The sequence below is a fragment of the Vulpes lagopus genome, chromosome 19, assembly GCF_018345385.1.
Source record: "Vulpes lagopus strain Blue_001 chromosome 19, ASM1834538v1, whole genome shotgun sequence".
In the NCBI taxonomy this organism is placed as follows: Eukaryota; Metazoa; Chordata; class Mammalia; order Carnivora; family Canidae; genus Vulpes; species Vulpes lagopus.
The window spans coordinates 32,605,659-33,759,091 of NC_054842.1; the positions used below are offsets into that span (position 1 = coordinate 32,605,659).

At 39.1% G+C, this 1,153,433-nt stretch overlaps 6 protein-coding genes, 1 long non-coding RNA gene, 1 other non-coding gene and 5 pseudogenes across 22 annotated transcripts in view; 6 read left to right on the plus strand and 7 right to left on the minus strand.

Annotated features, from left to right (window-relative positions):
* Positions 1 to 178,133: 178,133 nt before the first annotated feature.
* Positions 178,134 to 511,302, minus strand: LOC121479135. 7 transcript variants are annotated; one of them, XR_005984656.1, is made up of 7 exons: positions 510,944 to 511,302; positions 494,241 to 494,336; positions 492,022 to 492,114; positions 360,156 to 360,313; positions 328,231 to 328,299; positions 195,995 to 196,609; positions 178,134 to 180,668 (listed from the first exon to the last, which is right to left on the minus strand). It is a non-coding gene; the product is annotated as an uncharacterized LOC121479135 (long non-coding RNA). The 7 variants fall into 7 exon arrangements; XR_005984659.1 differs by lacking the exons at positions 178,134 to 180,668; positions 195,995 to 196,609 and adding exons at positions 298,989 to 300,397; positions 300,917 to 301,068 and having other exon boundaries at positions 328,236 to 328,299; XR_005984658.1 differs by lacking the exons at positions 178,134 to 180,668; positions 195,995 to 196,609 and adding exons at positions 298,989 to 300,397; positions 300,917 to 301,068.
* Positions 511,303 to 511,396: 94 nt separating this feature from the next.
* PPP2R3A (protein phosphatase 2 regulatory subunit B''alpha) lies at positions 511,397 to 724,675 on the plus strand. Of its 4 annotated transcripts, XM_041733964.1 has the most exons (15): positions 511,397 to 511,542; positions 512,034 to 512,129; positions 570,180 to 572,607; positions 601,075 to 601,341; positions 608,127 to 608,230; positions 615,101 to 615,203; positions 651,078 to 651,152; positions 658,032 to 658,118; positions 662,343 to 662,499; positions 665,375 to 665,423; positions 666,040 to 666,129; positions 697,247 to 697,422; positions 698,395 to 698,513; positions 700,548 to 700,654; positions 722,076 to 724,675. In XM_041733964.1, exons 3-15 carry the CDS (start codon positions 570,616 to 570,618, stop codon positions 722,206 to 722,208), a joined length of 3,459 nt encoding a protein of 1,152 aa, XP_041589898.1. In that variant the 5' UTR covers positions 511,397 to 511,542; positions 512,034 to 512,129; positions 570,180 to 570,615; the 3' UTR covers positions 722,209 to 724,675. The 4 variants fall into 4 exon arrangements, with proteins under 4 accessions (XP_041589898.1, XP_041589901.1, XP_041589899.1 ...); XM_041733967.1 differs by lacking the exon at positions 570,180 to 572,607 and having other exon boundaries at positions 511,398 to 511,542; XM_041733965.1 differs by lacking the exon at positions 512,034 to 512,129 and having other exon boundaries at positions 511,398 to 511,542.
* On the minus strand, positions 526,839 to 527,673 carry LOC121478736 (annotated as a pseudogene).
* On the plus strand, positions 649,270 to 650,230 carry LOC121478735 (annotated as a pseudogene).
* Positions 724,676 to 725,589: 914 nt separating the features above from the next.
* On the minus strand, positions 725,590 to 760,706 carry MSL2 (MSL complex subunit 2). 5 transcript variants are annotated; one of them, XM_041733968.1, is made up of 3 exons: positions 760,445 to 760,706; positions 758,762 to 759,116; positions 725,590 to 729,480 (listed from the first exon to the last, which is right to left on the minus strand). In XM_041733968.1, the coding sequence occupies exons 1-3, from the start codon at positions 760,562 to 760,564 to the stop codon at positions 727,889 to 727,891; spliced, it is 2,067 nt and encodes a 688-aa protein (XP_041589902.1). In that variant the 5' UTR covers positions 760,565 to 760,706; the 3' UTR covers positions 725,590 to 727,888. The 5 variants fall into 5 exon arrangements, with proteins under 5 accessions (XP_041589902.1, XP_041589903.1, XP_041589904.1 ...); XM_041733969.1 differs by lacking the exon at positions 760,445 to 760,706 and adding an exon at positions 759,987 to 760,431; XM_041733970.1 differs by lacking the exon at positions 760,445 to 760,706 and adding an exon at positions 729,599 to 729,772 and having other exon boundaries at positions 758,762 to 758,884.
* Positions 749,362 to 751,839, plus strand: LOC121478734 (annotated as a pseudogene).
* Positions 760,707 to 785,303: 24,597 nt separating the features above from the next.
* On the plus strand, positions 785,304 to 888,773 carry PCCB (propionyl-CoA carboxylase subunit beta). Of its 2 annotated transcripts, XM_041734643.1 has the most exons (15): positions 785,305 to 785,522; positions 790,215 to 790,334; positions 791,130 to 791,198; positions 794,147 to 794,203; positions 795,969 to 796,082; positions 808,329 to 808,439; positions 820,591 to 820,699; positions 824,413 to 824,533; positions 826,264 to 826,345; positions 870,055 to 870,178; positions 885,041 to 885,148; positions 885,406 to 885,506; positions 885,915 to 886,013; positions 887,363 to 887,462; positions 888,457 to 888,773. In XM_041734643.1, exons 1-15 carry the CDS (start codon positions 785,340 to 785,342, stop codon positions 888,576 to 888,578), a joined length of 1,620 nt encoding a protein of 539 aa, XP_041590577.1. In that variant the 5' UTR covers positions 785,305 to 785,339; the 3' UTR covers positions 888,579 to 888,773. The 2 variants fall into 2 exon arrangements, with proteins under 2 accessions (XP_041590578.1, XP_041590577.1); XM_041734644.1 differs by lacking the exon at positions 808,329 to 808,439 and having other exon boundaries at positions 785,304 to 785,522.
* Positions 797,951 to 798,560, minus strand: LOC121479125 (prefoldin subunit 4-like). Its single transcript, XM_041734645.1, has one exon. The coding sequence runs from the start codon at positions 798,558 to 798,560 to the stop codon at positions 798,129 to 798,131; it is 432 nt and encodes a 143-aa protein (XP_041590579.1). The 3' UTR covers positions 797,951 to 798,128.
* Positions 833,646 to 834,113, minus strand: LOC121479124 (annotated as a pseudogene).
* Positions 888,774 to 894,694: 5,921 nt separating the features above from the next.
* Positions 894,695 to 1,153,433, minus strand: part of STAG1 (stromal antigen 1) — a 401,833-nt gene continuing 143,094 nt past the window's right edge. The window contains exons 4-34 of the mRNA XM_041733757.1: positions 1,147,777 to 1,147,941; positions 1,111,631 to 1,111,727; positions 1,081,695 to 1,081,771; positions 1,066,590 to 1,066,794; positions 1,051,426 to 1,051,577; positions 1,049,546 to 1,049,619; positions 1,024,091 to 1,024,214; positions 1,011,430 to 1,011,528; positions 1,010,839 to 1,010,918; positions 1,000,004 to 1,000,111; positions 996,834 to 996,948; positions 989,840 to 989,957; positions 978,854 to 978,957; positions 971,073 to 971,165; positions 970,878 to 970,967; positions 970,532 to 970,735; positions 969,312 to 969,382; positions 967,899 to 967,986; positions 950,591 to 950,671; positions 936,793 to 936,885; positions 934,617 to 934,791; positions 932,259 to 932,398; positions 929,182 to 929,283; positions 925,300 to 925,448; positions 924,469 to 924,597; positions 905,528 to 905,733; positions 901,775 to 901,949; positions 898,941 to 899,051; positions 898,314 to 898,428; positions 896,814 to 896,894; positions 894,695 to 896,727 (exon numbers count right to left, since the gene is read on the minus strand). Coding sequence (XP_041589691.1) covers positions 896,704 to 896,727; positions 896,814 to 896,894; positions 898,314 to 898,428; positions 898,941 to 899,051; positions 901,775 to 901,949; positions 905,528 to 905,733; positions 924,469 to 924,597; positions 925,300 to 925,448; positions 929,182 to 929,283; positions 932,259 to 932,398; positions 934,617 to 934,791; positions 936,793 to 936,885; positions 950,591 to 950,671; positions 967,899 to 967,986; positions 969,312 to 969,382; positions 970,532 to 970,735; positions 970,878 to 970,967; positions 971,073 to 971,165; positions 978,854 to 978,957; positions 989,840 to 989,957; positions 996,834 to 996,948; positions 1,000,004 to 1,000,111; positions 1,010,839 to 1,010,918; positions 1,011,430 to 1,011,528; positions 1,024,091 to 1,024,214; positions 1,049,546 to 1,049,619; positions 1,051,426 to 1,051,577; positions 1,066,590 to 1,066,794; positions 1,081,695 to 1,081,771; positions 1,111,631 to 1,111,727; positions 1,147,777 to 1,147,941 — 3,645 coding nt within the window. The 3' untranslated portion in view covers positions 894,695 to 896,703. The remainder of the gene's footprint in view (positions 896,728 to 896,813; positions 896,895 to 898,313; positions 898,429 to 898,940; positions 899,052 to 901,774; positions 901,950 to 905,527; positions 905,734 to 924,468; positions 924,598 to 925,299; positions 925,449 to 929,181; positions 929,284 to 932,258; positions 932,399 to 934,616; positions 934,792 to 936,792; positions 936,886 to 950,590; positions 950,672 to 967,898; positions 967,987 to 969,311; positions 969,383 to 970,531; positions 970,736 to 970,877; positions 970,968 to 971,072; positions 971,166 to 978,853; positions 978,958 to 989,839; positions 989,958 to 996,833; positions 996,949 to 1,000,003; positions 1,000,112 to 1,010,838; positions 1,010,919 to 1,011,429; positions 1,011,529 to 1,024,090; positions 1,024,215 to 1,049,545; positions 1,049,620 to 1,051,425; positions 1,051,578 to 1,066,589; positions 1,066,795 to 1,081,694; positions 1,081,772 to 1,111,630; positions 1,111,728 to 1,147,776; positions 1,147,942 to 1,153,433) is intronic.
* LOC121478635 lies at positions 972,294 to 972,833 on the minus strand (annotated as a pseudogene).
* Positions 1,002,707 to 1,003,709, plus strand: LOC121478636 (NHP2-like protein 1). The gene has a single exon (XM_041733759.1). The coding sequence runs from the start codon at positions 1,002,707 to 1,002,709 to the stop codon at positions 1,003,091 to 1,003,093; it is 387 nt and encodes a 128-aa protein (XP_041589693.1). The 3' UTR covers positions 1,003,094 to 1,003,709.
* Positions 1,116,736 to 1,116,838, plus strand: LOC121479185. The gene has a single exon (XR_005984687.1). It is a non-coding gene; the product is annotated as a U6 spliceosomal RNA (small nuclear RNA).

The window sequence follows — 1,153,433 nt, forward strand, 5'->3', positions numbered from 1 at the left end:
TGCTTTTTCTCAAAGGTCAGGGGCCTGTCCTCCTGATACTAAAGCAGTATCTTCTTTGGATTAAAGCCCAATATCTGGGCCTGTCAGTCAATAGGAGGAGTTTTCTTCAACTAATAACTTTTCAGAGATTTTTTTCTGTGACCAAAAAGCCATTTTTGGAGGTCAGCCTGCTGGGTTTCCAAAAGAGTACCGAGTATTCCATCGGTAGGCAAGTGGGTTTTAGGACCTACGTGTCCAAATGCTTCAAAATCATAATAGTCATGCATTTATTTTAATGTACACTAGAGAGAAATATATCTATCACACAAAATGCATGCATTTCTTTCACAGATATTATTAAGTTTCCTCTTGGAATAAATTTATTCAAGTAAATAGTGTCTTGGTTTTTAAAAAATACAGCAATCAAATGATAGCACAGTTAATATGTAGATATGGCCAAAAAAAAAAAAATCATGAAGGAGAGGATTGAAAAACAGAGGCTAGGAAACCCTTGAATCCTTCTCACTTCTCTTTGCATTTTCCACCCCTCCTAGACACGTCCCACAATACCCACTGCCCTGTGGCTTGTCCTAGAGTTTTAGCCAGAGTAATGCATGACCCGCCTCCTCTCTCACCTGGTAGCCTCCTGGCCTCCCTTCAAACCTCAGCTCCCCTCAGGGCCATCCCGAGGTCCTCCCACGTGGGTCTGCTGCTGGTCCTCAAGGCCCTGAGCACCCTCTGCCTCTCACTGTCATGGTGTCAGCTCTCTGTATTCTGATGCTCTGCTTATGTGTCTGTAATCCACTGTCCCAGACTGGGAGCTTCTCCAAGCCGGGAGCATGCTTTCCTCATGGCTGAATCTGCAGGCCTGGTGCTCAGCCGTCACACAGTAAATCTGTTAAGTAAATGAACAGATAATTGAATCTACGTACTTTTGCCATCAGTCGCCTCCAACCAGGAAAACAAAGGACCAAAAAAACCCATATTGATTACAATGATTCTTCTTGAACTTCCCTCGCCCCAGGCTCAAGATGGGGCCACTTCTACTACAACTCTTTAAAATCATGTTTACACCACCTGCTCACTTGGTTGTATTTGTGCTTTCACTCAAGGAAAATGCAGCAGCTGAGCAAGACACCTGGTGGCGGGTGTCCCTGCAGAACAGAGCAGATGGCACCAGGACTTGCATCCACTTTGCCCATTGGGGGAAGGGCTACTTTGCTTATTGGTGGCCTCTTGTCTTACTCACAATCTGATATTTTCCAAACGCAAAGGGCCTTACTGCAACTTTGAAAGATATTCTCTCTGACATCCAATTTAACAATTAACAATTTTTTTTTTGTTTTTTTTTCCCACCATGGGGTTCATCTCCTGCTGGGATGTTTCACAGAGAGGGCAGTTTGCCAAGCATTAACTTGTCTGGCCCAGGGGGCATAACTGTACAGCTGATTTCATCGGAGTGAACATCATTCCTTTGGTCTTATTCGCAAACTGTCACATGGTGCTGGGATTCAGTTAACTGTTTGTGGTTCTGAGTCCTGTGATTAGCCAGAGAGAGAAAAATAAAAGGCCATAGCATCTTTTCTAGACTCTAATGCAAAGGATCTAATCCAGGGGATGCTAAAACTTCTCTGTAAAGGACCAGAGAATAAATATTTTAGAGTTGTGGCCCATCGGGTGTCGGTCACAACTTTTCCACTCTGCCATTGTAGTGTAAAAGCAGTCATAGATGGTATTTAGATGAATGGATGTGGCTGCGTTCCAATAAAATTTTATTTACAAAAACAGGTGGCAGGCTGCATATGGTACATTGGCCTTAGTTGCCAAGCCTGGTCCAACTAGTGATTAAAACCTCCTGCTTTTGAGTCAGGTCAACGTGGACACAACTTGCCTAAGGAAAACTAGAGAGACACTGGCTGGAGTCAGGGAGGTTGTGGCAAAGTACAGGAACCCAAAATATTTGTAGAAGCCTTACCAACTAGATGCCGATCCTGAGACTGATCAGCTCTGTGAGGCAGTCCCTACCAGTGGTGTCTTATGATCATTCTTGAAAGCTGTTTCATGAGAATCAGATTGTTACTATAACCCTGTTTATTACTACCCGTATTATGGAGAGGGAGAAACAAAGCAAGTTCCTCAGAATATAACTCTGAAGTAGAAAGGAAATGACTCACAGTCAGTGTTAAAATGGTTGTGGTCCCGAACTAAAGCACCAGGAAGGGGAACAGTCAGCCACCATGGACTCTGTCTCCTTGGCTGATTAGGGAGAGTGATGACTTTCTCCAGGGAACTGATGGAGTCACAGGGAAGGAGATACATGCAAGCAGTGACTCAGGAGAAAGTGGAGGCAACAAAAAACTCAAGGAAGAGTCTCTAAGGGGTCACAAATATCTATTTGCCCAACCTTCATTCATTCACAGATCTCTACTGAATCCTATAAATGCCAGGCACAGTCCTTGCTCTAAAGGCTCCCACCGTCTAACATGGGAGGAAAGATAAAATGAGGTGAGATGTGCTGCCATGGAGGCAGGAGTCCTGAGAGGAGGCTGAAGAGGCCCGTGTGAGGGGTCGATCGTGGGTGAGGCATCTGGCAGAAATCGAGGTGGCCATTTCCAGACGGCCCCTCACTGTGCACAACCCTCATGGAGAGAGGCTGGCTTGAGAAGGGTGGCCCGTGGCTCCCAGCACCCTCCCTCACGGGGCACCTCTGTGGCCGGCCTGGATGAAGTGACCCTGCTGACTCCCATGCTGCCTGCCCTCCTAGTCCTGGCCCTCAGAGCCATCAGCCCACCTCTGTGGCCTCTGGGCCCCAGAGTTGTCCTGAGAGCTTGGTAAGATTTACTGCACCTCACATGCTATGAGGAAGTCGTCCCTTCTCCAGCCCGAGATGAGCAGCAAGCAGAATGGGCTGCCTCGCACGTGTAATTAGAAGGAAGAGCAGTGAGGGCAAATTGGTTAAGTAAACCCAAAATGACTTTTTATCATGAAAGAATAAATCTCAGAGAAAAGGAGCTAAGTGAAGCCAGAGTGTACCATGTTTTCCTCTGCCACCCGTCAGGAGGAATCACAAGGTCACCCAGCCAACAAAGGGCTTTGCCTGCCCCAAACCAGAAAGTTGGTGACCCCACTGCCCAGGGTGAGGGTGGAAGGGAACCTGGAGGGTCTCTGTGTGCTTTGCTGCATTTCTATAGTTTCTGCTACTTGCTTCTGTGGTTCTAGCCCAGCCATTGCGTTACCTCGGCCCTGCCCTCTGGCAGGATCTGCGCTCCTAGGCCAGGACCGCATTTCCACACGGTCTCCTCCAGGCATATTTTATGTAACTGCCTGCTGATCAGCAGCCCCTCTCAGGGCGTTTATCACCCCTTACGCACCTCTCGCTGTCTGTCCCCTGTGCTCATGAAATGCTTCTCAGTTGTCAGCTCCATTTCTATATTTCTATGGCAACCACAACCCCCAGCCTCTTTGCCTTTTCTCCCTCCACCCCCACCCCTTCCTTTTGCAAGTAGGATTTGCAGGGAAGCTGCTGACAGACTGGTCTTCTAGTAATTTCCCTCATAAAACAAACAGCAGAGGAGAGGGGGTGTGTTGGTGGGGCCAGCTCAAGGACTCCCCAAGGGGATACAGGAGAGTGGTGCACTTACAAAGTCCTGGGGCGCAGCGTTGACAGCCAGCGGTGTGAAGTCAAGTTGACCTCAGCCTGGGGCACCGAGCAAGGTGTGGAAGGCTCCCTCCAGACGTGCAGGGATGGTGGGCCAAGTGCTTGCACAACCGCTGGCCATCACAGCGGCCTTGGGGGAGGTGTCCCTCCCTGGCTGCTGTGACATAGACCAGAGGGAGCGACGACACAAACTGCAGCCCACAGGGGAAATTATCCCAAATATCCTCATTACCGAGGCAAGTGCCTCTGAACCCGTCAACGCTTAACTGCCGGAAGTGCCCTCTCTCTGGAAGACAGGGCCATTTCACCGACTATAATGGCAATTTCCATCCATCCCAGGCCGCTGCAAGTCACAGGTTCCTCTGGGTGCTGGAGGCTCTGGGCAGGTGTCAGGGATAGGGCAGGTATAAGGAAATGAAGGCCACCAGGAGGGCACATTGTCGGGGGCTGAGGCAAGACAGCAGCTTACGTTGCAGCCAGGAAGCATGCCAGAGCTCAGGGAGGAGAGTAAATATTAATGGCTTTATTACATGCCTTTTTTATAAATAAAAGAAATATGTTTTTGGCTGCTAATGACCTTCAAATTAGCAGCTCTTTCAGAAAGCGCTTATGTATTTTTAATTCCAAACGTAGCAGAGTGTCAGTTGCAACAGCAATGAAAGCAGCAGGGCAGCTGGGTAGTTTTAAATAAGAGGAAACCCAGATCATTATTTTTGAAACTGTCAGCTTTTACGCTTTTTAATGGATTCACTTTCTCTCATCTCTCCCCCCACTTCTGTGGTCTTTGAAGTTTCCCAGGCATTCTCTGTGGGAGAGAGAAGCAGAGGCACAAGGCCTGCCATATGGACCTGGGCTTTAGTCCCCACCTTGGCTCTCAGGGTGTCACAGTCACTGGCAGGGACGCTATAGCCCAAGGGTTTGCGAAGAGCATTCAAGAGCCTCAGAGAGAAGAGAATCGCAGGACACTGGGTAATGGGACTTGGGGCTTCCTTGTCCACCCTGCTCGTGATTTTAAGTTACAGAAAGAGAAATCAGAAATGTTGTGGCAGCAGAGAGATGGGGGAGATTAGTGAGGACGTAGAGGAGACACAAGACAATGAGAGGACATAGACGGGCAGAGGTGGATGGAGAAACACAGGGAGAAGTGGAGATGTTGGGAGCAAACAAGCAGTACAGCAGTGCTTCCCAAGGTATGGACCCCAGACCAGCAGCAGCAGCGGCACTTGGGAACTTGTTAGAAATGCGGCTTCTGGGATCCCTGGGTGGCTCAGTGGTTGAATGTCTGCCTTCTGCCCAGGGCGTGATCCTGGAGTCCCAGGATCGAGTCCCGCATCGGGCTCCCTGCATGGAGCCTGCTTCTCCCTCTGCCTGTGTCTCTGCCCCTCTCTCTGTATGCCTCTCATGAATAAATAAATAAAATCTTAAAGAAGGAAAGAAAGAAAGAAACACGGCTTCCCAGGCCTCAGCCCAGAAGTGCTGAATCAGAAGGTCTAAGGGATGGGCCCCACAGTCATGTGCCCCCTCTGAGGGATTCTGAGGCTCACCAAGGCTCCAGGAGCACTGATCTAGAGCACAGGAAGGAAAAGGAGAGCATAGTGAAGGGAACAAGAGGAGGAAGAAGAGATGGTGGCAAAGGAGGAGGCACACAAGAGACAAGAAATGTGGAAGTGAGTCTGCGGGACCCTGGGCCTCCACGGCTCCACTCACACACTCCGTGTTGTTCTCTAGTAATCAGCCAATAGGCTGCTGCTACACCAGCCTCATAGACACCAGCACCCAGCCTTTACCAGTGACTTTCTGTGTGGAGCTGACCCCCAAGTCACCAGAATCCACATCTGTATCAGACTTCTTCCGACCTCAAGGGAGAATGCAGTATCATGTTGCTGGTCTGAAACATGAGGATGGTGCTCCTCCTCTGTTCCTATGGGCTCCTGAGCAGCCCTTTCCAACGGGCACCCCATTTTTACTTCAGCTACCAGAACAATCAGCCTCCAGGCTGAATTTTAGATAAAAGTTGAGCTTACAAATTGTCAGGCTGATGGACAAAAAGCAAGGATATTTCCCATTCAATCATGAAGTTCTTGGTGCCTAAGGCATAATTGCCTTTATATTTAAAGTTGACAAACACATGCCAATTTGTCTTCAACCCAGCCAATAGATTTTATCAAATGTCTGCTCCATGCAGAGGTAACTCAGCCTGGCTGATCCTCTCACCCCCACCACCCATTCACCCAGGGGCCTTTGATCTCCCAAGCAGTGACTGAGGATAAAGACTCCTTCTGGAAGACCCCCAACCCCATCCAGGCCTTGGTGTTTGCCTTCTCCAAAGACTGACTTTCTCAAGCGGCCATTCTGGCACCATGAAAACATCTTAGATAGGCTCCCAGGACTATTCTGATTTTAACGATAAATAGAACTATTCGTTTAACAAATGTTTATTTAGTAGGGACTCTAAGCCACCTGGAAACAGGCATTATTTCCAAATGCTTAGAATTCATCAGTAAACAATTCACAGATCTGGGTCTTCTACAGGAGCTAGCAAGAGGAGACAATAAACATAAACAAATTATCTAACATCTTTGAATGTGAAAGTGCTATGGCCGAAAGAAAATTGGAGAGCAGGAGAAGAGTAGTTTGCAATTTTAGTTAGGGCAATCCGGACAGAACATATTGACAAGGTGGGATTTGAGAAAATATTTGAAGGAGGTAAGGAAGTGAGCCAGGATAGAAGAGTCTTTGCAAGCAAACACCACTGGGGCTATGCCCAGGTAAGTTCTAAAAACAATCTGGTATATTCAAATAAAGGCAAGTAGATTTTCCATCTGCTAGCTAAGTCTTACTATGCCCTAACACATCAGATATTTTTATTAGCATTTCACTGATGTAAAAACTGAGGCTTAGAAAGGCTTCCTGATTTGGTTAAGGCTGTTCAGATAGTGGGTTGCAGAGCTGCAACCCAAGTCCTTATTCAGCTGATCCTAAAACACACATTGTTTTCTAAAACCTATCTACCTCCAATGTGTCAAGATGGATGTTGGAGTACTCATAACACATAGGACACAGAACTCAGCCATGCAAAGGGAGACACCACAGCCAGGAAGCACCAACTTCATAGCAAGGTCATCCCCAACAACTATGACCCAACTTTCAGAAAGGGTGGATGCCTCTCAGTCAGGGGGAATAGTCTCACACTAGAAAGGGTAAAACTCATGGCCAAGAGAAAATGCAAGTCTTAAATAGTAACAAAATAGTCAAAGAGAAGGCCAGACATTCTAAGTGATTTCCAATCTTCCAGCCCAGACGACTGATATTACAAGATTGTACTAGAAGGTGTCTGATGGCCAAGAGTTGAGGCAGTCTGGGTGCCCACTGCTGAGAAAACTGATAATCAAAATGTGGTAGACACACCATGGAGTGCTTGTGTTTCAGTTAAGACACGATTAGATTTTCACATAGCAACCTGCATGGATTTTAAGATCAGAGGGCTGAGTGGACAAAGCCAGAACTAGGAAGGATGTATAATATGACAATATCTGTTTCACAAGAACATGTGTCACCAAAGTATCTGCATTGAATGCAATAGAATGGTTGCCAGTGGTTGGAAATAGTGGGGAGAATCTACCCATTTCTCATTTATTTCATTTGTAACTTTGTACATGTCTATACATACCTGTTTTTGGACATCTGAGATGCTTCACTAGTCTGCCAACTCTTATTCCAGGACAGCACTATCTTAATTATTGCAGCCTCATTGCACACTTTAATGTTGTGTAACTTGAGTCATCCATCCTTATTCACTTTCATAATTCTTATAACTGTTTTCACCTGCATATTTTCTAGTTGAATTTTGAGATGATTTTGTAAATTTCCAAAGCAGTGGTATTTTTATTAGGATAGCTCTAAGTATTAAATGTATATGGGAGAGTGGCAATCTTTATTAGATACATCTTCTATTTTCAAATATGGCATTTCTATGTATTTCAGCAGTTAATCTTTTAACCTCAGCAAAGTTTTGTACTTTTTTTTTTTTACAGATGTTATACATTTCCTTCTAAAAATTCCTATAATTTTATTTTGCTGTAGTCAAGAGAAACTTCTTCTTCATTATACTTTCTAATTTTGAATGTATATCTTATAATCATCCAACATGTTAAGCATTAATCTTTTTAAATATTTATTCAATGGAATTGATTGTTTCATTTCTTTCTTTATTCAGGCACATAATAATATAGTCTACAATGAAAAAATAGTATTTCAAGTTGCCAATGTTTTTTATTTAATTTGTTTTCCTAATTTGTTTTCCTGCCTTATTGCATTGTCTGGGACTTCTAGAAAATATTAACTAGTATTATTAGCGCACATATTTATTTTTTTGCTTATTTAATGGAAAAGTCACTATTGTTTCATATTCAAGTGTGATATTGGTTGCTGCTCTGTACAGATATTCAAATAAGGGAGTTTCTACCTTTGTTGTACTAAGAATTATTATTTAAAATGAATACCTTATTTTTCAAGTGCATTTTAGCACCTATAGAGGAGATGACATATTGAACCAGACATGAATTCTCGAAATAAACTTTACTTTATCATGGAATGTTTTGTTTCTAATTTACTGGTGGATCTGACATATCACAATTTTACTTGGGGCTCTTGCTTCTGTATTAATAAATATAACTAGTGTGTAGTTTTCTTTTTTGTGTATTTGCAATAGCCTTTTCAACATTTTATAATCAATGGCCCTGATTATTTAATAATCACATTTATTAAGGTACAACATAGCAAAAAAATTATCCAAATAATTAGTCAGCAGCTTGATAAATTTTCATAAAGCAATTTCACCCATAACCACCACCCAGGTCCAGAAATCAGAAAACCACTAGCATCAAGCTCTTTCTTAGTCACTAAGCCCCAGTTTGTAAAAGTAAATAGGTAACTACTCTCCTGAGTTCTAACCTATAAATTGTTTTGCATTCTTTTGAACTTTATATAAAAGGAATAATATAGAATTTTATTATTTAGTACCTGGTTTGTTTTACTCGACTCATATTTGTGAAACTCATTCATGCTCTTGTCATTTTAATTCATTCATTTTAATAGCTATATAATATTACTTTGTATGAATATAACCACATTTTGTTTTATGTTTTTGTTATATGTTTGGGCCATTTCCAGTTTTTTATTATTATAATTTTATAATGAATATTCTCACATGTCATTAGTGTACATTTCCTTCAGTATATACATTTATGCATTTCTGTTAATATATACATAGAAGTGAAATTGCTGGGCCAAAAGATATCTGTGTGTACTGCTTTAACAGGTACTTTCAAATAGTTTTTTAAAGTGGTGGAATGGAAGATGTATTGTCTCTCTATACTTGTCACTTTTTTTATGTATATCCAAGATGCTGCTTGGCCAACCTGATTGAGTACTTGAATATGCTATTTCTATTTGACAAGTTGGCTTACTGAGGACTTCTAAACTTGTTAATCATTGTCCGAGTCACAAGGACTTTATGAATCAGTCGCTTTCTTTCCAAAGAGCAAGCTAATAGATTCTTTTCCAAAGGGGTGTATTTGAGCATTGTGAATAGATCCACCTAGTATCAAGAAGCTTTTTTTTGTTGTTGTTAAAGATTTTATTTATTTATTCATGAGAGACACAGAGACACAGGCAGAGGAAGAAGCAGGTTCCATGCAGGGAGCCCAACGCGGGACTTGATCCCAGGTCTTCAGGATCACACCCTGGACTGAAGGTGGCGCTAAACCACTGAGCCACCCAGAAGCTTGACACAAAGAGCAGGGTTTGAATTTTATCAGAGTTGTGAGTCACCTTACTGGCAGAGGTGTGATTACACCATGCAACCATTGAGACCCAGACTTCTGACTTGCTAACCAACAAGGTATCATTTATGCAGTAAAGGTTTTGGACATCAGGGAGTAGAGACAGTTATGCTGAAACCTAACTCCTTCACTGGTGGCAAGTCACAGCACAGTTTAGGCACCTGTGGGGATATACTAAAAGTTACTCGAGGACTTCCCTTCTGATCAAAAGACTCTCTTCTGGACTTTATGACCATTCAAAATACATGCATATAAAATATTAGTATCAATTATACTTTCAACAATAAAAGCCACAATAGTACATTTAATTGGCCCAAAGGGTCCCCCTCACAAAATCATGTTAACTTGCTTTCCCTACTCTGAACCTTATCCAAACCTCATAAGCTAAATCCAGGCAATGGGTATGTTGGTGAATTGGGCATCTGTGCCCAACAGAACCATACAAATTTGAATGTCTCCTCTCCTAGAAGTTTCCTAGTGTACTCAAATAGATGCATACTGCCTTCAGTACTCCTGGGGGCAAGATTAGGCTGCATGCCTAATCATCTCTTTCCTTAAAGTAGCTGAGGTAGAGGAGAATAAATGAATCAAGAGGACTGGACAGAGAGAGGCTCCACACCAGTAAGCACAGCATAACCACTTTCCATTTTGAGCAGTGCAGAAGCTACTCTCAGCTCAACCAATGGAACTCCCACTGTTTTCAGCCTACCCAGTACTTTACAGAATGGTGAAGTTCTCATATCTGATGCCCTGTGTTTCATCCTTGGAAACTCTTGACTCAACCAGCTATAGCCTCAGTGACTTCCAGCTGGGGCCATGCGGTCTATGCCCTCTGGCCAGCCTGGCCTTAGCTCACACAGTGGTGACAACTTCTTTGAGGAGTCCACATTAGTCTGAGGCATCATTTCTTGTTACTAAAATAACATCTCCTAAGTTCTCATTTGATTCCATGTAAGAGCTAGGGATATTTTCCAGGGAGGCAGGACTGAAAGCGAGCATTTATCTAAATTTCTTTGGGTCAGTTTCTCATTCTGCAGTGGGTCACTTCCATCATTATTATAAACCCAATTCAGTGCAGTGAGACTCTAAGTACTAGTTAATGACTCATTTATGTTTTCCCGGGGGAGTCTGTCCCTTTTTTGGGAAAATTCTCCTAAAGCAGCCAGAACCCACTGCAAAAAACCTGAATCTTTTACTGTCATATCCAAACAGTTCCACAGTTGACATGATGGACTGTAGGAGGGACTGAGCCATAAGATGATCCAGCTACTCCCATTCTTCCTTAACAAAGCATTATTATGCAGGGCGCCTGGGTAGCTCAGTCGGTTAAGTGTCTGACTCTTGGCTTCACCTCAGGTTGTGACCTTGGAGTCGTGATCTCAGGGCTGTGGAATAGAGCCCTGGGTGGGGCTCCACACTCGGTGTAGAGTCTGCTTGTCTCACTCCCTCCCGTTCTGCTCCTCCCCCTCTGCGCTCCCCTTCTACCCTATCTCTCCCCCCTCTCCCCATGCCTGCATGAGTTCACATGCTCCCTCCTCTCTCTCATAAATAAATAAATAGATAGATAGATAAATAAATAAATAAATAAATAAATAAATAAATAAATCCCTTTAAAAAACAAAAACAAAGCATTATATATCCTGCCCCATTCATCTCTCAAGTGAACCAGCCAAAGATGTATAGACTCTCTCTGTACATAGTGATCACAAATCTCCCTCCTTTCAGCCCTGTCCCCAGGAAAAATCTTAGCATTAGAACAAAGGACAACCGTCTCCTCATAAGACATGCAAGAACTCCATGGAGAAATGTCTCTCAACAAGTATAATTTACATAAGGTTCACCCTTTTGAGCTGTACATTCCCATGAGTTTTGAAAATCAGTCATATAATCACTACTATAGCAATATAGAATTTTTTAAATCAACCCCCAAAGTCCCATGTGATCCTTAAACCACTGATTAGACTTTAGTCTCTATAATTTTGCCTTTTCCAAAGTGTTATATAAATGAACTGATCAAAAACATTCCCATTTGTGTCTGGCTTCTTTGACTTAGCACAATGCTTTTGACATTAATCCATGGCGTTACATGTATTAACAGTTCATTTATTTTTATTGTTGAATAGTATTCCATTGTATGTATATAGGATTTCCTTATCCATTCACCAGTTGATGGGTATTTGGATTATTTATGAGTTTTTTGCTGTTACAAATAAACATACTATAAACATCCATGTACAGGTCTTTGTAGGAACATATGTTTTTATGTCTTCTGAGTAGTTTGGAGTAGATTCTTGGGCCATAGTGTAAGTTCATGTTTAACTTTACAAAAAAAAAAAAAAAAACCTGACCATTGTTTTTCCTAAGTGATTGTACCATTTTTCATTCCTAGTAGCAGGGGATGAAAATGTCACTTCCTATCCTCACACTTGATATGATATGGACTTGTTTTTGTTTTTAATTCTGGTCATTGTAATAGGTGTCCAGTGATATCCCATCAGTTTTCATTGCATTTCTCTGATGGTTAATAATGCCAAGCATCTTTTCATGTGCTTACTTATCATTTCAAATGTCTCATTTGATGAATTATCTATGCAAGTCATAGCTTTTTAAAAAAAAGATTTTATTTATTTATTCATGAGAGATACACAGAGAGTCAGAGATGCAGGCAGAGGGAGAAGCAGGCTCCATGCAGAGAGCCCAAGGGGGTACTCAATCCCGGGTCTCCAGGATCACACCCTGGGCTGATGGTGGCACTAAACCACTGAGCCACCAGGGCTGCCCAAGTCATAGCTTTTTAATGAGTTGTTTTTTTCTTATTGAGTTTTTTGAGAATTCTTTACATATTCTAGGTACACTTTTTTTTATCAGACTTTTTTTCCCAGACATTTTCTTCCACTTCATGGCTTATCTTTTTATTTTCTTAACATTCAAGGAGCCTAAGTTTTAAATTTTAATTAAATTCAATTTATCTTCTTTTAAATTTTATGGTTTGTGCTTTCATGTCCTAATAAATTCTCTCCTAACTAGAAGTAAACCTGGGGGGTTCAGTCAGTTGAGTGCCTGACTTTTGATTTCTGCTCAGATCATGATCTCAGTGTCATAATAAGATGGAGCCCCGCTTGGGCTCCGTGCTCAGCGGGAGTCTGCTTGAGTTTTTCTCCCTCTACCCTTCCCCCTGCTCTCTCTCTCTAAAAATAAATAAGTAAAAGTCTTTAAAAATTCTCTTTTATGTTTTCCAGTTTTACATTCTATATTTAGGCTTATAATCCCTTTTGAGTTATTTCTGTATACGATACGAGGTACAGGTTGAGAATTTTTTGGAGGGGATTATTTGGTTGCTATTTGATTTTTTGTTTCTTTGCATGTGCACATTCAACTGTTCCATCAATACTTGCTGAAAAGAATAGATCTTTTATCTATTAAATTACATTAGGACCTTAATTTAAAATTAATTGAACATATATGTTTGAATCTATCTCTGCTTTCTCTATTCTGTTCCATTTACCTGTATGTCTTATCTCTCATGATTATTAGACTATCTTAATGATTGTAGCTTTATAGTAAGTGTTAAAATGAGGTAGTAGGTGTCCTTTTGTCCTTTTAAAAATTGTTTTGGCTATTACATTTCTTTGCTTTGCCATATAGATTTTAGAGTCAGCTTTCTGATTTCTACAAAAAGGCCATCTGGTGTTCTAATGGAGTTGCATTGAATTTATAGATTTATAGGTATAACTCTCTATTTATTTAGTTTGTCTTTGTGAGCTTTCATTAATGTTTTATAGAATACATTATAGAATACAATGTTTTATACAATTTGTATAGAATACAAATATTGGAATATATTTTGTTAATATTTTTCATTTATGATGCTATTGTGAGTGGATCTTTTAAATTTATATTTCCTCATGGTCATCTCTAGTACACAGAAATACAATTAATTTTTTTATATTGACCTTGCTAAATTCACATATTAATCCTAGGAAATTTTTTTATAAACAAAAACAAAGTAAAACAAAACAAAAACAAAAAATCCTCTAGGACTTCTACATAGAGGCTCATGTAATCTGCAAATACAGAGTTTTATTTCTTCCTTTTTGATCTGGATATCTTTTCTTTTTTCTCCCTTCCTCCTTTTCTTTTCTCTTTTCTTTCTTTTTCTTTTCCTTATTGCCCTGGCCAGACCCAGAGACACTCCAGAAAATATGATGAGATGAAAATAGACATCTTTGCCTTATTCCTGATCTTAGGAGAGAAGCATTCACTCTTTCACAATAAGTATGGTATCAGCCATAGGGTTTTTTTTTTTTCCTCTATGCCTTTTATTAGATTGAGGGAGTTCACTTCTTTTAGCAGTTTTGATGGGAAGTTTTTTTTGTTTGTTTGAAATCACGAATGGATATTGAATTTTGTCAAATGTTTTTTCTGCATCTGTTGAGGTGATCACATTTTTCTTCTTTTTTAGGTTGTAATATAGCAAATTGTACCAATTGATACTCTAATGTAACACTACCCTCACATTCCTGATGTAAATCCAGTTTGGTTGTGAAGTATTATCCTTTATAATATATTCAGGTGACTGAAGTTTTGTTAAGAATTTTTTCATCTGTGTTCATGAGGGATATAAATCTACTATTTGCTTTTCTTGCATTCTTTTTTGTCTGGTTTTGGCATTAATGTAATGTTGGCCACATAGAATTAGAAAGTGTGACTTCCTCTTAAATTTTCAAAAAAGTCTGCGCTGAGTTGGTATTTTCTTTCTTAGATGTTTGTTAGAAAACCCCACTGATGTGAACCAGGCTAGGATTCTTTGTGGGAAGTATTTTAACTACAGACTCAATTTCTTAAATAATATAGGGCTATTCAAGTTATCTACTTCCTGTAAAACTTTGCCAGTTTGAGTATTTCAAGAAAATTTAGCATTTAATCTAAGTCTTAAAAAATGTATTGGGAAAAAAAATTTATTGGAATGAGGAATGCCTGGGTGGCTCAGCAGTTGAGCGGCTGACTTCGTTCGGCTCAGTTGTAATCCCAGAGTCCTGGGATCAAGTCCTATATTGGGCTCCTTGCATGGAGCTTGCTTCTCCTGTCTCTGCCTTTCTCTCTGCCTCTTTCTGTGTCTCTCATGAATAAGCAAACAAAATCTTTTAAAAAAATTTATTGGAATGAAATTCTCTGTTTTCTTAAAATTTTTTGATAGCTATAGAATATGGCTGCATATTTCATACCTGATATTGATAATTAGTCTCTTCTCTTTTTCATAATCTAGTTAAACATCCATTTTTCAACCTTCTCAAAAAAAAACCAGCTTTTGTTTCCATTAATTTTATCTGTTTTTCTGTTTTCTTTTTCATTGATTTCCTCCTTGACCTTTATTGTTTTCTTTCTACTACTTATTTGAATTTAATTTCATCTTCTTTGATTTCTAGAGATGAAAGCTGAGATCATTGATTTGAGATCTTTCCTTCTTTTTTTTCTAGGTGTTTAGTACTATAAATTTCCCTCCTAAGTACTGCTTTACCTACAATCTCAAATTTTGATATGAGTGTTTTATATATTTTTAGTTCTAAATATTTTCTAATTTCCCTTCTCACTTTTTTCCCTTTGACACATGAGTTTTTTTAAAAATATGGTATTTACTTCCAAATATTTGGGAATTTTTAAGATATTGTCCTTTTATTGATTTCTAATATAATTCCATTTAGGTCAAAGAACAAACCTTTTATCATTTCAATCTGTTTAAGTTTATTTATTTTTATTTATTTTTATAAATTTATTTTTTATTGGTGTTCAATTTGCCAACATATAGAATAACACTCAGTGCTCATCCCATCAAGTGCCCACCTCAGTTTAAATTTATTGATACTTATTTTGTGGCGCATGATATGATTGGCAAATATTCCATTCACACTTGAAAAAAAAATGTATTACATTGCTACTGGGAGAGTGTTCTAAAAATGTCAAATAGGCCAATTTGGCTGATAGTGTTGTGCAAGTGTTCCACTTCTTTACTAGTCTTCTGTCTACTTATTCTGTTAACTATTAAGAGAGGAGTGCTGGAATTTTAAATAATAATTGTTTGACTAATCTATTTTTCCAGAGACACTTGGGTGATTCAGTTGGTTAATCATCTGCTTCTGGCTAAGGTTATGATCCCAGGGTCCTGGGATGGAGCCCCACATTGGGCTCCTTGTTCAGTGGGGACTCTTTCTTCCTCTCCCTTTGCCCCTCACCCCTGCTCAAAGTCCTTCTCCCTCTCTCAAGTAAATAAAAAAAAGTTTATCTCCTTTATCTGTTTGTCAGTTTTTGCTTGTACCTTCAAGATCTATTATATGGCACATAAACATTTTAGGTAGTTATGTTCTCTTGATACACTGATGCCTTTATCATGAAATGACCTTTATCTCTGGTAATATTCTTTACTGTGATTAATGTTAGCATGCTGTATCATTTTTCCATTCTTTCATTTGTAAACATGACTTTATACTTAAAGTGCATTTTTTTATAGGCAGCAATAGTTGGGTTTTATTTTTTTACCCAACTGATAATTCTATTTAATAATTAAAGTGGTTAGACTATTTGTATATAATGTGCTTATTGAATAGCATTGTTATGAAGATAACTTTAAAATGCCATTGAGACACAAAATAAGTTTTTAATCATGGAAAGGCTACTGTATTATTGGAAACCAAAATATCAGTACATTAAAAAATTTTTTTTGGGGATGCCTGGGTGGCTCAGCGTTTGAGCACCTGCCCCTGGATCAGGGCATGATCTGCGGTCTGGGAATCAAGTCCCACATCGGGCTCCCTGCCTGGAGCATGCTTCTCCCTCTGCCTATGTCTCTGCTTTTCTTTATCTGTGTCTTTCATGGATAAATAAATAAAATCTTTAAAATTTTTTTTTATTTATTTGACACAGAGTGAGAGAGAGTGTGTGCATGCACAAGCAGGGAAGTGGCAGAGGGAGAGAGAGAAGCAGGCTCCCCACTGAGCAGGGAGCCCAAAGAGGACGTGAGGCTCCATCCCAGGACTCTGGGATCATGACCTGAGCTGAACTCAGATGTTCAACCAGCTGAGCCACCTAGGTACCTCCCAAAAAATAGTATTATAAGACTTTAGTTATTCCTAACTTAATATCTAAATTTAACTTGATCCCTATAAAAGCAACATTATTTTTGAACATTGAATTATATGTTGATAAGGTAAAAGAAGCATGTAAGAATCTCTAAAAAATTCTGAAAAATAAAAATAATGAGAAAAATTGGTCTTATGAGTATTAAAATATTTTATAAAAGTGTAGTAATTAGTGTGCTATTGACATGACTGGATAATCTCTGAAAGGAGCAGAAGAAGGAATGGAGAAATAGATATTCATTCAATATTCATGCAAAAATTTTGTATATGAGAAAAGTGTATCAGTGTGGAAAAGATGAATTCTTCAATACATGGTGTTCAGACAACTCAGAAGCCCTCAGAAGAAAATAAATGTGAATCTCTTCACACTTTACATTTATGTAAATTACATTTGCATCAAAAATTTAAAACACAAAATACTAACCAAAGACATAAGAGTACTAGGCAAAGATAAGAGAGAATTTTTTAAATAATCTTGGAAAGTTAAGGCTTTTATATGCACAACATAAAACCAGAAGGTTTAAAAAATGATAACTCTAAAAACATTAAAAAAAATTAGGACAAAAATATAGTCAACTGATCTTTGACAAAGCACACGTGCAATTCATTGGAGGGAGTATATTCTTTGCAATAAACAGTACTGACTGAAAGAAATAGACTTCCATATGCAAAAAAAGCAAAGAAAAAGAAAAAAAAATAGACACCAACCTTATGTCTTTCACAAAAAATAACTCAAAGTGGATCCTAGACCTAATGTAAAACACAAGATTATAAAAGTTCTAAAAGTAAATATAGGATAAAATTGGGGCATCTGGGTGGCTCAGTTGGTTAAGCATCTGCCTGCAGCTCAGTTCATAATCCTGAGGTCCTGGGATCAAGCCCTGAGTTTGGCTCCCTGCTTGGCAGGGAGCCTGCTTCTCCCTCTGCCTCTGCCTCTCCTCCTTCTCATGCTGTGTGTGTGTGTCTCTCTCTCTAATAAATAAATAAAATCTTAAAAAAAAGAAAAGGAAAATATAAGATAAAATCTATATGACCTTGGGCTTTGTGATGAGTTTTTAGATAAAACATCAAAAGCATGTTCTGTGAAAGAAAAATTGACACTTTGGACTTTATTAAAAGTAAAAATATCTGCTCTGGGCACCTGGGTGGTTCAGTTGGCTAAATGTCTGCCTTTGGCTCAGGTCATGATTCTGGGGCCATGGAATTGAGCCCAGCATTGTGCACCCTGCTCTCCGGGGACCCTGCTCTCCCTCCCGATTATGTATGCTCTCTCACTCTCTGTCTCTCTCTCAAATAAATAAAATCTTTAAAATATATATATATATATATATATATATATATATATATATATATATATATCTGCTCTGTTAAAGGCCATATTAAGAGAATAAAAAAGATAAGTCAGGGATCCCTGGGTGGCGCAGCGGTTTGGCGCCTGCCTTTGGCCCAGGGCGCGATCCTGGAGACCCGGGATCGAATCCCACATCAGGCTTCCGGTGCATGGAGCCTGCTTCTCCCTCTGCCTGTGTCTCTGCCTCTCTCTCTTTCTCTCTGTATGACTATCATAAGTAAAAAAATAAAAAAAAAAAAAAGATAAGTCATAGACTGGAAGAAAATAATTCCAAACACCTATCTCATAAAGCCTAGAGTCCAGGGCAGCCCTGGTGGCTTAGCAGTTTAGCACTGCCTTCAGCCCAGGGCATGATCCTCGAGACCTGGGATCGAGTCCCATGTGGGATCAAGTCCCTGAATGGAGCCTGCTTCTCCCTCTGCCTGTGTCTCTGCCTCTCTCTCTAGCTGTGCCTCTATGAATAAATAAATACAATATTTTTTTTAAAAAGCCTAGAGTCCAAAATATTCAAAGAACTATTAAAACCCAATAATAGGAAAATATCCAAACCAATTTAAAACGGACCAAATATCTGAAGAGACACCTCACCAAAGAAGACATTCAGATGACAAATACACAAGTGAAAAAATGCTCACCATCATTTGTCATTAGGGAAGTGTGAAATAGACACACTACATACCTATTAGGATGACTAAAATCCAAAAAAAAAAAATTGACAGTACTAATTTCTGACAAGGATGTAGAGGAACAGGAACTCTCATTGATTGCTGGGGGAAATTTAAAATGGAAGATAGTTCAGCTGTTTCTTACAAAGACAGATGTGCTTATTATATGATCCAGCCATCACACCCCTAGGTATTTGCCCACATGATCTGAAAACTTATGTCCACACACACATACGCACATACACACACACACACACACACACACACACAAACCTGCATATGAATATTTATAGCAATTTTATTCATAATTACCCAATAGTAAAAGTGACCAAGATATCCTTTGATAGGTGAATGGATAAACCAACTGTGATACATCCACAGAATGGCATACTACGCAGTGACGAAAAGGAATGACCTATCATGCCACACAAAAACATGGATGGATTTTAAATGCCTAATACTAGGTGAAAGAAGTTAGTGTTAAAAGACTACATACTGCATTTTCCATTTACTTGATGTTCTGGAAAGGATAAAACTATAGAAATGCTAAATTGATCAGTGGCTGCTAGTGGTTTGGGTCAGGGAGAAAGGACTGAAAAGGGGAAGCACAGGGATTTGTAGGGTGGTGAAACTGTTCTGAATGATACTGTAATGGTGGCTGTAAGACATTACATTTGTCAAAACCCATGGAACTTCAGAGTACAAAGAGCAAATCTTAACCCATAGAGTTTTACAGCACAAAAAGTATAGCATATGCAAATTTTAAAACTTATTTAAGACATTGAGGGTGCTAAGTTGGAAAGTAGCATGTGACAATGGAACCTATTTGTATTACAAATGCATGGAACAACTTGGCTGAGGAGGATGAGGGGAAAGGTGCTGATCTAAGCAACTTTGGAAATGAGCAGACTCTACAAGATTCAAAGCAAAAGGATTTGTATTTAAACACCGTACTCCAGCTGATAAAGTTTTTCCCATGGGGGTAAAGGTTAACAATGCTGAAAACAGTGCACACAAATATACATATAATTAGACAATGAAGTAAATGGGTGAAGTAGGAGCCAGATTTCTCACTATGAGAGTAGAATTTTACAAGTAGGCAAGGGAAAAAGCTAGAAAGAGCCATGTGGTACTGGATTGTAGTTTGAAGGCTACACATTGGTATGTGAACTCATGTTTGGCTTAATATAGATTCAGATGTTACATATAGAAATAGTCATACATAGTCGTATATATATGGGTTAGCATACACACACGTATTTCCTTTCTCTGTCAGCTGAGAGGGCCTACAAGCAAGGACACTCCAATTAAAATAAGCACAACTAGAACCTTAGTTTTGATACCATTCTTCAGCTAAAGGAAGTGCACTCCTTCAAGAAATGACTGATTGTGGCACTGGGACAAGAAATGTACAAGACGGGCCAGGGGCATCTTGCAGGAATTAAGTGCTTAAAATACACAGCACACAATGACAGGGGTATGTCAAATGGGCATAGGAGCTGGCTGAGAGAACTCTCAATGGCCAAAGCAGAAGAGTGAGCCACAAAATAAAGTAGTATTGGATTATAAACTTAAGTATATAATAAATATTCATGAGTCCATACTGACATAAATAAATCATTGAATAAATAAATAAACAAACAAATATGTACATATCTACATAAATCATAAATGAGAGAAGAATAGACAAATCTGCAGTGTAGAATTCCCAATAATTTATGAAGATGCTCTGTTTCAAGAAGGTGGAGGCTAAGTCCTCACTCCTGAGGTGTGAGCGGCACAGTGACTTCCTGCCAGAGATATGGATGAAGGGGGGAAAGAGTGACTTTACAGTGAGGAAACCTGACCACCTCAGCCAGGTGATCAAGATTAACATCAACGATAGTAAGTTGTGGTTATAGTATGTTGACTTTACAGGAAGTGATGAGAATGGTACTTTACCTCTGCGGCCTTCCTCCCAGTCTAACCATGAGAAAAACATCACACAAACCCCAACCTGGAGACGTTTGACAAAACACCTGACCGGTATTCCTCAACACCGTCAAGGTCATCAGAAACTAGGAAAGAGGAGTCTAAAGACACATGGTGGCTGAATATAATGCGATAGGATCCTGGAACAAAAAAAGGACACTAGATAAAAACTAAGGAAATCTGAATAATAAAGTATGGACTTTATTTACTAATGGTGTGTTAATATTGATTCATTAATTATTACAGTTGAGCCATATTAATCTAAGATGCTAATAATAGGGTGGATAGAAGCTCTGTCTTCACAATTTTTTTTAAAAATCCAATACTATCCCAAATTTGAAAAGTTTATCAGAAATCTAGGGTAGAGTGGATAGAAACTCTGTCTTCACAATTTTTTAAAAAATCCAAACCATCCCATCCCAAATTCGAAAAGTTTATTGGAAATTTAGGATGGCAAAAACTCCATTAGTAGTTTCTAAAGAAATGTTTTGAACTCACATGATAGCAAAAGACTAATTTCTTTAACACATAAAGAATTCTTATAAAAAATTTAAAATATAAATAACTTAACAGAAAGGTGGCCTGGGTATAACAAAATAGTTAACAGAAATGGAATCACAAAAGATTTTTGAATGTATAATAATTTAAGCATCAACTCATAATAGGAAAACGTAAATTAAATGACACTGAGATACCATTTTTCACTGATAAGGCAGGTCAAGCCTGTTAGTGTACTTTGTTGGGGAGGGGAGAGTGCACAGAACTCTTTTTTTATTATTTATGGGAATTGTTAATAGAAAGATTTGGCAATTGCTTGATTTACTGTTTAGGTGTTCATTCTTTTTTTCCTTAATTGTCAAGGTGCTATTTTTTTTCAAATGAGATATAATTGATAAAACATTATATTAGTGTCAGGTGTACATTGTAACAATTTGCTATTTGTATGTATTCCCAAATGGTCACCACAATAAGTCCAGTTAACATCCATCACCATACATTGTTATCATTTTTTTCTTGTGATAAGGACTTTTGAGACCTGCTCTCCTAACTACTTTCAAATATGTAATATAGTATTATTAACTATATTCACCATACTATACATGCTAAACATTAGCACTTTTTGCAATTAGATGTTTATTCTACTGTAGTAATAACCTATATGCACAAAGATATTCATACAATTAGGCAAAGAAGAAAATGAAATACAATGTAACCATTTAAAAGAATTTAATTAATCCTGCGGGTACTGACATCCAACAAATGCCAAGATAAGATATCAGGTGAAAAGAACAAAATTCAGAATATTGTATGCTTAAAAATAAGTCTTATTAGTATACATAACAACAGTTTAAGAGAAATTATACCTCTAGAAGAAAAACTAGATCATTTAAAAGGTGCAATCAGAAAACAAAAAGTGTTCTCAGTAATCAAATATGATTGCAAAAATAGAAAATTAAATTGCATTCTGAATAATAAGCACACAGCTAAAGACAAAGTTGGTCCTCTGGTAAATAAACTTATGGTAATGTCTCAAAACATAGAGTAAAATGAAACATTTAATTGAAAGTTAAGTCACTGTAAGACAGGTCTAACATTTATATTGAGGAGGTTTAAAAGGGAAAACTGGTGGGGGGTAAGGAGATAATAGCAAATTATCAAGGAAATATTAGAATAAAATGGTGCTAAAGAAAGATGGAATTTTCTAATTTTGAATGATCCCAACCAAATCCCAATAGAGTTAATACAAAAAGTTCACATTGAGAGAAATCTTAGTGACATTTCTGAATTCTAAACAGTAACAGAAAATCCTAAAACTTCCTCAAAAGCAAAAAAGAGATTATCTCAAAAGAAGAAAAATCAAACTGATCCAGACTTCTCATATGCAGCAGTGGATTCTAGAAGACAAAGGGGAAATGCCTTGAAAATTCTGAAATGGTTTGAATCCAGAATTCCCTGCCAATCTAAATGATCAGCCAACTGCGAGAGTTAAATAAAGACATTTCAGGCATTCAAGAATTCATAAAGTTTAAATTCCATTCACATATATTTTCCGAAACAAAAATGCTCAAGGATATATTCCAGATACCCAAAAGGAAATTCAGGAAAGAGAGACACATGGACTCCCCAGATGAAGTAACTGCTGTTTGGCCATCCCCAAACCTAACCAGCCATGCAAAAACAGGAGCATGAGGACTTCCACGAAGAATGTTGCAGAGAGAAAAAGGGGATTTCATTCAGTCAACAGCATGATTAGGAGGATGCTTTATTTTTTCTAAAGATTTTATTTATTCATGAGAGACACAGAGAGAGAGAGAGAGAGAGAGAGAGAGAGAGTCAGAGGCACAGGCAGAGGGAGAAGCAGGCTCCATGCAGGGAGCCCGACGTGGGACTCGATCCCGGGTCTCCAGGATCATACCCTGGGCAGAAGGCAGGCACTAAACCGCTGAGCCACTCAGCAATCCCCTAAGAGGATACTTTAAAGATCACCAAATGTGAAAAGAATCTATTAGGATACTAGGAAAAATGAAAGACTGCCCAAGGAAAACATGGTCCTGTCTTTAAAAGCAAATTAGGATGAGGCATGGTTTGAACTGAAAGGGATGTAAGTAAAGATAAAGCATTTGGTTTTTTTTTTTTTTTTAAGCATTTGGCTTTTACTTACTGAGCCATCTTCTTTAATAATGAGGGAGAATATATGTATCTTTGAGGGGGAAAGCACAGTACTGATTGGCAATGAACACTATTTCCATATTCATAATATATTAAATAGTATTTATTTATTTTTGGAATTAGCTTATGGATAAATGACAAAACAACTAAATAATATTTAAGAATGAAAACAACTATTACGAACTTTGACCATTTGACGTGTTTCTTCTCCATAGTTAGTTTCTTCTCTGTACATTATGAGCTGTAGATAACGTATAAAGTTAAGGATTTAAAAATAGAGGTTTTGTTATGTTATTAATCAAGGTAACAATTTTAGAAACTGATTCACAGTATTTTAAATTTGAACAATTAAAAGAAGATAAGCATGTTATTTAGTGATACAGTGATAACCATCAGAAATGCAAAAGGCAAGAGAGGTTATATGGGTCTGGCCCAGGGAGGGAGATTGTGTCTTTGGGGTGAAGGGGGGCAATTAGGGTTATCACTTTGTTTTTTTAAAGAGTTATTTATTTTAGAGAAGGAGAGAGAGAGAGAATGAGAGCACAAGTGAGGGAAGGGGCAGAGGGACCTATTGAATATTCACACAGACTGCACTTAGCAGGAAGCCTGACTCAGGGTTCCATTCCAGTCTCATATCTGGGGCCTCAGGTTCTTTATCAATAAAACAGAGGCTTGAGCTTGACCATCTCTAGGTTCTTTTCAGCTCTAACCTTCTAATACTCTAATTTGAACTTCATCTATTTCACATTTGATAAAGTCACTAGCTTGGTAGGTTAAGGGTCTCCCACAGATACTTGTATTTTTGTGCTACCAGGGCGTTTGTATTTGGCTGGTCCTTCAGGATTCCACATGGTAAGATAGAGCACTGGGCTGGAAGGCAGGCACTTCCCATGGGTAGGATCTGGGCTTATGACAACGTGGAAGAGAGACACAGCACTGAGCTCCACCTTTACTGACAGGGTTATCAATACATCCACATGGGACCTGCAGAGAGGTACTTAGGATTTATTTTCAGAAAGACAGACCTCAGAAGTATGATGAAGAGGTTTTCAGGGAATAGACCCCAAGATCCAGAATTGAGTTCCTGCAGGGCAGGAGTCAGTCGGGTGGGGGTGAGTGTGACTTTGGCACAGCATCCTGTATGGGGAAAGGACAGATTCCGCAGGAGGAAAAGGAAAGGAGAGAGAAAATCTCACCTGCTCACCCACCTTCAAGGTCAACTGGACCCAGCTGCTGGGGTCAGAGTGGTAGTGACAGAGCTGCTATTTCCAGATCCACTGAGAAAAACGGAGACTCGGCTATGCTGTGATACTGTGATTTATAGTAAAAATATATATTTGGTCTTCATCCCTATTCCTGGCTCAGAGCTCCTAAAACTCTTGGACTCTCCTGTGATGAGGACGATAAAGGTGTCTTTTGTTATGCTAATTAGGTGACTTTTGAAACCGCCTAAGGATGGGGAGAACCAGCTTCTGATTAAAGAGTTAGAACTTTTAGTCCCATCCCCCTGAGTGGTGGAAAGCAGAGAGGGCCTGAAGGTTGACTCAGTCACTAATCAAATGTTTGAACCAATCACACCTATGAAGCCTCCATAGAGACCTAAAAGGGTGGGGTTTGGAGAGCTTCTGGGTTGGTGAGTGCATGAGGATCTGGGGGAGTGTGGTTGTATGGAAGCTCCTGGCTGTTTCCTCACACCTTGCCCTTCCATCTGGCAGTTTCGGAGACAGGTCCTTTTATCATAAACTGGCAATGTAGTAAGTGAAATGTTTCTCTGAGTTCTGTAAGCTTCTCTAGCAAATTAATCAAACCCAAGGAGGGGATCTTTGGAATCTCTGTTGTTCAGAAGCACTGGTAACAACCTGGATTTACAATCAAAGTCTGAAGTAAGGGGAGGTGGGGTGGGGACAGTCTCGTAGAACTGAGCCCTTACCCATGGAATCTGACACTATCTACCTGGAGATAGTGTCAGAGTTGAGTTGAATTATAGGACACCCGGTTGGTGTCAGGGAATTGCTTGGTGTGAGGGGAAATACCCACACATTGTAATCGGGTGCAGAACCTGAGGTGGGTTTAGGTATTAGTTTGCTGGACCTCAAACTGGGTAGCTTAAACAATAGAAATGTATTGTCTCCAACTTCTGGAGGCTGGAAGTCTGAGATTAAGACTCAGGTCAGCAGGTTGCTTCTTTCTGAGGCTGGAAGGAAAAATCTGTTCCGTGTTTCTCTCCTGGATTTTTGTTTTGCTGGCTGTGGTTGGCATTCCTTAGCTTTTAGAAACATCACCTCAATCTCTGCCTTCACGTCCTTGTGGCATTCACTCTACGTGCAAGTCTGGCTGTGTCCAAATATTCCTATCTCTAAGGACACCAGTCATTGGATCGGGGCCTACTCTACTCTACTATGACCTCATCTTAACTAATTACCTCTGCCATGACCCTCTTTCTGAGTAAGGTCATATTCTGAGGCACTGAGGGTTAGGACTTCAACATATGATTTTTTGAAAAGATATAATTGAGCTCATAATAGCTCACAGCTAAGTTCTAGGCTAGAGCACTTCCTATTCTACAAGACAAAAACTTTTTAAAAAAAAAAAAGTGAATTAGAGTCAGCCAGGAAACATGGCTTCCACTTCATTACCTGTTAATGTAGGTGATGGTAGGTGGCAGGTGACTTGAAGGTAGGAATGGCTGAGCACAGCTGGAGTGGCTGGTGGGAGAAGCACAAAGCCAGGAGAGGGTAGTGCAGTAGCCAGAGGAGAATATATATCTCTCCCCCTTTTCCACAGGGGATGTGTTTCAAAACTCACAAATAGTACCGAATCCTACATATACTATGTTGTTTTTCCTCTATGTACATACCTATGATTAAGTTTAATTTATAAATTGGGCACTGTAAAAGATTAGCACCAAGAACTGATAATAAAACAGAACAATTGCAGCTCTATATTGTAATAAAAGTTATGGGAATGTAGTGTCTCCCTCTCAAAATGTCTTACTGTCCAGCGCTCACCCTTCTTGTGATGATGAGAGATGATAAAATGTCTACAGGATGTGATGGAGTGAGGGGAATGACACAGGCCCTGTGACGGAGCATCAGGCTACCACTGACCTTCCAACAATACATCAGAAGGAGAATCCTCTGCTTTCTGACAGCGATTGACGGCAGGTCATTGAAACCAAGGCAAGCATGACATGCGTAAGGGGGACTACTGCACTGTGAGAACACAGCAGTCAGCATAGGAGGGGTCGACTCTCCCTTCCAGGCAGTCATTACTGTAATTGTGCTGTCAAAACAAAATAAAACAAAACTTCTGAAATTACATTTATTTTTCTCACTCAGGATTCTGTGGGTTACTAGGGGCGGGGGGGGGGGGCGGTGGATGGGGATCACTGCCTTGGGCTATGGATCTGGTTCACATCGGCTCCAAGGGCTTTCAGTTCTCAGACCAACATGCTCTCCTCACATTGGGTGGTGGGCTGCAGAAGTACAAGTGACCAGACCAAGCCACATCAGTTAACATCATATCGTCATAGCAAGTCACATGGTCAAGTCCAGTGTCAATGGGTCAGGCCTATATACACAGCCTGCCCTCCTGGGCACCACTATGAAGTCCCCCAGCAAAGGGAATGGGTGCATTATCTCTTCCAGGAAGACAATGAAGAGGCAAAAACGATATCCAATCTATAATACTCTGGCTTTTATTTCTTTTTTTTTATTAATGACACTGTGAAACCATGCCCATGTATTTTTACAAATACAACCACCACCACTTGGAGAAAGCTGCTGCTCACATTTTGGCACATTTTTTGTTTCACTGTGTATTCACAGTGACCTTCATAAACCACCTCTACCTCACTCCCCTAGCCCTGCAGTTGTTCACTTAGGCCTGGAAATGGGTGCACTTACTAGACTCGGGAGGAGAGAGCTTCCATGCTCTGGAGTCAGGAGCGAAAAAGATTTAACTCCCTGGAATGCCAGAACCAGCTACACAAAACTCAGTAAGAAGACATAAAATATCCTACATTTAGGTGAGAAAAAAAAAAAGAAACTGTACAAGATGGAGAGATGAAAACTTAATAACACTTCCTGTGCGAAAGATCTGGGTGCTCCAATTTGTCATAAATACAACAGGAGCCAATCACAAAACTGCCTTAAAAGATGTATCTGAGCTAAGGTAGGATTATCTGTGCATTATATCTGTACCTCTGTGAGTGTGTGTGCATGTGTGTTCATGATTTTAAATGCAGAGCACACTTTTTGAAAGATATGCAAGAGACCGCTAACAGTGCTTATCTCCAAGTGGAGGAGGGCTATTGGGGAGAGAGTTCTTTACTTTTCATTTTGCATCTGTTTGTGTGGATGAAATTTTTTTTTTACCATGACTCTGTATTATTTTTGCATTGTAAACATCATTTAAATTGGAAAATCTAAGAGAGGCGATAGAAATACTACTGGGGCTGGTCAAAGCTGTTCTCAGTTTGAGACGAGCTACTTCCCATTATTTTTATTATAATAACACAATGCGGCAGCATTAGAAAATATTCACCACATATCCTCATAGCTGCAGTCATGGCTTATACACAGTTCTGTAACTGTGACTTTAGCTTTATTATTTGACTTTATTATTATTTGACTTTAGCAGGAGCCAGGCATAGAGGCTCTAGAATTAAACTACCTGGGCTCCAGCTGTGCGATCACAGGCAAAGTTACTCACCCTCTCTGGGCCTTTTTTTACCACTTTAAAAAAAAAACGGGAGTAACCGTGTTATCCACCTTGTGGGGCTATTGAGATGATTCAAGGAGGTAATCACTAATATGCTTAAATAGAGCCTGGGGTATAGTCAGTACTCTCTTAGCATTAGCACTTCCCTCTGGTTTCTAGTGGTTTCTATGCATATGCATAATATCTCATAGCCTTAATATGTCATAATTAATTAATCATCCTATCATTTGTTATAGAGGTTACATATAAACATGTGCCTGTGTTGCTATGAAGACACCAGAGACTTCTCAACTTTTATGTCTGTATAAATCGTGTCGGAAGCCTGTGAAAATGCAGTTTCTAGCGCTATGACGGGACCTGAGAATCTGCATTTCTAGCAAGCTCTCAGGGGATGCTAATGCTGTTGGTCTGTGAGCCACATTTGAGCAGCAAAGAAACCTGAGCAAGTGCTTGCTAATGCTAATAACCAACATTGAAAGAGAGTGCTGACAACACCTTAGACTCTATTCTAAGTATATCAGTGATTACCTCCTTGAATCATCACAATAACCTCAAAGGTAGATAACACTGTTATTCCCATTTTAAAAGCGGCTCAAGGGGTGCCTGGGTGGCTCAGTCAGTTAAGCTTCTGCTTTCAGCTCAGGTCATGATGTCAAGGTCCTGGGATCAAGCTCCACATCGGGCTCCCTGTCCAGCAGGGAGTCTGTTTCTGCCTCCCCCTCTGCCCCTACCCTCCCTGCTCATGCTCTCACTCTCTCTCCCTGTCTCTTTCTCATAAATAAATAAATAAAATTTTTAAGTGGTTCAAAAGGCCCAGAGTGGGTGAGTAACTTGCCCGAGATCACCCAGCAGGAGCCCAGGCAGTTTAATTCCTGAGCCTCTGTGCCTGGCTGTTAGAAACAGCTAGTGAGAACAGGAGGAGTTTAGAAACAGTCACTGCAGAAACAAAGGCGATTTGCCCAGATAATATGGATATTGTGACTCTTGAATGCCTTCGAAGACTTGGAAGACTGTCACACAAAGAGAAGCCTGATTTCTGGAGCTGCAGAATCCCAGCTAACAGTAAGAAGCGCCAGGAGGAGAGGTTTCCGTTGTTATAAGGAAGGACTTCCTCACAGGTCCCGTTTACCTCCACAGCTTAGGGGCCTGTGAACTAACATCATTGGCTCTGCCCGTTACCACAGCAACAAGGCTGACACCCTTCAGCAAAGCGAAGGGGGATGCAGGGATGGGTGTCCCCACGGCAGTGGCAGCTTGATGGGCACCTTCCAAGAAAAAACAAGCCTTCTGGATGTGGCCAAGGAGGAGCCCTGGAATCCCCACGGTGTCCTGCAGGCCCCTCTGCCGTCGAGCCGGACCTTCTGTTGCCCAAGTGAGTGTGGCGCGACCTTGTCCTGTGGCTGGATCATTCTGCCCCTGAGTTCTTCCCAGGCCAGACTCCTCAAGACCGCCTGTGGCCCTGCTGCTTTCTAATTCATTTCCTGGCTCCTGGTCCCCATGAACTTGCAGCCTGCAGACTGCCAAGGCAGCAGACTTCAATGGCAGATTTTTGCTCACCACGTGGCCAGGAAGGATCTGGGCATGTCCTTCGATGGGATGTAGACATCTCGTCCTCCTGCTGGCAGAAGTCAGTGGCACCTCACTTCCGTCCGTAAGTGGCAAGTCTGGCTCCGCACCCACCGGATGGGAGCAGCTGTGCCTCTGTAGGAAAGGAAGAGCACCAGCTTCCTGTCCCAAGTCTGTTTGGAAGCTGAGTATCATTAGGGTCCTTAGGCAGCTTTTGCAGAGCCAGGGAAAGAGGGGAAGCATTCAGGGGGTGAGTTGGGGACCTTCAAGGAAAGCATACTGTCTGAATGGAACAGTGCCCATGAAGCCAGAGGGGGAGGAGCTCTTCTAGCCTCATAGAGTCTGGCCTGGGCAGAGGTGCTTGTCACAGGAGAGACCTTCTCAGTAATAACCCACAGCAGGACCATCTTGGTCCTGAGAAACAGCTCTCTCTCCAGTTCCAGAACAGTCTGTCTCCTGAACCCAGCATAAAACCTACCAAGCAGAACCTTTCCCTCTCCTGTTGGTCACTTTTGCAACAAGACAAACTGGGTACAAGGTTAGAGAGCTATTTGCAGAATTAAAACTCAAGAGTCCTGTCCTTCTCTGTGCTGTCTAAGGCACTAAAGCAAGAAGACAGTATCAGGAAAGCAGAAGGCCACACTATTGGTGGTTCACAGAGACTGCTGTGAGTGGCAGAGAAATCGGGATAGCAGGAAGCACACACACACTATTTTGTCTTGTCCCACTTGTTTATCTTCTGCTGCTGAGATCCTTCGTTTGTCTTATATGCCCAGCGCATGGTTCTGTGCCCCGTATAGAGCTGGTTCTCAATAAAATCTTGTTGAGTGACTCAATCTCTGAATCAAAGGGAAAGGCAAAGAAAAGCCAAGAAGGAGATAGGAGAATAGCACTGTGGGAAACTCCGGCACAGGATCTGGCACATGGTAAGTACCCACCCCTAGTGACAGGAGACCAAAACATTAGGTAGGCCCTCTTTTCCATCTGAGAAATGGTTGCCATTTCTCTCAAGGCCAAAGCAAATCAACTGAAGGTACTTCCCGGTGCTCAATAGGATCAAAATATTCCTAGCCCTCCACTCAGAACCTCAGAACGACTCACCTTGACATCACCAATAGCCTTGGGATGGTGTAGGCTTCTCATGAACCTTTGTTTAATGAATGAATGTGAAGCACGAATAATAATGGAACTTAACATAAAGCCTTCTATTGGCTTCTTTCCACAAGGGGAAAGAGAAAGATGTGAGGAGAAAAGAGCAAAGAAAAGAAAGATCCCCAGCTAATAATTAATTCAGCCTGAAGGAGTTTGGAGCTGAGCTTGCATGTTGGGTTTCCACCAGGCGGAACTCTAGCTTGACACCTGGTGCGGACACAAGCAGATGGGGTGCAGGAGCTCGCCAGCACCCCCTGCATGTCCTCACTTATTGTTAGGTTCTGTCCCTCCTCCGGCCCTCCCTGGCCTTGCACGGTTCTCCCTCTTACAAATACACTTACAAAGGCTCTTACAAATACATTATTAGACAATTAAATGCTTACAAAAACACTTATTAGACAATTAAATGCTCTTCTCTGGATAAAAGAAGAGAGGGTGTGAAAGTGATAGTTCACATGCACATCTGATTAGGAAGGATGGAGTGGGATAGATCACAGAAGGCCAGCTTGGATGCATGAAAAGAAGAAACCTAGAGTTGGAGAAAAGCACTCTTCATTGACACGGGGAGGGCGCTGGGTGGCAGCTTGACCTTCCCACTGTTTGCCGAGGACTTTGCTTTATGGTTCCCCCCACACACATTCACATTATGTTTTTGTTGCCCCGCATGGGAAGTTCGCAAAGCTCTGTGTACGGTTTGGTCTGTGGCATCTTCCAGAGCTGGGGCCCAGCGGGGTCAGGGAAGGGTCCAGGGATTGGACCAGTCCTCAGAGCCTAGAAAAGGTGCAAGTCCAAGCATCAGGGAACAGAAGATTGACCAAACAGAAGATGAAAGGAGAGATAGCCTCCTTCCTAAATACAAAGAAACCCCAGTTACCCAAGTTTGGAAATAGATTAAATTGAACAGATACCACTTACTGAGAATTGACTATGTTCCGGGCACTGTGCTGTTTTGTCTACCTTATGTCAATTAAGTGCTATAATAATTCTGTGCTTTTAAGTATTAGGGTTTTTACTTTTTAAGTAAAAAAACTAAGGAGTAGAGAGATTAGGTAAACTGCCCTAGATCATAAACCTTGTAAGTGATGGAGGCGAGTCTGTGACCCAGGTCCATGTGCATTCAAAGCCCATGTGTCTAACCACTCCACCACCATCGGCCTCCAAGCCAGAGGGGTCGTAGAACCAGTCTTCCCAGGCTTCCCGGTCACCCCCAAGGCTATGCTTCCACTTCCAAGCTCAGTAATGGCCAAAACCGCCTCTGCCTGGTGGTTTCAGGTGGTCTGACTTCCTTTTTCACATTTCAGCCAAAGTGGAAACCCTGAACCCTACCTCTTCTAGCTAAAACCATACCATAAGGTTGGAATAAAACTTAACCTGCTACTCAGGTTTCCACCACACCCTCCCTGCAGTCAGTGTGGTCTTATTTGTTTTTAATGTAGTAGGTTCTCTATTAATGTTCATAACCTGGCATTTGGTAATCGATTACAAAACAATTTTGAGACTTACTGTTCTAGCCTTTCTTACTCACTAGTCTGCACCCTCTTGGTGGAGACCATCAAAGCACCCCTTACAACCCAGGAGCATATGTATAGCCCACTTAGCATAAAATATGGGTTCTCTGATACCTCCAGAGAAGCAAGTGGTGTTACCTCCCCAGCTGACTGATATAAAGCTGGCATCTATGGGACTGTTCAGATGGATGGCCTCACCCTTCAGGACCAACCCACAGACAGGGCACCACCCAAGCCCAGTAGATCATGGAGTCAGTGCAGGCAGCAGAGGGTGGGAGGAGGTCTTGCCAGTATCTCCCAGAACACAGGACAGTGGGAAGAAGTCAGGGAGTAGCACTGAACTCTCCAGCTAGAAGTTGGGATTTTAGACCATGAGGGTAGGGACATAAGGACATGACCAGTAAGCACAGCATTCCACGATGTAGTCTGGGAAGACACTTAACCTGAGGATGGGGACAGGTGTTGGAGTCATGAAAAATAAGGTACCCTGTTAGGTGTGTACAGCATCTGGGTGTAACAGCAGATAGGTTCAGTGATGAGATAGAAGCCACAGGTGGGGGACAGAAGAGAACAAAGGCTGAGAATAAGACGTAAATCTAAGAGAGGTCAGGATCCCAGACAGAGTCGGGGTTAAAACAAATCTCTGGAAGACTTGAGGTCACCCGGGACCTGCCACAGGTCAGGAGGAGCTGAAACCCAGAGATGGGATTTCACCACAGAAGCTGAGGCAGGTCTCCACTGGATCGAATGAAAATAAAGGGAGATGCTGATTTAAGAAAAGGAGTGAATGCCATGGTTCTGTAATCCAGGACACTTGAGATGGGACCACAGATTGATGGAATCCCAAGCCACCAAGTCACAGATCTGGGGTGCCTTACAGAGGACCTGCCTAGAGTGAGACATGATCTCTGACCCTGAGAGGGCTGAGCTTACTTTGAGGGTTAAATGGTCCAGCCACAGGGGAGGGCTGCAGGAGCCAGCATCTAAGCAGACAGCCCATCTTGTCACTCTTCTTGTGTCCGGTGCGATATCAACTGACGATCAGCCAGCTGTGGAAATCCAATAGACATATAACATGGGCATGTCAAGTAAATCAATCTTCAATTGACCTGGACCAGACGTTCCTGCCTCCTATCCTAAGCGGGTGCCACTCAGGAGCTGGCTGACAGCACACATCGCAATGTCATGACCTTCCCACAGATGCCTGGGCCTCCACCTCTACTGTGCCAGGCTCTTCCCCCTGAGGCCAGAGCAGTTTCAGGAGTGTGTGTGGTCTGACAGCAGTCTGAGCCTTACCAAGGAAACCTTTAGGTCAGAAGCCATGTCATGTCATGTCAGTGTCCTTAGCAGGCTCAGAGGACAATTAATTCACTACCAATGGCAAACAACCCAGCACTTGGCCATTGGGGTTAAGACACCAATCTAGAAATTTCTGCCCCTTCCTCAAGGGTCTCTAATGGCTCCCCATCCCCTGGTCAGGAAACTGAAGGCTGAACCCACAACACTGGTACTGAGGCTGCTCTCTTCCACCCTGCTTGGCTCTGGGCTAATACCAGCCTTGCCATCTAAGAAACAGAAAAGGCCCTTTCCCTACCAAGGATTGGGAGCCCTGGCCTGGACATGGGGCCTTACTTCCACCAGTCCCTTCCTCAGAGCTGGGCCCTGCCACTACAACCCAGGGAGACTGTGAGATTCTGGAAGGCAAGGCTTACTCACAGTCATCTAAGTAGAGTGTGGGCCTGGCCCTACAGGCTGAGGGATGAACTAATGAATGAGTGAAGGAATGAAGAAACACATGAATGGAAGTTATCCTTATCCCTGAAAGATTTTGTTGAGATGTGTCTGGAAGAAGAGAGTATTTTTTTCTTGATAGTTCCTAGACCTTGGTAGACTATATGAATGCCCTGATGAGAGAAAGGAAGGTATCTGTAAGCCACTATTACCAAGTCATTAATCAGTCAGGAATTTACATCCCACTCTCTAGTCACCCAATAAAAAAATCTGTGAGGACTTGACGCCTCTTTTCTCCTTCCAGAGGTAAGTGTGAGATAGTGGTTCCTGTACCTTCATCTCAGTTCCTGTTGCCCCTCCTCCTTACTCCCAACCACCTCAGTGCCCTAAACACACACACACACACACACACACACACACACACACACAGAGTTGCCCACAGCAGCCTTAATTCCACCCACCCCAGCTAGGCCTCCCTCTTCTCTCCTCTGTCATTTCTGCATCTTCAGATACCAGGAGAATGACTCTCTTCATTATCATCTGGGCTAGGCTCTGTGGTGGCTTGTGGCTGGCAGACAAGGCTAATTGTTCAGCCTAAAACCCATTCATTTTGCTACTTTTTTTTATATAAATTTATTTTTTATTGGTGTTCAATTTGCCAACATATAGAATAACACCCAGTGCTCATCCCATCAAGTGCCCCCCTCAGTGCCCGTCACCCAGTCACCTCCACTCCCCGCCCTCCTCCCCTTCCCCCACCCCTAGTTCGTTTCCCAGAGTTAGGTGTCTCTCATGTTCTGTCTTCCTTTCTAGTATTTCCCATTCATTTTTTTTCCTTTCCCCTTTATTCCCTTTCACTATTTTTTATATTCCCCAAATGAATGAGACCATATAATGTTTGTCCTTCTCCGATTGACTTATTTCACTCAGCATAATACCCTCCAGTTCCATCCTCGTTGAAGCAAATGGTGGGTCTTTGTCGTTTGTAATGGCTGAGTAATACTCCGTTATATACATAGACCACATCTTCTTTATCCATTCATCTTTCAGTGGACACCGAGGCTCCTTCCACAGTTTGGCTATTGTGGACGTTGCTGCTATAAACATTGGGGTGCAGGTGTCCCAGCGTTTCACTGCATCTGTATCATTTTGCTACTTGTTGTTCTCCAACCCTGCAAACACAATGGCATAAGAGCCTATGGGGGTGCTATAGTGATGGGGCCTCCTCTGAGCAGAGTGGGGAGACAGTCTGTGGGCCCTGAAAACATTAGTTCTGTGTATAGCTCAGAGAAGGCAGTGCCCTTGAGACACTGATGACCACAAATCCCATAGGCTAACCAAGGTGGGCCAGCACTCAGCAGTCTGGAAAGGAGGCCAAGCCTTTCCCCATTGCCCAGTCTTGACTAGGTGTGAACAGAGTGAGTCTGAGCTCAGCAGCCTGCAGACTTGCATCCTGGCCCAAGGCTCTGCTGGCCTCTCAAAGTTCAGTTATGAGTTCCAGGCTTGTCCTGCCCTTGGCCATCTCTGGAGACATGGTCAGTTCTTTTGCCTTTCCTCCATTCCCACCCTAGATACATGGAGCCCACTCTTACATTGCTTTCCATTGTCAAGGCCTTTCACACTAGCCCCTGAGAGAGGAGAACTGTGGCTGAGCCATTGTGAGAATCCTCATCCCACACCCAGCTCTTAGCTCTAGTGGAAGCGCCCTTCCTCTGGACAATAAAACATTAAGCAGAATAAAGGGGCAGCAGGAGGGAAGTTTGAGGGGATGAAACTATTCTGTAAAATGACCATGGTAGTGGATAAATGACCCAGTGCATTTGTCAAAACCCATAGAATGCTGAATTTTAGAGTAGGCAAAAAAAAATTTAAAAATATAACAGCTTTGAATCACAAGGATGAGAAGCAAAACTAGGGGGCTGTAAGCAGTGCCATCCTTTTGCTTCCTGGGCCTGTGTATCGGAAATCTAAGGGAAATAGCATATGGACCACATATTGCAAGATAGTGCCCACTTCTTGCAGGGTGTCATGTCCCAGCTGGTGCCTGGAATGGAGTCTTCAACAAACCATTCCTGCTCTCTTTCCTGCTTCTGGTTTATGGCTGGAGGATGTAATCCAGGGCCTTCTGGTGTGTGTTCCTAAGGGCATGGGTATTTTCAGGCTCTGGACCTATCTGGAGAATTTACCCCTCCCTGTGCCCACAACCTTCTGATACTGATCCTTCCAAGATTTCAACCACCCATACAATCCATTGGGATTGGTAATGCACGGATACTCACTCAGCTTGGGATTGGGGCTCTTGGGAATGCGTGGATACTCACCTCAGCCCATCTCTCCTATTAGGCAGAATTGGCCTTCTAGGACTTTCCCTGCCCAGTGGTGTTTCAGGCCACCTGAGTGGAGATGTGTAACTCCTCAGCATTTGCTTGTTGATGGTACTGACAGATACTGCCGGAACTATCTGAAAGCCAAATTTTAAGTTTCCCCGTTGTTATTTAAAAGGCCACAGAGAACTTCCCCATGGTGTCAGAGGTTACCATGTGATATTCAACAGGATAAAGTGGCAGCCAGGAATTAGTCTTCTTTCCCAAATGTGTTCAGTTATCTTTTTTAAATACACAGTAGACTGTTTCCTGGCTTCCTATTGGTTGGGTAGGACTCTGTGACTAGTTCTTCCCAGTGAGAAATCATGCATCCCTCCTTTGAGGCTGAATATTTGTTTAATTGCTGGTATGAGACCGTCCAGGTCACCCTTTCCCTCTGGGTGTGACTGATGTCATTTGACACAGTGACAACTTCATTAGCTTGGGCCTCTACATAACTGCAATGGTCATAGCCCTTCCTAGACCCCTCCCTTGACTAACCAGCCCTCAGTGGAAGATGACATGGAGTAATTGAGACTCAGATATTTTGTTGTTTGAAGCTTCTGAAATCACAGAAGTTGTTTGTTATTGCAGCATAACCTAGCCTGACCTAACAGTTACAGACACTGAGGTGGTCACAATCTCTGAGGTCACCCGACTGACTGGCCATGGCTAGTTACAATAGCTGCATGTAAGACCATTCACTGAGTCCCAGCCACCATGCTTACAAAACCACCTATGATGAAAACCAAAACTACTTTGCTTCTAGATGTATCCTGAGCCATGTCACTCTAAGATTTTTCCATCCTCAAGGGTGCCAGGGCCCATTTTGAGTGAGCCCCATCTACAGTATTCTTGGCCCAGAGAGTACTATCAGTAGAGTATGTTAAAAAAAAAAGGTTCTGACATTTCTCTTACCATCTATTCCTCAGGCAAGGGAGAGAAGTCTTTGGGCCTTGTCAAGGGATATAGCAAGAGGGTAGATCTTTGAAGTCCCTTCACATTGCTGCAGAGCTTTCTGACCTTTTGGTTTCACCCAGCATGGACCAGTATTCAGTAGAAATTTTTATTAATAAAAGCATCCAATTGTTGGAATCCAGCTGACTGTCCAAGCAGGCACACAGCAGGTACGGTGTCTGACGGGCTTACTTACGACAATAGATTCTGCTTCATTTAAGATTATGTTTCACTCTCATTAGTTAAGCACTTTCAAAATGTGTGCCCCCAAGTTATCCCAGATGATGGACCTGCAATTACTTCTAGAGACAACTTATTCTTTTGCATCCTACGTATTCATTTCCCCTTTCGAGGCCATGTTGAGTCCAACTCTTGCTTATTCAGAGAGCAACAGTGAGGCAAGAGTGTCAGCCACTTCTGCAGGCAAGAGAGGTGCAGGGGGAGTACCACAGAGGCGTTCCCAAGCCCTCCAGCTCACAGATGTACCCATCCCAGGATCACAGGTCCTGCCTACCAGCACACCTGGTTTACGAGGTTTTGAATTAACTAGTGTTGTCACTCAGAAGCTAGAAGACTCACTCCTTGAAATTTTTAAAGGAGTATCAGCCCAATAGCCACAAGGAAGGAGAGATTATTTACTTTAAGGAGAGATTTTTTTTTTTTTATTTAAGGAGAGATTTTTGATGCTTGGGCTCAGGTTAGCACTATTGTCTCGGCTATCAGATGCTCTTCTGAGAACCCACCGTCCCCATGTTTCACTCCCTTCCTTGCTCTGTGGCAGGGGCTGCTGGTCCCCAGGTCTGTGCCATCACTGGGCTTATAGTCATCTCAGATAAAGCACAACAGGTAACCGAGGAGCTGCTCCCTCTCTATATACTTACACATTGCATTTGGGCCTAGGACCAATTCCATATACCCCAAGAGCCTGCTGCATATGACTAATTTCTGAAACCAATTTCTCTATCAGCCAAGATTCTGCTGCAACAACAGAAAACAACCATGAGGAAAAAGGGAGTATGTGTGTGTGTGTGTGTGTGTGTGATTAATTGGAAGGATCCTGAAGCAGCTCACAGAACTGAGGAATGAAAAGCTGGCCTTGGATCCTGGGTCTCAGGGACAGAGCTGTTCTATGAATCTCAGCAGCAGCAAGAACTACGAGACCTTCTCAGACATACAGCAACCCAACCCTTCTTCTTCCTTTGCCCTACACTTCCCAGGATCGGATGTGAGATTGGTCCAGCCTGGACATGTCTGATCCTGGGAAGAGTCAGAATCTGTTGCTAGTAGAAGGGAAAGAAATGGGTGGCCATGTAGGAAAACCTTAACTGCTCCACCTGGCCCCAGGCTTCACAGCCTCCCTCTCCTGAGCACTTTTCTTATCACTTAGCAGGTGGCATGGTGGTGGGGAGGTAGGGTGCCTGGCAGTAAGCTGGCCCCTTGCCTAGAGGAAAGGTTGGCATCTCTGAGACCCTAGACCCGGGCACCACTGGGTTAGTCATCCTGGCCTTGCCCACAAGGAATTCCTCTGAGCCTCTCTCCACCAGCGCCCAGGTTGTGTGTGCTGTCACTTGCAGAACAGGTTTTTCAAACATTGTAGGAAGCTGGGGAATTCTTCCCCTGGATGCAGGGCTGGGATTTGGGCTCTCTCATTTCCAGCCCTACTAGGAGATCATAATAGGGAAAGATAACATTCTCGATTTCCACTGGGTGGATTTAACAGGTGAATGAACCCCCTTGGTATACTTGGCAAGAGGGCGGGTTTCACTCAAGAAACTCAACGCTTTACCAGCAACAGCCTTTCCTGGGAGGACTGACCCCATTTGAGTTCACGGACAGTGTCAAATTTCCTCTCTGGAAGTGTGAAAGCTCACTTCCCTGACAATATGTATCCCTTTAGACATGGCGCAGGGAGGACTGGGCTCCAGGGAGCACTATGCTTTGGAGGAGAAACCCATAAGGCTCCATACCCCAGCCTGAAGAGTATTGGCAATGGTCCACTGACAACAGTCCTGTGTGTTTCTGGAGATTTGTTTGTGTGACCAGCAGCTCTGTCCCATCACAACCAAATGCCCATCTTCCCACAGGCCAGGACCTGGCCCTCACACCAACCCAGCCCCATGCAAGTGCTATGCTACTATTACCTTCTAGAAGTAATGCTGATAGGAAACAGCCTCTCCAGGAAACTGCAGCAAGGCATTTCCTTCATGGCCTGAGCTAACTGAATATCTAAATTGTCCCTCCTTGCTAAAGCCCATGCTGGCTCCCCCTGCCTCCATGCCTGTTCTCTGTCTACACCTGAGCCCTTTCCATTCCTCCTAACAACATCCTCGCTCCTTTCCCCAGGAGAAGGGGCTACTTTTCTGTGCCCCAGCCTATCCCATAGTTCTATTAGAGCGCCTTAGCATTTTTGGCAATGATTCACTTAACTGCCTGCTTTCTCCAGTACACTGAGAGCTCCTCCAGGGTAGATGCGATACATCTCTCTATCCTGAGGGCCTGGCACAGTGCTTGACATAAAAGTCACTCAAAGGATTTACTTAGCAAATGGGTACATGGGTAGGACAGGCCGTACCCTGTGTTCCCTGGCAATGCTCTGAGGCAGGACACAGTGCAGGGGCCCCATTCTCAATTTAACTGAACCCACATTCCCAGTTTTACATAGCTTCCTCTTATCCCTTTCCTTTTGCCACTTCGCAGGTTTTTCAAGTCATTTAGAAACTCTAACTTTCTACCAGCAGTCTCCTCACACTGTCTCTGGTGACAGAGAACAGTGGGTTGGCAGGAGAGTTATGAAATACATCTTTTCATTTTTAGTAAACTCCGAGTTTAGTAAAGCCAGGTAACAGAGTAAGCTAGGAAGCAGTGTGGGATGACAGAGAGAGACAAGCCGACTGGCCTGTGTCTCTGTGCTGGCTCTGCTACTTCCCTTCCTGATCTCAGGTTTTTCCAACTGTGCAAGAAACACATCTTCCTCAAAGGCTTGCTATGAAGTTTAATGGTGTAAAATAGGTTAAGTACCTAGTAGTGCCTGGCACATAATAGGCAGGTGACTGTCCCAAATGTAGGCAATCAAGAGAGTGGCTAGAAGAGAACATCCATAAAACCTAGGAAACTCAGCAACATGGAATCTTTTTTTTTTTTTTTTTAAAGATTTTATTTATTTATTCATGAGAGGCACACAGAGAGAGGCAGAGACATAGAGGGAGAAGCGGGCTTCTCCAGTGGACTCGATCCTGGGTCTCGGGGACCATGCCCTGAGCTGAAGGCAGACACTCAACCACTGAGCCACTTAGGCATCCCAGCAACATAAAATCTTAAAAGGGACCTGTGAGGAGATGCCATGAGCTCATTATACTCTGCTATCAGAAGCTCTTTCTCCCCCACAAAAGCCAGAGACCCCACTGTTTTCCCAGAAAGACCTAGCCTGGACCCCCAAGGGCAAAAGTGACTGTTGATTGTGGGAAAGAAGTGTCTTGTGTCAAATAAAGCTGAATGTACATGCATACTTCACGAGACAATAATTTCATCCAACACATTCATAAATTTATCAAAAATCTTGTACAAGATTGTTCATAGCAATACTGTACATGAGAGCCTAATACTTGAAAGTACCCAAATGACCATTAACAGAAGGATAGGAAAGTAATAGTGGTGTATTCATTCAATGGAAAACTGCACATCAGTGAGGATGAATGAACTACAACCATGTGTTGAGGCAGATGAATCCCACTATCATAATATTGAGTGAAAGAAGCCAGGCACAAATGACTACATGCTCTATGATTCTATTTACATAAATTTCAAAGCAGGTGAATCACATAGATGCTGTTAAAAGTCACAAGAGTAGGGGTGCCTGGGTGGCTTAGTCACTTAGGCAACTGCCTTCAGCTCAGGTCATGATCCCAGGGTCCTGGGATCGAGCCCCATGTCTGGCTCCCTGCTCAGTGGGGAGCCTGCTTCTCCGTCTCCCTCTGCAGCTCTCCCTGCTTGTGCTCATTCTCTCTCTCCTTCTCTCTCTCTCTCTCTTTGTGTCAAACAAAAATATAAAATCTTTAAAAAATAAATAGTCATGAGAGTATAATGGATCAAGAAAAAATGATACACACACACAGAGGAATACAATTCAGTCATTTAAAAGAAGGAAGTGCTGCCGTCTGTGACAAGATGGATGGTCCTAGAGCAGATTATGCTAAGTGAAACAAGTCAGACAAAGACAAATACAACATGATCTCACAAGCAAAATCTAAAAAAACTAAAACCAAAACCAAATTCGTATAAACAGATCAGATTTTTGGTTGCCAGAAGCAGGAGATAGGGTAGTTGGAGGAATTTGGTGAGGGTAGTGAAAAGGTACAAACTCTAGTTATAAGATAATTAAGTCCTGGGATGTAATGTACAGCAGGGAGACTATAGTTAGCAATATTATATGGCATGTTTGAAAGTTGCTGAGAGTAGATCTTTAAAGAGTTCTCTTTATAAGGAAAAGAAACTTGTAACTGTGAGGTGATGGGTGGTACTTGGACTTATCGTAGTGATCATTTCACAATATATACATATATCAAGTCATGTTTATACTTTAAACTTAGATAATGTTATATATGCCACTTGTATCTCAATAAAACTGGAAAAAGGTCTAGAGAGTACTGACCCTTTGAAGGGGGAATATTGACAAGAAGAGCATATCTTCTGGGTGCTAGTAAGGTTCTGCTTCTTGATCTGGGTGCAGGTTACATGCATGTGTCCAGATAATGAAACCTCACCAAACTAGACATTATTTTTGTGATTTTTTTTTCTGTGTGTATGTTATACTCCAAATTTTAAAAATTACTAGAATGTTACCCCCCCACACAGACACACACACACTGCAAAGATGGCTTATGGCAAGTCCTCTGAAAGAGAGGTCCTATATTACGTCTAGATGAAACAGTTCCTAGATCTGTGACAATATGATGATCCCCATGCCATGCCAAATGAATACAGCATTCTCCCAGTGATGACACAACATCTAATTAACTGCCTGGAGCCAAAGAAGAAGGCTTTGGAATGAATTCTGATTCCAGGATTCTCTTCCACTTGCTCTGGATTGTGGGCCCTGATCCTCACAAAACACTTTATGCCACATAATTGGGGAGGTTTGGTTTCAAGTCTACTTAATGAATTTAAAGAGAATAATCCCTGGCTTTCCCAAGTTTTAGATACATCAGCCCATTGAGAGTTGATCCCAGCTTTGTTTTAGATAAACTATACTCCTGGGCACCTCAATCTGAAATACCCTGCGAGGTTTGTTTTCCCTAATTGGAAATGCAAGTAAAGATAACCCAAGGCCTGGAAGCATGTATTGATGTTGTCGTCAACGGTTTATAGCACCGACAGAAATCAAACCTGGCCCAAGTCGTACAGTCTCATTATTGACCCAAGCCTATTTAATTCTCTTTCAAAGACTTTAGTGCAAGACTCAGACTGCAAAACATGCCGTTATTTCTCACAAAATTACCAACGACATGAAAAATATCTGTGCCCTACATCCATTCTGATAGTTTTTAGATGATTTGAATTTATTTTTGTCTGCTGTAGCAGAAAAAGATGGTCAGCATCTGCTCTCTAAAGATGACGTAGCATTCCCAGGAGGAGCCTCATGAAGCAGTTTCTGTTACCAAAAACAGCTAATGACTAGTTATGCCTGTGGCTGACTCAGCAGCCATTCCCAACCCCCTCGTCCCCTGTCACTTTTCACTACAGGAAAATGAAGAGTTAAATACTTTCCCATCCTCTCCACAGCTAGAGGTGGTCATCCTACACAGTTATGGCCAAGGAGACTTTAGTAGAAGTTTTCTAGAAGGTTGTTTTGTTGGTTAGTGGGAAAACTAGTTGGTATTTCCTTGATTGTTTCTTCCTGCATTGACTATGAATGATGTCTGGAAGTGCACCTCTGTACGCTATAAGTCAACCTGCCAAGGATAGGGAGGAGGGAAAACAGAAAGGGTGCAGACTGCCTGCCTCTTTACATAAGGGACATTGTGGAGACAGGAGCCAGCATATTCAGTAGAGCAGTAGTATAAACTATCTAGACAGTAAAATTGTAGTGATCTACTTCCTATGAGTTCCAGCATATCATGAAGAGCTATCTGTAAACTAGGCTTTCACTTTTGGTGCGATGGGGTGGTCAATTGTTCATAGGGAATTTCCCATGATGCCATAGATGTGTCTGTAGGAAGAGGAGGCAATGCAGTTGGACTATGTGCTATAGAAGTCTGAGTCCCCTGCAAATTCGTCTTAGTTGGACCTCCTGTAGGACCTGCTTGAGCTTGATCATTTGATTTATATATTTTTACTCGATGATGAATTGTGCTTATGCATATCTAACCTTATGACTTGAAGGGTCCAATGACACTCAATTCATGATGAACAGCTCAGATCACATGGAGGCCCTTGGTCAGACATTCAGAAAGTACCAGGACCACATAGCAAGCAAGAAGTTACTTGTCAGAGGAATAATTGTCTTTAGAAGAGAGATGAGTTTTTCTTCAAAATCCCAAGGCTCTCCACAGTGATGCATGTCAGAAGACATGTAAACTTCAAAAACTTTGTGTGATGTGAGATCTGCTAGATCACAGGGACCAGCCAGCAGAGTAGCTTGCCCTGAAGCTTCTGTCCTGAAGCAAAGCCTCTCTTTCTCTGAGACCACTCACAAATTTCAGTTTGCTTGATAAATGGATCTGAAAATCATATTCCAATGTGATATATGTTGCCTCCAAAATCTAAAGAAGCTTCCCCCTCAAAAATGTTTTTCCATTATCTTTAGTGGTAGATTATACAAGGTACAGGCACTTATCTTTCACATTGAAAGGCATATCCCATATGACCTCGATCATAGGGATTCCAGATATGTCACTGAGGTTGTAGTTCCTTGAAATCTTATGGAATTTATCTCCAATCTTTTGGCACTAATGTATCCTATTAAAATTTCTAAGGTACTTGATACCTTCTGATTTTCAAGAGCAGCAGTGCCCAGTGTGATATTTTGTACATTGTCAAAATGATTAATATCTTTAGGTTAGATTATAGCAAAGATTAGGAGAGTTGGCATAGCCTGCAGGAAACAATGAAGGTGTACTGAGCCCCTTGCCAGGTGAAAGAGAACCTTCCCGTACTCCTTGTAAATTGATGGTGCTAAAAGCATTTGCTATACAAATAGCTACGTAATGGGTTCCAGGAGTTGTTTCAACCTGTTCCAGGAGAGATTCCACATCTGGAACAACAACTATACTGCTATTAGCACACAACTGAACTTAACACTATTCCAATCATTCTCCAAGATCCATGCACCTTCTGCATAAGTCAGCAGACCAAATCCACTGGGATCTGAGCAGAATTACCACCCTTGCATTTTTTTAAGTCTTTAATGTTGCCACTAACCTTTGCAGTTTACCCTGAGATATGATTTTACTTTCGGTTTACTATCCTAGTTGTGTGAGAGGACAAGTTCCAGAGGCTTCTGCTTGGCTTTTCTGACCATAAGAGTCCTGATTTCTTGTATCCGAGAGCCAGTGTGGGTGTTCTACTAGTTGTTGAGTGGGTCTATCCTAATCATACATTTAAAAACTAGAAAATGAACACAAGGAAGATCTATAGACCATCAGACTCTTTACTATGAGACAGGGTTGGAGCTGATTTGCCATAAGACTTCCATAAACTCTATTCTGCCAGTGGAACACTGTGGTATTTTGGATCCTTAAAGATTAACATAAAATCAGAGCCAGTGTCTAGTTAAGTCCTGAAAGATCTTGATGTTACTCATTAGTCTGTGTACAATCATCCAAGTAAATGGATTCATAGTCCTTTGGAGAATTTGTGAAGGCATACACGGAAGTAGTATTGTAGGGGCCTATTTCAAGAGAACTCAGTCTTCTCTGCAACCAACCCAAGAGCTGTGCTCTGTTAACTGATAGGCTTTGAAACCAGGATTCTCCATTGTGGCATCTCTCTCTAGGTTTCTGACCAACACCCTATAGTTTTCCCTGTTATATATATTAAGTAACATTTTATTTATTTTTTTAAAGATTTATTTATTTATGGGGGGGGGGCAGAGAGAGAGAAAGAGAGAAGGAGGAGGAGGGAGAAGCAGGCTCCATGCCAGGAGCCCGACGCGGGACTCAATCCTGGGACTCCAGGATCGCGCCCTGGGCCAAAGGCAGGCGCCAAACCGCTGAGCCACCCAGGGATCCCCTAGGTAACATTTTAGTAGGTTGCCCATATATTTCATTCCTAGGAACAATACGATCAACTAGGCACTGCCAAAAATCTCTACAGGTTAAAACTGTGCAGACAATGATTATGATCTCATCCTTGCTGCTCATTATGGTAATTTTGTCCACTCTATCTCTGGCATTTTGGTGTTATCACTTGGTTTCTGCTACTTCAGAATTCTGTCAACCTCAGCAAAATTAGGAAGTCATCTCAGTGGCAGCACCCTCCAGCCTATAGATTGCCATAACTGAGCTACTCAAGATTTTTTGGTGGTCCCTCACTAATGTTCTTCCCAATATTTTAATCATAGAGGTGAAATATAGACCCTTTCCATGGTCTAGTGAAACATTTTTGTGAGTGTGAAGGCTGCATGAGATAAATCTACCCCAACATTCTTAAGTTCTTAAGCATTTTGATTTTTTTCTCTGTATTATGTGAGGGAAGTTTGAGCATCTCAGCATTATCAAGCTCAGGATTCAGTAAACTAACCAAGAATCATATAGATAAATTCAGCCCAATCCACTGCTCCAGATGATCCTTCTTGCTCTATCACCTTAAAAATCATCCCCAGACTCTCCGCTTATGTAAATTAGAAACTCTTGCAGGTTTTTTTTTTTTTTTTAACATGTATCAGTTATTTCCCTCTGGGATAGACTTTGCACCTGTCTTCTGGAACATGTAAACTAACGTTAGATATGTGTGGAAACAGTAAGGGTGAAGAACTAGAGGTGATGGCTCAGGGATGATGCTGGAAGCACCAAAAGAAGCTAGGTCTGGAGCCAAGTTTCTGCTGTTATTGCAGGGAAAATGAAGGAAACTGGAAAACCGAAAGAAATTGCTCCTTTCCCCTCTTTGTTTCTCTAATCTTACTCTAGTCATTGGCACAGCTTTACAAGAAACCAACCGACAAGGGAGTCTGGGAAGTCACATTTGCAGAGTCTCAGCCCCAGTATCACAGAGCAAAGTGTGAAAGAACAGTCTGGAAGGTGAGATGCAGTGGGTGAATAGCTGATCCTGGTATGGTCCCAGCACTGTTTCATTTATTAATTTATTTTGCACATAGCATCCATTCACCTTCTCTGAGAAAAAGAAATACTAGTGAAAATTTTTGGAGATCACCCTTTTCTCATTCTCAGCCCTTGAAAATTAGGTAAAATGTCACACCCACAGCTCCAGAGGTGATTCTTAGATGGGTTTAAACCAACCAGAGCATCACATCACACTGGTCACAATGAGGAAGAGCAAAGAGGGAATATAATACACACCAACCAGAGTGAATGGGATGCATAAAGACTTTCTTAAGAATTCTGAGATAAGGGCATAAGAAGCTTAAGGTTGATCTTGAAATTCTGTAGACTGGAGCTACTAGCATGATCTTGCTGGAACTTGAGTCTAAGCGTAAAGTCAGTATGTGAAAGAAAGCAGAGCTGAGACAGACACAATCCAGGTCCCAGTGACATTGTATGAGTTCCAACCTATCTTTGCCCCAAAACAGCATTATCCTAGAACAGTTTCATGTACATACTATCCTCCCTTTTTGCTGGGCCAGTGTGCAGCATTGCTTTTGATATCTACACAACCCATTGCTCCAGAGAACTAGCACTGAACAGTCAGATCTGCCACAAGATGTATGCCCATGTCTATAAGAGACCATCCACCATTTCTCCTACCATTACATGTACAGCCAGTTCTCCACAGAAGGGTCAAATCTAGGAGCTAGACCTTATGAATATGGTGCTGATAACCAAATACATTTACAGTAAATCTATTATAGACTTAAATCTGCCAGCTTCAAAAGCATATTTGAGGTGGCTATAAAACAAACACATGCAGTGTAGAATGAGGCAAAATGAAAACAAATAGAAACCTAAAGAATGAACCCAGACTGGATGCTGGAGGAGCCTATAGTTGTACCTTGAGTTAGCTCTGAGTTTCCAGACAGTAAGGTGGAAAAGAAATAAGCTCATTTACATAACCCTAACACTCTGATGAGATGAAGCCCACAGATTTGTTTGCAGAAGGAAGAAGCCATCAATATTCATTCAGCACCTACTCTGTGGCAAGCACGTTCCATGTATTTCATTCACTCCTCTGAATAAGTCGGTGGAGTGTGTGCTAGTCTCCAAGACTTAGGAATTAAGAAAGCAGAGGCTCATAGAAATTAAGTACCTAGCACATAGCATCAGCTACAGCACATGGTGAAGTCATGCCTGGATTCATCCACCACCTCCTAGAATCAAAGCTATGTGTGATCCATGAGAAGTTAGCAGATGCTCATTTAGTACCCAAGAGAATGCAAGAATCCTCACATATGTGGTCATAGTTGACCTTTCCAACAGCCCAGAAAGGTCATCCCATGATCCCCACATAACATATGGGAAAGCCATGTTGAATGTGTTTCTTGATGCTGAGAAAAGGAAGTTCTCAAAGGGAGACCCCTCAAATCAGGGATATTGGTTATTTGATGGACAACATCTCACTTCAGTTTGACAAAAATACAGGGCAGCTTTCCAGAAGGAGAGTGGGGGAACTAAAACAGCCCAGATCAACCTTTTGGTTTCTGATGACTTTACTAAATAAGAGTATGAAGCTTGGAGGATCTGGCAAAATGGGGAATCAGCCTGCTGTTCTGACTCTCTTTCAAATTGTCCGTGTCTTGAGCAGGCCTGCGGGAAGGGCTCGGTTTCTGTATATCTCTGCTGGGTTCTCTAGATGGCAACTAGAATGATCTTTCTAAAATGCAAATCAGAGCATGACATTATCCTGCTTAAAAACCTTTATTAAAGCTGCACATGGCCTGGATAAAGTCCAAGACTCTTAATGTGTTCCTTTATGACTAAGCCCTCACACTCTGGACTCATGTGTCACCCCTTTCTTCCCCAAACTGTGCTCTAGTCACACTGAGCTACTTTTAGGCCCTGCTGCAACCTTCCCTCACCTTCTGGCATTTCTCTGTGCTGCTTCTTCCTCCAAGAATGCCCTCTCTCTCGCTGCTCCCTCCCTGGGCCCTTCTCAAGCCATCTTTGCCTGGCTTGCGGCCACTCACATTTCAGGAGCCAGATATGGCCTTGCCTTCCCAGGGACGCCTCCTCTGAATCTCACATTTGGACTGAGATGGCCACAGAACCTGCTCTCATTCCTGTCCTGGCACTCCCGCACCAAAGCACCATCACCTGATTTTACACTGGACTCACTGGTTTCTCTGCTGAAGTTCTGGGGCAGTCACTGTGTGTATGGTGCTTGCAGGCGATGAGGTGAATAAACGAAGTGTCTCGAGCATGAAGTATTTGGATGTACAGGTAAAAGAGATGATGCCTGTTGTGGACACTTGAATTCTGAGTTAAATTCTGCCCTAAGCACAGGGATGAAGCTGTGGACAAAAAATTAATGATGTTCTGGAGTAGGTTCATAAAGAGCTGGAGTCGAGGTGCTGGAAGACAATATCACCATGGGCTAGTTGGACTAGTGGCTCTGAGCCAAGGCCTATGTGACAGAGCATTGGATGTTTCTGCTCCAGGGACCAGGCCTGGGCAAGTCCAGAGGTGGGAGGGAAGTAACCCCAGCTGCTGGAACCTACAGATCAGGGGAGCAGGGGCCCAAACCTATCTATGCTGAGCTTTATTTCGGACTTTATTTTGTTTGTTGTAGCAGGGGCATTGCTGATGTGGGGCTCTCTCCCTAGCACCCAGAAAGCCTTGGCGAGCACACCTGTCACAGACACTGGACAGAGCCTACACTAAGTATCTCAGTTGCACCAGCTTCTCAGTTCTGGCCCTCCAAATGCCAACTGGGCAAAGGCAATGTACTTTGATAGAAAGAGCCCCGAAACAGCCATCAAAGGCTCCATGCTGCTCCAGTCTTCTCTGGTTTGGGGGCCCTGTCACCTTGGGACAAATATCCATCCCTTTGAGACCCAGTACAACACTAGGGTATTTTGGATCCTTAAAGATTAACATTAAATCAGAGCCAGTGTCTAGTTAAGTCCTGAAAGATCTTGATGTTACCCATTTGTCTGTGTACAATCATCCAAGTAAATGGGTTCATGGTGCTTTGGAGAATTTGTGGAGGTATACATGGAGTTAGTATTGTAGGGGTCTGGAAAATGGGGATAAAGATACCTGCCCTGCCTACCTCAGAGGTTGTCGTGAGGATCAAATAAGATAATGGCTGTAGGAGAGCTTTGAAAACTGTAAAGTGCCGTAGAAATGCCAGAGAGTGTGATTAAGAGACAGCGCTGCCCCCACACTTACTTCAAAGGGGAGAAACAGGGTGGAGAAGGCTGACACGCTCTGCTTTTGAAGTGCACAAGAGCAGCTCTCAGCAGAGAAAAAACAGCGTTGCTGCTTAAAAGGCAACTTTCAAAACAACCATTTTCTCTCTGAAGGGAGAATATAGTTGGGAGTACTTCAAAGGCTGGGGAAAATTTCCAGAAAAAAAAAAAATGACGTTCTCAATCCAACTTTTAGTCAAGTCAGAGTTATTAAAAAACCTTCAGAACTCTTCACTTATTCAAAAAGAATTTTAATGCATTTAAAAATTAAAAACCGTTAAGAGGGGGCAGACAAAGGCACTGTTTTCCCCGTTCCTTAGGATCACACCGCAGAAGGGGGGGTGTAACTAGTCTGTCCATCGTCCATCGCTTCCTCTGATTAAACATTCTCTCCAAGGCTTTCCTCCCTGTCCTGATAAATTTCATACCAAGAATAAGTCACCAGGAATAGGCCCTTATCTTCCCCTATCCATCTCTGACACCTAGCTATCAAGCACAGTGAGATTATTTATTCGGTTTTTCTTACTCCTTCCTTTAAATATGGCAGCCTACAAAAGATCAACTTCAAGAAGCCAGAGCAGAATTACAATTCTGCAAAAAGATATTTCCACTTCCAAGCAAAGAGAGAATCCCTTTTCAAACCACCACATATAAAAATGAATGAAGCCCCGGTCTTGGTCTTGGTCTTGGTCTTGGTCTTGGTCCTTGCCAGCTGTGGGTAGCAATGCAAAAGCAGTGCCTGGCCATGATGGCTGGGAGGTCAGCCAACTGGAATTTGGCCAGACCCATAGGGAAATGTGACCATGCCCTCCTCCCTCCCTTGTCCCTCTCTATTCCCAGTGGTGTACTGAGAAAGCAACCGGGGACTGAGCTCCTCAAGGTCCTGAGGAATCAAGCATTCCCCTCAATTCTGCCCTGAAGGGACTCTCCAGGTTCCTGTGGACATCACAACAATGTGGTTATTGGGAGATGTAGTTTATTTTCCCCAAAGCATGTACCCATGTCTGTAGAATATAATCAAATTAGATACTTCTGAGACAACATGCAATGCTCAATTGGGCGGTCACATTTTCTACTTTTATTAAACACACACAACTAGACAGGGCTAGAGGGAGAGCAGGAGGAAGTACAGAAAGAATTCACTCTTTCCAAAGGGGCAACCCATAGAGAGGAAGCTCTTTCTGCCCCTCACTCCCCACCAGATCTGCCTTAGAGTTTATTTTTTGCAAAGAGCTTTGAAGACAGAAGTTAAAGAAATCTCAGTGGTCTGAAGTCAGAGAAAGGCAGCTGCCAAGGGAAGATTAGTCCAGAAGAAGGGAGAAAGAACACCCGCAAGCAGGGTGATGTCATAGGAGAAGAGGCCGTCTGAGCCCCAGCTCTTCTGCCGCAGTTTTAAGCAACTCCATTTAATTAAAGTTGTGCCTCGCGTTGGCATGAGAGCAATGGAAGTGTCAGTTTGCTTGTCAGGAGCTCCTCTGCCTGGAGCACAGATCAGAGCACCCGTGGCTGAGTGCCAGGCTTCATCTCCAGCACAGATGGGAAGGCCAGGGGTAATTACCCCGCCCTGGCCAGTCGCCTTCCCGGGTGAAATTACAGAAAAGTAGGAGACAGCAGCTCCATCTGATTCTTATTCAGCATCATTTCCAGGGAAGGAATGAAGACAATCAAGCATGACGTCCTGATTTGGGCAGGAAGGCTGCCCTGAACCTTTCTACTCCATGGACTGCTTTGTAGGAAAGTAAGTCAGAGATACAGGCACGCTGTGAATCGGCCCCGCAGTGGGTCCATTCTGGCATTCAGCTCCATAAATGTAACTGGTTAATTGAACTGTCTGAACTCTGCAGGGCACACACATGAAGAGGTTTTCTTCCAATCTCTGCCTTCATTTGTGCTTTGTCAAATCTCTTCCCATCTTTCAAGTATAGCTTGGAAAATTCCAGGCTTTCTAGTCACTTCCAGGCTAGATTGCAACTTACCATCTCTCATTGTCGACCAGGCTTTGGCCAAGACCTCTTGAAACAGGGAGGAGATGGCCTTGTCTGTCTTGTTACCCCCATACTTCTCCTGCATTGAGGATGGGGTTGAGCTGCCCACAGGGTATGTCTACCAGCGGTTGGTGTGCCCAACACCCTTCCTGACACTGTCACTCTCTCTCTTGGTGCCTATCTGTGCAGCTACAGAGCTGATGCCTCTTGTTCATTTTCTCCATGCTCCTCAGAGACTATTCTGGGCCACTTCTGCATCCTCTGGGGACCACTGGCAAGCAGAGGGTGGCCCATCTTCTTTCTGAGCAGACTACTCCACATTTCCTGCTTCTAAGTGCCTTTGAAAAGCCTTCCCCCTAACCTGAAGAAAGGCTCTGTGATGCCACCCTCTTCCTACCCCTGACCACCCATTTTGTAGATTGGGAAATTCGATTCAGTAAACCTATGATACCTTAGGGTCACAAAGAGAGTCTACAGCAGAGGGGGACAGAACATTTTGCTGAGTGCACGGTTTGTGTGAGGTTGGTGCTGATAGACAGTAGAGGTCACCAGGTGTGGCTCTGAGATTATGGGGGAACCTGGTTCTATGCCAACCGACCAGGATCAGTGTGTGGCTGACTAAGAGTGAATGTGACCTTGGGTTTGCATTAATTTTTATGACGATAAGGAGAGAAATAACAAAAATTGGTTGAGTACTATGTATTGTGTACCTCTTGTGTCATCTTTCATATCATTTTAGCCCATGTTTTATTCCAGCTTTTGTTGGAACAATTACTTTTATGCAAATATAACTTGATAGTGCCTTGCTTCAGCTGTATCTTGTCATTCTTACTTTTGAGAGATTCTCAGATTCCTCAGCTATGAGACATTTGAGGAACCTGCTGGAACTTCAAGATGCAATCAGAAAGTGTGAGGTGGTTAACACAAAATAAGGCCATCTTTGGCCAATGGGCATGGATAAATGAGCTCCTCTTCCAACCTCAGGTGGACACTTCTAAGATACACTGCTTTGCAGAGGACCCCAGCAGGACTGACCCCTAGTTGACATCAGTGGTGACCAACTCAAGAACATACCATATAATGGTCTTCCTTCCTTCCTGTTTCCCTCTTCCAGGACTAGTTTGTAGACCTCCCAGTCCTCCATTTCCATTCCCTGCTCTCTCTTGCCAAAATAAATTTCTTTTCTGCAAATTATTGTCTCAGGCTCCAGAGGTGACTCATGCTAAGCTGATTAACTCAGTCATTTGTTTAATGCCTTACATAGATTATCTGTTTTAACCCTGAAGCAACCCTATGAGGCAAGTACTATTTTTCTCTTCCTTTGATGGATCAGGAAATTGTGGTAGAGAGAGGTGAAATGAGAGAAGCCAGGTGCCCTATGGATGAGTTGATAACCCCAGTGAACTCAGGTAAGAACATTTCTCCAAACTGGAGTGCTCAGTTTGGTTCTGGGCTCCGACCTCATATCAGGGAGTATGTCCATAGGAAGCCCCCAGGATGTTAAAGGAAAGAAAAACTAAGCCTAAGGAGAGAGAATGGGGAGAATAGATGGCTGAGCCCAGAAGACATTCAGACGGCACATGAGAGCAACCTTTCCCTTCAGGACTTCATGTAGAAGTGAGGATGGTTGGTTCTGAGTCATTGGAAAGACAGAACAATCACAGTACAAAGAGGCAGGTTTATGCTCATTATAGGACAGAACTTTACAACAGAGCTGCCCAGGCACAGAGTGAGTAATTCTAGCACACAGCAAACCTGATGCTGAAAGTGGGAGAGCTGAGAGGGCATGGCCAACCATTTCATGGGAATATTGCAAGGAGAGTCTTATGGAGAAATCCTATCTGATTAGGGTAGGGTTTAAATTTGGGGCTGACAAAGATTTACCTCTTCAGTCACCAGTCCAAGGTAGCCTTACCCTAGCAGCCTCCTGAGCCTCCTTTGAATCTTTACTGCTATAGAGCCACCAAAAGGTGAGATTTCACTGGTGTGGAGAAGGGGCAGGATGCATTTCTAGGCAGGAAAGATGACTGTTGGCCGAATGAATATGGGGTTTATCCCACCAGGTAACATGTAAAGGTGAGAACCTACCTTGAGATTAATTTTCATTCACTACAGTACTTAGAACAGGGATGGGCACAAAGAGAATGCCCAATAAATGTCCATGGTATGCAAACAAGTTGAAAAGGTGATTGGTCAAAAGCCATCTGCGAGCTTCAACTTGGCCTAATGCCTCAACTGTAGCTCAGCTCTGTCCCAAGTCCTTCTTGATGTGCTTGGAGCATCCTCTTGACTATCGAAGTCACTTCCCTTAAAACCCAGTGAAAGCTCTTCAAACCCAGAGAAGGAGCCTAGGGCTAGAAACAGAGCAGATGTAGGACTGGATCCAAGAAATGGGTCAGTGGGCTGGTAAGTAGATTGTTCATGGTCATTTTAGGGCAATGCTGAGTGGCTGAAAAGCTTCCTGCTTGGAGGTGGGTGCTCTATCCACAGACACAAGAGACAGGACTGTCATCACAGATAATTGCTCTTGGTATGTGAGTTACACACACACAGAGTTGAGCTGGGAGGGGGCCATTATCTCTAACTAGTTTTTCAGAGAGAAGAAGAAGAAATGGGCTGGAAAATGGGCAGTGTAGAAAGGAATTTAAGAAAATGAGTGAATCAAGGCCCAGGGTGGGAGGGTCCCAGCCCTTGTCAAACACATTCTATTTCCCTCTCCTAAATCCACTGACTTCATACACAGTCAATGTGAGCGGCCTGTGACCCAGGAGAATTGTGCGCCAATGTCTACAGGAAGAGGTCCAGACTGTCAGAAATCTCCAAGGAAGAAGGACTGAGTCAGCAAGGTTTTTAGGGTCATAAGATACACCAGCTCCAGCCCAGTGCCTCTCAGACGAGGAGGAAAGAACCTTGGTAATTGAGGAACAGGGACCCATGAGATGTTGTCTTTAGACTGAGAAGAAGCCCTGGGAGCATTGAGTTGTCTTCTGCTCTCACTAAGCCAAGGAGTAAAGGAAATACACCCAGACTCTGCCCAGTTCTCTTCACTCCCACTGCCAACTCCTGGTCTGCATGGCTGCCTTGCATCCTCACATAACCTGGGCCAATCCATTCTCCACACAGCAGCCAGAAAGAATCTTCCCAAAAATGGAGTTCCCCAGACTTTGCCACCTAAAACAAAGTCCATATGCTGCACCACAGTCTTCAGGGCCCTGCATGCTCAATCCCATGTCCTTCCCTCCAGCTCATCTCAAGTGTTTCTGCCCCTCACTCATCGTACCCCAGACATGCTGCCTTTATTTCAGTTTCTCAAACACAGCACAGTTTCCCTATTCCACCTGTGAGCATTTGCCTGTGCCGGGAGTGTGTGGTCCTTCATTCTTTCTCATCCTTTAACGCCCAATTTGAAGTCACCTCCTCAGAGGACTCCCTGACCTCTCCAGATAAAGTAGGTCCTGCACCTCTGTACCTTCAGATCCATTTCTTATCTTTGCTCTGATATTTTGTGTCTTCGAGGTGGAGGCAGAGAGAGACAGATCCCTGCAGGTAGTGTTCCCCATAGCCCCTTAACCACTGCATCCGGTCAGGCTCAGCCAGTGGGAGGCACTGATGGCACATTAGAGAGCTGGAGGCAGGGAAATGCAGGGGGGATTTTCACCTCTCTGCTCAGGTAGCATCTTGTAGTCTGGACAGCTTTCAGGGAAATTGGAAGCCTTTGAAGCATGTTACACAGAGCAGGGACACCATCAGTTTACTTTTTTAAAGGATCACAATAATTGTTTGAGAGAAAATGTGTTAGATCTGGGAAAAGGATTTAGGAGGCTGTCCCAGTGAGAAATGATAATGGCTTGGACTAGGCTGATTGTAACTCAGACAGAGAGAAGTGGGCAGATTAAAGCTGTCTTTGAAGGAAGAATTACCAGAATTTGGTGATAGTTTGGCTGTGGTGCCTGAGAGAGAGGTATGGTCAGGAATGACTTCCAGGTTTCTAGCTTGAGCAACTGGGTAGACAAGAAGTGTCATTTATTATGGTGACAAAAACTAGAGTAGAACAGGTATTGTTCCGTTTATGGGGGAATTGTTCATATACTTTTGTGTGATCTACTTTTTCCCTATCCTATCCTGCAATGCCTTTTATCTATATACATAATCTCTTATCTATCTATCTATCTATCTATCTATCTATCTAATCTATCTATCAATCTATCTACCTAATCTATCATCTGTAATATCCTGAGGTTTGGATTAAAATGTGTGTATTGGGCTGTGATTTCATTTTCCTATTATTTCCTACTATTTTACAGATATTTATTGGTATTCTGTATTGATTATATATTTCATACTTTTCCAATTTCATAAATTAGATTCTGTTGAGTTTTTCAGTATGTGGTAGATTCCTTAAGGTTTCTAAATACACAATAATGTTGTCTGTAAATAAAGGCAATTTTACTTCTTCACATCTTAGTAACTTTTTCTATATCTTGCCTTATTACAATGGCTAGAACCTCCAATGCAAAGTTGAACAGAAGTGATGAGAGTGACTATCCTTGCCTTGATACCAATCTTAGCTGAAAAGTGTTGAATACTTAATCATTAAGTAGAATAGTTAGCTAGAGGATTTTCTGATAGATGTTCCTCATCAGTCTGAGGCAATTTCCTTCTATTCCTAGTTTCTGAGAATTTTTATCATGAATAGTTGTTGAGTTTTGTCAAACTTTTTTCTGTATCTATTAAGGTAATCACGTTTTCCATTTATCATGTTAATGTAGTAATTACACTATTTTTGAAATATTAAGCCAATTTGCATTCCTGGGATAAATCTCACTTAGCCAAAGGGTATTACTGTTTTTATATAGTGCTGGGTCCAGATCCAATTTACCAGTATTTTGTTGAAGATGTTTCTGCCTATGTTAATGTCCATTTGTTTCTTTCTTATAAAGCACATGATCTTTATGGTTAAGATGTAGTGTTCCGGGGATCCCTAGAATATTTCAGAAGTTCATAAGGACTCTTCTCATGACTAAATCCAAATTCTAATGTCTCCCAACACTGTGAGCCATGGAGTACCTCTGTTAAGTTTTTATCCTGCAGAATCTGCTCCCTGAGGGCATTACAGGTCTCTCAGTGTGTTCAAGCCATCCCTCCAAGCTATCGGCAGCAGCTTCAAACCCTAGTACCCACCTCCTCAAGTCAGTGAAATGATGCTCCACTTCTCTGCACTATGATAGGAAAAGTGTCCCCAGATAGAAAGTCGGGTGAACTTGAGGTCAGCTCATTTTGAGTTTGTCTTCTCCCAAGGATTACAGTTCTGCTCTGCCTATTGTCCAGCGATGTAAATAATCATAAATATGTTCACTTTCATGGATGAAGGGGAGGGTGATGGGAGGAAGTTTTTTTTGGCTTTTTTACTGGGAACTCAGTCTTCTTAACCTGGAAAGACATGCCCTTCAATTCAGAGAGGTTTCCTTAATTTCTTCATGAAAAGGATAGATGCCTGTCTCCCATTTTCTCTGTTCTTGCTTTTGGGAATTTTTATTTTTTAGATTCTGGATCTCTGAGACTTTCTTAAAATGTTCTATAGTTTCTTCTAGACTACATCTCTTTTCTTTTTGGTTTCTTTTTATTTCTACTTTCTAGGAGGTAGCTTTGATTTTATCTTTCAGTCCTTCCATTGAGCTGTTTATCAATAATCATATTTTTGTAATCATATTTTTAATTTTCAAGATTGTATCTTTGCTCCCTAAATGTTTTTTTTTTTTTTGCTCCCTAAATGTTTTTTTTTTTTTTGCTCCCTAAATGTTAATGTTGATAGCCTCCTCTTCTTTTGTTTCATGGAGACCTCTTCTTCTGGCTATCACTAGACCTTAATGATAGGGTTTTGCTGTTGCTGTTGTTACTGTTTTATTCTTGCATCTTCCCTAAGTTGCTTTTTTCTCCCACTTGCTTTGATCTCTGTGTTTTAAATTAGAGGACTTCTTATGTTTTCTGGTTATGTTTGATTGTCCACTTATATTTAAGATTAGGAAACTGAAAGGCTGATTGGGAGCTCTGTGCAAGTGGCTAGAATGTTCCTATCATGAATGTCACATAGTGAAGCGCTGGCTGAACTTTTCTTTAGAAAACTTCAATTTCATTATCTTCAGGACTGTTATCCTAGGCTGGTCAGGTTCCTTAGAGAAAATTCTTCTGATCTCCTTCCTAGAAGGTCAAGTCTGGCTGCTAGAGTCCTGGGAGCTAATAGTGAAAAGGGGACTGGCAGCCTCAACATCCAGTACATAAGCTTGCATGTATTCCCTCTCTTTCTTTATGGTAACCTTGACTCACATGGGCCTGAGACCCCCCACTCCCCAGGCAACCTTCTCCTCTCTCCAGGATAGAAGCCTCCAGTATTTGTATTTTGGAGGGGGAGAGAAGGAGCAGTTGTCCACCTTTTTGGAGTGGGAGGGATCTAGAGAACCACATTCATCCTGATTTTAGGCCTATTTCCATTCCCACCCTCAAGGGTACTGGAAGAAGCGAGTTCTGAATCTTTAGAGGGCTTGGGGCTGGAAACCAGTTTGCTTTTCAGCTGTCCTGACTGTGGCCTTTAGATTCAGCTCACTTTATACTAAGTCACATATGACTTGTACATCTGCAATCTAGCTTTCAAAAATATTGTTGTTGCTTCTTTTCTTATAGTCTCTTTGTCCTTGAAGTTTTATGCCTTTTATCTTTTAAATATCATTTTAGTAGGGTTTTGGAAAAGATCCCTGTATTTTTTCAATGGAGAGATGAAATGATGGCTTGATATCTAAGGCTAAAACTGGTAGCTCACAGTTACCAATGGGCAGCAAACATGCATACTTGCCAGGTTTTCCAAAATATACAGTGCTGGATGAATATAAATCTTTTCCCCAATCTCCAGGGCAATAGGCTAAGAGGGTAGGTCTTAAATTTGAAAGTATAAAAAGAAAGACTTCTACCCTCTATAGATGGTGAGCTTAGGAAGATCATTATCACCAGAATTGGCATAGGATATTTACTTACATACAATTATTTTTTCCAGTGTCCAGAAAAACCTAAGAAAGCAGAGCCATAGAAGATCACATAAGAGAGCAAGCATTTGAGACCTATCTAGGAGACCATATTTCTCTTTCCCTTGGCTCCTACATTCATCTACATTCTGAGCTTTAATACCCCAAAAGCCCTTCTCTCGCTCTTGGCCATGGCCACCTCAACTCAGACCTAGCAGAAAGTTGCTTTTCCATTGTTATGGCTGGCTGATAGAAGGAGAATCCCAGTGTCTAGGTAAACAAGACTCTGTGGCCAGGTATGTTCTTAGCTATAGCCCCCAGCCTCTGTTCATTCAGGAAAGTAACTATAATAGTCATCAGTTATTTCGAAAATCTTTGAGGAGAGACTATTTCTCTAAGACCTTCTTTAACAAGAAAGTGAACACCCTTCCCATGATCTGCAATACTCAGAAGACAGAAAAGGGCTTTAGTACAAATGGACCATCACACAGAGGTGTCTGTGCCTCCTAGTTCAGAAGATAGGTCTCCCCCTGGTGCTGGACCCTAAGCACTACAACCCACCTCACCCTCCCTGGAGCTTTCTGCGCTCAGCCTCCCTGGGACCATTCTCTTAGGGACACAAGCCTGAAAACCACACTGTCTGAAGCAGCCTCCAGCTTCCAGAACTCCACAGACATGGACAGGCTATCTCCTCAGCCCTGTCCCTTCCCATTCACCCTCAGGGTGGATATAAAAATATAGAAAGGGCTGGAAAGAGGGCATTACCAGGTAAAAACTTCTTCTGCAGGTTGAGAGATTTCATTTTGATCCTGTCTTCAGTGCTGCGTTATGATACAGCAATGTCATGATCACTTCACAGCCATGGAAGGAATTATTTTCACTGGCATCTTTCATTTCTGATCCCCTCATCCTCATGTGTCTGCCTGCTGACAAACCAGAGCTGTCAGAGCTACCTGTCACTGCAGGGGGAAAAAAATACCTTTTTGACAACTGTATTTTCCTCCAGCATACTCTTTGTACCTGATGTCTGCTTCCCAACCCGTGTTTGTGACATTTTTGTTATTTCAAAGAGCCTCGTGAAATTCTCCAAAAAAGGAATCTCAAACCCAATTAATTTAAATTCATTTTTGTGTTGAATGTGCTACGTGACATATTTAGGAGGGAGTATGTGCATTGTAAAAAGAGGCAATGGGAGGGTCTTGTGGTAAAGAAACAGCCTCCCTCATTAAAAACAAACTCAGAACTCTCCAAGGAACTAAGCAGGGAAGGGCTCCAAGAGGTGCCTCATTGTGGTTGGGGTAGGGTTGGGTGAGGGATGCGTGATTCTAATTCTAATGTTAGCTTCACACTGGTGGGGAGATTTTTCTCGGTGGAAATAAACAGTCCTTCCTAATTTCCCTTTAAATAACACCACCCAGTGACAATAACAACTTGCCCTTCCCTCCACCAGCCCTACCTTCCCCTTAGACAACCTGCCAAAGCCACGTGAGGCCCCAGAAGTCCTCCATTGCATTATAAAATCTCAGCTTGCATGCTCTATCTTCTGATCCCTGAGTCAGGCTGTTTTTGTTTGTTTTGACTTTTGTTTTAATAAAGACCAACAGAAAATAAAAAGAAAATATGGTTTGCAGAGGAGACATTCGTAGGAAATTTCTTGTTCTCCAAGTTCAAAAGCAACCTTTTGGCTTTCGATTAAGATGGTAGCCTGTGCATATGCATTGTCCTCTCCCCCTGCAGAATCACACAAAAGGGTCAGTGACATTTGGCCAAAAGAATAAATCCATGGAAGCCCCTTAAATATAAGGAAGAGTGTCATCAATGGAACAGAAATGATAAAAAATTTATGGACAATAGAATACAGATGTGGCTGCATCATTGCACTTGAAACCATGAGGGAAGGCTCTAGTGGCAGTAAGAGCACTGCTTCCCAGGGGAGCCCCAGAGGGTCTCCCAGCTTGAGTTTGGCTGTGATGTTATAATAAGAATCATTAGTTAGAGGACTATCTATGGCCATGGTTTCCAAATTGTTTTGAATCACTCTTGTCATCAAAAAAAAAAAGGCACACATCTACAATTTATATAAATTTATTTATGTTATATACATATACGATCTCAATAGCAAACATCTCAACATAATTTATATTTAAGTGAGAGTAATCATTAGTGATCATGAGTGAGACTTTATCTTCCAAATAGTCTTCACAATAGGTCTGAATTTTAGGGACCAAATCCTCATTAGATCTCATGAAGTCATCATTATTTTCATCACATAATGCAGTGAATGAAAGTTAGAAGTACCAGCTTTGCGATTCTCCAGTTGTTTACTAGTGTTGGCATTTTAAAATTCTCTTTGATTCACATTTTTTATGCCAGAATTTTTAATCACTTAACCATTTTGCAAAGATTACATTTTTAATGGAATGTATTATCCATAAATCTCCTTAGCCAAGAAGATACAAACTGCAATTCAGCATAAGACAAGCAAACAAGTGGATTAAGGAATTCCTATTCTCACTTCAGGAATGACAATCCATATGCTAAAGTTAGTAAACCTTACTGCCTTTCATATTTTAGATTAATTCATGTCAGTAAAAGTGCTAAACTTTTCTTTGCTCACCTAATGGATTTCTTCTCGTATAACTCTCAGGAAGAGGGATCCCTGGGTGGCGCAGCGGTTTAGCGCCTGCCTTTGGCCCAGGGCACGATCCTGGAGACCCAGGATCGAATCCCACGTCGGGCTCCCAGTGCATGGAGCCTGCTTCTCCCTCTGCCTATGTCTCTGCCTCTCTCTCTTTCTCTCTCTGTGTGACTATCATAAATAAAATAAAAAAAAAATAAAAAAAAAAAAAACTCTCAGGAAGAGCACCACTTGCATCCACTCGGGTGTTATCCTTTGGGCTGGGTGGCCCTGTGCCTCCCTGAGTCACAGAGGGTATGCTGCAGCTTCTGTACCTGGCTGTCCCTGGGGCCCACAGTATGTCAGAGAAAATGAGCAAGAGAGACTATGCATCTCCTAACCTCCTCAGCAGACCAGCAAACAGAGATGGAGGCCATGCAACTCAAGAGTAAAATGCAGTAAAGTGCTGTGATGAGGGTCAAGGCCAGTGTATCTAGGCAGTGGTGGGAATCGTGAACCTGGTTGTCTGCCCAAGTTCAACATCATCACTCCCTGCAGATCTTGCACATTGCAAAAGTGTCCTTGTGTGCCCTCCATCCCAAACAGCCTTGTCTTCCACTCATGAATGTGAAAAGTCAGCTAAAGGTCACAAAACCTTGGAGAAAAATCAACAGTATGGAAGAAGAAACCAAAATGAACAACAACAACAACAAAAACAACAACAAATCAATCAAGGAAAAGAAAGCAATTTAAAAATGCTACTTCTCACTTGCATTCTTAGAGTTATTGAGACATTTATAAGGATTAACTACCTATTTTCTCTTCTGTACCCCAGGGCTACAGAAGGAATCCTTCTGGTATTAGAACTGCATAGTATCCCAGTTGTGGTGGTAGAAATACAAGCCTATACAAATGATAAAATTGTATTGAGCCGAATTTGCACACACATGCATGTACCCACACATGCAGACACATACGAGTACGAGTAAAACCAGGGGCATCTGAATAAAATTGGATTGTATAAAATGCCAGTGCCTTGGGTATGATATCATACTATAGTTCTGCAAAGTGTTGGGGGAAAACAGGGCAAAGTATACAAGAGATCTCTCTATATTATTTAAAATTGCACGTGAATCTATGAAAATCTCAACTGTAGGTACTGAAATACATACATTCTAGTGGCGAAATGATGTGGACAATAAATGAGCAATAATGAACAACAAACAAAGACATATATAAAATGTAAAAGCAATGAGAACTATAGTTAGTGGGAATACGACTTTATAGAAGTAGGTAATGAAGGCCAGCACTGAATCGAATTGTAAACAAAAGAAAGCTTATGATATTCATTTAACTCAAGATTTTATATAGCAAAATAATTAAGAGTTAAGCATGGTTGCACAAAATTATAAAAAGAATAGTTAGAAATAAGATACAACGATTGTGAATTGTCAACAGAGATCCCATATGGAACTTGTATGACTAAGAACATGAAATTCCTTTATTGTCAAAGGAAAGTAGATCTGTCCTCTATCAATAAGAAAGAGAAATTCTAGGCATAACACTAGCCAGTTTTAGAATTCCTTCTCTTTCAACTATAGAAGCTCTCTGCAGTATAGTGTATACCAACACAAATCATGTTTGCAGAGGGCAGCTGGGGCAGTAAGCCAGCCGGTGAAGGAGACTAGCAGACTTGCAGTGTTTTCGTGAAGATCAAATGAGGTCATATTATTTATTCAAGTGTCTAATTTACTATTTAGCAGGCAGTAGACATTTGTGTTTCTCAGAATAGTATAAGCAATGCTGCAGTAACAAATAAACTTCCAAGTCTCAGGGTCTTGACATGAAAATGTTTATTTATTACTCAGATAAATTATAATGCAGGTCCGATAGCCCTCCTCTATCTTGTAGCTAAAACACATGGAATATGAGATCTCAAGGTCAACGCAGCCAGGAAAGAAAGGTTTGGAGGATTTTGTAAAATGTTTGTAAGCGAGAGCCTGGAACCAGCTCATAACGTCACTGCACCTGCATCCCACTGGTCAGAAGTCTGTCACGTGTTGCTAACGTAATTGCAAAGGAGGCTGGGGCATGTGGTCCTCCTGCTCGACCAAACAGTATGGAGGGCACAAATCCCTGTGGTGCCACAGCACTCAGTAAGTGGAGACCCTGCCCTCCTCCTGGGGCTGCTATTACTTCTAATGTCCTAATAATAACAATAGCAATGCCTAACACTTGCTATCCGGCACTGCCACTTTTCATTATTTCGGTTTACACAAAACCCTACCAAATAAGTTTATAATTTATTGTCATAAATCAAGACTCAGGGACACTGAAATTGCCTGAAGTCACAAGCTAGTAAATATTTGTTTTATTACCAGTACTTTTCCTACTAAAAGAGAGAGTAGAGTGTATCCTCCAAGGGGCTGGGGAGCCTCAGCACAGACTCTCTGGAAGACTCCAGCCCTTCCCAGCTCTAAGCCACCTGCCTGGTACATAACCATTGGAACATCTGTAAAATGCTTCCCTCCACGGTAATTTTTTCTTTGATTTACTGGCTGTGTTAAAATTGTTGTTCTGTAATGGTCAAGTCTGGAGGATGTTGCACTTAAAGAGAAAATTGCCTTAAATAAAAACGAATGATACTAAAATCCCTTCCTTCCCAATGAAATGATTCTCCTGTATTTTGTTCTCCTTGTGAGCGCACCAAAAAAGCTTCTTTGGTCTATTATTTCCCAATTACCTCCTCTAGTGTTAGCTGAGAGCAGAGAAGGAAGATGGGATCATGAGGCTCATAACATTTGATCTTTTCCAGGCTTCAGCAAACCTGTGAATCACTTTCATAAGCTAAATCAATATCAGGTGTCACCTGGTGGCAGGTAAGGGCAGTTCGATGGCTTTTCTAATACCTTGCAAGCATTGATTTTCCCACAGATCAGGAAAGAAGAGGCTGAATAGGGAATGGAGAAGCAGGCAAAGGCAAAGTGACCGCACAGCTGTGCAGGTGAGATCAGGAGATCTCAGGCCTCACATCTGCCCTGACTTCACCCCGACTTCCCAGCTGCTGCCCGCCATGCCCATTTCCCTCAGAGCATTCCCAGGTCCAAAAGCCCAGAGAACGCCGCTTAGCACCTGTGTGTGAGAATCAACCTGGACCCCGCATTCACCAACTGAAATAGGGCAGTTCTTCTGTTTTAAAGGGCTGAACGACCCAGATGGCATGACTAAACACTGCTCTCCGAGAATGTGAGGCGGAAAACATGGTTCTCAAAGTTGGCTCTGGACCAGCAAGAGCAGCAACAGCACCTGGGGAACTGGTTAGAAATGCAAATTCTCAGGCTCCAACCCACACCTACTGGATCAGAGTCTCTGGGGGTGGGGCCCAGCCATCCGTGTGATAACAAGCCTGAGAAGATTATCATGAAACGGTTTGAGAACTGTTGTACTACAAGAACCTCGAGAGATCATTCGGCTGAGCTCCTTATTTCCTGGAAATGAAAAGCCAGGCCCAGAGAGAGTTGTGTCATATCAGGATGGGAACCCATTTTCTTGGGCTCCCTTCAGTACCACCCCTTGCTGCTTGCTCTGGGCAGCCCACTAGACATGCTGGAGTTGAGTGGGGTGACCCTCCAGGCCGCAGAGTGGCTGCTGTGACACAGGGCTGAAGCCCAGAGCCCATAGCTAGGAGGCCGTGTGGGGGACACTGCGGAGAGCTGCTTCTCGGCTGAGGGTATGCCACTGACTGCTCAGAGTGAGTGAGCCAAGGGTACACAGAGTCTCAGCAGTGCAGTTATTGCTGAACCGAATCCCAGGCAAAGCTTCAGATGCATTTGTTATGGGGAAGGACGTCCAGGCTAGACCCTGGCAAGCTTGCCTCTTCCCCAAGAAAGGGCAAAAGCAGAGGGATGTGCTCATCTTTCATCCTGGGCGTCCCAGATTCTGTTCCTGCTCCCCTGCCCCCTCCGGTCTCGCCATCTCTCATCTGCTCTACTGCAAGAGCTTCAGGATTGCCTCCTCCAATGTCACTGCTCTCTAGTCACTCCCCATCCAAGGCTGGAGAGAGAGAGCTCTGTCTGACCGTGTTTAAAATCTTTGCCCAGGGACACCTGGGTGGCTCAGAGGTTGAGCGCCTGCCTTTGGCCCAGGGCGTCATCCTGTAGTCCCGGGATCGAGTCCCACATCGGGCTCCCTGCATGGAGCCTGCTTCTCCCTCTGTCTGTGTCTCTGCCTCTCTCTGTGTGTCTCTCATGAATAAATTTAAAAAATCTTAAAAAAAAATCTTTGCCCAGCTTCCTTCCTTCCTTTGAGAGGAAATCAGCACTCCCTCGCTGGCATATTCTTGTCCTCTGCTACTGATGCCTGGCCCTCTCGAGCTTCCCCTCCTGCTGCTTCTCTGCCAGGGCTTCAGCCTCCCAGGGATGCTGCCCTTACAGTCCCGCCACTTCATTTCCACTTCTTTCAACATCCAGACTGGAGTCCGCTCCTCTGAAGAATCAGAACCCCCTCCATCAGCACCCTCACAGAAGCTGTACCTATCTCTAACACAATCCTTACCCCGATTCAAGTACATTTGTCTGTCATCCCCACCAGACAGTGAGAGACCAAGTGCAAAATGACCTCCCTGGTGATGATATCCTGAAACCACTAGCATTTGTGTGTATTCAGCCATAATGCCAGATATTTTACTCACTTGGCTATTGCCCCAACCTCTCTCCTTTGAGTACCACCTCAGGTAGGAAACACATGGAAGTTTAAATTCCTATAGTTACCTGTTTTTTAATTCTAATTATGCATGGTCCTTCCTGGCTGGAAGATCCCTTGAGAGGTGATCTCACCCAACCCCTGCCTCTAAGCAAGACTCAAGGAGGCTTCTGGGCTCCCTTCTACAATAGGTGATCGGTATACCTTAGCCTGGAGAAGGTACCCATCAGACACTGGGGACACTGCCTGCACTGCAAGACACATCCTCTCAGCCTTCTGCTGTCAGTGGACAGAATAAGAAACCCTTTAGGCTGGATGCAACTCAGCCTGGAGCATCTACCCAGAGAGGCCTTTTTAAATAGGCTTTGTGCTACTTAAAATAAAAGTTACTTTGTCTCCCTGCTTTTATCTAAATTTAACCCCATTACTTTTACTATCTTTGTAATAAAGCAGACTGAAGTGCTTCGTGGAAGAGGTTTGAAATAAAAAGCTTGCTTTCCTTCTTATTTTCTTCCCTTTTTGTTTACGTCTTGTTTTAGTTAAAAAAAAAAAATTGAGGCACTCAAGGAATATTAGAGATCCATACAAGGCTCCCCAACTTACAGATGGAGAAATGCTCAAACACTTCTGTTGGTCATTTGAAGCCTAGATCATGTATTCTATAAGTAGAGGCTTCATTAGTGGTGGTTCCCAGAGCAATATCAGTTAAAGTGAGGCAGGAGTGCGAATGTTTAACCTTGAGCCTGCTGTAGGCTTTGGGGTCATCAGAGGATGGATGACCAGGAAAGCAGATTGTTATACTGTTCACCAAGAAATCATGGACCTATACAACCATGAGGGAGGGGAAACAAGTGAGGCGACCTTCAGGATACCCCTACCAAATGGAACATCTGGGTATATCCTCTAGCTGTCCTTCGCAGTGCCTCAACATGGCCTGGCACTCAGGCCACAGTGCAAAGGACGGGTCCTGCTCCTGGTCAACAGGGAGGACTAGGCTATCAGGTCTGCCAGGAGACTTTGGGTTCTCCTGAAGTAGCCTCAACCACAGCTTCATTCAGCCTATTTCTCCACTTGGAGTGAGTCATCCTATTTGTGCCTCCCTGCTCCAGAGTCTAGCTGTTTTCTCTTCCCTAAAATAGCCCGAAAGCCTCATGGTTGACTATTCCTGTGTACCAGAATGAAAGAAAAGTGATCCTAAGATGGGTGTTTACCAACAGGTCTTCTCTTGCTTATTTTCAATATTGCCAATCCTCAGGTAGCTCCTCCAGAAACCCCTCTTTTCCTTAGCTCATAGTAACCTGAGAGAACTCCCCAGAGATTGACTAGCTTCTAGACACTATTGTGTTAGTCAGGAGAGGGCAGGCTTTGCTGCACCAACAAGCAACTTCAAAATCTCTGTAGTGTAACACAACAAAACTGTCCTAGGCCCATGGGGGGTTCTACTCTGATTAGGTACTCTGTGAGCCATGGTGAGAGAAGCTTCATCTTGACATGTGCTTCCATGACCACCACAGTAGCAGGAAGAAAGTCAAGCTCTTGATGTCTTTTACCTGGAAGGGGCACAGTTCATGTTCACTCATATCTCATTGGCCAAAGTAAATCATATGGAAGGATATATAGAAGTACATGGAGCCTCATATAGGAGCCCTCAAAGAAGGACAGAAGCATGGTCCTACTATGTGCTCACAAGGTGGAGAATGAGCTAGAAAAACTTAGTGTACATCCATCACCAGCATCTTGTGGACCCAGATAACATACTTTCCCAAGCATGACAAGCCCCCAGGTCCCTCTCACACTGTTTGCCAAGAACTACGTGGAACCATGCTGACACCTCCAGATACAAACCCAGTCTGTTCAGAGACCACACTCTCTCCCACCCCTCCTAGGGGAGCTTTAATTATAGCAAACAGCCCTGTCATCTCTGCCACAGAATCCCAGGATATTGGGGAGAGTGAAAGGAATCTCTGCGTCACACAGTCTGCTCTGCAGCCTCCTTGAAGAAATAGACCTGTTCTTTTTAAGGAAATTATAAAAAGAAGGAAAATCCTAAAGCCTTCTCTCCTCACCCATTCTCCTGCCAAATAATTATGTCCTTCCCATTCCTCCTTTCCGGACTGTTAAAAGCACTTGCAAATCAAAATAGCGAAAATCAAAACAAAACAAAAAAACAGTTAACAAACATTAAATATTGAAAGGAGATATAGTGTGTGTTGGGGAGGTGGGAGAGTGAATAAAATAGATCTCCAACCCACGTACTCTGCCTCAGAAAGACTGTCTAAGAGACATACCCAGTTGGGCTGCAGGCTATGATATAATTAGAACAATATTGCCCAATTGCAAAGACATGTGCCTGTTTGCATGAAATGGAAGCATCTGCTGAAATTATTTGAGGTGTCCCATCACTAATTAAAAGAGCTTTCATTTATAGAGGATGCACCATATGGATGCTGTTGATTCTTGGGTTGCTGGATGTGAATGAGCACTGGGGGAGTTGTTGGGGCAGGTGTATGGTGAAGAATATCCGGCAAAATATGATTTAGCCTTCCAAAAATTCTCCTTACAAAGAGGTATGGGAACGGGGGAGGTGCTGCTGGAAGTTGTTTTAGCGAAGCACAGAAATGTGACATGTCATCCCAAATTGGACCTGACTTGTCTGTGACTGCTTATGAGTTTTGCCCCTGGAGCCTTGCTGTGTCCCTTTTACTTTTCAAGCCATTACCTTGTCTTCAAGGGGTCGTCTTTCAGGTAAATAAGATCAGCTTCAGAATTTGTGGGACCCTGCACAAAATGAAAACGTAGGTCCTTGTACTAAAAGTTATTAAGAATTTCAAGACAGCAACAACAGACCATTAAACCAAGGACAGCCTATCCCAAATATGGGGCCCCTGTGCATCTGGAAAAAGCAAGATCTGTTGGACAAATAGGGACCAAGACATAGGGAGGTTAAAGCAGAGCCATGCCAGACAATAGTCACCATAGTACATTGTAGCCTGTAAGGGGCTTTCACATCCACACTCTGCTCTGAGGGCCACAGAGTGGCAGGACAGACTCAGGGGGAAGAAAGGACTTGTTATACCTCTGTACTATGCAGAGTGGTAAAACCTAGATGCTAAATTTTGGCCCCACATGTTTTCCCTTACTTTATATCCTATCTACTCAGAAAGTTTCACCATTCTTTGCTAGTACATACGGACTCTTGGAATCCATGTACATCCATTTAGTACAGCAAAGTAGCCCAGGAAGTAGCCAAATAGGCACCACGAAAAACGAAGTCAGTATTGCCTGAGCTGGAAATTATGCATTCAGGAGAACCTAGTAAAGCTGATTCTTATCATTCTTTTTAGTTAGAAGGGAAGTAACAGACTATTCAAGATGGGATTTTTTAACCAACTTAAGCTATAGAATCAATAACTGGAGCACACTTTAAACAATCACAGAATTCTTGGTCTCAAAAAAGATACAATTGTCTTTTCAAAGAAAAAGATCATTCAAGGGTCAAGGAAATAAGAGTCACTGAATGAAGTCCTCTGAATCCAGGCCTTTTTTAAAGTTCAGGGAATGTCCCATTCCAGAATTACTTTGGGATGCAGCAATATCCCTGTTTCAGATTCCAACTCTTTTAAAGATTTTATTTATTTATTCATGAGAGACAGAGAGAAATAGAGAGGCAGAGACACAGACAGAGGGAGAAGCAGGGTCCATGCAGGGATTCTGATGTGGGACTCGATCCCGGGACCCCAGAATCATGCCCTGGGGCAAAGGCAGATGCTCAACCACTGAGCCACTCAGGCATCCCATCAGATTCCAATTTTTAAGAAGCGGTAAGGAGGGAGGAGATCCACAGCATCCAATGGATACAGTGATCTTTTTGTAAAACAATGGAAATTCAACACGTCAAAATTTGTTCCTTGTAGGTAAAGCTGTTGGAAAGATAAAGTTAAAATCAATTACTCAGAGTCTCAACTTTAAAAAAAAAAAACGGAAAAAGAGCAAAGTAGACCTTAAGTAGAGAAAGTAAAGAAAATTAACACAGCAAAAAGCTGGTTCTTTGAAAAGTTCAACAGAATTGACAAACTCTAACTACATAGATCAAGCCAAAAACAGAAAGAACACATATCACCAATTTAGTAATGAAAGGGCTTATCACCACTCATCCTACATACATGAAAAGGATAACAACAGTTGGTCAGTTAACATTCCCTGGAATGCCATTCAGCAATAAGTGAGTATTATGAAGTGAAAGAACATGTGAAAACATTGCCAGTTTTATTCAGAAAATCGATGGAGAATCAGGACTCCAATGCAGGCAGGCTGACCTCAGGGCTTGAGTGCTGCACTCTGATGCTACCCTGCCTCCCTTCCTCTGTCAGGGCCGACTGTCCCCTGGAGCACTGTTAGGTCTCCTTGGCACCTGTCCAGATTACCGATATTGGCTTTCCAAGGCAATAGATGTGTGGAGCTGTACCCTCAGTCATCCATTTAGACAAAGATGGTAACAATACAATTGCAGCAGCAAAGACAACCTTATCTTCCATTGTCTGTGGTGGTTCAATGTATAGAACCAACGTCCTTGGGTTGAATTCCCTTCAAGAAGGACTCTTTCCCATCAATGTAAATGTCAATGAACAAATTGTCATGGAGGGCCTATGGACCACTTCTATGGGTCTCTAGTGGGATAGAACTCTCAAGATCTCAAGGAGTTTGTAAATGCACTGGGGTAACATGATGGGGTAACATATAAAAAGAAATGAAAGCCAGGATGGGAAGAGTAACTGAAAATGTTTTTAGGGGCTGAAACAGAATTCAGGCTATAGGGACTGGATTGGGAAGTGACTGAGCCCTCAAAGAGAAAATGATAACAGTCAGGAAACTTTAGATATGATAAATAAAAAGACAAACCTGTGACTCATTCTCATCTTAGTCCTGGGTCCTCTGTTTATCTGGGAGATGGTTTCTGGTTATCCTTTCAGTGGTTCTTCAAAAGATCACCAGAAAAGTCTACCTGAGCTTCTTCAAAATCTTTGGTCATGAAGTGCTGGAGAAAAAAGAAAAAGCACCATTTGTGTGACTTGAGTCAGGAAAAGAAGCAAATCAAGCAGCTGGGAGATCCAGATTTTGCTCAATAATCTTCTGTAGAGAAGAATCCTATAATCTGTTTAAACACAAGATAGGAAAATGATTGTTTTAGCCGATGTAATTTTTTACATTTCTGAATTGAAATAATTATGCTTCTAAATCAATCAAAAATTCCAATATAATCAACCTCCTTGATAAAATTACCCAACCTTTAAAAAAAAAAAAACAAGAAGAATTTCCTTCTTTTAATTTAAAAGTATCAGGAATCAATTTCCTCTTTGTCCTTAAGGAAACTTTCCCACTTGGCCCATGGCATCCTCTAGTGCATCAGCACTTCCTCAGAGCCGTCCTGCTCATCAACAGATGTGTCAACTTAGGCCTAACCAGCATCGGTGTTCCCTCCCTATGAGCACCCCCACCCCTTCAACACACACACTCTTTCTCTGACTTGGAAGACAAGATCAAAGTGGCAGATACTAAGAGGGAATTCAGCTACAGGTGGTGTGCTAACTGACCAAGAGGTTTGGAGCAGGCCAGTCAGAGAGATGGGTGGCCCTGAGGTTGAGGAGACACACACAAGAAATTGTTGAGAAAGAATTAGCAGGACAAACCACCTATCTGTACAGGGAAATCAAAAGACAGAGGCAGACCCGAAGTGATGACTGATATCCTTTCTAAAGCATGGGAGAGGTGACTACTCAACCATCACAGTGACAAAATTGGGATCAGGGGCAGCAGAGGAACAGGGGAATGGGTGAGCAATTCTGTTGTCCTGTGTTGGTGTGGGGACCTCAGTGTGGACCTCAGATAACCTGTGGGAAAGAGCAAATGCATGCCATTGAGTCCGAATGAGACAAACACCCTTGCAGCAGGAGGCTTGCTCCATTGTGCCCTTGCACGACAATGGGAATTTTTTTTAGGACAGCAGACTAGGAGTGGGTCTCTGTGGTCTTGAGAATAAGGAACCATCTCCCAAGTCTAGACCTTGAGATCTACTTGGCACTGATAATCAGGGTGATCTTCCATGGACCAATCAAAATTGATTACTGGCCATAGTCCTAGAGCCAGGTGGCCCTGGAGATCCCCTGTAGAACTGGACATTAATCTTTAGTTCTGGATTTGAGGGACTTTTGGCGGGGGGTGGGGGGTGGGAGGGGCAATAAGTTGGTCATCCAAGGTTACTGACAGTACATGGACAGTACTTTTCAGTACTTTAACAAGAAGTACTTAAGCAACAACTACCATGCACTGGTTGAATCTCCCCAACCAACATTACCTATAGCAGCCCCCAGATTCAATCCGTGTTCCAGCCAGCTTGGTCTCCTTACTGTACTCCACAACTTATTACACTAGGCCAAGCCTCTTTGACTTTGTTTCTGATGTCCTTTTACCCAGAATGCCCTCCCATCACCCTGGATTACTGCTTAGAGCAGAGTTTCTAACTCTTCCTTTCTCTTTGCTTACGGTATTGCAATGCCAGTGTCTACACTGGACAAGTACACACTGCATTGCAGTGTCTTCCTTTCAGATGGACATTTCCTTGGAGGCCAAAATTATGCCTCTAATTTTTGTTCTCCTTGTGGGTCCCCTACAGAGTTGTGCACCCTGCTGGGCCCACAGCTGGCCTTCAGTAAATGCTTTCTGCAAGGAACTGAACTAACAAAAAATGAGGTTATAGGAGTAGGGAGAGAAATCAGAAACGACGAAGTGAGAATTCCCATCCTCTCCTCTCCCACCCCCACCCCCATGGAGCTACTTTTAAGCTTAATGCACTTAATCCATGTATTATCAATAATATCTGATAAGTATTTGGCATTTATTAGCTTCTAAAAGCTTACATGTGCATGTATTTGATCCACAACAAACTTCTGAATCATGTAATATAATTATCCCCATTTCACAAATGAAATATCTGAGGCAGAACAAAGCAAGATGACTTGCCCACAGTGCTTCTAGAATTTATCCACTTAACCCTTTGCTTTATCAAATCTCAGATGAGTGAGGCTTTCTCTGGAAGAGCTTGCTTCTTGGGTTTCCTTTTCAGGTATTTAAGGATTGATCCTTCGGTACCTCCCCCATCTCAAAATGATGCTGATTTCTTCCTGGCAACACTGTAATGGGAGACAAGCCTGCACTCCATAAGATCAATTTCTGAAACAATAGAACTTATCTAAATTTGTTCTGGATCAATGGAAGTCCTGGTCTGCAAGCCCATGAGGAGAAGAGAATATAGATCAAACCCTTTTGCAGAAAATTCCGGACCATTGCCCACATACTTTTTGGTTGTGCTGGTTGGGCCATACTAATTGTTATGATGACCCATTGGAAGAAGTAAACCGCCTGTTGCAACTTAGTAGTGCTTTGATGATTAATCTTAACGGGCATTTTTGGGATACATTATGGATCAAGCATCGCCCTAGAAGATATACATACATCCTCTCTTTTATCTCTCCCAACAATCCGAAGAGGTAAGTGTAATTATTACTGCCATTTCAAAATTGAAGTAACTAAGGCACAACAAAGTTTACCAAGTTTTATAAGCTTCCACAGGTAGTTGGTAGTGGACCCAAAATTCAAGCCTTGATGTGCTGATTCTATGTGTTAGAACCTAATCAGGTCATGTGTCTACCTTCTGCTTACTGTTTAAGATTTTTCACTGAAACCGAAATGTGATGCTATACACTAAAATGTGGTGTGCTGCAAAGCCTGCTCAGCTGAGAATCAGACAACATCCAGAAGCCTGAACAAGTCTTCCAAGAAAATCTCTCTTAGGGGGTCCCTCAGTTCTAAGTCTATACAATCCTGTGCTTCTCTACCTCAGTAGATAATATGGTACTTGATTTTGTCATGGAAACTAGGATTTATGTTCTTTGAGCACAAGGATGAAAAGATAAGTATGCATACGGACAGAGATACAGATATTAATATAGATACAGTTACTTAGAATTATTTAGCCTTATTCTGTGCCAGGTCTTCTATCATTCACTTTAAATTCAGGATCCCTGGGTGGCACAGCGGTTTGGTGCCTGCCTTTGGCCCGGGGCGCGGTCCTGGAGACCCGGGATCGAGTCCCACATCGGGCTCCCGGTGCATGGAGCCTGCTTCTCCCTCTGCCTGTGTCTCTGCCTCTCTCTCTCTCTCTCTCTCTCTCTCTGTGACTATCATAAATAAATAAAAATTTAAAAAAATTAAAATTCAGGATTGCATATAATGCCGCACAACAAACATTAGAAATTGGTATTACATTCTCATCTTACAAATAGGGAAACTGAGATTCAGCAAGGCTGAGCAACTTTCCCACTGCTGCATGATGAGAAAGTGACAGAACTCGTACTCCAGAATCATCAGATTCCTGAGCTAGAGCTCAGGTGAGAAGCAGGCACTCTTCAGACACAAAGTCAGTGATCACTTGCCAACAGATTTGGTCCTGGGCAAATACCATAGGAATAATTGAAAACAGTGATGACACCTAGTGTTTGAGATGGCTTAAGGAAGTTTTTCTGCAATTAGTAGGACTGTGTTGTGGCCCATGTTTGCCTTCTTGCATACGCTACAATTCTGTTCTCATAAAACATCCTTCCCTACATGTCTTGTCAATCCCATGTGCCCTTGACTAGTTGGTCAAATGTCATTACCTCTGGGGAGTTCTAGCTGGCTGAGACTCCTACCTTCCCCAGGTAAAGTGAGTCTTGCTCTCTGGCAACTTCACAGCACTGGGCATTTACCTTTACAAGATTCTCCTTGGTGTTGTGGCCATTACCTTGGTGCCACACAGCAGAGGTCCATGACTCAAACTCCATGACTCAAACTGGAAACAGTGTTAGCAACTTTAACAAATGTACAATGCTTGGGTTTGATTTCCAGCTCTTTCACTAGCTACCTAGATGACCCTGGGCAGGTTATGTAACTTTTTTTACCTCATTTTAAAAAAATCTATAAAATGGAGTTTCCAGGTGAGAACCAAATAAGACAGTGCATGTCAAGTGTTTGGTACGTTGCCTTGTCATATAGTAAGTTCTCCATAAATGAGAACAAAGATGATACTGCCCTGTTGCTGTTTGCACATCTGCTTTTTCTCTAGTCCACAAACCCCTCAAGGACATGACCCTCTCTTATTCATTCATGTCTCTTCAGAGACTATCAATATGCCTCCACTTAGTAGATGCATGATAGTTGTAGAGTGACAAATTTATATGCCTTTCATCCTTTGGTATCTTTTAGACTCTCCCTCCTCCACTGCTCAGATCTGGAGCTGAGGGGCTACCCATTCCTGGTTTGGCAGGTGTTTCTTTGTCTGGCTCCAGTTTATGAGGCACCCACTCCCAAGCTCTCTCATTCCCTCTGATTCATCACTCCCAGAGCTCCATGTCCAACATGGCTTTATGTAGCGATACAAGTGGCAGTTCAGTGGTGTGTGCAAGTTTTGCTTTCATTTTGAATCAATGGAAGTTTTAAAAAAATCTTACCTTATTCCTCAAAGGCCCATAAAGCCCTTCATGGGACTCAAGAGAATTGTTCACTGTGAAGATTTTAAAATTGCTTCCAAGTTACTTATCATTCATTCAGGCTCACACCATTCTTTAAAATTCTTATTGATTTTGGAAACAGTCCTTTAATTGATATCAAAAAGCAATTACATTTTCCAGGCTGTAAATCTGCTTCGCTCCCAGTATTAAATTCATCATCTCTGTAAATAATTTTCTCTTATTATGCATACGTATTAACCAAACTATAAATAGCATCATTAGTGTGCCCGTGGTTGCCTTAACAATCAGTGACCCCTGAATTTGATTTAGAAAAATTGATTCCTGCTGAAAATTTCCCTTAAATGAAATTGCCATTCCTGCTGAATGTCTGGGCAAATGAAGGCATTAGAGAGTTGTTACCTTTCATTTCCTCCTGGACTTCAATATAACAGTTTTAAGTAGGGATTTACATAGATGCACCTGTTGATGAGCAGTCCTTAAAAATCACTGCTGGAACAGCATGCATAATAGTTCTTATTAGATGCTCAAGTTTGAGTTTTTAAGAAAAGAGACTCCTCAGCATAGCACTCCTTTCTAAACACACAGAGGAACATGGAGCCCTCTATGGTTCAGCTGGGGGAGGCTATGGGGAGGTAGAGTGGAGACAGGGGAGGCAGGGAAGCTCGGGGTTCCTACAAGAACAATCTACATCCCCTGAGTATGGTTGCTTCAAAGGCCCACAACAACATGGGAAAATGCCCATGATGTGACATCAGAAGAATGCAGAATCCAAGATGATACCTGGGGTATGATCAAAGAAACAAAAAATACAAAGGTACTTGGATAAAGACTCAAAGGAGACTTAGGAAAATAAAAATGGTTGACTTAGGGTAATTGAATGATACATAAGTTTACTTCATTTTTCTTTCTTTCTCTTTTTTTCTTTATTCTTAAGCCATTATTTGCTTAATAAATATAAACCTGGGAAAAGTGGAGGGAAAAAAGGAGGAAAAGAATATTTGAGTTATAAAGATCTTACTCTTAGCTTTGGTTAGACTTGTTTACTAACCCCATAGCTCCAAAGAGCTGAGATGTGATGAAAACTCACAGATTTTTGTGTTAGACTCAAGAAGGAACCAGCCCTCCACCACTGAGCAGGCTGAGGAAGCTTCATGTCTCACAGGCCTTGTGATAAGTCAATGAGATAAAGTTTTTAAGGGGTCCAGCTTACAAGATGCACTCGGAGCCTCACCTTCCTCAACTGTAAAATTAAGGATATTTATGCTTATGCTGTTAACATTAGCTTATATAAACCATATAGGAAGCTACTAAATTGTGGAACAAACATTTTTGTGTTTGTTCCAATTGCGTCCAAACATATTTTTTTTGTGTTTGTTCCAATTGTGTCCAAACATATTTTTTTCTTAAGGTTTATTTATCTTTTTTTGTATATTTTTATTGGAGTTTGATTTGCCAGCATATAGTGTAACAGCCAGTGCTCATCCCATCAAATGCCCCCCCAGTGCCTATCACCCAGTCACCCCATCCCCCTGCTTCCTCCCCTTCCACTACCCTTTGATTCCCATGTTCTATCTCCCTCTCTGATATTACCCACTCATTTTCTCTCCTTTCCCCTTTAACATATAATGTTTGTCCTTCTCCCATTGACTTACTTCACTCAGCATAATACCCTCCAGTTCCATCCATGTCGAAGCAAATGGTGGGTATTCGTCATTTCTAATGCCTGAGTAATATTCCACTGTATATATAAACCACATCTTCTTATCAATTCATCTTTCGATGGACACCGAGGCTCTTTCCACAGTTTGGCTATTGTGGACATTGCTGCTCTAAACATTGGGGTGCGGGTGTCTTGACTTTTCACTGCATCTGTATCTTTGGGGTAAATCCCCAGCAGTGCAATTGCTGGGTCGTAGGGTACCTCTATTTTTAACTCTTTGAGGAACCTCCACACTGTCTTCCAGAGTGGCTGCACCAGTTCACATTCCCACCAACAGTGCAAGAGGGTTCCCCTTTCTCCACATCCTCTGCAACATTTGTTGTTTCCTGCCTTGTTAATTTTCCCCATTCTCACTGGTGTGAGGTGGTATCTCATTGTGGTTTTGATTTGTATTTCCCTGATGGCAAGTGATACGGAGCATTGTCTCATGTGCTTGTTGGCCATGTCTATGTCTTCTTTGGAGAAATTTCTGTTCATGTCTTTTGCCCATTTCATGATTGGATTGTTTGTTTTTTTGCTGTTGAGTTTAATAAGTTCTTTATAGATCTTGGACACTAGCCCTTTATCTGATATGTCATTTGCAAATATCTTCTCCCATTCTGTAGTTTGTCTTTCAATTTTGTTGACTGTTTCTTGTGCTGTGCAGCTTTTTATCTTGTGAAGTCCTAATAGTTCATTTTTGCTTTTGTTTCCCTTGCCTTCATAGATGTATTTTGTAAGAAGTTACTGTAGCCAACAACAAAAAGGGTGTTGCCTGTGTTCTTCTCAGTATTTTTGATGGATTTTTGTCTCACATTTAGATCTTTCATCCATTTTGAGCTTATGTCTGGTGTAAGAGAATAGTCTATTTCATTCTGCATGTGGTTATCCAATTTTCCCAGCACCATTTATTGAAGAGATTGTCCTTTTTCCAGTGGATAGTCTTTCCTGCTTTGTCAAATATTAGTTGACCACAGAGTTGAGGGCCCATTTCTGGGTTCTCTGTTCTGTTCCATTGATCTGTGTGTCTGTTTGGGTGCCAGTATCACACTGTCTTAATGATCACAGCTTTGTAGTACAACTACAAAAACCGGCACTGTGATGCCCTCAGCTCCAGTTGTCTTTTTCAATATTCCCCTGGCTATTTGGGGTCTTTTCTGATTCCACACAAATCTTGAGATTATTTTTTCCAACTCTCTGAAGAAAGTCCATGGTATTTTGATAGGGATCACATTGAACATGTAAATTGCCCTGGGGAACATAGACATTTTCACAATATTAATTCTTTCAATCCATGAGCATGAAATCTTTTTCCATCTTTATGTCTTCCTCAATTTCTTTCAGAAGTGGTCTGTAGTTTTTAGGGTATAGATCCTTTACCTCTTTGATTAGGCTTCTTCCTAGGTATCTTATGCTTTTGGGTGCAATTGTAAATGGGATTGACTCCTTCATTTCTCTTTTTTCAGTCTCATTGTTAGTGTATAGAATGCCACTGATTTCTGGGCATTGATTTTATATCTTGCAACACGGCTGAATTGCTATATGAGTTCTAGAAATCTAGGGATGGAGTCTTTTGGGTTTTCTATGTACAGTATCATGTCATCTGTGAAGACGGAGAGTTTGACTTCTTTGCCAATTTGAATGCCTTTTATTTCTTTTTGTTCTCTGATTGCTGAGGTTAGGACTTCTAGTATTATGTTGAATAGCAGAGGTGAGAGTGGACATCCCTGTCATGTTCCTGATCTTCGGGGAAAGGATCTCAGTGTTTCCCCATTGAGAATGATATTTGTTGTGGCCTTTTCATAGATGGCTTTTAAGATGCTGAGGAATGTACCCTCTATCCCTACACTCTGAAGAGTTTTGATCAGGGATGGATGCTGTATTTTGTCAAATGCTTTCTATGCATCTAAGGAGAGGATCATATGGTTCTTGCTTTTTCTCTTGTTGATATGATCTATCACGTTGATTGTTTTACGAGTGTTGAGCCAGCCTTGCATCCTGGGGATAAATCCCACTTGGTCATGGTGAATAATCTCCTTAATGTACTGTTGGATCCTATTGGCTAGTATCGTGTTGAGAATTTCTGCATCTGTGTTCATCAGCGATGTTAGTCTATAATTCTTCTTTTTGGTGAGGTCTTTGTCTGGTTTTGGAATTAAGGTGATGCTGGCCTCAAAACAAGTTTGGAAGTATTCTGTCCCTTTCTATCTTTTGGAACAGCTTTAATAGAATTGGTATTGTTTCTTCTTTAAATGTTTGATAGAATTCCCCAGGGAAGCCTTCTGGCCCTGGACTTTTGTGTCTTGGGAGGTTTTTGATGACTGCTTCAATTTCCTCCCTGGTTATTGGCCTGTTCAGGTTTTCTATTTCTTCCTGGTCCAGTTTTGGTAATTTGTGGTTTTCCAGAAATGCATCCATTTCTTCTAGATTGCCTAATTTATTGTCATATAGCTGCTCATAATATGTTTTTAAAATCGTTTATATTTCCTTGGTATTGGTTGTGATCTCTCCTCTTTCATTCATGATTTTATTAATTTGAGTTTTTTTTTCTTTTCTTTTTAATAAGGCTGGCTAATGGTTTATCTATCTTATTAATTCTTTCAAAGAACCAATTCCTGGTTTTGGTGATCTGTTCTACACTTCTTCTGGTCTCTATTTCATTGAGTTCTGCTTGAATCTTTATTAACTCTCTTCTGCTTGGTGTAGGTTTTATTTGCTGTTCTTTCCCCAGTTCCTTTAGGTGTGAGGTTAGCTTATGTATTTGAGTTTTTCCAATTTTTTGAGGGATGCTTATATTGCAATGTATTTCCCTCTTAGGACCAGTTTTGTGTATCCCAAAGGTTTTGAATGGTTGCATCTTCATTTTCATTAGTTTCCATGAATCTTTTAAATTCTTCTCTAATTTCCTGGTTGACCCATTCATCTCTTAGAAAGATGCTCTTTAACCTCCACATGTTTGGGTTTCTTCCAAATTTCTTCCTGTGATTGAGTTCTAGTTTCAAAGCATTGTGATCTGAAAATATGCAGGGGACAATTCCAATCTTGTGGTATTGGTTGAGACCTGATTTGTGACCCAGTATGTGGTCTATTCTGGAGAAAGTTCCATGTAGACTTAAGAAGAATGTGTAGAGAAGTCTCCTACTATTAGTGTTGAAGTCTCCTACTATTAGTGTTGAAGTCTCCTACTATTAGTGTATTATTATCTAAGTATGTCTTTACCTTGGTTATTAATTGATTGATATACTTGGCAGCTCCCACATTAGGGGCATAAATATTCATGATTTTTAGGTCTTCTTATTGGATAGACCCTTTAATTATGATATAGTGTCCCTCATCATCTCTTACTACAGTCTTTGGGATAAACTTTAATTTATCTGATAAGAGCATTGCTACCTCTGCTTTCTTTTGAGGACCATTTGAATGGTAAATCATTCTCCAACCTTTCACTTTCAGGCTGGAGGTGTCCTTAGGTCTAAAATGAGTCTCTTGTAGACAGCAAATAGATAGGTCTTGCTTTTTTATCCAGTCTGAAACCCTGCATCTTTTAATGGGATCATTCAACCCATTCACGTTCAGAGTAATTATTGAAAGATATGAATTTAGTGTCATCATATTACCTATTCAGTCCTTGTTTTTGTGGATTCTTTCTTTGGGCTTCCTCTTTCTTTTACAGTGTCCCCCTTAATATTTCTTGCAGAGATGGTTTGGTGGTCACATATTCTTCCAGTTTATGCCTATCTTGGAAGCTCTTTATCTCTCCTTCTATTCTGAATGAGAGCCTTGCTGGATAAAGTATTCTTGGCTGCATGTTCTTCTCATTTAGTACTTTGAATATATCCTGCCAGCCCTTTCTGTCCTGCCAGGTCTCTGTGGAGAGGTCTGCTGTTAATCTAATATTTCTCCCCATATGAGTAAGGGATCTCTTGTCTCTTGCAGCTTTAAGGATTTTCTCTTTATCTTTGGAATTTGCAAGTTTTACTATTAAATGTCGAGGTGTTGAACGGTTTTTATTGATTTTGGGGGGAGACCTCTCTATCTCCTGGATCTCTGTCTCCTGTTTCCCTCTCCAAATTAGGGAAGTTCTCAGCTATGATTTGTTCAAATATGTTTTCTGGCCCTCTGGCCCTCTCAGCCCTCTCTGGAACCCCAATTATACATAGATTTTTCCTTCTGAGGCTATCATTTATTTCCCTTAACCTTTCCTCGTGGTCTTTTAATTGTTTTTCTCTTTTTTCCTCAGCTTCCTTCTTTACCATCAACTTGTATTCTAAGTCGCTCACTATTTCTTCCACCTCATTAACCCTGGTTGTTAGGACCTCCAGTTTGGATTGCATCTCATTTAATTGATTTTTAATTTCAGCCTGATTAGATCTAAATTCTGCAGTCATGAAGTCTCTTGAATTTTTATCTTTTTTCCAGAGCCACGAGTAGCTTTATAATTATGCTTCTGAATTGGCTCTGACATTGAATTGTAATCCAAATTCTGTAATTCTGTGGCAGAGAGTGTGCTTCTGATTCTTTCTTTTGTGGTGAGTTCTTCCTTCTAGTCATTTTGCTCAGTGCAGAGTGGCTGTATGAGTGGGCTGAATCAAGAATATCAACCACAACCCAAGTAAATTTCACCCTAGATGATTCTGATAAGGTCAGATACCAGAAATTGAAAACAAAGATCAGAATGAAATAAAACAAAAAGGCCACCAAAGTGAAAAACAAATTTTAAAACAAAGTAGTGAAAAATAAAAGGCAAAGCATCCCAAAGAAGAAGAAAACAAAAAGAAAAGAGAAAAAAAAAAAAAACAGAACTAAAGAGGAAAAAAAAAAAAGGAAAAAAGGAGAAGAAAAAAAAGGGGGGGGGACTGGGAGATGGTGTGGTGATGAAGTTGTAGTGGAGAGAGAATATAGTCTACCAGAGGGATCCTAGAAGGTGATCCTGTTGGTTCTGAGTGTATTAAGTTCTGTATGTTAGAAGATGCTCAGTCTCAAATTTATATAAATCAGAAATGTAGAGAGCCCCACCATTGACCACCAAAACATAAATGAGATAAAAGAGGGGGGCAAAATGGGAATGAGGAATCTCACAGAATGAACCAGCACAGAATACCACTTGGTTCTGGGTGCATGCTGGTCATGTTTTAGAAGATACTCACTTCTGCCATTGTAGAACAAAATGAGGCAGAGAAAACAAAAAACACAACACACAATATATATATATATATATCTTGTATATCTCCCAAAATTAAGTTGAGTATGTTAAAGGGAATCTAGAAGTGGAAAATATATCTAGGATCTGTAATTGTAGAAATATGAAAGTCAAAAAGGAAGAAACTTAAAAATGAAGAGGTGGTAAAGTAGTTAAGGTGGGAAAAGAGAAAAAATGGGAAATTTACAATCTAATATAAAAACGAGTTGTACTGGAAAAAGGAAAAAAAAGGAGGGGTGCCCTCTAGCTCTATATGCTATAAATCCCTCGACTTCCCCTGGAGCTTCCCAGTGCTGCTCGGTCAAGAACTTGCTCGTCCCCATCCTTCCAGCTGGTCTTCTGGGGGAGGGTCCACTGTGCTGACTCTCTGGTGTATGCCCTTGGGGAGCCGCCCTGCCCCCGCTGGTTGCCGGGCCCAGTGGCAGCTGTTTACCCCTGGAGGCCCCCATCCCCTGGTGGCCCCGCCCCTCCCAGGCACTGGGTGACACCAGGAGGAACGACCACACTGGCGGCGGCCAGCTCCCCAGCCCTGGAGTCCGCTCCCGCAGCAACTCCCGCAGCTCCCAGTGCGCAGGGGCCTGGATGCTCCCGGAGCGGGGGGCGCTGACCTGCACAACTCGGGGCACCTGGCGGCAGGAGCATCCTCATTGTCCTGGACTCTCCCCGCCTCTGCCTGTCCCGGTGGATCTCAGGATCCTGGGATGTGTCCCCCGGTGCTGGAATTGCACTGGAATCCCACTCCTGAGGCCCCGCAGCGCGCTCCAGTCCTTTACCGCGCTTGGCCGGGCGCCCCTCCTCTGCTAGTGACCCCGGGAACCTGGGGGCTCCACTGCTCCTCCTGTGATCCTGCGCGAGGTCCCTGCCAGCGCCTTTCCCACCGCAAAGAATCCAGTGCGTATTTTTAAAGTCCCCGCGTCTCCGGGGCCGGGCTCTCCTGTCCTGGAGGTTCTCCCCGCCTTCCTCAGCCCGGCTCCTCAAGGGGGCCCCTCCCCGACTGGATTCTTTTTTTAATTTTTTTCCCGCCTTCCTACCTTGTTAGAAGCGAAAACCCTTCTCTCTGTAGCATTCGGCTGTTTTCTCTTTAAATCTCCGGTGGAATTCATAGGTATTCAGGACGGTTGGTTGGGGACCCTTCCCCTCTGCCGTCTTGCCCGCACCCTCCAAACATATTTTTATTGACCTAGATAAGACTATATTTTGAAAGAGGAAAGCAAGGTGGTTGCCCAAGGGGATAGAACCTGTAACTCCCCCCTGTCTAATGGCTCCCTTGCTGGGTTGGGGCGTCTGAAAAGTTTGTCAGTGCATCTGACCCTCTCAGTGTCAAGATATCTTGTAGTATAAGGACTTTTTATTATAATGCAGTTTCTCCATGGGGCAGAGAGATGAATGGATGGTGACATTTTGAATCTTTACCCCGATGATGAATTATGAGAGGTAACTTCTTGTTGATCTAGAAATGAGACCCTTCATCCCTGGATTGGAGATCTGAAGATATGTGGGCTCCTGAAAGGCACAGGTGGAATTGGGTGAAAAGGCACAAAACAATTTAGCCTGAAAGAGTCCGCTTTGGCTTCCTCTATCCTAACATGTGTATAATTGTGGTTTCAGAAGAAGAAAAAAAATAGAGAACATTGCTATTACTTCTGAAAGTTTCTTCATGCCTCTTTCTAGTCAACTAACTCCTACCCCATCCACTAGTCGATTTCCATAACCATAGCTTAGCTTTGCCTATTCATAAGCTACATAAAAGTGAGATCATGTGGTAGGTACTCTTTCAAGTCTGCTTTTCAAGTTTTCCTCAATGTTTTTGAGATTCATCCATGTTTTTGTACTTAAAAGTACAGTTTTATTCTTCTTTGTTGCTGAGTAGTATTCTATATGAACATGCCACAGTTTGTTTATTCGTTTTCCTATTTATAACAAAGACTCACAACAACTCCAAAATGAAGAGAAATTCTTCAACCTGATAAAGGGTATTTATAGAAAATCAGTAACTAACATGTGCTTCCTCATTCTGGCCAATTGGTTCTGTCTTTGTTTGGCTGCTATAACAACAACAACAACAAAAAAAAACAAACCACCATAGACTGTCCCGCTTAAACAACACAGTTCTGGAGACTGAGAATTCCCACATTCTGAATGCCAGACCGCAATCCTACTGCTGTGTCCTCATATGGTAGAGAGAAAGAAAAAGAGAGCTTTCTGGTTTCTTTTCATTAGAGGACTAATATCATCATGAGAACCCTTCCTTCATGACCTCATGTAAACTTAATTATCTCCCAAAAGCCTCATCTCCTAAAACAATCACGTGGGTTAGGGCTTCAACATATGAATTTGGAGAGTACACAAACATTCAGAACATCACATTCTGCTACCGGGCCTCTCAAGTTCATGTCCGTCTTACATGCAAAATACATACATTCCATCCCAACAGCCCCAATGTCATAAGTCATTCCAGCATCAACTCTAAAATCTAAAGTATTTTTTAAAAGATTTTATTTATTTATTTGACAGAGAGAGAGAGAAAGTGCATGCACAAGCAGGGGAAGCAGCAGGCAGAAGGAGATGCAGGTACCCCACAGAGCAGGGAGCCCAACACAGGGCTCCATCTCAGGACTCTGGGATCACAACCCAGGCTGAAGGCAGACACCCAACCTACTGAGCCACCCAGGTGCCCTTAAATCTAAAGTCTTATTAAATGTCATCTAAGTCAGATATGGGTGACACTTGAGATAAGATCCATCCTGAAACAAATTCTTCTCCATCTTTGAACCTACAAAACTGAATAAGTTTGTGTTTCCAAAATGCTATGATGCGACAGGCATAGGATAGGCATTCTCTTTCCAAAAGGAAGAAAAGGGGTGACAGGTCCCAAGGAAATCCTAAAGTTAGCAAGGCAAATTCCGTGAGATGTTAAGACTTGAGGATAATTTTCTTTGGTTTGATGCTCTGCCCTGTAGGCCCTTGGGTAACAAGAAGCCCCCCCACAACCTAGCAAGGTAGCCCCATCCTTTCAGCTCCATGAGCTGCTGTTCACAGAGCTTTCTGCAGTGGCTCTGCCCTTCAGGTGCCAGCCCTCCAAACCAAAGAGGTGGCTCCACCTTTTGAAGCCCAGTAGGAACTCGCTCTGCCCCCTGGGTCTGTGGTGGGAAAGGCAGCTCTGATGATCTCTCAATCACCTTTGATGTCATTCTTCCCTTTTCTTGAGAAACAGCACAAATTTGCAGCCTGCTTTCATTTCATTTTCCCTTTCTTTTAGTTCCAGGTTGCAGTATTTCTGCAGGTAAAATCCCATCTCTACTTCTGACTTCTGTTGAGAAGACTGATTAGGTCCTTGGTTCACACTCACACTAATCTCATTGGTTAGCCACATGTTTGGTGTTCTCCAAACACACTTCCTCATTTTTACTTATTTATTTGCAATATAGATAGACTGAGAATTTTCCAAATATTTAAGTTCTGGCTCCTTTATTTTTAAATCTTGTTTCTTAAATTGTTTAATCAAGATTTGGATATCAAGCCTCCTTGTGGTTTTATTTCCCAAAACATTTCTTCAATTTATTTCTGTCTTCTTACTTTACTGTAAGCAGTCAGGAGGGACCAAGGCTCTCCTTCAACACTTTGTTTAGAAACCTCCTCAGCTAAGGGCACCTGGGTGGCTCAGTTGGTTAAGCGTCTGACTCTTGATTTCAGCTCAGATCTTGATCTTGGGGTCATTAGTTCAAGCCCTGCATTGGTCTCCATGTTGGGCATGAAGCCTACCTAAAACAAAACAAAACAAAACCTCCTCAGTTAAATATCCAATTTTATCAATTTTATCGCTCACAAGTCCTACTTACCAAAAAACAAGACACAAACAGAATCCACCTCAGTTCTTTGCCACTCTACAATGAGGATGGCCTTTGCTCTAGTGTCCAAAAACATATTACTCATCTCCATCTGAGGCCTCATCAGAGTGGCCTTCATAGCCCATATTTCTACCAACATTCTGTATGTGATCTGTATGTGTTCTTTAAGAAGATAGCAGCTTTCTCTACAGCTTTTCCTCTTTTCTCTCACCAGCATGCACCCCAAAACACTCATAGCTTCTGTCCATCACCCAATTCCCAAGCTGCATTTCTAGCTGTTTGTTACAGCAGCCCCCCAATTCTCACTACCACTTATTGTTCTAATCAGCTCAGGCTAGGCTGTTATAAGAAAAAGCTATAGACGGCAGGGGGTGGGGGTGGGGAGGCTAAAAATCAGACAACTATTTCTCACAGTCTAGAGGTTGAGAAGTCCAAGGTGTCAGCAGATCTGATTCCTGATGAGAACTTGCTTCCTGTCTTGTAAGACATCTGCCTTCTCCCTGTGTGCCCATGTATACAGGGGAAGAGAGGACCTTGAGCAGGGCACACACTTGCTTCCTTCCTCACATCATCTCCTGATAGGGAGACTCTCACTCTTACCCTGCCATCCAGCAGCTCACTCTAGAGAATACTTCTCCCTACTATACAGTCCTCAGCTGTGAGCCAGGTTTCTCTTCAGACTTCTCCATCCCAGAGTGTACCTCCCCCTCCAGAAGTCACAGGACAGGAGCTCTGAGTGGTTCTTCTAATGCCTTCTCTTAGATGAAACACCCTCCTCTTTCTCCTACAGACAGGCAAGGGGACATGCCACACTACTACAACCACTCTTGCCAAAGAAATTTCCTCTTCCGATGTCTCCAGACTTATCCTGCTATAAAGCTGCAGGTAGGTAAAAAAAAATTTTTAATAAAAAAAAAATAAAGCAGCAGGTGGGTGATGAGCTAACACTATCACCTTGCTTTGGAATATGGTGCTACTTGGCACTTACCGCATTGGGATTGGATTCCAGTCAAAACTGAGTTTAAAAGATCCTCATTTTAATAAACTCTTATATATGTAAAACCTTGATAAAGCTGGGTAGTGGTTCAGATGTTCATCTTATTTCTATTGCTTTTCCTGTGTTTAATATTCCCAATATTTTTTTAGAAGATGAAGGTCAAACATTTTTGACCCTTGATCATCATCGAGTGGTCAAACAAGGTCTCTCCAGGGAGGCAGTATTTTAGCAGAAAAGTGAATAAAACGTGAGGTAGAAAGATTGTCACAGGCTAAGGGGACAGCAAGTACAAAGGATTAAAGTCATTAATAAGTCCAGCATGTTCCAAAATAGAAAGCTGATCTCTAGGGTTACAGTGGAGTGAGTGAAAGAATAGCAGATGAGACCAGAGAGATAGGCAGGGGCCCATTCCAGCAGGTTCTTGCTGGCCATGACTGTAGTCTAGAGTTCATCCTAGGAGCATAGGAAGATATGAAGGGTTTTGTACAGGAATACAACACTAAGTAATTCACGTTTTACAAGACCTCTCTTCCTCTAGTGTGGAAGGAGCCTCTCCTGGGTGAGAGTGGGCACAGAGGACCATTTACAGTGACCTGAGGGGGAGATGGGATGTGCCACAGGCCTCCTGGAAATTTTCCTTCCTTGGTTCACAAGGAAGCTACATTTCTCAGTCTGTTTTGCTGTTGAGAGTGGCCGTTTTCTTCTTTTTCTTTTCTCCTGCCAATGAAATATACGTAGAAGTGATGTGCTTCACTTCTGGGCCCAAGTGATTAGGGAACAGTATGTTGTCTCCCCTTCCTCTGTGCCCATCTGCTCCAAGAGTGGCATCTGAAGACTTAGGGGATGGTGGGGTCATGACCTGGAGGTTGCTTGAGTTCCTGAAGCCTCCAGGGAGGAGAGCCTCTTGCCAATCATAAACACTGTGTTAAACTCTAATATATGGAGGAAATAAGCTTTAATTGTGTGAAACCACTGAAATCAAGTTTATTTGTTATGGCAGTTGGTATTCACCTAACTAGCAAAAGATGCTACAGAGAGGTTGATAAAAAGTGATCGCATTTAGAATATAGGTAATTTTGAAAGTAGATGCTATTCAATGACTGTCCAGAGATTATTCTAGGCAATATGAAGAACATTTTGACTCTAATCCTCACAAGAGCCCCCCAGAAGAAGTTATTACTGTCTCACTTTTACCATTGATGAAATAAGTCTCAGCAAAGTTAAATAACTCATGTGGGGTCACATGCCTAGTAAGTAGCAGAACCAGGATTAGAATTCTAGGACCATTTATCTCTTGTGCTGCTCCACTACCCAGTATGTTAGTTCCAGGGCTGGTTCTATGGAGAAAATAAAATAGGGAGTAAAGTGCTCCTGATATGCTGGTTGTTGTTATCCTTATGGAAAAGGAGGCAAAGCAGCTAGAGAAGTGACCTTTCTGTCTACACCACTCTGGACAAGGCTCATGCATCTCTGATGGTCCTCTGCTGGAGTATAAGGTCTGCTTCATGCATTAAAGCCATTTAGACTGGAAGATAATCACCCAACCAGACAACGAAGAGGTTAATTCAACCATTGGAGTTGAAGTTCATGGTTCTGTACATGTAAGCAGTATAATAACACCCTATGCTAAGCTGTGTTATGTGTTGACAACTACTCACTCCCTCTCCACCCAGGCCATGATTCCCTGTAGGCAGAGTATATAATTCCCTACACCATTGATTGCAAGTTTGGCCAAGAGACTTGTTTGGCTAATGAAATGAGAGTGTGGATGTGATATAGGTCCTGTCTGAGCAGAAGTTTAACTATTCTTGGGGGATTTGGCTCTGCCCATTTTGTTCTTACCCTCCACCATGAGAACAGCTTGAGAGTAGCTACCTCTTCAGTCTGAATGTGGAGCCCAGCTCAGCCCAGCCCAGCAGAGGCCAGCAGAACCACACCTGCAGCCCTCACGTTAAGTCAGTATGAAATAAGTGGTTGATGGTTTGAGGCCCGTGACAAATTGGGGCTCTTTGTTACCACAACAAACACTAACTAATACAAGTTCTCATGTGCATTATGAGGGCTTTCCCAGATACTATCTTTCTGAGCTAATACTTAGGTACTTATGTGTGTATGCACACACATGCGAACACCTGCATGTGTGTGTGTGTGTGTGTGTGTGTGTGTGTGTGTATGGTGTTGTATTTGGGGTGGGTAATGGGCTAGCCTAGGCTTCATTTTCCTCATGATCAAGTGAAGGGACTGAGACTGAGAACAACTAGAGGGAGCCTAGTATCACACAGAATTTCAAGCCAGGCCTCAGCATTACAAGCGCACAGTCCCACCACACCTCACAGCTTTCTTACCACACCAAGCCTGGCCCATCCTCTGGATCACATACATCCAAATCCAGGATGTAGCAGAATCCCCTGAGGATCCAGCTAACAAGCTAGGTTCCCATCCCCCATCCTGACACCATGAGCCCTTTCACCCCTGGAGTGAGTCTCCGACATCCATATTCTTAAAAATGATGCAAAGCCTCAGGAAAGGCCCTGGTCTGTCAATCAGAAAAAACAAGTGCAGCCACACCTCTGTTCCTCATTAGCTGTGACCATAAGGCAAGTCACTTAACCTTTTATCAAAAATTGCAATAAGAATATTTGAACTCTCTTCTTCTTAGAGCTCTTGTAAGAACCAAACGAAGTAATTAATAGGTGTGAATGTGCACTGCCTGTGGCAAAGTGATATAAAAGGGGGAGGGACTGTGTGCATCTTGGGCCATTAGAGACGCTGCTGAGAAGCAATCACTGGTGCCTCTCCCTTTAAGGTCAGCGCCCCAAAGTGACTCGCTTTGCTGGTGTTTGTAGCCAGCAAAAGAGTCCCCACTTGGAAAATTGGGGTGACAGGGTGTATGTGAGGGGGTGAGTGGAGTGATAGGCTTGCCAACTCCAAATGGCCTCTGGCGCCACCCACAGCTGGCCAGGGAGAGAAAGTACTGATGGGTGCCATGTCAAGGGGAGTTATTTGGAAGCCTGGAAAAGACCAACAAAAAACTACCGGAAATAACAGGTCTGAAGGTGCCAGACCAGCTCAGCAGGTTACAAAAATCATTAACTGCAAAGACTGAAATGGATTCATCTCTGTTCCCTCATTAATCACTTCAGCTTCTTTTTCAGTTTCCGAGAAGCCCTCAGTGCAGGAATGATGGGAAAGAGGGAGAGGCTCTTCCTAATGGCATGGGGACTGGGAGCAAACTTTAGCATTCTATGGTTCACATCCCTAATTTTCCAAGTGGGGACACTGAGGCCCTAGTGGGGGGAAGGGTCTGCCCAAAGTCATACAGCCAACCAAATCTTCTCATTCCCAGTATAGGGTCCTCTGCACTGCATTCTGCTCAAGGTCAGCACCCTGCCCCCTGGAGCACACTTCTGAGAAGGTGTGTATGTGTATTAATGAATGCATTTATGTTGTGTGTGAGAGCATGTGTGCGAATGTGAGTGTGCACCAGTGTGTGGCTGTGAGTGTGTATGAGTAGATATGAGAGTATGTTGTGGTGGTGACAGGGTGTATGTGAGGGGGTGAGTGGAGATGAGGGTGTGTCTTGAGCGTTTAAAGGGGTGTGAGTGTGTGTTATGGGGAAAGTGAAAAGAATGGGGGCGCCTAACAGAAGCCTAAGCCCAGGGTGGAGAGGCATCACTCTTTCCAGGGGTGCATGTCTTCTTCGGTGGACTGCACTATGCAGCCACTACCTGACTCTTCAATGCACGTTATCAGCTATCGAAGCTTCGAGCCTGCGATGTAATTATAAGTAACATCTGATTTTAATCCATAGAGTCATAGTCTTCTCATCTTCCATTCTCTCTGCCTCTAGCGCTTCACTAAAATAATGCAGACTGAGCTTGTGCTATACCCCACCTCCTGCGCTCCAGTGAATGGACAAAGCGTGGCAACCCATGGGAAAAAAAGAGAAGTAGCCAAGACACCGCAAAGCCCACCCCAAGATGATCTCCACCCAGGGCCTAGATGGAAAATGTAAAGTTTTGACATATTTTCAAATTATTCTTTCTAATCTTACAAGCTTAAAATGGAAATGTTGGCAGGTCCCTGAAAATTAGTAACTTGGATATATGAAAAGTACTATGAAGCTCCGCTGAACACATGCTCTGGCATATTTAAGCTATTTTTTAAACTTTGGAAAGGCCAAAAGAGTTTGGCTTCTTTAAGAAAAGGGCTGTCAGAAGAAAGAAACTGTATGATCCTGCTCACTGCAGGCTCCAGGGCTCAGAGGGTTGTTAGTGTGTCTGAGGGGGCAATTCATCAGAAAAGGCAGGGCAGGGGAGTGGAGGGAGCGGGGCAGGGGGTACTGAGCAGAGACTAGTGTCGGTGACTCAGTCATCAGGTAAGACAACCTGATTGGAAGGGAACCAGACTGTGAACCACAGGAACTTTTCATTTTCTTTGTGCTCTGACCACAAAAGAAAAGGAAACAAAAAGTCAATTGTCTTTTAAAGGGACTTCGAGAGAGATCAGGAAGCAGGGACCCCAAGCAGAAGCTAAGCCAAAAGGATCTGGAGGCCAGAAGTTCATGGACAGGCAGGTGCTGGAGAGAGTGTTAAAAGGATTTCTGGAGGATAAGAGGAAACCTTAGGTCAAGCAGCAATTAATGACAGCTGCCACTCAGAAGTACCAATCCGTACGTCGCCGTTCTATTTCTTTCTAGACCCCATTGAAACCTTGGACTTATTCACCTCCTACAGAGTAAACTTAATTAGTGCATATCATTTTTTTTAAACTTTTCTTTTTATAGAAGAATCATGAATGACTGGATCATAAGCACTTCACTGCAATATCAACTATTTATACCTGGAGAAGAGATACCACAGAATTCCCAGTCCCCCAGCTGAACCTTTCCCATGTCATCCTTGACACGTGTCAATGATAGTGGTCTTCATGGTAGGAAAGATGCGTTAGAAATAAGATAGGGGGCCGGTCATGCAGAATTACCTTCAGAGCCATAAATCTATCCCCTTCTATGCCACTGGGAAAAGATTCAAACACGAATGAGAGTTGTATCATCATAGAAATAACTCTGAAACTATTATTGAGAGGTGGGTATATGAATCATTTTTAGCTATTACAGGTGTGGCCACATACCCTTGTGCTATGACCTCAAGCTGAAAATCATGCTTTTAGACACATGAAAGAGAAAGTAGTGCAAGGGGGAGGGCTTTCAAGTCTCCATGCCCTGTTGAGATCTCAGGCTCTGTGTCCCAAAGATAGATTTCTGGGATCCCTTCCCTATCAGCCTCAAGGATGCTCTGATATCTTCCCAAGTGGGAGGAAAATCGCAGTTCTACGATTTCGCTTGGATTCTCTTCATTGTATAGGTATGTTAACTCAGACGATACTTCTGCTACTAATTTAGAATATTCTTCATCTCAAAACCGCAGCAAAATACATCCCATTCATGCCAACACCAGGACAGTTGTCCAGGTGCTAGGACCTTCTGAAACTTTATTTTTAGCAATGTTGAGCAATTTTAGCACATAAGTCTTATTCCCAACCCAAACAAGGCACTGACTTCTTTAGGACATTTCTGACCAATGCTTTAGTTTGCTTATATTCTGATTTAGAAAAAAAAAATTGTATGCAAAGTGTTACTTCTTCTGCTATGTTCCCTAGCTATTTTGTGCAATTCACTGTTACAGAATTTACCAAACAGCATTTTATTTCTTTATCTAACTTCTCTTTCTATCCCTCACCCAGGTGATGATCTCTTTGAAGAATGGAATTATGTCTTATTCATATCTCTGCATACCTCTCATCAAAAGGCCTGCAGATAGAAATTGATCAATAAATGTTTGGTTTGGGATGGATGGATGATGGATGGACATACGAGTACAATGTGATCAGTTTCTTAAAACGCATGAATATTATCTGCTTCCCATTATGAGAGGGGACCTATAATTTAATAGCAAAGTCTGTATAGAGTCTGTATAGAGATTTAATATGAATTATTTATGAAGTCAAGCATACATGTTTCAATTAGAAAATTAGAAAATTAGAAAATTCACTGCTACGCAGCAGTGGCAGTGAGGTCAGCAGCCAGCCGCCTAGAAATGGTCTTTATTAGGGCAAATTGTGGTTTGTTTTAGTTGTCCAGGATCGTGATCCCTACTTAGATCTCACACAACTCCAGTGAGCTGGAAGCCTGAACCAAGTCTCATGGTGCCCTCTGCTTGCTCACAGCGCTGTTGTAAGCCAGTGGAACTCCACCTGCCTGATTACAACTTCCCTGCTACACTGAGCCAATTGCCCTGTGTTGCTTCCTGGGATTGACTGTGATGACATTTTCTAGGCTTAGCCATTTCCTCTCACTCCATATGCCTTTTTAGTTCTCTTGGCCAAAAAGTGTTCTCTGTGAACTACTGAGAAACTCATTTATACCAAAGAGTAAATGATTCACAAGGCTTGGTGTATTATTCTTCCTCGGAATCTTTGCAACTTCAAGGGGACGACATCTTAAGTCAGAAAAGGAATCTCAGGGGCACCTGGGTGGCTCAATCTGTTCAGTATCCAGCTCTTGATTTAAGATCAGTTCATGATCTCAAGGTTGTAAGATAGAACCCTGACATGGAGCCCTGTGTCAGGCTCCATGCTTCTGGGACCTGCTTAGAATTTTCTCTCTCCCCCTACCCTCTCGCCACCCCCAGCCCCAATTGTGCACTCTCTCTCTCTTTTCAAAAAAAAAAAAATAGAAAAAGAAAAAAGAAGGAATCTCAAATTGTGGCATTTCAGGCATAAGAGTACTATAGGCTATAGGCTAGGCCACCTTCCAAGGCTATAGGCCATGCCACCTTCTTCCCCTGCTCAGTGATTCCTGCCATCCTCATTCATAGATGACTCTGGCCCTGGAGTCATGTGGCTTCCGGGTCCATGCGGATGACCAACCAATATTCTGATCACTCAGTCTCTTGACCTCCTCCTCCCCAGTGATCTTCTTCCCTATTCCACATTGGTTACTTATTCCCCAAACTACCTGAATCTTGTCATCATGATTTCTTTTATGCACAGGTCTTGATTTCCTATCCATGTAGCTTAGTCAACTTCTCCCCAGAGATTTTAGAATTCCATTGGGACCTCCAGATAGCTAAACCCCTTTACTCTGTGCCCATCCATCAGCTAGCTTCTCTCTTTTTATTCTCTTCTTTATCAAATCTTACCCATCTTGTGGCTATTACTCCATAGCACTTTTTTAGAACTTGCTACTCCTCTGCCTCTCTGGCTTTATATCACATCCATCTGGCAAAAAGCCAGCTCTGAAAGGACCCAGCTCTCCTTGTGTTCTGAGGCAGAGAGCAAGCTGCTGAGTTTTATTCAGAAAGTACCACTGGGCAGATCAGTTTCACCATGTATTCACAGTAACTATTCTCAGATGGACTCCCAACACCGCCCAGCAAGCATACCACTTTCCTCTCATCAGCTCTGAGGGACGGAGATGCCCTCCTCAAACCTCTGACACCCTCACTTCTTGCCTCACTCTTGGCTTACAACCCTGCCTCCTATTTCATGGGGAACACTGAGTCTATTCCCCAGAACTCTCTCGCCCACTCACCACCAAGCATGCAAGCCCACCCCCTCCCTCCTGTTCCCTGGCCTTTTCTCCCTCCCACCAACAAAGACTGGTTCGTCCAAATGGTTTAAGATCCATCTTCTCCTGCCTTGTCAGGAGAGGCACCTTATCCACAATCCCTCCTTTCTCTAGTTCCCTCTCGAATGGATTTCTCTCAAAGAAAAAATGCCCCTTTAAATACCCGTAGTCTTTTCCACTCAAACACTGCCTTGTGTACTCCTCCAGTAATTGCCTCAGCCCTCTTTACCCTTGATACCAAACCTCCTGGAAAGGTAGTTTCATGCTTCCTACTTAACACTTCTCACTCATCTTCAATCAACTCCCAGCTTGCTTTAGATCCCATCACTCCCCTGGAACAGCTCTTGCTTGGGTCATCAGAACTTTACATGCCCACATCCAATGGGCATGTTTGGGTCCTCATTTCACTCACCTGCCAAGTTCTCACTGCCCTATTGGACACTCCCTACTCCTTGATACCCACTCCCTTCCCTTTACTCTAGTGACATGCCACTGCCTCACTCCCTGATTTCCTGCCAACGTTTGTTCTGACTCCTTTGCAAGCCTCCCCTCCTCTGTTGACTCCTTCATCCTGGGATTCCTCCAGATATGTGCCCAGACCCCTACTTCCCCACACTCTCAACTCTGCCCCTGGGTGAGCCTATCTGCCTCATGGCTTCAGATGTCACCTACACACACATGGACTCTGGAATCTGCCTATGGTCCTGGCCTCCAGTGCTTTCACTCCTTCACATTCTTTATTCTTGGGTCTCTCTTTGAACAGCCTGGACAGGGGTTCCATATCCACCGCACTCGTATCTTCATCCAGCTGGTTTAAGGGAATTCTTAAATCAGTTCCCCTCATAGCATCCAGCAATCCTCCTGACTCCAAGCTGCTGGAGATCTCTACACCTCAATTTCCTCATCAAAAAGTGGGGATAAGGATACTAAGAATGTATAAAAATTATACTAATGAATTGAATTATCATGTAGGAGGCATAGAACAGTGCCTGCGATAGAGTATGTAATCCTAACGGTAACCATTTATGTTTGTACTTCTATTCAGCCTGAATGATTCCTTATTGTGTTCTTCTCTGTACAGATCCAAAATGTTTCTATTATTCCCAAGTCCTTGATAGGCAGACGTTGATCTCTTTATATGTTTATTATGAAGATTAAGGCCATCCACCATGTGCTTCTTTAGTAACCTCGTCCCACTTTAAAGGTCACTCTATATGGAGCCATGCAGTCCTCCTTCCTGTAGGCCTGGGGGTGTGGGTGTATCCCATCTCCTTATAGGGGCAGCCCCCTCTCCTGCAGGATATCCTAGCTGCCATAAGCTCAGGCACCTCCCTCCACCAATGTTCCACTCTAACTTCCTTAGTCAGACTCTTTTACTTCTCCCTCTATCTCTGAACTGAAAAAATGACCTCAAGTGCCTCCTAGCCCTAAGCAAAATAAAAGAAAACAAATTTAAAAAAATCTTCCTTTCTGGGCACTATCAGCTTCTTGACTGGAGTCCACTCAAGTTTTCCTTCCCATTCTCTTCTTAGCCCCTCACCGTATGCCCTCTGTGCTCTCAAAAGTTTCCCATCACTGCAAGCGGATCTCCATCTCGTCCATGGGCTTTCTACCCTGTAGCACACAGCTGGCCACTCTCTTCTTTAGAGCTGCCTCTTCCTCAGAAGGAGATCTCAGTCTTCATCATATTCTCCTCTCATTTAGTCAGTTTATATTGGGTATGAATTTCTGTCTTGAGATGCAAGTGTTCAAGAAATATTTTATTTCTTTTTCTTTTTCCTCAATGTAGCAGATAGGATCAAATATATTCATGATGATGGAAATATGAGATTATGTTATATTTTCTTTGCCTGCAATTGCATTTTTAATGTCTCAAAATGAATAACAAAATTCAAAATCCACAATAAAAAGTTTATTTTCCAAAGAGGTATTTCCCAATTTATGTCCCTACATAATCTTCCTTGAGGATCTCACCTATTTCTCATGGTCTCCCTTTTCCCCACAGCACACATGATTCTGAAATTGATCTCATGGCCTCTAAACCATCTCCTATACGTCAAAATGCCATATCCAAGTGATCTGAGGACATCTGCATTTGCATATCCGACAGGCAGCTCAAGCTCAACCCATCACCACTGCACTGACAGAGACTCCTGCCCCTCATTTTAATCCATCATCAAGCCCCATCAGTTCAACCTCAGACCTCTTAAATCAATTTCCTTCTCCCCATCTCCTCCGCCACACCCAGTCCAAACCACCCCCACCCTTCATCTGGAGAACTGCACCTGTTCCTCAGTGTTTCCTACTTACTGTCCAATCTGTACTCCACAGAGCAGCCTAAATGAGGTTTTTAGCCCCCCACATCAGACAGGACTCCCTCTTGACTAAGGCCTTCTGATGGCCTCCTTTTATAAAGGGTAGTGTCCTTACTCCATAGAATGGCTCACAAGCCCTGAGATGATCTGAATTCTATCCTCCCAGATTGTTCACCACTCATTCTCTACACATCAGCTACACTCACTTCTTTCACTCCTCCAACATGCCAAGCTAGTTATCACGTCCATGACTTCCTACATACCACCTCTCTGACTGAACACTGACCCCACTCGCAAAAATCTTCCCATCCTTCCATGCTGCCTCTCTAGAACCTTCTCTAGGCAGCCTGGTTTTAAATTGCTCACCAGAGCACAGCAGGTCATGACTAACATTTAACATTAAATATTCCCCATTCCTTTTCAGATGAGGTTCAGAAAGTTAAGCATACCCTAGGAGATGCTGCAGAATCCAGCCCATGGCAGGCCTCCTCTCGTTCCCTGTGATGCATCAAACACCCTGGCCTGCTTCCAGCACCTCACATGTGCCAACTTCTTTCCCACTTCCACACCTCTGTTTGTGCTGTTCCTCAGTGTGGAATACCTTTCTCTTAGAATGCTTTTCCCTTTTCTCATCACCTGGGTAGCTCCTACCCATCCAGGATTCAGCTGAACAGTGATGTCCCCAGAGAACACTTTCTCAATTTCCTACCTGAATCAGGGCTCTTCGTATTCCCATATCCCGTTTGCAATGATGTTAATGCCTATCTTCCTCTGATGAGGGTAGAGATGGCTGTATAGTCCACCCCCACCTGTGTTCCTAGCAGGCTAGTTCGGTGCCAGGCATATAATAAGTGCCCAATAAACGTTGACTGAATGAGTAAATATATGTCTAGGTTTCAGGCCATCCTGATCCCATCTCCTCTCTCCACCAGATCCTGGCCTTCTATTGTTTCTTCCCTGAATCGCTGCTACTTAAAACCACCCTAACCCTCAGGCTCAAATTCTACTGTCACCTCTGATTCTTTCTCCTCCTCACTCCTTCTGACTACAATATGTAGTCAAAATACATCCCCTTATTCTAAATAAGTCTAACACACGCCCTCTCCTTTCCATTCTTTGTACTTGACCCAAGTGACCTCTCATTTGGGTGATTGAAGTTGCTTTCTAGCTGCCTATCCCCCAGTGACTCTAGCCTGCTCTCCCCAGAATCACAGAATTGCTTTTTCTGAAGTTCAGATAGACCTCATCCTCAAAATAGTCTACTCTTTCACACAAGGAAATCTGAATGGAACATTATGCAGCAATTAGAAGAAACAGATTAGATTTAAACACAGCAGCATGAGTGAATCTTAAAAACATAGTATTTAGTGAGAAGAGTAAGAAATGGAAAGAGATTATAGAACACAATACCACTTATATACATTAAAATACATGCAGTAAACAGTAAACATTTTGTGAAAACATATAGAAGCAAAAAAGATAGACATCAAATTCACAAATGCAGTTGCTTCGGGGGGAGGAAGGAAATGGGAACGTGGTATAGGGGATAAAGGAGGAAAAGCAAATATTTTTATTCGCAAGAGAGAGAGAGAGAGACAGAGAGAGAGAGGGAGTGCATGAGTTGGGGTGGGGGGTGTGGGCAGAAGGAGCCAGAGAAGCAGACTCCATGCTGAGCAGGGAGCCCAATGCAGGGCTCCATCCCAGGACCCCGAGATCATGACCAGAGCCAGAGGCAGATGCTTACCCAACTGTGCCACCCAGGTGCTCCGAAAAGTAAATAAAGGAAGAGAAGCCTGGACGTGCAGCAGTAATGATAAGAGGGCCAGGAATTGAGGAGGATTAACTCCACCCACTGCAAGCAAGATCCACAAGGAGCAAAAACACAGCAACAACAAAACAACTTGTATTCTAGACAAGAAGATTCAATTTGATTTTGCATCTCTCTTCATAGTTCTTCAGACATTTCCTTGAATATAGTTGAGGGAGTCAAACAGTGCACAAAATGTGCATTTATTTTAATTAGGTAAGCTTCCTGACAGGCCTCAGCCCTGAGAAAGTAAACCATCCCTGTCCTGATCTTACCTGACCAGAGATAAATTTCCAGGTACTAGCTCACTTCTTGCTAATGATCACTTCACACAAGCACAGTAATTCTCTTAGCAACATGAGCTTAAGGCATCACTTAGAAAGAAAAAGAAAAAAAATCTGATAAACAACTCTGAGTCTTTACCATAGATTTTAAGTACATTAGAGACAGTATCCTAATTTTATCAGATATAGCCACGAATAATGTATAGTCACATATTTCAAAGGAAGTAAGAATGGTATTTTTATCTTTTTTGATGTCCAGTGCTCAAGCTCCTACCTTGCCAGAAATTATGGAATCCAAAATGAAAATGCAATCTCAGAAGGCATGAGGTCACTCGGAAATCAGCTTTGCCAGCGAAATCCAAGTTTCAAGGAGAAGTAATAAATATTGTGGACTGACTGGTCTAGTAATCTCCACTTGTCCCCTTCCAGCCAGCACAGAACTGAAAAGGATAAATAGTTGATCCTGGATTTCTAATTCTATCTGGATCTGCGAGACACTGAAAACACCTCCTTGCCTTGGGATGAGCATGTAATGTTTTCCTAAACTTTTATTTAAAATCTACAGACAAAAGGGGTCTTAGTGGGGAAGCCAAGCCTCTCATGGCCCTTGAATCTGCCTAATGAAAGTGTTAATGATTTCAATAGACATTGTAAAATAAATACTCATAAAAGTTTGCACAGCACACCGTTATATGGCCCCATAAAATCCACAAGGCAATTACAGAGTTATGAGCTCTCTGCCTACCTCCCAGGCACCAAGGTTAACACAAGTGGAGGTGAGAGAGGAAGCTGGCAAAGGGGGAAGAGGGAACTAATCCAGGGGAGACCAGAGCTCTCCATTTGCCTTTGGTCTCCTTGTCTGTGAAATGGGCATTTGATATCTAGTCCAAGCCCCCTCTGTTAGTTCTCATCTCTTTGCTTCACCCAGAGGAGAATATTGGTGTGGAAAATGCAAATCTGGGCCCCATACCCAGTTCGTTTTTCAAGGCTGAGTGACCTCAAGTGCATCATCTAATCCAACACCCTTCTGGTCATACTTATAGTCAACATTTATGTGTTCATGGTAGCCATGCATGGTGCTAAACACCTTACACACTGTATCCTATTTAATCCTCGCCTCATGCCTGTGAACCATGCGTTATCATTTTCCCCATTTTACAGATGAAGAAACTCAATCAAGAGCCTTGGCCATTAACCACTGCCACACAGCAGCTCATAATAGGGAGGATGCAACCTACCGTATAGCTACAGTGCTGGGCACAGCTAGTGCTCAGAAAGTGTCCTTGGCAATATGTCAGTCAGCCCTTGGTGCCCCCTTCAGGCATTTCCTCACTAGCATAGACTTCATCATGGAAACAACTACAAGAATGATTTTACATTGGTTTGGTGCTATGCGGGTTATAAAACACTTGGATAGAGTATTGCCTTAATTACTAAAACCATATTAGGGAAAATACTCCTTTCACTTTGTAGAATGAATCTTAGCTTGGTTTCTTCTAATGTTTCCTCAATAGTGAGTTCAGATTGTGCATTTTTGCAGGAATGTCACCAAAATGATGGTGTATTCATCTGGCATGTCTTATCAAGGGGCACACGGTATTGATTTGTCCCCTTGCTTGTGATATTAAGTTTGATCTCTGGGTTAAGGGGGGCATCTACCAGGTTTCTTTACTGTAAAGCTATTCTTTCCTCTCTATAATTAAGGGGATATATTTTGAGAGCATTCTTTCCAGCATTAATTTAGCATCCATTGATGAATCTTATCTGAAACAATTTTTACTATAGTAGGATAGATAGATAAAGACATGAAAGAGAGAGAAAACACACGTGTGGTAACATGTTATTAGCATTTTGGGAATCTGGGTGAAGTGTTTATGGGTTGTTATTTCTGCAATATTTTACAACTGTGAAATTGTTTCAAGATAATGTTTTTTAAAGGATATTGATTGGGTCACTCAGAATTGGCAGGAGGGCTAAGGAGCCAGACTTGGAGAGGCCAGCCAGGAGCAATGTTCAAAATGTGCTCAAAATCATGCTGCCAAACAGTCCACCAAGATCCCAGTGCCATCTCCAAACCCTGTGTGGTCACCCCCACCCAAGCCCTGTGGCCACCAGAGCAGCTTCCCCAAGGCCCCCGCCTTCCTACGGTCTGTGTGCACCAAAGCTGGGGGTTGTGGGTGAGCAGGGGAGCCCATATCCTGGGCGCCACTGGGCTTCAGAGGAACCTGGCAAAGTAACAACCTGTTGTTTTCAGTTTCTCCCACCTAGGCTCATAAAATGGAGGATTCTTCAACCTAAGTAGGAGGGTTTCATTAACAGAAGGGCCAAAAAGGAATATAAAACATTATATTTATATTATAAAATATAAAACAACAGAAGGGCCAAAAAACAATATAAACAAATATAAGGGCCAGAAAACTTCCATGCAATCTCAACTCACCTGGCTCTCTCAATTGCTTTGTAATCAATCCTTTTATTCTTTTATCACATTCAGCTCTGAAGTCATTTCTGATTTTTTTTCTGCTTTCTAGAAGCCAGCCTCCATCTCACCACTGACCCCTCACTCTCGGTCGTCATCTCTTGACTTTCAGAGAAAAGGGGCTCCCCACCATGAGAGTTCCTCGTGGTCCCGTGGGCAGAAGGTCAGACCTGGTTCAAACTCTGACTCCATCACTTATGGACTGGGGACACTGGGCAAGTCACTTTCTCTGGGCTTCAGCCTCCTTGCCTGTGAAATGAGGCTGGAGATGTGGACCTTGCTGGGGGCCTGGAAGTGAAGTAACGTGTGTGAAGTGCAGGTAGGTACCCTTATTTTTCCCAGTGCAGAGTAGGTACCCTTAATTTTCCTTCCCTCAGCTGGGTCTAGGGACACTGTGCTGTGTTGCCTACACTGGAACTGAAGGACTTTGATCCCACACACACACACAGACGGAAGTGCTACTGGCACTGCCCACCCTGGCTGGGAATGCTCCTTGACTAAAGCGAGTTGCCTCACCCGGAGTCACACATCTTGGTGGAGCAGCCTGTACCTGGTGACTGGCCAGTGAAAGAAAGGCCCCTCTTCCTTGTCCTAGCTCAGGACCAGTCTGAAGGGTCATCTCAGCTCTGGAGCTCCCCATGGGGTTGGCTGAGGCCTTGGAGTGGCCGCATCCCAGTCCAGCTCCTCCTCTGCCCAATCCTGACCTGCGTCCTTTTTCTTACCTGTGCTGACCCTGAGAGCACCCTCTCATAAACTCCCGGCACACCAATCTCTGTCAGAGACGGCTTCCTAAACAACTCAACCCATGATAGCCCTTTCCTTTGACTCATCTTCAATCAAACCCAGTCTCTTCGACTCTATACCTCATGGAAACCAGTCCCATCAGTCTGGTTTCATTTCCTCTCATTTCAAAGCATTTTTTCCCTCATATTGGATGTTACCTTCAATTACAGATGAGTGTCTTCTGTCTTTCCATCACTCAGCCCTAGCCTTATTGATGAGATCCTCTTTATACTTTGAGGTCCATTGTAGGTGGTGCCTCTTCTAAAAAGCCTTCCTTGATTTCCCCCTGTAGAAACATCCACTCCCTCCTCTGGGTTCCTTCACTATTTTATCTCCCTCTCCTCATCTGGCACTGGGCCTGAGTTGGTATGCCAGTTAATTGCTAACGACCCTCAGATCTGTCCTTGTGTCCCTCACTGCACTGAGCCTCAGAAGCCTGACACCACCCACTACTTTTCCCAAGTGCTCATGCTCACTGGCTTCTGGTTAGGCTCTGCCAGTGGGAGGCAAACAAAAGAGTATGGAAGACAGGAAAGGGGGAGAATCCAGGGAATTTCTCCCTCTCTCCACCTTGGGAGAGGGAGACATCATGGTGAGAGCTATGCTCACCTGGCCTCAGCAACCACCAGGCAGCCCCAGCTCCTGGGCTTTAAGTCACTCTATCTTCATCCTTTGCGTCACCAGCCTCGGTGATGGTGATTCCTCTTTTTGACCTTTTGTTAATCCCTGGGTTGCCCACCATCCCTTGTTTTTAGTTCCTCCAACCCTGCTGTAACTATTCTCCTATAGCAAAGTCCCTCGATTGAAATCTCTGGTCTAAGTTTCATTTTCCTGGATGATACAGATAGTTATTTTTGAATTGCCTTACCTTAGCTTCTCTCAGAAGAAGATCTCCAGAGAAGAGACAGAGTCAAGGCCCTGTGGTCAGCAAAACCAGAAATGACTATTCTTGTTGGTAACAAGCCAAACGGCAAACACAAGGATCAGATGTGTGATTCTTTAAGACAAAGAATCTCACACTCATCCAGCATAAATTCACCTTCTCACTCTCCAGTATCATTTAGAAGAATCCATGAATCCTTTGCCAATCTTGTACAGAATCAGCCTTCACCAGCTTAGCTAACCTTCTCAACAACTGGTAAAAATCTACTCTCTGTGGCATCCCCTGACACAAAGGCTTAGGAACTTTTCATGTTAAAACAAAATGTGTTTTACCCAGTTGATGTCTCAAAGAATTATCTCCAGATCTTGCTTGTGGTTTTGAAGATAAACACTAATAGTTAATCTGTTTGTAAATATTTTGAACAGATGCTAAGTCTTTAATTATTTTTTGCATTAAAAATTGACAACAATCGATATTCCCCACCGATGAGCTGTACACACTATGTGTGTGTATGTGGGTATATATTCTTTTTAAATAGCAATTATTGCTCTGTGATGACTGGGGAAATTGCTCTGAGGTTTAAAAGCATATTTGCAGCTATACCCAGGGGATTGTGGAGAGCAGAGCCTACCGTATCATCCACCTTATTTAAAATTTGCAATAGGAAACACAATTCAATCTAGTGCATTTCTAAAGGCCAATGGGAAATAGATTGGGCCGCAGTCAGGAAATGCAAATCCAATGCTAAACTCAGTCCTGAACCCATCGGCTTGGATTTCACTTGCCTTTTTTCTTTTCCAAGGCCAGTGGTGCTGACTCATTAGTGCATTAAACACAAATGTGTGGGTTTGGCCCTGACCGGCCATTAATCAATGTGCAGCCACACAGGCAGCATCCATGGATTAGCAATCTACTGCAAGGTGCCAGGCGCCGCACTTGCAGGGAGAAATGAAACCGGGCTGTCCGAGGTAGACAGGGGGCAGGCCACTTTTTATGCTGAGAGGTCTCAGTCGATTGAAAAGAGATGTAAATGCCAAAACAGAGTTATAAATGTGTGGTATATTTTAAAGGCTTACATTTAGCAAGTTGTCTCCTTTAACTGTGAGAAAGAAAGAGGAAGAGGAAGAGGAAGAGGAAGAGGAGAGGAAAGAAAGAAGAAAGAGAAGAAAGAAGAAAGAAGAAAGAAAGAAAGAAAGAAAGAAAGAAAGAAAGAAAGAAGAAAGGAAGGAAGGAAGGAAGGAAGGAAGGAAGGAAGGGAAGAAAGAAAGAAAGAAAGAAAGAAAGAAAGAAAGAAAAGAAAAAGAAAGAAAGAGGAAAAGAAGAACAATGGTTGTGATTTAGCCCCATTTGGAAATAACATCAAAAGTCTACATTTGAGAATTTTGGGGAATGTGAGGCCTGAAAGAAGGGCCTCTGCCCCTTTACCCCACACCCCCGACCCCGAGGCACTGGGGCCAGCCCCTCAGGTTCAGGACTCCATCCACCCGTCCCCCAGTTTTTAGAGGCCACCGTGCTGCTGTGCTGGGGGGAGCCTCCCGTGGAGGAGGGCTGGCCTTGGGCTCTTCATCCTGATTTTTCACCTTCCCTTACTGTTCAGCCCAGAAGGCAGGTGCTTTTCCCCTCAGAAGCAGCCTGTGTCCTTGGACAAGGGCAGCCTCCTGCCGTCAGAACGGAACTCCTCCTGGGGCCCTCGAAGGATGCAGGATGCGTGCTAGGTTCTCAGAGAGAAGCCGGGCGGAAGGGAAGGCTGAGAGATGATTCCTTCCCGGGGAGTCTTTCAAGGCAGCAACTGCCCTCTTTATGCCCTCCCTGCCTCTCTAATCTTGCTTGCATGAACCACGTGATCTGCACATCCAGCCCCACCTGGGGAGGTATGCAAAGTGCCCCTGCATATACCACACATACCATGCACATCCTCACTCTCTCTCTCTCTATACACACACACACACACACACACACACACACACGCACACACATATATATACACATATCCACACATATGTAAGTATAGAGAGAGACCCCAGAGTCTCGCCTTCATTAGGACAATGGTAAGTCCTACCCTGCCGGTCCCCTGCCCCTAATATCACCAGGGGGAGGCGGAGCACTTCAAGCATGGGAGTCAGAGAAACCTGGAGCAACGGTAACCTAGCAACAGTGTCTCAGGATTTGAATGTAATTATACCCCGAGCGTGATAAATACTCAGAAGGGCTCCTTATGTGCAGATCATACTAAACAAGTCTTTGAAATTACCCTCATCAAATATTGATAGAAGAAAAGTTTTTTAAAAAGGGAAAAAAAAACCCTCAAGTGCGTGGACAAGCGATCCCACCAAAGTGCCCTGGGCAGTGAGAGAACAGCAGCCAGGGCAGCTTGGAAAGCCTCAGAAGCTCCGTCATGGTGGTGATGGGCCTGGGAGAGTAGTTTAAGTGGGGACAGCAGTTGTCCTGCACATGAGGGGGGATGTCATGGCACTGAGGGTGACATTCAGGTTCTGCAGTCAGGAGATCCGAGTCTGGGGTCCTGGCACAGCGCTCCACACTGAGGTGTTCTGGTTCAGAATGAGCCTGTTGACCAAGAGGGTCCCCAGTGTGCTGGGGGGAGGGGGGAGGGAGATGTGTGCAGGGGTGCAAGTGAGATGCACAAAGAGGGAGACTCTGGAAGAGAAGTCCTGGCGGGGGACCACATGGATGCAGTGCAGAGGCATTTGCACCCTCAGCTCTGGATTTGGCTGGATCCAAGATGTGAGTACACTGTGTGCAAGCCAAAGCCAGAGTGGTGAGTAGCCCCAAGTGCAAAGGGCCTCGTGAGCCCCACTGAGGAGCCTGGGCTTCATTCAGAGTGAAAATAGAAGTTGGTGTGAGGCTGTGAGGTATGTGAGGTATGTGAGGCAGAGGCTGTGAGGTATGTGTGTGGCAGCCGGTGCCAACTCAGCCACACGTGCATGGAGGGGTCTGTAACCATGCTGTGGGCAGGACAGGAGGGCAGGGCCTACCTGGATCCTGTCAGTAATAATCACCGTCAGAGAGGGGGTGGGGGATTCAGAGCAACGGTCAGGAGCAGCCAGCCATGGCATAGAGCTGACCTCGAGGTACCTTCCTTCAGGTGACTTACCAAAGCCCCCGGGACAAAGTCCAGCACCACCAGCCTCCCTTCACTGTTGTGTCTGCACCACGCTGAGGCGTCAAGGGACCTGGGGCAGAATGAGCAATGGGGTCCTGGCATCAGAGCATGCCTGACAAAAAGTCTGGAGTGAGGATGTTTGAAAGGGAGAGAGGAGAGAGGAGTCGGGTATTTCATAAGGGGAGAGAGGATATCTGCGGCTGCCTTAGCAGTGGTCCAGAGCTGGATGACACGCTCCTCAGCCCTGGACAGATGGAGACTAGGATCTGAGAGAGGAGCAAGAAAGAAGGGTCCTGGGACAACTGAGTGGCCCAGTTGCTGAGCGTCTGCCTTTGGCTCAGGTCATGATCCTGGGGTCCTGGGATCGAGTCCTGCATCAGACTCCCCACAGGGAGCCTGCTTCTCCCTCTGCCTCTGTCTCTGCCCCTCTCTACGTGTCTTTCATGAATAAATATATAAAATTAAAATTAAAAAAGATGAAAGAAAGAAAGAATGAAAGAAAAGAAAGAAAGAAAGAAAAAGAAAGAAAGAAAGAAAGAAAGAAAGAAAGAAAGAAGAAAGAAAGAAAGAAAGAAAGAAAGAAAGAAAGAAAGAAAGAAAGAAAGAAAGTGTCCTACATAGAAACTCAGCTGGTGTCTTCATTATTTCGAAGGCCCTGCCCAGCCTGACCACTATACCATGTGAACCATGCCAATCCCTCTTCCTCTGGAGCCAAGTGCACAGTGAGCCCACCTCCCCCCACCCCTGATGGCTCTGCCTCCTGGGAGCCTGGGATTCTAGGGCCAAGCTGTCAGCCTGGCCCGGGTGACACACAGCAAGCCACGGCACTTCCGGCCTTGCTCCCCCCTTGCTTCATCCCTGAATGCCCTCATCACAGGGGAGAGCCCCCTTCTCTGATGTCTCTCTCCAGGCCTGCCGTGCATCTGTCTCCTGCCTGTTAGTGGAAATCCTCTTCCGTGAGATGCAAGATCTTTAAAGGGCCTCAGATCTCATTTGTGAGCTCTCTTCTCTGGGCCGGGCTCCCTTGACAGCACTCTGGTGTCTCCCAGCAAGCAAGAGGAGGGAGGCAGGGCTGCAGGAGGATGAAAGGCCCCCCTTTCCTGCTGTGGGATTCGAGGCTGGATCCAAGCCCAATTACTCCACCTCATTCATCCAGTTCAGTGTTCTTCCTAAACACTGATGCATCTGACGGCTCTGCTCTGGGTAATAATGGCAGGGCGGACCCTCCCTGCTTTAAGGAAACTCCATTTACAGAAATCCCCTCAAACAAATGAGCTAAAGGAAGATGGGACCTTCTCTCCTGCCCCTGCTCAGGGGATCCCTGTAAACCCCAGCAGCCACAGGTCACCCCCAGGGAGTCCATTTGGAGAGCACATGGGCTGCAGGAGCAAAGGGTGGGAAACTATAAACACCAGATTACTAAAGGTCGCTGCCTTTCAAGATCAGAGGAAATGGAAGCGTGGCTGACACCGGACAGAAGAGTGGAGAGATATACGTCAGCATCAAGGCAAAACTTTCCAGGGCTCCCCGGTCCGCAGGAAGAGGACTGGAAAAAGCATCTGGCCCGCTACTTGGATGGAGTCTCCGGGCTTTGGAAAGCACGTCTGTCTCCTATATATTTGCTTTCTGGTTCAAGAAAGGAATCACTAGCTATATCTATTTCCTAGATATTGCCAAATTGTTCTCCGCAGCCACTTGGGAGGGTTTCCATTTCTTCGCACTCTCCTAACACTGGTGGGTTGAACGGTGGTCTCCAGAGAGATGTGTCCACATCCTAATTCCTAGAATGCTTCCCTATTTGGGAAAAGGGTGCAATTACTTTGAGAACTTCAAGATGAGATCATCTTAAATAATCTGGGTGAGCCCTACATGGCCTGTAAAACGGGGGCAGAGAGAAATGAGAAGGCACCATCCAAAGAAAGTGACGTGAAGAAAAGAAGCAGACGTTGAAGAGATGTGGCCATGAGCCAAGGAACACCAAGGATTGCTGGAAGCCAGCAGAAGCTAAAGAGAGCCAACCCATGAAGCGGATTCTCACCCCGGAACCCCGGAGCGAGCCTGGCCCTGCCAACACCTTGATTTCAGGCTTCTGGCCTCCGGAACCGTGAAAGAATGCGTTTCTTTTTTCTTTAAGCCATCAAGTTTGTGATAATTGCTATGACTGCCACAGGAAACTACTACCAAATACAAGAAATTCTTTTTTTTTTTTTTTCTTACTTTAAGAATTCTCTGTAACAGATAATTGACTGTTTAAAGCAAAAGTGTTAACCATGAACTGGAGAGTTTATAACATACGCAGAAGTCACATTTGCACAAAGAGCAGGAGGGGGAGTGGGGAATTACTCCTGTGGAGGGGTATTATTATACTCTACCTGGGTAGTACAATATTAGTTGAAGACAGACTTTGGTAAGTTAAAGATTGATACTATAAACCTTAGAGCAGCCACTTAAGAAAAAAAGAACAGGAAAAAGGAAACTATTAAAAGCCAACAGAGATAAAATGGAAGGAACAAACTATTTAACATCCATAATTCATAAGTATCATAAAACATACAATGTTTCAATATTGTTCACTTAAAACATAGTTTTTTTGAGTTTATCTTAACTGCCACTTGTCATCTATAGTGATTAGTTTATTATGTTTCCCTACAGTTCCCCATTGTCTCTCCCATCCCATGCCTTCCTCCTTGGCTTCCTCCCCTACTTTCTTCAGAGTCTTTCTTAAGATTTTTGTTTGTTTGTTCATCTGCTTTGTGCTAGCAGAGAAATGTGCTTGGCAAACTGTCTTCCTTTTTATGATATCTCAAAATGCCTTTATTTTGCCCTTTCTCTTGAGTAAAAATGTGCCTAAGTGTATGATAAAAATTTTGCATTTCAGGACTTTAAATACATTATTGTCTTCTAGCATCTATTTGTTCCTGAGGAAGAATCTGCTGTCAATCGATTGTTCTTTACCTTGTACTCTGTCTTTTCTCTCTAGTAACTTCAGAGATTGTCTTCTTACTTTTCATGTTCCACAGTCTTGTGTGACGCCTCTCAGTGTGGACTCAAATGGCATTATTTTTAAGTACTCCAAAGCTAATTTAACTCCTGAAGCTGCTGTCTTTCTTTGATGCTGAGCAAGTCTTAGCTATTTTCTCTTCAGAGATTCTTTCTCTACTATAATTTTATTTACTTATAAAATCTTTAGGAAATGTTTGTGGAATAGTTATAAACTATCCTCCATGTCTTTTAATTACACATTTTTAAATTTTTATATCTTTTCCCCCCTCTGTCCTAGATCCTGAATGTGTTCCTCAGTGCCGTTTCCAGTTCAATCCATTTCTCTTCCAATATATCCAGGTTAGAATTCATCATGTCCATTGAGTTTTAATGTCAGTGACTGTATTTTTATTTCTAATATTTCTGCTTAATTTTTATTGTGAGCATCTGTTCTTGATTCATTTTACTGGCTTTGCTTCAAAAATTTTTAAAAATGAACTTTATCTCTTTAACTATTCAGATTTTTAAACCTATTTTTCAAATCTTTTTTTTTTTTCAGATTCTTAAAGGCATCTCACCAGAAATAAATTTTCTTCTCTGACAGATATGGTTAGTAATCTTCATTGGCTTACAATTTCTTCAATTGGTTTTGAATTTTGGATTTCAGGTTCATTGTAAGAAGGCAGCTTTGGATTGCTATGCATATTTTTCCCTCTTTCTTTCCTCTGTGAACCCACCCTATCCAGTAGTTTTATGGCTGCTTCTATTCAGTACTTCCACGGGACTGACCTCAATACAGAAGTTCTAGTCCAACGTTGGCAAGCAGAGTCCCTGCTCCAGAATGATGTAGGGGTAGAGAAGATCCAGTCACAAGAGTGACTTAGTCCATTTCTGGCCACAAGGCTGAGTCTGTATTTGAACCATCACCCCTCAGGCTCAAGGGTGCTGGGGCTACCACTCCATGCAGTGTAACCATGGCTCTTTTTTACTCAAGATTTTTCTAGATCTAAGATGTCTTTCCCCAGGGCCTGGCTTCAGGCAGTAGGCTTTTGCTGGCCTCTCATCTTACATAGGACCCCTCAGTTCTATTATCCAAATAGATGATGAACTAACTTACTCCCAGCTGCAAGTGACCATCTCTGTATTTTCTGACAGACCCAGAGATGAAGAGACATGTGCCTTCAGCTTTGCTCACTTCACTGCCTTTCTGTTTCAGGAGGTCCACAGAGATGTCTATCTTGTGTTTTAGTGAGTTGGCATCCTGTTTTTCTTTTTATAGCTTATCTATCACCGCTATTCATTTGCAACACTGAAGATATCTAAAGTGTGAACTGAGTACTGATCTTGATAGAAGACCCAGATGTGATTTCTTAATCCACGCATGTATGACTTACCATTTGAAATTTAGAATAATTCCTAGACCCTCAGCCTTACATCACTTGGATCCAAGGATCTGGAGCTACCAGATTTAGAATCGCTGGGATAAGTTATGCAATTTGAGAAGATTAGAATGGCCCTTCCAAAATATCTTCACCACAGCCTAGCAAAAATGCACCAATTTCAGTGTTAATTGAGCATACAGTTCAACTGCTGACCCTGTGGAATATGGAACATGAAAAGATCTCTCTTTAGACCCTGAAACTATTAACCCATTAGTGCTAGATAACAGAAAAATTCCATTTGCCACACTGACTGCCAGCATGGGGCTAAGAGCAGTGTCCCAGGGAATGAGACAAGGCAGCTGAACCAGGAAGGCTGTGACGCAGCATCCATATTCAGTCACGCAACCAGCTGTGATACACTAGAGCCCATCTGAGTCCTCCAGAATTGGGAAACAACCAAAGGTCAGGGTCCCAGTGTGTGTTTCTGGTCAGTGCGTATTTCAGGGCACTTGCTTGCTCACTCTGCACCTGATGATTTGCAGTCTTTATCCATCAGATGAAGAGGTCCATCACATCAAATAATGGTGCTCTATTTCCCCTTTCCAAAAGATTAACGGGTCCAATTTTTTTAGAAGTTTCCATTCTTCTCCCATAACATTTCCTTAAACTTTGGGAACAATGTACCTCTCAGCCCCCAGTCACTAACAGGAGCTAAGGTAGCCAGTCGTCAGCCAAAGTCAGTAACATTATGCATCCTGCCAGCCTCGGCTCCACATTAAACTTGATAATTGGACTTATATCTGTTACTGTTATTCTACCCAAATGTGATGTCTAAAAATGTCTCGTGTATTTTTGGTAAAGGCAAGACTGCTTTAATATATAGTAGAGCAGTTCCTCATTTTCTAAATAATTTTTCACAGAAAGTTAATTCCATTGATTGTTCACTGGAATTACCTGGAAAAAGAGGTTTTGGTTTTTAAAAATTATAGAGAGGGAAATACTGAATTAAACTCTCTTATTTTTCATTTTACTTTTGGAGGTATTAAATCCTTTAAAACTGTCATGTTCAGTGTGATTTCCTAAGACAAGGATCAGGCATTTCCTTTTTCTAGACACATCTAACCACAGAAACTTCTCTTCCGGAGCACCTTCAGGAGCTTCTATTCTACAGAGCCCTTTGTGGGAAATGCCAATAAGGTCTAACAAAAGGGATCCAATGTAGCCTGATGTTACTAAGGAGAACAATATTTTATGGTATTCTGTGGAGAGTAAGTACTTACTGCCAGGTGCTTTGCAACTTTGAGAACCAACCGTTACTTTTAAAAATCCGTCTGGTGGCAATGTGGAGTGTAGGCTGCAGCAGAGCGTCCTGGCAGGGGTTCCAGAAAGGTGGACACTGCAATAGGAAAACCATGCAGTCTGCATTCTGCTTAGAAGAGGATATGGGTTCAGGGCAGAACCTAAAGGACTTGCATCTCTTTGGATGTGAGCAATGATGTGGAAGGACACCAAGAATCTGATCATTTATTCATTCAACAAGTATTATTGAGCACATCCTGTGTCAAGCACTTTCGTTCTAGGTACTGTGAATGGAGCAGTGAACAGGAGATAAAATCCCTGACCTTTTGGAATTTGTATCTTTCCTATGCTTTAGGGTGATAAGTGGGGTGCCACACGTGAGAAGAGAGGGCACCCAAGGAGAAGCAGCCTCAATGTGCAGAGCAGGAGCCCACCACTGTGGAGGGTGCTGGAGCACCTGATGTTCAGGTGGAGAGGCTGGTGAGGAAGCGTGAAATGCAATCTGGAACTCAGAGAGAGATGTGGGCAGGATGTAGAATTCACATGCATAGGTGGGAATTAAAGCCATGAGAACATTTGCAATACCTAGGAGATAGTCAGCCGAGTGAGAAGTGGAAAGAGTTGAAGATCCCTTGGTGTTAATGAGAGGAGTAGAGAAGGAGTCAGCAAGTACAAGGAGGTATTCCAATAAATGTTTAGTGAATGTAAATAAATGAGACTTGGCCTGAGAGACAGACACGAGCCAGGAGAGAAGGGCAAAAGGAAGACAACAAAAAGAAAATTTCAGAAAGGAAGATGGTGTCCATCAAGTATGCCAAGAGCTGTGGAAAAAAAATAAAGGGTAGGGGAAGGACGCACCTTTTTTTCCTGCTCTAACTACTGGCTTCCCTTCTTCAGCTTTTCTTGGGAGGCCCCCTGGAATCCCCAGTTTATTATAAGCAGATTTCCCTGTAGTTTCAACCTCTTCCCCATCCCACCATCCATTTCCTGCCACAACTAAAATCTGGACATGCACCTTCACCTCCAGCTTCTTATAGGAATAGAGCTGCTGGGAAGTGTCTCAAGGGGAAGCAGCTCATTCACCCACATCGTAACTAACTCTCTTGGGGTCCAGAGCCAGGCTTGGGGATTTCTTTCTTCTTCTGACTTTACTACAACTCTCTGCCATGGAAGGTGTTGGGCAGCGGGACGCCTCTGCCACAGTTCGTCTTTTCCATCTTGCAAAACCCCTGCTCCACCTGTGCTGTCATGGCTGCCTACCAACCAAGAGGTCTTTAGAATATTAGCACTTGACTTCCATCTTCCACTTCCATTCCAGGCCAACCGTTGTCCTGGTGGTTTCAGTCTCTGTTAGTGAACTATCTAGCATCAGCCTCAAAATCCTTTCTTCTCCTCAGTTAACACCTTATGCTCCACTCCTGCAGCCTATTTTGGGGCCCCATCCTGGATTTTACAATTCCTGAGAATTATCCCATTTGTGACCTCCTTCACTCCCACCCCTTTCTCCCTCATTTGCCTTGACACCCCCCACCCCCCCAGCCAAGGAAAGCCCTCAGGGCAGAGGTTGAGAGCCCCAACTGCAAGGTCTAGCATATTCTGGCTCCTTGGAATCTAGCCCCTCGCTCATTTCCCTGGCCTTGTCTCCCTACCCTGATTCATCTTCCACCTTGCTCCCTTTTAAAGCCTGAAACTTTCAGGATGCCTGAGTGGCTCAGTCAGATAAACATCTGTCTTCAGCTCGGGTCATGATCTTGGGGTCCTGGGATCAAGCCCCTTGTTGAGCTCCCTGCTCAGTAGGAAGTCTACTTCTTCCTCTCCCTCTGCTCCTCCCTACTGCTTGTGCTCTCTCTCTTTCTCTCAAATAAATAAAATCCTTAAAGAAAGAAAAAAAGGAAACCAAAACTTTCATCTGAACTTGGCATGGCTCGATTCAAATCCACTCAATGGTTCCCCATTCCTTATAGAGCAAAACACAAATACAGCAGAACAAGATCTTCCAGCAGGACATAGGAGACCCCCTTCATGGACTGGTCTGTGTCACCACCATGCCTCCCAAGCCCCTTGCTCCCAGCTTGTCCCAGATGCTCCTGCACTATACACCAGCCATACACCTACACCACATCAACACTGCTGCCAGGAAAGCACCCCTTCCAACCTCCCACCATTACTCCTCATTCCTTCCAATTCAGCACTTGAAACCCAGTTCCAGCTTCACCACCTCTGCACCTGCACCAGTGGCTACAATTCATGGACTCGATCTCCATCGCTCCCCTATACCCACTGTACCCCAAACAGGCCTCCATCACAGATCTTGCCAGATTACCATGCATGGGGGTGTTCATTTCCCTCTCACTAGACACCAGTCTTCCTAAGAACAGGCCTGTGTTTACTTCACCTCTTCATCCCACAGAACCTGGCCAGTGTAGTGGCAGTCAGTAAATGTTTGATAAACAAATGAAGATTTAGAAAAATAAGAGATGAGGGGGGAAAATTGAGGTTAAAGAATTCTGATTAGGTATATTAGCTAATAAATTTGGAATCAAAAGACTCAGATTCAAATCCCAGTCCTGCCCCTAGTAAAAACAGTATCATTCTCCACATGCTTGTCATATGTTGGTCACCGTCTCCTACAAGCCTGATCATAGATCATTGTCATCCCCATTGAAGATAAGGAGATAGTGGCCCCACATACTTCAGTAATTTGCCCAAAATCACAGCTACAAAGGGGTAGAGCTAAGACTCAAACAGGAGCTAATGTCCAGAAACCTACGGGTTACTGCTGTGCTTGATGCCACCATGTCCTCACCTCGCAGTGCCTGCCAGGCTGCCTCACTGGGGTTGTAGTGAGAACAGAAACAAGCAAATATGTATCACAGAGAAATGCATGGCAAATGCCAGTTCTCCTTATATATTAAATCATTCCTTCACCAGCCCTCCCTCCAACCCCACAAAAGCTAATCATTTGAACATCTTTAGTAGCTTAAAAGTAGCTGTTAAATAGAATCTGAATTCAATGCAGGATTGAAGCCAATTACAGTTTCTGATAAAGTTAATCTGTTTTAATTCATTATTATTATGATTACCATCATTGTTATTATTAAACCACAGCCAAAAAACTATTTCTGGCTCAGAGATAGAGGGAGCAAACTATTCCTTGAGCTCAAGACACAAAGACCATCCCTCCCCAAGGCTCTGAGGGGGCATAATAAAGAGCTCCCGGAGTAATCTTTGCTGAGTTGCATTGTTAACGCTCTCCTAAGGGACACCAGTGGCTGTAATTTGTTCCAGTCTGACTCGGCCTGCAGAGCTACCTGAATTAAGTGGGCGAATTGGAATTTTCAGTGGAACCGTCTGGGACATCACCTTTAACCCTCCCCAGTGCTCCACCCAGCTCACGGCTCATTACAAGTGGAGACCCCTGTCACCTCCACCCACCTCCTCCTCTGAGTGTGCACTAGTCTTTTCCTCCTGCCCGACCTGGCACCTGGAAGAGCACCTGGATGAACCAGGTGGGGCAGCGGGGCAGCAGCTGGCATACTCTGCACCTGAGCACCAGGACCTCAAAACCCAGCTTCAAACATCACAACCTGCTCAAGGACAGCACTGAGCTTTCAGTTAACCATCACGGAGCTCCAGGTTAAAGGCCAGAGTTCAAGCTTCCTCCTGCCACTTATTCTTTCCGTGGAATTTAGCCAATCGTGTGCACTCTCAGACAAGCGTGCATGGGAGACACAGGTGGTGTTTTGTGAGTGTACACAGCGGGAGACTCCCTCATTCATTCAGGCAGGAGGGTTGGAGAGGCTTCCCGGAAGAGCAGTGCCAGACTTAGTTTTTTTAAAATGAAACAGAATGTGGGAGGGAAGCAGGAGAGTGTCCGTGAAACGTGGGTGGGTGGCAAGAGAAGCTGAGAGGTGGGGAAGGGTGAACAGGCATGTAGAGAAGACGAGTTGAAACACCATGTGTAGGTGAAAAGAAGTCGCTGCGTAGTTCGCAGTAGGCATGTTCTGTGGAGAGCGGTGCACTTTGAAAAAAAAAAATCACCCTTGACACTGCAGAAGGTTGGAGGCGATCACGCTTGGAGGAAAGGTGACAAGTCAGCAAGCCCCTGAATTAAGTGAGGCAAAAGATATAAAAGGAAGTGACAGTAGGGATGGAGGAGATAACTTTCCTTTAAATTACTAAAAGAAAAATAAGCAGCCAAAATAAAACTATTAAAGAGAAAAATAAGCAGAGGAGAGAAGGCACCAGCTAAATAGCCCAGATAACGAGACACTTGAGTGGCTCAGCGGTTCAGCATCTGCCTTTGGCCCAGGGTGTCATCTTGGAGTCCTTGGATCGAGTCCTGCATCGGGCTCCCTGCATGGAGCCTGCTTCTCCCTCTGCCTGTGTCTCTGCCTCTCTCTGTCTCTCATGAATAAATAAATAAATAATTATTTAAGTAAATAAATAAATAGCCCAGATAAGACTTCAGCATCATGAAGCTGGTCCCCTTAGAGGCATCTCTGCAAGGCCTCATGTGGTCTCCTGGCCCATGGTGGGTAACGTTTGGGCAACATAACATAACACACATAGGTACATGCACACACATGTCTGATATGTAGAAATATGCAGACATGTGTACAAAGACATAGACATATGTCCATTGCAACAGCACATGTGAATATGTGGAAACACGCATATGCATGAACACACACATGTGTTGCATGGCATATGCATGAATACGCATAGGCAGAAACAGACTCATGCACACATGGACACAAATCCATGTGCCCATGCACACCTCTAACCCATTAAAAAAATAGTCTTAATTGTCCCCACTTTGCAGATAAGAAATCAGAAGCACAAAAGTTGCACAACTACTAAGTTACAGAACCAGGATTTGAACGCAGTTATCTTATTCCCAATTCTGTGCTTCTAATATCCATGTAAAATAACCTCTAGAAAAAAATGATCATTTACAAAAGAAAAAATCATTCTGGTCTCAGATATCTCCTTTGCAACACAAAAGTCCAAAAGTGAGCTAGTAATATCTAGAGTTTTGATGAAAAGGAATCTCTAAACCATGATACATAGCTCAGGTGCTTTTCAGCAGTAAAAGCAAAAGAAAGATAGCCTTAGTTATGTAAGTGCCAATCTTAAAAGATTTATTCATAGTTATACTTTTACCAACTAAGGGAAGAAGCCGATTAAGAGTTCAGAAATGATAAAATCAAGGTAGGAGTGGACTGGTGGCTAGTACTAAAATGAATTATGATAGATAAGAGTAATTTGTGAATGTATACAAAACTGAATACCAATGTCAAAAATCTTCTTGAAAAGAATACTTCTAACATATCAAATAATAATGAAATTTTATTATATTTAAAAGCCTAGATTATATTGACCACAGACCAAAGAGTCGTTGGTTGGTAAGGGGATCAAAAGAAGACACTTAATTCATTATTTTAAGGTAGAAATTCAAAAGAAACCATTTATCCTTAAAAATAGATTAAGGAATGTTTTTTAAAAATTAATGGTAATTACTAAATTAAGAAAAATGGAGTATATACCTCCCAACCTCAAGACAAGATAAAAGTAAAGACACTGTTGTCCTTAAAAGAAAAGAAAACAAAACAAAACAAGAAAAGAAAACAAGTTAAGGAGCTCTGCTAACCAAGAACTTGTAGAAGGATAGCATAAATAAGAATAAATGCACCCACTGTAAGAATAAATGTAAACAGATTAAATTTCCTACTATTTGAAAAGGACCTTAGGATTCTGTTAAAAAAATAAACAAGAAAAATACTATGTTTTTTGAATGCCACCCTTACAACAAGTGACACAGGAAGTTGAAAAGCAGAAAAATGGACAAAGATATTAAAGCAAATGCAAATCTTTAAAAAAAAATCTTGACGAAACAGAAATTCAGTATTGGTCAAGATAGGCCAAATAGAGGCATTAAAGGATACAAATTTAACATAAATGACAAGAATTTAACATTGAATGATATAAAGAAAAAATATGAATTTCATTTTTATAGATAGATATTTTACAGTGAAAAGATAGTAGTCATCAATCTTGTATCAACTATGTAAAGCACAAACCATTAGAAACATACTTTGTAGAGGAATAAATTTACAAGAGCACAGTGGAGTTGGGAAATTTGAACACACCTGTATTAGTCAGGCTTCTCCAGACATACAGAACCAACAGTATGGAGCTATACAGTGAGAGAGATTTATTTTTAGGAGTTGGCTCATGCAATTATAGAGGCTGGCAAGCCCAAAATCTTTAGGGTTGGCCAGCAGGTGGTAAACACAAGAAAGAGTTGAAGTTCAAATCTAAAAGCAGTGTGCTGGCAGAAGCACACTCTGTGGGGATGTCAGTCTTTTCCTATGAAGGCTTTCAACTGATTGCATGAGGCCCACCCATATCATAGAGAAGAACCTGCTTACTCAAAGTCTACTAATTTAAATGTTAATCTAAACCTATATAGCTTCACATAGATATCCAAAATGTTTGGCCAAACATCCAGGTACTATGGCCTAGCCAAGTTGATATATAAAATTAGCCATCACCATACCTTTATGAACGAGGACATACCAAATAAGCAGCAGTACAAGGATTTAGCAATGTGAGTAATATATTACAGAAACACTTTAATTTCATATATTTGTTTCTGTGTATTTACTCACATGTGTGATACCTACATAATTGAACTCGGTACCCTAAGAGCACAGATTACAGAATTCCTTTCTGTGGCCCATGCCATATTTAACAAATACTGATCATATATCATGTATAAGCCCACAAAAAAGAACAAGACAAAAATTGTATAAATCACAGTTAATATGCTCAAATTTAATTCCACAGTTTATATTGAAAGGCTTCAATCACTTTGAAATGATCTTAAAATCCACTCTCTTAAAAAATTCTTAGGCCAAATCAGAAATGAAATTTTCATATGCACATGATCTCAAAAAGAACAATAGGAAGCTTTTTGATTAATATATATTGGGTGAGTCCAAAATTCATCTCAAAGAAAAAAACAAATCTCAAACGCTTTCATCATTAAACACAAATGAATGAAAATATTCCCTCTTTTAACTAAAGAATTAAAAAGGGAAATTCTAAATGAATTAAAACTGACTTAAGAATGAGGAAAATTTAAATAGATAAATAATCCAGAAATAAAGCTGGTAGTGTTCTCAAAAAATTGATCACCTTCAATAACAAGGTCAAGCCCCGATAATTTTACAACCTAAGGTATTTCAAACTTTTAAGAGACAGAAAACTTCCATGTCACATAACATGTAACATTTCATGATTTCTGAATCATTTTAGGAAGCTAGAATAAGCCTGATTTTGAAAAACATCCTGGCAAAGTTAACCTCCCAAACTATAAACCAATTAATTTCCCTTTTGAAAATAGATGCAAAACAATTTAAAGTACAAATAAAAGGACTATTTTAATAACACATTTATTTCAAGATTATAACCTATCGTGTTATTTCATTTAAAATAAACTCATAAAAATCAAGTAAGCATTGGAGGGAGTTAATAAGAATGAGTATATCTCTTAGACAGAGTGGTCCAACATGAAATATAACAGGTCACTTGCCAAAAATGTAGAATCCTGAGTCTCGTCTCAAACCTAGACCCTAGAAAAAAATTCCTAGATTCTGCATTTTTAATAGAAACCCAAATAATTATTTTTTTTAAAAAATCTACTTGTTTATTTGAGAGAGACAGAGCATGAGTGGAGAGAGGGATAGAGGAAGAGGGAGAACAGACTCCTCACAGAACAGGGAGCCATAAGTGGGACTGGATCCTAGGACCCTAGATCATGACCCAAGCCAAAGGCAGCTGCTTAACTCACTGAGCCACTCAGTGGCTCAAAAAAGCCCAAATAATTCTTATGTGCACCAAAGTTTGAGAACCACTAATCTAAACCAATCTAGCTAATGGTATAGTTAACACTGAAATAATAGAAGCCTTCCCCGTGAAAGTCAGGAAAAATATAATGTGTCTGTTTTCAGCCCAATTTAATTTCCTCAACTCTGAAAATGTTTGGTTATTGAAATAAAAGACACAAAATAAATAATGGATATAAGTATTTGAAAATAAGATTTCACATTATTATTATTTGAATGATTATCATTGGTAAATTCCAATTAACTAACAATCCTTCCTATGAATAAGGGCATTCAGTAAGTTAGTTGGATAAAAATTGAATGTGTAAAAATAAATAACTTCCTTATATACTAGCAATAACTGGCAAGAAAAATAATGGGGAGAAAGGATTCAATTTATAATAGAAAAAAATAGATGTATGGGAATAAACATCAAAAATTGTTTAGGGTCTTTATAAAAAAGAATTTAAAACTTTACAAAGGCACATAAAAGTATATTTGAATAAGCAGAGAGAAATAACATTTCTTAGGAAGAAAGACTTAATATCATAAAGTACCAATTAACCCATAAATGATTTAGAAATCATACACCAAATGTATAAAACTGGAACACCATTGTCTAGAAAAATAAAAATACAAGACTAGCCATAAAAATTACCATAAAGAAAAATGGACACAAAAGACTAGCTAAGAAAATCATGGAAACCAATGACAGGGGCTTACTCCACCTGATATTAAAATCTATCATAAAGCTACAGGAATTAAAATGATTTATTATTGATGCAGAAAGAGCTGGAAGAGTCAGACACCAAAGATCATTTACCTGGAAGAATGAAAAGTATCATGCTTTCTTGGCTCTTTTTGCATCCCCTTCACGTCTGCAGTCTCTGGGAGCTGGGGTGCTCCAGGGCTCCATCCTGAAAGTCTCTCCTCTCTGTTACACTTAGCCCTGGCTGGTCTCATTTCTTTTCAGGGCTTCAAAGCCCTTCTCTGAGTGTTTGAACCATACATTTTATTTCTAGCACCTATCTCTCCTAAAACTCCAGATTCTCAACCCCGTTGTCTGCTCAACATCCTCCTTGGATGCCATGTAAACGACACCAACACCTTTCTCCCTAGCTTCCCAAACTGAGAAACAGGCACCTCCATTTTTTCTGTTGTTCACATCAAAAACCCTAGAGACATATATTTTTTATTTCTCTTTTTCTCTCAAACCCTGTATCTAACCCTTTAGGAAATCCTGTGGACATACCTGCAACATGGATCTTGAACACCACCACTTCTCATCACCTCTTTGTTGCCACTCCAATCTAAGCCCTGTAATCTCTTCCATGGGTCACTGCATATTTGTCCCTCTGTGTCCCCTCTTAACCTCCTTCAGCCAATTTTCAATATGGCAGTGAGAATGATTCTTGGCAACTCAGTGACTGGCCACACCATTCCTCTGCTCAGAACCCTCTAAAGAGCTTCCAGTAATGCTTAGAATAAATATCCTTACCTTGGTCCACAAAAACCCGTATGTTCTGCTTCTGGCTCTAGTGGTGTACTGGTAAAGAATTGATAACCAGTTCTCAAAAAAAAAAATGCATACATTTTTTTGTGCATACAGTCATAAGTTTATTATAAATTTTACTGATAAAAAAAGGACGTATAGCACACAGTTTGCAGATACTAATAAACTCTACAGTTCTCACCGTTGTAAATTCCACATACCAAATTGATTCTCATAAAATTCCATTGTTTTTTGCCAAACTCCTGGTATCCTGACCAAACCTATGGCTGCAATGGACCAATCAACATACTTCTGAAATAAATGTTGATTCATATATATCTTTACACCAAAGAGTAAGGGAAAAGGAAAGAGTGAAAAATGTGAGATGGAACTTCCCTTGTTCATCAGAGATGCAAACAACTTTTTTGCTGATAATAATTTTTAAATACTAGGGAAATATTTCCTAAATGTTTTGTGTTCTTCACAATGCAGCAGCTACAGAGACATGTTTTTAAGTTTAATAGGCATCCTTAACAGTTTCCCCATCACTGTGAATCTAGACACCAATAAAACAACAAGTGAAGCCCTGTTTTGTAGAATTTGCTGATTTCTGTGGTGAAAATATTCTCAACTGACTTCAAGCTACCAACATGATGTCACTGAGCATGAAGTTGGGAAGAGATGTGTGGTAACACTACACTGTGGGATAGACACAGTTAACCTCCAGAGCAGAGAAAATGGTCAAATGTAGAAAAACAATTACAAATGACAAAATTTGAGTACTTGTTTCTTCCTTTTTAATACAATGTACTTAGTTATAAGTTTACATAATTTTATTTTTAATAATGGCTATGTTTAGCAATGGACTCCTGAAAGTCCTGAAAATATGGCAGCGGGCTCTGCTGAGCAGGTGAGAACAGCCCCTAGCACACCACCACCTGGCTTCCACTCCATTATCTTCACTCTGCTCCAGCCAGAACTGGTCTCCTTGCCCCCTTCCACACATCCAGCACTCTTCCACCTCTGGACTTCTACATTTGCTGTTCTCTCTGCCTAAACACCTTTCCGGCCTGCCCCACAGCTGACTCCCCTTACTTCCACTCTCTGCTCAGAAGATTCCATCATCCCTGGCCACTCCAGCTAAAGTCACACTTTGATCATTCTCTACTCCCTTGCTGCTTTACTTTGCTTCTCAATGTTTATTATTATCTGATATTTTATTTGTGTATTGTGTGACTCCTCCACCCTCCAGGAGAAATGAAACCCAAGAGGGAGGTGATTGTCTCGTGTGTCACTGCTATATTCTTGTTGCCTGAAACAGTGCCTGGCATGTGGTAGGACCTAAAATTTCTCTGTTAAATGAATTTAGGAATGAACTTAATGCTTTCAAAATTAGTCTTGGCATGTCAAAAAAAAAAGAAAGAAAATAATAGAAATAGGCAAAGAAGCAATATCATAAATAAATAGACTCTCTTCCAAGTCAATCATTATGTAAAATATGAATATAGGAATAATAAAACAAAGAACGTGAAAAGGCGTGGCATAAAAGATGAGAAATAATCATTTTAAAATGTTCAATGTTTTATTATCAAAGTCATACAAATTAAAATAATAGAGTTCCTGGATTTTTTATAGGAAATTTGTTTTATATATATATATATATATATATATATATATATATATATATACATACATACACACATAAACTTTTTATTTATTTTTTTCACATAAACTTTTAAATATAAGAGTTAATGACATAACTTTAGCACAGTAAGCTCTTACACACTTCAAGCAAAGATATAAAGTTAGTATAGACTTTCTGAAGGACAATTTGGTACTTTAAAAAAGCATAGAATTTCCATGCACTAAGATCCAGTATTCACTTCTATGAATTTATACCACTAAGGATATAATCAAGGATTTATACAAAATGAGGCTTATGCTATCACAATGCTGTCTGTAACACTAAAATTAAAGAAGGAAGAGAAAGAAGAAGAAGATCTAAGTATTCAGCAAACAGAAATTAGAAAATCAACTTATGGTACCTCTGTAAGTGGAATATGATGATGCAGTCATTAAAAATGGAATGAGAGGGGTGCCTAGCTGGTTCATTTGGTAGATTATGTGACTCTTGATGCCGGGTTTGTGAGTTTGAACCCCATGTTGGGTGTAAAGATTACTTAAAAATGAAATCTTGAAGAAATAGAGTTAGAGAGGACTATGTGATAAAATATCCAGGGCATATTATAAGTAAAAACCGTAGAATACAAAATGGTTTGTAGAGTACTATTATATAGATAATAAATATAAACATGGAAAAGCAATTAGAAGGAAACAATATTAAAACAATCACAATAATTTATCTTTGAATAGTGAGATTAAGGTGATTTTTCTTAGTTTTTAAAATATTTTCTAGTTCTCTTCAACAAACATTTGCTATATTTGAAAGATAGAAAAATTAAGGACCATATTTTTAATACTTAAGGAGAGAATGACATCATCTTCCCAAAATTCCCAAGATATTGGGGAGCTGTTCAAGATGGCCACATATACAGAGTGCAAGAGACTAGTGAGAAAGCAGGTGGAAAGAGTTATGGGTGTCTTTGGAGTTTGCCTGTCTTACCTCCAAAGAAGAAACACAAAGCGAGAAAGCAGAACACCCAAGTGGTTTATGTGTGGCTATCACTAGCAAAAGGCCTCAGCTTGAATGAACTAGGCCTTTCCTAAGGAGCATTCAGCAGAGAACAAATAGACTTGACAGCCTGGAGGTGCTCTACTAAATAAACTTGCCCACAGAGAAGGGAAGTATTGGAGTGGCTCCTTGGGGGTCAATGTGTACACATTACAGAAGGACTCCTCTTGATGAGTTGCACAGTCTGAAATCATGTGACCTGATATGGCTGCTGGGTGCCCATGTCATGCCTGCATCTCTAGCTGATCCACCCTTGCCTCACAGCCAGGACAGCCTTAGAGCGTCCCTTTATCTTGCCTGGTCCCTGTGGTAAGCACAACAAATGAACTCATGCAGGTTCCATTCAATTTTTAATCAAGATGCTAATAAAGCACGTTAATGATAAGAAGGGAGGGCAATTTTTTTTAAATGTCAGAAAACTTGAAAGAGCAAGTGAAAAGGATGCCAGAATGTGAGAATCAGGCACAGCCACAAGGCATGGGCTGTGACAATGGCTCAAAGACATAATTGGGCTCTTTGCTGTGATGCTCTGCAGGCAGCTGGTGGCCCCGGGGCCCAATCAGGGCTGAGAGAAGAGAGCAGTCTGATGAGATTGACTTTGCCTCCTAATGCAGGCTCAGAAAGCAAAGGCAGATCCTTCTTCAGAGGAGATTAGTTCCCCAAGGCAAAAGGAAGCCTGGGAGCAAATTACATGGGGCTCTCCTATGGATCAGAGGAGGAACCCCAACCATTTTTCCTATGGCCAGTCCTTCTTATTCAATGAAAAATTTTACTTTGTGGATATTATCTGACCTCAGAGAGTATCAGAGTTTTGAGGGCTGTCAAAGATGTCCCTGAATTGTATGAGGAAAATAAGTCTATTTAAACAAAGTATATTCAAAGACAGCAATTTGGGGCATGAGAAACCAGATCCTCTTGGAATTCTGGATGATAAGAGAGTTCCATTGTGGTAACCACCATAGGCTACCCTAAAAATCTTAAATTCACAGATTAAGTGCTAGACTGGTGAGCTCTACTTTGGAAAGGAATCCATATTTGGCTAGATACAGTACAATCTCTGCAGATTATCTGTTGAAGTTTGAAGACCAGTCTGGTGGCCAGTGCCAAATGGCAAATACAACAGAACTCCTCAAAAATGGGAGACAGAGATATGAATAGGATAAGCTCACCAATAAGAAAAAGCAATAATTAATTACCATTTAAGACCATGAATTTAATTCTTTTTTCCCCAAATTCTCACTGCATTAGTCAAAAGACAGGAAAAACAAAAACAACAAAAACTCCTATGAGAAAATAGGGAAGACCTTGGAGGATATTTGGTAATTTTAATTATCCAGATGGAGAAACCATGCACCAATTCCTGTTCTACCACAAATGAAGGAAAAACCTCCCTGGAAAGGCAAGGAAGGTGGGCTTTCCCAGCAGAACATCCCATCCCCAAACCTCTAAAACTGATGGGGAGCCAAGGAACAGTTGGTGGAGGAAACCCTACTCTTTTGAATCACAGAGAGTGGATTCAGAGCTTGCCCAGGCGCAATCTTCCTAGAATGTTTATGTGGTGCCCTCCTGGCACATATGCCTATGGAGTTGTCTTGGGACCTCAGGGCCAGGCCCTGCTTCTAAAAGAGTGGCCTGGTGAGCAGATTACTTCCATTAGCCAGTGCATTATTTCCTCCATGGCAGGGTATGAAACTGAACCACCAGAATAATGTTGACACATTGATTTTGGACAGCCTTCATTCATGCTGGATACACATACCTGTTGAATTCAGGTCTCTAGGCTACCACCAACTCTTGGGTTTAGTCTATATACAGGGGACCATATGTTGGTGTTCATCCACCTGAGTTCCAATCACATGCCACCACCATTCCAGGGCTCTGGGGTGGAGGCAGGCATCATTTGCCTTGTGTGGCCACTACCGGCATAGTCATTCTACCCCTTCAAAAGGTTCAGGACCATTTGCCAGGCCATCCTCTGGGGGTGGCCAGGCCAAGCTCTTCCAAGGGCATTTAAGATCATTATTCTAAAATGCCAAAAAGCCCCTCCAATGTCCTCTCTTGTCTAATAGAATTGGTGGCATCATGCTCTTCTAGATCAGTCTTAAGCCATATTGGATGAGAAACAGACGTTCTTTGTGGGAATGGGACCACTCTTCTTGCTTTGCTTGCAGGCCCCTCAACTATCCTGTCTGTTTGCAGCAGGGATGCTGTCAACATTGAAAGGCATCACATTCTGGGAATGTAATGAACACAGCTAAAGAGTTCAAGGGAAGATGTGGTTGGAAGAGGTGTCATTCTACATTTATGCTACAAAATTTCAAGGTGTAAATTTAACATGACCAGAAAACAAATTATTCACAATTTCCTTCACACTTTGAGGAAGACTTGTGTTTGTGGGCAACTAAAACAAAGCACAGTAACAGTCTTTGAGAGTCCTTGGAAACCGGTATTGACAGGCAGCTCTGGATAATGCAGCATCATGAATAACAATATAACCAGCACGAAACAAAAGCATTAGGGAACATCAGAGTCAAGAAGATCTACATTGTTTTACAACAAACAAGTTCGGAAGAGGCATGGCATTGTGTATAATAACATAATCACTAGCTTTTTCTCCTGGTGAGACACAAGAAATTAGTCAGGCACTCGGTATTTGACAGTAAATAGAGCACTAATAAAGAACAGGACGAGAGGAGTTCAAGACATGCTCAGGAGGGTAGGGTGTTTGGCCACTACAGAGAGTATTCGCATGAACTGACTGGATGATAGGACATAAGACTTAAGTCCCTCCTCTATCCATTGTTTAAATCTTCATTGACAATTCACCATCCCTCACATGGACAGATGGATTTGTAATATAAATTTTAATTAAATTGTTATATAGACAATATTTGCCCAGGACCCTACACAGCAGAAAGATAGCCCTGATGTTGTAGGTCTGAGATGGAGATTTGCATGCAGGTGGTTCTTCGGAAAGTGCTCTTGGGAACAAAGCCTAGTAGTGAGTAGATAAATCCAGCAAAATTTAGAGATGTCTAAACAAATGCAATGTAATTATATTTAATGCACATTTAAAAGATAATTCTTAAAAGATATAATACATAATATATAACAATGAAATTGGAAATGGTACATGGCCAAATTTTTCCATGAAGATGTAATGCATGTGGTAGTCAGAGAAAACACATAGGAAAACATAATACATCTCTTGCCTTGTATAAGAGAGTAAGTACATTCAAAGAAACATGGGTCTTTTCATTACACACCAGTAGAATAAAAATAAGTGTGAAACAAAACATGCTCCCAAAAAGACCAAGGCAGACCACAGCAATATTGCAAAAAGAGCCAAAGAAAAATAATAAAACATTAAAATAACAGAAATAGAATAAAATATATCAGAAATATATTGAATGTATCAAGGCTAACCATCTACTAAGGTATCTCAAATCAGTTTAGCAAACAAAATGCAAATAATTATTATTTAACAAGACATATTGAAACAAAATAATGTAAGAAATTTAAGATAAAAGAATGATTGGTCTTCTGTTTCTGACAATATTTAAGACTAGCTATCTAGAGAAACTCTCAATACAAAATATTTTTAAATGTAGGATACTATATTGCTTCAGAAAAAACTCTTAAATGTATGGCAAGAGTATTTATAATAAAAATGTATTTACAACAAAACATGTATTTACAATAAAAATAGATAAAGCACAAGAAGAATGTTTCCACAAGTAAAAATCTTCAGGAAAAAAAAAAAACTACATAATAATACCTGCAAAGACAGCAAATGTTAGAATTATCAAAGACTGGTGAACACACATATATTTTTTGATATTTTAAGAAAAAAATAAAATATTGAAAGCATAATTAATGAACAAAAGACCACTAAAATGTTTGGTTGGGAATATTACCAAGTAAAACTCCAGAAATAAAAAATATAAGTGAAGCTAGAACTACATAGATATTAAGTTGAATGTCAGCTGAAGAGATCATTGTAAACTAGGTAATATGCAGGAGATATTTCCCAAATATTACACAAAGATAATAAAAACATGACATAGAGGTAAAGGGATCTGGGATATAAAGTGAAGATTTCCAACATACATCTAATTGTAATTTATGATAGAGCTTATAAAGGTAATAAAGGAAAATTATTATTCAAAAAATGGCTGAGATTTTCCCTAAATTGAAGAAAGGCATCAATCTCAGATTCAGGAAGTCCAACAATTCCCAACAGGATGGACAGAAAGACATGTTGAAAAATTTAGTACAATTTGCGGAACAAAGACAAACAGAAGATGTTACAATCAGCCAGACAGAAAAGATAAATTACCTGCAAGAGAATAACTGCTGATTTCTGGGAAGGGGGGGGGCAGGGAAGCCAGGAGACTATAAAATGGTATTTTTAAAGTTCTGGGAGAAAATAAGTGCCAACTGGCATCATTACACTCAGAATTATCTTTCACACACAAGATAATAAAGGCAACAATAACAAAAATTTACTAATAACTGACATTCACTAGAGAGAAGGACACCCTTCAAGAAGGAAGAAAATAATTCTGCAAGTCTAAGGTGCCAAAAAATAGGTGAACGAAAAAAGATGGCAAATGTGGAGCTAGCTATAATAAAACATTGCTTTAAAAATAAATAATGTCTAAAGTATAGAATTAAAAGAATAAAATGCTGAACAATGATAGGTATCTATGGAGGTGATCATTAAGTTAAAGTATTCAAACCTCTTCATATTGTTCAAGATACAAGTAAGGACACAATTGATGATTTAATTTAAATTTTGTTAACATAAACATGCATGTTAAAATGTCTAAGTTACTACTAAATAGAATTAGAATGTAACATCAAATTAGTAAAAGAAGAAAACAGAATAGAGGTGAGGGACAAATAAATCTAAAAGAATGAAAGAAAAGGAAGCAAGGAGAAACAAAAGCTACAGCAAGTAGTAAAAAATGAGATGGTAAAAAACATTCACATACACACAATTACAATAATAACAAATCAACTTTTCCAATTAAATAAAAAAAAATATATCAGACTGGATTTACAAAATAGCCACGCACATTTTAAAAACAAACACACGGGATCCCTGGGTGGCTCAGCGGTTTAGCGCCTGCCTTTGGCCCAGGGCGCGATCCTGGAGACCCGGGATCAAGTCCCACATCGGGCTCCCGGTGCATGGAGCCTGCTTCTCCCTCTGCCTGTGTCTCTGCGCCTCTCTCTCTCTCTCTCTCTCTGTGACTATAATACATATATAAATAAAAAATAAATAAAAATAAATAAAAACAAACACACACATAAACTATAAGAACAACAGAGAAACCTGAAACAGAGAACATGAAAAAAGATAATCAGGAAAATTCAAGCCAAAAGAGCACTATTATATATGTATTACTATCAGACAAGATTACATTTTCTTTTCTTAAGCAGGATCCACATCTAGCACGGAGCCCTAAGTGGGGCTCAATCTTAAGACCCTGAGATCATCATCTGAGCCAAAATCAAGAGTTAGATGCTTAACCAACTGAGACATTCAGGTGCCCCCAGAATTAAGTTTTTGAAAAGCATTTTAAGAGACACCTGGCTGGCTCAGCAGTTGAACATCTGCCGTCGGCTCAAGGCATGATCCTGGGGTCCGGGATTTGAGTGCCTCATTGAGTCCTACGTCGGGCTCCCTACTAGGAGCCTGCTTCTCCCTCTGCCTATGTCTCTGCCTCTCTCTCTGTGTCTCTCCTGAATAAATAAGTAAAATCTTTTTTAAAAAAATAAAAAGCATTTCAAGATATAGTGAGGCCCATTGCATTTTTTACAGTTTATTTTTTAACAGCTTTATTGAAATACAATTCACATATCATACAATTCAGCTGTTTAAAGTATACAATTCAATGGTTTTTAGTATATTCACAGGTAAGTGCAACCATCATCATAATTTTAGACTATTTTCATTACCTCAAAAGGAAGTCCCATCCCTTTTAGCTGTCATACCCCAGCCCCCTAAGTCTGCCTCTGCTTTAAGCAACCAAAATCTACTTTCTGTCTATATTTTGCTGTTCTGGGCTTTTATATGAATGACATCATATAATACGTGGACTTTTGTGATTAGTTTCTTTTGCATACCATGTTTTCAAGATTCATTCAAGACACAGCATGTGTTGGTATTTTGTTCCTTTTTGTGGACAAATAATATTCCATTGTGTGAATATTCACTTCATTTATCCATTCACTCATTGATGGACATTTGGGCTGCTTCCATCTTTTGGCTATAAATAATACTGCTATAAACATCAGTGTACAAGTTTTTTGTGTGAACATATGCTTTCACTTTTGGGTATATAGCTGGGAGTGTCATTGCTGTGTTATGTGGTTCATTTATGTTTAATCATTTGGGAAATTGTCAAACTGTTTCTCAAAGTGCCTGTACCATTTTATATTCTCACCTGCAATGTATGAGGGTTTCAATTTCTCCACACCCTTCCTCACTATTTGTGGTTATCTCTCTTTTTTTTCTAGGCATCCTAGAGGGTATGAAGTGGTATCTCATTGTGGTTTTGATTTACATTTCCCTGATGACTAATGACATCAAGTACTTTTTCATGAGCCTATTGGCCATTTGTATATCTTCTTTGGAGAACTATTTCTTCAGGTCCTTTATCCATTTTTGGTTTTTTTTATATATAAATTTATTTTTTTATTGGTGTTCAATTTGCCAACATATAGAATAACACCCAGTGCTCATCCTGTCAAGTGCCCACCTCAGTGCCCAGAACCCAGTCACCCCCACCCCCGCCTTTATCCATTTTTGAATTGTGATTTTTTTTTTAGTTGTTGAGTTGTAGGAATTCTATGAATTCTTTATATAGTCTAGATACAAGTCTCATATCAGATATATGATTCTCAAATATTTTCTCCCATTCTGTGGGTTCTTTTTACTTTCTCAGTGGCTCTCTGTGAAGCAAAAGTTTATAATTTTGATGATATGCAATTATTTTGTCTTTTGTTTCTCATGATTTTGGTGTTATATCTATGAATTTTCTATGGAACCCTAGGTCATATTTACCTCTATATTTTCTTCTAAGAGTTTTATAATCTTAGTTCTTACATTCAGTCTTTGATCTATTTTGAGTTAATCTTTGTATGTGGTATGAGATAGGGGCCCAACTCTATTCATTTGCACGTGGATATCCAGTTATCCCAACTCCATTTGTTGAAAAGACTATTCTTTCCTTATTGAATGATTTTGACAAAGGTATAGTTTTATTTCTGTCTCTGGCTTCTATGTCATTGATTTATATATCTGTGCTTATGATAGTACTGTACTGCTTGATTACCATTGCTTTGTAGTAAGTTTTAAAATTAGGAAATGAGAGTCCTCCTACTTTGTTCCTTTCCAGAATTGTTTTGGTTATTCTGAGGCCCCTTCAATTTCAAATGAGTATTAGAATCAGCTTGTCAATTTTTACGAGAAGTCACCTAGGATTCTAATAGAGATTGTGTTGAATCTTCAGAGCAGGTTGGAGTATCATCATTTTAAAAACGTTAAGTCTTCTGATCCATGAACACAGGATATTTTCCCATTTATTTAGATCTCCCTTAATTACTTTCAACAATGTTTTTGTTTGGTTGGTTATTTGTTTGCTTTAAGTTTTCAGGGTATGTGTTTGCACGTTTTTGGTTAAATTTATTTCTAGGTAACTTACTCTTTTTGATGCTATTGTGAATGAAATTGTTTTCTCTTAGTTTCATTTTTGGATTGTTCATTATAAGTGTATACATATACAATTGATTTTTGTACATTAATATTGTATCCTCCAACCATACTGACTTTATTAATTTTAATAATTTTCAATGGGTTCATAGGATTTCCTATAGTTGTGAATAGAGATAGTTTCACTTCTTCCTTTCTAATATGAATCCTTTTTATCTATTTTTCTTGCCTAATTACTCTGGTTAGAATATCCAATACAATGTTGAATAGAAGTGGTGAGAGTGTGTATCCTTGTCTTATTTCTGGTCTTAGAAAGTATCCAGTCTTTCACCATTAAATATGATACTAACTGTTGATTTCTCGGAGAAACCCTTTATCAGGTTGAGGAAATCTTTTATTCCTAGTTTGTTGAGTGTTTTTATCATGAAAGGGTGTTGAACTTTGTCAAATGTTCTTTTTTTTTTTTGCACCTTATGAAAAGATCATGTCATTTACAAAATTTTATTTATATGATGTATTTTATTAATTGATTTTCAGATACTGAGAAGTCTTGCATCATAGGATAAATTCCACCTGGTCATGGTGTATGATTCTTTTCTATATTGCTGGATTCAGTTTGCTAGTATTTTATCGAAGTCTTTAATAGCCATATTTATTAAAGATATTGATCTGTAATCTTCTTGTGATATCTTTGTCTGCTTTGAGTATCAGGGAAATACTGGTCTCATAAAATGAGAAGGGAAAGGATATCTTCCTCTTCCATTTTTTGGAAGATTTTGTGAAGAATTGGCAGTAATTCTTTAAATGCTTGGTATAATTCAGTGAAGACATCTGGGAAGCCATTAGTTTTACCTCATAAAAGAGATAAGACTATTTAAGTACATAATAATAGATACATAGAGAAAAAAGAGACAGAATCATAAAAGAAATTAATAAAACCCTAAAATTCAGAGACATTTAAAAATAAATCTCTCAGCAACTATTAAAACAGTACCATGACTATTACACATCAAAACTTGGGGGATGCTGTCAATGGCTTTTGGAGTAAACTGTTCCTCTGTTTCTCTTTAGACATAAACTAGTTGTATACCTGTCAGCAGTGGTCATATTCAGTTTCCTGGGCAATAGCCCTGGACTCTATTCTATGTACCTGGACCTCCTGAACCATGAGGCCCACCTTCATGCCCCCACCAAGGGAGCATCTTCTGCCAATGTCATCAATGATATATTGCTCACAGTGGGAGAAGAATTTTGGCTTTTGACAGAAGCTAGATATGAATGTTGCTCTGATATGAACAAGTTAATAACTTTGGCTGTGTCCGTAATCACACTCATTTCTTATTGGTATTGAGAGAGGATAAATACTCTGCTTTTCTATCAAGGAAGGAAAAGATGAAGGTGGATCAACTCATACGAGGCCCAAGTTTTGGCCAAGTGAGGGCCTCTTAGAGGGGCAAATGAGTGAACAGAGTGTGCAATATCTATTTGTCAGCAAAGGAGTGTTGTTGGTGTCTCCCTCTGTTTGGCCAAGTGAGGGCCTCTTAGAGGGGCAAATGAGTGAACAGAGTGTGCAATATCTATTTGTCAGCAAAGGAGTGTTGTTGGTGTCTCCCTCTGGCTCTATGTAGATATTCATTAGTAGATATTCATCAATGGATCTTGCTCACAGCCATTATTAGTGTAGTGATTAGGTGATTTGCTCTTTCTCATTCTGAATTGTATTTCTTTGCTAAAGCAATCTTATTTTCAAAAAATAAAAAGAAAGTGACTTGACTTTTATTTCTGGCAATAGTTTGAACTAGATAAACTGAAAACTCTTTAAAAATATTACAAACATCCTATTATATGTGTAGCCATGATCCTAGGAAAGGAAATTCCCAGATGTCAAAAACAAAGAGAAAACTAAAAACCAAAGAGATAAGGACCTGAGCTGATCCTATAGCAGCCCTAAGGGTGTTTTTTGGTCTTGGTAACTAAAGGATTTTAGTTTTAATGACCTCAGAGAGGAATGAAATGAGATCTTGATCCTGCTTATGGTGAGCAACAGAAGTAAGACTTCTGTATAAAAGCCAAGTTCCTAGAAAAGCTTCACATTTTGTAAAAGAGTCAACTAGAGAATATCAACCCAATAGCACAAGGATAAAGGAAAGAAAGTTTTTTTGTTCTGTTCTGGCCTCTCAGTGGGAAGAAAGTGTCTCACAGGCTTGTGTTTACACAGTTTTAGAGATCGAATTTAAGCTTTATCCAGGATCCTTTCACATCACAGATATACATAAAATAATGGCTTGCTTTATGGCTTCTTATAGCTGGTAATATCCTTAGAGCATCTGACAGATGCAAAAGAAAAATCACTTTGGAGAGACATACCTTCAATCCAGGCTGCATAACTCTCCTACAAATTAAGTCTTCTAAGCATGAGCTCACAATGAAAAATTACAAAATATATGAGTAAACTATTTAGCTTCATGAGTTTAGATGTTTAAGAACATCAGATGATGCAAACATAGGACATAAATTATACACTGAGTATGATTAATATGATTAAAAGCATAATAAATAATGAAAAATAAGCAGGAACAATAAAACACTATCTAAAAGCAACCAGATAGTACCTATCAACAGTCCCCAAATATAGGAAACAAAAACTGACAGAATTGAAGGGATAAATAGACAATTCAATAACAATAATTGGAGATTCGAATGCCAGGCTGTCAATAATGGATAGAACAAGTAGAACAAGTAAGCAGAAGATCAACATGGAAACAGAAGATTTGAACAACATTATCAATCAGCAAGACCTAACTGACATCTATAGAATACTGTACTCGATAACAGACATTCTTCTCAACTGCGCATTCTCCAGATCCAACCATAGAATGCCAAAAAACAAGCTTCAGTATATTTTGAAAGGATTGGAATAAGACAAAAGATGCCCCCCAACCATAACCGAATGAAATTAGAAAATAACTACGGAAGGAAATATATGAAATTCACAAACACGTGGATATCAAACAACACGCTTCTCAATAACCAATGGGTCAAAGAAGAAGTGAGAGGAAAAATTAGAAAATACTTTGTTGTAAGTGGAAACAAAAACACAACATACCAAAATTCAGGAGGTACAGCTACAGTGGTGCACAGAAGGAAATTTGTAGCTATGTTAAAAAGAAGGAAATTTGTAGCCTATGTCAAATTTTAAATTATGTTAAATGTTAAATTATTTGTAGCTATGTTAAAAAGAAGGAAATTTGTAGCCTATGTTAAAAAGGAAGAAAGACATCAAGTCAATAACCCAGCTTTCTACCTGAAGAAACTAGAAAAAGAAGTAAACCCAAAACAAACAGAAGAAAGAATAATGAAGACTAAAGCAGAAACTAAACACAAAATACAGAAAACAGTGAAACCAAACACTGATTCCTTGAAACAGTCATCAACATCAACAAACATTAAGCAGCCCTCACTTGCTCTGAAATTTCATTATTCTACAGGTCTATACCCACCTGGGAATTAACCTCTCTGGGCTGTAGCTCACCCCACTTTCCCCATGCCTCCTAAATCACACCTTCCATTTTTCTCCCCTGCATAACAGCATTAAAGTCATAAACATTTACATAGTACATGATTTCTATCTTTATAACTTGACTATTTCCAAAGTGGTTTTGAGAATACTTACATACACACACATACGCTAGGAAAGAATAATGAAATCAGAGGAAATGAACATTTCAGATAAAGGATATTTTATATATAAAATCCAACACATGCAACAAGTCCTACACATTGTACTGAGATGGGCCAGAAATGATGAAACTGAGCTTTCCAGCTCTCCCCTCACAACCCCTTTCATACTTCACCCCCCAAAAAGGAAAAGGTCCTCTCTGAAGATTCACAGAATCCATGAGTTAGGGAACAAATTGCTGTGATGCACTTTAAGAGAACCTCAGTTTTATCTGATGGAGCAAATTGAAAGGTTTTCCTTGGAGGCACTGGATTTAGGGTCACTGAAGAAGCACTACATATCCTTGAGTGTCAGCACCCTCTGCCCTTTCCCATTTGACCTGAATGTCTTATTCCCTTGGGACTCCCTGTTCACAGAGTTCTCTTGGTGGACAAGTGCTAATTCAAGTTTCATAATTGTATGGGTCTACAGAAAGTCCACTAGCTCCTCTTCCCAAACTGACAGAAATAATCAGGAAATTGACATGCAAGTAGCATCCTAAGGATGGTTCCTATATAAACCCACCCTGGTTCTGAACAAGTGGCATTTTAAAAAGGTGAGTAAACATAAATATATCAATACTACCAAATTTATACTCTAGGCCACAGTAATTTGATTACAATAATCTGTGAGTATTTTTAGAGAAGTACTGTATTTGGCAGACTTTAGAAAAAAATTAGTAAAGGATTTATATTTACTAAAAAAGAGAGAGACAGAGAGAGAGAGAGAGACAAATGATCATCTAAATGCACCAGATATTTAAATGTTCAATATATTCTTTGAGCTATCAAACACAATTCTGTCAATTTTGAAAGAGAGAAAGCTTAGTCAAGACAATAGAAATAGTTCAATGGATTCCTAGAACATTTGTTCAAGGAATTATTTAAATACATCAGAAAGATTTCAAAATCCAAAACGCAATATATGCTTTCTGAAAGAATACAAGCAATGTATGGCAAAAAGAGCTTTTCCTGACAGTCCAGTATAAGTGCAATTTCAGATCTAAGGGTTATGTCATCAAATCATCAAAGACAATTTATTAACCACCCCCAGGAGTAGGGCATACAGCAGCATGGTGTCAACCCATGATGGTGATGTTCACGCTCATCAACACACATGTGAACAACTTAATCTCTACTTGTGGGAAACAATAGAATGGCAACAGCCTGCACAGAAGTCATTTAAGCAAAAAAAGAAATAAAAAAGATCAATTCTCAGGAAGAAAAATCAATTACAGAAATATAACTAGTTGTATTTAGAGAAATTTACCCATGTGCTCACCTCAAACTCTGAAAAAAGTATTCCTCTGAATTTTATCCATACATGGTATTTAGGGTACACATCTGTGATTCTTAGATTTTTTTCCTTAAGAGTTGAGACTGATACCCTGTCATAGTTTGTCTGACTGCAGCTGTAACAATGTTGAAATCCTCAAAGGCATAAATGGTAAATATTTATCACTTAATTAATGTTAATATTTTAGGCTATTTATGACAACTCTCAAGATGACTGACAACATGCTAGGGGTACAGCATAACCAGAATTTGGATTTCATGATGCAGAGTACTGGTGAGGATGAAGATGAGGTTGAAATTAATCCAGACCCTGAACAAATCTCACTATCATTTAATTAATTCAACAGAAAGTGCTGTCAGTCAAGACTTTTGGCTACTGTGGTATATAACATGGCAGCCAGCAGGCAAAGATGCCCAATTTTAGGATATGCAGTATACCAGACTGTTTTTTTCTAGGATGGCCACAACAGTATCTCCTGTGCCACATGCTCTTCCCACAGTGTGGAAGCTCTTCCATCAAGACGGTAGAGTCTAATTGTCCTCCTCTGAATCTGTCCTGTCCTGATGACCCACTTATTATCAACTGAATGAACTGAATGATACTGCTGAGTTCTATAACAAAGTCAGAAAAGGCCTTGAAGCTTCTGCTTAGTTCTCATATGACATTCACTCTGGGAGAAGCCATCTGCTGTATAAGAAGTCCAATTATTCTGTGACCACCATGTGGAAAGGCCATAGAGAGGTAGGTGCTCCTTTAGATAGTCCACCTGAGCTCAGCTTTCATCCATTCTGATATATACTCAATTCCAACATATGGCATGTTTTCCCCACTACTGTGTAATTCTCCAACACTAACTAGACATCCTACTATGTAACTCAATCCTGACACTGTCCACCTGGAGATAGCATCAGCCCCCCCCCCCCCAGGTTAAGGCTGGGTCCTACGAGACTGTACCCAACTTCAGATGCCAATCACAAATCCAGGTTGTCAGCAGGGCTTCTAAGCAACAGGCTATAGATGAGAAATTCCAGCAATCCCTACCATGGATTCAATTAATTTGATAGAGTGGCTCACAAACCTTAGAGAAACATTTTACTTACTAGAATACTGGTTTATTATTAAAAGGATATAACCCAGGAAAAGCCATATGGAAAAGTTGCACAGGGTGCAGAACTTCCATGCTCTCTAAGTTTGCCACTCTATGTTTCACCAAGCTGGAAGCTCTCTGAACCCCATCCTTTTGGGATTTTTTAGAGGTTTTATTACCTAGGCATGATTGATTACATCATTGGCCATTGGTGACTGATTTAACCTCTAGCCAGTCTTTACTCTCCAGGATTGGGAGAAGGATGGAAATGAAAGTTCCAACCCTCTAATAACTGAGTTGGTTCCCCTGGCAACCAGCCCCTAGCCTTAGGTTACCTAGAAGTTTTCCAAAAGTCACTTTATTAACATTAAAAGTACATCTTTATTGGTCTCATCACTTAGGAAATTACAATGGCTTTAGGAACTCTATGCCAGCAACAGGGACAGAGACCAAACATATTCCTTACTATAAATTACAGTATTATATCCATCCCACAAAAACATCAGATGTATATGCTGTCTTAACACTTTCCAGAATAACAATCCACCAGCTGAGAAGCACTGAGTGATCCAAGACTACGCCATAGGGAACAAAAGAATAACAGCCAAACCCTGCCTGAATGTCAAACCCACCAAATGAAATACAATAAAAATAGTGATTGTTTTAAGCCACTAATTTTAGAGTAGTTTTTTATGCAGAGTAGATAACCAGAATATGCAGGCAAATGTTAACCATAGCATCTGGAAAACCTCTGCAGACTCAACTACAAACCATGGCCACTTTCTTTTCCACATGAATCTCTATGGGATTCCACATGTTCTGGGCCTCAGCTGTGTAGGGGTGATTTGCTCTCTCTAAAAGTGTTTATTTAAATGCCAAGTGACCCTAGTACATTTAGGCATTTGCTTTCATATCATTAGCCATTCGACAGAGATGCTTAGAGTACAGAGGATACTAACAGATTAAAAGCTTCTATCTACAGAGTGTTAGAGCAGGTAGGTAGTTAGGATCTAACAGGATACCTGGAAGTCAGCGAGGAATAAGTCAGGGCCAGTTATTGGGAAAGTCAGAGACATCTCCTAGCATCACTCTACAAGAAGCCAGATCAAACCATACAGGCTCAAGATGGCAGATGCCATGATGGGAAACCCCTGACCAAATTAGGAAAAAAGAGAGCCTGAAACCCTACTTCCCACCCCAAGTAATAAATATTCCACCCCCTAGTTAACAACTGCCAATAAAAGATAGGAACCCAATCCCCCGGGACTTGAAATTCTATCTTTCTCTGTCTCTGCCTCTGTCTCTGTCTCTGTCTCTGTCTCTCTCTCTCTTGCTTGGTTTCATATCTGGAGAGTTTATTCTCCGTTTAATAAGCTTTCCCACTTGTGTTGCTCATCCATGTGCTGCATGTCTGCCCTTGAATTTATTCTAGTTACAAGACCAAGAACCATCACGACTCCTTGGAGTCTGGCTGGGTCAAGGCCCCAGGGCCTGGTGACATCCCAGTTTATCTGGCAACAAGAGGAGGAAGCAGAAATTAAAATAAAACATTTCTGAAATTGTCATGTGAGCTGGTGAGTAAATCCATCTTGTTCTACACGAAACTTCAAAAATATCTTCGCTGATTAAATAAAGCTAAAGACAGTTGTCAACTCTATGCTCTCTGAATGCTGATTTGTAACTTAGAATATACTTCTCCAAAAATTTCTAGGCATGAGTCCTAATAATACTAATCTAAGCTGTGGGCCAGAGTTAGGAGATAAAGAAGAGAAAGAAAGATGAATATAGTATTCTCTCCCTTCTCTAAGAGCAGGGTGAGCCCTAGAAGAAGTTTAAGCAGGCATAGCTTTGTCTTCAGCCCTCTGGTACCTTAGAATCCCTTCTCCTGGGTTCCTGAGACCTTTAAGGTCACCCCCTGATGGTGGAATCTCATCTGGGTCTGCCCTCCACTCCAGCACCTTCCACCCCCAAGTTTCTGGCTTTAACATTACTTATCTAATTTATTTTCCCAGTCCCCCAGGGAACAAATTCGGTGCCAATATACAAATGGTTGACTGGCTCTTTCTACCAGATTTACATTACTGGGATTTCGGGCTGCTTGGTTTAAGTGAAGCAAAAATGACCAAGAGGACCAGCCAGCAGGCAAAACTGTTCTCCTTCAAGTGTTTTCTGGCTTTTCTCAGTGACTTCTCCTTCCCTTCTGAGCTTGTGGATTATCTCCAGCTCCTAGAGGTGGCAGCAACAAGGGAACCATGATGGGGTTAAAGGGAAATTTGGGGGTAAACTCATCTGTGTGTTTGTGTAGTTTGTAAATTGAAAACTTCATGTGTAATATTTATCCCAAGGGTATATCCACAGAGGTTAGTTCCAAAACCAGCATCAGGTGCTAACAACTTGTTCTCTGGAGAGAAAAAAACCCTTATCACTATAGCCTTTGCCAACCTCCCTGGTGCAAATGTTCCCACTGTATCTGATTTTAAGATACCCCTGTGCCATCACTGAATGTGGAACTGGGAAGTATGCTGTCTCTCCTCTTAGCCCAATGGGAGGCACTCCAGCCTCCACTGCCAGCATCTGTGGCAGCCATGATCTATTTCAAAGCCCAAGCAACCAAGGTAAATTGGACATAGGGTTCCACCTGGAGACTATTTTTGAGAGGAAACTGGTCATTGAAGTCCAAAAGATACCCTTCTACCTTTACCCATGCAACCTTATTCAATTTCCTATCTTCAAAGTCCTTTTCTCACACCTAGAATCTCTTGGCTTCTAACACGTTGCCAGTGACCACAGTGGGCCCCTTTCTGGTTACCAGGTCCCTGGCTTGCTTTGTGCACCCAAGTTCCTGTCTCTACAACTTGCCCATCTCTAAGAGACTCTTGGCCCCCAGCCTCTGTCCCAAGACTGGAGCCCCAGCACAAACTGATGCCTACACTCAGAGCCCTGCTCCTTGATGACTGGTATCCCCAAGGCTGACCCAGGCTGGTCTGTCTGGGGGAAGGAAAAGGGTTCCAACACATCCTGAGTGTCCCTTGTTTCAGACATCCAGCCAATGGGGGAAGCAGATTCTTTCCACCCTACAGGCATGGATGATGAGGCCTAGACACCATCCCAAGGCCACACAATTGATATGGGCAGAGCCAAATTTCAAGCCAGATTTGGTGAGGCTGAAGATGGGTCTCTCTAACTGTAATGCCCCCACTTCCCCAGGATACTTAGGGTTTTCAAACTATTCCTCGGGAACTTAGAATCCAGAGAAGGTGACTCAAAGACATTGCAAATATTTTATGCAAATTTTGTGTTTTAAAGAATCTTAACCATTTCCCCAAAACTATACAAGTTAAAGCAACATGCAAAGTCAGTGTTTTATACCAAATATGGGTAACTTGTTCTGCCCAGGTTTAGTGCATGTAGTCCTCAAAATTAAGTGTTCTTATTTTGTGAAGATGTAAATTTCTTAATAAAGTTCCCTCATCATTTCATTAATGCATTTCCACTTTTTAAGTAGAAAATTGTGCACATGAATAGAAGTAGAGCAAAGTCATTACATCATGGCAAGCACCAGAGTTTTGGTATTTTTTACCAGTCAGGTATGTTGAGTGAGACATCAGCATCATGGGTTAGGGAAAATTGCATGTAAAATAAGGAACCACTCCTTCCATCTCTGTGTTTCATGCTATCATTTATGTTCCAATGGCACATTTTATTCTGCTTCCTCCAACGTCTTTTCAACATAGCCCTTTGATTTAATTTTCAACTGCACTTTGATTTAACTCACAGATTGCCCCTGACAGATGTACTTATTTGTTTGTGGGCTTACTGTCTATTTTCACAACTCCCCTCTCCCACCCACCCTCCAAATGTAAGCTCCAGGAAGGAAAGGACTTTATTCTGTTTATCACTACATCTAGCTCACTTAGACCACTGCTTGCTATATAGTAGGTGCTCAGCAAAAAGTTTTTGAATGAGTGAATAAAATGAACAAATGCATGACTGAATAAACAAAAGTTAATCTGACTGCTTTGAAATTTTGAGTGACTCTACAGCAGAGACAGGTTCTAAGATACAGGAGAGTTTTTTATCGCTATTGCTAAACATCCCATAATGTTACAACATAAATTTGAAAAGTGTTTCCTACCACACAAGTGTGATTTTAAACTAGCTGAAAAACCCATCCATCAACTCACTCCAACTTATACATTTGCTGATTAAGGAACACAGACAGTTCTTAGCCACAGAGAGTAATTCAACTTTGGAACAAAAATACCTTGCCACTTCTCTTTCAAATCTCTGGACCCGCCAGAGTGGCATTTGGGAGTATACTTAGATCATAAGACAGATTTTCAGAATTAATATGTGCATCTAATACCTGTATGAATCAGGATTTTTTAAAAATATTATGCGACCTAATAAAATGCAGACATAAATGGAACACTGAGACTGATCTAAGACTGCAAATATTATCCAAAAAAAAGCTGATTTCAAAAGCTGTGTTGATCTAAAAAGTCTCACTTTTCTTACTACCTGGTTTACAACGAATAAATATTATACATTTGAACTTATAAAATCAATTCATTCCAGTCAAACAAACCTTATCTGTTTTATAAGTCAGGTTTCTTTTCTCATTTGAGAGAAATAAAGAATTTTGCTGCTAAAAGAAATTCAGATGTGAAAACATAGGCCCTACGCCACAGAGTGCCCATTCTCCTGAACTGCAGCCACCATGTACTGTAGAGTGCTCCAAGTGGTGATTGGAAGTGATCCCTCGCCTGCTGGAACCCCCTGTGGCAACTCGCTGCAGTCCACTCCATAGACAGGACCAGTGTCCAGCCCTTTGCTGTGGCACTAACCTACAGTGGTGAGAACAGGATGCAGAGCACGAGTGTGAAGCCTGAGAGAGCTAGGTTCACTGCATCTCTGCCACTTACCAGTTGTGAGAATGCGACTTGACTTCTCAAGCAACACTTCCTTCGTCTGGCAAAATAATAATGTTAACTACTTTACAGAGACAGAGCTGTTGTAAGAATTTAGCTGGCAATGTGGGCAAAGCATTTGGAATGGAACTGGGGTGATATTATTACATTTATTATTTCTGGTTTTATTAGCATTATCTTTTAGCTCTTGGGTTCAGTTCATATACATAAGGCACCTTGCTTTACGTCTGTTTGACAAATGTGTTCAGAAGAGTCCAAGAAAATAATAATGAATTGTAAATTAACAGAAAAATATAAAGGATTGTATAATGGATTGCACTATTACCAAGTTTTGTCATTTTGTATTTGACTAGTACACTGGTCCTGAAGGATATATCCAGTCTGAGTGTTCCAAGTAGAAAGGAAAGACCCAACCATGCAAACCATTTATCACCGATACACATTTGATCTCCGCCATCATTCCTCACTGCTTATCTGTGGGCTGTTTGGAAACAGTAAAACAAAAACATCCAAATGCTCCTAACTTAAAAACATATCCATAGCATTCATATCCTGAGATGGGAAGAAGTTGAAGTCACAGTGCCCTAGGCCTGCCTTCTGGGAAGGGCACTAGAGAAGGTTTTACCAGCTTCCTAGGGAAGAGACGATACTAAGAGGACTCCTTGAATTGGAAGTAAGATGGCTAAACCAGTGGTGCCCCTTGGAACCTCTCCACAGGTGACACCTTGTGATCCAACCTCAGGAAACTGAGAGTAGGGGGCTTCCTTACAAGAACCAGGCCCACTCCTTCCCACCACCCACCACTGAGCTTGAGCTGCCTGGGATGTGCCACAATTAGGTGGACCCATAGGACTCCTACACCAGGACCCCTCTGCCCTCATGCTGTGGTGAGCTGGGTTGGGACCCTGAGGAAAACCAAGACCACTTCCTTTAGAAGAAGTTCTAGCTTCTCTGACTCAGGCTTCTTCCCTGCCCTTCTTGGATCACTACTGCCTACCAGCATTCTGGCCCTTTTGCTCACAAAATCCCTGCCTCAAAAGGAAGAGAAAGCTGAAAAAGATGCCAGGAGGTCTTTGAACACTCTCTGACCCTTCCCAGTAAATGGTGACAACCCTCAGCCAGGTACATTCATTTGTATCCCCAGCCATCACCCGTGAGTACCTCCTATGTTAGGCACTGTGCTAGGCACTGGGCATTTGAAAAATGGACAAAGCAGAGCACCTGAGTCAACCCCGCTCATAGTGTAGGGAAAGACATGGCACAGAGGGAAGGGAAGAGGGAAGCATTAGGACAATGAAGGCTACCAAACCCAGCTGGAACACTGCCCAGGCTGCCAACTCAGGAAGGACACTAAGATGGAGTCAGTGGGCAGGACTTACTAAGGAGTGCCCTGGATTGACATCTGTGGAAGGGACAGGACAGAATAAGCAAAAGGGAAACCACACCAGGACAGAATGACACAGGCCAAGCAACAGCCTCAACTGACAGCATGGGGACCTAAAGTTTAATCCAGTGGAGTTTCCCTATATATAGACCTTTATACTCCTGCATCAACCTGTCATTGAACCGAGCCACCCAGGAAAAGGCATGGCCTTGGACACATCAGTTCCCAAACTCCTGAGTATATGGATCCCTTTATTCTGGACCATCTCCAGGGACCTGCTCGGCAGAACACATTTTGGGTCCCCAGTGCCAATGCCTCAATCTCAGAGATCACTTGTTTCATGGGGTTGACAATGATGAGCTAGGTGGCAGCCTCGAGGGGGGCTCGAGTCACCAGAGAAAGCTGTGTGCTCCCGGGGAGGCATTGGCTACCCAAGAGCTGGGATCCCAGCTCTGCTCCTGCACCACCTCAGAGGTGGGGCTTCCCCAGGAGCATTTCCAATGCTAAGACACCCTCAGGTGACAAGGCTACAACCTCTACTCAGACTGGCTCAAAACAAAAAGTGGGTAAGCATTTATTGGCTTGTGTAACTGCAAAGTCCAGGGCTATTTCTAGCTTCAAGAGAAGCTTAATCCAGGGCCTTGCTCCCTTTCCATCTCTCACCTCTCCTGTACCCTGTGGCAGCTGCATTCCTATACATGCTCTTTCTCAGCAGTGCCACTTAGAAGCTCCACGCTTAAACATTCTGCCGTCTTAACAACTCCCACTAATAAATACAGAGCTTCTACTGTTCCGTATTTCCTATAAAATCCTGGATTTGCACCTCAGTGGCTTGCTGGTCTCACACACCCAAGCCTGAACCAATCCCTGTGTCCAGAGGAATGGAATATCTGATTGTCCAGGTCTTTGACGTGTGCTGGGGAAGAAAGAGGGTAGCACGGTCTCCAAATTACATGGCCTGGCAGTAGTGGGGAGAAATGACTCCCCAGAGGAAAATCAAGAACTGGCTTCAGGGGAGGAGATGCATACTGGACTGACACACCATTTGCTGACACAGCTAGCAGGGCTGAAGCTGGACTCAGCCCTCATTATAGCCTGACAGGGGTGGTAAGAAGAGGTCCTGAGCTGGGACCCTCCATTCTCCTACCATGTCCAGTGTGACATGTTATATCTCCTACTGCCAAGATAGTCCTCTGTCCTGCACTGAAGATACACTAGAGATGCAGGTAGGCAGTAGCTGTCTGTGTAATGACCACAAGGTTCCTTCCAGCCCCTGGCTGGGCAACTTACTCACAAGGGTCCCTGGAATGAGTTTAGCAGTAGGGACAGAGGAGGGGGCCAAGAAGAGTAGAAAAGTAAATACACAAAAACCTAAAAACCTGCCTTAGTCATTAATTTCAACTTCCTCTGCAATCAGTCCTCTCTGACAGGGAGGAAAGCCAGCTGTCTGAGATCTCACAGACTCATAAGTGATATGGGGCCAAAAGGGGACCTTAGAGACTCTCAGCCCAAACTTCTACCCCTGATAAGGCATCCCCTCAGCAGGATCCCTGATGGGAACTTGAATACCTCCAGCCACAGAGAGCTCATCACCACACAAAGCAACCTCTTTAATAGTGAAGCAGCCTATTTTGAGCCAAATTCTACTGCCCAGAAACTTCCACCTTCTGAACTTGTTTCTGTGCCCAGCATGATCTGAACCCCCCTAGTGTTCCCCAGTCCATCTCTGATGCAGGTGCTGCCAGAACAGAAATAAATAGTGGCAGCCAAGCAGACACTTGTGAATGTCATCAGGCTTTATGACCATGGCTGTGGGCCTTTTAGAAAGACTGATCACAGAGCAGAACCCAAAATAGATCTTTGGCTCTCCTGCACCTTCTATTCACTGCTAGTGGTTTGGATCTTGACTGGCCCTTTGGAATCTGATTCTACTCTGATTTCCAACCCGACATCAGTGCTGTTGGCTCTGTTCTGCTATCACTGGACCTGATCCTGCCTTGCTTCACAGCTACAGCAGCTTCTGACAGCCCCTGACCATTCTCTGCCCCAGAGTTCCAGGATGGACAGACTTCTCTACCGTCTGACTACAGGGCTTCTTCTGGCGCTTGATGCCTTTGTGTGAATCTACAGGCTCCTGGTCTTCTGGACAGACACAACCATGCCAGGACATGTGGCTTCGTGATTGGAAATTGAGCGGGGCCCCAGTCCTCCCATGTACTCTGTCCTTGGGCAATGAGCAACCCGCACAGCTAGCAGCAGCACTAGCTGGCACCTCCCTGATGGGCACTGGCCACCCAGGGGCCTACTGGCCACAGGCTGTCTCCATGGGATCTGCCGAACCCAGAGCTGACCTCCCCACTGCCTTCTGTAGTTCACAATTCACTGTCTGTGCTGCCCCAGACCTGGGGGTCCTTCCCTGGGCTCCTCCTGAAAAGATTAGCGACAAGAAGGAAGAAAGGAGAAAGTGGCTCTCCACACCCTGGTTGGCAGACCTTGAATGGGCAAGGATTTTTGCTTTACTGATTTCAGCCCTGCCTCTCCAGGGCTCTTCTTTTCAGTCAAGACCTGTGATTTATGGGGCCCCCGGCCAGCCTTCCCTGCCTCCACCCCAATGGTCCTTCATGTCAGGACCTCTACTGAGCAAGAGAGGCCCCTCATCCCTGACAGAGAAGACCCTTGCCCCTTTGCAGCTTTTCCCTTTCCCTGACTGATCCAGAGCCAACCTTTGGCCTTGACCCCAGAAGGCAGAGATAGGGCCATGCCTCTGCCAGAGCTCCTCAAATAAGAACGAATGGCCACTTGGCAAGGATGCATGAGCCCAGGGAAGGGCCTCGGGAGGTGACACGCATTGCAGGCCTGTGAGGTGGGTCACACACTGTAACTGCTGACAGCCCCTCCTCAGGCCCAGCCCTGCCTCCCCTGCTCCGCCTCAACACTGACCGGCCTTCCCCGTTGGAGCTGTGCGTCCAGCATGGCGGCAGGGGAAGGGCCCAGCCACGCGCTGCACGAGGCCCGCTTTCCTGACAACAGTGTTGGCTGCACGCGGAATTACAGTGCCGAGGGGCAAGCAGAATGGATGGTGGACGCTGACAGGCCCGGAGACCCCAGAGCAATTTCACTTGGTTTTGATTCATGGCTTGTCAGAGCGCTAACCAAATAGTCCATTTTCATTTTAGCCCTCCTCTCTCTCCCATTGACCGGCATCATAATTGAAAACTCTGGCATGAAGGGCTGAGGCCACCTGTCTGCAGGCCCCTCAATCCCGCCTGCTCTAGGAATGTCTTGCTCCTGAAAGACGGGGACAGAGGGCAACCACAGCAAGCAGATGGTGTGGGCATTAGATACGCAGGGGCCACCTTGGTGGCCTCTGCTGCTCCTGGGTGATCTGGGCTGGAGCAGCCTGGGCCTCTCCTGCCCTCCCCTCTCTGCCTCTGGAACTTGTCTCTGCTCCTTTACTTGACTCTAAAAAGGAGACAGGGCTGGAAAGGTGGGCTGGGTTTGAAATCACTCTTTGGCTCCCTGTTTGAAGGGCTGACCCCAGGCAAGCTGCCAAGAGGAGAGTTTGACAACAAAGTGTCAATCAAACTTGGGGAATTTAAAAAATTTCCTTTTCTCATATAAATATCTCTTAGAGGCTAGCCCCAAGAATAATAACACATAACATTTACTGAGCCCTTACAACTTGCCAGATGTTCTAAGATTTTTGCATACTTACTATGTAAAATGAACTACATATTAGTTCATTTTATCTTGGCAAGAAGACTATGTGCTGGTATCATTGTTATCCACGAAATTTACTTGAGGTCAAATGGTTAAGAACTACTGAAAAACTGGTTTCCAACTCGGCCTACCATCTTAACTGGTATGCCAGGCTTCTCTAAGCTCAAAGATCAAAACCTAAAATAAATAGATAGATAAATGATGGATGGGTGGATGGATGGATGGATGGATGGACAGATTCTAGACAGATATAGATATATACATACATAATACAGAGATAATAGAAGTAGCATTCACTACTATTGTTGTTATTGCTACTTTAATAAATTCCCACAAACGTAATGGCTTAAAACAATACAAATGTATCTTCCTACTGTTCTGGATGTCAGAACACTGAAGAGGATCTAACTGGACTAAAGTCAAGCGCTGCATACCTTCCGGAGGCTGGAGGGTCTGCATTCTTTGCCTCTTCCAGCCTTGAGCGGCCACCTACATTCCTTGGCTTGGGCCCTCATACAGCTCAGACTCCCCGTCCACCATCACTTCTTCTCTCACTCTGACCCTCCTGCCCCCCTCTTATAGCGACCCTTATGATTACACTGGACCCACTCTGATAATCCAGAATAATTTCCTCATTTTAAGATCTTTAATTTAATCACATCTGCAAAGTCATTTTAGCCATGTTAGGTGACCTATGCACAGATTCTTTTTTTTTTTTTTAATTTTTCTTTTTATTTATGATAGTCACAGAGAGAGAGAGAGAGAGAGAGAGAGGCAGAGACACAGGCAGAGGGAGAAGCAGGCTCCATGCACCGGGAGCCCGATGTGGGATTTGATCCCGGGTCTCCAGGATCGCGCCCTGGGCCAAAGGCAGGCGCCAAACCGCTGCGCCACCCAGGGATCCCTATGCACAGATTCTAAGGATTAGGACAGGGACACCTCTGGGGGGCCATTGCGCTGTCTGCCACAGGTTAATAGTGCGCGCATCCGCTTCTGCCCCTGGACTGGCCTAGACTTTGATGACTGGGCACACATTTGCCCACTTGCAAGTCTGAGGGAAGGCCATCTTGCCCGAGTGGAACTCCACCAGCTCCTGACTGGGAGTCAAGTGAGTGGGGCAACCACAGAGGATGGTGGTGTGCTGTGCTGCGTTGTGTGTGCGTGCATATGTGTGCACATGTGTAGACAGCAGAGAAGTGGTTCTCTGAGGCTCTGAAAGCAGTACGTGCTGAAAATGGCAAGCCCTAGAGAGAACAAGGGAAAGGAGCTCAGTGGCGTTCTCTCTTAAAACGGCCTAATAAAACATGCATCTCAAATTCCCAAGACTCCTCATTGCCAAATCATTTCTCCACAGAAGCCCAAGAATTCAAGAATTCTCCACCCTCATTCCACAGAGGGCTGTAAAAAACAAAATGCCCTGCTCTGTCCTGCTTGACTGCTGTTTAACTGCCTGGGGAGGCCAGGGCGGCGGTCTGTCGAGCAGCCTGACCAGGGCCTCTAAATATGGATTTGCTAATGACACCCAGAACCATGCAGAGCCTTTTGAAACTGGCTCTTGTGGAAACATCGCTCCTCAACACCCTTCTTGAGCACACCTGGAAGAAAGCCCCTGCAGAGGTGCTCTGGGCCTGGCTGCACATGGCCAGGAAATCACAGGGCACAAGGGACAGGCTCCATGGAGGCTCTTGGGAGCCTGGGAGGAGGACTGTAGTGTAGAAGGGGTGCAGAGAGCATCTGAGAGAAAAAGCCACCCTCTTGGCTCAGGAGCATCCCTGTGAAGTGAAGTCTTCCAAGAGGTAACACTGACATCGAGGAGACCCTGGAGGAGGGAAGGAGTGCTTTCTCTGCAAAGCACACACAACACAGCTCCCCCAGGGCTGCCTGGCTGGGTGTCAGGGCAGATGGGGTCCCCAGACCCTTGTTCTGAAAGGGGTGTGGCAGGGTTTTGTTTTGTTTTTGTTTTTTTTTGGTCCATGGCGTATCTGGTTGACCTGGTATTTCCAGAGAGAGGATGAAAACCCCTCCCTGGGCTGTGTGAATTCCAGTAATGCTTCAGAGGAAACATCCAAATAACCCAGCTGACACCCCAAAGCCATCTGGGAGCTTGCAGGATAGAGAGGGGACTGTCTTCATTCTGTTCTACATGAAGTTAAATTTGTCATGTTTCATTTCTGAGGATCTTTCCTTGTTTTCCTACCTGTGACTTTTTTCACATTTATTTCCTCTATTCACCTCTCATTTTCTTATCAATTTTATTCCTTAAATATCCTTCCCCACCCATATTCCCTTCCTTTTTTTCCCCTCCCTCATGTTCCATGATTTCCTCTCAACTCCTGAAAAATATCTCCTTTCCCAGAGATTTCTCTTTCCTATTTCCAAACCATCCCCTAAATACATGTTTTAATAAGCTCCCAACACTGATCTCCTTACAAATCACTCTTTGCCATTTTGCAATTGAACCAGTGTCTTGGTTAAAATGAAAATTCCCCAGGGCACACAATAAATAATAAAAAGAAAAAACATAATCAAGAGGGTTATGATTCTAAGCAGAAAGAAATAATATGAAGCAGTTGGACTGTATTTTGTGAATCTTCTGTTCCAAATGCAAAAACATGGGGAGGGTGATGGGCAGGAACCTAGATCGACAAGCCCTCAGACATTCTGGAAACTCTGAGCAGCAGCATCTGTGGAGGGGACTGAATTTAAGCAAATAAATATCTTTTCTTACAAAGACCTGCCCTTTGTGAGATTTGGGAATTATGCTTGGAGAAGGGAGAGAGCCAACACAAAATGGTTCATGCCACATTAACAAATATTTGGTACCAGGCATTTGGTGCACCATACCTTGGGACTGCAAAGGACAAACAGACAGCACCTGTTCCCTTGGGCCTTGCAGACTGAGAATGTGTGAGAATGAAGAGCAGCAGCCTGTAATGGTGACACAGCACGATCTAGAGTTACAGACCCTAGATCGCAGCCCTAACTGTGTCTACGTGGCTCTGGACAACTTGCTCAACATCTCTAGCCTTCAACTTCCTCATCTGGGAGTAAAGATAGTAAGGAATCTCCTGTTGTTTTGAGGGTGTAAAAAGAGCATCCCTATAAAGACCTGAGCCCAGGTCCTGGCACAAAGTGGGTGCTCAATAGATGGGAACTCCAAGACAAGAGTTAAGAGGTCTCACGAACTAAAACATGAAGTCTGGTGGGGCCTGAAGTGAGAGCCTGAGACTTGAACAGGGGTATAGGGTGGGGGTACAGGGTATTACCTGGGGTCCCTGACATCGTGGCTAAAACAAGACCACTGAGCCCCAGCTTGAGGTCTAACCCAGAGCCCTGTGTCTCTAGGCAGTGAAGCTTCTCTGCAGCACTGGGCACCGCAGAAAGTGAGCCTCTGTGAGCCTCCACCTAAACAGAGGGGGCTTCTCCCCTAGGGAGTCAGAAAGACGCTGTGTCTGCCATTTGGCAGTCTATTTCACAGGTGAAAAACTGAGGCCCAGGGGACAGTGACTGGCCCAAGGCCTTTCGGGGAGGCTGAGGCAGCAAGAAAAGATAGACATCTGCCTGCTGACTGGATGGATGTGCACACACTTGTCACAACAGGAGGTGGCCGGGGCCTCCAGGAGGAAGTAAGGGCACTATCACACAGCAGCAGGAAGGACACAGAGCACTGAGCACAGAGAAGTGTGCTCCCCCAATTTGTCTCCCGGTCAGGTGGGGTCCAGCACAGACTGCCCTCACCATTGGAGACCAGCTGTGGACCTTGGACAAGCTGCTTCTGGTCCTCCAAACCTAAGTTTATTCAGGGTTGGCTTGGGTGAGAATCAGGGTGTCGGTCCCATCGACTCAGCACGCCGGGTGCTGCCTCCCTCTGGCTTCCTCCCCCTCCCTCTTCCTCTCTCCTCTCTTCCTTCCATTGCTCTTGAACACCAGCTCGCCCTCTCCAATCATCACAGGCTCTGCCGTTGCAAATTATCTTGCTCCCATCCCCATCACTCACGGCCCACCTGGCCCTGAATACATTTGATTTTGCAACCCTGGACAAGATTTCCTCCAGGGCCTAGCTACTCCAAGTACAGTCCGTGGACCGCTAGCACCATCATTCCCTGGGAGCTCACTGGAAATGCAGGATCCCAGGCCCCACTCCAGACATGCTGAAACAGAACCTCCATTTTAACGGAGTAGTGTGCACGTTCAAGTGTGAGAAGCGCCAGGTAGTCCAGGGGGCCCCCTCTGAGATCCTTTACAGCCAATCCTATGTCTCCTTCTCTGCTGCTCAGAGCACACTACTAAGAGCCCCCCCCTCCCCTATACTCCACTCCCCAAAGTGACCATTCTGGGTCTAGAGCGTTGGAGAGTTTTCACTGGACTATAAGAGCACTGTCAGGAATTCTCTCATACCAGTGATCTTAGCCTGGTCTTCAGAAAGTTCCCTTGACAGATTCAGTGCCTCAAAGACGGGCAGTTCAGCACCTATGGTAATCATGGGCTTGGCACCCTCGCAACTCTGGTAATCATAGGCTTGGTACCCTCATGGAAAACTGGGGAAGCTAGAGAGAAATGCAAACGTGGCAAATTTTAATCCTGCCGAAACATAATCAGCTTTTGCTTCTGCAGCAATTAGCATAATATTACCGATAATGTTTTACATGGCAATTTTGCTGTAAACATTTGTGCTAATTTGCCATGACCTAATTATTTTATGACATATAATTACAAAGTATTTTTCGAGTCGAATATTTTTGTTTTACCTTTTTATAATCCTTTTCTGGGAAAAAAACGTAAAAATTAGCACTCCCCCAACTTGAAATACCGTTTTCTCTTAGCTGTTGTTTGTGACACCTTCCTTCGCTAAACAGGAGGAATTCCCTAGCGCTGGAACGCTGACGATCATGCATTTACTCGTGACTAATTTGAATTGGGCGTCACTGCATCTGCCTGCTTCATTATTACACTGCGAGATTGTCGACTCCACATTCTCAGCCTCCTACCAACACCCACTCACTCCCAAACACACACATACTCTGAAGCGGACAGGGGGAAGGCGGCAAATGCTTGCAATGAGAGGAAGGGGGTGGGGGCTGGGTTTCATTTTTAATGAATGTGAGAGCTTTGGCTAAGAAGAGAGCATGAACACTGCATTATCCTCCCTCAGACAGATTCCTCCTAGCAGACTCTTAACTGCTTCCCCAAACGCACAAGATGTGAAGTGAGCAGCCCCAGCCATCCCTGAGTTCTGGGTGGTGGGAAGAAGGAGGACACTGCTCTGGTCACTGTCACGACAGTCCCAGCATCAATCCAGCCCCTCCAGAGCACATCTTACCAACTGTAGGTAATGAGGGTACCTGGACCTTCTGTGGACAGCAATAACTGACCCCAGACTCCTGGAATAGATGAAGGAGATGACCAGTCTATGGAAGGTTGGCTATGCCCTCTGGGGCACCCACTGAAGCAGGTGCCCAGACAGGGTTCTCATTCTCTAACCCTTTCCTGGAAGGAGTGAGCTCTCAGAGATGGGGACCACAGAGGAGAGGGCCAGAGGCCAGAAAGCAGGGAAGGTGAGGACTTTAAGTCCCAGGAAAACAGAAGGTTGCAAGACCCTGTAAGGGGTTGACCATAGCAGGCACGACCAGGAAGAGGCACAGATGTATGTCTGCAGAGGAGCTTCTCTAGAACAAACATCACTGACATGGGTTCATGTCATGCTCCAGTGGGTTAGAGCCTAAACCTTATAACTGGATTCAGATCCAGGCTTCATCATTTGCTCAACATGCAAATTGGGGCAAGTTCTTAACATCTCTGTGCCTCAGCTGCCTCTTCTGTAAAATGGGAATGATGATAATATTCCCTACACCCTAGGGTTTTTGTGAGGGTTTAATGTTTTTAAAACCTTTAGAATAAGCACTCTCTAAGTCTTTGCAAAGCAAAATAACATTCCTTATTCTTACAGCTTTCCACGAAGAATAGCATCTACAAGGAACAGGTCCCGCCAGACTCAAAGAGGTGAGCAGCAATCTAAGTTAGGTTTAGTAATTATTGAACTGATGATCACTAAACATTTGTTGCAATAAATATTTTTTGATTAAATGGATAGAACATTTATGGAGCATATATTTTCGTGTTAGGCCCTGGCTGGGCCCTGGGGGAATTCAAAGATGAAGAAACAGAGCTCCATCCTGGAAGAGCCCACTGTCAGCAGAAGTAGGCATGCAAACCAATAATAGTTGCAGGTGAAAAGGCAAAATTAATATGCATGGACAAATTGCAGAAGAGGTAATAGGACTAACACAAAACACTACGATTTCCTTGTTACTAGCTCACCTTTGTAATCACAGATTTAATGCACCTCAAAGTTTTTATCAGCTTTATTTACGGTATATTTTATGATTCACAAAACTCACCAATGTAAGTGCACTATGTAATGAATTCTAACAAACGTACACAGTCACATAAACATATCCCAACCACAATACAGAATATTTGTATCCCCCTAGAACACTCCTCCACCCCATCATAGTCTCCTCCCCTAACCCCCCGATCCTGGCAACCTCTGACCTGTTTTCTGTCACTATAGTTTTGTTTTTTCTACAATTTTCTGTAAGTTGGATCACCCATTTTATACTTTTCGTATCTGGCTTCCTTCACACAGTACAATCTAAGATTCATCCATGCTATTGTGTGTATCAGTAGTCTGTTCCTTTTTATTACTGAGTGGAATTCCTTTATATGGATGCACTATGGTATCCATTCACCAGGTGATAGACATTCCAAGTTGAGACTATGACAGAGAAACACGCACATAAAAGTCTTTGTATGGATATATGGTTTCATTTCTTTTGGATAAATACCTAGCACTGGGATTGCTGGGTCATATGTTGAGTGTTTGTTTAACTTTATAAGAAACTGCCAAACTGTTTTTCCAAAGTGGCTGCACTATTTTGTAACCCCACCAGCAAAGAAGAGCTCTGGTTGCTCTAGATCCTCACCAACTCTTGGTAGCTCATTCTTTGGCATTTCAGCCATTCTAACAGGTTGTAGTGGTATCTCATTGTGGTTTTAACTCAAGAATGGAGAGAAGAAGGCTGGGGTGAGATCAGTTACTGATTATGTTTAGCATGCTTTTTATGTGCTGCTTCAGCAAAATATCTGTTCAAATAGTCCGTCCATTCTTAAGTTATTTGTCTTCTAATTATTGAGTGATAAGAATTCTTTACATATTCTTGATAAAAACCATTTTATCAGATATCAAATATCAGTTTCACAAATATTTTCTCTCAGTCCAGGGCTTACCTACTCATTTTCTTACCTTCAAGTTTCTAAGAAAAAAAGTTTTTAATGTTGATGAAGTTCAATTTAACTTCATGATTCACGCATTTTGTACCATAATGTAACCATGGGTTATATATAGTTTTCTTCTAAAGGTTTTGTAGTTTTGTAGTTTAGTTTTGTAGTTTAGTCCTTATAGTCTCTGGTATATCTTGAATTAATGTTTATATATTGTATTAGATTCAAGATTCATATCTAATATGAATTCATATTCATATCAAAACATCCACATGTTTTGCATCCAGGACTATTTGTTAAAAAGACTATCCTTTCTCCATTAAATTACCTTGGTATCTTTGTTGACAATCATTTGACTACTTATGTGTGGAATTCCTTCTTGGTGCTTCTGTTTCATCGATCTATATGTCTGTCCTTTTACCAATACCCCACTGTCTTGATTACCGTAGCTTTATAGCAAGTTTTGAAATCAAGTAACGTAAGTACTCCAATTGTGTTCTCTTCCAAAATGTTTTGATTATTCTAGGTCCTTTGCCTTTCCATATAAATTTTAGAAATAGCTTGCCAATTTCAACCAAAAGCCCTGTTGACATTTTGATTAGGATCATGTTGAATCTATAAGTCAACTTGGGGACAACTGACATCTGTGATTATTATACCTTGTAATGGCTTCATAAAAGATGATAGATAATATAACTTAACCATTTCCTGCTCTTGAATCTTTGTACTGTCTTCAGGTTTTCACTCTTTGAATAATGCTTAGTTGATACTGTATTAAGTGAAAGGAGTGGAGTATAAAACTGCACGAAGGTTTTAATTACAAATAAAGACATATGTACATATGTATGTCTTACTTACAGCTATTTCAGGTAGTAGAAATTAGAGACTGCATGACAAAAAGGTGGCATATGAGCAGGGTTAAGAAGGTTTTCCAGGTACATGGCAAGGGAAGAGAAAAGTGAAATGCAGGCCAAAGGAATAATGTGAATAAGGGCACCATGGTCCCCATGAAAGAGAGTATCATGTTCAGGGAACCCAGTTATTCTGTTTAGCTAGAGAAAAAGCAAAATGGAGAGAGGGCAGCTGCGGTCACACCATGAAGGGTCTAGATTATGAAGTTTCCCACATGTGAATATGAAGACTTTGAATTTTATCCTATTAAGCACTAAGGAACTACCGAAATGTTTTCACCTTGGCAGTGAGCCTGTGAGACTTACATCTTAGAATGATCACTCAGTGAACAGCAGGTGAAGAGGCAAGAAAGACAGTTCTGTGGCACAGTGACCAATTAGACATTTTTTGAAGAAACACAGGTGCAAAATAAAAGGTTCCTGGACTCAGGAAGTGACCCTGGAGATGAAGACCAGAAGATCCTGGTGGACAGGATCCAGAGATCCTACAAATGGGCAGGATGTGAGGGTAAAAGAAAGTGGACGTTTTTGCCATTCACTAAAATGAGGAGGCTGGGAGTTGGGTAGAGGCAGATTTAGCCAGAAATTCAAGATTATTCAATATTAACTTGTGATATTTATTAGACATTCAAGTACAGATGTCAAGTGGGCAGTTGGATATTTGAATCTGTGGTTCAGAAAAGAAGTTTAGGTTTAATGTGTAAATGTGGGACTCCTTAGCATAAAATGGTTATTTATAATCCAGGGATTGACTGGGCTCTATTTTTAGTACCTATTGCTATATAAGAAGCCACTCATAGCTTAGTGATATAAAACAAAAATTGTTTTATACGCTGAATCCTGTGAGACAGGAATTCAGGCAGGGAACAGCAGGAATGGTTTGCCTCTACTCCTCAATGTTTAAATGGGCAACCTGGTTACCTAAATGCAAGGAATGTTCTGAGAAAAAATAAGGATACAGGAGAGCATAATTGCACAGAGTGTTCAAGAAGGCACAGAGGGAGGAATTGAGGGAGAGGCAGAAATGTGGAGTCTGATTAGGAGATACACAAGACAGTTCAGCAATGAGAGTCGAGGAGATTATGGATGCTCTGGAAGATTTGATCTTGCCAGTGACTGCTGTAACCAAGGATGTGTGGAATGGTGGAACTTATGGGAATGGTACTGAGAGTTCTTGGAGGAAAGCAGATAACAGAAGTTTTTGCTGTGATCCCAAGTGAATCCCACAGTGGTACATAGAATGTCAGGTCCCCAATACCTGGTCCAGTTCATTGTGTATCTGGGACACAGAAATCTGTGTAGTTCCCTGAAGCTACTAATGCTCACAGGGAGAGACTAAATGAAGTGAGATTCCTTGAATAATCATAGAGTATAGGACAGAAATAGGCATAGAACAGAGATGGGATAGAATGAAAACATCCTATTCCTGGAAGCTGGGGATAGAATAGTTCCACTGAGGTGGGGATGAAGATGGGATGGAATGGACTACAGTAGTGAAGATGAGATGTAATTCCTGTGTGTGGACATAGGTTCATTAGCAGCAAGTTTCCTATGGATGGAAGTTGGTTATCCATACTCAGAGGAGCCAGTACGGAGGCTGAGGGATGGTGACCAAATGCTATTTTGTCTACTGGTGCTAGTTAATGTCAAAGTTTTATGCCCACCAAAGAGAAGTCCTGATAAACAATACACATTTTCAGTTGAAACCTCCAAAGTACTCTGCCCCAGGATTAAGGCAAATGAGAACAGGTGAGCCCTCCAAAGCATAAAACCAAGTTTTGAAACATTTTTATGCATTATAAGATTGAGGTTATCTGCCCTTAACTACTAGACAGGAGAAAATTGAATCTTCTATGGAAGAAAATAACATCAAACAGAATCTCTACAATTTTTCATGTGTAGGGAAAAATTTTTTCATACATTGTCCAGTATTGCATAAAATATAAACAAGCATGACAAGAGTCAGAATGAAATTACCAAAACCAAGAGTTGGGGGGCGGGGGAGACAAACCAACAGATAAACATTTTTAAATTATCAGGGTCAGGTTTTAAAGCAATTAGTGTTAATATTTTGAGAAAATAGAGAATGGAGAATTTTATCAGAATCTATAGAAAGGAATCAAATGGAAATTTTTTAAATAAATTTATTTTTTATTGGTGATCAATTTACCAACATACAGAATAACACCCAGTGCTCATCCCATCAAGTGCCCCCCTCAGTGCCCGTCACCCATTCACCCCCACCCCCCGCCCTCCTCCCCTTCCACCACCCCTAGTTCGTTTCCCAGAGTTAGGAGTCTTTATGTTCTGTCTCCCTTTCTGATATTTCCCACACATTTCTTCTCCTTTCCCTTATATTCCCTTTCACTATTGTTTATATTCCCCAAATGAATGAGAACATACACTGTTTGTCCTTCTCCAATTGACTTACTTCACTCAGCATAATACCCTCCAGTTCTCAAATGGAAATTTTAAAACTGACAAATACAATGTCTAAGATGACTAGTTAAATGTATGGCTCTAACAGCAATCCAGACACAACAAGAGAAAAAAATTAATGAACTGGAAATAGTGGGATAATAAAAAATATATAAACTGAAACAGAGAGAAAGAAGAATGGTAAATACAGAAGAGTATTTACAGAGTAAATGTACAGTATATGGGACAAGTTTAAAAGGTCTAATATGTAACCAACTTTGAAGAGGAGAATGAGGCCAAAGCAATATTGGAAGAGAACATGGCCAAGATTGATTAAAAGACATCAGTTCATTGATATAAGAATCTCTATAAACCCCAAACAGGTTAAATATACATAAAAGCATGTCTACACACAAAAAAGGAAAGCTCTTGTAAATCCAAGTCTAAAACCATCTAGAAAAACAGAGAAAAACATCACAATAAAACTGGCAGATTACTCTTTTTTAAAAAAAGATTTTATTTATTCATTTATATATAGAGAGAGTATAAGTGGGGGGAGGGGTAGAGGGACAGAGAGAGAGAATCTCAAGCAGACTGCCCACTAAATACAGAGCCCCTCATAGGGTTCAATATCACAATCCTGAAATCATGACTTGAGCCAAAATCAAGAGTTGGACACTCAACCGACTGAACCACCCAGGTGCTCCAAACTGGCAGATTACTTTTAATGGATTATGGAAGACTATAAAATGTCATCTTTAATGTGATGAAAGAAAAGCTTAAACCCAGAATTATATACCTAACAAACATGACCTTCAAAAATAAAACAAAATAAAGCCATCTAAGACTGTCAAAAATGGACAAATTTACCATTACATGTCTCGTATTAAAAGAAATCTATATTAAAAGAATCTCGGGATCCCTGGGTGGCGCAGCAGTTTAGCGCCTGCCTTTGGCCCAGGGCGCAATTCTGGAGACCCGGGATCGAATCCCACGTTGGGCTCCCAGGGCATGGAGCCTGCTTCTCCCTCTGTCTGTGTCTCTGCTTCTCTCTCTCTCTATGTGTGACTTTCATAAATAATAATAATAATAAAAAAAAAGAATCTCAACAGCAGAAGAAAAATAACCTCATATAGGAACAGGTAAAGTAGAGATGAATAAAGAAGATCCAAAAGAATAAATGTGTAGGTAAAATAAAATGAATACTGATTTCAAAAATAGTAAGTCTTGGATAGGTTTAGTGTGAAAGTAGAATTAAAATGTATTTTTGTGGAAACTGACAAGCTGAATCTAACATTTATATGGAAATGCAAAGAGCTAGAAATAACCAAAACAAAAAGAGTACTTACACTACTACATAGCAAGATTTTTATAAAGCAAATAGATTTAAGACTGCATGGCATGCTATCTAAAATGGATCAATAGTACGGAATAATCTATAAACAGATTTGTTTATATTTGGTCACCTGATTTATGACAAAGGTGAGACTGTGGTTTTTGTGGGGAAATTGTGGTTTTTAATTTAATATTGCCAGGTCAATTGAATATCCAATTAGGGGTAAAAAAGAATCATGACCCCAATTCACACCATTTACTACAACAAAAAAATCAGTTCCATATGAAGAATGGATCTAAATCTAAAAGTAAAATAAGGGGTGCCTGAGTGGCTTACTTGGTTGAACATCCAAGTCTTGGTTTTTTGGGATCGAGGCCTGCATTAAGCTCTGTGCTCAGGTAATGTCTGCTTGGTGATTCTCTCCCCAACTCATTCTCTCTCTCTCTCTCTCTCTGTCTCTCTCTCTCAAATAAATAAGTCTTTAAAAAAAAACGCTTCTAGAAAAGATAACATAGAAGAATATATTCATGACCTTGAGGCAGGCAAATACTTCCTAAACAAGATATAAAAAGCACTAAACATAAAGGGAAAGGCTGATAAATTTGACTTCATTAAAATTAATTACTTCTGCTAATCTAAATGCACTCTTTACAGTGTGACAGGCAAGCCAGAATGGGAGAAGATATTTCCAATATGTTTATTTGACATGTGTAAGTACATCATGTATATGCTATATATGTGTAGTTATATCACATATCTTACTCTTATAAACATATATATTTACAACTTAATGTTTTTAAAGACAGACTACCCAGCAAAAAGTAAGCAACAAACTTGAACAGGATGGTCAGTATCCACGTGGCTAACAAACATGGAAACTTACAGTCTTTTCAATTAAAAAATTTGTAATGATGGATAGTAAAATACAAGTTGAATCACAATAAGCTGCTACTACATCATACTCACCAGAGTGGCTAAAATGACAAGGATTGACAAAGTGTTGGCAAGGAGGTAGAGCAACTGGAATTTTTACAAACTACTGTTGGAAGTATACATTGGTACAACCACTTTGCAGAAATGTTTGTCAATATCTACCGAAGCTGCATATATGCATGCCCTATAACCCAGCAATTTCCCTCCAATGAATCCAACAGAAATGGATACATACATTCAGTAAATGACTGGAAGAAAGCACAAGAGAAGCTTCTAAAATGCTAGTGATCTATATATTTATTATGGTGGCGGATACGTGAATGTATTCACTTTGTAAAAATTGATCAGCTGTATACTTGTGCTTTTTCCCTGCTCTACTTTTGTAAGTTACATTTCAAAACAGTTTTAGTTTGAAAGAAAGAACTAGCACCCTAAACATTATACTTGTTAAAAAAAAAAAAAAAAGAAACCAAAAATTACTAGCCTATGAAATTCAGATAGCTAGAAATTAGAGAGAGAGCATAAAATAGAGAACCTAGAAACAGATTCGTTGCTATTTAGTCATTTGATTTATGATGAAGGAATGACTGTGCTTTCTATGTGGAAAATCATGGTCTTTTCAATTAAAACTCCAAGGTTGGGGCTCAAACATAGGATGAAATTTGGGGCCAGAGCTTTTCTCAGGTCTTGACTAACTTCTAGATGCCTCGATTATCTGAAATCTTAATCTCTAAGCCTCTGGTGGAAGGCGGGAGTTGTTAAGGTAAATAAAGGACATTCTAACTTGATAATAGATGGTGGCCATTGTCTGTCACACTGTGCTGAAATATTTGTGATTCCTTGCTTTCCCTGGGTTCATTGACTGCAATTTCTTCACCAGCCAGGCCATTGGTTAAAACTTTCAGAAAGGTCATTATCTCTCCTTGTCAGGGGATAACTGGCAGGCCTGAGTTCTGTCTAGGATATACCCATGAGCCAGCACCATGGAGCAAAGCAGAGAGTGGTACTATTCATGTGGATAATGAAAGTATCATGAGACTTCCAAAAACAGAAGATAGAGGCCAAAATGGGCTTTACTATTACCAAAGCAGTTGGAAAGCAGAAGATATATTCCTACTATGTGGCATCTTCATGAGAAGTTCTCCTTTTAAAATTGATTCCCAAATAGGGCAGCTGGAAAATCCTGGACATGGACCTGAGAGTTGAACAGATGCTGGAGCCTGGGACTTAATCATGAGACTGGTGAATCATCATTATGGGGCCACCTCCAGGGAAGGCAGGCCCTGAAAAGCAGGATGCCATGGTGACGGAGCAGCATATAAAGCACATGCTGTAGGACAGTAAGTTCTCACTTCTCTCAGTGAAGGTCTCTTTCACTGGATTTATCTAGGAAGAGCCCTTCAACATGCAACCTAAAATCTATGCTATGGCTCAATGAACACATCTGGATGGCTTCCAGGCTAGTTGTGCAGGGGCTTTACCAAATCTCTCATAAGAAATTGACTCTTCTCTTAATATTTGCTCTTTCACTTTTTTGCATCTGGGTCTCTACTTCCAGCATTCTTTCCTGCTGGAAGGCCCTTCCCCTAGCTATAAAAACTCTATTCCCTACTTATCAGTCCAAGTGAAATGCCACCTTATCCCAAAGCTTTCCTCGCTCTTTATCTGACCTAATTATGTCACTATGCTGTTTAAAATCATCCAGTGTCTCTTTGTTGCCTTCACAGTACTGTCCCAGCTCTCCATTAAAAAAAAAAAAAAAAAGATTTATTTATTTATTTATTTATGACAGGCACATTGAGAGAGGCAGAGACATAGGCAGAGGCAGAAGCAGGCTCCCCACGGGGAACCCGATGCAGGGCTCAAACCCCAGGACCCCGGGATCACAACCTGAGCCAAAGGCAGATGCTCAACCACCTAGCTATCCAGATGCCCCTGTCCAAGCTCTCCTGAACCGTATAATGCTGTTTATTGTCTAACACATTGTTAACTTTGATGACTTTTCATCATAGCTACTATTTGTGCACAGTTTTCCCCTCTTTGGCTCTGTGAGGACAGAAGCATCTCTGATCCCCCTCTCATCTCCACATGGCCTTGAATGGGTCTTGGCATACGGAGAAAACATTGATCAACTAAATGAACAATAGGCAATAAAAGTTGGATGCATTCACATAGAAAGCTACAAGGGACATGTAGGAGTCAATCTTAGATTCTTTCTGAGTGGGAATACCCAAAAACCAATATCAGTTTTCCTAAGCCTAATTCTGTAGAAACTCCAAATTAGAAAGAGACCCCAAAGATTAATACTTCTAGGCTTACCCTCCAGCCTTCCTTGAAACTATAATCCACATCTTCTTTGGCATAGCCAGAGGCAAGGCAGAAAGAACCATCACCAAAGAAGATATATCCTCAGGGTAGGAAATATGGAGCAAGTCTCTTTCTCCCCTGAGTGGGTAGGTAGGGTTTTTATTTCTTAGCTCTCAGATTTGGATAAAAAAATAACATTTTTTCAACATGAGCACCTAAAGTAGGCCAGGCACTGTGCAAAGCAATGGCAGTATGTGGGTGAATACATAGGTCATCATTCTGAAGACTGGTGTGCCCTGCCCCCACCCCAGCAAAAAAGACTAGTGTGGCTGAGTGAGAAAATAAACATATACCTCAATAATCTTTGTTAGTTATTAAAATACATGAGTAAAATTTCTTGCTGACAAAGAAGGACCCTATCAACTCTGTCTGATTAGCCTAGAAGGGAAGACTAATATACACACACACAAGTACAAGACATTATGCTAGATGCTACACGGTAATGTGTGCAAAAAGCTGTGGAAGTCTGGGGTGCAAGCATGCTGAATTTACCTAGAAGAGCTGAAGGGTTGTAAAACCTGAGCTGAGTTCTGTGGGATCAGGAGCTAGAATCAGAGGGAGGAAGCAGTATTTACTCAAGTATGTAAGAGCAAAATGTTACAATTGGGGATCCCTGGGTGGCGCTAGTGGTTTAGCGCCTGCCTTTGGCCCAGGGCGCGATCCTGGAGACCCAGGATGGAATCCCACGTCGGGCTCCCGGTGCATGGAGCCTGCTTCTCCCTCTCCCTCTGCCTATGTCTCTGCCTCTCTCTCTCTCTCTCTCTCTCTCTCTCTCTCTCTCTCTCTGTCACTATCATAAATAATAAAATAAAAAATTAAAAAAAAAATGTTACAATTGAAGAAAAGTAAGCATACAGGAGATTGGAGTATAGAAGACAGGATGAAATTTGGCAAAACTGAGGCAAGATATGGAGGTTGTTGCCAAGTTGGCTTTGAAAATCATGAAGTTTGGACTTGATCCTGAAGACTGCTAAGGGGTAGTCTTTGAAGCATTTAAACTGGGACAAAGAAGAAATTTGGTAGATCACCCAACATCAAAGTGGGTGGTGAACTGAAGTCAGAAAGTCAAGGAGGCATGGAACGTGCTCTGAGGTGGCATGGGGAGCCTGCACTTGGTCTGTGACACTAGATTGTATTTAAGAAACATTGGCAGGCAGCCTCGGTGGCTCAGTGGTTAAGCATCTGCCTTTGGCCCAGGGTGTGATCCTGGAGACCCGTGATGGAGTCCCACATCGGGTTCCCTGCATGGAGCCTGCTTCTCCCTCTGCCTGTGTCTCTGCCTCTCTCTCTCTCTCTCTCTCTCGCCCCCATAAATAAATAGAATCTTAGAAAGAAAGAAGAAAGAAAAGAAGAAAGAAAGAAAGAAAGAAAGAAAGAAAGAAAGAAAGAAAGAAAGAAGGAAGGAAGAAAGAAAGAAAGAAAGAAAGAAAGAAAGAAAGAAAGAAAGAAAGAAAGATTGGCAAAGAAGACATGACAGACATCTATGACATGTTGGTGTGTAGACAGGGGAAGAAGAAGTCAGTATAACTGAAATTTTATGCCTTGAATAAAGTTAAATAGTGGCCTCATTCACAGGCACAGGGAAAACAATAGGAAGACCCCCCATAAGGGAGATGGTGAGTGGAGCATTGAACTTGATGGCTGTAAGGTGCTGCTTTGCCATATGACTGGGGATAGACTGAGGAGCCATCAGTGCATGTGTGGCTGGCCTGAGCTCTCTACCTCCCTGTATTCCTCCTACCCCTTCCTCTCACTCCCAGCCTGCTTTTCCAATTTAGGCACCAATACGCCTTGTTAACTCATCTCGGATCCATCGTCGGCATGCAGAGAACATGGCATCCTTCTATTCCTCTGCCTCTGACCTCTACTCTCTTCAATCTCACTGTGGTGAGAAAGATAATAGACTCCCAAAGATGTCCTAGTCCCTGGCATCTGTGGCTGTGTTACCTTACCTAGCAAAAAAGACTTTGCAATGTGATTATGGTCAAGAACACTAAGGATGGGAGATTATTCTGGATCATCCAGGTGAGTCCAACCCAATCACATGAGCCCTTAAAAGCAGAGAACCTTTCCAGACTGCGGAGAATCAGAATGATGACAGTAAGAAAAAGACTTAAACTGCCACTGCTGGCTTGGAAGATAGAGGAGGGGCCAAAAGATGCAGATAGCTTCTAGAAATTGGAAAAGGCAAGGGGACAAATTCTCTCCTAGAGCTTCCAGAATAGAACATAGCCTTCCTGATGCCTTGATTTTAGCCCAGTGAGACCCATATCAGATTTCTGACCTTCAGAACTACATGATAATACATTTGTTTTAAACCACCAAGGTTGTGATAATTTGTTACAGCAGCAATACGCATGAAAATCTACTATCCTCATTTCAGGGGCATTCACCAAATTTAATTCCCTCCTGGAAGCAATTGACAGCTTTTCAGAAAAGAATCTAATGGAAGGAGAGACCCAGGGCCTCCTTTTAATATCAACAGTTCTGGGGTCCCTAGAGGGCCAAGGACTCTAAAATAAAAGTGATTCATATTATGGAAGTAGATGAGATAACCTGGTGAGAGGGTTAGCACTGATGTGAGAGGGAGCCCTGGGAAAGGAGACAAGTCAGTTAATGAGACAGGGAGGGAGGGAGAGAAAGGGAAAACAAAGATGGCATAATGTCAGCAAAACCAGGAAAGGACAGTATTTCAGTGGTAGGTGTTGGTCAGAAGCATTAAATGCTACACAAAAGAGAAAACTGAATTTGACAACAAGCAGGTCATTAGTGGTCTTCAAAGGAAGCATTTCAGTGAAGAGATAGGGCAAAAGCCAGAATGCAGAGGGCTGGAGAGAGACTAGAGAAAGAATTAAGAAGTAAATAAGCTGTGAGCGGTCCTTCAGAAAAGACTATGCATTATTCATCTTTATATCCGTTATACTCAGCACAATGCCTGGAACACAGTGGGTGCCCATTAAACATTGAACTCTGTGAGGTAGATACAGACCAGCACTTCTCAAACTGTACTGTGCACACAAATCACCTGGGGATTCCAATATAGTAGGTCTGGGGTAACACCTGAGATCCTGCATTTCTAATAAGCTCTCAGATTATACTGATGATTGGGCTGGTCTGTGGACCTCACTTTGAGTAGCCAATTACCCAGCAATCATGGCCTCTCTTGGCTCCTGGATAATGTTTGATCCCAGAGACTGGTATGATTTCTGGAACTGTAAGATTTACTGACCCCAAGGTACACATCTATACTGTGGAGCCAAATCAAGCACCATCCAAAGGCCAGCACTTGGGAGTAAACATTCATAACAGGCTTTGTACCCCAAACTCTTCACATTGCAGAGCTTTTCACAAGTCCCTGCAACTTCAACACCATCACCAACCCCTCCCTCATCAACATAACTCTTTATATATCACCACTGATAATACAAATGGTGAGCCTTTGATCTCAAGGGTTCCAGATGCATAGGTATCAAAAGAGCCACATGGATCAGGACACTCCCAGCAGAGCTACTGCTCAGAATGAGACATGGTTCCCAGTGCCTAACCCTCTTCCCACGTGGGCAGCAGGGGCACCAGGTTACATGCAGATATCCTCCAAAACAAACTTGTGGAGGGTGAATCTTAACTATCTACTATCTTAACTATCTACCTATATCCCAATAAAAAAAGAAACCATTAAACATCTTAATATAAACTTCCAGGCAGGGTGTCACTAAATGGCACCACCATAGATATGGCAATGTAGGAAGTCAGAAGGCAATGTTAACCTTTATTAAGAGATATTATCAAGGGGAGCACAGTTTGGGCAAAACTGGCAAGATAGGCCTTTCCACTTAAGTGAGTGCCTATCACAGTTCATCCCCACACATTAGTAGCTCAGGTTTTATGTTGTCCCAACCCACCCAGTAGAGGAATTTGATGCATGTGAAAGAGAAGTAGACTAGCAACTAAAGGTCAGTGAATCAGCTGTCTTTCAGCTGAAGGTCATATGAAACTTCCTTCTAATTGGCTTAGGCAAAAGAGAATTTGCTTATATTGATGAAACATTTTTAGATGGGGCACAATTCAGGGCTTAAACCATGTCCCACGGGTGCCTGTGTGGCTCGGTTGGTTAAGCATCTGCCTTTAGCTCAGGTCATGATCCCAGGGTTGTGAGATTGAGACCGGTGTCAGGCTCCCTGCTCAGTGGGCAGTCTGCTTCTCACTCTTCCTCTCCCTCTGCCCCTCTCCCCCTGCTCATGTTCTCTCTTTCCCTCTCTTTCTGTCTCAAATAAATAAATAAAACAGGAAAAAAAAAACAAAACAATGTCCCAAGTATATCTCACAATTTTGCTGGCTCTTGGTTGACTCCAAGTCCAGGCTGTATATGGAGTCCCCAGTACTTTCAATCTTTATGTCACAACAATCTAACAAAGTCCTGTGTTGGGGCCCATTGATCCCATCTTGGTTGAGTGTTCATCACTATAAACTATGGTTGTTGGGGTGGGGAACAAAATGCCCCTACCTGATTGGTTTATCCTGCTCATGAGTTCTACTCTGAGATCACCTTCTTGGTCAGAAGCTGAAAGGAGAAAGGAATCCCCTCTACCCAATCAAGGTCCCATTGCCCCAAGAAGGGAGAGTAATACAAAAAGTGTTATAAATGCCCACCACACTTGGGTTTGGCCCAAGTCTATTACAATGAAATAAATCCAGACTAATGATGATACACCAAGCTCCCAAATTTTCAGAACAGAGAACTATCAATGCTGCATGACTAAAGAGTGACTCAAAGGTATGGTGTTTCCCAGCAGGGCCAGCAATGACATTTCTAGTACCCAGTGCTGTTGGGAAATTTAAAAGCCTTTCACGTTGTGATGCAGTTGGTATATATGTGTGCTTCCCACTTCTCAATGATGTTGTGTTAACAGTCCCTCAACAACCCAAAGAAATAAGTCAAGGCTATTTTTCTTCTCAATCTAGCTCACCAAAAATCAAGCCAACCTAAGAACTAACACTCATTCATTCATTCTAGTTATTTATTGAAAGAGATCACAGGATGGTGGTAAAAAACATGAATTTAGAAGCCAAAAAGCACTAATTTGAAGGTCCTGTTCTATTCCTTTGGCTAGGTAAACTTAGCTTATTTAATCTCTTTCAAGCCCCATTTCCCATATGTTTGTGAAGATTCCCTGAAATGATGTTTATAAAGTACTCAGCACAGTGGATAAATATGCAAAAAGTACTCAATACATATATTTTTTATTTTTTTAAAAAGATTTTTTTTATTTATTCATGAGAGACAGAGAAAGAGGCAGAGGCATAGACAGAGGGAGAAGTGGGCTCCTTGCAGTGAGCCCAATGTGGAACTCGATACCCAGACCCAGGATTGCACACTGAGCTGAAGGCAGACAACCGCTAAGCCACCCGGGAATCCCACACATTTTTTTTTTTATTTTTATTTATTTATTTGAGAAAGAGAGAGCATGCATAAGTTGGAAGAGGGGTGTAGAGAGAGGGAGAAGCAGACTCCTCCCTGAGCAGGGAGACTGACATGGGGCTCGATCCCAGGACCCTGAGATCATGACCTATGCCAAAGGCAGATGTGACTTAGCCACCCAGGCACTCCTTAATACACATTCTTGTTAAGGGCCTACTATGTGCCAGGTACTTTGCTAGGCTCTCGACCATAGGGCTGAATAAGATATAACAAAAGAATATTAAAATGAGATGAGATATTAAAAACTAGGTGGTCTATCACTGCCTAGGAAATTTAGGTCTAAGAGAAGGAAAGGACTTGTCCAAAGTCATAGCCTAGAAGAGTAGAGCTACGATAAGACTCTTCCCCCGGACTCCATCTTTGTGCAAAGCTTAAAATCTCTGTGAATATGGTTGTAAACTGGTTAGGATAAACAGGCATCCAAAAGATTATCGTTTCAAGCTGTAGAAATACGGATTCTTTTTTCTGTTTAGATTCCTAAACCTGCCCCGCAGCCCAGCTACGTTAGTCCCCAATTACTACCTGATGATGCATGCACTGCAGCTTGCCTTTGCCAGCTCAAGATCAGTGACAAGGAAAGAAAGGCAGTGGCTCTCAGCCCAGCTCTGAAGCTGTGTCCTGCAGCAGGTGGCTGATGTCCAGCGCCCCTTGAAGCAGACAAGACAGATCATAATCACTAATTAGGTAAGAAGAAGGGTCAAGGTCAGGGGCATGTCCCTGGCACCAATTCCCAAAGTGTAACAGAACAGACCTCTGCAGACGGTGGTCTACTTTATGTCTCACAAACACCAACCAATCATCTAATCATAAGTATATCATGCTTGCCCCCATCTTAGTTCCTTGGCAAGGCCCTAAGGGTCCCAACTTAGATCTAGGACCCCAGCCAACCCTTGAAGCTGTCTTTCATTTGTTTTGGCTTCTGGTGAAGAGTGTTTCTAATGGATATGAGCCACCCTGAAAGTCACATACAGGAGTTTTTAATTCCAGTCCAGATGGGTGCCAGTTCTCCAGCAGATACCCAGCCAGACATTGACACAGATGCCCTGGAGGTCAGAATGAATTCACGACCAGGATCAGACATTTCATACACAATATGCAGCCCATTGTACCCTGAGCATCCTGGATCACATTTCTTAAACCTCCCCCAAACCAAAACCAGGTTGCCGGGCAACTATGAAAGCAGAAAGAACCTGAATTTAGTTTTCAAAACTGATGGAGGTGAAAGAGGTCCAAAACACCTACAAAGAAATTGAGTCAAATTAATCTTCTTTCCAGAGATAGCGTCTCTTTACCTTTGAGCTTTCCTTCCCATCAGATCTTGAAATGGATTGAACCATTCATTCAATAACTTATCTATAATATCTGTGTTTATTGTGTTCCAGGTCCTTTGCTAGGTACAGCATTGTATTAGTGCTCAAAACAATGTACTGCCTACCCTCACAGGGTGCACAGACTTGCAGAAAACATGAACAGAAACAGTGGCGCATACTACTGACCTAAACTCAAGGCGCAGAGAAGGCACCCTTGAAGAAGTGAGGTTGAAGCTAAGACCAGAACCATGAGTAGGACTAAGTGAGGGAAAGAATGAGTATCTAAGGCAAAGGAAAGAGCATGAATGAAGGCCTTGAGGTGGGGCAATATAAAATACTATAAATACTAATAAGAACAATGATGATGATGATGATGATGATGATGATAGCAACTACCATTTACTTAGTGTTCATTATATGCTGGTTACTTTATATGGACTGAATCATTTGATTCTTACAATTACCACTTGAAGTGAGTGCTGTTATCCCAGTTTACAGAGGATGAATTAAGACTTTCGTGTTGAGTCAAGTTATATAACTTTGCCCCAGTTACATGGCCAATACCTGGACTTTGATGTGGGCAAGCCTGGCTCTGGCGCCTGCTCTCTGATGACCACCATCCAGTCTTTCATTTAGTCATTCCTTCATTAGCTGATATCGAGCACCTGGTTAGAAGTTGGGGGCTATAAAGAAGACAAAAATAGATATCCACCTCCACGAAGCTCACAGTCTCTCAGCAAAAGCATAAGGACCTGCAGCAGGGGGCAGCCTTGAAATCTTGAAAGTGCTGCCTCCCATGATTGGTCTACACTGCAGCCAGGCCCACTCCTAATATTAGCAGGGCCCAGGACAAGGGTACAGATGGAGGCCCCTGTATTACTTTCCTCAGGCTGACCTAACAAACCATCACAAACTTGGCTTAAAACAGCAAGAATCTACTCCCTCACAGTTATGGGCCTAGAAGTTAGAAGTCAAGGTGTCAGCAGGGCCATGCTCCCACTGAAGACCTTAGGGGACAACCCTTCCTTGCACCTTCCAGCTTCTGGGGGCTCCAGGTGTTCTTAGACTTGGGGCTGCCTTCCCCTTCAACATGACCTTCTCCCCTGTGTTTCTATGTCTTCTTTTTTGTAAGGACAATTGTCACTGGGCTTGTGGCCCACATCTTTAGCCACAATGACCTTATCACAAGATCCTTCACTTAATCACATCTGAAAAGACCTTTTTTTTTGCAAATAAATTCACTCTCCCAAGCACCAGGGATTAAGATTTGGATATATCTTTTTGGGGCCATAATTCAACCCACTAAATGTATGTCTAAATATTTAAGTTATAACTTAAGCTAACAAACTGGTAAGTTAAGACTTTATCTTCTTACCTTGACATTTATACCTTCATGAAAATAAAATTCAAAAATATGTCCAAACCTATGGTTTCATATGACCAAAATTAAAATATTAAGGTTGATTGAATTTAATCATCATTTATATATAGGGGGCCCAATGATAGGCTGATGATATTTAAGTACTTAATACATACATAATTCATAAATTATTATGTCCCATAAAATTTATTTTTCTTGTCTTCAGTTCATATGTTCCTATGATCAAGAGTTTCACATAATTTGTGTTAAATTGGCACAAAAAGGATAACAACACTCCTTTCACAAGTTTGTTGTGACAATGAAATAAGTCCAGCCTGCAAAAAGTAAAACATAATTTGTATTCAAATTGTGTAAAATTTGAATAAGTTTTCATTTAAAATGTTAATTGAGTATAAAATTTATAAAACTAGGGTCACATGGGTGGCATAATCAGTTAAGCATCTAACTCTTGGTTTTGGCTCAAGTCATAACCTCCAGGTTGTGAGATCAAGCCCCGTGTCAGGCTCCATGCTCAGCACAGAGCCTGCTTGGGATACTCTCTGCCTCTCACTCTCTAAAATAAATAAATAAATCTTAAAAAAACTAAAAGTTAAATTTATTTCTCAAATACTTGTATATCTTTCTAAAATATTCAGTTATCTATTAAATTTAAAAGGTAAGATATTAACTATAATTAATGAATATCAAATCTTTAAACGATTATTTAAAGCAACCTTAATTTTTAAATCAACTTTTTGAATAGTTAGTTAAAGCTTAATAAATGTTCTATAAAAATAAGATTATTTGTAATCTGAGCATTGAATGCCCATGCAGTTGATCACGTCATACTCCATAGATGTTACACCTAGACCTACATATATACAAATTTAAGAGTAGTAAAATTTTTTGTATTGCAAAATATTATCTATCCACCATATGTAACTGTTGTAAATATCATAATTCCAAGTACCTCCAGAACCACAAACTGGAACATGGAAAGAAAAAGACATGTGAAACTACTAAAAACTATATACTTTATTACTTTATTATGTAGAACCTATTGCCTTCATGCTACCTAAAAAGAAGGATTTGACGTGCTAATTTGTCTTTTTCTTATCTAAGTGCTTCCACTGCTGTAGTTCTCTCCAGTCTTTTTCTAATGACAACAGCCACACGCCCACATACCTGAATGAGTTGACTTGTGTTTCAATGACATAGAGCAAGAGGCATGGAGAAACATTTTCCTGAGGCCTGTATGGTGTATCTGTGAAAGTGAATGTTCAGGGTTGCAAGAATGATGTGCCAGCAATAATAGCTGTATCTCAAGGCCCTTGTGTGTTCTTATATAAAGTTTACTGTGTGAGTATATGCTTATGATGTACATATCCCTCTAAAATGCATGAGCAGATTCCTCTCTGGCCCAGGGTTAGTTCTAGAATATATTTCCCAGAATCTAAATCCCACTTGGCCTCCCAAGATGGAGGCTGCATCTTCTCTCCCCACCTCCAAAGAAAGAAGGTTAGCCTTGAACACTCTGCCTTGGAGCTATGGTTTGGATCCCTACCCCTGGCCTCTCTGCTGCTGACCACCTCCCCACCTACCTTCCCAATACCTGCTGACCTTTCTGAGGCCATCTTTACTTTCCTCTGGAATCAGTTGACCTATGCATTCTTAGGCTCTTCTGACACTCCATTTGCCGGGGTCCCCAAATCTCTTGCCACAAATCATCCTGCCAGTTATTGGACGTACTCTCTTTGCTGAAGCCTGTTAGCTGGCGCTCCAAGTGTGGTTGTCTTAGGATTACCACCTAAGCTGGATCTCTGGACAACCTCTGTTTTCACAACCTCTGTAAGGCATGGTTTTCCCTCATGGGATAGGTCAAGTTCCAGACTAGTTTTGCTAGCTAATAGCAGCCCGTCATAGAAAATGCCAGGGGCACCTGGGTGGCTCAGTCAGTGAGCATCTGGTTTTGACTCAGATCATGATCTTGGGGTCCTGGGATGGAGCCCAAAGATAGGCTCCTTACTCAGCAGGGAGCCTGCTTCTCCCTCTGTCCCTCCCCAGCACTGGTGTGCACTTGCTTTCTCTCTCTCTCTCTCAAATAAATAAATAAAATATTTAAAAAAAAAAGAAGAAGAAGAGGGACACCTGGGTGGCTCAGCGGTTTGGTGTCTGCCTTCGGCCCAGGGCGTGATCCTGGAGACTGGGGATCGAGCCCCATATTGGGCTCCCTGCAAGAGCCTGCTTCTCTCTCTCTGCCTCTCTCTCTGTCTGTGTCTCTGCCTCGCTCTCTGTATCTCTCATGAATAAATAAATAAATAAATAAATAAATAAATAAATAAATAAATAAAATCTTGAAGAAGAAGAAGAAGAAGAAGAAGAAGAAGAAGAAGAAGAAGAAAGAAAGAAAGAAGAAGAGAAAGAAAGAAAGAAAGAAGAAAGAAAGAAAAGAAAGAAAGACGCCAAAGAGTAAAAATGTGCCGTTTCCCATCCTTGACTGGGTGCAGTTTCTTACCTTATTAAAAAAAAGTTGTAAATGATGAAGTCCAGCCTGCAAACATGTGGGTGAGTTTGTTTTTTTTTTCGCAAGTAGTTTTTAAAAGTTTACTTCTGAATGTCTTGAAACAGGGCTTGCATCTTTCTCACAATTTTCTTATACATGGCCTAATTCACACACTTACATTACCAGCCTAGTCCTGTGTGTAAACAATAAAGCATTGTTTTTAGAGTCAGATAGAAGTGGATTTGAATCTCTTTTCTGTTTCTTACCAGCTTTGTACTCTCAGATGAGTGATATATCCTTTTAGAGCTCAGTTTTCTCGCCTTCCCAAGGGCTAACAAAATATACCCAGCAGGTTGTGATGGAGACCAGAAAAAAGGTGTTCAGTATAGTGTCTGCACACACCAGATGCTCAATAGTGTTAGTTCAGCTCCCCTCATATGGGCTCCTTGGTTCTCAAGCTGCATTCTCAAATCTGCCAGGGTTTGGGGTTTCTCAGTCTGGACACTTTATAGCCTGGTTCTGAATGGGGCCCTTTCCTTCCTCCTTTTGAATGAAGCAATTAAGGACTCAGGGGATAGCCTGCAGCCAGGAACCTAAGTCAACTAAATCCAATAAACGACTTCTTCTATTATGTAGAAATCATGGGTGCTCGTAGGTACTAATTGGCTGTCTTCTCTACTTTCCTTTACAGCATTTAAGTAGTTCCTTAACACAATTTTATTTTGGAGCTTCCTAATTATATTACTCCAGGCACCTATTGTCAATGAGCTTGCCAGTGGTAATAAAAAAAAAATGGAGTTATTTATGCATTCTTATATTCCACAAGCACTTATGGGGTAACTCTGATGATCTCAGCATGACACAGCATGCCAAAGTGCAAGGTACAGCCCTGCCCTTGAGGAACCTAAGGATCACTAGTGAGGAATGACAAATATGTGGGAAACGATTACATCAAAACTGTATGAATCAGGTGACAGGCACTTAAGGAGAACGATATTGTGGGGGAGCTCAATAATAGTAATATATCTGTGGTTATGTCTTAACTAATTATATATATATAAAGCAGATAGAAGATATGCCCTGAACCAAGGAAATAGCTATTGGCAACCGGACTGAGCCAGCAAGGAGCCTGACGCAACTGAAGTGAAAGCCAGCCACATGCAGATGAGTGCTTTCATTTCCATAGACATCACCAGGCTCTAAAGGATGGCGAGGATACCCCCAAATGTTTTTCCTCTCTCTGGTCTTTCTTCTAATTGGAGAAATCTGTCATACTCTAGTCTGACAAAATATCCTAAGTACTGTGTGGGGAAAAAAAATTTACTCTCTCACTCAAAGACTTTCGATGGCTCTCTCCCACAATCCTACTGCTGCTCACTGAATCCAACTCCCCTCCTGGCCTCCGTATCCTTGTACATCAGAGTCTCAGGGTTGGACTGAAACATAGTTGGATCAAGTAAGGTAGTAAACTGAGTTTGAAATGCAGCTCAGCCATTGGCTAGCTAAAGTAGACCCCTACAGAACAGAATTCAGTTTCCTTGTGCCTCAAATGTATACCTTGTAGGGTTGTTGAAGAGATCCAAATACAATCAAAAGGCTTAGAATATTGTTTAGCACATAGTAAATACTCAGTGAATGCTGCCTATTAGTAGAGCAATAAAAGTGTTGATTAATGAGGCAAATGAACCTGGAGGGAGGTCTCTACTCCCCACCCTTACACTAGCCCAGTGAAGACATCGAAGTTATACTGATCTCGTCTGTGGTAGTATTAAGTGAGGAGGGATAGCAAATATTTTGGATGATGGACTCATATCCCAAAACTATGCCAACAAGCAACTGAAATGCAGAGATATAACAAGGTATACAGAATAGATAGAAACTCAGTCCAGTTTTCAGTGGTATACCAGCTCTGTGGAAGAAGAAGGAAAAAAGCCCGGGTTTGTAGCTTTTGCTGATTTCCATGGTATGAATATTCCTACCACAGCCAATGCCAAGCCACTGATGTGGTGTCACTTAACACAGAACTGTGAAGAGATACTCACACTGGCTCCTGTGATCAGTATGAGCTGGTTCCAGTACACCACTGAAAATATAATTTCTAGGGACGCCTGGGTGGCTCAGCGGTTGAGCGTCGGCCTTTGGTTCTGGACATGATCCCAGAATCTGGGGATCGAGTTCCACACTGGGCTCCTTGTGGGGAGCCTGCTTCTCCCTCTGCCTATGTCTCTGCCTCTCTCTCTCTCTCCCTCTCTCTCTTTCTGTCTCTCATGAATAAATAAAATATTTAAAAAAAAAGAAAGAAAATATAATTTCTAAACCAGAGTTTAGAAAAAAAACAGAAACTTTTTGAAAAGAGATGTGGCATAGTTCCTTACCCTAAAGCATTTCCACTGACTGAATTCAATGTATGAGAGAAGCCAGGCAGTGAAATAAATGCCTTAAGAGCTTGGGCTCTGTAGTTAGACAGCCATGGATTTGAATCCCATCTTCCCTGCTTGCTAGTTGCATGATCCTTGACAAGTCAATAAGCCTCTTTAATTCTAGTTTCCTCATCTATGAACTGGCATAATGATGTCTACTTCATAAATTTACTCACAGAGTTACATGAGAAATGTCATGTGAAGAAAGAGCTTAGCAATAAGAAAAATGTCAAGCAATCAAAAAGGGAAAATGGACAGAATGGGTGTGTAAATGAGCTTTATCTGCATAACAAATCACCCAATATTTACTGATTTCAAACAGCAGCCCTCTACTTGCCTACAGTTGGCAATCCAAGCTGGGCTTGGAGGGAATGGCTCTCCTTCATCTAGGGTTTAGCTGGGCTTACTGTGTGTTTGCAGTCAACTGGTGACCTACGGTCTCACTGGTGTTTGGCAGTTGGCAAGACTAATTGGGGTTCCTGGGCTACAAGTCTGTCATCAACTAGCTGACTAGTCTGGACTCCTTCGCATGGTGGTACTTGCAGGGTTCCCAAGAGCAGCAAGAAAAAGCAAATGCCACTCTTGCGTTTTTCCAAGCCTCACATTTTCTCATGTCATTAGCCAAAGCAAGTCACATGTCTCAGCCTAGAGTCAGTATGATGGGAACTACCCAAGGATGTGGATTTGGAGAGGGAAATTATAATTTCCCTTTTTACAGTCTACCACAATGTAAGAATAGGCACTTGATAAAAGAGAAAATCTGAATGACAAATAAATGTATGAGTTGTCCAAACGCACTAGTAATAAGGAAAATGCAAATTAAAATGAGATATTTCGTATATACCAGGTTGATAATTTTTAAAAGTCTGATAAAACTCAGGGATGGCATGAAAACAGAGAAATCAGCAATACCCTACATAGCTGCTAGGGAGTGGACATACGGTGACACTCAGAAATACAGTGATCAAAATGAATAGATTTGGTTGCTAAGAATCAATATTGAACACCTAATCTAAGTATGGAATCGTCAACAATAAGATTCGATACATTATATATGGACACTTCGTTTTTATAGATATATACATATATAATAAAACATAACACATGAATGGGAAAGATACACACCAATTTCAGAGTATTATCTCTTGGGATGAAGAGGTGAAGAGTAAAGAATGAAAAATAAGGGAAGCTTCGAATTCATCTATACATTTTAATTCTCAAAAAAAGTGAAATAACTGTGACAAAATAGATATTTGTTGCGTTCAAGAGATAGGTCCATGAGCATTTATGTTTGAGGTATTCAAAATACTATGTATTGGGATCCCTGGGTGGTGCAGCGGTTTGGCGCCTGCCTTTGGCCCAGGGCGCGATCCTGATCTAATGTCACATCGGGCTCCCGGTGCATGGAGCCTGCTTCTCCCTCTGCCTGTGTCTCTGCCCTCTGCCTCTCTCTCTCTCTCTCTCTCTCTCTCTCTCTCTCTCTCTCTATGACTATCATAAATAAATAAAAAATTTTTTAAAAAATTTTTAAAAAAATACTGTGTCTTTGAAATATTCCATAATTAAAGCGACATTTAAAGAAAGGTATCTGACGGTTCCTTTAAATGAAGAAGAAAAAGTTGGGGAACAAGAGGATTAAGTTATGTAACTGATTAACTGCCTAAAAAATATAATTTTTGTGGGAAGGGACCACCAAATGTGGGGCAACCTGATTGGGTGGAGGCTACTGGTCAGGCAGTGAAAGAATTCACCCAAGGCAGAACAAAAGGTCTAGAAATTTACTGAATACACTGCAAGGGAACAGTGGGCAGGATGGCAAAGGAGAGACTGTGTGCCAGGGGGCAGTGTTAGGAGGCTGTAGTTAAGGGGGAAGGTGAAGAAGTGTGGGAGCATATGGAATATTCCTTTTTTGGTAGCTGTATCCATGTGTAAGTAACCCATTGGTCACCTGGGGCTTATAGATATTTTGAGGTGGGTAGCCTGAGGCCTGTTTGCATTCAGCCTGGGGGGTGGTCACTCTGGGCCCTCCTTCTTTACTCAAGTGTCCACTGTTTAAGTTGGTTGCCTAAGAGCAGCCTCTGCAATTTTAGGTCACATTTGTCAAAGTGTGGAACACAGAAATAACGTGTCTACCATTCTGCGGCATTCTGCAGGGATCAGACTATGCCTGAGCACACTTTGGAAGGGGCACACGCTAATGTGAGTGTGACCGCTTGTTCAGTCAGCCACACCACTTGAGTGACACACCAAGTCACCTACCTGGCTGTCATGGAGGACTTCACAGAGGACAGAAAATCAGAGGTCCACCTCTCAGAGGTTTAGCTTCCATCCCAGTCAATGCACACAGCATCCGTTAGAGCACAGCATAACGTTAGAGCCCCCGTTATGGGGCGGGGAGCGGGAGGCGGGGGTGGGAGTAGGAGGCCAGAGAGTTGACTGCATGGCGGATGTGAAAAATATATGCCCAAACCAAGTGGTGTGGGGAACGCTGACAAAGTTGCCATCTGCCTCTCTCTCCGACACTGGCTCTGAATCCATAGGGAACCCTGTGGCTTTAGATGGAACAGCCCTGGGCACCTTCCTGCACAAACACACTCAGCACAGACAAGGACAAACCAGCCTGTGTGCCCAGAGGCCTCACCAGAGCCTTCACCAAAGCCCAACGTTAGCACCCCCATGAGAACTTCTTCCCCAAGTAGAGCACAGGATGAGAGCCCTCTGCTCCACCCATCAGCTCCTCAGAGGATTTACCCCCTCAAGGCTGAACTGCAAAAAGAGTTATTTTTGCTATACTGTCTTTTTATTTCTTTTCAACCTCTTATTTCCTATTCTGTAATTATTGCCAAGAAATGTTCGCAGAAAACATGCTAGATTTCTGACAGTCTGTCATGTGGGAGAGAGATGAGCTCTTCCTGTGTGCTGCCCAGAGACTGCAGTCTGCCTGGGGAAGGTACAGGGAGAGGGGTTTCTGGCCACCGTGAGGGAGAGCTCTCACTGCGAGGGTTGCTGGATCCAGAGCAGTGGCCCACAGCCTCCCCTGAGGCTCACCCAGAGAGTGCGTGAGAACATTGAAAAGCAAATGGTTGGCCTTACAAGTTCTCCAAAATGTCTTCATTTTTTTTCTGGTCCCAGAATAATCACTGTAAATTATTTTTTAAATTATAGAAATGTTAAGAAGGCAGTGTAGCCCCGTTATCTCATCTTTTAGAGAAAAACACTAACACTTCCATATGTATCCTTTTGAATTAGTTTGATGGGTATACAAACTTTTAGATACAAAAAGGGACTCATGCTCTATGTAAATTGAATCACAGTTTGCTGCCGACCCACTAGGTTATATCTTGGAAGATTCTCTCATGTCTGGATGTACAAGACTGGCTCATTCTCTTCATGAGCTACATTATTCCTGCATTCACAAATACGCATTGAATACAAACACCCACCTAGCCAGGCATTGCTCTAGGCATTCATGAACACAACGGTAGACAGAACAAAGGTTTTGCCCTCATGAGACTTCTTCATATCCATGCTGAGAGAAAAAAATATACAAACAAACCAATAAAATATAAGATGTCCAAAAGACACATGCCATGAGGAAAAACAATAGGTTAAGGGAACATTGTACAACAAAGGACACTGCTTGTTTAGACTGCATAGTCATGGAAGACTTTTCTGAGGGGTTCTGTATCAGTTGTCTATAGCTATGTTAGGATACACATTATCCTAAACTTCACGGTTTAGACCACAATATTTATTAACTCATGTTTTCAACAGGACAGGTGTCTAGAAGCAGCTTAGCAGCATCCTCTGCCTCAGGGTCTCTCACAGGCTGTATTCAAGGTGTCAGCCAGGTCTTTAGTCACCTGAGGGCTCAAACAGGGAAGGATCTGCTTCCAGACTCACATGGTAGTTGGCAAGAATTAGTGTCCCACAGGCTGTCCTCTGAGGGCCTCAGTTCCTCACTGGCTGTTTGTTGGAACTTTCTCTGAGTTCCTTGTCACATGGTCTTCTCCACAGGGCAGCTCACAACATGGCAGCTAGCTTCATCACAGTGAGCAAGAAAGAAGAGCCAGAGAGGGAGAGACAGAGTGTCAGCAAGATGGAAATCACAGTGTTTTATAATCAATCTCACATGTGACATCCCTCATTTTTTTTACGTTCCATTCCTTAGTAGCAAGTCACCAGGTCCAGTGCACACTCCAAGGGAAGGGATCACATGGGGTGTAAACCCCAGGATGAGGGATCATTGGAGCCATATGAGAAATTGCCTACTATGGGGTGATATTTGAACAAAGACACGAATGAAGTGAGGGAGTGAGTCACGTGAATATCTGAGCAAAGAACTTTCCAAGAAGAACAAGAGCAAAAGCAAAATCCCTGAGGATGGAACAGGCTTGATCTGAATGAATGAACTGCATATGTCCTGTGGCTGGAGCAGGGGAGGGAAAGAGTGGTTGTAAGTGAGGTTGATGAGGAAAGTGGAGACAATATCATGGCAGCCCTTGCAGGCCACAGGAAGGACTTGGGTTTTAGTTCCTGGTGATAAGCAGCAGTTTGCCTGGTTTGCATAATTTATTTACCTGACTCTTCATTGACAAAGATTAATTACAATAATTTTCTGTTTCTGAAAATGCCACACCCTTATATACATGTGTACACACATTTGTGCTGGTATTTATATAGTATATATGCTCATAGGTATGTATGTGTCTACATGTCTTAAGGGGATTTTTCTGGATCAAAAAGGATGCGCATTTAAACATGTAGTTACACACATATAGCTAAACTGCACTTTAAAAGGCTTTCCTAGTCTCTCCCATCAATATTGTGCAAAAGGAGAACCCTTGGCCAACGCTAAGTAGTTTTAAGCTTTTGAATCTTTGTTAATCTAAATGTGGAAAATGTGGCATTTCATTGTGATTTGCCTTTGCCTTTCCCCTCTAAAGAGGATGAGCAGTTTTGCATCTCTAAGGAGGATGAAGTTTTTTGCATCTTTCTGTTTCTTCCTTTGTAAGGCCTGTTGAGGTCCAAGGGTCCTCTTCTCTGACGGGCCCTGATGGAAGCTGGCCCGGGGACCCCAGGCACTATCCGACTGTCCAGTACTGCTTATCTTTGCTTTCTGGGGTCCCAGGACACACTCTGGTCTCCCCACTGCCAAGCCATTGCTTTCTGCCTTTGCCTGAACTCCTTTCCCAGGTCCATATCCTCAGCTCCCTGTGTGCCAAAGGTCTCAGGTCCTCAGAGCCCCTCCACAGGGTACCAGGTAGGGTAATGGTTAAGAAAGTATACACTAGACCCCCATCCAGCTCCAACTCCAGCTCCTATAACTCTCTGACCTTGGGTCAAATGCTGAAACAAAATGCCTCCATTTCTTTCTCTTAACTAAAGTCAGAAATAATAGTTGCCTCTTCAGTAGGTTGGCATGGGGATGAAATAGATAGTTCAAGAAAGCCACTAAATATAGTACCTGGCACTTAGTAGGCGGTCCGTAAGTGTGAACTCTTGCCATCATCCCATGTTGCCATGCTGGCCACGGAGTTTTTACAAGGCATGACAATATCTTATTCATTTCTCTATTACTGGAAGCACCTCATACGGTAGCTTGCACAATACAGCATTTGATAAATTATTGTAGAATTATTTGTGTATGTGTCAAATAAAGGAATTCACACCTGAATGAATGAATGAATTGCATATGTAGTCTTAATATAAAGGGACTTAACTGCCAACTGTTATCTCGTGTACAATTGGGAATCCGTGAAGGATTTCTTGAAGATTAAATAACATAAAACAATGTTTTAAGAAGGAATTTAAGGAATAAGTAAATTTGCAAATAAGATTTTTTTTTAAACCTGAAGATTTCCCCAGTCCCCATGAAGGCAAGAGGCCAATACACGTTGGAAGTGTTTTCAGCTGTCTGCTCATGCATAAGCTCAGCAGCCCACCCCCCATTTCTCTAGCTCACCCTGACCTCCCGTCGGCCACTATTGGGCAGAGCCCCCTCTAGAAATGAACACACAAATGTGCTTACTGTTTCGTTGTTTTTTGTTTTTTGTTTTGCCTCTGGCACTCTTTCCAGCATGTACAATGGTTTAAAACAGAGGCAGACAACCATAGCCCGCAGGCCACATCCAGCCTGTAGATATATTTTGCTGCACAAAAACAGTATTTTCTAAAAATCGAATTAAAACTCAAGAAGTTTAAATTATTTCAAAATGCATATATCTGGCTTCTCTTGCAAAATCTGAAGTCTGGCCACAGGGGCCAGCTCTCCCATGTGGAAATGTCTGTCTGGAATCATGTAGCAGCAGCCCCCTTTAGACAGGTATGTGCCTGATTCCAGGTCCCCACAGTCCCTACCTGCTTGTCTCATTGTTTATGTTGCATGGATGCTGAGCCACATGAGCCTTCAACACTTGCATCAAAACCATTATCCCAAGTGCACATTGGTCTTGCCCTTCACAAATGAGCATTTCAGTCCCATACAACCCTTTAAAGGCACAGAGCAACAATCCCTTAATCCCTGATATGGTTTTCGAGAAAGAGGCCCTTCCTTATATTCAAATACATCTGAACATTGTCTACAGTTCTAACCTCTGGATACTGAGTTCCCATTTGACCACCACTTTTTATAAGAAGCACCTCCTTAAACATCCTATGGAAGACATTTTGGAGAACACAGCCTGGGAAGGTTCAGAGACCTTCCAAACCAAGAGAAAACCCTGTATTCACAGAAGGAATCCTGCAGAATAGGAGCAGCACTGCCCACTTCCAGCCCCTATCCAAAGAGATGGCACGTGGCTGAAACAAGCCATCCACCAGATGGGTCAACAGCAGATGGAGCTGGGGAAGAGGAGGACCCATTGCCTGCAGGCTCAATCCTGGATAAAGACTCTGAGATGGAGATGTGTGTGCAAGAGGTTCAGCTGAGTGTGCGCTAGGTAACAAAGAGGCCTAGGTGATCCTGTAAGAGGCTCAGGAGCTGCTGGAACCTTCTGAGTTGTCTTCCACATTGAGACAAGGGGACCAGGCATTTTTTTTACTATCTGTGCCAAATAGTCACTGAAGGAGAGAATATAACCTTGGTGGTGGGGGTGGGGGCATCTCTCTCTAGCCAAAGACAATTCCCAGAGAGGATGTAGCTGTGAGCCACCAACAGCCCACACTTCCTGTATGAGTGGGTGTGTGACAGTCCTTAAAAGGGGATCTGACTGGAACTCACAGACCCACGTCACTCACTTTTCTTCTTGAGGGTTAAATGGCACCACCTTCCTTCCCACCAGTGTTAGCAGTGACTACCACATGGAAGTCAGAGGGCAGGACATGGAGGCAGAGCTCTATCATCTTGCTTCCAACTTTTAGCACTGGAAAACAGGGTGATCGTTCTGAAGCACAGTTCTGATCACATTTACATATACTTAAAATCCTCAATGGATTTCCTTCTGAATGAAGTAAAGAGTCCTTAGCCTGGAATTCTAGGCTGTCCAATTGTCTAGGGCTACCTTTCCAGTTTGTCTCCCATTATTCTCCTGGAAAGCCCCACACAGTCTCCACAGTTCATCTCCTTCATGTTTTTGCCCTTGGTGATTCCCTCCACCTGGAAAAACCTTATTTCCTATGTCCATATATCTAAATCTTATCTAACTGTTTTAGTTTAGTTCAAATGACTCCCCAGTCCCATCTAACTGGAAGCAATCTCTGTCTGATCTTATAATAACATTTTTATCATCAATTATATACAATTTATCTCATATACTAAACTGTTTACTCCTCAAAGGAAAGATTTTAGTCTCATTCAGTGTTTTGTACATAGTAAATACTTAATGAATGTTGGATGAATGGATGGATGGACAGACAGATAGGTGAATAGGAGTGTAGATGGGAGAATGACAGGCATTGGATAGATGTCTTGTGATTGAGGTAATATCGAGTCTTGTCTTCACTCTCTTCCTGGGCTCTGTGCATTCTACTAAGTTTGTGCATAAGAGTCATACTGGTCCAAAAAGAACCAAAGATGTATCCAAAGATGTGTTTTCTGCATCAAAATATGAAAATTACCTATTCAGTACTGAAGGCATTGAGGAATCACTGATTCACCTTTTTAAGCTTATTACCACATTTGCTCCTAAGAAGGAAATACAGGTTTCCCATGCTATCCTAAAGAAGAGCATTCCTACAAAGTCTTTTGTAAGCCAAAGTGGCACACATAAGAGTGAAGAAGTAATTACCATCAATTTATATGGGAAAATTGTTGAGCATTCCCAGACCCAAAAAATAACCTCTTAGGTTTTTCTGATACTTTAGGACACATCCTGCTAACGGATGCACAAAATAAATCCAGATAAATAAAGCACAGATGCTCACAGACACAGTTCAAAGCTGTGGCAGCTAGATGCTGAGATACTGAGTGTAGGTCCCCAGGAGGGAGCTTGGCGGGGCCACTCTCTCACTGCTGGGGTGTGTGCTGCCTCTGTAATGGCAAGCTACAAAACAAATGTTGAACGCTATTTTCACTTCTCGCCTTTTTTTGTAAAAAGTGAAAATCTTCTTTGGATTTCTCTCAGTTAGTGAAAACAAGTACTTAGATAGGTTTTTCATAAAATCAAAATGGCATAACTTGGACTTTTGAAAAGTGAGGGATCCCTGTAACACATAAATCCTACTTGAGTGTACCACAAAACAGCCCCCTAGCCAGCTGTTACGTTTCAGGTAGTACCAATCAGAAGATTTCTCGAATCTCAGATAGTTGTTAACAAAACAATATGCTGATCAGTTCCAAAAAAATAAATCAGAGGCAATCAGTTTTGGCAGCTGCTTGGCTCGTGAAAGGTGACACCCAATTAGAGAATATGATCCACCCCAAACAGTGTGTGCTTCCAACAGCCCACAGTATTTACAGCCACAGTCATGGGTCTGACAGCTGTGGATCCCGCCTGGAGTCACAAACTCCTCCAGAAGCCATAATAATAACCTTTTACTCCTATGCGATGCTGCCTTTCATCTGAGTTCTCACAACAACTCAGTGAGATAGGGATGGAAAGTATTCCCATCCCCCTCTGAAGCCCAGACAAGAGAGCATCAGAGAGGAAAGGGTACCTTGGTGTAACGTGATGGTAAAGCTAGCGTGGAGCAACAGGGCCACAAGGAAGACTTGTTGTGACACATTCACAGCAACAACTCCTTTGCTATTGTGTGACCTCCTCACCCACATCTTTGCCCCTGGGTATACAGGGGGTAATCACCAAATACATAGCCAGTTTATTAATGACTTGTACATGTGACATGGTCATTGTTTAGAATTTTAGCACAATTTCGGCAAGGGAATTATTCTTAATGCCTCATCAAAATTATTTCTACAAAGTGTAACCTCAGTCTCCTTTGTCCCATTCTCATGTCTTTAATATCCTTTAGAAGAAGGGCAAGTCCTGATTTTCAAAGGAATAAGATGGTCTCTATCAACCCCTTGGGCAGATTGTGTAATAGGGAGAATGTGAACTCAAAGATGGGGAGCATGTTCATTCCCTGGGAACAACTCAGACTCACTAAGAACAAGGCATGTAGGCTTGTTGGTGGGATGACCACAAGAAAGACTCAAAGGGATGCAGTAGATATAGTGCTTATTAATTTTAACAATGTCTTTGATGGAGTTTCCTATTTTGTGAACAAATTACAGAGATGTGGACCTCATGATATACCATTTGGTGGATTTGTAACTGGTTGAATAAATTCGGAGATGATGATTAATGTGTGATGAGATCCTACAGTATACTCTGAATGATATAATGAAGAATTTTGACTTCTGTCTTATCTAGTCCAAAACTTTTATCAAGTATTATTAATTTTTTGGCCTCTAGAGCCCATCTATCAATCTACACGGCTTAAGGTTGAGAGCTGAGGAGGGGCATCAGAAACTTCAAGCCAAAAGAAGTCTGGAGCGATAGATGCATCAGTTCAAATCTGACAAGGGGTGCCTGGGTGGCTCAGTTGGTTCAACTTCTGACTCTTGATTTCAGTTCAGGTCATGATCTTAGGGTTGTGAAGTCCAAATGCACATCAGGCGTGGATCCTGCTTACGATTCTCTCTCTGCCTCTCCTCCCTCCTCCTCCCCCAGCCTTTGCATGGGCACAGCCAGCTCTCTCTCTCAAAAACAAAACTGCACAAGATACTATTTCAATGGATATTTTTTAAACATTGGGGTTCTATTAAAAGACTCAAGTGCACAAGTAGAGGATGAGGAGACATACCTTGGAACAACTCATAACAAGAAGACCACAGGTGTGAGAGTACATGCAGTCTCAGATTCACACAGTAGTAGGGGGGCTCTCGCCAAGGAAGCTGCTAGGAATATAGAGTGCAGTGTTTCAGTGGGAACTGGTTCCTGTTTTCTTCTCCCCATGGTCCTGAAGATCTGTGCTTAAGATGGTCACTAACCAATTGGAAAAGGGTCACCGGTGGGTGAAGAACAAGGAAAAGATGCTGGACACGATGTTAATTAAATTGCAAACAAAGGTGCTAGAAGTGCTTAGCCTGATGATCTTTGTCTTCAAATATCTGAAAGATTCTCCCTTGAAATAGTGAGTATTCTCATTATTTGAACCCTGGAGGCGGCACTGGAGCTAGTGGGCAAGAGCTAAAAGGAAGCAGATTTTTGTTTAACTTTAGGAGAAGGACCCTAAGAATTGCAATTTTCCAGATAAGGCTACTTGTCAGGAAGAGGTACAGAAGTATATATTAGACAGGCCCACAATGAAGAGAATTTGTAATGTGGGTGGGTTTATGGGATGTGAGTGCTCTGAGCTGACACAATGAGAACATAGGCTGTTACCCTGGGAGTGGGCCATCAGCGAGGTGGCAGTGGAGCTGACCAGCCCTCTCTTGCATCAAGGGCTCTTTATGGTTGGTCCACCCCTCCTCATGCCTTCTGGCCCCTGACTGGTGCCCTAATGTTAATAAGTCCTTCAAGCCAGCCTGAAAGCTCAGGCTGAGTGGTTTCAGTATCTCCAGTTTTTCTCAGGGTCTTCTTCCTTCTCCTTCTTTTTACCATTTTTTTCTTAACCACCTTTTTGGCTTCCCCTGGCCCCCTCCTGTCCTCCCCAGCCCTGCATGTCCTGGTCAGCCGTGAGGCTGTGAGGCTCCCCACTTAGCACAGTACTGAACTGATGGCTAGAAAATTAGGGATGCTAATGATGGTGGGATGGGTGACCCAGAGTGCTCAGCAAATCTCCTCCCTGAAGCTATCTCCACACAAGAGTCTACTTTGTAAAGATGGATCAGAGAGCATCAACTAAGTGAACCAGAAGACATCTGAGAGGGGATGGGAAAGGAGTTCTTATAGTCTAAATCTGCACTCTGTGAATGTCATTGTCTTGGGGCTTTTGATACACAGTATCACATGCAATCCTCACAATACCCCCCTGGTTAAGTCAATTCATCCCTTGTAAATGGAAGGAAACTGAGGCTCACAGGGTTAAGTAACCAGCTCAAGGTGACATGGCTGGCAAGTTGCAGAGTCAGGATTTAAATTCAGGTCTGCACAGCTACAGCCCATTCCCTCCCCGTTACAGGTCTTTTCTGATTTAAGAAATCAGAATCCAGCAGGCTTCATCCTACGCCCATTTTGAAATTAGTTGTAGAATTTCATTCTTCCAAGAGGTTTGCTTTGGAGCAACACTCAGGGGAAAAAATATCACTCCACTGGGCATCGATTAGTGATATTAAAATGCCTTTAGAAAAGACAGAATGGAGCAATGCAGGGCATTAGCCCTGAAATTAAATTCAGGGTGCTAACGTTACAATTACAGATCCAGGGCTGGAAGAGGATGGAGGCTGGCTGGTACAGGTTCCTGCAGAACCATCCCCACTCCGTGTTTTCCAGTGTATCTGAGCAGCTCCCTCCCAACTGAGGCATTTATCTCTGCAGTGATACACCAAAGAGTCATTTTCTTCACTTTTGCCCAAATTTTGACATTTATAAAAGAGTCATGGACATACTACAATACAGGTTTCCATTTGGTACTATCAATTTGCCCTAAAGAAATACTGCATTAAATTACAATAGTAAGCACTACAGCATAATGTTGGCTGGGAGTATGGGCTCTGTTGCCCTGGCTACTCCATCACCCACCAACCCAGACTCCATTACCACTCCCTAACCACTAACTTCCCTGGGTCTCAGCTTCCTTCTTTGGATTGTCTTGAGAATTTAATTAGTTAATCCATGTCATACAGAGTAAGCGATATATTGTGGTTTGGTTTGGTTTTTTAAGGAGAAGGGAAAACATGGTCATTGTGCAGCATACTCCCAACCCAAATTTTGGGAATAACAGCCAACACTCTCAAAGGATGCCTCTGAACTTAGACTCTACATCCCCTCCATTATTCACAACATCTCTACACCTTGCCACACCCAAGTCACCCACAACTACTGAAATTCTCAACCAATGAGAGCTGAATGCTGGTGATAAAGTGTGAGAATAAGAATCCAACAATTCATTTTCTGGATATTGTCATTTCTTAATTTAACAAAGTGACTCTTGACATTAGTTGACTGTGTTCATTTCTCTTTAGCAATTCCATTGAGGGGCAACCCTTGATTGGGGTAGCCCGAGAAAGGAACAGAGAACTTTTCCAACAAACTAAGGGTATCCTACATTCATTCATTAACAGATTGACTCATGCATTTGATGAATAATTTCCTGAGAAACCCTTTATGCCCAGTGCTCAGCTGGGTTCTAGAGATTCAGTGATAAGACAAGAAGACATGCTCCCTGCCTGTATGGTGCCTCTGGCACAATACAGGATAAACAAGTAAACAATTATATCATAAAGAATCTCCACAGGGAAACAGGAAGAGTGGGGGAGGGGTGATACTTAGACAAGGTGTTCAGGGAAAGCCTCTCTGAGGAGAAAATGGGTAAGACCTAAAAAATTAAAAGACAGATGTGATAGGCACCACTAGTTGCCTACCTACTATTTTTCCTCTTCTTTATGCTGTTTAGGGCCACAGTGTATCCAGCTGAAAGTATCCAGCCATGATTTTGTTCGGGGTCACAGCACAGTAGCTAAAATACACTATCCCGGCCTTCTTTGTAGCAAGATATAGCCAATGGGACCTTGCTCTGGCCAATGATATATATATATAATATATATATATATATATAATATATATCATTGGCCAGAGCATATATATATATATATATATATATAATATATATATATATATACTGGGCGTTTTAGCCTAATGGTGCTACCTTTTCTTGCTTCCCTTCAACTCCTTTTTCTTTCCTGAATTATGGATATGATGCCTGGTGTTGTGGAAGCCATCTTGTAACCATGAGGAAAAAAACCAAGACAGAGTCTCAGGGATCTTGTCTATGATATTTTTGAGCAAATGTCCAATGCTACATTTTTCCAGAAATCTAACTGAATCATCAAAAAAAAAAAAAACAAACAAAAACCCTTGTATGTATTGAAGTCCTATTGTCAGAGTTTTCTGTTATTCAGAGTCAAAGGAAATCTCTCACTGATATACCAGCCACGCAAAGCACAGAAGGAAGGGCAGTTACAGGCAGAAGAAATGACATGTCCAAGGACCTTAAGGCAGGAATGAGCTTGGCAGGTTTAGAAACAGAGAGAAGACCAGTGTGACTGGACTACAGCGAGGGAAGCGAGGGCAGCTAAGTTTGGAGACATAAGCAAGGGATAGGCCGTTCAAGTCTTATAGGCCCGGGTGAGGAGTTTGAATTTTAGTTTAAGGGTGAATGGAAACCATTCGGTAGCTAACATATATTCTATAGATCGTCTGCCTGCTGTGTGAGAAAGGCCCTCGAGCAGGGCAGGAGTAGAAGCAGAGACACCAGTGAGGGCCACTGCCACTGTCTTGGGAGCAAAGATGGTGGCTCAGACTGGGGCAAAGGCACTGGCAGTTAGAGAATAATTGGGGGAGGGGAGGGAGTCAGTACAGTATATGAAGAACTTAACATTTTTTTGTTCATTAAGACAAACTGTTTATTGCCACAGACCAGGGCAGTGAAATAATATTAAACATACCAGCTAACATTTATGTGTTATATGCTTTACAGATACTGTCTCATGAATCCTTATAACAGCCCTTTAAGGTAGACATCATTATTATCCCCATATTATAAATGAGCAAAATGAGTCATAATCAGATCAAACAACTTGCTCAAGGATAATATTGTTAGTAAGTTAGTGGAGCTGGGTTTCAACCCCAAACCCATCTGATTCCGTGACTCAAGCCACAAGGCACTGACCGACAGACTACTGTAGAGAGATTTTCTATTCTGTACACATTTGACACCCCACATTAAATGTCTCCATCCTCCCCGTGCATGGTCTAGCTCCTTATCCCCTGGGCAGTAAAACATGGGCACATTTATTGAGCCTTTATTACATGCCAGACTTGTACATTTATTGTGCCCGCTTTGCAGATTGGGAAACTAAAAGCGCAAGCAGGTTATGTAATTTACCCAAAGTCGAAAATCTGGTCATCTTTAAACCCAGGCCACCTGACATGTTTGGCCACTGCCTCCTCTAAAGGAATTTGCTCCTGTAGAGAGGATCTGAACCTACACAGAAGGTCACCTGAATGGTGCAAGGGTCCCAAGAGCTGCTGCTTCACCAAGCCAGCCCCGCCCCAGGGTTGAAGGATGGCAAAAACATGGAGGTTGGCAGGTTATTTCAGCTACGTGTAACATCACTAGGCCATAAGTCCAGGGACGACCAAGCCAAGCACAGAGATGGCCCTCACACCCTGAATAAATCCTGTCTCCCTCTGGTTCTCCTTTGTCACCTCTTTGGAGAGGTTGTTCCCGATGACCCCTAGCTAAAGCTGTGCCCCTTCTCTCATGTCACTTGCTACCCCATCAATCCTTAGCATTTATAACTTTTGGTTACTATCATTTATCCTTTATATGTTGCCAGTCTCTACCCACTAGAATGTAAACTTTATATCCCCTTTGCTTAGAATATCTGACACATAGTAGGCATTCAATAACTATTTGATGAATGAATGATTGAATAAATTAGTTAATTACATTTTAGTTTGCATTAGCACCTGAGGAAAACTATAAGGGACAATAGAAGGGAAGACTAAGAAACAAACTGCTAAAATGACATAAGAAAACAGTAATAAGATTATTGCAAGTGGGCCAGACCTACCCACTTTTTAAAAACCTCACATAGGCACGGTGGCTTTCTTCTAGTCCCATGGAAGGTGCCACAATGCACTACAGAGCAATTAATTAAGCAACCAGAAGCTTGAGTTAGTCAGAAGTCACAAGGGAAAGGGGCAGCGGTGGGAGGGCTCCCTGGGGGAGGGCAGTGAGAGGAAGTACAGTCCAGGGAGCACCCAGGAGGGGGACCCCATCGTCCTCATCTCCTGATTCATTATTCCCATCAGCAGTAGTGGAGGCTCCCAAAGAGCCATGCTCTCCTCCACCTTCCACTGTGGGCAGCAGCAGAAGGAATCATGTGTGCCTAGTTCTTTTTGGAAATCTGTGTCCCACTGGGAATCAGTTCCATTTCAATTTGAAATTCAAAAAAATAATAATAAAAGTTAAACAAAACAGAGGTTCTCTGATGCAGATGAGAGTCATCCATTGCTCATTTTTGCCTTCCTAGAAATCCATGCATGATCTTTCCCTGTTTGGGGGAACATTTTTGCAGGCTGGCTTTTCTCACTCTCTTTTGAATACCTCAAGCAGAACACCCCTCGTGTTGTTAATGACTTCAAAGATACCGGGTCCACTGTGCGGCAAGTGATAAAAATGTACACAGCATGTGTTGGATAAATTAATAAACTCTCCAGAGCCTCCGAGTCCTCGGGCCCAGCAGCACCGTAATGAAATGTTATTCTGAAGTGGAGGAGGTGGGAAGGAGAAAAAGGGGAGCAGTATTTAATATATGCAAATTAACTAGTATGCAAATTGCCACTAAGTTAAAAATAACGGACTGCGAAAGGAACCCATTTTTTAAGCAGCTTGTTTATTCATTAGCCTAATTCCCATTATCAATCCTTCTGTTTTCTTCTTTATTAAGTACTCACATTTGGGGAAGTTTGCTTCCTACAAATTGTTTTGCTCCAAAACCCATAACACTGCTTAGAACAATCACCATACATTAGCTTTTCTCCGTCTCATTCTTGATTTTGCCCCTCTGCCTGCATTCTCTTTCTTTCTTCCTGTACCTTTCCTCCCTTTCTTTCTGTCATCCTCACTGGCCTTTTTCTCTGACACCTTTTGTTTCTCCAGTGCATGAGGCTCCCAGGCAAGCAGGCAGTGTGTGGCAGGGGCAGGGTAACCTCCTATCTCAAAAGGCACAGTGGCTCTCCCGACCACTGGCCCCATGGGCTGGACTCTCAGATACAAAAGGCACCAGAAGCTGGCTCCCTATTACCTTGGGGTGTGGACGACCATCAGTCCCTTGACAATAACATCAGGGCAGCCAGAACAATGCACCCCCTGATTCCGGTCTGTATATGGCCTCCTCTGCCTCAAGACAGACCTTACACAATGTTAAGACAAATTGGCAGCCAAAATCCTCCTCTTTTGTCTCAAGAAGCATCCACCTCGCTATGTGCAAGCTCTGGTGCCCCCTAGAGGCTGAGAGTGGTGCAAAGTGCTGGGATGGTGGCAGGGAAGGCAGGGCCGGAGGAAAACACAGGGAGGGTTCCCCGGCACAAAGCCCCTGGCTGCAGTGTGTCTAGAGGGCATATCCAGAGACTGTGGGCACCTGTGAGCAGCTGGGGAGGGGGCCGAAGACAGAGGCTTTGCTGATGCTGCGCATGAGCTTGCAAGGCTGTGTTTTGGTGTTAACTCTGGTCATTTTTCACGTGGTTTTTAATCACATAGTTATTACAAAGCATCAAGATCATTTTTTACCAAGCGCTTCTCTGTACGAGGTGCTTGGCTGCGGCCCTGCAAAGCTGTTTCTGCAGACCTACCCCGTGGAGTGTGCGGTCTTAGACACACAAGCACGCACCCTGAGGCTCAGTGTCTCTCTGTGCCCTGGAGAAGCTGTGGTGGAGGCCCAGGGTACAGAATCTCAAGGCTGGCCCTGCCGGGAGCCCTTACTCCACATCAAGCTGTGCTGCAGATCAGATGCAAGGGAGTCAATGTGAACACATATCCCCAGAGCAAATAACTCTAATTCTCACTCTTTCCTGAGCTCCCACTTGTTAGTGCTTAGAATTCTCCTGGGAGACATGCTATGTCAGACCAGGAACCACATTTTTCAGGTCGCAGCTCAGGGCCAGAGCTTTGCCAAAGCATCTCTTACTCTAGGGCAATGATGTCAAATGTGAAAGGTCACACTCGGTGGCTGCTTGGCATCGTCCAGAGACCAGGGACAGCTGGAGAATGAATTTGCATCAGCTCCTGAACCTCCAGCCTGCACTACAATCTCCCATTGCTCTTAAGGACCAAAAATGGTGTCAAAAGGCTAAAGACCTCAAAGAGGCAGGCAACGTCAGAAACAGTCACTGACACTAAGCTTGAGATTGAGCCAGAAAAATAAATCATTATCATTTAAGCCCTGCACGTTTTTATACATACTGTCTTTGCAATATTTCCATAGAATGAGCAAATAAATCACCCTGCTCTTGACATTTTTAATAACTTTAAGAATGTGGTTAGGGTAATACTTAACTTTATTGACATATTGTATGGTTCATCCATCTCATCAAACCTCAATGAAACTTCAATGAATATTAACCGAGGACCCATAATGTACTAGGCACTGCCTGGAGAATCCCCCAAGCGGTCCCTGTCCCCCTCCAGGAGCTCTAACTCATCGGCTTGACTCCTGTCTGTGGAAATCAATAGCCCACAAGCAAGACTAAATGGAGCAGGGTACAGCCAGACTGTTCAGATTCTGGCTGGAGGATCTGGCTCCCTGGGTTTGGGGAAACCCTCTTTTTTGGACTCTGACTGCTTGAAAGTGTTCTCAGGATCAGGAGCCTCCCTTGTGCATTAGACATAGACCTGATGAATGGAAAGAAGAGAGGAAAGAATTCCACTCAGTAGCCAAACCTAAACACAGGAGATGCAGTCGCAGTATGTCATTCTGGGACATGACCTTGCCTGGTCCCTGATGTCCTTGGACATAAGCCAGAAGCCCAGAGTAGGTCCTTAAACTCATCAAAGTCAAACAGCTCTTTCATAGCAGAGCTAGAAGTAAAAACCAAGTGTCTTGATTTTTTAGCCAACTTCCATTTCAATGGTAAATGATAATGGTGGCATATTTTACAAAGTGTGGGGGAGTTTTAAAAAAGAGATCAAATAATTCAAGGAATAATGATAATATTTGACCCATTTCTCAACACTACCTCTAGGAGGCATTACTCTTTAGCATGTTAGATTCTCAAAGGCACAAGTTTTCTCTCTTACCCCAGGAATTTTTTGAGCTGTTGCCTTCACAAAAAAACCATGACTTCCAGCCCTCTTCTCTTAGCCAGTCTTACTCATTTTTCAGATCTCAATTTGGAAATTACTGCCTCCAAGAAGCTTTTTCTGACCCCTCAAATCTGCTATATTCTTGGAAAGCTCCCAGCCCCCATCCCACAGTCTCCATCACAGCCCCTGCCCCAGCTCCCAGTAATTGTCTTTTACTGAATGCCTTCTCCAATCTTCTGTGAACCTCTGGAGGGCAGGAACTATATCTTCCTTGCTCCCTCAAAATCATCTCCATAGACCCTAAGGTTAATAACTCTAAGAATGCGACTAAGGTAATACTCAACTTTATTGATATAGTGTATGATTCATCCATCTCATCAAAACTCAATTAAATCTCAGTGACCATTAAACCAGGCCCAAAATGTCCCAGGCAGTGGTGCCTGGCATAGAGTAGATGCTCAATAAATATTTTAGAATGCATAAATGAAGAGTGGACCATAGAGCCTCATCAGGGAGAAAATGTCATTAGCCATTCCTGCCACTGAGGGATCCAATTTCTCCCTCCTCCTGAACACATTCTTGGCTGCTAATCTGAGCATTCCAGAGTGAGACTTAAACTGCCTGAGAAAACATATTATAGGCTATGTAAAGATAAGAGAAAGGTACACACATTTAAATATGGCCCTTCTTATTTATGGGTACAGACTTTACACTCAGAAGACATATCTTCTTTATAGCAAAAGCCAAGGAAACAAATATTGGACAGAGAAAGAATTTTGCAGCAAACATTGCAGAAATGCTTTAATATCTCTGCTACATAAAGAATTCATATAAATTGATTTTTTTTAAATTCAAGACCTCAGTAGATAAGTAGACAAAGAACATGAGCAGAAAATGCATATAAGGGGAGGCTTAACAAGTAAATAAAAATATAGAAATATATCTATCCTTACCAATGAAGACAGCTGGGAGGTCCAGATATGAAAAAAGGTCAGTAGCCCTCACAGTCCAGTCTCCCTCACTTACTGCAGGACTTCCTTGCTGCTGCCCCTGTCTCTCAATGTGCCAGGTGAGGCAGGTTTGAGGAAGAGCCCTCAGGTCCCTGATAGGCTAGGAGAGATTCAGGGAGCAACACAGTGGCCAAGGCCAGGATATGAATTCTGAGCCCAAAGCTAATGGGGCAGATGAAGGCTATACAAGAGCAAGGAGAGGGGTAGAATGGCTTACAGGCAGCTTTGCTTATTATAGGATGTGGTGCCAAAGGTGGCTAGCACAGTGCCTAACACATGGTAAACACCAGAAAACTGTGAAACTGGAAATAGAGGATTACAAATGGAGGAGAAAGAATCAAAAGGGAAATAAATGAATGTTTGGAAACAAGGTGATCTATTTAAATAGGACACGATCCCAGGGGCTTTATGATTTGCTGTCAGCTTCTGTTTTTGGCTTCTTCTACAACCAGCTGCCATGCAGGGTTCCCTCAGGTGCACCCACCAGAAGGGAAATGAGACCCATTAATGCTTTATGCCAGCATGGCTCACAGGTGCCTGGGAAGTTCAGAAATGTTTCTGAAAAACAAAACAATAATGAAAATATGATTTAGCCTATTAAACTTTCAGAAGCTAAAAATAAAAATACATTATGCAGTACATTTTAAACTTATACAGTGATGTATGTCAATTATATCTCAATAAAACTGGAAAAAATAAAAATAATACTCAGTTTGGCAAGCTTGGGACAGTATAAATATAAGTACATTTTTGGAAAGGAGTCCAGCAATATTTATCAAACACCATATATCAATTAATCACTGTGACAATAACGTTGTATAACAAATGACCTCAAAAATCGCAGAAATGAAGGTCCCCAGGGGTCCAAGGTAGAAAGCATGTTATAGCCTAAGGCATCCCATGACTGTCAAGGGGGAGCACTGAGCTCCCAAAACAATTCCTCATCTTGTTGATTGTTGAACCCTGCCTTCTTACAAAAATCACCCAGTTCCTGAGGTCCAATAATTCATTTTGTGGAGAGTCACATATGGGTCTGTCTACCTAGGCAAAGGAGATAACACAGTAGAGTGAAATCCGGAGCAAGCAAGAAGGGGAGTCAATCCACTTGATGGGCTCCTTTCCCTCACTCAAGAGTCAACACATAGAGTTCAACTGACTTCTCATAATTGTACATTAAAACTTTGTTGAAAGGAACTTTATGGGATGATAGAAATGTTCTATTTCTTGAATAGGGTCAAACAGCTTTGCACATCTGTCAAAACTCACTAAAATGATCACTTAAAATGTGTGCATTTTATACCATGTGACTTATTCCCCAATAAAGTTGATTTAAAAATAGAACCTGTTGAGAGTTATCTTATTATAATATTTAAATTTATATTAAAAACTGACTTTATCTGGAAACAGACTGGCAACATTAACTGAATAAAAAACTATTTATAGTTTTCACTTCTGACCAAGATGAAATAACAGCGGCTGGGTTTAACCCCCTCCCTGAAAAAAAACAATATTTTTGAAGATAAAAAGAAAGAAGAAAAAAGAAAAAGAAAGAAAGAAAAGAAAGAAAGAAAGAAAGAAAGAAAGAAAAAAGAAAGAAAGAAAGAAAGAAAGAAGGAAAGAAAGAAAGAAAGAAGAAAGAAAGAAACAAGAAGAAAGAAAGAAAGGTTTTCAAGCCATTGGATGTCAGACATGATTCCTGAAGAATGGGAAGCAAATGAGGTGGGTGTTATTATTGCCTCAAGAAGGTTTCCAGACCTTAGAGAAAAACAGGGGAAGCCAAGCAGAGCTCAGGGAACTTCCTGAGTTTAGAGCATTCAGAGTGGAGAGCCTGTGGACCTCAATGGCATTTATAGAATACTCTCCATTCAACAACAGCAGAATACACATTCTTTTCAAGTGTACATGAAACATATACATAAAATAAGTCTCAAATTATGGCTGGAGCATAAAACAGTCTCAAATTTAAATGAATTGAATTCATACAGTGTGTATTTTCCAGCCAAAATGGAATTAAATTATAAAACCAACAGCAGAACTCTAAAAATTTATCAAATATTTAAAAAATAAAAAGCATACTTCCAAATAACCTGTGGGTCAAAGAAAAAATCAAAAGTGTGATTAAAAAGTATTTGAAAAAATAAAAAGTATTCGAAACTGAAAAAATGTGAAAACACAACATAACAAAATGTGCAAGATGCTGCTAAAGTTGTACTTAGGGGGAAATTTATAGTACCAAATGCCTTATTAGAAAAAAAGGAATGTCTCAACTCAGTGACCTCAGCCTCCACCCTAAGAAGCTACAAAAATATAGACATAAAACCCAATGTAAACAGAACAGAAATAATAATGATCAGAGTAAATATCAGTGGATAAAGAAACCAAACACAACATAGAAAAAAATCAATGAAACTGAAAGCTGTTTTTTTTTTTTAGAAGACCTATAAACCTCTAGCCACTAGCCAAATTAATCAATAAAGAGACAGAGCTAAGATACAAATTAGCAGTAACAGGAATGAGAGAGGTAAAATCATTATACATTCTACAGATATTAAAAAGATTATAGGGGATATTATGAATACCTTTATAACAATAAATTTGAAAACTTAAATAAAGTGGACAAATTCCTTGCATGACAAAATTGCCAAAATTCACTCAGAAAGAAATAACCTGAATAGTCTCATACATTATTAATGAATTTAATTTGTAGTTAAAAATTTCCCCAGAAAAAAACCTCCAAATCCAGATGGCTTCCCTCGTGAATTCTACCAAACATTTGAGGAAAAAATAGTATCAATTCTACATAAATCCTTGAAGAAAATGAAAAAGGACAAAAACTTTCCCACTCATTCCATGAGGTCAGAATTATCCTGTTATTAAAAGCAAACAAAGATATTACAAGAAAACTCTAGACTAACAGACCTCATGAATGTTGACTCAAACAACTTAACAAAATTTTCACAGACCAAATTTAACAACACACAAAAAGAATAATACATCATTATTAAGTAGAGTCTATCCCAGGAGGACAAGGCTAGATTAACATTTAGAAAAAATCAGTGTAATTTGCCACATTAACAAACCAAAAAGAAAATTGTATGATCAATTTCAATTGATGCAGTGAAAGCATTTGACAAAATCAACACAATCATTCCTGATAAAAACATTCAGCAAAATAGGAATTAAAAAAAAATTTCTCAATGTGATTAAGGGCAGATCCGGAAAATTTATAGCTAATATCATATTTAAATGTGAAGGACTATTTTGCCTTAATATTGAGAATAAGACAAAGATACCCAGTCTCACCATCTCTATTTAACATTTTGCTATGGGTTCTAGCCAGTTCATTAAGGCAAGAAGAAATTAGTCATTCAGATAGGAAAAGAAAAGTTAAGACTGTACTTATTCAAAGATAATATGATTATCTATGTAGAAAAATTCAATGAAATCTACAAAAATGCTATTTGAACTAATGAGTGAGTTTAGAAAGGTTTCAAGATATAAGATCGATATACAAAAATCAATTGTGTTTCTATAAACTAGCAACAAACAATTGGAAGCTGAAATTTAAAAATCAATGCTATTTAGAAGAGCATAAAAAATTAACTACTTATGGATAAATCTCACAAAAGATATGAAAGACCTATACTAGTAAAACTAAAAAACACTGCTGATAGAAATTAAAGATGATCTAAATAAAGAGAGTGAGTCTATGTTCCTGAATCATAAGATTGTTATGGTGTTAAATAGCCTTAATATGTTAAATATTGTTAAGATGTTAAATTTCCCAAATTAATCTATACATTCAATGTAATCCCAATCAAATTGTAGCAGGATTTTTTTGTAAAAATTGACAAACCAATTATAAAAATTCATATGGATATTAATCCCTGGTCAGATACATGATTTGCAAATATTTTCTCCCATTCCATAGGTTGCCTTTCATTTTGCTGATTATTTCCTTTGATGTATAGAAGCTTTTTAGTTTGATGTAGTCCTACTTCTTTATTTTTGCTTTTGTGGTCTGTGCTCTTCATATCCTATCCAAGAAAATCATTGCTGAGACCAATGTTAAGGAGCTTTTTCCCTACATTTTTTTCCTTCCCAGGGGTTTAATGGTTTCAGGTTTTACACTTAAGTCTTGCATTCATTTCAAGTCAATTTTTGTGCATGGTGTAAGATCAGCATCCAATTTTATTCTTCTGCATGTGGATATCCAGTTTTTCCAGCACCACTTATTAAAGAGATTGTTCTTTGCCACTGCCTTGTGTGTTCTTGGCTCTTGTCAAAGAATAGTTGACATATATGCATGGATTTATTTCTGAGCTCTTGATTCTGTTCTATTAGTCTGTGTCTGTTTTTATGCCACTACTATTCTGTTTTGATTACTGTAGCTTTGAAACATAGCTTGTCATCAGGAAATATGATGCCTCTAGCTTGTTCTGTAGAATGTATAATGATTTTACCTCTCTCATTTCTGTTTGTGCTATCTTTCATAGAAATAGAAAAAAAAAACAGCCCTAAAATTCATGTGGAATCACAAAAACTTGGAAGAGCCTTCATAATCCAGCTTGCCCTAAAATCCTAGAACTTCAGGAAAACTCCAAGAGAAGGAAAGGTTTCAAATTTTCTGGATGACTTAGGTCACCAAATGATTTTCATTGCAATCCCCTCTAGGAAAAAAAAAATCTGAGCTGGGTCTTCTGAATATGGCCACTTACTATTAGATTACATGCATGTACTCCTATACCGGCATACTATATGGATTTTCAAACAGGCATTAGGAAGTAGAAAATAAAATAAAAACAAAAATCAGAGCTATAATATTATATAATATATTATATTATATGTTATAAATTATAATATATTATAATATTTTCTTTCCACATTCCCAATCCCCTTGCATAATGAGTGACCACACCTCACTTTGGAGATCGCTGAGTTAAATAAAGCACTCTAGTTATGTCTAGTGGACAGGAAATAATCAGACCTGGTAGATTATGACAATATTAAGAAAAATAGGGATCCCTGGGTGGCGCAGCGGGTTGGCGCCTGCCTTTGGCCCAGGGTGCGATCCTGGAAACCTGGGATCGAACCCACATCGGGCTCCCGGTGCATGGAGCCTGCTTCTCCTTCTGCCTGTGTCTCTGCCTCTCTCTCTCTCTCTCTCTCTCTCTCTCTGTGACTATCATAAATAAATAAAATAGCAAAAATTTTTAAAAAAAATAGAAATAGATGTGATAACAAAACACTGTAAACGACTGACCTATCCAAGAAAGAATAACTGTTAAACTATCAAATAATCATTTAAAATGATATCTTCAAAAGTATAAAGGTTCTCCAAAAAATGAAAAGTGGAAATGTCATATGATCTAGTAATTTCACTACTGGGTATTTATGCAAAGAAAACAAAAATACTACTTAGAAGAGAGATATGCACCCCTATGTTCACTGCAGCATTATGTACAATAGCCAAGATATGGGAGCACCCCACCTGTTCACTGATACCAGAATGGATAAAGAAGATATGGTATATAATGGTATAGTATATACCATATCTGAATAATGTTCTATTATATATATTCTATTATATATATAATATTCTATTATATATATTCTATAATATCCTATTATATATAATAGAATATTATTCAGTCATGAAAAAGAATGAGATCTCAAGATTTGTGACAACATAGATGGACCTAGAGGGTGTTTGCTAAATGAAATAAGTCAGAGGGTGAAAGACAAATACTGTACGATTTCACTTACATGTGGAATCTAAAAAAAACAGCCCAAGAAACAACCAAAAATCAGGAATAGACAGAGAACAAATTGGTGGTCATCAAAATGGAAAGCAGGTGGGGAGATGGGCAAAATAGGTGAAGAGGAGTGGGAGATACAGACTTCAAGTTATGGAATGAGTAAGTCATGAGGATAAGATAAAGCATTGGGACTATAGTCAGTGGTATTATAATAGCATTGTATGGTGACAGATGATAGCTTCACTTGTGGTGAGCAGAGCATAATGTATATAGTTGTCAAATGAGTATGTTGTACACCTGAAATTAATACACATTTGCATGTCAAGTATATGTCAATTAAAAAACAAATAACAAGAACAAAAATAAATAAAAGAATAAAACATGTCTTCAAAGAATATTCCCTGACATGTAAAAATATTCATGATGTGGTATTACATGAGAAAAATCAATGCACAATGCTCAGGAAGATTCCAATTTTGTAAAAGAAAAAATTACATATGCATTATGGAAAAGACTGAGAAGAAATGTGTTAAGGTGTAGTTAAACTGTGGATGATTTTACATTTCTACTTTATTCTTTCAGCCTTTCCAAATGCTCTAAAATCAACATTTCCACTTTATAACCATAAAAACACAATAATTTTGTAAAGAAAGCAATATAAAAAGATCACCCCACCAGGCAGTAAAGAGTAGTGACACTGAGGAAACACTTAAAATTCTAGTGAGAGGTTAAAAAGGTTAGAAATTTTAAAAAATCAGAACTCTAAGTATAATGTATGGGGCTCTGGAATCTCAGTAATGATGGAACACAGGGACCCACCAACACTCAGGATATTCGTTTACTTGGGTTACCCTACAGGCATCCATCCTTCAAGTGCCAATCATGCCACAGATTATGTGTGAGATCATGGCAGTACAAAGATGCTTCAGAAGTGGGGTCCCTGCCCCAGAGTGACTCTCAGTCAGTTATCTTCTGTTCCCATGCAGTACTCTCCAAAACAGAAAGCAAAAAGTCTTCTTTTATACAAAGCAGTTTTTGTGTTTTCTTGTGAAACAGGATGGTTGAAGATGGGCTGGCCACCATGACAACCAGAGATTCAGAGAAGGACAAATAAAATGGGGATATCAGGCTGAAAGGTTAGGCTCTTCAGGCTGAAGGTCACGAGGGTCCACAGAACCAAGAATCTTGAGGATGCGTGGGGCACAGACTTACCAAATTCCGAAACTCTGTGACTAGGAGATATCCTGTGAAACGTGACCCAGGTTTAGTTCCAGACATAAAAGGAAGCAATTTCTCTCACAGTGAGTAATAAACGGATTGGAACTTATTGGAATTCATCACCCCCAAGAGGTAGTGCTGGCAGGAACTATAAATGCCTTCCAAAAAGCTATGGACAAATTTATGAATGGCAGAATTGTAAATGACCTTTTTTGCTTACTTCCCCTTGCTCTTTCTCTCTCAAGCAGACACCGTCTATAGAGACTGAGTCAGCGGTTGGCCTAAGAGATGCTGCCCAGATTTTCCCTAATGGCCAGGTAAGGTCAGGGCCCCCACTGTGCTCCCACAGCACCCTGTGTTTAACTGGTCTGACCACACTGCATTATAATTTCTTGCCAAGGAGCCTGTGCCTCTGCTAGGTTGTCCCATCAACAGGGCAGTACTGAGTAGGTGCTCAGTAAGCGTGGGTTGAAACAACAGTGGACTTATACTTGTCTTTGTTAGAGGAAGCAGCCTGGAAGGTGCACCAAAGTGCCACATTTAATCAGGAACAAATCTTGAGACCTTTGACACTGGCAGACGTGTTGATCACTCTGGTCCTTGCTCTCCACTACCCCCCACCTCCACTCCCATGTATTCCCAGAGCAGAAAATCTGGTCAAGGGCAGGAAGTGTGGGTAGTTGAGGATATACTCCCAGAGGAACATCACCAAGTGCAGTTGTGTTAAGAACATCTCATCTGAGAAGCGGCTCTTGGAAGCCCCTGGGAGACTAATGTCTGAAGAGCTCTCTCATCTTTCCTCTTCTTATTCCCCAGCTCTGCTCACCAGACAGCTCTATTGTCCACCCCTGTGGGCTTCTGAGCTCTGATTTGCAAGTCAATTCCCTGGGAACCTCATGATAAGATACATTACCAGATAACAGATACCCAGTTTCGTCAAGGACACAGTCTCCTGCATCTCCTCTAAGCCTTGTTTAATAACACAAGTCTTATCCATAAGTGTGCCAAGATTCCTTAGGTAGAGGAGGAATTTTAATTTATTTTTCCATTAATGGTCAGGATCCATGCTAAACCTGTAAACACTGTTTCTATAAACGCAGTGCAATACTAATTTTTAATGCAAATAAATAACTAGGGTGAGTGATTCAGAAACACAGTTTGTCCCAGTGGAGCTTTTGCAAATCTCTTACATTTGGCTTTGGAGAAAAAGAGGAGAATACTTTATATTCTGGTAAGTTGCAGTGGTCACCTAGGGTCCAGTTTCCTCATTCTTGGGATTTCTCAAGGATATATGGGAGAAAGGAAAGATAAATCAAAAGTAGAGATCATAACACCATACAGCTGTTAAAGTTAGAAAAAAAAAAACTCTTAGAGATTTTCTACTAAAACTCTTTTGTTTTATAGGTGAGAAATGTGGTCACAGAAAGAATAAGGCCTGCCTGGGGATATATGGCCTATGAATAACTGTGCAGAGTCCAGAAATGGCAAGTTGCTGAGAAATGTACAGGAGCGGCCATGGTGGCAGAGCACCTCATTGCTGAGTCTATGATTATCATTTAGGTGCCAGTAACCCACCAAGGTGGTCATATGGCACAGATTCTTTGGTCAGCACTGACTGGACACATTCTATTACAGAGATCCCATAAGTCCATTAAGTCCATTTAAACATGTCAGATATTTACTCCAATTTGGGTTTCCAAATACAGTCACTAGAATTGCACAAAACCTGGAGAGGTTAAACAGTAGGTCTTGCCAGGAATCCCAAGAGGCCAGAGCCCGGACTCCTGTCTGGACTCAGAGATCTAGACCATGCTGAGCCCAGGCGTGGAAGTCCTCAAGACAGTGACTCCTCTGGCAGAAGAAGAAAGAGATACAGAAAAACTCACGATAAAGTTGGCACCCATTATTATCAGTCTAGAGGCCCCAGGAACTGATGTTTCTGGGTGGCCCCCGGTCAGCTGGGAGAAACAACGGTCACCAACACTCTCAGAGCACAGTCAGTCACCAAAAGTAGCATTTCTCAACAGTTTTCAAGATATTGTTATGAAGGCTGAGATGGGGAAAGAGCATTACGAACAACAGGTGTGAAATATGAGACCGACTATCACCAGCTGGACTGTGAGGTAGCTAAGGAAGGTGGACTGCAGGAGACGGCTTCTCCGTGTGCTCACACTCCCGTCATGCAACAGGGCCATCACTGCCCTATAAAACCAACTTCTCCTTCTGGAACTGAAAAGGTGATTAGAGAAAACGTGTTGATTGACATGATGGGGATCTGTATCTCAAAGATTTCTGCTCTCTAGGAGTTAAGTCGTAAAGACAAAAGTAAGGTGGAATAAAGTACTCCCCCTGCAGTCAGACAATGATTCCATCAGGGAAGACTCAAATGGGCAGGAAGTGAACAGGCCAGAGAACATCCATGTCCTGGACCAGAGAAGACTTTCCTCCATGAGGGTTGGCCACATGGTACTTAAGAAGCTATGGATACTTCATAAGGGAGAACAAATATGAATTTTTTAATTGTCTATTTAAAGTAGTTTCTCCACACTATAATTACATATTTTCATTGTATTTCCTTTGGGAGTGTTTTTATTGATGGTGGTGGTATCCCTCTGATTATAAACTGAGAGAAAACCCACCAATCTTTAAAGGGTCTGAAATCTCTTTGTTCTTGCTGGTTTACAGAAAGCAGCAAGACCTTGAGAGCAGGAGAAAACACTGCAGCAGGACTGAGGGAGCTATTATATGACCCACTATTTCAGGCACACATAGAAAGCTCGTCTTTTTTCAGAAAAGGAACTGAGAGCGGAAATGAAAGAAAAAAATTATTGAGTCCAACTTCTGTCATATGGGATATAGTCACACTTTCTGGGCTGCACAGCAGTTTCTACTTTTTCTGATGCTTCTATAAACTTAAAGAAATGAGAAGGAAAATATCCCACAAGCACTAGACTCTGGCTCTGGAAGGAAGGGCGGGAAGAGACGGACTAGACTATGATCAGGTAACCAGGAAATATATGATCTCTAAGCTTCTGTCGGTGTTTTCAGCTGTGAAAGTATGGAGACCCCGGGGAGATGGCTCTGTGCTTACAGGACACAACAGTGAGTGCTTGGATAGAGGAAGCTGGCTCAAGAGCTTGGTTTGGGTTGGAGATAGGAGCTGAACTGCTCTGTTTAAGAAAATGGCAAGAGAATAAGGATGGACCTGAGTCCAGGCACAGACTTAGCATGGAAGACTCAGGCACTGGAATCCCTGTGCAGGAGAACTGGAGCCATCCCCTGTCGGGGTCCTCCATACTCTCCCAACTCTGCATTCCCTGAAGACCACAATCCTTTCAATCACGTCTCCCCACTATCCACATACACCCCACCCATTGCAATCCTGTTTTCCTCTAAGCATTCCCCTTGCTCTGGGCTATAGCCAGAGTACCCAGGCTACGAATTTCCTGCCCTGGACACTCACTACTCCCTATTCTCCTCCATAGTCACCAGCTGCCCTGGCAAGAATTCTGTGAATTCCTAGGTCCCTGGAATGCAGGGCCAGGACTGGAAGAAAAAATGAAGACAATGGAGAAAGTTCACAGATACCCAAGATAGTTCATGGATACCCAACTCAGCAAGTATTTCTCTTCTTTCTGTACCAGTTATGGGGCCGTGCTTTCCTGCCCACAAGTGTCACCAGCCTTGTAGCTCCCCATCATGCCTCTAATGCTTTATTGGACTATTATGCTGGGAGAGTTAACCTTACTGGCCCAGCCTGAGACTCCGAATTTCCTGGCCCAAGTGATAAGGAAAAATGAAGAAACACCAGTTGGCCAGTAAGATTACCCTTTTATTTCTCAGTTGACCTTGTAGCTGCCACGTTCAGAAGAGCAGCAACCTTTCTAAATGGTGGAGCTATACATAGAAGATAAATTTAAAATTAATAAAATGTGACATTTCCTTTTATTTGTAATGGTGGTAGTTAGTACAACAATGCATTTTCAGACTATTGCTTCATTTTTTTTAAATGATGGCTTAGTAGAGTGTTTTATGAGTGGGTAAACTACTTTCCCTGCAGGCTTGTATTGCCTGTACTTACTGCAGGGTCTGCTAACAATGGTATGTCTGCCCTATCTGCATTCTTCAACCTGTTATGATATATGAGCTACTACTACTTTTCTTTCTCTATATGCTAATCCCCAAAAGCTATTTCTCCAGGGCCAGGGGCACAGGGGGGGAAGGGGAACAAGTGAAGAACTGTAAATTTGTGGTTTGAGGCAGAAAATGAAAGAGAGAACTCAGAAGGATAACAGATGGCAGCAGGCCAGGGCTTATGAGGGATTGTGACTAATTTTAGAATATGATGCCTATACTCAATTTTAAGTGACTGCCTATAAGCCCTACCCATTACCCACAAATAATCCTTAATTAAAAGTCTCCTGTGTACATAAATGATCCCGTGTTAATGATCATTTGAGGTCAATTTAAGGAACTAGGAAGGTCTTAAGATTAAGATTAAGGCAAAGACGTACAGAAAATTAATGGTGGTTAAAGGAAGCAAGACACAGAGCACAACTCCATAATTCAGGAAAGGAAAATATTAAATCAAAACCAAGTAGGAGAAAAAAAAAAAACTAAGTAGGAGGAACACCAGTTTCCAGATAAACTTTAATAGAAAGAGGAGATACTAGTATAAACCAAAATTAAATTTTTAAAAAGAATTCTCTAAAATTTTAAAGCAAAGTGAAGCAAATAAACCTAAGTTGGTGGCATAACCAGACAGAGAAAAACTATTCCAAGATATTTTAAAACACATCAATTGACTTTACATCTTAAATAGGACAAATTCTAAAATAAAGTAACTGCAAAAATATTGTAAGTTATGTGTATCTAGTTATCATATTATTTGCATTGTTGACTATTATTCTCAGATTGTTTTATGTGTATTGTGGGATAAAATTAATGAATGCTTATGTTGACATTTTTGATAACTGGGATTTTCAGTACAGGAGAAAAGGTTACAGGCATAAGAACAAGGAAGTAAAAACCCCATAATCCTGAATTTGAATTGGAAATACCAGAATAATGTCATGATGAATTTTTTCTTTTGAAAATGTATTTCCCAGCTCTATCTGCTGAAAAGTCTAGAAACAATAACCAACCCAAGAGCAATCAGCACTCTTACTCCAGACTATGGTTTCTAACTATTTCCCCCTAAAGGATTCTCCTTGAAGAAATGGCTGGTTCTAGTTCTGGGTTAAGAAACAAGGTGAGGCTGAAATATCTTATTTTACTAAAAAGGAAGGAGGTAATTAAGGGGGACTAGGATTTTGTCAAAAGGATTCAGAATCCAAACTGAAAAGTCTCCCACTCTCTGAAATTGGGACAATATGGCCACTGATAAGAATAAATATCAGTGTTTTACTATAATATCAGGTATGTTTGAGTCCATAAGCCCCAATGTTGTTAAAAAAAAAAAAATAGCAGCCAAAAGGAAACTCAGTAGTAACTGATGGAAAATTAGGAAACCATTATTCTGAAAACTGATACAAAGAAAGAATCAAGGAATTATCTTTCCTGTCTTATAAAGATCTGTACCTCAGAGTAACCTAATTAATGATGAGGGGAAGTTTTTCTTTTAAGAGGTGTTCCACATACCAAGTGAAGAAAAAAATGATGGAATTAGGAAATAAATATCTGGTAGTTACAAAGGAATTGATGGACCTAGATAATGATCATCAATGCTGCTCATGTCACGAGAGATACTTGAACATTGTAGATCTCCTGATGAAAGTACAGAACACTACCAAGTGGTCTTGCAAAAAAATAAATTAATAAATAAAATAAAACCTGACTCTAATCAAGCCCCTAGATCTAACTAGCAATTTAGAGGAACAGAGCAACTCATTACATGACACCATGGGATCCAATTAGTGAATTCCAGACAGTGGAAAACCCTTTAGGACAGACAATTCAGTTTCTTCAACAACTAAATTACAAAGAAAAAGAGAGTGAAAATGAGATGGAAGAGGAACATTTAAGTTAAAAGAGACTTGTAATAGATATCAACAACTGCAAAGCATGGACCCTATTTGAATTTGGATTGAACCAAACTATAAAATATAAAAATGAGACAATCAAGGAAATGTGAACACTGATTGAATATTTCATTATATTAAGGAGTTTTTTCTGTAGTAATGTATGGTTATGTAATGTTATGTGTTGTGGTTATGGTTAGGGATTCCAAGAAAGAATACCTAAGTTTTTGAGATACATGCTGAATTATTTGTAGATAAATTGACCCAATGGTTGAAATTTGCTTCAAAAAATGGGGAAGGGAGGATTGGAGAGGGAAAGTCAGTAAGTGGGAAATAGAGGAAGCAAAATTGACTGTGAACTTACAATTATTGAAGCTGAGTGAGGATATGTAGGGGTTCATTGAACTATTCTCTCTCTCTTTTTGTACTTTTGAAATTTTCCCCTAATAAAATTCTTGAAGAAAGAGAAGAGGATGCTGGTTCCATTGGGCATAAGAGAAATATTTGAACCATTTAAAAAGTCATCAGTGAGGTTGCCCCCAAAAGTTGTAGGACTTGAAAGTTCTAGGCAACTAAAGTAAGGGTATCTCTTCATTTTTATCATCTTCCTCCATGGGTTATAGTGTGACCAGATTTCTTCTCCTTTCCCAAGTACAGGTATTGCCTCCTGTAGTATGTTTCCACACACAGAGCAGTTACCTCAGCCCTCCAGAGCTGACCAAAAAATCTGAAACCAGGACCACCAAGAGGAGTTGGATTCTGTACCACGTAAAGTAGCAAAAATAATGGGTCATTAATGGCCTAGGCATCATTAATTAGAACCCCAGGAACCAACTCTGACCTGGAGCATTGTATGTTTGGCTAGTGGACTGTTTAGTTTTTTTTTTTTTTTTTTTTCAATGCTTTTGGTCAAAGTGTGCACCATTAACCCCTATAATCCTATACACTGACATTTCATGCCTGGCCCTGGGAGCCTTATAACCCACAACCCAAATCCTCAATACTGAAGGAATTCCGGCTCAAACATTTAGAGGTTTTCCTTATTCTGTAACATTTGAAAATATCATCCACCACAAAGCCTTTGGATGCTGCTAGTTTGCAGTTTGATCAAACTCAGTACCCACCCTTTCACCCAATCTGTCTCTACTTTTAAATCTTAAATCTAAAAGATTGGTAGTAATATGAATTGACTGATGAAAATCTCTTCCTGTAACTCAATAAAATCTTTTGCTTTACTTTCTCTTGTTTTCTAAGTGAAAAATACATTTGGATTCTTAAAAATCATTTATTTGATCTGGTGAGAAAAGTCAACTCAAAGTAGCCTCCCTCATTTAGACAAAATGATTGCAATAGGATGAGTAACTTTGTATTTGTCCTCTTTAGTTAACTTTAAGATGAATCTGGAATTAGTTCATTGATATCACAATAGGATAATTCTGTGAGGAAACCCTGAGAAGAAAGCCATCATGCTTTCAAATTGCCTGGGAAGACCATAATTTGGAACAGTAAAGCTAGGGGGGGGCAGGGGGCTGGTAGCAGATGAGCTAGACTTAGAATGAGCTTACAAGAGTTTGAAGACTGCCTGCCAGTTTCTTGCCTTGGCCAAGTCATTACACCTCACTGAGCCTTGGTTTCTCAGCTTTCTCCAGGAAGTGGTATAGCAGCCCAAGTAGACTAAGACAGAGACGTAACACATTTCTTGTAAGTTTTTGGGCTTCTTGATTGTTCTTGCTCCTAAACTGGATGATTTACAGAAAACCGCAGGCTGTGTCCAAAATGTATATACTATACCTAGAATGTCTGCCCTAACCAATGTATTGGAACTGATAAGATTGTCTCATCTATAGATTTATACGAAGGTCCTTGGCGAATAGCCATGGAAGAGGTATCTAGACTGCAACATTTATAACATCAATTGAGACGTGAGATTTAATGAGTTCAATTTGGACCGAGAACTATGTTTATATCTTTACAAAAGTTGGTCAATGTAATACACTAAGGGCTGAGCATTTTCACTATGGCCTGTGTTCCTAAAATTGCTCTCTTCGTTGATAGTATAAAAGTACACCTGGCTCATCTCAAATTGTAACTCAGAGCAGAGCCCAAGTTAATCTTGTGTGAAACTTAGTATCGGGCTGCTTCTCAAGACCCAAAAATGGCAAAAAGGATTGATAAAAAAGGTCTCACCTCGTTCTTTTCTGGCTACACCTGGAATATTGTGTCCAAATTTTATTCCCCACAATTACAAAGGGACTTTAATCAAACGATGGCATGTTCTAAGGAAAACAAAATTTCTGAAATCCATCAGGGATGAGGTTTTCTTAGAAGACTGAATTAAAAGCAAAGATTTAGGGACTCCTGGGTGACTCAGCCGCCACCTTCAGCCCAGGGCATGATCCTGGAGTCCCAGGATTGAGTCCCACATCGGGCTCCCTGCAGGGAGCCTGCTTCTCCCTCTGCCTGTGTATCTGCCTCTCTCTCTCTCTATGTCTCTCATGAATAAATAAATAAATAATCTAAAGAAAAAATAAAAGCAAAGATTAAAAGAGAGGTTTGCCTGTCCTTATATGTTCCATGGATTGGCAAAGCATTGGGATTATTTTGAGTGGTCCCAGAGGAAAGGGCTAGAATGAATGGGTAGAAGTTATACATGGAAAAACCCCAAATCACAACAGCAACTTTAAAAGTGTTTTTTAGGGATCCCTGGGTGGCGCAACGGTTTGGCTCCTGCCTTTGGCCCAGGGCGTGATCCTGGAGACCCGGGATCAAATCCCACATCGGGCTCCCAGTGCATGGAGCCTGCTTCTCCCTCTGCCTGTGTCTCTGCCTCTCTCTCTCTCTCTCTCTCTCACTGTGTGCCTATCATAAGTAAATAAAAATAAATAAAATAAAATAAAAATGTTTTTTAGGGCAGCCTGGGTGGCTCAGCAGTTTAGCACTGCCTTTAGCCCAGGGTGTGATCCTGGAGATCTGGGATCAAGTCCCACGTCAGGCTCCCTGCATGGAGCCTGCTTCTCCCACTGCCTGTGTCTCTGCCTCTTTCTCTCTGTGTGTCTCTCATGAATAAATAAATAAAATATTTAAAAATAAATAAATAAAAATAAATAAATAAAAATGTTTTTTAATGCGTAAATCTGACTCAAAACAGAGTATAGGCTATCTGGAGAGGTGGTGAGTTCCCCAACACTAAAAGTGTATGGGTAGCACCTAGACACACATTTTTCAGCAGTGCTATTGAAGAGATTTATCAGTAGGCTGGAGGGTTGTTTGGATAACTGTTAAGGTCACCCAACTCTGGCATTCTTCCCTGCTTCCCTGAAAACTGCTATTCATGGGTGGCAGTGTAGTACAACGGTCAAGATCATGATTAGGAAAAGATGCATGCCCGGGTCCCAACCCTAACTCTACAAATTTGGTCAAGGTTTCTAACATCTCTAAGGCTCTGTTTTCATTTATAAAATAAGGATAATAATACCAACCTTCTACTGCTTTATAAAAATTGAGTCAATTATCTTGAGCTCAGCATATTAGTAATATTTCCAGGAAAGATAAAACGGGTCTTTCTCACCAGTCTGACAACTTTGAGCCTTTTTTAGGTGTATCCAGTAATGACTCAGATGCTGTGTCTTATTTCATTTTGATTTGTTTTTATAAGAGCATGAGAACTTAAAGCAGGCTACAAACGCTGTCAGTAGAAAATAATCTCCAAGGGGAAATACTGGCAATTGTTTGGGCGTCAGGAAAAACCTGTCTGCATATTTTGAGTCAAGAGCTTACTCTGTGTATAGATCATCAGCAGAATTCCCAAGGCCCTGCCACATGGAGTATGGGGATGTCAGACTTCATGTTGGGCACTCAGACTGCTAGAGATGAAAACAGCTGGCAGAAGGGCTTTCTTGGCCAAAGAAAGGGAGCAAATTGATCTCTGGCAGTTCTCAGGCTCAGCCAAGAGGATGGCAAATCCTGACCTTTGCCTCAGCTGGCAGAAGTGTGTAGGGAGCATGTAGTAAGGGATCCACGTATTGTGAAGGGGGTAAAAGGACTTGTTCCACAATTAAGCAAGGAAAGCAAGGAAATTAAGAGGTAAATTTCCAGCTACACCACCACGCTGACCGCAGCTATATTCAGTCTCGGCTTACTCTTTTTTTTTTTTTCTTTTTTTTTTTAAGCAAACTGAAAGCCTTGAATTCCAGATTAGACTTGAATTTCTTGCAACTATGAAGATCATCAAACTACTCAGTCTATGAACGCTTATTAATCCTGTCCTATCCATTCCGCCAAATCTGTCAACCATTCCAGCCCTCTTTTCTCCCAAGCCTTTTAGTTTTTTTTTTTTTTAATTTTTATTTATTTATTAGTCACACACACACACACAGAGAGAGAGAGAGAGAGAGAGAGGCAGAGACACAGGCAGAGGGAGAAGCAGGCTCCATGCACCAGGAGCCCGATGTGGGATTCGATCCCGGGTCTCCGGGATCGCGCCCTGGGCCAAAGGCAGGCACTAAACCGCTGCGCCACCCAGGGATCCCCTCGGGTTACTCTTTTGTTCAAGAATTGGAAGCCTACAACTTAGTCTTCCTAACAAATTCTTGCTGGTGAATAAAGCAAGCTCACAGTGCCTAATTGAGAGAAAGCAGCCCCACAAGGCATGCCAATAAATGAATATGCACTCCAACCTACTGACACATCTCTGAACTTTGATTTCACTTCTCAGGAGCCAAATTTCATTATAACCAAGTGCTCAAATCTGTAGAAACACCACAGAGGGAAACAAGGAAATGACACCCCCTTTGTTTGGACTTTGGTAGCATCACAAACCATAGAAACTTTCCATCGTATAACCTCTCCGTAATGTGAATATTTACTGCCTGGGTCCCTTGAGTAATATCTTCTTTCTTTCACACTCTGTTCAATTTCAAGTTTCAATTTCAGTAATTTTATTGACATGACAACGTACACAAATGCTGCTGGAGTTAATCCAGCAACGCTCCATGTTGGGGCCCGTTTTATGTCATCTCTGTCTTTCCTATTATCTTTCACCTCTCATTTGGTGATCAGCTGTCACAGAGCAGGGAGGTTATCTGGCTGTCTTTATTTTCTCTGAAAATTATGAAGAATTTTTCCTTCCTAGAAGGTACTCCATTGACCTTTCAGTTTGATACAATGTGCACTATCCATTTTCTTTACACAGAAGGTTCCTCTTCCATCTCCCTAACTCCCCTGATTACAAAGTCCGTCTTGCCTAAAGTTTCTAATTTTCTCTGATTATTTGTTTTTTGTTGATTTGGGTTGTTTTGTTGTCATTGTTTTAATTTTAATCTTCCATTTTTGCATTGGAACTGCAGATCTTATATCTGCTAAAGGTTTGGAGCGTGTGTTAGTTTCTTGGGCTGCCATAAGAAATTACCACAAACTTAGATGCCTTAAAACAACAGAAACTTACTGTCTCTAGTTCTAGAGTCTAGACTTTGGAAATCAAGGTGCTCTCTCTGAAGTCTCTAAGGGGGGGGGGATCTTTTCTTACCTCGTCCTAGCTTCTGGTGGTTGTAATCCTTGGCGTTCCTTGGCTTATATAGGTGTACCACCACAGTTTCTGCCTCCACAGTCACATGACATTCTTCCTGTGTCTGTGTCTGTGTTCAAATTCCCCTCTTCTTATAAAGACAACAGTTGTTGGATTAGGGCTGACCCTAAATAAGTAGCACTTCATCTTAACTTGATTATATCTGCAAAGACCCTGTTTCCAAGTTAGGTGACATTCACAGTACTGAGGCTAGGACTTAAACATATCTTTTAGGGGGACACAATTCAATCCATAATATGGTATTTGGTGGAAATAAAACAATCTGTTAAGGTGACTCTTGGGTGCCCTGTCTGGGACAATAAAGCAGCACAATCACACTCTGTGGCTTATAGCCTGAATTTTAGAACATTCTTACAAGATACTTAAGTCTGGAAGCGATCCCCCTCTCCCCCCCAGAGAAATTCTTAGACATTCCTGTGTGTATTATTTGCCGGAGTCCAAATGCACAGAAGCTGAGACAATATCGACATAGACCTAGTGAAGTACTAATAGATAAGAAACTCACCTCATCCCATCTCCTACTACATACAAACACATGCACCCAGAAGATACAAAATCATCAGAAGTCAAAAGAGAAATATTGTACCATAGAATTCTCTAAAATGTGTGTGTGTGTATACACACTTTACACATTTTTTTTAAGCAAACCTGGTTTTTTGAGGGTTTTTTTTATATAGACTAATTGGGCATCTTCATGCCAATAGCTCTGATGGCTCAGAAAGAGCTCTTGCTTCTTCACCCACCATGAAGGTCCAGAAAGAAGCAGCCAATAAGCATCTCTGTGAATGCTGGGATGTGCTGGAGGATGTATATCCCCCCCCCCCCCCCATCAGCTGGCATGAACATCATAGGCCATCCTCATCAACTTCAGTCACGGCAGCAAAAGTCCCTGGGCCCAGATACTTTCCCTCATCTCTCACATACATCTCAAAGCCCACCTTTCCACCTCTCTCCTGGGTCTCTTCTCTGTAGTTCCTCCATTTTTGTAGCACATAGGTCCCTATTGTCATCTTCATTTCTCATCTGGATGGTTGGAACAGTCTCTTATCTGGTGACTGCCATGAAGCTCATCCTTTCCAATGCTCCTTCTGCACTGCTATAAGAGGGTCTTTTAAAAGTCCCAACTTTTCAGGATCTCTGGGTGGCTCAGCGGTTTGGGGCCTGCCTTTAGCCCAGGGCATGATTCTGGAGTCCCGGGATCAAGTCCCACATCGGGCTCCCTGCATGGAGCCTGCTTCTCCCTCTGCCTGTGTCTCTGCGCCTCTCTCTCTCTCTCTCATAAATAAATAAATAAAATCTTTAAAAAAAATAAAGTTCCAACTTTTCAATGCCCAGAAATCTGCTTTGTCTCCTCATCCCCAAAAGCAGACATTCTAAACTTCTGTGCATATCAGAATCATCTGGAGAGCTTCTCAAAGTTAAGATTGCCAGCCACACCCGCTGAATTCCTCATTTGGTGGCCAGGGCTTGAAAATCTACATTTCTAACCAGTTCTCCAGCGGTGCAGGTGCAGCTGGTTCAAGGCCCACACTTAGAAAAGCACTGGCCTAGAAAATGGAGTCTACACTTCTAGGAATACAAGACAATGTATCCAGCCCACCTGTTTCTCCAATTTCAATTTCTTTCACTCCTCTTGCCAACAGTTTAAACTCCAGCAGAACCATCTCCCTGTTTTTTCTAGCAGATAGAACGCTGTTTCCTGTGGCTGTCATATCTCGTTCATGTTGCTAGCAATTTGCTTTTCCACTTTATCTGTCTTCAAAGCTTGGCCTCAGCATCACTGCCTCAGTGAGGTCTTCAGTAAGGTCTTCATTTGCTTCCCATCGGGTGCCATTGTTTTTCTATTTTTGTGTATCCCTTAATCCCTCCATAACTGGAATATGGGATCTTTGAGGGCTAGATTCATACCCTTTGCCTTGCTGCCCACGATACCTAAGAGATGCTCCATCAATGCTTATACTTCTTCACTTAACCAGGAAAACTGGTCAAAGAAGTCTGGCAGTCAATTGTCTATACTTATCCTTTATGTGGCTTATAAATTCTCCATTTCACCTACAAATAAGAGCTCTCTTAGAATTCTACCTGTGTGGGTACCTGCGTGGCTCAGTCCATGAAGTGTCTGCCTTCAGCTCAGGTCATGATCCTGGGGTCCTGGGATTGAGCCCTGCAACAGGCTCACTACTCAGCAGGGAGTCTGCTTCTCCCTCTGCCTCTTCCCCTGGCTCGTGCTCTCTCACTCTCGCTCTCTCTCTCTCTCAAATGAATAAATAAAATATTAAAAAAAAAAAGAATTCTATGGTCATCCAAACTTGGAAATAAAGAAATGTACAGCAGAGTCTATGTCTAGGGCTTTTCCTTTACTGATGGAGAATAAAAGGAAATATAAAAGTCTGTCTAAAAGAAGCGTGGCTATAAGCAGAGATAAGCCAAGAAAAACAGACTTCTGCCACAAAATGAAAAGTAGAAAGAGAGTGGAAAACATCAGATTGGTTTAATATCAACTGAATGAGGGGGACTTTCTAATCACAGAAGTCCATCAATGGTCTGCACACAACTCCAAGAAAGACAGCCCAGCTCATCACTACAGAAGGCATATGCATGTCAGGAGACTAAGGGCATCAAGCACTCATCCCTGAGTGATGACAGAAAAGCTGAGCAGGGCCAGGAAGGAGATCTGGAAGGAAGGGTTTGGGTTTCTCACAATTGCACAATTGGATGTTATTGGGGTTCACCAGACCTGCCACTTTACCTGCTAATCCTGGTGAGATCAGTGTAGGTAGTAATCATGGGCATAGCCATACCCACTTTGACTTTCTGCCAACCAATCCATATCGCTGCATGCAAGCAACCATGGACTGGCAAAAGTGAGAGTCAGTCCCACAGTCCCAGAGCTGTGGGAGCAGAACCAGACCACCCAGGCAGCTTATTGCTTGGATGACTCTCCTTGCCCTAATCTCTGCAATCTGCCCAGAGAGAAAGAACAGAGAACAGACAGTTATGATTTCATACATTTGGAAAAAGAGAATCTGAGGTCAGACTTATGTTAAATATTGAGATTAAGACAACTTTGTGCTGGTGGTCAGCCCAGCCTTGTCAATGGGAAACTTTGATTTCTAACATTACTGAATTCTGTCTCTTCAAATAAGATAAACCAGGTGACTCAATCATCATTTTAGACTTTCTTTTGACCAGGTAAAAGGAAGGAACAATCTAGTAGACACTGTGCTTTCCTTTTTTTTCTGACAGTCTTGGGAATATGAGCCAGGAAATGAGGGAAGATATAACTATAAGGAAGTCAAAAGTTATTAGGGATAGAGGCTGATGTGGCAAACATTTTCTGGGTTCAAAGACCATGATGGTATATCAGCCCACAGAGCTAACTAGGTATTCCTGTTTCCCCAGAACACAGTTAACCTGACAAATGGCTCAGGACCACTATGGGGAAAGCTCTGTGGAATACTTACTATACCTATGTGCAATTACACCAGAAGTATAATATTCCCTCCTCTTCCTGAGGGAATATAGCCTTTTATTCAAAGGGTGGACCCAGAATGAACTACAGCTGGATGAGGGACTATGGTTTTCTACTATGGCAGCTGAGATGAGCCTTTTGTGTTATTTTACAAGCTGAGCAACATTCTAATCAAGCATGTATCTATTGCCACCCCGACCCCTCCATCACAGCCCTGATCTCTTTAGCTGCTCCTGTAAGTTAATGTACCCCATTGCTGTACCACCTTAGCCTTACTGCATATGACAGTAATGACACCACCACTCACTTCTGACCCTAAGTGCAACCTCCTGACCTCTATCATTCTAGAATCTCATTATCCCATTGATATTAGGGAGCCCAGTTCATAGCAACATCCCCCATAGTTAGCCCCAACCTCCAGAAGGTAGCCATCACCGAGTTTCTTAAAGATGCCAGTGTTCCCATCATCTGTGCCCTCTTTACTGCCTTAGTAAAGGGGTACCCTCAGGGCCCTCCAAATGACCATACTCACAGTGGAACTCATCTTACATAATAAATCCATTCTAACATGCCCATCTTTCTGAGCCCCTTGGCCCCTTCCCTAAATACTGTGCCAAAGAAATTCTGCCTTCCCCATCTCATTACACCCAACTGGTTCTCAAACTTTAGTGGGCATCTGAATCACTGGGCAGACTTTAGTGTCTTTAATGAGGTTTTTAAAAGCCAACCCACTCTACAACCCCTATAATCATTGTCCCTATACTATTCAATAGCCATGGTCACCACATATCACAACACCTCACATTCTACCTGTGCCTCATCCCAAGTAAACCTAGGAGAAAACATTCTGCATTATATAATGCCATGGTCTCCACAGAGTTATTTATACTCCCCTTATTGCTGACATAGAGGTTCTTATTCCCATCTGACTAGTGAACAGCACAGCTCCAAAATGCCAGTCAGGGGTTTGCTTTCTGGGACCGCTGCTAATACCAAATCTTAAGGCAGGAAACAGAGCTTGAGGCAGGGGGCTTTTGTGTTTTACTTAACTAGGGAATCTGATCTAAGGAGGTGGGAATGAGGGTTAAAGAAAGTAAAACTGGGAAAGAGGAGGAGTGCGTGAAGGAGCATCAGAGTTGCCAGCACTATTGACTCTCGATGCTTGTTCCTGCAGGATCATCCCTAAGAAGCAGTGCAAGTGCCATACACCAGGAGGGAAAGGAGGCAGAACTGACCCACTGGATCCCAGCTCCCATTAGAAAAGGTTCATCTCATGAGTAAAACTTGTACATCCAAGTGGCATACGCTACTTGAGTGGGGATCTTGCAGCAGCACCAAAAGTAAAACCCTGGAGCATGAAGCATCAGATGCAGGACACTGACAGATTACGTCTCTGTAAAATCCAGGGGAGCTCACACATATTTGGTTACCAAAGTGGCAACTAGAAGAGATAAAGTAGCCATATAAGAAATATTCAATACAAATAGTGTATAAAACAAATGACCTCCAAATGACCATAGACCAAGAGCTTACTTTATATTGGCCAGGCAGGTGTGGGAAGACTTGACATTTTACAACTAAATTAATATATTTATAATGTGTAAGGAGGCAGTAAGCACAGTATATATTACAGAGGGTCCACCAACAAATGCTCACTATTGTAGAAATTTTGTAAAAAACAACCCCTTCAAAAAGGATGCTTTTAAATTTTTAAAAATATTTTATTTGTTTGTTTATTTATTTATTTGAGAGAGAGGAGGAAGAGGAACAGAGAGAGAGGGATAAGCAGACTGTGCAAAGCCTGATACTGGGCTCGATCCCTGACCCTGAGATCATGACCTGAATTGAAATCAAGAGCAGATGCTTAATCGACTGATCCACCCAGCACCCCCCACCCCAGAAACCATGTTTAAGGAATATTAGCTTTGATGTTGCCATCTGTTGCCGCTAAAAGGCACACAGAATTAAGAAACCTGGGTCACTCTCTTATGTCTTAGGCAAGTCACCTAACTTCCCTGGATATCAGTTCTCTCATCCTTAAAATTGGTATGGTGATGCCCTCTCGTTTTTTGACAGCCTTATTGAGATATAATTATCATACAATAGGCTTCAAATATAAGCCTATAACATACACAATTTGATGAATTTTGACATATATATATATATATATACACACACACACACACACACACACACACACACCCATAAAGCTATCATCAAGGTAATAAACATACACCTACTCCCACAGGTTTCTTATCTTTCTTTTGCTCCACCTCTTTCCTGCCCTCCCCATCCCCAGGCAATTGGTGATCTGCTTTCTATAGATTATTATACATTTTTAGAATTTTATGTAAACAGAATCATGCAGTGTTTACTTGTGTGTGTGTGTGTGTGTGTGTGATTTCTTTCGTTCAGTGTAATTATTTTGAGCTCCATCACACTAGTGTGTCAATAGTGCCAGGCTTCAGTAGTCTCTGTATTTCATTTTAGATCATTTTTAGTGTTCAAGTTCACTGATCTTTTCTTCTGCAATGTCCAATCTGTCCCTAATTCCATCAGTGAGTTTTCCATCTCACACATTATAGTTTTTATCTTCAGTTCAATTTCAATCTTTTTAATATTTTCTATGTCTCCACTAAACTTTTTTGTCCTTGACTATGTTAGTTCTGAATTGATTTCAGTTGATAAGCTTTTCTTCTTATTATCTTTCATATTTTCCAGCTTCTTTGTATATCTGGTATTTTTTTTTTTCAATGCCAGACATAGTGATTACCTTGTTGGGTGTTGGATATTTTTGTATTCTTATATTCTTGAGAATTTGTTCTAGGATCAATTACTTACAAAATGTTTGATCCTTTCACATTTTATTTTAAAGATTTGTTAAGTGGGACAAGGCTATCAAGGACTAACTATTCTTACTATTGAGGAAAGATCCTTCTGAAATCTCTATTCAATACCTGTGCATCATGATATTTTTCATTCTGACCTTTGGGAACAGGCATATTCACACTCTGTATGAGCACTGGGCATTACTAACTCTAACCCTTTTGAGTGATTCTTTTCCCAGCTGTGGTTATTTTCCTTACATTCAGGCACTGATCAGTATTTGAGAAAGAGACCCTCTGCAGATCTTGGGACTTCTTTGTTCAGCTCTCTCCTTGTTGGCACTATGTCCTACAAACTCTAGTTGCCTTGGACTCTCTGGGATCTCAGCCTCCTTAAATCAGGGAGTCTGCTGGATATACCCCCTCCATACACAATAGTTGGTAAGCTGGGGCAATCATAGACTCGTCATGTTCACTTATCTTTCAGGAATCATTGTCCTCTATTGCCTGATATGCATGTTTCAAAAACCACCCTTTCATACATTTTTTTGCTGTTATTTCAGACAGCAGGGTAATTCTGGTCCTTGTTACTCCCTTGGCCCAAAGTGGAAGTCCTTTGTAATACTTCTAAAAATCAGCAGTAGTATATTTGAGGTTCATAACCCAGTTCCTGGACTCTTGTAAGCATTCAATAATGGCCGTAATTATGGTGGTGGTGATGGTGGTAGAGAGTGGTGGTGGTGTTGATGTTCTTATTATGTTCCTATTATAATAAACTTTCCCCAGAACTCAACAGCTTATGAGTATCTATGAGGTCATATTGGTAGCAAAAATCAGATTTCTGTCCTTAGGAGCTATCCAGTATCTCTGGGTGGCTCAGGCAATTTCAGGAATGCACTCACAAAGTATTCTACAATTAACACCGTTCTTCTTCTATTCATCTTGGTCCTTCATCACTACTCCTCAGGGCATTGCAGACCCTGCTTCTTCTCCATCACTGCTCTGCTGGGCCCGTGTTTTCATCTGCATCTCTGCTGAGCATCATGATCTCCGTCACTGACCCAGCAAGAACTGTGGTCTCATTCCCACTCTTCTGGGACCACAGATTTCTGCTTTGTTGGATATAATCTCTCCTTCTTGCCTCCCTGGAAAGTACCACCAAAATCTCCGAGCCCTCACGGTGCCAAAGTGCCATAGTGGTCAGGTCCAAATTATGGGGAGGCCATTCTCCATTTGACACCTGGTTGTAGAGAAAGTGAATTGCTTATGCTTCAGTGTCTGCCAGACGGTTTAGAGCACCGGCTCCTTCAAAATTTACTCTCAGCCATCCTAATGTCCTCAGGATATGAACATCCATTGTCTCTACACTGTTCACTGCTGCAATTCCACACATAACACAGTGACGAGTACATATTAATGCCTCAATAAAAGTGTTTTGAATGAATGGATGAGTCCAATGGTAACTGGGCTAGGAGAAAATATGAGTACTCTGCCAACCACTAAGGCTTTTATTCTGGATGCATGAACTGTGCCTGGCTCCTTCTCCCATCAGGGTGACTTCCCACAGGAGGCTCATCAGTCTCCATTACAAACAGCTATCTGGCAGGAAAACCCCTCCAATTTGCCAGTCATGCCAAGGAACCTCAACTACACCATCAGGCAGTAGTCCAAGGAGTCACTGCTATCCTATTTCCCATCTTAAATAATGTCCAGCTATGTCATCCAACCAAGCCTGCCAGACAGTGTTAAACAATATGCAGCAGATGATAACTACATAGTCCAAAGAACACAATGCTTGCAAAATAAAATGCCCCAAACTGGCCCATAAAATTTAACATTGTTTTCTTTCTCTTTCTTCCAAGTCCATCCCTGGTTGATGCAGAAAAATCCAAATTGTAAGGAAATCAATTTCCTATCCCCTGTTGCCATTGGTAAATGTTTAAAATATATGCAAAAACCTTTCTTCAACCACTTGTTTTCCTTTTGGCTCACCCAAGCCAGAGGGGTCACACTCAGACAGAACCATCTCTGGGTTCCTTCTTCAGCAGCTGTGATCTGCTGCACCTTCCCCCAGAAGTGAGGATACGCTTTTTTTCACCTTCCTACTCAGTCTTCCATGTGTTCCATTTCCTCAAAAATCTAAGAGATCAAGGTTTAATTTCTTATCATGTGTCTGGTGGGGTAATGGGTTGAATAGGGGGGTGAATAGATGATGGGGATTAAGGAGGGCACTTGTTGTGATAAGAAACAAGTACTGTATGGAAGTGCTGAATCACTAAATTCTACACCTAAAGCTAATACTACACTGTATGTTAACTAACTGGAATTTAAATAAAAACATGAGAAAAAAATCTAGGAGATTAACAGGGGATACATAAGAATACTACTTAACCAGTTCTGCCCCACAAATGGTAAAAATACAAGAAAATCCCCATATTAGATGCGGTTACTGCCACAGCTCATAATTTAATCCCCCAAACTCTTATGCAGTAGTATGTCTCAAGTACTAATACATCTGTTGCAACCTACAATTATATTGTCATTACCACACTGCAGGGTCACAACATAGGACAAACTCTGCTCATCCCAATCCTGGGGGTGGCCTATTGATTCTTCAAAGTCAGTGAAAAGCATCCTGGCAGGCCATTGCCAGAGTAACTGTTCCCTGAAGGTCTGGCCATGTGGAGGATGATGGTGTTTCTAGAAACATCTTGCCTGGGCCCTCTATCTGGAATGCAAGCCCTACCTGTCTCCTGAAGCCTAATAATATACATGGACACAGAAGATCTTGAACGTTATTCTCATGGCCTTTGAGTCTTTGGCTCTTTTGATATATGCCTTCTACTGCTAAACCTGCTCCCACATCTTGCATTGCCAAACAATGCAAGCTCTGGGGACTCTGCACCCAAGGATTGTTAACATATACAAATGGCCTCCAGTTTGTGCAGCTAGCAGCTCAGCTATTTATCAGAGGTCATCACTAGTAGCTTTTACCCTGTGTATCATAGACCTTACTTGCACTGCAGGCCACACTCTGAGCACCTGAGGCCACAGTGTAACATGCAGTTTAATTGAGTTGAGGTAGTGTTAGAAACCTTTGTCATGGGATCCATTATAGAAGTCTGCAGCTGGCAGTAGAAGAAATTGCCACTCTTCTCCTAAGCTAAGACAGGAAACTGCCTTGGTGTCAAATGTAGCAACACACTTAGTAGGTCGGCCTTCCTGTGTGAAGTGTAGATCTCTGGGCAATGAGAGATGAGGATGGTGAACCTCAAGCCTCCATGGCCATTTGACATTCCAACTAGTCCCACACTTAGGGGAACTAGGGCAGGGAGAGTTCTTCTAGGTCTTATGCCATGCCGTGAAAACTACTCCAATCCTTACCGTGGAAAATGATAGGAGCTAGTGGCTTAACATCTGGCCTCCAGAAACCCAAGGACCTGTGTTTGAATATCTGCACCACTATGTCCTATATGTGGGATTGAAATTTTCCTGTTAAACCCTCTAAGGTTGTTCCTTCATCTGTAAAATTGGGATAATGATGGAACCTACTTCTCAAACTGAGAATTTTAGGTGATGATGCATTTAAAGCACTTGTCACAGGACCTGGTTGGTGGTTTGTAGGCATCAAATTCTAGCCACGCTATCTGCTCAAGCCATCAAGACACACAGCCTCTCTGAATCTCAATGTCCTTGTCCACACAAAAAAGAGAAGAATACTTAAGGGTGTTGTTGGGAGAGGAGATGAGACATTTGTAAAATGCCTGGTACTAAGTAATGTATGAAGTATAAAATCTTGCTGAAGCCCACCCAGCTGCTTCCCAGGACTGTGCCTGCAGACTCAGACCCTGGGTTACAGAGATTCCTTGCTAGTGGCCTGTTCCTGAGAGCTGGATCTCTGCCTCTCTGTGCCTCTCTGTGCTTTGGGCTCTAGCCAGCTTCTCCTCTAGGGCAGAGCACCCTCCCTTAATCTCCAATCCTTCCTTTCCCTCCCTTGTCCTTCAAAAAAATGTTTCCCTTAGTCATTAACTTTTTATTTTAGAATAGTTTTAAATTTACAGAAAAGTTGCACAGATAGGACAGAGTTCTCACTCTGTTTCCATTATTCACTTCTTACATCAATAAGGTACACTTGTCACAACTACAAAACCAATAGCAATGCATGATTTTTTTTAAATTTTATTTATTTATGATAGTCACAGAGAGAGAGAGAGGCAGAGACACAGGCAGAGGGAGAAGCAGGCTCCATGCTTGGGAGCCCGATGTGGGATTCGATCCCGGGTCTCCAGGATCGCGCCCTGGGCCAAAGGCAGGCGCCAAACCGCTGCGCCACCCAGGGATCCCTGCAATGCATGATTTTTAACTAAAGACCATAGTTGATTCAGACATCCTGATTTTTTTATCTAATGACAATTTTCTGTTCCAGGTTATCATTCAGGATACAACTTTACATTTAGTTTCCATGTCTCCTTAGACTCCTCTGACAGTGACAGTTTCTCAGACTTCTGTTGTTTCTGATGATCTTAAAACTTAGATATTTTGTAGAATGTCCTGCAGTTTAGGTTCAGCTGATAGTTTTCTCATGATTAGGCTGGGGTTCTGATATTTGGGAAAGGAAGATCTTTGCAGAGGTAAGGTGCCACTCTTGCCACATCAGATCAAGAGTACAAGTGACTTATCACTGCCTAAACTGACCTCGACCACCTTGAGGCAGCATTGTCAGATTTCTCCACTGTCAAGTGACACCTTTTTCCCTTTTTCCACATGATGTTCTTTGGAAGGAAATCACTAGGCACAGTCTACACCTGGGGGGTATGGAGTTATGTTTCACCTCCTTGAATGTGGATCTCCACATTAATTATTTGGAATTCTTCTCCGTAGCAGATTTGTCTATTCTCCACCATTTATTTATTTACTCAATCATTATTTATATGAGTACGGTATCATGAATATTTATTTTATATTTGGGGTTATAATTTAATATTACTTTATTTATTTTTTTGGCCAATTTGTTCCTGCTTTGGCCCCTGGGAACTCTTTCAGCTGGCTCCTATGTCCCTCTGACATACCCCACCATTGTGTGTTTTTGAATACTTTTTCCTTTCTGATACTACATAATTCTCCAGGCTCATCCTGTGTATTTCCTGCCCTAGCCCTAGAATAAACCATTGCTCCAAAGTCTGGTTCCTTTTATCAGAGAATGGCACTAGAAACCAAGATTACACTCTGGGTATGCTCATTGCTCCTGCAGCATTCTTGTGTCTTAGCCTTCCTCAAGTTCATGGAATAAATATACGTGTGTACATAACCCATTTACATACACATATCCAAAAATATTTCTCTCTATATTCATTTGTATCTGTAGTAAACTGAACTAGATCATAAATCAATATCTCCTATTCTAACCCAGCACCAGCCACATGGGTCAGCTCCTCCCCTTGTTTATCACCTACCACTCTACCAGTGAGTATATAGCAGCTTCAGAACTGCTCACCTATACCACCATAGGAAAGAACCTTGCCAGCTACAGTACTGTGTGTGTACAGTTCCTTTTGTCTTTAGTCTTGAATCCTTTGACTTTAGTCTCTAATAGTGACTAAAGTCATTTCCAAAGTTGCTCAGGTCAGCATCTTTTCCCCAACACCCTTCTCTGGTAAGCACTGCAGATCTATGTCCTTAAGGCTCTGTCTACTGTAGACTGTGGCTTTCTCTCCCTCAGGTGAGACAGGAAAGCTAGAGGAAAATTCCTTCCCCTCAGCTGGGATAATGTTCCAGTATTGTGCTCCAGCAAATTCCTTTTTCATGCAGAATGGCTTTTGCTGTGGAGAATATTCTGGGCAGGGTTCACCAGGAGTGCTCCTCACCCCTGCTAGAACCATGGGAGATCTTTCTACCCTCCTCACTGTGAAAATATGTTGGGGTTACTGGGATGAAAGTCTATAAAAATGTGGAGGGCCACCTAAGATAGTGACCCACAGGAGTCTGTCACTGTCACACTAGTACACACTCAGCCTCCAGCAAATGACCAAAATTATCATCTAAATATTCCTACTAGGTGTGTGAATCCAGTGGCTCCTTCTCTGATAAGCAAACTGTGGCTGTTTACACTCTCTCTGTGGATGTTCCCATCTCTCTAGATTTTAGAGTGCTGGTTTACCTTAACAACCACAGTTCTTAGTGAGTCCAAGAAAATTTATTTTCTGTTTGTCTAGCTGTTTCTTGTTCCATGAGGATAGGACTGATGACTTCTAAGCTCTTTAAATGTCAGGGCTGAAACTGGAAATACCCTCTCTTGTCATCAAGAAACTGCTTTTCCTCATCTGCTCACCTCACCAGTCTCCCAACCCATAAGCCCTCCCCATCCAACCTCTCTGTCAAACCTTATCAGGCCAGCCCAAAGGACTTCTCCCTCCTCTCAATATTTATTTTATGATGTACACATTGGACATTTACTCATGAGCTAGCATAGACCTCTTTCATATCTTAAACGATTATTAATCTATTATGATGAGGCTATCATTTTTCTCACATATTTATATATAACCTCAGTGTCCCCTGGGCCCACCACTTACAGATCCTGGCCAGGGTCACTTTAATACCGTGGTCCTGCTCTGCCAAATCAATGGGTCCTACTCATTAAATGTTAGGCTTCCCCAGTATCCCCCCCCCCCCATTTCCTGTATCTCTGGGGAAGGCTCTGGTGGATGGGGAAGAAGGTGTCTCATGCAGAGTTCAGGCTGCTGCCTCCTCCTCTGTGGTTCACCCCTTCTTAGCTCCCTGATGCTCTGGCCAAGTTGCCTCCCACAGTCTGCCCGCCATCCTCTTGGACACCCTTCCCTTGATCTCCAAGACTCAAGAAGCTCTACCTCTGAAACTCCATTACTAGTTTCATGATTTTCTGGTCTCATACCTTTCCACTAGAGAAAATGCATGCTCTTCTGGAGACCCAAGCACTGCTTCTGAAGGCAAAGGGTACCAGGGCAAGGGGGGAAACCTGCTTTGCCCCTAAGTCCAGGGTTTCTTTTTCTTTTTTCTCTCTCTAAAGAGACTTTTCTTATTAATTTAATATGTTTGCACAATAGATAAGAAGTGAAGTATGCAGTCATTTGCCCATTTTTAAATATACATAGCCTTTCAATAATTCTGTGGTGTTGGACAAATATTTTTCTCTCTCTCTCCCTCTCATGCTGAATAAAAGCTGATCACAATTCTCTGATGCCAGTTTTTCTCCTGTAAACCCAAGTTGGTCAACTGTAGTGTTGAATTTAGGAGGTACAAATATATGTACTCCATTATATGTCCATGCCAATCAAAATATTTGCTTTTTTAGTGGACTTTTTTACATTAGCTTCATATGCTAAACTGGAAACCCCCAGAAGGTTTCTTTGGAAACAATATATATCTGGCACTCAAATTAGGCACTGGATCACTTTTTTTTATACTGATCTATTTTACCTCCCTTGCCTTGCTAAAATTACCTATCACCAACCCCTTATGTGGGTGTATATGTGTGTGTGTGTGTGTGTGTGTGTGTGTGTCTTAACTTTTAGTTTATGCATGATTCATGTAACACATTATTTAATTCTGTGATGAAAGCACAACACAGTTTTCAGTTTTGATGCCTATTCCTCCCCTCCCATGTAGAAAGCAGATTGGGATGGGTTCAGATATAGCTTCAAGAGTACCTAAGCAATTTGCCCCCTGCCATACTCAGGCTCTGCTTCTGGGCCCAATACCTGTGCTGGTCAGTCCCCTTCTCAGGGGGCTTATTGTCCACACTTGGCATCTCCTGGGGCCCAAACAAATGTGTAGAGGTGTCTGAACAATAATTCAGATTCAAGTTCTTTGCTTCTGGGCCACCTGTAAATCAGAGGAGAGGGCTTGATTGTAAAAGCCTCCCCTAACTCCAATAGTGGCATACCTGAAACTCAGTGCTGATCCTGATGGGACTCCAATTTTTGGTTTTGGGCTTTGTTTTCAATAAATTCTGAGCTTCTTGACACAAGGATTGAATCTCTTTTCCCTCTAGGTCTTCACTATCTAGCATGGGCCTGGCATCCTCACAATGTGTTCTTGAGTTAATTTTATTGCATTTATGCCAACTTCATTTGATTATATGGCATGATAAAATAAAACTTTATTATGCACTCCCCATACCCTCATCGGAGAATTAGGGAGAAACAAATTTGAACCCTAAGCTGTTTCTTGTCAAATTAAAGCAGAATTCTTTGTGACATAATCCAGGTAAGGAAGGGGCAGACATTATTAGCATAAGAAGGCCATAGTATTAGTTGTCAAGAAGTAGAATCAAATTTGGGCTAATGTGCAGAATATGAATTTCTTTTGTAGACCCAAGAAGGTCAGGATAAGGTTTCAGAAAGAAATGAATCCTCACACTGGCAGTATCCATTTAGTCTTAGTTATGAAGTGGAAGGTATAACAAGGAACTAGATCTAGCCCCGATTTCCAGTCCTTACCAACCCCCCCAGCCCCACCCCAATTTCCCTGCCAGGGAAGCAGCCACACTAACACAGAGTGCACTCCACCTCCATGTTACCTCATTTGGGTGATTGTAGAAAAGATCTAGGGGAGGAGGAGGGCTAAAGGAGTGTGGTTGAACTTTGAGGCAAACAAGAAGGGAGTGAGAATCCAAAAGGAGAAAAGAGAGCAGAAGAAATCAAGGAAGAGAGGTGCAAAGAGTGAGGTCACAAAAGCTATCCACACAAAGGACCCTGACCCCACCCCCACTTCCCTAGGGGCGAGTCAAAATGTCATAGGCACCTGGGCTGCCTCAAATTTGTCATTGTGAGTCTTAAATGCTCATCCATAATGACATTAAAGACATATTTTTCTGCTGAAAAAAGTGAACGCTAGATTTCTGAGGCAAGTAGACTTAATAAACCAAGAGTAAAGAAATATATGAGTTAAGAGTCTAAATGTACACATTGAGTGACCTCAAATCAGAAATGAGATGGCTGGCTGAATCTTTAGCTCTAATTGAACGGGACCAAAAAAGCTTAGAAAAGACTTACTAAAGCTGCCTTTGAAAAAAAGCATCAAACAACAACCAATCAAAGTTCTAGGAAGCTTTTTTTCAAGGAGTTCACAGCAGAGATAAAAAGAATTTAAGGATGATCTTAAGCAAACATGAGTTATAATGAGGAACAGTCTAAGTCAGAAAATGAGGGAGGTGGGAGGCAGGCCAGCTGGAAGGAGTGATTACAACTTACAGATGAGACCCAAAACAGTGGGAGAAGGCATCTGAGGGCTCAGTCAGCTAAGGTAGAATAGGAATTCAGGTCCAAACTAGACAAAACTAAAGGTCTGTCCGTATGTGATGTACTCATATGCAAAGGGGTTGCACATGTTGGAGAAATAACATAGATTGGGCCCTAACTAAGGACGCATGTATTAAAATACAGTTGGAGCTGGGGCTTTGACCATCTATTAGCTTGGAGAGGTCTAGAACAGGGAGCCTGGTTCTTGCCCCTGTTCTGCTGTGACCTTGGGAGGTCATGTGGCACAGGAGGCTGCTCTCGTGAAAGTCAACCCACGTTGCCATATTGCCAGGCCCAAGGACATTTGAAGTCTTCATCTTACTTGGCTTTTCAGCAGTATTTATCATTCTTAATGCTCCCTCCTTTTCAAAACACACTCTTCCCTCTAACTCCACAGCACAACACACTTCTGCTTAACCTTCTACTTCTCTGGCAGCTGCTTCTCAATCTCCTTTGCCAACTCCTCTTCTACTCATGCTTCTCTCTACCCTCAGAGCCTGTCTCTACTCCTTGCTTTCCCTCTGCCCTCCCCTCCTCTCTCTGAAGATCTTGTCCATCACCTGACTTTACACAACATCTGAAATCAACCCAGATCTCTCCTTAGAGCTCCAGACTCAAATTCAACCACATGTTTGACTTCTGTACTCAGAAATCTCTCAAGAATTCCAAAATCCCCATGCCCAACACTGTACTCTAAACTTCCATCCCTACACCCATTTCTCCCATAGTAGTCTCTAAGTTGTTCAAGTTATAATCCTGTGTTCCTCCTTCAGCATCAGCACCCTGCCCCACCAATTCATCTACAAGTCCTATAGACTCCAAATCCAAAATCTACTTCCACCTGAGTATCTCCCTCTCTACAGCCACCTTTTCACACCTGGCCTGGGCTACTGACCCTGACTGGTTCCTGGCTTCCTCTCTGACCCTATCAGGCAATTCTCTATATAGTTATTAAAACTTTTAAATGGCTTCCCATTGTTTTGAGAGCATATTCTTAATTTTTTTACAGCCCAAACGTCTATATTACCTACATCCACTTGCTTTTTCACATAACTCTCCACCCTACTCACTAGGCTTCAGGTCCTTGAACCTAACAAAGTCTTTCCCTTATTAAGGCCTTTGCACATGCTGTCACTCCCTCTTTTTGGAATATCTTTCCTCCATTTCTTAGTGACAAGCTCCTTCCTATGCTTCATTTTCTGCTCCAAGGCTTCACTCTAAGTTGACCCTCCTCATCATCTCCTCTCATAGTTGTTTGTTCTTTCCCTTCTCAGCATTTACCAAAATTCTTAATTATGCAGGTGGCAATTGACCCTTCTGTATCCACACTGGACCAGGACCACTGCTGTGCTTATCACTGTATAATAGTAAATATACATAGTGTATTTGTCATTAAGTATACCATACCTGTCATAGTATGTACATCATAATAGGTGCTCAGATTGGATGAAATAATCAATAAATGGTCATTGATTGATTGGTCCTTGACTGGTCCTTGAAGAGAAATGCAGGACTCAGGGCTAAGGATGAATAGGACAGCCCTCTGGACAAAAGAGCTGGGCAACACAGCTACAGAGCAATGAGAGATGAGATTACTTAACAAGGAATTCCAAAGTGACAGGAAGCTGTGGAACAGTCAAGACCACAGCTTAATTGTCAGCCAGAAAGTGGATACAAGAGACGGTTAGAAGGGTAGGAGAGACTCATCAGAAAGGCAAGAACCCGGGCTTCTCTCTGCAGGGATGGGGTGGTGCCTAGGTAGAGAACAATAGCAGAACATTGTGACTCACACCTAGTGTGAAATCAAGCTTTGAGAGAGAACCTGGTGGAGCGAGATTTCCAGATTATGGCAAGGATCTTCCTTCCTGGGAGTGGGCCAAGAGATGAGAAGTGGAGATACAATGGCCCAGATCCCCAGATCCTGCTCAACTTGACCCCAGGGATCTGGACAGTACCTGGATGTTCTGTGTTTCTCTCTCTCTGGAAAGGTGACCATGGAGATCCTTAGAGCCATGAATGGCTCCCCCAGATCCCTCAGCATGGAGTAAAGGTACTCCAGGCCTTTACTGCCCTTGTCTTCTTCATTTCTCCTGCTTAAATCTACACCATTTACCCCACTCACTCACCACAGCAGTCCACTTGCCATTCTGTACATGTTCTGTTCCTCCCAGACTCTAGTCCTTCCCACAAACTATTCTACTTCCTAACATCATTTTTCTGTCCTGATTTTTCTAATAAATCCCATGTATCTTTAAAGTCTAGCTCAAATCCTAACTTCTCCCCAAAACCTTCCTAGACCGCCACTCAGTCTATCTATCCTTCTGTTACAATGTGTGTTTATACCTTCCATGGGTGAGTATGAATTATGATTATCAGTCTCCCCCTCCCCCCCCCCCCCGCCCCAAACTAGGAGTTGCTATAAGGGCAGGAGCCTTACCTGGCTAATCTTCTCAGTGGCTAGTCTAACCCAAAGCCTTTCCCATATAAGTCCTCTGTTGGGTGTTTCGTTGGAAGGGTATGTATTTGTGTCTTAAAGTCCTAGGACTGCTGTAACCAAGTACCACAAATGGGGTGATCTAAAACAACAGAAAGTAATTGTTCCACAGTTCTGGAGGCTGGAAGTCAAAAGTCAAGGTGTCAGCAGAGCCATGCTCCCTCCCTCTGAGACTTACAGGAGGCTCCTTCCTTGCCCCTGCCTTCTGGTGGTGGCCAGCAATTCTTAGTGTTCCTTGGCTTGCAGTTGCAACACTTCACTCTCTGCCTCTGTCATCATGTGGCTTTCTCCCCTCATATGTTGGTGCCTCTTTGTCTCTGCTTATAAGAATACCAGTCACCTTAATGGAGGATGATGCCATCTTAACATTATATCTGCAATGAGTCTATTTCCCAAAGGGTCACATTCTGAGGTACTGGAGTTTAGGACTTCAACATCCCTTTCTGGAGGATACAAGTCAACCTGCAACAGGATGCATGTGTGAAGGGCATTGTGTCCCTAAGGACTAAATGAGAGACTCAGATGTCCAAACCCAAGATACATATACATGAACCCCACCACAGCCCGGGAGGAGTAGGAGAGGAGGGAAATAAGGCAGAGTGCATTTGTGAGGACGATGGAGAAAGAACCAATGAGGAAAGAAGGGCAAGGGATAGACATGGAGAGGTTAGATGAGAACATCTACCTGCAAACTCCCCCTCAGTCTCTGGCCAAACACAGCACAGAAGTGACCATGTTAGCAGGACACAGGAAAAGCACAAAGAGCCTCGGGCTTCCTGTGGCAAAGTGAAGGTGACCATGGGTCCCATCCCCAGCTTCCTTCCTTCACAGCTGCCTCCTTCCCTTCTTTCGCGGCTCTGGCTGCTGCAGCTTGACTCTCATAATGGGGAAGTTAATGAGACCTTCAGTAAATGGATCCCAGATTCTCTCTCCACCCCAACTAATTATAAAGCTCAGCAATTTTTTTCCCCTAACTTGCTGCTGATTTTCTAATTACTCTTGCTCCAAATAGGACAGTTAGCATTAAAATGAAACCACGCTGAGGTTGTGGGTTCACTCACATCTGCTTGGCTTATTTCCTTAATTTGACAGCATGGTTTTATGGACAGAGAGCAGCAGGTGATCCCCATGTTTTATAATATGAGGCCTGTGCCCCAAAAACATGGGAAACCTTCAATAGGCACAAGGTAAAACCCTCCTGTAGGAAAAATTCATCAAGACATACCTACCAGATGGAGTTTAATGAGTCTTAGAATACAGCAGCCTCCTCTCTGGAAGGGTACCAGAGAGGGCGTTTTCCTTCACTTCTTCCCAATGAAGGAAGTAGCATGGCCCCAGCAACTTGAAATGAATTTCTGAACATGAAGGAGATTCCTTGCGCAAAAGAGCAGGAGTACAGCAAGAGGAAAGAAGGGATGGGGGTCTGGGACTGGGAAAGGAAAAGAAGGTTCCAGTATAAAGAATAAGCAGGCAGTAAGAATTAAGCAAAAATGGTCAGAAAACACTTGGGTCAGTGTAAAAGATGTTGGCATCTCTGCAGGGGCACATCTGGAGAAATCTTGCCAAAGGATCCCACCTTTAAGCCAAACAGCCCCAAAGTTACATTACGCTGATTAATAGGTATTGTCCTGTTGCAAAAGTCTATTATCTCAAATTGGGGGAAAAGCAAGAGAAACTTTCCAAGGAGATGTGATTAAAGGGACCAACGACATTTAATCGGAAAGGAATCTTCACTGTAAAGTCCTCTGTCCATATATCTAACGTAAAAACACCCTGTGGCCAGTCAATCTCATTTCCTCTTGCCTTCAACTTAGTGGCAGCTGAAGTGAAGGAATGATTGCTCCCCTGGACGCTGAGCCAATGCTTGCAGGTACTTTGTGTCCCTCTCTCTGTCTTCTCACATTCTCAGTTGTCCCCCACCAATACCTCAAGAGTCAGTTAGGAAACAAGAAGAGAGGAGTCTTGGGATTCCAGCAAAGAGAGGATGCCTTTAGGCCCTCTTTCCCGACCCTGTCGTTATGGATGCTTGATTCCTTTTCACTCCCTGTTCTTTCCACATTTTGCTCCTTGCTTGGAGGTAAAATGAGTATTTGGACTCAGAATTCTATAATTGGAAAGAAATGAATGTGGACACAAGACCCTGATAGACTTGGGTTCAAATCACGACAACATCATTGATGAGAGTGTATCCTTTGTAAAGTTTGTTCCTCTCAGCCTCACCTTCCTGTCCTGAAAGCTGGAACCAGCAACCTTCATATTAGGGTTTACTGGGATAACCCAACATGTTATTAGTCTCCAGTAAACACCATTAATTCAACACACACTTCTTCAGGATCTTGGCTGGGAAAGGATATTGGGTAATATGGTCTCTGTTCCTGCAATTGCATGGGGCTCTGTGTTCGTGCAATGGCATTTTCACTGGTACCCTGGAATTATCTGTTTCTTTCTTCTCCACATCCATCTCAGTTCTCAAAGGCAGTGCAGGACTGAGCTGGTGTGGCTTGAGGGCTCAGTTCATCTTGTTTCCATACCATCTGGCCTATGACCCACCATTAGTCCTTTTATGTCTTCTGTCTAAAGAAATGTCTTGTATTTTGCCTACGGAAGATGGTTCCCTAATGAATGTCAAATAACAATAAAACTTAAGTGTTTTCATCAGACACTTGAGCAGGCATCTGTCCTCCCAGCAGTAAAATATGCTAGGATTCTGGAAACAGCTAAGAAATTTGAAACTGAGTTTCACCCACTTAGAGGAGAACTGTGATAATTTCAGTCATTGACTCAGAAGAAAAGTCTTCATAAGGCTACAAACAAGCTGCAGTGGCTCTTGATGTGAGCCTTCCCCATGGAAAAAGAAAGAGTGTGCCAGGAAGAAGGAAGGATGGGAAGTTCCTGAAGTCCAGCACACTTAGCTGGATAGAGTAAGGCAGGCTCCTGGGTGGCCACAGCCCCTGCTGCCTCTGCTGCAATCCTACCACAGGTTCTGTAGACACCGGCCTCATGGGCATCACCTGCCCCAGAGCAGCCTGCATTCAGCAGTCCTGGCCTGCCTAAGCGCCATAGCATGTGCTTACCGGGGCAAGAGGGGCTTGAAGTCACAAAGAGAAAAGAACTGCTCAGGTAGCAGCTCTATCAGGTGAGTTCAGATGATCAGGAGCAGATGAATCATAATCAAAGGCCCTGAAAGAATATGCAAACGAGATCATGAAGTCGTCCTCCAGTTTTTATGGACTTGGAAAATGGAAGGCACTATGGTTAGACTTGGAACCTGACAGTCCTAGGTTCAAATCATGGTACAGCCACTGGTCAGTTGTGTGGTTTAAGGAAAGTCATTTAAGCACTTTGAGTCTCATTTCCTAGAATGAAAAGTTAAATGCAGGGGTAGAGGTAGGGGAAGAGGGAGACTTAGTATTTTTCCTTCAGAGCTGATAAGGGGATTAGAGATAAAGTATGGAAATTGTCTAAAATGTAGCTGGTGCTCAATAAGCAACCACCAGAAAGCAATACCCAGAGCCTATGGAACTACATGGTCGCCATTCTCTAAGGAGAAAGAAACAGAGCCTGATCATCCCTAGTACGAATGATCAAGGCAGAGGTCACTAGTAGCTCCCCGGGAACAACAAAATTGGGCAAAGTTCAACAAATAACATACTCAATGTACATTGTTTCCTTCAAGAACTCTAAAAAGACTCTTGTAAATAAGGAGAAATGAAGCTTAGATAATCATCCCCAAGATAGATCCATTTCATATGGAGGAAGGCCTCCATGGATGCCACCATAAGGATCTTCGATATGTTTGGTATCAATTCAGTACCAGAGGATTCATATGAAGCAGGAGTAGGCATATGTATCACATTTGGGGATGACACAAAGCTAAGAGGGCTTACTGATAATTGGATTATAGAATTAAGATTCAAAAATATCTCAGTGGCCTTAAATTATGAGCTCAAAGAAACAGGTGGAAATATAATCATCAAATTCTTCCCCTGGGCTCACCCTGGTAAGCTGGGGGTGAGGCCCTCCTGCTAAGTGCAGTGGCATCCCTGGTCTAAGCTGGAGATAAAAGCAGGAAGCATGAAGGGGGGCAGGGGAGAAGAAAATTATTCCAAGTCCAAAAAACCCAGCCCACCTGTCAAAGTCAGAGGCCATGTTATGGGGGGCCGGCAAGGGTGGCTTGCAGGACTGATGGCTTCAGATGCCTAGGTAGCCCCCTTGCCTTCCTCTGGTGTCATAAAAGCCTACCCAGCCCTCTGCATTTTGCCTCAAGAGCACATTCTGCGGTCTTTTCAGAAGGAGGCGACCACCTCAGCAAACTGAAGCTAACTCTGGGGCTCCAGTGGGCCAGAGGCAAGGTCAGTTGGAGGCCCCACCTCATTAGAGCTGTCTTCTTTGTGGGACGGGTTTTACATTTACTCTCTTACATGATCCATTTACTCCATTTCTGCTGGCAGGAGGAAATAAGGCACACTTAGTGCGCTTCCAGCGTTGGAATCCCCCGTGGTGGTTTCTTCCCAGGCAGCGTATTTGTGCCCATCAGAGCCACTCCTCTGGCTTTATCTTCTCCCTCTGGAAACCACGTTGGCAAATTAGTGAATGCACATCAATTCTGTTTTGCTTCTTCTCTACTTTCTGTTACTTTAAATACTAGAATTTATTAGTTGCTGCTAAATCTTAAACTGACTGGGCCTTTTTCTGGCCACTCGATAGGCAATAAAATGGAATTGGACACATTTGAAGTTAATGGCTTCTCGCTTCCTTCCTAACAATGTCGAGGCCCCAGCAGCAGAGCAACCTCCCCATTCCTTTGATGACTCTTCCTTTTGTGGGGAAGGACTGCTGCCACATGGCCTCTCCCCTCCCAGGGCTGGCTCTCCCTGAGAACACAAGGACTCAGGGAACTGTGCAGGGCACTTTTATGACATCATGATGTCGGCTCCAGAGCCGGGATACATTTAGAATGTTTCCCCCTTGTGGTTTTTGACCCCAAACCAGAACAGCCAGTGTGATTTTTATAGGTTACCTGGGGAGTATTTGAGAATAATTTTATTTCTTTTCATAGAAATAAAATGATTTTCAAGAAATCCTACCAGCGTCTGAAAGTCAAGCCCACGCTTACCTACAAAAATATTGCTCTAAACCCTGCCACACAGCGTTTGCGTATCTGACTTGCATTTACCCTCAGAGCCTTTTAAGGAATGATAAATAGAATTTGAGGAGTCAGAACTGAATGAGATGAGGCCCTGAGACAATGAGATCATTTCTTAACACCCAGTCCCAAGTTCTTTTCCCTCTTCTGTAGTAATTTATTTCAGACTATAAGAAATTCTGTATGTATTATATCAGCATAAACTCATGAAGTTTGTTTTTAAAATAAAAGTATATTTGGGGGGCACCTGGGTAGCTCAGTGGGTTAAGCGTCTGCCTTCGGCTCAGGTCATGATCCTGGAGTTCTGGGATCAAGACCCACCCACGTTGGGCTCCCTGCTCAGCTGAAAGTCTGCTTCTCCCCCTGCTCCTTCTTTCTCTCTCTCACTGTCTCTCAAATAAATAATTTCTTTTAAAAAAGGTATGTTTTCAGATAGGATTCTGAGAGGCTTGGCATAATATGGGCTTTTAGGATTGTATTTTAGACCAGAAAGTGTTAGAAAAAAATCGTAGTTTCCCATCTTTTGCCCACAATGGTAATGCATACTAATTAGCATTCAAAGCTTGTCTATTTGCTTTTGTTAGGTTCGTAGGGAGTTAGGTGTCACCAAAAGCAACTCTTAACCTGTGACGCAGGTTCCCCTTCCTAGACCATGCAGGCTGTTCCTAAACTAGCTTTCTAAAACTATTCTCTGCCTAGAGACCAGTCCTAGGAGGGCCAAAAGCAGGAGGCCAAAGGCTATCTCACAGGTCTACTCTCACCTCCTTAGGCCCTGCTGTTCCCCATCTCTTCCAAGTGTACTGGCTGCCTGGCCCTGGCCGCTCCCCTGAGCCTGGGGCCATAGCTCTCCCAGACTCACAGACCTTCTGGTATCCTGCTGTCTGCTTGTCTGCCCAATAATGGTACTGGCTTCTCATACTGAAGCCATCCATCCCTGCCAGTTACTGTCCCTCCCCAGGCCCTTAGCACCTGCTAGCCTTTTCCTAACTCCTGGCCCTTGTCATCCACTGATACCAGACACTGATACCAGACATAGTGACCAAGAAGCCCCGACTTGTTCAATGGGGTTTTCTCTTAATGCAGATATTTAAGTGCATCATCGGGGTGAGAGTTGAGTTCCAAAGGGCAGCACAGATGGCGGGAGCTTCTCTAGTGCCTGCCCAAGCAATCAGAAAGCCTAGCAATGAACTAAGTCTCACTGGAAATATGCGGGCCAAACTCCAAGTTTAGAGGAACAAAGGCTCCAGAAAATTGGGGCAGGGATCAGCCAAGGAGCCCCAAGTTCCTAACTGGAAAGAGATTTAATCTAAATTTAGAATGTGTGGGGTCCAGGGGAGGAGAGTCCTGGGGAGGTGAAAGGGGAGAAGGGGGCTGTAATACCAGCATGAGTCTATAGTTTGTTTTCAGGCCTCATTGAAAGTCAGATGAGCAAGTCGTACTCAGGGCCAGAGAAGGCAGTCATTTGCACCACACATGAAACAATCTGATGCACCAGAATCCATATTTAGCAACACTAATTCCAGCAACACTGAATAATTTCACTGATATTTTATTGGAGACTGAAACCTTTGATTTTAATTAGATTAATTTCTCTAGGTTTACTACATTTTTCACATATTTTTATTATGCCTTGGGGTCATTTCCCCAAGAGGAACTATTCTAGTTTTATAATTAAAAAGGGAATCAACATTTTGAATTTAAAATACGGATTTTTCAGATTTCACTTTTCTGGATCAAAGTTGTGTCATAAAAGCATGCCCACTTAGAGACTTCGACTACAGGTCTATAAACGTGTTGCATGGTAATTTTTCCTTCTCACCTGGATGAAATATAACTAGCTCTTACTGACCAACACTGGGAAATGTCTTGGCCTGTGGATTCTTGGTAAAGATTCCAATGTCTCTTGTGGCGAACGTGAGCAGGTTGCCTCCGATCTGGCTACAGAGCACATGCAGGTGAAGTGGCTGCCTTTCCTGGCACTCGGGAGGTGAAAGCTGTCGCTGGATCCTGCTACCTCGGCCCCATGCTGACAAACAACACACTAATAGGCAAGGAACTAGACAACTCTATCTAGGAACCCAGCATGTCTCTTGGCAAAATGGCAGGAAGGTTCTGGTTTCCAAATAACAAAGTTTTGTCAGAGCCAGAGGCCCAACATCCCCCTGCTTAGATGGACTCTCATGGTTTCCTAGCTCCTCTCAAGACAGCTTTCCCTTCACTAACAGACTATGTGCCATGCACTGTGCTGGGCATGGGCAGGGGATCCCAGAAGAAAATCCATGTTGTGATCCAGTCCTGCTGCCAAAGGCAGGTCTTTCACTGAGTTTCCACCAAGGGTCAAGTACTTGTGTGAGGCATAGTGGGAACATCATTATTCTCATCTTAGAGTCAAAACTGTGCTGATACTCTAAAAGATGAAGTGATGTGCCCCAAACCATACGGCTGGCAGAGCAAAATCTATTTTGAACTCGGGTCTGTCCAGCTCCAAACTCCACACATTTTCTACTCCACCAAGCAGCATCCTTTCCAGAAGCTAAAGGGTTTCTGTATAAGCAAAGCCCCAGTGCGCTGTCACCTACCTGTCAGGAGCAATGGTCTCCTGCAGACCCCTGCTCTTCCAACTTGGTGCCACACCTACAACATGTGGACGGAGGCTTCTTATATCCAGCACAACAGGTCCAGAGCAAATGCCTCATCCCTCGAATCAGCACCTCCTGACCCTAGACTCTGTACCCTGCCCCCCACTCAGCCTGGTCATCCCTGCCCAGCCCTGGCCTCAGGACCCAAAGAACATCATCAAAATCAATCCCCTACTACTCATACAAACTGTTTTTATATGAACTCACGGTGATACACTTTCCTCCCTCATCTTGAATATGTCTAAAGAGCCACAAACATCTCAATGCTTATGAAAATGAAATTATCCAGATGTCTTTACAGATGTTACAAATGGCCGGCCAGTACAGCATAACTGCAAAGAACACCTCCTCTCCCCACATGAGAGCAAGTATTTGCAAATGAGATCAGGAAAAATGGCCAAATGTACACTAATTCCCGATGAAGTCTTCCTTATCCCCATGGTTAGAACTTCTATTAAAAAAAAAAAAAAAAAACTTAAAATTTAAAATTTTTTCAGTGGTGATCAAAAATTGCTATTTGGTGGTTATTACATTGTTATTAATTGAGGGCAAAACCCAAGGAGGTGCAGGGAGGTATGAGGACGATTACTTTCGTGTCCTGTCAGGGTCAGTGAAGAGAAGTGCCTTGCTCACTTATGTTCCGAGGTGGCTTGAGGAGGGAGTGGGAAGGAGCTAGCTGGAGGCACTGAGCTTTGTGGAGTTGAGGAAACCCCAGCTGATCATGAACAGTGGAGACAACTGGTCTGGCGGAGATGGAGGAAGACAGCAGTTGGAGAATGCCTTGACTAAGAACACAGGGTTGGGAGTGGGCCAGGCCCCACTGAGGACTGACTCAGAGATCGTTTTGACAGAAGTTGAATAGTCATGGGAGGAAAGGAGAAAGGGAAATTCTGGAAGTCCTTCAGTGCCAGGCTGATGAAGCCTGGACTTCTATCTTTGAAATAAAAGGCAGCACTGGGAATGGTCAAACAGGGGTGTGACACAATGGAAGGAGAGGTTTAGGGAGACTACCCATGAGGTAACCAGAAGGATAAGCTGAAAGGGAACTTGTTCATGTGTACACCTGTCATTTGAACTCAGAGGAGTTGAGGGCTCCCAAGCTGGTGTGGTGCAGGGGTGCAGGGGTGAGGAAGAGAGAAGTATCCATCCCTTCTGCATCCAGATGTTTTCTGCTGCTGGTAGAAGGAACGGCAGAGCCCATGAAAGCCTGGAGCTGGCCAGGGCCTCACCGCCTTCCCACCAGGGGCTAGTTCATCTCTGCTGTCGTCTGGCCAACAGACAAGGCCTGCTGAAGCTGCTTCCCACCCAGCCCACATTCCGCCCTCCCATCTCTGCTCCTGGCCGCCTGCCGCTCCCTCAGATTCCTGGAGAAAGTCACACCACTCCATCCTGCGGCTGCGGCTGCGTCCTTGAGCCTCCCACCGACCTGGGTTTGGCTTGCCTGCTCACAATCTGCCGTGGCATAAACCAGCCTCCAGGCAGCAGCCGCTTCCACTGCGGGCCCCACAGCTCAGCAGAGGGGAGGACCTCTCCAGGGCCAGCTGATGGGGGCGGAGGGAGGGGGCACACGGGGGAGGTGATGCTGCTTGGGAAGGACCCAGGGGTGGGGTGCCATGTGCCCTAAATGGGCAAGTGAGAAGAGATGAGAAAATCCTTGGCCTTAGAAGTCCTCCTGGTTCTTCAAGTTCTGTCTCCCATCCCTCAGATGATGTTACTTGAACTGAGAGTCTCTGGCCACATGCTCAAGTAGGCAAGATACGTATGCAATTTCGTCATCTTCTTTATTTTTCTAAAACAGAATTTCACTACTATTTCAAGCCTCCAGCCCCCTGGGGAACAAAGACAATCTTAGTTATAATGGATCCCCTCCTGAGCAGGGTTGTGGGGTTTCCTTCCACAACGCCAAGGTAATGGTGGGAGAAATCTTCTGTATCCTGCGAAGCTGTCCTCCTGTCATCCCATCTTTGGTCATTTGTTCATGCAGGGTTCTCCAGGTGACCCCTCATCTCTCCCTGAGACCTCCTCAAGTCCAGCTATCTATCTCAACTACTGCCATGGCCCTTCTATCCCAGACCACACAAGGCTGAGAGTTGCTTCATGCAGCCAAGTCCCCAAGTGTCATGGTACACCAGGAAGCCATTTCTCCTCTGGGGTCTGGCTGCCTCAGGACTTCTGACAAGGCAGAGGGGACAAGTTCCCTCTGCTTTGAATTCCCCAAATCTCTCTACCGCGTTATCATTCCTTCTTTGGGCCACATCTCTCTCAGGTGCTGTGTCAGTTGGTCCCCCTGAGATGCAGACCCTGAGGTGAAATTAGGAGTCTGAGAGGTTTGTTGGGGATGGGGTCTGAACACTTATGAGAGATAAAGGGGGAGGAAGCAGGATGGGGCAGGAGAGCTTCCACTGCCATGAAGACCTACAGTCCCTACCCACACACCAGAGCTGCAGAGCAAGGACTGCCCATCAGAGGGGTCTCAAAATGGGCACAAAGGACCAAGCCTTGGTCTCCAACTCATCATGATTTGCTGGAGCCACCCAGGAAGAGTGTAGGCTCAGCTTGAATGCTGTGGTGAGTCTGAAGGGTGCTGCAGCTGGCCTCCCAGCTGACTGCACTCCTTCCAGCTGATCAGCAGGTTCTTGGCAGAAAGGAGAGCCCAGAATTGCACCTCTGTGGCTCCCTGGGGGAACCTCACACCTGCAGGCTCTCCCTCAGTCCCCACCTTGCCCAAGTTTGGAGAAGCTTGCTATAACACTTCCAGCCTCCTGGAGTTCTTTCTGGGCCCCCACTGAGGACTATACTTTTCAAACCTAAAAACCAGAAGTGGATCTTGTTTTCTTTTTTTTTTTTTTACATGATGAAAACTTTCTCCTTAGAAAATAAACTCGGCATAGCCTAGCTTGACTGGGAAGAGGTCATGGGGACCGGGGACACATGGGAGAGCCAGGGAACGCCCCCGGTTAAGTTTTGAAATGTCATCCCACCACATGTCTCCTTTTAATGCATCTTTGCATCCCTGCTACAGAAATTTACTTCTCACCTCCCTCCCCGCCACAAAGGAAGGAACTCTTTCTCCATTTCAGTCACTGCCTCAGGCAAACCATGTCCTGGCTGTGGAGCAATATGGCTCCCAGAGTCTCCCCAGATGATCAGGCAAGCTGAGATACAGATGAAGTTCTCTCCCACCTCCATGTGGGTGGTGTAGTGTTCTTCTAGGAGCTTCTATCTTCCCAACAATGGCCCCATCCTCAGGTGATCAATAAAAGAGAAATAGCTAAGGATTATATACTACTTACCACGTGTCAGGCACTGTTTTAAGCACTGTTAAGACTCATTTAAGCCCATAGTAACTCTATGAGACAAATACTACCATTATCTCCATTTTATGGATGAAGATACTAAAGCACAGAAAGGTCAAGTAAGTTGCCTGAGGTCATATAGCCCCTTAGTGGGAGGACCATGATTCAAATCCAGGTAGTTTACCTGATCCCAGGGTTAGGGTGCCAAATCTCTATAGTTAGCTGCCTCACTATCAAGGGCTAAACTTAAAAGGGGGCAGGAACATGAGGTAAAAGGAACTAACCCACACACACAGACACCAGCAAGCAGAAGACGGGACCATGGAGTGACAGCTCTCTTAGGAACCCAAGAAAGACAATTCCCTCAATGTATAGATGGAGACATGGGAGACCAGAGAGGCTAATGGTAATGCAGCTGGTGATATGGAAAGCCCCCATGCAAACTCATCTCCTCTGACTTCAGTGCTACAAGCCATCATCATTACCAGGAAAAAAAAATCACTCAAGGTCCACATCCTGCAGTGGACAGCTCGCCCCTTCCATGGTAGCACTTGGTACAGCTAGGACTTCCTTGGCAGTGACACCTGTGACTTAAAATGGCAGAGAGGCATATAATGAGTTACAGAAAACAATAAAGCAACAGCATCACTATAAACGGGGCAGTGTCCCATCTTTCCTAGGAGAAAGCTGAGCCCCCACTCAGTATTTATGATGAGAAGTCATCTATACGATCTATCTTATGTGCAGCATGTCCCTCAGCCAAGGATGTTTGTTATCTTTCGAAGAAAGTAATTTATTACTTCAACAAATATTTATTGAGTATTTGCTATGTGCAAGGCACTAGACAAACTGGCTGGGATGAGAAAGACAGGGTGTCATTCAAGGGGCTTATAGTCTAATGCAGAGAATGTGGCATGTAGGCAAATCATCACGATAAAGTAGAAAGAGGTAGCCTCCGTGCTCTTCCCAAATGATCACAGTGAGAAATACTGGAGAGTTTACAGAGCATTTATGTGTGATGTACCTGGAACACCAGTCCATTCCTCCCCTCCTTAGCCTGCAGCAAACTCCTCTTCACGCTACAAAACCCCGCTCAAATGTCAACTACTTTGACTGCCTAGCTCATTCCCAGGCAGACCCCTTTCCTTCCTTCCTCTCTTCTTTTCCTTAGGAACAGAGAATATTTTTTTAAGCATTTCCTATGCCAAGCAAGGTACAAGGACATTCCACCGTGCTGTGATACATAGGCCCAAGAAACAGAACTGTGCACAATATTCTCTGACTAGACAATACTATCACTGAGGCCCCCCTGTGAAGACGGACAACTGTGTGCTGGACTTGACATGCCCTCAAAGACTGTGAGGCCCCAAAGGGTCACCCACAGGCTGACCAGGCCTGTCATGGACACAGCCCCACAGCACCCCTTGGCAGGCTGTAGCCAGTGCCCGGACCCTTCCGTTCCTCCCCATCTGGGTGCTTGCTCGCACCTCTACCTTAACAACTCAGCAACCCACTGGCATCTCGTTAACTGCCCAGATGGCCCAGCTAGGACGAGCTCTGAATAGATATCAACCCACCACGTGCCCTGCCCAATCCAAGCTGTCTGCAGCCTTGCTCAGCCACAGACTGAGACCCTGTTCTCCCCACCCCCCTTCTATGCTGCTCAGTACCGCTGGAGAAAGGCCTGGCCAGAGTGAAAAAGGCCCAGAGTGATGGTACACCAAGTCCTCAGAGAGGTGCCCAGCCAAGCCCACTTGGACTTGGAAACAGCTACTTGGGCTCAAACGCCAGTGCCAACCCCTCTTGGTGAGTGCTCCAGGCGAGTTACAGAACCTTTCTAAGCCTGGGCCTCATCATCCAGAACATGGAGGCAACAATAATAGCTCCCACTTCACAGGGTTGTTGGTAAGAAAAGTGAGATGCTGCTCACAGGGAAAAAGTGCTTTGTAAACTAGAAAGTGCCATTGTGTGCACACTTGAGAGACTCACATCGCCATTATTATTACCTGTTATATTATGTAGAGAGATGTTAACACTCAAAGGTTGAAACATGAGTTCTAGAGCCAAGTGGGCTGGGGTTCAAAGCCTAGCTTTGCTACTTACTAGCTGTGCAACATCGGCCAAGTGAAAGAACTTCTTTACGCCTTAGTTTCTTCATCCATGGCGTATTGGGAAAAGTAAATAAGCTAATCCACTTAAACATTCAGTGCCAGGCATAGAAAGTCAGCATTCCATAAATGCCAGCTAGGACTACTATAAGATTCAAAAGATCAATATATTATTGTCTTAGTTTGGGCTGCTATAACCTAGTACCAGAGACTGTGTGGTTCATAAATAGAAATTTATCTCTCTCGGTTCTGGATGCTGGGACTCTAAGGTCAGGGTGCCAGCATGGCTAGGTTCTGGTAAGAGCTGTCTCCTGCATTGCAGATGGCCATTTTCTCATTGTATCTTCACTTGGCAGAGAGCAGAGAGCTCTCTGGGGTCTCTTTTATAAGACTACTGGTCCCACTCCTGAGGGCTCCACCCTCATGACCTGATCACCTCTTGGTGGCCCCATATCTAAATATTATCACATGGGAGAGTTTGGATTTCAATATATGGATTTGGGGGGAACACAGACATTCAGTCCATAATACTCATATTCTTCGAAATTGCTTTTGTTAGATTATGCTACATATGAGTATAGTAACTAATACTTGAGAGTTTACTGAGCATTCACATGCTTATTTTCTGAAAGTGGTAAGGGAGCCCAAAGCAAGTGATCACTTTCAACCCAGAGAACTTAATGGAGAAGGTGACACCCTGCACCTTGAAAAAGGCGTAAGATTTGGACTGATCGGTGGAAGGCAGACAGACCCGTGTAAATGAGGCATGGAGGGGTCCTGCCTACAGGACATGTGCTGGGAACCTCACTGTGGGGTTGGGAGTTCTCCATCCATAACACGGAACAGAATGCTGGGGGAGCTTATCGAAATACAACCACCCATGTCCCACTCTGACAGATTCTGAATCATTGGTCTTTGGTGAAACCTGATTTTTCACAGTCCCCAGGTGAAATTAATGTGCAGCTAGGTTTAAAGACCTCCAGGCTAGCTAACCTTAGCTGCATCAGAATCACCTGGAAAGCTTGTTAACCTACCTATCACTGAGTGCCATCCCTGGCATTCCACCCCCCCTCCCAAACACACACACTCAGGAAGTCCCACTGGGTGGGGCCTGAGAGTTTATATTTCCGGCAAATTTCCAGGTAATGAATGAGGATGTTGGCAGTTAGGGACCACACTTAGAGAACCCCAGGCAAGTGCATAGGACACAGGAAAACTGGCTTGAGACGAAGTCATTCAGTCGCCTCATGGGAATCTACAAGGCCATTCCACAGAATTTTCAACCTTATTCTGTTGGCACGGGGATGTTGGAGTGAAACATGCTCAAAGCTGTGTATTAGAAAAATAAATCTGGTGGCAAGATGAAGAAAGAATTAAGAGGGAGGAGATTGAAGACAGAGAAACCAGTCTGAGGGTCTGTAACAGGCAGTAGCCTAGATGGGGAAATGCAGCCTGTAGCGGGATGGGCAGGTGGCTGCTAACAACATGGCTGAGGTCAACTCCAGAAGATAGAGCGGCCAGGAGCTGGAAAGAGAGAGGAAAGGGAAGGGCTGCCATGACTCCCAGGTCTCGAGCTTGAGACATGAGCAATGGGGGATTAGGGGCAGATCCTGGGTGAGAGGTGACAGTCTGGCTTTGAACCTCTGCATCTGGGGACAGAGATGGTCTATAGGCTGTTGGGATCAAGAGTTTATCCTGAGGATTAAAGACGCTGCCTCAAGAAAGGGATCACAAAAGCAGTGGTGAGAATACAGAGATTGAGTCCAAGGACAGATCTTGGGGTCACCCAGCCCAGATGCCTAGGCGAAAGGGTACAGAAATAAAAGCCAAAAGCCACAAGAAAAGAATGTTAGGGGGAATAAGGTGGTCAATAGTATGAAATGCTATAGGCCATTGCAGTGATAACTGGAAAAACATTAAAAAAAAAAAAATCCAACCTAGTGAAAGGAAACTGTTGGGGAGGAAGAACCCACTCCAGTGTCAGAGCCTGCTGGTGCTAACAGAGGGGACAGCCTACAACCCTACAGGGAGTGTCAGGGTAGGGCCCCTGACTTCCTTGTCAGCTCGTGAACAAACAGCACGGCCAGTGCCAGCCTCATTCTCACTCCTGAGCAGCCTGCCCTCCATCCCAAGGGACACCAAATATGTTGACAGAGGGACCCCTGGGCCTGGCATTAATGTTTCCTGCCATCACTAAACTCAGACACTGGCAGCTGCTCATCTCACCAAATGCCTGTGCCCTAAGGACCACACTTTCTATAAAGGCCCAGCTAGGGGACAGAACAGTGGGAAGCAGATGGCATGTGGCGGGACACTTGCCTGTGATCACAGGTCTCCTGTGAGCCTCTGTGATTGGAGATAGATGAGGGCACATATCAAAAGAATGCTTGAGGGACTGCATTCTCTCCCACATCTGCAGCTCACTCAGGCCCCAGAACTGGCTAGGGCAGGCGCTGCAGGACAGCCAGGGGTGGCAGGCATGGGTGCATGTGAGGTGGGCGTTGATGGGAGCCAGGGCACCAGAGAAAGAACATCAGAGGCTTTCTGAGCAACCATAGGTTTCAAGATTTCTTTTTGTTTAGTGCCTGCAGTTATTGGTCATGCCGCTTCGAAGAATGAAGAGGTAGACCAGATGAAGAGTGGTAGGTAGGCAGCAAAGCAAAGGTTATTGGGCCGTACATAGTACAAAGCTCCCAAAGAGGGAAGGGACCCAAGAGGGTTGTCAGGGGGATTTGTAAGTTTAAGGGCTTTTATGAGATTGTTGGCAGGCTCTTTTAATCTGATTAACTCTCCATGAGCCTGTCACCCATCAGGACTTTTGTCGACGAGCTCATCTACCTATCAGGAAGTAGTTCACAGTGGATGGCTCCTTCCAGAGTGGTGTTTCATAGCCTCGGGGATCAGAAGGCAGCAGCTGCCACGGCCCTAAAACATGCCACCCAGCCACAAGCCACAGATCAAGCTCTTTGCTTAAGCATCCCACTGGCTGTTGAGCTGGCCCCAAGCCTGGGTTAGGATACCCAAGACCCTTCCCTTCCTTCCTGTCATATATAAGTTGTAAGTTCCCCTGTAGGAAGACTTATAGCTGAGGCATGGAGTGACGCCTAGAATAACAGGATGGGGTCTTTTTCCTTTAAAGGGTAGTTTCCTCTTAGGATGGGGGCCCCTTGCCCCTGCCTGCCTTTCTTCCAACTGTCCTCCATTACATAGACCACTAAGATTAACTGAAACTGCAAAGGACAGCCAAGAGAGAGCCATAGAATTCTCCACCCTGAAACACAAGTGGAGACTTTGCCTTTCACTGAATAATATCGGCCCCCTGCTTACACTCAGTGGAAGGGATACTGCTCCATCAGAAGCTCTGCTCCCATCAGGTTGGTCTCACAGTCCTCCATAACACCCCATATGTTCCAGGTTTGCATATTAGGAAAGAATGAAAGATAAAATTGCAGAGAGCAAAGGCAATCCTCTCCCCTTTGCAGATCTGACCTGTGTCAAAGCTTTCAGATAATGTGTACAGGTAAAGTTGCCTAAAGCTGCCCCAGCGTGATGCAGTTCCATGGCCAAGCCTTTCAGCTTGCATCCCTGGGGGACGAGCTGGAATTGACCCATCAGATAACATTAGTTTGAATCCCTGAACCAGTAGGGATCCCTGGCTCCTTCCCTGGGGCTGAGGAAGGTGTGGGTTCTAACAAGCTTTGCATTCAGATTCATTTGCTGGGTAATCAAAGCTCTGTAACTTGTCTCCCTAGAGTTTTCCAACTGGATTCTTGATACTTCACATTGTGGATAAAGGAAGAACTGGTTTTCATTCAAACTGGAGATTTCTGGAACATCTTATATAAAGTGTCTGGACAGTAGATTCTTTACTAAAGAAATCTTGTTGAGACATAGAATGTTCTTATGAAAGGTTTCAGGGATGACGGCAAGAGTCACTCTTAAGTACCCAGTCTTGTGCTGGTAACACAGCTACCTGGAACCCTTGGGGAGGAAGGATTCTGAGCTGTTTCATCTGAGCAGGAGCTCAGGAAAGAGAAGTAGCTCAAAAGCTCTATTTGCCACCCCAATTGCTTCATGTACACATGAGGGAAGTGAGCCCAGAAGGGTAAGTGGCTGACCCAGCCTTGGTATTTCTATGAACTATCAGAAGTTTTATGCTGCACTACAAGCCCTGGAAGGTGTCACTGTACAAATCCCTCCACCAAGAGCCCCTGTAAGGTTGAAAAGATAAATAAAGCACTGCCATGGAAAGCTAAATGCCAGGCCCAGGAGCTGCTGTAGGTACTGAGGCCGTGAGTGGACATTTGTAGAGCCCATCAGCCTGCAGGGAGTCTGGGAAGACTCCAGGTTGGCAGAGGGGAGCGGAGGGGGTGTTAGACTAGAGAAGAGAGTGTCTGCCTGCATGCACTTGAGTGTTCTTCCCCCATTCCTGTTATAGTACTTTCTCACCTCCACCTACATGGTTTGAATAGTCCGAAGCTGGCCCCAACCCAGGATTAACCAGGTTAAGGGTTTCACAGAAACCTGGCTACAGTGACTGGCACAGAAAGAAGTACATGGCCCATCCTGGAACAATGAGCATCAAAGCCTGTCTCTTGCAGAAATTAGGGGAAAGTTCTCTTTCTGCTGGGATTATGGAGCAGGGTGAGAGAGCCAGGAGTGGCTGGTGGCTTGTGCTTCCACATACCAGGAGCCCAACCAAGAGCAAAGCAAAGTCAAAAGAGAGACGCAAATTTCTGAGTTAGGGGAGAACCAGCACTGAGCCATACTTAACACCAGCTCCACCACTGAACTTTTAGCTACATGAGCCAGTAAATTCTCCCTTTGGTTAAGACAGTTTGACTGCATTTCTGACACTGCACAAAAAGCATTCTGAGTTTTACACCAAGAAAGAGCATCATCTTGGGATTAAAGCTCAAGCATCCTCAACTCAAACTAAGTCACTCTGCATCATTGTGAGAGTAGAATGCAATGACCTACCTGTATTTATGCCCAGCATGGTCTCTGACACATGGTAGGTGCTTGAGAAATCCTGAACTCAATGCTGTCCCAAGTGGAGGAGGAAAGCTGAAGAAGATATCACCTCTGCCCTGGGGGCATAGTCCCACAGGGGAGATAGATGATCAGCTACAAGGAAATGGGACATCATGTGAGGGGAACACTGACAGAGATGTGATCAGGGTGCCAGAGGAGCAGAAAGGAGGGGAGAAGCACCTCATGGCTCAGTGCAGAGAACACCTGCTTGATTAAATTGAACTGAATGTCATTGGTCTGTCTCTACCTATGAAATCATGAAGTGTTTAAAGTTCTTATCAGTTGGCAAGGGAGGAGGAGATTGAGGGGTGACTACCAATTATTGAGTATCTACTATGTACCATGTACTGCGGACTAGATTTTCTCATTCTTTTTTTTTTTTTTTAAGATTTTCTCATTCAACCCTCTCAGTTGCCTGATGAAGTAACTATGAGCATTGCTCTTTTATACATAAAGGAATCACGTATCAGAAAGGTTCACATTTACAAAACAGAAAAATCCAAAGGAAGATATAGCTTTGGGAATGGCTTGATCCAGGGACTTAACATTGTGAGGACCTAGTTTCTTTCCATTACTCACTTCTGCCTTCCATGGTGGCTTCAGAACCTCTGTCCTAGGGGTTCAGGGAATGGCTCCTACAGCTACAGGTTCACATCATCCTTTCTGCCTGGAGTAATTAACGAGAAACATACCTCTACCCCAGCAGTCTCAGATATTGTACATTATTGGCTCTGACGGAATCACATGTTCACCCCTGAATCAAGGAATATGATGCTTTGAGTGCCCAAGATGAGTCAATAGTTCACTCCTGGGACCAAGAGATGACTCCTCTCCCCCTACTGCATATGGATGGAGGGTAGAGTTGACAATGGAAGTTAAGATACCAGATGGCACAATGAAGTCCAGAGCAAGAATATTTCCCTCCTATCTTCTTCAACATGTTTGACTTTATGAACACAATTCATGCAAACAGGTGGCCCTGGTAATAGTTGGCAGCTCACAACTTAGAGTAGTTAAGTAGCAAGTTCCACTGGTTCTGGGTTCTCCTATGGTCCTGGAAAAGAATACGGATGTCATGGTACGTGAACACAGACTATAACTATATCTCTATTTAACTCCAGTCTCTAACATCCTGTTTAGCATCATTGTCCCTCAGCTCTATAATTGCACGCACACAGTGGAGCCAGTGTGGTGATCCTCCAACTATCTGTACATCAGAACTACTGGTGGGCTTATACACACACACATACACACAGAGGTAAAATTGACAAGAGGACCAAGGCACACATCTTATTTGCAAAATTTATAAGGGACTCTTGGGCTTCCATTTATTCTGGACAAAGGATGAGAAGCAAAGAAAAGTGATAACAGCTTGATAGCTATGAACAAAGGCACAGCATTTGGTTGGAACGTTCATTTGTCATTAGAGTTAGGGGCTGCCTGTCTCAATCTTCACTTCCTCCTTCCTTCATGGAACTCCCTCTGTATGTTCTTGCAGAGACATGTTCTTTGATCTCAGCATCTTTACAAAAAGCTTCAGCTCCCCACAAACAAAATCAGATTCCTGATGGAATCCAGTGGGTGGTATAGATGCTCCCAGCATTGCTCAGCCTGCCTCATTTACCTGTGGACGCCAGTCCAAAAGTAAATTGTGGCTGAAGGCACTACCACCAACAATAACAAATCAGCATACATGTAGCCATTGTGCTATGTTTGAGAAATTCTTCTTTTCCTGAGAAGTTTTATTTATTTTACTGCTGTTACACCATGAGGTTGGGATAATAGGAAAATTATCCCCTCAATATGTCCCTTCAGTATTTAGGACTGGGAAATCATTTCTCTCTCCTCCCGATCTGATATGCATCCTTTATTAGACAATGAAAATCAGATCTCCTAGGTATTTTCATTTATGCCTTAGCTTAGTTTTCAAATCTCCAGGACTAATTTAGCACTGAGTTTTATGTAGCCAAATTAGGTTAGGGTGTTGACATGATTCTCTTCCCCCCATCCCCTGATCTTTTGTTTAAGTACTCTTGTTTCAGAACTCTTTGCTATAACCTATAAAAATCTTCTTGGGAGATAAACAATGTAAACATTATAAATAAATGGAGATAAATGATGCTTTATTTCTGTGATATTCTCCAGCCAGAGAAGACCTGCACTTTAACGTGGTTCCATACCCTCCCTCCCGCCTTAGCTAATTTGTTCAGGATGGGTGAGCCTTCAGCCCCCGCATAGGGCCTAGTGAAGCTTTCACTGCCTTCCTCTCTTCCCTTCCATCAGTTCCTTTTCCTTTCTTCCTTTGTCCAACTTGTAAGGTAAACTTCGCTTGAGGAAAACCCTGACCAAACACCTCCATTCCCTCTGCATCCTTGAAGAGCCTCAGATCAAACAGAACAATTAACTCAGCAAACAATACCATTAGCAGAGCTCCCTGTGCACCCACCAGCCCTAAGCTGAACAAACGGCTCTTGGAGCATATGGAGACAGGGAATTGCAGGCAGGGATTTTATGGGCCTCTCAGCAGGCCTGCTCCAGCTCTTTGGGAACCAGACCATTTAGCGTATGTCTCTGTTCCCAACTGCCTTGGGGCCTTGGCTGGGGACCACAGGCTTCTGTACTCCAGTAACAGCATTCAGAGTCAGGTGGGGCTGAGGCTGCTTTCGTGGCACCGAAAGGAAGGAACCACAGTCAGGACTCAGGCTCCTTGAGGCCGAGGATTGATGGAACCCCAAGGAAGAGCATACAAGAACACATCCATGAGGAGAAGCCTCTCCCTGTTTTTCCAGAGCCTGGCATATCGTTCACTTTCAGCTCAGCCTGTGAAACTTCTTGGGTACTTAGGCAGAAATTGAAAGTCATCGAAAATCTCAATGTACCATAAGAACAGTAGTTTTTACAAAAATCAGAGACTAAAATGACCTATTAAGGTGTCTTGTCCACCCCCTTTCAGCATAGGATTGGTCCCTGAAGAGTTTTGATGGTTCATTTTTAAATAACTCCAGCAATGAGCTTTCTATCACAGAACTCCCCAGAAGAAACCATTCTAATGGATCTCATTCTTTGGAAGTGTACCCAAGATCCATCCTAATTTCTCCATTTCATAAGCTGCTCCTTGTACCATCTAAAATGACTCCAATAGCTCTTGCTGTGTTCTCTCTCTGAGGCACTTGGCTGTAGCAGCTTTGTCATTGTGTAGTTTGTAATCCTTTCTTATTTTGGAGAGAGGCTAATTGATACGCTTGAAATTTGCTACTTGCTTGATCAAAATATACACAAAATAGATACAGTGTCATAAAGCTTTGCTTTGTGGTAAAAGCAATCAGAAATCAGAGGGTTAAACTGCAGCAGGCATAAGGTCAACTGAAAACCTGAGACTGTATAAAGTAGAGGTGAAAAGCTCAGGCTTTAGAGTCTGACCAGCCTGGGATCCAATCCTAACTCTGCCACCCACTGAGGGGTATGACCTTGGCATGGGATAACCCCTCTGAGCTTCCTATCCTCATCTATAAAATGCAAATAATAACATTGCCCACCCCAGAGTATTGTTGGAGAGCTTAGGTGAAAAGATCAAGGATCTGATATACTAACTCATTAAGTAGTAGCATTTTTTTTTTTTACTGTAAAAGTGATTTAGATGTGAGAAATATAATAAGAGCAAGAATTTAGAGTAACTCTTCCACATTTTTCCAAGGTAGAAATCCACAAACAAAATAAATGGCTTCATTCATTCTTTTATTTGGAACCAGCCATGTACATTTGCAGCACTGTGCTGGACTCAGGAGGAATAACTGGGGGGAGGAGATGCTCTCATATTAAGAATTTAATACTGTAGCAATGGCATGGCACTGCAGAGCCAGCTAAATGCCAAGGAAGTGGGAAGAGGAAGGAGGGACTGAGAACAGAAGCCACGAGGGTTTCATGTAGACTGGTCAGGGAGGCTCTGACGTCCTCCATGCCAGAGGTCGACCTAGGGCCCTCCACATGCAGTTCTGGGGACAGCTTCTAATACAGTCTTGCAATACTCACTCTAAAGGAGATCAATGTGGTATCAGATTGTCTGTTTTTTTTTTTTTTTTTTTTTTTTTAATTTTTATTTATTTATGATAGTCACAGAGAGAGAGAGAGAGGCAGAGACACAGACAGAGGGAGAAGCAGGCTCCATGCACCGGGAGCCTGATGTGGGATTCGATCCTGGGTCTCCAGGATCGCGCCCTGGGCCAAAGGCAGGCGCCAAACCGCTGCGCCACCCAGGGATCCCAGATTGTCTGTTTAATCAAGTGGTCAGTCCCACTAGCTCTGTGTTAGGGCTCTTCAAGTAGTGACAGAAACGTAACTCTAAACCAGCTTAAGATACCCCCCACCAAAAAAAGGTGAATTTATGGATGATTCTGGGGAGCTTCTAGAATAACCAAGCCTCAGGAGCCCAGAGATGAGGATAATCTTCAGGACCACTGGACCTGGACAGAGGCACTTCTTCAGTGCCTCTGAAGTTCACTTGTTCTTTCAGAGCTGGAAAGGTGGGGGGAGAGGCAGGTGAGTGGTGATGGAGAAGGCTGGAATGTATCCAGTGGCAAAGAAAGGGGAGCAGCAGCTGATTTCACTGCAGAATCACAGAAAGCCTCAGGAATTGGAGGCATCAGCTCCCTCTGAAAATGGGGGTGTGGGTAGAACAGAAAAAAGTCAGATGTGCTAAGTACGTTTATAAGAAGCATTTTGGCACGCCCACATCCCTACCTCCACCACAGCAGAAAATGAGATGTTTATTCTCTGTGGAGGGTCACCTGAGCACTTCTGCACTGGGAGACTAGAAAAGCTGAGGGCTGGGGTGCCACAATAAAAACAGAGGAAATTAAGTGACAGCGGGTGTGCTGAATCAGAGCCCAAGTCCCCTTTCCCATGCTGGACAATGGGGTGGGAAGGGACAGGGAACTGCCCTGCTCTTTTTCATTATAAGCCTTTAGAATTCATTTTCTATTTAAACTGTGGGTATAGATACATATCTAGGTCTGCATAGATATTTATCTATGTACATAGATAAATATCTATATCTAAAATTTGTGTTAAACATGCTGGTTTGGTGTCAGAGATCCCTAGATTTGTATGAGTCCTAAAACTTCCTAGCTGTGTGACCTTAACCAAATACCATCTCCTCTCCGGATTGCTCATCCATTCCAGGGGACAACAGACTTGACTGAGATGGCCAAGAGCCCAAATTCAGAGTTCCTTTTCCCCACCCTCGGTCATTATCATCCTCATCTTCTCTACCCTCTGTCATCTCTGCTATCACTTACCAGCACCCACCAAAGAATGTGAAAGAGGTCAGAGTTGTGAGATCAAAGATTCCCAGAGAGCAAGAATGGGAGGAAGGGCTGGTGTGGGTGGGGCCCGAGGCAGGGGTGGGGAATTTGTTACAGAGGATTGCTTCCTTCCCCATAGAAACCCCTACCGGAGGTGCAGCACTGACAGAACAGGGTTTTATTTGGAACTTGGGGACAAGAATGGGCTGAAGGAGAAACTGTTAAATTTTGGAGCCGGTTATCAAACACATAATTTTTAATTATTAAAAATTAAATTAGGGATCCCTGGGTGGCGCAGCGGTTTGGCGCCTGCCTTTGGCCCAGGGCGCGATCCTGGAGATCCGGGATCGAATCCCACATCGGGCTCCCGGTGCATGGAGCCTGCTTCTCCCTCCGCCTGTGTCTCTGCCTCTCTCTCTCTCTGTGACTATCATAAATAAATAAATTAATTAATTAAAAAAAAATAAAAATAAAAATAAAAATAAAAATTAAATTATAAAACCTACAGTGAAATAAGTCATAACAAAAACAAAAGTACAAAAATACTGAAAGCTCAACACCTCCTAATTATTTGACCATATTTGACTAAAATCTATGTTCTTGAGGTTATCCATTGCGTCTGCTATTATTTATATATAGTGATGTCATGTTGGTAGCCGAAAATCAGCGTTGGTGAAAGATTTACATCACAGAAATCAATAAATGCTATAAATCAAGACCTTTTTTTCTCGGAGAGATGGTATTTCAGCTTTCACTAGCACGCCACTGGCTGGAGATCAGGAATATCAGAATCCAGAAATCTGGCTTTCCAAAGGCTCAATAAAAACATATGTTTTGGCAACCTCCTCAGCAAACTCTTTCATTTCCCTGTGTATGATGGGCCCTAGTAACCAGCAAGCATTTGAATGAACTGTAGGGGAGGAAACACTTTTCCTGAACCCTCTGCATTTCTGTAACTGGAGAACGCAAATGACGAAAGACACATTAACAGAAGGAGAGCAGACACATTCTATTTGAAGCAATATTTTTACATGCACAGGGGCTTCACAGGGAAAAAAAAAAAAAAAGAAAAGAAAAAAGAAAAACCCCAAGAAACAGCCTCTGGGGTTTATGCACCATTTGAACAAAGGATGATATCCCTGAAGGAGTGAGAGGACCAAGGAGAGGGCCTTGGGCTCTCAAGGGAGGGAGGTGAGCTGAGGGAGGAAACACACAGGGGAAACCAGATGTGGGCCAGGATTTGTTTATGCAGATTCCTCTCCGGGCTACCCGCCCCCCCCCTCCATCTCCAGGCCTGAGGGTCGATCTCCTCCTCAGGGTAAATGAAGCACAGGGGAGGGCAATCTCCCTGTAGCTATTCAGTTGCCTCCGGCTCAAAATAATCCTTATGCCAAAGGGGCATATTTTGGGGTGACATTCTGACGCCCTTTAGAACAAACAAACGAAGGGACGAATATCCAGAAAGCTGTCCTTAATACTCAGAGCTCTTTCTTTTTTTTTTTTTTTAAGATTTTTATTTATTCATGAAAGACACACATACAGAGAGAGAGAGAGTCCAAGACACAGGCAGAGGGAGAAGCAGGCTCCATGCAGGGAGCCCGACGTGGGACTCGATCCCGGGTCTCCAGGATCACGCCCTGGGCCAAAGGCGGCGCTAAACCACTGAGCCACCCGGCTGCCCTCAGAGCTCTCTTTAACAAGTGCAATGAAATCCTCTTAACCCTTACGACTCAAAGTGTGGTCCATGGGCCACAGCACTGGCAGCACCAGGGAATGGGTTAGAAAAGCAAAATCTCAGGCCCCTCACGGGCCTGCTGACGAGGCCCGTGCATCTGAACTCAGTCGAGTTTGAGAAGCACTGCTGTAAATGTCAGCCCGGCCAAAACCTGCCAGAAAGCCAGAAAGCCTTCCCTTCCCTGCCTGAAGTTCCACCAATCAGAAATCCATTGTGGTTAACAAGGCTTTGAAAAGGCAAATACCTCTGAGTGGGTTAATGGCCCAGCCCCGAGGAGAATTTGTTCAAGGAGATTGCTTTTTGCCCCCATTCGAACCTTTACCTGAGATGCACGATGCCTACAGAATGGAGGTTTTATTTGGAAACGGCAGGAGAGCGCGAAAGGGGAAATAGTTCAGGGACCCCCCAGGATCACTGCAGTAACCCTGGCCTGTAACTGGGCCTCCTCTCTCACCCCCTACAGTCTGGTCTCCACTTAGCCCTTAGAGGAGCTTTTAAAAACTGCAGATCAAGTCATGGAATTCCCTTCCCACTGCATGTAGAATAAAATCTGGATTCCTGACCTGGACCAGACGACCCAGGAAAATCTCCCCCAGCCTCGCCAAATCCCTCTCCTGTTCTCCGGAGCCCCAGTTCCGCCCCAGTTCCGCAGGCCTGCCTCCGGTCTCCCAGGCTCCGGGCCTCCTCTGCCTGCCTGCCATCCTCGCTGTTCCCTCCGCCTAGAAATCTCTGCCCTTCCTTCGGCCCTAACAGGCTCACCAGTCTAGGCTTAAATGTCTCCTTTCGGAGAGGCCACTGCTGACCAAAGCCCAGCCGTCACTCTATCACTTTGCCTTTCTTTTCTTCATTGTAGGCATCACTTTTTGAACTCGTCAGACTTTCCATTTGCTTATTTATCTTCACACACTCACGCACATGCACACACCCATCCACAGACACACACTAGACATAAACTCCATGAGAGCAGGGATGATGTCAGCACCTCGAGTGGTGCCAGCACACAGTAAGTGCTCGATAAACACTATGGCACAGGTGCAGGTGTGAAGGAAGGTGACTGAGTGGTGAGGTGTACCCCATCCACCACCTTCACCAAGACCAGCCCTGTACCCTGTACCCCTCGCTCTGTGGCCTGTCCCCCACTCCCTTCCAAGATATAGCCTTGTCATTGGTACTATGGGTATAAGTGTGAAGAAGTTTATAGAGGGCCCATGAAATCAAGCTGGCCTGAGGGCTTAGAAACCCTCAGTGGCAGGTCCTAGAGTTGGTCTGACTTGAGGATGCCAACTACATCCTCCAGAGACTCATAAAGGTCTGATTTGAGGATGCCATCCATCTCCTCCAGAGACTCATAAAGGTGCCAGATGCCAATCTGTTAAACCATTAGATACTCCTGAACCCCTGATTGGACAGAACCTTCTGTGGAAGGTCACATCACTAAAAGTTTGCTAAGTGAGGGGCACCTGGGTGTCTCAGTGGTTAAGTGTCTGTGTTTGGCTCAGGTTGTGATCCCAGGTCCTGGGATTGAGTCCCGCATCGGGCTCCTCTGCCTATGTCTCTGCGTCTCTCTGTGTGTCTCTCATGAATAAGGAAATCAATCAATCAATCAATCTAAAAGTTTGTTAAGAGGAAAGTCAAATAAGGTTGTATGGATGCAAGGTCAGCCTTCCACACATGTGCACCCCTATGCATGAGGCAGATGGGAGGACTGTCAGGGAGGCAGAGTGCCAGCCCTCCTTCACTGCTTAGTGCCAGGATGGGCCCTACTGGGGAGGCCTCTGTCACTCTTCTTCATTTGGGACTGTCCTGTTAGCCAGGAGGCAGCCTAACTACTAGGCCATTTTCTATACACACACAGGTTCAGTACATTCAGTCAAGACCAGGAAGTCTTGAAGACCTCTGGAAGACCAGGGGCAGACCACCTTCTCCTCAGGCCTAACCCTTCACTCCTGTTCCCTCCCACCTCAGCTCTGGCCTCCAGGCTCCTCTCCTCATTGGTCACCTTCCTTTTCCTCTCTATCCCAGATCTCTTTAAACATAAGCAGAAACAAATTATTTATGAAGAGCCCTCATTTACAATGCATCCATAATGCCTGGGAAGACACTGATAATTTATTTAATGAGCACAGACATGATGATTCACAAACGATGATTTCAGTCAGAAATTAGCTTCATTAATTTGCTGTGAGCTCTCTGCTTTGATTTAGAGCTTCAAGAGTACCTCAGACCCACAAATCTCCTCAGCATTTCTGTTGCTCCTGCCTGAGTCTGGCCAACATGCCACTCCAGATCCCCTTGCATCACGGCCTTCCCACCTAACCATGCCTTGCAGTCAGCCAACATCCTGCCTCTGGGTCAGCCAGCCCTGCCTCGCAGGAACCTCCCAACCCCACTGTGCAGCTGCCCTACCTGTGTGTAACAACAGAAGAGTAACCCAGGCCAGACATTTGTGAGGGTCCTGAGCGATCACAGATGCCCACCCCACCCACAAGTGACAACCATCCTGAGGTTTGTGCAAGACACCCCAACACCAGGACAGGTCACAGACTTGGAAGCTGCTGACACAAGCCTACCTCTAGGAAGTTAACAGCCTATGATGTTTTCTAGCTGCCAGGCCACACCTTTGCTGAGCAGACATGCGCCCTGTCCGTGTGCCTCAGGGTGCCAGCTGAGGGTGCTCAGGGCAGCTGCAGACAGTAAAAACTGCCTGAGCTTCACTGTTCTAAGTCCCCTCCTCCCAATATACTCAGTGACCTCATCTTTATCACCTTAGCAAATGTGGATTACAGTTTGCTGCCCGCATGAATTTTAATTATTTTTATTTTTTAATTTGGCTATTTTTACCCATTACACAAACACATGGGTTAAGGAGACAAACTGTTCTACAAAGCTTGCATTCATACAATAAACAGCTGTCCCCCCTTCACTATCCCCATTTTCATTTAGTATTTATTTCCCTGTCTAGAAAAAATATGCTTAGATTATGACTTTGAGGCTTGTTTTTTATTTTCGATTTCAGGCATTAACTCTTGGCTTTCCTGTATAAAATATGAAGTCTCAGTTCTCCATCATTTAACCTCCTCCTCTACCCACACATCCTTCTAGGCCAAATTGTAGCCAACAATAGCCCTTGGCCACCACCTGCTTTTGTAAATAAAGTGTTACTGGAATACAGTCACGGTCACTTGTTTATGCACTGGCCATAGCTGCTTCAGTGCCATAACAGCACAGGTGAGTAGTTGTGACAGAGACCATATGGCCCACAAAGCCTAAAATATTCATTGTCTGTCTCTTTTCAAAAAAAGCTTGCACACTTGTGTCAGTCTTCACATTCCACCATGCAGTTCCACTGGATTTTGGTTATAGATCAATACCCAAGGGTATCCATTATTATCACAATCTAAATGCCATGCTCAACTGACCCACATAGTATACTGAGTACTTTTTCTTTCTTGTACATTTTGTCTTCACTTGCATTTGTAATTGGCTTTTTTGTTTGTTTCTGTTTCTTCGTACTATTAAAACTCAACAAACTCTTCACAGGGAATGTAAATTTATTTGAACATACTAAGGTATTAATTTTATCCACTTGGAGATATTGTTTTAAAAGCCTACTGATGGGCTCCCTGCATGAAGCCTGCTTCTCCCTATGCCTATGTCTCTGCCTCTCTCTCTGTGTCTCTCATGAATAAATAAAGAAAGAAAAAAGCCTACAGATCTGGGATACCAGGGTGGCTCAGCAGTTGAGCATCTGCCTTCAGCCCAGGGCACGATCCCAGGATCTGGGATCAAGTCCCACATCAGGCTCCCTGCGAGGAGCCTGCTTCTCCCTCTGCCTATGTCTCTGCCTCTCTCATGAATAAATAAATAAATCTTAAAAAATAAAAAAGAGCCTACTGACCTGCTCCAATCTGAACTGGTTACTCTGTAGGCCAGCTGCACAGCCATCATGCTGCTGCAAGAGGAGGCCTTTGCCTCTGGTCCTGTACTCGATCCCCATTTCCAGGATCTAGATCATACACTTTTCTGATTTACTCTAATTTTAAAGGAACAGGTACTCCACTGACATCCCAAGAAAAAAAAATATAGAACTGGTACATTTTTGGAGGCTCCACATGTCAGAATATGGCTTTGTTCTATCATGATAATAATTTATTGTTAGACTAGGAATACTAATAGATGGAAATTATTTGACTTTGTAAGTCTGAGGTCAGTTTCCACTATCTTCTAATAGTCTTACTGTTGAAAAGTCTGATGCCACTTTTATTCCTGATCATTTGGTGGGGGGGTTGTATGTTTTTCTCCCAGGAAAATAAATGATCTCCGTTTTCCTTAGTGTTTTCAGATTTCACAACGTGCCTTGACTTGGATCAATTTCTATCCTATAGGCAGGGCACTAGGTAGATCCCTTCAGTCTGGAAACTCACCTCCTTCCATTCTGGGAAATTTTCAAATTATTCCTTCAATGATTTCCTTCCTACCAATTCTCTATTCTTCCTTTCCGAAACTCTAGTTGTCTGGGTGGTTTATCTCATGAACTATCCTCTAACCTTATTTTTTTCTTTCTTATTTTCCATCTTGTTGTGTTTCTGCTCTATGTTCTGGGAAATGAATATAAATGGACAGCTAAGAAACACCAGTCAACTGAGGAAGTAGCTAACATGACAGACTGGGACCAAAGCACATAAGCCTAAAACTACTAGGAGGGAACAGAATATTTGAGAAAATGAAAACTTGGGGAAAATTATTATTAATATTCTCACAGAGATAAGAAAAAGCATAGGAAGCAAAACTAAAATTTCAACAGAAGTGGAACACTCAGAAACCAAATGGAAACTCTGGGTGGGTGCAGCCAGCCATGACAGCCTGGCTGGATCACTCCTTGGGGGTACCTCTGATGTCCCTATCTTTTGGTTCTCCCACTCGGAATGAACAGAATCAACAGAGAGGGCAGGGATGAATCTAGCTGCCAGTGGGAGGGAAGGCTGGGATCTCAATATTCAATATCTAACTATTCACTTAATCACCCTGCATTCACAGCAGTACCTCCACATTCAGCTGTGCCAGGAGTTAATCCAGTCCAGAGACCTTGCGTTTTTAGTCTCTCCAGAGAGCAAATCCATAACCTTCCAGTCTATCATCTGGCTGTGTACAATGGTGAAGGGGTTTGAAGAGGGCAAGGGGTGCAGCTTCTAATTTCTTTAAACTACACTTTTAACCAGTTCTTCTTTGACTTTACCTTCAGCCTCACTTCCGAGGGTACATGGTACCATCAGTTACAGAGGGTTCTGGGACAAAAGTTGAATTATTTCTTGACTTTCCCTACTGCTGATTTAGGATTTATCTTTATTGTGGCTTGGCTGCTAAGTCAGTTATCACTAACATAGTCTTCCCAATTACCATATTGTTGTAGGCAGTTCTCCTGTTCTCTTTGTTCTTATAAGGATATTTTCACCTTTTGGGGGTCCCTTTTTTTAAAAAGATTTTATTTATTTGAGAGGGAAGGGCAGAGGGAGAGAAAGAGTTTTAAACAGACTCACCACTGAGCTCAGAGTGTAACTTATACAGGGCTTGGTCTCAGGACCCTGAGATCATGACCTGAGCTGAAACCAAGAACCAGACACTTAGCCATTGCACCACCCAGGTACAAACCTCCCTGCCTTTGTGTCTTTGAACTGATGCTTCAGTACAGATAAAAAAATAAAATTTTTTTTAAATCTAAATGCTTATGCTTAATCTGCCAGCTTTCAAATAAGTCTATCAATAGAAAATTTATGAATACCCCCTCTTTGTCTACATCATTGCTGTTTCCTACAAGACTTTCTGTATACAATGCTCATAGCAGCTACTTAGTAAATAGCAGGCTGGCCCCAGATGAACACTTAAGGAACATTTGTGGAATGGCTGATGTCTCCTCACACTGTCATCATTTAAAGATTCATCTGTCTTCACCTTTCTTCAATCTTCCTTTTTTCAGTCCAGGCTCTATCCACACTGACCTTGTACCTGTGCTGCCCACTATGGTAGCCACTAGTCACACGTGTCTGGTGATATGTCTCCAGAGAAAGTCCTGTCCTCTCCCACTTTTACTGTAGTTTTACATGTGCTTTTCCTCCATCTGGAATGTAATCTTTTTTGCTCTCAGTTTGAAAGAGGGTCTCTTCTAGGAAACCTTTTATCAACCACTCATCCCTCTCCAAAATTCTGGATTAGATGCCTTTCCTTTGTATTCTCAGAGAACTGTGAATTAAGCCTTTTATAGCACTTGACACAGGGATCCCTGGGTGGTGCAGCGGTTTGGCGCCTGCCTTTGGCCCAGGGCGCGATCCTGGAGAACCGGGATCGAATCCCACGTCAGGCTCCCGGTGCATGGAGCCTGCTTCTCCCTCCGCCTGTGTCTCTGCCTCTCTCTCTCTCTGTGACTATCATAAATAAATAAAAAATTAAAAAAAAAATCTTATAGCACTTGACACAGCTTGTTATAAATATATGTTTACTTATTTTTCCTATACTAGACTATGAATGCATCCAGGGCAAGTATTCATATTATCTCTGTTCTCTGTATCCTCAAGACCAACCTCAGTGTCTAGAATTTACTCTTTTTGGGAGTAAAGAATGAGAGAGAAAACTTGCAAGAAAGGAAGACAGGAAGAGAAAGAGAAGGAGGAGGGTAGGAAGATTGGGAGGGATTACTCTTGGCATTCAATTTCATCTGTTTTGTACGTTCATCACAACTCATTTCTGCTAATATTTGACTCCTCCTTTCCATTAACTTGTGTGGCAAATTTTATAATTGCTCTCAAGTATATGCTGCCATCCCTACAGGAGGCACGCCCTTGATATCAGATTTGACCATGTGACTTGCCTTGGCCACTCAAATGTGAGTGGAAGGGACACAGGACACGTGAGAGCTGAAGCCCTAAAGCTGTTGTGTTGTTCAGCCATATTTTAATTTATTTTTTGTCACAGGATCAGTGATGTCCCAGATAGGAGCTGATTCTTCTTCCTGTCTCTTGAAAAGAAGACAACATGGAGCAGAGTTATAGCTAGCCTGCAATGGAACTGACCTCCATGTGGATGGAGAAATAAGCCTGTGTTATTGTAAACCACCAGTAGAGGGTTGTTTATCTGGGGGAAGTAAATTAACCTAAAATGAATGACAGTCAGGCACAGCTGTGACGGTGACATTCTCTGGGTATGCAATGCAAGAAAAGCCATAGGATCTGAGAATACATCAGTTAGAACATCATCCTATTAGCCTCCTCTCCAACAGAGAAATCCTCTGCCCAGCACCCTGGGCCTTTGAAATTTTGCCTGAACTCCTTTGGTGTCAAGGTAGGGAGCTCATCAGATTGTGTGTCAGTTCATTTCATTGCTGGAATTCAAGTTGCTAAAATAGTTTTCAGTAATCTCCCCTACTGGTTCTACTCCTGCCACCTATAGCCACCCAGATCAATCCACTCTGGATTCCACAGGACTGAACTTGAGTTATTAAAAGTTTAATCATGTCCAGGCTAAACATTGCCAGTTCTTACTTTGTAGGAAGTCTTAGAAGATGAGAGTGAAGCTATTCTGACTTCTTACAACAAATGAAGATAATCCTTCTAGTCCAAAAGTACCATGACTCCTTGTATATTCCACAGTTTGAAATGGCATTTTTTAAACAGATTTTCCCATTTTACAATTTTAAAATTCAGAGAAACACACAATCAATGAGTTTGACCCTTAGTAAAATAAATTATCAGTATTTTGCCAACATGCTTCCAAGAAAGCCTTTTTAAAATGCATATGATTTGGTTAACATGTTTTGAAAACAATGCACATTTTAAATGCTTCCAAATGCTCAGGAGGAATGTAGTCCTATGTAGACGCCACTGTATTTCCAGTAAATCCATCATGGTTCTATTCTAATGAGCTTTTCACTGATTTACACATTGTGTTGCTTTTAAATAACCAAAGAGACAACTGTTAAGAGAAGTAAATTCTGAGCAATTCCAGAGGGCAGAAGGAAAAACAGTATGGTCAAATAATGAGGGGTTGGGGGGTGGAGATTTCCACTTTGAATAAACAGTTCTCTTCTTCTATCATTGATCCTTCTTATTTAATTAAAAAAGTAAATCATGAATACATACGCATTATAAAAAATTCAAACACTATTGAACTCTACAGAACACACTGTCCAATAGAACTTTCTGTGATGATGGAAATGTTCTATATCTGCACTGTTCAATAAAGTAGCCATTAGCCACCTGTGGCTACTGAGTACATCAGAAATGAAGCTACTGAGACTGAGGAACTGATTTTCTTTTTTTTTTTTTTTTCATTTTAATTAACTTGAATCTAAACACTCACATGTGGCTAGTGGCTACCATACTGGATAGCACAGATACAGAAAAAAAAAAGGAAAATCACATTCATCTCTAAAGCCGGTAAGAAATCGTTGTTAATGGTTGGGTATATTCTTTGCACAATTTGGCAAGTGTGTGTGGGGGGGGACTGCTAAATGTCATATAAATGCATCAGTGGCTTACAGAATGGGCTCTGGAGTCAGATAGCCTGAATTCAAATCCTCATACTAGGATGTGTGACCTTAAGTTCATTAACCTCTCAGTTTCCTTATCTGTAAAATATGACTCATAGCCCTCAGGGATCTACTTAAAAGTAATTAGCCAATATATGCAATGCCCTTAGAACAGTTTCTGGAATGTAATAAGCATTCAATAAATGTTAGATATTGGTATTACTATTATTGTATAAATATTGTTCTGTGGCTTAGTTTGCACTTCTTGTCTTAGAAAGCATTCTATGTCAGAGCATATAGGTCTACCTCATGTTAAATATGTGAACTTTTTAAAATTACAAAAGTAGTAAATGCACAAGCAACAAAACAAATGGTCAAAATTGACTTACTTTTACCTTCTGAAATGGTGGACTAGGAAACTCAGATCAATCATCCCTTAAGACACCATAAGAATTGGATCACAATTTTATTTATTTTTTATTTTTTAGAATAAAACCTGCTGTAAAGAACTAGAAAACTAACAAAATAATGAAGAATTACCAAGTTCGAATTTGGGGTAGAACCCCTGGGCCTGGGCACTAATTTTTCCCTAACAACATAATAAGAAATTCAAATAGAGGGTTATCATGATGTGGGGGGGAAAAGGCACAATAAAAATTATTAAATTTATTTCTGCCCACTGACAAGTCCTAAAACAGGCAGAGTGATATTCCTCTAGGGGCTCAACTGCCTCAATGTTAATACTTTGCTAAAGGTAAAAGGCAACTTTAGCCCAACCCCCAGGATCTTGTAAGTCTACTTTAACATATAAAAATCCCTTGAGAAATTTCCTTTATCTCTGAACCCCCAAAAGATACATATTGGCAATCATTCCCCAAGCATATGACCCATCAGTATACATCTGAAGGGTCTCATGACTAAGGTTTTATTAGATGGTGATAAATGACCTTTTCCCAACAATAGCTAGCACCCTCAAGGTCCTGGAAACCTTGCTTCCAAAATTCCTTAGAGACTTACTTATCCCTAACCCCTCACAACTTGAAAGTATATAATGGGCTACTCCTCATGACCCCAGTGCAGCTCTTTCTGCCCACTGGTCCTCTCCCTGTTGCTTTAATAAAATCACTTTTTTGCACCAAACCCTAATGTCTTTCCTATATCAATCAGACAATGACTTTGAAATAACTGTACTTATCCTCAAGGAAATAAAAGACAAATTTGAGAATTTCAGAAAAGGACTAGAAACTATAAAAAGGAAGCCGATGGAAATCTTAACACCAAAAAATGTAATATAACAAAAAAATAATAAATTGCTCATTGGATGGATTTAAGTGCAGACTGTAAACAGCTGAAGAGTGAATTTGTGACTTGGATGTTAAGGGAGAAGAAAATATCCAGAAAAAAGAATGGAGAGACAAAAGGAGGTGAGGAAAAGCCAGAGAAGAAGATAAAAGATATTGAGGATGGTGTGAAGCCTAATTTATGTTAATATGGATTCTCAGAAGGAGGCAAAACAGACTACAAAAGATGATAATATTGGAAGCAAAATGGCTGAGAATTTTGTGAAACATATGAAAAGCATCAATCAGTAAGTTCCAGAAGTTCTATGAACCACAAACAAAAGGAAGCAAAAAGAAAACACTAAATGCATGGTCATAAAACTACCTCAAACTGAAACAATAAGCACTCTTAAAAGCAGTTGGACAAAACTATTAGATAAGCTTCTAAGGAGCAGTAATAAAACTGAAAGTTAATTTCTCCACAGAAACAATGGAAGCCAAACAAAATTCAGCTGAATGCTCTCTTAAAAGTGCTGTAAGGAAAAAAACTGTCAACCTAGAATTTCAGTGAAAATACCCTTCAAGAATAAACGTTTAAAAAAATAATGAAAGATTTACAGAAAAAAAATGAGAGGATTCATCACCCGCAGACTCACTAATGAAAATACTGTGAGTACTCTAGAGGCAGAAGAATGACCTCCAGTGGAAGGTTAAAAATGTAGGGATGAATGAAGAGCAACAAAAATGGGAATAAATCTGTATGAATGTTGACTATAAAACCAGGCCCTAAGGCCCCAATAGGCTTAAAGTATATTTAAATATAAACATTCATGTAAGTCAGAGAGGGTAAATAAAAATTAAAGTGTGCTAAGGTCCTGGCACTATTTTGGACAAGGAAGGACGTCAATTAATATTAGACTTTTGTAAATTAAAGATGCAAGTTGCAATATCTAGGAAAACCATCCCTCTATTCCTAATTTAGTTTTGATAAATGGATTTTGAATTTTTTTTTTTTTTTTAGATATTTTGTTTATTTATTTAAGAGAGTGAAAGAGAGAGAGAGAGAGGGAGCACAAGCAGGGGGTAGGAGCAGAGGGAGAAGCAGACTCCTCACTAAGCAGGGAGCCTGACGTGGGGCTCGATCTCACAACCCTGAGATCGTGACCTGAGTCAAAGGCAGATGCTTAACCAACTGAGCCATCCAGGCACCCCTGGATTTTGAAGTCTATCAAATGATTTTTTATATCTTTTAAGACTATAATAGCCCCCTACCACTATCTAGGGGGGATACATTCCAAGACCTCTAGTGGAGGCCTGAAACCATGGATAGTTCTGAACTTTATCTATGCTCTGTTTTTTCCTATACACACATGGGAAAGCTTATTTTATAAATTGGGCACAGTAAGAGATTAACAACAATAACTCATATAAAAATAGAACAATTATAACAATATACTGTATTAAAGGTTATATGAATGTGGTCTAAGTATTTTTGTGATGATTCAGGATGAGAAAATGCGCCCCCGATGAGATGGAGTGATAGGAAATGGCATTGACACTGTGACAGAGTGTTAGGCTGCTACCAACCTGATGACCTGAAGTTACCTCAGAAGGAGGATCATCTGCTTCCAGACTGTGGTTGACCACAGGTAACTGAAAGCATGGTAAGAGAAACTGTAAATCAGGGGCCACTACTGTTATCATCTTGTTTTTACCCTCTGAATTATTAATGTAGAGCTATTAATGTAGAGCATATATGCCACAGATTCTTTGGTATTTCAGAGTTAAAAATTTTTTTTAATTTTTATTTATTTATGATAGTCACACACAGAGAGAGAGAGAGGCAGAGACATAGGCAGAGGGAGAATCAGGCTCCATGCACCGGGAGCCCGATGTGGGATTCGATCCCGGGTCTCCAGGATTGTGCCCTGGGCCAAAGGCAGGTGCTAAACCGCTGCGCCACCCAGGGTTCCCAGTGTTTCAGAGTTGTTTTGCAACCTAGAATATGGTTAATATTTGAATATGTTCTATTGTGCTTGGGAAAAATATGCATTCTGTGATTAATTGGTAGAGGTTTCTAAATACATCTGTTTTAAGTCAAACTTGTGAACTGTGTTGTTTTAAAACTAATTAAATATATAATTAAATTATAAACTCAATTGCATTTCTATACATCAGTAATAAACAATTAGAAACTAAAATTTTTTTTTATTTTTTTTTAATTTTATTTATTTATGATAGTCACACAGAGAGAGAGAGGCAGAGACACAGGCAGAGGGAGAAGCAGGCTCCATGCACCGGGAGCCCGATGTGGGATTCGATCCCGGGTCTCCAGGATCGCGCCCTGGGCCAAAGACAGGCGCTAAACCACTGCGCCACCCAGGGATCCCAGAAACTAAAATTTTTAAATGGCACCAACACTTATAATAGTATTAAAAAAATCAGGTACTTACCAAAATGTTGTAAGACCTGTGTTAAAAATTATAAAACTTTACTGAAAGATAGTAAATAAGATTTAAATAAATAAAGACAGATACTTTGCTCATAGTTTGGAAGATTCATTGCAGAGATGCCAGTTCTCCACATTATGTGTGTGTGTAGGCATAGCAACAAATGACTCTAAGTGTATACAAAAGTACAAATTACCAAGAATATCTAAGACACACCTAAAGCAGAATCAAATGTCAAGATTTATTATGGAACTGTGATGATAAAATAATATGGTATTGATATAGGAAAAGACAGACTAATGAAACAGTACAGAAACCTAGAAATAGACCCATTCAACTATGTATACTTTATGACAGAGGCAATGCTGTAATCAATAGGTAAAGGAAAGATTTTTCGATACATAGAGCTGACCATTGGGTTATCTTTATAGGAAAAAAAAACAAACAAAAGAAATTTAACACCTAGTTCACACTATATACAGAACTTATTTCTAGGTAAACTAAAATCCCAACTGTAAAAGTGAAAACTATAAAACTTCAGTAGAAAAATTTTCTAATGACCTAAGGGTGGGAATGGATTTATTAAAAGAAAGAAAAGAAAAGAAACCAAAGTGAAATAAATATAACTAAATTAAAATATTTATTTAAATCTGTTCATCAAAATATAGCCCTCCAAAAGAGAAAACAGTAAGCCACAAATGGAAAAGGATATTTGTAGTATATATACCAATAAAGGATCTGTACATTCAGTGTATAAAATACTCTCACAAATAAATAAGAAAAAATTAAAACCTTAATGGAAAATGAGCAAAAGATGCACCAATCACTTCACAAAGGATGAAATGTGAACAGTACATGAACATGTGGAACGATGCCCAACCCCATTAGTGACAGAGAAACTAAATTTTAAACCAGAAGGATATACAAATATCCATTCAACATGATATGGCATTTTAAAATCTAACAGCACTAAATGAGGATCTGACACAAAGGGAACTCTCATATATTGTCAGTTGACGTAAAAATTGTTTAGCCATCTTTGACAATTGGGCGTTTTGTAAAGCCAAACACATGCATATCTCATGATCCAGCATTTCCACTCCTAGATCTATACCCTGGAGAAAGTCTTGCACTCGTGCACTGAACGACATATACGAGAACATTCATAGCAGTTGGTATATCATGCGAATGTCCACTGGATTGGGAATGGCTAACTAAATTACAGGACACGTCAATAATCTTTCATCCAAAATATTCAGTGGGATTTTTTTTAATTTTAGAAAGACAAAGAATAAACACACATATATGTATGTATACATGTAAATACATATAGATGATGTAACACCTCAAATTCAAACATGTAACATTTTCTGAAGTAAAAACATGAGTTTTTATACTAAATTGATCAATAAATACTGTAAACATCAGTTCAAGTTTTTTTACTTTCAGAATTTCAAAGAAAGGATGACACATATTCACTGACAAAATACTACAGAACAAGGAAAATGAATAAATTATAAACTATATCATCAGCAGCATAGATGATTCAGGAACATAATGATAAGTGAAAGGAATGAATTAAGAGTATCAAAGCTAGCAATATATTAATTAGGGATACATGCAATTGTGGCTAAATTATAAAGTAAATAAAGCAATGAGATTATTATTATTTCTGAAGGGAAGAAGGGGATGTGATCAGATAGTATTGGTTACTTCCTCAATTTTAAATAGTATATATATATATTTTTTTAAATTAATTTTATTGGTGTTCAATTTACCAACATACATTTTTTAAATTAATTTATATATTTTTTTAAAATTATATATCCATGCACAATTATACGTTTGCATATGTGATACATTTCACAATAAAAAGTTAAAGATAAAAAAGCTATTGATTTTTATATATTGATTTCATAACTAGCCACTTCATTCTTTTATTGTTTCTAATATTTTTTCCATCAATTCTCTTGGTTTGTATATGAAAGTATCAACTGTATATAATGATAATTTTGTTTTCTCTTCTCTAATATTGAATTTCTTTCTTTTTTCTTACCACTGCATTGGCTGTTGCTTCTAGATCAATGCTAAAATAACATCATTTTTTTTTTCCCTTATACCTTTCGTGGATCATCTGTGCAGTGTTTTACCCCTAAATGTATAAAGAACTTTTGCATGGTTGGAACTGTCTCAGGTTGCAACAGGCCACTTGGAGAGACAAGCAGTGAGCCTCTGTGACTTGTGTTTTACTGTGCTCCGGGTTTGTCACTGCACATGATGTGGGGACCCTGACATCATCCCATGGCCCTCACAGAGCCAAAATGGAAGAAGCGCTGCCTGAATGCAGGAGGGTGGACAGACTGTCACTGATGAGCTCGCATAGAGGCCAGGCTGAGCGGCCTTCTCCATAGAGCCCAGGGGTGCTCAGGTCGGGCTCATCTTCAATTACAGAATTGGCTGGCTCACAAACAGGCTGGAGGGAGTCCTCTGTCTCAAACCAGACACCTGCATGCCTGTGACAGATCTGTCCCCACAGGCCATTCTCTGAGCACAGCACAGCTGAATCCAGAACAAACACCTCTCTCAAAGGGCCTGTGTTTCATTTAATAGAGTTCAAATTGAGTGTCCAGAAACCTTGATGCTTTTTTATTTCTTCAATGCCTTCTGCAGCAGCTGAAGGGATTCCCTGGGCCCCCCACCCCGCTCACATCTCAGGACCTCCTCACCTGCGAGGTCTGCCACTGCTGCAACTTCTCAATTGTTCTAAAACAGTACCCAGTGCCCAAGATGAGTTATTGAAGGGCTGGCTGAAAATCTGGGGGCCTGCATATATAATACATCTGCAGAACTTCTGGGCAGGAGCTGTGTTCATAATTGCTTCTAGAGCCTGGGTGGGCAACAAAATTAAAACTTTTTAAAAACACAGATTCCAAAGTCCCACCCTAGGCTAATGGACTTAGAATCTCAGATGAGGGATCCCTGGGTGGTGCTGTGGTTTAGCGCCTGCCTTTGGCCCAGGGCGCAATCTTGGAGATCCGGGATCGAATCCCACGTCGGGCTCCCAGTGCATGGAGCCTGCTTTTCCCTCTGCCTATGTCTCTGCCTCTCTCTCTCTGTGTGACTATCATAAATAAATAAAAATTTAAAAAAAAATAAAGAATCTCAAATGATAGGGTCTGAGAATGTGAGTTTTTAACAAGTAATATTAGTTGGTTATTACTACATACACCCCAAAATGCATGGCTTAAAGCAGTAAGCATTTATTATTTCTCATGAATCTACAGGTCATCTGAGCAGTTCTCCTGATCTCAGCTGGGCTCATTCATTCATCTATGGTGAATGTAGTTTGGGTAGGTAGCTCTACTGATCCAGGCTAGGCAACTTCACTTTGGGGAGAATCAACTAGCTAAAGGCTAGTCTATGAGGAGGTTGGTTGGGATTGCTGGGCCCCCATCCATATGATCTCTCCTCTTCCAGGAGGTCACCCTGGGCTTGTTCACAGGGGCTCTGAGGAGCTAAAGCAAGTAAGACTTCTTGAGGCCTAAGCTTGGAACAGGCACATTGTACTTTCATCTCATTCCACCGGCCAAAGCAAGTCCTAAGGCCAGTCCAGACTCATTAGAGAAAGGGAATGGGATCTCCGTCTTCATGGGAGAGGCTGCAAAGGCCCACAACAAGAAGCATGGGCATTGGAAGGAATGAAAATTGAGAACATTTCTGCAATCAATCTGCTGCATATGTCCCCTGGTGAGCCTAATGCAGGCAGCCTGGCATCAATCTACAGACCATCTGTGTATTTCAGGGATAAATGGTGTCCTCTCAAGATGCCTACAGAGAAGGCCACTCAAGGCCTCCCATTGTGTTATTCATCCATGGGGCTTAATTAATTCTCATATCACAGAGTCTGCACCTTGTTACTGGTACCAAAACCTCAATCTTGTCAGCACTGCATAGGTAATCTTGGGCCTGGCTGACCTCACCCAACTCACAAAAGCCTCAGTTCTTACTAACCAAGAGCGAATCAATTCATTTACATAGAACCAGCTGCCCAGACATTTGGGTCAGCATTCTTTTCCTAAAAGCAGAGACATGGAAAGACCAATCAGAACCAGAAGTCTGCTTTATGTATCAGGTAGGATGTTTTCAGTTGCCACTGATACAAAAATCAGCTCAAGCAACTGAAGCAAAGAGAGCAAGTTCACACATTTGTTTAAGTCTGGGTGTAGGCCTGTCTTGACCCAGGAGCTTAAACAATGCCTTCAGGCTACTCCTCTCCATCTTTTGTCTCCGTCTTCTGCTGCATAGGTTCCATTCTCAAGCTGCATTAGAATACTCAGAAAGGTATTCTAGTATCTAGAAGACTGACATCCTCACAGGCTCAAGACCAATTGAAAAAGAAAGTGTGTTTTGTCTCTCAATATTCCAGCAAAATCTTATTTCTTCTTACTGACTCTGAATGGGTCACATGGCCATCTCTAAGCCAATCACTATGGGAGGAGAATATGATATTCTCTATGCTGATGAGGATGGACTAACAAATAAATAAGATAAATAAGAACTGTAGTATGTCAGATGGTGATTAGTGTCAGAGGAAAAAATAGAGCAGAGAAGGAGAACAGGAAATGTCAGAGTAGGGGCTCAATTTTAAACATGGTGGCCAAAGAAGATTTCACTGAAAAGTATAGATCAAACGTGGGCCTAGGCAAGGTGTGCAGATGCCTACAGAAGGGCATTCCAAACAGAAAGTAGAGCCAGCGTGAAGTCCCTCGGGCAGGGGTGGGATGGTCTCATTGGCTCTTTGTTCCCATACATTTAGAGATACCCCAGCCCCCCAGCCCTGCACAGGGGACTGTGGATTAATCATCTGGTTTAAGCTCCTGCTCATGCAGATGAAGCCAGAGACACTTTAATCCTCAATTTTTATTTTTGTCTGTTATGACCATGACATTTTTAAGGCTCATGGGCCAGTTATTTTGCAGAATGTCCCTCAAATTAAGGGTCTGATGTTCCTCAATCACATCTAAGTTACACATACTGGACAGAGATACCATAGCAGTGATGGTGTGTTCTGCTCAGTGTGTCTTATCAAGAGACCCATGACATCAATTTGTCCCATTCCAAGATGTTAACTTTGATCATCTCATTAAGGTGCTGTGTGTCAGGCTTCTCCATGTTTCTGTTTTTCCATTTGCCACCCTAAATACCTTATGGAGAGACACTTAAAGATTATGTTAATATCTTGTCTATCAAACTTTCACCCCCTTGTTTTGACAGCTTTTTAAAAAAATCCCAGGCAATTCAAATGTGCAGCCAGGACTGAGAACATTCCCTAGGGCCTCCCTGTTCCTACATCCTTTAAAACTAGGAGAAAGAGATACTGCACAGTCTTCTTCCAGGACTCGCTGTTCAGTGTGGGCCACAGAGGAAAATAGGCACAGTGGTCTTAGCACCGCCCACTGTGGCTAAGCATGAGGTGAGGGAGCCCTGGGCAGAGCAGCTTTGGACTCAGCCAGGGAGGTCAGAGTCAACATTAAGCAGAGCCTACAGCAGCTCTGGTCCAATGGCTCTTAGCCTGGGATGTTTCTCCATCCAAGTTTGACCTATTGCAGAAGAGCCCCTCTGTTCTCTGCCCACTCTCCACAGCACCCCAAGATGTCAGGCCCCTCTGGCTGCAGCAGATGAAGCAGGACACTGCAGCCAGGAAGTGGGATCCACATAGGGTAACCAACTGTCCCCATTCATCTAGGACTGATGAGATGCCCTGGACACAGGACTTTCAGACCTAAAAATCAGGAAAGTCCCAGGCAAATCAGGATGAGTTGATCACCCTAACAACCCACTGTAGTATAGAAATACCTGGTACCCAGTAACCAAGAACTATACCTAGAAGTGATCTAGAAATTCAGGTTTAAATTAATTGATCTAAAAGATGAGAAGGACTCAAGCTGGTCTTTAAGAAATTGATAGGCCCAGAAGGTACAGAGCAAGATTTAGGGGATGAGCAGAGGGTTCTATTTTGACGCAACTGAGGCACAGATATCAAATGGGACTGAAAGAAGTCCATAAACCAAACTGGGCTGGTGACTGGTGTGAATGAGAAAATGGAGATAAAGTGCCTTCCCTCCTTCAAGTTCCCACAAGCATCTCTCCTTCAGAGTTCTGACAGCTGTCAGAGGATTCAGGCACTAAAATGATTATGATATCCACCCCTCTACCCCCACTGCACATATATATACATAATATATAATTCCAAAGACAAAATGTAAGGAATTTCAATAAAATTCACAACCTCCCTTTCCACTTTGTTGATGGCCCCATCTGCTGCTTTTCTAGCAGTGTACCTATTCTACCTCTTGGGCCCTCCAGCCTTGCTCCTTGCTCTGCAATGCCCTGCTGACCTGTTTGTCTCCTGCTCAGCACTGGAAGCTCCCAGAGCGCAGATATTCTGCTTAAAGCATGTCCATACTCCCAGCCAGGGCTGAGCACAAGGACCAAATAGATGGCATTCTCAAAATAGGCAATTTGAAGAGAGTTTAATAAAGGGCTATTTATAAAGATGTGGGCAAGGTGTAGGATGGTGACTCTCTACGCTGCTACACATTAAATGTCCTAGAGAGTCTTAGAAATCACTGCTTCCTGGATCTTATCCCCAGAGAATATGATGGAATTAGTCTAGAGTTGCACCGTCCAGCATGGTGACCACATGTGGCTATTGAGCATTTGCAATGTGGCTGGCCCAAATCAAAATGTTTTAAGTGCAAGACATGCAGCAGATTTTGAAGGCTTAGTACCAAAAACAAGAATGCAAAATATCTCATTCATCATATTTCAGAATGATATCTTATTAAAATGGTAATATTTGAACACTGGGATAGATAAAATATATCATAGAAATTAATTTTGTCTGGTCAGGTTTTTTTTTTTACTTTTAATATAATGTGGCTACTAGACAATTTTAGATTACATATGCGGCTCAAATTATATTTCTGATGGACAGTATAGGTCCAGAGCATAGCTTGACATCAGACTAGAATTTTTTAACAACTCCCCAGATGATTCTAATGTGCAATCAAAATTGAGAAGCACTGGTTTGGAGAAATCATAAGACATAATGCAGTAGCTTGTGACTAGCAACAGCAGGTGATTACAGGAACATAGTGAGAGTAGCTCTATAAAGATAACTGCCTGGCAGGGGCAGTGGTCTCTCATAGAATGATGAAGTAAACTCAAATTCAGTAAGGAGAAAGCAAGGAAAATAAGCAGATACCTCTTCCTCCTGTCTTTGATCCCCAACTGGTGATCTGTCTTACTGAACCCAATTGACAGCCAAATGACAAGGACACCTAGTTTATGCAGCCCATTCCAGTAAGCTTCCCTGGGCCCAGAGCAAGGCTGAAAAGGATGGAGTGTGAATTTAAAGAGGCAAATGGAAGATAACCAGCTCAGGCACTTAATGAATGTTTTGGGAATAAATGAAGATATAACACATAAACCCTTAGAGTAGTAGCACTGACCACAGGTAGGCTGTACACCTTCCATCTTTCCAGTCCTAAGTCCTAGATTAACATCTAGTAAGAAATGCAATCAGCAGCATTTGAGTTGCCCAGAATAATTTCTAAAGCTAGGTAACTCATAGGCATCCTCTTTACTCACAAAGAGTAATTCTGAAGTCCTTGGGTACTTCAGTTCCTGCAGAAAAAAAAACAGTTGAATAATAATACTAATAACCAATAAGTTTCTATCCATTAAGTGTTTAGCATTTGCCAGGCAAAGTGCTTGCATGTAAAGTGCTTCAAATAAATTATAACACAGTGTGGGTCTATGCTTTTTTAAAATTTCACAGTAGAAAATATGTATTATGTATCAGGATATAAAAATGGAACTATTTTTATCTCAACTACACCTAAGATCCCAAAGATGAAAAAGAAAAACATTTAATGCCAGTTACTCCTATATTCCAAAGGATGGCATCCAGTGTTTTTGTAGTGTGTACTAAGGTATCATTAAATGGGGTCTGCCGGCATTCTGGCTGAAGGGACAGTGGCCACCTGAGGCATGACCTTCTCCCCATCATCACCAGAGTACAAGAGACAAACCCAAACCACTCAGGCACTCATCAAGCTCTGTTTGTGTCATAAGTACTATCTTTCCATTGGCCAAGTCCAAAATCAATGCGGTAGCAAAGGACATCCCACTGAAATAGCACATGCCACAGGGAAGAAGTAAAGAACTGTGATCAATAACCAATCCAAATAGTGACAGTAACAATCCAATAATTCAAAGAGAGAAGAAGCAGTTGACATTCTCTTTTCCATGCCAGGTTTCCCAGCTCAAAGCAGCCTGTGAATGCTCACAGAGGGGAAATGCTTTAAACTTGGTAAGAGTGTGGAATGATACAATTACAGCACTGAATGGGACATTTTATTGAAATGCGAACTTTCTTGAAACTGGAATTGGTCAAGAGACATTTTGTTGCCTAAGACTGACTGAAAATAGATTATGAATTTACCCAAAGTTCCATTTAAGATCAGAAGAGAACACATCTGCATGTCACATTGAGATGCCCTGTAGGTGGAAGGATGAGTTTGCTTCTAGAACCCCCACTGAGTCCAAATCATGCAGCAAACCAACCTTATATGCTATTTTCCAACCCACAACTCCTCTGTTTATTTGACATTATTCAAATAGAAAAACCAACACCTTTGCCTTTATAATGTTTATTTTAATATGTTGTAAACAGTTTGAGAAACAGTATTTCTAAGAGAAGCATTTAAAGATTGCCTTTACCCACCTTCAAAATATTTACAGAAAAGATGAAAATCAGAATGTTTTCAACTGTACCCAAAAGAAATCTGTTGTGCTCTAGTTAAGATTCACAGAAGGGGAAAGAAAAAGTCTGTCACAATCAAATACAAAGCAAAAAACACACTGTTCTGAAGCCAGCAAGCATGAGTTCATTCCTCATGGACTTGGAGAAACATCCCGTCCTCAGAAAAGCTTTCCTGAAATAAAAGGAACTGAGGACATGATTAAAAGGTATTAAATAGACTAATGTTCTATTCTGAGATGTGTCTGATAAGAAGATATAGATGGTGAGATCAAGTTTACTGGGCCATTTCTCTATACAGACCTGTGTACACCAAACCACCTTCCTCACAACACCCTTCTCACCTTGCCGAGACAACTGCCCTAAGGCAGAGGCCACATCAAGAAATCCACTTGACATTGTATCACAAGTAGCATCATACAAAAATGCTAGGAGTCAAGGTACTTACCCCAATAAGTTCTGGAAATCATACTGAGCCCATTCCCCAAAAGATTCTCCTTCTATGGTCTTGACTTTTTAAAATTGATTCACTTTTCCCTTTCCATCCAAAACCACTGATAAAGACAGCTCTTTTGTTAAAGAATCTGTGTCTTTCCACATGATCTTGCTCTTTGAAAAAATTATAAACTGATGCCAATTGAGCTGGTATTTGCATCTATCTGGAAATGACAAATCACATTCCCCGATTTCTTCACATGAGATGCAGCTTTGCCATCTCTCAAGTTCTCTCATTACCAAATGGAGCTTCCCAAGGACAAATACCTCTATTGTTCATTTCTGTGTCTTTGGTCTCTGGCACAGTGTCTGGCCCTGTATACATTGATGTTTGAGATTCTGTGAATAAATAAAGGATCCTGGGGCCACTACACTGCATGTGTAGTTAGGGGATAACAAAGAAGGGTGAAGGACATGATGGGCCACAGGGCATGATGTGATTGCTGCATGCGCTTTCTCCTCCTTTCCCCTGTGCCTAAGAGCTGATAATAAACAGTAAGAAGAGTAGAGAGATCCATGAGAGGACAGCTTTGAGCCACTATGGTCTCTGCTTCTCCATTAATAGTCAGGGCTGGCTTCTTGGGCTTGTGACCAGAGCAGCTGGCTCTGTGCTCAGAAAGCCCTCACACTTGGTTTCATGTTCTATATTGACTTCTTGAAATTCATAAGAATTTGTGACTAAGGAGTCCTGCCCTGCACTTTCATTCTGGGAGTCTTGTAAATTATATAGCTGGCCTGTTTATAATATGGGGAAGTGAAGAACAAGGAGTAATAAATGCTAAGTTTCCTCCCAACAAGGGCATTCCAAGAATCTGTTGTTTTCACTGGTTTCCTGAGAACAAATGCAGGCTTCTTCCAGGGGACATCCCCGGCTAGGCACCACCTGCCTCCCTTAGGCATTGAGCCCTGGAGCCATTTTCAGCATCTGACTCCTAAACCCATAGGTTTGAAAGGAGAACTAAGAAGTCCATCTGCCTTACTTTCAACTTTGCTGCTAATATTTATTACAATTATTTTCCCTTCTAGATAAGAATATTCTATTGGAGTTTTATTTTTTTTATATTTTATTTATTTATTCATGAGAGACACACACAAAATGAGAGAGAGAAAGAGAGAGAGAGGCAGAGACACAGGCAGAGGGAGAAGCAGTCTCTATGCAGGAAGCCCAATGTGGGACTCGATCCCAGGACTCTAGGGTCACGCGCTGGGCTGAAGGCAGGTGCTAAACCGCTGAGCCACCCAGGGATCCCCTCTATTGGAGTTTTATTTTATTTTTTTTTCTATTGGAGTTTTAAAGGTCAAAATATTTCCCCAAAAATATATGTGAAATTTGCACCCAAAAACGTTCAGTGTTTTGTTAAACACTGCCAACAACCCCACTTTCCTGTACCTACTTTGTTTTCCTTAAAACTATCATAAACAATCCTAAAATAAAATTTGTTCATCCTCAGTAATTCCTTGCTCTTTAAATGTTGCTTCAGAGAATCATATTTCCAGGGCAATTTCTTATGTGGTCACACTTACCATGATGTAATCAATCAAATGAAGACTTGCAGAAAAATTTATTAACTCGGCAGAGAAAAGACTCCTGCCAGGTGCTTAGCTGAGTTATTAATATTGGAAATGAGTGCTGAATTGATGATCAGTAGAAAAACTTCTAAGCAGACACTGGTTTTAAAATTTGATTTCCCCATCCCTAATGAAAGAACTGCTCATACTATATTTCACTGTATAAAAATGTGGTGGAGCTGTACTTCTATTCTCATATCTGGTCTAATGAAAGCCTGATATGTCTCTATTAACTCTGGAGTGTCTGAGACCTGCTTTTGTAATACATCATCTGAAATCAGAAACTACATATTTAATATTTGTTCAGAAATCATTGTTGTCCTTACTTGTGCTCTCATTCAGCTTAATGTCCATTATAAATGACTGATATCCACAACAGGCAATACCACACATTTGTTTCAGTGAGTTTTTCTCTACTGTTCTTAGGCTGGTGATGGGAAGAGTTGTAGCCATAGGCAGGAGGCCATGGGTCTTTGTTCGGCCATTTTTCCATGGCCAGGTCTGATCCTGCAGGAGATGCTAGCCCTTTCCTCACTGATCTTTGTCTATTAGTAGCAGCCAAGGTCTGAGGGCAGGTAGAGCTAAGTAGGTCAAGCCAATGAGGCCACCTGCCTTGAGGAGCATGGCACTCCAAGAGAAGGTTCTGAGAAAGAAGGAGGGATGCTCTCCTTCAGATTCACTGCTGTCTCCGTAGTCCAGGCCTAAGGGAGGAGCTGGACTGTGTTGAGAGATCATGTGACCTCCCCTTCAGTATCTTCATGCTGGAGTCTCAGATCCACTCAGTTTCCAAGTCCCAAAGCCCATCTGTACTGGAGGGGTGAGGGTTAGCATGCCATGGAAAAACATTTTGGGGAAGGTTTACCCATCCTTAAATATCCCATCATTACTCCTGCCTCACATGCTGGTTGCATAACCCACAGATATGGGTCTCACTGTCCCAGTTTTCCTAGCATAGTTTGAATTCATCGGAATATTTTGTTATCTATAAAATAGCTGAAAGCTTTCTTTAAGTTTCCTCTTAGTCTTAAAATGCTGTGCTTCTGTGATTCAAGGGGAGATGAAGAGGTTTTTCTGTCATTACTCCCTCTCAGGGAAGAGAGGGCTGGCTGGGGGCTCAGGCACCCTCAGAGCCTGCAGTGGCCGCCTATAGTAAGGAGAAGAGCAGGAGGGAGCTCCACACGCAGTGTGTGCTTTACCCTGTTACTCTGAGTGCATCCTAACCAAGCCACAGCAGATGCTCCTCTGGATGGAGGTTTCCAAAGATCTGTTTTCTAACTCTGACAGCTCTCCAAAAGTTTACTTTGACATACCAGAATTCCTTCTGCTTTCTTTCAGCAAGAGCACTGAAACAGCATCCATTTTATGAACAAAAGTGATACCAACAATAACAATTGAGAATTTGTTTTCTACAGAATTTTTTTAAGGTTTTTGTCCTTGGGATCCCTGGGTGGCGCAGCGGTTTGGCGCCTGCCTTTGGCCCAGGGCGCGATCCTGGAGACCCGGGATCGAATCCCACATCGGGCTCCCGGTGCATGGAGCCTGCTTCTCCCTCTGCCTATGTCTCTGCCTCTCTCTCTCTCTCTCTCTGTCTGTGACTATCATAAATAAATAAAAAATTTAAAAAAAAAAAAAAAGGTTTTTGTCCTTTTCGACTTTTATGAATCTATGAAGCTATGAATTCTAGAGCCCCTTTGTTTTACACTCGCTCCCCCTCTCTTATTTCTCTCCCTGGCTCCCCTCTCCCTAATACCTCATCATTCTGAGGAAAGTGAGAAAGACAGAGGGTTGTCTAAGAGGTAGCCAGAATTTGTTCTTTCTGTAGCAACTGAGGTAGAGCTGGAAGAAAAGAATCTGAGAGAAAAATTTGACCAGCTCCCTCATCTTACAAAAAAACTGAGATTCAGAGTTTATCCTTCCTTAAGCACCGTTCCTAGCCGTCCACATCCACATTTCCTACAAATGCAATAAAATACAAATGCAAGTCACACATTTGAGGTTCTCTGTGATTCAGCCCTGACCCACCTTTCCAGCCCTTTCCCCAACTATATCCTATCATGTACCTTTATGTTTCTGAAGCTAACTTTCTCTCTTCCTGTCCTTCATGTATCTATCATATTTTCATCCTTCCATGCCATTATTTACAGAGTTTCTTCTACTGAAAACACCCCTCCTTCTCCCCCATGTCCTCAAGTTTCAACTTTGATCATCACTCAAGATCCAAGTCAATCCTTTGTCATCCATAGACCACCTGTGAGTTCTCCAGACTCCCTGGGAAAAGCTCTTCCTTCAATACATATTAGGCCCAATGCTGGGTTACTGGATGGATTCAGAGCTAAACTGCATGCTGTTCTCACATGTGATATGTAGGCATTTGCATGCCTGGCTACAAAGGGTTCTCAGGAGTCCATGAAATATCTGTAAAATAAAATTAAAAAATTTAAATCTCTGCTCCACTAATCTTAGAGCAGAATCCTTTGTATTTTCATATACAAAGCAGCTTGACTTTAAAACAAAACCTGTAATTCAGTTTCAGCCTTTGAGGCTTTTAATTTGGCCCCACATTTGAATTCACAATTGCTGGACATATATGTCTTGTTTCTCCTAGTCAGCACTCACAGGGGCCTCTTTGGAACCTCAATTTCAGCTTCTCTGGAGGATGGCTACCCATCAATATGAAGTGTCCAAATCTGGCTTCACAAAGAGCTGTTTGCATATATTCTATAGCCTAGATGTTAGGTCAAATCATCCCAAACATGCCCTGTAGCATCATAAATTCCAAGCCACCAAGCAGAACTTTAGAGCACGCCTCTTGCCTTCGGTAAATTGTGAATGAGTTCTCCTCAGTGCAGAGGGCTCACGGAAGGTGTCTGCAGATCACATAGGTATTATCTTGGCATCAATCCACCTGGAAGAAAATCTGCTGCCATACAGCATGTCCAGGCTGCAGCAAAGAAATGAGTTCTTGCTACTTTATAGGCCACCAAATATTCTATATTCAGTTTTCCTATCCAGGGCCTTAGATGCTCATAACTCCAGGATGTAGTCACAAGTGATTTTAAGTGATAAACCAAGTCATCCACCATGGCCTCATTTGGCTCTTTTTTCTGGCCAGGTGTTTTTTTCTTTCTTTCTTTCTTTTCTTTCTTTCTGCTTCAAAGAAGAGAGAATGTAGACTTGGCGTTACTCCTCCTGGAAACCCAGAGGGACCACAACAGACTTCCCTCGCCTGTGTTCCATCACACAGAAAAGGGATATGAAGGAATGGTCTATGAAAATATATGTATACTCTTTTTTTGAAATTTGTGAGGAACGTTCATTATTTTTAACCATTAGATGGCAAAATGAGATAAGGTACTAAACAATGCAAACAGTACCATTAAAGAAAGAAACGCAAAGAAAAAAGAAACTCATCATTAAGAGTCTTAAATTCTGAAAAAAGAGTTCAGAAAGATCTAACAGGAAGAAGAGGGCCTTCCAACTGTTGTCATCCTGCTATTGTGACCTGAGCCCCTCCCAAGTTTCCAGACTCCAAAATCAGATCTAATTAAAAGAAAATGGAAAAGGACTTGGAGCCTTTTCAGCTCTAGAGAACATGCAGACAAATAAATTAAAAAGTGGAAGAAGTGGAACTAACCCAATAATCCGTGAAAAGCTCATTTCCCTCCCCGCCGCCACTGATGCAACAGTGTCCTTCCTCCCTCCCCGTTCTCTGGTTCAGGGGCAGTGAGTGAAGAAATTGGCTAACAAGATCAGAAAATTTAATTACAGTTCTGCGGTCCCCTTCCAAGAAGTTGGCTGTCACACTTCCTTTTTGCCAGTCTTCAGAATGTGCTGTCTCTGATGAGCTCCCCCTCTGCTCTGGTCCTGCTCATCTTCCCACCTCAGCTCAGGAGGATGGACACAGATGCTTTAATTTGGGGAGTTAGGAGGATTAGATACAAAGATTAAAAGGGACAGTTGGAAAAGAGAATATCATTATCCCTTCATTTCCTTGGTCTGCATAGCAACTTTTGGGTCTTAGCCCAAAAGAAGTATCCCAAAGGCATAACATCCTTGCATTCCAGACCTAAAGAAGCCCTAAGACCTTTTGGAAGAAGCACAAAAATCTGCACTCAAGTGTCTTTTTCCACGTGGACTTAGAGATAGAGGAATGGCTTTCTTAAGCAAGGTTTTTAGCAAGATTCTGAAACACTTTGGACTTTGGACTCAAAATAAATGAACAAACAAAAGAAGAACATAACTAAGTCACAACTTCCACCAAAGGGGTAGAAGAAAGAATGGTATCAAAAGAATCAGATATTTGCCACTTTTGTCCTAGGACAGCCAGAGATTTATGACCAAATCCAATATGCAAACCACTGGAGAGTGACATGGAACAGGTGTCTTCAAAACTCAAAGTTCAGATAATTTTAAAAAGACTGCTTTTCCATTACTGGATAAATCAAGGTAGCCAAACTATGCAGAGGTTCCTGGTATCCATGTGAATGAGATGCTATTTTCTTCACAGAATGCAGTCATCTCCTACATACTTGAGCCACCACAAATCACCTCCCAGATTAGGGCAAGACATATAAGCCTGGAAATGTGACTATGCTAATAAGGGACAGCCTTGCCTGCTGGGACATCAGGGATGCCTTAACTTGGCCCACTCATTGCTGGTGGGAAGTCAGTGCAGCAGGAGGAAAAGGAACTAGCCAAGGACAGACAGGCAGGAATTCATCATTATGAATAAGAAAGATGAGAGATTTTCTTAAACTCTCTTTCTTAAGAAATTGTATCAGTCTGGATTACAGTTGGCTGCTCGCAATGGAAACCCTCCCTCACACAACAAGGAGTCCAAAAGTAGGCAATCCAATGCTACTGTGACAGCTTGAGGACGCTTTCAAGGACTCAGGCTCCTTCCAGCTCCCTAGTCCTCTAGTTCCTGTTTGTGGTTTTTATGTTCATGGTCACAAGAAATAGCTCATCCTCTGTGTTCCAGGCAGGAAGAAGGGAAAGGGCAAAGGGGAAAGGTGAATTGTTTTCCCTACTGATCAGGAATAAATTAAGTTGCCTGAAAGTCCCAGTTAGTAGGCTCTGCTTACATCCCATTAACTAGAACTGGATCCCATGGTCCCTCTAACTACAAAGGATAGGTCTAATTAGACACACTGCTGCCCTGCACTAACTATGGATCTGTTGGTAAGGAAAAAGAAGAGAATGGATGACTAGCAGTGTCTGACACAGAGTGGGTAGTCAAGAATGCCAAGAGGGGCATGCATCCAAGTGGCTCAGTTGATTAAGAGTCAGACTCTTGATTTCAGCTCAGGTCATGATCTCAGGGTCATGAGATTGAGTCCCACATCAGGCTCCACACTCGGCATGGAGCCTGCTGAAGATTCTCTCTTTCCCTTTCTCTCTGCCCCTCCCTGCCTTTCCTGCTCTAAAAAGAAAAAGAAAAGAAGAGTGCCAAGAAAAATGAAAAAGAGCAGAATATGCCAGCCAAGGCACAGGTAGGCTTCTAGTGAGGTTCCTACAAGGAGCAAGGAATGAGCAATGAGGAAAGAATGGCTGTGATATAAACTCTGCATTATTGAAACTTAGACCTATACATCTTAGCGTATAGATCTATAGTGTGTCTCCTACCCAGCTGTATCAGCAGATAAAGGCCCTTCTTGTCCTAGTGAAAGAAAAAAAGCAGAGCTGGTAAAGATTCTGACTGAGGTGGAATATCATGGCAATAGCCCATGTCTCCAGGAGCTTCCTCTTTCCCTAGAGAGCATACTTGGGAATGGGCTTCAGGTCTGGAAGGGTATCACCTTGGAAGACATGAATGACAATAAAATGACAGGGAAACCAAATCAGAATCATTAAACAGAGATCTTCAAATTACCTTCAGCTGCCCCTTCACCTCCTCAGACCCTTGCACCAAAAGCATTCATGTAGCCAGAATAAGTTCTGAAGCAAAGGTCTGCCAGTCCAGGAATGGGCTTCTCATGGCAGCCTTGGAGTTGGAAGGGCTACTGTGAGGTCTTCTCAAGGACCCTAGATCTCTCACTTCCTCTCTTGCTGTGGGAGCAAATATATAGCCTCATATTCTCATGCCCAGTGGCTCAGACAGCACTTGGGCCTCCTATCACTAGGGAGATATGCCTCCTGAACTATCTTGAGTGTTTGTGCATTGAGAAAAGAAAACACAAGTAGTGCTTTATTTTTCAAGAAATTGACAAAGGAGTATAACAGGTAAATATGAACTGCTGGGAGATGTTCTTCTGATTCTTTTTCACAGCGATAAGAGGGACATAGGGTTGACTTCTTCCATCCACATTCACCAGGAAATGGACTCAAAATTGAGATCTCATCAAGCAGCTATTTGTTTGCACATCCTTGATTCATTCCATCACCCTGCTATCGACTGCACATCAACTGAGTTTGCTGTGTACTTGACAATAGACTAGCAGCAGTCAGAATTCAGTTATGAGACTCCATCCTAGAGGGGTTGCTCACGGAAATATCCAAGGAACAAACCGTTAAATAGTAATGATCCCATAGGTCCTTGGTGCACACAGAGTGTTTGCAGATCCATTACCTCATTCTTTCTGCACCCCAGCTCTGCAAGATGGTCTGAAGAGATAGCATCATGTGGTGGACACACACTATACAGATTCAAAGCCTGGCTCTGCCACTGACTAGCTGTGTGACCTTGGGCAAAGTTAATCTCTCCATATCTTAGTTTCCTCATCTGTAAAATGGGAAGAGAAATAGCTACTGTCTAATAGGATTGTTGGGATGATTAAATTAGTTATTTCATGTAAAGCAGGTTCAGCTGTGCTGGTATACAGTCAACTCCTGCTATGTGTTAGTATTACGACTCCCATTTTACAGACAGGGATTACTTGATCCTTAGAGTGGAATATTAGGGCAAAAGGAAACTTAGTTATCATACTTTCTGGGCAGAGAAATTGGGGCACACTGTTCATCAGGGTTATAGTCCAGGCCAGTGCCTTACTCTGAAGGGTGACGAGCAGTAGGCCTAGAACCCTAGTCGGCTCCCTCTCATAAAATGTTGAAAAATTCCATCTGAGCCAAAAGGAAGCCATAAAACATGGCTTCAAGTAGCACATGCACTCCCAAAAGTACCTCCAATGGTTAATTGCATGCATCATCTTGATTAGGCTATGGTTCTGTTTGGTCAAATACCGGCCCATGTGTTGCCATGAAGGTATTTTTTTTAAGTGTGATTAACATGTGAATCAGTAGACAGTGAATAAAACAGATTAGCCTCCATAATGTGGGTGGTCCTCATCCAATCAATTGAAGGGCTTGAGAGCAAAGACTGAGGTTTCCTGGAAAAGAAACTTTCCTCTAACTGCAACAAAGGAACCCTGCCTGAAGTTACAGACTGCTGTCCCGCAGAATTTGAACTCAAGAATGCAACATCTCTTGCCTGAATTTCTAGTCTGCAGGCCTGTCCTACAGATTTCAGACTTGCCAGTCCCCATGGTTACATAAGTCAATTCCTTAAAATGAGGATCTCTTGATTGATAGATGATAGATAGATAGATAGATAGATAGATAGATAGATAGATGATAGATCCTTAATAGATAGATATGTCCTTATATTATGATAAATATATCATAATATATTTATATCCTAATACAGTGCTCTTCCTAAAGGGACAGGGCAGTAACTGCCTAGCTCTTCTTGTGTTCAGAATGTTGTTGGTGATGCCTGTCAGAGAAAGGGCAACACCAATATTAACCCCTCAAGGAGAGGGATTTACAATGGGCTCTGAAGTGAGGGATCTTAGTTGGAAGCCACATAAAGATTCAAATGATATGAGTCCTAGACCAGGAGAAGCCAAGCATGAAATTTATCCTTGGTTCCATGGTCAAAAGGAAGACATGGCATATTTTAAAGAAATGTTAGAAAGGAAATTTCAATAAGGTAAGTGTAGTAGCCAGGTGCTAGGAAGTGCTAAGGTGCTCACCTCGGGAGAGGTAGATGTGGGGTATAAAGCAGTCAGAGCTTGGGACTGAGTCCTAAGAGAGGATGGTGAGGAAGGAGAGTGGAAGCTAAGTCAGGTTTAGGGGTCTCATTGTTGGTGGATTTGTGCATTTCATTGTTGAAAAAAGGATGTACACAGGGAAATGTCCCCTGGCAATCTAGGACTCAGCAAGAAGTTAAGGCTAGAGATGTAAACTAAATGATTTAAGCCTCGGGCAGCCCGAGTGGCCCAGCAATTTAGCACTGCCTTCAGCCCAGGGCGTGATCCCAGGGTCCCGGGATCGAGTTCCACGTCAGGCTCCCTGCATGGAGCCTGCTTCTCCCTCTGCCTGTGTCTCTGCCTCTCTCTCTCTGTCATGAATAAATAAATAAAATCTTTTTTTAAAAAATGATTTAAGCCTCAAGAATGATGAACGCACAGAATACATACAGAAAAGAGCAGAGGACCTCAGTCACTCCCATTGATAGAGGGTGAAGGAAGACAAAGAAGATATAAAATGTGGTCTCAGAGGAGAGGAAATGGGATCCTGTGGTGTCCTGGAACTGGGGAGAAGACAGCTACATTAGGGTGGGATGGGAGATGGCATCACAGATGCACTGTGATGGTTATGACTTGTTGGCCATTCACAAGTACATTTGTATCTTAAAGAATCTAGGAAGTTCTGCAGTGAAGAAACTTGTTTCATTTGGTTCAGCACTGCTTTTCCCCAGCTCGCTGGACACAGTTCACTCCCTTACAGGATTCTCAGAGCACATTCACAAATGCTGGCCTAGCCCCACCTCTAATGCCCAGCATAACCTGAATGATGTCCCAGATCCCCCAACAATTAACGCAGCGTTTTTCAATGTATCACACCGAATGCCTTGAACTCAGCAGGGGAACAGCATTATATAAATCTAAATGTCGGGAATGTTAAACATCCTAGACAGCTGGAGCTAGAAACAACCATGAGGTCAGCCCACATCTGGTCTGTCTCAGAGCCTCAGGAGCAGGCTACCCATGGCTCCCACCCCCACCCTGGCCCTCTCAGGAAGAAGAGCCAAGAGATAAATAACTCCTTGAGAACATTCTTCCCCTCTCCACTTCTGCTTTCTGCCTCTTCTCTCTCAGGGCTTTACTTGATGAATACACCATGTGCCGCACATTATTTATTTCTCTTTCCAGTATTTCAACAATAGATGGATTAGAGTACCATATTTTTTTTTTTTTTTTGAGTACCACATTTTTAAATAGCAGACTCTTGAAATGCCAGAGGTCACAATCGTTATGTGCTGGGACAAAAGACAGGGCCAGGGACTGAAGGGAAAGACTTGCACTAGGAAGTCCAGGTGAGCTCTGGGCATGGGCTGCAATCCTACACTTTGTTGGCTGCCTGGGCCTGGGTGGCCTGAGTGCATTCACCATCCACCTTACCCCACCACCTACACTGAAACGGTCCCTTTGGCTCCTCTTTCTGTTAGAGGTGGTGTCAGTTTTGGTTATCTAGAGGAAAGGACCTAAGGGTATGGACTTCCCAGCAGCCATCAACCATGATGACCTACCCATGATCCTTGTAGGACTTACAGAGCTATTTAGAGGTACCTAAGAGAAACATACCTTGAAGACTCAGAAGAGACATCACTGTTTATAGACTACTTAGAGCAGGGGTCACAAACAATGGCCACTGGGCCAAATCTGGCCTGCCATTTGCTTTTATAAATAAAGTTTTATTGGAATAGTCTTTTTATTACATATTGTCTGCTTTTACATATTGTCTGTGGCTGCTCTTGCCCTACAATAGCAGTGTTGAATAAGTGCTACAAAAACTAAATGGTCCACTAAGCCTAAAATATCTACCATCTGGCCCTTTACAGAAAAAGTTTATTGACCCCTGGCATAGATAACATGGCTTAGAATATCCCCCTTGCCCTCATTCCCACCCATCTCTCTCTTTCCCCCCCTCTCTCTTTCACACACACACACACACACACACACACACCCTCCTGTCCTCCCATCTTTGTACCATGATTTAACTTTGCTTTTAGTCTGGGTCTGTGTATCTCTCAGTCCCTGGGTGTCACTGTCAATCCTTACTTTTCCATCTCTGGCCCTCCCTGAGTTTGCTTCCCTCTATCCCTCCCTGCCTTATGTTTCCATTAATAACTGATTATGTATAAACAAAGGGGTGTTGTTTTCTCATTTGTTGAACTTACTGAGGGACCTGCTCTAATTATGAAAGTGAATTAGTAGGAGCTTTGAATTTCTCTGGGGGAAAAAAGAGAGAGAGAGAGAGAGAGAGAGAGAGAGAGAGAATCTAATTGCTCTTTAGCTGTGTGGTCTTCAGTGTTTCCCAATGTGGTTCAATAGCCCACAGAAGAAAGGTTCCTCCTACACACATATCCCTACAGCTTTAAAACCATCCTTAAAGATTGTCATTGTGCATAGTCTTTAGTCCCCGCTACCTGAAAAACAGTCAGCAGTGACCCTGAGATATTCTAGCCCACATTTGTAATCCAAGTTAGGAGACATTAATTGGAAGCATGATTCTGTAATATCTTTGTCTGGGAGGGTTTCGGTCACTGGAGAGGTTTTTCACAAGTGAGCAATTATGGGGTCACAGAAGAAATTTAGCAACAGTGGTTTCATTTATTATAGCACTCATCACAGTCTGACTTGTATAATAATTGTGAAGTTGTGGAAGCAAATTGAGAATCAAGAGTATAACCACCCCATCCCAAACTATCCAAGGATCTTGCTTGGTAGCCAGCACATAGTGATAATGAGCTTCTGTCAATTAGAGCTGCTTCTTTGTGCCATGGATGTGTTGAGTGATTTACACTCAATTTCCATCCTGACAACTACTTTGGCCAGGCAGAAATTATTAGTTCCATCTTGCACATGAGGAAACAAGTTCAGAGAAGTAAGGTGGTTTACTCAGGGCCTTATCCCACCATGACAACTGTGTCAGGGCTTTCTGATGGAGTCTGGCTCAAGTCTCTGTCTTTAAGTCCCATGTCACATCTGCCCTTGATGGCCTGACATTGATCCTTGCTTCCTCCCTCACACACACCCTGGTCTGTGCTGAGCATCAGCTTTGCTCTGCACTTCTCTTCTACCCCACAATCTAGTCACCCCTGGTCTCAGAGAGATGGGTGTCTCTGGGTCAGCCAGACTGAGCTGCTCAGCAGGGCACCACACCACTGCCCTGGGAGAGACTGTCATTACATGGGAAGGCACTGAAACATGCTCTTTGTCTACAGTTCTGGAAGAAGGAAAAAGAGGAGCTGGAGTATCACCCTGGGAATCTCATGTGGGAGCACAGCCTTTGAGGTTGTTCCAGACCAACTAACAACAATATGGCTCCATTCTAACTTGACCCACCCTTCTTTGACTCTTTGGGCAAGATGAACATCCCAGGGACATGACAAATGCTGCTACTAAGGACGCACCTCTGGGAAATATTCTGCTTTCGAGAGGTTAACATCACCCATGCTCAGCCCCCCATGTTCAACCACCAAGCCCTCTGTGCCCTATATGAACATGACCGTGACAATGATGGCCCTGTATATATCCTGGGTATCTTCCTATTCCTACTCCAGTAGTTCGGCAAGCAAGGTCACATGGAGTCCTGCAGTGGAGCACACCATGCAGGAACCTCACAGGCCCCCAGATGCTGGCAGCAGACATTTTTGAATGGAGCTAGGCAGTCTCCCCACCCACCACTGGCTTAACTGCAGCCAACACTGGTGCATGCCCAGTCTCCAAGGTGTTCCTCCTTCAAAACTGGCAGAGAACACTGCCTGCTCTCACACCTGCCATCCCCATGCCTAAAGAATCTGAAAATGGTTTACCACTCTCATCAATCTGCATTCTTACATTCCAGTAGCTCATTTCAAGGTGGTGTTGCTGCCAGGGCCAAGCACTTGGGGTTCTGGCTACAAACCCTGGCTTCCATCATCAAGTGGATCTACCCCAACCAGTCACCAGCTACCAGCCCTCCCTCTACCTTCCCACCCCTTCTCTACAGAAGAAGCAGAGAAGCTGAAATTTGGAAGGAGTTTCCAAATCACCTAATGCTGGAGTTTTAAACATAAGATCCATGGATAGATTTCCAGAAGTTCATGAGTCTCCTAAAGTCTTATGGCAAAAACTACCTACAAACACACACACACACACACACACACACACACACACACACACACACAGAGTTCTGTACTGTTCTGGGGAAACTGTCCATAGTTTCCTATTAATTTTCAGGGGAATTTATAGCAATAAAATAAAAGAGACAAGAATAAGCAACTTAGTAAGTCCTCATTTTGCAGATGCAAAAACTAAGACCCAAAATCAAACTTCAAGACTTGCGATTCACCAAAGTTCCTCAGCTATCTTTCCTTTCCCTTTTTATTACTACTTTTGATGTCAAAAAAAAAGATGTAACAAGAGGGTCTGTGCAGAAGGTGTCCCTTGCTATAAGGAAGCTCCTGAACCCTGAAATACATCCCAAAGCCCACTGCTCGGTGGTCACTCTAGTAGTTGGTCCCTGATCCACTTGCTTTTTAGACCCTTTGTCAAATAACAGAAACTCAGCTCTTCTCCCTTTCATCTTTTGAGGGTGATTTCAAAGTGGGGATGGGGGATTCTCATAATTTACACTGACGTCTATGCATTTCCCTGCCCTCCACTCCATCTACTACTCCAACTCTCCTTCTTTGCTATTGTTGGGGTCACTCTCCTCTTTGTTTTGATTCTTCCTGCATCTGTCCACTGCACTGTCAATGCTTCACTTGACCAATAATGCCCCAGGCCATCTTTTCTTTTCACTGCAGCTTCCCATAGGTCCCTCTCCACCCACCTCTGGATCCCCACTACCCTAACACCTACAGTACCAGTCGAATGTCACTCTTCTCTTCAGGTGGTCCACAGTGCCTGGAACCCAGCTAGGACTGCTTTGAGCTCTCTATGCCCACACTCTATGCTCAGTGAGGTTGCCAAATAAGGGTGACTAACTGCTCTCCCTGGTTTGCCTAAGCATATAAGGCTTCCTGGGTCATGAAATTTCCAGTGTTCAAATTGGAATAGTCCCCGGCAAATCGAGATGGTTTGGTTACCCTCTGAGGTCACACAGTAAGTGGCAGATGTGGAATACAAACACAGGCCTATTCTGCTTCCAAACCTCTGTTCTTTCAGAGCATCAGCACACAAAACACTGTATATGTGTTCAACACACAGACCAGAAACATGTAAGAGAGTGACACTAAAATGAGACCTGCTTTCCTCTGAAGAACATGATATGTGGAGTGAGCCTATTCCACAGGCTTCTAAGAATTAATTGATAAAGTTAATATATTACCTTAGGGTAACCATATGTCCTGGTTTGCCTGGGACAGGCTCGATTTACACCTGTTCTCTCAACATAATTATTAATAGCACTCTCATTTTGGTCTCAAAAGTGTCCTAGATTGGACAATAAATTATATGGCCACCCTGACCATCATATCACAGAACCAGCTGATTAGGCTCTTGATTAATAGGGCCCTTCCCCATGACTATAACTAAAACCCAGCAGGGCTTCCCCTGCTATTGACAGTGCATTTCACTCTGCAGACCAGTCACCCTGAAAACGCAGCATTTTTCCAGGCCCATCTCTCTCAGCTGACTGGAGCTTGCCTAACCAAGGGAGTGGGCCCTCCCCAGCTTTCAAACAGAACCCAGCCTGAGGAATCAGTCCTCACATCACTTCAAAGAAGCAGACCAGGCATTAATTGGCACTCTGTAAAGATTTATGCACCATATATCATTATCTCCTGCTGAGAAACAAGACAGATATAGGGCATATGGTGGGTCCTTTAGAAAAAGGTGTCTTGACAGATCTTTGAACCTAAAATACCTTAAGTAATTGGGACACCCACTCAGGGACATGCAAGATAAATGACCTGGTTTGTAGAATACCCATGCCCCTGGCTGCCTGCCCCTCCCCTCCTCTATTTCCTCCTCTTCCTCTTCCAGGCCTCCTTAAGAGCTTCCTATGGCCTCTCCTTGCTCATTAGTAGCTCCGCAAAGAGACAAATTGGGGAAGGGAGAAGAAAGGGCATATTAGTCACTAGGAGGAGGCTGGATGGGACAGGAGGTAGAAACAAACAGCTTGAATGAAGTTTGAGTCAGCTTGTGGATTTCATTTATTAAGCTCTACCTGTTGTCCTAGTCCATCTGATTAGCAGGGGGAGCTTTGGAGTCAATATACATACATGTGAACTGCTTAGTGCATGGCCCACAACACAGTAGGTTCTCAATAAATGGTGAGCAGCAGTGGTGTTGAGACCTGCCTGCAGTTAAAGGAGTAGCAAGATTGGAAGAGTCCACTGCATCCAATACTGAGGGCCATTGGGGCCCAGTTCAGCTCAGCTATCTAATCTGAGCATTCACAGCTGGGTCACACACACACATCTCTACCTCACACCCCCTACCACACACACACTTCTGCCCCAGGGATGGCAAACTCAAGAGACAGCATGGGGCAGGGATGGGAAGGGCACTGTCCCAGGGAGTGTCCCAACACTGCTTCCACTGCAGTTTAATAAATACTTTTGGCCATAGGATGTGCACAGGATAGAGAGGACATATCAGGATGCTGTCACAGTCTGCTGGGGTCTCACAGTGAGGTGGAAACATATTCAAGTAAACCATCCACCTCAATCTGATCTCACAAGCTAAATAATAGAGGTGAGCTCAGAGTGCTGTGGGAATGCAGTAGGCCTCCTGAGGGGAGGTCGGGAGGACTTCCTGGAGGAACCCTGGGTGAGACTGAAGGCCTGTAACAATGAACCAGAGGAAACACCAAACACCCAGGCCCAGTGGGGACTTGCAAGGCCTTACAGAAAATCAACATTCTGAGTGTGTTTGAAAATTAACCTAAGAGACATTCTTATTTTCTAACTTGTAAGATGTTTTCAAAGAGAAAAGCCCTTAGGCGCATTCCTGATTCTAAGAAAAGCTTTTATACTGGTTGAGTTCATTATAATTCAATCAATAAGGTCATGGTCACAAGTTAATTATCACAAGGGTGGTGAATAAAATCCACTTCCTATAGCAATCATAAATTACAACTCTAAAGAAATATATTCAGTGTTTTACAGTAAGTGCTCTGCTTTCTAAATGAATTTTTCTTTTTAAGGTTACCAGTTACAAGTGAACAGGCCTTAAGAGTATTGAACAAACCTTTTAATATGATAGGAAAGCTAGCCTTTGCCTCTTTCAAAAAATACTTTTAAGGAACTCAACTTAGGGCAGCCTGGGTGGCTCAGAGGTTTAGCCCCACCTTCAGCCCAGGGCATGATCCTGGAGACCCCATAGAGTTCCACATCAGTCTCCCAGCATGGAGTCTGCTTCTCCCTCTGCCTGTGTCTCTGCCTCTCTCTGTGTGTGTCTTTCATGAATAAATAAATAAAATCTTTAAAAAAAAAAAAAACAACTCAACTTTATGACAAGATTTAGAGTAAGTACAGATTAGTTTAAAACTTTTAAAACTTTTGGTAATTGGTATATAAATATTCACTAATCGTCTTATCTTTCTTTCTGAATGAAGAGTTGTAGTTTTACCAACTGGTTTGCATTTTCAAAAACACTTGTATCAAGACCTTCTAACTCTCTCAAAGTGCCTATTAAATAATTCTGTACACTAGCAGAAACTTAATTTTAATCAGAGCTGAATCAAAGATTTGGGGGGACAAACTAACTTATTTCCACAGCAGTGTAAACAGGGCACACCTGCTCACTTGTCTGGCCCTCTGCTTCCTCTCCTGTGAGTTGGATAACTGCCTGTACCCTCCCTCCTTCCTAGAGGCTTCCAAGATGTCTTGACATGTGAACTTGAGCCATGGCTATCTCCTTTCACCCTGGTTATCTCCTTGCCTTATGTTAGGGGTGGGGAGAATGTCCAGTGCAAATATGCAGGCCCTCAGTGAGAAAAAAGGGACAATTCTATGAGCAGCAGGAATTCCAAAGAGCTATCCTTTTGACTCCCAGTGAAAAACTACTAAGCAGTTCTCTGCAAATTCCTGCTCTAGACCAACTCCTCTCTCCCTACCATAGCCTGATCCCTTCTCTCTGCCTCCTCATTCTTAGTCCACTCTTGTGGCAGACAGCCTCCAAAAAGCCTCCTCCCTAGTGAGTGCTCCTCACTGCCAGAGCCCTGTTGCCTTTTCCTGCCAGTTCTGTTGCTCTCAGAGGTCTTCAAAGAGAACTAACCAAGTCTCCAGTGCCACCTCTTGAGTCCCCCAGTGTGTGAGCTTAGTCCCCTAGTGCCCATATTTTGCAGCCTTAGCTCTTACAATCTGGGGCACAGGAAGCTGGTGTCTTCCCAAAGACACCGTCACCACTCATGTCTGTGTGGAACTGGGAGCCTGTGCCAAGATGTGATTTGTTTCCATAGTGCAGAACCCGAGAGAGTCTGCAAGCTTGGAGAAACCTCCAGGTAAGAGGAGAGTCATTTCTCTGCACCTCTTCCATAGGCCTTTATCTCCTTGACCAGTGAAATCTATTCCAGGTCACTGAGGTCATTTTCTAAACTAAAGATACAAGGGCCTAGAAAAAGTTTTAGAAATGAAAAATAAAAAAGCAAATAGACAAAATGGAAGAGAAATAGGTTGACACAATATGGATCACAGCAACAGTGGAAATGAGAATTGGAGAAACTTACTACAAAAAAAAAAAAGATGGAGAAATAAACCACAACCAGAGGAGCACAGTGTGTTGGGGGTTTCAGTCTGGCATACCCTCACAGACTGCAGGACAGCTCAGGGCCACATTGAAGCCTGGACACCAACTGCCATACTATTAGGTTTATTTTTATTATTTTTTTTTTTATGATAGTCACAGAGAGAGAGAGGCAGAGACACAGGCAGAGGGAGAAGCAGGCTCCATGCACCGGGAGCCCGACGTGGGATTCGATCCCGGGTCTCCAGGATCGCGCCCTGGGCCAAAGGCAGGCGCCGAACCGCTGCGCCACCCAGGGATCCCTATTAGGTTTAAAGCTGATCATGGGGACAGAAAATGTTTTTACTGAAATCAGAACAAAAACACTGCAAAAGATTCTGACTTCAGGGAAACCTAAGCTGTTCCATGGCTAACTTCATTAGCCATCCTGAGTGGTCCATGCAAACAGTTAATGGTGGACTCAGAAGTGCCTAGTGCTCCTATATGCATGTTCCCATAAGAAAACTCCCCTTTTTAGAGGAGATCATCAGCAGATTGGAGACATTTTGCACAGTATGGAAAAGAAATATAGCATGATCTTTTTCTCCATTATGTCTTCTTTTCAGCACAAGGAAGGATCAGAGGTGAAAGAACAATTTGGAAACTAAGAAATGGAAGTCACAAGCAGGGAACAGGTAGTCTAAAGGGAAGCACAGGAAGCAAAAGTATTCCATGTGCTGGGCCAACAAGCAGGACTCTTACACCTCCTGGAGACTGGGCCCCTTGTAGAGCTGGAACCAGCAGGGTAAGACAAAAGCACGAGCATGAACACAAAGCCAAGCTGGCATGTGGCAAGGACTTGGTGCTCTAACTGCTTGGACAATGAATATATAGCCCTCCCCACCAGGCCAACAGGATTTAATCACTCTCCCATACTCCACTGTCCCACAAAACTTTTTTTGTCTCTTCCTTGAGGCAGTGATTCTCAACCTGTGTTATCATATGTCATTAGGTACTGTCAGTTATTGGAGAGTATAAAGTATTTTGCTACTCATATGAAAGTACTAAATGTATGTGTTTTCTTAAAAGATTGTGGTTATTTTCACAGTAACATCATTTTATTCTTTTGCTATATTAGTTGGGTCTTGTTGATTGGAAAAGACAAAAATCTAACTCAAACCAGCTTAGGCCAAAAGGGAGATTTATTGGAAAGTTATTGGATATTGAATATAGTATTGTCATGTAACATATTATCCCCATATAAGTGACTTAAAACAACCATTTCATCATGTTCATGAAATAGGTGGGTAGGAATTTGGAGGGCATGTGAGAATGGCTCTATTGCATGACATCTGAGGCATCAGGTAGGACGACTCAATGGCTGGTGATGACTGGAGAGTTGGGGACTAGAATTAACTAAAGATATATTTACCCAAATGTCTGGGTGGCCAAGGTGAACTGTCATCTGGGATCTCAGCTAAGTCTGTCAACCAGAGCATCTATACATGGCCCTTCCATATGGCCTGAGCTTCCTAACAACATAGCAGTCTCATGGTAATGGAACTTTTCACATGGTGGCTCAAGGCTCAAGTGCAATTGTTCCAGATAATGAGGCTGAAGTTGTATCATCTTTCATGACCTACTGCTACAAGACACAATGCTTCATCTGCTGTACTCTTGTCAGTTATAAGCAAGTCACAAGCCCACTCAAATTCAAGGAGAGGGGAAATAAACCCTACTTTTCAGTGGAAAGAATGTCAACATAATTTGTAGACATGTTTTTTAACCACCACACTGGGCTATTTTATTTAACTACAGGAAGTAAACACTGCCAGGACTCTGCTTCCTTCTGCATGCTGAATTCTTTGGCTTTCTTCTTTCTTCCTGCAGACTGGTTTCATCCAGAGAGCAGAGAGGGGGGCACCTAGAGCCATACTACACAGACATGGCCCCCAGAGGCCCCTCTTTATCAGACCATTCCCAGAACAGAGATAATGATTGTGAGATAAGCAGCATCCTCAAATGGTCTCTGCACCATTTGTGGTCCAGTGTATTCTCCTAAGCGCAAAAGCAATAGTGGACTGATAGCCACACCATAGAACTACCCATATGCTACAGTCTACCTTATGTGTGTCCAAGTAATATGCCAATGGTAAGAAAAGGGAAAGGAGAGAGGATGAAAACCTGCCTTTTGGCACAAACTGAATTTTACCCTGAAATGAAATTGTGCATATGTCATTTCCTTCTCTAAACTTTGAGTGTCTTGAGGATTGTATGGTATATATACTAGGTATACCTGACTGAATTAATGAATAAATGAATTATCTGAGTGAATATAAATCAATTACCACTTAGGATCATAGAATACTTCAAATTATCTAAACAGTGAATGAGTTTAGGATTAGATAAAAAGACATCAATAAATACCTAAATACTTAGCATATTTCTTTAATATTATTTACAATAGCATTTTCTCTAATAATTAAAAATTTTAAGTGGGTAATTTGTGATTATTCATTTAAGTTTATTACTTTTAATTAAAAAATACTTGCAATTCAGTTGCAACTAAAGATAGTCCTTGATTTTATTAACACCATCAGCCATCACTTTATTTCCTCTTAGAAGGGAAGGTAAGTCCTCTCTGGAGAAAGAGAACATCAAGACACATTCATCAGAATATTGCAATCTATTACAAAGAATTAAATATATATGAATTCTAAAATCAGAAAATAGAATATCTTGAAATGAAGAACATATTAGATAGATTTACCAGAGATTAAACACAGCAGAAGAAAGTACTACTGACCTAGAAGATAAAGCAGTAGAAAATAAAAACTAAAGCTTAGTGAAAAAAAGAGGCTTAGGAAGCTGGAATACAAGTCAATAGAAAATCTGTAAGTACATAAAGGGAAAATATAGGAAAATATAGAAAAGATCATCAGAGAAATGTGAAAAATGATGGGAATGGGACAGAGCAATATGAGATGAAGAAATAATAACCAAAATTTTTCCAAAGCGATGAGAGACAAATCACACAGATTCTAAATAATCCATTAACCCTTAAAAAGAAAAACCAAAGCAAACAAACAAACAAAACCCACTGAGGCCCATCTTAGTAAGGTGGTTGAAAATAGAAAGAAAAAGAGCATCTTGGGGATACCTGGGTGGCTTAGTTGGTTGAGCGTCTGCCTTCAGCTCAGGACATGCGGGATCGAGGAGTCTCATATCGGGCTTCTGCATGGAGCTTGCTTCTCCTCCCTCTGCCTGTGTCTCTGCCTCTCTCTGTGTCTCTCATGAATAAATAAATAAAATCTTAAAAAAAAAAAGAGTATCTTAAGAATAGCCTAAAAAGAAAAACATTACCTTCAAAGGAGAAACAAAGAGAGAGACATCTGATTTTGTAATAGAAATGATAAAAGAAGAACAATAGACTGATTTTCAATTATGCCAGAAGAAAAATAAATGAACAATGGCCAACCTAGAATTCTAAACCTTGAGAAAATATCCTTCAAAATTTTATATGAAAGTGTTCTATGAAGCCAAAAGTGAGAATCATGGCTATGAAACCTGAATTAAAAAGAAATTGTAAGGGATTTCTTCTACAAGAGTCAGAAGGGGCCAGCAGGGGGATGACTCTAAACTGCAGAAGCAAAGTATAAACAAACCTCTCTTAAAGAACACATTTGTTAACCCACATAACAATGTTGAAGTCCCACATACAAAGTCCTGCCAAACATGAGCCCACACAAGGTAATAAGCCACCTTTTACAAGAAATAAAAGAAATACAAACAGTAGAATTAGACAAACTAGGAATATAGATATAAGAACTATGGCTAGAGACTTAGAGAATAAGCATGTCTAAAATAAAGCAATGAAAGATGGAACTTTTTAAGAAGAGATAAAAACAAGATACTAAATTTTTAAGACAATTAAAAAGAACTTTTTGAAATGAAAAATATCATTAGCCTAACAATTTTTAAATGGGTTAAACAACAAATGAGACACAGAGAGAATTAGCTGGAAGATAAATCTAAAGAAATCACCCAGAACAGCACAGAGGAACTAACAAGTGGAATATCAAAAGTTAAAAGAAATGGAGATAAAATAAGAAGACCTAATATAGCTGTAAGAAGAGTAGCATACCTGGAAAGAGAGAGAATGAGGAAAGGCAATAATCAAGAAGACACGGCTTAAAAAGTTCTAGGACTGATAAAACACATAAGATTCAGGAAGCATAATTTATCTCAAGCAAAGTTTTAAAAAAATGAATCTACAGGCAGACACATCAAAGGGGAAATGTAGAACAAAAGAAATAAAGATCTTAAGACAACCAGAAAGAAAAGACAGGTCATTTTACAGAAGCAAGCAAAAATACTCTGACACTTCCCAACAACAATAGAAGTCAGAGACAATAGAATTTTATCTTCAAAGTTCTAGAGGAAAAATAACTATCAATCTAATAATTTTGGACCATGTTAAACTTTGTCAATGCCCTTTAGCCAAAGACATCAGGTAACATATTTGCAGTGGAACACACTGGGTTTATTTATTACTTGTTGCACCGAGGGGGAATCGTAGTGTGTTTCAATAAGAGAGTGCTAGAAATAATCTATTACAAGATTTAGACTTTGGTTGAGTAATTTTGGAGAGGGTGTAAGGACCCAGAGGACTCATTCTGAATGGGGTGTTATCAGAAAATGGGAGCAATTTTATGATTGTGTATCTCAATAATTACCTCAGCAAGAGAGTGGGATGTTTGGTGTTTAGTGACCTTGTCTGAATGGAGATTCTGTGAGACTGTTCATGTCTAACAAGAGAAAACAAGGCTTAGCTGTAAGCATCAGCTCAGTTTATAATAATATGGAGGCCTAACTGTGAAGTTAGATCAGTCCCAGATGTCAGGAGCTGCTTTTCTTTTCTTTTCTTTCTTTTTTTTTTTTCCCCCTTTCTCAACTTCCATTCATAAGTGAGGGTGAAATAAATAAGGATGAATTAGAGAATTTGACACTCACAGTCCCTCATTGAAGGTAATTCTAAAGGGTATAACTGCAGGAAGTAGGAAATTGAACCCAGAAGGAATGGGATATAAGAAAATAGTGAGCAAAGGAATTGGTGAGCATGGCTATAAATCAAAACTCACATTAACAGTATGAAGCAATAATAAGTGATATGAGAGGTTAAAAAACAAATAAGGTTGAACCAAAATACTGAACAATATGTAAAATCAGGAGGAATGTCAAGCCAAGAATTCTATAAGCCTTGTATTAAGGAAGAAGGTAGCAATTCTGATTAATGATAAGGCTTTGCTAAGGCAAGAATGCATGTTAAAATGTAAGAGCAACCACTAGAAGTACAGAAATAGACAACCTGAATTTCGTGGGAGAAGGAATGAAAACATTCATTACTAAATAAGGAAAGAAAGGGGAAACAATGATGCCAAAAAAATCAGATAAATGGTATATAAAAATAAATCCTAATGTATCAGTAATGACCGCAGATGTAATCAGATTACATTTTTTCAGTTAAAGGGCAAAAATTACCAAAGTGGATTTTTTAATGAGCTCTGTTTTCAAGTGGCAGACAACACATAAGGACAAGAAGTTTGAAAGTTTTTAAAAGGAGAGAAAGGAGCAAATATCCTACTAACAAAAGGAAATTGATCCTCTATATAACTGTCAGTCTCAGAGATTTCTATGCCCCTCTCTCCTCATCCCTCTCGCTGCTTACTGCTCTCTTTTATTGTTTCTGAATTCGAAGTGGTTCTTTCTACCCATCATGACATGCCCTCAAATGGCTCCCTTTTATACTATGACCTTTCAGTTCGAGAAACAACCACCAACAAATTCCCAGTCTCTTAAAAAAGAAAATCTTATTGGTTGGAATGGAGGAGGGTTTAAGACATTAGAAATATGGGAAGCCTCTGATGACCTGAAGTTTGTGACTTTGATGTTAATGACAATATCATTAAGTCATCAAGAAAACTTTAAATGATGCAAAGCTGCCCATCAGAGGAATTCCATGTTGGACAAGAATGGACTGGCACAATTCCATAATTCCACATTTGATAGGAATCAGACTACCATGCTCATTCATTGGCTAGGACCAATGCGGAGAGACACAGACAGTATAGGGCAGCAGCTGGAAGCTGTCAATCAACTATATTCCCTGAAGTAAGTTCACATGAAAGAAATCTGAATGGCATGTCCCATGGCCACCATAATTTCTGACTTACACCACTCTATGGTCCTCCTGGTTCTCTAGAAGATAAAATTCAGAAGAGGCAGGTTAATGAGATGAACCATAGCCCCCAACATTGCATCCTGAAGGATGGCCACCCCCTCTAGTCTGCTAATTCTGCATTCAGAGGCGCAGAGTTCATCTGTTCACAGGGTCAGAGTTCATACCTCATCTATATTCCCCCTACAGCAGGTTCTCTTGAAGGAGATCAAAATGGTGCACCCCCACAACCACTACCTACAAAGAAAGGCCAACAGGGATTTAGAATAGTTTCTAGGCAAGCACCTAAAATCTGTCTATTTCCACAGTTATTCCAACTATCTCTTGCTGCATAACAAATTGCCCCAAATCTTAGTGGCTTGAAACAAGCAGTATTTTATTATACCCAATGATTTTGAAGGTTAGAGATCTGGGCAGGGTTTGCTGGGTGATCCTTCTGTTGCACAAGACATCAATAGGTCACTGGGTGGTGTCAACTAGAGAAAGTTCTAGAGGGTCCAAGATGGGTTTATTCACATCCCCTGGCACCTTGATATAGATGGATGGAAAGTTGGGTTCAACCAGGACTACTGACCTGAGGGTCTACACATGGCCAATCCCAAAAGATACTTCAGAGTAGTACAACTTCTCTGGGAAGAAAGAAGGGAAGGGAGAACACGACCCTTTTTGAGCTAGCCTCAGAAGTCACAGCTTATCTACCACTGTACTCCATAAGCTGAAGCAACTCAACTAAAGAGGAAGGGAACATGGAATCCATTTTTCAAGGGGAAGAGAGTCAAACAATTTGTGACCCATCACAAGGCTAAGCTTTCGGTTAGCTAGAGTAATTTCTTACTCAGAACGCCTCAGTTGCCAACACTCTCAGGAATACAGTGTGTCACAATAATTTACAATACCTATAATTGTACAAGGTAAGAACAAAAATATCTGCTCAATGAAAGCATAGATAAATGTTTATTACAATCTGGAAGACAAGAAATGAATTAGCTAGAGACACTGATGCTTGCCCTTTTCACGACAGGAAACCCCTTCACCTCTTCCCCCTGGTCCCTTGAGGGAAGGAAATACTGTCATATCTGCCATCATCTCAACACAACCCTGCCCTGTCATACACTCTCCTCGAGAAGCGGAGCTGTGGTACACTCAGGACCCGAGCCTCTTCTGTGATTGTGTGTACAAACACAGCATGAGCCTCTGACTCCCAGTCCTCTCTCAAGAGAGGGTGCAGTCCTCAGTTACCCCAGCTATTGCTTTTGATTATTCAAATTAGTATTATCTTAATAATCTGAGTAGTTATTTAAATCATTATTTATTATTCCTGGGAGATAAGTCCTATCTCCCAAGAGGCAATTTAAGAATGGGGGTAGGGAATATTCTGGTTGTCACAACGACCAGAGGCACTACTAGCATTTCATGTAGGGCAGGGTCGCTAAATGTCCCTCGGTGCTTGGGATAGTCCTGCACAAGGAAGAGCGGCTTTGCCTGAAAGGCTGACGACACTCTCTCAGAGAAGTACCCTCTAATCGCTCACAAAGCTCTCCTCACTATGGGGTTGCTGTGGGGGAGATGAGAAGCTCAAAATCAGCCAATTTACAGGTTTTCCCACTGTCTGTTCTGCTTGTGATTGACTATGTTTGGGGAGTACTTGTTCCACATTAATATTTCTTCCCCCTCCCCTTCTAATCTCCAAAATGGTACCAGTATGGAGAGGGCAGGCCCAACTCAACCTGTAGGTATAGGGGAGAGGAGATGATCTACCTGAATATGTGTGAAAAAAACTTGCAGGCCTTCACATCTGAACATGTCCTCATGTTGCCCTTATACTTAAACATAGCTAAGTGGCATGTGTGCATTCCTCCAGAAGCCAACCCTGAGATCAGGATTTAGGTGTAGGTAGTTTACTTGCCAGGTAATCCCCAGCAGGAGCAATGAGGGTAGGACGGTCTCAGGAAAGGGAGGAAAGTCAGTACAAGGATGTGTTATTCAGGAAGGTCCATCTATAGTTGGATGCTCCATTCTGCCAAGACCATTTGAGAACTGTGTAGAATTACCTTCTAGAATTGTCCCCCATGAAGAACACTGAACTGGTTAGTTTTTTACCAGTTTCCATCACCAACTGATGGAGAGGTAGAGGGCTGCCCCTAAGGGCATTACCTTACCTCACTCTTGAGGCAGAGCATCAGGGTGGCCATCAGAGAAGATCCCGGGGCAAAAAGAAGAAAAACTCACAACTTGAGCTTGAGAAGGGAGGCTATTAGCAGGAGGTCAGCCTGGGCAACCTTATGGTTGCCCCAAAGCCCCTCCTGATCTATTTGTTGAGTCTGAGCTTTAAATATTTCTGGAAGCTCTCAGAGAAATGTCCACTGCGGCCTTGGGGGGAAATTAGAGGTAGGCCAGGAGACAATGTGACCACAGCCATCTGCACAGCATACAGCTGTAATTTCAAAATGATTTCCCTTTAGAAACTAAGAGATGATACCATTGACTTTGAGCTTCCAAGATTAGCAGAGAAAAGTAATGCCCACCTGAATCTTGTTCCTTTTTAGGTAAAGTCTTTTTCTCTCCAGATGCTTCCAGTATTTTCTTTTATTATTGAGATCCTACAATTTCGCCAGTTATCAAGTTGTAAGTTTTTGGTCATTCATTTTGCATGTCTCTCTGTGAGCCCTTCCCATCTGAATGCTTGTGGGTTTTTTTTCAGTTTTGTTTTTTTTTTAAGATTTTATTTATGTACTTATTTGTGAGAGACAGAGAGAGAGAGAGAGAGAGAGAGAGACAGGCAGAGGGAGAAGCAGACTCCATGCAAGGAGCCCGACGTGGGACTTGATCCTAGGTCTCCAGGATCATACCCCGGGCTGAAGGCGGCGCTAAACTGCTGAGCCACCCGGGCTGCCCCGGTTTTTTCAGTTCTTATGTTGTCTTTTTATTTCTTTTCTTCTACACTCTCTGGTTTCTCCTTTTTCTTATTTTTTTACTAATTCAAGAATTAATTCTTTATCAGTATCCAGTCTGCTCTTCAGCACATCTATTAAATTTTCAAAAATAGGTAGCGATCATGGAAACCTAATTAATTCTTTTTCGTACCACTTGTTTTTAATCAATGGTGTATGGACCCCTCATATCTGATTAACTACACTTTTCTTAAGGTTAATCCTCCCTTCCCATAGATATTAGTTCTTTTATTTGTTGACTTTGTTTCTTTTTTAATGATGCTTGTTTTCTTAAATGTTTGGACATTCCTAACTACTGTTTGCACTTGAATTTAAAACTCCTGTTTGCCTGAGTATGTAAGTACTGATTCCAGCTGCCTCTGGTGACTTTGGGAGACAGGAGGGGAGTGAGGGAGAAGGAGGAAGAGGGTAAGAATTGCAAGCTAGTAGACTGCTCACCTTCTGAGAAGGTGCGTTTCCCCACCCCAGGAATATAAGTCATCTGGAGTCATTTCTCTCCTGCTCTGGCTCACCTGTCCATCTGAGTTTCCTGGGTCAGGACTCCTTCTGCTCGAGACAGTTGTGCTCAGAGTTTATTTCGGCAGCAAATACACAAATCAGGCACCTTCTTTTTTCTTTCTTTTTTCCTTAGATGTATGGGTGACTTCCAGCTCTGTTCTGCATCTCTGGGTTGTCTCTCCCCTCTGGAGGTCTTATCCCACATCTAAGCATCACCCATGCTCTCTGCACAGTAGGTGTGGGGAGGGAAAGGGACCCGGTGGGCTCAACTGTTCCAAATACTAAGTTTTTATTAATTAACCTTATGGTTGCCCCAAAGCCCCTCCTGATCTCTCTATTTGTTGAGTCTGGGCTTTAAATATTTCTGGAATTTGTATTACTTCCACAGTAGTTTTCTATTGTCTATGTTGGGGGCTGTGGTATTTTCCTGTCCTTATGTTTCTATAGTCTGATCCCATCTGCTTTCTATCTCCCAGGAATTTTTTAGAACCTGTAGGGATAGATCCCTTTCTTGTTTCACAGGCTGTGGTGGATTCCTTTACCTCTTCCTCCTTTCAACCACATATCTTGAACTTCACAATGATTCAATGACAGACTTATTATTACCTCATTTTTCAGAAGTAAAATTGAGCTTAGAAAGGCTGACTTCTCTAAGAGGTCACAGCTAGAAAGTGGTACTGCTGGCACTGGGACTCTAGTTCATCAAACTACCGGTAGCAGTACAAGTATCGTCTCCATTTGTCCAGGACCTTCTTTGTGTCTGCCTCCTGATTCCATCCTGCTGTGGCCTGAGAGCCCCTTGACAGCCTTCTTTGTGTCTCCTGTAGCACCTGCAGATAGCACCAGACACCAGGAGCACAGGTCAACAACAGCTTGCCCCAGGTCACATAACTATGCAGTGGCAGGTCAGGATTTGAACCCAGAAAGCCTGGCCCCAGAGACCAGCCCCTAAGACCATCGTTCACTGAGATCTGAGGTGTCACTCACCAGCTTCCTCCCAGCATCCCCCTTCTGAAAGGAAGGCATAACACTAGGCTAACAGCCAATTTATGCCTCAGAAAAACTGCCTTAGGGGGCTTCCACTGCTGTGTTTCATTATAAGCATCATGACACGATTTGACTCTTAAAACCAAGACCAAGTATTACTTTGATGAAACAAAAGAAAAGAGAAACAAAAAGAAAAGAATACCAAACGGGAGCTGTCAGAGCCGTCAATAAACCACACAGACACAACAGAGCCTGTGAACATGCGAACTAGTAGAGGCCACGTCTGAGTGGGGAAGGGAACGGGGAATATGGATAAAGCAAGACTAGTCCATGAGGAGGTAAAAAGCTGTGGTTTGTGATCTGCCATTAAGAACAGTGTCACTGGGCAGCCCGGGTGGCTCAACGGTTTAGTGCTGCCTTCAGCCCAGAATGTAGTCCTGGAGACCTGGGATTGAATCCCACGTTGGGCTCCCTGCATGGAGCCTGCTTCTCCCTCTGCCTGTGTCTCTGCCCCTCTCTCTGTGTGTCTCTCATGAATAAATAAATAAAATCTTAAAAAAAAAAAAAAAGAACAGTGTCACCTTCACAAGTGGAATTCTGGGGGCTTCAGGGGGTTTTATTGGGTTTTTTGTTGTTGTTGTTGTGTTTGTCAGGTAAAGGCATCAGCCCTATGATGCTGATATTGGAATATTCTAAATAAACAGTAAATTCGCCTCTACCATAACTAAAAACTGAATTTATGAGTGTTTCCAGCCCCTCTTTCAGAGCTCTGAGTGCTTCTCCAATCCCATCTTCATTATTCTTTGCCTCACACTTTTGCCCTCCAGCCCACAAAAACCCAGGCATAGCCTTCTTGTGTAAGCATCATTGTAGTTTTCATTTCCAGGTCCCTCACTGTCTCAGACTGCACCACCTCCCTTCTGACTACACACCTGTCATCCGCACACACATACCCAATCTGGGGCCAGGCCAATTGTATTTGTTATTCTTAAAACTCTGTTTAGGTATAATTTCCTCTAGGAAGACCTTTTTGGTACCTTTCCACAGGCTGAGTGAGACACCCACCCTTTGTGTTCCTCCCTGCCATTCAGTGGTGGCCCATGATACACAATCATGTTAACCTAATTTAGACCTAACATCCAGACAACTCAGGATCAGCTCTATTTTCACACATGTGGAAACTAAGACTCAGCAAGACTGAAGAACCCACCCAACACGGCTGAGAATCAAAGCTGGTGTGTGTACCAAGCTGTTTTTTGTTGTTTTTTTTTAACAGCCACTTCATAAATCTGGGGCACAATTGGGATGATGTTCCAACACCTCAAGTTGGGGTGGCAAACTTACAAAGGCCAGTGCACAGGTCATGGCAGCTAGAACAAAGCCAGGCTGGGGGAACTGATGTATGGAGCACCTCAAGCCATTGTCCCAACCTGAACAGAGATGGGAGAGCAGGGTCTGCCTGCATGCTAGTCCCACTTCCTGGACACTGAGCTCATGTGTGACTGGTTTCCAAGCCTACAGGCAAAACTGGGTACACAGACATCTAGGGTGTTCAGTGTTTCTTCTTCTGGGGTCTTTAGGTGCCAAGTCACTTGGGAAATGGATCTCACACATGGTCTTTGGGGATTAACTAATGACTGGGCTGGATGCCATGTTGGTCTGTAGGCTGGAAGAGTTCCACCAGAGCCTCTCCTACTCAGGAGCACCAGATATGAATGAATACAGTCAGACCAGAATTGTATTGCTTTCAGCCAAATACTACTACAAAACATACAGAAAGTTGACATATTTTTCCCAATAAATTATTAAGATAGAAATAGGGCAAAATAAGAGCAAGTGTCTAAGTATGGGACTAGGCAAAACTTTTAGAGTGATTTTCAAAAACTGAACCATTAGGACCATACATCACTGTCATTTTAACTAATGTTTAGTTTAGAATTTTGAAGAAGTAAAGCAAATGGATTTTCTAGTAAGTAACTTACCATATCTGAAATTATTCTAGAAAGGAGTATAGTTGAAATTACTCTCAAAGATACTGAAGAAAGAAGATGCAATAAGAAATAAAGGTATAAATATATTATTTAAAATTAGAGTAGCTAAGATCATGGGCTCTGGAGTCAGACTGCCTGGGTGTAAATCCTGACCTTAATTCATGGGTCTTTACCTCAGTTTTTCTTATACATAAATGGAAATAAGGGTATCTACCTTTAGGATTGTGTAAAGATTAAATGGGTTAATGCTCACTAGAAGAAAGCTTGGCATATGGTGAATACTCCATAAATGCTAGTTATTAGTTATTAGGTATTATTTTTAGCAACTAAATATAATAGAATAAATTAAACATTTATATGTATTTAATTTTTTAACTCTCCAAAATCCTTTATTTGATAAAATTGGCAACTTGATTTTTAAAATTTGATGGCAACCTAATTACACACACTCAAGTCCACAAGAAGAATTTCTTCTTCCTCAAGGTAACCTGTTTTGCTCCTAAGCTCTTTCAACTGATTAGAAGAGGCCCATCCAGATCATCAAGGATAATCTCCTTTACTTAAAGTCAACTGATTGTAGATGTTAACCATATCTACAAAATATCTTCACAGCCAAACCTAGATTAGTTTAATCAAATAACTAGGTACTATTGACTAGCCAAATTGACACATAAAACTAACCATTAAGTTTGAGGAAGGGAAGCTGAGTTGGTGGAAGGGAAGTATACCCTAAGCAAAAGGATAGTGTGTGCAAAGGCACAGGGAAGCAATAGAACTAACTGTATGTGTTGGAGTATGTGTCTGTGTGAATACATGCAATGTGTCCTTGTGTGTGTGTGTGTGTGTGTGTGTGTGTGTGTGCATGCACTGGTAGAAGAGAGAGGGAGATAGAAGATGAGTCTATAGAGGTGGGCATACTTGCCCACCAGCTTACAGAGATCTTTGCCTGCCATGCTGAGGAGCTTTACCTCACGCCATGGCCTAAATCAAGCTGATCTTCAAAATCACCTAGAATCTGCTAGGCACCATTTTTGAAAACAGATCCTTTGGCCTCCTCCCAGACCCAATTAATCAGATTAAGCCAGAAGCTTATTTTATTAAAAAGCTGCATTTTGTCCTCCAACCCAATGACCAAGTTTGAGAATCCCTTCTTTAGGCAATGGAAGTCACTTTACTATTAAATGACAAAGTCCAAATTTTGTCATTTAACTACCTTCCTGATTAAAGTGTTTGTGATTTTCACATGAATAGGATAACTTTTCCATGGTGGCTCCAAACATTAACACAGGTAGAATGTGCCTGGGAGAAACTTGGCTGAGATCCTCCCCAGTATGCTTATCTTTGCAGACACAACCTAATTGGGATCAGAAGGGCCAGGAGCTGGGAGGTAGGAGGATGGAGTTCTCTGTCACTGTCAGCTCCATTTCCATGGAGATCTATTCATTCATCAAGCACTCATTTAAGGCTTACAGAGTACCCAGTCTTTGCCAGGCTCAGTGGGGAACAGAAAGACAGCTGAAGCCAGCTTACAATTTTGCAGACACATGTATCTGAAACACACAGTTTGAAAAGAGAACACAGCGCTCTTTAAGGCAATATTTAAGACAAGCGTGAAGCAAGACGGTACAGACACAAAGCATACAAGTCAAAGACCTAGGCTTGTTTAACAAGGCAACTCATACAAAGTGCCTCATACACACCTGGCACACAGGCAGCATTCAATGAAAGTCAGTGCCTTGCCTTCCTGAGCTGTTATTATTAATGCCAAAACTCCCTTTTCAGTAGTCATAGTCTTTGGGGTTCTGGAATACATTTTAAAAAGGAAAAGCATGTCTGGTCTCTAGAATCATAGATCTTATTAATATCATGGTGTACATCCAGTTAACAGAGAAGACAGGGCACTGGTTGTATATAGATAAGTCTCACATAGGAAATAGAAACACCATTTCCTGGGGACCACACTTGTCAGTCCTCTCTCAATTGGGACCCCTTTAAACTCAACCAGGGAAACTCAGGGCTCATCAATGCCACTTCCACTCCAAGGAAAAGTATTTTTCTGAGGGAGATCTTCCTTGTCTGTGCATCCTCAACACCTTGTGTGCTCAATAGTAGAGCTCTCCAATCATCCAGGCTCACATATGTCCTGCATGTCAACTAAGAGAAAAGTAACCCTTATCAGAGAATATGCTACAGTTTATCTGAGGATGTTTTTTAAGATGTAATAAAGTGCAGGAGGATAAAAGCTGGCTTAAACCTGCAACAGATCTGACCCCAGACACATCGAGGCCCAGGGTTGCTCTTCCAACTCTAAAGGAAATCGTTCTCAAAACTGAGGTCCTAGGCTGCAAAGTGACCCAACGGTGTATCTCTGAATTTCCTCTATCTTGTATAGAATGTGTAGACCTACCCCTTCATCTCCTTTGCTTTGTCCTATCACCATATCCTAGGAGGGACTTTACTCTTCTCTTACAGGCAGACCAAGTATCACCTTCTCAGCCAGATGGTTTGCAGGCCCATGACCTGTACTGGCCCCCCTCTGGCCATGCTCACATTCACCTATCCCTCTACATAGTTGTGATTCTCTGAGGGTCCAACACAGTGAGTGAGTCTGAATTAACAGAAAAGATCTTAGAGTCCGAGGACTGAATTAAGTGACTACAAATCAGGAAATGAGGTCAGCTAATATCTGACATTGAAAAACAGAAGAGGATAAAATCATGATGAATTTAAAATCTTGATAAATAAATTTTAGATTGTAACACTTTGAAACACAGGAGAACTCCCCTAGTGTAATGTGTAGACATTTTGCTAAGACGTACCCAAGCTTTGCCCTGAAGGCTGAACATAAAGAGAACTCAGACCCCAGGACTCTAGCCCAAACCTCAGGTACAAGCTCCCGTGAACCACATTCTCTTCTCAGAGAAGCAGCTCCCTCGGTGGTGTGAGCCAAGGCCTGCTCCCTGAGAAGAGCCTAGAAACACTTACTTTGAAGGGAATGTGACTGGCTAACAACACAGTGGTGGCTACCACAGAATATAGCTGGGTCCTATATTATGAGGAGTATGTTCCTGAGCTGGGACTCACCCAGAATTCCAGGCTTCATCTTGAACCCACATTAGACTGATACTTAAAGAGACATCTGCTTCTGTTGTAGCACAGCAACCCTCCTGCCAAGAACAACTGAAAAAAAGAAAAAGAGGCTGGGGGGAGAAAAATCTGTTTTAAGGCACTAGAGACCCATCATGCCCTCGGACTTAAAGGCCCAAGATTACAGAATGAAGGAAAAATCATTGAGGAGAGTCCTAATAGTCTATGCTGCTTTTCCCCTCAAGGCACTTGCCACTTCTTAAGTGATGCTGCAGGTCAAGCAGAAAGCAGCTGCTAAGTACTCGAAAACCTGAACAGAACTTTATGTGGTATCATGGACATGGGGAGATAAAAACTGGAGTTCAGGAATACCAAGATAGCCAGGACATCCGATCCCAGAAACCATGAGAGAAAAGAAATGCAGAGTGAGGCCAGCATCGGGCACAGCTCTTCTACTCATGGCTTCGCTGCTTCCTAAAAAAGAGAAACTGGGCAGAAAGCGGTAGTGAAAAGGCTAAGAAGATAAGCAGGGTTTGGCCACGCTCATCAAGCAGAGAGAAAGGGAGGGAGATCGAGTACCAGGATCTCTGCACAGAGGAAGCTCCATTCAGTAGAGAAGCACAAAGGATTAAGTCTAAGGATTCAATCTAGTCAAGGATTAAGCGGTGTGGGGGCTTGGTTGCAGTCTTCCAACTTGGCAAGAGAAGAATTAGTAATCTTAAATATGGATCCACTGAAAATATCCAGACAGAAGCACAGAGAGAAATACAAATAGAAAATACAGGGGGAAAATGAAGTAAATATTTATTATCAGCACAGTAACAGAATAATAAAAAATCAATATGATCATCAGAACAGATACAGAAAAGCATCTGAAAAAATTCAACAGTAATTCATGAATAAATGAAAAGAAACAGACCCTTGGAAGTGTATCCTAAAGATCTATTGATAGAACTGCCTCATTCTCCTTCACCTCTGTATAATTTTCATTGTATGGCTTTGACCTTAGTTTATGTATATACACTCCCCTATTGTACATTTAGATTATTTGTAGTATTATGCTATTACAAACAATACTGCAATTGTATATGCCAACTACAGTTGTGTATGCCCTTTCTGTGCACAATGTCCATCTTGGGTACAAACCAAGATGTGAAAAAGCTGAATCAGAGTGTGTCTATTTCTTTTCTTGACTAGATATTGCCAGATTATCTTCCAAAATTCCCTAGAAGGCAGGTCAAGTTTGTCTCAGTATTCTTCAGTGAAAATATTCCAAATCGTTTCCCCTACCCCCCATGTAGGGACTTGGAATATTTAAGTTTCCATGAATGCCTTGTCTAGGTTTCAGCTCCTAAACCATAAATGCCATGTCTTCTATTTTTCTGTATCACACACAGCAACTAGCACTTATATAGGTATTTAATAAATACAGGTGTTTGTTGAATCAATGAGCAGATACGTTTTGTGTTAATAGGAAAAATAAGTTGGGGAAATAATCATTGTGATTATAGCAACACACAGTAAACATCAAATAAGGATGACACTGCACAGACCAATTACTATGGGAAGAGCTCTAGGCAGTGGGCATGTTTCTCTAGCCCAAATGACACAGTAATGGTGGTCATTAACTGGGAGCACAAAACGATTGGCTAAGTGCCAGTCCTCTTCAGCAGCAATATGTTACCAGCGAGAGATGGTGGAATTGCACTAGGGAGGGGAAGATGGTCCCGTTCCACATTAATGGCACTCTCAATGTTCTGATGATACACAAATGTGCCACATAAAGCATTCCAAAGCAAGGACAGTGGTAAGAAATAGACTTGAGCTTGCTTCTGCCCGAATCATCTTGCGAAGCAGTATATTAGAGCTTGCTGATGAGTCTGGCTTTCTTCATGCCCAGACAGGTAGGGCTTGGGCCTATAACAAATCTCCAAAGTGGCCTCCAAAAAGCCCCACCATCAGAACCCACCTCATTCTAATAGCAATGATTCTCAGAAGCCTCAAATGTGAAATAAACACTAATCATTAAAGCAAAAGAAATATCACCCCCTTGATTCCACAAGTGTCCATTCCTTCTAAGTTTTTCTAATCATTTTCTCATTAGCCTCACTCTCAATCTTACCATCATTATTATTCTGTTTATGTAACGTCACTCACTGAGCACCTTCCAGACTCCTTCCCACCAGCATGCACAATACATTCCAATTATGTAATTATGCCATTGTAATCAAATCATTAAGATTCATATTAAACATGTATTAAAGTTCACAAGGAAAAAACGAGCATCAGACATAGGCACCAAGAGGGAAGGAAACACACAAACATGCTTGTAATTGCAACTTGCTTTTAATGAGCCTGTGACTACAGATTTAGGGTCTTGGAAGGATTTCATAACTGAGAAGAGGTGGCTGATTTCTTTTTTTCTTTTTTTAAGATTTATTTATTTATGTGTGTGTGTGTGTGTGAGAGAGAGAGAGAGAGAGAGAGAGAGAGAGAGAGAGAGCATGAGGTGCCCCAAAGTGGTTGATTTTTAAAAATGGAAAGCAGAAACTCTCCCCTCCCTACCCTTATGACTCCAGTGAGTTAATCTCTTTATTATATAATGGATTATAAGAAACAGCTTAAGACAAGTGTACTACATTTGGGGCACATGTGCACATGTGTGTGCGCGTGGACACACACACACACACACACACACACAGTGAATAAAACAGAAAGACTGTCCAAGAGACTTGCAAGCACTCACTGGCCTGGAAGAAATAATACCGTACCTGTGGAAAAGCCTCAGTTGACTAACTGATTTGAATGGTGTGTGACATCTACATAATCAATTTAGAAATACAAGACCAGACTTACTGAAGGTGGTTATTTACTATCAAAGACGATTCCTACAGCGCCACCAGCTGACAACACACAGATGACAATGGTGCCCTGAGTAGGACGCTGTGTAAGCCCAGTGGTAGGACCCATGATTTGCACCTCATATTAGAGAGCGTTGGTGGAGGGGGGGGAGCTTTAAAATAATACGCAATACTACTGCCCAGGTCTCACCTATACCTACTAAATCAGAAACCTGTTTTAACAAGCCAAGCCCTACAGGAGATTCTTGAGTATACTAAAGTTTGAAGATTTTATGTCCAAGCCTCGACAATGGAGAGAAGTCACATTTAGGAGACCTAACCATGCTGTGGCCACTGGGCTAGACTCTTTAGCTATATTACTGCATTTAAGGGGTGCCTGGGTGGTTCAGTTCGCTAAGCATCTGATTCTTGATTTCAGCTCAGGTCATGATCTCAAGGTTATGAGATGGAGCCCTGCATCAAGTTCCATGCTCAGTGCAGAGTCGGCTTGATTCTCTCTCCCTCTTTCTCTACCCCTCCCCCAAATCACATGTGCAAGTGCGTGCATATGTTATCTCTCAGATAAGTAAATAAAATCTTAAAAAATATATTATTGTATTTAATTTCCCAATAATTTCTTTATTCACTCAGTAAACATATCCTGCCTCAGTCAAGACCCTGCTAGGTGCTGGGAATATAAAGGTGCAAAAGACATGATGCCTACCTTCAAGGAGACTTACAGTAAACAGATAATCGTAATATAAAGTGGCAACAATAACTGCTACCACATACTGAGTGCTAACCACATGTCAGAGACTCTACCAGGTGCTTTACCTGTATTATTTGTAATCCTCACAGCAGCCTTAGGAGAACAGGTGGTGTTACTGCCAGTTCCCATTTGAGGAAACTGAAATCTTAGAGATTAAATAACTCACCCAAAGTCAAATGGCTCACAAGTGGTAAAGCTGGGACTGAACCATATTCTTAGGCATTCACTACTCTAGCTGTCTCTAACCTACAGACCCAGTTCTCCTAAGTACTATCTCAGGAGGAGTCCAGAAAATTTCACATATATCCAAGTATTTTCTGCAGCCTGATTAAATTATCCGGCCAACTCCAATGTATAGTCACCTTTTAAGTGTCACCAGTGCTACTGAGCTTAATAAAATGCTGACTACATAGTAATTGTCACATGTATTTTTCTTAAGGTAATATAAGTACAATTACTATGTTGTGAGAAATTCACAAAATGTAGGGCTGTCAGAAAGAAATCTTATTTAGAAACACTGGGAACCATACATTTCCATATGGCACTACACCATACAACACTGTATATCATACAACATTCCATATGGCACTACACCAAAAACATGGAGGCTTTTCCAAATGTGAATAATACATGACTTAATCCTCATTAAAATTTTTTAAAAGAGTATGTGTATTCCCTAAGTCAATGGATACTCTAAAAATCTAGTTTGAGAGCCACTACATTAAAAGTTAAACACTTTCACTTAAGGGGATCACTTGACGACAATTTGATTTTAAACATAAGTACCAATGTCTTTCCACTAAAAATGCACTAAAAAATTACTCGATCGTAAATACAAAGGAATCTTCCAAAGGTCTCTGACAAAGAGACCATGCAAATGATTCAGAACACTCCTTACTTTTGTCTGTCTAGGATCTCTTTGAGGAACCATCTCTGTACTCATTTTATTCTTTGTGTTTCAAGTGATACTGATACCACCTGCCCATTATGGGGGCCCATAGCCCCCACCTGGTCAATGAAGAAATCCCAGACCCTGGCCACAGTTATGGGCACAGGGCCAACCTGAAACAAGCCAGGACTTTGGATGGAATTGTTAGAAAGAGGCATTCTGTATGTGCTGCAATACCAACTGTGAAAACAATATAAGCCAAGAACAACAATAGGTGACCATCTTTCCACCACATGGAGAATCTGCTTAAGAATGTGGCCAATTCTGAGGACAAAGTAACCCAAAAAGTAGAGAGAAATAAACAGAGTCCTGATGATGCTATCCGAATCTCTGGACCTAGGTTCACCAAAGGCCACCTATACCGCAGTACTTACTAAACATGGGCCAATATCTTCCCTGGGCTTTTTTTTTTTTTTTAAGCTCTTTTGAATTGTTTTTCTTTCATTTACAACCAAAGGATCCTAACCAACATGTAAGTCAGTACTAGGAGTGGGATGTAATGAGTGACAGACCTATATGGAATTGGCTGTGTTTAGGTGGACTAAGCTGCAATGAGGATTCCCTCTCCCCACATTCAAGTTGGTAACCCATTTCATGGATTGCAAAAGAGTTGGGTAGACTGTCACATGTTATATTTTTGGATTCACCTTAGAAGAAAAAAATATCATGATGTTAGAGTGAGTTGCTATTTTAGTAGAGCAGGAAGGGAAGGCAAGAGAGCCTCACTAAGAGACAGTGGCCAGCAATTGAAGAGGGCTAAGAGTCAGATATTATCTTCCCATAGCTAAAGTTAGTGTAAGAAAAGGTAGTTAGGTGAGAAACACAGACGCAATTAAGATTAAGACCCAGAAGAAACCAGGAAAGTGGAGTGAGCCTAATGGCCCAGGCCACCTCTAACACCTCTATAGTTCACTTGCTGCTCAAAAAACACAATTAACTCCATTGTAAAGAGCTCCAGAGTGAAGGCACATTAGCCTTGCCTCAACCCATTGTTTGAGAGGACAAGATGGAAGCAGTTAACCCAGGGCTAGGAACTTGCACAGAGCTCTTGAGCCTGTTGCTAAGAGACAGATATTATAAAAACAGGGTCAAAATTCATGGACCATGACTCCATAAGATCTCTGGCTTTGGTTAATATCCCTTGAAGGTTCTGGAAAGCTAACCAACTGGCTAATTGGTCCAACTTCCAAGTCCTGAAAAAAAGGCCTGTGATTGTTCAATCCCTAAGGTCAGCCCCAGAGCCCGGGAATCCCTACAACAGAAAGTGAGCTATGAGAATAAATAAATATAGCTCCTGGAAAAAAAAAAAAAACACAACTCACTGCCCATCTCATATATGGTAGTAGAGAACAGAAGATATGGGGAATGCTTTCAAAACACAACAAGGATAGAGCCAACAGGGAACTCCCTCCACTACCACATCAGGGCATCCTGTGAATATTCAACCAGGAATGGTATGGGACAAGACATTCACTTAGTGCCAACAGCATTATTTCCCCTATTCTCTATTTTTTTTTCCAAAAAGAAGTATCTGATTGTGGCTATATTCTTTTGCTTTCATCATTTCCTTCCTGGTATGTCAGGAGTGATTAAATGCATGATTTGGCCTTGGTTTACATTTAAAGAGGCAGCACATCACACAGACACAACAAAGGAAGGCAATGAGATAGGATTGATATATAAATGAGGCTACAAGAGATCTGCAATGCATTATTTCTTTTTTTAAAAAATCTGTAGGAAAAATTGGAGGGGGAAGGATTTCTTTTTCTGTAGTAAAAAATTAAATGTATTGGTTTACAGGGAGTCCATATGGAATACTTTTAGTATTTTACTGGTTTAAGAGTTAGACCTAGATTTAAATCAAGTCCTTTGCCTTCCCTCCCACACAAAAGGAAACCACTTGTCTAAGATTGACATGTTTTTTTCTGTTTTTATACTTTTACTACCTTTGCACATGTTCATAAATAATATATAATATTTATTTATATTCTGAAAATTTACATAAATGGTATGCTATACTTATCCTTGAGAAACTTGGCATTCTCACTCAACATCATGTTTCTAAGATTTATACATTTGGATATGTTCATTCATTTTAATGAATTGATAGTATTCTAATATATGAATAAATCATCCTTTACATATCCATTCCCATTCTGATTCAATATTTGGGTTTTTTTAGTCATCATTATAATTTTGCTTTTATAAGCAATGAGGCAGTGAAGATCTCTGGGCACATCTTATATACATGTGACAATTTTCTAGAGCATATACCTATACATGAGCTTGCTGGGTATAGTGTTTGCTCATCTTCAATGCAGTAGATCTTGCTAAATTGCTCCCTGGTGTAGTTTTACCATTTGACATTCTTGCTGGTAGTGGATAAGGATTCCTGCTTGTGGTGTCTCCTGACTCTGATGTGTGATGGTTTGATTCATGAGGTTTGTCTGCTTTTCATTGTGAGCCTCTCTTCATCAGGAGTATTAGGTCTATGGAATTCTGTGTGCCTTGGATTGTGAAAGAATTCCTGCTGAGAAGTTTTATATTTGCTTTTACTGGAGCCTATAGGGTTTCAATGGTCCTTGACCAGGTTTATGATAAATTCTCAGCTTGGGTGTCCCACACCAGACAGGTAGTGTAAATTTGGATCACATACCTCTACATAGTTCAGGCCTGGGGATTAGGTTTCTTAAATGATTTTTTTTTTCTTTCTGCCTAAATCTCTGAGCAAATGACAAGCTCCCATTTGCTTCCCCTGGTCAGTGGATGCAATTTTCTGGTCCACATTTTATGAGTGGGCAGCTCTTTGACTTTCCAGTCTATATACAGGATTCCTCCTTCCTCCATTTCCTATGATCTGGAGGCCATATAACTTGTCCTCATGGGGACACTATGGGCCCAGCTCAAGTCTCACATCGAAGCTAAACTCCCATGAGTCCCCTGCAACAGCTCTCCCTCACTCACTCACCATAAGTATACTCATTTCACTCTCTTTCCCTATATCTGAGATGAACTTTTCTTTCTTCCAAGTTCGGCAATGCAATTTCACCAAAAGTCCGTTACATTTTCCTTTTATCTAGCATTACTATGTATTTGAAGTTAAAGGGGAATAATCACATCTATTACCTTAATCTGTCATATTACTGAGAGTCCTTTGTGGTGATTAAGGTCACCTTCTATTTTCAAACTCTACAGTTTTAATTAAGTATTCTATAAGAGAAAAGAAAAAGAAGAGATGCATTATGTAGGAAGATTTAAAGAACCATATATACCCAGGAATAAATAATACCTAGTTTTCCTTAATATTCCACTCCTGTCATCTGTCAATCTGACTCTGAGAGTCAGCCATTCATTATCAGCCCACACTCTTAGGCCAGAAATTTTCCAGGGTGGGATAATATGATTGTTCAATCTTTGGAACTCCAGAGTGAAAGCCATCAACTTGTGCTCAAGGTAGGTATCTGACCCACCTGAACACATGCACCCCCTGTCAGGAACAGTCAGTGGGTAGGCAAATACTTTTTCAAATTCCTCCACACAAGGTCGTATCTTCTCCTGCAACCAGTATTCATCTTAATTCAGTGAAGCTGCCACAAGGACTTCCTGCTCTGTCCTCCTCTGCCCCTCTTATCATACCAAAACAAAGTGTGGAAACACAGGACCTGATGTGTAAAGATTCTTCAGTGAGGATTTTGACTCCTAACTTATCCTGATTCCTTCTTGTCCCTCCTTCTGTCTTTGTAACAGTTATTCACAGGCCTGTCATTTCCCCCAACAAGCTCTGTAAACTCTTTCATGGGAGCATTTATACTATATACCCAATACCTGTCACAGTGGCTAATACACATAAAAACATAGATCTTCCTTGACTTAGCATGGATTATGTCTCGGTAAGCCCATCGTTAAAAACAATTTAAGTCAAAAGTGCATTTATTACACCTCACCTACTAAATATCATAGCTTAGCCTATCCTGCCTTAAGTTTGCTCAGGACACATTCATTAGCCTACAGTTGGGCAAAATCATGTAAGACAAACCCTATTTTATAATAAAGTGTTGACTATCTCATGTAGTTTCTTGACTGGACTGAAAGTGAGAAACAGAATGGTTATATGGGTGCAAATTGTTGTCAATGTATTGGTTGTTCACCCACATAACTGCATGGGAGCAGCAGCTCACTGCTGTTGCCAAACATCACAAAAGAATGTCCTACCACATATCACTAGTCCAGGAAAAGATCAAAATTCAAAATTTGAAGTATAATTTCTACTGAATACATGAATCACTTTCACACCATGTTAAAGTCAAAAAAATCCTAAGTCAAAACATCATAAACTGGGACTGGGTACTCAATAAATTATTTATTATCAGATATATTATAGTCATTCAGATATCATCAGTTGTGGGGATCCACTTTCTCAATCCCCTTCCTAAGATCCTGATTAGCCTAAAGCTCTTCTTCTTATCATTACTCACTTGTCTTCAATAGCTGCCAAACTTCACCAAGGGTGAAGGGCTGAACACCAACTTTTTAAGGGTATCCGCTATAGCATGGGGACCATTCACAAGATAAATTAAGCTTCTTTGGCTTCAAATTGGTGGCAAATGGTAAGAAATCTGTGATGAGAATCTCTTCCTCCCCCCATAAGGGATATGAGAAGCCCACCTTTATGGGAGGAGCAAAAACAAGTGGGAGAATTCAGTGAGGTTGCATGATGTGCCCTCTAAGATGACTGGTAAAGACTCAGCGGGCACATGTGCTTTTAGAAGGCAACTTCAGGGGTGCCTGGGGTGCTTAACTAGTAAGGGTTCAATTCTTGGTTTCAGCTCAGGTCACAATTTCATGGGTTGTGAGGTTGAGCCCCATGTTGGGCTCCATGCTCAGTGGAGAGTCTGCTTGAAGTGGGGAGGGGAGTGGGGAGTCTGTTTGAAGATTCTCTCCCTCTGTCCTTCCTCCTACTAGCACATACTCTCCCTCTCAAATAAATAAATAAATCTAAAAAAAAAAAAAGAAGAAAAAAAAAGAACCCAACTTCAAATGATGAATCAGGCCCTGTAAAATGTCCATGGGTTCTGTCTGGTTATCTGACTTCTGGAAATAAAACCTAATAAAATAATGCAAAAATAGGGGTAAGGGAACAGAACCATGAATGGTACCATTTCAATGATACAGTAGAAAAATTTTAATTGCAAACAATCTAAATATCAAAACAAGAAATAGATATGTACTTTTTTTTCACTGAAGGAAACCACGCAGTCATTAAAAACTATGGTTATAAAGGTCACACAGAACCATGAAAAATGCTCATGGTTGAATGTTAAGTGAAAAATGAAGAGAACAATTTTGCATATTCAGTAGGAGTACAACTAGATTTTAAAAGTGAGCGCTTAGCAAAGAGTCTAGTAGGAAATAACCAACTTGCTAAAACCAATTCTGTTACATTACTAGTATTACAGAGTTTTTTCTTTTCATTCACTCCAACATTTTTTAATGTGGTTCTATTACCTTTGTAATAATCTATATTACACATAAACGTTCAATTTTTTTTAATTGGGAAAAGATTCAACCCTAGTCAAGTGTTTCTCTGTCCTCACTCACTCCTTTATTTACTTCCTTCTTGTCTTCCTCCTTCCTTCCTTTTCTCTATTTTTAATGGGGCAAAGAGGAACAATTTGAAGTTAAGAAATTAGAATATTCTACTAAATGTGCAAATTCTTGAAGTAATTCTTTTTCCTTTTTCTATTAGCAAAAGGTAGAGAGGGAAGCTAGAGAGAAATAGGCACTGAGAGAACCAGAGGCAAAACTGTTCAGGGATGTGGCCAGTGGGTGCAGGTATAATCAGTGAGTTTTAAGGAAAAGCAGCAATCAGCAGCCCAGGGGAACCAAGTTTCATGGGTATGCAAGATGATGGCAAAAGTTAATTTGAGAAAGTGAAGGGCAAACATGGGCTAATCAGTGCTGAACAACTGGGCAAAATGCTATTTACAAAACACTACAGATGCCTTCCTGCTTTATTTAACCAGAGTACCAAAAAAGCCCCCACTGAATTTTGCTAGATTGTTGTTGGCAATGAATATGGATTAAAGGATGAAGCAGGGATTGATTGTTGTCTCCTGTGAGCCTCAGGCTTGTACACATGAACTGTTCACAGACATTTAGTTCAATCTTTGGTCATCAGTCGGGTCATGCACACACCTGGAAACTGATGTCTGATTAACCGCTCCCTTGTGGTGCTCCCATAAGCTCAGCCTGGATGCTTGGCAGGCCCACAAATAAACCCTGGTTGGTTTGGAGATTAACTCTTTCCTGCTCATCTGCCTATTAACCACCTGTATGCCCTATTCAGCTCCATATCCATGCAGCCTTTCTGAAAGCTCTGTAAGAGAAGAGACCACATGTCTAAGGTAGCCCTACTGTGGCATTTAGGGCCATGTTTGGGACAGCCAGCCAGAGGTCATCATCTGGCCATAAAAAGGCAGAATTCTAATGAGCTGGCCAGAGCAGTTTTGATCACCACCATGAAGTCTGGTAGTCCTTGTTCAGGGTAATAACTGGGAAGTATATAGCTGAACACTGTCACAGAAGGGGTTACTACAGCAGAGTTCTCAGAGCCAGGGATTACAGGTACCTAGAAAAGCTTGGAACAGAAGTTTCTCTGACAGTGGTTAGGGGCTTCTGCTATCTCTAAATTAATGCTTTCTAGCCCTCACCTCTTAAACTGTTTTTTTGTTTTGTTTTTGCATTTAAAACCACATATATAAACACATATAAAATGGCTTTACAATGGAGCCATTTTCCTTGGATAAATAAGATAATTGTAACAGAATATTTAGCCCTCCAACACTTGGCACTTGCCATCCTATACCATCCTTGCCTCTTCTTCATGATGCTGGTGGATTGGTGCCCCAGATCACAGTCTGGACATTAATGGATTGAACACAAACCTGTGCATGGTGTTGACTGGGATCCTCTGTGAAAGTCAGCTCTTTCCGAGGGAGTCCAGATGTGAGCTAGCACAGAAGGGGCAAGAGGCAGAAGAAGCCTCATCCCAGAGTTGCAGTGCCTGAAAATGTGTCAAGGCTCTGGGAAATAACCAATAACCCAAAAAGGTGACAGTCAAAGTGCCCCTGGCTCCATCTTACTCATCCAAGTCTGACCAGGATGAGATGGTACCTTAGACAGGACTTCACTTCCCTCCAACATCTCCCTTCTGAATCCTTCTTATATCTATAAGCTTTTTCTCTCTACCTTTTCCAGGCCTGAGATTTCTCACCAAAAGCAGCCACCAACAAATGATCTGTGTAGTGTATGCTTTAGTGAGAACTATTCTAATAGTAGAAATTATCTCTGCTAGCAGTGTACCCTTTAGTGAGAACTATTCTAATGGTGTTTTTCAAACAGGATGTTTCTTACATATCCATGGGTATCACTCAGAATTATTTAAGATGATGCGAGAAAACAATATTAATGGACATGTTTATTTTAGTATCAGATATAATAAAATGAAAGCAGCATATCAAACTTGTGATTTCATCACTCTTGCTGGTTAAGATAAAGCTAATCGCAGTTAGTAGTTAAAATTAAAACTCAAAGGAAAGTATTAAGTAACATTATTGGTGACATCCCAGTACAACAAACATCATTAAAAAGTAGGACATAACTGAAATTCGGGAAACACTCTGTGGATCACCTCCTTTAGGTAACTGTACATTAAGCCTACATCTGGTTTAGGATGAAAGGATTTGTCCCCTGTTGATTCACATCAAGCAATCCAGGAAGGTGGACTTAGGAGACAGCAATACCCACAGACCAGAGCCCATGCTGCCGAGACAGGAGGCTATTCTTGTTTCTGCAGCACAATGATTGGGAGTTCTGCCAAAAACGAAACAGACTATCCTGCAGCTGTTATCTCATTTATATGAGTAATATGAAAAAACGTGGCACAATTTAATATGCCATCTAATACTTTTATTCTTATCTCACCAGTAGGGCAGGTGGTAGCATACGTGTTTGAAAGCCACTGCAGATTATTACAGGGGGAGGCCCCCAAGAAATGATGTTTGCTGCTATCTGAGCTGAGTAAAATGATCTGAGCACAGATATTATTTTGTAAAGGCAATCTCACTTGTATCTTCTCCAGTGAGATCTTAATCATGGCACGCAATGGGAGTGGATACCTCCTTTCCCGGTTATCTGGGTGCAGGATGACAGCATCGCCATCACTGGGAGAATGGTTATCTGTTATTTCACTTGTGAGAGACCAACGAGAACATTATCGGGGCATTTGTAACCAAACGTGTACAGCTCAGAGTGATAAAAGAGGAAGGAGGCGGCTCATCTCCAAGGATGTGGAGATAATGCCACTTGCAGGGGGAGGAGATGGATGGCATTGTTGAAAGTGGTTTCAAATATTGGGAACTGACTAAGAATCTCTCACAGCAGCTCAAATTTTGGCTTAGGAAAAGAGAGAAATAAATAAGAGGACCTGGGTGAAGAAAGGAAGCATGGATGAGAGAGTGATCATCTCAACTCCTTCGACCTTAAGAGAAATGTGGTTAAATAAATCTTTCATGACTCTCGGTATCTGAAGATGAACTACAGCAACCTTCAAACTACTGAGGGACACAAATAATATTTTCCCCCTATTCTTGGGCTTATTTATCTTTCCTTATTTTCTCTTCTTTTTAAACAACCAGGATCTCAAATAAGCCTTCAACAAATAAAGCTGCTAAGATGTTAACAACAACAAAAAATGAGGACACAAATTCTTCACTGTTAAAAGGGAGACTCAGAGAGCCTCACTACTATAATATTGAGTATTAACCCCAAAACAGCCCATATCTCTAATTTATAAGAATAACGACGTCAGGTTAAAAAGCCAAACTCTACAGTGGCGTTTCTGTTCACTCTTACTGCCTTTGACTTATGACCATTTTTACTTATGGTCAGGAAATCACTGTTTCTCCCCCATGAGGCTAAAGTCTAAAATGTTAATGCTCTAGCCTGTTTTCTCTCTCTTTCCCCTTTTCTCCCCTCCTCTCTCTATCTCTCTCCCTCCCACTCTCCTACCGCCCCCCTTTGTATTTTTTTTTTTAACTTCACTTCTACTTCAATGGAAGCCTTATTGTGTAACAATTCAAACAAAACAGAAACATACAAAAATGCCGATTCTTAGGCTCCTCTTGCCCTCAAATTCACCCCCTTGAAGTAATTAGTGTCTGCAGTTTGAGGTATTTGTTTTCTTAACTCCTTCCAGGCCTTAATCATACATGTGCATTTACTGTTTGACCTAATTTTTCCTTAAAATGTGGGTCCTTTTCAGGCAATAAACATAAATCCAAGTCATGCATTTTAGTGACTGTATAATAACCCATACTACAGATGTATTATAAGTTATTCAATTGTCCCTGAGCATCCATGTTCCCCAGCTCCCTGTCCCTATTTTATACAATCATTGCTACAATAGGTAACTTTGTGTATTTCTCCCTATGTACTAGTATTTTTATTTCTCTAAAATAGTGGGATTATTGGATCAAAGGATGTGTACATTTTTTATTTTTAAATTATGTTGAAATTACTTCCCAAAAATGTTGTAAGTACTCATATTCCTACAACAGTGGATGAAAGAGCCCATTTCCCCAAACCATCCCAAGCTTTGGCAATTCTCAATCGTTTTATGTTTTACTGATCAATTGAGTGAAGATGGTATCCCATCCTTTTAATTTGCACTCTCTTGATTTCCAGTAGAGCTGTACATCTTTTCATATGCTTAGTTACCACGTTTGTCTCCTCAGGTATGACTTGCCTTTGCCTCTCCTTTCAATGGCTATATGCCTTTTTTTTTTAACATTCTGTACAGCCTTGAGACACTAACCTTTTGTTTATCATATAAGTTGTAGGTATTTTCCCCCCAGTGTTTTGGCTTTAGATTTTGTTTATGGTACCATATGATGTATAAATTTTTAAATATTTATCTTATCAAATACATCAATGTTTTCTTCTTTGGATTATGGGTCTCCTGGCTTATTTTAGAAGATCTTCTCCACCCCAAGGGTATATATTTTTCTAACACTTTGGATTTCCTTTTCCTTTTTCAATTCTTAATTTTACTTTGGTAAATCTATAACATAAATAAATAGGATATAGTTGGCAGGTATCAGTTACTTTACTTTTGAAGACACAATCTTCCTGATATCACTCTCATCCTTTTCAGTCCTAATGTTCTTCACATGCCTAAAAAAAAAAAAAAAAGAATCCATTAGGAATTACAAATAAAACAACTAAACTAAATAAAGTATATAATCTTTAATAAAGATTCAAGAAATAGCATCAAAAATAGAGAAAGTAAATAGTCAAGAGTCCAGGAGGCTGATACTCAGCCTCCACAATAGTGCTATACCTGATTCATGGCTGTATCCCCACAGGACCTCTCCCAGGTAGTTGGACAAATTACATATTTCAACAAGTGTGTTTTTACTGGTTGGATAGCTGGCTGCCTGGAAGGATGAATGGGTTTCAGACAACCCTTTAACAGATACATAGCCAACTTGAAAACTAACCAAGAGTCAATGGGAATTAATGATCAGAATTAAACTCCTACAGATACAGTCTATATGCAAATAGTTAACATTTCACTCAACTATATAGTGAAATATATTTCTTAGTTTACTCACAGAATGATTACAGTGATTTCGAAGAAATTTTTCTAGATTCAAGTGTCAATCAAAGAATTAAGTAGTAATTATCTGAGGCAGAAACCACTGAGACCAAAGGCAATCTACTTACCCCTATCAAGCCACTGGATGCCAAAACTCATCTGCTCCTGCTGTGATTTTCATGACAATAATTAACAACCATGACCATACAGCTGACAAAGAGCTCTCTATATGTTACCACACCCATTCTACAGATAAAGAAATTGAGTTCCCAAGAAGTTAACTGAATGGCTTGAAAAACTAAACCAAGATTCAAAAGAAGGGTTCTTTCCCTCTACAACCCATTCCATTGTCAATAGAGCAAATATATTCACCACTACCACTATCCTCATTTCCTAGCAAAGGTAGAAAGTAAGATTATGTGATTATTGTCCCCCAAAGGAGCAGTTTTTACCTTCCAAGTATCTACACTTGAGATCTCTTTTCTTTTTCATGTTTCATAAAACCCACAGACTATCTTCATTCTGTACCAGATTCTTCATCTTCCAAGGGACAGGCATAGTTGGGTTTTAAGCAGCAGAGATTTGTGCTAAGGTGACAGATCATAAGCTATGGTTACTCTTCCACAGTAGGGGAGGTGAGGGGAGGCTGAATCCAATCAAGTGAGAGATTCTTCTGAATAGAACTGTAGCAAGTAGGGCACGTGGGTGGCTCGGTTGGTTAAGTGGCTGCCTTCAACTCAGGTCATGGTCCCAGGGTCCTAGGATCGAGACTTGCATCAGGCTCCCTGCTCACTGGAAAGTCTGCTTTCTTCTCTGCGCCCCCCCCCCCCCCCTGCTCGTGCTCTCACTCTCTCAAATAAATTTTTTTTAAATCTTTTTAAAAAAAGAATTGTAGCAAATAGGAATGTTCATCCACAAACTCCATGTGTGGAAAATTATGATTGTTTCCATCAATGAGCTTTAAGCAGCATGGGGCTGGGGTGCATCTGTATACCTATACTGACATCTGCAGAGACATCTGGGCTCCTTCAGGTTTGGATGCTCAGGCCATGCAGGTCACTGCTAGGCCATTCTTCACTCCCAACACAAGGCTCCTTTGGATCTGGCCCCTCTCTTCTCTCTCCCAGCATTCCTGCGACATTTCACTTCATGGTGATGCCCAGGACACTCTGTGTGGCCCTGTCCCATCCCCACCTCTGTTTTTTGCAGCTCTGAGGACCCTCACAGAAGGATGCTCTCTGCCCACTGCTCTAGGCCCTTCCCAACCCAACCCATACCTATTCCCAGTCTAGCAGTTTGCTTTTCCCTGGTTCCTATCCAGGAAACAAAATCCATAACCAAATGGCTCTCAACCAGGACTAGTCCCATTCCCCATGGAATATTTTGGAAATATGTGGATGTATTAATTTGTTGTCATAATGATGGGAGTTATATCACCTATGAATTTCACCTTACTTCAAGATAGTAAAGAGCACTTCACAAGGTATTTACTATATAAAGGAGTTAAGTTTTAATAGGACCGAGGATCACTGCCTTCAAGTAACTTTCTTTCCTCTTCCCAGGGTAAGTTGAGGAAGGGTGGCCATGGAGCCCTATGCTCCTGGGACCCCTACCATCCCATCCCTTCTCTTCCCCTTCTGACACCCCTCCCCCCCTAGGAAAACCTCATCTAATCCAAGGGTTCGAAAAACATCTGTGATTCCCTCTGACTTCACTATTCCTTGGGCCCTTCATATTCTCAGTTTTTTACAGCCAAAGCCTGGCCAAGGCGTCTCCTGTCACCTCCCTTCTCTGAGGCAAGGATGCTACCAAGACAGAGGAAGAGTCACCAGGTAAGTCATGTATTAGGGAAAACACGTCTGCTAGTATTTCCAAATCTTCTCCAACCACATAATCAAGAAAGATCTGCTTACTAGGTAGTTGTCTGTACCAGCCTCCAGAGTGGTTTCATGACCTCATCATAGCCATGCACAAGACAGGGGATATTGTGCCCAAGATTATGTATCCGAGAAACCACCAAGGAGCCAACACCGATGCAAACACTCCAGGGTTTATTTACAACCTCGAGCTTGGGTCCAAGTATACCCAACACGACACAACGGAGCAGGGACTTGGACCCCCAAGGTGGGTTCCAGCTTACTTTTATGGGCTGGTCCAGAGGACCTCCAGAAGTGGTGGAGGAATTTCTCAAGTTCTGTTTACATTCTGATGTGGGGCTTTCAAGGGCGTTAAGCTCTGTTCTCATTCTGATATGGGACTTTCTGCCATGGGCATTGAGCTCTGTTCTCATTTTAATATGGGGCTTAACTGAAGTAAGGTAAAGTTCAGCTCTTATTCGCAGGGGCCTGAGATGGCTGTACTTGTGCTAATGCTGAATTTAAGGTGGAATGGCCTTAATTTTCTCGGCCTCCACAGGGAGATGGGAGAGAGGCTGTTAGGAAGCCATTAAGTGGACCTTAGTATTGCTAAATTGCAGCACCATCAAAACACAGCAGACCCCTAAGCAAGAAGGTTCTAGTCAAGCATCTGGCTTCTATCTTCCCACCTCTCGAGCCAATTAGCTCTTACTCACCTTCAGGACCTTGCCACAAATTCCCCTAATCCTACTCATACAGAACAACTGCTCCTGTTTCTGCACCCCCATGGCACATTTTACAGATTTCAGTCCTAATATGCTATGTGGAGTAAGAGGTATGGGTCACCTCTGCATGCCTCCCACTAGACTCTTCTTTGGGAAGAGATCTTAGCATATTCACCAAAATTTGGCACTGTACCTCTTGTTCATCCAAGGGAAAAAATAAAATAAATGTAGCATTGTAAGACAGCTCTCAACCCATCCAAAAAACCATGTTTCTTAGATTTCTGACCATGCAAATCCGATTGAGCCCTCCCACAGGGGTTGGTGGGAACTTGTGAAGGATCTCTCTCCAGTTGCTTGGGGTTGCCCAGGAAGCCCTGGTAAAGGCTATGCAGACCAGAGCAATTGGGTCCCCTGCTGTCCATTGGTAGGAGACAGAGCCAGCTACCTAATTGTAGAGCCCAGTTAGTACAAAATAAAAATGTAGATCCGTGGTTCAACAAGGATTACAAATTTTAAGATAGTGTCAACAGAGCATTAAAGTGCAACTGCAGAGGCCACCCACGTCCACAAAGTCTGTCTGGCCAAGGGTGTATCTCTCAAGCTCTCAGCCCTAGAGCATGAGTGGTCTGTTTGGTAATCCATGACTTCCCTGCCTCCTTGACTAAACTACACACAAATGGGATGCCATGTAAATAGGGCCTGGGTGTCTGCCACACAAAGAAGTCCTATCTTCTCTCTCCCAGAAGGAATGCTTCCCTTTCCCGGCTCACATAGGTCTTGCACCCTCATAAATCAGGCCACCTCCTCCCCCAGCTCGAAGCCAACCCTCATCTTCTTCCCTTCAGACACTTATTTTGATGAGCTTCTTCTTCTGAACAAAGGCCAGGAAGGAAGTTTTCTTCACAGGACACAAAGAAGTGGTGCAAGAAGGTCTTAGACTTGGGGTCCAAGCCCAGGGAACAGGGCAGGCAATCCAGCCTCATTGTGAGTTGACAAGGGGGAGCTGTAGGTGTGAAGAATGTGTGCCCAGCACTCCCATCTAAAGAGGCAGCCACAGTGCCATGCTGGTAAATGCCTGACAATGGGCTCTCTGAGAGAAAGAGGGGAAAAAAAAAAAAAACCTAATTTGTTGCATTTGCTAGTGTTCATGGTATATATATTCCCACTACGGCTGATCTCAGTGATATCAAGCTAGCAATGTGAAGTCACTGAACACAGAATTGAGAAGATGTGCACATGCTCTCTCTCACAGGCTGGCAGGAGCCAGTTCCAGCACACCAAAGAAGGGGCACCAGCCCAGTGTTGCCATGTGGGTTGGCGTCGGCAGATCTTCTGATCTTTCAAAAAGACTGGAAACTAAATTTTCATGTTTAATGCCTCCCTTGCTAAATATTGGCCACTAATTCAAACCTTTTTTTAAAATTTTTTTAAAAGACTTTATTCATGAGAGACACATAGAGAGAGAGAGAGATGTAGGCAGAGGGAGAAGCAGGCTCCCTGCGGGGAGCTTGATGTGGGACTCAATCCCAGGATCCCCAGATCACAACCTGAGCCAAAGGCAGACACTTAACCACTGAGCCACCCAGGCACCCCTCAAACCTTTTAAAAACACTCTGGAAGTCAAAGTTGCGCAGGCCAAGCAAGAGTCCTGAGTTTAGAATCCTGACCTCGCCAGAGAGCTCATCTGGTGATGAGATACAGAGGGGAGTCCTTCCTGTCTCCTACATCATGAAAATAACATATTAACATTTCAGATTACCCTACCTTCCTAGCCTTGCTCATGCATTCACCCATCAGCCTCATGGAACATTCTGAGGCTTATGATTGCTCAGCCAGAACCATCTCCAGTTACTACACTGAAAGATGCAGAGTGTTCACTTCAGCAGCACATACACTAACATTGGAATGAAAGAGCTCAGATAGAGACACCAGTTCTTTGCTATCTTCTCGGTGATATCCACAATATTGGCAAAGCATAAAAATAGTTGATAACAATGATTGATGGTGATGATCAAGGATAATGACATACTTTTAAAAGCACAAGACTCTTAAGTTTCCTGGGCACTGTTTTTCCCTTTTCTTCCTCTCCTGTTTCTCCTGGTGATACTTTATGTATATTCTATGTCACTCAGCAGCTACAGGAGATGGATGACTATGGGAGCAAAAGATAACGGGCGGAAGTAGTGAGAATTTTCTCTTGCCTGCAGCAAACAGCTGAATACATTTTTCAAGCCTGAAACATCATAAGAACAGAATGATTTTTTAAATGCCCTTTCTTTTATTTTCATTCATTTGCTTTTTGTGTGTGTGGTTTTTTTTAATTGCTCATTTTGCTTAAGGAGCCTCAAGGCAGGAGCATAGCAAAGTATCATTAATTAAAATATTTAAAATTATAGCAGTGGTAACAATGCTCCCAAATAAGGCCAGGCAGCACAGACAGCAAACACAATTATTATCCATAATAACAGCCAAATCATCACTGCTGCACTCTACTCAGAGACAATGCCTCCTTCGCAGAGTGCTAAGTGACTACGACAATGAGTAAATCCTGACTATCTAAAATGAGACTAGATGGGATCTCTGGGGCACTCTTGGTCTGTGCAGAAACCTTGCTATTCCTTCTCCCTCAACCTCACCCCACATGAGGATTTTCTAGGTGCAAAACTGCTGCATGGCAGCCACTTGTGCCCCATCCCAGCTTTTCTCCAGGAATCTAGGGGGATGCTCAGCAGTACATCAGTCAGGGCCTGGTGTGCCAGCTGATCCACCATAAACATGTTAGTGCTTTTCCTGCACCTGGAATAACCCTCTGTAGGAAATTATTCCCATTAAAAATAAGCCCACTGGAGTAGAAATGGTGATAATTTATGTTAAAGCGTGTAGACACAAGACTACATAGAGCATAACCAAAGCTATTCCAAATGATGAAAAGAATTCCTCATTCATTTGTTCACTCAAGACTTACTGAGCACCCAGCGTGCTCCAGATTCTGGGTCATGTCTTCTAGCCACCACAGAGACTTGGAGATGGAAGACACGGGTCTGTATCCCCAGTGAGCTCAGAGTTTACAAGGAGAGATGCAGACAGTCATACACAGTGAGGGATGGGTACAATGGGAGCAGAGCTGAGAGGCACCCAACCCACCACGGGAGAGAAAGTGAGGGGCCATGGAGTGCTTCTCAAAGGAGCTGATACCTAATTTGAATTCTAAAGGTACTCACAGAAAATGCTGTTGGTTCCCCTCCCATCTCTCTTTGGCACTTAACATGTCCCTTCAGGCCAGCTTTCAACTGCCAACTGCCAACCGCCAGCACCTGCAACTCTGAGGCCGAGGGCTTCCTCCAGCTGCCATATAAGCTCTGTCTCCCCAAGTGGCAAGCCAGGGTGGCCCTTATGCCACTCCACGTCTCATCTTGGTTCCCCCTTCTCATTTTATCCTATCTCAATGAGGTGATCTGGCCTCAAACACTTTATCTTGGTGCCACTGATCTGGAAGCCTCAGTTGTCTCAAACCCCAGTTGTCTTAATCCCAAAACCACTGGCACAATAGTGTCTGTGATCGCCAATCTCCAAGATGGCCCAAATGACCCCTATTCCACCCCAATATTCATAGCTTTATGTAATCCCCTTCTACTTTGTTTCAAGGTTGGTCTGTATGACCAAGAAAACACGGGAGAAGTGATACTATGTGACTTTCAAGGCTAGATCATCAAAGACATTGTGGTTTCTGCCCTTGCTCCTTGATCACTTGCTCTGGTGGAAGCTAGCTACTACATTGGGAGGACTCTTAATAAGCTCTTTGGTGAAATCCATGTGGTGAGGAATGGAGGCCTCCTTCCTACAGGTAGCAAAAACCTGAAGCCTCCAGCCTGTGGAGGCTGAGAAAATTAAGGCCATTCAACCTTAAGTTCAGTGTTAGCACAAGTACAGCCATCTCAGGCCCCTGTGAATAAGAGCTGAACTTTACCTTACTTCAGTTACAGAAGAAAAAAAAAACAGCTTAAAGCCCTAGGAAGCCCCATATTAGAATGAGAACAGAGCTCAATGCCTGTGGCAGAAAGTCCCATATCAGAATGAGAACAGAGCTTAACACCCTTGAAAGCCCCATATCAGAATGTAAACAGAACTTGAGAAGTTCCTCCACCCCTTCTAGAGGTCCCCTAGACCAGCCCATAAAAGTAAGCTGGAACCCACCTCAGGGTCCAAGTCCCTGCTCCGCTGTGTTGGGTATACTTGGACCCAAGCTCGAGCTTGTTAATAAACCCTCATGTACTTGCATCGGTGTTGGCTCCTTGGTGGTTCTCGGATTCGCAATCTTGGGCACAACACAGCCAACAACCGTAGGAGTGAGATATCATGAAAGCAGGCCTTTCAGCCCCACGCAAGTCTTTGGAATACTACAGTCCCAGACAACATCTTTACTGTAATCTCAAGACTCTGAGCTAGAAACACACAGATAATCCACTTCCAGACTCCTAAGTCTCAGAATCTGGGCAAGATAATACTCATTGTTTTAAGTCACTAAGTTTTGGGGTAAGTTGTGATGATGAAGGAGCAGAAGGCAAACTGTGGGCAAAGCACAAGCTGACACCCAGCACCCCTTCACCCCACTCCCCGGTGGGATATGTGTGACATTCCTCAGACACTCCAGGCCATCCTAAAACAAAGGGAAGGGAAAAACAAATGGTTAACTGATAGAGATCACATTCCTGCAGGACTGGAGTCTCCATCAGTTTACAAATGTCTTAGTGATTTACAAGAAAAAAACCATTCTTATCAATAGCCTAACTTCCAGAGGGCCCACAGACTTAATTTCCTGGAGCCCTAACATCACCCTCCCCTCCATGAGTGATGTGGGAAACAGAGGCAGAAAAGAATGTAAACAAAATTAAATTTCTTTATGACCTACAAGGACTTGTCACAGGAAGAATAGAACATTCCTCCAGGAAGCTCCCAACTGTCTTAATGTTAATGTTTGCTAGAGGGGAAAAACAACTTTAGCTTGACAATAGCTAGGCCTCCAGCATCCTGAGAGTCTTCTTTAGCATATGAAAGTCCTCTTGGACAGCTCCCTTTTCCTTACCTCTCCCAACTACCAACTATATAATCAGCCACTCCCCACAACCTCAGTGCACCAATTCTTTCTGCCCATGGGTCCTGTCCCCATGCTTTAATAAAATCATCTTTTTGCACCAAAGACATCTTAAGAATTCTTTACTGACCTTCAGCTCTGGACCTCATCAACATTCCAAAACTAGGTCACAGTTACACAGCAATAGATAACTAATATAGTGTCGTATCCCTACTACCTTCCAACCTAGTCCTACCTCTCAGTCAAGACAAATAAGGGAAGATGAGATTACAGCAGGAGATGAAGAACTTCATTTTGAACACCCTGAGGAACATCCAAGAGATGATAAGAGGTGGACAGTTGGAGATAAGAACCTGATATCTGTGCTGGGAAAAAACTAGGGCTGGAGCTCCAATATATGAATTGTCAGGATATGGGTGGTCAGTGAAGACACTGTTGTGAAGAAAAAGGCTCAAGAAGTGTGTATGTGGTGTATTTGTTCAAATTCTCCCTCCATAAATATTGGTAGAGTCAGTCAGTGTTAATAGTTGGGTTACAAGGAGACAAACATGTGGCAAGTTTTCCTACTTAAGATGAAAAACCCTGAGTCCCAATGGGGCCTATATTAGTTACTACCAATTGCTGCATAAGAAATTATATCATTACTTAGTGGCTTGAAATAATAAATATTTATTATTATCTCACACAGTTTTCATGTGTCTGGAATACAGAAGCCACTTAGATGGGTGGTTCTGGTAATATATACAAGACCATTTATCACAGTGTTGTTTACAACAGCAAAATAGTTATATTATTGTATCAAATTTTAAATATTCTATTAACAAAAATGATCAAAATCTGTAATAATAGAAAGCAGAAAAAAACTATGCATCTGCTAAAACTGAGGTTAAAACACCTTTTAGTAACATGGGAGACCACTCTTAATGTCACCAAAAAAGCATAATGTAAAATTATAAAGAATATTATTCCAGTTTTATGAAAATGCTCAAATTATATAAAAAGACCAGAAGTTCATGTGCCAAAATGGTAATTGTAGTATATTAAAGTTATCCATTACTAAGTAACAAACTACCCTAAAAATTAGAACAATCACCATTTATTTGTTCATGATTCTCGTCAGGATAGTTTTTCTGCTGGTCTCTCCTGAGGTCACATATGCAGTTGCAATCACCTGGTTGAATGCCTGACAATGGACATCTAAGGGGGCTTCAGCCACAGGGCTGGTGCCCTAGGTGGGATGGCTGGAACAGTTAGTGTGTGTGTACACATGCACACACAGACACAGAGACACACAGACATAAAGGCAAGTCTGAAACCTTAGGGCAGGCTGACAGACTAGAAAATAAGGTAAGAGTTGCTGCTGCAGTCTTGAGTCTGAATTCCCACAAAGTAGTAGGCTAGAAACTCGGTTTCATACTGTCATCTTGAGGAGAATTCCTTCTTTGAAAAATCTTAGTCTTTGTTCTTAAGGCCTCCAACTGATTAGATGAGGCCCACCCACAATATAAAGAGTAATCTGCTTTACTCAAAGTCTAATCTGATTTAAATATTAATCACATTAAAAAAAAAATACCTTCACAGCAACACCAAGATTTGTGTTTGACCAAACAAGTAGGCACCACAGCCTAACCAAGTTGACAAATAAAATTAACGACCACAGATGACCAAGCCCAGAGTCAACGTGCAAAGGGACTACACAAAGGCATGAGTACCTATAAGCAATGCTCATTGACAATCACAAACAGAACAGGCCACCACATCCAGATATATCTGGATGGCAGGTTTTTTTCTTTTTCTTACCGTATGTTTCAAATTTTCTGCAAAGAGCATGCATAACATTTTGGAACAATAATAAATGTTATATAATGATTCATATTCATTATTTTAAAATGCAAGACATACAGAAAAGTATGAAAAATAAATCAACAAATCACTGGAAATCTCATCAATCAGAAATAATCAGTGTTAATATTTTGTGATCATCATTGCATTTTTATTTATATTTATACAGATGTTAGAAAAGAGAAAAGGAAAGATGGAGCAATGAGAGAATTCTAAAAATGAAATAATTGTATGTAAATTAAAATTGTAATTTAATTTGTAAATTTGATTATTTTCTTGAACTTAACAGAAGAGAAAGAAACTGAAGAAAATTTCAAAGATCTATCGTACATCAAATGTTTCTTCACCCCTGAGAGATATTAGCTTCTTAAAAATTACTCTAAGGTTAGGAGCACCTGTGGAGGCCGAGAAAAATTAAGGCCATTCCACTTCAAGTTTAGCATTAGCACAAGTACAGCCATCTTACGCCCCTGTGAATAAGAGCTGAACTTTACAGGAAAAACTGCAGAATGTTCTCAGCAGAGAATCCCATATCAGAAAGACAACAGAGCCCAAGCCAGTGGCAGAAAGTCCCATATTAGAATGAGAACAGAGCTCAATGCCCTTGAAAGTCCCATATCAGAATGTAAACCGAACTTGAGAAATTCCTCCACCCCTTCTGAAAATCCCCTAGACCAGCCCATAAAAAACCCAGCTGTAACCCACTTCGGGGTCCAAGTCCCTGCTCCCCTGTGTCAGGTATACTTGGACCCAAGCTCAAGCTTGCTAATAAACCCTCGTGTGGAGCTTGCTAATAAACCCTCGTGCGCTTGCATCGGTGTTGGCTCCTTGGTGGTTTCTCAGATTTGCAATCTTGGGCACAACACACCTAGGCAGGTTAAGTGTCTGACTCTTGCTTTCGGTTCCAGTCAGTATCTCAGGGTCTTGGGACGGATCCTCAGGCAGGCTCACGCTCAGAGGGAGTCTCCTCCCTCTGCCCTTCCCCCTGCTTACATGTGCTCTCACTCGTGCATGCGTGTGCTCTCTCTCTCTCTAAAATAAATAAATATTTTAAAAAATTACTAAGGTTAAAGAAAATTTTTACATATTATAAAAATCATTAAGAGATTACAGTCATATTTTTTAACTAGAATTTTAGATAATATTGATTCACGGCTCCAAACAGCATGGGAATAATACTCTCACACTTACTCCACCTTTCCCTCTCCTGCCCCACCTTGCAATGTCTGTTTATGTTGACTTTACTTTGCCAAAGTCTGTAATAGCAGCATTCCATTCCATTCCATTCCATTCCATTCCATTCCATTCCATTCCATTCCATTCCATTCCATTCCATTCCATTCTATTGCTCACCTGATCAAACCTAACCCCATCACCAAAGAGTTCTGGTTTCATGCAAGCAGATACAGTGAGTGTTCAAGTCTGGCTGTGATCTCATATTTAAGACTGCTTCATACATAAGCATCTCCCTGGCTGCAGAGACTTTGCTTAGGTCTCACTTTCCAAATCTCAGAACTTTATAAACATTGTTTGGTTATCTTTGAAAGTTACCATGATGTATCGGAGGACAGCCAAATCTTTGCCACTGTTGGGGACTACTCAGTGCCTAGATGCCTCAGGAATTCCTTCTTTATTTTATAAGGTCAATAAATAAACCTAGGAATATTCTTGATTCCACCATCATTCACAATCTGTTTTTTCTTGGCATGTCCTACACTTGGCCACATGCAGATCTGCAGATTTGCATCTTCTCTGAAGTCTTACTCTGTGTTGCATTGTCTTTGGCAGTAACATCCATTACCTTATTTTGAATCATCTTTGCCTCACTTCCTTTTCTAATTATTTAATCTCTTTTCTCTTCCCTCTGTATTCAGTATGATCATCTCCAGCTTTCCCTTCACGCCATTAGTTTTTAGCTATGTCGATTCTATTCCTTGCTATTTTATGTTACTTTATTTCAATTCATTTCCTAGGTTTGCAGTCTCCTTTTATAACTCATTCTGTAGTTTTATCATCTCATCTTTCAGCTCTTGTTTTATCACATTTATATTCCTACTAATTTATTCTCTAAAGGAAAACATTCATGTGGAAGCTACTTCTATCTCCTGATTTATATTTCTTCCAGATTTCACTTGACTTTTCCATATCCACACCTGACTTTCTGACTAACTGATTTTCCTGTGGTATGTTTGCCTTGTTGCTCTATCATTTCTCTTCATTTTGCTTGTGCTTAATGAGAGCAGCTCTATGCATAACACTCTTCCCTCTTTATTGGGGCCAGTTTGCCTTTCCCCACCCTGAGTTCCATTTTAAGGCCTGGGTCTTGTTGGTCTAGCCACTTTTCTGTAACCTGGGAGAGGACAGAGCTCAACCAGGAATTAATTTAGCCATCAGTGAGGAATCTGCTCTGATGTCTATGCAGAGGGCACACTCTCCACAGCTGAGGGTATGGCTCACTTCTGTGGACTGTGGTTCATCTGCCAACCTAGCCCGGTGTCTTAGAAAATAACAAGCCCTCTACCTTGCTAGTGGGATTGCAAATTGACACCACCTTTCCAGAAAACAATTTGGCAATAAATATCAAGACCTTGTATTATATATCAAGACCTGTATTTGTAACATCAATCCAGTATCTCTTTTGAGATTTTCATTAGAAAAAAAAAAAAAAGAGAAGGAAAACAAAGATTCATTTGTAAAGAAATTCTTTGCAGCATTATGTATAATAACAATAAACTGGAAACAATTTAAATGTTCAACATCAAGGCATGTGGCAGTAGAGGTTGCAGCAAATAAAAACAAGGTTTATGAAGAACTTTAAAGATAAGATTATATGCTTCTGATGTAATATTAAATAAAAAGCCAAAATACAAAGTTAATACAGTAAAATCCAACTTATGTTTTCAAAATGCATGCATAATAACCATACCTAGGAGGAACCACTATACTCAAAACTCCAGGAAGGTGAGAACCATTACTGTTTTGTTCACTCCTATATAAGCAGAACCTAACATAGTGCTTGGTACATAACAGAGGCACAATAAATATTTATGAATAAATGAATAAATTAATTCAGCAAAAGAAATTTATCTCAGGATTCAATAGCAAGAATAGTTGTGTTTCTCAATGGCTTTGATTTTACAGATCTTTGATCATGCTCTGACTAGTAGAAACTTTAACACATTTGGCTGACTGAGATAGAGGTTTTCACAAAACACATTTTGTATATAACTATCTCATTTCCTCTTCCCTTATTTTTTCTTTGACGGAAATTCTTTAAAGAAAAATAACTTTATAGAGATAATTTGCATACCATACAATTGGCCCACTGTAAGCATACAATTCAATAATGTTTAGTAACTTTATAGAGTTATGCAACCATCACCACCATCTGGCTTTAGAACATTTTCACTACCCAAAAGAAATTCCTTCAAACTCATTTGTACTCAATCCCCATTCCACCCTCAACTCTTGATAACCAGTGATCAGCCCTCTACCTATGTAAATTTGCCTAACTGGACATTTCATTTAAATGAAATCATACAACATGAAGCCTTTGGCTTCTTTCACTTAACATTTTGGTGGTTTACCTATGCTGTAGCATACAACATAACATCCATATTGTACATCATTTCTTTTCATTGCTGAATAGTATACTATAGTATGAATATACCACTTCCGTCTAACCATTCTTTGCTAACCAGTTGATGGACATTTGGATTGTTTTCAGTATGAGGCTATTTGAATAATATTGCTATGAACATTCTCATATGAGTCTTGGTGTAGACACATGTTTTCATTTCTCTTGGGTAGAGTCCTAGAAATAGAAATGATGAATCGCAGGGTAAGTTCTTTTTAACCTTTTAAAATGCCAAAGCATTTTCCAAAGAAGCCATGCCACTTTAAATTTCCACCAGCAATGTGTAAGGGTTCTAGTTTCTCTACACCCTGGCCAACAATTCATATCATCTGCTTTCTTAATTTTAGCTGTTCTAGTGATGGTGTACAGGTATCACATTGTATTTCTAATTTGCATTTCCCTAATGACTAATAATGTTGATAACTTTTTCTGTATTTCAGAACCATCTGTATGTACTACTTAGTGAAGTATCTATTGAAGTCTTTTGTCCATTTTTTAATTGGCTTGTCTTCTCATTACTGAGTTTTAGGAGTTCTTTACAAATTCTGGATAGAAGTCCTTTATCAAATATATGATATGCAAATACTTTCTCCAAGTCTGTAGCTTGTCCTTGAATTTTCTTAATGGTATCTTTTGAAATGGAAAAAGTTTTTATTTTAATGAAATCTGATTTTTTATTTTTGTTCTTTTTTGCCTTAAGCCTTTGATATCATATCTAAGGACTCTTTGCCTAACTTAACATCAGAAAAATGTTCTATGTTTCATCCAGAAGTTTTCCAGCTTATCTCTTACATTCAGGTCTTTGATCATTCAGTTAACTTATGTGTGTGATATAAGGTAAATGTGTAAACTCATTTTTATTTTTCCAAATGGATATTCAGTTTCCCAGTACCATTTGGTAAAAAGACTATTCTTCTCCCCATTAAATTATCTTGACACCTTTTTTTGAAAATTGTTTGACTATAAATGTAAAGAGACTCAATTCTGTTCCATTGATCTTTATGCCTATCCCTATACCAATACCACAGCATTTTGATTATTGTAACTGTATATTAAGTTTACAAATCAAGTATGTCCTCCAATCTGGTTCTTTTTTTTCCAAAACTGTATTTCCAAAAAAATTTTAGGATTAGCTTGTCAATTTCCCAATAATTCTGCTGGGTTATTGAGACTGCATTAAATCCATACAACAATTTGGGGAGCATTAAGATGTTAGCAATATTGAGTCTTCCAATTCCTAAATACAGAATTTTTCTCCATTTATTTAGATAGACTTTAATTTCTTTAAGATATGCTTTATAGTTTTCATTGAACAAATATTACACTCCTTTACTAAATGTATTCCTAAGCATTTAATCCTTTTTGATCCTTTCATGAGTGGCATTAAGAAGATTTTCATTTTTTGCATTGTTTGTTGCTAAGACAGATAGAAATACAACTGATTTTTATATATTGATCTAAAGTATCCTGCAACCTTGCTAAACCTGTTTATCAGTTTTAGTAGTTTCTATATGGATTCCTTAGGATTTTTTATATATGAGATCATATCATCTGTGACTAAAGACAGTTTTACTTCTACCTTTCCAATCAAAATGTCTTCATTCATTCATTCACTCATTCATTTGTTCATTCATTCTTGCCTTATTGTAGCAGTTAAAATCTCCAGTACAATATTGAACACACAAAGCAAGGGTGAACATCCTTTCCTTATTCCCAATTTTATGGGAAAGAATTCAGTCTTTCAGCATTTAATACGGTGTTAGCTATAAGTTTTTTTACAGATGTCCATTATAAGGTAGAGGAAGTTCCTTATTTTGTTTAGCATTTTGATCATGAAAGGGTGCTGAATTTTTGTCAAATGATTTTTCCACCTCTTTGAGATAATCATCTAGTTTTTGTATTGTATTCTATTATTTTTTTTTTGTATTCTATTATTATGATGTATTACATTAATGGATTTTTAGCTGTTAAACAAACTTTGCATATGTTAGATAAATGCCATCTGGTCATGGAGTATAATACTTTTTACATTCTGCTGAATTGAATTTGCTAATATTTTGTTTAAAAGTTTTTATTTATGTTCATGAGGGATATAAGTCTTTTCTTTTTATGTCTTTCGCTGGCTTTGGTATTACGGTAGTATTCCCCTCATATAGCGAGTTAGGAATTGTTCCTACCCTCTCTATTTCTTGAAAGTGTTGAATTCTTTAAATATTTGACTGAATTCACCAATGAAGCCACTTGGGACTTACGGTTTGCTTTGTGAAATACTTTAAATTACTAATTCGATTTCTTTATTTATTACCAGACGACTCAGATTTTCTATTTAAGTCAGTTTTCATAATTTGTGTTTTTTGTGGTATTTAATTTAATCTAAATTGTCGAATTTTCTGGCATTAAGTCATTCATACTATTTTCCTCAAAGTTCTTTTAATTTCTATATGATCAGTAGTGATTTCACTTCTCTTATTCGTGATTTTGTATTTCCTCTTTTATTTTCTTGGTCAACCTAAGGGCTTGTGGTAGGCAGAAGAATAGTCCTCCAAGTATGTCCATATTTTAATCCCTAGAATCATTAATATATTATATTACATGGCAAAGAAGAATTAACATTGCAAATGGAATTACAGATGACTTAATCAGCCGACCTTAGGATAGGAAGATTACTCTGGATTATCCTAGTAATACAAATGTAATCACAAAAGTCCTTAAAAAGTAGGAGGAGGCATGAAAAGAAGAGCCAGAGAGATGGCAGTGTGAGAAGAACCTGGCCTGATATTATTGGCTTTAAAGATGCAAGAAAGGGCCATGAGCAAAGGAGAGTTTACAGCCTCTTGAGCTGAAAAAAGAAAGAAAATGGATTCTCCCTAGAGTCTCCAGAAAGGAATTCACCCAGCCAGCAATTTGAGATCCGTGTCAGATTTCTAATCTCTATAAGATAACGAAACTATGTTTTTTAAGCCACTAAACTTGTGGAAACTTGTTGGTCTCAACTTCTTTAATCTTTTCCAAAAACCAGCAATAGAAAACTAAGATGGTCTCAACTTCTTTAATCTTTTCCAAAAACCAACTTTTTGTTTCATTAATTTTTTAATTTTCTACCCTATTGTTTTCTACTTTGCTCTTTATTATTAACTCCCATCTATTTGCTTTGGGTTTAGTTTTTACTCTATTCTTTTTCTAATTTCTTAATGGAGAAGCTTAGGTTATTGACTTAAGACCTTTCTTCTTCTTTCTTATAGGCATTTAGAACTATATAGTTCTCTGTAAGTGCTGCTTTATTTTAATCCTATAAACCTTGATACATTGTCTTTCTATTTTCATTCAGTTCAAAATACTTTCTAATGTCCTTTTCAGATTGCTTTTTTGACCAATGGGTTATTTAGGAGTGTGTCATTTAATTTTCAAACATTTGCCATTTTCCAGAGTTCTTCCTTTCTGTGAATTCAAGTTGCTCTCTGCTGTCACTTCCTTTCAGCCCAAAGGATTGCTTTTAGTATTTCTTGTAAAGCAGGTCTGCTAGCAACATATTCTCTCAATATTTGTTTATCTGGGAATGTTTTTCTTTCACCTTCATTTTTAAAGAGTATTTTTGTTGAAATTTTTTCTTTTTTTTTTTTTGTATTTTTTTTTAAATTGGGAGATTTTTTACTTTCAATATTTTGAATACATCATTCCACTATCTTCAGAATTCATTGTTTCTGATGAAAAGTCAGTGATAATATTGCTTTTCTGTACATGAGAAATTGCTTTTCTGGTTTTGTTTTCAAGATTTTCTCTTTTCTTTGGCTTTCAACAGTATCACAATGTGTCTATTTGTGTATGTCTTTGTGTTTGTAATGCTTGGGTTTTGCTGAACTTCTTAAAACTGTAAATTAATGTTTTCCATCAAAACTGGGAAGCTTTTGACCATTATTTCCTCTCTTTCTGAGATAGCCATTACATATATGTTGGTATGCTTGATGTTGGCTCACAGGTCACAGAGATTGTATTAATTCATCTTTGACCTTTTTTCTCCCTATTAATCAGTTTGGGTAATTTCTGTCAATGTACCTTCAATCTGCAGATTCATTCTTCCGCTATTTAGCTACTCTTGCAAATTTTTCATTTAAGTTATACTTTTCAACTAAGAATTTTTAATTGCCATATTTTTCTTGAGATTCACTATTCACTAAATCCTTGTTATTCTACTTTTGTTTAATTCTTTGAGTGTGATTTCTTTTCGTTATTTTAAAGTATTTATAATACTTAATTTTAAGTCTTCATCCATTAAATCCAACATCTAGGGGAACTCAGTTTCTATTGACTGCTTTATTTTTCCATACTGTAAGTCAGATTTTCTTGTTTATTGACAAGTTATCATAATTTTTTATTGAATCTTGACATTTTAGAACATATATTTTAGCAACTCTGAATTCTGATTCCTCCTTACCCACTCACCCACCCCTAAAGATTACTGTTGCTATCGCTGATGCTATCGCTGATTGGTCTGTTCTCTGTTGAGTAACTTGCCTAGACTAAGTCTGTGAGCTCTGTCTTCGTCATAGTGTCTGGCTTCTGATGTGTCTGCTCAGTTTTGTTTTGATTTTTTTATTATCTTCATTTTTAAGCCTAGCGTCCTAAAGTTCATCCTACTGTCTGTTCAACCACAGATTAATTACAGGTTGTGCTCAAATACCTTGAGCCAGGAAGGTTTCCATTCTCTGCTGATGGATCAGTGTGTGCGCTAGGGAGCTCATTCAAAATTCAGGTCATTTTCAAGTCTCTCCTGCAGTTTACTTTCTGCCAGGCCTTCTCATGGTGTCCTACAGACTCCTCAGTACATGAACCCAGACTCTACTGGCCAGGAATGTGCAGATGGCTTAGGATCACTCTGGTTTCTGCTGTTCATATGCATAGCCTCAGTCAACCCAGGGTATGTGAAGAACATATCAAGCATATTATGGTTGTCTCACTCCCAGAACTTCCTGCTAAATTTCTAACCAATCTGTTATTTCATTGCATTCTCCAAAAAGAACCACAAGTTTGGACCACAGAAGCTACTAGCCCTCCCTGTTTTCTTGCTTAAAGACCACCACTTTAATTGACAATGGTCCAAGTCAAATAAGCCTCTTCTGGAAGTAGCAGCAAAACAACTGGTTTTCATGCCTTCCCTACCTACACTTAATAAACTACTTATAGAGGTGGAGGGGGGACAGCAGGAGCCCCTTGCAAGAATACCACAGACTTCTACCATTCTTAACCAAAATTTAGTAGTTTTCATAAATAAATGTTTTGCTCTATTTCCAGTAGGCTAAATGGTTGTTTTTTGATAGTGTTACCCAGTTTTATAGTTGCTTGGTGGGGATGGGGGAAGTTCATTGACCCTTTCACACAGGCATGCTAGAAGTGAATCAAGAAAACTTGCAATAACCAGTTTTGTGTTATATGTTCTTTTTCTTCACCAAGTCATCTCAAATCCATTCTCTAACAAGGCAAAAAAAGGAGGAAATAAACAAGAGGGAGCAAGAAAGAAAAGAGAGAAAGAATTCCTAAAATGATATAAGCAAAAGTATTTGAAAGATTTCACTGTTTTTTCCTGCCTTTTTTTATATTTTCATTTTCCATTTTATAATTTTAACTTTATATATTTTATAATTTAATTTTCAAATAGTATGTGGTTATGTATGTGGTTCAAAAATTAAATTGAAAATTAATGTACAAAAAAAAGAAAATTAATGTACATAGTCTCTCAGTCCTTTAACTCATTCATCTACTTCTTGACCCCATTCTTAGCATGGGTCATTTATTTCATGTTTATTTTTATTTTGTATTCATCTATTGTGTGTACGGTTTCCTTATGTAAATGCAAGCATATATGAAGATATATTTTTGTTTTTCTTCTTTTCTAATAGGAATCAAAACCTAATACACATATTGCTCTGCCCTGGCTTTTTTTCAGTTCATAATCACCCCTGGAAAGCTTTCCACATCCTTCCAGTTTCCTCATAGTTTTGTAGAGTTGTGTTGTATTCCATTACAGAGGTAGTATGATGTATTTGATCAGTCCACTACTGATGAATCATACAAAGGAAGTCTCTGCCCACAGTCTAAGGAAAGCTAGGAAAAGGCCCTTCTGCTTTCAATGTTCCTCTAACCCATTTTTCAACTAGCTGGATGAGGGACTATTACTCCCTCCAGCCCTTTTCTCGGTCAGTTTACCATAGCTCCAAATGAGATCACCAATTATAATGGGATAAGAATGGGTGGATTAGGAGAATGCTGAACATCCACTTCTAAAGATGGAGAGCTTCCTTCTGGTGACCCAAGCAAATTCAATCTCGCTTAGCTCTTGCATTTACATGTGGATAGGTTTCCTAACTCCCAGTTGTAAAATAAGGTTCTTCTTATACAGGAAGAAAACATGCTAAGATTTTTACCTTTACAATAATTTTTTAAAATACACATTCATTCTTTAAGGTTGTAAATTGAAGGTTAAGTTAGGAGTCTTATAGCAAAGATGTTTGGGGGAGCCTGATACTACTTCCTTCTCTAAGAACTTATGCCACAGTTGCTACTGAAAGGAGGGTATGGGTCATGGGGCTACTGTATTAGTACCACATGCCCTTGGCATACCCTCCTCTGATTCAAGAATGGATGACCAACACCAAGGAACACAAAGCTTTGACTATCCAGGGATAAATAAATTTTTCTCAATAAATAATTTATTCTAGAAGACACAGGGAGCATAGGAATATAGGGAGCACTTGAACTGAAAGGTGATGTACAATATGGCTGGAGAAGGTACCTGCCCAGGAGCAACATTTATGAGCCTAAATTGAAGAAAAATCCCTCTCCTTGATAGCAACCTAAAGTCAACTCTCCCATCAGGATCAACTTCAAAGCCCTTCTCCATTAGCTGAGGCCACAAATGACCCCGCTGCTCAAAGCAAAGGGCATTTTTATGGGCAGCAATGTCACAAGCTATCATCAAACAGTTTTTGCTCTGAGTACCAAGATGCCAGCATAGAAAGGTCCCCTTAGGTACAGCCAATATCCCCCTCCCACTCCCCAAAAAGCACCCCCTGACCAAAACCGTCCTCCTCTGCCCTTCAACGGCCTCTCCTGTTTGCACTCCTTTAATTGGACTTGTTTTTGAAGCCCATAGAATTTATTATTCAGAAAACAACCTTCTCTGCAATATCAACCTTAATTAACTGTGTTCTTTTTCTATCGCCTCCCACCCTCCACTTCATGCATTTGAATTAAGGCACTCCAGAGCCCCTGGCCAGCACCCCTCCCCCATCACAGACCCATCAGTGTCTACCAGCCAACCATGACCAGATAAGGGAAAATGGAATTCCTTATCTCTGCCTGCCAATGTGAAAGGGTCAAGGTTACCAAGGAGAGACCTTCCAAAATGAAGGAGAGGAAGAAAGAAGCCAAGCCTCTCTGGTTTCCATGGAAACAGAAGGTTGAATCATGGTGCATCCCCGAGAGCCTGGCCCGCTTAGCTCTGCTGACATCTTTCCACTTCATTAGCCTCTTTATCAAGTGATTCTGCATAGGACTAAGTGTATTTTGGTGTCAGGGTGCACTGTAGATGATTCAAAAACAGAATGACCTTTGCCGCAGATCCCCAGTGCCTTCAAGAGCCACAGACATCTGCACCCCCCCGCTCCTTTCAGTCCTCTTTACAGCTCTGCTCACTCCTCACTCTAATCAAAGCTCCAGCACCATGAGGCTGAGGCTGGGAGGTGTCCCTACCCAGCAGCCCAGGAAGCTGGGACCCTGGCTGTCAGGGATGCACAGCACCCGAGCCAGGAGGAAGATTAATGACTTTGCCCACAGAAAATGGATAAAACGGGCCCCAAAAAGACAATAAATGTGGGGCCGACTGTGAGGAAGGCTCTGACAGTAACAAATACTGACTGACATGGCATTGTGTTCCCTTTCTAGATGACTCTGAGCTGCCAGTGGAAACACAGATTCATTTAATAAGCGCTTCAGTGAGACAAAGGGGCCTTTGGGGGTTAGGATTGATCTCCACCGCATGCGTGTGCACACCAACATTTTGTGTGTGAAAAGGAATGTCTGCCTCTGGTATCTGTCCCTTTGGAAATCCAAGGAGCGTGCTGTAATTTCCCAATCTTGTCTCCATGCTTCAGCAAATTTGTCACTAGTAGGTTCTCTCAGCCATGAAAATTCTCCTGCAACCAAGAGCCCAGGGCTGAAAGGAAATCAGTTAGGGGACTTAAAACACCTTTGGTAAGTTTGACCTCCCTTTCAGGAAACCTTACAGGTCAGTGTCCAGGGGAGAGACACTCTTCCTCTTGTACACGGGCTGCAGTGACCTTTGCAGAAAGCAAGCTTGACCAAGGAGCAGGCAAGGGAAGCTAGAGCCACAGGAATGAGGCTGACAAGGAGATGCCAGGAGGCCTGGGAGCTGCCTTCCTTGTATTTTGTTTTCTTCTTTCCAAAATAACTCAAAAAGGCTGTGTCACGGAAGCCAGGGAATCTGGGTCCCATGTCCTGGGGCCGACACCAACTCCATGTGCTCATGACGGGGTCATTTGTTCTCTCTGGGCATCATACTACCATCAGAGGAATGTGATGATTAGACTGGGTAACTTCTCAGATCCCTTCCAGCTCTGTCGTGGGGGTCAGCCTTAATGTGACCCAGCCTCTCACACTCACACCCCAGCATGGTCTCCTAAGTCTTTTCCCAAACCCCATTCCCTCCGCACTGTCTCTACCCTCACCTCCCTAGCTCTGAGCCTGGCCAGAACCTTCACATCTGCTACTGGACTGGCACCATGACCCCCTACTGGGCCCACAGTCTTGCTCTTCTCCCATTCATTCTCCAGAGCAGCAATTCTCAGGGTACAGTCCTGGTCTAGCGCTATCAGCAGCACCTGGGAACTTGTTAGAAATGGGAATTCTCAGACCCTATCCCAAATCAGAAATTCCTGGCTTCGGTCCAGAGATCTGACTCCCTTAGATCAGAATAAAAGCCCTCTTTGACCTGACCCCTCTAGGCTATTCCAGGTCCTTGTCTGACTACCACCTTCCTTGGAAAATATTTACTGTCAGGCAACACAAACTTGTAATTGTCAATCACACTGTACTGTGTCACACCCCTGGCCCCACAGAAATCATTCCTTCTAGCTGGGATGGTCCTTATGGCCAGTCCTCACTTCACAGGGCTAAGTCCTTATCAAACTTTAATTCAGTGCAAATGACACTCCTCTAAAAAGACTTTCCAACTTCCCCTACCTCCAAAACTAGCATCAAGACCCCTCCCTGTATTGCCAGCATTCCTTGTGCATACCTCCACTCTGCATATGTCACCTTGTGTGGCAGGCAGGATTCTAAGATGGCCTGTAAGATTTCCCAATCTACTCCTACCCACCCCACTAACAACCCGTGTGTACAAAACCTGCATAACCTCTGGGACAATGAATATGATAGATTTCACTCCCATAATTCTATATGGTTGATTTTGTTTATTTTGTTTTAAGATTTTATCTATTTATTTGAGAAAGAAAGAGAGCACAAGTTGGGGAGGGGGCAGAGGGAGAAAGAGAAGTAGGCTCCCTGCTGAGCAGGGAACCCTATGCAGGGCTCAATGCAGGCTTGATCCCAGGACCCTTAGATCATGACCTGAGCCAAAGCCAGACATTTAACTGACTGAGCCATCCAGGTGCTCCATATGGTTCATTTTAAAATAAAAGGATTAACCAGGTAGTCCTGATCTGAACACAAGAGCCCTTTAAAAACATTTTCCTCAAAAAAGAAGTCAGAGATTCAAAGCATAAGAGGAATTCAACCCAATGAGGTTCTCCATTGCTGAGATGGGGGGAAAGAGGTGGGCCTAAGGCAAAAACCCAGAAGCAGCCTCTAGGAACTTAGAATAGTCTACAGCTGACAGCCAACACGGGAATGGGAAGTCTAGTTCTACAACCTCAAGGAACTCTATTCTGCCAACAACAGAAATAAGCTTGGAAGTCGATTTTTCCACAGATCCTCCAGATAAGAATTTAGTCTAGCCAACACCTGGATTTCAACCTGAGCAGACATATTGTGCTGGACCTCTGACCTACAAAACTGTGAGCTAACTTTAAGCCACCAAATTTAGGGTACTTTTTTACATTGCAACAACAATAACAACAACAACAAAACTAACACATCTTATTTTGTAATTGTCTGCTTTGTGGCAGCTCCTCTACTGACTGAGCTACTTCAAGTAGAAACTGCCTTATTCGTTCATGTCTGTGTCACCAGCACATGTCTTAGATGTGCCCAGAGCTTAGTAGGTAGGTGGGTGGATGGATGGATGGATGGATGGATGGATGGATAAATGGATCTTAGAGCACTGTATTCCATTGTCCCAGCAGTTGCTTTGGTATGATGACAAAGGAACAGAATTTTTTTTTTTTAAAGAATACGTAATAAACAATAAAACTGGAATAGAAAAAAATGGGGTTTTGCCACTTTGTTGATTTTTACAGCATGAAGATATCTTCATCTGTTAAGAGTTTGTCCTCCATTTATCTCTTGAAGATCAATACCTCATAGCACCAGGAGCTAACAATATGTGCCCTCTTATGGACATCTGCTATTGTTCTATATAATGCCCCTTCTCTTTGAGGTAATGATGCTTTGTGTACAATACTGGTGGGGTATAGTGACCGGCCTCCCACCTCGGAAGCCCAAAAAGGGAAAATCCTACCTGTCTCAACTCGCTGGATGTGCAGACAGCTGAACTCTCCACCCAGAAGTTAGGGTGAGTAGTATGATGTTGCTGGGACAGTCAGGTTTATCCCTAACAGATTTAGGGGTACCTAATTCCTGGTGTCTAATAGAAGGTCAAGTGGTATCCTGGTGTAGCAAAGGCTGTCCCTGGCCCAGTTGCCCTGTTATAACAGGGTTCTGACTCAAGCACTTGATTTTTTCCCATATTTCACGCTGCTTCTCTGGCCGCCCATTGAATCTCTGAACCTCTGATTGACTCTTTTCCTGCTTAAAAAATGTAGAGTTGGTTTTGGTTATTTGTAACCAAGAATTCTGACTGATAAAAATTCTGATCATGCTGAGGTGACAGCTGAGCACTTTTCCTATTCTTAAAAGTCTCGGAGAGTCTACAAACTCTCTCGGTTACCTGTTGTACTAGTCAAGGTTCTTAATTGTAAACAAAAGAACCCTCTGTAGCTGATCTAAGTGGAATAGAAATTTATTAAAGGATATTCAGCATCTCGAGAGACCCTGAAGCCAGGAACAAAAGACAGATCTTGTCACCCTCAGGATTGCTCCCATAGGGTCTTTGCGAGCACCCCCAACTGGTACAGAAACCACAGGTTCCAGCGACAACATTGCACCCTATGTCTCCACCAGAAAGCCTGCCATAGCTGTCCTGGATGCTCAATGTCTCTGTCCAGTCCCTGGTACAAATGGACTCCTTTTGACACCTGCTTCCTAATATCAGTGGCCTCCTAACTGAAGCCTGGCACAGATGCATCTAGTTAGGAGGAACTTAATCCAGTGCTCTGTTCAAGGGAAACTAGGAAAACCCATTTCTGGCTTCTCTCTTAGGAAAGCACAGACTCAGAAGGCAAGAAATTTTCCAGAAGTAGGAAAAGTGTCCAAGAGTTCTGGGTGCCCAAGTGGCTTGACAGATATCCTTTTGACTACCAGTAGCTTGACAACATCTGTTTCAGTGTTAAAAACACCTTGCATCCAAGAAATCCTTTAGAGGCTAACCAAACTCCCACCTGCTGCAAAGCACTAATGTAACCAGAGTCCTCTGTATGCTGCCTTCAGCAGAATTCTACAAGAGCTCACCACTGCCTTACAAATATTTGAACACTGTCCTTAAGTCCCCTTTTGACTTCCTTTTATGCTGGTTAAGAAGTAACAATTATTTTCTCCTTCTCCCTTTCTTAGGATTCCTCGGAGCTTTTGTCAGTTCTTGAAGCCATTCTCTCAGCTATTCAGATCTGTCTTCAATTGCTCTAAAAGATCCATTCCTTGTACTGTTCTCTACCAGATAACATAGATGCTTTCATTTTCGCTCTTCATGCTGTCTCTCCAGTTTAGACCCTTAGCTACCTGCTCCAATGAATAGCATCCTCCCCTAGGTTCATTCAACTCTGCTAGGTCATGCTGCACTGTGGCCAAACCACAAAGGAATTTTGCAGTGACCTGTTATTATGGGGTATTCAGAGCTAAAAGCACAGCAGCCCTTCCACCCCTTGGTCACTGCATAGCTACAGTGCATACTCAGCTCAGAGGTCACTGGAATTATAGGGGCTCAAAGAAGAAGCAAGGTACACTGCTGCTCTGGAATGAAACTCTCTCCCAAAGACTTCCACCAGCTATGTGACCTCAGATAAAGGTCCTCAAACCTTACCTCTCTGAGCTTCAGATTTCTCATCTGAAATGTTTAGATAATAATAATATTTGCCTCACATAACTCCTAAAGAGTTGAAAAAGGTGATACATCTAATATACTTACAGTAAATGCTCAATATTTGCCACCTTATAGGGATGACTTGGAGACCCCAAATAATCATGGGTATAAAAAAAAAACCTGGGAAAATCTCATAAAATTTCAGGTTGTTACTAACATCATAGTTACTAGTATTATTTCACAAACTAAAAAGGTTGTGGTACAAGGTTGTGGGTACAACCATGATAAAATGCACTTCCTAGAAGGACACAAGTGGGTTTCTACAAATTGCCCTGAGAAGAATGAGTGTGATGGTTAATTTTATGTGTCAATCTGAATGGCTTAAGGAATGTCCAGATATCGAGCAAAACATAAGTTCTGGGTGCATCTGTGAGGTTCCTTCTAAAATCGATTAGCATTTGATCCAGTAGACTGTGTAAAAAATGCAGGCAGTCCTCACCAACATGGGCAGGCATCATCCAATCTGCCAAACTGAACAAAAAGGCAAATGAACCATGAACTAGAACTTCTTGAACTAGAATGTCTACCTTTTCCTGCCATTAGAAGTTACATTAGAGTTTCTAGTTCTCAGGCTTTTGGACATAGACTAAATTATACCATAGGCTTCCCTGGTTCTCCATGCTGCAGACAGCAAAATGTGGACCTCTCATCCTTCATAATCATATTAGCCAACTTCTGTGAGCTATATATCTATAGATACAGATAGACATAGATATAGATATCCCACTAGTTCTATTTCTCTGGAGAACCCTAATACAGTGATTATATATCCATTATAGACATGCCCAGAATGGTAGAATTTGTGATTTATAGAGGCAGGAACTGAGGGGAAAAGACCTTGCCCGAAATGGTCAGTGGCAGAGATAGTCCTTGAATCTAGTGCTCTTGGCTCAGCTAACATCACGTTGGCAGAACAAGTCTTCCATATTGACCTTTGTGGGCCAGACAGTGCTCCCCATCTCCACTCACACATCCCAGCCAGGTTTCCAAATGGCACCCAACACCCAGACCACCCAGACCATCCAATAGCCAGAGTTGGTGCCCTTAAACATAATTTGAAGAATCAGGAAATGTCCACATCAACAATTCCTCCTCCAATCCACCTGCCTTTGAGTCTGAAGTCCCTGCCCTTGTACTAACCTCTTTAGGAAATTTTAAAATGGAAACAGCAATTCAAGAGTGAACTCTGGAACCATTATTATGCTAAGAACTAGTCTAGCAGATCTCTGAGTAAGAGCAGATAAGAGTTTATATGGGGAGTTGGTACAGGGTAGAGTTAAATAAAGGTTAACAAGAAAGGTAGAAAAATCATGCAAAGAATATTTCTGACACAATAAATAGGATTTCCCATAGTGAAGACTAAGGTGGGGGCTACTGAGGGATATATGAGGCTCCCTCAGGGAAAGGGTTAAAGAGTGCCACCCTGTAACTGTCCATCCTTCCAGGTTCAGTCAGACAGCCCCTCATTAGGGAGTCTTCCTGGGCCCTCCAGGATTGAGTGCCTGCCTTCAAGGATTTCATAGCATTCTGAGTCTCTCCATCATGACTCTTTCATCTCACTAGCTGTGAACTCTTTGAGGGCAAAATTAGGCCCTGCTGCATCCCTAACATGCAACAGAGGACCTGGCTGGATTTACGGATGGCACGGCAAGTCTAGTCACCTGCCTTAATACACTTGCAAGCCACACTCAGAGGAAGGCCCCTTCAGCCAAGGCTACTTCTTCTGAGATTTAGGACCCTACCGATGTTCATAATTCCTTTAAATTCAGAGACAATTCGTGTGTGCATCAACTAGAAGACAAGAAGAGAAATCTCTGGCTACCCCAGGAGCCAGCACTCAGGAGCAGTAGCTTCTGAAACTCTACAGAGGAAGGACAGATAAGTGTGGCAAGCTAGGTGAGGAGCTACACCACTTATCATGGGCTGGCTCTGTATAGCTGGCACTCAGTTTTTAATGGGATTACATTTTTCAGGTGAACTTTTTATTTTATTTTTAATTTCAAGTTTTTTTTTTTTTTTTTAATTTTTTTTTTTTAATTTATTTATGATAGTCACAGAGAGAGAGAGAGAGGCAGAGACACAGGCGGAGGGAGAAGCAGGCTCCATGCACCGGGAGCCCGACGTGGGATTCGATCCTGGGTCTCCAGGATCACGCCCTGGGCCAAAGGCAGGCGCCAAACCGCTGCGCCACCCAGGGATCCCTAATTTCAAGTTTTTATTTAAATTCCAGTTAGTTGGGGATCTCTGGGTGGCTCAGCAGTTTAGCGCCTGTCTTCAGCCCAGGGTGTGGTCATGCAGTCCCAGGATCAAGTCCCACATCGGGCTCCCTGCGTGGAGCCTGCTTCTCTCTCTGCCTGTGTCTCTGCCTCTCTCTCTCTCTCTCTCTGTGTCTCTCATGAATAAATAAATAAAATCTTAAAAAAAATAAAGCAAAGAAATAAATTCCAGTTAGTTGGGACACCTGGGTGGTTCAGTGGTTGAGCATCTACCTTCGGCTTAGGTCATGATCCTGGAATTGAGTTCCACATTGAGCTCCCCTTGGGAAGCCTGCTTCTCCCTCTACCTATGTCTCTGCCTCTCTGTGTCTCTCATGAATAAATAAATAAAATCTTAAAAAAAATAAATTCTAGTTAGTTAACACATAGTGTAATACTGGCTTCAGGAATAGAATTCACTGATTCATCACTTACATACAACACCCAGTGATCACCATAACAAGTGCCCTCCTTAATGTCCATTACCTATCTAGCCCATCCCTTGCCCATCTCCTTCCATCATCCTCAGTTTATTCTCCAGCGTTGAGTCTCTTATAGTTTGCCTCCCTTTTTTCTTTTCTTCCTTCCCTATGTTTATCTGTTTCGTTTCTTAAATTCCACATATGAGTGAAATCATACAGTATTTGTCTCTCTCTGACTGACTTATTTCACTTAGTATAATACACTCTCATTCCATCCACATTGCTGCAAATGGCAAGATTTCACTCTTTTTGATGACCGAGTAATATTCCATTGTACACACACACACACACACACACACACACACACACAAACACACCCCATATCATCTTTATCTATTTATCAGTCAGTGGACATTTGGGCTCTTTCCATAATTTGGCTATTGTTGATAATGCTGCTATAAACATCCAGGTCAATTTTTTAAAACAAAATTTTAAAACTGCTTTTGTTTATATTTAATATAAGAATGAGATGATGTCAGTGGTCCCTATCAAAGGATATATACGTGTGTGCATATATATAAGTAGTGCATCTTGGGGATGAGGGAGCTTTGTGAAGCCCCTGGGGATGAAGGGAGGGCTGTGCCCCTGCATCCCCACCACCGAACTGCCACTTTCAAGGACACTTAACCTGCTACCCTCCCACATGCTGCCTTTCACTTGAGTCACAAAATAACTTCCAACTCCACTGTGAAAACCCTTGGCTTTCACCAAGACCTAGCAGCAGACCCCAAACAAAGAAAAACCAAAGCAGAAAGAGGACACATCACATCCAAACATGGGCCCTTCTGTGGGCCCTACCATCCACAAGGCCAGTTCAGGAAGCTACTATTGATTTTACACGGGAAAGAGAACTAGGTTAAGAGAAAGCTTGCGGGGGAGTCAGGCCAGACGGAGACTAATATCTCATCTCTCTGTGTTATCTTTTTCCACAGTTCAAAAATCAATTAGTGATGAATTTCTCTGGAAACTTCTTAAACAATGCTATTTCATTAAAGATCTGTGCAAGCACCATCAGATTTGCTTTCCAGGTGTGAATTAGAAAATTAGCCTCATCCTTTTAATAATTTCCTCCTTGGTAACGTTACATCAGTCTACACATCGTCTAGTACCAGCTGAGCTGAAGCCAGTGGGAAGCACATAATTCCTTTTCCCCTCCAGTAATAGAAATAAAAGCAGGCAGGATGGAAAACATGGGTATTTCCTAAAATGGGAGGAGGAGACAAAACAGAGAAGAGCCCCAAAGAGGCCAAGAAGAGTTTGGGAAGACAGATCTCCATGGCTACTGGGAGTAACTTGCCAGCAAATAGCAAAGGAAAGGGGTGGAGGGTGATGAGGAGGGTGGGAGTAACTGAGAAAGGAGCCAAGAGGCAGCCAGGGGGCAGCCTGTTGACCCTGCAAGGTACTGCCTAGGCAAAGCCAGCAAGGGTGCTTTCTAGTGTGGTGCAGCTCCCAGCCCAGACCTATCCATCTCTATCTATGGGCAGCATTGCCACAGTAATAGGCTAGAGAGGTGAGGGCTGCTCTGCAAACAAGGAGGACTGTCACTGCGGCCAAGCACGACGCTAGCCTGACACCACAGCACACAACTGCCTTACTTTCTGCTTCCCTCAACAGAGGGAGATGAACCCTCATTAATTCAGACTAATTTGCTAGAAGGCCAACCTAATAGACAGTAGTAAGATGCTCTTAAAGGATTCCATTTTATCACTTTCATTTACACATAGTAAAAAGAACTAAGTCTGCCTTTGATGAATAGATAAAAATGATTAGTAGTTAGCTCATTAAAGCACAATTTAAAAATAACTCACATTTTATTGATTGAACAAAATTACATTAAAAACCATGCCATGCAGAGAAAATGACTAAGTCACCATCCCTGTCTTCAAGGAGTGTGCAGTCTGGGTAGAAGGTCAGTATCCAGGTCAGGAAATGATTGCAACAGAGCAAAATGTGTTGAGATGTCAGCTAAGGGGGTGGGGTGATGGGAACATAGAAAAACACTGTCTTACCCAGATAGAGCAAGCTGGGCACCTAGGAAGGCTTTTTGGAAGTGCTCCTGGAACTGGTTCTTGAAGAACAGTTAGAAGTTAGCCAGGTTGTGGGGAGGCAAAAATGGGGGGATGGAAAAGACAGGGAACCACATAGTCATCCCAGGCATTTGCATAGTAGTATACGGTTTGCAAACCTCATAGTTTACCTATGTTTTCTCATTTTTGATGTTAGAACAGCCCTCTGAGAGAAGCGCTGTTATTTCGCCCTATTGTAGATGAAGACAGAGTCCAAATGACTCCCCCAACCCAGCTGGTAAAAGAGGAAGGAACCAAGGAATGAATCAAGTCCCCTCCACTCCAGACTCCACACCCTGTCAGAAATCTGATGAAAACCACAGACCCTCTTCTCAGGAAAAAAAAAATGCACATATGCTCGCACTCACAAAAAAATTCATATACGATTGGATGGCACTCAGAAACCCTCTAAATCTGGGATCAGCCCAAGGATCCCAGCTAAGAGCTCCTTCTCTGAGCAGAGCTGGTCTATACTTACACAGTAGTAACCCCACATTGTTTGTAGAGAAATGCAGACTTCTGGACCACACTGATGATTCTACTTTCAAGGAAGTAAATGGTCACTCTTCATCTCAATATACTTTACCCTACTGCTAGTGAACCTCATGTCCTCGGATCAAGCAGAGTAAATGTTCGACCCCACAACACTGAAACAATGTCAGATTCTATAAGACTTGGAGTCACATCTTACACTGACTCTGTCCATCCAAAATGAATTCTGTCTGCTAGGGTCTTGGGGATCCAGAGTCACAAGCTCACATTTCATGGGGAAGGTCTGGGCATGAGGGCAAGTGAGCAGTCAGGTTGACAGGGCTGGAACTCGGTGAGAGAGGCAGGCAGGCATCTGAGGAAGGAGGCTCCTTGGTTCCTTCTCCCACCTATTGTAGATCTTACAGTATCATAAGCAGTTCCAGGACTGACCTCCCAAGCTCTAAAACCTTGCTGGAAACAATTTTCTCAGCAGCAGAAGAGAATTTTAAGTGTAAACACCTCCCCCTACCACCCCCAACTCAACAAACTCCTCCTCACCTTGACTGCAGGATTGGGGCAGGAGGCACATCTTCTTGCTCACTCCATATGCTCAGCATTCCTTGGTGCCTGGCCCACAGCAGGTGGCTATTAAATATATACTGAATTGATACACGAATGATGTTCCATATCTCTCCATCATTGATTCAAAATCATCTCTGGAAGTGACAAAAAGGAAAAAGAATTTAAAAAATCTCCTCCCCTTGTAGGTTTCATGTCTCTGCAGCACATTTCCAAAGGTCCCTCTCCCTTACCTGGGTATCCACAGACATGATGCTCTAGTGGCCTTGTTCATGCACCGGCTGCCTTGCCGCAGACAGCCCTCTGCCCACACCTAGCAAGGTCCCTGTGGGCCATGTCTGTGCTCCCAGGAGGCCAAATGCACACCCTTGTGGCTTCTGGTGAACCAGCAGCCAGCAGGCCCCACCTACAGTCCTCCTCCCCTAGGGTGAAGACACTAACTGAGAAACCGCAGAATTTAAATGATCCCACAGGAAGGAAATCAACATCTCTTAGAGAACAAATTCTAGGACTGGAGTAGAAACTGAACATTCTGGAAGCGATAATTGGTCTCATTTATCTAAATTTAGAAGGTCTGGAAAGGGAAAGAGTAACTATTAAGACAAGTTATTTAGAAGATAAGCCTTTAATCAAAGAGATGAGTCAAACCCAAATTCAAACCAAAATCCTGCTCAAATCAGGGGTTTGAAATATAAGTTCCTTTGGGGATAAAAGTCAGATCTTATTTAACTTGAAAATGAATAAGAACTTTCACAAAAAGAATAAACTCCAGCAACAAAAATAGGCCATCTGATAACTGTGATAACCACCAAAAATCATTAGTTGTAAATCTGAAATATTTTGAAAAGTGATGCCTTATGTGCAGAGAGAAGGGCTGAGCACTCAATGTTCATGGTGCTTTGAAATCACCTGTGAAATAGGTCCAGATCAAGTGGATTATGTGCCCACTGCCTTTCACTCAGTACTGGTCCCATCCAGCTTGCTGTGGATGACCTTGTTAATGATGCCCTCCTAGACGGGCTCTTCTTATACCCTCCCCCAATCCTCAATAGCAAAATGAAATTGATAACCACTCATTTCTCCCCATCTTCAGTTCGGTTCAGTTTAACAAACATTCTTGAATGCCAGTTCTGTGCCTGTAGGTCATGTACATGAGAAATGAATAAGACACTGTCCCTATCATGCTAGAAACCTGCAGGTAATTTTTAAGAATGAGGGTAGGGAGATGTCCAGGGTGCTGAACTAAAAGTACCCAGCATAAGGGATAAATAAGAATTGACAGGTGAAGAAGAGAGAGAACATTCCACTCAGAAGAAACGTCAGGAGCAGGACAAGGAGCAAGGAGCACAGGTAATTTGGTCCTCTCAGACCCCAAAGGCAGAACTGCATGGAGGGGCAGGTGACGAGGTTTAATACCTAGGAAGACACCAACTAGGCTGTGGGCTGGGAGATCTGGGCTAACCATGTGCACTCTACCCTGTGGGAGGAGAAGTACCATTTTAAAGTGTCCACTATGAAAATGACTTAGTCATTTGGGCATTTTGGAACAATCATCCACAAAAAGATGTTATAAAGAAAAAAAATGAAATAAATAGGGGTAAATAAATGAACTTTAAAAAACAATGTAGGTCATTATGAAATTTACTATGTAAATGACCTCACTTAAGGACAATGGCCCCTGCTAATAATGGCTCAGAGCACAGCTAGTTAGGGGTGTTCTGCAAGCCAGAACTTAGGAAGAAGTTGAGGTCCTCCCAACACATCTATCTTCAGCCCAGCTTATGGCCACTGCAGACGCACTGCAGACTTTCAGACTCCTACCTAGATTTTCTTTGCTGAATCTCGATGCTATCTGTGGCCCCCTGCATGTACCTTCATACTAAGTTGACCAATTGGTAATCTGTGCCTCATGCAGTCCATAGGGCAAATTCAGTGTTCTCCACCAGGTCTTAGCTTACTTCATAAAGTTCAGAAGGATAACACTATAGGTCTTGTCAAAGACACTCAAACTGAGAGGGAGCTGGGAGCTATCAGAGTCTGGGTCCTGGTCCAGCATAGCATGATCACATCTACCCAGGGCACACAAAACAGGTCTCCAGTATGACCTGCCTACTCACCTGTTACAATGTAATTTTAGCTCTGTATTACTCATTATTTCTACCCGCAGAACTTCTGGAATTGTACATCTTTCGAAATATAAAATTTAGCCTCTGATTGTTGCAAAATCTCTTTCTTTGTCCCATTTTATTTTCCTTCATAACACTTATCACAATCTGACGATATATTACATATCTGTATGTTTGCTCACTGTCTATCTATCAAACTGCATAAGAGGAAAAGATTCTGTTCATTGCAATATCCTCGGAGCATAGAATAGTGTCTGGTCATGGTAAAGCCTCAATAAATATATGTGAAATAAATAAATGAAGGACCACAGTACTGACGACGATAGTGCTATCTTCCACTAGCAGTCTTGATCTTTTTTTAACTGTTCACTATTTCACAGAATAAGGTAATAGTACAGATTAGGGAGAAGCATGAATGGCTGACAGATTTAGTTATTATATTCATTTCAGTAACTCAAAAAACATTTCTAGATAATTGATGATATAGATGCCAGGCATTTAAAATATCTTCAAAATTTGTGTACGGCTTTTTTAAAAAAAGATATTCAGATGGTTTCAAACAAAGGGAAAGAATATTTGGGAAATTTGTAGCCTTCAAAATAGGAGGTCCAGATCTCATGCATCCCAAACTGTGAAGGGATTTCACCAAAATTACTTACTCAACCACAATAGCAGATGTGGGAAAGAAAGATGAAAGCTATCGATTGCCATAAATAGCTCTCAAAATCCTTTCTTTCATAACATCAATCATTTCAAAATAACCGAAAAATTAGGAGAAAGTCCCTAGTCAGTACAGAGGATACAGTGACTTTTAAAGAACTAAAATGCCAAGCAGAATTGGGAGATTTCAACCTGAATACCAAATAGAAAGGTGGTGGGAATACTATTGATGGAATGCATGCAGCTATAAGAAAAGCATTTGATATAGTGGTATAAAGTGTTACACTCAAAATTAATTCAAATTGGCTTAGTAAGGAGCGCTGCCACATAAATTTAAAATGGGCTCAAAGTCTGCAAACAAAGGGTGATGACAAATGGAAATGTATGGATTTGGGGGGGAGTAGGGTGCACAGGGGTCATCTTTATTAATGATCTGAAAGAGGGAGAGTAAACAGCACGTTAATGAAACTTGCAAATGATGCTAATTTGGGAGGTGTTGCTCTGATCATTGTGGACAGAGAGAGAATGTAAATGAACCTTAAGTGGTAATAAATATGAAGAGGAAACAACACAATGAAATTCAAGTGGGAAAACAGAAACCATGCCCCATGCAATGACTCGCCCACTCCCACCCCAGAGCCCTTTGCCTCTCACATTTGTAGGATGGAGCTGGGGAGGAAAAGAATATAACCCCGACTCAGAAACATTTAATCCAACTATTTCTCACTTGTGGATTTTTCCTTCACCCGTCCTTTAAATTTCCACAAAAGGCTTTTCCTGGATTCAGAGCAAGAGTGGTGCTCGCCCTTGGATGATGGGGCTCCATAAATTATAGTGCAAGAGAGGCTGTTAAAAGAAATAAGCAAATAATGAAGAGAATGGGAAAACTGATTTATGAGAAATGACCCAAAGGGGTAGACTTTTGTTAATTGATGGCTAAGTAGTAACATGATAATGACCTGCTGAGATCTCTCCATGACAAATAACCAAGGGAAAGAAATATTTAGTATCAGACAAGATACTTCATTCTGCCTGGCAGACAGTGCCTCCCTCTCTCTTGGGGTTGCCACTATACCACTGAGGTTCACTAGTGCAGTTCTGATGGGCTTCCCCTTGAGCAGCCCACCTTCTGGGCCCTCTGTACCCCACCCCTGCCCCCACTAGTCCCACAGGCCATGACTTCTCCACTTCTGCCCCTGACTTGATGGACGACATGAAGGCAGGGGCCAGAGGAAGTTCAAGGAGGGCACAGACACAGAGTGGACACACATCCCCACAAAAATGCAGGTGGGAGAGGCAAGGTCTCAAGATGTGCTCTTCTCAAACAAGCCTCTCCACACTCTAAGAAAAGAGTATAATAGCTCTATGCAAACAGATGATTGTGTGCAAATGTGAGTGTTGACACTATGTTTACTTCCCCAGCAGGTCCAGCCACCCAGATTTGTGACCTCAGCCAGAGATCTGCCAGCCTGCCCCCATGGCCTAGTGGCCCTTTGAGAATGGAAACTGCAACAGAATGTCTCAAGCTTCAGTTCAACACCCAATCCTAGGAAGTTCAAGTGGACGGAAGCTTAGAACCTGTTTGTCTTACTTCCTTATTTCACACATGAGCACTTAGAACTTAATAAAAGTTTGTTGAACACGTGTGCACAAAGAGAGGCTGCCTGAGATCACCACACTGTTTTAGCAAAAACAGTAGTAGCTTAATATATCTCTCAATCCCCTGTTAACCTTCAAAATAAAAAGACACTGCCAGCAAAAAAAAAAACAGGTTTATTTGGGAACAGCACAGAGTTGCAATTTAGGACGTGCAGGTTGTGACAAAGCCAAAAGAAAGACCAACAGAGGAGAGGAAGATTGTTTTACAGAAAAGGAGGAGGAAGTTGGAAGGAGTTGTTTTAAATGAAAGTCCACTGGAAAAAAACAAGAGTTCAGGATGATGAAGGTTTCTCCCTGGCTGAGCAGCAAGGGTAGCTGATTTCTTATATAAGATTAAATATGTATCTTATCCTGCCTGGGCTTTGATCATTGATCTTTCTTTCCTGTAGATTCTTCTGTTGAGATCTACAATTGGCAATTCTTCCTAATTGACTTTGAGGGGTATTCACTCCCCCTTCTAGCCTCAGGACTACTCTAGAGTTTCACTTTATTAATCTTTCACACCATATTTTGGAGAAGAGAAATTGAGGCCAGAACAGTGAAATTTTTGCTCAAGGCCACAGAGCTAGAGTCCTCTGAGACCCAGGCAATGGCCTTTCCTCTAACCCTCCTACCTCTCTAGAAACTTGGAAACACTGGGAACCTCTGCTGCAGGAGGAAAGGAACTTTCCCAGGAACTGAAGCAGAGCTCTCAAACCTGAGATTTTTGGACAATTGCTAGATGGATCTGGAATATTGGCAGCTTTGGTGATTTTTTTCATATGCTAACATTAACACCCACAAGGCAAGCACCAAGGCCCTCCACACCTCCTTCTCTACCCTGGCCTGCACCCTCTATCATCTTGCCTCTCCTTGGCCTGGTATCTCCTGAGTCAGGATACATGTTCAGAGAACATAAAACCAGGAGATCCAACTCCCCACACTTGGGCCAGCACCACAGAATATTCAATCATACAGCACTTTGACAGATTTTCTCAGCCACACTGTGAACCAAGCAGGTTAGTTGTTAATAACCATCTCCATTTATTCAGTCAACAAGTATTTACTGGGCATCTACCACATGCCACTATTGGGGACAGGCAATAAATAAAACAAACAAGGTGCCCAATGTCATTCCATATGGAGGGAGGTAAGGCAAACAGAAAATAAACAAGTACACAAAAAGAGAAGAATGAAGGTTTCAGATGATAGTTAAGTGGCATGAAGAAAATAAACTAGGAGAATGAGGAGAATGAGTTAGAGGAAAGGGAAGCTTCTTCAGGAAGGAGGTCAGAGAAGCCTCTCTAAGGAGGTGGCATCTAACAATGCTTGCATGAGGGGAGAAAACAGGCCATGCACACATCAGGAGATGATATGTTCTAAGAAAACAGCAAGAACAAAGGCCCTAGGATCAAAATAACGAAGGAGGTGCCCCAGTGACAGACATCATCTAGAAGTGGGCAGAAGCCAGATCATGAAAGACTGTGAAGGACATGGCAAGGAGTTTGAACTTCATTCTAAGTACTAAAAGAAGGAATGAATGATAGCCTAGCACTGAGAGGGGCTCACTAGTGTCCGAAACATCACTCAGCTAGACAATGGCCCAGCCAGAACCCCAGCAAGAACTGTGACTAATGTTCTTCTCTTACATAATTTCTTTTTTTAAAAAAAAAGACTTTATTTATTCATGAGAGATACACAGAGAGAGTCAGAGACATAGGCAGAGGGAGAAACAGGCTCCCTTTGGGGAGCCCAATGCAGGACTAGATCCCTAGACCCCGGGATCACGACCTGAGCCAAAGGCATATGCTCAATCACTGAGCCACCCAGGTGCCCCTCTTACATAATTTCTAAGGGACCTTTGAAAGCAAGGAAACTTGGCCCTGTTTCAATATCACCCCCTCCTTCTCCTAGACCCTCTTGCTGAGCTAGGCAACAAGAGGGGAGCCTCCTGACCTATGTCATAAAACTTTAAAAGGAGGCTGTCTTCAAACAAAGCAGAATTGTAACCTTCTAGCTCCCACTAAAATGAAAGGATAGGCAACTGAGAGGATGTATCACCCTCTAAGCAATAGCTCAGATAAATTGTTACTAAGTCCTAGAAGAAGTCAATGCCTATATTACAGGGACCACCCACCACTACCCTTACATAATCCTTTCATGCCATTGTCACCATAGCAAGTCAAACATGACAGTCAAATGTAGCTATCTCACACTGATGGGGGGTGGGGGATACAGGGAACATGGAAGAAGGGGGATCTACTGGTCTAGAGATGCCTGTCTCACTAAGACTCTGCCCCCAACTGGCTGGACCTTGCAGACCCAACTATGGAGACAGCACCTGTCATGATTCATCCTTGTCTGCCCCACTCTCCATCTTTCCTTCTATAATAAGGTCAGAGACCCACAGGTCACACTGCAGTCAGCACAGAAAAGCCAGTGGGGCCATTACCCCTGTTCTCAGATTGTTGCCCCGGATGGCTCTCCCACTGCTCAGCTCTCAGCTTCCTGCTCATTCCTGCCTGCCTCACAGATGCCATGATTTGCTACTATATGCAACCTTCTTCCTTGCTTGTCTCATTCAGAGTCCCTTCTCTAGCTTCCAGATGTTAGCGCAGTGACTCCACCCTTTCTCCTAATTCTGGACAAAGGAGCCTCTGCCTAGGGACCTGTACTCAGCCTCATGGGCTCCCTTAGCCATCCTGCCAGAGGATGCACCTCCCCAGCACCATCTGCCTTGGGTATGGCCCCCACCTCATCAGGGGGTCACTGACACTTGTCTCACAGAATCATTATGAAGATTAAATGAAATACTGTATGCAAAGCATTTCATACATACGTTGTAAATGATTTTATTGTTTCCTTTCCATCTTCAATTCATGACAAACTTTCTCCAATTCCCTCCTCTGCTCTTTCCAGCACTCTTGGTCCTCTTTTCTTGTGTGCCATACTACCATTGTGACAGCACCTGTCTCCTCATGCCATTAGACTTGAGGTTAAGGGCAACCCCTGGTTCCTCTGTGTCCCAGGTCCAGCTCAGGGCCTGGCACTGGACAATGCTCAGCAAGTAAAGGATAGCTCTTTCGTATGCTTGTTCTGATTCCCATTTACTTCCCCATCTTTCACGCAAGAGGAAGTGCAGGTCACAAAGGAGGAAGGAGACCTGATATTTTGGTGATGCATCTTGAGTAGGCATATGCTCAACCATATGAGCATATGCCTACTGAGCCACCCAGGCGTCCCCTCTCTGCACATTTTTAAAGAAACTTTTAAGCTATCATCTCCCTTTAAGAATTAGGCTTCTAGAACAAAGTCCTACAAGAAATTGTTTTGCCTTTTACTCTGCCCTGTGCATTCACTGAGACAATGAACACAGAAATAGGGAGACAGAAGAGGGGAAAATGCAAGAAGAAAAAGAAAGGCATGGGTTGGAGTCTCACGATCTTATCCAGACACACACAAATAGCACCTTCCTGGGCTGGGAAAAGAGAGGCACTGCCCCAGAGGACAGGCTTGGCTTTAGGAAAGCCTGCCTCTATGCCTTTTCAGTCTACCAGTGGCCAGAGGCACATTTCAGCATGCTAATCCCAGGGAGCCTTAAACCCACAACTACTGGGAGGATCATGAAGAAATAGAACACAGAACACACACCACAACCCCATAAGCTTAAAGCTAGGAGCACAAAGTCAGATTCTCCAAGGAGCATCAGCAGCAGCAGAAATCACCACGCAGAGATCTCAGGAGTATGAGCTCAGTTTCTCGGCACAGAAAGGGTGAGGATTTAGCTGAAACACACAGCTCTGGAACCCCAAATGTGTCTGATAAGGAAGCAACTAGGACACATGAGGCAAGGCACAGAGTCAGAGAAGGAACCCCAGCCAGAAAATCTGTGTCCTCTTGGTTGCAAAGACTAGCATTCCGTCTAGAGAAAAACGATGCCTCCTGTTCACTGTGTTCAGTGGCTGCCCATCAGAGGGCCTTTTTGATACTGAATTCTTCCTGCATGCCTGGAAAGGGATGACTAAATGCATAGCCACCGAGGTATTTCGGCTAAATCTAGTCCGTTATCCTCAAAGGGATTCGATTTCTTTAAAATTCACCTTGGATGGCTTAAATTCCCATCTCTGTTTTATAGTTGACATTGGGCTCTGGGTGTGGTGATGGCTTTTAACGTTACTTTGTTTATTTTAAACTCACCACTGGCTTTCCTACGGATTTAAATCGAATCACTCTGCCCAGCAGTTGCTCCTCTTTTATTGTTTAAAAGCTGATCACATCTCTTTCTGAAAAGCACAGCGTACTTGTTACCTTGCTATGAAGCAACCACAATTTACTGGGCTAAAAATCAATATATGATTGAATCCAACTCCTGCTCCTCTCTGGAATTCTTATAGCCTCTCAGTTGACGTCCCCACATCACTGTCCCACCCAAGCATTTACCTTCAAAATCTGGAGGGAAAAGAATCCATTTTCCAATGAATAAAAAGAACACTAAAGGAATGATTTTAAACACCAAAGAGAGATTCAGCATTACTTGGGAGCTGAGCAGACAATCCTTGGGTGAGAAAATAAATGACAAGTTTCAAACTAAACCGGAGGTCTATTCTATAATGCTCAGCTCGCTGGAAGGAGTCGCCGACTGGAACCTACTATGAATTTGCTTTAATGCTATTTTATCTCTTCTATATTTTTTTAAATGCACTGTCTGGAAGAATTAGTAACCATACCATTCTGTGGAGACATTCTTCTAGAACCCACCTGGTATAGAAAGTGAAGCTGTGAGAACTGCTGCTGCCTCCTCCGACCATGGATTTCAGAAGGGAGGAAGTGAAACTGTCAGGGACCATGGGTCCAAACCCCAAGTGAAAAACATTGTGCACCTGGGGTGCCTTCTGCTGCCTGTTACCGCCAAACCGCCCGCCTCACAGAGCAGAACCACCACGTGGCCAGCACGTGGACCTTTACCAAACCCGGCTTCAACCAGGGGCCCTCGGCTCCAAAAAGCACCAATGGCCTGTTGGCCAATCAGGATGAGGCCCTCCCGACCAATCAGGATGAGGCTCTTCTGGGATCCCTGGGTGGCTCCCGGTTTAGCACCTGCTTCTGGAGAGGCGTGATCCTGGAGTTGTGAGATCAAATCCCGCCTCAGGCTCCTTGCTTCTCCCTCTGCCTGTGTCTCTGCTGGTCTCTCTCTGTGTCTCTCATGAATAAAAGAATTTTAAAAATCTTAAAAAAAAAAAAAAGGATGAGGCTCTTCTAACTAATCAAATTGAAGCACCTTATTAGCATGTTGGTCCAGGGTGGGAAGTGAGTGGGAACATTACATAAGCAAGGCTTGGCTCTGTTCTCAGGCCAACCTAACTGTTCTCTGCTGGTTCTGTTTCCCTTCAGCTGGAGCAGGAGCTCCGGTAAAGCTTTGCCTATGTCGCTGACTTTTGGGTCAGGCCTCATAGCATCCCGCTCCAGACAGTAATGATTACACTGTCATTATCTGAGCAGCCCTGCATCAGGAGACAGCCCTAATGTCAGGTAGATTCACTTGTCTTCAGTCCCACTTTCACTGCATGGGTTGGAGCCCTAATGTCAGGCAGATTTACTTGTCTTAAGTCCCACTTTTACTGATGGGTTGGGAAGAAGGGTTGTAATAGAAGAGCAGGGTAGCAGAGCTGCCAAAGTTCACTTTTTTCTTTTTTTTTTCTTTTTTTTTTTTTTTTTTTTTGGTAGGTGGGTTGCCAAGCATAGGAAAGTCTGAAGGAAAAGGTTTTGCTCCATCTCCCTCTGTGTAGGATGGGAGCATTCCCATGAGGTCAGCAAGGCAGAGTAGGAAGTGTTTTTAAAGAACATTGAACCAGTGTGCTTCATTTCTCGTTCATGAAAGAGCCAAAAAAGAAGACAGAAGCATGAGGAAAGTTCTTAAGGAATCCTGACTTTTGAACGGGTGTGTTATGGTTGGAGAAGGAGAAGAATTTAACTTAGGTTAGCAAACAAGGTTAAAGTCTAAATACAGAGCCAGAGTGTTTAGTAAATGACATGATGAAAGTGCAGAAATTGGTGCTAACTCCTATATGGTACTGCATGCCAATTATGCCTCGTATAACTGTTGTTTATAGTTTTTTCACTTTTTCCTTTTTTTAAACATAAATAAGCAAAGAGTAGTTAGAATAAGCATATCTGAAGTGCAGTAGCCCAGGCTCAAAGAGGACATTAAGACTTTCACTGCCTAGGGATACATAACCATATGGAGATGACTATATCAAATTGCCTACTGGTCACCCAAGTGAGGTAGATAGAGCAGGGACAGAAAATGGTAGGCACTGTAGGCCACATAGATGAGTTAAAGAATCAGGGAGACATTGGGGCTTTCAGGGTAATGACATTTATGTAAGAGAAAAAATAATCTGATAAGAAAAAAGCCAACTACAAAAAAAAAAAATATTCAAATCTTAAACACTACAGTTGACTCCATGAAAGGAATGGTCATCCTTTCTGACAAACACTAAAGAGAGCTTATATTTACAGTGGCAGATTGAGCAAGCACTTCATTATCTATCAAATGTGCAGAAATGATATAAATTATATATATATAGTTTGAAAAACACAATGCCATTATAGAAACCTAGGAACAATGCCAACTACTAAGAGGATCCCTAAACCAAAGAATAAAATAGCAGCCATAGCATATATGGGGGCCAAAGCCATTTCACCCTGACAATTCAAGTTTGGAGAAGGGCCATTATAGGCATGACTTCTATATGGAGTCAGAAACTAGAATCACTGAAACTCATATGACAAAGAGGTAGACCCATGCCTCACAAAGTTACCCCTATGAACAAGGTTAGAACAGGATTATCCACACAGGCAAGTATCCATCAGTGATCCTTGCATGCTCTAGACAAGATCCATCCTCCCCAAATTGTCAGGGTTAAGAAAACAACATAACCTTCCCACCCCATGTCTGTCACAACCCCAAATATACGAAAGAGAAATCACCTCTGGAGGCTAATTTATAACCTAAATTTACTACATATATGAGGAATACCAACAGCATGAAATATAAAGGGGGAAATCAAGGAATTTAAACTCTTAAGCATGAGGAAGTAAATATAATAGAGCATCTCCTATATTTAAAGTCCCTGAAGTGATTTTTAAAATAGCATTTAGAAAAAGAACCAGGGGGCAGCCCCGGTGGCTCAGCAGTTTAGTGCTGCCTTCAGTCCAGGGCGTGATCCTGGAGACCTGGGATCGAGTCCCACGTCAGGCTCCTTGCATGGAGCCTGCTTCTCCCTCTGCCTGTGTCTCTGCCTCTCTCTCTCTCTCTCTCTCTCTGTGTGTGTGTGTCTCTCATGAATAAATAAATTAAAAAAAAAAAAAAAAAAAAAGAACCAGGGTGTTATGAAATAAGAGCAGATACAAATGAAACAAGAACTAGTGATTATAAAAGTAAAGCTATCGAGATAAAAATATAATGAAGAAGTTATGTTTCTAGCCAAAATGGAGTAGTATAAACCAGTTTTACTCCCTAGCTTGAAACAATTAAGAATTAAACAAAATATATAAAATCACAGTTTTCAAGACCTTGGACACGAGGCAATGAAAGCCAATGATCCTTCTGAGACAATAAAGAAATAAAGGAAAGGCCCATTAGTACCCAAACTTATGCTTTGAGAGTTTCTAGGCCATAGCACAGTGAACACCAGTGATGTCCACCAGAATCCTTGAGTTGAGGACACAGAGTTGAAGTCCTGGAGACTATGACAGTCAGATTTTATAGTACCAAAGAGAAGAGAACAGCAAAAAAAAAAAGAGAGAGAGAGAGAGAATGCTAGAGATATGTAGAAGGTTTGCCATGGGTGTTCATCAGAGTACTCATCAGCAAATGCACGTGAGAAAAATATCTAAGGCCAGAGAAAAAGTCTTTCAAAAAGGTTAGAGGGGGCAGTATGTGGTGGTCATGCAGGGCTAGGAAGAGTGCCTGAACAGACCAGCCAGACTGGAAAATCTCACAGTTATGAAATGTTTAGTAGAGTATTCAGAAATCTTGCCTTAGCAGTGGAAAAAATTAGCTTCAGGTTAAATGTTGCTCTGGTTTTGTCTGACAAATCTTAAAAGCAAGAACAAATCAAACTGTTTCCAAGTAATTTAACTACATCTCAATAAAGCTAAGAATATTTGCATAAGTATAAAAATATCAACATCTAACAAGGTAAAATTTGCAATGTCTAAAATCCAATAAAAAATAACCAAGCATGCAAAGAAGCAAGAAAATATAACTTATAATAATGAGAAAAACAATCAATTGAAATGACCCAGAACTAAAGCAGAATTAACTTAGATGGACATTAAAAGAGTTGTTATAACTGTATGTCATATAACCATATTTCATAGTTGTTATAATTGTATTTCATATCCAAAAAGCTAAGGAAAGGTTAAAGAGGAAAGATATTTTAAAAGATCCAAATAAAACTTCTGGAGATGAAAACCTCAATGTCTGAGGTTTTTGTTTTTTTTTTTAAATAATCATATTGGATGGAATTAATGGCAGATTAGATATGGTAGAAGTAATTATTAGTGAACTTGAACATATAGAAATAGACACTATCCAAAATGAAACCCAGAGAGAAAACTCAGCTATGTCACTAGTCATATTAAACATGAATGGGCTGAAAACCCCAAACAAAGGCAAAGACAGATTAGATAAAAATATCAAGACCCAACCATAACTGCCTACAAAAAACCTACTCTAAAAATAAAGACAATTAGGTGCGCCTGAGTGGCTCAGCTGGTTAAGCAATTAAGCATCTGACTCTTGGTTTTGGCTTCATGATCTCAGGGTCCTGGGATCAAATTCTATATCAGGCTCTGTGCTCAATGGGCAGTCAGCTGGAGATTCTCTCTCCCTTTCCATCTCCCTCTACCTCTCCCCTCACTCACACTTTCTCTAAAATAAATCAATAAATCTTTAAAAAATAAAAACAAAGACAATTAAGTTGAATTTTTTTTTGAGATTTTATTTATTTATTCATGAGAGACACAGGCAGAGGGAGAAGCAGGCTCCATGCAGGGAGCACAACATGGGACTTGATTCAGGGTCTCCAGGATCACATCCTGAGCTGAAGGCAGCACTAAACCCCTGAGCCACCCGGGCTGCCCTTAATTTTTTTTTTTAAAGAAAAGCATATACCGGGCAGCCCAGGTGGCACAGCGGTTTGGCGCCGCCTACAGCCCACGGCGTGATCATGGAGACCCCGGATCCAGTCCCACATCTGGCTCCCTGCATGGAGCCTGCTTCTCCCTCTGCCTGTGTCTCTGCCTCTCTCTCTCGCTCTGTATCTCTCATGAGTAAATAAAACAAAATCTTTTAAAAAAAGAAAGAAAGAAAGAAAGAAAAGAAAAGCATATACCATACTAACTGTAATAAAAAGTAAGCTGGGGCAATGATATTCATAGAGCATATTTTAGAGCAAATAATATAACCAGAGATGAGCACAATCATTTTATAATGATAAAGGAGTTAATTTGTCAAGAAGAAATAACAAGCCTAAATATTTATATGCCGAAAACATAGTTTTAGAATAGATAAAGCAAAAAACATTGGAAATGCAAAAAGAAATAGACAAATCCATGATGAGGGTCACAGATTTTCACGGCTTTCTCTCAATAAAAGATAGAAGTAGACAAAACGTCAGTAAGGATATGGAGACTTGAACAATATTATCAACAAGTTCGACCTAACTAACATTTATAGACCCTCCAACCTACAGCAGAGTACATACTTTTTGAGTAAATACAAAAAAGTTACAAGATAGATCATACTATAAGGCCACAGACAAGCCTCAAAACATTTTAAGCTGTTAAAATTGTACAATGTAGGTTCTCTGGACATAAGGAATTAAAATAGAAATCTTTGTATCATTGGGATAGGTAAATATTTTCTAGACACCTTCCCAGAAAAATAGTATAGTGTAAGGTTGAGGGCTGGAGGGCTGGAGGGGGAGTGCTGGAAGGAAGTACTCCCCAGAGATTTTGATAGAGTGGTGACTGGAAAACTAGAAGTACAGCATCATCTTGATGGGCATGAAAATTTTGAGGAGTTTGAGAAAAAACACAAGTTCTGTTTGGGTCAGATTGAGTCTGAGTGGGCATGAAACCTCCTCAAGGAAGTGCAATAGTCAGAAGTACACAACTAGAAACTCAGAAGTGAGGTCCAGAATTCTAAATATGAAAGTTATCAATATGGTTTAAGCTCTAGGAATGTGATGCTCCAGAGGAAAAACAATAGGAAGAGAAGAAAAGTGGGCCAGGGGTGAAGGTGTCCAACCACAGTTGGTCACAGAAGCAGCTACAAGGAGGTAGGCCACATACACAACTACAAGGAGGTAGGCCACATATGCAGCTACAAGGAGGTAGGCCACATACGCAGCTACAAGGAGGTAGGCCACATATGCAGGTGGCATTATTGTGAAAACCAAGGAGAAAATCAAGAGTTTCAAAAAGAAAAGTTTGATCACTGAGTGGTCAGTATCAAATAAAACAGATCAAAAAATGGGAGTAGAGAAAGGTGTTTGCCTTGGGACAAGAATTCATTAATGTACTTTCAGGAGATCAGTCTCAATAGAGTAGGGGAGAACTCTAGAATGCAGAGGAGGGAAAGAGCAAGAGAAAATGAGCCACAGGTGTAGGTCATCCATCCTGCAAGTTTAGCAATGCCTGAAAGAACCCTGCTGCCCAAACACACCAAGCATCTCAACATTTTTTTTATAAATATATTTTTTAAATTTTTCTTTATTTATGATAGTCACACAGAGAGAGAGAGAGAGGCAGAGACATAGGCAGAGGGAGAAGCAGGCTCCATACACCGGGAGCCCAATGTGGGATTTGATCCCAGGTCTCCAGGATCACACCCTGGGCCAAAGGCAGGCACCAAACTGCTGCGCCACCCAGGGATCTCCACATCTCAACATTTTTTAAACCCATCAGGCACTTTCACTTTGTACTCTCTTCCCACTGCCTGGAATCTTATAAGGAAACCATGCATTTCCCTGCTAGTAAACCTTTCCTATTCTGGGAACAGAATCTCTTTTTTTATTAACATGCATCCATCCTTCTAGTCAGAGCAGGTGTTCAGGGGTTGGCCCATGACTACATGAAGAGTTCATTGGCAGATGGGTTTAAATGCTGGAAGAGGGCAGTGTGTCTCTCTTCGTGAGACTGGAAATAGAACTGAGCAAAGAAGAGATGGAGATGAAGAGATAAAGAGAGATGAGAGAGATTGAGATAGAGCCAGAGGTACTTTTAAGGGAAAGGCAGATATTCCCCTAACATTATTTAACCCTCTGTTCCAGTCATGCCTGAAATCATCCCTTCTTCCTTATAACATGAGCTAATACAATTCTTTTTTCCCTTGAGTTATTTTGTTTTTTTTTTCCTTGAGTTATTTTGAATTAAGGTTCTATCACTTGCAACTGAAAAAATCCCAGCAAACAAATGTCCTCCACCCTTTCCTCTCCCCAACTTCTATCACTTAAAAATCTGCTGCCTATCTTTCCAGTAACTAGGAAAATGTTACTTTCTCTGTGATGCCCTTGAGGTGTGCTAATAAACCGGCGAAAGAAAGAAGAAAGAAAGAAAGAAAGAAAGAAAGAAAGAAAGAAAGAAAGAAAGAAAGAAAGAAAGAAAAGAAAGAAAGAGAGAAAGAAAGAGCAAAGTTCCATTTTGTAAAGTTTGCTGATTTCCATGATGCGAATGCTCCCACGATGGCCAATTTCAAGCCACAAATGTGAAATCACTGAACACAGAGTTGAGAAAAGATAAACAAAATCTGGGTTAACTCCATCACATCTCCCGATTCTCATGACAGAAATAGATATAGGGTGGCAGCTATAAGAAGTTGCCTGACCTTGGGGCTCCTGGTTGGTTCAGTCAGTCAAGCATCAGACTCTTGATTCTGGCTTGGGTCATGATCTCAGGGTCGTGAGATTGAGCTCTGCATCAGGCTCCATGCTCAGCAGGGAGTTTGCTTGAGATTTTCTCTCTCCCTCTGCCCCTCCCACCCTCTCAAATAAATAAATAAATCTTTTTTTTCTCTTTTTTTTAAAAGGAAGGAAATTTCCTGACCTTGATAGTACATACTAAGTACAAAAGTCTCTGAGGATATAATTTCCTGAATCAGCCCAATGAAGCCCACTTGTCCTTGTTCTGTTTTCTCAACTGATCTGACTTTCCACCAACCTCACCTATGCTTCTGCAGGTCAGTGCTTACTGCTATCCCAATGCAGACATTGTGCCTTGGTTACATTCTTGTCCCAGTGCTCAACTGAGTGTCCCCATGACAAGAACTGCATCTCCTCAGGGCTGGATTTAGGGTGACAGTAAACACTTATGGGCTGAGGAAGGTAGCTCTAGTAACAGTGGAGCCAAGTGAAGGTAGAAGAAGCCTATGCATATATGAAGGCAGGGCTGTTTTTAATGGAGAGGGAAATAATGGGAAATAATTTAAAACTCTGGAAAAGGTAGGAGGTGCTTCAGAAGCTAGGAGAGGTTAGTCGGAGGAGGCAAGATGGGGGATTTATTAGGGAATAATGACAATCTGGGCATGGCCAAGAAATATGCCAAAGTGAGGAGGGGATAAATGCAGAAAATTGTTCCCCCTTCTTCCAGGGAAGTCAGGGACAGGAAGGAGGAGACAGAGGCTGGGGCTGGGATCAAAACATTGGGTCTGGGAGAGCTATAGGGATTCAAGACAGACCAGAGCAAAGCTTCAGCCCAGATAAGGAGCAGCTTCAAATTCAGCCCTTCCCACATGTGCAGTTCTGCACCATGTTCAACTTCATGATTTCTAGCAATGACCCATGAACCATACTTAAAGCTGTAATTACTCTCTGAGAATAAAGGGCTGGGCACTTATCCTTCTCTTCCTCCAAACACGTCTCATTCTCCTGATTTACTTTTCCAGGGCCTTGCCTGACAATGCTTCCGGAGCAAGTACTCAGGGCTGCCATGGCCAGCCAACGGGGGCGGCAGGGGAGAATTAAACCCAGCCAACTGCAGCAAGCCGGGAGTTACACCACGTTGCCCTGACAACTAATGGGCAGAGCTCGGGAGAGATAGATGGAGATGGCTGAGGTCAATGGGTAATAAAATCCTAGTTAAAGGCTGGTTTTTCTCTCCTTCATTTCTGCTGATATAAATATGAGGGAAAAAAAGAAAAAGATAATTGGGAGGCAGATTCCCTTAGAGATGTGCCAGGCAGGAACTGCAGATTCTAAACATAAGGCCCTGGGCTGAACTGAGGGTCACACGAGGACATATCTAAAGCTTCAAAGATCCTGTGCAGAGATGATGGCCTCAAAACATAAACCAAAAGCAATGGGAAGGAGAAAATCAAGCTTTTACTGAGCACCTACTGTGTACAGAATATGGCCCTAGGAAGAGAATATAAACAAGAAGCTTCAAAAGACAGCACAGGCTCTGGCAGTGCAGCCTTAGATCTCATCTCTGACATTTACTGCCCAAGGAACCCAGCCAGGCCAGATACCAGATACCAGCTCTATCTAAGTCTGAGTCTGTGTAATAGAGATAACAGTCTTTGTCTCACAGGGTTGTTGGGTGATTGAAGAGATAATGAGCATAAAGTAGGCAGCATAATCCTGGCTTGTGGTCAGTACTGAATGAAAGGCAGCCTGTAGTAATTGCTGACATCACTGAGCCCCTACTGTATGCAAGCACCATTCCCAATGCTCTACTCACACGTTCTCATAACACTCCTATGGGACAGCTCCGCTACGTTATCTGTTATCTATTTTACAGATGAAGAACCAAGGCACAGAGAAGTTCAGTAGCCCGCCCAAGATCACACAGGCAGTCAGCAGTGAAGCCTGGCTTGCACCAGGCCATCTGGCTCCAGAACCTGGGCTATAGCCACATCAATAACACAGAATTCTCATTAAAAATGGAGAAGCAAAAGGAATATTGACAGACTATTTACATATCTGTGCACACACTCACACAAATAATAGTTCTGGAAGGATACACAATTTAAAAATTATAATGTTGTTTGCCACTGGGGAAGAGAAAGACAAAGAAGGGAGGATTTTTACTCTATATTTACTGTGGATTTTGAACCATGGGAAGGAATTGCCTGTTTTAAAAATGAATAAATTAAATTTAAATTTAAAAATAGAGGAATAGGGCACAAAAGGCCATTTTCAATATATTTATTTCTGCAAGCATTTATTCCTGACATGATGGTGAATGAAACAGGCTCGTGGACAGGTGACTGCAGAACATACTGATAAATATCCACGTATGTGAGTATAATATGCTCTGCAGGCCCTGAGGAGAACCTGGAAAATTCTCCACATAGAAAGTCTGGGAGGAAAAAAAAAAAAAAAATTAAAAAAAAAAAAAAAAAAAAAAAAAAAAAAGAAAGTCTGGGAGGGGGATCCCTGGGTGGTGCAGCAGTTTAGCGCCTGCCTTTGGCCCAGGGCGCGATCCTGGAGACCCGGGATCGAATCCCACGTCGGGCTCCCGGTGCATGGAGCCTGCTTCTCCCTCTATGTCTCTGCCTGTCTCTCTCTCTCTCTCTCTCTCTCTCTCTCTCTCTGTGACTATCATAAATAAATAAAAATTAAAAAAAAAAAAAAAGAAAGTCTGGGAGGCCTGAAAAAGGAGGAAACTCTAAGATGAGCTCTTTCCAGAACCCATGGCCTTGAATCAAGTCACATATGAAATAATAGCCTATGTTGATAAGCCTTACTGCGAGACACAGTACTAGGCCCTTCACACAGATGATGCAACTGAATTCAGGCAACATTCTTTTGAGGTGGGTACCATTACCATCATTTCTATTTTTCAGGTGCAGAATTGAAACTTGCACAGGGAAGGGCACACAGCTGGGTGATGGAACTGAGATTTCAAGGCAGCCTTTACCAGAAACCACTGCTTCTCACCTTAATCCTCTAATGGCAGCCCCTAAAGAGACTGAGGAATGATGGAGTATGCGAGGGTGGCACCTGAAGGCACAGAGTCCCTGCTGAGAGTCTAGGCAGTAGGTGGGTTGTGGCCAGGCATGCTGTCAGGGAGGCAACACCAGGTGGAGAGTCAATCCAGAGTCCCCATTGTGTGATGCCAAGGCCTGTTTCTCTGGGCATTAATTTCTGTCCCTGAAGAACAAGGAAATAGAAGAGATGCTTTCTCAACATTGTCACTACTAATCCTATGAAAAAAATTTTTTTCTGGTTGCCTTTTAGGTTTTATGACTATAGGCCTGATGGGTTCTGTCCTTAGAAAGTCCATCTGATCCTAGGACTGCAGTTGTCCCTTCAACTCTGCAGGTGCCCCTCAGACCTCCCTTGAGCAGCACCTACTGGGTGCAAAGAGAAATAGAGAAATAGCTGCAAAAGAAATAGAAGCCTGGCCCCTGCTCTGGTGGGGTGGAGGGGCTGCCAGGGCCTTATTACCTAATTGAGAAACATCCACAGAAAATAGTGCAAAAATCACATGGCTGCACACGAACCCATTGCAGGCAGCACACACAAGGCTGAGGCCAAACCCCCAAGCGCTCCTTCTTAGAACACCTGGGTGCTGCTCTGCAGAGAAACTTCGTGCTGGGTTTAGCAGGTGCAAATGTAGCTTTAATGAGAATAGGTGGAAGGACATCACAGGTGGACACGGGAGTGAGAGAGATAAGAACAAGACCCCAGCCCTATTCTAGGCTGTACCTGAGAGGGATGGGAAAGAATCCTGATAACAGGCCCAGGAGGAGGCAGATAGGGCAACTCAATGCAGGCCTAGGGAGACTCAGTGGAGTTTCTTAAGAGAGGAAATAGCTTGATAAGAATCATCTGCAAAAAGATTATTTAAGAGCTATTCATGTCCTAAATGGATGACAATCAAAGTGTCTGAGCAGAAACCCAAATTACATAAATCTAATCATAAGGAGGAATATTTAAAACCAGGGAAGAATACAATGAACACATCCTATACTTCCTGCTCTGTTCAGGATTCCTGCACACCAGCATTTCAAAAGTACCATAATACTCATAATACTCATTTCGGAGAATGAAAATAGGTATTACACATATATGTGTATGTATGTATGTACATATATGTTACAAATGTTTATGTATGTATATATATATATACGAGATATATATCCAATTTAAAAAATTAATACTAGCTAACTATAAGCCAGACACTATTTTAAGGTGATCCACAAACATCCTTTTATTTAATCCTCTCGACAACCTCACCCCTAGAGTAGGTGCCATTAACATTCCCATTTCACAGATGAGAAAACTGAAGCATAGGTAACATGAGTAACTTGCCCAAGATCCCTATGGAAGAGTACAAGTTTATTCCAGACAGTCTGGCTCCCAATCCTGTGCTCCTAACCATCAGATTATACCACTTGTCACAGTTTAGAAACACCAGGTTAAACAAAATTGAACTGTTTTCCATTCTAGGAGATTTCTCAAAGCCTTTCCTTTCCTTTTTTTTTTTTTTTTTTTTAGATTTATTTATTTATTTATTTATTTATTTATTTATTTATTCATGAGAGACACACAGAGAGAGAGAGGCAGAGACACAAGCAAGCTCCATGCAGGGATCCTGATGCAGGACTTGATCCTGGGACTCCAGGATCATGCCTTGGGCCGAAGGCAGGCGCTAAACCACTGAGCCACCCAAGGATTCCCTCAAAGCCTTTCCTGATCCTTGCCACTTCAGTTGTGACTCAAACCCAGTTGACAAAGCCTGGGAGAAGCTGAGGATGTGAGAAACCCCACAAGGCACCCATAAAAGCAGGAGACATTACTTTCATTCCTGCTTCATGGTGAACATTGGGAGTTAGGGAAGAAGACAAGTCACCAGGGGGAGAAGAGGGCTACCATAGCTATTCTGGGCACGTAAGAATGAACAGGAGATGGGAGCAGTTGAAGCAGCAATTATTTCTCTAGGTGATCTCTTCTTCTGTGACAGAAGTCAGACACTGCTCCTTTGGTTGCTGGATCATGGGGAGGTCCCAAGAGTTCCAAGTCCAAGGACCCTGGGAGGATCCAGAGTGGTGGTAAGGTGGGCAGGGGCAGAAGCTAATAATTACTACCCAATACAGAAATACATCACTATTTTAACAACCAGCCCTTGTTACCAGTACACTTTCATGTGTTCAGCTCTTGACCATTTCCAAAGCCCTCAATCTCATTTGATTGATGGAACAACTCTGAGCTCTCAGCAGGACAGAACTTCATCATTCTCATTTAACAGATTAGGAACCTGGGACTCAACCAGTGAGTAAAAGAAATGGCTCTAGAATGAAGTCAATCTGATACTCACAATATGGCCACAAAACTGAGATTCCTTTCCACCCCAAGGTTTGTCCTTAACTGAGGCATGATTGCCTTATGGGAAGCAGTGGCCCAAAGGGTATGCAGTTCTGCCCCAGCCATGTCACTTTCTAGATGTGCAACCCAACCAAGTCCCTTTACTCCTCTGGATACCATGTCTTCATCTGATAAGTTTTATGTGCACTGGCTTCCAATTGGCAAGGAAATTATGGAGGTTAAAGACATAATGTCAGACAGCCCCTGGCCCAGGAAGTGACACACATAGAAAGTAATCACACAAAGCTCAGTTCCCTCTCTGAGAAAAGGTCAAATTCACGCAAACTGGAAGCACTCAGTCAACAGGAGGAGACAGGTTCTGTAACTGTTCTACATCCACTGGCCCCCTCTGGCACCAGCATCCCAGTGGTCCTTTGGGAACTGGCCTATCTTCAGCTGTGCTTCACCTCATCCCCTGCTCAGAGATGAGCACATGACCTGGTCAGCCAATTAAAGTTTTCTATCCCAAGGCTACAGTGATTGGTTCAGAAATGGACACATGACCCAAATCTAGCCATGAGATTCATTTTAGGTTTTATATTGAAACTGTAGGTAAATAGTTCCCCTTCTACTGGGCTTGAAGCTGGTAGAGCATAAACCTAGGCATAGGGTCCTGGGACCCGCCACACACCACCACGTGGACAGAACCTACATGTGATCCAACAGCAAGGGTGGCAGAGAGACCAAAAGGACACATCCCAACAGCACTGAGTGCTTAAAGGCGGGCATGCCTCTGAGTTAAGTGTGTGCTAAAAGGTCCATTTTTACTTAACTTAGTTAAATAAATTCCATAATCCTACATAACTGATGAAAAGGAATACAGGGTTAATACTGAACAGTATGGGCAGCCTAGGTGGCTCAGCGGTTTAGCGCTGCCTTCAGCCCAGGGTGTGACCCTGGAGACTCGGGATCAAGTCCCATGTCGGGCTCCCTGCATGGAGCCTGCTTCTCCCTCTGCCTGTGTCTCTGCCTCTCTCTCTCTCTCTCTCTCTCTCTCTCTCTCTCTCTGTGTGTGTCTCATGAATACATAAATACAATCTTAAAAAAAAATACTGAACAGTATGTGTGTGTTGTGCTGGAGAAGAGGGTTAGACAGTGCTAACATACAGGTAAGAAAAGACAAAACACTAGAAACCTATACCCGGCAATTTTCTGCTGTACCCAGTACCCTCACATGAACACATTACATACTCCCCTACACATGAACAGACCCACATCCCACATATACATACACAGGCACACACCACACCCTCACACATAACAATGCCCACATATGCACATGGCCTCGGAGATCAATTAATCAAGACAAGGCCTTTCCAGCTCTGTTCTGCTCCCTGTCTCATTGCTTCCATCCACAGCCCACCACTGCAGGAGGGCCACATGGTGTGCCATCCCCCTCTGGGCCTGCAAGTCTCCCACTAGAAATCTCTCCCCCTTTGCTCCCTGACTGCCATGCCTCCCCCTCCTCTCAGCCCCACAGAACAGCTCTCCTACCTCAAAAAGCTGTCCCTGACTCATCCCACTCCATCCTTGCCAAGTTCCCGTCACCACTTGGCTATTTTGCACTTCTACAGAAGGAATAATTTGCACTTCACCCTGTATGGTTTATACATATTTTAACATTATTTTAGAGGCAGCATATTGAGGGGGGTGAAGAGGCTGGAGCCAGACCAGGCTGGGTTCAAATCCAAATGCACCTTCACACACTGTGGGACTTTGGGCAAGCAGTACCCATGCTTTGACTCTCAAGTCCCTCATCTGTGGATTGGGGATTTGACCACTATCCATGATACTTCCCTTTGAGCTTCTTACCAGGAAAGAAAAAGAGAAGACATGAACGTTTTCGTTAAACAGAAAAGAGGTGTCCGTGTCAGTGGTGAAGATGGGCATGTCTGTGGCAGTGTGGCAGCACTGTAACCTCCTGATGGCTCACTCCTGACCCCCTTGCCCTGCCCTCCTCCAGGCAGCCTCCTCTGTTGGATGTACTGAAGAGCCCCTCAGCAAGCTCACCAGTTAGCTGGCTCAAGCCACCACATGCTGTGAGCCTGTGGGCCCAGGGAGTTACTGACTCTCAGCCACCTGGTGGCGATAAAAGGCTGAGCTTCCCTCCTAAAATCTGTTTGGCTTGGACCCTTGGAGCCAGGAATACACACTGGAGCTGAAAAAGACACTTCTACCGTCTGCCCTTCACCTTGCTGGCTCTCCATTACTGCAATAGGAATTGCCAAACTAAAGAGAGAATGTGTTTGTGTGACTTTGGTCTGGAGAGAGATGGACACATGGTTGGCCAAGGAAATGAAGACACCAACAATCTATTGCCAGTACCATGCAGGTGACCAGCTGGTGCTGTCCCATGGGACCAGCTGGTCATGACTAGAGCGGAGTCTTTTGTCTCCACCTAAGGAAAGACACAGCTTGTAGATACTATGAGCTGGAGGAAGGAGGGTTTGGTTCTCAAATGTGTCTGCATTTATATTCATTCACTCACTGGTTCCTGAATTCTTTCATTCAACAAACAAGAATCGGGTGCCTGCTCTGTGCCAGGCATTGTACTCAGAGTTGGAGGTGCAAAAATCAAATGAAACCTAGTTCTCTGTTCAAAGGAAACCCACATATAGTGAAGGAGGCAGATAATTAAATCCACTACTGTGAAGTGAGGTGATGAGTATTATGACAGAAAGTAGAACAGGAGGGGTTTACCCTAGCCTCAGGGATTCAGGGCAGGCTTGAGGGAGGTGAGCTGATGCTTGAACTAAGTCAGAAGTTGGAGGTGGCAAAGGGTAGAGTAGGAAGAGATATAAAATAGAGACCCTTCCCAAAGGGGATTCTAATCTAATCTTGCTGAGTAGGAGCTGGGAGATGAGGAAGAGGAGGAGAGCTCAAGACACATGGCAGATGCGCAGAAGTACGGAAGAGCAAAATTAACTGAGGATTGGCAAGTAGATTGTGATGTCTGGAGCCAGGGGCCCTGGGAGAGAGGAGAGAAGGGTCTCAGTCGGCCTTGTGTGATGAGCTAAGGAGTTTAAGCTTTCTTCTAAAATCAGGAGACAGCCCCTGAAAGGAGGACATGACATGATCACATATAAAATTTCCAAGTAGTGCTTTTTGGGAATCAGGAGTTGCTGTTAGACTTCACCAAATAGAAAAGCACAAACAAGATCAGGGAAATCCTCAAGAGTATGGTGGAAAAACTGCAAAGGAGAACCCATTTTCCTGGTTTGCTTCCTATACCTGAAACCTCTCCTCTTTTCTTTCTTCCTCTACTGACCTCTACGTTTTGGTTTTCCTTGGGATTCTATCCTGGGTCCTTCTTGGGCTTTGCCTCACTCTGTGAGTGGGTCTCACAGTGTGGGCCAGGGACCAGCAGCATCAGCACCAGTTGGAGATTTGTTAGAAATGCAGAATCTTAGGCCCCACCCAGACCTACAGAATCAGAAACTTTGAAGGTGGGGACCAACACTCTATGTTTTAACAAGCTCTGCAGGTGATTCTACTGTATTCTTAAGTTTTAGGACAACAGAGTTGCCCCAACCATGGCTGCACATTATAATCACCCGTGATGCTGTTAAAAAAAAAAAAACTCAAAAGCCTGGGTCACATCACAGATGAACTGAGTCAAAGCCCAGGGACTGGGGATTCTAATGAGCTTTTGGAGTTGAGGAAAAAAACCACTGGCCCAGAGTAGTGCTTCTTGGACTTTAATGTGCAAATGAATTCCCTAGGGGTCTTGTTAAAATGCAGACTAATTCAACACAGGCCTGGGGTGGGACCCAAGATTCTGCTTTTCTAATAAGGAGATGCCAGTGCTGCTAGTCTACAGACCTCACTTTGAGGTCCATAAGGCCTTTCACAGTCTCCTTGGACCATCAACTTCAACTACCACCTGTATATTAGTAACACTCACTACATCTAGTCTCCCTTGGTCTTGAACTCCTAACCTGTAAGAAAGGTTTCCAGTTGAAGAACTCGGCCGAACCTCAAACTCAACCCTTCCCTAATTGACTTTATCCTGTCTATCCTCCACCAAAATTATACCTACACTGCATGCTCATCATCCCATTGACTCAATCAGCCAAACCAGGCAGGGTGATATCCTGAAGCCAAAGTAAGACAAAGTTTTAAGAAGGTATTGCTTGAAGAGGGCAACCCCAAGGCCCCAGACACTTGCCCCACTCTCTTTCCTGGGAATTCTGCCCCCCTGCAAAGGACCCACTTTCTTGTATTTGTGGGATTCCCAAGGGAGCCCTTGAGTGTGCTTTGCCAAGTCCTTGAGGGCTCTGTCACTACTGAGGATGATGACAAAGTTCCAGGATACTTTGGGGGAAGGTGACAATGACAACGTTCTTTAACTTAATTATACTTCCTTGTGTAGTACAGCCCAGTCATTGCCTGAGCTCAGACTACCCAGCTCTGCAGGATTTCTGAGGGTGGCCTGCAGGTGGCCCCACCAGTCCACCCCTGGCAACTGTGAGCACAGCCCTGTCAGTGACATGGCCCGTAGGCCCTAATTCCTTCCACTCAGGGCCTCCAACCACTTTTCATGCACCACAGTTTCAAGGCCCTGTTCTCAGGGCATCCTTTCCTATGGGTTCTTGACTTAGCATCTATATTCATTTCCTAGGGCTGCTGTAACAAATTACCACAGATTGGACAGCTTGAAAAAACAGAAATTTCTTCTCTCCGTGTTGTGGAAGCCAGAAGTCCAAAATCAAGGGATCTGCCAGGCCACACTCCTTCCAAAGGCTCCAGGAGATAATGCTTGCTTCTTCCAGCTTCTGGTGGCTCCTGGTATTCCCTGGAGGTGACAGTTGTAACTCCAATTTCTGCCTCTGTCTTCATATGACCTTCTTCCTTTGTCTCTCCACCTGTCAAATCTTTCTTTCCTTTCTCTTAAAAGGATATCAGTCAATGGATTTAGAGCTCACCCTAAATCCAGGGTGATCTTATCCCAAGATTCTTAGCTTACTTACATCTGCAAAGACTCTATTTCCAAGTGAGGCCATAGATACCAGAGGTTAAGAGTTGGGCATATCCTTTTGAGGAGGCATGATTCAAGTCACTACCGTGTCCATCTCTGTTAAAATATAGTGACCAGAAGAAAGCTCAATACTCTACTTCCCAGATATGAATGAAGGGGTACACACCCTCATTTCCTGTCTTGTGAATGCCATGTTATTAATGCAGCCTAAAATTGTGTCCCTTCATTCTCACCTCCTGTCACCTCTGATTGATCTCATTACTGATAAACTGCATGCAGACAAAGTCTTCCCCACCTGGCATTTGTGCAATTGGTGCTTTTCAACCCAAATATAAAAGCTTACATATATCTCTATTAACTTTCATCTTATTGGTTTCAACCTGCATTCTAGACTGTCAAAACCACTTTGAATCGCCATTGTATTTTCAATTGCAGAATTTTCCTTTCCAACTTTCTATTATGTACAAATTCAATAAGCATGTCTGAGGCATGCAGAAGGGAAGAAACCCTGTGCTCAGGAGTCAGAGAGCTGGACACTAGTCTTACCCTTCTACATAACTATAGGAAAATTCTGTAACTTCTCTGGATCTCAATAAGATGACTTCCATGGTCTCTGCTAGCTCAAAATTCTATAACTACTCAAGTGTTTAAAAGTCCTAGCCCTGGAAGCAAGAAAACCTCTTTGTTTAAAGCCCAGCTCTGTGACATATAGGGTGACCTTGAACCAGCCACATACCCTCCCTCTGCATCAGTTTCCTCACCTGTGAAATGGGTGATGTTAACAATATCAGTGTTAATAATTACACGATTATACTGTATACATATATATTACATATTATATATAGGCATATGGTTATAATAAATACATAAGTATAAAGTACATAGTAATCATAGTATCTACCTCATGAGGTTGTTAGAAGAATTAAATTAATGGATTCACGTAAGGCGCTCTGCTTATGCCTGGCATATAAATAAGCACTCAGTGAATGTTAGCTATTTTATTCCAGACAAGCAATTAGAACAAAATTAATAGGACAGGACTATGATAGAATAAGATAGAATCAAAGAGTGAATCCTGTAAATGTTCTCTGGAAATACAGTGGCCAGATGTCCTGATTTTTGAGGCACGGTCCTGTTTTAGTCCTGTTGTCCCAAAGTAATTGCTAACAGCGCCCTGTACGAGACACAGGTGTGTGTGTGCGTCACAGATGCCCACTCAAGGAAGGACTTGCTGGCTCCCTGTGAAGAGCAGTTACCTGGCAATCTAGAGGGTTACATCCTTCAGGACCACTTCAGCTTCTGAACCAAAGGCAGTCAGTCTGGTCAATGGTGGTGGAGCAAGGGTCCAGCTCTTTCCATTCAACACAGGATTCTAATGGTCAATATTTTCCCCAGAGCTCCCCATTGGAATGACGGAGACTTGGCTAGGTCTGCACTGTAATTTCACAGCTCTCCCCATCCAATCCCACTTCTTCCTCCTCTTCCTTTCAAAGGTCTTACTCCCCAGTGAAACATTTGCCCTCCTAACTCCCTCTCAGTGCCTGCTTGCTGGAGGACCCAGCTAACACAAGCCCCTCTCGTTCTCAAAAAGTGAACTCATTTAGATGATAAATTATATGCTCACACTTAACTTTGCTTCTGCCCCACTTCAACCATCAGGGCTCCCCCAGTGATAAAATTATATACAGCAGTGACACCTGGGGCGCTCAGCCAGTTGACTCTTGATATCGGCTTATGTCATGAGCTCAGGATCATGAGATTGAGCCCAGCATTGGGGAGTCTGCTTGAGTTTCTCTCTCTCCATCGCCCTCTGTCCCTCCCCTACACTCAACACACATGTGTGAACACACTCTCTCTCTCAAATAAATAAATAAATCTTTTTTTTTAAAGAATTACATGCAGCACACATTTTACTATCTTAATCATAGATGTAACATGAGACTGCAAAGTCTCTAACTTGATCCAGACAAGGTCACATAGGGATCCCACTTCTGCTGACCTGTCTATCGGAGATAGCATTACTAACTCTGACCAAAATATCAGGTTAATTTGACAAAAGTCAGTGAATCCATAGTTAAGTTCAAATGATCACATCTTTCCTATGTTTTACCAAACCAGGTATCTAATACTCCAGTGTAGGAATTTCTCTGGCTTCCCAGTCTGTGGCCTTGGTTCACATCTCCCAGTTCTCTCAGCAGGGAATATGATTTGCTCTGGCTGGAGGCTTTCATTGCCTCCTTACCCTTCTCAGTCCTCAGCACCATCTCTGCACCTTCATCTTTGTGGTTCTGCATTTACAGCCTGCAGGGAGAACTGTGTACTTGCAGGCTCCTGGATGCATGGCCCATCTTGACAGCCGTTCCCTGGGTACACAAAGGCTGCCTCTTGATGGACCTCTGTACGTCTACTTGCATGAGCCCCCAGGTCCCCCACCTCCATCCTGTGTTCAGTCTGCACTCCTCTCTCCCCTGCCCCTCTGATCATCCAGGCTACTTCTGGGGCCCAGGTAAAGCCCCATCCCTCCCTGTGAGGCCTTTCCTGCCCCCAGAATGAGCCATGGTGACTGAATACCATAGATCCAGTCCAGCAGACTTGACCAACCCTTTCCCTGCAAGTCACTCATCTTACTGGATGGCTTTTCTGCCATCCTGGCTATGTTCCCTGACTCCCAGCATTCTCCTGTCAGTCTGAGGCCCTGCTCACTGAGGGCAGGCAGCCCATGGGTCCAACTTGCCCCAGTGGAAGAATGGTCCAGAGGATGAAGGCATTTTCTGCCCCTAAACTCTCCATAAGCTCCTTTTCTTGAGGGAAGGTAGTTCTGCAAGATTAAGGGCTTCCTTTTACATTGGTACCAGCCACACTGTCCTCCGGTCTCACCACACCTAGAGCCCAGAGAAATGGTCTGGCATCCTAACTGTCTGCAAGCTGAGACACTAAACCATTAGTAGGGGCTCTGGGTCCAGAGCAGAGGGGAGAAGGAAGGCTGAGAAGTTTAATGATCGACTTCCTGCTGGGTTGAAATTACCTCAAGAACATGGGGTAGCATTCACACATTCCTGCTTCCTTTTTGGCAGGCACCAGCAGTTCTCTCCCCCAGAGACTCACTTACTTTGCTATCCACAAAGACATTCCTTCTAGCCTTTCTAATCTTTCTCATTCATTCACTCATCGTGTGCCTTCTGTGTGCGAGGCAGAGCTGGGCTCTCAGCCTCAGACTACAGGGCCCAGGATCTAACTACCCTATTGCTCTCTGAAAGCATCTTGGTGCTTTTCCTCCTCCCTTCCAATCTTAAATCACCTGCTAGCAAGTGTATCACCAGACACCCCATCAGAAGAGCCTGAGGGAATCATTCTTGAAGACAGAGTGACCATGGCTCAGTAATAATATTCATTCGTTTATTCATTCAGAGTGAATATTTCTCAGGTCCTTGTTATGTGCCAGGCACTGTGCTGACACCTGGTATACCGCTGAGCAGGACAGACATCACCCCTGCAGAGACTAGTATCTGAGGGAGACTTAAGCAAATAGACCCATGAAGAAGTTTATTACCACGAATGGAGAAAAGTGCTTGGAAGGAAAATAACAGGTTGTGAAACACAGAATACAGGATTGGCTGGTAGGGGCAGGTCTCTTAAAGCTGAGCTCTGAGGGATGGTCAGCGCTGACTGGGACAGGATGGTGTGACCTCTCACTCCCTACCTGCCTTCTTCCCCCACCTTCCACCTTGTTTGAGACCCAGAGTGGAGAGCCTCCCCCAGCCACTGCCTAGAGGACTCCCTCCTCATTTCAAAGTCCTGATCTCAAACAGGGGATAGGATTATCTCCAACCTCGGTTTTATAGCATTACTTGTTTTCCAAAGAGCCAGCTCATGGCATCTGCGGAAGTGCTCTATCGGGCCCAGGAGAGAGGGCTACCGGCAGCGGCCCAGCCCCCAGCAGCCGAGGAATGCCGCACCAGGACAGGAGCACAGCCTCCTTCCAGACAGGGGCTTTGGAATGGCTGCATTAAGAATGATTGTGGCAATAAAGTTCTATTAGCCATCTGGAACAATGGTGCACTCTCCAGGGCCAGGCGCTCAGTTGCTGATGGCTGCAGACAGATGTGCACAGAGAAGGGCTCCAAGGGACGGGAGCTGGTGACTGTCTGGGATGGAGGTCAGTTAGAGGGGGACCCCAGCCATGGCCAGTCTGAGTAGCAGGGCACCAGAGTACTACAGCCAAAACACCTGGATGAATTCTGTTTCCATCTTAGATAAGATCCCCAAGAAAAATGTTAGGGTACTATCATTTAGAAAACAGCTTGCCTATTCTCGCATAAATGTGAAAGATACAAATGAAGTATCCAAGATAATTAACAAGAAAGCTCCCTTCTCCTCCCAAAGCTGTTCTCTGACTCTCCCACGAGGGCAACCTGACCTGGGAGTCAGACAAACCCAGGTTCAAACTCGGGCATGGTCACTTAACTGGCTGTGTGACCCTGAGGCTCACATGGAATATCTGAACTTCAATTTCTCACATGGAAAATGAATGCAATGATCTGTCTCTTCACTGGCTTCTGGATGGAGCAAGTGGAGTGCTTAGCTACACACACACACACACACACACACACAGCTCCTAAGGAGCCCTTTTAGGGCTACAGTCTTGACCAAAAGTGGATGGGAATGCAGTTGGGGCTGACAGTGAGGGAGAAGCACAGAGAGCCCTGATATCCTGAGCCCATTTCAGGTACCTCTGTCCCACAGTTTATGGGGACGGTTATTCTTTGGCCATGTGCTTCCAGCCCTCACCTCACCAGAGTGAATTAACAGGAGCATAAACACAGGTGTCACTATGATTTATGGAGTAATTAATAAACAATTAAGGTGTCTTGGAGCACAATTATGCATTTTATTTCAGCTGCCTTGTGTGGCAACGACTTGGCTTACCCACAGTCAGGGCTGAAGATAGCGCCTGGCCTGTGGTGGTGGGTGATCTGGAAAGCTATGTGGGTTTTATGTAAAACCAGGGTGTGGTTTTCCTGAGAGACATAATGTCAAATGAGCTGCCCTCAAAGGCAACCAGCCCTAAATCTACCTTTTCCATGTCTCTGCATGGGCTCTGCATCATCCAGGGAGTGGAGAGGCTTCTCCTGGAGCTGCCCAGGAGATCTCAAGGCACACAGACCCATGCTGGCACTGGCTGCCACTACTGTGAGCATTCTTTCCAGGCTTCTGTGAAGCTCTATTTCTAACCTTGGAGCCTACCTGTGCCCTACAGAAAAGGAGGCAGCATCAGTCACCTCCTCTCACTAGGGTCAATGGCTACCCCACCACTGAAGCCAACAAGGCTCCCTCCCTCCACCACAATTCTGGTCCACTTACTGGTTCCCTCCGCTCAGGGGCACTGCCAGATGGCCCTGGTGGGCATGTTCCCTTCACCCTCTCCCTGCATCTATTTCCACCAGTAACTCCTATCTAGATGCCTCCTAAACATTGCTGGAACCTACCCATTCAACCCCACTGCCACCACTCCTCATCTTAAAACCCTTTACTGGCTTCCCATTGACCTTAAGCTTACATCAGCCTATATGTCACCCACCCCACCTCAATTCCATCATGGCAATTCACCCCACTCCTCATCCATGACACGGCCCCGCCCTCCTCTTCATCCTTACAGGGAACCTCTCCTGGTCACTCTGTGTGCCAAACCAGACACAAACATTCTCCCTCACTGGACCAACTCAACTCCTGCTGTCTCCTCCGACTTGTTGGGATGCTCCCCTCACAACCCACCCATCTGTACTCTTGCCACCCACCCCACCAGGCTCCCTCCTTCCACTGGTCCAGGCTGGTGATCTCCCCACTCGTTTCACCATCCCAAATCCAAATCCATCTGTGAGAACCCAATTTCTGAGTTTCTTTTTCCAAGAAGCCTCCCCTGGCTAATCTGACCCATACTGACTCTCCTACCCTGCCTACCTTCAATGCCTCAAAACTCCAGACAGTGTCAGTACTATGCCTTTTTGGCTTTGTCTTGTTTTGTTTTTGCCTGCTACACTTGGCTGTGAGGTAGTATGGCACAGAGGGTATGGGCTCAGCTCCCAGGCAGAGGCAAGCCTGCGTTCGAGTCCTGGCTCCATCACCTATCTGTATGACCTTATGCAAACTACTTAAACTCAGCACTTTTTTCTATATCTGTAAAGTGGGGATCATTGTTTTAAAGAATAAATGAGCTAACATGCTTAGCACAGTGCCTGGTGTGGTAAATGCTCAGTGAAAATTAGCCTTTATTATTATCACATGATCTCGCACGTGCACATACACACAATCTTTATAATGAGATTTTTAAATGTCATAAAGGCAAGGACCCATTCAAATATGTTCCAAACCTAGAAAGAGACAAGCTGCCATTCAGAAACCACTCCTCTGGATCCTACATTGACACTAATCCCATCTTTTGCTTCAAAGTCTCCTTGTTTCCTCCCACTTAAACTCCAGTTTTAAGTATTCATCTATAGCTGACATCCCAAAGTCCCTGAAAAATATACCTCTCTGTGGTTCCAGGTTCAGGTGAGAATCAAGCTGCCAGGTAAAATACAGGATGCTCTTGCAATATTTGAGACATACTTATGCTGAAAAAATCACTCTGTTAACATGAAATTCAGATTTAACAAGGCATCCTATGCTTTTATTTGCCAACTCTGGCAACCATAGGTGGAAACTTCTGAGGCACCTCCAGCCATACAGCACTGTCTCATTTCTCCCATTGGGAAATTCCATTGCAACCAAATTGGTTTCCCTCATATAGACCTGGGATTATGTTTATTATGGCCAACTCAATTCTTCAGTAAACACATCTAAATGCAAATAAGCATTAAAATCCACATAATGGTTTTAACAGCCTTCCTGACATTCTCTCCACTCCCTGCCCTTATGAGTCCCTGCCTTTATCACATCAAGAACACACACACATTCATAAAGGAAAAATAAATAAGATTGATGGGGGCTAGCTACAATAATATTTAAGGTCTCTTCCAATTTTGACCTTGCATGTAGAATGTGGTGCTATGCTTACTGGTATCTTGTATGTCCAGAATGCCCTAAAAGATGATCATTATATTGACTGGTAATAGAATTCTTAGATCATAATCCTCTTCTTTTGATATTGGTAAATATTGTTCCACAGACTTCTGGCTTCCCGTATTGCAAATGAGTCTAAAGTTCCTTCCTTTGGAAACAACTCACTTTTTTTTCCATCAACAGCTTGCAAAATTTTCTCTTTTCCTTGGTAGCTCAGTGATGTCATTTGATGATGTCTGTTTGCAACTATCCTGGAATCCTCAGTGAGCCCATCTATACTCAAGACCATGTCTTTCTTTAGTCAGGAAATGTTTCTTCTGTGATTTCTTTAATTATTATTTCTCTATCCACCTTTCTTAGCTTTTTGCCCATGATCTCCATATCTTTGTTTTTACTTTGTGAGCTGCTTATCCCATATGATTATCCATGCTAATTTGGTACCCAACAGTGACCAGTCCTCTGTACAGTTTGTCTATCATTTAAAATTTTTTTTTAATTTTTATTAGTTTTTTAAGATTTTATTTATTTATTCATGAGAGACACAGAGAGAAAGAGAAACAGAGACACAAACAGAGGGAGAAGCAGGCTCCATGCAGGGAGCCTGACCTGGGGACTCAATCCCGGGTCTCCAGGATCAGGCCCTGGGCTGAAGGTGGCGCTAAACCGCTGAGACACCCGGGCTGCCCTATCTTTTTTTTTTTTTTAATTAAGAAATTGCATGGGACACCTGGTGGCTCAATGTTGAGCGCCTGCCTTTGGCCCAGGGTGTGATCCTGGAGTCCCAGGATCGAGTCCCACATCGGGCTCCCTGCATGGAGCCTGCTTCTCCTTCTGCCTATGTCTCTGCCTCTCTCTCTCTCTCTTCTCTCATAAATAAATAAATAAAATCTTAAAAAAAAAAAAAAAAAGAAATTGGCCTTTGGTTGCTTTAGAAAATCAATGTTTTCTCTAGTTTTCCTTGAGAAGTCTTCCCTCTGTTCTACTAAATCTCTCTCCCGCCTCATCATTTTGTGCTACCTGAGTAAAAGCCACCTGTTCTAGTTGTTTACTAAATTCCCTGAAGTGCATGATAAGTTTTCTTTTTCTACTCATTGTATGTTCCCTGGGCACTCAGGCAGTTTGGGCTGTGGAGGGTCACTCCAACAAGAAGGCATCAAAAAGATGGTGGATTTTTGTCTCCTAGTAGGCTGGCAGTAAATGAGCTGTCAAATGATTACCAATTCCTTCTCTTGAGTGGAAGAAGGAAGCAACTCTGCCCCAACTGTCCCCTCTTAGAGGTCAAAGGGCTAGTCTTCTCTTACTCTGCACCACTGGTCAGCAAGGTCAGGCAGCACTTCCAGGTATCACATGTATCTGACATTTGATCAGCATCTCTGAGGAACCTTTGGGCTTTTTAACAGCTAAGCCTCTCAGGGGGTTGTGAAATCCCATCTTTCTCCCAGTCCCTGAGAAAGCAGAGCCTTCTCTACCAGGGTCTTTCTGTCCTCACCTGAACCAAATTCCCAGTATCACATGTGCTTTGGGCTCACCAGCAGATCTATACACCAGTTTGTTAGTCCACGGAGGGAATCACTATGGAAAGGGCCTGGAGACCACAGGCTGGGGGGCTATCTATCCTCAAGAAACTAGCTGCCCCCAACCTCCACTGTAAATATTACTGTCCTGCCTCTTTATCACTGTCCTGGAAAGAAAACAGTTCTTCTGGGATAGCTGAGTGAATAGTTCCTTTCAAGGAAGTTATGGGAGAACAGGAAATAACTTGAGTTTGGAATTGAAAGACTTGGGTTTGAGATCCAACTCTAAGCATTTTGTAAATGTTGAAGTATGTTTATATGTCACCATGAATTATCTCTGTAATCATATTACTGAACAAGACTCATTCCAGACCTGGGTCCTGAGCAAGGCCCTCTCAGTACTCTCCTGGGCAACAGTTATTTTTCTGCAGAGCACTCCACTCAAACTCTTTAGGGAAAGGGAACCATGATAAATCAAAGACTAAATAACAATAGCAGAGGCTACACCATATTTTCATAGCATGTTTATGAGGACATCATATGGAACAGAGCTAAAGGGCTTACTGAAGTCAGGATATTTTACGTCTATTGCTTTTGCCTTATCTTCCAGACCTGTCATTCTGACATTGGAGGAAATTAAATTGGTCTGATGTGATTGGTTCCCTGCAGAGTCACATTGGTTTGTTTGTTTTTTTTTTCCAGTACCCTCCAGTTTTCTGGTATTTGTAAATTAATTATTGAATGATTTGTTGCAATATCTCTTTCAGGATAATAGTGCCTGTCACAGCACATGACATTTATGTTTTTGTTTCTTGGCAATGTGTGCTAAGTAAATGTAAATTATTATTGTTGGCCTCTATCAAAGGTATCAGATAATCGGGCATGAGGATGAGTGAACAGGTTGGGCTTTCCCTCTGAGTTGGATATCCTACACATCAAGAACTCCCTCTGGGAAAGGAAGCTGTAAAAAAAAAAAATCTATCCTCATCTAATTTGTAAGATATATTCATTTTCCTCTTCCTTCTTTCCCTCTTCTCATTCATTTTGTTCACCAAGTAACACACCTGTCCAGGAAATATTTTTTCAGAGTGAAGACACCTTTGAGCTCACTTGATCATTTGACCCAAGCAAGATGTGAGAAGTCTCTACCTTGCCCCAACATCTGCCAATTCAGGGATATTAGAAGCCACAGCCAAGGCCCCAAGTCTCAATCACTAACTACAGATAGCAGTCTGTGGCAACTTTTAGGATCTGTTATGGAAGAGAGACAGAAGTGAAGGCAAAGGGGTCTTGGGCTCAATGCTCCCATAGCTGCCTGGAGTAGATTACACAGTCTCTCAGGACACCACCTATCCAATGAAGGGACTTCACTTCAGAGGATCCTTCCAGAGAGTCACTTGGCTTAATGTTGGGTTCACAGGACACAGACATAGTATATATACTCTTCAACAAAAGGAGAACCAGATTCTCTGACCACTAACCTGAAAGCCTAATGGCCATGCTGCCTGGTGGAAAACCCATGGCAGCAAAAATGAATCCCAACAAATTCTGAACTAGGCAATGGAAGTCTTTGGTGCTGCTACTTCCAGCCATCCCCATTCTTCAGTGGTTCTCTCTCCTTCCTTCCCTTCATTCTAGGCTCTTGTGCCTTTATATAATCCCTGATGGCTCATGAAACTCCCAGATAGGGGCAGCCCTGGTGGCCCAGTGGTTTAAGTGCCGCCTTTGGCCTGGGGTGTGATCCTGGAGACCTGGGATCAAGTCCCACATCAGGCTCCCTGCATGGAGCCTGCTTCTCCCTCTGCCTGTCTCTCTCTCTGTCTCTCTGTCATGAATAAATAAATAAAATCTTAAAAAAAAAAAAGAAAAAAAGAAACTCCCAGATAAGTGTATCTTCTCCAGACAGTATTCACTGCTCACATCTTTCACAATCTACCTGTAGCCATCAAACTTACCTATCCCCTATCTCTATCAGAAGATCTGTTTGATCATTCAAACTCAACAGGAAAACAAAACTGGAAATACTAATAATAGTTTATTGGTTTATATTCCAACTGAGAACATTGGGTTGGGACCTTACAGAGGTAATTTTACTATGTGGCAGGAAAAGTGGTTTGAGTACCTCTCCATGTACTCAATCATCAGGCCAGTTGTAAGATATCCTATTTGGACTTACACCTCAACCTTCCACCAAAGGAAGAGAAATGGGATGGCATTAAGAAGAGGCTCAAAACTGAAAACTTACCACATTAGAAGTGAGAAAATGCCAGACTCTGTTTTGAGTTCTGGGTTCCATGTACTGAAAAAGACATGATTGAATAGAGAGTAATCCTCTCTCTCAGTCTCAGGCATTTGGAGCTCTAGGTGGCTGCAAGGTACGTGATGGGACCAGCTCAAATTGGGCAGGAGGAGCCCTAGAATCCAATTCTATTGTTGCCACTTATGCACTTGGTGATTTTAGACAGGACTCTTCTCTCAGAGCCTGACTTTCAGGCTGTAAACCATGGAAGCCGACAGGGGGGTCCCTGAGGTCTCTTAACTCTTACACAATGTGGTTCTCACCTTCACTTGTCTCCCCCCAAGTGAAGAAATTTAGTTGCAGGTTTGGGGAATACTTGTTTAGCATCCACCATTTCTGTTGGCAAAGGATGACACCTTTTATTCCAGATAGCCCCTTTCTATCAAATGATGTAACCTGGTCTTTAAGAGCTGGCTCCTGCCCAAATTCACTTCCAAACAGCAGGCCAGGCTTCCTCTCCTAGCTGTACTTTGAAATGTAAAGTAAAGGTTTGTTTTGTTGCTTTTCACCACCAACCTACATTCAGAGGAGTGGAGCCTAGCTGTTGCTTTTGGAGATGTGCTATGCATCCTTAATGGCCTCAGCATTCCCACTAGAAAAGGTGTCACCTTCACAACCCAAATTCAGCCTAAACTTGCAAACTAATCAGATAAGAAATGTCCCTGTGTACACAGCAAGTGGCTCAGTTGAAGCTCCAGATCCCTCCTGTTCCAGACCTTATGGCCACATAAAGCTACCAATCAAACATCTGCCAATCACCCCTGTGGTAGCCCCAGAAATGCCACAGCTTAGGAAGTTGGCCATGAGGTCTTCATAGGAAAGAATTTGCTGAATGATTTGTAGAAGAGTCAGAAATTCTTGGGATTTCTGTAGCTCTGAGACTTACAAGCTTATCATTTAACCTTTCTGTGCTTCCATTTCCTTTTCTGTGAAACAGGGGTACTAACACCTGTCTTGCCTTTTGCAAGAATCAACAGAGACGATGGATGCAAAATGAAACACCTTGCAAACCAAGGCTTTTGGGGGAGGGTGGCATCTTGATTGTCAGAGGATTGTTCCAAAGTAAACATGTCAAACTCCCCAATCCAGGGGAATACATCTGACCAAATGTATTCTGAAAAGGCCCCTAGAAGATTCTGGTCCACACTGAACAATGGGTGGATGTGTGCTGTGTGAATATGAGAGGTGATTGATAGGATGTGAGTGAGCTTCATTCCCAACCAATGTTTGGGTGATTCTGGAGGAAAATATTCAGGGAATTATGGACTCAAAGAATCTCAAACAGTCATCCATCTTGGGGAAAGGATCCTTGCCCTATGAGCCCAAGGAGGAAGCGAGGCCCTCTGTCCAGTTGGAATAAAAGCTAGATTAGGGCATGTAAAGACAACAGAGCCAAGGGTGATACCTATTGTGAGATGACAGCAGGAATGCCTCAAGCTACACTTAGTTACCAAAAGAAATATGTAACTCCCAGGGCTTTCTGAGATTTCTCCTTTTCTTACTACCTTGCCAAAAGTTGATCAAAATAGGCCTTGACGTTCAGATTCCTAAAACAAAAGTCCATTCACTAAAATTCAGAGGTCAGAACAGGAAGCCAGATGCACCAATTTTTGTTCTCCCAGCCTAGTCCTGAGGATGAGATTCCACCATATAGACATATGAGTACAATGGATTAATCACTTCTTAGTGGGTCACAGATGCCAGGCTCACTGCTGGGCTCCCAGGGCACTCCCCAGTGGAAGCATTAAAACTGAGCCCTGCCACCTGACTGAGTTCTCTGAACCCCCTTCTTGATGTTAGAGATGTCTGGGAGTCAGCCTTCAGCCATCAGCCAATTTCAGCTCAATGATAGAGTTTAATCCCAGCCTCTGGGCCCTTGACTATTGTTCACATTGACTAAACCCCTAGCCTACTCATGTTTGCCCATATTTACATATAAATTAACCCAACACAAGGCCCTTAACAGCTATCGTTCATACCCAGCATGGCCTTTAGGTACCTTCTTGGATGCATGTCCTTTGAAAACTTGAGTATCATTGATAGTAAATATGTAATACCATGCATGCATGCTTACATGTAAGATATCTTGTATGGCAATATTTTAAAAATGACCTCAAGTCTTTGTCATTTCTCCCATTACAAGGTGGAGTCTATACCCCCTCCACTTGAATCTGCACAAATGTGTGATGTATTCAACTAGTAGAGTACAGTAGAAGTGATACTATGTGACTTCCAAGCTAGGCCATGCAGCTTCCACTTGGATATCTTGGAACACTTTCTCTGGAAGAAGCCAGATGCCATGTGAGAAGTTTAACTACCCTGAGATCATCATGCTAGAGAAAACACATGTGGGCACTCCAGCTGGCAGCCCTAGGCAAGCTCCTAAGGCAGCAGTAAGCACCAAATGCAACCATGTGAATGAGCCATCTTGGACCTCCAGACTTATCAAGCCTTTAGATGATTCCAGCCCCAGCCAACTTCTGACAGTAAGCACATCAGAGACCCCATGGAAGCACCACCTAGGCAAACCATGCCCCACAAAATTGTGAATGAAATTAAGTGGTTGTTTTAAGTTTAGGATAAGTTGTTACACAGCAAAACTAGGTGAAACACCTCCAAATTCCAATGTTTAAGAAATACAGTGATGAATATGAGAGGTAGACACTTGCTTAGATCACTTGATCTGTCCTAGTTAGGCACTCTCATACCTTACAGGTAGGAATAAAAGTTGGTAAACCCTATCAGGAGCATTTTTGGAAACATCCAGCAAGAGCTTTTAAAATACCCATCCTTTGACCTCTTGATTACAATTCTAGGAGTCTGCTCTAGTGAATTGATTACAGATATATACAAAGAATTATCTGAATTAGCTGTAAGAGTGCTCATTAGTGTTATCTATAATAGCAAAACACTGGGAATAACCTGAATATTCCCCTGAGAGAATGGTTACCTAAACTATAATATATCTGCACAGGGATGCATGGGTGGCTCAGTGGTTTGAGCATCTGCCTTCAGCTCAGGGCATGATCCCAGAGTCCTAGGATCGAGTCCTGCATCAGGCTCCCTGTGGTAAAGAAATAAAATCTTAAAAAAAAAAAAAAAAAAAAATATATATATATATATATATATATTTGCATAAGAAAATACTTTATACCTGTTTAAAACCAAGTTTTTGAAGTATATTTCATGACAAAATATTCACCATCTAAAAATAAATAAAAATTGAGATTACAAATGGCATTTTCCTTACATAAAAACTACACATAGGGTTGCGTGGGAGGCTCAGCAGTTGAGTGTCTACCTTTGCCTCCGGAGTTCCAGGATTGAGTCCTGCATCAGGCTCCTGCATGGGAGCCTGCTTCTCCTCCTTCTGCCTATGTCTCTACCTCTCTGCCTCTCTCTGTATCTCTCATGAAAGGATACATAAAATCTTTAAAAAAAAAAAAACTACACACAGGAATAATCTCAAATTATAAAAGTGATAATGTCTAAATATTAGTCTGGCTTTCTGGTCTTGTTTTGTTTTTTCTATATTTCCTTTAAGATTTTATTCATTTATCTGAGTGAGAGATAAAGAACAAGCAGAGGGAGAAGGAAAAGCAGATTCCCTACTGAGTGGGGAACCTGACGTGGAGCTCGATCCCAGGACCCCCAACGTCAGACATTTAACTGGTTCCTGTATTTTCTACATTTTCTATAATCAACATACACTACTCTTATAATCAGGGGAGACAAGATACTTTATAGAGAAAAAGCGTGGTGCCCAAACTGCCAAGAATGTGTAAAAAGCCTGTGACCCAAGTACCAGCTACTTGTAGAGGGCTAATAGGACGGTCAATCCTAGCTACAGGCAGAACCAAATAGGAACCTGTAGAGACGGAGACTGAAACTCAGAAACCAAAAGTTAAAGGGAAGCTGGAAAAAGAAACTACAAGAAACTACCAGTCCTTTGTCCAGCCAAACCCCCAGGGCCCTGGCCACAAGGAGTAGAAGGTAACATCCCACATACAGTTTGCTTCAGAAATATATGGGAAGGTAGCCACTAAGTGTATGTTCATATGTGGGGGAGAGTAGGAGGCACTTGAGTGGGGGCCATCCGTTATGAGCTCCTGGGATATCCTTGAGCATTTGCACCAGCAAAACGTAAGCTCTAGCACTGCACTGTCCAATATGGTAACTGCTTCCCATGCGAGCTATTTAAATTTAGATAAATTTAAATAAATAAAATTCAAAACTCAGTTCTGTCACACTAGCCACATTTCAAGTGGTTAATGGTTATCATATTGGACAAAGCAGACTAGCAGTTTTCTGTCATCATGGAAAGCTTTCTAACAGATGGTGCTGCTCTAGGGAATTGCTTAGCTTGGATTCTTAGATTTCTACAGGATAGTGACGTGTGGTGGAAAGATAGAATTGAGAGTGAAAAAGCCACCTGAAACCCAACTCTCACACTTACCAAATGTGAAATCTGGGACTCTTTATTAACCTCTCTGAGTCTCAGTTTCCTTATCCAGCTGATGGGAATACTAGCTACCACATAGTACTGTGACAAAAATTAAATGATGCCAACATGGCAAACCACTAGATCAGAGCTTACACTCAGTAGGTACTCAAACAGCAGTCGCTATTATATTAATGAGGATCCCCAGGTCTTGCCAAGGGCATCTCAGAATATCCAAACCAACCAGACCTACTCAGAAACCAGGAATCTTTGCCCTCAGAATCAGTCTAGAAATAAGAAGCCCTTCAGCTTTTTTAAAGGTTTTTTTAAGGTCACCTGGTCTCACACCTAACATAAGCCCAAGCCAACGATCACCTAAAGAAGCCTGGGAGATGTGTGGCCATCATTTCTCCCCACAACAAAACCCTTTGTCCCCGTCTGCACGGTATCAAGAAGGTGCCCCCCATATCACCTGTTACCTGCGAAAATATCTTACCACAGTGGCATTCAGAAGGTCTGCTGAATCACAATCTAAACCCCTCCTTGAGCAGGACAAGCCTGTCAGGGGAGCTAAGGGGACACTGGGTGCCTGGTCTCAAGGGAGTGGGCACCAGGACTCCTGCTATTCCCATGGAAAGATGAAGAACTGGGTGCAAGCCATCGGGGGTTAGACAGAGGACACAAAAAGCACTCCCAAGCATTACTTAGTAGGGAAAGAAAAAGAGAAATAGAACACACAGCTTGTGGAAATGGAATCAAGTGTCTACTCCAATCGGAATTGAGCACCAACCTCAGGAAGGAGGAATGAGGAATAATTGGCCTTCCAGGGGCAGGCAGCAAGTATAAACACAAGTAACACTATTCCCGTTCAGCTCCTACATAAAGCACAGTTACAGAGTGAGGGAGCCAATTTCAGCATGACAGGAGTAGGCATAAAAAGGATATGTGGAACCGTAAGCCTCTTCCCTAGCACGGCATAACCACGTTATAACTAGACAAAATGCTCGAATGGGCGCCGCAGCAGCTAATTAACAGTGGCCCCTTTAAAAAGAGAGCTCTGCTTATTTTTATGGACGTGCTGAACATAACTAGCAGGATTTAAAATCAGGCTCTCCTTACTCATTTATTTCTCCCTATAACTTGAACCGAGTATTTCCCTGGGTTCCAAACTAATGAAATGCTTATTTAGAAGCTGCGGCCATCTGTGGTTGGTGCTGCCGTGTTGGTGTCTGCTCCCTACCCACCGGGTGATGGGGTTCTGGGGTTCGGGGAATTTCACAGGATGCCCAGGCCCACAAAGCCCAGTTGTGCGGGAAGGGATTCACCGGGAAGAAAGATCGGGCTCCTCTGCTCCAAAGGGGTTGGCTCCCTGCTGCTCTGTGGGGAAATCCTGACAGCTGGCACGCTGGCGGCCTCGCCTCCACTGGGGCATGTTAAGCTGCATGGGGAGCTGGAAGCCTCACTCTGGGGCCTCACTCTGCATGCTGAAGACCCCAGGGGCTCCCTTCTGCCCCCCACCCTACTTTCTCCTTCCTTAGATGGGAAGAATACAAACCTGGGATGCTTCATCCTTGCTTTCCCTCCATTAACCCATGTGATTTTAAAAAATCAGGTGCATTACACTCCTGTCAATTAATACAGTCAGCACTAGGGCTCACCTGCCACTGCTGCTTCCTTGCACACTCTCCTGATGACACGCCCCCTCCCCCAGCATCTCCTGACCTGTGTCCATCCACAGTGATGGCAGATGTAAACAGCTGGAAGAACACTTGCAGCCACACTTTGGGATGAGCCCCTGCGGAGGGCAGTCTCCTCATTAAGGCTGTCCTTGCAGCATCTAATCTGCTATCTGCTGCTAATGTACTACACCCTCCACTCCAGCCCCAACTGCCCCACCCCACCCCCACCCCCTGCAGCCCACAAGACTTGTTTCTGCTCACTTTTCTCCCCTCCCAGTTCTCTGAATGATAACAGTAAGAAATCAACTTCCTTAATGTGTCTCCATCTCCTGTTTCTGGCCTCTTTCCCTGCCCAGCCTCTCTGGACAGATACCACATCTCCAATTCCATTCAATGAACGTTTGATGTGAACCTACTCCATGCCTGCCATTGTCTAGGCTATTCACCCTCCCATTTGGCTCCACGAGAGCCAGAGCCCTGCCTGCACTGTCCCTCATGTATCCCCACACCTGGAAAAGATGGCCCGCCAAGTAACTTGGGGTAGATGAATGCCCGCATAGGAGAAGACAGCCATGCAAACAACCAATAATAGCACAATGTAATCAGTGCTATTAAAAGCAAACAGAGTATAAAGTCCTTTGGGAGTTCAGAAAAGAGATCAATTAATTCTGCCTGGGGAAGGATACATTCCAAGCAAAGGGCACCAGACATGCAAAGACATGACATGGCTTAAGTATAGGGAAGCCAGTGGTCAGCTCTGTTGACCATGTTCTTGCTCAACAACAAAGCTATGAAGCCACACAAGGACTGACTGTGATGCCTCTACATGGCGGTCAGCATAACCTCTGGGTGAAGGCGGCCTGCCTTCATGAGGAGCACAGAGATGCCAATCCCTGAACACTACTCTGTGTAGTCTGGGATAGGCTCTAGAGACTCAATGATGAATCAGACTAATCATTGCACTCAAGTTCCTCTCTGCTGAGGGGGAAAGATTAGTTGGGAAACTATAGTAAAGTATGATTAGGATGCCTGATGGCTCTGCCAATTCTGAGCACCTGAGCCACACTGGCACCAACTACTATGAGCTCTGAGATGGAAGTTATGACCAAGATAGGAGATGGAGACACATTTAGGAAGTTGTCTTGATGGAATATACTTATGACATTGGTTGGTTTTTAGAGGGGCTGAGAAAGCCAGAGAATGGATGGAAGACATCTCGTTCAGGTTCCACTGATACCAGGGAAGATCCTTCACCTCTGATGCTGTGAAGGATCTGGGTTCCCCAACCGCAATCCAAAACTAGGCACAGATGGAGACCATGTCTTCTATGGGAAGGTAGATACTTCTGCTGGGCTCCAGGTGACCTCATCTAACTCCCCTTTCCTTCCACCCAAAATGGTTGTCTCCTTCATTCCTTCTATTGGTCTTCTCCCTCCTGAGAGGTGGGGGGGAGACAAAGTGGAGAAAGAAAAGGAATAGAAAGCATATCTGGAGAAAATATAAAGAGGAACAAAGAAACAAGAGGAGAAGAAAGGTGGTGGCATCATGAAGGCCACTTGGCACTAAATCAGTGCCATGGCAGGACTTTTCTAAGGGTATAGCTGAGGCCTGTAAACCTCCACTCTGGGGCCAGACCAGGAGAGGGCCTTCCCAAGAGCCTGCTGAAGGGTCCTGGGAGGGCTGACTTCCCTGTCCGAGCCTGCTGAAGGGTCCTGGGAGGGCTGACTTCCCTGTCCTGGATTCTAGCCCCCAGCTCCACAGGCATCCTTCCTGACAGGTGGTACTCTGAACCTTCCAGAGGTACTCTGTACCTCCTCTGGCACAGAGAGCCAGCCAGGACTGGACTTGGGTCATAAAGGCATTATTACCCTCATCAGGTGCCCATTCTGCACCAGAATTCTAGCAAGGTTACTGCTCTCACCTGACTGAGGAAGGGCATGGGAGGATTCCGACACCCAACAGCTTACAGGCTGTCTTCTGCTTCCTACGATTCTGCACTTCAAATTGCTTCGGTTCAAACTCCTTGTGGTTTTTCTGGGCTGCTGGGAGGAGAGTGCATTGATTCTGTTTTGATAAGGTCAGCAGTGATCAGCTCTGACAGTCAAGTGGATAACCTGTCCCTTTCCCCCTCCACTAGATGTGGTTCCACATGCAGAAAAGGAGGGAGAGAAACAAAGACAGGGAGGAGGAGGAGGCGTCCTTTGTCTCTGTGCTTTGGAAAACCTCATTAAGCCCCATCAGCAAAAGCAAGCTCCTCTCAGGTTGCGGTCTTAGAGAAGCACTAAGGGCACACTTGATCTTTTCTATGTGCAGTTTCATTTTCCTTTTCCTCTGTGCATTCCTGCCCCGCAGCCTACTCTCCTAGATGGTGACTCACTTTCCTCCAAAGAGCCAATTAAGTGCCACGTAACAGCAGCAGACTCCTGATGACACTGATTAACGTTCAGAACCAATAGGATTGTTCAGACTGAGATGCCGAGGAGGATGTGGAGAGGGCCCCTCTGAGGTTTCACACAGCTGATTTGAGCTTGATGAGAAAAGTGCTTGGATCGTTCCCACTTTGCTGAGGTCACTGGAGAGAAGGCTGCCTGGAGCTCCCTCTCCAGGAAGATTCCACAGCTCCCCCAAAATGGCAGGCATGTTCCCAACTGTTTGCCAGCCAAGAGCTGACTCTCCTTGGAGGCCTCCCAAATAGCAGGCAAAACAGTATTTATGTGCATGTAGATATATGTCTAGAGAGAAGATCCAGACTTTCATCAAATTCTCCAGAAGACCCATGATTCAAGAAAGGCGAAGAATATTGTTGTATAAAATCCTTTCGAAGATCCTTTAGAATATGCCAGGCAGACTCCCAAAAATACCTCGCAATTGGCAATGCCATGGCAGCTGCCCTGAGACATCAAAGCCCAAGGTAAAGGTGATGTCTTTTTTAAAAATAATATAATAAAACCTTATGTTCCCTTACAAATGGACCTTGAGAGTTTGTTCAGAAACTCTAAATTCTAGAAAGGGAGTGCAGCTATTCATATACCCTTGACCAAAGAACAGTCCTCTATTGGGGAAGGCCATCCTCTTCGAGTAAGCACATAGCTTCAAAAGGAGGCACATGGGGTGGTAAGGGAGGAAGGGACCACTTGCCTAGACTGCCAGATCAGCCCAATCAACCCTGGTGATCAATGGGGTGACAGATGTCACAACCAGATCACCCTCACATCCAAGAGTGATGTCTTAAGTGTATCTCAGTGTGGTAATACAATGCACTGTCATGAGCTGAGAAAAAGAAAGCTCCATGACCAACGACTTGATGGACCTGCTAACCAGTGGGAAGGAGTGTGAATATGGTACCCATATCACAAGAAGCAATGGTCCCCTGAGCTGCTGTCAGTTGTAGGCTAACTACAGAACTGTATTCAGATTCAAGTTCCATGGGATTTGAACCAACCTCAACACCTTAAGAGCCACTAACCAGGATAATAAAGTCTGAAATCATGACATCAAACACAACAAAATCACAGCTACTGCTGAGTAGGAGCCTACTGTGCCAGGCACAATGTCAGGTGCCTCAGACACAGGATCTTATTCAATATTCACAACAACCCTCAAAGTACCTGTATCTCCATTTCACTGATGACAAAGTTAGGATTCAGGGAGAATGTGTTCATGATCCCAAAACCAGTATGTGGAGATTGTTGATTTTGAGCTGATGTCTGTATAACTCCAAAGCTCCTGCTTTAGGAACCATGCCATTAAAGGAGCAAAATCAGAAGAGAACCTGTGGAAATATGACAACAGAGGATGGAGTAATCTATTGCTGAGAATAAGAGGGGAAGTTGCTAGAAGGTAGATTTTGGTTATCTAGTGTTCTGTTGGGCTCCTTTCCTAGCAGCCTTAGGCAGCAAGTCAAGGTAGCTGCCATGCTCACAGTTCCCTTCTGTGAAAAATTTCCCAATGGAAGCCTCTGCTGACAGAAGCCTTAGGCCATTTGTTAAACAGAGATAACCACAGTTTGTTCCACATGATCCTTTTACCACACCTGATTGGACTAGAAGTAGACTCTTGATTCCAGATAGTCAAACCTGACTGTGGGGAAAACTTGGTGCTAACTGCTTGCTGCTGCAACTAACAAGCCCAAACATGTATGATGGTTCAGACCTGATAGACCTATTTCTTGTGTAAAGTCCTAAATGGATGACCCCAATTGACAAGCAGGTCTCCTTTTCGTGTTGATTTAGGGACTCTGGCTGTTTCCATTTTGTGCCTCTTTGCCTTCAACACATGTCATCTAAGGTCACCACACTCGTCTACATGTAGCCAGCAGAAAGGGAAAGATCGTGGAGATTGTACTCGGGATGTTTTTTGCCAGGCCTGGAAATGGTACACATCACTTCGGTTCACATTCCATTTGTAGGAACTCAGTCTCATAGTTACACTTAACTGCAAGGGAGGCTGGGAAATGTAATCTAGGTGTGTGCCCAGGAAGAAGAGGAAATAGTAAGGCTGAGTCTTTGCCAGCCTCTGCTAGAAGCAGAGAGAAGCCAAGCAGCTCAGCGGAGGCAGAGTTCACCTGTTATTTCTGGTCCTCTCATATGTTCTCAGTTCTCTGCCTGAGGCCCTCAATAAGGAAACAAGTGTTCTTTTCTAAAACAATTCCTCCTGAGAACTTTATACCAAATGGGAAGCCCATATGACCCAGGGTGCCACTAATAGTGAATCATACAGATGGCCATTTTACAGGTTTGTCCCCAAGACTGTAGACCAACAGCCCCCACCTGAAAAGTGGTAGCACTTCAGACATCTCTAGTTTGAGGCTTTTCTAGAAGCCTCCCAAAGGGACTGGTCATATCCCCATGAGTCTTGCTCATTCTCCCTGTCAGTTCCTATCTATCTTCACTCTGTTTGTCACCTTAATGTCTGGCATATCAATGGCACACTACTCACTCTGCCTGCACCAACTCACTTGGGACCTCCTAAGTCCCCTTGGAGCACATCTCCTTCTCCTGCCTGCCTTCTAGAGTTTAGTCCCCACTTACATCCAAACACCACCCTACAGAGCCACTTGCACCAGGGCTGTCTAGTTGCACAGCTCCAGAAGCACCATCCACAATGTAATCGAGGTAAGTGACACCCACCCCCTGGAGCTGTGCTACAGGTAGCCCTAAATCAGATACCAGGAGAGGCACCACATACCAACATCTCCAAGCCTTGGCTCTTTCTGTGTTAGGACCTCTGACACATAGGATACTCTTACTGTTCTGACCAGCGTTTAATATGTAGTAACTAAGGCACAGAGAAGTTAAGGGTAATCTTAATATCACAGAATGGAATAGATTAGATTACATTTCAATTGGCCTGTCTTTTCCCATCTGGCAAAATGAAATACTGACCTTAGTTTCAAGGTCAATTAGAGTTGCGTGTGTTTGTGTGTTTGTCTGTCTGTCTGACTCTGTCTTAACTTCCTTTAACATAAAAATCAAAGCCTCTGATAAAAACAGAAAAGTCAGAACTGTTACAATAGAGTCATTTTCTGAAAACACTGGTCGTTAGCTTAAAAAAAAAAAAAAAGTGTCTTCTGTGACCATGTATTCATTCCACCACCCATAATTGGCCCATAACTATTTCTAAGAAGGCTATATCCTCAGGCCCTACCATAGTGCCTGACACATGACAAGCATTCAGTGAATATTTGTCTGTTGAGTGAATGAAGCCAAGCTTTTACACAATGTGTTCAAAACTTTCCTTGCTGGAGGGAGAGGAAGTATCATCAGTGCTGTTTTTACCCAAAGGAGGAAAATAGACAAGAAAGAATCCTGTAACTCTGAGTCTGAGTTAGATTCAAGCAGTTGCCACTGATGGCCTCCTATAAGCCATGGACATGCTTAGACCCCCCAATTAGCCAAAGCCTCCCAGAGCTATCCTAGTGCCTAGTGGCCTCACCGGCACTCTCCCATATCCTGCTTCTCCTCCCCTGCATCAGCCCAGGCAATCACAGCTGTGTGGTCTCTCACTGCCCACAGAAGCTCCCAGGAACTGGTGTAGAGCTCTCAAAAGTCTGAGGCAGGATGTTTTGGGAGCAGACACGGGCACAGCTATCTTGGAAACCGCCCCCAACCCCCACCCAAGATAAACAAATATCCTCAGTGACCTTAGCCTCCAGGAGCCTATCAGATCCTCATTTAGAAAATGTGTCCCGGTGTCCAAAACTCAGGCGAAGGACCAGAAATGGCCAACAGGCACGAGGATCTACACTTCTAGGCTCCAGCTTCATCAATTTAAAATATCAACTCCGAGATGTCACCCCATTTCTTTCCAGACAGAATGTGTTATCCACTCTACAGGAGACAGCAGATTAGGAAAGCCAGAAAGGATTGGCATGTCCATTGCAAACGGACTCTCTGGGGTAGCCGATCTAGAAACTGAAAACATTTTTCTCTCATTTATTGTTCAGTCTTTATTTAAAGGGAAAGTCCCCAAATGGAATTGAGAATGTTTGGGTTGTTTTAAGGGCATCTTTCCTTTCTGTGACACGGTGAGCCTGCTCTCCATTTTTCCAAGCTCCAGAGAGAAACTCCGCTTGCCAACACTTGAGTGATTTCACCTCTAGCGTTTCCATGGTAATGCACATCCCCACACAGCCTGGAGAAAAGGTGCAGCTCCAAGTGATGATGAATATGAACGAAGCTCAGCAGCCTCCCCAGGCCCAGGGGGCTCTCCTGGAGGAGCTGGGCTGTCTAGAGTGCTGGATCCACATAGCCTCTGCCTCAGGTAGCCTGAGATGGCCTTCTCCTACCTGAGACAGTGTGGACATATTCCTGGAACCCTCAGCTGGAAGGGGCTCCAGGGGCTGGGGAGGGGAAAAACCAGTTGTCCAGGAAATGTATGGAGAGCGTCTCCAACAGAGGAAGCTCTAAGCAGCATGCTGCTGGAAATTATCTGGGGATTCCATGGCCCCTGGAGTCTACGGGGCCTTAGTCTTTCTCCTGTCCCAACCTAGGCCGGGCCACCTATAGGTGCCATTACATTGTCTAAATATAGCAATAGAGCAAAAACAAAATAATTCCTCAAAAAGCTAAGGCTGACCTTTATCACTTGGTGAGCTCCACCAGGGTAAGGTAGGGGTCAGGTGTGGATGCTTCTTGCCCTCCCTCAGACAATAATGATAATAAAGCTACCACTTACTGAGCACTGGTTATACACCGCCACATACCACACTAAACGCAATTTATACAAACTCTCACTTGATCTTCACAATAAAAGCAAGTCTGTGTGGTAGGTAGCATTATTTTCACTTCACAGGTGACAAAACTGGGTTTCAGAGAGGCTTATTGACTTATTCAAGGCCACACAGCTAGTAAGTGGTAAAGCTAGGATTTGAATTCAAGTAGTCTCAACTTAGAGTTTGATATCAGGCACTTCCCCCTGCCTCTGTATCTAGGGCCAGGCTAGTCCTAACCCCCAAAAGAACAATGACATACTGATTTTCAGAACTCACATTTGTTCAGCCTTCCAGTATACAATGACTGCAATTTCTACTTCTTCAGCATCTTCTGTGTGCTAAACATTTTATATACCTGACTTAATCTGATCTGCACAAGAGTCTTAGGAGATAGGTGTTGCTAGTCCTACTTTTCTCTTGGAAGAAACTAAGACCCTGAAGGATTGTTTGCCAAAAGTCTGATGGGTGTCAGAAGCTAGTTTTGAACCCAGTTCTGACTCCATAGCCAGCATCTGACCATGTTTCATTTTTTACATAACTAATGTAATCCATACCTGCCAGGTCTGAGGTTGAGTGCCCAGCTCTCCAACTTTGGGGGAAATCCAGGAGCCTAAGCAGGATGGGAACACTAAAGGCAAAGCTACTCCCCTTTTACTGCCACTAGCCTGGTCACAGTTGGCCAACTTCCACAGGTATGATGTATCTCTATCTTAGCCTAGTCATTCCTTCTCCTCTTTAACCATTGTTAATGGAAGATCTACTATGCGCAGACCCTGTGCCAGGCACCAGGGATACAGACAGCAAAAGGCTCTGTCCCTGAATTCTCCTCCATGTCCATCTCTGCATATGGCCCTGACATGCAGGCTCTTACTGATTTCTCACAGCAACACTGTGGGCCAGATCCTGTGATCACACTCACTTCACCAGCAAGGAAGCTGAGGCTTGGCATGTCTCCTTAATCAGACCACCAGGTCACAAAGGAAATAAATGAGGGTAGCAACTGGGTAGACAGGCTCTGGAGGTAGCCACTGGGTCAGACAGGCTCTGGAGACTTTGGTCATATAACCTATTGTGCTTGGCTGTGCAGCAAGGGCTATGGGCCATGTGAGCACTAAGAAGGGAGCAATTCTGCCTGGGGCTTCAGGGACAAAGCCTACAGAGGATGGGATTTGGGTACAAAGAGACCAGAAACAAGAACAATAGGGGTTCCTTATTGGTGGTCCATAGGCTCCTACAGGTTAAAGAATAAACCTTGGGGATTTCACAAACCATCTGAGATGAGACTGACAAATATGTACCTATGGGAAACCCTTCCTTTTTCTTGGAAGAATAACCATTATTTTCTTGGATTCTCAAAAGGGTCCCTGATCCCCCAAAATAGATTAAGGATCACTGCCTTAAAGTGATGCATTTGGCCTGAGGAGTGACTAATGGGAAAATGCTATCCCATTGACGGATACAGTGTGAGGATTCAGCTCACAAAGTTTCAACATCCTCAAAGCTGCTCCATCAAGCTTATACCTTTCCCAGTCCATCTCCTGGACCTCCTTATCCTACTGCTGGAAGTGGAGGGAGCTGCCACAATGGGAAGGAGGGGACCAGAGAGGCATCACTCTTTCAGACCAGGAAGTAACCTTTCTCTACTCTGTTTCTTTATCTGCATCTGCAACATGGACAATTGTTTCTTTGGGCTCCCAGATTGCCTAGGGAGGCCAGTGCTGCCCTCAGCCTCCTACTCTGACCGATGCATTTCAAGCTGCATGCCTAATGCTCTGTGCTTTCAAATTGGAACCACTAGTGAAGTGACTCATTCACAAAGGCTTGCACCTGGAACATTTGATGACCAAGTGACTAATTTGGATGATGCCCACTACAAAACTGGTCACATTAAGTCCTCGCAGGATTAAACACTGGGAGAAGATGCAGCAGCAGCAGCAGTGGCCTCCACTACAGAGCTGACCCCTAAGGCAGGCCCTCACCAACATCATGGCAGAGTTATGCCAAGTTCCCAGGAGTAGAGGGTCAGACTGCTGAGCTGGGAAAATCAAAGCATTTCCAGGATGATTCTGTTTGAACTATGCTCTGCTCACTGCCTATGCACACATTTACAAGGCCAGTTAAACCCAATGCCATCATCCAATTAGCACACACCAGCAACCAGCTCCCCAGGGCTAAAATGAAACAAGTAGGAGGAGATCAAAATCTAGTTCCACTGTTTTAGGGCAGATGTCCACAGGCACATGAGGATGCAGGAATACACCTGCTTCAGGCAGCTGACAGTGTCACTCCAGCCCAGCAACCCTACTAAAGGCTGGAGTTTGATATTCTTCTATCAGGACATCATTCCTGTGCCCCTTCTCTGGGTCCGGCACTGAGCCAGGCCCTGGAGAGTGAGAGATGAAAGGCAATCTCTCTTCTGAACAAGCTCACAGTCTAGTGGGAGATGCAGCCTGGTAAAAAGGCAATTATAACAAAATAAGATAAGGGCTATGATAGAGTAGAGCACAGGTGACTGTGAGAGTACTGAAGAAGGGTTCCTAACTCAGCTAGCAAAGTGTCAGGGAAGGCTTCCTGGAGGAAGTGATGCATGCATTGATTCTTGAAGATGAATCAGGAGCTAGGGGAGGAAGCCCCATATTAAGCAGACAAGTTTTTCAGTTTGATCAAAGCAGAGGGGCCGGGATCCCTGGGTGGCGCAGCAGTTTGGCACCTGCCTTTGGCCCGGGGCGCGATCCTGGAGACCTGGGATCGGATCCCACGTTGGGCTCCCGGTGCATGGAGTCCGCTTCTCCCTCTACCTGTGTCTCTGCCTCTCTCTCTCTCTGTGTGTGTGTGTGACTATCATAAATAAATAAAAATTAAAAAAAAAAAAAAAGCAGAGGGGCAGAGGATACGCAGACAAATGAGGAAACTAGAAATGTGGGTGACTTCCTAAGCCACTGATACTCACACTGTGCCTCTCCTGAAGAGCTTATTAAATAGATGGCTGGACCCTACCCCCAGAATTTCAGATTCGGTAGGTCTGAGCTTGGGCCTGAGAATTTGCATTTCTAATAAATTCCCAGGTAATGCTGATGCTATTGTTCCAAGGTCTGTTCTTCGACATCCTTTTTTTCCCCAAATCATTTTGAGATGTTTGGATTTATCTTAAGGGGTGGGAGGACAGCTATCACAAGGGACTGATCAGAGGAAGGATACCAGGTTTGTAATTTAAGATCACTCGGACAACAAGTTCAAGAATGAAGTGAATGTGGTAGGATTCAGGACAGAAAGACTCATCAGGAGGCAGTTGCAATGATACCAGCCAGCATAAAGGCAGCTCCAACAGAAATAGAGACAGCAGTCATATGGCAGGTCCTGGGGGATCTAGAGAGGGTCTGTGGGTGGCAAGGCAACAGAGCAATCAAGAATAGCACCAAGGCTTCTGGCACAGAGATTTAATCCACACTTAGGAGCTACTTCCCAAGACAGAAAATATGAAAGGACCAGTCTTTTTTTTTTTTTTTTTTTTTTTTTTTTGCCAGGAGATAGGGTTTAGGGTTGATGAGTTCTTCTTAACTCACCTTCAGGTTAAGATGCCTGCAAGATATCAGCTAAAGCAGATATACACAGACTTAAAGATTGAGGAGAAGTATGACCTGAGAGATTTAGATTTTTCTACTAGTGTTGGGAGGAAAGAGAAAGACACAGAGGAGAATGAGCCAATGACCCCAAAACAATGGAGAAGTTGAGAGAAGGCCTAGACCAACACCTTTGAAACACTATCGTTTAAGAAGCTGGTAAAAAGTAATGACAACAAAGGAGTATAAGGAATATGTCATTTGGGTCCTCCAGGAAACAAACACGGAGACAAGGGAGAGCAGAAGTTTTGCTGAGAGCAACAGCTGTGAAAGGAAAAGGAAAGAAGCAGGTTTAGGTGGGGAAACGGTCGGACTGATGCAGACCCTAGTAAGCCTCCGCCACTCTGGACCATGGGGAGCTCCGGGGCAAATATTCATGCTGGAGACTTCCATGCTGGAGGGAAGTGTCTAGGCCCTTACACCACAGCCTTGGTCAGTCATTGGCCAGGGGCCACCTGAGAAGAGTGAGTGAGACCTTGGCCCAAAGATGTAACGAATCCTGAGGGAGCCTCACTTAGGCAGTAAGTCCTTCCTCAGAGGGGATCTGAATGCTGCATCTTAATGACTGTCACAAGGAATAAGTAGGAAAACATCATCAAGATGATGATCGCAAAAGGGATCCCTGGTGGCTCAGTGGTTTAGTGCTGCCTTGGGCCCAGGGCGTGATCCTGGGGACTCTGGATCGAGTCCCGCGTCAGGTTCCCTGCATGGAGCCTGCTTCTCCCTCTGCCTGTGTCCCTGCCTCTCTCTCCCTGTGTGTCTCATGAATAAACGAATAAAATCTTTAAAAAAAAAAAAAAAAAGCCTCCCAGCAGGAAGGTACATCACTTACCCCCCACAGTAGTGAGATGAACTTCATCACCAAGCAGCTACAAGGGAGGCAGAAAAGCCCTGACAGGAAGTGGGAGGGAGCTGAGAGAGGTTTGGATGGCAGGTGCAATTAATTCCTTCAGGAGTTTTGCTGAGGAGTGAAGGAGAGGAGGAAGGTAGATCCTGGAGGAACACATAGGAGGCAGGGAACAGAAAGAGGGAGAAATGTTTGGGACACTGAGATAGCTGCTGATCCCACCTCAGTGGCTCTCCCTCCCACCCGGATCCACCTGCACACCTTGGACAAGGGGGTAGTTGACTGGCTTATGGCTGGTGAGCAGGGATGGAGGACAGCACAGTGCCCTTTGGAGGGAAGCAGCAAAATCCCACCAGCAGAATGGCTCAGACCACTTTCTCTGCCATTGATCCAAGCTCAGCCCCCACCTTCACGCCCTGGAGGTCTCACTGAACTTCACAATCGTAAGTCATTGTCCTAATAGCTTTATTAGAAAAAAAAAAAAAGTATTAAAACTCAGCTTAATGAAGCCAGGACTCAGAAGGCACAGGCAGCACACATGTCATAGTACTTCCTTAGGCCCCTTGGGAGTCCACCAGAAAATGGTTCAGTCTTCAAGACTGGGGCGATTAACCTCGGCCAGAAGGAACGCAAGCCATAAACATGTTGTGGGCTTGTTTTCTTCCTTAAAGGCCTTATAACAAGAACAAGCGTCTCACGGTAACATGTCATCATGGGGCAAATAAAGTCTGGTTGGAGTGAGTGCCTGAAGCTTGCCTCCTCTCAAATCTCTGCCTTGATCAATAAAAGATCACAACGAGGCGGCTTAGAGCTTAATTATTTACTATTTCTGTGCTTTCGTATAAGAGAAATTTTTTCTAAAGAAATCAAACTGCCTGCTCAGTGCCATATGGAGTCAATATCCTGTGTTCTACGAGGTGTTAATGAATTAATTAATCAACTAATGGCAGTGAAGGTCTTCAGAGACCATGGATGCTTAGCTCCCAAAGGGAACACTTTTCACTCATATTGGCAATAATTTTAAATCATTCTTTATTTCCTAAAAATCCTGGCTAATTTCTTAGCCAAGAACTCGTTGGATTGTGTAAATTTTCAGTGTCAGTTATTTTGATAATGTTTTTCTATTTCGTTTTTCATGTCATTTACACTAAGCCAACTCCCCCTTATCTGTGAAAATGAAGAATTGAGAATCCATGGAGAATGAGTGTCCATAAAGAATGAAGACACCTCCTCTTAGCCAGTCGGTGGCAACAACATCCCCTGATATAGGCATTGTGTTAAGTCTTTTCCCTGACTTCTTTTTCCCCTTGGGTAGGAGCACTGAAGAACAGTGAAATTAGGAGAAATCCAGGAAATGAAAGGCAAAGGAACAGAGGTCCAAAATATTCCACAAACTAAATTATGAATCCTCAATGTAATATTAATAGTAACCACAGGCAAGAAGGGTAGTTTAAGGTCTTCCTGGTAGCAGTAAAGGATGCATGAGAAGATAATTACAGGATAGCAGAATAAATTAGGACTTGGTCTTAAAGAAAAGGGGTGGGCTGGAACTTGCTATCAAAGGAAACTATGAGACTTGACTAGAAGCTTTTTTCAAATAAGAAATAAATAAGGTGATAGTATGTTGGGTGAGATGCAAGCCAACAGGAGGCATTGAGACAGCTTGGCTGATTTTACAAGATTCTTGACACTTTCTGAAGCATTAAGGGAAGAAGAGATTAACCTGGTGGGAGGAGGAAAGGCAGGTCTAGAGACGGGAGATGAGGTGTAAGGAAGGTTATGATGGGCCTTTCCAAGTGAGATACCAGCTCCAGGAGAGGGGTGGGCAGAAATCTCGCTGTTTTATTTTATATATATATATATATATATATATATATATATATATATATATATATATATTAAAGATTGTATTTATTTATTCATGAGAGACAGAGAGAGACAGAGAGAGAGAGGCAGAGGCACAGGCAGAGGCAGAAGCAGGCTCCATGCCGGGAGCCCGACATGGGACTCCATCCCGGGTCTCCAGGATCACGCCCTGGGCCGAAGGCAGGTGCTAAACCGCTGAGCCACCCAGGGATCCCAATCTCACTGTTTTAAAGGCACATTTTACTGGATGCTTACAAAGTTAAGTCCTGGTCCAAGCTGGGATTTAAATAGTCATCAAACCCTTTTATCAAACCTGTGTCAGTAGTTGGGCTATAAACAGGTGGTAAAACTGGCAGGAATGTAGTGAGGAGTGTTTGCATTATCTCTAGCTTAGCTACCTGGTGGGGGTTGGGGAGACAGTGGATGGGCACAGCCAGAGATGGAGACAGGCTGTCTGGCAAATGACAGTAAAAGGCTTTCATTCTGGGCCAACCTAGCTCACTGATTCATTCTCTCTATCTCTCTGTCTCCCTCTGTCTGCATCTGTCTGTCTCTGCCTCTGTCTCTCTCTTTCTGCTATTGAGGAGAAAAACAGGGAAATTGGAAGGGCAAAGGGGGATTTTAGCTGCCAGAGCTGAACGATGTGCTCTTGGCATTGCAATTGGAAGTTGGAACACATTTTTCCATAGAAACATTGATGCAGATGGTGATTGAGACCCATCAGGAGGGCAGGGAGAATGTGAAAACAACCAATGCTGGGGCCAGAGAGACCACAGGCTCTTGGTTTTACCATGTACGTGCTGTGTGCCCTTGGGCAAGTTACTTAAGCTGTCTGAGCTTTGGTTTCCTTTGACACGGAGTTGTGAGAATTAAATCATCGAGATAACATATAAAGAAGGAGTAAAGAGTCAGGCACCTAAGAGAGGCTCAGTAACCGCTAACTATATTAGTATAGTTAGTAAACGAGAAGGCTACAGCACACTGTGGAATATGTGGGCTTTTGTGGTCCAGATTTGGAACTCAACCACCATTGTTTCTATAAGAAAAAGCAATCTGAATTCAAGCAACCCACTTAAAAAAAAAGTTATACTCCCAAATTAATTTACAAATTGAGCACTGTCTGTTCTTGTTTTTTAGCATCCTGTGCAAATCTAAAATCACTTGATACATTTAAGAACATAAAATGTATTATGTATAACTTGGTTGCTCATAAAATTATCATGTTTGATATATTTAGAGATGTGAAGACTAGGGAAGAAAAGAAATTCATAAATATGTGGGGGATTTATTTCCCTGTTTTTCCAGTTTGGAGACGAAAAGGCAAAGAGCTCTAGGAGATAAAAATTCTTGAGGTCTTCCCATCCTTACAGTGATCCAACTCCCCTCTCCCAGGCAAGCAGAATCCTAGTGTGAGACAAGATGTCACCAGTCAGAGGACCAGATAGGTAAACAAAGAAAATGGGCCACCTTCATGTGCTCCACCAAAGAGCACTCTTTTGGGAAGCCCCGCTGGCTCAGCGGTTTAGTGTTGCCTTTGGCCCAGGGTGTGATCCTGGAGATCCGGGATCGAGTCCTACATCAGGCTCCATGATGGAGTCTGCTTCTCCCTCTGCCTGTGTCTCTGCCTCTCTGTGTGTGTGTCTTATGAATACATAAATAAAATATTAAAAAAAAAAAAAAACAAAGAGCACTCTTCATGAATGTCTTGTTCCACTCTAAAGAAAGAGTGGCTCTGGTATTTACCAGGTTGCCACTTCCAAGTTTCTTTGAGAGCCATTGAGGAGGTTACAAATAAAGTTTGGAGAATCGCAGTCACATTCATGTCCTCAGAGGGGCAGCAGTTGTGGGATCTATGTGGATGCCTGAGCTTGTAAGTGTCAACTGTTTATTAAGAAATAAGTCTTCATAAAAGAAGGTAAGGTGAGGAAATGGGAAAAGAGGAGACAAAGATGATAACTATATGTCAGCTTGGAATCTTTTCAGCTCAATGAATTGGAAGACACTTTTGAATAAATGAGAGCAAATCACATAACAGCACTTATCTCACATAACATGAAGTTTGGAATAAAAGCATATTCAGCTTCATTCAGTGGCTCAATCATGTTATTGGCAACCCAGTTTCTTTCTATCTTTTGGCTCTGCTATCCTCAGCATGCTCCCCTTTGTCTTCAGGCTTCAATTATCATTGGTGGCAAGGTGACTGCAGCAGCTCCAAGCATCAGGTCCTCACACAACAATGTCCAAAGGCCTAAGGAGAACATCCTTTTCTTGGATGTTCTTTTAAAGAGTAAGAGAACATTCCCAGAAGCACCCATACACACACACACACACACACACACACACACACACACACACACAATTTCACATCTCATTGGCCAGAATTCTATCACATACTTATTCCTAAAACAGTCACCGGAAAGCAGAATATAATTCATATGTACTAATGGAGATTGACCTCTTGGGGCTGAGGAAAGGCCCAATGCCTGACAACTGGAAACCCACACAAAGTCAGTTCTGTTAGTAGGCAAGAGATCCATGCAGCATTACTTCCAAGCAATCCAACATGTCAAGAAAGCTAGGAAAAGATGGCACTCCCCATGGAGGATGACTCCTTCTGTATAGCCACTGTAAAACAAAACAAAACAAAACAAAACAGTACTTTCTGAAATGTTTACCCAGGGCAGGAGAAAAGAGTGGGAAGTGAAGCTTCACAAGCTTATCCTTCAGACACTGTCCCAGGTACTGTACAAATCTAAGGGTCTCATTCATCTAGAAAAGCCCAGTCCCTGGGTTGTTCTAGAATACCTCACTTTAAGACAAAAAGTCTGAAAGCTTTTAGGGACCAGTGAACAATATTTTTTCTCCATAATCAAAACTAAAAAGTCATCAGTTTCAGAGGCATTCCTTACTAAGGTATGAACTCATTCTTCCCCACTTCTTTCAGACCACTAAACCCTTAGAGACGAAGCACTGGATGATAACTATTCTCCCTGGACAGTTTCTGATGTCATTGACAGGAGCAGTACTGGACTTCCAGGCACTCTCTTCATTACTCTGATAAGCATTGTGTTTAAGACTAATTCATTAGGATGATATTTCATATCACATTAGGGAATACACTATATGATCCAAATGTGAAGGCAATGACAATTTCTCCTCCTATCTCTTACCTGCTGCTGCAAAATGAAAGGGCGCCATCAACCTGTAAAAGGCAACGACCTCATTCACTTTAATAACCTCTGCCCCTTTGCCCATGATATGTTCATTCTGTACCAGGAGAGAAGAATTTATGTAAGCATTTAGGTTCTAGTCCACCATCACCTTTAGCAATCCTAATTAATCTCTGAGATAATCATTCCCATTTCTTAAAAATGGGCCAAGTTAATTGGCATGAAGTTCTCTTAAAATTTCTCTCTTCCTTCAGGTGTTGTACAAGTTTCTGAAAAGAGCCCCTTAGCATGAAAATTAAGATCTGAAGTTTCCCAGCAGGTGGAGATTTGCAAAAGACTCTAAAAGGTGACATATACTTAGATTTATTTTCTTTACAGTTTTAGGTTAGTGCAACTTTATTTTAGAATACTGAGGATTGGATCCCTGGGTGGCGCAGCGGTTTGGCGCCTGCCTTTGGCCCAGGGCGCGATCCTGGAGACCGGGGATCGAATCCCACATCGGGCTCCCGGTGCATGGAGCCTGCTTCTCCCTCCGCCTGTGTCTCTGCCTCTCTCTCTCTCTGTGACTATCATAAATAAATAAAAAATTTTTAAAAAAAAATTTAAAAAAGAATACTGAGGATTGTTTATAGTGAGGAGAGGCTCCAAAGAGCCAGCCATCAGCACCCCTGCCAGTTGGAGAAATGCAGTAGGGTTGCTGCTGACATGGTACAATGCCAAGGGCGTCGGAAATACCTTTTCCAAATATCTCTGCTGCTCTAAAGTGCTGTACATGTCTGCCACATGGAAGAGTCATTCCTTCCCAAGACGCAGGTGTGGTTCAAAGAATGTTCTCTAAGAGGTAATACTCCAACAATGTAAATCAACACTAGAGTGTAACTAATCATTAATGAAGCCCATGAAAACAGGGCTTCACTAGGGAAAGGGGGCCCATGAGAATGATAAAGGGACACAAAAACAAAAGGTAGAAGGAGATAACACATTTTCCTAAATCCCCTCATGGCAGTTGGGCCTCTCCCTAGCAAGACTGAGGAGAAGTCAACAAAATTACTCTATTAAAAAAGGCAGGAAGTAGGGCTAAATCTTGTCTCAAATTTAAAAAAAAAAAAAACCTTTCTGTGATACCCCTAGGGATAGAGTGCCCTTCATAGACCCTATTGGCACAGCCATGTTCTTCTGTCCTCCCTTATGTTGTTGACCTGCTCGCCAAGGCCTTTACTGAACTATCACATGCCACTGGCCTTTTTTACACTCTTTATTACTCTTATGGTAAAATTCTAGTAGAAAACACAAGATTTCTGGGTTGGAGATGAAGGACTATTATTCACAGTAATAGTAGCCAGAGTATCAGCATTTTGTACCATTCCCTGAATCCCAGCTCCCACCAGGTGATGTGAAGAGGGTCAGAGGACACTGGCACATGCAATGAGATACATTACAAAAGAGGTCTAAACTTAAATAATATGAATCTTTGATGCTTAGCAACATACCTTCCCTTTGTTCATGAGGGAGATACTATCTCTACCTTTCAAGGCTATAAGCAAATGTGTTCTTTGCTTGGCAAGAGACACCTCTACCTTCCAAGGCTGATTGGTATACAAACCCATAGGGAATTGTCTCCCAACAGTGTGCAGACTGAGCAGGATTTATTGCACCAGCCTCAATGGGATGTCAATTAGTTATTTCTGCATCTGACACTGGAGAATGTACTTGCAGCATTAATGCTACATATTGCATATTACATGATTAGTTACCAAAAAAGACATTAAACCAGAAGAATTAATAAGAGAGTTCAGGGGTAATTATAAAATAAATATGCAAAAATAGCTTTCCAGTATACCAGTAAGAACTGGTGAACTAGTTAGAAACTATAATGAAAAAAAGATGACATTCAAAATAGCATTGAAAAATATGAAATATCCAGAGGCAAAGTCAATAAGAAATATGCAAGACTAAATAAAGAGGACCATAAATTTTCACAAAAGGACACAAATTTTAGAATCAGTTGAGAAACATCCTATGTTCCTGGGTAGGAGAATTTGCTATAATTAAGATGTCAATTGTCCCCCAAATTCATCTCTCCAGTTAATGTAATTCTAGTCCCAGAGATTTGGGTGTTAGAGTTTGCAGAAGTGAAAGGTAATTATCTAGGGGAAACATTTGCTTTTATTGGTTGAGCCCTAGATTGATGGGTTGTTCTAGTCATCATTAGTTGGCCATCCTATCTAGTTTGTCAAGTTTACAGAGAAATTTCTTGATCTGCAACCCTCTGAGACTTAGGGGGGGGGGGCATTAATCCAATAGATCCCCTTAAGTTTTGCTTCCTCTCTTACTAAAAGCAAGTTCCATAGCTTCAGCCTCTGAATCTTTTGCCGAAAGGCTAATGCCAAAGTCTGAAGACAAAGCCTTCATTTTTAAGGTTTGCCCTATTAGACTCTTCCACTGTACCCAAAGTCTTGCAGTTGAAATCTCTGCAGCAGACCATATGTACAATGAATAAAGGAGCAATAGAAATGGAATTAATTATGGTTCCAGCACCAACGAATCTCTAAAAGAGGTTCGGTCGTATATATTTTAATAGCTTTTCAGTGCCCTATGTTATGATCTCCTGGTGTTAACTAAAATATATCAGTAAAGCCGTTCTAATGCCCAGCACACACTCATTCCTCAGCAACGGAGTTTTACTGACCTGAAATGATCAGGAAAAACAATTGAGTCTCCCAGATCTCCTACTCATTGGATGTTGTCTCTTCTCCAGATTCCTCTAACGCTAACACAACAGCTATTCCCACAATTAATTCCATGCCCACCTGCATCTCCTTTGCCTAACAACTAATACAGATCCATCACCTGAGATAACGAAGAAAAACTACGGGAAGTGGTCACGTCACAGGAAATTGACTCTTTCCCCACCCTCTCCACTCACCACAAAGGAGGAGAGAGCCTCCTCATCTTTTATAATGGTCAGGGAAACATTTTCCTGCTCCCTAGTTTCCATGGGCATTACCTCAACTCACATAAAAGCACAAACTGATCAAGTTGTAGGAGCTTCAAAAAAAAAAAAAAATCCATGTAAGTGGCATGCTTCCAATTCTGATCACATTTATGCAGGACAGCTACATAATTTGTGGGGCTTGATGCAAAATGAAAACACAGGCCCCCTTGTTGGAAAATTACTAAGGATTTCAAGACAGTAAAAACAGAGCATTTAATCAAGGGTGAGGTCCTTCTGAGTATGTAGCTTGTGGAACATCACCAGTTGCAAGTCCATGTAGCCAGTCCTGTATTTGCATTTTAGTATTGCCCGGGGTTTCCTGCTTCACCTTGACTCCTCTTTTCCATGGGTTTTACAAGGTTAAGCCTCAGCTTGCAACAGCAGCAAGGTGCAAACAAGAGGAACACTAACTCCCCCAATTTCTCAAGATGAGTTCAGACCTTGTGTGGGTGACGTTGGGTGGAGGGCAAGACTCTGTGTCCAATCCAATTATTGTTGAAACTGCAGGTAAGCAGTAGCAGGTGGCTGCAGGTATAGCCCTATTGACTCAACCCTGTTCCAGATTTGCAACTTTGGGGACTTGTCACACTACCAGAGAGGTAGGACTTAGAAAGGACAATCAGACCATCCTGTGGGGAGTTTCACTGGATGACCATGGGGTAGGAGAGCCACATGTGGGATTCTGGCTTCAGAGAAGAGTATCCCAGACTGACAGCTGACAGATCCCATGCAGTCTACAGACACATTTTGTTTGGCTTACCATATTTTAAAAGCTGTAAAATTTCATCTTAAATCTGGATTCATGTCTTTTGTAAATAATCAGAAGAACTAGAATCTCTGAGCCCACAACTTTTCATGGCAACAATTAGCTAGAGTTAGGGAGCCACTGCCCTTAGGTGTGGTATATGGTCTCCAGGTACCCATAGTCTCCAGCTTCCTTATTATTCTATACCACCCTGATTAACATATGCATGATACCTGCCTGGCCTTCACTTGAGTATATGACCCTTGGTTCTTCATGGGCTCTTCCAACTCTGAGAAGCCACTGAGGATCCAGCCTCTACCATAGACCAACATGGGACAGAGTACATTGTAATACAATTTACTATAATTCTATAGCCAACTATCAGACTTTTGGAATGCAACATGAAATTAAGTGTAAAGTACTATTCAAGATGATGATGATGATAGTGGTTGCCACTGTTAAGTACTTATCAGACATAGTAGAGAGACTAAATTGTATATTATCTTGTTTTATCCTGATAAATGAAGTGAAGCCTTGACACAGATAGGTGTCTCCTACTTTTACCCAACTTCAGCCACCAGGTAAGATACTTCCTACCCCAAACCCTGCTATGCCAACAGGACAATATGTAATAGTTACCTTAGGAGCCAGGCCACTCAGCTTCTGCCACTCTCTTAACCTGTCTGGGTTGCTGAGTCCCAGCAAGACAGAACCCTGGGTCTGCTCACTGGGTCACCTAGTGACCTCTTCATGATGGACTCTCAGAGCACCACATCCACTGAATAGGGATCTACTCCTCTAGCCCAACTATCTCAGAGAAACACCATGGAGAAGGGGTACTTCCAAAGGTAGGTGAATAGGACTATGGGAAAGATCTCTGCAAGGAGCACCCAGAAGCCAAATCTGACTGGCATCCTCACCATTCCCAGCCTCCAGACCAGTGAGAACTTCCCCTTCTCCTTCCACTGTTGTTTTCTTCTTCATCTGCCCCAGGGCCTGACTAGTTGTTTCCTAAAAGATATATGACCAGATAGCCTCCTGAGATATTGCTGTGATACACATGTGAATCCCTTTCCGCAAAGCCTCAAGACACTCTAGGTCCAAAGAGGCCTCCCCTTCAAGTAGGAAGTAGGAAGGCTTAAGCCACCTCTATTTTGGGGCACTAACCTGAGTAAGTTTGAGACCCTCGCAATGAGGCTGTGTTTAAAAAATGCTTCTGTAAGATTCATGCTCAAACACATCCTTTGAAACACCTGTTCTTTGAAGGTTCAGGACACGATGGACATGCTGTGTTCCTGGACAAAACAAGATTATGGTCTCCATAAGCCACCAAGGCCACAAAATGAGAAAGACCATCTTTTTCAGGGCCTCCCATGTATGACTACACCAAAGAAGGGAACCCAAAAGCCATAATCCACTCAACATCTTACAGGATCAGGGTCTTTATTAGTTTCAGCAGAGGTGATCAGATGAAAGACTAAGTCATAGGAGCTGAACTCACCAGAGAGTGATTGATAGACCAATATCCCATATTAACTCTCAGCAGGAGAGTCCTCACTGAGAGAACCCAGGCTGGTCATCAACACTCAGGAGGCCAAATTGCAAGTTCTCTGCTAGGTGAGCTAAGAAGATGAGCCAGGGCAGCTGGATGTTCTTTGAGAGAATTACTTTCCAGCTCTGGTTGCTTGATGAATTGCCCTTCTCCCCTGGAGGGATATTTCAGTCTGAGGAACCAGTACAGGTCATCTGAAGTCAGATCACGCTCTCTTCAGGCAACATTAGAGGAAATCTTTCAAAGTCTTAGTCTCTTGTATTCCTTTCTCAATATTCCTTATCAGTTACCTTATCTTTCAAAAGCCCCTACTACTATGTGATCTCATGTTACAATTTCCCAGATTACTGCTTGTTCTACATTAGCTACATTTGTGAAGGCTGCTTCCCAGAACATGAGCAGGGAAAGCCATCTCCTTATATACGATGACTTATAACTTACTGCCCCAAGCCATTGTGTTTTCATTCTTGTACCTTCAATTTCCCAGAATGGCATTTCTTAACTTTGTTTTCCAAAGGAGGGAGATAGAAGATAATGGAAAAAGATCAGAATCAGAAGACCTAAGACAATTTCCTTGAAAAAGGTTCTGTATCTACAGTTGTAAATGGGGATAGAAAGGCCTTGCATGCCTCTCTTATTAACAAATGAAAAAGCTCTTTGTAAAACAAAGGTGCTAAATAAATGTTGAGGTCATGGATTTTAGGGGGGAGTTCAGTGGATTCCAGCTCAAGTACACAGACTCTGGGGCCCCTGCTCACACCATTCTCTTTAACAGCTTCTCTTAAGGCTAGTAGCCAAAAGGGCCACAGGTAGGCAGGGATTAGGGTGGGGTGCAGGAGTAGGAGATAGAAATTAAAAGAGCTAGGTCTAACAAGTTCCCTAGTCATGATCTACCTGGAGGAGCAGATCTCTACAACCCAAGACACAAACAGAAAGTAACAGAAAACCATTGGATGTTGGCATCTCTCAAATCTGGGCCCCACTAACTTATTAGGTTTGGAATCTTGGAAAAGTCACTTAACTTCTCTCAGCTTTATAATACAATAGAGAAAAAATACCTAACATGTCTTTTCTCCTGAGGATTAGATAAGTTATGTAAAGCCCTGATCTGCTATGCTCAACAGACATCAGGATCCTTCCTTACAAAGAAACACCTAGGGATGCCATCCCTGATTTAGTCAAAATTAGAGTCTATCCCAGGACCACAAAGCTGAACATTCTAGTTCCCATAGGCTTCTTCAGCAGGCTCCAGTATCTATTATTTATAACAGGGACACTAAAATGGCATCCCAGGTGTTGTGGGTGAATGGATATGTTCATTTTTCTGGACAGAATGTCCACAGCCTGTGAAATTGTCCTTGGACTATCAAAATGTTCAGAATGTCTGCTACAGAGAATGTACCCTTCCAGAAAGCAAAGATACCTCCAGCCAGGGAAAGGGTGGACAGACCTGAGGCTGTGCCAGAAACCATCTCACCCAGCAAGTTCTGTTTAATATCTTATCTCTATGATTTACAGATTTCCTTAAACAAATATAGCCATGATGAGAGCTTAGAGTTGTTTGGTGGTTGGTTCGCTTTGATTCAGTTGTTACTGTTATGTTCCAGCTTCATGTAGTGATGGATGGACTATGAGGTCATACAGTCATATATGTCCAACAGAGTACAGACAACATATGGAAGCCCACATACATACACAAAGTCCCTCTGAGAACACTTTGCCCTCTCAATTAGAACAATGTGAGTTGGACAAACACTATGAGGTTTGGGATTACATAACTTGTCTCTGGAAACTTTTAATTCTAAATACCATTCATCTAGCCAATGTCTCCTGGATACTAGGTACTCTTTCTACAATATCTCTGATTTTCATAACAAACCAGTAAGATAGGTGTGATTTTCTCATCATCTAGGCAACTGGGACTCAGGGGGTTAATATCTTGCCAAAGAAGATTTGAATTCCAACTACTTCCAATAAAAGTTAAGGGAAATTTGATTTTAAAGTGTAGAGTAAGACATTTAAGAGTAAAATGGAAACCACAAAAGTATGTGAATGGGAAAAAATAGGAGGTGGACATTGTATAGAGTCTTAAGTAGAGAAAGAAAAAGTCTTTCTTGCATTACTACTGCTACATAATAAACCAAATCAAATTTAGTGGAATAAAATAGTGACCATTTTATTATGCTACAGCTTTCATGGGTCAGAAATTTGGAAAGAGCACAGCAGAGATGGTTTGCCTCTGCTCCAGCATGTCAAGGGCTTCAGCTGGGAAGTCTTGAAGGCTGGGGGTGATTCACCCACCGGCTGGGGTCTGGAACCATCCTCAGGCATTTCCACTCATGTCTGGTGTTGATGCTGGCTGGTACCTGGGATCCCAGCTGGAGCTGTCAACTAAAGCACCTCTCCAGGCCCCTGAATGTGACCTGGGTTTCCTTACAGAGAGGCAGCCTCAAGGAGGTTGGCAGTTTAACATAGCAGCTCAGAGCCTCAAAAGCAGATGTCCAAGTAGACAAGGCAGGAACAGCAATGTCTTTTTTGGTTTAGCCTTAGAAATCACACAATGTCATTTCTGGTACATTCTATTAGAAGTGAGTCACAGCCATTTGAAGTAAAACCTCACAAACTTCTATCCATTTTCTAGGATATAAGATAGAAATAAGAATTAGATCAGAAAAGTGACCTGGATGGGATTTTGAGTGCTTCAAGTTTACTGAGGCCCTGGATAGTGGCTGAAGAGGGGAGTGGATGGTAATATACAGCAGGAGACCGACAAACAAATGTAATTTAAACTTTTTTAAACAGTGTTGATTTGAAAATCAGAGCACAATAAATTCTTCGTAGATGGGGCTCCCTTATTCCAAATCAGGGCTATCAGACTAAGGCTGAGTTACAATTTCCTCATGCTATCTGTACGGAAAGGCTTCCTCAGCAATTTAATCATGTAAACAAGATGCAGGGTCAGGGAGGGTTTGTCTATAACCTACTTAGGAAAAACTGTTCTTAAGAACTTTAGCACTTTAATCACTTTAATTGTTTGCATGCCAATTAATTGGCACTGCTAATTATAAATGAGTTATCTGTTCATTAAAGCAGGCTTAGACGAATGTCAGCTTAAAAGCATTTAGCAGTGTGGATTGCTGTTATCTGAAAGCAAAAACCACATTCCTTTAAAAATGTCTACATTATAAGCAAAAAAATCTATAATTTTTTTTCCACAAATTCTAATTTATTCTACTGGGTCCCTGTATTGTTAGTCTTTGAAAGAAGCAGCGTTGTTCTAATTCTCTATTGCTGGCTAACACATTACCCCAAAACTGAGTGACCTAAAACAACAACCTTCTTGTTCTGCTGTTATTTGGTATAGTACATGAGGAATGCAGGAAGAGCTCAGCTAGCCAGATCCCCTCTGATCCACATATTTTCAGCTGGTTCAGCTGGAGCAGCTGGAACAAGATGATTCACTTACAAGATAGTTTCTCCACTCACATGTGTGGCACCACTGTGTTCCTTGGCCTCTCTCTCCACATGGAGTCTTATCCTCCAGGTTCTCCACCACATACTTACCTCTGGATTGTTTTTGGTTTTTTTTTTAAGATTTTATTTATTTATTCATGAGAGACACACACACAGAGAGAGAGAGAGAGAGAGAGAGAGAGGCAGAGACACAGGCAGAGGGAGAAGCAGGCTCCATGCTGGGAGCCCGACATGGGACTCGATCCCGGGTCTCCAGGATCAGGCCCTGGGCTGAGGCGGCACTAAACCACTGAGCCACCAGGGCTGCCCTACCTCTGGATTGTTAATCTTCTTGCGTGGTGGCTCAGAGCTCCAAGAGACCAAGGCTGAAGTTACCAGTCCTCTGAGACTGTAGATTTAGAAGTGCACAGTGTCTCTTATGCCCATACAAGCCAACCCAGATTCAAGGGCAAGGAAATGGACCTTATCTCTTGATGAAATGAGTATCAAAGAATTTGTAGCCATTTGTAATCCACTGCAGGTCCACCATGAATCTGGGTGAAGTCATATGATATTTAAAATAGATGAAAACAATGAAGGTATTCTCACCTGGAAGCCTTTTTTTTTCTAACAGTTCTAAACTCCTTCTTCACTTAAAAAATAAAGTTAGAGTAGTATAAGTGATGACATGTTGGGTGCTTATACCCAAACAATAAAAAGGCAAGCAGGAATATAAACTCTTTGGAAGGAAGTCCTACATCTTCTCCATCTTAAAGGTTTGCTTTGGATATGGCTTCAAAGCAAACAATCCCCTTTATATGAACCAAAGTTAGTCTCTCACCCTGACAAAACACCTCAGTGTGCTGTGTTGAGAATGGAGGTGTCCTCCCTCTGCTCCTCCAACATACCCTTAGCAAATTAGTCACTAGGTCACATCAGTTCTTAATTTGTAGCATCTCCTGCAACTGTTCCACCCTCTCCTATTTCCATTGCCTTGCTTTCCTGAGCCTTTATCACTATGTGATATATGCCATTACATTTGTTATAGACCTCCCTACATTCTACACCCCCTTCTCATACTCCTGACAACTTAATGCCTCTTCCAATTGAGAAATTATGTATTACATCCCTACTCTTATAAGTTAACATTATCTACCTTCCTTCTGGGTTATAAAAGGACTTTGAATGCCTTGAACTTCCAATCCCCTCCCTTTCCTCTTATACGTTATTTCTGTCCAATAATCTAGCCTATGATGATTTCATATTCTCTTAGTCAATATATTTCTTTACCCAATGAATATTTAGATTTATCCCCCATGTTTAACAACTACTTGGGTTTGTTTTGTTTTTGTTTGGGTTTTTTTTAATTGAGATATAATTGACATATAATGTTATATTAGTTGCAGGTATACAACAGACTGATTCAACAATTCTATACCTTACTCAATGCTCAACACAATAAATGTAGTCACCATGTGTCACCATGAAATGTTATTACAAGATTACTGACTATATTCCTTATGCTGTACTTTTTCTCTCCATGATTTATTTATTTTATGTTTGTACCTCTTAATCCCCTTTATCTATTTTGCCTATCCTCCAAACTATTTGTTCATCATTATTTCTTGGGCTCAATTTCATACTTCATGAAGGGCATCCTTTTTATACAAGTGTTTCTTAAACTTAACATCAGACTAGAGTCCCTACAGATATTTTTAAAATTCCAATTCTCAGGGTGTACCTCAGAAGAATTAAATCTAAACCCTAAGGGTATAACACAGGCATCAGTATTTTGTGTCTTTTGATGAATCTTTTTTTTTTTTTTTTAGGTAGGCTCCACACTGGGCATAAAGCCCAACACAGGGCTTGAACTCACAACCTTGAGATCAAGATCTGAGCTGAGATCAAGAGTCGGATGCTTAACCATCCAGGTGCCCCTCTTCTAGTAATTCTAAGTGTAGCTGGATTGAGTACCTTCATTTTAGAAAATCCTTTAGCAAAGTTCTCTTACCACTAAATTGTTTCTGGTTTTGTCTGAAAATGTTTATAAATACATTCACTTTCAGATGGAATTATAATAAAGCTGAATTTAAAATTTTAGATTGACAATTATTCTCCGTTAGCATGTAAAAAATGTTATTCCACTGTCTTTTGGTTTCTATAGTCTCTATGGTGAAGTCTGCTATCAGTCTAATTTCCTTCCTTAGTAAATAGTCTTTATTCACTTTATAGTTGCTTTTACAATTTTCTCTTTGTCTTTGAGTTTTCAAGTTTCATTAATATTTTCTGAATAGTGAATTAGTTTTACTAAAAAATAAAAGTTTTTGAAAATTATTATATTTCCTGAATCTAGAAATTCATATATTTCAACATTTTGGAAAATTCTCAAGGCATTAGCTCTCCTAATATTATCTCTCATTTTTTCTATTGTGTCTTCAAATAATCCTATTTTATATATTTCAGACTTTTTCATTCTATTTTCCATGTCTCTTAATCTTGCTTTCATATAGTCCTTCTTTTTAAATCTCTCTTCAAAGATCTTCCAATTCATTTGTTCATTCTTTGTCTCTGCCTAATCTGCTGCTTACCTTGTCTTTTGAGCTTTTGGTGTCAGTCTTATATTTTAAGTTCTAGAACTTAAGAAGTTCTAGAAGTTCTATTCTTTATAAAACTGGCTAATAATTATATATGCTCTATTTATTATATTTTTTATTCTTTCTCTTGTGTCTTTAAACAATCTCAGAGAATATGTTCAGTAATTTCATTATCTGAAGCCTTAGAGACTTAATTCTTTTGTCTCTTGTGGTATGTTGTCCACTTGTGATAGATTGATTCCTTGCATGTGTTGTAATTTTGAATCATAATATTGAGTTTGGTAGGGCTTTAGCTGAAGAAATCTTGTGCAATCTGAATTTAAGGGATGTCCTTCCAGAGTAGTACCCCATAGGTGCTACTGGTCTGGAACCAATTTCATGTTAATTTCTTTGCTTGAATTTCCTCGATTATGCAAGTAAGGGCAATAGGATGATCCTTATGAATTCTCATAAGACATTTTCCCTGCTAACTAAAGCCAGCTGGGTATCCTTATAGGGTCTTAGGTTTGTTTTGCTTTATTTTTTGCCAGTAAGTTTTCAACCACCATTTTACCAAGAATGCAGCCCTTTGAGGGCTTTATTTGGGGGAGGGGAGGTTCAGTTCAAAACTCCTGCTATAAGAATGCTCAGGGCCTTAATTCCTTATGGTCTTTAAACTGAAGCCACTGCTTTTGGAGACTGGCAAAATATTCCAGGGCAACTGAACTAAATGCCTACTTGCCACTCTAATTTTCAATGTCCTTTTCATGTTTTGGTCTCTGAGTCTTTCCTTTCCTAACCTCCTGAAAGTTCTGCTATGCATTTAAAAGGGTGTTCATTCCATTTTATTCAATACTCAAATTTTGTAGTTGTGATTGTCAGAACAGCTTTTCAGGGTAATCAGCTCACCAATTTACTATAAATTGAAATCCCCTCTAACTTCTAAAAAGAATAGATTATAATTTGCATTGTTGTATACATTATTGGATAAGCAGCATTACTTATTTATTGGTATTAGTTTAAAAAGTAAGTTCTTTTTTTTGTTTATAAAGAGTTTCCCTTTTCAAAGAATCTACCCATAAAAAGAAAAAGAAAAAGTTTTAGGCTTAAAACCAAAAAATCATTTTCAAACTATTAAATACTGACACAAAATTTATTTGAAAGGAAGTTGTGAACTTTCCATCCTTCCTTAGTCTTTAAGAATCAAATAAGGTATCTATTGGACCAATGTGGTGAAGTAACTCTCAGAATTGCTATAACTCGGAGAGTTACTATAGTTAGGAAATGATCTTTGGGCATACATTCCATTCTAGTTAAAGCTTGTAAAACCGGGTAGGTATTTTTTGTATATTTTTCAATAACTCACAATTAATATCTCTGAGCAAATTTAACTTTATATTCCTGATGGTGAAATATAAGTGTGAGTAGACTTAATTTGCCTTTCATTTCATAAGTCATTTAGTAAAACATCAGATGTATGAATGAAATTTAAAAGGGAAAAGTAGTTATATGGGCTAAAATGAAGTTTTTTCAATAGAAATCTGTGGATTTCAGTTATTCAGATTATTTCTAACACAAATCAGCGTGGTTCACTGGAAGAAAGTAAAATTTTTCCAGTTAGTCCAAGCCATCTTTGAATTATTGATAGTGCCCATACCACCTTTTCATCCTCCTATACCTCACTGTGGCCATATCTTAACTTTTTATACTATCATATTTTCAACTCCTAATTCTGTAAGACTCCCTGCCCCTTTTTCCTTATATATATATATATTTTTTTTTTAAAGCAATCCCTAGCATTAAATTAACAGCAAAGATAATTGCTACAGGGGCTGTGAAGTTTTACCCTACAGAACTCACACAAAAGTATGGCACAATGAATTACCTATTGCTGTCTGTGATCTCTCCCTTCAACCAAATCCTCAGCTCTGTGAGAGAGGGAGCCAAGTTCTCATGCTTCTCACAGGTACCTGTGGCTGGCTCAAGACTTGGTACAAGTTTCAGTCTGGGTGAACACTGGATGATAATGAACACCTTGGTCATCATCATCATTATCACGAAAATTCCTGCCATCTATTTAGCACATGCTTTTTGGATTCAGCGTTAAGTCACAAAATAATCCTGAGTAGTATTACTGTTGTTGTTATCACCCCTCTTTTTTTTTATAAGATTTTATTTATTTATTCATAGAGACACAGGGAGAGACAGAAAGAGACAGAGAGGCAGAGACACAGACAGAGGGAGAAGCAGGCTCCATGCAGGGAGCCAGACGCGGGACTCTATCCCAGGACTCCAGGACCACACACCAGGCTGCAGGCGGCGCTAAACTGCTGCGCCACGGGGGCTGCCCTGTTATTACCCCTCTTATACATGAGAAAGCTGTGTTTCAAAGAGAATGAGTAGCTCAATCAAAGCCACACAGAGTATAGTGGCCTATATAGCATCCTTGTAAATTATTCTGATCAGATAAATTTTGTAAAGCATTCCCATGGAGTAGACAACTGGGGGAAATGTGTGTTTCCCCCAGGTGGGTACATTCCCATAGATATGAATCTTGGTCAGGTGGCACTGGTGGGATGTTAGCCTCCTCTTGTCCCCTCAGTGGGAAACTTTTGTGGAGCTCACCACCTGCACAATCCTATGTTCAAACCCACTAGTCTCTGATTTCAAATCCCATGATATGGTGTTTCAGTCTTTGGGACTGGTCAGTGATGATGATTCATGATCCCTTAATGTTTGTCCCTAGAATAGCTGAGATTTCGCTTGCTTCCTCTCAGTTATCTCTCAACAAGTTAATGTTTACTTGTGGATAGTTTGAACTACCCAATTTTTGGATTATAGTGCTCCATTCTACTCACTCATCTATGTCCACTGCTAAGGACAGTTTCCAGAGTTATCTTTCCTTGACCTCTGAGCCATTTTGGTGAGTAGGACAATCATCATATTATAACTAAGCAAACCACCCCTCCCACCTCTCTAGTACAAACAGTGGCAAACATGGCTGCACACCTCCAGCCCTAAACAAGCTCTTGCTAACAGAAATCCTGACAAATCACAAAGCATAAGCAGCAATAGCAGGCACCGGGGTAATAATTTATTTTTAATGCCATGCTGTCTTTAACAGTGCAATTTCCTCTAGGGTGTTTGCTTTGAGATTGCAAGATAATTACATCTCAGAAACCAGGCTAATTACAGTTAACAGCCTGAAAACCAAAGGAACCCTTCCCTCCACCCCCACCTTTTTTTTCCACTAGAATACTATACAAATTCCAGTTAAAACGTACAGCATCATTTAGGAAACCAATTTGACTACAGCTTAGAGGTTCATTCTCCCCTCCTAGCTGCACATGTATAACTCTCATTGATGTGTATCAGAGGGACCTAAGTAACAACACAGCCTCAGTGATTAGAATAAATAACAGCACTATGGAAAGGAAACAATGACAGCAATTTTCCAATAGAGATGAAAGTCTAAATGTTTCTGGTGGAAAATCAGGGTGGGAGTGTGGATTCATGCTGCAAAGATGAGACTACCTGTGGCTTCTAGATACTATTTAGGGTCTCCTGAAGCAAACAATCAACCAATTCGGGCCATTTGTAGAATTAAGGAGTTGGAAGGGATATGAGAAATCATCTAGTCAATTTTCATTAATCCATAAAAAATGCGAAGCATCATGTGCTGGTCAGAAAAGTCTTAAAAAATGATAATTCCATGACCAGGTCATTCACTGAGAAAGCATTTTTTATCAACTCATGGGCACCAGGTTTTGGGGCAGGAAAATGCAAGTGGATTTTCATGTTTTTTTTCTTTATAATCCTCAAATCAGAAAGTTCTCCCAATCTTAAATTTAACTTGATACGTCTTCAGACCTTTTCCTTTACTGTGTTTTTGCTGAGATAAAGACTCTCTCAAATACATTGAGCTGCCCCTACCCTCTCCTTTGGGTGGTATAACTTCCCATTCCAAGTACTTTCCAACTTTTAAAATGCAAATGTGCATATAATTTCCCAATTTGTCTCCAGTTTCTATTAGCTTTTGAAATGTGGAAGGCAAACATTACAACTAATTCTGGCTCAATTTGGCATCTTCTAGAAACTAGGGCCTGGATTTTCTTTCTTCCATTTGTGGGGAGAAGGGGACTGGATGGGGAAAGAGAAGAGGAAATCCAATATGCTGAAATTTCACATGAAAAATCATTTCTAGGGGCACCCAGGTGGCTCAGTAAGTGAGCATCTGTCTTTGGCTCAGGTTGTGATCATGGGGTCCTGGGATCAAATCCTGTATCAGGCTCCACAAAGGGAGCCTGCTTCTCCCTCCGCCTATATTTCTATCTCTCTGTGTCCCTCATGAATAAATAAATAAAATCTTTTTTTAAAAAAAAGAAAATTCATTTCTATTTCTATGGAGTGCTACAGAACTTATCTACCTGACATCATAGTCTTAAACATAACATAACTAAAGTCAAGCTTCTTCAGGCTTCTGCAGAATACCAGTGGTGTTCCTCTCCATCTACATCCTATTCAGAAAAGCAACATATTGGCCCTACCCATCAGCCTCCTTGCTAGAGGCTCCTAGTTGCTAATAATGTAAAATTTGCATGCAAATGGTTTTTCTCATAGTAACAACTCCTTAGCAACACTCCCTGACTTCATTCATTCCTTTAACAAACATGTATTGAGTGCTCACCATAGGGGAGGGACTCCACCATCTTTGCTCCTATTCAACTGTTCCTTTTATTAGCTCTCCCCTGAAAGAGGAGGAATTGCTAATCTTGATTGATCAGCACAGTCAGTGGGTCCACTTTTTATCAGCAGATGGGATTACTTTGCTCTGAAAGCAGCAAAGTCACTTGCCTTTCTGCCTCAGATCCAGGCAGGTCCTGGTGCTACAGGTGAGTCAGCCATCATTATTAGTCTTCCTCTTCTACCTTGAGGGCTGGCTGGAAAACATTCTCAGAGTCTTTCTTGGGACAAGCCACCTTTCTTTGCTCTTTGTTTCTCTTCATGGGCATGCCTAAGCATCATGGCCCTAAGATTCAGATTAGGAGCTGATAGAGAGGTGAGAGGCCCCACTTTTTCATCAGACCTAAGTCATGTCTCCTTTCCAGTTTTATCACAGAGTACTAAATTGGGAGTTAGGTTGGTTGCCTGAGGAACACATTTAATTAGCTTCCCAAGAAGACCTTGGGAGGACAAGGAAGATTGACAAGGCATGATTTGAATATTCAGACTATCAAATCATCACATTAGCCCAAAATCATACCTCCAGTCTCTAAAATTTACTATATACCATGTCAGGCGCTAGGCTTCAAGGAGACAGTCTTATGAAACATAACCCTCTCCTCCAAGGGCTTATGATCTAGTGGAGGATTTTATCTACCTTGGAAATGAAGTTTCCATTGTCATTTTCTGAAAGAAATTTTATCTTTTACAAGAGAACATTTGAAATGAAATTTAACTATGGTTTAAAGAGATTTCATTGCAGAAATTTGGGAATTTGTGAAAGTGAGGTCAGAGCACCTGTGTTATGCTCTGTTAAGATCTTTATGTTTTATGCCTTTGCCTCAGAAACTTTACTAACTGGTCAAAAGGAGGAAATTAACTAAAGGATATAATTCTGTCTCAAGGCCAAAATGTCCAGGCATAATTCTGGAAAAATGTGAACTACCAGCTAGCGATTGAATGGCTTTTTTTTTTTTTTTTTTAAGAGAAGAGCTCAGAACCAAGAAGTATGTAGCTATGAAAATGTCCAGACCCAGGAGGGTATTCTGATCCCCATCACATATAGCCTGGCTCTCACTTCCCAACACATTTCTGCCTCAAGATGGGAAAATTAAGAGGCTAAAGTGTGTGAATGAACTCATTAGAGTCCATGAGAAGAAAAGTTCCTACGTGAAAGGAAGCTGTCTGGACAAATGACATGATGGATGTTTAAGGATGCTTCCCTCGGATGAGTTTTCATTTCTCTCCCTCATCATTTTGAACAACTCTTTAGGGCAGGTAAAGGGCAGGTGTTGCTGAGTAACAAGAAAACCACTTCTGAATTGTTCTCATAAAGTTGGGTCAACAGTCAACCACAGTTACCTGCACTTCCAGGTAACTGGAAAATCCCATTATTGGGGTCTCTGCTGGTCACATGAAGTGGGCAGGCCACAGTGGGTGGTTCAAACTAAACAGTCTAACTGCAACATTACAAGATTCAGGATGAGAGAGAAAGATTCTAATAAAATTCTGGGGATAGAATTCAGGTTGGATGAAATTTTAGTTGATAATATTACAAAAATAATTTGTATAAAATTTAAAATACTTTGAAAGTATCATATTAGTAATGTGGGGGTTTGTTAATTCTCTGGATGCTGTAGCTATTTTAAGCAACTTAAAATAAAAAATCTTGTGCTTTAAATAGTCTCCTTTGGTCCATGCGACTTAGATCATATATCTCAATTGCAAATCATCCAATAGCTACTTACTTTAACAGCAGGGAGAAAACGTAAGAGAAAAGCATAAAAGGACTGCATCCTTAAAATTATAAAGGGATGGCGAATGGTATAATTTTTAGGAATAACCCAGGAACATTTTTTGGCAAGGCAAAACCTACCCTAATAACTTGCTTTTCCAAAAATTTCCTTGAATTCATTTATAATTCTCTAAAGAGATACTCTATCAAGTAAGTACATTCTGTTATAGAAGTCAGTAGTGTAGTAAAGATCTGCCTATACCAGGTTTCTCGCTGATCACTGTCACTGATGATTTTCTGTTCATTCATTCATTCATTCAAGAAAATTATTTTTCTCTAATTGGACCCAGATGCACAGAATTGGATTCATCAGAATCCTTGATTGATGATCCTCTCATCATTGGTCCATGCCTAAGCCACTATTATTTAGTTATTTTAAATAATGTGTGAAGCATTCATGAATGCACCATCCAAAAAATAAAACTGAAAACCTGATGGAGATCTACATCTAACCATATGCTTCTCCCCACTCTTCATTCCATCTTCTTGTTTCCTTTCCCCATCTGAGATAAGCATCCTTTTGAATCCCAGTTTCATTCCCTTCCTTTCCTTTGTTATAGTTTTATTGCATGTATATGTACATATATAAATTACATATATAATGTATATGTATGCATGTATAAAATGTATAAATTTCATACATGTATATAAACATTGCTGTTTTTAACTTTATTTTTTTAAAGGGGATTATACTGTACCCTTTGGAAAACTACATTTTTTCTTTAATGTGGTATTTATTTTTGGTTTAAGATTTTATTTATTTTTTTATGAGAGACAGAGAGAGAAGCAGAGACATAGGCAGAGGGAGAAGCAGGTTCCCTATAGGGAGCCTGATATGGGACCCGATCCTAGGACCCCGGGATCACTATCTGAGCCAAAGGCAGACGCTCAAGCACTGAGCCACCCAGGCAGCCCTAATGTGGTATTTGGATTCACCCATATTGTTGCAAGTTACTGTGGTTCATTTGTTTTTGGATAAAGCAGACAATATTACATCATGTGAATATGTTACCATTTGCCCTCCCACTCTCCTAATGTTGAGCATTTAGGTCATTCCCAGGTTGATGCTGCTATGATCATTCAACAACGCTGCTATGATCATTCTTGTACTTGTATTTTGTTACACACGAACAAGACCTAGGAAATTAATTGCTGGGATCTAGGAAATGTGAATATTCAACATTAGAAGACAATGCTAAACTCTTTTCTGAACTGATTGCATGTTCAACTTCCAGAGATAATGTCAAACTCTTTTCCAAAGTTATCGCAAGTTTACTTGGCATTGTCAGACATTTTAATTTTTACCCAATTAAATAGCTGTAAAATGATATCACAGTTATGATTTGCATTACTCTGTTCACTAATAATGTTGAGCATGCCTTTACAAGTTTTTTTGTCATATGGTGATTTTTTCTGTTCATGTATTTTTCTCATATTTCTGCTGGTGTGTGTGTGTGTGAGTGTGTGTACATGTGTACTTTTCTTATTGATTTGTAGGAGTTCTTTACATTTTTTAATGTTATTCCTTTGCAGTTCTGTATTTTATGAGTATTTTACCTAAGTTTATAACTTGTCTTTCAATTTTCTTTAAGGTTTCCTTAAATTTTTAATCTATTTGGAGTTGATATAATATGAGCTAAGAATCCAATGTCATCTTTTTCCATATGAATAATGGATAACTATTTTTTTCCAGCTCCATTTATTGATCACTCTTTTTTCTTACTGTTCTGATATGTCACATTTGTCACACCCCCAAGTTTTCATCTATGGTTCTCTAATCTATTCTTTTGGTCTATTTTTCTATCCTTATACCAATCCACATTGCCCTTCCTCCCAGCTCTTGCTTTTCAGAAATAACCTGACTACTCTAGGCCCTCTACCCTTCATGTGAATTTTGGAATCATTTATCAAATACCATGAAAAACCCTGGGGTTTTTGTTGGAAATATATTCAATCTACAAATAACAACTGAAATCTTTATGATATTAAGTCTTATCCATGAACAAGGTATCTTTCTTTCTTATCTGGGTCTTCTCTTTTTTTTAAGATTTTATTTGTGTGTTTGTGAGAGAGAGAGAGAGAGAGAGAGCACATAAACAAGTGAGAGTGAGAGGAGGAGCAGAGGGGGAGGGACAGAGAGAATCTCAAGCTGACTCTGTGCTAAGTACAGAGCCTGCCCTGCTGCTCAACTCATGACCCTGAGATCATGACCTGAGCTGAAACCAAGATTCAGAGGCTGGGACACTTAACCAACTGAGCCAGTCAGGCCCGTCTGCATCTTCTTTAGCATTTCTTTTTTTTTTTTTTTTTTTTAATTTTTTTTTTTTTTTAATTTATTTATGATAGTCACAGAGAGAGAGAGAGAGAGGCAGAGACACAGGCGGAGGGAGAAGCAGGCTCCATGCACCGGGAGCCTGATGTGGGATTCGATCCCGGGTCCCCAGGATCGCGCCCTGGGCCAAAGGCAGGCGCCAAACCACTGCGCCACCCAGGGATCCCTTCTTTAGCATTTCTTGATAAGGTTTTATAATTTTCCCTGTAGATATCTTTCATATCTAATGTTAGATTCCTCCCAGATACCTGATATTTTATGATAATTTTGTAGACGTTGTTTTCTCTTTAATTTTGTTTTATAGTGTTTACCGGTATGGAGGAATGCAACTGATTTTCATATCAATCTTATAATCATCCACCTTACTAAACTCTCTTATTTTTTCTAATAATGTGTCTATAGAGTAATTTGGGTTTTCTATGTAAATTATCACATAACCTATAAATAATGACTTTTATTTCCTTCTTTCTAATCCCTCTATCTCTAATATCCTTTTCTTACCTTATTGAACTGTCTAGACTCATCAATATAGTGTTTTTAAAAATGGTAACAGAGAATACCCTTTTCTTGTTTCTTCTCATTCTGCATTCTCATCTTGGATGATCTCTTCTACTCACACAGCCTCAATCATTATCTAGATCTCTATCCTGACTCATGTATTCAACTGTGAATTTTGGACCTCTTGATCTGAATGCTCCACAAGTACCTCAAACTCAATTTGCCCATAACTCATCATCTGGTCTCATCTCTCAACTGATGCCTGCCCTTCCTTTATTTTCTAACTTTCTAATGGTGCTACCATCCATGTTGGCATATACCCAAACACTTGGAGTCATTTTTCATTTTTTATTCTCTCCTACCATGCACCTTCTCAGGCAACAAATCCTATTGGCTTAATTTGTTAAACTAACCCTTATTTCCACCCACTCTACCAGCCACTCTACTATCACGTGTCACGGCCTATCCTATTGCCATAAATTCCTAAGCCATCACCTGCATCTGGTCTTGCCTTCTACCAAGCCCTCTTCCATACCAGCCTCTCTAAACTTTAAATCTGGTCAGATGGTGTCCATATTAAATCCTTTAATGGTTCCCCATGATGTATAGAAAAAGCCTAAACCCTTTGCATGGGCAAATGTCTAAAAGCTAGGCCCTTTTTGATCTGGTGCCCATGAAACGTTAGCCCCATCTCCTGTTCTCCATGCTCTAACACTCTATGCTCTGGCCATCCCAGCACCTTGCAGTTCTACAAATGCCTGATATCCTCTCTCTTCAAGTTTCCATACGTACTGTTTCCTCTCTGAATAGTGCACTTTCCCTTCTTTACTTCCTTCCATCTTTATCTGGTTCACATCCTTTGGGTCTCAGCCTAGACATCACTTCCTCCAGGAAGCCTTTGCCCTACTTAATTGACCTTGCCTGTTTTCTCCACTCCTTGAGAGCAAGAAAAAATCTTATTCATGTTTATATCCCCAGAACCCAGTGTAGTGCCACACATAAGGTAAGGGCTCAGTGAAAGCTTTGGAAATGTACAGCGAATCAGTCCTGTCTCAGATCTCTGATCTCCATTTGCTTAAAATCCTGTCTTTTACAACTCTGTTCCGTGTCTTCCTAACCACCACCCCCAACCCCTGTGATGTGCCCCACCACTTTGTTTACATCTTTTCTTAGCACATATCTCATGGGACTTGGGCTGATGCCTGATCCTCTCTACCAGCTGTTTGAAGGCTGAGGCTGTGCCTCATTCATCTTGGTGTCCCTGCCACCTGTAGCCCAGAGTCTAGCACATAACTGATGCCAAATAGATATCTAAAGTAATAAAATTGAATTCCCTCCTGGAGCCACAAACCAAGCAGAGAACGTGCTTTGGATCCTTCTGTGAGTTCAAAATACAAAGATTTCTGCCAGCATCTCCACCTGCACAGCCTTCCGCCTCTACCTCCCCAGTGCTTCTTCAATTTTGTAATGGAAGTCTCTGAAAGAATGTTATTCATTTTACACAATATTATTCATTTCACAGGCCATGCCTCTTCATCTTTCTATTCTGTACTTCAAAGTGCACCTGCATGTTTTCTTGGCTTTGTTTTGGGCATTTTTAAGGAAAAAGCCTTCATGTGGCACTTAGTCTAGGTTTCCCTTCCTAGAAATATCACCCCACTCCTCCATAGCTGTTTATGAGTGTCACACTCTGCCATTTAAATATTAATGTTATGGAAACAGAGGAGAAAAATCGGTCTCTCATCTGATATGCGATGCTGAGGGAAATTAAGATTAATAAATGGTGACAAGCTCTATAGAGGAAATAAAAGTTAAATTGCCTTGGACTATTTTCAGAAGTTGTTTGAGCAATGAGTATTACATTGAATGCCCCATAACTATGAACGTTCTAAAAGCCTGATTTCTGACTACAGATCTCAAATGATAACTCAAACCTTAGAATTCCCCTCAGAGTACTTGCATTCTGAAAGTTCACATGTAGGGGAAATCCTTTAAGAAGTGAAACTGAGGGAAGTCTGAAAATTAGGCTTTCTTTGTCAGATCTCAAGCAGCCACTATAATTGGGGAAAAGCAAATTTTAGGTCTAAAAATTTAATAAACATGTCTAGCAGGTAAAAAGATCTAGGAAATTAACTAAAATTTTTCACTTCTTCAGCAAGATAAATCACATCATAGACACATTGGCTTGGCCCAGCTAACTGCAGAAGGAGGGTACCCTCCAGCTCCTGTTCTAGGTTTGGTTCCCAGAGCCTCTGTTTGGCTTAACCTTACTAAAGCTATTGTGAAAACGTATAGCAGTGATTCCCAAACAATAGTCCCTAGACCAGCAGCAGCAGCAGCATCTGGGAACTTATGAGAGAAACAGATCTTTAGGCTCCAGCCCAGACCTACTGAATCAAAAGCTCTGGGAGTAGAGTTCAATAGCTTCTGTTTAACAAGCCCTCCAGGAGATTTTGATGTGTCTTCAAGTTTGAGAATCACTGATTCTTAACCCTGGCTGCACATTAGTATCACTTGGGGAAATTTTTCTTAAAAAACTGATGACAGGGTTCTATCCCCCCAGAGATTCTGATCTAATAGACTTGGGGTGAAGCCAGCACACTGATACGTTTTGATAGTTCCCCAGATGATTCTAAAGTGCAGCCCAGGTTGAGGATTTGATCTCAGGCTCTGATTTCTTACTCTGGTGATGGCAACAACTTCAGAAAAGAGCTTTTGGCAGAGTCTTTCCCTTCAGTTATTCTCCACCCCTCCCTCCCAACCCTCTCCAACCCCCACCCAGGGATTTATCACTAATCTGGTTCTCCAACTTTACTATGCATCAGAACCACTTGGAGAGATTGCTAAAGACAGTTTGCTGGGCTCCAACTTTACAGTTTCTGATTCAGTAGGTCTGGGGCAAGGCCCAAGAATTTGCCTTTCTAGCTATGTTCCCAGGTAATGCTGACATTGCTGATTGGGCTTCTAACCCATGCATTCTTCAGTCACTCTGGCCTTGGTGAGAAGGGAAAGTTCTTACAGTAATGAACTTACCCTGCAGGACTTCCAGCCTCTTACAGATCTCCTAGCCTGGTTACGTGGAGTCCCCTGTTCCTGACCAGAAGACAGTGTAGGGTCATAGTCCAGAGTGCAGCCTCAGAGTCCAGGCTGGAGTGTTTAGTTCCACAAACTCTCTGTGTGTCAATATTCTATCATAAAAAGAGGGATAATATAGGACCTACCTGAAGGGGTTGCTGTGGGGATTACATACATTAATATATGCTGCATGCACAAAACTTGCCTATACTAAGTGCTCAAAAATATTATAATTAGTTACAAACATAAAGTTGTAATTAGTTATAACTTCTAAATTGTCATAATTATAGGTAAAAATAGCTCTAATTATTGCATAGCCCCTCCCTTTCTAGAGTACAGCCAGTGATGTGTGGCAGTCCATGCAGATAGAAAAATCAAAAGGACACATACCTTGTCATCCATACGCAAACTCATTTGTCCCACCCCACTCAAAAATGGAGGGGCCATTAATGGACTGCTATGGGTCTGAAAAAGAGTTCTCTCTAGAGAGACCCTACCCACCAGTCATGCCAAGCATAGCAGCACCTCTTGGAAGCAAGTGAACAGAGCCCCTAAACAAGTTGAAGAATCTTTGTTATAGTTCTAAAAGCAAGTATGCCTAAAGTTATTCTATGATTTCCTACTGACTTGAAAATAAAAGCCAAGTTGTTGATCATTACTTAATGGTTCCTGGCCCCTTTCCAGCTTCTCATCCCATAACAAACCACTTGGACTTTTCTTAAAACACCCTGCCCCATAGAGTCACCATTCCTTTGCCCCTCTCTTTCCTTTGCCCCTCTCTTTCCTTTGCCTGTGTGCCTTCCCCCTCCTTGCACTCCTCACATATAAATTCACTATTTCATATTTCTTTTTCATGTTTCCTCAAAATCACCTCTGCCCTAAAACCTTTCTCTTTTTAAAAAAATATTTTATTTATTCATGAGAGACACAGAGAGAAGCAGAGACATAGCAAGAGGGAGAAGCGGGCTCCCTGCGGTGGGCCTGATGCGAGACTCCATCCCAGGACCGCAGAATCATGGCCTGAACCAAAGGCAGATGCTCAACCACTAAGCCATCTTGGTGGCCCCCCAAACCTTTCTGATCCATGTCCCTACTTCCCCCTAGAAAGGGCTGATCATCCCCTTCCCTACATCACCTCTCTGCCCTATATAATCCACTATTGTGCCAATAACTGCCTGGGCTGTCACCCTCCCTCCACTGCTAGACCATGAGCCAAACCAAAGAAACAACCATGTTCTTCTGGTCATCCTTGATCTCCACACCAAGAACAATCACTAACCCATATTAGGGACCTCATTATTGAATGGATATATTTCATATATCCACTCAATTCTATATAAACTGAAGTCAGTTCCTAGATAGTCAAAGGACACCAAGAGAGAAGGGATCAAAAGGGGTGCTGAAATAGGAAAGAGGATGATCACCTGAACTGACCCCCAAAACAAGAGGTGCATGGGACATAAAGCTGGTAACTGCTCACCAACAGGAATATCAAGCTACCTATATTAGGGCAGTGGTTCTCCAACATTTTAGACTTCTTTACACTCTTAAAAGTTATTGATGACCCCCAAAGTGCTTTTATATAAGTGGATTATGTATTTCCATATTTACTATTAGAAAGTAAAATGGAGAAATTTTTTAATGTTTTTTTCATTAACTTGTTTAAAAATAAAAAACTCGTAAACAAATACTTTAGAAAAAACTATATTTAAAAAAACTTTTATTGAGAAGACTGACACTGACATTTTTTTTTACTCTTGCAAACCTCTTTTAATATCTGGCTTATATTAGTATTCAGCTTCTGCGTTCAATCTGTTATGATAGTGCTCATCATGTAGCCTCTGGAAAACTCAGCTATATGCTTGTGAAGGAATGAGAGTGAAAAAGGCAAATAAAGTTTCAATACTGTTATGAAATAGTCATGAAAGAGTCACAGAGATCCCTACCACGGACTCTGGGACTATACTTTGAGAATTGCTGAATTAAGATAAAGATCATCTGTAGTTGCAGAGAATGAAATAACAATGACCTAGAAAAGATCAACATATACTTCTATTTTGCCTAAACTTCCAGATATAAGCAGTCCCCATCAATCATGGCACTCTTTCTGGTTGCTTTGTCATCCTGGTACACATGATCCTAAATGGTTCCCCAGTACCACCTCTACAATCTAGCCAGCAAGGAGGAAAGGGCACGCCCTGTTCCTTTGAGTACATGTCCCAGAAGTTGCATCTATCACATCTCCTCACTTCCCATCAGCCCGACCTTGGACAAAAAGCCTATTACTAAGCTGCACAGAAGACTGGGAAATATCTCTAATCTCGTTGGCCATATGTTCTATCACTGTAGACGAAGGTGAGAAGAGATATGGGGATAATTTTTAGTCTCTGCTACATTGACCTTTCTCTCTAGGCTGTGCTGGGCACAGTCCCAGAATGGAGGTTGGACAAGACAGGGCTTACTTTACCCCTGCCCAGAAGGAGCTCTTCCTGACAATGAGCAGAAAGCACACAGCAATATCTCTTTGCCTGTGCATCTGCCTCACAAAAAGCAGGACTAACAGAAAACAAGGAGGTCTTGAAGCAGGTAGGCCCTCAGATAGGAAATAGGGGCTCACATAAAGAGCAGCAGATGGGAGCTACAGATTAGTCACAATGGAAACTTATTAGTTAAGAGGAAAACCTCATGCATCAGCCATAAATGAGGCTCTGGTTAGAATACAGGCCAAAAATCATCAACACAGCTTACAAGGCCCTGCTTGATCTCAACCCTTTCACCCCAAACCTTACCCCAGCTATTGCTCATGCCAGTCTCTCCCTCACCCTCCACATTTTGGTCATGTTCAACCCTCTCATTTGAAGACGATACCTTAATCTTTGTCTGAGGGTCTTTGAATGTTCTGTTCCAGCTCCTGGAATACTCTTTTCCCCATTACTGCCTGGCCCACACATGCTCATCTTCATTCAGGTTTGTGGAATAAACAAAGAGCAACCAAATGAGAATAAGCAAAGACTATTTATTCAGAGCTTGCTATATCAAGGGAGTCAGCCATTATCACTTGAGTGTTGGCAGGTTCAAAGGCAGGCAAAGGAGTGGGAGAGTTTTATAATGCAAAAAGAGAGGGCTTCAGGTGTGCCCTGACTAGAAACTATTGGCATGAGAAACCTTAGGTAGGATAACTAGAAGTGGAGCATCCTATGTGATGAGTTAAGGTGCATTTGGCTTTCTTGGGTTGATCCTATATTGGAAATAGGGATAGAAATCAGGGAGACTGTTAATTATTAATGAAGTCCTATCCAGTTGTTACTGGGGTGATTTATTGGCTTCCCTGGGATGGTTTTTCTATAGTGTGACTTAAAGATAGCAGGCTGGCTACCCTACGGGTGTTGCTGTAGATGATGGGTTGGCTAGTTGCTGCAGATTGGGAGTCAGAGTTCTATTGTACATTTGGTCTGACCATTGTCCACTGGGATATCCCATCTCTCCTGTTTACAGCACCTTCTCCTAGAAGCCCTCCTCAGCCCCAGACCAGGATAGATCCACCTGTAATATACTCCTGCAGCTCCCTAAACCCATCTTTGCTAACTCTCAGCAAATTTGTAATTACTTGCCCAATAGGCTGTAAGTTCCACAAGGGTAGGAACTCTATTTTTTTTTTTTTATTATCCAATCCTCTATGCTCAGCACCAGACAAAGTGCTTAGCCTATAGGAGGGGCTCAGTAAAATATTATATGGACGAATGGGTGAATGGTCGGATGGCTGTCAGACTTTTGCAGAGCTGAGGGCAGTATTCGACCTGCTTCTCATATGACAGATTTCCAGGGCCCTCTGCCATACTAGCTGAAGGTAAGTTCATGAGTTCCATATTAGTTCTGCACCATGAGCCATTATGGCATTCCAACAGAGTCACCCACCAGGCAAAATAAGGTCCCATTCCAGATAAAACCATCCAAGGTGTGAGCTGTTTCAGATTTACTCAATTCTCCAACCAGGGGTCCAATTTGTCTGGGACCTAACATCTACCTTGGGGTCTCCATCCTAGACTATGTTTCTTCTTAAGCGTGGATCACTGACAATATCCTACAAAATATTCTGTTGGGTCCTGGTGCTGCCCATTTAGTGAGAAGATTACTCGTCCTAAGGTTCTAGCATAAACCTGCCAGCTGTAACATATCTTGCTGGTCTGACCTAATGGTGACCTGCCGTGCTCTGTGTATGGGCTGTTTTCTTTTATTTTCCATCCTCTGAAGATTGTCAGAATTCTGCCTGTCTAAGCAATAAATCCATCTTTTCAGGGATCAATTGCCGTGGCTGGCTGCAGTGCCTGGAAATCCAATTAACTGAAAAATAAATAAAAAATGAAAAATACACTGAAGCTGTGGCATAAATCAGCTAGAAAATGTTCTACACATTAAAATAAACAAGGAGAAATTTCAACTTCATTTGTCTTCTTTTCCTTTTTTTAAACCCTGTTATTGATAAATTTAGCCTTAGTTCCAATTTTGTCTTAGCCACGATTTGCTCAAGTATAGATCTGTTGGGATGGCTATCTCTGTTCTAATTATACCCTGCAGGCACTCTCCTTGGAGAAGCCAACGCGGCTAGGATTACCTTGGTGCCATATGTAAAACTTTAGGCCCTCTCTCCCTTCATCTTTTTACACCACATGTGTTCTTAAAGGGGCATAAATCTGCTCTAACGTCGAGTGGGAAATATGAGTTATTTTGGCTTTCTGGGACATTTTGAAAAGGACAGAGTTTTCATCAGTTGGCTAAGTGAAAGGCCTTATGCCTCACTGTTACTGGGTCTGCTGGGCTAGAGCCACAACACACAGAGCCCCTGAGCACTGGACAACCTTCCCGGTGTGTGTCATGGCAGTGAACCTCATTCCCAGCTGTATCCCCAGGCTTCCTGTCAAGGCCTTGGAAAGGGCCCCACTAGGGTCCAAGGAACCAGGCAATCAGACAGTCATGAGCTGCTCTGGATGTTTCCTTGTGTGTAAAATGAGCAGATTGAAATTGAGATTCCCAAGGTCCTTCTAGGTCCCATTATCCAGGATTCCATGTTTGGCGAATAAAAGCACAGTTTTAATTTAAGGAACTTTTGATGAACTATAAACTAGCTCTTATGTCTTTCCTTTTTCTCCTGATACCTTATCCGTGTCATACTGAATTTGTCATCTCTGGGGTATGAGCATTACACAGACAACTGGTGTTCGTCAGGTGATGTCACCATGGAAAACAAGAAAACAAGAAGTCAACTGTTCTCAACATTTCTCATCAGGGAGGCAAAGTGACAACACTGCTTCCTCAAAAAGCGCACTTTCAATTTAACCTACCTTCAAACACTCCCTGGATAAAACAAATGATATCAACAAACGTGAGAGAAAACCTCTTCCAGGCTTCAAAATGTGGCAGTTTTCAAATTCAAATCACAAAATTTCTGTTATCCTTAGGTGGTTATTGATTTGGTTTTACTAAAAAAATAGTGCTTTATTTTCTAAACTTATTTCCAATTCTACTACTCAAAAACAAAACCAATAGGATAACAAAAAAAACATAATCATTGGAGACATAGTCATGACTACCTAGAGGTAGTTCTATGATCATCAAGCTGGGGAGATCAGACTTATGCAAGGAAATTACTGGAAAACAATCTCAATACAACAGAGAGATAAATTTACCCTCTTATTCCCAAGCCTGATTGCTATAGTATTTATTCAATCGTTTATTCAACAAATGTTGCCTGGACACTAACTTATACCAGGTACTGCGCTTGGCAAGAGAAAAACAGCAGTGAACAGCACAGTCAAAACCTGCCTTCTTGAAGTTTACAGAGAGTGATGCATATATCCAGGGGTCATGGAAACAATGGGTCAATTTAGGGGAAACAATCAGTTATTTAGCATAGTGTAGACAACTATTCTTTTGTTAACCTGTGGCTGCATTTTTCTAGTGGTGTTGGCATCAAAAAGGCAGCAGAAGCCTAAGGCTCTTATCTTTCCAATCCCTCTTTCTTCTCCAAGGCAGGTAGTTACAAGTACCAAATAAGTTTCTATTCTCACTATGGGGTTTTTTGGTTTAAAACTGTTTATTGATCAATAAAAAAGTAGAAAATCACAGAGTCATTGCCTGGGGAAACTGTACTAGTAATTTTACAGCAGGCTAGATAGTAAGGAAAGATTACAAATGTTGGTAGGCAGGAGACCCAGCTCCTGCTGAAAACAAGTCAATTCTGACAAAAATCCAACCACCTTACTGACCTTGGAGAGCCTTCACAAGGTCAGTGGCAGAGTGAATATGATCATACTGGTCCTGTTCCCAGTATGTTTACTAGCTCTAGAAAAAAGTGGACAGACATCATATGCACTCCCATATGCTTAAAAGTAATAAACACTGTAAATAACAGACTCAAGCCCTCAAAGGAATGCAAAAGAGAACATACATAGAATTTAGAACAACATTTTAAAATAGATTTTAAAGTTAATTTTTAAAATAGGACTGTCACTGGGACATATTGTTGCCACTGTAACTATTTATATTAATAACTCTGACTCACCCAACTAGTCTTTGTAAGCTCAGAGAGTATACTGGCAGTATTCATTCATTCTTTCAGTCATCTCTTCTTCCATCTGCTAAACAGGGACTACTGTGGGTGTGAGCATCCAGAGCTTCCACAGGAATACCACTGCCCTTGCTTTTATTCCCAACAATGATCTTAACCTTGGCTCCTTCAAGGAGAGCATTCATTTCACCCCACTCTACCTTTCCTTCCATCCACTTGCCTTACTTCTTAAACTGCTCTATGCCCATAACCCAGATATTCCTAAAATTATTGGGTCAAATATTTCCAAATGTTTGTCCTCTCTCTGCTTGTACCCTCACCTACTTCTCCTTCCTCCATGGCTTCCATGGGTCACCATCTTAATTCTTTTATATGCACTTTCAACTCCTCTGTTGTCTACTGAATGAATCCCCAGACTTGATTTCTTCTTCCGTCAGCCTTCTTTAACAGACAGACAATGGTGTATTATCTTAAATATCACCAGGCATCTCACCTTTTCAGGGAGACGGCATGTCCTGGATCTAAACAGTCATCCAACCATAAGTTTTGTTTATAAAAATTCCTGGAGGATGGTGAAGAGGTAAGTGAAGGATTGTCTGTCAATCATCTCAACAGAGAGGGGCACCACCCATTCCCATGGGAGCTGTCATTTTCATGTTCATGGCAAGGCTCTTGGTCTTCAGTCCTGACACCCAAAATGTGGGTATCCCCTGTCAGCACTTACCCCATTCCAACAGGACCAGCCAACTGAAAGATAGGACAAAGTTGTTACCATTATTGAACATCTCAGCTTAAAGTGGTTTCTCATTTCCCAGAAAAGGTCAAGCTCTTGATAGAATGGCACTGGGATGGGTAGAATTTGATGGGAAAGAAAAGAAGAGGAGAGGCTCACAGCACAGGGTCCTGTCTATGGCAGTCATGCCAGGTCAGGCAGCACCACTGAGAATCCTGGTAGATGGGTGGAACTTAAGGACACACCACCCTTCCAGGAAAAGGAGGAAAAGGCACTAAAGGATTGCAGAAGGAGGAAAAAATGAAAGCCTCATAACTAAAGGCATGGTCTCCATTTTTCACTTTGGTCAAAGGGAGCCTGGGTTGTATTATGGGAGAGCAGCAAAAGGCCACAGAATTGGGAACCTCCTGCCCCATTCTTTCATAGTAGGAGATCTTATACTGTAGGGAGCAGAGAGGTAATTGAAGGTTCTGACTTCTGTCATTGGGTATCATAGACTACCCCCCATCAGAAGCTAATAGTCTAGCTTTGACTATATCTAGAGTTGATGGGGGTGAGGACATCAGCCTGAGCCTGAAGACTCAAACATGAGGCACCTATTCATGTGGAGAACTAAGGACCCTCTAGAGTAAGTCCTATGCTGAAAAAAGAGAGAAAGGAGGTACAGAAGTTTGGCCCAAGAGTAATAGATTGCAATAAGAGTGACACACTCAGTGGTCCTCAATTCCAGGCTTAGGGCCTTGCAGCAAGACCAAGAACAGCACTGACAAGATTCAGCATTCTATGAGTCAGAGCTGGAGAGAGACTGTAGTGAAAGCACTCAATGCCTAGGTGCTGAGCATAACTGAGGTTCTCCCAGAACCCCCCAGAGCCATTTGTGAGGGCTGTGGCAGAGAGCCAGAGTGAGAATGCTGGTGGCCGTCACCACAGATGAAGCCAAGAAACACGGAGGAGGGCTGCCCGGCAAAGACATTCCAGACAAAGAGCGCTAGTTTTTCAGCTCAGTGCATCTTTTCACACAGTCATCTCCACAGAGATGGCCTCAACTGGGATTATGGAGAATGGGTGTCAAGAAGTCCTCTCAGAAAGTTTGTGACATGTGAGTTCTCCCCACATATGCAGGCCCTCACCTCATGCCCTTATCCCACAGATGTAGCGAAAGATGGCATCATCTTCCCATTATGGTTTCTTTGGCTACAGCTACTGTTGATGAACTCTGGTAAGAGAATAAAAGGCCAAGAGACCTGGTGAGCAACCAGAAAGACCCATATGACTGAGTTGATTTGATGCAGTTAATTAAGGAAAACACCAAATATCAAATTCCACCAGACTCGTTTTCCATACATTTCTGGCCTGAATGGCTTAAGCTCAGGGCTGAAGTCAGGAGCACAGTTTTCCCTTCTCCTCTGAAAGGTGACAAGATCACCTGTGCCTGCCATTTAACCCCACTGATCCTTCAGAACTCCAGCTTCAATAAGAAGAAACTAGTACCTGTGAATGACAGAGGGGTTTCAAGAACTGACTGCATTCTCCAAATTACCTGGGAGTTAGAGGAGTAGTCATTTTCTGAATACCAAGTATTATTACAGCAGGAATTACCCTTTTCTTTTCTTTTTTTTTTAAGATTTTATTTACTTATTTGAGAGAGAGAGAGAGAGAGCAGGGGGAGGGGCGCAGGGAGAGGGAGACACAGACTCCCCACTGAACAGGGAGCCTGATTGGGGGCTAGATCCCAGGATCCTGGGATCATGACCTAAGCCAAAGGCAGACACTTAACTGACTGAGTCACCCAGGTGCCCAGGATTTACTCTTTTTAGATCTAGAAGTGTTCCTTTCTCTTTACAGACCCTAGGAAACTGATGCTCAGAACAGGAAAGTGACTGCACACAGCCAGTTGGTGGCAGTCTCAGAATGAGCAGCAGGATATCCTGATGCATTTCTCCTGCAGTTCAGCTGGGACAACCAGATTGACCTGGTGGATCTGGGGGCAAAGAGCAAACACACAAACGGCAAACACAACCTAATTCATTCATTGTACTTGAAGAATGCAGCCCTCCAGACAAAAGCATCCTCTCAGAGCCCTCTGGACTTTGGCTTTCTATCCCTGCTGGTACTGAAACTTCTTCAGGTAGCCCCGTGCCGTCTCTGTGGCTTCTTTTCCCAAAGGAGTAACCAGTCCTTTCTTCTAATTTCTACTTAATACAGTTGCAATGGTGAACTTTTTCCTTCCGTACTTCTTCATTAAAGCAATGCTGGGTTGGTTCAGAGGAAAGCTGATTTGAGGTCCTCACCTTTGTAACTGAGCCCTGGTCTCTAATTGGAATCTCCTCAGCAGCATTCCTGTTGCCAATGGCAGGAAGACTTCTTCAGCTTGGTTATGAATTCTGGGTTTTTTTTTTTTTTAACCTTAAGTCTTGAGGACTCCCTACAAATAAAATTTTAATATAATTGGTTTCAGTGCATCTAGGAGCCTTTTAATTACCCTCTGAAAGATGCTTAGGTAACAGCTTGCTATTAGATTAAACAGTGTCAGCATCTGTATTGTAAACACGAACAGGTTTGTTACATTTTGCAAACCAACATTTGCCTTCTATTATTTTTTTCTCTAAGGAGACTCTTTTGGGGGTACGGCTCCAGTCCAACAGACAACATGGACATCATGCGAAATGGAACACCATCTTTTCTCCTTACTCCCCTCAACACTGGATCCTGGCTATTTGAGGCACCTTCATAAAACCATGGGGGCACCTTGCGATAATTCAAGAGCCATTTACACAGCAGGCTGGCTCCACAGGCAGGACCGCCTCTGCTCTGGCGTTGCCCGCCTGGCCATTTCACTGCTCATTAGCCCCTTTTCCAGAGAGTGAGCAGAGAAAACAAGAGATGAAATTCAAACCCATCCGTTTGCCTCCTATTAGCTGCTCTAGTTAAAAGTTTAGTGGAGGAGCAGGCTGGAATGATTAATCGATATAAAGTTTAAGGAGTGACTCTGAAGCTCATTTGTTTAAGCTCTTCCTTCCTTCCTAATCATGTATAGTACACAATATACTGGCCGTGGAACCAGGCTCAGAAAGTTTGAGGCGATCCTGTTGGGATCCTGTTGGCCAGATGAAAGGTGATCATGACAAGTGGGTGAGGAAAGAAAACTAACATTGGACTTTCTTTCTAACAAATCCAAAACTTTATGTTATCTCATATAAACTTTTTGAGTTTTTAATTAAATTATAAAATAGACTATCCTATGGCTAGTAAAAACCAAAATGACTGCTTCTTTCTTTGCTTATTCCATCTACAGAAACCTCACTACAGAGAAATTCATACTTTTAGAAATAATAAATCTTAATAATGCTCTTAGGAAAATTGACTCTTAATGATAAAGAATTGGCACAAGATACTAAGCAAACATTGCAGCAAGTTAATCTAGGCTTAAACAAACAATTAATAGTGACCATGCAAGATAAGCCCTTCCAAAAGAAGAAATAAAAGTTTGAGGCTTTCTAAAGGAATATTTACCTATAAACAAAGAGAAATACATATTAAATTTAAAGAAATAGGCAAGCTATATCTTCCTCTAAACAAAAAGATTGTTGTCTTACACAATATTGTGTTATATTTGTTGGTTTATTCTGAACAGTATTTTAATATTTCATCAGAAAATCCTTTTCCCTCTAAGCACATTTTTTTTCTATTATATCCAAGTGTATAGCCAAACCTGAAAGGTTTTACAGAAGGAATACATCTCAAATCTTTGAAAAATGTGATGAAATACATGATTTAGTGAAATTCACTTTATTATCAAATTTGCAAAAATATATCCAAGGCACGCAATGAGGTCTCCCTACACATATGATACAGGCTCTACTTCCTAAGTCATTTTATCCAAAACTCAAGGATAAATCACGCATAGAGCATGGAGAAATTGAGATACTGAACTGGAATAGAAGTCAGCTGTATTCTAGCCCTGTCTTGTCACCCACCGGATGTGGAAACTTGGACCAATCACTTACCTCTCTGGGTCTCAAGGTGTCCTCTAACTCAAATATTTTGTGTAATAAGAGATAGAGGATCAGATCAGATCAGAAGAAAGCCCAGATGAGTAAGAGAAGTGCAAATTCAAAGTTCAACTGAGGCTATAAATGATACTACATGACAGGTTCAGAGCTGGAAACCTCTAATTAACTGGAAAAGATGAGGGTAGGGGTAGGGAGGGCACTCTCAGTCCAGAGTCTGAAGCTCAGCACTGGTGTTTGATGAATTTTATTATTTCACCTAGATATAATCAGGCTCCAAAACTCTTTTGCAAGGGGTGTCTGTGTGGAGATTTATAAGCCATAATGCCAATCCATTAACCTACCAATGAGGATAAATATTTATAGTGACTGATACTCCTCATAGCTATTTAGAGTGACTGTTCCTGTTATTAAGGTAACTAGAGCCATGAACCAGTCATCAAAACATTACCCAGTGAGTGCAGAACTAGTTGGAGCTGAGCTGGTGCTGAGAGAGGAAGAAACAGCACATGGAACTTCTAAGGTCAGATTAAAGAAAGTGTTCTTAACCAAGGGTCTCAGATCTAAGCCTAGGGTTCAAGAAGTCTGTGACCCTGCTTAAATAGTATGCAAAACTGCATATGAATCTGGCCATGTGCATTTTTCTAAGAGTGTCCATAGCATTCATCAGCTTCTCAACATGGCTCGTGAGTTCTAAAAGTTATGAAGTATTGGGAAACAGAAAAACAGACTCAAGATAGACAGAGAGGAGTCTGAAGCAGCTCTGAGAAGTCTGAAATCAGGAGCCAGAGCTGAGTGGCAGCGTGAGGATTCTCAGGGAAGGGTCAGGTCAGAAAGGATAGATCAAGCAGAGGCCTAGTCCAGGCCCAAGCCACTGACTCCAGGGACCTCACCCACAAGAAACCTCATTCATATGTAAAGCTGTAAGGCCTGCCAGATCACCAGAGTGGGACTTCTGTATGTCCTGCTGAGCAGTGCAGCCAATTCTACAGAATTATTCATAAAAGATAGGAGGCATAGGACTGGGTCCCGTTTTACCCCAACTTCAGTCTAGCTCACACCAACCTCCTCTGACAGAGTACTGCCCCTTTATCCTCTGTCTTTCATCTTCCCCTAAATCCATCCTTTGATTTCTCTATGGGCAGAAAGGGATACCTTGGAAAGACCCAAGGATGCCAGTGGAACACACAAGTATTACCTCTCATGAAAGCTATTGTCAGAGTAGATGGTTGACTCATTGGGCCAAGGTGGCCATTCAAATGTAAAGTTTAATTAATTAAAATTAAGTAAAATTAAAAATTAACTTCTTCAATCTCACAAGCTACATTTAAAATGCTCAATAGCCACATACACTTAGTGGCTATTGTTATTGGGCAACATACGTATAGGATATTTCAATCATCACAGAAGGTTCTTTTCTATATAATCCAGCACTAAACCCTATGATAGAAACAGTAATTCCAATAATGATTCAGAGAAGGGTAGAGCCTGAAGTAAGCATAAATAGCTAAAATGCTTCAGGGAGGAAATTGAACTTATGTTGAGCCTCCAGAAGGGGTGAGAGCATGGGAAGAGATTCATTCAGAAGCATGGTAAGAAAAAAGATGAGAATAAGGAGAAGAAACAGTCACAGGCCTGCCTGGAGTCTGGTGCATGTTCAAGGTGAATATATTCTAGAGGGATGAAGGAATGAGTGAATGGCAGGAGACAAGATAAGTAGGCAGGCTGGAGGCAGATTGCACAGAAATTTCCATATCCAGCACTGTAAGTTAGGCCTGACAATAATAGCTACCATCACTGGCTACCACTTACTTAATTAATACTCACTGTGTTTCAAGCTTTCATACAGAGAGATTTATATAAATTATTAAATATAAATTATTAAATTTACTCCTTGCAACACCAAGAGGTAAGTGCTTTTAACTTCTATGACAAGAATGGCAAAACTGATGTCCCAGGAGTTTAGGTAACTAATATCACAAGCAAGCAGCTTGGAAATGGGGGCTATGATTCACACCCAATGCTATTGTTGCCAGTGCTTTCACTTTATACTTCCATACCCCTGCCTGTCCTCCAAATATCTTTCTTTTTAATCAGGAAGGGTTTTGCCTTCACTTATTGCAATGTATATCAAGTTTCTAAGGCATCTCTTCTGGAAATCAGTTCACCATTTTCGGACACTAAGGGGAAAACTCTCTTAACAGGGCCCTCGTCCTTAATAGTTTAAGCCGGGTAACACCAGCAGGAGCAGGAACATGACAGAAGGGGTCTGGAAATGACAGCATCTGGCCCTGTGGTATGGATAAGAAGCATCTAGACAAAGAGGCTGATGTATTCAAGGTCTCACCAACTTTTCAGTTGATGTCTAGGCTAAAAGTCATCTCCCTGCCTCCAGAGTTCCATCCATCTATCAAGGATATGGAGCAGGATACCTGGCTCCTCAGGCTCTGGGCATCTTTGTGGCCTTTCTCAAAAAACTTGCTTGCTATCTTTCTGTAGGTTTGGGTTTTGGAGTTTGTACATATGGACTCTTCCCACTCATAACTATGACTACCAGTTTTTGCTGGCTGCTCCTGGGGCAGACATGGCCTTGGAATGTGACTGTAGTTTGGAACAAAAGGTTTCCCACAGGAGAAAGAGAAGTTAACATGCCTTCCATGCCTCTGTGCTTTTTCTATAGAAATAGAATACTTCATTAAGTTAACAAAGCATAACAATTCATCTCAAATTATTATAGATAAAAATTGATTACAGTATTTAGAGCAAGATTTAAAGAAATGCATATACCTTGTTACTACCATTAAAGGTCATCATTCACCGCTTAATCTAATCCTGGCACTCACAGCTTAAACTCGAATACACCCTGTGTCTTTCCTTAGAGTTTAAATCCTCTTTGGGGTTGATATTTGGCTATTTTTTCCTTCAGGGTATTAGAGAGGGGTATTTTTGGCACCAAAAATATTCCACATGGTTTGTCTCCAGCTTTTCCCAATTTTAGCTACCTTCACACAGTTTATCAGTAAGAAGGTGCCCCCACTGCAGTCTTAGCATTCTAATTAACAGTCTTGCCATCTAATCACTCTGTTCTTCTCATGAGAGGCTGACCTTCCACTCCACACCATTTGCCAACAGCCAAGAAGAGAAATTAGAGTCAAGCCACATAGTAGTTGCAGAACAGACACACATACTCTGTAGTTTTTCTCCTTTTCATGTAAGAAGGAGTTGATTTGACATAACGGGAAAGGCCTTCTTCAGTGATAGTCAACTGTTTTATTTTCTTACTTGGTTGTTTCTTTAATAAAAGCTAAAGACCTCCAACTATTCATAATCCTCCTTCTACCTATACAATATTTCAACTCAATATAATATTTTTAAGCCAAGATTGAGAAAAGTTTTTCTGTAGTATCTTATTCTAGTCAGTTGTCAGATATAAGGGTAAAACATCCTATGCCTATGTATAAAAATAGAATTCAAATTTGTACATTATGAGAATCAGTTCTTTCTGAGTTGTATGAGGAAAGTTGCTCTTATAACAGAATCAAAATCACGGGGAATGCCAAATGCCAACTGGTACATTTGGGGATTATGGAGTTGGGAAATCATCATTTTGTAACACCAGGGCAAAGATTAGCTCAAGCAAGAATCATCAATTGTTGCTAAATCTGGAGGGGAATACTGATGAGGAGCACAATATCTGCATGCTCTTAAAGGATCTCCTTAAAGGTGGGTGAACAAAATTAGCACCATCAAAAAGAGGCAGTCAGACTATATGTGCCTCCAGATGTACCAGCTGAAGGTTATGCCTGGAATGTATAACCTGAACCTAACTATCAGGAAACATCAGACAAACCCAAAATGAAAAATATTCTTTGTTTTTTGTTTGTTTACTGAATTCTTCAAAAATACCAATGTCTTCAACAGAGAGGGAGGCAAACCATAAGAGATTCTTAACTATAGGGGACAAACTGAGAGTTGCTGGAAGGGAACTGAGTGAGAGGGTTGGGGTAATTGAGTGATGGGCATTAAGGAGGGCACTTGATGGAATGAGCACTGGATGTTATATGCAACTGATGAATCATTAAATTCTACCCCTGAAACTAATACTGCACTCTATGTGAGCTAACCTGAACTTAAATAAAGTTTTGAAAAAAAAAAACAAAACAATGTCTTCAAAGACAAAGCCTTTAGGGATCCCTGGGTGGCGCAGCGGTTTAGCGCCTGCCCTTGGCCCAGGGCGCCATCCTGGAGGCCCGGGATCGAGTCCCACGTCAGCCTCCCGGTGCATGGAGCCTGCTTCTCTCTGTCTCTGCCTCTCTCTCTCTCTGTGACTATCATAAATAAAAATTAAAAAAAAAAAAAAAAGACAAAGCCTTTAGAAATGTTCCAAGTTAAAAGTGACTAAAAAAGCATAACAACTAAATGTAATGCCAGATCCTCGACTGGACCCATTACTGAAAGAGGGGAAAATGCTATAAATCATTATTGGGTCAACTTGGAAAAAAAAAGGAATATAGAAGCTAGATTAATTCAAAGTATTCCATAAGGTTGAATTGTGTTCTGAATTGTATTGTAATGTAAATCAATTATATTGTGGTCAAGAGGCTATTTTTAATCCTAGGAAATATACATTGAGATATTTAGAAGTAAAGGCAATCATGTATACAACATTTATTTAAATTGTTCAGAAAAAAATTATGTGCATGTATTTATTATTGCACAAATGTGCACAAATGAAAGTGAATCCAGCAAAATGTTAACAATAGATGAATATGGGGAAAGAGTACATGGGCATTCTATGATCTATAAATCTATAGATCTATAGAACATCTATAGTATATCACTTACTATAGTACATCTATAGTATACTAAAATGTACTATAGGTTTAGAATTATTTCCAAATAAAAAGTTAACAACCACACATACATACACACATGGAGATTTGTGAAGGAAAACAGGAGGGAAGGAGGACCAACCATCTCCATCCTAATGCCCTCCCAGGAAAGACACTTGTCTTCATTTATCCTGATCCCTCATTCCTCTAAGAGAGATGACCTCCGCCAGCATCACAATTGCTTCCAGTGGCAGTTTGCTCTTCACCTGTCTTGGCTTAAATTTTAATAAGTATTTTTTACTCTTGGTCCAGCTGAGACAAAAGTGAAAAAAGTTTTTCAATTTTTGTCTTTAAAAAATTTGGGGGGAAAAGAAACAAAAGGATTAGAAAATTCAAACACAAATCCAGGTAAGGTTACCAGCGGATTTCCCATCTTTAAATTACCAAACTACTTTACAAAATTTGGCTGGCACCATTTGCTGCACTCACCTAAGTTCACCATACTTTACTCAAAGTTAATGTGCTTTTATCTACTCTTCTTAGCAAAGAGATTCATTAGTGACCATGTAAACTTATAGAGATTACCATCAGCCCAGAATTCTCTTTTCCTCATACAAATGACCTCTCCTTCCATAAACAGTTGGAGTGTTCACTAGTGATCAGAAATGAGGTGTGGCTTTCCATTGCCTGCACTCAAGAGTTTAGTAGGTATCTCAATGTCTTAATGTAATATAAGCTGATGGGAGTTTTACCCTAACCCATGTATTATAAGAATGAACTGTTAAGTTTGATTGATTGTGGCTAGATTTTGATGAAGTGAATTTGAAGATTATTAAATGCTACTTATCGTACCTAATAAAGATCTTTATTCTTTCAGTCAAAGAAGGAGGAGGAGGAGGAGAAGGAAGAAGGGGAGGAGGAGGAGGAGGAGGAGGAGGAGGAGGAGGAGGAGGAGGAGAGGAGGAGGAGGAGGAGGAGGAGACGAAGAAGAAGAAGAAGAAGAAGAAGAAGAAGAAGAAGAAGAAGAAGAAGAAGAAGAAGTAGTAGTAGTAGAAGTCGAAGAAGTCGTCAGGGGCACCTGTATGGCTCAAATGACCAACTTGTGATGTCAGCTCAGGTCATGATCTCAGGGTCATGGGATCAAGCCTCAAGTTAGGCTCCATGCTCAGTGGGGAGTCTGCCTGAGATTCTCTCTCTCCCTCTACTCAGCTGACTCACACACACACTCTCTCTCTCTAAAATAAATATATAAATCTTTAAAAATAAAAAAGAAGTCAGTGTTATATTGAAACAGTAAATTTTCATTTATGGTCTGTGGAGAGGTCTGTAGCTCATTGGCAAAAAAGAAGACAGACATACTTAGGGCCCAGTGACCCTCCCTGGGTCAGGTGTCATCCTTGCCCACTTGTCCTGGTGCTCCTGAAAACACATTCAAGAGTCATTCCCTGCCCCATTACCACTGCCACACTTTCACCATCTTCCAAACCACTCCTTCACCTCCACTGCCAAGGACACAGCAAAGATGAAAAGCTCTTTTCCCACACAATATCAATGCATATGACTAGAGAGAAGAAGCCATTCAATCATGAACTTCCTGTGTCCAGATGCCTCTTTCTCAGATCCCAATCTAACTTTGTTCTGTATCCTAGTTCCCTTTGGTCTAGCTTTCCAGGGAGTTTATTTTTTGTCTTTCTGTCCAAGTTGAGTTTATATTAGTTACAGTAGGCTAAATCGCTATCACAAGCATATTCACAAATGTTATAGCTCAAACACAAAAAGAAATATTAATTTGCCCACATAATTATTCAAGGCAAGTAGTTCTGAATCAGCAGGAAGCTCTTCATCACATACTAATTCAGGGACCCAGTCTTCTTCCAATTTGTGGCTACACTATCCTCTAGAGACCCATCATCCTTGGCAGTCTCTGCATTCAGCTGGTGAAAAGGAAAGAACTACAAAAGGTCCACCTGCCTCTTAAAGTCCACAGCTTCCACTCGTATTCCATTGGTGAAAACTAGTCACATGTCCCCAGCTACTGCAAAGGAATTTGAGAAAATGTAGTCTGTGGCTAAGCAGCTATTCCTATCATGAAATTGTAGAGAAGAGGAGATTTTTGGTGGGCAGCCAGCAGAGCTGGCCACAGACCTTAAACAAAGAAAGGGAGGTTTGGTTTATGGAAATCACATAAGAAAACAAAAGAAGGACTCTGAAAGTTCCTTTTTTGAACTATTTTTTCTTTGAATTACTTTGATTTTTTTAACTTTATCTTCAAGGAAATCTATGCCTTAGGATTATGTTCATATAATTATTTGTATTCTTTATTCTTAACTTGTTTACTAAAAGTTTTGAGGCAGGTACTAGATTCAAAGAGGGAAAAAGAATGGTATTGACTTTTGTTCAAAGCCAATGCAAATATTGTAGGTCAAAATGCTTTGCCAGGCAAAAGATCAAAAAAATCTTGGGCAGTCTGGTTTTCCCAGGGCTCTAGTCCCTGACTACCTCTCCAACATTATTTTCTACCCATATTCGCCTCACACATCACACTCTAGCTCACTGCCTTGCTTACTGTTCTGAAAAGAATCCAAGCATATTCTTGCTCCATGACATTTACATTTTCTCTTTCCTCTGTCTGGAACACCTCTTCCAGACATTTCCATGGCTTGTCCCCTTACTTGAGGGTCACTAAATAAATGTGGCCACTTTAGAAAGGCATTCCTTGACTTTCCTACTCGATATAAAATAGGATTTTCTCCCCAACTCTTACAAACCTCTATCCTCTTTTTTAAAAAAGATTTTATTTATTACAGAGAGAGAGAGAGAGAGAGAGAGTGAGCAAGCATGAGCAGGGGGTGGGGGGCAGAGGGAGAGGAAGAGAGAATCCCAAGCAGAGCCCTCCATCAAGTGTGGAGTCAGACATGGAGCTCGACCAGATGACCCCAAGATCATGACCTGAGCCCAAATCAAGAGTCAGCCACTTCACCAAATGAGCCACTCAGGTACCCTAACTTTTACCCTCTTACTCTGCTTTTTTCTTCATAATACTTACCACTACTGCTGTATTATATACTCATTCCTTTATTTGCTTATACTCATCTTCCTCACTAGCATGCAGGTTGTTTATAGGCAAAGACTTTGCTTTATTTATTGCCATATCACCAGCAACTTAAACCTGCTTGGCATAAAGTAGATGCTCTGTAAGTATTTTCTAGATGAATGAGTGTATTTGAATAGGTATGAGCAAAGCCATAGAAATAAATACTGTTTAAACCATATTAATATTCAAAAAGTTCCCAGAAAAAGCTTCATTGCCCTATTTTTTTTATTTACCATTTAAAAAAATAATAATAGGTGATGACTGGACATCTACATGTAAAAGAATGAAATTGGACCCCTTTCTCACACCATATACAAAAATTAACTTCAAATTGATCATAGACATAAATCTAAAAGCTAAAACTATAAAACTCTTAGGAGAAAACATAGAAGTAAATCTTTATGACATTGGATTAAGCATTGGTTTCTTAGATGGGACGCCAAAAGCAAATTGAAAAAATTAAAAATGATAAATCAGACTTCGTCAAAAATTTTAAAACTTCATTCTTCAATATACACCTTTAGGGTGCCTGGGTGGCTCAGTTGGTTAAGTGTCTGCCTTCGGCTCAGGTCATGACCCTGGGGTCCTGGGACTGAGCCCTGTGTCAGGTTCTCAGCTTGCTGGGGAGCCTGCTTCTCCCTCTCTCTCTCTACCTTTCCCCCTCTCTTTTTCTCTCTCTCTTATGCTCTCTCTCTCACTCATGCAAATAAATGAATAAAATCTTCTTTTTTTAAAAAGACACCATCAAGAAACTGAAAAGACAACCCACACATAATGAGAGAAATGTGTTCCAGTCATATCTGTGATAAAGAACTTATATCTAGAATATAAAGAACTCCTACAACTCAATAATAAAAAGGCTAATAACCCAATTTTAAAATGGTCTAAGGATAAGAATAGACATTTCTCCAAAGAAGATATACAAATAGCTAATAAACACATGAAAAGATGCTCAATATTATTAGCCATCAGGGAAATACAAATCAAAACAACACAAGATACCACTTACTGTGCACTAAAATAGCTATAATCAAAAGACAAGGGTTTGTGAGGATATGGAGAAATTGGACCCTCACTGCTTATGGGCATGTAAAGTGTAAAATTTTAGCCACTTTGTAAAACACTTTGGAAATTCCACAAAATGCTAAACATAGAGTTATCAAATAACCCAGCAGACCAATTCCTAGATACAGACCTAAGAAAGATAAAATCATATATCCAGGGATCCCTGGGTGGCGCAGCGGTTTGGCGCCTGCCTTTGGCCCAGGGCGCGATCCTGGAGACCCGGGATCGAATCCCACGTCGGGCTCCCGGTGCATGGAGCCTGCTTCTCCCTCTGCCTGTGTCTCTGCCTCTCTCTCTCTCTCTCTGTGACTATCATAAATAAATAAAAATTAAAAAAAAAAATCTTAAAAAAAAATAATATATCCACACAAAGTCTTTTATATGAATATTCATAGCAGCATTATTCATAATAGCAAAAAGTAGAAACAACTCAAGTATCAATTGACTAATGCATGGATAAATAAAATACAGATTATATACATACAGTGAAATATTACTAGGCTATATAAAGGAATGAAGTACTGGTGTATACTACAACATGGACGAACTTTCAAAACATTACACTAAGTGAAAGAAGCCAATTGCAAAAGACCATAAATTGTGTGATTCCATTTACATGAAATGTCCAGAATGAGCAAATCTATAAAGACAGAAAGTGAGGTGGCTCAGTTGACTGGGCTTCTGACTCTTGATTTCAGCTCAGGTGGCTCAGTTGATTGGGCTTCTTGACTCTTGATTTCGGCATAGGTCATGGTCTCAGAGTTGTGGGATCAAGCCCTGCATCAGGCTCCATGCTCAATGGGGCATCTGCTTCTCTCTTCTCTCCCTTTCCCTCTGACCCTTCCTGTCTTTGTGTTCTCTCTCTACAATAAATAAATAAAACTTAAAGAAAAAAAAGACAAAGTGTTCACTGGCTGCCTATGACTGGAGGAGTGGGGAAGAATGGGGAGTGATTGCTAATAAGTACAGAATTCCTTTTTGGGGTGATGAAAGTTATCTAACAGAGGTATACATACTGTGAACATACTAAAAGCCATTGAATTATGCACTTGAAATTTGGGACTTGTTTGATATATGAATTATAATTTTTTTTAAGTAATATGCCCTTTGTTAGGTTTCTGTTTCAGGGACAGAATTATATCCATATCACACCCATGTCATTGGTACTTTACCTAAACCACTTACAATACTCTAGAGCCATGGTTTTCTTTTCTTTTTGTTTTGTTTTTTTTTTTAAGATTTTATTTATTTATTTATTCATGAGAGACACACAGAGTGAGGAAGTGACACAGGCAGAAGGAGAAGCAGGTTCCCCGCAGGGAGCCTGATGCAGGACTCCATCCCAGGAGCTGAAGGCAGACGCTCAACCACTGATTCACCCAGGCATCCCTAGAGCCACAATTTACAAAGCATGGTCCCTAAACCGGAGATATAGGATCCCCAGTAATTCACTAGCAAGTTCTTTGGCCCTGCTCCACACCTACTGAATCAGAAACTTTGGGGTGGTGCCCAACAATGTGTGTTTCAATAAGGCCCATAGGTAATTCTGATGCTCACAGAAATACTAAATCCACCTCTTAGGAGGAACCTAAGATCTCTTTTCCTAAGACAAGTTTGTACAAAATTCCTACATGCTCCACCACCAGCACTTTCAGGATATTTACTGGACCGCTGTCTCTTTAAATAATTATGCAGAGCTCTTCTGCTCTTTTCCTTTCTCCTTTCTCCACACATGCAGTAAAGTCATGGCCTGCTCTGTAGATTTCTACACCCTCCCACTTCCTTTCTCTGTGTGGCCAGGCTGGTAGAAGTAATATTCCAATATTTAGGTTCAAGTGAAGCTAGGAAATCCCACTTCTTGGTCTTGAGACCTCGGGCACATGGAAAAGAACATGGTACATTGCCATATTGGGTATTTGATTCCCAATTTATTAGTATTCCTTTTATATACAGCTCCCTTGAAACTCTGGGGAGAAGAGGTGCTTATCAGGCCAGGATAGACGCATGTTGGGCTCTTAGCTGAATGACTTTATAATCATGCCAAAATTTCACACTTAGTCCTAAGTACCCACCACCATGACATTTACCCTGCTTACTAAACACCTAACCCTCTTACATCAACATACTTTGTTTACCCACACTTTTATCTACATGATGAGCAAGCATGGCCATTGAACAGCCATGGATGATGACCTTTATGTGGTCACTGTGGTTTGCTGGGAAGCTTGAAGGCATGTGCTTTTGCTCTAGGGTCTTGAAGAGTCAGTTGCAGAACCCAGTGGCTTTTGGCAACATAGCTTCAGAGCTACCCACTACAAAAAAGTAAACCCCTTGTTTAGCACTTGTTTAAGTGCTAAATATAGGTCACTTGCCCTCACATGGGCAAAGGTGACTTCTATCAGCCATGCTAAATGTACATACATATGTGTGTATATAGTATATCCAGAGACATGGAAATAAATCATTCACCAGCTCTCTTTCTGCAACAGAAAACAGAAATAGAGAAAAATTTAACAACTGCAAACCCAGAGCTAAGTTATCAGAGACCAAATTAAAGCTGTTGGTATTTTTATCGAAACATCTCTACCTCTGAAATCTAATTTCTTGCAACTTTCCATATAGAATCCTGTGTTGTATTATTTATAAGAAAATTATAAGAACCATTTCACAATATATGTAAATGAAACCCTCATGCTGTATGCCTTAAACTTATATGTCAATTATTTCTCAATAAAACTGGGGGAAAAAAAAGAAAAGAATATTCTGTCCTCCCTTGACAGTATTTTCTGGCTACAGAAACCACTGCAGCCATGAAGTAACAGAATGATTTCAGTAATGTTTCCATAGCTACCTTGTTTCGAAGTGAGGTTTATTCTGTTTTAAAGTCTACTGACCTATTCACGTTCTTATTTGAAGTATTTTCAATCTAATCTCTTGTCTGCCTATTACTGTCTAACGTTCTTGTGATTCCTATATTTAAGGAAGTCCTGGATGCATAAATATATGGTAAGTAGGCCTTCCAGTTAGACAGAACAACATGATGAATATTTTCTTCTTTTTTTCTATTCTTTTCCCATCTGATGTGTGTTCCTTGTGTCCTGCCCTTGCATCACAAGGAAATGTTCCGAAGATTTTGGAAGGTAAAGGCTGTTTAAGGTGCATTGGTGCCCTCTTGTGGTCATTCTGGCCGTGGGTCCTTCCTGGAAGTCTCTTCCACAAACCTATAATTGTCTTGAAAGAAGTTAATGAAAAAGAATCATTCAAAATCCAATTGCTGACTGTCATAGGTGTCCTTGTATCCATGTCTTTTGCCCCCTGCAGGTGTGAGGGTCTGTCTAGAAAGATAGGCAGCCTCTCCTGCGTGGTAGCATAACTCTAAGAGTTAAAGAACTCTGCTCTTCCCTCCAAGGCAGAAGCCTCATTACTAATGAATGCTGTTCAAGGGTTAAGCCATAGAAGTGACCAGGACCACATCTTAGAGGAAGATGGTACACCAAACAACTCTCAGAAAGGCTCCAAAATGAAGGCAACCCACAGAAAGGGGAGACAGGGCTTCATTTCAACAGAACTTAGCCCATCCTCAAAAGAGAAAGCAAGCCTTTTAAAAAAGCTAAAAATATGAAGCTCCAGTGCTGGCTGGAAAATCAATACAAAACAACCAATAAAATTCTAATTGATTCAATGCAACTAATTTTTTTTTCAATAAACATGAGAGGGAGTGAATGATATATGGTCCCATAATTGTCCAATAGAACTTTCTGCAATGGTGGAAGGTTCTCTGTTGTGATGTCCAATGCAGTAACCACTAACTACATGGGTTACTGAGCACTTGAAATGTGGCTAGTGCAACTGAGAAGTTGAACTCTATTTCATTTCATTTTAATAAATTTAAATACACTATCTGTGGAGGGATTGCAGGGACCAGGCCTCAAAACCAGTATCAGCAGAGAACCATTGCAACAGTTAGCCCAGTGAGAAAGAAGGAGGCACTTAATCAGGATGAGGGACTTGTTGGGTTCTGGGCCCCCCAGTCTCCTGCATATGCTATATCAGAACTATCTTGCTGCTATAACCATAATCAAGCCAAAGACTCAGAGCAGCTTCACACCCTAAGACACATGCCATCTAGCAATCAAAAATTAATTTCAAAATACCTGAGTTCTTTCTTGAATTTCTCAAACACATTTGCACTGCCTCCATTCATACCCTGGCACATTGAGGGCCATGGCACTCAAAGAAATTCTTTTTCTTCTCCCACCTACTTCCCTCATTCCCCACAGCTGCTCTCACACGTGCCCCTAAAATTGCCTAGAAAACTCTTCCATCACTAGCTCCTGTGCTTCCTGTGCTTCCTCCTTCTCTCTTTCCTCTCAGTCCTCCAGCTTTCTCTTATCCCCTAGTTTCCATTTTCTGCCCCTCTAAACCCTAAGGAAGTAGTTTCCTCATTGTGTAGGGGAGAGGAAGAAGTAGAGCATGCAAAGCCAAAACAACACCCCCACCATACACACACAAAAGCTTATCCCATACACAAATGAACAGCCTAGAGACTCTTGTAGTTTACTGTCTCCACCCCACCTCCCTCTGCTTTTTTCAGTTTTTTTCTGGAGTAACTCCAAAGTAGGGGCCTCAGAACAGCAGTGTTGCTTCAGCTGGGAGTTCATCAAAAATGCAAAGTCGTGAGCCCTAGTCCAAACTACTGAATTTCAATCTTAGGGGAAAGGGCCCAAGAAACTGTTTCAATGTGCCTGCCAGGAGACTCTTATCATTAAATTTTAAGAATCAGTGGCCTAACAGATTTGAAAGCCATTAATCTCTTGTACCTGCAGAGGTGCTATCAAGTGACCTTGACTAGATCCATCTGTCCCTTCTAATAAATCTTGGGACTAGGTAATGAGAAGTTTCCCAGACAGAGACATGTCCATATTCACACTTAATCCTCCCTCCCCAAAGGAGTCTTGGCTAGGGCAATGTTTCATAACCTCTTGTACATCATGGCTAATAAGGAAAATGAGAGGATTTAGAGGTACATGAGTAAACACAATGTGATCTCTACCAGAGATGCCCAGTTATGAGGAGGACAGTGTACCTCGGGATAAGGAGTCAAGATTTCCCTGTCTGCCTTTAAGGAAGCAAATGTGAGACCATCTCCTAACACTCAAATGTTGGGTTCTATCCCACCCATCCTGGGGCCCTGAAACACCACAAGTAGAAGCCTAAGTAGCTGCCACAGTCTTTCTGGTGGCCATCCTGCCATAAGAAGCACAGTAGAGGGATGAGATTTACCCATATCACTTTCTGCTTCCAAATCTAGCCTTAGGATCTCAGATTTGTACTTCGTGACTTAATCCTGTTCTATATTATCTGCTAATCTGTTTCCCTATGTCTGCCTCTCAGTAGGAGAATTGGAATGAGCTTTCAAGGTAGTGATGACGTCCAATATTGTTTTCCTGACTAAACCTTGGCCTTTGGTTCTCCTGCCCCTTAGCAGACTGCCTGATTCAGTACTTATTCTAGTAAGAACACAGGCAGGACACATTTCTTGATCATTTGTGCATGTGCACGAACCCAGCATGGAAATTATAGCTGTGGTCCACCTTACCACACATCTGTTCCTGGGTGTCAGGCAGTTCTGCTCTGAAAAGTCCATTTTTGGTGAGTCTGGATTTATCCTCGCTTTCTCATCAAGGTATCAACTTCAAACCATTTCGCTACATCTCTCTGATTTCTTCTTCTCCTCTTCCCTCTTTTCTTTCCTTCAGTTATTCTTCCCTTTTATTTTTTTCCACTTTCATATTTTTCTGGCAAAGGAAAAAAGTCCACTACATTAGGTGATGTGTACTGGAAAGAGCACCAAACTTGGAATCCAGTTCCCTAAATTAAAGTCTCAATTCTCTAATGATATATCTATAGGATGTAGATAATAATGCTTTTAGCAGAGTTCACAAACAATTGCTAAATAGCTACAATGCTCTAAGCACTGTGCTCAGGATTAGGGATATGTTAGTGATCACTAATAATTATATGCCAACAACTGTGAGAAGAATTGCTCTGGAAGATGATACAGAGTGTCATCACAGCATCTAGCATGAAGATCCGTATTTTTCAGGAGGGGACTTAGAGTTGCCACAAGTGTGTGATAGAACACTGTAAACTATAAAATCCTATGGAAGCATAAATTATAATTTATATTCTGATCCATTTCTCCTCTCTCTCTCTTTTCCCCATTCCTTTTCTTTCTCTTTTTCCTTTTTTGGAGGGTGCCTCAAATCAATCTTAGGTTCTCAAGCAACGATTATCATCCATAGATTCAATGCTAGGTACCAAAACTAATACAGTAACCGGTACCCGACCCCATCTATAGATTCAATGCAATCCCTATCAAAGTTTCAATTGCATTTTTTAAAGAAGTAGAAAAAAATGATTCTAAAATTTGTGTGGAATTACAAAAAGACCCTAAAAATCCAAAGCAATCTTGAGGAAGAAGAACAAAGCTGAAGTTATCATACTTCCTGATTTCAACTATACTACAAAGCTATAGTCAGTCATCAAAATCATATCATTCTAGCATAAAATCAGACACACATACTAATGGAACAGCACTGAGAGCCCAGAAATAGATCCATGCATATACAATCAACTAATATTTGACAAGGGAGCCAAGAATACTCAATGTGGAAAAAAACAGTCTCTTCAATAAATAGCGCTAGGAAAACTGGATATCACACTCAAAAGAATGAAATTAGACCTCTATTTTATGCCACTAACAAAAAATTAACTCAGAATGGATTCAAGACATATATGTAAGACCTGAGACTATGAAACTCTTAGAAGAAAATGTAAAGAAAAATTCTCTGACATTGGTTTCAGCAATGGTTTGTTTTTTTTTTTTTGCATATGACACACAAAACACAGCAATAAAAGCACAAATAAACAAGTAGGACTACATCAAACCTAAAAGCATCTGCAGAGCAAAAGAAATGGTTGATAAACATAATGAAAAGGCAGCCTATAGAATGGGAGAAAATAATTGCAAATCATATCTCTGATAAGGGGGTTAATATCCAAAATATATGAGGAACTCCTACAACTCAATAGCAAAAATCATCACCATCATCATAATCCAATTTTAAAATGGGCAAAGGACCAGAACAGATATTTTTTCAAAGAAGACATACAAATGGCCAACAGGTACATGAAAAGGTGCTCAGCATTAGTCATCATCAGGGAAATGCAAATTAAAATCACAGTGAGGTATCACCTTGTACCTATTAGATGGCTATCATCAAAAAGACAAGAATTAACAAATGTTGGCAAAAATATGGAGAAAAGGAAACCCTTGTGTATTGTTAGTGGGACATAAACTAGTATAGCCACTATGGGAAACAGTATGGAGGTTTGGCAAAAACTGTAAATAGAACTACCATGTGATCCAGCAATCCCACTTCTGGGGATACATCTGAAGAAAACAAAATCACTATCTCAAAGAGATATCTGCACTCTCATGTTCACTGCAGCATTATTTGCCATAGCCAAGACAGAAAAAACCTGAAGATCCATTGATGGATGACTAAACAAAACATAGTATATATATACAATGGAATATTATTTGGCCATAAGAAAAGAAATCTCTGTCATTTGCAATGACATAGATGAAACTTGAGAGCTTTGTGCTAAGTGAAATCAGTCGGAGAAAGACAAATGCAGTATGATCTTACTTATATGTGAAATCCAGAAAAGCCAAACTTACAGAAGTAGAGAATAGAATGGTTGTTTTCAGTGCTGGGTGGTGTGGGTGGGGGTTAAAGGGAATGGGGAGATGTTGGTCAAAGGGTAAAAACTTCTAGTTATAAAATGAATAAATCCTGAGGATCTCATGTATAGCTTAGTAACTGTAATTAATAGTAGTGTACTATATGTTTGGAAGTTGGTAAGAGAATAGATCTTAAAAGTTCTCACCACACACACACACACACACACACACACACACACACACACAAGACAACTATGTGATGTGATAGATGTGTTAACTAACCCTATTGTGGTAACCATTTCACAATATATATGTAAATCAAGTCATCGTGTCATACAACTTAAACTTACACAATGTTATGTGTCAATTATATCTCAAAGCTGGAAAAATCAAATAAATAGAACCACTAGACCTTTATATAATCAGAAAAACTCAGTAAATATTTAGGAAGACTGGGATGGAACACAGGGTGTGGAAATAAAGATGAATCTTTTTTAAATAAGGTAAGCATTTATTCAGAGTCTATTGAATATCCATGCTTGCTAGATGCAGTGTCAGATACTGAAGACACAGTGAAAAAAGACATGTGCCCTGCTAGTTACCCTGAAGATACAAATGTAGTGATCCAAAGGGGCACCTGTACCCCAATGTTTATAGCAGCAATGTCCACAATAGCCAAACTATGAAAAGAGCCCAGATGTCCATCGATAGATGAATGCATAAAGAAGATGCGTATATATACACACACACACACAATGGAGTATTACTCAGCCATCAGAAAGGATGCAATCTTAGCATTTATGTCAACATGGATGGAACTGGAGTGAAAGTCAATCAGAGAAAGTCAATTATCATATGGTTTCACTCATGTGAGGAATATAAGAAACAGTGAAGAGGGTCATAGAAAAGGGAGGGAAAACGGAATGGGAAGAAATCAGAAAGGGAGAGAAATAATGAGAAACTCTTAACTCGGGGAAAGAAATTAAACGTTGCTGGAGGGGAGGTGGAGTAACTGGGTGATGAGCATTAAGGAGGGCACTTGATATAATGAGCACTGGGTGTTACATGCAACTGATAAATTACTGAACTCTACATCTGAAACTAATGATGTTCTTTATGTTGGCTAATTGAATTTAAATAATAAAAAAAGACATGTGCCTACCCTCAAGGAGCTCACATCTGGAGGGGAGACAGCCAAGCCCATAGCACACTGTGACAAGTGCTTTGACATGGGAAGGACTGAGGAGAGTATAAATGAGAGGCTCCTAAACCAGCTTGGAAAAGTCAAAGAAAGCTTTGCAGAGGAGGCAAGGTCTGAGCTAGGTCCAGAAGGACAGGTAGGAATTACCCAGCTGGTCAAACTGAGGGAAATACATATCACCTGAAATCAAATGCAAACATAACCACAGAGCATGAACAGTCTTTAGGGAAATATAGGGAGAGCATTTAAAATATTCCTAAAACCAGAATGTCTTCTCTCCCTCGAAAAGCCACAGAGGGAGAACACAAGATGGCACTGGTGCGATGGGATTGCATAAAGCAGGGAAGACTTAAAACATCTGACAGAAACTGCAAATCTAATAGAAGTCGACAAGATATGGGTGCTCACTTGCCTCTTGGGGTGGGGGTTGGGGAGAGTCAAGTAACACAACCTTCCTGGAGGACAAGGCAGCATTATGTATTGAAAGCCTCAAAAATGTCCGTGGTTTTTGACCCAGTAGCTCAACCTTTAGAAATTGATCCTAGGGATCCCTGGGTGGCGCAGCGGTTTGGCGCCTGCCTTTGGCTCAGGGCGCGATCCTGGAGACCTGGGATCGAATCCCACGTCGGGCTCCCGGTGCATGGAGCCTGCTTCTCCCTCCGCCTGTGTCTCTGCCTCTCTCTCTCTCTCTCTCTGTGACTATCATAAATAAATAAAAAAAAAAATTAGAAATTGATCCTAAGTGAAGATTTTCATACAAGGATGTTTATAATGGCATTATTTTCAAACGGTGAGGAACTGGAAACAAGCCAAGTAATGGTTAGATGAACTGTGGCACAGTGAAAAAGCAGATGGCAATTATAATCGTACTCTTAAACAGCACTTAATGATAAGGAAAATGCCCTGGATATAATTTCAAGTGTAAAAAAAAATAGGATACAAAACTGCATGTACAGCATGATTCATTTTATTAAAAATGTATCTATATATGTATATGTGTGTATGCAAAGAAAAAAGACTGGAAGGAAAAATATCAAAATATCAAGTGGTGGCATTACAAGCAGTTTTTATTTGATTCTTTAAGCTTTTCTTTATAACCCAAATTTTCATCCTATGTATGCCCTGCTATTATCAGAGAAAAATAACAGACATTATAAAAGAAAATGTTAACAGAGGCTATCTCTAGAAAATAAGGTTGGAGTTGACTTTTGAAATTCTTCATGCTATCCAAAATATTTTCCCAACATTTCATGCTATGACTAGTGATGACTCTTTACAAGAAACCATTGAAGAGCCTTTTTTTACTAGGAACTCAGAATGCTTAGGGAACAAGCTGCTATTTTAAGAGATTAGTGATTAACTCACCTGCTGAGAACAGGTGTCAGTTTAGCAGAGAATGACATGGTAGATCCCTCCCCTACCCCCAGCACCAGAGGACCTCCTATTGCCCTTCCACCTTTTCTTCCCCCTGCATCTACCTTTGAGAATGGGAAGTCGGCAGGGCTTTTGACCTTGATCTGTAATTTGCAGGATAAACTTTCTTATACCTTTTCTCAGTAACCTGGCATTAAGAAAGTTTGCAGGTGGCAAGGCAAGGCCAGCCCATTAAGCTTAGCAGGTACTCCTGGGAGTGCTGGGAGGGGAGATCCCACATAAAGGAGATCTTCTGACATAAGCACTCAAATCTCTTTGTGTAAATATCTCTTCTCTCATTCTTCAGTTAATTAACTAACAACAATTTTTCAGCAAGCACATTCCTGGCAAGTAAGTATTTGGATGCTGGATCACTACCCCTATCTTTCCTTCTCCTCCATGTATTAGTTGGGCTCTATGGGTCTTGAAAAGCATTCTTTTGTTGGAGGAGACAGAAGCTACACTCAGTGTCATTCTCCTGTGGTCTTTATCATCTGCAAGCATTGCACTATATTTCCCAAACAGGAGGCCCTACACCTTCCATGCTCTACTTGCCCCAAACAAAGCTTTTAAAAATACTTTTGCTTGTCTTTAGGCTTGTTTTTTTTTTTTTTTTTTTTTTTTTTTTTTTTTTTTTTTTTTTTTACCACAAGCTTTGGCTTGTTCTGAGCTTTAGCCTTCCTGACACTCTTCTCACCAGTATGACAGGCCTGGGCCAGGCATTAGTTCCCACTGCACCCTATCTCCATGGGATTATGTTTACCTCACTATGTAAAAATGTTGAATATATTTTGTTTCTCAGATTCTGTACCTGATCCATAGTGTACGCATCTCAAAGCCTATAGACACTGCTTCTAACCCATTTACTGGATGCTTCCACCTGAAAATGTCTCTGTTTTCATATTCCTTTTGTGCTATGTGGTTATCCTCCATAATACCTGGTTTCATGATTTCATTTCTCCCCACTCCTTCCAGTTTTGGGTGGAATCTCTCAATTAGGTAGGTGTTTCCTGTCAAACAAGTCTTCCCAGATTTATGCAGCACACTCAGTAATCTCTGCCAGAGGGGCTGGTATCAAAAGCCACAATCTAAAAACCAAAAGACTGCTAGTTAACAGTGAGAGTAGCCAATACTTCAATTTTCATTCCTCATTAATCTTCACAAGTGGCAACCTTTAAAATGGAGGGTGACATGTTTATAGCTTCTGCCCACCTCTACTCTTAGCCTTCCATGTATTTTATAAGGGCCTTCAAAGCCAATAAAGATATATATGTGGTAGGGTTCTTTTACTGCCAGCGTGCACTCCTTCATATATAAATCTATAGGTGTGACTATTGATCAATAGTACTGATATATACTGGTGGGTGTCAACCACATCCTGCGTGCCTGTGTGCTCCAGCCTGACAATTCACCCCTGCACCCTGTGGCAGCCAACAGGGTTCCTCTGAAGGGAGTTGGTCAACTACATGACTCACCTCTTCCTAACCGGGTGGGAATAGCCTTGCTGGCCCCTGCTCCTGTCAGTACCCGCCACTGCTGTGCTCTCTTCCTGTTGATGAACTTGGGGCTGCTAGGCAGGGCACAAAGCTACACCCTAGGCCCCAGATCTCCTCTGCAGAGATGGGGGAGACCCAACCAATCCTTTCACCTCTCTGCAAGCAGATAGAACCCACTATGCTTGCAGCATGTACTACTTGCTTAGTCAGGAAGCTACACATTGGCTCACCCTGCAACAATTCTCTTGGCTTTCAGACTTTTCTGTGTCCTTTGTGGCTCTCCCTATCAAAATGTGCTTATTCACCAGCTCATTCCCTAGAAAATCCTTTCATAGTTCCCTTAAGAAAACAGCTCTTATTGTATGTCAACTATACCTCAATAATTTAAAAAAAAAAAAAGAAAGAAAACTGCTCTTAAATCAGCTGAATCAGAGCAAATCAACTGCATTTCACTGTTAATAATGATTAACTCTAGCAACTTCCCAACTTCAAATGTTTAAGAAGCAACAAACTGAAAATACAGGTACAGCTTACACACAGAATGGTCATGATTTTCCTCACACCTCTTCCCATTCATACCCATTTGCTGGGTCTCCTGGAACCAGGCACTCAACAGGGGTTTCTGAAATGCTCCCATCCTCACCTAACCCATGTCTTGCTTGTCCTTCAATAGCCTCAAATCTCATCTCTGCAGCTGTGAAACTGTTGCTACAGAAGAGACCTCTGAGACAATCTGATAAGTCTTATTTTTTATCTGTAATAGATACAAATTTTCACTCACCCACTCAGATGTGGAAGATGTGATGTTATTACACCATAACTGAACTTAGTGCTTTAAGTGCTCATTTCGGTTTCATCTTGCCAATGCAGGGTAATTAATTCACCTTCAGGTTTTTTGTCTTGGGTCATTTTGGGTGAATATTCAACCAGTTCAGGATTCTCTCTCTGTTCTCATCCTCCAACACCCACACACAATCTAAGGTTAGGTGGGATGTGAGGTACAGTTTAGGTTCCATCTTGGCAACTGGAATGAGGAAATTGAGTGTTATAATCCTCTCTCCAGGGCAACCCGGGTAGCTCAGCGGTTTAGCACTGCTTTCAGCCCAGGGCCTGATCCTGGAGACCCAGGATCGAGTCCCTCGTCAGGCTCCCTGCATGGAGCCTGCTTCTCCCTCCACCTGTGTCTCTGCCTCTCTCTCTTTGTCATGAATAAGTAAAATAAAATTTTTTTTAAAAAAAAAAGATTTATAATCCTCTCTCCATGCTAGTTTCTGCTGAGATACCTAGCTTCTCGCTTGATCCTTATTGCCAGGTACTGGTGTCCATTATTGCTATCAAGCCTCCAAAGTCAATGGGCTGCATTCTCCTTAGCCAGGCATACAAGATTTAGCAAATAAAAATATAGGAGACAGATTAAATTTGAAGTTCAGATAAACAACAAATGATTGGGGGAGGGGAGGTGTTGTCCAACCAACCATCAGCCTTCTCTCAGTATTTTGTCATAAAAGAGAAGTAGAGAGACCAAGACTTCCAGGCCTCTCCATTGGAGGCAAGCCTTGACACAGCTCATTTCTCTTGCTATGTAGTTTGAAAGAAAGAGAAAGCCACCCCATGTGTATGGCATTCAAACACACTATGACTTCTGGGAAGCAAGAGCCCATACCCTGGAATCCAGTCAGATTAGAAGTTCCTCTTCATGTCCAGTTTGGGATGATGAAAAAGTTTTGGAGATGAATAGTAGTGATGATTTCACAACAATGCAAATGCACTTAATGCTTCTAAGCTGAACATCTAAAACAGTTAAAATGGCAAAATTTTATGTTGTGCATATTTTACCATTATTTTTAGAAGCCCCTTCTCATGGAGAGAAGGGGAAATAGGAAAAAGACAAGGACTGCCCTCCCAAATCATGGATTAAAAACTAGGGATGCATTCATTTCCTCTGCCTTCTAGCAGTCCCCTCCTCTATGCTTTGGTTTACCCCTCAGCTGGAGGTAAGACTGCTGCCCCCACTCTGACCTCACAACCATCTGTAACAACTGTTGTTGGAAGAGAGTCAGCTGCTGCCAGGAGCTCTCCTAGAAATTGAGGAAGTCCCTCCTCAAAGTTCCAGCAAACTGCTCCTCACACTTCATTGGCTCAAATTGGGTCTCATGCCCATTTATTACTCAATCTCTGACAAAGGGGATGAGAGAGTCCCATTAGACCAATGAGACCCAGACTTGGAACTGAGCAAAGATCAAGCTTCCCTTGAGCAGTAAATTGTGGGAGAGTAGGTGAGGAGAAAAGGGTTCTTACCTAACAGTGGGCCCATTGGGAATGGGATGGGGGAAATGGATAGACAATCTAGCATCCACCAGATGTGGACTGGGTAGAGCAGAACTGCACTGTCTGGTACTTACCTTGGTATTCCCAAAGCCTTAAGAGGCAAGAAGCTGAGCTTCAAAAGCCAAGTACTCCATTCTGTAACACCTCCCATGCCTGCCCACCCTACCTCCGCCATAAAAGTAAAAGTCTTAGGGATGCCTGGGTGGCTCAACAGTTGAGTGTCTGCTCTAGGCTCAGGGCATGATCCCAGGATTCTGGGATAGAGTCCCACATCAGGTTCCCTCCATGGAGCCTGCTCCTCCCTCTGCTTATGTCTCTGTCTCTTGCTCTGTGTCTCTTATGAATAAATAAATCTTTAAAAAAATAATAAAAGTCTTAGGTAAATTGTATTCAAGTGATTGGTGTGACATCTGCATAGCTAAACCCTCAGGCACTCTAGCCCTGCTCATTGTACCCCATCCCTACCACAGCCACCATTAAGCCTGTTTTGCTCTGGGATCCTTGATGTTTCCCAACAATACTCCCTGCAGGACTGATGCCTTCTATGTCCTCGAACAGGAACTCCAGTGTGGCTAGTAGAGGAAACTCTTTTTAACTCTAATAATGTAAACATGCAATTGGATTGATTAGATATTTCTTAAAGATGTGGAATGAGGCATGAGACAAAATTACCTGGATTGGGGAGAGACTTAAAATGAATATAGGAAACGCAAATCTTACCACTCACTAAAAAGCAGTAGAAAAAACTGAAAATGAAAGTAGAATTCAGTATATAGTGTTCTTTCAAGTCTGGGAGTCCAGAATAAAGAAGTTTTATAAGAAGTTTTGAAAAGCCAGAGAAAATTGTACAAGCTCATCTAATCCAACAGAGATTCTTTCTAAAATTAGAAGTGAAAAGGGTGGCTTCCCTAGGGGAAGGATGGAACCTTTCTAATAATATTTGAGTGTAAGTTCACAGGTGCAGAAATGGAAGGAGGTCTGGAAAAGGTAGTTAAAAATCAACATGCTGTGCAACAAACAAAACAGATATGAAGGAACATTTGTCTGAGGACTTTGTACCCTACTCCCTCCAGTAAATATGCCACACATCATTTGGATACTTTTTAATGCTTAAAAGTTCATAATTTTTAAAGAGTGTGTATATGACACGGTAATGTGCATTTATTTATTTGGTAAAGTATGTTAATCACTTATTCAACAAATATTTTCTAAGCACCTAGTATGTACTAGAAACAGCCTTGATATGTGTATCTCTTATATCAATGTGGTCTTATAAATGTTAAGAACCATCTGAAGTAAAAATATCTTTTTTCCACGCTTTTTAAATATATTTACACCGAAGCATTTCAATTAGTTTTACCTGCTTGTTTCTTTAATTGTGCATTGAAAAATTGGACATTAAATTGTTTCTAAATTAATTTCAAGGTTTGTAGCAAAACTATAGCTTTTACAGACATCAAAGAAATAGCTCAGAGCTATTGTAAAATAATAAGCAAATACACTAAACTAGGAAAAGAATATGGCCATTGTGAGTATTCTTGTTTATTATTAAATATCAGAAGAGGATAAATAATATAAATTACCATATCAGTATTTTTTTTTGAGAGAGAGAGAGTGAGGGGGGAAGGACAGAGAGAGAGAGAGAGAATCTTAAGTAGGCTCCACATCCAGCACAGCACCCAACATGGGGCTCAGTCTCAAGACCCTGAGATCATGACCTGATCCTAAATCAAGAGTTGACTACTTAACCAACTAAGACACCCAGGAGAATTTTTCTTTTTCCTTTTCTTCTTATTATATATATGTGAGAAGATGGATGTTAACTCTACTTATTGTGGTAATCATTTCAAAGATATGTAAATCAAGCCATCATGCTGCATGCCTTAAACTTAAACAGTGATATATGTCAATTATTTTTCAATAAAACTGGAAAAAAATAATTTCTTTGCAAACTGTGTAAGCTAATTTTCATGTGCTATCTAATATATACTTATAAATAGAAATTTGCTACATTTTACTATGCTTTGTAACCTTTCATAAATTGAGTTTTTCATTTTCAAATTTAATCAATTCAAATTATTTATGGCTATAATTGTGTTGAGTAAGAAAGTGATTGAAGTTAAGATTTTGAAAAGCTGGCCATAAATTGAGCAACATTAGTTTTAAATAGAACTATTCCATTGTGGATTTTATTATTCAGCCATATGAATAGTACTGATAGAAATTATCCATGGTGAGCAAAATCGTTTTTATTTAATTGAGTTTTACCTTTGTCGATACACACTCCAGTTTAAATACACCTATAAAAAATACTATTCTCTGGATGGCTGTGGTGCAATCATGCAATCTTTATGCAATGTCAAGCCAGGAAAAACAGTGTGGAATATTTAATGTATGAAGTTTTGGGTGGATATTTGCAACCCAAATAAAACTGTGTTTACTGGGGTCTTGTTGGCAACAAACAAATTTCACTACTACCCCTATATGTTTAAACATATAGATACAGATATAGATTTATATTTATAACTATATATTATACTGGGACTATACCATTCTGGGAATGTAATCTAGCAGGATGCCAAATACAGGGAGCAAAAGCCCCAACCCCAGTATCCTTGGAAAAGAGAAAATCTCAATCTGATGGAGGCTGTTGTTGGATTACTTAAGGATTCAGTTTTATCCTTATTTTGACATGTGTTAGTAAGTGATGAAAGGAGATAAAGATCTGTCTAATATAAAAGTTCTGTGCACTTTCTGCCATACGCTGCCTTGGCTACATGTGACCAGGAACTTGGTCCAGGTCACAGGCAACATGGATTTGGGGTCCATTCTTCCTACTTGCCCACCCCCAGTAATCCTTGACCCAATTTGGACATTGTGTCTGGGTAAGTAGCATTTCTATCTTTCCCCTTTATTATATATCCCTCTTACTCTCCATAACTTTCAAATCATCTTCTTCTGCCCCACTCCTCTAATTATATTTAATTCAGTGGAAAGTTAGCCTTTCTCATTTAACATTTCATTGGCAGTGGGGTATAGCAGAAAGAGTACAAACTGGCTTTTTATCATGAGAGACATCTGGATTGGAACTTCAGTGCATCCCACTTAATTTTGGGCAACTATAACTTCCTAATGTAGTCATTGACAAAATGGACATGATGATGATGATTATAATGATGATGATAAATGGGAATGATAATATCACCAGCCAGTGGTATAAAGGAAACCCCATAATCCAGTAACACTGGCTCTCAAACCTATTCTTTGATATCGTGTTCCTGTGTCACCAGATGAAACAGGGAGACTTGCCAGTTTATTGCTTGCCTCATAAGTTTGCATATGGTGATTTCTGACACATAGTTTTTGGGATTTTTAAAAAAAATATTTATTTATTTTAGAGAGGGGGGGGGGAGGGAAAGAAAACATGCAGGGAAGGGCAGAGGGAGAGGGAGAGAGAAAGCCAAGCAGATTTGGACTGAGTGTGGAGCCCCACATGGGGCTCAATCTTACCACTCTAAAACCATGAGTCCAAAACTTAACCCACTTCACCATCCAGGTACCCTCATAGTTTTTTTAATATTAAAAAATGAAACCAGAAAAAGATAAATATTTAATAGATTTCAGAATTAGAAAGTCTTTTCAAAGCATAAAGCATTGGAAGAAACAAAAAGTAAATTGCTTTTATATAATTTCTGCCCTAGTAAAGCTAATATTCTAGCTTTTCTCATTTCTGTATTCTTCCAGGTAAACTCTAGAATAATTTTGTTATCATCCGCCTGAATAATACCATCAATACTTTGTCCAGGATCATGTTGAAGTAGCACCGGGAAGCCTTGGTGGCTCAGCAGTTGAGCGTCTACCTTTGGCTCAGGGCGTGATCCCAGAGTCCTGGAATTGAGTCCCACGTCGGGATCCCTGCATGGAGCCTGCTTCTCCACCTTCCTCCTATGTCTCTGCCTCTCTCTGTGTGTCTCTCATGAATAAAAAAAGAAAAAAAAAAAACTTAAGTAGCACCATGATCAAAGCTGAAGCCAAGACCTTTACAGCAAAGTAAAGGTTTTTCCAGGAATCCCTAGCAAGTCTCTGCTCACATAGCAGAACCCAAAATTGTTACAGAAATGACCACCCTTCTTAGCAAAGGAGGCTATAAAAGATGTTTAGCCTCCAGCTTCTAGAATGGAGGTGGGAGAAGGGATATGAGAATGGATGTTGAGTGAGCTCACCGCAGGATCTGCCATAAAGTCACCATGAAAGAGGACACAGAAGTAGAAGCTGCAAGAGCTATTTCCCTGAGCACCTGGGCAAGACCAGACACAAAGATTATTGCTGTGGGATGCAGACAATATGGCGCACACTGGTGAAAAGGCCACTCTGTCCTTATTTGCTTCAGACAGCCAAGCAGGTTCAATACTCTGAGGAGTATTGCTCCCAATACTCTGGGAGCAGCCACTAGGGAGAGTAACTGTTCCCTACAAATAAAAAAAAGTTTGGGGCAGCCAGGAGAGCAGTGGTCTTATGATAGGCCTCTCTCAAATGCCTGTGGGTATTGCATCTTTGAGCAAATTCTGCTGTCTGCCTATCCAACAGACATGTCTCCTTCTTCATTGCTAACAGAATTAGTTAGCAGTTCTGTTTGTTCTGTCAGTTTTGTTCTGTCAGCCATGTTACTAGTCATGGATGAATCATGTTTGATCAAAACCCATCACGCAGGGACGCCTGGGTGTCTCAGCTGTTGAGCCTCTGCCTTGGGCTCAGGGTGTGATCCCCGGGTCAAGGATTGAGTCGGCATCGGGCTCCTTGTGGGGAGGCTGCGTCTCCCTCTGCCTGAGTCTCTGTCTCTCATGAATAAATAAAAACAAAAACAAAAACAAAAAAAACAACCCATCATGCAATTGCAGTCCCCCTGGACAGTGATTGGTCTAGAGGTGGGCAATCTGATCCAGCTTTGGACAATGAGATGTAAGGGGAATTCTGCTGGGGGTGGTTCTAGAAAAATGTGTCTTGCCAGATTAAAAAAAGAAAAAATATACACCATCCCTTTTGTCCCTGCTCCTTCCTCCTGCCTTGAACATGGTTATGTGTGGACATTATGCTTAGAGCTATGGTTTTTCTGACTTGCATCCACAAGGCAATAGTCTAAGATAAGAGAAATTTTCCCAGATTGGCAATGGAAACATAGAGCTTAGGTCCTTGATGATTTTGAGAGAGCCAGTGTACATCATTCCTGGAACTGCCTACCACTGGAATAATGGTGGGAAACAATTAAATGTCTTTATTATTCAAATCACTGTTGGTGGAGTTGTTGTATTACTTGAAACTGACAGGATTTCTGTTACAGCCCTAAAAAAGGAGAACAGAGCAGAGCATTCTGAGTTAGCTTGTTCTTGTGTAAAGACCTGGGAGGCAGAAGATGTCAAGAGAAGCAAATGTGCTAGCAAAATCTGGGCATTAATATGAATGTGCCCTCTTCCTGAGGCAGTGATTCAAGTTATATCTAAAAAGTAATCTGAAAAGAAATGACATTTTTATACAACTTTCCATTTTAGAAAGATAATGTACTTCTCAATTATTTAAATCTCTTCTATGCCTAAATTTTACATTTTTGTCATATGTGCCCCACCTATGTTGTTAGGTTTATTACTAGATATATTGTGTTTGAGGATGTTGTCTCCCTCAGCATGTTGGGGTTCCGTAGGGCTCTGTCTTCTGCCTTCTTTCCACCCTACAATTGCCCTGGATGAATTGCCTCCTCTCCTGGCCCTTCCCCAACTACGACTACAAGCTGCTCCTTCTCCATTCTGGGAAAATATCCTTAACCTTTTAGGTACATAAACTTTTCCCTGGACTGTTTTTTGGAGGTCATCCAACCCTGATTGACAGGAAAAGGTAACATTTGGAATCCAGTGAGCTTGAGGTTAAAACGTGTCATGTCAGCAATTGCTAAACAACAGTACATCAGATTAGGTCAAGAATTCGTGAAATGTTTGTGCCAAGTGAAATGTCAAAGCACAAAGTGTGTGAAAGAAAAAAATCTCTGTGCCAGTCAAAATGTCATTCTGTCTTGCAACACGTAATTTATTCCTTTCTGTCTTTATCACGTTCTTGTTTCACACGTATTAATGCTGCCTCTAAGTAATTGAAATTAATACTGGCATTATCAGTGGTTAAGGGCAAAAACTAAAGAGCTAATTTAGAATCATTCAGTCAATTTGGACTCTTTTTGAAAATGGAATTTGTTAATCCAACCTTAAAAATAAGTCCTTACCTGATTGTCCAAAGCATTCCCATTGCAGCCATTATTTGTTCTGTTAATTTTTGTAATATGTAAAAACAGGGCACAGAAGATAGTAAGGAATGAACTTTTTAAAATGCTGATTCTGAGGAATTGCAAACATGATAGAAAATCCTATAGATATGATTACCAGATTAGGTAGCCCTCAACAAATGGAATGCTAGTAGCTTGTTGAGTTGTGAGGCAGACCTCCATGTTTGTCGCCATTTTCCTACTGGTTTTAATTCCTGAATTGGCAAAGCTTCCCAGAACATGGCTTCTCTCCATGCCATTGGTTTCTCGGATAGCAGCTTTCTGTTGCAGAGTCATGGCCAAACAGTGAGGAATAGGTCCTGCTCTTGATGCCACAGCTGCCCGTTTAATAAACCAAAATGTTTCTCTGCAGGCATCAGGGCCAGGACTAGCATGAAGCAATGGAGGTGCCCAGAGCACAGGACCCCAGGAGACCCCCATTCTCAGTGCTGCCCTGCACTTACATGGCCCTGAGGTGAATGCTTCCTTAAATATTGTGTCTTAGGCACCACACTTGCCTCACCACCATCCTGGCCCTGGTAGGGCCTTATTGTTGCCTTTGAAATTGAAGGAAAGGACATGGGACTAAAGAACAACTCTGTAAGTCTTCTGACAATGATAACTGAGTTCTTACCCAGTTATATTAATTCCACATATTGGAAATCGAACAATATGAACTTGAAGAGTCATAAGAAGCCTGTATTGCTAAGATAAAAGAAAATTCTCAACAAGAGAGTCCAATTAATGGCCCAGAATGGGCCCAACCGAGTGACAGGACCATGTGGGACCACCATGTTCCAGGGTTTGGGTCTCAGTTTTTCAGATTTGGAGCTCCACTTTATCAGCACAAAGAGACATAGTCAGTCAGACTGAGGAAAACTGACAAGAATTACAAATAATCCAGAAATCCAATTCACTAAGAGTTGTAGATATTTTCCAGTGACAATACCCTAGTATCCAATGTTCAGGACACTCCTCCCTAGAGTCAGGGGATGTGGAACAAAGTGTTAATAATCAGACAGCTGCAAATGATCATGGAAAGAGAACACAGTGGGGTTTGGGGGGGCTATCAATGACAGGAATATTTCATCCAGGGCAGGGAAAAGTCCTGCCTCTAGCCGGAATAGTCTGTGTTATCTCTTCTCTCCATAAATATAAATTGTGCATCTACCATGTGCCCAGCAAACTCTGTCATCTCTACCTTTAAAATGAATTCTAAATCCAGAACTTCCTGCCATCTCCACAGTAACCATCTAAGTCATGCTCCATCTTCCTGGACCTGGGTTAATGGAACAGGTCCCCAACTGGTCTCCCAGAGTCCACCCTCTCCCAGTATAGTCCATTCTTCATCCAACTGTTGGGTTGCTCCCTTTAAAATGTGAGTCAGATCATGATGTGCCTCAGCTCAAAACCCTCTATTGACTTTCTACATGTTGGAATAAAACCCCAAATCCCTTTCTTGGACTGCAAGACCTATGTGGTCTCACCCCAGCTCTCTGTTATTTCCCACCACTGCTCACCTCATCCATTCCACTTACTACAGAAGCTTCTCTCCTTTTTTAAAAAAGATTTTATTTATTTATTCATGAGAAACACAGGGGGCTGGGGGCAGAGACATAGGCAGAGGGAGAAGCAGGTTCCATGCAGGAAGCTCAATGTGGGACTTGATTCTGGGACTCCAGGGTCAGGCTCTGAGCCAAAGGCAGATGCTCAACCGCTGAGCCACCCAGGCATCTCCTGCTCCTGGGACACTTCATGAACACCTTTGCCTCAGGACCTCTGCACACACCTCTGCTACTTGAATATATTCCCAGATATCTGCATGGCTCACTGTGCTCAATATTTCAATGTCTATGCTTAACTATCACCTTATTGTGAAGCTTCCATGACTACCCTATCTCAAACAGACAAAGTGATCCTTCCATCACTTTCTGTCCCCCTACCCTGAAGAATCCTTAACCATCTGTCAAGTTTTCTGTCTTTCCCCAATAGAAGGTAAACTCCATGAATTTTACCTGTTTTGTTTATTGTTCTGGTTCCTAGAACATGATAAATACTCCATATATATTTGCTGAATTAAGGGTGAATACAGGGGATCCCTGGATGGTTCAGCGGTTTAGTGCCTGCCTTCAGCCCAGGGCGTGGTCCTGGACTCCCAGGATGGAGTCCCACATCAGGCTCCCTGCATGGAGCCTGCTTCTCTCTGCCTATGTCTCTGCCTCGCTTACTTTCTCTGTGTCTCTCATGAATGAATGAATGAATGAATGAATGAATAAGTAAATAAATAAATAAATAAATAAATAAATAAATAAATGGTGAATACATGTAGGTTATGTTATAATTCTGGTGACTAGAAATGAGTATTGTTTGGTGGCTTGGGCCATCACTCTGGCCTCTATGAAATAGTTTTTTGGGACTCTTGATCTCCCTTTACTTTTTTTTTTTTTCCCCAGTTTTTTTTTTTTTTTTTAACATTTCAGAATATATAGTAGGTCACTGGCATGTTTATGATTATCTGATTTTTTTTTTTTTTTAGTGGCTAACTTTGACATCAGTTGAGTTATGATGGGTGAGTGAAGGGCAGCCAGTCAGCAGGGTCCATAGGCATATCAGAAAACACAGCTGACATGTCTAGCACATATGTAAATCATATCAATCTTATACCTTAGTTTACATAAGTGGAATATTGCTTTAGATTATTGTCCATCTTCTTCAGTGTGGCTTCTTCTCTACCTTTAGTGGTAGAGTTTGTTCTGCCAGTCTTTTGGGGATTGTTTTGTTTTGTTTTTTCTGATTTCTAGGATATCTAGGATGATTTGATCCTTATCTAGTTGTATTCATGGGAGGTGGTGAGTCTAGGGTCTTCCTACTCTACCACCACCTTCCCCTCCTACAATATCCCTTTGCTTGCTCCATGCCCAGTATGGAGCCCAATGTGGGGCTTGAACTCATGACCCTGAAATCAAGACCTGGGTTGAGATCAAGTGTCAGATGCCTAACTGACTGAGCCACTCAGGTGCCGCCCCTTCCTTTGCTTTTTGTTGGACTAGGTAAGGTGATAGGAAAAAGGAGAGAGATGCACAGATGATCTGACACAATGTGTAAGTGAAGACATTAGTTGCCCTGAGCAACTCAAATGTGCCAGATCATCTGTGCATCTCTCTCCTTTAATCCTTTAATGACAGCCCTACAACAAGCCCCAAGAATCAGAGATTGTTATCCTCCAATTGTTTCCACAAATGAAAAAAGTAAGGCTCATAAAGTCTCATTAACTGGCTCAGGGCAGCACAACAATATGGATGCAGTACCCAGACTTGGCTCTTCTAACCCCAGACCCAGACTCTTTCCTGTGTCTGTGTCATACCTCTCCAACTGCCTCACCTGCAAGCCTTAGTCCACAACCACCACAAGTTGCAAGTGAGATGGACCAGGAAGTCTTATGGCTCAACATTTGTTGTTTGAGCATAGGCAGAAGCCTGACCCAGAGACTAGATGCTTCAGTCTCCTGAGAGAATAAGCATCTTTTCACTCTTATAGGTTAGTGTTGCTTTGGGGCATTGAAAACCAACATGAAGAGTCAAGTCTAATAGCTACAGCCTATTGGGGTTTGTTTACTTCAGGGGTAACCTTAGTGGCCTGCCCCAGCTGCTACCTTCCTGTAGCAGAATACCCTTGGAGAATCCTGTAGCATGGCCAGGGGACTTCTTGGCCATTTACCACATTGTAACCTGTCCTTCATCTGGAAAAATGTGAGGCCTGATACCCCATTTCTGGTATTCCCAGGGTGTTCTACTCCAAGTCCAGGGTTTTCTAATCCCAGGAAGCAATTTATACAAGTGATAAGGGAAGAAAGTAGAGACATGAAAGTTTTCACAAAATTCATTTCTTGCTTCAGATGAGAGAAGTTTGCATGCATTCTGCTTTGTAATAGTTCTACTAGAGAGTAGGGGAATCCTACTTCTCAGTGTTTCAAATGAGAAAATTGCAATCGAATGTCATTGCTGTTACTCATCTAGACCAAACCATCCAATAGAAATTTCTGCAATAAAGGAAATATTCTATCTGTGCTTTCCAATTTGTACCCATTAGTCACATATGGATGTTAAATGCTTAAAATGTAGCTAATACAACTGAGGAACAGAATTTTAAATTTTTTTTAATTTCCATTCATTTAAATTTCAATTTAAGCCATCTGTGGCTAGTGACTACTGTATTGAACTACACAGATCTAGGCTATGAAACAAAAGGCCAAGCCTCCTCACCCCTTTGAACACAATGACCAAGTTTGCCCATAGAACCTTGCCATGAAGAGCTTGCTTCATCAGTTCCTCCTAAGAAAGGAGGGTCTCCACTGCTCACATCTTCTGGACAAAAAAAAATAAATAAGTAAACCAGAAAGATAATGTAACCATATTCTACTACTGCCACAAATTACCATCAACTTGGAAGGTTAGAACCCATATTTACTGTCTCACACTTTCTGTAGGTCAGAAGTCCAGGTACAGCGTAGGTCAACAGGTTTCTCTGTTCAGGGTCTCACCAGGCCCAAGTTTAAGTGTGGGAGGGGCTGCATTCCTTTCTGGAGGCTTTGAGGAAGAATCTGTTCATTCAGACCGTTGGCAGAATTCAGTTCCTTGCTCTTGTAGGAGTGAGGTCTCTGCTTGCTTGCTAATTGTCAGCAGGAGGGTAACCCTTAGCTCCAAAAGGCCTCTCTCTGCACATGTCCCCCCCAGCTCAGCTCCAACAACAGCACATCAAATCCTTCCCGTACTCAGAATCTCTCTGCCTTCCTCTTCTGCCCTCAGCTTTGAAGGGCTTACACAATTACACTGGATCCACTCACATAATCTTCCTATTTTATGGTCAATTGATTAGTGACCTTAATTATATCTGTGAAGCCTCTTTTGCCAATTAATATAGCATAAGCACAAGAGTATTAATAAAGGAGCAAAAGCCATAGGACCTAAATTCTTCCTATCACAACCAGATAGAGAAACCAGTGAGATAATAGCTAGCAGTTATTTGGTGTTTTCTAGAGTAGAAAATAAAAAGGACTTACTGGGGGAAAAAATATTTTTAAAAAACCACAACAACCTCTTTTGACTATTTTCTCTTAGAAGCCTGAGTCATTTGTCTCACTTCACCACCATAAGAAATGGGTCAAGTGGTGGCTATCCCTGATCTCTGTCAAGGATCCCCAGACATTTCAGGTTACGCATCTGGGAGAATCTAAGTCTTCAGAATAGCTTCCAGTAGAGAAAATAGAGCTGCTACACTACCTTGAAGGTGCTGTCCCATCACAGCAGAACCTATGAGCAGTTTTGAGCCCTCTTTCTGGTTTAGCCAGTGCTCGGTTAGATATTAAGTCTTGATAAGAATCGGAGGCAGTTAATTAATGAACAAACCTTACATGCAGTCTAAACTACTCAGCTCCTGTTTAGCAAATTCCAGTAAGAAAATGAAGCGAATGGAAAAACACTTCCTTCTAATTAGGTGAAAAGAAACACTGAGTTTTCAAGTCTGAAACAAAGAGCTGTTTTGTGTTTGTCATCCTCCTGGAGAGAAGGAAGAAAGATATCTTTGAGCTAGGAGTTCAGAAAGAGAGAGAGCGTGAGCTGAGGGAGGACCAGTCTGTCACCTGAAAGAGAGCAAATGAAGGACAATTTGCTAAGAGTACATTTTCTAAGAGTAAGCACCCCAGTCCAGCAAGTTCCCATGAGAATTCATTGGGGGCCACAATGTCGAGAAACTGTAGAACCAAGGCCTGGATGGCGAGGTCACTAGGACTGCTCAAAGCTGTCTGGTTGGTACTTACCCCAGGTTTATCAGTTCTACCTTCCTTTCTTGAGGCTGGCTAATGCTGAAGCACAAAAGAACCTTACAGCCATATTGTATTCCTTTCCAGCTCCAGCCAGAGGCCTGACTGGAGGTCATTGCTGACTAGACCATAAGGATGGGCAGTACCTGGCCTTGGACACCACCTGGTACCTTCTCTGTAGGGGCTTAGAAATCTCTTCTGCTGGAGGCCCACACAAGCTCTCTAGACTAGTTCATGATGCCTTATGACCTCTCCACTACTGGCATGGTTTATGCCCACTCAGAAAGTCAGCTCCTCTTATGACCTGTCTTTCCCTGGTACCATCACCTCCATCTTCCCCTTGGCTCAGCTTCTTATGTTTCCCTTCATACAACCCAACCCTTTATGCTGGCCTCTAGAGCCCTGATTCACTGAGAATTCCGTTCTCTACAATGTAAGAGCCCACTGGGCTCCTTTCTCCTCCTGCCTTAACTGAAGCATGACCCTTGTTGAAGGACCCTGCCTTTCCTGCAGCCTCCTGGGACTAAGGATGCTTATTCTTCCATTCTTCACACACCCCAGAGCTATGGGAACGGTGGCCTACTTACTCTTCTAGCCCCACATAACCACATCCAAACCCTTATTCTTCATTCAGTTATAAAAACTGTCCACCCTTTGTTATGCCCATGGTTTTCATTTGTCCTTCTCTTGGTCACTCATTCCACATTCACTATATGTCAGTGAAACTCTCTTCCCCAGTACTGCCAAGGTTACAGGTGACCCTCTGCCTCCCTTCCCCCTTCACCAGCCACTCCTGTGGCTTTGCCCTGAACATGATCATTAAGGACAACTGTTTCAACTCTGCCAACTTAAATTCTAATACCCCATGAAAAACCATTATCAGACCATTTCCCAGTTTTCTCTTTTAAGGAAAACAAAAACAACTACTCTTTGGCCTCATTTAGAGTGCTAAGCCATGGATTCCTCGATTCTCTTCTAATCTATCCCCATCTGTTCTCACTATCTCACCTACTTGGGTGCTGCTCATTAAACCAGCATTTTCACCACTGTCTTCCACTGATCCAGCCAGAGAAGACAACACCTGAGAACAGGCAAGATTATCTGTGAATGAAGAAACACAAAAAGCAATGAACAGCCCTCTCTATAAAATTAATATAAATAAAATAACACTTCTACTAGTGTTCACATCATCCAGATAATCATAGGATTTTCCCAGGTGCTGGCTAATATTTAATGACTAACAAGTCAGAACAAAAAGCACATCAGAAGCCTATGGGGAAACTCTACTTGGATTCTGATAGAGTCCAAGATGCTAACATCACCTCCCAGTTGGATTTTGAGCAGTATTAGAGCAGTAGAGCTTGGAAGATTCTATCCAGGAACAATTTAAATCTTTATTATCCAATAAATGTGTTTTTTGTCAGCCCTATCTTGATGCCCTCTCAAAGAAATGTCATAATGTCTTCAGGGAATTATCCTCATTTCAACCTAACCCTCCATCCATCTTGTATCAATTTTCTTCTTTTACCATAATGTAGAAATATATCTTAACATCAAACTATAAAAAGCCATTTATGTCCAATATTCTTGCCAAAATGTATTAATGGTAACAAATCACATCTCTGTAGGAAGCCTTGGCCATAACAGGTAGGCCTTACTATTGGGATAGCAGGTACCTTTTCCCTCTTCCTCCTCTGCACTGAGCCATGGCTCTCTAAAGCTGATACCAAGAACATTATGAGAACATGATTGTCAAAGTTTGCATCCAGTAGAGTTAGAAAAGTGGTTGCTAGGAGATTGCAAGGAAGAGTAGGAATGGAGGGCAAAAAAGCTAGAGGTGAGGACAAAGGGGGACTCAGCAGGGGATCAACAACCAAAGACAAAAATCTGAGCCAAATGCAGCAGACTCAGCCCAGTTACAGACCAGGGATTGCAGGGTCATGGGAAGAGTCCACTCAAAAGAACTCGATTGACAGAGTGAGGGGCTCTGGGTAAAAGAGACTCAGTGAGGCTTTCTGTTCACTGAGGCACGGGAAGGATAGGAATATGAGTCCAGTCCCAGGAAATAGGCTGGCAGGATCAAGGTATGAAGCATGACCCATCCACCTGGCAGACACATGAAGACAAGACTTTCTATCTAGCATCTGTGACCTGGGCACTCAAGCACAAGAGAACTTGGTAGGAATTACCCCCTCTCTGATGGAAGATGGCTACAGGGAGCCTGGCATCTCTGCCTCAGGTTTAAACGAGCCAAAATGTTGTAAGTCAAAAACTATTGATCTGCCAGTCTCCTTTTGAAAGGTGTGGCACTCAAACAGTTCTGATGATACATTTGGGTAAAGGCTAATAATTCTTCATTCATTCATGGATCATTTATTGGAAACTAATGTGTGCTAAATGCAGAGCCAGATGCTGAGGAGACAAGGACAAATACCTTAACGTATAGGTAGGTATTTACAGCTGCCTCCTGTCCTTTGACCAACACTCCTAGCTGCTTTAAGGAGCTCACAGATTAAACTTCTGGAGCTTTGTTGTGCTATCAGGAGAATGGGTAGAAGAGAAAACTGGAAGAAGTCAAGGGAGACCATATAATAAAGAACTGAGCCACAGATGCCTCGAGGAGTAGAGAGCAGATATTTGAAGGAGAGGGGAATGGAGAGACAGAGAAAACACATGAATGAGGCTGGAGTTGAGGTGGTGAGAAAATTAGGAGCAGGTGGGTCAATGATCATTAAAGGCCAGAATAGCAGAGGGAGAGAGAGAGAGAATATGCGTGTGTTTCTAATTTCTGCCCACAGTGTCTTGGAGAATTTATGAACTTCTTTGTGATTGGAATTGTGTTTTACTCTTGGGTGTCACATGATAATAAAACTGCTTACAAGGTGACCCAACTTTTTGGGGGGAATTACAAAAGAAGACATGGTCCCTGCCCTCCAGGTACTCAAAGTCAAATGGGAGAACAGACATTTAAGATAAACTAACACAATATAACCTTGCAAGTGCTGTGTCATACATCTATATAGGGCATGGGGTGGCAAATGAAGGAGAGGCCACTTAGCTCAAGGACAGCCAGATGTTCTCTCCACTGGAGCTTAGGAGGGGATTCTTTTTCTTAGCTCCCAAACCAATTACCAAGAGCACCCTATGCCTCAGCGCTAGACAAGAAGAGCAGAAAATCCAAATTCGCTCCTCAAACTGATCAGAATTCTGACCCCTCCAAGGCTCACCCGAGTATCAGGCTGCAGCCCACTTGGGCTGACTGAGGGCTTCCTTTTTCTTTTGACTGAGAGCTCCCTGGGCAGGACGTATCTTCTTTTTCACTCCTGTAACACCGAAACAAAGGAGAACGTGCGTAGACTGAGGTGTTAGCATCAGAGAACTCAGTACCAAATCAAGTGAAACACAAAGTCAGCCCCAGAGCTGCGGCAATATTATGGCTGAGGTTTGCATTGAGTTCGCTTCCCCCCAGGCTAAGGGAGGACTTAGAGTTTCCAGGCAGGGCTGAAGCAATCACTCCACTGGTTTGTGCCAGCCAAGTGACTCACTCTCAAACCTGTTTAATATGAAACAGCATTAGGAGACTGGATATAGCCTCAGGGAGATCAGCTGCTAACCAGCTCAGATTATAGCTGCAATCCCTTAAACGCAGCCACTTAAAGTGTCTCCACATGTCTTCCGTGGCACACAACACTGTGTAGGAAAGACACCGTCCTTGAGGTAGGAAGATCAACGTTGTGGTTTCCATTCTTTAGCAATTTGTCATGTGACTTGGGCCAGCCTCATCTGGAAAATGAGGCGGGTGCCTTGTCCATTAAATGGGGCAATACCTTCCCTCCCCACTCCCTGTGGTCATTTTGAGCACCGAATGAGAAATATGAAAATTAAGTGAGGATGAAAATGGCAGAAAGCTGTATGCCAGGTATTGCCATTATACACAGTATCATAAATCTCCTTTTATGCTTTCATTGGTACTACAGGGGATTTACTTAAATGGCAGGAATGAGGAAATAAACACAACAAGAATTTTGCTTCATACTTTAATATCAACAGCTTTGAAAACACCAATTTGGCCAGTTATTGTGGACTTTTGTCATCCAGGCAGTAAATTGGAGTCTTCTCAAGAAGATTAGAGCTCCCCTCATCAGTGTTATCTGAGGCTATCAATCAGACCATCTCTGGTATTTTCTAGTGAGAACTCTAAAGAGATCCCTGTTAGGGAAATTTATCAAACTATTTCTCCCATTTGCAATTACAGGGACAAGAAGATAAACAAAAGGCTCTTTGTTTTTTTCTTTTCTGCCTTCTCCTCCTCTTGTCTTTTTTTTTTTTTTTTAAGATTTTATTTATTTATTTATGAGAGACAGAGAGAGGCAGAGGGAGAAGCACGCTCCACACAGGGGGCCCGACATGGGACTCGACATGGGACTCGATCCCGGGTCTCCAGGATCAAACCCTGGGCCAACGGCAGCCACCAAACAGCTGAGCCACCTGGGCTGCCCCTCCTCTTGTCTTTTTCTTCCTCCTCTTAATCCTTTTTTGTTCTGCTCCCATCTCTATCTCCCAAAGGAACTGTGTGAACTATGTGATGTGGGTAAGGTGAGTGAAGCACTTGCCTCAGATGAATATTCTAATTGGGCGCCAACAAAACTCAATAATAAAGATAAATATATATATACATTTTAAAAATATTTATTCATCTGAGAGAGAAAGAACTCAGGTGCACAAGAAGGGGGAGGGGCAAAGGGAGGAGGAAAGGGAGAGGGGGGAGAGAGAGAGAGAGAGAGAGAGAGAGAGAGAGAGAGAGAGAACTCCCAGCAACTCCCCACAGAGCATTGGAGTCTAAAGCAGGGCTCAATCTCATGACCCTGAGATCATGACCTGAACTAAAACCAAGAGTGGGATGCTCAACTGACTAAGCCACCCAGATACACCAAGATAAATATATTTTAATGAATATTTTTAAAAACAAAATTAATGCCCAAAAGCCACGATGAGCAAAATATCAAAATTTTAAATAAAATCAGTAGCAGTGTCATGCCAAGACATACGGAAGCCTGATGCAAGAAGAAAAATCAGTAATATTGATCCTATCTTTACTTAAAATTTGCTTTTTTGTTCAGCATGGATTTTTGCCTTAATTTTGATGTATCATAGATAGCAATTTTTTTCTTTCCAGGTGGCATCTAAAATTATAGTTTGCCTTAGCATGGATGGCATCCTAAGTTTGGTTAAATGCTTTCCATGTGATATGTAGAACAAGCATGACTCCTGGCAGTCAAACTCAATTTGGCTTTCTCTCCTGCCATTTCCAAACATGAATTCAGTGGAAGTCACCTTCCCTGCTCCAGAATGAAAGCTCTATGAATCTCGTGGCTTTTCTGCTCATTCTTAAATAATGGACAAGTCCCACAATCATTTTAAGTCACAAGCACCATCTCAGTTTAGCGATTACAGCACACAATCCCGTGAGATGATAAAAACTCACAATGTTTAGTGGTCAATCTGCCCCTCTGCCAGCCCAGGCTTGGCAGCTGGCAGCAAGAAAAGGGAATAGGGCCTTCTGCTGTCAGCTCTCTCTACCTATTTTCCTTGCCTACTTAAAACCTACCATTTTATTCTCTCCCCACCTCATAAGGACTTGTCAGTGAAGAGAGGAAGGAAATACATCAGTTCTTACCTGACTGGGTGGCTTTACATTCTCTGGGCCAGGATGATGGTTAACAGGGACCCTTTCTCCCTGGGTCATCTTCATTGGCTCATCAGGGCTTCTTCCTACCTCCAGGCTTCTGGACTGTTCCATTTGGATGGTGGGTACATGAACGTTTATCATTAACTCTACTTTTCTGTATGCTTTATATATTCTAAATTTTCTTAATTTTTCTTTTAAAGAAAGAACTGTGGAATGCCTGCGTGGCTTGGCAATTGAATGTCTGCCTTTGGCTGAGGGCATGATCCCAGGGTCTGGGTATCGAGTCCCGCATCAGGCTCCCTGCCAAGAGCCTGCTTCTCCTTCTGCCTGTGTCTCTGCCTCTCTGTGTGTGTCTCTCATGAACAAATAAATAAAAATCTTTTAAAAAATAAGAAAAGAACAGTAAGAGAAAATAAGGGGGAAGAATCCTAACTACATGAAAACAACCTTTGCTGGATAGAAACCTCTTTCTACTCTCTCTCTCTCTCTCTCTCTCTCTCCTTTTTTCACACACACACACACACACACACACACACACACTCATTTTACTACCAGCCATTCCTGTTCCCGTGGCCTTCATTTTTATCACCTCTATAGACCTATAAAAATAAAAGTTTGTCTAGATGAAGATAAACTTCCTTGCCCTGTCACATGCTAGTTTATTTCTCACTCCTTCTGAATAAGCAGAACAATCTCCCACTGGTTTCTAATTTCTTCAAGAATAAATGGCCCTGGCCAGAATCCAGTCCACTCCCAGTCCCCTGGGAACTCTTCAAGAGAACTAGAACATCTCTGCCCTCGACCTCTAAGGCAGAAATCAACAAGAGTCCCAGGGCAAGAAAAGCACTGTAAAAACAGCAGTGCCATCAAAGGCAGAAAACACTTCTTGTACTCTCCACTGAGAGTCCCACTCTACTGCCTGTCTCCAGGCATTGGAACTGAAAAGAGAAGAATGTGGCAGAGTCTTACCAGTTGTCCCCACTTTAGTAAAATAATTGCCTTCATTGTTTAGCTTCACAATGCTGGCAATATACTGTTTATATCCTGGAGCACTCATTTTCCATACCGAGTCTTCAATATTTTGCTTTACTGGTAATATTTAAATGTGTAGTTCTACTTTGCCTTTAAGGATCTATAGAGGTTGGAACAGGAAAACACTAAATTCTCATTCATTCCAAAGGGCCTGATTCTGGGTATCTGAAGCAAAACACTTTCCAACATGACACGTTTCAGGATCACAAGGAAGAGAAAACAGCTTGCTGTGGGCAGATATTGCAGATAAATCCACAAAACCAATGCAGAGTCCACACCCTCTGGGACTAAGGCTGGTTTTCACAGTTGGGGAGTTGCTTGCAACAGCTGGCTGGGCCTGGGAGGCAGAGCTTTGAGTGTGGAAGTGACAGAAGGGGGATGGGCCAAGTGACAGGCATCCGTTCAGGGAGTCAAGTCTGTACTTACCAATTTTCCTCACTCCCTTCAATCTCCTTCTAATATTCGTCCCAGAGGGATTAATAAAAATGAACAGAAAATGCTCATAGATGAGACAAGTTTTAAAAAATGCGAAAAGCGTGAAGAATCTCAGTACAGGAATGGAATTCTATTACGCCATAAACTCAGATGGAGGGGGAAATAATCGCATCTTTATTTTCACTAACCTGTAACTGAAAATGTAGCATTTCCCTCCATTATAAATGGAGGCAATAAACCACAGCAGTCTTAGCAGAACTGATGACTTTGTCACTAGTAGAATTTATAGATATTTTCAATTAGTAAATCTTTACAGTTGTTGCAAATACCTTGAAATATCATTTTTGTTCATCATTGCTGTGAAATTATGAAAGTAATTAAATTTGTCGCATGACCTTTATGTTTAATCTGTTAACAAAGAAGCATATATAAATGTACTACATATTTCTTTTAATATTTTGATAACTATATTTCAATAATTGGTTTCCTTTTTGATCCTATGTATTTTATGAAATAGATTTTAGGACATTATTCTAAGAATAATTCTAGATCCATAGGCTTCATCAGATTGCCAAAGGAATCTATGAAGGCAAAAACATTAAGAACTCTTTTATTAGGCAGTTGCAGACTAGTTGCCAGTGGGGATGGGGAGTGGGGGGGGAGTGTGGTGGAGGTATGCAGAATGCCATCAACTCAGATCCAAAAATGTTTGAAAAAAGGTTTTGGGGGGAAAAAGAGGGAGAGGGGTCAAAATATAACTTTAGGTATCCCTAGGGACTGTGCAATTCACAAGGTAATGAAACAAGTTAAATTCCAGGCAAAAGGCATGTATTTAGGAATTCTCTTGGTAAAAAGCCCAGTGATATAAGAAGGGATCCAACTTGGCAAAGTGTAGTTTGGGAGGAGTAATTCTGGATGGTGACCTTAGATTCAGGGACCAAGGCCCTAACCTCTAACAAATAACTCAAGTCTGTAATAGTCTCACGTCTCACATCTCACATCTTCTCCAAGTAACTGTTAACTCCATTGGGTAAACATTCTTTCCACTCTGGGAAGGAACCTAGAAATGAATGCAATAGAAGCTTTTATAACCAATTTTCACTTAAATTATTAAGTTAAATAACCTTCTTCATTCCTTCTATAAAATCTACCAACTGACCCTGAGGCACACTGAACACTTGCAGCCAGTGGCATATTCTCAAAACTCAATAATAAGAAAACAAATAGCTCAATTAAAAATAGAGCAAAACCTGTGTATGTATATATGTATGTATGTATGTATGTATGTATTTTAAATGTGGGCTCCATGCCCAGGGCTTGAACTCACAACACTGAGATCAAGGCCTGAGTTGAGATCAAGTGTTGGATGCTTCACCAACGGAGCCACTCTGGGGCCCCTAAACCAATCCAATTATTAAGGCCTACTTTATAGCTATCTCTCTGACAATACCACACAGTAATCAAAACACTGTGTTATTGGCAAGGAATAGCCAAACGGATCAAACGAACAGAACAGAGAATCCAGAAACAGAGTCATACAAATATGCCCAAACGATTTTTTAAAATAGGCTTATTTTTAAGAAGAGTTTTTGATTTGTAGGAAAATTAAGCAGATAGTACAAAAAGTTCCCATGTACTGCACCCAGGATCCCTCATTATTAACATCTTATATTAGTATAGTACATCTATACAATTAAGCAGTAAATATTGATACATTATAATTAGCTAATAGTCATAGTGTATTCAGATTCCCTTTGTGTTTAGTTGTCATGTCTCAGGCTCTTCTTGCCTGTGACAATTTCTCAGACTTTCCTTGTTTTTGTGATCTTGACAGCTTCGAGGAGGAGTACTGGTCATATATTTTGTAGGATGCTCCCCTTTTGGAATGTGTCTGCTGTTTTTCTCATGGTAAGACTGGAATGATGGGTTATTGGAAGGAGGATTACAGAAGTAAAGTGCCATTTTTATCACATCATATTAAGAGTCAATATTTATTAACATGATTTATGATTTTGATGTTGAGTTGGGCTGAGGTAGTTTTTGTCAGATTTCTCTATTATAAAGGTACTTTCCCCCTATTTTCAGTCTTTGGAAGAAAGTCACTATGCACAGCCCACACCTAAAGAGTAGGGATTTATGTTCCTCTCCTTGAGGACAAAATATCTGCATCAATCATTTGGCATTCTGAGTGGGAGATTTGTCTATTCTCTCCATTTATTATTATTCAATCATTTATCTCAGTATGGGTTCATAGTTTATTTGTTCCCTGAGCTATAATCTAATTCTACTTTTTTTTAAATTCAAATTATTCTAACCTTAGTCATTAGGCACCCTAGTGCCTAGTCAGGTTCTATGTACCTTTGATATACCCCCAATCCATGTGTTTTTGGTTTTTCTTTAATCACTTCCTTACTTTCTGATATTACAAAATACTTCTGAATCATCTATATATCTTTTTCCCTAGTTCTAGAATAAATCATTTCTCTAAGGAGCCCTATTCCTTTTACTAGAGAATGGTATTAGAAAACACAATCTGCTCTAAACATTGGTGTGCAGGTGTCTCAGTCTTTCACTGCATCTGTATCTTTGGGGTAAATCCCCAGCAGTGCAACTGCTGGGTCATAGGGTAGCTCTATTTTTAACTCTTTAAGGAATGTCCACAATAGCCAAACTGTGGAAGGAGTCTCGGTGTCCATTGAAAGATGAATGGATAAAGAAGATGTGATGTGATACACACACACACACACACACACACACACACACACACACAATGGAATATTACTCAGCCATTAGAAATGATGAATACCCACCATTTGCTTCAAAAAGGATAGAACTGAAGGGTATTATGCTGAGTGAAGTAAGTCAATCAGAGAAGGACAAACATTTTATTTTTTCATTCATACGGGAAATATAAAAAATAGTGAAAGACATTATAGAGGAAAGGAGAGAAAATGAGTGGGAAATATCAGAGAGGGTGACAGAACATGAGAGACTCCTAACTCTTGGAAACGAACAACGGGTAGTGGAAGGGGAGTGGAAGGAAGGGAAGGCGGGGACATGGGGTGAATGGGTGACGGGCACTGAGGGGGGCACTTGACAGGATGAGCACTGGGTATTATACTATATGTTGGCAAATCAAACTCCAATAAAAAAATAAACAGAAAGAAAGAAAGAAACAAACAATCTGGGTATCAGGTGCACTGCTTGCTATTGGATGATCAACTAATTTTTGACAAACATCCAAAAGCTAGTCAATAGAGGAAGGATAACCATTTCAACAAATGGTGCTGCAGCAACTGGACATCCAAAGGCAAAGAAAGAAAAGGAAGGAAGGAAGGGGGGAGGAAAGGAAAGAGGGAGGGAGGGAGGAAGAACGGAAGGAAGGATATCAATATAAACCTCATGTATTTTTGTAAAAGATTAACTCAAATGAATCATGGATGTAATGTAAAATGTAAACCTGTAAAAGTTTTGAAAAAAAATAGTAGAAAAATCTTCAGAATCCAGGACTAGGCAAATAGTTCTTTGACTTGACACCAAAACATGACCCATAAAAGGAAAAATTGATAAACTGGACCTCATCAAAATTAGGAACTTTTGCTTTGCAAAAACTCTGTTAAGAGAATGAAAATACAAACTATCAGAGAGTGGGAGAAAAAATACTTGCAAACCACATATCTGATGAAAGACTAGTGTCTAGAATATATAAAGAAATCTCAAACCCAGCAGGACAAAACAACGAATCTAATTAGAAAGTGGGCCAAAGACGTGAACAGACATTTCACCCAAAGAATATAATGTGATATAAAAGCACATGAAAAGATGTTCAATGTTATTAAACATTAGAGAAATGAAAATTTAAACATCAATGACATAACTTTCAGATAAATGAAAAATATATTCACACAAAAACCTGTATACAAATGTTTCTTGTAGCTTTTTTTCATGATGGTCCAAACTGGAAACAATCTAGATATCCTTCAATGGGTGAATAGTCAAATAAACTGTGGTATATCCATAACATGGGAATAGTACTCAGCAATACAAAGGAACAGACTAATGACACACACCACTTGGATAAATCTCCAGACAATTATTCAGAGATCAGTGGCTTCCGGGAGCTAGGGCTGGTGGAAAGGCATGGAGGAATTGAGTACAAAGGAGTAGCACAAGGGAATTTGGGGAGGTGATAGAAATCTATGTTGATCATGGTAGTGGAAGTTATATGTCTGCAAAGTGTTTGTAAAACTCACAGGACTGTATACTCTATACCCAAAGGAGTATATTTTATTGTATGTAAGTTATAACTTAATTTTTTAAAACATGAAAAATGAAGAAGCTTTTAAAACCAAGTCCCACTTAGTTCAACTACTAGATTAACCAACATTCCCCATTCCCTCTGTAAAATATCCAGTTGGTACCTAGGACACTTATAGCTGACCACTTACAGCTAGTTCCTCTCTGGTATTTTGACATTTTCTGCTCCTACTAGCTGAGCACAACACATACCAAGAATCAGTTGCATTTGTTTCCAAATCTACAGACGTTAGCTGTGTTTGCTATTATAATGACCTAATATAATTAAATATGACAAAAGATCATGAAATCTAAATGAAGAAAGGAAGGATTATTGTTTCTATTAAAATTAGGATGAATGCTTTAGGAAGACTAGCTAATGACAACTTAGTAAAAAAAACTCTTTTAAAAAATACTTATTTATTTTAGAGAGAGAGGGAAGGGGAGAGAGAGAATCTAAAGAAGACTCCCCACTGAGCACAGAGCTGGACTCAGGGCTTCATCTCATGACCCATGAGATGATGACTTGAGCCAAAATCACAAGTCGGACACTTAACTTACTGAGCTATCCAGGTGCTCCTAAAAAAAATTCTTAAACTGAAAGTTTAAGTTAAAAAAAGATTGCAAGGAGGGGATCCCTGGGTGGCGCAGCGGTTTAGCGCCTGCCTTTGACCCAGGGCGCGATCCTGGAGACCCGGGATCAAATCCCACGTCGGGCTCCCGGTACATGGAGCCTGCTTCTCCCTCTGCCTGTGTCTCTGCCTCTTTCTCTCTCTGTGTGACTATCATACATAAATTAAAAAAAAAAAAGATTGCAAGGAAATGAATAATCTAAAAATCAATCCACATTTACATTGCTTTCCAAGTGGCTTAAAGATTTTGCTCCATTTTAACATTCCAAACTAGAAATCATGGAGGATATTAAATGAGAGTGGTTTATGCAACAAAAATGTCTTGAAACTCCAATTAATAGATTCATACTCAAAGAAACGGTATGGAAAATGAGGTGTATATCTACACATTCTAAACTAAACATTTATATTTTCTAAACATTAAACTTGGGACGCCTGGGTAGCTTAGTGGTTGAGCGTCTGCCTTCAGCTCAGGGCATGATCCTGGAGTCCCAGGATCCAAGTCCCACATCGTGCTCCCTGCATGGAGCCTGCTTCTCCCTCTGCCTATGCCTCTGCTTCTCTCTCTGTGTGTCTCTCATGAATAAATAAATAAATAATCTTTAAAAAAATAAACATTAAGCTTAAAATATTGGACTGTGTATGATTACTTATGATTCCTCACGTTTGCTGAATTTTTTTACCAGCCAATCTTATAGTCTCCAAATAAGAGTGAAGAAGTGACTCAAATCTGAGATTTAACACCTTTTGTGTTGAGTCCTAGAATAAGTTATTTTTTAATCCCTTTGGCAATTTGGATGTATTTCATTTGACAGGTGACGTACTTGAAATGTTGAATTTAGATTGTGATTTTAATTTCAAATGTTTAAAGGGATTTAATTGATAGTCATTGGGGATTTAAATTTGAGACATGTAAAAGTTGAATTGATTATGTTTATTTTATGTTCGAATTTTTCAGAGAATCTGAAGTATTAAAATCTATAACCTCTGAGTTATAAGGTTTGTAAACAGAGTGTAAGTACTTAAAAATATTGGTTTATTAGAATTGTAAGCTTGCTTTTTGAATGTTTGAAGTGCTTTAAAGAATCAAATATATTACATTTGTAGCTGTAGTTAGAAAAATCTAAGAATTTAACCAAGTTAATAATACATGTTTAGGGAACTTAACCTACGATATTTATAAGCTAATTTTAAGTTATAATAGAATAGGTTCATAAATAAAACTATAAAGAAAGTTTAAAGTTAAACCTAAAGGTCTAAGAAAAACTAGATGTGAAAACTGGATACCCTTTGGCCTTCTGGGTGGCTCAGTCGGTTAAGCATCTACCTTCGGCTCAGGTCATGATCCCAGGCTCCTGGGATCAAGCCCCACGTCCAGTTCTCTGCTCAGAAGGGAGCCTGGTTCTCCCTATCCCTCTGCCTGCCACTCCCTCTGCTTGTGTGCTCTCTCTCTCTCTCTCTCTCTGTGTCAAATAAATACAAAATAAAATCTTAAAAATGAAAACTAGATACCTTTGATAAATTTGACATTTGTTATATAAGAGTAGCTTTACGTGTTTTCAGGGCTTTTTCTTTCTATATACAAAAGCTTGCCTTGTACGTTAAAATACTCAAATAATAAAATAAAGAATTAACTTCTCCCACATTCTTGTTCTCCCAAAAACGAGCTCATTAACATTCAAGCAAAGAAAATCAAACACTTGAAACACAGAGTTACCATATAATCCTGTAATTCCACAGCTAGATATATAACCAAGAGAAATAAAGGCATATACCCATATAAAGACTTAGACGTGGATATTCATGGTAGCCTTATTTGTGATAGCAAACCTGGAAGCAACCCTGATGGCCATTAGAAGGTAAATGAATAAATGAACTATAGTATGGCCATACGATGAAATATTCTTCAGCAATAAAAAGGAATAAAGTACTGAGACACAGATCAGTACAACATGAACAAACCCTGACAATATTATGCCACATATATAAAAGAAGCCAGATACAAAAGGCACATGTTATGATTCTATTTCCTTTTTTTTTTTTTTAAGATTTTATTTATTTATTTATTCATGAGAAATAGAGAGAGGCAGACATGGGCAGAGGCAGGCTTCCCACAGGGAGCCTGATGCAGGACTCCATCCCGAGACTCTGGGATCATCACCTGAGCCAAAGGCAGATGCTCAACCACTGAGCCACCTAGATGCATCTATGACTCTATTTCTATGAAATGTCCAGAATACTTATCAATACGGAAAGTAGATCAGTTTCGTTGCCTATGGCCAGAAGGAAGGACAGGTACAAATGAGAGTGACTTAACAGTATGGAGTTTCTTTTGGGGTTGATAAAAATGTTCTAAAATTAATTTTGGTGACGATTGTACATCTCTGTGGATATACCAAAAACCATTGAATTGTACATTTTAAATAGGTGAACTATATGGTATGTAAATTAGGTCTTAAAAGAAGCTGCTACAGGAAGGTAGAAGAAAAGGGAAGGAGGAAGGGAGAGAGGGAGGAGAAAACAAAAAGAAAAAAAAGAAAATCAAACACAAACTTCAGACTTCTCAGATTTCCCAGAATAACCACATTACCCCTATGGGGAAACAGGGATCTCTGGAGTCTCTTGCACAGATATCCAATGACATTATTCTGTTGTGGGTATCCTGCTTCTTCACGTTGTGCTCTTATTAATTAAAATCTTGTATGGTGCATCTGAGTGAGCCCAGGTCACATACTGTGTCCTAGCTACACAGGATGTGGGAAAAGTGGGTTCTGGCTTCCACCTTGAAAGTCAAGTCAGGACTCCTAACAGTAGAGATTCCCCAAATAAAGGAAAGCTATGCAACAGGTGCTAGGAAACTATAAGACTATGACACACTGTTCACTACATTTAGCCATATGTGGAGAGTGAATTAAAGGGGACAAGATGTGAGGCAGAGAGACCAGTTAGGTGGCTAGTACATGCCCACAAAGAGACATGGTGATCACCTGAACTAGTGATAACTGACAAAGCAGTAATAGAGGCAGAGAGGAGCAAACAGATTTGAGAATCAATTTGAAAGAAAAATAAAAATTTGGAGATTTGTTCCATGAGAGAAATGAGGGAGCAAGAAGTGTTAAGAAATTTTGGCCTAAGTAACTGAGGGGATAATGGGATCTTGACCTAAGATAAGAAGGAAGGAGGAGAAACAGGTTGGGGAGTTAGGGGAAGGAGAAGAGAATACATTGAATTATAGACATGTTATTGGTTTTTAATATAATTCCATTGTGGTCAGAGACCATACTTTGTATTACTTGAATTCTTTTAAATTTATTGACATTTGTTTTAGGGCACAAAATCTGGCCTATCTTGATAAATATTTTGCGCAAAACTGAAAAGTATGTGAATTCTGTTATTGGAAGGAGTGTCCTACAAAAGTCAATTAAGTAAGTTGCTTGATAGTGTTATACAAGTCTTCTCTATCTTTGCTAATTTTCTGTCAATTTGTCCTATCAATTACTGAGAGAAAGATATGGAAATCTACAACTATTGATTATAGATTTGCCATTTCTCCTTGCTCCTATCTATTTTTCCCTGATGGATTATTAAATGCACAAAGATTTACAACTGTTATGTCCTCTTATTGAATTGACCCCTTTATAATATGGCTTTTTACTCCCTGTAATATTCTTTATCTGAAGTATTTTCTTTTGAGGAGTTTTCTTTTGTTTGCATAATCTCTTTCTATTCTTTTGTTTTTAACCTATTTGTGTCTTTGCATTTAAAGTGCATTCCTCATAAACAGCATCTTGTATCTTCTTTTTAACCCAGTTTCTGCCTTTTAATTGGAGGTATTTAGTCCATTTATATTTACTGTGATTATTGCTATGGTATGGTTTAAGTCTATTATCTTAATTATTTTTTGTATTTCTAATCTCTTCTCTGTGGTTTTTTCCATCTTCTTTTGGATTAGTTGATTTTTTTCTTTACATATTAACTCCTTTGTTGTTCTATTGTTGTCTTGTTATTTTAGTAGTTACTTTAGGGTTGATAGTATACATCTTTAACTTACCAAAATCTACCTTCAAGTGAAATTATACCACTTCAACTATAAATATAGTATAAGTAACTTATAGCACTGTACTTTATTTCTGGCTTTTTTGCTTTTTTTGTCATGTATTTTACTTGTTTATATTATAAACCTCAAAATTAGGACTGCCAGATCTAGCAAAGAAAAAGACAGGACACCCAGTTAAATCTATGTTTCAGATAAATAATGAATAACTTCATAAAATAAGTGTGTTCATGCAATATTTAGATACTTATACTAAAAAAGTAACATTTATCTGAAATACAAATTTGACTGGGCATCCTGTATTTTTATCTGGGAATCATACCCATAATACACTGTTGTTATTTTTGTCTAAATAGTCATTATCTTTTAAAGATATTTCAATCTCTTTAAAGTAATAAATAATTTTAATTTTTTATATATTTATACATGCAATTACTATTTACTTTTTTTGTTTTTTCTTCTTTTCTGTATATCCATAATTCCATCTGCTATCATTTTCATTATGCATGGAGGACTTTCTTTAGCATTTATTTTAGTGCAGGTCTGCTATGATGAATTCTTTTAGCTTTTGTATATCTGCAAAAAGTCTATATTTTGCCTTCTTTTAAGAAATAATCTAGATAAGACTAGAATTCTAAATTGATAAGTTTTTTTTTCTGCTACTTTAAAAATGCTGCTCTACTATCTTCTTGTTTACACTGTTTCTAACGAGATTTGTTGTCATTCTTTCTTTGTTCCTCCGTATATAACATGTCTTTTTTACTTTTTATTGCTGATGTTGAGCAGTTTAATTATGACATAACTTCATGTGGTTTTCTTTATGTTTCTTCTGTTTAGGATATGTTGAAACTCTTAGATCGATGAGTCTATAGTTTTCATAAATTTTGGAAATGTTTTGGTGGGGGGATGGGTGATAGGGATTGAGGAGTGCACTTTTCCTGATGTGAACACAAACTTAAGGGCACCGCAGTAGCTCAATTGGTTAAGCGACTGCCTTTGGCTCAGGTCAGGATCCTAGGGTCCTGGGATCAAGCCCCACATTGGGCTCCCTGCTCAGTGGGGAGCCTGCTTCTCCCTCTCCCTCTCCCTCTGCTTGTGCTTTCTCTCTGTGTCAAATAAATAAGTAAAATCTTTTTTTTTTTTTCTTTTTTTTTTTCCTTTTTTTTCTTTTTTTTTCTTTTTTTTAAATTTATTTATGATAGTCACAGAGAGAGAGAGAGGCAGAGACACAGGCTGAGGAAGAAGCAGGCTCCATGCACCGGGAGCCTGATGTGGGATTCGATCCCGGGTCTCCAGGATCACGCCCTGGGCCAAAGGCAGGCGCCAAACCGTTGCGCCACCCAGGGATCCCAAGTAAAATCTTTTTTAAAAAGAAAACTACACACACAAACTTAAAAAATTTTTGGAAATTTTTAGTCATGATTTATACAAATATTTTTTGTCCCCCTCTCTTTCCTTTGGAGATTCCATTTACATATAAAAATTAGACCACTTGAAATTGTTCCACAGCTCACTGATGCTCTTTTCCAATTCTTTTAAATCTTTATTCCCTTACATATGTTTCATTTTGGTTAATTTCTATCAGTATGACTTAAGTTTACTAATCTTTTCTTTGCAATGTCTAATTTGCCATTAATCCTATCCAGTGCATTTTTATTCAGACATTATAGCCTGCATCTCTAGAATTACAATTTGGCTCCTATTTTATTATATTTCTCATGTCTCTTTTAAGTTTTTGAATATTTGGAATACAGTTACAGTAACTGTTTTCATGTCCTTGTCTGCCAATTCTAACATCTATGACAGTTCTGTGTCTGATTTTGAACAATTAACTTTTTATTATGGTTTGTATTTTATTATTTTTTTTTTGGTTTGTATTTTATTAAATATGATCAAATATCTAGTTCTATTATCAGTTTAAGAGAAGAAAAGGGGTAGAGAACCATGTTAATACCACATGGGGTGCAATCAGCAAAGTGCAGAACGTAGGGGAACTCCATAGGACAAGCAATCACTTTCTTCAACATACGAAGTGCAACAAAAGAAAAGAGTTTAAGAGATTTTAACCAAATGCAATGTGAGGACCCTGTCTGAATCCTGACTTGAAGAAATAAACTATATAAAACATTTATAAGAAAATTGGGGGAAAAAAAAGAATATTGGGAAAATTTGAACAATGACTAGATGTTAAGAAATTGTTAATTTTTAAAGATATTATAATGGTTTGGTGGTTGTCATAAAAAATAGAGTATATTGTTTAGAGATACATAGTAAAGTATTTATGAGTAAAATATATGCTGCTTATGATTTGCTTCAAAATAATCCAAAGAGGGAAAGAAAAGGTGAGGTTCAGATAGAACAAACTGGCCAAGGGATGATAACTATTGAAACTGAGCAATGAATATATATTAGTTCATTATATTATTCTCTTCACTTTTGTAATATTTTATATTTTTCCACAATTAAAAAAAATCAGATGTTCTGTTGTCTGAGAAGACTTGCCCTATCTTCTCCCTACTCCTAATAAAATGAATTGTGCTCAGGACTGTTCCCCTACCATCCAAATAAATTAAACCCTCATTTATTTCCAAATCTTTCTCCCTAATTGGCTATAAACCCTTGAAAGCAAAAATTGTCCTATTAATTTTCTATTCTTTGTGTTCCCACCAACAACCACAGAGCCAGAGTGCTCAATAAATGGTAGCAAATCGTCAACTCTCTAGTTCCAGTTCACCCAAGGTGCCCATGGCAGAGGCTGACTCTATCCTATTAAATCAAATTTCCAGTTAGGTGCTCTGTCCTTTATAAATTCCAGTCATACTGCATATAAATGTATGGCAAAGGAACCAAAAGGAGTCCTTATGATGTAAAAATGGAGGCAATAAAACTGTCAAGACAAACCCGGAATCCAGCAGAGATTGGCAGGGTCAGCAGTACTGAAACTGTTTTATAGTTCACTATGTACTTCCTCTTCTTACAGGTATGCATTGCACTGTGACCTTTGCAAAGTCCTTCTGTCCTGCCCTGCCTTTCTCGCAGTACTGCTCTAAGTCTCAAATATGACACCATAATGCATTTAAAAGGGTTTATTTCTTTAAACTGGAAAGCAATATAAAGTTTAAAGCGTTATGGCTTCTTCCCAAGGCATTGAGACATCTCACAGAGCACATCAGCTTAGCTCCTCGAAAAATTGATAAAAATAGATGGAAATTTCAGTAAGCAAAGTCTGTTTCCTTGCAATATAAATATACACACGGCACCTATTCCATGCCTGGTGTTGTGCTAGGTGCTGGTGACACAGAGGGAGGACGGCCCAGGTGCCTAGGATCTTTCCTCACATAAAACCTAATCCTTGGCTCCTAGCTGTTCCTTACTCTTACTGCTCAGTCTCCTGGTTGACTTATTTATTGAGTTATTTGTATGCTTATGTATTTATTGATGAATTATTTTTAATTAAAAATTTTACAAATACACCCTAATCGGAGATTCCTAATTCTGGGGACAATTTCCATTTATTCTTGGAGAGGGCATGATTATGGGCAGGTGGTCTTTGATATTTCCTGTGGTAGTTAGCAGGAGGGCAATTTGGGGAGGCCGTGTCTTCCCTGCTATGGATGAACTTTTCTGTTTTTACCCACATTCCATGGTGTTAAGTCTGGGCAGTGGTTGGTTATAAGGGTGTGTGTCACAATAATTCATCAAGCTGTGCTTTGGGTCCGTATGGCTTTCTGTACGTGTCTTGAATTTCACAGTAACAGTTACAAATAAATCTTCCCGTCCTTCCAAACTCACCCAACTTGTCGACTTCACAAGGCAGGTGGCACAGGTGCGGGTCCCCAGGAGAGTCGGGTCTGCAGGAGGGGCTGCGTGTCCGCCATCTCCCGCCTCCACCGAATCCTGCTGCGGGCTCCGGGAGGGTGAAAGAGCCAATGACGGTGACAATAACAACGATCACAAAATGATAAGGGCAGGAAAATCGCAGTAATAACAAATCCGAGCGAAGAGACTTCGCAGCAAGCACCACGAATCACGTCCCTACGGGGGCGCCCCCCCCCGCCACCCCGGGTATCGAAGACCCCCGCGGGAGGCAGACGCTGCGGCTCTCGCGGCGCCCCTTGGCGGCCCCCTTCCCGGCTCGGGCCGGCGGGGTGGGCGGGGCCTGGCGGGCGGGGTGGGCGGGGCCTGGCGGGCGGGCGGGGCGGGGCCTGGCGGGCGGGCGCCAGGGGGCGGAGGTGACTGACGGGCGGGCGGGCGGCTGGGCGGGGCGCGCTCGGGCCTCGGCTTCTCACACGCCGCGCTCGCAGCCCAGATCCCGCGCCGCTGCGAGTCCGGGAGGCGAGCGCCGTCCGCGAGCTGAGGCAGCCGCCGGAGGAGGAGCCGCGGGCGCTGAGGTAGGCGCGGGGACGCCCGCCGCGCGGCCCGGAGCCCCGGTGCCCCCGGCCCCCGGCCCCCTGCCCGAGGGTGGTGGCGAGCCGGGGGGCGGCGCGCGGAGGCCCGAGCGGGCGGGGCCGGGGCCTGGGGGCGGGGACCGGCCTGGCCGGCGGGTCCGAGCGGCCGCGCGGCTCTGGGCCGGCGGGCAGGGCTGTGGCAGTCGGGCTTCGGGGCGGCGCGGGCGCCCGTGCACGCCCGGCTCGGTCCCAGGCCGTGGCAGCCCGGGAGATGTGGAAACGGCCGGCCCAGAGGGCACCCACGGAGCAGGGAAGGCGGGGGACGGCCTTGTCCCTCCCACTTTTGGGGCTCCCAGGCCAGTTCGCCCGCACAGCCCTCGGGAACTTGTTAACAGGAAAGCTTGGCAGAAAAACAAATGCCAACGTTTTGGAAGAACTGAGAGTCACGTCGTTAGGCGCTGAGGCTTTATTTTCCTTCCCCGCCCCCTGCCCAGCCTCAGCCCGACTTGGCCAAAGAAGGATGTGTCACCAGCTCGGGGCCTCGGGCGGGATCCTCGGCCTGGCTGAAAGCAGGAGTACCTGAAACAAAGGTAAACGGAGGCCGGGCACACCCTGGCTCTGCCCCGCGGGCCGCCCTCGCGCCCCCCCAGTGGGTGTCTCCCGCGCCGACCCTGGCCGCCGCCTCCGAGGGGCTTTCTCCCCGGGGACCTATCGATGGAAACCAGCTGGCCCGGCTCGGAGTTGATGTTGCATCCGCACTCTTGTTACGCTCACGGTATTCCCAATCCCCCAACTCTGGTAAAGCGTAAGGAGATTTTACCCGGTTGTAGCGGTCAGCGAATGTAAGGGAGGATAAATTGCTGTTTGTGAATGATGATGTATTTTCTTATTAGGAAATGGTCTGCAAGCACGAAATAAGAATTCTTAACACGTAAGCAAAAAAAAAAAAAAAAAAAGAGTGATTTGTGGTGCCTTCCAAAATCTGAAGTGTTCCTTCTCAAATCATTTACGTTATAAAGCATCCCCCAAACCTTTGGTGCCAGGCATTTTTCTTTGTTCTTTATTAGTGTCAGGCCCCAGTTTCTTGTAAACAGAGCACCCAATGCTGAGACCCTAAGAATTGCCATACTAGGTCAGAGCATGTGCATCCTGCTCAGTAGGCAGCAGGCTTGTGTTGTAGTAAAACACTGTTCTTTCGTGGTGATACCATTAAAATGATCTCCATCACATTCCTTTCAGAATGGCTTCTGAATCTGTGGCTTTTAGTGAAAGCCTTTTAAAAATCTATAGACCACTCCTAATTTATACATAAAATCTGTTCACATTTATTGCCTCCAAATGGCTCTCCTGGCCTCTCTTGACAGAAGGTGAGATGCTGCGGGGGGAAAAACTTGGATCTTCTATAAATCTGGGAGTTCAGAAATTGAGGACAGGGGAAACAAAGTAAAGTTGGTTTTTTTTTGTTTTTTTTTGTTTTTGTTTTTTTAAATAGGAAGCTTTGAAGAAGTCTTTATCAGGACCAGCCTGGCTGTTGAATTCAAAAATAGTTACATTCACTAACAACCTGAACATTGATCAGTTAAAGATTGATTTGTATTCTTAAGTATTTGCATATTTTAAAATGTAGTTGACATTCTGGACACTGAAAGGGTTATCTGACTTTATCTTAGTCTGAATTAATTTGACCTTAATGTTTAACTGAAATTCGCTGCCCTAAGAGAATGAAAGTTTTGTTTCAGCAAGAAGGGCATAAAGGAGATGAGTAATTTTGGAGTATGGAGTACTTGAGGGGGCACCTGTTCAAACTGTAACTTTGCTTTTAAACTCTTCATAGGCTCATTAGCTTTGGCAAACATAGATAGTCTCCACTGATTTCTCCCGTCACCTTTCAGTACACAGTTAAAGCTTTTCTAAACATCTTTACCCCACCCCTCAGCCCCAGAAAACCCTACCACCTGCAGTAGAGTTGATCACCCTTTTGGGTATTACCATCCTCTAAATTAGGGGTTTTCCTCCATGGTACTGTTGACATTTTGGACCAGATAATTCTTTGTTGTGGAGGGCTATCCTGGTCATTATAGGATGTTTAGCAGCATTCCTGACCTCTACTAAATAGATACCAGTAGTACCAGCCCCCCTACACACAATTATAACAGTCACATAACCCACACAGTTGTGACAATCAAAAATGCCTTCAGGTATTGCCAGAGGTCCTCTGAGAGAGCCAAAATCACTCCCCAGTTGAGAACCACTGTTCTAAATAGATTGTTGCCTTAACACCAGTGACCCAGCATTGTCTTCATTTGCTTATGTGTTGATTTTCTCTGCTATCATAAGTTTGAGGGCAGAGCAGAGTGATAGATGCACACATGTATAATGATAAAAATACCTCATTACAATTGTGATAAATTCTGGGAGAAGTGCAGGGTACTCTGAGTACATAAAACAAGGGTCCTGACCTAGTTTGGCAACAAGGGAAAGTTTCCTTGGAAAATGACCTTTAAGGTAAGGTGGACATTGAAGGATAAATAGAAATTATAAAGTGAACCCTAGGGGGACAATATTTCAGGCAGAAGGAATAGGATCTTTTCTGAGAACTCAGAGGCCAGTGTGGCTGGAACATGGAGAGTGGCTCTGGAAAAATTGGTAAAGGTTTTCTTCGAGTAACAGTTCTTGGTCCAGCCTGCTCATCCAAATCACAGGAGGAACTTACAGCAGTACTATTGCCTGGTCCATTAAATCAAAATGTCTCCAGTGGATCCTACTTCCTTCCCCAGCTGCCGTTTTCCCCACGCTTTCCAAAGGGATAAGCACTAGTACTAGATTTATCGTCCTCAGCATTTTTTTTGTTTGCACTCAAGCAAATGCATATTCTTATTTCTCCTGTTGTTTACAGAAATGGTAGTACACTGTACATATTATTCTTGTTCACAGCAATGTCTTTGAAATCTTTCATTTCAATACATAGCTTCCTTATTCTTTTGAATGACTGTATAGTATTCCATTGTATGGATATACCACAGATTATTGAACCATTCCTTTATTGGTGGACATTTAATTGTTTCTAATAGTGTACTATAATGAATAGTACAGCCATATGCCAGTTCACATGTGTGAATATAACTGTAGGATAAATTCTCAGAAGTGGAATTTAGAGTCAAATATGTACATACACACAAATATTTGTGTGTGAAAGATCACTCTGGTCACGTTGGAGAGAATGGTTTAGAAAGTAATAAGTGCTTGTGGGAAACAGCTGACCCTAATTAAGGTAACAAATGCTGTAGAATACATTTTGTTCCCCTACAATTCAATTTTGAAGCCCTTACCCCTCTGTGACTAAATTTGGAGATAGAATCTTTTGTAGGTAATTAAGGTTAAACAGGGTCAAAAGAGTGCGGCCCCAACTCAATAGAATTGGTGGCCTTATAAGTAGAGGAGGTAGGAAAGGCCATGTGAGCACATAGTGAGAAGGTGGCTATCTGCAAGCCAGGAGGAGAAACTGATCTTGCCAGACCTTGATCTGTGACTTCTGTCCTCCAGAATTGTGAGAAAATGAATTTCTGTTACTTAAGCAATCCAGGCTAGAGTATTTTATTATGGCAGCCTGAGCCAACTAATACACAGTGGGAGAGGTAGCAGAGAACAAATGGTAGCTGGGACCATGACGGTAGCAGGGGAGATGGAGTTGGATATAGGAGATATGTTTTAGAGGAATAGTTGAGGGATGTCTGGGTGGCTCAGTGGTTGAGCATCTGCCTTTGGCTCAGGTCATGATCCTGAGTTCCTGGGATTGAGTCCCACATTGGCTCCCTGAAAGGAGCCTGCTTCTCCCTATGCCTCTGCCTCTCTCTCTGGGTTTCTCATGAATAAATAAATAAAATCTAAAAAAAAAAAAAAAGGCATAGTTAATAAGGCTTCATGACTGAGGGAGAAATAAGTGAGTAGGATGACTCCCAGGCTTGACCAGCCAGGTGAATGGTAGGGCTATTATCTGAGGTAGAGACCACTAGAAGGATTAATAGTTTTGAAGTGAGTTTAAATCACAGTTCACTTTGCGAGTGGTGAGACCTGTAAGTGGAGATTGCACATAAGCTTTTGATAATTCAAATCCAGAGCCCAGAGGAGTGGGCTGAATTGGGGACACGTATTTAGGTGTGAATTGAAGGGTATGGATGGAATTACCCACAGCAGAGGTTGGGAATCCATAGCCCACAGCTGAATCTGGCTTACAGATGTTTTGGTTTTCCCATAGAGTGTTTTTTGTTGTTTAATTTTGAGTTAGTTGCCAATAATTTAAAACCTCAAGATTTCCCATGAAAATTTAGATTTGGGGCTTTTCTTTAAAAGTAAGATATAGCACTACTGAGCTGGCAGTAATTGATTAGACCTGAGTCACCATTTATCCCAGCTGCTTTCTAGTTCACCAGAGAGTCCACCACTCCTAGAATTTATGCCTGGCCTGCTTTGTTTATTTACTTCTCTGACCCTGTAGGCATTTGAGGGTATAGTCTCTGCTCTAGGAAGAGAGTATAGAACAGTAATTCTCATCTTGGCTGCACATTGAAAATATTGGATAATTTAAAAGTACTGTTGCTGATAGCCACACCAGAAATTTCTGTTTGTTTACCTGATCTGAATTGTAGCCTAGGATTTTTAAAAACCTCAGGTGATTCCACTGAGCAATGGAAGTTGAGAACCATTGACAGAGACTAAGAAGAGAATAGAGCTCAGGCCCAGTGTTTCAAAGTTGAGTAAAGGAGGATAGCTCCAGGATAAGGGATGAGAAGTGGCCAGAGAGGTACAGTGGAGTGGGATCTCGCTTGCAACTAAGGTATGCAAACTTAGCCCAATATACTTGAAGATGTTTTTAATTAGACAAGAGAGAACGGTGTTCATTTTGCACGTATACTTACTGTTTGTTTTGCATATACCTGTGTGTGTATATATGTGCTGTTCATTAGTGCCTAGAGTTACGTATACAAAAAAACAGCTATGCTTTATTCAGTGGGCTATTTAAAGGATTTCAAGAGTAATTTAAACTATGCTTGATTTTTGTCTTAGGTATTTACTTTAGAATCTAATTCCAAATGAAGATGTGTCATAAAAGCTGTATTAGAAAAGGGAAGAATTATCAAGACGTAGATTGAAAATGATTGGTTGAATTTAGCAAGATGGAGTCTTTGACCTCAGCAAAACCATTTTAGATTGGAAGAAGCAGAAACTAGATTGAAGTGGGCAGAAAGTAAGGTAATGGAAGGGGTGAATGTTGGGGAAATCTTGAGTTTACCCTAGAAGGGGAGTGATGAGGGAAGGTCAGGTGTCTTATATGTCTGTATGGTAGGTGCAGCCTGTGGGGATACCCAAATGCTTCTAACTTTTGAGGGAGGTAACTCAGTGGAGCCTGATTACCCTTCTCCATTTCACAGGAGTCTTACTTCTATTTGTTTTGGAGACTTTGTGCTTTCCACTGAGGAGATTTTTTGCCAAGACCTTTGAGACTTAGATGTTAGTGATTAAGCCCTCTCTTTCTTATCTGGAAAAACCATAGGGCTCCTAAAGGCCAACAGGGCGCCAGTGACCCTGACATCATCCTCCCATTGAACTGATGAACAAAGATCAGATTGTTGACATGTCGAAAATGGAATACTTGGCCATGTTAGGGAATATGTATCTAGCTTTCAGATTCCCAGGAGCAATTTCTGTGGCTGTATTTTGTCCATGTAACTTGATGTCATAGATGGTTTTCCAGTTGCATATATGTAAAATTTCTTATACTTTGAAATCTTTATTATTGACACTGATTAAAGGGTATGGATATAAATTAGAGCTCAAAGAGAACGCTGAACACACTGGTTTCCAAAAGGTTGTGTGAATGCTGGAATGCAGTTACCTTGAAGACCTTGGATTAGAGTGGCTGTCCCGAGTGGGTTGTCATGCACATGGCCTCTACCAATCTGTCTCTTACCCATCTCTTTCTCATTGACAATCTTAACCTGGCATAGGAGGTTTAAAGAGTTGTAATCTACAGCAGAACAGAAACCATAGGGGTTGGAAAATGCCAAGGATTTATTACTAAGGAATGAAGTTGATTAGTTGAAGGCATAAGCCCCATTGCTATACTCTTTTTGTAAACAAGAATGTCATCCTGTGAGAGATTAGCCTTCATAGCTGCTATTAGTTCATCCATTCGGTGGATGATGGTTAACTTCTGTATAAAGGATGCCTTTATGACGTGAGTAGCAGACCTTGGTCTACAAAGGTTTGTCCCAGGAGTTTACGATAAGAAAGTATTTTGCTTAGAAACTTGTATGTGCCTGGACAATTGTAGGAATTCCACCATCATAGATAGAGTTAGGTACTATGCCTGGATGGTGGTGGATAGGGGGACAAGTTCATTGCCAAGGTGGTTCAGAGCTTCTTTGGTTTGCAGAAGAAATAGGATGGTTGAGTGGGCAGAGGACTTGCAATCAGTTCTTGGGTGCCAAGCCTTGATCTGTCAAATGACAGCTGTGTGATTTTTTTTAATTGAGTTAAAGTTCACATAATATTAAGTTAATCAGTTTAACCATTTTAATGTATACAATTCAGGACTCTCAATATATTTGCAATGCTGTGCAACCATCACTATTAATTCCAGAACATTTTTATCACCCCAAAAGGAAACTCTATACCCATTAAGCAGTCACTCTCCATTCCTCTCTCCCGCTATTCCCTGAAAACCAACAATCTGCTTCTGTCTCTGTGGAGTTGTCTATTCTGGACATTTCGTATAAGTGGAATCACACAAAGATGATTTAATTATGACTGGCTTTTTTTCATTTAGCATAATTTTGTATAAGGTTCATTCATGTTGTAGCATATGTTCCTTTGAATAATAATCATTCTTTTCTTTGAATAATAATTCACTTGTATGGATATACTATATTTTATTTATCCATTCATCAGTTGATGAATATTTGGCTTGTTTATTCCTTTTGGCTATTATAAATAGCGCTGCTAAGAACATTCATGTATAATTTTTTGCTTGAATACCTGTTTCAGTTCTTTTGTGTACATACATAGGAGTGGAATTGCTGGGTCATATGGTAATTCTATATTTAACTTTTTGAGAAACTACCAAACTGTTTTCCATAGCAGCTGCACCATTTTATATTTCCACTAGCAATGTTCTGAAATTCTAGTTTCTCCGCATCCTTGTTAATATGTGTTATTTTCTGTTTTTTTTTTTTTTAAGAGAGAAAGGGATGAGGGGAAAAGGGGAGGAGGAAGAGGAGAGAGGGAGAGGGAGAGGGGGAGAGAGAGAGGGAGAGAGGGAGAGAGAGAGAGAAGGAGAGAAAATGAATCCTAACCAGGCTCCATGTCCAATGCAGAGCCTGATGTAGGGCTCGATCTCACGATGCTGAGATCATGCCCTGAGCCAAAATGGAGTTGGACATTTAACCAGCTGAGCCACCCGGGTCCCCCTCTGGGTTTTCTTTAAAGTTTTTATTTTATTTTATTTTTTTTTAATTTTTTTATTATTATTTATTTATGATAGTCACAGAGAGAGAGAGAGAGGCAGAGACACAGGCAGAGGGAGAAGCAGGCTCCATGCGCCAGGAGCCCGACGTGGGATTCGATCCCGGGTCTCCAGGATCGCGCCCTGGGCCAAAGGCAGGCGCCGAACCGCTGCGCCACCCAGGGATCCCCAAAAGTTTTTATTTTAATTTCAGTTAGTAAACATACAGTTAGTAAACATATTAGTTTCAAGTGTATAGTATAGTGGTTCAACGATTCTATACATTACTCAGTGCTTATCACAAGTGCACTCCTTAATCCCCATAGCCTATTTAACCTATCCCCCTCTCCCCCAGCCTTTTTTTTTTTTTTTTTTAGTTATAGCTATCCTAGTGGGTGTGAAGTAATATCTCATGATTTTGATTTTGATTTTCTTAATGACTAATGAATGATGCTGAGCATCTTTTCATGTGCTTTTTGGCCATCTGTATATCTTCTTTGGAAAGATGTCTATCCAAGTCCTTTGTCCATTTTTTAATTGAATTGTTTGTCTTTTTGTTAAGTAGTTGTTAAGAGTTCTTTATATATTCTGGATACTAGACCCTTGTCAAATATATTATTTACAAATATTTTCTTTCATACTGTAGGCTACTTTTTCACTTTCTTAGTGTCCTTTGCACATAGGCTTTTAATTCTGAAGTTGAATTTCTATTTTTTTCTTTTGTTGCTCATACTTTTGGTGTCCTAAGAATCCATTGCCAAATCTAAGGTCATGTCAGTTTACCCCTGTGTTTTCTTCTAAGAGTCTGTAGTCTTAGAATTTACATTTAGGTCTTTAATCCATCTTGAGTTAATTTTTATGTGACATAGGATCCAACTCCATTGTTTTGCATGTGGATATCATATTGCTCCACCACTATTTGTTGAAAGAGCTGTTATGTTCTTATACAAGTCTCAGGCCCTGTTTTCCCATTTGTGAAATGAAAGTAATAAAAATACTTGCCTCACAAAGTTGTAAGATTAAAAAGAGAAGATGTATGTAGAACAGTAAAAATCACTAAACAAATACTTGTGATTATTATTGTTTTGTCATATATATATTTCATTTGTACAAGGCCTCTGTAAGTTAGTGTCATTCAGCAACCACTAGAAGTCTTCCATCTAGTACATAGTGAGTCATGACATAGAGGATTGGGGACCATGTTTTACCTCTGAGTACAAAGTCACAGGGCCCTGATGCAAGAGGTAGTTGGAGAGATTGTACGAATCCAAAATTGAAAGTATATTTTCTTGTAGAGCATGTATTTGTCAAATTCTGTTGCTATTCCTCTCAAATTTAGGTGTTCTCAGCATGTAAGGCATGGTTTTAACTTAATTTAAAATTTTTTAAAGTTTTTAAAGCTAAAGAGTTTTCAGGCATAGTAGGAATAAAGGCAGTTCTTTTTATTGGACTAAGAATCATCACATTTCACTTTATCAGTTTTAAATGTCTAGAACTAAGACTTTTCCTGACTCAGTGGCTAGTGACCTTGCTTAGTTCAACCAACAAGTATTTCTTTTTTTTTTTTTCTTAAAGATTTTATTTATTCACAAGAGACAGAGAGAGAGAGAGAGAGAGAGAGACAGAGAGACAGAGAGGCAGAGACACAGGCAGAGGGAGAAGCAGGCTCCATGCAGGAAGCCTGATGTGGGACTCACTCGATCCCCAGACTCCAGGATCACACCCTGGGATAAAGGCAGGCTCTAAACCACTGAGCCACCCAGGGATCTCCCCAACAAGTATTTCTTGAGTTACTGCTATATGCCAGCCACTATACTAAATACTAGAGATATAGTGCCTTAACATGCAAGACCAAACTCTTGCCCCTACATACCCTTCTAAATCTATTCTTTTTTACAGTTGTCTAACTGAGTCCAGTTCCTTTCCACCAGTCCCTTTTGAGTCTGTGCCTATCAGATCTTTATCTCCCCTCCCAGCCAAGCCCTCCACATTGCTAACTCCATCCAGTGAGTTAGTTCTCAGTCTTTTTTTGTTGTTGTTGTTATTTGATCTTACAGCAGCATTTTGCACGGTTGATCCTCTTTCTTTGATTTGCTTTCTTCTCTTAGCTTCCATAACATTGCTTTCTCTGGATTTCCTCCCACCTTACTAGAGGATTCTTTCTCCATCTTCTTGATAGTTCTTCTTCATCTTCCTGATCACTGAAAGAAGGAGTTCTGCTTACTCCTCAAACCTCTGTTTTTTATTAGCGCTATTTCCTTGCATTTCACCCAGTCTCATGACTTCAAATACCATCTATATGCCAATAGCCACATAGCAATGACTACCAGATCTTATCTCCAAGTTAGACCTCTCCTTTGGATCTCATACTTTGATATCAGAGTGCCTACTTGACATCTCCATTTGGATATCTAACAGATATCTCAAAACTGAACTGATTTTCCCCTCCAAAACCCACTTTTCCTGCAGCCTTTCCCATCTCAGTAAATAGCAGTTGCCTTCTAGTTACCCAGGCCAGAAACCTTGTCGTCTGTTTCTTTCTTCCCACATTCAGTCTGTCAGCAAACCCTGACAAAGTTGGCTCTACTTTCAGAATGTATCTAGAATCGGTCACAATGCCACTATCTCTCCAGCTTCCACCTTCTCCAAACCACCATCATATCTTACCTGGATAATTGCCACAGCCTAATTCTTTTTTTCCCTGCTTTTGTCCTTGCTCTCCTATAGCCTGTTTTCAATGCAGCAGCTCAGGGCACTCTGTTAAAAGTCAGTTCTTAGCTCAGAAGCTTTATGCTTACCTACAAGGCCCTACATAATCTAAACCCCTCTCTGGCCTCACCTTCTACTATTTTCCCTTGTGCTTACTTTGCCCGAGTCACAAATGGCACCTTGTTCGCCCTCCCAACAAATCGGTTATGTTCCTGTCAGAGCCTTTGCTTTCCCCCAGTATCTACAAAGCTCCCCCCTCACTTCCTTTGGATCTTTGCTAAAGTTCACATTCTCCAACACACTCTATCTCCTTGCCTTTCAAACTCTGCTTAGAGCTCTCAGTAGTCTGGTTGTTCCTCCCACCCCACCCCCTGAGACTGAGTGCTAAAGCTGTCTCTCTCCCCCATATTTATTTATCTTTAAGCTTATATTTGAAGAGAGTCCCTTCAGTTAAAAAAGCAGTTTGAAAACTGCTTGACTGTGAGGTTAGAAATAAAAAGCAGAAAAAAAAAAAAGAAAAAAAAAAAAAAAAAAAAAAAAAAAGAAATAAAAAGCAGAGATTAGCAGCTGTGAATGGAGATGTCATTAAGGACTTAGAAATCATAGCAAGGGCGCACTTATCCTTTCCATTTTGTGGATCACAGGCATAGTCTCTATTTTAGTCTTGGGGGTGGAGCCCTGTAATACTTTTGTGTTCATCAGTACTCCTAGCAATGCTCCTATTAGTGTCAAGCCTTCACTCAAGCACTGTGGCTCAGGTGTCAGCATTTTGTCTTTCAGCACGGTAAGTCTTGGTATTTTGGAAGTTTGGTTGAAACCTCTACTCTATGGTAGGCCCTGCTCAATAAGCAGAGGAAGCTCATTTGGTGCTGGTGGCAGTATGGGATCTATATATTAAAGGCAGTTAAGAGTTACATATAATGGGCAGCCCGGGTGGCTCAGTGGTTTAGCGCTGCCTTCAGCCCAGGGCATGATCCTGGAGATCCAGGATCAAGTCCCGCGTCAGGCTCCTTGCATCAGGAGCCTGTTTGTCTCTCTGCGTCTGTGTGTGTGTGTGTGTGTGTGTGTCTGTGTCTGTCTCTCTCTCTCATGAATAAATAAGATCTTAAAAAAAAAAAAGAGTTACATATAATTGAAAGAGTGTGTTGATTCTACTGTGAGATGCTCCAGACTCTAAAGAAAAGGGCAAACATCATATCCAGTGACAGTCTCCCTGGATAGCAACTTCAGAGGCTTCATTTGGCTCATTGTTTCTCAGCCTATTTGCAAACCTGCAGGCCTTCTCACTGGTTATTAAGCAGGAATGATGCTTGTTTTGATTTGCTATTTTAAAAGACAGTACATGAGGGTACATGACACAGTACCCATGACAGTAAATTCTAATTAATTTTTAAACAAGGATCATATAACTATATTCTCCTTGTCTTGGCCCTTTTCCTAGATGAGCTAATTTCCTAGATGACAAACAAGTAGTAAATAATGTACTTTCAGATAGTGGTAATAGTGCTGTGAAGAAAATTAATGCCCCATAATAATAAACACTTGGGTTGCTTCTGATTTTTCCCTCTTTTAAACATTACTGCAATGAACATCCTTGTACTTAAGCAAATATGTGATGTTTGTGTTGCATGTATTCTGAAAGATGGAATTGCTGGATCATATGATCATATCATCAGAATTTTAATAGATACTGCCAAATTGGTCCCCAAGGTGTCTATGCTAATATTACATATAATATAATTAAAAGTGGGAATATATTTCAGTTTTCCAATAAATGAAATATTTCCATTATTTTTTAGTTATACTAGTAATATTGAATACCTTCTTTTTGTAAAAAAAAGATTGACATAGGCAAAAAAAAATCCTCATGCCTTCTACCAATTTATAAATTTTCACCTTTCAAAAGTTTTTAAAACTCATGTCTGCTTGTTTTTTTTATTTCCCTGTTGAATAGCTGTCTTTTCTTGAGTTTTTGACCATTTGTATTTCTTTTTTTTTTTTTTGGATTGCACAACAAAGAATGCTAGTTATCTTCTGTGATCCATTCTTCATTCATCTTTAGTAATGGGAACCCCAGCTCTGGCCAAGCCCATTGCTGCCCGTCTGGAAGACCACATTCCTTGGCCTCCTTAGAGCTAAGTATAACCATGTGAGTTTTAGCTGATGATACATAAGTAGAAGTGTTTGGTGTAACTTTCTGAAATCTTAAACGGAGAAGGCACTCTCTTCCTCATTCCTTACCCATCTTATGTTGGAACACAGAATCAATGACTGGAGCGCTAATAGCCATCTTGGAAAATGAGGACTGTCATAAAGTAACCCAGAAAAACTGAATCTCTGAGCGTCTGGTGGAGCCACTGCACCAACCCTCAACTTATTTTGTATGAGCGAGAAATTTAACTTCTGTCTTGTTTAAGCACTCTTATTTTTGGTTTTCCTGTTACATGTGGATAACAAATACTTGTCTTATTTATTTTTAGGAGTTCTCTGTACCCTATATATGCATCTTTATTATAAAAATGGTACATTTTCCTCTAGTCTGTTGAAGTCCTCACCCTTTGTTTATAATAGTTTTTCATTTCAATCTCAAATTTACTTTTCTTTGCCTTTATGGCTTTTGATTTTACTGACTTTTTTTTTATTGTTAACTTTCTAATGGACATTTTTCTTGCCTAAAGATCTAAACTTAGAATCTTAACATTTTTTTATATTTTTACAAAAAATTTAGGTCTCTAATTCATCTGGAGTTTTTTTATGCATAGTGTAAGGGAGAAATCTTGTTCAGTTGGCCATTCATTTGGAATAATCTTTATAACAGGTAGCACGTCAAATTATCAGTTGTTAAATTCTCATATATGCATAGATTGGTTTTAAAAATCTGTTTAGTTTCATTAATCTTTGGTTCTTTGCCAATAATATACCTTTAATTACTATAGCTTTAAAATGTGATTTTTGGTGAGGCAAGGTCTTCTTTCTTTGTTCTTTCTTACAAATTAAATGTTAAATGGCTATAGCATAATATTTGGAAAACATGTAAAGTGAAGAGTATAACAATACAGTGAACATTATTTTATCCACAGCTCAGCGTAGGGGAAATATACTGTTATTTCTTTGTGTTTGTCCCCTCACCCCAAAGCTGTCTTGACTCTTGCACATTTTCTCTTCTGTGTGGAGTTTTAGAGTTAGCTTATAAAATGATCTTAGAATTAAACATGTTATTTTTTTAAGATTTATTTTTTTATTCATGAGAGACAGACTGAGAGAGAGAGGCAGAGACACAGGCAGAGGGAGGAGCAGGCTCCTTGCAGGGAGCCTGATGTGGGACTCAACCCAGATCTCGGGATCACGACATGAGCTGAAGGCAGGCACCCAACCGCTGAGCCACCCAAGCATGCCAATGATCTTAGAATTAAATTATATCATTGAAGACAGTAATATTATGTATCTATATTAATAACTGCTGTTTGGAAATTAATAAACTAATTATTTAAATGCTTTTCCGATTTAAAAACAACAAATTTGAGTGATGTGATGTGAACAGTGGTTAGGAGATACTAGTTGAATATGATTATGGTCTTCAGTAGTAATCAGTTTAGCATCTGTTTTGGTGGCTTGTGACCATTACACTGTTTTTCTTTTTTCATTGAGAGATAATTGGCATATAACACTATAGTAGTTTCAGGTGTATAATATAATGACTTGATATATGTATATATTGTGAAATGAACACCACAAGGTCTAGTTAACATCTGTTACCACAGTTTTTTTTTTCTTGTGATAAGAACTTTTAAGATTTACTTTCATCAGTTTAGCTATTATAAGTAATGCTGCAGTGAACATAGGGGCATAGTTATCTTTTTGAGTTAGTGTTTTCATTTCCTTCAGATAAATACCCAGAAGTGGAATTGCTAGGTCATATGATAGTGTCCACCAATGGATAAATGAATAAAGAAAATGTAATGTGTACTCACATACACACACACACTAGAATATTATTCAACCATAAAAAGAAGGAAATCCTGCCATTTGCAACAATATGGATGGTCCTTGAGGGCATTATACTAAATGAAATAAATTAGATAAAGACAAATGCTGTGTGATCTCACTTCTGTGAGATCTAAAAAAAAAAAAAAACCCACAAAAACCAAAATTCCAAACTCATAGATGGCAGAGAACAGACTGGTGGTTGACAGGGACACCAGGGGGCTCAGCGGTTAAGTGTCTGCCTTTGACTCAGGGCCTGATCCTGGAGTCCCAGGATCGAGTCCCACATTGGGTTCCCTGCATGGGGCCTGCTTCTCCCTCTGCCTGTGTCTCTGCTTTTCTCTCTGTCTCTCATGAATAAATAAATAAAATATTTTAAAAAAAAGACTGGTGGTTGACAGAGGTGGAGGGTAGAGGGTGGGCAAAATGGGTAAAGGCAGTCAAAAGGTACAAACTTCTAGTCATAAAATAAGTCCTGGGGATGTAATGTACAGTATGGTGACTACAGTTAATAATATTGTATATTTGAAAGTTGATGAAACTAAATCTTAAAAGCTACCAGTAGTGCACAAGGGTTCCCTTCTCTCCACATCCTTGCCAATGCTTATTTGTCTTTTTATAATAACCACTCTAACAGGTGTGAAGTGATAACTCATTGTGATTTTGACTTATATTCTGATGATTAGTGATGTTTAGCACCTTTTCATATACCTATTGGCCATCTCTGTGTTGTCTCTGGAAAAACGTCCATTCAGTCTTCTCATTTTTTAATTGGATTGTTTGGAGTTTTTTGCTGTTGAGTTTTATGAATTCTTTATATATTTTGGACATTAGCCCATTATCAGATAAATAATTTGCAAATATTTTCTCCTGCTCACTAGGTTGCCCTTTCATTTTTTTTTTTTTTAAATTTTTATTTATTTATGATAATCACAGAGAGAGAGAGAGGGGCAGAGACACAGGCAGAGGGAGAAGCAGGCTCCATGCACCGGGAGCCTGACGTGGGATTCGATCCCGGGTCTCCAGGATCGCGCCCTGGGCCAAAGGCAGGCGCCAAACCGCTGCGCCACCCAGGGGTCCCTGCCCTTTCATTTTGTTGATGGTTTACTTTGCTGTTTAGTAGCAGGTTGTTGTTGTTTAAACAGCCATTATAATTGCTAAACTGTAAAATTAACATTATTTATGTCTGATCAGCTGTACAAAACTCATCAATATTTCCTTAGAAAAAAATAGAAATTCTGAAGAATAAAAGCGAGACTACTAATTAAAGATCACATTTACTAATCTATCACCATAATTCTAGTCAGGCCATCTCAAGTGGCTGGAAGGAGGAAGGGATGAGGTGAGGAAGTTGGAAAGAGTGGTTCTTAACTTATGGCCCCATCTGTGCTCTCAGGCAACATAGGATCTAGCTGAGAGGAAAATGGTTGAGGCTGGAATTTAAAACAAAAGCTTTTGGTTCAGATGGTAAGAAGGTCCTTAAGAACAGCAGAATGAGTGTATCCAGAAGACAGTGCTGGAGTCTGCCTCATGAACTCGGGGGTTTCTTCTTGGCATCCAAGTCCTTTTAAATTTCTTCTAGTTTTTTGGTATGTCATAGTTCTGAGCCAGGTACATTCCAATCATGTTACCAAAAGTAAATCCAAGCAGGAGCTGGAGCATGGTGTAGGCGAGGAGGGCGTGAAGGGCGGCTGCAGCTCTGTGAGCCGGTCCAAGCCTCTCTCTCCTCAATAGAAGTTTTTAGTTTGATGTAGTCCCACTTGTTTATTTTTGCTTTTATTGCCTTTGTTTTTGGTGTCAAATCTAAAAAATCCTCACCAAAACCAGTGTCAAAGAGCTTGTTGCCTGTGCTTTCTTCTAGGAGTTTTATGGTTTCAGGTTTTACGTTCAGTCTTCAGTCCATTTTGAATTGATTTTTTGTGTATGGTATAAGACATTGATCCAATTTCATTCTTATGCATGTAGTTATTCAGTTTTCCCAACACCATGTATTGAAGAGACTGCCCTTTCCCCCGGTGTATTCTTGACTCCTTTGTCTTAATTAATTGACTATATATGGGTTTATTTCTGGGCTCTATTCTGCTCCATTAATTTATGTGTCTGTTTTTATTCCAATATGGCAGTTTTGATAACTTTATCTTACAATAAAGTTTGAAATCAGGGAGTAATGCCTCCTGATTTGTTCTTGTTGCTCAAGATTGCTTTGGCTTGTCACAGTCTTTTGTGATTCCATACAAATTTTGGAATTGTTTTTCTTTTTCTATGAAAAATGCCATTGGAATTTTGATAGGGATTGAACTGCACCTGTAGATCGCTTTGGGTAGTTACAGACATTTTGACAATATTAGGTCTTCCAATATATGAGCATAGAATATCTTTACATTTATTTGTGTCTTCAATTTCTTTCATCAGTGTCTTAGAGTTTAAAGTGTACAGGTCTTTCACCTACTTGGTTTTATATTAATTCTCAGGTATTTTATTTTTTTTTGATGCAGTTATAAATGGGATTGTTTTCTTAATTTTTTTTCTGATAGCTTATTATTAGTGTATAGAGACACAAGTGAGTTTTGTATCCTGCAACTTTACTAAGTTCATTTATTCTAACAGTTTTTTAGTGGAGTTTTTAGAGTTTTCTATATAAGTGATATGTCATCTGCAAATAGAGACAGTTTTACTTCTTCCTTTCTGATTTGGATGCCTTTTATAAAATTTCTTTGTCCTGCCTATTTGCCCTAAGACTTCCAATAACTACGCTGAATAAAAGTGGTGAGAGTGGGCATCCTTGTCTTGTTCCTGTTCTTGTTGAGTATGATGTTACCTGTGGACTTGTCACACATGAGCTTTCTTTTGTTGAGGCACATTCTCTCTATACCCACTTTGTTGAGAGTTTTTATAAGAGTGGATGTTATATTTTGCCAATGCTATTCCTGTATCGAGATGATTATAAGATTTTTATCCTTTATTTTGTTAATATGGCATATTACATTAATTGATTTGTGGATGTTGAACCATCCTTGCATCCTTGTAAAAGATGCACTTGATCATGGTATATGATCCTTTTGTTGTATTGTTGAATTTAATTTGCTTACGTTTTGCTGAGGATTTTTGCATCTATGTTTATCAGGGATATTGTCCTATAATTTTCTTTTCTTGTAATGTCTTTGGCTAGTTTTGGTGTCCAGATAATGCTAGCCCTGTAAAATGAATTTGGAAGCATTTCTTCCTCTTTCTTTTTTTTTTTCCTTTTTTCTTTTTTTTTTTTTTTAAGATTTTGAGGAAGACTGTGATACTGTTTTTTTTATGTGTGTGTGATACTGTTTTTAATTGTTCTTAGTCACAAGCTTAATTTGTATTCATAATTGGCTGTTACTTAAAAGTGAAACATGTGTGAAGCACATGTCAAAACATTATGAATTAGTGAGGAGCATGAAAAATGATAATTCTGAAAAATTCTTTCAAGATGTCCCTTATGAAATGCATAAGCTGCATTCATCTGATCAAAATTAAAAAAAAAAAACATCAAGATGTCCCTAATACTAAACAAACTACATGATTAAAGGAAGCTGGGTAAAGGGTATAAGGAAATTCTCTTTTCTGTCTTTGCAGTTCTTCTGGAAATTATAGCTATTTCAAAATAAAAGGTTTTTAAAAATTATTGTAAATATAGAAACATTAGCCAGGCATACCTTATGTTTAAAGTTATACATGTATTTAGGGATCCCTGGGTGGCTTAGCAGTTTGGCACCTGCCTTCGGCCCAGGGCATGATCCTGGAGACCCCAGATCGAGTCCCACGTCGGGCTCCCTGCATGGAGCCTGCTTCTCTCTCTCTCTCTCTCTCTCTCTCTCTCTCTCTCTGCCTATGTCTCTGCCTCTCTCTCTGCTCTGTGTGTGTCTCTCATTAATAAATAAATGGAATCTTTAAAAAATATATTTATACATGTATTCATACATGCATATAATTGGTGTTTGCTGTTTCCTATACTTAAGGTTACTCTAAAGAAAATAATTTCAGATTGGTTCACTAAATATAAATACAAGGTTAAGATATGCTATTGAGGGCAGCCTGGGTGGCTCAGCGGTTTGGCTTTGCCTTCAGCCCAGGGTGTGATCCTGGAGACCTCGGATCAAGTCCCACATCAGGCTTCCTGCATGGAATGGAGCCTGCTTCTCCCTCTGCCTGTGTCTGTCTGTCTGTCTCTCTCTCTCATGAGTAAATAAATTAAATCTTAAAAAAAAAAAAAAGATATGCTATTGAATCTCATGAAATATAGAAGGGGCCCAATCAATTTAAGATGGATTGTCAGTTAAAGACTCCATGTTGTATTAAATAAGAGGTTTGCTTTAAAATTTTTCAACTTACTATATGATAGTGTTGCTGACAGCTGGATATTTATTATGATTGATTGCCCTCTGTTTAGGTATTTAAAATTTTTAAAAGGAAAAATTTAAACACTTGAAAATATGAAAAAAAAATAGCTCATTCTATCCAATTCAGCTTTTCATTTATTGGTAATAAAGATCTACAATTTATTGTTTGCTGATAACTTCTCTCAAAGAGTAGTGTGAAACCATTTCTCCTACCTTGACATTTAAAAACTAAACCTCCAACTTATGGAAGAATCCCAAGTATCAAGTTTTAAAAATCACTTTGTTTATTTCGGATGCTATAGTACAAATTAAATTTGAGCCTGCATTTCAGTATACATTTGGTGCTAAGTCTCCATCTTTTAATTTAATACATTTGGTTGGAAATCCATCTGGTAATTTCTTGATAATGTCATTGGACAACATATTGTTTTCTTTACATGATAAAACAGTTCACCGGTAAGTAGAAGTCAAAATTTATTTTTAGATATCATCAGTATAATTTAAAACTTTGCTATGTGAACTTTATAACAGATCTTTAATAATGTCAATCTAAGAATATTTTTACTTATATATGCTTTATCATGTGTCATATAAACTTTTTAAATGATTTTAAATATTCCTAGGAAGTTTTGCAATATTACTTTTTGAAGGTCACTACTCAAAAATGGTTGGGAAGCACTGATCTGCGCTGTAGGCTTGATCATTGAAATTGTGTTGATTGATGTCAGATTGAGCCTGGATCCAGAATTGCCAGCCTGGAAAAGATGTGTACTATCATCACAGTATAGGGACAGGATATATCATATGATGAGGCCCTTTAATTGAAGAGCACAGCACTGTTGCTCACTTTCAAGAGGGTAATAATTTCCCCCTTTCAATCTATGTTGTTGCTTTGGTCTTTCATTTTATTTTAATTTTTTAAAGGATTTTTATTTATTTATTCATGTGAGACACAGAGAGAGGCAGAGACACAGGCAGCGGGAGAAGCAGGCTCCATGCAGGGAGCCCGACTTGGGACTGGATCCCTGTACCTGGGATCACGCCCTAGGCTGAAGGCGGTGCTAAACCGCTGAGCCACCCAGGCTACCCTGCTTTGGTCTTAAGACTGGGCAGGTGGGCATGTATATTGCTCAGCTGTCTTCCTTCATTATAATCAAAGATTAGAATGTTCACAAGATTCTGGGCAGCTAAAAACCATGGTAATTATTCATTTACATATGATGGAGGATTTTTTGGCTACAGATTTAATGAAGAGACCGATCAAGTTAAGGAAGTAGAGTGTTATGAACACAAGAGTTGAAAGAAAAATGGAGGATACAGATGTATGAATAGAATCGATGAAGATATATGTTTGCATGTCAGAAATTGATTGGTTTTAAGGAATAAATATTCAGTTAAAGATAAACAAGTAAAAGGTTGTTTATAATAAAAATACACAGGACGTGTATCCATTCACTCCAATTTTATTAAAGTACAGCCAGCCATCATGGAAACGAAATATGCTTATCTCTCTCTGTATTATGTCCTGCTCTACTTAGCACCAGCTTCTCCTGTTATGTTGCTTAGATTGGATGCCCAAAAACAGTGTCCTTAGTCATCAAATCTGTAGGACCTTTAAGACCTGGAGCTCTTAGCTCATGACAGTGTTTCCAGTGCTTCAGTTCTAAGTCCCCAGGAGAGAAAATGTAATTTGCCTGCCTTAAGTCAGTGTCCCAATTAAATTTAACCAGGAATGGAAAGTATGTAATGCATAGAACTGCCCCACTGAGCCTGTAGACAAGGCAGATCTCTAAGAAGTAGGGACATCTGTTGTTCAGTATGTAAGAGAGAAGACTTGTTTGAAAAGGAATTAATTGGTGCCCTGAGCTCTTGGCGGGGAGGAAGGAGAGAAGCATAATATATATACCCTTCTAAGAGAAGGATGGTAGTAGTGTAATAGAAAAGGAAGATTAGGCCAGTCTACAACATGAACAAATGCCCATTCTGTAACCCTAAGCAGCTTTGTTAAGCCAGTAATCTTTGCAGATGATTCCTACCCAATAGGAATGGGAACCCTAGGAGATAAGATGCAGTAAATGACTAACTTGAGGAATATAACCAAACATTTCCATAATACCTGTACTGTAATGTCTGTCAAGATACAGATACCTTAGGCCAAAGCTCATTACCTGGCTAAAATCATGATCAAAGCCTATTTTGGCAGATGACAAATGAACTGGGGATCCCTTTTATTTATTTTTTTTTCTTTGTTTTTTTTTTTTTAATTAACTTTTATTGGTGTTCAATTTACCAACATACAGAAAAACACCCAGTGCTCATCCCATCAAGTGTCCACCTCAGTGCCCGTCACCCATTCCCCTCCAACACCCGCCCTCCTCCCCTCCCACCACCCCTAGTTCATTTCCCCGAGTTAGGAGTCTTTATGTTCTGTCTCCCTTCCTGATATTTCCCAACATTTCTTTTCCCTTCCTTTATATTCCCTTTCACTATTATTCATATTCCCCAAATGAATGAGAACATACACTGTTTGTCCTTCTCCAATTGACTTATTTCACTCAGCATAATACCCTCCAGTTCCATCCACGTTGAAGCAAATGGTGGGTATTTGTCGTTTCTAATTGCTGAGTAATATTCCATTGTATACATAAACCACAGCTTCTTTATCCATTCATCTTTCGATGGACACCGAGACTCCTTCCACAGTTTGGCTATTGTGGCCATTGCTGATAGAAACATCGGGGTGCAGGTGTCCCGACGTTTCATTGCATCTGAATCTTTGGGGTAAATCCCCAACAGTGCAATTGCTGGGTCGTAGGGCAGGTCTATTTTTAACTCTTTGAGGAACCTCCACACAGTTTTCCAGAGTGGCTGCACCAGTTCACATTCCCACCAACAGTGTAAGAGGGTTCCCTTTTCTCCGCATCCTCTCCAACATTTGTGGTTTCCTGCCTTGTTAATTTTCCCCATTCTCACTGGTGTGAGGTGGTATCTCATTGTGGTTTTGATTTGTATTTCCCTGATGGCAAGTGATGCAGAGCATTTTCTCATGTGCATGTTGGCCATGTCCATGTCTTCCTCTGTGAGATTTCTCTTCATGTCTTTTGCCCATTTCATGATTGGATTGTTTGTTTCTTTGGTGTTGAGTTTAACAAGTTCTTTATAGATCTTGGGAACTAGCCCTTTATCTGATATGTCATTTGCAACTATCTTCTCCCATTCTGTAGGTTGTCTTTTAGTTTTGTTGACTGTATCCTTTGCTGTGCAAAAGCTTCTTATCTTGATGAAGTCCCAATAGTTCATTTTTGCTTTTGTTTCTTTTGCCTTTGTGGATGTATCTTGCAAGAAGTTACTGTGGCTGAGTTCAAAAAGGGTGTTGCCTGTGTTCTTCTCTAGGATTTTGATGGAATCTTGTCTCACATTTAGATCTCTCATCCATTTTGAGTTTATCTTTGTGTATGGTGAAAGAGAGTGGTCCAGTTTCATTCTTCTGCATGTGGATGTCCAATTTTCCCAGCACCATTTATTGAAGAGACTGTCTTTCTTCCAATGGATAGTCTATCCTCCTTTATCGAATATTAGATGACCATACATTTCAGGGTCCACTTCTGGGTTCTCTATTCTGTTCCATTGATCTATGTGTCTGTTTTTGTGCCAGTACCACACTGTCTTGATGACCACAGCTTTGTAGTACAACCTGAAATCTGGCATTGTGATGCCCCCAGCTATGGTTTTCTTTTTTAAAATTCCCCTGGCTATTCGGGGTCTTTTCTGATTCCACACAAATCTTAAAATAATTTGTTCTAACTCTCTGAAGAAAGTCCATGGTATTTTGATAAGGATTGCATTAAACGTGTAAATTGCCCTGGGTAACATTGACATTTTCACAATATTAATTCTGCCAATCCATGAGCATGGAATATTTTTCCATCTCTTTGTGTCTTCCTCAATTTCTTTCAGAAGTGTTCTATAGTTTTTAGGGTATAGATCTTTTACCTCTTTGGTTAGGTTTATTCCTAGGTATTTTATGCTTTTGGGTGCAATTGTAAATGGGATTGACTCCTTAATTTCTCTTTCTTCAGTCTCATTGTTAGTGTATAGAAATGCCATTGATTTCTGGGCATTGATTTTGTATCCTGCCACGCTACCAAATTGCTGTATGAGTTCTAGCAATCTTGGGGTGGAGGCTTTTGGGTTTTCTATGTAGAGTATCATGTCATCGGCGAAGAGGGAGAGTTTGACTTCTTCTTTGCCAATTTGAATGCCTTTAATGTCTTTTTGTTGTCTGATTGCTGAGGCGAGGACTTCAAGAACTATGTTGAACAGCAGTGGTGAGAGTGGACATCCCTGTCTTGTTCCTGATCTTAGGGGAAAGGCTCCCAGTGCTTCCCCATTGAGAATGATATTTGCTGTGGGCTTTTCGTAAATGGCTTTTAAGATGTCGAGGAAAGTTCCCTCTATCCCAACACTCTGAAGGGTTTTGATCAGGAATGGATGCTGTATTTTGTCAAATGCTTTCTCTGCATCCAATGAGAGGATCATATGGTTCTTGGTTTTTCTCTTGCTGATATGATGAATCACATTGATGGTTTTACGAGTGTTGAACCAGCCTTGTGTCCCAGGGATAAATCCTACTTGGTCATGGTGAATAATTTTCTTAATGTGTTGTTGGATCCTATTGGCTAGTATCTTGTTGAGAATTTTTGCATCCATGTTCATCAGGGATATTGGTCTGTAATTCTCCTTTTTGGTGGGGTCTTTGTCTGGTTTCGGAATTAAGGTGATGCTGGCCTCATAGAACGAATTTGGCAGTACTCCATCTCTTTCTATCTTTCCAAACAGCTTTAGTAGAATAGGTATGATTTCTTCTTTAAACGTTTGGTAGAATTCCCCTGGGAAGCCATCTGGCCCTGGAGTCTTGTGTCTCGGGAGGTTTTTGATGACTGCTTCAATTTCCTCCCTGGTTATTGGCCTGCTCAGGTTTTCTATTTCTTCCTGCTCCAGTTTTGGTAGTTTGTGGCTTTCCAGGAATGCGTCCATTTCTTCTAGATTTCCTAATTTATTGGCGTACAGCTGTTCATAATATGTTTTTAAAATCGTTTGTATTTCCTTGGTGTTGGTAGTGATGTCCCCTTTCTCATTCATGATTTTATTAATTTGAGTCTTCTCTCTCTTCTTTTTAATAAGGTTGGCTAATGGTTTATCTATCTTATTAATTCTTTCAAAGAACCAACTCCTGGTTCTGTTGGTCTGTTCCACAGTTCTTTTGGTCTCGATATCATTGAGTTCTGCTCGAATTTTAATTAACTGTCTTCTGCTGGGGGTGGGGTCTATTTGTTGCTTTTTCTCTAGTTCCTTTATGTGTAAGGTGAGCTTTTGAATTTGAGATCTTTCCGGTTTTTGAATGGATGCTTGTATTGCGATGTATTTCCCCCTCAGGACTGCTTTTGCTGCATCCCAAAGATTTTGAACGGTTGTATCTTCATTCTCATAGTTTCCATGAATCTTCTCAATTCTTCCTTAATTTCCTGGTTGACCTTTTCATCTTTTAGCAGGATGGTCCTTAACCTCCATGTGTTTGTGGTCCTTCCATACTTCTTGTTGTGATTAAGTTCTAATTTCATGGCATTATGGTCAGAGAATATACAGGGGACTATCCCAATCTTTTGGTATCGGTTGAGACCCGATTTGTGACCCAGTATGTGGTCTATTCTGGAGAAAGTTCCATGTGCACTTGAGAAGAATGTGTATTCAGTTGAGTTTGGATGTAAAGTTCTGTAGATATCTGTGAAATCCATCTGGTCCAGTGTATCATTTAAAGCTCTCGTTTCTTTGGAGATGTTGTGCTTAGAAGACCTATCCAGGGTAGAAAGAGCTAGATTGAAGTCACCAAGTATAAGGGTATTATTATCAAGGTATTTCTTGAGTTTGGTTATTAATTGGTTTAAATATTTGGCAGCTCCCACATTCGGGGCATATATATTGAGGATTGTTAAGTCCTCTTGTTGGATAGATCCTTTGAGTATGAGATAGTGTCCCTCTTCATCTCTCACTATAGTCTTTGGGGTAAATTTTAATTTATCTGATATAAGGATGGCAACCCCTGCTTTCTTTTGAGGACCATTTGAATGGTAAATGGTTCTCCAACCTTTTATTTTCAGGTTGTAGGTGTCCTTCTGTCTAAAATGAGTCTCTTGTAGACAGCAAATAGATGGGTCCTGCTTTTTTATCCAGTCTGAAACCCTGCGCCTTTTGATGGGGTCATTAAGCCCGTTCACGTTCAGAGTTACTATTGATAGATATGAGTTTAGTGTCATCATATCTATTCAGTCCTTGTTTTTGTGGATTGTTCCACTGAACTTCTTCTTAAAGGGGAATTTTAAGAGTCCCCCTTAAAATTTCTTGCAGAGCTGGTTTGGAGGTTACATATTCTTTCAGTTCCTGCCTGTCTTGGAAGCTTTTTATCTCTCCTTCCATTTTGAATGAAAGCCTTGCTGGGTAAAGTATTCTTGGTTGCATGTTCTTTTCATTTAGGACCCTGAATATATCCTGCCAGCCCTTTCTGGCCTGCCAGGTCTCTGTGGAGAGGTCTGCTGTTACCCTAATATTCCTCCCCATAAAAGTCAGGGACTTTTTTTCTCTTGCTGCTTTAAGGATCTTCTCCTTATCTTTGGAATTTGCAAGCTTCACTATTAAATGTCGAGGTGTTGAACGGTTTTTGTTGATTTTAGGGGGGGATCTCTCTATTTCCTGGATCTGAATGCCTGTTTCCCTTCCCAGATTAGGAAAGTTTTCAGCTAGGATTTGTTCAAATACATATTCTGGCCCTCTGTCCCTTTCGGCGCCCTCGGGAACCCCAATTAAACGTAGGTTTTTCTTCCTCAGGCTGTCATTTATTTCCCTTAATCTATCCTCATGGTCTTTTAATTGCTTGTCTCTCTTTTCCTCAGTTTCCCTCTTTGCCATCAACTTGTCTTCTATGTCACTCACTCGTTCTTCCACCTCGTCAAGCCTCGTCGTTAGGACTTCTAGCTTGGATTGCATCTCATTTAATTGATTTTTTAATTTCTGCCTGATTGGATCTAAATTCTGCAGTCATGAAGTCTCTTGAGTCCTTTATGGTTTTTTCTAGAGCCACCAGTAGCTGTAAAATAGTGCTTCTGAATTGGCTTTCTGACATTGAATTGTAATCCATATTTTGTAACTCTGTGGGAGAGTGGGCTGTTTCTGATTCTTTTTTTTGAGGTGAGGTTTTCCTTCTAGTCATTTTGCTCAGTGCAGAGTGGCCAAAAACAAGTTGTATTGGGAAAAGGAGAAAAAGAGAGAGAAGGAAAGAAAAGAGAAAGAAGAAAAGGGGGGGAAAGAGAAGAAAAAGAAAGAAAGGAGAAAAAAGAAAAAAAAGGGGGGTGGGGTGGGGGAAGCAATCAGAAATCAAGAAGAAAGAGAAAAGAAAAAGCACAAAACAAAACAAGCAAACAAAAAAAAACACAGGGGAGTATCTTCCGATTCTGTATACTTCAAGTCCCTTGACTTCCCCTGGAACTGGTCCGTCTCGCTGGTCTTCTGGGGGAGGGGCCTGCTGTGCTGATTCTCAGGTGTTAGCACTTGGGGGAGCTGCTCTGCCCCTGCCTGGTGCAGGGCTCAGTGGGGGTTGTTCACCCCGTGAGGCCCCGGGAGGAAGCCACAGTGGCCGGGGCAGCTCTGAGACCCTGGAGTCAGCTCCCGCAGTAACTCCGGGGCTCTCCGTCTGCAGGGCCTGGAGGCTCCGGGGCGGGGCCGCTGATCTGCTCAGTTCCAGGCAGGAGCGTCCTTGCTGTCCTGGGCCCTCCCGGCCTCTGCCTGTCCCGGGGGAGGCCGGATCCTGGGCTGTGTCCCGGCGCCCTGTGCTCCGGGGCCTGCGCTGTTGGATTCGGGCTCCCGCCCCGCAGCCCCCTCCGCGGAGCCGCCGCCTGAGCCCCTCCGAGCTGTTCCCGGAGCCGCGCAGCCCCCTCCGCGCGGAGCTTCTTCCTCTGCCCGAGCCGCCGCCGCTGAGCTGCTCCCGGAGTCGCGCAGCCCCCTCCGCGGAGCCGCAGCCCGAGCCCCTCCGAGCTGTTCCCGGAGCCGCGCAGCCCCCTCCGCGGAGCCGCCGCCCGAGCCCCTCCGAGCTGCTCCGGGTCCCGCCGAGCGCTGCAGCCCTTAGGGAGCTCGGCGCACTCTCCCGGGGCGCAGTTCCTCTGTTACTGTCCCAGGGAGCCCGAGGGCATCCCCGCCTTTCTGGGGATCCTGCTCCAATTCCCCGGGAGCCCCTTTCCCCCGGGAAGGTTGGTGCAGCTCCTGCTCCTCCGGGCCGGGGCTCTCCTGTCCTGGGGACACTCGCCCCGGCCTCAGCCCGGCTCCTCGCGGGGCCCCTCCCCCTTGGAGGCCTTTTGTTTCTTTATTTCTTTTTTCCCCGTCTTCCTACCTTGATAGAAGCGCGAACTCTTCTCACTGTAGCGTTCCAGCTGGTCTCTCTTTAAATCTCAGGCCGAATTCGTAGATTTTCAGGATGATTGGATGGTTTTCTAGGTAATTTGTTGAGGACAGGTGACTTGGAGACCCTACTCTTCCGCCATCTTGCCCCTCCCCCCCCCCCTGGGGATCCCTTTTAATTTCCATTCATATCACCTAGCTTGTTAACTACTGATAATCAAAGTCCTAGTCCCATGTAGTAGGGTTAGGTTTGTCTTGACCCATTCATGCATAGCACAGGGGAGTAGTAGCAAGGCCATTCCTAAAGAGAAGCACCACCAGAGTAGGTGTACTGAGTCACAGGGCTACCAGCAGAAATGCTTAATGGTCTCTAGTTATCAGTATGAATGTGTCACTTTTCCAATGCCTGGTTGACAAAATGTTCTGAGATGCTTAGGTAATTAACTATGCAGGAAGACGTTTTCTGGGGATTTTGGTGTAGGATAGCTAAGTTTGAAGATCATGGTGACCCAGAGCCCTCCTTGCTGGTGAGCCAGAGATCTACTCGATGTTTCAACTTTTGTAAAAGAACTTGCCCAGCTCTAGTAAAAGCATAATTGAGCCTCTTGTTGGCTGTCTTTCTGAGTGTGTATGTTGGGAGGGAGTGCTGGGTCATGCAGTTCTAGTGGATTGTCTTTTATACTTTGCCTCTCAGTACTAGGCATTTGTGATAGAGGCCAGGAGTGCTAGTCTTATGTTCAAAGCATATATGCTAAACCTTTTTCTTGAGATAAACTGTAAGATTAAGCTGAGCAGGTGTCAGAAACATCCAAGAGGGCTACTTCATTCTAGACAGCATGAATTAAATCAATCCCTCCTTAAACTGGTTATAAAAGGTGACTTTTTTCCTAGTCCACGTCTTGGCCAAGGAAACAGAAATGGTAGCATATTAACAAATTGCCTCCCCCACTTCTTCCTTCTCTTCTTCATTAAGTGCTTCCTCTATGCCAGGCACTACTCTGCTGTTGAGAGACAATGGTAAACAAGGCAACAGGGTCCTTGCTTTTGTGGAGTGTACATTCTATGGCAAGGATAATAATGTGTAAATGATAAAACAGTTGATAGGTGCTATATAGACAGTAAACTGAATAGTGGAGTAGAGAGTAATGAGATGAGCTTGGTCAAAGGTGAGGAACTGAAAAACAGGGAGAAAGCAGTACAAGGTGAGGTCAGTGGGAATGGTAGGCAGATTCTGGAGCTATATTAGGCTATGGTAGAGGAGTTTAGATTTTATTCAAAGTGGAGCATTTTTAAACAGTAGAGCAATTCACCCTGATTTTTGTGATTCTTGTGCTGTTTGGAGAATGATTGGAGTATGGAAAGGCAAGAGTGGAAGCAGAGACCAAGTGGAAGGCCATGATAGTAGGCGAGAGGTGATCATTTGGACCAAGCCTTACCGAATGAGTTTCTTTTCCAGATGGCCTACATTTATGAAGATAGCCATTCCACCTGTATGGACTTCTAAACACCTACCAAGGTACCTGTAAAGTGCCCCAATAAGGTATTCTGGTGTGTGTGTACTGGACTATTGGGTTGTCTGTACGATAAGTAATTAATAGCAAACCCTTGCTGGGCTTCATCTGCAGAATACAGGGATTTCTCAGCCCCACATGTAGAATGTCAGCTGAATAAAGAACTTTGGAAATGTCTCAGGGGTCTCCTCATACCCTTCAGGGTACCCGAGGCCAAATGACAAGTTGATGAGGCAGGCTTGGTGTCTTCCCTGACCTTAGACTTGGGCTTGTCAGCTCAGTCTGACATACAGGTAACCTGTATGACCAGCAGATAGAAAGCAAGTCATTAATAACTTCATTTGTTCTATTACGGCAGATAGCTCTCTGTTTATCCTCAACCCTCCTGCTCTCAAATTTCTGACTCTCTGCTCAACCTCCATATCTGCTTTTGGACTTTTGGTTTGGACTCCTTCTAGATCTCTCTTTGGCTTCTTGCAGTTGAACCTTGCTGTCAGCTTTGCTCTCCCATCTGATCTCCGTATCCTCTTCCCCAGCTCCCCTATCCTCACCCCAACACTTCTATCATGATATATATTTTTTTCCTATCATGATATTGAATGAAAATTCTTCTGCTGAAATTGTAGCCACAGAACCCCACTAGAGGTGGTGATTCAGACTTGTGCCTCAAGGGTATTTATTTGGGTACTACTCTTGAGCCTACAGGACTCCAGCCTTTTACCTGAAACTGTCTTTTAGGGTGACAGCACTTCATGAGGTCTTCCAGTGAGCAAGCTCAGAGAATCATTGGGTCAGTGCAAAAATGAATTAGTGATCTTACTTGTGATAAGACCTCACCTAAGATATGTCAAGGTTGATTATTTAGAGGGTTATCAGTGGAGCCAAGAAATAAGATCCCAAGGTGTATCCAGGATAAAAACTACTAAACAGGGAAGCAGTGGGTTCTGTTGAGGGACACACGTGAGATGTAAAGGAGCACATTTAAAAACTAAAAGTTGTCAGCTCAAAAGAATCTGTATATCCATTTTACCTGGAGATATGTTCGTTGGGTTTTTGCCCTGTTCCCCTGCCCCAGTTGAATTTGAGGGCACTCCATAGCATCAGACAGTTCATACATTAAGAAAATATTGTTGGGATCCCTGGGTGGCGCAGCGGTTTGGCGCCTGCCTTTGGCCCAGGGCGCGATCCTGGAGACCCGGGATCGAATCCCACATCGGGCTCCTGGTACATGGAGCCTGCTTCTCCCTCTGCCTGTGTCTCTGCCTCTCTCTCTCTCTCTCTCTCTGTGTGACTATCATAAATAAATAAAAGTTTTAAAAAAAAAAAAAGAAAATATTGTTGAATCCTCTTTTATGCTGTGCCCTGGCTACATGTGGGGAAGATGAGGATGAGTAAATTGCAGTAGCTTTCTGACTCATCTCTGCTTCATCCCTGATTTATCACCCTGCCACCCAAATCCTATCATTTCCTTCCTGAGAAACTATAGCAGTGTTAGAAATGCCTAATAAATACTCTGTGAAGAAATGGAAATTATTTCAATGTTTCTTCTGTTCAGAGAATTTTTGCAGTGTCTTTGTATTTGTTTTCTCCAAATCAAATCTCATATTTCAGTCTTCTGTTAAGTTAAATTTTTTTTTCTTGCCCTGATATTTGCAGCTCTTCCACATTTAGTCTTCTGCATTTTCCATTTCCCTCCTGTTGATTTAATCTCACAGGTCACTTGTTCTGGAAAAAAAAAAAATTATGCTTTATTTGTGGCATTATGGCATGTCATATATATAATTTTATTTCTGGGTATGATGCGTTTTGTGAATATGCTTTTAATTATGTCTCAGTCAGTTTTATTGTTGAACAAGCTCATTGTCTTAATTATGCTTATAAAGTTTGGTAATATACTTATAGTCTGGCAGTATACTTATTGACTGAAGTTCAGATAGGTAGCATTAATGTTACTCATTGGTTTTATGGGTCTGACTTTAAATTTTACTCCATTAACTTTATCTGTTATGATTTTCTTTTATATGGCTATTTTATGTGTCAGAATATCATCACTCACTAATAAATTTATTAGGTGTTCAAGCTTTCTAAAAAACAAAATCAGAGCTAAAAAACCCTTGAAGTTTTCTATTCAGATTATTACAGTAACTTCAGTGTTCTATATATCTATCTCCTTCCTTCTTTTCTTCCTTTTTTCTCCTTCATGCCTCCTAAGATTTTGAGACAATACTTTTCCTAGAAATTGGGAAATCAGGTTATGACAGGAGCTCAGGTACTGACCAGCCCAGCTCTTTTAGTCTTGATATGGATACTGTATAGGACAGAGGGACTTTAATGTTCAAGAAACCTGGCCCAGATCAGTTTTTCCAGTTTTAACTTCTCTTAGCCTCACTTTCCTCATCTGTGGAATGGAGATAACATTAACCTCAATGTTGGCATAAGAATTAAATTAGATGGGATCCCTGGGTGGCGCAGCGGTTTAGCACCTGCCTTTGGCCCAGGGTGCGATCCTGGAGGCCCGGGATCGAATCCCACGTCGGGCTCCCAGTGCATGGAACCTGCTTCTCCCTCTGCCTATGTCTCTGCCTCTCTCTCTCTCTGTGTGACTATCATAAATAAATAAAAATTAAAAAAAAAATCTATGCCTCTTAAAAAAAAAGAATTAAATTAGATAATGCATTTAAGTGCTCAGCACAACACCTTGCATAGAAGTACTTTAAAAATGATGATGTAAAAAAAAAAATAAATAAAAAAAATAAATAAAAATAAAAATGATGATGTAATAATATTAATCTTCCCTTTGAGAGCCCAGTATAAGAAGGGTCAGTCAACACAGCAGCATGCCTCTGTCCCAACCCTTCACACATTCCTCTCCCCCTCATCTAAGGAATATAAGCCCAAGATAAGAGACTATACCTAGATCTTCCTTTCTTGTACTCCTCATTATCTCTTGTCAATGGTAGCATGAGTTGCTAGAGGTGGTCTTGTGCCCAATATATGACCATTCCCTCAATTCTGTCAGTGGGGGCCTACAGAAGGGTGGTCTTACTCTGAACTCACCAGTAAAGTTTTGGTAAATGATATTCCTTCAGGTATATGGTTATTAAAATATACTTTCATATATTCTAAAGGTTTAAGGTATGACCATCGTAAAAAGTGGCTGAAATGGTAGAAAACAGTGTCAACAAAATTATCATTGTGGACGAAAGGTCAAGAAACTAAGAGGCCAGAATATCATATAGATTATCTATTTGATGTTGAAATCAATTAGAATATAACTGAAATAGCATTGGAGTAACAGTAAGCCAAAAGCTAAACTCATCAAGGAATGATGGGGGAGACTTAAATACCACAATGAAAAAGGATAGTGGGTGGTAGGGAATCCCTGGGTGGCGCATTGGTTTAGCGCCTGCCTTTGGCCCAGGGCGCCATCCTGGAGACCCGGGATCGAATCCCACATCGGGCTCCCGGTGCACGGAGCCTGCTTCTCCCTCTGCTGTGTCTCTGCCTCTCTCTCTCTCTCTCTCTCTCTCTCTCTCTCTCTCTCCCCCCCTCTCTCTCTGTGACTATCATAAATAAATAAACATTAAAAAAAAAAAAAGATAGTGGGTGGTAGAGCCTAAAGATACATGACTCAAAGCAGGGGATTTGGGGAGAGGGCGGAGGGAGAATGCAATAGAAGTTGCAATGAGGAAGCAGAAGGGCGTGGAAGAAAAAAAGAGTCCTCATCTGAAAGGGCTACAGGGAAAGCAGCGTCCTCAGGGGAAAGTCCAGAGCCCAGTTTCGTTTTAAATAAAAAGGCAAAGGAAGTGAAGAAAGCTTCCAAGAAGAGGTCCAGGATAGGAGGCTTTTGCTGCCATCTACCCACGAGTCCCACAAGGCTCAATGGAAGGGTTAGGATTCCAGGAAAGAGGTTAGAGGCTTAGAGTCCAACATCAGTTATTATCATCTGTCCATTACACACATCCTTAATTCTTTTGCCTTTCTCTTACTTCAGCAGGCTTGCCTGGCTAAACTACAGTGCTGATTAAATCCAGTTCTTTGCCTAGTCCATGCCTGTAAAACCATGCTGCTGAGCTTGCATTCAATTAATGATCACAGCTTCAAGGGGACCCATAATGTTGCCTGGCATTCGTGCTAGATTTCCATAGTCATTCTGTTTCATCTCCTCCTAAATAAGTATTGCATGTCTTCAGTCTCCTCATGTCTTCACCATCTCCTCTTCATTCTTTACTTTCAACTGATGACCTTGCTTCCTATTCAGAAAAGAAAGAGCTTTCACAGGCTTTTACCACTCCAGCTGCCCACTACCTGCAGCAGTATTCACATACTCTTTCTCTCCTGTTGCTGTCCAAGAATCAGCCTATCCAAGTGCTTCATAATTCTATCCTATCACTTTTCCCTTTTTCTTAATTATTGTCTTTTACATGATAAAATATGCTTTTCTCCTCTTTTTAAAATAATCCTTGTGGACATCACTGTCTCTTCTAATTTCACTTAAACTTCATGGTAAAACTTGAAGGAGTTGTCTCTACTTTGTTGCTGGCTTTTTCTTCCCATTTCTTTTTTTACCCAAGCCAAACAGATTTCTGCCCCCACAATTCCATCAAAACTGCTCTTCCCAGTTACTAGTGATGTCCACAATGTGTCGTTTCTCAGTTACCTGACTTAACATTCAGGAGCAAAGCTGATCACTCTCTCCTCCTTGAAACACCTTCTTCAGTTGGCTTCTAATATATCACTGTCAAGACAGTACCTCACTTGTAACATATGCAAAAACATGAGCGACCCATGGACCCTCCATCTCTAGCCACTTCTTTTCAGTCTTCTCTGCTGATTCCTCATCACTTCCCCAGACTCTAGATCTGTACTACCCAGTACTGTAGCCACTAGCTATACATCGCTATTTAAATTGAATTTTCAATTATTCATTGGCATTAGCCATATTTCACGTGCTCAGGAGCCACATGTGGATAATGGCTACCTATTGAATGGCACAGATATATAAATATTTCAACATCACAGAAAGTTCCATTGTATAGTACTGCTCTACATGTTTGAGTACCCCAGGGCTCAGCCTTTAGATTTTTCTTTCTATATTCCTATGTAGAAATACAGAATTCTACAGAATCTTAGAGAATATGATTTATTATAAAGTAAATATTTCTATATATTTCTTTCTCTTTTCTTTGTATATTCCCTCCTTTGATCATCTCCTCTGGTCTCAATGCATTAAATATGACTCAAATTTGTATCGGCCCAAATCTCTCCCCTAAAGTCTACACTTGATTATCCCATAGCATTCTGCATATCTTTACCTGAATGTCTAACAGGCATCTCAAAAGTAATATCCCAAACCGGACTACTTACCTAGCCACCACCACTCCCTCTCCTACCAACAAATCAGTTCTTCCTGCAATCGTCCTAGTCTCAACTAATGTCAGTCCTCTTCTTCTAGTTGTTCAAGCAAAAGCAAAGCAACAACAGTTTTTAAAATCAACTCATAAATTCATCTTAACCTCCTCCTTTTCCACAAAGCCCACACATCTGTTCCATTGATTCTTGTTCCAAATTGTATCCAGAATCTATTTCTAATTTTCTCCTGGTCCAAACCAGCATCATGTTTTACCTGGATTTTTCCAGGCATATTTGGCTCCCTTTTTGGTTTCCCTGCTTTCTCTTCTGTCCCTGGTAGTCTGCTTTTATCAGAACAACTAGAAGGATCTTGTTAAAAAGATCAGATCATGTCATTTTTCTGCTCAGAGTTCTTCAGTAGCTTCCTACCTCACCTAGCAAAAGTCAGAGTCTAGTCACAGTGGCATTCTCACTCTTGCTAAAAGTCAAGATGTGTTCCCACCTCAGAGCCTTTGTAGTTGGTGTTTCTTCTCCCTCCTTTCCCCCAATTTATTTCCACACATGTACTTTTTCTCCCATGATGTTGATTTATTGAAGAGACCAGGCCAGCTGTCTTTTAAAATGATCCATATCTTGAATTTCTGTTTCCTCATGATAGTAACATATTTCTCTACTGCCTATATTTCCTACAACTGGACGTTAGATCAAAAAGGTTGGATAAAGTAAATATTTTTGGCAAGAAAACTGTGTAAATGGTACTTTGATCTTCTCATTGCATCATATTGAGAGAAGTATATACTGATTGTCCCACAGTTAGTGATGCTGTGTTTAACTAGCGTGTTAAGGTGGTGACTTTCACATCCCTCCGTTATCGATTTACTTTTTTAAATTTGTGATTAATACAGAATCTGAATGGTGTAATGTTTCTTTTCTTTCTTTTTTTTTTTTTTTTTTAAGATAAAGAGAGAGTGCGCACATGCAAAGGGGAGGGCCAGAGAGAAAAGGAGAGAGAAACCCCAATGGACTGCACACTGAGTGGGAGTCAGATACGTAATCATTCGTGCCACCCAAGTGCCCTGAATGTTATGTTTCTTTAATTCTGTGATTAAGTGTATTTTTTAGCGGTGGAACTCTTTTTTTTTTTTCAAATAAAATATTTTTTGGAGATCCAATATATAAAACAGATGAAAGCAGAGCTATTCTGGTTGCAGTGGGAGATGCCTAGTATTGGCAGCTTCCGAGGGAACTCTGACAAGCCTGCATGAACACGAGGAAATGGAGGCCCAGAGAGGATACACAATGCCTTGAGGCTCATGGCATCTCACAAGAAGGGCTCGCTGTACCCCCTATTCGCACAATTTGGGAGACTCTGTCACTTCCTTGTAAAGCTGTGGCATGTAAAACTTGTGGAAGACCACTAGTTCGGCAACTGGATTTTCCCTGGCAGTCCACCCATTGTTTTAAGTTGTCTGAGTGCTTTCTTTGACATTCTATCTGTTCTGCAGATGTGAAGATTTGAAATTACTTCATTTTTAGTGTGTGTTGGGTTGCAGTCTCTCTCTTTTTTTTTTTTTTTTTTTTTTTGGTTGTTGTTCCCCTTTTGGAAATTTTTCATCCACAAAGAATTCCAGATTCAGACATTATTCATCTTACGTCTGGAACACTAAAATCTCATGAGCTCCCATATGTCTTATCTCTTTCCACCTTTGGAATATTCAGAATGCTGCCCCAGCTAAAGTCCATTTTATCGTTTGCTTCCTGCTTGCTTCCTTTCTGTACCTTACTTTATCAGATAGCCTAATGTGCCTTAGTAGAGAATTGAATAAGTAAATTTGGTATATCCACACAGTGTATATGAGATGTATGATGTAGCTTTTTGTTTTTATGGAAAGATGTTTTCCTATATTAAGTGGAAAAAATAGGTAATAAACTATAATTGTATCACTTCTGTTTCTTAAAAAAAACATATTCACAAAAATCCTCATGTCTGTTTACTTGTATGTGTGTCTAAAGCCAAAAAAGGACAGTTATAAAAATGTTCACATTGATTACCCTCTCTAGGTGTGATGCCCTTTTTTTTTTTACTCTTTGTGTTAATTGCATGCACTCTTTTTGCAGCAGCTATGTTTTATTTCTATAGTCATTATTTTTATAAATATTAAAAATGTTGTTAAAAAAGTAAGCAACAACCTTGATCTGTCAAATCCATATTGCACTGAAGGCAATTCCTGGCCCCTCCCCAGCTTTCTTCCAGCCATGCCAACCTCTGGGATTTTTTCTTGTTCTCTTAGCATCCCATTCAAGCAAAGTTTCCCCCAGTCCATGCTTCTATTTATTTTACTCTATGTTCCTGGTCCTCTTCTAGAATTGCCCACTTGGCTCTGAAGAGCCTCTTTGCTCACTTGTACCAAAATTAGCTTGTCAGAGAAGGAAAGAGAGATGTAAAAATTATGTTCTATAAGGAACTATCACTGGCATGTGACCTTCATCAGGGCCCAGGAGTGCCTCAATAAATACCCACTGAATAAATTGATCTAGTCTTTTTATCTCCTTTCTTTTATTCCATAAGTTCATATAAGACAAGAGCTTTGTTTTTCTGTAATGCCCTGAACATTTAGCATACTTAAATGCATTAATGAACAAAGTCTCTTAAGCTCCATAATTTACTTATTAAAAATGAATTTGAGATCTGTGGTCAACTTTGACTAGAATTTGGACAGGGATGTAGAAAAGCATGGGATTTAAAGATAAAAAACTTACATTCAGATCCTGCTTATAGATTTGTAGTCGTGGGCTAGTCACTTAAGCTTCAGAGCTGCTTTCCCTTTGTAGCCTCACTGATTTCTGTTCTGAGTTCTGCAGAGGCCACCTACCTCATCTGCCTAGCTTTGGTCTGGCTTCACCCAGTGACAGGCCTACCATGTAAATCTGACTTTGTCCCTTTGTTCTCTTCAATCTCTCAAATTGCCTCTACCCCACCCCTTCATCCCTGGTGCCTTGAAGCCTCTCTTCAAACTTGACCTTGAAATAATACCAGACTCCTGGTGACTCCTCACACATCACATGCTCTTCCTGCCTTGCTCCCTTTATCCACAGGGCATTTTTCCCTTTCTTCCTGGAGCCAGCTACTTCTGCTCTGCTCTAGGACTGTGCTTGGCAGTCTTCCTCTCTGGAATACCTTCCTTGATGTAAAGGTTATGTTTCTTCTTTTCCTGTCTACTCCTATTATAAGCTATTTGAGGTGAAAGCACTGAATTCTTAGTTCCCTCATCTTGAAGAGTACCTGGCTCTGAAATTGTGGTTGAATATATGTTCTTCTAAAGTGTCACATGATTTTTATCTGTAGGATGTTATTTGATTTTTATCTGTAGGGTGTGATTTGATAGTGATGTTTTAGAATATATAATAGAGAATGTTTAAAAATTATAAAATGGTAAAACTTTAGCCTGTAAATTTTCCTTTCAGAGACACTACTTGGGAAAATCATTAGCTTTGCAAATTACACGCATTAAAAATTAGTAGCCAGTTCTCCTTGCTTCTTCCTACATCAGCCCTACATCAAATAATAGAAAGTAGCTTTTTAATAAAATATAACTACTTCCTAATTCAAAACAGGAAAAAAATTTTGTTTTTTTCTCACATTTCCTAGACCCAAGCGCCAGCTTTTGTCCCGTTTTTTTTTTTAAGAGAAATTCAAAGGAAGCAACCTAACCAACTTACTGAGCTGCTCAGTACAAAGCAAAGTTGGGATGAGGAGCTCCTGATCCCCCCACCTGGCACTTTTTCTCTCAGCCACATTTCCTTTCCTCCACTGGAGTAAAAATAAAGGTAAATTTTAAAGCACTTTCTAATTCCCAGCTGCTCAATTTAGGCCTGCTGCTGAGATGTTCTTATCTTTTAGTCTAATTATTTCAGGCATTAGCCCTAAATCTAAAGCTTTAATTTGTTCTTTCATATTCATATATACAGTTTCTTTGAGCATCAGAAAAATATTCCCTTCTAAGAGATTTCTTAATTTATTTTCTCACCTGTTTTTGAAGTGAACACAGCAAATAAAATAGTCCAGGTCTCCTTTTTTATCCTGCAAGTAAAGTAGTTCAATGGTATATGTTTTTGTCTGCCTGTAAATTGTTCTCTTGGGATCAATTTCCATACTGAGTCATCCACCAAAGAGTGCCTGTGTTTTCCAGGCAAACTGATAGTTTTATTATTTCTAAATGACTCATTACTTCTGAATCATCACACCTTGTGTACTCTGTTAAAGAAGTTGTTAGGCATTTTTCTATCTTTTTTCCTTTTTTTACCTCTTCACATGTCCCATCTAAGTGACATGGATATACAGCCAATTTTCTTTTGTGTCTGTGATTTCTGTTGCTCATTTTCTTCTTGAACTCTTCAGCAGTTGAGATAAGCAGTGGAAGTTCTGTATCTTATACTCTGCTGCAGATGTTTCCTGAAATAGAACACATAAATAGCAACATAAAAAATATGTGTAACACCCTTCTCTTTTTTCTGTCATTACATGTATGTTGTTTAAGGTTTTAACTTCCCAACTTTCTGTATGAAATTATGGAGAAACGCATATGAAAGAAAAGTATAGCTCTGTTTGTTGGTACATAAAATCTTTGGAATTCAGCCTGTTGGAAGAATGAAATACTTTTCTCCCTTGACTTCTATGTTTTCTGGACTGGTTTTTTTCCTGCCCTCTGTCTCCTTCCTTGCATCCTTCTCCTCCCCCTGCACCATACATGGCAGCCTTCCTCAGAGCTTTCTTTGCCCTTGACCCTTTTCTCACCCTCTGCATGATCAGTTTTCAGTACTTCTGTAGCTTTAACACCACAAAATCTGGTGCTTATTCCCAAGTCTTTATTTCCACTCCTATATCTTCCCTGCCTAGTATATCCATCTGCATGGGAAATACTTTCTGGATTCCCCACGAAAACAACCCATGCTTGAAGCTGCACTTATCTCTCCTATGCCCTTACTCCCCCAGCCTTGGCACACAATAATCACCCCAGCCTCATCTTCACATCTCTCTGGAACCTGTTTTAATTTTAAAAATTTGTCATCAAATACTACATACTCTTTTCTTTTAAGATTTTGTATTTATTTATGAGAGACAGAGGCAGATACATAGGCAGAGGGAGAAGCAAGCTCCCCATGGGGAGCCTGATGTGGGACTCGATCCCGGGACTATCACACCCTGAGCCAAGGGCACAAGCTCAACCGCTGAGCCACCCAGGCATCAAAATATTACATATTCTCATATTAATATGTCATTGCTTGAAAGACTTCTAAAAAATATCAGTTTCCACTCCCAAGTTGGCTTGCTCCTCAGAGATGTGAATTTTTAAAAATTATTTCTTTCATTATTTGCCTCCATATTTATAATGCATATTTTGCATATTCATCATTCATTTATTTTAAACATTATATCTTTCCTTCCTAATATAAGTTTTAGTTCCTTCACCCCCTTTTCACCAAATTAATAAAGTTAAGGATAAAAGTTATGTGGTCATCTTAATAAATACAGAATAAGTATGTGATCAAATTAACCGTGAGATTTTTTTTTAAAACCCTCAACAAATAATGGAAGAAAACTTTTCAATCTGATAGAGTATCAAAAAACCTGCAGCTATCATCACACTTAATGGTGAAAGATAGAATACTTTTCCCTAAGATAGGTATAAGGCAAGGATTTCTGAACCAACCACTTCTATTCAATATTGTTCTGGAGATCCTAGCTAGTGTAGTAGGCAGTAAGGCAGTAAATATTGGAAAGGAAAAAATAAAACAATCTCTCTATATTCTCAGACAACATGATTGTCTATGTAGAAAATCCTAAGGAATTTACCCCTAAAATGCTATAATAAGTGGATATAATAAAGTGGAAAGTGACAAGATCAATATACATACATCAACTATGTTTCTACCTACTAGCAACAAACAAATGGAAAATGTAATTAAAATAATAGTATCATTTGCCTTAGCACCAAAAAACATTAATTACTTGGGAATAAATTTAATGAAACGTCCATTAACATTGCTGAAGGAAATTAAAGAGCATCTAAATAAATGGAAAGCTGTGTTATGTCCGTAGATTACGTAGATTGGAGACTTGATATTGTTGTCAACAAGCAGAAATTTATTTTTTTTAATTTTTAATTTAAATTCAATTAATTAACATATAATGTATTACTAGTTTCAGAGGTAGAGATCAGTGATTCCTTAGTCTTATATAATACCCAGTGCTCATTATATCATGTGCCCTCCTTAATGTCCATCACCCAATGACCCCATTCCTTCGCCCTCTTCCCCTCCAGCAACCCTCAGTTTATTTCCTATGATTAAGAATCTCTTATAGTTTGTCTCCCTTTCTGATTTTGTCTATTTTTCCCTCTCTTCCCCTATGATCCTTTTATTTTGTCTCTTAAATTCAACGAGTGAGCTCATTTGATAATTCTCTCTGATTGACTTATTTCACTTCATATAATACCCTATAGTTCCATTTACATCATTGCAAATGGCAAGATTTCATTTTTTGATGGCTGAGCAGTATTCCATCTTTGTGTGTGTGTGTTTGTGTGTATACCACATCTTCCTTATTCATTCATCTGTTGATAGACATCTGGGCTCTTTCCGTAGTTTGGCTATTGTGGATATTGCTGCTATAAACATTGGGATGCAGGTGCCCCTTCAGATCACATTTCTCTCTTTGGGATAAATACTCAGTAGTGAAATTGCTGGGTCATAGGGTAGCTCTATTTTCAACTTTTTGAGGAACCTCCATACTGTTTTCCAGAGTAGCTGCACCAGCTTGCATTCCCACTGGCAGTGTAAGAGGGTTCCCCCTTTATCTGCTTCCTTGCCAACATTTGTTATTTCTGACTTGTTAATTTTAACCATTTTGACTGATGTGAAGTGGTATCTCATCATGGTTTTGATCAGTACTTCCCTGATGCTGAGTGATATTGAGCATTTTTCGTGTCTGTTAGCCATTTGTATGTCTCCTTTTTTTTTTTTTTTTTGCCATTTGTATGTCTTCTTTGAAGAAATATCTATTTATGTCTTCTGCCCGTTTCTTGACTGGATTATTTGTTCTTTGAGTGTTAACAAATGGAAATTTAGATTCAATGAAATTTCAATCAGAATCCTAACAGATTTTCTTTGTGAAGATTGGCTAGTTGATTGCAAAACTGACATGGAAGTGCAAAGGACGTAGAGTAGCCAAAACAATTCTGAGAAAGAAAAAAATTGGAGGATTTACATTTACTACAGTTGACCTTAGAAGAGCATTGGGAGTAGGGGTACCAACATACCACATAGTCGAAAATCTGAGTATAACTTTTACTCTCCAGAACTTAACTATTAATAGCGAAGAGCCAATAGATATCACTTTTTACTGCAGTATTCAATTTACTTGAGAGAGGAACTACTCTCATGGAGAAGATTAGCATCACGTGGTATTTCAAGTGGATACTTGTAACACTTGAACTCATTGCAATAGCATCAGGAGGTGACTACAAAATTATTACAGTAGTATAGTATATACTATAGTTAATTTTATACAGTTATGATTTAATACCGCATGTTTACATTTGTTATATTTCTCTTGACTGGGAATGGCATCACTATGGTTTGTGTAAGTTTTGCTAAATTGTAATGTTTTATAATTTATTTGTGTATGTTTTATAGTAGTAAATGATAAAGTAGGCTACATATGTATCTATGTATATTTTATGTGTTCATGACACACCTTTTCCTTAGTTTTTTTCAGTATTTCTAGGCTACATGGTTCATCATTGAGGGTTTTCAAATTGTCACAAATCACCAAAATTTTCCCATTATATTTTTTGGAAAATATCTGCAGGGGCACCTGGGTGGCTCAGTTGGTTAAGTGTCCAATTCTTGATTTTGACTCAGGTCAGGATCTCAGGTTGTGGGATTGAGCCCTGTGTGTCGGGCTTTGTGCTCAGTGGGGAGTTTGCTGGAGATTCTCTTTCCCTCTCTCCCTCATTCACGTGTGTGCACGCTCTCTCTCTGCCTCTCTTTGTCTCTCTGAATAAATAAAAATAAAATCTGTTAAAATAGGGGGAGGGGCAAGATGGCGGCAGAGTAGGGTCTCCAAGTCACTTGTCCTCAACAAATTACCTAGAAAACATTCAAATCATCCTGAAAATCTACGAATTCGGCCTGAGATTTAAAGAGAGACCAGCTGGAACGCTACAGTGAGAAGAGTTCGCGCTTCTATCAAGGTAGGAAGACGGGGAAAAAGAAATAAAGACACAAAAGGCCTCCAAGGGGGAGGGGCCCGCGAGGAGCCGGGCTGAGGCCGGGGCGAGTGTCCCCAGGACAGGAGAGCCCCGGCCCGGAGGAGCAGGAGCTGCACTAACCTTCCCCGCGGAAAGGCCTCCCGGGGAATTGGAGCAGGATCCCCAGAAAGGCGGGGACGCCCTCGGGCTCCCTGGGACAGTAACAGAGGAACTGCGCCCCGGGAGAGTGAGCCAAGCTCCTTAAGGGCTGCAGCGCTCGGCGGGACCCGGAGCAGCTCGGAGGGGCTCGGGCGGAGGAAGAAGCTCCGCGCGGAGGGGGCGGCGCGACTCCGGGAACAGCTCGGAGGGGCTCGGGCGGCGGCTCCGCGGAGGGGGCTGCACCGCCGGGAGCGCGAATCCAACAGCGCAGGCCGCGGAGCACAGGGCGCCGGGACACAGCCCAGGATCCGGCCTCCCCCCGGGACAGGCAGAGGCCGGGAGGGCTCAGGACAGCGAGGACGCTCCTGCCCTGAGCTGAGCAGATCAGCGGCCCCGCCCGGGAGCCTCCAGGCCCTGCAGACGGAGAGCCCCGGAGTTACTGCGGGGGCTGACTTCAGGGTCCCAGAGCTGCCCCCGCCACTGTGGCTTCCTCCCGGGGCCTCACGGGGTGAACACCCCCCACTGAGCCCTGCACCAGGCAGGGGCAGAGCAGCTCCCCCAAGTGCTCACACCTGAGAATCAGCACAGCAGGCCCCTCCCCCAGAAGACCAACTCGGACCAGTTCCAGGCGAAGTCAAGGGACTTAAAGTATACAGAATCGGAAGATACTCCCCCGTGTTTGTTTTTGTTTGTTTGTTTTTTGGGTTTTTTTTGTTTGTTTGTTTTGTTTTTGTGCTTTTTTTTCTTTCTTTCTTCTTGATTTCGGATTGCTTCCCCCACCCCACCCCACCCTTTTTTTCTCCTTTCTTTTTCTTTCTCTATTTCTTCTCTTTCCCCCCCTTTTTTTTCTTCTTTCTCTTTTTTCTTTTTCTCTTTTCTTTCCTTCTCTCTCTTTTTCTCCTTTTCCCAATACAACTTGTTTTTGGCCACTCTGCACTGAGCAAAATGACTAGAAGGAAAACCTCACCTCAAAAAAAAGAATCAGAAACAGCCCTTTCTCCCACAGAGTTACAAAATCTGGATTACAATTCAATGTCAGAAAGCCAATTCAGAAGCACTATTATACAGCTACTAGTGGCTCTAGAAAAAACCATAAAGGACTCAAGAGACTTCATGACTGCAGAATTTATTTCCAATCAGGCAGAAATTAAAAATCAATTAAATGAGATACAATCCAAGCTAGAAGTCCTAACGACGAGGCTTGATGAGATGGAAGAACGAGTGAGTGACATAGAAGACAAGTTGATGGCAAAGAGGGAAACTGAGGAAAAAAGAGACAGGCAATTAAAAGACCATGAGGATAGATTAAGGGAAATAAATGACAGCCTGAGGAAGAAAAACCTACATTTAATTGGGGTTCCCGAGGGCGCGGAAAGGGACAGAGGGCCAGAATATGTATTTGAACAAATCCTAGCTGAAAACTTTCCTAATCTGGGAAGGGAAACAGGCATTCAGATCCAGGAAATAGAGAGATTCCCCCCTAAAATCAACAAAACCCGATCAACACCTCGACATTTAATAGTGAAGCTTGCAAATTCCAAAGATAAGGAGAAGATCCTTAAAGCAGCAAGAGAAAAAAAGTCCCTGACTTTTATGGGGAGGAATATTAGGGTAACAGCAGACCTCTCCACAGAGACCTGCCAGGCCAGAAAGGGCTGGCAGGATATATTCAGGGTCCTAAATGAGAAGAACATGCAACCAAGAATACTCTATCCAGCAAGGCTCTCATTCAAGATGGAAGGAGAGATAAAGAGCTTCCAAGACAGGCAGGAACTGAAAGAATATGTAACCTCCAAACCAGCTCTGCAAGAAATTTTAAGGGGGACTCTTAAAATTCCCCTTTAAGAAGAAGTTCAGTGGAACAATCCACAAAAACAAGGACTGAATAGATATGATGACACTAAACTCATATCTATCAATAGTAACTCTGAACGTGAACGGGCTTAATGACCCCATCAAAAGGCGCAGGGTTTCAGACTGGATAAAAAAGCAGGACCCATCTATTTGCTGTCTACAAGAGACTCATTTTAGACAGAAGGACACCTACAGCCTGAAAATAAAAGGTTGGAGAACCATTTACCATTCAAATGGTCCTCAAAAGAAAGCAGGGGTAGCCATCCTTATATCAGATAAATTAAAATTTACCCCGAAGACTATAGTTAGAGATGAAGAGGGACACTATCTCATACTCAAAGGATCTATCCAACAAGAGGACTTAACAATCCTCAATATATATGCCCCAAATGTGGGAGCTGCCAAATATTTAAACCAATTAATAACCAAACTGAAGTAATACTTTGATAATAATACACTTATACTTGGTGATTTCAATCTAGCTCTTTCTATACTAGATAGGTCTTCTAAGCACAACATCTCCAAAGAAACGAGAGCTTTAAATGATACACTGGACCAGATGGATTTCACAGATATCTACAGAACTTTACATCCAAACTCAACTGAATACACATTCTTCTCAAGTGCACATGGAACTTTCTCCAGAATAGACCACATACTGGGTCACAAATCGGGTCTGAACCGATACCAAAAGATCGGGATAGTCCCCTGTATATTCTCTGACCATAATGCCTTGAAATTAGAACTTAATCACAACAAGAAGTTTGGAAGGACCACAAACACATGGAGGTTAAGGACCATCCTGCTAAAAGATGAAAAGGTCAACCAGGAAATTAAGGAAGAATTGAGAAGATTCATGGAAACTAATGAGAATGAAGATACAACCATTCAAAATCTTTGGGACGCAGCAAAAGCAGTCCTGAGGGGGAAATACATCGCAATACAAGCATCCATTCAAAAACTGGAAAGAACTCAAATTCAAAAGCTCACCTTACACATAAAGGAACTAGAGAAAAAGCAACAAATGGACCCCACCCCCAGCAGAAGACAGTTAATTAAAATTCGAGCAGAACTAAATGATATCGAGACCAAAAGAACTGTGGAACAGATCAACAGAACGAGGAGTTGGTTCTTTGAAAGAATTAATAAGATAGATAAACCATTAGCGAACCTTATTAAAAAGAAGAGAGAGAAGACTCAAATTAATAAAATCATGAATGAGAAAGGAGAGATCACTACCAACACCAAGGAAATACAAACGATTCTAAAAACATATTATGAACAGCTGTATGCCAATAAATTAGGAAATCTAGAAGAAATGGATGCATTCCTGGAAAGCCACAAACTACCAAAACTGGAGCAGGAAGAAATAGAAAACCTGAACAGGCCAATAACCAGGGAGGAAATTGAAGCAGTCATCAAAAACCTCCCGAGACACAAGACTCCAGGGCCAGATAGACTTCCCAGGGGAATTCTATCAAATGTTTAAAGAAGAAATCATACCTATTCTACTAAAGCTGTCTGGAAAGATAGAAAGAGATGGAGTACTGCCAAATTCGTTCTATGAGGCCAGCATCACCTTAATTCCGAAACCAGACAAAGACCCCACCAAAAAGGAGAATTACAGACCAATATCCCTGATGAACATGGATGCAAAAATTCTCAACAAGATACTAGCCAATAGGATCCAACAACACATTAAGAAAATTATTCACTATGACCAAGTAGGATTTATCCCCGGGACACAAGGCTGGTTCAACACTCGTAAAACCATCAATGTGATTCATCATATCAGCAAGAGAAAAACCAAGAACCATATGATCCTCTCATTGGATGCAGAGAAAGCATTTGACAAAATACAGCATCCATTCCTGATCAAAACCCTTCAGAGTGTTGGGATAGAGGGAACTTTTCTCGACATCTTAAAAGCCATTTACGAAAAGCCCACAGCAAATATCATTCTCAATGGGGAAGCACTGGAAGCCTTTCCCCTAAGATCAGGAACAAGACAGGGATGTCCACTCTCACCACTGCTGTTCAACATAGTTCTGGAAGTCCTCGCCTCAGCAATCAGACAACAAAAAGACATTAAAGGCATTCAAATTGGCAAAGAAGAGGTCAAACTCTCCCTCTTCGCCAATGACATGATACTCTACATAGAAAACCCAAAAGCCTCCACCTCAAGATTGCTAGAACTCATACAGCAATTTGGTAGCGTGGCAGGATACAAAATCAATGCCCAGAAATCAATGGCATTTCTATACACTAACAATGAGACTGAAGAAAGAGAAATTAAGGAGTCAATCCCATTTACAATTGCACCCAAAAGCATAAAATACCTAGGAATAAACCTAACCAAAGAGGTGAAGGATCTATACCCTAAAAACTATAGAACACTTCTGAAAGAAATTGAGGAAGACACAAAGAGATGGAAAAATATTCCATGCTCATGGATTGGCAGAATTAATATTGTGAAAATGTCAATGTTACCCAGGGCAATTTACACGTTTAATGCAATCCCTATCAAAATACCATGGACTTTCTTCAGAGAGTTAGAACAAATTATTTTAAGATTTGTGTGGAATCAGAAAAGACCCCGAATAGCCAGGGGAATTTTAAAAAAGAAAACCATAGCTGGGGGCATCACAATGCCAGATTTCAGGTTGTACTACAAAGCTGTGGTCATCAAGACAGTGTGGTACTGGCACAAAAATAGACACATAGATCAATGGAACAGAATAGAGAACCCAGAAGTGGACCCTGAAATGTATGGTCATCTAATATTCGATAAAGGAGGAAAGACTATCCATTGGAAGAAAGACAGTCTCTTCAATAAATGGTGTTGGGAAAATTGGACATCCACATGCAGAAGAATGAAACTGGACCACTCTCTTTCACCATACACAAAGATAAACTCAAAATGGATGAGAGGTCTAAATGTGAGACAAGAGTCCATCAAAATCCTAGAGGAGAACACAGGCAACACCCTTTTTGAACTCAGCCACAGTAACTTCTTGCAAGATACATCCACAAAGGCAAAAGAAACAAAAGCAAAAATGAACTATTGGGACTTCATCAAGATAAGAAGCTTTTGCACAGCAAAGGATACAGTCAACAAAACTAAAAGACAACCTACAGAATGGGAGAAGATATTTGCAAACGACATATCAGATAAAGGGCTAGTTTCCAAAATCTATAAAGAACTTATTAAACTCAACACCAAAGAAACAAACAATCCAATCATGAAATGGGCAAAAGACCTGAAGAGAAATCTCACAGAGGAAGACATGGACATGGCCAACATGCACATGAGAAAATGCTCTGCATCACTTGCCATCAGGGAAATACAAATCAAAACCACAATGAGATACCACCTCACACCAGTGAGAATGGGGAAAATTAACAAGGCAGGAAACAACAAATGTTGGAGAGGATGCGGAGAAAAGGGAACCCTCTTACACTGTTGGTGGGAATGTGAACTGGTGCAGCCACTCTGGAAAACTGTGTGGAGGTTCCTCAAAGAGTTAAAAATAGACCTGCCCTACGACCCAGCAATTGCGCTGTTGGGGATTTACCCCAAAGATTCAGATGCAATGAAACGTCGGGACACCTGCACCCCGATGTTTCTAGCAGCAATGGCCACAATAGCCAAACTGTGGAAGGAGCCTCGGTGTCCATCGAAAGATGAATGGATAAAGAAGATGTGGTTTATGTATACAATGGAATATTACTCAGCAATTAGAAACGACAAATACCCACCATTTGCTTCAACGTGGATGGAACTGGAGGGTATTATGCTGAGTGAAATAAGTCAATTGGAGAAGGACAAGCAGTGTATGTTCTCATTCATTTGGGGAATATAAATAATAGTGAAAGGGAATATAAAGGAAGGGAGAAGAAATGTTGGGAAATATCAGGAAGGGAGACAGAACATAAAGACTCCTAACTCGGGGAAACGAACTAGGGGTGGTGGAAGGGAGGAGGAGGGCGGGTGTTGGAGGGGAATGGGTGATGGGCACTGAGGTGGACACTTGACGGGATGAGCACTGGGTGTTTTTCTGTATGTTGGTAAATTGAACACCAATAAAAATTAATTAAAAAAAAATCTGTTAAAATATATCTGCATATTAAGCGGACCCACATAGATCAAACCCATGTTGTTTAAGGGTCAAAGGTATTTTAAGACTTACCATAATATACAGTAATTAAGCCAGAATGGTAGTGGTGTATATAAAGAGTATGGAATCCAGAAATAAACCCATATATATGGTTATTTGTTTTTCAACAAAGGCTCCAACATCTTTTTCAATAAAGGCTCCAACATGGTGCTGAGTGATCTTCAAATTCAGCCTATTAACTACAGAAGAAAAATCTGATTCATTAGATTATTAAAAATTAGGCTTATTAAAAATTTAAAAGTAATAGGAATAAGACCTTCCAGTTTTAAAGCTACTGCCAAGAAAATGGAAGAAAACTCAAAGACCAGGAGGTAATATTTATAGCTAAAATACACAAATGAACTTTTTAGAACTCAGTAATCAAAGACAACCTGAAAGAGTTGAGTAAACACTTCATAAAAGATCTGTATCAATTGTAAAAAGCATATGAAAAATGCTCAATATCATTAGTCATCAGGGAAATCCAAATTAAATCCACAGTGAGATACCACTTCATACTCACTAAAATGGATAAAAGTAAAGTAACTGACAAGTATCCAAAAGACTATAGAGCCATTACAGTTCTCAGGTGATGGGAATGTGAAATGGTAGAGCCACTTTGGGAAACAATTCTGCATGTTTTTATAAAATTAAACATACACTTGCCATGACTCAGTAATTCCATTATTAATTATACAGAAAAAAATGAATATATATGCACAGAGATTTTTTTTTAAAGATTTTATTTATTTATTCATGAGAGACACAGAGAATAAGGCAGAGACGCAAGCAGAGGGAGAAGCAGGCTCTGCACAAGGAGCCCCATGTGGGACTCGATCCTGGACCCCAGGATCATGCCCTGAGCCAAGGGCAGGCTCTCAATTGCTGAGCCACTCTGGCGTCCCTCCACAGAGATTTTTACTTGAATGTTTATAGTTGCTTTAATTCGTAATAGCCCAAACCAGAAATGACTCAAATATCCATCAACTGGTGAACAGAGAAGATAAATTTTGATACATTCATACAGTAAAATACCTACTGAGCAGTAAAAAGGAATATACAACTAATACGTGCAATAACATGGATGAATCTCAAAGCCATTGTGCTCAGTGAGAGAAACTAAACTCAAAAGTATGTATATTGTATGATTACATTCATATGAAGATCTAGAACTGGCAAAACTAAATAGTGATGGGAATTAGATCAGTGGTTGTCAGATACTGCAGATTAGGGGAATTGACTGGGAAGGAGCACAGGGATAGTTTTAGGGTGTCGTAAATGTTCTGCCTTTTTTAGGGCAGAAGTTACATGGTTCTTAAATCTCACTGAATTGTACACTTAATATGTCCATTTTTACCATATGTAACTTACCAATAAAGTTGATGTAAATCTTTTTTTCTTGAGATTCATGTATGTATTAGAGCATGCAGTTTTGCATGCATGCACTCAAGTGGGGTGGGGAATGGCGGGTAGGGCTGAGAGCAGCAGACTCCCTGCTGAGTGGTGAGCCTGACTCCAGGCTCAATACCAGGATCCTGAGATCATGACCTGAGCTGAAATCAAGAGTCAGTCAATTAACCAGTGGAGCCACCAGGCACCCAAATAAAGTTGATTTAAAATAAAAGTGAGGACACCTGGGTGGCTCAGTCAGTTAAGCATCTGCCTTCCACTGGGGTCATGATCCCAGGGTCCTGGGATCCAGGCTCCCTGCTCAGCAACGAGTTTGCTTCTCCCTCTCCCACTGCCCCACCATGCCCCCATCCCCACTTATGCTCGTGCACTCACTCTTTCTCATTAATAAATAAAATCTTTAAAATAAAAATGAGGCTCTAAAAAGCTGAGAGGAAGCTCTCCGTTTAAAAAAATAAATTTTCGGGATCCCTGGGTGGCGCAGCGGTTCGGCGCGTGCCTTTGGCCCAGGGCGCGATCCTGGAGACCCGGGATCGAATCCCACATCGGGCTCCCGGTGCATGGAGCCTGCTTCTCCCTCCGCCTGTGTGTCTGCCTCTCTCTCTCTCTCTCTCTCTGTGACTATCATAAATAAATAAAAATTTAAAAATAAATAAATAAATTTGTTTAAAAAAGGAAGCTCTCCATTTATAGGTAGCATTTGTCAATTAGTGAGTTTCACTGTAGGAGGATCATGTGGTTAGATGGGATTTCTAATCTCTAGTAAAGGATTCTTTAATCCGCATTGGGGGATGGGAGCTAGAGGTAATCAGCCTGGTTTTTAGTGACCTGGACCTGGGCTGGGGAAAGTGGGCTTATTCAGAATGTAGACTTTTGCTCAAATTTCAGTCCTTTACCACCCTTCTATCTGCCTCTGAGTTTGATGCTTTTCTGGTTCAATTTTTTTTTCACCAGCAAGTAAACTTCCTCTCTTCAGCACGGTGAAGGAGGGATGATATTCTGAGTTTGTCGAATGCAAGTAGAGAGGTCTACTCCTTTGAAGACTTTCAAATAATCTCCCTGTATTCAGTCCCCTGTCCTAGCCCATTTTCAAACGTAGGCCTTTTGGGGGGTTACGTAGGATGAATTGGTTTGCTTGCCATTAGTATGCCTTCCTCCTCTATTCTAATAAGTCATTTTTCATTCCTGTTTCTGTTTTCTATCTTTATATATAGTGATTTAGGGTTACAGGTGTCTCTTAGGTTCTTGGAATATGGAGTTTAGATTCCTATGTTTATTCTTAATGTGTGGAGGATACTTTAAAACTGTGAACTCCATCCTGTACATTTTTAACTTCAGCAGTATCAAACTCTTATAATTCTCCAAACACACAAGCCCTTGCCATATCTTTGTGCCCTTGTAGAATTCTTTTTTGCTTATAAGGTATAGTTTAATCTCTTCTTCACTTGGTAAGGCTCTTATCTTTCAAAATCCATTTGTCTCTCCCCTAACTTTTCTTGTCTGCTGTTTCTGTACCTTAGTTTCACAAATCCACTTCATCAGAAATGGCCATATAGCAGTTTTCTATGGAGGACTACCTGGAGCCACTGGAAAATACTTGTTAGACTAATTGTAAACTGCTCAAAGTGAAAGAAATAGTAAGTGCTGAATGAACTCTGAAGTTTTATATGAACCATTTAGGCAGTTTTTAGGGATGAAAGAACCAAGAGAGACAAAAGACCTGGGAGGTGGGCAAGCAGGTGGAATAAATGTAAATATGCAGAATAACTAACTGTAATTTCCTGAGAAATCTATTATATTCTGCTCTTTACCTCTAACACAACAGATGTTTAGACTGAAAAATTGTACTACATATTTCATCAAATCAAAGATAGTGAGGGACGCCTGGGTGGCTCAATCAGTTAAAGGCAGAGCCTGCCTTTGGCTCAGGTCATGAGCCCGGGGTCCTGGGATTGTACCCCACAATCCCCAGGCACTCACTCAACGGAGAGTCTGTTTCTCCCTCTCCCTCTGACCCTACTACCTGCTCATTCTCTCCCTCTCTCTGAAATGAATTTAAAAAAAAAAAAATGGTGAGAGGGCAGCCCAGGTGGCTCAGCGGTTTAGCGCCGCCTTCAGCCCAGGGCACGATCATGGAGACCCGGGATCGAGTCTCACGTCAGGCTCCCTGCATGGCGCCTGCTTCTCCCTCTGCATGTGACTCTGCCTCTCTCTCTCTGTGTATTCTCATGAATAAACAAATAAAAAAAAATGGTGAGATACTTATGTGCCAGTTAAGACAGAAAAAATTCAAACTATGATTCGATTTTCTTATCATTTAACACTTTTTAAAAAACTTATTAAAAGAGTTCTTATATTTATTATTTTTTTTATGAGACACACACACAGAGAGAGGCAGAGACCAGGCAGAGGGAGAAGCAGGCTCCTTCCTGATGAGCCTGATGGTGGGACTTGATCCTGGAATTGCAGGATTATGCCCCGGGCTGAAGGTGGGTGCTAAACCACTGAGCCACCCAGGAATCCCCAAGGGAGTTCTTTTAGAACTTAATGTTGACAGCTGTTTTTAATCACTCTTGTGCATGCATTGTGTTTGGGACTATTCCATATTTTGGGATTTCTTTGAAATTACACTTGGTAAGGTTATCCGTGACCTTCATGTTAGTAAATCCAATGGGTACTCTCTGTTTTGCCTTCACTTCTCAGCAGTATCCAATACTCGTGACCTCCATTTTGAGTCTCTCCTTCAGCCTCTGTGAAACTGCTTTCTCCTGGTTTCCGTGTTACCTTTTTGGCTCTTCCTTCTTAGGTTCCCTCTAAGAATTCTGTTCCAGAAATGCCAGTGAGCCCAGCTCTGTCCTCAGGCTAGAGCTCTTCTCGTTTTGTGTACTCACCTTAAGTAACCTCAGGGCTGCATCGCCTACCCAGTTCTTTCTGCCGACCTCCAGGTATTTGTATTCACACTTGATCCAGTCATCATCACTTGCATATTCCACAGGTATCTCTTCAAATAACACATCCAGAATAACACTCTGTTTTGTATGACCACCTTCCTTAAAACAAAAACAAAAAGTCTGTGTTGGGAGTACCAACAGTAGTCCCCCAGAACCCAAGCCTGAAACCCAAGATTCCTCCCTCTCTCTCCTGTTCTGTGATTTCTTCCTCTTTGACTCTCTAATCAGTGCCCTCCTCTTTGTTAACCACTGCCACCTACTCGGTTTTGGTTCTCACCATTTCTTGCATAGATTATAACAGTAGTCTCCTAATTAACTTCCATACCTCTGCTCAGCTGCTGGAATGATCTTTCTAAAATGTAGATTTCATCCTGTTACTCCCTAGCCTAAAAGGTCTTTGTTTTACCTATAGTTTTCAGAATTAAGTCCAGGCTCCTAATTTCGCACACAAGCAAGTCCATGGTCTAGTTCCTGCTGCTCTCTTGGTTTCCTCTCCTTTTGCTTTCTACGCCCCCCAGTGAAATCATCTGAAATTGCTTATAGTTCTGAACTCACCTGTACCATGTTAGGCCTCTGAGTCTTCACCTATGTGTTCCCCTCTGCCTAGAGTATTCTTCCCTTCCTTTCTAATTTTCATTGGTCCTTCAAACCTAGGTACATACTTCTGTTCTTTGGGAAGTCTTTCCTAACTCTTTGGTCTAATTTGGATGCTCTCTTTCAAAATGGGCCAAGGGTATAAAGAAAGCCTTCACAAATGAAAACAAAATGTCTATGAAGTAAATAAACATGTTTAGGCACAACTTAAAATGATGCACTTCCTTTTTTTCATCTATCAAATTAGCAAAGATTTAAAGAGTGGTATCACTCAAGGAGAAAATGGAGAAATGGGTCTGATCCCATCCTGATGTTGGAAGTAGAAATTTGTCATTTTTCTGGAGGAAAGACTGACCTTATATATCAAAGAACCCTTAAAATGTGTATGCAGGGGGATCCCTGGGTGGCTCACCAATTTAACGCCTGCCTTTGGCTCAGAGCGTGATCCTGGCATCCCGGGATCAAATCCCATGTCATGCTCCCTGCATGGGGCCTGCTTCTCTCTGTGTCTCTGCCTCTCTCTGTGTGTCTCATGAATAAATGGATAAAATCTTTAAAAAATAAAAATAAAAAATGTGTATGCATACATATACACACTCCTTTTGACTCAGCATTCTACTACTTGAAACATACCCTAAGAAAATAACTAGACATCTGTGTAATATGTATAAGAATGTTTATCATTGTTTATTGTAAAACAAAAACGTAGTGAATAACCTGTGTAGCAGTGGTAGATGGCTGAATTATTTAATCCATATGGTAAAATATTGTATGTTCATTAAAATGATCTAGATCTGAGCACCTGGGTGTCACAGTCAGTTAAGTGTCCAACTCTTGGTTTTGGCTCAGATTGTGAACTCATGGTGGTGAGATCAAGCCCTGGTCAGGCTCTGCGCTCAGCATGGAGCATGCTTCAGGTTCTCTCCCCCTCTTCCTCTGCCCCTCCCACTCCTGTGTGCTTATGGTCTCTCTCTCAAATAAATCTAAAAAATAAATGATCTAGATCTTTCCTGACATGGAATTATATTCATGACATATTTATTGCTAGTTTGAAGTAAATTTTAAAATACATAGTATGGTTAAACTTTTGTAAAAAAAAAATATACATTTATAAATTTTCATAAGAAAATTTCAGGATACATATCCACAAAAATATTAACTGGTTAGTTCTGAATGGTGATACGGATAATTAAAATGTTTTTTTACTTAAGAACATTTTCTAACTTTTCTGAAAAGAATGTATATTAATTGTAAGAGCAAATGAGGAAAAATAGAAGCTCTACCCTAGTGCTCCTGATTCCCACTGTGCTTGCTTCTCTCATTGCCCTCAAATAGTAGGTACACTCGGGGCCATAATAATGAATTATTATGGGCCTGGTTCAGAGCAGAAATTGTTTGATGAGTGAATTTTACCAATAACAGCTAACAGTGATTGAGCCTTTCTTGTGTTTTAAGCATTTGACATGTTCACTTAATTCTCATGAAATGGGTAGTGTTATTATCTATGTTTTACAAGTGAAACAGGCTGACAAAGTTAACCAACTTATGTAAGGCCACACGGCTGTAAGTGGCAGGGTAGGGATTCAAACCCATGTAGCCTGCCTTATCTTAGAAACACAAGATAGCATGGGGGTTCTGAATTAGATAGATTATGATCTATCTCTGATTGAGACTAGTTGGATTAGATTCCATGTCTAGGATTCCAGAACAACTGGGCATCAGTTAATCATGGTCTAAATTAAAAAGGCAGAATTTGACACAGTTCTGAACCAAATACCAGGGAAGTAATCTTGGTCTCTTCGGCATGTTTATAAAAAACTCAAATCGTGGGCAGCTCAGGTGGCTCATTCTCCTCGAAGGGAGCCTGATGTGGAACTCCATCCCGGATCGTGGGATCACACCCTGAGCCAAAAGCAGACACTCAACCACTGAGCCACCCAGGCATCCCATTGATATAAGATGTTATCTTTGGAGGAAACTAGGGGAAGAGTACACAGATGGTCTGTGTACTAGTTTTACAACTTCTACGTGCATCTAAAATAATTCCAAAATTAAATTTTTAAAATAAAATTAAAATTCAGCTTTTCAGTTGCACTAGCCACAGTTAAAGTGCTCAGTAGCCCCATGTGGCTAATGGTAGCCATATCAGAACACATATAGAATATTTCCATCAACACAGAATGTTTTATAGGTCAGCCCTGGTCTAAAAGCATATGTCTGACTTTGGCCAATGTTCTCTCTTCCATAACTATTTCAAATTCTAGTATCATATGAATACTTGTATTTTTTGTCATGTTAACTTATAAATTAGTTGTTTTGGTTATATCCAAGCTTAGAGAATTCCTTTATAATTTCTCAAATTTCAGAGAAATAAAATAGTCTTTATGTTAAAAAAAATAGTCTTTATGTTAATTTAGGAGTTTATTACGTTTTCATATGTGTCTGAATATTTAAATTTTCTAACACTCATGTATTTTGCCTTTGCACCAGTCTTATCACCTCTATTATCAACTGAATCAGGATATAGTCCTAATATCCCTCACATAGTTATACTCATGTACTTTCTTAGAAATATCCTTTATTTTTCTTTCCTTCTATCCTTACCCAAAAGCTCTTCCAAATTTTGGATTTCTGAAAAGGTGTATAGTTTTTCATGTTTGGTGCTATTTCTTCCCTGTCTCTTGTGCATCTTTTGGAAAGGTAATTCTTTCTATTGCCATGTTCTAGTATTTCGTCCCATAACAACTAATTCCTCTTTGGCTTCTTTGCATTTTCAGTTCCAAATTACTGGGCACTTCCTTTAGTATGAAACTTCTTTCTGCTTCAGTTTTATCCTTAGTGAGATCTAGTTTTATAGTCTTATATGAGCCACCATCTGAGATTTGAAGGCGAAGAAGTAGAGCATGACACAGTAGCTCCAGATCCATTCATGTAGCAACAAAGTTAGGACACTGAAGGACAAGAACAATGAGGGAGTGACCCACCTGAGGAAAACCACAAAGAGAGAAATACAGGAATATTGGAATTAAGATTTACTATTTTCCTGGGTAGAAAATCTGAATATTATAATGATATCAGTGCTTCAAAATAATTCCTAAGTGTGTTGCAATTGGAATCAAATTCCAATAAAATTTTTCTTAAAACTTGACTATTCAAAAATTCATCTGGAAGACCATCAAAGAACATTTGGAGTATAAAAAAAGAATCATAATTAGGGATATGGGAAGCAAAACCAGATAGTAAAACTTAATAAGGCAACAATAATTGCAATAGTGTAGAACTGACATAAAAACAGCGTAGTCATTGGATACAGAGGGCCAGGAAATGTACTCTAAAATAAGAATTCAACAAAAGAAAGGGTACTTCATGAAATAATTATATCTGTAGTCACTAAGTCTCTAATACCTAAGTGAGCAAAGGACATGAAGAGACGATTTGCCAGAGAATAATTATGACAAGCAAAAAACAGTTTTCTAGGATTGAAGAAATGAAAATGAAAACAATAAAGTTCTCTCATTAAGGGGATAAATATTTTTTTTTAAGATTTTATTTATTTATTCATGAGAGACACAGAGAGAGAGAGAGAGAGAGAAAGGCGCAGAGACACAGGCAGAGAGAGAAGCAGGCTCCATGCAGGGAGCCCGAATGGGACTCGCCCTGGGCCAAAGGTGGCACTAAACTGCTGAGCCCCCCTGAGCTGCTTGGGGATAAAGATTTTTATTTTAAAATCTCACTGCCATCGAAATTTAGTGAAATTGATGCTCTCCTTTCGTTTCAGTCATCATCTGAAGGATCCTTTCATTGCTTTACTGCATCATTCTTGATTTGGTAATATCGCACATCTATCCTTCAACAAATCCTATTGGCTCTAAACTTCTCCACTATTACACTATATCCTGGTCCAAGCCCCCAGGCCTTCTTGCCTGATTTATTGCAATAGCCCCTAATTTTCTTCCTTGCTTTTTATCTTGCTCCTTCATAGTCTCCTCTGAACACAGCAGCCAGAATTACCAATTTAAAATGTAAGTCTGATCATCATGTCATTCCCCTGCTCAGTAGCCATCAGTTGTTTCCCAGCTCATGCAGCAGATCCTGCATGATTTAGACTTCTGCCTTTTCTTTCTGACCTTACCTCCCACACTATCCCACTTGCTTTGTCTGTTCTAATCACTGTAGCCTTCTCAAGCATACTCCCACCTCAGGGCCTTTGCACTTATGGTTGTTACCCGAGATGATTTTGCCCAAAATACCTCCACAGCCTGTTCCTTTTCTTCTTTCAAGTCTCTGCTCATATATCAGTAAGATCTTCCCTGACTACCCTTTATAACACAGCCCCTCTCATTCTTTCTGAATCCCTGCCCTATTTGACTTTTCTAGAGCTTCTGTCACCATCTAAGTTAAATGTTTACATGCATCTTGTTTTTCATTTTACAACCAGATTATCGGCTCCATAAGAACAGGGACTATATTTTATTCACTGCTGTATCCTTATCACTTAACAAGTGCCTGGCACAGTAGGCACTCATTTATTGAGTAGATTGGTTGAACCTTTTTAGAAAGCAACTACAATATGGTTTAAAAGCTTTTTTTGTTTTGTTTTGTTTTTTTAAAGAGGATGATTAAATTCTATCCACTTGGTGACGAGAGAGCTCTGCATGTGGTAGTATCTGAGAGGATAGGATCAAGGGCAGTAATAAAGGCTGTTTCTCTCTCTTAGGTAGTAAGAAAAAATATGATGGGAGAATAATCTCCAAGTACAGAGGAAGTGTAGAATCAAGAACAAGTACTATGTGTTGGCAATCTTTGAGATTAGGTTGATGGGATACAAGCAAAAGTTTGGTGCAGAACAGTAGCACAAAATAAGGTTGTAGGTGGATGGGAATGGATGTTGAAATTCTTGAAAATAAGTCAAAAGAGGTAGGATGCATGATGGAGATCAGTAGTATGAATTCTTGAACTCTGAGGGATTAAAAAACCTGTCTGAATCTAAGCTTTTTGATGTCATGAAAGATGGCAAGGAGGGCAGGATAAGAAATACCAACAGGGAAGCAGTTGTAACAAGGCAAAGTGGAGGTAGTAAATACTCCATCCACGTAGTAAGGAGTGTGGGGCTTGATGAAATAAAGACATGAAGCAAAGATATGTAGCAAAGATATGTAAAAAAGGTATGTAATGTAAAAAAGATATGTAATGTGGCAAAGAATACGGCTTGGTGTCTAACTGCCTGTGGGATGCAAAAGAGGAAATAAAAGGTTTCCTCAGGATTAAGAAATCATATTTTAAAAATTGTTTTCTTCACATTCTCTCATGCTTGGAAATAAAAAAACTATTCCTAAAAAAATAAAAAATAAAAAAAAATAAAATAAAAATTGTTTTCTTTTTTCATTACAGGTTTCATTCACAAAACAATGGATCATTTAATTCTTTGGCGGATTCAGTTATCACAGTACTTCTATACTACCAACTAGGATTTATGACAATAAATTAATGACAATTTCTGCATCATAGAATTGCTGGAGGACTGAAAGAGGATTTTATATTATAAAAACACTACAGTATCACGATATTACTAAATAAAACTAAAGAGGACAATTATTAAATTATTAGACTTCCTAATTCAAGCAGACATGTGCAGTAGCTACTGTATCCCGACAGTTACCAAACCTCAAATTTAGATGGTTTTTCTTTGGGGGAAGGGTCATTATATTTGCAAGAAACCACTGAACATTGCCATCAAGTATATTTTCAGCTGAGTGTAAGTTAGGAGAATTTACTTGAAATAAGTTCTAGAAAATTCCGACTCACATCACTGAGTGGATTCGATATTATGGCAGCAACTTACAGACTTGTGGTCAGTACTGTGAACCACTACAGCAGTGTGGTGATAGACAGGCGTTTTGAGCAAGCTATACATTATTGCACTGGAACCTGTCATACCTTTACACATGGAGTTGATTGCATTGTGGTACATCATAGTGTTTGTGCAGACCTCTTGCACATCCCTGTGTCTCAGTTTAAAGATGCAGATCTGGACTCTATGTTTCTACCCCATGAAAATGGGTTTTCTTCAGCCGAGGGTGACTATCACCAGCAGGCCCTCGCAGGCATTCCCAGGGTCAAGAAAGGATCTACCTTTCAGAACACCTGTAACTTGAAGGACATTGCAGGAGAAGCAATCAGTTTTGCCAGCGGGAAAATAAAAGAATTTTCCTTTGAAAAGCTCAAAAACTCTAACCATGCAGCTTACAAAAAGGGAAGAAAAGTTAAGTCTGACTCATTTAATAGGAGGTCAGTTGATTTTGACTTGCTCTGTGGCCATTATAACAATGATGGGAACTCTCCATCCTTTGGTTTACTCCGGAGTTCCTCAGTTGAGGAAAAATCTTTGTCCCATAGAAACTCACTTGATACAAACCTAACTTCAGTGCTTCTTCACAACTTCTCTGAAGAAGACCTGGTTACTCAGATTTTGGAAAAACATAAGATAGATAATTTTTCTTCTGGAACAGACATAAAGATGTGCTTGGACATCTTGCTGAAATGCTCTGAGGATTTGAAAAAATGTACAGATATCATAAAACAATGCATAAAGAAGAAGTCAGGGAGTAGCATCAATGAAGGAAATGGCAATGATGCAATTTCTAGTTCTGATACTGTCTATGTGAATGTAATGACTAGGTTAGCATCCTATCTGAAAAAGCTACCATTTGAATTCATGCAGCCTGGGAATAATGAGGCTATAGATTTAACAGAACTGGTCAGCAATATACCCAGTTTACAACTGACTCCCTTTTCCCCAGTATTTGGCACTGAACAGCCCCCTAAATATGAAGATGTTGTCCAGCTCTCAGCCCCTGACTCTGGACAGTTTCAAACTATAGCACTGCAAGATGACAAACACAGTTCTAGGAAAACAGATGCAGTAAAATCCATTCCAAACAACTCTACAAATCCCTTATATAACTCTGAGATAAATGATCCCAGAACTGTAAAAGATGCCCAGCTTCAATCACAGTCATTAACCATGAATTCTTTAGAAAATGTTTCTTCTAGTGACCTAATGGAAACCCTTTATATTGAAGAAGAGTCAGATGGAAAGAAAGCATTGGATAAAGGACAAAGGACAGAGAATGGACCCGGTCAGGATTTGTTAAAGGTAAATGAAGATAGAGCAGAATTTTCAGACCGTGGTACTCCTCTTAAAAAATATCCTGCCTCAGTGCAAAATGAAAGTGATAAGATATTTGAGAAATCAGTTAACCTACCTGAGGAAGATCGTAAATTAAAAGCTCCTAAAGTTGAAGAGAGAGACCACAGAGATTTTATGAATCCTAATAGTCAGGAAGAGATAGATAAGTTGTTAATGGATCTGGAATCATTTTCACAGAAAATGGAGACCTCTCTAAGAGAGCCACTTGCCAAAGGTAAAAGCCCTAACTCCCTAAATAGTCATAATCCATTGACTGGTCAGCTTCCTATAGATCTTGAGCCTAAATCTAAAGTCTCTTCACCCACCGAAAAAGTCTCCCCTTCCTGTCTAACAAGGATTATTGAAACCAATGGACACAAAATAGAAGAAGAGGATCGAGTCCTCTTACTGCGAATTCTAGAAAGCATTGAAGACTTTGCTCAAGAACTAGTTGAGTGCAAATCAGGCAGAGGGAGCCTATCACAAGAGAAGGAAATGATGCAGATTCTACAGGAAACCTTGACAACTTCCTCCCAGGCCAATTTATCAGTCTCTAGAAGTCCTGTTGGTGATAAAGCCAAAGATACTACTTCAGTGGTTTTGATTCAGCAGACTCCAGAGGTGATCAAGGTAAGACCCAACAATCTTGAGTCCTGAGAAATATCCAAAGAAATGATTTAATGTGTGCAAAACTTATAAACAAAAACTATTTGTTAGCTATTTTATGTTCTTCTAAAGTTCCTGCCCTGGATTAGGTATGATTTCATTCAGTTCAGTGAAAAAACTAAAAAATAAGAGCTATTGAGTCAGGCTGATTTCCACTGTCCTCTTCACATGTTTCATCTTATTCCTAGCTCTGTGACCAGAGGAAAGTTACTTAGCTTTAATATCCTCATCTATATAATGGAAATATTAAGGATCAAGGATCAACTTATGTGGAATGCAAGCAAGTTGCCTTACACAAACTAGGGATTTAATATTAGCCTCATCCTCCCCAATCAACCAGTATACCAGTCTTTAATACATACATGTGCAGACTATAAGGTGCAGTGTAGGATACAAAAAAAAGGACATGATTTTTCAAAGACCTTAAAATCCAGTTAGGGAAACAAAACATACCAGAAACAGTTCATAAACATGTAGGCCCTTCTCTGAAGGTATTGTTAGTGCAATAGGGTCTTCACAGAAGGTAAAGACTAGAGTGTATGAAATTTTCTTCTTCATGCAAGTAGAAAAAAATATCAATCTGGGGTCATAGGATAGTAGTATGTTCAAAAGGCTATGAATCTATTCTGCTACTGATAGTATTGCTTTAACAAAAGTCCCAGAAAGGCAGTTATCTTCCCACTTGTGTATATGTCTTAGCACAACAGTTATTTCTTGTTCATTTTATATGTCTTACGTGAGCTGGTGATAAGCTCCACTCTACCTCACTCAGGGCCCCAAAGTGATAGATGCTTCGTGTTCCTGCAGCTGCCCCATTGCTCCATCTGGAATATATGGCTTGTGAGTTCACTGAGGAAGGGGACAAAAGCGATGTTGCCTTATTCCCACATGTAACGCACTTCCCTTCTACTCACAGTCCAGTGATTCCAGCCCAAAAGCTACGAAGCATATAGAATATACTTGGTGAGCACTATCTCCATCACATGAATGATGTACCATACATGTCAACATGTATGAATTCAAACATAAAACCAATTAACAAAACAAGTTGTAAAATGATATAAATTATTTAGAGATATGTACATTGGACAAAAAGCAAAAAGAGAAATACCTGGATATACAAAATACAATATTCAGAATGATGATTAATCCCTGGGGAAAGAAGAGAGGTGGAACTGAGGATGTACAAGGGGCCTTAGTAGTGTTAGTAATTTCATAATCTAGTGGTTGATCATAAGTATTTTTTCATATTATTTTTATGTCTTTATATCTTTAATGTAGTAAATTTTTTAAAAATTGGATATTTGGATGGCATATATGTGGCCAAGCTAAAAAGTAAGTTAATGTTAATTTTAACATTCCCATTTATATTTTCACTTAAGTAGGAAAAAAATATATGTTGTGATCAGATGAGTAAATTTTTAAAAGATTTTATTTATTTGAGAGAAAAACATAGAGCATGAGTGGTGGGGAGAGGCAGAGGGAGAAGCAGACTCCCCACTGAGCAGGGAGCTCTACATGGGGCTCAATCCTAGGACCCTGAAATCATCACCTGAGCCAAAGGCAGATGCTTAATTAACTGAACCACCCAGGCACACCATGAATAATTTTTATGTTGTATTCATTTTGTGGCTGTTTTGCCCACATTTTTAGTTACCAGAGACAAGCACTTAAGTTTAAAAATATACATACTGAAGGTTATAAAATGATGATTTGGATCTAAATATTCTCAAACATTCACTGAGCATTTATGTGAAATTTCTGTGAGTCTCCTTATTCACTGATTCACAATTGGTAATATCTTTAGTTAACTTGGACAGTACTGAGGGTAAGAAACTGGAAATTAGTTACCAAAATAAGAAAAAAATGCTTTCACACACACAGGCGATACTGACATGCTTAATACTTTTTAAGAAAATATCTATACAGGGGATCCCTGGGTGGCACAGCGGTTTGGTGCCTGCCTTTGGCCTGGGGCACGATCCTGGAGACCCGGGATCGAATCCCACGTCGGGCTCCCTGTGTGGAGCCTGCTTCTCCCTCTGCCTGTGTCTCTGCCTCTCTCTCTCTCTCTCTGTGTGACTATCATGAATAAATAAATAAAATCTTAAAAAAAAAAAAAAAGAAAGAAAGAAAAGAAATATCTATACAGGGTTTAGCACCGCCTTCAGCCCAGAATGTGATCGTGGAGACCCGGGATCGAATCCCACATCAGGCTCCCTGCATGGAGCCTGCTTCTCCCTCCACCTGTGTCTCTGCCTCTCTCTCTCTCTCTCTGTCTCTCTCTGTCTCTCATGAATGAATGAATGAATAAATAAAATCTTTAAGAAAAGAAAATATCTATACAACAATCTCAAAATGGTAATAACATAAGAACTAACCATTCTTCTGAGCTAAGGCATGTTAACACATTTAGATGTATTATCCCACTATTTTCCCCCCAATAATCTGTCTGCTCATTAAAAAAAAAAAAAAAAAAAAAAAAAACCTTCTCTGCTGGCCTATTCCAATGTCTAACAATCATTATAACCAGAAACTTACTTTAATACAGTGTTTTGAATTTTATTTAACCCTTCTGTGAAAAAAGGGGAGAAAATTCTTCTAAAGGAGGTGAGCTGCAGAAAATAGAAATTGTAAACCTGATGCCAAGACTTAAGTCCTATGTAACACCTTTTCTATGTCCCTAGCTGACAGCTCATGAGCAAGTTCCCCCTGAAACCTTCCCAATCTAAGTATGCCCAACTAAAAATCCCACACTGGGCTCTATTACTTTTCAATTTTTTGACAAGTATGGACTAAGATCAAAAAGTCATAAGATTCTCCCAGAGAAAGAGGAATCCTCTGGCACTGTTGGTGGGCATGCAAACTAGTGCAGCCGCTCTGGAAAACAGTATGGAGATTCCTTGGATAGTTAAAAATAGTTACCCTATGATCCAGCAATTGCACTTCCAGGTGTTTATCCAAAGGATACAAAAATAGTGATTTGAAGGGGCACATGAACTCCAGTGTTTATAGCAGCAATGTCCACAGTAGCCAAAATATGAAAAGAGCCCAAATGTCTATCAACAGATGAATGGCAGTGGTATACACACACACACTGAAATATTACTCAGCCATCAAAAAGAATGAAATCTTGCCATTTGTAAGGATGTGGATGGAACTAGAGGCTATTATGCTAAGTGAAATAAGTCGAAGAAAGACAAGTGCCATATGATTTCACTCATGCGGAATTTAAGAAATAAAACAGATGAACATAGGGAAAAGAAGGAAAAATAAAATAAGATGAAAACAGAAAGGGAGGCAAACCATAAGAGACTCTTAACTCTAGAAAACAAACTGAGGGTTGCTAGAGGGTAAGTAGGAAAAGGGATGGGATAATTGGATGATAGGCATTAAGGAGGGCACTTAATGTAATGAGCACTGAGTGTTATATGCAACTGATAAATCAGTAAATTCTACCCATGAAACTAATAATACAGTATATGTTAACTAAATTGAATTTAAACACAAAATTTTAAAAAAAAGGCTATCCCATCACTCTTAGTCTCATCATAGAATAGAATAATTTTTTTTAAAGTCTTAGTCTCATCATAGAATAGAATAATGTTTTTTAAAGATTTTATTGTTTATTTGAGAGGGAAAGTGAGAGAGAGAAGCAAATTCCCTGTTGAGCAGAGAGTGTGATGCAGGGCTCCATCCCAGGATCCTGAAATTGTGACCTGAGCTGAAGACAGATGCTTAACCTACTGAGCCACCCAGGTATTGCAGACTAGAATAAAATTTGATGAGATTTCTTCTTTTAAAAAAAAAAAAGATTTATTTATTCATGAGAGACACACAGAGAGAGAGAGAGAGGCAGAGACACAGGCAGAGGGAGAAGCAGGCTCCATGCAGGGAGCCTGACGTGGGACTCAATCCCAGGTCTCCAGGATCAGGCCCAGGGCCAAAGGTTGGCGCTAAACTGCTGAGCCACCCGCTGCCCTGATGAGATTTCATCTTGAAAAGAGTTTAGAAAGTAATCTGTGAAAAGCTAATTTAAAGAGAAAGGTAATATAAAATGTCTAGGGATCCCTGGGTGGCGCAGCGGTTCGGCGCTTGCCTTTGGCCCAGGGCGCGATCCTGGAGACCCGGGATCGAATCCCACATCGGGCTCCCGGTGCATGGAGCCTGCTTCTCCCTCTGCCTGTGTCTCTGCCTCTCTCTCTCTCTCTCTCTCTGTGACTATCATAAATAAATAATAATAAAAAAATTTAAAAAAAATGTCTAATTCCTAAAGATACTTAATGCAAGAAAATAAACACATCTTTGACTCAGTCGCCTTCCTGCTTGTTCTTTTTTTTTTTTTTTTTTAATCTTTGCTTCTTAGGAATATTTTAAATCAAGAGTTGGCAAATGTTTTCTATAAAGTGCCAGATGTAAATATCTAAGGCTTTGCAAGGTCACAAGGTCTTTGTCACATAGCCTTTTGTCTTTTTTTTTTTTTTTAACAACCCTTTAATAATATAAAACTATTCTTAGCCCCAAGCCTTAAAAAACAAGTAGTGGTCCAGATTTGGTTCAGAGTATTTTGTCAATCCCTGTTTTAAACAAATAGAAAAGTATAGTGAACAATTAAACACTCCTTATTACGTACCACTTAGCTTTTTGTCAGATATTAACATTTTATCATATTTGCTTTATTTTAGATTTTTGTTTAATATTTTTATTATCATCATCATTTTAAAATCATCTCAGATATAGTTGAAATCACACTGGTCCCTAGCCTAGTATCCTCTCTCCTTTCCAGAAATAACCAGTGCCTTGAATTTGGTGTTTATCTCCTGAAAGTTTTTATATAGTATTATTTGTCATGTTTTTATACTTATATAGAGTGAACAAAAAGTAGTAGGAAATAAAATCCAAGAGGTAGATGGGGACCAACTTTTGAAAACCTCTATGGTATGCTAAACCCCTAGAATTGGAAACTAAAGGTTTTTTTTTTTTTTTTTTTGAAACTAAAGGTTTTTAAGTGGAGAAGTCACACAGTATTTTTTCTTTTAAGAACAATACATTTTGGGGGGCACCTGGGTGGCTTAGTCAATTAAGTGTTTGCCTTCAGATGGGGTCATGATCTCAGGGTCCTGGGATCAAGCTCCGTGTTGGGCTTTCTGCTCAGCGGGGAGCCTACTTCTCCCTCTCTGTCTATGATTCCTCTTCCTCTTGCTTTCTTGCTCTGTTGCTTGCTTTCTCTCACTCAAATAAATAAGATCTTTAAAAAAAATAAAAATTTTTTAAAAAGAATAATAAGGGGTGCCTAGATGGCTCAGTCGGCAAAGCGTCTGCTTTCAGCTCAGATCATGATCCCAGGGTCCTGGAGTCGAGCCCCACATGGGCTCCCTGCCCAGTGGGGAGCCTGCTTCTCCACTTGCTATTTCTGTCTCTCTCTCCAAGAAATAAATAAAACCTTTTTTAAAAAAATAAAGGATAATAAATGTTAAATAGGCTTTTATTTTTCTTCAACTTTTTTAGACAGTGGAAAATCTAAAAATCTACCAGTTCAAAACACTTCAATTAAAAGCTTTATGTAATGGAGCATATAGGAAGTGTGTTGATGACTCCCTGAGAAGAAAGATTGACTTGACGATATTTTTTTTTTTAAGATTTTATTTATTTATTCATGGGAGACACATAGGCAGAGACATAGGCAGAGGAAGAAGCAGGCTCCATTCAGGGAGTCCGATGTGGGACTTGATCCCGGGACTCCGTGATCATGCCCTGAGCCAAATGCAGACGCTCAACTGCTGAGCCACCCAGGCGTCCCTAGACTTGATGATATTAATATGTTGTTAGTATTTTAACATGTGTTTCAAAATAATTTCTCAAGAGTGAGCAGTATTTGTTGTCCAGACATTTTTTTGTCCAGAAATAAAATTCAAACTTGTATTGGGAGAGATAATCAAATAGAAAATATTAGTATGGTATTGAGAGATTGATCTCTAGATACTAGTCTAGATCAGGATTAGCAACCTGTGGCCGAATGACTAAATCTGACCTATGACCTACGTTTGTAAATAGTTTTATTAGAACACAGCCACACCCATTTGTTTACATATGATCTGACTGCTTTTGTCTTCTACCTACTAAGTTGAGTAGTTAGAGACCTTAAAGCCTGAAATATCTACTATCTGGCCATTTATAGAAAAAGTTTGCTGACTCCTCATCTAGATATTATTTGATGGTAGATCAGCAAAAGATTTTTGATGAGGTTCAGTATGATATTTTGTTAAAGGCATTGGGTATCTTGGAAACATTAAATATCAATAGCAAAAAACTTCCAATGAATGTCAACAGTCAAATATATACCAATAGAAATAGCAAAATAAATAAGGCCAGTGTTTTGAAATTCTTCCTCATGAGTTCTGACATGGGTTTTGATCTACATAGCTTTTTCCCCCTTTTCCTCCCTAGTCATGACCCATCTCTGACTTTCCCTCTTGGGGAAACCGTTTTCCTTTTTATCCTTTTCTGTCAAGTTATTGATATCCTTTAGTACAAGCTTTAGTACATGCTTTCTTCACAAAGCCTCTAGGTGACAGCATATGACCCTGTAGACTCTAGAATAGCTGAGGTATGAAAATGGCCTGAAAATGAGTTGAATAAGAAGAGAACAGCTATGGAGGAGGGAAAGGGGGATGTGTCTGAGCACTCAGAGGGTTTCATTATTTTGAATGAATGAATTACTGAAAACATGTTTTTGACATAGGAGATAATGCAATTTTAAAAAAACACTTAGAAACTATACTGCTTTGGGAATTCACATAATAAATGATATCTTAATTCTGTGTTTAATTACCACCAGCATGGGCAGCCCTGGTGGTTTAGCAGTTTAGTGCCACCTTCAGCCCAGGGCCTGATCCTGGAGACCCAGGATTGAGTCCCACGTCAGGCTCCCTGCATGGAGCCTGCTTCTCCCTCTGTCTGTGCCTCTGTCTCTGTCTCTCTCTCTGTATGTGTCTGTCATGAATAAATAAATAAAATCTTTTTAAAAAAAATTACCACCAGCAGATGTTATTACAGTCCTTTTTGGTTTGTTTTTAGCCAAATGGAGCAATAGCCTGGTAGCTGTTATTCACAAGTTAAAATATTAAGACCTAGCCTCCCTTGAAAATTATCTTTCCTTAATTTTAGTTAAAAAAAAAAAAAGGAAAATAATTTCTGTTATGGTTTGCTTCAATTGAAAGAATGGAGGAAATTGGGCAGGATTTACCAATGAAATAAGAATTTAAGGTAAATAAAGAGGAATTTTTTTTAAGCTCTATAATATTTAAGTCTAGTGAAAACTTAAAAATTTCAACTATTGTGGGGGAAAACTGTGTGAATTACTAAAAAGTACAAATTAAAATTTCAGTATTTTTAATAAATAGCTGTATTAATTTCAAGAATAAAGATTAAAACTACCATCAAAGTATTGCTAGTGAACTTCAGCTAGACCTATTTCAGTAATGAAGTAGAGATCATTTATAGTTTGTTAAAAAAAATAAAGAAGACAATTTAGGTGATACAAACAAACTTTTTTTTTTAACACTTCATGATGTGGACAGTCTCAGAGAACTGCAAAATGGGGCATAAGGTAAAAAGCTTCTATAAGCTAGAAAATAAAGAATAAGCAAGAGCGAAATAGAAAACATCTGATTTGCTGGGGCCACATAGTCAGCCTTGTCTGGCATGAGAAGGCCCAGAGTTGGCTCAGCATTGGAGAATTGGTTATGTGAATATACTGTGTTTCTGGTCAAGCAGAACATTTATAGGGACACAAGTTATCTAAGTTTTGCTTTGCTGGGTGGCACCCCTGGCAGGAACAGCTCTGCTTTGGGCCTCAACATTTATTTCCACAGTCCACTTGTTTGATCATCCTCTTGACCATTCTAGAGGTTTGATCAAAAATACCAGTCTTAGGGCAGTCCTGGTGGCTCAGCGGTTTAGCGCTGCTTTCGGACCAGGGCATGATCCTGGAGGCCAGGGATCGAGTCCCACATTGGGCTCCCTGCATGGAGCCTGCTTCTCCCTCTGCCTGTGCCTCTCTCTCTCTCTCTCTCTCTCTCTCTCTCTCTCTCTCTCTGTCTTTCATGACTAAATAAAAATAAAATCTTAAAAAAAAAAAAAATACCAGTCTTAGCCTGAGTCTCAGTTACCATCACCTCTTCAAATCTTAGTGTAGTTTTCACAAGAGATGATGTCAGGCACCTATTCTAGGAGTTGCTCTTGTTCTTCTGTTCTCTTATGTCATTCCAGTCCAAGAGAGACCATGTCAGTTGGTCAGTGGCTCTCTACCACATTTAAAGTTTTGAGAATGCAGTATGTTAGGGAGAAAATTATAATATAATATTTGGGGTGCCTAGGTGGCTCAGTCAGTTAAGTGTCTGCCTTCAGCTCAGGTCATGACCCAAGGTCCTGGGGTTAACCCTGCATTGGAATCCCTGGCAAATGGGCAGTCTGCTTCTCTCTGCCCCTCTCCCTCTGCCCTTCTCCCTGCTCATGCTCCCTGCCCCCCAAATAAGTAAAATCTTTTTAAAAATCTTTTGAAATCTACATTATTTATATAAATAACATGAGTGTAATATAATAACAGTTTTTGGCAATAAAACAATCCCATGGTTTGGACAATGCATATGAGCCAGGTTACCCATAACCGAAACCAGCTAGAATCAAGTAAATCAAAAAATGACCCCCAAAGGGTAGATACATCATTAAGCCAGTTGGCATGTTTATGTATTTTGTGTAACTGTGTCTCCACTCCCCCAGAAACATTTATCCAGTGAGCTTGTTTCAGAAAAACTGAGGCATTAGAAATCAGGGAAAAATATGTAATGGGCAGAAAGAACTTTCCAAGATGTAATCAGCATCTTGGAAAATCCAACAGGTGGGATTTAGAAAAAAGATGGTCCAACAGGGAAGGAAGAAACATTCTTGATCCGATATCTTGGGTGGTAGCAGTCAGCCTCCGAGTCAGCTACTTCTTCCTAGTCAATTGGATTTTGAGGTCTCTGGCATTTGCACAGGACCAGATGTTGGATAGAGCTTTCTTCAGTTGTGAAATAGGCACCTAATATTTGATACCTTGTAATTGGGCAGCACTGTTGGTGGTTAAGAGTACTTGGCAGGGTCTTTTCCTTGAACCTCAGCTTTACAAAAGCAGTAGAGTAAAACAATAACTATCCTTAAATGACAAAAGACTTAAAAATGCCCATGGTTAAAGATCTGATGAGAATTCACTATATTAGAAGTAACAAGGAAATTTGGTTATTTCTGTAACATATACTATTTTAAGATAACTGAAATTATGACTGATAATATATCAGGACATATCAGATTTTTAGGAATTTCATAAAATTTCTAGAACACTTAATAGCATGCATCCATACAAATATAACCTAAGAAGGTTTATTATCATATATTTGACTGAGTTTCCTCTGTGATTTAACATATAAAATAAACTCAATTAGGTTAGCATCTCTTTTTTACTAGGTGGGAGACAAATCCCTTGAGATTTTCCAGGGACTCTAGCAAATTTTAAAGTCACTTTGAGGTTTAAAAAAAAAAAAAAAACTCCATTTAGAATTTGATTTGGGGAAATTATCAAAATGTCAGGTCTGACTGAACATTAGAATAAATAGCATCACAGGTCATGATGAAATACTTGTCTATTTAACCAAATTAACAGTAGATTTTAAAAGTAAATACATAAGATTACATAGTTGTGAACAAAACTTAGCCGTTTTGATAATGAGAAGACTAGGTTTTTTAAAATAATCAGACCTGAAAGAGACAATGTGAAACAGCAGGTTCTTTTGGTAAGAAAAAAGTCTGCTGACCAGGCAGATTACTTAAAAGGGAAAGAAAAACCTTTGGTTACAATTTTTTTTTTATTAAGAATAGACCAATAATCTAAGGAAACACTTTGTCCTTTTAACAGAGAGAAATCCAAATTCTAGTTTTGTATCAGTGCATCAAAGATATTAAAAACTTTTTTTAACTCATTTTTTTTTAACTTAAATCCATTCCAATCTTAGCCAGCTTGAGCACACATAAAATTCCTTCCTCAGGATTCCTTTTCCATACACTTTCTACAACTCTTTTATATCCATTCAGATTTTGTCCCAATTTTTTTTCCTTATTCTGGAATTATTATTTTACTTTTGAACAAAAACAACAGCAAAACCTCATGTCCTTCATACCCTATCCAAAGACATATTCTACTTTCCTTACCAATTTTTAATATACAGTTTTCTTTTACCCTTATTATTCCAGTAATTTTAATTATTAATTAAAATTCTTAATTTTTCAATGTGGCACAACATGTGTTTACTAATAGACCCAATTATTTTAGTTACTCTGTAAAAGAAAACCAAGTTTCAGTGTTCAGTAAATAATCTCAGTAATTTATCTTACTTGGAAATGATCCATATTCAGTGAAAATCTATAATTTAACTTAATTCAGTATAATCTTAAGGTTTCAAGTTACCAAAAAGATTTTGGAAACTATTTTTAAGTAGACCTATTATAAAGCATAATTATTATTGAGAAGTGCATTTATAAACTTTAACGTACATCTATTTAATTGACTTGTTCTTCTTAACAATTATGAAACTTTCATGAGGGAATGAGCAGTTAGCCATCATCTTAAGTTATCTTTCTGGCTGACAGATTTTGCAACAGAGATAATATGAGCTCTTTTGACTTTTAGTAAACCTAGGAAGAATAAGAGGTGTATGTTTGCATTATATTTAATATTGACAGTTCTAAAGACATGCTAGTCTTAGTTTTTTTAAAGATATTTTTATTTATTTATTTATTTATTTATTTATTTATTTATTTATTTATTCATTAGAGATGCAGAGAGAGGCAGACACATAGAGGGAAAAGCAGGCTCCTCTCAGGAAGCGTGATGTGGGACTCGGTCCCTGAACTCCAGGATCAGGCCCTGAGCCAAAGGCAGGTGCACTTAACCGCTGAGCCACCCAGGCATCCGATGCCTGTTTTAGTTAAACCAACAAACTTAAACTAGTTTTTCCTCCCAGAGATTATCCTAGATCATGTGAACTTGAAAAACATTTGGGTTAGTTTCTGTATTTCTGAGAGTGTGTTCTTGATTCATATAAACACTTAAGTTTTTTTTATTTATTTTTTTTTAATTTTTATTTATTTATTATAGTCAGAGAGAGAGAGAGAGAGAGAGAGGCAGAGACACAGGGAGAGGGAGAAGCAGGCTCCATGCACCAGGAGCCCGACATGGGATTTGATCCCAGGTCTCCAGGATCGCACCCTGGGCCAAAGGCAGGCGCCAAACCGCTGCGCCACCCAGGGATCCCCACACTTAAGTTTTTTTTAACCAATAGAGCTTCTTTATAAATTCATTTTGGCAGTACTATCTGGAGGTAGAAAAATATCAACCATCTATAACATATAGACATACATAAACATACAGATAGACACAAACACGGATCTTACAGGTTTTGTTTTGGAAATTTAGCCATGAGATAGGTATAACAATGCAAAATTCACTTTTTTTTTTTTTTTTTAAAGAAAAATTGGGTCCAATTGTGTTTCTGGCAGAAGGGATAAATTTTAAGGTTACCTGCATCAATGGCTGGCTAATATTTGTAAAGAAGCGTTAAGATTTTTTTCATTCACTGAGTTTCCAAATAGCCTTTCCTTTTTTCCCCCTCCTTCTGATAAGAATTACCTTGTTCCTAGGGAAGACCAGATAGAACAATTACATCTCAAAGGCAGAGAAAGAATACAAGTTCCTCCAAAAAGGACTTCTGTTTCCGAAGACCAGAATTTTTATGATATGCACAAGCCTTTTGAAATGAATAGGGGAGCACTGAAGATTGGTATAAAGCACAGTTGGGCTTTTTCTGTTTTTATAAAGGTTCCATTTATAGGACATTTACTTTTAATTCCTCAAAGAATCAAGTTGTAACCCGAATGATATTAAGATATTGACATACACATCCAACTACATTATCTTCAGTTTGCTACTTTGTATCAGGGAAATCTTTAAGCTAGAAATCAAAAGATTTCTGTGTTCTAGATTTAGAGCTGTTTGTCTTTGGAATGTTTTCCTTCCCCTCTGGGTATGTAGTTTTATTTAGGCTAGGGGAGAAGATCTAAAGAAAAAGTTCTATCAGGCTCTGAATATCAACTTCCAATTTGGCCAGCTTCTGACCATAGAGCTACTTAAATATTTTCAAATATCTTGTCAGGTTTCAGCTAGGGCAAACAGTAAATATCCCCAGCAGTATGAAACAACCCCTTGGATGCAAGAGGCATCCCCAAGAGGGTGCTAAAGATACTACCCTCCCAAGATCCAGAGCCACTCCCAAAGATAGCCAAAAGAGAGAAAGACAGTTCCCCCAAGAGCTCACAGCAATTGGTAGGACCCTAGGCACAAATGGAGTGCAACCCTTATTTTTCCAGCCATTTATTAGGCTTGCAGTCTGATGGTTGACCTGCCTGCATATACAATAGTAGACAACCTGGGTGTGCAAGATAGGCAGAAAACTAAGCCAAATTCTGCAGACAAATAAGGCAGTAGCTGTCCCTGGGAAAGAAAGGATCGACAAGCAATGGGTACCCCCAAACCAAATTCATTAGAGAATGCGTTTAGAAAGGAGGGAACAGTGAAATTTTACCTTCCTTTCTCTACTGAACACCACAGAGATCCAGAGCCAACCGTGGTAAGAGTTCTCACTCTTTGTTGGCTTCTGCAGTTTTCCTAAGATCTTTCTTATCTGCAGGCTAATCCTGGGTCTCTTGGTGCCACATTAATAGCTAAAGAGGAATGTGCTGCTCAGTTGGGTACTTTGTGATGTTTTACAGTGTACCTTGCTGCACAGTCTTCCTGAGGTTGGCAGCTGACCTAGTGTCAATCTAACCCATTCCGTAACCAACTTATCCTAGCACAAGAGTCTTAGACTTAGGTGATGAGTGCTCTAACAGATTTTAAGTGCTTGACTCGTGCCCACCAATTTTGTGGCTTTGGTTTCTGAGATGCCCTGGCAGTAGATTTACTATTCCCTTCACCAGAAGATTTCTTTTTAGTGACGGACATTCTATTGACTTTTTTTAAAAATTATTTATTTATTTATTCATTCATGAGAGAGAGAGAGAGAGAGAGACAGGAGGAGGGACAAACAGGCTCCATGCCGGGAGCCCGACGTGGGACTCGATCCCGGGACTCCAGGATCGCGCCCTGGGCCAAAGGCAGGCATTAAACCGCTGAGCCACCCAGGGATCCCCCTCTATTGACTTTTAATAGTCTACTCATGCCTACTTAGATTTTTATTTTGATAGGCAAAACAGTTCAAATTTATTCTCTTATTTTCCTATCAATCAGACATGATAAGCCTTTGTGGAGCCCACAGCCTAATAGGGGAGGTGAGCTCTCTACTGGGATGCAAAGGAGAAAGAATAGATTCCATAAGAGAGAGACAGATGAAGTCCTACAGGAACTCAGAGAAGGGAGAGGGAATGTCCCAGCTTGTGGAATTCAAGGAAGTTTCTCTGGAGGAGAAAGCATTTGGATATGGATTCTGTACTCTTTTTTAAAAAAAAAGTTTTTTTTTAAGATTTTATTTATTTATTCATGAGAGGTACAGAGAGAGAGGCAGAGACAAGGCAGAGGGAGAAGCAGGCCCCTGAAAGGAGCCCAATGTGGGACTCGATCCCAGCACCTGGGGATCACTCCCCAAGCCAAAGACAGATGCCCAACCACTGAGCCCTCCAGGTGCCCCGGATTCTGTACTCTTAATTCAACTAATATACTTAAGGTGCTGGCTCTTGGTGTTATCATAGTGTCAATGATACTAAGATTAGAGGTTTATTTCTCACAGTGACTTGGACTAGTACCATTCTATTCTATTCCATTCCATTCCAAGACATTAAAATGTACCTTAATCCTCTCCATCTATCTTAACATGTGAGCATGTGAGCATCTTAACATCTTAGAGGAATCCAGTAAGGGAGACTACATGGATGGCCTCTTAATTTCTCTAGCTTTTAACACCTGTCGTATTCTAGGGAAGGTCTCATCACCTTTCCTCTCTCAAGAAGAGAGAACCCCATTAAGATCATTAACCTTTATTGCAGGATGGAACTCTCTTGATTATAGACTGTAGGCATTTTGAGAAGAGGGCTCTCTTGTTCCCCATTGCACCCTCAGGCCCTATTGTAGAACCTCCACATACTCAGTTTAATTCTGAAAATTTGTCCTTTGGGTTTAAGGGATACCTATACATCTCATTGTCTAATTGTCCTTTTACCCATTCTTAAAAGTTCCATCTTCATCCCCGTGAATTTAGGTTGGAAAAGAATTTTTCTGGCCATTTAATCTTTCAGTACAACTAGGTTTTGTTTTGTTTTTGTTGTTGTTGTTGTTGTTTGAAGATGTCCGAGAGGGTCAGAGAAATCTTTCAGGGTGGGCAGGATTTGGGTATTACTAGAACTCTGCTTTCTTCTGAACCTGATGAGGAATTTGTGTCTGAGATACCATTCCAAGGGGGAATAGAGTGCCTTCCTAGGTTAATGATCTAACATTTTGATTTTCTCAAAGTTAAGATATTATACTGTATAAGTTTGTATATATATTTAAATGCATAATAATTATGAAAATAAATTTAAAATTCTAGCAAAGCTCACTTTAGGAACCTTATTAAAAGTTTATTCTGAAAAAAAAAGTTTATTTTGGAGCATTTAAAGTAAATGCTTCTCTGTCTTTATTTTTTGGGTTGATATCCATGCATGCCTTCATTGAGATTAGCTAGTCATATCATTGAGGGAAAATGTTTCTTCTCCCCTAGCTTTATTAAGGTACTGATGGCTTCTTTGGTTCAGTGCTGGGAATGTTTGAATAGAAATGAAAACACTCAAAAAGACAGTTGGGAACCATACTTCCTCCTATTTCATTTAACCACAGTGTAGATTAATAAAAGTAATGGGATCTGGCCAGTAGCAAGTAGGAGTTTGCAGAATGAGTTCAACCTGTGTTTACCCCTCTACCATTAGTGGCTTCCGAGGTCAGGTGCATGTGTATCTGCATTTTTTTCTAATGAATCAGCATCAGCTATCTCAGATAGGACTCCACTTATATTCAGAAGAACTTGAGATATTTATACACTGATCTAGAAAAATGGCCGAGATAAAATAATTAAAAATGTAAATTGCAAAACAGATATACAAATATGATCCCTTTTTCTTAATATGTTTGTGTGTACACAAAAAATTAGGGGGTAAACATGCACCAAATTATGCATGTTCCCCTAGAATTCTAGTAAAATATGAGTCCGAATATCCAGGTGCTCCTGATGCATGTAGTCCCTCCACACCATCCTTGGCAGGAGTGAAAAAGGAGCTCCCAGAACTCAACTTGCCCCTGCTATGCCCTCAGGCCTCCCTCACAGGCCTGCCCAGCACTCACAGCTTCACCCCTCTCTGCTTGAAGACCATCAGAACTGATATAGTCGATTCTTCATCTCTCTTTGCACCAATCACCAGAAGTAGTCCAGGAATCCAGATTGTCACTCTTCTGCTCTATTCTTGTACATCCTCTTAGTCCACATCCAACCCCTCCAACTCCCCACATCTTCTCCTTGAACTCATCACTCATTATCTCCTACATAAATCAGACTCTTCCTAAACATTCCCTTTACCTCCGTGTTTTAACTGAAATCTCTCTCTCTCTCTCAAGATAGCCATGTGAAAGGTTGGCTTTTTTTCTTTCCCAGTTTGCCTCCTCACCCACTAGGCCTGGAGAGAGCAGTGAATATTCTTGCTTTTTATGGCTACTTCCAAGCTATTCTTTTTCCTACCTCCCTGAAACTTCCTACTTCTCCTCTAACCTTGAATTACTGCCATCAGACTCACCACCTGGTTGCTCCTTCTGGTTGCAGACATCTACTACCCCCAGGTTATTTCCCTTACTTCTTTTTTTTTTTTCTAAAAGATTTTATTTATTCATGACAGACACAGAGAGAGAGAGAGAGGCAGAGACACAGGCAGAGGGAGAAGCAGGCTCCATGCAGGGAGCCCGACGTGGGACTCCATCCTAATTTTTTTTTTTTTTTTTTCAGGCAGGGTAGCAGTTTATTAGATAAAAACAGAAAGGTGGGTGCCTACTCGCCCCTTCCTCGGGCTCACAGGGGCAACTGCCCTCTCCCCAGGTAAGAGCAAGGAGTCTATAACACTGAGATAATGGGAGAGTTCAGGGCAGAAAGCCCCAGGCCTCCAGGATCATACCCCAGGCTGAAGGCGCCAAACCACTGGGCCATCGGGGCTGCCCAATTTCCCTTATTTCTTGAAGATCTTCTCTCTTGACTTTATGACACTTCCCAGTACTATTTTTGCTACAGTCTTGTGAGTTTTCAGTAGATGAAGCGTCTAGTACACAAGCTTCTCAGTTCCTTGACCTCTCCAATTGAAATTGTCCTCTGTCCTTCAGCTACTCATTCCTTCGTTCTGTGTTTATGTCAGTGGTTTAAAAAGTATGGTTCCCATCCAGCAGCATCAGCATCACCTGGGTGCTTGATAAAAATACATATTTTCAGGCCCCAGCCCTCACCTACTGAATTGAAACTGTAAGGATGGGACCCAACAATCAGTGGTTTAACAAACCCTTCAGGTAATTCTGGTGCATGATCCTTTTTGAGAACCACTGCCATAGTTCATCATTTAAATCATTCTCCTGAATCTATTCTCAGCTTCTTTGTCTTACCCTCATTTCATAGTACCCCCGCCCTCCCCGGAAAGACCGCAGCTTACATTAAATTGTGTTCTCTGTCAACTTTGAGCTTTTATTTGTGCAGCTAACCTTAGCTGGAGAAAATCACACAATACTCAGTGGTCTTTACAATACATGACCACCAACCTCTAGTGGGCCCTCAGTGCTATCTGGCAATCCTACAACAGCTCCCTAATCTTTCACTTTGCCACTCTACAAATGATTCATACCTTCTTCTCTGTTTCCTAACATCCCCTCTTCCATTTTCACCTTCAGCTAATGACCTTGTTTCCTATTTTACTAAGAAAAGGGAGCCAATCAGAAGGAGGATCTTTAGCAAGCCACCTAAACATATCAGTACCTGTATACTCTCTCCTTTTCTATTACTATCTCCTTTTCTATTCTACTATTAGTATTATTACTATTCTGTTATTACATGTGAATGATCTGGGCACTTAAGTAAGACCAACCCCTGTACTTGTCTGTAGGTCCCATCCTCTCCCATTAACTCAGGGACTTTCCTCCCTGATTGGCCTTTTTTTCTCCTGCTTTCATCAATTTTTCCCCTTTACTAGGTCTTTCAGTCAACAGTTAAATATGTTACAGTTCTCCCATCTTTAAACATGGCTTACAAAAGGCACTTGGCATCTAAGAAACACAGTTCTATCAGCTATTTTATTTATAATGCTCACCACTAGAGGTTTTTAAAAAAATTTTTTTTTAAGATTTTATTTATTTGAGATGGATGGATTGGGTGGGAGGAGCAGAGGGAGAAGGATAAGCAGGCTCCTCACTGAGCAGGGAGCCCCATGTGGAGCTGGATTCCAGGACCCTGGGATCATGACTCAAGCCAAAGGCAGATGCTCAGTTGATCGAGCCACCCAGGCACCTCTCATCACTAGAGTTTTGGCCATCAATTCCAGCCTTCTCATTTGACATTTGTGAATTGAGCTCTCACCCAAAATTACTTAGAAATCACACACACACACACACACACACACACACAACCAATGAAGATGCTGGGCAAGGTATTTTATAGAACTGCCATTGTGTGTTCATTGACATGTACTATGGTAATGTCAGTGGATTGGAAACCCTCTGTTTCTCTTAACTTTAGTTGTCTGATATATTGGTTATATTGGTAGGCTAAAACTGAATTCTTGTGCTCTATAATGAGCAATCTCTAATTGAAGTAATTCCTGAAAGAGAGAGGGAAGAAGAAAAGCAGACTAAGGCGGACAGAAAAACTCTAGGAACTACCAATTCTAAAGGTCCAAGAATTATTATGTCTAATGATTTTAGACTCTTAATTATCTCACCTTGCCCCAGATCCTAGAAGAATATCTACCTCCAAATATTAGGAATACTGAGAGGCAAAAATATTTGGTTTGTAGGTTCTGTTGTTAGTCATGGAATGTGTTCCTGTCATTTGGAGGCAACCGAAGCAAGACGCAGAATGCTTATTAGATCTCTTGTTTTGCTGCAACCAATAAACTTAAGGCTCAAGGATCAGGCCAGGAGCAAAGAAGCCGTAAATAACCACCACCCAACCTTCTTCCTCACTTCAGTGTTCATTCTTTAAGAGTACAATATATCAATTGCACAAGACAAGCGATTAAACAATGTGTGAACACCAAGTTAGAGCCTAAAGGAGAGAGATATCAAAATTTAGGATTAAGAGTAATTAACTAATTAGCTTATAATCAATTTCTTCTCTTAAACCTCATTTGCAATGGTATTTTAAGCTAAGTCTATGATTCCAAGTTATTACCTTTTTTAACTACTCTGCCAATTAGAGCCAAGTTGAGAAAGCCTTTTTTCAAGATACAATTCACGTAAATATAAAATTCACCCTTTTGAAGTTCATACTTCAGTAGGTTTTAGCATATTCAGTGAGGTTATGCAGCCACCAGCACTATCTAATTCCAGAACATTTTCATCACCTCCAAAACCCATATTCATTAGCAATCACTCCCCATTCCATCCTCCCCTCAGTCCCTGGCAACCGTTAACCTACTTTCTGTCTCTGTGGATTTATCTCTTCTGGACATTTCATGTAAATGGAATCATATAATATGTGGTCTTTTGTATCTGGCTTCTTTCACTTAGCATGTTTCCAAGGTTCGTCATGTAGTATGTATCAGGGCTTCATTCCTTTGAATGGTTAAATCATATTCCATTGTATGTGTATACCACATTTTGTTTATACATTTACCAGCTGATGGATATTTGGGCTGTTTCCACTTTTTTGGCTATTATGAATAACTCTGCTATGGACATTCACATACAAGTCTTTGTGTGGACAGAGAAGGCTTTTGGTTTAGTATTTTTAAGTTTTTCAAAACAGCTTCCTTTTTTGAATCAGAAGTACCCTCCTGATACAGCAGAGCTTCCTTTTTAACATGTAACTTTTTTTTTCTATAGCATCCTTTGAACAGAATCTTTAGTGTTACTTCACAGTGACTCTGTTGTCTTTCTGGACCTTATTCTAATATTCAACACAACTGAGCTTGTTTCCAAGACTTGCTGTGCTATGTATTTCTGTCACTCAGATTTTCACAGCTTTGCTGCCTGGTTTACCCCACAGGCCTTCACTCTGAGGCCTTGGTTGACAGTATCTCAGTCTTCATAGTTATGTTCAGCTGAAGCTAGTGAATGACTTTACAAGTTTGTTTATAAAATAAAGGCTAAACTTATTTTGGCATAACACATTGCATATGCAGTATTAACTGTTTAACAGTTTTATACAAATCAAAATCAGTGATTTACTTCTTCAGGCAATTGTTCAAATTTTCTCTTTCTTTTTTAATCTACTCATTTTTTTCTCAAAACATCTCACAGAGTTGATTCTTTCCAGAGAGAGGAAGAATTAATATTGTATATCACCATTGTCTTCACTGAAAGGATCAAGGGCAGGGAATTATAAGAGGATTTAGAAAGCTCTAGAGAATCAATCCTGAGTTTCAAACTAAGCCTCAAAGAATGAATTCTTAAAAAAATGGAATGTGTTGGGTGTCACACACAGCTTTACTCTCCTTTGCCCTTCCCAGTCTCACTTTCCTTAAGGGTACAGTCTTTCTAGACTCACTCTTCAGTTCTTTAGGTCATTTCAGGACTGATAAGTCCTTGCTTTCTTGCTTTTCTTAGAAGGCTATTCTTAAAGAGTCCTTTACTTTTTAGGGTTATAGTAGAGGCTAGCCTCTACTATAGAGAGTAGAGAGGCTAGCCTCTCTTCCATTTAATCTTGCCAGGGAACTTGTAAAACTCTGTACCCAGGAGCCCACCACAAGGATTATCATCCTTGCACGTTTGCTGTAGGGGGACATATATGGAACATATAAGGAACCTCAGTCTAGGTAGCAAGTGGTGGATAACAAGTAATGGATCCCAGTCATCCCCAGAAGAGAATACAAGTCTTTTTCAACCTCTGGTCAAGCTGTCTTAACACAGTTGCCTTGAACACCCAGGTTGAGCACATTGTCTAGACAGGACAAGTGTGTTTCTTCAGACAGAATATGTTCATGAATGATCTGCAAGCCAAGAAGAGATGCAGGCAGCCGTGCAGGAAACACCTACTGTTAGCTAGTTATCTTATTTGGATGTACTTCATATATGCTGCAGAAGGCAGGAAAAAGATCTGGTTTATTCCAGGACATTAGGAAGACCATTACAGTTGACTCTTTCCATTATACATTTCCATGGTCTCAAGCTGAATTTATAAACTATGTGTTAATGGTTTTCTATTCTTCATTCTGGTTAGTCCCTCCAGGGAAAAACTCTCACCCAGAAACACCCAGGCCCATGAAGTAGAAAAGAGAGTAGGTCATAGGTCATGTTTGCATCAATAGGGAAATTCCTTATACTTGATGCTTTCCCAGTAAAGAAGAGGTCTCTCTAAAAACCATGTTCTTTGCAACTATGTTCCAGTTATATACTTCTTGAAACTAACTCATTGAGACCCTTTCTAGAAACAAACACATTTACTTCCATACAAGCACAAGTTAATAAGTAAAAAGCAAATTATCCAATGTCATGATAGTCTTTTTCCATTACTAACTTGTTGCCATAGACCAGTTCTTTCCTAAGCCCTTTTAGGGGATCTGATCTTTTCTCCCTCTGATTTCTTTGGAAAGCAGTTAGATAAAAAACTTAGAGCTCACTTCATCATCAAAAGAAATGGAGAAATATTTTTTTAAGAGTGTAGCATAGGGTGCCTGGGTGGCTCAGTTGGTTAAGTGTTATGATCTCAGGGCCCTGGGACAGAGCCCCACATCAGGCTCCCTGCTCAGCAGGGAGTCTACTACTCTCTTTGCCTCTGCCATTCCTCCTGCTTCTGGCTTGCTCTCTCTCTGTCTCTCAAATAAATAAATTACATCTTTTAAAAAAAAAGTGTGGCAGAGCAGGCTTATTTATTTGTTTATTTATTTATGTATTTTTTTTTTCAGAGCAAGCTTTTTTAAAACTTTTGTTCTGACTTTGAAACTTAAGAGATTTATGGGAAGTGAATGAAATGAAAGTATTCGTTGTCCTTTGCTCCAAACCAGCATTATGCTAGGTATGGTAGAGAAGAGAAGAGACCACTTATTTATTATCTCCATACCCTAGGCACCCAGTGAGTTGTCTATATATAATAAATGGCCAGAAAAATACTTGTTGAGTACTATAAAATTGGCCTTGCCCTCGAGAGTTAAGACTCTTTGGAAAATAATTATCAGATTATAAAATATTGCAGTAGAAGCCCTTTTACTTGGGCATGATTGGGATTGATAGTTACTCAGTAGGGAATCATAAACTCTATGTATATATTAAACATTTTATTTTAACTCAGAACATTAATTTATTTAGATCTTTTGATAGAAGGACAAAGCCTTGTCTTTGAGTGTCACTGGAAATTGGAGTTCCATGACATCTTTCTTTAATAAACCATACTCAGTATATTTGTTGACTGATTTCCAGGTTAGTTTCTTTAAAATGAAGAAGGAACTTAAGTCAGTAGTGAAACAATTTGAATGTAGATTCCTCCTAGATTTTATTTTATTTTTTCCCTCCTAGATTTTAATGATTTTTGTCCTTTATCTCACCCATACCTAATTTTACAGCAAAAAAGTTTTACTAACAGTTTGCCTTTACTGAACCTTTTTAAAAAGGTTTTGCTTATTTATTTATCTATTTACTTGAGAAAGAGAGAGAGAGAAAAAAAAAAAAAAAACACAGATGGGCACCTGTGCTCATTGGGAAGGGCCACAGTGGGAGGGAGAGGGACAGAGACCTGAGTGCCAGCCCCACACATTGCTCGATCCCAGGAGTGGGAGATCATGACCTGAACTGAAACCAAGGATCAGCCGCCCAACCAACTGAGCCACTCAGGTGCCCTCTTTTTACTGAATCTTTATAAAACAATTCAACTTAGACTTTTTATTTTCAATCTTATGAATTTTAGTGACTTTTTTCCTCATTCATATTTCATTAACGTAATATGTAATTGAACTAAATAATACTAAATAAACTAAATAATTACTGTAAAAAAGGTACACCCAACATAAACAAGCAGGTACAAGCACAACCAACTCTTAGTAAGCATACTATTCAACCACTGTGATAAGAAATATGAGAGCATAACAAAAACTAAACTGTTAGTCACGGACCAGTGTGTTCCAGGCATCAGGTTCTCTCTTTTACAGGAGAAATGGAGATCATTGGCTAAACCAGAGAATAGGTTAAATGGAGGTCATTTAAGAGGGACAGTATTTCATTAAGAGAATTGTAGTAAAAGGGGCTTACATAGGGAAGCCTTCATGAAATAGGTAAAATTTGAGTTGGATTTTGAAGGGTGGTGTGAGTGGATGTGATTTGAGGAGAAGGAGCATTCTCAGAAAAGGATGACACGTCACTCCCCTAAAGCCACACATTGCTGTTGGGAAGAACAGGGGCAATACAATTTAAGATGTGGTTTAATTGAAAAAGCATTAAATCATAAGCCTAAGACCTAGTGCCATTCATAACAGACTTTTTTGATAAAGTTAAATAATGAAGGAGGAAAAGATTACTCTAGGCAAGAGTGTAGGGGAAAATATCAGGGAAAGCTAGCACTCCAAGTTCATGTGTAAGTCTCAGGAGAGGAAATTGGGGGAAATGGAAGGGTCCAAGTTAAAGCATTAGACCAGTGGTTTCAATCTTAATCTTCTATCAGCCATAATATATATTGAAAGCTTTCATGTAAAATTTTGTATGAGTGGAGAATTCCACAGCTTACAAAGAAAAAAATTTGAAAACCACAGGTTTAGACATATAAACCCAATGTACGCAGTATGAAGTGTCAGCCTGTCTTGAAGTAAAGAAAAAAAAGATAAGTTGTAGAAAACAATGTAAATCCAAAGAATTTAATTACCACTAAATTTGGCAGAAGTTCAGTAGAAGAGACTTGTGAGCTATTTTTTGTTTTGAGGGTTTATTTGGTAATTATATTTGGTTTATATTTTCTAGAAATAGAAAATAAATACAGATCAATAATGTGATTGAAAATGAGATTGAAGAGGATGTTTAAAGATTTATTTGTAAATGACTATGTGAGACAGATGTTTAGCATATAATAAAATAATAGAATATTTTAAAAATCTGAGATGAGGGATCCCTGGGTGGCGCAGCGGTTTAACGCCTGCCTTTGGCCCAGGGCGCGATCCTGGAGACCCAGGATCAAATCCCACGTCGGGCTCCCGGTGCATGGAGCCTGCTTCTCCCTCTGCCTGTGTCTCTGCCTCTCTCTCTCTCTCTCTCTCTGTGACTATCATAAATAAAAAAAAATTTAAAAAAAAAATCTGAGATGATTTAAAACTCCTTGAAGAAGAAAGTCTCACAAATTCCAGACATATTATGTCATTACTATTTGATCATCTTTCGTACCTTTACTGTAGCCAAGCTGCTTTCTTATGGCATTCAGTTGTCCCACTTTTTTTTTTTTAAGATTTTATTAATTTATTTATTTTGAAAGAGAGAGAGTGTGCAAGTTGGGGAGGGACAGGAGGAGAGGGAGAGACAGAATCTTAAGCAGACTTGTGCTGAGTGAGGAGCCCTCAATCCCACAACCTCAAGATCATGACCTGGGCTAAAACCAAGAGGCAAATGCCCAACTGACTGAGCCATCCAGGTACCCCCAGTTGTTCGACTTTCTTAACCCACACTTTGACAATAAATTTTCAAATGTGCCCAGATCCAGAATCACTTCAACAGTGTGTTGGGAACTGAGATAGTCTTCTGCACATAAGCCCCCCGAAAAGGATTTAATTTTAAAATATAAGACCAACAAATCTCTTTCTATATTACTATTTGAGGATGAAAGTTTTTCTCCATATTTTAACTGGATATATCTAGAGGGTGTGGATATTTGCTTCCCTTCAAATCAGAAAAAAAACAAAAAACAAAAACTCTTCTTAAAATGGCAGGTTCAAATTTGAAGTATAGCTTGTTTTTTCATAAAACACTAAATAGCAAAACTAAAAATGCTCAACATGTTCTTTTTTCTAATAGTTTGAGGAGAAACTGATTTATGTGGATTGACACTTCACATACTCTGAGTTTAAGAAGGTGGCATTATCTGAGAAGTTGCTATTTTTAGGTCCAGCTGTAATGTTTCTAACTTTGGTGCTAGAGTAGTGGGTGCTTCCTTTCCCAGAAGGCTCTGTATTCTCAACATGTGCAGGTCAATTTGACATAAAGCTATCTACAAGGAGCAACAGGCCCATAGCAGGCGTGTTTCTAACTTGAAAATTATGAGCAGGTATTGGGAGCCACTGGCTATATTTGGAAACCAGTTGCATGTCAGAACAAGCATGGATTGTGGTCCCTGGAGACTGGGAGAGCACAATGCTTGAACTTAATTTCCTTTGGAGATAAGAAGAAAATACCTTTCTACCCGACAAGATTGACAACTTATTAAATCTGACCGTCTTCAGAAGTGTGCTGGACAGTGGCTAAGTAAACATCCACTTTTCAAAGATGATGATCAAGGAAACATCTCTACGAAGGGACCCGGATTTAAGGGGAGAGTTAGCTTTCCTGGCCAGGGGCTGTGATTTTGTTCTCCCGTCACGGTTTAAGAAGCGGCTGAAGTCATTTCAGCAGACTCAGGTTTGGAACTTGGGTGTTTCTTTTAAAATATTTTTATTACTAATAAAACCACCCAGTGAACTAACTTACAAATAATTTTACAGCTCACTTGATATTAGATCAAGGAATTAATCTGTGTCCTCTATTCAGCTATTTGCAGAAAGCTATTTGTAGAGAGATTCCAACAGGTTTAAAAATAGACCTTCTGGACCTGAAGTACAGTACTCACATTTTTCTCTTGTAGAGAGGGAATCCAGTTTTAGAGACAATAAATACACCTCAATAAATATCTTACAGTTTACAAATTTTAGTAGAAATGTCTTTGAGAAACTAGAATTTCTGTGTTAAAAGCCTTATTTACACTTTGAATCAATAGACGATGTTTGTAATACATCTGTAATGAATTGTTTTTAAAGTATCAGGCCTGGTAATCTTTTTTTGCAGGAAGAACAAATTATATATATAGACAATTGTGTGGGTGTGATATAATATATGAAACTAACAAAGGATGGCAATTAATTTCTGGGTTGTGAAGGAATGTCCTCCCTCAGCAAGCTGTGATACTGAGTCATTTCTGCCTATGATGATAACTTTGCAGAACCCATGCTTACTTGCTTATACCTAGAGCCAGTGTTGTATCAAACAATTTGCCTTACCTTGAATGCAATACAAATCAAGGGTCATACAAGTGATGGCCACCCAGAATCCAGTAAGAAACCATAGTTTCATAGTTATTCTGATTCAGAGTGATTTCAGATTGAGTGAACCATATGAAATTGCTTTTTTTAAAAAAATAAAAAATGGCCAAATATTGGAAATGCTACAGTGACATAATAGTATAAGGGTACTAACTAAATGATACTATATTTATAGGCTAATAAATGGAGAATGAAATGGAGAATTGAGACATTTTTCCCTAATATAGTTCTATTTTAATGCTAGTTCTCAATTTGAATGAAACCATTCTATTCAAAATGAGCAGATGCTGAACTTGCCAGTAAATCTGCCAAATTTTATTTAACTGTCTTATTCTATAGTATTTATAAAGGTCAGCTTTATTAAACTACTTTAAATTATGTGTCTTGTATTGAATTCAGTGGAAAGTAAATTAATAACATATAAAAGTGCAAAATAAATGCATTTTTTCTTTTCCCTTTTAAATATTAACATCAATTTTATTAAATATGGGATTGACCAATGAATTGATAAATACTTTCCTATCAGTGAATTGCTTAATGGTAAGAGGTACACTAAGGAAAGCAAAGTAGATTATATAATTGAATACCCATTTAAATAAAAACTTGGACAGATAGCAGGGTTTGTTCTCAATTGTTACTTCTGTCGAAGCAAAAGTGTAGAGTTATCATAGAAGGCCTTGCTTTAAACCTCTGCTCGTGTGTGTTCACTAAACTATTGGGTTTCATCCCCACTGGCACCAGTGGTCTTAATCCTACTGTTATAACTGCCTGGATGTCACACCATGGGAAACATTTTGGGGAAACAAAAAAAGAATTTTCATGATTGTACACTTGTAGTCTCACAGACCTGTTTCAGCATAGAATAATAGAAAGGGGATAACACTAATATAAATGACCTATTATATATAAATGTAAAGCCCCTGAAGAATTATATGCCCTGTAGAAGATTAGAACAATTTCTGCTGTTACTGTCTCATGGGACTATGTAATAATATTTACAGATTTAGCATTAAAGCAGAGAGAAATGTTTACAAACCGATTATCAATTTGTCAAATCAAAAGTGGTTTGTAAACTTTAAATTGTTTTACAAATGTAAACAATTCTTTTATTTCTTGTTGAATCTGAAGGACCATGCCAAATTATATTTAGCCTTTTAAGAACCTCACCCTTTAGCCTTTTGGCTCTTAAATAAGGACATATCTGTGTCTAGCACAGTTCTGAACCCTTTACCTATATTAGTTACGTCCTGTAATTGCCTTTAATCTTCACAGCAACCTTCCAAGAAGTGTTATAATCTGTTTTTATTACTGAATTCTAAAAGGTTAAGTAATTTTCCTGAGGTCACAGAGCTAGTAAGCCATCACTGTTTTCTTTTACGTTTTTCATATTTCATTAGCCTCACTTTTCTCTGTGCCATGTTTTCTTTGACTGTTGCTTTATAGGGATGACATGCTTATACTGCAGCAAAATCTTGGTATGACCAACTGGTCTTTATATCCCCAGTAGTATTAATATATGAGCGGACTCTATGTATTAGTGTCAGATATTAATCTAAGAATGTGCCATGTGTGACAAAAGACTAAATCATATTCATCACATATTTGTGTGAATGAAGCTATCTTCCTGTAATACTTATGCTTCTCAAGGGTAGCCAAGATTTTTATCCTGAGTTTAAAGATCTGTTATGAGCCCATATGTCAAAAGGAAATATGATATTCAGATCTACTACTTAGAAATAAATCATTGTTCAAACTTTAGGAGTGGCATTCGGATTATTTAAGGAAAGTTAACATTTGGGTAATATTTTGTGTTCATGATGATCAACAGTCATGTCACTCTTTGATAACTTTATGTAGTATCTAACACAGTGCCATGCTCATGAGCCTTGATAGATAATTTGATCAAAATTAAGAGAAGAAATTAAAACTCTAGAATCTTTTTTGCTTTTTCTGCTAGGAATCTCCAAACTAAATTTAGTCTTCATTGGTAAAGTAGACTTTTACCTGAATGTTAGTGAACCTCCCCTCCCCTTTCCCTAAATCATGGATAATCTTAATCTCCTCATTGCCTGCCTGTCCCCCCTTTATACTGTCCTTTCTTATGTTTCTTTATGGCATACCACATGAAATCTTTTTTGGACAAAGGAAGGATATAAACTATAAATGAGTTAATAAACTCTGAAGGGAGTTTGGCTGCAATGAAATTGATGACCATGATCCCTGCCTGTTATTAGAGTGTACCAAAAATGAAAGAAGTGTGTATCATAGAAAAAAAATCGCATGCCCCAAGGGGCAAGTAAATCAACCTGATAGAAGACATTCCAAAACTAAGATGCTTTAATTTTCTTAACAAAGGCTTTCTCTGCATCAGGGACTGGCAGTGATTTTACCTAAACAAAGTCAAACTAGAGACAAGAAGGTGAAAAGACACCCCCCCACCAATATATTTTAGATGTGTGCATTTTAAAAGAACTTACTCTTATCTGCCTGTCAAAGTAGAAGTAGAAATGTGCAGAAAGATGAACAGTCTTCAGAAAGAATTTACTACTCCAATTCCAACAGACTAAGAATACATTTGAATACTCCTTAATATGTCAGCTAACATTGCTCTTAAATGTCCAGAACATAATTGATGGGAAAATGTACTGTAGGATTTTTAAAGCATAAATCTGTTTACATTCGAATATTGACAGATAATTAATGTGTTTATTTTTTATGGATAGGCATTCCCTAGAAGCATACTTATCACCCTAGTAATAGAGTGATTTCTTCATCTCTGCTGTCTCTATTCTTATTACTTATTACTGATGAGGACTTTCAAGAAGTATATGCTGTTGAGAATTTTTGTGTTTCATAATCACATTTTCCTTCCAGATTCAAAATAAACCAGAAAAGAAACCTGGAACGCCACTTCCACCTACAGCCACCTTTCCAAGTAGTCCCCGACCTCTCTCCCCTGTTCCTCATGTGAATAATGTTGTGAATGCACCATTGTCCATAAACATTCCACAGTTCTACTTTCCCGAAGGACTCCCAGATGCCTGCAGTAACCATGAACAGACTCTAAGCAAAATTGAAACTGCTTTCATGGATATTGAAGATCAGAAAGCAGACATCTATGAAATGGGAAAAATTGCAAAGGTAATATAACTACTAAATGATATATAATCTCTCTTTCTCTGGTAATCCTAATCTCTCTCTCTCTCTCCTCACTGTCTCTTTGCTTTCTGTTTTTAAGCATGGCTAGGTTTTTCCCCCATGTTGAAAAATTTTATTTGATCCATCTATATCATCCTGGATATGCCATCCATTTCATGGAACTCCGTAAGTTTGAATAAAACCTTAATGGTCTCCCAGGACATCCTCCCATTTAATATAGGAATTTCATCCATGACATCATCAACACATAAATTGATTCTCTGCTTGAATGCTTTCAGTGACAGGAAGCTCACTATCTTGTCAAGCAACCTGTTCCATCATTAAATAGCCTAATGTGTTAGAAAAATTTCCCTTGTATTGAGTATAAATGTCTTTTTTCTTTTGTTCTCACCCATTGATCATCACTCTGCCCTGAAGTCAGACAAGGAATCATTGGGCCAGCTCAATACTAATTCTACTCAGAAATAAATGGATTCACCACTAGGAACCAAGTCTTTGATACTTTCCAATATACCCAACTGCTTCTAATTTAGGATCTTAGCCTTTCATTCTGGGACTACTGAACATCTTCAGTAACTGGATGCTACCTCTCCAGTCTCCTCCTCAAACAATTAATACTGAGCATGAGCATCAGGTTATGTTTGATCATGCCATTCCCCAACTCAGCAGTATGCCCCAGCTCACCATCTATAGCAGCACTTTGTTTTGTTTGAGTTTTATTTTTATCTTGCATGCAAACTGAAGAATCAAGTCGTATCTCAGGATTTAGCAGTGGTTTCAGGTTGTGCTTCAAGAGGCAGAGGGGTTTAGTACACTACTAAATGTTGCATGTGGGCAAGTATACCAAGTGGAAACTCCTAAGACCCCATGCATTCAGACATTTGTTACTGCTGTTAAATAATTTGTAAATAGAGTGATTTTAGGGGAAATGAAAAGGAATGCTTTCTTTTATTCTCACCGTCACTCCTCCCCTATCTTAAAACTTGCCTATTGATCTCTTAGATATTTCTAAGGAAAAGCAAACTCTCATTGCAGAAATAAAAGCCTGCCTATTTCCTTTTTTTTTTTTTTAAGTAAAGATTTTTTTTAATTTTTATTTATTTATGATAGTCACAGAGAGAGAGGCAGAGACACAGACAGAGGGAAAAGCAGGCTCCATGCACCAGGAGCCCGACGTGGGATTCGATCCCGGGTCTCCAGGATCACACCCTGGGCCAAAGGCAGGCGCCAAACCGCTGCGCCACCCAGGGATCCCAAGCCTGCCTATTTCCAATCTTATTTTAGACTTGAGGAAACTGAAGTCCTATTAGTACTTAACCTGAAGTCATAGAACCAGCACATGTCAGGAGACTAGTCCTCTAACTCTGGGCATTGTGCTGTTTGTATTGTGTGTTATCTCCCCTGAACATATGCTGACATGCCATTAGCTAACTTCCAATCAATATCCACCCAAATAAATTACAGGTTCTTTCAGGGCATTGGCATTTTCTTACCAAAAGCTTTGAGAGATGGCAACTGTATGAGCCAAGATGGTAAATTGTCTGAATGGGGTGGAATTATGAATCTAAATCCAGGAGACAGAATTTAGTAAGGCTGAATTTAATCTGCATTTAGAGATAACACATTAACTGCATAAATGCCAAATGGTTATTTCTAACATGCTAACAGTCTGTGTGAGAGAAACAAGCAGTTCTGTGGTCTACTTCAGGCAGGCAGACAAGGAGAAACTGTCCAGATTCAGGGGCATAGTAGTTCCCTGGTGTGCTGGGCATACCACACCTGGACAGCCTATCCAAGTGATTTGTGCCTCCCTGTCAGAGACCTCTAGCCTGTTCTGTTTGGACTACAAGTTCCGTAGATCAACCTTCCTCCTCTGAATATTCCCATCTCCTGACTGAGGATCCTGTTCTACCTTTCCACAGCCTTGTCTCCATCCTCCTGCTGTGGCCCTTCCACCTCTACCGTGGTAGGCCTGCCCTGCTCCATGGTTCAATAACCCTCTAGCATTCCATGGATTCAGTAGAAGAAAGAAGAAAACCTAAGGACTCCACAGATGGTCAAGGGAAGCGTAGAAAAGAGTGTAGTCCGGTCAGGGTAGGGGTCTCTGCATGCTGGGGAGTCAGAGGAAAGACTTTGCTATTTTACAAGTAATGAGCATCAATCTGTTATGTGACATCAAGAAAAACTGCCAGTGTAGAAGCTGACAATGTAGAGAAATTTAAAAAGAAAATTTTGTTTAGCCATAGTAACTGTCATTTATATAGCAATTTACTGCTAATACATAATCATCATGTGGCACAATAGCCGGTATACATATACGTATGTGATTAACTTGTCTGAATCATACTTGATTATAACCCTACATACCAAGCATTTATGTTGATTCCTCTTAGACCTTAATTGTCAGCTCAGGCAGCAAGGTAAATTGCTCATACCTCCAAAAAATTAAAACTAACATTGCATATAAAAATGAAGATGGGTATATAATGACCTCAGTAGGTATCACAGTGCCTTGGCTGATACTGTTGTGTTTTGCCTTACTCTGTCAGTACATTTTATTAAATTTTGCCTCTTCATTTTAAAAATCATTTATTATTTGATTATATATTTTTGTTGATGTATAACTGACACGTAGTGTTAGACATTAGCTTCAGGTGTAAGATGTAGTGATTTGACAAGTCTACACATTACACTGTGCTCACCACAAGTTTAGCTAAAAATTGCTTATTTGAAAAATTTATGTAATTATTTCTTGGATTTAGATAATTCCCATTTAATCTAGCTTTTACTTGGCTATGGCTATTAACACTCACTAAGCAATCCTATTTTCAGTTATTTTTTGCATGCAGCTCAGTCTTCCCTGCCATTAGGCAGTGAGCTCCATGTCTGTAGCACTTGCAGTGCATGTGCTTATATTCTCGTAACAAGTTGGTTGTAGGTAAAGGAGAAGAAAGCCATTAAGGGACAATGAAGAGAGGGGGTTGCAGCAATAAATGAAGACTTCCCTGAGTTCTTATAGTCTATAAAGCCATTTGGATAACCACCTTGAGTTTGCAGTCTTAGTGACAATTGTAGTAGATACTAGGGTCTGTTTTTTGAAGTGCAAAGAAAATGCTTTGTTTATGAAATCTGCATCTGTTGATGAAGTTTAACTCATTCATCCCTGACCTCCAACATCCGTGGAGAGATTAATATCCATTTCTGATTAAGTTCTCAATATGTAGTGTGTACTATTTGCCACAGCTTTAAGTGATGACAAGAAATTAATATAGAGAATGAATCTAAGAGAGAAAAGCAGTGCAGGAACATACACTGAGAAACAGTAAGAAAAGCATTTGTCCTCTGGGCCAGAAGACCAACCATGGGGTTTTAGCCTTTAGCAGAAAGTTGAAGAAGAGGAGTGAAAGTGTCTTCTGAACTGTACAGAGACCATCAGCTTCTCTCTTCAGGCTGAGGTAGCACTGTCTTGACCTATCATTTCTGTGTCGTGTAAGGCAGCTTCTCAGTACCTATATTTCTTCATCTGCAGAATGGGCTGAAAATACCTGCCCTCTTCAGCATGGGGATCATGTGATGATCAAATGAAATAATAGGCATAAGACATTTTAAAATGTTAAAGAACATTGCAGGTATTAAGTAATCATCTCCTCCTGTGTGACTCTTTAGACAACCTTGCTTTTAATTCTTTGTTGTTGGACGATTCTTAGATCAAATTATAGGTGTTAAAAAAAAAAAAAAATTATAGGTGTTAGATTTTCCTTACTCCATCAACTTTGATTCCCATAGACTGACTTTTGCCTCCTCCTCTGAGTTTCCTAAACCTATTTTCTGTATCTCCCTCCATATCCCCACTTGTCATCCATTATTTTCCTTTGTAAAAAGTCTTGACACTGGCTTGTTCTGTGCTCTGGTATTAAAGTCTCTATTCTGTTGCCCTCAGATTAATATCATTTACTTTTTTAGGTTCTTATCTCCTAACTCCTTTTTAAAGCGTTTTTTTTTTTTTTTTTTTTTTTAAATTTATGGTAGTCACAGAGAGAGAGAGAGAGGCAGAGACACAGGCAGAGGGAGAAGCAGGCTCCATGCACCGGGAGCCTGATGTGGGATTCGATCCCAGGTCTCCAGGATCGCGCCCTGAGCCAAAGGCAGGCGCTAAGCTTCTGTGCCACCCAGGGATCCCCTCTCCTAACTCCTTTTATCTTAATTCTTTGGTTTTAAGCAGATACAGCCAGCCATACTTTTTTTTTTTTAATAGCCAAAGTATAATGTCTGCATTGCATTTGTTTCCTCTGCCATTTTCTCCAAAGGCTAATACTCTCATGCTGCCTGACATATGGCTACTTAGGGTGCCCCATTATGAGAAAAAGAGGCCAGCCCTTTCCAATATACTTTATTTTATTTTTTAAAAGATTATTTATTTAGAGAGAGAGAGTGGGAGGAGAAGCAGAGGAGAAGGGGAGATAGACTTAAGCAGACCCCTCACTGAGCACAGAGCCCTATGTGGGGCTTGATCTCATAACTCTGATATCATGACCTGAGCGGAAATCAGGAGTCAAATGCTTAAGCGACTGTGCCGCTGAGGCGCCCCCAATCTATTTTAAAACATACCCATTGTATACTTTATCTCTTATGAGTTTGCCTTTGAGTCATAATAAATTTGTGTGCCAATCTCTCACCAACTTACTACTCCTTAGGAGCTGATACATATGCATTTTAACAGGAGTCTTCTAGAGAAAATACTATAATCCAAGCGAAGGAAAGCTGTCTAATAGTGGAAGTAGCTCCACAGAATGTGGTAAAAAGCACACAGTCCCCGGTAGTGTTTCAGCTTAGGCTAGTGACCATTTCCCAGGGTTGAGCTAGAAGATTCCTTCCAATTCTGAAAAATCCATGAGTGACTATAATGGTGGGAGTTTTAAGCACTTTGGCAAGCCAGTTCCAATCTCTCCCTGTACTTACTTTCTCTGTTTGGGACTCTGCACCCCCACCTCTACAATACAGACTGTTCTTTCAAGCTTTCTTCACAGTTGCCAGTAGCCTGTCACATCTAAGAGCATTTTCTTGGCAGACTACCATTCTGCATGAAAGGGAGGATTGGGATTGGAAAGTGGATTTGACAGTTTACCACCCAAAGTATATTAATTGTGAGCTTTGTACTTTGGCAATCATAATTTACCCAATAAACAAAATCCATTGGTTACTAAGCAACACCTTTCCCTCATTCTTGACCTCAGTGGAGGTATTTGACCTCTGGACTTAAGAAATCTGAAGTTCCACCCTGTTTGCAGAACATGCTTTAGTGGCCCCAACAGGAGCAGTTATGATTTCTGCCCTGTACTTACCTTCCTTGGATCAAATCTTACCTTCCATATCCTCATCTCCAACATGAATCCAGCAGCCTTGGGGTGTTCTTTCAGCGTAACTCAGCCTCATAACCTCAGACCAGGTGCTCCTCACACTTCTGTGGGGATTCCCATGCACTGAGGCCTCACACCAGGAGCAGCTTCACCAGAACCTCTTGTGGATTCACATCTAGTCAACCTCCAAAGGAAATGCTTCCCTTTGTAGCATGATGAAGGTCCAACAGACCCTGTGTCTAATATGAATAATAAGACTATCTACTTAATAACAAGATGTGACTCTGAAGGATTCCAAGTTTGGGAATATGTCTTACATGCATGTACAAAATTGGGAACATATGGAGGCTATTTCTCTGTTATTATTTAGATATTATTATTACTCGTAAGAATTTTCCTACTAGGAAAAAGCAGGCAAATTTGGTAAGAACTCTTTTGTAAGAGTATAATTAATTGAAAGAAAGAGCTTTTTATTAAAGAAAAAAAAACACCTTTAGAGTATTATGTATTATATATTGTAGTTTTATATTCATTCCCAGTTCCTCCTCAGGCTTTTAGAAGATGTAGACATTTGTGGCAGTTTCTTTCTTTCTTTCTTTCTTTCTTTCTTTCTTTCTTTCTTTCTTTTTCTTTCTTTTTTAAAGATTTTATTTATTTATTCATGAGAGACACAGAGACAGAGAGAGAGAGAGGCAAAGACACATGCAGAGGGAGAAGCAAGCTCCATGCGGGGAGCCACATGTGGGACGCGATCCCAGGACTCCAGGATCATGCCTCAGGTCGAAGGCAGACACTAAACGGCTGAGCCACCCAGGGATCCCCATTTGTGGTAGTTTCTAATGTTTAAATAAATGATAGCATTTTTTTTTTATCTTTAATCTTTTACCTGAATTGTAACTGTTTAGGTAAATAGCTATTTTCTTGAGCAATCTAGATTCTTCTGGTTCTTCTGACCCAGGGGCTTAATAATGTAATAGGCAAAGGAGAGAGAGGGAGATGAGTTGGAGAGTATATTAACACCAAGTGACCAAGTAATAAATGTGACTCTATTTTTCTGCAGTGGGAAGGAAGGGCATATACAACTATGACATTCAGTCATTCTTGTTTTTAGAAGGTAGAAAATATACTATGTCAGAGTGGTAGGAAGGCAAACTGGTTGCTTTAACTGTTGGGAAAGGGAAAGACACATCACTATAAAGGAACTTGGAGAAAAGGTAAATGGATTTCCCTTTCCTTCATTAAACTTGTAATCCTCTTGTTTCCCCTCTGTCCTCTCTGAATCTGCCATAGCTGATATATTTGACTCTGTCCACTGTGACATGAAGTGTAAAAGCTACAAAGGCCCATTGTTTGGCTGTGTCACCTTTTCATCGCCCCTTGGCTTACACTGTCTCTGTGTTTTATTTGCAGCTCTGCGGCTGTCCTCTCTATTGGAAAGCACCCATGTTCAGGGCTGCCGGGGGAGAGAGGACAGGATTTGTGTCCGCACAGTCGTTCATTGCCATGTGGAGAAAGTAAGTATATGAGCAGTCACTCTGGGGCTAGGCGACTAGGCAAAGAATTATCTGGTTCTCACAACATCCTTTATAAAGGTCACTTATTTTACTCATTTATTAATTTTCCCTTACCCTTTATTTCAACAAGTAAAATTTAGTGATTCACAACTATTTATAACCACACACAAATTTTTTCTGTAGTCCTTATCTTACAAGTCTCTAAGCAGTAAAAAGATCTTCAAAGATACCTTCTTTAGTAACTGATAGTTTCTTAGTTTTACTTGTTAAATTTGGGTCTTAGTGACATAAAAGTAAAGACTGTTAAGGGGAGCAGATACACATGTGTCATGTGAGAAATACAGCTTTCATTCTCATGATCCAAATTAAAATTATATCTAGTGGATTTATTAAAAATAACTGAATTCAAGTAGATTTTAATCATCACTTTTTGAAAGCTCCAATTAAGAAACAAAGGAATACGTATATCTTTTTTTTTAATTCCAATATGATTAACCTACAATGTTATATTAGTTTCAAATATACAATATAGTGATTCAACAAGCGTTATTCCGTGCTCATCATAAATGTACTCTTAATCCTCTTCACCTATTTCATCTCTGGGAAATTTTCTTGAATTTATTCTTTCTTTTTTCTCCCTTTCTTGACATATTTCTAAGTTATTTCTTGACATAGCTATACATTTTAAGAGAATGTCCTAGTTTGCCCCTTCTACCTCTTTTAACTGACCAGCCTTATTTATATATGTTCTCCTCACCTTTTTTGGGCTAAATACCGTTTCTGGGGTTTAAAATCAACGTATAATAGCAGAATTCAGCATACAGATTCCTCCTAATCCTCTCATGCCACCTAAAAGTCCTCAGTAGTATAATGCTTGAGAACATAGTAGGTGATTAATAAGTTTATTCTTATTTTTAAAAATATAGCAGCAAGTTGAGTTCACCAAATTCTTCCTGCATTACATTATAACTATAGTGATTAGAGTATATAGAATTTTACCAGTTCATGAACTTCTTTTAAAGAACCACACCAAGGCTAAAAGTTAAAATGCGTCACATTTTCCAGGTGAATTTTAGTGATTTTGTTCAAGGAATAGTTCTAAGTTGTCTGAATACCAAGAACCAAAAGGACCCCACAAGAATCATTCCTTATACACCATCTAGATGACACTTTACAGTCACTGCTGTGATCACCATTCCACCTCTCCTGTAGCAAAGAGAAAATTGCTGGTGAAAATCTAAGAAATGCCTTTTTAAGAAAATGTATGGATAAGCAGTTATAAAGAAATTTCTTAGAAGCTAGAAATAGTATGAACACTGATTAACAGGAGTGAACCAGCAAAAGAATCGGCATTTTCCCTGAGGGTATTTATCACTGGTGTTTCTGGCAGCCTAGAATCTACAGGAAGAAAATAGAGCCTAGGGCCTGAACAGTAGAGAAGTCGGCTTGGATTCCCTCTCCTTTTCCCACCTGTAAAGCCAAGACTTCAGCTGGGTGGTCCAATTATCTATTATTAATTATTATTGTTATTTTAAATCAGCATGTAACAGTAACAGAATTCAAGAACTTGAAATGTGTACACGTTCTTTCATTCATCTAGCTTCTTTCACTCCAGTGTGTGTCAGACCTGAAAAGGCCTTAACTGGGGTATGTACCAGGGGTAAAAAGAATAGAGATACTGTACAGCCCTTGTCAGAGGTGTCTTTAGCTGTTGAGATCAGCATTGTCAGTCATCTAACAGTCTCTGAAAGTAGCAAGAAGTGAGATGATTCTTACAGTTGTTTGAGAGAGAACTTTGAATAAGCTGGGAGACTGAAAAAAGGAAGTAGTCTATTCTGTAAGAGATACGTGCCAGAAAGAACTGTAAATTCTTACATTTTAAGTAATTTTGAATATTCTAGGACCCTACATTTGTGAGCCTGAGGCTGACTACAGCAAAGGAAAGCTGTTAACCAACTTGACTGACCTGCAGCAAACTACATAATATTTGAGTAGCGGCCAGGGTTTTTTCTGTCTTAAGACTATATGTCACTGACATCAGGTGGACGTTTATGTTGGCGGGGTAGAGCAGCAGCCGCGGCCACAACAGCTGTGTTCTTTTATTGAGATGGATCATTTTAATTTTATCTCTAGGGAAAAACTATTTCTACAAAAGCAAAAGGGGGAAAAAAGACCTGAAGCACAAGCCTTCATTTTATGTAACTACAGGAAACTGCTTATGAAGTCATATAGCATGGGCAACTGTCCCTGTCTTTTCTCATTTGAAAAAAATTTCCATGAATGGATAAGTATGTCTCTATATTCAAGCGTTAATCTTAACAGCCCTATACTAAAATGGTTGGAGCGCCCTCTAGTGGGAGCTTCTTTTGGTGCTCTTAAAATGCTTATTTTAGTTTATTTTAGAGTTTGTATTTAAATTCCAGTTAGTTAACATACAGTGTAATAGTAGTTTCAGGTGTACAATACAGTGATTCAACAGTTCCATACAACACCCGGTGCTCATCACAAGTGCACTCTTGAATCCCTATCACCTATTTCACCCATCTCCCACCCTCTCTGCCCCAGAAACCATCAATTTGTTCTCTATAATTAAGAGTCTGTTTCTTGGTTTTTAAAATGCTTTTTAAAAGCAAGGGTGCTTTAAGGGAGACCCTAATATGGCTATTTGGGGAGACTAAGCAGCTAAGCATGATGGTTTGAGTTATCATACTGACCTTGAAGATGTGTTTATTTTTGCAATTTTTAACAAATTTTACCCTTTGCATAAAATGACTTGGGCCCAAGTATAGTACATTAAGCTCTCTCAAATACAAAAAAATAACTGGCAGATAATGACACAGAATTAAAACATTGGTATATATGTATACAACCTGACTTGCTCCAATAATAGGCTCTACATAATTTTGAAAAGTAAAGTCAAATGTAAAAAGTCACAGGATAACAAGAAATAATTTCTCTGCTATCCCAGTGCTCACGGGGAGGAGGCTTCCTAGCCCTCCTCCTAATGGTTTGAAGATAAACACCTGAACAGACTCTTGCTCCCCTGCCTCTACATTCCATCCCTTCCCTTCTCCATTGTCTGTTTCCTATCTATACTCTGACATCTATTTGCTTACAGTCAGGACATTTTTAGGGGAAAGACATTGGTCCACAGCTTCTTTGAGCTTCTAGATTACCAGCTTTGCAACAGAGCTCCTCTCAAACAGTAATATTTTTCCAGTTCCTTTTTTTTTTTTTAATGTTAGCATTTCATTTGTCTCTTAACAAGACAATATTTTGTAAGAGCCCTGAAAGATACCAGTTTAGAATAGCTATGTTTATTTTCTCCAGTTTCCACAACTCTTATTTATCTCCTTTTCTCTTCCATATAGAGTTCACCAGCCACTATTATTGGCTTATAAATCATAACTCACCTTTTCTTTCTTTTTCATAGGAAAAAGCCATTCTTGATTTGCCTTTTTATTTTCATCGTATCTCTCATCTGTGTCCTCTTTTCTTTATGAAAGTGCTCCTTTCCAAAGATCTCACCATCTTTTTATTGTGATCATCCTAACCATTTTCTAGCACTTACTACATACTCATCTTTTTCTGAAATGTATATCTGTTTAACTGTAGTGGCCTTGATATGCTGAAGAATGATAAGGAGAATTAATATACAAATTATACTATAGCTTTAATAATCACAAATGAAGTCAGTTTAAGTATATATCTGTTAGATCACATTTTTGAGAATCTTCTGTGTGAAAGTCACTATGCTGGTGCTAAGGAAGAAAAGATCTATCTATAACTGTGCCTGCCCTTTTGGTGCCAGAGAAATAAAACTAACAGTACAATGGTATATATAATACATATAAGTTAAACAGTACAAAAATCAGTAAAGAGGGATCCCTGGGTGGCTCAGCGGTTTGGCGCCTGCCTTTGGCCCAGGGCGTGATCCTGGAGTCCCGGGATCGAGTCCCACGTCGGGCTCCTGGCATGGAGCCTGCTTCTCCCTCCTCCTGTGTCTCTGCCTCTTTCTCTCTCTCTGTCTATCACAAATAAAAACAAATAAATAAATCTTTAAAAAAAAATCCGTAAAGAATTTAGTTCCAAGAGAAAGCTTTTTGAAGAGGTGAGTTGTTAGCTGGACCTTAAAGAATAGCCAGCATTCAGATAGCAAAATTGGGAGGGGTGGTATTCTAGGAGAGTAGAATCGCATGAGAAATGGCACAGAGGCAAGATTGTACATGACATACTTTGAGAATGGTGGATCAGGCCAGCTGCCTGGAATGGAAGTTTCCTTTAGCAAAATAGTAAGATAGGTAGGTAGGTACACTCCCACCTAATTGCAGAGGGCCTTATATGCTCAACGTAGGCATTTAGACTTCCTCACATAAGTGGTGGAGAGCTATTGAACATTTTTGAAAAGGGGAATTTTTTTTATAGTTTTTGAAGCACTGTTCTTTTATTTTTTTATTTTTACTTTATTTTTTATTCATGATAGTCACAGAGATAGAGAGAGAGAGAGAGAGGCAGAGACACAGGCAGAGGGAGAAGCAGGCTCCATGCACCGGGAGCCCGACGCAGGACTCTATCCCGGGTCTCCAGGATCGCGCCCTGGGCCAAAGGCAGGCAACAAACCGCTGCGCCACCCAGGGATCCCTGAAAAGGGGAATTATATAATCAAAGGATTATATAATATCTTCAGGAAATATTTGTTAAATATCTTGAGGATATATTTGTTAAGATTCTTGTATACCCATCTTGTATTCCAGGCACTTAGGGATCCAAGCTAGAAACCAGGAGTCATCATGGACTTCTCCCTTCCTTTCACCCCTCCACACCCAGCAACTGCCATGTCCTTCTCATTTCAACTAGATTTGCCCCTTTCTCTTTGTCTCCCACTGCAACCACATATGCTCAAGCCCTTGGCTGGATTTTTGCTTGTTATTTATGAAAAACACATCTGATTGTGTCACTGTCAAAGTTAAAATTCTTTTGCAGAGTAGGCTACAATCCAGGCTCCCTGACCTAACATAAAAGGAGATCCCTGGGTGGCTCAGCTGTTTAGCGCCTGCCTTTGGCCCAGGGCGTGATCCTGGAGACCCGGGATCGAGTCCCGTGTTGAGCTCCCTGCATGGAGCCTGCTTCTCCCTCTGCCTGTGTCTCTGCCCCCACCCCCCTCTGTCTCTCATGAATAAAATAAAATAAAATAAAATAAATAAAATAAAATAAAATAAAATAAAATAAAATAAAATAAAATAAAATAAATAAAATAAAAAAAATAAATAAAATATAAAATAAAATATGAAAACCAAATATATTTGTATATCCTGGTAACGAATTATTGGAAAGCAAACTTACAATTAAAAAATAATAATAATAAATTAAATTTAAAAAGCTCCCAGTCTGACCATGATTACTAGACAGCTAAAATCCTTGTAAGATAAGCAAAGACAGCACCTTAAGTGGAACCTAGTAGAAGCCACTAGGGAGTGAGGGTCGGTTGGGGTAGAGATGGTCCCCCTCTAAGTAACTCTCTGTATGTGAGAACCTTAGAACATATACGAAAAGTAGGCTAAAATAATGGCTTCACAGTCTCTTCTCCAAATTACACATTTCAACTTTTGTGATTATTGTTTGCAAACTAAGAGGTCACATGTGAATTACTAGTCACCGAACAGCTTATAAAAGAATACAGTCTAGCCTCAATCTGAGCTCTTCTGTTTGCTCTGTAATCTAATTCCTTGCTGAGAAGGAAGATCCAATTCTACATGCTCCTGTCCCCTTCTCTTACCGTCCCTACGTCTGTAAGTGCCAGAACATTCCATGCACTCTCACACCAGACATTTGTACATGTAACCCTCTTGACCCACAAAGTCCTTCTTTCCCACTTCACCTTTTTAGGGAATCTCACTGCCTTCCTGTGTCCTTCTGTGACACCCATGCTTATTCTGTTGTGACCGTCACAGTAGTATAATCTTACTGGTATAGCTCTCTCACTACACTGTAAGCTCCTTACAGAGCACATGACTGTGTCTTATTTTCTTTGTATCCCAGGTATCTTCAAGGCCAGACACAGTATGTGGCACACAATTAGCATTCAATAAATGATTAAAGAAAAAAAAATAAGAAAATGTGGAAACCAATTGGATGTGGAGAAAATAGGAAGAGAAATAAGTTTAAAATGACTTCAAAATTGCAAGCTCAGATAACTCAGGATGGTACCACTTTTAACAAAAATAGATGTCCGTGAAAAGGACTGACTTTGGAAGGAAGATTTTTTAATTTGGTTTTTGATATTTTGACTTTGTTATCAGAGTATAGTTACTAAGTGGAAATGTTCAGTAATTTAGCTGGACATGAGGAATTCTTAGAACTTAAAGACTTAAAATGGCATTCATTCTTTTTTTTCCAGCCTGGTCCTTCAAAATCTAATTTGAGAAGACTCCTATCTGGTTGGCCCTGAATATATCTGCCAACCTGGACAAACAGAAGTTTTTATTTTATGTGGTGCATTGTAGTTCAACTGATGTATTCTCTCCTGGATAGCTGGTGGGTAGCTCTGGAGTTCTGGGTCTGGATGTCCTGTGCTAAACCTGAATGGACATTCTCCCTCAGGTGTATTTTTACCCACACTAGTGCAGCTGACTGTGGTATCAGCCACAGAAGCATTTTACAAAAATAAGACATTTTGTTGTTGAGCTTTTATTGAGGTGTCCCTTTGACAAAATCAAGAACATATAAAAACTCCCTATTTTTTAATCATTGGAAAGAGAGACCTTGATTCTGGATCTAAACGGCCTTCAGTTCAGGCTGCAATTACCAACTGTTGATATTATAGATATTGTTCACAGTAGCTGTCTTTCTAAGCGGTTGTCTCTTTCATAGGTTGCTGAATGACCATCATGATGACGCCTCTAAGTTTATCTGTCTGCTAGCAAAGCCCAGCTGCAACTCTCTAGAACAGGAGGATTTTATCCCTTTACTTCAGGTAATGTTCATTTCCTTCTAAAAATGGGTTTTATTTTTAGAGTTTGAGGTTTTTAATTTTTTTTCCACTGTAAGATAAGATACATAAATCTAGAAGTCGGATTTGTAGAAAAGTGGTTTTTAAACTCGTTTTAACAACGAGATCCTTTTGTTAAATGAAAACATAGAACCCATAGTATAAAATGGATAAAACAGTGCTACTCCCATTGAAGCAAAGGAGGGGGTGCTCCCCCTTGCCCAACCATGGCAAACACTGAAACACTTTCTGAAACCAGACATTTGGTCTACTTGGCCTAGCTGACCTATCCCCAACAGAAAGAGCCCAATTGGGGAGTATATCTATACTTACATATATAGAGATATAAATATTTTATATGTTTATATGTATGCCTTCCAGTAAGAATCAGGTACTTACCAGTACTGGATCTGTTCTTACAGTAGCATTCTTCATAGACTGATATGTTACTTGTTAATATTCTTAATTTCATTTCTAAATATTTAGGTTTTTTTTTTTTTAAGATTTTATTTATTCATGAGAGACAGAGAGAGAGGCAGAGACATAGGCAGAGGGAGAAGCAGGCTCCCTGCAAGGAGCCCAATGTGGAGCTTGATCCTGGACCCCAGGATCACACCCTGAGCCAAAGGTAGTCACTCAACCACTGAGCCACCCAGGCATCCCTAAATATTTGGTTTTCCTAAGCAGATCACAAATTCCTTGAAGCTAAGGTCTGTCTTTCAAGTCTGTTGAATGCTTATCATTGTTTTAGCTGTTCTAGTAAATGCTTGTTGACTTGTTAGTGAGGATGCCTGAAGAAGGACATAAAAATACATTGACATAGTTTTTTTGTTTTTGTTTTTGTTGTATTCATGGCTACTGTCACTTTTGGTAAATTTTTTTTTTGGTTGAAATAGGACACATACACACAAAAAAACACAAATCATAAGTGTAGCCACCAATCAATGAATTTTCTCAATGTGAGTACATCTGTGTAACCAGCACCCAGATCAAGAAGCAAACCTCACCAGTATTCCCAGAGTTCTTGATGCTCCCAGTCACTGAAACCTAATGGTTACCACTATTCTATGTGTAATACAGTATGACATAGATTTTTAATTACTTTTTAATTACTTTTATTAAGTAATAAATTTCCACGTTTGGTTATTATTTATTTTACATTCATAGTCTTCAGACTTGTCTTAACTTGCATGATGGTCCTAATTATCTTTAGACTCATGTGCTACATGTTATTGTTCCCCTTTAAAAAGTATTCATGAGAATGAGAACTCTTTGTAGTTCTTTACATTTAATTAGGATCATTATGCATAATAATGTCCGATGTTATATATTCCTTTTTTTTTAGATTTTATTTATTTGTTTGTTTTTTCATTTATTTGAGAGAGGGAGCATGAGTGGGGAAGAAGGGCTGGGCAGGGAGCCCAACATAGGGCTAGACACGGGGCTCAATCCCAGGACACTAAGATCATGACCTGAGCCCAAGGCAGACATCCAACCAACTGAGCCACCCAGGTACCCCCAACATTATATATTCCTACTTATGTTTTGTCACATCATAAATATTTGATATTTGAACTGTATTGCCACTAAAACATCAGATTCTTATTGTTATTATAAGCGGTATGATTTTATTGATTTTTTTACTAATTTTTTTCATTTTAATTCCACTATAGTTAACATACAGTGTTCTATTAGTTTCAGGTGGATGGTGCAGTGATTCAACAATTGTATACTCAGTGCTCATTATGATAAATATAGCCTTAAGTCTCTTTATCTATTTTACCCATCCCCCACCCATGTCCCTTCTGGCAACCACCAGTTTGTTCTCTGTAGTTCCTAGTCCCTCTGGCTCTAGGGATTGTAAGGATATCCTTTTGTTGCTTGTTCCTGGTGCCTCATCACTCCTTTGTATTTTCCTTTAACCTGCCCATGACTCTCCACATAGTCTCTTCATGAAAGGTTTATATCAGTGAATTCTTTTTTCTCTGGGGACCCTATTCCTGACTGAGTTTTATTAGAATCTTTAATAAAACCTCTGACAGGAATATAAATTAAACCCATATCAAGATAATTACAAACAATAACAAAACTATAATTATGAGTTGGAAGACATTTATACTTCATTTATTAGGAGAAATTTTCTTTTTCTTTAACAAGTAGACTTGTGCAGTCTTCAGGTAAAAGTTGACAGACTGAATAGATACATTGTTCTCTCATTCTGTCCCAAACTTCTCTGAACTTAAAGTATAGGAATTTAAAGGAAATAAACACATGAAAATGAATGGAATGGTAGAGAGGGATAAAAAAAAATGAATGTCAAGTGATTTCCAATTTCTATAAGATAGAAAGTAGAAGCAGGCTAAGGAAACCACAACCCCAAATGAGGGGCTGTATATGGGCCACAGTAGAGAAGTGAGCTACTCTTCTCTATTCTCTCAGCAGGATCCCAGAGTAGCAATAAACTCAGGGTTGGCAGTTCTGATGGAAAGTATTAGAAATGAGGATTCATTGAAGGTTGGTATATAGAACAATGGACCAGTTGACTTCCTACTTGGTTCCCAAAAGTAAAGTGCATCCTGGCATTTACTCAAAAGCATAAACAAAATAACAAACCATAAAGCATGCTAAGACAAATTTCAGTAGAGAAACACCCTAGACAGTACCTGGCCAGTACTCCTCAAAACTATCAAGGTTATCAGAAACAAAGTTTGCAAAATTGTTAAAGCCAAAAAGAGCCTAAGGAGATATGACAGCTAAATGGAATATGAGATCCTGGGTAGGATCCTGGAACAGAAAAAGGTTATTAGGCAGAATCTAAGTAAATGTGAATAAAGTATTGTTTCTCATACATGTCTCTCATACATGATAATAATGTATCAATGTTGACTTATTGTAACAAATGCTAATATAATGTAGGGCATATGGGAACTCTGTATTGTCTTCTCAATTTTTCTTTATTCTAAAAAATAAAGTCTATAAACATTATTATATTCAGAGAGATTATATAATAAGAATAGAATGTTATGAAAACAGAAAGCTAACCAGAAAGAGTTGTTAGCATTTTAAAATGTAGAGGAGTCCTGGATGGTTTAGTCAGTTAAGTGTCTGACTCTTAATCTCAACTCAAGTCTTGATCTCAGGGTTGTGAGTTTAAGCCCCATTCTGGGCTCCATGCTGGGAGTGGAGCCTATTTAAAAAAAAAAGTTAAATTTACCAAAATTTAAAATTTTGTCATAAGTCCTGAAAACTAAAGTTTAGGACATCTCACAGGGAAGGAGAGAAAGCTAAGGAGAAAGGGAAAGAGGAGACATAAAGGGCCAATTCAAAAATTTCAACAACTAACTGGAGTCTGGAGAAGAAAGAAGGGAGAGAGGAAATCACAGATATAATTGCAAAATGGAGAGAATTAGACTGGGATGATAAGATGGGTATAAAGAACTAGAACCCAGTAAGATTCCTTGGGATCCCTGTTTCTCTCTGTGGGGGAAACACAACATGCCTATGTAACCAGCAAATAAACAAAAATAGAACTTGACACTCCCCCTAGCCTCTTATGCTCCCTCCAATCCTGCCCACAGAAATAAAGAAATAATACAGAATACAAGTCTTTTGATCGAAAAAAGCCAAGTAAAAGAAACAAACATGTCATCTCAAAATTTTTTTAAAAAATCAATAAAAACAAATACTAAAAGCTTCCAGAGGGAAAAACCAGGTCCCTTTAATAACAACAGAAATTGGGGTGGTATTAGATTCTCATTATTAACTCTAGGGAAATGGATTTGAAGTCAGATTTCCAATATCCTGCCAAGCTGTCAGTCAGATATGAGGTTAGAATAAAGGCATTTAAAAACTCAGAAAGGGGATCCCTGGGTGGCGCAGCGGTTTGGCGCCTGCCTTTGGCCCAGGGCGCAATCCTGGAGACCTGGGATCGAATCCCACGTCGGGCTCCCGGTGCATGGAGCCTGCTTCTCCCTCTGCCTTTATCTCTGCCTCTCTCTATCTCTCTGTGACTATCATAAATAAATAAAAATTAAAAAAAAAAAAACAAAAACAAAAACTCAGAAAGTTTATCTCCCTATTTCCTTAGTTACTTGAATATATATCGAATTAAGTAAAACAAGGGGTACCTGGGTGGCACAGTTGATTAAGTGTCTGACTCTTGGTTTAGGCTCAGGTCATGATCTTTGGGTTGTGGAATGGAGCCCCACACCACCAGGCTCACTGCTCAGTGAGGAGTTGAGTCTGCTTGGGATTGCCCCTCCCCAGCACTTACATACAAGTGCTTTCTCTCTAAATCAATCAATCAATCTTTTAAAAAATGAAGTAAACCAACAAAGAGGAATACATGAGATCCATAGAATAGTGGATTCATCCAGTGAGAATCAGTGTAAGGAAGACCTTAGATGGCAACTGAAGAACAGCCAGTCCAGAATAGAAGAGGTGATGGGATTTCTCTAGAGGTTCTTCATAAAGGGGAATAGGGAGAGGAGGAATTATTCCATGCAGTACTATTATATTTGAGAATAGGGAAAGTGGAGGGTATGTTTTATAGCACAGCATTCTATATGAACAAGTTCTAAAAAAAGAAAGCAATTCAAGAGGCACCTGGGTGGCTTGTTAAGCATCTACCTTTAGCTCAGGTCATGATCCTCAGGGTCCTGGAATCAACCCCAACTTTGTGCTCCCTGCTCAGCCAGGAGTCTGCTTCTCCCTCTCCCTCTACTCCCCACTTGTGCATGCTCTCGCTCTCTCTCTCAAATAAATAAAAATCTTTTTTTACAAAATAAAAGCAATTTGAAATTCCAAGAAAGCTGGAAAAAAAAAAAGCTTTATAAAACAGTCATGATCTAAGCTTGAAGCAAACCGAAGAATAGCGTGATTACAAACTGATGGAGAGTAAGAAAAGAAAGTCCATTTAACTTCAGTTCTCCTTTGAATGCCCACAGAACATGATGTTGGACCAATAAGAAAGTAGGAACTTTATCCAGGTATGGAAGCACTAGCAGGCTCCATTTTTCTTGCCCTCCTACCTAGCTGGCCCGGTGTGGGTAGGTGCCAGTTCTGACACTTTCCATCTTCTTTGCCAGCACCACTGACCCCATTCCATCGTTTCCTTGCAAACCTGCCCCAGCAGGCCCCCTCCAAAGTGGCCCCCAACCTGCCACACCCAGCAGGCACCCTAAGCTAGGACTGGTACCCACCTCCAAAGCAGTTCCCACCACATTACACCTGTGTGCAGTCTTGGCTGGGACCCACACTCTCCAAAAACTACTCCTACCCAGGAGGTCAGGGGCAGCCCTGCACACAGCTGTTGTCACCCAGCCACAAAAGGAAGTAACATGCAACCAAGACACAGTCACCCCTGGAGAACCTGGTTCTTGTGACCAGGGGAGATTTCACTTCTGGGCCCCACAGGATGCCTTCTACATAAGGCCACTTCTTCGAACCCGGAAATGTAGCTGATTAACCTAAAACATAGAAACAAAGAGAGTCAGACAAAATGAAGAGATGAGAATGAGAGAACAAGACAGAAAACAACCTTAGAAAAAGAACTAAACAAAATGGGAATGAGCAATCTACCTAATAGGGAGTTCAAAGTAATGGTAGTAATGAATGAACACAGTGAAAACTTCAACAAGAGATAGAAAATGTTAAAAAGAACCAATCAGAGCTGAAGAACAATAATTGAAAAATACACTAGAGAGAATCAACAGCAGTTAGAGAATGCAAAAGAATGGATCAATGATCTGCAAAACAGCATAGTGGAAGTCATTCAAGTTGAAGAGCAGAATGAAAGATTTTAAAACGGGGATATTTTAAGGGACCTCGTAGACCTCAGGCATACCAACATTGCATTAGAGGGACCATAGAAAGAGAAGAAAGAGAAAGTAGTAGAAAACATATTTGAAGAAATAATAACTGAAACTTCTTTAACCTGGAAAATAAAAGGCATCTGGGTCCAGGAACTACAGAAAGCCCCCAGAGGTCCACTCAAGGCACATAATAATAAAAATGTCAAAAATTAGAGATAAAGAGAATCCTAAAAGCAGCATAGGAAAAGCTACTAGTGACCTACAAGGGAACACCCACCCATAAGACTATGAGCTGATTTTTCAGCAAAAATTTTGCAGGCCAGATGACAATACTGTATATTTAAAATACTGAAAGGAAAACACACACACACACACACACACACACACACACACACACACACAACTAGGAGTACTTTACCTAGCAAGAATATTTCAGAATTGAAGGAGAAACAAATAAAAGATAAGTTTATCACCACTAAACCAGCCTTACGAGAATTGTTCAAAGGACTTAATTGGGGGGGAAAAAAAGCCATAACTGGAAGTAAGAAAATTGTGAAAGAAAAAAAATCTCACTGGTCAAAGCAAATATACAGTAAAGATAGTAAAGATAGCTCAGCTACTTGTAAAGTGGTTAAAAGGTGAAAAGACAAGTAGTAAAATCAATTAATTAGTAATTGATTTTAAGGGATTAGTAATTAGTTAAGGGATACATAAATTAAAAGTTATAAAATATAACATGTTGAGGGGGGTAGAAGATTAAAAATGTAGTGCTTTTAAAATGTGTTAGGACTTAAGTGACCATACACTTCAAAGTCATCTATTCACAAGGGAAGACAGCAAGACAAGAAGAAAGGAACAAAGAACTACAAAAATACAATGAGAAAACAACAAAATGGCAGTAAGTACATAATTGTCAATAATTAAATGGACTAAATGCTCCAATCAAAAGGCATTAGGTGACTGAATGGATAAAAAAGCAAGACCTACATATATGCTGCCTACAAGAGATTAACTTGTAAGTAAAGGGATAGAAAAAAAAATATCCCAAGCAAATAGAAACAAAAAGCTTGGGGGGGGGGGGGAAGGCTGGAATAGCCATACCTATCAGACAAAATAGACTTAAAACAAAGACTATGGGGCACCTGACTGGCTCAGCTGTTTAAGCATCTGACTTGATTTCAGCCTAGGTCATGATCTCAGGATCATGAGATTGAGTCCCACATTGGACTCTGCACTTAGTATCAAGTTTGCTTACAATTCTCTCCCTCTTCCCCAGCTCCCCTATACACACACACCTATACACACCTCTCTCTCTCTCTTAAAAAACAAAAAAAAAAAACAAAAACTGTAACAGGAGACAACAAAGAGGTCAGTACATAATGATAAAGGGAGGAATCAATCCAATAACAATATAACAACTATAAATATCAATGTACCTAACATAGGATAATATGTAAATAGATGAAGCAGATATTAACATACATTGGGGAAGGAATTGACAGTAATCCAAAAATAGGGTTTTTTTTATCTGTCAATAGTAACTCTGAACGAGAACGGGCTTAATGACCCCATCAAAAGGCGCAGGGTTTCAGACTGGATAAAAAAGCAGGACTCATCTATTTGCTGTCTACAAGAGACTCATTTTAGACAGAAGGACACCTACAACCTGAAAATAAAAGGTTGGAGAACCATTTACCATTCAAATGGTCCTCAAAAGAAAGCAGGGGTAGCCGTCCTTATATCAGATAAATTAAAATTTACCCCAAAGACTGTAGTGAGAGATGAAGAGGGACACTATCTCATACTCAAAGGATCTATCCAACAAGAGGACTTAACAATCCTCAATATATATGCCCCGAATGTGGGAGCTGCCAAATATTTAAACCAATTAATAACCAAACTGAAGAAATACTTACATAATAATACACTTATACTTGGTGACTTCAATCTAGCTCTTTCTATACTAGATAGGTCTTCTAAGCACAACATATCCAAAGAAACGAGAGCTTTAAATGATACACTGGACCAGATGGATTTCACAGATATCTACAGAACTTTACATCCAAACTCAACTGAATACACATTCTTCTCAAGTGCACATGGAACTTTCTCCAGAATAGACCACATACTGGGTCACAAATCGGGTCTGAACCGATACCAAAAGATCGGGATAGTCCCCTGTATATTCTCAGACCATAATGCCTTGAAATTAGAACTTAATCACAACAAGAAGTTTGGAAGGACCACAAACACGTGGAGGTTAAGGACCATCCTGCTAAAAGATGAAAAGGTCAACCAGGAAATTAAGGAAGAATTAAAAAGATTCATGGAAACTAATGAGAATGAACATACAACCGTTCAAAATCTTTGGGATGCAGCAAAAGCAGTCCTGAGGGGGAAATACATCGCAATACAAGCATCCATTCAAAAACTGGAAAGAACCCAAATTCAAAAGCTCACCTTACACATAAAGGAACTAGAGAAAAAGCAACAAATGGACCCCACCCCCAGCAGAAGAAGACAGTTAATTAAAATTCGAGCAGAACTCAATGAAATCGAGACCAAAAGAACTGTGGAACAGATCAACAGAACCAGGAGTTGTTTCTTTGAAAGAATTAATAAGATAGATAAACCATTAGCCAACCTTATTAAAAAGAAGAGAGAGAAGACTCAAATTAATAAAATCATGAATGAGAAAGGAGAGATCACTACCAACACCAAGGAAATACAAACGATTTTAAAAACATATTATGAACAGCTGTACGCCAATAAATTAGGAAATCTAGAAGAAATGGACGCATTCCTGGAAAGCCACAAACTACCAAAACTGGAGCAGGAAGAAATAGAAAACCTGAACAGGCCAATAACCAGGGAGGAAATTGAAGCAGTCATCAAAAACCTCCCAAGACACAAGAGTCCAGGGCCAGATGGCTTCCCAGGGGAATTCTATCAAACATTTAAAGAAGAAATCATACCTATTCTACTAAAGCTGTTTGGAAAGATAGAAAGAGATGAAGTACTTCCAAATTCGTTCTATGAGGCCAGCATCACCTTAATTCCGAAACCAGACAAAGACCCCACCAAAAAGGAGAATTACAGACCAATATCCCTGATGAACATGGATGCAAAAATTCTCAACAAGATACTAGCCAATAGGATCCAACAATACATTAAGAAAATTATTCACCATGACCAAGTAGGATTTATCCCCGGGACACAAGGCTGGTTCAACACTCGTAAAACCATCAATGTGATTCATCATATCAGCAAGAGAAAAACCAAGAACCATATGATACTCTCATTAGATGCAGAGAAAGCATTTGACAAAATACAGCATCCATTCCTGATCAAAACCCTTCAGAGTGTTGGGATAGAGGGAACTTTCCTTGACATCTTAAAAGCCATTTACGAAAAGCCCACAGCAAATATCATTCTCAATGGGGAAGCACTGGGAGCCTTTCCCCTAAGATCAGGAACAAGACAGGGATGTCCACTCTCACCACTGCTGTTCAACATATTTCTGGAAGTCCTAGCCTCAGCAATCAGACAACAAAAAGACATTAAAGGCATTCAAATTGTCAAAGAAGAAGTCAAACTCTCCCTCTTCGCCAATGACATGATACTCTACATTGAAAACCCAAAAGCCTCCACCCCAAGATTGCTAGAACTCATACAGCAATTTGGTAGCGTGGCAGGATACAAAATCAATGCCCAGAAATCAGTGGCATTTCTATACACTAACAATGAGACTGAAGAAAGAGAAATTAAGGAGTCAATCCCATTTACAATTGCACCCAAAAGCATAAGATACCTAGGAATAAACCTAACCAAAGAGGTAAAAGATCTATGCCCTAAAAACTATAGAACACTTCTGAAAGAAATTGAGGAAGACACAAAGAGATGGAAAAATATTCCTGCTCATGGATTGGCAGAATTAATATTGTAAAAATGTCAATGTTACCCAGAGCAATTTACACGTTTAATGCAATCCCTATCAAAATACCATGGACTTTAAAAAAAAAAAAAATACCATGGACTTTCTTCAGAGAGTTAGAACAAATTATTTTAAGATTTGTGTGGAATCAGAAAAGACTCTGAATAGCCAGGGGAATTTTAAAAAAGAAAAGCATAGCTGGGGCATCACAATGCCAGATTTCAGGTTGTACTACAAAACTGTGGTCATCAAGACAGTGTGGTACTGGCACAAAAACAGACACATAGATCAATGGAACAGAATAGAGAACCCAGAAGTGGACCCTGAAATGTATGGTCATCTAATATTCGATAAAGGAGGAAAGACTATCCATTGGAAGAAAGACAGTCTCTTCAATAAATGGTGTTGGGAAAATTGGACATCCACATGCAGAAAAATGAAACTGGACCACTCTCTTTCACCATACACAAAGATAAACTCAAAATGGATGAGAGATCTAAATGTGAGACAAGAGTCCATCAAAATCATAGAAGAGAACACAGGCAACACCCTTTTTGAACTCGGCCACAGTAACTTCTTGCAAGTTACATCCACAAAGGCAAAAGAAACAAAAGCAAAAATGAACTATTGGGACTTCATCAAGATAAGAAGCTTTTGCACAGCAAAGGATACAGTCAACAAAACTCAAAGACAACCTACAGAATGGGAGAAGATATTTGCAAATGACATATCAGATAAAGGGCTAGTTTCCAAAATCTATAAAGAACTTATTAAACTCAACACCAAAGAAACAAACAATCCAATCATGAAATGGGCAAAAGACATGAAGAGAAATCTCACAGAGGAAGACATGGACATGGCCAACATGCACATGAGAAAATGCTCTGCATCACTTGCCATCAGGGAAATACAAATCAAAACCACAATGAGATACCACCTCACACCAGTGAGAATGGGGAAAATTAACAAGGCAGGAAACCACAAATGTTGGAGAGGATGCGGAGAAAAGGGAACCCTCTTACACTGTTGGTGGGAATGTGAACTGGTGCAGCCACTCTGGAAAACTGTGTGGAGGTTCCTCAAAGAGTTAAAAATAGACCTGCCCTACGACCCAGCAATTGCACTGTTGGGGATTTACCCCAAAGATTCAGATGCAATGAAACGTCGGGACACCTGCACCCCGATGTTTCTATCAGCAATGGCCACAATAGCCAAACTGTGGAAGGAGCCTCGGTGTCCATCGAAAGATGAATGGATAAAGAAGATGTGGTTTATGTATACAATGGAATATTACTCAGCAATTAGAAACGACAAATACCCACCATTTGCTTCAACGTGGATGGAACTGGAGGGTATTATGCTAAGTGAAATAAGTCAATCGGAGAAGGACAAACAGTGTATGTTCTCATTCATTTGGGGAATATAAATAATAGTGAAAGGGAATATAAAGGAAGGGAGAAGAAATGTTGGGAAATATCAGGAAGGGAGACAGAACATAAAGACTCCTAACTCGGGGAAACGAACTAGGGGTGGTGGAAGGGGAGGAGGGTGGGTGTTGGAGGGGAATGGGTGATGGGCACTGAGGCGGACACTTGACGGGATGAGCACTGGGTGTGTTTCTGTATGTTGGTAAATTGAACACCAATAAAAATTAATTTAAAAAAAACAAAAATAGGGTTTTTAAAAAGTTTTTATTTAATTCCAGTTAATTAACATACAGGATAATATGATTGTCAGGTGTACGATATAGTGATTCAACACTTCACTACAGTACCCACTGCTCATCACAGCAAGTGCACTCTTTAATCCCCATCATCTATTTCAACCAATACCTTACTCAGCTCCCCCTCTGGTACCATCCGTTTATTCTGTACAGTTGAATCTGTTTTTTGGTTTGCCTCTTTTTTTCCCTCCTTGTTTTGTTTTTTAAATTCCACATGAGAGGGCAGCCCAGGTGGCTCAGTGGTTTAGCGCCGCCTTCAGTCCAAGGCCTGATCCTGGAGACGTGGGATCAAGTCCCACGTTGGGCTCCCTGCATGGAGCCTGCTTCTCCCTCTGCCTGTGTCTCTGCCTCTCTCTCTCTCTCTCACTGTGGCTCATGAATAAATAAATAAAATCCTTAAAAAATAAAATAAATTCCACATGAGTGAAATTGTATGGTATTTGTCTTTCTCTGACTCACTTACTTCATTTAACATAATACACTCTAGCTCCATTCATGTTATTGCAAATAGCAAGATTTCATTCTTTTTATGGCTAAGTAATATTCCACTGTATATGTACATCACATTTTCTTCATCTTTTCATCAGGGGATGGGCATTTGAGCTGTTTCCATAATTTAGCTACTGTAGGTAATGCTGCTATAAACATCAGAGTGCATGTATCCCCTTGAATTAGTGTTTTTTTTATCCTTTAGGTAAATACTTAGTAATACAATTGCTGGATCATAGGGTAGTTCTATTTTTAACTTTTTCAGTAACTTCCATATTGTTTTCCAGAGTGGCTGTACCAGTTTGCACTCCCACCAACAGTGCAAGAGAGTTCCCCTTTCTCCACATCCTCACCAATACCTGTTGTTTCTTGTGTTGTTAATTTTGGCCATTCTGACAGGTGTGAAGTGATACCTCATAGTAGTTTGGATTTGTATTTCCCTGATGATAATGAAGTTGAGCATCTTTCCATGTGTCTGTTGGCTACCTGTTTGGTCTTTTTTGGAAAAATGTCTGTTTATGTCTCCTGCCCATTTTTTAATTGGCTGTTTTTTTTAATTGGGTTGATAAAAAGCCTCAACATAGTAGGGATAAAGGGAACATCCTCAACATAATAAAGGCCGTATATGAAAAACCTTTAATTTTTTTTATTTTTTTAATAAATAATTTTTTAATTGGGTTGTTTTTGGGGTGTTGAGTTTTAGAAGTTCTTTATAGATTTTAGATATCAGATATGTCACTTGCAAATATCTTCTCCCATTCCATAGATTACCTTTAGTTTTGTTGATTGTTTCCCCATTATGCAGAAGCTTTTTATCTTGATGAAGTCCCAATAGTTCATTTTTGTTTTTGTTTCCCTTGTCCCTGGAGACATAGATAACAAGAAGTTGATATGGCTGATGTCAGAGAGGTTACTGCCTGTGTTCTCCATTAGGACCTTCCTGTCTCACATTTAGAGATTTCATCCATTTTGAGTTTGTTTTTGTGTATGGTGTAAGAAAGCGGCGCAGTTTCATTCTTTTGCATGTTGCTGTCCCGTTTTCCCAACACCATTTGTTGAAGAAACTCTTTTCCATTGGATATCCTTTCCTAATTTGTCAAATAATAATTGACCATATAGTTGTGGGTTCATTTCTGAATTTTCTATTCTGTTCCACTGATCTATGTGCCTGTTTTTTTGTTTTTTTTTTAATTTTTTTAAATTAATTTTTATTTATCTATGATAGTCACAGAGAGAGAGAGAGAGAGAGAGAGGCAGAGACATAGGCAGAGGGGGAAGCAGGCTCCATGCACTGGGAGCCTGATGTGGGATTCGATCCTGGGTCTCCAGGATCGCGCCCTGGGCCAAAGGCAGGCGCCAAACCGCTGCGCCACCCAGGGATCCCTATGTGCCTGTTTTTGTGTCAGTACCATACTGTCTTGATCATTACAACTTTGTAATATAGCTTGAAGTCTGGAATTGTGATGCTTCCAGCTTTGTTTTGCTTTTTTAGATTGCTTTGGCTATTTGGGGTCGTTTGTGGTTTTATACAAATTTTAGGATTGTTTGTTTCTAGCTCTGTGAAAAATGCTGGTGATATTTTTATATGGATTGCATTAAATGTATAGATTGCTTTGGGTAGTATAGACATTTTAACAATATTTTTCTTGTAATCAATGAGCGTGGAATTCTTTCCATTTCTGTGTCGTCTTCAGTTTCTTTTATCCTTGTTTTATAGTTTTCAGAGTACAGATCTTTTATCTCTTTGGTTAGGTGTATTCTTAAGTATCACCTTACCGTTTTTGGTGCAGCTATAAATGGGACTGATTTCTCTATTTCTCTTTCTGCTCCTTTATTATTGGCAATATATAGAAATGCAACAGATTTTGGTATGTTTTGATTTTGTATCTTGCAGCTTTACTGAATTCATAAATTCATTCTAGCAATATTTTGGTGGACTCTTTGGGTTTTCCACCTGGTATCATGTCATCTGCAATAGTGAAAGTTTGACTTCTTCCTTGTAATTTGGATGCCTTTTATTTCTTTTTGTTGTCTGATTTCTTGTCTGTAGCTGGGACTTCTAGCACTCTTACCACTGTTAAATAACACTGTTAAATAATGGTGGTAACAGTGGACATCCCTTTCTTATTCCTGACTGTAGAGGAAAAGCTCTCAGTTTTTCTCCATGAGGATGATACTAGCTTGGGTTTTTCATATACGGCCTTTATTATGTTGAGGATGTTCCCTTTATCCCTAGTATGTTGAGGCTTTTTATCAAGAAGGGATGCTATACTTTGTCAAATGCTTTTCTGCATTTATTGAGAGGCTTATATGGTTCTTGTCCCTTCTTTTATTAATGTGGTATATCCCGTTGATTGATTTGCAAATTTATTCCTTGCAACCCAGGAATAAATCCCACTTCATCGTGGTGAATGATTACTTTTAGTGTACTGTTGGATTTGATTTGCTAGTACCTAGTTGAGAATTTTTACATTCCTATTCATCACAGATATTCTCTTTTTTTAGGGGGCTGTTTTTCTAGTTTTGGAATTAGAGTAATGCTGACCTTGTAGAATAAGTTTGGAAGTTTTCCTTCTTTTTTTTTTTTTTTTTTTTTTTTTTGGAATAGTTTGAGAAGAATAGGTATTAACTCCCCTAAATTTTTGGTAGAATTCAGTGAACTGTGAAGCCATCTGGCCAGAGACTTAGAGATTTTTTTATTACTGATTCAATTTCTTTGCTGGTTTTCAGTCTCGTTAAGCTTTCTTTCTTTTTTTTTTTTTTTTTTTAAGATTTTTTTTTCAATTTATTTATTTGAAAAAGTTGATAAAATTGAAAAATTGATAAAACCCTAGCCAGATTTATCAAAAAGAAAAAGAGAGAGGACCCAAATAAATAAAATCGCCAATGACAGAGGAAAACTAACAACCAACACCACAAAAATACGATTGTAAGAGAATATTATGAAAAATGCTATGCCAACAAATGGGGCCCTCTAGAAGAAATGGATAAATTCCTAGAAACATAGAAACTACCAAAACTGAAACAGAGAGAACTTGAACAGAATGTGTGGGTAGCTTGGTTGGTTAAGCATCTGTCTGTGGCTCAGGTCATGATCCCAGGTCCTCGGATTGAGTAAGATATACTTTAACCTCCATGTATTTGTTATGTTTCCATATTTTTTCTTATGATTAACTTTAAATTTCATAGCATTGTGATTAGAAAATATACATGGTGTGATCTCAGTCTTTTTGTACTTGTTGGTACCTGATTTGTAATCTAGTATGTGATCTGTCCTAGAGAATGTAGCCTTTTGCCCTTGAAAAGAATGTGTATTCTGCTGCTTCAGGGTGGAGTGTTCTAAATGTATCTGTTAAGTCCATCTGGTCCAGTGTATCATTCAAAACCATTGTTTCTCTGTTGATTTTCTGCTTAGATGATCTGTCCAATGATATAAGTGGGGTGTTAAAGTCCCCTACTATTATTGTATTATTAGTGAGTTCCTTTTATGTTTATTATTGTTTTATATATTTGGGTGCTCTCAATTTGGGGGTATATTTACATTTGTTAGATCTTTTTTGATAGACCACTTTATTATGATGTAGTACCCTTCTTTATCTCTTGTTACAATCTCTGGTTTAAAATCTAGTTTGTCTGATAGAAATATGGCTATTCCAGCTTTCTTTTAATGTCCATTTGCATGATAATTGTTTCTCCATCCCCACATTTTCAATCTAGAGGTGTCTTTAGGTCTAAAATGAGTCTCTTGTAAGCAGCATATAGATGGATCTTGTTTTTTTATCCATTCTGACACCCTCTGTCTTTTGTTTGGAGCATTTAGTCCATTTACATTCAGAGTAATTATTTATAGGTAAGAATTTTGTGCCATTGTATTACCTATAAAATTGGTGTTTCTGGAGGTTTTATCTTTTCCTTTCTAGTCTTTGTCATTTTGGTCTTTCACACTAAAAAGAGGCCCCCTCTAATATTTCCTGCAGAGCTGGTTTAGTGGTCACAAACTCCTTTAGTTTTTGTCTGGGAAACTTTATCTCTCCTTCTATTTGGAAGGATAGCCTTGCTAAATGGAGTATTCTTGGATGCAAATTTTTCCCATTCAGCACTTTGAGTATATCATGCCACGCCCTTCTGGCTTACCAAGTTTCTGTTGAGAAATCTGTAGTGAACCTTATGGGTTTTCCCTGGTAAATTAAGAACTTCTTTTGTCTTACTGCTCTTAAGATTTTTTTTTTTTTTAAGTGGGCTCCACACAGGGCTTGAACTCAGTACTCTGAGATCAAGACCAGAACTGAGATCAACAGTCATTTGCTTAACTGATTTAACCACCCAGGGTCCCTAAGATTTTTTTCTTTATTTCTATGTTTTGCAAATTTAATTACAGTGTGGCTTGGCATTGGCCTGCTTTTGTTGATTTTGATGGGAGTTTGTGCCTCCTGGATCTGGATGTTTGCTTCCTTCCCCCATCTTAGGGAATTTTCTGTGCTATTTCTTGAAGTAAGTGTTCTGCCCCCTTTTCTCTCTCTTTCTCTTCTGGGACTCCTGTAATACAAATATCGTTAAGTTTGACAGAGTCACTGAGTTCCCTAAGTCTATTTTCATGTTGCATAATTTTTTTTCTCTTTTGTTCAGCTTCATTATTTTCCATCATTTTTTCTTCTTGGTTCACTAATTTGTTCCTCTGCTTCTTCCATCCTACTGTTCATTGCATCGAGCTTGTTTCCAATATCATTTATTGCATTCTTCATCTCTGATTCTTTTTTTAACTCTTTTATCTTTGTGGTAAGAGTCTCACTGAGGTCTTTTCACAAGTCCAGTGAGTATCCTTATGATTATTGCTTTAAATTCTCCACAGGCATGTTACTTATATCTGTTTTGCTTAAATCTCTGGCCATTGCCTTGTCTTGTTCTTTCATTTGGGATAAATCACTTCATCTTGGCATTTTGTCTATGTCTCTGCCTTCTTCTCTGTGTTAGAAAAGCCAGTTATGTCTCTTGCTTCTGAAAGTAAGGCCTTATGAAGAAAAGGTCATGTACTGCCTAGGGCCTGAAGCTTCAGGGAGTGTCTACAGTGTGTGTTGCATATGTTCTGCTGTTGTGTTTTGATACTCTATCCTTCAGGCCAGTTGCCTGCAGAGGCTCTCCTTGCCTGCTGTGGGCAGTGTTTAGTTCCTGGCCTGAATGTGGTGATTTTAACTAGGTGTGATCTGGTCCGCTTTTTCAATGAGACCTGTTACCAGCTCCACCATAACCGAGATTCTGCAGAACTCTTTGGTCAGGAGACATGGCATGGGCAGGGCTTTGTCATGGTCTTCTGGGGATTGGTCTCACTCTAGTGGAACTGAGGGAAGTTTGACCAAGGGGCAGTCCCACTGGAACACAGGAGAGTGGGGCTTAGTGTAAGCAAGTTAGGCAGCCAGTTTTAACACTTTCTTGCTTCCCACAGGTGACTCTGTTATGCTGAGGGGCAGGGGAGAAAAATGGTGCCAGCCAGCATCTTTGTTCCTGAAGAGGCATCTCCATGAATGCTGCCTCTCAGGTGCATGCTTTGAGAAGAGTAAATGATCTCCCCAGTGTGTGGCTCAGGTGTTCTTCAGATCACTGTTTCCATGCTGTTGACCCCTGGGTTGTTTGCCTGCCTTCTGTCCACAAGCAGCACATTCTCTATCAGCCTCCATCCCATCCAAGCCCTCTGGCCTTTAAAATTCCAGGCTTTGATTCCTACTGGTTATAAGAACTCACAGAATTCAGCCCCGCTTGTCTTCTAAGCCAGTGGCTTTGTGGAAACATTCTTCTTGTGCATTCCCCTGTGTACTCCTCTCTCTCTTACCCTTTTCTGCAACCATGGCTCCCTCCCCCTCTGTAGCACCTGTGATCTGCTTTTCCCCTAACCATGTCTCTCTGCTTCCTACCTTCTTCGATGTGACCTCTTCTCTCCTTTTAGTTGTGGAGTTTGTTGTGTCGTAGGTCAATTTCTGGGGTACATAGGACGATTTGGCATTTATCTAGTTGGGTTCCTGGGATGAGGTGAACCTAGGGTCCTCCTACTCCACTGCCATCTTCCTTTATTGCTCTAATTTCTCTAAAATATAGTAGGGGATTTTAACACCTCACTTACATCAATGTTTAGATCATACAGACAGAAAATTAATAAGCAAGCAGTGACCTTAAATGACACACTAGACCAGATGGACCTAACAGCTACATGCAGAACATTCCATCAAAAAACAGCAGAAGTGCACATGGAATATTCTTCAGAATAGATCAAATTAGGCCATAAGACAAGTCTCAATAAATTTAGGAAGATTGAAATCATATCAAGCATTTTTTCCAACCACAATAGTATGAAACTAGAAATCAATTACAAGAAAAATTACAAGACCTATTTATATGCAGCCCACAGGAAACTCCCTTCAAACTTAAAGACACATACAGACTTAAAAAACACAAATACATGAAGGCTAAACAACATGCTACTAAACCACTAATGGGTCAGTGAGGAAATCAAAGAGGAAATTTAAAAATACCTTGAGACAGAGCACCTGGGTGGCTCAGTTGGTTAAGCGTCTGCCTTAGGCTCAGGTCATGATCCCACGGTTGTGGGATCAAGTCCCACATTGGGCTCCCTGCTGCTTCTCCCTCTCCTCCTGCCTCCCACCACCCCTGCTTATGCGCTCTCTCTCCCTCTTTCTTTCTTTCTCTCTCTCTCTCTCTCTCTTTCTGTATCAAATAAAATTTTTAAAAAAATACCTTGAGACAAATGAAAATGGAAACACAACATTCAGAAATCCACTGGACACAGCAAAAACAATTCTAAGATGGAAGTTTATGATACAGGCCTGCCCTAAGAAACAAGAAAAATTTCAAATGAATGTTATAACCTTACACTTAAACTAGAAAGAGAACAAAGAGCAAAGTTAGTAGAAAGAAGGAAATAATAAAGATCCTCTGATCTTTATTATTGAAAATAAATGAAATAGGGATGAAAAAAATAGAAAAATCAATGAAATTAAGAGATTTTGCTACATGCAAAGGAATGAAACTAGAGTACTATCTTATGCCATATACAAAAATAAATCCCAAATGGAGTAAAAACCTAAATATAATTCCTGAGATTATAAAACTTCTAAAAGAAAAACATAAACAATAAACTCTTGGTCATAAATCTTAGCAATATTTTTTTGAATCTATCTCCTCAAGCAAGGGCAATAAGTGTAAAAATAGTTGGGACTATATCAAACTAAAAAAAAACTTTATACTGTAAAGGAAACCATCAACAAAATGAAAAAGCAACCTACTGAATGGGAGAAAATATTTGCAAGTGATATATCCAATAGAGAGTTATATTCAAAATATATAAAGAACGTCTACATTTCAACAAAACAATCCAATTTTCAAAAAATGGACAGAGGACCTAGATAGACATTTTTCCAAAGAAGACATACAGATGGCCAACAGACATATTGAAAAGATGTTCAAAATCATTAATTAAAAAAAAAATCACTAATTAGAGGGACACCTGGGTGGCTCAGTGGTTGAGCATGTGCCTTTGGCTCAGGGCATGATCCCAGGTCCTAGGATTGAGTCCCACATCAGACTCTTTACAGGGAGCCTGCTGTTTATGTCTCTGCCTCTCTCTGTGTGTCTCTCATGAATAAATAAATAAAATCTTTTTTAAAAAATCATTAATTATAAAAATGCAAACCATAATGAGATATCACTCACACTGGTCAGAATGGCTAGTATCAAAAAGACAAGAAATAGCAAAAGTGTTGACAAGGATATGGAGAAAACAGAACCCTGGGCACAATTGGTGGTAAATTGGTAAATGTAAATTGATGCAGTCACCATGGAAAACAGTATGGAGTTTCCTCAAAAAATTAAAAATAGGAATACCATATGATCCAGCAATTCCACCTCTGGATATTTTTCCAAAGAAAATGAAAACTCTAATTCAAAAATATATGTGCATCCCTGTGTTCACTGCAGCAATATTTTAATAGCCAATATATGGAAGCAATCTAGTATGTATCAGTATATGAATGAGTAAAGAAAATGTGATATATACACACAAATATTACTCAGCCATAAAAAGAATGAAATCTTATCATTTTCAACAACATGGATGGACCTAGAGGGTGAAATGTCAGACAAAGAAAACCAAATACTGGATGATTTCACTTATATGTGGAATCTAAAAAACAAAACAAATATACTCATAAATATAGTGAACAAACTGGTGGTTGCCAGAGGAGAAGTGGTTGGGAAAACAGGTGAAGGGGATTAAGAGGTACTGCCAGTTACAAAACTAAGTCACAGGGATGTAAAGTACAGCATAGGGAATATAGTCAATAATATCTTAAATAACTTTGTATGGTGGAAGGTGGTAACTAGATTTATTGTGATCATTTGTAATATATATAAATTCTGAATCACTGTTGTGATTCAAACTGAAATTGATATAATAGTGTATGTCAACACACGAATTAAAAAAATATCAGGTGAAAAAAAAAATAAAAAAAAATATCAGGTGAGAAATATAAACAATGATTTTCAAGATGCTGGATATCTAGCAACAAAAGATAGTGACTGCTGACAGAAAGCAAACATGGTCCACTTTATGGTTATCCTAGCTTACTGCCTTGCGAGAGTTTCCAGGCCACAGTGTGGGAATGGGGATTCTAGGCAGAGTCTATCAGACTCCGAGACAGAAGTGAGAGCTAGGAGAACCAGGGTAGCTAGAATACTTGGGACAGAACACCAGAGAAATCTCCAGATATCTTTAGAACTCCTCCATAAGTATTCAGCAGAGTACTGATTAGGAGATGTATCTGGGGAAAAGTAACCAAAGCTAAAGAAAGTGCTATTATCCATGATTGGAGTGAGCAATATAGTACCTATCAGTCCCACGGAGCCAGGAATAGTATTTGCCCCTGCCACCCAGACTGGAAAGCCTCATAAATGCACACAACTTTGGATAGAGTACTTTTAAGAATTTTGCTTCAGTAATGGAGAATAATTAATCCTAAATTAAGCATTGCTAGGTCCTGTCTAGCCGATTTAGAAAGCAAGACCTACTAGGATAAAAAGAGTTTTAAAGTAACAACAGCCTTCCAGAACAAAGCTTGAGAATATTTTTAAGAATATAAAAATATCCAGCATTCAAACAGGTGAAATTCACAATGGTTGATGTCATCAGGCATGCAAAGAAGCAGAAAAATACAACAGATAATAAGGAAAAAAATCAATTGAAACTGGCCCAGATGTTAGAATTGGACAAGTACATTAAAACAGCTATCATAACTGAATTCCATCTATTCAAAAAGTTAAGACATGGAAGATAATGTATTTTTTAAAACCCAAATTGAACTTGTAGAGATGAAAACTAAGGTGTCTGGGGTGCAAAATACACAAGATTGGATTAATAGCAGATTAAACATTGGAAGTGAAATGATTAGTGAATTTGAAGATATAGAATAGAAACTATCCAAAATGAGAGATGGAGACACAAAGAAATTAAAAATAAAAAGAGCGTCCATAAGCTGTGGGATATAACTTCAAGCAAAAAAGGAGAGGTGAGGGGATTTAAAATAAAGAATTTATCAGGTCTTTGTCCCAAGTTCTTAGGACAGAGCTGCTAAATCCTTAAAATTTCCCAAATGATAAGATGTCTTTGTTTTAAAGAGTGGGCTCCTGGGACCATGCCTGAGTTTATACTAATGAGATGACTCATTAATGGTGGGCTCCAGATAGTTTCAGAATGGAGACTTGCTGTGCCAGAAAGGCCAACCATGTGATTAGAGGTTAGGGCTTTCAGTCAGGTAATATTAACTGGACCTCCAAAGAGGGGATGGAGCCTGGAAATTGAATTCAGTCATATGGACAATGATTTAATCAAGTATGCCTACCTAATGAAACCCAATAAAAACTGTGGATGCTGAAACTCACTGAAGCACAATGATGTACTGGGAGGGTGCCATGTCCTGAGAATAGAAGCTTCGTGTCTCAGGCCTTCTCAGACTTTTCCCTCTGCATCTCCTGTTTGGCCGAATAGTAATCATAGAATAGAATGAATACAGTAGAATAGCAATCATTATATAGCACTTTCTTCATTTCTGTGGGTCACTCAGGCAAATTGTTAAACCTAAGGAGATAGTAGAAACCCCCAAATTTATAGCCAGTTGGTCAGAAATGTAGATGACATGGGAACCCCAAAGTTAATGGCTGGTATCTGGAGTGAGAGAAGTCTTAGAGAGGACTGTGCCCCTAACCTGTGAAATCAGTACCAATTCTGGATAGTTAGTGCTGAAATTGCATTGCAGGTAGACAGAAAAGTTATTTGAAGAGATAATAGCCCCAGATTTGCTATATTGGATAAAAACTATAAGCTCACAAACCCAAGATGTTCAATAAGCCCAAAGCACAATAAATGCCAAGAAAACTATATCAAGGCACATCACAATAAAGTAGTTTAAAACCAGTAATAAAGAGAAAATTTGAATAGCAGCCAGAGAAAATAGTTACATTTCATAAAGTGGTACAAAGATGAAGATAACAGTAGATTTCATGTTGGAAACAGTCCAAATCAGAAACATTGGAGTAACATCTTTAAACTACTCTAAGAAAATAGCTATCAACTTAAAACATCATACCCAGTGAAAATATCTTCCAAAATGACAGTAAATTAAAGATTTTTTGGAGGCATAGGAAAGTTGAAAGTCTTCATCACCAGCAGAAATGCAGTACAAGAAAAGTGTTTGGGTTTGGGGGAGGGGAGTTGTTCAGTCAAGGAAGAAAATAGTACCAGATAGAAATACAAATTTACATAGAAGAAAGAAAAGCTCCAGAAATGGTAACTAAATGGATATAAGTGATTTTTATTTCTCAGATCTCTTTAGAAGATAACTATTTAAACAAAACTATCAACAATGTTTTATAGTGCTTATAATATATGCCTCAGTACCATTTGTCAACAATTGCATAAAGGCCAAGAGAAGAAAAATGGAAGTATACTCTTGTATGGTTCAAATATAATCGATGAAGTGGTAAAATATCACTTGAAAATAGATGGTAGTACATTAAAGATGTATGCTATTCCCCGACACAACCACTGAAATAACAGTTATAGCTAAAACGCCAAAATCAAGAATTTATAAATAGTGAACTCAAAAGGAGGCAGGAAAGGAAGAAAAAAGAGAACAAAGAATGGATGGTATAAACAAGATGATAGACTTAAACCTAACCATATTAAGATCAGTAACACATTAAATATAAGTAACGTGAGTACCCTCAAATGGCAGAGTAGACAAAAAAGCAAGACCCAAATATATGTTGCTGAAAGAAATGTACTTTAATTATAAAGACACAAATAGATTAAATTAAAAGAGAAAAAGATAAAGCATGCTAACACTAATCAAAAGAAAGGTCTTAAAAATAAATGGAAAGACATACTGTGCTCATTGTTTGAAAGACTTATTGTTAAATGCCCATACACCCCAGAACAATCTATACAGATCAGCTCAAGCTCTATCAAAATCCAAATGGTCCCCTTCCCGTATTCCCTGAACATCATTCTCTTCTCTGCTTCTTTGAGTCTATTTTAGATACCTAATATAAGTTGAATCATGAAATTGTTCAGTGGATATAGTTTTAGTTATGCCAGACAAATAAGTTCTAGACATCTGCTGTACAACATAGTGCATATAGTTAACAGTACTATATTGTGCAATTTAAAATTTAAGAGGATAGATCTCATGTTAAGTATTCTTACTAAAACAGACAAAAGAAAAACAACACAAGGACACTTTTGGAAGTGATGAATATGTTATTACCTTAATCATGGTGATGGCTTGGGGTATACATATAAGTCCAAATTTATCAAATTGTATATATTAAGTTTGTACCATTTTTTGTATATTGCTTATTTCCCAATAAAGCTTAAAAATATCAATGGCATTTTTTGCAGAAATGTAAGAGACAATTCTAAAAACCATATGGAATTTCAAAGGACCTTGAATGGCCAAAATAATCCTGAGAAAGGAGAACAAAGTTGGAAGTTTTACACTTTCTAACTCCAAAATATATTACAAAGTGCAAATTCTTGGATGTGTAGTCAAATGATCTTCAGCATAGAGGCCATTTGTTGAAGGATGATCTCTTCAACAAATGGTATTGGAAAAATTGGATATCCACATGTAAAAGAAAGAAGTTAGATTCTTATCTCCACCAAGTTAGATTCTTATATCATAGAAATGAAGTCAAAGTGGATTAAAGACTAAAACATAAGACCTGAAACTATAAAACTCCTAGAAGAAAACAGAGAGGGAAAGCTTCACTACATTTGGATTTGGCAATGGATATGACAAAAAAAAAAAAAAGCAGAGGCTGCAAAAGCAAAACTAAACAAATGGGACTACATCAGACTTTAAAACCTCTGCACAGCAAAGGAGAGAGCATAATAAAAGGCAGCCTATGGAATGGAAAAAACATACTTGCAGACATATCTGATAAGGGGTTAATATCTAGACTATATCAAGAACTCCTACAATTCAATAACAACAATAAAAATAACCAGATTTTAAAGTGGGCAAGGACTTGAATAGACATTTCTCCAAAGATGAAATGTCTAACAAGAATATGAAGAGATGTTCAGTATCGGTAAATCATCAGCATCATCATCACCATCACAATAAGCAGGGGAATGCGAATCAAAGCCACAGTGAAATATCACCTCACACCTCTTAGAATGGATACTGTTAGGAAAAAAAAGTGTTGGTGAGGATGTGGAGAAATTGGAACATTTATGCATTGATGGTTGTAATGTAAAAGGGTACAACCTTAATGGAAAATAGTATGCAGGGTGACGGGCACTGAGGGGGACACTTGACGGGATGAGCACTGGGTGTTATTCTGTATGTTGGTAAATTGAACACCAATAAAAATTAATTTATTAAAAAAAAGAAAATAGTATGCAGGTTCCTCAAAAAATTTAAAATACAACTACTATATGACCCAGAAATACCACTTTGTGATATATATCGAAAAGAATTGAAAACAATCTCAAAGAGATATTTGCATTCCCACATTAACTGAGCATTATTCACGATAGCCAAGAAATAAAAGCCACCTAAATGCCTATCAGAAGATGGACAGATAAAGAAAATGTGATATATATATATATATATATATATATATATATATATATCACACATATATATATATATATATGAATAATGGAATGTTTTCAAACAAAAGTAAATTCTGTTACATGTAACAACTTGGATAAATTTTGAGGACATTATGAAATAAGCCAGTTACAAAAAGATACTGTACTATTCCATAGTACATCTAAAGTAGTCAAACTCCTAGAAAGAAGAGAGGTAGTTGCCAGAGGCTGGGGGGAGTGTGGGGGGGAATTGTTGTTTGGTGGGTCTAGAGATTCAGTCATTCAGGATTGGATTGGGGTGGAAGGGATTTGGTGTACAACAGTGTGCAAGATGTTTACAATATTGTACTGTATACTCAAAAATTATTGGATGAATTTTATGTGGGTTTTTTGCTGCAAAAAGAAAAGAAAGCTGGGTGGCTATGTTAATATCAGACACAGTAGGGTTTGGGGGGGGTTGTTTGTTTTTTAAAGATTTTATTTATTTGAGAGAGAGAGAGAAAGAGAAAGCACAGGCAGGGGCAGCAGAAGAAGCAGGCTCACCACTGAGCAGGGAGCCTGATGCGGGGCTTGATCCCAGGACCCTGAGATCATGACCAGAGCAGAAGACAGACATTTAACTGACAGCCACCCAGATGCCCTTCAGACAAGTAATTTTTAAAGCACATAATATTGCTAGATAAAGATAAAGGGTTCAGTTAATCAAGAATATAATAATTCCTAAAGAATATAACAGTGTGACAATTCTAAATGTTTACGAACCTTATAACAGACCTTCAAAATGCATGAAGCAAAATCTGATAGAATTGCAAGGATACTGTCACAATTATAATTGTAGATTTCCATGTGCTGTTCTCAATAATAAACAAGTTGAGAGGGGATCCCTGGGTGGCTCAGCGGTTTGGTGCCTGCCTTTGGCCCAGGGCGCGATCCTGGAGTCCCGGGATCAAGTCCCACGTCGGGCTCCTGGCATGGAGCCTGCTTCTCCCTCCTCCTGTGTCTCTGCCTCTCTCTCTCTATGTCTATGTCTATCATAAATAAATAAGTAAATCTTTTAAAAAAAAAAAACAAAACTTTAAAAAAAAAAGTTGAGAAAAAATCAATAAGAATATCGAACACTTGACAAACACCATCAACCAACTTGACCTAATTGACATTTATATTACACTTTACCAAACAGCAGTAGAATGCACATTCCTTTAACATGTACACAGTATTTACCAAGATAGACCATGTTCTGGGCCATAGAACAAATTTCAATTTATTTATTTTTTTAAAGATTTATTTATTTATTCATGAGAGAGAGAGAGAGAGGCAGAGACACAGGTAGAGGGAGAAGCAGGCTCCATGCAGAGAGAGAGAGAGAGAGAGGCAGAGACACAGGTAGAGGGAGAAGCAGGCTCCATGCAGGGAGCCCGACGTGGGACTCGATCCCGGGTCTCCAGGATCACGCCCTGGGCCAAAGGTGGTGCTAAACTGCTGAGCCACCCAGGCTGCCCTTAATTTTTTAAATTCAACTCAAAAAGTATTTCTTTGACTTTAATGGAATTAAATTAGAAATAATTAAAGATCTCTAAAAATTTCTAAATATTTAATAACTAAACACTTTTAAATAACCAGTGAGTCAACAGACACATGAAAATGCTTCACATCACTCAGCCTCAGGGAAATACAATAAAACCACAATGAGATACCACTTCACACCAGTCAGAATGGCTAAAATTAACAAGTCAGGAAATGACAGATGTTGGTGAGAATGCGGAGAAAGGGAAACCCTCTTCCACTGTTGGTGGGAATGCAAGCTGGTGCAGCCACTCTAGAAAACAGTATGGAGGTTCCTCAAAAAGTTGAAAATAGAGCTACCCTAAGACCCAGCAATTGCACTACTGGGTATTTACCCCAAAGAGACAAATATAGTGATCCAAACAGGCACTGCACCCCAGTGCTTATAGCAGCAATGTTTATAGCAGACAATAGCCAAACAACGGAAAGAGCCCAGATGTCCATCAACAGATGAATTGATAAAGATGCGGTGTGTGTGTGTATATGTGTGTGTGTGTGCATGTGTATATATGTCTTTGTATATACATATGGACTACTATTTAGCCATCAAAAAAATGTAATCTAGCCATTTGCAACAATGACATGGGTGGAACTAGAAGATATTATGCTAAGTGAAGTAAGTCAAATAGAGGGTCATGGGAGAAGAGACGGGGGGGAAAAAAACAGAGGGGAAGAAATCAGAGGGAAACAAACCATAAGAGGCTCTTAGTCATAAGAATCAAACAGAAGGTCGCTGGAGGGAGGGAGGTGGGGGGACAAGGTAACTGGATGATGGACATTAAGTAGGGCATGTGATGTAATGAGCACTGGGTATTATAGAAGACTGATGAGTCACTGACCTCTACCTCTGAAACTAATAATACATAATATGTTAATTAATTGAATTTAAAAAAATTTTAAAAACCATGAGAGAAGAAATCAAAAGGAAAATTAAGAAATATCTTGAACTGAATGAAATTGAAAGCATGTCAGAATTCATGGGGTGCTGCTAAAGCTGTACTTAATAAGCTTAGCACGTTTATAGATAACATCAGTATACAAAAATCAATTTTCTTTCTATATAATAGCAATAAACAATTAGAAATTGAAATTTTAAAAATACCATTATAATACCACCCAAAAATATTAAATGCTTAGAGATGAACCTGACAAAAGGTGTGTAAGACATGAATGCTAAATACAGCAAAACATTGCTGAGAGAAATTAAAATAAGATTTATATAAATGGAGAGAGAGGTGTTCTTTATGGGTGGAGGACTTGATATTGTTAAGATGTCAATTCTGTATTAACTTTGACTCTTAGAACCATAGTAATGTTCAAATACTCTCCCTCCAAGAAATAAGTAATGAATTAAAATCAACCTGGACCTCTGGGAAAGAAACTCGGAATAAAATAATAAGCAGATGCAGCAAAAGCAGTCCTGAGGGGGAAATACATCGCAATACAAGCATCCATTCAAAAACTGGAAAGATCTCAAATTCAAAAGCTCACCTTACACATAAAGGAACTAGAGAAAAAGCAACAAATAGACCCCACCCCCAGCAGAAGAAGAGAGTTAATTAAAATTCGAGCAGAACTCAATGATATCGAGACCAAAAGAACTGTGGAACAGATCAACAGAACCAGGAGTTGGTTCTTTGAAAGAATTAATAAGATAGATAAACCATTAGCCAACCTTATTAAAAAGAAGAGAGAGAAGACTCAAATTAATAAAATCATGAATGAGAAAGGAGAGATCACTACCAACACCAAGGAAATACAAACGATTTTAAAAACATATTATGAACAGCTGTACGCCAATAAATTAGGAAATCTAGAAGAAATGGACGCATTCCTGGAAAGCCACAAACTACCAAAACTGGGGCAGGAAGAAATAGAAAACCTGAACAGGCCAATAACCAGGGAGGAAATTGAAGCAGTCATCAAAAACCTCCCAAGACACAAGAGTCCAGGGCCAGATGGCTTCCCAGGGGAATTCTATCAAACATTTAAAGAAGAAATCATACCTATTCTACTAAAGCTGTTTGGAAAGATAGAAAGAGATGGAGTACTTCCAAATTCGTTCTATGAGGCCAGCATCACCTTAATTCTGAAACCAGACAAAGACCCCACCAAAAAGGAGAATTACAGACCAATATCCCTGATGAACATGGATGCAAAAATTCTCAACAAGATACTAGCCAATAGGATCCAACAACACATTAAGAAAATTATTCACCATGACCAAGTAGGATTTATCCCCGGGACACAAGGCTGGTTCAACACTCGTAAAACAATCAATGTGATTCATCATATCAGCAAGAGAAAAACCAAGAACCATATGATACTCTCATTAGATGCAGAGAAAGCATTTGACAAAATACAGCATCCATTCCTGATCAAAACCCTTCAGAGTGTTGGGATAGAGGGAACTTTCCTTGACATCTTAAAAGCCATTTACGAAAAGCCCACAGCAAATATCATTCTCAATGGGGAAGCACTGGGAGCCTTTCCCCTAAGATCAGGAACAAGACAGGGATGTCCACTCTCACCACTGCTGTTCAACATAGTTCTGGAAGTCCTCGCCTCAGCAATCAGACAACAAAAAGACATTAAAGGCATTCAAATTGGCAAAGAAGAAGTCAAACTCTCCCTCTTCGCCGATGACATGATACTCTACATAGAAAACCCAAAAGCCTCCACCCCAAGATTGCTAGAACTCATACAGCAATTTGGTAGCGTGGCAGGATACAAAATCAATGCCCAGAAATCAATGGCATTTCTATACACTAACAATGAGACTGAAGAAAGAGAAATTAAGGAGTCAATCCCATTTACAATTGCACCCAAAAGCATAAGATACCTAGGAATAAACCTAACCAAAGAGGTGAAGGATCTATACCCTAAAAACTATAGAACACTTCTGAAAGAAATTGAGGAAGACACAAAGAGATGGAAAAATATTCCATGCTCATGGATTGGCAGAATTAATATTGTGAAAATGTCAATGTTACCCAGGGCAATTTACACGTTTAATGCAATCCCTATCAAAATACCATGGACTTTCTTCAGAGAGTTAGAACAAATTATTTTAAGATTTGTGTGGAATCAGAAAAGACCCCGAATAGCCAGGGGAATTTTAAAAAAGAAAACCATAGCTGGGGGCATCACAATGCCAGATTTCAGGTTGTACTACAAAGCTGTGGTCATCAAGACAGTGTGGTACTGGCACAAAAACAGACACATAGATCAATGGAACAGAATAGAGAACCCAGAAGTGGACCCTGAAATGTACGGTCATCTAATATTCGATAAAGGAGGAAAGACTATCCATTGGAAGAAAGACAGTCTCTTCAATAAATGGTGCTGGGAAAATTGGACATCCACATGCAGAAGAATGAAACTGGACCACTCTCTTTCACCATACACAAAGATAAACTCAAAATGGATGAGAGATCTAAATGTGAGACAAGATTCCATCAAAATCCTAGAGGAGAACACAGGCAACACCCTTTTTGAACTTGGCCACAGTAACTTCTTGCAAGATACATCCACAAAGGCAAAAGAAACAAAAGCAAAAATGAACTATTGGGACTTCATCAAGATAAGAAGCTTTTGCACAGCAAAGGATACAGTCAACAAAACTCAAAGACAACCTACAGAATGGGAGAAGATATTTGCAAATGACATATCAGATAAAGGGCTAGTTTCCAAAATCTATAAAGAACTTGTTAAACTCAACACCAAAGAAACAAACAATCCAATCATGAAATGGGCAAAAGACATGAAGAGAAATCTCACAGAGGAAGACATGGACATGGCCAACATGCACATGAGAAAATGCTCTGCATCACTTGCCATCAGGGAAATACAAATCAAAACCACAATGAGATACCACCTCACACCAGTGAGAATGGGGAAAATTAACAAGGCAGGAAACCACAAATGTTGGAGAGGATGCGGAGAAAAGGGAACCCTCTTACACTGTTGGTGGGAATGTGAACTGGTGCAGCCACTCTGGAAAACTGTGTGGAGGTTCCTCAAAGAGTTAAAAATAGACCTGCCCTACGACCCAGCAATTGCACTGTTGGGGATTTACCCCAAAGATTCAGATGCAATGAAACGTCGGGACACCTGCACCCCGATGTTTCTATCAGCAATGGCCACAATAGCCAAACTGTGGAAGGAGCCTTGGTGTCCATTGAAAGATGAATGGATAAAGAAGATGTGGTTTATGTATACAATGGAATATTACTCAGCAATTAGAAACGACAAATACCCACCATTTGCTTCAACGTGGATGGAACTGGAGGGTATTATGCTGAGTGAAATAAGTCAATCGGAGAGGGACAAACAGTGTATGTTCTCATTCATTTGGGGAATATGAATAATGGTGAAAGGGAATATAAAGGAAGGGAGAAGAAATGTTGGGAAATATCAAGAAGGGAGACAGAACATAAAGACTCCTAACTCGGGGAAACGAACTAGGGGTGGTGGAGGGGGAGGAGGGCGGGTGTTGGAGGGGAATGGGTGATGGGCACTGAGGTGGACACTTGACGGGATGAGCACTGGGTGTTTTTCTGTATGTTGGTAAATTGAACACCAATAAAAATTAATTTAAAAAAATAATAAATAAATAAATAAAATAATAAGCAGTAACAAACTTTACTGAATTATAACTGCATTAAAGAGGATAAAGTAAGAACAAGAGAGGGCTAACCTGAGTAACTGTGGAAAGCAGTATTTTAACTGGATACTGTAAGACCAGAGACAAAAAGAACTATACACTAATACCATACTCTGTTTAGTAAATTTGTTTCTCAGTGGAATATGGGTTGGGAATTCTGTTAAGGTTACAAAGGAAAGAGAAGGTTAGAATGAACCTTGTGGTATAGTATTAGATTCCATTATCTATATGATTACATAGTTTTTAGTATATATAGGTAAAGATAGAAATTTAAGTGTGTATGTTTGGATTAGTATAGAGGAGTTCCCCCCACCCTTGTATGCAGTTTTAGTTATTCACGGTCAAATGCAGTCTAGAAACAGATGATCCTCCTGACATAACATCAGAAGGTCAGTAGTAGCCTAAGGCTACATCACAATGCCTGCTCCATTTGCCACTTCATCTCATCATGTAGACGTTTTTTCATCTCATATCATAAGAAGTAAAAGGGTGAGTACAGTACAATGAGATATTTTGAGAGACAAATCACATTTGCATAACTTTTATTGCAGTATATTATAATTGCTACATTTTAATATTGTTAATCTCTTACTATGGCTAATTTCTAAATTAAACTTTTTCATATGTATAAGAAAAAATGTGTATAAGAATATAGGGTATATGTATGTGTAGGTAGGTACGTATACCTATGTATAAGGTGTAGAGGGTTCACAAATATTTGCAATTTCAGGCATCTGCTGGGAGTCTTGGAACATATCCCCTGTAAATAAGGGGAGACTGCTGTACATACCTGTATTCCTAGTTCTTCCTGCTAAGAGGGTCCAGGAGCAATGACACCCTAATGATAATGAGCTCATCTTGTACCCAGATTTCTAAATGGTTTTTAAATATCATTTTCCAATAAAGGAACCGGGACTATTTGAGAAAAAAATTGGTTCCAGGGCTGGAACAAGGAAAATATAAGATGAGTGTGGACCATCTTATGACACCAGAAAATATAAAAGTCCTCACAAAAGGATAGAGCATGTCAAGAGGACACAGTGGCCAACCTGACAGAGTTCCAGTGGCCAGAGAAAGATCAATTTGAGCAACAAAATAAATAATGATAGTGTTGGATTGTAACCCTTAGAATAAAATAAATACCCATGAGTCTATACTGATATAACTTGAACGAATAAATACATGGGAGAGGAGGAATAGCTCCTCCTTACAGAATAATTCCAGTTATTCAACGTAGAAAGAATGAGAAAAATACAAAATCACTATTAGATAAGCACCACAAATGACTGGTGAAATCAGGGGCACCAGGGGTGTCTGTCAGTTAAGTGCCTTTGGTTCAGGTCATGATTTCAGGTTCGTGAGATCAAGCCCATGTTGGGTTCTGTGTTTACCATGAAGCCTGTTTGGGATTCTCTCTTTCCCTCTGTCTGCATCTACCCACTTGTGTTGTCTCTCTCTCTTTAAAAAAAAAAAAAAGTCAAAACCATGAAGTACAAGAGCAAGGAACTGTCAAAGATCAGGAGAGACCAGTTAGACACAGAAACTTAAATGCATCAACAAAAGGCAATCTCTGCAGCCCGGGTGGCTCAGCGGTTTAGCGCCACCTTCAGCCCAGAGCGTGATCCTGGAGATTCGGGATCGAGTCCCACATCAGGCTCCGTGCATGGAGCCTGCTTCTCCCTCTGCCTGTGTCTCTGCTTGTGTGTCTACCTCTCTCTGTGTGTGTCTCTCATTAATAAATAAATCTTTTTTTTAAAAAGAAGCAATCTATGGAATGGGAGAGGATATTTAAAATGACTTATCAGTAAAGGGCTAGTATCCAAAATCTATAAAGAACTTATCAAACTCAACACCCAAGAAACAAAAAATCCAGTTAAGAAATGGGCAGAAGACATTAACAGACATTTCTCCAAAGAAGACATACAAATGGCCACCAGACACATGAAAAAATGCTCCACATCACTTGGCATCAGGGAAATACAAATCACAACCACAATGAGATACCACCTCACACTGGTCAAAATGGCTAAAATGAACAAGTCAGGAAACAACAGATGTTGGGGAGGATGTGGAGAAAGGGGGAACCCTCTTACATTGTTGGTGGGAATGCAAATTGATGTAGGTATTCTGGAAAACAGTATGGAGGTTCCTCAAAAAGTTAAAAATAAAGCTGTCCTACCACCCAGCAATTGTACTACCAGGTATTTATCTGAAGGATACAAAAATAGTGATTTGAAGGGGCACATGCACCCCATCGTTTATAGCAGCAATGTCTACAATAACCAAATGATGAAAATAGCCCAGATGTCCATTGACAGATGAACAGATAAAGAAGTGATGTATATGCAGAATGGAATATTACTGCGCCATCAAAAAAATGAAGTCTTGCCACTTGCAATGACTTGGATGGAACTGGAGGGTATTAATACAAAGTGAAATAAGTCATTCAGAGAAAGACAAATACCATTATGATTTCACTTGCGTGGAATTTAAGAAACAAAGCAGATGAACATAGGGGAAGAGAATATAAAATAAGATAAAAACAGGGAGGCAAACCTGAGACTCTTAACTATAGGAAACAAACTAAGGGTTGCTAGAGGGGAGGTAAGTAGGGGGATGAGTGATGAGTTTTAAGGAGGGCACTTGATGTAATGAGTACTGGGTGTTCTATGCAACTGATGAATCACTGAACTCTAACCCTGAAACCAATAATACAGTATATATGTTAACTAAATTGAATCTAAATAAAAAAATTTTTTTAAAAAAGAACTAAATGAAGCATAGGATCCTGGAACAGAAAAGGACACTACAGGAAAAGCTAGTAAAATTTGAATAATGTCTATAGTTTAGTATTGTATCAGTGTTCGTTTCCTAGTTTTGATCATTGTACTATGGTTTGTGAGTTATTACCATTATGGGAAGCTGGGAGAAGGGCATAGGAAATCTCTAATATTTTTGTAGCTTTCCATAAGTCTAAAATGATTTCCAAATAAAAAGTTAAATAGTAAGGTCCATTGGGGAGGCAAAACGTGGTCTTGGAACCACGTTCGCTGCGCAGCCATGGGGCCTCCTGGGGGGAAGATCAACCAGCCCCGAACCGAGCTGAAGAAGAAGCTGTTCTAGCGCCAGCGGGTGTTGAACCCGGAGAAGCGACTGAAGCATCGGGTAGTCGGGGCTGTGATAGACGAAGGGCTGATCACACGGCACCAGTTGAAGAAGCGGGCGTTCAGCGCACGTGCCAACATTACTCTGTCTGGGAAGAAGCGCAGAAAGCTCCTCCAGCAGATCTGGCTGGCCCAGAAAGAGAAAGCAGCCATGGAAGTGGAAGCCCCCACAAGGCCAGTCAGGACTAGTGGACCACAGCCCAAGCAGCAAAAGAAGACAAAAGCACCCCAGGATATAGACATGGAGGACCTTGGAGATGAGAGGGGAATCTCTCACCCCTTCCACTAGAAGATTCTCAGCTGGAGCCAGAAAGACTCTAGTTATTCAGAGGACTTGGAGAAGGCATTGCCCCTTTTCATTCTCCCCAGATTCCTCTTCCTTCATGGCTTAGTGACCTGTCATGGAGGGATATGTTAAGAGGAAGAGGGTGGTAAAGAAAGACTGGAGAACGGGGCCCCCTTGCAGTCAGCTCCACTTGTAATAAAGTTCTAGAGTTCTCTTAAAAAAAAAAAAAAAAGAAGAAGGTCCATTGGTTTGATACTGTGTTGGTAGATATGGATAGCTAACTGTTCTGAAGAATCAGAAGAGATATAATTGATGTCTGCCCATTTATGACTAGGTAATTAATAGATTATATCCATGTTGGCACTGCTGCCGCCTCTGGTTGTTAAATTAACAGTAATTATCTCCAGTAGATTCTCTAGATTCACTCAAAGTGGTTTAAAAATCTAATTAGAAAATAAAAATGGTATTTCATAGTTTTAAATTCTAAGTCTTTCATGAAAATAAGATAGCAGACTTTAAAATAAAATTAAATCCTAAGTTAAAAATAGATTTGTCCACCCAGTTATTTTGATGGACATTAACTGATTCACAGAATTTAACATAAATTTCAAACTACTTGGCTACATGGCTGGTTTTTTTCCTCAGAAATTTCCAATGTCTCTAGGTTAAAAAGAATCATTATAGTTGGCTTGATCATCTTTTCTGTGTAAATTTCTCTCAACAGTCCCTAGGGGTGAATTTCCCTGACATGCCTTGACATGTTAGAATTTCTGTTATGTACCTCTAAGATATTTGATTCACAATTCACCAAATATAGCTAAATTAAAATGCTAATGTTTTATTCAAGTATACTAGCATATCAAAAAGCATACATAAGTATGCATGTAATAAAATTTGAATTTAATAGTGTCAAATTTTAAGTGCATTGTTCAGTGTTCTAAAAATAACAGGTTTGCTCAACTGGCTATTCTACAAGAAGGAAAAATTCTGTTGGCATGTTTGTTTTTCTGTTTTGTTTTTTGGTATGTTTGTCAATTTAGTTTTGTTTTTAATCTTCTTCAGGATGTGGTGGATACACACCCTGGCCTCACATTCTTGAAAGATGCTCCAGAATTCCACTCCCGCTACATCACCACGGTAGGCTGAATCTTCTTTTTTCTTAATAAAGATCTAGAAGTCTCCTTTTTTATCACTGTCCAGCATCCAGGTTTTCTTATCTTTGTGCAAAAGGTAACATGGGCTATAATGATTATTTTAAGTGGAAGGAAGGTACAGTAAAATTGAATTCGTTATTTATATCTACTTTTCTTCTTATAAGTACCAGTGTATACAGAATTAGAGTGATATATTCATTCTGTCTTGTCTTCTGAGGTACACTTTTTGCTTTGTTATTAATATTGATGCCCAGTCGATATTGAGCATTTGCAAATAATACTGAAAAGAATATTCAACAGCCTTTCCCAGAAAAAGATGTGTCTTTCCCAGAAAAAGATGTGTTTCAAATTTAGAACTGGAAATGGTAATGAGAAATAGCTTACATATAGTCAGAAAACAAATCATATAAGAGTTTAACAGAGCACAATCACAATCTCCCATTTTGTGAAGTGTTCTCTTTCCCTGTTTCTTATGCATAGCTTCATTTGACCAGTCACAGGCAAAGCATGAATTATGAGTCAGAGCACACAGGCCTGCAGTGCACATTGCAGCCACATCCCAGCATTCTTTGCCCTAGCTCCCAGATTATCTCTGGAGGAATTCCAAAGATGAGCCCTAGGACAAACCACAGTCACTCAAGTGAGTTAGCCCTTGCGTCTGGCTCACATCCTCCATTAATATTACAGAGCAATCACCTCTGAAGAAAACCCTCTCATTCTTAGGGTACTTTTTGTTGGCCATGAATTTGTTGGGTTCTGTCAAGTTACAGAATATTACCGTTCTTTTTCTCCTTTCAGAACTTCATTCATGGCTTTTACATTGGCTCTCTTCTGTTGTAAAACTTTGTACGTCTTTCTGTGAGCCAGAAGGTGTCACTGTCTTCTAAGAAGTTATTTTTGCCTGTTAACTATACCATTGTACTAAATCACTGCCAGCACAGTCACCCTTGTTTCTCACATGGATTACTTCTAATTGGACTCCCTGCTTATGCCTTCATTGCCCTATAGTATAGTCTCCACAAAGCAGAGTAATCCTTTAAAAATAAATCAGATCATATCACTTCTCTGTTCAAACTCTCCAGTGGTTTCCCATCTCAGAGGAAAAGCCTAAGTCCTTGCTAAGACTCCCCATAATCCTCCCCTCACCCGCCCCTTACACACATACCTTTACAACTTCTGCACTCTCGTCTCTCCTATTACCCTGCCCCTCACTTACTGTGCTTTGGTCACAGCTAATAATTCTGTTATTTAACATCTTTTCTAAGAATAAATTACAATAAAAAAGTCCTCTAGAGAGCATTTTTCCTCACTGTTCCTGGAACAGACCAACACCACCTCTGCCTCAGGTGTTTTTTACTTCCTCTGCCTGAAATGCTCTTCTTACGGATTTCCACATGATTTTCTCTTTCATTTGCTTCATTCAGCTACATGACCAGATATTCCCAAATTAGTGGGGCCTTCCCTGAACACTCTTTGCCTTCTTCACCCTTCTCCCTCTGCCTCTCTGTCATACTCTCTATTCAGTCATTCTGCTTTATTTTTCTTCTTTGCTCTTATGTCATCTTATATTTTAAATTTTTTAATTTTAAATTCTCTTCTGGATGATAGAAACTCCACTGGAGCAGGGAATTTGTCTATATTTTCCACTACAATATCTCAAATACCTAGAATAATGCCTAGCACATATTAGATACATAGTATTTATTGAGTAAATGAATGAAATTATTCATGCTTCAGAATTCTGCATATTAACTCTGGCTTCAATTCCATATGGAATTATTGGATTCTGATTGTTGATTGTTTTACAAACTCAGGGTATGTTAATAGCATAATTGAAAATCTTAAGAGCTAGGAAAGATCTTAGATATAATCCAGCCCAACCTTCTACCAATTCAGAAAATGCTCTCTACAGAGGAACTTTCTATTGAAATTTATTTTGTTAGCTATATTTAGACTGGAAAGATAGAGCACCAATTATGCATACAGCAAAAAGAAATCACTACCCAAATAAGAGAATGCACATAAAGTTACTTCATATTCTCCTTTATTTCCAGAGACAAGTTGGCATTTGAGTAATAAGTCTCTTGATACTGAAAGAAAACGAAAATTGGAAATACTAGCAAATTATAGTCCTTGAGTTTGCAGTTTTGCATGCCATGCAAAGAAATTGCCAATGAATAAAAAACTCCGCTTTTCCTAGCTAGCATATGCTGACTTTTGAGGGAAATGGTGCTCACATGAGTTTTTAAAATAAGCAATGAGATTGAAAATATTCTTTGTGACACTGGCGCTGGCAGCAAAGACATTTCTCTGGATGCTCAGATGGTGGTGTCTTTGTGACATATTCAATGTCTTGATTGGCCTGAAGCCATCACTTCAGGCTGAAATGCCAGGGTTTTAATTGTTGAGGACAAGGTACTGATATTTCCTGAGATGACTCAACTGTGGTAGAGATTGCTCATCACTAACGGCTTGACTCCTTCCCCTTGAGAACTTTTCCTCTTAATAGAAAAAGGAAGAAATTTGTATTTAGATAGATTTTAAGGTCCAAACTATCAAGTCATCTAGAAATCCCTTGGTAAAAAAAAAAAAAAAAAAAAAAAAAGTCAAGTTTCATTCCACTCACTGGTAGTAAACAATTATTCCTAATATTATTTTAATTAATTAATTAATTTACTATTTTTAAAATTGTGATTAATTTCCTTTTTATTTACCTAAAAGTGGTAGAAACAAATTAGGGGAAAAAACTAGGGTAATTGATGTAAAACCAAGCACCTACATGTTCTCACCACTAGATGGTGCCCGTACCTCAATAAGCTAAAATGCTGAATCAGTAATGTGGAAACCAATAAATGTGCTGATGAAGTGGGGCGACTGAATAAAGAGATTTAGGCTATGGAAAAATGGACTTGTCCATTTTTTCATATTATTAGGTAAGTTACAAGAGGCTAAAAATAGGAAATGTTTAACAGTCAAACGTTTGTGAATTTTAAAAATTCTGTCAAAAAACTGAATAACAAAATAAGGAAAAATAAATACAGATTAAAGTTTTATAATTTTAAGTGTAATACAGTACCTCCATAAATAATATAAAATATTTGAAAAATATATAAATATAAAATTTTGGTAGATAGGAAAAAAGACTTTAAAATAAATTTATACTCAAGATCAAGTAATAAAGATAAAAATCTAAATTTCAACATAGAAAATTTTGGTGTATGATATGTATTGAAATTGACTTTTACTTGAGAGAGGAGTCATGAAACTATGATAATTGGTATTATTACTGTTTGTTTATATATATATAATTTCTATGCTAAAAATCTTCCATCTTTTTTATATGAACTTCTGCCAAGCTTGTGTTAAGAATATACTGTTGATTAGGACACATTCTCTGCCCTGAAGCACCCCAGTCGGAGTCTGAGTGATAGGAACCAACAGAAAAATTAGACACCAGCTAGTCCCAGTTCAAATCTAATGCAGAAATCCTATCAACTTCTGCCTAAATTTTTGTGGTGAGAAGAAATCTTACTATTTCAGACAACCCATTGCTTCACGGCGTGAATTTTAGGAAACTCTTCCTTATAGTAAAGAATTTAAGTATAAGGACTATCTATCCAGTAGTTTAAGTCCCGCTTTCTGGTGCAACACAGAACAAGTCAGCCACTTCTTCCACCTGGTAGTCAGCCATTCAGATCATGGTCACATGTACACTCTAATCTTATTTTTTCCTCAAGAGTAAAAATCACTAAATTAGTACTATCTTGTTAGTAATTTTGAATGTAGTTACCCTTTTCTGCTTTGTTTTCTGCACATTTTATATGCTATATATAAATCATAGAGAATAGTACTGATTTATGTGAAATACTAATTAGAGACCTTTCTTGGGTTGACATCCATCTGCTATTTACAACTCTGAAGAGAGTTATTCAGCTAGCTATGACTCCAACCCATATGTCTCTATCACAGGTATAACATGAAAGTCTTTGTTACACGAGTCTCAAACCTCATTAATTTATCACGTAATTTTCTAAGGAAGACATACAGATGGCCAACAGGTACATGAAAAAGTGCTCAACATTACTCATCCTCAGGAAAATGCAAATCAAAATCATGATGAGATATCACCTCACACCTGTTAAAATGGCTGATAACAAAAAGACAAGAAAATAACAAGTGTTGGCAAGGATGTAGAAGGAACTCTTGTGCACTGTTGGTGGAAATATAAATTGGTGCAGCCACTAGGAAAGCAGATGAAGTTGATCAAAAATTAAAAATACAACTACCAAATGATGCAGCAATTCCACTGCAAGGTATTTATCTAAAGAAAACAAAAAATATTAACTCAAAAGATCAGTGTACCCCCATGTTCATTGCAGCATTATTTGCAGTAGCCAAAATATGAAAACAACCTAAGTGTCCTTCAATGGATGAATAAAAGATTTGGTATGTACATACAGTTGACCCTTGAACAACATGAATTTGAACTGCAGGGGCCACTTATATGCAGATTTTTTATAGTACTACAAATATATTTTCTCTTCCTTATGATTTTCTTAATTTTTTTCTTTTTTCTAGCTTTATTGTAAGAATACAGTAGATAATACATATATAGTGTACAAAATATATGTTAATTGTTTATGTTATTGGTAAGGTCTCCAGTCAGCAGTAAGCTATTAGTAGTTAAGTTTTGGGGGAGTCAAGTTTTATATGGATTTTTTACCATACAGGGCCAGGGTTGGCATGAAATCTTGCCGTTTGCAACAACATCAATCGACTTTGAAGACATTATGCTAAATGAAAAAGGTCAAAGACAAATACTATATGATCTCTCTCATGTGGAATCTTTAAAAAAAAAACAACAAACAAAAACCAAGCTAGATAAAGAAAACAGATTGGTCGTTGTTGCCAGAGGCAGGGCGTGGATGTAGGCAGAATGGGTGAAGAGGGAGTCAAAAGGTACAAACTTCAGTTATAGAATAAATAAGTCATGGGGACATAAAGTACAACATGGTGACTGTAGTTAATACTATACATATGTATGTATGTATATATGTATATATACACAAAACTAATGCTCCATATAATACAGTAATATAAATATATTGCATATTTGAAAGTTTCTAAGAGTTCTCATGACAAGGAAAAGAAAACTCCATAACCCTGTATGGTAGCAGATGTTAAGTAGACTTATTGTGGTGATCATTTTGCAATATATACAAATATTAAATCATGTCATACACCAGAAACTGATATAATATATGTGAATTATTCCTCAAATAAAAAATATATCAAGCAATTATTAACTACTTGTTATATGCAGAGCATATATCAGAGCATCATATCAGGCACTGGGATGCAAGTCAAGAAAGACCTGATATGTTGGAGTTTGGAGGTGATGATGGTCAGGTGCACCAGTATTTAGAATATAACCACAGGATGAACTGAAGGAGACTCACATGACAGTTGGAACACAGAAAATAGAGCTCTACTCCAGTCCCTGTTCTGGCACTTCCTGTGGAGTTGGCAGTTGAGCTAGATCCTGAAGGGTCAGTAATTATCACGGCTATAGAATAGGGAAAGCTAGACAGCAGAAATCTGAGCCTTCATTCTGAGGCTGGTTTTTCCCTGCTCTGTTTGAGAATCACTCTCTGCTAAGGAATCCAGAAGGGGAATGGTGATTTAGTCCCTCATTAGGCCTACTCATTGGATAGATGTCCAGATGTCTTCCCTTTTTTGTCCTTGCACTAAAATAACTTTTAAAAAGGACCTAGCCTCTTCCCATAATAAAATCACTAAGGATACAGGATTTCTATTAGACAGTCAAAATTAAAGGCAATGTGCCAAAAAATCTGCTTATATTGAACACTGGGTGTTATATTTAAGTGATGAATCACTAAATTATACTCCTGAAACAAGTATTGCCTTATATGTTAACTAACTAGAATTTAAATAAAACCTTAAACCAAAACAAAACAAAAAAAAATTGCTTAAAATTGCTCTTTTCACTACTTCCTTTTGGAGAAAAAAACAAAATTAGTGGGTGAAAGGGAAATTAAATAGGTACGCATAACCCCAGGTGAAATTGTTAAGAATACACTGTGGCCTCCTCCCTGCAGGGTGGCAACCTTATTTTCCTTCTCCAGTCCTCCACTACACCACAACACATGTCATTGATCTCAGACACATTTGTTGCTACCCATTCTCTCCTCTCTCATCCTGTCCGGTCTTCTCTAGAGTTTCACATCTGTTGTTAAAGTCTTTAGAACACTAGCTAATTCTAGAATTGCTCATTCTTTTAGGACTCAGTATATGAGTAAGGGCTCAGTATATGAGTTATCCCAGGTGTATTTGAGTTTCCAGAAAGAGTCTGGAAGACTAGAAGTCTTTAAGAATCCAGTGAGTAAAAAAAAAAAAAAAAAAAAAAAATCCAATGAGTAAGGCTATAATAGCCAGAATAATGCCCCCTTGAATTGCACTATGTTAGCAGCCATTCTTATGACCCACCAGTTGTTAAGCCAACTCACTGTGTGTTTCCCTCCTCATTTGCCTTTCCAGAACATCCAGCCCAATAAGCACTGCTTGAATCACTGTATAAGATGAGAAGTAAACAAAGTGACATGTAGGTAGCTGGGAAATGCAGGCTCATGAGCAAAGAATATCTTTTTATTCTTCTTAGAATTATAGGGGACACGGGTATAGATTTTAAAATACGGTATTAGTTTTTATTAGAAATTACACTTGACATAATCAGAAAACCAAAACATATCTTGGTTCAAGATACATTCATAAAATGGCCTTTGGTGAAGTAACAGATATCTTCAGTGTTTTTATTTGGTTTGTTTTCCTTTTGTGGAACCAGGTTATTCAGAGAATATTCTACACAGTCAACAGATCTTGGAGTGGAAAAATAACTTCGACAGAGATAAGAAAAAGCAACTTTTTGCAAGTATGTCTCTCATTGAAATTCATATATAAAGAGCAAGTTAAATAATATTCTTACTTCATTTAACAAGTATTTGAGTGCTTATTGTATGCAAAGTATTTCTGCTACTTTCAGTCATTAAGCATTTCAGATATCTGGGATGTGTTGGGGAGAACAAAGATGAATAACAAGAATTTTTATATCAAGGCAGACAGACTAAAAGAAAAGTGCACACCTGACGAAAATTTCCACAGAAGTGCATAACAAATATGCAGAGAAGGCCTCACAGAAGGACTGACATGTAATCTTGACCTTGGAGGATGTCAGAAGTTTATCAAAATCAAAAATTAGGAGATTCCAGATAGAGAAATAGCATAAGCAAAGGCTCAGAAGCATGAGAGGGTGGGCAGTCTAAGAGCATAGTCTAAAGTGGCCAGAGGCTCTGCAGAGAGTGACCAGTGATACGGCCCGAGGGGTGAGATGGGCTGGGTTAGGAGAGGTCTTTCGAAAGGAATAAAGGAATTTCAGCTTGATCCTTTCAGCAGCGACTCTTTATTTAGCTCCTACTGGAGTGGAGAAAAATACTAAAAAGTCCTTTTAAGAAAGAATACATTTCATTCAATTATTTTATTCATTTTATCAAATGAGAGAGAAAGTATTGACCACTAGTGGGAGCTTTTTATTGAGGTAATCTTCATGCCTTGTTGTTTAGGCTGCCATTAACCTAAAGGAAGAATTGTTCATACTTGAAAGGAAAGGAAATATTTTATTTTCAATGAGTCATACTAAATGAAGCTTAGGCTAATAATACAACCTTATGTACTCTTTATTTTTCCCTGTCTTTATCTGGGACAAAGTAATGAAGACTTGCAAAATTAGCAGCCCAAAAAAAAAAAAAAAATTAGCAGCCCATAATCCATATACAAACCTTTTTTATTCTAAAATGGATAGTAAAAATAAATAAATAAATAAAATAAATAAATAAAATAAAATGGATAGTAATCATCACAGTCATTGTTAATATTTATGGAACACCTAGTGCCTGCCTCTCTCAGTAGGTAACATGGGATGGGTTGAGATGGCAATAATTCCATAAAAGAGGCCTTACACCTTAAAAATGGCAATCCTTCACATTCCTGAAACATATCAGAGATTATAAGTTTTTGGCATTATTATAATCCCTGTTTTTTAACTGATGGTAAAATTTGAGGCACAGATATGGTTGAATGATTTATAAGAGCACATAGCGAGTAAGTGCCCGAACTTAGTGTTCTGCCTAGAACAGGATTTAATTGTTTCCCCTCTTTCCTACCCTTCTCCTACTCTTCCTATTAGAGAATTATTCACAAATGTATGCTCATGATTTATATGCTCATAATACATTCAGATAACAGGAACATAACTGGAATAATCGGCAGAAGTCACTATCTCTTCACCCTACCATTTCATTCCCTTTCCCAGAGGTAACCCATCCATATATTCTATGGTTTTATTCCCTTGTATGCTACATGGAGTAAACAGTTTTATTTTGTATGGCTGCTTTTTTTTTTTAATATATGAGATCATTCTGTTAATTTTGGGTTTTTTCACTAACAGCATATCTTAACATTCTTTTCATTTCCATGCATATAAATCTCTCTCATTCTTTTAGCTGCTGCATAATCTGTGGCATGGCTCTACCATAGCTAAATTACATAATCCCTTATAGAGGAAGTGTAAGTCATTTTCATGGTTTTCCTATTTGTAATGATGCAGTGAACATCCTTGTGCTTTCCTCCTATGTGTATATGGGTAAGAATTTTCCTAGAATAGACTACTGGAGGGGAAAATCCTGGATCAGATGGTATGTGCATTTTCAGGGTGTTTTTTTTTTAAGATTTTTTATTTTTTAAGTAATTTCTATACCCAACATGGGGCTAAAAACCACAACCCTGAGATCAAGATTTGCATGCTCCACCGACTGAGCCAGCCGGGTGCATTCAATTTCATAGATCCTGCCAACTTAGCCTCCTAAAAACCTGTACTTGTTCATACCTACACATTCACCAACAGCAAAGTTACTAGTCTTTTTCATTTTATGATAATCCAGTAGGTGAAAATGAGAGCTCCTCTCAAGATTTGTTTTATTTTATTTTTTTAAAGAGTTTTTATTTATTAATTCATAAGAGACACAGAGAGAGGGGCAGAGACATAGGCAGAGGGAGAAGCAGGCTTCCTGCAGGGAACCTGATGTGGGACTCGATCTCAGGAACCCAGGTCACAACCTGAGCTGAAAGCAGATGCTCAACCACTGAGCCACCCAGGTGCCCCTCAAGATTTGTTTTATTGTACATATTCTGCTTTATACATGTTAAAGAGCAGTTTATAAAACAAAACATTACAAGCCATGTTTGGAAAACAGAAGAAAAATCATATTTCATCACCCTAATACAACTAATAGCATTTTTATATGTTTTTCTAGTATCACATATATGTACAGATTTTAGGATTTTACAGAGTTCTTAGTGTGCATAATGTTAATATCCTGTATTTTGCATTTACCACATTATGGTTTTCCTTTGTTTCTCTGTATTCTTTATAACTTTTACTGGCAACAGAATCTTTCTTTAAGAAGTTTTGCTATCATTTAATAATTTATATTCTCAACTTGCCAAGACAATATTGGTTTCCCAGTATTTACATTTTGGCACATAATTTTTTATTGAAATAATTTATTTATATTATGAAATAATCACCTTTGTGTTTAATCACCTTTATAATGTTTTTCACCTTGAATTTCATTTTATTTTCTAATAATGTTGACATGTTTTCTTTCTGTTAAGATTTAGCTAGTATTTATTTGTCCTTTTTTTTTAAAAAAAAGACCTCCTTAAAAAAAAAAAAAAAAAAAAAAAGACCTCCTTTAAATTTTTATTTTAGATTTATCTCTTATGACAGCATATACCTAGATATGTTTGGGAGGGTTGTTTTTTTGTTTTTTGTTTTTTGTTTTTTATTTATGATAGTCACACAGAGAGAGAGAGAGAGGCAGAGACACAGGGCAGAGGGAGAAGCAGGCTCCATGCACTGGGAGTCTGACGTGGGATTCGATCCCGGGTCTCCAGGATCGCGCCCGGAGCCAAAGGCAGGCGCTAAACCACTGCGCCACCCAGGGATCCCGGGAGGGTTGGTTTTTATATTCAATCTGAAAATACTTTAATATGGAGACTTAATTCATTTATCTTTACTGTGATTGTTGATATGTCTGATCTGATTTCTGCCATTTCATTTTGCTTACTCTATTTCTGAAGTTTTTTTATAGCTTCTTTTATCTTTCTTTCTGAATCTTTCATTTCTGAAAACATCTTCATTTACCTGCCCACTTATAATTATAAGAACTGTAAGAATTCTGGGTTCAGAATTACTAATTCTGATGTTTCCCATGGGGGCACACAGTGAGTCAGGGGAGACCCAGGTGTACTTCCAGCTCAGGGCCCTGTAGCTCCATCCCCCATACCTTCTATGCCAGGCTATCACACATCAGCACAATGCTATACATAAGTCACCTTCGTGGTAAACTTGATCTCATTACACTACCAAACCCTATATGTGGATTTCCACTCTACATATAATAGAATAGATGCCAACTCTCCCTAATTGTGGAAAGTTAAAAGCAGTGTCAGTTTATGATCATGTAATTCAGCCTTTTGTCTAATTGTTCTAGATTGCTAGTCTGGGGACCTCTGATGGGCTACAGTCTCCTTGGTAGCAGTCCTTCCTTTTCTGTGCTTTTAAATCCTCCACTGTATCTGAAGCCCTTTGCTAATAAGCATAATACAGAACTCGTAAATGCTTATAGATTGATCATTTGATTAAAGGTCAGAAGAGGTTGCTAAATTCCTAGTTTGGTACCAAAACCAAAAATTTTAATTCAATTTAAAATAAAATTTTAGGGGATCCCTGAGTGGCTCAGCGGTTTAGCGCCTGCCTTCGGTCCAGGACGTGATCCTGGAGTCCCAGGATCAAGTCCCACATCAGTCTCCCTGCATGGAGCCTGCTTCTCCCTCTCTACTTGTGTCTCTGCCCCTCTCTCTCTCTCTCTCTCTCTCATGAATAAATAAATAAAATCTTTTAAAAAATAAAAATAAAATAAAACTTTACTAGACTGCAAAATGGACAAAGCTTGTTTTCATAATTTAAAAATGAACTAATCCAAAATAAAAAATAAAAAATAAAAATGAACTAATCCTTCTCTTCATACTATTTCAGACTCTAGCCCTTTTGGAAGAAGAGGAAGATATAAACCAAATCACAGATTACTTCTCCTATGAACATTTCTATGTTATTTATTGTAAATTCTGGGAACTAGATAGTGATCATGACCTCTACATCAGCCAGGCCGATTTATCTCGATACAATGACCAGGGTAAGTGTTTTAGAGATGGTAAGACTTAACTGTTTTGAAGAAGGCAAGAGTTATATGAATTGTTATATGATTGAGAGATTCTCATTTCTTAAATTCTTTATCTAATCAAGTCCTCTTTAAAGAGCCAAGAATTTTTATGTGGGACAAGGTAAAGGTGTCAATTTTTTATTTAGAAGGCAAGTATAGAAGAGACTTACAGTATGTAAGAAATTAGAGTCTTTGTTTTGATTAATTGGTGAGTTTTTATAGTGACGTTTATTTTCTAATGATGAAGAAGATCTGTACCTATGTAAAGTTTATTTGAAAGAGAATGGGTATACACCCTTATAAATTTCCCATTTTAAGTGTTTATAAACAGCCACGGATGAAAATGTTTCTAACTTCTCAGTGTTTTCCAGGACTCCTAAAAACTTATGTTTTGGAATTTAGTTCCAGAGTTAAGTATTTTCCCTGCAGATGAATTTTTCTTTTGTCAGAAAGCAAAAAAATTACATATCACATGATATTATCTCTTTTGCTTCATTTTTACCAGTAGTAAACGTAGAACCTATTACCTGATGATTTAATATTCTTCACCAAGCACCAAAATACATTGGCTCATTCTTTTCTCATAATATCATCCCTCTTCTATTCTTAAATATCTCCTCAGGCACTGCTGATTTTTTTTTAATTAGCCTTTAGCCTTTTAGATATAGCAGAGTACAAATCTTAAACAAATATATTGAGTTTCACTTCTCTTATTTGATACATGTGTGATTAATTATTTACGTCTTAAGAAAAGGTTCATTCTAATAAATAGTGAAATGGACCATCAGGGAAAGGAGGGAAACTGAGTGAGGAAAAATTAGAGAGGAAGACAAGCCATGAGAGGCTCCTAATTCTAGGAAACAAAGAGTTGCAAAGGGGATCTGGGTGGGGGGATGGGGTAAATGGGTGTTGGGCATTCAGGAGGGCACATGATGATCTGAGCACTGGATGTTATACTGTATGTTGGCAAACTGAATTTAAATAAAATATCTTTTAAGGGATCCCTGGGTGGCTCAGCAGTTTGGTGCCTGCCTTCGGCCCAGGGCGTGATCCTGGAGTCCCAGTTCAGGTCCCACATTGGGCTCCCTGCATGGAGCCTGCTTCTCCCTCTGCCTCTGTCTCTGCCTCTCTCTCTGTGTCTCACGAATAAATAAATAAAATATTTTAAAAAATCTTTTAAAAAGAAAGAAAGGTTCATTCCATATGGTGTCAAGTTTCATAGAACTTTCTGTATATAAGAAAGAGTTCTACCTCTCAGTTCTCAGGTGCCAACTAGGTAGCAAGAGAAAATACTCAAACGTACTTATTTGGTAAACAAGCATTTTAGTACTATACTTCCCTTCTTCAAGTTGTCATAACCTTCCTGTCACCAGAATAGCATAAAAATGGAAATACTCACAGGTGTATCAGGTCAGATTTATTAGCTCTGCACTTTCTAATCACCAGTGGCCAGATCATCTGTGTAACACGAGGTCATGTAAAACCTTATAGGCTCTAAAGCAATCTCTCTAGCTGATATACCATAATTCTAAGTCCCAGAATATTGCATATATACACACATAACAACTCAGTAGAGGCATGTTAAAGTGTTGAAGTCTAGAAAACTAGGCAACTAGACCTGCATGGTGAAGGGGTCACTGAGACTACATAATTGCCAATCCACCAACCTGTCTGAAATCGGACAACATTATCTTCAATTATAGGCTAAACCTTCCAAATTTAAAAGACTTCAGCTTTGAAATTAAATATCCATGTCTTTACTGTACAGCCTTCTATTTGTCTATATAGTACAAATAATTAGCCCTGTAAACTAATATTCAACAAAGTATGGAGAGTCCTTATATAAGCTTTATGGCCAGGCATGGCCATCCTGACACATGTATTCCCAACAACTTCAGCTAAACTAATTTTACCTTCAGGTTGACTCTACCTAACTCTGTGCAAAAGAATTAGATGCTGGTAGCTACTAACTCTCTAGTGACCTCATCAACTTGTTTTGAAATTGTAGTGTACATGCCATTGCCTTGAGCACTTCTTAAAAGAATAGATTCCTGTCCTCACCAAATCCCTAGGTCTGAGATCTATTGGCGTATCCTTTTGTTAAAACTAAAGCCTTTGGTAATTTTAAACCAACAATGGCCTACACTGCTATGGATTCTCTATGATCTGTCATCAAAAGTGCAATATACTATTTTAAGATAAAATTCTCTCTCTCTCCCTCTCTCTCTCTCTGAATAAAACTTACTGATGGAATTTCTCAAAATTATGTTATGTCCTAGACTTTTATGGAATAAGAATATAAGAAAAGTTTATTTGTGGTATGTTTAGGTATCTTCTATAAAATTATACTTGATAGCATTCTCTATCGTTTCACTCAGAGTCCCTTATATTAGGAGCTGCTGATCAGTTCCCCTTAAATTTCTTTTTTTTTTTTTTTTTATTACTCTTATTTAGTTCCCCTTAAATTTCATGCCAGGATAAAATTTGTCTTGTTTTAGAGGAAAAGTTGTCTTATTGGCTAACAAGATCAATACAAATTCTATACATTTTTGTCTTAGCCGTCACGATGTTCAGAACTAGGCACTCAACTACATTAATATATCCCAGCTATCAGGCATAATCATTTTCCTGTTCTTTTTCTAATGATGGATTGATTGATTGATTGATTATGCCACCTTAAATTCTTACTTTGAGAAATGTAAATTATACATAGGTAAAAATTTAAATACTCATAACTTCTCATTAAGAAAGATGTTTTAGCTTGTTGCTATTGAAAATAAATTTGCCAAAAGGATTGTCTTTATAGAACATGTTTCTAACTAGCCTCATACCTCTTGCTTACCTTTAGCTTCATCAAACAGAATTATTGAAAGGATATTCTCTGGGGCAGTAACAAGGTAAGAAAAAGCATCTGAGTTTAAAAATGAATTACAGGTAGGGCACCTGGTGACTCAGTTGGTTAAGCATCTGTCTTTGGCTCAGGTCATGATCTTAGGGTCCTGGGATTGAGCCCATGTTGGGCTTCCTGCTCACTGGGGAGTCTGCTTCTCCCTCTCCCTCTGTGCCTCCTCCCATTCGTGCTCTTTCTCTTTCTCAAATAAATAAATCTTATTTAAAAAAATGAATTACAGGTAGCACTATCACAATCGCATTTTAGCATGGTTTCCTGCATACCACAGCTTCATACAAGACAGTAGTAATTCTTTAATTTATGGGCATTATCCCTTTACCTTAATATAGATAACAGTATTTGAACCTGGTGATTATTTGCATTCAAATTGGTAACCAGACTTCTTTCTTCACACCTGCACAAATGTCTTCTGTTTTCACCCTCTAGGCCTTTGCAAACAATATAGGCAATGGAAGGGATGCTCTTTATAAGGTTTCCAGCATTCTAATTTTTCTTTGACTGAATTTCCAAAGAAAGATATTGCTTTATTTCTTAGTCTGTCATCCTACTAAATTTATCTGAGTAATTGCTCAGGAAACTTTATAACCCTGTGTTTTCTTCAGGGGTAAAACAGTGCAGAAAGAGGGAAGAATGAGCTATGCAGATTTTGTTTGGTTTTTGATCTCTGAGGAGGACAAAAGGAACCCAACCAGGTATGACTTTTTTTTTTTTTAATTTAAAATCAGTTAGCATATAGTATATTATTAGTTTCAGAGACAAGAGTTTAGTGATTCAGCCAGGTATGACTTCTAAGTTTCCTTTGCCAGGAATGTTAAAACACTTAAAGAAAGCTTGAAAAAGTCATGATGTATACTCAATAGATGCCATCTTGACCTAGGAGTACCAAGATGAATTAGACTTAGTCTCTGCCCCCTCAGATCGAATCCATAGTCACAGCATATCAAGAGAAGTGTTTTTACCCGCAGAAACAAAGGTGAAGTGACATGTGAGCTGGCCCTGGGGGTTAAGCAGGATAGTGAGCCTTTATACAGAATGTGGGAATACATATTGTGAGTTTTCATTGTTTTATGATCTTCATGGTTCAGTAGTAAATGGGAAAGGGAAAGAAGCAAATTGTGGGTGACTGATATAGACAAATTAGAATCATCTCTCCCTTTCCTTTGTACTCTCAAACATACCTTGATTTGTGATCATGAACATACACATCTGTCTCTTGCAACTAGTCTCTTGTTTAAGCCAAAACTGTTGGTCCCTCTTTTCTATTTATTCCCAGCTTGTGTTAACACAGTGCCCAGCACATAGTTTGTGCTTAGTACCAAGGAATGGAGAGGCTACAGTCCGTGATGCCTGCTAGTATAACTGACTCAGCTGTCTACATGTTGATTCTAAAAGTTATCTAAATGTTGGATATATGGTTTGGAATCAATGAAGTAGAAATAAAACTAAGCTATTTCTTAGGCAGCCTATTAGATTATTTTTAAATAACTTTGTTTTCCATTTCAAAGAATATTTTATTGTCCATTGTAGACACTTTAGAAAACATAGATAAGCAGAAGAAATAAATTTTAATAATAATTCTAACATTTAGAATAAGACATTATTAAAAGTTGGTATATATTGTACAGTCTCTTATATTTTTACATACTTCTTGGACATTTAGATTAGTACCATTGGATTTAGCCTTAATTACCATACATTCTAAAATTTTTATGGAATGCTTTCCAAAACAATAGTTACAGCTAAGTAGTTTTAACATCCACTACTTTTCTCATTAAGATAAACTCCCCCCAAATGGAATTGTTAGGTTAAAAGGGTATACACATTTTTAAGGGCATTTATAAAAATTATTAAGTTGCTCTTTAGAAAAATTGTATAATTTTATACTTTTATCAACAAGGTACTGAGCATATTTCCTGTAACCCTACTAAAATTGAATATTATCTGCTTAAAAATAGTTTCTAATTTGATAAATTAAAAAATCAGTATTATTTTACTTTGCATTTCTTTGATTACTAATGAGGCTGAATTTTTTTCATACATATTCAGCCAGTTTTATTTCATTTTAGGCAAGTTGCTTTTCAAGTCTTTTGCTCATTTCTGCTGGGTTAGTTTTTTATTGTTTTATGACAAATACACATTTTAAGTATCTTAAAAGTATAAAATACATTCAAAAACCTTATGAAATTCATTCATAATTCCATGACCCATATTTAGCATTGGTATATATCCTTCTACTCCTTCTCCCTTTCCCTCCCTCCCCACCCTTTCTCCTTCTTCTCTTTTCCCTCCTCCTCCACTCTCTTTCTCCCTGCACCAAAAGATATACTAAATGATATCAAAACTATATAAATTTGTAACACATTTTTTCACATAACAGTACATTTCCATGCCAGTAAGTATGCGTCTTTATAATTTGTCATTAGTCCATTATTTTGAAAGTTTCAGTTGTTTCAGTTACATCACCTAAATTTCCAAATATATGAAGACTATGCGTTTTCTAATCTTTTTCAGTGTTCTATTAATCCTCAATCTCAATCTTTTATTTCTCATATTTCCTCAATTATGAAAAAGCTTTCCTCGGGTAATTCTCATCCATGATTTCATCCTTCTGAAACCCCTATTATCCCACAAGGACAAGTGAAGAGAACTAGAAATGGTAATGAAGAACATAAATAACAAACTCTGTGAACATGTACTTGTTCTCTTTTTGTCTCTCAGCATCTTTAGAAAACATAAATTATATAAAGTAATAATTAGGAGAGAGTAGTTTTGCGTTCGTAATATATATAGATGTAATATGTATAATAATAGCACAAAAGGAGGGAAGAAGGAAAAGAGTTACATAGGAATAACATTTCAGTATCTCACTGGAATTAAGTACAAATCTGAAGTAGATTCTAGGAAGTTAAAAATGTACATGGCAAGACCCTAGAGCAACCACTAGAAGATTAACTCAAAACTATATAGCAAAAAAAATCATTAAAGAATTAGAATGTTACACTTAGAAAATACTCACTTAATGTAAAAGAAAGCAGTAAAGGAGAAACAGAGAAGAATGCCAAGACAGAAAACAAATAGTAAAATGGCAGGCAAAGGTCCAACTATATCAATAATAACAATTTATAAACATGAATGGATGGATTAAACATTTCTTTGAAAGGTAGAGATTTTCAGACGACTGGATTTTTAAAAAATATATAATAATATGCTATCTACATGAGAAATATTAGATTTAAAGATTTAAAAGGGAGAAAAAGTGAAAAGGAAATATAAAGATATGTCATGCAAACAACAACCATAAGAAACTTGGAGTGACTTTATAAATATCAGAGATTGTAGACTTTAATACAAAAATAGTTACTAGAGGATGAGGAAGAAATTTTATCATGTAAAATGTCCAACAGGAAGACACCACAGTTACAAACACATATGCACCTAACAACATTGAACTCTCAAATACATGAAACAAAACTGGCAGAATTGAAAAAAGTCAACAATAGTAGTTGAAGACTTACATACCCTACTTTCAGTGATGGATGAATAACGAGGAAGAAGATCAACAAGGAAACAGAAGTCATGAACAACACTACAAACAAAACTATAAACCAAAAAGACCTAACATATCTATAGAACATTCCACCTAAGAATAGTAGAATATATATTCTTCTCAAGTACACATGGAATATTCTCCAGGATAGGACATAGAGCAGGCCATAAAACAGCCTCAATAATTATAAAAAGTAAAACCATACAAAACATATTCTCTGACCATAATGGAATAAAATTAACAATAACAGCTAGGAATTTGGGAATTTACAAACACATAGAAAGAACACACTGCTTAAATAACCAATGGATAAAAGAAGAATACATCAAAGGAAATCATTTGAAATGAATGAAAATGAAGGAAAAAGTACCAAAACTTCAAGATGAATGAAAATGGAAATACAGTATGCCAAAACTCATGGGATATAATATATACAGTGCTAAGAGAAGTGTATAGCTATAAACGCATATACTAAAAAACAAGAAATAAATCAATGAGCTAACCTACTTTAAGACACTGGGGGGAAAAGAGCAAATTTAAGCATAGCAAACACAAGGGAAGAAGAAAGATTGAAGTGGGTAAATTAGAGAATAGAAAAACAAGAGAGAAAATCAATGGAATCAAAAGTCAAATTTTTTTTTAAAGATTAATAGGGCCTTAGCTACACTGATCAAGAAAAAAAGAGACAGCATTCAAATTATTAAGGTTAGAATAAAAGAAGTAACATGAATGCTGACCTTACAAGAATAAAAAGAATTTACATATATAACAACTTTATACTAACAAATTACATAATTTAGACAAAATGAGCAAATTCCTAGAGGGACACTGGTTCAAGATGAAATAAAAACTCTGGATAGGAAAAATAATCCCAGGCTGAGATGGCTTTGCTGGAAAAGGCTACCAAACATTTTTAGAAACAAAACAAATGAACATGGGGGCAGGGCACAGGGGAGAGGCAGACTAAGAAACACTCTTAACTGTAGACAGCAAACTGATGGTTACTGGAAGGGGGAGGTGGGCATCAAAAATGCCCTGGGGATTACAGAGTGCACTTGTGATGAGCACTGTGTGTTGTATGTTAGTGATGAATTACTAAATTCTATACCTGAAAAAATAACATTTCTTTTTACAAACTTCCAAAGAATAAAAGAGTAAAGAACACTCTCAGATTCATTCTACAAGGCCAGTACTACTCAACATTGTTGAAAGAAATTAAGGAAGATCTAAATGAAATCAAGGCATCCCATGTTCATGCATCAGTAGGTTTAAAATAGTTGGAATGGGGGATCCCTGGGTGGCTCAGCAGTTTAGCGCCTGCCTTTGGCCCAGGGCGTGATCCTGGAGTCCCAGGATCAAGTCCCATGTCGGGCTCTCTGCATGGAGCCTGCTTCTCCCTCTGCCTGTGTCTCTGCCCCTCTCTCTATGACTATCATGAATAAATAGATAAAATCTTAAAAAAAAAAATTAGAATGGATTCTCCACAAATAGATTTGTAGATTCAAAGAAACTCCTAAGAAAATCCCAGCTACTTTTTATTGGTGTTCTTGTAGAAATAAAAAAGCTGAATTCTGAATTCATATAGAACTACAGAGTTAGCCAAAACAATCTTGAGAGAAAGCAAAATCATAGGACTCACACTTACTGATACCAAATATGCAAAGCTAATGTAAACAAGACAGTGTGATACTGGTGTGAAGATCAATATGTAGACAAACAGTTGAATAGGAATCCAGAAGTAAATAAATAGTCATATTTATGGCTAGTTGATTTTCAACAAGCATGCCAAGATAATTCAAATGGGTGAAAAAAAATAGTCTTTTAAGAAATGGTACTGAGAGTTGGATATCGATACGCAAAATGAATTTGGATCCCTACCTCACATCATACAAAAAATTAGCTCAAGTAGATTACAGACCTAAATATAAGAACTAAAACTATAAAACTTTTAGAAGAAGACATAGGAGTAATTTTTATGACTGTGGTTTCTTAGATAGGACACCAAAAGCATAAACAAAAAAAAGAAATGGATGAAATCAATTTCAAAAAAATTAAAATCCTTCATACTTCAAAAGACAACATCAAGAAAGCAAGAAGACAACCATAGCGTGGGAGAAAATATTTATAGATATTTGTAGATCTGACAAATGACTTGTATCTAGAATATATAAATAATACAACTCAATAACAGATTAATATTAAAATGAGCAAAATATCTAAATAGGCATCTCTCCAAAGAAGATATATACATGGCCAATAAGCCTATAACAAGATTCTTGATATCATTAGTCATCAGGGAAATACAAATCTAAACCACAATAAGATAGATACCACATCACACCCAATAAGAGCTATAATCAAAAAGTCAAATAATAACAAGTATTGACAAGAATGTAAAAAACTTTCATGTGCTGCCACTAGTAATGTAATATGCTGCAGCCAATATGGAAAACACTCTGACTTTAACTCAAAGAGTTAAAGACCCAGCAGTACTACTCCTAGGAAGATATCCAAGAGAAATGAAAACATTCATTCAAAAACTTGGATACCTTTGTTCATAGCAGTATTATAATAGCCAAAAGATAGGAAAACCCCAAGTATCCATCAGCTAATGGAGGGATAATAAACAAATGTGATATATCCATATAACCAAAAATTTGGCAATTAAAAAAATGAAGTACTGATGCATACCAAAATATGGTTGAATCTTGAAAGCATTATGCAAATTTAAAAGACACCAGTCACGGGCAGCCCCAGTGGCACAGCGGTTTAGCGCCGCCTGCAGCCCAGGGCGTGATCCTAGAGACCTGGGATCAAGTCCCACGTCGGGCTTCTGCATGAAGCCTGCTTCTCCTTCCTCCTGTGTCTCTGCCTCTCTCTCTCTCTATGTCTATCGTAAATAAATAAAAAGAAAAAATCTTTAAAAAAAAAAAAGACATCAGTCACAAAAGACAACATATTGTATTAATGTGAATACTGAATTCAAAGTTAACAACCTTCTGAAAAAATAAATCTGTTAGCTCAGATAATTTCACTGTTGTGGTCTTCCAAACATTTGAAGATGAAATACCAAATTCTACACTGCTTCTTCCAGAAAATAGAAAAAGAGGGAACAATTCCCAACTTATTTTATGATGCCAGTATTACTTTTATACCAAAACCAAACACATACAAACACATACAAAAAATAAATAAAACTATAGCCCAACATCCCTCACAAAGACAGACCCAAAAATCATTAACAAAATAATAGCAAAATCAAAGCTCATGTATCTTCTCAAACTCTCAGGCCCCCTCTTCCTGAATCAGCAGATGCCTCAAAGGAAAGATGGTCCCAAATGCTAGGCTCCTCTATGGATTTCCTTCTAAATCTGGAACTATCCAGATAATTCTTCACTATCCTGCTAATTTAGTCCACTGCCTTTAAACAGTATTTTTCCTACAGATTTTGTCAATGGGTGGGTTAATCCAAAATATTTAATTCATCAATTACTAGAAGCAGAACTCCTCAGGTCAACTTTTCATATCTTGAGATCCAGTTATGGGTCTCTACAGAAAGGAACATCACCAACAGAGATTTTGGTGGGTGGAGGTGGGGGGAGAGGTGTCTTTTGGGTCCCATTTCTGCCTTGCATGTTGCCTTTCTCCTATTTAATAAGCTGACATATTGTTGAGGCTTTATTTTGGCCAGATGACAAGTGTTTCATATGCAATGGCTTTTTTAATCCTCATATCACTATCAATTTAGTGGTTCCATTTTACATTTAAAGGAAACAGAAGCTCTGAAAGATTATACAACCTAGTAAGTGACCAAGCTTGGATTCAAATCTAGGTCTGTATGACTCCAAATCCTGGGCTCTTTATCACTATGACATATGGTCTGTTAGATGAGAGCATGTTTGCATGTGTATCTTCTTAACTAGGCAATGGAATCCCTTAAAAGAGAGTTCTCTTGGTGTCCTGAAATTCCTTATTGTGTAAGAGCCTAAAAAATGAGGCCAATCATAGAAAAAAAAAAAAAAAAACCTTCTAATTTTGACTTGAGATGTTTCCATGGCTTCTGTTGGCACTTACTAGGCACCCAGTGTGTGTATTGTCAGTGCCTCACGGTGCCTTACTAAAGCAAAATGTGAGCAGAAGACAGTTAAGCCTCACTGTTTAAAGTAATAAGAGAAATGTCTATACATCAAAATCAAACTCTATGTTGTTGTTGTTTTGTGATCACATTCTGCTTCTATCATGGTCTTCTGACTAGGTGTTTTTATCAGCAACTATCTCATTCATCTTTATGTCTGAGGGAAGTAGGCCAGTGCCTTTGAAGTTACAGGTGCTAAAATATTTATAGTAATTATTCAAAGGAATATATATTTAGCTAATCTCTAAGCAATAATGAAGTTTCCTAGAACTTACTTCTTCAGTAGCTTATAGGAATTATCACGGGTCAGAAATGTTTAGTCTAGAACTTTACTTCATTCAGCCCAAGGTCAGGAATTAATCTTGTTTATGTCTGTGGTTGTAAAAGTACTATTTGTCATGAACATTATTATGCTTTAAAACCAATAAAACTAGTGGCAAATATAGTAAAAATTTAGCACTAGGTCTCTGTGGATAGTCATTCCTTTTGTGTGCTTTTCTGTTTTCTGGCAACAAATAGTCATTACTTCTAGACTCAGAAAATATTACCTTTGGCAAGGAAAAAAAATCTACATTGGAAAAGAAAAATTTTAGAAAGTACCTAGTATTTCCAATAAAAAATTCCCCTCTGAACATGTCCTCCTGTATGTGTTTAACTAGCCAGCCAGCCCCTGCTTCTAAACTTTCAGGGACAAATAACTGTCAACTAAAGGTATCTTGTTTCATTTTTCTAGTTCTAGGCCTAAAAACATCTTTCTTTTGTACATTGATCCTTTTTATGCTCCCTAATACTCCAGAATTATATCTGATTCATCTACCCATGGTACTCTCAAATATTTAAGAGCAGCTGTCACGTGACTCTGGCAAATATCAAGGCAATATATTTGTCTCTTCACCTTCTGGCCTTATCTCATATGAATTACAAAGACTTATTAAAGTGTATGCTTTAGCTTCTTTATTGTATAGACCCTTTTATCTTAGTTCTTAATTTAAAATGGAACTGACTAAAGTAGTTTATACTTCTCAGTAAAATAACTTGCCTTTCACTTCAGTCCCATTAGGTGCTTGTCAAAACCAAGAGTTGCCTTCTTCCTATTGTCCTAGTGTTTATTATCGAAAGACAGATAGTAAGGAATTTAAAGGCTAAAGAAACCTTAGAGACTAGTCAAAGGACAGTCTACTATCCCTATTTGTACTACACAAAACATTATTACTAAAAAAGTTGTGACCCAGTGATATAACAACCTCATATTGCCACATTTATTGTAGCCCTCTGCTCATGAGATCTCCTCAAGGTTTTTCTCATAATCAGGAAATATTTCAAAGTGGGGTAGTATTCTTTTGAAACTTATAAAACAAAGTAGAGTGTGATATGACTAGATCTCACCACAGCCAAACTATTACCATATGTTCATTGGAGCCAATGAATGTCTCCTCTGTTCTATAATGGTAACATTAAACATTAAGCTGATATAACTTTTAAAAATAGTTTTATCAGAAGAACTCTGCAAGTATTAAATATTTAATCTGTTGTGATACTAGAAAATTTCTCTCTCTGAGTAAAGGTACACATAGATTTTAGTGTGACTTACTTGAAAATAATAATCACAACTTAGTTAAGTTCACCTTTTTTTTCCTCAAAAGATATTTTTTAAAACTATTAAATATATGGAGGTTCTTAATATGCCTCAAGGACTGCAAATAAGAAGTTAACCAAGAGTCTCCTAGAACCTTATCTTGAGTTTTACTTGCCCCCAGGAATCAATAGGTTTTTAGAAAATATTTATTTGTTCCTATCCCCAGTTAATGCAATTGGCTTCATATTTTGTGATTCATTCATGACATACCTAAATTTGCTACTCCAGGTGACAATGCTAAATGATAAAGCATCCATAATACAGTGTGAATAACATACTGAGTGAAGATATTTATTTATTTAGTTAGTTATTTGTTTGTTTGTTTATTTATTTATTTATTTATTGAAGATAGCAATTTAATCACTTTTAGTCTCTCTTGAAATTATACTAAACTGACAGTGAAGAAATTTTTGGTAAAGAATAAATTCATAGGGTGCTTGGCTGGCTCATTCAGTAGATCAACTCTTGATCTCAAGGTCATGAGTTTAAGCCTCACATTGGGTATAGAGATTACTTTTAAAATTTTTAAGAAAAGAATAAAATAAATTTGTTATTAACAAAGGAAAAGAGATAAATATTTTGAAACTGAAAGTACATAAACTTAGCAGACTACCTGAATCACAAATTAACAAAGATAAAAACCAAGAAGCAACTGGATATACCAGTTTCTGGGTATATCCCAGAAAAAAACTTCCAAACATTCAGAACTTGGAGGACCATGGAAGTGGGTGGGTGGAATAAAGGTAAAAAATAAAAACCAGAACATTTTATAGAAAATTTATTTGAACAAATGATTAACCTCCAAGATCATCTCTGCCCAGGTAGAAGACTGGTACTTTATTTCCTGAGAGTATAAAATAGAGGGCCTTTAGACTGGGGAGCACAGCTGAAGGTATGGGTACTATATTGAAAACAGAATAAATGAGTATATGCATACTAAATGCTGAGATGCCCAGTCTTCATTCCTCACTCAACCTACAGAATCCAGGCAACCTGTTCTGAACCTCTATGCAGGTGATTAAAAGATGCTTTTCTGAAGAATCTGATCAACCCAATAATAAAGACCTTGAACATTTGACATTGGATCATTTGCTAGGAAAGAACCCAACCCGATTATTTTATAGTAAAGGAACCTATAGATCAGAACTTCCAATCAGGTTTTTAGCATCTACTCTTAAATATGAGCAAGAAACAAAGGATCTTTAAACACTAAGTAAAACCTCTCACATAAAAGGTAGAGACCAAACAAATAGAAGGGGGAAAGAACATGGACGAATCAAATAACTTAAGGGAAAAGAAACCTATAGCACCAATAACAAGACACTATATATAATAGAAGAAATTACATTCACAGAACGTGAACAGAATTATATATTTTATAAAAGGAACATTCAAGGGAACCAAAACAGCATCCTGGGAAATCAAAACTGATAGAAATAAAAACCAAAAATTTTAGAAGATAAACCTCATAGAAAGAACAAAAAAGATGGAACAATAGAAAGTAGAGACAAGTTATGAAAATTAGAGAACCCATCCAAAAAGTCCAATATACTGGAAATTTAAATATGCAAGTCATATATGCAATTTTAAAATTTAGCTATAAGAGATTGATGTCAGCTACATGGCAGAATAGAAGTTTCCATTGCTTGTCTCCTCATAGAAACATCAACTTGAACAGCTATCTGTGCATAAAAATACCTTCACAAGAGCTAAGAATTCCAGGTAAGAGATTGCAGCACCTGGATGGAGCACAGAAATAAGAAAAGATGAATAAGTAGAAAGGAAAATCTCATATTACCTGTATCACCCCACTCCAAAGCCCAGGCAGCCCAATATGAAGAAACACCCTCCCTATGGGTAAGGAAACAGGCCTTCCCCAGTGAACGCCAACATCAGGGTAGCATCAGTGGACCCATCCCCTAGGCCCAGCCCAATGCCAGGCCACCCCAAAGGACCCAGGCTCCAGACCTATCCCTGTGGTTCTAGGCTCTAGGCTCACTCCAGCACCAAGCCAGACCTCACCACTCCAGATTCCAAGCAGGCTACTGCAGACCTATTCTACGTACTTGTCCAGCACTGGTTGTCCCCTGCAGCCCCAAGTTTGCCCCAGTGCCAGATCAGCCCCGAGATTCCCCAGGCTCCAGCAAAACCCAGTAGATCGCAACAGTGGCCAGCCTCAGGAGATCCAGGCTCCAGGTCCATCACTGCAGACCTATACTTCTGGCATCACAGACCCATCCCAACAGCAGACCACTCCTTGCAGACTCAGGCTCAAGACCCAGTTACTACCACGTCAGCCCCGATAGACCCAGCCCCAAGCCCTCTCACCTGAAGACCTGGGCCTCCTGAGGATTCCAGCCACAAACTCACCCACAGATCCCATTAGACAGCTTGCCCAGAATTTCTGAACACACACTGTTAAAGGGCATTCCTGACAATTCCCTGACATCTCTTTAAAGACTGAAAGAGGTGCCTGCTTCTTCAGATGCAGAGACACCAATGCAGTGTCACAAGGATCATGAGTAACCAAAGGATTGTGACACCACCAAAAGAACAAAATAAATTGAAATATGCAGACTGCGTGACAATTCAAAATAATTCTCATAAAAAATCTCAGTGAACTTCAAGAAAAAACAGAATTAAGCAAACTCAGGGAAATAATACATGAAGAAAATGAGATGTGCAACAAAAGTAACCATATGTAGGGCTGAAGAACACAATGACTGCACTGAAAAATTTCACAGACAGCTTCACCAGCAGACTCAAACAAGCAAAACAAAGAATGAATGAGCATGAAGACAGGTCAACTGAATTTACCCAGTCAGAGGACAGAAAAAGGAAAAGAAAAAAATGAAAAAGAGGGCAAAAAGCCTAGAAGTCTTAATGGGACACCACTAAAAGAAACAATATCCACATCAATGGGAGTCTCAGAAGGAACAGATAAAGGAAAGGGAGAAAACTAGTTAAAGAAATAATGACAGAAAACGTTACTCATCTATAATCTGGAGAGGGAAATGAACATCTGGATCCATGAAGTCCAAGGAACCCCCAAACATAAAATATAAAGAGATCTTCACCAAGATACATTATAAACCAATTCTCAAAAGTCAAAGACAGAATTTTGAAAACTGCAAGAGAAAACCAATTCATCACATACAAGGGAATCCATAGCAGTGAATTTCTTAGCAGACTACCTTCCAGACCAGAAAAGAGTGGGATAATATATTTAAAGTGCCAGAAGTAAAAAGTGCCATCCAAGAACACTATAATTGGCAAGGCTATCCTTCAGAAATGAAGGGGATATAAAGACTTTCTCAAACAAGATCTGTGTGAGTTCATCACAGAAGACCTGGATTATAAGAAATGCTAAAGAGTTCTTCAAGTTGAAAGGAAACAATGCCAACTAATAGGAAAACATATGAAAGTATAAAATTCATTGAAAAATAAGAATATAGTAGGGATCCCTGGGTGGCGCAGCGGTTTGGCGCCTGCCTTTGGCCCAGGGCGCGATCCTGGAGACCCGGGATCGAATCCCACATCAGGCTCCCGGTGCATGGAGCCTGCTTCTCCCTCCGCCTGTGTCTCTGCCTCTCTCTCTCTCTGTGACTATCATAAATAAATAAAAAAAATTAAAAAAAAAAAATAAGAATATAGTAAAATACAGAATAATGCTATATTATTGCACAAATCACTTTTAACTCGGATATATAAGTTAAAAGACAAAAGTATCAGAAATAACTATAATAATTTGATGCTAGATGTACATTAGAGAAGAGAAATACATTGTGACATCAATAACAAAATGTTGGGGAAGGAGAAGTTAAACCATACAGATTTTGTATGCAATTGTACTTAAGTTGTTATTACAACTTAAAATAGGTTGTTATCAGGGATCCCTGGGTGGCGCAGCGGTGTGGCGCCTGCCTTTGGCCCAGGGCGCGATCCTGGAGACCCGGGATCGAGTCCCACATCAGGATCCCGGTGCATGGAGCCTGCTTCTCCCTCTGCCTGTCTCTGCCTCTCTCTCTCTCTCTATCATAAATAAATAAAAAATTAAAAAATATATTTTAAAAAAAGGCAAACTGCTTTAAAAAAAAAATAGGTTGTTATCACTGTGTTTTATTGTAAGCTTCATGTTAACCAAAAAGAAACCTATAGTAGATACACAAAAGATAAAGAGAAAGGAATCAAAGTATACCATTACAAAATAATAAGCAAATGACAAAGGATGACAGCAAGAAAGGAAATAAGAGAACTACACAGTAGTGAAAACTAATTAACAAAATGGCAGTAGTAAGTCCTTATATATAAATAATTAAATGTAACTGGATCAAAATAGCCAGTTGAAAAACAGAGTGGCTAAGTGGATTAAAAAACAAGATCCCACACTATGCTGCACACTAGGGACTCATTTTATCTTTAAGGACACACAGATGTTAAAAGTGAAGGGATGGGAAAAGATTTTCCATGCAAATGGTAACCAAAAGAGCAAGGTGACATTACTTAATATCAGACAAAATAGACTAAGTCAAAAACTGTCACGAGACAAAGAGGGTCATTACATAATGATTATATAATGATCAAGAGGATACAATAATTGTGAGTATATATGCACCCAACATTGGATCACCTAAGTATATAAAGTAAATATTAACAGAATAGATTGGGGAAATAACAGTATAATAATAGGGACCTCAGTAGCCCACTTGCAATAATGGATATAGATCATCTAGACAGAAAATTAGGAAACAGGAGACTTGAACAGCACTACAGACTAAGTTGCCCTAATAGGCATACAGAACATTCCATCCAACAGCAACAAGATACACATTGATTCAAGCACACACAGAAAGTTTCAGGATAGATCATATGTTAGGCCACAAAACAAGTCAATAAATTTAAGATTGAATTATATCAAATATCTTTTCCAACCACAGTGGTATGAAACTAGAGACCAGTAGCAGGAGGAAAATTGCAAATATCTGGAAAGTGGAAACACTCGTGATCAATTGGTCAAAGAAGAAATCAGAGGGAAATCAAAAAGAATCTTGAGACAAATGAAGATAGAAACAAAACATATCAAATTTATGGGATGCAGTAAAAGCAGTTCTTTTTCAGTAAAAGCAGTTCTCTTTCAGTAAAAGCAGAAAGAAAAAAAGAAAGATCTGAAATAACCTAGATTTACACCTCAAGAAACTAGAAAAAGAGCACACTAAACCTAAAATTAGCAGAGGGAAGAATAAAGATCAGAGCAGAAATAAATGAAACACAAACTAGAAAAACAGTAGAAAAGATCTATGAAACTAAGAGTTGTTTTTTTTTAAAGATAAAATTGACAAGTCTTAGACTAAGAAAAAGAGAAGACTCATAAATTGAGTGAAAGAGGAGATATTACAATTGATTCCGCAGAAATAATATCACAAGATACTATGAATATTAATACACCAACAAATTGGATAACATACAAGAATGGAAAAATTCCTAGAAACATAGACCCTACTAAGACTGGATCATGAAGAAATAGAATATCTGAACAGACCAATAATGAGTAAGGAGATAGAATCAGCAATCAAAAACCTTCCAAAAAAGAAAAGCCCAAGACCTGATGGTTTCATTGGTACAGGAAAATAAATACTAGTGCTTCCCAAAATTTGAAGAGGAGAGAACACTCCCAAACTCATTTTAATAGGCCAGCAATACCTTATACCAAAGCCAGACAAGGACACACCTTAATCAGTAACATAAATAGTTGATTAACACATATTTGTATGTTACATGTATTATATACTATATTTTTTAAATGAAATAAGCTAGAGGGAAAAGAGTTTTTTTTTTAATTATAAGAATATACATTTACCATACTGTACTTACCAAGAAAAATCCATGTATAAGTGGACCCATTGCAGTTCAAACCCATATTGTTCAAGAGCCAATTTTATATATAAAACCCTAAAGGCCACCAAAAAAAAAAAAAAACTATTAGAACTAATGAACTAATTTAGTGAAGTTGCAGGATAAAAAATCAACCTATGAAAATTCATTGCATTTCTACATGCAAATTGGGTTTCTAGAAAAAGATAAAACAATCTCACGTAGAATAGCATCAAATAATTTTGTTTAAATGTAGTAATACATTTAACCAAGGGGTTCAAAGATCTATACACTGAAAACTATAAAATCTTGATGAAAGAATTTGAAGAATTTGAACAAATGGAAAGATAACTCATCTTCATGGATTAGAAGAATTAATATTATTAAAATACTACCCAAAGCTGTCTACATAATCAATGCAGTCCTTCTCACCGTTCCAATTTTTCACAAAAGTAGGCAAAGCCTAAAGTTGATTTGGGACCACAAAAGACTGCAAAGTGCAAAAGCAATCTTGAGCAACAAGAACAAAGCCAGAGGCATCACACTACCTAATTTCAAAATATACCACAAAGCTATACTAATCAAAAAAGCATGGTATTGGCATAAAAACAAAAATATAGATTATTGGGCCAGATAGCCCAAAAATAGATCTATGTATTTATATTATGTCAAAGGTCAGTTGACCTTTGACAACAGTGCCATGAATACACATGAGGAATGGAAAATCTCTTCAATAAAGGATGCTGGGAAAACTGGTTATTTACATGCAGACAAATTAACTTGGACACTTATTTCGTTTTTTAAAAACTCGAGTGAAATATAAGGTCTGAAACTAAAACTGCTAGAAGAAAACAGAATAAGCTTCTTGACATTGGTATGTGCAATTTGTTTTCTTTATTATATGACCCAAAAACACAGGTTAAAAAAAAAAAGCAAAAATAGACAATGAGATCTTATCAAACTAAAAAGCATCTAGTAGGAAACAATCGAGTAAAGAGTAAAAACAACCTACAGAATGGGACAAAATATTTGCAAACCATACGTCTAATAAGAAGTCAACATCCAAAATATGTAAGGAATGAATTCAGTAACAAGAAAACAACCAATTTAAAAATGAGCAAATGCTGGGGCACCTGGAAGTCTCAGTTGGTTAAGCATCTAACTCTTGATTTCGGCTCATATCATAATCTCAGGGTTGTAAGATTGAGCCCCACATCAGGCTTCACACTCAGTGGAGAGTCTGCTACAGATTCTCTCTCACCCTCTGCATCTTCCTCTGTCCCTACCCCCACTCACACTCTCTTTTTCTAAAATAATAAATCTTTTTTAAAAATGAGGAAAGGCAAAATCAACATACAGAAATCTGTTGCATTTCTATGTATGGCAAAAATGAAGCAACAGAAGGAGAAATAAAGGAATTGATCCCATTTATAATCACACCAAAAACTGTAAGACACCTAGGAATAAACCTAACCAAAGACGCAAAGGATCTGTACTCTGAAAACTGTAAAACACTGATGAAAGAAATTGAAGATGACATAAAGAAATGGAAAAATGTTCCATGCTTACGGATTGGAAGAACAAATATTATTAAAATGTCTATTCTACCCAAAGCAATCTATACATTCAATGCAATCCCTATCAAAATACCCATCAGCATTATTCACAAAGCTGGAACAAACAATTCTAAAATTTGTATGGAACCAGAAAAGACCCTGAATAGCCAAAGTAGTCTTGAAAAATAAAAGCAAAGCTGGAGGCATCACAATTATGACTTTAAACCATATTACAAAGCTGCAGTAATCAAGACAATATGGTATTGGCAAAAAAAAAAAAAAAAAAAAAAGACACAGAGATCAGTAGAACAGATTAGAGAACCCAGGAATGGACCCTCAAAATATATGTTCAACTGATCTTTGACACAGCAGGAAAGAATATTCAATGGTAAAAAGTCTCTACAACAAATGGTGTTGGGAAAATTGGACAGCCATGTGCAGAAGAATGAAACTGGACCATTTTATTACACTATACACAAAAAATAGACCCAAAATGGATGAAAGACCTAAATGTGAGACAGGAATCCATCAAAATCCTAGAAGACACAAAGAGCAACCTCTTTGACCTTGGCCACAGCAACTTCTTGCTAGACACATCTCCAAGGACAAGGGAAACAAAGCAAAAATGAACTACTGGGACTTGATCAAACTTCTGCACAGCAAAGTAAACAACCAACAAAACTAAAAGGCAATCAACAGAATGGGAGAAAATATTCTCAAATGACTTACCAGATAAAGGGCTATATCCAAATTCTATAAAGAATTTATCAAACGCAACACCCAAAGAACAAATAATCCAGTCAAGAAATGGGCAGAAGACATTAACAGACATTTCTCCAAAGAAGACATACAAATGGCCACTGGACAAATGAAAAAATGCTCCACATCACTTGGCATCAGGAAAATACAAATCACAACCACAATGAGATACCACCTCACACCAGTCAGAATGGCTAAAATGAACAAGTCAGGAAACAACAGATGTTGGGGAGGATATGGAGAAAGGGGAACCCTCTTGCACTGTTGGTAGGAATGCAAATTGGTGTAGGTATTCTGGAAAACAGTATGGAGGTTCCTCAAAAAGTTAAAAATAGAGCTATCCTACCACCCAGCAATTGTACTACCAGGTATTTATCTGAAGGATACAAAAATAGTGATTTGAAGGGGCACATGCACCCCATTGTTTATAGCAGCAATGTCTACAATAGCCAAATGATGGAAAGAGCCCAGATGTCTATCAACAGATGAATAAAGAAGTGGTATACATACACACAGTGGAATATTACTCAGCCATCAAAAAGAATGGAGTTGTTGTCGTTTGTAACAGTGTGGATGAAACTAGAAGGTATTATGCTAAGTGAAATAAGTCAGAGATGGACAAATACTGTATGATTTCACTCCTATGTGGAATTTAAGAAACAAAACAGATGAACATAGAGCAAGAGAAGGAAAAAGAAAATAAGATAAACATAGGGAGACAAACCACAAGAGACTCTTAGCTATGGGAAAGAAACTGAGGGTTACTGAAGGGGTGATGGGTGGGGGTAATTGGGTAATGGGCATTAAGGAGGGCACTTGATGGGGACGCCCGGGTGGCTTAGTGGTGGAGTGTGTGCCTTTGGCTTAGGTCATGATCCTGGAATCCTGAGATCGAGTCCCACATCAGGCTCCTCACAGGGAGCCTGCTTCTCCCTCTGCCTGTATCTGCCTCTCTCTGCGTGTCTCTCATAAATAAAATAAAGTCTTTTTAAAAAATTAAAAAGGAGGGCACTTGATGTAATGAGCACTAGGTGTTATATGCAACAGATGAATCACTAAATTCTTCCCCTGCAATTAATACAGTATATCTTAGCTAAATTTTAAAATTTTTTAATTAAGTAATAATTTTTAATTTTAAATTCTAATTAAAAATTAAAAATAGCCAACTAGTAAATTAAAAAAAGCTCAACATCACTAACCATCAGGGAAATGCAAATCAAAACCACAGTGTTACCTCCAACCTATTAGAACATCTGTTATAAAACAATAATAACGATTGGCAAGGATGTGGAGAAAAGGGAACCCTGGTATACTGTTGATGGGAATGTAAATTGGTTCATTCATTATGGTAAACAGTATGGCAATTCCTCATAAAAGTAAAAACAGAACTACCATATGATCCAGTAATCCTACTTCTGGATATGTATCCAAAGACAATGAAATCACTATCTTTATTTTCTTTCCACTTTCTGAATACTGTTTCGTTACTGTGCCAAAATGGAAAATATGCTGGTAGGAAGGACAATTTTTTGAGACTCAAAATTAATTTATCTTCCCAAATTATGACTGAGTTATGAACAAATGTAATGGTGCTTTTAACCACAGTAAATAAAGTAAAACCCCAAATATTTTTCTAACTTGAAACTCTTCAGTATACAGGATGCAAAACTGACTCCAGATTACTTAATTACAATTCCAACTTGCTTCTTTTTTAAAAGGTTGTTTTTATATTAAGGTATAACTGAAATACGGTATTAGTTTCAGATATACAATGTAATGATTTGATATTCATATATATTGCAAAGTGATCGCCAAAATAAGTCCACTTAACATTCATCATCATACATATATAAATTTTTCTTTTGAAAACATTTAAGATCTATTATCTTAGCAACCTTCAAATGTGCGATAAAGTATTTTAACTATACTCATTATGTGGTACATTACATCCCCAGGTCTGACTTATCTTATAAATGGAAGCTTGTACCTCTTCCCCACCTTCACCTTGTTTGCCCCCCTTCCACTCTACACTCTGGTAACCACCAATCTTTTTACTGTGCCTGTGACCTCAGTCTTTTTTTTTTTTTTTTTTTTTTAGATTTCAAATACAAGTGAGATCATAGAGTATTTGTGTTTGACTTATTTCATCTAGCATAATGCCTTCAAGGTCCATCCATGTTGTCACAAATGGCAGGATTCCATCTCCTGACTTTTTTAAATTAACATACAGTGTTATATTAGTTTCAGGTGTATGTTATAACTATCCTCCAATTCTATACATTTCTCAGTGTTCATCAGGATAAGTGTACTGTCAGTTACCTCTATTTCACCCATCCCCCCCACCCATGTCCCCTCTGGCAACCACCAATTTGTTCTCTGTATTTAAGAGTCTGGGTTTCCTGTTTGCTATTTTTTTGTTTGTTTTGTTTCTTAAATTTTGTATATGAGTGAAATCATATGATATTTGTCTTTCTCTGACCAATTTATATTTCATTTAACCTTATACCCTGTAGTCTATTCATGTTGTTTGCAAATAGCAAGATTTCTTTTATATATGTGTGTGTGTATACACACACACACACACACACACACACACACAATGAAAAAATATATATACACACACCACATCTTCCTCCATTCAGCTATCCGTGGATACTTGGGTTGCTTCCATATCTTGGGCTGTTGTCAGTAACAGTAAACATGGGGTGCGTATATGTTTTTAAAATAGTATTTTTGTTTTTTTAGGTAAATACCCAGTAGTGGAATTACTGGATCACATGGTAATTCTGTTTTTAATTTTTTGAGGAACCTCCATACTGTTTTCCACAGTGGCTGTACCAGTTTGCATTCCCACAAATAGTACATAAGAGTTCTCCTTTTTCTCCATATCCTCACCAACACTCATTATTTCTTGTGTTCTTTTATTTTTGCCATTCTGCAAGCTGTGAAGTGATATCTCATTGTGGTTTTAATTTGCATTTCTGCGGATTAGTGATGCTGAGCACCTTTTTAGGTGTCTGTTGGCCATCTGTAGGTCTCCTTTAGAAAAATATCTATTCAAGGGGCACCTGGGTGGTAAAGTCAGTTAAGCCTCCAATTCTTGGTGTTGGCTCAGGTCATGATCTGAGGGTTGTGAGATTGAGCCCATTGGACCCTGCATTGGGTGCAGATTCTGTTTGAGATTCTCTTCCTCTCCTTCTAGCCCTCCCATTCATGTGTGCTTGGTCATGTTCTCTCTGTGTAAAATAAATAAACCTTTAAAAAAAACAAAGTCTATTCAGGTCTTCCAACCATTTTTTTAATCAAATCATTTTTTATTACTGAGTAATATTTCACTGTGTATATATACCACATTTTCTTTATTCATCTATCGGTGGATGTTTCCATATTTTACCTATTATAAATAATGCCACATGGAATTGAACATGGGGCTGGGGGGGAATGTATCTTTTCAAGTTACTGCTTTCATTTTCTTCAGATAAGTAACCAAAGGTAGAATTGCTAGATCATTCAGTAATTCTATTTTTAACTGAGAAACTTCAATATTGTGTTCCATTGTAGTTGCACCAATTTTTCTCACCACAGTACATAGGTGTATTTATTTCCACATCCTTACTAACACTTGTTATTTCTAGTATTTTTGGTTGATGGTCATTCTAACAGGTATGAGTGATACCTCAATATATTTTTGAATTGCATTTCCCTGATAATTAATCATGTTGAGTATCTTCTGTGTACCTACTGACCATCTGTGTATCTTTAAGAAAATGTTTATTTAGTCCTTTGCCCACTTTTTAATCAGTTGGTTTTTTGTTTTGGGGGGGGTTGTTGTTGTTGGGGTTTCTTTTGCTATTGAGTTGTATGACTTCTTTATATATTTTGGACATACACTCCTTATCAGATACATAATTTGCAAATATTTTCACCCATTCAGGGGGTTGCTTTTTATTTTGTTGATGATTTTCTTTCCTCTGCAAAAGCTTATTTAGTTTAATGTAGTCTGTTTATTTTTGCTTTTGTTACCTCTGTTTTTGGTGTCAAATCCAAAAAATCATTGCCAAGATGATACCAAGGAGTGTACTGCCTGTATTTTCTTCTAGCAGTTTTATAGTTTTATGACATTCAAGGTTTTTAAAGATTTTTTTATTCATTTATTTGAGAGAGAGAGCACGCACATGAGCAGATGGAGGAGCAAAGGGAGAGGGAGAAGGAGAAGCATCTTCTTCCCACTAAGCAAGAAGCCAGACACAGGCTCAATCTCAGGACCCTGGGATCATGACCTGAGCCAAAGGCAGACACTTAACCAACTGAGCCACTCAGGTGCCTCATACTCAGTTTTTTTAATACATTTTGAATTTATTTTTGTGTATTGTGTAAGACAGTAGTCCAGTTTCATTCTTTTGCATATGGCTGTCAGTTTTTCCAACACCATTTATTGAAGAGACTCCCCCTTCTCCATTTAGTATCATTGGCTCCTTTATCCTACATCAATTAACCAGATATGCATGGGTCTATTTCTGGGCTGTTTCATTGATTTGTGTGTCTGTTACTATGCCAGTACCACATTGTTGTTGTTTTGATTACTGAAGCTTTGTGTAGTATATTTTGAAATCAAGTAGTATGATGTCTCCAGGTTTTTTCTTGTTGCTCAATATAGCTTTGGCTATTCATGGTCTTTTGTCATTCCATACAAATTTTAGGACTATTTGTTCTCTTTCTGTAAAAAATGCTATTGGAATATTTATAGGGATTGCACTGAATCTGTAGATTGCTTTGAGTAATATTAACTATGATAATTCTTCCAATCTGTGAACATGAACTATCTTTGCATTTGTGTCATCTTCAGTTTTTGTTGTTGTTATCAGTGTCCTATAGTTTTCAGTGTACGGGTCTTTCACTTCCTTGGTTAAATTAATTCCCAGGTATTTTATTCTTTTGGATGTAGCTATAAGTGGGATTGTTAGTTTTTCTGCTTCCTGTTGATTTTTGTATCCTGCAACTACACAGAGTTTATTAGTTCTAACGGTTTTTTGGTGGATTCTTTAGGGTTTTCTGTATATAATAAGTCATCTGCAGAATTAACAGTTTTACTTCTTCCCTTTCCAATTTGGACCCCTTTTATTTCTTGCCTATTGCTCTGGCTAGGGCTTCTAGTACTATCTTGAATAAAAATGGTGATAGTACGTATGTTTGTGTTGTTCCAGATATTACAGGAAAAAACTTTCAGCTTTTCACCATTGAATATGATATTAGATGTGGGCTTGTCTGTACCCACTTTGTTGAGAGTTTTTATCATACATGAATTTTGAATTTTATCAAATGCTTTTTCTACACCTATTGATACAGTGATTTTTTTATCCTTCATCTCATTAATGTGGTACATTGCATTGATTGATTTGCAGATGTTGAGCCATACTTGCATCCCTGGAATAATTCCCATTTTATCATGGTGTATGATCCTTTTGATTCATTACTGAATTTGAGTTTAATATTTTATTGAGGATTTTTGAATCTGCGTTCATCAAATATTGGCCTGTAATTTTCTTGTGGTGTCTTTGTTTTATTATCAAGATAATACTGCCCTCTTGAAATGGGTTTGGAAGTATTCTCTAATCTTCTTTTTTTTTTTTTTTTTTGGAAGAGTTTAAGAAGGATTAGTATTGATTCTTTTTGAATGTTTGGTATAATTCACCAGTGAGCCCATTTGGTCCTGGGCTTATGTTTGGTGTAGGTTTTGAATACTGATTTAATCTCCTTACAAATATTCAGTCTCTTCAGATTTTCTATTTCTTCACGGTTCAGTCTTGGGATATTGTATGTTTCCAGGAATTTATCATGATTGTCAAATTTGTTGTATAATATTTCACAGTAGTCTTTTATGATTGTTTGTATTTCTGTAGTATTGGCTGTTAAATATTATCACTTTCAGTCTGTGCATATCATTATATCTAATGTATCTAACTTTAGGCAGCATAGATGGGTCTTATTTTCTTTTCCATTCTTCCATTCTGTCTTTTGATAAGAGAATGTATTTCATTTACATTTAAAGTAATTATTGATAGGTGTATAGTTATTGCCATGTTCATTATTTTTCTTGCTCTTTTGTAATTCCTCTGTTTCTTCTCATGCTCTCTTCCTTTGTAGTTTAATGACTTACTTTTGGGTATACTTAGATTTCTCTATCTTTTATGTATCTACTATACATTATTACTGATTTTCTATCATTTCTTATTTTGAGTCCTTTTGCCTTATTTTGTGAGTTCTAGCTAGAGGTTTGTCAGTTTCATTTAGCTTCATAAAGAACCAGCTCTTAGTTTCATTTATTTTTTCTAACTTTTTAGTCTCTGTTTCATTTTTTTCCACTCTAATCTTTGTTATTTCCTTCATTCTACTAACTTTGGGCTTCATTTGTTCTTTTTCTAGTTCCTTGAGATATAAAGTTGGCTTATTTGAAATTTTCCTTGTTCTCTTGATGTAGGCATTTATCACTATGAACTTCCCTCTTAAAACTGCTTTTGCTGTATCCCATAAGTTTGGGTGTATTATTTTTCATTTTTATATTTGTCTCAAAGTATTTTTTGCTTTCTCTTGATTTCTTCTTTGGCCCATTGATTGTTCAATACCATATTGTTTAATCTCTACACATTTGTGAATTTCTCAGTTTTCTAATAGTTGAAGTCTAGTTCCATACAATTATGCTTAGGAAAGATTCTTGAGGAGTACCTGGGTGGTTCAGTTGGTTGAGTGTCCAACTCTTGGTTTCAGCTCAAGTCATGGTCTCATGGATATTGGGGGTCTGGCCCATGTAGGGCTCTGTACTCAGTGGGGAGTCTGCTTGAAGATTCTCTCCTTCTGCCCCTCCCCACACTCATTTGCTTGCTCTAAAATAAGTCTTTGGGGAAAAAAAAGATGCTTGATATTATTTCAATCATCTTAAATTTATTGAGACTTGTTTTGTTACCTAACACAATGGAGGATGTGCCCTGTGTACCTAAGAAAACTGTTTATTCTTTGCTTTTGGTGAAATATTCTGTATATATCTATTAAGTCTGTCTAGTCTAACATGTCATTTAAAGTCAGTGTTTCCTGGGACACCTGAGTAGCTCAGTGGTTGAGCATCTGCCTTTGGCTCAGGTTCTGATCCCTGGGTTCCTGGGATCAAGTCCCACATAGGGCTCCCCACAGGGAGCCTGGTTCTCCCTCTGCCTATGTCTCTGCCTCTCTCTGCATGTCTCTCATGAATAAATAAGTAAAATCTTTTTTAAAATAAATCAATAACTCTTTTTTAAAATAAATCAATAGGGATCCCTGGGTGGCGCAGCGGTTTGGCGCCTGCCTTTGGCCCAGGGCGCGATCCTGGAGACCTGGGATCGAATCCCACGTCGGGCTCCCGGTGCATGGAGCCTGCTTCTCCCTCTGCCTGTGTCTCTGCCTCTCTCTCTCTCACTGTGTGCCTATCATAAATAAATTTTTAAAAAATTAAAAAAAAAATAAATCAATAAAGTCATTGTTTCCTTATCAATTTTCTTTTTGGATGATCGTCTGTTGACAGTGGTATACTAAAGTCCCCTACTTATTTTATTGCTATTTCTCCATTTCAGATCTGGTAATATTTGTTTCATGCATTTAGATGTTGCTGTATTTTAAGTGCATAAATACTTAGAAATATGTTCTTGTTGTGTTGACCCTTTTATATTATTATATAATGCTCTTGGTCTCCTATTATAGTCTTTGTTTTAAGGTCTTTGGTCTAATGTAAGAATAGCTACTCCAGCTTTCTTTTGCTATCTATCTGCACAGGATATCTTTTTTCTATCACTTCACTTTTAGTCTGTGCATGTGCTTACAGCTAAAGTGTCTCTTTAAAAAAAAAATGTCTTTTTTTAGGCAGCATATGGATAGGTCTTATTTTCTTATCCATTCCGCCACTTTGTCTTTTCATTAGAGAATGTATTTCATTTATATTTAAGGTAATTATTGACAATATATAGTTGCTACCATTTTTTTAAAGATTTTATTTATTTATTCATGAGAGACAGAGAGAGGCAGAGACACAGGCAGAGGAAGAAGCAGGCTCCATGCAGAAAGCCCGATGAGGGACTTGGTCCCGGGACCCCGGGATCAAGCCCTGAGCCAAAGGCAGACAATCAACCATTGAGCCATCCAGGCATCCCTAGTGACTACCATTTTAATTGTTTTCTTGCTATTTTGTAGTTTTTCTATGCATTTTTTTCTTTTCATGCTCTCTTCCTGTGTGGTTTGATGTATTTCTTTAGCTAGATGCTTAGATTCCTCTCTCCTTATCTTTTGTGTATCTACCACAGGTTATTGGTTTGTAGTTACTATGTGGCTTACATATAACCACCTATATTTAAAAGTGTTTTAAATTAGAAATTAAGTTTGAACACATTCTAAAGCTCTCCATTTTATTCTGCCCTCCACATTGTTTCTGATATCACATCTTACATCTTTTTATCTTGTATTTCTCATAACTAATAATTTATAATTTTTACTACATTTGTCTTTTAATCCATCGCTTTTACTACATATTTACCTTTACCAGAGAGACTTCTATTTTATGTCTTCTTGTTACTAATTAGCATCCTTTCTTTTCCTCTTAAGAAAAGTCCCTTTAGAAACACCTGGGTGGCTCAGTGGTTGAGCATCTGCCTTTGGCTCAGGGCGTGAACCCCAGTGTCCTGGGATCGAGTCCCACATCAGGCTCCCTGCATGGAGCCTGTTTTTCTCTCTGCCTCTCATGAATAAATAAATAAAATCTTTAAAAAAAAAAAAAAAAAGGCCCTTTAACATTTCTTGTAAGTCTGATTTAGTTGTGATTAACTCCTTTAGTTTTGTCTGGAAAACTCCATCTCTCCTTCAATTCTGAATGACAACTTTGCCAAGTAGAATAGTATTCATAGAAATGTTTTTCTGTCTGCACCTTAAATATATCATGCCATTCTCTTCTGGCCTGCAAAGTTTCTGCTGAAAATCTGCTAATAGGCTAATGGGACCTCCTATATACATAACATGTTGTTTCCCTCTTGCTGCTTTTAAGATTCTCTCCTTGTCTTTACCTTTTGACAGGTTAATTATAATGTTCTTGATGTGGGCCTTGTTGAATTCCTATTATTTGGAACTTTTTGGGTTTCCTGAATCTGAGTGTCTATTTCCTTCCCCGTGTTACGGAAATTTTAAGCCATTATTTCTTCAGATAAGTTTTCTGCGCCTTTCTCTCTTCTTTTGGAAGCCCCATTATATGAATACTAGCCCACTTAATATTGTCCCATTACTCCCTTAACCTACCTTCATTTTTTTTTTTTTTGCTACTCTGATTATTTGCATTCCACTGCCCTGTATTCCAGTTTACTGATAGTTTCTTCTGCTTTATTTAGTTGGCTATCAAACTTTCCTGATGTGTTTTTCACTTCAGTTACTGTATTCTTCAGCTCTCTGGCTTCTGTTTGGTACGTTCTTATGTTTTCCATCTCTGAGTTCTCACTAGATTCATCTATTCATCTCGCAAGTTTGGTGAACATCTTTGTAACCATTATTTTGAACCCTTTTTAGATAAATCACTTAGTTTTATTAAAGATTTTTTCTGAGGTTTTTGGTTCAGAATATATTTTTCTGTTTCTTCATTTTTGCTTGACTCTGTGTTGGTTTCTATGCATTAGATAAAATGGTCACCTCTCCAAGTCGTGAATAGCAGCCTCACATACTACTGAATCTTATTGTTCAACCCTGCCCTAGCTCTTGTCTCTTAAACCTTTGAATTGCCCAAACATCCTCTTTTATTTTAAACAGCTCCCAGTAGTTGAGGTTGTGCCAAAAGCTATCAGCACCCCAAAGGGAAGGATCTCAGCACCCAGACGCAGGCTCATTCTCATCTTTTAAAAGTATGCACATATATACATACAGTCCTGTGGAACCACAAACATAAGCCCCACTAACTACCAGAGCTAGGCAATCTGGAAGTGTCTCCTGGGCAGCAGTCCCAAAAATTGGGGCACCATGCAAGTGCATACACTCCTTTCTAAAAGATACCAGCAAGCTGGAGCAAGACAAAAGGAGAGCACAAAGATGGCATCCACCGGCCTCCATTCCATGAAAGTAACTCCATAAGCTTCCAGATGCATGCCAAACCTGAAACCTGCCTTTTGGGCTGAAACTCCAACGCAAGGAAATAGTTCTACTTCACAGAAAGCCTGGGGGCTTTCTTGTCTGTGCAGTAGCCTGCCAAGAACTATGTCTCCTATTGTTACAGTCCCTTGGGGCCCAGGAATACAAGCCCCCCTCACCACCAGAACCAGGCTATCAGGTGAGCAATCTGAAAATACTAGAGAGGGCTTCAGACATAAAAACGGGGGCACCAGATGTGGTAAAAATCTCTCTCCAGTTGATACTGGCACTCTACAGTGCAACAGAGAGGGGAAGTGAAGATGGTATCCACTAGCCTCTGTCCCTGGAGAATACCCCAGGAGACCCCTAGATGTGTGTTAAATTAGATGCCTACCACTAGGCCAAGGCTTTAAGATAAGGAAATGAGCCTCTTTCACAGAAAGTCTAGGTGCCCATTTGCTGCTTCTGCACTGGTCCCTAGGGTGGGTCAGTCCAAGCACGCAGGCTCTTTAAGAGCCATTTCTCACTTCACTATAGCCTTATGGATCTTATTGACACAAGCTTTGTTGGTTTCCAAAGCTAAATGTTTTAGAGCATCATCTTAAGTTATGGTGCCCAGTGTAAGATTCAGACCCTTCACTCCTTGGAAGATCAGGTTGGCTTTTTTTTCACTTTTTAAAATTTTTTATTTAAATTCAATTAACATATAATGTATTGTTGGTTTCAGAGGTAGAGGTCAGTGATTCATCGGTCTTATATGATATCAAGTGCTCATTATATCACATGACCTCCTTAATGTCCATCACCCAGTTACCCCATCCTCCCACTCCACTCCCCTCTAGCAACCCTCAGTTTGTTTCCTATGATTAAGAGTCTCTTATGATTTCTTTTCCTGATTTCATCTTTATTTTTTTTTTCTTCTTTTCCCCTATGATCTTCTATTCTAAGTTCCACATGAGTGAGATTATATAATTGTCTTTCTCTTATTGACTTATTTCACTAGGCGTAATATCTTCTAGTTCTATCCACACCATTGCAAATGGCAAGATTTTTTTTTTTTTGGATGGCTGAGTAGAATTCCATTGTGTGTGTGTGTGTGTGTGTGTACCACATTGTTATCTATTTATCTATCAAAGGACATCTGGTTTCTTTCTATAGTTTGGCTATTGTGGACATTGCTGCTACAAATATTGGGATGTAGATGCCCCTTTGAATTGCTACATTTTTCTCTTTGGAGTAAATACGCAGTAGTGCAATTGCTGGGTCACAGGTAGCTCTATTTTCAGCTTTTTGAAGTACCACTATACTGTACCAGAGTGGCTGGTACCAGTTTGCGTTCTACCAACAGTGTAAGAGGGTTCCCCTTTCTCCACATCCTCCCCAACATCTGTTGTTTCGACTTGTTCGTTTTAGCCATTGACTGGTGTGAGGTGATACTTCATTGTGGTTTTGATTTGTATTTCCCTGATGCTGAGTGACGTGGAGCATTTTTTCACCTGTCTTTTGGCCATTTGTATGTTTTTAGAGAAATGCCTGTTCGTGTCTTCTGTCCATTTCTTGAATGGATTATCTGTTGTTTGGGTGTTGAGTTTGATAAGTTCTTTATAGACTTTGGATACTAGCTCTTTATCTGATATGTCATTTGCAAATATTTCTCCCATTCTATAGGTTGCCTTTTGGTTTTGTCACCTGTTTACTTTGCTGTGCAGAAACTTTTTATCTTGATGATATCCCAGTAGTTCAGGTTTTAAGTTCCTTCCTGGTTGTGGATCATCATGACAGAGATAGGAATATAATGAAATTGTGTCTCAATCTGTCCTACCCACATAGATCTGGGGTTTCTCTTGTTTGCCCAATGTGTAGGAGTCATTCAGATAATTTTATGGGTTCTTTTAAGAGGAAATTGCTCCATATATAGCTATCGATTTGGTATGTCTTTGGGAAGAAGTCAGTTCAGGATTTTACATCACCATCTTGAACAGAGTTCTGAAATTAATATCATGAAGAGGTACCTGCACTCCGATGTTCATTGCTACATTATTCATAGTAGCCAAGATATGGAATCACCCTAAATGTCCCTCGGTGGATAAATGAATAAAGAAAGTGTGATACACACACAAACACACATAAATGGAGTATTATTTTCACCCTTTAAAAAGAAGGAAATCCTGTCATTTGCAATGATGTGGATGAACCTGGAGTACACTGTGCTAAGTGAAATAAGGCAGGCAAATACTGCATGACCTCACTTATATGTAGAATCTAACAATAGTCAGACATAAACAGGCATAGAGTAGAATTTTGGTTAGCAGGGGCTGAGGGGAGAAAGAAATGGGGAAGTGCTAGTCAAAGGGTACAAAATTGCAGTTAGGATGAAACACACAGCATGGTGACTATAATTAATAATACTGTATTGAATATTGGAAATTTGCTAAAAGTAGATTTCAGGTCCTCTCATGCCCCTTCCCCCAAAATGGTAAGTGAGGAGATAATATATTAAGTAGTTTTCATAATTATTTCCTATGCATATTAAATTATCTCATTTTATACCTTAAACACGATTTTTACTTAAAATGTTGAAAAGAAAATTATAAAGAAAATTTAGCCACAAAGTATAGAGAAACGAAATTAATTGCAATTATGTATCTTATTTAACCCAATATATCTGAAATGTTATTTGAACATGTAATCAATACAAAAATATTATTTTACTTTTTTTAGTATTAAGTCTTCAAAGTCTATTGTGTATTTGCACTAAAAGATACTTCAAATTGGACTAGCCACATATAGATAGTGGCTACCATATACTGATCATACAGATGTGAGTAACAGGAGTTCCGTAAAAAGAATGCATAAGAGTAAAAAGAGGCAGGGAAGAAATAAAATAATTTAAGAAATTTTCCAAGAACTAAAGGATACTAGTTTCCAAATTGAGTAGGCTTTCAGAAAGCCCAAGAAAATAGATGAATTAGACCCAGGATATTTCGAAACACCAGGGACCCAGAGAAACCACTATAGGGTTTAAAGAAAACAAACAAACAAAACAGATTATTATAGTCAAAGGATCAGATATCAGCATGGCTTTAGACTTTTCAAAAATAATGGATAGAAGACTGAATGACTGCCTTTGATATACTGAAGGAAAAGCACCACTAAGGTATAATTCTATAACTAGCCAAAATATCAACCAAGTTAGGAGGTGAATAGAAGGTATTTTCAACTATCCAAGATCTCAAAAAATTTACCTGCCATGCTCCCCTTTTCAAGAAGCTACTGAAAGGTGTGTTACACCAAACAAAGAAGTCAACCAAGAATGAGGAAAGTGTGAGATACAAGAAATGAGAGAAAGGTGAGAGAAATCCCTGGGATGAAACTGTGAACCCAACCTAGAGAGCAACCAGTCCAGGTTACAGTAGGTCGGAAGGAAGCAAAAATACTTCACCAAGAAAATCCAGTTGATAGAACCCTGATGCAGGGCAGCCCGGGTGGCTCAGCGATTTAGCACCGCCTTCAGCCCAGGGCCTGATCCTGGAGACCCAGGATCGAGTCCCACATCAAGCTCTCTGCATGAAGCCTGCTTCTCCCTCTGCCTGTCTCTGCCTCTTTCTCTGCGTCTCTCATGAATAAATAAATAAAATCTTAAAAAAAAAAAAAAAGAACCCTGATGCAACTGATTGTAGATGTAGAAAAGTGGCAGATATGGACATTGAATAGTTGCATAGACACAAATCTAAGCAAATAAGAGATAAAAATAAAAACTTATAAACTCTGAATCTTGAGTAATTTCCATTACGAGGGTCCAGAAGGGCATGTAAGTAAAGTGGAATGAGAGGTAAAAGAGCTAAAAACCTCATCTTTCATAGTACAAAATTAATATATAATTCTTGAAACTAAAATGTAAGGAAGGAATAATATAAGCATCTTAACTGAAAGTATAAAAACCAAAATAATCAGGTGTTGAAAGTAGTTGTTTCTGGGGAAGGGAAAATAATAGGAAGAAGAGATCTGCTAGTTTACCTAACAAATTTTGTAAAACTGTGTTTCTCTAAGTCCCAAGTATATACACATCTAACTTACTTTTTTTTTTTTCTAACTTACTTTAAAAGAAACATGGGCAGTACTAAATCTGGGTAAGTAAAAGACCTTTACCAGGCCATTGGTAATGAGTGTCCTTATCTCCTAGTATTGAGTATTGGTTCCGCTGCATGGATGTGGATGGGGACGGTGTACTCTCCATGTATGAGCTAGAGTACTTCTATGAGGAGCAGTGTGAACGGATGGAAGCCATGGGCATTGAGCCCTTGCCATTCCATGATTTGCTGTGCCAGATGCTTGACTTGGTAAAGCCAGCCACTGAAGGTAAGATTGAGTAAAAGTTCATTTGCACTTTTCACCTGTGTAATAGAGTGGGGTATTTAATCCCAGGTTGTCCTAAATTCTTTAATAACTTCCAGAGTCTTCCATACTGACTTCTGAAATACAGAAATATTTACATTTCTTATTTACTATTAGTGTGGAACCAGCAGTTAATGGCAAATCCTATTGAAGAAATTTTTCCAGGGATCCCAGAGTGGCTCAGCAGGTTTAGCACCTACCTTCGGCCCAGGGCATGATCCTGGAGTCCTGGGATCGAGTCCCGTGTTGGGCTCCCTGCATGGAGCCTGCTTCTCCCTCTACCTGTGTCTCTGCCTCTCTCGCTGTCTCTTGAATGAATGAATGAATGAGTGAATAGATAGATAGATAGATAGATAGATAGATAGATAGATAGATAGATAGATGATAGATAGATCTTTAAAAAAAAAGAAAAGAAAAAAAAATTTTCCATAGAGGAACACCTGGGTGGCTCAGTTGGTTAAGCATCCAATTCTTGATTTTGGCTCAGGTCATGATCTCAAGGTTGTGAGATCAAGCCCCACATGGGGCTCCATGCTCAGCAGTGAGTCTGCTTGAGATTCTCTCTCTCCTTCTCCCTGTGCCCTGGCCCATCGTAAGTCTTTATAAAGAAAAAAATTTGTCCATAAGAGAAAGCAGATTAACAGTTGTCCAGGGCTTGGGGTAAGGGGAGTTGGGAAAAGTCTGCTTGACAGATGGAGAGTTTCCTTTCGAGGTAAAGAAGTGTTACAGAACTCAATAGTAGTGTTTGCACAACATTGTGAATGTACTAAAAGTCACAGAATTGTACATTAAAATGGTGAACTTTATGTCAGTTTCAGCTCAAAAAAAATGGGATCTTGTATAATAAAATTAGCATATACATGTATCTTTAAACTTCAGTAAAAGATTTCACTTACCAAAACATTCTTGATATTTACTCAATTTATTTTTACATAGGCAAAATAACACTACGAGATCTGAAGAGATGCAGAATGGCACACATCTTTTATGACACTTTCTTTAATCTGGAAAAATACTTAGACCATGAACAGAGAGATCCCTTTGCGGTCCAGAAGGTACTGGTTTTAACTTCTATTTGAGAGCTGCAGTATCGGGGTTGTATGCTACAGATAAAAATTATTTCTACCTATGAGAGTCTTGTATTTTAAAGACGTAACATTTATAACATCACATACTGAAAAAAGAAAAATGGACCCAGAGCTCATCTTTCCCCCCAGCTAATCTTTAAGTTTAGGTAACCTCCATCTGCCTATCATTGAGTGAACTGTATGGCCTGTGTACTTACATATATATTAGAAAATAGTTTTTAAAAGGTTTGAAAAAAATTTGTCCTTCCAAATTAAATATTTATCAATAGGCACATCTTTATTAGAAAGCATATTGGGATTAACTGTACCATTCATTTCCAGAATGACATGTAAATAGCTCTCCCCATCATAACGAAAACCAGACATTCTCATGAAGAACAAACCTCAGATAATATAACACTTTTTCAAGTGTTAATGACTGTTGTGCAGGACTGTCAGTTTGAAGTCATTCTACACCTGAATAGACACTAACCTGTAGACTCTCAAAAAACCCTGAATATCATATGGTCTGTTCCAAAGAAAAAGGGCAGAATATCAATATTTCTATTCCCTTATTTGAAAAGTAAAAATTATGTTGATAGAAAAGGACTGTTTCCAGTGGTCCTGCAGGAGTACAACTACAGGAAACTTTTGGTCTTTTCTTTTTCTTCCACATGTTGACCTAAACAGTAGTAAGAACACAAAGATCACCTTCCAGAAACAAAGTCTCTGTATCTGATCTTGGAGCATATCAAGGCCCATTGTCACTAACCTAAAGTCAGAATTATGTTTCATTGACTCAGAGGTGCCCATTATTTTATATCCCTTTAAGCAAAGAAAGAAAGAAAGAAAGAAATTGTAAATCTAAGATGTGTACCAGTTTCAAAGATATTAAAAGGATGGGGTAGGGGTTCTTAAAATTGATTAACTGTCATAACACATTGTATGGTCAATATTTAGGTATTTGCATTCTTCTAGGCATAACTAACCTTACATCCAAGGGCAGTGCTCATTTTAATCATGGAAAAACATTTTACCTGGAATATATAATCCAATATACTGCCCATATTGTAGAAGGAAAAGAAAATGTATAGCCTTTCCCCCCCTTCATTTCTTCTATTTGTGTTATAAATTTTACTTTGTAAGAAGTGAAAGTATATCAAGATTTGTTCTGATATGCAAAGAACATTTTTAGTTAGAAAGAGCTCAACAGCTGGGTGTTATTCTGTATGTTGGCAAAGTGAACACCAATAAAAAAATAAATTTATAAAAAAAAAAAAAAAGTGCTCAGTAGGGCAGCCCCGGTGGCCGAGCGGTTTAGCACCGTCTTCAGCCCGGGGTGTGATCCTGGAGACCTGGGATCGAGTCCCGCATCGGGCTCCCTGCATGGAGCCTGCTTCTCCCTCTGCCTGTGCCTCTGCCTCTCTCTCTTTCTCTCTCTCTCTCATGAATAAATAAATAAAATCTTAAAAAAAAACAAGTGCTAAGTAAATTTCAGACACAGTGTTGAAGAGACATATGGTCAAATAGAGATTTAAAAAAAAGCAAAAAGTAGCAATCAAGCATATACAGTATAGCAGAGAAATTATTTGGGGAAGGGCTGTTTCCAGGAAGATAGCACAGATGACATGACATCTGAGCTGACTTTTACAGAAGCAATAAAAATGTGCCAGAGAAAGGGATGGTATATTTCAGGTGGGCATATGCAAAAACCACAAATCATTCCAGATAGGTGCTGTGCAAAATGCCAGGGAGAAGGCGAGCCAGGGCATGGCCTCTGATTATAATCAGGCAAAAGAATCTGCATCTGAAGAATTAGCTGCCGAGTAGTTCACTATAATTTTTGTGATTGGAGGCACAGAAATCACTTCAGCAGTGTAACTTTAGCACCTCTTTTAATATGTTAAGATGAAACATTTTCAGATAGGTCATCACAAATGTGTATCACTAAAAACAAACAAACAACCTATCTCCAATTGTTTGTCTTTGATTATTTTTGTTTCCTGTCCTCTTTGCAATCAGGATATTGAGAATGAGGGGCCTGAGCCTTCTGACTGGGACAGGTTCGCAGCTGAGGAATATGAGACTCTTGTTGCAGAGGAATCTGCCCAAGCACAGTTCCAGGAAGGGTGAGTGAATTTCCCTGGGTCTTGAAGAACTTTTTAAACAGGGGTAACCATCTCAGAAATATTAAAACCACCTTAAAAAATCAAAATAGTAATCCTTATAATCAGCTTTAGTTGAATATTTTTCCCAGCAGTCTTCTCTTCCCTTCTTCACTAATTTCCTGAAAACTCTTCTCATTCCCATTTCCTTTCATAAAATTGTACTTTTCACTGGAAGCTAAGATCATTGTGGAGTCATACTACTTTGTTAGGGATGTTAGTAAGTCCCGTAAATACAGGACAAGGCTAAAAGAACTGAAGCTTTTTTAAATAATAAAGATATATTTTTAAAACAAACCTTTACCATACATGGTTTTGTGCATTCAACCCTGAACAAGAAGTTACTTCTACATGGGATTTATAATAGGGCTTACTTTAATTCCATAAAGGGACCATGGTGAGAAATTATCCAAGACTTTCACTGCTTAGAACATTTCAGCAACTTTATAATTTGTTGGCTCTTTTCCATCATCTTCTAGGGATTCCTTCAGCAGTTCCTCTAAGACTCTTAATTAATCCTAATTATTAATGTAATACATTTTTTGAATAGGTAATACATCTGTATGTTTTAGTATTCAAAGAAACCAAAGGATTACATAGTAAAGTTTCCTACTGCCCAGTTTTCCTTCCCAGAAGCAACAATCACTATGATCATTTTATGTACCCTTCCAAAAGACTCTCTATCCCACTCTGTCAGATAGATAGATAGATAGATAGATAGATAGATAGATAGATAGATAGATAGGCAGGCAGATAGATAGAGAAAGAAGCAAATTCAGGGGTGCCTGGGAGGCTCAGTCATTTAAGCATCCAATTCTTGATCCCAGTTCAGGTGTCAATCTCAGGGTCATAAGTTCAAATCCAGTGTTGGGCTCCACACTGGGTATGCAGCCTACATTTAAAAAAAATAAAAAAGCAAATACACATATACATTGTTACATTACTTTTTTCCCTTACACATATGGTAGCATTCATTGTTTGGTACCTAGTTTTTTCCACACTTGTATGAAAATTCTAGAGATCTGCTGTACAACATAGTGCCTACAGTTTAAAATTTGGTATTGTGCACTTTAAAAGGTTAATAGGATAAATCTCATGTCAAGTCTTCCTACAAAATAAACATACACAGAAGAGAAGGAAGGTGATGGGTATATTTAGTACCTTGGTTGTGGTATCACAGATGTATGCATATGTCCACATTGATCAAGATGCATTCATTAAATGCATATCATTTTTTGTGTAACAATTACACCTAAAAACAAAGCTTGAGAAAACAGTATGGTAAACCAAAAACATTTGTATTTTATGATTACTAAGGTATAAATGAGGCTTTACAAATATTTTTGGGGCTTTCAGTGCATGAAAAAAATTAATAAAAACAATAAATTGGAGATTATTCCATACAGGTATCTAATGAATGTTCTTCCATACATGTATCTAATGAATGTTCTAAGTTTTTATAGCTGTATAATATTCTAATCTATAGTTATACCATTATGAGAAAAGTTATGCTATTATTAGAAATAAAATGTTCTAATGAATAATCTTATATACATGTCATTTTATACATATATAGGACATATTTCCAGAAGTATAGAAAACAGCATACTTGCAAAAACACACATTAGAGAAACCAACACGAAATAATGCAGACACCCAGAACTAGCAACAGTGGGGAGCCACTTTCACCCCTAGGCCTAAAAGGACAAAGAGATAAAACCATTATCAGAACCCAAAGAGAGTAAGTATATGGGGAGAGTCAGGACTTGTGACCTTCAGTAAGGGAATTTAGTCAAACGATCTCAACCCAGCTGAGAGCTGCTAGAATAAATACCCAATTACACTTTCTTTATATCCCTTCGTATTCTGCTGGTACTTCCCATTAGCTTCCAACAAGAAACCGGAAGATAAGACAACTAACTGATGTGGTCCATCTGGATCAGCCTCCTGGGGCACAAACTAAATGAAGAGTAGATCTAGAAGGATAAAAATGAAATATCCAGTTCAGTACACAATGTCAGGTAGCCCTCCACAGAGATTGTACATTTTACACAACTACCATTAAGTCTTCAATATCTTTTTGGAGAGTATTAAAGAAGCCATTACCAAACCACTTTCTTTAATCTAGAGATTTCCTTAATATTCTTAGCCACAAAACTGAGATCTCATTTTTATCATTGACCCAGAAACCCATAAAAATCATTTCATCACTCATTATTTTAAGCCTTACTGAATCAGAAAACACAGGTGAGTATATTCACAAGCATGATCTAAATTTTTTGGCATTGAGCATCCATAGTCTACTTATGAAGCAGTATCAATACTGTTAAGAGCATGTGTAGATGTTTATAATAAATAGATTGCCTCCAACTTTTCACTGATAGGAGTAATAAAATTATCCTACATATATATAGTACAATTCCATGTAAACATTAAAAATCATTTTGTGGATATATATTTCTTGATTACTGTAACAAAAAAAATAGAGATGTGGAGAAAGACTTTAAAAGACCAAATAGAATGGAATAGCAGAACAAAAAGAAAATTAGGTATATGTAAGGAAAACAACAGGGATATAAGTTATATGTATTAGACAACAGAGCAAATGGAACCAAAAGATTCCAATAAAGGCTTTTTTAAAAATAAAACAAGACTTGAGGGACCCTTGGGTGGCTTAGCGGTTGGGTGCCTACCAACAGCTCAGGTCATGATCCCGGGATCCAGGATCAAATTCCGCATCAGGCTCCCTGCGAGGAGCCTGCTTCTCCCTCTGCCTATGTCTCTGTGCCTCTCATGAATAAATAAATAAATCTTAAAAAATAAAAATAAAACAAGACTTGAAATCTAGAAAGGTCAGGAGTCACACCATATCCAGAAAATTCTGATAATGATTGATTCTCCATATATATGTTGAATTTGCCAGAATTCAACGACATAAAAGTTTATTTAAGGGGTTTTTTCCTTTTTTTTTTTTTTTTTAAGATTTTACTTATTTGAGAGGGAGAAAGAGTGAGAGCACAAGCAGGGTGTGAGGGACAGAGGGAGAGGCAGACTCCCCACTGAGCAGGGACTCCAGGATGATGACCTGACCTGAAGACAGACATTTAACCGACTGAGCCACCCAGGTGCCCCATTTTTCCCTTTTTTACAAAAGTCAAGTCATCAGACAAGGGGGAAAAAAAATCACCCTTGCCTCAGATACCTCCATAGTAAAACTGAATACTGGAAGACCATGAAACTATATATACAACCTTCTCAGAGAAATTATATAATCCCAAATTTTATTTTTTTAAAGATTTTATTTATCTATTTGAGAGAGTGAGTGAGCAAGACCTACAGAGGGAGAACAAGGAGGGGAAACTGCAGAGGGAGAGGGAGAAGCAGGCTCCCTGCCGAGCAGGGAGCCAGACAGAGGCTTGATCCCAGGATCATAACCTGAGCTGAAGGCAAGTACTTAACCGAATGAGCCACCCAGGCACCCCTACAGCCCCAAATTTTATACTAACCCAAGATGACATTCAAGCATGAAAGAACAAATGGTATTTCCAAACACATAAGAACTGAAGGGAATATAGCACCCATGAGCTCTTCTTTAAAAAGGACATAAGCATAAAACCAAGAAACAAACCAAACCAAAATAAAGAGCCCGGAAATGGAGCAACCACTGTGAAAAAGAAATAACAGCATTTGATCCATTCAAATGTAGAAAGAATAGAGATAAGAACATAATAGTCTGGAAAAAATAACAGCTGAAACTGGAATGTAGAGAAGAGGAAGAAATATATGTAAAACATCCTAGAAGTAACAATGTAACTGAAAATGGGAGGTGGAGAGGAGAAAGAAAACGTGTAAATTTCATTGGCAAGGCCTCCATACATAGCCTTTAAAGCTGTAAGTCAAAATGAGAGTTTAGGAATACTAATTAAAATAAACACTTGAAAAACCAAAGCCAGACTCTAAGTGTTCTAATTCAATCAGAAAACATGTACACACAAAATGAAAACACAGACCACAAAGCATAAAGATGACAGAAGTAAAGCAAGTATTTTTAGATCAGTGTATGTAAATGGAATAAACTCACTTATTAAAAGAAAAGGATTCAATTCTGGAAGACAACAAAGGTTGAATTAAAAAAAAAATGAACCCTCATAAAAAGCAGTGCATCTGAAACAAAAACTGCAAAAAGAAATTGGAACTTATTATTTGCAGCCATAGCAAACTATTCCCTGAAAATAGATAAAATACCTTTGTGGGTTTTGTCCATAGACCATCTACAAAATACATACTAGACTACAAACAAAACTACAGTGGACTTCTAAATAGGAACTACAATTTAGAACAGCTTCTCATTTAAGGAGGTAGTCTAAAAATGTACTATTTCAGTCTCTCACACCACTTAAAAATAACTACAGAGTACCACTTAGGAAGAGAAATTTTCAGTGGACTAAAGGAAAACAGATGGGATCAGATTGAAGATTGAAGAGGGAGCCAGAGCTTAGGTTCTATGCAGGAGGACGGAGAAGATAATTGCTACAAATAAAAGCAGCAGCACTTAAGGGTGATATACTCGAATTTGACTGAAACCAAGGGCTAGAGGGAGACCAGAAGCAGCAGCATCCAGGTAGGTCAAACCTTTATATATCTCATCCTATCCTTAAAGGAAAGACAAAAAGCAAGAGTGTGGATCTTGGAGCAGTGAAAGCACATCCACTGAAATATCCACAACCAGCAGCCTGACCCATCCATCCCTTCATTCTCATTGAAAATACTAGTAACCTCAGATTGCCCCCTCCTAAGCAGCCAATGCAAACAGAAGCAGCAGTTTGTTCCCAACTACACAGAAAAGTGGACAGATATCAAACAGTTACAAATACAAATGAAATATTCAACAAATGGAAGAACTTTCACCCTTGGAAGGAGACTCACCTCAGCAATTAGAACAAGATCTCCAGTTGAGTACATTTACCATTTTTAGAGAGGTAAGAGAATATTGTACTCTTGAAACAAGACTGACCACTTTCTTGGAAGTAAAAAAAAAAAAAATTAATGAAAAACACAACCATTGGGCTGAATAATAAAAGGCACAGCTAAAAAGTTTTTGATTTGGGATATTGATTATGATACTGGGGTAAGAAATCCTTGCAGAAACTAGTAGAAATAATAGCCAGATAATTCCCAAAATACTATTTAAGAAAATAAACACACAGGAATCAGCAAATTTCTTCTGGGCAGGTAGTGGGTATTTTAGGTTTTACAGTTCTGTCACAACTATTTAGCTCTGGCATTGTGGTATGACAGTACCCCTAGGTAGTATGTAAGCAAATGAATGGCGGTTTTCCAATAAAATTCTAATACACCATGAGATATAAACTTCCTATCATTTTCACATGTCATAAAATATTATTTTCTTTCAAATTTAAAAGGCAAAACCAGTTCTTAGTTCACTGGGCTGTAACAAAAAAAGGTGGAGAGAGAGATTTGGCCCACAGACTGTAGTTTGCCAGTCCTGTACTAGAGTGAAATTTCAGAACATGAAAGATAGAAGAACTGAAAATCTACCAGAGACAAAAAACAGATTACCACAAAGTGAACCCAAAAAAAAAATGGAGCACTATCGTTCAAATACTACAAAGAAAAATAACTTTGAATCTAGAATTCTATCCCTACTTATATGTGAGGACCTAATAAACACCTTTTCAGACATCCAAAGATGCAAAAAACTTAACTTCCACAGACTATCTCTGAAAGAAGTATTAAGGGATATTCTTCAGCAAGAAGGTAAATGGATTCTAGAGGAAACAGTGGGATGCAAGTAATCAGAGCAACAAAATTAGTAAAATTTATTCTTAGAACTAAATATTGATCACAGACTGTTAGGAGTAAAAGGAGGTTGGGGTAATATACTATGAATCTTTATTAGAGTAGAGAATATTGATGCTGATAATTTATATTTCTATAACAATGACTAGAGTTAAAAGTATGTGTTAAAAATTTAAGCTCAATCACTAAGAGAATTTAAAAAATGGAAAACTTTCTAATCAATTTTTAGAAAAAACAATAAAGTGGAAAAAATTCAGTAAAGAAAACTCAATCTACTAAGAAGCAGATGTGTTAATCAGCATCCTTTTTTTTTGGTGGCAAGTGACTTAACTTAAACTCAAATTGCCATAAGCAAAAATATATACATAGGCAGGCTTACATAACTGACAAGTCCAGGGGTAGAACTTACTTTAGAGACTCAGACTTTTTCTCTTTCATCTCTTACATAGTGGTTTTTCTTTCATCTTTTCACTTATATCAAGTTATTCATATGTGGCAGCAAGATGATCACCTGATAGCTTCAAGTTCAAATAAAAGAGAAAATCCCTTTCCCCTAAGCTCCAGCAAAAGCCTAGGATTTGTGTCCCCTTTGACTCTAACTGGCTTAGTTTGGGTCCAATCCCTGAACCAGTTCCTAAAGGAGTAAGGCCTAGAACTAGGCTTGTACAGGAATCAGGTCTGTCCAAACCACAGGTTTTCCTAAGAGAAATTAGAAAATATGGCCAAAAAAGAGGGGAATATACTATGCCAATAAAGGAACAGATGTCCACTATAGTAGACAAAAGAATAGTACAAAATAAATGGCTAAAATAAGTCCAAATATAGTATCAATCACAAAATTCACATTGGATTAAAAATCAAACTGTATACTATTATTTAGATTCATCCCTAAGGGGTAAGAGTCCAATGTAGTAACAAGAGTAGGTCAGTTATGGTAACATTAATGAAACAAGTAGAATTCAAAGCTTTAAAAGAGATGTTTCAGTATTTCAGCAGTTGGCAATGAAAATAAGTTATGAACTTTATGCAGTATATAAAATAAATCTGATAGAAATATAAGGAAAAATTGGCATAAAAAAATTGGCATCTACAGCCATGTAAAAACCAACAAATCAAAGAGGCCAAAAAATAATTATATAGAATTAGTAGGCTTTTATAGAGGTACTCAAAAGTATACCTGGTAGCCAGCAAATACACATGGAACCATGACAGAAGTGCCTATTAATTAAGGCATGAAGGAAATTGCAACTTAAAATGCAGCCTGAAATTAACTAAAAACTAAAACACACCTACCTAGGAAGTTAAAAATAAAGCTAAAAAAATATTAATATATTTCAAAATAACCGCTAAAGCAGAAGTCAAAGTACAAATTATAGTCTTTCTAGAACTATGCATAATATTTATTAAAACTTATGGGATCTGGACAAGGGGAAATTTATAGCTTATAGACTAAAATAAATTGATTAGGCTATCCTCTCAAAATGCATGAGGATGACAAAACAGACCCAAGTACATAAAAGGGAGAAATTAAGCCATTTTATTTAAACAAAAATAAATCTGTTAATTTATAAACATATACACACAAAGTGTACTATGTGCCAAGCACTATTCTAAATATAATAATTCACTAGGTGCTCACAAAAACCTTATTTTGTAGATACTGTTATCCCCATTTTACAGATATGAAAACTGAACAACAAAAGGTTAAATAACTTATCAAAACTACCAACATATAAAAGAATACATCACAAGTAAGTGGGTTTTATCCCAAGATTGCTACGGTGGTTTAACTTTGTACAGTCTGCCATTAACAGATTGAAGATGGAAAGAAACAGGAAATATAAATTGATTCTTTGAAGGCATATGATAAAATTTAATACATTTTTTGGTTTGGAAAAAAAATCTTAAAAATTAGCAAACTTAAGCTGAGTACATTGTTTATGATAAAGGTTATGAATCCCACACCCCAGAAATAACCAGCAAAAAATACAATAGGGGAAAAAGTCCCATTCATTAATAATCGAGAAAAAAAGATGACTTGGAAAATATATATAAAGAAAATACAAACTTTCATCAAAAGATACAATGACTATTTGCCATATTAAGATTAATTTATTAATTTGACATAATCCCCCAGAATATGTTGTGGAACTTGATAATTCTAAAATTCACACAGAACAATAAATATACAAGAATAGCAGTGAGTTTGGGAAAGAAAAGTGTTGTAGGATACAGGGTATGTATATGATAAAGGTAAGTGTCTTGACTGTCAAGAAAAGACTATTCAATAAAATGTTATCTCTCTGTAATGAAAAAAGTACATATTAAACTAATGTCTGCATATAAATAAAGACTTAAAAAGCTTAAAAGAAATGGGAGGAATTTATAAGGAAATCATTTATAGATCTGAATATACTTAAAAAGTGACAAATTCTGTATTTACAACCCTAAAAGGCAAATTGGATTGCATCATATGACTAGTAGTGTTCTTTTATAAATCAGATTCTTTAAAATCAATAGTAAGAACATAAATAATGACCACTTCTAAAACAGTAAAGGCAGAAATTTCACCCAGGAAATAAACATGAAAATTCACACACCAATTAAAATGCAATAGCTAAATTATAACAATTTTAAATATATTTAAACATTTAACAGAGCTCCCAAAATATATGAAACAAAAATTGCAAGACAGTTCAACAATGACAGTTGGAGATTTCAACATTCCTCTTTCAGTAACTGATAGAACTAGAAACAATAAGGATACAAAAGACTAGAACAACACAGTATATTATACCAAATAAATCTAGAGAGAAACCCTCCACAAAACAGCAGCAAATCTGCATTTTTTTTCAAATGCATGTGAAGCTCCTCTAGGGCAGACCATATGATAAGTGAATAAGATCCAATAAATTCAAATGGATTACAGTAAATAAAGTATGTTGTCTGACATAGTAAAATTAAAGAAGAAATGAATAACTGGAATCTGGGAATCCCATAATATCTGGAAATTAAATACTTCTAAAGACACATGAGTCAAAGAAGAAACCACCGGGAACTTTCTCATTATCATGAAATGAATGAAAATAAAAGAACATATGAAAATGTATGAGGTGCAGTTAAAACAATGTTTAGAGAAGCCTCAGAAAGGTCTAACTCACATCAAATAATATAAACTTCTACCTTAAGAAGCTAGAAAAAAAGAGCAAACCAGATCCAAAATAAGTAGAAATAAGAAAATAAAGATCAGAGTAGAAATCCATGAAACAGAAAATAGGAAAACAAAGAATTCTTGAGACATGAAGTTGGTTCTTTGTAAAGATATTTTTTTTAAGGTAAATTTTTATCTGGATCAAGAAAAAAAGAGAAGGCATACATTAACAAAATCAAGAATAGAGGAGGCATCACTATAGACACTACAGAACCTCGAATAATTATAAAGAAATATTATGAACTTTGTCCCAATAAATTTCACATCTTAGATGAAATAGGACAATCCTAGAAAGACTCAAATTACCAAAACTGACTCAAGAAGAAATGGAAAATCAGAATAGACTATATCGAAGTAAGGATAGTGAACTGATTATTAGAAGTCTTTACCAAAAGAAGAGTCTAGGTCCAGATGATTTCACTGATAAATTCTGTCAAATAGTTAAGGGGAAAAAAATAATACCAGTCTTTAACAAAGACTTTCATAAACTAACAGTAAGAGGGAGCACCTCCAAACTTGTCTTATAAAGCCAATACTACCTTGATACCAAAGCCAGACAAAAATACCAGAAGAAATGAATGCTACAAACCAACAACCCTCAAGGCCATCAATACAAAAATTATTATAAAATATTAGCACATCAAATCCAGCAGCATATAAAAAAAGACTATATACTGTAAGTGGGGTTTATCCCAGAAACAGAAGGCTGACTGACATCCAATAATCTATTGATTTAATATACCATATTAATAAGTGGCAAAAAACACACAGTCATCTACATGGACACACAAAACAGCATTTGACAAAATCCAACATCCAATCGCAATAATTCTCACCCATATAAGGATAGAAGGGAACTTTCCTAACTGGCTAAGAGGCATTTACAGTTAACATCATTCTTATGGTGAAATACTGAATGCCTTCCCCCTGAGATCAAGAACAAAGTAGAGATGTTTCTATCCATCATTTCTATTCAGCATTGTAACTGAGTGTCCTATCTCCTGCAGTAAGACAAGAAAAAGACTTTGAAAGTATTCAGATTGTAAAGGAGGAAGTAAAACTGTCTATTCATAGATTATGTAACCTTGAAGCAGAAAATACTAAGAATCTACCTGAAAGCTACCAAGACTAATGAGTTAGTAGTTAGCAAGACCTCAGAATATAAGTTCAATATACAAAAATTAGTTGTATTTCCATGTACAGTGAACAATCCATTAGGGAAATTCAAATAAAAAGAATAATTCCGTTCATATTAGTATCAAAAGGAACAAAATATTTAAGAATAAATATAACCAAAGAACTATAATACTTGTACACTGAAAACTGCAAAAATGATGCTGATCTAAATTGGATTAGAAAATTAAGTACTGTTAAAATGTCAGTTCCTCCAAATCCAGATTTAATGAATTCCCTATTAAAATCCCTGCAGGTTTTTGTTGTAGAAATTGGTAAATTCATCCTAAAATTTATGTAGAAATGCAAAGTACCCAGAATAGCCAAACTCTTTTTTTTTTTAAAGGAACAAAACTGAAGGATCAGGTTGCCTGATTTCAAATTTACTATAAAACAATTACATTGTAGCACTGGCATATATAAAAATAGATCAATTAAGACACCCTAGAAATAGACCCAATATGGATGGCCAATTATTAATTTTCAACCAGTGAAGAAAGAATGATCTTTTCAAAAATTATGTTAAAATCACTGGATACCCATATGCCACCCAAAAAAGACCTCCCAAAATCCATACCTCATACCATATATTAGAACTCAAAATGAATAAAAGACCTAAATGTGAGAGGAGAAACCTTAAAGCTTCTAGAATAAAACAGGAGAAAATCATTTTGACCTTGGGTTAGGCAAGAGCAATAAAAAATACTGACAAATTGGATTTCCTTCAAAATTAAAAACTATTGCTTCAAAAGGCACCATTAAGAAAATGAAGACTAAGAGAAAATACTTCTAAAACATCTTGATAAAGGACTCATACCCAAAAATATAAAGAATTCTTATAGTTCAACAATAAAAAGATATAATAACCTAACTTTTAAACAGACAAAAGATCTGAATAAACAACTAGAGATACAAACAGCAAATAATTATATGAAAAGATGTTCTACATTGTTAGACATTAGGAAAATGCAAATTAAAACCACAGTGAAATATACCACCTAGCCATCAGACCAACTAAAATCACTAGTTAACAACGATATGGAGAAGCTGGAACCTCATTCATTGGACTAATGAAAGGTAAAATTATATAGCTTCCTTAGATGAGTTTGGCAATTTCTTAACAAGTAATCATGCACTTATCCAATGAATCAGCAGTTCCACTCCTATGAATCTGCCAAAGAAAAATGTTCACCCTAAGGCTTGTACATGAATGTTTATAGCATTATTCATAGCTGCCCAAAACTGGGCATGATCCAAATATACATCAAACTGGTGAATTGATAAAATATAATATATACATAAGATGGAATGCTATTCAGCAATGAGAAGAATGAACTGTTGATAAACACAATATAGATGGATCTCAAACTAAATGACAGAAGCTAAACAAAAAAGTATGTGTGACCCATTTGATTCCATTTATTTAAAATTCTAGAAAATGCAAATTAATCTATCATCACGACAGCAAATTGGTGGTTACCTGAGAAAGGGAGCAGTGATTATGGAGGGGCATGAGTAAACTTTGGTTGGGAGGCAGGGGAATGGATATTTTCATGATCTTAAATGTTGTAATGCTTTTACAGGTATATACAAAAGTCAGATTCTGTAAGTATGAGCAATTCATTGTGTATCAATTATACCTCAATAAATAAAAGAATACATGCGATGGATGAGTCTCTCAAAAATAACCACTCTGTGTGAAAGAAGCCAAACACTAGAGACTGCATATTATATGATTCCATTTATAAGAAATTTCTAGAAAAGACCAAATTTTAGAGTCAGAAAATAGATCAGTAGTTGCCTAGTTCCAGAAATAAGAGTGAATGCAAACAGGCACAAGGGAGTGGTGGGATGGATGGAGGGATTAAAGTGTTATAAAATTAGATTGTGCTGTTGATTGCACAAATGTAAAAATTTACTAAAAAAAAAAAATTTTACTAAAACATATTGAACTTTAAGGTCAGTGAATTACATGTAAATTGTATTTCAGTAAAACTTGTAAAAAAGCAAGAGTCAAAAAGTTTTTAGCTTATGAAAATGGCAGCAATTCTTTAAAAGATAATTTGTTAAAAGATAATATTAATTCAGTATGTGTTTATATTTCTACTGTATACTAAGCATTATCAGATATTGGTGAACACAGATAGGATCGACAGGATCCCTGAGTAAGCGGGAAAACAGACAGATGCAATTAAAGTATTCTTAAAATTCTTCTCAAAGAGGAAGCACACTGCAGTACCATCTCACTCTAGGCTCACTATGCAGTAAGACAAACACTTTCAGATATTGTTGGTAGAAACAAATTGGCCCAACCTCCCTGGAAAGTAATTTGACAGTATATAACAGCCTGAATTTATACCCTTTGATTCATAATTCTAGTTTGTAAATAATCAAAAATTTGAATAGATTTGTTCTATCCAAACAATTGGCATTTGTCACTGGTCATTCTATATTTAAAAATTCAAAGTAACAAAAATGTACAGTAATAGAATGGCTCAATAAGTCACAGTATACAGTGTCATATTATGCAAACATTGGAATTTGTGTTTACACAAAACACACTGGGGGTTAGAAAATTGTAATTATTTCATCATTACAAACGTGTACATCTATATATGCAAGCTAAAGATAAGGCTACAACATAACTCTGGGCCATGGGATTACAAGTAGTTTGTTTTCTTATACTGGTCTGTAATTTATAAGGTTCATAAAACAAGCATGTATTACTTTAATAAATAGGAAAAAAGTTATCTCCCTTATGTTTACATAGGTAATATGTTTAAATAGATAATGCATAGGTGGTAAGTATTCACAGCAGAAGAGGTAGAAAATACAGATAAACAAAAAACTTCACTTAAAATCCACCATTCAGAGACAGCCTTTCTTCCCTTCCAGACATTTCAATGCAAATAGACAATGTTTTATAAAAATGGAATTTATATTACGTACTGTTTTGTAACCTGCTATAAAAGAAAGGAGAAAACAGAGATAGGCATAAACACTTAGAAGTTTGTTACTCTAAAAAGAAAAACTGATGGCAGCTAAAGAGAAAAACTAACTGGCTCAAACAAGTTTTTTCCAGTTGTAGTGCTCAGGTTGTGCCTGGAGAGGAGAGAGGAGAGGCAAAGGGTCGCAGACTGAAGAAAAAGGGAGGGGTCAAGAGAGGAGATGCAGAGACCAGTTGTAATGAAATTTGACCAGTGTGTATGAGAGGCTTCTGCTGGACACTCCTCATGTTATAGGAGATAAGACCTCCATAGAGCACATGTGGGTGATGAAGTCCTGAAGAGAAGGTTTACAACAGCCACAGCCTATAGAGAACTAGAATGTTAAAGGAAAAGGAAGATCTGTTTAGAGTTAATAGCTGAGTGATATGTCCAAAAGTAAGGCCAGACCCTGAATCCCAGGGTTACACCACCTAGGGCTTCATCTCAAGAGGAATTACAAATACATCAGAGTGAGTCTGTCAAACAAAATATACCAGATTCAGATACTAGCAATGGAGAAAGAATGGTTGGTACTATGGAAAGAGCAGAGGCTTAGAAAGGAGCCAGACAGATCCGGTTCTACCTACCACTCACCAGCTGGACAGGTTATCTGACTCCTCAGGCTCAGTTTCAGAAGACTCCAGCAACTATGTTCCAAGATGGTGGTGAGAATCTAAGATAATATATCTAAACACCTGGCACATAGTAGATACCTGATGAATAGTAGCTATTACTATTGTTACTACTCCTTGTTTGGGAAGAGATGCAACATAACATCATGGCTAAGAGCATGGAATTTAGAGTTAGACAAACCTAATTAATTTCAGATCTTTGCTCTTTCACTTAACTAGCTGTGTAATCCCAGGCATCCAAGCCTCAGCATCACCTATACAATGAGGGTACCACCTGTCACACTAAGCTGTTTAAAGAATTAAGACAATGTGTATAGTATCCTTGTACTTTGCCCTTAAGGATAGTAGCTCTGTAATCAATGAACATTAGCTATTGTTACTACCACTTCTGTGATTGTCGCCATAATTACATAACCTCTCTGAACTAGAATTTAATCAGCTGTAACATTACCATTCCACTACCTACCTTATTCCCTTCATTTCCAGGACAAAGTACATGGCACACATTTGACACACAATAAATATACTGCATAAAACAACAGGACTATACTGAGAATTATATATCTGTAATGCATCCAACGGTGTCAAGCATATAAGTGCTGAGAAAAATGGAGTTGTTTGTGTTTCCACAAGAACCTGGGCTTCTCCAGGGCAAAGAAAAACAATTTTTTTTTTTTTTTAAGCAGCCTCCACACCTAGTACAGAGCCCAACTTCGGACTTGAACTCACAACCCTGAGATCAAGACCTGAGCTGTAATCAAGAGTCCGTCGTCACTTAACCTACTGAGCAACCCCCAAAGACAGGCACCCACAAAGAACAGTTTTATTCATCTTTTAATCCTAGCACCTGGCAAAATGTTAGGGATGTAGGAGATCCTTAGCAAATGTTTACTGAGTGACATAGAAGGCAACAGTCATTCAACAGCCACCCTCACTACAGGATAACTACAAGAATCCAGACAACTTGACCCTCCCAAAACAACTTGAAATTCCCCATCTACTTTACCATCTAACAAACATCATAGGTAGACTTTGTCAGGTACCTCTACCACCTAATTCAAGGCTGGTACTTGAATAAAGCCTTTAATAATAACCTACTAATGACTCCAGGTATGAGTGAGGTGAAAGACTGCAAACACTGAGGCTGCAGACATTGTGAATTATCACATCTAGCACACGACATGATCTTAAAACATTTAACAGCATTTGTATAAAGTCAAGGTAATGAATGATCATAGGGGAAACAAGAGAGACAGGGTACTAGTTACATTCAACTGTGTGTGCCACCTATATGAAGAGAACAGGTTAGGATGTCAAATTTATAATTAACATTCTTATGATTTCTTCAATAAAGAAATTATTGCAGAAATTATTCTGCAATACAAAAAAATTATGTAAAGCAGGCTAAAGGGTCCTTACCTTAGGAAGCTGAGACCTACAATATTAAAAACAAACCTTTCTGGTAATTTGGCAAATATATGATTACTTCATATTTTTAGTTAAGAATATTTTACGTTATCTGAAAACATTTCTTACAGGATATTCTGGTATTTCACCAACAGCTTTACATTTGATTAACCTAGACTGAACACAATTTGCTTTTTTTATTCCGAATGTCTTTATTTGATTACTAAATAGAGGCTTGCTGCAGAAAAATTGGAAAATAGAGATTAAAATCACCCTTGGTTCAGTCATCCAGAGATAACCATTATTTACACTTTTAGTGTATTTCTTTTTGACACTGAATGTTACTGAATGACTTTTAATGCTTCAGAAGTGTTTTCTCAAGCAATAACTCACATCCACTTCTCTATTATTGGACATTTAGAAAATGTAGAACTGTTTACTCCAGAATGTTTTTAAAAGTTGCTTTTTCCTTTATATTAAACTTCTATGAATTACTCTTTGTAATAGTTGTACATTTACTTCCATCAACACTGGAAAATAAGGTACTGTAGGCAAAGGCCAGCCCAAAACCCACTAGATCATCTTCTAGGAATGAGTAAGAGTCAAGTGTGGAGTAAAGGGTTGTGTGCAGCCTGACTGTCCTCAACAAAGTGGGAGAATTTAACAGAGGAGCAGTGGGGGAAGGCAAGGTAACATGTGTGTATGTAACAGTGACATGAGAAGAGAGAAAGAAGCAATGAAAGGAATTAATCTACAGCATGAGATATAATCTTACAAGTAGAAAAATTCTGAATCATGTTTAATAGTCCTCAGTAAACAGCAGCTTTATATGGACCTGAATTTAACATGTTTTAATTTTTCTGGCACTCAGCAAAACAAGACAAAACCCAATTTTATTTCAATAGAGATTCACTGGTACTCAATGCCAGGCATTGTGGTTAGTAATAAAAATGAATGAGACCCTATCCCTCCAAGTTCATGATTCAAATATATTTAACCCAAATTTTTATACTATCTACATGCAGACTAAGAATAAACAATTGGGGCAGCCCAGGTGGCTCAGTGGTTTAGCGCCGCCTTTGGCCCAAGGCGTGATCCTGGAGACCCAGGATCAAGTCCCACATCGGGCTCCCTGCATGGAGCCTGCTTCTCCCTCTGCCTGTGCCTCTGCCTCTCTCTGTGTGTCTCTCATGAATAAATAAATATTTTTTAATTAAAAAAAAAGAATAAACAATTGAGGGCTCATGACCCTAGGGAACTGCAAGAGACCAAACATGAAGTGAGATCAACCTTCTGAGGCAAGAAAGTAGATGGTGTATATTAACAAACTTTAACAAGAGTTGAAACAAAAGATTTTCTAGTTAATGAATGGGTCAACAAGGCAATGCACTAAACCAAATATCCAACTTTATAGGTAATTTCAGTAAATCCATTTTATATAAGTGATTTAAGATTTAAAACTATAAAGGTAAGATTCATCCACTCCTATTTCTAAAGTTTTATAAGACTCCAAATTAAAGAACTACTTAACATTTCATTCTATGCTTATAGCCAGCATATGATTTTCTCAAACCCTAAATCAAATATTCTATCCCTTTACCCCTACAAATAGAATCCCAAAAATGAAATCAAACCACAATTCCCAGATAACACCCTTAAACCACACAAATCCTTTTTTGACCATATATGTGCCGGTCATTATTTATTCCAAGAATCTGCAAAACCAGCCTTAATACTTTTGCCCAGAAATTGCTTATCTGAGAGGGAAACTAACTACTTAGGGAAACAGATTTCTAAAGGCAAACATACTGCTAGCAAAAATACCTGTTATTTTCCCTTATGCTAACAACATTATGTTAATACTAGGTTAAATAATTTGTTCTCAATACTAAGCTTCCTAGTGAACTATTTGTGAACCGTAGGAGTTCTGCTTCAATCCTCTGACCCTGCTACTCATTCAGAAATAGCCAATTAAATTTACAGAATACTTCATAAAATAACCTTCAATTATGCTCAGAGGAATCCCAGTTACCTACAAGTAAACCTGGAAGTGGTCATTTAGAAGGAATGTTAACTGTCTCCTTCAGAAATTCCTAGAGAACAGAATAAAGTTTAGACTCTTAAGAGTTCTGACTTCAGTGACTTCAAGAGTACCTCTGCACACACCATTTTACTCCACCCTTCCCTGACAACTTGACACATCATTTCACAATGCACATTAGGACGTCACTTTTTATTCATCATTTTGAGCACCTACTGCCAGTTACTATACTATATGTAGCCCAATGAAATCAGTGAGTTGGAAAATGGACACTTTATAGTCAAGTGAGGAAGACAACTATATAATTGTGAAGGAAACAAACAGTAAATCAGTAATGGAGAGAGAATTGTGATTTAAGGTGCCAAAGAAATTTCCTGAGGTGTTGAGAGCCTAAAGGTTGAGAAGGAAATAGGTATGAAAAAAGCAGGGAGCAAAAATGTTCTAGGTAGAGGAAGAAAAACGTAAGTGGCTCTGAGGCAGGAAACGTGTTGAGGACATTTTTTAAAAGACCGGTATGGCTGGAATATAATGAGAAAAGAGAGAAATGTGGCTGGAAAGATAGGGCCCAGATCATGCAGGTCCTCGGGAAGCTATTGAAAAAGAGTTAAGGAAGTAATATAATCCCACTTACATTTTTTGAGGGTAATCTTTAGATCAGTAGTGGTTAAAGCAGGGAGACAAATAAGGAAGCCCTTGCAGGCATCTAAATAAAAGATGATGGTGGGGATCTTAATCCCACTTCTTAAAGTGTACTTTTCGTGATGAGCACCAGGTATTGTATACAAGTGATGAATCACTATACTGTACACCTGAAACTAATATTACATTGTATTTAACTGGAATTTTAAAATTTTTAAAAATTTTAACGGGTCGCCTGGGTGGCTCAATTTTAGCTCAAGTCTTGATCTCAGAGTCATAAGTTCAAGCCCCACGTTGGGCTCCATGCTGGACATGGAGCTTACTTGATAGAGAGGGATGGATGTGGGGCACGTGGCTGGCTCATTCTAAAGAGCTTGTGACTCTTGATCCTCAGGGTCATGAATTTGAGTCCTACATCAGATGTAGAGATCATTTAAATGAATTTTTTTGAAAATGGTGGTTACTCAGGCACTAGGAATGAGGGACCTTTTAAATGCCATTTCAGATTAAAAGATGAACATAAGTTAACCAAAGGGTAAGGGCACTGCAGGCCACTGAAGAACACATACAGTGGCACTAGGTCCCAAGCCTGTAACCCATTTTGACAAGGTAGATAGCATGGTATCACAATGGCAGAGGGTATGTGACAAGAGTGAAGGCAGGAAGACCAGTTGTTAGAAAACTATTGCAATAATCCAAGCAATGAAATATAGTGCTGTGGACTGTATCAGTGGCAATAGGGAGGGAGCGGCAAGATGTGCCCATGTATTATTGTAAATGGTAGAAGAGACTGGCTGGATTTGAAGAAGGGAGGGAAAATGAGAAGGGAAGAGAAATTTGGGATTACTGGATTTCTGGCTTAAGTGGGAAGATTATGGTAGAGCCAAGGGTGTGGGAAGGATGAGTTCAACTTTGTATATATTGCCATGATGGAAAAGCCATAGACTAGGCAACTGGATACATGGCAGTCTCCAGGTTAGCAAGAAGCTTAGGCTGGGTATGTACATTTAGAAACCACAGGTAAACAAGTGGTGGATAAAGCTTTAACAAAGACTGTCCAAGAGAATACAAAATGAGAAGCGCTTAATCCAGAATCCTGGGATGTACTGACACTGAAGGAGCAAGAGGTAGAGCAGGGTTTCTGAACAGTACTGTTTTAAGCTGGATTATTCTGTTGTGAGTTGTCATCTAGCACATTGTAGGATATTTAGCAGCATCCCTGAACCCACTAGATGCCAAGAGGACCCACCCAGTTGTGACAAATATGCATCCAGGCATTGCCAGATGTCCCCAGGAGGAACAAATCACCCCCATTTGGAAACACTGAGATAGAGTAGAAGTCTCCAAACACTGATAAAAGGTTCTGAATGAACTCCCTCAATCCAGAAGATTCCTCCAAAGTCTTTGTGCATAGTACTGCTCTTGGTGCCTTGAAAGTATGAAAAAAATTCAGGTGGCATTCCACTCTAACCGACCCACAGGGCTTGAGAATATTTTTGTGTACTAGGCTGGATTTAAATCCATTACTAGAAATCCCGTTTCTGGTATGAGACTACAGTGGGAAGAAAAATTCCTTTGTAAAAATTACATTCACAAATGGACATAAAATATGTGACCCTGATTCTGCCCCTCCAACACAGGATTAGGTGTCACCATCTTGTTCTAGTAGGCCCCAGCAATTCTCAATCATGAGAATAGCAAATAACATTTTTCATGAGTTTATGATTTAATGTCCACTTGACCCTGGAGGGTAGGAACTGCTATTAACTCATTAGTTGAGGAAACTGATGCAGAAGGGTTATGTAACATGCCCAAAATCACATTAAGTGATCAAACTGAGATTGGAACCTGACTTTTCTAAAGCCCATGCTCTAAAGCTATAAAACACTTAACCATTATTCCAGATGGCCTCCATTAGGCTACAAGCTCTGTGAGGAAGCAACTAGTTCTTTTTCACCATTGTATTCCTAGCATTTGGCTCAGTTCAGGCCTAACTTATTTGCAGATCTGCACTAAAATGTTTAACACCCTGAGGGCTCAGACAGTAAGTTTGAGCATCAAGAGGAAGAAAATGTCTTCCACTCTTGACAGGAAATAAGCAGTCACAGTATCTGACACTGCATTGCTAGAATTAACTTTTGGGAATTTTGTTCCAGAAATGGAGGCTCGACCATCAACCCTGCCTCACTTCCATTACAGTAGTTACCCTCATTAATGCCTCCTCCAGCAGATGCTGGTTACATTGAGGCCTCAAGGTGATGCAAGAATGGAACAGAAACGAGTATAGAATGGGATATTTCTACAAAATGAAGTTGTTAAATAATTTTTGATAGGATTACAAGTTGGTACCCAAGGGTGAGTTTTCCAAACATCAGATAGGTTTTTTGTTTTTAACATTGTCTGTCTATTCAAAAATGTGTTGGAAAGTTGAATAGCGAGGGCACCTGGGTGGCTCAGTCTTTTAAGCATCTCCCTTTGGCTCAGGTCCTGACCCCAGGGTTCTGGGATGGAGCCTCACAGCAGGCTCCCTGCTTAGCCTGGGGAGCCTGCTTCTCCCTCTCCCTCTGCCCCTGCCCCCCGCCCCCACTAGTGCTTACTCATGCTCTTAAATAAATCTCTGAAAAAAAAGTTGAATAGGTACCGCCTCTACTACTGGGCATACCTGCTTCAACATAGATTTCCTCATTAGCTGGCCTTTTTGATGAAAGGACTATATGTCCAGAAGTTTCTGCACAGATACTGTGTAAAGTCCTTGCAATGAACTGGGTGAAAAGATTAAGCTGGTGATACCAAATCTCTATCAGACATTTGTAATTATCATGTATATTTTTCTGGGTCCAGATGTAGCCTCAGCATATTTATCAATTTATTTTTTCAAGCAGCCATCATTCCTACTAGGTAAAATATTTTATCATCCCTGCCTAAGGCCACCCTCAGGGACAGCCTGGAAGTAATGGAACTCAGGGGATACCAATAACTTTTAAGAGGAATAATCAAAGGGACTATGCTGGGAAGTTCGGTAAGGAATAGGAGATCCATGAATGGGCTTTAATCTGCTCTGTGTATATACTTGCACATCAAAATGTACTTCTTGGGAACCAGAGAAGCTATAAAGCAACTTGCGAGGTGAGAAGGCTCCCCACTGCATGGAAGGCATTCATATAAAGCTTGTACTTTATGGACCGCACACCCTCCCCACTATAGCCTAACCTGTAATGCTTTCATTCCCACCAGCACTCCTAGGAAAGCTGGATACAGCACATGAACCTGGGCTTTAAACAACAGGGAGAATGTTTGCTGTTCTAGGTGGAAGCACTTTCTCCTCCAGGATGGCTTAGTTGTTTACAGCTGACATTTAACAACTGAGGCTACTTTTGCAAGCTGGTGGTCTTCAGGCCCTAGTTTGCCATATTGATTCCTACCCAAACATTGAAATTTTTTAAAAAATCAGTAACTCACTTGTTTGTTCTTTCAGCTCCTTTGAAGATTATGAAACAGAGGAACCTGCCTCTCCCTCTGAAATTGGAAACAAAAGCAATAAAAGTAAAACAGTAACCTCAAGCCTTTCAGAGAAATGTGGAAAGCTTCAATCAGTGGATGAAGAGTAGCTGCCAATGTCTACGTGAAAGAGAGATACGTATTTTAAATGTCTTTTTCTTGTGGAGATGCTCGTTTGCATACTGCTTTTTAAAGGCTTTGATTTCTGCAAGTGTGTATCTGCACGAGGAACTTTAAAAACATTTTTAAGCAATAGGTCTGGATACACATAATTTGGGAGACTCCTCCAATTTGCCTCAAACCTCCTACTACAGAGCTTTTCCTCCAAATACAATGATATACATCACCTTCCAAAGTCTGTGAATCAGCACTCTTCACCCCTGAATGTACCAAGGATCTCTTGGGGACAGTGCCAAGCACAGTTCTCTGCAGAGGAGTTGACTCTGTTGCCCAATATCCCTGAGGCCCCTCAGGGCTCCTATGGAACCCAGAAGAAACTTTCACTTGCAGAAAACTTGAGTCAAAAAAATTCTGGAACTTAAAAAAGCAGTTAAGGGCCTCCAGAAGTGACTTGGTAATAAAAGCACTGCCAAAACATCTCAGAGACTTTTTAATATGTGTACTGGAGTTCAAAGATCTTGAACTTACTTGGTTTAATGTAATTTCACAATGACCTGCCAAACTGCTAGTCACTTTACATCCTCAGGTGTTGTAACCACTGGGCCTTCCAATCTTGGCAAGCTCTGAATAATCTCCCCCCATCTTGACTGTGGATCTTATATAAAATATAATGAAAAACTTCTAAGTACAGAATTTGACTCATACTTGAAAAAAAAATTTCCTTTTAACTTCTCTAACAATCTGTGGAGAATTACTGAATGACTCATTAACTCCAAATTAGTTGACGCCCCATCTATACTTCCCATCAGAAGGCCTACTTGAAGACTTAGTGATATTCGAATAGATGTATTCATCACTGAATATTAGATTAAGCCAACAGTAAGAGCCTCAAATGTAAACATTATCCCTTCATGTTGAAAAGGAACTACTATTTAAATATTCCATCACCTCAATATTTATCAAAAGAATGGAAGAAAGCAGTGATACCACTCATAAAGGAAACCTATTTCATCTGTACACACTATAGTGTGTTCATTACAGAATTCTACATTTTTTCAGCGAGTCACAGTGCACCCAAATCCTGCAATATCCTTAAAGATAAAACTGAAAATAAACTATGAAAAAAGATGGACACTTCTAATAGTGTAAGCAAAAGAAACCCCCAAGAAACTTTTAACATCCATCTCTGTCAAAGTCATCACCTTTTCCTCTGGGTTTTTTGCTTTAACCACTAGTCTTGAATGTCAGAATTGCTGCCCTTGCCACCCTGCTTTGGTTCCTCCTGATGTCAAAGTCAAAAAAAGAATCAAACCTTGGACTATGATAGGCAAAAACAGAGATAAGGGCAATTTAGGAAAGGTACCATCAACTGGTACAATAACAGTAGTTCTTCTTGTCAGTATTCTCCATTGCCTGTTATTTCACCTTTCATGATCAGAACTAATCTTTTAATGGTTACAGAAAAGTGATAAATATTAAAATTTGTTATCTAATAGTTCACAAAGAATTAAAAGCTTAAAAAATGACTAAATTTTTAGGAAACACTACATGTAATAATCTAAACACACTAGTAAATTAGGATTACAAGTATTTGTGATACACAAAATTTACCATCTATTCTATCCACCCTTTACCAGGGAGAGAAACCAATTACTTTTTTTAAAATTTCAGATAAAATATTTAACATACCTTTCTTAGAAGCCAGGTATGGCTTAAAGGTTTTATTATCCATAATGATCTAAACTAAGACTCATCAGCAAAATATAAAAATTCAAATTTCTAATACACATTTGATTTTTAATACTATTTGGCTTTTAATCTTTTTACCTGTGTCTCCTTACTGAAATCCTCTTGCTTTTACTTTGGTCTGTATTTGGTTTCAAATGTCCATAATTATAAAAAGTAACACTTACCAGTATCATTCCATTTAAGATAAAGCTATTTTAATTTAGGTTACCCAGAGTATCATATTTTCAGACATAAGTGTTTCACTGTAATCCTTTCTTAAGAATTGAATGCAAGAAATGTGAATTGAGAAACTAGAACAGTGTATATTTGACTTTCTGGTAAAGATCTCACTGAATAAAATCACTACTGCCCAATTGGAAATTCCAAGTTTTTACAATAACCCAGGCTCTTTGATAAAAATTAAATTGAGGGTTATCATGGTCTTAATGCTGAATGAAAAATGAGTTTCACAGCATAACATAACATTAATTGCCCAGGTAATCAAACTAATGAAATTCTGTGTATTTTCTCTGCATCTTATCTATGTCATTGTGTACAATTCAAAGTGTTTATATAAAATTCTAGATTAATCAAATAAGGTAAGTCATTTGCTCAATTTTTGGAAATGTTACAGAAGTGTGTTTGGGTGGAGAAACCTGCATGATTTAACCTGTTTTTGTTTTTCCCTTTTTGCAAAACTAAATAAAGAGACAAGTTGTCAAATATGAACCATGTTCACTAAGATAATCTACTACACACTTTTGGTTTTATTCACACTTGCACTTCATTTTTATGTTTGAAAGAGTTGAAAGAGTAACACTGTAAACAAACTTGAGTTTCAAAGAGTAACTCTTTGAACTCCGGGGCAAATTATAAAGGAAGATAATACCACCTCATAACTGAGAAGTGATTTCCTTTGGGGAGAATAAGGAAGAGGACTATAAATTGGGAATCAGAGGGATCAAAAGGGACTTGAGCCTCGTATACTTTTTAGCCTTGGATATAATGTATTCTTTTAAAAGAATGTGTAACTGATTATTATTTGGGTATCTAAAACTCAATTTTTTAGAAAAGGAGAAAAATTAATATATCATTCCAAGTATTAGATTCTGACACTACTTTGAACTCAGTATTTTCTAAAGCATTTCATATTTGTAACTTATGGGAAAAGAAATTTTGTTTTTAATCTGTTGTAAAACTGCTTTTCTTCAGCAAGGTCACCACAGAGTTGTTTCAAGAATACTAAGAACACAGTAAAATAAAACGAATTCTTTATCCCAGAACCACATTATAGTTCTGCACAGAAATGCAGACTTAATGAATCTAACCAAAAAGATAAATTGCCAGTTCTAACACTTATATCATTTGTGTATGTTAACAAAGATTCAAAGAACAACTGAAGATATATCATATTAAAAGCTGTTATTGTTTTGATGGTTTCAAACCCTGATAAAGTAAATCCAGTTACTACAGTAATAATTTCTCCCTCATCCCTAATCAGCCATTGGTCAGCATTCCTAAGTAACTCATGGTATAAAGAAAAACAATGCAAAACTCAAGGCACTAGAGTTATTCTCCCCCAAATGTATATAATATAGGCCATTCAGAGCATACTATCCCAGACTCCTCAGTATTCTACAACATAGAATTAGAAAACTAACATTTATTGATAGATTTAAGGTGTAATACAGGTTTCCAAAAATGTGGCAGTGAGAATACCAGCATAAAAAAGAGAAACTTGTGCTAAAAACAACCTGAATTCATCATTGGCAATATTACATAACAATCAAGGCCCTCACATACTAACGATTTCCGCTTTGTCTATATTGCCAAGCTCCCATGCATCAAAAAAACACAAAACTAAAATTATCAAACTTGGGAAGCAATAAAGTACTCTGAATTTTAAGATCATAATATTAGGAAAATTTGGGAGATTTGCAAAATATATCCTAATCATCCATGTGTACAGTCTCATTTCTAGTCATTTTTGCAGTGATCATTAGTGAATAAAGAACAGATTTTACAAGTTTATATATAGCAGGGCATCTGGGTTCAACACAAAACTGTTACAAACTTTAGGCAAATACATGTTTCATAAGACACTGCTAACACTTAGAGGAATTAAATAAAATTCCAAATCTTGGAAAGCAAATAAAGACAAGACAACTAAGAAGCATTTTCCACCATTTACTCTTGTTATCAAAAATAGTTCAACTCTTCTTGCAAAACAAAAACAAAATAGTACATACTGGACACATACATCACATTTTTCTTCCTATGGCTTTAGCCCACCCCCACCCCACCAAGAGACAAAAAAAAAAAAAAAAAAAAAAAAAAAAGGCGCCCAACAACAACAGAAACAATTCTACCTGACCACATTCACAGAAAATGACACCAGGATACACTACAAAACAGAAGGAGGTGTCATCTGCTCTGTGTCCAAGGTTTCTTCTCCGTGTCTTGTACTAGGTGAGTAACCATCATTGAACATGCTGTGTGCCAAATCAAAACATAACTTCAACACATGTCAGATCTCATGAGAGACGGTGAACGTAGTAGAAATTGGAAATTTTCCAGCAGTATTTTTAAATAAGCACTGTCAAAGCAGCAATTCTTCTTTTAAATCATAAGGTCATTTCTTTACAACCTAGTCAGTCCTTGTTGTATTTGGGCTGTGCTCTTTCAAGCAACTGACTAGATTTCCCTTCAACAGAATGTTTGTGACTCACTTGTCTTCCCCATAAAAATTAAAGGGAAGACATGCATTTAAACTGAAACAGTTTGTGCTTTACATGCAAAAGAGCATTCTAAAGAAAATCCTCCTAGCTTCAAATCTACCTAAATGCACAGGCTTCATAAAAACGCATTTTTATTTGGCCTCTATAAAGAAGCCTTCATAAAGAATAGCACCCCAAAAAAGAGAAAAGGAGCATATTCAAAAATAAAGTCTGTGAAACTATTAGAGGAAACAAAAAAAAAAAAAATCAAAGAAGTGGCCAATAGCAATAAATATAATGCATAAATCTGGAGAGGTTTGGGGGCATTATTTCAAAATTATTTTAAATAAATCCCAATTTCTAAATAAAAATTTTTATAATTTTTTTTAAAATTCTGTCACATCCTACAGTCTAAATTCAATTACCTTCAGAATAAGACTGCTCTTCTCCACTTCATTTATTAATTAGAACATTGCTAAAAGTGAAGGACTTCAAATTCTTTTCCCTAGAAATGAGTCAGACATAACTATAAAAGTTATTACTCAAAGTCAGAAGAGTTTTATAGCATAAAAAGCTAAATATCTGCAGTCTTGACAGAATTTCAGTTTGTTCACTTTTTAAAATACAGATTTCAACATTCTAATGAGGGGCAAATTTTCTTTCATCATAATACTGCTGATTTAAGAACTGCTACATACACCAGTAGCCAATTTTCATGATCAGAAATGGTATTATGTCAGCACAAAGGTTGAGCTGGACACATCAGCTTTTCAACAGGAGAAGCATCAATGGCATCTGAAGGCAGCACTGAGTCTCCTGAACTAACGGCTACTTTTTCACAAAAAATTAGCACAATCTTTATGGACTGACTAGATACCACTTCCTTACATTTAATCATAAACTTTGATTATGCACAAAGCATGACCATAAACAATGAGGTTAATGTTATTTTCCTTGCCAAAGTTCATTTTGTATAAATCAGTTGCATCAGCATTTGTTCTCAAACTATGAGGTTCTGTAAGAACTAAGGACATATAGTTGTAGGGTTACTCCTCCATTATCTGCAAACTATTTCCCCGACACTAACACATATAACTTAGCAATGAAAACACTTGATACAAGTGATCTATATGCAGGAGCTCCGGCAAGTTAAACCAACAAAACCATAGCTGCCGTAAAACTGTAGCTATTTCCCTACCAGAGGTAGGTTTAAAGACCCACTGATTTAACAGTCGAATCTCATGTCTATAGCTTCATCCAAACTTTTATCATCGTGTGTACTGGCAGCTAAAAACGTTGTAACTGGGGACCCTGTGACATTAATTACACTGGTGCTGGTACTAGCATTGCGCACAGCAATGCTAGTCACGTTAATGCCCAAAGTGAGCCTGGTCTGCTCCAAGGCCTTTTCTGGCACAGCAAATGCCTCCAGCTTCTTCTCCCCATTGGCCATATAGGAGTTTTGGCAGCCACGACATATACAATCTAAGCAGGCTTTGCGGTTAGAGTAGCAAGGGCAGCGTTGGCCGCGGCATGTAAGAACACTTGGATTTTGAGTAGCACGCCCACATTTACACCCTTTCTTTTCCTGGGGTTTTTTATACACAGTCTTGGTAGGACTTCCTGGCATAAAATGGTGACTAGGAATCTTTTCCTTTACTGTTTTGTCTTTTTTAAGAATACCTGGCTTGGTTTTTGAGTGAGATTTCTTGGATCCGTGTTCATGACTCTTTTTCATGCTTTTAGTAGATAAAAGTACAGTTTTGCTGATTTTGGGTGTTGTGCCTCCATTGGGAACAGTTGCAATAGGTTGAAGAGAAATTTTGCTCTCCCGTTTCACCGTCACAGGGGCAGATGCCCCCAACGTTGGGCCTCGGATAATGGTAGAAATTGGAAGTGGCTGAACTTTCTCACTGTCACTTTCTGATCTGGATCGTTTTCTATTCAATTTTGCTACTTTCGGAGTTGCTGCTGTACATGATAACCCATGAAGTGCAGGACTGGTGGACATAAACACATTATGGCTAAGAGACTGGGAAGAAAGCTGCAAAAAAGGTCCATTGGATACAGTGGCTTCCAAGTTAGGTTGCAAATTAGGGCAGCAAACCTCTGTATTTGAAACGGTTTCTAAGCTGCGGAGCACTTCCTCAACACTCAGTAAGAGAGAGTCACCAGGTTTTATATCTTCACTGAAACTGCAGATATCAATGCCTGTGGAGCATAAGTCAGTGGCTACTGTGTCACAGACAGGTGGCAAGCTATCAGACAGATCCTCAGTTTTTATGTCAACAGTGTTACATACATCAATTGTGTTTGAATGTTCTGGTGAAGGAATATTTATACCAAATCTATCTATTGAGAGCCCATTGTAAGTAGGCAAACCATTGATAACAGAACTGCCAATAGCAATGCTGAGGGTGCTTTCAGATATTGGAGATAAACTAGCTTGAGGATCAGCTGTGGGTTCTGAGGTTGAAGGTAAAGGGGAATGTGTTAAACACAAAGTAAAGGATGAATCTGAGGGTTTTTCTGTCTCCTCACAAAACAATGATCCATCATTAAGCAAAGCCAAAATATCAGAAGAACAGTCGACTGCTTCTATTATATCCCGTGCCAATGTAGTCTGTGTTATATATTCGCATAGTTTTTTGTAGCAGTTCACTAGGATGCTTAACTGCTTGTTTTCCTCAAATTGCTCATAGTCTTTGCACCAGCTACATGAAGGTTTCATCATCATTTTCTTGCCTTTACAAGGTTTGCAGACATAATGTTGGCAGGTGGAGTTGGTGGGTGCAATAGGATCTTGTAGCAAATGTCCTAAGAGGAAAAAAGGAGGAAAGCAAAGATTTTAGTAAAATAAATTTATGATTTCATATACTGAAGTTAAGATGAGATTTTAAGTAATCTGTGTAAAATTGAGATGGGTTAAACTCACCAGACCAGATAACAAAAAACATATCTTACAGGAAATGGAAAAATACTCAATAGTGCACTTCACTTCCATGCCATATTCCCCATTCTTTTATCTCAAACCAGAATCTTCCTTGATTCTGTGTTTCTCTCCCAAACAGTACGTTCTGGTCCACTTTCTTATCCTCTTCTCCAAAGGCTATAAAGAGTTGAAGATCAGTCACCAAAAGCACAAACTCGGCTTAAAACCCTTGGAAACTCAACCTAACACAGCACAGTAATGCTATATATTGTCCTGAGAAAATCATACTGTTTTTTATTAAACACTGGAAAAAAAGATATGAGCAAGAGACACTTAGTCCCTACTCTCCTTAAACATAGTTTAAGGATATTAATCAGTACAAAGGCATCTTCACCAAAAAAAGTATAATTCCAAACCATTTTATTAGATACACACTTATCGTAATACTAAGAAGACTGAAATGTAATTATGATTTAAAAAAGAGCTATATTCATTTATCAAAAGAAAAAGGGGGAGTAATACATTAAACTCAAATTCTCCTACAGAAAATCAATGCAATGACAAAAAGAATATTTAAACACACAAAAGGAAAAAAAAAGGGCATACTACCAGACTTAAATTCTTCTGCCAAAATATACAATGACCCCAGTCATAAACCCCAAGTATCCTAAGTACAGCAATATCATGTAAAAGTGAAAGTGGTCTCCCAAATTATAAATGACTTGTGTAGATTATGTACCAGGAAATTGAGAAAGCAACCAGATCCAGTCTCTATTCCCAACCTCCTCCACAAAGAAGCAACTATTCTTGGTTCCCAATTCAGGACAAATAGTAATAAACTCAAAGTAGCACCTGTTTCTCATACAAAATTATGTAATTAAGACTCAGGCATGGGAAAGAAGATACTTAACGCTACAGCCAAGTGAAATCAGCAAACCCTCCCTTAAAAGCAACTATAAACCTGAAAATCTTTGACAAAACGAGTCATTTCACAATGTTTCATATAAAAACATTTGAGAAGCATTTATGTTTGAAAAACTGCTCAATTTCAGGTAAAGATGGTGAGAATCTATGTTGTTCTAGTTTGGGGCTGCCCAGTTCTCCCCTACCACCCAGCACCATCAGTGTTACCCTGTGAGGACCAGAGGCTGCTGTGATGGAAGGGAACTCACTCCATTTAGTGCAGAGGATGATACAGAGCCCCAGAAACATGATCGTTGAAGGTGACCTCTCAGAGGCTAGCCAACTGGAGAAGGCAATAGCTCAGTTCTTACTAGGCTAAGGTTGCCTAAACCCAGATTAAACAGAAAGGCCACAAACAAGATGACACTTTACCCCAAGCTCATCTATAAATTCAATGTAATCCTTATGAGAGTCCCAGGTGGCTTTTTAAAGAAACTGATAGATTGATTCTAAAATTCTTATGGAATCAGAGGACCTAGTATAGCCAGCACAGTTTTTTAAAAGCAAAGTTGGAGGGCCTTACACTGTCAAATTTCAAAATCATTTTTAAAGCTATAGTACTCAAAGCAATGTGGTAATGGCAAAAGGATAAGCATATAAATCAGTGGAACAGAACAGAGGTCCATAAAGAAATTCTCACATTTATGTTCAGCTGATTAGTGTGACAAGAGTGCCCAGATAATTCAATAGGAAGAGTATTTTCCGCACATCATGTGGGACAATTTGATATCCAAATGCAAAAAAAAAAAAAAAAAACAAAAACCTACTACTATTAGATCCTTACCTCACAACATGCACAAATATTAACTCAAAATGGATCACAGACACCCAAATATAAGACCTAAACTCTAAAAGAAAAACACAGAAGAAAACCATGACTTTGGGTTGGGCAAAGTTTAGATGTGACATCAATGCACAATCTGTGAAAGGAAAAAAGTTGTAAAATGGATTTCACAAAATTAAAAATGCGTGCTTCATCATAAAACATCATTAAAATGAAAAGATAATCCACAGACTGAGAAAAAAATTTGTAAATCATTTATCTGATAAAGGGCTTATAACATGACATACTAAAAACATTTCCTACAGATCAATAAAGACAATTTTAAAAGTGGGCAAAAGATTTGAATAAAGATTTCACCAAAAAAAAAAAAATCAATGTCTAATATGCAAATGAAAATATGCTCAATATCAGAAGAAAAATAAAACCTTACCACTGCTCCACACCTATTAGAATGGATAAATTCAAAATGACAGTATACCAACAGTTGGGAAAGATGTGGAGAAACTGGAACCCTTCTGTGTTACTGGTGAGAATATAAAAAGCGTAATAACGTTGGAAAACAGTTTGGTAGTTTCTTAAAAAGTTAAACATACATTTACCATACAAACCAGCAATTTTGCTCTTAGTAACCTCCTCAAAAAGAAATGAAAATATATGTCCATATGAATGTGAAATATGCATAGCTGCATTATTCACAATAGACGAAAACTGGAAACAATCCAAATGTCCAACTGGTAAGAAGATAAACAAAATGTAGTATATTCATACAATGGAATACTGTTTGGCAATTAAAAGAACTATTGGTACATGCTACAATATAATTAACTTCAAAAACATGCTAAGTGAAAGAAGCCAGATGCAAGAGAGGACATTATTGGATTATTTCATTTATATAAAATGTCTAGAAATACAGAAAAACAGAACTAGTGGTTGCCTACGGCTGGGACCAGGAGCAGGGACTAACTGTAAGTGGACACAATGGAAATTTTACCAGTGATGAAAATGTTCTAGTATCTTATCATAGTGACGGTTGCACAACTCTAAAATCTTAACTGAAAAAAAACAAAAAAAGACAAAACACCAGTAATTATGAAATCTAACCTTCTACCTAATATAGGAATTCTGAGTACCTTGACTTTATTTAAGGCAGGATGTAGGGGACATGAATATGTACAGAGATACGTATGTATGCACTTAAAAGAATAAAGTGTAAGGTTAAAAAAAATACCTTACTGAAAAGGAGAGACTGAACAAAGTGAAAAGGGAAAAGACTATTCTGGGTTTAACTTGTTTTTAGCTTTTAACTTTCAAACCATGTAAATACTTTACATAATTATATAACAAATTTTAAAGGAAGCCCCCAAAAATAAAAAGCAAGTAACTTTAATTGTGTATCAAGTATACACAATTCAGAAACTTACTTTATAACATAGAAAATTGACTAATGCTAGCACCCTTGTTTTGTTTTTCAGTAATCACATTGGTAGTGTGGACAGTTACTATGAAAGTGTTGATGTCTATTGTGGGATAGATGTTCTTGAGAATCTGGTGTGTGTGTGTGTGTGTGTGTGTGTGTGTGTGTTTTAAGTAGGAACAAAGAAGTTCTAAGAGAAAGTTAAGCAAAAAATCCTGTAGTCTTGAATTTCAATTGGATTTATCAGGATGAATTCATGTTTTCATGTTAAATATACATATTTCCTAGCACGACACACTGAAAAAGCCTGGAAGCAAGGGACTAAATAAACCCAGTAGCAATGAACTCAAATAATGGTACTGAAAAAACGATTTCCTGTTCAAAGAATCTCAAATAACTGATTCCAGATCTGTGACATAAATTAGGCAAGATGAGTTTTGGTTACCTTGTTATACCGGAAAGCAAGGAAATAACCAAAGATCAGGACTGTGTTAAGGGAACTCAGTAGCAAACCTAAAGAGGCCCCTGCTCAAAAAACATGAGAAAATCTGAGCATGTATAAATAAGTGCAATGGAATGAAGTATATCTGAAAAGTTCAAACCGACGGATGATGTAAGGGAGGGAAGGAAAAAGAAAAAAGGAAGGAAGGGAGGGAGGGAGGAAAATCCATTTCAGGATACCAGTGAATCAGCGGATTAGTTTGAAAAGTGGAAAATAAAGAGCAAGCATCAAGTGTTTATTTTGATTTAACTATATCTGAACTATACACCAAGTAACCCAATCACAGATGCAAAGTTTCTCTTTACAGGGATAATGGAGCTAATAAAACAAACAATGTAATTTAAATGTCATCATTTTATAATCCCTAATTATTTGCAAATTGTATAATCTAAGTGATAAGGACTGTCTTCATTCTGTCACTGACCTTTTTTCACCAGTCACTTCAACCAAAACTTCCCCTGAAATATACTGAGCAACTTAAAGAATTTACACATCTTTGTATTCCTCTATGAGGTTTTAGGAGAGTATGCCTAACACTGAGAACTGAAAAGAGACTAGAAAACACATGAAAACTCTCACTTATTGATTCATGATTCTGCAACTATTAAGTTCTTAAGAATTTCCGTCACCTGGCCTCATCTACCTATTGGGACTGCCCCAACCATTCCCCAACACAAACATTTGAAACTTTAACCTACATCAGAGATGCCTATAGGCAAACTTGTTTTATGCACTCAGCTAACCATCTGAACCCTCAAAGGTTTCCCAGAGCATTCTCTTTACACTTCACAGCAAAGGCAACTCCAGTGACAGGAAGAACAAAGTAAAAACTTTCTTAGAGCTAGTTAAGGGTCAGCCATGTGTCTATGTCCCTAAGGAAACTCCTCCCTGCAAAATTAAGAAATGTCACATAACATTTTTAGAATTATAAAAATACACCTTATCCTAGAAAATAAAATGGATGGGCAATGTGAGTTAAGGGGAAATGTGTTACTCATTGGCAAACTTCCATAAAAACTGGGCAGAAGGGGATCCCTGGGTGGCGCAGCGGTTTGGCGCCTGCCTTTGGCCCGGGGCGCGATCCTGGAGACCCAGGATCGAATCCCACATCGGGCTCCCTGCATGGAGCCTGCTTCTCCCTCTGCCTGTGTCTCTGCCTTTCTGTCTCTCTCTGTGTGACTATCATGAATAAATAAATAAAATCTTTAAAAAAAAAAAAAAACTGGGCAGAAGTATAAATTTTACCTTAGATCATATTCCATACAGTTTCACATTCAAGTACAAAAAATAAAATTGTTCAAAAAAAAATCCCACACATCTTGGGGCACCTGGGTGGCTGAGTCGGTTGGGCGAACGGCTCTTGATTTCTGTGGGGGTCATGCCTCAAAGGTTGTGGGATCAAGCCTGCCAAAGGGTTCCACACTAGGCATGGAACCTACTTGGGATTCTCCTTCTCTCCCTCTGTCATCCCCCACCTCGGACACACGTGTACTCTTTTTCTCTCAAAAAAAAAAAAAAAAAAAAAACAAACCACAAAACCCCACATATCTCGACTTTAAAAATATATAGTTTGAGGGGCGCCTGGGTGGCTCAGTCAGTTGAGCATCTGCCTTCCGTTCAGGCAATGATGTCAGCGTCCTGAGATGGAGCCCCATGTGAGGCTCTCTCTGTTCAGCGGAGAATTTGCTTCTTCCTCTCCCTCTGTGCTCACTAATAAATAAATAAAATATTAAAAATATTAATATTAAAAAATAAAAATAAAAATGTAGTTTGTAATAAAAAAAACTTTCTCGCTGCATTGCCTTGAATCCTTAACCTGCAATGCATCACAGGAATTACAAAATTACTTCCCATACAAGTCGTCTTGTAACTAAATGAATTTAATACTATGCGCCTTAAACAATATTAATTGATGTTATACTGATCCAAAAAGACTAAAGACTATTCATTCTTACTCCTCACCTAAAAAAGTTACTAACTTCTTGTCTATTCTCCCTCTTATTAACTTTTTCCATCCCTAATCAGCCAATTATAATCTGAGACTAAGCCTTAGTTTTAGATTACCACAATGACAACTCTGGGAATACATAACTGCTGATAATTAATTAACTAAGATAATATCAGATTTTTTAATATTAAATTGGTGAAGCTTTTTTTTTTTTTTAAGATTTTATGTATCATTAATGAGAGAGAGAGGCAGAGACACAGGCAGAGGGAGAAGCAGGCTCCATGCAGGGAGCCTGCCGTGGGACTCAATCCCGGGTCTCTCCAGGATCAGGCCCTGGGCTGAAGGCGGCACTAAACCGCTGAGCCACCCGGGCTGCCCAAAACTTTTTATTATAATAAAATTTCTTCAACTAGGGATGTACTACATGTTGGCTAATTGAATCCAAATAAAAAATAAAATTTTCAAACAGACAAAATCAGAAAAGTTTAATTACCTTCCATATATATCACCCAGATTCAATAATTATCAAGATTATGGTATATTTGCTTCATCTACCTCTTATTAAGTATTTCAAACAAGACCCAGATATCATTAATTCACCTCTCTCTCTCTCTATATATATATATATATATATACACATCAGTATGTATCATTACAAAGTACATTTTCTCCTGTAACCCACAATTCCATTATCACATCTAAACCAACAATTTAAATAATTTTTAAACCATATCTAGTTTTAACTTTTAAAGCATTAGAAAAGGACTTTAATTTGGCTATCAAGAACACATTTTATAAATTATACTTCTCTGAATATAAAAATGCTCTTAAGCCATAAAACTTCCCCATTAGTAAGCAGACTTATGATCTCTCAAATCATTACAGTATTAGCATACCAAAGCTAGCACTTGGATTAGCTGCCACGCATTTTATCCGACCACTGTTAAGAATCACGGACTGCATCAAGATTTACAGAGCGGCCTAATAAATCTGAGAAAGACCCACAGCACCAAAATAAATAAGCAAACTAACTAGGTCTCAACTCAGCTTACTCCTTCTCCAAGGAAAACGCACTTCTCCCTAGCATAAAAGCAAACAAGAATATCATTACTCTCTTAGCAAACTCTAAAATACATAACTGATCCCAATTTTTTAAAAAGCAACTGGCAATTCATTCACTTCAAAATACCATTAGTAAAAGTGGCCATACTATAAATTTTATATTGAGATAGTAAATTAGGACTTACTAATGCCTGAAGCAAGATCTTTTTGCTTCTCCCTTTTAACTGAGACAGCATTTCACTCTACTAATATTTTCACCAGATTACTGGGGGGAAATTAAGTGTTGAGAGCAGAGAGAGGGGACACAAGTAAAACTGATAATGACTCAAATGTTTAGCAAAATTTGTTAATGACCAAAAAATGATCCTGTGAACACTGGAACTGGCACTAATAATGATCATAAAGTAAAACCTACAAGGCCAAATCTTTTTTTTTTCTTTTTTTTTTCTTTTAATTATGATAGTCACACAGAGAGAGAGAGAGAGAGAGAGAGAGAGAGAGAGGCAAAGACACAGGCAGAGGGAGAAGCAGGCTCCATGCACTGGGAGCCCGACGTGGGATTCGATCCCGGGTCTCCAGGATCGCGCCCTGGGCCAAAGGGAGGCACTAAACCGCTGTGCCACCCAGGGATCCCCTACAATGCCAAATCTCCAAGAGGTTAAAAAGTAACAAATTAGACATGAACAACAACAAAGGAACGGAAGAATCATTAATCATTTTAGAGTTTATATGGAAAAAAATGATCCCAATGAAAGTAATTTCAGTAAAATGAAAGCAACTTTAAAAATGCAAAATGATTTAAGAAATTAAACTATCTCAATGGCTTAATTTTGGAATTTGACAAAAATGGATCTTATAATTCTAAGAAAAATGGCATATGCACAAAAGGAGCATTTATCAGAACCAAATATTCTGTATCTATCACCATCCCTTCTCTAGAATTCCCACTCCTGGAAATGCTAATATTATAGCAACAAGGACTAATCAATAACCTCAAATAATGCAAGTAACCTTACATAAATCTTACTTATATCTGAGATGACGAGGATCAGGAAAAATCAGCCAAGACTCGCATGAACAACATCCCAAAATACCACTAACAGAAAGTAAAAAATGCACACAGGTAGGCCATGGTTAATGATTAAAACCATCATGCTGTTTCTCCAAGAAGCATTCTTATTAAACACTCAAGGATCCACAAGGAGACACAAATTTTACCAGACTTAGTTATAATACATACACAGATATATGGAAAAATACCTAGAAAGAGGGCGAAACATCAACCTTTATAATAATCTCTCAGAATCCATCAGATGTGAAGTATGTGGTATCCTACAAAAGACAGGAAGCAGTTTTCTCCTTTTGCTGATAATGCCAGCAACACAAAACAAAGCAGATATCATAAAAGACACATTCTTATATGCTAATTCATTAAATATGTTTCCACAACAAACTAAATTTGCTTCCCAACAAATAGATCCATATCAAAACTAATTAGAAAATAAAAAGCTATCAGAAATTCATTACTGAAGTTCTAAGGCAAAGGGAGGATAAGAATAAATGGCAACACTTTAACTTGCTAAAATGGAATTATATTCCATGATGATTTCTAAAAATCATTACTAAAGTAAAGAAACTGGTTATCTTAAAATACTCCAAAAAAGCAGAGTTCTTTTTTTTTTTTTTAATTTTTATTTATTTATGATAGTCACAGAGAGATAGAGAGAGGCAGAGACACAGGCAGAGGGAGAAGCAGGCTCCATGCACCGGGAGCCCGACGTGGGATTCGATCCCGGGTCTCCAGGATCGCGCCCTGGGCCAAAGGCAGGCGCCAAACCGCTGCGCCACCCAGGGATCCCAAAAGCAGAGTTCTTAAGTAACAAGTTTTCTAGGTTCACTTATGTTACTAACCGTAAATAAAGCCCTTTCCTCAAGCAATCACTTTTGAATATGGTAATGTACTTTTCATCAGCTATTCCTTTCCAAATGGCCCAGATAACTTCACTGACCACCTTAAGTATGTCTACAGTCATATATACAGAAAGAAATATTGACAAAGAGGGGGAGGGAAGCTTTATTAAAAGTAGTAAGAATTCTGTTGCCAGCCAAATCACATTGCTCTAAAGCTCTTGGATCCGTGACAGGATGGTAACTTATAGCAATGACAAAACGTTTGACTGAATGATGACAGGTGACACACTTCATCTTGGAAAGCCACTCTCAAATGTTGCAGACAGAAAATCAAATATTTTGTTTAGGAATGCAGTCTTGGATTCTGCGAGGCACAACTATCCTGAACTATGAGGGCAAGATTTCTGTATAAAGACTCAGTCTAACCATATTTGTTTCAAATATACTTTATAGGTTTCCATTCTCTACAACATGACCCAAAAAAGAAAAAAAAAAATGTGGCCATATTTTAAATAGTCTCAAGAAAAAAAAAAAAACAATGAAAACAAAATCTGACCTTGAATGGGGGGGTCAACTTTTAATTTACAAAAGGCAATAAAAACAAGACAGCAGAAATTAACAATGAATGATGGGGTGGGGGATAGAGAGAAGGAAGCTAATTAAATGCCAAGATTGTTCAACATGAAAGAAGGTATTCATTCCTCTTTTTGTTCTATCCAAAAGTATATCCTAATGATGAACTTTTTTATGTTTGGCACTATAAAATTAAATTTCTTTTTATCATATTATTACATGATTCTATCTTTCAACCTGGGTATTTCTCAGAAACATGAAAAATGGGCAGATGCTAATCCTTTTAAGTTTAGCAAATCTGCTATAAATCAAAAGAAATTTTAAAGTTCATCAGTTTTGCAAATCATGTTCCCCAGCACTCAAACTCTTGAGAGCCTGGTCTCCTGTAAATTTACCTGGGGCACTCAGGACTATCACTAGCAGATAAAGGAAGGAACAGAGGAAGAACAAGTTAGGCTGAGATGCAATCATAACAAAGGCCTCAGATGATCCCACTGGAAGTTGTTAATGAAGCTGTGAACTAGGATGGCACTTCAGGGATGTCCTATGTTGGGGCAAGGGATCCAGGTCTTTAGCAGACTAGTCTTTAGACACAGGCTACTCCTGAAAAGGAGTTGTGAATGGACTTGGCTTGGCTCCCTTCAAGCCAAGGGCAATTCCCAAGGAGGTCTGATAGCCCCAGCAACACTCCCAGGAATTAAGAGAATGAAGTCCTTAAATCCTGGAGATTTGGGTAATGCAGACATGGCATCCACGATAATTAGTTATTTCTGCAACTGTCCAAATCTCATCAATTTTGAGTAAAAAAATGTGATAAATAATAATGGTGTTCCATTAAGAGTGACTTGGCCCTCCATTTCTTAAAGCTATAAAGTGACTAAATATCTAAGGTTCTTTCCAGCTCTAAAATTTGATGACTCTAGATTTTACGGCAAGATTTATACAGAGTGCATCAAAAGTTTTACAGCTAGAGATCATTTATTGTTGGGGTGATAAGTATTATTAAAGTTCTGTTTTGCATATTGAAATTTTCTATGTTACTAAATAAAATCCAACAAATCCTTGCATGTTTCCACTTCCCCTCGTATTTTCATGTTTTCAAATTACCAGAGGCTTTACATATTTAAATATTCTCTCTCTTTCCCCACCTCCCATCCCCCCCCAACACACACACAATTTATATACCTTTTTCTTCTTTCCTCCAAGATAAACCTTCCCTCCTCTACTGCCTCTGGCTCCAACAACCCTCCCTTCTTCAGTTACCCACCTAACTACATTCATACCCTCTCATTTCTACCCTCAATGCTTCCTTCGCTAGAGCAATTTCCTCCCAGTTATTCATATACTAAAGTATTTCCCTAGATTCAGTCTTCTAACAGAAGGTAAAAATTGCTAATCCCAAACCAATGGGCATTCTAGTTGATCATTCTTCCTTAAAAAGTTCCTCCCTTGTGCCCTAACACAGTCTCCTACACTTCTTTTATATCCTCTTTTTCTGTCCTCTCCTTAATTTCAGTATTCCCCAATGTTTCTGTATTAAGGTCTATCCTTCTTCTTACTCCATCCTAGTATTCCATAGTAATCTTAGCTCACAAACCCCTTCAAGAATCTGATTATACACATATGCAAAGACACAAGCTGTTGCATAGAATCTCATGGGGATCACGAACCTTTTTGAAAAAGAGATGACACCCCAAGTTAAAAATTGCTCCACACATTCCTTCCAGTGTGATCTGTGCATAAAGCTGGTTCAATTACCATTTATAAACTGGTGACTTCTGAATCTTTACCTCCAGCTCAAAACTTCTCTGCTGAGCCCAGACCCACATATCTAACTGCCTATTAGGAATCTCATGCCTCCCAATCACCCACAGACAACTCAAACTTAACATGAGCAAATATTAACATACTTTCCCTAAACCCCTACCTAAAAACCTGGTCCTCCTCCTGTCTCCCTTATTCTCTTGAACGCTGACAACATTATTCACCCAGAAATCAAACCAGATAAGCTTGATACAATCTAGGCTCTTCACAAGTATTCCAAATCCAGTCTCCAGGGTCTCACTGCATATAGCCTCTAAGTCTTCCAAGTATACCCTTCAAGGTTTATTCCTATGACTACTGCCTTACTTGACTCATCATTTCTCACCCTGAATACTGCAACTTATCTTCCTACCTCGACTTCACCTGCTCCAATCAGTCCACCGTCCACACCATCACCAAGTAATCTTTCTAAAACACAACTCTGATGTCTTTCTTCTTTTCAAAACCCATCATAAAGCCATAAAAACTGCCCCCCCCCAAAAAAAACCACACACACACACACAAAAACACATCTTCAAGCAGCCTTTAAATCCAAAGTCTTTGGAATGACACATAAGGCCTTTCAGATCTGCCCCTAATCCAAAATTCATACCATTAAGCTTTCTCCATACTGCATTCCATTCCATAAAACTCCACCTAACACTGGCCATTCCAAAACATGCAATACTTACTCATTTCTCTGTGATTGGTCTTCCTTAGAATGTCCTTCTCCCTTCCTTGAAGAATATTCTTTAATTCTTCCTTGAAGAACACTGAGAATCAACTCAAATAGGACCTCCCAGAGGAAGCCTTCCTTAATTCCTACGCTGCAGTTAGTTCAAAAAGCACTTAGCACATTCTCCTGTTATAACACTTACCATATTATACTGTCACCATTCACTGAGTCTCACTTACTCAAGGCCAGAAACTTGTTTATCTATTTTTAAAAAGTGTCGGCAAGTAAGCAAGTATCTAATAAATGTACAATAAATCATAAAAAGCACATTAAAGTTCGGAGTGACCTTAGAAATCAACTTGTTCCATTTTAACCAAGACTGACTGACTTTCCTAAGATTACATAGCTTGTTAATGGCAATAAGGAATAGAAGCAGAATCTACGGGATTCCCAACCTGGAGTTCCTTCTACTTATCCAGCACCATCCCTAATCTGCTATTAAATCCACAGCATCCACAGAGACCATTTTATTTTAGGATTTTTATTTATTTATTCATGAGAGACAGAGAGAGAAAGAGGTAGAGACATAGGCCTAGTCATGATGCAGGACTCAATCCCAGGACCCTAGGATCATGCCCTGAGCCAGAGACAGACGCTCCAATCACTGAGCTGCCCAATGCCCCACAGTGACAATTTTAATTTCCTTCTTTATCAAAAGAATTTTAATTTTAATTTCCTTTATCAAAAAGAATGATCACTGAAGTTAGGCCACAGCAGAATCAATAACTAACCATAAAATGTTCAACCTTTTGGGAGAAAGAAGAAACATGAATGGGTACTGGCAATAATGAACAGTGAGAGAAGGGAGCCAGGAAAAGTCAAAGGAAAGGATGGATGCTCAACAATAGTTTGGTGAGGGTCAGGAAATCCTTACCGCACAGAAACTGGACCTGCAAGAGCCCCCCTTGGATTCTCTATACACCAACTTCAATTTCTAATGTTAATCTTGAATGTTCCTAGTGAACACCACATATGCTACACAAAGCACTATAGTATCTTCTCTGTAAAGAGATTCCAACAGAAAAGCTCAGCCTACATACCAGTCTAAGAATGTACAGCATTAGAAACTTTAAGTGAAGATTCTGTCTTTATACTAAATGTGTGAATACATATAACACAGATGTACAAAATAAGTAAAACGTATGTATTAAATTCCTATGAGGAGGATGAGATAATTCAGCCCAGATTCAGTCTCCAAAAGCAATATCAAGGCACACGTAGAGTGGGAGAACATACTACTACGGGTGTCAAAAGTCTGACACAGGGCCTCAACAATAATCCTTCTGTATTCAACCCACTGATCTAAATATCTTAAATATCTCCATTCTCCACCTTTTCCAAATGAAAAGTTAATTTTTTAGGCTACCCTCACTTAAAACATTTCTCTTTCCTCAATCATTTAAGCATATAATTTCTAAGGCCCAGCTATATGCCAAGCACTGTGCTAGGGCCTGCCACTCCCATTTAAAAAATGATTCTCAGACCTTTTTTACATCTTTGAAATACAGCACCAAAATTATACCCCAAAATTTAAGATGTAAAATGTTTTCAAACAATAGCAAGTAAGACATCTCCTAGGTATACATACAAGAAAATAATTCTCTGAATTCAGTTAACGAAAATGACACCACCACAAAAAGATCATATTTATTAACTTAGCAAATGAGCACAAGTGAATTAACTGTTTGGGACAACTACAACTGTTCTTCATAAAGCCTGTTTGTAGTCTTGCAAAAAAAAACCTGTGCCAAATTTAGTTTTTGCAGACATATGTTGAAGTCTAAACCTCTTAAAAATCTTTCCATTAGGTAAAATTCATAAGCATGAGAGCTACTATAAAGAATAATGAGCTCAAGTCAAAGAGAAATGAATTTGAGATCAGAGAACAAATCTCCTAAGAAGACAGGACCATTTTCCTCTTAGTAGGGATTCATAATCCAGGTCTTTAAATTTTTGATTGAACATTGCTTAAATATGTTCCCTTAAGCTTCCACACATTTATTTTAGTAGTAAACCAAAAGGCAAATACATGCCTCAAAATATCAAGAGGTTCAAATGACAAACTAAGGTTTCAAAGAAATGATTAGTTCTGGTAATTTAAATACCATGCCTAGACCATCATTAGCTCCCTAGTATGACAGAAAAATAGGCATTTTAATTAAAAATAGGGAAAGAAATAATATGACAGATATCCCTAAGTCACCAAAAATGATGATACAGGGTGGAGTATCTTGGCCACTTGACCAAATAATCATTATAAAATTCATTATATCAATTACATCATTTTAAGTAACTAAGTACTACCACAATGATATCAGTGACAGCTAAACACGCATGCCAGGGAAATGGTGGAGTGAAAAAACACAAAATCTATGTTTCCAGTTTGGGTAAAGGAATACAACTAGTTTGCTGTGAAATAAAAATTAACAGTTAAACACTGCAATTTTCAAAGTATGAATGTTACCCAAGCCAAGCTGTTTACCAAACATCTGAGTGGTTAAACTTCAGTTTCTTTAACTTTTATGCCTTTGGTTAACCTAAAACTATGAAAAATACTTCCCGATGCTCTTGGTGATGTCACAGTTTATACAAGGTAAAGCTTCACCAGTCAACAACTATTACAAACTAAAAAAAAAACCAAACACACCATAGATTACATGGATGATGTATAACCACTCAGAACCACAACACAGTCATAAACTCAAGTCATACCTCCTCTCATATTCTAGTAAAAATTAAAAGAGAAGATCAGACGTCATTTATCTTAATAATTACTTAGGGGAGACTTTTATAGTGTCTTATGGTTACAGAGCACTTTTGTAATATTCCATTATTTCCATATGTTAGCAAAGCAATACTGGACTCTTATTAAATTATTACCAATAAGATAATACAAGCTGGTCAGTTAGTCACAATTAAGTTGAACCAAACATTAATCAAATTAATCAATATAAATTCAGTTCCAAATTTCCATTGAACCAGAAGGCATAAACAGGTTTGTCTTCATATTCTCTTGGAGAGTCATCCCAAAATACATTAATGTCTTAAAACTGAATATTGTCAAGAAATTTAAGGCATTGCTTACGTTTATCAGCACACGTTCTTTTCTTAAAGCGCACCTATTAACCTGACACGAGGAGAATTCCAAGACAGCCCTACTGTCATCCCAGGGTTGATATTAAATTACCTATGTGGCATACTCCAGAATTTCTGGAGAAACTGCCTAGGAATGTACATTTTTAAAAAACCTTCTCAAGTAATTCTGATGCACAAACAGAATTAGGAGCTTTCATCTTTTTTGCCTTGATGCCATCTTTCACAGTAACAAAAACTCCTGGTTATTTTTTTCTAATCATTTAAGTGGGAAATGTTACAAAATAATTTTAAGAAAAATTTAATCAGCATTTTATTAAAGATTTTACTATAAAATTCATTTTAATAAAACCTACAATTTCTGACTTCTAACAAACAAGAACTAAATCTTATCTTATTTAAATTATGTTTAAAGATGCATTTTGGGGGACACCTGGGTCGCTCAGCAGTTGAGTGTCTGCCTTTGGCTCAGGGCATGATCCCGGGATCCGGGACTTCAGACTGGTACTTGCTAAACACTTCAAATGACACATTGCAAGAGTAAGTAATCTTTGTTCTCTAAAAATAAAAGGCCATAATTCATATTACTACATTTTCTCTTTTTAACATTGTTTTTTGAAGAATTACCAACACCTTGTTTATATTATTTGCAGGATATGAGAACACAGACAATTCAGAATTAACAGAAATCATGAACCAAATATTTAGAATCATTAATATCTTTATGCTCCTCCTTACCTAGGATTTCAAAACCAACTTAATTTTCTTAATGTTTCTCGGCCCTAACCAATGGCCCGCCAAATGGACATAGGAAGAATTAAAAGAACTGAGAAAAATATGACTAAGAGTTAACAGAATAATAGGACTAAGAAATAAGACAATTTAAAATCCTCACAGCAGATAATTCCACAGAATCATTAACTTGTTATGGTACCACTGTTTGGTTTAATATTCATCTGACATCTCCTCAAACTGCCTTGTTTTAAAGGAATAAAAATAGTTAAAATACTTTTTCTTTTGAGCACTTGGGTAGCTCAATTACTGAGCATCTGCCTTTGGCTCAGGGTGTGATCCCAAGGTCCTAGGATGGAGTCCCTCATGGGGCTCCCCACAGGGAGCCACTTCTCCCTCTGCCTATGTCTCTGCCTTTCTCTGTGTCTCTCATGAATAAATAAAATCTTAAAAAAAAACAAAACAAAACACTTTTTCTCTCTTAAGTATCACCTTTTAATATATGAACATTGTGGAACATGTTGAACTCAATTCACTAACAGAGCTGAGGAAACTTCTATAAAAATATAGTGAGCTCCAGTGATTTGCTCACAACCCCATTCATCTCAAGGTTTTAAAATCAAAACTTGAGATGAAAACACTGAAGGCACCTTTCAAAGTTACCACAGTTTTCTAAACAAATCTATATTCTTTTATTATTATAGCTGTTCAGTAGAACTTTAATGCAATCATGGGAAATGTTTTATATCTGCAAAATCCGATAAGGTAACCATCACCCAGTGTAGCTACTGAGCACTTCAGGTTAGTAGTAAAGAACTGCATCAACTATATTTAAAATTTACATGTCACAGTAGTGGCTGCTCTATGTGACAACATAGAGTTAGAATATAACCTCTTTCCAGACAAAATGAAATAAATAGATTTGACTCTTCTACCTGAAATAACTAGAAAACCAGACATAACAATGGTTTTCAGATACTGGGCAACAGACAGCATAGAACAGTTATCAGTGAGAGAGGGAACAAACAAGCTCAGCAGCCCCAGCTTACTGCCTGGAAAATTTTCAGGCCACAAAGCAAGGATGAAAAACCCACACAAAGACTAGGGGTCTCCTTGAGTTGAGAAGACAGAGCTGGGAAGCCAAGACAGCTTGACTTCTCCAGAAAGTACTAGAGATGAGACAGCTGCACCAGGAAAGAGCACTAGAGATTTATAGGTTTCTCTGTCTCTCTCTCTTTTTTAATTTAAATTCCAGTTAACATACAGTATAATACTAGTTTCAGGTATACAATATAGTGAGTGATTCGACACTTCCTTTTTTTTTTTAATTTTTATTTATTTATGATAGTCACAGAGAGAGAGAGAGAGAGAGAGAGAGAGAGAGAGAGAGAGGCACAGGCACAGGCAGAGGGAGAAGCAGGTTGCACCAGGAGCCCGACATGGGACTCGATCCTGGGTCTCCAGGATCGCGCCCTGGGCCAAAGGCAGGCGCCAAATTGCTGCACCACCCAGGGATCCCTGATTCAACACTTCCATACATCACAAGTGCCCACCTTAATCCCCATCACCTATTTAACAATGCTCCCACCAACCTCCATTCTGGTAACCCTCAATTCTCTATAGTTGAGAGTCATACAAGGTCTCTCATAGAGTAATAATTAGCACATGTGTAAGAGGAAACTACCTCAGGCTGGAGAAAGAACCCCCAGAAAGAAGCAGAGAGAACAATCCCTATAACTCAGAAGCAGCACTTATTCCCACCAGAGTAAGAAAACTCAGAACTCACAAAGGATGAATCAGAGTAATCAGAAAGTTCCTGCCCTAGTAGTATCAAAAAATTAGTCCCTAAAGGCAGCACTAGTCCCACCTAACAAAAACTTAAAAACAAGCCTCAAAAGGATCAAACTCTATCCAACTAATTTAACCTCATCCCAAGAACAAATACTTACAGTTCAAAAATATCCATCAACAAGGTAAAATATTAATAAGGTGAAACTTATGCTATCTGGCTTTGAATCAAAATTTACTAGGCATGCAAAAAAGCAGGAAAATATGACCCATAATGAGCAGAAAAATCAATGAACAGCAAACCTGGAAGTGACAGAAGACAGAATTAGTAGAGCAGAACATTAAAAGCTAAATTTATTTTAACCGGCACCTAATAAGACAGCTTCAAAACACATGAAGCAGAAACTGATAAAACTCCAAAGACAAACTGACAAATCCATATAGAGATTTCAACACTTCTCAAAACTTGACAAAATAGAAAACCAGTAAGAATAGAGAAGATTTGGGTAACACATCAACCAAGTTGTGAAAATGTTTTAATTGACCAGAAATACTGTGAACCAATGAATGTTGTGACTGAATAGATAAAAGCAATCTTGATTCTGTCTAGGTAAGGTTTTACAAAACAATTAAAGATCCCAACAACGTTCGAATGCTATGGCTCAAGACAGTATCTAGGGCACAAGAAACCTCACAAAATTCTCCATTTCTAAGGATTACAGATCCAAGTGCCTACAGAGACAAGCATGCAAAGTTTAAAAAAAAGTAAATGTGACAAAGGTGGGACCTTTGTCCCACCTTATGTGGGACCAAGGGTAATCTGGAAAGGACATACCTCCACCCCCAAGACAAACCTCCTATCTCCTATCAGCTACAGCCAGTGATGCCATGCCACAGGGAACATAGATCCAGTGTTGCCAGGTCTTACAATTTTCCAGACGGCACCTAAAATTTGGGTTTTTATGTGAACTCCGTATTTTAAAACACTGACCACCAACACATTAAATTTTTAACCAAGCAAAAAAAAAAAAAAAAAGCGTCTGGAAGCCAAATTCACAACCAAGTATCTGCTCTGGTCCAACAACTTCATCTTACAAATGAAACAAAGAAATAAAATAATTTGTCCAAATGGTGAAAGTAGATAACCACATCCAAAATGTTGTGGGCATGGACACAAAAGTCCACATTTTTAAAAGAAACTGATACCAAGATGTTTCCAGCACAGGTAACTTAGTGATGCTTATATTATCAGGAAAGACATGAAAACTGCTTTCCAACAGTTGAAGGTTAAAACTTTATCAAAGGCTTCCTGAATTGTTCCAGAAAACAACCACAAAAAAAAAAAAAAAAAAAAAAAAAAAAAAAAATCAGTGGGAGGCAATTACAGAGACTTGCGAAATGGAACAAAGAACCTTCTATAAAGACAACTTAAAAAGCGGTCAATGATATGGTTATTTTGTAGAGTAGAATTTAACTTATTAGCTTCTTTATCCTAGAAATTTTCCAGAAAATGCTTGGATGAACTTTCAAGACTATTAACAGAAAAGATTATTTGATGTGAAGAAATGGTTGTATGATATGCAATCCTTTCTCCATAAAGCTCTAGAAATTCTCATCATGAAGAATAACCTAGTGACATCCTCCTTGTTAGACCTATGTAAAAACTGACCTGGCAAGCTCAATGATACCATAAAGGGATACCTGAGACAACCCCAGCTTCTGATGGATAGAACTTCCTATGTCATATCCTGAATATGTTCAGTCACAGGCCAGCCAACCAACCAATTAACTGTAGAGGGTATTCAGAAAGCCAAGGGTGCTTGAATTAGAATAGAATGCTCCTTTCTAATCCTAGATTCCTATATTACATCTGACCAGAGTCCCAAATTTCAGAACATCAGGTCGGTATTTAAACTTCAAAAGGAATAACATTTAGCATGACTGACAGAAGTTCAAAAAAGTTCTTAGGTTATACACTGGACCACCCATCCCCACTTTAGGTATGCCTCTGTTACATCAAGAATTTCAAAACTACTCAACTTTGCCTGAAAATGTATTTCCAAATTTGAGACCAGAGAGCATTTTACGTGCACATTTTCTACAGGATGTAACATAAAAGAAAATGGACAGACAACTATAGTCAGCAAACAAAATACACTAGCTTGAAAACAACTTGAGAAAACCAAATGTTTTAACTCTACAAAGATTAAAAGTTTCTGGAAGAGAAAAGCAATGAATGAAAATAATTCTGCTAAAATATTATGAACTGAGTCAGAACAAGAAAAAGGTAAGAAAAATGACCAGATATATGGCAATAAAGGTGAAAATTTATCTAAATAAATTTCCTGGGACACCTGGGTGGCTCAACAGTTGAGTGTCTGCTGTCAGCTCAGGGCGTGATTCTGGAGTCTCAGGATGGAGTACTGCATTGGGCTCCCTACCTGGAGCCTGCTTCTCTCTCTGCCTATGTCTCTGCCTCTCTTTCTGGGTCTCTCATTAGTAAATAAATAAAATCTTTTTTTTAAAAATTTTAATTCAACAACAAAAAAAAATCTATAAAAGAGAAAGTCATAGTAACAGAAACTAAATGGTAAAAAGCCAAAGGTCACTGTTGGACCCAGGGAAAAATACGAGAAATTAGAATAAGATTTTGAAATACCACTTTTTAAAATACAGAAAGCACATCAAAACTCACAAAAACTCAAATTAATCATATATAAAAGTAGCCAAGTAGACTCTGAGAGAAGCCAATATAAGAAGATAGGAGCCAATTACTGAAGGTATGCTATGCATGCACAAAGAAAACAAGAACTACTACTAAGAAAGGAGAACTAGATGTTATACAGTTAATCTGAGAATGAAAACCACAACCCCAAGGTTCAAAACACATGTTATGTTTTACTATATCAAATAGTATATAAAATTATTTTAAAATCAGAGTTTCCAGGGAAGAGCATAAAATAAAAACATTATAAATAGGGTATATGTTTATCATTTCCTAATTCCAGTATTTCTTCATAACCCCAGGGACCATCACATTATTCAACATTGTCTCATTCTTCTCAGGCCCACACCTGATCCACCTCTAATTCCAATCTTACCTGCAACCTCTCTAAAGCACTTGACCGCTCTCAAAATCCAATACCAAACTGCTAAATCTCTGAAGAATATTTTAACTGAACTGTCCTCAAATTACTTCAAACCAGCCTATCTAAATACTTCACGTCCTTCCAAACTCAACACCCTTACTGACTTCACTTCTGATTGTAACTAAGTTACTTCTGACTCCTTCAATATTTTCCAAGCATCTTCATTAAACTCCCAGGTTTTGTCAGTTCTTCAATAAAATTCAGTACAGAAAGCAGCAGCACCAATTCCAAGATGGCGGCCAGCAGAAGGCTGAAGGAGCTTGAAGAAATCCACAAATATGGAAGGAAAAACTTCCATAACATCCAGGTTGATGAAGCTAATTTATTGACTTGGCAAAGGCTTATTGTTCCTGACAACCCTCCATGTGATAAAGGGGCCTTCAGAATCGAAATCAACTTTCCAGCAGAGTACCCATTCAAACCACCGAAGATCACATTTAAAACAAAGATCACCCAAACATCGATGAAAAGGGACAGGTCTGTCTGCCAGTAATTAGTGCTGAAAACTGGAAGCCAGCAACCAAAACCAACCAAGTAATCCAGTCCCTCATAGCACTGATGAACAACCCCCAGCCGGAACACCCACTTCGGTCTGACCTAGCTGAAGAATACTCTTAAGAACCGTAAAAAATTCTCTAAGAACGCAGAAGAATTTACAAAGAAATACGGGAAGAAGCGAACTGTGGACTAAACTCTGCCACCACCAGCGAGCGTGAGCAGAGACCCCAAGCAGCGCATTCAGACCCCCCCTCCTCCCCCCCCACAATGCAGGACTCTGTGGAAAACTGATACATGCTGCCGCCTGGCGTTTGCTTGTGGCAGTTACTAACTTTGTATAGTTTTCTTAATCAAAAGTGGTCTGGGTAGCAACCTGTAAAGAAAGATTAAAAATTTAAGATGTTCTAAAAAAATAAAAAAATAAAAAAAAATAAAATTCAGTACATTTTATCAGGTATATGTGAAAGCAATGTGCTGAATGTGTTTGTAAATTTAAGAGTGCGAAACGCCTCATTTAATCTATTTGTGGTAAAATATGCCTAACCATAACAAAGTATAATACAATATATTTCAGAGATTTAAAATGTTATGATAACCATAAGAAAGACAAAATTTTCCCTTCATATTATCTTAGGTTGTTTCCTTTCCACTTCCACCACTATTCAGGTTTCTTTCTAATATGGATATATCTATTATACTTCCTAATTGAATTTCACCATATTTTAATAATCAATCCCACATTCTACCCCCAAAATAATCTTTCCTAAAACAGAAAACAGAATTTCAATCACAATCACTTTCTTACAATGCTGTTTCTCAAATGCTTACAACTCTGATTTGCAAACTCCCAGTCCCATATCAAGATGGGGGAATAAAATGCAGATGACAGGAACCTGCTCACAGATATTCCAATTCAGTCAGTCTGAGATGATAACTGGGAATTTGAATTTGAATGAGCCCTTTAGGTGATTTTGATTTAAATGTCCCACAGAGCATATTTCAGGAAAAGAAAAAAACACACACAGTTCTACAGATAAATGTCAAATCACTTAGCCCAGCATCAAGGCTCACCACACAAAAGACTGAGACTCAACTTATAGAGTAAGGGATCTCCTATAAGCACTCTTCACAACACATAAACTTGATTTTCTGCAGCCAACTGTTCTCTCCCTTCAACCTTGCTGAAAATGTCCACTATACCATTCTCCTTGGCCCATCTCAAGCCCCATAACTCCTAGATCTCACCAGACTGAAGCAATTTCTAATTCTACAGTACTGTATTTTTAAGATTTTGTTTATTTATTCATAGAGACACGGGGGGGGGGGGCAGAGACACAGGCAGAGGGAGAAGCAGGCTCCATGCAGGAAGCCCGACATGGGACTCGAGCCTGGGTCTCCAGGATCACACTCCAGGCTGCAGGCGGCGCTAAACCGCTGCACCACCGGGGCTGCCCTACAGTACTGTACTTCTTGTCTTGAACCATTACTATTTTTTTTAATTAGAGAGAGAGCGCGTGTTGGCGCCTGGGGAGAGGGGGGGGGAGGGGGGAGGGGGAGAGGTGGGGGGAGAGGGAGAGAAAGCCAGTGAGCTTGAGTGCACAGCAGGAGGTGGGGAGGAGGATCCTCAAGCAGATTCCTCACAGAGCCCAATATGGTGCTCGATTCCAAGACTGTGAGATCATGACCTGAGCTGAAACCAAGAGTCAGACACTTAAACTGAGGCACCCAGGTGCCCCCTGAACCATTATTTAAACTAGTATCATTAACTTTTCAGATGGTTATATCATAATGACAACTAACTGTGGATCAAACCTCTTTTCATCTCTTTCAGCATCTATAATAATATACTTTGGAAGCCCTCTCCCTAAGGCAATTTCACTTTGCATAAGCATACCTAACGAGGAATGAAAAAATGAACTAATTTTTAGAATATTAAAAGGGAAAACTGTAGCAAGATTTTTATTAGGATATCAGTTAAATAAATATATCTGGGATGAAAGTGTCATCTGCCAAAACAAATTACTAAATTACTAAATATTGTTTTTCCTTACCAGCTTACCAAATAAATGCTGCCTGAAGAATTCTTCCCAGAGAGAATAAATGAACTTAAGCCCCAAGAAAAAAACCGGTAAACCAAACTCTGCTTAATACCAATCAGGTTTGCTTAAACTTTGCTCTAAACAGCTATTCAAAAGCAAATTATATAGAGAGGAAAACTCATTTGTGGTTAATTTCTGAAACTCTTACACAAGCAATAAACTTACAAGTGCTCTATTACAATGCTTGAGATTTTCTAATACAGCACTTCCCAAATAACTGCTGATCTACTTATCTTTCTTCTCCAAACACTGAAGAACATATGGGTAATGACCATGTGTCTTATTCATCTTTCTAGTCTAGCACTTAGAACAAGTGATTAGTAAAGATGTAATGAGTAAGTTTGAGATGAAAAATGATATTCTCCAAAAATGGTAACACAAATGGCTAAGAAGCATATAAAGATAATCGACATCACTAATTAAAGAAATTGGAGGGGATCCCTGGGTGGCGCAGCGGTTTAGCGCCTGCCTTTGGCCCAGGGCGCGATCCTGGAGACCCGGGATCGAATCCCCCGTCAGGCTCCCGATGCATGGAGCCTGTTTCTCCCTCTACCTGTGTCTCTGCCTCTCTCTCTCTCTCTCTCTATCATAAATAAATACAAAAAATTAAAAAATAAAAAAAAAAGAAATTGAAAAAAAAAAAAAAGAAATGCAAATCACAACCACAGACATCACCTCCTGCCCACTAGAATGGCTACTATTTTAAAAAGAAAACGTTACCTAGGACGTGGAGAAATTAGAACTCTTGTTCTATTAGTGGGATTGTAAAATGGTGGATTGTAAAATACTAGGAAACAGTAAAGAGGTTCCTCAAAACAATTAAAAATTTCCATACCATACACAATTCAACAATCCCATTTCTGGGTATAGACCTAAAAGAACTGAAAGCAGGGTCTTTACAGTTATTTGCACATTCATGTTCACAGCAGCATAGTCACAGAAGTCAAAAGGTGGAAACAACCCAAAAGTCCATTAAATGATGAATGGATAAACGATACACACATACAATGTAATAATACTCAGCCATAAAAAGAAAGGAAACCCTTATATATGCTAGAACATGAATTAACCTTCAGGACAGTATGCTAAATTAAATAAGCTGGGGGATCCCTAGGTGGCTCAGTGGTTTGGCACCTGCCTTTGGCCCAGGGCATGATTCTGGGGTCCCGGGATCCAGTCCCATGTCGGGCTCCCTGCATGGAGCCTGCTTCTCCCTCTGCCTGTGTCTCTGCCTCTCTCTCTCTCTCTATGTCTATCATGAATGAATGAATAAAATCTTTAACAAATAAATTAATAAATAAGCCAATCACAGAAAAACAAATACTGTATGATTCCACTTATATGAAGTACCTAGAATAGTCAAATTCAGACAGAAAGTAGAATAGTGGTTATCAGAGGCTAACAGAGAAGGGTAGTTGGTTGATGGATACAGAGTTTCAGATTTGCAAGGTGAAAAAGTTCTGAAAATTGGTTTCATAATAATGTAAATATACTTATTATAGACTTGTACACTTTAAAGTGGTTAAGATGATGAATTTTATGTGTTTGCTGAAATGAAAAATTTTAATTACAGTGATTTTAAGTACAAATAAATTAGGTAAGTATCAATGAACACTTGGAAAAAATGTAAATATGAAACATTAATATAACATTTATGTACAATTATTCAAATGGCCTTTTAAGGGTGCCAGAGTGGCTCAGTCGGCTAAGTGTTTACCTTTTGGTTTAGGTCATGATTAGGGTCCAGGGATCCAGCCCCAAGGCAGGCTCCCTGCTTCTCCCTCTCCCTCTGACCACCCATCCCCCCCACCAGCCGCCCCTGCTTGCTCTCTTGCACAGTCTAATAAATAAAACCTTTTTTAAAAAGTTCAAATGGCCTTTTAATTTAGCTTCCATCTAAAAGCAGTTTAAAAAATAAAAGATAAGTAGTTTAAAATAAATCACTCCAAACTATATGTTCACATCTCACTGTAGAAGATTCTTACTAATTATAAACTGTTTGCTCAAAAGTATTTCTCTTAAAAGAGAATCAGAATTCTATAAATGGAGAAGATTCTTGAGATCATATACTCTAATTCCAAGGTGGGTCCACAAACAATGGAAAATGAAAACTAATTTTTCACAGAGCTAAATCTATTTAATGTTAAGACATACACTTTACTCTGAGAACACATTTCTACTTTGAAACTTTCTCTTTTTAATACTAATTTCATCCATTCAACAAATACTTGAGCCAATAACTCTCAAGTGAAAGGACATAATAGTGAATAAGAAAAGCAAAGCTCTCATCCTCAGGAAATTACCTCCTTTTTAGTGGAAAACAAGAATACCAACAGTAAAAAAAAGATGACAGGGTTTTGTTAAGTCCTTAATATCCAAAACAAAACCCTGATCGGTCTATGTAACCCTATGTCAGTGGGAAACATTAATTAATCTGCATCCCTTCCCATTTTATAAGTGAGAAACTGGATGTCCAAAAGGTTTCACAATTCAATAAATCCAAAGTCAAAACTACCTGGTTTCTAGTTCAAACATCAAGAAAATCGCCATGTGCCTAAGTAGAGATTCAAACATGATAGATTTATAGGACTCCAAATATCCCAAAGACTAATTTTTTTTCCACTTAAGTGTCCTTCCAGCTCTAACAGGATTTGACTCTATATACCAAACCTGTATCATTTGAGGACTTGTAAATTTAGTGAAAAACTTAAAATCCCTAGGGCAGAATTTATCAAATCTCATCACGCTAGCAAAAGAAATTCTATTTTCAGATAAATGATAACGCAAGTCCAACATTTAGAACAAGGGGAAAGAAAGGACACAAAAATAGTACCCACAGTAATACTGTTTTGGTCACTGTTCCTGTGACCTAGAAAGTACAGTAATTCTCTGGAGCACCACTGTCCCATTCACTAGAAATTTCAGACAGTTTAAATATACAAAGGAACTGAAAAATAAACAGTGATAATCAGCTAATTAACATTTCAAAGAACCATGATACAAAACCTGTAGTTCCAGTGAATAATCTAGGTTCGACAATAATTGACCTGACAGTACAGTCTCTTCCCTCACCTCCTCCTTTCTCTACTTCTGTACAAAGGTGGGATATTAAGCATATACTAAGTGTCAGATACATTTTAATATGTGCCAGACAAGTCTATGCAACTTGATCTCATGAGTTCAACAGGTTTTCCCCCCCACTTAAAAATAAACCCACATATAATGCAAATTTGAAGAAACAAACTTGAAAGTATAGTTATCTCCTTTTGTAGGTAAAGGAAAGGGAGCCAAAAAGTTAAAGCAACTTGCCAACACAGTAACTGGAAGAGCCAAGATTTGAACCTAACTGCAAAGTTTGTAGGAGTCTCCTTGAATACTTCCTCCGAGTCTGTCATAAATACCAACATGCAAGTGACTGAATAGGAAATAGTGAATGAGGCAAGAGGCACACAAAAATGTACCCCCAAAATAGTATTTTTCCCTAAGATATCAGAAGACTTAGACATAAAAGCTGCACCCAAAGAGCTGTAAGTGCCTATGACTGGAACAAAGGGTTACAGAGGTTCAAAGGACAAACGAAACTTTTTGCTGCAGTGAGCAAGGAAGAATTCACTGAGGGAGGAAATTGAGTTACACCATAAGAGAAAAGAAGTATTTTTAGACAGAAGAGACTTCAGAGAATTAAGGTGGGGAAAAGAGGAGACATGGGGCATGTATGTTTGAAAAGGCAAAAACATCGACCCAGCTAAAGCACAAAATTACATAAGAGAGCAGTTAAATGTAAGGCTGAAAAGGTTAGGATTGGGTCAGACTTCGAAAGGACTGATGAAATAAACTCCCTATTTACAGCACCAAGATAGAATTAAACTTTACATGTTTATTATCTTCATGAAGTAAGGTTGTACATGCTCTATTGAATGTATTTATGCTTTTCTGCTAAAAAAAAAAAAAAAGTGTAGGCAACATCTGATACAAAGATAATTAAATGCTGGATCTGAATTCAAATTGCTAATTTTTTCCCCATCTCCTGATAACCACAGAGTATGTACGAAGAGATGGGGAGTCAGAGAGGGTAGGCCTGAACCTACATCCTGACATTTTATGCCAGCTACTCAATTTTAATTAGGGAAAAAGTAAAACCCACAAATCTTTTCCACAGGATGGAGTAGCTTGAACAAGAAGGAAAAATGGCAGAGCCTCACTGTCAGAAAAATTCCCCTTGTGTTGCCAAGACTGGCTTTAAAAAAAAAGCTACAATTGGACTTTTTTTTAAATGTAGCTTTAATTTCATTTTTTAGGGTGGCCTGGGTGGCACAGCCATTGAGCATCTGCCTTTGGCCTGGGGCATGATCCTGGAGTCCTGGGATTGAGTCCCACATCGGGCTCCCTGCAAGGAATTTTTAAAATTTTTAAAAATTTTTTTTCATTTTTAAAATCTAGGTTAGAATTTGGGAAAATGTTCAATTAGACCATAACTATCCTGAACCCATTGACAAGAACTTAAAATTCCAAGCATCTACAAGATTCAAAACTACCATTTCACTCTTAGTTTAAGTTCCATCTCCCTAGTAAAAAGGAAACCTACCAGGATCTTTGAGTGTTAACCTGGATAATGACATCACTCACTACTGCTGTTCCAGCAGGCTAGGATGGGATGCCCTACGCCCTCTTTCCCATACATCGCAAGAGTAGCAATCTCCCCCAAAAGGAAGGTTTGTAGAAAATGAAGTTATAGCAGCTCTATCTCCTCGGTCCAAAACCATCAAAAGCTGTTAGAACATAAAAAGCAGCACCCCATAAAAACTGGAAGTAGGGTGGGGGAGTACCATGAAACCAAGCAAATTCATATTTGTAAAATTTAAGGTGAAAGGAAACTTGGAATCTAGCCCAAAGCTCTCATTTCATATTAAGAAACTGAAGCCCAGGGCAGTGGTGATTTGCCCAGGGCAAATGCTTCCCTATAAAGGTGTTAAGTGTTTGTTACCAGTCACACTAGCACTTAATCACATTCTAACAGTTACTTAAATGTTTATGGGATTAAGTACCTGGTATGCAAAAAAACACAATCTCCACCTCATCTGCACCCCCCCACCCCCCACCCCGTCAGTGCCCTGCCCCAAAGCTGTATTCAGAAAATGATGCAAGATTCTCAAATGAATACCATATCCTGCTACAGCCACTACAGCCATAAAATTTCTTTTATCGAAGATAAGCCTGAAATGCCTGAATTTTTTAAGTTCTGACTAAACAAGTGGATCACAGGACCTCAAAATTTGGAGAACTGCTTTTTGACAGTTGCCATTTCCTTTGTACTAAAGTCCACGTTTTTTGAAAAACTATTATTGGTGCATAGTTAATTCAAATTAGCATTTTTGAGACACTTCGATTAGAGAATTTAGCATATCCTCACCTCTCAAAAATAACTTGAAAGTACCCTACCCTGCACAAAATATTCGGGGGCGGGGAGACAACCACCACCTAAAATAACAGTCTTCCAGGCCACAACATATTAAAACCAGAAAATTAGGAACAATCCTGTAAAAATCCCACCAACTAAAAAACAGTACCATCAGTCTTCCTGGGCTCACTGTTTACCGTCAAACTGTCAAAGCATTTGTTGAAGAACACGGAGAAAAGTTTTGCACCGAGTTCACAAGCTGTGGGTTCATAAGACTATACCACCACCCACACATAACACCAGTTTGGGGAAATGCAAACACGCCACATGTACATTTTTTAACCAGGCTTAACCACGTTTAACAACGTAAGTGTTGTCAGCTCTTGCAAAGGTTTGGGGCGGGGGGGGGGGGGGAGGCAATATACAAGCATACTTCACCTCATTTATAAAACCATCAATAGGAACAGCAAGCAACTGACCCGAGGCGAACTAAACAGTTCTGAACGTTAAGGCCGCCGTACAAAACGGTTTAGAAGGGCTGTCTTTCTGAAACGCTGGGCAAAAGTCCTTTGACGAGTTTCAAAACTAATGACCGTATGCTAATGCACAAATAACAAAAGCTTAACACAAACTACCACGCCGCCAAACCATTCCTGTGACCAATGCCTAGTTTTAAAACAAGCATTGAAAGGGAACAATAAAAAGCGTCTCACCGCAAACACAGCAAGAGAGGGACTGTCGGAAGTAAGGCAAGAGCCTGTTAATCTCTGTAAACGCCTTGGGGTCTCCGGGGTCGTAGTTGAGCACTAGGCGGCTCGCAGAAATGTAGAGAGCAGTAGCATTCACGGGGTTCATTGCAGACACCTCGACACCGTTGGCTCCCGGTTGAAAAGAAATTCCGGATCCAACTTTGTAAGCAGCCAGGGAACAATGGCGAATTTGCAACAATTCGGAGGAAATCAGAGAAGAACCACTGGCCAAAGTAGTAACCAAAATCCGTGCAAGTTTGTGGAGCTGAAGCAATCCTCCCACACATGGGGCCTTTGCGCCCCTCCTCCGTCCCTGAGACTTGCAGACAAAAAAAAAAAAGAGAGAGAGAGAGAGAGAGAGAGAGAGAGAAAGAGAAACCAGCGTTCGAGTTTGTCCCAGGCAGCCTCGGGGCGAAGAACGCGGCGGCTTCGGCGCTCGGGCCCGGGACTCGGCGCTCAGTCTAGCCCCGCGGCTCGGCAGGCGGCCTTCGCTGCATCTCCGGACGCGGAGGCACCTCCTCAGGGCGAGCTGGGCGGGCGCGGGAGCAGGCCCCGGCCCGGTCCGAGGGGCGGGCACGCTTCTCACGGGCTGCAGGGCCCTTACTCCATCACAGCGCCCGGCGCAGAGGTAGCGGCGGCGACGAGGAGGGCAGCTCGGGCGTCGGCTTCCTCAATCTAGTGCACCAAGCCGCGGCGGCGGCGAACGTTGCAGTTGCGGCTAGCGGAGGCCGCCGCCGCTCCCTCCATATCGGACGCGGGACCCGGACTGCGCCTGGCTCTCCGCCCCGGCGGTTACAAGCCCGCTGCTCCCTGAGGTGGCGAAACGGGCAGGAGAGTCCCCCACCCGACAGGGGAGGGCCGGGGAGGAAGTGCGCGGGCCGGCGGCGGCGGCGGCGGCGGCGGGAGGGGGCGGGGAGCAGGCCCGGCCGGGCCGCGGCGGCGCCCCTCGCTCCTCAGTCGCTCACTCCGAGGTCACCAGGCGCAAGCGCCGCCCCCTCACTGCCCGGCCATCTTCTCCGCGCCGCACACACAGAGACTTCCTCCGCCAAGCACGACGGCCGCCGCCGCCCACGGCTCCCGCCCGGCCGCAGCGGAGGCGAGCGCTCGCACAGCCAGGCCCCGCCGCCGCCCAGAGCACACAGCAAGGCCCCGTCGCAGGCCCCTCCCCCCCGAGCCTCGCCGCCCTCACCCTGACTCCACGCGCCTCTCTAACTCGGTAGGGCCCGGGCTGCTGCGGCCTTAATGGATCCCGCGGACTGTCCGGCGCCTCAGGCCCTGCCGGCGACGACGACCGTTACCCCAACGGGCAAAGCCACTGTCATCCCCGAGACTCCCCCGCCGCCGTCGTCGCTAGCGCCCGCACGCATGCGCAGAGCACACTCTCACCCCTCCCCCCCGCCCTTTCCTTTCCCTTCGCTTCCCTTTTCCCCTGCTTCTCCTCTAAGAGCCCCCTCCACGCCCTCCCGGAGCTACCGGCTCGCTCCGCGCATGCGCATTCCACTATCCAGCCCGCCGCCTTTCGCCCTTACGCGTGCGCCTTGACCGCCCACCCAGAAAACCGGATAAACACAGCAGCCCGCTCACGCCGGCCCCTCCCTGCTGCCAACCCACCCTGGCCTCACTGCGCATGCCTGGCCCTCCACTTACGGCTCTTAGAACAGAGCATGCTCTCTGCAAGCTGCCTGTTCTCTCTGCCCCTCCCCCATGCGCTCTCAAATTGCCTCCTGGGCGTGTGGGCTGTGGTGAAACGTTCGTTAGTTGACCCATCCTTCCACGCTGTGCGCTTTGAGCTGCTCGCACTACACCGCTCCCTCGGTCCCCGCCAACGCTGAGGCCCGGCGGGGTCGCGCCATGTGGCGCTCCGCCCTGGCGGCCTCTCCTCGCCCTGACTGACCACTGTGTGAGGAAACAGCCCCGCGCTGCCCCAAGCCCCGCCCTCGCGGCCTTTCTCCTGGAACGGAGCTCTCCGAGCACGGGAAGGGCGCTGCCGGGCCTGCTCGCACTCCCGGAGCCCGGAAGGCCGGCTGCAGTCGGCGTGGCCGCGCGCCCAGGCTGCGTGCGGGCGACGTTCGCTCGGTTAGGGTCGCGGCCAGCGCCGGCGGCAGCCTGGGCTCGCTGAGGCGCGGGGGCCCGACCCGCCTCCCCCGTCCGGCCCTTCACAGCCGGGCTCTTCCCGCGGCCTTCCGGGGCCGCCGACCAGGACCTCGCCTACCTCGTGCTTGGAGCACTGTCCCAATTTTTTAACAAGCATTTCGCCTCCTGTGTTTGCAGGAGACCGGGGAAAGTGAGATATAAATAAACAAAAGCCTCACTTAACGTATGATTTCCCCTTGTCTCTGAAAGTACAGAACTTTTTTGAGGAGCACAAATAGAAACAGCATTAGGAACCATCTTTGTCTCTGAATACACCAAGGCTCTTCAGCATCGTTTTTTGTTTTTTCTTTTGTTTTTTTTTTTTTGCTGGAAATAAATGATCTACACATGTTTGCAAAATGAAATTTATGACACTTGGGGCACAAATACAGTTAGTTTTAGGGACTTAGAAGTTAGGTAACAAGGGAACCCAGTAACTTCTGATATAATTTCTAGTGCCATTTGATGACAGGTTTATTTTCTTTACAAGGGCTATTATCAGCACTTAGGTATTAAGCAATAAGAATCTAACTTCCTAATTTTTTTCAAACAGCAAAGCAGAAATTAGAGAAAGCTGTGCAAAGTATTTCGTCCTCTTGTATCTGGAAAATGACACGTATTCTCAAATTATAGAACCCCCATCTTCCTTAGGTCGTTGGTTTGATAAGTGATATTTCTTGAGCTCACCTTCAAATAAAAGTTATATTATACAGTTCTGTTTTTATTCCAGACTCAAGTTCTCCTTCCACAAACCACAGGTTTTTTTCCTCCAGGAGAGCAACACAGAAGAGTAAAATAATCAGTTCTGTTTTCCATTCAGGCAACATAAATTAGCAGTCACCCTAGGCAAAGTGATTACTTTCAGGGCCTTAACCTTGCTGATTTTCTCATAACCGGATTTTTTTTTTAATCACTTGAGATGTGTACAACCTAAATCAAGACTAATTTTATTTATGGTCTGTGTGAGAGAAAGAGACATAAACCAGTTTTTTTTTAGCCTCAGAAATTGCTTGCAACTGATAAGTTTATGGCATTTAGAAGCAAAGCATCTTCACATTGAAGTATATTGCCTGTAATAACTATTTGGTTGCTGGAGGCTTGCCTCAAAAGAAAACAAATGAACTGTTTATGGAAAATAAAGTGCTTAGATCAAATATTTAGGAGAAATATATAACTCAAATCTCAAGCTATCAACTTTATGTAATTTTTTCATAATTTATGTTCAATTAATATTTGGAAGTAAAAGGGTTAGGGTGGCCAGATCTAACAAAAATACAAGATGCCAGTTAAAAATTTTTAATGAGCTTTTTATTTGAGAACAGTTTTGAATTTTTGGAATTATTGCACAAATAGTACAGATAGTCTTATATTTTCCATTTCCCCTATTATTAACATCTTACATTAGTGTAGTAGGTTTGTTACAATTAATTAACCAACAGTAATACAATATTATTAAGTAAAATCCATGTTTTATTTATATTTCTTCATTTTTTCCCTAACGTCCCTTTACTGATCCAGGATCCCATCCAGGAGATCACATAACATTTAGTCATGTCTCCTCAGGCTCCTCTCAGTGCCCAGTTAAATTTTCATTTCAGACAAACAACAAACACTTGTTTCCTCTTTATTGTCTATATTTCCTTCCCATTTTGAGTTAAAGCTCCCCTTTTCTGTCTTCCCAGATTGGCAACTGCTTGCTTCTTTCATTGTACTTATGAAACTACGTGGCAGTTGTTGATGTAGCCCTGCCTTCTCCCTGTCACACTACAACTGCTAGAAGGTCAGAGTTTCTCCCTCTTTGACTTTTATCACCATTGTCTAGCATAAGGCTTGACATATAATGAGTAGTTAGTAATTACTAAAACAATGATGAATTGTTAGAAATGCAATAATATAAGAAAAATCCCCAGTACAGTGTATGGTACAAAAACAAGCATGGACAGGGGTTTGCTTTTCCTTAGGGAGAGACACAAAATGTCTTACAATTTTAAAGACAGTTCTTATCTCGGCTTGATCAATGTCAATTCTAAGATCCTTAATAAAACTAGATGTATGGATTGATTTTAAACCCTCAGAATAATCTATCAACAAGTATTTGTTGATTATACTCAAGCACTTTGGGAAAAATGAAGAAAATGCGTAAGTAGTTGTAGTTATACTTTCAGAGAACAAAGATCAGACTGGCAGTAAGTGACAGGGACTTTCTGAATGGTTAGGCCCTTTATAAAATTATGAAATAATTGTTCGCCTCCCTTTCCCCGCCTCTTTCACCATTCTTTCTCTGCTCCCCCGACGCCCCCGCCCCCCACTTTTTCTTTCTCCACCAAAAACTGTCCAGAGGTAATGTTCCCTCTCCTAACTTCCCAGGCTACATTCTCCCTGACAGCCTAGATCTCCATTCCACTGCCTTCAATGTTATTCTCATCTGTTACATACAGACTGAATGTTTGTGCCCTCACCTGCTCCCCAAATTCATGGACTGAAATCCCAACCCCTACATGATGGTATCAGAAGGTAAAGCCTTTGGGAGATAATTAGGTCATGAGAATAGAGCCCTCATTAATGGGATTAGTGCCCTTACAAAAGAGACTCCAGAGAGCTCCCTCACTCTCTCTGCTATGTGAGGATACAATGGGAAATCAGCCTCATCTTCAACCCAAAAGAGAACCCTCACCAAGTGACCATGCTGGCACCCTGATCTCACATTTCTAGCATCCACAACTGTGAGAAATAATTGTTCGCTGTTTAAGCCACCCAGTTTATAGAATTGTGTTACAGCAAACTAAGCTAAAACACCATCCCTACCAAATTTTAACAAGCGTTTACTGTCACTGTGGAAAGAAGTCAATCTGATTAACCTTTATCTATGGGAGAGTGATAATAATTTAATCTAAACCAACAGCAAATCAGAGACTGGCCAGAGCAAATACGTTTTTACTGGGAGCAAAAAACCAGGTGAAATTAAACAGGGCCTAATCCAAATCAGTTCTTCCATTCTTCCCTGACTGCTGCTCCCTGTTACCAAAACTTATCTTCCATTTTCTGCTCCTTAGCTGTGGTCATACCTCTCCCTTCTTAGAGACCCTCAGAAGCACTTCTCTCTGCGTACCAATCCCTGATGATATTTTTTTGGTGACTTTTTCCAGATCAGTAGATCTATCCAATGGTATCATCCAAAAACATTAATTTAGTAAATGTAGCACCCATTTATTTTATATCTCAAATATTAAATTGCCTTCAGCTTCTTTATCCCTACCTCTAGCAGCTTCTTTATCCCTACCTCTAGCCTAGACAAAGCAGTTTGCTTTATTTATCATCTGTCTAGTACAGTGCCAGACACATACTAAGGTACTCACTAAATGTTACTGTTTTTATTCCCTAACACACTTTCAACTCTATTCAAATGCCTATTAAATTTGTTCATTCATTTATGCAACCAACATTTATTGTCAGTTATATGCTAGGCATTCAGAATACAAAAATGAATAATTCAACAGTTTCCAGCCCTCAAAGAGTTCACAGTCTAGTTGAAATGGCAGCTATGTACATAGCTAATTTATAATTCAGAGTGGTAAGGATTTAAGGGATGCACTCGATGTAAATCCAAAATGTCTTAGCGGATATTTCTGCAACATTATGGGTTAAACAAGCTTGTGTGGACTTTCCTGGGAAAATAACTGCAATTATTCATAGCATTGTGTCTAAGGGAAAATGTGTTCTGCATTCCAAACAGTCAATTTAAAATTGAATTTTTGGAACACAGCCCATTTGTCCCTGGGGGCTGTCTATTTCTCCATTATCTAAGATCCCTATCTGTCTTAGGACAATGTATATCTTTTTACAACTCCCACCTGTTCCATATGGCCTGTGGTGCTGAGGGTTGCTAGTCACCAACTTACTTTCCAGGGCTCAGTGCTACACAACTGAGATAGTCCTCCAGTCAAGCAGGTTGAGTCAAGCAGGTAGGACTAAAGGAACCTCAATCCTGAATTTGTTCAACACTTTACTATTAGGGAAGGTGGTAGAAAAAGGAAAAGTCCTTCAAGTGAGTGGTGAGACATTGCAGGAATAATATCAAAAAGGGATTGCAGAGGGAAAAAAAAGGATTGCAGGAACAATGTCAAAAGGGGTAGAATAGGACCCCTAAAAATATCTAAATGTACACTCCTGGACAATAAAGATTTTTAAAATGATCTTTATGACTCACAGGCAGTCTAGAGACTAGGAATGAAGATTTCTAATGTGACGTTGAGAAAACTAGACTTTATGAGGCAATTATCTTTCTTGTTATTCTTGAACTTTGGGAGGTAGCATGGGGTAGTGGAATGAGCATGAACAAAGCTTTATTCCAATATATACTGTGTAGATTTGGGAAAAAAAACATTCATGTTCTCTGAGCTTTAGTTTTCTCATTTATAAAATGGAGATAATAATACTTTCCTTGAAGAATTACCCCGGGGAATCATATCTTCATCAAATGTGCTTCTAAAACAGGCAATATGGGTATACAGGTGAAAAAGACAGCTCAGTTCCAGTCTACAGGTTAAGTCAGAAATGAATATACAGTTACAATGCAACGAGACAGTATTTCAATATGGTCCTATATAAACATGAGAAGGGACACCTAGTCAGACATGGAAGCCCAGGAAAATATGAAGGAAGAGATATATACAATGGGACCTGAAGGACCAATGGGAACAGAAGAAGGTTAGGAAGAGTTTCTAAACAAAAGGAAGAGCATATAAAAAGGCCTAGAGGAAGAAGTTTGCATGTTTGGGAAACTTCATGCAGTTGAGTAGCAAACACAGTAAAGATAGTACAGGAGGAAAAGTGTTGAAAAATGAGGTTGGAATAACAGAGACCGGATTACAAAGAACTTTGTGGACATTATAAAGGTCATCCTGAGGTTAATGGGGCATCATAAAAAAATTGACTTGGTGTTCAGGGGCAAGATAAGAAGCAGAGAGACCAATTAAGAAGCTACTGCGATATTTCACCAAAAGATGATCTTGCCCAGAGGTTAGCAAATTATAGTCCAAAGGCCAAATCTGGCACCTTGCCTATTTTTGCATGGCGCACAAGATACAAATGCTTTTTACACTTCAAAGTGGTTTTTAAAAATGAAAATAATAACATTCTATAACATGAAAATGATATGAAATTCAATTTTCAGTGTCCATAAATAAAGTTTTATTAGAACATTGCCACATTCAACCACACTGAGCCAAAGGCAGATGCTCAACCACTCACCACTCAGGTGCCCCATCAAGTTTATATCTCAAAGCTAGACCCAAGACCCTAAATACACAGCATCAGACTTATTTATCTAACTGCCTACTGGACATTCACTTGGATGCCCCAGACTACTTCTCAATGTACATGTCTGAAGCTGCTTTCATTATTTCCCTCCAAACCTATTTTTCCTGCTGAATTTCCTGTCTCTGTGAATTTTGGGAATCGTTTCAAGAGTAGAGATTCTATAACCAGATAGCCTGGATTCAGTTCTCATTTCATATTAGCTGTATGACCTTGAACAAACTACTCGACTTAATGTGATTCAGTTTCCTCATATTTGAAATGGAAATGATAAAATAGCACTTATTTCATAGGACTGAAGAGCGGAGTAAAGAGTTAATATGTTAAAAGACTTGGTTCAGTGCCACTTCCATGGTAAGGCCATGGAAGTGTTCATTATCATTGCCACAATTACAGAACTTGGATATAATATTATTGTTCCTCAATCTCACATCCCGACATGCCCCAAGTCCTATTGATTCAGTATCGTTGATATCTCTCATCCCTCACTGCCACCACCTTAGTTTGATGCCCAAGATCAAGGGTCAGCAATTTTTTTTAAATGTAAAAGCCCAGGGGGCATATGGGTAGGTCAGTGGTTGAGTGTCTGCCTTTGGCTCAGGGTATGATCCCGGGGTCCTGGATCAAGTCCACATCAGGTTCCCTACAGGGAGCCTGGTTCTCCCTCTGTCTATGTCTCTGCCTCTCTCTCTGTGACTCTCATGAATAAATAAATAAAATCTTAAAAAAAAAAAAAAGATATGGACTTGAGAGTCAGCAGCATACACATGGTAATAGAAATCATGGGAGAAATAGCAGTTACCCAGTGGGAATAAGAAGAGAAGACTAAGAATGAAACCCTGATGACCACCAATATTTAACAAACAGCCACAAAGGGTATCCCACAAAAGAGACTGAGAAGGAGCAGTCATAGAGGGAGGTAGAAAATTGAGAAGATTTTTCATCTTTAGTGATGCAATGTGTGTAAAGTATCTAGCATAATAAACAGCATAGAACAGGTATCATAAACAGTAGCTCCTTTTATGATTAAAATCTTATTTGAAAGATCTAATCCTTTTGTAGCTGTGGTATGGGGCTCTTCCAAACCTTTCTCACATTCCTGTCTTTAAAACCCATCTCACCTTGCCTTCCAATTCTTTGCAGAGGACCTTATCTTTATTTTAAGGAGAAAATCAAGATCTTCTTCTCTACATCAAAATATTCCATAATTCCCCATCTCTCATCCTTCCCATCTGTTTCTGGCTTCCTCCAGAAGGAAGAAAAGAAGGAAAGCCTCAATTGTTTTCCCAGATTTTACTTCTTCAGCTATATTCCCTAGTTCTGTCTAGCGATGCCATATGCTTCAAAAAACCATTTTTCACATCTTCTCTCTCTCTCCCTCTAACCTGTCAAAGTTTTGGTAGAATTCAACCTTATTTCCTTTTTTTAAATTAACCATTAATTTCTTGACCTCTTGAAATAAGATTTCCTTCTCCATCACTCTGATGAAACTATATTCTTCAAAACTACAGAGGCCCCACAGACTTAACATTGAATCATTACTCTCAACAGTGTTCTATTAAAATGTCCATTCCTATCTTTGTATTACATTTTGGGTAGATTATTTAACTTTCTTAATCAAGTCCAGTCCAGTTGAAAACTGAATTGGGCCTTATTCTGGCTAAAATCACAGAAAACCTGAAATTACAAAGTTTAAACAAAACAGAAATCTATTTCTTTCATGTTAAAAGAATAAATAAAAGTCTAGAGATAGGCCAGGCACAGTTGGTACAACAGTTCCACTGTCATCAAGGACTCAGGTTCTGTCTTTGTGGTCCACCATCCAAATACATCAGCCTTCAAGTTTATTTTACAGTTCAAGACAGCTATTGAAGCTTCAGCATTTCAGACAATAGGAAAGAGGAAGGGAGAACAAAAGGACCCACCTCCTAGCTGAGTCAGTGCCTTTTAAACAGCCTCCAATTTTTAGCATCCCACATAACATTTAACATTTCTTTGGCCCATAACCTAGGCACTTTGCCATGCCTAAGTGGAAGGGAATCTGGAAATACAGTCCTTTCATAGGTGCATGGACATGCCAAGTAAAGTGGAAGTTCTAATATTAAGGAAGAAGAAGAGAATAGAATCTGAATGGCAACTTGCAAGTTCTGCCACAAACTACAATTTCAAAATGTCTTAAAATTTCATCTCGTCTTCTCTCTTCTCTCTTTAAGATATAACTCTTCTGCCCTTTGGTGTGAATACGAGAGGAAAAGGGACAAGAACAGTAGCACTCTTAGGCCCAAATTAGAAGGGACAACTCTAGCAATGCTTCTCCTCCTATCAGGTTGAAGGGTCCACAGATCAAAGGAGATTTCCCTAAGAGCTGAGAAGTGGCCAAGAGAATAGTAGTTGATAATAGAAATTGGATGTTTGGGTTGAGCTGAGCCAGTTACGATCCTTGAAGAATGAGAAAGAGTCAGAGTAGGAAGAGAAGGAAGGTGAGCCAGAATTTATGGTTGGGAGACAAATTCTGCTGCATTCTGGTGTGAAATTCTGAGGATTTCAACAATTCCAAATTCAAACCTGGCCTTTCATGTTGTTTTGAAAAAAATATTTGTCAGAGTAGAAGAATAAAACATTTTATTTAAAAGTTTGTTAGAGGGATCCCTGGGTGGCGCAGCGGTTTGGCGCCTGCCTTTGGCCCAGGGCGCGATCCTGGAGACCCGGGATCGAATCCCACATCAGGCTCCCAGTGCATGGAGCCTGCTTCTCCCTCCGCCTGTGTCTCTGCGTCTTCTCTCTCTCTCTCTCTCTGTGACTATCATAAATAAATAAAAAAATTTTTAAAAAAAAAAGTTTGTTAGATTTATAACTTGTAAATTTTTAGACACATGGAATGTAGGCCTATGGGCGGGCTGCCATTTGTCCTCTTGCCCTGGGCCATGCAAATGATCAGATGGACCTGTACAACTGTCTGCTCAAATGAGAAGGACTACAGTTCTCACTAATGGTTACCACTGCTTCTCTGGTTAATGTTAACTAGTAACTGAAGGTGTGAGTGGCAGGCATCCAAATGCAAGCTATCTCTTCGGGTATGCTTTTGCATTTTTCTAGGACTACTTCTAAGTGTTCACTCGCATAAGTACCCTTACATAGGAGAATACCTCTGGCTTGGGCCACTTCCAGGGCCTCTTCTTTTCCCATTCGCAGCACTCTATCCCACAGCCTTTTGATGTTAGGCCCCTTTTGGTAGTGATAGCTTCCTTATGTGGGGTATTGCCAAAATGGTTCAATCTCACAATCTCAGTTACTTTCCTCAGGGCTCATCTAACAGGAAATACTCATCTTTGCTATGAAAAAATGGTGAGACTTTTGGCTATTCCATAGCACAGCCCCAATCCCCACTTGATATCTCTCTCCAGTTTCTTTCCCTTTGCTCAGATTGGGTGTCCTGTACAAGAATACATTCAACCAGGAAATCAGCTTCCCCTTCCCACCCACACCGACTCCAGCCTTACTTGATGTTGAGAATAGAGAAAAAGTGTGACTTCTCTGTTAGAAGAACACACAATCACAAGGCTGGACTCTGACTCTCCACTCCTCCCTCTTTTTTTGTGAACTAGGAAGAGAGAGAGGGTTGGGGTGATGGCTAGTGGTGGCAGGGCTAGTATTGTTGTCTCTCAATCCTGAGGAAAATGGTTGCAACAACTGAGGTCCTCAGCCTCATTGTCTGTAGCTGTGGGCTATAGACTACAATCTTGGAACAAAGGATAGATGCCATCCAACAATATCAACCTAATTTACTGAACCTTGATGCTTATTTTCCTTCACTGCTCTGTCTGAAAAAAATTTATCATTATTACATCTCTCTTCTGAAAACACTATTGTTCTGCGATTTTGTACTGAGTTTTCCTATTTTGTGTATTCTCTTTCTCATTTGCAGATTGTTTCTTCCTATTTCAATTTGACATTTAAGATACCCCTAAATTGAAATTAGGTATTTACATCTCGGTCTCACTTATTAGACTGTATCTTTGAGAGCCTAACGTATTAACTCATCTATATTTGAGTAAATGAATGAGTTGTTGAATGAATGAATTCAAGACAGTCATTAGCCATTCTTATTTCATACTCTCACGCTGGCAACTCATTCACTCAAATAGCTATCCCTTCTTAAATAACTATTATATCAATATCTCTACTTTGATATTTCTTCTGAGTTTCACATTGGGCTCTCTGCTCAGTGGGGAACCTGCTTCTTCCTCTCCCTCTTGCTGCTGTTCCCCCTGCTTGCATGTGTGTGCTCTCTCTGTCAAATAAATAAATAAAATCTTAAAAAAAAAATTTTAAAGATTCTTTCTCTCCCTCCTCTCCTCTTCCCCTGCCTTCCTCTCTAAAAAAAGGATAAAAACTTAAAAACCAACAACAAATCACCTTATTACAATTTTTATGATTCCACTTATGTGAGGTATGTCCAACTCTTAAATGGGTTAGGTAAAATGTAGATTTAATGCCCATGGCTTTCCAATGCCTAGAGGATTGAATCTAAATTTCTTACCCCAGTATTTAAGCTATTCTATCATTATCTATCTTCCCAACTTCCCATCTAAAATGCAATAATATGCTCTGCCTATCTATCGTCATTGAATGTATCTTCTACCCATCACCACTTAGCTAAATCCTACCTATTTTCTAGGCCCTGATCCTATTTTGCCTCCTCTATGAAGATTAATGTGGTGGCCATAAGAATACACTTCTCAGATCTCTGGTTGCAGTACACATAATTGACTGAAGGCCCTAACTACAACTCTCTAAAATTCATCACTGTGTTTGTTTTATTTTTTTTTTTATTTTTTATTTTTTTATTTATGATAGTCACAGAGAGAGAAAGAGAGGCAGAGACACAGGCGGAGGGAGAAGCAGGCTCCATGCACCGGGAGCCTGATGTGGGATTCGATCCCAGGTCTCCAGGATTGCGCCCTGGGCCAAAGGCAGGCGCCAAACCGCTGCGCCACCCAGGGATCCCCTCATCACTGTGTTTGAACCAAGGCTCTGCTTCCCATGGGCTGCTCATAGCCAGTGACTGAGCATGGCAGAAATACTAAGGCAAGCCCATTCCTGGGAGATACCAGAGTCCTCTGATATCTGGGAGAAATCCCAAACAGCCTCATTAAACTTGCCTTAGAATTGCACTGGGGCATATGATGCTTCCATCCAAACTTCCTTCCTTCCCTCTCCCTTCCTCCCTGCCTTCCTCCTTTCATTCAGAGTCAGACTTACATTGTAATCTCTAGGCTCTCCCAGACTCCTTTATTTGCCTCCACATTTTCTCTTATAGGCGCTTCATCGAATACATCTAATACATTTCTTGCATAGTTAGTCTTGGCATCCATCTCTTAGGGATCCAGACAAACACAAGTGGTACTGGGAGTGGCCCAAGAAAAAAGATGGTAAGATAGAAATTTGGCCTGGCTCATCTATTGCCTGCCCATCAGGCAAAGAGGATGCCACCCAGGTTAGTAGATGAGATAGTTCCTGGCACAAGGTGGTAGCTCAACTACTAAAGATTTCACTAGTATTAACCTGGAAAAATGTTCTAGTAGAGAGGACTGCTGTGGCAGATGTGATGATGCAGGCATCTGAAAAATATGGGGCAGAGGGGAGGACAATACCTACAAAGATAGTAAAATTGGGTGATCACTACTAAGTTGTATTGACATCTTGCAGAGAAATCATGAGGGACTGAGGGCCATTAATAAGCAGTTTTGGGGTAAGTGAGAGAGCCACAGGGCCTTTGGGATAGCTTACAAAGAGACCTTTATCTCTGTCAGGGGAAGGGAATGCACAGCTGAGTGGCAGGATGAAGACCTAATTGTTAGAGCAGCAGAGCTCCAGAGACATTAAAATGCTCAGTCAAGGCAGGTCTAAAATGACCTAACAGCACTGAAGTACAGTACAGAGGCAGCAGTCTAGAGGAAGGAACAGGCCCCTACAGGACACAATGTTTGTTTTAAATCATAGACCTCTATAGTAAGAGGTCTGCTGTGTCCTCAATAGTAAGAATACACAGCTCTAGGAATGGAGAGATAGAAGTTACACTACTTACTGTCACACCAAATGCCCCACTGAGGAATTTTGTGCTTCCTGTTCCCACAACTCTTGACTACAGGATTAGACGTTCTAGTCCCCAAAGAGAGCAGCACACTTTTGCCAGGGGATATAGCAAAGATCCCATTGAATTACAAACCACAGCTGCTGCCAGGACATTTTGAACACCATGTGTCTGGGAACCAACAGAAGAGAAGAATTACCATCCAGCAGGGGTGTTTAACCCTGATCAGCAGGAGGGCTGCTTTTGCACAATGAGGACAAGGAGGAGCACATGTGGAAGCCAGACTCTCCACTTCTGTGCCTCCTGGTATTCTCTTGCTTCATTGTAACCATGAATTGACCTAGGAAGCAACTCTGGCCTAAGAAAGGTATGGCTTTCTTTCTCAATGTCTTGGACCCTTCCAGAATGAATGTTTGGGGCACATCACCAGGTAAGTCACCAAGACATGCCAAGGTGAGAGGATATGAGAATGGATATTAAAGGAGGCAGAGAATTGAGTGCCAGTTACGGCCCTGAAATAAACTGCAGCAAGAGAAGCCATAGGTCATTCCACTAAATGCCCTCTTCTGAATTTCCCCTCCGGAAGAAAGACCCACAGGAAGCATGGAGGAACTGCTTCCCAAACGTGGGGAGAGGTAGATCTGTGTGGGGCCATGGTAGGCTGTAGTGGCCATGAGGGTGTACTTTTCAGATCTCCACCTGCAAGGAGTGTAACTGACCAAGGGTCCCAGCCTCTGAAATCCCAGGCCTCTGAAATTCACAGCTGGATTTGCTCTGGGGCTACACATCTTATAGGCTGCACTGAGCCAATGTCTGAGTATGGCAGGGAAACTGAAGTGGGCCCTTCCTGAGAAATGTGGAACTCATCTGACGAGTGACTTTGCTCAAGGATTCCCTAATGGTCTTGCTCCCTTTTCCTTAACCTACTCTACGTACAGTATGAGATACTTCCACTCAGCCTGCCTGCCATTCTTTCCCCTCTCCTTCACTCAGGGTCAGATTTACCTTATGTTTGCAGTCTAAAGGCTCTGCCAGACTCCCCTGGCTCGCTCCCCATTTTCTCTCCTAGGCATTTACCCTAATGAATTTCCTACACATTCAATCCTATGTTGGCATCAGCTTCTTAGAGAACCAGGACCAAACACATGCCCTAAGCTCCCAGGTGTCAGTGATAAATAACCGCTTACTTCAAGCTCTTATAGTACTTCCCACCACCACCCACTGGACATTTCCCAAATGCTACTGAGAAAACAAAATTTATGTTTCTATGTATATATCTTCCCAATTTGTTTAGAAGTGCCCTGGAGCTAGTTACCATTTTGTCACCTTTGCTAATCTCTGCCCTGTACACAGAAGGAGCTCAGGTCAACCTGAGGTCATAGGAAAGGAGATGTCAAGGGTGCTGAGTTAGTTGTTTAGACAATCCTGCACCCCAGAATTAATGTTCCTCACCTACTTCAACTTCTTGTGGTACTATGTCATTTCCCACTCCCCAATCACCTACTTAAAATGGTTCCCCATCTTCTCAGGGTCCTTTAATCCTCAGTTCATTGCCCCACTCCCCATATATTTTACCATATGCATTGACCCAGCAGAGGCTGTGGCATAGACAGCTACCCCTCAACCAAAGTTTGTGGATTCCCCCTTTCCAACCCCTTCCCCCCCACACACACACTTTAAATACTGTCAAGTTGTTGCTGGCAAGTGGCTGGTCAGCCAAGGACTACATTCCCAAGCCTGACCCCATATCGAGAGGTGGCTGGGGTCTTTAAGAAGCAGAACTCTTCCTCTACTTGTTTCCTTCACACTCTCAAGTTGAATATAGAGGACTCAAGGGATGGTAGGGCCACAAGATAGAAAAAGCCCATGACCCTGAACCACCGCATGGAGGAAGGCTGCCCACCATGCAAAGGAGCACCTACACTAGAATGTTACATGAGTGAATAGTAAGTTTCTATTATGTTAGATCACTGAAATTTGGGGGTTTGTTACAGTTGCTAGCATTATCCTAAATAAATACAGAAATCATTGCCCCCTTTTTTTTGGCTACTCCCATCTTAACTCCCCTTTTCTGGCTACTCTCAACTCCCTTTTATTTAGAAGGAGTCTCCCCTTATGGGACTTTTTTTTTTAAGATTTTTAATTTATTCATGAGAGACACACACACACACACACACACACACGCAGAGAGAGAGAGGCAGAGACACAGGCAGAGGGAGAAGCAGGCTTCATACAGGGAGTCCAACGTGGGACTCAATCCTGGGACCCCAGTATCACACCCCAGGCTGAAGGCAGGTGCCGAACTGCTGAGCCACCCAGGGATCTCCCTTATGGGACTCTTGATACCAAATGGGTTAGATCTTTTTCAGGGTACAGTATGGGACTGTTCTTTTAGTCTCTGACAATCTGATGCATTCCCACTCAAGACTATGAACGTGGGAATAATGCAAAGATACATGACAATATAGAAACTATTCACAGTGGTGGTATGGCCTTGAGAATCTAGGGGCAGTGGTAGCAAGGCCTGGCAACAGTGGTTTTAGGTCAACATCCTAACTAGACTGTTCTTATGGCATGACCTTGGCTGTGCTTCCCTGCTTCTAGAGTTACTTGCTTTTTTATTTTTTTCCCTAGCTTTCCTGACAATTTCCTCCTTCCAATAATTAATTTTCTTCTTTAGATACCCAGAATCAATTTCTATCTACACTATCCTTCCCTTCTACACTGGACTCTCCTCCCAAACTAAAGTCAGTAGGATTACTATTTATTAAGCACCTGATGCATAGCTGGCACAGTGGGAATATGCCAAGTATATGCCATCATACTTAATTATTCCAACTATTTTATAGGTTGGTATACTATTGCCATCTATAAGACATGTGTCACTCAGCAATGAACTGATTTTCCTACTTACACAGCTTGTGAGTGTCATCTGGAATTCAGTTTTGATGGCACCAAAGCATGTTTTTGCATTGCACAAGAAATGATTCACTAACGTTTAATACTGTAGTGCTTCTTTCTGGGGCTTCTTCTAGCCTATGACCATTTGATCCTTTGAGTGAAGATGATACCACATGTGCTTAGTCCTTTCCCTTTCCTCCTTCCTTGCTTTTTTTTCTTTCTCCTTTACCCTCCCTCCTTCTCTCTGTCCTTCCTTACTTCCTAACTTCTTGACAAAATAACAAACCATATGTGATGGCAGAGAGTACGTGGTGGCAATCAGTTCTCTTACAGACCTTCCTTAGACTATACTGCACTCTAAGATACTTCTCAACCTGCTTTCCTTCTTTCTCTCATTCACTCAGAGTCACACTTGCATTGAATGTAAGGTTGGAATATGGGGGGAGGTGGATGGTATGAACTATACCTTGATGTCTCCCCAGTAAGTACTCCTTAAATGTCCACAACACCTTCGGGAAACTAGATTTCCTAAACCCCACCAGAAAGAAGCTGCCTCTAGTAATGGAATGAGGGTCAGATAATTTCATTTTTCCAGAGAAACTGGAGCAGGGAGAAACAAAATTCATTCAGTGATTGAATATCTTTCATGTATCAGGACCCATTGGGTAGTGGAAACAGAAATACATATTACAAAATCCTTACTCTAAAAAAGTTTATAATCTAGTGGGGAGTCATATATAAAAAGCTAATTTTTTCAGTTTCTAGATATTAATCTTAATTGCTTCAGAATAGCATAGTTTACACCAAATGTTTAAAATCATCCATTATAATAGAAATAATTGTGAAACTAGCATAATCCATAGAGATTATGGATTTTATAATTGTATCAGGATTTATAAAAGAAAAAGAAGTTAGGAGGAAAAGCCACTAATTAAAAAATAAACTTTTTTTGAGAGAGAGACAGACAGAATGAGAGCAGGAGGGAGGGGGAGGGGCATAGGGAAAGGGAGAGAGAGAATCGTAAGTAGGTCCATCTGGGGCTCAGTCTCCGGAACCTGGGATCATCACCTGAGCCAAAATCAAGTCAGGCACTCAACTGATTAAGCCACCCAGGCACCCCTAAAAGAAACATTTCTTAATCTAGTACCATGACTCTTAGAATTTCTAAGCAGTTGGAAGAGGGCTAGGAAGGAGGAGGCTATAATACGGGGTGGGGAGCAGAAGGGAATTCACCGAAACCTGAATAAGTAATTTTATTTTATTATTTTTTATCTTTAAGAGATTTTCTTTTATTTTTTAAAAAAGATTTTATTTATTTATTCACGAGAGACACAGAGAGAGAAGAGGCAGAGACATAGGCAAAGGGAGAATCAGGCTCTCCACCGGGAACCCGATGCGAGACTCAATCCCAGGACCCCCAGGATCATGACCTGAGCCAAAGGTAGATGCTCAACCACTGAGCCACCCAGGTGTCCCAGACAGGGCTCTCTAGGCAGAGGGGCTAGGGCAGCATGTTCAGTGGTATCAGGAACAATAAAATAAAATAAAATTTGGCCAAAGATTCCAAAGTGAAGTTTGCTGATGAGACATGAGGGTAGCACTTTCTGCAATCCAGGTAATCAGAGAAAGTGTAAAGCTCTCTTGCATAGCATCCATAAAAGGTAGACATTGATAAAAGCTATAAATGGGGAGTGGGGAGCAGAAGGGGATTTAGAGAAAAGAGAAGTCACTTATAAGGGAAATCATGGAAATGCTTCATGGAAGAGGTGATGTTTGGAATTGGATACATTAGTTTGGACATACAGAGATGGGGTTGAGGAGAATAGCGAGGAATGGCAAGTATCAGGAGTGGTCTAATACCACTTAGTGAATTGTATCTCCTGCCCCCAAAAGATATATTTTAGTCCCTAACTCCTGGTACCTGTGAATGTGACCTTAATAGGATAGTCTTGCAGATGATCTCAAAATAGTCATCGTGGATTTAGAGCAGGCCCTAAACACAATGAATGGTGAAAAAGGAGAGGGAGATCACAGACAACATGGAGACATGGGGAGGAAGGCTGTGTAAAATGGAAGAGAGATTGGAGTTGTGCAGCCCCACACCAAGGAACACCAGGAACCACTAGAAGCCAGAAAAGGCAAGAGAGTATTCTGTACAGCCTTTGAAGGGAGAGTGGCCCTGCCAACATTTAATGTTGGACTCCTGGTCTCTAGAACTGTGAGAACAATTTCTGTTGTATTAAGGCACTAATTTTGTGGTCATTTGTTGCAGCAGCTCTAGAAAACTGATACAGGGCAGCCCGGGTGGCTCAGTGGTTTAGTGTCGCCTTCAGCCCAGGGCCTGATCCTGGAGACCCAGGATCGAGTCCCACCCACATCAGGCTCCCCTCATGGAGCCTGCTTCTCCCTCTGCCTGTGTCGCTGCCTCTCTCTCTGAGTGTGTCTCTCATGAATAAATAAATACAATCTTAAAATAAAATAAATAGAAAACTGATACCACTGGTATGATTTTTGTGACTCCTTTTTTTTTAAAATAAAGATTTTATTTATTTATTTGACAGAGAGAGTGAAAGAGAGAGAGCACACAAGCAGGGGGAGCAGCAGAGGGAGAGAAGAAGCAGGCTCTTCACTGAGCAGGGAGCTTGATGTGGAGCTCCATCCAGAGTCCTGGGATCATGACCCAAGCCAAAGGCAGATGCTTAACCAACTGAGCCACCCAGGCACCCTGACTTCTGCCAGCAACTGTGGGTGTCTCTGAATAAAATCACAGCAATTCAAAACAAGGGTTGGGCCTTGGCATGGTGATGTTGATGGAAATTCAAAGGATTGAGAGAGGCCAGAGTGCTAGAGTGGGGAGAGTTTAAATACTTAAACTGAGGGGTTTAAAGGGTTATATTGGGGGCCTGGACCTATGCAGTGGGAAGAAAGAGTGTGGAAACAGTAGGAGGAATGAAGGTGGTAGAGAAGACTGACAAGTTCTAGCTTGTAGAAGTGGAGCAAGTCTTAGTGATTACAAGACCCAGTGTGTTGGTGGCTGAAGTAGAACAGAGTTGAAGAACCTTCAAGTTGAGAGAGCTGAGGAATTTTGAGGCCACAGAGTCAGGACATATCAGCATGATGGCTTTAGGAGTGGTGGTGGTCATCCATCTTTTCCTGTCCTAGGACATCCATTCTCCTAGTTCTAATACTTTTGGACTCAGATGCAGACTTACACTATTAACCCTCTAGCTGCCCTTTCTCAGACCTTTAGATTCTGACTAAATTGCACCAGAGACTTTCATGGTGCTTCTTATTTATTTTTATTTATTTTTTAGATTTTATTTATTTGACTGAGCAAGGAGCCTGATGACTTGAGCTGAAGGCAGATGCTTAACTGAGCCACCCAGGTGCCCTGGTTCATCTACCTTTTTTAAAAAATAAAAACATATAATCTCTAATATTATATGAAAACAAATGCAGTATATATGAGAAACATGCAATAAAATACAAATATTATAGAGCACTTTTAAATTGAGGTATGTTTGACATATTAGTTTCAGGTATACAACATAATAATTTGATATTTATATAAACTGCAAAATGATCACTAAAACAAGTCTAGTCACCAAACATAGTCACAAAATTTTTTTCTTGTGATGAGAATTTTTAGGATTTACTCTCCTGGCAAGCTTCAGTAATGCAATACAGTATCATTAACTATAGTCTGCCTGCTCTAATTACATCCCCATGAGTTACTTATTTTATAACCAAAATTTTTTGCTTTTTTCCCTTTGCCAAATTCACCCACTCCTCACCCCCCCACCTGTAAAAACCACCAGTCTATCTGTATCTATAAGCTTGGTTTCTTTCCTTTCCTGTTTTTGTTTTTGTTTTTGTTTTTGATTCCACATATAAGTGAGATCCTATTTTCTCTGTTTAACTTATTTCACTAACATAAGTTGCCACAAATGGCATGTTATCATGTCACAAATGGCAAGATTTCATTCTTTTTCATGGCTGAATAATATTTATCTATCTATCTCCCACAACTTCTTTATCCGTGTATCTGCTAATAGATAGGTTGTTTCCATGTCTTGGCTATTATAAATAATGCTGCAAGAATATGGGGGTGCACATATCTTCCTGAGTTGGTGTTTTCATATTCTTTGGATAAATATCCAGAGATGGAATTGCTGTATCATATGATAGTTCTATTTTTAATTTTTTTTGAGGATCCTCCATACTGTTTTCCACAGTGGCCCCACCAATTTACACTCCCATTAACAGTGTGCAAGAGTTCCCTTTTCTCCATATCCTCACCAGCACTTGTTATCTCTCATCTTTTTGATACTAGCCATTCTTACAGATGGGGGATGATGCCTCATTGTGGTTTTGATCTGCATTTCCCTGATGATGAGTGATGTTGAGCATATTTTCTTATACCTGTTGGTCATCTGTATGTCCTCTTTAGAAAAATGTCTATTCAAATCTTCTGCTAATTTTTATTTTTTTAAGATTTTATTTATTTATTCATGAGACACGCAGAAAGACAGGGGCAGAGACATAGGCAGAGGGAGAGGGAGAAGCAGGCTCCATGCAGGGAGCCTGATGTGGGACTCGATTCCAGTACTCCAGGATCACGCCCTGAGCTGAAGGCAGACACGCTTAACTGCTGAACCACCCAGGCATCCCATCAAATCTTCTGTCTTCTGCCATTTTTAATAAGATTGGTTTAGGGTTTTTTTTGTTTGTTTGTTTGTTTTTTGCTTTTGAGTTGTATGAGTTCATATATTTTGAATATTTGTGCTTTATTAGGTATATGATTTGCAAATATTTTCTTCCATTTAGCAGGTTGCCTTTTCATTTTGTTGATGGTGTCTTTTGCTGCTTGGAAGCCTTTTGTTTTGATGTAGTCCTACTTATTTGTTTTTGCTTTTGTTGCCTTTATACTTGGCATGAATCCAAAAAGTCATCGTCAAGACCTATATCAAAAAGCTTACTGCGTATGTTTTTTTTCCTAGGAGTTTTATGGTTTTAGGTCCTACATTCAAGTGTTTAGTCCATTCTTAGTTAATTTTTGTGTATGGGTGTATGGAATTAGATAGTGGTCTAGTTTCATTCTTTTGCATGGGGCTGTCTAATTTTCCCAACACCATTTACTGAAGATATTATCCTTTTACCATTGTATATTCTTGGGTCTTTTGTCATAAATTAATTGATCATATGTGTGGGAGGTTACTTCTGCGTACTTTATTCTTTTCTACTGAGCTGTTTCTGTGTTTATTCCAGTGCCATACTGTTTTGATTACTATAACTTTGTAATATAGTTTGAAATAGAGTATGATGCCTCTAGCTTTGTTCTTCTTTCTCATGATTGTTTTCACTAGTTTTTTTTAAATGGGTCCACAAAAATTTAGGATTGTTGTATTTCTATGAAAAATGCCATTGAAATATTGATAGGGATTGCATTGAATCTGTATATTGCTTTAAATGGTATGGACATTTTAACAATATTAATTCTTCCAGGGGCACCTGGGTGGCTCAGTCGGTTAAGTGTCTGCTTTCAGCACAGGACATGATCCCAGAGTCCTGGGATTGAGCCTCATATTGAGCTCCCTGCTCAGCTGGGAGCCTACTTCTCCCTCTCCCTCTGCCCCTCCCCCCACTTGTGTTCTCTCTCACTCATTCTGCTCTCATTCTCAAATAAATACATTTAAAAAAATCTTTAAAAAATATTAATTTTTCCAACCTAAGAGCTTGGGATATTGTCCACTTACTATGTCTTCTTCAATTTTACATTAATCTCTTATAGTTTGAAGTTTACAGGTCTCTTTTCTTGATCAAATTTGTTTTTAGGGTTGCCTGGCTAGTTCAGTTGGTTGAGCAAACAACCTATTTATTTATTTATTTATTTACTTAGCACACAACTCTTAATCTCAGGGTTGTGAGTTCAAGCCCCACACTGGGTATGGAGCCTACTTAAAAAATTTTTTTTCAAATATTTTATTCTTTTTTGATACAGTTGTAAATGGGATTGTTTTCTTAATTTCTGATAGTTCACTATTAGTGTAGAAACACAACAGATTTTGTATATTGATTTTATCCTGCAACTTTACTGAGTTTATTAGTTCTAATGTTTTTTTTCAGTGGAGTCTTTAGGGTTTTCTTTTTCTTTTTTTGGGGGGGGCTCTTTATATAATTTCATGTCATCTGCAAGTAGTGACAGTTTCATTTGGATGCCTCTTATATATTTATTTTTTTTCCTGGCTACTTACTCTGGCCTATCTTTCAAATAGCATCTTTCTTAGCCTTCATAAGCACATAAGCCAATTCTTGTAATAAATGTCTTTATATGTCTACATATATCCTAATGTTTTTTTTCCCCCCTCTGGAGACTCCTAAATAATATAGCAGGGAAGAGGAAGAAAGTAAGCCTGATGTGGAAATCACAGGAGAAGGTGGAGGGGTGTGTTGTGGAGGTCAGAGAATGCTGAAAGGTGGTACCAACCCCACAACAAAAACTTCAAAGGAAGAGCAACTCAGCAAGGATGGAAAAATGGTCTGGAAGTGCTTCTGGAAAAAGGTACAGAAGAGCTCTGCTCATTTACCACAGAGCCAAGGAATCAGAAAAGATGAGGATTTTCCAAGATGGCTTGGAAAATGTGTGTGGTATGGGGAAAACCAGGTTCCAGTTCCTAATAAAAGTTTTAACTGAAATTTAAGACAGTGTTCTTATGACCCAATGTTATCGATCAAAGAGATTCAGCTGAGGAAAAAAAAGTAAATTTAAAGTAGTTCATTTTGGGGGCGCTTGGGTGACTCAGTTAAGCATCAGCTTTCTTCTCAAATTATGATCTCAGGGGCCTGGGATAGAGCCCCACGTTGGGCTCTCTGCTGAGCGGGAGTCTGCTTCTCCCTCTCTTTCTGTTATCTGCTTTCTGTGCTCACCCTTGCTCTCTCTCAAATCTTTAACATTTTTTTTCATTAGAAAATAAAACATTAAGGAGAGAAGAACATCCATAATGCATAAGAAACGTCTTAAAAATCCTCTCTTCTCAGGCGGATGGCAGCTGCTCACCAAAATTTCTTCTCACACACTTCTAACCACTCCAAACTTAATAAGGTGGCAAGACTCCTGGATTGCATTAAGGGTAGTTGACTGAGAGCCCCAGCTGTTCTGAAATTAATTGCCAAATTTTTACTGCGCCCAGCCAAACAGGAACAGGAATATTTTGACTCTAGGACTCGTTGATAGCCTTGCTGAACTTTCCTTAAAAGTGCACAGTAGTCTAAGGAGTTCCCAGTCACCTTTCTTCCTTCCCTCTCCTTGAATGGGTTTCAGACTTGCATTGCAATCTGATAGTTCTCCCAGCCTCTCCCAGCTGCTGCCCCATTTTCTTTCACAGGTTGTTTCCCTAATTGATTTCTTGCACACTTAATTCCTCTCTTGGCAGCTGCTTCTCAGAAGATCCAGATAACACACTCTCCCAAATATGTGTGATCTCTTCCAAATTTACTCCTTCCTTCCATTTCACCCAACTTTGCTGACAGTGATCGCTAACTAGGATAGAATAGCCAGATCAGGGTGACTCCTGTCCCCAAATGGAGAAATAACTCCAGTATAGCAATCCAGCAAGGAGGACTAGGGGCAGGAAACAGCCTGGAGCACGCTAGGATTCCAGAGGACAATTACTGGGTAGTTTAACCCTCCTCCTCCACCTCCACTTCCTATCCCATCTTCACCCATCCTAGGCAGGGACTTGCATCCAAGATAAAGAATAACAGTATAGGGGATCCCTGGGTGGCTCAGCGGTTTGGCGCCCGCCTTCGGCCCAGGACCCAATACTGGAGTCCCAGAATCGAGTCCCGCGTCAGGCTCCCAGCATGGAGCCTGCTTCTCCCTCTGCCTGTGTCTCTACCTCTCTCTCTCATAAATAAATAAAAAAAAAATCTTAAAAAAAAGAATAACAGTATAGATCTCTAGGACTATAAATGGAAGACCCACAATAGGGCACTAGAAAGAGGTGGAAGAATGAGAGGAAGGGAAACAGCAAGTAGAGAAAACTACTTGGAAGGAGCACTTAGTTTAGTCTAACAGTTGTTTATAGATCCCTCCTGGGCTTTCTGCTAAGCACTGTTTATTGAAAGTTAAATATGAAAAACTTCCTTGCTTCGCTAAGGGACTGATACTTCCTCTAACCTAGGCAGAAGGAGATCAGAGTAGATGCCTTGAGGAGATGATACCTGAGCAGAGCCTGGAAGAATGAACAGATGTAGAAGAAAATCTCCTGAGCCACACGCAAGTGCCTATATGCTAGCTCAGTTCAATTCCACAAATACATTCTGAAGGCTTCCTATGTATTAGGCACTGTTCCAGGTGCAGGGGCCACAGTGGTGGGCAGGTCGGCCACCATCTCTGCCCTCTGGCTTGGGAAAGTAACTGAGAAGAGAGCTAAACAGTCTTACTACAGTGTGATATGTGCCACAGAGGAGGGATCTGCAAAGCACTTTAGGACAAAGAAGTCTCAAAGCCCCAAGCCCCAATGAAGCCCCAATTTCTGAAAATGGCAAAATCTTTCACACTCTAACTCCATTATTGCTTTGCAGTCTTATTTACCACCATTCCCCAAAAGTTGGGGATACAATCATGTGTGAATCTGAATATGCCATAAATCCTGTTCCTTGGCATGCAGTTACTTCTTCAGAGATTTTTCCTTGACCCACCTCACCTTCCCAAAATTCTACCCTGTGCTACCAGGCCAGTTTTTTGTCTCTCTCGAGGTTGATGAATTTCTTAAAACAAGGACCCAAATGCAAGGCCAACAACATCTACCATGCAGTCAGGTGAGCTTTGTTCAGCCACATGACTTCAGGTTTTGGATCCTCAACTTCCCTGGATATCCAGGCAAACAATTCTTACTCCAGGAAATGTAATAAACATGTAATAAACTACGTGTGGTTAGTTCTTGGCACATAGTAGGTGCAAAAATATTTGCTGAACTGAATTGCATTAATATTAAAGTCCCAAGGGCACATGGTGGCTCAGTGTTTGAGCATCTGCCTTTGGCTCAGGATGTGATCCCAGGATCCTGGGATGGAGTCCCGCAGCAGGCTCCCTATAGGAGCCCACTTCTCCCCTTGCCTATGTCTCTGTCTCTGTCTCTCATGAATAAATAAATAAAAGCTTAAAAAAATAAAAATCCTTTAAAAAATATTAAAGTCCTAGGCCAAAATTTAGACTTTATGAAGCCTCTGGCTGTGAGCTGGAGCTTGGAGGGGTTAAGGATCAATTTCAGTGGTTTTCTGTGGCTAAGAATGCAAAAATATATACCTTGTTCTTTGCTTTGAAGACCTGCTTGTTAGCTTGGGAAACAGACAAGCTCCTAAGAGTTCAGTTCTAAATTCCTAGAGCAGTGGTTTTCAAACTCTAGCAAGCATCAATATCACCTAGAGGTCAAACAGGTTGCTGGCCACATCCCCGGAATTTAATTCTGTAGTTCTCAGGTGGAATATGAGAATTTGAAAGTCTGCATTTGCCACTTGCTCCCAGGTGATAGTAACCTTGCTGGGCCCATACTTTAAGAACTACCCACTAGAGGCTAAGAGCCCTGTGCTCAACAAGCAGCATAAGGCGAGTTTGTGTCTGAATCTGGCCCCACCACATCTTTAGTCTTGGCTCTTGATCAAATCACTCTACCTTTCTGGACTTCATTGGTGTCACCCGTAAAATCAAGATAATAAGGTAACGCAAGTCAGTGCTGAAGGCCACACCTGGCAGAGTATTTATTTAGTAAGAGCTCCTATTATCTACGCTTTTTCTGGAGGGGGTGGGACGACCAAAGTAAGGGTCTAGGTAGCCAGAGAAGAGCAAGGACTAAGTTCACATCTTCCGTGCAGCAAAGAAAGCACAAGAGCTGAGGACCAGGGCTATCCCTCTGAGTAACGACCTAGCGCGGTCTGGGGTCTCGAACTCAGGTCCTCAGCGTAAGCGCGTTCAGATGTCCAACCCCTACGCTCCCTACTTCCCACAGATGCTGCGCAGGCGCAGACCCCAGTGTGCCACGCATGACGCACATGCGTAGTCAGGAGAACCGGTTGGGGGCTGGCCGCAGAGCAAAAATGGCGGCGGCGATGCGCGTGGTGGCGGCTGGAGCAAGACTCAGCGTTGTGGTGAGCGGTCTCCGCGCTGCAGTCCGCAGCCTGTGTAGCCAGCCCGTTTCGGTTCATGAACGCATCGAGAACAAGCGCCGCGCCGCGTTGGTGGGAGGAGGCCAGCGCCGCATCGATGCGCAGCATAAACGAGTGAGTCGCGCGGGGGCCCGGCCGTCCCCTCAGCATTCGCGACCTATCACAGCGTGCGCAGCTCGCGACGCCCCAGTCCTTTCAGCCAATCAGCGCGATGCCGGGGAGGGGCGGGTTCACCTTGAGTACCTGTTGCCTTTCACGGAGGGGCAGGTAGAACGGGGAGAATAAGTACCTTGTGCTTTATTACTCTCCGCTTCGCCTCTGGGTTTTTGGAGGGAGCTGCCCGGGTCCCAGACGGCTCGCCATTAGACGTCTATAAACTTTAGGACTAGTTACTTAATCACTAGGAGTCAGTTTATTGTAAGAAGATAGCAGTACTTCTCCCCTCACAATCTTATCGCTAGAACTGCGGAAGCGATGATAGGCCCTTAATTGGGAAAAAAAAATCTGTTTATTCTTCTCATGCCCCGTAAAAAAAAAAAAAAAAAAAAAAAGTTTATTCTCCTCATGCCCCGTAAAGGTTAAATTACTATTATTACTTTTTAAGATTTTATTTATTAATGAGAGACACAGAGGCAGAGACCTAGGCAGAGGGAGAAGCAGACTTTGCGGGGAGCCTGACGTCGGACTCGATCCCAGGACCCCGGGATGACGACCTGAGTCAAAGGCAGACGCTCAACCACTGAGCCACCCAGGAGCCCCAAGAGTGGTAAATTCTTGCTCCATTATGGAAGCAGGAAAATAGAGGCATATGGCAGGGGAAGTAACTTGGGCAAATTCTCACATTAGTCTGGGGCTGGTGTGTGTGGGAAGTTTGTGGAACCTCTACCCCACAATGCTGACTGAACGCCTTGAGGGTTTTATTTTTTTTTTAATTCTTTTAAAAAATTATTTATTTATTTATTATAGTAAGAGAAAGAGAGAGAGAGAGAGGCAGAGGGCAGAGACACAGGCAGAGGGAGAAGCAGGCTCCATGCACCGGGAGCTCGACGTGGGATTTGATCCCGCGTCTCTAGGATCACGCCCTGGGCCAAAGGCAGGCGCCAAACCGCTGCGCCACCCAGGGATCCCGCCTTGAGGGTTTTAGTGTGCAACGACGTGCTGGATAGGAAAGGTGAGCGTTGGAGGCAGGGAGGTTTTGGAGGCGAGACAGCTGGCCTTCAGAGATATGCTGGGTGGACCATTTAGCCGCAGGAGAAACTGAGACCCAGATCCGTGACCCAGGACTTGAAACTAGGCTTAGGCGGTGCATCACTGACGGGTGTGTGAATCTGGACCAATGTGCTGGATGAGTTAAATAAGCAAGCTGGAAGATGCAGAAGTGAAATTCTTAGAGGTGAAGGGCGCCAAGGCACAACTGCCAAGTGTGTGGGGGTGGTGAATGGGGTGGGAGGCTCAGGTCTTCAGTGAGGAGATGTGAACTAGCCCGTTGGTGAAGTCTAAACTGAGTGTTGATTTTGATGTTATAAATTGGAATTTGACAAGAACATGGTGACGGTTCCTTTTTGACAAGTTACTTAATCATTCGGAGTCAGTTTATTCTAAAGAGAAGATAGTAATAATTCTTGACCCTTGGGAGTGAGATATAAATTTTGTTGAGTATGGGGCCACCTGGGTGGCACAGTCCTTGAACCTCGGACTCGTAGTTTCAGCTTAGGTCGTGATCTCTGGTGGTGGGATCAAGCCCCAAGTCTGGCTGCATGCTCAAAGGAGGGACTGCTTGATGTTCTCTCTTCTTCTGCCCCCCACCCCCCACCCCACTGTGTATTCTCTCTCAAATAAATAAATCTTAAAAAATTTTTTTGATTGAGTATGTGGTGCCAGGAGTGCTTTCCTTCCCTCCCCTGGGGTGGTTCTGTCTGGGTTGAAGGAATATTTACATCATCCTTTGGAAATGCCTGTCAGTGCTCCTGTGTACTCTTTCTATTGGGGCTCATTGCTGAATTCCTCCCTGGAGCATCACCCCACCTCTTCCTGGGTAGACCCTACTGGCTTTAGATGCAGGCTCAAGAAGCTATTTTTCTTCTGCCAGAGCTGACTTAGGAGGCTGACTTTATTTAAATCACTCACTCCACCCCCTTTTAAACAATTTTTTGGCACTGCTTCCATAGGACAGATTCCCAGAAATGGAATTACTGGGTCAAAAGATAGGAATATATTTAACACTCTAATATGTATTGCCAGATTGCTTTGGGGAAAACTTTTTTTTTAATAAATTAATTTTTATTGGTGTTCAATTTACCAACATACAGAAACACACCCAGTGCTCATCCCGTCAAGTGTCCCCCTCAGTGCCCATCTCCCATTCACCCCCACCCCCCGACCTCCTCCCCTTCCACCACCCCTAGTTCATTTCCCAGAGTTAGGAGTCTTTATGTTCTGTCTCCCTTCCTGATATTTCCCACACATTTCTTCTCCCTTCCTTTATACTCCCTTTCACTATTATTTATATTCCCCAAATGAATGAGAACATACACTGTCCTTCTCCGATTGACTTACTGCACTCAGCATAATACCCTCCAGTTCCATCCACGTCGAAGCAAATGGTGGGTATTTGTCGTTTCTAATGGCTGAGTAATATTCCATTGTATACATAGACCACATCTTCTTTATCCATTCATCTTTCGATGGACACCGAGGCTCCTTCCACAGTTTGGCTATTGTGGACATTGCTGGTAGAAACATCGGGGTGCAGGTGTCCCGGCGTTTCATTGCATCTGAATCTTTGGGGTAAATCCCCAACAGTGCAATTGCTGGGTCGTAGGGCAGGTCTATTTTTAACTCTTTGAGGAACCTCCACACAGTTTTCCAGAGTGGCTGCACCAGTTCACATTCCCACCAACAGTGTAAGAGGGTTCCCTTTTCTCTGTATCCTCTCCAACATTTGTGGTTTCCTGCCTTGTTAATTTTCCCCATTCTCACTGGTGTGAGGTAGTGTCTCATTGTGGTTTTGATTTGTATTTCCCTGATGGCTAGTGATGCAGAACATTTTCTCATGTGCATGTTGGCCATGTCCATGTCTTCCTCTGTGAGATTTCTCTTCATGTCTTTTGCCCATTTCATGATTGGATTGTTTGTTTCTTTGGTGTTGAGTTTAATAAGTTCTTTATAGATTTTGGAAACTAGCCCTTTATCTGATATGTCATTTGCAAATATCTTCTCCCATTCTGTAGGTTGTCTTTTAGTTTTGTTGACTTGTATCCTTTGCTGTGCAAAAGCTTCTTATCTTGATGAAGTCCCAATAGTTCATTTTTTTGCTTTTGTTTCTTTTGCCTTTGTGGATGTATCTTGCAAGAAGTTACTGTGGCCAAGTTCAAAAAGGGTGTTGCCTGTGTTCTCCTCTAGGATTTTGATGGAATCTTGTCTCACATTTAGATCTCTCATCCATTTTGAGTTGATCTTTGTGTATGGTGCAAGAGTGGTCCAGTTTCATTCTTCTGCATGTGGATGTCCAATTTTCCCAGCACCATTTATTGAAGAGACTGTCTTTCTTCCAATGGATAGTCTTTCCTCCTTTATCGAATATTAGTTGACCATACAGTTCAGGGTCCACTTCTGGGTTCTCTGTTCTGTTCCATTGATCTATGTGTCTGTTTTTGTGCCAGTACCACAGTGTCTTGATGACCACAGCTTTGTAGTACAACCTGAAATCTGGCATTGTTATCCCCCCAGCTATGGTTTTCTTTTTTAAAATTCCCCTGGCTATTCGGGGTCTTTTCTGATTCCACACACATCTTAAAATAATTTGTTCTAACTCTCTGAAGAAAGTCCATGGTATTTTGATAGGGATTGCATTAAACGTGTAAATTGCCCTGGGTAGCTTTGGGGAAAACTTAATTCTACTTTACACAACAGTGTATATGATTGCCTATTTGTTTTAAAACAACCTCACTGGCTTTGGTTACTTTCTTATGAGAAAAAAAAGAGCCAATTTGAGGTGGTTTTTCCCAAGGGCAGAAGGAGGGTGGAAGACCGTGGGCCTGAGTGTTAGCTTGGTCCAAGGGTTTGAGAGTCCAAGCAGCAGAGGCTCTTGATAAGTTGAAGGTTCCAACCTTATCCCCTCTAAGCAACTTTTTTTTTTTTTTTTTTAAACTCCTCTCAAGTGAGCTCTTTACCTTGCTCTGTCCCACTCCTTTTCTACTCAGCCACTACCTGCTGTGGGGCTGTCTTGGTATCATAGTTTCATTGTCAGTGTGGGGACCCTAAGCAGAGCCTCTAATGTGGGATCGTAGGAGAAGCCCTTGGAGGAAGCAGAGAGAAGAACCAGGAAGTAGCCCTGGAAGTGTACTTGTGGTTGGACACTAGTGAGGTGAGTTTGTATGGAGTTCCCTAGAAGAAGCTTTGTGACTCTGGGGGTGTAGCCTCAGACCCTTCACTAAACCTACTTTAGTTTTCCACCTACTTTTCCATTCTTTTTTTTTATTGCTCCTTAAGTCTCCAGTGAGTGTGGAACTAGTTATCTTGTTCCAGGGTCAGGTTCTCCCTACCCCTACTTTTCTCCACCTTTTCCTCCCACTTCTTATTTGCCTTCCCCACTTGGTGACTTTTGGAGCACTCTGCCCTGATTTCCTTACTGACTGAAATCTACCGATCCTGTATTTTGGGCAGGTTGAGGGAATAGAGGCTTTCATGATGGGTGAAGGAGCAAACCCTATCTTCCTGGCCCTCTCAGCACTCCTTGCTTACTGACTTTGCCTATAATGACTTCACTGAATGTTTTTTTTTGTTGTTGTTGTTGTTGCATTTTAGGGAAAGCTAACTGCCAGAGAGCGGATCAGTCTCTTGCTGGACCCTGGCAGTTTTGTGGAGAGTGACATGTTTGTGGAACACAGATGTGCAGATTTCGGAATGGCTGCTGAGAAGAATAAGGTATATTTTCACAGTGGTGGTGTGAGCCTCTAAGTTGCATTTTCCAGCTGTGGACCTACTGGCCTTACCCACTCGATGAATGAAGGCCTTCTGGAACTCAGAGCACATTTAATAGTTTTCAAGTCTGGGGTCTGAAGTTGCAGGAGTGCCTTTGGAGAAGCATTATTGGGCCTCCGGGTTCCCCTAGTTACCTTTGTCTACAGAATCACCAACATTTCTTTTTTTTAATTGGGTGTTCTTCACGTGTATGCAGAATTCTTTGGACTCCCTTGTGATCAGTTTTCCTCACGTCTGCATATATTCTGTTAGTGATCAAAGATTTATGAACTTGGCACCAAATTAGCTGGCTCCATTTGAGTCATTATGGGCCACACAGTATTCCAGGATTCCAAGCAAAATGATAGGTTTGCCTTAAGCTTTGGGGGTAGGGTATGTGGCTTTGTAGAGTTACCATGTGTCATTCTATGTCCTTCTCCTTCTCGTGGCATTGGGTATTGGCAGCTCTAAGGGAATCTTGATTATTTTGCTTTTAGGAAGGAAGATGACCTCTAAATATAGTGCCCTTCACTGCTGTTCATGAAGCAGTAGCCTTGTGATTGCTCTTGCATAGCTGAGCAGGGGAAGGGGAGATTCCTTCATCTTCCTGATTCATATTGAATTTTAAGAAATTTTGGGTGGGCAGTTGTGTTTTTGTGTTTTTGTTTTTGTCTTTCACTGCCAAATTCGTTAAAAGACCTATTTGGGTGTTTGTTTGTTTTTTTTTTTTTAACTCTTGTTTTTATATTTTTCTGCTAGTTTCCTGGAGACAGTGTGGTCACCGGACGGGGCCGAATCAATGGAAGATTGGTTTATGTCTTCAGTCAGGTATTTAATAACTCCCAATAGGCTGAGCTTTCCTGGAGGGTAGAGCCAGGAGCAAAAGGCATGAGAAGAATGCAGTTTTGGGGAATGAAAACTTGCTTATAGTAGGGGCAGATGAGGGATTTACTTTCTATTTTTCAGTGCATATGTCCAGAGTATTATAGTATGTGTTTTTTTCTTAGGGAGAAATAGAATTCTTAGTCTTGGAGATGATCACAGGGCAGGAATCATGTAAAGAGTACCAGGAACCAGGAGTTTATTCCAAGTGAGTGAGATTCCTCTTGGCAGGTTGGGTGTGTGCCTGGAGAGGAGCCATGTCCTGGGCAATGTGTGAACTGAGAGAGTGCTGTGAATGTAGCCTGGGTGAAAGGGACTAGACTCCAGGAACTGCAGATTTTGGGTTTCCATGAAAGTGTTAGAATAAGTTTTCATTAGGCTGTATAAAGACAGATATGGTTCCTTCACACTGAGACCATAGGAGAATATAGTATAGTAGGCAGAATAATTGCTCCCCAAAATTTCCAACTCCTTATTCCTGAAGCCTATGAACATGTTACCTTACATGGCAAAGGGTAATTAAACTGCAGATGAAATTAGGGTTGCTAATTAGCTAGCCTTAAAAGGAGCCTGAGTTACACAGGTGGGCACAGTATAATCACAGTGGTCCTTAAAAGAAGGAGAGGTAGAAGTGGAGTTCCGAACAATGTTCTGTGGGAAGGGTTTGAGCTGCTGTTGCTGGCTAAGGAGATGGAGGAAGGAGGTCATGAATGAAGGAATGCAGTTGGTCTCCAGAACCTGGAAAAGGCAGGACAAAACATCCTCCCTTGGAGCCTCCAGAAGGGCAACTAACCATGCTAACCTTGCGTGTAGCTCAGGAGGCCCATGTAGGACTTCTGAATTACAGAACTGTGAGAGAATAAATCTGTGTGCTTTAAGCCCCTGAATTTGTAGTAATTGTTACAGTAGCTAATAGTTAACTAGCACTATACTATTTTGGTTTTTTTTTTTTTTTTTTTTTTTAAATTTTTATTTATTTATGATAGTCACAGAGAGAGAGAGAGGCAGAGACACAGGCAGAGGGAGAAGCAGGCTCCATGCACCGGGAGCCCGATGTGGGATTCGATCCCGGGTCTCCAGGATCGCGCCCTGGGCCAAAGGCAGGCGCCAAACCGCTGCGCCACCCAGGGATCCCCTATTTTGGGTTTAATTGATTACTCTCTGCCCTCCCAGGAGGTGAAAATATGCATATAATTCTAAATGTTTAGTTCTTTTTACAGATCTAAATTTATAAAGGTTGTTTAATATTACGGGTTTAATATTAAAATAACTGTTTGGTGAACTTTAAATGTATAGTACTTAGACAATACTCATTTACTTAATGAATTACCTTTGAAATGTTTTAAAACTGTGTTATAAATGGGTCTACCAAATACTTAACTAGAAGAAATGATCCCTCCTTTTTGTAATTTATGAGAGCTAGGCAAAAACTTGTACAGAAGGAACTATTAAGATAGCTAGAACAAAGAAAGTTATTGTGCTTTCTGGACTCAACCTTCTAACTATTGAGCAGATAAAAAATTCACTAATTGATACTTTTGATCACCTTTTATGCCCATAGGATAAGGTAGAGTGGGGAGGCAGGAGGGGAGAGGGAGAAGGCTGAGCCAGAGTTTCTGCCCTGAAGGAGCTATCATTTTGTAGATAGAATGGGGCAGGAATATCTTGAGTAAGATAGGGTAAGAGACGTTCTGGGCAAGTGCTGTGAGTTCAGGACAAGGGATAATCATGTTCAGGCTTGAGGGATGTTTTAGGGGAAAATGGAGCCTTTGAAATAGGCCCTGAAGGATACTAAGGGTGGGGAGTGATGAGCCAGCTTTCATGTAGTGATCCTCAAAAGGTTAATATCCACAGTTACCTTTTCTGGGGAACTTCTGCTTTTCCAGAGAAGCAGCCTCAGTCTTTTGCTTGATAATTGGCCACAGGTATGTTCAGGGCAAGAGGAGTTGGGGGAAAGGAGGGGCCAGTGCTGGCTCATCATTCAGTGTACAGATTCCTCATTTCATCTGTTATTAGCTTTACTTTCATCTTCTTTTGCCGCTGGGGATTGTGAATCAGAGCTCCTCTGGTGAAGTTGCTTTAGAGAATAAACCTTCTCCTCTTCATAAGGTGAAGGAGAGGCCCTGTGGGGTCCAGCTGCTCCTAATTGAGACCTTCCATCAGTCTGCTTTTCACCTCTCCTCACTCCCCATTTTCCATGGTTCCTGGGTTGTCTCCTCCTTGTGGTTACTCCTGCAGTATATAGGCTTCCATTTACTTACTCCCTCTAAGTCATATATTCTTCTTGTGCTTTTATTCCCCCTCGAGATTGTCCAGTCTCTCCTCTGCCATTGTTTCCTCTTTCCTTTTTGTCCTCCTGGGCTGAATCTCTTTTTAATTCCCTGCTATCTTTTTTTTTTTTCCTCTTTCTTTTTCTTTTTTTTATTCCCCCGCTGTGTTTTTGAGATATTTAGGAAGAAGGTCTTTCCTACAAGAAGCCCTTTACATCAGAAGGTAATGAAACTCCATAAGCCAGAGGAAGAAGTGAAGGCTCTGATTGACTTTTTTCATCTCCCTTGTCAAATGATGGGTGCTTTCTAGTAATAGAAATGCCTGACTGTTTGACATCTATGTAACCTGATTTTTCTGGTTAATTCTTCATGAAAAATTTTCCTTTCCTTAGAACTGTGACTCATTTTTGTAGAGCAAAGACTGTCTTTTGCTTTTGACAAGATATGAAATCCCTTTAAGATATAAATTATTCCATAGAATAGTGAATGAAAGAGGACTATTTCTAATTTTTTGCACTTCTGAAAATCCTTCAAAAACTTTTGGCTAAGAGTTTCTCATTTCTTCCTCTGCTCTTTGTCCCTGGCAGTCACTGTATTTTATTTGTTGATTTATTTTCTTTTTAGGATTTTACGGTTTTTGGAGGTAGTCTGTCCGGGGCACATGCCCAAAAGATCTGCAAAGTAAGTATTTCATATTGAAAATGTAGTTCTTTCATCAGGCACATGGTATATATCAAGTATTGGGGTGCAAGACACTAAGCTGTGTATGTGGGATGGGTGCTAACACAAAGATCCCTTCAGTCCAAGGCAAAAGTCAGTAATATTTTTTTGTACCATGGATCCCTTTGGCAGGCTGGTAATGATTTATGTGCATGAAATATGTAGGATTACAAAGAATTAAAAATATTTAAAAAAAATCACCTTTGTAATATACATGCCTTCTAATTCCTCAAATTACAAGATTTAGTTGTGGATCCCAACTGCTATAATTTAGAGTAGGTATGAGTGAAAATGCTATTTCAAGATATCTGCAACAACTTTAATGTGATATAAAAATATCCGTGGTTTCTATTAATGATGAAGTCACAGGTATTTCTAATAATAATGTGGATTTTTTTGCCTGTATTCATTTTTTAAAAGATTTTATTTATCTATGAGACACACACACACACACACACACACACACACACACACACAGTGGCAGAGACACAGGCAGAGGGAGAAGCAGGCTCCATGCAGGGAGCCTGATGTGGGACTCCATCCTGGGTCCCTAGGATCATGCCCTGAGCCAAAGGCAGGCACTAAACTGCTGAGCCACCCAGGGATCCCCTGCCTGTATTCATTTTTAAAGGAAATGCTGAAGATCAGCTAGAGTTAATAAAGATGTAAATTTTTTCCCATTCAATGTATGGATGAAATCTATTCATAGACCCCTTGGGGTTCTGAGGACCCCAGGTAAAGAGCCTATGGTCTCAGTGGAGAATTCAGGTACTAAAAGATACAGAGCAGTGCAAAGATTGATTACATGATGGCATTTTAAAAACACAGCTAGTGATGAAATACTCTGGAGATGAATAAAAGTGTAGATCATATTTGGAGAATTTTGTAATAAAAGGAAGACTTGAGTATAGTAGCTGGGGAGAGCTTCCCTGTATAATGGAAAACCTGGATTTTAGACATGGTCTTGTCATGTACTTCTGAAACCTTTGTAATTTTTCTTTTTACTGCCTTTGTTATCATGGTTAAATGGATAATATGGAAGTGAAAGTGCTTTGTGAACTGACAAGAGTTATTAGGAATGTTACTTATTAGGCTCTGAACTACTGACCCATGAGGAAAATATGGGTCATTACAAGTAAAAGCAGGCCTGGGCCTGGCCTCTGGTTAACAGATGGATCTACATGTACTTTCATGAAAATAATTACTTTGTTATTATGTCTACTGTCAGTTCTTTCAAAAGAGTAATGGGGTCTAGGAGGGAGTGGTGGAGGTGGTGGTGGTGGCAGTGGTGGTGGTGGCAGCGGCAGCAGTGAAGTCTCGTCTGGCTGGCTCAGTCAGTAGAGCCTGTGCTTCTTTATCTCAGGTTCATGAGTTCAAGCGTATGTGGGGGCATGGAGCCTACTTAAAATAAATTGGGGAAAAAATTGGCTACTGGAAAATACTATAGCTGGGCCTGTGGCTCTAGAAATGGTTGTCATGTGCAGTCTTCCCCCTGATAGTGGGAAGTTCTTTGGCTCTTGGATGCCCGAAAGGCTTTAATCGTCCCTTAAAGTTTTGGTTGTCTATCTTCAATGCAGGTACTCATCATGGGAATAAAGCTGGTGTAAATGACTCCTGTTTTGAAAGTGCACTTAGAACATTTTCCAGAAAATACCATGGTACTTTATAAATTCTGTTTTTGATAACAGGATTAGTTGTTTCATAAAGGATTTCTTTGCTATCTCAGATCATGGACCAGGCCATGACAGTGGGGGCTCCAGTGATTGGACTGAATGACTCTGGGGGAGCACGGATCCAAGAGGGAGTGGAGTCTTTGGCTGGCTATGCAGACATCTTTCTGGTGAGAAACCTATTAATAGAGTATAGAGACTAAAATAGTACAAGGCTTAGTTTTCTAAGCTGTGTCCTGGCCACAGCTTCCCTATCTCTACTCCTTGTTCTCTGCTGTGTGTCTGTTCTGTGGCTTCTTCCTGTGTCACTGGGGAAGGCATGCAAGGTAGATGAAAAGCAAGAGAGTAGGTGGAGAGGGTTTTCTTTTTTTTCTCACAACAGAGAGCCACTCCGGGGAAAACAAAATTAAAGATCACTTAGAAATTCACCTGATTGTTTTTTTTCAAAAGTGAGGGATATGGAATATAAAATGTTAACATGAATTGATTTGCTAGAATTAGGAATTAAAAAAAAAATGCAGTGCTTTTTGTTTTGGTTAAAACACAAGGTCATTGTATGAAGTTCAAGTTGTCATACAAAGGAGAAAAATTAGCCAAATCCCACCATTCAGAAACATTTGATGAACATCATTTCAGATATCTTTCTGCTTACTTACAAAAATTAGAGAAAAAAATGAAAAACAGAAAAGTAAATTAAATGTGTTAATTGAAATAGGAAGTATAAGAAAGTAAGTGAGATTGAGGTGAGGGAGAAAGACACTGCCAGATGGAAACTTGAGAAAAAGGACAGATCTGCATTTCTAGGGAGGGGAGGAAAAGGGGGAGAATGCAGGAAAGAGACAAGCAGACGTTGTTTCTAATTAGGCCAGCTATTCTTGTCATCCCCTGACCTGCAGGCTTATCAGTGTTCTATCCCTGTCTGCTACCCTTTACCATCCATCAGAAGAGTGTGTATTTATTTTGTGTAAGATCCTCTGCTAGTTGTGGGAATACTTATATTCACTGGGATGCCACTTTGTAGATCTAAAACCTACTTTTTAATCTTTAATCTTGAGCTCCAGGAATAACCCACCGGGGAGAATTAGCTCTTTGGGTGGCATGGACGGAACAATTCAGGCTTGGAAGATCTCCATTGGCCCCTGCCTGGAAGTCATGCCCTGTGTTAGAAATGAAGGAAAGGAAGCATGGCGCTAAGAGAAGTCGCAGTAAATCACATTTTAGTGCTTATCAGGATTTGAGAATATCTCCTACTCTAACCAGTCTTTATGAGTACAGGCTGCGGGAGTTGGCTTTTATTTTGTTTTCAGGAGGTGTAGGCTTCAGTGACTCTAATAAATTATTTACTGAGGTGCCTGGGTGGCTTAGTCTGTTAAGCATCCAACTCTTGATCTAGTTCAGGTCTTGATCTCAGGGGTTGTGAGTTCAAGCATTGTGTTGGCTTTGGAGCCTACTTAAAAAAATCTGCTGATGCTGCTTATCATTTCTACACCTACAGCCACCTCCTTCTGCCTGTACTGTTATTTAAAATTTTTTTTTGTAACTTTATTTTGATAGAATTTCAAACTTAATATAAAAATTGCAAAATTAAAAAATTAAATAAAAATTGCAAAAATAGTCCATATGTCCTTTACTCAGATTCATCACTTGTTTACATTTTGTCCATTTGCTCTATTATTTCTCTCCATATGTATATATTTGCAGCATATATTCCTTGGATTTAGTGTTTTTGTATTCTTTAGGTAAATACTGGCTAGTATAATTACTAGATCATAGGGTAGTTCTATTTTTAATTTTTTGAAGAACCTCCATACTGTCTTTCACAATGGCTGCACAAGTTTGCATTTCCATCAGTGGTGCACAAGGGTTCTTTTTTCTTTATATCTTTGCAAACACTTACTGTTGTGTTTTTGATTCTTTTTAAAAGAGATTTATTATTATTATTATTATTTTTTTTGTTGCTTAACCGATTTTAATAACATGACATAAAGCCCCTACACTTGATAGAATCGTTATGCAAAATACATAGATGAATCTGTCTTCTTTTAAAAATATAAAATAAATAAGCAAGACATGTGAAAATAGGCAAGTTTCCATTAAATAAATGAAAATTTTAAAAAAAGAAAGTTTTGCTTTCCATATCATTTGAAGAAGGGAAATTATCATTTTAAACAATATTCAAGTTTATTAAACAAATTAAAAAAAGTATTATAAAATGTTTAACTGTCATCAGCTTCGAGGTTTATGTTGCTCCCGAATTTTGCATATAACTGAACTTTCAAAAAAAAAAAAAAAAACTGAACTTTCAGATCCGCTAACACTCGCTGAATTGATTCCACTCTGGCTTCTAAGGCGTCAATTTCTTCTTGCAAATTTTTCTTTGCTTCTTCTAACATTTCCTGTGTCTCTTCTTGAGAATGGCTAATGAAAACATCACCAATTTGATAAGGTATCATTAAGCAATCATCATCTGCAAGCATGATGTCCTCGCAAGCATCTTCTAAATTCTGGAGTTGTTTCTTTTTTATTTCTATTTCCTCCTTCAGCTCTGTGATTCTACTTGTATTCCGTGCAAATTTGTTTATCTTTTGTTGATCTTCAAAAGTAACGTTGACATCTTCTGGAGCCGCCTTCTTCATGGTGGCCGCCATCTTGGGACTGGACCAAAAGAGATTTATTTATTAGAGTGTGTGTGTGCGTGTGCACAGGCAGGAGGGGCAGAGTGAGAGGGGGAGAGAATCCCAAGCAGACTGTCTGCTGAGTACAGAGCCTGACATGGGGCTTGATCTCATGACCAGAACTCCTGACCTGAGCTGAAACCACGAGTAAGATGCCCAACTGATTGTGCCACCCAGGTGCCCCTGTTGTGTTTTTTTTTATTTTCACTACTGGATAGATACAAGGTGGTATCTCATTGTGGTTTTGATTTGTATTTCCCTGATGAGTGATATTGAGCATCTTTTTATGTGTCTCTTGGCTATCTGAGTATCTTCTTTGGAGAAACATCTGTTCATGTCTTCTGTCCAGTTTTTGATTAGATTATTTGTTTTTAGGATGTTGAGTTGTATGTTCTTTATATATTTTGGATACTAACCCTTTATTGGATATATCATTTGCAAATATCTTCTCTCATATCTTCTTAGTTCTGTTGGTTTCCTTATTTTGGTATAGTCTCAATAGTTTACTTTTGCTTTTGTTTCCCTAGCCTCAGGAGACCTATCTGGAAAAATGTTTCTATGACCAGTATTGGAGAAATTACTGCCTGTGCTCTTTTCTAGGACTTGTATGGTTTCTGGTCTTAAATTTAGGTATTTAATCCATTTGAGTTTATTTTTATGTATGGTGAGAGAAAGTGATCCAGTTTCATTCATTTACATGTTGCTGTCCAGTTTTCCTAACTCCATTTGTTAAAGAGACCTCCTTTTTCCTAGTGTATATTCTTGCCTTCTTTATTGAAGATTAATCGACCATATTGAGTTTATTTCTGGGGTTTTTGTTGTGTTCCATTGATCTATGTGTCTTTTTTTGTGTCAGTAGCATACCATTTTGATTACTACAGCTTTGTAATATAACTTGAAATCTGGGATTGTGATACCTCCAGTTTTGTTTTTCTTTTTTTAAGATTGCTTTGTCTACTTGAGATTTTTATGATTGTATACAAATTTTAGGATTATTCTAGTTTGGTGAAAAATGCTGTTGGTACTGTAATAGGGATTACATTAAATCTATAGATTGCTTTGGGTAGTATATGGGCATTAACAGTATTTGTTCTCCCAATCTATGAATATAGAATATCTTTCCATTTGTGTTTTCAATTTCTTTCATCGGTGTTTTATTGTTTTTAGAGTATAAGTCTTTTACCTCCTTGGTTAAGGTTATTCTTTCTTTCTGGGGCAATTATAAGTACACTATGTTCTTAATTTCTCTCTCTTATTAAAAAAAATTTTTTTTAAAGATTTTACTTATTTATTCATGAAAGACACAGAGAGGAGTCAGAGACCTAGGCAGAGGGAGAATCAGGCTCCCTATGGGAGTTTGAGAATAGTTACTAACTCCTCTTTCAGTGTTTGTTAGTATTCACCTGTGAAGCCATCTGGTCCTGGACTTTTGTTTGTTGGGAGTTTTTTAAAATTATCTATTCAATTGCATTGCTGGTGATCGGTCTGTTGAAATTTTCTATTTCTTGTTCAGTTTTGGGAGATTATGTTTCTAGGAATTTATCTATTACTAAGTTGTCCAGTTAGCATGTAATTTTTCATAATATTTTGTTATAATTGTATTTCTTTGGTGTTGATTATTACTTGTTCATTTCTGATTTTGAGTCTCTTTCTGATAAGTCTGGCTATCGGTTTATCAATTTTGTTGATTTTTTTTTTTTTTTCAAAGAACTAGCTCTTGGTTTTAATGATCTGTTCTCTCTCTTTTTTTTTTTTTTTGGTTTTATTTCATTCATTTCTGCTCTAATCTTTATTTCCTTCTTCTGATTTTGAATTTGTTTTGTTCTTTTCTAGCTCCTTTAGGTATAAGGTTAGGTAGTTTGAGATTTTTCTTGTTTCTTGAGGTAGGCCTGTATTGCTATAAACTTCTCTCTTAGAGCAGCTTTTGCTGCATCCCAAAGATTTTGGACTATTTTCATTTTCATTTGTCTCCCTGTATTTTTTAAATTTTCTCTTTGAATTCTTGGTTGGCCCATTTATTATTTAGTAGCATGTTATTTAACCTCCATGTATTTATGTTCTTTCCAGATTTTTTTCTTGTGGTTGATACCTAGTTTAATAGTGTTGTGGTTGGAAAAGACGCGTGGTCTGACTTCAATCATTCTGAATTTGTTGAGACTTGGGTTTGTTTGTTTGTTTGTTTGTTTTTTAAGATTTTATTTATTTATTCACGAGAGACACAGAGAGTGAGTCAGAGACATAGGCAGAGGGAGAATTAAGCTCCCTATGGGAGCCTGATGCAGGACTCAATCCCAGGATCCCAGGATCATAACCTGAGCCCAAGGCAGATGCTCAACCACTGAGCCACCCAGGTGCCCCTCTTGTGACTTGTTTTGTGGTCTAATATGTGATCTGTTCATAGAATGTTCCATGTGTGCTTGGGAGTGCCAAATCCTAATCAGGCCACAAGGATCCATATGTACTTGAAAAGAAAGTGTACTCCGCTGTTTTAGGATGGAATGTTCTGATTATATGTTAGATCCATCTGGTTCAGTGTGTCATTTGAAGCCACTATTTCCTTGTTGATTTTCTGTTTGGATGATCTATCCATTGATGTGAGTGAGGTGTTAAAGTACCCTACTATTATTGTTTTGCTATAGATTATTTCCTTTATGTTTGTTACTAGCTTCTTCATGTATTTGGGTGCTCATGTTGGGTGGGTAAATATTTACAGTTGCTATGCCTTCTTGTTGGATTGTTCTATTTATGATTATGTAGTGCCCTTTTTTGTTTCTCTTGTTACATTCTTTTGTTTTAAAGTCTATTTATAGTGACTGCCACCATGGCTTGCTTTTCACTTCTATTTGCATGATAAATGCCCTTCTATCCCTTTACTTTCAGTCTGCATATGTCATACATCTGAAACGAGTCTTTTGAGGGCAGCATATCGACTGTTCTTGCTTTTTTATCCATTCTATCACCCTATGTCTTTCGATTGGAATGTTTAGTCCATTTACAAAGTAATTATTGATATGTATTTGTTGCTGTTTTGTTACTGCTTATATGGTTGTTTTTGTAGTTCTTTGTTCTTTCTTGTTCTCTCATGGTTTGCTGGCTTTCTTTAGTGATACTTGGATTCCTTTCTCTTTATTCTTTGTATATCTATTACTGGTTTTTGATTTGTAGTTACCATTAGGTTTGTATATACCATCTGCATATAGCAGTATATTAAGTTGATGGTTGCTTAAGTTTGAACTCATTCTTTATTCCTCTGCCCCCCATGTTTTGGGTATATGATGTCATACTCTATATCCTTTTATTTTATGAATACCTTGACTGATTTTTTTTTTGTAGATATACTTATTTTTACTGCTTTTGTGATTCCTACTTTTCTTACTCTTACTTATGATCTCTCCTTTTTACTGAAAGAGTTCCCTTTAACATTTCTCACTTGGTTTTTAAATTTTCCCAGCTTTGGGGCATCTGACTGGCTCAGTTGTTAGAGCATGTGACTCTTGGTCTTGAGGTGGTGAGTTCAAACGCCATGTTGGATAGAGAGGTTATTAAAAAAAATAGGATTAAAAAATATTTTTCCCCACCTTTATTGAGTCTTGTGATGACTGTTACTGGTTTTGACATCAGGATAATTCTGGCCTCATGAAATCAGTTGGAAGTATTGCCTCTTCTCTTTTTTTGGAAGAATTTATATGGTGTTGACATTAATTCTGTAAATGTTCAGTAAAATTCATCAGTGAATCAATCTGGTCCTTGAGTTGTCTTTTAAGTAATGTAAATTACAAAGTGTAGTTGATCTATAATATATTGGTTTCAGGTGTACAGGGTATTCAATGCTATACATTATGTCATCCGTACTCATCATGATAAGTGTAGTTCCCATCTGACACAATGCTATTACAATATTCTTGAATATATTCTCTGTGCCAAACTTTTCCTCCCTAGGACTTATTTTATAATTGGAAGTTTGTGTCTCTTTAACCTGTTTTGACTATCTCCCACCCTTCTTCCCTCTGTAGATAGTATTTGGTTACTGATTACATCTCTGTTTGTTACAGGTTTATTGGATTTTCTATTTCTTCCTGACTCAGTTTCAGTAGTTTGTATTTTTATAGGAATTAGTTCATTTGATCTTATTCATCAAATTTGTTGCCATATAGTTTATATTACTTTATTTTGTTATTTTCATATCTTTATTTCTATAGTAATGGCTCCCATTTCTCATTTTAGTAATATGAATATTTTTGTCTATTTCAAGGTTCATAAAGTTTTGTTCTTGTCAAAGAAGCAATTTTTTGGTTTATTGACCTTTCTGTATTTATATTCTGTTTCATGTATTTCTACTCATAGTTTTCCTTCTTGTTGGCTTTGTTCTTTTTTTAGTTTCTTAAGGTAGAAGATTGGATTATTGACTTGAAATCTTTTTTCTTTTAATATGTCTGCTTATTTCAGCTCTATCAAAAGAGACACATGGTATCTTCTAGGAATGTTTTGTGTGCACTTGAATGTGTATTCTGTTTTTGTGGATAGGGGTCTATATGTGTTTGTTATACATGCTTGTTTAGTGCTTAAGTCCCCTGTTTCTTCACTGATCCCCTGTTTAGTTGTTTTATCCATTATTGGAAGTAGGATATGTAAGTCACTAGCTAGTATTGTGTACCTGTCTATTTCTTCCTTTTAATTTCTGTTAATTTTTGTTTCACATATTTTAGGTCTCTGTTAGGTGCATATATTTATATAGTTGTATATCTTTTTGGTGTATTGAACTTCTTATCAAAATATGTGTCCGCCTTTCTGTAATTTTTAAAAATTTGAAGTCTGTATATTGTCTGACAATAATAGAGCCCCACCCTGGATTCGTTTGTTACTTTTTGCATAAAACCTTTTTCTATCTTTTTCCTTTTTTTATTTAAACATTTCTTTGTCCTCATCTGTAAACTGAAGTTCCTGTGGGAAAATATAGACATTTTTATTTAACTTAATTTTTAATTTTTTATTCAATTTATTTAAACTTAAAAAGCAGTTCCCAAAAAGTTTCCCTGTCTCCTCCCTTCCCATCTTTTCTCTGTCTACAAGCTTTTTGAAAAACATCTATTCTTTTAGGTTCCACATATACCTGATACAGTATTTGTCTATCTTTATCTGACATTTCATTTAGAATAACGCCTTCAAGGTCCATCCATGTTGTTGCAAATGCAAGGTTTATTTTTTTATGGCAGAATAGTATTCCAGCACATATGTATATGTACCACAGTTTATCTATTCATCCATTGATGGACACTTAGGTTGTCTTCTTATCTTGGCTACTGTAAATAATGCTACAGTGAACATGGGGGTGCAGATATCTTTCCAAATTAGTGTTTTCATTTTCTTTTTATTTATTTATTTATATTTTTTTTAGTGTTTTCATTTTCCTTTGACAGATACCCAGTAGTTGAATTGCTGGATCTTACGATAGCTCTAGTTTTAATTTTTTGAGGAACCTCCATAGTGTTTTCCATTGCAGCTGCACCAATTTACATTACCACCAATGGTACACAAGGGTTTCCTTTTTGGCATACTCTTACCAACACTTGTAAATTCTTGTCTTTTTGACATAGGCATTCTAATAGGAGTGGAGTAGTATCTCATTGTGGTTTTGATTTGCATTTCTCTGATGATTTGTGAAGTTGGGTATCTTCTCTTGTGCTTGTTGGCCATCTGTATGTCTTCTTTGGAAAAATGTCTATTCAGATCTCTCCATGTTTTAATTAGACTTTTTTCTATTGAGTTGTGGGAGTTCTTTATATATATTGGATATTAGCCCCTTATCAAATATGACTTGCAGATATCTTCTCCTATTTGGTAGGTTGCCTTTGCTTATTGTTGGCCTTTTTTTTTTTTTTTTTTAGAATTTATTATTTATTTGTTTTTAATTTTTTTTAAAGATTTTATTTATTTATTCATGATAGAGAGAGAGAGACAAAGACACAGGCAGAGGGAGAAGTAGGTTCCATGCCGGGAGCCTGACGTGGGACTCGATCCTGGGACTCCAGGATCATGCCCTGGGCCAAAGGTAAGTGCTCAACTGCTGAGCTACCCAGGGATCCCCAGATTTTATTTATTTATTCATGAGAGACAGAGAGAGAGAGAGAGAGAGAGAGAGACAGACAGGCAGAGACATAGGCAGAGGAAGAAGCAAGCTCCATGCAGGGAGCCCGATGTGGGACTCAATCTTGGAATCACGCCCTGGGCTGAAGGCAGGTGCTTAACCACTGAGCCACCGAGGCATCCCTTTTTTGTTGGTTTCCTTTGCTGTGTAGAAGCCTTTTAATTTGATATAGTCCTACTTGTTTATTTTTGCTTTTGTTGTCAGATTAAAAAAACAACCTTGTTGGGGCACCTGGGTGGCTAAGTTGGTTGAGCATCTGCCTTTGGCTCAGGTCATGGTCCCAGGGTTGTGGGATCAAGCCCTGCATTGGATTCCCCAGGTGTTTATCTTAAAAATCTAGGATTCCCAGTTTGGGGCTCTAACTCTTTACCTCTGAGGGAGAAGGTCCAGGTTTTGTATTCCTTCCCGTGCCAGGGATGGGGTTCATGTGATAGTCTGTCCTAGCCTCTCAAAACAGCCTTGATGTGTTTTTCTTTTGTATAGTTGTCACTCATTCAGCCTTTAGGGTTTTTATTTTTATTTTTTTAGAGGACATTGTTCAGTATGTAGCTGTAGACACAGTATGGCTATGGGAGGAGGGGAGTTGGGGTTCTTCCTATATTACCTTCAAAAACTGGATTTTTAAATCTAATCTATATTAATAGAGGTATTTAACCCATTTACATTTAATGTGATTACTAATAAAGGATTTATTTCTGCTATTTACCAAATTTCTGTGTTACACATTTTTGTTCATCTGTTCCTCCATTAGTGCTTTTTTAAGTATTGTAATTTTTTTTAAGTGTGTCATTTTGATTCACTTCTTTCATTTTCATCATTTCCCCCCAGTGGTTACCTAGGGTATTACAATTCTTATCTTAAATTTACAGCAATTTGTTTTGAATAATACCTGCTTAGCTTCAGTAGTATACAGAAGTTCTGCTTGTATACATTTCCATTCTTCCTCTATGATGTTGTTTTCATAGATTATATCTTTATACATCGTGTACCCGTTAACAGATTTAAAATTGTTTTGTGCATTTGCTTTTTTTTTTTTTTTTTTTTTTTAAGATTTTATTTATTCATGAGATAGGCAGAGAGGCAGAGACATAGGCAGAGCAGGGGACAGGCTCCCTGTGGGGAGTCTGTGTGGGACCTGATCCCGGGACTCTAGGATCATGATCTGAGCAAAAGGCAGATTCAACCACTGAGCCACCCAGGTGCCCCTGTGCATTTGCTTTTTAAATACCATGGGGAAAAAGAGATTACAAACAAAACCAAAGTACTGTAATAAAACTGTCTTTTATGTCTACTTAGGAAATTCCATTTACTAGTGTTTATTATTTCTCATGGCATCAGGGTACTTACTGTAGTCCTTCTATTTCAGTCTAGAGGACCTGTAGCATTTCTTGTATGGCATGTGTACTATTAAACAACCTTCTGCAGCTTTTGTCAGGAATTGTCTTGATTTTTTTTTTTTTCTTGAAGGATAGTTTTGCTGGTTGTATTTGACACTTCCTTTTTCCTTTCAAAACTGTTAAATATCCCATTGGACTCTGATTTTTTAATGAGAAATCAGATGTTAATTTTATTGAAGATCTCTTGTATGTTACAAGTTGCTTCTTTCTTGCTGTCCTCACATTCTTTCCTTGTGTTTAGGTTTCAGTAGTTTGAATATAATGTGAGTGGTGTAAACTGAGTTCATCTGCTTTCATGGAATTCATTGAGATTCTTGGGTGTATATGTTCATATCTTTCATCAAATCTGGGAAGTTTTCAGCCATTATTTCTTGAAATATTTTATCTGCCACCTCTTTTTAGAAAAAAATCCTTTTTTTTTTTTTTAAACATTTAATTCAATTAATCAACAAATAATGTATTATTAGTTTCAGAGGTAGTGGGCAGACCCAGTGGCCCAGTGGTATAGCGCCGCCTTCAGCCCAGGGTGTGATCCTGGAGACCCAGGATCGAGTTCCATGTCAGGCTCCCTGCATGGAGCCCGCTTCTCCCTCTGCCTGTGTCTCTGCCTCTCTCTCTCTCCTTTTTAAGACTAAATAGTTTCAGAGGTAGAGTTCAGTGATTCATCAGTCTTATTTAATACCCAGTGCTCATTACATCATGTGTCTTCCATAATGTCCATCATGCAGTTTATTCCATCCCTCCACCCCCTCCCCTGCAGCAACTTTTGGTTTGTTTACTATGATTAAGGACCTCTTATGATTTGTCTCCTTCTCTGATTTTGTCTTGTTTTACTTTTCTCTCCCTTCCTCTACGCTCCTCTGTTTTGTTTCTTAAATTCCACATGTAAGTGAGATCATATGATAATTGTCTTTCCCTGATTGACTTATTTTGCTTAGCACAATACCCTCTAGTTCTGTCCACACCATTGCAGATGTCAAGATTTCCATTTTTAAAAAAGATTTTATTTATTTATTTATTCATGACAGAGAGAGAGAGACAGACAGACAGGAAGAGGGAGAAGCAGGCTCCGTGGGAGCCCGACATGGGACTCGATGCTGGAAACCCAGGATCACACCCCAGGCTGAGGGTGGCGCTAAACTGCTGGGCCACCTGGGCTGCCCAAGATTTCCATTTTTTATGGCTGAGTAATATTCCATTGATCCTATATATACCATATGTTCTTTATCCATTTATCTGTTGATGATCATCTGGGCTCTTTCCGTTATGTGGCTTTTGTGGACATTACTGCATGAACATTGGGGTGCAGGTGCTCCTTCAGATAACATTTGTATATTTGGGTAAACCCTTAGTAGTGCGATTGTTTGGTCATGGGGTAGTTCTATTTTTAACTTTTTGAGGAACCTCTGTACTGTTTTCTTTTCTTTTTTTAAATTTTTAAAAAATTTTTACTTATTTATGATAGTCACAGAGAGAGAGAGAGAGAGAGAAGGAAAAAAGGAAGGAAAAAAGGAAAAAAGGAAGGAAGAAAGTTGGGGGTTGGGCAAGGAGTCATCAGACTATCATTTTGCTTGGGACTTCCAGCCCCCATTTTTTTCTTTCCCAGGAGGTGACCCTTCCCATAGCTCTGTCCCCATGGAGCCATTGTGGCTTCTGCTACCTCCCTTTCCTCATATGCCCTGCCTAGAGGTGGGCAGACATTGAAGACTCAGAGAAAGTAGCACTTGCCTCTTGGCCTTGCATTGCTGGGTACCCTCTGTGGTGGGTGTGAAGGGACACTAAATAGAGGTCACAGCTCCAGGGTAAGTGTTGGCCTTGTATATTCTGCCTAGGGTTTTCATTCATTGTGTTAGCCAGCTTTGAGGAGATAAGGGTGCTTGGCCTGAGGTGTGTTTGGAGCTGAGGTGAGAGAGAACAGTCTCTCTGAGCTTATGTCCTGATGAAGTTTTTGAGAAACTACTTCCAAGGAGGGGAGAGAGAGTATTTGCCACAGAAAGTAATATGCCAACTATGCCACCTGTTATGGGGAGAACTTGCATATCTAATTCTGGAAGAACCTGTACTGATTAGTTTTCTTGCCTCCAGCATAGAATTTCTGTGACTAAAAGCCCAATGTAATTTTATTATTGCCTTTATCTTTCTGTATGTAGTGCCTTGAACACCTCTGTAACCACAGGCCTTGCCTTTCTCTTTTGGCAGAGGAATGTCCTGGCATCTGGAGTTATCCCTCAGATTTCTCTGATCATGGGCCCATGTGCTGGTGGGGCTGTGTATTCCCCTGCTTTAACTGATTTCACATTCATGGTAAAGGTAAGAAAGAAGGGCCTGTTTTTCCTGCCCTTTGAGAGTTGTGCAGTAACTCACCTACAATAAAAATAGTTCCTGACCTAGATCTGGTTATCTGCATTATCACTGCTCTCAGCATAGTAATGATAAGGTCTTAGCGGAGAGAATGTTTTGGCATGAAATCTGTAGCTTGTGGGACTTCTGTGGCAGAACGTGCTTGTGTACTTCATTGGTGGGTGATTTTACTTGTCTATCTGAATTGCAAATGATTTTCAAGTAATCAAAGGATCCTGTCTTCTGCCCAGACAGATGATTATTTACTGAATCCTATTAAAAAAGTTTCTTAAATTATTTTTTAAAGATTTTTATTTATTTATGAGAGAGAGAGAGAGAGAGAGAGAGAGAGGGAATGAGAGAGAGGCAGAGACACAGGCAGAGGGAGAAGCAGGCTCCATGCAGGGAGCCTGACATGGGACTTGATCCCGGGGTTTCCAGGATCACGCCCTGGGCTGAAGGTGGCGCTAAACCGCTGAGCCACCCGGGCTGCCCCTATTGAAAAAGTTTCTAATGGGGGCACCTGAGTGGCTCAGTTGGTTGTGTCTGACTTGATTTCAGCTGAGTTTGTAGGATCAAGCCCCGTGTTGCACTCTGTGCTGGGCATGGAGCTTGCTTGGGATTCTCTCTCTCCCTCTCCTGCTGCCCCTCCCCAAATCCTCCTATTTTTCTCTTTCCCCTCCCCCTAAAAAAACGTTTCTCATGAGAGTCTTTTTTTGTAATCTAGTTTCTTATGTCCCACCTTTATTTCTTCAGCTGTTTGCCTTTTCATTACATATTGTCTATAATGGTAAATCTGATCTCTAACTTCATTTTGAGAGGTGCTTCATCTTTAAGCACACAATTAGTACATAATTTTGATAGATCTCTCATTTTAAATGAACCCTACTTGTATTTATACATGGTTTATTACTTGATACTTTTTAAGAAAATTAGTCTTCATAAAATATGTTTAGTAATAATAAGCAATAAGTGCTAAGACCTATTTGGAGAGGGGTTAGGTAAAAATCCTCCAATATGAGAACACTGTAAACAGGGAATGTAAATAGGGAGCACCTTTTCCTTGAGAATAGTTTGGCAGTACGAATTGAGAAATTTTGAAAAGTGCTTACCCTTTGATCCAGATATCCTGTTCTTTGTGACAGACTGAAAGCCACCTATACGTTCAGCAGGGGTGGGTTTTATTTTTTTTTAAATCAAAAATACTAAAACATTTTGTTACTTTAAATAATTACCATTTCTGTTTTCATGGCAAGAACATTTAAGAGCTACTCTCCTAGTAATTGTTAATTATAAAATATAGCATTAACAATAAGAATCACTGTGTTGTACATGAGATCCCCAGAACTTATTCATCTTACAGCTGAAAGTTTACACCATTCACCAGGACCTCACATTTCATCTGGTCCCCAACTCCTGGTAACCACCATTCTATTCTATTTTTATGAGTTTAGCTTTTTAGATTCCACACATAAGTGAGATCATACAATATCTGTCTTTCTACCTCTCTTTTCTTTTTAAGATTTTATTTATTTATTTGAAAGAGAGCTACAGAGGGACACATTTATTTATTCATGAGAGACAACAGAGAGAGAGAGAGAGAGAAAGAGAGAGAGAGAGAGAGAGAGAGAGGGGCAGAGACACAGGCAGAGGGAGAAGCAGGCTCCATGCAGGGAGCCCGACGTAGGACTCAATCCCAGGATTCCAGGATCACACCCTGGGCTGAAGGCAGGGGCTAAAACATTGAGCTACCCAGGGATCCCCAAATCCTGCCATTTGTGACAACATGGATGGACCTTGAGAGCCTTTCACTCATGGCTAATTATTACCCATGCGTAAATGCATGTGCTAAGTGAAATAAAAATCAGAAAGAGAAAGACTGAGGTGCCTGAGTGGCTCAGTTGGTTAAGTGTCTGCCTTCAGTTCAGGTCTTTCTTTCTGTGTCTCTCATGAATAAATAAAATCTTTAAAAAAACAAGAGAAAGATACTGAAGATGACAAAAATAAATGGAAGAGATCCCATGTTCCTGGATAAGAATAATGTTAAAATGTCCATACTACCCAAAGCTACCTATATATTCAATGTAATTCTTTTCAAAATTCCAGTGGCATTTTTGACAAAAAAAAAAAAAAAAATCTAAAATTTGTATAGAACCACAAAAAATCCTGAGTAGCCAAAACAATCCTGACAAAGATGAATAAAGTTGGAGATACCATACTTTCTGATCGCAAACTACACTACAAAGTTATAATAATCAAAACAGCATACTACTGGCATAAAAACAGACGTACAAACCAACAGAACAGAATCAAGAGACCAGAAGTAAACTCTCATATATACTGTCAGTATTTGAATATTGGCCAAGAATATTCCATGAGGAAATGCTAAGTCTCTTCAATAAAGGATTTTCAGAAAATGGGATCACTACCAGCAAAAGAATGCAATGAAACTCATATATTTGACCAGTCACAAAAATTAACACAAAATAGATTAAAGACTTAAAGACCTGAAGCCATAAAACTCTTAAAAGAAAATGTAAGGGGCACCTGGGTGGTTTAGTCAGTTAAGCACCTGCCTTTGGCTCAGGACATGATCTCAGGGTCCTGGGATCAAGCCCCACATCAGGCTCTAGAGCAGGGAGCCTGCTTCTGCTTCTCCCTCTGCCCCCTCCCCTGCTTGGCTCTCTCTCCCTCTCTCTCAAATAAAATCTTTAAAAAATTTTTTTAATCTTAAAAAAAAAAAAAGGAAAACATAGGGAAAATGCTCCTTCATACTGATCTTGGCAACAGTTTTATGGATATGACACCAAAAGCACAAACAACAAAAGCAAAAATTAACAAGTAGGACATCAAACTAAAAGGCTTCTGCACAGCAAAAGAAAATCAACAAAAATGAAAAGGCAACCTACTGAATAAGGGAAAATATTTGCAAATCATTTATCTGAAAAGGGGTTAGTATCAAAAATAGAGAGTTCTTACAACTCAATAACTACTACAACAAAAATCTAAAATGGTAATTATGTGAGATGAAAAATGTGTTAACCTTATTGTGATAAATATTTCACAATATATGCATGTATCAAGTTATATTGTACACCTTAAACTTACAAAGCATTACATGACGATTTTATCAATAAGGCTAGAAAAAAATTTTAATGAACAGAGGATCTCAAAAGACATTTTTCCAAAGAAAATGGTCAACAAGTATATGAAAAGATATGCAACATCATTAATTATCGGGGAGATGTAAATCAAAACCAAAAATTATCACCTCAACCTGTTAGAATGCCTATCATCAAAAAGACAAGAAATTAAGTATTGGCAAGAATGTGAAGAAAAGGGAACTCTTGTGCACCATTGGTAGGAATGTAAATTGATACTATGACTATGGAAAACAGTAGGGAAGTTCCTCAAAAATTAAAAACAGAATTATCATATGATCCAACAGTCCCACTTTTGGATCTATATCAAAGGAAATCATCAACAAAACTAAAAGACAACCTACTAAATGAGAGAAGATATTTGCAAATGACATATCTGATAAAGGGCTAGTAACCAAAATATATAAAGAACTGGAACAGTTCAACACCCCCAAAACAACCCAAACAAAAAATGAGAAGACATTAACAGACATATCTCCAAAGAAGACACACAGGTGGCTAACAGACACATGAAAAGAAACTCAACATCACTCATCATCAAGGAAAAGCGTATCAACTATAATGAAATATCGCCTCACACCTATCAAAATGGCTGAAATAAAAAACACAAGGAACAAGGGTTGGCAAGGTTGTGGAGAAAAAGGAACCCTCATGCACTGTTGGAAGGAAGGCAAACTGGTGCAGCCACTATGGAAAATAGTAAGGAGATTCCTCAAAAAAAATTTTTTTAAATACCCTATGATCCAGTAATCATACTACCAAAGAATACCAAAACACTAATTCAAAGGGATACATGCACTCCTATGTTTATTGCAGCATTATCTATAATAGCCAAACTATGGAAGCAGCCCAAGTGTCCATGATTGATGAATGGATAAACAAGATGTGATACACACAACACATAGGAATGTTATTCAGCCATAAAAAAGAATGGAATCTTGCCATTTGCAACAACATGGGTAGAGTGAGAGTATAATGCTAAGTGAAATAAGCCAGTCAGAAAGACAAATAATGTGATTTCACTCATATGTGGAATTTAAGAAACAAATCAACAAAGGGAAAAAAAGACAAACCAAAAAAACAGACTGTAAACTATAAGGAACAGATAGTTACCAGAGGGGATGTGGATGGGAGATGGGTGAAATAGGTGAAGGAGATTAAGAGTGCACTTATCTTGAAGAGCACTGAGTAATTGCTGGAGTCACTATATTATACACCTGAAACTAAGATAATACTGTCTATCAACTACACTAGAATTAAAAATTTTTAAAAAGGAATGAAATCAGGATCTCAAAGGATATTTGCACTCCGGTGTTCACTACAGTACTATTTACAAAAGCCAAAATACAAAAACAATCTAAGTGTCCAAAAAACAGATGAATGGATAAAGAAAATGCAACACACATACAATATTCAGTCGTGGCAAAGAAGGAAATCCGCCATTTTTTTTTAAGATTTTTAATTTATTTATTCATGAGAAACACAGGGAGAGAGAGAGGCAGAGACACAGAGGGAGAAGCAGGCTCCATGCATGGAGCCCAACGTGAGACTGGATCCTGGGTCTCCAGGTTCACACCCTGGGCTGAGGGCGGCACTAAACCGCTGAGCCACTGGGGCTGCCCTATCTTTAGTGTCTTTCATCAAAGTTTTATAGTTTTCAATGTATAGATCTTTCACCTCCTTTGTTAAATTCATTTGTAATATTTTGTTATGTTTGATGCTTTTGTGAATGGACTGGCTTTCTTTTTTAGGTATTTTATTAGTGTATAGAAATGCTACTGATTTCAGTGTTTTTTTTTTTTTTTGGTATGTTTTCTCATTAGTTACACCAGATGATAAAATATAAAGTGAAATAACAAACTGTGTCATCAATCTGTAAATAAAGAGACCAGGGGAACAGAATTGAGAAATAGATGTGAATATGCTTGGATATTTAGTTTCTGATGAAATGGATATTATTCTATTCAGGGTCACCCATAATGTCAGTTTTTTGTATCAGAAACGTCAAAGGTTCCAGCATTTCTAAAACCAGTTGACATTTCTCAGTTATCATCTTACTTGACCTTTCAACTTTTGACCTACTGATCACTCCTTCCTTTGAAACTTTGAAGCACCATCATTTTTGGTTTTCTTCCTCTAGCTCTTCTCTCCTTCCTTGGGTGATTTTCTTATCCCATCTCAAGACTTTAAATATCCATCTATGAGCTGACAGGTCTCAAATCTGTGTCTTTGGGATGGAACACTCCTGACATTCAGTTGCCTACCAGTGTTCCATTTGGATGTTAGTAGGTTTCGGTCTCTTACATGCCTTTTCCAGAGTGCTTTCCTGTAAGCCTTTCCTATCTCAATAAATGGTAAGTCCAGACTTCCAGTGGCTCAGGTAAAAAACATTGCACTGTTTTAACTCCCCTTTTTTGTCACATGTTAAATTCAGTTCCATATCATATTCACTCTACTTTAGGATGTAATCTAAAATCAAATTGCTGCATACTTCTTACTACTTACACTACTACCATTTTGATCCAAGCATCCCACCTGGATAATTGCAGTATCCTGACTGGTCTCCCTGATTCTGTCTTTGCCTCCTCTCATTTCATTTAGAAATTTTGAAGCACTGTTAATTGTCTCATACTCAAGGAAGTATGTAAAATATGTACAGTTTGGAAAAAATTAAGTGCAAATCTGTGTAAATAACATTGTGTTCAAGAAATGGCCTCTAGGAGCCCTCCTCCCATTACCTTTCCCAATCACTATTGCCTTCATTCATCCTATCCAGAATAATTTATGATCTCAACTTTTATGGTATTATTTGTATTTGCTTTTGCTTTATGGTTAAAAACTGTGATTTAGTGGTGCCTATTTTGACCCTTAATGTAAGGAAAAATCCTATAATATTTATTCTTTTGTTCATTTTTTTGTGCATGGCTGTGACTCATTATGTTTTTAAGATTTATCCATGTTCTTTGTAAATACAGTTCATTCATTTTAATAGCTCTGTAGTAAATTATCTTAACACATTCATCCATTCTTACCACCATTTGTGTTTAAAGATTTTTGCCATTGCCAATGATGCTGTTCTAAGCATTCTTATACCTTTACCTTTGTTTTAGGTTCTCAGGGTAAGGGCATAGTTATGTCATAGGATGTACATATCTCCATCTTTTTTAAGTAATGCTTAACTGTTCATTAAAGAGGTTGCAGCAATTTACACTTCTTTTTGCAGTGCGTGACAATTTCACTTGTTTCACATCCTTGCCAGCACTTTTTAAAATATAATTTAATTATGCCAATTCACATGTGATATTATTTCTTATTGCATTTCCCTGACTAATGAGGTTTGGCACCTTTTCATATGTTTCTTGTTTTGTGGTATGCCTGTTTATCTATATGGCCCATTTTAAAAATAGTGTTTTTTTTCCCTTGTTTTTAGGAGTTCTTTGTATATTCTGGCTATCAGTTGGATGTTGCACCTGTCTTCTCCCACACTGTGATTTGCAGTTTTCCTCCTCTAAGTGCTACCTTTTGCACAGGGTTTTTGAAAAGTCTTTATTTTGAAATCTCCAATTTGCAGAGTTCTTAACCATTTGTGAGTGGATTGTGTATATCATGTCTCTTTACACTTAATGCTTCAGGGTATATTTCTTAAGAATTCTGGTGTTTTTTTACACAATCAGTTGTTAAATTCAAGAAGTTTAGCAATGATGTAGTACTTTAAAAAAAGTGGTAGTAAAATGTACAAAAAAAGTTTGAAATGGTAAATTGCAGTTGTAGTTCTGTGGCGTTAGGTACCTTTACATTTTTGTGCAACCATCACCACCATCTATCTCCAGAACTTTTTCATGTATCCCAGCTGACACTATGTACTTATTAAACACTAGCTTACCATTCCCCACTACTCCTAGCACTGTTCTGTCTCTATGAATTTGTGGAATCATAGACTATTTGTCCATTTGTGACTGGCTTATTTCAGTTAGCATATTGTTTTCAGAGTTCACCCATGTTGTAATAGGTGTCAGGATTGCCTTCCTTTTTAATGCTGATTAATGTCCCTTGTATGTATATACCACATTACATATCTATTCATCTGTCAGTGAACACTTGAGTTGTTTTCATCTTTGGCTATTGCAAATAATACTACAACAAATATAGTGCACAAGTATCATTTGAATCTCTGTTTTAGTTTGTTAGGGCATACACCTAGGAGTGGAATTACTGGGTCAAATGTTACTTCTCTTTAATATTTTTAGGAAGCATCATACTGTTTTCCTATGCTATTTTCCACAGTGGCTGCTCCATCTTACATTTCTCCCAGCAATGCACAAGGGTTCTGGTTTCTCTATATCATGATCAACACTTATTATTTTGTGTTTTTTGAGAATAGCCATCCTAATGGATGTGAAGTAGTAGTTCATCTTGGTTTTCATTTATATTTCCCAAATAACTAGGGATGTTGAGTGTCTTTTTATACTCTTATTGGCCATTTGTATCTTCTTTGGAGAAATGCTATTTAAGTTCATTTTTTTAAAAAAATTGAAGTAGTTGACTTCTGTATCGTTGACACACAATATTATATTAGTTTCATGTGTAGGACAGTGATTGGACAACTCTATACCTTATTCTGCGCTCACCAGAAGTACAGCTTCCATCTTACCATAAGATACTAATACAGTACCATAGACTATATTTCCCATGTCGTACCTTTTGTCCCTGTGACTTATTCATTTCTATAATCAGAAGCCTGTACTTCTCACTCCCTGTGACCTGTTTTGCCCATTCTCCTACTTCTAACCCTCTAGAAACCACCAGTTTGTTCTCTGTATTTAGGGTCTCTGTCTGCCTTATTTGATTTTGTTCATTTGCTTTGTTTTTTTAGATTCCACATATAAGTGAAATTCTATGGTATTTGTCTGACTTATTTCACTTAGCATGGTACCCTCTAGGTCCTATCATGTTGTCACAAATGACAAAATTTCATTTTTTTTAATGGCTGAATAATATGCTATTGTGCATACACACACACACCACACCTTCTTTATCCACTCATCTGTCGGTAGACACTTGGGTTGCTTCCACATCTTGGCTGTTGTGAATAATGCTGCAGTAAACGTAGGGCCACATATATCTTTTTGAATTAGTGTTTTTGTTTTCTTTGGGTAAATACCTGGTAGTGGAATTACTAGATCACATGGTAATTCTACTTTTAATTTTTTGAGGAACCTTTGTACTGTTTTCCATAGTGGCTGCACCAGTTTGCATTCCCACGAACAGTACATGAAGGTTCCTTTTTTTTCCATATTCTTGCCAACACTTGTTATTACCTGTGTTTTTGATTTTAGCCATTCTGACATGTGTGAGGTGTTATGTTATTGTGGTTTTGATTTGCTTTTTCCTGATGACGTTGAACATCTTTTATGTATCTTTTGGCCATCTGGATGTGTCTTTGGAGGAATATCTGTTCATATCTTCTACCCATTTTCAATGGGATTATTTGTTTTGATGTCAGTTTGTATTGGTATTGGATATTAACCCCGTATCAGATATATCAAATGTAAATATTTTCTCCCATTCATACGTTGCCTTTTTGTTTTGATCATTTCCTTTGCTTTGCAAAAGCTTTTTTTATTTTGTTGTAGTCCCAGTAGTTTATTTTTGCTTTTGTTTCTTTTGCTTGAGGAGATATTTGGGATCTTTCTTGCATGTTGCATGTTTACAGCTATAACTTCCCCTCCTAGCACTGCTTTTATTCTATCTAAGTTTTTGTATGTTGTATCTTCACTTTCACTTGTCTTAAGTTATTTTCCAATTTCATTTGATTTTAGGCTTTGGCATAATGGTTTTTAAAGAGTGTGATGTTTAATTTCCACATATTTGAATTTTCTCATTCTTTTTCTAGTTTCATCCTATTGTGATTGAAATCATACAAATTGTTTTGTCATCTTTTTCAATTTAAGACTTGTTTTATGTGTGCCCAATATATAATGTATCCTATATAATACTTTAGTCTCTTCTACCATTCAGATTTTGATTTGGTCAGTTGTCCCAATAGTGTCCTTTATAGCATTTTTTTCTTCCATTAAAGGATCCATTTGGGGATCACATATTGCATTTAGTTGTCATATCCTGTTAATGTCCTTTAATTGCAACAGTTCTTCAGACTTTGTCATGATAGTGATGTTTTTGTAGACTACAAAACAAATTATTAGATTGTTCCTCAGTTGTGTTTATCTCATGTTTCCTAATGATTAGATTCAGATTATTTTTTAAAAAGATTTTATTTATTTATTCATGAGAGACAGAGGCAGAGATACAGGCAGAGGGAGAAGCAGGCTCCACGCAGGTAGCCCGATATGGGACTCGACCCAAGGACTCCCAGATCACGCCCTGAGCCGAAGGCAGGCGCTCAACCGCTGAGCCACCCAGGGATCCCTAGATTCAGATTAGGTATAACAGTGATGCAGCCTGCTCAGGTGATCACATCTAGAGACAAGTGTTGTCCATCTGCCCCTCACCGGCAATATTTGATCACTGTTCAAGGTGTTGTCTGGTTTCTCTGCTGTGTAATTAGTGTTTTTCTTTTTGTAACTGATTAATACTTGTTGGGAGATAGAGACTATGTAAGGATGCTGCTTGACATTAAACCTTTTCTCCTTGATTTAGCATCTATTGAGAACAATTGTCCAAACCAATTTTTGCAAAATTATTTACCAGCTCTACCATTTGCTTCGTATCAGTTGGCATCCTACCCTAAGGAAAAGCCCTGCTTTCTTGGGTATTTATTTATTTCACAGATTTATTATTAATGTGGATTCTTGGATTTCCTCTTTTACTCAGGTGTTTCTAGTCTATTACTAGCATTATTTGTTTTCATGCTCAAATTGCCCTCACTTAGCCAGTGAGGAGTCTTTTAAGCTGGCTTCTGTGCCCTTTTGATGGGAGAACCAAAGTGAAATGTATACTTTATGGGTAGTGTGTCTTAGTTAAACTTTTTTCAACCCCCCAAAGTCATGAAGATCATTTCTATTTTATAAAAGTTTTATTATTTTAATTTTACCTTTCTACACTTACGTTTAAATCTTGTTGGAATTGAAGTTTATACATAGTATGAAATAGAGGCTAGTTTCTATTCTTTTCTTTTCTTTTCTTTTCTTTTTTTTTTTTTAAGAAAGTTACCTAGTTGACCTAGAGCCTTTTAGTGGGAAAAAAAAAAAATTCTTTCCTACTCTGTAATGCCACCTATATCATGAATCAAGTATCTATATATCAAGAATGTTTTACTGAGTTCTTTTGGTCTGTTCACTTATCCTTGCACCAGCGCCACACCGTCTTCATTACAGTGGCTGTATGATGAATGCTGATGGCTGGTATAGCAAGTTGTCCCTCTTTATTCTTCTTCAAGTGGTATGAGATATTCTTGGCTCTTTGCATTTCCACATTTTTTACAACTTTGAGTTAGAATTCTATGATGAACTGCACATATTTAAGTTGTGCAGTTTGAGTTTTGACACATACATACAAATGTGTCATGACCCATTTGTCATGAAGCCATGACCACAGTCAAGATAATGAACATAGCCACCACCCCCAAAAGTTTCCTCATATATCTTTGTAATCCATCCTTCCCTCTCAGCCCTGTCTCTAGGTAACCATTCATCTGCTTTCTATCGCAATAAACTAATTTACATTTTCTAGAGTGTTATATAGACAGAATCATTCAAAATGACACTATATAAAACACATACAAAAAGTGTGTACTTTTTTTTTTTTTCCTTTTCCATTGGGTGTGGAATGGGTGGATGCTGGCTCCTTTACCTTGGGATAATTATTCTGAGATTCACTTGTTGATGGACATTGGATTGTTTTCCAGTTTTTGAATATTATGGATAATGCTATTGTGAACATTTATGAGTCTGTGGATTTGGAAGAAAGACCTTTCTAGCTAGACCTTTCTAGCAGGATTTCAAGCCAAGGACCCATAAAATTGACTGCTAAAACACATATATTAGTCTAAGGACTAATTTCTTCACACAAAAATAAATATCCAATAGAAAAATGGGCAAAGAAAATGAACAGTGAGCTGCCAGAGATGACTATAGTAAGATATTGGCTGCAGAATTGCTTGTTTAGCAAAATATTGAAAATAATCTTAATGCCTATCAGTATGTGACAGTTAAATGATTATATATGACCTACTTATATTATACAGAACGGTCTTCAAGAAGTTTCAGAGCAATGCATGTAGGACACTGCACTAGAAAGAAAATAAGAGGACAGATGTATGTGTTAATGCTCACATATGTATGGATCTCTTGCAAGGAGAGAAATTGACAGTGGTTGCCTTTGGGGAGGGAAATTAGAGGCCTAGAAATAAGGGCTTGTATATAGACTTATGTTCTACTGTCTCTCCTATTGTTTTAAAATTTTTTATGATACGCCTTTATCTTTAAATTACAAACTTAAAAAAATAAAAACTAAAAATTAAAAGTCCGTCACACTCTTAAAACCCTGAAGCATTGATTGTTATGGTCTCCAAATGGCTTAATTTAAGGTGGCTGGTTAATTTTAGGTAAACTATATTTACTGTGTCAGTGACTCACTTTCCCTGTTTATAAATGGGAGTGATAATAGTACTGAGGCTTACTGACATAATCCCATGAAGTACTTTAGAAAAATGCTTGGCGTACAGCAAGCTCTGAATATGGGCCACCATAATTAAGGTGTTTACAGACGGATGACCCTGAAACATTAGGCACACTGCACATAATTTTGCTGAGGTAGAACCATGCAAGGAGGATTTTCTTAGTAGTGAGTCAGGGAAACCTTGGGTCTTTAGTTTGGATAGGTATCTTTGAGCAGCATCCTAACCTGCTTCTGTTACCACATCACTAACTTCTCTGCATTTGTCTTGGCTGTGTCAACTCTAAGATGCTCTGAGATTGATCCATCTGGAATTCTGATTTCAGGATACTTCTTACCTGTTCATCACTGGCCCAGATGTCGTGAAGTCTGTCACCAATGAGGATGTTACTCAGGAGGAGCTTGGTGGTGCCAGAACGCATACCACCATGTCAGGTTAGAGTCCTTCAGGCTCACCTTACTATTTTTATTATTTTTTAAAAATTTTTATTTATTCATGAGAGACAGAGAGGCAGAGACACAGGCAGAGGGAGAAGCAGGCTCCAATGCAGGGAGCCCAATGCAGGACTCGTTCCCAGGTTTCCAGGATCACGCCCTGGGCCGAAGGCAGTGCTAAATTGCTGAGCCTCCCAGGCTGCCCTCACCTTACTATTTTTAAACTCTGAGACATGGACACTGCCAAAGAGAATGGCAATCTTTTATTAATATCACTTAATTGGCTGAATTTGAGAGGACAATAGTATGGAATATTTACTACAAATGTAATAAGATAGATTTAGTAGCTCAAATTTGTTAAAACAAAAATAAGCTACTACTAAAGTCTCAATGTTCTTTAAATTTTTAAAACCAACTGAAATGATAGTTACAAGAGGTATGAGTTATATATACACACACACACACTCTTTTGAACCTTTAAAAATATGCTATACTGTGACTTTTTTTTAAAGATTTTTTAAGATGGGCTTAATCTCAGGACCCTCAGGATCATGACCTGAGCCAAAGGCAGACACTTAACATACTGAGTCACCCAGGTGTCCCTGTGAGTTTCTTTTAATCCAAAGTTGAGGTATGTCTTAGATGGCAGTATTAGCAATTGCCATTGGCCAGGTACAGTCATAATATGATGGTCATGGCCCACATTTTCACAAACTTGGTTACAGCTCTTCTTTGAGGTTATGTGCCACACATGCAAAGTTCAGAATGTATAAAGATTATTCTGTACTTTGGACTGAAACAAAGATTATTGCTTTTTTTTTTTTTTAAAGATTTTTTTTTACTTATTCATGAGAGATACAAAGAGAGAGGGGCAGAGACAGAGGCAGAGGGAGAAGCAGGCTCCCTGTGGGGAGCCTGATGTGGGACTCAATTCCAGGACCTTGGGATCACACCCTGAGCCAAAGAGATGCACAACCACTGAGCCACCCAAGCATCCCAAGGTTATTGTTTATATAGAGAGGCACAGAAATGGGAATAGGGCATGAATTGACATTAATGAAGACCTTTGTTATTAGAGGAATGATGAGAATTCCATATATTTTTGGAAAGAGACACCAGATTGTGAAAGGATTGCCTGTGATAGAATAAACAGTGTAACTGAAGGCAAGAGAAATTGCCTCTCTGAAATTGAAAGATTTCAATTGATTTATACACTGATTTTATATACTTCAGTGTACTGTGATTAAGACATTGAGTCATCACTTAGTTCTCAGCATTTTTTTCTTAGTCACACCTCCATTATATGTGTGAAATCTTCCAATTGATCCAATATCTTTTTGTTTTTGTCTTTTTTAGAGATAGAGGGAGAGGAAGAGAGGGAGTCTAAAGCAGGCTGCACACCCAATGTGGAGCCTGACTCAGCACTCCATCTCGTGACCCTGAGGTCATGACCTGAGCCAAAATCAAGAGGTGGATGCTTAACTAACTGACAGAGCCACCCAGGTGCCCCAGTTTTTTTGTTTTTTAAAATCAGGGGTCTTGACCCCACCCAACCCATAAAAGTTGTTCATTTTCTACCTTGGGTTGGCATCAGCTTTGACTCATTCCTTGCTCTCAGCTCCGTCTCTAGCATACAGCTAGAATGAGAACTCTTCTCATTGCTGACTCCACCACAGTTGGTCCTCACACTCTTATCTCATGGTTTAATTAACAGCAGTTTTTCTTTTTACTGGAATCTAAAATAATATTGAATATTTGTGACATCTGATGTATTTAGCTCTCCAGAGCAAGACCTAAATGATGCTCTATACATATTTTTCCTTGTTCTTAAAACAGCTTTATTGATATATAATTTACAAGTTATACATGTGATATACTCAGAGTATATAATTCAATGATTCTACGTATTCAGTGTTTTTCAGTTACCACCACAATTTTAGAACCTTTTCATCACTCCCAAGAAGCCCTGCATCCATTAGCACCATTTCCCCCAAATAGTCCACCTCTAGCCAGTCAGTGATCTTCCTTCTGTTTCTGTGGATTTGTCTATTCAAAATATATGTGAAATGGAAATAAATGGAGTCCTGCGATATATGGTCTTTCGTGAGTAGTTTCTTGTACTTAGCATACCATTTTTAAGGTTAATCCATGTTGCAGCAAGGAAAATATTTCAGTGTATGATTGTACCACATTTTATTCATTGATCAGTTGGACATTTGAATTGTTGCAACTTTTTGGCTGCCATTAATATGCTGCTGTAAACATTCATGTACAGGTTTTGTGTTTCATGTTTTTGTTGCCTCTGTATATACCTAGGAGTGGAATTTCTGGGTCAAATGCTAACTCTCAATTTTTGAGGAACTGCCACACTGTCCTTCAAAGTGGCTACGCCAATTTATAAGGTTTTTTTTTTTAAAGATTTTATTTATTCCTGAGAGACACAGAGAGATAGAGACATAGGCAGAGGGAGAAGCAGGCTCCCTCCAGGGAGCCTGACGTAGGACTGGATCCCAAGACCCTAGGATCATTCCCTGAGCCAAGGGCAGATGCTCAACCACTGAGCCACTCAGGTGTCTCTATAAGTATTTCTTGAACAAAAGAATTCTGTGTTGAGCTGAAACATTTATTCAGTAGATGTTCATTGCATGCCTGTGTGTCAAGCATTGTCCTATGTGCTAGGAATACCTTTGTGAAAGAAAAAAGATCCTACCTCTGTGGGTCTTATATTCTAGCACAAGAGATAGATCATACACAACTTGATAAATAAAGACCATTGTATAGTATGTAAGAAGGTAATCTGTGCTATGGAAAAAATACAACAGGGTAAAGGGGCCTGGGATTTTTATAGTTTGAAGTGGGGTGGTAAGAATAGGCCTCGCTCTGAGGGTAGCAGTTGAGCAGATCTGAAGGAATTAACTGCATGACTGTCTAGGGGAGAACATTGCAGGCAGAGAGAGTAGCCAGTGCAAAGGAGGCAGGGAGAATGGCTGGCATGTTCAGTGAACAGCAAGGAGGGTGGCTGGAGACATGACATAATCTGGCTTAAAAAGTTCAGTTTGGCTGCTGTGTGGAGAAGAGGTGGTAGGAGAAATAGTGGAAGCAGGGAGTCTGGGAGAGAGTTTCTGGCCCTACTTCATCATGTCTGTGGTGTTGTTTGGCTGTTCTTTGATTTCAGAGTATTCTTGAGGAATGATGGCTCTCTTTCTCACCAGGCCCACGTGGTTCTGCTCCTTCCCCTCCACCATTCCTGAGGATCATGACTGGGTCCATTATTCTTTTTTTTTTTTTTAATTTTCAGCATTTTTGAAAGCTAAGCGATCTATAACTAGGCGTGATTCTTGATGTGGGACTATAGTGGTTAAGATGGGCTGGGTTCTACTCTGCTAGAACTGATATTCTAGGGGAGATGTCATGCAGACAGCAGGGAAATGGACAATAGGTATTGTGGAGAAGAGAGTGAAGAAAATGCCTGTACAGGATGGCGATGGCACATGAGGGCTGTGGGGAATAAAGAAAGGCATGACCTTGCAGAGATGTGTGGGTATAGAGCAGAGGGACCAGGGTGCACAGACAAGGGGGTGTGGTGTGTGCTATCTCATCCTCACAGAGCTATGAGTAGTCTGCAGACACGCCTTCGGAGGGGCAGGTGCATATGAAGCAGCACCTTTGGCCTGACAGGTGGCCAGGCCATCATAGCTTCTCTATTTTCTCAGGTGTTGCCCACAGAGCTTTTGAAAATGATGTTGATGCCTTGTGTAATCTCCGGGAGTTCTTCAACTACCTGCCGCTCAGCAATCAGGACCCAGCTCCCATCTGTGAATGTCATGATCCCAGGTGAGTTGCAGGCAAGCGCACTGACTCTCATTGCCCTTTTCTGGCTTCTCTGCCCTGACAGGACCTCCATGGTCTGCCTTATTGGGCAGCTTGGAGTAGACTGTGGAGTGGAGCCAGTGAGGCTCCCAGGTGTCGGCACGGTGGTGGCATGTTTGAGTACAGGAACAAAGAAAAATTTTATTTGTATCCACTTTTTTTTCTGTAATATCTGATACATAGCTTGGGAGTAAAAAGCCTCCTCCCCCACAATTGACTTCTGTCAGTCCTGATTTGTCCAGAATTGGAAATGAAAATGTATTTTGTTTTGACGTGAAATGGTACAGATAATGCACCCTTTAGGAAACATGCTTGTACACATCTGCTTGTGGCAGCATAGGGGAAGGGTGAATTGCTGGCCTCCTAGTGAAGATTCTCTCCTTCGTGCTATTGGGGCTACTGCCTGATGTGGGGGCACCACTTAGTAAGCCAGAGGTTCAGCTGGGGAACTACTGCTTTAGATCTCTGGGTGCTTTCTTCTCCATTTTGTTTCCACTCTGAGATTCAAACTTTAGACTCAAGCTACTTCAAACTCACTTGGCCTGGCCTTTGTTTTGCAGAAGGGATTTAGAATTATATCTCACAGTAAGAAGCCATTAGTAGACATTGCTCCATGGGATGGACCTGGGCTCCCACCTGCCTCAGCCCCACTCCTTAGAGGACCTAAGTCCTGATGTATTATGTATAGTCATGAAAGGGAGGGTGTTCACAGGCCCATAGTGATGGACACAGCCTCTTTTTCTGAGAATCTATACTATTTGGGGTTCTTGAAAAGTTTAGGACACCATTTGAAGGTATTAGAGCCCAGGGGCCTAGGAATGACTGAATAGCCTGCTTAGGCCCAGCCATATCTCCTCTCCATGTGATCCCAGAGTAGCTTGTATATAGGTTGCAAATGAAAAGTAAGGGGGAGGACTTTATCCAGTAGGGCTATATTCAATACCCTAGTGTAGAGTTCTCTGGGAAGTTGAGCTTAATGGGGCATGTGGCTATACCAAGGCCAAACCTCAGCTCAGGTATATACCTCAGGGCCTGAATAACACTTGCCTGCCTGTCTGGGCCAGGAGGAGGTGAGAGCATGTGGGAGAACAGCATGTTGCTGCCAAGTCCTCCTGTGGTATGGCAGTGGGTCGTGGCGGGCTCCTTCCTCAGCCACGTAGATGCATGAGGAAGCAGAGAGCCATGAGCCTAGCACTGGTTAGTCCTCAGTGATTCTCCCCACCAGAGGGCCTGGAGTTTACTTTTTTGGTAAAGGAGCTCTAGCAGGTTTATTTTCCAAAAGGAATGTGAACCCACAGTGTTCAGTACCAGAATTCTGACTTTGCATTTCCAGGTCATTGTTCTTTTATTTTTAATGTCTCAGGAAGTGAGAGCAGGACTTGCTAGAACAGTATTGTCTTCACTGCAGTCCTATAGCGCCCCACACCATAGGAGGTGTTCAGAGAGGATAAATGATAGAACCACATTCAGGAGAATAAGCTCATTTTTCCCCAGTAAATCAAAACAAAGATCTTTTGGGTTAATATCAAACTCAAGTTCAGTTTGACATGGTGGTGAGAAAGGAATGCATTTTTCAGGATACTTTGCAAGCCCAATAGGGACAGAATCCGCCTAATCCTCTTGATGTCTCTCCCATCCCCCAGCCACTGGCTCTTCCCATGTTGATTGTATTTGCTTTTTTTTTCTTTTCAAAGTGACCGTATGGTTCCTGAGCTTGACACAATTGTCCCCTTGGAATCGACCAAAGCCTACAACATGGTGGACATCATTCATTCTGTAAGTGCCACATCTGCTGGCCTTGTCTGTGCTAGCTCAGCCATGACGAAGGTCCTTGTGCTTTGGCGTAGGGAGGAATTGCCAAGCCCACAGGCTTTAAGGTTGGGCATCACAAGCAGAGCATGGCGGGCACAGGACAGGGGCCACTCAGTAGTGAGTTCTAGGAAGAGCTGGTGGTGGTAGCCGTGCTACTGGCTCTCCTGGACTTGGGTGGGGGGAGGGTGGCAAGCCAGTTGAACAAGGAGATTTCAGGGGTCTTTAGACAGGACTGTGAGGTGCATAGAGAAGGGTCTATGTCCCCGAAGTCTGGAGTTTAGGTCAGGGAGACTTTTGGTTAGGAACCTTTGTTTGGACCTTATGCTCAGTGAGCATTTGTTTTTCTAGAGAAATGAGAGTATACAAGTTATCCTATGACAAGATAGTAGGGGTATGTGTAGGTCTGGAGAGGACAAGAGTCATTTTTACCTTTTTTCTCTGTGTAGCAGATTCCTGGATCATTAAGTGAAAAAGTCAGTGTTGGGGCAAGTTGGAGGCATGACTATGTCTCCCACGTACTCTCATGTGTACACTGTGCTCTCTGCAGTCCTTGCTTGATGGAACACAGGTGGCTCTGTGGGCACAACCTTTCCCAGAGTCCTGGTTCTCCCAGTGGCCTGTACCCTTCTCCCCTATTCTGGGGAGCCAGCATGAACCAGCAGCCATGGCTAGACTCCGCTTCTCCTCATTGCTGGATTCTGTAGCCTGTTGAATACCATTTGAGCTGTGAAGAATAGATCTTGATACCAGTTTGCCTTTCTCTGACCTCAGCTTGAGGGACTCTCTGTACCCTCATACTTGTGCCTGTCTCCCACTGCCTCTGCTCCCTGACTCTCCAGCCTTCAATCTTCCCATTCCTGTGGAGCCCTCAGCCCTCCTGGCCTCTACCTTCTTGGCTCAGCTTAGAATCTGCCTTTCTGCCAGGTACCAATGGCCAGGCACTGTTCTCAGTACTGGAACTATAGGATACTGTGATGGACAAAATCCCTGCCTCAGGGACCTTTATATTTGGGTGAGAGAGATGGAGAGCAAACGTGTACATGGCATGGGTAGTTTTAGGTGCAAAGAAGGTAAAATAGGGTCTCTGTCGTTAGCTCCCCTGATTCTTTTGCTCTGTAGAGCCTCATCTGCTTCATCTGCGGCTGCTAGAGGAAAGCCCAGAGCCCTACAGTAGCTGGCCTGGGCACTCAGGGTGCCTGTCTGGCCTCCCCTCAGCACCTGTTCTTATCTTCTTCACTTCCTAAGGCTAGATCTGACCCTTCCCTTCTCTGCTCCCACTCTGGTCTGATGACTTGGGTATTTTCTCCTTCATGGAGAAAATTGAAAGCATCAGGTTCCTTACTCCCTGTAGGTGAGGATTTCTCCATCTCACTGTCCCTCCATGTCTCCTCAGACTTGAAGAATAGGGTGCCTCTACCTGGGCTTCTGACTCCATCCTTCCCCACCTGGTGTCTTGCTTTCTTGACCGGTTTTTGTAAATCTCTTAATTTCTTCTTTCTTATATATATATATAAATTTTTTTTTGTCTGCTAAAAAAGAAAAAAACCCTTCTTAACCCATTTCTCTGTTTAACTGCTGTCCAAATTTTCTCACTTTCCACTTAAAGCCCTCTTGTCTCTTTCCTCCTCACTGGAATGTGGCCTCTGATTTTCTCTTTCTTGAATGATACACCTGCTAATGACTTCTCTAGTTGCTAAATCCAGGGGATTAAGTCTTTAAATAGATATAGTTAGAGGTAACCATTATGAAAAAATACTTCCTTAAGTAACAGAAAAACGTATGTAGAACAGATCAAATGAAATGCATCACATAGAGAAACAGAAGCCTGTCTCCCTGGTGATCTCATGCCAGTCACTCTTTCTATGCAAACCTCTAGAGAAACTACCATACTGACTTTTGACAGTGTAGATTAGGATTTTTTTGTTTTTCTCCATTGTATAAACAGAATTCTATGGCTTCCTGTGTCTGGCTTCTTTGACTTAACATTGTGTTTGTGAGATTTGTTCATATTGTTCTCATTGGTCTCTCTTTAGTCTCTTGTATGAACAGACCACAGTTGACCTACAATTGGTGGGCATTTGGGTCATTTTTAGTTTGGGACTGTTAGCGATAATTCTGATATGAACACTTTGTTTTTTTTTTTTTTTTTTTTTGAACACTTTGTTAACGTGATTTATTAAGTAAATTACACATTTCTGTTGGAGCTCTACAGTGAAAGTACCACGTTGTAGGATGTGCTTGTCTTTAGTGGATGTTGCCAAAGTGGCTTCCAAGGGATTATGCCAATTGGCACCCTCACCAGCAGCATCTCAGGGTTCCAGTTGCTTCACAGTCTCTTCGACATTCAGCCACAATCATGGTGCCTTCATTATTGACAGTTTATGGGATGCTTTTACATCTGGCAGGAATAGTTCCTATTGATGACTATTCAGAGTTTTCTTGCCTAGTCTTGCTTGTTTGCTTTTCCACATGAACTCTAGAGTTTGTCTTGTTTTGGGGGCAGTGGCAGTGGATATAGGGAATCCTGTTGCTTTTATTGAGATCCTGTTAAAATCATGTTAAAACCTAACTTTGGAGAATTGACATCCTTATGTATCTGAAACAATCTAAAAATATAGGTTGCATTTTTGCTTGTTAAAGTGTACTTTTCCCCCCTTAAGAATTCTTCTAAAGATTACCTTGTATAGGTTGTTCATATTTTTTGGTTAAGTTTATTCCTAAGTATCTAATCTTTTTATTGTAAATGGAGTCTTTTCTATCTTCTAATTATTTTTTTAAGGTATATATTGATTCTGCTGTTTTCTATCCTGTTGCCTATTAACTGCTCACTATTTGTAATTGTTTTTTACTGTTAATTTTTGGGGAGTTTTGAAGTGTAATAGTGTGTATACTATCTATGTGAAAATAGTTTTTTTTTTAAGGATTTTATTTATTCATGAGAGACACAGAGAGAGAGAGAGAGAGAGAGAGAGAGAGAGAGAGAGAGGGGCAGAGACACAGGCAGAGGGAGAAGCAGGCTCCATGCAGGGAGCTCGACGTGGGACTCAATCCCGGGTCCCCAGAATCTGGCCCTGGGCTGAAGGCGGCGCTAAACCACTGAGCCACCGGGGCTGCCCTGAAAATAGTTTTTTAAATTAAGTTTAAAATTTTAATTCCAGTATAGTTAACATACATTGTTATTTTTTTAAAGAATATTTTATTTATTCATGAGAAAGGCAGAGACATAGGCAGAGGGAGAAGCAGGCTCCATATAGGGAGCTCAATGTGGGGTTCGATCTCAGGACCCCAGGACCATGCCCTGAGTCGAAGGCAGATGCTTAACTACTGAGCTACCCAGGCATCCCACAGTGTTATATTTAATTTCAGGTGTACAATATAGTCATTCAGTACTTTCATATGTTAACCAGTTCTTATCACAAGTGCCTTTCTTAATTCCCATCACCTATTTCACCCATCCCCCACCCACCTCTCCTCTAGTAATCTTCAGTTTGTTCTCTACAGTTAATAGGCTGTTTCTTGGCTTCTCTCTCTCTCCCTCCCTCCCTCACTCTCACTCTCTCTTTTCCCTTTGTTCATTTATTTGCTTTCTTAAATTCCATATATGAGTGAAATTATATGGTATTTGTCTTCTCTTATTTTACTTAGCATTATACTCTCTAGCTCCATCCATGTTGTTGCAAATGACAAGATTCCATTCATCAACTGATGGACACTTAGGCTGCTTCCATATCTTGGCTATGAGTAAATAGTGCTGCTATAAATAGGTGCATGTATTCCTTTGAATTAGTGTTTTTGTATTTTTTTGGTAAATACCCTGTAGTGTGATTGCTGGATTGTAGGGTAGTTCTATTTTTAACTTTTTGAGGAAACTGCAGACTGTTCTCCACAGTGGCTTCATCAGTTTGCATTCCCATCAATAGTGCAGGAGGATTCCTTTTTCTCCACATCCTCACCAAAACTTGTTGTTCTTGTGTTGTTGATTTCAGTCATTCTGACAGTTGTGAGGTGATATCACACTGTAGTTTTCATTTGCATTTCCCTGATGATGACTGATGTTGGGCATCTTTTCATGTGTCTGTTAGCTTCTGGATATCTTCTTGGCTTCTTGGTGAAATATCTGTTCCTAACTTATGCCCATTTTTGATTGGATTATTTGTTTTTGGGGTGTTGTCTAAGTATATCATTTGCGTACTTACCTTTCTCAGATATGTCATTTGCAAATATCTTTTCCCATTTTGTAGGTTGCCTTTTAGTTTTGTTTCCCTTGCTGTGCAGAAGCTTTTTATTTTGATGAAGTTCCAGTAGTTTATTTTTTCTTTTGTTTTCCTTGCCTCTGGAGACCTATCTAGAAAAATGTTGCTATGGCCAATGTCAGAGACCTTGCCTGTGGTCTCTTCTAGGATTTTTATGTCAATTTATTTAAGATTAATTGACCATATTGTGGGTTTATTTCTGGGTTTTATATTCCGTTCCATTGATCTATGTGTCTGTTTTTATGCCAGTACCATACTACCAGTGGCATTATGACAACTTTGTAATATAATTTGGTCTGGAATTGTGATATTTCCAGTTCAGTTTTTCAAGATTGCTTTGGATATTTGGGGTCTTTTTTGGATTGTTTGTTCTAGCTCTGAAAAATGCTGTTGGTATCTTGATAGGAATTGCATTAAATCTGTAGATTGCTTTGGGTAATATAGAGATTAAAAAACATTTTTTAAAAATATAAATTCAATTAATTAACATACAGTATATTTTTAGTTTCAGAGCTAGAGTTCAGTGATTCATCAATTTTACATAATACCGAGTGCTCATTAAATTATGTGGCCTCCTTAACAGACATTTTAACAATATTTCTTCTTCCAGTCTATGAGCATGGAAGGTCTTTCAATTTCTTTCTATTGTCTTGAATTTCTTTCATCAGTGGTTTATAGTTTTCAGAGTGCAGGTCTTTTACCTCTTTGGTTGAATTTATTCCTAGGTATTTTATTGGTTTTGGTGTAGTTGTAAATGGGATTGTTCTCTTAATTTCACTTTCTGCTGTTTCACTATTAGTGTATTAGAAATGCATTAGACTTCTGTACATTGATTTTGAATCCTGCAATTTTGTTGAAATTGTTTATCAATTCTAGTAGTTTTTCAGTGAAGTCTGTAGGGTTTTCTGTATGAAGTATCATATCATCTGCAAGAGTGAAAATTTACTTCTTCCTTACCAGTTTGTGTGCCTTTTATTTCTTGTTGTTTGATTGCTATGGCTAGCAGCTCCAGAACTATGTTGAATAAAAGTGGTGAGTGGACATTCCTGTTTGTTCCTGACCTTAGGGAAAAAGCTCTCAGTGTTTTCCCATTGAGTATGATGTTCACTGTGGGTTTTTCATATTAGGCCTTTATTATGTTAAGGTATGTTCCCTCTGAACCTACTTTTTTTTTTTCCATTTTTCATTTTTGTTTTTGTTTTTTTTTAGAGAGCATATGCATGAGTGGGGAGGGGCAGAGGGAGAAGGAGAGAGAATCTTAAGCAGGCTTCACACTACTGGATGCTTAATTAACTGAGCCACCTAGGCACCCCTGAACCTACTCTGTTGAGGGTTTTTATCATGAATGCATGTTGTACATTGTCACATGTTTTTTCCTGCATCTATTGAAATGATCATATAGTTTTTATCCCCCTCCTTTTTTTTAAAGATTTTATTTATTTATTTTTTCATGAAAGACAGAGATAGAGAGAGAGAGAGAGAGAGAGAGGCAGAGACACAGGCAGAGGGAGAAGCAGACTCCATGCAGGGAGCCTGACGCGGGACTCCATCCCAGCACTCCAGGATCATGCCCTGGGCCGAAGGCAGGTGCCAAACTGCTGAGCCATCCAGGGATCCCCTATCCCCCCTTTTAAAAAGAAGATTTTATTAATTTATTTGTGACAGAGAGAGAGAGAGCCTGAGCAGGGGAGTGGGGCAGAGGGAGAAGTAGAAGCAGACTCCCCATGGAGCAGGGAAGCCTCATGTGGGGCCTGATCCCAGGACCTTGAGATCATGACCTGAGCTGAAGGCAGACACTTCACTTACTGAGCCACCCATCTTTTCTCTTATTGATGTGATGTATCACACTGATTATTCTACAAATATTAAACCAGTCTTGAATCTTGAGAATAAATCCCACTTGACTGTGGAGTTAGATTTTGTTTAATATATTGTTGGATTTGGATTGCTAATGTTTTGCTGAGGATCTTTTTCATCGATGTTCATAAGGGATATTGACCTATAGTTATCTTTTTCGGTGGTATCTTTAACTGGTTTTGGTATCAGGGTGATACTGGTCTCAAAGAATGAATTTGAGTTTTCCTTCCTCCTCCGTTTTTTGAAATAGTTTGAAAATAGGTATTAACTCTTTTTTAAATGTTTGTTGGAATTCATCTGTGAAGCTCTCTTGTCCTGAATGTTTGTTTGTTGGGATCTTTTTGATTACTGACTCAATTTCTTTGATGGTAAACAGTCTATTCAAATTTTCTATTTCTTCCTGCTTCACTTTTGGTAGGTTATAGGTTTCTAGGAAGTTACTCATTTCTTCTAGGTTGTCCAGTTTGATGGCATCTAATTTTTCATAATATTGTTACAATTACTTGTACCTCTGTGCTGTTGGTTGTTATTTCTCCTCTTTCATTTGTTGAGTCCTCCTTTCCTCCCTCCCTCCCTCCCTCTCTCTCTCTCTCTTTTTGCTTTGTAAAGATTTATTTATTTAAGAGTGAGGAAAGCAGTTGAGGGAGAGAGAGAAAGAAAAAGGGAGACAGAGGGAGAGAATCTCCAGCAGACTCCAGGCTGAGCGTGGGGTGTGATCTCACAACCCTGAGATCGTGACCTGAGCCAAAACCAAGAGTAAGACACTTAACTGACTGAGCGACCCAGGCACCCCTCTCCATTTTTGTCTTTAAAGATTTTTAAAGTTAATCAATTAATTTGAGAGAGAATGTGTGCATGTGCATGAGTTGGGGAGGAGCAGAGGGAGAGACAAAAGCAGACTCCACACTGAATGTGGAGCCTTACATGGGGCCAATCCACCACCCTGAGATCATGACCTTAGCCCAAACCAAGAGTTGGATACTCAACTGACTAAGCCACGCAGGTGCGACCGCCCCCCCCCCCCCTTTTTAAATGAACCTTGCTAGTAGTTTTTGATCTTTTCAAAGAACTGGCTCCTGATTTCAATGATTGGTTCTTTTTTTTTTTTATGGTGAAAAAATTTATATTTAGATTTATAGCTCACTGGACTCAGTTTAGATTATCCCAATTTTGTTGGCAACATCCAAAGCCTCACAATGAGGAGCCAGTCGAACATATTCTTTCTTCTCTCAATCAGGCCTGATCAAGGTGTTGACTCTGGCCACATCAATGTCATAGAGCTTCTTCACAGTCTGTTTGATCTGGTGCTTATTGGCCTTGACATCCACAATGAACACAAGTGTGTTGTTTTCTATTTTCTTCATGGCTGACTCAGTAGTCAGGGGGAACTTGATGATGGCATAGTGATCAAGCTTGTTTCTCTTGGGGACGCTCTTTTAAGGATATTTGAGGTGCCTTTGGAGACACAGGGTCTTGGGTTATCGGAATGTAGGTGACATATGGATCTTCTTTTTTATGTGACCGTGTATGCCTTTCAGCACCACTTTCTTAGCTTTCAAAGCCTTTGCTTTGGCTTCAGCTTTGGGAGGGGCAGAGGCTTCCTTCTTTGCCTTCGGCTCCATCTTCATGAAAGGCTCAGTGATCAGCTCTATTGTTTTAGTTTCTATATCATTTTTTAAAAATTTTTTATTTATTTATGATAGTCACACACACACAGAGAGAGAGAGAGAGAGAGAGTCAGAGACACAGGCAGAGGGAGAAGCAGGCTCCATGCACCAGGAGCCCGACGTGGGATTCGGTCCTGGGTCTCCAGGATCACGCCCTGGGCCAAAGGCAGGCGCCAAACCGCTGCGCCACCCAGGGATCCCTATATTATTTATTTCTATTCTAATCTTTGTTATTTCTTTCCTTCTGCTGGTTTGGAGTTTTGTTTGTCCTTTTTCTAGCTCCTTCATGTGTAATGTTAGGTTGTTTATTTGTTATTTTTCTTCCTTCTTGAGATATTACTATCAGCTTTCCTCTTGGAACTGCTTTTGTGGTATCCCAAAGATTTGGAACTGTTGGGTTTTCATTTCTATTTGTTTACATGTAATTTTTTTTTCTTCTTTGATTTCTTGGTTGACTCATTTATTGTTTAGTAGCATATTATTTAACCTTCGTGTATTTGTGTTCTTTCCAGGTTTTTTCTGTGGTTGATTTCTAGTTTAGTAGCATTGTGGTTGGAAAAGATGCATGGTATGACTTCCATCTTTTTGAATTTGTGAAGACTTGTTTTGTGGCATAAGGAGAAGTCTATTCTGGAGAATATTCCATGTGCACTTGAGAAGAGTGTGTATTCTGTTTTAGGATGGAATGTTCTGAATATGTCTGTTAAATCCATCTGATCTAGTGTGTCATTCAAAGCCACTGTTTACTTGTTGATGTTCTGTTGGGATGATCTGTCCATTGATGTAAGATATTAAAATCTCCTGGTATTATCGTATTACTTTGATTATTTCCTTTAGGTTAGTAACTTTTATGTATTTAGGTGCTCCCATATTGTATGTGTAAATATTTATAGTTGTTAAATCCTCTTGTTGGATTGTCATTTTAATTATTATAGAGCTGTGCTTCTTTGTCTCTTGTTACAGTCTTTTTTTTAAGTCTGTTTTGTTTGATTTTAAGTATTGCTACCTCAGCTTGCTTTTGATACTTGTTTGCATGATAAGTGTGTTTCTGTCTCCTTACTTTGAATCTGCAGGTGTCTTGAGGTCTGAAATGAATCTCTTGTGGGCAGCACATAGATAGATCTTGCTTTTTTGTCTATTCTATCATCCTGGTCTTTTGATTAAAATGTTTAAGTCCATTTACAAAGTAATTATTATTATTATTAGTTTTGAAATTTATTCATGAGAGACACAGAGAAAGGCAGAGACACAGAGAGAAGCAGGCTCCCTGCGGGGAGACCAATGTGGGACTCGATCCCAGGACCCTGGGATCAGAGCTGGAGCTGAAGGCAGATGCTCAACCACTGAGCCACCCAGGTTCCCCAACAAAGTAATTATTGATAGATTTTTTTTTTAAAGATTTTATTTATTTATTCATGAGAGACATACAGAGAGAGGGAGAGACAAGGGAGAGAGAGAAGCAGGCTCCATGAAGGGAGCCAAGTGTGGGACTCAATCCCAGGACTCCAGGATCATGCCCTGGGCTGAAGGCACACTCTCGACCACTGAGACACCCAGGCGTCCCAATAGATATGTATTTATTGTCATTTTGTTTCTTGTTTTATGGTTATTTTTGTAGTTCTTCTCTGTTCCTTTCTTACTTTTTTCTGTCACAGTTTGCTGGCTTTCTTTAGTGATTTACTTGGATTCTTTTTTCTTTATTCTTTGCGTTTCTATTACTGGTTTCTGATTTGTGTTTACCATAGATTTGTTTATACCACCTGCATAGAACAGTGTATATGAAATTGATGGTTGCTTAAGTTTGAACTCATTGTTTATGCCTCTGCCCCTCATGAGTCAGGTATATGGTGTCATACTTTACATCCTTTTATTTTGTGAATCCCTTGACTGATTTTTGCAGAAGTACTCATTTTTATTGCTTTTCTTTTTTCTCATACTCACTTATGGTCTCTTTTCCATTCAAAGGGTCTCTTTAATATTTCTCGCAGGGCTTGTTTAGTGATCATGAATTCCTTTAGTTTTTGTTTGCTTGAGAAACTCTTGATCTCTCCTTCCATTCTGAGTAATAGCTTTGCTGGATAGATCATTCTTAGCTGCAGATATTTCCCTTTCAGCACTTTGAATATATCATACCACTTCTTGCCTGCAGACTTTCTCCTTAAAAATTCACTGATGGCCTTATGGGGTTTCCCCTTGTTTATAACGGTCTTCTTTTCTCTTGGTGCCTTAAAATTTTTTTCCTTGTCACTTTTTGTTGTTGTTGTTATTTTTAATTACTATATGTCTTGGTGTGGACTGCCTTGTGTTGATTTTTTGAGGGGAAGGTTCTCTGTACCTCCTGTATCTGGATATCTATTTCCTTCCCCGGATTAGAGAAGTTTTTAGCTATTATTTCTTCAAATAAATTTCCATCACCCTTTTGTCTCTTCTCCTTCTGGATCTCTGTGATGTGAATGTTTTTATGCTTGATGGAGTCACTGAGTTCTCAAAGACTGTCCTCAGTTTATGTATTTTTTTCCTTCTCATTTGCTCTGCTCAGTTACTTTCCATTACTTTGTCTTCCAAATCATTAGTTCATTCCTCTACTGCATCTAGCTTGCTCTTTGTTCTATCAAGTTTACTTTTAATTTCATGTATTGTGTTCATCATCTCTGATTGGATCTTTTTTATCTCTTTGTTAAAGGTCTCAATGATGTCCTCCACTCTTAGGTCTAGTGAGTATCTTTATGATCTTTACTTTAAATTCTCTATCAGGCATATTAGTTATATCCATTTCGCTTAGGTCTCTTGTTATGGTTTTGTTCTCTTCTTTCATTTGGGACATACTCCCCTGTCTCCTCATTTTGTCTAACTCTGTGTCTATTTCTGTGAGTTTGGAGACAGCTATATCTCATGCTCTTGAAGGTAATGGCCTTATGAAGAAGAGGTTTTGTGGTGTGCCCTGTGATGTAGTGTCCCCCATGCTCCCCAGGGCCTGTGCTTCAGGGAGTATCTCCTATGTGTGCTGCGTGTGCTTTTCTGTTGAGTCCTGATTTTTTCCTTCAGACCAGTTGTCTGCAGAAGCTGTCTTTGTTTATTGTGGGCAGTGGGGGTGTATTTTAACCCACATGTGGACTGATCTGCTTGTAAGACGAGGCCTGCCATTGTTGCCAGAACTGAGGTCCTGCAAAATGTGCTGGTTGGGAGATGAATTGGTGGGGTTTGTGCCAGTATTCTGGGAGACTAAGCAAGCCTGACTGGGATGGGTGGATCTACTGAAGCATAGAGGGGACAAGGCTTGGTGTAAGTGTTCACCATGTTAGTGTTCACTCTATGCTGGTCCCTGCAGGTGGCCTGGTGTTTATGCTGGGGAGTGGGGGAGGGAAATGGCTCATGATAGCTTCTGTGTTCCTGGAGGAGTCTCTCCTTGATCCCTACCTCTCTGGGCCATGCCCTGAGATGAATAAATCACTCTCCCTCCTGTCTCCCCAGTGTTTTACAAACTGCTGCTACCAGGCTGTATCTGCTCTGGTTGTTTGTTGTGCTATCTTGTTAAGGTTGGAGACTCTGTTTGCTAAGGCCCTCTGGGCTCTCTAGAGCCCAGTCCTCCAAATTTTTTAAATTCCAGGTTTTAAGTTCTGCTGGTTGTAAGAACTCAAAAAAATTCAGCTCCTCTCAATTTCAGAACTAAATATTATGGGGATTCATCTTCCCTGTGTGGGCTTCTCAGTGTGAAAATCTGTTTTTTTACTCCTTCTCTAGCCACTGGCTACCTCCTCATCATGGATGACCATGGTTTTTCTCTTTCAACTGTCTTTGCCCTTCTTACCTTCTTTGATGTTCCTCTTCTTTACCTTTAGCTGTATGGTTTGTCTGCCAGTCTTCAGATTGTTTTCTGGGTTACTTATGCTGATGTGTTATCTTGTTTTTTTTTTAATTTTTTTTTTAATTTTTATTTATTTATGATAGTCACAGAGAGAGAGAGAGAGAGAGAGGCAGAGACACAGGCAGAGGGAGAAATAGGCTCCATGCACCGGGAGCCTGACGTGGGATTCGATCCCGGGTCTCCAGGATCGCGCCCTGGGTCAAAGGCAGGCGCCAAACCGCTGCGCCACCCAGGGATCCCTGATGTGTTATCTTGTATCCATGGGACAAGGTGAGCTTAGGATCCTTCGACTATGCCATCTTCTCCAAATAATAATTATATGAAAATGGTTCTTTTTCTTTATAGTTATTTTATGCCCTTTTTTCTCTTGTCCAGCTGCATTGTCTATAGCTCCATATTTTATCAAATGCAGTGATGAGTAATGGTCGTGATAGTGGGCATATTTGTCTTGTTCCTAACTGTAGAGAGACTGTCATTAGTGTTTTCTAATTTTATCTTTTTTTCATGTTAACAAAGCTTCAACTAGTCCCTATTTAAATTTTTGTTTTTGGGGATCCCTGGGTGGCGCAGCGGTTTGGCGCCTGCCTTTGGCCCAGGGCGCGATCCTGGAGACCCGGGATCGAATCCCACGTCGGGCTCCCGGTGCATGGAGCCTGCTTCTCCCTCTGCCTGTGTCTCTGCTTCTCTCTCTCTCACTGTGTGCCTATCATAAATAAATAAAATTAAAAAAAAAATTAAATTTTTGTTTTTGTTTACTTTTTTTTTTAAAGATTGTATTTATTTATTCATTAGAAACAGAGAGAGAGAGAGAGAGAGAGAGAGAGAGAGAGAGAGGCAAAGACACAGGCAGAGGGAGAAACAGGCTCCACGCAGGGAGCCCGATGCGGGACTCGATCCCGGGACTCCGGGATCACTCCCTGGGCCAAAGGCAGGCGCTAAACCACTGAGCCACCCAGGGATCCCCTGTTTACTTGTTTTTCCTGAAATCAAGGATGTATTTTGAATATCTTTAAATGACCTTTAAAAAAATAAATAAATGACCTTTAAACATTTATGGAAATGATTTTTTCCCTGAGTCTGTTTATAAATCTATCTTAATAGATTTACTAATATGAAACTGTACTTACATTCCTGAAGTAAACACTATTTGTTATGTTTTGTTAATATTTTATTTTGGATATTTGCATCATTATCATGTGATATTAGCTGGGTTTTTGTTATGTTTTTGATTTTTTTGTTTTGAGGGTATTTTAAACTCAATTTTTTGGTGTCCATGGTGTGCTTGTTTCATGTATTAGTCTGTTAGGGCTACCATAACAATACCAGAGACTGGATTGCTTAAAAAAGAGATACTCATTTTCTTAATTTTCTGGAGGCTAGTAATCCAAGACCAGGGTGCCAACAGGCTTCATTTCTGGTGAAGCTTGTCTTCCTGGTATGCAGAAGACATTCTTGCTGTGTCCTGATATGGCCTTTCTCCTGTGTGTTCAAGGCAAACTCTGTAGTGTCTTATAGAACTGATGTCTTCATAAGAAGAGAAACAGATTAGGGCACCACTCTGTGACCTCAGTTAAATAACTTTAAGTAGCTCCTTATAGGCTCTACTACCAAATGTAGTCACACTTGGGGTTAGGCTTCAATCTATGAATTTGGGGTGATAGGTCACAAGTCAAAAAAATTTGCAGGTTTTCTTTTTTTATGCTCTGAAATTGTTTATTTTTAAAGATTTATTTATTCACAAGAGACACACACAGAGAGGCAGAGGCATAGGCAGAGGGAGAAGCAGGCTCCCTGCAGGCATCCTGATGTGGGACTCGATCCCAGACCTCAGGGTCATGCCCTGAGCCAGAGGCAGATGCTCAATCGCGGAGCCACCTAGGCATCCCGCTCTCAAATAATTTAAATGGCATTAGAATTATTTGCTCTTAAAAGATTTGGTAGAAATTCTATTGTGCAATTGAAATGTCAGGACCTAGTGTTTTTTTTTTTTTTTTTGTCTTTTTTTTGGTCAGGGAGAAATGGCTTTTTTTTTTTTTATATATATATTTTTAATTTTTCTTTATTTATGATAGTCATACAGAGAGAGAGGGAGAGAGGCAGAGACAAAGGCAGAGGGAGAAGCAGGCTCCATGCACCGGGAACCCGACGTGGGATTCGATCTCGGGTCTCCAGGATCACGCCCTGGGCCAAAGGCAGGCGCCAAACCGCTGCGCCACCCAGGGATTCCCAGAAATGGCTTTTTGATAGTTTCTTGTTTTTTAATGTTAATGGCTCTTTAAACTTTATCCTTGGAGTCAGATTTGGTAATTTTTTTTTAAATTATCTATTTTTTCCAGGTTTTCAATTTTATTTGCATAGGATTATGTATGGCAGTCTCACAAGATTAGTGAAATATATTATACAGTGGTTTTTCTCCTTTGACATTTCTTTTTTTTTTTTTTTTTTTTTGAGAGAGAGGACTGTGGATTTTATTTTATTTATTATTTTTTTTTATTAACTTTTATTGGTGTTTAATTTACCAACATACAGAAAAACACCCAGTGCTCATCCCGTCAAGTGTCCACCTCAGTGCCCGTCACCCATTCCCCTCCAACACCCGCCCTCCTCCCCTTCCACCACCCCTAGTTCGTTTCCCCGAGTTAGGAGTCTTTATGTTCTGTCTCCCTTCCTGATATTTCCCAACATTTCTTTTCCCTTCCTTTATATTCCCTTTCACTATTATTCATATTCCCCAAATGAATGAGAACATACACTGTTTGTCCTTCTCCGATTGACTTATTTCACTCAGCATAATACCCTCCAGTTCCATCCACGTTGAAGCAAATGGTGGGTATTTGTCGTTTCTAATTGCTGAGTAATATCCCATTGTATACATAAACCACATCTTCTTTATCCATTCATCTTTCGATGGACACCGAGGCTCCTTCCACAGTTTGGCTATTGTGGCCATTGCTGATAGAAACATCGGGGTGCAGGTGTCCCGACGTTTCATTGCATCTGAATCTTTGGGGTAAATCCCCAACAGTGCAATTGCTGGGTCGTAGGGCAGGTCTATTTTTAACTCTTTGAGGAACCTCCACACAGTTTTCCAGAGTGGCTGCACCAGTTCACATTCCCACCAACAGTGTAAGAGGGTTCCCTTTTCTCCGCATCCTCTCCAACATTTGTTGTTTCCTGCCTTGTTAATTTTCCCCATTCTCACTGGTGTGAGGTGGTATCTCATTGTGGTTTTGATTTGTATTTCCCTGATGGCAAGTGATGCAGAGCATTTTCTCATGTGCATGTTGGCCATGTCCATGTCTTCCTCTGTGAGGTTTCTCTTCATGTCTTTTGCCCATTTCATGATTGGATTGTTTGTTTCTTTGGTGTTGAATTTAATAAGTTCTTTATAGATTTTGGAAACTAGCCCTTTATCTGATATGTCATTTACAAATATCTTCTCCCATTCTGTAGGTTGTCTTTTAGTTTTGTTGACTGTATCCTTTGCTGTGCAAAAGCTTCTTATCTTGATGAAGTCCCAATAGTTCATTTTTGCTTTTGTTTCTTTTGCCTTCGTGGATGTATCTTGCAAGAAGTTACTGTGGCCAAGTTCAAAAAGGGTGTTGCCTGTGTTCTCCTCTAGGATTTTGATGGAATCTTGTCTCACATTTAGATCTCTCATCCATTTTGAGTTTATCTTTGTGTATGGTGAAAGAGAGTGGTCCAGTTTCATTCTTCTGCATGTGGATGTCCAATTTTCCCAGCACCATTTATTGAAGAGACTGTCTTTCTTCCAATGGATAGTCTTTCCTCCTTTATCGAATATTAGATGGCCGTACATTTCAGGGTCCACTTCTGGGTTCTCTATTCTGTTCCATTGATCTATGTGTCTGTTTTTGTGCCAGTACCACACTGTCTTGATGACCACAGCTTTGTAATACAACCTGAAATCTGGCATTGTGATGCCCCCAGCTAAGGTTTTCTTTTTTAAAATTCCCCTGGCTATTCGGGGTCTTTTCTGATTCCACACAAATCTTAAAATAATTTGTTCTAACTCTCTGAAGAAAGTCCATGGTATTTTGATAGGGATTGCATTAAACGTATAAATTGCCCTGGGTAACACTGACATTTTTACAATATTAATTCTGCCAATCCATGAGCATGGAATATTTTTCCATCTCTTTGTGTCTTCCTCGATTTCTTTCAGAAGTGTTCTATAGTTTTTAGGGTATAGATCTTTTACCTCTTTGGTTAGGTTTATTCCTAGGTATCTTATGCTTTTGGGTGCAATTGTAAATGGGATTGACTCCTTAATTTCTCTTTCTTCAGTCTCATTGTTAGTGTATAGAAATGCCATTGATTTCTGGGCATTGATTTTGTATCCTGCCACGCTACCAAATTGCTGTATGAGTTCTAGCAATCTTGGGGTGGAGGCTTTTGGGTTTTCTATGTAGAGTATCATGTCATCGGCGAAGAGGGAGAGTTTGACTTCTTCTTTGCCAATTTGAATGCCTTTAATGTCTTTTTGTTGTCTGATTGCTGAGGCGAGGACTTCCAGAACTATGTTGAACAGCAGTGGTGAGAGTGGACATCCCTGTCTTGTTCCTGATCTTAGGGGAAAGGCTCCCAGTGCTTCCCCATTGAGAATGATATTTGCTGTGGGCTTTTCGTAGATGGCTTTTAAGATGTCGAGGAAAGTTCCCTCTATCCCAACACTCTGAAGGGTTTTGATCAGGAATGGATGCTGTATTTTGTCAAATGCTTTCTCTGCATCTAATGAGAGTATCATATGGTTCTTGGTTTTTCTCTTGCTGATATGATGAATCACATTGATGGTTTTACGAGTGTTGAACCAGCCTTGTGTCCCAGGGATAAATCCTACTTGGTCATGGTGAATAATTTTCTTAATGTGTTGTTGGATCCTATTGGCTAGTATCTTGTTGAGAATTTTTGCATCCATGTTCATCAGGGATATTGGTCTGTAATTCTCCTTTTTGGTGGGGTCTTTGTCTGGTTTCGGAATTAAGGTGATGCTGGCCTCATAGAACGAATTTGGAAGTACTCCATCTCTTTCTATCTTTCCAGACAGCTTTAGTAGAATAGGTATGATTTCTTCTTTAAACGTTTGATAGAATTCCCCTGGGAAGCCATCTGGCCCTGGACTCTTGTGTCTTGGGAGGTTTTTGATGACTGCTTCAATTTCCTCCCTGGTTATTGGCCTGTTCAGGTTTTCTATTTCTTCCTGCTCCAGTTTTGGTAGTTTGTGGCTTTCCAGGAATGCGTCCATTTCTTCTAGATTTCCTAATTTATTGGCGTACAGCTGTTCATAATATGTTTTTAAAATCGTTTGTATTTCCTTGGTGTTGGTAGTGATGTCCCCTTTCTCATTCATGATTTTATTAATTTGAGTCTTCTCTCTCTTCTTTTTAATAAGGTTGGCTAATGGTTTATCTATCTTATTAATTCTTTCAAAGAACCAACTCCTGGTTCTGTTGATCTGTTCCACAGTTCTTTTGGTCTCGATATCATTGAGTTCTGCTCGAATTTTAATTAACTCTCTTCTTCTGCTGGGGGTGGGGTCTATTTGTTGCTTTTTCTCTAGTTCCTTTATGTGTAAGGTGAGCTTTTGAATTTGAGATCTTTCCAGTTTTTGAATGTATGCTTGTATTGCGATGTATTTCCCCCTCAGGACTGCTTTTGCTGCATCCCAAAGATTTTGAACGGTTGTATCTTCATTTTCATTAGTTTCCATGAATCTTTTTAATTCTTCCTTAATTTCCTGGTTGACCTTTTCATCTTTTAGCAGGATGGTCCTTAACCTCCACGTGTTTGTGGTCCTTCCATATTTCTTGTTGTGATTAAGTTCTAATTTCAAGGCATTATGGTCTGAGAATATACAGGGGACTATCCCGACCTTTTGGTATCGGTTCAGACCCGATTTGTGACCCAGTATGTGGTCTATTCTGGAGAAAGTTCCATGTGCACTTGAGAAGAATGTGTATTCAGTTGAGTTTGGATGTAAAGTTCTGTAGATATCTGTGAAATCCATCTGGTCCAGTGTATCATTTAAAGCTCTCGTTTCTTTGGAGATGTTGTGCTTAGAAGACCTATCCAGGGTAGAAAGAGCTAGATTGAAGTCACCAAGTATAAGTGTATTATTATCAAGGTATTTCTTGAGTTTGGTTATTAATTGGTTTAAATATTTGGCAGCTCCCACATTCGGGGCATATATATTGAGGAGTGTTAAGTCCTCTTGTTGGATAGATCCTTTGAGTATGAGATAGTGTCCCTCTTCATCTCTCAGTATAGTCTTCGGGGTAAATTTTAATTTATCTGATATAAGGATGGCTACCCCTGCTTTCTTTTGAGGACCATTTGAATGGTAAATGGTTCTCCAACCTTTTATTTTCAGGTTGTAGGTGTCCTTCTGTCTAAAATGAGTCTCTTGTAGACAGCAAATAGATGGGTCCTGCTTTTTTATCCAGTCTGAAACCCTGCGCCTTTTGATGGGGTCATTAAGCCCGTTCACATTCAGAGTTACTATTGATAGATATGAGTTTAGTGTCATCATATCTATTCAGTCCTTGTTTCTGTGGATTGTTCCACTGAACTTCTTCTTAAAGGGGAATTTTAAGAGTCCCCCTTAAAATTTCTTGCAGAGCTGGTTTGGAGGTTACATATTCTTTCAGTTCCTGCCTGTCTTGGAAGCTCTTTATCTCTCCTTCCATTTTGAATGAAAGCCTTGCGGGGTAAAGTATTCTTGGTTGCATGTTCTTTTCATTTAGGACCCTGAATATATCCTGCCAGCCCTTTCTGGCCTGCCACGTCTCTGTGGAGAGGTCTGCTGTTACCCTAATATTCCTCCCCATAAAAGTCAGGGACTTTTTTTCTCTTGCTGCTTTAAGGATCTTCTCCTTATCTTTGGAATTTGCAAGCTTCACTATTAAATGTCGAGGTGTTGAACGGTTTTTGTTGATTTTAGGGGGGGATCTCTCTATTTCCTGGATCTGAATGCCTGTTTCCCTTCCCAGATTCGGAAAGTTTTCAGCTAGGATTTGTTCAAATACATATTCTGGCCCTCTGTCCCTTTCCGCGCCCTCGGGAACCCCAATTAAACGTAGGTTTTTCTTCCTCAGGCTATCATTTATTTCCCTTAATCTATCCTCATGGTCTTTTAATTGCCTGTCTCTTTTTTCCTCAGTTTCCCTCTTTGCCATCAACTTGTCTTCTATGTCACTCACTCGTTCTTCCACCTCGTCAAGCCTCGTCGTTAGGACTTCTAGCTTGGATTGCATCTCATTTAATTGATTTTTAATTTCTGCCTGATTAGATCTAAATTCTGCAGTCATGAAGTCTCTTGAGTCCTTTATGGTTTTTTCTAGAGCCACCAGTAGCTGTAAAATAGTGCTTCTGAATTGGCTTTCTGACATTGAATTGTAATCCATATTTTGTAACTCTGTGGGAGAGTGGGCTGTTTCTGATTCTTTTTTTTGAGGGGTTTTCCTTCTAGTCATTTTGCTCAGTGCAGAGTGGCCAAAAACAAGTTGTATTGGGAAAAGGAGAAAAAGAGAGAGAAGGAAAGAAAAGAGAAAAAGAAAAAAGAGAAAGAAGAAAAAAATAGGGGAAAAAGAGAAGAAAAAGAAAGAAAAAGAAAGAAAGGAGAAAAAAGAAAAAGGGGGGGTGGGGGAAGCAATCAGAAATCAAGAAGAAAGAGAGAGAGAAAAAAAAAAAGCACAAAACAAAACAAACAAACAAAAAAAAAAAACAAAAACAAAAACAAAAAAACAAAAAACAAAAAAAACCACGGGGGAGTATCTTCCGATTCTGTGTAGTTTAAGTCCCTTGATTTCCCTTGGAACTGGTCCGTCTCGCTGGTCTTCTGGGGGAGGGGCCTGCTGTGCTGATTCTCAGGTGTTAGCACTTGGGGGAGCTGCTCTGCCCCTGCCTGGTGCAGGGCTCGGTGGGGGTTGTTCACCCCGTGAGGCCCCGGGAGGAAGCCACAGTGGCGGGGGCAGCTCTGGGACCCTGGAGTCAGCCCCCGCAGTAGCTCCGGGGCTCTCCGTCTGCAGGGCCTGGGGGCTCCGGGGCGGGGCCGCTGATCTGCTCAGCTCCAGGCAGGAGCGTCCTTGCTGTCCTGGGCCCTCCCGGCCTCTGCCTGTCCCGGGGGAGGCCGGATCCTGGGCTGTGTCCCGGCGCCCTGTGCTCCGGAGCCTGCGCTGTTGGATTCGCGCTCCCGGCGGTGCAGCCCCCTCCGCGGAGCCGCCGCCCGAGCCCCTCCGAGCTGCTCCCGGAGCCGCGCAGCCCCCTCCGCGCGGAGCTTCTTCCTCTGCGCGAGCCGCCGCCGCTCAGCTGTTCCCGGAGCCGCGCAGCCCCCTCCGCGGAGCCGCCGCCCGAGCCCCTCCGAGCTGCTCCGGGTCCCGCCGAGCGCTGCAGCCCTTAGGGAGCTCGGCGCATCTCCCGGGGCGCAGTTCCTCTGTTACTGTCCCAGGGAGCCCGAGGGCGTCCCCGCCTTTCTGGGGATCCTGCTCCAATTCCCGGGGAGCCCCTTTCCGCGGGGAAGGTCGGTGCAGCTCCTGCTCCTCCGGGACGGGGCTCTCCTGTCCTGGGGACACTCGCCCCGGCCTCAGCCCGGCTCCTCGCGGGGCCCCTCCCCCTTGGAGGCCTTTTGTTTCTTTATTTCTTTTTCCCCGTCTTCCTACCTTGATAGAAGCGCGAACTCTTCTCACTGTAGCGTTCCAGCTGGTCTCTCTTTAAATCTCAGGCCGAATTCGTAGGTTTTCAGGATGATTGGATGGTTTTCTAGGTAATTTGCTGAGGACAGGTGACCTGGAGACCCTACTCCTCCGCCATCTTGCCCCTCCGTCTCCTTTGACATTTCTTTCTTTCTTTTTTTTTTTTTTTTTTTTTTTTTTTTTTAAATATTTTTCTTTCTTTATTTATTTATGATAGTCACAGAGAGAGAGAGAGAGAGAGAGGCAGAGACACAGGCAGAGGGAGAAGCAGGCTCCATGCACCGGGAGCCCGATGTGGGACTCGATCCCGGTTCTCCAGGATCGTGCCCTGGGCCAAAGGCAGGCGCCAAACCACTGCGCCACCCAGGGATCCCTGACATTTCTTATTTTAGCTTTTTTTTTTTTTTTTTTTTTTTTTTTTTTTTTTTTTTTTTTTTTTTTTTAAATTTTTTATTTATTTATGATAGTCACAGAGAGAGAGAGAGAGGCAGAGACACAGGCGGAGGGAGAAGCAGGCTCCATGCACCGGGAGCCTGATGTGGGATTCGATCCCGGGTCTCCAGGATCGCGCCCTGGGCCAAAGGCAGGCGCCAAACCACTGCGCCACCCAGGGATCCCTGACATTTCTTATTTTAGCTTTTTTTTTTTTAATTTATTGAAGTATATTTGACACAATGTTACATTAGTTTCAGGTGTACAACAGTGATTGGACCGCTATGTACATTATGCTATGCTCACCACATGTGTAGCTGCCATCTGTCACCACAGAACACTATTACAATACTTTTGACTATATTTTCTGTGCTGTACTTTTGATCCTCATGACTTATTCATTTCATATATAAATGGAAGCCTGTACCTCCCACTCCTTTTCACCCATTTGACCCATTCCATACGCCCCTCCTCTCTGGCAACTACCAGTTCTCTGAATTTATAGTTGTTTCTGCTTTTTTGTTTGTTTGCTTTGTTTTTTTGGATTCCACGTGTAAGTAAAAACCTATGGTATTTGACTTTCTTTGTCTGACTTAATTCACTTCCTTCCTAGGTCCATCCATACTATCATAAATAGCAACACTTCATTCTTTTATATGACTGAATAATATACCATTGTATACCACATCTTTGTCCATTCTTGCTATCAGTGGTCTTTGGGTTGCTTCCATATCTTGGTTTTTGTAAATAATGCTGCAATAAACATAGGATTTATCTTTTTTGAATTAGTGTTTTTGTTTACTTTGGGTAAATACCACTAGTGGATTTACTATACTATATGGTATTTCTATTTTTAATTTTTTGAGGAATCTCTATATTTTCTTTTTTTTTTTTAAGATTTAAATTCAGTTAATTAACATATAGTGTATTATTATTATTATTATTATTATTTTTTTTTAATTTTTATGATAGTCACAGAGAGAGAGAGAGAGAGAGAGGCAGAGACACAGGCAGAGGGAGAAGCAGGCTCCATGCACCGGGAGCCCGATGTGGGACTCGATCCCGGGTCTCCAGGATCGCGCCCTGGGCCAAAGGCAGGCGCCAAACCGCTGCGCCACCCAGGGATCCCCCATATAGTGTATTATTAATTTCAGAGGGTAGAGTTCAGTGATTCATCAGTCTTATATAACGCCCATGGCTCATTATATCACATGCCCTCCTTCATGTCCATCACCTAGTTACTCCATCCCCCACCCTTCTCCCCTTTAGCAACCTTCAATTTGTTTCCTATGATTAAGAGTCTCTTTTGTTTTGTTTCTTGAATTCCACATATGAGTGAGATCATATAATTGTCTTTCTCTGATGGACTTATTTCACTAAGCATAATATCCTCTAGTTCTGTCCACACCATTGCAAATGGTGATATTTCATTTGTTTTTTTGGTAGCTGAGTGTATATATATATAGTCCATTGTATGTGTGTGTGTATATATATATATATATATATACACACACACACACACACACACACACATATATATATACATCCATATATATCTTCTGTATCCATTCATCTGTCAATGGACATCTGGGTTCCATCCATAGTTGGGTTATTGTGGAGATTGCTGCTATAAACATTGGGCTGCACATTCCCCTTTAGATCACTATATTTGTATTGTATCTTTGGGGTAAATCCCTAGTAGTGCAATTGCTGGATCATAGAGTAGCTCTATTTTCAACTTTTTGAGGAACTTCCATATTGTTTTCGAAAGTAGATGCACCAGCTTGCATTCCCACCAACAGTGTAAGAGGGTTTCCCTTTCTCCACAGCCTTGCCAACATCTTGTTTCCTGACTTGTTCATTTTAGTCATTCTGACTGTTGTGAGATGGTATCTCATTGTGGTTTTGATTTGTATTTCCCTAATGCTGAGTGATGTGGAACATTTTTTATGTGTCTGTTGTCCATGTGTAGGTCTTTGGAGAAATGTCTGTTCATGTCTTCTCCCCATTTCTTGACTAGCTTATTTGTTCTTTGGGTGTTGAGTTTTATACTAGCCCTTTATCTGATAAGACCTTTGCAAATATCTTCTCCCATTCTGTCGGTTGTCCTTTAGTTTTGTTGATTGTTTCCTTTGCTGTGCAAAGGCTTTTCATCTTGATGAAGTCCCAGTAGTTCATTTTTGCCTTTGTTTCCGTTGCTTTTGGAGACGTGTTTAGCAAGAAGTTGCTGTGGGCAAAGTCACGGAATTTGCTGCCTGTGTTCTCCTTTATAGTTTTGATAGATTCTTGTCTCACATTTAGGTCTTTCATCCATTTTGAGTCTATTTTTATGTATGGTGTAAGAAAATGGCCCAGTTTCATTCTTCTGCATATGGCAGTCCAGTATTCTTAACACCATTTGTTAAAGAGATGATCTTTTGTACTGTTGGATATTCTTTCCTGCTTTGATGAAGATTAGAACTGAAGGTTCATTTCTTGGTTTTCTATTCTATTCCATTGATCTATGTGTCTGTTTTTGTGCTAGTACCATACTGTCTTGATGATCACAGCTTTGTAACAGGTAGAAGTCTGGAATTGTGATGCCTCCAGCTTTGGTTTTCTTTTTCAACATTTTTTTTTTTGGCTATTCAGGGTCTTTTCTGGTTCATACATTTATTTGTTCCAGCTCTGTGAAAAAAGTGGATGGTATTTTGATAGGGATTGCATTGAATCTATAGATTGCTCTAGATAGTATAGACATTTTAACAATATTTATTCTTCCAATCCATGAACATGGAACCTTTTTTCCATTTCTTGGTGTCTTCCTCAATTTCTTTCATGAGTATTCTATAGTTTTCAGAGTATAGATCCTTTGCGTCTTTGGATAGGTTTATTCCTAGGTATCTTACAGTTTTTGGTGCAGTTGTGAAGGGTATTGACTCCTTAATTTCTCTTTCTTCTGTCTCATTGTTAATGAATAGAAATGCAGTGGATTTCTGTGCATTGATTTTTAAATCCTGCCATTTTTCTGAGTTTCTATGGGAATTCTAGCAATTCTAGGGTAGAGTCTTTTGGGTTTTCCACATAAAGAATCATGTCATCTGCAATGAGTGAGAGTTTGACTTCTCCTTTGCCAATGTAGAAACTTTTATTTCTTTTTGCTGTCTGATTGCTAAGGCTAGGACTTCTACTACTATGTTGAACAACCGTAGTTATAGTGGACATCTCTGTTGTGTTCCTGACCTTAGGGGAAAAGCTCTCAGTTTTTCCCGATTGAGAATGATATTTGCTGTGGGCTTTTCATATATAGCTTTTATGATATCCAGGTATGTTCCCTCCTTCTCTACTATGAAGAGTTTTATTTTTTTTAAATATTTTTTTAAATTTTTTTAATTTATTTATGATAGAGAGAGAGAGAGAGAGAGAGAGAGGCAGAGACACAGGCAGAGGGAGAAGCAGGCTCCATGCACCGGGAGAGAGAGAGAGAGAGAGAGAGAGAGAGAGAGAGAGAGAGAGGCAGAGACACAGGCAGAGGGAGAAGCAGGCTCCATGCACCGGGAGCCCGATGTGGGACTCGATCCCGGGTCTCCAGGATCGCGCCCTGGGCCAAAGGCAGGCGCCAAACCGCTGCGCCACCCAGGGATCCCCCTATGAAGAGTTTTAATCAAGAAAGAATGCTGTAGTTTGTCAAATGCTTTTTTTGTGTGTGTCTGTTGAGAGGATCACATGGTTTTTGTCCTTTCTTTTATTAATGTCGTGTATCACATTGATTGGCAGATATTGAACCACCTGTGTAGCCCAGGAATAAATCCTACTGGGTCATGGTGAATAATCCTTTAAATGTACTGTTGGATCCTATTGGCTAGCATCTTGGTGAGAATTTTGGCATCCACGTTCATCAGGGATATCGATCCGTAATTCTCCTTTTTGGTGGGGTCTTTGGTTTGGGGATCAAGGTAATGTTGATTTCATAGAATGAGTTTGGAAGTTTTCCTTCCATTTCTATTTTCTGAAGCAGTTTCAGAAGAATAGGTATAAATGCTTCTTTAAATGTTTGGTAGAATTCCTCTGGAAGCCATCTGGCCCTGGACTCTTGTTTTTTGAGGGGTTTTTGATTACTACTTCGATTTCCTTGCTGGTTATGGATTTGTTCAGGTTTTCTGTTTCTTCTTGTTTCAGGTTTAGTGGTCCATAATGTTTCTTGGAATTCGTCTTGCCTAATTTTTTCCAGATTGCCTAATTTGTTGGCACACAGTTCCTCATAATATATTCTTATAATTGTTTGTATTTCTTAGGTGTTGGTTGTGCGCTCTCCTCTTTCATTCATGATTTCATTTATTTGGGTCCTTTCTGTTTGCTTTTTGATAAATATGGCAAGGAGTTTATTGATCTTAGTAATTCTTTCAGAGAACCAGCTCTTAGTGCTGTTGATCTGTTCTACTGTTCTTCTGGTCTCTATGTTATTGATTTCTGCTCTAATCTTTATTAAGCTGGGTTAGGCTTAATAAAGATTCTCTTGCTGGGTTTAGACTTTATTTGCTGTTCTTTTTCCAGCTCCTTTAGGTGTAAAGTAAGATTGTATATTTGAGACCTTTCTTGTTTGTTTGTTTGTTTGTTTTTTAAAAGATTTTATTTATTCATGAGAGACACAGAGGGGGCAGAGACATAGGCAGAGGGAGAAGCAGGCTCCATGCAGGGAACCTGACACGGGATTCGATCCCGGATCCCCAAGATCACGCCCTGGGCTGAAGGCAGCGTTAAACCGCTGAGGCACATGGGCTGCACACCTTTCTTGTTTCTTGAGAAAGGCCTGTATTGCTGTATACTTCCCTCTTAGGACTGCTTTTACTGCATCCAAACGGTTTTGAATAGTTGTGTTGTCATTTTCATTTGTTTCCATGAAATTTTTAAAATTCTTCTTCAATTTCCTGGTTGACCCATTCATTCTTTAGTATAGTGCTCTTTAAACTCCAGGTATTTGAGTTCTTTCCAAATTTCCTCTTGTGATTGAGTTTGTGTTTCAAAGCATTATGGACTGAAAATATTCAGGGAATGATCCCAATTCTTGGTACCATTTGAGACCTGATTTGTAACTCAGTATATGATTTATTCTGGAGAATGTTCCATGTGCATTTGAGAAGAACGTGTATTTTGTTGCTTTAGGATGGAATGCTCTGAATATATCTGTGAAGTCCATTTGGCCCAGTGTGTCATTCAAAGCCCTTGTTTCCTTGTTGGTATTCTACTTAGATGATCTCCTTATTGCAGTAGGTAAGGTGTTAAAGTCCCCTACTTTACATACCTAACAATGTGTTTCTTTAATTTTGTTATTAATTGGTTTATATAACTTGCTGCTCCCATGTTTTGGCATAAATATTTATAATTGTTAGATCTTCTTGTTGGATAGACACTTTAAGTATGATATAGTGTCCTTCATCTCTTACTACAGTCTTTGATTTAAAATCTAATGTGTCTGATATGATGATTGCTACCCCAGCTTTCTTTTGATGTCCATTAGTATGATACATGGTTTTCTCCCCCCTCACTTTCAATCTGGAGGTGTCTTTGGGTCTAAAATGAGTCTCTGGCAGACAGCGTATCAATGGGTCTTGCTTCTTTATCCAATCTGATGCCTCATGTCTTTTGATTGGGGCATTTAGCCTTTTTTCATTCAGAGTAACTTGAAAGATATGAATTTAGTGCAATTGTATTACCTGTAAAGTCAGTGTTTCTGTATATTGTCTCTGTTCCTTTCTGGTCTATGCTACTTTTGGGCTCTCTTCACTTAAAAGATCCCATTTAATATTTCTTGCAGGGCTGGTTTAGTGATCACAGGTTCTTTTAATTTCTGTTTGTCTTGGAAGCTCTTTATCTCTCCTATTTTGAACTAGATCTTAGCTGGATAAGATGTTCTTGGCTGCATATCTTTCTCGTTTAGCACCCTAAATATATCATGCCAGTCCTTTCTGACCTGTGGATAGGTCTTTTGCCAGTCTTATGTTTCTACCCATGTAGGTTATGGACTTCTTGTCTTGAGCTGCTTTCAGGATTTTCTTTTTGTCTCTGAAATTTGCAAGCTTCACTATTATATGTTGGGATGTTTACCTATTTTTATTGATTTTTGAGGATTCTCTGTGCCTCATTGAATGCCTATTTCCTTCCCCAGATTAGGGAAGTTCTCAGCTATAATTTGCTCAAATATACCTTCTGCCCCCCCCCTTTCTTTTTCTTCTGGGATCCCAATTCTAATATTGTTCATTTTATGGTATCACTCATCTCTTGAATTCTCTCCTCATGATCCAGTATTTGTTCATCTCTCTTTCTCTCAACTTCTTTCCTCTCCACCATTTTGTCTTCTTATGCCTCATTTATCCAAGCAGTTAGAGCTTCTGTTTTTTTAAAGATATTATTTATTTATTATAATAAAGACACAGGAAGAGAGAGAGAGGCGGAGACACAGGCAGAGGGAGAAGCAGGCTCCATGCAGGGAGCCCGATGTAGGGACCCGATCCTGGGTCTCCAGGATCAGACCCTGGACTGAAGGCAGCTCTAAACCACTGAGCCACCCAGGCTGCCCACTTCCATTTTTTAAAATTGCATCTTACTAATAACCTTTTTGATTTTGACTTGATTAGATTTTAGTTCTTTTATTTCTCCAGAACAGGATTCTCTAGTGTCTTCTATGCTTTTTTTTCAAGCTCAGCTAGTATCTTTATAATCATTATTCTGAACTCTAGTTCCAATGTCTTTTTTATATCTATACTGATTAAGTCCCTGGCAGTCAGTACTGCCTCTTGTTCTCTTTTTTGAGGTGGGTTTTTCCATCTTATTCTGTCCAGAGAAGAATAGATGGAGGAGAGAATATAATACTAAAATAGCAACAATGGCCCCAGAGAAATAGACACTAAGTGGAGGAGAAGAGACTCGAAACTGAAAAGAAAATATTCTCTCTCTCTCTTTTTAAATTATCAGACAGTTGAAGAGAACAGCATAATATGCTAGATCCTGGGTATATTTTGGTCTATTAGAAAACTAGACCCCAAATTTGTGATGAAAGTTAAAAAAAAATGCATATATATTTTTTACTTTCTTTTTTATTTTATTTTATTTTATTTTATTTATGATAGTCACAGAGAGAGAGAGAGGCAGAGACACAGGCAGAGGGAGAAGCAGGCTCCATGCACCGGGAGCCCGATGTGGGATTCGATCCCAGGTCTCCAGGATCGCGCCCTGGGCCAAAGGCAGGCGCCAAACCGCTGCGCCACCCAGGGATCCCTATTTTTTACTTTCTTTACAATTTACTATATATACATACATACACACAAAATTAAATACAATGAAAGGAAACAATGTAACTGTTAAAATGAGAATTAAAGATAAAAAGAAAAGAAAGAATAAAATGAGACAAATGAACGGAACTAAACAATACAATAGGTTTTGAGTATATTTTGATTTGTTTGTTAGAAGAAATTACATCCCAAAATTGTAAAGAAAGAAACACACACACGGTTAAATACAATCAAAGGACGACGGAATGTAACTGTAAAAATGAAAATTAAAAAGGACTTAAGATGGGATCCCTGGGTGGCTCAGCTGTTTAGTGCCTGTCTTTGGCCCAGGGCGTGGTCCCGGAGTCCCGGGATCCAGTCCCACATCGGGATCGCTGTGTGGAGCCTGCTTCTAACTCTGCCTGTGTCTCTGCCCCTCTCTCTCTCTCTCTCTCTCTGTGTGTGTGTGTCTCATGAATAAATAAATAAAATCTTAAAAAAAAAACTTAAGAGTGGATAAAATAAGAAATTGGTTGAAAAGGAAAAAAAAAATTGATATAATGAAGATCATGATTAAAAAAAACTATGACTTCCATATAGCATTTTACCCTAGTGCTGTGGTTTTGCAGTTCTGATTGGTAAATTTGTTCTTAGCCAGATTTTCTTGTTGATCTTCTTGGGGAGGGGCCTGGTGCACTGATTCTCTGGTATCTTTGCCAGGTATAAGCAGTTCTGGATTGCTCTAGGTGGCTTTTGTTCCCTGAAGGCTTTCTGTGCGCTGTAGAGGATGAGAGTGAAAATGGTGGCCTCCCAATCTCCAGCCTAGGAACTCAAAGCTTGTGCCTCCCACTCTTCAGTGCTCCCTCAGGGGAAAGCAGTCAATTGCTCTTATCTCCCTGGTCTCTGTTTGTACTCTATGTTCACCCAGCTGTGACCAAACATGTCTATCTCAGGCACATGGCCCCGTTTGAGTCTCCCAAGCTTTGCAGAAACCTGTGGTATGCACCCATCCTGCTCCTCCTGGGACATGGGAGAGGGGGAGGGGTCTCACCGTAGTTCTGACACTTATTGGGCCCCTGCTCAGAGAATGGCTGCCCAACTGAGCCACAGTTTGAGGTTTATGGCAACCCCTAGCTGAAAGCCCACTCCTGGGTCCCCTGATTACAGCTGGCTTCCCCACTCTGACATCTGGTACTCTGCCACATTGAGGCACCCCCATTCTTTCTGTGACCATGGGGATCCTGAGACCACACTGTCCCACCTAGGATTCTGTCCTGTTTCACCACCTGAGCACCTTTGAGGCAGGGATGCTCTCACTGGAGCAGACTTGTAAAAGTTGTCATTTTGCATTCTACTGCTATATCACTTTCTGGTAGCTAGCTGAGAGGCGCTCCCATTCCCTGAGGTTTCTCTTTCCATATCAATTCGGATTCACTTTTCTGCACCTCCTACCTTGCAGAAAGTGGTCGTTTTTCTATTTGTAGGACTGCAACAGTTCTTTTCTGAGATCTCTGGTTGAGTTCACAGGTATTCAGAATGATTTGATAGCTATTTAGCTGAATTCTCAGGACCAGACAAAACTAAGATCCCCCTACTCCTCTGCCATCTTCCTCCCTCCTCCTCTATATTATTTTCTACAGTGGCTGCACCAATTTACATTTCCATCAACAAAGCACGAGGGTTCCCTTTTCTCCACATCCTTGCCAACACTTGCTATTTCTTGTCTTTTTGATAGTGTCCATTCTGACAAGTGTGAATTGATACCTCATCATGGCTTTGATTAGCATTTCCCTGAATAGTGACATTGAGCATCTTTTCATGTGTCTGTTGACTCTATGTTTTCCTTGGAAAAAATGTTTATTCAGGTCTCTGCCCATTTTTGGATTGTTTGATTTCTTGGTGTTATGTAAGTTCTAAATTTGCATATTAACCCCTTGTTGGATATATAAATTGCAAATGTCTTCTCCCATTTGGTAGATTGCCTTTTAGTTTACTTGATCGTTTCCCTGGCTGGGCATAAGCTTTTTGTGTGTGTATATGTGTGTATAGTCCCAGTAGTCCCACGTAGACAAATGTTGTTAAGGCTGATGTCTAAGAAATTACTGGCTCTGTTTTCTTCTAGTAGTTATATAGTTTCAGGTCTCACATTTAGGTCTTTCTTTAAGTTTATTTTTGTCTATGATGTAACAAGTGGTCCTGTTCATTCTTTTGGATGTAGCTGTTGTTTTCCCAGTACCGTTTGTTGAAGAGACTGTCTTTTCCCCATTTATCATAGATTGATTTACCATATAAGTGAGACCTTAGGGATCCCTGGGTGGCGCAGTGGTTTGGCGCCTGCCTTTGGCTCAGGGCGCGATCCTGGAGACCCACGATCTTGAATCCCACGTCGGGCTACCAGTGCATGGACCCTGCTTCTCCCTCTGCCTATGTCTCTGCCTCTCTCTCTCTCTCTGTGTGACTATCATAAATAAATAAAAAATTAAAAAAAAAAAGTGAGAGCTTATTTTTATGCCAGTACTATACTGTTTAGATTATTAAAGCGTTGTAGTATAGTTTGAAATCTGGAATTTTGCCACCTCCAGCTTTGGTCTTTTGCAGTTCCATATGAATTTTAGGATGATTAGTTCTAGTATTGTGAAAGCTACTATTGGCATTTTGATAGGGATTGCATTGAAACTGTAGATTGCTTTGGGTAATATGGTCATTTTAACAATATTGATTTATCCAATCCATGGGCATGGGATATCTTTCCATTTGTTTGTGTCATCTTCAATTTCTTTTATCAGTGTTTTAGTTTTCAGGGTACTCATCTTTCATATCCTGCTAAATTTATTCTTGGGCATCGTATTCTTTGTAGTGCAGTTGTAAATGGAATTGTTTTCTTAATTTCATTGCTACTTCATTATTAGTATATAGAAATAGAGATTTCTATATGTTATTTTTGTATTCTACAACTTCACTGAATTCATTCTAATTTTTTTTTGGAGTCTTTAGGATATTCTATGTGTAGTATCATTTTATCTGCAAATCACAACCATTTCACTTCTTCCTTACCAATTTTGATGCCTTTTATTTCTTGTCTGATTGCTACAGCTAGTACTTTCAGAATTATATTGAATAAAAGTAAGGGTAGAGATCTTTGACTTGTTCCTGATCTTAGAGGAAAAGCTCGCATTTTTTTTTACCATTGAGTATGATGTTAGCCATGGGTTTTTCTTATATAGCTTTTATTATTTGAGGTATGGTCCCTCTAAACTCATTTTCTAGAGAGTTTGTATTATGAACAGTTGTTGAATTCTGTCAAATGCCTTTTCAGCATCTGTTGAGATGATCATCTGATTTTTATCCTTTATTTTGTTAAAACGGTGTATCATGTTAATTGACTTTGTGCATATTGAATGATTGTTTGTTCCCAGAATAAATCTCACTTGATTGTGGTGAATGATTCTGTTAATGTATTTTTAAATGAGGTCTCCAAATATTTTGTTGAGAATTTTTCATCTATGTTGATCCGAGATATTGGCCCGTAGTTTTCTTTTTTTTGTGAAGCCTTTGTCTAGTTTTGATATGAGGGTGATGCTGGCTATGGAAAAGGTATTTAGAAGCTTTCCTCTTTTTGGGGGGAGGGGAGTACTTTGTGGAGAATAGGTATTGATTCTTCAAATGTTTGGTAGAATTCACGTGTCAGTCCATTTGGTCCTGGACTTCTCTGTTTGTTGGGAGTTTATTGGTTATCAGTTGTTTTGTTATTAGTAATTGATCTGTTCAGGTTTTCATTTTCTTCCTGATTCAGTTTTTAAAGATTGTGTTTTTAGGAATTTACCCATGTTTTTCTAGGTTGTCCAGTTTGTTGGCACGTAATTTTTCCTAGTAGTCTCTTAAAATCCTTTGTATTTCCATGGCATGGGTTGTTACTTATTTCTGATTTTATTTCTTTGGGTCCTCTTTTTCTTTTTCTTTGATGACTCTACTTAAAGTTACCTATTTGTTTATCTATTCAAAGAATGAGCTCTTGATTTCATTGATCTTTTCAATTTTTTTAAAAGATTATTTTCAAATTTTTCCATTTATTTCTGTCTGATCTTTGTCATTTTTTTTTTTCCTTCTCTAACCTTGGGCTTTGTTCATTTTTATTTTTTTAAGACCCTTTATGTGTAAGGTTAGAGTGTTTGAGATTTTTTTGTTTCTGAGATAGAATGGTATCCCTATAAATTTCCCTCTTAGAATTGCTTTTGCTATGTCCCAAAGATTTTGGACCATTGTATTTTCAGTTTTCTTAATGTATTTTTTGGTTTTCTGTTTGTTGTTGTTGACCCATTGGTTGTTTAGTAGCATGTTGTTTAGCCTCCATGTATTTGTGGGTTTTTCCCTCCTTCTTTCTTTCTTTCTTTTTTTTTTTTCTTAAGATTTTATTTATTTATTAGCAACAGAGAGAGAGAGAGAGGGGCAGAGAGACACAGGCAGAAGGAGAAGCAGGATCCATGCAGGGAGCCTGACGTGGGACTCGATGCCCGGTCTTCAGGATCACACCCTGGGCTGCAGGCGGCGCCAAACCGCTGCACCACCGGGGCTGACCTTTTTTCTTCTCTTCTCCTCTCTTCTCTCCTCTCTCCTCTCTTCTCTTCTCTCTTCTCTTCTCTCTCCTCTCTCCTCCTCTCTCCTCTCTCCTCTCTCCTCTCTCCTCCTCTCTCCTCTCTCCTCTCTCCTCTCTCCTCTCTTCTCCTCTCTCCTCTCTCCTCTCTCCTCTCTTCTCCTCTCTCCTCTCTCCTCTCTCCTCTCTCCTCTCCCCTCTCCCCTCTCCCCTCTCCCCTCTCTCCTCTCCCCTCTCCCCTCTCCCCTCTCTCCTCTCCTTTCCTTTTCTTCCTGGTAATTGATTGTTAGTTTCATACTGCGGTGGTTGGAAAAGATGAATGATATTTCAATCTTGTTCATTCTTAAAAATGTTCCATGTGGGGGCAGCCCAGGTAACTCAGTGGTTTAGCGCCGCCTTCATCCCAGGGCCTGATCCTGGAGACCCGGGATCGAGTCCCCCACCTCATGCTCCCTGCATGGAGCCTGCTTCTCTCTCTGCCTGTGTCTCTGTCTTTGCCTGTGTCTCTGTCTCTCTCTGTCTCTGTCTCTCTCTCTCTGTCATGAATAAATAGGTAAAATCTTAAAAAAAAAAGTTCCATGTGCTCTTGAATGTTTTTCCATGTGGAATGTTTTATATGTGTCTGTTCTTATATGTTGTTTACAGCTATTGTTTGCTCATTGAATTTTTCATCTGGGTCATCTGAATTTTTGGGGTAATCTATCCAGGGTATAAATTAAGTGCTAAAGTATCACTATAATTGTTGTAATTGTCAATTTCTTTATGTCCATTAATATTTGTATTTAGGTGTTCTGGTGTCGAGTCCATAGATATTTAAAATTGTTTTATTTTCTTGTTGGATTGGTCCCTTTATCATTATGTAATGGCGTTTTTTGTTTCTTGTTAGTCTCTCTCTCTCTTTTTTTTAAACAGTCTTTGTTTTAAAGTCTGTTTTGTTTGATACAAGTATTGCTATTCTGCCCCCCCCCCCTTTCAGTTGCATGGAATTATCTTTTTCTATCCCTTCACTTTCAGTGTGTCTGTGTCTTTAGGTATGAAAAGTTTCTTATAGGCAGAATATAGATGGGCTTTTTTTCTTTTCTTTCCTTTTTTTTAATATCCATTCCATCACCCTATGTCTTTTGATTGGAGCATTTAAACCATTTACATTTAAGTAAGTTATTGGTAGGTATGTATTTGTTGCCATTTTGTTCATTCTTTTCTGGTTGTTTTTATATTCTCTGTTCCTTTGGTCTCTTGATCTCTCTCTTTTTTTTTTTTTTAATTTTTATTTATTTATGATAGTCACAGAGAGAGAGAGAGGCAGAGACACAGGCAGAGGGAGAAGCAGGCTCCATGCACCGGGAGCCTGATATGGGATTCGATCCCGGGTCTCCAGGATCGCGCCCTGGGTCAAAGGCAGGCGCCAAGCTGCTGCGCCACCCAGGGATCCCGATCTCTCTCTTTTTTTTTTTTATTGTGATTGATGACTTTCTGTAGTTTTATGGGTGGCTTTTTCTTTATTTTTTTGTGCGTATCTATCATAGGGTTTTTGGTTTGTGGTTATCATGAGGTTCATATATAACATCCTAATATATAGTTGTGTGTATGAAGACATTCTAAAAGAGCTTCATTTTTACTGGCCCCCTCCATGTTTTATGTATATGGTATTTTATATCTTTTTATTTTTGAATCCCCTGTAACTAATGTAATGGATTTTACTACTTTTGTCTTTTAACCTTTATTTATTTATTTTTGAAGATTTTATTTATTCTAGAGAAAGAGAGAGAGGCAGAGATATAGGCAGAGGGGAGAAGCAGGCTCCCAGTGGGAAGCCTGATGTGGGACTCGATCCCAGGACCCCAGGACCATGACCTGAGACAAAGGCAGACAGTCACTGAGCCAGCCGGGTGCCCTAGTCTTTTAACCTTTATTATAAATGTTTGCCGTACTACCTTTCCTGTTTGCTTTTACTCCTGAAATTTTTTACTTTTGTAAATTTCTTCTAATTTGACCTTTTCTTTTCCTCTTGAAGCCCCTTTAATATTTTTTGTCAGGCCACTTTTGTTAGGTAAACTCTAAATCTCCTTCACTTCTGAGTTATAATCTTGCCTGGTACAGTATCCTTAGTTGGAAGTTTTTTTCCTCTCAGTACTTTGAATATATCATGTCACTTTCTTCTGGCCTGCAGTTTCTGCTGAAATTCCACTAATAGCCTTATGGAGTTTGCCTTTTATGTTACCTGCTGGCTTCTCTCTTGCTGCTTTTAAAATTCTTTATTTTTAGTCTCTGGTATTTTAATTATTATGTACTGTGGTATGGACATCCTTTGGATTGTCTTGTTTGGAAGTCTCTGTGCTTCCTGAATCTGGATGTTTGTTTCCTTCTGCAGGTTAGGGAAATTTTCAGCTGTTATTTCTTCAAATAAGTTTTCTGCCCCTCCCTTTCTTCTCCTCCTGGGATCCTTGTAATCTGAATGTTCGCTTGATGTTGTCCCAGAAATTCCTTTAAATGCCTTTATTTAAAAAAATTACTGACTTTTTGCTCTTCATCTTGAGTGCTTCCCAGTACTCTGCCTTCCACATCACTGATGCATTCTTCTGCATCCTCTAATCTGCTCCTGATTCTTTGTAGTATGTTTTCTTTTTTCTTTTTTTTTTTTAAATTTTTATTTATTTATGATAGTCACACACAAAGAGAGAGAGAGAGAGGCAGAGACACAGGCAGAGGGAGAAGCAGGCTCCATGCACCGGGAGCCTGACGTGGGATTCGATCCTGGGTCTCCAGGATCGCGCCCTGGGCCAAAGGCAGGCGCCAAACCGCTGCGCCACCCAGGGATCCCTGTAGTATGTTTTCATTTTAGTTTTTGTATTGTTCAACTCTGGTTCTTTTTAAAGTTTTCTCTTTGTTCTAGTTCTCATTAAGTTCACCTATTCTCCAGTCTGGTGAGCATCTTTATAATCATTATTTTGTATTCTTTATCAGGTTGACTGGTTATCTGCATTTCATTTACCTCTTTTTCTGAGGTTTGGTGGTATTCTTTCATTTGGGACATTTCTCTATCTCCTCATTTTGCCTGTCTTTTTTTCAGGCAAATTCAGTGGATCAGTTACATGAAGGAATTGAAGTTACTACACTTGAAGGAATGGTCTTGTGTGTGGTCATCCCATGTATAGATTGTGTGTGCCTGGTGCCTTTGGCTGACTTTCTGGAGATGTGGCTGGCATTGGCTGGGAGTCTTGGGGCACTCTGTGCTGGGGCTGCCCTGGTGGGATGGCTAGAGCTGAAGTGGGTATGGGCCAGGATGGTCCTGAGGTTCTCTACACAGAGGGTTCCTTGGGAGGAAAGCTAAAGCCGAAATGGGCATGAGCTGGAATGTCCTGGGGTACTCAGTGGTGGGGGCACCCTGATAGAGAAACTGATAGAGGTGAGGTATTGCCAGGAGTAGTCAGTATTGGAGGTGTCCTAGCAAGTAATGTGCAGCTATCATGTCGAGGGCTTGGAGTATCCTGGTGTGCTTAGCACCTTTGTCACCTTGGAGAGATGGCTAGAGCCATAGTGATTGCTAACCAGGGGTGTCTTAGGATGTGCCATGCTGAGGCTGTCTTAGTGGGACAGATCTTGCTGCCACTAAGACCCCTGGATCCTGCTCCTGTCCATGCTATTGAGGTGAAGGGGGAACATAAACTGTGGTGCTCGCCAGCCCCTCTGACCCAGAGAGATTCCAGCAGTTCCCCACTGTTTGATAGAGTTCTAGGGCTGGATCGTTTATATTCTACTTCCCTTTTAAACGATGGCTGTTTTTCTATGCCCCAGGACATCCAAGACTCATTGAGCCAGCAGGCCAGCTGTGGTGCCCAGACCCTGCTCTGATTTGTGCTGTCAGAATGGAAGGGAACTTCAGTTGTGGCGCTTGCCAGCCCTTTTTGATCTGGAGAGAGTTCCAGCAGCAACTCTGTCATTTGGCAGGGTTCTAGGGCTGGTTTCTTTATATTCTCGTTGCCTTTGGAGACTGTGGCTTTTTTTCTGTGCCCCAAGGCAGACAGATCTGCTCAGGGTCCCTCCACATATCCCTCCCCATTGTAGTTCACATCATTGGGGAGAGAGGGTGGAGCTTCCCTTCACTGCCATATCTGTGTCTCTTTTGCCTTCCTCTCTATGGTCTATCTTAGGTTGTGCAGAAATTCTTGAAGAGGAATTGCTATAAAAGTGGGTGTAGATTTGTGTGTTTGTGGGGGAGTTGTGTTCAGGTCTACCTGCATTGACATTTTGGACTAGAACCTGTTTTATGTTTTCCTGATAGGTTACCTTGTAGTCAATCTATTTTATTAATCTATTTCAGAGAATAACTTTTTAAATTTAATTTTTAGTTTCTCTTTTAAAGCTGTGTTACCTACTTTTATATTCTGGTTTCTTTCATTTTATCCCCCCCCTCAAACTTTTGAGTTTATAGTTTAGTACATATATTTTATTTCATTTCTTTCATTTGTGATATTGTAATTAAGTCCATTATAGAGAACATAGTCAAATAGCCACATCTAACTGCAGGGGAAGGCTGGGAAATGTAGCCATTTGCCTATCATTTGTGGTACAGTAATAGAAATGGAAGTTGGATTTTAGATGGATACTTAGCAGTCTCTGCTACACTCTTAATGCTTTAAAAATAAAAGCAAGTAATATGTACATAGGAAAACTTTAATTACAGAAACATGTAAAATGAAATGTACATCTTTTTCTTTCTCCTTTCTTCATATCAGCCTTCTTTCCCAGATGTAAATGCCATTAAGTTTTGTGTTTTTCCAAAAAAAATTTATTACATTCCAAATATTGTATCCATATATTTACTTCTAACTCAAAAAATTGTATTATATATGCTTTCACATTTTGCTCTTTTTCACTTTCTTTCCCTACCTGGTAATACAGATTTACTTCATTTATTGTAATGACGGTATAGTATTTGTTTTATGGATGGACCATTGCCCTGCTGATAGGCATTTAGATCCTCTAGGTTTTGCTTTTACAAGCAGTGCTGCAATAAACATCTGTGTGTATATTAGTATATTTTTGTGAGTATATCCAGTGGATTGGAGCCCAGCAATGGAATTTGGTCAATCAGTATGAATATTTAAAATTTTTGAAAAAAAAGTTTTCTGGATAGTCAAGCTTCTAAGTCCAGAACTCCACATATCCTCCAAAAACTGTATAGGTCAATAAGAACAACAATTAAAACTGTCATTTTCTTGGCTTCAATTTCAAGTAGGTCTGTTTCTTGCATTCCCACTTACAAGTCTCTGTGGGAGAATTGGAGTGTTGAGAAATTGCACAGATAAAAGAGAAAGGAATTTGGTAGAATTGCTTTCAGGAAGAGGAAGTCGCCGTTAAGTGAAAATAGTGGAAAAGAGTCCTTTTGAGTCACAGCAGTGACTTCAGGGAAGGGACTTAAACATATAGAAATTAAGAAAGCAGTCATGGAAGGGCATTGCTTCTGGGGAAGACCTATTAGAAGGGAGATCATCTTTGAAAATTGTGAAGTGAAGGAAAAATGAAGCAAAGTAGCTTGATATGTCTACAAGATAAAAACCATAAATTTTGAAGGGGGTATTACCCCTTTGCTTGTCCTTCCCTAAAATCAAGATGTGCATTAAGTAAATGGCACTTTGCTGTACCGACAGACAACGGGAGCTCTTGAGCTGGGAGTCATGTTTGTCATCTCACTGCCAACTTGGAGCACAAAATGCACAGATAAAAGTCGTTTATATAAAGCTTATTAAAATAAAAAGTAAGAATAAAAAACTTCAATTGAGAAAACACCCTTTGCTATAAAGTCAGTCATGAAGTAGATGATCATACTGCAGTCTGAATTCAGTACCTTCAGGTAAGTATTTGAGGTTATAAAAATCAGAAATTTAGAAACTCATGACAAAAGGACATGAAATAGAAGTAAAGTTAGAGCTGATTGAATTAAAATAGAGGGGTAAAATTGTTTATCAGAAATGAAGATAGAAGATGTTTTAAGGAGAATTCACTTGAATGAAATTTAATAAGGAACATTGAAGAAAAGTGAGAAAACCAGGAAATTTAAGATAAAAGGGTAAAAAAATGACTTGAGTAGATAAGCAAAGAGTGAATTTACGTGTAATTGGAGTGTATGAAGAAGAAAAACCAAACTTGTATTAATATTTAAAACTGGGGTTCCCTGGGTGGCGCAGAGGTTTAGTGCCTGCCTTTGGCCCAGGGCACGATCCTGGAGACCCGGGATCGAATCCCACATCGGGCTCCCGATGCAGGGAGCCTGCTTCTCCCTCTGCCTATGTCTGCCTCTCTCTGTGTGTCTCTCAAGAATAAATAAAATCGTTAAAAAAAAAAAAAAAAAAAGACAAGTCAAATGGCCAAAAAAGAAAAAAAAATCTAAGAGATCTCAGTCACACTAATGGGTAGATCTTCTAGATGTATTTCAGACTTTACAACCTTGTACTAGGCATTAAATCATCCCTTCCAGTATATATGGAACATTCACAAAAATATGATTACATATTAGGTCAGAAAGAGAGCATTGGTAAATTCCATAAAACAAAAATATCACAAACAACACTGATTGAAGCAATCAATTTATAGCCACAGAAACAAAAGCACTGTTTCTTTGAAAATCTATTCTTGACTGAAAGGAGAAAATATAAGTCCAAATGACAGAACTCTTAAAAAAAATTACATATTAAAATCTGCGGAATACTTTCAAAACAATGAGCAAAGGAAAATATATGGCTTTAAGTGCTTAGTAAAAATGAAAGAAGGAGAATGAACTAAATTCCCTGCTCAAGAAGCCAGGAGGAAAAAAACAACAAAAACAAAACATTTTGGGTAGCCTGGGTGGCTTAGCGGTTTAGTGCCACCTTCAGCCCAGGGCGTGATCCTGGAGACCCAGGATCGAGTCCCACATCAGGCTCCTTGTATGGAGCCTGCTTCTCCCTCTCTGCCTTTGTCTCTGCCTCTCTCTCTCTCTCTCTCTCTATGAATAAATAAAATTAAAAAAAATATTTTGAAAGAAATCACGAAGGATTTGAGAAGGATAAAAGCAGGAATTTCATTATTTAGGAAATTTCATATGGATATGAAATTCATATTTCATACAAATATGAAAATAAGGAATAGCCGTAGAGATATAAACTTAAAAATCATATGAGATAAACTAGATAAATTTGTTTGGAAAACAACATTTTGCCAGAAATTGACCCCATTAGAAGTAAAAAGCTTACGTGGACTAAAATCCATTGAAGGAATTACTTCGCAGAGAAAGTGTATGACCCAGATAGTTTCATTTGGGAATTCCATGAAACATTAAAAAACCTGAGTCATAGTGCTACACGTATTGTTTAAGAGCATACACAGTAAAACAAAACAAAACAAAACAAAAAAACCCCAAACCCAAAAAACCAAAACAGAAAACCTTCCTCTCTCCCAATTCTTTTTATGAAGCAAGTATGACATTGATATCTGGATCTGATAAAGACAATTTAAAAAGACTTCAGATCAGTATCACTATCAGTATTGGCATTACAACACCAAGTAACTATTAGCTAGTCGACTCCAACACTATATTAAAATTATACACCATGACCAAGTGGGATTTACTGTAGGAATTCAAGGTCCTAGGACATCTAGTGATGTATTTTATTAATAGATAGAAGGGAGAGAAACCATACGATCATTTATATAGATGCTAAGAAAAGCTTTTAAGAAAGTACACCTGTTCCTAATAGGAGCACTCAGGCAAATAGGAATTGGTGGGTACTTTAAAAAAGTTTTTTTTAGGGATCCCTGGGTGGCGCAGCGGTTTGGCGCCTGCCTTTGGCCCAGGGCACGATCCTGGAGACCCGGGATCGAATCCCACATCGGGCTCCCAGTGCATGGAGCCTGCTTCTCCCTCTGCCTATGTCTCTGCCTCTCTCTCTCTCTCTGTGTGTGACTGTCATAAATAAATAAAAATTTAAAAAAAAAAATAAAAAAGTTTTTTTTAATTTAAATTCTAGTTAATAACCCAGCATCTTAATAAAGAAAAACCTAGTTCCACTAAGATCAGGAACAAGACAAGGAGGCCTACTGCTTACACTATTAATATTTCATTAGAGATATTAGCCAATGCAATTACACAAGAAGGAGATCAACTAAAAGCAAAAGCCCTGAAAACGAAGTTAAATGGTTTGTATCTGATACAGTGTAGTATGAAATGCTAGAGAGTGCTGAAACAAACAATAAGGAATAAGATATAAAATTAACATAGAAACTGTTATAAATACAATAACCCATTATATTATGGTAACAAACAAAGAAGATAAAATATTTAGTAACAACCCTATGGGATGAATTTAAAAACTTATGGAAAAAAAAGAAAGGAGGTTTGAATAAATGAAGAGGTATTGCCTATTCTGGTTATTGGGTTAATATCATAAAAACTCTTCCTGAGTTAATTTGTAAATTTAAAGCAATCTCAAAAAATTTTTAAAAAGATTTTATTTATTTGACAGAGCACAAGCCGGGGGAATGGCAGGCAGAGGGACAGGGATGGGGAGAAGCAGGCTCCCGCAGAGCAGGGAGCCTGATGCGGGACTTGATTGCAGGACCTAGGATCATGACCTGAGCCAAAGACTGACACTTAACCAACTGAGCCACCCAGGTGCCCCTCAAAGAAAATTTTTACGATACTGCTAGACAAGTTTATACAAATGTTCATAGAGATTAATCTCAACTTGTTTTTAAACTAGCTAGATTTCAAAAGAAGACTAAAGATTCCCTTAAGTTTAAGAAAAATATGTTCATATGGAAAAATAAAAGTGCAAGAATAACTAGCAATGTACTACAAAAGAAAGACTATGCCATATCCTACAATAAAGCATACTATAGTTAAAATAGTGTGGTGCTATTCCACAAACAGACCAGTGGGATAGAATAGAAAAACTAGAAGTAGATACATGTATATATATAGAATATAGGTAACACGGAAAAGGTTTTACCTCAAATTCTAGGGGTGAAGATAACTTTTAATTTATTTACTATTTATTTATTTATTTATTTATTTATTTATTTAAGATTTTATTTATTTATTCATGAGAGACACAGAGAGAGAGAGAGAGAGAGAGAGAGAGAGGCAGAGACACAGGCAGAGGGAGAAGCAGGCTCCATGCAGGGAGCCCAATGTGGGATTTAATCCCAAGTCTCCAGGATCACGCCCTGGGCTGAATGCGGTGCTAAACTGCTGAGCTACCCGGGCTGCCCAAAGATAGCTTTTTAATAAATGGTGGACAACTGGATAGCTAGCTGGTTAGTACTTTACACAAAAATGAACCACAGTTAGACCAGAGAACTAGATATAGTAAGTAAAATCCATGTAAACGCTAAAAGTGTAGATGAATTTCCCTAACTATAGGGGAAAGTAATGAAGATTTTGGATAGGACTCAAAATCCAGTTTCAGTTTTTAAAAAAATTGATAAATTTGACTAGGTCAAATGTTTAAAAATCCCATTCTGCATAGCAAAAATTTATAAAGAAAGTCAAAAGCAACAAAGTGGAAGGACATATTTGCAATGTAGATCCCAGATAAGATTAATATCTCTAATATGTTTTAAAAAAACTCTTAAAATTTGAAATAAAGACCAAAATTGATAGAAAAACAAGCAAAACCATGGGTAGCTCACAAAAATATATATAAAATGGACCTTAAACATTTGGAAAGATTTTCAAATGTTTTCATTTGAAAACATTTTCATTGTTTTCATTTTCATTATGTTAGGAATGCAAGATAAATTATACTGAGTCATCATTTCTCATCTATCAGATTGGCAAAAAATACAAAACTTGAAAACATTTTCCATTGGTAAGTCTAGCAAAGCAAACTCTTATAAATTGCTGGGAAGGGCATATGGTAATTTCTAAGACTAAGTGGATATTTACATGTGAACCCAGCAGTCCCTTTTTCAGGTATTCACACTGAAGATACACTTTTCGTCATCCAAAATTATAGACGTACAAGGTTGTGTTACTTGCAGTTGCAAAATATTCTAGGCAACCTGAATTTAAAATAATGTAAGCAATGCATAGATTACTTGAGTAAACTTTGGTACATCCACACAATAGAGTACTAGACAGGAAAAAGAGTGGGCATGATCTCTGTGAGGGTCATTACTGAGAGGGTCACTTCTGTGATACTATGCCAAAAATACCCTGAAATTAAATATGAAGAAACATTAAACCCAAACAAGGCAAATAACTAAATGACCTGTCTGGTCTTCAAAGATGTCATGATCATGAAGAAAGGGACTGTGGGGGGAAATTAAAGGAGGCTAAGAGATGTGACTACCAAAAGCACATGGTGCTCTTGGGTTAGATTCTAGAACCAGATTTTTGTTGCTATAAAGGGTATTGAATAAATGGCAAAATTTGAATAAGGTTTTATAGTAGTATTAGTTTCCTGATTTTGATAATCTCACTGTAGTTAGAATGCCCTTGTTCTTAGGTGGTATATACTGAGGTACTTAGCAGTAAAGAGGCATCGTTTTTGTAACTTACTCTCAAACAATTTAGGAGAAAAATTGTGTGTATATACATACATATGTAGAAAGAGAATATATATTTAGTCACAGGTATATGGAGAGGAGAGAGAAAGGGGAGGTGGGTACGGAGAGGGAACCATAAAGCATATATAGTAAAATGTTAAATGGAGAATCTGGCTGAAGGATATATACTCCCCCCCCCCCCCCCCCACTATTCTGGAAATTTTTATGTACGTTTGAAATGATTTAAAAATAAAGTTACATGAGTAAAAAATATTGGGAAATTCAAATGGAACCTTTAAAAAGGCTGTACTGGTTTATCCTCCCCAGCTGTGTGCAGGAAGATTTTCCCCTCCCACAGGGTGGTGGTGCTGCCATTCCAGTTGTCCTGCATCCTTGAAGAACCTGTGGTGAGGTGGGGGCTCTCCAGCTCTGTCATTCTGTAATGGGAATGCCTGGAATTCTGTAATATAGTTGTATCTGGTTCCTTATCATTTTGAGCTCTGGTGTAAATTTATCCCTACAGGTTGTTGATGAGCGAGAATTTTTTGAGATCATGCCCAATTATGCCAAGAACATCATTGTTGGTTTTGCAAGAATGAATGGGAGGACTGTTGGAATTGTTGGTAACCAACCTAAGGTGGCTTCAGGTAGGTGGGAGAAGCTCTCACAAACCTTGGGCGGCGGTTGGGGGCAAGGGCTGCCTGGGTTCATGGTGTCTCCCTTCTGCCTTTTCCTCAGATGAGCCCTCCATTGGCCAGAGAAGAAACTCAGAATTTGCTGTAAAAGCTCTTTTCTCTTTTAATGTTTATATCTCAAAGAGCTTCTTTTGTACTTTAATTGTTTAAGGGTTTATAGATAACTTTCCTCAAGTTAAGAAGTTCTTTACTTTTTCAGATGTCTGCTTTCTTTCTCCCCCTAGTTGGATTTATGTCTCACACACTAAAACTATGCGCTCCATGAGGGCAGGGGTGTTGATATTTTAGTCATCATTTTATTTCCAGTGTCAGGTACACAGTTGGTGGGTGATGAGTTAACAGGATCTTCCTGTGTCTGTTTCCCACAGCCTTCTGGTGGTATGGCCAGAGCTGAGCCACGGCCAGCCAGGTCATGGGGACTTGGCCATGGCTGTGCTCTGGGTGCTGTTGGAAGTCTGGCATGAGGATGGTAGACACTGCTTTCCTCTTATTTTCCTTCTTAGGTTTATTTGGAATCCCTGTGTTGGAGAACTGTGCCCTCCCTACAGGCCCAGCCTCATCTTTTATTTCTGTCATGGCAATTTTACCTTGTCTTTAGAAAAGTTTTTTTTTTTTTAAACAACCTTTTTTATCATGGTAAAAAAATATGTACATATAATGTAAAGTTTGCTGTTTTAACAACTTTTATAAAGTATATAATGTAGTGGCATTAATTACATTCACACTCTGCAGTCCTTACCACTGTATTCTAGAAATTCCTCAAGTAGAAAAAGACTCCCTTTCTACCTAACCCTTAGACCTTGATGATCTAAATCTACTCTACGAATTTACCCATTCTAGATATCCCTTGAAAGTGGAATCATGTAGTAGTAGTCTTTTTGTGTCAAATTTATTTTACTTAGCATAATGTTTTCAGGGTTCATCTATGTTGTAGCATGTATCAGAACTTTATAACTTTTTATGGCTAAGTGATATTCCATTGTAGGTATATGCCACATTTTGTTTAACCATTCTTTTTTTTTATATAATAAATTTATTTTTTATTGGTGTTCAGTTTACCAACATACAGAATAACACCCAGTGCTCATCCGTCAAGTGCCCCCCTCAGTGCCGTCACTCATCATCCCCAACCCCCCCTCCTCCCCTTCCACCACCCCTAGTTCGTTTCCCAGAGTTAGGAGTCTTTATGTTCTGTCTCCGTTTCTGATATTTCCCACACATTTCTTCTCCCTTCCCTTATATTCTCTTTCACTATTATTTATATTCCCCAAATGAATGAGAACATATAATGTTTGTCCTTCTCTGATTGACTTCCTTTACTCAGCGTAATACCCTCCAGTTCCATCCACGTTGAAGCAAATGGTGGGTATTTGTTGTTTCTAATGGCTGAGTAATATTCCATTGTATACATAAACCACATCTTCTTTATCCATTCATCTTTCGATGGACACTGAGGCTCCTTCCACAGTTTGGCTATTGTGGACATTGCTGCTAGAAACATCGGGGTGCAGGTGTCCCGGCGTTTCATTGCATCTGTATCTTTGTGGTAAATCCCCAACAGTGCAATTGCTGGGTCGTAGGGCAGGTCTATTTTTAACTCTTTGAGGAACCTCCACACAGTTTTCCAGAGTGGCTGCATCAGTTCACATTCCCACCAACAGTGCAAGAGGGTTCCCCTTTCTCCACATCCTCTCCAACATTTGTTGTTTCCTGCCTTGTTAATTTTCCCCATTCTCACTGGTGTGAGGTGGTGTCTCATTGTGGTTTTGATTTGTATTTCCCTGATGGCAAGTGATGCAGAACATTTTCTCATGTGCATGTTGGCCATGTCTATGTCTTCCTCTGTGAGATTTCTCTTCATGTCTTTTGCCCATTTCATGATGATTGGATTGTTTGTTTCTTTGGTGTTGAGTTTAATAAGTTCTTTATAGATCTTGGAAACTAGCCCTTTATCTGATATGTCATTTGCAAATATCTTCTCCCATTCTGTAGGTCGTCTTTGAGTTTTGTTGACTGTACCCTTTGCTGTGCAAAAGCTTTTTATCTTGATGAAGTCCGAATAGTTCATTTATGCTTTTGTTTCTTTTGCCTTTGTGGATGTATCTTGCAAGAAGTTACTGTGGCCAAGTTCAAAAAGAGTGTTGCCTGTGTTCTCCTCTAGGATTTTGATGGACTCTTGTCTCACATTTAGATCTCTCATCCATTTTGAGTTGATCTTTGTGTATGGTGCAAGAGAGTGGTCCAGTTTCATTCTTCTGCATGTGGATTTCCAATTTTCCTAGCACGATTTATTGAAGAGGCTCTCTTCCAGTGGATATAGTCTTTCCTCCTTTATCGAATATTAGTTGACTATAAAGTTCAAGGTCCACTTCTGGGTTCTCTATTCTGTTCCATTGATCTATGTGTCTGTTTTTGTGCCAGTACCACACTATCTTGATGACCACAGCTTTGTAGTACAACCTGAAATCTGGCATTGTGATGCCTCCAGATATGGTTTTCTTTTTTAAAATTCCCCTGGCTATTCGGGGTCTTTTCTGATTCCACACACATCTTAAAATAATTTGTTCTAACTCTCTGAAGAAAGTCCATGGTATTTTGATAGGGATTGCATTAAACGTGTAAATTGCCCTGGGTAACATTGACATTTTTACAATATTAATTCTGCCAGTCCATGAGCATGGAATATTTTTCCATCTCTTTGTGTCTTCCTCAATTTCTTTCAGAAGTGTTCTATAGTTTTTAGGGTATAGACCCTTTACCTCTTTGGTTAGGTTTATTCCTAGGTATCTTATGCTTTTGGGTGCAATTGTAAATGGGATTGACTCCTTAATTTCTCTTTCTTCAGTCTCATTGTTAGTGTATAGAAATGCCACTGATTTCTGGGCATTGATTTTGTATCCTGCCACGCTACCAAATTGCTGTATGAGTTCTAGCAATCTTGGGGTGGAGGCTTTTGGGTTTTCTATGTAGAGTATCATGTCATCAGCGAAGAAGGAGAGTTTGACTTCTTCTTTGCCAATTTGAATGCCTTTAATGTCTTTTTGTTGTCTGATTGCTGAGGCTAGGACTTCCAGTACTATGTTGAATAGCAGTGGTGAGAGTGGACATCCCTGTCTTGTTCCTGATCTTAGGGCACATTAATTGTTTTACGAGTGTTGAACCAGCCTTGTGTCCCAGGGATAAATCCTACTTGGTCATGGTGAATAATTTTCTTAACGTACTTTGGATCCCATTGGCTAGTATCTTGTTGAGAATTTTTGCATCCATGTTCATCAGGGATATTGGCCTGTAATTCTCCTTTTTGGTGGGGTCTTTGTCTGGTTTTGGAATTAAGGTGATGCTGGCCTCATAGAACGAATTTGGAAGTACTCCATCTCTTTCTATCTTTCCAAACAGCTTTAGTAGAATAGGTATGGTTTCCTCTTTAAATTCTTTCCCAGAATTCCCCTGGGAAGCCATCTGGCCCCGGACTTTTGTGTCTTGGGAGGTTTTTGATGACTGCTTCAATTTCCTCCCTGGTTATTGGCCTGTTCAGGTTTTCTATTTCTTCCTGTTTCAGTTTTGGTAGTTTGTGGCTTTCCAGGAATGAGTCCATTTCTTCTAGATTGCCTAATTTATTGGCGTATAGCTGTTCATAATATGTTTTTAAAATCGTGTGTATTTCCTTGGTGTTGGTTGTAATCTCTCCTTTCTCATTCATGATTTTATTAATTTGAGTCTTCTCTCTCTTTTTTTTAATAAGGCTGGCTAATGGTTTATCTATCTTATTAATTCTTTCAAAGAACCAACTCCTGGTTTTGTTGATCTGTTCCACAGTTCTTCTGGTCTCGATTTCGTTGAGTTGTGCTCGAATCTTAATTAACTCTCTTCTTCTGCTGGGTGTAGGATCTGTCTGCTGTTTTTTCTCTAGCTCCTGTAGGTGTAAGGTTAGCTTTTGTATTCGAGTTCTTTCCAGTTTTTGAATGGATGCTTGTATTGCGATGTATTTCCCCCTCAGGACTGCTTTTGCTGCATCCCAAAGATTTTGAACGGTTGTATCTTCATTCTCATTAGTTTCCATGAATCTTTTTAATTCTTCCTTAATTTCCTGGTTGACCCTTTCATCTTTTAGCAGGATGGTCCTTAACCTCCACGTGTTTGAAGTCCTTCCAAACTTCTTGTTGTGATTTAGTTCTAATTTCAAGGCATTATGGTCTGAGAATATGCAGGGGACGATCCCAATCTTTTGGTATCGGTTCAGACCCGATTTGTGACCCAGTATGTGGTCTATTCTGGAGAAAGTTCCATGTGCACTTGAGAAGAGTGTGTATTCAGTTGAGTTTGGATGTAAAGTTCTGTAGATATCTGTGAAATCCATCTGGTCCAGTGTATCATTTAAAGCTCTCGTTTCTTTGGGGATGTTGTGTTTAGAAGACTTATCAGTATAGAAAGCGCTAGATTGAAGTCACCAAGTATAAGTGTATTATTATCTAAGTATTTCTTCATTTTGGTTATTAATTGATTTAAATATTTGGGAGCTCCCACATTCGGGACATATATATTGAGGATTGTTAAGTCCTCTTGTTGGATAGATCCTTTAAGTATGATATAGTGTCCCTCTTCATCTCTCATTACAGTCTTCGGGGTAAATTTTAGTTTATCTGATATATGGATGGCTTCCCCTGCTTTCTTTTGAGGACCATTTGAATGGTAAATGGTTCTCCAACCTTTTATTTTCAGGCTGTATTTGTCCTTCTGTCTAAAATGAGTCTCTTGTAGACAGCAAATAGATGGGTCCTGCTTTTTTATCCAGTCTGAAACCCTGCGCCTTTTGATGGGGTCATTAAGCCCGTTCAGGTTCAGAGTTACTATTGATAGATATGAGTTTAGTGTCATCATATCTATTCAGTCCTTGTTTTTGTGGATTGTTCCACTGAACTTCTTCTTAAAGGGGAATTTTAAGAGTCCCCCTTAAAATTTCTTGCAGAGCTGGTTTGGAGGTCACATATTCTTTCAGTTCCTGCCTGTCTTGGAAGCTCTTTATCTCTCCTTCCATTTTGAATGAAAGCCTTGCTGGATAAAGTATTCTTGGTTGCATGTTTTTTTCATTTAGGACCCTGAATATATCCTGCCAGCCCTTTCTGGCCTGCCAGGTCTCTGTGGAGAGGTCTGCTGTTACCCTAATATTCCTCCCCATAAAAGTCAGGGACTTTTTTTCTCTTGCTGCTTTAAGGATCTTCTCCTTATCTTTGGAATTTGCAAGCTTCACTATTAAATGTCGAGGTGTTGAACGGTTTTTGTTGATTTTAGGGGAGGATCTCTCTATTTCCTGGATCTGAATGCCTGTTTCCCTTCCCAGATTCGGAAAGTTTTCAGCTAGGATTTGTTCAAATACGTATTCTGGCCCTCTGTCCCTTTCGGCGCCCTCGGGAACCCCAATTAAACATAGGTTTTTCTTCCTCAGGCTGTCATTTATTTCCCTTAATCTATCCTCATGGTCTTTTAATTGCCTGTCTCTTTTTTCCTCAGTTTCCCTCTTTGCCATCAACTTGTCTTCTATGTCACTCACTCGTTCTTCCACCTTGTTAACCCTCGTCGTTAGGACTTCTAGCTTGGATTGCATCTCATTTAATTGATTTTTAATTTCTGCCTGATTGGATCTAAATTCTGCAGTCATGAAGTCTCTTGAGTCCTTTATGCTTTTTTCTAGAGCCACCAGTAGCTGTATAATAGTGCTTCTGAATTGGCTTTCTGACATTGAATTGTAATCCAGATTTTGTAACTCTGTGGGAGAGAGGACTGTTTTTGATTCTTTCTTTTGAGGTGAGGTTTTCCTTCTAGTCATTTTGCTCAGTGCAGAGTGGCCAAAAACAAGTTGTGTTGGGAAAAGGAGAAAGAGAGAAGGAAAGAAAAGAGAAAAAGAAAAAAGAGAAATAAAAAAAAAGGGGGGAAAGAGAAGAAAAAGAGAAAGAGAAAGAAAGGAGAAAAAAGAAAAAAAAGGGTGGGGTGGGGTGGGGGAAGCAATCAGAAATCAAGAAGAAAGAAAGAAAAAAAAAGCACAAAACAAAACAAAACAAAAACAAGCAAACAAACAAAAAAACCACAGGGGAGTATCTTCTGATTCTGTATACTTTAAGTCCCTTGACTTCCCCTGGAACTGGTCCGTCTCTCTGGTCTTCTGGGGGAGGGGCCTGCTGTGCTGATTCTCAGGTGTTAGCACTTGGAGGGGGCTGCTGTGCCCCCGCCTGGTGCAGGGCTCAGTGGGGGTTGTTCACCCCGTGAGGCCCCGGGATGAAGCCACAGTGGCGGGGGCAGCTCTGGGACCCTGGAGTCAGCTCCCGCAGTAGCTCCGGGGCTCTCCGTCTGCAGGGCCTGGGGGCTCCTGGGCGGGGCCGCTGATTTGCTCAGCTCAAGGCAGGAGCGTCCTTGCTGTCCTTGGGCCCTCCCGGCCTCTGCCTGTCCCGGGGGGAGGCCGGATCCTGGGCTGTGTCCCGGCGCCCTGTGCTCTGGGGCCTGCGCTGTTGGATTCGCGCTCCCGCCCCGCAGCCCCCTCCGCGGAGCCGCCGCCCGAGCCCCTCCGAGCTGTTCCCGGAGCCGCGCAGCCCCCTCCGCGCGGAGCTTCTTCCTCTGCCCGAGCCCCTCCGAGCTGTTCCCGGAGCCGCGCAGCCCCCTCCGCGGAGCCGCCGCCCGAGCCCCTCCGAGCTGCTCCGGGTCCCGCCGAGCGCTGCAGCCCTTAGGGAGCTCGGCGCATCTCCCCGGGGCGCGGTTCCTCTGTTACTGTCCCAGGGAGCCCGAGGGCATCCCCGCCTTTCTTGGGATCCTGCTCCAATTCCCCGGGAGCCCCTTTCCCCGGGGAAGGTCGGTGCAGCTCCTGCTCCTCCGGGCCGGGGCTCTCCTGTCCTGGGGACACTCGCCCCGGCCTCAGCCCGGCTCCTCGCGGGCCCCTCCCCCTCGGAGGCCTTTTGTTCCTTTATTTCTTTTTCCCCGTCTTCCTACCTGATAGAAGCGCGAACTCTTCTCACTGTAGCGTTCCAGCTGGTCTCTTTAAATCTCAGGCCGAATTCGTAGGTTTTCAGGATGATTGGATGGTTTTCTAGGTAATTTGTTGAGGACAGGTGACCTGGAGACCCTGCTCTGCCGCCATCTTGCCCCTCCCCCGAGTTCTTAGTTTCAAATTCACTATGTGGTAGATAGGAAAGTGATTAACTTTTGTATATTAGTATTCTGCAACTTGTTGTAATTGCTTCTTAGTTTCAGCAGTATTTTTGTCTCTTCTTTAGGATTTTCTACATAGATTATTATGTTATCTATGAACAAAGACATCTTGTTTTCTTCCTTCCCAGTCTGGGTACCTTTTGTGTGTTTTCTTGTTTTATCAGATAAGCTAGGACTTGCCATACAGTTCTGAAAAGTAGTGGTGACAGGACATTTTTGCCTTGTACCTCATCTTAGTGGGAAAGCTTCTAGTTTTTCACCATTATGTACGATGTTAGCTCTAGATTTTTTGTTAGATGTTCTCTATCAAGTTGAGAAGTTGCCCTTGCATTCCTAGTTTACGGGGTTGTGTTTTGTTTTTTACTGTGAATGTTGGATTTTGTGAATGCCTTTTCTGTATCTACTGATATATCCATGTGATTTTTCTTCTTTAGTCTGTTGGTGCAATGGATTTCATGAATTGATTTTCAAATGTTGAATCTGTTTACCTGTGATAAATCCCACTTGGAAGTGGTATATAATTATTTTTATAAAATTGCTGATTTGCTAATATTTTGTTAGGTCTGTGTTTAAGAGAGACATCGGTCTGTTTCCTTGTAATGTTTTTTCTGGTTTTGGTGATAGTATAATCCTGGCCTCATAGAATGAGTTAGGAAGTATTCCCTCAGATTCTGTCTTCTGGGAGAGATTGTAGAGAATTGGTATAATTTCTTAAATGTTTTATAGAATTCACCAGTAAAACTTTCTGGGCTGTATTTTTTAAAATCACGTAAGAAATTAAAAAATGGTATTACAAATAAAAAATATAATAAGGCTTTTTGCATTTCCTCACTTAGGTGACCTTTACAAGAGGTCTTTACTTCATACAGTTGTGTGGTACTCTCTAATATCATTTTAATTTCAACCTGAAGGATTCGCTTTACCATTTCTTGTAGGGCAGGCCTAATAGGGCAGGTAATGAACTCGTCAGCTTTTATTTGTGATGTCTTAATTTGTTCCTCATTTTTCAAGGACAGTTTGCCAGACATAGGGTTCTTGGTTGACAGTTTAATTCTTTCGGTGCTCTAAGTCATCCCATTGTCTTTTGGCCTCCATGGTTTTTCTTTCTTTCTTTTTTTTTTTTTTAAGATTTATTTATTTATTTATTCAGAGAGAACGAAAGAGAGGCAGAGACACAGGCAGAGAGAGAAGCAGGCTCCGTGCAGCGAGCCCTACGTGGGACTCGATCCTGTGGCTCCAGGATCACACCCTGGGCTGCAGGCGGCGCTAAACCGCTGCGCCACTGGGGCTGCCCCTCCATGGTTTTTCTACTTAGAAATCAGTTGAAAATCTTACTGAGAGTATCTCTTGTATATGGTGAGTCACTTCTGTCTTGCTCCTTTCAAGGTTCTGTCTTTATCTTTTAATCATTTGATGATAATGTGGCTCAGTGAGGTCTGTGTTTATCCTCCTTAGTTTCTTAGATTTGTCTCTTCATGTGTTACATTAAATTTGGGAAGTTTTGGGACATTATTTCTTCAAATAGTCTCTGTCCTTTTTTTTTTTCTTCCTCCTCCTCCTGGTATTACCTTGCTACATATGTTGGTTCAAATGATGGTATTTCATAGGTCCCTTAGTTTCTTTTCACTTTTTTTTTCTCTTTGCTTGCACTGGATAATTTAAATTATCTTCAGGTTTCCTGATCCTTTCTTCTGTTTTCTCAAATCTGCTATTGAACTCTTGTAGTGAATTTTAAAATTTCAATTATGGCAGTTTTCAGCCCCAGAATTTGTTCGGTTCCTTTTTATGATTTCTTTCTCTTTATTGATATTCTCATTTTGTTCATACATTGTTTTCCTGATTTTTAAAAATCTTTGTTCATGTTTTTCTTTTACTTCTTTGACTATATTTAAGACAGTTTTTTATTTTATTTTATTTTATTTTATTTTATTTTATTTTATTATTTTATTTTATTTATTTTAAGATTTTATTTATTCATGAGAGACACAGAAAGAGAGACAGAGACAGACGACACAGACAGGGAGAAGCAGGTTCCATGCAGGAACCCTGATGTGGGACTCGATCCTGGGACTCCAGGATCACACCCTGAGCCAAAGGCAGATGCTCAACCGCTGAGCCACCCAGGCATCCCAAGACAGTTATTTTAAAGTCTTTGCCTGGGGGTACCTGGGTGATTTAGCTGGTTAAACGTCTGCCTTCAGCTCAAGTCATGATCCCAGGATCCTGAGATCGAGCCCCAAGTTGGGCTCCCTTTTGTGCTCGCTCTCTTGCACTCTCTCTCAAATAAATAAAATCTTAAAAAAAAAAAAAAAGTCTTTGTCTAATAAGTTTGTTGTGTGTGCTTCCTCAGGGACATTGCTTGTTTGAGTAGCTATTTTCCAGTTTCTTTGTTAAGCCTTGTTATTTTTTGTTGAAAACTAGATGTTTGAATATTATAATGTGGTAACTCGAAATCATATTCTTTTCCTTTTGTGGGTTTTGTTGCTGTTGATCATTGAATGCTGTAATAGTCCATTTGTCTAGTGACTTTTCCCAATTATTTTTTTAGACTACATTCCTTGCAGTATGTGGTCTTAGCTTGTATCCAGCTAGTGTTTTGGCAGAGAAATCCTTGAATACCAGCTGCTAAAACAGACAAACAAGAAAACACCTCTTCTAGTCTTTGAGAATTGGCTCTGTGCTGGAGCTCTCCTTCAGCACTTAGCCAGATTTAAACTGAACTTAGAGATCAGTCCAAGGTTAACTCTTAAGGTCTTCTTAGGTTATTTGTTTTGTAATGTGTTTTCATTTTCATTCATCTCAAAATATTTTCTAATTTCCTTTTCTCAGGTCTTTTCTGAGCATGCATCTGGTTCTAGGCATGTCTATGTCTTTCTGAAATCCCCTGTATACACAGGTGTTCTTGAGTGCCCTCATTTCCCAACGAAACTCAGTTTTTACCTCCTAGGCCTTAGGTGATCTGAAGCGTAATCTTTTCCCCAGACATCTGTAGGTTTTGTTTTTGAGCAGTGTCTGCCACTTTTCTGGCCTGAGTGAGTTCCAAGCTAGGTGAAACAGATGCAGGTGAGTCTTTCAGACAAGTTAGAACAGACCTATGTGATAATTTGTGACTAAGATCTTCTTTGTTCTCTCTAGAACTAGAGAGAGTGTGGGGCAAGTGTAATTAAGAACACCAACAAGTCTTTCCTACTATTTTTAAGTTGCCTTTTTCTTTTCTTTCTTTTTTTTTTTTTTAAGATTTTATTTATTTATTTATTTGACAGAGAGTGAGAGAGAGAGAGATAGTGCACAAGCGGGGGGAGCAGCAGAGGGAAAGTTTAGAACCCCACTGAGCAGGGAGCACAATGTGGGGCTTGATCCCAGGACCCCAGGATCATGACCTGAGCCAAAGGCAGACGCTTAATTGACTGAGCCACCCAGGCACCCCTCTTCTTTCTTTTTTTAAGTAGGCTATCTACGCCCATTGTGGGGCTTGAACTCATGCTCTGGAGATCAAGAGTCAGATGCTTTACTGCCTGAGCCCCCCCAGGCACCCATTAAGTTGCCTTTTCTTTGATTTTGCTTTCTTTTGATTGTTGTAAACGTTCACTTATTCCAGAGTTTCTGCTTGTTTTGTGATGTTTCTTTTGGAGGATAGGAGCTTGGGGCTGCCCACCCCACCATTTTGTTGTTTAGAAAACGTGTATAAAGTCAGGAATTCACACCTATTGAAAATGCATTTTGTTCCTCCAATAAGTTCTTAACTGCTCATATATCCCTTTAGTTTCTCCTTTGAGCTGTGTCAGTCCCTGGCATGGATTTCACATGATTTCTTGTGTCTGCTTTAAGATCTTTCTCATCCCATGACTACCTCTGCAGGTACTATGTTCTACAGCACAGGTTGACTTTTATAAGCTCACTTTTTTTTTTTTTAAATTTTTTTTTTTTTTTTTAATTTTTTAAATTTATTTATGATAGTCACAGAGAGAGAAAGAGTGAGAGGCAGAGACATAGGCAGAGGGAGAAGCAGGCTCCATGCACTGGGAGCCTGATGTGGGATTCGATCCCGGGTCTCCAGGATCGCGCCCTGGGCCAAAGGCAGGCGCCAAACCACTGCACCACCCAGGGATCCCTATAAGCTCACTTTTTAAGAAACTGCTTGTCTTATCCTGGAAATTTTCTCTATAGATATCTAGGATGTCTATCCCAGGGGCCCTCCTCAGCTCTGGCTGGAGTCTCAACACTTGATTCCATTGTGGTTCCTTGACTTCTCTTTTTCTTGGCTTAAAAATTCTTTGCGATGTTTATGGAGTGGTAAGATGTGGAAGTTCAGCAGGTTACTGCTTTTTTGAAGAAAGTTTCATTTTATTGACTTATTCATTCCCTAACCATTACTAAAGGCAGCTTCAGAGGCTCAGATAAGGAGCTTCCGTGTTCTGGTTCTCATTTTTTCTTGTAGGAATTAGCCATGGTTCCTTGGTCACTCTCTGGGTGCCAGGTTCTCTGTATAGCCCTGGGACTAGGCCTAAGATGTGAAGACCAGGCCTCTGGACCTGGAGCCCATTGCGTGGCAGCTCAGGACTGTAGGTTTTCCACGTCTGTGTTCATTTCCCCAGTGATTGCATCTTGTTTTGCTTGTCAGTGCTCATCTTTCTTTTCAGTATGATTTTGAGTGTAGCCTCTGGGTACTTTTTGCAGTTTCTTAATTTAGAATTTTTTTTTTTCTGGGACTTTCACTCAGATTCTTTATTTCAGGTCATTAACATAGATTTTGAGTAGAGTGGAGGGAAGGGAGATTTAAAACATTGTTCTTATATTGAGCTATAATTTACACATAGTAAAATGTACAGTTTTCAAATGCTCATTTTGATAGGTTTTGACAATTTGACAATTTTATATAACCTTGTTATCATTGTCCAGAACAAAATATAGAACATTTCTGTCATTTCAGAAAATGCATTTACCAAGAGGGAAATTTTGCCAATTTTTTCTTTTCTGAGTTGTTTCTTTTTCGATGACTTCTTCCTTCCTTTTTTTTTTTTTTTTAATTTAAATTCAATTTGCCAACATTGATGATCTCTAGCATTCTTTTTTTTTTTATTTTTTTTTATTTATTTTTTATTTTTTATTTTTTTTATTTTTTTATTTTTTATTTTTTTTAGATCTCTAGCATTCTTTATACATTTTGGCTGTGAGTCCTTTGTCAGATATGTGTATTCTTTTCCTGATTAGTGACTTGCTTATTCGGTAAATTAATGGTGTCTTTTGACTCACATTATTTTAAACATTTAATGAAGCACCATTTATCAGTGTTTATTTATGATTAATGCTTTTGTGTCCTTTTCAACAAATCTTGCCTACTACAGGTTGCAAAGATAGTTCAATATTATTTCTTAGTTTTATAGTTCTGGGTTTTATATGAAGGTCTGTGATCTATTTTGAATTGACTTTTGTGTATAGTTTAGAGTGAAACAGTCAAGTTTCATGATTGTGTGTGTGTTTTAATACGGGTAGTTAATTGTCTCATCACCATTTTTTTTTAAAGATTTTATTTATTTATGATAGAGAGAGAGAGAGGCAAGCTTCATGCCAGGAGCCCGACGTGGGACTCCATCCCAGGGCTCCAGGATCGCACCCTGGGCCAAAGACAGGCGCTCAACAGCTGAGCCACCCAGGGATCCCCTCATCATCATTTGTTAAGAAGACTTCCTTTCCACACTGAATTGTTTTGATCTAAAATCAGTTGTGTGGTTCTGTTTCTTCACAATCTATCCTGTTTCATCATCATTTTATCTACCTTTATGCCTGTGCCATATTGCCTTGATTATTGTAGCCTTATAGTTCTCAGTAGTTCTCAGCTTGGCACTTTCAGGATCCTGGAGACATTTGACAACATTGGAAACATTTTTGGTTGTCACAGGTGTGGATTCTGGGGGGAGAGGGTGGAGGCCATAGATGATGTTTAGCATCTTACACACACAAGACAAACCCCTACAATGAAGAATTATCCAGTCCAAAATGTTGATAGTGCTGAGGTTGAGAAACCATGTCTAATAAGTAAGTTTTGAAAAGTCAAAGTGTAAGTCTTCCAATTAAAAAAAAAAAACACACAAAACTATTTTAACTGTTCTGTCTCCTTTGTATTACCATATAAATTTTAGAATATGCTTATCAATTTCTGTAAGAGAATATCTATGATATTGGTAGTAAAATTTTGCTTGAAAATATAGGTCTGTTTAGTATGCTAGCTTAGTAGACTTTAAATCTAAGATAATTAAATAATATATATAGTTAAAATTGAATAAAACTAGAAACTTAGTTTCTCAGTTGTACTGGCTGTATTACAAGTGTTTAACAGCGGTAGTGGCTATCATGTCAAATAGTGTAGTTGGAGAACATTCATAGAAAGTTCTTTTGGCCAGCAGTGGTGTAGATCACTTTGGGAATTTATCCATTCTTCTGATCCATGAGTGTATAAGGTTTTTTATTTTTTTAATAGATTCTCTATCAGATTATGAAAATCCCACTGTACTAGTTTGCTGCTAGTTTTTTTTTTTTTTTAAAGATTTATTTATTTTAGAGAGAGAGAGAGAGAGTGTGTGAGTTGAAGGAGGAACAGAGGGGGAAGGAGAGAGAATCTCAAGCAGACTCCACTCTCAGTATGGAGCCAACAAGGGGCTTGATCTTATAACCCGGAGATCATGACTTCAGCTGAAACCAAGAGTTGGATGCTTAACTGACTGAGCCACCTAGGTATCCCACTACAATTTTTGAGTTATGGTTGAATATTGAATGTTAGATTTCTCTGTTGAGAAGACTACATGGTTTTTCTCTTCTATTTAGTATAGTTTTTGTTGGTTTTCATAAGTTAGATCAACCTTGACTTCTTGAGATAAACCCCATTTATTTGGTCAGAAGGCATTCATGTTTTTATACATGGCTGGATTTGACATGGTAATATCTTTGGAATTTTTGCATCTATGTTCATGAGGGATTTTGGTCGGTATTCTTCTCTTAAGATGATTTTATCTTATTTTGGTATGAGGGTAATGTGGCTTCATACAGTGTGTTGGGAGCTATTCTAGGAGAGAAGATACACTAGTAATTGAGCTCTTACTCTTGTGCCACTTTAGAGATGCCATCTCCTTTAATCCTTACAACTATGGTAGAGGGTAGTAATATCCCAACTTTGCAGGTGAGGAACATTAGGCTCAGAAAGGTAAAGTTATTTCCCAAGGGCATGTAAGTATAACTGCTGAAGCCAGAATCTGATTCAAAGCTACAGAGAGTCTCTAAGAGCAGCCCTTTAATGATACCTCCTACTACTGGTTCCATGAGGGCAAGTTGGGTTGTTCCCCTGGTGGCAGCAGTCCTTCAGTTTATGAGGCAGAGTCTTGCTGCCTGTAATAGGCTGTGCTCCCAGCAAAGAGCTGAGACCACTCCTGGACCCTCTTTGGCCCATGCCAGGTGGGTTCTCCTGTTTTTCCTGGAGGGTAACAGTTCCCCTTTACATTCCCGGATGAGAAGACTTTGATGCCTCCATAAAAATCAGCCCTGGATGGTTGCTGACGGCACATTCCATGTGGGTGGAACTAAAAATTGCCCTGAAGCTCTCAGCATGGACAATCTCTCTCATTCTAGGATGTTTGGATATTAATTCCTCTGTGAAAGGGGCTCGTTTTGTCCGATTCTGTGATGCGTTCAATATTCCACTCATCACTTTTGTTGATGTCCCTGGCTTCCTGCCTGGTAAGTCATTGACAGAAGTGGGGGCTAAGGGAGATGGTTTTGCCCAGTGAGACACCCACTTTATTTGGAAGTTTTCTTGCAAAATTCTCTAAGGATTTGTGACATCTGTATTCTAGGTGTATTTGGAAGATGGGCCTCTTGGGTTGAGGGTGGCTCTCTCCTGGCCCTCTGGGGAGCAGGGGAAGACCTCATAGCTGAGAGTGGCAGTCAAACTTTGTGAGGACTTTTGTATCTAGTAACTCTTCCTCATAACCTAGGCACAGCACAGGAATATGGGGGCATCATCCGACATGGCGCCAAGCTTCTCTACGCATTTGCTGAAGCAACTGTGCCCAAAGTCACAGTCATCACCAGGAAGGTGAGGAACTTGTATCAGAGGCTGTGAGCCCACTCCTAGCAGCATAGCCGTGTTTGGAGGTCTGGTCAAGAGTTTCAGGAGGGCTAGGAAGAGGAGTACACCTTGCTAGCCCTTAAAAAGATCTTTCGAGGGTAGCATTTACAGCCCTATAGACACACCCTGCAGATACACTGGGTCATTTCTGGGAACTGAAAGCATCAGTGGGGAAAAAGCCAGGAAAAACCGTTCACGTTAACTGTGAAAGGCCTCTGGGTTGTGTCTAGGTATTCTCTGAGGCCAGGAAGCCTGAGCAGAGACATTGGGCCTTCAGTTTCTTTTTTGTCCTCATTTCGCTTGGCTTCCTAGGATGTTTCAGGGACAGATCTGTTTGATTCAGGCTCTAACATTCAGTATTTGGGTCTGTTCTAGGCCTATGGTGGTGCTTATGATGTCATGAGCTCCAAGCACCTTTGTGGTGACATCAACTATGCCTGGCCTACAGCAGAAATCGCAGTCATGGGAGCAAAGGTGAGGCCCTCTAGCTTTCCTTTTGCTTGGGTCCAGGTACCAGACTCTCCCAGCAGGAGCTCATAGGTGGCAAATGTTGGAGAGAGGCCAGGATTCCAGAGAGTTGGGGCCTTGACTTTGGAAAGTCTCCCACCGTGAGCCTCAGGGACAGCTCTGGCTCCTGTCCTGCACTGTCACTTCAGACACATGCTGGTATCTTCATGATAAGTGTGGGAGGGCCCCTGAAGGGGATTTGATGTTATCAGCAAAGGGGAAAGGGTTAAGTCAGCTGAACTAGCCTTTGGGAGGATTGGACATTCCCTGTAACTCCATCTCATCTCCAATGGAGGGCCCTAGAGCCATTCCTTTTAGCCTATAAAATTTGAACTGTAGTTCTGACCCTGGTGACTTTGGGCACCAGGGTATAGCAGTCCACTCCTTATCCATAGGGGATGTGCTCCAGCACTCTCAGTGGAGGCCTGAAACCAGAATACCCAACCTTATGTGTGCTGTCTTTTCATATGCATACATACTTACAATAAAGTTTAATTTATAAATGAGGCACAGAAAAAGATTAATAGAATGATGATAATATGCTGTAATAAAAGTTGTGTGAATGTGCTCTTTCTCTGATAATATCTTATTGTACTCACCCTTCTTGTGATGTGAGATGATAAGATGAAGTGAGGTGAAGAGCACAGGCATTGATGTCAGATGGAGGTTCACCCATCTGCTTCTGGAGTGTGATAACTGAAGCTGCAAATGAGCAGGGACTATTGTACTTCCTGTTTCTTAGCCTGATCCCCACTCCTTTCCTGCTTTGAAACAGCTATTGGGATTGCACCAGGTAACTCCCTTGACTCTTCCCATAGCTGACTTTTAGGGCTTCTGAGGTTAGGACTCATATTTTAGTTTCCAGTGTTTCTACATTTGCAGTTCAGTCTGCCTGCCTGTGGCCACTGAATTGTGTGCTCAGGATAAGAAAAAAAGAAAACAGCATTTTGCTTCCCTTGATGCAGGGAACCACAGATTTAACAGTGGAAAAAGAGGCCAAACATCTTGGTCTCGAAGAAGGATAGATGCAAGTGGAAGGAGTAGGATGGAATGTGGGGACACAAGCTGCTTACTGGCTTTGCCTGAGCTGCCTGTCATTGGGCTCACAGCTGAACATCCCATCACATCCCGTGGCTTCATGATGGTTGACCCCAGCAGTGCTTACCTCTGTGCCCTGGCACCTGGAGCTGGCACTTCTCCCCAGGGCACTTTGATTCACCACAGAGTTCACAACCACACACTGTGGTAGTGAGTTGCAGGAGGTCTACCCGGTTGGGATTGTCAGTTGAGTTTGACATTAACCTCTCTCGTGACAGGGTGCTGTGGAGATCATCTTCAAAGGGCACGAGGACGTGGCAGCTGCTCAGGCAGAGTACATTGAGAAGTTTGCCAACCCCTTTCCTGCTGCAGTGAGAGGTAGGAACTGGGGGTGGGGGGTGGGGGCAGCAGGGTCATTCACTGGGTCACTTGCTCATTCTTGTATTCCGCAAAGTCTCCTATAACTGCCCTTTGCCCTGACAGTCGAATCCACAGACAAGTGAGGTGTGGGAATGTCCTGGGTGGTCATCACTTAGGGACCGTATGTGCACTGCTCTGGTGACCAAGATAAAAACAGCATCACTGAAATGGTTGAATTTCTTAGTGTTGTTCCAGGCACCTAAATATCGTGTAAAAACCCAGCCACTTTTTGTTTGTTTTGCTCATGTTTCTGAGGGTCATCACTGTGGACTGGGCTCAGTTAGGTGGTTCTGCTGGTCTTGCTGGGACCAATCATGCAAAGACAGTCAGTTGGTAGTTTGGGGCTGGATAGTCCAAGATGGCTTCGCTTATGTGGCTGCTGTTGGCTGTCTGCTGGACTTTCTGCACATGGGTCCTTATTCTTAAGGAGGCTACTCCACACTTGGTGGTGTCCTGAGGGCAGCAAGAGGGTGGGGGGGCAGGCTGCAAGGCACCTTGAGACCTAGGTTTGGAAATTGCAGTGTCACTTTTACCACATTCTGTTGGCCAAAGCAAGTCACGAGGCCAAGTGAGGACATTTAATCCTTGATGGGAGGAGAGGTGAAATTACATTGCAGAAGGACTTGTGTTACAGGGATAGGAGGAAGTATAGTGATTTTTGAAAATACAAATGTATTTTTCTAAATTTTTATTTCCTGTTGAAATCTGGTCCCCTCCCTGCCAAGATGAAGTAATTTTCTTGCCAAGTGCTCCTAGGCCAGAAATTGAGGCCCTGCCAGAGGAACAGGGATGCTCCTAGGATGCAGGGGAAGGCTCACTGGGCCCATGCCCCGTAACTTGGGTTCCTGCTCACACTATCGACCCTAGAGATGGTGCCCAGTCTTAGCACAGATTGGGCGCTGGCATTATCTGGGGATGCCGATGATCTACTTCCTTTTCTGTGCTTCACCAGGATTTGTGGATGACATCATCCAGCCTTCCTCTACACGAGCCCGAATCTGCCGTGACTTGGATGTCTTGGCCAGCAAGAAGGTACAGCGCCCTTGGAGGAAACATGCAAATATTCCATTGTAAACAGATTAAAGGAAAATAAACCAAGAGCCAATTACTGCCTGGCCATTCATACCCATTCCTGCCTTTTGCAATCATGATACCTGGAATTCTAAACCAGTAATAACTTGAAATGGCTGTTTATTAAATTCTACAAAGATTTCATGTATGCCTTACTGTAAAATTATTTGCTTTATTAAAAACTTGTTTTAACCAGTATTTTTTGAGCACAAAGTTCATTTTTTATAGTAAAAATCTGAAAAATCAAGAAGATAATACATATAGTAATAGAGTACTGATACTTAAAGCTGACCCTTATTTGACACCTGTGTATTTTTTCCTTTTTCCCCCAATAATTGTTTTCTCTGTAGGTGAGATGATGGGCTTTTAGGGCAAAGTACTTACCATTTAGGCTTCAGTTTCCTTTTTTTTTTTTTTTTTTACGATTTATTTATTCATGAAAGACAGAGAAGCAGAGACACAGGCAGAGGGAGAAGCAGGCTCCATGCAGGGAGCCTGATGTGGGACTCGATCCCGAATCCTGGGATCACTCCCTGAACCAAAGGCAGGTGTTCAACTGCTGAGCCACCCAGGCATCCCAATTCCCTTACTTTTAAATAATATTTAATAATGTGCTCTTAGTTCCTCTAGGAACTGTTGAGGATTAAATGAGACATTTGCAGTTATGTCTGGCAAAGTAGATGCTCAGTAAAGTATAGTACCCTATATTAAGTGCTTTTCAGAAATGTGTTCACATTTTTAAAAACTTATTTTGAAAAATTTCAAACCTATAGAAATGTTGCAAGAGTATGCTATTTGTACACCTTCACTTAGATTTTCCAGTTAATTTTTCTATATTTGGTGCATCTCTTCCATAAATATATAACTATTATTTTTATTGAACAACTTGTGAGTAATTTGTAGAATCATGACCCTTTATCCCCGGCACCACTAAACATCAGTGTGTATTTCCTAGGAAACAAGGGTCATTGTCCTACAGTCTTTTATTACATTGACATTTGGAAGAATGGTTGCCAGTTATCTTGTAGAATTATCTCTCCATTTGGGTTTGTCTGATTGTTTTCAGATGTTCAGATCTAGCTAAGTGTAAGACACAATAATGAGTCATGTATCACATTAGGAAGCATCCTATGCTAGTTTTTCCCATTATAGATGACACTGACTCATCACTTGGTTACGGTGGTGGCTGCAAAGGTTACCATTTTTTCTTTGTGATTTATAACTGATCTGGGGGCATTCTTTAAGGTTGTCAACAAACTTTCACCTAGTACTTTTAGTGTCCATTGATGATTCTTGCCTCAATCAGCTATCCTGTGTGGATTCTAAAGTGTTGCATTTCTAACCCTATCATTATGTCTGCATTTGTTAGTTGTTACTTTCCTGAAAGAACTTTTTTTGTTTTAATTTTTTTAGTATCTGTTTAGATTCATGGATTCATTTTTTTAAGAACAGTTTTTCCTGAAATAGCTTTTCTTACTATGCTGTCACTCTGTCAAATTTTCAGACACACATTATACTAGTTACATTTTTTTTCCTTCCTGCACCATCCCAACTCTACCCCCAAGAGATGAGATTGGGGAGCATATAGTAGTTAAAATCTGGTATATAGTAGGTGTTTCATAAATGTTTATTTTACTGAATGAATACATCAAAGCAAGAAAAAGCAGAGACATGGATTCTTTTAAAATTTACAGTGTTAACTTATACTGACACTTAAAATTTCAATGAGAGCTTCTTTAAAGTTGGCTCTTTGATCCTTTTGATACGTCCCAATAGTTTTTGGCACACTTCCTTATTTTTTTTGACACAGAATAATTTACCAGGCTCATCATCTATTTTCCTTGCCCAGCCTGGTTTCTCCCCAGTCCTGGTTTATTTTAATAGATGTCATTTAGAAGCTAAAATTGGCAGATGTTCACATTTATGCTGGGGTGTCATTGCTTTTTGGTATTTTCAGGAGACTAGGAAATATTTATACAAATTTGTGAACATGTGTATATATTATATATGTTCAAAATGATGAATTCATATTGAAACTTTTAATTCTAATCCAACATACAGGTGGTTCTTTGCTTTCCCCTATTCTATATTTATGGATTTCTTCTCTCACAGTGATAAAACTGGCTCCCATTATCTTCAAAATAATTTACTCATATGCTCAATCCTACACTAAATACAAAAATTTGAGATTTTTTTTTTTTTTTTTTTTTTAAGATTTATTCATGAGAAAGAGAGAGGCAGAGACACAGGCAGAAGGAGAAGCAGGCTCCATGCAGGGAGCCCGATGTGGGACTCCAGGATCACGCCCTGAGCTAAAGGCAGACACTCAACTGCTGAGCCACCCAGGCGTCCCAAGTTTGAGAACTTTTAGAAGTTCAAGACTCCTTTGTAATTATGTTATCAGTTTGAAAGAGAGTCCTTTTTTAATGTTTGTGGGCCACTGTAGATTCCCCCCCATCTTTGTTGACTTAATGCTTTATGCATTCAGCAAAATAAACAGTTATACTAGAGGGCAGTCCGGGTGGCTTAGCGGTTTAGCACCGCCTTCAGTGCCTTCAGGGCAGTCGATGTCTGCATCATCATTATAAGGACGTCTTCGGCTATACTTGTCTCGTTTTTCAATTTGCTTTTCCAAGTCTATGACCATCCTATCAATTTCCAGCCCAGGGCCTGGTCCTGGAGACCCGGGATCGAGTCCCACCCATATCGGGCTCCCTGCATGGAGCCTGCTTCTCCCTCTGCCTGTGTCTCTGCCTCTATCTCCCTGTGTCTCTCATGAATAAAGAAATAAAATCTTTAAAAAAGAAAAGTTATACTAGAAATGGAGATTTTACGTGGTTTCAGCATAAAGGTCAACTACAGAGTGCTATTTCAGAGTGCCCCATAGGGTGTGCTTTTCTCTGTGGTGAGAGCCCTAGGTCCTCCCACTACTGACTTTCCCTTGTCCCAGATCCTTAGCTCCAAAGGAGCTTGAATGTTCTTTCAAGGTCAACTTGAGTTAAATCAGTATGTGACTGTTGTCTACCTTTCCCATTTCTACCAGCCACCCCATCATTCCAGGTAGCCAGACTTATGGCCTTAGTTACTTTTTCTTGGATGTCTCTCTTCCCTCTCCAGGTGATTGTGAATCTCCCATTCTAGTCAGACTCTAGGTGCATCTTCCCACTGGTGTTTCTCTGTGACCTACTCTTAATGCCAGAAATCTTGTTCTGAGCTAATAGACTAATTCCCGATCTATATTTTATTGCATTTTTCTGCTTCAGCACTTCCAGTACATAGTACCCTGCTCTCCAAAGTCAAATCTTTAGCCCACACAGAATGTCCCTCCCAATGCTTACCAAGTGAGTTTAAGCCTACAGCTCCCTGGAACACACCCTCTTGTTGAATAGCTCCAATTTGCTCATGCTGAAGGAAGGACCTGACTTGGTTCATCTCAACCTGTGGGCTTGAACTGATTTAGCTTACTGCAGCTGTTTTTTTTTTTTTTTTTAAAGTATCTGATCTTGCATTTTCTCCCCCAGTATATATATTTTTGTCTTCCTAAGTAGATGGTGAATTTCTAGGGGGCAGAAATCGGCCAAAGGTTCTTTATCTCCTGTTTGGCACCAGCAGAAAGACTATAAACCAGGGGAAAGAAGTGATGGCAGACTCGTGGGCTTTTAGAGGCCTCTTAAGAAGTCATGCGGGTTGATTTGCATGTGACTGAGTATCTTAAAATTGCTTGCCTAGTCCAATTTCTGGGGTCAGCTAACCTAGGACTTGGACTATATGAAGGGTGACTGCTGTAGTCTATATAAAAATACAAGCTTATGAGTTTATTTATTTTTAAGGAAGGGGGTCCAAGATGTGCTTTACCAGGTTGTGAAATCTGGGCACTGAGAAGGGCTTGTTTTGGGACTGCTCTAAGAGGTAGAGGAATAAAGCATTTGGGCAAAGTGACTTCTGGGAAGCCTTGGCATGGAGATGGTGGGAGAAGTCCCATGCAATAAACCAAGCCTGGTGGCCAAGGAAGCACAGAGCTGCAAGACCTCGCAAAGTAGACCAGCATCTATGGATGACAATGCCTGGAGAATGGCGGCAGAGTATTCTCCGGTGGCTGCTGTTTAGAAAGGCCTTTCCCAACTGGAATTCTTTCCTTAAGGGGAAAAATAAAACTATGGAGTCTTGTAGCTAGAGAATTTGGGTGTATTGAGCAGAGCAGTGGCAAGTGTCTGTCTTTAGATTGAGAGCAAGTAATATGTTGAGAATTGAGGCAAAGTTTAAGAGATACTACAAGTGTCCTACTGGACCTGCCCTGCTCCTCTTGCTTTAAGTAAACCAATTCTTCCTGAGCCACGCAGCTAGAGTGGTGAAGCTGTGATTTGAACCCAGGTAGAATTATCTAAACTCCAGGCCTTCTAACCATTCAGAACAGTGCATCTCAACTGAAGTAGGTGGGATGAGTGCTCCTAAGGGAGAAAGGTGGTGGTGGTTCGCTCCACTGGGATTGTCTCAACCCAAAGAGCTACCCAAATTTGGAAAGCTTTCCTACCTCATGCATGATGACCTGTCTTCTTTTTAAGTTGCTAGAATAACAGAGAGCACATTCACAATGCAGCCTTCCAGTTGATTGTGTCCTCGAAAAGTTCTTCCAGCTTCTCTTCTGACCACGTCTTGGTCTCTGTTGAGTTCTCTGCCTCTGGATGCACGGATGCTTTTGGCTGCTGCTGGTGCTTTCGATATGGTCTGCTCAGAGAAGCCTATGAAGGACACTCACTCATACATTAACAAACACTTTTGATGAAATTGTTGAATCAGCCCTAAACTTCAACTGTTTGACAGATGTGACTATTTTACATCCTTCTGATTCTGAAGGATTTTGAGAGCTGTGGCTTTATTTTTTTAGTAAGAACCATTGGTCCTCCTGCTGCACTTCTGTGGGCATGATCTCCCCTATTCCAAACAGGAGCTATGGTCACTTAATGGCCAGCGCCTCAGTTTGGGGCCTCTGTGGACTCTAGCCAGCACATTTGGGTAGATATAGCAGCTTTAGGAAGGTTCTGACGATGTCCCTCTCTCCTGGTGAGAACAGAAAGCTGTCCTTCAAAAAGTGATGTATAAGGGCGTAGCTCATTGGTAGAGCTTTTGATGGCAAAAAGTGATGCATAATAAAGATCCCAACAGAGCAAGGCATAGATGGAACCTTACCTGAGTTTGGCTTGGCATCAAAAGCCTGAGGTAAGGACACTGAGCCATTGTTTTCCATGAAGACAACAGCTCCTTGTTTGATGGATTCTCTTCTGGAAGCAGGGCCAAATACAGTCATAGTCAAACCACATCTAGGAGGTTTCAAGTTTGTCCCAAGATAGAATCACACTGGATAAAGCTCTGGTCCAGTCTCATTACCTTGTAGTCTTAAAGATGAGCTACCACAGAGACCCTTCCTTATTACCTTCCCCCTTGGCTGCCTGGAGTTTATCTTGCATCCCTGCTCTTTCTGCGCACACATCTTAGGCCATGTAATGAACATGGCCCAGAGAACAAGGGCAGGCTCATAAAGTGTAGGGCATGAGTTTTTACGAGTGATGTCTGGCACCAATGTCAAGAGAAACTCTAACATGGCTTTGTAGAATCCAAGTGATCTTTAAAGGGCTGCTATTTGGGTGTAATCATGCATAAGTCTAGGGGCTAGATCTTGGGCAGGAGAAGGATCCAGGCTACAAACTCCGAATACATCCTTCAAAACTCAGCCTGCAAGGGACCTCCTCTCAAACCACAGTTTCTCCAGGGAAATCCACAAAACGAGAGAAAATGATTGAACTAGTCCTAAATTTCTTAAAAAAAAAAAAAAAAAAGTGAGGGGGAACACCTGGGTGGCTCAGTGGTTGAATGTGTCTGCCTTTGGTTCATGATGTCATCCTGGGGTCCTGGGATCGAGTCCCACATCATGCTTTCACAGGGAGCCTCCTTTTCCCTCTGCCTAGGTCTCTGTCTCTCATGAATAAATAAAATCTTAAAAAAAAACCACCTCCCATTAGTTAACAAATTATAGGAATAAGCAAGCTCTCAAGAGCAGGGGGACAGAAATCATCTCTTTAACACTTTACCTATTAACAACAATAGGATGACTACCACAGGCCTGATTTTGAATAGTTTATTAAAGGAAAGGTGAAGCATCAGTTTCAAATTGTACAAAAGGAAAAAAACCTCATATTGCAAATGTACAATTTACAGAATTACTAGCAAAACCAATCAAGGAGACACTGAAAATACAAAAATTCGATTGACTTCAAACTGAACTGCAAACCCATTGGAGTAGATATTAAGCCTTTTTTTTGTTGCATGGTAGTCTACAATTCTAAGTCAGCATCTGTTTTCCACATGAAACTGTCAAGCAAAGGATCACTCTGTGCATGTGCCAGGGCACCTCCCAGCTTCCTCCTTGGCCAGAACTGTAGGCAGGGCTGGCAGTGATGGACAGTCCAGTTTTTCCTGCCCCTTCATGTCCAGTGAGGCCCACATTTCTGGAAGAAAGTGAGACCCCAGCCCCTCAAACTGGAGCCCAGGAATTGCTAAAATTAGCAGATGTAACATTTTTGGTGACCAGGTTTTTCAGAACTGTACAAATATTGAGAAAAATTCGTTTTGTGTTTACTAAAAGAATGAATAATCCATTTGCTTTCCCAGCAGAAAATAATCATTGGGTGCACAGAGTAGTAAAAAAAAAAAATGCTTTTCATTTTTGGTAAGAAGGGAAAGCCTCATGATTCTGTTGCAGCTACTTTAAAAACCAGCCCAGAAACAGGTGTGGATGGATTAGTTTGGAATTGAGGCTTACTTTGAAAAATCAGAAAGGTAGAAACTAACTGGGCTTTTTAAAACAATAGCAGCAAGTCATAAAAGTCTAAGTAGACTGTAACTCTAAACCATTGAAGGCTGTCCTGAAGATTCATAATTTCTTTCCCCAAAATAATTAATATGCACATTTAACACTGAAATGTAGCTGTATTTCAAGGTAAGCTTAGGAACTTCACCCTCTAAGCACAGACTTCTATGCGGCACATACTTCTATAATTGGTAAACTTAATTCACAAAATTAGCGCATAAGGTATTAAGTGCATGGGAAGTAGACACAGTTATGTTACACTTAAAATTATTTTTGAATGGCAAAGAAGTTCTTCATGATTATCTTTTTAAGAAAACGGAAGTCTATGTAATTTGAATTTGGCAGGGCATGAAATAAGTAGTAAAAACAGCAAACTGATAACTTGAGAACCATTTTTGTTTTTCTGAGAATACTTTATTTGCTGGTAGAAGTTGCTAAAAATGCACAGAACAAATACCAATAGAAAATGTACTGTATTTGAATCTCCCTATTCTATATAAAATGAATGGTGTACAGCATCTGTTGGAAAATGGCTGCATGGACATTTCTTATTTTATGCCCCCTTATAAATAAAAATAAACCTTTTTATTCAAGAGTATATAAAATCAGGGAATCCATATCCACAGAGGGTGTGTGGTTTTTGGCAGAGATGCACTGTCAGAATTTCATCTTAGCTTGTCAATATTCTGCTCCTCCGTATTTCTGTATTCCACAAGGTCAACCAAATCCAGTGAGCTCCAAAACACTCTTCGGCAATTAGGATGAGCTGCTTACTCATAGGTTTAATAAAAATGGTTAGCTTTTAAAACATAAAAAGGCAAAATGTTAAAACGGTTTTTAAATTGTACAACAGGAAAATAAAGTTAAAAATATTTTTTTTTTTTTTTTTTTTTTTTTTTTTTACTCAATGCTGAGTTTTCATAAAACAGGTGTATAACAGTGTTTATCTTGACAGCGGTTTTAAAAATTTAAAATTTTTTCCTCCCTCCAGAAAAACACACACATCTGTATTGGGATAAGTCCAATATTAGGACACAAATGATTTTTCAGGTCAGTCTTTCTGAGGTGACATTCACCAACATTCCCTTGGGTAATTTACATGCTCCTCTTCTGTCACTACAAAAAGGGATTGACCTCAATCATTTGATTAAAAACCAAATCAGATCACATCAAAAGTGTTTTTTCCCCCATACAAGCTATCACAGTATATAGGCCTCTAGCTCTAAATAATAGAGTTCCAGATTTGTAAATTTTCTTCAGACTTCAGAACATAGGCATTCCAAATCCCTAGAAAAATGAGAAACACAATTAACTTTGTGCATAAACAAGACCCAGAAACCATAAATAAAAAGCAGTATTAATTTAACATTTACTGAATCATCTTCTATGATAGCTGCAGAATCAAAGAAATCTGGCCTCAGCTCAGCTCTCTCTCGCCGATTTCTTGATGGGGGCTGGAAAGAGAAGCCAAAATATTTTTTTTTCAATACATTAAGACAATGAACTGTGATAGTAAGCCGCTAATATTTCTGATGGTATCACAAAATAGAGCTGTTGAAGATCAACTTTTGAAAGAAAAAGAATGTGGCTTTTACATGGAGCATACACTTTAAAAAAAAAAAAGGATTTCAAATTACAATGAATAAACTGAATATGTAGATACATATATATAATTTTGGGGCCTACAAACATAGAACATGCCTTTGAATCATGGAATGATTATAAAATTGATCTCTCAATTCCCCAAAGCAGGTAGATGGAAAGCTACAGATAGGAAGGGAGAGAATGGAGTGACATGATATCCTTTATATTTCTTAGAAAAGCTTTTCATTATAGAAGATTTAAAACCTACAAGGCAGAACATTATGGACTAAATTACATCCCTCCAAATTCACATATGGAAGCCCTAACTCCCAGTACCTCAGAATGTGACCTCAGAATGTTATGTGGACATAGGACCTATAAAAAGATACTGAGTTAAATAAAATGAGGTCATATGAGTGGATTCTAATCTGATTTATATCCTTCTAAGAGGAGACACATAGGAAAGATCATATGAAGACCAAAGAACTGACCATCTACAAGGAGAGAAGTCTCAATGAAATCTCTGAGAAGCCTCAATCTCCCTGATACCATGATGTCAGACTTTTATAGCCTCCAGAAATGTTAGAAAATTTTTATTGTTTAAGCCACCTATTCAGTGGTACTTGTATAGCAGCCCTTGCAAATTAATACATAAAGAAGTTCAATCAACTCCCATGTACCCATCACCTAGCTTCAACTGTCAAACCTTTGGCTAATCTCATTTCATTGAGTCTCCACACTGTTTTTCTTATCTATGTCATTTTACCCATAACAGCTTCAAAATGAATTTCTGATGGAAATTCCAAAATAAAAACAAAAAAAACAACCCAAATATAACCACCATGTATTACTATTCCTGACAAAGTCAGTAATTTCTTAATATCACCTATACCTAGTCCATATTCAGGTTTCCTTATTTCAAAGATGTTTTTTCACACTGAACAAATATGGTTCATATTCGGTGCTGGAACACACTGTATCATCAGATTCCAAGTTTAAGAGAACAGATGCACACTCTATACGGAAAGATATAGTGTGAGCCCCTTCTCCAGAAGGTAATAAGGAACTAGTTCCTGTTATTGCCAGAATTTAAAATCTGACTACTAGGAAAGCAGGCTTGAAAAATACAAGCTCATCCAAATGTGCTAAGCATTACACTGGTCCTGCCTGCTGCCATGTTTACAACCTTCACACCTCTCCTTCCCATGGGATTCTGAAAACAAGAGCATCATCTTACACCAACACTTTCACATATTTTAAGAGAATAAAATGTATGGAAATTTCCTTACCAGATCAATAACCATGGTGTCTTCAAACTCTTCATTCATATCTTCTAACTGGCTCCGGGATGACATCATCACATCTTCAAAGATGGGCTCAGCATCTTCCTCCATTAAGCCCCGACTGATAAGGAAAAAGCATGATCAGGAAGATGTTCAGACTCCTTGGATTTGGAGTCCTGGCTCTTTCTTACAGTAGGTCTTCTAACCAATGAAAGCACAGGTTCCAGTCACAACCCACAGGCTGCATAATCTATGAACCTGAACTCCTAAGGTAAGTAAGGATCATTTGTTTCATTCAAGATTTTTTTAACATTTACTTAGCTATGTATCAATTCCCACAAAACTCTGATTGGTATCATTATCCCACATTTACAAATGCAGAACCCGAGGCATTGAGATTTTAGAGCTTGCCAAGGCCATGGAGCTGACAAGTGGCAGCACTAGGATATAAATGGTGAAAGCCTCAAAAGTTCACACCCTCTATTTCTATCCTACATTGCATGGCATATACTGAATTATACTAATTACGATTAACTCCTCTTCTGAGTCCAAATGTCTGAGGAAAGCTGTCATTCCACAAAATGACCAGCATCACATAGTCATGTTCTTGTGATACCTGATGATAACACTTACACGGCATGCCTTACTCCAGTTCTCACTTTCATGTAGTTCATTCCTGTTCTGTCCTTCCGATTTAAATCTTCTAATTTCGGTTGGCCTAACCAAGAAATCTGCATCTGAGGACTAAGAGAATATATTATTCATTTTGTGATAAAAGATAAATTTAGCTAATCAGTACCGTGCTAAGAAGGCCATAGTTGGTTGGCCTACTTGCAATGTATGAGGAGTTACCTGGATTTATTATAGAGTCAAGGGTGAGACAAATCATTATTGAAGGATCTACCTTTGCAAAAATGGCAGTAAGTTGCCCAAAGAGATGCCTAAGTCTCCAAGAGATGCTGGTTGTGGCTGCTTGTTAGGTGTAAAGGAAACCAAAGTATGTCACTTCAAAATACTGCCTCTACGGTACAGGTTATTTTGAGCTGAAGGCATTTAAGAAGGAATGAACACAGAAAAAGCTCCTCCTTTTCTGCCTTAAGGCAGGAAATAAATTCTCATTTTATGGGAGACAGACTCTTACCAATCCAGAGATGGCACAAGAGGAATCTGCAAACAAACCTTGTTAAACCAACCTTATCTTCCTAATTAATTAAAGAAGATATGGACTACATAGTCTCAGTTGAGACTACTCGTAGTCCAAATCCCCTTGGTCTTATCAATTCTTCATAAACTTATTCTTTGTTTAAAATGTATAAGATGGGATCCCTGGGTGGCACAGCGGTTTGGCGCTTGCCTTTGGCCCAGGGCGCGATCCTGGAGACCCGGGATCGAATCCCACATCAGGACCCCGGTGCATGGAGCCTGCTTCTCCCTCTGCCTATGTCTCTGCCTCTCTATCTCTCTCTGTGACTATCATAAATAAATAAAAATTAAAAAAAAATGTATAAGAGATCCCTGCCTTGGTAACTTTGTCAGGTTTTCATTCTATGGTAAAAGCTCCTATGTACATGTAAAGAATTCAATAAAATGTGTATGCTTTTCTTTTTTTTTTTTTAATTTTTATTTATGATAGTCACAGAGAGAGATAGAGAGGCAGAGACACAGGCAGAGGGAGAAGCAGGCTCCATGCACCGGGAGCCCGATGTGGGATTCGATCCCGGGTCTCCAGGATCGCGCCCTGGGCCAAAGGCAGGCGCCAAACCGCTGCGCCACCCAGGGATCCCTGCTTTTCTCCTCTTGATCTAAATCTTCAGACCCAGTCAGGGATCCTAAGAGAGTTGGGTAAAATCTTTCCCTCCCCTACCAGTGCTTAATTTATCAGCTTCATTCCCCAAAATCTCTGCCAAACAAGAGTTCCTACTTGGACAGCCAGGCCCCTAAGGGGCAGAAATGATCCTGGTCCTGTGGCTCAGAGCTCTCTAGAGTTGAACAACGAAAATTAACACATTTTTTTTTTCTCGCTCCTTCTGAACAGATTTGGAGTGAGGTGCATGCTGGGTTAAATTTTCACTTGCTCTCTATACTTACTGGCACATGGACACTTGGATAAACACATGCCTCTTGGGGATTTTACAGGATGTAAACCTTAATGGTTTTTGGTAGATAACATCTGCCACATGAAGTTCTCTCTGAGCAGCTGTCTTTATATCATGTGGGGTTAGTACTTTGATTAAATGGATAAACCTAGAGCAGGGAAAAGTAGATCACAGAGTGGAGGAACTAATAAGTGGTAAAGTCAGGGAAGTAAGGTAGGGTGCTCAAATAAGGAAAAATCTGGCCTCTAGGAAGTAGGGTGGGAATGCTGGTTATAAGGCAAGTTCTCTCTAAGAATGCTGTTATGCAGTGGCTGACAACGACTATCCTTTTAGCTTTGAAGAAATGCAGACCCTTTGAGCAAAGACGCTTTATGAAAACCTAGGATCTGAATAATTCTAACACTGCCTCTTTTCATTTTCAACCTGCTAAATTTGTTGAGTTCAACTGGAAATTCTCCCTCATCCATCAGAGTAATTGAGAGCATTTCCCCAATGTGAACAGAAACACAAGGAGATAGGACAACTTAAAAGTTGGATGGAAAACAACAAAGAAAAAGTTAAGGTTTTTTTTTTTTAATGTTTTTTTTTTTTAAATTTTTATTTATTTATTTAGATAGTCACAGAGAGAGAGAGAGGCAGAGACACAGACAGAGGGAGAAGCAGGCTCCATGCACCGGGAGCCTGACGTTGGATTCGATCCTGGGTCTCCAGGATCGCGCCCTGGGCCAAAGGCAGGCGCTAAACCACTGCGCCACCCAGGGATCCCTTTTTTATGTTTTTTTATAGCAGAAGTCATATCATCATCTTGCCTTCTCCAAAATTCTGGGGGCCCCGGTACTAGAAAACATATTAATTACTAGTGTGGGTAAAGGTAAGGCTTTCTTTCTTAGGGAAAGGGCAACTGTTCTCAGAATTTATCAAATATCTTGACAAATACCTTCATCCATAACAGTTTAAAATATAATCTTGACCCAGACAAAGTACTGTTAATTAAATGGATGATAAAAGCAGTAGTCTATTTATTTGGTGTCCAGACTAGTAACAACCTTAGCAGAGACTCTTAGGGAAATAACCTGCATGTCTCTTTCATAAGTCTCTGAGAAGAAACAGACCAATGAATCCCTAAACTTCAACTGAAATCAGCACTTATCGAGGCACCATGTTTGGTTTAAAGGTCTCTGGACTTTGATTAACTGATATCCACAAGTGCTGGCAGACTTATTATGTATCTTCTAATATAAAATACATAGCCTCTGCTTGTGGTTTTTTTCTCATGAACTAATCAATAATATTTTAACAAATAAAGTTTTTCTTTGATAGCTTTTAACAATTAAGAATTTTATAACAAGAAAATGAATCTTTACTACTTACTTATGTAAAAAGTCAGGTTCAGAACCATGTTCAGACTCAGGTTCCTGAATCTGCTCTCCCATGGGCCGGCTATTCTCCCGCAGTACAGTGGAAGTGAGCTGTGGTGCTGGCAGAGGGCCAGGAGTCTGAATCATGGTGTCAGTCCTGTTTAGCCATGTATTATCCAGACTTTCATCTGTAAAATTCCAGTTAGAGTCACAAAATGTCTAGTGGAGTGAACTCTGGTAGAAGTCACAGCACAGACTTGCAGAACATGGCTCCTGGGTTAGATTGCCTCGTTTGAATCCCACTTATACTACTTACTTGTGTGACTTTATGAAAGTTACTGAGCTTCCAAAACTCAGTTTTCTCATATACAAAAGGAGGATATCAATATTCAACTTTATAGAGTTTTAAGGATTAAATGGACGTAGAATATAATAATCAAACATGTTATCCTTACCTTTTCCTCGCTTTCAAGTCTCTCCATCTCTAAGGATTAATTCACTGCAGAAGGGGAAGAATTAGGCCAGCTAGAGACCCCTCTAACCTCCTTTGCTCAAGCAGTAAAGGGCCTATTTGCTAGGCTTTTGCAGGAGCCCCAAGTAGCAGCACTTAAAGTCTGGCAGGCCTTTACTGAGAAATCAGTAAATCCCATTGCACAACTCGGACACTGTCACCAGAGAAATAATTCTTTTTGCTAGGTTGTACATGTGGGGATGGGTTAAGAGGCTGTTTTCATGCTTCTAAGTTCTACATCTTTCAGGAAGCCCTCCTTAATCACCCTGCCCAGCCCCTGCTTCCCATTCTCTTTTAACCTCTAGAGGAAACAATTATTCCTACTTACTTAGGATTTAATTACACGTTGGCTTGGAATGGCAGGTGATTTGTCAAGTGTATATGTTATCTCTGTAATTAGAATTAAATTTCTTCAAGGGACCAAGAGCTGTTTCTTCCTTCTTCTGAAGATCATTTACAAAGATGTGAATATATTAAAGCAGTATTTATGTATCTAAACTATAGGTGGATATAATCTTACATAATTATAAAGCTCCTACTATAAACATTCTAAGTAATTTTCCTACTATGTGAAGACTTAAAAGTATTACTACTATGATATGATACTACTACTATGATATGATATGATAAGAGAGAAAAGTATCTCTTCTGAAGAATTTAAATGAAAAAAAAAAAGAATTTAAATCACAAAGTACACAGTATGAATCTGTTTTTCTTCCTCCATTAAATCTCAGAGATTTGTGCAGCATGTTAGATTCCTCATTTGCTATCAAACATTTCATCTCTCAGTGTTTCAAAAATTGTCAGACACATGTGTATGTTCTAGATCAGCTTTCTGGTTCCTGGAAATACTTACCTAAGGTCATCCCACTGATCCAAAGATCACTATTTAATCCCTTCTTTAGTTAATCAGCAAAAAGAGGTTTCATCTTCTTTTATTCATATCACTTTTCATTCAATATTTAATTCCTAACTTTTATTTTTTACTACACTTAAAATTTTATAAGAATGGTATCACTTATGCTATTAACTTGGTAAACCTATCTCTACTACATGTCATCTTTTCCAGAAAATCTTTCCTGATTTGTTAAGAGTTTGATCACTCCCCTTATATTCCAGAAAACCTTTTGGCCCATCAGAGCACTTCCCAATTGGTACTAAAATTGCTTGCTTCTCTGCCTTCCCATCTGCCTATCTGGACTGTGAACATTTTTATTAATACCTAATTTCTCACAGATCTTAGAAAGGTGCTTGGTAAAGACTTAATGAATAACTTCAAGAAGAACTCACTCTTCTTGAAGAGATCCTCCTAACCCTTCAGGTTTCTTCAGTAAAAACACTTCTTGCAAAGCTTTCTCATTTTTATTCCAAACAGATAAAACTGCTGCCTAAGGATTCTGGGCACATGACCTACCTTAGTCTCTTGGTAAATTTCAATCTGACAAAAAGCAAGTTTTCTCTTTTGCAATTTAACAACAACCAAATTATCTGGTCCATATATGCTTTTCTTTGTCCTGAAGATAATACTGACTGCCCCATTAGTGAATTTTATCTGGTTAAATTCTCTAAGCTTTAGTTTCTTCTGTGTGAAATACAGATAATAGTGTTGAGCTCACAGTTCATTCATAAAACATTTATATAGCATTTACTGTGTGGCACAGACTGACCTAAGTGCTTTACAGATGTTAGTTAAGTAAATGATTAAATGCTAACACATTCCTGGTACACAGCAAGAATTTAATGAATGTTGGCTAAAATGAGTATTACATCTAAGAAAAAGCTAAAGGAATATCTATATACCCAGATTTAAATCCAGATAGATGGATTGATGGATGGATGGATTGGTGGGTGGGGGGGGCATCCTGATAGATGATGCTCTATAAGGCATTTTCAAAAGCAAGTGACTGGAGTCATTATTTATTTTTTTTTTTATTTTATTTTTTTTTTTTTTTGGAGTCATTATTTAGAGAAAAGTTTAGGAACCTATACTACAAAGATAAAGTTTAGTATTTTCATTCTCTGGACCAAAAAGATTTTCAGTCCCAAATGTAAAACTTGAAAGAAAGTCTTTAACATTAATTCTGTAAATATTTTCGTATCTTTTATTCCCTTTGAAGTATTGATATTCTGACAATAGTAGCTAACATTTACTGCATGCTACCTATGTACCAAGCTCTTTGCTAAGTAACCTCTCTGTGTATATACTGTTTTATTTGGAATATCTCATTTAATATTTACAATATTTACAAGATAGGTACTCTGATCATCCCTTATTCGATCAGTGATTGAGGCTTAGGGAGGTTAAATCATATGCTCAAAAGTCATACAGCTTAAAACTAGAAAGCCAAGTATGAATTCTAGAACTCTAATTTCAGAGTTTGTGCTCTTCATCAGTAGTCAGTAGTGCCTACCCAATGATGAAAGAAACAGATTTAAATTCTAATTAATTTTGCTACAGGTTGTAGCAAAATCCTTCATGAGTCACTAGTTTTTAGGAAGCAGAGGTGAGATGCTGAAAGATAAACAGAAGGTTGTAAAAAGGAGCAGAGGAATGGGATTCAGATCACTGCCTTCCTCTCTCTTGTTCTGGAGAACATTTATTAAGAAAAGCATGGAAATGGTGGAAGGCTCTTTCAGGGAATAGCATGTTTACTTTGAGTTTTCTTAGTTATGCTCTAACAAAGCAATTTTCAGTCTTTTTTGGATACATGAATAACTACCAATGATCACACATTCATGACAACTCAGCTCCCTGTTTCCCACAGTCCGTGAGGGTTATAAAACCAAAGTTGGCTATCATTATTTTCACGCACAAAAATATTCATCCATGGGGTAGAAATGGAAAGTTGTTTTGGTATATTCAATTTGCTGCAGAGGTCTACTCTCAACTTATCAGAATCCCTTCTATATTAGAGTGAATTTTGATAACTGACATTATGACTCTCTTCTTTTAAATTTTAATGTATTACAGGGTCTATGACATGGGAATCAATTTTATAAACCTTTAAAACTGTTTGCTCTTTTTCTCTGCACCATCTTCCTCTGTGTTTCATGCTCTTCCAACTTCTTTTTCCTTGACCCTTTTATGTTCCACTTTATCTTTTCCAACTTTTTGCCTTAACCTCTCAGTATGTGTCAAATATACAAGGATATAATCTGCTTAACAGTATTACCCTGCTTCAACAAATTTGCCACTTTATTTACCTCTGCAACAGTAAGCGAACTACTTGTCACACAGAATAAAGGCAGACTTACCTTCTACTCTTTTTTTGTGAAGTGGGGGTCGTCCTTTCTTATTCCTCACTGAGGACGTTTTACTGCTGCTACTTCCACTGTTCACAGACATTCTATCATCTTCACCTCCAGTGACTAATGAATTTCTATAGGAAATGAGTGGAAGCCATACATCTTCTCGCCTTTCCATCATCTGCTCCGTAAGGAATTTTTCTAGGTATGAATGACTAGAAACACAATAAAAGAAACAGTGATTTTCATAATAGCACTTCATGAATCACTAATTTAATTGTTTAATAAAGTGAGGCTCTCTCTTTGAAAGTTCTGAAGAATCCCCAAGGACATACATTATACTGTTAACAGTAGTTACCTCTCGAAAAGAGGGAGGAGAATGTAAGGTTTTGCTTCACATATTCCTGGAATACGTTTATTGTTCCGATTTTACTATATATGCTGCTGAAGTGAGCACTGGAATGCTTTTGCATAGGTGAATGTATTACTAAGGTTGTGTGTGTTAACAGTGTTTTTTTTTTTTTTAAGATTTTATTTATTTATTCATGAGAGACACAGAGAGATAGAGAGAGAGGCAGACACAGGCAGAAGGAGAAGCAGGCTCCATGCAGGGAGCTTGACGTGGGACTCAATCCTGGGTCTCCAGGACTAGGCCCTGGGCTTAAGGTGGCACGCTAAACCGCTGAGCCACCCGGGCTGCCGTATATCAATGTCAAAAAAAAAAAAAAAATCAGTTTAGCTCAAAAGATTATTGAATTTTCTTTTAAAGTGTTCAAACCAGGGCCAGATTTCTATAATGGTGGAGGGAGAAGCTTCGCATAACAACTTTTTAACTGGTGAAAATGGTAAAAGAGAATTATTTAAAGTATTTATAAATTGCCCTAAGGGCATAGAGAAATATGTTCTAAGTAACCGAGAAACATTTATTCTCTAAAAAAATTTAGTAGATTTTCTACTAAATCTCAGTAAAACAGTTTATAGCACTTTTGAACCACAATCCCTTCCCTTGTCCCTTGTCCCGTCCCCCACCACTGCTCTGTGTTATGGAGGTATTACTCCAGGGCTCTACTCTAGACAGACACGGATAAGATGGGAGCTCCTCATCTAGACCTACCTTGGAAGAAGTAGGCCATTGATGGGTTGCAGAAGCTCTATTCTGGAGAGTAGCTGGAAGGGAGGAGGCTCCCTTCTTCCCCATTCCTTACTCATCGGATACTAACTCCCTCTCAGGCAAAACAGGCTAAGGGACAAGCTAAGAGCTAGGGGTTACTCCTGGACACCTGCCCACAGAAAAGGGGTGTTATTCTGAGAGAAGAGGGATGCTGTCACACCCCTAGCTCCTGCTGAATGGCATAAAAGTTCTACCCAGCAACGAAACAAAGAGTAGAGCAGTCAGAAATTTAACAGAGAGAACCAGGGAAAAGATAGCCAAGAAGAGCCCTCCTGGGATCACAGATGATCCTAGATGTTGGCAAGGATCTGCACATATGCTTAAGCTGCACCCACTCATGGGCAAAAAGAACAGTGGATGAGGGCAGTCTTGTTATCATTCCCAATGCCCCACATCGATATATCAACATAGGGAGGAAGCCTCCCTGGCACAAAGGACTCAAGTACAAACCTCTACCCAAACACTGGTTGAAAAATAAACTATGACCCATAAGCAACTCTTAGAACTTACAACTTCCTGGATCCACAGAGAGGAAAACAGCTTTCCTCAAGACTGGAAGACACAGGAGGTAACAGCTTATTGGAACAGACTCAGAAACAGAACTACCTTGAGCACCATTGCTGGGGCAGGAAAATTTGCCATAATTCATAAATTGTTAGAGGTTCTCCGTGGACAAGTCTGAGAGTTCCAAACTCAGGGGACTCAGTCATAGGGAGACCTCTTCATAATGTGAGATTTACCTCCAGAAGCTCAATCAGATTTCCACAATAAAATATCAGAAAAAACTCCCTGAACTTATGGCAGGGGAAGAGGAAAAGGAACCATTTTGAAATCTGCCAGAGTATATTATTCTTTTTTTTTTTTTAAGATTATTTTTGGATTCACTTATTAGAGAGAGAGCGAGAGTCAGAGAGAGCAGGGGCCTCAGAGGGAGGGGGAGAAGCAGACTCCCCGCTGAGCAAAGAGCCTGATGTAGGACTTGATCCCAGGACCCTAGGACCATGACCTGAGCCGAAGGCAGATGCTTAACTGACTGAGCCACCCATGTGCCCCAGAGTATATCATTCTTAATAAAACCTCTTTTCAGGAGAAACAGGTTAAGTAGAGCACAACTTGCTGGGATACTGTCAGAACCTAACTGATTTGGGGGAAGGGAAATACCCAACTCCAGCCCACTCTACATTTTGTCCCAACTATGGGTAAAGAAAAAAACTAAGAAACACTTGTGAAATTTATGTCCAGGGGCATAGGTTCACTAACAGATTGAGACCTATAGGACTACAGAGTGCTTCTTCTCTTCCCATGCTTCATCATCATATTACTAAAGGTTTACAGTACATATTACTGCAAATGTTTACAGCAGTTCCTTTTATCCAGTACAGCATGTCTGGCTATCAAGACAAAATTGTAAGGCATACCAAAAGGCAAAGATATATTTTGAAGGACAGAGCAAACACCAGAATCAGACGTGGCAGAAATAATAGAATTATCAGACTGGCAATTTAAAACAACTATCAATATGCTAAAGAGCTCTAATGGAAACAGTAGACAGCATATGAAGAGATGAACAATGAAAGCAGACAGATGGAAATCCTAAGAACCAAAAAGAAATGCTAGAGATAACAACTGTAAAGGAAACAAAGAATGCCTCTGGTAAGCTTATTTGTAAGACTAGACACAGCTGAGGAAAAAACCTCTGCTCTAGGGGACATGGCAAGAGAATCCTTGAAAACTGAAAAGCAAAGAGAATACAGATGGAGAAAAAACATAACATCTGACTACAACAACAACTATAAAAGGTGTGAACATAATGGAATATCAGAAGGAGATACACGACAATAATAACAATAATTTAAAACAAAAATGACAGTGAATTTTCCCAAATTAACATCAGATACAAAACCTTAGATTCAGGAAACTCAGAAAATACCAAAAAGGATAAAAATGACAAAAGTACTACATTTTCATAAGCTCAATCAGATTTCCACAATAAAATATCAGAAAAAAACTCCTGAAAGAAGCCAGAAGAAAAAGACGTACTTTATGGGGTCTAACTTCTCCTTAAAAACCATGCAAGCAAGACAGTGGAGTGAAGGATTAAGAGAAAAACTCCACCAAACTAGAATTCTGTGCCCTGTAAAATTACCCTTTTTTAAAAAATTTTTTATTTATTTATGATAGTCACACACAGAGAGAGAAAGAGAGGCAGAGACATAGGCAGAAGGAGAAGCAGGCTCCATGCACCGGGAGCCCGACGTGGGATTTGATCCTGGGTCTCCAGGATCGCGACCTGGGACAAAGGCAGGCGCCAAACCACTGCGCCACCCAGGGATCCCTAAAATTACGCTTTAAAAGTGAAGGAAAAATAAAGACTTTCTCAGACAAATAAAAATCGAGAAAATTCTTGCTAGAAGACCTGCTTTGCATGAAATGTTAAAAGAAGTGCTTTAGAAGGGCACTTAGGTGGTTCAGTCAGTTAAGCATCAGACTTGGTTTCAGGGTTGAGATAGAGCCCTGCATTGGGCTCCATACTCTGAACAGTCTGCTTGAGGTACGCTCCCTCTCCCTCTGCCTCTTTTCCCACACATGCACTCACTCTCTCAAATAAATAAAATCTTAAAAAAAAAAAAAAGAAATGTTTTTAGAAGGAAAATAATATAGGTCAGAGACATTAATCTGCATAAAGAAAGAACACTGAAGAAAAATATAAAAACGTTAATTTTTCTTAACTGATCTAACAAGTTTTTGCTCAAAATAATACTAACAATGTATTTGATTATGTATGCTTTGAATATATCATATATATGCATATATATTTGGCTATATATATATATATATATGAAATGAATGACACCAATGATACAAGAGATAGGAGGAATGAATTAGGATTATTCTGTTATTATAAGGTACTCATACTACCCATGAAATGATGGAGTATTATTTAAACGTGGACTTACATTAGCTGTAAATATATACTGTAAACTCTAAGGCAACCACTTAAAGAGTATCAACATGCTGAGAAAAGACAGCAAATGGGATCATAAAATGCTCAATTAAAACTTTTTGCAAAAGGCAGAAAAAAGAGTGGAAGACAAAATAAAAGCAAAGAACAGGGCAACAAAAAGAAACAGTAAGGAATATGTAGGTATAATCCAACTATATCAATAATCAATTTGAATATCAATGTTATAAGTGCACCAAGTAGAAGATTGTCAGAGTGGATTAAAAAAACAAGACTCAAGTATAGGCTGTCTACAAGAAATCTGCTTTAAATGTAAAGACACATATAAGTTAAAAGTAAGTAAATGGACGATAATAATTATCAAAAGAGAGTAGTTACATTTTAGACAGAGCACACTTCAAAGTAAGGAAAGTTATCAGAAATAAAGAAGGGCATTATACAGTGATACAGGAGTCAATGCTCCAAGAGATATAATAATCCTTACCATGTATGTGCTTACAACAGAGCATCAAACTATATGAGACAAAAACTAACTGCAAACAGAAACTGCAATTAGAAATAGATGAATCCACTATCACAGTTGAAGACTTCAACATCCCTCTAATCAGAAATGGACAGTTTCAGCAGCCAGAAAATCAGTAAGGACATAGTTGAACTCAACAACACCATCAGTCAACTAGATAGAATTAATATCTACAGACTAACTACATCCAAAAGCAGAATACACATTTCTCTCAAGCTCACCTGTTAACATTCATCAAGAGTTTACATTCTAGGTCATAAAACACATCTTAACAAATTTAAAAGAACAAAAATCATACAATGTTTGCTCTTAAAATTAATTAGAAATTTAATTAAACTAGAAATCATTACCAGGAAGATACATAGAGATTAAACATTATGCTTTAAAATAACACATGAGATAAAGAAGAAATCCCAAGGGAAATTTAAAAACATTTGGAACTAAATGAAAATAATAGCATACCAAATTTGTGCAATGCAGTGAAAGCAGTGGTTAAAAGAAAGTTATAGCACTGATGCACATACCAGAAAGGAAAAAGATTCAAAATAAATAATCTAAGCTTCTACTTTAGAAAGCTAGAAAAAGATAACCAAAATAGAGTGAAAGAAAATAATAAAAACTGGAGTAGAAATCAATGAAATTAAAAACAGAAAGTAATATAGAAAATCAGCAAAATTAAAAGCTAGTTCTTTGAAAATAGTAAAATTGATTGGTCTCTAGACAGCCCTCAGGGGGTGGTGGAGGGAGGAAGAGGGTAACAAACTACTAATACCAGAAATTAAAGAGAACACATCATTACAGATCCTATGGACATTAACAGGAAAGTAAAGGAATACTATAAACAACTCTATGGCCACATATTTGATAATCCACATCAAAGAGACCAATTACTTGAAACACACAAACTGTCAAATTTCACACAAGAAGAAACAGACAATCTGAATAGGCCCGTATCTATTAAATGAATTGAATCAATAATAAATATAGTCAAACTGATCTCTGACAAAAGGAGCAAAGGCAATAAAATGGAAGAAAGGCAGTCTCTTCAGTAAGTGGTGCTAGAACAACTGGATGTTCATAAGCAAATAAATTAATCCAGACAGACCTTTTGTCTTTCACAAAAATCAACTCAAAATGGATTAATAACCTAAATGTAAATCTATAGAAAACAATATAGAAGAAAACCTAGATAACCCAGGGTATGGCAATGACTTTTTCTAAGATTTTATTTATTCATGAGAGGGGGAGGGGGAGCAGGGGCAAAGACACAGGCAGAGGGAGAAGCAGACTCCATGCAGGGAGCCCAATGTGGGACTTGATCCTGGGACTCCAGGATCACACCCTGGGCGGAGGGCAGGCACTAAACTGCTGAGCCACCAGGCATCCTGGCAATGACTTTTTAGATACAACACTAAAGGCAAGGTCCCTGGAATAGTAATTGTTGACGTGGGAGTTAAAATTAAAAACTTTTGTTCTGCAAAAGACACTGTCTAGAGAAAGATGATAACCACAGACTGGGAGAAAATATTTGCAAAATACACATATGATAAAGGAACTGCTATCTAACAAAGAATTCTTAAAAACAACCTGATTAAAAAATGGCCTTCAGATATGAATAAATACCTTACCAAAGAAAATATACAGATGGCAAATAAGCACATGAAAAGATACTCCACCTCATATGTTATTAGGGAAATGCAAATTAAAATGAAATACCACAACACACAATGACACTATCCAATTCTGGTGAGGATGCAGAACAGAAACTCTCATACATTGCTGGTGGGAACAGAAAATGGTATAGCAACTTTGGAAGACAGTTTGGCAGTTTCTAACAAAACTAAACATACTTTTACCATGTGATCCAGCAATCACACACCTCAAAAGACCTGACAAATTAAGTCCTCACAATTACTTATACAGGGATGTTCATAGCACTTTTATTCATAACTGCCAAAACCAGAAAGTAACTAAGATGTCCTTCAGTAGGTGAATGGATAAATCATTTGGGGGTACTTCTAGGCAATGGAATATTACTCAACACAAAAAAGAAATGAGCTATTAAGCAATAAAAAGACACTGAGGAACTTTAAATGTATATTACTAAGTGAAAGAAGATTATCTGAAAAGGCTACATACTCTGTGATTCCAACTATATAACATTCTGGAAAAGGCAAAATTATAGAAACAGTAAAATGATCACTGCAAGGGATTAGGGAGGAGAGGAAGGATGCACAAGCAGAACAGAGGATTTTTAGGGAAGTGGAAAAAATACTCCATGATACCATAATGATGGAGGCATGTCATTAGATATTTGTCTAAACCCACAGAATGTACAACATCAAGAGTGAACTTGATGTCATGTTGAACATGTAATCATGAACACTGGTGATTGTGATGGGTCAAAGGTAGATTGATGAATTGTAACTATGGTATCACTTTGGTGGTAGATGTTGATAATGGGGAGGCTAGGGTAGGGGGATATATGGGAATTCTCTGTATCTTTCCCTTAATTTTGCTGTGAACCACAACTTCTCTAAAAATTAAGCTAAATCAAATAAAACCAAATTGAATTACATTAATTTAAATCACATACTTCCCTGGTCTGGAAGACTGCACATACCCAAAGCTGCCCTTCTCAGGAGCAATCAGAGAGGGAATTTCCAAGCTGCTAGTCCTCTGGTTGACCATGGGACAAAGTAAACCCCCTAAACTGTGATAGCAGCCTTCAAAAGCCATACATATATCAAATAGTAAAAAGTAAAAATCTAAATGACCCAGGAGGTTTAAGTGCAACTTTTGATTAATGAGTCTAATGCTGATATAGGGGTGACTCCTAGGTATTCAAGCCAAATGATAAACAAGAGGAAAAAAAATCTGAGTAGGGACAGCAGAGACTGCACACTGCAAGAGAAACAGACTTCAAAGAGTTTGTTTATCCAAGTCTTTAAACAAATGATCAAACAACATCAATATCTAGGGGCACAGCAAATCAGTATCATGAGTAGCTAAATTATTTCACAATATATCCTACGTGCAACATTATCAAAACTGTTCAGTTTTCAACAAAAAATTATGAGACATTCAAATAAATAGGGAAGTGTGACCTATATATAGCAGTAAAAAATGAGCGATAAAAATGGTGGTCCATAAAGATTATAAAGGTATTATCTAAAAATATTCAAAAAAAAATAAAAATATTCAAAGAACTAAAAATATATATAAAGAATGAAGAGGGAGGGGCAAGATGGTGAAAAGAGTAGGGTCCCCAAGTCACCTGTCCCCACCAAATTACCTAGATAACCTTCAAGTCATCCTGAAAATCTACCAATTTGGCCTGAGATTTAAAGAGAGAACAGCTGGAATGCTACAGTGAGAAGAGTTCAACCTTCTATCAAGGTAGGAAGACGGAGAAAAAGAAATAAAGAAACAAAAGGCATCCAAGGGGGAAGGGCCCCGCGAGAAGCCGGGCTAAGGCCGGGCGAGTGCCCCCAGGACAGGAAAGCACCATCTTGGAGAAGCAGGAGCATCATCAATCTTCCCGGACAGAAAGGGGCTCACAGGGAGTTAGAGCAAGACCCCCGGAGGGCGGGGATGCCCTCAGGTTCCCTGGGACACTAACAGGCACCTGCGCCCCAGGGAGAGTGCACCGAGCTCCCTAAGGGTAGCAGCGCGCGCTTGGCGGGACCCGGAGCAGCTCGAGGGACTCAGGCGGCGGCTCCGCGGGGAGGGGGCTTCCCGGCCAGGAGCGCGAATCCAACAGCGCAGACCCGTGAGCACAGGGTGCCGGGGACACAGCCCAGGATCTGGCCTCCCCCCTGGACAGGCAGAGGCCGGGAGGGCCCAGGACAGCCCAGGACAGCAAGGACGCTCATGCCCAAGCTGAGCAGATCAGCAGCCCCGCCCCTGGAGCATCCAGGCCCTGCAGGCAGAGAGCCCCAGAGTTACTGCGGGAGCTGAATCCAGGGCTCCAGAGCTGGCTGCTGCCACTGCGGTATATCCTCCTGGGGCCTCACGGGGTAAACAACCCCCACTGAGCCCTAAACCAGGCAAGGGGCAGAGCAGCTCCCTCATGTGCTAACACCTGAAAATCAGCACAACAGGCCCCTCCCCCAGAAGACCAGCTAGACAGCCAAGTTCCAGGGGAAGTCAAGGGACTTAAAGTATACAGAATCAGAAGATACTCCCCCCCCTTTTTTTTGCTTTTTGATTTCTGTTTGCTTCCCCCACCCTGTTTCCTTTCTCTTTTTCTTCTCTTTTTTTCTTCCTTTTTTCTTTTTCTCTTTTTTTCCCTTCCTTCTCTCCTCTCTTTTTCTCCTTTTCCCAATACAACTTGTTTTTGGCCACTCTGCACTGAGCAAAATGACTAGAAGGAAAACCTCACCTCAAAAGAAAGAATCAGAAACAGTCCTCTCTCCCACAGAGTTACAAAATCTGGATTACAATTCAATGTCAGAAAGCCAATTCAGAAGCACTATTATACAGCTACTGGTGGCTCTAGAAAAAAGCATAAAGGACTCAAGAGACTTCATGACTGCAGAATTTAGATCTAATCAGGCAGAAATTAAAAATCAATTGAATGAGATGCAATCCAAACTAGAAGCCCTAACGACGAGGGTTAACGAGGTGGAAGAACGAGTGAGTGACATAGAAGACAAGTTGATGGCAAAGAGGGAAACTGAGGAAAAAAGAGACAATTAAAAGACCATGAGGATAGATTAAGGGAAATAAACGACAGACTGAGGAAGAAAAACCTACGTTTAATTGGGGTTCCCGAGGGTGCTGAAAGGGCCAGAGGGCCAGAATATGTATTTGAACAAATCATAGCTGAAAACTTTCCTAATCTGGGAAGGGAAACAGGCATTCAGATCCAGGAAATAGAGAGATCCCCCTCTAAAGTCAATAAAAACTGTTCAACGCCTCGACATTTAATAGTTAAGCTAGCAAATTCCAAAGATAAAGAGAAGATCCTGAAAGCAGCAAGAGACAAGAAATCCCTGACTTTTATGGGGAGGAGAATTAGGGTAACAGCAGACCTCTCCACAGAGACCTGGCAGGCCAGGGTCCTAAATGAGAAAAACATGCAACCAAGAATACTTTATCCAGCAAGGCTCTCATTCAAAATGGAAGGAGAGATAAAGAGCTTCCAAGACAGGCAGGAACTGAAAGAATATGTGACCCCCAAACCAGCTCTGCAAGAAATTTTAAGAGGGACTCTTAAAATTCCCCTTTAAGAAGAAGTCCAGTGGAACAATCCACAAAAACAAGGACTGTATAGATATCATGATGACACTAAACTCATATATTTCAATAGTAACTCTGAACATGAACGGGCTTAATGACCCCATGAAAAGGCGCAGGGTTTCAGACTGGATAAAAAAGCAGGACCCATCTATTTGCTGTCTACAAGAGACTCATTTTAGACAGAAGGACACCTACAGCCTGAAAATAAAAGGTTGGAGAACCATTTACTATTCAAACGGTCCTCAAAAGAAAGCAGGGGAAGCCATCCTTATATCAGAAAACTAAAATTTACCCCGAAGACTGTAGTGAGAGATGAAGAGGGACACTATATCATACTTAAAGGATCTATCCAACAAGAGGACTTAACAATCCTCAATATATATGCCCTGAATGTGGGAGCTGCCAAATATATCAATCAATTAATAACCAAAGTGAAGACATACTTAGATAATAATACACTTATACTTGGTGACTTCAATCTAGCGCTTTCTATACTGATAAGTCTTCTAAACACAACATCCCCAAAGAAACGAGAGCTTTAAATGATACACTGGACCAGATGGATTTCACAGATATCTACAGAACTTTACATCCAAACTCAACTGAATACACACTCTTCTCAAGTGCACATGGAACTTTCTCCAGAATAGACCACATACTGGGTCACAAATCGGGTCTGAACCGATACCAAAAGATTGGGATCGTCCCCTGCATATTCTCAGTCCATAATGCCTTGAAATTAGAACTAAATCACAACAAGAAGTTTGGAAGGACTTCAAACACGTGGAGGTTAAGGACCATCCTGCTAAAAGATGAAAGGGTCAACCAGGAAATTAAGGAAGAATTAAAAAGATTCATGGAAACTAATGAGACTGAAGATACAACCGTTCAAAATCTTTGGGATGCAGCAAAAGCAGTCCTGAGGGGGAAATACATCGCAATACAAGCATCCATTCAAAAACTGGAAAGAACTCGAATACAAAAGCTAACCTTACACCTACAGGAGCTAGAGAAAAAACAGCAAATAGATCCTACACCCAGAGGAAGAAGAGAGTTAATAAAGATTCGAGCAGAACTCAAGGAAATCGAGACCAGAAGAACTGTGGAACAGATCAACAAAACCAGGAGTTGGTTCTTTGAAAGAATTAATAAGATAGATAAACCATTAGCCAGCCTTATTAAAAAGAAGAGAGAGAAGACTCAAATTAATAAAATCATGAATGAGAAAGGAGAGATCACTACCAACACCAAGGAAATACAAACGATTTTAAAAACATATTATGAACAGCTATACGCCAATAAATTAGGCAATCTAGAAGAAATAAATGCATTCCTGGAAGGCCACAAACTACCAAAACTGGAGCAGGAAGAAATAGAAAACCTGAACAGGCCAATAACCAGGGAGGAAATTGAAGCAGTCATCAAAAACCTCCAAAGACACAAAAGTCCAGGGCCAGATGGCTTCCCAGGGGAATTCAATCAAACGTTTAAGGAGGAAACCATACCTATTCTACTAAAGCTGTTTGGAAAGATAGAAAGAGATGGAGTACTTCCAAATTCGTTCTATGAGGCCAGCATCACCTTAATTCCAAAACCAGACAAAGACGCCACCAAAAAGGAGAATTACAGACCAATATCCCTGATGAACATGGATGCAAAAATTCTCAACAAGATACTAGCCAATAGGATCCAACAGTACATTAAGAAAATTATTCACCATGACCATAGGATTTATCCCCAGGACACAAGGCTGGTTCAACACTCGTAAAACAAGCAATGTGATTCATCATATCAGCAAGAGAAAAACCAAGAACCATATGATCCTCTCCTTAGATGCAGAGAAAGCATTTGACAAAATACAGCATCCATTCCTGATCAAAACACTTCAGAGTGTTGGGATAGAGGGAACATTCCTCAACATCTTAAAAGCCATCTACGAAAAGCCCACAGCAAATATCATTCTCAATCGGGAAGCACTGGGAGCCTTTCCCCTAAGATCAGGAACAAGACAGGGATGTCCACTCTCACCACTGCTGTTCAACATAGTACTGGAAGTCCTAGCCTCAGCAATCAGACAACAAAAAGACATTAAAGGCATTCAAATTGGCAAATAAGAAGTCAAACTCTCCTTCTTCGCCGATGACATGATACTCTACATAGAAAACCCAAAAGCCTCCACCCCAAGATTGCTAGAACTCATACAGCAATTTGGCAGCGTGGCAGGATACAAAAATCAATGCCCAGAAATCAGTGGCATTTCTATACACTAACAATGAGACTGAAGAAAGAGAAATTAAGGAGTCAATCCCATTTACAATTGCACCCAAAAGCATAAGATACCTAGGAATAAACCTAACCAAAGAGGTAAAGGATCTATACCCTAAAAACTATAGAACACTTCTGAAAGAAATTGAGGAAGACACAAAGAGTGGAAAAATATTCCATGCTCATGGATTGGCAGAATTAATATTGTGAAAATGTCAACGTTACCCAGGGCAATTTACACGTTTAATGCAATCCCTATCAAAATACCATGGACTTTCTTCAGAGAGTTAGAACAAATTATTTTAAGATGTGTGTGGAATCAGAAAAGACCCCGAATAGCCAGGGGAATTTTAAAAAAGAAAACCATATCTGGAGGCATCACAATGCCAGATTTCAGGTTGTACTACAAAGCTGTGGTCATCAAGATAGTGTGGTACTGGCACAAAAACAGACACATAGATCAATGGAACAGAATGGAGAACCAGAAGTGGACCCTGAACTTTATGGTCAACTAATATTCGATAAAGGAGGAAAGACTATCCATTGGAAGAAAGACAGTCTCTTCAATAAATGGTGCTGGGAAAATTGGACATCCACTTGCAGAAGAATGAAACTAGACCACTCTCTTGCACCATACACAAAGATCAACTCAAAATGGATGAGAGATCTAAATGTGAGACAAGATTCCATCAAAATCCTAGAGGAGAACACTGGGAACACCCTTTTTGAACTTGGCCACAGTAACTTCTTGCAAGGTACATCCACGAAGGCAAAAGAAACAAAAGCAAAAATGAACTATTGGGACTTCATCAAGATAAGAAGCTTTTGCACAGCAAAGGGTACAGTCAACAAAACTAAAAGACAACCTACAGAATGCGAGAAGATACTTGCAAATGACGTATCAGATAAAGGGCTAGTTTCCAAGATCTATAAAGAACTTATTAAACTCAACACCAAAGAAACAAACAATCCAATCATCATGAAATGGGCAAAAGACCTGAAGAGAAATCTCACAGAGGAAGACATGGACATGGCCAACATGCACATGAGAAAATGTTCTGCATCACTTGCCATCAGGGAAATACAAATCAAAACCACAATAAGACACTACCTCACACCAGTGAGAATGGGGAAAATTAACAAGGCAGGAAACAACAAATGTTGGAGAGGATGTGGAGAAAAGGGAACCCTCTTACACTGTTGGTGGGAATGTGAACTGGTGCAGCCACTCTGGAAAACTGTGTGGAGGTTCCTCAAAGAGTTAAAAATAGACCTGCCCTATGACCCAGCAATTGCACTGCTGGGGATTTACCCCAAAGATACAGATGCAATGAAACGCCGGGACACCTGCACCCCGATGTTTCTAGCAGCAATGTCCACAATAGCCAAACTGTGGAAGGAGCCTCAGTGTCCATCGAAAGATGAATGGATAAAGAAGATGTGGTTTATGTATACAATGGAATATTACTCAGCCATTAGAAATGACAAATACCCACCATTTGCTTCAATGTGGATGGAACTGGAGGGTATTATGCTGAGTGAAGTAAGTTAACGGAGAAGGACAAACATTATATGGTCTCATTCATTTGGGGAATATAAGTAATAGTGAAAGGGAATAGAAGTGAAGGGAGAAGAAATGTGTGGGAAATATCAGGAAGGGAGACAGAACATGAAGACTCCTAACTCTGGGAAACGAACTAGGGGTGGTGGAAGAGGAGGAGGGCGGCGGTGGGGGGTGAATGGATGATGGGCACTGACGGGGGTACTTGACGGGATGAGCACTGGGTGGTATTCTGTATGTTGGGAAATTGAACACCATTAAAAAATAAATTTATTATTAAAATAAAGAATGAAATTTATGATGTCATTATCTCACTAAGTAGAGGATATGAATAAAAAGAAATGATGGAGGCACCTGAGTGGCTCAGTCAGGTAAGCATCTGCCTCTTGGTTTTGGCTCAGGTTGTGATCTCAGGGTCCTGAGACGGAGCCCCCGTCAGGGTCTGTGCTCAGCAGCAAGTCTCCTTGGGATTCTTTTTTCTCTCTGTCCCTCCCCACATTCCACACACACACTCTCTCTCAAATGAATTAAAAAAAAAAAAAAAAAAAAGATGATGAAAAAGAACCAATGGAAATTCTGCAGCTGAAAAGTACAATAGCAGAAATAAAAAATTTTCCATAGAGCTCAACAGATTTGAGCTGGCAGAATAAATACTAATCTTAAGGGATCCCTGGGTGGCGCAGCGGTTTGGCGCCTGCCTTTGGCCCAGGGCGCGATCCTGGAGACCCGGGATCGAATCCCACGTCGGGCTCCCGGTGCATGGAGCCTGCTTCTCCTCCCTCTGCCTGTGTCTCTGCCTCTCTCTCTCTCTCTGTGACTATCATAAATAAAATAAAATAAAATTCTTAAAAAAAAAAATAGTAATCTTAAAAATGTATCAGTAGAGACTATGCATTCTGAAGAGCAGAGAGAAAAAAGAATGAAGAAAAATGAACAGAGCCTCACAAAAATGTGGGATATCATTAAGTGCACTAATAAGTATAATGGGAGTGCCAGAAGAAGGAACAAATAAATTTAAAGAAATAATGGCTATTTCCAAATTTGATGGAAAATATTATTAAATATACACATTCTCAAGGCTCAACAAAGTCCAAACGAATAAATGTAAAAATCCCCACACCCCGACACATCACAGGCAAATGCTAAAGACCAAAGATAAAGAAAATATCTTGAAAAAAGAGAAAGTAACTCATTACATACAAGGGAGCACCATTAAGCTTAAACTCCAATGACTTTTCATTAGATGCAATGGCAAAGGCAGAGGGATAGCATAGTCAAGGTACTGAAAGTAATACACAATCAAAAAAGAATGTTGTATCTAGCTGGGTGCCTGGGTGGCTCAGTTGGTTAGGCGGTTTAAGTGTCTGCCTTTGGCTCATGTCATGATCCTGGGGTCCTGGGATCAAGTCCTGAGTCGGGCTTCCTGCTCAGCAGGCAATTTGCTTCTCCTTCCACACCTCCCCCCTAACTCTGCTTGCATGCGCTCTCTCTCTCTCATAAATAAACAAATAACTTAAAAAATAGAGAATGTTAGATCTAGCAAAACTATATTCCAAAGTTAAAATAAAGACACTCCCAGAAGGAATAAAAACAGAATTTGTTGCTGGCTGACATGCCTTACAAGAAATAATAAAAGATGTTCTCAGGCTGAAAGCAAATGATGCCAGAGAATAATCTACACATAAAAAACAAAAAGAGGGATCCCTGGGTGGCTCAGCAGTTTAGTGCCTGCCTCTGGCCAAGGGCATAATCCTGGAGTCCCAGGATCGAGTCCCATATTAGGCTCCCTGCATGGAGCCTGATTTTCCCTCTGCCTGTGTCTCTGCCTCTCTTTCTCTCTGTCTCTCATGAATAAATAAATAAAATCTTAAAAAAAAACAAAAAAAACAAAACCAAAAACCCCAAAAGAGCTGGAGACGCCTGGGTGGCTCAGTGGTCGAGTGTGTCTGCCTTTGGCTCAGGAAGTGATCTGAGTCCCAGGATCGAGTCCTACATCGAGCTTCCTGCATGGAGCCTGCTTCTCCCTCTGCCTAGATCTCTGCCTCTCTCTCTTTGTGTCCCTCATGAATAAATAAATAAAATCTTAAAAACAAAAAACAAAAAGAGCTGAAAAGTAATTACTAGGTAGTTAGAAAGGACAAGATAATTGCATATTTATTCTTTTCACCAATTTAAATAGCAATTATATAAAACAATATGTATTACTATATTGTTGAGCTAATAACAGAGAAATATAATATATTTGACAGTAAACAGAAAAGGAAGTAGGTGGGAGCAAAGATGTATTAGCATAAGGAAATGATGTCAGATATTTCAAATCCACAGGAAGAAATGAAGAGAACCAGAAATGGTAAATAAGAAGGTTATTATAACAAACTCTATAATAAATATATACTTGGCTCCATTTCTTCTTTCAGTGTATTTAAAAGACATACAATTATATCAAGTAAAAATTATAATGTATTGTTGGGTATGTAACATATTTAGATGTAGTTTGTGTAACAATAATGACACCAAAGGGGGAAAACAGAAATGGAGCTATATAGGAGTAAAGCTTTTATACTTCCTTAGAATAAATTTGAAGAAATTTTGGTAAGATGCACATTTTAAGGCCTACCCCCCCAAAAAAAACAAAAACAAAAAAAACAAAAACAAAAAACCCACTAAGGAAATAACTAAAGAAGTATAATTAAGTATTTTTTGAAGAAAGTAAATGTTATGCTAGAAAATATCCACTTCATTTAAAATAAAGCAGGAAAGGAGGAAAAAAACAAAGATCTATAGAAAACAGTATAATGGCAGAAACTGGATTAAATGGAATAATGGCAGAAACTGGATTAAAAAAAACACACACAAAAAATGATCCAACTACATGTTATCTATTAGAAACACATTTTAGATTCAAAGATAAAAAGGCAGAAAGTGAAAGGATGGAAAAAAGATATGCCATGCAAACAGTAACTGAAATATAGCTGGAATGGTTACATTAGTATCAGACAAATATATATATATTTTTAAAAGATTTTATTTCTTTCAGAGTGAGTGAGAGAGAGCGAGAGTGATTGGGCACAAGCAGGGGGAAGAGCAGAGAGAGTGGGAGAAGCTGACCCCACTGGGCAGGCAGCCTGATGCCAAGCTTGATCCTGGGACTCTGGGATCATGACCGGAGCAGGGGAAAGCAATAGACTGAGCCACCCAGGCACCCCAAGACAAAATAAGTTTTAAGACCAAAGTTACTAGAGACAGAGAAGGACATTTTATAATGATATCTAAGAGTCAATCCATCAAGAAGACGTAACAATTATAAACATGTATACTGAACAACAGAGCTAGCTCCAAAATATATGGAGCAAAAAGTGACAGAATTGAAAGGAAAAATAAAATCTCAGAAATAATAGTTGGGGAGACTCCAATACCCCACTTTCAATAATGGATAGAACAACTAGACAAAATATTAACAAAGAAATAGAAGACTTGAGCAGTATTAAAAAAAAACACCAAAATTATAAGCTATGTGACCTAATAGCTATCTCAATACCGTAACTCAACATCAGCCGAAAAATACATATTACCAAGTATACGTGGAACATTCTGCAAATATGTTGGTCTGTAAAACAAGCCTCAATAAATTTGAAAGGACTGAAATTATACAAAGCATGTTCTCAATCACAATAGAATGAAATTAGAAATCAATAATGGAAATAAAATTTGGAAATTCACAAATATGGGGAAACTAAACAAAATATTCCTTAATAACCGATAGATAAAATAATATACAAGGGAAATGAAAAAAAATACCTTGAGAAGAATGAAAACAAAAATGCAAGCTACGAGATCTATGAGATGCAGTTAAGGTAAAGTGTAAAATGTATACCTGTAAATGCCTATATAAAAAAAGTTTTCAAACCACCTCACCCCCACAAATCCCAATATCACTTGTTCTCTATCACATTATTCTATTTCAGTGCCTGAGACTCTTGTTCCTATGTTTATGTTGTGTCTCTCTGCATCAAAACAAAAGCTTTCTAGGGGCAGACACTTTGCATTGTTCACTGTCTGGCCATACTAGAACAACAGCCATAGAACGTTACTTGACCAGATTAGAGGCTTAATAAATATTTTCTGACCAACATGAAGTCAACATCTTTCCTTAGAATTAGCACTCATATTTATAAAATTTTTCAATGTCGCTCCAAATTTCTGTTCATTTAGCTTATTATTACAACTGACAGACCCTCCTACCAATTTTTAAAATTTAGGATCCCATCTTTTTTTTTTTAATGAAAAATTGCATATATTATTTAAACTGCTGAAAAAGAAAATCTTCTTGAACCAAGTCAAATAAAAAATGCGGTTTACCTTTGAATGTGAGTTTGAATTGTGCAGGTCCACTTATATGTGGATTTCTTTTGAAAAATACACCATGCTACTGTAAATACATTTCTTTCTTCATGACTTTAACATTTTCTTTTCTCTAGCTTACTTTATTGTAAGAATATAACATATAATATGTGCAACATGAAATATGTTGACTATTATCAATAAGGTTTACAGTCAGTAGTAGGCTATTAAAGGTTAAGTTTTTGGGGAGTCAAAACTTACATGTAGTACAGCAGAGAGGACATAGTCAATAATACTGTAATGATGTTGTATGACGACAGACATAACTATTACACTTATCATAGTGAGCACTGAGTAATGTATAGAACTGTCGAGTCACACTGTGTTGGTACTCCTGAAACTAATATAACATTGTATGTTAACTATACTTCAACAATAAAAATTTAAAAAATGAAATAAAAAAAGAAGTTTGAAATTTAAAATCCAATGAATACGCTTTTCATTTATTTTAAATTAAAAAAAAAGTTCTATACGATTTTCAATTGTGAGGGGGTTGATGTCCCTAACCCATGTTGTTCAAGGGTCACTTATAAAATTAAAATATGTTAATATAAAAGGAAGAAAGAATGGGTTACACAAAAGCTAAGTCAATGTCCTTACTTCTTTGAGTTGTAGAGTAAGAAATCATTTCCCTTATTTAATTTATTTCCAGAGTACTAAAGGCAAGCAAAAAAAGAACTGTATAAACGCTTGAAAGAAAACTATAGTTCCTTAACTATTAGAGCTTATGTTATCAACAGTAATTACATCTAGATGATTAACATTTTTCAAAAAAAAAAAAAAAGATTAAAATTACAAGGGTATCATGATAAAAACAACTTACACAGTCTTTTTGTCCTGTCGAAGAAGTTTAGAAGAAAATTCACTCAGTACTTCCAGGAAAGCCAGATTAGGAGGCGGATATTCTTGTCCTTTCTGATTTTGGTATTTAAAGGCAAATTCTATGCCATCCCTGAAGTAAAAGATAAGTATCACCTTATTTTTCCAGGTAGGTAGTATAGTTCTCTAAATGGACTAGAATTTCAAAGTTGGGTAGGCAGGAAAATCATCACTGAATATAATAAAATCTAATAAATTTGAGAAATTTGAAGTGTAAAACAATGTTAATTTGTAGGACATATGTACCTAATAATATTTCTATTATTTATAGTAAAAAACTTTAAGTTGTTAAACAAAGCTAAATTCTTATGTGCACCTTGTAGAGGTAGCACAATACCCTGGAAAGGTAATTAGATTATCAGCAAATTTGGTTCTCAGAATTGGTCATGGTATCAAGCAGCTGTGTGAGGTATTTAAAAGTGAGGTATTTAACTTTTTCTGTCATTCAATTTTCAGTTATGAAATAAGTGAAAGACCAAATCAGTATTGCACAGTGTTTTTAAACCCTTGTCTCCCATAACATTCTGACAGCCTAGATAAGAATATTTTGTTAAACTTTAATTTCTATACTTTGTAAGTCGAAAAAATAGGCAGCAAAGTGTTTTTCAAATTAAAACGGCCCTCCCAGTTGAGACTCACCAGACTACACAATCTGTAAAGTACTTATAACTTAAAAATATTATCATTTTCCACTATGGGTCAAATAACAGCTATTTAGGTTAAATTCAGGAAACCAGATTCTCTAAAACAGAAAGTATTTATTCAGCTCACTCACTTGTGAAGTGTGGCAACTGCTTCTCGTGTCTTGATCTGATCCAGTCCAAATGTTAGGGCAAAGCGACGTGCCAACTCTTTAATGCCGCTGACATGGGCAGATGTCCTATCTAGGTTGGGACCTTGCTCTTGAACAAGTTCATTAAACAACTGATTGAAAGAAAAAAAGAGGAAAAAACCTACAGCTATGAAATATTTTATTTATTATTAAAATAGGTAATATAATTTAAACATATTTAAAAGGTATATGGTAAAATATTTATTTCCCTTCTAGCACTGAACTGTAGCCACATTGTTCCCTTTCGCCAAAATCTCCAATTTTCTTTTTAACAAAAGATAATATATTTTGGGCTGGGGAAAGGAAATATATTTATAGAAATATATTTGTATTCATAAACATGTATTCTTTTTATTGTTTTTATAGGGAGCAATATATGAAATATAGGGTTCAGAACTTTATTTTTTCACTTATTATATCTTAGACAAGAACATTATGTAAAAGAAGACATTTGGATATATGGGGTGGTTTTCCCACCCCAAACCAAAATATACAAAAAAGTTCTTAAGCTGGGTGGAGGAGTTTTATAAATTACACACACATTACATATATTGTATCAAAATAACAACAACTGAATATCCTTAAGTACTAAAGAATATAAAAGCTATCATTCTACCACCAAGGTCAGAAACTTAAATTTATCTGTACACATCTCTCTTCCCTCCTATTATGAGAGATTAATAGTCCAGGCTTTCCTCTAAAGCAGCTCCCTCCTTATGTACTAGATCTCATTCCATTTTACCTATTCAGCAATTTAGCTCCTGTGCTTACTGCTCTGCCCTGATCCTTAACTATTCCTTCTAATACATACATGCATCTTAAACACCCCCCCCAAATACAAAAAACTAACTTCTTAACTCAATCTTCTATACCAGCTATCAATACATTGTTTTGAATCTTTTTGGCAAAAATCCTGAAAAGTATTGTTTACATTTGTTTTTTTCACTTCCTTATCTTCCATCTCTCAATTCACTTTTATCATACCATTCCATTAAAATAATACTTCTATTAATTATGTTGTTCATCTTTTCAGTTTTCTTCAGCAACATATTGGCCTGAACTACTTACAGTGCTGTAATTAGAAACAGCAGTTCTTCCAAATACTTTCAAATTTATTCACAGGTAATTATAAATTCTTCACCTTCTAAATGTTTTCAGAGATGGTTGTACACAATAGCCTTAAATTTTAAAATTTACACTTACAATGAATACAAAGAATATATATCTCTGTGCAAAATTAAAGGAATATAAAAAATAAAAGTTCTAAAAAAAAAAAATAAATAAAAAAAAATAAAAGTTCTTCTTCCTCTTTCCCATTAGCATTCTTCTCTCCAAGTAAACAATGTTTAAGTTTCAAGGTTTTCTAGACCAGTTTAGACGTATTAATATATATATGTAAGACTTCTGATACTATACTATGTATTTTGTCCTGAAACTTGCAATTTTTTTTCTTTTTCAAATTTTTAATTAAATTCCAGTTAGTTAACATACAGCGTAATTTTAGTTTTAGGTGTAGAATTTAGTGATTCATCACTTACATACAATACAGTGTTCATTCCAAGAGCCCTCTTTACTACCCAATTACACGTTTAGCCCATCCCCCTGTCCACCTCCCCTCCAGTAATTCTCAGTCTGTTCTCTATCGTTAAGAGTTTGTTTTTTTGGTTTGCCCTGTTTTTGTTTTTTTCTTTTCTCCCTCTATATTCATCTGTTTTGTTTAAATTCCATATATGAGAGAAGTCATAGGTATTTGTCCTTCTCTATTTTCACTTAGCACAACAGTCTCTAGGCTCCTTCCACATCATTTTGCAAACAGCAAGATTTCATTCTTTTCGGAGATGAGTAATACTCTGTTGTATGTATGTATGTATATATATATATATATATATATATATATACACACCACATCTTCTTTACCCATTCATCAGTCAATGGACATCTGGGCTCTTTCCATAATTTGGCTGTTGATGATAATAATATATAATATATAGAATATAGATATCAGGGTACATGTATCTCTTTGAATTAGTATTTTTATATTCTTTGGTAAATACACAGAAGTACAATTGCTGGGTCATATGGTAGTTCTATTTTTAACTTTTTAAAAATTTTTTTAAAAATTTAACTTTTTGAAGAATCTCCATAATACTGTTTTTTCAGAGTGGCTGCACCAGTTTGCATTCCCACTAACAGTGTAAGAGGGTTCCTCTTTCTCTGAAACTTGTTATTTTTCACTTAATATTTTGTTTTGAAAATCTTTTAGCTATTTCAGAGTATCACACTTTAACCATTCCTCTGCTAATGGACATTTAGACTATCTCCAATTTTTCAACATTACAGATTTCCTGCAATAAAACATCTTTTAGATACATATCTCTGTTGTACCTGCATGTACCAATGCAGATATCTAGCAACAAGAATAGTGATTTTTAAAAGGAGTATATATCTTCAATTTTGAAATAGCCTGCAAAATTATATTTCAAGAAGGTAAAAGCAATTTCTTTTACAAATGATCTTTTTCTCCACAATTTTATCAATCATTGGTATTTTTTAAAAGATTTTATTTATTTATTCATGAGAGACACAGAGAGAGGCAGAGACATAAGCAGAAGGTGAAGCAGGCTCCCTATAAGGAGCTCTGTGCGGGACTCTGATCCCAGACCTCAGGATCACGCCCTGAGCCAAAAGTAGACGCTCAACCGCTGAGCCACCCAGGCGTCCCAATCACTGGTTTTAACAATCATCTACATTCATGCTAATCTGCCCATAAGTGATAAATATCTTTGTTTCAACTTGTATTTCATTATTAATGAAATTATGCCTCTTTTCATATGGTTATTGGTTTTTAGGGTTTCCTCTTCTGAAAACTGGCTTTTCATATTCCTTTTTTTTTTTTTTTTAAAGATTTTATTTATCTATTCATGAGACGGAGAGAGAGGCAGAGGGAGAAGCAGGCTCCCCACAGGGAGCCTGAAATGGGACTCTCCCGGGACTCCAGGATCATGCCCTGAGCCAAAGGCACTCAACTGCTCAACCGCTGAGCCACCTGGGCATCCCGCTTTTCATATTCCTTGCTTACTTTTCTACAGGATTTATCTTTGTCACTGATTTGTAGGATCTGTTACATAAGATTGAATATTTCCCTGAACTCATTTAACATTTGTTCAGCGTGTTGAAGTATAAATGTATTTAAGTTTATTTTTAAAGATTTATTTATTCATGAGAGAGACACACAGAGAGAGAGGCAGAGACATCAGCAGAGGGATAAGCAGGCTTATCTGGGCAGGGAGCCCGATGTGGGGACTCCATCCCTATCCCAGGATCATGCCCTGAGGCAAAGGCAGATACACTCAGCCAGAGCCACCCAGGAGTCCCTGTATTTGTTTATATACACATACCTAGAGCCCCACCCATCTCTTGAAATCTCTGTATTAATTCACTAGGCATTTATTAGGGACTCTTATTTACATAACATACGTGACTTATTTTCTTATTTGAATGCTATTTTTGCCCTTTCTTCATTAAATATTTTTAAAATAAATATTTAGATTTTTCTATTTAAATGATTACTTTTTAAAAGTTTGTTTGGCATTTCATCTGGTCCAAGAATAGATCACTTTAGGATTTCATCTATTTGAAATGTGAACTGTAAGATTATCTTTCAACAGAAAAGACCTATAACACATGTCTTTATACCATAAAGTATCCATAGTAATGTACTGATACAATGACCTAGTTTAAATGAGTAAGACATACTAAACACATAAAAGTGTTAAATAACATTAATTGTACTCGTTAACTCTTTCCTTTCATCAGATTTCTTACCTGCTGTAAACTGAGAATGAGGGTCTTGGCACACTGAATTTTATCAATCTGTCTGGTTTTACTCAGTGTTTCCTTAATAATATCACCATAGTCATTGTAATACTGTGAGAAAAAGAAAGAAAACACAGATTTAAAATTACTGAAATTTCATGAGACAAATAGTGAACTGGTGAAAGAATGTAAAGGGGGAGCTCAGAGGTGTTTAATTTCTTCATCTTAAACATATCAGGGATAAAAGATACTGTCTAAAGTTGAAGGAATACACATTTGATATTTAAGATTATTAAGTAACTAACATTCACTGAAAAACTAGGAATTCCAGGAGGGGAGGAAGTGACATATGTAAATAAAATTCCTTATTCTTTGTAACATGGCACTTTAGCACTTTAAAGTTGACAAATCAAGAAACAGAATGTGGGTAGAAACTTCATAAAGAACTAAAACCAAAACACTTATTTTTTTTTAAAGATTTTATTTATTTATTCATGAGAGACACAGAGAGAGGCAAAGACATAGGCAGAGGGAGAAGCAGCAGGGACTCCAGGATCACGCCCGGAGCCAAAGGCAGACACTCAACCTCTGAGCCACCCAGGTGTCCCAAACCAAAACACTTAAAATTGCTTGCCTGTGGGTAGTGGGCCTAAATAAAGGGGAAGGGTAGATTGGTGTAATAGACCTTTCATTTAATACCTCTGTGTACTATGTCATTCTCTGCTCCCCAATGTCTATATTTTACTACTCTAAGATAAAAAATTAAAACACTGACTTCTTCAATAGTGACTGAGAAGTATTTAATTTCTTTATAATTCAAATTTTTTTGACACAGGATTTTAAGAATTTTTCTTGTAAATAATTAGGAAAAACCTTATTTAAAACTACTAAATCTGGATATTATTTCCAAGCTAAAGCCTAAAACCCTATGAACTAGGTGAAGAAGTGAGTATATTAGCTTGGCAATTGGGCTTTTATAATTTTCAAAAAGATGGGTATGTTTCCATGATGTGAGGTGTAAAAAAGAAAACGATATCTTAATATACTGAGGTGGTTCAATAGGCACATCTCCAATAAATTAATATTTGCAGTGGTCACATGGAAAACTGGGGCAAAAAGCCTCATAAACTGAGGATATATAACAAAGAATAGCAAATAACTATTAGAATACTCTCAAAAAATTAAAGCTTATAATGAGCAGAGGTGCAAAAATTGCTAAGGATGATAATAAGTTTTGGATAAAGCTCATTTCTTGAAACCAACACAGTACTGTTAAGGGATAAAAAGGAAAAACCATTGTAAGTTCATATTCATGCACTCAAACTGTGTTTACACATTACTTTAGGAAGCCTTCTTAGGTTTCTTTCACTTAAGTCTCTCTCTCTGTTTTATGTTTATTTTGTAATTTGTACATCTACTACTATAATAATCATGCTGAGGCTTTATGGTCTAATGGGAAGAGCTAAGCTTTGAAGCTGGACAAACCCAGAATCAAATTTCCGTCTTTGCTACTTATAATAGTTAAGTGACCTTTGAAGGTTACTTAACCTCTTGGAGCTTTAATTACCTTATCTGTAAATGATATTTCCTACCTAAAAGGATTACTGAAATCAGTGAAAATATGTAAAAGCCTTAGAATTAGAACACTGTCTCAAACATAAATAGCATAGAACACAGGCAGCCACTCATTATTACCATGCTACATAATATTATGTTTGTATTTCAGTTTCTCTATCATTCTATAAGCTCCTTATGCAGAAATCACATTTTTTAAAGATTTCTATCAGCACAGTGCTCATACTGCAGTTGTTCAGCAAAATATGATGAATTAGTTACTATGTCACAACTAGAAATGGACTGTAACTAAACATGGATAAAGACACAAATGAGTAAATCAACGTGGCTCGCGCGCAATATTCTGAACATGGGCCAAACACTATCTGTGACAGAAGAACAAGGTAAAAACAGATGTGCCTGTCATAAAGATTTCTGAGCACTACTTTTTTAGAGGGTCAGAAACAAAATGGAGCTTAAGGAAAGCAGGGCAAACAGCCAGGAAGGCAGGTACCTATCAAAATCCCGTCCTATAAAGAATGGTTTAAAACCTTCAACACCTTCTTAACGTCCCTCAAGACAAAAATCTAGGCTTCACACACAGCATATAGTTTAGCTACACATTCTTTAAATCTCACCTCTGGCTCCAATCTCATGAGCAATCTATCTTGCTACATCAAATTACTTGCATTTCCTTCCAAAAATTCACATTCCTTTGTGTCTTTGTCCATGAACTTCAATCTGCCCACAAGTCCTCCCACTACTTCTTTGCTTACTAATTTATGCTTATCATCTTAGACTTAGTTCAGAAGTCACTTCTAAGCAGTTTCTATTAATCCTTCTATTTCTTTAGAGTTGGGTGTCTCTTATGTATTTCCCGAAACCCCTATGCATACCTCTATTATACAATATAATACAATTGTATAATTGTTGACAATCTTCAGCTTTAGACTACTTAAGAGTGGGAATTTTATTATTTTTTTAAAGATTTATTTGAAAGACAGAGAGAGTGCAAGTAGTGGGAGGGGCAGAGGGAGAGTCTTCAAGCAGACTCCCTAGCCAATTGCAGGGCTCAACTCCAAGACCCGAGAGATCATGACCTGAGGCAAAACTAAGAGTCAGATGCTTAACTGACTGCGCCACCCAGGTGCCCCTAGAGCAGGAATTTTAAAAATCTTTGTAACTTTAGTGCCTGGCCGGCGGCATGGTACTTAGCAGACATACTTATAAAAATGTCTTGAAGAGATGTCATAAGAAAGACTAGGTTTCTTCCATGTTGATCAAGAGGCTTTATACCTCATGAAAATAAGATGTTCTTTCAATTAATGTGAAGATATTCTACATCATGGGGTTGATATAATGGTATAGACTGACGAAAAGCTTATAAGCTATAAAAGAGAGAAATCTTATATATATCAGAAAATCATCAACAATACATAGTTACCTGCCAATTTAGTTTATCTTTTCATTTTTAAGTCCAGATTTCTGTACCACTGAGATGGAAGGAAAAAAATAAGACTATGAAACTATACCTTCATGTAGTGTTTAAAGATGTCTGCAGCTGCATGCATGTCAACAATATCATAAATGATAAGTTTGCTGAAGGCAGCAAGTAGATTCCTTCTTTTATGTAAGGCCTCAATTTTATTAGCTTCATCTTCTTCATCACCCTCTAACCACAGAAAATAAATTGGTTATGAACTTTGGCTCTTCATCCAAGGAAAAACAATGTAGACAATCTGTATAATCAAATACCAACTTATAACTTTACAAACAGTACTATTCAGTTTTAAGATAAAAACTGTTAGCTGAACTGATTATTTTAGGGTGCTATTGTTATACACTTAAAAAAAAAGATTTTTTAATTTACTCATTTGAGAGAGAGAAAAAAAGAGAAAGCATAAGCAGGAAGAGGAACAGAGGGAGAGGGAGAAGCAGACTCCCCACTGAGCAGGGAGCCTGATTCAGGATTCGATCCTAGGACCTTGGGATCATGACCTGAGCTAGAGGCAGACACTTAACCAACTGAGCCACCCAGGTGCCATAGTTATACACTTATTAAACATTTAGTAGGTACAAAGGTTCTTACCATCTAGGAAACTGTCATAACAAAGACTAAGATAAGCAAACCACAGATAAGTTTTTTTCTTATATTTTTATCATAATACTACTGTTGTCGGTTTACCTTAAAAATGCTATCTCTTCTCATTTCAATATTCTTTATATGCTACTAGCTGTATTTCAACAGAGAAGAAATTTCTGGAAAATTTTAAGATATAGGGAAAGGCTTTCTTTTAGAAAGAAATATGTGGGGAGTAATGGAAATAAATAGAGATGTTAATTTTCAGTGCTTGTCCTTAACATGGTTACATTATCAGCATGATATATTTTGCAAACCATTTATGTCTACACACACACACACACACACATTTTAAATGTAGACTCCACACTGGGTGAGTGGCAAACACAGGGCTTTAATTCATGACCTTGAGATCAAGATCTGAGCTGAAGTCAAGAGTTGGACGCTTAACTGACCAACTGGGATGCTAAGCCACCCAAGCTGCCCCTACACATACACAATTTTTAAAACAAAGCTTGCTATTAAATTCTTTCAAAATGAGTAGTGTTTCTTCCTCAGTTTTTTTTTTTAATTCTCAGGCCCTACTGGTGTGTCTATTTTAAATCCTAGAAAAAATTTCTTCACAAGGCTCCAGATGTTGACACATTTGTTAAAATGTGCACTGACTTTCTCATGTCTTGGCTTGCCCTTAGTTGCGGAGTGTTCTTTCTTTCCTTCTTCACGTGTGTATAATCACAGAAGAACTTACTCAACTTCTCTCTTTCCTTTTTACTAATTGGTCCTGCTGTGAAGCACCACTGCTTTGAGAAGTTGGAAATCTTTTTGCTTAAAACAAGTAGTAAATAAATTTTATCTCCTGAGATTAAAATGGACCCTAAATAGAGACTTTGTTTCACAATTTAGTATTTTCTAAAATGTTCTGTTAAGTAAAAAATACTCTAATAGCACCAAGTAGATCCACAGATCAGATATGCTACAGATCCTAACTCATCTATTTCACAAATAAGCTAAGCAACACTTATTTACAATTATTTCTATTTGGTCTAATTATGCTACATTATTATTATGCAGGTTTGGCACAATTTTGACTGGTGAGGTTTGATAACAATCTTTTAATACTTAATATCTTATATTTTGTTAATTTAAGTAATATATGATGACTATTCAGGAATAGAAAGGAACTTGGATGTCTTCCTTTAGAAAAATTATGAACCTGGACATAGTTCAATTAGAAACATATCTATCTGCATATATATTTTACATATGTGGGAAATAACAAATGTACACAATTATTCATTATAGCATAATTTGTAATAGCAGAAGACTGGAAATGAGCCAAACATCAATAGGAGGTGGATAACATAAAATATGCTATAAACAATAAATTACTTTGTAGCTATTGGAAAAAGAATAAAGAAGCTCTATATGTAGTGTCAGGGAAAGACCTCTAAGGTACTGTTCTAAAGGAGGGAGACTTCACTGTGTACATTTTCATTCTTGTTGGTTTCTGAACTACAAGAATGTAGTAACTCTATTTTTATTTATATTTTGAGAAAGAGAGAGAGAGAAAGAAAGAGAATCTTAAGCAGGGTCCACGCCCAGCATGGAGCCCGAGGCTTGCCTGATCTCACGATCCTGAGATCTTGACCTGAGCCAAACTTAAGAGTCACTTAATAGACTGAGAAACCCAGGTACCCTTTTAAAAGAGAGAAATTCTACTTTTTTAGAACTGAATTTAAATTATTTCCTGATATCTTTTGGGGTTGGTAAAAAAAAAGATCAACATTGACAAGATAAGAGCTACAAATACCCATGCTCTGGTTCTCCTCATCTTGGTCAATGAAAACATGATCCATTACAAAACTGAGGAGTTCAGACTGGAGTCCAGTATCTGGATTAAACACCAAAGGCTGAAGACCTTCTCTGCCACCTGTCATTAATTGGTGGCTAAATATCATCAGAAGATCACAGAGTAACATGAATGCCTGCAACGCAAAGGGAATTCATCAGTAATATATAAATACAACTACAAGTCAGATCAATGTTAATGAAAACATACTAAATTAAGTGCACCTCAATAACAATACCATGGCACAAATAGAATACTTAAATTTCAACTATTTAATTCCCAAACTTAATGAAATTACTTTTTCTCATTAAATATTACTAGTCCTATTTAAGACTTTTTCTCCCTAAATATAGTCTATTTCTTTTACTTGGCTGTATTAATTCAAAATAGTTAAGAGATTCTGATTTCAACTTAAAAAATAAATGACTTAAAGCCAACTCTGGAAATATGAAATTAATATAATAAATTATGACAGAGGTTAGAAATCAATCATATATTGCTTAATTAAACAATAAGTATAAATCTTTTTTTTTATTTTTTTTTTATTTTTTTAATAAGTATAAATCTTAAGACAAACTATATTATCCAAACAAATTACAATGCAGTACTCTAAACCTTAAAGCTACTACTTAGGATTCTTCTTCTTCTTCTTTTTTCTTAGGATTCCTCCTTAAAAAAATCGAATGCAAAACAAACAAAACAAAACCCCTCTAACATTTAAAACTGAATTTAAGACCATTCATATAGAAACCAGGATCTGAAAGCTTGCCAACAAATTTAATCACAGAAGGGAACTTTCAAAACATTTCCCTAAAAAAAAAAAAAAAAAAAAAAAAATTTCCCTAAAGAAAAGTATTATAGTTAATGTTGTCAAATTTGCCCTATTTAATGAATAGCATGAAATAAGCCTGTCATCAGTTTACTATAAATGATTTTGTTGTGGGATAACTGTGGACTCTGATAACTCAAAATCATTCACTTACCCCCTTCTAAATATTGATATCCATGGGAAAACATAATTTTGGTATGTATTTGGAGATGGTTGTATACTAGGCTATCCATCTCCAGTGAGAATCATGGCAGTTCATGCTCTGATTACACAATCATGAACTACATAAAGATACTTAGAAAGAGCCATTTGAAAAGGGGAGCATAAAGAGAATCCAGGGGAAAGTGTATATATATTTTATGGAGGCCACAATTTGAGATATCACCAGTGATGATGTAGAAACACTGAATTTTTGGTTTAAATGTCCTGAGCTAGGTACTTTCAGACAGCTCTGATGGGGTTCAGAAGGTTTAGAGAGTAAGATCTAGGGAAGACCATATCTGTTCCCATTTTAAGTTATATCCTGATAACTTTAATAGAGACCTGTGATAACCTACTTGTAAGAAGGGATAGCAAAGGATAAGTACTACAGTGTTCTTTAACTAGACTAACTGGCCATTTTCTATCCCAGTATTATTATAAAAAAATATGGAAAAAAGTATCTTGTTTTATATAATAGTACTTTATATAAAAGTACTTCCAACAGACTAGTATAATTAAACAGCTCACAAAATCACTTCATGGAAATGGTATTGCCTTGGGCTGTGCTGCCCTACCCAAGGAATGAGGAGTCTATTGAATTGATGGGATAAACCTACTTATACCCCTACTTTTCAGGTGCAGGGACTCAGGGATTCCTTGCGCTAAGAGATCTGATTCTGTTACCAAAGCCTGCACAAGTCTCTTCCCTACGCATACTGTATCACCTGTGTGTGTACTTGTTGGCCCCAGGGCAGACGTTTGAGGAGATAATGACAGAGTTTGGACATGTGGGCTGAAGTGTTTACATGTGTGTGTGAGAAGTTCTTCCAGCTCCCCAAACCTGTTTTAGGACAGAATTCTTAGGAATCTTAGGAATTATAGAACTACATCATTAGTACAGTGTCCTTGTCTAGGTAAAAAGACCTGTAACAAGTTAGTTAGCTTGCTTTGTTAAATTAAATATTCATTCATCTATACTCTTTTCCAGATTCCATAAATGTTAGGGACAGATTCGTACACTAAGAACTGCCATTAAAAATTACATCTTATTATTATTATTCAGTATATTTGTTTTTTATTGAGAGCTCTTAACTGATAATTTCTTACCTGTTCCTTCACTGGAGTATTAACATTAGATAGGCACTGTTGGCAAACAGCCAAAAAGGATTTCACTGTTTTCCTCAATACCAACAAATCCTCCTGTAAGACACATTCAAATTTGTAAACATGAATTACAATCTCCTAGAAAAATGATCCAGAAGAAATAATAAATGGAAAGTAGCCAATTGGTTTATTGTTAAGGAAATTCATAAAACCAAATTTGTTGTTGGGAACCAAATTAAATAGTTATTTCCTAGTTATCCTAATGGAAGGGGCAGCAAAACTGATAATCCCAAACACTCAATTCTATTTTGCTTAGGAACGCTCAGTATAATTTCTCCCAACATATTTTCCTTTTTAAGTATGGTTTACTTGGGTTGATACTAAAATTATTAGTCTTCCTAAATACATGTTAGTTGGTAGTATGGTGAGGAAGCACAGCAGCACACTGAAAAAAATCAATTAAGCAACAAATATATATTGAGTTTCTCCCATATTCTTAGCACTCTGCAAAATACCAATGGGAGAAAAATAATTTTAAGACTGCCCATGCCTTCAAAGAGTTAACATCCTATCAGGGTATTAGACCAATCAGAGAGTAATTAAGTATTCAAAATTTTTTGGTATTAACTGTAGCAAAGAGAGCTGAGATGGAGGGACCTTTATAATAGGATGGGCTCTAATTTAAAATTGAATGAGTGAATAGAATTTAATTAGATGGCCATATAACATTCAATGTGAAAATTTGAAAAGTATAAAAGGAAATTTAAATTTATCAAGCACCTAAATGTGTCGGGCACTGGTTTGAAGGGCTTACTGTTACATAATTTAGTATTTGTATTGATTAGAAGTAGTCATTATTAGCAAGGGTTTGAAACCACACTGTCTGATGTCAGAGCTCATATTTGTACTAATGAGGAAGACACATGAAGATAATTCAGAATGACATAGATATTTAAAATAGTAATGAAGAGTTATTAAATTAGGAAAGGCGGATGATATAGAAATCACTTTTAAAGAGTACTCTATTAAACTAAAGTTCTTGAAGCTACTTTTTTTTTTTTTTAAACAGATGGCAGAACTCACTCCCTTTTGGGATCTTCACATCCCAAATAAAGATACTTAAAAAATTACACACATTTATTTCCTCTTGCTAAAATGAGTGTAGTATTTGGAAGAATAAGCTCATTTTTTGCAGAACAGTAAAAAGAACACTGTCTTTAAAACCTTTATTGTTCCTGCAGATGAACATCCAACAACCAAAACTCAACATTCTTTGACCTTCTCTAATTTCAAAGATTCATTATACATTAGGGGAAACAGACAAGAGAACAGGCAGCTGCAATAGGATATAAGGAGTACTATGTTGGAAAGCCTAATCCAGAGTTAAAAGTAGTCACAGAAGGGTTCCCAAAGATGGTAACATGTAAGCTGAGTTTTGAACAACTAAAACTTATCTAGCTATAGAAAAAGGTATCTGACGGCACAAAACGTTCAGAAGCCTGAACACACTTTTGAGAGGCTGTTAATTTATTGCAACTAGGGCACAAATAGGGAGGAGAGAGCAAAAGAGAAAGCTGAAGAGGAAAACAGGATCCATTTCCATTTAAATAGAAGATCATTTAAAAACCCTTGTTAAGTCATCTGGGTATTATCCTAATGGCAATAAAGAACTACTATAAAAGAATTCTTATCAGGAGATTGCTAGAATTTTGTTTTAAAGAATCATATTCTAAGCAGAATGGAGAATGATGTGGAACAGGGAGGCTACTTAATGGTAAATACAATCTTCTGCTGAATGCTTATTATGTACCAGGTACTGTGTTCTATGGGCCATAAATTTAAATCTCACAATCACTGTATGAAGTGCTACTATTCAGATGAGGCAACTGAACTTCAGAACACCCACAGATTCTAAGTGACAGAGTAAGGATCCAAATATGGGGTTATCTGACTCTTCTGTCTAAAATCCATGCTCTTTAATCCCTATTCTATGTTTCCTTACATATTAACAAAAGTCATAGGAATAATTTAGAATAAAGGCCTGAAAATAAAATGTTGGCAGTAAAGATGTGAAACAGTTTGAGGAGAAATTAAAACAGCAGCATAGAACTTATGCACTAATCAGAATGGGGGGCATTGATTAATCCTAAAGTTCTAGGTAGTTACCTATTAGGTGGATGATGGGTAAATCACCGAAATAGTTAACACACAAAAAAACACTGACCTAACAGTTCAATTTGGAGATGATGATCTGAGATTCCTGAAAAATATCCTACTGGAGATATGTAGTAGGAAGTTCACTACAGGAGTTCAAAGCCCATGGGAAAGAATTTATTAAGCAAGAATTAATATCTGAGAGTCCTCGGCATTTAGATGGCAACAGAAGCAATGGAAGTACACCAGATTACTCAAAGAGATTATGTAGAGAAGGTGGACAAAAGTATCTTGGGGAACAAAAATATATAACATGACTGAGAAAGAAGAGCATGTGAAGAAATGTAAGAAATGGTCTGAGTAGGAATAAAAACCAGAAGAATATGGCATCTTCTGCAAAGAAAACATTAAAAAATGTTAAGAAAAAAATTAAAAAATGGATGTAGTAATTTAAATGCCACAAAGAAAAGACAAGCTAAGGATTAGAAAGTATCTCATATCAGCAATGATAAGGTTGTGAGTGACCTTGAAGAGAACACTTTCAGTGGAATTAAAAGGGCTGAAGTCAGATTGCAGTGGGTTGAAAGAAAAAGAAGTCAAACTCTTATAAAAAAGTTGGTCAAGAGCCAAAAAAAAAAAAAAAAAAAAGATGGCTGCTAGAAGGGTCTTTTGAGATTAATGGAGGATTTTTTTTAATCTTTTCAATAGAAAAAAAATTTGAGAATTTGCTGAATAACTGAAAGAAAAACAAAAAGCAAGCCAGGCTACTGACTAGTTACGTGACCTTAGAAAACTTACGTCTCAGGATTATAGAGTCAAAAAAACTATAACTGAATCTGAATGATGAGGTTCTATGGCATTCTGTGATTCTGTTGAATTGACTCCTAGGCATTCCAATGAGAACAGATAGGTGCTAACTGGTTAAACCTCCTAGTATTCAAAGGAGGAATGTTCACTGTTCCCTTGCTAGTACCTAGAATAGTGCTTGGCACATGGTAGGTGTTTAATAAATATTTACTGAATGAAATATTAAGTATACATAATATAGATGATACTACAATCCTAGGGTTAAATGTGTAATGTGTTTGTTTTTCCAAACTATGAACAGAGTTCTAAAAAATGATGCTAGGAGGTAGTAATGCTTTTATTTCCTTAAATTTTTTGGTTAGTATGCAAAGAAGCTGTCTAGGGAGCTATCTTTGGAGTTGGAGGCAAGTATTCCTTTAAAGGTCAATCATAAAGCAGGTATGTCTTACACAAAATGACAACTTGCCAATTCATTTGAAAAGTTGTATACTTAACATTGCAAATAAGTAAGCAACCTACCAAAACTAATCAGAAGTATTTAAAGAAGAAATGAATGAGAAGGAACCAAGAATTAGAAGCTAAAAGCCTTTAGCTGTAAAGTTTGCACTAGACTGGATGCAACCTAAATATTATTTGAGTGCTCAAGAAAGTTAATTGTAGTCAGATTCCATTAAAAGAAATACAAGTAACAATAGGTTTAGGTAAATGGAAAGAGAAACTGTATATTTTAACTGATCTTCATATGGTAAATCCCTTTAAACAGCTGAGAGTAGAATTTAGGTTCTTGTGGATTTCAGAATATAGTGCTTTTTATTCACTGTACAATTTCCCACTTCATTATGCAGGCATCTTACTATATTTCATTTGATTTAAATAGTTGGAATTATGATTCCCAAGACTGTGATTGTGCTCAAGTTAACAGCCACTACTGGGATACATGGTAGTAAAAATCGTTAGAAATTTTCAGGATGTTAAACCAAAATTTTAAGAGGTTCAGAGTCTACGATTTTAAAATTCCAGCATTAAGGTAAGTTTCAGAGTTGGCTTTATTCTAAAAGCCTTTGAAAAGCAAGAATATATGATATTCAAAAGGGTAAGAAAAAGTAAGAAAAAAATATAAGAAGATGCTTAATAGGGCCAATAATGAGAGCTTAAACCACAAAAATTAGCACATTTACTTGAACTCCTTTTAAAATAAACTGTTGGCTGTTAAAAACAATTTTTTGGGGGGGAAAGATTTTATTTATTCATGAGAGACACACAGAGAGAGGCAGAGATACAGGCAGAAGGAGAAGTAGGCTCCCTGCAGGGAAGCCTGATGTGGGACTCAATCTCAGGACCCAAGGATCACACCCTGAGCCAAAGGCAGATGCTCAACCACTGAGCCACCGTGGTTGAGACACCCAGGTGCCCTGCTGTTTTAAAGTTTGAGGAAACTTGTTACAGTCCATATATTCTGGAATGAAATACCTTTTCTCCTGCTGTAATAGCTGTAAAGTCATTATGAGAAAAACTAAACATGCTTAACTTACACTGAATAAACAGGAACATTTTTATATGTAGTATTTTTTTCTGGGCTAGAATTCAATAATAGTAAAGTTAACATTTACTGACACACACTATGTACCAGGCACTACTCTAAGCTTTTTGTGAATTAACTCAACTAATCCTCCAAACTGTGATGGATATTGATATTATCATCACTCTCCCATTTTACATACAAAGAGGCACAGAGATGTTAAATGCAGTCCCAAAGACCAAAGCAGTTTGCCTCCATTCTGTGCTCTTAACCATTGTACTATAATGACTTTTTTCTATTAAGTGGGTAAATTAATATGTTGAGGAAAAAGACATTATGGAGATAAGAAAATTGAAACTCAAAATACTCAAATATATTTATATATAAACAAAAAAGATGGTCAACTCAGAGGACACTGAAAAACAACAACCCAAGAGCAAGATATGCTAGTTATCCAGACTGTAATTTTAAGAAACTAGAATGTTTAGGGAGTACCTTTACAACTTTGAACACTTACTTTACTTATAAAATCCCCTTTCTAGCCAGAGTACCTAAATTATAGAGGTGAGAACTAAAGGCAGAGAGTGAAAAGAAGAGTAATCTCAGTACAGTATAAGCTATAATATGAACTAACTATATAGTACTTGTTTTCAAATGCTTTTTCCTAAATGGAACCAGTGTTTTCTTTTATTTTCAAAAAGTAGCTTGGCATCAGGACACTTTTCCCAAGTAGCTGTGGAAAGAATTTGAATGGTTTAGGTGATAAGATTATCCTGAGATTTAAGTTTTAATATCTTGGGGCTACATTCTTTTTTATCCATTTTGGAAGTTGTCTCACTAGCTGGGCCCAAGTTTTTTGTTTTTGTTTTTCTTCCTGGTAGATTTTTTGAAACCAAGAATTTCAAGTAATTAAGATGTTTTTACACTTTGGCTGGCAAAATCTCAACAATGAAAAACCCTGAATAAGGCTGGCATAATTAAGGCAGTGAATTTATCATATAACGCATATAAGAAAGGAGTTTTCTCAAAGGCACAAAGGCTCTCACATCCTAGAAAAATAGATCTTAAATGTAGACTGTTCCTTAAGAACCAAGTATCTCAATATGACTACAATCAGTGAAGAAAGGTCAGAGTTTAGGTCCTATACACACACAAACATGTATCTAGTGTAAGTCTGGGATACAGTATAGCAGATTTTGTCCTACAGTATAGCAGATTTTGTCCTCCGTCTGTATTTTGGAATAATAATGAAGGAAGTCAAGTTTCTCAATTTGGTCACTATTTTTCTTCTGTACTGACTTCTTTAGCTTCCTTCATCTTTGTACATTTTCATTATGTATCACAATTTTGTGTGTCTAGAGAAAAACCTAATTTAGTTGTCTACTTATCTATAGATATGAAATACCATTAAGATAATTACAGCCAGAAAACTGAAGCCACCGAAGAACTAGTATTACATACACAAAACCAGTTCAACACTATCAATATATAACAAATACATATTTTTAGAATGGGCAGCAAAAGAACAGAGAAGTTGTAAAATGAGGACCAAGACCAGGTCAAAGATGTTAGAATACGAAAATAAAGCCTGTGAAGAATTTAGTGATCAATTTTCATGATAAAGAAGGGGCTCAAAACTACTTACCCAGAATAGAAAAACAGGATTATTGACAAAGTCTGGTAAACAAGAGCAAGGGGTTACTTTGTGAGGTCAGGGACTGGCAAACTTTTGGTGTAAAGCGTCAGTCAGATTGTAGTATTTTAGGTTTCATGGGTCGTATAGTCTCCGTCCCAACTATTTTGCTACTGTAAGAAAAGCAGCCCTAGACAGTACATGAATGAACGAGCATGGCTGTGTTCCATTAAAACTTTATTATAAAAACAAAGGTCAGGGTATGGGTCCATGGGCTGTAGTGTGCCCAGTCTATACTGGGCTATAAAGCTCTTTGGAACATAAACTGTGTTATGTTTACTTGTACTTAGTGCCATTACTAACACATAATGAGGCTCATTATATTATTTTTCAGCCCAATTAAGTCATTATCCACATTAAACATGATAAAAACAAATGGAACTAAATTCATTCACTTGGGACACATCAGTGAGCAAAAGATGTAAAAACCATCACCACTGTGGAGAAGTAAACCCTATATAATATTTTTAAAATTGCTTTCTTCAATGAATAGCTGCTACTAGCTTCTCTTTAGGGTGGGGGAGAGGGTGTGCCACTTTTGTCAGTATACATTAAAGTAACTATTGAATATTTGGACCCTAGTTGTAATACCTAGTTTTCAGTGTTGCTGTTCTTGGTAATTTGAATCCCCATCTTCTGACTTTGCCTCAAACTAATCTACTTATGATCCAGGATTCCTTCAGCTGCCTACTGTAGTTCCAAAATATCTGACTTATTTCCTGTAGTGTACAAAGATGAAAGAAGCTTAAGGAGTGAAAGGAGCAGGGGAAAAATAGTGGCTGCTAGGACCAAAGTGAGAGACTTGAATTTCCAAAGTATTCCAAGATACAGGTGAAGAACAAAAATCTACCATGTTCTTTCTCAAACCTACACTAGCTACTAAGCATGTTTACATACTCCCACAGCCTTAGAGAACAGTTCGTTTCGTATCAATTCTTGATTTTGAAAGGGGAGATTAGGAAGGCATAGGCTAGGACTGCAATTTAATGCCATCAAAACAACAGTTGTTGCTTGCTAAAACATTTCCTTCAATTCAATCTTCCCCAAAACCCTATCCCACAGTGAACATCACATACACAATAGGAAACTGAAGTTCAAAGAGGGAAGTAACTTGCTTCTTTGCCACAGGTGGTAAGAAATGGCACCAAAATTTGAACTTAGATTTAACTCCAAAGATCATGATCTAACACAAAAATGCTGGAAATAAACCCTACTTATAAGCTAGGAGTTTCTTATATATATAAATTGGGTCTGTAACAAGAAGTCCTTTAACAAATACCTGGTAACTTTAGAATGGCTGCTGGAAAAAAATTACATTTTAAAACAAAAAACCTACTGTAGGAAGGTATGCATTATGTTATCAGAGGTATTAAGTAGAATATGAAACACCCATTTCCTTTCTATTCAAATAAATGGACAGACAGGAAAGTACACTTTTATCATTAATTCTGGTGAGGCAAATCCCAATCTCTGTACTAGAAAGTGGGAAGTGTTCTGTTTTGTTTAAATATTCTAAATATTGCTTTAGATCTCTGAAAAACTCAGTTTAAACATACTTTCACATTATAATAATTGTTACTTGGATAGATCTTCTCAGTCCTGGCTTATTTCTTATATCATAAGGTATTAAATATGTTAAGGAGTTTCAGTATTTATAAAATCTGCACCTATAAAATAGGTACTTTAAAGACCACTGTCCCTGTATAAGTAAAAACAGCACCTTACGGAATAGGCTAGTAAAACTGAGGAAGCCTTATACTGTCTTTCCTTAACAGACAGCAATTTTTAAGAACGGGGCCCCAGGAATAGGGTTGCAAACAGCATATAATTATTAATGGAATGCTAGACTCATAACTTGTAGGTTCTTTTATAATTGAACATATTTACTTCTGGTTTTCAGAGGCTTTTAGAATGTTAGATAAAATTCTGGAGAAATTCAGATTTTGGTATGAACCTACTTCAGTATTTCAGATTTTTTTTTTTTAAAGAACATTCTGAGAGCTGAATAAGAAAATGGCTATTAATCAAGATCTGGATCTTTCTCCTTAAACTCTCCTAGACCAGCCAATCAACACTTGAGATAGGACTCTTGAATGACTCTGAAGTCATGGAACAATCAAAAGGAAAGGCTTTAAATTAACTAGATAGTTACTAAGGATAGAATTCTCATAAAATAAAAGGTAGGGGGGAAACATTCAAGAAAAAAAGAATGAAGTAAAATGGTTACACACTACTAAAAATTTGTTCCTAGAGGAAAAGCTATGACTTTTCACTATTGGCCCCATTCCCCTCCCCCAACAAAGTAGTTAATTCTGCAAAGAGTGAGGTGCTATCTGTATTTTGTTCTTACAGGAAATTTGGGGTAGGTCCCAGGTGAGCTATCTTTCTTTTTTATTTATTCTAAAGGACTGGGAAGGGAAGAGAAAAGAAAGGTAGAAAGCAGCCTGTAGATTTTTACATATTTGAGCCTATTTTTAATACACTTGTAAAAAATGTATATTTCATGAAGAACAGCAAGGTTAAACATGTCTCCTCACTGGGTTGGCCACCACCAGTCCCATCTTCATCCTAACCCTTCCCTTCCTCAGTCTGTTTGGAGGTAAACAAGTTGGAATTGAGACCCTTAAGTCAAAGGGTAATGGAGGAATAAATTTTGCAGCTAAATACTTCAATAATAAATTCACTTGCAGCTACCTGAGGGATGTTGACTTTCTTTTATTTAAAAGACAAGGAACAGGGCCAGGGCCCAGAAGGCAGGGATGTTTTCCCCAGGCCCTCCCTACTGCTGTCTATAATAGGAACATGCAGGGTAAGGCTGAGAGCTACAAATTTAAGATTATAGAGAGTAGGACAGCTCCTCCTAGGAGGAAAAAAAAATATTGAGGATAAATTCTACATCCCCAGGCCAAAAAAGGCAACAGGGGCATTATATTAGCCCTAACTCTTATTTACCTGGCTCTTTACATGTCTTTGTATATGTCCAGAAGGAGCTGAAGGAAGAAGGATGTTTTCTGTTAGAGAAGAGAAACTGAAGGCTGCTTCTACAGGACCAGCACTAGGGGGCACCGGAGCAAAGTATACTGAGCATGACCTGTGTGACTGCCAAAGAGCTTCAACTCTGGAAATTAGGGGAACAGAGGAAATACCCATTGGTAAAACCCAATGCACTTCCAATTCAAATAAAGATCTAATCCTGTTCTTGATATATAGTCTTCTCATATACTTTATTTTATGAAAGTGTTCACTGTTGTGTTAAATTATAACTTGAATTTAAACTTCAAATATAACTATCATTCATAATTTTCTGAATGATATATTTTTTGTCATAAATAGAGAAAAAAATAAATTTTAGAAAGTATTCTCTAAAAAGCAATGTGGCAATATATATCAAGACTAAAAGTATGTACCATCTCTGACCCAACAGTTCCATTTCTAAGAATATAATACAAGATGAAACAGTGTAAAACACAGAACAAACTTTTGCATCAGAATGCCCATCATGGCATCATCAATTTTATTAACATGCTTAAACAACCTAAAAATCCAAGAGGTAAGAGTGGTAAAATAAATTATGGACTATCATCCATACATTAAAATATTATCTACAAACACTTCTTAGTAGCTAAAGGAAATGCTGATTGAAGAGGAGACACAAAACTTTGTAAACTGTAAATACATTATGATCTCAATAAGGTTGAAATATGTGAGAAGTATTGAAAGAAAATACACCAAAATATTAACAGTGGTTATCCATAAGTGGTAAGATTCAGAAATTTTATTTATATATTTTTTACAATGAACAAATAGTCAAGTAAGAGAGCCTGAATTTATGAAAACCATTCTACTTTATATTTTACATCCCAAACTAATAAGCATAATTGATTAATCAAACACATGACTTCCTCAGAGATTTAAAGGAATTTCTATAAAAGTGAGTAGCGAAAAACTGGTTAGCCGGCTAGTTCAGCTCGCTAGCAAATTGGTTCATTTCACATTAACATAATAATTGCTCAACAATAAAAACTGAAAATAATTCAAATAAGAACACTTTCAAGTTGTCTCTAAGTGATCATTACACATTTTAAATACATAGACCCCAAGGGGCTACAGTATCAAATTTAAGTTTCAGGGTGTTCCCTGAAAGGGAACAAGGAAAAAGGATAGATTGCATTACCAAAGTCCTTTGTATACTTCAATTGTAATCCACTGGCATCACAAACTGAGGCATTTAAAATCACAGCAACTTCTCATTAAATATATCCTACTGGGGATACTGAATGATGAAAAACCCTGACTATATGACATAACTTACCTAACTTTTTGGTACCCAACTGATTAACATTGTTAGCTTGTGTTCAGAAAGGAGTCAACCAATGTGCCCTTAGAAAATTTATTTATAAAAAACAAAACCTTTTAGAACTAGTTGTTTTAAGAGGAATGAAGAATTTAATAAGTGCCAACAGAAAAACTTCTAGATTGAGATTCAAAAGACTTGTGCTCTAAGTTTCAGATCTTAATCAAGTCCCAATGTTTCTAAGTATCAAGTTCCTTATTTGTACAGTGGGATTATCATAACATCTATTTTATAGAATTATTAGGAATATTTAATTAAGTTAAAGCACTTAATTCAAGTGACTTACAAAATGTAAAATATCAACAAGGTAAAAATAATAACAATGTCCCTTTCTAGGTCTTACCTAAAACAAGCAGGTCTCATCAGATCACTTGCAAATTTCCTTATAGCTTTAATATCACACTTATGAACAACAGAATAATATTGCTACAGCAAATAAGATACAGGACACACTAGGCATTTTTCTAGTATTTATCCAAGCTCAACAACTCTGAGCTATATGTGATAAATCAAAATCTAAGATTAGGATGAGATAATCAGGATGTTTTTGTAGTAGCAGCTTTTGAAAGTTTTTGTGATAAAATTAACACTGTTAGATATAGTCATCAACAAAAAAAATCCCTCAGACAGTAACAAAAGCTATAAAGCAAAAATAAGTTTCTCTCCTTCTTATGCTTGACCCCAAAGAATTTCTCTTTCTCAGAGTTAACCACTATTAAGATTCTTGTATACCTACTCAGACATCTACAGGTAAAGCAGTTATTAATTAACCTTAGAAAACTGAAGAATTTTAGAGCTAGAGTTGACTGGCCAAGTACAATTTTTAATTTTACAAATAAGTAATCTGACAATGATAAGTGATTATTTTAGTTGTTACTAATATCTGGAAAGCATTTCACAATAGATAAAATGCTTTGACATACATTATCTGTTCTATCAAGTGGCTTGCCTCAAGGTTATTTGTACAACAAGCTAATGACGTGGTTGAAACTATAGTTAGGGAGTTGATATCTTATCAGATGGGATATTAATAATAGAGATTAAACACATACAAAGCTTATTTATGTGGATCTTAAATTTTCAAAGATATCCTACATTACATGGGATTAGAAAACTGGCAATTACTGATCTAGTGATTATTACATACGAGTCATTACAATAATTGCTTTTTAAATTTTTTAAAATTTTTTATAATAATTGTTTTAAAAGGATAAATCTTAGCAATGAGAGATTAATTTTTAAAGTTTGCTTGTGTCTTGAAAATTCATTCTTTTCAAGATTATCACTTAGAGAATAACTTTTAAATGATAGATATAACCAACACTCAATGATTATTGAATATACTTGGGTTAAAAAAATTACCAATAACTTCAAAATGAGAAGAAATAATCTGAGAAACATTTTAGTAAGGAGAATTTCACATACAGTATGTATACACGCAAAACTATAAACAGAAATCAACTGAATAATAATGCACCTAAAAGATGCTGCAGCATTTTCTGGCATAAAGAAAATCAGTGACGACCACAAAAGCTGCACTGCCACTGTGACAATGACAATTACGAAATCTGTATTATGACAAATGATAAAAAATGAAGATATCTTTTATTAGAAGAATGAGTCAGACCAAAATTAAACAGAAAGCTAAGGAATTTCAAAATAATTTTACGGTAACAGGTTAAAAAATGGAATACCAAAATCAACTAGATGAAAACATCAAAACAAAAGTAACTCTGTTTGCAACATATAAACTCTTGCTATCAAATTTTAACTTATTTATATTCAATCTCCTTTGTCATATTAAGGAACATTTCAAAAACATGAAAGCATTATTTACTTTAAAGTGACTTTTGTTACTAATATAAGGTTAATTTTGATTTCTGCTTTTCAAGACTAAAACTGTCAATAAAATATAAAAAACACGATGCTAACCAATTATTCTTGCTCTAATTGAGAATAAATAAAAACCCCAATTTCTTTCTAAAGGCAGAGAAATCTTCAAGTTATTAATTAGGAAAAAAGGAATGCTGTATATCATGCTGTTGGTTCTATAATGTATCATTAATCTACTGGTTGAATATCTTCTGTTTTGTTAAGATGAGGATATGTAAACATTGTGGTATTTTGACTTGGTTCTTTATCAAGTGTTTGCTCTTTACAAACATATGTTAAAGCCTCTCTCGCAAAACTGCAATATATTTATTTTATATTTGTATCAGATAATTTCAATGTATAAATAGCATTTTTTTGGTCTGATTCTCTTCATGGTTCTGTTCATGGTTTCTTTTCTTCTGAGTTGTGTAATCTTTACCAGGAGCTAATTTTTCTTAAAATTTTATCTGCCTCTTTGAGGCAAGTTCCTTTAGAAAGGATTTACACTTGATTGTGTTAGGTGCCTGGAGATAATCACCAACACAGAATATTTTAAATCAAAATCTTAACTTTTAAAATTTTTTAATGGACCACTAAAGTAGTATGAATTTAGGGTGGAAATCTACATGAAAGCTCATTCATGGTTATAAACTTTCAATGAAAGACCTACTTTCTCCCTTTTATTCAATGACAAATTTTAAGACAGGCTATTTTCCCTATATTCCCCCATGAATGGAGCTGGTATGGGTTTATTTCTAATTTACCCTTGTGCTGGAAGTAACTCTTAAGAATCCCAACTTGATCAGGGGAGATGTGCTACTTAGTAGATAGTCTACGCCGGAGGGCCTTGGGATTTGTCTACATTACAAAATGTCCTCAAGTTTAGTAGGCTTTAGGCTCTGTTTGACTCTCTTGGATCCTAGTTTAATTTAATCTAACTCGTATTTTCCTTTTTGTTTTGAATGGTCATGGCTAGATTAAAATGAAAAAAAAAAATTACTAGATAATTTTTTTTTTAACAAGAGTGTTTAGTTTGGACCCCAAGGTGCTATAATTCCAAAACTAAGACTTACATAGCATTACCTTCAATATTATTCTTTTTAATAGCATGTCACCTATCAGAGCTCTTGTGGTTTCTACTATAGTGATTTCTGGTAAGACTTTTAAATTTGTGTATCTATACAGTTCTGCATCTATTGCTTGAAGAACTGGTTATCTTTCAAAGAGGTAAAATATACTTACTCATAGGATAAAGCAAGAATTGATAATAATTATTATATACTTCATTAAAAATTATAATTTATTGTAACTGGTAAGAATAAATTAATAAGTAATTATTTAAGCAAGGTATTTTATTTTAGTAATAATAATAACCCTTCTGCCTTCAGAAACTCTTACTTACTTTGGAAGGAGAACCATCAGTAATTTTCACCAACTGCCAAAGAATCGAGTAATGGGAACACTGCAGTGCCTGTACGACTATCTGTATCAAATAAAAAAATTCAAACAAATGAGACATAATTTATGTTTGTACAGTATTAAGAGAACAATGTTTATCATAGTTTTTTCTTATAATAAGTTTTCAAGTCCAAATTTTTGTAGAAAGTTAAAATGTGTAAAATAATATTTAGGTAAAAAAAGACAAACCAACATATCAGTCTAGAGAATAAAAATATAATGTATGTCAATAAATATGGACCCAAATAACACTATGCTTTAAACAAAAATCTGTTGTATTTGCTCAGATTTTTAAAAGGGAGATTGAAGAAATTTTTATCCAGATTTTATAATAAATGATTATTTTGTTTTAAAATATTTCTACTATGAATAGAACATGTATACAGAAATGTGCATAAGAGAAAAATACCTTCATGAACACTACCCAAGTCAAGAAATAGAACATTGCTAGCACCTTCTTCCAATATAATGTCTTCTCGTCTCTTTAAAGGTAATAGCCATTTTGACTAATCAGGCAGTCAGTACATTTTAACTACCTAAGTCTGCATTTCTAAATACTGAGTTTATTAACACCTATTTGTGAACATTATATAAATGAAATCATGCAATATGAATTACTTTGAATCTGACTTTTTTCATTTTAACATTTATAGTTAAGATTTATATATATTGTTGCATGTAGCCATGGTTCATTATTTTTTGGTCTTGTATCATATTTAGAATATCGTATTTATTCATTCTATCATTGAGCTTTTACAATGCTTCTGATTTTAGGCCATTATGAAGAATGCTGCTATGAACTTTCTTACACATGTCTCCTGGTGTTCATGCATGCACCTGTCTAGCTCAGAGGTTCTTGAAGTTTTTAGTTCTCAGGACCTCTTTACACTCTTAAAAATGACTAAAGGGTGGCTCAGTGGTTGAGCATCAGCCTTCAGCTCAGGGTGTGATCCCTGGGATCGAGTCCTGAATGGGGCTTCCTGCAGGGAGCCTGCTTCTCCTTCTGTCTATTTCTCTGCCTGTCTTTCATGAATAAATAAAATCTTAAAAAAAATTCTAAAAGATTACTCTAAAAAAAAACTAAATTGCTTTTTTTTGTATGGGTTATTTAACAGATTTATCATGTAAGAAATTAAAAATAATAAATGTTACAAATATTTGTTCATTTTAAAATTAAAATAATTTTAACAAAAAATGTACTTCTGAAGAACTAAACTTCTAAAATGAAAATATTTAGTGGGAAGAATTACACTGTTTTACATTTTTACAAATCTCTGTCTGGTTTAATAGAAAACAGTTTCGATGTGTTTCTGCATTTTATTAAAATATGCTGTTTCGATTGAAGTATATGAAGAAATCCAGTGTCACTAGTCAGTTGGAAAAAGAAGGTATATTTTTAGTGGTCTTTGCAGGTAAATGTGGCTATTCTTTGACATGACACCAATATTCCAATGTACAGTTGTGAGAGAACAAATGAAGAAAGCAAATAACATCTTCCTCTTATTATGAAAACAGTCTGGGACACCTGGGTGGCTCAGTGGTTGAGTGTCCACCTTTGGCTCAGGGCATGATCCCAGGATCTGGGATTGAGTCCTATGTCGGGCTCTTTGCATGCAGCCTGCTTCACCCTCTGCCTGTGGCTCTGCCTCTGTCTCTCATGAATAAATAAAATCTTAAAAAAAATTATTAAAAAACAAAACAAAACAGTCTGACCTCATAGATGTGCCCTGGAAATCACCAGGGCTCTTCAAACTATAAGGACCACTGCTCTAGGAAAAGGATTGCTGGATTATATGTAGTATGTGTATGTTTAATTTTTTGGTAGTACCAAGAGTATTATTTTATTTAAGATTTTATTTATTCATTTGAGAGAGAGAAAGAGAGAATGAGCAGCTGGAGAGGCAGAGGGAGAAGCAACTTCCCGGGTGATCTGGGAGCCCGGATGTGGGGCTTGATCCCAGGACCCTGATATCATAACCTGAGCCAAAGGCAGACGCTTAACCATCTGATCCACCCAGGGACCCCCAAGAATACTATTTTAATGTAGTATTAACCTATACTAACTTCTATCTGTTACTAATGGAGATGGGCATTTTTTCATTTTTTATTGGCAATGAATTCTCATTTTGTGAAAATTTGTCCCTATTTTTCAGAGACAACAGAATTCAGGAAAACAAAACTGATTAAGAATTTTAACTATAGGAGAATTTCATTTTGGATAGACCCTTTACTACATTTTTGTTTGAATACATGGTTTATCTTTATTGCAATAAAGAATAATAATTACATTATTATAGTATCTCCATTATCTTCCCCACTTGATAAACTAAAAACCATAAGAATATATGTAGAAAATGAAAAATATATAGAAAAATAAGTATGTAGATAAAAATATATATAGATAATAAATCAAAAGAAAAATCAGTAAATGCAGAAAGAAGTAGTTAGAATTCTAGTAGCTAGAATTCTAGAATTTTACTTAAAAATGTTTAGGTTTTAGATCACATAAACAAAAGATATCTCCAATGCTCCTCCTCAGCACTAAAAATAAATCATTAGAGGGATGAGTAGTGCTGCTTTTGATGCAACACCAGTGAGATGATGTCAGGGTTTTACAAACATAATAATTAAATTACTGACTCATGTCAGAATGCCAGAAACAAGACTACTGAAACATTGTCAAGTTATAAATTTTAATGCTGAAGAAATCACCTTACTATACTTAGAAGATGCTTAATATAGTACATGTACTAATCCTGAGACATTTTTTGATAACCTCTAATTTAGTAGATATGAGGTAAAGTGATTTGTATGGAAGGAAAAGAGAGTATTAAAATTTCTCTATACTTTGAAACAACCTGAATTGTTAGATTACTAGAAAAGTAATATACAAATTAACATTATCAATGGAAAATTAGGATATAAAAAAAGTAATGTTGAAGAATTGTTTAATTTTAGTTACCATTTCTCCTAATCATCACAAATATAATGTCCTTTCCTAATACATTTCTGTTGGCCTATATACTAGGAAGTTATTCAAACTGTTCCAAAGTTTTGCAGAAGTTTCTTGGAGGCCATGGTTATGATGGGAGGAGACACTTGGTCACTCCAATACATATTTCAAATAGAGCATCCCCATTTTAACCTGTCATATATTGACATTCATCATGAATTCACTTTAAGGGATCCACCGCATTATTTTAAAATAAAAAGTTTACTTTCATTGACTAGGAAGAATTCTGCCTTCTCATTAGTATAATTATATAACAATACAGCTGACCACATTTCAAAAGAAAATTTAGAACACTTCCTTCTGGGCTTTACATCAGTCATACTGATATTTTATCCTCCATAATAAGTGATGTTACCCCAACTTGTACAGAAGTCATTTATCAGCAACTTCATCTTTCTGTAGTACAGACAGATAAAACAAGGACAAACAATAAAAAACTGAAAAAGGTAAAAGAGATTGTTTTAACTGAAGGGGACCACAGTTCTTCTGCCTTTCCTTGATTAACACTCTGAAACCAGAGAGGACCTTCAAATAACATAACAAGTACTGGGCTGATGACAAAGAATTTCTTCTGACCCTACTCCTCTGTCCTCCTGTTTCCATGAGCTATCACTATTCCTGGGAGGACAACGGTAATGTGTACTGCACATTTCTGGGCAAAGTAGTTAGGAAGCAGGAATGCCTTTTCTATCTTCTACTCTCCTACCTGCCTGCAGGATATCAATAACCCAGGAAGCCTTGGTTTCTTGAATGATTGGGTGGTGCAGTGACACTCCACTTCTCTTAACTGCACTTTATAGTCATGGGGGTGAGAAATAAATTTCTATTGTGTTAAGCCACTAAGGTATTGAGATTAATCTAATTATAGCAGTTATCATTATCTTAACATAAAAAATTTTAGTCTTTCCCTTAGTAATTACTTTTACCTATTTACAGGAACCATAGCTCTCTATTTTTGATTAACAGATTGAATTAATGAGAATCATTCAACCTCTAGCTAATGATATCACACATCTTGAAGATGAACTGTAGTATTACATGTAAATAAAGACCAAATGATAAGCTCCTAGAATGCTTATGTTTAGAAAAATTGACTTTTTAAGGAAATAAGACTATAGAATAAGGAAATATGACTATACATATGTAATATATACATGTATAGATACATCTACATATATAGGATATATTTAAAATACTAAAAATCTATAGAATAGCTGTGGAATAAATTGGGGCTCTTTCACTTTTCTGTTTGCAAGAGATGTTAAGGGAATGGAGGATCAATTTTTTAGTGGTTAAGTATATGACAAAAGAGAAGAACTAAACTTAATACTATTCTGCTTCTCACATCCAGTATTGACCTATCATGCTTAGAGTAGGTTAATATGAGTGACAATATCCTTTTTAAAAAAAGCCTTTAGATGCAAATTAATGACGTAATATTAATTATTACCAAGAAGAATGTAAGGCTGGCAAATGAGCACAAGAAAAGATGTTTAACACCATTTGCATCAAGGAAATGTACATTAAAAGCACAATGAGATACAACTGCATACCTACTAAGTTGGCTAAAATAAAAACTACTAATAATATCAAGTATGTGGATATGGAACAACTGGGATTCTCAAACTGCTAGCAGGAATGAAGAATGATACAGACACTCTGGAAAATGGTTCGGTAATTAAGTTAAATATACACTTATACTCTAATACCTGCAATTGCAGTTGTGGGTATTTACTTTAGAGAAACGAAAACTTCTGTTAAAACAAAAAGCTGTACACATATGTTTAGAGCAGCTTTAGTAGTAAGAGCCAAAAGATGGAAACAATCCAAATGCCTGTCAATAGGCGAATGGATAAAACAAACAGGTGTATCTACACAATGGAGGAGAATTGAACCAACTATTAATTTAAAAACAAACCAACTATTGATTCAAACAATTTGGATTAATTGTTGGGGATCCCTGGGTGGCTCAGCAGTTTGGCACCGGCCTTTGGCCCAGGGCGCGATCCTGGAGTCTTGGGATCGAGTCCTGTGTCGGGCTCCCGGCATGGAGCCTGCTTATTCCTCTGCCTGTGTCTCTGCCTCTATGTATATCATAAATAAATTAAAAAAAAATCTTTAAAAAGGAAAATAAGTCAATTCTACTGTGTAATAATTAAAAAAATGGTAATATGGCAAAGAGTAGAGATTGTAGTAATATTTTTTTGAGAAAATGCTAAGAAAAGCACAAACCTTAAGGCAAATCATAAGGATAAGGTAACCTCTTTAATAAGAGGAAAGATTCCTAAATTCTACATATGCTTTGGGAATGAAGGATCATCCAATGTGTTGTATTATCAGTGAGCATTGTATATTATAAATTAAATAAAAAATCCATTAGAAGGATAAAATACGGAGGTAAAAAAATTCATATAGTTAATTTCTGTAACTAAAAAATTAAAAGACTTCCCAAGGAATGCGTTACATAGCAGGCTAATGCACATTAACCCCTGGCAGTTTTGCAGCCCAGAATTTTGCTGTTAGGTTTTCACAGAAATTCCAAGCATTTTTTTAAAACAAGAATATGAAGAAAAATGCAGTTTGTCAATAGTAAGTCCAGTGTGAAATATTAGGTCTTTTTAGTGATATCTCTTTATACTGATCTCCAAAAGCGGGCTTTGTATATAGTGGAAAGCACACTGGACAGGGAGTTCACATCATACCACTTCAGGCCTACTTTTAAACAGTTCATGTGTACTAGCCTTTTCTCCCCCAAACAATGGAGGCTGTAACATCAAGAAAGAACTTGCCACTTTCTTTTTTTTTTTTTAATTTAAAAAAAAAAATAGTCACACAGAGAGATAGTCACACAGAGAGAGAGAGAGAGAGAGAGAGAGGCAGAGACACAGGCAGAGGGAGAAGCAGGCTCCATGCACCGGGAGCCTGATGTGGGATTCGATCCTGGGTCTCCAGGATCGTGCCCTGGGCCAAAGGCAGGTGCCAAACCGCTGCGCCACCCAGGGATCCCAGAACTTGCCACTTTCTATCTCAGTGATCTGCCTAAAAGACTGAATGAATAATTTTTGCTAATGACCTTGAAATGCTACAATAATACAAACAGCTGTCCAAACACCGTATATATAGCATCTCAACCATTTCTTACTCATTAAGAAACAATAACCTAATACTTAGTGGAGAGAGAATTATGGTCTTTATGAAAGGGTGAAAGTAGGGGACATCCATAATTCCAAGCAAAGAATAGTCACTTAAAGACATACACAAAGTGAAACAAATGGTGAGTATTTAAATGACTTGGAAATGTACGGAAAGGCTTCCTAAGCAAGACATCAAAGAAAAAAAAAACCAACAGAAAACAACTAAGAATTCTGATTATATAAAGAATATTTATATTCCAGGCAGCAAGATATATAAAATTTAAAAAGTTTCATTGATAAATTACTGTAACAAATGACATCAGGCTAAGAACATTAATATAGAAAAAAGCTTATAAATTAATATGACCTAGAGATCTACTGTACAACATTGTGCTTGTAGTTAACAATTCTGTATTATACACTTAAAAATTTGTTAAGAGAGTAGATCTCATATTATGAGTTTTACTACAACAAAAACATGTAACAACAAAAAGATGGGAAAACATAAAGGTAATTTTATAGAGATATAATAATCAGAGATAGAACTGTACAATTTAAAATAGTAATATGAAAAAATAACATTGTTACCAAATGTTCACTACATGAACTCCATTTTTCAAGTAGATGTTTACTCAGTATCCATTTGTTAGAATAGGAGCTTAAAACAAATATATTCCCTGGATCTCAGAGATGAATCTAATAGGAACATAAGTAAGTATCAACTATAACAATTTAATAACTGGTTTGACTAAGAATACATACAGGTGCTGAGGGGCAAGAAGGACTCCGTGTTAGCTAGAAAGGAGTGATAATGGTTAGGGAAAACTTCCTAGGGAAGCAAAAGTGTATATTAAAAATTAAGAAAGATGTAAGACTTAATCTGGCAACAAAGGGAAAATGTAGGCTGAAGGAATAGAAATTTCAAAAAAAGCTTCACCAATAAACTCAAAAGGCTAGTACAGTTAAATGCATACTGAGGCTAGATCAGCAGAAACCAAACCACAGAGGGCCTTCCTTGTAGGAGAGTGACTATACATCCAGCTTTATGCGTAAGTCTTGGAATAATTAAGAGTAACTCCTTTCACTTTCAGAAGAACACTTGTTTGGACAATAACAAGGTCACTTCACTATGACAAAAAAAAAAATATGGATGTTATCCTAAGAGTGCTAGATAATGTGCAGATAATATCATGTTCATATTTGGACAGAAGATTTGACATGTGTTTCAAAAATACACACTTGTTTCAAGTGTTTCAAAAATACCCACTTGTAGCAAAGAGAAGTGCTTCTATCTGTTCTTTAAGATGTTTTAAAGTAATATTTGGTACTTCAAAATAGATATATGAAGTGTAATAATAAAATTAACTTTTGAACAGATAACCAAATTTAAGAACTAGTGTGATACCAATAACTTTGTATCTACCTATGATCTCTTCCCCTATTCCTTAGGACTGACAAACTTCTACTAAATTTCATATATATAATGTCCTGGCTCTTAAAAAAAAAGTTTTATTATATATACACTGGACAATACACTGTTTAATTTTTATATTTTTTGGGCTTTTCAAAAAATGGTGTAACACTGATATTGTCCTTTGAGGAAACAGATGTACTTCACCCTATTCATGCCTCTGAAGGATCTAGGAAGATTAAAAAAAATACAAATTTTCATGTTCCACTCCTGAAGATTTAGTCAACAGGAATAATTCAACAACCTTTTTAAACAATTAATTTTAAATCATTATATCCAACTTTGCTAGAGAGCTGAAAAATAATAAAGATGGTATCAATCGGTGGTTCTTAGTGCTGAAATTTCTACCATGTGATAAACATCTTTTGTTCTTGTGTTTTGGTCTGGGGTTTTCTAAACCTCAAAATATACATTGGTCAGGCTTTGAAATATCCTTTAATAAGTATGAGACATACCTACTCTTATTTGTACCCTTTTGCATTTGAAAAAAAAATCAAAGTATAATTTATATATAAAGAAAAATCTGTTTTCAACACACAGTTCTGCAGTTTGACAAATGTGTAGCCAGGTAACCAACAAAACAATTAAGAAATAGAATATTTCCACCATCCCTCCAATTCTCCTTTGCTCTTCTGTAGTGAGGCCCTTGCCCCATTCTGGATACCTGTTTTCTGACATATAGTTTTGCTTTTTCCCGAATGTATAATAAAATTGTACAGCATGTAGCTTTGTGTATCTGGTTTGACTTCATATAATGTTACTGGGGATCATCCATGTTGTTACATGTAACTGAGGCATCTTCCATTTTATTGCTGAGAATTATTCTATTGTATGGATGATAACACAGTTGTGTGTGTGTGTGTTTTTTAAGATTTTATTTATTTATTCATGAAAGACAGAGAGAGAGGCGGAGACATGGGCAGAGGGAGAGGCAGGCTTCATGCAGGGAGCCTAATGTGGGACTTGATCCCGGAACTCCAGGATCATGCCCTGAGCCAAATGCAGATGCTCAACCGCGGAGCCACCCAGGCGTCCGTACAATTTGTTTTTATACTTTCACTAGTTGATGAACATCTGAGTTGTTTGCAGCTTTGGGCAATTTTGAATACAGCTGCTATGCACATTCTGGTATAAGTTTTGTTTTTGCTTTAAAAGATTTTACTTACTTACTTACTTACTTATTGATGAGCGATAGAGAGCATGAGCAGGGGGAGGAGGGATAGAGGAAGAGGTAGAGAATCTCAAGCAGGCTTCCTTACCAAGCGCAAAGCCAAACTTGGGGCTTGATCTCATGATCCTGAGATCATGACCTGAGCTGAAATCAAGAGTTTGAAGCTTAACTAACGGAGCCACCTAGGCACCCCTCTCATATAGGTCTTTGTGTGAACCTAAGTTTTCATTTTTCTTGGATAAATACTCAGGAAAGGGGCTGCTGGATCAGATAAGTGTCTATTTAACTTCCAAAGAAACTGCCAAGCTGCTTTCTGAAGTGACTGTACCATTTTGCATTTCCACCAACAATGTATGAGTTCCACTGCTCTCTAAATGATTTGTAGTATTATCTCATCATGCTTTTCACATTCATTTCACTAATGGCTAATGGATAAGTTGCTTTTCATGTGTTTGTCATCTATCTTCTTTAGTGAAGTATCTGTTGCTTTTCTTACCACTGAATTTTGAAAGATCTTTATCTTTTTGAGTACAAGTCTGTTACCAGATATGTGGTTTATAATTATTTCCCAGTCTTTATGATTATCTTTTCAATTCTCTTAATACTGTCTTTCAAGGGCAGAAGTACTTAATTTTGCTGAATGCATACTTTCAAATTTTTTCAATGATGGATCATGCTTCTTATGTATTTAAGAAATCTTTAACTTAAAGGTCACAAAATGTTTAACTCTTGAGTGTTCTTTTAGATGTTTTATACTTGCAGGTTTTGCACTTAGGCTTATAATCTAAATGGTCTACTTTGAGTTACTTTGTATATGTGTGAAGTGTGAAATTGAGGGTTTTTTTCATATGTATACTCAACTATTTCAAAACCATCTGTAAAAGGATTCTTTTTCCCAAAGAACTCCCCAGCATCTTTGTCAAAAATCAACTGACCAGATATATATGAGTGTATTTCTTTCTGGATTCTCGATACTGCTCCTTTGTATATGTCTATCCTTTCTTTAGTACCACACTATTAAAGCTACAGTTCAGTCTTGAAATCAGGTATTGTAAATATTCTAACTTTGTTATTCTTTTTCAAAATTCTTTTGGTTATTTCTTTTGCTCTTCCTTCCGTATAAACTTTATGAATCAAGCTGTCAGTTTCTGACAAGAAATCCTGCAGAGATTTTAAATGAAAGTATGTTAATCTAAGATCAGTTTGGGGAAAACTGACATCTTAACAATATTGAGTCTTCTAATTCATGAATATGATATATCTTCATTGATTAAGAGCTTCAATTTCTTTCATTAGTTTTCTATAGCTTTTTGCATACAGATCTTGCACATATTTTGTTAGATTTATACCTAACTATTTCATGTTTTTTGGTGCTATTGTAAATGGCACATGTTTTTAAAATCTCAATTTCCAGTTATTAAACAAGTGATTTTTAAATTTAAAAAGCAATAGTTGTATACAGTACAGTATCCAACAGTATAATGGTGTTCTATTCAAATTAAGCGTCTTGGCCACTAGAGATCTCATCTTCCAATGACAAAGTCACTGTTGAACAGTTCCTTATGTATCATTCCAGAATAATCTGTCAACTAATAAATATCCATTGATGGAGATTTTATCACTTCTTTAAATTTATATATCATTCTGCTCCTTGCCTTTTCATTAAATTCCTTCTTACACAGAATATTTAACATCAATAATAATAACAACTTTATTTTTATTTTTATTTTTTTTTTATTTTTTTTAATTTTTATTTATTTATGGTAGTCACACAGAGAGAGAGAGAGAGAGAGAGGGAGAGAGGCAGAGACACAGGCAGAGGGAGAAGCAGGCTCCATGCACCGGGAGCCTGACGTGGGATTCGATCCCGGGTCTCCAGGATCGCGCCCTGGGCCAAAGGCAGGCGCCAAACCGCTGCGCCACCCAGGGATCCCAACAACTTTATTTTTAAATTTATAGTTATATAGCATTGCACAGAATCAAAACTTATACTACCAAAGTGAACAGGTTCTCTACTGATCGACACTTTATTTTAAGTTTTAAATTATAAATAATGTCACAATGAACATCTTTGTACCTACTTCTTTTTACACATGCCCAAGTATACATCTGTAGTCTAAATTTCTAATTTATAAATGTCAGTTAAGGATATGTTTACTTTTAATTTTGACAGATTGACAAATATCCTTCTAAAGTGATTAACACAATTTATTCTTACAATGGTATTTAAGAGTATGTCAGTATTTAAAAACAAAAAACCCAACAACTCTGTTAGGTTTTCAGATACATACATATAGTTTAAAATTACTGGAACAGAAGCTACATTAGAAAGAGGCTGAAACTAAGAAAAAGGAGATAACCTAGTACTATGATTCACAAGAGAAAATTTGAAGGTTAAACTATGGAAATGATAAGCTAAAGTTAAGGAAATGATAGAAGGGCTAAAAGAATGATGGCAAAAAAAATACTGAGGAGGTAGAATTTGAAAAAAAAGATAAGTCTCTTGAGATTAAGGACTGCTTTAATATACTGTTATATCCTCAGGATCTGACACTCAAACACATTTTTGGTCAATTATGAATAGGTAGGTGGTAGTCAAGATGTGTGTGTGTGTGTGGTGGCAGATTTTTGATACACCATCCCAAGAAGAGTCAGAAGCGGATAACTGAAATAATTTCTAAGCTCAATCAAGGAAATATATATTTAGTCTTCTAAGGAAAGTAGGAAAGTATCAACATGCTTCTAAAGAAAATATGACTGCATTATTTATGTAAGTCATAATCTATCCACGAGTAATAATGTGACTGAAGTTAAACTTAACCCCTGTATTATGTTCAGTTTCAAGAAAGGTGTCAATTGTCAGTTCACGATGACAGATTCAGTACCAGCATTTAATCTCTTCCAATTCCCACTGAAAAAATACAAAAGATGTTTAGAAAAAATGCAAAAAAAGAAGAGTTTGACGTGGGGCAAAAGGGATGGGATACTGTAAAGAATGGTACCAAATTAGCAGCAAACAATGTGAAGAGACAACGAACAGAATTTAAAAGCTTGGTTTGAGTGGGTATGCAATAGCTATCTGACATTAGGCAAATTGTTTATTATCTGTGTTTCAGTTTCATCATCAATAAAAAAAATGAGTAATGATACATATTCCATAGGGTTGTCATAAGCTTAAACAAGTGGATACATGTAAAGACTTAAAGTATTACGTGGTATATAATGAGTAGAAACAAGTTTTCTGTTACTGATGCCTTGAGAGGCCCAAAGTTAGTGATATATGATTACATTTCCTTCTTTATGGGTTTACTCATACGGTTTTGTTATATAGCAGGTATTTACCAAAACATTTTACAAATATTGTTTATTGGTTTTTAATTTTTAGAATCAATTCAGATAACTGATTCTAAAAATGTAATATATAGACAAACTATATATTAAAGCAGAAGTTTAGTATTTTATTTCTTCTTAGATATTACCTAACACAAGATATAAACTTTTAAGTGTATCAACAGGAAATAGCATAAAATCACAAAACAGAATAAGGAGAATTTTTTTTATTGCCCCCCTTTTTTTTTTTTTTACAAAAAACTGTATGAAGAAATATTATAATAAGTTCTGAAATGTGGGTTACCAGTTAATAATCACTGAGTTATGGAACTGTAGTAACTTTTAATACCTACCATAGGTTAAAAATTCATTAGCATATGGGAGAGCACAAGCAGATGCCAGATAGCATATTCTTATTCCAGAAAGGAAATGCTCACAAAAATACTGAAAAGCACACAGGAGAAGTTTGAAAGGAATTCCCTCTGGCTTATTCTACAATAATTTGAGGACCAAAATAAATAACAAAAGGACTCAATTTTAACTAATTAGACAAAACAGGAATAAAGTAGCAATCCATAAGTCCATATGAATTTTAAAAAATGAACGAATAAATGGGGAAGGGCATTATAGCAGAGGGCCAACAAATGACATAAATATATGACAGAGTATCACCATTTAATTTACCATTTTGTGACCATGACAGAAATAAATGACTCAGGCAGGAATCAAAAATAGATGCTAACATTATATCAAAGTTTTGTAAGAAATAGGAATATTTACATAGTCTTGCGGAATCTTTCCACCTGTAACAAGAAAATGAAAACCACACAGGACAGACTTGATAGACTCTACCTTACTAAAGTGATCAAAGTTAATGTCACCATAACGAACAAATTGGTATCAAGTGCCTCCTGATATGATACATTGAAGACAAATATCATTTGTTATAGCATTCCCATCAAGAATTCCTTATATGGATGAATCTAAACATGTAGATTAGACAGATCTAAGTTAAATACATTCTATAAAATAACTGGCCTGTATTCTTCAAAATGTCATCAAAGAAAAGCACAGAAAGTATTCCAGATTAAAAGAGACAAAAAAGAAAAAGACATAACAACTAAATGTAATGTGTTACTATTCCTTGAATTCTGGGCTAGGGAAAAACTGCTATGAAGAATGTTATTAAGAGGGATCCCTGGGTGGTGCAGCGGTTTGGCGCCTGCCTTTGGCCCAGGGCGCGATCCTGGAGACCCGGGATCGAATCCCACGTCAGGCTCCCGGTGCATGGAGCCTGCTTCTCCCTCTGCCTGTGTCTCTGCCTCTCTCTCTCTCTCTGTGACTATCATAAATAAATAAAAAAAAAATTAAAAAAAAAGTTAAAAAAAAAAGAATGTTATTAATATGTTTTACATAGGCATATTTATATAAAATAAAAACATATACACATATAGATAGAAAAAGTGTGCAAGTAGGCAGTTGTGGAAAACTATTATGACAGTGTATGAAGCAGATGAAAGGGTAAGAGTTCATTTTCTACAATAACTTTTCTATAATTTGACTTTAAAAAATTATTAGAAGGGGCAGCCCAGGTGGCTCAGCGGTTTAGCGCTGCCTTCAGCCCAGGGCATGATCCTGGAGACCCGGGATCGAGTCCCATGTCAGGCTCCCTGCATGGAGCCTGCTTCTCCCTCTGCCTGTGTCTCTGCCTTTCTCTCTCTGTCTTTCATGAATAAATAAAATCTTTAAAAAAATATTAGAATAGGTAAATTCTTTTAAACATCAGTCATATTCTGAAGTTCTAATAGTTAAAACAGTACTGGCATGAGAAAAGACAGATCAGAAAAGAGGAAAGAAAAAAAAAGAATTCAGTTAACTATGAAGAGTGGGACAAAGAAACTTGTAGATAAATGGTTAGTTACCATGGAAAACAAATAGTCAAGCATATGGACAATAAAAATCAGACAGCCAGAAAATAAATTTTAAACTACCTTCAGAATGTGAAACATAACTAAAGGTAAATATTCTGGTAGTTATTTGATATGCTTGCCCTAAAAGAGTATTTTCTTTGAATTTTAATTTAAAGTACAGGCTGGCAATTTAAAGAGTACGCGTCCATGGTCCTATGAAGAACTGGTCGAATCCTGTATGCTTTTTGGATTTTCAGTATTGTGTATCTAAAGACATGATTCTAAAAGCTGCTAAATAGTTTCTATTTTTATTTATTTATTTATTCATTCATTCATTTATTTATTATTTTAAGTTTCTAATTCGTAAAGTAAACAAGGGTATAATCTAGTAGTGATGCACTAAAACTTCATATACATGACTACAGTTTTAAGAATGTATCTAAGGACACAAATAATAAGATATTATCATGGACTGGAAGAACAAATATTGTTAAAATGTCCATAGTACCCAAGCAATCTACAGATTTAATGCAATCCCTATCAAAACATCAACAACATTTTTCACAGAACTGGAACAATCTTAAAATCTGTGTGAAACCACAAAAGACCTCGAATAGCCAAAGCAGTCTTGAAAAAAAGAACAAAACTGGAGGTTATCACAATACCAGATTTCACTATATACCACACAACTGCAGTAATCAAAACAAGAGGATACTGGCACAAAAAAAAAAAAAAAAAAAAAAAAAATATATATATATATATAGTGTGTGTGTGTGTGTGTGTGTGTGTGTATACACACACACAATCAATGTAATAAAACAGAAAGCCTAAAAATAAACCTGAAATTATATGGTCAATTAATCTTCAATCTTCCCAAGAATATGCAATGGGAAAAAAGGCAGTCTCTTCAACTAATGGTGCTGGGGAAAGCTGGATAGCAACATGCAAAAGAATGAAACTGGACCATTTTCTTACACCATACACAAAAATAAACTTAAATGGATCACAGATCTAAATGTGAGACTAGAAACCATAAAATTCCTAGAAAAGAGCAAAGGCAGTAATTTTTCTGACATAGGCCATAGCAACATTTTTCTAGACAGATATTCTATAGCAAAGGAAACAAAAGCAAAAATAAACAACTGAGACCACATCAAAATAAAAAGCTTCTGTACAGCAAAGGAAATAATCAACAAAACTTAAAAGGCAACCCACTGAATGGGAGAAGATAATTGTAGATGACATCTCTGACAAAGGGTGAGTATCCAAAATATGTAAAGAACTAGTGCAACTCAACACCTTAAAAACAAATAATACAATTAAAAACTGGGCAGAATACAGGAATAGATATTTCTTCAAAGAAAACATACACATGGACAAAAGACACATAAAAAGTAATCATTATCGCTCATCATCAGGGAAATGCAAATCAAAACCATAGTAAGATATCATCTCACACTTGTGAGAATAGCTAAATTTGAAAATACAAGAAATAATAAGTGTTGGTGAGGATGGGGGGGGGAGAAAAGAAACTGCTATGCACTGCTGGTGGGAATACAAAGTGGTATAGCCACTGTGGAAAACAGTATGGAGGTTCCTCAAAAAACTACAAATGATCCCGTAATTCTTTTTTTACCCAAAGAATACAAAGATATTAATTCAAAAAGATATTTGCATCCTTATGTTTATCGCAGCATTATTTACTATTTACTATAGGAAAATTATGGACGCCACCTGTGTCCTCTGATAAGATGAATGGATAAAGAAGAGGTGACGTTTATGTACGCATAATATACACAAAGGAATATTACTTCACCATAACAAATAATCACAATTACAAAAATGAAATCTTGCCATTTGCAACATCGATGGAGCTACAGAATAGCATACTAGGAGAAATAGTCAGAAAAAGACAAATAATGTATGATGTGGACTTTAAGAAAAAACCCCAAATGAACAAAGAAAAAGAGACAAACCAAAATATAGACTCTTTAACTATAGAGAACAAACTGATGGTGAGTGGGGAAATGGGTGAAATAGGTGAAGGAGATTAAGAATATACTTATCATGATGAGCACTGAGTAAAGTATAGAATTGATGAATCACTATATTGTAAACCTGAAACTAATGTAATAACATTGCATGTTAACTACAGTGGAATTAAAGAAAAAAGAATATGTGCCTAAGACTAATAGAGTTTAAGCAAATGCCACATATATCTGTTCTTTTACTCACAAAAACTAAAATAAAATGGGGGGAAATAATACATATACAGTAAAAATAAGTAGCAGAAAACCAAGATAACCAAAGAAGACAATGTAAGACTGTTACAAGTTCTATGACAATAAATGATAGTGTAGTAAGTTAAAACAGAAATTTTGACATAGTTATAATTTCCAGATGAAATAGAGATATGCTATTCTCATTATTTTCTTGAGGAAAATGAGGTAACCAAAACAAGGAATATCTTTATCATGCCCTTTCAACTTTGAAGAACAGGTTGGGAATATTAGTGAATAGTATTTAGGCTACTGAAAAATTTGAGATGAAGAGAGGATGAAAGCTGAGGAGTCAGCAATAAATGAAGTAAAACAATAAGAGTTAAATATTTAGCTACTTTCCACAAACTACAATAGAAACACCTAACATAATCAAGGACATTTGTTATTATTTATTATATAGAATTAAATGGACTATTTTAAATCCCCTCCAGACTAAAAATTTGGTGAATTTCTGTTCTTTCCATCCCAAATTGAATTTAAATAGAATACATAAATTAAATAAAATCTGCTAAAAGTCCCAAGTTTACTTAACTATGGTTCTACTACAAAAAGTAAGCCATACCTAAGGCTTACAATTACCAATCTCTAGAACAGTGCCTGGAATACAGCCATAATCAGGAATTTTTATCAAATTGAATTAAACAAGTTCTGAAATTACTACTGCAGTAATTACTGGTATTTTTCCCGAAAGAGTAATAATGCTTACTTTAGTATTAAATGTTTGAAATATATTATAGCAGAGATTTTCCACTTTTTTTTTTCTCAAACCTGAAGATATACCTATCAGTAACATTAATCACTATGGCAATACTTCTCAAAGGAAACAGCTACATTTAAGAATTATCAACTACTTTCTACACAAGGCTTTTGATAATCCTGTGTGATCTCAGAGAACTTTAGCTTTCTAAAATGACAAAGAAGGAGTATCAATAAACTCCTACCTGTTCTGGCATAGCTCCATGTTCAATTCCAGTCTTCAATAATCTGTAGCAATTACCAAATAGATCCCATTTTGTGAGATCATGAGCACTAAAATAAACAAAAATGCATTAACTTTATTCTAGAGTAGAAGAAAATTTAAATTTGAGGTCAGTTTCAGTGGGTGGAAATATAAAATAACTTTGTTTTCTTATAGAATTGAAAAAGATTGATAAAGAAATATTCTAATTAGTTCACCCAAACAAGAAAGAAAGAAAGAAAGAGAGAAAGAAAGAAAGAAAACAAGGAAAGGAAAGGAAAAGAGGAAAAGTGAAGGAGGGACATGATAAATGAGAGGGGGAGAGGAGACAGAATACACAAGCAGATACTATGAATTAATGAAAAGAAACCAATTAACAAAAATATTCATACCTTTAAATGAAGATTATTACTACACAGTCAACCTAAGCCTGCATTACATTTCATTCTTCCTAGTATATTTTAAAATACATTTTAACAAATCCATCTACAATTTCAAAATAAATACAGGCATTATTTTTGAAAAGGAGATTGTATTCACAAGAAAGGTAAAACTAGGAGAAAGGAAATATGGCAAAGCTATAGGCTTCTTAATTGAAATAATGCTAACATTTTATTTTCTCATGAGTTCTACAGTTAAAATAGTAGATCAATGGCTGTTAACTTTTATTTTGAAACGTCAAAATATTTTCAAAATGAAGAGTTTATTTCTCCACAGAATTCCAAAGTACTTGTGTATAAAGGAAGGTCTTGAATCTGAAGTATTCATTAATTTAAGGGCTACACTTAAAACATTCTTTTACCAACAAAGATCTCTATTTTCCTTTCTTTATGGAGAAGCATACCTCATTAACAAGGGACATGTTAATTACAATTTTAAAAAGATACTTCATTAATCTGAGTCTTTTTTCCTCATTTAAGCCTAGCTATTCTGTCTACACAATAAGAGCACAATAATAAACAGACAAACAAGAACAATTTAGGACAAAAAGATCAAAATATAACTTTCATGGCCTTTCTCAAAATCTTTTTTCTTATTAAGATTTCCAAAAGTTAAAAAAAAAAAAAAAAAGATTTCCAAAAGTTATCAACTGAAAATTACACCTATAAAACTCTAAGCCTATAAAATGAGCCCATCTAATTTGTTACTAATACTGATTAACAAACTTGTACATTTGTAACGCTACATGATAAATCTTATGATAAATCTTACTCCTTAAGTAATCAATAAAACCTCATAATGTATCTGAAGAAAATCTGAATTTTTCTTTATGAAAAAAAATCACATCTTGTTGTCTAAAATTTCCCATTGCTATAAGGATGTTAAATATCATAACAGTCTACTTTTATGTTGGCAATTATAATGTTATTAACCAAATCTAAGTAAAATGACATACTTATGAAAAGAGGTTAACCGCTTTAATGTGGAAAGAACATTGTAAATGTCATCATCATCAGCTTCTTCTCCCTATAAATAAAAAAACAGACATTATTTCATTACCATAACTTTAATCTCCTGAAATTCACATGAAAGTCTATTAATATTTACTGCCTAAGAGAATTCTTTTTTATTATCTAGAGTACATATACACGTTGGTGAATATGAATATGAATAAGAAGGTACAAATAAGCAAAAAAACACAAAATAAAAAACACCTATAATCATAACACTCAGAGATAAGAACCATTTTTGCATTTTAAACAATGTTGTAAACATTAACATTGCCCACTTTTCTGATTAATACTTTAGGATAAATTCACTGAAGCTGCTGAGTGAAAAGGTACATACTTCAAAGACTTTACTGACAGTTTGTTACTTTTGCAGCTTAAAATCACAATGAAAAATCAAAAATCGTTGAAAAAAAATAAAGGTTAAGATTAAAAGTTAGAAGTAGGAAAAAACTGGTTACGTGGATTAAAAAGAAAATCCCATCACCCTGGCCATCAGAGCATAGACAACAGTGGAGGTTCCAAATTGCTTCAGTGATTGGAGGGAGAAGGAATCATAAAAATTATAAAAATAACCAGTTGGAGATGTTTGTTGTTATCCTGGGCATACAACTTATAAGGGGCTGTCCCTTACAAACACACTTAATTTTTATGTTCTATTCATTAGCACATCATAATAGTTTAGTAATATTAAAATGTAAATTAGGTTCCAGGAAAAGAAAGTAAAAAAATGAATTAAGAAAAGCCAGACCTTAAAAAGATTTTTCTTAAAAGAGAAAAAAATTTAACTCTTTTTTTTTTAAGGGGGAGGGGAAGGGGTGGGAGGAAGTGAGAGAGGGAGAGAGAGAGAGAATCCTAAGCAGGCTCCATGCATAGTGTGGAGCCTGATGCAGGTCTTGATCTCACAAACCTGAGATCATAACCTCAGCTGAAATCAAGAGTCTGACACTTAACGGATTGAGTCACCCAGACACCCCAAAACAGGTTTTTAAAATAAAGTATAATCATGATTAATCATTACAGGGTGAACAGTTGTAATAATGCTGCTAAGATCTGAACAAGGTAGAGAATTCCACTAGATTTTACTTTAAAATGGAAATGATTTGCACATTCAACTTTGAATCATTAGCCAAAATTATCACATACACGTGTTAACTTTAAGACAGACCTCTTGCAGCAGATCTTCCACAGAATGATTGAATCGATCTACAAACTCGTCAATCAGCTGACTTCGAGCTATGTCAACTCTGTTTTGAATGGTGTATTCTTCACTGCATAAGATGCTATAGGTTTTACTGCAGGCTTCTAGAACATCTGATTCTACATGTTTCTCCACAACAAACTTGATCTGTTTTAATAAAGCATCCAGATGCTGAGGAGGAAAAAAAGAAACACTATGATATTTAGATTTATAAAAATAAGCAACTGTCAAATAGTAAGCCTAGATTACATGAAAATGAAATAATCCAGTTAATTAAACTGACTATAATAGAATTAATTTCATGGTATCTTACCTTTTCCATTCTACCTGTGCTATAAATTTCTAGATCAAAATACTGTGGGATTTGTAGCAAGTTTGCTACCTTCTCTGCATCTGCAGAATACTAGAAGGAAGAGAAGCAAAGAAAAAAGAAGTAACTACTTTAATAGTTCAGTGTAGTAAGCAAACTTAGTGGCATATTATCAGAGAAACATAAATGAAACTATACCTTTGATAGCAACATAGGAAGTGTGATAATAAAATGCTCAGTCAATTTGTTTCTATCATCAATTTGAGTTTTTCTTTCTTTGGCAGTTAGCACCTAGAAATAAAATGAAATGGGCAAAGAATATAATGTCACATAATAATTTATAAATCTAGAATGTTATTACACAGAATGATGAAGCATTGGTGAATAATGTATTCGAGAATTTTCAGGAGCTTAACAAACTAATTTCGAAAATAAATATCTCTAGTTTTATGCTTATTTCTATCACTACAACATTAGAAATACTGTAGTAATTACTTTATTAAATAGCTACTTATTTAAGAATCACCACAGTTTAGATAAATTACTACTTGTTTAAATAAAAACAAAAATAAATATTTCTATAAAACCAGTCATGAATACAAAAATATTGGAACAGTGAAATAATTTTTTCTGGGTTTTTTTTTTTTTTTTTTTTTTTAAAGATTCCTTTTTTTTTTTTTTTTTTTAATTTATGATAGTCACAGAGAGAGAGAGAGAGAGGCAGAGACACAGGCGGAGGGAGAAGCAGGCTCCATGCACCGGGAGCCTGATGTGGGATTCGATCCCGGGTCTCCAGGATCGCGCCCTGGGCCAAAGGCAGGCGCCAAACCGCTGCGCCACCCAGGGATCCCTTTTTCTGGGGTTTTAACCTCAATATGTTAACAGTAATCTCCCCTATGTTAAACACACTTTTCTAAAAATACTTTAGAAAGTAATGCTTTTTTTAATTGTCAGCAGCTAATAAATTTTCACTTATTTTTTAAAGCATAACTAACAATGTCTCTGGACTCATTTATATTTAGTTGTCCTTTTAAGTTCATAAGTCTGTTAGGCAATAATCAAGACATAGGGGTACAGACTGATATCACTGAACAAATTGAAGCTGATAATGCTCCTCACCTTGTCCCATGTTCAAACTAGTTAAACCATAAATGGTTCCAAAAATAAGATATTAAAATGCAAGTTCAGTCAAAATAATCATTTCCCCAAGGTATTTTGCATTTTGTTATTATCTCAAAGAAGAAACTTAGCACCATAATGTTGAACAGTTTATAGAAAAGAAGCATTCCAATATAAATTATCACTTTATAAATATAAGCTCTAATTTAAAAAATCAATATAGCTTTTATTACACCTTTAAGATATCCCAAATAACTGAAAAATCTGGCACCTTGTTTCTGTAGCAGGACAACTTAGATTTTACTCATCAGCCTGCTGAGCTGTTTCTTTTTCAGAAACTGATACCTTTCCCAAATTTTCTGAGATCCTTTTTTACTATTGTGGTTTGCTGAATCAAAATAGCTGAGTTTGATACAAGTTCACGGTCATTTCCTTCAAGAATTAACTAATCTTTCTGGGCCTGAGATAATGAACAGGCAACACCTGGCTTCATCCGAACCCTGTGGATGTATTTTTTACCCAAAAAATTTTGGATTTCAATAGGAGAACCACTGTCCTGAATAACAATGTTGATGAGGAAGTGAGCATACACAGACCTCATCTTGTAACAGAAGCCCAGTGCAATGCTCTTGATAATGTTCTGCATGTGGCTATACATAGCCATTTCTTTTCTATTTCTCTCAAGTTGGAGCCTCTTCTTTTTCATTCCAAGGAGACTTAGTTCTACATTGATGTGATTCAAGTCTCTTCTCAGGTCTCCTCTGGGGCTCTTTACGATAATAGTGCATCCCTTCAGTGTGATGTTGACATAATAGTCTGATTGCTAAGAATGGTCTTCATCATTCTCACAGATGTTTGAGAATATGTGAAAGAAGTAATAGGGTCTCCTATCTGATTCCTCTTCCATGAACTTTATTGTTTTTCAACCTCTTAAAACACAAAATAATCACTTTGTAATGATGTACAATATCGCATTTAGTTTTGCACAAAGTAACATAAGGGGCTACATATAAAGTGGAATATATGTCTAGGAATATATTCAGGGTATTGCCATATCATGAAATTCATTTGGCAATGTATGAAAGGTCTAAAGATACGGATTTTAGAGAGATAGCTGTCTTTGATTAAGTGATCATATGTTAGGCAGTCTATATGCATGAACTCACTTAATCCTCAAAACCTCTGATGGGATGGTAAAAATGGCATACTACCTATGAAGGAGGAATTTGCCAGTATTTAACAAGTTTGTACACACATTTTTCCTCTGACCTAATGATCCCACTTTCAAGTAATCTACCTCACCAATACAAGTGGTACAGGTACAAAATTACACGATATTACTCACTGTGAATTATTTTTAATAGTACATTATTTCTAGTAGTAAAAGACTGGCAACCCAAAAGACTCTAATCAGTGTATTCACATAATGGATACTACGCAGCCATAAGAAAAGGAAGATCTCCAAATATCGGCATAGAGTGATATCTAGGATATACTGTTAAATAAAAATGTAAGGTACAGAACTCTATATAAAATAAGCTATCTTTTGAGGGAGAGGAAAGAGGACAGAGTACATGCATTTATCTGTACTTGTAAAATGAAACACTGGAAGGATATCTGAAAACAAATAAAAATGTTTATTCGTAAGAATGGGGTGTAAAGGGAGAAATAAAAATATGAAAGATTTCTCTGAATGTATGTTTTTACATGGTTTTGACTTTTTAACTATGTAAATATTTTATGTATTTCCAAAAAATAAAAATGGGAAAAAAATACAAAATCAAAGATGTAAAATACCTTGTTATGCTAAATTTAAGTCATAAATAACAATATATGTAATTTAAATACAGATATACAGAGAAATATATACATGTTTCTTAGCTCTGAATACTCAAAGTGTCCATCAGAAATAATCAATTGACAATCAATTGAGAATACTCTCAGTGACAAAATTTTAACTTTAAATACTATTCCATTAAAAGGCACCACAGCTTGGAGATTCCTATGCTAGGGTAATATAAGAATTAGCCTTCAATGTGACTTCCAGGGACCTCTGCCTCCTGGTATTCATGCTCTTATATAGTCTATTCGCATACTGTCTAAGGTTGACATGTATAAACAATAGGAGACCATGGAAATGATGTTATGTGACTTCTGAGAACTAGCTCATAAAAGAAACAGTCTACCTTACTCTCCTTTGGATCACTCATTCTGTTTTATTCTTTCTTGGATCATTTACTCTGAGGGTGGGGGAAAGGGGAAACAACCATGTCATGAAAATATTCAAAGTCCTACTAAGAGGTCCAGAAGTTGAGGACCTAAAAGTCTCCCACTAACAATCAACACTAACTTGCCAGTCACAGAAGTAAGCCATTATGGAAGTATTTTTTTATTTTTATGGAAGTATTATTAACAACCAGATCTTCAGAGGCTAAAGCCCTGGTTAACATCTTAAATGCAACCCTATGAGAACCTTAAGCCAAAAAAACAGCTAAGGCACTCCCAAGTTTCTGACCCACAGAAACTGTAAAATAATGAAAGATTACTGTTTTAAATCTTTAAGTTTTAAAGTAATTTTTTCCATAGCAATAGTCAACTAATATAAACAGTAAAGGTAGAAAGTGAACTTGGTGAGAAAACAAGAAAGCACACAATAAATGATTAAGACATATCAGAAGAATAAGAAATGTTTAGCCTGGACAGGCTCTCATCTTAGTCAAAGTTGGGACAACACATATTTTCAAAACTTTTATTTTGGAAAATTTAAGAACTAATAATTTGTCATTATTGCCTCTTTAAGTCCCTACAGTTCTTTTTTTCTGTAACATTTTAAGGCAAATTCTAGGTATATCATTTCACTTCACCTGTAAGTGTATATTTTTAACAATGAAGACTTAAGAATAATAAAACCTGGAACCTCCAACAAAATGAAACAATAATGTCTTAGTATCTTTTCATACCTAGTCCATAGTTTTCTCAATTTCTATTTTTCAGATTTCGGTACATATATACACACACACACATATGTGTGTATATCTATCTATCTATCTATCTATCTATCTATCTATCTATCTACCTACTTATCTATCTATCTATATATAGAGAGAGCATGTGCGTGAGCAAGCGAGTGCATGGGTGCGAGCATGCATGCAAGCTGGAGGAGGAGCAGAGGGAGAGGGGGAGAGAGTATCCTGAAGTAGATTCCCTGCTGAGCATGGAGCTTAATACCAGGACCTTGAGGACATGACACAAGCTGAAACCAAGAATTGGATGCTTAACCAACTGAGGCACCCAGGCACCCCTCTCTATATCCAGATTCAATTAAGTTTTGATATGGTTGAATTCATGTCAGCCATTTTGCTATCTTTAATCTCATGGGTTTTTTTTTTTTTTTTTCCTGTTCCTTCTTTACTACCTTCTTTGGGGATTCTAATATACTCTTTATAATAATCAACTTTAGGCTGATATTTAATTACAGAAAATATATCCATTTTGCTCCAATATAATTCTATTTCTTTTACCCTTTATTTTATTGTTGTCACATAATCTACATATCTTATAATCTTAATACCTGAGTGCTATAATTATTGCTTTAAATGACCTCATGTCCCTTTTAATAAAGAGAAAAAAGAAAAAAAATGTATTTGTATTCACCCACATATCTATCATTTCTGGTACTTTTCATTCCTTCCTATGGATTAGAATTACCATCTGGTAATTATTCTTTACAGCTTGAAGGGCTCCTTTTAGTATTTCTTTTAAGGCTGGTCTTCTAAGCAACATGTCTGTGAATCTTTGTTTATCTGGGAATGTTTTTAATTCACCTTCATATTTGAAAGATAGTTTTGATGGATTTAGTATTCTTGGTTGGCGATTCTGTTTTCTTTCAGTGACTATGGTATTCTATCAGTTTTCTGGCATCCACTGTCTCGGATAAAAAATTAATTGTTAATCTGATTACAACTGCCCTCTACATGACTTGTTTACTTTTCGTTGCTTTCAAGATTTTTTGTTTTTGGCATTAGACAGTGACTATCCTGTCTAGAGATGAATCTTTTGTGTTTACCCTACTTGAATTGTGGTAAGCTTCTTGGTTTGTGGATTAATGTTTCTTATCAGATTTGGAAAGTTTTGGCAAATATTTCTTTGAATGATTTTCTTTCCTGTTTCTTCTCTCAATTCCTTTCTCTCTGGAACTCTTATTGAACAAATTTAATTAACTTAATGTTGTTTCACAAGTTTCTTGGGCTCTGTTCTTTTCTTCAATCTTCTTTCCTCTTTGTTCTTCAGAATGAATAATTTATATTTTATTTAATAATTTTAAAAAAGATTTTATTTATTTATTCATGAAACACACACACACACACACAGAGAGAGAGAGAGAGAGAGATAGGCAGAGGGAGAAGCAGGCTCCATGCAGGGAGCCCAATGTGGGACTCGATCTCAGGTCTCCAGGATCACACCCTGGGCCGAAGGCAGCACTAAACCGCTGAGTACCCAGGCTGCCCAAATAATTTTTATTAATCTATCTCCATGTTCAGTGTTTCTTTCCTGTCATCTCAAATTTGCAATTAAGCCCATCTAATGAATTTTTAATTTGTCATTGTACTTTTCAACTCCAGAATTTCCATTTTTTCCTTATTTCTGTTATCCTATTGTCCTGTAAATCTTTGAACATTTTTTCCTTTGATTCTTTCAACATATTTATAAAAAGGGCTCTGAAGTTTTTGCTAAATCCAACAATTAGGCCTACTGAGAAGCCATTTCTACTCTCTGCTTCCTCCTCCGTCCCCCCATGTATGGTCATATTTCATTGTTTCTTTGCATGGCTGTGTTTTTTCTGGAAGAGTCAACATTTTTAGGTAGTATATTGTAGTAATTATGAATTTTTAACTTATTTTTCTAAGTTTTATATTTAAAAAAGTAATCTTTAAATTTCAAATCTATAAGGGTTCTCCCCTCTGAGACCAGAGTTAAAAAGCATATTCAAAGTTCAGCCAGTTCTTCAAGAAACAAGAAGTGTCAGTGGGAATGTGGAGAAAAAGAAACCCTCGTGCCACTGGTGGAATGCAAACTGGTGCAGCCACTGTGGAAAATAGTATAGTGTTTTCTCAAAAAGTTAAAACTAGAACTATGCCACAATCCAGTACTTACACTACTGGGTAAAATACAAAAAATACAAAAACACTAACTTAAAGGGATACATACACCTTTATGCTCATTGCAACATTATTAAAATAGTCAAATTATGGAAGCAGCCTGGTGTCCATCAATAAATGAATGGATAATGAAGATGTGGTGTTTATATATATATATATATATATATATATATATATATAAAATGTTCCTATTATATATATATATAGATATAATGGTATATTTTCAGCCATAGAAAACAATGAAATCTTGGCAGTTGTAATGATGTGGATGAAGCTAGAGAGTATAATGCTAAGTGAAATAAGTCAAAGAAAGACAAATAGCATATGATCTTAATCATATGTGGAATTTAAGAAAGAGAGGAGCAAAGAGGGTAAAAAAAAAAAAAAAAAAAAGACACACAAACCAAGAAATAAACTCTTAACTATAGAGAACAAACTGATGTTACCAGAGGGGAGGGGAGTGGGGGTTTGGGTGAAATAGGTGATGGGGATTAAAGAGTACACTTATGGTGAGCACTGGTAATGTATAGAATTGTTGAATCACTCTATTATATATATGAATGTATATATAAATGTAACAATGTAACATATAGTGATGTGTGTGTGTATATATGTATCATAATGTTAACTATACTAGAATTAAAATAAAAAATAAAAACATAAAAATGACAAAGAAAAAACAAAGTCTAGTCAGTTCTTAAGTTTGCTTTTTTGAATTTTATTTTCCGTTGGGTTATCTCAGGTTTTTCAGTAGCCAGTGATGTATGGAGAGCTCATCTAATTCTTTTTATGGCTTTCTCATTTCTTACTTAGATTCTTGGTTGGTCTACTGTTCATCTGGGACCACAACCTTTGAATATCACAGCTGTGGGTTTTTCCTTGTTTGTTTCTATCATGTTTGCCATTTCTGGTTCACAAAGCTCTGGACTTTTGTCATTTGTACCATGAATCTGCCCCCTATGAGTGCAAATCATCTGGTTTCTGCAGATGTACCACTCTTGTAAAATTATATAGAGTCTGTGGGGGTGCTGTGTGTGTGGATTATAACCCTAGACACAAAGGCAGTAGACTCGTGTTGCTTTTACCTGAAGCTTTGGTAGTTTATCAAAAATAAATGCTTCTCGATGTGTTTTTTTATCTTTGGTAAATTTCCAGAGCCCTTTGATACGTTTTTTGGACAAATTCTGAAGTTTCATGCTTGCTTGCATTCTTTTTTTCGTGCAGAGAGGAATTACCCACCTCTGCATACTACCAGAGCTGGTCTCTGTATAGTAATTATCTCAATTTATCTTTAATAGCACTAAAACCTGTATTAGCCCCGTATTACAAATAAGGGAATTAACACACAAAGAAAAATTAACTATCCAAAAAAAAAAAAAAAAAAAAACAGTTGCTAAATGCAGGAGTAAAAATAAGTGTTTGCTTTCAGAACTTTCTGCATTTTTAAAAGATATGAACGTAAAAATTATTATAATACTAGAACAAAAGCAGGTAGAGAGAGGTGCTTTGGGAACATGGAAGAAAATAATTTATTTCTGAAACCTAAGTAGTAGATAGGATATAAAAACAAAGCACCGCAGCATATATCATTTACAAAAATACCATGTTTTATGGATACATATACCACTAAAATTTTGAAATATTTAAGATAGTTAAATACATTAAAAGTCTTTTTGTAGACTTCTCACTAATACAACTTACTCTCTTGCCAGTACCCCTTCCCACCGGAGGATGTGCCTCGGCAGCTTGACGAATTGTACAAACCATTAGCTCTATAAGAGCACTCTCTTGACGGTCAGACATTGCTAAAGTGAAACAAAACGCATTAGTATGAGTAGATAGTTTTATAATAACCATGTATTAAAGAGAACACAATTATAAAAAAGTGCAAACATATTCTATTACTGATTAAGGACTGAAGGTAAGCTCTATCTTTTGTATTTATTTTGCTTTTTTATGAAGTAGTATGTACTTATCATAAGTCAAACAAGAAAGAGATATAAAAAGGAAAGAGAGGATACTCTCTGGTTTCTTCTAATACCTAAGTCTTCTCTAAGATCATATTTATGAATTAGGCAGTACCAAGATTTTAACTGTCTTTCCATCTAGATCATTTTAAGGCTCACAGCATAGGATGTCTTTTTTAAATAAAAATAAGCGCTATACATATTTTTGAAAAGTAATAAATTTTGATTATCTTTCAAGTCACTATATCTACATATGAATAATTTTCTTAAATAATTACAAGTTATTACATGAGTGTTCCACAATTTAGTCCAACTTCTATTTACTCAAATTGTTTCCATATGTTGTTACTATAAACAAAGCAGTAATAAATATCATTAATACTATGTATTTATGTAACTGATACTTTTATTTTTGTAAATAAATTCCAAAGAGGGTAATGGGTCAAAGGTTAAAATTTTGATATTGATAAATATAAAGTTATTTACTGTAATCCAAACCTCTAGCTGCAATGGTGATGTTTGGTTCCTCATATCCCTGGCTAGCACTAGATGTCATAATCTTTTCTATTTTTGCCAATTCAGTGACTGAAAAATGGTATTTCACTCTTATTTTACTTCTTCCTTCCTACTAATTAGTGAAATGTATTTTCTTGTTTATTGACTTAGAATTTTTTTCTGAGATTTTTCTATTTATTCTTTGCCCATTTTCTACTGTTATTCACCTTTTTTTGTACATAAGAAGTAGGAACTTTGTCTCTGGATGAGAGAGAACTCTCCCAGTTTTTCCTTTTGATGTCAGACTCTTCATGGTATCTTTTGTCAGACAGAAATTCTTTTTAATAGAAATTGTTAATTTTTACAAAGTCAAATCTGTACTGAATTGTTTTATATCTTCTGGCTTTTTTTCCTTTCCAGTTTAAATGAGACAAAATTGACATATAACACTTTATAAATTTAAGTTGTACAGTATAACGATTTGACATATATATTGTGATATGATTATCACAAAGTTAGCTAATATCCATCATTTCGTATAGATACAAAAAGACTTCTGGATTTCTTGTATTGATTTCAAAGATGCCCTTTTCTGAGAGATTATAGAAATATATTTTCTAATTTTTTTCTCTTTCTCTAGCTTTTATATCTTTACTCTGTCTGGAATTTATTTCTGCTGATAGCATGAAGTTATGGGCCTATTTATTCCTACACCTAAACAGCCAATTAAGCCTCCACCACTGTTAAGTAAACAGGCTTTCCCTGCTGAATTTAAATGTCACATATAAACACTTTAGAAGTGTTCTAGGTTCTCATATATAATTAGACTATTTCTGGATTCTTTATTTAGTTTCACTAATCTATATATCTATTCCTATTATAATGCCACACTTTTGATGATAGCTGCTTTAATCTTGTTCAACTAAATGTTCAAATTAGTTGAATTAAGTTATAAGTTATATATTAGTCTTTTTTCTAAATATTTTCTAATTTCTATATTGCTAGTAGCAAACAATTACGCATTCTTTTATGTGTAAGGTACTGTTATGATTTGTATGTATTAACTTGTTTTATCCTCAAAGCAATTCGAAGAGATAAGGGTTAATATTTTCACATTTTATAGGCAGGGAAAATGAGCTACAGAGAGGCTGAATAACTTCTGAAGTACTTAGCTAGTGGTAGAGTCAAGACATGAACCCAGGTAGTCTGATTCAGAGTCTGTACTCTTAAGCACTATGCTATACTACCTTTTAAACAGAAGGAAAAAAATTCTATATAAATTTTGAAATCATTTTGCTGAGTTCCTCCTCTCGTGTCACCTCCCAGAACTCTCAAACCCATTGGATTTGAACTGATATTTTATTCATTCATTCATTCATTCATTCATTCATTCATTCACTCAGAAAGAGAATGCAATAGGGAAGTGGGAGAGGCAGAGGAGAGGAAAAGAGAGAATCTTAAGTAGGTTTCATGCCCAGTGCAGAGCCTGATGTGGGGCTGATCTCAAAACCCTGAGATCATGATCAAAGAAAAATCAAGAGTCAGATCCTTAACCCACTGAGCCACCCAGGCACCCCTTGAACTGGTATTTTTAAAAAGTCAGACATTACAAGGGAAGAACCGACATTTTAATAACATTTTCAGCCAGCAACATAACATAGCTCTTTATTTTTGAGATTTATCCAATGTCATTTGAAAAAAACATTATGGTTTTCTTCACACTATCTTGTACTTTTCTTATTGAATTTATTCCTATATATTTTTAGAGATAGATTTTTGGCACTAATTTAAATAGCTTAATTCTATCTCTGTCTCTCTCTTCCCCCCTTTCTTTGTATACTTATTTAACATTAAATGCCAATAGATATGGGAATTATAGAACAGATTTAGGTATAAATTAAAGAGATTAAGCTTTAGAAGTTTATGTTATTTAAAAAAATGGGCAACAACAATGAAAAGGCAAAGGCATAATAATACTGTCCTTTTTATTCTAAAATCACCTTGTATAAGAATATTTTTGTTCATCCTAATTCAATCATTTTTTGGTTTTAACATTTTAACTGTTTTAAGAGAAACAAATGAACTTCAGCCTTTCTTAGGGAGCCACATGAAACAGTTTCAGCTTTTCCACATTATACTCCCTGGTTAAAAGCCTAATAATAGGAAAAAAGCTTCCTACTCAATGAAACAACTAGGTTTCTATTTTTATAATTCTAAAATTTCATAATTTTTCACATTTGGCTGCAGATAAGGCTCCTTCTAAACCTTCAGAAACCACTGCACATCATCTCCATTTTCTCACTATTGATTTTACTCACATCATCTTGAACTGTGGCTTCTCTCCTTGCCTACCACTGAAAAGAAATGCTTAAAAGTCACCAACAACTTGAGTCATCACTAAAACTAATAATCTTTGCATAGCCCTTCTTCTCCTCTGCAATATGTGATATTATTAGCCATAGATCTCTTGAATATTCTCTTTACTGAGCTTCTAAAGGGTATAATTCTCCCTTATCTTTTTTATTTTTTAAAAAAGATTTATTTATTTATTCATGAGAGACAAAGACTGAGAGAGAGAGGCAGAGAAATAGGCAGAGGGAGAAGCAAGCTCCTCACAGGGAGCCCAATGTGAAGACTGAATCCAGAACCCAGGATCACGACCTGAGCCGAAGGCAGGTGCCAACCACTCAGCCACCCAGGCATCCCATCTCTTATCTTTTTATATAGCTTGCTAAGGCTCTTACTGTTTTTCTCTTCCTGCTTTTGTCCTCTATCCATAATCTTTAAAACTTGGCCTAGGTTCTTTTCATAATCCATCTTCCTCTTCCATATTTTTATTGTCATTTCCCATAGAGACCATTGCCACAGTTATCTAACTGGCCTTCTGCCTATTCCAAGCATGTTTATGAATAGCATTTTTCTTAAAATACAAATGGGATCATATCACTCCCTTGTTTAAAATCCTTCCATGTGTTCAAATATAACAATTATAAAGATATTAGCAGACTTGAAAAAAGCATAGAAGACTCTAGAGAATCCCTTAGGGAGAGATAAAAGAATTAAAATCTAACAATTCAAAATCAAAAAGGCTATTAATGAGCTGCAATAAAAAATGGAGGCTCTAACTGCTAAGATAAATGAGGCAGAAGAGAGAATTAGTGATCTAGAAGACAAAGTAATGGAGAATAAAGAAGCTGAGGAAAAGAAGAAATTATAAGCTATGGTATCACCATGGGAGAATTTGGGAGGTAAATGATACCATAAAGTAAACAATATTAGGATAACTGGGATCCCAGGAGAAGGGGGATGGGCTGAAGGTATATTGGAGAAAATTATAGCAGAGAATTTCTCTAATTTGGGAAAGGAAACAGGCATCCAAGTCCAGGAGGCACAGAGAACTTTTCTCAAAATCCATAAAATAGGTAAACACCTAGACATATAACAGTGAAACTTGCAAATTTCACAAAGAGAAAACTCTGAAAGAAGCTCAGGATAAGAGGTCTGTAACCTACAAGGGTAGAAATATTAGAATGGCAGAAGATCTATCCACAGAGACCTGGCAGACCAGAAAGGACTGGCATGATATATTCAGGGTGCTAAATGAGAAAAATACGTAGCCAAGAATACCTTATCCAGCTAAGATCTCACTCAAAATAGAAGGAGAGATAAAAAGCTTCCAGGACAAACAGAATTTACAAGAATTTGTGATCACCAAACCAGCCCTACAAGAAATACTAAAAGGGATGCTTTAAGTGAAGAGAGCCCAAAAGTAATATAGACCAGAAAAGAACAGAGACAATCTCCAGAAACAGTGACTTTACAGGTAATGCAATGGCACTAAATTCATATCTTTCAAGTTACTCTGAATGTAAATGGGCTAAATGCCCAATCAAAAGACATGGGGTATCAGATTGGATAAAGAAGTAAGACCCAATGATACGCTACCTGCCAAAGAATTCAGTCTAGACCCAAAGAGATCTCCAGATTGAAAGTGAGGGGGTGAAAAACCATTTATCATGCTAATGGAGATCAAAAGAAAGCTGGAGTTGCAATCCTTATATCAGACAAATTCGGTATTAAGCCAACGACTGTAGTAAGAGATGAGGAAGGACACTATCATAATTAAAAGGGTCTATCCAACAAGAAGATCTAACAACTATAAATATTTATGCCAATAACATGGGAGCAGCAGCCATATAAACCAATTAATAACAAAATTAAACATATTGTTAATAATAAAATAATAGGGGACTTTAACATGCCACTCACAGCAATTGAACAGATCATAAGAAGAAAATCAACATGGAAACATGGGCTTTGAATGACACACTGGACCAGATAGATATTACAGATATATTCAGAGCATTCCATCCTAGAGCAACAGAAAACACACTCTTCTTGAGTGCATGTGGAACACTCTCCAGAAGAGATCATATATACTGGGCCACAAATCAGGTCCCAACTGGTACCCAAAGACTTGGATCATTCCCTGCATATTTTCAGACCACGATACTTTATTTAAAAAAGATTTTATTTATTTATTCATAAGAGACACAAAAATATAGGCAGAGGGAGAAGCAGGCTCCCTGTGATGAGCCTGATTTGGGACTTGATCCCAATACCCCGGGATCACACCTCAAGCCAAAGGCAGATGCTCAACCACTGAGCCACCCAAGTGCGCCCAAACCACAATACTTCGAAACAGGAATTCAATCACGAGGGGAAATTTGGAAAGAACTCAAATACGTAGAGGTTAAAGAGCATTCTACTAAAGAATAAATGGACCAATGAGAAAATTAAATAATTTAAAAATTTCATATAAGCAAATGAAAATGACAACAGAATTGTTCAAAACCTTTAGGATGCAGCAAAAGCGGTCCTAAGAAGAAAGTATATAGTAATACAAGCCTTTCTCAAGAAACAAGAAAGATCTTAAATATACAACCTAACTTTACACCTAAAGGAGCTGGAGAAAGAACAGCAAATGAAGCTTAAACCCAGCAGGAGAAGAGAATTAATAAAGATTAGAGTTGAAATCAATGACATATAGAGACCAGAAGAACAGTAGAATGGATCAACAAAACTAAGAGTTGGTTCTCTGAAAGAATTAAGATTGGTATGCCACTGGCCAGACCTGTCAAAAAGAAAACAGAAAGGACTGAAATAAATAAAATCATTAATGAAAGAGGAGAGATCAAACCAACACAGAATACAAACAATTATAAGAATATATTATGAGCAACTATATGCCAACAAATTAGGCAATCTGGAAGAAATGGATAAATTCCTAGAAACACATAAACTACTAAAACTAAAACAGGAAGGAACAGAAAACCTGAACAGACCCATAATCATCAAGGAATTGATGCAGCAATCAAAAATCCCCCAACAAACAAGAATCCAGGGCCAGATGGCTTCCAGGGGAATACTACCAAACATCTGAAGAAGAATTAATACCTATTTTTCTAAAGCTGTTTCAAAAAATAGAAATGGAAAAAAACCTTCCAAACTTGTTATAGGAGGTCAGCATTAGCTTGCTCCCCAAACCAGATAAAGATCCCACCAAAAAGAAAGAATTACAGACCAATATCCCTGATGAACGTGGATGCAAAAATTCTCACCAAGATACCAGCCAACAGGATCCAACAGTACGTTTAAAGAACATAGGCAGCAACCTCTTTGACCTTGGAAGCAGCAAGTTCTTGCTAAACAGGTCTCCAAAGGCAAGGGAAACATAAGCAAAAATGAACTATTGGGACTTCATTAAGATAAAAACCTTTTGCATGGCAAAGCAAACAGTTGACAAAACCAAAAGGCAATCTACAGAATGGGAGAAGAGATTTGTAAATGACACATCAGAAAAAGGGTTAGTATCCATAATCTATAAAGAACTTATCAAACTCAACACCAAAAGAACAAATAATCCAATCAAGAATGGGCAGAAGACATGAACAGACATTTCTCCAAGGCAGACATATAAATGCACAACAGACACATGAAAAAACGCTCAATATCAAACGGCATCAGGGAAATACAAATCAAAACCACAATGAGATACCACCTCATACCAGCCAGAATGGCTGTAAGTTAACAAATCATGAAACAAAATATGTTGAGAAGGATGTGGAGAAAGGGGAATCCTCTTATACTTTTGGTTGGAATGCAAGATGGTACAGCTATTGTGGAAAACAGTATGGAAGTTCCTCAAAAAGTTGAAAATAGAGCTACCTTACAACCCAGCAATTGCACTACTGGGTATTTACTCCAGATATACAAATGTAGTGATCTGAAGGGGCACCTGTACCCCAATGTTTATAGCAGCAATGACCACAATAGTCAAACGATGGAAAAAGCCCAGATATCCACTGACAGATGAATGGATAAAGAAGATGTGACATATATAATGGACTACTACTCAGCCATAAAAAAAAAAACAAAACCTTGCCATTTGCGATAATGTGGATGGAACTAGAGAAAATTATGTTAAGTGAAATAAGTCAATCAGAGAAAGACATTTATCATATGATGTTGCTCCCATGTGGAATTTAAGAAACAAAACAGATAATTATAGGGGAAAAGAGGAAAAAAATAAAACAAGAGGAAATCAGAGAGGGAGACAAACTGTAAAAGACTCTTAATCATAGGAACAAACTGAAGTTTTCTGGAGGGAAAGGGTGGGGGTACAGGGTGACTGGGTGATGGATATAAAGTAGGGCACATGATGTAATGAGCACTGGGTATTACAGAAGACTGATGAATCACTGACCTCTATCAATATAATACATTGTATGTTATTAGTTGCATCTAAATAAAATTTTTTAAAAAAGGAAAATTAAAACAAAACAAAACATTAGACTGGACCTGGTATTAGCATAAGAGCAATCTTTAAATTAAATACCTTTAGTTTTTTGGAAAAAAAATTCCTTCCATGTCTTCCTATAACTTAGAACGAACTAAATAAATCTACTTACAAATTAAAATGTTCTACATTATCTGGGTTCTGCCTCTATTTCATCTGTGCCACTGGTTCACTGTATTCCAGCTATTGCAGCTCCTGGAACATAACAGTATCATTCATGCTTCATATCCTTTGCAGTTGCTATCTACCTAGATAGCTCTTTAGACACTTTCTGTAGCTAGCTTCCTCATTCTTCAGATTCTTGGTGCTCATATGTGGCTTCCTCAGAGAATCTTCTTTTAAGGATTCAATCTAAAGATAAACCCTCTCCTTTATTATCATTATTATCCATCCCACTTATTAACTCTTGAAATTATTCTGTTTACTTGGTTTTGATCTGCCTCCCAATGAGAAACAGTGAGCTGACCTTATTTAAGACTGTACCCTTAGTGTTTAGTGTGAACAGTCAGCATACAGAAGGTGATCAATACATATTTTTAAATCATAAATAAATTAACGATTCCTTGCTTTGAAGAATTCCACTTATCTGTATTTACTTTATATAGTACTGGATCACAGAAATGACCACAGAAAATTACCTACATTAAATTTTAGGGATTTTCTTTTTCATAGATGCAGAAGCAGAGACTCACACATAAATTAAATGGCTTACTTATGGTCTTGTTGCCTGGTTACCTATTACCAAGGCCCTAATATTATACTAAAAATTTACTCAGTAATTTGATTTTGCTATAGCACACACACACACACAATCACCACTACCACCACCACCAGCAAAACCCTGTCCCTTTAAAACACTGAGGCAGTTTTTACGTTGCTATTGGTTAAGTCTTTGACAAGGTGTTTCCCCCAGTTTTAGACCTGTTTCCAACTGCTATCTGAACTTTATCCACTGGAATATCTATCATTTTCCACCTACATAAAATATAACTTAATTTCTAATCAAGTCTCAAAAATAAGTCAGTTACTGGCAGCATTTTGTTATGATAAAATACAGCAAAATAACAGCACAGAAAATTGCTTTAGATGCCTTTCCATGCCAGAGCTAACACGTGGCACAACATGCATATGAACAAATGTGTGAAAAAAGCTGAGTCACAATACAGATACAGTTCTGTACTTGTTATTCTTAATTTCCTCAGTCTTACTTCCCCAGGTTCAATCATATCCTAAAACTATGGTTCACTTAAGAACTTTTTCCCATTTTAGAACTCACTTTTCTAGCTAAGATCAAACCAACCAAACCAAATTAAACCAAACCAAATTAACTTCTTCACTGAAGTTAAACCCAATGCCAACTAAATTTGAATCATAACAAAATACCTAATAGTACATAGTTATATCAATAAGGTAAAACCCATGCAAAACACCTTGACAAGACAGACTTAGTAATTACTATTTACTAAGTAATACTAAATTAGTAATACTAAATAGTATTACTATTTACTGTCTGGTACATCTTATTTAAATGAGTAAAAAGTTAATAATACCAAAGCATAGCACTTTGGCTCTTCTACCCTTAATTTATATCCCTTGCCTCCATTCTTCTCCTTGGACATATCCTTTATACAGCATGGGGTGACAAAAAAAAAATGGCATGGAATCATGACAACAAGCTCTAACTTGCTCTGATAATATGCTGATTCTATGGTGACAGTCAATGGTAAAAAAATGAATGGAATGTACTACTAAACACTATGCCAGACACTTTGCTCAAGTGTTGACTGGGCTGTTGTGATCAGAAAGAGAATTGATTTTATTAGAGAAAATATTAAGATTCATTAGAAATAGAATGCATAAAGTCAGTGAACCTAGCAGTGAATATGTGTAAGTAAAATAAGGAGAAAATGTAGAATGTGTGTTCATATTTCTGTGATCACAAAAGTAAAAGAGATTTGAAGTAATGTTGCGAGTTTGACCTAGTGAGCAGGAGGCCCCATCAATTTAGTAATAGAGCCATTTTCTTATCAAGGATATCCAGAGGGAAAAAACACATGCAAGTAAAGTAAATAAAGTGGGGTCAAATATACTCTAATAATCTCAACCTTAAAAGAAAGTCTGGGAAATTTTAGGGAAGAATTTGTGTTACAGATTAAGAATGAGATTATTAGGCAAATATTTTGAGTTTAAAGGAGGCAATTTGGGCCACTTTACTGGAGTATATTTGTATATGATGCATACCTGTTGTTTCTGTCATTGAATTTGTCAAAGCCAGAGTAGATAATACCAATTAGCATCACTGCTTGGAAAGAACACTGGGGGATGATCCCTCTCCTATAGTGACCTGTTTGGTCCACTGCACTTGATGACTCATTTTTGTTCTTATATCCCAGAGAGTTGAATCACACAGAAAAATAGGTGAAACAGAAGAAGGAATCAACAGTATTTTACTTAAACCTCACAAAAACTATACAAGATATATAAGGAAAATAACCTTTATATTATAAAGAAAAGGAAGCTAAAGATCAGAAAAATGAGAATAGTAGTCACAAAGAATAGAGAGTTAAAAGTCTGAACGTATTTCTTTTGATTCTTAAGTCCAGGTTTAGTTCACAAGTGTTGCTTACATCAAAGTATCATCTATGTTACAGGTTTGTTGTATGGATTAAGTGAAATACAAGTTCTTCAAAGTACTACTATGTGTTAGTTTAAAAAACAAACCATTTAGGAAAAAGCATTTCTAGTTTTAAGAACTAATTTTCAAAAAAAAAAAACTAATTTTCACATAAACTTTTAGAATTAGAATATAACTATTTTATTAAATATACATATCCATTTTGCTGCTCATGTTATTATGTAACATGTAATAAGATACATACTTCAGAAATTATCATATAACAATTATTTCTCCCAATTTCTTGAAGCTCAGTAAATAAATTTTTTAATTTTCTGGTTTTAATAATTAAGAAAATATAACAAAAGGGGATGGTTATGGTCTATTAAGTCCTTGAGTGTCAAAGGCTTTCCCAAGTTCACACATAAATATAATAACATTCTGGGTGCATATTATTTTTTACGTTAAGTACATCAGTATTTTGTGTCTCAAATCAGCATAAAGAAAACTTTTTTTGTCATTACATAACACATAGATTTTTAAGAATTTGTGCAGCTGGTAGCATTCCTCATCTAAAAAGATGTAATAGACTCTAAAGATATCCTTACTTATTTCAGGAAACAAACTGTTCTCTTTGCAAAAAGACACAGCATGTTTACATGTATTTAATGTTAAGGAGTGACCTATACAGAATGGTGTGTTTATGGGAACCCCAATCAATATGTAAAAAGCAACTTGTCAAAATACTATACCTTCCTCTCCTTGAACAGGTTCTTCTAAAAGCAACTCTGTCATACATTCCCAATCTTTCAATAGTTCTTGAGAGCTCTCCCACAAACTGTCCACCAAGTAGGCTGCATGTTCGTGTAACTAAAAATAACAAATCAATTATGATTAAAGAATATTTAATGAAGAAATTACTAATATGTCAATTTAATAAACCATTTTCCTTATAAATGAAATGGCTTGGTCACAACATTTACAAGAGCCACTTAGAAAAGAATAAATATATTTGTATGTCATTGTAAATAATGGGGATGTAATGCATACACTTGATTTTTTTTTTTTTTTTTTGCAGTAGCAATGTTAAGGATCTCCTAGTCCAATGACATCATTTATAGATGTGGAAAATGAGAATATAACTAGTTAACAAAATTCCTGAAATTACAAATTAGATCAAGGTCACTTTTCATTATTCTTGGTTTGTTTCTATAATTAGCTTTTTAAAATTTTTTTTAAAGGAAATAAATTCCTTTCTCCCAGAATTCCTTTGAAAATTTGGTATCAGTATTACTTACTTTATATCTCTGTCATCTTGGTCAAGGTCAAAATGTTAAGTTACTCTATTTCTTCTTTTTTGTATTCTCATTTTCATTTAACTCACTGCATTCCCTATCCTACCCCATACCAACTTTTTGCTGCTCATTACTCTTGCCAATTTCTTTGGCCCATGTTCCCACAGTAACAAATACTCTCATGTTCCTTATCAAACACTTCACACCAAACTCTCTAACACTTGTTAGTTATTACATCATGAAGAATATTATACAAAAAACTTTTCAGAGAAAGTAAATAGAGATGTTGGTACTGTTTTAGTTTCTGCTTCAACTAAGGTCTCCACCTTTATATAAAAGTTCTTCTACCTTTGAGGCTTATGACATCTAGATAAACCAGTTTCTAGATTAGTGTTTTTCAAACTATACGTTTCAATCTATTCATTGGTTGTTAAAATAACTTAATGCATTAAGACCAACATTTAAAAAAAAAAGTATATAGCACATAGAAAGTTAAGTACTATTTCATACAACTCTTATTTCAGTTACATGTGCTTATACTTGTGAGAGAAAACACTTCTTACATCATGAATAGTGGCCCCAAATGAAAGTCTCCTTTCTAGATCTACTGGTTTTTATTTATCTACTGGCATATTTGATAAGTGAGTTGGTTTTCTTCTTCATTCCTGATTCTAACATTAATTCTTCTATGTGCATTTTGATGAAATTTAAAGTTCTGCTTCATCTGCACTCCTAATTCTATGCTTCATTGCATTTTAAATCTTACATTCTAGCTCCTCAAATGTCTCAGGAAAACCACACATACAAGCATATGCACACACAGAATTTTCCAGTGATTTTTCTCCAGAGTAGATAAGGTTATTAGCATCTCTGCTTAGAAAGAACACAAGGAAAGGTTTATAGTAAGATACATTCAAACTTTCCAGATTTACATATCCTACGAAACTACTGTTCTCAGGTCATCAGTAACATCATTCCAACAATGATAGCTACAAGTGATGTACGACCTGGTTTCAAAAATGCAAATTAACAGCAGAAAACAGAAAAACAAATAGTTTCAAAGTTGTAGCTATTAAAACCTATGTTGGAATGGATTTATTATTTAATGGGTATAGAGTTTCAGTTCAGGAAGGTTTTTAAAGTTCTTGAGATGGATGGCATTGAAATTTGCATAGTTATGTGATTGTATTTAAGCCAATGAACTGTATACCTCAAAATAGTTAAAATAACCGATTTTGTCATGTCTATTTCACCACAATTAAATTAACCCCTATGTCAAATGTTAAATAAACTAGCTTTTATGCCTATGTGTACATGTTAAGTATACCTATAAAACAGGTAGAAAAGGTTCACAATTGTATTTTTGGTGGATTAGACCTATACATATAAAATATCTCTTCTCTGTTTCTCTTAATATTTTTGGTTCTCAATTCTGGTTTATCTTACATGATACTGTCTCCTCAGCTTTCTGTAAACATTTGTGATCCCTAACACATTTATTTATTTCTCTTCATTTAATTTTATATTACACTCCTACATTTTAAGAATAATTTTTAGGCATTTGCAGTAAGCTTCACAGCCATATTATGTAGGTTTAGTTTTAAGTTTTTTCAGATTTATTTGTTTGCCAATGTTACTCATATTCCTTGTTTTCCTTTTATGGTATTTTTTATTTTGCTAGGAAACATCAAGTAATATTTTCTATAAAGGGTACATGGTGTAAACATTTTAACTGAATGTCCTTTGTTTAGTTCTTCCTCTCTAAGCTCTCTTTACAGAACTCCTACTAGATAATAAAACTTATTAATCTGTACTTCCTTTTAGTTTCCTTCTCACACTTCTTTTGTACTATCTTTTGGAAAAATCCCTTGGTTTTTAATCTACAACCAATCTTTGGTTGTGTTCAGGCCATTTAATGATCTGCTTCACTCCTAACTTTTGGAAATCATGTTTCTAATTTCTATGAATGCCCTTCCTCTTTCATAATGGCTTCTTCTTATATCTGGGGGAATAAAAAATTTTCACTGATGTTGGATTTTGTGCTTCAAGTTTCAGTGATTCTTGGTTGTTAGTTCATATTATGTTAATATTCTAGATTCAAGAATACTGGTAATGCTAATCCTGATTGCAAGGCCCTGGGTTCCTGGGCTATGCAGGGAAGTGGAAAGAGGGAAATCTATAATCAGGCAGGCTTTTCCTTTTAACATGTAGGTATTCATGTCTTTTGAATGCCTAAGTTCCCTGTACTTCCTGGTGGCCATAAATTATCTGGGGCATTCATCAACTCCTCTGCTCCTCAGACCAATGTCTACATCCTAAATATGTTTCCAAAGGGAAGAATAAACTCAGCTAAACACAGCCACTTACTTAACTGTAGCTTAATCCTTTTAGCAGCCTGCGCTGCTCAGATATTTGGTTTACTTCAGATTTCTACCAGAAAAATCTGAAAAATGTTCCTGCTATTTTTTTTTTTTTTTTTGCCTTGTATGGATGGTGCTATGGGTTAATTCTAATGGAATTATAGTTAATAATTTACTTTACAACTTTCACAAATTATCCACAGTTCTCTTTCATTTTGACTTATTCCAGCCTAGGGTTTTTAGGTGAATGAGTTATTGGCACAATTCAAGGCTTTAAGTAGTATAATTCCATGATCATTGGCATTTTTAAAGATGACTTCTCTATGTCTTGAATCAAGGCATATTAAAAATCAGGCATGTTGTCATTTTTCCAGAAATTTTTTGTATGTGATAGCCAATGTTCTCAATGGAGATGCTAACTTCTTTGACAATTTCTTCATCTTTTTGATTAGTTAAGGTGGTAGCTTAGTAGACTCCATTATGTTAATACCAGTAACCAGTTTTTTCAAACTCAATGCTTATACCAGAAGGACATGATTATGTGTTGGCCTATTTTCTGATTATGAGTTTCAAATTCACCAGTATGAGCAACAACAATCAATATTAACAAGGTCAGTCAAGACATTAGCTTGACATAATGTTTATAATACAGTCTTTCTGTCTTGGGGCATATGTGATGACCACATAACTTGCTAGTCTCAAATCTCTACAAGAATATCATGTGAATCCATGTTTCAGAAAAAAAAATTCTAACATGGCTAAAAAGAGTAAAAGGTAATAAGCATCTTTCAGAAACTTTATACCAATGACTTTCTATTGGTAGTGAAAGATAAAGCTATTGGAAGGAAGGCCCTGAAACATTCTCAATGGCTACAGAAAATCCTGGAATACCTGGAACACTAATAATGAAACAAAAATAAATTTTCTAAGAATAGTTTTTGGTATCATGATTTCATAAAAACAGCATGAAAATCAAGTATCTGCAAGCATTCTTCAGGAATTAGATGGAAAAAAAAAGGTAACCCAATAGATAAAGAGTCACTGTAAAATAGATAAAGTTACATTTAAATTTATTTACAAATTACATATAACATATAAAGTTATATGTAAAATTATATTTATATCTAGGTGGATTTTACTCTGCTGTATCTGAATGTAATTTATTTTATAGGGTCTCTCCTAAACTTGTATGTAAGGTAAATTAAGCTCATTTTCCTGGTGACTTTAATTACAATTTTCTGGGTACATTCTGATTCATCTTTAACTGGTTTCAAAGTTACTCATAATATTTTACCTGTTTTTTCTACCTATTGACCTCTTCGTCAAGTAGTTAAATACACTAACAGAGTTGACTGCATAATAGAACCTTACTTGATTTTTATGAAAAATTATTTATAATGCAAATAATCACCCTAAGATACTAGGCTTAAAATTCTAAATACTTCTATACTAGGTTTTATTCTCTGCTAAGACAGAGCCAGTTATTGGTGAATCTTGAAGAACATATGAAAGTAAAGGCGAAAAAAGTTATCATTCATATACTATCATTAATGAGCATTATGGGGAGATTTCCTGGATATGTTAATAATGTCTGTTAATCTTCCATCTTAAATGACTGTTATAATTAACTCCATCACTTCATATGCCTAGAAGGAAGGTGATCATACTTCTTTATCATCAGCAATGTTTTGGGTTATGCTTATTGCTTTGGAATAATTATTAATAATATCTTTGTCACTCTGAAAAGCATCAGTTTATATAGTAAGTTCTATGGTCACATTAGATATAGGGAAATCTAGGTTCGCCACATTCAAATACCATTTATCTTACCAACTGTCACACACTGAAACCACACAAGGCATTTTATCACTGAAATAAATGACTGCTATAAAGATTGTGATGGCTTTAAAATGTTATTTTGGTATAAAAAGGAAAGAAAATTAACTAGTTTAGATATATATCTTAATCTCCATTATTTTACCTGTAATTCATATATAAAAGAGAGAAACTACTCTACTGACTATAAACCTCTTTTGCTACAGTATTTTAGAATTCTATTACTAAAATGTTGTTCTTAACGTCCAGTAAAACAAAGAAAGAAAGATGGATAATCACTTCAGTTAATTCTAGTTAAGTGACTGGTAATTTATCTATAAAGCTATACTTATTCTACATTATGACTTCTAAAGTTTCTTGCAATTCAACTTTTTATGAGTCTACTTACTAAACTATTACTAACATGTGCTATAATAAAGAGGAATTCAGAGTAGGACACAAACAGAATCCCACCATAAGAATATGGCTTTAACAAGCATTCAGCTCCAGGTGTACACTAGTTTTACAGGATAAGAAAAGAGATTTTGACCAAGAATGCTTATTGTGAAACGCTGGTGACTATAAAGAGCAATATTACTATGAATTAACTAAAACCTTTTAAACATGACTTGCAATTGCTTCTGCAGCTGACAAGAATGCTATAGAGGGGAACTGGGAAATATATTTTAATATTCTTATAACACTTTAGTAGATAGCAGCAAACACAAGAATATAGTAATATCACCTGCAAACAGAGTGGCAATACACATTACAAATTACTGCTTTAATTAAAAGATGAAACTGAAAAAAAAAAAAAAGATGAAACCGTGTAAAACTAAGTCCTTATGCCTTTTAATATACCAAAAGGAAAAGTCCTCAGGCTTTCAGAGACCCAAAAAGTTCTTTCATTGAACAATTTCAATTAGTTTAGATCATCATATTCCTTAAACTTTTCAACAATCTAAATATTATTTGAATGTCTCATCTCTATCATTTTTTGAAAGTACTGTTGCTATTAAAGTAAAATTTTCATACAGGACTTGACTTTGCATAATACTTTTAATCCTGGTTCCTTTAAAATCTAAGGGGCTAAAGACAGAAGTTGAAATGGTCTATCACAGTATATTTACTGAGTATTTAGTGTTTTATCTTAAACCTCACAAGCATTTTGAATTTTATTCCATAATAATCCGTACTTACTTTTTAAGAAAATAATGTTTTAAACCCTTACAACATAAAGTATGGTCGGTCCCTGGGCCAGGGCAGACATAAATACATAAATACATAAATACACATCTAAGAGCATTTAAAATGCAGCCTCTCTGACCACATCCCAAAACTACTGAATTAAAATTTGCATGCTATTTAACAAGATCTTCATATAATCGATACATATTTAAAAATACTATTCCTAAACACATCCTTTACTCAAATGCAACTCCCCAGTTTTGTTCTTGACTTTATTCGTTTTGTTCTTTTCAATTTGCTTAAAAAATAAAGGTGACTCTTTTGCCCTGCTTTGTCCAAACTTCACTTATTCTACTGACACAGCTCCTAATTCCCTGATCTCAATTTTCATATAGGCTGCCTGTTTGTCTATTTCTCATACCTCCAGCACTTTCAAATTTGAGCAGTCAGAATTTTGAAGTTTCTTACCTTCTTGGACATTCTAGCACAAACTAAAAATATTTTTCTGGGTAAAATTCAGGGTCCGAGATCTCTAGATTTTTTCTGGACAAACCAAAGTTCACTTGTACAAGCAGATTCTGATAGATACTATATTATGAATGTTAACTGCAAAATTATTTAAGTGATAACTAACACCAAAATGTCGTATGGAAATATTCCTAATGGAGATTGTACATCTATTAATTAAACATTTAAATTCATATTTTATTTCTCCTTAAAAAATGTAATTTTCAAACAAGTCAGAACTAATGGTTTTAACTGCTTGACAACTTTTACAAGCTCTTTATGTAATTTAAAAGTTATCAACAAAAATTCAAGAAAAATAAAAAGCAATTATGTAGTATTATGATATTCTAAGTTTAAAAATTGCTAGCCTATATTCAGTGTTGACCTACACCTGCATATATACTCCCATAAAAGGCAGAATACAGATTTTATAATCAGATAGACATGCAGTCAGTTTTGTGAGAAACAGGCTTATTTTCATAGGATTTAAAAATAATCAATTACAATGAATTAAATGACACTTTTATTTAAAATGTATTCTAACACAAAAAAATAAAATAAGGACTTATGTTAAAATTTACCTCACTTTCAAGAAAGAAAAGAACCAGCATCCTAATAAGGTTCCCATTTGGACTATTCCTTCCTCTCCTCTTTGCTAATGCTTCTTCTGCTTGTGGGTCATGTCTGCTAAACAGCCTACAAATTAAGTAAAACAAGAGCATTATGAATTGGCATGGATATCAATTTTAGTCTTTTCCTTCATTGTACAAATTATTTTAGTGTTTAAAAAAACAGTATCAGATATCAGCTTACTGATTTATTTCAAACCATGTGACTGATGCTTTTATAGGTTAAAAATTATTGGATCTAAAAAATTTTGCATAATTCAATCATATACACAATGTAAAAGGAAGCTTTTTGACTAATCAATGTTTAAGTATTTACAAAAAATATAAACTGTTTTCATCCTATGTGATAGACATTAGAATATATATAATTTTAAAGAGTTCTATTTTCTCTTAAATATTCAGAATGAATTAAATAATTTAACTATATGTTCTAAAACAATTATAAAAATTCATTCTTTTAATGATTACTTCTAACATTTTCAGCTTATTAACTAAAAACAGTACTCACTAATCAGCACAGAATAAAATGACATAAACACTATATTATTAAAAATATCACTTAATGGTAAAACTTCTAAATTATGATGAAGACATGATTCAGAAATTTTAACTTGCTAAGATTTATTCTAAAATATTTTAAGGAATGCTCTAGGTACTTTATTTCCAGGTATTGCTCTGGGAAAATGGGATGTAACAGTGGACAAAGACAAAATCCCTATTCTCATGGAGCTCTCACTCTAACAGAAATAAATAGTAGATAAATATATACTATCTTGAGTGTTATAAGGAAAAACAAGTAGGAATAGGAACATAGTGTGTGTTGGTTTAGATATGGAAATTACAGTAAGCCCTTCAGATGAGAGGCTAAATAAATGAATAAAGAATAATTTCATATGACATAAAAATAAGCTGATCTCAGGCAGAAAATGAATACAGAAAAGTTGAGTATTTTGGGGGTAGGGGAAATTATATGGCAAGAGGAGAAGATCAGAACATTAATTTGAAGCTACATCAGTATAGCTATTTGACTGGTTTAAGAGAAAATTCTGTTTACTTAGATAGCTTTCAGAGGAAGGAACAAATGGAAAAAAATAAGTGTCCTTTATAACTGAAATGTACAAAACTGGATAATCATACTTACTATATATAAATGTAAGGTACTTAGGAATCAGCCTAAGTTTTCTAAAACTAAACTGTAGATTTTTGATGACTATTAAAATACTCATTTCAGATATATTTTACTATTTTACAGACGTGTGATTGAGCTTGTGTACAGCATATAAATTATACTACAAAGCAGACAACATGTGTATGTGCACTCTTGCATGTTTTTCTTTTAAACTTAATCACAGAACTCCTGAAGCTATTCCAAAACTTACTTGTTAAGATTTTAAAACATGACAATATTAAATGATAGGGGAATGCTCAAAGACATAATTAGGCTTCAAAAGTTCTCAAACTGTGAATCTCCTGGGCAAGGGCATTAAAACAAGCTTATGGAGTGAACCTTCCATTTGAATAGAAATTTCATTTTCACAAAGAAATAAAGGCTTGTAATTGTGGATTTTTATGTAAAACATTCCAATTTTAAACTTGCTGAGCAAGTATCTCAAACTTAGGAAAATACAAGGGTCTTTCTGACCTGACCCCAGTGCTGCCAGTTTATGGCCCCAATTCTATGCAGAACCACTCTATGTAATCTTTTTCAATGAAACTATAAAAGTAATAAATTCTAAAAACACAAAGCTTTTTGAAAAGTTAAGTAGAAAATAGAGACTAACTAGAATGTAACAGTCCTGGAAAAGGAAAAGACTACAATACACCCTTGATATTTGTGACAGTCAACACCTCAAGATAAATATGGAAACAACACTATTCTATTAGCCACAGATGTCAGAATCAGTGGAAAAGTCAATATATTACTTTAAGAGTCATGCCTGAAAAGTTTGATTTCCTCCCTTACTTTCATTACTAGCATGCACTCACTAGTAATAAAGGTAGCCAGCTTCCTTTATTTTTTAAAATATTTTATTTATTTATTCATGAGAGACAGAGGCAGAGACATAGGCAGAGAGAGAGATGCAAGCTCCCTATGGGGAGCCTGATGTGGCACTCGATCCCAGGACCCCAGGATCACGCCCTGAGCCAAAGGCAGACACTCAACTACTGAGCCACCCAGGTGCCCCAGTCAACTTCCTTTTAAAAGAGATTTTTCACATAGAATCAACATTTCCTACATTGAAAGGTACCACACCAAGTAGAGAACAGTTTGTTGCTGCAGCATGGAGATGCAGATGCTGAATGGAGGGCCAGGCCATTATTAAAGTTAATCACCCATGCACAACCATTTTGCCCAATGCATGATTTATGTCTGTGCTGAATAATAATCACAAATTACTACATGTAGTAGACTTCTAGATTCACCTGCCTACAATTAAAGTCACTAAGTTAAATCTATCAACAAAAAAACAAAAAGAAAGTAAATCCCCCCAGATGTTTAAACTTTAAGAATGAATTTACTAATAAATTATAGATCATACAAAAGACCAACATCAAAACGTATTTAATAGAATATTTAATTATATTCATAAACTCTCATTAACTCTATGCTTTGTCAAAAAAAAAAAGAGATGAGGTTTTGCTTTTTAATTAAATTGCAACAGTATATATAGCTTTCAGAATCACTATAGATTACTGCCTAAAACAATCCTCACTCCCCATAAAAAAAAACCATGAAAAGTTGGGAGGCATTTTGAAGACGATTTTAGATTACTAATGTTGAGAAGTTAATATGAGAACTAAGAATTTTAAAAAGGAAAAAAATGGTCAAATGAAATACATTATCTGTGGAAATCTCTATAAACTTCATGTACTTCCCCAATCTCCACTCACATAGGATGTTGAGAACCATCCTTTTAGATTTCAGGAAAAAGGAGTATGTCATAAAGGACATCGTTCTCAGGGATTTAATTTATGATGTGCACATAGGCTAAAAGGATATTACAGCCCCCCAAATTTGAAGTGGCCACTTCTAACACTATTCTTACTATTACTCTCTTCTTCTAACTCTAAAACAACAACAAAACCAAAGTAGAACCTGGTTTCAAAGATAATTAACTCACTTTTTGTGAAGGAATTCTCCAGCTGCCACAGCAACAGGGCGATGTGCTGAGTACACCAAGTGGTAAACATTTTCACAGTCTTCATTGGAAAGAGCTTCTTCACTTCCACTGAAAAATTCACAAAGCAACATCTGAGTCAAAATAAATGTTTACTTTCAGTTCTATCTTTATTTACATTTTATAAAGTTCATTATAAAAGCTCAAGGCATATTGATTTTATTTTCATCTCTATTCAATCTTACTTTGGAAGTAACTTTCTCCAATTATAAAAGATAGCTAAGTATTATATAAAATTCAGGAAACCGATAAAATGTCCACATTTCTTCCCACACAAAGAACATCCATGGTATCCTGGGATCATATATATAGCCCAAGTTAACTTTATTTCTTTTAAGTATACAAAACATTTTTGTTGATAGGCACTGGGAATATATCTGTTTCACAGTTAAATTATTATTATAGTAGATAAACTGCTCCTTATAGAATTATCTTATTGATTTCTTAGCTCTATGCCCAATATGGGGCTTAAACTCAAAACACTCAAGATAAATAGTCACATATTCTACCAACTGGGGCAGTCATGAGCCCTGGACAAATCTGTTTTAAATTTTTTAATTTTTAATTTTTTTAAGTTTTATTTTACTTAAAATAAATACTATACTTACAATAATAAATAATAATAAATACTATACTTACAATACCATTTAGTCTCTTTCTATATAAAGTGGATTCAGAGGTCACAATAATTCCTTTATACTAACACAAATTTCCCATCTTTCCACTCATGTATTCTTAAAGTTTGAGTCATTTCTTACTTTGTTAGAATGTGTTTTTAAGTTTCTTCCCCTCCAAAAGGAACATCTATTTCCTATTAATATGCTTATAAATGTCGGATATGATTAGAGATTAATAATATTAATAATAAGTAGATAAAGTGTAGAATTGTTGGGCTGTACAGGGCTTGACAAGATGTAGGGGTGGGTATAAATTCATTCCTCAGAGTTCAATCCTAGAAACGTCTCAGAGGAGGAGGTTGAGGGATCTCTCAAATAAACATAAAATCAGAGTGACCTCTGCAGCAAAAGAAGACAGTTGCAGCATCACAGTATAAGGGACTATAGTTCTGAATGAAAGGAACTGGATATCAAGGACTCTTTTTAAAAGAAAAGAACATTTTTTAAAAGTACACTTTATTCCTCCTCTCAACACTGCTGGTTCTAATTCTGTGAAGAAAAAAAAAAAAAAAAAAAAAAAAAGCCAAATATAGTATGAGAAGGTATCAATAGGGTCGTACTGGAACCAAGAGGCACTGAGAAATTAATAACAAGTGTAGGCAGAATGGCTAGCTCACAACCTACACTGTCCCTGTAATTTCCCTTCCATATCCTGAAGGTCATGAGATTATCAAGACAGTTAGTTGTTGCTGTTGTTTTTTTTAAGATTTTATTTATTTATTTGAGAGAGAGAGAGAGTGAGCGAGAAAGAGAGCATGAGCACAGTGAGGGGTGAAGAGGGAGAGAGCCACAGATTCCCTTTGCCTCAATCCCAAGATCTGAGCCAAAGGCAGATGCTTAGCCGACTGAGCTACTCCCTGAAGGAGACTTTTAAGACTACTGAAGAAGAATTACAAACTACAACCAGCGGCTTTCTGTCCTAAAGCAGAAGTGTTTTTGCCTATGCCCAATTCTTACCCCTAACAAATTATGAGGCACAAGACTAAGGTCTAAGTTTTATTCCTTCACCCAATTATACAACATCAGCTAAATTAGCTAATACCCCCTAGAAGAAAGCTAAACTCCTAAAGAAACAAAGTTTAACAAGATATTTCAGGAACTCAAACTTATAAGTGAAAAGAAAATAATCTATGCCAAAAGAAGAAAAAGAGAGATGTAACAAAATGTTACACCTGACTTTACCTGTTGTTTTGATAGAGATCACATAAGCCAAGAGAAATAAGGCCAGATCATTTCAAGTAAATGCTGTAAAACACTAGAAAGCTGGTTTTGTGATACTCAGCTCATTAGTCACCAAAAGAATATATAAATTAGGGGACTGAGCAATACAATGGATAGAGAGGATTTGTTTCAAGAGAAAAATGTCAGAGTACTGTGTAACTTTGAAACCTCTGCGAGCGAAACTAGAGCACGAAGTTTCAGAGAACCGCTGTAAAAACTTTATAAACATCCCTTATAATTATGAGGAGGTTTAGGAAAAGTGCAGAGCTTAAAAAAATATAACTGTGAAAAGCTGACTGGAGCTACCCATGGTAATAAATTAAGAAGAGAAGTGGTAGAAGTGTATCATCCATAAATAGGCTGTGTTTTCTGTAGACCAGATATGGAACACTTTAAAAGAGCCAGTCTGAAAAATTTTAAAAGACTTTGCCCAACAAGACTACCTACAGGGCAAGCAATTACAATAGAGGAAACCTGAAGGTCAGGAGCTGAGACCCAAAGTAAACAGAGGAGGCACTGTCTACTCTGTGGAACTGAAGTCACAAATACCTAGAGTGGGGAGAGATCTCTGAGGAATCCACCTAATGAATCAGGATATCTGACACAACTGGAGGGCCATAACTATACCTCCTAAAGAAGACATGTTCTGCCCGTATCTCCTCCAATGAAAATGTAGAAATGAACCTTAAAAACAGACTTTTGGCTGTGTCCTTGTGGTACCGGGCAGGAGACCACCGAGGCAGGCGCGATGACTGAGGCTGATGTAAATCCTAAGGCCTACCCCCTTGCAGATGCCCACCTCACCAAGAAACTACTGGACCTTGTTCAGCAGTCATGTAACTACAAGCAGTTTCGGAAAGGAGCCAACGAAGCCACCAAAACCCTCAACAGAGGCATCTCTGAGTTCATCGTGATGGCTGCAGACGCTGAGCCCCTGGAAATCATCCTGCACCTTCCGCTGCTGTGTGAAGATAAGAACGTGCCCTACGTGTTTGTGCGCTCCAAGCAGGCCCTCGGGCGGGCCTGTGGGGTGTCCAGGCCTGTCATTGCCTGCTCTGTCACCATCAAACAAGGCTCGCAGCTGAAGCAGCAGATCCAGTCGATTCAGCAGTCCATTGAAAGGCTCTTAGTGTAAACCACTGGCCTCTGTCCCACTCCTCACTGAGTCCAGTCCTCCCCCTGGGGTTGTGTATCATATCGTCTGTTCGCATATAGTTTCTCCAGCTACCTTCTCTTGTTATATTCTAGTACTAAATCCGGGTTTTGCATTTTTGTATTATTTTTGTTTTACAGGTTGTTCTCCGTATATTAATCCCCCACCCCACCTCTGTCTCCCATTCTACTCTCTCTCTACCATCCTATCCTCCCTTTTGAAAAATGAACTAATGCCGAGAACAGGCAGAAACAGAGTGGTGACACCATTCAGATGCAGGGAAGAGCCTCATTAGAGATCTGGTTCGAGCTCACTTCCTGCTGCGTGTAGGACATGGTGGATGTAAACACCATTCACTTTGTATCCTTTGTGCCTGGAGTACAGAATCATTCCATATGTGTTTGGTCTCTAGGGGATTATGGATCATTAGGGGAGAAAGCATGTATTCTTTGAGGTTGTTAGATGTGTGTCCAAGTGTCATTTGCCAATATGCTCCTGCTGTTTGCTTTGGTAATGTGATGTTCCCCTTTCCCCCAAATCCCAACCATGCCCCTGAGGGTGGCAGGGCAGCAGCATACCAAAGAGATGTGCTGCAAAATTCCAGAGGCTAGCTGGGTGAGTTAGACATGGGGAAGCTGATGTAAGGAGTTGAGAAGTGGCTAGGAAAAAAAAGAGAGTCCACTGATGCTGGAATGAAGTCTGAGCAAGTCACAGAGCCCTGACTGGAAGCTACAGCAGAGACATTGGAATCAAGGAAACATCCTCTCTGGTAAATGGAGTTGTCTTCAGTGGACATTTGGTACCAGCTCTGAGAGCCCTTATGCCTGTTTCCTGCCAGAATGTGGGTCAGATGTATGTATTCTTTATCACATCAGAAGGACAGTGCTAGTGTGTCATTCTTGTGAGCATCCTAATAAAGAAATATATTCATATTCCAATTAAAAAAACAAAAACAAAACAGACTTTTGAAACAAGTCAAACCATTTTTCTAAATTGTTATGAAAGTAGGATATTTTAGCCAACAAGGTCTCAGATGATTTGAAAACACTCTTAAAGGAAATTTATAAATTAGCAGTAGAAATAATCTTGGAGAAGTCTATGAGATATTACTCTTACCTTGAAAAAAAGGAAAAAGAAATATCAAAGGAAAGCTTACTCCTCTCTGTATGAGCAAATATTAAAACATAATAAACAAGGACACACATGTGTATCATTAACAATAGAGATTTTAAACACCAGACAATTCTGACAAAACAGATGGGTAAGTGGAGAGTGTCAAGTATTTTTTTTGTTTGAGGGAAAGATACTTGCAAGTTTGTGAAATTTACAAGTAAACATTGACTAGGGGGTCAAATATTTTTAAAAAGACTTGAAAAGGAAAAACTTCAAAGGTATAGTAATTTAACTAAATTCAAAGTAATGAATATAAATACATAACTATATATACAATTAGGGTTTTTTAAAAAAGATTTATTTATTTGAGAGAGAGCGAGAGTGCATGAGTGGAAGGAGGAGAAGGAGAGAGAATCTCAAGCAGACTGCTCGGAGTGTGGAGCCCAACATGGGGCCCAATCTCTCAACCCCTTGAGATCACAACCTCTCCAAGAGGCTGGGGATCCCTGCTCAGTGGCTTAGTGCCTGCCTTCGGCCCAGGGCATGATCCTGGAATCCTGGGATCGAGTCCCACATTGGGCTCCCTGCATGGAGTCTGCTTCTCCCTTTGCCTCTGTCTCTGCCTCTCTCTTAAAATCTTAAAAAAAAAAGAAAAGAAAACAAAAGAAACCAAGAGACTTAACCAACTGTGCCACTCAGGTGCTCCTAATTAAACATATTTAGAAAATTTAGAAGATGACCAAACCAATCAGAACACATTCTCAGACAATACAATAAAAAACAACAGCTTGAAGAAATCTGATTTAGAAAGAACAGAAAATAGTGAAAGGGAATATAAAGGAAGGGAAAAGAAATGTTGGGAAATATCAGGAAGGGAGACAGAACATAAAGACTCCTAACTCGGGGAAACGAACTAGGGGTGGTGGAAGGGGAGGAGGGCGGGTGAAAAAAAAAAAAAAAAAAAAAAGAAAGAACAGAAAAATACTACTGAATAATCCATAATTAAACCAGTAACCATAAATGTAATAAAAATGCTTATCATTGAATATCTATGAAAACGCTTGATCTCCAAATATTTTGGAAAGTAGTAAAGTAGTGCTTAGAAGTATATTTAATATGTTAAGTATAATTATTAGAAAACAAGAAACAAATGAGCCAAAAGACGTTTGTTCTCTAAAAAGAGTAGTTAAGACAAACCAAACTTCTGACATGATGATCAAGAAAAAGAGGATACAAAAAAAGAGAAATTAATAAGTAATAGCACAATATCGTGAATAATATCAACTACAACATTTAAAAACTGTGATGAAATTGATATATTAAAAAGTTTATTAAAAGTCAAAATTAGTATAGTAAGAAATAAAAGATAATTTAGATAGATAACCAATGAATAAGTAAAAATGGTAATCAAAGACCTTTCCCTTAAAGGAAATTCAAAATTAACATGGCTTTAACAAGACAATTCTTTCAAAATTTCAAGAATTAATCTCTGCCACAGAAAATTTGTTTCAGACCAGAAAGGTGACAAACTAATGAAGATAATTTTACCAAAAAATATAACCTTGATTTCAAAGTTGGATAAAGGACAAAAAAATTCCATCAAATTTACACATAAGCACAAATAAGAAAATCCTAAATAAGATCTTAAAATAACATTGTATTCAAGCAAAGCACAATAAAACCAAATGTGTTATGTTCAAATAGGATTTATTCTAGAAATATAAGCGTGGTTTACCATTAGACAAATAATTTCATTCAAGCTCATCCACAGATGAAAAGAAATTCCCAGAAAACTCAGAATACAAAGGAACTTCTATCTTGTATCAAAAACCTATCTCTCTGGGACACCTAGGTGGCTCAGTGGTTGTGCGTCTGCCTTTGGCTCAGGTTGTGATCCTGGGGTCATGGGATTGAGTCCTGCAATAGGCTCCCCATCTCTGCCTCTTTGTGTCTCTCCTGAATAAATTAATAAAATCTTAAAAAAAAAAACAAACCTATCTCTGAAATCACAGCAACAGAGAACTTTAATTATCTTCTTAGAATAAGGACAAAAAGATCCACTCTCAATGATAAATTTATAGTGCTAAATGTCTCGCTTAATGCAATTACATAAGAGAATGAAGCAAAAGTTTTAAGGTTAGGCAATGAGAAGACAAAACTGAAATTATTTGCTTGTAACATATAATAATCTACATAGTAAATCCAAGAGAACCAACAAACCATCAGAATATATAAGAGTTCTAATAGGTTGTGCACATATAAGACTAATATATAAGTTAAACATTTTTATGTCCCAGAAATGATCAAGTAGAAAGTATCTTGAACAGTAAATACTCATCATATAACAAAAGCAAGAAGTATTTTAGAATCAACCTAATACATGCCTTTTGAAAAAAATTAAACCTTACATAGAATATCTAATGATATGAATCAAGAAATGCATCATTTTTATGCCTAAATGACATATAATTGTAAAGAATTGAATTCTCTCTTAAATCTATCATAAAATTCAATGCTTTAGTGAGCCCTGTTACTCAGCCATAGACCCCAACAGTTAAAACCAGAAATAGGCAAGATAGCTTAATTCTAACCAAAACTCACTGCCCTGATTTATTGTACTTTCTTGAGGCCCTGATGTAGGTGTTTTGCAATGACTGGAACATCCCTTATAGCCAAACCAAAAAAGCCCTGTTAGCAATAGAATGCCTGGAAGACACCCCTGCCCATGATGAGGGGGCTAAACACAAACTGAACTTCACCTGTGATTGCATGCTCTCTGCCTGCCCTCTTGCACATACCCCTCTAACCTCTTTCTATAGGATTCTAGGTGTCCATTAGCTGGGGAGGTTGGCTGTTAAAACTTGTGCCTGCCAGGTCCCCCAGCTCCATTTATTTATTTATTTATTTATTTATTTATTTATTTATTTATTTATTTATTAAAATTTTTTATTTATTTATGATAGTCACAGAGAGAGAGAGAGAGAGGCAGAGACACAGGCGGAGGGAGAAGCAGGCTCCATGCACCGGGAGCCTGATGTGGGATTCGATCCCGGGTCTCCAGGATCGCGCCCTGGGCCAAAGGCAGGCGCCAAACCGCTGCGCCACCCAGGGATCCCTCCCCAGCTCCATTTCTTTTCAAAACCTTTACCTCTTGAGTTATTGGCTTCTCTTGAAATGAGTTTATCTGAGTTTGTTCATTAACAGTGTTGCTAAGCCTAGCCAGGAGCTATGCTTTCAATTTGTCCAATCCCTTCATTATTCCCTGGGATGGAGTAGTTTGGCTATGGGAACATACCAAGGTTTACCCATTTGTTCCTGAGTTAGAGGCTATGGCAGATCGTTCAGTAACAAATGCATTTCTAATATTTAAAATCCTAGCCATAGTTTTTGAGAAATTAGATGTACTTCAAAAGATATTCATATGGAAGAAACATAATCCACAAGTAGCTAGTAGGTTTTAAAAAGAAAGGCAAAGAAGAAGGAATCTCCCAGAGGTGTCTGCCTTTGGCTCAGGGTGTTATCCCTGGGTCCTGGGATGGAGTTCCCCTCGGGCTCACTGCAGGGAGCTTGCTTCTTCCCTTGCCTATGTCTCTGCCTCTCTATGTCTCTCATGAATAAATAAATAAAATCTTAAAAAAAAAAAAAAAGGAAGGAATCAACCAAGAAGGAGGGCTTATGGATAGCATATACTATATTATAAAGCTACAATGATAAAGAGTAAGTACTAGATTAGGAAGGGGTAAAAAAAAGATCAAAATAATGGCCTGACATAGATGGTATCTGGTATATGACAGATACAACATAACAGATTATGAGGAGAATTTTTAATGATTTTGCTAAGGACTACATTTTTTCATATATATTCTGCCCAGGTTCTAATCAAAGCTCTATGGATAATTATTGCTATTTTAAATTTCTATCATATGAATGACATAATATAAATACCTTATTTTCTTTCTCATAGTTCTATACCATTCCAAAGAAGCCTATTTGAAAAACCTATCCCTTTAAAGGCCTTCTCTCTTTCTTTAAATAGAAAGGTTAATACTTTCTTGATATTTTCTCTCTGGACTGCATAAGATAACTTTTACATAGAAGAAACAAACAACAGTCAAAATAAAAAAACCAAAAGAAAGAAAAACAGAAAACACTGTTTCAAACCTAACCTTAAAAGTAATAGTAGAGCCTAAAGTGATAATATATATTAGGGTTAAATATGTGAAGTACATCAATAATGCTGGGTGAAAGACATTAAAATACCAAGATTATTTTAAAAAAATAACTTTTTAAAGTAGGCTCCAGTCAATCCCATTTACAATTGCACCCAAAAGCATAAGATACATAAGATACCTAACCAAAGAGGTGAAGGATCTATACCCTAAAAACTATAGAACACTTCTGAAAGAAATTGAGGAAGACACAAAGAGATGGAAAAATATTCCATGCTCATGGATTGGCAGAATTAATATTGTAAAAATGTCAATGTTACCCAGGGCAATTTACACGTTTAATGCAATCCCTATCAAAATACCATGGACTTTCTTCAGAGAGTTAGAACAAATTATTTCAAGATTTGTGTGGAATCAGAAAAGACCCCGAATAGCCAGGGGAATTTTAAAAAAGAAAACCATAGCTGGGGGCATCACAATGCCAGATTTCAGGTTGTACTACAAAGCTGTGGTCATCAAGACAGTGTGGTACTGGCACAAAAACAGGCTCATAGATCAATGGAACAGAATAGAGAACCCAGAAGTGGACCCTGAAATGTATGGTCATCTAATATTCGATAAAGGAGGAAAGACTATCCATTGGAAGAAAGACAGTCTCTTCAATAAATGGTGTTGGGAAAATTGGACATCCACATGCAGAAGGATGAAACTGGACCACTCTCTTGCACCATACACAAAGATAAACTCAAAATGGATGAGAGATCTAAATGTGAGACAAGAGTCCATCAAAATCATAGAGGAGAACACAGGCAACACCCTTTTTGAACTCGGCCACAGTAACTTCTTGCAAGTTACATCCACAAAGGCAAAAGAAACAAAAGCAAAAATGAACTATTGGGACTTCATCAAGATAAGAAGCTTTTGCACAGCAAAGGATACAGTCAACAAAACTAAAAGACAACCTACAGAATGGGAGAAGATATTTGCAAACGACATATCAGATAAAGGGCTAGTTTCCAAAATCTATAAAGAACTTATTAAACTCAACACCAAAGAAACAAACAATCCAATCATGAAATGGGCAAAAGACATGAAGAGAAATCTCACAGAGGAAGACATGGACATGGCGAACATGCACATGAGAAAATGCTCTGCATCACTTGCCATCAGGGAAATACAAATCAAAACCACAATGAGATACCACCTCACACCAGTGAGAATGGGGAAAATTAACAAGGCAGAAAACAACAAATGTTGGAGAGGATGCGGAGAAAAGGGAACCCTCTTACACTGTTGGTGGGAATGTGAACTGGTGCAGCCACTCTGGAAAACTGTGTGGAGGTTCCTCAAAGAGTTAAAAATAGACCTGCCCTATGACCCAGCAATTGCACTGTTGGGGATTTACCCCAAAGATTCAGATGCAATGAAACGTCGGGACACCTGCACCCCGATGTTTCTAGCAGCAATGGCCACAATAGCCAAACTGTGGAAGGAGCCTCGGTGTCCATCGAAAGATGAATGGATAAAGAAGATGTGGTTTATGTATACAATGGAATATTACTCAGCAATTAGAAACGACAAATACCCACCATTTGCTTCAACGTGGATGGAACTGGGGGGTATTATGTTGAGTGAAATAAGTCAATCGGAGAAGGACAAACAGTGTATGTTCTCATTCATTTGGGGAATATAAATAATAGTGAAAGGGAATATAAAGGAAGGGAAAAGAAATGTTGGGAAATATCAGGAAGGGAGACAGAACATAAAGACTCCTAACTCGGGGAAACGAACTAGGGGGGGTGGAAGGGGAGGAGGGCGGGTGTTGGAGGGGAATGGGCGACGGGCACTGAGGTGGACACTTGACGGGATGAGCACTGGGTGTTTTTCTGTATGTTGGTAAATTGAACACCAATAAAAATTAATTAAAAAAAAAAAAACTAAAACAAAAAAAAAAAAATGTGGTTCAAGGGTCTTGGAATCATCCATCATTTGCCTGACAATGTCAAAATACTTTTTTTTTTTTTAGCTGTCTTAATTCTGAATCATAGGAGTGAAGACAAGCAATTTCAGTGTTCATTTTCTTACTGAGTTTTAAGAATTCTTCATGTATTTTGAATAACAGTCCTTAATCAGATGTCTCCTGGAAATATTTTCTCCCAGTCTATTGCTTTGACCTCTAATTCTTATATTGTCTTTCACTTAACAAATGTTTCTATTTTTAGTAAAGTCCAGTTTATCAGTTCTTTCATGGATCATGTCCTTGACACTGTATATATAAAGAAATCACCCTACCCAAGAAAAAAAATAAAAAATAAAAATAAATAAATAAATAAATAAATAAAGTAGGCTCCACACCCAGTATGGTGCCAAATGCAAGGCCTGAACTCGCGACACTGAGATCAAGATCTGAGCTGAGATCAAGAGTTGGACAAATATTATACTTACTGAAGTATCAGGGTAACCAATCGAATAGCTTCAACAGCAACATCATATTCCTTATCAAGTGTCATTGATACAATGCGATCCTGAAAAATAATTAAAAATCAAATCAAATATGAGCATAAAATAAAATGGGAAGGATCTAAAGCAGTATCTTTGGGTAGTATATGCAAGACTAATGGGAGATTAAATGGAATGCTTTACTCTTAAATTCATATTATCACAGTCTTACTCAAACAAAGGACGTGTTAGTATAAACGTTCATAATCTAAAATCTTTCTCTTCTCATTAACTGACGTACCGTAACACTGTGACAAATAAACTTTAACGTGCAAAATTAATATAACTATTAAAAGCTGTATATAGAGAAAATCTTATTTTAAGCAGAAGAACCTTCTGTTGAAGGCAATAAATAACTCATGTTGGTAATATCTTTTGTAAAGCAGAGATTCATTCATCTATTTAATACAGGTTTATTTAAAGAATATGTAGTAAAGAATATGAACTAAATACTTGTTATGGTAATGTTATTTACTAAACTAGCTATAACTAGCATTTTATAAGTAAAAAAATAAACTAAGCATTCTTGATGCTTACCTTGAATCGGTTAGTGAATAACTCCAATTTGGGGAATAATTCTCTATTGGTATATAGACTCTGTAGAGCTTTCAAACATTTCAGTCTGACTTCTCCTTGCTTCAGATATACAAATAAAAACATAACAAAAGTGGTAAGCTTCCATGCCACCAAAGTTGAAAAGATCAGCCTATGTGAAGGCTGAAGTAATGTTCAGCTTATCCATTCAATTTACATCATATTTTAATTTAACATAGGGTGGAACTAAGCAGTTGTACAGTCTGTGTTGCATTTTATTTAATGAAAAATGCACTGAAAACCCCTTAGTTACTTGAGAGTAAGCTACATCTTTTTCAAATATTTACCAATTCTGATTCAACATTGAGTAATTCTGTGTTGTACAGTGGCATTCTAAGAAAATTTTTAACTTATGATTTTAATTAGAGAAAGGTAAGATAATTTGCCCTTTGTATAGTAACTACTAAATACTCCTGTAGAAAAAACTAATGTCATATGATAGGGTCATCATTTATTCATTTAACAAATATTTTCTGAGTGCCTTTTATATTCCAGAAAGAAGGGTTAGGAAAAAAGGTAAACAAAATATTTAAAACAGGGAAATTAATAGAGTGAAATGGTTTGGCTATTTATTAGTGGAGTATCTTTAATAATGTCATTAACTTAGAGTAGAAAATGTTGGGGATCAAAGTACAGTCAGGATCATCTAGAAATTTAGCCAATTCTCTCAAATTATTCTAAGGACACTGACATTTCTCTTTAAAAAAAAAAAAGTAATGTGCTATAACAGAAGTCTAAGTTCTAGAATCAAACACAACTAGACTTTATTTCCAATTCTATAGATTAGCAATATGAGAGATAGCAAGTATATTAATCATTCTGATACTCAGTTTTTTTCATTTATAAAGTAGTGATAACCAACTTCATAAGGTTGTAGCAAGGATTAAATGCAGACGTATGCTGGTTAAGGTTTATTTTTACTTTTTTTTATTAAAGGAAGGCAAAGGGGGCAGGGGGGAGAGAGAATCTTAAGCAGGTTCCACATCCAGCAGGGAACCTGAGTGGGGGGGGGGGGGGGTCGATCTCAAGACCCTGAGATCAAGACCTGAGCTGAAATCAAGAGTCAGACACTTAAGTGACTGAGCCACCCAGGTGCCCCGCTGGTGAGTTTTAACAACCAGTTCTGAGGGATGGGGTCCTGAATTGCTGTATTTGTGTATTTCTGTGATGTAAATACTCCATCCACAGACAATTTTGAGCTACCAATGAGATATTATTGAATTCATATTACTGAAGTCATATTTGCAAAAGGATGTGCATAGTAAGTATCTTGCAATCTGATTCAAGTTATCTCTAGTACACCACTGAATGAGATGGGATTTGTTGGTAAAGTCACCTAGCACATAGGAGGTACCTGGAATACCTATAGTAGATGCTCTTGAGGCCCAATCCAGATCCCCATCGTCTAGTATACAAGGCTACTCGGCTACTCTTTCTGCTTGCTCCTATGTTGACTGCCAATGGTTCAAACCTGCACCTCTTTCTGAAGAACTGATCATGGTTGAAAAAGAATCACCTGGCACAGAGATTCCTGGAAGGTTGTGCTCCACACTGCCCTCCTGTTTACATCCTTTCCCTCTTCTAGGATGAGGCCCAGAGTGGATAATGATATAGGATAAAACAGCCTAACCTTCTTCTTTCAGGTCAGGACAACCCCTAAGATAGCCCTTTAATATGAAATTAATAAGTGAATATATGTGACAGAGTGCTTGTAGGAATGGTAATCTGAACCAGAAAGAACCAGGAGAATATGCTGGTGGCTGCTGAGGATGTGGGAAAAGAAAACAGGGTACGGGAGAGTTCTTGGATATAGGGTACTCTCCTTTGAAATAGGATGTAAGACCCTGTATAGGCCCCTGGAAATGGCTTAACATCTTGTTGGATAGTTCTAAAAAGCAATGGTGCATATTAAATGAAATAGAGGAGCCAAAATCATTGTGGCAGACTGTGATGGAAGGAATTTAAAGACACATGGAAAGCATGCCAGAAAGGATCTATTATAAAGCTCAGAAGACCTCCCAGTTGAATATGTTCCCCATAAGGGCTCAGAGAATACTCTGTTTACCAAGGTAATGAGGAAAACACTGGTGATAGGGGTACAGACATTACTGAGAAGATCTGTAGTAACTGTATTCTGTAGTCTTAGGCTGACAGGAGACACTCAAAATTTAGTTTCTGACAGCAATGGAGATGAGAATAGGAGTGCAGAATAGCAGAGACAATGTAGAATCTTATAACTATTAGATGCTGGGTGTGTGTGTGCTAATAATTTTAATGGGCAGCAAAGTCAAAGGGCAGTCCACGGAAATGCTCACAGGACATCGTCTTACAGGAGGCAAGACAGGGAAAAGGCAACAAAAAGTATTATATGATAAAATATACTCACGAGGAATCAATGATGGACGAGCAAAAGACTAAGGACAGCTGTCCCAACATAAAATCACAACCCCAGATCTAAGACAGCATGTGCAGAGTTTCCTTACTCCTCTCGAATTATAGATTTGAAAATAAGGCTGTCAAAGATGAAATGACTCCATCTATCCAAGTTCACAAAGCCAATTACAGGTAGAGGAAAGACATTAATTGAATTTTATCTTCACTTTGTCCAGTGATCTCTCCCAAGTCTTGGTTCTTTATTTATGATATGCCCTGCCTACACTACAGGAACTTAACAATTAAATAAGATGATACCCATGACAGTACTTCAAAATACTGAAATAACTAAGATGAAAACTCTAGTTGCCTTTTTGGTAAAAAAGTTCTTTCTGGGGGCTCTACTATACTCTGTAAGTTATTTCTAATATACTATCTAAAAGCTTTGTTATTTGTCCATTACACAAAATCTTATTCAAAGGTGAATACTGCTTAACACAGTGCCTAACATATAGCTGCTGCTCAATAAATAATTTTTAAAAAGATTTTTACTTACTTAGAGAGAGAGAAGAGAGAGACAAAATGTAGGCAAACTATATTCTGGCTCTTGACTGCCTTCCTGTTCCCATGCCACCTTCTAACTTATGGTGTCATAGGGGTCACAAATAATTTCTGAGAGAAGGAAAGGGGTCCCATGCAGGAAACTTCTCCTGATCCAAGTTGCCTGCAGGCCTCATGTAAAATTGTTTTCACTCACTGTGAAACCATTGATGGCATTGCTGAAAACAAAACTGTTGAATGAAGTCCTCTGAAAGTGAAGGACAGATGTGGGCAAAAGTCAAGGGGAGCCTCATGCAGCCTGGCTGATGCATATGTCTGATGAAGGGGGCACTGCAGACTCAAAAGTTTATAGCACAGTTACGGATGGGGCCAATGTCTCTGGGTCCCCACTGGAAATTCTATGCCTCTGTCATGATAGAATGTAATGGGGAGGTAGAATTCAGACTTTTATCAGGGCCCTTGAGTATTAGTGCCCCAATAACAATAATTCTAGGGTCCCTTAGGGGTATGATTGAAAAAGTGGCTCTGACAGCAACTTCTTGCAAGATACATCCATGAAGGTAAGAGAAACAAAAGCAAAAATGAATTATTGGGACTTCATCAAGATAAAAAGCTTCTGCACAGCAAAAGAAACAGTCAACAAAACTAAAAGACAACCTACAGAATGGGAGAAGATATTTGCAAATGATCTATCAGATAAAGGGCTAGTATCCAAGATCTATAAAGAAGTTATTAAACTCAACAGCAAAGAAACAAACAATCCAATCATGAAATGGGCAAAAGACATGAACAGAAATTTCACAGAGGAAGACATAGACATGGCCAATAAGCACATGAGAAAATGCTCTGCATCACTTGCCATCAGGAAATACAAATCAAAACCACAATAAGATACCACCTCACACCAGTGAGAATGGGGAAAATTAACAGGGCAGGAAACCACAAATGTTGGCGAGGATGTGGAGAAAGGGGAACCCTCTTGCACTGTTGGAGGGAATGTGAACTGGTACAGCCACATTGGAAAACTGTGTGGAGGTTCCTCAAAGAGTTAAAAATAGATCTGCCCTACAACCCAGCAATTGCACTACTGGGGATTTACCCCAAAGATAGAGATGCAGTGAAACAATGGGACACCTGCACCCTGATGTTTATAGCAGCAATGTCCACAATAGCCACATTGTGGAAGGAGCTTCGGTGTCCACCGAAAGATGAATGGATAAAGAAGATGTGGTCTATGTATACAATGGAAATACTACTCAGCCATTAGAAATGACAAATACCCACCATTTGCTTCGACATGGAGGGATCTGGAGGGTATTATGCTGAGTGAAATAAGTCAATCAGAAAAGGACAAACATTATATGGTCTCATTCATTTGGGGAATATAAAAATTAGTGAAAGGGAATACAGGGAAAGGAGAGAAAATGAGTGAAAATATCAGTGCGGGTGACAAAACATGAGAGACACGTAACTCTGGGAAACGAACAACGGTAGTGGAAGGGGAGGTGGTGGAGGGTTGGGGTGACTGGGTGATGGGCACTGAGGAGGGCACTTGGTGAGATGAGCACTGGGTGTTATGCTATATGTTGGCAAATTGAACTCCAATAAAAAAATTTTAAAAAAATAAAAATAAAAGTTAAAAAAATTAAATTAAATTTAAAAAAAAAAGGAAAAAGTGGCTCTGGATGGTTTTGAGGAGGGTAGTTACCCAATAAAGATAAGTTCACATGTGTTTGTGGTTGGGGTACTTTGGACCATTTTGGATGCTGATGATTGTGGTTCCCACTACTGAGTACATAAACAGGTATTAACATTTTGGCTGTGTACAGTACTGAAACACCATACTGAACATCATCACTATCTACCTCAAGGGGTATGCACAACAAGGACAGACTCAAGCATAATGGACCAGTTAATTCCTTGTTAACTCCGTGTCCAAACCATGGTACACTGTTCCAACAAAAATACTGAATCCATGATGGGGGAAATTCTGTTAATTCAAGACTTAAGACAAGCAGAGGTGCTGATAACCATACTGTTATAATTTAATAGCCCAGTCTGGCCAGTCAGGAAGGCCTCTGGAGCTTGGAGGCTGACAGATCATCACAGATTAAAAGCAGAAGCTCCAGCTTTGGCCCTTGACATTATCATCATTACTGCAATGGTGGCAATCCATATGGGAAACTTGTAAGTTTCTAAGGGAAAAGGCTAATGACTTTTACTTGGTCCCCCCTTTTTTTTTTTTTTAAAGATTTTTATTTATTTATTCATGAAAGACACACAGATAGAGAGAGAGAGAGAGAGGCAGAGACAAAGGCAGAGGGAGAAGCAGGCTCCATGCAGGGAGCCTGATGTGGGACTTGATCCCGGGTCTCCAGGATCAGGCCCTGGGCTGAAGGCGGTGCTAAACTGCTGAGCCCCCCGCCCCCCCCCCCCCCCCCCCCCCCCGCTCCCCGCTCCCCCCCCCCCCCCACGGCTGCCCTACTTGGTCCCTTTGTAGTATGGGGATCAGGACCAATTTGCATTCACACAAAACAACCTGCAATACACTTTCACTATACTTTTTGCAATATGCCATTACTGAATGGGGCTGGATCTTCAATAAGCCTAAGCCCCCACTGACATTTTAGTCATCCATTATATTAATAACATCCTGACAGTAGGGCTAACTGAAAAACATGTTGCTACAGTGCTGTACTTAGTCACTGATGGAATGATTAGTGCTGATTTGACTATAAAACCAGATAAAGTCCTGGACCTGGCAGAGCTGTTCCAATTCCTAGGGGCTACTTGAGTGGCAAACCAAAGAAGTATCCCAGAGATATAGAACAAAAAATATAGGCCCTGGCAGCATCTACTAATAAAATGGAAGCCCAACAGCTAGTGGGCCTCTTTGGATAATAAAAATAGCATGTGTCCCTCCAGGTTGCTTTCTTGGTTCCTTTCATTGAGATGACCCACAAAGCAGCCAATTTTAAATGAAGCCCTTTGCTACAGCAGGCCTTGGAAGCTGTTCAACAAGCCATGGCCCAGGAACAGCTTTGGGACCTTTGAAACTTGCTAGCCTGATGGAACTGCAGGTTTCCACAACCCACCTAACTGACTGGTCTGTGGCAGCAGGAAATTGTCACTGGGACGCACAGGCCTTACAGCAATTGTTTTTCTGTTTTTCAAATATTTTATTTATTTATTCATGAGAGATACAGAAAGAGAGAGGCAGAGACATAGGAAGAGGGAGAAATATGTTCCATGCAGGGAGCCCAATGCGGGACTCGATCCCAGCACTCCAGGATCATGCCTTGAGCCGAAGGCAGATGCTCAACTGCTGGGCCAACCAGGCACCCTGCCTCATAGACTTTGAATCTGCAACCCTCCAAAAGCTGCACCCAATACCCACCCCTTTTAAAAGATTTATTTATTTGAGGGGGCAAGGGCAGGACCCCCGCCCCCCACAGACCTTCTAAAATAAAACATAACCAGCACTCTTGTACCAATCTAGCTTGTGCCTAGAAGGCTTCAACAATTTCCCACTGGGTACATCTATGGACTGGACTTGGGAGTCCATTACAGATGCAAAAAATGTGATAAAGCCCCCCTCCACACCCCAAAATTTGATAAAGCCCAAGGGATGACCTTGGAAGACACTAAGACTAAAGATACAGTGCAATCTTGTGATTCTTCTCAATATACTTAGATCATGCAGGGAGGAGAACTGAACACATTAACCAAGTTCTGGGACCTACCTAGATCTGGCAGAATGATCACACTGTACATCCCACCCACACCCACGGACACAGATGATGCCTCATTGCCATTAACACATACTCAGGCTACACCACTGCTATTCTACTCTGACATTTGGACGCTGGCTGAAACTATATAGCTGGTCCTTGAACAAAATTTATGTTGTATTTTTGGATACCCTATAAGATTTTGCTCTAGCCAAGGAATATCCTTCATTACCCAAGTAAGACAACAAATGAGCATATTCTCATGGAATATGTAGTTTCCATGCACACTAGCAGCAGCATACCAATGGAGCCACTCAATGAATGAATGGCTGACTCACACAGCAACTAAAAAAGAATACCAAGGCAGCCTGATAGTGGACTGATACCCTCATCTGAGTAGGGTTATATGGCTACAAACAATACACTGCAGTGCAAGGGAAATATGGCATTACAATGTATATTGGGAAACACTGAGTTTGGACGGGGTGGAGATGGAGTAGGCAGTGATGTGTTTAGGCTGTGCCTGTAAAATCCCAATCTCAGGATACTAATCATTCTTTCTTTTCCCTTGGAGTGTATGCCTTTGGGGTGGTTTATCGTTCCGGCTATCATAGCACACTGGACATGGCCCTCTGATGCTTCTCTTGGGCACCTCCCTTCTATGGGAAACCATAGGATGGGAGACAAAACCAAGAAGTACCATGGTGCTAGGGTCCTTCTAGTACTGCTGGGAACATCTGACCCTTCAAATCAGGTGGGGGACGTTACTGGACATGTCAAGTGTGTGCAGCACATGACCTCCTTTTTGGGACTGGCCAACTGAGGAGAATAAGTCTGGGTCAAGCAACAATGCACTGGGTGCTCAAAAAGGCAGTAGCATCAGGACTGGGACAGACAGCCTAGGTTGTAATACCCACGCAGATAGCACCTCAAGCAGAAGACCAGGGCATCTCTGGCCTCAGGAGGTTCATGGAGTGAAAGATGGGTAGAAATTTTACTTTCTTCTCATTTCTACAGAATCCTCTGCTATACAATGCCTGGTACAATAACACCTTGATAAAGATTAATACAGCCATAGTGAAAGAAGGCAAACTTAACCAATGCTGGATTTGTCATTCCAGAATAAAGTCCCTCTTATCCTGCACTCCCACTGTAATGGCCTGGTCAATACACAACTATTCAGACTTTCCTCAAGCTATCAATGAATCAAATCACTAGGCAAGTCCTTCAATACAGGTTGAGATGCAGGCATGCTTTGGAGTCCCCTACTTATCTATGATGTGACAGAAAAAGATCCTTATACCAGAATGGTTATTACTGATCTATGCTGACATTTTGGAATTGCAAGTCCAATATGTAACTTTTCTTTCTCTGCAACCACAAGGCAAAAGCAGGCTGGGAACTGTGTATTATCTGACCTAGTCAGCATTATGAGAACAAATCCCTGGCAGATGTCACCTGCACCCTTCTGGGTTATGTATTTCTCTGTGGACTCCAATGGACAACAGAATGTATGCGCCCAAGGGAAAGATTTTATTGCCTCACTATGCCACAGAGGGCTGGAAAGGACCCACTTTGCTAACACACCAGAGAGTAGTACCCAGTTCCCTCCTGGGAAGACAAATTAACCAGGCACTAAGAAAACGGAATACAATCTGTTCTTAACCATGGCAGAAAGTTAATGCTACTGTCTAAGCATACCAGATCAACAAAACTTACTGAACTCACTAGCCTATGTGGTATTGGTAAGCCCTCAGCCATCTAGTGGCAGAAGAGGGTGGTGTTTGTGTGACTGCCAGCATTTCTTGCTTTGCATACATCGCCAATTCAGGTAAGTTAAAAACTGAGCTGGTGAAATATCCAGACTCAGGTGGGATGGTTATTAGCTGTACATTCACAATTCCCTTAGAATCACTTTTTAACCTTTTTAGTTGGCTTAATTTAGGTACGTGGGGTTCCTAGTTGAAGATTATCTTCCAGAGAAGCCTGATCATCCTCCTGGGTCTGGCTCTCTTAATCACCATGGTAAAGTGCCATCTCCAAATGACAGGGAAGCTTTATGAGCAATCCACATTCCTATAGGTTGTTCAAAGACCCTACTAAAACCAACTCCATCTTAAAGTTTGGGGTGGGCAATGGTCATACAGGATTTGATATGCTTTATTTGCCACTTCAGGGGCCAAGGAGAGGTGAGGTATGGACTGCTGGAAAAGGCAGTCCTCTGCATATAGTCTTTTGACCTCTACTTAGCTACATAAGAATGGGCCATGCTCCTGGAACATTTCCTTATCAAGAGATGAGCCTCTGCAATCACAGCTGGGGTAAGTGCCTTGTGTGAACAGCTTTCCTATTTCAGACTCAATGTGGGTCCTCTTGTTCTGCTTAAGCATGTGAATCACATATGGCACTTGGCCAAACTCATTATTAAATCTATTTCCTGAGGGGAGGGGGCAGGGTCCTTAGTTCTGTAGCATAAGAGAGGTGCATGTAGGGAAACTGCCCAGCTGGCCCTGGAGGACCAATGCCCATTAATGAAACCACTCTTGCTCTGTCCATACTTACATAAGTAAAGCATTGTTTCACCCAGTGCTTGACTGTCTTGTGTTTTCCTCGGCAAACCTTTTTTTTTTTTTTTTGCAAACCTGATTTCAAGATTCAGTGGGCACAAGTGTTTGAACTCCTACCTCTGGTGACAGGCATCAGATATCATTTGCTTGGCATATACAGAGCTAAAAAGGTTTTAGGGGAACTTAAAAGAAATAGGATATGGGATGAGTCAACACAGAGAAGAGAAAAGGGGGTGGACTAACAGAAAATAGACTCCACCCAAGCACTACAGAGATTCTGATACCAGGGATCAAGAGAGGAGAAGAACTAGAGGTGCCTGGGTGGCTTAGTCCGTTAAGTGTACAAATTGTGATTTTAGTTTAGGTCATGATCTCAGGGTCATGAGATCAAGCCCTGTGCTGGGTTCTCATATGGATGAGAATCTCCCTCCTTCTGCCCCTCTTCTCACTCCAAAAAAATAAATGAAAATTTTAAAAGTAGAAGACTGTACACATAAGCTAATAGTGAAAGCAATACAGAGCAATACTGACAAACTGTAACGAAAGAGAAAGGTAATCAAGCCTCATAAGTATAAATATAGAGACTAGGATAGTCTAGAGGCAGATTACTATAGTTGTATTTAAATTAGACCTATTATGTGTCATCATCTATGAAAGAATTAAAAAACCAATGGGGGGATCCCTGGGTGGCGCAGCGGTTTGGCGCCTGCCTTTGGCCCAGGGCGCGATCCTGGAGACCCGGGATCGAATCCCACGTCAGGCTCCCGGTGCATGGAGCCTGCTTCTCCCTCTGCCTGTATCTCTGCCTCTCTCTCTCTCTCTGTGACTATCATAAAAATAAATAAAAATTAAAAAAAAAAAAAAAAAAAAAAAAATAAAAAACCAATGGGTAGAGAGTTTAGAAATAAGTTTTGGTCAACAGAAAGACAAACTGAATTTCTAATAAATAGCTCTTTTAGTTGTTAGAAATTGTTTGTCTTTCTACTGACCAAAACTTATAAAATTTATATAAATTGGCAGTATCAAAAAAACCCACAAAACTGTCTTACTGAGGAGGGGAGACCGATATTCTGAAATCAAGACATGGAGTATCAAATCTTTATGTTGTACACCTTAAACTAATATAATGTTATATCTCAACAAAACTGGGGGAAAAAAGCAATTTACAATTACAATGTAACCTTTAAAAAATATTTATTTATTTAACAGAGAGAACGTGTGCAAGCAGGGGGAGCAGCAGAGGGAGAAGGAAAAGCAGGCTCTCTGCTGAGCAGGTAGCCAGATGTGGGGCTTGATTCCAGGACTCTGGAATCATGACCTGAGCCAAAGGCAGATGCTTAACTGACTGAGCCAACCAGGTGTCCCACAATGTAATCTTAAGGAAAAAAAGACAGGAATTTCATCAGCTCATTTGAAAAGACACAGGACAGTCTGAAGGCACAGGCCATAGCCTATAGAATAAGTAATTTCAAAAGAATGTTTAAGGAGAGACGGCAATGACTACACCCCTCAGAGGAAAAAAAAGTACAAGATTATGGTGACATCAGAATGAGAAAAAGGAAAGCTGAGAAGGGATTAAAACAGCTTTTCTAAATGAAGTAATGGGAGATTATAAAAGAGGTTTAATAAAAACATACTACTGAAAACAGTATCTTCATATCCTTTTATTCACAATGAACAATACCAACCCCCTTCTTTCTTTATCTGGACAGAAAATTTATATAAACACAGTTTAATGACTTATTTTAAAATAATGGTGGTTTGTTTTTTGGTAAGCCACAACAAATGTATGTTTTTCCCAGAGGAGGAAAAATGGTATGGTAGTGGTGGGAAATAAAATGCAGAACTTTAAATGTATTCCTACTAAAAAGTTTGTCTTGTTGGATTTAGGCATGTGTATACACCTGGGAGGACACATTGTTTAATTCTACTTTCTCTCATAATGTATAAAATTTAATTGGATAAACCTGAGATGAGGCTTAGCTGTGAAAGTCCTAAATTTCACATGAGGATTAGAAAAAGAAAACATAGGATCAAGTCTGGGATTTATTAGCACAAAGGAAAGAAGTTTAAATTTCTAGGGAAGATAAATATTCAGGAAAAAATTCACCATGAGCTAACTGGTTGTTCCTCCAAATAAAGTAGGGAATAAGAGAACCCCTTTTAAAAATCATCAATTAAAAATAAGTAATTATGAAGTTAAACAGCCAACTTGTAATGATCTCCCTATACCCTGAACTCTTTCTAGCAGCAAAAACGGCTTGTATAATTCTCCTGGGCTGTTTTATTACATGCAATTTTGTGGTTTTCAAAATATCTTTGATAATACTTAGCATGCTATTTGTTTATTTTAAAAAGATTTATTTATTTATTTTAGAGAGAGAGAGAGAGAGAGCACATGTGCTTGAGGGGGTCTGAGGGGAGGAGCAGAGGGCAAGGGAGAGGAGAATCTCAAGCAGACTCCCTACCAAGTGCTGAGTCTGATGCAGGGTTCCTTCTCATAACCCTGAGATCATGACTCCAGCAAAATCAAGTCACACACTCAACCAACTGAGCCACCCAGGCGTCACTAGCATGGTGCTATTTAAAAAGTAAATGCTCTACAGGCTGTTAATGGTAATACATAGAAAATAAATCTTAGAATATTATGAAAATTGTCTTAAAAGTCTAAGAATATAATTGCATTAAAAATGTCTTCTAATTGCTATTATACTTTTAACAATTCAAATAATGGAATACAACAATTTAAAATAAATTGTTGTAAGATTTCTATACTTGTGAATATCTGACAATTCAAGTTATAGAATGTCAAGTCATTCAATATAAAAGTTCCAAAGATCTGTCACTCCTATCCTTGGTTATTTTGAGGATACTTATTCAGCATTCAATAATGTGGGATTCCTATTAAAATCAGAGCCTTTTCTAAGGGCATAAAAATAAAAATAGATTTTTAGATAAAATATTCTAGAATCCAATAAATCTATTCATCTCTGATAAAATACTGTGGCATGACCTTAACAAATTCAAAAGAAAGAAGTTTTTTTGTTGTTCATACTTTTCTAGTTTTGATTCCAAACTAGAAAAAAGATTATAATTAGCTTCTTACGATGTTATATCCTCTTAAAACTTTAGATATGCCAGGTTGTCAACTTGGTTTTAGACATTATTATAACTAAGTAAGATAGAGTTTTCACATGGGCCAATGTCTCAAGTTTTGTCATGGCCATCAAATAAAAAGTTATTCGGGTGGATGGTCTTAAAATTCCATATTATTACAGCTATTAAAAAATCAACCACTGCCATCTTATCTCCTAGCATTCTAGTACGGAGACAAAAATATCTTCTATGAAAGCCTAGAACAGAGTAACTTACCCTATCATGAAGAGTCCAGCCAACATATTTTAGGTAACTGTCATTGAGGAAGGCATCACTATACATTTTCATCCATACTCCAATTTCTTCAATACAAATGGCTCTAATCTCAGCAATAGCATCACTAGAGGAGGAAAAAAAAACATACCAGACAAACCTCAGATTAATATCCAAAACTAGAATGTACTTCATACTAATTTTCAGGAATAAATAAATATTAGTCCTAATACTGTATTTACAGCTATACTCTCAAAAGTCCTCTAATTTGAATATCTTCTGTCTTTTAGATGTTTCCTATAAAATAAAAACTACCAATACCAAACTGAAAAAAATACATCTGGAAATCATCTAATTTTCACTGGAATAGGAAATGGCACTTAGAACTTTCTGAAAGCCTCACAACTATTATGGAGTCCACAAACATGTTAAATCTGAGGAAAACCAGCATACCACAATCCAAATACAGAATAATGTAGAATTCAAAAATTGTCTCTCTAAATAATTGTAAATGTAAGCTAGCATACATCTATTGAGTTAAGAGAAAATAAATATGATAAAAACACAAATTAGTATCCATAAGGATAAATGTCAGAAGCTTGTATTATGTGAAAATATACAACAGTTTACAAAACCAAAACTTTGAAGTAATTGCACTAATAATTCACATTTAGTCACACTGGGAACAATCTTGGACTATATTGTAAAGGTACCAAAAGTCAGGTTTTTGGCTCCATGCCCAGATGGCTTTTCATCTCACTATAAGCATCTAATATAACCCTCCTGGGATGATTTTCCTACTCTAAAATCTATGAACCATGAACAAATACAATTTTAATATTTTTACCTGATTTTGCAACAGGTTATAGCTATAGTTTTTTTTAAAAAATCATATTAAATATAATAAGGTAAACCTTAACTTTCCTTTGTAGATTGATCTTCGAGGTTTCTTTTTTTTTTTTTTTTTTTTTATTTATTTATGATAGTCACAGAGAGAGAGAGAGAGGCAGAGACACAGGCGGAGGGAGAAGCAGGCTCCATGCACCGGGAGCCTGATGTGGGATTCGATCCCGGGTCTCCAGGATCGCGCCCTGGGCCAAAGGCAGGCGCCAAACCGCTGCGCCACCCAGGGATCCCGATCTTCGAGGTTTCTAATTTACTATATATAAGTTAAAATTTTATGTAATTTTTAATTCTCCAATTTATATAAATAAGGTAATCATCTGTCAATTAATTGTTAATCTCGCAATAATTTAGTTAGAATCTTTTTTTTTTTTTTAAGATTTTATTTCTTCATGACAGACACAGAGAGAGAGAGGCAGAGACACAGGCAGAGGGAGAAGCAGGCTCCATGCAGGGAGCCCGATGTGGGACTTGATCCCGGGGCCTCCAGGATCACACCCCAGGCTGAAGGCGACACTAAACCGCTGAGCCACTGGGGCTGCCCCTTTAGCTAGAATCTTAATTAAGGAGCTTTTCTTAGTTTCTCTCTTGTGACAAAATAGGTGAGTTTGTAGCATTCTGGTATTTAATTCTCTATTTTAATAAATTTCAGTTCCTTCTAAGTCCCTGTTATTGCTCAAGAATAAAAATGTAACTTTCTCTTTCAATGCCGTATTGTTAAGTCATAATCTTTAGATTGCCTACGTTTTGAAAAAAGCTTTTTCTTTTTTCTTTTTTTAAGAAAGAGCACGAGAGAGCAAGCACACAGGAGCTGAGGTAGGGGAAAAGGGCAAGGGGGGAGGGAGAGAGAAAATCTTAAGTAGCATGGAGTCCGATGAGGGACTCGATCTCAGGGCCCTGAGATCATGACCTGACCTGAAATCAAGAGTCAGGGGCTTAACTGACTGAACCACTCAGGTGCCCCAATGCCTTTTCTTATGGAGAGATTCTAAGCATATGAGCTAATGGTATAGGCTCTGGAGCAAAACATATTAAGTTCAAATCCTAGCTCCACTATTTACTAGCTGCGTAGCTTTAGGAAAGTTACTTCCTTCTCTCTTAGATTTTCTCATTTATAAAACAGGAATAATAACCATACCTAGCCCAGACCTCACAAAGTTACTGTGTGATGAAATCATTTAATAAAAGTAAAATACTTAGAACTATGCCTGGTATCTACTAAACCTTCCATAAATGTTTATTATAATCTTTTAAAAAATTATTATAATCTTTTAATTAAGCATCATCAATCTAGACATTTACATACAGTAGAAAAAGTAGCTTTCCTACAACTGGAAAGGATGTTCCTAAACCATTATAATACTGAATATACAGAAGACAATATAATGAATTTATATGTATGTACTGTTCAGGTAAGAAATAAAATACTATAGTGGAAACTTCCAGTATACCTCTTGTTGATGCATCTCCCTCCCAAATAGTATATGATTATCCTCGGTTCAATGACTATCATTCTTTTCTGTATCTTTATGATTTAGCTTCATATGTATAGTTTTACATATCTTAAAACTTTATATATGTCTATCTTGTAGATATCCTCTCCAACTTGCTTTTTGTACAAACCATGTACTGCAATTCACACAAACTGATTTATATAGCTCCAGAGCCAATAATTAATTTTAACTGATGTTCAGCTTTCCTCTCTGCATACAGAGAAATTATAAACCATTTACATATTCTTTCACTGGCAGACATTTATTTAGATTGTTTCCATGTTTTTACTATTATTAACAATGAATGTCATGAACATTCTTATCTATGCTTACTTTTGCATATGTATGAAAGTTTACCTAAGCAGTGTTTTCAAATAGTATATCACTATCTATTAGCATATTATGGAATAAAATCATTTAGTGGCAACAAAAACAAAATATTTAGGAGAGAAAATACAAATAAGCTTTGTGTGTTAAGGCAAGTAAATATATTGTTTTGTTTGTTTTTTTTTTAAAGATTTTATTGATTTATTCATGAGAGACACAACACAGAGAGAAAGGCAGAGACATATGCAGAGAGAAGTAGACTTCCTGTGGGGAGCCCAAAGCAGGACTTGAGCCTGGGACCTTGGGATCACACCCTGAGCTGAAGGCAGACACTCAACCACTGAGCCATCCAGGCAACCTGGTTTTTTTTTTTGTTTTTTTTTTAAAGATTTTATTTATTTATTCATGAGAGACAGACAGAGAGAGAGAAAGAGAGAGAGAGAGAGAAAGAGAGAGAGAGAATGGCAGAGACATAGGCAGAGGGAGAAGCAGGCTCCATGCTGGGAGTCTGATGTGGGATTTGATCCTGAGGCTCCAGGATCATGCCCTGGACCGAAGGCAGGTGCTAAACCACTGAGCCACCCAGGGATCCCCTGGTTTTTTGTTTTGTTTTGTTTTTTGAACTACTGTGTATCTAATGTTGGGACATGGTCAACTAAGTCTGTAAGACACTATTTTTATACCTAACAGCGAAATTTATATGTAAGAAGGAATATACATTTTCCGTTTTATTAAATATTAACAATTTTTTCCATAAATTATTGTGTGCTTCATATCTTTGACCAACATTTGGTATTATTCTGCTATTTAATGTTTCCGTCTTTGTGAACTAACCACAAATTCATATACTTTGTTTTTTCCTGAGTTGATCAAATAAAAACAAATGATCACAACAGCAAAAATAAAACAGCCCCCCTCCAAACACAATCACAAAATGCCCCAAATCATATCACTTTAGCTTTCCCAGAGACCTGTTAAACTTACTCTCTACTGTATTACCCTTGTAAAAATCAATCCAAAAAAAAATCCCCCAAACCAAAAAAGCAACAAAGCAAAAAAAACCCCAAAACCATAATCTCCGAAATGCAAAAACAAAAACAAAAACAAAACAAAACAAAAAACAAACCCAGGCTTTTTAATAAACAGCATCAAAAAAGTAGGCTGAGGACCAAATGAATAGGTACGGTATGTTGATTAAAACTACAGAATACTAAAAAAAAAAAAAAAAAAAAACAAACAAACAAAAAAAAAAAAACAAACAAAAACCCCAAAACTACAGACTACTAAGTATGACAACTGCATATATACACAGTTAAATCATTCTGTTCATTACCACTGGTATTACCACTATTATGAATACCATTACATTGGAATTGAGATTATGAGTCTCTAATTCCTAAGGCTAGAGAATATATAGGCCTAGCTTTCAGTAAAGAAATCTTGTTCAAAACCTTTTTTTTAGGGGATCCCTGGGTGGCGCAGCGGTTTGGCGCCTGCCTTTGGCCCAGGGCGCGATCCTGGAGACCCAGGATCGAGTCCCACGTCGGGCACCCAGTGCATGGAGCCTTTTTCTCCCTCTGCCTGTGTCTCTGCCTCTCTCTCTCTGTGACTATCATAAAAAAAAGAAAAAAAAAAAAAAGAAACAACCTTTTTTTTAAATAACCACTTCTATATCCATGCCAAATTTCTAATGACTTTTAGTTTTGCTTAGATTCTGTAAAGCTTATGTTCTTAGAACACAGATCCTCTCTGTTGCACTGCCAACGTTTTGATACAACTTGTCTTTTGGAATTACATTCCTTGTCTATTTCAGATGCCAATCTGACCCTTAAACTTTAAAATTTTTATATCCTTTTAGACTTAAAATTTGACTATGTGTAGTCAGATAATAATACATTCTGCTATTATTAAAAGTCCCTAGGTTATTTGTCTTCTGTTTAGATTTTAAAACTCCAATCCCCTTTGCCTTCATTCTCTACAAGTAATTATATTCTATAATCACAGATCATAAGTACAATTAAAGTAGTAAACTACTTTAGATCAAAGTAGTAAACTACTTTGTGGTAGTTTTAAAATATGTCCACACATTCTTTGTTAATAGTTTTAATGCAGACAAGTTCTTATTTTGTAAAATGTGGCTGTAGTTAGTAATTTGTTTCTAACAGACATAATGCAGTAGTAATGATGGATTTTGACTCGAGGTTAGGTCAAAAAAGAGATTGTGACTTATGCTTTGTTTTCTCTCTTGGATCACTCCCTCTGAGCCATGTCTTGAGGACATTCTAGCTGCCCTACAGAGAACTCCATGTGGTAAATAACTGGTACCAGCCATGTGAGTAAGCCATCTTAGAAGCAAATAGTCCAACCCTACTCAAGTTTTCAAAGGCCTGCACCCTGGACCAAAGTCTTGACTGCAATCTGATGAGACAGTTTATGCTAAATTATGAGATAATAACTGTTTATTGTTTTATATTACCAAGTTTTAGAGTAATTTGTTACATGGCAAAAGATATTATTACTTTCTACTATTATTGAGGGTCCATACCAGTAACTAATCTTCTTATAGTGTGGTCCATGAATGAGTTCTTCCTTAATCCATATAGCTCAAGCGCATCAGTATCTATGTATCTGTGGTCATCTCTATGCTTACAATGCCTTCTTTCTGCTCTAAATACAAACAATTATTCTTTCAAGCTCCTATGGTGTTAATTCTGTTATATCTTTTTACTACCAGATATAGCTTTTTTATCCTCTATGAACTAACATTCTATTTCAGTAGATGAAGTATAAAATAAAAATGCAAGATGTTTTCAAATATTCTTCTAATCCTTGATTTTCATATTAAACTTTTTTTTAACACCTTAATCTCTATTTCCAACAGCCTCAGTCCATTTAGAAAAGTAATGTTTACCTGCAGATGTTTGGGAGATTCCAAAGCAAAGATTAAAGTAGGGGATTAAAATGTTAATACAAGGGGAAGGTATAAAGACAATCATTAAGATGAACTAATTTTCATAATTCTGGTAAAGGGGCCTTGATCCAAACAACTAAACTGAAGTCAAGATACATTTTACTTTTGAAGTCAAAAAGGAAAAAAAAAATCCTAGTAAATAATTAACCCTTTGTTATAACTCTATTTTATAGCATAAAATTGATTATGTTCATTTCTATGAAAAATTTAATTTACTGATCCTCGTAGTTAGTGTGCCCTTTTGGGAGATGTGACCCTTTAATATCTGGACTTAACATTTTCATTCTGGATCACTTTTATGGCAGATGGAATTCAAATTATTTTCTGCTTACAACAATATGAAATTTAACTCTAGTGAATTTTAATGAAATGTTTCTTATACTACTCTTACAGATGCTTTCCCAATAAGGAAGTACACTAAATTAAAATGACTGCAATATAAATTTTGGAGAATAACTCTTGGCTAATATGGGCGTTTTGACACTTACAATTATCTCTCACATACAAGGAATCTCATGAGAGCTCTAGAGTGAGAAATAATTACAAGTGCCAAGAAGGCTGCTATCTAAATTGTAGCACAAAATGAATTCATGTCTCAACCAATTCTGTCATTAATATTTGGCTTAAAAAATTATAATTTCCAAAATAGAATTATAGAGAATTTTAAAAAAACAGCCCAAGGGAGAAAAGAACAGCTTAAGAATTACTGAAAAGATACACTGTATCCATTATTAGACTGAGAACTAGGACTTAAGAATAAAGACATTAACTTATGGAAAGATGATTAAAATAAGTTATCTTGGCAAATGTTAAATGTTAGTAAAGGGGAGTATAGGGAACAGAGGCACATAAAGTGATGGAGGGGAGAAGATGGGGTCAAGGAAGGCTTCTCTGAGGCAGCAATGTTTAAAAGCAGACCTGAATAGCTGAAACTCTCCTGTTTGCTAGTTAAATCCAAATCTTTCAATTAATTATTCCAGGACGATCAGAGTTACTTAAAATGGATTAGAAATGTAGTAGCTATATAATAAAAAAATATATATAATAAAAAATCGGAAATGTTTTTTTTTTTTTTTCCTTTTATTTATCTACGATAGTCACACACACACAGAGAGAGAGAGAGAGGCAGAGACACAGGCAGAGGGAGAAGCAGGCTCCATGCACCACCGGAAGCCCGACGTAGGACTCGATCCCGGGTCTCCAGGATCGCGCCCTGGGCCAAAGGCAGGCGCCAAACAGCTGTGCCACCCAGGGATCCCTGGAAATGTTTTCTATCTCATTTTTGTTGCATTACCTATTTGTGAAAATAGTAACAAAATACAGAGCAGGTGACATGGCTATCTGCTACCCTGTATTACTCCTTAATATTTTACTATTAACAGAGGTTTAGGCATAAGATTACAAGTTGAATGTCAAGAATACATTAACTTTTAAAGAACAATATCTTTAATTTATATTCACATTTTAACTATCAACCTGACACACAGGTTAAGTCAAAAATGAAATATGAGGAAGATGACTAAAATTTAAATATGGCTATTTGTTCAGAATAAATCATACCACAGTATTGTGTAACAATAGCTCTGAAAACATTCTAAAATGTGTCATTGTAGTATAAAAAGATGAAAGACAACTAGAAAACAACAGACATCCATTTTTCATCGTTTCAAAATTGTTGAAATCTTTCCTCTTTTACCTCTTCTTCCATTATTTATTTGCTCTTATGGCCTAATAACTTTTTAACTCTTTACCATCACTGAAATAACAGACACTCTTTCCTTTTTGGTTGCTTTTAAGACTTTCTCATAATTTTTGGTGTTTTGTACTTTGACTATGGTATGTCTAGACATGAAATATTTTTCTTATCTTCAATACTCGTTAAGTCTTTCCAATCTGACAATTCTACCTTTTTAAACCAATTTTATAAAATTTCAGTTTTCTCATTAACACTACTTCTTTCTAAAACTCCTTCTTTTTTTAAAATCATATGCAAAGACTTATGAAGCCTCTCAAACAATCCCCCATGTATTAGAAATGTTCCATACCTCCTTTGCCTCGGTTAATTCCTCAGTATTATATTCTAATTCACTAAATGCCTCTTCAATAGTCTGAGAGTATATCTTGCTGACTAAATATTTATGTACATATCACGAATATATTTTTCATATCTAATATTTTAAGCTGTGTTTTTATATCTACTTGTTCGTATGCCATTTTCTTGCTGAAGGAATTGGGTCATTTATGGTCTGTAGAATTCATCACATTCTGGCCTAAAACAATACTATGAAGAGTGAGTCAGACAAAAGGCTGTTCTATTTTCCATATTTCCTATAAACTAGTAGTTAGATCATACAGCATATAGATTAATATTTAATTATTTATTTGACATTAAGGTGGCAGGTGAGACTCAGTGTTAAAGCATCATACTGCTGCACAGCACCTCCTACTTCTGGTATGTTCATGCAGTAACATCATCCCTTAATCAATAAAGTAGATTAACCAACACTTCTGGAAAAATCAGTGATTGGTATCTCTACTGATAACTTTGGAAGGCAGGTCACATTCTTAACTGTTTGCAATCCTCTTATGCCTAGTTGAAATTTTAACGTATCAAAAGTAAGCTGGTGATGGATCCAATAATAGTTTATTTAAGGCCTCATTAAAAAAATCAATAAAGTAACAGAAAATCAAAGAATTGTTTCTATGAGGATAACAAGTTGAAAACTTCAGCTAGACTCAATAAGGGTGAATCTCTAAAATAAGAACTATATTATTTTAGTGTTGAAGACAACTAAAATAACAAGAAAAATGTGTATTTTGCACTCGTTGCATGGCTGAGTCATGATGGGCAGAATTTATATATCTACTTGAAAAAACTAAAAAATGCATGATATACATAAAATAATGTTTTTTTTTTAAAAATGTTGGCTATTAGGCAGAGAAGAAAAGTAATCTTTGAGAGGTAATAAGGTAATTCTTAAAACGAATAAGGTTATTCGTATTCGTTTTGGGGCATCTGGGTGGCTCAGTCAGTATCTGATTTCAGCTCAGGTCATGCTACTTGGTGCCTGCCAAGTAGCGGTATCAGCAAAGAAACATAGGCAGAGTTGTGGTATATCCGAGTTGAGGGTAAACAGCTGGAACTCTATAGGACAAAGTGGCTAGACTTTTACAAGGCACAGTAAAAATAAGGGAGAGATGCACAGAGTGAGGAAGCTCTGAGGATCTGCACAAAGACCCTATCACCTCTTCAGCTGAGTACTAAAGAGCATACACATGTGAACAAGCTACCCAAGCCTAGGGAAAGAATGAAAGAGGAGACAGCGCAGAGTGCTTGGAATATTTTGTGTTCCAATGAGCCTGAGCAAAAAACCCATAATTCATAGGGCACTGAGTAGAATATAGACAATATTATCTTAGTATCAGGAGGAAATTAGTCTTAGACAAAATGCTGGTCTGGTCCATCTAACAAACCTTAAGAACAAATCCTGAAAGAATCACACATAATTGTGTCTCAAAAAAGTGGATGAATATTTATAAGAACATTAAAACAGGGGGCGCCTGTGTGGCTAAGTGGCTGAATGGCTGGCTGCCTTTGGCTCGGGTCATGATCTCAGGGTCCTGGGATCGAGTGCCACATCAGGCTCCCTGCAGGGAGCTTGCTTCTCCCTCAGCCTATGTCTCTGTCTCTGATGAATAAATAATTTTTAAAAAATTTAAAAAGAGTATTAAAACGGTAGTTATAGCAGGTATATATGTTCAAGAGGCCAGAGGAGAGTATGAAAGAGATAAATGAAACATCAAGCAAATGACACCAAAGAACCTAACAGAATTGGTTAAAACTAGTTGTAGGAACAAAACGCTTAAATGCAACTACAGCAAAAAGATAAATTAACTATAAAGTATATTAGAAAAGAATGACAGATTTCTTTCTAGTTGGAAGCAAGGGAAACTACAGTAAGTGGATCAATTCCTTTAAAGTGCTAAAAAAAAAAAAAACAAAAAATGTCAACTTAGAACTCCATACCAAGAGAAAATACCTTTTAGAAATGAAGGTTATGCAATGGGAGAGTGAAGTGGTTGGGAAACATTCTCCCCCCCAAAACAACTAAAAAGACAAAAACAATCATTTTAGTTTTCTCACAATTAATCAAAAAAACCTGAGAAGCATTTATTCATAAAAAAGTTAACTTCTGTGTTAAAACAGCAAAAATCTATGGCATTCTGGCATGGAATTTTTTTTTTCAGTAATGCAACTGGTTGGGGGAAAAATAAGTCCCATTAAAGGTAAAATGACTGAAATCCCTTAAAAGTATGCTTGGTAACCACAACAAAAATAAATTAGAAATTAACAAAAGAAATTAAGGGAAACCTCCAAATATTTGAAAATCATAAGACTTAACTCCATCAAAGAAATCACAATAAAGAAGTAAGGAAATAATTTGTATGGAATAAAAATTAAAATACAGCATATCAACAATCCTGAGATGTCATGAAAACAGTGCTTTGTGGGAAATTCACAGCTTAAAATGCTAGATAAGAAAGAAAGAAGAATATAAGATCAGTAATCTGAGTTTCTGTCTTAAGAAACTAGAAAGAGATGAATAAATTAAAACTAAAGCAATCAGATTAAAGGAAATAATAAAGATTAAGCAAAAAATCAATGGGAATAAAAGAATATATAATGTTAACAAAATCAAACATTCGATCTTTAAAAAGAGCAAAAAAACTGATAAACCTTTAAGCAGACTAACCAAGATAAAAAAAAAAACCGACACAAATTACAAACAAAAAATAAATAGACATCACTGACAATCCTGCAGAGATGAAAAGGATCGTGGGGTTCCTGGGTGGCTTAGTCAGTTAAGTGTCTGAATCACGGTTTGAGCTCAGGCTATGATCTTGTGGTTGTGAGACTGAGCCCCACGGCTGGCTCTGCATTCAATACAGAGTCGGCTTCAGATCATCTATCCCTCCGCCCCCCCCGCCCCCCCCCCCAGGCTCATGAGTATGGTCTCTCTCTCTCTCTCTCTCTCTAATAAATAAATAAATAAATAAATAAATAAATAAACAAACAAACAAATAAAAATCGTTTAAAAAAAGAGATTAAAAAATTTGGTAAGGAAATACCATGAGCAACATTATGCCGTCAAATCTGCAATATATATGTAGTGGACATATTGTCTGAAAGACACAAATTTCTTTCTTTTTTTTTTTTTTTAAGACACAAATTTCTATAATGAATCAACAAACAGAAAAACTTGGATAGATCTGTAATAAGATAATATAATCAATAATTGAAAATCTTCACCCAAAAAAACCCATAGGTTTAAAAGGCTTCACTGGTGAATCCTATCAAATTATAAAAAAGAAATAGTATCAATCTTTCATAAACTATTTCAGAAAATAGAGAAGGGAACACTTCACAGAGTATTTCATAAGGCCAGTAACTAGATTAATGCCCTTCCCTATGAAAGTAGACACAAAAATCCTTAACATTGCATTAGCAAACTAAATCCAGCAGCATAAAAAAAGGATTATGAATCATGATCATGTAGAATTTTTTCCCAGAAGGTAAAACTGGCTTAACAGCTGAAGATCAACTAATAGAATACAAAAGGAAAAAGTCTGTATTTTCATCTTAACCGAAACAGAAAAAACCCAAACCAATCAATCATGATAAAAACAAGAAAATTAGGCTAGAAGGGAATTTCCTCATCCTGTAAAGGATATCAATATAAAACTTAAAAGCTAGTAACCTTAAAGATTGAATTGTTTTCCTAAGATTAGAGAAAGATCAGAAAAAACAGAACGCTGTCCTCTCTTACTACTTTTATTCAGTTTTGTACTGGAGATTCTACAGCCAGTGCAATAAGGTTATAAAAGGAAAGGAAGGGGAAGGGGACGTAAGCCAAGACACAGAAAAAGTCTTTAGACTTAGAAAGTAAAAATAAAAATGGTCTTTATTCACATATGATATGATCCGTAGAGGCAAAATCTTAAATAACTTGTAAAAACAAACAAAATCTCAAAACGACACAATAAATGAAAGTAACTTGTCATTCTGGAGGAATATAAAAAAAACTCTGCAATTTTATATATTAATTAGGAAGAATCTAGAACTGAAATTAAGAAGACAATTTCATGTACAACAGGATAATAAAAATGAAAAGACTTAGAAATAAATTTAACAAAAGGAGTGTAAGACTTGTACCTGGAAAATCATAAAAAACAGCTAAGAGAAATAAAGCATATCTAAACAAATTGAGGTAACAATCTATATTCATAGATTGGAAGAGTCAATACTGTGAACAATGAAATTCTCTCTGAATTGGTCTACAGAGTTATCATATTCTCCATCAGAATTCCAGTAAACTTTTTTTTTTTTTTAAAGATTTTACTTATGTATTCATGAGAGACACACAGAGAGAGGCAGAGACATAGGCAGAGGGAGAAGCAGGCTCCCTGCAGTAAGCCTGATGCGGAACACCATCCCAAGACCCCAGGATCACAACCTGAGCCAAAGGCAGACACTCAACCACTGAACCACCCAAATGCCCCTCCAGTAAAATTTTATGTAAAAATTGACAAGCTAATCCTAAAATTTATACAGAAATGCAAAGAATCTATAATCGTCACAATTTTGAAAAAGTACAAAGTAGGAGGATTTAACACAATCTAATTTTAAAAACATATCCTAAAAGACAAACACTGTATGTTCTATTTATATGTGGAATCTAAAAAAGCCAAACTCCTAAAATAGAGTAGAATGGTTTGCCAGAGACTGGGCAGTGAGAGAAATGGGGAGATGTTAGTTAAAGAGTAAAACTTCCAGTTATAAGATGAATAAATTCTGGAGATCTAATGTATAGCATTGTGACTACAGTTAATAAAATTGCATTTACTACATACTTCGAAGTGTCTAAAAGAGTAAATCTTAAAATATAATCACCACCACAAAAACTAGTACTAATGTGAGGTGACTGAGGTGTTAAATAACCTTATAGTGGTAATCACTTCAGAATATATATGTGAATCAAATCATCAATCACACTGTACAACTTCAACTTACATAATCTATGTCAATTATATTTCAAAGACTTAAAAAATTACTCTAAAGCTACTATATAATCACTATAGATGGTCTGGGCATAAGGATAAAGAGATCTGAAATTCCATAAATTAATCTTCGCATTCATCATCATTTGGTTTTAAAGAAAAGCTCCAAGGAGGGGTACCTGGTTGGCTCAGTCAGTAGAGCATGGGACTCTTAACATAGATGTCATGATTTGAGCCCCACACTGGGTGTAGAGATTACTTTAAAAAAAGGGAGGGGGTGGGCCTGGGTGGCTCAGATAGTTAATTATCCCACTCTTTATCACAGCTCAGGTCTTGATCTCAGGTTTGGGAGTTAAAAATCCCTTGTTGGGCTTCATGTTGGGTTTGGAGCCTACTTCAAAATAGAAAAAAACCTCCAAGAAAATTCAACTGGAGCAAGGGAGCATTTCACCAAATGGTCCTTGGACAAATGAATATACATATGTAAAACACAGAGTATATCCTTGTATCCAAAATACACAAAAATTAACTGAAACAATGGTCCATATACTTTTATTTAAAAGCTATTAAATTTCTAGAATAAAACACAAGGAGAAAACCTGGGTTTAGGCACAATGTTCACAGATATAACATCAAAAAGAAAAAGAGATAAATGACTTCATCAACTGAAAACTTTTGCTCTTCAAAAGGTTGTCATTAAGAAAATGAAAACAGAGCCACAGGCAAGGAAAAAAACCCTGCAAATCATTTACATAATAATGACTTGTATCAAGCACACAAAAGTACTCCCACAAAATCCCTCTCAATAATGGTAAGTATAAATAGACAAAATCAGTAAAGGATAGAAAAGACTTCAACACTACCAAATGATTTTCACCTAAAATCAGCAGCACAGTATGTACTTTTTCCTGAGTAAATAGAATGTTTATCAAGATAGACCCCATTGCCGGTCATAAAACAAATCTTAAAACATTTAAAAGCATTCAAATTATATAATGTACATTCTCTGACTACAATGAAATTAAATTAAAAATCAGTAACAGAAACATTCAGATATGTGTAAACTAAATACTACATTTCTAAATAAACCATAGGTCAAAGAATAAGTCAAATGGAAATAGGAAGCATTTTGAAATGAAAATGGAAACAGAACATATCCAAATTTAGGGGAAACAGCTAAAGCAGTACTAACAGACAGACTTACAGGAATAAATTCTAGTATTAGAAGATAGGACTCAAATCAATTGCCACACTTTTCAACTTGAGAAAAAGCAGAACAAATGAAAACCAGATTAAGCAGGAGAAAGGAAATAATAAATAAAAACAGGATTCAATGAAACAGTAAACAGAAAAATAAGAGAACTTCATTGTAAACAAAATCTAATTTTTCTTTTTTCAAATTTTTATGTAAATTCTAGGTATCATACAGCACAAAACTGGCTTCAGGAGTAGAATTCAGTGATTCATCAATAACATAGAACTCACAATGTTCATCATAACAAGTACACTTCCTAATACCCATCACTAATCTAGACCATCCTCAACCTACCTCCATCCATCAACCCTCAGGTCTCTTAAAGTCTCTTATGATCTGTTTCCTTCTCTCTTTTTCTATTTTTTTCCCCATCCATTTGTTCATCTGTTTTGTTTCTTAAATTCCACATATGAGTGAGATCATATATGGTACTTGCCTTTCTCTTATTTCACTTAGTAAAATATACTCTCTAGCTCTATCCATATCTTCCAAATAACAAGATTTCATTCTTTTTATGCTAGAGTAATATCCCACCGTATATATACATACCACATTTTCTTTTATCCGTTTATCAGTCAATGGACATTTGGGCTCTTTCCCCAGTTCGGCTACTATTGATAATGCTGCTATAAACATCAGGGTGCATGTACTCCTTTGAGTCTGTATTTTTATATCATTTGGTTAAATACCTAGTAGTGGTATTTCTGGATTGTAGATGGTTCTATTTTTAACTTTTTAAGGAACCTACATACTGTTCTCTAGAGTGGCTGCCCCAGTTTGTGTTTCCACCAACAGTGCAAGAGGTCCTCTTTCTTTGCATTCTCATTAACACATGTTGTTTCTTGTGTTGTTATTTTAGCATTTCTGACAAGTATAAAATGGTAACTCACCATGGTTTTTATTTGTATTTCCCTGATGATGAGTGATGTTCAGCATCTTTTCATTGTCAGTTAGCTATCTAGATGTCTTCTTTGGAAAAACATTTATTCATGTCTTCTGCCCATTTCTTAACTGGGTTATTTGGCTTTTGGGTGTTGAGCTTGGTAAGTTCTTTGTAGTTTTTGGATACTAACCCTTTAGCAGATATGTCATTTGCAAATATCTTCTCTCCCATTCCATAGGCTTCTACTTTTGTTGTTTCCCCCATTGTGCAGAAGCTTTTTATCTTGATGAAGTCCCAACAGTTCATTTTTGATTCAGTTTCTCTTGTTTCTGGAGATGTGTCTAGTAAAAAGTTGCTACAGCCAAGGTCAAGGTCAAAAAGATTGGTGCCTGTGTTTTCCTCTAGGATTCTCATGGTTTCCTGTCTCACAGTTAGATCTTTCATCCATTTTGGGTTTATGCTCCAGTATGGTATACGAAAGTGGTCCAGTTTTTTTTTTTTTTTCCATATTGCTGTCCTGTTTTCCCAGCACTGTTTGTTGGAGACTTTTTTCCATTGGAAATATTCTTTTCTGTTCTGTCAAAGATTAACTGACCATATACCTGTGGGTCCATCTCTGGGTTTTCTATTCTGTTCCATTAAACTCTTTTTGTGCCAGTACCATACTATATTGATGACTACAATTCTGTAATATAGCCTGAGGTCCAGAATCATGATGCTTCCAGCTTTGCTTTTCTCTTTCAAGATTGCTTTGGCTATTTGGGACCTTCTATGGTTCCATACAAATTTGAGGTTTGTTCTAGCTCTGTGAAAAATGCTGTTGATAGAGATTGCATTAATTGTGTAGATTGCTTTGAATAGTACAGACTTTTTAACAACGTCTGTTCTTGTAATCCATGAGCATAGAATTTTTTTTTCATTTCTTTGTGTCCTCTTCAATTTCTTTCATAAGTGTTCCATAGTCTTCAGAGTACATATCTTTTACCTCTTTGGTTAGATTTATTCCTAAGTATTATATTGTTTTAGGTGCAACTGCAAATGGGATTGATTCTTTTATTTCTTTTTCTCTGTCTTTATAATTAGTATATAGAAATACAACAGATCTCTATACATTGATTTTATATCCTGTGACATTGCTAAATTTGTGTATCGGTTCTAAAAATTTTTTGTTGGAGTTGTTTGGGTTTTCTACATAGACTGTCAAGTCACCTGCAAAGAGTAAGTTTGACTTCTTCCTTGGTATTTGTATGCCTTCTATTTCTTTTTCCTGTCTGACTGCTGAAGCTAAGACTTCCAGTACTATGTTAAATAGTAATGGTGAGAGTGGACATCTCTGTCTTACTCCTGACTATAGAAGAAAAGCTCTCAGTTTTTCCCCATTGAGTATATTAGCTGTGAGTCTTTTGTATATGGACTTTATGACAGTTGAGGTATGTTCCATCTACCTCTACTTTGTTGAGGTTTTTTAAAAAACAGTTCACTTTTTTATTAGAGAGAGAGAGGGGGAATCAGCAGGGGGAGAGGGAAAGGGAAAAGCAGATCCTGCTGAGCAGGGAGCCCAATGTGGAATTGATCCTATGATGCTGGGATCATGACCTGACCTGAAGGAAGATGCTTAACCAACTGAGCAACCCAGGCACTTCTTGTTGAGGGTTTTTAGGAATAGATGCTGTATTTTGTCAAATTCTTTTTCTGCATCCATTGAGAAGATCATATGGTTCTTGTCCTTTCTTTTATTAATGTGGTGTATCACAGTGATTGATTTATGAATACTGAATCACCCTAGAGTAAATCCCACTTGAATGTGGTGAATAATTCTTTTGATGTACTGTTGGATTTGATTTGCTAGTATCTTCTTGAGAATGTCTGCATCCACTTTAATCAGGGATACTGGCCCAATTCTCCTTTCTAGTGAGGTCTTTGTCTGGTTTTGGAATCAAGGTAATGCTGGCCTTGCAGAAGGAGTTTGGAAGTTTTCCTTCCATTTCTTTTTTTTTTTTTTTTTTGGATTTATTTATTGATTTGAGAGAGAGAGAGAGAGAGAGAGAGAGAGAGAGAGCACGAAGATGTGGAGCGGGGGGACAAAGGGAGAGAGAGAAGCAGACTCCCCATTGAGTATGGAAGCCTGATGCCAGGCTTGATCTCAGGAACCCAAGACCATGATATACAGTGAAACCAACTCAGACTCTTAACCAACAGAGCAGAGCCACCCTGGTACCCCTTCCATTTCTATTTTTTGAAATAATTTGAGAAGTATTAAATTCGTCTTTAAATGTCTGGTAGAATTTCTCTGTGAAGCCATCTAGTGCCAGACTTTTCTTTGTTGGGAGATTTCTGATTACTGATTCAATTTCTTTGCTGGTTATGGATCTGTTCAAATTTTTTATTTCTTCCTTTTTCAGTTTTGGTAGTTTGTATGTTTCTAGCAATTTGTCCACTTCTTTCAGATTGCCCATTGTGTTGGTATATAATTTTTCATAATGTTCTCTTATGATTTATTTGTATTTCTGTGATGTTGGTTGTGATCTTTTCTCTTTCATTCGTGATTTTACTTGGATCCATTATCTTTTCTTTTTTAGTTAGTCTGGCTAGGAGTTTATCAATTTTATTAATTCTTTGAAGAATCAGTTCTTAGTTTCATTGATCTGTTCTACTGCATTTTTGTTTCTATATCATTTATTTCTGTTCTCATCTTTATTATTTCCCTACTTCTGCAGGCTTTAGGCTTTATTTACTATTCCTCTTTTAGATTATATATTTGAGACTTTTCTTGCTTTTTGATGTAGGTCTCTGTTACAATACACTTCCCTCTTATGATTGCCTTTGTTGTATCCCAAAGGTTTTGGACTGTTGCCCAAATACTTTTTTAAATTTTCTTCTTTAATTTCCTGGCTAACCCATTCATCCTTTAGTAGTATGCTCTCTAACCTCCATGTGTCTGTGGTCTTTGCAAATTTCTTCTAGTGGTTAACTTCAAGTTTCATAGTGTTTGGTGTGAAAATATGCATAGAATGATCTTGATGAGGGCTGATTTGTGATCCAGTATGTGATCTATTCTGGAGAATGTTCAATATGCATTTGAAAACAATGTGTTCTGCTGTTCTAGGACGAATTGTTCTGAAAAATATCTGTTAAGTCCACCTGGTCCAGTGTGGCATTCAAAGCCCTTGTTTCCTTGTTGACTTTTTTCCTCTGCTGCTTTTAGGATCCCTTCTTTGTGTGTTTTCTGAATTTGGCTATGATATGCTTAGGTGAGGCACAGCTTTTGTTGAATTTAATGGGGATTCTCTGTGCTTCTTGGATTTTGATGTCTGTGTCCTTCCTCAGATTATGGAAAGTTTTCAGCTGTAATTTGCTCAAATAAACCTTCTGCCCCTTTTGCTCTTTCTTCAGTTTCTGGGAGTTGGAATGTTATTACGTTTTAAGAAGTTGCTAAGTTCTGTAAGTCTACCTTTGTGATCCAATACCTTTCTTTCCCTCTTCATTTCGGCTTCATTATTTCTCATAATTTTATCTTCCATGTCACTCATTCATTCATCTGCTTCATCCATCCCCATTGTTATGATATCCATTTGGATTGGTGTCTCAGTTATAGCATTTTAAATTTGGGCCTGACTAGATTTTTGTTCTTTTATCACTGCAGTAAAGGATTCCCTAGTGTCTTCTATACTTTTTTCCTAGCCAGTTAGTATTCTTATAATTGTTTTAAATTCTAGTTCAGATATCTTACTTGTATCTGTATCGATTAAGTTCCTAGCAATTATTTCTACTTCCTGTTCTTTTTTTGGGGGTGAATTCTCCATCTTGTCATTTTGTCCAGAGGGGAAAAAAAAAAAGAAGGAAAAAATAAAAAAAAAAGGATGGAAGGAAAAAAGAAAAGAAAAAAAAAAAAAGCTAGATCCTCGGTGTGTTTTGGTCTGCTTGTTAAAGGAAGCTAGATCCAAAAGATAAAATTAAAAATATATGTATTAATAGGGCAGCCCTGGTGGCTCAGCAGTTTAGCGCTGCCTACAGCCTAAGGTGTGATCCTGGAGACTCAGGATCGAGTCCCACGTCGGGTTCCCTGCATGGAGCCTGCTTCTCCCTATGCCTGTGTCTCTGCCTCTCTCTCTCTCTCTCTCTCTCTCTCTCTCTCTCTCTCTCTCTGTGTCTCTCATGAATAAATAAATAAAAATCTTAAAAAATAATAAATAAAAAATAAAAATATATGTATTAATAAAAATAAAATAAAAAATTAAATCGAGAAAATTATTAAAAGTCAATCTTTCAATAATTTTAAGTCTATTTTTGTGTATGGTGTAATAAAATGGTCCGGTTTCACTCTTCTGCATGAGGCTATCTAATTTTTCCCAAAACTATCTGTTGAAGAGAGTTTTTTCAATTGGATATTCTTTCTGGCTTTGTTGAAAAATAGCTGACCATAGGGTTGAGGGTCCATTTCTGGGTTCTCTATTCTCCATTGATCTATGTACCTGTTTTTGTGCCAGTACCATAGTGTCTTGATGATTACACTTTGTAATATAGCCTGAAGTCCAGAATTGTGATGTCCCCAGCTTTGTTTTTCTTCTTCAACAGTTCTTTGGCTATCTGGGATCTTTTATAGTTCTATACAAATTTTAGGATTATTTGTTCCAGATCTATGAAAAAAAGTTGATGGTCTTTTGATAGGGATTGCAGTAAATGTACAGCTTCTTCTACATAGCATAGACATTTTAACAATATTTATTCTTTCCATCCATAAGCATGGGACTTTTCCCATTTCTTATGTCTTCCTCAATTTCTTTCATGAGTGTTCTATATAAACCAAAAGACAACCAATAGAATGGGAGAAGATATTTGCAAATGATATATCAGATAAAGGGCTAGTATCCGAAATCTATAAAGAACTTAACAAACTCAACACCAAAAGAACAAATAATCTAGTAAAAAAATGGACAGAAGATATGAACAGACATTTCTCCTCATACAAATGGCCAACAGACATGCAAAAAAATGCTCCACATCACTTGGCATCAGAGAAATACAAATCAAAATCACAATGAGATACCACCTCACATCAAAATTAACAGTTCAGGAAACAACAGATGTTGGCGACTATGTGGAGAAAGGGGAACCTGTTTACACTGCTGGTGGGAATGCAAGCTGGTGCAGCCACTGTGGAAAACAGTATAGAGGTTCCTCAAAAAGTTGAAAATACAGCTACCCTATTACCCTGCAATTGCAACAGTACAGATTTACCCCAAAGACACAAATGTAGTGATCCAAAGGGGCATTTGCACTCCAATGTTTAAGCAGTGCTATTTATAATACTCAAACTATGGAAAGAATCTAGATAACCACTGACAGATGAATGGATTAAGAAGATGTAGTATATATATACAATGGAATACTACTCAACCAACAAAAAGAATGAAATCTTGCCATTTCCAACAGCAGGGATGGAACCAGAGGGTATTATGCTAAGCGAAATAAGTCAAAGAGAGACGATCATTATATAATCTCACTCGTGTGGAATTTAACAAAACAGAAGATTGTAGGAGAAAGAAGGAAAAATAAGATGAAATCATAGAATGAGACAAATCGTAAGAGAATCATGGGAAACAAACTGAGGGTTGCTGGGTGTGAGGGGCTGCAGAGAGCAGGTAACTGGGTAATGGACATTAAGGAGGGCATGTGATGTAATGAGGACCGGGTATTATAAAAGGCTGATGAATCACTGAACTCTACCTCTGCAACTAATAATACACTATATGCTAACTGATTTTAAATTTAAACAAACTTAAAAAGGGAAAAACAATAGAAAAAAAATTTAAATAAAAATGAAATGGAAGCTACAGCCAATTTCCCCCAGAGCTGAAACTTTCTAGCACTCTATGATGAGTAGACTTGGTGTGGGCAGGGGTTGTGCTGGTCTTGGGGAGGGGCCTGCTACTCTGATTCTCAGGGGGATCTAACCTAGTAGAGATGCACCTATAGGACACAGGGGACTGCGCTTGGTTTAAGAGGCTCAGGCCTCCCCGGGGTGGCAGTTTTTTCATTGAAGTACATCAGTGCTGATCAGAGCAACTGGGTTCACCCTGCTCTCTTGTTTCAAGAGTAGGGAGCTCATGCCCACCACTCCTTAGTAACTCCTTACAGATGAGCAAAAAATCACCCCTGCTGTGTCCTCAGCTTCGTGAGATCCCTGCCTTCACCCTGTCTATGTCCGAGCTCTCTGCCTGCCAGGTGGCATCACATTCTTGGATTTTACCTCAGGTGGGGCTGTTTTGAAACTCCAAACTTCAGAGACCACCTCCCCACCCCAGGCAGGAACCTGTGCTGATCCTCTGAGGGAGGGTGTCATTGTGCTATGGCCAGTTCTGGCTTGTCCTAGAAAATATCACGCAACCACGCAACAGTTAGGAGTTTATGGTAAATCGGAGCACAAAGCCAGAGCTAAGGTTTGCTGCTCTCACCTGCCATCTTTGTTCCTTTGCTGGGGAAGGTGGCAGCTCATTGGTACCTGCTAGGTCTTTTGCCCCTGAAGAGGTTGATCACCTGTACCATATGCACTTCAAGTAGGAAAACTTTCTCCCCTCATGAACCACAGATCCCGAGACCATGCTGCCTGCTCCTCCTGGGTTTCCTCACTCCTTCCTCACAGAGAACCACTAAGGCAGATGACAGCCTCCTAAAATTTCAGATTTTACATTCCATTGCTTTTTATACCTTCCAATAGTCTCCATAAGCAGGGCTCCCTCTCCTCTATAGCACCTGTAATTCTTATCTCCCCCAAATCAACCTTCCATAGCTCCTACCTTCTACAATTCTACTTGTAAGACTTGTAGTTCTCTCAGTCCTCAGACTGACTTCTTGGGTGTTCATAATGATTTGGTATTTGTGTAGCTGCATTCAAGGCAGGAGGCAAGCTTAAGGTCTCCATACTCCTCCAGCATCTTAACTCTTCCTCCTCAAATCTCAATTTTTAAGAAACGTAAATACAACTGATACAAGACATGTGAAACCACCAATATTATAACCAACCTTATGCTAATACTTGTGGAATATAATTCAGTAACTCAGATCAATGTATCATTTTCATGTAAGATATAAAATGAACAGACTTGTATCTATTAAAGAAATCTAATTTGCACTTAAAAATATAAAGAAAATTCTAGGTCCCAATAGTATAATACCTATCTATCTGAAGAAAAATAGTAATGATATTAAACTCTTACAGAAAATTAAAAAGGAGAGACTATATTATAATCCATTCAACAAAGCCAGCATTACCATGGTACCAAAAGCAGTGAGAGACATTCAATAAAATAAAGAGATTTATCTCTCTTGAACACAGAACCAAAATTCTTAGGAAAATTCAGGAAATTATATGTAATATTATATAGAAAGAATAATATATCATGACTATGAGGGTTTTATCCCAAGAATTTAAGGCTAATATTTGAATGTCAACCAATTTAATTCATATTAACAGTCTTCCAAAGAAGAAAAACTGCATTTACTGATCTCAACAGATATAGAAAAGCATTTGACAAAATCTAAGATCCAATTCTAATAAAATGTCTTAGAAAACTAAGAAAAGAAGGGAAATTTCCTCAACTTGATAAAGGGCATCTATGAAAACCTTACAATTTAACAGTCTTAATGATGAAAGACAAATTTTGCTTAGTGAAAAAAGTCAGATGAAAAAATAACAAAGACAGCATACACTTTACAATTCCAAATTTATGAAATCCTTAAAAATGAAAACAAATCAGCAAATTAATAGCTGCTTGAGTATGGGGGTGGGGCTGACTGGCGGAAAGCAAGATAGGGAAGAATTACAAAATGGCAAGAGAAAACTTTTGCCATTTATCTCCACCCCTTGCTTTAGATGCCAGTCACAAAACCTAGGCTTTTTATTACCTGTGCTTCTGACCCACAGGCTACAAATAGGAGGTTCCAATCACCTCCTCCTTCCTTAGGTTCTTTTTAAAAATATATATATACTTCTTTATTTAAGAGAGCGCGGAAAGGAGAGAAAATCACAAGTAGACTGTGCTCAGCACAAAGCCTGACACCATGAGATCACAACCTGAGTCAAAACCAAGAGTCAGAAGCTTAATGACTGTGTTACGCAAGTGCCCCCTCCTTAGCTTCTTTTAATATGCTAGAGTGGCTCAAAGAACTCAGGGAAACAAATACTTACATTTACCAATTCATTAAAGGATATGATAAAGGATTTGAATCAACAGCCATATAAAGAGATACAAAGATAAGATATGGGATAAAGGAAAAAAATTTTTCACGCCCTCTATAGGTGTGCTACTCTCCTTGCATCTCCATGTGTTCAATAACCCAGAAACTCTCTGAACCTATTCTTTTTAGTTTTTTATGGAGGCTTTACTGCATATTTATGATTAACCAAGTCACTGCCATCAGCTGATTCAACCTCCAGCCCCTCCACCTCTGCCAACTTCCCAGAGGTTGGGGGGTAGGAATGAAAGTTCCAAATGACCAAATATATATTTCTTATAAATCATTATTGTATGACTGCATGACAGGTATATGGAGGTTCTTAATTTTTTATAAATTAATTTTTCAGGGTGATATCTGAGTGGCTCAGATGGTTAAGTATCTGCCTTCATCTCCGGTCTTGATCTCAGGGTCCTGGGATAGAGCTGGTGTTAGGTTCCCTGCTCAGTGGGGAATCGACTTCTCCCTCTCCCTTTTGCCCCTCCCCCTGCTTGTGTGAGCTCATTCTTTTTCAAATACATAAAATCTTTTTTAAAAATTAATTTTCGAATAATTCATTCCAAAAATATGTATTTATGTAAAAAAGAAGATATGAAACTTCAAACAATTCATACTTGAAGTAAAAGTCTTGGACACCCCCCCCCTTTTTTTTAGGTGAAATAAAGAATTTTTCACATAAAAAATAAAACAGGTTGAAGTAAAATGTTGTAAAATGAAGTAAAATATAACAGACAGAAACTCAGGAATGAGGAGAGCTGTATATGGTACATTTGTGAGTAAATATAAGCAGTTTTGTTCACTTATTTTGAAGTTTCCTAAAAAGATAGGTGGCTTTATTTTTTTAATTGGTTGACCTAGTTCCCCAATTCCCAAACTTCTTGAACTTTAGGATTTGTGTGTGTTGTGTAGTATGTGTAGTCTGTATCCCTATCAGGTTGCATAGTGTCTCTCACTGTCTTTTTTTAATCAGCTCTTAAAGAGATTTTTCCTGTGCAATTTTATCATTCAGGTTCTAATAGTTCCATTACCCATGAAGGAAGTTAAGTTCAAGTTTATTAAATTTGCCTAAATTTCCTAATAATATAAAAGGCACAATTTACTAGATAACAGTGAACTATTTTCTGGGTTGTTCAGTAGGGCACCGTATTTTTTTCCTTTTTTCTTTTTGACCTCCTTCACTCATTTCTCCTACCTATTCTGCTCTGGCAATCACCAATCCGTTCTCAGCATCTATGAGCTTGGTTTTGTTTTTTAAGATTCCACATATATCAGCACACTACTTGTCTTTCTCTGGCTTATTTCACTTAGTATAATGCTCTTGAGGTCCATTTATATTATTACAAATGGTAAGGTTTCAGGATTTTTTAATGGCTGAATAATATTCCATTGTATATATACTACAATTTCTTTATCTATTCATCCACCTACAGGTTGTTTTTATATTTTGGCTATAGTAAGGCTGCAATGAGCATGGGGGTGCATATATCTTTTTGAGTCAGTGTTTTTCTTTGAAAACCAAAAAGATCAAAAGGTATTTTTATATTTTGAATTAACTGAATTCAAATTCAAATTAATTGAAATAACTGAATTAAACAAAATGTTTAAGATAAAATGTGAGTTACGTTTCTTTTTTTAAAAACAGATTTCCCTGTTTTAACTAACTTTTTAAATTAACTGGCCAATTAAAATCTCAAATGTGTCTAAAAACAGTTCTCTATTATCTATCTACCTTAACACATATCATACCATGCGTAATTAACAGAAGGTAACAAGTATATGTATATAATTAATTCTCCATGAAGTACGCTGTTTAATAATGTAGTTGGTAATTTAAAAGTTCACAGAAAGACAAATTAAACTTGTTTGTCATGGAACATACCAAAAATACTTTGCTTCTACTTTCATGTATATAGCTGAAGGTAAAAAAGTGCTGTTGATTATTTACAGAGGTGCCCTTTTCTGTCAACTTTTATCTTCACAGAGGTATTTTTAAAAGACTGTTGATTAATCTGACCATGGAACAAGATAAGTATCACAGGGCAAGAAGTAGGACATTAAAATGTTTTCAAATATCAAGACAGTCACATTTTATTAAAGGCCATGTTAACTTAATGATTATCATATTAATTAATATTCCATCAGTACAAATGCAAGTATACTGAATGTCTCTAACAATATATGTTCTGAATTTTTAAAAATGTGGTAATGGTACAACTTCCTTCACAAGAACAGTATGACATTTATTTAGCCTTTTCATTTTTATAATTATCTAGGTCTACACAGAAGCAATAAATTAAGTTAAAAATCTAAAGTGATTTATAAAATTCCTTACCGGTATCTATGAACAAATATACCCTTAAAAATAGAGTTCATCATATTTTCAATTTCATCCTGGTTTTCCTGTAGCTGAAATAAAAAAAAAAAATTAATCCTGATTTTATTTGAAATGCACAGTTTCAGTTATTGTAATTCCCGGTTCTTCTTATTCTTAGTAATTACCAGTTCTTTTTTCTCACTTATTATTCAACAGATGTCTGAAATTACTTACTTCAACAGCTTTACTACACTGATGTTAGAACCTTTGTCTCTCTTTACAAATACACACAGTGACTAACAGGAGTAGTGTTGCTGTGGTCCCAAATACAACCTGCTTTGGAAAGAAGCCCCTATTTCTATACCTCTTCTAACAAAGTCAGGTCCCTGGCTTGTTTTGCCTCTTTTTGTAACAGATCATCCTTGATTGTAACATTTGCCACAGTAAAAGAAAATATTCTATCTAAAATATCCAAACGTTACTCTCATCTGTTTAGCTCATAAATGAGAGTAGGCCAAGTTTCCAATTTAGAAGGTAGACTAGAAGATAAGAAGGACCCTCATTAGTGGCGGAACGCATGGAAAAAAAACAAACAATACAGTAATGATATAAGATTCAGGTAATACTACTGAATAAAGTTTGAGCTTATTCACTGCTCAACAGGAATAAAAGCAATGATATAAAATTACATTCCAAGTGATATTTTTTATAACCTGTTCTGCAGTTAATACTCAGTGAAATATTTGCTTTTATTACAAGAATGTGAAAATAAAACTCCTCCTTCAGACTTCTTTCGCTATATGCTTTATTTCAGGTTTATGAAAATAAAGTTGGGAATCCTTACACAGTAAAAAATTCAAATTACTGCAACTTATTTTAAGTTCTAAAAATTACTTTTCCTGCATTTATTATATAAAAAATTATAAGAGACATACAGTTTGGTTAGTAGTACTTAGTAATATACAACTCCAAATTTTACTTTCACAATATTTCAAGTATAGTATTTATTATCATTTTAACTGTGTTCCTTAGAAACTCATGTGATGAAGTCCTAATGCCTCAGTACCTCAAATCTTATTTGGAAACACGATTGTGGCAGATGTAATTAGTTAAGATGAGGTCATTCTGGATTAAAGTGGGCCCCAAATCCAATAGGATTGGTTTCTTTATAGAAAGGGGAGAGTTAGAGACAGATACACAAGAAAGTCATGGAAAAAACGGAGTTATCCTCCACTTCTAGCTTATAGAACCATGAGACTATAAATTTCTGTTCTTTTAAGCCACTCAGTTTGCTCTATTTGTAACAGTAGCCCTAACACCCTAATAGACTACAAATGATAACTTAGACATAAGTTTGCTGCTTCCTGTTGCCTGTACAACCCATTATTCATTGATAATTTACTTACAGCAATATATTATTCTTTCTCCAAGTTAAAATACAGACTATACTGTACATTTAAAATTTTATTTCCTAATGGACAGATTAAAAATGTTATCTACTAAAAAGCCAGTTTAAAACACTTTCAGTATATGAAAATCTCAGTGTAAAACTGGGACCAATTTTATTCACAGAAATACTTTATTTATCACCTAGTACGAAGTCTTTGGCTTCCTTCTGGAAATGCGGCTTTGCTGGCCTCCAGCTCTGATCTTAGTATTTATTATGCTTTATGAACTCACAGCTTGATAATCCTTCTGAGTTACCTAACCTCCAGATTACCTTCTTCCAAAAGTAGGATTGTTTTAGGATTTTCTTCTGTCATCAGACAGCATTCAGATAATAACTGGCTGACCATTCCAGGTTAATTTGAAAAGTCTGAGATCACATAATCTAACTTAAATAAATTTAAAAAATGCACATATGCCTTTTTACAGATAGTATGAAACATGAAACTTACCTCTTTGCGTTTCTGAAGAAGTAGCTCCAACCTTTCATTGGCTCTCTTCCCAATCATTTTATTTCTTTCAGCTTCATATTGTCTTTGTGTATTATCTTGATGAATACTGAGGTTTAAGGCAACATTCACCAATGCAGTCATGAGCTTCATGGCTATGAAATTAAGGAAGATGATGGTATATACCTATTAATCAGATCTTTATCCATAAGATTACAAATTTATAATGGAAATGGATGAAGGAAAGAAATGACTCAGTTTCTATGTTTTATAACTCAGTCATAAATTAAAAAATGAAACTTATTTTACAGAAATAAAGTCATCATCTTAAGCTGTTTTTCTGTGCCTCAGTGTCTCTATAGCTTGGTTCATTAATATTTCCCATTTAAAAACAGCCTCAAAAAAATAAAATAAAATAAAATAAAATAAAATAAAATAAAATAAAATAATAAAATATAAAATAAAATAAATAAAATAAAATAAAACAAAATAAAAAAACAGCGTCATCCTAATTATCAGTAAGAAAGATTTAACAACTCCTCTTCCCCACCATCAAATATGCATACTTTAGTAAGGGCGTACTAATCGTGTCTATTAGAACTCTCTTCTGACCACGAATTCTGTGTATACACAATTGCTTTTTCAATACCTTTATTTAGACACTTCAAAGATGCCTTAGATGTTTACAATCAATTCATGATCTTTACTCAGAAAGATGGGTTTTCTGCTTGCTGTTCCTCACCTCTGTGAATATAGCATAACCTTCAAACCCTGAAATACATATTCTATCAAACTCATTAATTAAAAATTTATCCTGTGAATTTCTGATTGACCTATTTTCCCATACTGTTAATGTACTTTTATTTTTAAATTTAAATTCAATTAATTAACATATAATGTATTATTGGTTTCAGAGGTAGAGGTCAGTGACTCTCAGTCCTATATAATACTCAGTGCTCATTACATCATGTGCTCTCAATGTTCACTTGTATTCGCAAATCTTTAAACACTTTCAAACTTCTATTTCAAGTCATCTAAGAAACAGGTATGACACAAACCTTAAACTTTTCTCTATTCATATTTATTTTCATTATTGAAATGATGATAGTGTAGAAAATATCGGAAAGGAATAAGAGAGTTTGTGCAGGTAAAGTAACTTCCCTTTTTTTTTCTTCTAGGTTATTTATTTATCTGCAAATATGAATGAATGTACAGTTATAAAAAAATGAACCAGTGTTTTAGAATACTGATCTGATTATCTGCAAACATACCCATAACTATATATATAAGCATGCGTTTCTCTTAAAACTTCACTATTTCCCTTTAATTACACATAAATATACATCTTATCTGTATCTATTACCTACACATACACAAAATTGTTAACCTGAAACTATCTGCATTTTTGCCAATTCCATATTAATAATGACTGCTGCCCTTCAGCTAAAATAGAAGATATAAGCAAATGTATTTAAGTTAGTGACCACTTAGAAATACATTTAATTAAAGTATTTCTTAATATACAGTGTCTCAAATAGTAAACAAGAAATATTCTTGCTTCAAAATACAGTCTACTGATTTTACAATATTTCACACATTGTCAACAGGATATCTGATGATACTATGAAAGTTAAAACCACTTTTTAAACTAATCTGTATAAAAAAGAGAATAGCTCAAAGACAAGAGGGATCTGGGCCATTTACACTACCCAAGTCAGAGATAATAATGTGACAGAGTTTGCCCTAAGGATACAAAATCATACCAATGGAAAAACAAAAAAAAACAAAAAAAACCAAAATCATACCAATGGAGCTTAATTCAGTAAATACTTCCAGATCCTCAAAACAAAATGACTTGTAGATGAAGGAGTCAGAAAGCATTAAAATTAACACGAACCCTAGCTGGGATTCACTAGAGGAAACCAAGACACAGAGTTCTTCAATTTAAAGACTTTTGCTTTTGGTGTGTCTTGGTGAACTCAGTAGGTAAGCATCTGCCTTGGCACAGGTCATGATCTAGAAGTCCTGGGATCAAGCCCTACATTGGGCTCCCTGCTCAGCAGGAAGTCTGCTTCTCCCTCTCTCTTTGCTCTTCGCCCCAACTTGTGTGTGCGTGTGCACATGCTAGCTCTCTCTCTCTCTCTCTCTCTTAAATAAATAATTTTTTTAAAAAAAAAGGACTTTTGCTTTTAGCTATTTATCTCCTTGTAATCCCAGATCCCAAACTCCCAATTGCCATTGTGTGTAATGACCCTCCTCCCATCCTAGATACATAAACATAAAAAATCAACATACTAAAGCAAATAAAAATGCAAAATGATCAATAAATTTTCACAGAAGTATTAGGATAGAACACTATTTACTGAGATAAAATGCTTATTGATCTGTAAAACTTAAGCTTTGGAAATTTTCATTTCACATACCAACATACTAGCAAATAAATAGCTACTGAAGAAAAGACTTCTAATTTAATGACACAGACATCAATGGGGATTGTGATATCTGACTGAGTCCAGTGAAAAAGACTCCTTCCTGCACAGAGGGAACACTAATTAAATTTTACTGGTATTTCTAAAGGAACTATTTTATGTATTAATAATCCTACAAGAATTCAGCCTGGATTCTGTGACACCGGCTTTGAAACAGTCTCTACTTGTTTACCAAAGAGAAAAATACTGTTTTAGCCTTTGAATTTTAACTGGTGGCTATAGAATGGCAAACTTATTTAAGTGCTGTGCTACTCATAATATGGTCTGGAAATAGGTGCTGACCACAAATACTTTGTTAACAGTTCATTATCAGTACAAATTTGCAAGTAAGCTTTTAGACATTTTTATAACAATCTGACAGTGATCTTAAGTCCATGGACTCCAATAATAAAATGATACTAAGAAACATATACTTCATTTTATTCCATTTCACAAAAGTATTAGGTTGTAACAGATTGGTAATTAAAAAACTAGTCTTTTACCACAGAGAGTTCAATAAACACTAATTTAGTGCTTCCTTACTCATTTATCAATTCAACATGTACTTAGCACTGTTCCATGAATTAGAAGTACAAAAGTGAATGAGACAAGAGTACCTGCCTCATGATTATTATATTCTAGTGTGGAGCAGACAATAAACAGATACAGAATATACAAATGAAAAAAAGTATGTCAGTTAATGAAAAATCTATAAAGAAAAATACGAGATGATTTTTTTAAAGTATAGTAAAAAAAAAATAGAGTAAAAAGGGTAGTCAGGTAGGAAGCCTCTCTGCAGAGCTCACATATCAACATTGAGGAAATGAGCATATGATTATATGACACAAAAGTGTTCCAGGGAGAGGGAGTAAAAAGTATGAAGGTTATGAGATAAATTGTTATGATGAGTGCATTCATAAAAGAGCAAGGGATTTGGTGTGGCTGAAGCACAGAAACAAGTGAGGGTAAGGAAGAAATCAAGAGGCCACGTTACGAGAGTTCTACTAGGATCTAGTTATGACTCAGGAATTAAATTTAAATGAGGTAAGACCCACTGGAAAATATAGTGTGAGTGGGAAATAGTCTGATTTACATTTCAAACTGTTGTATGAACAGATTATAGAAGAGTAAAAGTGGAAAAGAAAAAGGGAGACCAAATAGAAGACCAAAATATTTTGCCAGAAGTCTGCAATGATGATTCTCAAGTTGTTGGCTTTGAGCAACTCAGTAAAGCAATACTGGCTTAGATTAAAATGGTCTCATTTTGGTAGAGAGATTTTGAAGGTAGAGCTAAAAGAAACCATGACAGATTATAACGTAGGAAATAAGATAAAAGAAAAGGCAAGGGTAATTAGAAAGCTTTGTGCTTATTAGGTATCTAAGTGGAATAACATTTGGAAGCCATCATCAAAGTCATTGTTATTGGGGCTCCCAGGTGGCTCAGTCTGTTAAGTGTCTGCCTTTGGTTCAGTCATGATCCCAGGGTCCTGAGATCAAGCCTGAGATCAAGTCCCGAGTCTGGCTCCCTGTTAAGGGAGGAGCCTGCTTCTCCCTCTCCCCTCTGCTTGTGCTTGCTATCTTTCTCTCAAATAGAAAAAATCTTTTAAAAAAAGACATTGTTACTTAGAGCCATAAAACTAGACAGTACATCTGACCAATGAATAAACTACTCAGCCATCAGAAAAAATGAGCCATAATTTATTTGATATTTGTTATATTTGAAGGTATTTGGTTTTTTCTGTTTTTGTTTTTTTTTTGTTTTTGTTTTTTTTTTTTAGGATTTTTAAATTTATTTATTCATGAGAGACACAGAAAGAGAGAGAGGCAGAGACACAGGCAGAGAGAGAAGCAGGCTCCATGCAGGGAGCCTGATGTGGGTCGATCCCGGGACTCCAGGACCACACCCTGGGCAAAAGGAAGGCATTAAACCGCTGAGCTATCCAGTGATCCCCAAGATATTTGTTGATGAATACTTCATTATATACTTCACAATTCTATCAAGTATATACTAATTATTCCTTTTGTACATAGAAGAAAACTGAGCCCCAGATCAGCTAAGAGACTTGCCAGTTACACAGCCAGTAACTGGCAGAGACAGAATTTGATTACAGGCAGTCATGCTCCATAGTCCAAGTTCTTAAGTACTACATCATACTGCTCTCAATGAATATGTATGTGCCATTATATTCATAATCTCTGGAAAAAAATATATGAGACTGGCAACTTTGGTTGCCTTCAAGGAAGAGAATTTGATGGCTGAGAGCCATGGGTGGAAGAAGGACATTTTACTATATAGTTTTTTATTCTGAATTTTAAATCGTGGCTGTATTACCTCTTCCACTATCATTTTTTGGCAGAAATAGTAAAACTATGGAATTGGTTTTCACTTTATTCAGTAAAGAGAATAAAAACAAAAGATTAAAGGGCTTAAAACTTGAGTTCTGAGATAATTCAATCTTTACAGTTTAGCTTTCAAAGATCCACTAAGACAGTGTATTCCAGAAAACAAGTGAAGATAGTGATTTCAGATGGAAGCAATAACTATGTCTACTGAGAGAAAGATGACGTTTGGGAGCTTCCCAGTGATTTGGACAATAAAAGGTAATTGCTGACTGCAACAAAAGCAGAGGCATAATATGGCAGAAAAAGAAAACTAATATGGCAGAAAAGAAAGAGTGGGTTTAAAGAGAACAGGAGGAGAGTAAGTAAAGATATCAGTTGATGATGAACAGAAATAGTTAAAATTTGCCATAAAGAACAGTAGAGAAATGTGAATGTAGCTAGAAGGGAATGGGGAAACAAGGGAGGATGTAATGGTCAGTCTTACTGTCAAATAATTCAATTATTTAATCAAACACTAATCCAGGTATTACTGTGAAGGTATTTTGTAGATATGGTTAACATCTATAATGTTGGTTTTAAGTAGAGGAAATTACCTTCAATAATGTGGTGGGTTTTCTCTAGTCACTTGAAAACTCTAAGAAAAAATACCGAGGTTTCCTAGAGAAGCAATTTCTGCCTCAGGACTGTACAACTCCAGCCTGTTTCTAGCCTGCTGTTCTACCCTACAGATCTCAAATTTGCCAGCTCCCATAACTGTGTGAGCAAACTCCTTCAAATAAAACTTCCTCTCCCCAAACATATCTTGGTATATACATACATACATACATACATACATACATACCAAGATATACATATCTTGATACACATACACATCTTGGTATGTATGTATATACCAGTAAGTAAATATATCTCCTATTGGTTCTGTGTCTCTGGAGCGCCTTAACTAATAGAGAATGTTCCTAAAAGATAAGCGTTTAATGCCATATTAGTATAATGAGAATTATCTAATAAAAGTGGGGAAACTGAAGTTGGTAGAGAGAAAACATTGAAGAGCAAAGTTCTTGGGGTGGAAACCAGGGGTCAGATCCACTTCACCAGGGCAAGGATCGACCTTAGAGGTTAACAGTAATAAGAGAAAACGTAGGGTATATGGGCAAAGCTGCACCTAGGTAAGTAGGTCTAATCCTTGAAGAATTCTGTTGTCTCTATTAAGCAAGCAAAAAAATCAGCTAAGTGTGAAAGTAAGAAAATAGGGATGTTACAGGTTTGAGAAGAAGGTATGAAATAATTCGTAAGTACGAGTATCTACATAGTAGAATACTCTAATAGGATTGCTAGGCAACATTAAAGGCCCACTTATGAGAAAAATCTAAAGCCCAGCCATTATGATTTTATGTTTTTCTTAACTTTCAGCTGCTCTGGTACAGATATGGAGGATAGGGTTTTCCAAGGAGGTATGATGGAGGGAAAGAAAGGCAAATATATTGAGGGTGTGAGGAAGGGACATGACTGTAATAAATGTGGATGAAAGGATCTAAGCTAGGAAAGTGGGGGAAGTAAAGATATGAAGGGTGTGAAGAACACCAAGAATAAAGCATCAAAAGATTTAAAGTCTCAACAGAAGAAAAACTATACTGGAATTGGCAGCATAAAAGGAAAACACCAAAACAAAAAGAAGTGGTTACAGGCAAATGGGATGGATGAAATTAAGATTGTAGACTCTTTTAACCAATATACAACAATTTACATTTACATGTTCCTAAACATAAAATTGAAAACTAAAAAACACCATTTATATATAATGATACCTACTATACTTCTGAAAACTATCACTGTAATGCCTTAGAAGTATGTTCAATAATGGGACAAACTATATTTTTAAAAGAGGGACGATATACTACTCCTTCTTTAGTTTTATAAAGCTATTTTAACAAACAAAAAGGGTTACAACAAACATCTACTTTATAAATGATCAAGGTTTTTAAAAAATTTTTAATTTAATTTAATTTTTAAGTAAACTTTATGCCCAACTTAGGGCTTAAACTCAAAACTCCAAGATCAAGAGTCACATGCTTTACTGACTGAGCCAGCCAGGTACCCAAAAATGGTAAGAGATTTAACCAATCCCTCTCTCTCTTGAAAATCCAATCAAAAGAACAAAGAGAAAACAAATAAATTGAGAAAAATATTTGTAAATCCAAACCACAATATATTAATATATGTGGATGCAAAGGAGAAGGATGAGCAGAGAGCATACAAATCAAACCCAATGGTCAAAAAAGTAATTACAACTATGTATATCTAAAAGAAAAATAGGGGCACCTAAGTGGCTCAGTAAGTTAAGCATCTGCCTTTGGCTCAGGTCATGATTCCAGCATCCTGGGACTGAGCCCTGTATTGGGTTTCCTACTCAGTGCGAAGTCTGCTTCTCCCTCCCTCTGCCCTTGTGCACACAATCACACATGCTCTCTCTCCACATAAACAATACATTCTTTTAAATTATAAACAAATAAATTCTTTATAAAAAAATAACAGAAAGGAAAAAAAATTTTTTTTTAAAAAGAAAAATAAAATAACTATTTTGCTCTGCAGAAGCCAGAGCATTCAGGAATTAGAAGTACAAAGTTCCACAGAAGATGGAAAGAGGTAAGCTCTAAAAATAGTTTTATTTCAAAGTCTGTATAGTAATTTATTAAATCCCAAAATATCTACTTCAACCTCGGGAGTCAAGAAATTTCTCCATCATACACCCATCTTGGAAATCCAGAAAGTTTATTCCCCCAATAAAATGAACCAGAGATTTGGAATCATCAGATACAGAAGAGGGATATATGTGAATTGCAGAGTGCCCCGGATGCTGCTTCACCCTGCCCAACTCCCAAATGGTACAGAGCAACTGTACTGAAAGATCCTTCTGCAAAGAAGGTGAACTTCTCCATGGAAAATAATTATCTATAGCAACAGTTTAGGGTCTACAGTGAAAATGTTAGCTGACCACAAGACCGTCCTATAGTGATGCTAACCAAAGAAGACAAAACCACTGTCTCACTCTGTCAAACACAACACATTCTCTCTCTTTCTCTCTCTCACACACACACCTTCCTTCTCTGGTAACTGCCTTTTTCATGTCTTACTCTTCGAAATAGTAGAGTACCAAGAAGCAGATATTTGAGGAAAGTCTCCAACATGAAAGAGAGGGATAAGAGCAGAGAATCAGAAGATAAGAGTAGGGTGCAGAAAAAAACTTCAGAATAATAATTAACATTGTCAAAGAGATAAGAGAACAATTTACATCAGTGAAACAATGTTAAAAAGAAAAGAGTTGGAAAATGAGAAACTACAAGAGATTAACAATCCAAGCAATAGATAATGATCAAAGAGTGGTAAGTATAATGTATTGGAAAAAATATATACACACATCAGGGTATATCACCATGATATTTCAGAAAACCAGGATAAAGAGAAAATTTAAAAGCTGCCAAAGACAAGAAAAATTATCAGAGTCGAAAGTTGAAAAAGCACTGGACTTCTCAACACAAACACTGGAAGCTAGAGGAAAAATTTTGAAGAAAATTAAAAAGGAGGATAAAATATACTTTTCAGGCATGTAAAGTCTTAAATATTATACTTCCCAAAAAAAACCCCCTCCTCAAAGCTATCAAAAAAAAAAAAATAGCCAAAAAGGAGAGAATAAATTAAGGAAGAAAGCAAAAGATGATAGGGACTCCAATAAAAGACAAAGGATCTAACAATGTAAAAAGTTAAATAACTTAAAAGACATTCAGATTGTGGAAAATGAACCTGCCATATCAGACATGATTATAAAAAATAAAAGCACAGAAAATGCATGCTACAAAATCAATCCTATTATTTGTTTTAAAATAAAACAAAAGTGGGGGTGCCTGGGTGACTCAGTCAGTTAAGTGCCTGACTTCACTGCTTGGGTCATGATCTCAGGGTCCTGGGACTGAGCCCCATGTTGGGCTCCCTGCTCAATGGGAGGCCTGCTTCTCCCTGCCGCTCCCTCTGCTGTGTTCTCTCTCTCTGTCAAATAAATAAATAAAATCTAATTAAGTAATTAAATTTAATTAAAACAAAGTGGCACCTGGGTGGCTCAGTCAGTTAAGTGTCTGCCTTCAGCTCAAGTCATGAACCCAGGGACCTGGAATCCAGGCCCACCATCAGGCTCCCTGCTCAGCAGGGAGTCTGCTTCTCCCTCTCCCTCTGCATGCTCATGTGCTCTCTTTCTCTCTCTCTTCAAATAAGTAAATAAATCTTAAAAGAAAAGGGCTCCTGGTGGCTCAGTGGTTGAGTGTCTGCCTTTGGCTGGAGACATGATCCCAGGGTCCAGGGATCAAGTCCCACATTGGGCTCCCCATGGGGAGCCTGCTTCCCTTTCTGCCTATGTTTCTACCTCTCTCTCTCTATGACTCTCATGATTAAATAAAATCTTAAAAGAAAAATAAAACAAAAATCCTCATAAATATGCATATGAGAAAAAAAACAGGGAAATACCACATGTTCTGGGTACAATGATGAGGTGATATAATTATGGCTGTTTTTATTTTTCTATCTTCCTCCTTTTCTGAATACTCTATAATCAGTATAGTAATTTTATATGCACAGAAAATGTTTAAATGTACAACAAGAAAATGTCAATGAAAAGTACACAAAAAATTTTCTCAATTTCTCTGCCCTCTTTAAAACTAAACCAAGTAAGCTTTGTCATTCTACGGCAGTTATAATATCAGACAACTACTGAGTGACTTGTATATATTAAACACATAATATGAATTCATTTAAGCCTTACATTCCTATGGGATGAGACTATTAGTATAGTAGTATACAGATGAGGAAAGTAAGGCACCAAAGTTTTTTGTCTAAATCATCAACCTAATGAATAAAAGATATGCCATGTTTGTAAAGTGATTTTAAATTTTTTTTTTTTTTTTTTTTTTTTTTATTTATGATAGTCACAGAGAGAGGCGCAGAGACACAGGCGGAGGGAGAAGCAGGCTCCATGCACCGGGAGCCTGATGTGGGATTCGATCCCGGGTCTCCAGGATCGCGCCCTGGGCCAAAGGCAGGCGCCAAACCGCTGCGCCACCCAGGGATCCCTGTAAAGTGATTTTAAAATCAAGATATCTTTACTGGTCCCCAAAAGAAAGCAAATTTTCATACTTTGTAACAGAAAGAAATAAATCTAAGAAAACGAAGGTTCTTTAACTAGAAAACACATTACTAAAACACATAACTAGAAAACACATTGTATTTAATATTTGAAAGAAATATTTACAAATTTACATGAATAAATTAAAAACATTTTAAAGTTTATTGTATTTTATGAATACTGTTATAGATATAGTAGCATTCATGAATTTGGTCAATTATTGGGCATTAATCCTATAAGAACACCCAAAGTCTACAATATACAAATCCTGGAAAACTGGAAAGTATTATCTCTAGAGTAGAGATAAGAAAAAAAGGTAATAAAGTTTTTTAAAAAAGTAAAAGTAGGGGATCCCTGTGTGACGCAGCGGTTTAGCACCTGCCTTTGGCCCAGGGTGCGATCCTGGAGACCCGGGATCAAATCCCACATCGGGATCCCGGTGCATGGAGCCTGTTTCTCCCTCTGCCTATGTCTCTGTCTCTCTCTCTCTCTCTCTCTCTCTCTCTCTGTGACTATCATAAAAATAAATAAATAAATAGATAGATAAATAAATAAATAAATAAATAAATAAAGTAAAAGTACAAAGCAATGAGAAATTAAGTCTTTAGAAGAATAAAATAATGAATCATAAGAAAAAAATATGTAAAAGATTATTTATCCTATAATCTGCTTTTTGATGATGCCAAACTGACCTAAATTTTTCAGGTCCTAACCATAGAAACCAAAAATATTCTGTCTAGTCAAGAGATTAATTGAAATTAATAAAGAGAATTTGGGACCTACAAGCTAAGTAAAATGAAAAAGCATGCTACTAGTTTTCTTAATAGTTTTTGAAAGATCTAATTTGTTTCTGATTTCCCCACCTGCAATGTCTTTTATTACTAAAACAGAGTAGGTCTTCAATATATTCTGAGTAAAAACATGAATGAAGTGAAACATTGCCAATGCTATTAGCTCTTCTTGTCATTACAGAATAATAGGAGCAGCTTACTAAATGTCAGGCACTGGTCCATACCCTCCTGATCTCTTTTAAAAAGGTAGCTATCATGATCTTCCTCACTTTGCATGTGAAGAAAATGAGGCCAGGTAGATAAAAGGATTTGTCCAAGTTACCCAACTAGTGAAAGACAGCAAGAGATATGGATCCGGACAGTCTGGCACAGAACCCATTTTTTGAACCACTGTATTATACGGTTTCAGCAACTGAAAGCCAAAGAAAAGATGCCTATTTACTGAAGCAAAATGATTTTCTGTCTATGACTGGAGAACAAAGCGATTTCATATACAGTATCTTTCCTCAAACTACATAAGTCCAGAGATTCTGACGTGGTTAAAAATATTAACAATGAATCATATGTCAATATAAAAATCAACTATATGTAAACATAATAATATTAAACAATAAAGTATAAAGAAATGTTTACTCCCTCAAGGGTCTGAGAGTGACCTATTGTTAACTACTAGTGAAGCTGGGCCTCTCAGCATAGTTAGGCCACTTGACTATTATATGATGATCTTAACTACATTTTCTAATTTTCCCAGAATTCACTTTAGAAAAAATTAGAATCAATTACCATGCTATTATTAATACAAATTTTGTATTCTTAATCTCCCTTTGTTGAAATTAGCATTTTCACCTTAGCAGTGAGTGGTAGTCAATATTAATCTATTTATAACATCATAGAAAATGATATAGGTGAGGAAACCGCAAAAAATAAAAAAATTAAATCAACATTACTTAACCTGTAAATTGCCATCTACCAAAAATTTAAAATCAACACTCTGTAAAGTATTGGCAAATATTTTTAAAGCAAATGTCTAAAACTAATTTAACTATAGATCTGAAAAAACAGACTCTGAGAGTAGAATTATCTTCATAATACCAAACAATGAAATGATAAAACAGGAGGAATCCTATCTAATTTTGACCTTGGTGGGGAAAGAAAAGAGATTATTTCCTCATGAAAATTTTATCAAACTGGGGAATAAAGAAATTGTGCCCAGTCTCAGATTCTATATTCACCAAAATAATGACAAAATGTTACTTCTATAAATTGTATCCACAGTAAATCCAACTGAGGTGCTATTTAGAACAGAAATAAGGGCACTTAATTCTATAAATTAATAGTTAATGAAAACTGTACAGCAATGTGAAGCACTAGGTCAAATGCGAGAATGTTTTAAAATTCCAATTAAGATAACAGAAAAAAAATGGAAAATATAAAATGTAATAGCTAGCAATCTGTCTCAATTTATTGACAGAAAGAATTCTAAGAAAAGGGGAAACATGGTTTACTTCCAAAGGAAAAATGAGACTACTGTTAACTGTAGAATAAACAGACCTAAACAACTACCGAATGATGAAAATTTTTAATAAAAATATGATTAAAGTATACAATTAAAAACAATGCATAAACACTGATAATAGGGACACATATTAAACTGAATAAGCAAATGAGTTATTTGGAAGATCAATTAAAAGTACTACTGATAGGACCACTCTGATGACTCATGAAGCTCTGGAACTCATCGCATCTGTACCCTACAGAACAACTAACCTGATTGTCTCTCTTCTCAGCTAAGATATAAGCAATGTCAAGGAGCATTTTATTCCAAAGCCGATAATCATATCTGGCCATAACTGCCTTGTAACTGTCCATGCACATAGTCTTTGAAGCAGAGGATTAAATGTTCCTGCCCATTTTATCTAGTCCCCAAGACTCGTCCTGCAAAGTGAATAAAAATGATTATCTTTTAATCTACCCCTTGCATACATATCATTAAAAAGAGAGAGAGAGAGAGAAAAGATGAGAACAACAACAACAAAAAATTCCTTAAAAATATGGATAATTTATTATCCAGTCAGGTCTTAAGTTCTCAGCAAGATCTCTGTGCTTTGTTAAAGGTGACTGACAAGTCCTACATTTTATGAAACTGAGTCTTGAAAGATATAATAACTGTAGACATAGCAAGTATAGTAATATTTTGAAGTAAATTTGAGAATCACTTGAGAAATGTTTCCACTTTTTAAAAGATCAGTATAAACATGTTGATTTCCTTCCATTTTTCTTGATATGTGATCTAAAAAAATAATTTCAAATTCAAATAGGCTAGATGATGATATACAAAGCAGTTTAAAAAGCTATCATGAACACTGATAAACTGTGGGGAAAAAAAGGCAGAAAAATACTGGAAGGAGGAGGAAGCTACTCAAAAGGGATAAAAGGAAAGCTACAATTAAAATATATTTAAGTATATGTAAAATAAGCGTATATAGATTGCCAGAAGATAAATATAGGGAAAACAACACAACAATAAAAGTCAGTGAAAATGGGCCAATGGAAAGGAGAGGTGAAATGGACTATTATAAAATCAGTAAAATACAGTAATACTTCATTTACATGGCAGTGGAGGACAAATGCAAAAGAATCTTAGAGTGCATTTTTCAGGAAAGACATTTTAAAAGTAAAAATATTCTACTTATTTCTACAATATGTTATTCTTTCTGGTGCATTTACTATCCACCTGACAACCAGCTAAATGGGCATTACTGTACATAGAGGAAAATAAGTTGAAAACTCAATGGAATATATGAAGAAAAAGAAAAAAGCAACTCAAATGGAGAAGATACTAAAAAAGTCATGAAATTAGAAAGAAAAAATTGTGTAATTTTCAGATAATTTAAAATAATAGTGTATTTGCAATACCTTTTAAAGAATCTTGGGTACAAGATCTCTTTTCTTCCTAATAACGAGCAAGAAGATACTCTCAAAACACAGAATTTAAACTGTTTGATGTTTGTTCTGTATAGGAACTTTTTCAGCAATAAACTTTTTATTTTACCTTTTGAAAAAGATAAAATTGGGTAGATCTTCCTCTTTTCCTAATACTAGGGAAAATGTTACTCTTGATAATGTGATTCATGTTTATTTTACATAGACATGTAACTAAGAAGATAATGGATAGGAATATGGATTAAATAAGAGGAAAAAAGGAAATGAAAAAAGTGGAATGGAAGAAAACATGAATGACCATAGGTAATATTATCATATTGGCTTCAGGCAGCAGATTAAGCCAGAAAATGATAAGATTTTTAAACCACCGGTTATCAATGTGTATTCCCCAAAATATCAGGAAACCTAAAATCTGTTAGACTCTGGAGGTAAGGCCATGTAATCTGTTTCAATAAGCCCTGCAGATAATTCTGGTACTTGCAAAAGTTTGAGAACCAAAGATTTAAATATATTTGATAAATGAGAAATTTAATTTAAATGCAAAATGAAATACGATAATGAAATTAAATCTGGTAGTCATTGTAATGTGTAAGATGAATACAAAGTTACTGCTACTAAAAAGGATGTATTCTGGGAGTATTTACACAAATGTGCATGTATACACGTGTGTGCTTGCTCTACATCACAGATGAAAAAGAACAGTCATTTTCGGTAAGCACAGTTAAAGCAGTTGAGGGAAACCAGAACAATAGCTAAATTATTGAAATTGACTTGTTATGGAGAAACAAGGAAAAAATACATATACTTGGCTGAGAAGTTCTCTAGATAATTCCAAAATGAAATAATAGTGAAAACTAATCTGTCAATTCTTCAGATTATCTAGCCTATCTAAATGAACTGATTTCAGAGATATTACATCGAGATAAACTTAGGTTATTATTACATCAGTAGGAATAGGAATAATGTTGCTATGTAGCAACATAGGTAGAATTGTTTCAAATATATAAACAAATAAATACTTATACATTTATTTATAATAATGAGCAATAAAACAATATAATAAAGTGAAAATAACACCACTATGAATTTAGAATTTCAACTACTCATTTTGGGGTTTACCGAAGAATATGGTCTAGTGGACTCCTAAAATCTCTTGGATTATAATATAATGATGTATTAAAATTATTAAACATTAAGAGAGAGATTTGCTGAAATTTGCCAGAAATTTTCAGGTTTCATTCTCAGGCCATAAAATGCCAGTTATCAAAATAGTCATACATCTTACCTAAACAGATAACACAAGCCATTCAGATGAATTTGGGGGAGGGGAGGGATGGTATTTTTCAAGAGCACAGTAAAATTAAATTAATATTTAATCTAAATACATTTTAAGTGCAATAGAACATATTTAACAAAACTAAATAAAACAGAAATAAAACATTGGTTACTTACCAGCAAGGGTACTTGTATGCCTAAAAGCTCTGACCTGGGAGTCTGACAAACCAGTCAAAAGGGAGATTACTGTGTCCATCATATACTCATCATAAATTATGCTATACTGACACTGTCGAATCAGGACTCCAATAAATTCACAGAAGTTTGAACGAAACTTTTTCCATTGAGGTCCAGGCATGGTAAGGGGATAATCACCACTGTCCTAAAAGGAATAAAAAGAACATATTAAATTTGACATATGATATCAATTTGATTAAAGCTTTTTTCCCTACCTACAAAGTAACTTTTTTTTTTTCAAAAGTAGATGTGGATATTGAAGGTGACTTACATAAGTACACGGATAGTTTTGTATCTATTGTTTCTTTTTATCTTCCACAATAATAAATAATTCATGCAGTGTGCATAATTATTATTTAGAACCAAGTATTTAATTCATTATTTTAAGCCAACATTCAAAAAAGAATGGTTCCTATGTTGTTACACTTGGGTCCTGGTTGAGATACTTTGAAGTATAAACAACAACAACAAAAAATTAAAGAAGTTTAGACTAGAAAAGATATTTGCTACTGAATTCAGATCAAACTAATCAGCATCTTTCAATTATTTAAAATAGAATTTTTAAGAACTGAAAATTTCAAAAGTGTATTTCATTATGAAATACAAAAATAGTATTTTGTATCTGAAACTGCAACTCTATTTCTTCCAATTTTATGAAAAATGTCCTATTAATTTTCTTTTATAGAGCAGATTTATTAACTTTTCAAAGAAAAGAAATCTAATATCGGTTCTTGGTATTATCAGATTGTATCATTTTGTTTAAGCATGAAACTGGATAGGGTAATGGGGTGATGGGCAGTAAGATGGCTACTTGATGTAATGAGCACTGAGTATTACATGCAACAGATGAAACACTAAATTCTACCCTGAAATCATTAATACGCTACGTTAACTAACTTGAATTTAAATTAAAAACAAAAACATAACATGAAACTGATATTGAATCCAACTGGTTAGAGGTGCCCTACTCTAGACTAAAACATCTTGGTAGAAAAATATAAATTGACAAAGCATTGAGAGATTCTTTGAAAATGGTATCTGAATATTCCCAATTTATCGCTATTTGCTTTCTCTAGACCAAAGTGCTTCAAAGAAATTAGATATGAGTAAAGGCTTGGGCTGTGTTGATATCTCAGGAAAGAGAACGAGTATGATACTTAGAATAGCAGGAATAGAAATCAGAAATAAGTAAGAGTTTACTTAGCACTTGGTCAAATACTGGAAAAGGAAGTCAAAATTTTGGTGCTATATGAGTGTTAGGGAGTTAACTAAGCCTCAAAAAGATCAAAAAGGAACTGAAGGGGCTGGCTGAATCTTCCTAGTCCTTGAAAGTGGGAGTGTCAGGAGTAGACTGGAGAGGGTAAAAGAGTGGAAATGTGAGATGCTTCTCAAAGGTATCTCAACAGGCTGCTGTTGCTTCTGTATCATAAAAGCTCATAAGGGTAGAACTTCTCTTGCTTTATATCAACTGTGAGATTCAGTCATTTAATGCTCAACAACAAAGAATATCATTTATCTCAATAATCTATCGAGAAGCGCCTAGGCAGCTTAGTTGGTTATGCATCTGCCTTCACTCAGGTCATGGTCCCATCAAGCCCTGCATTGGGCTCCCTACTCAGTGGAGAGCCTGCTTCTCCCTCTCCCTCTGAAACTCCCCCTGCTTGTACACACCCTCTCTGTCAAATAAATAAATAAAATCTCTAAAAAAAATAGATAAATAATCCATCTACACAAGCCCAACAGCAAGCAAGAGGAAGGGCAGGAAAATAAGCATTTACAAATAAATAATAAAAAACTAAGTATACTTCAAAGGATTCAAATGTAGCACAAAACAAATCAAAATTTAAAAACAAACAAACAAACAAACAAAAAACCTTGGGACGCCTGGGTGGCTCAGCAGTTGAGCATCAGCCTTCGGCCCAGGGCGTGATCCTGGAGTCTTGGGATTGAGTCCATGCACCCTGCATGGAGCCTGCATCTCTCTCTCTGCCTATGTCTGCCTCTCTCTCTGTGTCTCTCATGAATAAATAAAATCTTAAAAAAATAAATAAATAAAATTTAAAAATTAAAAAAACCTCTAGGGAACTAAAATATTTTATTTACTGATTTATAATTCACATATAACATTGTATTAGTTTCAGATATACAACATAATGATTCCAGATTTGCATATACTGTGAAATGATCACAATAAGTCTAATTAATATCTGTCACCATACAGTTACAGAAAGTCATTGATTTTTTTCTTGTGATTAGAACTTTTAAGAGCAACTCTCTTAGCAATTTTCACATATGCAAAACAGCATTAACTATAGCTATCATGCTATACATTATATTCCTATGACTTACATATTTTATAACTGGAAGTTTGTATCTTTTCACCCCTTTGCCTGCCCCCAAACCTCCTACCAGTGGCAATTACTAATCTGTTCTATCTATGAGTTTGTGTGTGTGTGGGGGGTGCCTTTTTTTTTGATTCCCCAAATAAGTGAAAGCATATGGTATTTGTCCTTTTTTGTCTTATTTCACTTAACATAATACCATCAAGGTCCAACCATGTTGTCACAATGGCAAGATTTCCTTTCTTTTTTAACAGCTGAATAATATTCTTTTGTATATATTATTCATATATATACATATATATATATATATATGCCACATTTTCTTTAACCACTCATCCAGTGATGAACACTTAGGTTGTTTCTACATCTTAGGTAATATGCAATGAACATGGAACTGCATATATCTAATATTTTCTTTCATATTTAAACAATTCAGTTAATGAATTGAAGGAAAGAACAGTACTACTAATGATAAGAGATACATTAGTAGCCTGGAAAATAATATGCAAGAAATATCTGAGAAAAAAACTTGTAACTTGCTAGGTAGGGCTTCTGGAAAAGCCTTTTAAAATGGCCAGACTAAACAAGTATGATTTCTTTTTTTTTTTTTTTTAATTTTTTATTTATTTATGATAGTCACAGAGAGAGAGAGAGAGGCAGAGACACAGGCGGAGGGAGAAGCAGGCTCCATGCACCGGGAGCCCGATGTGGGACTCGATCCCGGGTCTCCAGGATCGCGCCCTGGGCCAAAGGCAGGCGCCAAACCACTGCGCCACCCAGGGATCCCCAAGTATGATTTCTTTAGTCTTTGTCACTTCCTCTCTCAGTGACCTAGAACTCATGTGTAGTCCTGGATGCTCAACAGCAATTTTACACCACAAAAGGACAAGAATGCAGATAAAAAATGATGGATGGAAAAAGTCTAGGTCTTTACTCTGCTGAGATGCAGTACCAACCATGTTTTGTCTACTCTGAGATTTATTTTGCTAAGACAAATTTACTCCTGTGAATTCAAGCCATTGTTGGTCAGATTTTCTGCTACTCACAGATAATTTCAGTCCTACTGTTATAGTAGCAATACAAGCAGTGAGGAAAAATAAATTATTCAGTAAATGATTTTGATACAACTGGCAGTTCATTAGAAAGAAAATTAGATTGCACCTTACCCCAAAATTAATTCCTAATGAATTAAACAATTAAGTTAATGAATTGAAGGAAAGAACAGTACTACTAATGATAAGAGATACATTAGTAGCCTGGAAAATAATATGCAAGAAATATCTGAGAAAAAAACTTGTAACTTGCTAGGTAGGGCTTCTGGAAAAGCCTTTTAAAATGGCCAGACTAAACAAGTATGATTTCTTTAGTCTTTGTCACTTTCTTTAGTCTAAGTCACTTTTGTCACTTAAAAATATTCAGCAAAGAAGTAGCAGAAAACATGGGAAATATTCTCAAGGTGAAGAAGTCTTTTACTACGTACAATACAAAAACCAGAAGTCATAGAAGACTAACAGATTGACCTACATAAAAAGTAATTTTTGTATTTAAATAAAATTAAAAGCAAAGTCAAAAGCCTAACAATAGGGTTTGGCTTCCACTTAGAATGTAGTAGGCTATCAACAATGAGAAATAGCTGAATCCACACACACACACAAAGAGAACTTTTCTTGAGCCCATCTTGAGCTGAATTAACTGTAATTTCTAAAGAGTAAGCCTCTCCAAGAAGAGGTGAAGTAAACAAGCTCTATTGTTTGTGGCAGAGCCTAAGAGGAAAAGGTCTCCACAAAAAATGGGTAAGAAATGAACTTAAAATTTTAATGAACTGTCAAAGATGAAGTGCGGGCTAGTCTGTCAAAGTGTGGACTAGTTTGTCAGCGTGGAAGGACAAGAAGTTTGCACTCATTCAAAAGCTCTTTTACACATGTCTCAATTGGGTATTTAAAACAAATTCTGAGAACGGAGAGCATCTCACATGGTGGTGTAACTCTGCAGGGCAAGATCTTCACTTGCTGGGGGAAAGGTAACAACAGTCTAGCTCACATCTCCAGACTTTTGTCTCCTGCAAATTAAAAGACTTAATCTGATGGAGATGGGTCAGTAAACTGAGTCACCACCACAGCACAGGCAAAGGCCCACTGCAGCTACGAGAAGGTGAAAGAAAAAATCCTCCACCTGGAAGCAAGAAAAAGACAAAACATTGTCCTGGATCCTGAATCCTAATACTAATATCAAACAGAGATCTGCTAGCTTTGGGAGAGACGGAAAACTCTACCTGAAACCAGCCACAGACATAATGGCCAGGAAAGCTGAGAAGGTCCCTCAGTGGCTCCAGGCACAAAAACCATGCTTAAGACTTAGCAGTAGGACAATGAAGAATCACCCTCATTATATAAGTACTAGGCCATAAGCAACACCACTTGAAAGACGGGCAGGAGCATGGAGTAGGAGTGGTCTCTGCCACACAAGAACAGAGAGAGCTGAGAGTGCAACACGAACACTGAAAAACCCCTCTGGGTATCCTAAGAACAAGACAAAAGTAGCCTACAACTAGAGGAATCTGAACTGGAATCTCACTAAAGACAATGACATCAACAACAGAACACAAAACTAGCTCAATTCCTAACTAAACCGACCTTTTGTCCTTTTACATTTTTGTACCACATGGAAATACTATGATTAAAAGGAAAAATCTCTATGGGGCACCTGGGTGGCTCAGTCAGTTGAGCAACCAACTCTTGATTTGGTTCAGGTCATGATCTCAAGGTCTTGAGATCTAACCCCAGCCCACCTCAGGTTCCTTGATCAGTGAGGAGTCTGCTTGAGATTCTCTCTCTCCCTCTCTGTCCCTCCTGCTCACACTCATGTGCACACATGCATGCACTCTCTCTAAAATAAATAAACCATGGGGCATCTCAGTGGCTCAGTGGTTGAGTGTCTGCCTTTGGCTCAGGGCATGATCCTGGGCCCTGGGATCAAGTCCCACATCAGGCTACCCACAGGAAGCCTGCTTCTCCTGCCTATGTCTCTGCCTCTTTCTGTGTGTCTCTCATGAATAAATAAATAAAATCTAAAATAAATAAAAAATAAAATAAATAAGCCTTTTTTAAAAAAGGGAAGAAACTCTTAAAAAAAATCTTAGGGTGCATAGGTGGCTCAGTGGTTGAGTGTCTGCCGTCAGCTCAGGTTGTGATCCCGGGGTCCTGAGACCCAGTCCCATATCAGGCTCCCCATGGGAAGCCTGCTTCTCCCTCTGACTGTATCTCTGCCTCTCTCTGTGTCTTTCATAAATAAATAAATAAAATCTTTTAAAAGGGGAGTGGGGAGAAAAAAAAATCTCCTGTATCTACTTCAAAAGGCAGTTTCCTGCTTTACTCTAATACCAGTTATAAATTTCTATTTGTTAGACACATTCTACATGTCAAGTAAAAAGAACGGTGCAGTGGGACACCTGGGTGGTGGAGTTAGTTAAGCAGCTGACTCCTTGTTTCAGTTCAGGTCAGATATCAGGGTGATAGGGCTCCATTCTAAGCACTGAGTCTGCTTCAAATTTCTCTCTCCCTCTGCCTCTTCTGCTTGTGTACTCTCTCAAATAAATAAATAAATCTTAAAAAAAAAAACTGTCTAGTTAATGAAGGGCAATGGGATATTGAAAACTAACTTCTTTCACAAAACAGTAATTTCTTTTTTTTTTTTTTTTAGGAGAGCTAAGAAAACAATATAATGATACCAAAATAAAGATAATAATCAAATAGCCTAAATAATCAATTGTCCATAACTAATACTTAAATTCTTTGAGCGCAGTCTTACCATAATGCTTTGCCCAAGGAATTTATTGAATAAACAAATGCAAAGGTAAATCATATCAAATAAACAGGTATAGAAAGGCAGAGAGAAGCTCAGAGTGGGAAGAATATCAGGCAGAAATCTGCAAGGATAATACAGAGCAAACAAAAAAGGTCCAGTAAGAAAGCAATTTCTCCAAATACATTCAGATGAATACAAGGGGAGAAATTCTCATGTACAAGATATAACTAGCATTTATATGGCATATACTTTTCAAATCCATAATTTTGCATTATTTATATACTGTGGTAACTACTAGTTATGTATGAAGATGAGAAAAATAAGATCTTAAACACCCTGTCCTAGATCACAAAGCTACAGGATTCTGGTCCTGGGATTTTAAGTCCATGTATTCTTAACTGTCAGGAAAAAGTTAAATGACACCATGAGGGAAAAAAAAAATCTAGGATACTTTACAAGATAACTAGGTTGTTGTCAACCAAAAGTTAATGTCATGCAAAGAAAAAACTGTGGAGGAAGTATTTTATATTTTGAAAAAGTACTGACAATAAAACAATCAAATGCAATCAATACATAAATCAACATGCTTTAGCCACACTGGCTTCTTTGTTGTCTAATATCCTAGGTATGTTTCTATCTCAAGGCCATTTGTGCAGTTTAAATTTTCTCTTCCCCTAGATATACACATGATTCTCAATTACTTCCTTCAAGTGTTCACTTAAGGTCACTTTCTTAGAGAGGTTTTCCTGACCATCCTATGTAAAATCATCCTTCCATTCCCAATCTCTTCCTCCTTCTCTACTTTATTTTTCTAATATAGCATTTACTGTCATTTATCATATTTATCATACTACAATATTTTGTCTAGGTATTTTATTCACTGGCTTTCTCTCCCAACTAAAACGTAAATTCCATGAGGGAAGGGATTTTTGGTTATTCATTGCTATGTCCTCAAATGCTTAGAATGTTTAACAGGCACTCAACTATTTCTTCAAACAATGAATGAATCACCATAAAAATGATACTGTCAATATGGGACAAAAATAATGGGAAGGATGATATCTAAATGATCCCTATATTATTCTCCTTCATCTATCATAAATGTTGACAATCTATGTTTCCTTAGCCACAAATAGAAATGAGGAGAATATGTAAAGTCAAAGCAGCAGTGAGACTGCCAATCAGTCCTTTTAAATATGTTCTGCCCTAAAGTGGCATCAAATAACAGTTATGGAGTACCTCCAAATGTCTGGTCCCTACTCATCCATGAGTCCTCACAAACATTTCATTAAGAGCAGTAAATGATTTATCAGTAAGAAAAGGTTACAAAATTCAAGATAATGATTACCTCTCAGGAGAAGGATTGGAATGGGAGCGTGGAGGAACACATAGGTATTGCAGTAGTATTTCACTGGTATTTGAGTTCTTAAGTTGGAGAAGTCAGATTTACATACCTTCTATATATATGTTACATGTATTCTCTGTGTGTATCAAATGGCACATAATTTTTTTAAAAAGAGTATATTAAAGTATTTCAAACTACCAAATTTATATCCTTGAGGATACCAAGTTTCTGAAATCACTAGGAGAAATTCCAAATTCTGGAGTACCATTATCTAAATTATCACAATGTTATAGTTAGTATTTATGATGTAAAATCATATTTACGCATTTATATATCACAGTTTTTCATTTTTATTTTCTCTCAAAAAGAATGCATAAGAACCGTGTGTCAAACAAACAAAGAAAATGGTATTACTTATCCTTGGAAAGATCCAGTGGAAAACAGAAAACATTTTTATAAAACAAAGCTCTGAGTGAGCTAAATAAAATGTATTATTAACTATATTGTTTGAACTTCTGTTTTTAAGTTTAAAAAGTCATAAAGATTTATTATTTAGATAGATTATTTTGGCTGACTTCCATAAGGCAAACGAGAAAATATTCTTTACTATCAGACCTCTGCTAACTGAGTCTAAGATAATTCTCAATTCTGACAAACCTCAGCCTTAAAGTATTAGGAAACTGAACTTGCATACATACACCAATTAAAGAAATTATGTAAAAATACATCTGGAAAAAAAACTTCCACAAGTGAATGCTATAAAAATTTGTAGTATTTTTCAAACCCCTCTCTTATCTCTTTATCTCCAGCATTTATCTTGGGCACTGTCTAGTACACCTAGGAGAACAATGGTTTTGGGGTGGTTTATTTTTAAGTATTAAATATAATATTTTAGTCTAATTTCTCTAGCTTCGTACCTCAGTTTTCTGCTATATATCCTAAACTCTATCTTCCCTATAAACTCCTTCCTGGTTTTTCTGGTGAACTTCTATTCATCTTTAAAAACTTAGTTTTAGGACTAAGTAACTTGTAAAGCTCTCACATCTCAGATAATTACCTCATCCTCTGGGATCTCACGGGGTCTTTTATTTCTCAACTACTGAACTTCTCAAAGTATTACTGCTATTAGTTCATAAAGCTCTTTCCCCATTTAGGACACGAAATCATTTTCTAGAGCTATATAACCTTGTTAATCTCTAAATATATAGTTCTTAAGAAAATGTCAAACAGTAAGTGTTCAAAAAATATTTACTGAATAAATACAAAAATAAATCCTGTATAAATAAGTTTGAAAGACTAAATAGTTCATTTGACAGTGGTTAAAATAAAAAGTTATACCTAAAATCAATAATAGAGAATACCTAGCTTTAGCTAATTTAAAAGATCTTAATGATTAGCAAATATAAATAGAATTCATTTATATCATCATAAAATCATGCTTTATAGATATATTTTAAAACTGAAAAATAAAAATCTTGAAATGATCAGGGTATAGCTATAACCTAAATATACAGTTCATCATATCTAATCAAAATCAGATGGGGATTTAAACCAGTATCCATTGATAAAAATGTTACTGTTGGCTTATGAGTATCTCATTTACGCATTTCTCATAAGGAGAGATGTCTCAAATAATATAACTGAATGGGTTAAATCCAAAAAGATTCAACATATGTCAATAGAATATAACTGGTCCTTTCAAAAAGATACTAATTTAATTCCATAACTTATTTGGTTGGCCATAAGACATCTGGTAACAAAAATAGCCAGAAGTGTATTATATGATTGAAGGTGTCTAAGTGGAGTCTAAGTGTAAACAGTACAATTACTACTTGAGTGATTTTCTCCGAGTTACTTCAGATTACAGACTTATATTGTATACTAGGCACAACAGGGTTGTAGTTATGAATATGAACTCAGGAACCAGATGTTCTGGATGTCATTCCTGACTTTATCATTTACTAGTTGTGTGATCTCAGGCAACTTCCTTAATCCCTTTTGCCTCCATTTTCTCATCTGTAAAATGGAGATAACAGTAATATATAAGACCTACTTCATAAAATTAGATATGTGTAAAGAACATACAGTGCCAAGCACACAGTACACATAAGTATTTGCTATTATTACCATTCAACAGGTTTCCTCTGGTCTCCAATATTTTGCACTACAAAGTTCACAGGTGTATTATTTCCTATTTTGTACCTTTTCACATTACAAATGATTACAATTTCTTGAGTCTTCATGAGTTTTTCTATGTGATTATTCTTTTTTCTTTTCAGCACTTCTTACTCCCAACTTTGCTTCCTTTCTTTAATATTCTTGTTTGCCTTCCTCAATTATGAAGTGGCTTCCAAAGTGATATGTACAACACCAACTGAGTGGTGTACTGCAAGAAAATATTAAAACTTCTCTTTATTTTTAATTAAATTAAGAAATAAATTATTACTAATATTTAGTATATAAAATAAGCTTTGTAGGCCCTCACTAGGTTAATATTTCAGATTGTATTGTATCTGAGGTATTTTAAGAGAGTAAGAAGAGCTCAATGCTCAAGGGTGTTGGTAAGTGTATGCATTTAATCTATAAATAAGTATATGCTGCAAATTACACTATAAGTGTAATTTAATAAATATTATAAATATAAATAAATGTAATATGATAATATAATGATTTATATTTTTATTTATTATTTGATCTGATTACCAAAGATGGAAGGAAAAAAAAAACCTTTGTCTATTTTTATTTATTACATATTTAAAAAATAAGACAATTCAAACTAAGAAAGTCTGAAACGATCACCAGGCAGCTACTCCTTAAGCACTCTACCGACAAGATAACAATTCTAGCCTTCTGAGAAGGAGCATAGGGAAGATGAAGAGGAGACGAGAATAATTGTTTAGCTTTATCATAGGTATTCACTATTATTAAGACAATAGGCTGAAAAATATTTTATTATGGAATATAAAATTTTTAAAAATTTAGACTTTAATTTGAGACTAGAAGTAACTTGAGTTTTCTTCCACCATATCCTTGGCATTTCATTTATATTTTTTCCATTTGTATAATACTTAATCATTTTTACATTTCTTAAAATTTTTAATCTTTTAACTAATAAATGCTCAAATGGATAAACAAATGAGAAGTTCTATACTTAAGTCTACGTAAACAAATTCATAGAAATGCATATGGTTAGAAACAAGAAGAGAAAAAAGCCATTGGGTAAGTTGTAATCATTATAGAAGAGCACAGTGTAAAAAATTCTGTAATTGTGAGCAATACAAAATAACATAGACAAGAATTAAAGGCACTACGTGAATACATTAATTGTACTGTGTTGCAAAATATCGCTATCTAGATGTCCCATTACAATGCATGAAAACTATGCAAAGTGACCTTTGGAAAACATACTTAAGAGTTTACATTTGAAGATGTGACTCTAATAACCTGGGGAAGAAATGCTACTACATTTTGCTTTATGTGTCAGGGGCTGTCTCTAACAGGAACTAAATTTATCTACTGACTGAAGAGCCACAGACTGCTCTGAGAATTAATATACTTCTAAATTACGTTGATATTACAATTACATAGCACTTTTGGCTGTGTGCAGGCCTATAAGGTTTTTTTAAAAAAGAAACAAACATTAGACTCAGTTTGTAATAAGGAATAGTAGCTACTATACTTTCTCAGGCAATAATATACTCTTGGACCACCTTGTCCAAACATAAACACCTTCAATCTAAGCTACTTCTAACACATCTCACCTTTATTTTGCTATAATACAATGCATCAATTCATCTAACAAAATTTTAATAGTTACTCCTTGTAAACCAGACATTGGGGATCCCTGGGTGGCGCAGCGGTTCGGCGCCTGCCTTTGGCCCAGGGCGTGATCCTGGAGACCCGGGATCGAATCCCACATCGGGCTCCCGGTGCATGGAGCCTGCTTCTCCCTCTGCCTGTGTCTCTGCCTCTCTCTCTCTCTCTCTCTCTGTGACTATCATAAAAAAAAAAAAAAAAAAAAAAAAAAAACAGACATTGCTCTAAGCTCTTGGGATCCAATGGATCCTGTCATCAAATCTTTCCGAATTTTACCACAAAATACAATTTACCAAAACTAACCTCCTTCCACTCCCAGGGGCTAAAAGACCTACATAGTATTTTGAAGAAACAAAAACAGTAAAAATACTGTATATTTAGCATTATCTAAGCCTTTAAATACAGGTTTTTGCTAAAGTGCTTACTTAACGATAAAATAGCCTTAGTAATTAATATAATTCTGCTTTAAATGAATATATTCTAATAAAATTGTGTTAGCTGTACCGTTAAATAGGAAAAACAGAATGTTTTCTTTTAGAATTATCCATCTATCCATCTATCTATCTATCTATCTATCTATCTATCTATCTATCTATCTATTTATCTGAAGTACAGCTGACACAATGTTACATTAGTTTCAGGTGTACAATACAGTGATTGGACAAGGTCAGACATAATGCTATGCTTACCACAAGTGTAGAGACCAACTGCCGCCATACAACACTATTACAATACCAATGACTATAATCCCTATGCTGTCTGTATCTTTTATCCTTATGACTTACTCATTAAATGGTGGTTTTTAAAACATTCTTTTTCGATGTAGTTAGTATTCTCAAATATTGGGAGATAATATTTAAGAATATGAAATAAACACCTTTTTAAATAATTTCATTTCCTATATTTAACTCATTATCAGTTTTGGTACAGTTTACTATTCTTCTAATACACTTGAATATTTGAAAATATTCACAGGAATATTTTCTTAGATATATCATGATCTTCATTTTATTGAATTCCTCATCTACCCCTACTTATCTCAGAATCTTACTACAAAGCAATGATATCCTGTTTTGAAATTTCACTGTGTATTCACATTGTATTTCCCCTCATTCTATTCTCCCATATAAAGTGTTTTTAAAGCTTAAACCTTGGTTTTCTCTCAAAGTTTCTCCTAAAGTTTGTACATTGGAGTCACCTGGTGAACTTTAAAAATCCCAAGACCAGATTACGTGCCATACAAATTAAATCAGAAAGTCTGGGAATAAGGGAGAGAGCCAAGCATCAGTTTTTAAATATCCCCAAATGATATTAATATGCAACAAAGTCTGGGAAATACCATCTTACACTCTTAATAGTGTCCTTAAGGTCCAAGATACATACTACTTTTTAATCTGTGACCTCCATCACCTGTGTTGCAAGCCTGACATGGTTTTTAGTACAGTATTTGGTGAGAAAACCTGCCACTTGAAGGAGCCTCAGTGTCCACTGAAAGATGAATGGATAAAGAAGATGCGGTTTATTTATACAATGGAGTATTACTCAGCCATGAGAAATGACAAATACCTACCATTTGCTTCAACGTGGATGGAACTGGAGGGTATTATGCTGAGTGAAATAAGTCAATCGGAGAAGGACAAACATTATATAGTCTCATTCATTTGGGGAATATAAATAATAGTGAAAGGGAATAGAAGGGAAGGGAGAAGAAATGGGTAGGAAATATCAGAAAGGGAGACAGAACATGAAGACTCCTAACTCTGAGAAATGAACTAGGGTTGGTAGAAGGGGAGGAGGGCGGGGGGTGGGGGTGAATGGGTGACGGGCACTGAGAGGTGAATGGGTGATGGGCACTTGACGGGATGAGCACGGGGTGTTATTCTGTATGTTGGCAAATTGAACACCAATAAAAAATAAATTTATTATTAAAAAAAAAAAAAGAAAACCTACCACTTGCACCTTTATTTGGCTTTGTTATTTTCTATTTGTCATATATAAACTCATGAAGTTACCAAAAAAAAAAAAAAAAAAAACCTTTTAAAAGAAATGAAAAGTAATTTCATAGAAATGTTTCAGAATCCAGAAATTTTTGAATTTTGTAAGCTAATATAGTACATATGCTTTATATTCCATCATAACCCAAAAGAATCTGGGGCAGCCCCTGTCATCAAGAACGTTCATATTTCACCAGCAATACATATAAATATTCACACTGAGATAAATAAAACATTTAATAGCCTCAGGTTAGTCAGGGCCAATTTTGCAACCATTAAATTGAAGGAAAAAATCATCCTTTGGAATTTCAGAATGTTTTGGCCACCAGAAATGAAAACAAGTAATTATGGACATTATATATAGATGGGTCATAATGTAAGGTCTCCCCTATCTCTCATGGAATGTGACTAAATAGTCTGAAAGCCACCGACAGAATGTTTCTGTAAAGATGCTCATGAAAATGCTTTGGTGTGTATCACAAGAATAAAGGTGAACCCTTCATGAGAATGAAGTGTATTTTACCATGTATTTGTAGTACTTTTTAAAGTCAAATATAAATATTCCTACTACTACAAATAAAAAGAAAGGCTATGCCCATCCCACTGAAAGAGTAGACTTGCTAGTCTTCATGTTTTTTGAAAAAAAACATCTTTGTTGTTAGTATTGAAAGTCAAGAAAAAGAACATCTACAAAAAATAGAAATCTTATTTAAATCAAAAGGCAGAATATTAAACTAAAATTAATGGTCGCCTAAAGCATGACATAAAATGAGTTCATCATAAACAGAATACAAAAATAAAATTGTCGAACTGTTTCAACATTTACAATCAGTGTAAAGCTGATTAATTCATGAAGACTAGCAAAGAAAACATGTATTCTAAGTAGAAATCAGAATATTCTCAAGTAGACTGTCCAAATAGAAACTTATTTATTTATTTATTTATTTATTTATTTATTTATTTTTTATTATTTATTTATGAGAGTCATACAGAGAGAGAGAGAGAGAGGCAGAGACATAGGTAGAGGGAGAAGCAGGCTCCATGCACCGGGAGCCTGACGTGGGATTTGATCCCGGGTCTCCAGGATCGCGCCCTGGGCCAAAGGCAGGCGCCAAACCGCTGCGCCACCCAGGGATCCCTAGAAACTTATTTATACACGAAATGGGGATGAGGAGGTGGGGAGCGGGCAATAGAGAGATATCTACGTAAAATAATTTTAGGAATCATGGATTAAATGCAGTTAAGCAGGTTATTTTTCCATCAGGATTTCTAAGAACTTTAAATAAGGTAACATGTTTTGGCCATCTCTAAAACAGAAATAGGTATAATATTCAACCTACTCACACTTCTTTGACCCCCAAACCCTTTTTACTTTAAAACATTTAACATGACTAATTCTATAGAACATAAAACTACTGGAGATGCATTTTTAATTTGGGGGATTTTAGGTGGTCTTCAAGAATGAATGTCAAGAATCAAATTCTACTTCATACCACTAATTTTATTATCTGTACCAGTTACCAGTCTTTATTAAGTGATACCTCCATGCAATGTAATGAAAGTGCCAAAGATCAATAACTTTGGAATTAGTAACATGGATTATCATATAAATGAGGAAATAGTGTATCTTCTTTAAAACTAAATACCAAACTAAAATAAAACTTAAAATAATCAACATATACATCATTTTAAAATAATATAAATATTGTATATTGTATAAATGTAGAAATATTGAAGTCTATACCTCATCAAATTCTTCAGTCATTTTTCTGATGATTTCTGCATTCTGCATATTTCGAAACATCTCTATTCTCACAGTACCTGTGGAACAACAGATTTTACAGTTAATCTTTTTCTATCCCATGCTAAACATTAAATTTAAACTGACTAGTGTTTGAAAATTTTATATCAAAGTTTTTGGGTTTTTTTCTTCCCCCCGATTCCTACCTAAAGGAATCCCTTGTTCAAGAACTTCAAAGTTCTTTAGACATATTTTTTAAAACCTAAATATTTAAATAAACAAACAAACAAACAAAATTGAATAAAACCTAAATATTCTGTGAATTAGCTAAACAGGGGGAAAAAACTGAGAGGAGTGTTTGGGATGCAGCATTTTGCTGCATTAATTTAGTATTATAGTGAAAGGCAACAAAATATTAACTAGTATTAAAAGCAAAATAAAAACTAGTCCCCCAAAAAAAAATAAAATAAAAATAAAATAAATAAAAAAAAATAAAAACTAGTCCCATGCTTAACATCTTTAAAATGACTATCATATATAAAATAAAATCAGATGTTTAAAGCTGTATTTTTGAAAATGAACAGAAACATGTCATTGAGGTTTTTTTTTTAAAGAGTTAAATCCTTCTGGTGCCACAATGACTATTCAAAACATCAGCCTATTTACTTTTTGCTTGCTAACTGTTCATTCTTCTTCAGTCTAGTCCCACAACTCTTCTGTAACTGCTTCTTCACACCTATTATCTGCTAATTGTTATATCAAAGTCTTTCTTAGTAATACCCTATTTAAAATATTTGCTTATTATATTGGTTTCTGTAACATTATATCCTTGTACTATATTCTCTGATGACTAACTTTTGATTTTTTGCTTACTATTAGTCATTTACCTGAATAAGTATTTATTCTACAGGTAATTTCCAAAGTTCTGTCTAACATATTTTTCTAAAAAAATATATATATATTTTTCTGTGTCCCTTTCTACATTTTCTAACCTGGATATGGTCTGCATTTAACTCACTCACTAGAAAAAAGTATGGCAGGGACTACTACTTATTAATCTTTGTATTTCCCCCAGTTCCTCAAAAAATGCCTGACACCCTAAATCTTGTCTCCTATATTAAGCTTTGACAATGAATAATAAAAGTAATTTAAAGATATGAAATAACCCAGATTCATAGAAACATAATTATCTGAAAATAAAGAATGAAAAGATTATGTTCCACTCTCTGAAACACTATCTGTGAGAATCTTCAGATAACCTACCAACATACATATTTTGTATAAAAAAATAAAAGGTTGTTTAAGCAGGCCCTCCTGACAGGATTAACTTCTAATGAATATAACGAACTTTCAAAATGGTCATATTTAACCATGAATAATTCCAGAAACAGAATAACATCAGAAAGCTACCATCAAGTTCTTGATCATTTAAATTATGTCAAACTGCTAGAGAGAACTTGAAACAATTCCTATAATATGCACTTTAGCAAATGTTTACTGAAATTACAAATTTACACACTCCTTGGACTTTATATTATACTTGTTGCAAAGAATGCATAAACACACACATATGAGATAATGAAAGTACAACGGTATTCCCTGAAGCACTGTTTGTGATAGCAGAAGGAAAAATCCACATACCCACAAGATTCTGATTAACAACTCAAAGTGTTGATGATAATGACAGTGGTGGTGGTGTTGGTGGCGGCGGCTAACACTTGAGTGGCTCATTACTTGGCAGGCACTGTTCTAAAAAATAAGCCCCTTAAGTTTACACATTTAATCTTCACAACAATACCTATGAAGAATGTACTATTTTTCTCTCATTTCACAGAATAGAAAACTGAGGCACCTAAAGATCTAGCAATTTGCAAAAGGGGTTTCCCAGTAGCAGAATTCATGGTCTATATGCATGCAGTCTGGCTATAGGGTCCATGACTAACCACTACTGACTAAAATCAGTGGGATCTATGGTGCTGTTGATAATAAACATATCTGTATTTGATATGGAAAGATCTGTAGGATATATTCATACATGAAAAAAAGGGATATATATGCATTTGATTGTATGTGCTTTAAATATTTCTGGAAAGACACAAATATTGGTTGCCTCAGAGAAAGAGAAATATGTGGTTGAGGTTTAGGGATATATTGGAGATACTGAATTGTATAGGCTTTGCATTTCCTGAAATTTGAACTCTGTGTATGTATTACTCAAAATAAGTAATGAATATATTTCAAACAAAAAATGTTAAAAACTAAACTAAAAGACAGAATGCTATTAAACTTTGCCTATTAAGCATTTGTGTAGTCATTACCAATACGGACTCACTGGAGGGTAGTCGAAGAATTCTTGACATAAGTTTGCCAGAAACACAAAATTTTATGTTATTCTTACCAGCTATTATAGAATACAAAAAAAATGGGAGTGGAAAATAGGGCTGGAGAACATATCTTTGGTATAATTAGTGATATGGACAACAATGAAAACTGTAATTGTGGTTACAGTAACCACAACAGTTAGCAAAACCCTCAATAAGTCATCATAGGTGGTTTAAAATCTTTGGCATCAGATATAGTAGGGTTTAAATCTCAGTTCCAACAGTTACTAAGCTACAGGACAATGAAAAAAATCAATTGTCCTCTATGAAACTCAGATTTCTAATCGTTAAAATGGTGAGAATACTACTTTAGACTAGGAATTTTTGTTCCATGCTGTAATTACTAGTGACTGGAATAGCGCTTGGTACGTAGGAGGCACTGAAAAAAATGTGTATTAGACAAATTACTAAGAACAGATGAGAACTAAATAAAATAACAAATATAAAGAATTTAGTATTGGACTGGTAGCATGTACGATGCTCACTTACTATAAGCATTCATTTTTTGATAGATTATCCTGCCGATTTTGGAGGGAAGCTAAAAGTTCTAGTTTCTTAGTTGAGCTCTACTGAAAGCCATATTCCTAACTATCCATGTTGCCAGGTTAATGCCATTTGAAGAATGAGACAAGTAACCTATTTTATTCCAAAACCAGGCAGAGTCATTCCAGCAGTTTTCCCATCACCCAGAACAAAGCCTCCACTCCCAGAGTGGAATCAATCACATACATTAACACTAAATATCTATCCAAAATGACTAGAACCCATCACGGAGATGAGTTAAGGTGATAAAGAAGTCATTAGCAAAGAACCAAGAACCCAAAAACTCTTTTTCTCCATTTACAAGAACCACATGGTTTAGAGAACTGTCTCACCTCATCTTTCTCATTTTCAATTCTACCCTTCCTCTATTCTATGATGACAGCCTAAGCAAGAACTCTAGCCTTCTCGGTATCCTTCCAACTAGGTACAGAAGACAGAAGAGAAAACTGAAAATATACAAAACTTTATTTACTAGCAAATCAATTTATCCAAATATAACAAAGGCTCTTTTGGGTTTGTATCTTCTATCACATTCTGGCTCCTTCAAAATTACTGAATCTGGCTGTGGGTAAAATATACCAACATTGCCTAAGAACACTTAAAGAACCTTCCTCATAGCTTTCTTACTAACTGTTCCATACAGGAAACAACAGCTTTCTATTTTAAGAATTTTCTTTTAAAGACAGGACTATAAAGTCTTAGTAAATAAAATCTAATCTGGTGATGGATGAGAGAAAATCTAAGCACATAACAGATGATTTTTGGTAGTGTCATTTTTGTTTTTTACTTTACTGGACAGCAGGTTGTAAATCAAAATAAAGAGGAGAAAGACTGAAAGTAAATACAGATAAATTACTAAAGAAAATCTAAATCAGAAAAGGAGAAATGCTGAGGCTACTCAAACTGAGAAATATTTACTAAAGGAACACTGCAACCAGAATACAGAATTTAACAAGCTATCTAAGACTGCAGTGACTGCATACATTTAAAAGTCCTTCTCAAGATGTGAGAAGAGGGATGAGAGAAAGGTAGAGAAAGAGACAGATACTTTGGCTGCTTTTTAGTGAGCATTTCAAGCTTAGTTATAAATATCTTGTGATACATGCAGTTTGTCTAGCTACTATGTACACAAATAGAGAAAAATTACCTCATAGGTTATTACAAATATACACGTTTAGAAACTTGTCGACCTTTTAGGATGCCTTAAAAATAGAAATTGTTGAGGTAGGCTGGGTGTCTCAGTTAAGTGTCTAACTCTTCATCTCAGCTCAGGTCTTGACCTCAGCATGAGGAGTTAAAGCCCCACCCTGGGCTCCACGCTGGGTGCGGAAACTACTTAAAAAAAAATTGAAGTTGTTATATAGGTTTCCGCAGGCAACCCATATGAATAAAAAAAAGAAACTGTTGTGACTATATCTTCAGTGAATAGTCTGTCTCTAGATGGCAGACTGTACTTGGTAACATTCCTTATAAAAAGCTTAAATCCTTCTTCCTCTGTAAAAACAAAAGGTAAGTGAAACATCAAACTAAATGTTCAAAAAGAAAACTCACATTTTGGCACATGATATGGGAGTACCAACTGGCTACTCTTTCAATGCTGCATAGGCTACACTTCATTTCGAGAACAGATAAATTTACTAAATATTAGAATTTCAAATTTTGGAGCTTGGTTGAGCCCTGCTAGTATAGCCCAGTGCCAAATGTAAGCATTGTCCTAGGGCTATAATCTTTCAAAGCACTTTCACCAAACCTTCAGCAACTATTAAAATAACCTCATCTTCAGTCCACATAAGACAAGAATTAAAGGATGAAGAGAAAAATAAATTTACTTTTTAAAACATCCATATGCTCCCTCATCCACTACTACTAATATTAATATGATTTAAGAGAAGCAGGGTTTCTTAATCTGTGACACAAAGATTCTTAAATATCTATGGACTTTTTGAAACTGGATGAAAATTTAGGTCTATGCACTTTTATGGAATAAGTATCAAATTTCCTGGCTATTACTAAAGGAATCTGAGAACTCCAAAATGTAAAAATTATACATTAGGGGAAAGATATCAAAGATTTTTAGTCTTGGGGGAATCCCTGGGTGGCTCAGCGGTTTAGCACCTCCCTTTAGCCCAGGGAGCAATCCTGGAGTCCCGGGATCGAGTCCCACATCAGGCTCCCTGCATGGAGCCTGCTTCTCCCTCCTCCTGTGTCTCTGCCTCTCTATGTCTAAAATAAAATAAAATAAATAAATCTTTAAAAAAAAAAAAAAGATTTTTAGTCTCAGAGAATTGAAGAGAAAAAATAGCTACTGGCTCTTTGCTAATGGAATTTTATTTCTTTTAGGCCCTCTCAGCTTAAAGAACAGGAAATATATTGGTGTGTATACAAACATAGCTGTAAATATTTCTCCATTACCACATGGAATATTGTAGAGTCTTCCCCTTGTTTTTAACCACAATTTCCTACAGTGAAATCTCCAACGGTGAAAACTCTGATTCCCACCATCAACCATCTATTTACTTAATTTTTCAATTCCAGTACACATGTACATAGTGACTTTAGACTTGGTAGCCAATACCCCTGTGGAAAATAACTGCAACTAGAATGCCATGCTTTTATACAGTTCCTATTGCCTTTAATGTTACAGACTCCACTCTTCAGTTATTTAGAACAGCACTTTTCCCCCAAACCCTTTCAGTAGGGCTATTTCATGTTTTTGTAATACAGTTTGATTCTTTTGCCAGTCTGAATTCACCCTGGAATGACCTCATGAGGAATTTTTTAAAAATGTGTAAACATCATTGTTTATTCTTTGTGCTATAGGTTCTATTTGAAACATGCATAGTATCATATATCCACCATTACAGCACCATACATAATAGCTACACCACCCTAATGCCCTGTGATTCACCTAAAACCCTGTCAAACACTGATTTGTTTACCATCTCTACAATTTACCAATTTCTAGAATGTGACATAAACTGGAATCACAGTATGTTGCCTTTCAGACTGGATTTTTTCACTGTGCAATACCTATTAAGATTCATCTATGCTTTTTGCATGGTGTGAATGCTCATTTCTTCTTATCTCCAAATAGTATTCTTTTTTTTTTTTTTTTTCCCAAATAGTATTCTACTGTATGGATGTACCACAGCTTATCCATTTCATCTACTGAAGGACATCTTGATTTTTTCAGTTTTTGCTAACTGATCAATTACTATAAATATGTGCAGGTGGACATGTTTCAAATTAGTTGGTTAAATACCTAAGAGCGTGATTGCTGGCTTTTACGGTAAGGCTACGTTTAATTTTGTAAGAAACTGTCAGACTGCCTTCCAAAGTGGCTATACCATTTTACATTCCCACCGACCATGATTTCCTCCCTTCACAGTGACTGCTACTTCAAATTGTGGTGGGGTTTTGTTTTTGTTTTTTTAATTTTAGCCATTCTAATAGTTGTGTAGTATTATCTTTTTGTTGTTCTATTTATTTTTTTTAAGATTATTTATTTATTTATTCATGAGAGATAGAGAAAGGCAAAGACATAGGCAGAGGGAGAAGCAGGCTCCATACAGGAAGCCCCATGTGGGACTGGATCCTGGGATTCCAGGATCATGCCCTGAGCAGACAGACACTCAACCATTGTGGCACCCAGGCGTCCCTCTTTTTGTTGTTTTAATTTGCACTGCCCTTCTGACAAATGATGTGGGTATGTTTTCAAATGTTTATTTGCCATCTGTGTACCCTCTTTTGGTGAAATGTCTATTTAGGTCTTTGCCCATTTTTTTTTTTAATTGGGCTATTTATTTTCTTATCATTCAGCTTAAAGAGCTCTTTGTGTATTGTGAACACAAGCCCTTTATCATACATGTGTCTTGTAAATATATTCTCCCAGTCTGTGACTTTTCTTTTAATTTTCTTAACAATGTCTTTTGCAGAGCAGAAACATTTAAATTTTTTTATTTTAATTTCAATAAGGTCCAACTTGCCAATTGCTTCTTTCATGGTCTTGGTTGTTACAGCTTTAAACCTCAAAACTTCACCACTTCATGCCCTTAGGTTTATAAGGTCATACAGACTTTCTCCTATGCTTTATTTTAGAAATAATTTCTTACATCTTACATGAGTTAAGTTTTGTGCAAAGGGTTAAGATTTGTGTTTAGTTCAGTTTTTCTACATGGATACCCAATTGTTCATGTAACATTTGCTGAAAAGATGATTATTTCTCCATTTAACTGCCCTTGTGTCTTCATAGAAAAAAAAAGTTGATTATATTTAGGTGATTCTTATTATACTTTTAAAGACTAAGTTAGGGTACATAAATTCGATATATATAAAACTCTTCAGAAACTCACTGGACCTAGAAAAAGAAGGATAAAATATCTTATTTTAACAATTTTTATCCTATGCTCTGTACATCCAAAAGTTTTCCCTAAATGATAAACCCATCAGGATTATCTGTGGTTATCACTGTCTTCTTCCTAAAATAGAAACTATGTCTCTACATTTGAAAGCCTTTCCAAAAACATTGAGAATAATGAGAAATTAAGACTTTTAATTAGTCCCAAGAGATGATAAATCTATGAAATCTATGAAAGTAGAAATTATCTTACAACAATATAAAAAAAACCCACAAATATGCAAAATATGTCCAAAGTGTAAAATTTTCAAAATTATGACTTACATTTACACACACACAATTATACAAGGGAAGAAATCACTTTAAATTGATACATAAAATTCTGATTAGGGTAGTATTAGATACAATATTATTTATATAAACCTTCCTGAAATATGAATGAAAATACGAAAAACATTTTGAAAAGCATTTGAAACCTTATGAAGTAGTGGGAAATCAGTATAATAAAAACAAATTAAAACCAGAAACCAAAATACAGAAAGAGCATTAAAATCACTTTTTCTCTGACAATATTTACTGAGACTATAATATACAAGTTGGGACCTTCCGAGGTGAAGAGCCTTAAAGGAAATAACTCTTATGAAGTGGGGCTCAAAGGATTTCATTTGTAAGGTTAAACCTGTAGTAAGTCTAACACCTCATATCCTGTGGTCTATAAAGCAAGCTTTTTTTTTAATATGGTGTAGAAGGAGACAGATACCTGAGAGGTAGTAATCAAACACTGGTGCTCTCACAAATATCCTAAATTCACTTAATCTGATACAGAAAACTTCGGACTGGACTTAGTTGCAAATAGTCCTCAATTGGTAGTACTTCTGGGCACCTGTCAAGCAAATGTTGAATCTTCTCAAGAGGAGTGGACCTTTATCCTAGGCTTCATAAACTTGAGAGAAAATGTGGAGCTTAGAATAAAAAGTAAGTAAACATATCAAGAAGAAAGGGGATATGCAAAGGAACAAGCCAAAAAAACAAATCAACAACAACAAAAAAAACACAGAAACAGACTCATTAAGACTTGTATTAGAATTATCAGATACAGATAATAAAAAAATTCATCATGTTAAAAAAGGAAAATACAAGACTAAATGAAACTTCACAGGGAACAATTCCATGGACTTCTTTTTCTGTAAAAGACAGCCACATGGGGCACCTGGGTGGCTCAGTTGATTAAATGTCTGCCTCCAGCTCATGTCCTGATCTCGGGATCCAGGGATCAAGCCCCAAGTTGGGCTCCTACTCAACATGGAGTTGACTCCACCCTCTCCCTCTACTCTGCTCCCACTTGTGCATACAAGCGCTCTCCCAATCTCTCTCTCTCTCAAATAAATAAATATTTAAAAGAATATAGGGTAGTATTATAAACAGTATTATTTATATAAACCTTCCTGAAATGCGAATGAAAATAAGAAAAACATTTTGATAAGCATTTGAGACCTTATGAAGTAGTGGGAAATCAGTGTGTGTGTATGTGTGTATCAGAATAAATGTATATATAACCATGTTAAAAAAAAGAGAGATATCCATGTTAACTATTGTTTCTAGAAAGGACCAATATAGTAACTGAAATAGATTGCCACAGATGAAAAAAAGTAAACAAAGAAAGGAAATATATTACACAGAAAGTTGCACAGATATTCAAAATGCAAAAATACATAGAAGACCATATGCAAAGTTTAAACAAAGTTACTGGTGTAGAAGAGAAATAAAATGAGAAGGAGCAATATTTAAAAAGGTAACGGATGAAAGAAACCAATCCAAAGAACTATGTTCTTTTAAAAAAGATTTATTTATTTGAAAAAGAAAGAGAGAAAAAGCCCATGAATTGGGGGGGGGGGGGGGCGGGCAGAGGGAGAAGGAGAAGCAGACTCCCTGCTGAGTGAGGAGGCTGAGGTAGGGTTGGATCCCAGGGTCCTGGGATCATGACCTGAGCTAAGGCAGCAGCTTAATTGACTGGGCCACCTGAAAGAATTATGTTTTATAAATAGAATATAATATAGTCAGACAGAATACCAGAAACAAAAAGAAATCTTAAACTTTGGGAAATACAAGTATTGAAAGAGAAAATTATTATTCCTATTTCTCAACAACAATACAAGCCAGAAGACAATAAAATGTCTTCAATGAACTAAAGAAAATAACTCCCAATATACAATATAACCATCAATATATATTTTAAGAAACAGAAGACATGTTATTCAAATCTTCAAAGTTATATAAATCTTCAAAGTCTACAGAATGTCCAATAGAATCTCATTAGATTTTCTAAATGCTGTACTTTAGACAGATGTGATCTCAGACACATATAACATTTTTTAAAAAGAACAAATAAAAAAAAAAAAAAAAAAAGAACAAATAAAATGTCTGGGGGCATCACAATGCCAGATTTTCTGGGGGCATCACAATGCCAGATTTCAGGTTGTACTACAAAGCTGTGGTCATCAAGACAGTGTGGTACTGGCACAAAAACAGACACATAGATCAATGGAACAGAATAGAGAACCCAGAAGTGGACCCTGAAATGTACGGTCAACTAATATTCGATAAAGGAGGAAAGACTATCCATTGGAAGAAAGACAGTCTCTTCAATAAATGGTGTTGGGAAAATTGGACATCCACATGCAGAAGAATGCAACTAGACCACTCTCTTGCACTATACACAAAGATAAACTCAAAATGGATGAGAGATCTAAATGTGAGACAAGATTCCATCAAAATCCTAGAGGAGAACATAGGCAACACCCTTTTTGAACTTGGCCACAGTAACTTCTTGCAAGATACATCCACAAAGGCAAAAGAAACAAAAGCAAAAATGAACTATTGGGACTTCATCAAGATAAGAAGCTTTTGCACAGCAAAGGATACAGTCAACAAAACTCAAAGACAACCTACAGAATGGGAGAAGATATTTGCAAATGACATATCAGATAAAGGGCTAGTTTCCAAAATCTATAAAGAACTTCTTAAACTCAACACCAAAGAAACAAACAATCCAATCATGAAATGGGCAAAAGACATGAAGAGAAATCTCACAGAGGAAGACACGGACATGGCCAACATGCACATGAGAAAATGCTCTGCATCACTTGCCATCAGGGAAATACAAATCAAAACCAAAAATGAGATACCACCTCACACCAGTGAGAATGGGGAAAATTAACAAGGCAGGAAACAACAAATGTTGGAGAGGATGTGGAGAAAAGGGAACCCTCTTACACTGTTGGTGGGAATGTGAACTGGTGCAGCCACTCTGGAAAACTGTGTGGAGGTTCCTCAAAGAGTTAAAAATAGACCTGCCCTACGACCCAGCAATTGCACTGTTGGGGATTTACCCCAAAGATTCAGATGTAATGAAACGCCGGGACACCTGCACCCCGATGTTTCTACCAGCAATGTCCACAATAGCCAAACTGTGGAAGGAGCCTCGGTGTCCATCGAAAGATGAATGGATAAAGAAGATGTGGTTTATGTATACAATGGAATGTTACTCAGCCATTAGAGACGACAAATACCCACCATTTGCTTCAACGTGGATGGAACTGGAGGGTATTATGCTGAGTGAAGTAAGTCAACGGAGAAGGACAAACATTATATGTTCTCATTCATTTGGGGAATATAAATAACAGTGAAAGGGAATATAAAGGAAGGGAGAAGAAAAAGACTCCTAACTCTGGGAAACGAACTAGGGGAGGTGGAAGGGAGAAGGGCGGTGGGTGGGGGTGAATGGGTGACGGGCACTGAGGGGGGCACTTGACGGGATGAGCACTGGGTGTTATTCTGTATGTTGGTAAATTGAACACCAATAAAAAAATTAATTTATTAAAAAAAAAGAACAAATAAAATGGCATGTATATGGGTACAGCTAAAACAACAATAACCTTATTTTTTTAAAATAATGACTTTGGGAAAATGAAATGGATTTAAATTACAACACAAAGAAGGAAGTAAATGGAAGTCCTTGTACTGTCTGGGGAAAGGGTGAAGGTAGTAATTACCTTTGGATTGTGCTACATTAAGTATGATTTTTATAATCTCTAGGGTAACCATTAAATGCATGTAAAGAGTACAAAAATGTCCAAATAAGTAGGGGGGGGGATGAATTATTATGAATTCAAAGAATCTAAAGACAAGAGAGAAAAACAAAACAAGAAAAACATACAAAGCAGTCAGGACAAACAACAAACATTAGTTCAACATAATCCAAACACCCAATATTTACATTAAATGTAAAAATAACTCAATGATACAATCAAAATAGTTTTCAGACTGATTAAAAAAGTACAATCTGTCTATAGGTTGTTTATAAAAGGCATATAAGAGGTGAGGATACAACAACAATGAACAGAGAAAAAGAGAAAAGAGTGGGCCACAAAACCATAAAAGGAGTTTCATTAGTATTCAAATAAATAAAATTTTAGAAAAAGCACTGCCAGAGATAAAGAGGACCATTAAGTAAATGTAAAATATTTGAGTTATAAGAAATATCTGAATATTTTATATGTACCCAATAACAAAGCACGTGATGGGGGAGGGAGAGGACATGAAAAAGAGGATGAGGGAAGGGGAAGGCCTTCAAAGAGAAATCAAGAAGAAATATATAAATCTACAGTCATGATGTAAATTTAAAAACTTTTCTCAGTAACTGCTAGAAAAGTAAAGATTAAAAGGATATAAAGTATTCCACACAATTATAGAACGATCTTAACCTGATGGACACAACAATACATACAGATTTCAGGCACACATAAAACGTTTGCAAAAACTGACCACATGACCTACACAAACTAAAAAGGACTAAAACCATACAGACCATTTTTTCTGGCATCAAGTTCAATTAAGCTAAGAAGAAATCAATAATAAAATTTACCCCAAAGATACAAATGTAGTGAAACAATGGGAAACCTGCACCCCAATGTGCATAGCATCAGGGTCCACAATAGCCAAACTGTGGAAGGAGCCAAGATGTCCTTTGACAGATGGATAAAGATGTAGTGTGTGTGCATATGCATGCATACATACACAATGTAGTAGTAGTCAGCAATCAGAAAGGATGAGTACCTACCATTTACATTGATGTGGATAGAACTGGGGTGTATTATGCTAAGTGAAATAGCTCAATCAGAGAATGACAATTACCATATGGTTTTACTTATATGTGGACAATAAGGGAAGGAGGGGAAACTGAATGAGGAAAAATTAGAAAGGAAGACAAACCATGAGATACTCTTATTTCTGGAAAACAAAGGATTGCAGAAGGGGAGGTAGGTGCGGGGATGGGGTAACTGGGTGATGGGCATTAGGAAGGCACATAATATGATGAGCACTGGGTGTTATACTATATATTGGCAAACTGAATTTAAAATTTAAAAAAAATTAACCAGAAAATTTCATGTTTGGAGGTTAAGAAATAGGCCTTTAAATAATCCATGAATCAAAGAAAAAAAACAATTAGAAAATATTTTGAACTAATGAAAAGAAATATCACAAAAAGATACACACATTAAAACATAAGGGGTGGGTGCCTGGATGGCTCAGTGAGTGAGCATCTGCCTTTGGCTCAGGTCATGACCCCGGGGTCTTGGGATTGAGTCCCAACACCAGGCTCCCCACGGGGAACCTGCTTCCCCCTCTGTCTATGTCTCTGCCTCTCTCTCTGTCTCTCTCATGAATAAATAAATAAAATCTTTTTAAAATTAAAATAAAAGGGGCTATTAAAAATAACCATATTAAATAAATTTGAAAATTCAAATGAAATGGATAATTTCCTAAAAAATAAGCTTGTTAGAAGCAAACAAGCCTGCATAGTGCTAAATTAAAGAAATTGAATCAGTAGTTTAAAATCTTCCAATAAATAAAAAAACTAAAAAAATTCAAGTCCATATGGTTTCAAGAGCAAATTCTACCAAATGTTCTGGAAACAATTCCAATCTCATACACTCTTCCAGGAAAACAAAAAACAAAAACAAACAAAAAGAGGATATTCTCCACCATTCATTTAGTAAAGACTTGATAATAAAATCTGAGATGGAAAGAATGGAAAGGGAAAATTTCAGGCCAATTTCATTGATGAATACAAATACCAAAAAAAATTCCTAAACAAGGTATCAGCCAATCAAACCAAGCAATAATTTTAAAAATATAATGCATCATGATCAAGGTGAATTCATTTCAGGAAGGCATGTTAGATTTAACATTAAAAAATCAGTGGTACCCAGGAATGAGGGGTAGAGAGTTAGGGGTGGGTAGGTATTCAGAAGGAGCACAGTGGGGATTTTTAGGGTAGTGAAACTATTCAGTTTGATACTATAATGGTGGATACATAACACTATTCATTTGCAGAAACCCTTGGAACTTTGAAACACAAAGAGACAACCCTAATGTAAGCTATGAGCTTTAGTTAATAACGAATCAATACTGGTTTACCAATTGTAACAATATACCAAGCTAATGCAAGATGTTATTAACAGGAGAAACTGGCAGAGAGAAAAGGAACTCTCCAAATTTTGGCCCAATTTTTTTGTAGACCTAAAACTCCTCTAAAAAATAAAATATACTTTACAGAAAGACACTGTTTATAATAACTTTTTTAAATGTTTAAGTCCAAAACTACAGATTTTAATAGATGTACAGACCTTTTCACTCATGTACAAAAATACCCTCTGAAACGAGAAAAATAAAGATCTAAATAAATGGAAACATATATACAATGATCATGAATTTGAAGATACGATTTTATAAAGATGTAAATTCACCCCTCCTATCCAGCAGTAGTTCTCAACTTTAGTTTTCCACTCCCCACAGATATGAATAATTGCAGGTTAGGGTGGGACGCTACTGGCATTTAGGGATAGAGGTCAGAGATGCTGCTAAATATTCTACAATGCAGCAAAGCTCCCCTCAACAAGTAATTACCCAGCCTTAATGGCAATATTATGATAGTTAAGAAATTTACAAATTAAATTTTATTCTATTCAAAACTCCAAGTTTTTTTTTTTTTTAATGGAACTTGACAATCCAATTCTAAAACATACATGAAAATACAAAAGGACAAGAAATTTCTACAACCACTTCAGAAAACAGTCTGGCATTACCCTAGAAAAGTTCCATCTCTTTTACTTCAGCAACTTCACTTCTCAGTACACAAACTACAGCACCTTGTGTTACATGGATATTGAATTAACATGTACTAAAGACAGCTTAGAGTAACACTGTTCATCCTATTCAAAAGCTGGCAACAACCTAATTTCCTTCAAGTGTGGGTAATTTAAATTAACTTGTATATTCACATAGTAAATACTTGAGGGTAATTCTCACAGAATGGCAATTTTGCACCCACGGGGACATTTAACATTATCTGAAAACATTTTTGGTTGTCAAAACAAGAGAAGGGAGTGTAGGAGGAGAGAAAGGAATGTGCAACTGGCATCTGAAGGGTAGAGACCAGAGATGCTGTTAAAAATTCTACAATGCACGGGAAAGACCACCACATCAAAGAATTATTTGCTTTACATCAACAAAAATGAATAAAATATGGCATAGGAAACATAAATGAATCTCATAGATAGAATATTTGAGCAGAAAAAAGACAAAAGAGTACGTACAAAAGAGAACAATTAATTATCTAAAGAAGAAAGGAAGGCAAAACTAAACTGTTTAAGGATGGATCCACTCATCGTAAAGCTATAAAGAAAGGCAAGGAAATTATTATCACAAAAATCAAGCTAGTATTTTTATCTCTGTGGAAAATGGAGGTGGTCATGATAGAGAAGTCTTCTGAATTCCTGACAATGTTATTTTCCTTAAGCTGAGTACTGGTAACACTGGGATTCATAATATAATTATTTAACCTGTACATCTACACTTTATGTACTCTTCTGTATACATACCACAATTAAAAAGGATTTAATAAAAATAGTACTGAACTATCGATATATATACACTGTGTTATAAGGAATTTATGAAGGCAGACTTTGAAACAGTATTAACTGATTAACGATTAACTGATTAAATAATTATTAATTAAACCATAATGAACTGTTTCTATCTTCTAAAGAGATTGAGACAGTTATAATATCAGTAAAAGTAGTTTATTTTGGGAAGAGATCCCATATAAAACTGGTAATGGGAGTGAGAAATAAAACAAGTTTAAAAAGCAGATAATAATAAGTGTGTTATGTAGCCAATCACTAACATGGATAACTGGAGCCCAATTAAACTCCTTGGAAAACTCAGAGTCTGAGTAGGCCATGCACTTCAAAGTTATCTCACCTGAGGGACAAAGGAGTTGGGGTATCTCTACTCAAAGGAGTTGGGGTATACTAGCTCTCAGTCAGTCAATGGTTAAAGCTATAGTGGCTAAATTGTGTACTAAGATGCTCTTGGCCATGAAGCAAAATCATAAAGGAACTGTGGGGTTATTTTAAAATTTCAAAGGGAAATACAGCAATGTCGAATATTGGTCAAGCAAGATAGGAACTATTAGCATGTGGTAATTCACAGTCTCAACATCAGATGATACTTTATTCATTATACTTTGAGTTCTCACAAATACTGCTGGAAAACCAACATAGAACAGGAAAGGTGAGTGATTCTAAAATTTAAGAAATTGTACAATGTCCAATGGGTATATATATCCTTTAGTAAGTAATTATGGTTATATAAGAATAGCATGCAATGTTTCCAATGAACTCTTAAGTTGTTAGGACATAAATAAATTGGTTAAAACTAACTACCACAAAAAGGAATTGCTAAGTTTTGTTTTGTTTTTGCATACAGATACCATGAAAACATTACTGAGACACTAACTGGCCCACAAAATGGGAAAGTTCAGGAAACCCTAGGAGTAAGCATTCCTTAGGATATGGTCTCTCATAATTCTCCAGCAATCCTGCACTCCTAGAAAACCCTCATGCATTTGGAAGTCCAGTGTTAGTCACAAACACCACAAAATGGAGTCATTACTTGTTACAACCAACTAAAAAAGATGGTGCTTCTAACCTAAATCCCGTTTCATAAACGCACCCTTTATTAAGTAAAAACAGGCACATTTGTTAAAAAAAAAAAAAATCTATCAGTACCAATATCTGTGATATGTATTTCTGAAATATGTTATATACTGGCATTAGGGTATACCCAAATATATATGCCCATTATCAAGGATGCATTAAATATTTTAAAATAGGGATAACATATCATTATTTTGTCTTGCAGAATATTATAAAGATATCCTATCATTCTGTTTTGTCTTAGCTTCCTTAGAATTTGTTCCTATGAAGTTTATAAAGTTGCACAGCATTAGAAAAGCAACTCTAAGTGAATTTTATGTATGTATGTATTTAATGAGAGTGAGAGTGAGTGTGTAAGCTAGGGTAGGAGCAGAAAGAGAATGACAAGCAAACTGTGCACAGAGCACAGATGATGGGTGAGATCTCATGACCTGAGTGGAAATCAAGAGTAGGATGCTTAACTGACTGAGCCACCCAGGTGCCCCAAGTCAATAGTATTTAAACCAACTTTTCCATCCGCATCCTTCCTACTCCACTGATACTGAATCCATCCTGTTATTACACAATGAATTAGTCAATTAATTCTAACTGAGGATTCCCAGAAGTAAATACAATTCACTCCAGATGGTTCAAATGAAGAGATTTTTTAATGGGGAGAATACAGATGTGTGGGCAGAGTGAAGGAAACAAATAGGGGTACTGATCCAACTTAAGACAGCTTAAGTAGGAAATCAATAACATCTACTAGACTCCAGGGTAAAGGTAAGAAAATAATGATACGAGAGCTACAAAAAAGAGGAGAGCTGCCCAGACTCTTCACTCATGACAATACAATTTGTCATGTTACTGGAAGAGGTGTCCCTTTTAGCCAGGAACTAGAAAAGAAAGGTTTGTGTTTTTTCATTCCTTCTCTGATTCTCTTCCCTCTTCAGTGGACTCTTTAATATCATTTTGTTTTTAACTATTACATAGCTTTAGAAAAAATGGGCTGATACAACCAAATAGCAATCTAGATTTGGGAAATGCTTTTGAACACAAGAGGTCTAACACAAGGATTTCAACACAAGTCTTACTTCAATATAGAATAGGGAGATTGTAATAAAAAAAATTCACCCCATTTTTCCTATCTTTCAACTTTCCCTATACTCTGTACTCTATGTATAGTTTGAAGTACATTTTTTAGTGTTCTTTTAACTTACTAATTTTATTTATAAATTTTAAATTTTCGTTTACAAGTTTTGAGTCAGAATTAATTTTGAGTCACATTAATAAAAGACCTTCCCACTTAAAGGAATTCTTCCATATTTACTTCTAGTGTTTTTATTCTTTCTTACTGGTATTTACTATTTCCTTTTCTGTTTCTGCTATTTGATTTTATACTTAAATTGTTGATGCACTGGAAATTCATCTTCATATATACAATCAAGTGAGGAGTACCATGGAGTAATTTCCAACACTTTCCCCATCTTAATCTTATAAAGGGGGTCTGGGGCACCTGGGTGACTCAGTTAAGCATCTGACTGTGGCTCAGGTTGAAATCTCAGGGTCACAGGATCAAGCCCTGCATCAGGCTCCCCACTCAGCAAGGAGTCTGCCTGTCCCTCTCTGACCAACCCCCCCCCCCAACCTGGCTCATGCACTCACACACACTCTCTCTCTCAAATAAAATCTTTTAAAAAGGAGGAGGGATCTACTACCTGTACTCTGAAAATTATAAAACACTGATGAAAGATACTGAACATGATACAAACAAATGGAAAGACATTCCATTCCATGCTCATGGATTAGTGGAACAAATATTAAGGCAACTCCAAAAGTCAGGACTATTCCAAAGTATATTCTGGGAGCTTGAGAAGATGCCAAAGTAGGACGATCCTAAACTCACTTCCTCCTACAGACATATCAAGGCTAAACTATATATACTACAACTCACTCTTAAAATGACCTGAAGCCTAAACAGCCAAAGAAATAAAGAAAACGCCACCTTAAGAAGGGTAGGAGGGGCAGAGATTCAATCAGAAACAAACCATAATAAACCAACAAAAAACACAGTGAAAAAGTACAGCAAGCAAGAGGGATATCACAAACACAGAGGATTACCTGAGGAGTGAGGAGATCAAGCCCCACATCAAGCACAAGCCCCACCCTGGCAATCTAAACCATGATGTGGTCCCATTTGTGTCTGGCTTTGAAAATCAACAGGGCTTAATTCTAAAAGAGCTAGAGTGCTACAGGAAATTGAAACAATGCTCTAATGGGCTAGTACACAATATCACTCATTCTGAGATCCAGCAATGAAATAGTTTGCAAAGCACCTGCATCACAGAAACGACTTATTGACTAATTTTAGGGCATTTGCCAAAACAGCAGGGATCTGGAGTAATTTTCTTCAGAAATGGAAGTGCTGGCAGGCACCATTTTTCCGGTTCTCCTTCAGCCTAGGTTGACCAATGAGATGACAAGAGCCAGTTCTGACACTCTCCATCTGTCTTGTTGGCACCCCTTGTCATGCCTTGGTGATCCCTTGGGGACCAGCACCAGCTGGCATCTACCAAAGCGGCTCTTGCTCACTCATACCCAGTAAGCAACCTCAATTAAAACCAACATGTCCACAAAGTGACTACTGCCCTGTCACCCTTGACAGGCAGCACTAGCCAGGACTGGCACTCTTCAAAAAGAAATCCTGCAGTCAGAAGGGGGAAACAGCCCCACCCACCACTACTAACACAATAGCTATAGCCAGGCCTGTCAGTCAACTATGGCTGGGGGACTAAGCACACCCAACAAAAACAACTGCAGAAGCTTCAGACAGAACACTCAGCCAGCCAAGTCAAGGGACATCCTTATCTACCAGTGTGGCCCACAGTAGCTAAAAATGCTAATTGCAGCCAGCTGGGCTAGAGGCCAGCCACTCCAAAAACCACCAGGGCAGACAATACACAGTCACAGTAGGGAGGCAACACACAACCTATGCAGGGGAAACCCCTGAAGTACCTAGTTTTGGTGACCAAAGGAGATTGAGCTAATAAGCCCCACATATAAAAGGTCACTATTTTCAAGACCAGAAGATGTCCCTGACCTACCTAATACATAGAAACAAACAAACACACAGAGTTAAGACAAAATGAAGAGACAGAAAAACAAAAAATTAAGATAACATCTCAGAAAAACGACTAAATGAAATTGTGATAAACAATCTACCTGATAAAGAATTCAAAATAATGGTCATAAAGATTCTCACCAGACTTGAGACAAGAGTGGATGAACTCAGTGAGAACTTCAAGAAAGAGATAGAAAGTATTAAAAAAGAACCAAAAGAAAAAAGAATTTTAAAAATGAGAATAGGGCAGCCCAGGTGGCTCAGCGGTTTAGTGCCACCTTCAGCCCAGGACCTGATCCTGGAGACCTGGGATCAAGTCCCACGTCAGGCTCCCTGCATGGAGCCTGCTTCTCCCTCTGCCTGTGTCTCTGCCTCTCTCTCTCTCTCTCTGTGTCTCTCATGAATAAATAAATAAAATCTTAACAAAAAAGAATAAATTAAGGCAACATCAAATATGGAAGCAGTAAAAATGTAATGCTTTTTGAATGTGTTCAAACTTAAGCAACCATCAATTTAAAATAAATTTATATGCCTAGGATGTTACATATGAACCTCATGATAACCATAAACCAAACTTTAAAAAGATATAAAATAAAGAAAAAGAAAAAAAGCATAATGCTAAAGAAAGTAATCAAATCAAAAGGAAAGAGAGTAAGACAGGAACAAAGCAGTACTATAAAAACAACCAGAAAATAGTTAATAAAACAGCATTAAGTAGATACTTATCAATAACCACTATGAATGTAAGCAGACTAAAATGATCTAATAGGACAACTCTATACTAAAAAAAGACCCATCCATATGCTGACTACAAGAAACTCACTTCGGACCTAGAAACATCTACACATTCAAAGTGAATGAAAACCTATTGAATGCAAAGAGAAGCCCCCCCACCAAAAAAAAAGCTGCAGTAGCAATACATACATAGATCAAACGAAATAGACTTTAAAACAAAGACTGAAGCAACAAAGAAAGGTAATACCTAATGATCAAGGGAAAAGTCCAGCAAGAAAATATAACAGTTTTAAATATCTATGTACTGAACATAGCAGCACCTACATATAAAAGCAAATATTTAGAAACATAAAAGGAGAAAATGACATTGACACAATAATAGTAGAGGACTGTAACACCTCACTTACATAACTGGATAAATCATTCAGCCAGAAACTCAAGAAGGAGACACTGTCTCTGAACAACACAAAAGATGAAATAGACTTAACAGATATATACAGAACATTCCATCAAAATTTAGCAGAATACACAGTTTTCAAGTGCATAATAGAAGATTCTCCAGGATAGATAACATGGTAGGCCAAAAAACAAGTCTCAATAAATTTATGAAGGTTAAAATCCTACCAAGCATCTTTTTTAAATCCCAACACTATAAAACTAATAGTTTTAAGAAAAAAACCCCACAGACACCTGAAAAAGCTAAACAATATTCTAATAACCCATCAATGGGGCAACAAAGAAGCCAAAAAGTACATCAGAAAATACCTGAGACAAATGAAATTGGAAAAACAGAAGTTAAAAATATTTAAAAAACAAAAATCAGTTGTAAGAGAAGTTTATAGCAATACAAACCTACCTCAAGAAACAAACAAAAAGCTCAAGTAAGCAATTTAACCTTACACCTAAAGGAAACAGAAAACGAATAAACAAAGCACTAAGTATAAAGAAAAAATAAGAACAAAGTGGAAAAAACCTAATTACAGACTAAATCAACAATACAAAAGATCAATAAGATCTAGTTCTTCGAAAAGATCAAGAAAATTGATAAGCCTTTAGCCACAGTCATCAAAAGAGAAAGGACATAAAAAACTTACAAATGAAAGACAAATTATAGCCAACACCATAGAAATACAAAGAATAAGAGATTGCTACGAAAACATTATACACCAACAAAATGGATTTCTAAGAGGAATGGATAAATTCCTGGAAACACGCAATCTTCCAAGAATGACTAAGGAAGAAAAAGAAAATCTGGACAGGTTACTAAGTAATGGAATTCAATCAGTAATCAAAAACTGTCAACAAACCAAAGGCCAGAATCAGATGGCTTCACAGGGGAATTCTACCAAACATTTTAAAAAGAATTAGTAACTATCCTTCCCAAATTACCAAAAAACTCAAGAGGAAAAAATGTTTTTAAATTCATTCTCCAAGACTAGCATTAGATATATACCAAAACCAGACAAAGACACTTAAAGACAATTACAGGCCAATATCCCTGAGATATATATGCAAAAATCCTAAACAAAATATTAGCAAGTTGAACTCAACAATATATTAAAAGGATCATTTACTATAATCAAGTGGAATTTACTCCAGGGATGCAAGCATGGTTCAACATCTGCAAATCAATGTGATACACCATATTAACAAAATAAAAGAATAAAAACCCTATGATTATCTCAAGAGATGCAGGAAAAGCATTTGGCAAAATCCATATATGATAAAAATTCTGAACAGAATAGAGAAGAAACACATCTCAATATAATAAAGGTCAAATATGAGAAATCACTTAAGGTCACAATGGTAAACAGCTAAAAACTGTTCCTTCAAGATCAGGAGCAAGACAAGGATGTCTACTCTCACCACCTTTATTCAACATAGACTTGAAGTCCTAGCCACAGCAATCAGACAACAAAAAGAAAGAAAAGGCATCCAAACTGGTAAGGACAGGGTTAAAGTGTCATTATTTGCAGATGACATGACACTATATATAGAAAATCCTAAAAACTCCATCAATAAACTATTAGAACTAATAAACACAATCAGTGTTTACTGATTGTTTACAATCAGTAAAGTTACAGGGTATGAAATTAATATAAAGAAACTGGTTATGTTTGTATACACTAAAACTAGCAGAAAAAGAAATTTATAACTGTATCAAAAAGAATAAATATTTAGGAATAAATTTAATCAAGAAAGGTGAAAGACTTGTACTCTAAAAACTATTAAGACACTTATATAAAAGAAACTGAAGACAATAAAAAGATATACCATGCTCACTGATTAAAAGATTGAATATTGTTAAAATGTCCACACTACCTAAAGCAATTCACAGATTCAATACAAACAAAAACAAATACATAGATCAACAGAACAGAGACTCTAGAAATAAACCAATATATGCATATATAGTCAATTAATCTATGATAAAGGAAGCAAGAATATACAATAGTGAAAAGACGGTCTTCAATAAACCATGTTGACAAAACTGGGCAGCTACATGCAAAAGAATAAAACTGGACCACGTTCTCTTTTTTAAAAAAAATTTGAAGATATATTTGGGAGAAAGAGAGAGAGAAAGAGAGTGAGAGAGAAAAAGCTGGACCACTTTCTTTTACCGTATAGAAAAAAAAACTCAAAATGGATTAAGACCTCAATATAAGACCTAAAAACATAAAACTCCTAAAAGAAAACAGGCAGTAAACCACTGACCACCAGTCTTAACCAATATTTTTTTGGTTCTATCTCCTTGAGTAGGGCAAAAAAAGCAAATATAAACAATTGGGGCTACATCAAACTAAAAAGCTTTTGCACAATGAAGCAAACCATCAATAAAACAAAAAGGAAATGTAATAAACAGGACAAAACATTTGAAATCATCTATCTGATGAAGGATTAATGTCCAAAATACATAAAGAACTCATAAAATTCAACTTCCAAAGAACAAATAATCTGATTTAAAAACGGGCAGAGGGCAGCCAGGGTGGCTCAACAGTTTAGCGCCACCTTCAACCCAGGGTGTGATCCTGGAGACCCGGGATTGAGTCCCACGTCAGGCTCCCTGCATGGGGCCTGCTTCTCCCTCTGCCTGTGTCCCTGCCTGCCTCATTCTCTCTCTGTCTCTCTCTCTCTCTCTCTCTGTCTCTCATGAATAAATAGTATCTTAAAAAAAAAAAAAAGGAAAAAAAAGAGAAAAAAGGGCAGAAAACATAGACATTTTCTGCGAAGATTACATAAAGATGGCCAAAAGACACATGAAAAGATGCTCAACATCACCTATCATCAGGGAAATGCAAATCAGAACCACAATGAGGTATCACTTCACACCAGCCAGAATGGCCAGTACCAAAAAGACAAGCAAGAAGTATTGAGAAGAGGGTGGAAGCTTTATGCACTGTTAGTGAGAAAATAAGTTAGTGAGCCACTAAGGGAAATAGTGTGGAGGTTCCTCAAAAAGATTAATAAAAGAAATACATTATAATCCATTAATTCCACTTCTGGGTATTGACCTGAAGAAAATGAAAACACTAATTTGAAAAGATATGCACACCTATGTTTACTGCAGCATTATTTACAATAGGCAAGATATAGAAGCAACTTAAATGTCCATCAATAGAATGTGTGCGTGTAAACACACAGGCATGCACACTTAAATATTACTTGTTCAGAAAAAAGAATAAAATCTTGCCATCATCACAGCAAATTGATGGGCATGCATATGACATGGACAGACCTAGAGAATACAATGCTATGTGAAACAAGTCAGACAAAGAGAAATACCACGTTTTCACATGTAAATGGAATCTAAGAAACAAAACAAATGAACAAAGAAAACAGAAACAGACTCATATATACATAGAACTGATGGTTGCCAGAGGAATGGAGGAAGGAACTGGGTGAAATAGGTAAAGGGGATTAAGACATATAAAGTTCTAGTTATAGGGCAGCCCCAGTGGCACAGTGGTTTAGCACCGCCTGCAGCCTGGGGCGTGATCCTGGAGACCCAAAATCGAGTTCCCTGTCAGGCTCCCAGCATAGAGCCTGCTTCTCCCTCTGCCTGTATCTCTGCCTCTCTCTCTCTCATGAATAAATAAATAAAACATTTTTTTAAAATGTAGTCAATAATACTGTAATAACTTTGTATGGGTGAGAGATTAACTACAAATCACTGTGAACATTTCATAATGTATATAAATGTGAAACCGTTACGTTGTATACGTCAAACTAATCAGTGTTGGATGTCAACTATACTTCAACTTAAAAGAAGGTATACTCAAGTATCATCCTTTTACCCCGATTCCTTCTAGACTTTATACCTCATTTTATACTTCATTTATATATACAAACGCACCCTGCAGGTAGCCAGTCGATATTCTCTTTTGTCTTTCCTCTTTCCTTTTGCTCAAAAGGGGAAGATATATGTATATAGTCCATTTTCCCCTTCTTCCTTCCGAAGAAAGTTGCATACTGTAGATGCTCTTTTGCACTTATCATTTCACCCCTAAAATCATATCCTGAAAATCTTCCTGCATCAGTCCACAGAGATCTTCCTCATTCTTTTTCACAGAATTTTTTACAAAATTCTATTTTGTACCTTTATGATAACTTACTTAATCACTCTCCTATATACGAGTATCTAGGTTGTTTCCAATATTTTGCATTAGCAAATAATATCATACTGAGTAACCCTGTGCCTTCATTTTCTTAATTCTGGAGTTGTATCTTCATGGCAAATTTATAGAAGTACAGTGGCTGGAATAAAACAAATGTAGTTTTGGGAGATATTGCCAAATCTATTTCCATCAGAGATGTATCAATTTTTATTCTAAGAAACAATGTAACAATGGGGGAAAAAGAAACAATGTAAGAGTGTCTATTTTCTAATAGCTTAACCAACAGAGTGTTGTTGTAATTTTTTGTTGTTGTAATTTTTAAATTTGCCAATCCGATAAGTGAAAAATGAGATCTCAGTGTAGTTGCAATTTGTCTTTCTCTTCTTTCATGTTTTAAGATATGCTTACTAAAGTTTCATTTGTACTTGGGTATATTTCTGGATTTTTATTATATTCCAATTGTGAAAGACAGTGCTTTCTTCGTTAATCATATCATAAAAAGATCATTCTATGACTTTTATCAAAATGTTTTAAAAATCCATTTTTTTCAAATGCCTCTTCAGAAACTAAGAAGATACCAGAAAGGAAAATTGGCAAAGGATAGGAACAGAGAATTCAAGGAAAAAGTAATAGAATTAGCTCTCAAGTCTCACTCCTAACAGAAATACAAATTAAAATCATCCATATACAAAAATTAACCACAATCAACAACCTAATTATAAGGCTAAAAGTATAAAACTACAGATTTTCCTTCACTTATGATAGGGTTACATCCAGATCAACCCATCATAATTAACTGAAAATAAGTCAGAAATGCATTTAATACATCCAACCCACTGAATATCATAGCTTAGCCCAGCCTCCCTTACCTGTGCTCAGAACATTTCGTTAGCCTTCAGTTGGGTAAAATCATCTACTACAAAGCCTATTTTATAATACAGTGTTGAACACCTCATGTAATTTACTGAATACTGTACTGAAAGTGAAAAGTAGAATGATTATAGAGGTAAAGAATGGTTGTGAGTGTTTTGCTGTTTACCTTCATTATTGTGCGACTGACTGGGAGGTATGGCTCACTGCTTCTGTACAGTATCAGAAGACAGTATCCTATCACATACCTCTAAGCCCAAGAAAAGGCCAAAATTCAAAATGAGAAGTGCAGTTTTTATAGAATGTGTATTATTTTTGTACTACTGTATGTAGAGTTAAAAAATCACAAGTTGAGGGGCATCTGGATGGTGCAGTTGGTTAAGCATCTGACTCCTGGTTTCAGTTCAGGTCGTGATCTCAGCATCATGAGATCAAGCCCCACTGGGCTCTGTGTGCTCAGCAGGAAATCTGCTTAAGACTGTCTACCTCTCTCCCTCTGCCTCTCCCTCCCCCCTACTCTCTCTAAAATTAAACATATAAATCTTTAAAAATAAATTTAAAAAAAAATCACAAGTTGAACCATAAGTTGGGGACTGTCTCTATTTGAAAAAAAAACCACAAATCTTTATTTGTTATTTTTACAAATCTTTATGCCCTTTTATTTAGCAATGGATTCTTAGATTTGAGACTACCAGCATGAGCAAAAAATAAATAACATAAAAAATGGACTAAATATCTAATAAGTGTTTAGTATTCAGAATATATACAGAAATCTTAACAATGCATAACAAAAGGAAAACTAATTTAGAAGTGAACAGGGACTTGAATACACATTTTCTTAAGATACAAATGGTCAAAAAGCACAGGAAAATATGTTCAAGATCACTGATAATTAAGGACACAAATCATACCCACTAGGATACAATGAATGAATGAATGAATGAATGAATGAATGAATGAATAAAAGAAAGAAAGAAAGAAAGAAAGAAAGAAAGAAAGAAGAAAGAAAGAAAGAAAGAAAGAAAGAAAGAAAGAAAGAAAGAAAGAAAGAGAAAACAGCAAGTGTTCACAAGGATGTGGAGAAAAGGGAATCCTAGTGCATTGTTGGTGGGAATGTAAACTGGTGTGGTCACTGTGGAAAACAGTATGGAGAGGAGGGAAGAAACATTTTTTGAAGGAATATATGCTACAGCTGCTGTAGAAAATAATCTGACAGCTCCCTAAAAAGGAAAATAGAATTACCCCAGGATCCAGCAGTTCCTAGGTATTTATCCCCCAAAATCAAGAAACAAGTACTCACAGAATTTGCTCATAAATGTTTATAGTAGCAATATTCACAATAACCAACAAAAGATGGAAATGATCCAAATATACATTAACAAATGAATAAATTTAAAAATTGTGATCTACACCACAATGTTATTCAGCTATAAAAAGAAATTAATTATAGATACACGGCACTACCTTGATAAACCTTGAAGACATTTTGGTTAAGTGAAAAAAATCAGACATAAAAGGTCACATGTTATATAACTGCTTTATATAAAAGGACTAAAACAAGCAAATCTATACAAACAGCAGATTAGTATTTGTCAAGGATTGAAGGAGAAGAATGGGAATGACTACTTAATAAATATGAGATACTCTCCTGGAGTGATAAAAACATTTTGATAATAGAGAAGTGGTCACACAACATTCAACATTGTGAATGTACTAAAAGTTGCTAAACTGTTACAATTTAAAATGGTTAATTATAAAAGTAAGTAGATAAAATGGCTAATTGTACGCTAAGTGAATTTCACCTCAATTTAAAAAAGAAATCACACTGACACATAATTTTTAAATCATTTATAAGGCTTACCTCAAAGTTTGATAAAAACACTGTTGTAAAGACTGAGAAGAAATACTCATGTACTACTAATGGGATTAAAAATGGGCACAATTCATATAGCAGAAGTTTGGCAGTATCTGATACAATTTTACAAAAACATTTTCCCACATTCTTCCACAAAGAGCAAATAAGGTATACACAAAAATACTCATTACAGTACTGTTTGTAATAGCAAAAGATTACAAATAATGCAATGGTCTTAATAGAAGACTAGTTAAACTAAATTATTGTACATACACACAAAGGAATGCTGTATTAAAAAAGCTCCCTAGGGGATCCCTGGGTGGCTCAGCGGTTTAGTGCCTGCCTTTGGCCCAGGGCGCGATTCTGGAGTCTCGGGATCGAATCCCGCATCGGGCTCCTGGCATTAAGCCTGCTTCTCCCTCCTGTGTCTCTGCCTCTCTCTATCATGAATAAATAAATTTTAAAAAATTTTAAAAAAAAAGCTCCCTATACATCAGTAGCTTTCGTGTAATAGTGGTGGGAAAGGAAAGAATATATATTCCTACTTATATATACAAAATTAGATTAAAAATGCTAACAGATGAATATAAAACAAAACAGTTAAACGCGATTAACTCTTTGGAGACAGATGGGAAGGCAGGAAGTGGTAAAGACTTTTTGCTTTATATATTCTAAAGCTTTTGAATCCTGGGAATGAATTACAAAAGGGAAAATTTTAAAGACTATCAGTTGTTTTAAAATCAAAATCGAATCCAACAGAACACTTAGATACATAATACATTTAAAGTATCAGTCAGTGATTGCCTTTATCCATTTTAAGGCTGCAAAATCAAAGTCACGTTTCTCCAAATAGTAGAATCTCCTGTCACTCTTCACCAATCAATGCTCTAGGATTCAGGTTCAAACTCCATTTATGTCCAAGAGTGTACCCTGCTTTCTTGTCTTCAGGTATTTATACATAGTCTGTTAACCTTGGCCCTTCTCATACTCTTTAACTTTCTTATCCTCACCCTCAGTCTCATCACAGTTTCTTCCTCTGAGATGTACTTTCTTACAAATGCTCCAACATTCACAAATACATAGAGATACAAAGCCTGGGCTAGATCAGAAGCCCTTCTCTATTGGTCCCATAATATCTTGTCCATAGGGACCCAGACTCAGATTAAGAAAAGCCTGACTCTGAATCTTGAGTTTGGCACTTAAACTAACTGTATGATGTCCAAAAACTTACCTAAGCCCTTTATTCTCAGTTTCCTGATCTATAAAAATTACAACTTCTTGATCTATTAACCAATAGATTAAAGGGAGCAAATACAAAGTTTAGCACATATTGTTATTAAATTGTAAACAGTATTATTCTTAAGATGGCACTGATGAGCACTTTATTGAACTACTGGTAAATTTCCCTTTCTGTTCCTTGTATGTAATAAAGCCTCCTTTGAAAATTACACATACTCTAATACTTACTGGGGCAGAGACTATCTTGGTAACATTTGTATCCTCTGGAAGAGTACTTAGTACAAGATAGGTGTTCTGTAAATATCTGATAAACTACTTGTATCATTACTGTTAGTGACAAATAGAAATAAGAAAGCCTTTAAGAAATCAACTGTAATAGTGATCTCAATAAAAGATCACTGTACTTTCTGTGCTAAAAAGCAAAGGATGCTGATTTATCAATTGGCTGCCCCCATGTAGCACTTTATAATCTGTTAAAATTTATCCATTCCCAAGAAAAATATCTGTTAAATATTAATGTAAAAATAAAATTACATTTTAATTTTTAAGTTTTTTTTTTAAGATTTTATTTATTTACTCATAAGACACAGATAGAGAGGGAAGCAGAAACATGAGGGATAAGCAGGCTCCTGCATGTGGGACTCGATCCCAGGACCCCAGGATCATGACCTGAGCCAAAGGCAGATAGTCAACCACTGAGCCAGCCAGGTGCCCCTGCATTTTATTTTTAAAAATTGCCTATGGATTTCCAATGGATGATAAACTTAAGAAATCTGATTCTGGTACTTATGTTACCTAAAACAAATTACTGAAGCTTCAAGTACTTCATCTATACAATGAGGACCAAAATATTGACAATGATACAAAATAATGTTAGCAACTAGCAAAATTCTTAATATGGAGCATAGCTACTAATAATATCAGGAAAAGCTTATGATCTAAAATGTCAATTCACAAATTCATTAAATGAATTTTAGATTTCCTTCAAAATTTCATGAAATTTCAGAAATCTGTTATTTCATAGCAAAAGTGAACAGAAAGATGAAGTATCCTTAAATAATAATTTTCTTTATCAGAAAAAGATTAGCACATAGTTCATAGTTTATATACAACTAAAGAAAGGTGAAATAAATTTGACACTGACAGAATCAAAGCACATTATTTATCCCAATATTATGTACCTCGACATCCTGAACACTGGATAAAAAAGTTGATTAAATCCAGAAGTGCGATGTCCCTGTCTTGTTTATATGATTCAATCCAGTCATCCACCACGGACTGTAGAAAAAATATATATATAAAAATGAAAACTTCAAGAAAACTGAAAATACAGTAAATAAATATTTTTAAAGTTTGCAATTTTATCTGTGTGTCTACTTAAAGAAATTATTTCTCTATAGCCAAATAAAACTAAAGGTTCCTTTATTTTTAAAGGTAATTAGAAGATGAATTACTAAGTTTCAAAATTTGTTTAGACCAAAATACAAATCTGACTAGTCCAATAATTAAACAATTTTAGACAGTAATATTCAAACCACATTGTGAAAATAACCCAAAAGCTAAACTACATTTAAATATAGATAGAAATTAAGTATCAAAAAATCTCTTCTATTAGTAATGCATAAAAAGAGTACACAACACCATGTATAACCAAATTCATTTTTGTCAGGAATACATAAATGAATCAATACTAGGAAATTTAAAAATTCAATTTATGAATGAAGGAAAGAAATTAAATGATCATATTACTAGATCTCAAAATGGTATCCAATAAAATTGTGCAGCCAAACTTACAACTTCTAGAAAAACTGAACAGATAAAATGTATATAAGCAAGGCAAAGACAAAGGTATATTTGTTAAAAAAAAAAAAATATATATATATATATATATATATTTTGTTGTTGTTGAAATGTTCAAGACAGTTCAAACCAAACAGGACCAAGGCAAGGATGTATCCCTAACTATCTGACACAGGTTTTAAGTTTCTAGTTAAGAGCAAAAATGAGTAAAGTCTTAATAAGGAAAATTCTCCCTTTCCAACAGTTGAAAAAAAACATATATATTTTGTTGTTGTTGAAATGTTCAAGACAGTTCAAACCAAACAGGACCAAGGCAAGGATGTATCCCTAACTATCTGACACAGGTTTTAAGTTTCTAGTTAAGAGTAAAAATGAGTAAAGTCTTAATAAGGAAAATTCTCCCTTTCCAACAGTTGAAAAAAAACACCTAACAGTCTCTACTAAAGTGACTCAAAAGATTCATGATAGAAAAAATTTGACAAGTGACAAAAGATAAATGTACAAAATAACTTTTAGATATTGGTAATATATAAGAAACATAAATGAAAAAAAAAAGAAACATAAATGGAGGAGAAGCCTGTTCATAACTATAATTATCTAAGAATAAGTTCAAGAAAGGTGTAAGTGTTAATGTGGAAAAATTATAAAAACTCACAGGATGCAGAAAATCACCTAAATAAGTTTCACATAATGAGTTAAAAAAAAAAAGCCTTAGTGCTCTATCAATAAAGTCTTTCCAAATTATTAGGCAATTTTACTGTGATTCCAAATAGCACACTTGAAGGCAATTTTGTTTGAGGTTTCCTCGAGTAGGGTAGGTTATCAGAGAAAATGCATAAAGATCATTTTAAACACTTTTAAGATAATTTTTACTTTTATGTGGAAAAACAATTCTATACAGCAAGATGTATGAAATTTAAGTTACACCTTGATAAAATTTTACAAATACATACACCTGTGTAATCATAACCAAGATGAAAATACAAGACCTTTCTTTCTAAAACTGAAACAGCTCCTTGATGCTCCCTTCCAGTCAATAACCATCCCCAGCTAAAACGGTTTACTATTATTCCTTAACACAGGACAATTTTTGAAACTCATATAAATAGCATCATCTTTTATGTTTGACTTCTTTTAATCAAAATTGAACCAGTTGTTTTGTGTATCAGTACTTCCTTTCTTTGCATTACTGTGTAGCCTCTAATTGTATTAACATATCACAATTTATTTGTCACTTTACTATTTAAATATATGACTATTATTTTCATTTTAAGGCTATTATGAATAAAATGGCTATTAACATGACTGTATAAATATTTTGATGGACATAAACTTTTTTCTGTTGTATATATACCCAGTAACAAACTTATTAACACCCGGAACACATGCATGTAGATGGGTAGTAGACAAAGTCAAAAAATTTTCCAAAACATATGTATTAAATTATACCCCATAAGTAGTATTATGATATTGGGTGTTCCATTTCCTTACCAATACTATATATTATCAGTCCTATTAATTTAACCATTCTGGTTGAACATATGTCTTCTTTAATGACCTACTGAAGAGCAATCTTATTCCCTTCTTCCATGAAAAAGAAAGGACTTTTATTATTATTTTTTTTTAATTCTGATGTATATAACACTGTTTCTCCGCCTCATCACATTAGTGTCTGGAAGGTTTTACTTTAAAAGTAAACAGAAAAAAAAAAAAATAATAAAATAAAATAAAATAAAATAAAATAAAAGTAAACAGAAAATTAGAATATTATGGCTGTAGAAGAGGGTAAAAAGAAAAAGAAAGCATGCCATGCTATTTGTTCAAGGTTCAGCTCTGCTGAATAATGTGTCAAGAACATGTTGACTAAGAATGGTGGATAAAGCAGGTCAAGTAATTTTAATACTCATGGCCCAAGCAGAAAAGTTTTCATGCTTTTTGGCCAAGGTAAGGAAGCATGACACAAAACTAAAGAGGAAGCCATTTCTCCACTTCTACATGGGGCCCAGCACTGTGAAAACACTCTGAAGATGGTGAACAAATTTTAACTCCCAAAGTGACAATATCAATTTTTATTATCCCACTAGTTATGTGTGAGGAACCCAAAAACATTCTGAATAATACGAGTGAACACAGATTTGCATTATAAATATTAAAATTCAACACAAAGATATTGAAAACAATATAGATTGAAAATAATGCAGGATTATAAAAGTAATATAAGAAAATAGAGCACAGAAATAAATCCAGGTATATATAAAACTTAAGCTGTGACAAAGGAGTTACTTCAATTTCTGAGGAAAAGCAGTAGTTAATTTAATAAATGATTCTGGTATAATTGGTTATTCATCTGAAAGGAAACAAAGTTATACCTTTTAAAAGTTATCAGAGAGGGGTAAAAGCAAAAGAATCTAAAGAACTAAACTCCAGAGAGATAAATCCTTCTTAAATTGGCAGACACTGGTGCTTGTTAGAGGCATTGCCAAGTATGGGCATAGTTGGGTGGATTAAATAGTATTTCATAATATATAAGACCTTGCCCTAGGGGGCAGGATAAAACTACATAAAACACATCAAAATTAAATTGTGGGGGGCAGCCTGGGTGGCTCAGCGGTTTAGCGCCACCTTCAGCCCAGAGCGTGATCCTGGAGACCCGGGACCGAGTCCCACGTCGGGCTCCCTGCATGGAGCCTGCTTCTCCCTCTGCCTGTGCCTCTGCTTCTCTCTCTCTTTCTGTGTCTCTTATGAATAAATAAAGAAGATCTTTAAAAAAAAAAAAAATTAAATTGTGGGAAATCTTCACTAGAAAAAATATTTTTACGTAGCCATAAGGTACATACAAGGGGCCAAAGGATTAGAAATATGGCACACGTCTCATCAAAAAAATGAAAGCCAACGGATATTGGAAAGACATATTTAAAGTACTGAAAGAAAAAAAACCCTACCATCAGTTCCCTGTGGTCCCACAAAGATCACCTTCCTGGACCCACAAAGATCAACAACTGGACAAACAACAGATTCAGGAGACCTCTACAGTCCACTTAGCATGTTTTAACAGTAAGTGAAAATCATCACACAAGGGAAGGAAGGCAACTTTACTTTGCCTGCATAATCCCATCCTCCAAACTAACACATTTCACGGTGCTCTGAAGGAACTCCCTAGTTAAAAAGAGTTTTTCTTGCTAGGAAAGTAAGAGTGTGGTGAGCAACTGGCTCCCCCAGCCTTGCAGGGCACTGTGCAGAGGTCCAGTTTTGGTTTCACCCCATCTAGATCAGTAGCCCATAGATGTACTGAGCCAGCTAGAACAACAGTAAAAGAGAAGCTATTAATAGCAAACAAGCACCAAGAGCAATTGTGGTTCACAGAGATCTGCTCTATAGACAAATTCTGCATATTTTACCACTGACAAAGCCAAAGGTTAGCACAGCCACTGTGGACTCCTGAAGATCTTGCCAGCTTTCTCCCCATAGGTATTTTTGTTAGCTGAAACCAGCTGCCTGAGTCTCTCCCAGAAACCCTGCTCTACCACCAACCTGATCTGCCCCACAGCTGTGCAGGATCTCTATAGCTACATATGCATAAGACACCAGTCCCTTTTACACTCCCACAGGAGGGAGGCAAGGAGCTGCATAAGCAGCCAACTTGAGATTCTACAGCTAGGTGAGTATGAGACACCAGCCTAACACCACTCCCTCATCAATGAACACTGTTGCCCACACAGAAGTAGGCCCTCTCTAACTATGCACCACTGGCCTAACACTTATCACTGGCCTCCAATGCAGCATGCATGCATGCAACAAGGCTAAGGAAATATGCAGCCACTGTTAAGTGGACCAGAAGTCAAGAAATCCTGCAGCTGCTGGTAGGCCCAGATCATGCCCCACCTTCTGTCACTGTCTGGTACCACTTTGCCTACCCATACCTAGCTCCTCCAGGCTGTGTGATTACATACCGACCCCCGCCCCCCACCCCCACTCAAGCTCCAATCACAGTTGAGTGTGTGCACACCACTGATTCTGCCCACCACCAATGTCTTCCTTGGTCCCTAGCTACCAAACTTGGAGGTATTTCTAAGGACCAAAACAGCCCTTTTAGCCAGTGCAGATCTTCCACAGTCCTCACTAAAGACCACCCAGTTGTAAATACAGTGGAAACTGGTGGCCTGAGCCAAAAAGGTACCACACCTTCCTGGACCCAGTGTCACCACAAGCCACATTTCTCACCTTACACCAGCAGACCAAGGGTCACTGCATAATTAAAAGTGTGCCCTCACACACAGGTGAAAGGTTTCTCTTATGGAAGTCAGTCTATGAGTCTGGGAGAGGTAACTAATTCTTCATGCACTGAGATGAAAACACAACTTCAGGATTATGAAGAATCAAGGAACTATGTCTCCACAAAAGGAATACAGTTCACCTTCAGTACCTGGCCCAAAGAAATGCAGATCCAGGAACTGCTGGACATAAAATTCAAAATAGTTTTTTGTGCTTGCTTCTGCAGCAAATATATTATAACTGAAATTATACAGAGAAGATTAGCATGGCCCTTATGCAAGGATGACATGCAAACTCATTAAGCATTCCATATTAAAAAAAAATTATACAGCTACTCAAGAGAGCTATAAGAGAACACAGATAAACAAAGATATCAGAAAAAAATACCTCAGAAAAAAGTAACAAAATGAGAAGTCCAACAGAGAAAGAAAACATAAGAAAGAACAACAGAAGTTTTGGAGCTGAACAATACAATGACTATAATGAAGAATTAAATAAGAGTTTCAACAATGAATTTGAATAAGCTGAAAGGAGAATCAGTAAACTAGTATTCAGATCAAATGAAATTATCTAAATACAGGAGGAAAAAGAAGAGTGAAAAGAAATGAAGAAAGCTTATGGGAATTATGGCATACCAACAAAAGAAATAACATACACATCATTGAAGTCCCAAAGAGAAATGAGAAGAAGAAAATGTAGGAAGCTTATTTTAAAAAATGATGGATCAAGTTATTTTTCTATTTCTCTTTTGATGTCTTTTGATTGTTAAATAGCATGTTGTTTAATCTCCACAGATTTATGGATTTTTCAGTTTTCTTCGTGTAATTAATTTCTAGTTTCATACTATTGTGGCGGTAAAATAAATATGTTTGCTGTGACTCTGACCCTCATTAAGACTTGTTTTCCAGCCTAACAAAAGATCTATATTGGAACACAGTTCCATGTGAACTTGAGAAGAATGTGTATTATGTTCTTTTAGATGGAATGTACTGCAAATATCTGTTAGGACCATTTGGTCTAACCTGTCATTTGAGGTTTCCTTATTGACTCTGTATAAATTATCTCTGCATGATGTAAGTAGGGTATTAAAGTCTGCCATTATTTTCTTTACATATTTAGCTTCTACTATGTTGGGTGCATAAATATTTACAAATGCTGTATCTTCTTATTGGATTGGCCCCTTTATCATTCTGTAACACGATTTCTTGTCTCGTAACACAATACTTGTTTTTTTTTATTTTTATTTTTTTACAATCCTTGTTTTTAAAATCCAATTTGGATGGGATACGTATAGGTTTCCTCCAGTTTCCATTCGCATGGGATACCTTTTGCCACCCTTTCAGGCCATATGAGTCCTTACATCTAGGGTGAGTCTCTCATGTAGATGGCTCTTCTTTTTTTTATCCATTCAGCCACCTCATGTCTTCTGATTTGCAAATTTAGTCCATTTATATTTAAACTAATTAATGATAAGTATGTACTTAATGCCATTTTGTTAATTATTTTCTAGCTATCTTTTTAGTTCTTCTCTATTCCTTTTCTTCTTCCCTTGAGACACAGGAAAATGGAAATTTAATATACCAAAATTTATGGGATGAAGCAAAAACAGTTCTAAGACAGAAGCTCACAGTGATAAATGCTTACATGAAGAAGCAATATAAAACTTAAACAACCAACTTTATACCTAAAGAAACTAGGGGAAAAAAAAAAGAACAATTACAGCCCAAAGGTAGAAGAAAGAAAATAACAAAGATGAGAATACAAGTAAGTGAAATAGAAACTAAAGGGATAATAGAAAAGGTCAATGAAACTAAAAGGTGCTTCTTTGAAAAGATAAACAGGATGACAAAATTAGACTCATGTAGAAGATGACTCAAAATCAGAAATAAAATATGTTAAAACTGATATCACAAAAATAGAAAGAATCATAAGATACTACTATAAATAATTATATACAAACTGGACAATTTAGAAGAAATGGATAATTTCTTAGAAAATAAAACCTCCCAAGACTCAATCATTACCTAATGGAAAACCTAAATAGACCACTTACCAGTAATGGGACTAAATAAGTTACCAAAAGCCTCCTAACAAACGACATTACAGTCAGCTTCACTGATGAATTCTACATTCAAACATTCGAAGAATACATACAAATCCTTTCTAACTGAAGAGGAGGGAACTTTACCAAATTCACTTTATGAGGCAAGCATTACCCTGATGCCAAAACAAGACCAAAATGCCAAAAGAAAAGAAAATTACAGACCAATATCCTTGATAAACACAGATGCAAATTGCTCAAGAAAATATTAGCAAAACTCAACAATATATAAATATATCAAATGAAAGTTACACACTTTAAACTTACAGAAGGTAGTATGTCAACTATATCTCAATAAAAGTGGGGGGAAAGAAAAATGCAGAATTTTTAATCTACAAAAAAATTCTTTCAAATAAAAGCAAAATAAAAACTTTTCAGACTAAGGGAACTAAACAAAGCCAAATAAATGGACTAAACATTCCTCCTGAATGACCATTCAGACTGGAAAAAAGACCCAATTCCATGATTTCTACAAGAGACACACATTTAAATACAAGAGAACAGATAGGTTGTACTAGAAGAATGAAAAAATGTTACTTGCAAACTTCAACTATAATAAAATTGTTTATGACTAGGTTTGTATCAGACAAAAGTAGAAATCAAGAGAAGGAGTATCAAATATAAAAAAACATTTTATACTAATAAGGTGAAAAATTCATCATGAAGAACACATCATGAAGAAAACACATTATCAAAATGTGTAGTATATAGCTAAAACAGTGTTTAGAGAGTGGTATATAGCTTTAAATACTTACAAAAGAAAGGTCCAATTCAATGATTTAAACTTTCACCTTAAGAAACTCATATTACATTTCAATATGAGCGGTCCTTATTTAAGTAGTAGGGAAAGATAAGTGCAGTATAATTGCAAGATTAACAGTAAAAACACTTCTTGTTTCTTTAATCTCTACACCCAATGTGGGGCTCAAATTTATAACCCCAAGATCAAGATCTGCATGCTGTATTAACTAAGCCAATCAGGCACTCCCACAAAGAACACTTACGATAACATACCTACAGTCTAGTCTGTCAAAGACAATGTCACAGCTTCTCAATATCTAAATTACAAGTTATAGTCACACAATCATTGTGGGACCTAAGTTGACGGAAGCTCTATGATCCTCTATAAGAAGCTTCTAAGGTTGACCCTGAAAAATCAATATCCAGCTGATGGAAGAGGAACACACAGAAAAGCATAGATTTTTACAGTCCAAGCTTGGGAATCATACATATCACTTTGGGTAACATACTTCATTGGCATGAACTTGTTAACTAGCAACATCTCAATGCAAGGGAAGTAGAAACATGGAGTCTCCATTTGCCAGTACCCTCCTTGGACTTTCTCTACTATGAGAAGGGAAAAATAAATTTTCTTAGGTGGCCAGTCATGTCTGCCAAAAGCTGTCCCTCTGGCTACAACTATTTATATATAGGTTTCTTCCTTCATAGAAAAAAATACTCACCTGCATGATATTATAGTACTGTTTACTGGAGCAAAAAGGTTAAGTAATCTAAATGACTGCAAATGAATGTTTTGCTTAATTATGATATATACAGTTAAATGAAATACAACTATTAATACAAATGAGCTATATCTATTTTAGCACTGATAAAAGGTTTTTTATGACTAAGTAACAAAAGGAATATGCATAATATGATTCTACATTTAAAATAATATTTTACATATACATTTATAGTAATATAAAAGGAAAAAGGTGTGAAAAAATTCAAACTGTGACACTGATAGGTTTGCCCCCAATTCATTCCAAAACATTTACATCTAAGCCTTACCTACAAAGAAAATCTCTAAGAACTTAGCCATAAGTTCTCAACAAGAAAACCATATGTAGCATTTGAATCACAGTTTAGAGTAAAGAAAATCATTGCATTTGCTATAACGATTTTATCATACTATAATAAAGGAGAGTATATTAAAAATTTGAGGTAGTTAGAAAAATAACATTTTAAAAATTGGGAAAAACTAAAGTAAAAACAATAAAAGGTCAAAGTTCAAAGAGAAAATACAAATATGTGGCACAGAACAGTCAATGTTACAGTTAAAAATGAGTTTTAAATCTTCTAAGCATTTTATAAGCTAAACCTAAAAGAAAGCTCAATCAATTCAATCCAGATCTCTACACAGTACATGAGTGCTTATTATTCAAACTGTAGTAGATAAATATGCTTCTTTCAGCAGGCCATTTGATAAGACCTTGGTTAAGCAGACAAGGACACAGAGAATCAGTATTCTATAGTGTTACTTAAGAGGAGATTCATTTGCTTCAGAGGAAGACAAGCAGATGGCAAAGATAACATGCTACATTGTAAACTAATGACCCCAACTAGAAATCTTTTTTTTTTAAATAGTACACAGGCTACACACCAGTTTTTTTTAATATTTTATTTATTTATTCATGATAGACAGACAGAGAGAGAGAGAGAGAGAGAGGCAGAGACATAGGCAGAGGGAGAAGCAGGCTCCATGCAGGGAGCCTGACGTGGGACTCGACCCCGGGACTCCAGGATCGTGCCCTGGGCCAAAGGCAGGCGCTAAACTGCTGAGCCACCCAGGAATCCCCCCCTAACTAGAAATCTTAAATCAAGTGCCTTTCCTCTTTCAAACTGAGAATGACTATTTAATAATTAATATTTATTTTTTTCAGTGTAGCTTATAGCAATATCATATACATGTTTTCTGTAAATGTAAATACTCCACAGGTAGACTGAGAGTTCTTTATTACTCCATGAGACTAAACTGTTATTTTACCCTCAGGCATAAGGTAAATTGTTCTTGGTTTTCAGAGCTCTCCAAAGATGGTTTTTTCCCCTGTTGTTGACTTTTTTTAAGTTAATACTTCAACGGAAAAAACTAATCTTACACATGTAATGCTATTTCTTTCATTGTTACTCTTATTCCTACTATAGTGACTAACTGCAGTTTCTGGCCAATGTGAACCCATGACTGCCCTTTTACTCAACTGCATTATTGCATAAATTCAGAGAAATTTGTTTTTAATCTCAGACAAATGAAGTGACCTTCAAGTAACAGGATAGATTTTATTCCATAGTTAGGAATGGAATCACAGATTACAGTATCACTTCAATGCTTTTTCAGACAACACAATGTCCCATACACAGCATATTTAATACTTTCACTTGGTACTAGTTTTTTATCATCTGCTTTTGAAACTGAAAGACTACCAGCAAGTATATAAGCCTGAGTACTGTAATGGTGATGCCTAAATAAAATGGTACAGAAAAATTAAAACGACACTTTTAAATATCACTTCTCTTAACTTCAAGCTTTTATAATATTTCTCTCCAGTTCATAATATGTGATATTTATCTTGCAGAAGCTCTCATCTGAGGGATTCTGGCAAATGATGACCTGAATATGAATTTTTTATATACTAGCCATCACACTTTCATTCAGGACAAAACAACTGCTAGGGCAGGCAAGGCAGCAAAGCCTGCAGGATGCAAGCAAGGCTATGGATTCTTGTAGGGGTTGGTAGAGAAAAGAAATAGAAAATTAAGTACTTTTCTGAGCTAAGCATGAGATGAGTAGATACCAGACCAAAAACAACCAACCAACCCTGGAAAGACTGCTATTTCTTCCTTCAAAAACTGGACCCTTCAGAGATTACTTAATCTTCTTTAGGGTAGGTATAAGCCCTGAGGCATGTGGTCCAAGGAAGACCCACCATAAATTCTTGGCCTCAGAGGAACTGCAGGGAGACCACTAGGATAAGTTGAGCTGACTCCTATACTCATTGGTTCTTTTTTTTTTTTTTTTAAGATTTTTTATTTATTTATTCATAGAGACAAGAGAGAGAGAGAGGCAGAGACACAGGCAGAGGGAGAAGCAGGCTCCATGCAGGGAGCCCGACGTGAGACTCGATCCAGGGTCTCCAGGATCACACCCCGAGCTGCAGGCAGCGCTAAACCGCTGTGCCACTGGGGCTACCCATTCATCGGTTCTATGAAAGAATAATCACTATGGAAAAGGAATTTAACGTCCTAGAAGTTCAGTGGGGGAAATAAACCTCAATATAAAAGAAAAATATAAAAATGAATTCATAAGGAAAGGAGTATAATACTTGGCAGATGTGTAAATAGGAGATCTAACATATATAAGTGTTTAACAAGGAACAAGAAGGAAAAAACACAATGAAGCTGATCATTCTAAGAGGAAAATCTACCTGATCAATAAAAGACTTAAATTTGAATATAAACATGACTTACTTTCTTCCTGCCAGAATTAATGGGAAATGATATATATAACTATAACTAGATAAAATTCATGAATTCCAAGGAAAAAATCTTATAAATATCAGGACCAATAATTAAACCCAACATATACAAACTCTACTTCCACATACAAATCACTCATCTGCATTCAATGTCTCTCTCTTAAGATAAGCATATAGTTGCCATCACCAGACATTTGAGGAAAACCTCTGTACATCAATTACCAATTTATTGTACCTCAGCACCAAAAGTACCCTACCAGTATCTGCTCTATAATAATGGACTAGACTTTACAAGTACCCCTCCTTCACAGTAAACACTAAGTTAAGCTTTATTAGCACAGAGCTCTGGAAGGACACTCAAAGAGGAAAGGGGACTTCTCTTCCTAGTTTGGATATGTTAGATTTTTGTGTTTTTCGCTCTTGCTGCACAATCAGTAGTAGTTTATCTCATCCTCATGCTAAGAGTATTTCTTTTTTTTTTTTTTTTAAGATTTATTTATTTGAAAGAGAGCAGGAAAAGAAGCAGAGGGAGAGGGAGAGGAAGAGTGTGCAGTTCTTTGGCATTCTTGTGCTACAGCCTGGGACTGGTGATTACCCTCTTGATGCAACCCTCCTAACACAGACACTGGCATGCTCCAATTCTCATCTGGCAGCAGTGCCTCATCTTCCTCTGTCTACCACTGGCAACAGAACTAGATCTCAGAATTTGTTTCCTGCTGCCTAGCAAATGTGAACCAGCTCTGGCTAAGACAATCCAGTGAACCTCTCTGCCATTCAACAGGCTGCAAATTCACTTTCTCCAACAAGGTCCAAACCCAAGCCTGGGGAAGAGAATCCCCACATTCAAGTCTCCCATCCCTTGAGAAATCTCTTTCAACTAGAGAGTCTCTTTAGTGTTATCTTTACATCTTTATAGTTATTCCTTTATCATAATTTAGTAATTATATGTGATTTTACCAAATCAAATAACTGTGTGGTTTCTGACTCTGGATCAAATCCATTGGTTCAAAATTGGTCCCAGGAGTGGTTTCAGAAGATAAACCAGTAAAGATTAGATTTGGGGAATGGTTTGGTCATGCTCTTGGGATTAAGCACAGGGCAGAGCTCCTCACCAAAGAAAAGGGATACTAGTAATCTATTACATGGAAATATTTCAGAAACCAATCAAGCACTATGTGGCACACTATGATGAAGCATTAAATCAGGCACATTCTTTGAAACCGTAAGTGGCTACTCTATTTGCCATTACGGCAGTAATGATAACTGTAAGGACAGTAGTATAGTACAAATCCTTTTGTATATACTTGAGCACTTAGAAAACGACAAGCTCAGTCCACAATTTCTCAGCTCAAGTCACAACGAGAGAACCAGATAACGTCCAACATTCCCCAAGAAGAATTACCTTCTTTCTTGTAGGTATGGGAATGATACTGCTGACAATCAAGGCAAAAATTCAATTGTGTAGGCTGCTGAGTTACAACAACAGTTTAATTCAGTCTCATCAAGTATTTCATTTGAAAATTAGGACGTGGAACAGGAAAAGAATGGGATTCTGAAGCTAGGAACAGAGATACCTGGTTTATCCTACATGGAACTTAACAATTTTGACCCTGTCCATATTCCCCCCTCCCGAAAATCCCACTCATAATTGGGAGCCTCCAATATGAGTGAAAGTAGCTTGCTTTCCAGTATCTGAGAATACTAGCCTTCCCTGTCTTGAAAAATCTCTGATAATCTTACATGGGCAGATACCCTGAAAAGGAATGCTCATTTTTAGGACCCACAACCTGCTCTATTACCACTAGATTCATAACTATGGTCAAATCTCAACATTTGACAGGGAGACAAGTACTCACAATGTCCCAACAGTGAAGAGCTTTCATACCCAACAGAAACCTGAGGGACACATGTGGGAGTGGATTCTAAAAGCATCTAACTAAGGAGGACGAAATAGAATTCTACCTCAGGGCAAACTAATGGATATAAGCATACTTACTGGAGAATCCAGATTTAACGTGTCAGTTCATATAGCTAGAAATTACTATAATTTCTTATCTGGTTGGTGAGCTAAGAGTTGCATTTAAAGGTTAAGAAAACAGAGCTTCCCTGGCATTGATATGGATGGAGTAAAGAATACTAATGATTTAGGGATTTAGGAATATGGGACTGGATTTATCAGGTAAGAACTTCATATCCCTACTCCTCAACTGTGTTGCATAAGAGGGACCAGAAGGCAATGAGAACCACACTGGTAAAGGGAGAATCTACATCCTTATGAAGGTCTGTGGTTAGTCTCCTATGTAAGCCCAGTATAAGGTATGTGGCCATTAAGAAAATCTCTGAGGTTCCAATGGACATGATGGCATCCAAAGTAACACGACTCAAGTGGCCATATTTAATCATGAAAGATAAGGTGGGAACATTATCTGTTAAAGGCAGCAGGGATCTACCGGTAATCAGAAGGTCTTGCCCTATAGAAAGATCTTTGGCAATAGAGTACTCCTAGGAACAATAGAGGACAAAGCCTACCATAACATTATTTGATTTATGCAACAGAAAAAATTCTGGATCTGGTAGCCAGAAATCTAACAGATCAACCAACACATTGGAGAGTTATAGCCTTCACTTGCTGCCAATCCTGAGTTAGTTTACAGACTCAAAGAACATCAAATGATATGGAAACAAGGTAGGTCCCTTGAAGAAGGGACACCTGGGTAACTCAGTGGTTGAGCCTCTGCCTTCAGCTCAGGGCATGATCCTGGAGTCCTGGGATCGAGTCCCACAACAGGCTCCCTACATGGAGTCTGCTTTTCCTCCCTCTGCCTATGTCTCTGCCTCTCTGTGTGTCTCCCATGAATAAATAAATAAAATCTTAAAAAAAAAAAAGGTAAGTCTCTTGAAGAAAAACCTTGCATAACTATTACAAGCACACACTATACACCCTCTACTCCTTCCTCAATTTGTAGCCATTAATTAGAGGTATGATGCACTGTGAAAAGGAAATATCTAAACATTTCATGTATAAATAGACACTCTGAACTGATCTTAATTCCTAGGGATTCAAAATGCTACTGTGGTCCACCAGTTAAATTAGAGACTTAACTGTGGTCAGGTGATATATGGAGTTATAAATCAAGTCTGACGGATAGTGAACATAAATAGTTGAGGGACCCCTCTGTGGTTATTTCCTTGGTTTCTAAATATACACTTGGGATAGACATACCTGACAACTGGAAGAACCCCATGTGGACTTTCTGACCCATGAGGTAAGGGGGCATAATGGCAGGGATGTCTAAAGTTCATGGAACTTCCTCTCCTTATCAAAAACAATAAACTAGAAGCAATGTTATATCCCTGGAGTAAGTGCAGAGTTTAATCAGACTTCAAAGAAGCAGAGGTGGTGAAAACTATTACATCCCAGTTAAACTCAACAGTTTGGTATACATAACAGTCAGATCGATCCTAGAGAACTATGGATTATCACAAACTTAATCAGATGGTGACTTGCAACTTAATTGCAATGCCTAGCACTTAATATGCAACTACTGACCAAGCTAATGCCTTTTTCTCCAATTAAAAATCATCTCTTAAAGTAAGACATTATTGCCTAGAATAGAAGAAGGATACCTTCCCACTGTTGCTCCTGCTCTCTGCCATAATATAGCTGTCTTGGCCATCTATTCTCTCACAATTTCTGTGAGTCAGGAATCTATTTTTTTTTTAAGATTTTTTTATTTATTCATGAGACACACAGAGAGAAAGAGAGGCAGAGGCACAGGCAGAAGGAGAAGCAGGCTCCATATGCAGGAAGCCCAATGTGGGACTCGATCCCAGGACCCCAGGATCATGCCCTGGGCCGAAGGCAGGCGCTAAACCGCTGAGCCACCCAGGGATCCCTGGAGTCAGGAATCTAGACACACCTCACCTAAATCTGTTTAGGGTCTCACATGACTGCAATCAATGTGTTTACTGCTCTATATTCTTATTTGGAGACTCAAATGTGAAAGAATCCACTTCCAAGCTCACTTACATTGTTGGAAGAATTTATTTCCTTGTGACTGGTTGTAAAACTGAGGTCCCGGACCTTCTGTTGGAAGTGGCTGGAAAGAACTCTCCAGGCCAAGAAGATATGAACAGTTCCTTGCCACATTGGGTTCCCCAACATCACTTACTTTGTTAAACCAACAAGGAAAAGTCCCTAGAGCAAATGTGTTAATAAAATAACATCTTACATAAAATAATGTAATCACAGAATTGCACCCCCCTCCCCATCATGGTGGCTATAACTGATGGTTAGAAGTAAGCCACAGGTCTCACACAAGGAAAGAGTCAAGAACATGAATACCATGAACAATTTCTGAGGGGCCACACTTATGTCTGTCCATCACAACAATCCTCAGACACCTTCACCATCTTTACAATACACAAAACATCATCTTACTTCACTATCTTTTTAAAAAGATTTTATTCATTTATTCATGAGAAAGAGACAAAGAGAGGGGCAGAGACATAGGCAGAGGGAGAAGCAGGCTCCCTGTATGGAGACTTAATCCCAGGACCCTGGGATCATGATCTGAGCCAAAGGCAGACACTCAACCACTGAGCGACCCAGGTACTCTCATTTCACTATTTTGATGACATGTCCCAGAAAACAGAATGGCCAGAAACTTTAGTAATATAACCACTGGCTCCTAAAGTTTTTAGAGGGTTATCTCCCAATCTCTATTTCACATTTATCTTACTAAGCCTTTAAATGTATCTGCTACTTCCTGGTCATCCCGTTCTATTACCATAATCCTGTCAAAAAATTATGTAGAGTAAATAACAGAAAAAAAACTGAAATGAAACTACTCTAAGAAGCAAGACGGGAGGTGGGAAAAAAAATAGGGGACTGCTATTTTGGTCACTATACCATTTGATTTTTTTTAAAAAAATCATGTGCGTGTATTGCTTATATAAAAATAAAATTTAAATTATAAAAATAAAGACGTAGATCGAAAGAGAAAAAGAAATGCTAAAATGGCAATATTAACATCAAATTAACATTGAAGTTCAGAAGCACTAAACAGGAAATATTTTATAATGGTAAAAGGGTGAAATATTAATGGTATTGAAATAAGGAAAATATTTAAATATGCTTTTATAATTTTATAATTCTCAAATCCAACAATATTCCATCTATATGCTTTCTAATTATTTTATTATATTATTTTTTATTATTTAATTCTTTTCTTTTTTTTTATTATTTAATTCTTTGCTACATCTAGACTTTGGTATATTGTATGATGCAACAGATCTTTTTCCAAATTGTTAATCAACTGTTAATTATGAAGAGAAAGGACAGAACATAATTTTTAACAATTACCATATATACTTAGGTCTTTTTTTGGTCAACTGATCCATCTGCCAGTTGTTGAATAAATGATTTACATTAATATTATCTGTAGCTTTACGAGATAGTCTACTATTAGAGCCTCTCATTACTTTTCATTTTGGGAATTTTCTTGGCTAATTAATTTGTACTTTCCAATCACTTCAGCAATACCAAAAACAATCCCTAAAATTTTTATTGTTTCTGTATTATATAAATGAATGAATTTTTTTATACTTTTAAAGGAAATGTAACTGGACAATAAATATTTCAGAAAAAAATGTAACCTGAGTTACTTCAAATCAAAGAAAACTTATAATCAAAGAAACATTCAAAATGCCACCATTTTTGTCTTTCAAAATGACAAATACTATTATAAAATGAGAAGTCTTACTGTTACCAGGGCTTTGGTAAATGAATATTTTCTTTAATTTTTAATTCAAGTATAATTAACATAGTGTTATATTAGTTTCAAGATGTAAAATACAATGACTCAAATGTTCTATACATTTCTCAGAGCTTATCAAAACTAAGTATACACTTAATCTCCTATACGTACTTCACACCCCTGATACAACCCAAACCCCCTCTGACAACGACCAGTTTGTTCTGTTTTTAAGTCTTTTCTATTTCTTCACTATTCTTTGTTCACTTGATTTTTTCATAAATACTACATGACTGAAACCATATTTGTTTTTCTTTGTGTTTTACATAGCATTATACCCTACGTCTGTCCATGTTGTTGCAAATGGCAAGATTGAACTCTTCTTTATGGCTGAGCAATGTGTGTGCATGTCTGTGTGTGTAGCACATTTTCTTTATTCATTCATCTATCACTGGACACTAAGATTGCTTTCATATCTTGGCTATTGTAAATAAAGTTGTAATAAACATAAGGGTATACATATCTCTTCAAAGTAGTGTTTGCATTTTCTTTGGGCAAATACACAGAAATGGAATTACTGAATCATATGATAGTTCTATTTTTAATTTAAGGAATCTCCATACTGTTTTCCATAGTGCTATACCAATTATTTCCTACCAACAGTGAATAAGGGTTCCTTTTCTCTACAATCTTTCCATCACTTATTTTTTTTATTTTAGACATTTTGATAGGTAAAAAAAGAATATCTCACCGTGATTTTTATTCCCATTGCCCTGATAGTGATTTGAGCATCTTTTCATGTGTCTTTTGGTTGTCTGTATAGTTTTTTTTTGAAAAATGTCTATTCAGGTCCTCTACCCATTTTTAATTGGATTTTTTGCTCCTTTACAGTGTAGCTTAATAAATTCTTAATGTATTTTGGATATTGACCCCTAGTTAAGACATATCATTTCCAAGTATCTTCTCTCATTCAGTAGATTCCCTTTTGTATTTTTGTTTCTTTTGCTGTGCAAGCACTTTTATTACAGTGTAGTCCCAATAGTTTACTTTTACTTTTGTTTCCATTGACAGAGTAGACATATCTAGTAAGTATTTTTGTAGCTAAGGTCAAAGAAATTACTTCCTGTTTCTTTGTCTGCAAATTTTATGATTTCAGGTCTTTAATTCTTTTTGAGTTTATGTGTATGATGTAAAAAAGTGGTCTATTTTCATTCTTTTGCACGTAGCCATCCACTTTTTCTAAAATCATCTGTTGGAAAGAATTTTTTTTGCCACATTGTACATTCTTGCCTCATTTGTCATAGATGACCATATAAGCATGGGCTCATTTCTAGACTCTATTCTGTTTCAATTATCTCTGCATCTATTTTTGTGTCAGCTTTATAGTATATATTTAAATCTGAGATTGGTATCTCTGGCTCTGTTCTTCTTTTTCAATATTGCTTTAGCAACACTGGGTCTTCTGTGTAGAACTGTGGTTCTATACAAATTTTAGGATTATTTGTTCCAGTTCTGTGAAAAATGTTGTTGGCATTTTGATAGGAACAGCATTAAATCTGTAGATGGTTTTGCGTAATATTGACATTTTAAAAATATTAGTTCCTCCAATCCATGAGCATAGACTTAATTTTTCCATGTGTTTGTTACCTTAAATTTCTTTCATCAGTATTAGTTTCCCGAATATAGGTCATCTCCTGGTAAAGTTTATTTCTAAGTATTTCATTCTTTTTGGTGCAACTGTAAATGGGATGGGGACTGTTTTCTTAATTTCTCTTTCTGCTACTTCATTATTAGTGTATATTTATGCAACAGGTTTCTGTATATTAATTTTTAATCCTAGGATTTATTGAATTTTTTTGTCAGTTCTGGTAGTTTTGAGTGGTCTTTAGGATTATGTATATATATAGGACCATGTTATCGGCAAAGTTTTACTTCTTTACCAATATGGACGCCTTTAATTTCTTTTTGTTGACTGACTACTCTGGCCAGGATTTCCATTATTATGTAGAAAAAAGTTGTCCCGTTTCTTATCTTTGAGGCAAGGGCATCAGTTTTCACCATTGAGTATGATATAGCATGTGGGTTATTCATATATGGGCTTTATTATGTTGAGATATGTTCCCTCTAAATCTGTTTCTCTTCGGTTTTTATCATGACTAGGTGTACTTTCTCAAATGCTTTTTCTGGATATTGTACGGTTTTAACATTTTCTCTTATTAACGTAATGTATCACACTCTTTGCTTGGTAAATACTGAGCTACTATGTATTCCAGGAATAAATTCTTTTTTTTTTTTTTTCCAGGAATAAATTCTACTTGACCATGGTGAATGAATTTTTTAATGTATTGACAGATTCGGCTTGTTAATATTTTTTGAAGATTTTTGCATCTATGTCCATCAGAGATACTGGGATTTAGTTTTCCCTTTTGGGGTAATATCTTTATCTGCTTTGTGAATCAGGGTAATGCTAGCACGATACAATTAATTTGGAAGGTTTCCTTCCTCAAAAATTTTTTGGAATAGATTTTAAGTAAAGTCATTACCTCTTCTTTAAGTGTTTGGTAGAATTTGCCTGAGAAAACATCTGGTCGTGGACCTGTTGTCATCAGTGGGAATTTATTTATTTTTTAATTACTTATTTTAATTTTATTGCTAGCAAACAGTCTGTTAACATTATCTTATTTCTTCCAGATTTGGTTTTCAATGTTTTATATTTCTAGGAATGTCTCCATTTCTTCTAAGTTGTCCAATTTGTTAGCATTTCAAAATAGATATTTTCAGAGGAGGAATTAAGATAGCTAAGAACTAGGAGACCCAGACCCTAACTGCAGCTAAATAGTTGGTCTCTAGAATTCAGCTAAATAGTTATCAAGTCATTCTGAATGCCTGTGAAATTAACCAGAGATCTGAGAAAAAAATGAATTGCTGCAATTCTACAAATAGAAAAGCAATCACATTTTGCATGGTACAAGGTGCAGAGATGTGAATCTGAGGTGAAATAGTGGAAATTAAAACACAGGATAAGGGGGAAGAGTCTACGTAAGCCAACTCCTGGAAAGTGTAATAAGCAACGGAATTCAAAATCGAACTTTTAGAAGTCCTCCTGAAAAGTGCTTGGGGGGCAAAGTGAGGTGGAATCCCAGATGGGACCATGTGGATTCAGGATTCTCAAGGTGCCCAAGGGTGGCAGAGTTCCCAAACATCAAAGCAAAGACACTGCCTGCAAACAGCGAGTATAGGCACCTCCTTTCTGCTTGGTACTGCCATAAACCATAAACCACAAACCACTGCATGGACAGGCACCTATTCTCCAGAAGGAGGTGGAGCAAAATGCAAAGGTGTTTGGAGATCCCCCCTTCCTCCCCTGGGAGGAACAGCACAGATCTGCATTGCAGGAGTAGATATAGTTTGGAGACTCAAAATGGGTTCTGTGCCTGAGATAAAAATGCTGAGTAACAGGCTAGGTGAACACCCAGGTCAGAGGGATAGAAGGGAGAAAAGACTGATTGCTTTTCTGTGAGGGCTCACTGAAGAGTGGGGGATGTGAAATTTCAGCACCCCTGCTAGAAATGGGAGGCTTTGCCATTTTTGTTAGCCCCCCACAAATGGGTGCAAAAACCCTCAGGGAGCAAAACAGCATGACACAGTGAGATCCTGAGCCACTTACATTGACCTCAGCTCCCTGGCAAGGGGGGTGCAATTCCTCCCAGGCAGGGACACGTGGAAAATCATGCAACAGGCCCCTCCAACAGAAGAACAGCAAGAACATCGAGCTAATACAAAGTTTACAGGTCACAGAGAATTACAAAATTTCAGCTCTTGAGGAAAACGGTATCTATGGTTTTTCTCTTATTAATCTTTAGTCTAATTTATTTATCTATCATTTACTTATTTATTTATTTTTTACTTTTCAACTATTTTCCTATCAATTCTTAGAGTATTTTGATTTTTAATTTTATGTTTATGTTATATATTTATTTTCTTAATATTTGGTTTCTTTTCGTTTATTTCAATTTTATGTTTTCTATATATAAAAGTTTTAATTTCTTAGTTATTTTGTATTCTACTTCCTTCTTCTAACAGACCAAAATAAACAAGGATATAGTTAATAGTTGTGTTCTGTTCTACTTATAGTTTGATTTTTTTTCTTTTTGTTTCTATTATCTTCTGATTAGTGTAGATATTTTTTGTTTTTGTGGTTTCTATTGTTTTATTTTCCCTCTCCTTCATCTGTTCCTTTCTGCACGTAATGACAATGCAAAAGCGATCACTAAAAAAGAAAGAACAGGAGCCAGTACTCACTGCCAGGGATTTAACAATTACAGATATAAGTAAGACGTCAGAACTAGAATTCAAAACAAGGACTATAAAGATACTAGCTCACACCAGTCAGAATGGCTAAAATTAACTCAGGAAACAACAGATGTTGATGAGAGTGTGGAGAAAGGGAAACCCTCTTATACTGTTGGTGGGAAAGCAAACTGGTGCAGCCATTTTGGAAAACAGTACGGAGGTTGCTCAAAAAGTTAAAAATAGAGCCACTTGAAAACCCAGCAACTGCACTACTAGATATTTATCCAAAGGATAAAAACAATGATTTGAAGAGCACATGCAGGGGATCCCTGGGTGGCGCAGCGGTTTGGCGCCTTGCCTTTGGCCCAGGGCGCGATCCTGGAGACCCGGGATCGAATCCCACATCGGGCTCCTGGTGCATGGAGCCCGCTTCTCCCTCTGCCTGTGTCTCTGCCTCTCTCTCTCTGTGACTATCATAAATAAATAAAAAAAAAAAAATTAAAAAAAAAATGAAGAGCACATGCACCCCAATGTTTATAAGAGTAATGTCCACAATAGTTAAAATATAGAAAGAGCCCAGATGTCCACCAACAGATAAATGGATAAAGAAGATGTTTCACACACACACACACACACACACACACACACACACACACACACAATGGAGTATTACTCTGGCATCAATAACAATGAAATCTTGCCATTTGTAACAAGGTGGGTGGAGCTAGAGGGTATTATGCTAAGTGAAAGAAGTCAGAGAAAGACAAATACTGTATGATTTCACTCATATATGGAATTTAAGAAACAAAACATGTGAACATAGGTGAAAGAAAGGAAAAACAAGAGGACAACAGAGAGAGGCAAACCATAAGAGATTCTTAACTACAAGAAACAAAATGAGGGTTGCTGGAGGGGAGATGGTTGGGGAGATAGGGTAACTGAGTGATGGGCTAAGGAGGGCATTTAAAGTAATGAGCACTGGCTGTCATATATAACTGATGAATCACCGAATACTACCTCTGAAGCTAATAATAAATATGTTAAGGAAATTTAAATTAAAAATTTTTTAAAAAGGAAATATGAGTGGATATGATGACACAGTATTTTGACAACTACAGTGTAAATGTGCTTATCTTGCGGTTGCTGCAGAATTGTCATAAAGTTGGCAAAAACTCTTTCAAAGCATTGAGTTCTCTTTCATGTGTCGTCTGAAATCAAGATACCTAAATTACAAAATATTAATATATTCGTAAGAAATAAAGTTAGGCTATGGATATAATAGGTAAATGAGTTCCTATCAGATCATGCACAATAACCTTGTTCAGTCCTATTAACCATATTCTTCCTCGTTAAAATATGGAATAAAATAGGGGCAGCTGGGTGACTTAGTAAATTAAGCATCCAACTCTTGATTCTGTCTGGCTCAGGTCATGATCTCAGATCGAGATATGGAGCCCCATGTCAAGCTCTGAGATCCGCGCAAAGTCTGCTTGGGATTTTCTCTCGCCTTCTCCCTCTACATCTCCTCCTACTCAGACTCTCTCTCTCTTTCTCTAAATAAATAAAACGTTTGAAATATACATATATAGAGAGTAAAATATATTTTTAGTAAAAATATAGTTTAATATTTGTCAGATCTACTTACAACACATGAAAAGAAAAAACCTAAGCATAATCAAGTTTAATATCACACGATGACAGAGTTTACAAGAAGCCAGCAAAGAATATAACAAGGTAAGTATCTCTGAGTGATGGGTAAAGGTTGGAGTTTTAAGAGGGGATATGGGGTTTTTATCCTTCTTGAAGTAGATTCAGCTGAGTCCTTTTCTGCACCCAGTTAAGAGACAGTCATATCCTATCCTAATGATGCTGCCAACAGCACAATATCTACAAGATATTTTCTAAGATTATCTATGTCAGATCAGTCTTTGTTTCAACTAATTCAAAACCCTCAAAAGACTATAACAACTAAAAAGGAAGTCCCTCACACCAATCACAACCTATGTTTTTGTTCTTTATACTGAACAGGAAATTCATATTTCTAATATTTGGTTACAGAGCTCCAGGAGGAATATCAAACAGTTAAATAATGTGATACTGCTACAAATTTAATCTTAAATGTCATTAACAATTCTTTTAAATATCCTAGATTGGCTTCCTCTTATTTCTTTAAAAATCAATTCCAAATCTTTTACTATTCTTCTCATTTATGTTCATGCCTGCCAAAAATTCTAGCACTGACTCCAGGTTAACAAATCCTATACTAGATCAAAGGTCCTCACCAGAAGGGAAGAGATCTATCTCCTCCATCTTTCTATCTCAAAGTCTTAGGACAAAAGTTTATCAAAATAAGGAACTATATTAACAGATATATATAATTTTCTTCAGCAGTTTGAAAAGAAATTTTAAATATTTTTGGTGGAGAAGGGGTTCTACTTTATATATGATTAAAGTTAGCCTTCAGAGTAAGAAATTGTACAAGTGCACTCAATCCAAATTTACTGAGGTGAAAAAAAAGGAAGAAATCTCATTGATACCTCAATACCTTTATTTAAGCATGTTTTCTGTATTTAAATTACTGAAAGTATAAGTAACGTATTTCAGCCAGAAGCATTAATATAAGTTAGGTTCCCTCTTTAGTAATAAAGCCAGTAAAAAAAACTAACCTATTTTATATGTATTTAAATAGTTATAACCAATAAGACAAATATATACAACTATGTATGTACATAAAGGCCATTTTAACTAAAAATGACTTCATAAAATAAACTATTATACTGATATATAATCAAATATATGTATACACAGATAGTAACAGTCATATCTTTACTTACTTGATCAGTCCTTGAACATCTGTATAAAAGATGATATAACTGGATGATGCCTTTGGAAGATTAGGGGATATCATGAAGAAAATTAATAATATCTGAAACACTCAAAGCCACAGCTTGATATCAGCAAGTACTAGAACAATATAGCAATGTATTTTTCCCAAAGCTAAACATGTGCGTAATCGTAGGTAACTTTGGATATGACTCAATAGAGGTTGTAAAAATTCCTAATTAGAGTTCCTAGCTTCCTTTAGGACTTTAGTTCTAAATAATTTATAGGCAGTTAATGCTCTTATCCTAACACTAAACAGCCTCTTTTATAATGTACTGTCTTCTAAAGAAATTAAAAACAAAAATATGTAATAATACCTCTACTCTAATCATCTAAAAGTAACTGTGGCATACAAATTTGTGTTCTCCTTTCCACAGTGTGTACTAAAATAGAAAAGCAGGTACCCAGTCACCAACTACATTACCCAGATCATTTTAGTATGCACTAAGTTCTCATTAATGGAATGTAAACAGAGGGGCCAAAAGCTTCTAAGAAGTAGGTACTGTTCTATGCTCTCTTCTATTCTAACATCTAAATGGAAACTACATTGAAGCTCTAAAGGAAAAAAGAACCAGAAAATGGAAGGAGAGTGATCCCTGAATCATCACATGAAGAAAAGATGAGTACCACTAATTCTGGTATAGAATGGTTAGAGAATGAGAAGTTAAAGTCTATCATGATAAGCCACCAGTATTTGTAATTTAATTTTTAGAGCTACCCTACGTAGCTGCTAAAATTTTTGAGAACAAGTTAAAAGATCCACAGTTAATTTCAGAGAGACACTGTAATTATGTAAAAACCATTAAAAAAAATAAAAACCCCCAAACCACTTTTAAGTAAATATTAACCTATCATTTGAAGATTTTCAAATACCTATGAAATACACAATTTATATCTTCTGTCCTAAAACATTCTGTATATTCTATATATTACTACTTTTCATTCTAAGAAAGTAGAGGACTAGAGTGCTTAAAAAAAAACTTAGTAATTCAAATACTACATAATCAAACACAAAGAAACTAGGAGAAATGAAGTTTATGTTTAGAACTTCCTTACTCTTCTCAAATAACCTAAAAGTTTTAAGGCACTAAGCTGACTGTGAAATATCCTGGACCAGTTCCAATCTCAATTTAAAATACGCACATGATAAGACGTGACCATGGTACTTAAACGATGAAGGAGTTTAAAGGTAATTCAGCCAAATCTCTAAAAGGGACTAACAATGATTACTGTATAAAAATATATAATCATTTCTTTGAAAATCCTAGGCTATAAAATCTGAAGGTTTCTGAAGATCAAATTAAGATGCCATGATTCTAAGGTATGTGCCTTGGTTTGATAATACCTTGACTGATGAAATGATTTCATTCATCCAATTAGTATTTGTGAAGTTCTATTTATTTCCTTTGCCTCTTACATACATCCTCCTCTAGGATCCAAAAAACAAGCTGTTTGTGGTTTTGGGAGGCATAATCTATACAAATTCAAACTTTTTCCTTATGTCTTCTTCATATTTTATTGAATCCATTATATTAAGAAATTCCCCCAAATTACCAAAGACCAAATATGTACATTTTTATATAATATTACTAATATCAGCTATAATAATGGTGAGCTAAAGAATAAACACTGACAGTTTCTAGACAGTCTGCTCCCCCCCCAAAAAAAAAGTTTTACTTTTTTACACTTTTTTACACTTTACACTTTACACTTTTTTTAAAAGGGGATAAGATCCCCTTTAAGCGAGAAATATATCTGGTGGTGGTATAACAGAGTGTAATATGGCTATTATGTAAGTCCAAATTTTCTGCTCATCAAGAAGACCACATGACTTAGCAGATAATTCAGGGTTAAGCTGCTAATCTTTCCTCTGTAATGAGATATAGCAAATAAAGTAACCTAAACTCAAAAAAGAAAAACAGTTTCTCACCTAATTTCATTTAAGCCTTCAAAATGTATTCCATCACTTTTAAACAATCCTGGGATATGATCTTAACCTTTTAAACATAATCAAAGATACCATTCAATGAAAACTTCTTGTGTCTGCCTTTACTTCTCTCTGGACCAGGATTTATTTTCTCTGGACCAAGAGGAAAAAGGAATATTAGAAGAATTCTTCAAAAGAGGATGGGACATAAAGCCAGAAAGAGAGATGGCCCAGGGACCACAACTGTTCAGATGGAGGGGACGAGAGAGAACAAAAAATAGCAGTAGAGGAAGTACCTGCTTTAGGCCAAGAAACAAGTTTTACCCTGATGTGGTCCTGAATCCTATCCTCTTACCCATCCCCACATAGACCTATGTTGGACTATATAGTTAACTCCCCAGTCCTTGATTCCAATCTTCCCCTTCTTCCTATTGATAATGAGCACCAGGATTTCAATATTACCAACAATGGCCAAAAGGACCACCACACTGATAACACGGGGGCTAGTTGTCAAATGTCCGTAAGGGATGAGAGGGGATTTCTTATCCATGTAAAAATTACCAGCAGGGGACTTCCACAGAAGTGTATACTGAGAAGACTATCATCCTGGGAGAGTAATTCATCCCTAGCCTTCATCTCAAAATAGGCAGAGCTGGGGCAGCCCCAGTGGCGCAGTGGTTTAGTACCGCCTTCAGCCTGGGGTGTGATCCTGGGGACCCAGGATCGAGTCCCGCATCGGGCTCCCTGCATGGACCCTGCTTCTCCCTCTGCCTGTGTCTCTGCCTCTCTCTCCCTCTCTCTCTCTAAATAAATAAAAATAAATAAATAAAGATTCAAAATAGGCAGAGCTAGCAATGTCCATCTCATCAAGGATTTTCCCAGAGGTGTTCTACTGCTGCTTAATATAGAATGAGCTGCCTATAGTGTACCACCAGCATGTATGTGGAATGTTATCAAATAACAGTCACAAAAGAGCCTCTGCAGCTTAGCTTCCCAGCCTGAGTTTAAAAGGCACAGGCATCCTAGCAGGGATGCTATTCCAACAAAGATGCTATGTTGTAGGATCAGGTCTTCTTTTTCCAAATCATGGATGATCATCAGGTTCACCCACTGGCAAAATAACATCTGGTTGTACTACTGGACCTTCAAATACCATTTCTGTCACATTTGAGGTTGTACAGGTAATCAATGTCCACAAAGGTACAATTGTTAGGGATTACCAGGCTCTGGCCACTCTTGTTTGCCTTTATCTGTAGAAACTAAGAGGTCTAGAATGGAGAGTTCACCTCAAGAGCCCAGGGCCTGGCACCAGTAGCACTCCTCCCCTTCCACATCCACCCCTAAATTATCAACTCAATCATGGGACATGTGAAATGTAATGTGGTTGACTGTCATTATTAATGTAGACTCCTCATTAGGATCAAGACATAGGAATAAGAACTGGATAGGACACAAAGATATTCATGGGGCTTTGTAACAGAACCTAAAGTGTGCTGCATGGGTGAGTATCTACAACTGTGCTGCCCACAGCTTCCTTTCAAACACAAATTTCATTTTTTAGTAATATCAAAATATATAGCTACTGAAACTGTGATTATGTACATTTTGACTGCTAAAATATTAACAATTTCAATTATTAGACAACTTCCTGCTACCATGGGAATGATCACGTATCTACGCTATTTTATATATGAGAAAAATAAACTTCTGTCTTGTTTAAACATCTATTAGTTTTCTACTTCAGCTAAGCTTATTCTAGATGTTTATGTTAAATTTAAATTTTTCATTATGATGTTAAAAATCAGATTAAATGTATGACCCAGCAATTGCACTACAGGGTATTTACCCCAAAGATACAGATGTAGTGAAATGATGGGATACCTGCACCCCAATATGCATAGCAGCAATGTCCACAATAGCCAAGTTATGGAAGGAGCCAAGATTTCCTTCAACTGATGAATGGATAAAGAAGATGTGGTCTGTGTGTGTGTGTGTGTGTAAAGGAATATTACTCAGCCATCAGAAAGGATGAATATCTGCCATTTACACAGACATGGATAGAACTGGAGGGTATTATGCTGAGTGAAATAAGTCAATCGGAGAAAAACAATTATCATATGGTTTCACTCATCTGTGGGATATAAGAAATAGTGCAAGGGACCATAGGGAAGGTGGAGAAACTGGGGAAAAATTAAGAGAAACCATGAGAGACTCCTAACTCTAGAAACAAAGGGTTGCAGAGCAGAGGCGGGTAGAGGGATAGGGTATCATGTGACAGGCGTTAAGGAGGGCATGGGACAAGATGAGCACTGGATGCTATACTGTATGTTGGCAAACTGAATTTAAATTTTAAAAATCAGAATAAATGTTTTAGTATTTTTATATGATTTTTATTTTTTTATGATTTTTAAATCCTTTATCCAATATCTTACAGCAGTAGTCATAGCTATAAACACATATTTCCTATGTTATATTTTGACTAATTCTACTAATCATAGCTAGTATTTATATCTGCTTAATTCTCTAAGGTTTTACTCCTATCTTCATTGTAATATTTCCTTCCTTCAATATCTTCTGGCCATCTTTGTCAGATTCATTTCAGTCAGTGATATACTTGCTCTCTCTCCTAATATCTCATTAGAATTTCTTTTATAATTACACTTCTTCAATATTCTCCAGCCATTTTAATACTTATTGAACCTTTTAAGTTTTGCAATGAACATTTAGAAATTCAGTTGTTATGAAACACTTTTATCCATTTTATTAATGGCTCAGTAATGTATGCAATTTCTATGAAATCATTGTATAACTATGAGTTCAAACACAAGTTAACAGGTGAGATTTAAATAAACTCACAGGTGCTTTTCCACTTTCTTTAGTGTAGTCAGTAAAACGCACACAGGTAAATCTTGAGGAAGAATTTCTCTGTATTTTATATGTTGAGATTTTGGCAACATCATTTGTATGTTGGGGACTAGAAGAAATCAATGGCCTTTAAAAATTCAAGTTTCCTTTACATCAGAACAAAGCTTCCTCTCTAAAGGAGAGAGAATGACTGATCACAGACTATCCCCTAAGACATCTCTCTTTTTCCAATCATACTGAAATGGACAAAACCAGTTTTCCCTTCAGTCACATGTCAAAAGCAAACAGGAGACTAAATTGTGTCAGGAGGTACATCTCATTTATAGTCTAACTCCAATTCCTATTCACAGAAGTTATTATTAATAAGTAGTACACTAAGACAATTAGTATTTATCAATGGTTTGTGATGGTATGTTAACAGACCATTTGATTAGTATGGTGGATTTGCTTTCCCTTCTATGATTAGAAAGTTTAGGCAGACAAGGATCAGACAAGTTTAGTTCATCTGTATCTCTTGCACCTAACCCCATGCCTGAAACAATCAGCTTTTAATGAATTTTTGTTGAATGAATAACCTATATAATCCAACGTTTTTAGTTGATATCTGAGGGAACAGAATTCAAATACCAATGATTACAGAAGTTCACTTAAATGCTTACTAATAAGCTCATAACTACAACAACAACAAAAAAATACCAGTTAGATTAAGTAAATAACATGAATGTTCCAAGATTCAACATGCATTCAGTGTCACATATCTAAAAGTCAGAATGTCCAAACCAAATTATTTCCATATCCATCCTCCAACACCTATCGTCATGCAAATTTTCTTTGGTGAACACCACCAAGTCAAACTAGAAATCACCTTAGATTTTTTCCTTTTTCTCATCTTTCAGAATCACGCCATAGCCTTAATATTTGTAGACTCTGTCACTTCCTCTTCATCCTCACTGACACTCTAAATTTAAACATGCATTTCTTCCTAATTGATTAGTAAAAATCTGGATCAGTAAAAAGATTCTGATTCCAGTCCTACAACCTCCAAATCATTATCTAAACTGCATCTAGGAAAGTATTTCTAAAAATGCTACCATTCATCAATAAAGTCCTTTTCTTTCTAAAATGCCATCAATTTTACAAAAAGGTCTTCTGTAGCCAATATTTTTGGAAAATTACTACATTCTTTCCCCTGTTGGAGGCACAAAATGTGAAGATTTTGAGAAGATTTGTATTAAAGAACCTGATTTTTTTGTTTGTTTATTCAGCATCCCACAAACATTGATTCCTACAATTATGTATGGCTTTTCTGTCTTCTTGGTTTTTTTCCCTATCAAAACAATCAATGTACAGAATCTAACCTTTCTCTTAGCTCTATTTTTACTAGAGCATTGTATGCCCTCTACAGTAAAAGGTATAGATCTCATCTTTACATGTCTTGTTTCTACTATAAGAAATACTCTTTGCTGCCTATCTAATTCCCACCCATCATTCAAGTCACAGTACAAGCTTTATGTATTTAGGCAAGCCTTCCATAGGCCTAAGTGAATTTTTCGTATTTTCAACCCACCCTGTGTATCTTCTTACTAAATATGCTTCCCTGAGGACAAAACTGTGGTTTTAGTTCTGAATATACAGCCTCTGGTTACAAGAGGTGCATAAGTACCTATTCAGCTAGTGAAATGGATTCTTTACAATTCTGATAGGGAGAAAAGACAGGAAAGCCATAAATAGTTGTAGGAATCAAGGGTTTATGGAATGCTGAATAAACTAATCAGGTTTTTCAATACAAATCTAATCAAAGATTTCACATTTTGTACCTCTCCAAAGGGGAAAGGATGCAGTCATTTTCCAAACATACTGACTAAAGAAGACCTTGTTTGGGGAAGCATTTCAGAAACACTTATTTTTATTTCAGATAACACAATAAACACGATAGACAAGGTAAAGAGGACCCAGCTTCAACGACACTTAATATTTTACAACCACACTTGTTTCTTTTTCCTTCTTCTGCAGTTTCAGTTGCAGCACCCCACATAGACCTATCTGATCCCATTCTCTTTCTATCTTCTAGGTAAACAATATCATAAACTTCATTTGAACTTATGTGTTTACACTTTACCATAAGTGGTACAATATAGTATGTATCATTCTGTAGCTTTGCTTTGTCCTTTAAAATGCATTTCTGCATTTCTGAAATAATGCATAACAGTACCTACCTATAGCTCTAGTTCACTCATTTTAATCACTACAGAAAACGTAAGTCCAAATACCACATTTTATTTATCGATTATCCTATTCATATACATTTAGGTTCTAAATGTATTTTTTTTTTGCTATTATAAGCAAAACAGCAATAAAAAGAATTGTATTTGCCTCCTTTATATACACAAAAAAGTTTCTAGAGGTTACATCTAGGAAATGAATTGCTTTTCTTCAAAGTAGTCACAATTAAAAAAAAAAATCAAAGAAGAATAAAAAGATGGCTTCCACAGTGTAGGCACTCATTAAATATTTACAAAATGAATGAAAAATGGATAGATAGGTCATCCAACTTTTCTTGATAATGCCAAATTTTTTTCCAAAGGGTTTAGACAGATTTGTACTCCCAATAGTTGGCACTCTATAGCTTTACTGACCCTTAGTATCTTCTACTATTTTAATGTTATTCAATCTGAGGAGTGAGACACAGTATTTTATAGTGTTATAGCCAAAATTTTATCATTTCATCTTTAGCACTTTATTTGAATGAGCTCGTGTCTCCTGTTACATATTCTAATAGATTATTACTGCTGTACAGAAGGCTAATTTTCTAATGTCAATTTTCTTTTCAGGAATTTCGCCGAACACTTTCATTAGTTCTAATAGTCAATAATTTATCCTGAAAAATCTGCACAGACAATTCCATATTCTATAAGTATGTATAATTTTATATCTTCCTTACCAAGCTAAGGAAATTCCCTCTTGTTCCTATTTCACTAAGAGTTACTGTTCATCACAAACATCACCTAAACTTTATCGGATGCTTTTTTTCTAAACATTTCACATAAGGATAAGTTCTCCCTTCCAAAACATGTCTATCTGGTATATTATAGTAAAATATTTTTTAATAGTATAATAGTTTACTATTAAACATATTTTACTATCCTTGGATAGTAAACCACCTTTATGCAGATAAAATTTCTAGGTTTTAAAAATGTATTGACCCCCAATCATTATTATTTTTATTTAATTGGCCTTTTCTACAATTTCTTTCTCTATTTAATTTCCATTTCTACTTTATCCCTTCCTTCCTAATTATTTCTCTTTCTTCTTAATTTCCTTAGGTTTGCTCTTTTTCTAGTTTCTACTGCTTTTGCTAATATTAATACATTTAAGACTGTATATTTATTCAATTAGTGCTTTAACTGGCCTCAATATTTTTACTAACAGTATTTTAATTAACATTCACACATCAACTCTTTATATAACCTCTTAACCATATCTGTAAGTATAATTAAGAAGAATCTATTTTTTGTATTTCAATGTTATTTGCACTGTGGTCAGACAATAGGATCAAATATTCCTTGAAATTATTTAAAGATTCCCTTTTAATCCTTCATGTTCTGCAGCTATACTCTACTACTTAAAAATAAGTAATTATTTTTACTTACATTGCTCACTCCTGAGAACAAACTCTGGATCTGAGAAATATGCCTAAGAAATTTTTCTAAAATTATCTCCTAAAAACCATGTCTCTTCTATTCCCTTTGATTTCTTCCTCTAGCATATTTTGAGCCCTTCAATACATACCAAAGTCACGCAACTGCTCTTTCACATTTACTTCTTTATTTCTCCGGACTACATTCTAAACGAATGCCTAATAAATGTCAGTTTTTGAATCCTCCCTTTGATGGCATCTACAGTAGTTTCTTTCCCTCAGTAAAACTAATTAAATTTATTCCCTTTTTTGTTAGATATAATTTCTCCTTTCATCTCTCTAGTACCTTAAATTGCTATTTATTTCTTTTACTATTCATCCCTCCCCATCTGAAGTTTTGTGATTATCTCTGCTCATCCTGGTCACTCCACTGCAGAACTAGATCATATATGCAGGTTTAGAGTTTATAGCTTTAAAATAATATGGTGAATTTTTATAGACCCAGTCACCAACTTAGTTAAGCAGACATTTCAATTCTGGTCCTCATTTTAAGAACGATGCCTGTCTTCTCCCTTTTCTCAGCTCTTGATTTCCCATAAAAAAAGTTTTAGATTATTATCCAACCAAGGACCCTCTTGAGTATTAAGAGTCTCTATTAATAACTACATAAACAATAAGCATAAACTAGGAGTCTCAAAGGTAACCTGGGATACATAATCCCCTAAACATATGCTTTAGCTTATGCAACAGTTATCAGTGCCTTTCTTCAGTCTCCTTAAAAGTATGGAGACTAATGTTAGGCCCTGGCTTCATATACTAATAAGCCTGACTCTATTCCTCTGTTTCATGAAACAATTTGAGTCCTTTTAACACATAAAAACCAAATTCTTGGCTGTAAGTACCTTCTTCTCTATGCTAAACCCAATCCTCTTCATCATTGTAGACTATCTTCTACTTAAGGCACACATTTAGTTTCTAAACTCATTAATGTCTGTATTTTATTTTTAATATTCATCTATCATTATGTTTGAAATGAGGAGGTAATAGTGAGATTAGTGTGCCACCTTCAATAAAAGAAACATCAATTTTTTAAACATGCATTCCCGGGATCCCTGGGTGGCGCAGCGGTTTGGCACCTGCCTTTGGCCCAGGGCGCGATCCTGGAGACCCAGGATCGAATCCCACATCAGGCTCCCGGTGCATGGAGCCTGCTTCTCCCTCTGCCTGTGTCTCTGCGCCTCTCTCTCTCTCTCTCTCTCTCTCACTATCATAAATAAATAATAAAAATAAATAAATAAATAAATATGCATTCCCTCTACTCAGCAACTACTTTCAGAAATTTATGTTACAAAAACACTCCCACACATACATTTTAGATAGATATCTGACTATTCAAAGAAGTATTATGGTTAATAAAATAAAACTAGTCTGGTTTATATGAATAGTAAACTAGTTTTAGTAGTGCAGTTTATATTTTAAGAATAAAGCAGGTGAAATAAAAACTGTTTAAATAAATTATGGCCCAGTAATGTTAAGGAATAGTATAAAAACATTAAAAATTAAAAAGTAAATTCAGAGGAAATAATGCCCATAATTAGAATCCTGAATGAAAAAAAATTACAAAATAGTCATTATTTGGTTTCAAATTCTAGACCAAATTTTGTTACATTAAATATTGAAGTTATTTTTCATATTTTAAGAAGCTGGTATTGAGATTTAATACAATATACATTAAAATTACCTTTATAAATACAAAGATCTTATAAAATCTTACATGAAAAAAATGAAAGCAAATACTGAAATGCAATGTTTAAATTTATACATAAAACTAAACCTCCTTGGGGTGTCTGAGGGGCTCAGTCGGTTAAGCATCCGACTCTTGATTTCGGCTCTGGTCATGATCTTGGGATCTTGGGATCAAGCCTCATGTCAGGCTCTGCACTCAGCAGGAAGTCTGTTTGAGGATTCTCTCCCTCTGCCCATTCCCCTGCTCACACTGGCATGCTCTCTCTAAAATAAATAAATAAATCTATAAAAAAAATAATAAAAATAAAAATAAAAAATAAATTTCCTTCATTTTTCTGCTTAAGTTTCCACCTAAAAGTGGAAAGCCATAAAATACCCTTCAAAAATAAAATAGTTATAGCTTGCTAACAATTTTCTACTAAAGTGTAATAAAGAAACTATCAAGCTTTGTAGCTAAAGGCCATTATTTTAAAATTATACTTATGTATCTTAGAGTCTGACCATTGCTTCAAATTAACTGGAAATTTTGTATTTCTTTTACCATTAGCATCATCACACTACCCCACCTCCCTCTCTTCCCACATGAATTCCAAGATCCTTGAACATATCAATTTGGTAACATACATAAAAAGGAGTAAACACCAAACTCCCTTAAGGAATGCAAAAGGAAATACAGGTTAAAAAATAAAAAGTATACTAATGAAAAGTTCTAAAAGTAAACCTGTTTCTTAAGTTACCTAAATTTTAAAGAAACTGAAAATTAAGTATAAAAAATGAGCAAATGAGCAAATAAATAGTGAATAAAAAGGCTGAACTTTTATTATTGGTGATCAAAGAAATGCAGATTAAAATAATGAATTACAGTGGCACCTAGGTGGTGCAGTCTGCTGAGCCTCCAACTCTTGGTTTCAGCTCAGGTCATGATCTCAGGGTCATGAGATCAAGCCCTGTGTGGGGCTCTATGATTAGTGTGGAATCTGCTTGGATTTTTCTCTCCCTCAATAAATAAATCAATCTTTAAAAGTAAATAACTAAGTAAATAAATAAAACAATGAAATACAATTTTCACCGATGTTACCAAATAGATTCTAAATATAAAGTATTCATTTGCTAGGTAGACTCTGGTGAAAGATATACTAGTAAAATGTTTTGAAGAGTAGAATGTATTTATGTATTACACAGTTAAGAAATAACCTTTCACCAAATAATTTTACCTCAACTATTTTAAAACGAAAATAAGAATTGAAGAAGTAAACATGAATGACTTCTGTTAACAGTAAAAAAAAATGTAAAGATGCACTAAAAGAATAACAAAATAATTATGGTTTACCTTACAATAAATTAGTAAGAAGCCAATAATTATGAGCTCTTGCAGAATATTTAGTAATATATGTTAAGTGAATGAGGAAAGAGAAGGGAGAATAAGAAGTTTATAAAAGATCACATACACAAAATAATTATGGAATATTAATTACGGTTATTCCTAGTTCACTATGTAATCCTTTGTTATGCCCTTTCTTATTTGAAATATTCTTCAGTACACATATGACTTATTTTAAGCCTGATTCTAAAAAAATATACTATGGCAATAAAAATTTTCTTAGGTAGCTATTATACAAAAGTCATTTTACTCAGTACACTGTAATCTAAAGTGCCTTTCCTAATACTGTTTAGAAAACAAAAGTTTTTAAGATAAATTTCTCAATGTTATACAATCAGCAAGATATGTAAAATGTCACTTAAAAGGATTCACATAGGTGTACTGCTTTGTAAATAAAAACACTTAAAATTTACCTGCATTGCACTTTTCCCCAATTTCACCACTTCAAATAATGTGACAGGCTCCCCTTCACCATTCTGTTGAGGGTGCCCATTAGCTCTTCCACGACCTGTTCCTCTAACAGTAGATTCAATTCTACTCTTCTCTCCTGGAGATTTTCGAGGTTTCTTATTTGTAGACTGATAAAAAGATGAGGGAAACATTAAATTAAACACAGGTACACTTTTCTTTATGCAGAATACCTCAGTTATGTATGACCCTGTATAAATACTTAGCACTACCTACAGGTAAGAGATACAATTCCTGACCAAAGGAAGCTTTACAATTTTTAGTAATTAAAAACAAACTGCAAACGGTAAAGTGTAATTTATATAAGACATGAAAATTTAAAAAGAAGTTAGTGTTTTACACAACAATAATGCCAATGCTGAAGATTTTAACCATGCCTCCTTTACATCTCTTTCTTTATACCTTCCTCAATAGTCTATTCCCTTAGAAACCTCATTCAATAAAATTTAACTTGGAAATACTGCATATTCAACTTCTCTATATAGATCCTCAAGTATTTCTTATCCACTCAACTCATGTAACAAACATACACTGAACATATTTAAAATTGTTCTAGGTTCTCGAAATACAACAATAAACTATACAAACACTCCTGCCTTGACAGAATTGATACTCATCACATCTCCCCAATTTTTTAAAAAAACTCAACATTAGCTACCACTTTATGTCTAACCTTTAAGCCTAGGGCAATTTGATATAATCACCAGCAGTCACTATTATTATTCTCATAAATTTCATTCATATATAAACTCATCATGGTTGCTGCTTCACCAAACTTACCAATGAAAATAGTGTTGCCAAATATAATACACATGTCTTGAAACTCTATCAATAAGCCACATGGATTTTGTCCTTTCAGATATTTTTTGCCTCCCTATATTTCTTACCTGTTAGGTAGGTCTCTGAGACTCAAGTAATCTTGACAGTTGTGAGGATTTCTGGCCAAGTGTTTTATAGAATGTTCATCAACTAGGTTTTGTCTGATGGTTTTTCTCATCACTACACTGAGATAAGGGTTTGGAGAAGTTTTTTTTTTTCACCTCATATCAAAGGTATACACTACCAACATGATTTATTACTGTAAACGCTGACTTTAATCAATTGACTAAGGTGGTGTTTGTCAGGTTTCTCCACTGTAAAGTTACTTATCCGCCCCCTTCCATAGTGTACTTTTGGAAGAAAGATACTTCATACATCCCACATTTAAGAGGTGGGGAGTTATTCAACATTTCTTTCTGGGAAAAGTATTTACATATATTTAGAAATTCTTTAGTATGGGAGACATGTCTGTTCTCATTCATTCAATCATTTAAACTAATGTGGATTCATTAGAATTTATTTTATCCTCTGGGTTATAATTCAACACAGTTCTACTATTCAACCTGCTTCAGCTCTGGCCATTGGGAAATCTTTTATTTGGCTATTACATCCATTTCACATACGCCCATCTGTGTGTGTACTTATGTGTCTTACTAATTACGTTCTGACAGTATAATATTCTGCAGGCTCATCTTATACATTCCCTTCCTCAATTTAAAAACCAGCCAATACTCCAAGGACTCTAGTTCCTTTTATTGGAGAATGATATCAGAAGAAGATCTGGGCAATAGGTTTTGTTTCTTGATATTGAGTGTCCTTTCTTCTAGGCTCTAAAGCAAAGAAATATGTGCTCTCTCTATATACATGTAAATATATTCATTTATATTTTATTTATTTATTTAAATAAATAAATCAGTATGGTCCCAACCCAACAGTGACAAACCTGACACCCACTAGTATGCAGTATTAGAACTGTTCAATCATACCCCAAAAGAAACAATTTCATTAACCAGATTATATTGCTTATATATACAACATAGTTTCTTTGATTTTAGTATTACAGATTCATTTCCAAAGTTACTTAAGTCAGCAACTTCCTGCCAACTCCCTCCAGTGACATGGTTTCAAATACTTCAAAAAGAGGTAGACTGCTTTGTCACGTGCTACATTCCATCCTAGTATCCACCTAACCTCCTAAATGAATTTATAAAATCTATACTTATAAAATTCACTTTTTAAGTGAAGTTCAATGGGTTTTAACAAATGTACAGTGTCATGTATGCACAATATAATATCAAAGAAAAGTTTTCATCATCTGAAAAAAAATCCCTGTGTTTCTCCTACTCCACCCTCCCACTTCTCTTTGGCAAACAATGAATCCTTTGCTCCTAACTATAGTTTTAGTTTTTACAGATTCACATAGTTAAATCACACAATATGTAGCCTCTTTAGGCTGTATCTTTCACTTTAACAATATACATTTGAGTTTCATCTATGTCTTAGTGGCTGAATAGCCAATTTCTTTTCATTCCTAAATAATATTCCATTGTATGAATGCATCACATTTTGCCATTCACTTACCTAATGATGGACATCTTGGTCACCATTTCTTGACAGTTAGAAATAAAGCTGCTATACACATTTATATATAGCATTTTGTACAGACATAATTTTCAAATGAGTTACGTAAAAATCTAGGATGATTATTATTTTTTTTAAAGATTTTATTTATTTATTCATGAGAGACAAAGAGAGAGAGGCAGACACATAGGGAGAGCAGGCTTCCCACGAGGAGCCTGATGTGGGACTCGATCCCAAGACCCTGAGATCACAACCTGAGGCAAAGGCAGATGCTCAACCACTGAGCCACCGAGGTGCCCTGGATGATTATTATTGAATCATACGATAAAACTACATTTAGCTTTGCAGAGAAACCTGCCAGAATGTCTTCCAAAGTAGATATAATTTTTGCATTCCCAATGATGAATGAGAGTTCCTAATGCTTTGTAGTCTTGACAGCTTTGTCAGGTTTTTGGATTTCAGCTATTCTAATAGATATACAGTTGTTATCTCATTGTTATCTTAATTTGCAATTCCTAAATGACACATGACTAAGGATTTTTAATAATTCTTCACAATTAAGTTTTCTGTTCCAATTACTGGAATAGATACTATTTCCTGACTAGGCCTCGATTGTCTACACTTGCACTAACACGGTAGCCCCTACTCTCATGTAGCTGAGAATGTGAAATAGGACTAGTCAAAAATAAAATGTCTGGACAGTAAGCATAAAATAGTCACAAGATTGTAAAGATTTAAAATGAAAAATAACATATAAAATATCTCACTTATAATGTTATATTAATTACATGAGGAAATAACATATTAGATATATTAAAATTAATTTTATTACCCATTTTTTGGGATCTTAGTAGAAAATATGAAGTTGCAGATGTGGTTCACATCCTATTTCTGTTGAACGATCCCACATTATTCCAATACTATACCCACAGTAATTCTTATACTACAAAAGTAATGCCATCACATCTCTAACCTTTAGTGACCCTCCTAACCATCAATTTAAAATCCAAACTCTTCAGCATGGCAAGTAAGGCTATTATTTACTATCTGTTCAGTCACCTACCATACCAAATCCCTCTTTACAGGCTAATAAAGTTGCCTAAAAACATTTCATGCATTCATTCTCTGTAGCTAGACTCTTGATTTTGGCTCCTCCTAATAAGTCTTGTATCTGGGCTCACTCTTCAGAGTAACAGGTATTTTCTCAGTATCATGCAAGCACATGTTTCTGTGTGTGTGTGTTGTGTATGCATATATGTGTATTTGAAGAGAGGAAGCAAAATGTTATTTTTCCATATTAAATAAGTTATACACTCACATGGCCTAAATCAAAAGGTGATTAATGTTATATAATGAAAACTTGCCCACCCCTACCCTCAAACCACAATCTACTTTCCTAAGAGACAAACACTACTACTCAGTACTTGTATGTCATATAAACAAAGAAATGCATATGAAATTAAAAAAGAAACCAGGGCACCTGGGTGGCTCAGTTGGTTAAGCGTCTGCCTTCAGCTCAGGTCATGATCTCAGGGTCCTGGGATCAAGCCCCATGTTAGGCTCCCTGCTCCATGGGGAGCCTGCTTCTCCCTTTCTCTCTCTGCCCTGCTCCTGCTCTCTCTCAGTCTATCTCTTTCTCAAATAAAATCTTTTATAAAAAAGAAGAAATAAATGGAAATCCATTCTATGTTCATGGGTTGGAAGAATATTCTTAAGAGGTCAATACTTCCCTAAGTAACCTACAGATTCAATGTAATCTCTATCAAAATCTAAATTACCCGTTTTGCAGAAATAGAAAAACACTCTATAATTCACAGGGAATCCCAAAAGGAACTAAAATGACCAAAACAATCTTAAGGCGGAAAAAAAAAAAACAGTGGAAGACTCACACTTCTTGAGTTCAAAACATATTACAAAAATACACTATGAAAACAGTGTGGTGTTGGCATAAAAGCAAACATATAGATCAGTAGAATATAAAAGAGAACCCAGAAACAAACTCTCATATATATGGTTTAATGATTTTTGACAAGGGTGCCAAAACCACTCAATGGGTAAAGAGCAAAAGGCAACCCATGGAATGGGAAGAAATATTTACAAATCATATCTGATAAGGGATTAATATCCATAATATATAAAGAACTTATTAACTAGACATTTCTCCAAATAAGATATGTAAATGGCCATTAAGCACAGGGAAAAGATGATCAATCTCACTAATCATTAGGGAACTGCACATTAAAACTACAATGAGATGGAACTCCTCAATTATTAAGATGACTATGGGATGCTTGGGTGGCTCAGCAGATAAGCAGCTCAGGGCGTGATCCTGGAGTCCCAGGATCGAGTCCTACATCAGGCTCCCTGCAAGGAGCCTGCTTCTCTCTCCACCTGTGTCTCTGCCCCTCTCTCTGTGTGTCTCTCATGAATAAATAAATAAAATATGTTTTAAAATTATTAAGATGGCTACTATCAAAAAAAGAGAAAACATTTCTTGGAGAGGATATGGAGAATTCTGATTTCTCATCAATCAGAATTCTCCACATCCCATCATGCACTGTTGATGGGAATGTAAAATGGTACAGCCATTGTGGGAAACAGTATGTCAGTGCCTCAAAATATTAAAAATAAAAATACCATAAGATCATCCAATTACACATGTAACTATATAACCAAAAGAACGGAAAACAGGGTCTCAAAAACTTATTTGTACACCCAGCAACATTATTCACAATAGCCCACACTTAAAAGCAACCCCAGTATCTACTGATGGATGAATGGATAAGCAAATGTGGTATATACACACAATGGAATATTATTCCATTTTAAAAGGGAAGGAAATTCTAACATAACCTACAACATGGGTGAACCTTGAGGACATTATCCTAGGTAAAAGAAGCCAGTCACAAAAGGCAAATACTATTATTATTCCACTTATATAAGGTACTTATTCAAAATCATAGATAGAAACTGGTTACCAGAGGGAAAGCAGAAATAGGGCATTATTGTTTAATGGGTATAGAATTTACATTTTGTTTTTATTAAAGTTTATCAATTTTATAATAGTTTCAGGTATACGACATAATGAGTCAATATTAATATATATAATGAAGTGACCACTACAAATAATCTAGTTACCATGTTACTGTACAAAATTCTTAAAATATTACTAACTATATTTTCTATGCTCAACATTGCATCC

Excerpts from the sequence above, each read along its gene's own strand:
- PPP2R3A (XM_041733964.1), top strand. The coding sequence starts at position 570,616 with ATGGCAGCAACTTACAGACTTGTGGTCAGTACTGTGAACCACTACAGC. Across the intron at positions 601,342-608,126 it reads AAATGGGAAAAATTGCAAAG|CTCTGCGGCTGTCCTCTCTA; the intron begins GTAATATAACTA and ends TTTTATTTGCAG. Across the intron at positions 615,204-651,077 it reads ATTTTATCCCTTTACTTCAG|GATGTGGTGGATACACACCC; the intron begins GTAATGTTCATT and ends AATCTTCTTCAG.
- MSL2 (XM_041733968.1), bottom strand. The coding sequence starts at position 760,564 with ATGGGTCAACTAACGAACGTTTCACCACAGCCCACACGCCCAGGAGGC. Across the intron at positions 759,117-760,444 it reads CATGCTCTGTTCTAAGAGCC|TCTCAGGGACGGAGGAGGGG; the intron begins GTAAGTGGAGGG and ends TTTGTCTGCAAG. Across the intron at positions 729,481-758,761 it reads CCTCTCTTGCTGTGTTTGCG|GACATTTGCTACAAGATCCT; the intron begins GTGAGACGCTTT and ends TTTTCCTCTTAG.
- LOC121479125 (XM_041734645.1), bottom strand. The coding sequence starts at position 798,560 with ATGGCGGCCACCATGAAGAAGGCGGCTCCAGAAGATGTCAACGTTACT.
- LOC121478636 (XM_041733759.1), top strand. The coding sequence starts at position 1,002,707 with ATGACTGAGGCTGATGTAAATCCTAAGGCCTACCCCCTTGCAGATGCC.
- PCCB (XM_041734643.1), top strand. The coding sequence starts at position 785,340 with ATGGCGGCGGCGATGCGCGTGGTGGCGGCTGGAGCAAGACTCAGCGTT. Across the intron at positions 796,083-808,328 it reads GCTATGCAGACATCTTTCTG|AGGAATGTCCTGGCATCTGG; the intron begins GTGAGAAACCTA and ends CTCTTTTGGCAG. Across the intron at positions 820,700-824,412 it reads AACGCATACCACCATGTCAG|GTGTTGCCCACAGAGCTTTT; the intron begins GTTAGAGTCCTT and ends CTATTTTCTCAG.